Genomic DNA, 1,153,433 nt, shown 5'->3' on the forward strand with positions numbered 1-1,153,433 from the left:
TGTGAAACTACAGAAGCCATGAATCATCATCCTCTGAGCCCAAACCTTGACCTGCTTTGGCTGCTTCTCCTCACCAGGCAAACAGAATATTAAATTTAGAGGCTGAGCTGCATTATGAGAGTAATGTCTGTAATGTCATACAGTGCAGTGGTCTGTAAGCCACTGCTGCCACAAGTTTTCAGCCTGGAAGTCTCAGATGGGGAATGACTACACAGAAAAGAAAAAGGTCTGAATAAAAAATGGCATATCTGTGTGTGCACGCAGACAGGTACACAAACATAGTTCTTACAGTGGGACTAAGAACAGTTCTGCAGTTTTTGGGAGTGGGTTTTTTTTACTCCATACTGAAACAATTGAAAAACTGCTGATCTGGAAAATAATATATAGATGTTTTCATCTTTTTTCTCACAAATAATTCTCTGTAATAATAAATTAAGAACAATTTTCCATTTGAATGTAGAGGAGCCAAATCTCTGCCAGACTGATGAATTTATCAGTTAATTAAAAAAACTGCAAGATTCACAGAAAGGCCAGCACAGCATACCAATTATTATAGGAGCTCACACTGTTGAAGATTGTTGCAGCAAGAAGTGAAAAAAGGCTTTTCTCACCATCTTTCAAAATTCCCCTTAGGTGGCTGGTGCCATGGGTAGTGTTTGTTTCTGCTCCCAGGGTACTCATAAACTGAAGGTATCTGAGTACATCTTATGAGTACACATCTTATTGTGCTGTACAACCAATGGTTTAGCCAAGCTGCTCTTGGAGCCAGTTGCTAAACTGCCATTGATTTCATCAGGTGCAGGGCAGGAGTCTTATTTTAACTACATTTGGTAAAAACCCAAATTTACCACTTTTGGGAATTGCCACAGAGACCATTTACTTTTTCATCAGGTTTTCAAAGACTGTTAAAGCAGAGCACAGATCTTCTCATGGTTATGGCTTTTACTGGTATCTTTACTTGAGAATGCCAAGGCTGATAAGGCTGGGTGAGAAGTATATCTGATTTCGTTCAGCTATTGTTCTGTCACCGTGATTTGTACAATTGAATTCTACATATTTTGCATTGCTATAAAAGGTAACAAACACATGAAATATCAAGCCATCCTGGGATGTGAAACATGAATCATCACCAGATTGAATTAGCCAATACTCAAGTGGGATACTCCTTTCCTGCCTTCTCCTCTCCCGATGACCTTCAGAAAGGGTTCACAAGAGGCATTTAAATGCTCTTGGATCCCTCCCAAGGAAGCAGGCAGTTTGCACAGGCATTGTTTTACCTTGAAACCTTTTTAGGAAAGCTCTGGACTCAAGACAACATCGTAGATGATCTATATAGGGCAAGCATCCACAGTGGCTCCTGAACGTTTGCCACCTCAAGGCAACTGCATTACCCTATTTCTCTCTAAGCAGAGGATTCAGTCCCAGTTTGTTGCCGATCCTGCCTCAGGTAGATCTAACTACAGGACTTTATGTAAGCAACCTTGGCTTTCAGATTTTGTTAGGTTCTTAATTTTGTGCCTGGTAAGTTTGCTTATTGTATCAGATCACGTAATTAGCAGCTAAAGAGAAGGCCCTCCAGCAGGCAATTCAGAGACCCTAAGTTCCTATCTCACCTGTCAGCAACACTGGGGAGAAGCCAGTTAAGCTACACATTAAGTTCCCTTTCTTTTCAATTATGATTGAATATAATTCATATCACAGTAAACAAATTCGTATCTCAAAAACACGCGTCTGTTTTGCATAATACCAAAACAAAGCCTTGTCTTGACTTGTGCAATGACAAACCATCCAACTGCTGTTTATTTAAAGTCTGAATTCTGGCTGCTTAGGCTTGGCCATTGAGCCTCTTGCCGCACTACACCAGTTTCCTGAAGGTCTCTGCAAGGAGCAGTTCCCCTCATCTCACACACCCACACCTCTCTCCGGGTGCTGGTGGGAGGTATCTGAGAGCAGGTCTGTGCAACACCTGCCAGCAATTCTGGAACATGGGCAAGAGAATTCTAACTCAAGTCTACCTATTCCCCAAAGCGCTGATGCAAGGGAGAGAAAAGAATGCAAAGCAGAAATAGAGATTCCCTGTCCTCTACTGTCTTTTTGCGTCTGCAACAGATTAAAACAGGATTTTACTTAATTTGCGTCTCTTCCTTCTTGAATTTTCCCAGCTGCAAGCTACTCCACACAACCTTAACCTTGTCCTTTAATGATGAACTCATGCTGGAGACTAACACCTGACAAAGTAATTTTGCTGGATGAAAGGAGTGTGATTTGGTCATATCCCACTGAAGTATTTAAATGGTGTATGATGGTGCTTGAAAGGCAGGTAAGGAAAGGAAAGACAGACTGCTTTTGTGGCTGGTAAATATCCTTTGTTCAGGAAGTTTTTGTATGAAGAATTATATTAACAGGATCAAACCTTGCTCTACATAAACAGAACTCCTTCCTCTCTCAATTTATGAAAACTTCAAAATGCAGAAAGAACTGTCTCAGATCATTCATTTTCATGCCCCAACAAAAACAGGCAGTTGTCTGACATCCTCTTGGCAAACAGTTTAGGACTTGAATCTCTGCATGTACGTCTGCATGGTTAATGAGTTAATTTCCTCTGCCAGGGAACGAACAGCCCAGGGACGAGGCATTTTTCAGGCACACATACAGCGTGCAGAGAGCTGCCTGTACAGCAGCCTTTCGTGACTGATCTCTGCTGTTCAATACCACTGACAGCTTTTGAGTAAACTATTAAAAATATAGGCCACAAAAATTCATCTCCTTCCTCTGATGGACAGACCAGTGAAAGGGATTGCTCCCTAGCCCAGCAGCCCCCTCCTGACACTCCTCTCCAGAGCAGCTGCAGACGCATAGGAGTGCACCAGCAGCAGGCAAGGGATGAGACAGCGTTTTCCAGATCTAAAACCCGAAGGCCAATGAGAAGTTATCCCCTTGCTGTGCAGCTATCATCAAAACTGTCCTACTCATCTTCCCAGACATAAATCCCTTCAGTTATTCAGTCTGCTTCAGAAATTTGGAGCTGGGATGTATGAATCTAAAGCAATGGTGGTTCATTAAAATAATTCCATCTTTGCTTGGCTTTTTAAAACATTTTTTCCAGGTTTTTTTTTTTTTCCTTTTAAATACACAGATTTGGAATTTAAGTCTATAATTAAGAGCATTACAGAGTAGCCAGTGAATCTGGAAAGACACAAAATAAAGAAACAAAATCATCTGAACCTATAAATTGCAAATTAAATTTCTAAGGGCTCTTTCTCCAGAGACACGCTGACTGGAATAGCCAGGGTGTTTGCTTTCCAAGTAGGTACGAGCCCTTTATCGTACAAGCCACTTACCAAATGTATCGTTTGGCACCGTTTACTGTGTGGTTACCCACCTCTTATCCAGCTGTAGCTGCAGGGCTCTGACTCTAAACAAACACAAAAGGGCCAAGATGAGATTTTGCATCTTAAGCAGATTATCCAGAAGATGGTGCCGGCATTTGACAACTTGATTGTGGAATTGGAAACAGGACACTGAATTCTTGGGGTGGGCAACATCAGAGGGGTTCAGAGCTGTGTTTAATGGAAACAGCTTTATTTACCAGACAAGGCAAAAGCAGTCCTGACAGCTGCCGGCAAGGTCCCAGGGCATTCTGACCAACCTGCTGCAACTGGCAATATCAACTCCTTAAAGACTAGTTTGAACACTTTAAGGAACTACTTCCCAGAAATACTTGGGGGAAAAGGATTTTCGTGAATAAGGACACAGGAAAAAAAAAAAAAGTCACTAATAGCAGGAGTGGAGGGACAATATCGTTTTGGATAGCTGTTCTGAGAGGTATCAGGGCAGCTCCAAACATCTCCACACCAGTACTGTTATCATCATCACAGCACTCACTGATAAAGTTTCAAATATACTTTTGGAGTAACACTTATTTCCAAGAAATTTTCCAAATGATGTTTTAAATTCGACTTATCTCACCTATTTCTTTCATGGAGTCCCTGGTGGTCTAGTGGTAAAGGCGCGGCGCTGTCACTGCCGAGACCCGGGTTCGATTCCCGGTCAGGGACACTCCCGGGCAGGTGGGGCTCGTTAGCCCTTAAAGGCAACCCACCTACGTCCTAAGGACCTCACTGCCACTGTCCAAGCTCGCTTGGCCCCAGCAGATGAACCTTAGGATTAAAGGGTGGGCTCAGTTCCACGCACACTGTGTCTCACCTAAAAAATCCAATGCGCAGGCTGGAAGGTGGAAAGACCTTCCCCGGATCTTCGCTCGCGAAGTCTGGCCATTAATAATTATTAATTAATTTAAAAAGTACCCAGCTGTGTAAGGTACACCAACACTAAACCAGGCAACTGAAAAGTGACAGATATCTACTGATGTTAGTTATTGCACAGTTGCCTTTCTCTACTAGAAAGTACCTCCTAGAAGAGACTCACCTCAGAAAGCAATGAGCAAATTGTCACAGCAAAATGACCTTGTATGCCTGTTTTCCCTGATTCCATGCTGAGGCACGAGCTCAAAAAAATAAAAGAGGCTAAGTTGTGGTGCATCTAATTCCTGAGCAGGCACACTCCTCATACATTTTCTTCTACAAGTGTAAAAGCAAGAAAACTTGCAGCTCAGTCTGCCAGTGAGTCCAGAGTATAACCTGAACATGTTATTCAGATACCCTAAATCAGAGCAGCTATTAGACAAAAACCTGAACTAGTAAGGAAGATCCTTTGAATAATTCATGCCTTCCATGTGTTCTTGGCAGCATCCTATGCTACATCTATCACAAGGAAAGAGACATCACCCCCTGTCATGTCCATATTTTGACTTCTTTCAAAGTGCTACCAAAAGCTCACCCTAAATTATTAACTTGTAAATCTGTGCCTGCTGCAGCCACAGGGCAGCACCATTTCAAAGGCACAGAGAACAGATTCTTGCACGTGAAGGAGCAGCAGATGTTCTGAGACAGGACAGAGAAACATTGCCCCATCACTTGTGAGGTATCACATCCACGGATAATAAAGATTTAGTGGGTGAATTAAGACTAAGTGGAAAGGTATATATTGAAAGACAAGTCCAAAGGGTATGGAAGTAGGTCACAAGTGGGACAACTTCAATATCTGTGGCACAAACCCACTTTTTTGCAAACCAGGATCTCACCCCAGCTCAGGTTATGAGCCTGCTGCTTGTTTTGTCTCATGTTTGCTTCAGTTCCTTCCTGATAATGGTCTTATTACATAAACAAACATAATGCTTAGGTCACATCCAGTTACTTACAAGAAAAGCACATTTGTATGTGAAACATGGCACATGAAATACTCACAACTGACATGTATTATAGCAGGATGCTCCCAATTCTGAAATAAAAGCAGCAGGAAGGAACAGAGGGAAGTTGCTAATTTTTTTTCAGTCTTTAGTCCAGACCTTATGATTTCATCTCCCTGGAGAAGTGATTGCTACAGAAAGAGCAGGGTTTGCCCTTAAAATTAGCAAAACCTCTCTTTACCTGGCCTCCTGTGCTGCTGTCACTGCCCTAGGGATTAATGGCTCTTAGTGTGACAGTGCCTGTCACAGGTCAGGAAGGGCATTTCTGTGTTTCTCTAGGTTTTTCCATTAAGCAGAAAACAGGGGCAGGAGGAGAGGGGTGCAGATCCAGCTAGCAATGAGAAAATGGAAATTCACAGCCTTTAATAAGAAGGCCTTCCAAAATCCTGGAGAGATTTTATCCTCTACTTTCAGCTGTCATTGGAAGGAATCCATAAAAGCTTTGCATTTAATGCTCTGCAGGACATACTGAACTTTGGGCTGTGCATCTCATCATTCAAACTGAGAGATCCAGCACTCCTGCACCAGCATTCCCACTTGTTCTGTCAGTGGAGCATCGTTTTCCCTCATTTTATTCTTAAAAATATCAGAGCACATCATTCTGCAGGATAGTGAATAAAGAAATACAGTTTATGAAAGCAACAAAACTAAAAGCATCACCATCAAGCAAAGCAAAACCAGCAACAAAACTACATCCAACCTTCACAGCCTTTTTCTTTTTTTAATTTCTTATTAGGACGTCTTGACAGAGGTAGCTCTTGACAGCAGCTCTTGGCAAGTGTTTTTTTGTAACACTAACTAAAAATGCACAAAAAAATTAGGTCTGAGATCCAGAGATGACAACCCAAACAGAAATTCTTAAAAACACCCAATTATCCTGACCTCTCTGAAGGACAACTTCATGAATATCTTACACTTTGAGTATGATTCACAGAGCTACTTTGCAAAGGTCACACAAGAATGGGTATTTGTAAGCTCTTTTTTACTCTGCATTTGCTCTGAGTCCCTCAATTTATCGTACATACCATGAATATCCTGCTGCTAAAGCCAAGATATTTCAGCCTTTAAACTGTAGAAAAAAACCCCATGTGCAGCACTGGAGCAAGCAGGTCTGTAAGATTTTCTGGCACTGTAAAGGGAGTCTGTTACACCACTCAGTATTTTCTTTCCTTTCTTTTCTCTTCCTTTCCTTTAAGCTAACATCCTTTTCCTGTGCCTGAGGGAGAAGGCAGTTGATAAAAGCCGAGTTCCTGTTCACAGATAAGTTTAGAAGGCAGCCGAGCTCCGAAGTTCCCTGAATAAGCTATATTCCTACCACCTTTTTTTCCCCCCCTGTCAGAGACGTCTGAGCCCCACACAGGAACCAGGCTCACATTGTTCGATAGCCACGGACGTTTCCACAGTAGCTGGGAGGGTCGAAAGCTCTTTCCGCTCTTTGTTACAAAATTTTTTTTTTTTTTTCCTTCCTTCTTCCAACTTTCCAGTTAAAGAAAATCGCTGGGGCATTTCTGAATTAATTCGGGCTGAGCTTCAGAGGAAAGAACAAGAGACAGGTGTAACTGGGTGGGAAAAAAACCCCAGGATGCTGGTGAAGCTTTTGCTGCTCTGTAATACAATAGGGTTGGCAAAGCTGGCCGAACACTCAGCCCATCGTGGGCACCACGATGGTTCGGTGCACAGCTCAAAGCCACGAATTTATGACACCTCTGCACACCCCCAGAGGACTCCTCTGTCGCACCAAGAAGAAGGTTATTGGGAGGCAGAAGGGCTCAGGGAGGATACTCAAGATTACCCTTCAAGTGTGATCTCCTCACACCAGGAAGAGAGAGGGGATTTTGAAGCTGCGAGCCCACAGCCCCGAAATGGGTAAGTACCCCAGTGTGTCTGTCTCTGTGCAATCCTCTGTGATACCTTTTGACACAGGAACATTTTCAACAGAAGTTCCTCATTAAAATACATTAGATCCCAGGGGTCAATCTATATCCAAACAGGAGTGGTTTACGTGTTTTAGCTACACAAACAGAAAGCTGAATCACTTGTGAAAGATGAAACCACAGATGGGATGGGCTCTTTGCTTAGTCTGAGGCAGCAGAAGGGGCTTAGGGGTCTGGACACACCTGGCAGATGTGAAGGCTTCCAGCTCTGCTGCAGCACCATAAAACAAAACACTACTTCTGGCAAAGCAGAATTAGAGGAAGCTAATTTACTGATGTTTTCTTATCACAAACCCATGCTGATTATTTTTGCTGATTGTAGCAACCTTTGCCCATCAGCAGAATGTGCCTGCATGCAGACTCGGGCCTTGGAAATGGAGAGGGAAAGAGAATGGCAGGATATTAGCAAAATAAAAATAGTGAGGAGTAAATATAACAAAGTAAGGAATAATAAATAAGCATGGAAATGACTACAAATTCCACACAGGCCCTCCCCCACAAAAGGTTTTCATGCCAGTGAAATGCTTTTCGTGGTAATCTGTAGCAGAAGAGTAGCCATCCTGAGTGGAAAAGGCATATACTTCACTAGAAACATTCCCAAACCCCATGATTTGTGTGTGGTTTTACAGGGCATGTAAGTAGGTCTCTAAATGTTTAAAACAGATGAAAACCAAGCAGGACAGTGAATGAATCTTTCATAGCCCTGATGGATGGGTACTGCAGAGCCCTGTTTGGGAGAGCTGAAACAGCAGCACACTGAGTGCTGTTCACAGCTCAGTGCCTTAGGATGCCCTGTATTTTTCCCTTTAAATGCTCTTGAGAAAGGAAAAAAAGGGAGATGGAAAGAGACTGTAAAACTTTGCTCATGTCATGCTTCCCTTTCATGCAAACTAAACTCTGCAGTCTTGTTTCCAATCTCATCTACAAGTAATTAAGGCCTCCCTTCTGCGTGTAACATGGTGAGTGTTTTAAAACCCTGCTGTCCTTCATACTACATCTTTCACAAATCTGTACCTCCCACCATTAGCCCCAAGTCACTTTCTAAAGCCTGTAAGTGTTCACTTCCAGTTTCATGATGGGTAGTGTTGGATAATGACGTGCTCTGTTAATTAATCAACTCCTGGATAACGCATTTCAGGCACTGTCAAAAGAAGGAAGCAAAGCCTAAGTGGTACTCTGGGCTTCCAAGTTACACTGCAAGGTGGTAATCATTTCATTGCTGTTTAAAATGCTGAAAGTACTCTGAAAACTCCGAGTACTATGAAAATTCAATGGTGTAAAAAGGTGCATTATAGGTCAGCAAGATGGTGTAATACACCACCCTAATCAGGATTCTTCCTTTGCTATGTGACTGTTCGGCACCACCTTGTCTAAATCAGTTCAACATCAGCTATGACTCATCCTGATTTCCTCCTAAGGAGAGAAATACTTCCTTCTTTTATGGGCATAGTTGCATAATGAATCAGATCATAATTCTCCCCATAATTATGAAGCTATGGTGATGACTACAGGAGATTCAAATCTAGCCTGGCAGTAGCTTTAAGGTATTTGTTCTTTTGCAGAGCTATCACACTTACAGCACACACAAGCCCAGGCAGCTGGTAGGTCTTACGAAAGAAATTCGAGACTTTGAGAGGAATTACGTCCAAAAGCAAGGGGAGAGAGTGTGAATAAGAAGGGACAGCACATTTCCCCTTGTAACCACACTCCACCTTCTAAAAGTCACTGCAAATGGTTGAAGCAAAGTACCTGCAGAGCGTGAAGTCCTCAAGTGCATGTCAGGTGCTGTGGCTGCACTACCCTCCTATGCACAGACAAGATGCTGTCACGAATCTGGTATTTCCTCCCTGCAAGTGTGACACATTCCCTGGAAAAAAACATCCAGGAACTGGGTTTATATCTCTAAGAGAGAGAACCAAAGGAAAACTACCAGGAGTTACACAGAAATTAAGATATAAGGAGGAAAAGACTTACCACAAAAAAAGTGCAAAAGATACGCCAAAAAAAGCCCAGGATGGTGGAGAATAATTTTCTACCAAAATTATGTCTTACATCTAGTTTGCTTTTCAAATAATTTTCAGTTTCTTTTCAGAACTAAGAAACAAACAAAAGCTGTGGTAACTTTGTGAAAAGTTTTGACTTTCTTTATTTAAGAAAAATAAAAATGAGATGTGTTTTGTTCAACCTCTTTATTATTTTCCCTATGTATTAGAAATAGGGGTTGTTCCAAAATATTCTTACCTTTTTAAAAAATGTTGTATTATTTTTCATATTTGAATAATTGAGTTATTTGAATAATTGAGACCATCACAACTAATATGTCCAAGGTATTAGTCAAGCAGAATCCTCTGGTTTCTGTTTCACCACGTAAGATGAAATAACTCAACAGATACTCTTCAAGTGCTTGGATATGTTGTTTGACTAATTAATTCCTCTCAGAATAAAAAGATTATTAATATAAGAGTTAGAAGAAGAACTACGTAACAGTTCAGCATCTCAGCTGTTGCTTGTGTCTGAGCAAAAAGAGAAGCTCTGCATGTCCCAAGTGGACGAGTGCTTGTATGTGTTACTTACAAAATCAAAACAGGCCATTTTTCCAAAGGAAATCACCTTTTCATTCTCTCCATCAGCTGTGTCTCATATGATTGGTTTGGCTTTAGATATTTTATTCCATTGCTGAGGTAAATGGATCCACACACACCCAAACGTTCAGAATTAAAAAGGGAAATTAAGAGGTCTGTACTCTGAAATTGCTGGACTGTATCAGCATTTGCTTTAGCAATGGAAGATGAAGAGTAAGAACAGCAAAACAGGTTCTCAATACATAATACCCAAAATAGATACTAAATACATTTTCATTCTTCATTTCCCTTAAATAGATGCCTAATGCAGACCTTCATAGGGACACTGTTGTTACTGGCGGCTTTCCTGTGTGTGGATACACACAGGATACACACTACACTGAGGCTTGAAAAGCCGCCTGGGACATGACCAGATATGAGGAAGTTCTAAAAGTGACCCAGCAAATACCAAGTAAGAGCCTGCATGAGCTCACCACCCACTCTAATTCTTACCACTAGGTGTAACCAATTCAACTGCTGGTCATATTGAAAGGGACAATAAACACACCAATGAGAACACACCACTGTTGTTATCCTGACAAATGCAACGTGGCTGGCACGCCTGATAGCTTGTGAAAACTCACTCTAAGCTGACAAGCCATCTTGGAGATTTTTCCTTCTTTAGAGCCACTTCCTCCAAATACTTGGTAATGACACACGCCTGAGGGCTGAGCAAGGCACGGTGCTGAGCTGACCCTGAAGGACAGGGCTACAGAAGTCTCCAGCTCCTTACGCTGTACAGGTCAGCCCTGGGCAGACAGAGCTGGGCACACACGTCCCTCTCCACGTGGCTGTATGTGGGCCTGCACCACGGTGGCTCAGCCTTTGAAAGGAAAGGTTCCCTGACCCTGGGAAGAACATGTCATCTTATCTAGGCCCTTGCCTTCTGATCAGAGATCCATGGAAAGACCCCTACTGTAATTACACTCAGAAGGGCCTGTTTTCTCTCCCTACAAACAGATTCTCTAACCAAGCACTGCACTGAAGCACCATTAGTGCTCCTGTCTTTTCTCAGCACTGAGCAGAATCCTTCTAATCCATGTGCCTGCAGCACCAACAACAGCCAGGCTCACAACTCAGGTTTCATGCACTTAAGTGTTCATATTTCATTAAGAAAACAAGACAAATGAAGCATGTAAAAGGCACATGCTACCTCCGACAGCAAAGCCCAAAGCTGCCTGTACCCTCAGTTAGCCTGACTTGTCTGTCAAGTAACACTGTAAACCAGATCACTTAAGCATTCCAGGTTAAAAATAACCTTAGGAAAAGCAGAAGTTATTTTTAACCTTCCCCCTCTGCTGATGGAGCTGGTTCCCAAATGGATGGCTCACGCAGTGGAGGAGAAATGGACTGTAGTGATGAAAAGGGAAGGAGCAGAGCAACTACAGCTGTTTTCCCTGGCTATGACAGTCTCACAGAACTTCTCTGTTTTTCCAAAAGTGTAATCATTGCCCAGTAGCCCCTGTTTTGGATTTGCCATGCAGCTGGGTAGGTGATTTACTTTTCCTTCTATCTCTTTAATACACAAACACACACTTGATGTCATCTCCTGGGATTTTTCTCAGAATTAGAATATATATGCAAAAAATGGGAAACCAAAAGCTAAAAATCCCCAGCCCCCACCACCTGATCTCCTGCAAAGGCAGAAATCTTCAGCTTAAGGAAATCCTTAATTGCATTAACATAGTTTGAGTTTCGGACACACAATTCTGTGAAGTCACCCTTGATTAGAGGAAGGTTTCCTGATGTCAGCCAGGTGCATTGTTATCTCACTGAAACACTCATCTCTTCATGTAATTCAGCATCAAGAAACCACAAAGAAGCAGGGCTCTCCTCATGGTTACCCAGTGTGGCAAAATATAAAACCATCCTCCCAAGTGTAGACAAGCAGAGAAAACCGAAATCATTCTAAGCAAAGTCAGAACAATGTTCAGTCTTAACAGCTTATTTTTTGGTCTGCTTTTACAGGAAGAATCCGTTGATTTAATTAAAACCAGTTTCACACTGACTCATCTATTTTTTCAAAACAAGGCAGGGACTTTTGTAGGAAGCTTATGGGATACTGGAATTTCCCACCAAATGGGCACAGAACATATGCTTAAAAAAAACCAGTTAAGACTTAATGCAGCTAAATGTGGTTTTTGATATCCTGCAAAGTAGTGGAACTACCTGAGTGCTCAACAACAGCTATCACAGTGCCAAGTACATCAACAGAAGCAATTGTTTCCTATCAAAGTTAGGCACTTGGCTCCTTCCAGGACTTCAGGGAATCTCCAATATTTGGCTGTCATTGAGCTGCCCAGCTGCAGGTGGAACAGCTCCCCATTAGCCTGCTTGATGCAAATGACACAACCTCCCTACACACAGCACAGGAGTTATCGAGCCCTCTGTGCCCAAGGGATTGATTTATTTCACAGCTCATTACTCCAAGCTGCAGCAATTAATTCCTTCAGCAGATAGCAAAGGATCCCTTGTTTCAGCCACAAAACCACCATCAGCACTGTCACCACGTGGATCCAACACCTTCCTACATGTGCAGGTCAGTGCCCCTTGAATGGGTGATCAGTGGCCAACCCTGAACCAAACCACACTGAAGCCCCAAACGTGCCCAGGGTAAACCTTGGCACACGCTGCCTGCACCCTGAGCGTGTGACATCTGGGAAGATTGCCTTCCCACACATTTCTGACTCGCTGGCATCAGCAGCTGTGCTTGTAGGTGGCCACTGGCTGCAGTTCCTGCTTCCAGACTGGGTCTGACAAAAGAGGTGATCAGGCAAACTTAAGTCAGGGGAAAACTTAAGTCTGCAGGAATGAAAGGATGAAATCCCTAGTGTAAGTTGCCCTCTGAATGTGCTGTAGAGCTTCTCTTGCAGGAAGGATTAGTGAGGTAATGGCTGTGGATGCTTTTGAAGAAGAAAAACCTCTTGCATTTGTTTCTCTGAACTATTTGTACAACAGTTGGATTTGGCTCAAAACCAGCTCCCAGCCAAGCCTGCTGTCTCTTGAACTCTTTCTCCCAGTGAGGCTCAGGATCAGGACTGGATTTGCTTTCAAAGTTTCCACTGCACTGAGTTCTTAGGATATTCTGCAGGACAAGACTATCCCAACAGATTAACTGGCACTACTGTTAGAATAAAAGTTGCAATCACCCAGTGAAACTCAGGGTTCTGGAAGATTTCCAGCACTGTAACTGTTCCACATGTTTGGAACTACCACTGCCACTCTTTTCAGTCCGTTTTTTTAAGGGGAACTGCAAATCAATCGGTCTGTTCTAACCCCAGTAAAAGCAAGAGTGGTTGAGTCACAGGAAGATCCCAGACCTTGCCCAAGAGGGAGCTCTACTCAGCCTAAGGGAAATATGGAGAAATATGAGAATTTCTCCTGTCTGATTCTAATACAGGGCTGCTTGGAAGAGCTGGAAAATTGACTGACAGACCCTCCGCCCTCACTTGCTGTCTGCTAATTAAAAACCCAGTGGCACAGCATGCTGCTTTGGACAGCCAGCACCTTTTCCAACAGCTGAACACCTCCTGCATTCCATAAGAAATAAAAAGATATGTCTGTCTTAATACTGAGATGCACAGTCCTAGGTTAGACTAATTTAAAAGCGGTACTTTACCTCTGTTTTACTGAGGCTGCTTTTTCTTGGCAGTGAGAACTTTGCATGGAGGGAAAACCCCAACAGATTATTTCACAGCTAAAGCCTCACTCTTATATTCTACTTCAACTGGTACTGAACAAGTCAGTAGAAAATCACATTTAAATTGAAATAACATAGTCCTCTACTGTCTTCTTGTAGCACATTTAAGAAGAAGTAACTGATTATCTGGTTCCTTTTGCGCTGTATAGGGAAGTGTCGTGGTCCTGAAAAGTTTTGCACACTGCCAGTGACAGACACAGGAATGGCAGGACAGGAGCTTTCGAAGTAACTACAGAAACTCGCTTCCTTGAGAACAGAAACTCAAGGAAACTGATGTGTGAAGGACAAGGCAGCTGTACCAGTACAGGCAAAGGAATAACAAAACTCATGAAAAAAACCCAACATCCTGAAGTCCTGAAGTTTTTGTTCAGGCAAAAATTCCACTGACCTAGGAAAGATCTAAAATTATGCCTTGGCGTGCCAATGAAGAGAACATGTAGCTAAGAAAACTAAAGCATGTAAGTGCCTAGCTGGGCTGGGGAGCATTACTCACACTCACCAACGTGCTGCAATTGTTCACATTTGAAGGAAAAAACCCGCCCTGTGTTTATCTGAGCAGAGCACCAATTACTGCAGGCAGTCATCTAACTTCACCTCCTGGTTCTGGGGGTTTTGTTTGCTATGATATAAGGTGGCCCAGCTAATTCTAATCCTAGAATACAGAGAAAGAACTGCCTGCATTCTGCTATGTTTCAGTAAAAGCAGAAGTATTACCCAGCATAAGGAAAAAATCACTTTAATATCAGTTTTTAAACTCCTAAAAGCTTCAAATAAAAAGAGTTTGAGCTACCCTACATTTGTTGCACCTTATTTAAAAACAGAGCGCTTTGTCATCAGATATATTTAACCTCAGACATAAGAATACACTTGCCTCAAAATAAGGCAGAAGGGCATAGATGCATGTGAAGGCTCTGTTCAGTAAGATTAACTCATAATTAGAATGAAGCCTAGGAAAAAATCCACCTAGTCTGGCAAAGAAAATGATTCCAATACTTTTTTTCCTCATTTAAAAAAAACCCAAAAAAAAAAAGGCAGTTTAATTTGCATGGAATGTCAAACAGGAAAAGCTACTAAACAAATGAAACATCTGCAGCCCTGAATCTGCTAGGGCTCCCTCAAGCGTTGCTCTGACTTGCAGCAGCATTGTGATAAATTTTACCATTCACCAGACTGGAAAGAAAGCTCTTCTGCTCTCCTCACATGAGCAGCTTCTTTCTGTTCCTCTCTCTCCTTGGCAGCAGAAGCCTGCATCAAAAGGAAACTGTATTAAAGAGAATAAAAGCAGAGGGTGTTAAGTCGGTTATATATGCAGTGAATGAGGCGACACAGTTACAAAGAGACAAAAAAAAAAGCAGCAGCAGAACACAAAGCTGCTGTGTTCCAGAAACCAGCTGAGGAAAGAAAGTGCTATTTGTGAGGGAGCAGCTCTTTGAAACTTCATAGCCTGATTCAGAGCCTTTGGTGCCAGCAGAAGTCCTGCTAACCTCCCTGAACTTCAGATCAAGCCCTCCTCAGTCTTTTACATTGTTGCACTTCACGTTAAAGAATGACATATTTTCCCTGAGGGTTAATGCAGTTAAGGAGTATTTTTAGTTACAGATGGCAAAGTTTCCTTAAAGGAAGCATTTGACAAGATGTGCAAAAAACACTGCAATAGAAGTATTTATCTTTGGGCACGTGTAACTATATGGCAGCTCATTACAGCTCTTATCTACTTATTTGAGGAAAGAATAAATGTTGATAAGCTTTATGGAACTCAGAAGCACTAAAGGTTTTTGTGATTAAACCCAAAACATCATATTATGCAGCCCTTCAGCTCCACAGATTTGATCTTAAGCTTTTAAGATCAAATGAGAGAGAACTAGTGAACAGACAGTAAAGAAAATTGGACATAAAGAAGCGTGAGCAGCATTAAAGGAAGTATTTATTGTAAATCTATCAAATCTCCCCCCCCGCCTTTTTCATGCTATTCACTCTGTATAATTCTAGTAACTGTCCAAAGCAGGCATCAAGTTGGAATCAACCCCTTTCTACAAGTGGGAAGCCCACCAGGTGCCTCCAACACGTTTTGAAAAGAAATCCTTGTGTGCAATACAGCCAGAGCACTCATGGTCACACAGTGCCTGGTTCTTGCTCGCACAAGTTGATGCACGGGAACAGTTGGCTCAGCTCTATATGGCTTCCAAGACTCCAAGGACTTCTTTGGGAGCTGCATATTGTGGGAAAAAAAATAAAATCAGCCCAGATGATGATTCATAGGGTGTGGATTGTTTTCATTAGGAAAGAACAAAACCCCAAAGCTAAAGAATCCTGTTTTAAAAGGAGGTTTCCATACTGAATGCAGACTCCTGCCTGGATCTGGCAGGCATCCTGCCGGCAGAGCCAAGAATCCTGCACCTAGCAACGATACCAGTGAGCTCCAGCGCCTGGGCACTTTATTTCCCCAGGAAAAAAGCGGAGGGGATCTGAGGGGGAAAAGCCTCTCCCAGCTATGCCTTGCCAAGCACACGAGAAAGGACAGCCCAAGCCCAGGCACAAACCAGGTCTCTGTTTCAGAGTTAGTTAACTGAACACTAATTGCTGAAAAGCACTGCAGCCTTACAAAGCCTGGCAGACTCAGGCACACCTTGGGGACAGATGTCGCCAGAGCACGTCTGCTGGTCTGCTGGCTTTTACTGAGTGGCCCAGTGTCACGAGCATAGTGTTTGACTCTGAAAGAGTAGTATTTTAATAAAAAACTGAAGATTTGTCTTCTGGTTCAGTCCCGTAAGAACCAAGACCCCCATTGGTCATAGGACGCAACAACTCCCCCAGTCACTTGCGAAGGCCTTAAAGCTACAGTTCATCAAACAAGTTGTTTTGCCTTCAAGTTACAACAAGGGCAGCAGCTTCCTTTCCCATCCCAGTGCTGTAGGCTTTGCCAGATTCCTGCCCTTGCTTCTAAGAGATGAAGAGTTTTGCTTGCATGAGTGGTTGCTGACATCTCAATCACATTTTCCTTAAGAAACAGGGGAGCCAAACAGGCTACATCCCAGCAAGCCCAATGAACAACTGTTCCCAGCTAGCCTGGGCTGTCTGCCCTTCTATCCTGATGTTTCCAGCTTCCTTGCAGCTTCCTCCCCTTCTCCTGGCCGCCCGGCCGCTGCGGTTGCAGCTTCTGCTTTCGTGCAGGACTTGGTTCCCCATTGTTTTCAGCGACTCTCTCAGAGGGGCAGACTTTTTCCATATATGCTGATTGTTGGAGATTTGGTTCCTGTATTCCCACTTAAAAATATATTGCCTAAAGTTCAGCTGTTTCCATTATGGTTATTATTCCTCGCTTCCTGTCCCTTCTGGCCTTGGATTTTAACCATCAAACTTCAGCCAACAATGCCCTTCCAAGTCGTGACTTTAAACTCTCAAAAAGGAAGAGGCTCACCTACACTCTGGGATTAATAGCTGCCCATATAATTCTGATATAATTAATAAGACTACTAAAACTCACTTGTCCTTGCTGGAAGCATAAAACTAAACCCCAAGAAAACAAGCCTCTTTTTTTCCAGTATCATTTTCCTGCAGGCTACAGGAGAAATTATTTCAAAGCTAGCTTAATTAATAAAATCCAATCACTTACTCTACTATCCTGAAGAAGTAATACTTGGGAAGACATTATTAATGGAGTTTATGCCGGATTAAATTTTCAGAAGCAGTCTGCCTCGACCTGATGAGTCAGTCATTAGGCATCTGAAATGGCAACATGCCTAGAAAGGCAATTTGACATTTAAAGTGACATTAACCTGCAGGTTATCATGGGTTGGAAATTTTTCCTCTTAAACAAAAGGACTGGAAATGGAACTAATGCATCAAAGTTCAGACAATCAGCCCCTTTGTAACAAACTCAGATGAACACCTGAAATGAAAACACATGAACTGGGAGCAGAGGGAGAAGGCAGGAAGCATTTCCCACTTTCCTCATCATACAGCTGGGAAAAAGAAAACATAAAAAAATAGAAGGCCCTTCTGCATTTCATTCTTCCTTGGCACTGTTACAACCAGAGACTTTACAAGATCTGCTTCAAACTCTTTTCCCATGTCTTTCTTCCCCTAGGAACTGGTGTTCCTTCACGCAGTCCCGGCTGGTGACATACATTGAGGCCTGCATGAAGGAGAAGTACATTGTCAACTCCCAACAGCCCTGTCCAAATGGAACCCCTGACTGCCAGAAGATCATGTAAGTATCCTAAACAAAAGCACTGAGGAAAGCAGAATTTTCTCTGATGTACCTAAATGATGTTTTCAATAATATTGAATGACACATTTTTAAAAACAACTAAAGCATCAACACAGTCTAATACCAAAGTGATGTAGGGCCTCATTTATGTACCTAAAGGTGATCAGGTATTTAAGTAACCTGGGAGAACAATTGCCTTTTCAAGCCACCAAGTACACGACTACATGATGATTAAGTAATTTTTCATATCTTCTCACATGTTCAGAAAACATACAGAGACCATACCTTTTCTGTGATTCTCAGGTCATAACGTACACACATAACTTAAATCTCTCTGCCTGTGGCCATCAGCGAGACCATTTACAGGGCAGGAGTCAGAGGACTGCAAATCCCCAGATGCTCACTGCTCTTTCACAAGGACTGGCTGCCCAAAGAGTACTAGTGAAAGCCAGTAGTGTATCTTAAGGTACATATTTTAAGCTGGGAGACACACACTTTTTTAAGCTGGACTCACACACACTTTTGAAGTGTTAAATAATATTCAATTATCATCTACACGTCCTCACATCTGTGTAGTTATTTGGTTGCAAAAATGCTTTTGTTATTTGCTAATACAATTAATTTCTCTTTCTCTGAACAACAAAGAAAAGTTTCACCATTATGCCCAGGGGAGTTTTTAGCAAATTTGTATCTTCCTTGGTAGCAATGAGGCCGAGCACTGGAGCCTCTGACTGCACGTGAGAATGTGCACACACCTCCTGTTGCAAACAGTAATCCTGAAAAATAATCTTATATATGGAAACAAAATTGCTGTGGACTGCCTGTATGTTTTGCTAAGCAGCAGTGATACAGATTATGACAAGTTTCTTAACTGCATTCTGCATTAGTCATCTCTGACACGCTTGTCACCCAAAAGTGACCCGCTGACAACAACTTCCAATCTAACACCCAGACCCTCACTCCACAGGTACAGGACAGCTCTGAAGCCAGTCTACCAAGTGAAACAGAAGGTTTTGAAGTCTTTGCAGTGGAAATGCTGCCCTGGATTTATTGGCAAGGACTGTGAACAGCATGGTAAGGAAAGCTAACGAACAAGTGTGAGAATGAATGACTAAATGCCAGGTACAATGGCAAAAAATAAATACGCCCATTTGCTTTTGCCTTTTTTTTCAGAATCAATGCCCTGCTTTATTTGGTCTGATATGCCCCAAATCACTGATACTTTGAGACAAGAAGTAGCTGTAATTAGCTGCAATTAATAGTTAATTAGCATGAGCTACTTATTCTTCTGTTAATAGCAACCTTTGTAATCTTTACACACTGAGAAAGGTATTTGCTAGGGCAGCCTGCCAGATGTCCCTCTAGACAAGTCCATCTAGGAATACCTAATTCTGGGTAGAAACTGGTGACATCAGAAAGCAACACTAGTATGTGAAATGCCCCTATGGTCAGTTTATAGGATGAAATCATGTGGCTCAGGAGATGACACCTTCCAGTACCTAACGGGACTGCAAGAGAGATGGAGAGGGACTTTTTACAAGGGCATGTAGTGATGGGACAAGGGGCTTCAAACTGAAAGACAGCAGGTTTAGGTTAGACATTAGGAAAAAATTCTTTATATGAAGGTGACAAGGCACTGGTTGCCCAGAGAAGTTGTGGATGCCCCATCCCTGCAACTGCTCAAGGCCAGCCTGGATGGGGCTTTCAGCAACCTGGTTTAGTGGAAGGTTCCCTGCTATGGGTGAGAGGGTTGGAACTGGATGGTCTTTCAGGTCCCTTCCAATCCAAGCCATTCAGTGACTCTATACTCTGTGCAGAGGCTAATAAAAGAGAGGGGAGACAGCGTGGTTTAAAAACTGAACGGTGGTTTAAAAATAACATTGGCAGGATTTAACACATAATACTTGAAAAGCGGAATTTAAACGGATTTAAGAATTTAAATGGAATTAAGGGAATTTAAATGGATAAAAGATAATTCCCCCCAGCAATTAAGGCAACCATAACAAAAAAGGCAAGCATGTGTGAAAATTTTCACGTCTAACTCGACTACAGACTCCACAGATAAAAATCTCTGAAGGTTTTGCTTTTCTTCACAGATAGCTTTGACTTGCAGATTTACCTCTATGTGGTGCCCCAGCCTGAACTTCATTTATAATGTTGGAGAGGTATTACCAAGTGCAGTGCTTCTAGTTCAGTCTCTCTTTTGTTACACTCATTGACCATCTCATCACTCACTGTCGGTGCCACCAGAACGTTCAGGTAACTGTGGAACAAGGAAGAGGAATTTGCAGATATTTAGGTCAGAGTCCCAGAGAAGGGGAAAAAAAAAAAAAAAAAAAAAAAAAGGCATCTATTTGCAATAGACTAATTTCATAGGACCAGTAACTTGGCATGAGTTAAAAAACCCCACACTACTGCACAGCATTACCACGCACGCAATGTTGTACGTCAGTGCAGGGAAAGAACATTCTCCAGAAAATATGGTCTTTCCCCAAAAATTCTGTCTCCACACCTGTTACACTGCACATGAAATTCCTCTGTGATGCCTTGCTGAACTGTAGTCATTTCTGCATCTAAAACATTTTCACAGCTGTATTACATCTCTATTGCAGATCCTAATTTTATTCTGGTGCCAGGAACTGAAACCGAAGGACGAGAAGAAGAGTTCTCAAACCACAGTATGTGCTTGAAGTTTTTTTTTTTTTGTCACACTTTTACCTCTCAGTCACTGATCAGAAAGAAAAAGTTATTTTAATCATTTTAACCTGATAAGCTCCAGAAAATCTCTCTAGTGAAAGCATCCTTTGTGAAAGCTTTGAAACAATATATTTATTGGCTTAAATGAGGGCTTTTGCTATAACACTACATGAATGCTCAAGACAAAAGTTTCAAAGCTGTCTGCTGGCTGGTGATCAGTAATACCAATGGAGAATGCCAGCTGGTCCAGGGCCTTCCACCTCTCAGTGCCAGGGATGTTAACCCCTTGCTCTGCCAAGTGGATTCACGGGAAAGCACATCAGGCTCACAAGTCTACCAGAAAAACCCCACTCAAAATGCTATTTTAGAACAGCCTCACAGTAGCTTTGAGATTACTGTTATGAGGTACCACAGATTTGTATCTCAGGCACTCCAACCTACCAATCTGAGTACCAAGAACGACTGTCCCTTACCACCTGGGAAATGGTGAGGCTTGCAGTGGTATTAAGTATCTTTTAGCAATCAGCTTCAGGGCAGTATTGCAGCTCTGAAAGAGTGTTTTCTTTACTGTGTTTTCTGAAGGAGTGTTTTCTGCTCTCAGTTAGTTTGCACAACTGAATTATATAAAACAAGAGATTTAAAGGTCAACGGTAACCCTGGAGGGTAAGAAGCCCTTGGGATAGCACAGTTTGAATGTACCAGTTTCAGCAGCTCTCAGTGTACACTTTGAAGTCTACAGCTGAAATTCACAGGTACTTCTTTAGAATAACATTAGTTAAAGGGCCCTTCCATGAGTCAGCTCTGACACTTACACACTCTGCTTCTGATTCCTCAGTGGAATGCCTCAATTGCTCTTTCATCCTCTCCTTTCATTCTGGATTGTTAAACCTTGCTATCCTTTCAGTCAATGGCTTGAAAGGAGTTAGTATTCCAAAACATTTTTATGGTATGGGGAGGTTTCTAATTAAAGAGTATTTTATTGCCATCGTGGCTATTGTGGCTGAAGTTCTCTGCAAATAGTTAAATACGTTAGGTTTTCAGCACTGTCAAAAAAATTCTTTGCAAAGAAACTGCAATTTAAGGTGCCAACAGACCCCCTAAATGTCAGTGTAAAATTTTCAGAGCAAAAAGTAGGCAGGTGTTCTCAGAGGTGTGGTATGAATACCTGTCGCCTGGTCGCTGCACTCCGTTGCATGACTTTGTTTTTTCAATCTTGTGACTAGTGTCAACATCAGTGGATCCCAGAGAAATGTTCGAAGTCATTCAAAATCATGAGGCTTTACTGGATGATCTTCAAAGTGATATTCATCAAGCAGTCAGCAACTTAGGTGACTTACAGAGGCTATTTGAGAACAACGGTACGAGCATGGTGTTAGAAGTGAACCAGAGCAATTCAGGTGAGAGGTCTGATGCAGAATTACCAGCCTGAGGTAGGCGCTGTGCAACCAGGCAGACCAGGAGGAAAACATGAAAGCAAAGATACCCTGACATTCCTTGGTCTGCTGGTTGCTTCTAGAGAGAGAAAAAATGGGTGCAATCCCAGTGCAGATGAAGGAACCAAAGAGCAACTTGAAATGGGAAATGCGATGAAAGGCAAATTTCAGAATACGCCTTAACCAAAGACTAAAGAGGTTGCTTACATTTAAAATTTGTTCACCTTACTATTCTGCTTCTGTGGCTTCTTCTATGGGGATGCACAGTTTAGATCTGGTTTTTGTTCTTTTTCTATACTCACGCTGTATACTCTTGTATGGAATACCAGACTGGTGTATATGAAAAAATGAAACATTTTACCCTTCTAAGGAACATTATTCCTGCCATATATAGGGGTGGGGAAAAAAAAAAAGCTACTGAATTTGATCTACTCCTGCGTGCCACTGGCTTGCAGAAACATCTTCTAATGATACAGACTATTGTACTCAGTGAACTTCAAGGCACTCAAGTTTGAATTTTAAAAGTTAGAAATCAAGCCTTAGTATAAGTCACACCTACTAGAGATACTTCACTGATTTTTCAAGTTATTCACTCATGGCCTGGAATATTCAGCTGTTAAGATGCTGTATAACTTTGCAAAGCATCAGAAAAAGACACAGTCAAAAAAGGAAGAGCTCACCAACTAAGAACTGTTGGGAAGGAGGACAGTTATGGCCCCTTGCAAAACCGCCTGTCTAGGGGTTTCAAAAAGCATCCTTTTTAAGACTTAAATGGGGAAATCAATACATGCCTAAGTTACTGCCTCTGTAGGCTCATAGACACCATGTGCTTTATAGTGACCTTGATTTAAAACTAGGCTATTTTTGCAATTGTCAAAATTGCACTTGTCCAAATCATGAGGTCAAATTTTTGGGAAGTAAGATAGCAACTACTATAGAAAAATGCATACTTGAGTTACCCTGGTTAGATAAAGTTGTGTTCCAAAACCAGAATCTAAATCTAACTAAATTATTTTTTTCAACTGTGTTAACAGATCCACAGGAAAGGCTTCTGCAGCAAGTTTTGTTTCCCCATGTGGAGAATTTTCTAAGGAAACATTTCAACCCAATGTGGGCAACCTTCAACAGAAGCTTACAGAACCTCTCCAACATAGTCAGAAACCTGTCCCATGATGTGGAGGCCAACAAGAGAAGCATAGAGAGATTCCGAGAGAGCTCTGTGCCCAAGAAGGAATTCCAGGAGCTGGGAACTAAGTTTGAATCAAAAGTCCAAGAAAACACAGTGAGAGCTGATCAGGTGAAAAGAGATATAGAAAAACAACTGCACATGCAGCAGGCCAATATTCACTATAATCTCAGCATGATCAAGGCAGATACCGACACAAAGCTCAAGAAGTTTCATAAGATACAGCAGTCCCATTTCTTAGCTTTGAACAACAGCATAGCAAACGTGAAACAAGAGCAAAACAATCTTGAAAATAAACTGGAGGCTTTGGAAAGAAATTTAACAGAACTCTCTTTACATCATGGTCCCAAAGATGAAAACAGCCAGACAACCATCAGACAAATAAATGACATTCTGTCAGGGCATGCAAAGCAGCTTAAAGAACTTTACATGGAGTCAGATGTAGCCTTTCAGAATATTGCAGTTTTAGAGAGGTGGTTTAAGGAGTTAAAAAAAAATATCTCAAAGTACAGGCCAGAAGATCTTACAATAACTTTAACTGAGAAATCAGTTATTATGGAAGAAAACAATGCAGCAATGGAAAGGCAAATATCAGAGTTCAACTACACTCTGTCAAACCTTCAGGAAAACTATTCAGATCTGCTGAGGTACATGGAGGAATGTAATTGCCAGAGAATATCTTCTGACACTGATGTACTGGAGGAAGATTCAAAGAATATCACTTATTCTCTTGAAGACACCCAGTCAAATTTAAAGGATATGAAGCACTTAGAGTCAGTTCTCAGAGATCTCTTGAAGAACGAAATTGAAGAGCTCTCCTCAGCTATTCCATCTATCCATCTGTCTCTTAACCTCCGTCAAGAAGAAAACAGACAGCTGCAGTCACAAGTCACAGCTTTTTCAGAGGAAATAGGCTTGATGAAGAAGAAAGATGAAGAAATTCATAGACACATCAAGTATCTCAACAGTTCTTTTGGCTCTCTTTTGGAAGATGCAATGCGGCACGAAGTAGCACTGGAGGCTTTACTGAAAGAAGAATTTGTGGATGTCTTGTTTGAAGACGATTTTAGCATCCTGATACCATCAGTATTTGAGCTGCAAGAATCCCTCAGACACATCTCAGATAAACTCCAAGAACAAAATGTGACTTTAGAGTCTCTCATAAGGAGATTTCATCTCTCAGAGAGAGGTCAGCAGAATAGCCATGACACCCGTACCCCTCCTAACCACCCCAGAGCAGAAACACAAACGCCCTCTACTCTGGACGAAGTCAGCAGTCAACGCAGCATCAGAGAGCACATGGAACCCAACTACGAGGCTGCCAAAGACGACTCCCTGGATAGCTCAGCTTACAACGATATCATGACTCTGAAGAACGATATCAAACACCTCAGCCTGGCAATCAAGAGTCACGAATCCAGAAGTGACGCGAATCTCTGCTGCAATCACACAATAGCAAATGTGATCGAGCCGCTCAACAGCTCCGTGGGAATTCTCTCCGCAGATTTAGCAACCGTCAAGCGGCATCTGGACGAACATCTGCTGATTTTTAAAAAGCTATTTGGAAGTAACGAAGAACTAGTTGCCTCAAAGATAAGTCTGGACGTTACGAAGATTCAGTCAATGCTGAACAGAAAAGAGAGAAGGCAACAGAAAGGTCAAGACAAGCAAAGAGACAAGAAAAGGCCTGAGAAGCACAGAGAAAATATGCAAGGGATAAGTGGAAGAAATACAGTGCAGACAGAACGTTTGGAAAAAGGTACATTCTCTTCTTTCACTCGCTCATGTGCAGGTCTAACTTCTTTCTGGACCCCGCTGTAAGTTCCACACACAGAGCATACTAGTTATGAGACCTGTCAGGTATCTTGTGGGATGCTGGAGGGAGAAGTTCTGACATTAAGTTACATCCTCCCCTTTCATCAAAAAAAGCAGCCTGAGTGAGAAGAGAGTTGATACTCTGCTGCATTTTGCTCAAGGCCAATAGAGTTATACCCATTACAGCTGCTGGGAAATGGACCTCGAACTAATTCAACATCAGATGTTTAGAAGACCAATTCTGTCTGCAGATGTTGATGTTAACGCAGTAGCATTTTTGGAAGCTGCTGGGGAGTGTTAGGCTTTCTGGGCTTGCTTCTTTTCCCTGTTATTTGAGTCTGGAAGGAGTGTACTCAAAGCACCAAATCCTTCCCAAGGCTGATAGATACATTAAATGAACTGCTATAATTTGCACAAGTGGACCAGGGCAGACTGACCAGAGAGCACACACTCTCTCTGACAGCTAAACTTCAGAGACAAGTTTTCAGCTTCTACTTCACTGGGACTGGCCAGTTGCCTTTCCCTGTAAACATGTGGCCAAAAGCACCTGGTAATTACAGTAAAACACCACATCTTTAGCACTGGCTTTTATGATTGTAGCCCTTGTTATGGACAAATAACATAGAGCAAAAATCATCCCCTTTAGGCATCTGTGCTGCAAAACTTTAGTCAAGACTGAATAAGCAAAGAACATATTTTTAACTAAATTTTTTTTTAGGAAAGCAAAAAGTGCTACTTTTCTTTTTCTTCTGGGTGGTCTTAACCTTATACTTCTCCAAGAGTAGTGGTTCAGGTATTTCCAGGAAACCATTTGATCTAATCCCACACACATACCCATTTCAAGCATTTAGTTCTGCAAAGAAGCACACAGAAATCAGGCCTGACACGGCTTCACCTTATCTCCCATCCTGATGATCCTGGGGAGACAATACCTGCTCTCTGCTAAAATCCTGTTCCTTTTTCTTTTTCAGACTCCTTGGTGGCATTCCACGTAGGATTCTCAGAAGGAAAAGATAGTGAAAAAACTGTGAGGTTTAATGAAACATACTTCAATTATGGGAACAGCTATTTCCCTGAGCACGGCCACTTTAAAGCACCACATAAAGGCATCTACCTGTTCGTCATCTCTGTGGAGTTCAGTTCAGGACCAGCACTGGGACAACTCTCCTTTAGCCGTGGGTACAAAAGAACTCTCTCAAGTAGTCAGAGGAAAACACCAACTGGAAACACCATGACTACTTTTGCTATGGCAGAAATGGAGAAGGGGGAGACAGTAAGCTTTGAATTGCTGCAGGGCTCTGTAGTGAAGAGAAGTCCACCTGGGACAACTATGGGTGGATTCCTAATATCTAAAACTTGAATAGTGACATTTATGTTTTGTTGACCTCCTTCCATAGATGCAATGGATCCATTCAGTATTGCTTCATCTGTGATGTATTCAATCCTACTGCATGTGTTTAAACATAGCACTACCCTAGGTTTGTCTTCATGCTTCTTTTCTGGAAGTGTTTGGCTTTTGATATAGTTGCTTATGAGCAGCAATGGGATTTTCTTTCAAGTGAAAAGCTATTGGTTTGGACTTCACATTCCCAAATCCTTCCACTGCAAGAACTGAAACATTTTGTGGGACTTTCTTCACTTATAACATGATTTCTTCTTTCCCTTGACAAATCACCCCCACTACTGGCAAGGAAAACATTTTTGAGAGGACTGCAAAGAACAACTCTGGTACTACGTGAATGGTACCTTAAAATCCAGAAGCCAGGGCAATTTTACCTTTTAGTTCTCTGTGGACCACAGGGAGTCACAGACTATCTTGGAAACTTCTGCAACTCACTCCAGTGTTCAGTCTGTGCACAACACGAACACTAGTAGAGATCTGTCAAATCCAGTGAGATTCACTCTATATATTCACTCTAATATATGCAAGCAAGAATATTCTAAACGGCCCAGTCCTTGTTTCTGGGCCTGTGTTGTATTTCAACTAAACTACAAAAATTTAACAGTAATATAACATTGTTAAGATGAATTACATCTTCATAATTTAAAAATATTGGTGAAAATTCAGTTTATTTCTAAAGATAATCCTGAAGACGATCATGAATTCAGCCCAGAGTCCTGCATTTAGTAAATATTTTAAAAACAAGCAAGCAAGCAAAACGAAAAAAAAAAAAAAAAAAAATGCAACCTGATTGGTCTGCTCTCAGTGTTGAATATACATTTATAATAAGAGTAAAGCAATGACTAGAATATTTGAATCTTGGGATTTATTTTTTTTAATTTCCAAAAATCTCAAAATGACCATGTCTGGTCATGTCCTAAACTTTTCTTCTGACAAACAGAACCTCCCAAAGACCTTGACTTTAAAGAAGTTCAAGTATTGCAGCATTTTATTTTGTCTAACCTAATACCTTACACAGCAATATTAAAGCAATTAGATTTGCCAAATTGAAACACACTTTGAAATTGTCAGTATTTCTCTGGAAGAGGTAAATTCTTATTATGTAATTCGTGCCCTTTTAAGGCAGCATTTTCTAACAGAAATCTATCCTGCTGTTAAGGGGTTTTCTCCCTACCTACCTGTATTCAAAGCAAGGCTAAACCACAAAATTTAAAAAAACCCCAACCCATTGATACCAAAAACATTGCATTAAGGCAAGAGTTTGACAAGCAGGCAACACAAATCCTTTGAAATAAAGCTACAACACAGTTTCAGTTGGTGAGAAGATTGCCACTCTCCATCCTGAAAAATCCAACAAAGCAAACAATGAAAAATGCTCCCCCACCTCCTGGCCAGTGCTGACCCACATGAGACTACCAGGCCACGTGTCCCTGTGTATCTGCACAGAGCCACGTCCCACACTGCCTGCAAGCTCAGGGTCTTCTTCTGTCCCACAGACTGCTCAAGTATCTGAGGGAAGGAAGAGCAGAAAAAAATGGAAGAAGTGAAACGTCAGAACTCAAGAGCAGCATCAAACTGTAAGATTGGGTTCTTTCAGTACAAAGCCACTATACTGGGGTGACCCAGATGTTTTTCTTACCAGTGTTCCTCCAATTACAGACTGTTCCACAATTAAATACAGATGGGGGATAGGTAGACATTTGAAAATCCTGCTTGTTTTTAAAGCTTTGACAGAAAGCTTCAACTGGAATGAAAACCATACCATAGCTACTTGGAAAAGGACATGGTAGGTAGTAAACAGGACTTCTTAATGTTTGATATACTTGTACTTACCAGAGTTTACTTTTGTTGAAGAATACAGGAGGCGAGTTCAGAGATCACTGACTCCAGAGTGAACAAAATGTTAATATAAAGATGTTAAAGAAGTTAGCCACCTGCATATACAAAGAAGACACATTTGACTGGAAGACTCATGTTCAGACTCTGAAGCAAAAAATTAATGACAGTTAAAACATTCTACTGGCTGCATAAGCCAGGAAGACTGAATTCCTTCCCAAGGAACAAGATCATTAAGCTACTGAGCTGTGGTTGTGTTTTTTTCAAAGTAATACACCAGATTTTTCACAAACTTCCACCTAAACCACTTCTTGCATTTTTTGGCGGGGTGGTGGCTTGTTTTTTTTCCTGTAAGATTAACGCAGCCCCCATCACCATGACCTGCATTTCTAGGCAACAGACTAGAGGAATCTATTTAATGAAGACAATTTAAAACATAGCTATTGGTCGGCTCAGTGGATTAACAGGGGAATTTCCAAACATAAAAACCAACCTGAAGCTGACCATAGGCATTGGGAAGAGTTGCCTGTAAAAGCAGACAAGTTGCTTCAGTTTCTCTCAGAGCAGAGTGACCAGACTAACATGCCTGATGGCCACATGTGCTCACTCCAAGATACAGATACATGTACTGTCAGTCTGAGTCTTGTATTTAAAAAAATAAGCTTCCAACTGCTTTTAATACTTCTGAGAAACCTGCCAGAAAACACTGCCAGTACTTCCAAGTTTATGGATTTCCAGCTCAAACCACTAAGCTTTGTAATAAGATAGGAAAGTTGTGCATCTTAATGACCTCACGGAATTATTTTGTTACTGAAACTTGTGCTGCTTTGTGAATGTCAATATCTTATAGTACTTCACATTTTAAAATTAAAGTCTCCTCATGTTTTTTTCTTTTCCACTACTAAGATGATCCCCTTACTTTACTCAAAATCCAACTACCGACGGTATCGTAGAGAAGCAATTTTTCCTTTCTATAGATCCATCAGTGCCTGAATTCTGCAGTCAGATTCGCGTGAACTCATTCAGACACCCACATCAAGCCAGCCTCTGAAGCCCATGGAGGTCACCCCTTATGACCCAGCCTCAGGAGGTGGTCAGCCCAGAGTAGTGGTCCTCTCCCAGCTCAGATTCACAGCAGACATGGACTTACTGCATTGACACCACTGAGAAAGACCAAAGTGGTGTTTTGAGAAAAGCTGAAAATAAAGCTGCAGAAAGGATTAAGGAAATCAATGGAATTAAACCTGATCCTTTAGGAAATTAGTGATACTTCTGTAATTTATTTAAAAGCTTGTGATTCAATTCACTAACTACTCAGTTTGCTTTTTGGCTTGCACACAAATATACCCATGGGCTGTTTGTCACTAGACAGAGTTGCTTCAGTTCTTAGATACTGATGCAAGCTCAGCAGTAACATATTTTTATAGAGAGGTCAAAAATAACTATACATAAAGGATAACATTTTGATATTTATTATCAGCAGGCAGTAGAACTTATTTTCACTCTCCAATTTTTTCCAAAGGCTCTTCCTGTCTTTAGGACACAGCATCACCCTGTGGTCGTCTCACGAAACAACACGGGGGAGGAAAAGCTGCTCGTTAAAACAAAGACAGGTGCAAATAGTTATCCCCACTCTTTCATTACATCCTCCTGTAACGCCAATATAAAAATCCCAGTTTTAAATCCAACCAAAATCAGTGTAATCAGCGTAGACATTCCACAATCTACACAATAGCCACAAACGTAGGAAAAAGGGTTACTTTGCCAAGACTGCAAGGAGACCAAAACTTTGAGTGCAGTTTAATTTCCTGGTATTAAGGAAAAAAGGTTTGAAACTACTTAGGCTAGTCTTCCACTGTACTTTCCACAACTCTACTGAAAGCTTTTAACACTTGATTGTACAGGGGGAACAAATAAAAATTATCTTTATAATATACTGATATCAGTTTATATGATGTTCAGATATCAAAACTGTCTAGCTAATGTAAAAAACCATATTTAAACCTAAGATTACTCCTGATTAAAGGCAAAGAGAGAACAGAAATTGATCTTGCTTCTTTCCTCCTTGTAAACTAAAACGAACTCTACAGAGAGTAGAACCCGATACATTTCTGCAATGAGAAAACAAATTCTGACACTTTATATAATTGTGTACTCACAGGTCAGACATCCCCTTGACTGGTCTTCATTTGCTTGAATCATATAAACCAGAGTAAATTTAGCAGGCTATACAGGAGCACCTGCATAATTTTGCAACCAACAGTACATAAGTATATTAAGCTCAAATCTCTTGATCCATGTATTACCACACAAAAAAGAATGTTGTAGGCAGAGGGAACAAAAACCCATCACAAAATCCCCCATCCCTTTATTTTTTCTCTTTTACTTGATGAGCTTGAGGTAAATTTATATGGGTAAAACCAACATGTAGTGAACTTGCATATGTTCAAATAAAAGTATTATTTAATTTTGACTTGCCTCTGGCTTTGCTGTAGGACAGGGATAAAAATCAGGAGAAGCAAACACTGGTTTTACTGTTGTACCTAAATTTAGTGCAAGGAATAAAGAGCCTGAACTTATAAAGCACCAAATAATTCTGAACATGGTTGAACAATAAAAATCATCATTAACAACTTATTCAAAGACTGTGGGGGAAAAAACCAAACCATAAACGAGGTGTTAAAAAGTAGGGAATTATTTAGTTACAGTATTATGATTTCCAAGTCAGTACATTTTTAAGGCAAAATCTTATGGTAACAAAACACATTACTAATGTGTACTAAAATAAGGTTATTTACTTAAAAATGATACATTGGACATAATCTGTGTACAGAACAAGCAATTCATGGTAAACTCAATAAGGCACCTTCTAAAGCAGATGCTGTACAAAATACATTAGTGTGTTACATTTTTATAGTATTCTACACTTCTGGCATATAACACACACGAGAGTGTGACCATTTGTCTCGTTCCACTCTTCTTTCATATTTTATTTACATCTTCTCTAGGTTAACTACAATGTTATTTTTTCTTCTTTGTATACAATATAGTACATTTCATTTTGGGCATGTCATGTCAGAGCACAAACGTCACTACATGATGTGGGCTTCCATAATTGCATTCAACGGTAGAACATCACAAAGCAACAATTACATTAGATTTGTCAAAAAAATCAGAAGTTATGTGCACTCCACTTCTGCTGTACAACCAAGGCTAATACACCGTGGCTCCATAAAGCACCATATTGTGCAACACTGCCAGCTGCTTTTAGACATCACCACCCCTACTTGGAATAAAAATTGTGGGCACAGGATAAAGACTTTTGACTCACAGGCACTGTCAGGAGAATGAGGAAGGGCTAAATCATTCTAGTATTTCACAGAAAATGAGCATGTAACTTCCCTTTAAAAATATCTGCAATAGCAAAAGAATGTTTTATAACTTTATATCTCTGCTTTTCAAACATTTTAGATCACTAAAATACAGTCTGTGAAGATAAAGTAGAAGAAACGTATCCAAATGATTTGTTTTATAAACACATTCAAATGGTCATTTAGATCAAGGTCTAACATTTTACTCTAGACTACTACAGAGGCAACTTAAAATACTGATTTTACATTTTATTCAAGACCTCAAAAAAGACTGATTAAGAAAATAATTGGGGAAAAGCGATGGATATTGGGAACACTGTATGTTTCTTGAGGAAAAATTACATTAAATAAAAGTCAGAATAAACTCAAAATGTAAGCCTACATTTTTCTGTAGGAATATCATGTTTCCTGGGGAATTTAGAAGCTAACCAGGGACACAAAAACTTTCCTTTCAGTTGCTGTAACAATAAGAATTATATAAGTGACTCAAAAGATTTTCCATCTAAGGGAAATCACATGGAGTAAGTTAAATAAACATAAAAAATCCCTCCATATGGGTGTTTAAGAACTTCCAAGGCACAGTCTTGATAGACCCCAAGATACTTCACCCACTTGATATCTGCATTAAAAAAAAGAAAGAAATCACATTTGCCTGTCCTGGAGGACACATTTTTGGATGACAAATGCTTTAAATTTTGATCAAGAAAATCAAATTAATCACAATCCAGCAGAAGAATCCTATTACCCTCCCTGACCTTAAAGGCTTCTGAACTCAACAGCAGTGCATAAAGCAACAACTTACCTTTAGAGTCTGCACTAATTGTGCTTAATTACATAAAAATTAATGGGCTAGCTTTGAGCGTATTTTTTTTCCCAAATGACTGTTAAAATGTCAGTACAGACACACTTCAGCTCCAAACAGCTGACTTAGCACAGAACACAGCTATGTGCTCAAGTGCTTTATGCAACCACATACTTCAGTGTTAACATTTTGCTGGGCATCAGGGAATCAAGGAAGCTCCTGTTCAGGACCGTAAAAATGACATAGGCATGACATCTTTGAGAATGAACCCAGTAACTGAAGTGCTGAAAAATTACGTTTAAGGCAAAAAGATTTTTTTTCCTCTCAAAAAAACCATCTTGCAGCAGTTGGCTCACTTGACAATCCATTTAGGTCCTAAGATGTCTAACCAAAGATCACCATCCTATTGCCTTGCAAATGCCTAAACAATGGCAAAGAAAACAAGGGGAAAATTTCGAATTGTTGAAATTCATGTTTCCAGCAGGGGCTTCCTGAAGACTTGGGAAAAATGAACCAAAAAATACACAAAACAAGTTTACAGCTAATAATGATGTGGTAACTCCAAAAAGAAGTGACAAAATGTTTTTAAAAGGAAGGGGTTAATTTAATCAGACCTCCATGCTTTGGAAGTTTAAGCTAGCAGGGTACCTACATCATCACTTTCTCCTTCTTATCGATAAAAATCCTAGAGAAGGAAAAAACAACAAAAAAAAGAAGCTTATTCCTTACTTTTTTTGGCTTTTACCAAACATTTTCCATCTACCTGTGCAAAAATTATGCGCGAAGACACGATTCACCATTTCAAAATCATCACGGATTTCTTGGCAATGGACGGAGAAACTCTTTGTTTTAAAAGCCCTTTATCATGAGGATTGTGGCACATTATCATATATCTCTTGATGTTTTCAAATAAGTTAAAACCATGGTTGACACACCTATCAACTTCTCAGCCAGAATACATATTAATACTTAAAGGCATTACTAAACAAAAGTAATGACTTTATTAAAAAAAAAAAAAAAAAGTCCCTCGAAATAGCTAGTTTTCTATAAAATATGTAGAACTGTTAAATAAAGTCTGTACATCACAATAGAAAATAAAAATACTGCAATCTTTTGCCTGACCATTTACATTATGGGAACTACAGGATTAAAACAAAAAAAAGTAACATGCTAGAAGGCTGTAATTGTTCACAAATCACATTAGTTCTGCATTATATTGTTTTCTATCAGTTGTATTTTCAAGGGAAATTTAAACACATATGAAAACAATCTCCATGTACATATTTTAAGACAACAAATAATCTGGCATAAATCAATCTGAAGTTTTAACATTTTTTCCATCAATTTTAGTATTATTCTTAATTTTTTTTTTCAAATCTCGACTGTGGCATGTGTGTGTGTGCATGTATGTAATTGTACACATGTACCTAGAACTAGGTGTTTGTTGGCTTTTTTTTTTAACTAAAGCACAAAACACACTGTATAAATAACTTCCCTTTTTAAAGTTACCAAGAACAAGACTTACAGTACAAAGTTATAGGCACTTAAATTATCAAATAGATTCAATGGTTCCAATACTGTGTGTTCGTTCTTCAGATGATTCATGCATTTGATGCTTCAGCTTGAGTTATGGTACTGCTTTCTAAATTCAAAGCAGAAGTGCCAAAGGAGTTATAAATCAGTAATTCTGCCTTACAGTAACCTCATGGAGGGTTCTGGCTTTTAAACAAGTTGTGAGGGTCAGTGACAAAAAGGAAGGAACTACACTTTCCTGTGCAGGCCAAATAGTTGGCACAATAAGACCAAATTTTGCAATTATGCAACTTACTGTATCTTCTTGAATTAATTTCAATGCCACTTCTCCCAAATGTCCTTAACTGGAACTTAAAAGATCAACTGATTTACCTTGTCTCACATCTTGACTTTTGTAACTGTGCACTAAGTGGCCCACAGATGTGGCCTCCTGTGTTTAACCTCAGGGCAACCAGCTCAAAATCTTCTGCACCTTGTGGATCTTCAACAGTTCCCGTGTTCAGTTCTCCTGGTCCTGACCTTTACTGCATTCTCTAAACTTCTGGGCACCCAGTGCTTCCTGCCTTCCCTCTCTTGTGTCTGTAAAACAAACTTGTTCACAAGCCTTTCAAAGCTTATCTCCTGCCTACTTTGGCCAAATGATGGAAAAGCACGTCCCTACAGCTGACAAATCCCCTCCTTTGTGGAAAAGAGTTCAGAGCATGGCAGGCACCTGTCAGTAAGTCCCAATAAAGTAGAAAAATCAAAACACATCATTAATTGTCTTTTTGCTAAGATGTAAAGTATTCTATGGCAAAAATGCTGGTTGCATCACTGGACCGGAATTGAGATGACCAAGGCAGGTTGCACCTCAGGAGAGATTGTTTCAAGCTCTTTACAGACTTAGGTAGGTACTCCCGAACTGATTAAGGTTCACATTTTTGCAGTTCTCGTTGTGACACAAACAAAAACAGAAATAAAATTAAAACTGAGATTTCAGAAGATAACTTAATGGCAAAGATTCTGTAGCAAATTTCTCATTGTAGAGCCACAAAATGCATGGAACCCTGATCATAGAACTTTGTTCATTTAAATGGTTTCTTTATATATTCCAAATGACAGCAAAATAATCCTGGCACACACATAAAGGCATAAGGAACTGTTAAACTGAGTAGTATCACAAATAGATTCATAACCTACAGGCTGTTTCACGAAAACTTGGTATGGATTGACTAGGTTTTATCAGGTAGAAGGCAAAAAAAAAAAAAAAAAAAGCTTATATTCTCCATCTCTGTTGAATCCATATAGCTTGTTAGGCTTTCACAGAAAGCACTGTAATCTGAACATTCAATTCAGTACCCAGAGTTTTACTGGAGACTCACTAAGCATGACTGAAGTCTCAATGCAGCTCAAACCAAACCAAACCGTGTATTTTATCAAGGCTGTCCATATCCGTAGCATGTAGTGTGTAGAGGCTCTCAGTATCACGGTCTATGAAGTACTGAAAGACTTGATTAGCAGCCTGTAGAAGTGTGCTGAGAAAATACACTGAATCTCAGTTATTTCCTCTTTCCTATTTCTATCTTCCCCACCCACATGTGAGTGAGAAGATTTAGGAGTCCAGCTTTGCTCTCCAAAGTCACTTTCCTACGTCAAATCTTTACATCTTGTGACTCCACCATCTTGGCAAGTGTCTTCTTGATCCTCAAGGCAGTGAGCCTTGAGGCAGGATTATGAGCCCAGCATTCAGACATCAACTTCAGTATTGCTCTTAGACACTGTAAAATGAAAAACAAAAGACCAGTAGCGTAACAACTGCCTGATCTGAGGTGCATCATTTTGGTTCACTATCAAGGCCAAATTATAGGACTCTTAAGTCCAAATGTGCAACATTTTCTGCAAAACTGTTGGTAGAAAACTATTATAAACAGGACTACTGAAAAAAATCCAGACTCAACATCCACATGCCAATCCTTCTTTTCCCTTCCCTTCACAGCCTATTATTTACAGCAGGTGGAACTAACAAAAGTGTTGATTTAATTTCCCAGAGATGCATTACCAGAATGTCTCATTACAACTCAACAACAGTGATATAAAAATGGCAGTAATAAAAAATATCCACTTTTACGTCAGAAAAACTGTAGAGAATTTTTTCATTGAAAATGAAGATGTGACAACAGTTCTTTCAGCAGTCAAAAAAAAAAAAAAAAAAGAGAAAACTTGGAATTCCTAGAAGAAATCAAGGACTTTGGGGAAGAATGGATATGGCATATTGAACGTGCTATGTGAAACAGTTGTGTTATTTACTGTGTTCAAGCTGTGGCCCTTTAAAAACACATCTAAAATGAAAATATTTTGGTTACGTTACAGCCTGTCTTGGAATGTAACAGTAAAAAAGGGGAAGAAAAAAAAAAAAAAAAGGAAATCCACAAAGGAGTTGCTTCATACTCCATGAAATGCCTTCTGCCACAAACCAATATGCAATATACATTAAGATTAATAAAATATAACTTAAGTTTTATCTCCAATAAACTCTGAACTTATTACAACCCAGCAGGTCTCAAGTAGAGCAGCATTCATATACCATATACTTGGATGCTGCTTAAGGGTATCTTCCCCTCAGATACTGAAAAGATACATAAAAAATTCAGTCTTTTGAATTGATTTCAAGCGTATCTTTCTCCTACTGGTGCTGTGAGGTGCCCAAAGTATCAGAATGTTTGAATGTAGTCCCTATTTCACAATGTTTTAACATTTACTAAACTAAAACACCCTTCCCCATCAAGGAACAAACTGATCCAGCTCTCCCTTTCCCCACACTCACTTCATCACTATTCCATCTGTTTGACACGACGGGGCGCAGGCGTTTGACACACACCACTTCTCTCATGTCCTCATAGGATGGATCATTTGGCACCATGTCATAATATGGCAACTGATACTCTTCAACAATACCTGGAGATAATTGTGAAAGATCAAGGACCATTAAAATAAATAAATCTACGTATCTACTCTCAGATGTCCTTAGCCAGGAGCAAACATTAACTCAACTTTGTGCCAAGTCAAAGCAACCACACTGTTTTACTGGGATAAAAATCTGAAATTTTCACTGTAACAATCAGGCATTCCCTACAAAAGCTGCAATATTATGTTTAGTAGCTTTAATAGGTACAACAATTCCTTGCAGTGCCTTTGATTTTGATACCCAATGAAGAATTTGGCTTCTTCTAATCCACTACATGCTACAAAAAAGCACAGAGAAAGCGTAAGATGGAAGAAAAATACAGGTCAAGAATTGTAAGGATGCAAAAAAAGACTGAAAAGCCAGGATGAGTCACAAAAATATGTGTCAGGAGAAAACTGAATGACATCAGAAACGCAAGAAAGAATAATGTCTGATGAATTACAGAAAGAATAATATTTTATCAATTTCACAGGGGTGAAATACATCTGCATCCCACTGTTTCCCCCAAATCAGGCACTCTGCTTTTTGAACATGGGAAAAAAAAAGCCCAAGATGCTTAAACTGTAACAATCAAAAAGGTTGAGTTCAGTGATTTTCAAGCTGTTCTCTGGACAGACTGTTACTACTGCTTTTACAGAACACAATCCTCATGATGAAACAAGCTTGTTACATTATTTCCCATCAAAGCACTGTTGAGGTGACACAAGGGCCTGGCAGATTCTACGTAGAATACTTCAAAGTTTACCTCCTGTGACACAGCGCCGAGCCATTTCCCAAATGATCAGCCCAAAACTGTAGATGTCAGCCATGATGTAGGGCTGGAAATGGTTTTTATTCAGGCTTTCATCCAGGACTTCTGGAGCCATGTAACGTTTTGTTCCCACTCTCGTATTCAAGGGAACATCAACTTCATTTGTGTCACTGTATGAAAATATTAGGAAATCAGTGAATTGTGGACTATTACAAGACAAGATATGAAGTCTCGTATGATGCAATCACTAAACTGCCAAGCTCCCACATTTAAATTAAATTCTCTCTTTTATTACCCTCTCAATACATTGTACTTCCCTGAAAGAGATTATCCAGTAAAATCATAGTGACTATGGTAGTTGACAGTTTACTGTTTCTTTTGCCTGACACTGAAAACATACAAAAAAATTCATTAAAAATCAGTATAAAGATGAATATATTTGGTAACAACTTAGAAAATTATTTGCAAAGGCTTATGCTTTCTTTTAGGCTCTATAGGAATAAAATACTTAAAAATATAAAGTATTTAATACTACTATTATAGTATCACTTCTTCAATTAAATTTCAACTCCTTTTATACTGTTCAAATTTACTATGAAAGAATTTATAATGAAACTTCATTATAGCAATTACTATAAAAGGTCAGTTTTGAATAACAAATTAGGTGGTCTCCTCTTCCTTTCCTCTACAAAACTTTTATTTTCCATAAGAAGAGTATTTTAACTGTTCTCTTAACAATCTATTTTCATCACGATGCCTACCAGCATTCAAGAACATTTTACTCTCAAAACTGGAAAAAAAAAAAGCATGTAACCAAATGATTCCATCTTCCTTTTAAACTGAGTATCTGATGCATTAAATAAAAAAATTACATTAATGCTTGCCCATTACAGAGCATTTGTTCATCTACCTGTTAAACTTGACTGCAAGACCCAAGTCCGCAATGCAGCAGGTTCCGTTTTTCTTTATGAGGATGTTTTTACTCTTCAGGTCCCTGTGTGCAATAGCAGGCTTGCCCTGTGTCCCGTAAATTTCCGTGTGTAGATGGCACAGCCCACATGCAGCAGAATAAGCCAGTTTGAGGAGAGCCCTGTTGTCCAGCGTTGTGCACTTCAGAAAATCATACAATGATCCGTTTTCATGATAATCTGTAATCAAGTAAAGCTGAGTCCAGGAGCCAGTGCCTTTAATATCTGCAGCTATGAAACCTGTGAAACACAGAAACCAAATTACTGTTTATCTGTACTTAAATTTTTAATGCAGCAGATTCAGTAATAATTCCTAAAGCTGTATTGTCTTGTATTGTATCAGAGGATATGCGTCCCCCTTATGAAAACTGACAGTGTAGAAGTTCTGATTCTAACTGTTCATGAGATTACCACTCCAGTCTTCCAGCAAAGACACTGCAGACATGTTTTCAACCAAGAGCAGCAAGATTCTGCCCTTTCAGTTACATTTTATTAGCACATATTATTCCACAGAAACTGCCACAGACCCCTCAAGCCACTCCCTAAGAACTCCTCCTCCTCCTGCCTCACACAAGCCCTCCAGGAGCTGAACAATGCACTGTTTGCTTACCAAGGATGTTTTCGTGACGCATTAAAACAGTTTGGTAAATCTCTGTTTCTCGGAACCAACTGGCTTCCTCTGTGGTGAAAAACACTTTGACTGCCACTTTTTCACCCCTCCATTTGCCCATCCACACTTCACCATACCGTCCTTTTCCAACTTGCCTCACCATCTGAATTTGTTTGGCAATAGTGCGCTGAACCTAAAGAAGATTTAAAAAAAAATTAAAAAAAGAAAGAAGAGTGATTAAGGCAGAGGAAGGAAACCCAGCAGTTAACCAAGAATACCTGGCCAAGCTGCTTGTCAAGCTTGGATTGCTGTGAATTTTGTTCCTATTCTAAGATTCGTTCTATGAAATTTTCCACTATTCCAGTACCTCACCACCCTAATAGTGAAGAACCTTTTCCTAATATCCATTCTAAACCTACTCCCTTTGAGTTAAATGCCATTTCCTGTTGTCCTGTCACAACATATCCTTGTAAAAAGTCCCTCTCTGGCTTTTTTGTAGGTCTCTTTAGGTACTGAAAGGTTGCTATAAGGTCTCTCCAAAGACTTCTATCAGTCAATAAAAGCAAGTCTATTTTATTGGTCAGTAGACACTAAGAAATAAAATCTCTGAGTTCACTCAATTTGGTACTTGTATTAGCCATTTCTTGTATTTTATCTTAATGTTTGTAGGCTCTAAGTTTTCTTTAAATTTTGCTGCTGCCAACAGATTATCTAATTCTGCACTTCATTTTATTTAATTACGTGGAGACGAGCTTTAAACATGCTCAGTTTGTACTTCATTTTTCATAATAACTGCATATAAAACATTAACATTCTGTATGGATAAGCTGCTGTGTTCTGGGCATTGGATATAAACCAAACTTAGTATGTGATGGAGAGAAATTCAGAGAAGGAAAAAAATCTTAGTTTATGACTTACCAACAACGGTAATCCTGATCCACTCCCAGAACTCTGTGACTGGTCAATAAGGTCTTTTAATGACTCCCCAGCTGGAATAAATGCTTCATCTTGTTCCAGGTCACGATTATAACAGTGCCTCTTTGCCATGGACTTACAGTAATGCCTGCAAAAGTAACAGGAGTTAAGCTGAACTCCAAAACACTCTTCAAAATATGTAACAAATTCATCTAGGAAAGGAGCTATTTAAATTCAGAAATCTTCTAAAAGGAAAAAAAGAGAATCAGATTTTGCTGTATCTTTTTTCTCCCTGAAATGTACTTACATAGCCTTTTCATATTAAGAAGTTGTTGCAAAGCATGTACAGGCACGCCAGTTGATTATGAGTCAGGTGGAAAACCAACGTTTTAATAATCAGCTCACAGCCTGTGTGCCTACCATAACATCCCTTAATTTTGATTTAAACTAACAGACTGGACCTCAAACAGTGGCAGATGAGGCTGACATAAACCTTTCCTCTGAAATTTCTAGAACAATGACCACCTACAGCTCAGGAAACTACATACTTTGTAGCCAGAGGAAAGGATCAAATTCACTTACAATTCTCTGACTTGAATATTTTGTTTTACCTAGCAATGCAAACTGCTACCCACAGAAATGTGACATTAAATTACAATGGTTTCCAAGTTACATATGAACAACTGAGTACATTTACAAAACAACTGCTCTGTTTACACTCGATTTGCAAAATTAAAAATTTTGCCAATAAAGAAAGTCCTTTCCTTACTTGTAACAAAAGCAGCTAAATAAGATGACCATGACAATTATGCAGACTGCCATAGAAATCAACACTGCCATCCAACGGATGCTGCCATCAAAAAGTCCATCTATTTGACAGAAAAGAGAAAGAGAAAAATAAGGTACAGTTTCCAAAGTCTATAAATGAAACATATATTGTAACCAGCTTATTTAGGTATACTTTCATATACTGTGTATTGAAGGAAGTACTGACACCAGAAAAGCAGAGAATTTCATTTGGATGACAACAACAACAACAACAAAAGGATTTAACTTGACATTTTGGAGTTGTTGACTCCTGTCTAGTTTGTTCTTAGAAACAGAAAGATTTAGAGCAGTTAAGATTCTGAGAAGGTATAAAGCAACAGTTAAACCAGTACGACTTGCCTAGCAGTGAATGACTAAGCGCATGAAAACAAACTATTTTCACAGGGAACAACAGAAAGAAGAGAATAAATTTACAGTAGAGAACAGTAAACAATGCCAGAATACTTTTTTAAGATACATTCATAATGGCAAAAGCACAACAGAGATTAGAAAAAAATTTTTAAAAAAAGAACAGATTGTGGAACCAAAATAAAACCAGATCAAGAGATCACATGCAGATCAAGGTATGAGCACACTAAGAAAGAGACTAAAAATACCATGAGTGACTGATGAAGGAAAAGATTAACTTGAGCGTGTCAAAAAGGAAAAGTGAAAATAGAGGATGATGTATAATACACAGCTTAACATAAAAACTACTTAGTCCAGAAAAAACAGATCAGTGCAATATTGTAATTACATTTTCTCCTTATTTTTAGCTGCTGATTAGGAAGAACAGAATCTACATAGATAGCATTTCCTAGCAGCAGCGTGAACATATAGGATTGTTTACCTGTGCTATCCAGAGGTGGTAAGGTTGGTTGTAAATCCTGATTGCAGAAATCAGTTCGGCAGCACTCAATCGTCCGACGTAACTGTGCTTTGGGGGAGTCCTGTTCAAGGAGAGTCGAATTAATGCTCACATTTTGAAGATAAAACGTGGACAGGTGGTGCTATGGCTACTACATAGCACAGACAATCTTTTATTTAAAAAACACTTCAACCACACCATTTACCATATGAGGATCACCTCGCAGTGGCAGACAGGCATCATATAATCTCGTGAAGTGCATACATTTGATGTTGGTTTTTTTTATATTTCATGAGACTTTTTCTACTTGGTGAACAGAAATAGATGGTTTCTACTTAAGTTGCTCTTTCATAAATTGTAAAATTTTTAAGGTTAGTTAAAACCAGTTAATAACATGTTAAATAAATACTGCTCCAAAGACAAAATATTCCAATCACTTTAGAAGTTTTTCTCTTGTACCCATCACAGCAGCAGTGTTTGCTTTAAAACCTTATTCAGAACATACTAAAGATGAAGGGGCATGAAAATTAAACTGAAAGTAAGGCACTAACATAAAACCAAGAACAGTTTCAGGAGGTCACCATGATACCTCAGGTCTGATTTGCAGTAACCCGAAACACTCACAGCAATAACTGAAGTCACCAGTGCTTCCAAAAAGCAGTGCTACTGACAGCTGTGTTATACAGAAACTCAAGCCCTAGGGATTTAAAAATTTAAAATTATCCAAAACAGTGATAGCATTGAAGTGGGCAGGGAGAGTGGCTTAGTGAGCTCTGCTTCCAGCTTAGTACCCTTGGATGAATCCCATCTGGCCCCACCGACAGCAGTGGGGCCTACTTCACTAACTGCTTCCTCCAGGATGGCAGGGGCTCTGTTCTGCTCCCCATCCCTGCCTACAGCTCACAGGGCTGGCTGCCCTGAGGATAACTGCTCTTACTGTTGATGGCTGAGGCAAAAGCATTAAGTACCTCAGCCTTTTTCTCATCCTTGGTTACAGTTTTCCCTTCTGCATCCAACAAAGGATGGAGACTTTCCTTGCCCCTATTTTTTGTTGTTGATGTATTTATGAAAACACTTTTTACTATCTGTCAAAGAGTTTTTCCTGCAGAGAACTCTAACGAGCTATGATTCTATTCCAGTCTTTGTTCAAACACCATTAAGTGTCCTTTCTGCCTATTTGGTCCTGTTCTTCTCAGTGGTAAATGGCAACGTGCAAAATTCTACAATTGCAGTTGTAAACTACCAAAATTTAAACTGCTTATGCAGTTTCCCTATATAAGCTCCATGGAGATCTTAAATTTTAATGGCATTTCATTCTTTTACCTTGCACTGGAAGTCTGAACCTTCATACTTCATGCAGCCAGAAGCAAGCGTGGGTTCTCCATGTTCATCTTCCTCAATGATAGCAAAGCAATGCCCGTTAGTTCTGGAATAAACATATCACTTGTGCTTTACCAGCATGTTTGTTGTTTAATATGCAGCATTAGTCGATCATGAACCCATTAAGAATACTAGAAAAAAAAAATCTAGAAAAATTCTTCTTTAACACAGTGGCTACCAGCTGGTTTGAGAACAAGAGACCCCCACAGGATTCTCAAACAGAACATACAGGGATGCTTTCTCACCAATACTCTGTTTTCTGCTTCCTCACCCCTCTTCAAGACTGCTCATATCCAACCACAGACACCCAGAACTGAGGGGATGGAAAAGCAGACTAAAAAAAAGCTTACTGACACAATTTTACAGGTTAAAAAAACCTCACTCATGTGTGTTTTGAAACTGCAATGATAAACTCTCAAAGAGAAGTCCCAGTATGTGAGTGGTGGCTGTTTCAAGGTCTATAGCACAGCCAGCCTTTTCCCACATAACCTCTCTCAAATATTCAGCCTTTAGGGCAAGACAAACCTCTAAATCCACTTTCTAAAAATGACAGTAAGAAATTAATTACATTCTTTAAAAAAAAAAAAAGGCCCTTAAATTCCTCACTATCTCGTTACACAATTGCTTTGACTTCCATACTACCTGAAAATGTCAACAATATTTGTAAGGAATCCCAAACCAAACTGCAATACTAGGTCTGTGATTTCAATGCATGTAGAAGTTCATTCATTCCCTTACTAAGGAAAACAAATCTAGAAATAATTTTGTCTTTACCACAATCTATTTAAATGAATTTAAAGAGATGCAAATGTGGAAAGCAAAATGCCATAAAATACCCTGCAGATGGACACTGCATAAGTGTCATTAACTAACAGCTTTATTATCAGCATAATGACATACAGTCACCAATTCAGACAAAAACATTAGTAAAGCCTATACTGACTGCATACACTAGAGGGCAATAAAAACCAATAAATAAATACCAAAGGATTTGAAAACAATACTAAAACATTTTCTCAGTGTAAAACTATTTCTGTAAGATACTACCTGTGTAGGTCGAAGGCCAAAGGGCCTTAAAGCATGAACTGCAAATGAAGGGAAAAGGAAAACCAAGGACATTTTATGATATGAAGAACACCTTAAGCAAGCATATAATCAGTGCATGAGTCTGTTATGATTCTTATGCCTGTCAAAGATAAAACTTCCCTCCTGTCCCTACATGTTCACAGGCTTTTCTTTTTTTCCCCCCTGCCTTTCCTTGATAGTTTATAACTAAAGAACACATAACTAGAATTCTCAGTACATGGCTGTGTCGTGTAGGGGAAAAAAGAAGCAAACAGGTGGTTGGTACCAGAAGGCTTAGGTTTGGGTCACTTCATACTCACCCAGTTATAAAATACTACAGGTTACTTACTCAGTCTTTAAAAGCAGTTGTTGGAGGTGAAGTCACTGCTTGCAAATGGTTCTATGTTATGGTGAAAACTGTTATTGTTTACATAGAGATGACCACGGGTTTTGGCACTTGGCTCTTCACAGAACCAGTGAGTGTCTAATCAATTATGGTCAAATCACCTGAGAGAACCTTGGTCAGCACTCCAGAGGGAAGTTTGCTCTCTGCAAAGCCAAAACGAGCCTCTTCAAAGAGCCTTTCTAAGCCTCAATGCAATACTCACATGCATGTGTTATTAATAGCATCATCTGGACAATGTCCCGAGCAGTAGCACTTCAGAAAAGGTAAGGTGTCCTCTGGAGCAAGCGTGACTCCATTTGCTTGTTTCTTTTGGTCAGAATTTGTCTTCATTCCTGTGCCATGAAGCATGTCTAGATTTTGACCTGCACATTAAAAAAAAATAAAGTATTTTTGCATCTCTCTGGTAACTGTTCTTGACTTTTACAGGCAAAATATGACAACAGAATAATTATATTAATAAATAATTGAACTATGCAAGACACAAGAACTTCCTCTCCCAAGATTATGACAGAAATTTGAGTTAATAATTTTATTCTAGAAATACCTAGCTCAAATATTTTTTTACCTTCACAGTAGATTTTCCACCCTAGTAAGTATGAAAAGGAACATCTTTTCCTGTTTTAAGGTGGGGCAGAAAAGTAGTGATGTAACTGGTTAGAATTTTCTGAAGAAAGCCTTTCTCATTCATGTATTTAGAAAACCAAAATGCTGACTGTTTGATAACCACAACAAGAATAATTTTATGCATGACTGAACGTACTTAATATGCAATTTTCTAATTTTCTGAACTGAAGTAATTTTTTATGGATTCAAGAGTCTCATAGAAGAGCAGTAATAACTCCAAAATCTCTTCGGTTTTTTTGATCTCTGTATGCATTAGTACTTCAAAACACAGCTAAAGTAAATCTTGTTTGCAAATTAAATTTTGGTAAATGACATGAACATCCATACAGACGAGCTTTCACAGAATAGAAACAGGGCTACGTTATGTTCCAAGTAGCCCTCAGTTTCTCAGTAGGAGAGTTAAGCATCATTTGTCCTTGTTCATATTATTAATGTGCTTTGGTGAATGTAGGCATTCAGAAGAAAACATCCACCTATTTTCTTCTTAGTGAAAAAGAGCCAGAAAAAAAAATTTAGGAACATAATCTGCCCCATTTGGAATATGCTTTGTGATCACCATATGAGATGAGAACATCATCTGTCTCCTCCAGCTTTATCATACATAATTTTACCAACAGAAAATCTCTTTCTGTCCACCACCTGACAGTATTGTTGGCTCCAAGTCCTCATGGTATTAACCAAACACAGAGAGAAGAGCTGTGAACAAACTTATCACCTGCTCAGATACAGTTTACAGCAAGTCCCTGTGCGAGGCTCAGTGTGCAAAGTAAAACAACACCGATCAGGACCAACAGAAGCTTTTACAAATTCAGTCACTATCCTCAATACTTCTCAAAAATAATTTGGTCACAATAAAAATCTCAATTTACCTAAGGGGAAAAAAAAAAAAACAAACAAAACACGGTCTCTTGGAACAGATTCTTGTGGCTTCCTGTCAAACCTACCAAACCCTGGCTGCAGAGTGATGAGAACATCAGTTTCCTGTTGAACCTTGCTTGAGATGTGCAGAAGAACTTGATTAAAATCCTGTACAGTTACAACCCTCTGTATCTCTCTACAGTAACATCCACTATGTCATTCAAACAAACTTGAGATTAAATATTTGTGAAATTTGATCTTATTGTTCTGAAAATAGCAGATCTGCAGATTTCCTTATCTGATTAATGCAGCTCACCTAGTGCACAGTCCTGTTTCAGCCAGGTAATGAAACTGCTTTTTCTGGATACAAGTAAGAGAATATCCTAAGAAAGTACAACACCATCTACCATTTGAGTTTCTCACATCACTTAGCCACGTTTTATTTGAAATGTGGTTTTCCAACAGTACTTCAATAATGCCACAGTTAAACAGTCCTGATAAGTACAGAACTGTTAACACGAAATAAGGTCCAGTGCTATAATAACTGAGGTCTGAGCAGTAGGTATTTCTGATTTAACCAAGAGAAATTCTGCACAACTGAAATAGCTCCTCCACCTGTCCCCTCTCTCTTTCCACACATTTCTTCCCAGCATAAACTGAAAGCTCATTTTATACCATGCTATAGATGTTACACAACATTTCATATTCACATTTAAGAGATCCTTACCTGTGCAGACAACAGGTAATTATACTTCATATTTAAAGGAAAAGCCACTGCATTTGTGCAAATATTGTCTTCCTTTCTTCCTCATTTTGTTTAACGACTAAGGTATCTTTCCCAGTTAATGTTATAAAACCCCCATTACCTTCAGGGACATTCCACATGTTAGAAGTCTGAATGCTTTATGATCTATGTCTCATCAGTCAGTCATCCACCTTCCTACCCTGATCACTGAATGCAATGTTTTTTCAATTTCTTAGAAAAGAAATCAAGGAACTCTTAAAAATGGCTTCTTCTAGTTCATTCCAGAAATGAGCTTCTCTCATTTCTTCTAGCTCACTTCAGAAAGCAGTTTTTAATCACTTCCACCTATATATTATACCTTACTGCACCCTTTACTGCAGTATTAAAATTCATCCTCAGCACTTCCAGACAGATTAGTGTCCACCCTAAAGTCGCTAGGCATGGGGAAGGGAGATGAACATGGGTAGACTTGGCTTCCATGCACTTAAGAGGGCAGCTGAAGGTCCTGGAATCACAGGATGCTTCATTGTAGTTTTCCTGGTTAATACATACTGGGTAAACGAACAAGAGTGAACTAAGGATGAGCCTAAACAACATTTTGCTTCAAGAACCATCCAACCCTCTTACATCTTCTTGTCTCATCATCTCCCCACCCTCAGAGCTCCTCCACCTCTCAAACATTCACACTGCTGTTATCTTCCTCCTGGGAGCAGGACAGCGGAAGGGAGGATCATGTTTTAGGGATCTCGTGACACTACACTACCTGATGATGTAATTAATGTCTGCTTTTCAATGACACATGCAGCTGTCACTGTGCAGTACAGCTAAGAAATACACATACACAAATCTCAAAAGTGTAAGAGCTGTGCATTAACAGCTTCAAAAGAATAAATGTCTGCCTTGAAATACAGTACTTGGAGACCTCAGACCCAGCGAAGCTTCTTTCTCCACTATCTCCCACCCTTCTCTTGTAAACTGTACAGGGCTGGTGAGGCAAAATAATATACACTATCAACAAATGAACTATCACACACTAGAGGACTTCTTCGAGATCCTGGACCACTTGCAGCCTATTTGTCCAGCCTTGTGAGAATGATATACTTCAGTGTATCATGTACTTCTAACCATGCAAACTGCTCTGTATTGTGTATTCTACCACATTTCAAAAACTTACAACATTCAACAAAATATCAGTGACAGTGAGCTGGAACATTCTCCTCACATAAATACAGTGTAAGACAGTGATGAGGAAAAAGCTGATGGGACTTCAAGGTCCCATTTCATAATTTGCTCTGCCCCACCATACATACTGCATTCATTGTAGATTCCTGCTAAAGACAGGATGACATGTAAATGGCTTGCTGTTTAAAATTTAACTAGATTTTAATAATATAAATACAATTTTTTAAAAAGTTAATAATAAGTTTTTAAAATAGGACAATGCTTGCCAACGCATCATATCCAGCCCTTGATCAAAATATAAATTATTCAAAGCACTATTTCTTCCAATCACAGAAAGTAAGTTAGACTATAAAATGGATTTCAAAGAAGCACAGGATATTAAAAATTCCAGTAGGTTAGAAATCTAAGTCTACTTGAAAGCATGGCTTTAAATACAAATATTAACGTGGATAAGTCTTTAAAACACACTGTGCGTGACACTGAGGTGTTACTAACCACTAAAAGCTGAGCTAACCTGGCTGCAGCTCAATGCCAAGATACATGGATAATTTCATTAAGTCTTCTGATCTAAGAAAAGATTCGTGTAACCCCAAAAAACCCCCCAGCTCTATTAAGAAATTCAGAGACAGCAGTAAATGAAAGAAGACAAATACAAAAGCTAAATTATGCCTACAGTTTGTAACTTAACTGCATCCACTCTTCCTCCACAAATACAGCTGCAATGTGGCCAACAGCAGTCAAGTTGTTCGACAGCTTTCTGAATTTTTAATGAAGATGTTGCCCATAAAAACATTTTTATTCCAGAGTACACAATCCTTAAAAGGGATTTTTCTCAGCAGAACTACAGCACGAGCGGCATTTCTTTGTAGCTATTCTGATCTAGGCTTGTAAACTCCAAGAAATTCAGCATTTAAATAAGAATGTCAGAAGACCACCTTCACCTGCCCTCCTGCTGGTGCTATTGCTGTTTGCTGGGGCCAGCTCAGGGCTCACCCACACCGGGCTCTCCTCAAAGATGGAAGTTGTACCAACACTCTTTATGTTAGATAAGCCTTCCTTATGAGAAAGGACATACCCTGAAAATTTTATGTGGTAGTTTTAAGTTCCTTTTTCTTGCTTTAGGATGCACACACTGCAAAAGTATCCACTCCACATTCACCTATCACAAACTTCCACAATGATTTCACATGTTCTGCTATGTGAATTAAACTTGGTACAACTGATAAAAAATTAAGTACTATACTAGTACTTGCCCTTAAAAGACAAAATAATAATAAAAAAAAATTCAGAAAAACTGTGTGAGTGCAAAGAAAGTATCTTAAATGCTTCTATGAGCTCTGTGTCTTGCATTTTAAGTATAATTCTACCTATAGTATTTTTTATATATCAAGGTTGTGATCTCCAAAGACCAGACGTGTTAGAGGTAGCTCCTCCAGCAGAACTGGTTCCTAAAAATCACAGCATGTTCCCAGACTACTTGTTTAAAACCTCTCTCCTTCCCTCCAGCTCTCCCAGGAGCTACACCAGTGCTCAACACAGACAGGCAGCCCCTGCCTCCTTACCCTCCCAACCAGCAATCCCCAGCCTCTGTTCCCACTTCTCTTCCCTCAAAAAGTCACTTCTCGAGACGACTACTCTGTTCTTATGTATTCAGAATAAAAGCCAGAGACGTGAAAATTTTGTGTATTTTACTTAAAAAAAAGTACACTGCATTCTAATTTAAGTTAAATGGCCTTTTAAAGAATAAAGTTACTTAAAAGTAAATGTGAAATTATAATAAAGAAATAGATCAACTTTTAATAATCCCTTGGGACTTTAATTAGACAAATATTGAAGAACATGTTTGCTGCCCATATTTTAAAGATAGATGCAGTCATTATTTGGGGAAATCACCAGTAAACAGAACTATACTGTCTTCAAGTAGTGAATCAGCTACTGACAATTCTAAGCTCATTCTACAGATCTTAGAATATTTTATTTCAGATTAGTTTATATATTAAATTCAGTAACTATTTCACCTGAAGTGGAGAAAATGCATAAAGGTTTTAAAATTTATTAATTTTATCTATATCAAATATCTGAATAAAAGTAATTAGAGCAGTGAAATCAAACCTTAACAGATTTTTTTTTTTTCAGTTCCCTAATGAACAGTGGCAACTTTAAGGCCATTATAATATTAATATCGGCACTAATTATTTTTAAATTTAACTTTTAATAAACCTTCATACATATCAAATGCTACTAATGCATTTTTAGTCACCTAATTTACAAGGATTAAAATACTGATCTTCTGCAGTGCCTCTGAAGAACACATGAAGGTATGATGAACCACATATGAAGTAAACTGCCAGCAACAAAATCTACAAGAACAAGTTCGAGTACACATGAAGCACTTTACTGCTCTGTTACATATATTGATCAGCTCGTCAGTGCAGTGTAACAAGGAAGAAAAAGCTTTACTCAGAAGTAAAACTGGTTCTCTGAATGGAAAACTTGCGCTAGGGGGAAGACAAAAGCCTGTTTGCTGCAGTCCTCAACTGCAATTGAAGCCGGTAAGCTCTTGCCTTAGATCAGCAAAAGCAGGTGGGTGAAGATGCAGAGCAAGCCACAGATTAATAGATACTGCAAAGGCCTCCCACAGCAAGAAAGGAAATACAAAAATGTTTTAGTTGAAAAGGCTGTTATTAAATATACCCATCTGCAACCCAGGCTTATTTTTGACCATTTCTCAACACGGGTGAAGAAGTGCCATAAGCTAAAAAGAAGATAAAATCCAAAGGGTAACCACTGGGTCCTCCTGCTCTGTAGTAACGACCCGAGAAATTGCAGCTGTTCACCAGTAATGTCATGGAATTGCCTCTGTTTTCTGCTGTTATTCTAAGAACATTTTGACATTAATCAACACATGCAGCCACTTGCTTTTTCAAGTTACCTGCAAAGGAATCTGGTATGTATACATATACATGCAGGTTTACAGACACGCTTGCTATTATCATTCTCTCAGGTCTTGGTAAGCCCTGAAATTCCTACCATTCTGAAGAAGCTTCCAAAAAAAGCAAAGGAGCAAAGCATGAAGCTGCGTGCCAGATACTTAAAGGTACAGACACTGGGTGTTTCTATTTTCTCTGCTTTTCCTTCTCTTCATGTAAATCGTACAAATTCTCTTCAATTCCTTATAATGAATCCTCTCCACCTCTGCCGGTTACTTTATGATGCATTTTTGCAACATCCCATATACATTTTCCTTGTTGAAACTATTTTTTTCCACTTTTTAGAGACTTTTCACTTTAAATTGTCTCTTCTCTAAAAAAAATTTCAAATACTTCATGACTATCAAGTTAATTCTTTCCTCCATGAATCGAGGGACAAGCAGAGAGATCTGACTGTTTTTTACTCACCATCCTTGGAAACCAAGCATATCTCACTGTTTGAAGAAAAGCCCTTAGGCAACTTGCAAAGAACCTACAATGTTTCAGTAAGCTCAACTTTTCCATAGCTTTCAGAACTCCTTCAGTATTTAAAGTCAGGAGATAAGTCTGAGATAAGGCAATTTCTCCTTTAGAAGTTGAAGGAAAATTTTTCAGTCTTTGAGCTTAATTTAGCTAATAATACTTACTAGAAGTTATTTATTGAATCTTATTAATCAATATGGTCATGGAAGGAGTTAATGTAATTTAATTTTAAGTAACTAGAAGACCTGTATATTTGTATTACTATTTCTATTTGTATCTAAAGAGGAAAAAAATAATCCTTCAGTTGCTAATGCCTATGAGTAAAATGCTAAATATTGACTAATGCACAGGGGTAACCATGACTTCAGCAAAAAGAACAAAGCATATCACTCCCTGCCTCTTCAAGGGAAGAAGCTGTACCTGCTGCGAGAAGCAGCAAAACTGCTTGAATACAAGCGGAATAAGCTCCACTGCAAAACACTGTCTGAGAGTGTTTCAGAGTGGAGGAGACATCCAGAAGTCACCTGGTACCACCACCTGGTCAAAGCAGGACCAACTTCTACATCAGACCAGGTTCTTCAGTCATTCCAGTAAAATTCTGACTGTCTCTAAGGATGGATGTTGCACAACCTCCCCAGGCAGTCTGTTCTAATATTTAACCACATTCACTGTGAAAACATCTTCCCTAATTTCTCATCAAAATTTCCTTTAGTGTGTGCCCATAACCAATCTAAGTACCTTAAAGCTATCTGCAAATATTTGCAAATCTGTACTACAAACTTCAACTACACCCAAAACCAGGTTACTTTTTGAAAATTAAAAACTGTATGTCCAACAACAGGATGAGGGATTGGTCTGGAGAATTCTCCTCTTTCAACTTAGCTGATGTGACAAAGATAGAATAATCCTGGATTTATGATTTGTTGCTTTCAACCTTCAAATCTTTCCTGCAATGGCAATGTATCAAACTAAGGCCCATGCTCTTCCCCACTCCTGGAACACAGGTGTGCATGTTTACACACACAGACCGAATCAAGCCAAACACCAGTGCTTAAACCACGTCAAGAAGTTTGGTGACACTATTCTTAGCCTCTGCAGGCTAAAGAGAACAAAATGCACAAGGAACTTGGCAATTATGCAAAAACACCTGTCCAGTTTCAGAAGAAAAGTGTTTACAAGTCTGCAGGCTGTACCCAACAATACAGAACCCTCAGTGTGCTCGTGGCTGCCTCCGGGACCGAACCCCACAGGAAACCAAAAGGCAGAACAGCAGTTTCTAATAACTTTAGCTAAAGAGCAATTCTGCACAGATCCAGAGAGGACTTTTGCTCCATAAAAGCTTAGCTGTGAATGTGTGTGTGGGGTAGGACTTGAGAAAGCTTAGATATGTGCTCTGAGGCCCTGCTCATTTAAATACCAGCACATGGGAAGAGGCTGATGCAGGTCTGCTCTTCAAATCAGTTGTCAAGCTATGGATCAAGCATAGCCTTGAAAGAGACAGCTCTGCTACATTCTTTAATCTAATATTGCAGATACACACCAGAAACAGAACAGAAAGATTGTCATTTGGGTACTTACCAGGCTTCCTCCTCTCCCCATTTTAATGGGTTCATTGAATTGTGATTCTTGAAAGTAAATAGCTCATATAATATCTCAAAATAAAATCAAGCACTAAGCAGTAATTGATCTAAGTATGGAAAGAGAATATGAAACCTTTTATAATCAGGTATTTAAATGGCAGTACCAAATTAGTCTTCTCTGTTTCTCTGAAAACATACAGAAAGCTCTGTGCACAAACACGTGGAAGGTGCTCAGCTGGGAGAACAAGTGATCTTACACAGAGAACAGCGAGGGATGTACGTGCCTGCTGCACAGGCAGAGCACTGCTGCTCAAGTGCCAGCCACAGAATACAGCATCACCAACAGCTCAGATACCATTCTGCCACTTCTCCAAACTACAAGCAATTACAGAATCAGATCTGCCACACAGAGCTGCTAATCAGGAGTAAGGAAATAAACGTAAAATGGAGTTTCCCCACAAACTAGTTATAATCTTTATACTTAAGCTTCAGCTCCTGATAGGGCATGAGACAGTAACACTGGTCTGTTCCCAATATTATTTTTTAATTCAATGCAATTTGACAAAGGAGTTAAAGTTCTAATAACCAGATTTCCAAAGTTTTTAATAAGTGGTGGCTGGAAAGACAACAGGAGTACAAATGAGTGTCTTCACTAACTGAAAAGCAGGCTATCTGTGAACATCCCACAGCCTCACCTTGGCCCATCAAGTAGGCACAACAAGCTAATTTAGACTGGTTACACCACACTATCTCTTGGCTGCTGGGAGCACCAGAAGGCACGGGGAACTGCACACTGCAATCTCTTCAGTGAGTTAAGTTCAGAGAGATCAAGTATGCACACATATAGGGAACTGAAATTCAGGAAGTCAAACCTTCAATTCTGCTGGCCATATAACTTGCTCCACAGTGTACTATGTATTTCTGTATTGACTCTATTTAAGCATTTCTAAAATAGACCTAATCTGTACTACAATACATGACCCAGTAGAATGTCCTTCTTTTTAGGGAAGTGTCCATGTGGCATATCAGGCAGGTAAGTCACCTGCCTGCAAAAGAAAACTCCAAATGAAAAAAATCCCACTTCAGACACCAGAAGACACACAACTCTGCTATGAATCAAAACCACAAACTTATTTCACCCAGCACATATTTACCTTGAACATGGAGAATGATAAGCAGATAGGCTCCAAGCAATTGCTCATGAACTCTCAACCGAGTCATTGTTCACTTTTAATCCTTCCTGTGCAAGGCGACTGGCCCTTCTGCTTGACAAATGTTAAGCCTGGTCTGTCCGGTGAGCCCAATCCCAGCGTTGGTGCCTGACTGCAAAGATGCTTTCCTAACTTTTCCACCTTCGTTTCCTGAAAGATGCAACAAAACAAAGTGTTCAGAAACTCTTATATATTTCGGAAGAAAGAAAAAAACACTCAAGATTCTTCATCAAACTGATCATAACCCTGTGGTTGGGGAAAAAAAAAGTGCATGTTTATTATTTATTAAGAAAACACTAGCCATGTTTACTATCCAACTGAATAGCAGGGTTTTTCTGAAACCTACACTTCTGGTAACAACCCACAGAGATGTTTTACCATTCCTATAAAAAATATTAGGTATGTTAATGCAGTAGTCACAGTTGTATAATTTTAGGCTTCCATACAGCTTTTACAGGTAATATTCAACAGATTAACACAGACTGAATAAAAAACTATTTTCTTTACAGACATGAAAACTGATTTTCATTATTTTTCTTAGAAGTGAAACTCAGTGGTGACTATCTACAGTACCACAATGGAAAAAAAGCAATACCATGTTAGGCCACCAGTTGAAAAATGCTTATAGAGAAACTTTATTAAAAACACACCCAGCCTCTCTGCTGGAAGAAAACTAAATTTGTATTAAATTTAACCATTGGTTTAGTTACCTAATATGCTTTATGTTACCTTTATCTCCTAGAATAGTACATCTTTAACAACAACAACAAAAAGACAACATTAACTTAAATTCAAAATTGTGACATCCTTCTAGATATCCCCAAGTTGTGTGCAAATTAATCCCTCCTGAAAACTTATGCTACTAGAGGCACATGCCATTTGCTCCACAAATAAAATACAACTCTCCTCATGCAGTGGGTGAACACACAGCTAAGACAGCCAAACTGAAGTTACTTTTTCAGACTGCAAGAGTTGTAGTCACATTCTGCTTAAAGAACTTTTTCAGTGACGATTCACCAGGGAAGCGTAATTGGGCCTCAAAGGACTAAAAAGCAGCTCGAACACCTAAACAGTTAATGACAACAAAAGCACTGCTGACAGCGATGAACAGAGGGCTGATTTTGCCTTTCCTCGGCCTCTTGTTTCGGCGGGGCTGACCCCCTGACCCCTGTCAGCCTGGCGCTGCTTATGAATGCCAAAACTGGCGTTCGCCCGCGGATGGGCCGCAATTACTGTTGGTGGCCGCTTCCAGCATCAATAACTCAATCTGTCTGTCGGCGAGACCCAAGAACTTTTCATTTTAATTAGTCTTCGGAGGCATTTAACATGGGGGCAAATTAGCGGCCGAGCCGGGAGGTGTCCGTCACTTCCAATTTCGGCGGGCACGGCGGCCGGCCCGACCCCTGGCCTACTTTTCACACGTCTCTGACTTCTCCCCAGCTCAGGGACAAAGAGCCTCCATGCCAGAGGGAGCCAGGGACGAGCGCCCAGCCCAGGCTGTGCTCCCCGAGCTCCACGGCAGCCCCGGTTTTTGCCAGGATTGCTGCCAGGTACGGTGAGACAGACTCAGAACCACGCGCTTTGCAGGCATCCGGAGCACCAGTAACTTCAACGGGACCTTCCCGGCCAGGCAGACCTAAGAGCAAGACCTAAGACAGCAGAAATATTCACTCTTTAGTCCTCCCCATACACAAGAAATGGGACCAACTCTGACAGCTGATAAGGAATGTCCTTCTAGCTATAAAACATCAGACATCCCTCCAACTTTGTTATGACTTTTGTTCAGTGACACAAGCTAAGGTAGTTTACAAAAATGCCGTTAAAGCCTATGCAAGAAACAATGCTTTCCACTCGAACCAGTATTTTGTACCTGAGTCTTCCTTCCATCAATATTTCACTTTTCCCATATACATATGTATCAAAATGTAAATATGTATAAAAACTTATATAAAACCATATAATAAAATGAAACAGAGAAGAAATTCTGTTATAATTCCCCATTTTAAACCCACTCTAATTTGAGAATGTCTACCAGCATTTAAAAGAATACCTCAAGAAAGCAAGGAAAAACTCCTACGCACATATGGCACCATCACTTGTATGATCTTTCTGTTGGTGCCACATAGTCAGTGCCAAGTTCCCGCTTAGCCAGGAAGGCCCCATGGCTGGTTGCAAGGCTTGGGCAGACAAACACTGCTGAACCCTGCTGCACCAATGGCAACACCTCACTGTAGAGCAGGTGAGCTTAAGACACCAAGGAAAAGCTAGAGATTTACAGTAGCATGTGCCAGAACTACGTGAACTGCAGTGTGGACACATATCCTATTCTACTGCACATCCCTTGAACTCTTCCTTTTCTTCCTGTAAGCTTCTGAGCTAAACAAGCTAAGACAGTTTTCTAATGGTCTATGTTGGTCTTTTGCAGAAACAAAGCTGAAGACATTTTGTTCTAAAGATCACCTGGTGCTCCAATCCAGCTACGCAGTTTAACAGCTTAAAAAACTTTCAAAACTCAGACTAGTGTTTTAGTGCTTCTAACAAATGCCACACCCCACAAGGACATAGTTATGCCCTTCATATGAGAAAATCTTTCACTAAAACCAAAACAAATCACACAATCCATCTTTAATGGACTCCCATTAAAGAGGAAGACTAGCAGCACTGCTAAGGCACACTACTGAAAGTGAGCAACAGCTGGAGTTTCTCCAAAACCTATCTAACAGTGTGAAATGACACAATTAAATAACCACTTCAGATGTGTTAAAGCACCAATTAACACCTGGAATGCTACTCTGCCAACAGAATCATGCTGAAGAAATTCAAACCCATAAATCATTCAGTTGATTTTGAAGTTCCCAATCTCTCCTTTCTTTCTACTATAGCCATGAAGAAGTGTTCAACTATGACCCATTAAAAAGTAACTTACTCATCAATTGTAACACCCCATTGTCAGCAGTGTACTTTATTATCCTTCCTAATAAGAGTTTATCGAAGAAAATGCTTTTGTTATTAAAACTGTGTGTTTTTTCTGAAGTGGAACTTGGCAGTGAATTCACGGCACTATCACGGCAGTCTAGTCCTATGCCCTGTATGATTTCAAATATATGAAGCTGGAAGTGTGGAAGACCTGCCATATGGTCCAAAATGATTCCAAGTTCAGTGGTAACTGTTCTTTAGATGTGGCTATGTAATATTTTTAACAGCATGATCCCCAAACCAAATGAGCTGTGCTGCTCCAAATTCCAATAAAGAATGATACTGCTGAATGCAACAACAAAGGCAGTATTGTAAAAGGGGAATAGATGAAAAAATGTCAATCTTGGACTGTACAGTAATTGGAACATATAATCCATTTCAACAGACAAGATATTTCAAAACATTTGCAGCAGTACATATAATACCAAGTTAATGTATTTGCCAAAACAAAACTAAAAACATATTAAATGTTTCTCCTATGAGTAATTGGGGCAAGAAGTGACTCAGGTAGATGTAAGCACATTACCTCAATCACAAGTAGAGTTTTGAACAGAACTCTGAGTTGGAACGGAATGCCAGAGATAAACTGGACTGTCAGTCTAAGCCAGTGCACAACTTTCCTGTTAGATAATAAAAAACCTGATACAGTGCCACAAAGAAAATTACTGCTTTGGATGAAGGAAAGAGGGATTGTAAGAACAGTAAAGAATTCACTACAGGGCAGACAAGTATTTTCAAGAACAGAGATTAGTGGTCTAGTTCAAATGACATTCAAGGGCCTTGATTCTTGATTCAGCTTGACTGAAGAATATTCATCCTTTTCATTAATGAACGAGGCACAAAAAGTAAAATTTCAATAAACTTTGCTGACAAACACAGATTGTCAGTTCAGCTGAGTGTTGCTTTTATTCAAGAAGATTGGGATCACATGAAGAACCAAAGTAACAGAAATGGAATGAAATACAACAGCATAAAATTGGGAAAGCAATACATATTGGGAACTCTAAAGAATTTCCACTTCACATAGACTAGAAGCTCGTGCACAGGAGCCAGCTATGTCCAAGGACTCAAGGACACTAACTGATTACAGAACATCAGACACATCCATGTGATGTTCCTGGGAGAAAGACACAAATACTACTCTAGTATTTCCTAGGGAAATTTCCCAGGGGAAACAGTAAGGCATGAATAGCACAGAGACAATATGATTGATAAATTCAACATACGCCTAGGAGGATTGATCCTTACTATCTCAGGAACAGGAAAGAAAGACCTCTGGAGACGTATTGGGTTTACATGTCCAGGTTTTGGTAGCAGGGGGGCTACAGGGGTGGCCTCTGTGAGAAGTTGCTGGAAGCTTCCTTCCCCCATGTCCAGCCAATACCAGATGGGTCCAGGGTGGAGCCGCCACTGGCCAAGGCCAAGCCCATCAGGAATGACTCTGGGATAACACACTTAAGAAAGAGAAAAAAATTGTTGCGCAGATAAAAATCGCAGCCAGAGAAGAGAGGAGTGAGAACACGCGAACAACTCTGCAGACACCACGGTCAGAAGGAGGGGCAGGAGGTGCTGCAGGTGCTGTAGCTGAGGATCCCCTGCAGCCCACAGTGCAGCCCATGGTGAGGCAGCTGTGCCCCTGCAGCCCATGGAGGCCCATCACGGTGAAGACACCCCTGCAGCCCCATGGAGGACCCACAGTGGAGCAGGTGGATGCCCGAAGGAGGCAGTGACCCCATGGGAGGCCCCTGCTGGAGCAGGGTCCTGGTAGGGACCTGCTGACATGTGGGGAGAGGAACCCATGCTGAACTGACTGTAATCCCCATTCCCGTCTCCCTGCACTGCTGGGGCGGGAGGAGGCAGAACTCGGGAAGGAAGGTGGGGTGGGGGGGAAAGTGTTTTTAAGATTTATTTTACTTCTCATTCCCCTGCTCTGATTCTGTTAGCAATAAATTTAATTAATATCCCCACTTTGAGTCTGTTTTGCCTGTAATCAGTGAGTGATCTCTCCTGGTCCTTATCTCAACTCACGAACCCTTTGCTATATTTTCTCCCCTCAGTCCAGCTGCAGAGGGCAGAGGGGAGTGAGTGAGAGAATGGCTTTAGTCAGTACCTGGCATCCAGCCAGGGTCAACCCACTACAGGAGACAAAAAGAAAAGAAAATAATATGATAGCTAAAGTTAGTGGGAAAATGATTACACTTTGAAAATACGGCAAGAATTATCACAAGGAAAGACAGACAACTATTTAACCTGAAGAAAATTACTTGTTCAACAACAACTAGGTATGGATTGGATTAGCCATTAAAATTTATTTAGATCAGAAATTAGAAGACAATTTCTAACCAATGGTTAGAAGGTTCTAGGGCACATTTCCAAACTAAATAGAGTCCAAAAAATTAATTAGTCTTTAGCTTACAAAGGTCACCATCTCATGTAACTGCAGGTAACAGGCTGGGAGCAGACTCAGATCTGGGAGAGCTCTTACAACTTCATTTTGTTACTCTTAATACAGAAAGAACTTAGTTACCTTTAGTTTATCCCAAGTCAAACAGTGAAATTTAACCAAGTCCATAGCAAGAAGAAAGCTTCATATTCTGTACCGTGTCATTCTGTCAAATACTTGTACAAACCTACTTTTTAAATGTGTTTCAATAATTATATTGCAGGGCATGCCTACACAAATTGTAGAAAACTGTCATACTGAAACACTCAAACTACCTACACTTAAGTGCTGTCAAATACATTAAATTAAAAACAACAGGGTAAATCCACCACCAAAATCTGTCAAGAAATCCTACAGCTGATGGAGAAGTCTGCTGGCTATTGCAATCTAGTTGGCTAAGTGGCCATCAAAAAAGCCAACTTCAAATAAGGCCCTGTTTGTTTAGGCACTAATCTGTTCAAGCTCACAGAAATAATTCCATTCAACTACGGATTGTATTAGAATTACTTAAAACTATTTTCAATTGCATACATTTAAAGCCAAGAGATTGTGTAAATTGTATCAACATTTTTTCTCCCTCTACAAGCTGCAATGAAGTCTGAAACGTTAAACAAAGCACATTAGTGTATTACATACTTCTCAAAAGTCTGAAATAAAAGACTGTATCTTAGTTCTCTTTGTAGGACATTTATAACCATGTGTTTAGAACACATGTATTGCAACATATTTGCTCATTTAAAAAAACACTAGTCCTTAACAACTGTTTTCTGCAGCAAGACAGTTGACAGTGTTACAAAAAGACTTTTTCTGGCCAGTGGGAAAAGTCACCAAAATCCACCTTGGATAGTCACACAGAAGTCTTCTGAAACAAAGACTTTACATTGCTTGCAAATATCAAATGTGTGTGTATATTACAGCAGAATTTAGAACCCAAAGTACCGAATTATGATATATCTGTTTCATAAACAAAGTTGTTAACCATGAAGAAATTAAAGCCGAGCTGCTTTTTACCATGCCCAGCACAATTAGGTAATTGGGGACGCCACTCACTGGACTCCTGAATGCCCATGTTACTGTTACTCTGGAATTCCAATTAACTAACTGCTCCAAAGTTTCTGCCATTAAATTAACTGTAATGAAATTCAGCAACATTGTTTTCCCAGTGCCATGCCATCAGGTATTCAGACATATCCTTGTGTGTTACAAACATGACACATCCTCTTATTTGAGAATATTCAAAGAAGATTTCGCTACACAATTTTTATTCATCTTGACCCATTTCCCCTTTTTCATCACTTCGCTGATTAGCTGTCCGAGAGCTTCTGCCCTTTAGACAACTGGAAAATGGACACCTATGCTCTTTCTATCACAAATGACATCAACTCCTGCTATTCTATCCAGAAGCTATCATGCTTAAATGTTTTTATTATCTCTTTATAATTTTTGTTATTTCCTTACTGTCATACTAGTTAATGGAACAAGGTGAAAAGTCTTCACATGTAATGCATTCCATCTCTAAATTTAACAAATATAAACAGGGAATCATAACTGAAACCTTTTAAATTTCATTTGCAAAAACATTCTTACAGAGTGCCTTTTACTCACCAAACATAAGCAACAGGAGGATAACTCACCAAAACTTTCAGAAATGTTCCATGTTACTACTAAAAATATTATGGTCATACTATAGTGCCTACAAAACTTATCACACGTTTTGGCTCTGAGTTACAATAATCTTATACAAACAATATACCTAGGCTGAGGAAAGGGAAAAGCTGGGCCTCAATCCTGAGTATACATTTGCTCACTTCTTTAGATGTGAACAATGGACCCTAAAATCAGTGCCAGTGCCTTCAAAAGTAAAAGTGCTCTAATAGAAAGGGTTTCCAAAGTGCAACATCCCTTTCAGCACTATAAAGACGATTAATGAATGTTTTCACAACCTTACAGTAATTTTTCCATAATTTAAGGACAGTTTTTCATTAATCTTTGTCAAAAAAAATCCCCAGACCAAAGAATTGACAGGGTGTTTATTATACTTAGATCCCATGATCCTGGCTTATTTTTGTTACACCTACAACCTCTGCCCAATCTAGAAGCAGAAATTCGCAACTACTTTTTGTCTCCAAAGCAAAAGGTGATTATGCAAATTCAGGAACTCATGAAGACTTCTCCAGAAACTGGGTTTTTGTTTGGTGGCTGAGGAGCACATTTTTTCATTTCATGGTGCCTAAGGAAAACAGCCTGTCTTTTTGTCACTGGCTTTAATCAATAACAAAGCATGGCAGACAAACCCATGGTTGTTCGGCTATGTCCCTGACACTGGTTTCCCCTACAAGAGAAGGAGGGAGGAACAGAAAGCCGTCCTGAGGCCAGCCTGCAGCTCCAGCTCTCACACGCTTCCCAATCCCAGAACTCTGCCCGCAGGAGGGTAGTGCAGGCTAATTCCCGAGCAGAGGGGCACGCTGCTAAAATCCACACCTCTCACGCAGAACACTCAGGAAAAAAAAGTGGTTACTATTTAAAAAGACACATCACCTGAATTTCAATTTCGGTACAAAGAAGAAAACGGCAGCGGCGGAGCCGAGACAGACTCAATACGGGGGGATCTGGGGTTTGCTTTTTTTAACATGAGGAAAAAAAATAACAAAAAAAAAGAAAAAAAAGAAAAGAGAGAGAGAAAGACGGCAAACTACTTGTCTCGCTGTTGCCCCTGCCCCCCAGCCCCGGCTCTGTCGGCAGAGAGCTCTCCCCGCCGCTGGCGGGCCGCCAGCCGCGCTGAGGGAGCGGGCGGCGCTGCCCCCGCGGCCCCTCCCGGCAGCCCAAGGCGCCCGGCCTGACATGCTTTTCAAGGCGTGCTAGACTGCAGCGCAGACTTTCTGGCTCCACTTCCATTGTTTGCACGGCTGCTTTGCTCCTTATCCAGAGCGCGGATTAGCATAAGAATACTGTCTTCCCCCTCTGCAAGCCAGCTCCCCCTCTAGAAGACCTCCACCCCTTTAAGAATAAACATACTGTTGGGGTTTTTTTTCTTTTTCTTTTTTTTTTTTTTTCGGATTTTCTCTTTAAATCCTCTTTTCCTATTCAAGGCTTGTAGAAACCGATAAAATAAATAGAACGCTAAACAAGCAAGGCTGACAAGGCTTAGAAATACCCTATTGCATAGATTAGTAATTACCAAGGTCAAAAGAGTCAACCTGATAATGCTATTCACGGAGCTCTCACTCCTCACACTCACGTTGTGGGCCTGAAAGTTACTAAAGGAAACACTTTCCCAACAGAGCTGATAATAAATAAGTTTAGGAAGGAGTAACAGAAAGGAAACCTCAAATCCCTTCTTTTTTTTTTTTTTTCCTTATTTACACATGGAAGACAGAGATTCAATTTATTAAGAACTGACAGGAAACATTCCTTACGAAGACAATCCTCAGCCAAAAACACAAACCAACCCCTCCAAACTAAGTGGCGATGCCTTACACAGGGGCATCACTGCTGCCTCCTTCCAGATCTGCAAACCCTTTCCCTCTGGTATCTGACAAAGGGACTGTGGTGTCCCTTTTAGAGCAAGTGACATGTGATCTAGTAGTAAAAAAGGCCAACAGAAGAGCATTTCACAAGAACCAAACTGTTTGCCCTCACAACGCTTAAAACTGTCAACACGGACATATTTTTTTCATTCTGCTACCCAGAAGATAACTGCTGTTCAAATTAATTCATACATCACTTCGAACAAGATAAAAACACACTTGCAAATACTGCTTCATAAGCAAGCCACATAACTTTTAAATCACCAAATTCAGCACTCCCCATTGCAATAAGCGAGTGACAAGCTTTGTTTTAACAGTATTTGCTCGATACAAACAGCAGAGACAAGAATGGCAAGTTCACCATCACGATGATTTGCTAATACAAAACGCTGCTTGGCAAGGTAAGCCTTAATCCTCATTTTCCTCACCTGCCTGCCATGCCCACAGAAGCAATGTACTCTGCTGAGAGGAGAAACTCCCTGTCCAGCTGTTCCCATAAACACAGAGATTCTCAAAAGAGTGATCTCCATCAGTCTTCCAAGGAGGCATTTTAATAGCTGGACAGGATAAATAAATGAAATAGCAGATGTTTCTCCTTCACACTCCCCTAAAACACTGATGTGGCAGGTGAAAATGATTTTTTTAAAGTGTTCATACTGCAGAAACAAAATTTTAGATAAAGGTGAATTGTAAATTAACATTTAAGTTTGTTCTTCATATTTGTTACATTGCCCTTATAACGTAAAATTTCAGCCTCTTTTCTTTCACATTTTAATGAATGGTGGCTCTTCTGTCACCTGTGAGCCTTGACACTCATCCTAGAAACTCATGTTGGGCTGTTTTTATGAGATTACAAGCTTCAGGCACAACACACGAGGAGGTTACCACCTTCACAGCAAGAGCAAAAGAAGTGAGCAAGTACTGTCAGTGGCAAGTCCAGAACAGCCTAAACTAGAATCAGTGGCAGTTTAAATTAATATGCTGGGCTCTGAACAGCTGTGGCTGATGAGCTGCCACTTGCTGATACTGCCACAGAGGCACTGACCTCCAGGAAAAGAGCAAGGTGGACAGCTGGGGGTATTAACCTCACAGGCTGTCTCACTAGGAACTCCCAGGGCTCACAAGGAGAAGCCTCATACATACAAGCAGGTTAACAAAGCTTCAAGGCCCAGTAAAACAAGAAAAGAAAGGGGGGGGGGAGGGGAAGGAAAAAAAAATAACCCAATTCCATTTGAGAGCAAATAGCCTGTAATTACATTAATTATCTTACATAGAACCTGAAAAGTATTCAGATATTTTCAGTATCTGAGTGACAAATGCTTATGTGTAAAGCATGACATGCTCCCATACAGAGTTATCTCACAGATACTGCAGGTATTAAATTAGATTGCCATATTAAGAAAGTGCTTCCACAATACAAATACAAAATTAATTCTATGCTGCGTTCAGTCTCTGTATCTGCAATATTTAATTTTCAATATGAAATATGTAAGAAAGTATTACTGCTCTGGGAAATATTTCCAGGACTCAAGACGTACGTGTCTGAGCACTGTCTTACCCTGTTAGTATTCCACAGGTTTTGCTGAGATGAGAACCAATTTTAATGCAAACCCAAGTTAAACTCTCAGTGCACTGTAGATCTGCTGGCTGAAATAACTACAGAGACAACATGGCATGCACATGCACACAAACTACTCCTCAAGTTTAAACAATGTACTTTCATCAAATATAGCTTCAAAGACATTTCTAAATCCAAGCACAGTGATCTGTCAGTAAGTAGACAAGAGTTCAAAGGTAATATTTACCTCAACAGTTATAGTCCCCTATTTCCCTGCACCCAAGTGCTAAAGGAATACTCTTAATTTCTTTTCACACACAATTTAAAAGCAAACATGAGCTTTCTGGTCAATGAGATTAAAATATTTAGATTTCAACAGTTTTATTGGGACGTTATTTGTATTCAAGCAATTATACCACTTCTCTGAGTGCAAAAAGACTATTTTAAACAGACTAAAACGTTTTTCAACACCTGTTGCAGAGTAGAGCGAATGACAGCAGAACTTCAGCATGCAGGGTAGCAGCTTGGTTTTGTTTGGTTTGGTTTTAGATTATATGAACTTCACATTCAGCTAAAAAAAATCCTCTTTTTTTCCCCATTCAAATCTTTGCTTTTCTCTCCATATTGTAAGAACTGAAGAAACTAAGAAAGGACAAAGATTATATGATATATCCCTTCTCATATGAATTTCACTTTGTTTCCTAATTTTCTTTTTGATCCTTATGGTGTATGTCTTAAAACTGCCCAGACACACTACTATAGGAATGACATGAACACTATTTTTACGGCAAATATTTCTCCCATTCCCCATTGTCCTCAAACTTGAAGGTATCTCCTCTGATGTTTAAAGAGTTCCTTGAGCTAAAAATCTTAAAATCTGTTTCCTAAGTCACCTCTTTGTTAACTTGGACAATTCAATTATTCCTCAGTCATTCAAGATCACTTTTTTACAACTGTCTCATTCTGCCTTTTTTTATGTTACTTCTGTCAAGGCTGTTATTCCACCTAAGAGTAATTCATTCCTTCCACATCTCCACTATCAAAACATTCTTTCTTTCAGGATTCTTTAGCTTACATTAATCACCTCCAATAGGATGGAATTAAGGCTGATCCAAATTAAATCTGTGAAGGAAAAATTGAGGTTACAGGAAAACCACAGATTCCATAACGGGAAGGAATTTTTCTTGCTAGTTGAGGAGAATACAGAATGATTTTTGGCAGAGAGAAAGGGGGACAAAAAAAATGTGTCATTATTGAACCTTCTCTACTGAATGGTGTATAGTATCTTTTAATACCAATCCTTTATCACATCCTGAGTATTCATTCTTCGGGGGGTTTGAGATTTTTCACACAGTTGACTTAAGAACTGTACTGGAACGAAGCCAGCAGATGAAATACTGCAGTAATATATTGGGTTTGGGTGGTCAGGTTTTGGTAGCGGGTGGTGTGGGGGGGTTCTGTGAGAAGCTGCCAGAAGCTCCCCCCATGTCCTGTACTGCCAGTGCCAGCTGGTTCCAAGATGGACCTACCGCTGGCCAAGGCTGGGCCAATCAGGAATGACAGCAACACCTCTGTGGTAACAGATTTAAGAAAGAAAAAAAAGTTATTGTGCAGATGTAACTGCAGGCAGGGAAGAGAGGAGAGAGGATCTGCAAGAAGAACAACCATAGAGACACCAAGGTTGGTGGAGAAGGAGGGGCAGGAGGTGCTCCAGGCACCAGAGCTGAGGTTCCTCTGCAGCCCATGGTGCAGCCCATGGTGGGGCAGCTGTGCCCCTGCAGCCCATGGAAGTCCACAGGGATGCAGAGATCCACCTGCAGCCCATGGAGGAGCCCACACCAGGGCACGTGAAAGCCTTTTCATACTGGATTCTGAACCCACCCAACTGACAAACAACAGCAAGAGTAGCCACAGTTGCTGGTTCAAGACTTGCAAAAGATCTTTTGTTCCCGGTCAGAGGACTGGTGACAATATGCTCTCTTTCCATCAGACTGTATGCCCACAAAAGGGTTCACCTATTTCTCAGGCTCTGGCTGAGTAGCAGGCAGGGAAGGGGGAAAGGTACCATCTACTGGTGTAGAGAGACAATGAAGAAACGCCAGAACTGTTGATGCTATTTTTAAAGACCAACGAAACAAACTTCCCTCCCCCCCTCAATTAAAAAAGTCTTCTTAATTCATAGATTGGCAATATCACCAAACAACAAATTTACTGAGGGGAGGGGAAACTGAGTAGATTGCAGGTGTAGATATTTTGAGTTCTAGAACAATTCAAAGTGCACAGAATTCCAAGACACCTGTATAAATACCCCTCTTCTCATATACTGCCATCTCAAAGACCTCCTCCACACAGGCAGACCCCTTGATAATTTTACTTTCATTCCATTGAAAGCCTAGGACTGGACTGTTTCTGTAAAATGTTTCATATGCTTTACCTGACAATTGAAACAAATAATTATTTTTAAACACCAGCAGCTTCAAGAAACATGTTTGAATGAGAACAGGAATTTCAGATCTTAGAACAACAAAAAGTGTTTGAAGCATGGTCAGGTGTAGCCATTTGAGAACCCTTCTGCAGATCTTCACAGTGGAAATTCTCCTAACAATGGGACTACTGACCCTCTAGCATCACTCTAACGGATTCAAATTTTCTGTACCTAACTGCAAACATGTAAAATCTGAGCACAAGATGCCCTGTCTGTATCAAAACATTGACAGAAAAACCTCCTCACTACTCTAAGCAAGCCACAGCTTCTAGGAAATTCAGATTAAAAATCATGACTATGAGACTTCTGTTTTCTTCAAAAGTTATGTATATATAACACAGGAAAAAGCATAATTTTTTTCCTATGCAACTTGTGTATTTGATCATCCACATCCATATTATTTTTTTTAACAGATGTTAAACAACACCTTGTTCTTCAGTTTTATTAGTAAATATAACTCAAGCCTTACTATTTTTTGGCATATAGCTGCCTCACCTGTCTTTTTTGTTTCTTTTTCAAGCCATTTCACTGTGAAATCAGCATCTGCTTACTAATTTTCTAAGCAACTTCTGCTTAGTTCTAACTATAACCAGCAAACTTACTACCAGCCTAAGACATGGTGCACACACCTGAGACTTCGTGCACTTGCACACAGCAGCTGAACCAGTGCTTTACATCTGTTCTTCCCTACACACATAAACCACACCATTTTAATATTTGGATTATGTTATAGAAATAACTATTATCACATCATGTCAGTGACAAAGCAGATGGAAGAAAAAAACCTCCTTTTTTTTTATGTTAACCTGTGCTGTTAAAAGTTATCTTTCATTCTGTGTATTAACAGATTTCTCTTTTTCTCCAAAAGTGGCAAAATATTTAAATTAACTGTCATATGACTAACCAGTTAATTAAAATTTACTTCCCAATTCTTTTCATTATAGGTACCTGAGCAAAGTGACAGAACTTAGTATTTCAGTTATAACAGATTCAAATTATTACTCAAGATCCTGCAATTCCTGCACTGTGCTGTAAACCCCAAACATACACATTTTAAGGACATGGTAAAAGTATTCCTTCTTTACCCAGACTTGGCTATGGTGCACAGTTAATTCTTTCCAAGGACAGTACATATCCGGTTTAGAAATGAGAAAATTAGCAGGTTTCTATTATTTCTAATGCTCTTATAAACATTAAGGATATTATAAAAAGGACCCTTTACCTAAATCAATCTTAGATTTTGGCAAGTTCACAAGCAGCTGTTTGTTATTTTAAAATACATTTTAGCTGGACCTCTAGATTGATTTTAATGAAATTTTGTATTAACTACAACACTTTACAAACACTTCACCTTACATTTCATGAAACTTCATCTAACACCACAACCTTGGAACCTCTGGAGAAGGGTTCTCTTGACTTTTAAACCTAGCTCAGAGGAACCTACTCCATAACTGACTACTTAAAACTGTTTCAAAACAGAACCATTAGAAAGGAAGCTTTACCTGCTTAGTTTTACATCAAGGAGAAAAAAAAGGGGGGGGGGGGAAGAAGAGGGAAAAAAAGGAAAGAAAACAAAAATAATCCATGTATTAATGTATAGTAGAAAAACACATTTTACCATTCTAATGTAAACAATAAATTAGAAAGAATAAGTAAAAAAGGAAATCTTGCATGTTTCTAATTACACATTCATGTTACAAAAATCTGGCTGCAAAATACATTCCTATTAATACAAACATCTTCAGACTGTACTGTGAATGCATTCCCTGTATACTTTTCTTACCATAAGATCTTAAATTAGTTCTCTGTCCTACCCCATAAAATTCCCATCCTCAGATAGGGAAATAAGATACAAAATTTAACCTCCTCTTACTACACAGGAACTTTTCTTGATTTCTTTGAAATTTGTTGCCCATTACACTTTCAACAGGAGCTCCTGAGCCAAATGGAGCCAACACAAAAATGAAGGGATTCTCAGACAGCTTAATCTGACCTTCCTGAGCCTGACCAGTCTTGGCCTAGCAGTAGGGAAGGTTTGTGCAGTCTGAGATCAAGATGGTCACACTACTGGAACAAGCTGGGATAAGTCAGGGTAAATGGATGTAAGGAAAGTCTGTTAGGAGGACACCAAAGTGCCAGCAAAATGTGTGACAGCACACTGCAGAACAGAGCAGCTCCAGAGTGGAACCACTGGCACTTCCTGTTTTGATCAAATGATTCACAACATGACACGGACTTCTGGTTACTCCACTCCTGGAAAATGCTTCGAGCCCACTGACCTGCATTTCCCATTTGTGGTCTGAGTCTGAAGTGGCTCAGCCTGTTTGTTATGGAATTAACTCCTAGTAAAGAGTTTGCCACCAAGGAAATTCAATAGCAGCTAACTCAACCTTACACAATAACTGTTTCCTAACTGAACAGAGAAGATCTTAGGCAGTCCTGATGATTAATAAGAAAATCACTGCAGGAACACCATTTTGTCACTGGCACCCTTCATCCTGAAACACCTGGCACATGTTCCTGGCTGCTGAATGAACAAGCTCCATCACACGAGAAAAGATGGTTCTACCACCGCTGGTTGGGGAGGAGACAAAGATGACAACTCTATGGACACCAGAAGCTGAAATGTAGGAAGTTACTCCTAAACCATCAACTAATGTTATTGGTTCAGCAGTTGTACATTAGAGGTCTTTAATCTCTTCTAATTCACACCTTGCCCCAGGCAAGTCAAACTAAGGGAGTATTTTACATTTTAATGGGTGGTGGTGGGAAGTCATCCAAGTCCCGTTTTCAACATCCCAAAGAAAACAAGGAATCACACGACCAAGATCTTTATATTAAATACAGCGACAACACTACACAGGACACCAGTTCCAGAAGGGAATTAAGCACACACAGCCCTCCTGATCAGGCGTAATAGACTAGTCTGAATTTCTCCAGTTGCACTGCACTAGAATTGCTGGCACAAACTCACAGGTGCACCTGAAAACAGACCTATTTACACTACTAATTAAGATGTAAGAACATCTTACACTGTCTCAAAAAAATAGAGTAGAATTAGCAGAAGTACAGTAAAGGGCTGTATTCCAGAGATTCCATATTGAAGAAAGATAAAACATCTTGAAAACTATCAAGAGAGACAGATGATACCCTTCATCAAGCCTTTACATGGATGAGACAAGCAAAGAGATTTAATCCTTATTTCCCTCTGTAAACCAACTAGGAGCTAACAAATAAATTATCAAGCTGCAGTTTTAGATGCAAACAAGACACCTTTCATATATAACAAATGTTTAAAACTAAATCACTCACTTTCACTGGTTTTTGAGGGTGTCCAAAGTCATAAATGGGCTTAAAGATATACCTGAAAGCAGGTCAGGCTATGAAATACCATACTGCTGATCTCTCACTCAGGAAGCACATAAAGTGTCTGATCAACACCTGACATGATGTGCTCTCTTCACATCTGGTATTTATAGCATTTTCCTCTTTTGGCCTTGATGATGTTATTTTTTTGTCTTTTGTCTTTGCCCCCTTGCTATTGAAATTCAAGTACAAAAGGTATGAAAACAAGAGGCAGTACATAGAAGCAGAAATGATTAGCAAGAGGACTGGCTTTTATTTGGTTCTGATAAGCTCCTTCTTTTTGCCATTTGTGTGTTTGTTGACTTACAAGCCCATAATCCCTAGTAAAAAGAAAACAAACTACGTCAAGATAGGGAGATTCCATGGTGGGAGTGGTGCTGCCACTTTATTTTTTTGCCAGATCAGCTATTTACATACAGGGGAAAGCATAAAACAACCCTTGTCCCTCATCTGTTGCTAATACTACTACTCTTTAAAAGGACAGTGGACCAGAAGGCAAAAAAAGCAACTTGTGAAGGTGGTTGGGTGTGTGTGTTTTGTGTTTCCCTTTTTAAAATTGCGTCCAGAGTTTCCAACCCAACTGCATACGCTCATGCCCTGCCCCTTGACACTGTAAAGCTTCTGCCCAGTCATATCAGGAAAATAATAAACTAAAATAAATTAATAATCAACTAAACTTTTAGTAACATTGATGACCAGACAGATTGCACCAAACAAAATTTGTCTGTAATTTTTTTCCAATGTGTCTTTGTGCAACAGATGTCTCTGCAGTTGATGCTGATTTGTCTTCATCCATGACTGAAACGTGGACAGAGGTCAGATCAAACAGCTGTTTCAATATGATATTAAAGACTGTCACTAGCATACAAAAACATGGCTTAGAAGTTTTTTATTAGAAAGATATGGTGGCTGCTTATCATGTGCTTTTTATCCCTGAAATACTTGAAATAAAATTTTGCATGTGTTAACCTTACCTCAGAATTAGGAAACCGAATGAAACTGTATTGTACTTCAAGCTTCCTCCAGACTGTTTTCATCTGTACTTCCACTTCATTAGTTCAAAGGTGATATTATGGAAATGCATATTTCTATTGATCTGCAAAACACAAAGAGAATTGGATTAGAGAGATATCTGAAGAAATTGTGTTGACAGTTTATGATGTGAGCTGCACACTGCAGATACTCCTATCTGGAATTACAGAAACCTTCTGCTATTATGAGCTGCTCCCAGCTAGACAAAAACTTCTTAAGGCTCATGCATTTCCAAAAGCTGCACAGTTGCACTATATTTGTAAAATACTGACATGAAAAACAGTTTTAAAATAATTTTATTTATATTATATAATTAATCACTCAACTATTTAAAAAACTCTAACAAAAACATTTCTATCCTTTAGATTAAATACACATTTGTGTTAGATGAATGGTGCTGTCAGGGAGGAAGGGTGCTAAAAATCTCTGTATAGAGTTTTCCTATGAAAATAAGCCTTTCTAGTCTCTCCTAATAACTCTTGGATTCATGTGGTCTACACCAGCCAGACCTGCAAGCCTCCAGATATCAAGTTTCCAGGTTTTATTTTCTCTTTTAAAAAGTCAGCTCCTAGAGGAAGGACATATTGTTGGTGACACCAACAGAAAAAACAAACAATGCACAAGTCAATCTTTATTAAACACTAGAGAGTCTGCAGGACTGCAGCTTCACACACAAATCCAGTGGTGTCACCCCATTAGTTCCACTACACGAGACACTGCAATATACTGAGAAGTGATCAACAGGTTTACTGTAGTTGCACACAGGCACAATTACTCCTGGGAAGAAAAAAGCAAGCCAAGGATTTGGACAAAAGTGGCAATAGGGTGGGTTTGATTTTTCATTTGTGCTTTTGAACTGGTGCACATCCAAGCATCAGAGGAAAGCACGGCACAGGCTCTTACCCAGCACTCTCAACAGCTGAGAGCCTTGCCTGCCTCCTGGCAAATCCCAGCGCTTTCAGATGCACTGTGGAAAGCTGAGAGGGGCTTATCAGCTTTGCTGGTTTGATTCCACGATGAGCAGATGCCACCTACTGCCAACTATTCCCACTTTTTATCACTGTCACAATTTTTAAATGTTTCCATCATCCAAAGCTTTCAAGAGGATCCTACAAGAAATTTATCGTTTAGAAGTCCCAGTCTTATGACTGTGATCTTAACCTTGAAGATAACACACAGGCTTCAACACCACTCATCTGGCTATACTATTAAAAACACACACAATCAATCTTACAGTGTTCAGATGTAATGACTTAGTTTTGAATATCAAGGCCAACAGTATGGGTACAGATGGACAAATCATGTGCCTGCATGATTCCAGCAGAGGGAGAGTTTCAGCATCCACTCTCCTCCTCTTTTCCTTTCTAAGCAGCATAAAGACCTTTACCGTTTCAAGAAGGTCAGAATGCTTCTGTCTCCATGTCCATTTATAAGCAGTTCCTCACACACTGAGGTTTAATAGTCGTGGTAATAAATAATAAATTTGTGCTCAATGGTAACCCGAACCCATCCTGAATATCAGATAGCACCAATTCTTAAAGACAACTGTCTCCTCTGAGCAGACAGGCTGACACTTGACTTATTTCTTCCACGGTAAAACTGAAAAAACATTATGGCCATGAAACAGTGTTTGTGGAAATTGTCTTCCCTTTTTTAAACTAAGTAAAGAATCTGCAAAATATATCCATCTCTCGCCTCTCTCTAAGCAAGGAATCTTCTGTTCAACTCCAGAACAATAACAGACAGAAAAAACGTTGGTGTGCTTTCTGTTTTCACCCCTCCAATCTCCCCGTATCCAGTATCTGATTTATACAAAGTCCACTCTGTATTATTAAAAAGGCCGCTTTACAAAGCAGAGACATTTCTGAACACTGCTGCTCAGGTTTGGTTTGTTTTAGAACCATGTCCTCCTAACAGTTTTCCAAACTCTCAAACTGATGAAGTAACTGTTCTCAACTCTGTGAGCATTCCCTGCCTTTCCTGATCCCAATCCCATGTATCAGATATACAAGCTCTCTTACCAAACAAAACTATTTTGGTGAACTTCCTGATCTGCACGACTCCAGGTATGTCTACATTAGCATTTAATTCAAATCAGGACTGCACTTCTCAAGTCCATCTCCCAAACAACCCTACTTTCCTTGCTTTGCTTTACATTGCAAAGCAGCCATCAAGTACAGGAACCAGATTTCTGTTGAATAAAATCAGATCACAGGATGAGCTTCAGGTGTACCTTGTACACGCTCCAACCACCAACAGGAATTCAGCCACAGAATCAGACCGGGACCAGCCTGAAATCAAACTCTCCCCACCTGTAGGGCACAGATGCCAGGTTCACAGCACCTGACAGATCTGATCCTATTACACCTCACTGCTTGGTAATGCGGACACAGCCTCTTTTATGACTTACAGAATTTTTGTGTCAGTTCCAAACTCATCTCTCCCATTTTTAAAAGAGGAACTATAAACCCTCTGTGAGAAATGGGACAAGAGTTAATGACAATTATTAAATTATGTGAGAGACCTCACTGTGTTACTATTTATTCCACTTCATCAGCATGAAATGCTACTTGAGAACATACTTAATTCTATAAAAATCAATTTACTTAAATATTTATTTTTATATGGTTATCCAAACTGCTTAATTATTAATGTGTAAGTTTTTCAAAATGTTTCGTGCCATTCTCGATGGCATTTTCGACACAAGTACCATTAAGAATAAAATAAAACAACTGAATAAATTTTTTCACAACTCTAATTTTTCAGAACTTTATACACTACAACAACCATAAGAGGCACAAATTCAAAAGTAAAGCCTCGCAATGCTTGTCACCAGTAACATATTATATCCATAAATTTATCTACAAATTCTTTTCAGTGCTAAGATTAAATCTGAGATCCTTACATACTATTAACTGAAAGATACCAGAATTCAATCTGGGAAAAGAATAATCTGAATTGTACGAATACAGTAGCGACCTAGCTAACTCAGAAAAATGTAGATTTTCTGCCACTGGCAGGTCCCACGGAACTGTCAGAATATCTAAATTGGGCTCATTTAAACCTCATTCAGGAGGGAGGGGGTTGGAGGGGTAGAGGTGGTCACCCTGCTAGCACAGAGTGCAGGAACCAGCAGCTCTAAGTAGGACAGACAGACAGCAGGGACTCACAGTGGCAAAGCTCCAGTCAGACTGATTCACTTTGAAGAGCAAACTCTTCTCAGGCTGTGGATTCCTTTTTTCTTGTCTTACCATTTATCTCTAGTTACTACTTCCCTTCTCAGTAGTTCCAGTTCCTTCAGTTCCAGGGCCACATTCAACTCATTCCTTCACCTGTCTCTTCTTCTGATGCCAAAAACTTCTCAGACACCTGACTTTGCCTGCACTCTGTTCCTCTGATTCATTCCCACGTTGCCCCAACTGCCTCACCACTTTTCAGCTGAAGTACTTTATTCATCTTAAATTAGCTCTTTCTCACAAAGGACTGTGCTACCTGTTAAATACAGTATGTATTTAAGGAAAGTAAGCTTGGAAAGTAACTTTAATTAAAGTAACGTAACAGTTAAAGTAATTCAATTGCAATTAAGTACCTGATCATACAAGGACTCATCTGTACAGATCACAGGTTAAATACTTGACCATTCACTCCAGCTTCCAGTTACTTCTTTCCTGCTCCTTCACTTCCTCCAGCCATCAGCGTGTCACTTCTGCAGGGTGGCTGTTCAGCTAATCATACCTTTACTTCAATTTATGAAACAGAACTTGTTTTAAAGGTTCTGTAAATTCAGATCATGGCACAGACATGGCCTAGAGACAAAGAGTTAAATAAAATACCCACAAAAAACCCAGGGGCAATAACCTTCAGCATCTGAGATTTGGGGTGGGAGCAAAGGGGAGAATGAGAAAAGCATGTGGTGCTCACAACATGTCTCTGTGTGCAGTGTCAGAGTTCGAGGCAGCTGAGGGCTCTCTTAACCAGAGATGGGAGAGGTTTCAGAGGCAGAGTTAATCCTTTTCAGGTAAACTATAGTCCTGAACAATAGGCTTTTTGTTAGCAATCTGTGCACAGTGAAAATACACTGCAGACCCACGTGGCAGACTGGAAGATGCTTCGGTTAACAGCCTCAAGAATGCCACCAGAAAACTTAGCCAGAGTTGCTGTAACCCAGAGAGTTTGAAAAACTGTGAGTATATTGCTTTTACAGGACTATTACAGTTGTGAATGTGAATTTTGTGAAGGGCAAGCAGCCATATCAAATTTCCAAATCCTACTTCAAAGTTCATGTCCACAGATAGGAATTCATTAAGGAAACCCTTTTCAACAAATTTACATGTGGAAAAAAACCCCACAGCACACTGGGAAAAGCAAACATCATACCACCTGTGGCAAATCTGGGGCTTGGAAGGTTTGTCTGCGGAACAGAAGGCATATGAGCAAGAACATCTCATTGAACAAATCCAAAGAGACTGATATATGAAATAAAATGAACTGGTGAACAAGCACATCACTTTCCAGCCTCTGGACACCAAGTTTTCCAGGTAGCAAGAGGGGAAATAAGAGCCTGAGATATGGTTCAGGCACATTTATCCAATCTTTGAGGCAACTAATTGTTCAAAATCACTTAAGTAAAAACACACCTAGATGAAAGCTAACTTTTAAAATTACTTTTATGCCTGCATTCCCTTGAGTTTTAATAAACAATCATTAAGTTATTCTAGCAAGGTAGTAAAAATGCAAAGAATTATGTATCATTCAAGCACTGCATATCATATAATTTTTCACATTGACATTACAGTGGTTTGGCCTTTCTATATATCTGGTCAAAAACCTCAGATTAGTTCAGCATACCATTGATCTTTCCAGGACTTTCCAGTTGTCCTTGGATCCTTGATGGCAAAAAAAAATTTTTAATAATTTGTGAGGAGGTTTATAGAGCTTCAGAAATACTACCTTGAAATAGTCTGAAGGAAACAAGACATCATGCAGAAACAGAACAGACTTAAACATCAACTGGTTCATTTCAGTACTGATCTAACCTGGCTGGTGGGTTGTGTAGGCAGGCAGAATAACGAATGAGTGCTGCTGCCATTAATGGCAAAAGCTCTTGATTCACCTTCCACTTCCAGTCTGACAGAAAATATAGGATGAATCTCTATAATTAAAAAAAAACCACTTAAAAATCTACAACTGCTGTTCTCTAAGTCAGGTCACCCTCTTTTTTGAGAAAAAATTTTTTTATCAGAGCCGTACAACTTTCCACTTACTGACACAGGAGTTTTACTTCATGAACATTACTAGCTAGAAGTTAAATAAAAAGACTAAGTCTAGCATAGTGATATAATTGTTTTGCAGAACAGAGACAGCTGCTTTTCCAGATTCTTAAACAGGTTGTCCACTTGAGAGGTATCAGAGGAATCTTCATATCACTTGGCCCCTTCACTTACAGGAGAGAATCTGCACCCTAGAACAACCAGAGCTTTCCCTTCTGAGCACACACCCTGAACAGGTGGTATCTGAAGGACCTGTTTCACTCTTTCACAACTGCCTTTGTTGCACATTTTTGCTTTCATCATCCTCAGTTTCCTGCTGCCATATAAGACAAAATGTTCTACACGATCAAGCTCCTGAAAAGTCACTGCCCCAGGGCATATCTAGAAGTATTAGAGCACAAATAAATTCCTGAGTAAGGTGGGACTGTGCAGTACCAGACAGACAGAATGCATTTTCCAGAACGCCACAAGTCTGCACAACTCACAATGCCCCATACTCTCCACAGCATTTAGTGACACAAGGAATTCATTATCAGGGCCACGAGAATTGAGGCATAAGCCTCGGCAGCAGGGCCAGAAAATTCCACCAGGCTTTTACTTTGCCCTGGCAGATGTGATTTCCTATAGTAGAAAGAGTCTAAGCCTCCTGATGTCTTAGAGGGTATCTTGAGTATTTTATTTTGGCATGTGTAATTGCATCATCTGGAGTCATCTCCAGGACTCCACAGCCTGCTGTGCTGCGAGAGCAGGCTCTGCGCTCCCACTAAAGCCACAGGATTCCTCCCAGTCATCTCTGATGCTCTTCATCCAGTGAGCCAGTAGAAGCTGAAAAATCAGCTCACTCCCCAAACTTTGGAGCAAAAAGGAATCTGCCAACAGCTTGCTGTTACAAGAAAAGCACTTCTATAGCAGGTCACCCTCAAAAGGAAAGCCATCAGCCTGCAGACAGTGACGAATCAAAGCCACCAGTTCATTCAGCGCAGAGAGGTGCAGTCAGAATCTGACTTGTCAAGGTTTGTCAAATAACAACTGAGCTAAAGCCTTCGCTGTGCAACTCCTTCCATCATATCCCACAGCTGTCCAAGTATCCAAAACCATTTATCTAACAAATACCTTTGCATTTCAAGACAGATGTAAAAGTCAACTGCTTTACCTCACCTTTGGAGGTTCCCATCCCAAAGCTCCTCCAACCACAATCTCAGCTTCCTCTTGGGATACAATTAACTTCTGATGCATTTGACATCCCTGGAAGCACAGGGCTAGTTGGGATACGACTGACTTCATAAGCCTTCCCGAGCTGCAGAAATTTATCAAAACCCCCCAGACTTGGCTCTGTGCCGCTGAGCCATCAGGCCAATTTCACAGCCACCTTTCCCAGCGTGCTCCAGACCCTCGCTGGGCCGCACTTGCCACCTGGCTAATAGGCTGCCTCGCGTGGATGGAAGCAACAATAAAATTTGATCACTTGGCACACAGACTCCGAGGCGCGCATTCTTATCATAATACTGATCCCGGGAATGCTGCCCAGACTGCAATTTCTCTCTGACAAAAGAGCCAATGAAATTTAGCTTCTGCCTGTCCCGGGGGACATATTAGACCACATTCTGATAGGTGATCCTCTTCTCCCTCCCCCTATGATTCCTGCAAAAGGTCAAGTATTTCTCCAATTTGTCTTTTTTACAGAGTAATTCAAATGGTGAGAAACACTTTCAGGAACCCTTTGAGCTAAAAGAAAAACATTTCTGCTACAACTTTAAAATCTCATGGTCTTGTGCCCTATCAAAATACTACAGAGCACACAATTTCAAAACTACACTAATGTTCTATCACATTGCCTTATGCCTCAGTGTGTCTAGAATTATTATTTATTTTCTTTCTTTTCTAAATTTAAATGTTAAATTAAAAATTTTAACTTTTTTAATAGTGTGGTGGGTTGAGCCAGGCTGGATGCCAGGCACCCACCAAAGCCCCTCTGTCACTGCCCTCCTCAGCTAAATAGGGAGAGTAAATACAACAAAAGGCTCACGGGTTGAGATAAGGACAGGGAGAGATCACTCACTGATTCATGCCACAGGCAAAAAAGACTCAACTTGGGAAAATTAGTTTAATATATCACCTATGAAAGTGGAGTAGGATAATGAGAAATAAATCTTGAAAACAGCTTCACTTCACTTCATTCCCCCATCCCTTCTTGGGCTCAACTTTACTCCCAAACTCTTTTACCTCCTCTCTGCAAGTGGCACAAGGGAACAGGGAATAGGGATTGCAGTCAGTTCACACACATTGTCTCTGCCAATCCTCCTCAGGGGGAGGACTCCTCACTCCTCCCATTCCAGCATGGGATTCCTCCCAGAGCAAAGAGTTCCCCCATGTAGCTCCCCCTTCTCCCAAAACCTTGCTGTGCAAACCGAACACACCCAGCTGGGCAGAATCTCAAACACAGGCTGCAGGATTGCTAACGTCTGACAAGGCACACAGGTCACAGGAACACATAGCTGGGAATGAGAAAACTTCCCAAGAAGATCACTGCCTTCAGCAAACCACTAAGTCAGAGCCATCATCTCAACAGCTCTGAACACATGGAGGCATGACAGATTCTTTAAGGAAATCAGGAGACACCTCAGCCACCACCCCCCCTCATCACCAAATGGTTAAAGGCTTTCACCATAAGCAGACCTATCAAGCACAGACCCACAGAAAAGTACACTGACTACACTCTAAAATTCAAGAGAGTAAAATAACACTCCTGGGGGAACCAACACAACATGTGCTGGAGCTAAAAAAAACTTTTTCATTCAGATATGAGAATACAAACTTATCTCGACATTTTTGCAGTTTAAACAGTCTTTAAGCACTACAAATCCTTATAATTAACATTCTTCTAAACAATGATAAAAACACTTTGTTACCTCAAAAGCGTTTCTCTCTAAAAGAAAAACAAACACCTATGGCTCTGTCATATTTTGGTCTTTCACAACAGAACACTGAAAGTATGAATGCTTTCCCTTGCTGGGTATGACAGACTGAACACAGTTGAAGGCCAGCCATCAAGCATTTTAGTTGTCAGCAATGCCAACTATTCAGAAAGAGTATGGAACCCTTTAGGTCTAGAACTCAGCAGCTGGCACAGACGTGAAGTTGAACTTTTTATCCCCCTGGAGTCATAAAAACGTACATATTCTATTAAATGGCCTGTACTGAAACCAAAATCCCATTGGCGTAGAAGCACAAAAGCACAGAATACCTGCCTCACCCAATAAAATCTGTTGGAAGTTCTGTTGAAACATATAAACCTTAGAATTTGCATTTGTTTCCACCATTGTAAAGTAAAATGAAAGAATCAGTCAACTACCATTGAATTTTAAAATCGGTAGTGACTACAAAAGGGACGCATATTTAGATGAAATCTGTGCGATGTGCATCACGTGAAGAATACAGAGAAGAGCGTTTGTACTTACGCTCTAAACCCTAAATTTAGGTTCCTACTGATGCAGTTCTCAGTGATAAAAATGATAATGCATGCTTTATTTTCTGTAACTGATTAGTCACACTTTAATCAACACTAGAATTTTATTAAAATGTACTGTGAAGTGTTTTCCTTCAGACGAGTTGTGACTTATCAGTAGTGCTCTGGGAAAAACTGACTATGATGATGCTCAAATCGGAAGCAGATGGGAAGGTTTAGAATGCTGCAAAATATCTGTGCATCTTTTGGAGACTGACACTATATCCAGTCTCCTGCTTTTTTTTAAAGTCACTAACTACATAATACTATGTAGCAAACTAAAAAGAAAGGTATATAAAAATACTTCAAATTATTCTAGACAACTTCAGAATTCATCTAGTCCAAGTGTACTATCTAAGATTCAGCTATTTTCATAGATCCTTTTGGATAAAACTTCAGACAGTCATAATCCCATAGTCTTCTAATGCTCTATGTTCTGCCATGGATGTTCTGGTCTTCCACAACTAATTGAAGTTACAGACATAACTGTAAGTCTTTGGAAGAGAAGACACAGAACTAAATGTTTCACCATTTTTTGTCAATCAATTGTACAAACCCCCCCTAACCTTTCTATACATAAAGAGTACTTTATAATCCAGAAAACCATACAAAATTACCTTGGCAGCACTTGACTGTATCTCATCTCAAGCAGAGTGAACTTTCCTTCATCTGTTTACAGGGTAGTACTTTTCCTGATACAATAAGACCAATTTGATATTCAGACAACTAAATACTATCCCCAGAAAACATAAGTCATTTTTTTTTTTTTCTTCCCAGAAGTGGTTACACATCAGAAAGCTATAATTACAGAATCAGAACTCTTTTATTGAGATGTTTGTACTAGGGACTTATTCCTGCAGACTTGGTCCCTGAAATGTCTTCAAACACGGTTATTTCAGAGGAAAAAACCAAATTAATTAGGAAATTTAGAATCATGGAATATCCTGAGATGGAAGGGACCCAGAAGGATCATTGAAGTCCAGCTCCTGGCCCTGCACAGGACCATCCCCAAGAGTCACACCATGTGCCTGAGAGCATTGTCCAAACGCTTCTTGAACTCAGACAGGTCTGGTGCTGAGACCACTGCCCTGAGGAGCCTGTTCAGTGCCCAACCATCCTCTGGGTGAAGAGCCCTTTTCCAACATTCAACCCAAACCTCCCCTGACACAACTTCTTGGGATGTTCTTGTTGTCCTCCTTTGGACACTCTCTAATGGCTTTATATCCCTCTTGTATTGAGGTGCCCAAAACTCTGCACACAATATTCAAGGTGAGGCCATGGCAGCACACAGCAGAGGGGGACAATCACCTCCCTCCACCAGCAATGCTGAGCCTGAGAACGCTAGAATGTTATACTGCCTGTAGTTCTTGGGCCACCAAATCACAGACCCTTTCTATTTGACCTAAGACTTTTAATGACAGATTTCTGAAATTAGAAAAATAGACCTGAAGGGCACAAGAGAACACAGGGCAGAAAAACTCAACACCAAGTTCCTGGACATGGTGTACACTTTTATCTAATCCGGCCTCTCACACTTCCTACCAATTTATATATTCAGAAGTAATGGCAAAGAATTCCAGTTCAGCTCATCTCAAATTCTCTTTTCCAAATGGAAAAATGGGAGTACTGGTGCCCTCACCAAGAATTTGAAACAAAACTAAGCTGCCTTTTTTTTTTTTCTCCCTAGCAAAGGCATAATAAAAAAACATTGTGGTAAAAAGTGGTGACAGGCCACTTGCAGAGAACAATGCAGATCTCTTCTGGTTAACTGCCTGGGAACAGGTTCATTTCATACAGCAACACCACCTTCTGTGAACAAATACTGAACAACATGGGCTGTATCCTGAAAACAAAATGACTTTAAAAAGAATGGCTAAATAAAATCCATGGCTTCTTCAACCAGGGAGAGGTTTTTGTCAACAGAACTCCAAAACTACAGGCACCAAAGGTGAGCTCCCACCCATCTGCTTAAGCTGAGAACTCCGACACACCTGGTATTCTGCACAAACCTTTACCTGCTCTGACAACACTGACATATGCTTACAAACCTGACTGACAGCTGCTTTCCTTCAGACATGTTTTAATACATGAATCTAGAAGTTAAGGCATCATCCTACAGGTTGTGGATGAACATGGTGTTCCCAAGATGGACCTGATGAGTGCAAGTGATGATTTTCTACTGCACTTGCTAAAGATGTGTCACTTTGCAGAGGTGAGCACAAAGCTCATGGAAGAAGGGGCAAAAGGGAGAAAAGAGGCAAAATTTGGTTTTTAGCCAATTAAGCCCACTTGGGGTCAGGTTAAGGCTCCTGAAATATGACCACAGTTTTAATATCTGCTTTATAGTAAAATACACTCCAAATGAGAAGTTATTCTGGGAGTTAGAGAAAGTAAGTTAGACTTCACTGGCTGTGTTCCAGAGTGGCATGAAAAATAATATAAAAGCTTTTCCATCAACATTGAGAGACACCATCAGAGAAGTATGAGTGAGCATTTGTGATACTTATTGTTCAATAATGTTTTTGAAAAATTCATGTTTATTTTAGTTCTGGAAAGCATGCACTGCTGCAAGAAACTTAAGATACTTGACATTGTTTCTTTAATATGACTTCTACCAAAAAAAAAAGAACAAAAACAGACCCAAAAACCCAAAACCCTCTGACTCTAGCAGCTTTTTCTATTTACTGAAGGCACAAGAGCCAGCAGCTGACATTTGAATCTCATCTAAATTCAGCCAGGAAATACGCTTTAAAGAGTTATCAGTTATAGGCTGATTCAGCCACGGTGCAGTGGATTCTCCATCCTGAGAAGATTTCTAAAGGCACAGTTAAGTGTATTTATAGCACACTGGGCTAGGAATTTATGTTTGTTTCCTTTTGTCCTGAAGTCCATTAACAGACAACAATCACAAGCAGAATTCCTCAAACCTGAAAACAACATTCACACTGCTCAGCCCAACCGAGCAGAGCTCCCCATATGCTGAAGCCCCCTGAAATTAGTGGAGACAAAGTTCCATTGCACAGAGCATGGACCATCACGTGCAGCTCTTTTATCTTTCAATAACTCTCCTATTTGTGGCTCATTAATAATAATTAAACTTTAAAAAAAAAAGATCTTTGAAAAAAGTTGAAAGTAGAGCTATTTCAGATGTATAAATCATTACATCATGTAAAGTATATCTTTCAACAAAAAGCTAAAACAAGTTTTACTGATACACTTTAAATTATTAATTACCCTAAGTAAGTGCTGCTCCATTTTTTTTTCTAGTAGAAAGGAAAATGGAGCATCTTTATATGTTCCCTTATCCATTCCATTTCCTACTCAAATAAATGAATAAAATTCTTATTTTAGCCAAGGAAAAATGGAAAAAGAAGTTTGAATACAGAGGTAACCTCTCCACACTGAGAATGAACTGGATTCTATTAAACCATCCAGAAAGTACCAGGGTCAACAGATAAACAAAAGAACTACTAAAATGTTTAACACTGGTAGCTTCTTTATTGGCTGTGCTAAAGCTCTGTGTGAACCTCAGATGATGTAACACTTCAGGTATCTGACATCCATCCATCTCTTCCTCAAAAGGAATTCAGTCACATCTAGGTACATGCTCAAGCAAAGCTTGTATATGACTTAAAAACTGCACTACCAGGAACACTCCTTGGAATATTTTCATACTTTAAATAGACAACAACAATGCAAGTGAAGTGTCAGTCATCAGACAGGCCTTTTCAACATAACATAATTTCCACTGCACCAGAAAGCCATTGAATTTCCTAACTCCTTGAAGAAACAAATTTCAGCCCACTAATGACTCACTGGAACTTCAGCATTCCCTGCCTGAGAAGAAGGCATTTACAAGTGCCGATGGATTGCAACACTGGTTAGTTTCCAATGATTATTCACTGAAAAGAGAAAAGAATCCCAGTTCAGGGCAGCAGCTTCCCTATTCAGGTAAAGAAAGCTGAAAGGCTGTCCAAGAGCAAATTGAAAATAAACAACAGAAAAAAAGTCAGATTTTCCTGAATGTTTTTATAAGGGGTGGATTGGTTATTTCACTTTGCCTGTTTTCTTTTAACAGCAAGGTACATAAATTAAAACTCCCATATGTATACTATATAATGAAACAAGACTGTAAAAAGAAGAGATACATACACGTTATCATGGCAACTTCTGCTTGTTCAAATCTGAAATGCAATTGTTGGAACAAACAGTTGCAGGAGAAAGGCACGAGCTACAGACCTAAAATTTGTAAGATTACACGTCTCACAAAGTCAAGGAGGAACAAGTTCACTATTCCTAATTTCTTTGAATGTTTAAGAACATCCCTTCCTTATAAACCACAGAATGTTTGGAAGGATGAAACGACCTTCCCCCTCTTTATCAGCAGCTTTGAAAATGACTTAAATTGGCACAGAATTCCACAGCCATGCAGCAGCAGCCTCTGAGAACAGCAGTATCTCTCACACTGCCCCACTGAAGGATGCAGCTACCCATACCAGCTCAGCCCAGGGTCAAAAATGGGTTACTTTCTGGCAACTGCATTAACAGTGGAAGATTCTGCAGAAGAAAATAAATACCCCAGGTATGTCCCTGCATTTGTTCAGGTATACGTGACTGCAAGTCAGGAAACAGCTTTCAAGCACACAGGAAAGTCTGAAAGGTCTGACTTGGTTCTTCTGTCTCTGGAAGAGTCACAAGATAAAACAATAAGAGTTACTAAAGTGAGCAGAAATAAATGAGTGTGTTTAAAGAGAAGTTGTGCTGAATAAAAGCAGTATGCTTGCACATTCCTTCTAACGTTAGTATATTCTCAAAACTAAAATAGAACAAATATTTGAGTATATTTAAACAGAACCACACAACAACTCAGTAACAAGCTTACAGCTCTTTATATTTAAAAAGAAAACAGAACTTGAAAGATCTAAGCCATGCAACTAAATCTTGATCAAAGCAGCATGCAATCATATTCTGGCAGTCACTAGAGCAGATGCCTGCCATTAGTGTAATATAAGCATCTCCATAACCTAACTCATCCTTATTTAGAAAGAATATCTGGGGTAAGAACACACACACACAAAAAAGTTTGGATTACAGGAAACAAAGGAAAGGGCAAGCTCAAGATGCTGTAATATATTTTGGTGGTGCATATATGTCTGGAAATCAGGTGAGACCCAGAGATTCCAAAGTTCTTTAAAATACAGGATGTCTGTCTCTAATAAATCAGAATGTTATATGATAAATCAGTGACCTGATTAAGCGAGTTTTAGATTGTCAAACCGCCAAAACCCCATGCAGATCAGACTGTTTGGACCTTGGCCTTTCCTAAAACCTGAGAAGGGAGTGTGGAACATAGGGAGGAAACAACGATGACAGGGCACACAGATATGTATGACCCCAAACAAAAACTCCTAACAGTGTCCTTGGACAGGACTGCTCACTCTTGCCAAGGCTTGCAAAATGGCCTTGGGCTATTTTGTGTTTCCTGAGCTCACTTGGGAGGGAAGGGTGAAACCCTGCAACACATACTCTTCAAAATACAGTTCAAAAAGCTTAAAAATTCAACCACTCAGGAATTCTCCTGGTGAATGAAGAGCTGCTGGGCTTTCCTTGTACAGAGACTCGCTCAGGGGTAAGGCTTATCTCTTTGTCAACAACCTCTGATGTTTTGCAATTTGTACAGTGACAGTATCAGTTCTATGCACAGAGTCCAGCACACTGGTTTGGCAGAGGTGGCTGTAGGGAGGTGGGTGTTTTCTTGTGTTCAATAAGCTGAGAGCTGCTCATAATTCCTCTTTGTTAAAAGCTGCAAAATATTTTAAGCTATCTCAAGAGCAACATTCTTAGATACTGAAAAATAGCAGCAGTTTGGACATGCAATTCTTATCACACTACTTGTAACTTGATCCTAGAATTGACAAACTCAAAAGCAGCTTCAGAACTCTGTATCTGCCGCCAGGAAGGGAAGGACATTAAAAGGAAAAAAAAGAAAAAAAAAAAGGCATTTGATAATTTGAAAACTGCATGATCAAGGTGCAGACTATGTTACACCAAACACAGCAAGAAGAGCAGCAGGACGGAGCAATACCCTTATGTTCCAGCTGATAGATCGGACTTTCAAAGGTGTATCAAGAAGAGCAGGAAGAACAAGAAGTCTCCCTCCATCAGCTTCAAAGGCCATGACAGAGAAAAGATTATCAACAACGTGTATAGGAAGATGTCTTGCAAAAATTAAATAAGAATATTTATAAAACTTTGGACGGGATGAAGAGGAGGGAGATTGTTCAGGATAATGGAAAGATGTGGAGAGAGACCAACTTTTTTTTTAACCACTGCTCCTCTCCAGAACTCAGCCTCCCCTCACAGCAAGGGAAGCACTCATCCCCAGGCTCCTCAACCTCACCACGCTGCTTCAGGCACACCGACTCCACAGAGCAGCACTCAAAAAAGCAAACTGTCTACCGCACCTGAAGTAATGACAAACAACTTTCCCACTATTGCACAGTATCAGTACATTATTTTTTTACAGTTTTTTCAGAGCCTGGATTATTTTTTAAAGCATTTTCTACATTTAAAAATATAATTTTAGACTTTTACAGTTTTTAAACTCTTTGGTCAACTTCAAATGATAGAATTTTTCAGAGCTTGAGCTCTAACTTTGGATCTAAAGTTCAATGTATTTTTATGAGTTATAAAAGCTTATTTTTTTTCTTAAAACTATGACAGGATATGACCCTGAACAAACAGAAGAATCCAGTTAATAATTCAGACTGTTCTCACGTTATGTTTTTAGGACAAATAATAGTGTGAAGAACCAATTATGTCCCACCACCAGGATACACAGCTACCACTGAAATGCAGATAAAGAGCTTTCCAAGCCACTGTCAGCAAGTAAAACTAAGATAGTTTATGGAGAATTTAGGAACTGCTGAATTTCAGCTACTGCAGTGCTAAGAAACACCACACCACAATTATAATGGGAAGTTGCCTATAATCTACTCTTATCTTTATTACATTTATCTGACTATCTTTATTTCATCCTCCTTAAAAAGGCTTCCTCGGATGCTACCAAAAACATAAAAAAGCCACTTTTTATATGAGAAAATTTTCCAACACAGCTGTTACAAAGACTGTATCAGTGGAGGAACAATTTTCACTTTTTCTTTAGCTAATTCTCTGCAAGATAACTGCTATTTTCTGACAAAAATGATATTCAAATTGATCCAACTTAAATGACAAACAAAAACAAAGCCAAAAGATATGGAAGAAAGATCGAAATTCCAAGGAAATGGACTGGGTTTTTAAAGCCCAAATTAATGCAAGAGAAAACACAACAACAACAAACAAACACTAAATAAACAAACCACAATGGTATTTCCCTGATATTTTCCTGAGTCTGATAAAACTGCAGCCATATTTGAGACAGCTTTCCAGTTCACAGATCCGTCCTGTTTCTCATTGGTGTTGCAATAAATCCTAATTAAAAACAGTAACAAAAAAGAAGACATGAAATGTGCAGTTTAAAGTAAAAGCCAAGAAACACACTAAATGCTTAGATTTCCACCTTCCAGTGACCTTTGGGGGGGAAAAAAACCAGGACTCAGAAAAGAAGTAACAGCTGCAGAATTGCCGCGAATGCACAAGGTGGACAAATGTTTTTGCAGGGCCTTTGTGACAGGGCAAGGGGTAATGGCTTTAAATTAATAAAGGGGCTGGATTCAGACTAGACACAAGGAACAATTTTTTACAGAAGGTGGTGAAACACTTGCCCAGAGAGGTGGTGGACGCCCCATTCCTGGAAACATTCCAGGACAGGTTGGACAGGGCTCTGAGCAGCCTGATCCAGCTGATGTCCCTGCTCATGGACAGGGGGCTGCACTAGAGGAGCTTTGGAGGTCCCTTCCAACACAAACCATTCTACAGTTCTGTGAATGTTCTGGTTTGGGGCTTAACTTTACAGTCACCACCTTACAAGTAAACATGACTTGCAAGCTAGCACTAGTCCTCTGAAGTTATCTTCATACGTTTATATGCAGCACAGAAATTGTCGTTTTCAAACAGTTAGCACTGGAAGAAGTAGCAAAAAAGTGGACAGGCTAAGAGATCTTACTTAATGCCAGCACACAGCTGACACCTGAAAAAATACAAATAGCAGGGGGAAAGATTCTTTAGCATTTGGGGAATTTTCTCCAGTTTACTAATCTGCCTTAAGGCTTCTCCTCCTCTACCAAGTTCCAACATGGCTTATTTAACACTTTGATTGAAAGAATTCAACACAGAAAGGATTCAGTGGAGCTGAGTGATAGCATTCATTTTTGATAACATAGCCAAGAAAAATCCATTAGGAAAAACAACAATTATTTACTTGTACAAGACTTGCAGATAGCCAGAACACCAATACAAAACCTGCCAGAGATCATTACGTATTACTACAGAAATGATACCATTGTCCTCTCTTGAGTGTGAAAAGCTGACAGGCATAACTTATGCTGAGAAAAGATTACTGTTGGTTTACAATTATATCTATATGAAAATAACTGCTTACAGGCCAGCAGTTCTACCTGTAGCCATTTCATATCCTTCCTTGCAAGTGGGAAGAAGAAAACTAATTCCAGTTCACTTTGAAGTAATCTCCTCCCTTCTACATCCTACAACAGGATTTTAACAATTGCAGAAAAATCAGGGGAACTCATGAGAAGTACATTAAGAGTTACTCCTTTGCTGGCAAATTGTGTGTCATGTTTGCAAAGCGCTGCCAAATCTAACACTGACAGAAGAAACACTTCAGAACTTCAACATTTTTTAAAGTCTTTCCATTGTTTCAAATATGCTCTTTGAAACAAACAACATTTAACATCCATTGCATTATGTTATCTTTCCCAGGTCACAAACACCCTTAAATCTGTTGTACCACAAGACTATGTACAATTACTTTTGCTAATACAAATGCTAAGATTTAAAATAAAATAGGAGCCCAAATCTATTTAGACAACCAAGTGGTCAGACTAAAAAATAAAAAAAAAAAAAAAAAAAAAAAAAGCCAGGCATCCACCCAATAGTTCCCACTGACAAAATATTCAGATTGAGATTTTCAGATAGCCTGTAGCACTGAACCATTTGGCAGCTCTCCTGGCTCAGTTCTCTGTATAAAGACAGACTTACATCAGGGAATAGGAGACTACCACAAATGAGGGATAAACAGAAAAAACAGTCTACAGAGTTTTTCATTCCCCAGCCTAGACCCTTAGAAAACCAGAATGCAGGCTATCTGAAAGAAACAAAGGTTAGTTACAAGTAACTAATTGTAGAAGTGAATTTAAAAAATCATTGTCTCCTTTTAAAGAAAGGCCTACCAGAAAAGTTCACCCATCTGACCCCCAAAAAAGGGCCAGCACTCAGTCCCACATCCATCAGCTGAGTCCTGCCAGCTCTACACTGAAGTTCCAGTTTTCATTGACACCCACTGATACACACTACAAATCAAAATTTAACCACTGTAGCCAGATAAACTAACGTGGTTGGTATTAAACAAGGTCAGGCAATTTTTACTCCAGTCTCCCATTCACCAACTTTAATCCTATCAACCTGGGTTAGAAATCAGGTGCCAATACAATCTGTTAGAGCTCCACAGAAAAACAAGGTGATTTCTTCACAAGAATTGTCAGCCCCACAGACTCACACTGCTGTCAGATAGAACCATCAACTCTCACAGGCTGGAAGAGACCTCTCAGAAGTCACTTAGTCCAACCTCCTGCCCAACACAAAGCCAAATTCAATGCTCAGTTAAGTTGCTCAGGACTTTGACAAGTAATATCTTGAACGTGTCCAAGAGAGGCAGTTCTGCAGCCTCTCACAGCAACGTGTCCCAGTAATATTGTTTTTTATAATCCAGTAAGAAATTACCTTGCTGTAACTTGCAACCACTAATTTACCATCCTTTCAACGTGCACTCCTGGGAAGACTGTAGCTCCACCTTCCCTAGAACACCCATCGGGGAGCTGAAGACAACAAACATCATTCCTCAGGCTTCTGCAGGCTGAGCAAACACACCTGGTGCTTGGCAGCCCCTCTGCTGCAGGCCAGCATTGCATCAGTCTCCCTCTTGTCCTGGGAGACTCAAACCTGGGAGACTGAGCCTGCAGCCTGCTGGCTGTGATTTCTGTTCCAGTGCAGCACAACAGTGAGCCAAAACCAAAAGGTCTGGCCTTGATCCCACTACTGACCCCCCAGTTGGAGACCAGAGCTAGTACCCCACGCAGCCAAAGGATGAGGTTCCTCAAATAAAGCAAAAAAGCCCAACATGAAACCCATCACATTGGTTGTTTTTTGATAGGTTGGATTTCTGAGATGAAAATAGCTTACCCTGGTCACAACTGCCACATGGAATATAACAGAAGTAAAAGGCACAGACCCACCCATTATGTCACTGTTCTATCAGACAGGTAAACAAACAACAGCTTCACAGCAAGAGCAACACTCAACACACACCATATCCTCCATTTGCCAGGCTGTTAGCTCAAATACCAGGTTATTTCAGTGCCAAAATAATTCTGTTGCTTGCCACGGCAGATTAAGGGAAGTGTTTTTATGAAGATCTATGCAAACATTTTGCAAGGTAAGCATGCGTGGGCAGGAGCAGCAGCATTCAGATATGTGCCTTGCTCACTTACAGTGCGACTCCAGCAGCTGTGCTCTGCCTCAGCTAAGGCAGAAATTGGGGCTTGGTGATAAACTTTTACCCAGAGCTGTGCACATATTAACTTGCCCTGGATCTCAGCACAGCAGCTTCACCCCCTCAGACTGCTTGAAGTTTCCAAACTGGCAGAAGGATCTAAGTAAAATACATTATACGTGCATTTATAGTTCTTTTCTCATTTCAAGGTATTACACACACTGAGATCTCAGTATGAAAATGATGAAACTATCAGAACTGCACTGCAAACAATTACAGATGTACACACTGCAACAGAAACGAAAACGTGTGGTGGTTCTTTATTACCTTTATATATTCAAAACAGCAGTTGCATCCACTGCACACTGCTTTTTGTGCATCAACCTTTTTTTTTTAACCAGCAACACACATATTTTAAATTACAGCACTAGGAGCAGTAAGTTGAGAAAACACTGAGAAGAATTTGGCTAAAGAGTACATGAGGTGATTAACTAATTTTACTATATATAGTCTTAATAAGAAAATGAGATTCAATGTCCATTTTCATTTTTGCTATAATGGCCAAATTTTATTGATCTTAGGGTAAACTCAATCTTACCAATAAATTTATGTCCAGATTTTAAACTCGTGGTGCGGACAGTAACCAGTCAAGACTAGATTTGTCATGTTCAGGCTTAGGAGAAAACCTCTCCATCCTGTACCAGAGACACTTCTACTAGTCAGAGGGACACAAAAGACTCCCTGTAGTGAAACAGAAACAACCAGTTTGATGCCTTCAGTTTTGGGGAGCTCAGAGATGAAGCAGCAGCAACTCTCAGAAGGAATTTTCATCAGAACAAGATACTCTTTTCGAGTGTTTCATTCTAACTAAAACAACTGCAGAGGACTCCTCGTTTCAGCGGGTGATTGCTTTTATTTGTGGGAGGAGGGAGGGGAGTAAAAGGAATTCCTTTGACAAGAGAGCTGCATTGCTAACCACAACCAGGATCATTTTACCTCTTTTGCTACAAAGAGGTTACATGCCATGAAGAAAAATCCCATGATCTAACAGCTTTAAGTTATTTTACAAATATGACTCCAACCAGTTGCCAGAGAAGATATTTTTGCAGCTGATTTGCTTTGTACATTTCACAGCACTTGATCTACAGTATTCATGATTTAAGCTCTGATGAATGTGGTATCCCATACCCTTGCCGAACTTTTCCATGAACTAAATCTAGAGTCATTATTTAACTCATGTTTCTGATAACATACAGGATGAAGGGGGAAAAAAAAAAAGTCAACAGTTATGGACACCTGAATGGTAGAATGTTTTACAACCTGAATTGAAAGCAGGGGGAAGGACACAACACAACACAGTCAGAGTTCCAAAATGAGATTCCTTACGTAGTTTCTTCCACCTGAAAATATTTATGCAGCCCCAAAGAAGCAAACAAGGCATGCTAACAACCCTGCAGGAACAGTAGGTATAAGCTAATGTTGCTGTATCTTTGCTCTGTAACAACTACAATAAATATTCCACAAAACATTCTGTTCCAAAGTCAACTTTAAACACAAACACAGTTCTATTACAAAAGGTCTTAATTATATTCTCCTGCAGTTTTTTTTTTTTTTTTTTTAAATGGTGAAAGCTTTAAGAAGTGTGCACTAAGTACACAACCATTGTTCTGCCAAGGAACAGCTGAGTGCTTCTGCAGTGCAAACATGAAATGGATATTACACGATCTTTAAAACACATTACTTCAAATCACTATTTTGTATCCAGGAGAAAGAGAAGGGAAAACAAGCAAAATCCTTAAACCTGCATCTCCACGAGAAAAGTAAATATTTACCTATAATTTACATAGTACTGTAAATACAGGTAACGGCTTGAAAAAATGAGAAGGCAATAAATGGATCTAATAACTTTCTAGCTCTTAGGGAGACATTTGACGCATAACAGTCCGTTTCCAGAAAGTCCTTACAACCACTGCTACAGCGCAGCGAAGTTAAACACAGCCACAAGGACTTCAGATCTCTAAAAATAGTTCAAAACCAAGTTCTTTCCTAATAAGTTCTTATGCTTACTGGGAGCCAGCCCAAAGCCCCGAAACCCTCCCGAAAGGAAAGGCACCGTGCGAGGCGGAGCGGGTCCCGCATCTGGAGCGGCCGCTCCGCGCCGGGCCCCTTCCCGAGCCCCTCCCGGCGCAGCGACAGCGCCGCTGGAATGCGGAGCCGTAACCCGATCCCTCTGCCCCTCCTCCCGGCTCCGCAGCGCTCGGAAAGACATTTAACCTCAAAATGGCATCCCCGGGAACCGAGCTGGTCGTGCCCCCCCCCGGAACAGGGAAGCGAACCATTCCCTCGGTGCCCGGCCTCATCCCCGCGCCCCGGCGGCCACCGGGAACCCGCTCCCGGGATCCACCGCTGCCCGCACAACCACCACGGCTCCTCCTCCTTCCATCCCTGCCCCGACTCAAAGCTCACCCGGGCTGCACTTTCCTTGGAAGGAGCCCATCCTACTCACAAGCAAGGAATTAGCAAGAATAGCTCTTTTCCGTCTTGCATCTCAGAACCAAAGCATCCATGTACATCCAGTAAGGCAGATTTCTAGAGTGACACTTCATAAATATAAATGAAAGGGGCAATTTTGTTGTGAAATCACTTAATTTTTCAAACTATAGGCATACAGTTTATTTAGGATATAACAACACTACAATGTCTTAAGTTTTCAGGTCAGTTACACACACAGAAATAACAAGTTAACCCTCAACAGAACGTGATGAGGTGATCTTAGAGATAAACTATCTCGGTCTATTTTCTCTAAAGGCAAGTAGTTCTGTACCATGAAAAAAGGCTGTTGCAATTTGGAATAACTAAGTATTTTGCTGTAAACAAAACAGACAAGATTTTTACCATTCTGAACATACTGAAATTACTAAGATGCCATTATGCTACCAGATAAGAGACAGACTTGGGGGGGGAGGGAGAAATCAATCATTCCAGTGACATCACAGTGTAAGAAGAGAGAAAGAATGACCTGAAAAACATTTTTTCAGCAGTAGCAGTTTTGCTCATTAAACACACAACCAAATGTTATTCTATCAGAACAGAAAAGAAAAGCACTCAAGATATGTCGGGAGGGTGCAAGCCCTTAGCCCATCGCTGAGGAACCAGGAGCTCAGATTCTCTTTTGTATGACTTACTTAGGAGTGGTTTGTACTTTTATTGGCTTAACTACACCTGAGACTAAAAAACACTAGTAAGGGTGGCAATTCTTCTGCAACTCTACCATGAAGAGACCTTTGGCCACTGTACACCCTATAGGTAGAATCACTCTGTTTGTTATTTAAAAAAAAAAAACCTCATCAGCAATAAAGGCTGCCAGAAACTCTTCACTGTCATCAAGTTTTGGGCCTGGATATTCAAATATACTTAAGAAGTCAAAACCAGAAACTCAGAGCTAAGGGACCTGTATCTACAGGTTCCTTCCACTTGCACATTTTCCCCTGTATTGGTTCACACCTACAAATTAGGAACAAATTCGAAATGCTAAGAGATGTTGAACTGAAGCACTGCCTTCACGCTAAACCTCTAGAACCTAGTGAGCAATGTCAAATACCACTACAATGGGAGTGCCCAAAAGACTTTAAATCTGAGAAAAAAATAGCTAGAGTAGGTAGGATGATGAAAATAATCCCTCTCAGAGATAAACTAATACACTTAAAAAAACATCCCCAGTATGAACATTTCCTAACCTCATTTATTGCAGGTCAAGGATCAGGTAACAACTGGCTACTTTACCTCTGTAATTCCAGGTAAAGTAAGCACAGGATTGATTTTTTTTGTTGTTGTTATGTATCAGAAGAGAAACCCTACTCAGATGCCTTTTTTACCTACAGAATACGAGCACTTCAAATGTTACTTTTTTGTTTACTGCAAATAAACATATTTGCAAGACCTCACTTTGCAGAAGGCAATTTTTTTTAATTACAGTTATTTTGCTTCTATGCATCATATATGATAACATTCTGCCTTTCAGATTATACAAAACTCAGTCCTTTAAGTTTTTCCCCAAAGAAACTCTCTTACCTGTTAGTAATCATTGGAATTTTACTTCCAACTTGTAATTTGTATCAGACAATCAAAATTTAAAGTATTTTCTCTTTTACTCAGCCTTTCTCTATTAACCTTAAGGTTACAGAAAATGTCACACATATTCCAACAAACCAACAGCTATTTTTCTTTTAGAATATATTTAATAATGCTTAGTCACTGGAATAAAATGTATTCAAATTGTCGGTCAGAAGTGGAAGAGCAAGTATGTTTACACATTAGAACTGAAGCTCAAAACACCATAACATGATTACCTGACAGCTATTAAATGGCCTGCGAGAAGTTATTAGTGTTGATTCTCTTTCAGAAGGCCAATATAACAGTTCCACCCATAGCATCCTCCCTGTAGTTTTACTTTGTTGTGTCTTTTTTTAACATAAACTTCCCCTGTCACTCCCCCAGGTTGTGGTTTGGTCTCGAGACCTATTATTGGGATATTTCACACAACAACTACATATAAAGAAAATTAAGACAGTCCTAAAACTACAAAGTAATCCCGAAGGCTTTAACAGGAGTCAAACCCACTGTGCTAAAAATAACAAGGTATATACATATTTCACCTAGGAGCCTGTTTTCCAAAAGAGCAGACAGAATACACCACTGTGATGTTTTGTAAGGACATTCACAAATACCTTTAGTACTTGTGTTCAGCACGAGTTTCACGCCAGCAAAGATTACAACCAGTCACTGTGGGGCAGAGGAAGGGCCAACAAAAACCCCCAAACCCAAACCAACCGAAAAGCCCAATAATCCCAAACTTGTCATTGCAAACTAATTTTAAGGAATGAAAAGCAGTGCCAGGAAATACACCTGCTTATAACAATTTTGATGTTTTCACAATCACAAACTTCTTAGAAAACGACACATCACAGCACAGATACATGGTGAAAAAATGATACAAAACAATTACATGAAGTATTGTTAAAAAGTATTGACGTGGAAAATGTCCTCTAACTTCTTTACTACTTCTCTTGGGTACATGAGCAACATGGAACCTGACAGTCTTTCTAAAAAAACTGTACTTTTGAACACACTTAATTTCCTATGAGAAATGTGTCTGTGAGCTTTACTAATTGTTTTATCAAGTGCCATTTTAGACCCTGATCTCTAATGCATCCCTGGACAAGCAGTCCCACTGAGCCTGTGTTACTTATTCCAGGAGAAGAGAATCTTCTGAAAGATGTATCAAAATTACTGGTCTAAATAAAGTTAGTTTTAAGTATACTTTTAGAAACCTGAATTCTAAATTAAAAACTCAACAGTATTGGCAAATTTCTTTGCACGACAATAAAATATTTCCTAATACACCTTCCACAAGCACAGATTCTGGATGATAATGCTTCCTGTTGAGCAGAAATCCAGTGCATAAGAGTAGCATTCATCAAATCCAGCATTTTCAAAAACAAGGAAATTTGCAACAAGCAGTTTACAAAGAATCTGTTTTCTATTACGGTGTAATGGGTTCAGTAGGTGGAAGAGTGGACAGACTGGACTGCAGACACACTAATACATAAACATGAGACTGCATTGGGTACTCCTATGAGCTGGTCACACATTTCAACACTATATTTTTAGATTATCCTCTCATATCAACTGCACTGTTATGACGGCATTTAGACTACCTTTTTGACAATGGACATAATGGAATTATCTGCTGCTTCAACTGCAGCCGTTCTTTGAAAAAATACATTTTTTTAAAACTGTATTTAATTCTCAGATATACTTCCCCATTCACAGCTACAAGCCAGCTTAGCATAGTTCAGAGAAAGGAGCACCCACATTTCACTTGTTAGATGCTGTGTCACTTTGTGCTCCTTCTGACCAGCTCTAAAAATGCTTGGATTTGGGAATAGCACACCTGTTGTTATATCTGTCCCTCCTAAATAAAGATTCTGTTGTGCCTTCTCTCTGTTCTACTAAAGCAAAGGTTACATGAGGAAAACAGAAGAAAAAACTTGGCTGAATTGATCCCATCTGCAGTGATGCCAAACACACACCTGTGGTATTTCTGGTTCTTAAAAACTCAAGTGATTCTTTCATCTCAAAATTTCCTCTTCATTGAGGAAAAAAAAGAAAGTCAATCACATATCAAACAAATTGCACTACAACCAACAGACGTAGCAAGGCCTGGTTTCCTACAGATTCATGTTCTATTTTGGTCTAGATCTTTTCTCAGTGTAATTGCCCCAGCTCACTCTATATATCCTGTATGATTTCACTCTCCCTGTCCTTAGCAATATATCAATTTCCCCACTCACATACATATTCCTCTAACCACAGTTCTCCCTGCCTTTCCCTCCCACACCCTCTGGGTGCCAAACATCATGTCTCACTGGCCGGACAGCACGTTCAGATTGACTTCCCCCTTATCAGGCATCTCAAGTTTACAGAACACTTCTGATCCTAACGCTGAAGGATGTTACCATCTGGGGACATGAACACAGCTCAAGACCTTTGAAACACAAACAGCGTGACATCCACTCCACAATTCTAGCAGACATCTCATCTTCAAGCCTGCTGATACACGAAGCTTGTCTTTGAAGTTTTAGGGGTTAGGAATTTGCCAAAATCCAAAACTTTACATACTACATCAGAGACAGAAACTCTTAACAAAACTATAAAACAAAAGACTCAACTGCAACAGAAGAGGAAAGAGGAATGTGAGGATGGGAAAGTAAAGACTCTGACCAACTCATTTTTCCTTTGTGGACAGGGGATATACTTGATATACACTGAGAAGTTAGATGGGATCACTAACATTCAGGCTAATTTAAAAAAAAAAAAGTTCCAAAACAGGTAACATTTCCAAACAGTAGCCTTACCCACAACCACACTACACCACAACTAAGTCGAGCCTGGAAGGGACACTCTTGTTCTGGATGCCAAAACTGACACTTGGTCTGCCCCCACAACTGCAGGTACGCTGGAAAGAAGTGAAGCATAATGGAAAAAAAAAAAAGGAAAAAAAAGCTAATTATCTCTCAGCCAGTTTCAGTTCCTACAGCATCAGAGGTGCTGCTGCAGAGGAAAAGGCAAGGATGCACAAGGGTGGCGTGAACAAGGAGTAGAACTGGCCCTTCGAGTGTACCCGGCTGCTCGGCAGCTTATCTGCAGCACAGAACTGCCCTCTTCATCTGGCAGTTCATTATTCATCCAGCAGACATCAGTGGAAGTCTACCTGGCTGCATGCACTGCTCCAGTCCTTAGGAAATTATATTATCAATCTTTCCACACTAAGCAAAATAAAGTACCTGAACAGAAAATGTTCAAGATAAGGCAGATACAAAAAAAACATGTTACTTCACGTTTGACGGCAGCATCATTAAAGCAAACCCAACGAATGTGTCAACCAAGGCAGCTGGGTGCCAGTGCAATATAAAAAAAAAAAAGCTGTAGGCGTTACAGACACTACTAAATGCAAGAGCAGAGGAGCTGACGTGCCTGGGTGCATGTGGGTGTGATAAAAGGCCTAGGAATTAGCCTCCTGCACGGTGGCAGATGTCTAGCCAAGCACTCTGCTTGTGACACCACCTGCTATCAGACCAGTCTGGGAAGAAGGAAGAGCAGAGTCCTCCCTTGCTCCATCCAGAAACCTGTACAGTTCCTGACCTACAAGTAGACACAAGTGCCTGTGCTATTGCCATCAGTGCACACATCCCCCAACAAATCTGTGTGATCACAAATCTGTACAGTCCTTCCATCCACAGCCACATGTTCTGGCAGCGACTCTTTGACTGAAGTATTTGCTGTGAGGAAGGAAAGAAACACCCCACTTGACTGTCCCTGTAAACCTGCCATTCCCTTACAGTGTGGACAAAAAAAAACACAGTAGTGAAACACTATTCATCAGTTTCTTAATTTCATCTAAGGTTTGATAGATGACCATCACACTTTCCCTCTCTGCTGTTTCTCTTTCCCTGGCTGAAGAAGCCCAAGTCTCTTCAGTATGGTATCCTATTTGTACTGCTGTGAGAAGGAAAAACCAAACCAGAACAAAAAAAATTACTTTCTAGTTTTAATGGGACTGTTGAAATTGTGTTACCAGAAGGATATAGCATACATGTCCCTATATAATGAATGTGTACAGCTGCATAATCACATTTTTAAAAAACTTGAAATTACTCCACAGAATATACTGCTTCAAAATTGGCTTAAATTCATTTAAGCCTGTGCTCATAGCAAGAAGGGAAGTGCTGGCCCTCCTCCCCTTAGGTACCAGAGTGAGCTGGAACTACTGAAAACCAACAGGATTTTTTTTTTTAGGGTTAGTTAGCAGCTAAATTAGCAAACAAATTCAACCTTCTACCTGGCCACAATTACAAAAGTGACAGTGGAAACACAACCAAAAATATGAAAGAGAGGAAAAAAAAAAAATGTTCAACACCATGAGCAGATAAGTTCAATCTGAAGTTGGAGCTTCAAAGCAAAGAGCTGCTGGGAAAATTATTCAGTATCTCTCCAAGTGTTAATACCTAATTTAGAGCCTATTGCTGTTTTTCCTCTGTTTGAATTACATTACACTGTACTTACTGTACCTCATCCGGTATTTTATCATCTGGGCATTCAATACTGCTACAGCCAGTTTGCAATACCTGTATCAGCTACCAGTTTCACCACCTCACAATCCACTCCCCCCTCCCACACTCTTTCCAAACACAGAGAACAGAACGTGCCTCCTTCACTTGCTTCCAGCGAGGCTGTCAGCAGCTCTGTGCCACAGGGGTACCTGCCAAGCTCTTCCTGGGAGCCTGGAACTGGCCAGAACCTTCCGGATGTCTCACCAGTGCTGAGCTGAAGAGCATCATCACCTCCCTCAGCCTGCCCACAGCACCCACCTAACACGGCCCGGGAGGCACCTCCCCAGGTACAGGGCTTGGCGTTTCCCCTGTGCTTCCTGAGGTTCCTCTCTGCTCACCTCTCCAGTCCATCCAGGTCCCTGAGAGGGCCTGCACAGCCACCTGGCAGATCAAACACTCCTCCCAGTTCTATATTGCCTACAAACTTCTGAGCCTGTGTTCTGTCCCATCATCCAGGTCATTTATGAAGATGTTGCACTGTACTGGAAACCCACAATACCCACTGCTCTCCACTCCTTCACCGAGATAGTCATTTCACCACCGAAGGCGATCAGACACCCACCAACATCACCTGTGCCAACCTTTGCTAACCCTGACCCACAGCTCTCGACTGACTCCTCATTCACCCAAAAGGAAGAGCTTCAGGGATTCCCACAACACTCTCACAACAAAAAACCCCACAACACCCTACACCCCTCACCACTCCATCCTGTCCTTCCTAGGGAGCTCATAATCAGTCCTTAACCCTTGCAGCACTCCATCCATGCCAGCTGTTCCACCCCATCTCTGATCCCAAAAAGACCGCAATTTCTCCTGTTTGTGCCCAGTCTTCTCCACAACACATGGAAAACAGAGTGAAATCCTAATAAAGTATTTGACTTGGTCTGTGCAGATACAAACCTCAAACTGGCTACACTGTAATAGCCTGACACCTCATTTCACACCATGACAAAGTTGCTGGAGGGAAAAACCAATAGTGACAATGGAGTAATAACCTGTGGATGGATAGATACGGAAAGAGGTGCTATGCAGTTATACAGGGAAAGGAGATTAACAGTTCTGGTGCTCCTATCCCAGGTAAGAAAACCTGTTAGAAGAGAGCTCTGGGCTCCTCTCCAGGGCTCAAACCTAGCAAGGCTTTCTCACCATGCCACTGCTCCTCTGCCCACATTCCCTGATACCTGAGCCCCAAGCCCCACTCCTGCTCTTTCAAATCCTCAGGAGAGCCTATGACTGGTATTTACAGCACACTCACAGCTTCTTTCTTCAATGACGGAGATTTATTTTATCTTTGATTGTTCCAAATACATATAGTAAAAAATATCTTCCTATAAACAATTACTTCTTCCAAAAGCAGAAACACTTTGAAGGCAATATTCAAAATTTCAAAACAGAACCTCAAACTTTTAAAAAAATTTTGTCTAAAATTCTTCAAAGCAAGAGTGTCCTTGGTTGTTATTTTACATACCAAGAAAACATTTTAGCCTCTTACATTAACTAAATCACCCTTTATATCAGAATTCAGAACAACCAGGAAAGAAAATCACAGAATTTCACTGGAGCAAACAACCACACACACTACAGATGCTTAAGGACAAAGAAAGAAATTCTTAAATCAGCTCTTCCTTCCACCTCTATTCTCCCCTCTCCACCCCAGGCTCCTCAGACCAATACTGACAGAATTAGAGAGATGTAAATATTATACAATAGCACTTGAAACTTTGAGAAAAACTTGAGTAATGCCATTTCTGCAGCGGAACCTCTGGCTAAGGAATGCACAGCTGTTGAGCAGATGTATAATTTCAGCATTTAAAATTCCATTATTTCAAGGGGGATTTTTTTTTTCTTTTACTAGATGTTTTCAGATTTTCTATTTCCATCTGGTTTTTGACCTCCCTCAGTTTAGTCCCCTCTTCTCTTAGTTCATTACACCAAAATAATTTTCTAAATTAGAAACATCTCGACATTTAAAAACTTGTGAATTTGAAGAGAGGTGGGGGAGTGAAACAGGGCCAGGGGCGGAACAAAAACAGACAGTTCAAGAGAGGTTTGGGTTTGAATAAAAACTGTCCTGTCTGGGTCGGGTTTTATTTCGCAGTTCCTGGTTTAACCCAAATTGGCGAGTCCCTGGCTGCATTCCTTCCATGAAATTTTAAGAGCACAAAACTGAAGAATATCAGCTATAGGGGAATGTTTCTACACTTCACCAGAGCCCTCAGCCATAAACTTCTGAGTAAAACAACATTCCAGGTTTTGGTTCTTTTTAGAGTTATGATAAATTAACTGCAGTTTTAAGCTAAAAAAAAAAAAAACCCTAAACCTCACGATGTACTAAGAGAGCTTTACAAAACATACAAAGATTACTGTAAATCAGTATCAGCAAAGAATTTATTAATGCAAAAGTAATAAAATATTTAAAAATATATACATGGAGCTAGCACTGTTTAAAAAAAATTCCATTCATCTAAGCAAAGTAGAAGACTAGGGCATACAACGCTATCTGTCTTAAACTCAGTCCACATTGCAAGATTTAAAGAAGAATTATCCCTAGAAGGACCATTGGTTCAGCTCAGCAAATGTGGCAGATTGGCCACAAAGCCTATACAATTTTTAATTTAATTTTAGGCTCACAATAATAATTTGCCTGGGTGGGAAGGGGCATAATCTTCAATCTTAATAAATGGCATACGCTTCAAAATACTCCTACGGAAAATTTTCTGTAGGACATTTTCACACACACACACACACACACAAAAAAAAGACTGTGAACGAGTAAATGTGGAAGATAGAATTAGAAAAACACATCTCTACATTAAAACAAAAAAAGTACATTTTTTTCTGTTTTATTGTTTGCTTTGTCTCCAAGAAAGGAGCTTTAAAACAAGTGTTAAAAAATTACTTTAAAGTGAAACTTTGCCTGTCTTCTAACAGCAGGGACATTTCTGCCCAACACTCAGTACCACTACTGCATTTTTCATTACTGCTAAAATCCCTCCAACAATCCGGACAGAAGACAGTCCACGTTTTGGGCACTGAGTGTAGAAGGGCTGCACCTCATTAGCTGGCAGTGCCTTCCTGTGCCCTGCCCCAATCCCCTCTTTAATTAACTCTCAGTTGGCCAAACCAGTACCTGACACTGCAAGGCCTGTTCCTTGGACAACACAGGGAGGGAGGGCTACAGGAGGGTTTCTGAAACCTCCTCCAAGGCACTCTGGTACAGACTAATTTCTCTTCCACAAAGAAGGATACGCAGCCAGGAGGAGCACATTTTACACAGCTTTCTGGATTTCCCACTCTCATTTCCTGTCACTGAGGTTTGCTCTGCCTTCTTCCAACAAATCACTCTTGTTCTCATACTGCTCTCCAAGCTCTTTCGTTCCCAGCATAGGAGACAAGGGGATGATACAGTTCTTCATACTTCCTGTATCCATCTTTCCTGCTGAACGATTCCTCACAACTTTTCTGTTCATATTTCCTTTTTAAACACTCTGTAGCCGTGCACAAAAACACAGGACATTGCCTGTGCCTCTGTCTGAGCACTGCACTGCGAATTTCCAACTGAACACAGAATAGGAAAAACAATGATTAATTTAGAAAAAGATATCTGAGCTTATTCACCACTCCCATATCCCTGAAATTCTGACTCCGAGCACATAATGTACTAATTTGCACAACAAATCTCATCAGCAGAGTATTGATTCTCTGTGTAAGTGAAATCTCTGATGACTTCAGTCCTCCAAAGTCATTTGAGCTCTTTGCACTGATTTCCAGTTTCCAAGTTTGGGGTCAGGCTCTCAGAGAGGAAGTATAAAGGCCTACAAACGGTTTTAGGTGGTGTTTTCTCAAGACAAGGAAAAGTTCTTAGTATTTAACACTATGAAGACAATAGAAAAGCAAGTGGTTTCCGTGATTCAGGTTTCTATCCTGGTACAGATCTTCTGAGACTGATATTTCTTTAACTTATCTCTGCTACATATGCTTGCATTTTTATCAACCAAAACACAGTAAGACTGACAGTCTTACTTAAGATGGTGAACTGAGGGAATACAGACACAAAGAATTGCTCGTTGCTTCCACATCTTATGCTAATAAAGTTGACTGAAGCCATCATGTAATGCAATTATCTGAGGAGGCACTGTAAAAACTTGTGATATTTAATTTCTGGAAAAAGCATTGCTGCTGTTATGATGCGAGTTACGCTACAACACCGCAGAGCTGAATGCACAGACAACTCATCACATACTAAAACTGCATTTAAACCTTGTATATTTTCCTCTGTGTTTTGGGAAATTCTATTCTGGGGGAGAAGCAAGCCTCAGAGCAATCAGCCACATGCTGCAGGTACAGCACCCTGTGAACTATTACTACATAGACTTTTGTCTTATCAAAACCTTTCGAAACATTTCAAGTACACACCCTTCACACTACTCAGAGCACTTTTACCCTCCCCAGTGAAGAATCACCAGTGAATTCAGAACAGAACACAGGTACCAGACTCAGCTGGTGACTCACAGAAGAGCTCCATCAAGCCAATCACTTTCACTGTAAGAACAGGTGTCACTGCAGAAATGCTGAGGCAGTAACACACCTGACCTTCAATAAGGACTCGCTGTGGCTCCGTCTCTCACTGTGCCTACACAATCTGTGAATGTTATCACAGTCATGAAGTGGAGTTTATTTTCCTACTCTAATACTTGTTTGAATTTTGTTAACCAGACCATCACAAAACAGTAGCAATCCTGACTGAAATGCACAGACCTCAAACGAAATGGGGTAGCAACTACAAGACAGCTGTCAGAAAAACAGCAAGCCATCAAACTACCTGGATGACAAACCTGAAACAGAATTACTGTATTTCTCACACCATTTGTGCACAGCTGAAACACCTGGGTCATAACCAGAAACACGTGCATCTTATCACTACCACAACGTGAAGTTCTTCTCAGTACATCAAGTACACAACAACTAAAGTGCTTCAGTGTCCTGAAGCTACAACAATGAATTCCAAAGTATATAGGGAAGACTAACAGAATAATTGCTTTGTTTTGCTTTGGGGAGGGATGGGAAATGGACATCAGATACACCCAATATGCTTTGTAAACAAACCCAGCGAGGTGCTGAGAAGCCAGTTCACAATGAAGACCATCCTGGCAAGCTGGCAGCTTGTCTCCTACTTGATTGCCTGGTCACTGGTGGGCCAGCTACTTATTTTATCAAACTAAACCTCTTGGGATTTACACACCCAGAGTACAATGTACTGCACAGATGTTGCTGGACTGAATCCCTCACGAAATAGCCATTCCATAGCTCTTCTCAATAAGAGCATTCAGAAAGCTAAAATCATGTTTTCTGTAAAATGAAGAAAAATGAGGTGATTATTTCCACTTTTTACCCAATTCCAAGGATCACCTAATGTAGTCCCTGCACTACTGCTAAAGGACATCATAGAGCCAGTTTTACATTCATTGTCAGTTTTCAACATTTTTAAGTACAAGTCAAACCACTTTCTTAGAGTAGTAAGCCCTCAACAGACTTCACAGCAGCTTTTAAGGGACTGCAATAAAGCCAGGCAGAAAGTGATCCCATTTTCCCTTTAAAGCAACAACCATCGTGGAAGGCACAGAAGACACTGTGGCAACTGGGAACCACCAGCACGAGTGCGGTGGAGCAACCGCAGAAGGGTCTGCAGATCTTGCCCAAGATCTGCCCAGAAAAAAGTGGAACCCCTGAGACAACTGCAGTGAAAGGAAAAACCTGTTGTGAGGCACACTCTGTGCCCAACCCCCAAGTCCTGCGTTTGGGGAACATGAAACAAATGAGCAAATGAAACAAGGCTCCAGGTATTCCATCTGTGCCCACACAGGACTCTGATGTGATATACTTTTAAATTACTGAGTTCCTTCTGTCATTTATTTACAGACGACAGTAAGATGAGATAACTTACAGTAAGATAAGAAACAGAAGATCCTGGTGAAGTCCCAGGCACTGAAAATATGCTCTCCTTTACTGAAGAACCAAGAAATACCTGATGCTTTCCCAAATATGTTTCCAGATAGAAAGGACAGATCTTCAACTGATGCTTGACATAAGCAGGAAGAAACAAACACTTGTAAAACTTTCCCTGGTCTCACTCATCCACCGACACTTTTCAGCAATTTACCAAACAAGGTACTGTGTGCTGGACCTTCACCTGCCCTTGGAAAGAGGTACTGTCCTCATCATAAATGTTACCAGCCACAGTGGTCAACGAGAAAGAAAAGGAGGGGATCTTTTCCTTTGGTTTGCTTGCTTTTAAGGGCTTTGGGGAAGGTGGGTTTGTTTCTCTGGGAAAACCTGGTTAAATCAATGCAAGCATCAATATATCTGTTCTTTGGTTCCTTCTGTGAAGGGGATGTGCTCAGATGCTCCTATCTACATGTTTGTGGCCCACCACACCTTGGAAGGCCATCAAGTCTCAGTTACACTGACTAGTGCACAATTTAAGAGAGATTCCATTAATCAGGACATATTTAGCATCACTATTTTCACAAATTTTTTTGATTTTAAATACTTAGAAACATGGTTTAGTGATGGGTTAATGACTGGACTCGATAATCTTAGAGGTCTTTCCCAATCCAAATGATTCTGTGATTCTATGAAGACACCCTGCACTGACTTTTTGTTGTAAAAATCTAAGTTAATAAATGTGTAACAAGTCGTTTCCCACTTTTTTCATATTCAATAGCCACATCAGTATACTGGTTCTTGAACAAATCCAGTATTAGCATAATTCACAATTCTAAACCCATGGAAAATAAATAAGTAATTTTTAAAAGTTTTCTATTATCTGCCTGCCTTCCAGGACTCTGGAAAGTAGACAAGGCTACTTATTGCTTCTTTGAAATCCTTCCCCCTCTGCAGTGCAATACTCCGTGGCATTTCATACCAGAGTAACACTCATCCATGGCAAACACATGTCCATTTTGGAAGAAGTTAGCAGGCACTGCTTACTGCACAGCTGAACAATCCCAAACCAAAATTCTGATTAAAAATTTGTTAGCCCTGACTTGGAGTAGTTCAGTAAATACAACAACTACTATAAAAAACAAAGTTATTACTTCGTTACGTCACTTACAGTTTAAATCCTTAATTCCTAAATGCTGGTATCCAAATAAAGCCCATGTACCATCTCCACACTCTGCCATAGCCAGTATTTTTGATTCTCCTAACAAAGCACACAATTTGTACTGTGAGGATCTTGCACAGCAGTATCCAAAACACTAGGCTTTGGGTCCCACACACTGACTTTAAGAAATTCTGTGCTCTAGCTCCAGTGTTTCAGTAAACATGTATTTGCATGGTGAATTCCCAGCAATATTCTATTTCAGGACTGAAATTTGCCAACAGCTTTCTGCTCTATCTTGAACAGGGGCTCAAACAGGTAACATCCAGAGCTCCCTTTCAAACCTAAATTACTTCACAATTGAGGGAACAAAAATAATTCAGCCACACACATTCATTGTCCCTGGAACAGAGCAGCCAGCAGAGCATTCTGAGGACTAGCAGCTGAATCATTTCCAACCAGAACTCAAAGCCTCCCAGGTTGTATGTCTTACATAAATAAATACAGAAGACACACACAAACACACTCCCCAAAACGTGGTGCATAACCTAAGAAAAAGTTACAAAAGGAACGAAAGTACAAGAACAAAAGACCAACACATTGCCAGCAAGAGTTTCATCCAGAGTGCTACAAGTGCCACAACACGGGGTATTTCTGGCTGTGGACTGGACAAGTACATTGTCTCATGTTAACTTTGTTATTCCAGGACTAGGTTCTACTACAAACCAGGCAAGCCTTGCAGTTCAGGCAAGTCTTCCTTGTCTACAAAAGCAACTTCTCTATCCCTGCAGGTAACAGGCCTGAACAATCCCTAACGCACTAACTCGATAAAAGAACTCAAAGATAATTACCTGTAAGCAGAGAACAAAATATGTAAATTCGGAGGGAATCAATTTACACTGGGAAGAACCACCACACTACTTTTGACACAAAATAAGAGGCGACTGCTGAAAGGAAATACCACAACTTACTGCCATTCCCTGCTGCTGAATTCACTCTTAATTTTACCAAAACAACATCAGAGGGTGGTTGATTGAAAGGTGGTAAAAAGCCACTCATGCTTTTGAACCCCGTTCAATAGATTTTGTAATCAGTTATGAAAACAGCGTTGTTAGCCGGTCCTCAACAGCACCATCTTTCACTACCGACGTACGGGCGAGAATTAGGGGTTATTATTCCTTCAGACGGCTTTTTGTTGCACGTCGGCAAAACCCGACTGGGAAAGCAGGCGCCCGGCTCTGCTCGAGGCTCGCACAAAAGGGAGCCGAAGCACCTCGTTCCTCGTACCCTTCCCGCGAGACCCGGCCCGGCCGGGGCCGCTCGGCAGCGGGCCCGGGATTACAACACCGGGAAGGCAGGGAGGGAAGCAGGGAAAGAGCGCAGGGCCGGCCCTGCCCACGCAGGACCCGCCGGGCCCGGCGGCCCGGCCCGGCCCGACCCCCGCCCGCGGCCCCGCGGCGCGGCCGCAGCGCCCCCCGCGCCGCGGCGGGGCCGGGGAGGGCCGGGAAGGGGCCGGAGGGCCGGGAAGGGGCTGGCAGGGCCGGGGGCGCCCCCCGGGGCGGCGGCAGCGCCGCGGGGACCCGCGTTCGACGGCGCAGCCCCCGCCGGGCACCGCCCGGGCAGCGCCGCGCAGAGAGCGCCCCGCGCCCCCCGATCGGCACACGGAGCGGGCGCGGCGCTGCCCGGGGCGCTCCCCGCTCGGCCGAGGCCTCCGCGGCCCGGCCCGCACTCACCGGCCGTAGGGGCTCATCATCCTCGGCGCGGGCGGGGAAGGCGAACGGGGAGGGGGCCGCGCCCGCCGCGCTGCGCGGGCCGTTCGCGGGGCCCGGCCGGCTGCGCTCGGACGGGGGCGAAGGCGGGTGCGTGCCGGGCGGGGGAGGGCGGGCAGCGCTCGGCGCAGGCTCCGTGTCCCGGCGGGCGCTCCCGGCGCGTCCCCGCGGGGCGGGGCGGGATCGAGCCGGGAACGAGCCGGGAACGAGCCCGGTTCCAGTCGCGGCCGGCCGGGCGCGCGCGCGGCGGGGGCGCGCGGGGGGCGTGCGAGCGCGCGCGACCGTCAGCACGTGCCGGGGCGGGGGCGCGGGAGCCGCTCCGATCCAAGGAAAAGTTGGCCGGGAGGAGCCGGGAGGAGCCGGCCGGGCCTGCCCTGCCTCCCCCGCGGCCCCTCCGCGGCCCCTCCGGCCCGGTGAGCGTGTCTCCGAGCGCCCGCGCCGGGCCTTATCCCGGCCCGCCGCCCGGCAGGGCTCTCCCGGGGAAGGGGCTGCTCCAGGGAAGGGCGGGAAGGTGTGGGAGCAGGGAGCGGCCGGGTCGCTGTCGCGGAAGCGCCGCTGGCCGAGAAAGGGGATCGAGGCTCAAGAAGCAGCCGAGGCTGGATTTGGCTGCAGGGCCGGGGAGCTCCATCCAGATGCTGGTGGAGTTGGCGCCACGGAAAACGGGGGAGCTGCCAGGATTCACGGAGTAGGGCGGCGGGGAGGATTACCGGAGCAGCTTTGATGTGAATGCAAGGGGGCCTGTGTGTGCGAGCTGGGGTGGGCGAGGAGCAGGACATGGTGGCGGCAGCACAGGGAAAAATGGGGAACTCCAATGGGCCTTTTGGCTTCGTGGAAAAACAGTTCTGAGAAGGTTGACGTGTCAGTGCTGCACGAGGGATAGAGTTCCATGGCAGAGGACAGGATTGTTTGCTTTTTCCATTTCCTGTGTCTCTGAATAAATAAGCCCAGTTAGATTGGAATACATTATAACTTCTGCAATGAGCTGCTCTGCTCGCAGATAAGGATGCTGAGGGCCATGATTTGCATTGCAGTTCCAAACCCCTTATCATTAGAACAAATGGGAAAAGTAATAATTTGTCTGTCTGTCTTCAAATGAGGTCTCCCAGCAGCAGCAGTGCAGCAGGAGCTTCAGTGACAGCACGTCCTGTTGTCACGAGAGACCCCACAAGTCCCACCTGGGCTGCTGGTTTCAGTCCTTCACTCAACAAAGTGACAGCAGTTGTGCTGCTGACATCGTCTGGCCTTTCCCTTGTCCTGTCACCTGGTTATTCTCCATCAAGAACTTTGCACATGTAGATGAAGATCATATGGATTATACAGACCGACTCAGTTTCCCTTTGCTGCAGACCAAAATGCCCTTTAGGCCTTCAGGACACACCAGCAATTGCTCGTGTCGAGATGCCTGCCCAGATAAAATGTTTCCAGAGAATAACCAGTTGGGAAGCAATCTGGCTTATCGGTGCCAAATAGCCACATGTGCATTACATTGTGGGAAACACGGGCTTGCTTATTTTATTGACCTCTCCACAGTCTAGCTCCATTTTTGCATGCTGATATCAGATAGGACTTGTAAATGTGTGCTCCACTCCTGAGCTGTCACTCTGAATGTGAGATGAGAGCGCCGGCTCTGCAGTCTGGTTCACATGCGTTGTACCCACGGAGCGTTTGGTGAGTGCTTAGCTTGTGTGCCATCCTATACAGCAAAACAAAAGGGGAAGCATAATTTCAAACCTATCAACTTCACAGACTCCTTTAAAATGCAGGCAGGTAAAGGCACACCTAGTAATTGCATGTGGCCAGATACTATGGTGATAGGCATTTCAAAGTGCAGCTCCTGTCTACCAGACTTATAGAAAATTTTTTCCAATCACCATCATCCAGAAAAAAATCTGTCAGTGTCCGAAGCAAAGCCAGCCAGCAAGAAAGACAAAATCACAGCTTCCGTGCCAAGCAATACAGAACTCCTATGCTTATGTTTATAATTTCAAAGGAAAATATGAGTCTGCTGTTCTTCCACTCTGTCTACTATCAGATTATAGCAGCAGAATAGACACTCAATATGGAAGAAGAATGCAACATGCGTGTGTGTGCTCCCAACCAGAACCAGAGCTGTTAGTGCCAGCATCTCCTCAGTAATACTGTGTGCTAATACAGCCCCGTGCTTTTCAGATGTTAGATATTGAGTTCAATCCAGTATGTGTGCATTTAGGAAAGGCCACTAGCCTTGAAATGCATTTCATCTGTTTTGTGAAATGGATCAACTCTTTTCGTCCAGTTCCAGGTGTGTAGGTTTGCACATCGCAGAAATTGCCATCTCAGCTGGTACTTTCCAAGGCACACTTGGGCACTGAAGGTACCCACAAGTGACAGTCCCTGTCAGGTCAGAAACTGTTGCTGAGAATGAAGTTTATGTTGCTGTGGCAATATAAATAATAAAAATGCCCATTCTCCGCATTACGGAGCACTGTGCAACTCCTCGTCTTAATCACAAAATAAAGTCTGCAAAAGTAAACTGCATTAGGATAATACTAGGGCTGCAGGAGAACAAACTGAATCTTAACCTAAAATACCGAGTCATAACCACCTTAAAAAGTATTTAGATTGTGGTGGATGTCTGATGAAACATTACCGTAGAAGTACTGGTGTCTTTCAAAACAGTGCAGTTCTTAAAATATGTTTCCAATCTCTCTACCAGGATAGGAGGATGTGCCTATCACACCAGAAAACAAACACTTCAGTTGACAGGCTCTCAGAAAGGCACAGGGTTCCACTGAGCTACTTATCAGTAACAGAATCTTACCTGGTGAAGATTTTAGGAATCTGCAAAAGGTCAGACACACCAGGTTTTGGTAACATGAAGTCTTTATTTTATGAATTGAGCGGCACTCAAAAGACACTGAAGTCTGAAAATCTGAAAATAAACATATGTTCATTTGGCCAGGATGGGATGTGGAAGTCTAACATGAGATATAAAAGAATCAGTTCAAGACTGACTGTCATGAGGAAGAGAGCTCTATTTAAGAAAAAAATAAATCAAGAGTTGGATAATCTTCCAGCTGCTTTCATTGTTATGTCCTCTCCAGGAATTTCTCATTAGTTCTTGGAATCACTTGGGAACTACAGACTTGGATATCAAAAGAACAAAGAGGTACATGTATATAGGGAGAAGGTCAGCCATGTGATAGGACTTATCTTTGCAGATCCTTCTTCCCTTCAGTCTCTGGAATTCATATGTCTTAAATCTGTGTCCAAATATATTTTTGAAAACTGTTAGCAATTAGACGAGTATTTCTCTGTTACTGTTACCAAAATAAATATTCCATGTTACATATTAAAAGAATATTGCCCTTCAGCCAGGGACACAATTATTTCACTTCAAATGACATGAATTTGGCTTTGTCTCTTTTTCAGAATTATTTTACTTGAAAGCATATCCTTTTCATTATAAATTTATTCAGCTGTTTGTTACTTAGAAATGCCATGGATTTTATTAAGTGTTTTAAATTTAAGCACAATTAATTCAATAAGGCAGAATCAAATCTGTGACGAGGTGTTTTTTTTAAAAAAATTCTGCTGGTGAAGCACTGGTGGTAAAAAGTCAAGCCCCCAACCAACTGTGTGGGGGGAGCTCCACTGCACCTTGCAAGGGGCTGTAGTGATGGGAGCTCTTCGCTCTGGGAGTCTTCTTTGCCAGGCAAGAACCAAACTTCCTGTTGCTTGTTCTGTCTCTTCTTCCTGTGCCTAGTGAAGCTGGTTTATTTTGGGTTGGTGGATTCCCAGGTACAAAACCCACGTTGCAGTCTTTTCACCAGACCATGATAAACCCTGAGATGACTTACAAATAACTTACAAAGAAACACTTCACATTGTTTTGTTTTTCTTAGAGCCAGCGTTGGGTAGTAAAGAACATTAAAAGTTTAATCACAGAAAAAGAAAATATTTGTAGGCTCAGCAGAGGCTTCACCAGGGTGCTTCAATCACATCAGTTTGTTTGGAGAGTTAGTAATATATTTCCCCCTAGATGCATGCACATAAAATCCCAAAAGTGATCCTTTTCTCAGAGAAGATGAAGTATTTAGAGTTAGATTGTACAGCTGATTTTAAAATTTATATTCTGAATTACCAGTCAGTGCCAAATGTTTTAAGTACACTCAGAGAGGAGCCAATAACTGAGCTATGTTTGTGTTCCTCCACCTTTTATTTTAAGAGGTATTTGTTAGTTCCTTTTAAGAGTTTGAATAATCCTTAGCTCCAAGCTCACATTGTATTAACAGTTCCTCTCCTGAAGCTCAGGCTTTGCCCTGAAGCTGAACCAGTGCTGGAAGCAGAAATATTTTTTAGACCTGCTGTTACACAAGGGGAATTCTTTTCAATGCAGAAAATTTCTGTCTTGTTGTGTATAACAACTTTGTCCTCAGGAGGCATGGATTCAAGTGGATATGTTTCTGGCACCAGAGATCCACAGTCTCTGAGTACTGCAGAGATTTACAAAGATGGACAGTTATGAGCCTGGAAATGCCATGTTCTTCCAAGCTTGTTAGAACGAAACAGATCTGAATCCTACACAAAACAAATGACCTAAATAATTTCATCATATCCTTTTTTTTTCTCAGTCTAAACATATCTTTAAACATGAATACATTGCTATGAAGTAAGAACAAATGCAGCAAAATACTATCATTCTCCTGTTTTTTTCATATTCTAGCCAAACTAAGATAATATAGGTCTACTAAATAATGAAAGGATATACTTGTATTTCAGACACAGAGTCAGTTAAAATGCCTGAAAATATATAATGAAATTAAAGGCATAGCCATGAAGCTTTTCTCTCTTAGTCTTAAGATAATTGAATATGTACTGAAACTACAACTAGAACAAGTTAAAGATACAACTAAAAGCCAATCCTGAGAAATTACAGTCTGTAATTCCCTTTGCTTCCAATGAGAAATTTGCCTGTGTCTGCAAATCTCCACATTTGGCAGCCGTACCTAATACAGTTTAAACTCTCACTGGCATCAGCAAAAAATTACCTGATTAGGGATGCAGGATTGGATCTAAGATAATAGCATATTAATAATCCACTATGCATTCAAAAGCTACTAATGGAAATTAAATCCCCCAAAAAGCAGTTGAGCAGCTTTCACTGTACATACTCAAAATGCTAAACAATGGTAGCTATTGCTTGTGTGACCATCAGGAAACACAGCTGGGCTTCTCTGTGTTACAATTAATTACTTCCGTTGTATATAAAATTGAAAGTATTGGTACTCCGGGGCGGAAAAAGGATATCCTGATACACTGCTCCTATTTCCTTACCAAGGCCTATTACTGAATGTTTCACCATTAATTCAGTTACGATGAATTATCCTGCAGTGAATGAAGGAAGGGTAGATTGGGTGGTTAATTGTTACACTGAAAGCCGCTTTTTCCTTGCATTTTCACTCTCCTACATTTTTGTCTCATTTTGCTACTTTCACGTGTGCCCACTTTGATAGCAATTATTCACTTTTAAGTAGTTGCACTTAATAATGGGAGTCTAAAATAAATAAACACTTACTTAACTGTCCTTTGACTTAAGGATTGCTCTATCAATATTTTTCATGTTACAAGATCAGAGGAAGCAAAAACGTCGTCACTCTCCTTTAAAGGAGTAAATAAAGTAATCTCAGCTTAAGTATTTGTGGCCAGGTTCTCTGCAGCTGGCACACAGAGAGGTAATTTATACCTTTGTGTGCCAGTGAATTTCCCTAAGCTGGAGGGGAATGAGGCTTCTCACCCAGAGTTAGGGAGGAGTAGTAACAGCCCTCTGTTATGCATTCTTTAATATTTTTTTGGTGAGAATTGCATAGGAGCAGAAACTGTTTGAGGTTGTACTAAATAGGCAAATAGGGACCCTAAGGATATATACTACCCCCAAACTTTAATATCTACTTTTTAATAACACTGACTCTTTCTTCTAGAGAACTTCTGAACAGAGAGCAGCTTCTGGGACTGCTTAGGAGATCAACGAAGTCTCCAACAACCACTGGCCATATAAGTCTATAAAAGGTGCCCAATGTGTTATGTATTGAGAATTTAATCTGTCAGGATGTGCCTCCTAACCTGTGGTTATGTGCATGGGTGTAATTACCACCACCAGACTGTTCCCAGTCCATTCTAGGATGTGTAACACAAAGCTGAATAAGGGACATGAGGAGGACGTGGAGTCCTTCAACATGAGAAGAAGTAAATTCTGCCAAATGAGCTGAAATCTTTGCAAGTTTGAATTCAGACAATGGTGTCACAATGCACAGTGTCAGAATGGCAGCTCACATTCCAGAAACTGGGAATAGAATCTCTAAGGAAAACTCTGTAACAACACAGCTTAGATTTAGGTATGCTCTATTTGACGTCATAGCTAGAACCTGAAGCTCTGGCTTGCACCATCACGTTTCTCACAAGGATTTTTTGGCCAGAAGTAGACGCTGTGTACATGAAATAAAGCAGAAACTTTCAATTACTGTCATAAATATGGTGTATCCACAATAAATCTCAGTAAGTCTGGTATTTGCAGGAGGCAGTAGCTGAGTACACTCACAGTGGCAGCTCAGCCCATTCCATTCCCTTCTACCCCACAGTTTACAGGCCTGTGTAAGTAACATTAACTCTGGTCAGGCTTCTGCCTGTGCATTAATCACAGGGGAATCTGAGGTGTCCTCGGAATCAGTACAGGGAAAAATTTGCAGGAAGAAAACAAAAATGTGTCAAGGAATGTGATGGGTACAGCAGAAAAACGTTTACTTGTGAAAGAATATATCTGGTCTTTGTTTATAGTGCACAAATAAAAATTTTTTCCTTAATCCTTTATATATATATATATATAAATTATATATATATATATGAAACCAGATTTTAGAAAGTGTGCCCTTTTTTTTCTTTTCTCACATCTTCTATGCTATCAGAAGTCTAGAGATGTTACCTCATAAAGCACAAATACCTGACAGATAACAAAATCTAGATCTCTAAGTGCACTCAGTTCCATGCATTATTCTTAAGCTATATCTTACAAATGGACTATATGAGAACAGTTTAGGCTCAAATACCTCAGGTATAAAACACATCCATTTAAAGGAAATCAGAGGCTCAGTTCTGAGTGTTTCAGTCCATATGCATGTTCCATACGTACACCTAGGAATGCTTAATTAATCAACATTAAGATTTCTTTCAAGGAAACTAAACCTCAATCCCAACATTATTATATATGTAATCTACATATGATTACATCTTAAAATAATTTAAACCCTGTAAATCATTCTTTTGTTCTGAAAGGAGATCTTTAATTATGGCTACAGATATTTATTAAACTTCCTAAAACAATCTAGAAGAACAGTAAGTTTCCTGGCTTTAGTGTAGCAAGCACTATTCATTCCACAAGCACTGGAAGAACCATCATCTTTATTCAATTCACAGTTGTATTTTGATCTATATTTTCTAATTAAAAGAAAAATAAATCATTAATTGGTTTTCAGAAAGACCTCAACTGTTTTTCGGTAACACTACACATGGTAAAACTAAGTGGAAGCAGAAGAATTTCCATAACACCTTTGTCATTAATGAAAATAATCCGATTTTTAAAGTAGTAAGATTAGAAAATACTTCTGTAGTAGAGGCAGATTTATTAAGGATACCTTATGCATACTAATTTATTATTCCCTAACAGTCAAAACCTGGAAACTTTTAAAGGAAAAGTGTTTTGTTCAAAAGTTAAGCTTTGTTAAAAAAAAAATAAATTCGTTCTGCTTATCCTTATTGCATAGAAAAGTCTTGTGACTCAGCCTGACAGTCCTTATTAGTACAACACACGTTTGTTACTGTTTTCTTTTGATGTAATCTTCCCAAGAGGAGGAGGAACTGTATTTTAACAGCTATCCGAGGGCATGTTTTATAGGCACACAGCACAGAATTTGTGCCTGAATATAATCTGAATCTCATCCATAACTCTGATTTGGCTGGGAGAACAAAGCATTTCATTGTGTATTCAGTGATGGTTTCAGCAATCTTATTCACACATTCCTTCCTCTCTCAATCAACAGAAACCGGCTGAATTCAAGATGCATGATTGGGGTTGTGGGGGAGGGGAAATAATGCCAAGGCCTCTAGTTTTGAAATCACCATTTTCTTCAGAACAAATAATAATCCCTCTCCTATTAAGAATCTCTTAACGCAACACTTGTCAAGCTGTTTTGCACCGTCCTTTCCTACTGAACTTTGCTCTGTTCCCTCTTGGCTGGCACGGGGCTATGCCTGTGCCTCTGCTGCTTCCACTTCTGACAACTGAGCTTTGCAGGGATCACAGTGCACAGTTTAGGAACCACTGCCTTGTGCAAAGGTTAAAGGTCTGAACAGCCAATCTGAAAACCAGCGATTTTGAACTGGCAGAATATTGCAATATGTTCTGGCTATTCTTTTGAATTGTTTTTCCTTACGCACGTCATAAACAGAAATTAGGGCTGTAAAATAAAATCAAAGTGCACACAGCTCTGATTCCTGATGCTGTACTTTGTAATGCCATCTAAAGCCAAGTCTGTCCATTTATCATCTACCTTCTTAATTAGGTTTACTGTACTTAGTTGTATCTCTAAAAAGCCTGCATTCCTAAGGAGTGTGAATCAGGAATGCACAAAATGGCTGGTTTTATAAAACACTCTCTTATAGGAAGATATTCTTTCATTTGGAAGTATTTCTTGGCACTAGAGCTCAATGAGGATGTTTAAAACATTTTGTGTATTATTTAAAATAACTTTTGCTAAGGAATGGAAGAACACCTACCTGAACTTAGCAGTCAAACTGTGTTTGCAGATGCATCGATGTAACTTAAGAGAGAATTTGCCCGTTCCTTACCAAGTTACCCTAAACAGTGTTTGTTGACACAATAAGGTCTGTGACTCCATGTCTTGCCAAGTTATAACATGTACTGTTAGAACACTACATTTTTTAACCATACTGATATTTATTTGTTTAAAACAACATTATTTGGTTAATAAAATATTCAACAATAACGCTGAAACCAATGCTTTTTATTTTCAGGTCTGAAGTAGAGAGTACAAGCTTGTGTGTGTTTTCTTACCAGTGTTACATGGCTGAAAGCTGTCAGCTGTTCACATGCCATATAATAAATATGCCCAAATCATAAAGCTTTAACTGTATTTGCACATTGCTTTTATTACTAAACTGTTTTATTCATCTTGGCACAGATAATCCATGCAAGGGAGTTACTCACATCTCATAAACCTCACTACATTCTGTTCTGAAATAACTAGGAACTTAGGAAAAAATATATATCTAAAAGCAAGGGCACTTGTGGCATCAAGTCAATATGTCAATATATTATAAAACCTAGACTTCTAATATATGATCACTGCAGGCAATAAATCACTCAGTTTCAAATTCTGATGTTTATAAATACTAAACAAATTAATATCTGCTTCCAGGAGACAAGTATTGCAAACAAACATTAGCGTGCCCAGCATTAGACACTAATGAGTGTGTTCAGTGCTGTGGACATTCACATTATTAAACATAAATACAAATAATCTTTAACAAAACATTTCACCCCAAATACTGACCACTGAAGGACCAAAGAAAAAAAAATTTTTCATTGTTTTGAATTGATTTTAGAGCTGTGTAATGTGCGAATCCAATATAGTAAAAATTAACTTCTAAAAACAAGAAGTCCTAAGACTGTTTTTTTTGCCCAGATAATAAAAGCAGTCTTCTTTGGAAACATTTAATTTACCTTGTTTTGCAGAAAAAACACTAAAAGAGAGGAAAGCATTAAGTTAGTTTTTGAAGCCTTAGACTGAAAAGTTATTGAACACTTTTAGTGAAATAAAAGACTGGTCTTTTTAATTGATCATTCAGAGGTACAGTATCTTTGCTTTATTAGATAAAACCCCACATTAATTAGAATGAAAAGAAATATTCAGAGGAACTTAGGACTCATCCCAGGCATCTATTACAAGACATAAAACATAAACAAGTACACATTATTAACCTTGCATATTTTTGTACAACATTATGTTCAGTGATAATTGAAAGGCCATGTTTTGAATTTTAGATATATAAATTATGTATATGCATTTTACACTCTCCATATCACAAAGGTGACATGTGGCAGAAGAGTATCAGCAGTTATGTGGTTTGCTACCCCCATGAATAAAATGCTACATTGTTCAAAAATTTCTGGTTCAGATATGTGCAAAAATTATATCTTAACATAGATATCAAGGGCGGGTACGTGGATTCCCTATTTTTGGACCACATTATGAAGCAGCACAAGTCATAACAGGAAATTTTTATTACGTGATAATCCTCAGGGCATCTCTGTTCTTCATTCAGAGATACCACTGCACCTCATATAGTGATATGTAAACTAACTTTAATCTCACTTGCTCAGACACCAGCTGGAGTCAGGGCATGTGCTACAGTGCAGGTTATCTGCCCAAGGAAATTTTCAATCTCAAGTTAGTACGGCTCCCATTGAGAAGGAAATTTTCAGGATTCTCTCAAGCCAGTACAGCTCCCACTGAAGTCTGTGCTGCTGCATTTTCACTGTTGCCACCCCACGAGTTCAGCTCAGCTCTGCTCGTGGACGTTGCGTTCATTTTTCTGCAGCACCGACTTCAGGTTTAGTACACTGGGACTGGATCCTTGCTCACCTCTTCTGTATACACTAATAGTACCTCTCTGGACTACTGTGAGCTACTGGTACCCTAATTTCCTAATTCAAGCCCTTTCCCTGACTGTAGTGAGTCATCTTGGCTATGCCCCCACCTCTATTCCCGCTCTGCCCCACCCCAACTACCCAACATGTCAGCTTGGTGAAAACGGCCTTACCTGGCTATTCCCCCCACTCCAACCCCAGCTGCAGGAAGGGCTTCCCTGACCTTTTTACACTCAACCAGAGGTCCCCAGAGCCCCCACATTCTGGCTGCTGCAGGAGCTCTGCCTTCTCTGATCCAAGTCTCCCTTCCCCTGCCCACACTGAAAGCCCCACCTCCCACAGTCCAAGCCAGCCCAGGCTGCCCTGGGCTGCTCCAGCTGCCAGAATGGGCTCCTCAGTGGACTTGAAGAAGGGACAGTCTCAGCCATGCTGTGTCTACCAACATCATCTCACAGTCTGTGTCCCTGCCCAAGCTGCAGCCTTCCACCTCTGGCCATATCCTAGAACGCTTCATCCTTCACACTGCTGGGGAAGAGGCAGCTTTTAGGGACATTGAGGGGGAAGGTGGAGGGAAAAGGAGACACACACACAAAACACACACACACACATACACACCTGAAATTCTCCTGAAATTCTCCTGAGGCTTCCATCACAAGCCCTACCATTTTGTGTCTCCCCATGGAGCCTGACTCCCTGTTTTGATGTCGCAGTCAGAGACCAGTCCCAGTCAGTGGGTAACACAGAAATCTGTCTAAAGGGTATCTTCAATGCAGTCTTAGTATATAGTATGCTGATAAGAATTCTCCCAAATAACAGGTAACAACATAATTTTGTAGAATGACGTAGAAAAATTAAAAGGAAATTTAGAATTTTCTCACTGTTGTGAAAATGTATTTAATGAAGTCAAATATGGGTGGAAAAAACATTTAACTTCCATAATTACTATTTATTCCTCTGGAGAATATTGTGAGCCAGATCTCTGGATTTTGTAACCTATGGAACCATATTCATACCAGCCCAGCACCGACTGAAAACAGAAAATTTGCTTGCTTATAGAAAAAAAATAGGCTTTGCATATGATGTGCTAGTGTTTTAGACTAATTCATGCACACAAAAATCTGAGCCTGTAGCACTCAGGTCAGATCACTGCTAAGATCAGTGAAAACTAAGATACCTACTCAATAAATACCAGTCATACATGTCAAAACTGCCACAGGCAGTTCAGGTGGTTGTTTTTGTCCAAGATGCAAACTGCCTGCAGCTAACTTAATTCTCATATTAGAACTCCAAATTTCTTTTATTCCCGTCCCAAACTTTGGATCGTTTTTCATTCCTTGAAAGACACATAAATATCTTAAAACGGGCATTACCCACAGGAGGGGCGAGGCAGGCATTGTTATGTAACTTTTTGTTGCTCAAAGCACAAGGTAAAACAGGTGCAGAGGGCGCCAGCATGTGGCCCACAGAATGCATCCTCAGCCTCAGAAATACTAGTTCCAAACTGTCAGTACTGCAAGCTGTCAACACACACATCGTAATTCTCACTTAAACGAGTTAATAAAACTTGAACAGTGATCAGACTTTCCATCTTAACTCCATCAGACAGAACTGCTGTCTCCAATGCAAAAGTCATTCCTATTTAAAAATTCAGAAGTGTTATCAGTACTACAAGTTTTGCTCATTTGAAAAAAATCCCAAAAAAATGCTCTATAAATAACTGTTTGAGCAACTTGAAAGTTGTTCTTAAAACATTAGAAGAAAGATGACTGTATGGTTCTTAGAAAAGATGACTATATGGTTATCCTAATTGTCAGAACCCAGCTACTGTTTTACAATGGCAAATACTGCTACAATTCATCATGAGTTGTGTTTAAACTAAGGAAACGAATACAGAGCATGTGCCTGCTGCCTTATGGATTTTTAACCAATGTTAATTTACTATAGGGGAAAAAAAAAAGCCCTTTTCCCCAATTATGTGAGATAGAATAGGGAATCTTCCACTTCCTGGCTGTGCTAGGTGGATGTGTTTCTTCTGTATTCATCAATGTGAAGGCCCAGATGTAGATTTCTACCTCCCTCTGGTATCAGTGGGAATTAGAAACCAAAGAGACTATGAATTAATTTTTTTTTTTTTTAACTCAAGAGGAAAGGAAAACTGATTTCAAATTAAAAGTTGGCCTTTCCAGATAGCTCTATTCCATTCAATGTCGGAGCAATTTGGAGAAAGCCAGTTGTCCTTTTCCATTATGATGTGAAAGTGAACTTTCAAATCTACTGTGCACGTATAAGCCAAGTGCATTGGCAAGGCTGACCCAGCTTGCTTTCCTCAATCTTACTGGGTTATGGAAGGCATTATTCTGTTTCCACTTCATTTTCAAACTGTTATGGATTGTCACCTAGGCTTCCCAGCTACATATGGATTCAAGGCAGACTTCTTATTTGGAAAGAATCTAAAATATCTGATGCTATGAGGTAGCCCCACAACATAATGGAACAGCACTCACTTTCACAGAGGAAGCCCTAATCTATTTATTTCCCTTTGAAAGCTATGGCCTTTGGTTCTACAGATGACTGTACATATGGCACTTACTCATTCTTGCTGTGAAAGAAAATGACTTACTACAAAAGGATTTTTCCAGTCGTTTTTGAACACCAGTGTGTGGTCTAAGCAGTAAAACTGCTGCGGGTAGTTCATTTGAAACTGTATTTGCACATTACTTTTTATATTAAGGTTTTTAGTTAGTTTCAAGATTTTCTCCAACTGTTGCTCTAATAACAGACTAGTTCATTAGTTCATTTGGTTTTGACTGTTCATTCAGGAGGTTTTTGTGTGAACCTTGCAAAAAAAGCACGTTCTGCATTTACGAAAGAGGATAAAGTTAAACTTCTGAAGTACCAACTTCCTAGCTTTTACCAAGGGAAATGCTAGCCATGGTTATCAACTTTATGATTGCCCAGTTAGTCATCTGTTTTACCCCAACATTACTGACTACCAACTCTTCTTTTAAACATTGATGGCATGGGCATGCTTCTTGCACAGTGGCTTATCCTTCTTGGAGTAGAATGGCTGACCTTCCAAATTCACGTGGCATACCTAGAATTAATAACAGATACAATCAGGAATAATTAAGGGGGAAAAAAAGAGTGAGATAAACATGACTATCAATTTCAACTGTATTTCTCTTCTACCCATGCATTTCACTGCTGGAAGTGCATCTGGTTTCCTGAATCAAAGTGCATGCCTTGGTAGTTTTCCTACTCTGCACCGAGGGTAGGCTCTGGTCTGCATCAGCTCTCCTGTCTGTACTTTCTGACACCCTTCCCACTAAGTTTAGTGGTACACGATCACCTGGGCAGCTTTGGCACATCCCAGCAGTGTTTGGGCAGACTGTCAAAGGATATTGGTGCACTGGAGCACATGCTCTGACTTTCAGACCTTGATTCTGATCCTTTAATGCAGGATTTCAGAAAGACTCTGGTGAGGTTCCATGGTCCCAGCAGCACCAGCCTTTCATCAGACCATTAGACACTCATTTCTGTCGGCACTTTTTCTTATGTGATGGAGGAGTGAGTCATTTAGACAGCCATCACTGAGTACTAATGACTTACTCTTACCAGGTTACTCTTCAACCCCAGAGTTCTCTGCCTGGCTGCCTTAAGTGTCGGTGTTGACAAAGCCAAGCAGGTGAGAATCACTGCTGGGGCGGGGCAGCCCAGGTTTGGGTCAGCTCTGACTGCCCTGGAATTGCACAGGTGTCTACACAGGGTAGTGCAACCCCACGTGCAAGGTCAGGGTTGACTAGAACCACTTAAGGAAGGCAACACGTCACAATCTAGAAATAAGAGCACGCATTGTCCCTAGTGCTTATGGCAGGCTGAGGTGGCAGCATCGGATGTGCTACTGCACGTTAAGGATATGAGGATGGCATCTCAGAGATCAGGAGTCATGTGCTGATTTGCAATTTACTTAACCCATTGTGAGAAATAAAGTTAGGTCCTAAAAAAAAACCCCACTGTGAGACATAATAGAACTATCACCTCCATAGAAAACTGGGTAGCTAAGGCAAATGAACAAGCAAAAAAAGAACGTGAAATATTCGGAGAAAGTGTCTTTTATAAATTATCAATATTTATAAATTATTAATAGCTCTCAGTTTGTGAAGGAAACTCTCTTCCTCTATTAGAATTTCCAAAAGACTTCAGTTTTCACAAGACACTTTTGTGTCACTCACTTCCATGTACCCTGAGAGACCAGTAGGTAGTTTAGCTTTAGATATTTATAAAGATTTCTATACTTTCAACTTTTCAACCTAAATTTTAGAGTTAAACAAACATTAGAAATTGTCACTGTCAGTTTGGCGTGGCCAACATACTATTTTTAGCTAATTAGAGGTTCTAGATATCATTACTTTAGGAACTCTATGTTGTAGAGCTGCACAGCAGTATTAGAACCAGATGAAAGCACTTTTATCATATGGATTTTTCTGCTTTGAGTGCAGAGTGTGGGAATATGACCACCCTCTATAGCTGTGTGCACGCCACAGATTGATGAGTTTGACCAACTTCTATGCTAACTACTATTCATTCCCTCTAAACAGACTCCTTTTTGCAAGTTTCAACAAGCATTCTGCATGGAAAGACAAACTTTGCTGCTTTGTAAGTAAGATTATGGTTATGCTGTTCAGTACGGTGTTAATTTATTTTCAATCTTGCTCCATCTTTATTTGGCAAACACTGGAAAAAATAACAGCAACAGTGGTATGTATTGCTGTATGTACTCTCTAAAACTGGATGTTTTATTAGAAAACACTCACTTGTGATGGCCAAATTTCATAATTCTGGTTAAAGTTTATGGAGGAGAAGAGAAATGACTCCCATCCCTCTCCATCTGCAAGTGAAAAACGAAATTCCATCCCTCCACATCCTTAGGCATATGTTAGTCATTCCTGCTGTCAGGTTTTCTGATGTTACTACACAATTTAGGAGTATAAAGGAATGAGATAGTATTTGGTGTAGAACTTACAGCACAAATGAAGCAGGTATCATGCCAAGTGTGTCCAAGGGCTTCAATGAATTTATCTCCAGCTTCAACAGGATAATCACAGCCATGGCATTTTGTGCTGAACAAAGCAATATAATCTAAAATAAAACAGAAAGCAAACTTAGAACAAACTCTTAATGTCATTGTATTAAATCCAAGAGAAACAGAAAGTTTCCAGACAATGAATCTTTTGATTGTTTTTGCTAAGTTTCCAACTACATTCACTGAAACACTCATACTGAAATTTGGTTCTTTTCCTTCATTATTTCAATACAAACTCAGTCCAAAACCCCACGTCAGTATGACATTTGTCATCACAAATGTAGAAGACAAACAAAAAAATTCACGGAATTTGAAGTTATGTTTCTCACATTACTTTTAAATTAGCTTTAATGTACGTGGAATCCATTAATAAGGGCAAATATGGTCATACAAAAGAGTCTAATGGCCAGGGAATGTTACAAGTTTTCATCACTGGATTTATGTTCTTTCTGCATTGAGAGAATATTATGATAACCCCACACTAGCTGATTAATACATCTTTACTTGGATTATCAAGTGCACTTGGGAAAGGCTTGACATTGAAAAAGATTAGTGGAAATTTTAAAGATATATGGAATTCGTGAGAGGCACTAGATGTTACAACAAAACCTCCAATTTTAAAAGGTAGGTACCCAGTCAGTTCAGCTGTGTGGTTTTCACTCTTCATAAGAGTTACTCTGATTTGTAAAATTTGAATTGCATAAACCATAAGGAAGGAATCTCCAGAGAGAAGTAGGCCAGAGGCTCTTTGAATGGACAAGGGGATACAGAGGGAGTATCATTTACACCTTAACCTCCCTCCTGACAACCTCAGGCAGCTCATTTGCATGGCAAGTACCATTTATTAAACCGTATTAGCCTTTCCATAGTCTGGGAAAACTCGGCCTTTTCCTTTGTTAGTTGGCAAGAAGCAGTTCATTGGTTGCAGCAGCCAGAAAACAAAATCTGCACTACCATGTGTTGCACATCTGTGCAGAGCTATCTTTTCATGTATGGTGGTTGAACAATTTTAGGGTGAGGCAGCAGCATCAGAGGTGTGTGTGTGTGAGTGACTCAGTAGAGAGACTGTGGGCAGTCCTAAAGGAATAATTTTTCATTTCAAGTGAGCAGAATCTGCCAAGGAAGGGAGCGGGACAGGGGGAAAGGTGCAGGAAGAGAAATGCAAAGTATCATAATACATAAGGGAGAGAAGTGAGGTCAGGCATTCTGGGACATTGAGGCAAAGACCAGCTATTCTATCATATAAACTGGAGAAAAATAAAGAGACAGAAACACTTGTGTGTGTGGAGAGTGGAAACAAAATCCATGCTGGATGGGTAACTGATTTAATTTTGTTCATCAGCTGCTTTATTCTTATGTTTCTTCTGTGAACATGAAGCACATGATGATGAGCAGAACTTTCCAGTTTGCCCTACCTTTCTCACAGTAAGGTTCCCCGTCCTCCATGTGAAACAGGCTATTCCCAAATGGCATCTTACAAGCAGCACAGACAAAGCAGGTTGTGTGCCAAGTCTGTCTCAGGGCATGCATCACTTCCTGTAAAACAAACAAACAAACAAACAAAAATCTCCAGTAGAAGAGCAAGCCCTGCCACAAACTTCTGGAGAACTAACACAAGGCAGAGATGCTCTAAATTCTTCACTTCTGTATCAGCCAATTCCCTTCCTCAAAAGAAAGAATCATGACAGAAATTGGGCTCCTTTTGGAAAGAAAGAAGAAATAGGACTGTAAACTTTCTAGAACAATGTATTTGCCAAAATGAAACAACCTGGTTCAGCCAGTTGTTTGTATCAACAGGCCCAGTTGCTGTTACAGGAGAGATTCTGCACAAAGATTCTGATTATTTTCTCCTTTCTTCTGTCACGACTAGTACCAACTCTTTATTGCAAGAGTATTTGTTAAATAAATATTAAAGAATAAATTTCTCTCTAAGACCAAGAATAAGTGATTTAAATCTGTTGTTTCAAAGCCATTTAGATTATGTAGCAATTTCTTTATGCTTCTCACAAAAATGATTCACAAACTAATGTGAAAATCTAAAAAAAAAAAAAAAGTTCTTAGATTTTAACTTCTGTGATTAGTAAAAATGAGCCTGTGTGTCTGTTCCCAGATCATGTGTTTAGCACAAAAAAACCTAATTCTGTGCATCTGATGTTCTCTTAAACTGAGCATCTCGATTTTATCAGCTTCTGAGTTCTGTATGGAGTAATCTCTATTACTGCTTCACTCTTTTGTCATACAGAAACCTTCCCAGCCCCAAAGCTGCTGTACTGAGCTCTAATGCACAGTCCTGCTAATCTGTCAATCTTACATGTGCCCAGGATGATGTCTGACACTGCATCTCTGTCAAACAGTCCAGATTTCAAAGGAACAGCTGTGTAACTGGTGTAAATTAACTTTGTTAACTCCAGTGAAACAGCTCTGATTTATACCAGCTGAGAATCTCCATCCTATTTTATGCTGCTTCCAATTACATGCATGGACTCTGATTCTCTTTTAATTATTATTTTTAATGTCCATTGATTATGACAAAATGCATTGAAGTCCTCTTCCATGCTTTTAATCTAGTGAATAGGCAAAATAGTCTAATTTAGGTTTGCCATATATCTTATTAGAGAATCACCATTTGAGATTCATTAACTTCTGTTTGCAAAACAACTATCACTGATAAATAGGTTTGGATCCATTTATGAACCTCAGTGAAGTAAGAAGCAAAAAATAGCTTGAGAATCTTATTAATATAAATAGGGGCAGCTGGCATCTTTGCTGTCTTCCTGATGAAAATCCATAATGGGAAACTGCTTTGTGCCAGCATTCATTAGGTAAGTTAAGTCAGTACTCTGCTGTAAAATTACTCCTACTGCTGCAGCAGCAAATGAGGCTTGGTTTGGCTGGAGCCAGAGCTTCACCATCAGTGTCTGATGCTGCCATCCCTAGCTGGCAATTGCAGAGAAGAGCATCAAGTCTGTCAATGCCAACATTTAGACAGACCTCCAAGGTGACAGCTAAGCAGTGAAAATCCAGCGTGGTACCCCTTGCTTCCTCACTTGAGAGGATTATGTCATATGTTCACTACAACTGCATGCACAAAGACACTGCTAAAATTATCTCGTGGTATTCCAACCTCATCACCATCTAAGGTATATGGAGAGCAAATTTAGTTGTACATTTACTTGTACATGAGTACTTTAACACAAAAAGTGGCATGTATTTTTGCTTTTCTGGAATTCAGTCTTTGTATTTGTTCTGTATTTTCTTAACTATAAGAAGCCAGCTGTGTTGGTAGCTACCAGAGAGGTGCAGCAAGAGCAGTGGGCCTCCTCCCAACATCACTGACTTCACCACTGAAATTTTGACTAAGCCCTGTGTAAGAAATAAAAACCCAGTTCAAATCTCTTACTATAAATATAAGGAACAGAGGTATAAAAGTAACAGTGTGTGTATTGGATAGCAAAATCTATGCAGAAAGTGTTACTTGCTTTACACTCAGTGAGATGGTAACTGGATTACATATTCTATGAGTTGAATAAACTACGGAAATATCCAAGTGTTCAGTTAGATAAAAATTATTATAAAATAATATGTTTCTCATTCTGAAATAATCAACAAGCTGGGAAATAATTACTAAAAAGGAGAAAATAATAAAATATCTACATTCATTGCTTACAGTCTGAACTATTTCACTACTTCAGTGATCCACGCAGTTGGAGAAAGGGTTTATGTTGCTTTCTTACCCCCATGATCTTGGTGTGGCACCTGGCACAGGTGGGTGCAAAGAACTGTTCGTAGCAGCGCTCACAGTACACACTATTCTGCTCCTCCACAAAGCACATATCAGCCAAGGATGTCTTGCAGTAAGCACAGTTGAATTCTTCTGGGTGCCAAGAGCGACCCATGGCTACCAGGAAAGGACCTCTGCAAACAATCACAGTTATCCTGTTTGTATTGCAAAATGATTGAAGGACCCTGATTGCAAACCCACCTTGTCAGACAGCACGTACATGTGTAAGAAGCATTCTACTTGAACCATGAAGTGCACATTAAAAATATCCAGAAATGATCTTATTAAGATCATGACTCAAATACACTGCTGATTGGTTAAAACATTTCATTACTGCTTTGTCCCATACACTGGATTTACAGAGAACTGTTGGAAAAATCATCAATTGTTTTCATGTCTGCATAACTATAACAGGCCTTTGTAAGCAGCTGCAAAGGCAACAGGAAAAGGCCAAGGGTTGCAACATAGAAGATAATGCTACTATTTGAAAGCATCAAAAACCAAGCAACTTTCTAGACCTACACACCCATACTTCACAATAGCTCCTAAAGTCTCCTGCCTTCTTTTCATCTGAGAGCACTGCATGTTCTGGAAATGCCAGACCATCAGATGACAACTTGCTGTTTCATTATGTGGAAGACACATTAAATTTGTTTTGGTGATTGACTCTTGATTGTTGTTAGATGTAGAGATTGTTACTGGAGTATTTCCATTTTAGAATACATAAAGAGCAATAATCAGCATTTCCACATCACCGAACTCGCTCCTTTTAGTGGGGAAGACTGTCATTAAACATGGATTACTTTAAGTCGGATAGCAGTGCACAGGGTAACAGTGGGCACTGGTCCAGCAGAATGAACTGGGAGAGGAGAAGGGAGAGGCATGCTATGAATCACTGGTAACAGAGTGTAGGCATTATCTTTCTCCAGACACAAAAGCAACAATTACATTTGGCTGCTGTTCCAAAATGATGCCTCGTTCCTTTTCTGTCCATAATCCCCCTCTCTGCCCCCAGCCCCCCAACTCTCCCAATTAAGTTGCCCAAACCTCCTTCAAAGGGTTACCTTAGGACCAGAAACCTGTTTAAAAAACAAGCAGTGATTTGCCACAGCATCCAGCAGACCAACAATTAGCACGTATAACTTTGCAGTGATAAAAAGTGAACCGCATAATAACAAAATGAGCTCTGGAAATGTTAAATTAATGAAGCAGACAACAGACATCCCTGCTGGGTAATTTAACAGAGTCTTAGGCTCTGGTACTGTATGTTAATGTACAATAACCAGTCTCTCTGATATTTTTTTTCTGCTTCATCCCTCCTGAGGACCTCATGCCCTTACCGAATGATGCTGTTGCAGTGCCCACAGAGAGGAGTTCGGCTGCTGGCTGGGAAACGCTCAGCCCTCTGAACTGTTCCCCGCGCCGTGGGAGGCTGGGAAGAAGGTGGAACTGGAGATGGGTAAGCAGAAGTTGAGGCAGGAGGTGGCACTGGAGCACCCCTTGGTAGGATGTGCTTTGTGACAGTGGTGGTGGATTTTCCAGGTGCAAATTTCTGGGAAAACGAGTCATCTGTTACCCAGGGAGGGCGACTTGCAGGCTCCGTGTTGGCTGGGGTGTAGGAATGAACTGGTGCTGGTGCTGGTGCTGTTTTAAGTATCCCAAAAGAAACCAAGAAGCATTTTAAAGTCTTTTTCTTCTGATGGCAATACAGCAATACTTACCAAAGGGCACTCCATGACACACAAAAACCAAACGCTTCAGATAATACGTAATTATTGTCTGTCCCATTATTGCTCATTTATTCTGGAGTGAAGCCCAGGATATCAGCACAATTACTGACTTTTAATCCACATGCATTACAGAAGTCAATGCCTACTGGCTTTTACAGATTTCATGGAGACCATTTTCAAGGTCATCTCTTCACTTTTCTAGTAGGAATGGATATGACAATTCTGTGTTAATTTCAAAGACTGCCACATAATCTGTTCAAGACAGGTTAAAAACAGAAAGGCCAGATCATATAATAAAGTTTTAGATGGAATTCCCCAGAATTTCCCTAAGTTATGCCTAATTTTTGATCTCATTACATTCATTCAAAAGCAATGTTTTCTACAGATGTCATTGTTATTTATCATTTGTAGGTTTATTCCTCAGTTTCTGAGGAAAAACAGGCTCACACAGGGAACACAGAGAGCACTGGAAGCAATACTGAGGGAGCCAATTCAGCTCACATGACCAGCAAGACAAAGCCAACAGCACTTAGAGGAAGGCCAGACTTGTGGTTATGACTGATCTCAGTTCAGTTCTCGGCTCTGCCGCAGACTTCCTGTATAACTTTGAGCAAAGCGTAGTATCTGTGCCTCAGTTCCTGTGTATAAAATAGAATATTACACCTTCTTTTTTCTACCCTTTGACTATCAGATAAAATCTTCAGTGCAGACTGCCTCTTGTGTTTGTGTGCACCAGGCTCTAATCTTGGGTGGAGCTTTATCATGTAAAAATAAGCAGGAGCTCCAGCCTGCACATACTGACAAGTTTTCCCATCGCCCTGCTCCGTTTAAAGTGTCAGATCTTGCATTATGTAGGACTGAAGTTACTGCCCAAGAAACAGCCTCACTCTGCCAAGTACAGGAGCACTAAAAGCAGTTTTCCTTTGCAAGGAAAACAAAGTGAATGACTGAAAAGAAGCTTGGACAGTTGAAGTGCTTTGCCCAAATGAGAGAGCACAGATTCAGGACAGAAGCCAGTTCTGCAGCAGCCTAGGCAGACATTCTGCATAATGGAGCCCAGCACCAACAAAATGATGACCAAATACAACATGGACAGTTTTAAGGGGCTTGCAGTTAGAAAGGTGTTTCAACCAAGACAGTTCTGAGTGTAACATGGATCTTTCTGAATAATTAAGTGAGATATTAAGTGGTGAGATTATGTTCTACTTAGCATTCCTCCATTAGCCCACACCCTGCTCCATGGAATAACTTACACTGATTATTAGCAATTTGCAGGTGCTTAAATTGCATGTATATCAATCCACTGCAATCACACCTGTGATCTTTTTAATCGAGGTCAGAGTTGAATCTAATGCCTTTTCTTGATAAAACTTTCTTATGCTACTGTATCATCAAGTTTCTGCTTCATAGAACTGTATCCCACCTTAGCTTGAGGCTTCCTTTTTTTTTTTTTTTTTTTTTTTTCACTTGGAAATGGTAAATAGTATTTAAAGATTTCAGAACAGAGTTTATATGCAATCTCTTTAGGTCCTGAGGCTGTTGCTATTTATGTATTACGGTATTAAGATAGGCAAAATTAGAAGGTAATATTTCATCTCTAATTGGCGAGTTCAAAAGGCTCCTACCTATGAGCCTCTCTAATTAAACAAGGTGACTTCTAGCTCACTTCATTGTGGGAAAGGATTCTCCCTTCCCCAAGAGTGAGTGGTGGTTCATGCAGAGAGAGGATGGCTCTCTATCCCACAGAGGGCCTAACAAAACGGGCAGATATTCAAACCCAGAGTTCCAGAAAGGAAGAACAAATGCAGTCCAGGTACCATTTTTAGGATGTCTTTTTATATTATTGTCTTTACTGAATTCAGCTTACAGGCTCTTTGTTTGTAATTTTTTTTCTTCCTTAATGTCACAGTGTTGGTGTTCTATTTTTCCAGTTTGCTTATTCCAACCAATATAGACTGAATATGATTTATCTGGGTTCAGATTAATGTAGACCCCTTTGAAGGATAAACACTGAGGAAAAGTCTTTGTCTTTCATTTTCTCTACCTTCTATTTATTTTTACTCTACCTTTTCTACTTGCTGTGGTAAAATAAAGCAGCCAAATAGGTTGGTTTTTTTTCTCAGTTACTGAAGGAAAGTACTGGAGGAATTATTGCAAAATGACAAATAGTGGGTGTTTGCAACTGCTCTGAGTTCTCTTTTCAGCTGTCCTAATTTGATAGGCTTGATTTCTTACAATATATCTCCCCCCCATGAACAAGGTGCATCTAGTATTGATTTAAAACAGCGTCATTGCAATGTATGAGAAAGATTTCACTAACTTTGAGATTTTGGCAATTGTTATTAAGAAGGTATTATTATCTTATTATCTTAGAACTATATCCCTAAGCTTATATGAACAACTTTTTTGTCTTAGTAGCTACTGCCATACACATTCACCTTGCATGTTTATGTATTTCAGTCTTCCAGCATACATGCAGCAGAAAAAAGGGACTGTTTGCTGCTAAAAAAGTACTAAGATTCAGTATATCAGAGAATATATTCTCAAAATATCAGTATTGTATGAGCTGATCACTACCTTTTAAAAAATTAATACTTTAAATAATTCAGTGACCTAACCTCTATTACCTTGTTTCTCTCAGCCCCTCAGATTCTCTTAGAGAAAGAAAGAATGAATGGGATTATTTTTATCCTGAGAGAACGGCAGGAGAAGAGGTCTCTTAACAGCAGTAGGAACAAGCCAATTCCTTGCTTTGGGGAATTTGGAATTCTCCCCATCAATGTAGTATCAATGGCTATTTTCCCTCCAGACACGAAGGTATGTTACCCAAGACTCATTTAGTAAAGATTTATATAGTCTCAAATGCTTTATTCATAGACCAGCTCACACTGTGAGAACAATTTTCCTTTTTTTCCTTTGTCAGTAGATGACATGAGTTATTCTTTATTATTTTCAGCAACAAATGAAATTCATAACCACAACTGATTTGGCTTGTTCTAAACTTAGCGGCCAAATCCTTGAAGCTCAAAGTTTTCCTACACGCTGCTACAGCATATAGTAGATGACAGACAAAGCAGATGATGCTTTATAAGGAGACACTATTCTTATTCAGAAGAATTAAAAATGAAATTATGTGTAGGCTGCTGTTTCAGTAATGAAGGCTTCAGTGTAAAGCTCATTAAGGTCTGTGGGAATCTGTCTACCAATTTCTTAAAGAGCAGATCAGGCCTTTAAGCTTGACCACTTTGCATAGACGAGTAGTCCTGTTTGGACGTGGGGATTTAAAAGGAACGATCTGCTTTCTTACACTTAGGTGTTACGTTCGTGACACAAAACTGGTGTTGGAGTTGCTTGGAATGTGAGAAAGAGCGATCCAGGTGCGGGAAAGCCTAGGGGAATGGAATACACAGGGATACTCTGCCATCTAGTGGACCTTGTTCAGGAGACATCTATGCTCCTTTTAAAGTGAAATTTTAAAGGGTTATAAAATTTAGGGAAAAGATTTTAGACTTCACACTTTTTACCTATAATAAGAAAATAAAGATTTTTAGCAGCAGAACATTCCCACGTGAGTTAGGTTAGTGAAAGTTTAGACTTCCTGATTACTCCCATTTGAGCCAGTGCGGTTGCATTTTGAGGTTTGTTTCAGTGTAAACAAGATTTAGCCCTTTTCTGTTTCGTTTGGTTTTTTGTTACTTCCCTCTCCCCGCCCCTAATCTGAGATGGATTAAAAGAGTCTTGTAAATCCTCTTAGTGACTAAATCAGGTTTCTTCATATTGCAGACATGGGCCTGTGTGGATGTTGAAATATGGAATGTGGTGCCCCATATTTTAAGGGAAGCCAGTCATGTCCCTCCCATGGACACTGATGGCTGCAGAAAGACATTGCACTTCTAATTCCTACATTGCAAATTCTCCCAGCAACCTCCTCTATTTCAGCCTTTTCACACAGTGGATTTACAAAAATAGATGTCTAAGAAATCATTTGCTAAAGTGAGAGTGCAGTTATTGCAAAAGCTGAGTCTGCACTTAGGTAGGAAGACAAAGGTGTGTTTTCTGATCTCCTACGCCATAATATGAGAACAGCTGGTCCTGTCAGACTGAGGTTGCATTTTACACTGCAGAACAAAATTTATGTGTGTTGACAAAGCTGGGTGAGGAAGTTTTCTAACTGCCTTCATGGTTTGTTTCTAAGTACTGTTCATCTTTCAGGTCTGTGGCAGGAAATGTCATTACCTCCATTTCTTTCCAAGTGGCAGTTTCCCATTTGCTCAGGACTGCAACTGTCTCCAGGGCCAACTCATGTTCCCAAACCAGTATGAAGTGCTACTACATCAAATACACAGAACTTCAAAAAGTGCCAAAACAAAACCCAAATATCTTCAGTAAAATACCTGTCTCGAATCTCTTTTGTACCTGAGTCACAGAATCATAGAGTATTCAAACTTGGAGGGGACCCACAGTGACTTTGGTGTTCACTTATCAAATTATTTCAGAATCATTCATTGCGTATTTCAAACTCCTAAACAATACAGGGAAACTTACTCTTTCTTTCCCTGCCACCTACTTAAGCTTTTATTTGGAGGCAATGGTGCTCAAAATCAGCAGCATAAGGAACTTTGAAGAAAAAACAGCAGTGTAAGGAAGTGCAAAGAAGATGCCCAACGCCAGGGAAAACGAAAGGATTGCCTCTTATTTCACACTGAATTCAACAGCCAGATTTTTCTTTAACAGATTCAGCTAATAACTGCAAATAGCTGCAGATTTATTTCTGTGGCAGGTTTGTATATTGAGAACTGGAGTTCACACTTCCCCCAGATGAGCACGGGGCTTAGTATCCATCAGTGTATTTGGGCGATATTTTGACTTGCCACAGTTTTAGCATTATTGAAATAAATCCTCTGTCTTCATCTTTCCTTTTACAAGTCAAAAATAGTAACACTTGCCTTCAGTGAGAACACGGTATATGCTGACACACTTAACCAAAAGCAAATGAGAAAAAGCTGCAGATTTATTTACTTTGAGATCCTTAAATAGCTTATGATAGCTCTTTTCTGACTTGGCTTTTTCCACTTTTATGTCTCAAATATAAAGATCAATCAACTGATTTGTCTGACTGCTTTATGTCTCAGTAAAATTTCTACATTTGTTTAATTTCAGTAGATCCAGAGATAGACCATTACAGAAGACAGAGTTTAAGACTCTTAGAGTTCTTGGTCTTTTCGTATTTACTTGACTGTCAAGTTATAAATCAACTTTTTAATTCTCTTGCTAAGATCAGAGAAACCTTAATTTGAAACAGAACTGTATTTAGACTTATATCACTGCCTCATTTAATTTGTTCATTTTGAAGGTTCATATTTTGGTCATCAATGGTTTTAGAAGTTCACTCCATTTGTAACACATTAAGACAAAGGGAATTAAAATAATATCAAGGAGCATTTTTTCTACATGAATGACTAACCAAATATATCCCTTCAGTTACTAGACCTTTGGAAAATGGAAGCATAGCATTATGAAGTACATTAATACCTTATTCTTTATTTCAAATGCAAGCCTGAGTTTGAGGAATTCAATATATATGGCCATATCTATTTTGCAAATACATTCTAGTCAAGCTAACTCCACTTATTTTGTCTTATTCCTGAATTGTCCGTTCTTAAGTTATTTTATGTAGTGTCACTGGGCTCCTAAGTGGGCACACTGTGTTATTTTCCAGTAGTATTTCTTCTGAAAAATCAGGCTACACATTTTTATTACAGTCTTTTCCCTTGTTTTCATTCTTTCTCCTCCATTTGTTCCACATTTTAGCTCTGAAGCAGAATACAAATACAACAAAGTTCCTGGACCTTCCGATAATTTGAACCAAAACGAGCAGCTAGCAGCATTTAGTTCCATGTTTATAAATATTTTCTGATACGTCTGTGTCTTATTGCAAAATGTGCATTCTTTGCATTCCCTTTCTCTGAAACAAATGTGTATGTACCTTTTTTCTGGATCCTTTCAATACTTTGAAGGCACCTTACCTGGCTGGTAGACAGAGGGTTTTATGCTGGCAGTAGTAACAACTCTTGGTTTTGAAGTACCAGAAGCAGCAGGGCTTTCACCGTAGCTTCCAGAAACTGGCACTGGTGTATATGACTGGCTTGTGTTTCTAAAAGCAAAATGTAGGTGTGAACAACTTTATAAACATCAAAAGTTACTGATAATGAAGTAGCAGATCTGGCAGCGTCCAAAGCACTCCAAGAGGAGCAGTCTGTGAGAGCTACAGAGAGAATATTGTGAGATTCATCAGTCTATCGTTGCTAAGAAAGGCTGGGACAATTGTATTAGCTGAGTAAGGATTTTAAATAATGCCAGGTTTGCTCTTGTTGTTGCAGAAAATAGCTTACTGAGGGAATATGACAAATTTGGAACTCTCAGTCTAACAAGGGATCAGATTTCAGGAACCTGCACCCAAAGTTTGTGTTTTCTGCTCCTCTGCAAACAAAAAGGCCTGGTCTTGTATAAGATAAATCAATGAGGGATATCTTGACTTAAAAATATACTGGCTCAGCACAATTACTACTACTACAAATGCTAACTACTGTTTATATGTGTTGCACTCCTTTCAAAACCATTGTAGTGACCTCTAAAAAATATTTCTAAAACTAACTCCTTTCCCCATTTAGACTGAAACAGCAATTTATGGTAATTTTCCTAATGCTCAAGTTCAGCCTACCCAAAAAACACGTGATAGGCAATATTATGATGCAATTTCTGCATTCCTAGATTAAAAACATTTGCTCAGAATTCCAAACATCCATGAGGAACAGTTCTTCTCTATTTCATGGCTTGGACGGGGATTCTCAGTTTGATTACAGTAACACACTGAAATATATGCCTCTTCTCTTTGTCTTGGATGACTCTGTTTGTAGTGTCTGTGCTTCACAGACCACTAAAAGGGCACCACAATCAAAGCAAACAAGAGAGGAGAAAGAAGTACAAGGAGGGGAAGCAAGAGATACCCAGAGGTGAGCAGTGAGAAGAACCGTTCTCTACAGAACATCGCTCTTACTCACCCTGAAAACACAGTTTTACTTTCTTTTTTCCTTCAGCTTCACTCTCTGTGTGAACCACACCCCTATCCACTTGTGCTGACAGTTTAGGAGTTATTTACTTTCCTATTGTCTGTAGGAAAACATTTGTCAGCACATGAAAACAAGTGTCCAGCTTTGCCAGACTCTTGGTCCATCTTGACTTTTACTTTCTTTAACAATGGGAACAGATGCCATCTGGAGAAAAAATGTTAACATTGTATGTGGCAAAGCCAGTGAATTTCTTCCAGTACAGGTAAAACCCAAACATTCAGACAAACAGAAACTTAAGTGATTTTTAATTTTGAACAAAATAAACCTATGCTCACAATGTAGCTTTTTGCTGCTCTGACAGTGCTTCTGCTATAGATCTAGTTTGCACAGCACTGTGCCTCAGGCTAATTAATTTTGTCTGTTTAGCAAGACCTAGAAACTCAGCTATTGCTACAATGGCTATAGCTAATTATTTCTGTACCTACTCTGGGGCTTAGGGCTGCATTTGGGCCCACTATACCATGAGTGAACAGGACTCTCCAAGATAAACTATTTTAGGGCATTTGTATTCACTGTAAGTCCTGTTGTGAACTGTGCTGTGATTTTGTAACAGCCAAAGCTGTTCTAGGCACACTAAAACTTTTTATTTTCCATTTTTACCATCTATTTCCTGTTGATACCTCCCCATCTGTAACGTCTAAGAACACACTGTACTCGGGGTCAGTGGACAGAGGGTATTGCTGCTACCACAGCACAGACAGGGACATTGGCTTCACATGCAGCTTTCAAGATTACCTTAACACACTAGCTAAAGAATTTTCCTAGGTCTAAAAATCTGCTATTCAAGGTAAACCAGACAGATCAGTGCCCAGTATTTACAATGTGGATTAAAAGATTTTAAATCACGTGTCATACAGCCTTAATCTGAAGATGTCATACAGTCAGGAAAGTCTCCCAGATGCACAGGTCCAGTGGTTGGAAAGACTCATTTGAATCTCCCTTAATGCACAAAATACATAAAGAAGTTCTGAGCCGGGTCAGTGATACTTAGACTGTCATAAAGAAAAAGAGTTATTCAAAATTCAAGTGTTTCCCGAATGTAACAGCATAGCGAAACCATGCCACTGGATTTCCTCCTGTGGTCAGAGAAATGATGTTGACAAATCAAAACCACACACAAACACCCCCACATTCATAGTACCAAAGTCATAGCAAAATTAAAAGAAGTATTGAACTCTTTTACACGTTCATGATGCACATTAAATACAGTAAGAAAGATAAAAAGGCTTGTCAAAGAGAAATAAAGTGTTACACTACATCATTAAGGGTTTTAGTGAAGTTAAAAGATTTATCAGAATTTCTGCTGAAGAGAATGAAATAGCATGTGATTAAAAGAAAGAAAAAAAATAGAAAGAAAGAAAGAAGGTAATTAAGAAAGAACAAAAAGATGTCCTAAGGATCGAGGATGCTTTAATGGATCAGGAAGCACTGAAAAGCAGTGAAAGCAACCCTACTGAATTTATCTGTAGCAGTCAATGGCATGTGACAGGCAGCAAATTAAATACCGGCTCTGAAAACTATTAGTTGTCAGAAAAAGAAAGAGTAAATTTCTAAGCAGATCATTTTTATGTTAACGCTTTACTAGATGCTTACTAGCAGCAATAAACTGGTTTGTTAAGTGCTTTTAAGGTAGAGTAGCTGCACAAAACGTTTTTATACCTCTTCTGTGACTGGTAGCTGATGGAGGTGGAAGAATGCCGGTTGAAACTAAAATGAGACAAAAGTTGTATTTGAAAAAATATACAAAAAAATTTGGGATATCTTGTCCTACCATAAACTTCCTATGAATAAGAGGTGCTCTTAAGTGCTAAAGTAAACAACATGTACATATTTATAACCATATAAGATTGGTATTACATTACATTCTGTTTTCTCATTTAAAGCTAGGAATCACAGTGAACCCTGACTAATGGTAACATAGGTAAAGGAGGTGAGTATATTGCTCCCTAAGCCACTCTCATCCAGGTCTGCTTGTTATTTGGTTGTGGAATTTCAATTCAACCACTGGACTGTTGGATCTGACATTCACCATTTATTTGTATTAGCACAAAAAAATAAGTATGAGGGTTTTTTATGTCATTGTCAGAAGCTTAAATTACAGCAAATCTAAGAAGCAAGCCTTGAATGAACTAAAGGCCAAAGATAGGTAAGTTTCCAGCTTATGAAGCAGCTGGGAGAACCCCATGGAAAAGACAGGCTGGAGTAGCTGAAGCAAAAACCCATCATGTTCAACCGTGCCCTTGCAGAACCATTCTACTGTTACAGAGTTGTAGGTAAGCAGGTAGTTTGGTGGTTTTTTTTCCCTTGGGGAAACAGCATCATTTCAGAACATAAATGACTCATTTATGCAAATACAGGAAGTACTTAAAAGCCTGCACAGTGTATGGTCTGAGGAACAAGAGGATTCAGAATGAACACAGCTCCTAAGTGTGGAGCAGTGCAGGGCTACGGGGCATCAACGCCATCCCACAGGAACACAGCCCACACTGGCCACAATTACCAGAAGCCTTTCACATGCCAGTTATTGTCCTAACTCCTGGAGAAGTTTTTCTTCCCTTTACCACAGACACAGTGCTTGGATCAGAAGCTATACCTTTCTTAAAACCATAATAGTAACTCTTTCCACTGTTTCTCCTGGTTTTGCATTCCCAGAGTGCTGTCTCATGAGGTCCCCTGCTTCTACCCTCCAGATGGAACAACAGATGCATAAAGAGCTTTAAGTTTATTTAGAACTCTCCTGCTATGCTTTGTTTTTCGTAAGCAAGATCATAAGTGAAACAGATAACATTTCAGATGTGAGAGTAAGACAATCAGTTCAGGATTAATGACTTACTTCAAACATTCCTCTTTAGGAGCATTAGAAAGATTTTACTCAGGTTAGGTGTTATGCACATGGCTTTGCTCACAGAAGCAAAATTACTATAGAACTGCATCTACCAATGTTTTAAATTACATTCAAATAGTTAAGGATATTAAGATATCAAGAAATCCTCCTGCATTTTCTTGGTGGATCTTTATCAGCCATCTAGAAGGAAGAAAACCCAACCCAAACACTGGAACAATGGTGGTAAAATCTCGGCCTCATCTTCCTGACAATGTTTTCCAGGATGGGGACAGAGTTGTAACTAAGGTCATCCATATTTTATTCTGGAATAAAATTATATGAAATGCTCAGTGCTCCTCTGGTGTATGTCAAGTTGAAACTGGATTTTTAAGTCCATATTTTGGCATGCTAAAGCATTGTTTAACTTCTAAATGAAAACTATCAGATGCTCAAAAATTTGACTTATAAATTTGTTTAGAAACCAGTTTGGTCCCTTATGTTTGAATACGCTACTTATAACATACAACAGTTTTTAAAACAAACATGGAAGTAGTTCACAAAGATATTTCAACTGCAACACAGCTCTCCAAAACCAACCAACCAAACTGAGTTTGCTCCTTGTACCTGATGATCAGGGAACCAAATTTTTACAGGCCCTACAAGTTTCCTATTTGCCTTTATGTCCCAAGGCTTGCTGAAGCTCAGACAGTAACATCTGCTTGAAGTGTATGTCGGCATCAAACCTTGTGTCATCCAGGGCAGCAGCACATGAAGTTGATGTGCTGTAGATCTTAAGCCTTTGACTTAAATCATTGCCAGGCACAAGCAAGAGGTTTTAGTAGTCCGATTAAAGCATTGCTTTTTCAGAAGGACAGAGATTTTTCATAGCTTCACAGAATCTTTCAGGTTGGAAGAGACCTCAGGAAGAGTCTTATCTAACCTCCTGCTGGAAGCAAGGCCAGCTCTGAGGTCAGATGAGGTTGCTCCATGTTTTATCCAGTGATGTCTTGGAAACCTTCAAGAATGGAGACACACAGCCTCCCCAGCCAACTCATTTCCTTTCAAAGGGGCAGGAAAGGAGAAAATGCTCCATGCCAATCTAGTGCAGGAAATTTACTTCCAATTCAAATGTCTTAACATCTCAAGGTGATCTTTTTATCCTCATTACTCATTAAAATTGTGTTTCACACTGATTAGTCCATATTGATACATAAACAAAAATGAATTCATAGTTTTAAAATGTCAAAACCATGACATTTACATTAATTGTTTAGCTGTTTATATGTAAAGTTGTTGCTTAACTTGTCCCTGCCTATTGCAGGAGTATTGAAACTAGATGATCTTTAAGGTCCCTCCCAGCCCAAACCTCTCTGTGATTCTACAATTTCCAAGACAGCAATGAAGACATAGCTCTTATGTAAGATTTATAGGGGTCCTATGATGGAGAGTGGTGAAATGTGAATAGATGGGCTCTGTCTGGCCAGTCACCAAAGTTTCAGTTTAATTTCATCTTCTGACTGATGGATACATTTCAGTCTTCAGCTGAGAGAAACCCTAAGATCAAGTGTTTTCTGTAGCTCAGAAGAAATCATAGGCTTTGCATGCCAGTGTTCAGTCAAGCTCAAATATGCACAGTTATTAATGCTTTGAAAGCCAGGGACCTTACCTGAGGATAAGAGGCTTTCAACTACAACAACTATGCATAACCCTCTTTTCACAAAGATATGTGATCATTTCAACTGACTAAAAGAGATTTGTTAGTAAAACAAACAGTGGATTAAATACTTCTGGTGACACTTAAGAGCCTAATTGTACCAGAAGATTGAACGAAAAAGTGTTAGGTATTACTTCTGAAAAGCAGAGTACTCTCCTTTGTGACAAGCAATATGGTAAGAGCAAGTGGCCTCAAGCTGGCCAGGGGAGGTTTAGACTGGGTATTAGGAAAAAAATGTCTTCACCCAAAAAAAGGGCTATCAAGCATTGGAACAGGCTGCCCAGGGAAGTGGTTGAGTCACCAGCCCTGGAGGTATTTAAAAGATGTGTATATGTGGCACTTAGGGATGTGGTTTAGTGGTGGACTTGGCAGTGCTGGCTTAACAGTTGGACTTGATCTTAGAGGTTCTTAAACAATTCTATGATTCTCATGATGTGAAAATTAGGTCCTCTTAATGGATACCCCTAAATAGCTCATCACTTTGGAATTTTGAAAGTTCACACATAAAACTAGAAGTCAATGGCAGTAAACTCCTCTGCATCTGTTTTACCTTCTATTCCCAGTAACATTCCGGTGACATTCACCAGCTCTTGAAACTAGTTATGATTAGTGTACTTCCACTCCAATAATGGAATTACATCAGCAGTTAATTTTATTTCTTATGTTTTATTAGCTCCATCCTGGAATTACTTCCTCTATGTAATTCCCATGGCTGTAAACAGACACGTTTACATTCTAAAACTGAAAACTCTCCATTGTGTTCTGGAGCTGTTTCATTTTTGCACTGGTTTCAGTGATGTGAAGCCACCCAAACTGCTTTCAAGTACTACCTGTGCACAGCACTGAACTGCCATTTTCTGTGATTTTCTGAGAAAGACCATTATACTTCTTGAAGTGACGCCATCACGCTTGCACACTTTGTTCATTCCAAAAATCCCCTTTTGGGTGATTCCTAACTACCTTCTTCTATAAAGATAAGAGGGACATGGATGATTACAATCTCAAAAGTACTGCTAGTTTTTTGTTATTTCTGAAGACTGTCCAAATCTTAAAATCTACTGCTTTCTCCTCTGTTAGTGTTGTCAGAGTGTTAATGAAAGCAGTGAAAAGGCTTAGGAGTGAGGCAGTACAGCAGCATCCTCTCCTTCCAATAGCAGAAGCTACCTTGCCTTATCACTGGTCTTTCACTAGTCATGATTAAGAGCATCATAAAAGGTTTGTGATCCTATGTTTTAACCAAGAAAAAAAAGAAGGTCCATCATTCCCACCCAATGTAACTAGACAAATACTTTGATTTTAGGATGGCAAAAGCGGCACGAACCAACCAACCAAAATACTTTTGTTCCAAAAGGACATGTTGGTCACATATCCACATATCTAAACCTTAGCTGTTTCCCAGCTCTGTTTTCATGTGAAAGATAAGGAAGGAGGCTACTGCTTCAAACACATCATGCTTTCAACAGTCTGCCAAGTCAATCTCTTAAGAAACTGAAAACCTTATATCAGAGAGCATAATACAAATCAAACCAAATTAAGTTAAGAGAGCTTTACAGATATACCTAGACTGAGATGAGATAGCAGATGAAATAGTGGAAGCTGCTAATGACATGTTCTTGGACCCATGGAAAGGCTTAGGCTGTGAAAGAGAGCTGGGGGCTGCAAGTACTCTGCAGAAGACACAGTAAAAGCATGAAAGCATGAACAAAATGATTGAACAGGGACAAAAATCATGACATCACAACCAAGCTCTGTTGGCGTTCAGATACAGGAGCACTGCTGCATAGTTACCAGGAACAGGTTTTCTGTAGCATACATCTGCAGACTTACAGAATAGCACAACCAAGCACATTCCTACAGAACACAAGACAAAATGCACACAATTATGTAAAAATCTTAAAACCAGACTCTACTGATAACTAAGACAGACAATATTACAGGACAGGACTTTGTCAATGATACATGCTTTTATCTGCAAGATCTGAAGATGTTTGAGTCTGAATACAAGATAAAAGTTTAATATGCAAACAGTACCAGACAGAAGATTCTCCTATTTAAAACAGAAGTAATTGGAATGATTAGTTTTGTAGAGGCATTTTTTTTTTAAATTTGAAGCATATACTAGTTAATCCATTTTCTTCATGCTACCATTTCAACGGAGGGATAAAAGCTACTTAAACCTTATCATTATTTCATGTGAAAGTGCCTTACAGCCCAGTTCTGAATGACAGAGTAATACCTTATTCAAACCTCCTCTGCTGGCTGATTGTTTTTCTTGCACTGGAATAAAAACACTGGATCCTGGTGGGTCATGATTAGGTAAAAACTGACCAAAGTGAGGAATTGGTAGCTGGTATACATACATAATGCAAGTCAACTGGCAAAAATTAGTCAAGAAGTAGAGCCAAGAGAACATTTCCAATTCCATTTACACACATCTAAGATAACTGGCTACAGCTGAGGTCTTGATTAAAGTAGTTTACATTACTGGAAGTGTGCTTTTCCTCTGATTTTTAAAGCATGCTAAAACATACATCTTTTCAGAATATTCATGTAGCAAACCCCAAAGACAAAAGAATAATTCACTCCAAAGGAATTCATCCTTACTATCTCCAAAATTACTGTAATGTAAGTGACAGCTGTATAAATCCCACAGGTTTCCTCACATGATGTCTGACAGCTTTTAATACACAGCTGTAACTCCCACTGTACTACAGGTGTTACAAGTGCTCACCTCCTTAAAACTCACTTCAGCTCCACGGCTAATTCTCATTAGAGAAACAATATTAGATAGATCTAATAGAAATTACTTGACTTAACTTACAGAGCAAGTCAATCATCAAATGTCCACCATGTTTCACTGACATCTGCTGTGATAGGGTGAGCTCAACCACATGAGTAAATGACATTTTTTAAATTTTCTTTTTCATGTCCTACTGCAGAAAGACTATTAAAAGAATCTCTACTCACTGTAACTATTATGAAGAGCTGTTTTGGCTTTATTACAAGCGGTGAAAAAACATTTCTAGTTTTAACCCTAGACTTGCTTTCTGAAAATGGAGTTACATTTTTGGGGCAGTTTTATTTTGCAAATTCTTTGCAAACATGAACAGTGTGCCTCAAAATTAAAAAAACCCACAACCCAACAAAATTTATAAAAGCATATAAAACAGGTGACAGCTTTTCATACCACATTCTGAAGTGAAGAATGTGTATGCAGCATTTCCAGGGCCATACGGGGGGATAAAGCAATGAAGCATTACCTTTGGAAGGAGGAGGAGAACGACTCCTGCACTACTGAGGTGGTTGCAGGTGGTGTCATCAGGCTGGCTGGATTTTGAGCAGCAGCAGCAGGCTGAGGTGCTGAAGCATGTGGTGCAGGAGCAGCAGAACTGGTAGACACCGGAGCATGCTCAACAGGGGTGCTAATTAGACTTAAATTAAATAAAACAAGAAGCATCTTAAGAAGGCACACATTTAAATGTAGAGCACAAAACCTACTATGTTTGAACCTGCAAACATAGTAGCAGGCTGGGTTACTGAGGGAAAAGCACAGTTATGCAAAGGAAAAAAAGACATTTATTCAGCCTTTTCTGCTGTGCAGTAAAGCTCTAATGCAGCTTTGGTCCTGCTTGACTGAAATTTATCCCAGGTGTTACCCAGCACTTCAGTCCTGCTCCCAGTGAAGCCAGTGGTAGGCAATGCTGTATGGAGGAATTAAATGGTTGCAAAGAGCGCGTCACAAACTCTTTGAGCTCGGATAAATTGCATCCAATATTTACTCCTGGAACTGAAGTTTGTATTAGCGTAAACTTTTTAGTTAGATGAAGAAAAGCAATTTACAGGATATTATCACAGTCCTGTGCCAGCAGGTTTTCTGCAAATTCTGATAGTTTAGAAATACAGTCAGCACAGTTTTGTGTTGGGTTCCATCAGTTTTGTGCAACCTGGGTAGTGGAAAGATGTTTAAAAGGAGTCCTTCATCTCTAACCTAAATTCACCTTACATTATGCCATCCAGCACAATGAAATGCCCTTTTAAACACAGAATAATATACAAGATACAAGGGGATGATGTAGCACAAAATTTTACTGTGGTAGTTTTAAAACCACTTAGGTGATGAGCATGAGTCGTTATCCTCATGGCCCTCTTGTACTATTGTGGCACATATAGCTTGGAGCAAAGGAATATTAATATTTTCTTTATTTTTTCTTTATTTGATTGCAAACAAATGAATTTAAATGAATAATAATAATCTAGTCTGGTATCCTGTGGCCATTTTAGTAACCTAGTACCAGTGTCTCTCATCAGCCAGGGCTTATGAACATACTTCTGCCTGAATTACTCATCCCTTACAGACAGACAAATGGGGCCAAGTTATCAGACAGCTTTTCAACATAGTTTAGTCAAAGCCATCCACTGTTTTGAAAAGAACCAATCTTTTGGGAGATTCAGTTTGTTGTCTTCCATTAGCTCTTATATCAAATGAAAAAAACCAAACCAAAATAAAATCACTAAAAACACTCAAATTATTTGATGACTGTTTTACTGAACTTAATATCAACAGAATAATAATATAAATAATAGGTCCATTCATAATTTGCTTGTCAATAAACCAAATAAAAATAATTTAAAGTAATTTAAAATTCAAAAAGGAGGAAGAAGAAAAGAGAAAAACAATTATTTTGTGTTTAGGCAGATTTTACTGTAGATCTTATTAATTATTATCCACAGAACAAATAAGCCACTGAAAAACAACACATTGAAACACTACTTTGGGGCAGAAACTTTGATGACAATATAAGCATATGTCCCCTAGGCATAAGGGGTGTTTTTCTTGATGCCACATTATTGTGCTGTAGATTAATTTTCATTAGTAGTTATTTAAATACACTTTTTTTTTTTTATTTAAATGAGAGCAACTCTACATAGTTGTCTTGTCCACAAGCAGTGGCCTAAGAAAATAATGGATATATTTAGAGTTCTTTAGACCTAACTCATAAGTATATTGCCACATCTCTGTGTTCTTACAAATCACTCCTACCAGGGTGATGGAATTCTGTGCTTCTCTTGCACAAGGTACAAAGAATGCCCCAAATACTCCTTTCTAAGCACAGTAAATATCAAATAACAAAAGAAACCTTACAGTTCCACAACTGTTTCTCAGCCAACCTTAGCCCTCAAGCATTCTTTCTCTCAGCATTTTTTCCTTAGCAGATTTACCATCCATTGTGCAAATTTCCTCTGGCTCAGCCATTCTATCTCATATTTTCTTTTGCTTCTCTGAAAAGCACTAACTTGGCAAGCTACATTCCTGAGGACCTAGAGTGAGGGCTTGGTACTTCAGAATTTGTGATACCCCTTGTGCTCAAAGGGACTGTCCCATTTCCCCTGTCCTTCTCCTCTTCTTGTGTGGCTCGGTAGTCTAAATGATGGTGTCAGTTATTTTTGGTTTGATTAGCTGAAACAGAAGCGTGGTTGTTATACCCATAAATTTCAAAGTGGAATGCAACCCACAACAAAAGCAGAAAATCAGTATTTTCTCCCTTATGAATTTCATCTGCAATTATGTACATAAGAAGTGGGGTCCTGAAAATACCCAGTGTGCAGTTCTGGGTTTCAAATCATTACACCAAGTTTTGCAACGGTTTTGCAAAAGTTTGTCCATCGTAACATGCAGCTGAAATTCAGAGCAGTTTTTCCATTTTTATGATGTAAATTCTTCCCATTAACAAATAGACTATCAGTTACAAAGCCTATGTAGCAGAGTAGCTGAATATTATCCATCACAGCTATAGGTCACAGGAGAGTCTGTTACTGAGTTTCAATACCCACAGGATTTTTTTTTCCCCTGTGCCACAGTGGGCAGTGGAATTGTCACATGAAAAGGTGTGGAGTCACAATGTAGTACTTACATATCTTTGATCTGGCAAACAGGAAAGGAGTGAAACTATGCTGGACATAACAATGGAACTTCATATATGACTTAAAATCGAACACAAACTAGGATTCCACCTATTTTGTCTATTTGCACTGATGTCAAAGGGAATTTGCTACAGATTTCAAAAGATTCATGACTCCCTACCTTGAAGAGAAGAGGACAGTGAACTTACTTAATCGTAACAATCTCCAAAATGTTAATCAAAATACATATTCAGTGATACATATTGAAAAGAAAGTAGAAAACCCAAAAAAACTGTATGTGAGAACAAGGACCTGTGTGGAGACAGATTTGAATGGAACAACCCATGTAAATAAAATAAATGCAAATATACTGGAGTACGTTTTATAGTTTAAAGAAAATACAAACAAATTTTAGCTCGCATGGTGTTTGGAATATTTCTTTTTATATGGTTAAAGTGTTAGGGGCTTGACTGCCTTCCTTCATGGTGGAATATATCAATTAACACAACAAGGAATTGGAATAAATATAAATGAAGTAGATATAAACTTAAAAACAAGGGTGATTTTGTTACATAAATAATATGCAGTTGGTAACATTCTCAACTCAGTTTTTAGGAAGATCTGAAGACTAACTTGACTGGGTTTAGTTTAATAACTGTACATTTTAAATAAATATTTAGATAGTCAAATAAAACAACCTAACTTTCTTTTTCCCTTAAGATTGCCTACTTTCTAGATTTTCAGCCTGATTTTTTTTTAGTTCTTCAAGTGCAGCAGAATTTTAAGAATTGATAAATGTGAGTGCTGCTTTATAAAATAGATAATCTATTGTAACAGCTTCATTATTACATGTAATAGAGGGGTTTTTGTTTGGTTGGTTGGTTTTTAAATGCAGCCATTTTGTAGATTTTAAATCTTTACACTACTCTCTATTTTAAGGAAAATCAAAGAAAATCGAAAAAATCAAACATCTTCATATTTGTGGTAACAAACATAAAACTAAGTTAGGTGGATGAAAACAAACACACATCTCTTCTCAGCTGATTTTCACTCATGAGAAGGAACACAGATCAGTAGAGGTTAAGAGGATAATAATGGTTAACAACCATAATGAGAAAACACAGCAACAAATGCACTCTAAGATTTAAAAAAATAAGTGCAAATTATACTTCTTTCTCTCAGTAAAGTCCTAAGTTCTGAGACTTGCTATCCAAATAACAATCGAGTGGATTATTAAAGCAGGACTTAGTCTCTTTTCTGTAATGCATGAGGTTTTTTTGGTTTCTAATCCTCCAACATATCACTTGTAAAGAACTGAACATATAAGGAACAAAACCAAAAATGGATAGGGGAAAAAAAGTATCTCCTTCTGTAGCACTTGTAGAAAAAAGTGCCTGAGAATATGTTTAGAGAAAGTCATAACACTGAAGAGTCTTACATTTGAAAATGGTAATGGTTGTAGGAATGCAGTGAAAATAGAGAAATATCAGCTGCTGTTTCTCTGCTGAAGGTGTTTTACGACTCTTCTCTGTATTTTATTTGCAATCCCTAAGAGAGCCACTGAAAATGTAACACCCACACGAACTGGAAGTTGCTGGAATTCGTAGAACTTGGACACCTTCCTCTTAGGCAATTGGCGTTTCCATCTGAAGGAGTTAGAGGTTGTTATTACCAAACCACTCCAAAGCTCCAAACCAGGTCAGTTATGCAGTTACACATCACAGTGTACCTTTGGTTACTGGATGAAGCAAGAGAGACTTTCTGGCCAGTAGAGGTGAACCTGACCTCCCTCTGACTTGTACCCGCTCCAAGCCTCACAGAGCCCTTGGAGGCCACTGGCTTGGCACTGTCAGTGTTGGCATCCCCGGTGGAGGATTTAGGAGGATGCCAAATACTGGAGGTCACATACTGGGGTGCATGCGCGGGATCTGCAGGCCTGGGTAACAAAGATTACAAGGGGGTTTGTAAATGAGGCATTTCCCAGGGAGTAGCAGGTATTTGAGGAAGAGACAGAATTCCAGCCACAGAAGAAGCTGGGGAACATCATGGTATTGCAGATGAAGTAATGACAAATCTTGATAGTTCATTAGTTTATTACTGCTTAAGACCGGGAAAGGCATGAAGAATTAAAAAAGGTACCTTGTGTTAAATCTGGAAACCGTATGGCTATGAATATCAAAATAAGACACATAGCAAGGCTGTGATGATAATGGAGGTGGAAAAAAGCTATGGTATGAAAGATCACACAAGATTAAGGCAATGTAGTAACACCACTCATATATCAGAAACCGTTCCTGGTAAAATAAAATAATAATTAAAAGAAAAGGAGATTTCAGTGGAACAGCTGCATAGTCCTGTAGATGGTTTTAAACAAATGAAACTGTGGGTGAAATGCTAACGTGTTCCTTGTTTTATACACTTTAGTTTATATACAGGAATCAAGGCATCTCTTTCCTTCTATTTTCATAATTAATTTAAAAATAAAAATCAATTTTCTCTACTATTTCAAGGGCCGGTGGCCATTGCTTGTGTAGCTAGTAACAAATAACACTTGCACTCAGGTTTTAACTCTATGCAACCTTTGTTCAAATGTGAGCAGTCTTAGAAAAAAATACAAAGTGGTTGCACGTCTGAGGCAGGAACCAACAGGACAGAGGAAAGCAGTGAGACAGAATTAGCTTCATGACAAACTGAGAAGAGGCATTTCTTTGCTCCATGAAGCTATCAGTCAGATTCACTCAAGAAGTACCTGTGTATCAGTACTTGTGTGGTTTAGTGCATGAACTAATAGAAAACAGCAAATTTCTCTCTGTAACTGCAAAATGTGCTGAGATCCTTTGGGAGAAAACAACTTGACGTGAAAGAACTTGCTTACAGAGAGACTATGTTTTGAACCTCATAACCCACTGAGGAGCAATCAATATATGCAAGAATCTGACATGTAAGTGTTCTTAAAATACCAAAAGTATAATCTTATTTAGATTTTAAAAATATCTTGAACAATCTAGGCAAAGTTTAAAATGGAAATGGTTCTTAAAACTCAATCACAAACTGACAATATTCCACTTCAAGAATATTTGCTAAAAACTTCTTATTTTTCAGGTTTGTAAGTTCTGAGAAACATGATCCCCACCTGTCCCATGTCACAGTGCTTCTTGAAGTCTGCATTAAAAAAAAATGCCCAGTGAACCCACTTAGTTGAAACCTCCACCGTCATCATCTGCTCAAACAGTCTACAGATTTCATGGTTTTGAGGTAAGAACAATATGGAGGAAGTGGAGATAAACTCTTAATAGGAAGTAAGTCAAACACAGCAAACATTACCTGTTTTCTGATGCTGCTGCAACATTTTCCTTGTCTCTGTGAAAGGAGGGATACAGTATGAATGAAATAAATGCAATTGCCAGTGGTGGCAAGAAAACCCACCCAAAAACAACCCAGGAGAAAGAAAATGGGCTGAGGAGAAATGTTTGGTTGCAAAAAGCATCCTAGAGTGGTTGCTCATAAATATAGTTGTGAGAAATCTCTTTAGCTTCCCAGGTGAAACCCACCAAATATATAAATTTACTGCATAATGCTTCTTATAATGTATATGCTTCTTTACCAGTTGCAAACAATTTTGTTTCAATAATAAAGTAAAAGGAAAATTAACAGTTACAAATTAGGTGTTGTATGTCTGCGTATAATTTCAGGAATAGTTTTGATTTAAATAAGTTCCCTTAAAAAAAGAATTTCAATAATATTCCAGTAGAGCATATTTTGATGCCAAATCCAAGCAGTAAAACTAATCAGACTTAAATGGGAAAAATGGGTAACAAAGACTCATGCAAGAAGGATTTCTTGTGCCTGGTATCACTTCAAAATTCTCTGTCCTATCCAAGCACTAGTTTTCTCAATGTAAATCAGATTAGAATCAATTCCTGCATGGACAGTTCCCTCAATTAGAAATCATTCCTTCACTGAGGTGAGGAGTAAATCAGCCTTGATTTCTCTGATAGAGAACTGTGCTGTTATTCTGTAAACACTCACACATGCTGACAGAAATAACTGACCAGTTTAAGTGCAAGCAACTGTGTATCTGTAAGGAGTTAACACAAAAGTATTTTCATAAAGAATAGAATCCATTAGCCTCAAACTCCTAAGTTTGAAATCCAGTTAGTTAAGTAATTGAGATAGTCTCAATATTTAGCAATTTCATGGGTGGTTGTGTCCCTTCCTATTTAAGGAACTGTGCTGAAAATGACAAGTTTAAAGCTGAAATATGCCAAATGAGAACAATTTTCTTAACTGAGATCTAAAATTACAAAACACAAAGCAAATGTTCTCATTTATCCAACTGCACCTTCTTTCTGAAGTGTCCTTTGGAAAAAAAAAAACAAAACAACAAACCAAAAAACATGTATTTATATGGATTTGTTGGGCACCAATCATTAACTTACATTACCTTTGGAAGGCTATTCTTAATATTTTCTCTGCTATTACGTGTCTCTGTGTTTATGTACTTACAGATACATATATATGTATAGTCACATACTCTTTCCTTAGTTCAGTTCTAACAAAGTTATAGAAACCAACCCAGTTTAGATCAGCAAAGGTTTGGGCACAGGTGTTCTCTACAGATATTTGAAATCTCTAACTGAAATGTAACCCCTAAAATATATGAATCGAAGTCAGATTTTCACACCTAGAAGTGGATCTGAAATGCCCCTCAGAGGCTGCTGCCTGACTGCAAATGTTACTGGGGTTGGTTTGGAAGAGCCTGTTTTAAAAACAAATACCCCGATGAGATCAACCAGCTCACCACTCTGAAGCAATGAGAAACCAAACACTGTCTTTGTGGTAACCAAGTAGTGAGTTCCTTGCAGTGTCAGGTAGAGCAAAGCCAGGATGAAACAAGGTAGAGGAGGATGGATTAGAGACTCTGTGTGTGTGGCAAGTGTTAGTACAGCAAGAGCTGGAGCCATGCGAGGACGTTAAAGAACACAGACACAGCCTGAAAGGAATAAAGCATTGCTTGTTCCCAAGTGTTCCATGAGGGATCACAGCCAAGACCAAAAGGCAGGCAGCTGGGGTCAGGCTGAAGCAGCGTTAAGCCTCTGTTGTTGTTATTAATCCGATTCAAACTTTTTTGCCCCATTAGCTGTGGCTATACCAAAGGAGGGGGAAAAAAGTCACTTGACTTTGAGGTCAGGATTTCACAGAAGTTTTTTCCCCGAGTGTACAAAATAGGATGACGCTGAGTGGCGATGGCAGGGGAGTTGTGAAGGTGAAAAAGAGAGAGAAGTATAGTAAGAATACTTCCACAGAATAAAGCAAGAAAAGAAAGAGAGCAGAGGGAAAGATGAGTTCAAAGGCACACAATACTTCTTCATGGTGTGACTTACAGGAACTATTTCTCTTCCCAGTCAACAGGACTGGTTAACAATAAGAAAGGCTCAAGATCAGTTGTGCCTCTTATTAGCAATACTTGCATTTTGAGAAACAGGCTATTGGTTTTACGGCCTTGACAATCAAGAATTTTCTCTAACTGAATGCAGAAATAATTTTACTTTTGAGTCATAAACATCCCTGGGGCAGGCTCAGTAAAGACAATACCTTCACCACATGAAAACATTTGGCTCAGAATATTATGAGCAGTTTATATTTCTGTGGTTACACAGGCTGCTCCAGTAACTGACAGTAGTGGGCAATAGTTTTGAGCTATCTAGAAAAGATTTAAAAATAATGTGGAGTTGTTTGTTTGTTTGCTTTTGTCTGCAGCCCTTTTATTCCCCACTGAAATGGCTTTTGATAAAAGGGCCTGAGAGAACAGTGCAACTCTCACAGACTTCATTACCTGTTGGATATATATCTAAACAAAACTTACTTATGCAATGTACTGTCTTTCCAGTTACATGGTACATTATACAGTGGAAATCTTGAAATGTTTCCTTCTCATAAAATTATGCTACAGGATATGGTCATACAGACAGAGTGACTGAAATTATAGAAATAGAGTCTTTCCCCACACACCAACAAGAATTGGTGTAACCTGCAAAATTCATTTGCAGGCCAAGCTTGTGTGTGCTATTGGGTGCTAAAAAGAGCCTGGAGACACTTAAGAGATTTTCTAAAGAGTATGTTAAATCTGAACTATATGAACTGGACATGGGAATACTTTCCTATTCTACTTTATTTTTGGAAACCAAGTTTAAAAGGTTCCCAAACACATACATATAAGAGGCAAGCTGAAATGTAGAGCTTGTGCACCTTCCATCTGCCTTCTCTTTAGATGGTAACAGGTGTTTAATGAAGACCTAATGACATAAGAAACATGAGGCATCCTGAGAGACCACATGGTCCTTCAACTCTATCAGGACTGAAGCAGTAAGTGAAAACTGTAATCGAGTTTTTTCTCCATACTCTCAGGAGCAAGGCTATTTTTCTAATTTCACAAATGAGAAACTAAAACTTATTAATAAAACTTATTAGAATTGCTCATGGTCACAAAGAAGGTCTACAGCAGTACAAAGAACTGAATCCCAGATAAGTATTTATAATATCAGCTCACTCTCCTTAATGAGAGATTATAGATTTTTTAATAAATATATCTATTCAGTTTATTGGTATTTTCCTGTCTTAGTCATCTAATAGTCTTCTATAGAGCCTGACAAATATATACTGGCCTTTTTTCAAAGGGGAAGTAGACTTACAGATTATTAGAGTCTACACCTATTGAAATTAAAAATTCTGGTTTTCTAATAGTATGGTGTGGATTTGTAGGACTTAGACTCACATCCTAAAGTACTTATATTTACATAAGCATATTTGCCTACAAATAAAATTTCCTTTTAGGAAGTAAAAGTTACAAAATAACTTTAAAAGACATTTTTATAGGGTGTCTGGAAGTAAAGCTGCATGAAAGTTATTTTGTAATTGCCTGTCAAACATTTTTTTGTCTCAAAGGCATGAGACACTGACACTGTTGAAAACTGGACATCGAGCGCTACATTAACTGCTGTTCTGATCCAGTGAGGCTACTTCTACCTTTCTGTGTTTGCAGCTGAGAACTTTTCCATGGTCAGATGACTGTTAAACTATTGAGGATCTTTGTCTTTTTTTCCCCCGTGCTGTATTTTTTTTATTTCAACACAGACATCCTAAGACACACAAAGAAATCATAGGCAGTTAACAGAGAGGACAGAAGACAACTCTCATGCTGGTTTAGTTAAAACTTTAGCTTGGAATCAGAAAAAAAGGGGGAGAAGAGCTAATCTCTCTTTTTCAGCCACTGTAGTTAAGAATGTGAGCAGCCCACGCCAAAATGATTGCAATATATCCTCCTAGTATGTCTGCTTTCCAAAACAGGGAAATACATTTCTCCCAGAAGGTATCCTGGTTTGTGCAGACAGTGCCACAGAACAGGAAAAGCATTATCATAGGTTCAGTGGGAAACAACCAGCAACTCATTCTCAACAACTAGTATGGAACTCAGTCAAAGCAGCTCGCCAAAATCAAAGCCACCACCTCCCACGAGTGCATTTTAGTGGCACCTGCGGGTTTGCTGTTAAGTGTAACAGTCACACAATAAATGCAGCTGGGCACACAGCACCACTGGTGTTGGGGAAAGGCAAGGTCACTCTTTCCCAAGACTTGCAGAGTGATATTTGCCATGCAAGTAAATGTACTCCCGATTTTAAATTTTATCACCAAAGGCTGCAAAATTCTGAGCATGTGCAGCAATTTGAGACGGGACTTTATTCACATAATTATTGCCTATCTTGGCCTTAAGTGTGCAACTGGATTGAACTGAATAATTTGGTCCAGCTTTTTACAGCCCCACTGGTAAAGTGCAGGTGTCTGCCACCAGGCACCTGAGCACAGGATCTGGACTTTCAGGCTGTGCTTGTGACCATTACACACAAAACCAGTGCACAAGAAGTTCAGGTTTTGTATGCCAGGAAACAATTCCCCTTTCACTGAAGCGTTCTTTCTCCTCATGACTTCACTTTTCTCCAGGGAAGCTGCGAGAACAAAACCCAGAGATCTAAATTTCATCTGGTAGTTCTTTTAGACCTACTTTTTAGTTTGTGCCCATTGATGATGAGAAAATTCATACCTCTTCTATGTGGCATCATGCTAAGTTTGCAGCTGCCTCTGAAATACAGCAACGTGTCTGTGCTGTTCAGTTCCTGAATCAAGTAACTAAGTGGGATGAATTAGAACACTTGTCATTCTTTCAGAACGTGGATTGCATTTTATTTTATAAACTCTCTTAAGGATTTTCTTACCTTCCCTCTCTCTCATTTGTAATCATATAACATTCTGGGTCAGCTACAACAAATGCTTACATGGAAATGAACTATTAGGAAGTTATTAGCGTTTAGGGTAATTTTGCTGACATTAATGCAATTTAGAAGCAGAATAAAAGGAAGCAGTGCCAGTGCGGTGCTCCAGCTCACCCTAAGCAAGGCTCTGTGAGCCAGGCTGATGATCCACAGACCACAACTGAGTGGTCTGAGTTACAGTGCTTGTTGGAAAGCCTGCTGCATGTTAGAACTGCTTTACCCTTGCTGGACTGAAGGCAATGCAAGGGACTAGTCAGAGAGAAAGGCAGGTTGTGCACTGGTGTCTTGGTTAGATGCCTGCATCAGCCGCACGAGGCACACGAGAATTTTAAAGGTTGCACAGTAGGAATAAAAGTTGATGTTAATTCCTGCTCATGCAAAAGGTACGTGGTGGACAGGAACATGCAGGAGACTGAGATGGTAAAGACAAGATGTTACATACAGGTCAGTACACCCACTCTCAAAATTGAATGTTGAGCTTTAACAAGCTCTGTTAGCTCGTGCATTACTTTCTCTATGAGCTATTTTGAGAAAAGCTTCATGGTATTTCTTAATTGCATTTGGAGACCTCACTCATTCAATTTGAAGTGGGTACATTTAAGTGGATACACTGTACCCTACAGACACTCACTATCTTTGATGAATTTGTTCTACAGGGAACTGGCTTGAAAACAAGGTATTTATGATTCTAAATAGCTCTTTTGCCCACAGAACCTCCAGAAGAGGAGGAAAGAAAGGAAGAAAGACTTTATATTTGATCAATTTTGCCTTCTGGTTTCACTCAGCATTCCACTGAGACAAGTGAGTTATTTCACTATTCCTACACTTTTGTCACTCTCGAGGTGCTAAAAGGTAAGCAGAGAACAGAATATATTAACTTGATGTGCTTATTATCCTTTATTGCAGTTCTGTTGCTTAAGTCAGGAGTCTGCCTCGAGAAGTCTGCTTGATTTCATTGGCTGTTGTGGAAAGGGAGAGTACGTCTTTCAAAAGGATTTTGGTAATCTGAGCAGCATATAAATAGGAGGTTTTTGGCAATTGGGAAGGTCAGCAATGCTAATCACTGCAAATTTTTGGCCAACCAAGGAAGGGAATCAAGGTGCCTTAGCCTGTCTTGGTGATGTCAGATGGCTATGATAAGCAGCAGTAGAACAAAGGATGTTACTGTGCTTGAAAGCAAATTTTAGTCAATTAATTTTCATGGATACTGCAGAAAGCTGTCAATTCAAGGCAAATTGATTAAAGGAAGCAATTATCTGGTAATACCATGTACCATACCAAAATTCTAGCCTTTTAACTTTGCAAACCAACATTTGTGTAAGTATCCATGCATTTTCTGAAACACATAATGATAGTCCCAGTCACTGAAACTCATGGTAGGCACTGCTAAAGAATCCACAAAAACAACTCAGTTCCTGTGGGAACCCAACTGCACAAGTGAGAAATTGGTGTCACCTCATCTGCCCCTGAGGAAGGCTTCAGAAAGCTCTGTGATATGCAAGAGTTGGACTTCTCAAAAGTGATAAAGCAGTCCCTAAAATAGCTGTTCCTTGCTGTGGAAGATATACTCCTCCCAACTGTGCATAATGAGAGAGAAAGTGCAATGAAGTGACCTCTGTATTTACAGCTTAGCACAAACGTCCTGTCCTTCCTGTGCAGGGAGGGCTGAGAAGAGGGAGGCAAGGGGAAGAGCCACAGAACCTTTCTCCTTTTGTCATTTTGTCATGCATGAAAGGAAGACAGGTCAAGTTCTCATACCCACTCTCCTAAAGTCGCACTCTAGCCATGTCCCATCAGCACACACTGCATGCAGTCAGTGTTTCTGCTGCAAACTAAGCACTGCAGGAGGTGAGGGGAGACCATTTGAGCACGAGGCAGGGCAGCAGGATTCAGGAAACAGGTTAGTTCAGATCAAACAGTCTTGTCCCACAGCAGAAAATGAGCATGTCCCTGTGCCATAACCAGACAAGCAGGTTTACCTGGAAGGCCTTTTGGTTTTGATTTCCTACTGGCATCAGCTTTTCTGTATCTTCATTAAATGCTTATAACACTATGCTTTACTGGCAATATTGGGAAGGGCAGGGGGTGAATATCACTATCCGTATCCTGCATTTTACTTTATTTTTGGCATGGAGCTATTTAGAAGACAATATTGTCACAATTGACACCATTGTCCTCTGCACAGCAGAGTAATAATAATGGCCAGTCTTCGCGAGCGAAGATCCGGGGAAGGTCTTTCCACCTTCCAGCCTGCGCATTGGATTTTTTAGGTGAGACACAGTGTGCGCGGAACTGAGCCCACCCTTTAATCCTAAGGTTCATCTGCCGGGGCCAAGCAAGCTTGGACAGTGGCAGCGAGGTCCTTAGGACGTAGGTGGGTTGCCTTTAAGGGCTAACGAGCCCCACCTGCCCGGGAGTGGCCCTGACCGGGAATCGAACCCGGGTCTCCGCGGTGATAGCGCGGCGCCTTTACCACTAGACCACCAGGGGCTAGTAGTCACAGGTCAAAATATATTCAGCATGGGACAGATACACCTGCCTATCATCACTGCTGTTTTGAAGAATTACATGACTCATCGAGTCTTCCACTGGGAACCTATTTTAAGCCTCACTGTCATTAATTGTGAATAATCTTCCTAGGCAAAACAGCAGACTTCTGCAAATGGTCAGGAAACACTGCAAGATGGTGCTGGTCAATCAGAAGCCACATACAGTGAGGTAAGTCTGAACATACTAAAAATAGAGCAAAACCACGCCAGACTCGACCTTTTGCTAGAACAAAGCTCCTGTTTCTTCAAAGCTGTTAATGCTTTCTTATCAGCTGCCAGTCTGTTACAATCTTTAGCAATGGTGTGTAGTAGAATGAAAACTCCAGGCCAGTTTCTCTACAAAGGCCACCTCCTACTCAGGAAGCAAAACCAAGGCCTCTTCATAGTTACATGAAAAGAGATCTGTAACGTTCATGGTTTTGGACTTGAAGATTGCCACGACTACATAAAGGAAGATTTTTGAGGAGTAAGAGCTGAGGAATAGCTAACCTAAATATAAACAAGAAATGGCATAGAGAAATTTGACTGACAGTTAATCAAAAGTCCATCACTCAGAAGATTTTTTTAAAAGGGACTGGACTAAGCAGTACAAATATGCTGTAGTGAAAATCTTGCCATAGGGATTAATGAAGGCACCTTCACAAAAGGTCTTCAACCTTGCAAAAGTTCCAAAATCTACCAAATCAAGATTTTTTTTTTCTATTACTTTTTTTTCTCTCTGTAACTACATAAAGAATTGAAATTCTGGAGAGAATGTTTAGATCCCACTTTGTATCCTCCAGGAAAAAGGACTAATATTATTTCTCTGTATGATTACATGGTTTATATGCATGATTTTTTATCATTAAATCCACTGAAGCAGAGCTAAGGAGAAAGGGTTCCTTAATTACATTTCCATTAATTTCACATCTTACCAAATTACTAAAAAATACCTTTCAAAATAACATTAAGTGTAAGCATTGAGATATAATCTAGACATTTTCTTTTTTATTATAACACATGCACTAGGACTATTTGAAACAAATAGTATCTGTATTAGGTTCATAAAACATTAAGGATACACAATTCCTATTTAAGTGAGGAGACAGTATTACTACTTACTCAGAAAAACTATCGAAAATCTAACTTGGTTAAAAATTAGAACTGGACAATTTCTTACTTAGGTACATTTAATGTTTGTGAAAAAACTGAACTGCCTACTGATATTTTAAATTCTACCAAAACTTCTCATATATAAATAAAATTCACCACCACTTTGGTTCACCAAAGTTTGATCTTGGAAAAGTTAAAATGTTGCTCTTGGTTTCAGGCAGTGATGCTGATTTTCCACAGTCACTAGTAAGGTGGTGTGATCAGAGTCTGTTTGTGTTCCCCTAAGGAAAGCATACACGCATGTTGTGAGTTAGGTAGCATGTTTACTGACTTGCTACAGCACTTAGCTAAGAAAAGGGAAATGCATTTTAGAAGGAACTAGTGCTCATGTACTCTTTAATAATACTCTATAATTCCTTTTTTTGTTTTTTAATATGTCTGATAGCCCTTTAAACATTGCAGTATTTGGTTGATTCATGCCAAGGACTCCTAACGCAGCCTGCTGAGGGCTCACATCAACTGTTTCTATGGAAACCACAAACTATTTAATGTAGTTGCATTTTTTGTTTCATTTAATGATCAGAGCACAAACTAGAAAGGAAAGTAGCCTTGCTCTTGGTGCACTTCAGATGGAATATAGAATATTTGGCAGCCTTGGCTAGAGGTTTGCCATGTCTCAACTGACCCAGCAAAAAGATCTCATTCTTTGCACCAGCAATGCCTCAAGTGCCCTTGCCACAGAGACAAATTAATAATTACTGCCACAGAATGCAAGTTATTTAAATGGAAATGCTAAACAATATTATCAGTAGGTTGTCATCTAACATCTATTAATTATGTTATTATCTATTAATTATGCTTTGTTCACACTTAGTAAAATATTTTGTTCCTTTCTGTTGTTCTTTCAACTGCTTTGTCAAGTTTATTCTAATTCAGACAACCTAAAGGTCAATAATAATTCTAGCTAATAATGCAAAGCTTTTTGACCAAATTTTCTATTTACGAAAGAAAAGGTCTCCTTCTTTCAATAATCAGTTGAAGCAGTTACTGTTTTAAAACAGAATAAAACACTTTGTAAAACAGGCACATAATTATTTTAGTTTTAAAACGTTTTATTTCAGATAAAGCATGCTGCTATATACAGAAAAAAGTGTGGGTCAAAGCAAGAGCAATACAGAATGGGCAACATATTCCTTAAAACTTTAAAGATGCTTTTAAAAGCTTCAGTGCAACAGTAGTATGATATATTCTTCTCATTCCTAAATCACCTCTAGCAAAATGTCATTTCCTTGCAGATCCTGAGCAACCCCAGCTAAGTCTCACTTTTATATAATGATAAATTTAAATTTCCAACACAAAACTTACAGCAATGGTTTCAGCAAATAACCTCTACCAGTATAATATATTGAAGAAATATAACTTCACATTGCTAATATCTTATTTCAAACAGCATCATTCAATTATGCACACTAACTATGTTGTACATTTAGCAATGTCTAGGCCAGTCAGTTTTCCTTTTCAACTTTCTCCTACTTCATTATCTTTACAGCAGTAAAACTCAGTAAAAGTCTCATTCTTCTTCCTCCTAAAGAACTACTGTCAGCAACTTCCCTCTCATTTTCCTCTAAAGTCAGGGGCTACAATAGTGATGTTTTCCTGTATACTGAAGTCTGAGATAGGAAAGGAGTAAAGCTAAAACTACTTTAAAATGAAGAACATGAACTGGGTTTTGTATCGATATTTTTAGCTGTGGTGACAGTGAATGACTAACAGGCTAACAACAGAAACCTACAGAGCAAGGCCCCAGCAGTGCGTGTGACACGCTGGGGCTCTAACTCAGGACAGCAGTTAATGTTTGACTGTCACTCTGTCTGTGTTTGCCCCATAAATGTGGGCTTTTAGCTTTTAACATTAAGGAGCTGCGCTGACAGCCCGTGATGCCAATTGCGCAATTTGGCAAAGCGTGGGCTGTTACGTTCCGTTTCAAACCTTTCCCTGTGGCATGAAGAAAGAGAGAGAGAGACAGAGACAGAGAGAGACACAAACACAGAAGAAAGAAAGGAGGGAGAAAGAAAGGGGTTAGGGACCATGGCTACCACTCCCCTGCCTTATAACTAGGGCAATGGCAATTTATTTGGATTTTCTCCTCAGCTGTCAAATCAGCACAATGAAGGCTGGGTGATGCTTTTTGGACACGTGTGAAAGGTTTTGCAGCTGTTCGTTTCTGAGAAGTAACTTGATATAACTTCTTATTCTTTGACTTGTGCTTGGTATTACAGGGCTGCTTTTGCTAGAAATGCAGTGTAATCCCATTGTTTTCCTGCCAGCAGTTTCTCTTGGCTTTTCCCTCCCTTCCCCCCAGCTGAGCAGTCAGAGACAGTTAACTCATAAAAGTGCAAAATAAATGCAAGTATTTTCCATTCTGTAACACTTAGGCCAGCCCATATTCTGCTGTCCTTCCTGCAAGGACCATCACCCACAGGTTTAAGCAGCACTTTTCTATAGCTTTTCTCAGTATTAGTGAGTATTAGTGTTGACATTTGCATAAATATTTCTGGTCACAGGTGTCACAAAGCAGAACAACATGGGATTTTCAAAGCAGAGTCCTGTGAAGTATTGGCCATTTCCTGCCCCCCTCCAGCTACCTCTGACTGCGCACTGGGGCTGTCAAGCCATGTTCAGCACCTCTCAGGATTTAGCCTTTTCTAGACACTCTATAGTTTAAATTCAGGTTTTGTAAATAAAAAGGGGAAGAAGGAGGATGTGAGATGAGAGCACAGTCAAGGAGAAGTATATCAAACAGAATGGAAAATAAAATGTTCTTGTTATTTGCAAAACGTATTCGAGTCATTGCAAACAAGGTAATTTTTTCCTTCATTATTTACACTCAAAACACAAGACAATTAATTGTGTTAATGCAGTGGAACTTGAGAGTGAAACCAGCCAAACAGAAATGAGCAGACTGAGCTGGTTTTACTTCTCAAGCTGAAGAAAGCACAAAACAATAAACAGAGTAAATGCCAACAAATTCACTGATATTTCTAAATCTTCTGTTCTTAATAACATGGTGTCATGCAAGCAACGCTCCTAAAGGAGTCTTGATGTATGACTTCTCAAAATATCTTTTACATTTTTAAGTAATTTAAAGATATAAAGTATTCCTAGCTGAAACTTCCTGATGGCATTTTTTTCCAGTTACACCGGAGTGTACCAGCTACAGTAGGTCTGACATGTAACTTAAGAATTCCCTTACTGCTTTCAAGATATTACCCCTCCATTCAAGAAAAGGTATTCAGAAACATGTGTTTGGCTTGAAATGGATCCCTTCTTTCCAGAAAATATTCCACCATAATCATCACACCAGCAATGGAAAGTTTTCATAGCAAGTTATAATTTCATGTGTGCCTTCAAAATAGCAGCAGCACGAGCAAGGGACAGTCATGCAATGTGCTCATCAATATTAACTGAAAGAGATATTCTGCCACCCAAAAATACTCAAGCTTCATGGGTTACATTTAGGACATATGTCATGAAGTTAGAAGCAGCAATCTAAAAGTAACTATTTTTATGTAAAACAATTCTGCCAAAAATAAGCTACACGTATCACCCCCTGTTCCCCAAGAGTTTGGGAGAAATCTGATCAGCATTTCATGCAGTTCTTGCAAGAGAAAGCATCAGAGAGATTGCTCACAGCATGCCCTGAGACCAAAATCCCCTGCCCTCCAAAATCTCTGGCAGTTTAACTTTTGGAACATGAAGGATTTTTCCAGAACTCCAGCAAAGCAGGGGATTAATGCAACACTGAATCTGGCAAGACTCAGGTTCTGCAGTTCAACCTTTTGCTTTCAGGAACCCAGGAAACCTTCCAGATGATCCCAAACTGTGGATGTGGAGAAAGGTGTGGTTGTATCGGCTGGATCTGGAGTAGATACCAAAGAGGACTTTCTACTCCATTACTGTGCTGGAAGAGCAGTGTTCAAGCATGGAGACTGCACATCTAACACAGGTCTTTCCATGCCTTACAAAATCCAAAGTGGCAGGAGCCTTCCCAAGAGATGAAACAGAAAGGGTCCAACGGCCCCCAAAGAGCTGTGTATGATTGATACATGCACAGCCAGGGCTTTTGCTACCACATCTGCAGTGGAGTGTGTGCAATGTTTGAGGCAGGCTCCAACCCACCCACACGGGGCAGGCACTGTCAGGGAGGCAGGGAGGAGACCCCATTGCATTCCTTGCCCCAGAGCTCACGCCAGTTGCATGGTACCTGTGTAACTACCAAGTGTATGTTCCCTTGACTCCACTGCCAATGAATGCCCTTAAACCTGCTCAGCTGTGCCTAAACATAGCCAGAATCTACTTGTGAAAACAAAGGATAACACAGGGACACCTCAAAACTGCAGAAAACATGCAAAGCACAGTGGATAGAGTTACATACTTGGAGATAGAACGTGCAATTTCCACGTGTTGATGTGTTACTAGATAATTATTGTCAACATATCTGATACCACCTAAAATTTCCAGTATCTAATATTTTCCAAAGCTACAGACTACACCTAGAAAGATTATTCCTTTAAAACAACATATTACTCTCAGATGTGAATGGGGGACTCCTCTAAGTTCATCACAATGCTCTAAATCCCATCATAGTAAGGATTTAGATGTGTGCTATTACATCAGAACAGATAATGCACAATACATTTAATGAGAATTAGGCTTGCACATTTGAGGGAAGAAATAAATCCCTGAGGGATATAATGTCAAGCCTGATGTTCGGGCACTCAGCCATGAACTTGGGTGAACTGCAGTGGAAGGTTTATAGCAAACATCAACTGAAAGCACACTCGTATTCTCACAGGGAAGATACCAGATTTCTTTCTCACTGATTCAACATTTGTAACTAGCACTGTGATCAAAAGCTCCGAACCTTTGAGAAAGCCATGTGGCAGCAAAAAGAAAAAGAAAAGGAGGTGGTTTGAGTATCAAACACGTCACAAACCCAGCCAGCGGCTTAGAGTGGCTCATGTGAAATAGGGATTTGAAGTATGCAAACAGCAAATAAGGCTTACACCCAGGATGCTCTTGATTCAACTGCAGTTTTAGCTCAACATAAGAATCTCTAATACATCTATTTCCTGACTATGCAGGATGATGATAAATCTTTAATTCCATATTACATCTCTGAACATACCCACTTTTTTTTTTAAGTGTTTTTGAAAGATCACATAAAGCAAATACATTTATCCACTAGCAAAAGCAGTCCTGTGCTTCTGTATTCTATAAATTTGGGTCATATTTATTTCAAACAAAACATAAGCTAATGATTATGGGTATGGATGGAAACAACTCCTTTACTGTATCATTTAAGGAGAAGCAGAGGGTCATCCAAATAAATTGCTCACAAATTTCAGTGCTATCACAACATTAAATATTTTCATCCAGTTACACAATCAAGTAGTTACACAGGGCTTGGAGTTCACCACATTCACACACCCAGTAAAGTACAGGAAAGTTGCATGAGCAAAGAGCTTTGAGATTTGAACACACACTCCAGGAATTTTGCACTGTCTCTCCTAAAAACATGCTAATTTGTTATCCTTGTCATTCAAATGCCTCTCATTGATAGTATTTTAATTTTAGTGATTTTTAAGTAAATGTAGTAGAATATTTTAGGACAAAAATATAATAAAGGAGGTTCATATTAATGCCATTTTAAAACATTATTGGGTTATCAGGAAGGAAAAAGCCATATTTTTCACAGGGAGTTGCCTACCTTGACCTCCTCAGGGCTTCTTCATCTGGATCTTGCACTGTAGACAGAAAACATTTCAGTTAAAAAAAGAAAGAAAGATAAAATTGGCTTTATGATGAAATGATAAGTTCCTTAGAAACATATCAAAGCCTATCTAAAGGTGCATTCATGCTGACTTTGCAGCAGTAGAATTTGTAAGAATATCATGAGGAAGAGTGGTTCCCTAGAGATAGGAAGGAGGATGTTAGGAGGAATGGAGCTATTACAACTACTTTGTCATTCATTTATTAGCAGTGTTTCACAGCTGTAGGCAATGATTCTACAGAGAGGTCCTGCTGTTTTGCAGGAAAGCACAAGAGGTATCAGCAGCAGATTCAGAGGAAACACCAAGTATGTCCCCCTGATGTGGGAAAGGGCCCTGAACTTCCTTATCTCTAGATCAGACACCAGCTGTGAGGTACCAGGTGGTCAGAAAAACATTTCCATAGGCAACAAGCAGCAAAGTTCAGTCTCCTGTGACATTCATAACAGATCTAGGTTTAGATAACAGGGCTGACAGAACCATAGATTTAATACAAATGGTGATCCATGATTTTTTTTGACCTCCAGAAGTCCCTTCTATAAAAGGCTGTTACAAGAGACATGACTCATTTATCATTTTTTCTAATGAATGGACAGCTTTGTACGTCTAGGCTGCTGGAGAACGAAAGATTGCACTGCAGAAACTTGATTTGTAAGTAGGAAGAACTATGGGGTCCCAAATGCTCTTTTACTGTATAGTCTGTTACACTTTTATGGTGAGACCCCTGGCAGATCAAAGAATTTTCTTCACAAAGCATAAGGTGAGACTGTACACTTTGATTTCCTATTCTCCCTGGTTGCACCCAGGATCTTGGACTGAAAACTACGAGTCTGGACATGAGTATTCCTTCAGTATCAGTGGCCAATACTGGGGTGATACATAACGACAGGAATCTAAAATCAGGATGAGGAGGATGCTTTGTTTTTCCACTTACTGTACTCTGTCCCAGTCATCTGCGCAAGGATGCGGAAGGACTTGGACTGCAGGTTGGCAGAGCGGCGGCTCCAGTCCTCGCTCTCATCCTCAGGCTTGTTCTGGGTTTTCAGCACAGCCTGATACACCGGGGAGGCACTGTCTACGTGAGGGTCTTTAAGAGGGAGGGCACTGCAATGTAGAAAGTGAAATGTTGGGAAACAGTACGTGGTGGCTTTCCTCCCAACCTCTCGGGTCTCAGCTTATCACCCAGAGTAACAGCAATCCACCACACGGCTTTGAAATGACCACTTCTTAAAAAAATACACTGATCAATTTTATGTTATGCCTCATTCTATCTTTGGAATGGCCTGTTATCATCAAATCTGCATATTCAAAAAAGCATGAAAATGCTTGGAAATATCTGTTCATGATTCCTCAGCCAAGGAAGCCACAAGCTTACAGTGGTTAGAATAATGTGTGGTGATAAAGAAGAGTATGCCAAGCAAAAACATTTTTTTCTCTGAGAATTCCTGTCCCATATTATTTCTTATAAAAATGACTTCATGTTGATACTGTTTTATGTTGTGCCTTTAAATTGTAGCATTGGGCCAGTGAACTTTGAGATTGTAATTAGAAATAAAAAACATATTCCATTATAAAAATAATGTGGTAGGCTTTTATAGCTCTTTCTAGAGATGATTCTTTGTCAAACTCTGAATTAAGCTTCCATCTGCCACAAGTTTGGATTCATTGTCTACTAAACCTGTGAAGCAAAAGAAGTCTAGACTTGTACTCAAGACTTGCATACATATGCTGTATCTGAAATCTTTAGCAACAGAATGGATCTCAGAGTCTTGCAACATGTCTACTCACCTTGCAAAGCGATATGTCCAGGAAAAAACTTTCAGTTGTGCACATCTAAAATCAAAGCTACCAAGGTCTGTAGCACAAGTGAAATAACCTCTCTTTGATTTATGATTCAAGCTAGAAACAGGCTTAGTAATTTAATAGTGCCTTTTTCCCCCCTGTGAAAATAACTTCTGCATAGCATACAGTTAAAATTAACTATTAACAGAGCTGCAGGAATATACACTGAGGGGATGATGTATGCTTGGAGTAACTTGGCTCCATGGCTTCTCTAAATACAAGGTCTATTTTTGAAGCATGTGATTTACTGTAACAGCTTTAACTTGTTATTCCATAAAGAGCTTTGCAAGCAGCAAGCTCAACTTCAGGAAAACTGAGAAATGGTTCTGTTAAAAGTTAAGGGCCATTTGGTCCAACTAAGTCACTGCCATAAAGTTCCAGGAGCAGTCCCCTGCTATAAAAGTTTCTTCCTTGGTTCAGGCTCAAACTCAGTGTTCTCTAAGACACCATTGTGCAGAGAAAATCTACAGAGATGTTGAGTCTGTAAGACCTGAGAGGAATCATGAGAAAGCCAAGAAGCGTGTCTGACATCCTACATACAGCAACAACATACACTGTGATGAAAAATGTTACCAGGTAGTGCTTTAAATATCAGTATTTTCCAGCTGACACACTCCTCTTCATCAATACATGGTTTTGATGGATTTGGACATAATAGCATGGGATGTGCTCTTCAGGTCAGACAACAAGGGGCTCAGAAACATGATCAGTGTTTATATGGACCCAAAAGCACCCCATCTCTCTAGGAATTTTCAGTTTTTATTGGAGGAGTATTTATGTTCTTCATAACTCCCAATATATACAAACTTGTCACTTTCTTGAGGACCCAGCACAGCACAAACCCCAGTTAATTTTTTTGGTTTTTTTGCATGTTTCAGCACAATCATCTATGTGATGGAGCACAGCTTGGAAAAAAGGTGAATTTAGAAAAAAGCCTTACTCTTCAGTTTAAACTCTGCCACAAAACATACAAGTTATGTAAAAAGTTTCTCAATGTGGAAGGTGTCCTGTAGGAAGAAGCAGCATTTTCCACCTCCTCTTTTAGCTCATGTTTCCCAGATCACTATCCTTACAATATCTAAACACCAGTAGGTACAGAAAGCGTGATGTAGACTTGTTCATTTGGGGAAGGGTGTGCCACCAGTGGCTTCCACTGGTGTTGCTCATAGAGGAAGACAGGAGAGTGAGCAGTAGTCCCACCACATATGGCTGAAGGGCTTGCTGAGGCAGGGCAGAAAGTGTGGGAGCAGGAACAGTCTTTGCATGGAAAAGAGATTCTCTGTAATACCAACAGTAAGTCAGCAACCCACTCAGAACTGTTCTGCTGCCTCTGACACTTGGCTATGCTGAAAAGTTCTGTCACTGTAAAGGGTCTTGTTAATTTTCCCCAAAAGATGACCCCAGTGGCGTTTGAGGGTGCTGAGCACCCAGTACCTTGCCCTGTACGACTGCTATCCGAGACTGTCTGAATTGGGCCAACAGCTAACTTTATATCCCCAGACTGACTTGTTAATCTTGCTGAAGCTTAAAAAAACTGCTGTTTTTAAGCAGTGTGATAACAAATTTCCCAGCTGCATACTGTTGTAAAGTGGATTATAAACCTCTGCTGGCTTCAACCACAGACCACTGTGGCAACAGCACCGTGCAAGTTACAGACAGTACAAATTCCTTTGACTAAATCCTCTTGCTGAAATGCTTTGTTCCTATATTATGACCAATATACAAAAAAACAGTTTAAAGGTTTATGTATAATTATGCTATTAACTCAAGGGTATTTAAAAAAACTAGAGCTAAAGGCTGGACCACAAATTTCACAGTAGTAACGTGTGGCATTAACAGGACATATTAATATCCTTATGGTAGATGATTAAGGCAGGAAATGGAGCTTGGTGAATTAACCTTCCCTAGCAGAATGAAACATGCTCATATAAATTGAACTAAATTAATGCAATACATTGGAATATTTCCAAATCTGCCTTTAATTCAACAGGTCTTTTTCTTTTTTTTAAATCATAATTACATTGTAGATGAGTAACTAGGACATACGAGCCACTCAGCATGGAAGTGTAAAATAGAGCACATTGCTGATTATCAGCATTTCATAAACCTAAATGTGACAGCTGATTCTTACAGACAACCTAAAGATGCACATAACCATGTTAATACCTCTGTTATACCTCTTTGTAATTTAATTTCTTTCCATCTGGGTGTGGATGTGCAGAAATATTATTCATCTTTAAGCATATTACTCTAAATTGATGTTACTAAAAAAAATTCTTCCCAAATGGGTTAGAGGTTTTGAGGGTTTTCACACTACAGCCTAAGGTATTTTAGTAGGAGTCAATAAAGAATACTCCTTTTCCCCATCATCATAGTAGTCACACCTTATTAACATTAAAACAAGCTTTAAAGACAATCAAGCCTCTTTGAGTAAGTAGCAGTGGAATTATTATTTTTTGAAGTCCGTTATATACTATGGTTACCATGTGAATGGTACCCTGGAGTCATTAACCAGGTTTAATTTAAGTAGATAATAAGTTAAACCTAGGAACACTGCAGTGTTTTACCCTTGGTGTAGACATACCGTGAAATATTGTGACTTCAGATATTAGACTTATTCCAACTATTTAATAAAAATTCTAAGAGGTAAAAATCCCCACAACCCAAAAAATAAACAAAAGTTCCTGTAGACTGGTAAGTATCCAGCCAAGCTGACTTACTGTAGAGGATACACAAGACTTTAGTTTCTACACAGTCACATTACTGATTCTGTTACTTTAACTTGTCAGTTCTTAATCCTGATAAAATTGTTGAAATTATGTCTACTTACGACTTGTGAATTTGGCTAAAACTGCAAAACAAAATTTAGGAGAGGTTTGACAGAAACGTAATAAAAATGTACTAATCACATGGTTTTACTGCAACCAACTCTTGCTTCTTGGTTTAGCAAAATCAATTAAAACAAAACAGAGTAAGAAAAGATAAGAAGCCAGGGCATTCAAATTTTTCTGCCTTTCAGTTCCAGTGTGATGTGTGAATAACTGCAGTATGAACAATTCTGTGCTTTTCTTTGTGTTTTCCATGGTGATCCAGCAAGTGGGGGTTATTTTCCAAATGACAAGAATCTGATTCTGATCTCACTAAGTTACAGCATCACTGATTTCAAACGGTGAAACTAGAAAATGAATCCTTGTCTTAAGCCTGTCTGTCCCTCATCACTGATAGAAGACGTAAGCAGTGTTTCCAGGTACTGTCTGCCCTTTAGATCTGCAGTCTGAGTGTGCTCACCATCTCTTACAGACACCTTGTGGCTGACCTCTAACGTGAAATTAAAAGCCAAAAGAAGAAAAATTAAGCACTTAGACTGAATTTTAGGCAGAAAATTGAGACTATATCAATCAGTTCACAATTTGGTCTGCTTTCATACGAAAAACTTCTCATACAAATACTTCTGCATTAAGCATAATCTTATTTCAAACTTGACCAACTAAGCAAACAAAAACCATATAATTTCCACTGCAAGTTAAAGTTCAGAATATCATGGAGGCCAAAAGAACCTAAAGGTTTAATCGAATGAATATTAGTCAGTGGGTAGGTAGGCCTTTGTTATAGCAGCACAACCCTTGCTAGGCTTCTAAATATCTAGATTAAAAATGCTGTGTTAATTGTAATAAAAAAACTTACAGAAAAAATTGTATAGTCACTAAATGTTATGAATAAATTAAAAAAAAAAGCCAGAAAAGTTACAAAACAGGCTGTAGCTCTCAGTGCAGTGGGAATAAAAACATTGGTTTCTCCTCGGGACCAGGTGAATGTTTGACTTAGGAGTCACATTCCAAAATGAAGCAAAAGCTTAAATGGTAGCTTACATTGTGAATCTTAAAGAAAAATGGTTTTTTGCAACATTATATGGGAGAATGCAGTCATGGAGTTGTCTGCAAAGAATAATGTTTCACTAGAACTGTCTGATAGAAAAGGATTAATGGAAATAACCATCTCATTTCAAAAACACCCATGCAATAGGTGGCTTCCACGTTCAAAATGAGAAAAAAAATAACATAAAAAAGTTACAACACAGTGATGTTTAACACACTCTTTGTTGCTCGTGCCGTAATGACTCAACACTCCATAACAGTCTATTTTTTATCTATGTATCCATTAATTTGGTTATTTTAAAGGTACATGTATATACTAATATAATTAGTACTCAGCAGTGCAACTTTATAATCATCTGACTGCTTAAATAGGCAATTTTTAAAAACATTACTATTTGCATCATATAATACTACAGCATTTAGTAGAAAATTCCAATATATGATAAAATGTCTCATATAATCCATGCCTATAAAACCCATGACAGATGTGAACCATTACAAAGAACACAGAATGAATGAACTTCTCTCTTTGTACTTGGCTAATCGGAAATATGAGTCTACTCAACGCCTGTCATTCACTGAGTCATGGTCAAAACCAGCTAAGGGTAGTGTTTGGGATCCATCATTAGGGAGAGCTGTGATGCAAAAAGTTAGTGGGAAAAAAATACATAAAAAAAGAGAGAAAAATGGCCAGTAAAAGGGAGTACATGCAAATACAGGAATCATGTTCATTTTGAATAAGCCTGAAGCTAACATATTGAGAAGAAATTATGTAAAAGTGTGTTGCTGTACCTATGTTTTGGTGTCACATGAAAAGAAGTCTAATTTGGGTAGAAAGATACCTGGTGAGAGAAACCTGGCTACATTGTTTGCACATGTAATTTCAATTAAATTGTAACAACTCTGGATAAGTTAATCAGATGGATTTCCAGAAACATGCACTGTAAAAGCAGAGTTATTAAAGATCAGTGGATTTTGCCATAGTCCAAAGGATATGTGTAGGACACATGTACTGTATGTAAACAAGGGAGAGGGAAAATACAGCAAAACACTCCATTCTGTGGAATAAAACAATAGCCAGTACTAAATAAACATTTTGCATTCTTCATGTATCAATAAAAATCCCCCCTCCTTTCCTGTTATTCCCAAGCTATACATATAAATACAGTGGTTATTACAGAGCATGGTCATCAGAAATGAAAAGCCATCCAATGTCATATACAGAGCACTAGATATATTTTTGTGTGGTTTACCAGTTCTAGGAGGAATATTAAAAGGGAAAGAGTTAAATTAAAGTATCCCTGACCATGGCAGATTTTTGGAACTAAATGATCCTTAAGGTCCCTTCCAGCACAAACCATGCTATGATTTTCTAGCTATCCATCCTTTAAACTTCAAAACATGGAAGTGCTTTCAAACATTGTCTAGTATTGACATGTGCTTTTTATGTGTAATATACCCCAATAAAAAAAAGAGTCCAGGAAGAGCAACCATGTCATGCAGGCAGGGACTGTTACATGTACCATGCAGACAAAGAGCATTCCACACTAGGAAACGACCTTACCCAGCAAATTCTCCACCCTGGGCTTGTGCCTGGCCTGCAATTGCATCCATGATAGCATCCTGGGAATACATGCTGATCGGGGTGTTATACTGGGCGTGAATTATGGTAGCCTTGCCGCCAAGGCCCTTCACCTCAATGGGTTTGTGTGTAGACAGGGCAGAGTCCTTCAGGACATTGGGGTTGAAACGCTCCGTGAAGTCCGGGCTGGGTTATGCAAGAGTGAGGGTCCCCAGGGAAGGAAGAAAGGAGAGAGGCGTGAGAGTTAAGTGAGAGAAGCACAACCAGCAGAGGAGTGTGCACGTCTGTTCATGGCATCTCACCACCAGAGCTTCCCATCGCAGAATAGGACAGAGCACAAGTACCAAGTCACAGCATCAACTGGCTGCCCCAATGGATGACGTTTTTGTGTTGGCTCACAGATGTATAAAGAGGAAAACAAAGGTGAAACAGCTGTCACTGCATTAAAATATCATGGCAAATCCCTAAGTATCTATGTGATAATTACAGTTACTAAAATTCTATTGTTACATGCATACATACCTATAAGTGTGTACACTCAGGTATATGTGCATGCCCATGGGATGTACACCCATACTGCACTTTATCCACTGCATCCATTCATGCTTTCAGCATTCTTACAAAGCGCTAGGAAGAGCAGTGGGGTGAACAGATTTCTGGTCCTCTATTATTTAGAAGGTCCCAGTATTTTTGTCTGGATTATTAATCACAGTGAAATTTAGTACTTTTTATATCTTTAAAGTTTTTCTTACAAAGACTAAATCTTCCAAAATCTCTGTCCAGCCAGCCCCAAGTGCTGCTACAGCATGATAAATGCTCAGTCTCAGACCAAAATATCCTACATTGCAACCAATGGGACAAGTGCATTTGGAAGAGCAGCTGCTGTAGTTTCCAGTGGCTCCATTTAGGAGAGACTGAGCCCCAAGCAAGTTAAATAAAGCTCCCATTACATCAGAATGAGCCAGTTTAATGTCAGGCTGCAGCCAAAGAGCACCCGGCTTCCTTGTAGGGCTGAGCTGTGCATTGTTCTAGCCCTAGAGCAAGGACTGAGCATTGCCCAGAGTTTCAAGGAGTGAGTTAACCCTCAGTGGTCACACACTGAAGTAGCTGCTCTTCTCTAACCTATGGAAATCAAACGATTCTCTAGTCTGCTTTTCCTGTCCTGCCAGCAGCAGAGGGATGCCAGCAGAATGGATTCCGTATGCTCACTAAACTGGACAAAACTGGGAATTCTGTCCTTTGGGAAATAATGGATAACTCACAAATGCTTCATTTAGAACTAAACTCAAAAGCTGGAAATGGATATATCTTCTCCTGCAAAAGGAATTCTGAGAAATGCAATACCATTTGATTGGGAAAATTTTCCTTTTCAGTTTAAGACATTTCACTGTAAGTTTATCGGCTACTGTTAAGTTTTTCTCTTTACACACACAATAGTTTGCCTGTTTGCCATGGGTTAACCCCAGAGGGGGAGAGTTAAAACTGAACCCTCAATCCAGCATGGAGGAAAAAGTAAAATCAAGTAAAGCGGGCAGCCATCTGACTTAATCTTCCAAAGATTATCACAGGTGATGTGCCACCTCTGAATCCAGCCAGGGGATTCCGCTATGTTTTCAGCCTTTTGTTTGGTGGGATGCCCTGACTGAAGATGGACGGAGAGATACAGTCGCACATCATTCCAAATGCTTCATAGAACACTGACAGCCACATGCTCAAGGAACAGAGACACATAAATGCACATGCTGCATCACAGCCACAGCTTTTAGATACACACGTCAGCATTTTAAGGGAGGGAACCAGGAAGCTGCATTATGCATTCAAAAAGTGAAAATCATCTTTTTGCAAAGACATTTTCACATTTAAAATATATCTCCATTAACAATTCATCAACTATGACAATTTTATTATTACACTGACATCGTCTGTTGAAGGGTGATGTGCAGGGACGTGCAGGTTGCTACACTGAGCATTAACATGCCTTACTTCAACAACATCCTCTCTTTTCTTTGTAATACCCTAAATGACCACACAATAATTACAAACACACAGCTCCTCAAGATCTTGAGTTTAGTGTTCTCTTTCCTCCATGCTGTTGGAAGTATTGAAGAGATTCTAAACCCAGGATCTGAGAAGATTGTGTGAATGAAAGGACAGAGGTTAAATATGTCACCTTTACAGAAGGAAGCTCTAAGCAGTTGGTTTCCACAACTACAGAAATCAAAGCTAGTAATGTCAGAACAGCCTAAATTTCCCTCACAGTAGCAGCAGGAGTGATTTGGGCTTTCACTTATGGTCTTTAAACAGCTTCAGTGATGTCTTTCAAGAGGTTTTAGTCACGTTACACACACCAAGGCAAAACTTCAACTGAGTTTAACAGGATTCCCATAAAACTAACAGAAAAAGGGACAGATTTTCAACTGCAGAGTTTTCTTTATAACTCTGGAGGTCAAGAGAAGATATTAGTGCTTGTAAGGGGTGCTGCTCTCTAGGACAAAGTGGCAGAGGTAAGGCTGCAGAAACAGCTGGAGCACTGCTGCAAAATGAATGGGATCTTTCTCCTCAACTATAAGAGGACGGGAAAAATAAATGCCAAAGCAAGTAAGATTAAAAACACCCCTACAATGTGACTTCTGCTTTCTAAGACAATTGTGTCAGAATAATTACCAGTGTAAATTGGCCAGAGTTTGTCACACCAAAGGAGTTCCAGCATTTGCCTGACATCACACCCACACCTCACTAAAATCAACTGAAAATGCCAGATCAGTGTAAATTACGTGCATTAAATGTTATCTCAACTTTTATGTATTCTACTGCTTCTAACCTTGTATTGTCAGTTTAAATTTCACATTTAACTATTAGAGTTATTTACTTTATGCTGAGTTTAACCCAGTCTCTAGAAATTTCTGGATAAAACAGTCATTTCAGGGACAGAAAGTGAGAGTTTAGAGATAAACCTCTGCCCTTAGAAAACTTTAGGTCAAAACTGAGGACTTTGTGAACTTTCTTAAATAAAGCAGATTATTTTCTAATCAATAGTTATTTCGTGTTTGGGCAATACATTTACTAAGGTAAATGAGTTTGTGGATTTTTTTCCATATCAGGTTGGTATCTCATATCAACCTGAATTTGAATTTTAGCAGGGTGGGGCTTTGGAAATTAATTTAATGTTAAAGCTCAAAGCACATTGTTAATAATACACCAAAAAAGACTCAGATAATTCTCAAAAAACTCTGAAGGCATGAAGGCTACTGAAAGATTTAAGAGGACTTAGACCTGGACTGTAGAAGCAAACACTCCTGAAAGCCTTTGCAAGAACTGAGCAGGCTCAGATGCCAACTCCACTCACAGCATTAGAGCATCACCAAAAAATGCCAAGTGCCCGGTGTGCTCAGAAGGGAGCACTGCTGGACGCCAGAGGCAGCACATGATGCTGGCCAAACCAAGCAGATGTTTAGAAAAACACTTCCACTTGCAAGCAGACACAGCAGGAGCACAGGGGATCATGCTACCCCAGAAAACACATCTTCACATACACAGCAGAACACAAACATTTGGCACTATACAGAAGTGATACTAACTTGGCAGCGGTGTTGGTTATGACCTAAAAGAAGAGAAAGAGAACAAACAACATCAAAACCAACCACACAGAAAAAGTCAATAGTTTTTAGAGTGCAAAGGGCGAAAGGTGTTTATGAAAGCTTGCTACAGGCTCTTTTCAGACCATCTACAAATAAGAACAAAAAGCAAATGTATGCCTAAAAACCCCAACGTGATTAAGAAAGGAAAAAATGTAGGGATTATACTTGATCCACTAGGACTTAGTAGGGTACCATGGTATTTTGGCTGACCCTTGAACGTGATTTTATTGCTGTACATCCCTAAAAGTACTACTACCTAAGTGTATGGGGAGGGGCAGGGAGCAGAGGGAATAAAAAAGGATTTGCAGAGTATATTCTCATCCGAAAATAGCATATGAGTGGTAGAAATTATATTTTTCCGCTCAGATACTAAATATTCAGAGATGAAGTCTGTTCTCCTCAGGCCACCCTCAGAGTTGGTTTTGCAAGACCGATTTTTTGGTCTTTAACATACTGGAGAAGATCCAAAAAATATACTGGTAGATGTTTTAAATCTAAAACTAAGGAAAATGCCTTTGTATTTAAAAAAGTATTGGCCTAAATCTGACTGTACTTACATTACATCAACAGTGGTGTAAGCCAATTAGCCTCAGAAGAATCATTCCTCATTTTATTCCACATGAAATGAAGCAAGCTGTGCATTATGTGTTTTTTGGGGATATGGATATCAGGATATTTTATTGATCTGGTATGAATACAGGATGAAAAAAACACATGTTCATGCTCCATTTCTGCTTTGCTGCATGAACAATTGACGGTGGCTTGCACAGGAATTCCAGAGCAGCACAAACCAGCCACAGCTGGGAGTGATGGACAGTGTGCTCACACTGAACTGTGGTGCATTTGCTAATAACAAATAGCAATAACGACCTATGATGTTTATTTTAACTTAGTTTTCTCAGATCTTAAAGTACCCAAATTTTGGTCTTTTCTTGGTTGAAGAGTAATCCATCATATTTTGTGCACAATAAAGAGGAAGAGATCCAGGATCAGTTAATAAACTTTTCTTCTTACTTAGCTGCACAGAATGCTATCGACAGAACTGGGCACTAAACCTTCCAGCTTGCTGCTGTGGCACTTCTGTATTCAGGATTGATAGAAAATACTGGACAGCAAAGTTATGCTTTTGGAGTGACATTCCAAGTGAATTTGTCTCCTTCTGCTTTTGCCTGGCAGAACCTTTGCTTTTACTCTTTCTCTCTACATATACAGTCATTTTGCCTCGGCTCATCCAACAGCCTCTGTCATGATCAAAACCACTCCAATGAGCCAAGCTGTGGTAAAGGCTTTGCATTTCTGCATTTCCATGGTAAAACAATCACAGATCACCTTCTGCAGATACTGATCAGACTCTCAGGTAAAAACCCTACATTAAGCCAAATGTATCAGTTTGTTACAGGAACTGGTAGAGATATATTAGGAACAAGCTGCATCCTGTAAGCACATTAGTGATCCTATATCCATTTTAGGTTTATGCAGGACAGCTGGACACTCATTGACAAAGAAACAGTGTAATAGTATCATTTTCTGACTAATCCAGGCCTCTACCTTACACATAAAATAATACTTTAAAGGCAGAACAACCATTCCTAAAACAAAACTGAATTAGAGGAATATGTTTGCATATTGTTAAAATTTATTAAAAGATAAAAATCATCACGTGCACACACTAAAGATTCAACAGACATGTCTCAGTCAAGATTTTGAGATATGAAGAGGCTACTACAGCTTCCCTCAAAAAGAGCAAAGCTTTGTTTCTCCTTATATTTAGTATATGATGAGAAAATTCCCCCCAGTTCAGAGCCACACATTACTTTGATTCTAAATTTGTAGATGTATGAAACACCCAAGTTTCTGCTCACAGAGGTCACAGGGTAAGAAGCCAGTAACCCAAACCACCTGGCACGCACTTGTGGGACAGGTATTTACTGCTCTTGACCTACACTGTGAAAAGCAACTCACACTGGAATGAGAAAGATCCACATGTTACAAACTATGACTCACTCTTCATATTTATTAATACTCTCCAGAGCTTCCAGCACATCACATTCCACACTCTTAACAGGCCACCACTGTTTTACCCTGGGTGAAGGTGATGAAGCTTTAATGTAAAGTGTATCAGACAGACAGACGCTTTGTTATTCTTCACAGATCAAGGAAATAATCTCAAAATTAATTTTAGTTCCTTGATAGAATTTTCCAAAGGGCTTAGATAAACCTCTAGTAGCAATTCACACAAGATTAAATCACTTGGTGAAAAGGACATGGCATTGAAACGTGAAATACACCTTAAGATCACCCCCCACACCTGAATTTTTCTAACAGCTCTTACCATACTAAGCACAATTAATTCATAGATTTGGAGCACCATAATATCACAATCTTTTACACAGCACCTCATGTTGTACTGTATGATAACAATGTCCCCAGTGAAGTCTAGAGCTGATCTTGCAGAGCTCACAGTGCTTTCCCTGTGCATTCTTTCCCAAATATCCACTATAAGATTGAGATTATCATGGATGATCCTGAGTCCCAAGGAAGTTAAAGGTTCTATGTGTTATTCTGCAGAGAGCAGAAGGAGAGATGCCCCTCAGTTCATGGGTAACAGTCAAGTGGGAGTGAGAATCACAGCATTCTTGAGCTCTGAATTTTCTCTGCATGTAAACAGAGATCTCAGAAGAGTTACCTGAGAAGACACATTTATTTAGTGCTTCTGGGCTCTTTCCTCTTTTCAGAATGTTCCTGGGCTGCAGAATAAAGGCTGACTTTTAAAATTTTCTTATTTGTTCATCAGTGCTATTGATATTACAGGTAGATAGACAGAAACTCCCTAAAATTTTGTTCAAACTAAAAAAAAGATAAAAGTCTCAGATGGTTGTTCTAAGGTAGAACTTTGCTTTGTAATTCAGGGCACTGAATAAAGTTCACATAGAAAGGGAACATAAAACATGGAAAAGCAGCAGAGTGAAGACAGGGAAGTGTTTTCTGCAGGTACACCTTTTTTGCACCCCACTAATCACTGTGATATCATGCAGTCCTATTGCAAAGCCCTCTGGCATGAAAAGAAGGGCTCCCATAGACTTTGATGAGTGATGGATGCAGCTGTGTTGTAATTCTGATAACAAACAGTCACAATGCTGAGCTATCCAAAATACAGCCACTTTCACCCTCACCCTTGCAGATGTTGAGGGTTGTGAAGACAGTGGGAAAAAGATAGCGAGATATACTCCCAGGAAACTCTGTATATTGAAAAAATACAAGGATTGGTATTCTTCAAGAAAACTGTAAATTAAGAGAGAAGCATTCTGAGGTTTATTTTGCTGATTTTGCTAACTGAAATAATTTTCTTCTAAACAGAAATTGCTTTTCTTAATTATCCAGCATGAGAAGGGAGGATAGGATTTTTGCAGATAACTTAATTAGGATTGTTAATGCCGAGTCCTCAAGAGAGTTGCAATGAATCATATAAACTGCCTGAATCATCTAGAACACGAATTTATGCTCTTTTATAAGGATAAAATATCCTTACTTTTCTACAACTTAAAACCCCTTGATTTTGCTCTTGCAAACAGTTCCTTCAAAGAGATATAAAGAACCTGAAGATATGCATTTGCTACCAGACCTCAGTGGATTGTCTAAATTTTCTGGTTTTCCTTGTATAGCCAAGTCCCTAGTGTCAAACATACACTGTTCCCTATATTCATAATAAAAAGTTTATCTTCATTTAAAAAACCCAAAACACAAACAGACAAACTAAAAGGTTATATTTGTTTGCCAATTAATACAAGAAGGCAGGAAAATTAGGAAAACCTGTTTCTCATTGCCCTTTCTCATGTACTGTAGTCCAAGGTCCTGACTTAACAAAGCTTCTAACAAGAGTTGATCTGCAATAAAGTAATGTGTAAAACCTTGGACAGCATGGGATCAAACTGTCTGGGTAGTATCTAGAGATCATTTGTTGTCATATATAAGTTAACAGCAAAGCTAATGGATGCAAGACAGACAACGTCCAAAACAGATAATGTCCAAAATATTGCAGTTTTGACTCATTTTGCACAGAAAAGCCCATACATTAAGGCAGGAAATACAGCAGGACATTCCAGTGGCCGAGCATGTCAGATTTGCTGGTCCAAACCATTTGTCTTTAGCAAAATACCAAAGCTGGTTGACAGCAGCTGCTCTAAAGGCCAACAGCAATACTTGGTTCCATGAGACTACAGGCAGCAGTTAAAACTGCTGAGCGCCAGAACCCCGAGAGGATCACAGTCACTTCAGTCCTAGTGTTCCTCCTCATGCTCTGGTGACTATTGCAATCCATGTTGCACTTCAGATACCAAAGACCAAGAGTTATCCTGTGATGATAATGTGAATATATCTTGGGGGTTACTGGAAAATTTAATGGTTGTTTCAGACCTTAATCATGATTACCAGACAAATACACAATAGGGTAGGTCCTATTACATTCATTTTTCAGCAAATTCATTACTTATTGAAATATTAAATGTTACCTACCCTCTAGGAAGTCCACCTTCTGAAGCCCTTCGGTTGAGACTTAATTTATGCATCTCAGCCATTTCCCTGAGAGTCTCTGCTGAGTAAAGGCCAATGGGGTTGTTATACTGCCTTGCAGGGCTCAGCTGGTGGGCAGGGCTATTGCCACCAGCCAGCACAGGGCTTGGTTTGGAACCTAGAGTACTCTTTGCAGGTGAAATGTCAGGAGTCACACACTGAGAGGACATGGAAGATCTAACTGTGGTAGTCTTTAAGTAGGAAGAACTATTGGAAAAGCTGATCTCTTGCTGGTTGAGGTAGCCTGAAAACGTTCCATTGGTTGCTAAACCACTACCCACAGGCCCAGTCGCCGTGTTAGTTAGAGGGCTGAAGGTTGTTCTGTTGCCATTGATTTCCCAAGCAGGTTCCTGTAGAAGCAAACATGCAGGCCAAGAAAAGAAAAAAAAGAAAAGAGCAATCATAGAACACATGCAAAAATAACATCTGCAATTACTGCTTTAAACATATTGATAAACTTGCAATAAATAGATTGGGGCCAAAGCATTCAAACTTTCAGGGAAGATTTTCAACAGAGAAATGCATTGTTTCCAAATAAGAGAAGCAAAACATACTCAGGCATTTTTTACTGGGTTTTAGTTGAAATCAACAAATAAAGCTTAACATTAAAAGAGCATTTGCTACTAGTCAACCTCACAGCAATAATTTTATATAAACACAACACTGTCCATTAATTTCTAGTATAATTAAAAATCTTATAAAAATGTTTTGAGGTCAGAATCATTTTAGATAATATACCAACATAAAAGTCAATGCCATTATTATAAATACATAATGATTCTAAACCACACCATTTTCCATTTTCTATTTTCCATGAGTGCACTTTAAGTTATGGAAGCTCACACATGGCACTGCTTTCCTGGGCTCTGGTTCATGCTAATTAGGCCATGCAGCAGGGTTAGCAGATAGACCAACAGGATTGGAGGGCAGGCACTGCTCCACAGAGAAGATGCTTCTATGAGGATCATTCCTGCATAATTTACACTTGAAGGAATGTGTGCATGACTGCGTTGATGATGTGTGCATGATCCCACTGTCATGTCCCAGATAATATTCCTAACTGGGACAGCAGGGTGCAAGCCACAGGAATCTCTCCTGCAATAGCTACACCCATAGAAGTCTGTGCTGGTGCTCAAATTAGAAACAATCTAGAAAAGAATCATCCTGGAAAAACACAGTCCTACACTTCAGTTTCATAAATTATTCACTATTAAGGCAACTTAGTTAAACCAAAATAAAGGTGATATTAAAAAAATAAAAGTAGTGCTTTATCAGCAACACAATGCAGGTGATAAGTTGTCATGTGACTTCTGAGGCATGTATGTAAAACTTCTGTGCTCTTGTTGCCTAAAACCACCTTATCACTGCTTCAGGCTCCTTCTGGTGCAACACCTGGGCCTGAAGGGTACCCAGCACCTTGTGGGAAGCACAGAGCACCATTAGGGTTAAATTGCCTCATTTCCTTCCAACTGCTGGCAGCATGTAGACCACAGCTCTATACTTTCTGGAAGTCTGCCTACCTGAAATATGGACAATTTTATTAATGAGAAACATGAATTTCACTTTCAGATGGGTATTTTATACCTTTACTCTTGGGTTTTGTTATTCTTTCACTTCTAAAGGCTTGGTGACTGCAACATGAATGACTAGATTCCAATGTCAATTATCTTTAACATCTCTTTTAATGTTTGCCTTTTTAGCACCCTGAATGCCGGAACTCATTAGCACCTTTAAAAATAATGAATTATATAGTTTCAAAAGCTGTTTTATTCCTCACTTCTGTTTGTCTGTAATTATGTGCTTTGCATTAAAAAAAAAATAGTCTGTAGCTGAGGTATCCAACAAACTATTTGAATGCTTTGCAATTTATAGATTTTTCTAGAGATGGGATATTCTAGTTTATTGCAGGAGCTCCTGGCTCCAGCCTGACTTGGGCTACATTGCTTTTGTTACAGGAAAAGGAGCACTCAGCCTCTCTCTCTGGACCTGGACCTGGTTCAGCCACAAGCAGGACCCAGATGCTCACAGTTAAGAGGCCCAGCAGGGATGCTGGGCAGGGACAGGCAGGGGACATTTTCCTGCAGAGGGAATGGAGCCCCCTCTCCAGCCGCAGTGAAAGCCAGTTCAAGAGCAGGTGGTGGCCTGCAGTGACATTTTACTTCATTTGGGCTGGCACTTCAGTTACCATCTTTAACATCTTACACTCATCTTCCCCACAGCCTTGTATGAAACACAGGCCTGAGAACAATCTGGCCTCTTTTCTTATACTTTTGCTACCATTGGTTATCATTAATGTAATTCACTAATTTTCATACTAAATTTCACTAGAAAAATAAATATTTATGCTGTCCTCTTGGATTTTTCTGTATGGCATATTTAAGTTCAGGGAGCATACATTTGAAAAAAATCAAGATAACACGGCCTGATTAATTAAAATTTATTGAAAAAACCACTGAAGGTCTAAGGATGTAATTAGTTGTAATTAGTTGTAACATTAAACACATATAAGACATTTTGATTCAAAAAGGCAGATAAAATGAACTGAGATAATTTTTCTTAATAATAAACAGGAAGAGATTTTAGCTGGCATTAATAGCTGCCTGAGGCTGTAGGAACAGATAATCCTAAAAGCATTTTTCAGACTATGCCTTTTTAAATAACTACATTTGAAATACATACTTTGGTCACTCCACACAGACACTGAAAACAGCAAATGGCCACCCCCTCAGTGGCTTACTGCAAGCTTTGAGATATCACTAAATAAACAGAGAACAGAGGTTGTCTATAAAAATGTGTTGAAAAAGAGGGATAAATGCACAAGGCCCTGTTCAAAAATTAAGTCATCACTTGTGCAAACGAGTTTTAGATGCCAGTAGAGAGGGACAAAATTATTAAACAGAAAATAAATACAGAGGCAAGAAAAAAGAAAAAGGATATGCCAGAGTTATATTTGTTTGTTACCCTGAAAACTCTGTGGCTCTCAGTTAACTGCGGGGTTCCTTTCTAAACCTCAAAATAAAAAGGACATGCAAGGAGAGCTGATCAAAAAGTATAAGTTTCAACTGCTAATGAGAGAAATGCTAGCTATTTTTAAAATCCTAATGCACTTTCAAAGTTTTTGTGTTACTGGACAGTAACAGTAGGCAAAGGGAAAATTATAGGATAGCCATAAAAAATGGTGGTTGATGATTTTGCTCACCTTTATGGCATGAATGGAGTTTTGGTTTCAATCCTCAAACAATTTCTAGCTGGAATACCAGCATGATGGTAACTCAACACTAGAATTCCTAAGAACCCAGCAGTGCCAGGTTAACATTCTCCTTTTTGAGGAAGTGTATCAGAGACAGCTGTATAACTTCTTCTGAGCAATTACTGCCCAAACATCAGCATATTTAGCTCTTTCCTTTTGTGTCTGACAAAGAATCCCTCATTCAGTTTATTCCTGGTAGGGTATTTTTGAATTTTTTTTTTTCTCCTGTCCAATGGCAAAACCAGATCAATGCAGCATTTCTGAAACCATTTCTGTCTGTGAGGGGCAAATTTCTAATACTGAGCAGCAGCACAGCTCTGGGCATTGCATCACAGGGAATGCAGCCAACAGTAACAAACGCTGCCCTGTTTCCCATCTCTCATCCCGTTCTGTTTCAGTTTCGGTGGCTGGAAAAGCAAGCTGGTATTTCCAGCTACGGGAGTCTGATGCTACCCCTGCAGCCGACCAGAAGAGGAGGCTCTGACACTGAGCAATGGGCTTCCCTCGAGAAAGATGCCGGGATCGGGCAAGGGGAAAACTGCATTTTCATTTCCCAGCGTAACGTCAGTGAATGAGCTTAAACCTGATAAATGCAGAGGAGTTTAATTTTGAAATGTTATTATTATACTTCTCTTTATAAACATCCAGTTTCTAGGAAAGGCAAAGCTCCTTCTTAGCAATCAGAGAAGTGAGAAACAAATTTATATTGGAAGACAAAATACCGAGTTTTGCAGGTCCTCTCCCTTTGACAGCTCATTTTCTAATTATCTATTGCTATGACCTGACAGTTCTAGCTCACCTTTTGCACTTCTGGGAGAACGATTTTAACAGTATAATAATGAATCTGACCACCCAACATGTCCAAGAAGCAGTTGTTGCTTTTAAGGTTTTTATAGAAAGAAGGTAATGGAGGCAGCATGGCACTAAATGACTCTGCTCAGACATCCAACAAACTGCTTTTGGCTGAGCCAGCTCTTCCATCCTATGCTTTACTTAAAAAGTCAATCATCTCTTCTTCTATTTTCTCTTAGCCACATAGGTTCCCAAATTTGGCAGAAACAAATCATGAGTGTTACACGATCCTCACTGGGTACTCCAAAATAAGTGTGTTCAGCACTGTTTCATAAACATCACAGCACACAGTCATGCTATTAAAATTGAAGAGGCTGTCAATACCTTCATGCAAAGGAACAAAGGTTAAAGCTGTGCTTAGCCTTAAAGCTTCAGCTTGAATGTTTTGAATGGCACTGAGCTGAATCTTCACCTGTGTTGTGTCACCCTTGAAGAGCTGCAGGAGCTCACTGACTGATGATGGCTTAGCTTCAGTCCTTGGATTCATGTTTATTCTTATTGTTATTTGAATGCTTTCAACATTAACTATGTCCTTCTAACTAGGCCACATCTGTGCAAAAGACTACTAAATCTTTTGACTAATCAAGAAAGACTGACTAAACTAAATGAGCATTGTTTCCAGTTTGACATTAATGTCAGATAAGGATATAGTGAAACTGCAAATAAATCAAACATGTATCTCCAATAATAGCCCTACAGCTCAGTTAGTGCCTTATTTATGGTTGCAGAACCTATATCATCCACAACATTGATCAGCTATGTGAAAGAATGGTTGACCTTTGTGACAGAATGTATGCTTATTTCCCTAAAACACAAACATCCCAAGACCACAGTACTCAAAGAAGAAATGCATGCTTGAAAATTAGTGGAAGCTGCAATCAGATCAACATTACGTACAAGAGAATTTCAGGTTTAAACCAGACACTGAACTTGCACATGCAGGTTGTTTAGCTCACATTGACATGCTTTAACCTTAACCAGAGAAGGGTGAGAAAAACTTCTCTTGATGTTTGAGGACGACACTGTCACGACTGTCTTGTAGTGCAGTTTTTTGCTGTTTTTTTTTAAATACAATCAAATTCACTTCATGTGAGCCATCAGTCTAAACACTGTCAAGCAGTGATGTGGAGGTGACAGCTTCTGCCTATGTGTCACAGAATTCCTCATTTCTACAGTGATACTGTTACTAGAAATAATAAGGGACAAGCAAAGAAACCTTGATTTTTAAAATATTTTTACTGTACCATATCTTCCTGCAACATCACCATACCATTGCTTATCAGTAAAGAATTTTTATTCTGGATTTGGAGACTTCTCTGATGGTTCAATGCCTTCATTCCCTTCCAAATTACCTCCAGAGAAGAATTCTTCTTCACTTCAAAATTACTATCATCTACAGTGTAGACCAGTCTAGTGTAGACCAGTGACATAAATGTCCCTCCTCTTGATCTGCAAAGGGTCCCCCACTCCAGCACTCTACTGCTACCTCTTCCCTCTGGGCCAAAGACCCTACACCTAAGATACTTCTGAATAGAATGTTTCCCACCATACCTTCTCCTGGATGTCACCTTTTTCCTCCAGAAAGGTTCCAGTAATTCTCTTTTCCAGCTGTCAGCACTGCCTGTAGCCCATTCACAACAGCTCCTATGAACCTTTCCTAAGCACCAATGCACAGAATTCTCAAAATCTGAGACAGCAAGCTCCTGAAAATGGGTTGAGTCCTTTGATCCTCATCTCTCTCTAAAGGGTTAGGAGAGGAGACATAAAATATCTTCATGGCTTTCATGCCAAAGGCTCTTTTAGGACCTTTAAGAAAGGCCTACAGTGCAAAGAGTTAACTTTCTTATATGGTAGATAGTTAAGGGAGAAAAACGTTTTGTGTGATAAACAGGTTTGAATACCTATGGCAGTAATTTTCAAATTGACTCTCGACAAGGAATAAATGCACCCAACACAGAGTCATGAAAATCCAACCTATAAAAGCTCTGTGTGACTGTGGTGGCAGCAGACAAATGTTTCATACCCGTGCAGGTGCCATAGAGAGTCCCAAAAGGTGTCTGTCAGTCTCGTGTTCGTGAATAACTCTGAAGAGACATATCCACTCTCTGCCTTGAAAACTAACAGCACTGTGTAATTCTTGAGGGGAAATAAGAAATCTCTCCCCTTCCTGTCCCTATTACTTTGCTGGTGCAGTCAAACCCCAGTCTAACTAAAAAAAATGATCCATCGCTTCTGTTATAGCAATTTCATAACACTGTTTGGTGACTCTTCCAGTAACTTTCTCCAAGATAACTTTTATAAAATCATGATATAAGCAGAAACAACTCTGAGCAAGATAAATCCTTAGTTTCATCTTCCCCTGCCAAAAAGTTTACAAGATCCAGCCTGAAATAACATTTTTGTCTCAACTAATAAATGGCCAGTCAGGTTCATTTAAAATTTCACAAAATAAAATTGAATCAAATGATTCTCCCCAAGTGCATTCTCTGTTAGTTTGAACCTATTTGAGGCAGTTTCAGGGATGATGTTACCTTCTGCTCTGAATTTGGAAGGCATAGTGTTTATAAAAATTACTTAAAATTGATCTGTGGATGTCAGAACTGCCAAAACCAGTAGAACGTCATCTAATTCCCCATGTATTTAGATCTTCAGTGCTTCTTATTTTTTAATGCATGCTAGGGATGAAACTGGCACTGACAGAAGGGATGAGCTGCAGCAATGGAGACTTCACCTCCTCTCCATTTATCTAATGAAAGGTGTCAGCAATCCTAACATCCTACCCAGTGCTTAAGCCTAAGGACACATCCACCATCTTTCAGGTATCCTGGCTCCTCAGTGCCTCCAGAGATACAGAAGATGAGTTGCCAGGTGCAGTCAAGGAATGCTGTTTGTTCTAAAATGAATGTTTTTTTATGAAAGATGAGGAGCTTTGACAACAGAAACCAAGCCATCCGTTTCCTCTGCCGCTTGCTGTTATTCATTACATTGACTTATCCTCTTTATTTTTTTATTCTCATTTCTTTTGAATACTCTGACAAGAGTGCAATATGATGCAAGCTTTCAAAAGGCCTCATGTCCTCTTTCCAAGTCAGTGTCTTTTCAGTTGTATTCAGGATTTGGATAGACTGAGGTACAGTCTTACGGTTTTCCCCCAACAATCTACAAAAGCAAATGTATATTTTGAGAAGCTTTAGTAGCCTCTTGCAGCCTAGATGAAAACAAGCTGCTCAGAATGGGTTAGACAAAATCACATCAGAGGCTGCTGGATGCTTTGGTCCTGCTAATCAAAAATCAGGAAAATACAGATCACTAATTGCATTGCAGCATTTTGCTGCCTGTGCATTCATTCAACCTTTACTTATTTGAGGCAGGCAAAAGCTATTTCCTGTAGTAGGTATTCACCTTCACTGCAGTAGATAAAAATGGTGTTCATTTTGGCTGGGAATTTGTCACTTACCTTCTGGTGGGGGATTACAGCCCTGGGAGAGTCAATTCTGGGAGCTGTGGTTGATACTGGCACTGGACGTTTAGATCTGGGGATCAAAAAAAACCAAAAAAAACCAGAATAAAAGATGAGCAATCTGGACTCCTATTTTTCAGCTCTAATTTCTTGCCAAAATGGTGCTTCATCAGGAGTGAAAGTTCAGCATAGCCTAGACTTTTCCTATCAATCATCATGCGTTCTCTACATCCTCATTTACAAAGGTCTTATATGTGAGAAATGGTTTGAGAAAGTTTCTGTGAATGATGAAAACCCATGAGTTACGGAAGCAGCCTCTGACTTGGGAGATCATCTGTTTTCCAATACCTTGTGGCAAACTGCATTTTCATAGATGAGAATCAGCCACAACTGGATAAATTCAGGTTTGGGCAGCACTCTGGGAAAAGGGACTTAGTGGTGTTTTGAAATGCAGAGGCTGAACTTTGGTGCTGAGGCATCTCAAGAGCAGCCCCTCAAAAGATCATTATTTAATAGTTTCAAGTATAGAGCAACTGCGATTATTTAAACCTCTCTGCAGGAAGAAACATGAGGCCTCATTTCAGACAATTTCGTTTCACAAGGAGCAGAACACTACTGAATTAGCTACTCCAAATGCCTGCCTTTCTCCTGTCAAGTATTTGACACCTCCTTGATCATTTAAAAAAACAAAAATAAACCACCCTAAAATGCTTCCAAAAGACACAGTTTGCCCTTTCATTGGTAAACAACCAAGAAAGCACAGTGACAAATGCTAACTGAAGCACTTGTAGGATGCTCAGGTAAGTGAAGATGTATTTGTGGGAGGTGTTGTACAAATCTGCATAGTGCTGAACATTCCACTGAAATCTTCCCAGTACACATGGGATCACCAGAGAAAATTAAATGAAAAATGCAAAAATAGTCAAAATAATCAGAATTTTACAAGTAATATCCCATTACCAACCTACAGATCAGGGTGATGCCTCAAATTCTAATCTTGAAAAAGTACACTGCAAAATTAGGACGGGGACAAAAATGAAATAAAAATACTTAAGAGTTTACAAATCAAGTAGAGATGACTGACACATTTGGAACTGTTTGCTTTAGACAGGAGATGAATAATGGAAGACAGAGGCTTAGAAAATAATGAAAACTAGAAAAAGGAAAATAAAACTACACTTGTGGACATTAAGTGAAATTGAAGACAACACATATAAAATAGATAAAGGCAAACATCTTTTCCTGGAGCACTTGATTAACCCAAGGTGAAACTCATTGTTACAAAACATCATTGAGACTATGAGAATAAGCAGGATATCAGAAAGGATGAGATAGTTATAGTTACAACAAAAACCCCAAGAGCAGCTTTAGACTGTGTATAACAAATAAACGTATATATTCTCATTTTTCAAGGCACAACTTGAAAGACTGATAGGAAGAGACCTTCTGTGTTAGGTTCATTATTTCCTTCCTGAGGGCTGTGTTGCACTTTCCTCTGAATCACTTTGCAATGGCATCTATCAGAGAGGGAAAGCTGAGCTGGACAAAAAGTGAGCTCATCCACAGCGGCAATCCCTGCATTAGCACCGAGCTTCACACTGAGCTCTGAGTTCAGCTTTTGTTGCCACACATGAAATTTTTCCATAAACAGGAGTAAACAAATAAAAAAAGAGCACCTAGGAGAAAGCAGCAATCCTTACAGGAACTAGAAAATTTCCACATATGGAAATCTTGCTACTTTGAAAGCTGAAAACAAAGCCAATGTAATAGATGCCTATCTCACAACCAGATACTGTGAGAAGGAACAGTTTGAGCAGACAGTGAAAACTGGCATTTTGTTAAACAATGTTTGATTAACCTGTGAAATTCACTGGCAAAGTATTCCTGAAACAACAGGCTAGGAAATTGTTAAAGGCACTAGTATTCATACTCATAGTTGAAATATATCACAGTATACTCCCTAAGACATAATTATCTGAGAAAGATATACTTTCAAGTTCTAGGAGCAAGAGCTAATCACTAACTGCCTCGAACAAACCTTCCTCAGGCAAGTTACTAACTGATCTTCCCTCAGGAATAAGTGCCATACCCTTCCTCCAGCCATCTTAGCTTACAAAGACAAACAATAAATCACACTCATGTGACATGCACATATATCATTAAAGACAGCAAAAAAGAGGAAAAAACCCAACTGCAGCTCATAACACAGAGTTGCTGAAAACTGACAGTGACAATTTAGGAACAGACAAAGATTTAGGGGAAGATTCTGATCTTCTTTCCAACGGTGTCATTTCCAAGTACACCCAGTTATTTCTGTGGAGTGACAATGGGTGGGCCTGGGCATTCCACGTTAAGTGTCCCTCTGCTGTGCTCCCTGATCATGAATTTTAGTGCCAGAGTTGCACAACACTGGAAATGTGGTTTGCCATGTACAGAGGTGTAGCAAACAACACACTGCATGTTTGATGCATAACTGGAAAATAGTTGTATTGCAGCAAGGGAATTTATTTACCAGACTGTTCCAGCACTTCTGATGCTTATTGTTCATCTATTTTTTTCTCACTCATTACCTGACCACAGAAGAGGATGTTAAAAAGCTGCATTCCTTCCATATTACTGATAAACTTCATCTGCCATTCACAGTGCTATTCAACCAAGATTTTTATTTTATATCAATGTAGAGATTTCAAGATGTTACTTGAAAACAATGAGGTTCCTACATAACTCTGCCCTGAATGTTTATAGCTTTGATATTTAAAAACAGAATAAGACTTGCTAGATTTATCAGGAGCTTGCACCAGACAAAAGGGCAGGAGAGGTGAAATCAATTTGTGGAATGAAACTCTATGCACTTGCAAAATAAAGTGATTATTTACGTAAGAGTCATTACTCCTCTGGGAAAAACATCTGCAAGTTCAGAATACTTTTTCCCTCCCTCTTTTGCTGGATGAATCCAACCCTGCAGCAACACAAGTTTGCTTTTCAAGTGATGATGGTGCTGTGGTAAACATATATATGTCCAGGTTTACACTTTAATCCACTGATCGCAAAATTATTTTATTCCAAACACTTGAGGAGTGTTCCTGCTCAATAGGGTTATGAGAGGGATGAAAGCCCAAATTTCACAAATTACTGTGATAATTTTAGATTTGATGTTGAAATTTCCCATCAAGATTCTTTTTCTTAAGCAAATAATTAGATTTCAACTTTCAGACATTTTCTTCTATATTTTCCAAATTAAAATGGAAACAAAAACCTCATTTAAAAATGAAAACTCAGAACAGTTCTAATGATGACCAAACACATCATTCCCATATTTTTTAAAACTTTTGTCCTTTCCTCAGATACACCTCTCCTCTCCCTCAATACTGGTTCTCTTTTTTAATGAGGTTCGAAACCAAGATGGATGCAGTTTTGCAAAGCAGTTCAATTTTGATAGCACTGCTGAAATGGCTGTCAAAATTTCTACTTGTTCCCACCTACCTAAATATATCTTTAACTGAAGAGCACTTGACTTCAACCCTGCTATTTCTGCACTCACAACAAAGGTTCATTAGGAGCCAACTGCATTGAGGAGCTGCCTGCCTAAGGAAGGGCTGCAAAGGAGTTCTGTGATTCACTCTCAGTTTAAATGGCATCCTCAGAGAAGCACAATATTGTACGTGCAGAGAGGTGACATGATCTAAGAGATAATAGTTCTTTTTCATTTTCATAGGGCTTTTCTTCTATCTTCACCCAGTCAGTGCCTACCCTTTCTAATTCTCAGGACAGCTAAAATGAACATTTCTTCCTTATAGTAAGCTTTTGCTTTTATTTTGAGACACAAGCACTTCTTTATATCTTGTTGAGCATCTTAATAACTGTATCTTAATATTTCAACCACTAGAAAATTAAAAGAGTCAAGTGCATGGAAAGGTAACAAACCAGATTAGATTAGGATTAGAAATGCCTAGAACACTTTTTACATACTTTACCTATCACCTAACTGAAATGGAGTCTTTCTGGAGTGGAGTGTGAATTTGCAGAATGCAAAACAACAGAGCATGTAGAATTGGGTGTCTGATATATATTTGTTTTAATGGATTAATATTCCTGACAATTTGGTGGGGATGATGGGAGTGTGGGGAAGAGAATGGAAAAGGATCAGCTAGGTATTACTCGTGGTTATCAATTTGAGGTGTCCATCTAATATGAGCTGAGATAACAATGTGCCAGTTAAATCTTCAGCTAACCAGTGAATTAAGCAGCCAAACAGAAGCTTCTTCTTGTTTATAAGTCTTGCACAGAAAATCTTGAGTCTCATGATACCATGGTTTAATTCTCTAAGCCCTGGCTGGGACATCAGCAACCAGTCTCAGTGACTCCAATGAGAATCACAAAGACAAAGCCCTGAACATTTCACAGGACTTCAAATGTAAGTGTGGTTGCTTTGGGACTGGGACGAGACCTACTTTCCCTCTCTTAGGACATCATCTGTGCTTGTAATAAAACTGAAAAATATTACCATCAGCAGTTTTGCTCTCTGTATATCAGTGGCAAATGCAAATATTAGCATTTGGCTGGAGGGCTGATTCGTTAATTATTTCCCTGCACTCGGATGGCAAGGTGGGCAATTACAGTTTCCAGACCTAATGTTCATACCCACAGCAACACACGGACAAGAACTTTTCATGAACAAATGGCATCAGCCTAAAAGGCAGCAGCTATCCAATCAAAAAGCTGTTTCTAAGTATGTAACACCCATTTTCCCTTACAAGGGATCTGAGTCAGAGGCAACCACAAACACTAAGGGACGGCGAGGCAAAGGAAAAGGGAAGAAGCCTTGGAGATTTTTGCGACAGCAAGGAAAGAAAGGGAACTGGAGCCAGTGTCTCTGAAGCTGAGATTTTTGCAAAGGCTCTCTTTCTCTCTCTTTGACCCTTTCCACTTCTGTGGCATCTGCACAGTGCCAGTTGCATCTTCCTAACTCCTACCCTCTCCCCTGCTCTGCAAAACCCCTTCTTTCTTGAACTGCCCCACATTCTGCCCTCCAGTCTGTTCCTCCTGAATGGAGCAACTGGCTGTTGATGCCTCCCTTTCCTCTTAGTTATCTTGGCACCAACCCTAAAATTCCTCCATCCCAGAAGCAACTGTGGGCAAACTGGGAGGCTCTGGCAGTGTCTCTGCAGCTCTGCCCTGTGTGTGACAGTTATCCCCAGAGTAATAAGCTGCTGAACACATGCCTGGCACTCACCCAACACACACGGCAAGCTCCATACTCCATGAACAGCACTCCACTCCATGAACACCTTTATTCAGGTAGATTATTTCTCCTTTTGTCGCCTTCTTGATGTCTCTGTGCTATTTCTAAACCATTTCCAAGAATTTCCTCTCTCTATCATTACCAAAAACCCAGATAACCCATAAGGAAATATGACATAATCCCAAGGAAATTTCATTCAGTTACAGAACTTGTGCTGTCGTGGACTGAATTCGTATGTATTGCCATCCACACGGTTGAAGAAATATATTAATTTATATAAAAAGCATAACTTTGTTTCTAAGTAATAATAAGCAGATCATAAGAATTTGAAGGTGAACTTGCTTTAATGATGAGTTACCAAATAGATCACTCAGTTATAAAGTGATCACAGAAACCTTGTTGACATCAGAATATCAACATTCCAATCTCTCACACTACTAAGGTGCTACATTTTAAGCTTAAATAAGGTATTTTACTAGTTTTGCTTACTTAGATTTCCATCACAATGCTACTTACCTGAACTTTTAATGTTCACCCAAAGCAAATTCACATTTTACTTCAGATTGCATTACAGGACTTTTGCACAGCTTTTCTAGTTATCCATAATAACTCCGTTTGAATAGCATGGGATTCACAAGTAAAATACATTTTAACTAGCCTGAAAGGAATTCTGTTGGGAGGGAGGATATGAGCTATTTTTACTTTCTACTTTTTATTTGCATGTTTTCTATAGCTGTTACAGACCAGGTAAAAGCATCAATGTTCCTCACAAAGCTTGCTTTAAAATAACAGCAGAAACATTAAGGTGAATAGAAGGGGTACTTCCAGCCCAGTGCAGGAAAACCCACAGTACTTGAAATACTCAGAAATATATAAATAGGTATTGATTATAAATAAGAAGCCACTACTCTCACCTCAATAATAAACTGGTTAACTGCAGAATTTGGATTGCCTAGCTAGAGAATGTCAGTTCACAATAAAAAAAAAAAAGAGGCTGAAATGCAATCAAATTTATGAGAGAGGGATCAAAGCTTAATGGTATATAACCTTCAGATATAGTGTCTTCCTTGAAATCTTACAGTTTGGCATAATTATTTATTATTAATTATTTAATTGTTAGGTGATTATTTATAATTACTGAGAGATATTAGAAAATCTATTGAAGGTAAATATACAAATTAGAAAAAGATCAGAAGAAATGTTTGAATCATGAAAAGATCTAGTAGTGTAAAGCAAAGAATTAGCTGTTATTAATAAGGAACAGAAGAGACACTGAATAAAGATCCAGTGCTTGGATGTAGCCTACCATACCCTGGCCCTGAGATGTGATTCAGCTCTCTTCAATAAACATAATAAATTACAATTGTGAAGAATTGAATATCAAATATTTAAATACCTGAAGTGAACCGTAGTGATTTACTCTGTTTATTTTCACCTCCCATACAAATAGTGTACCTGAGACTTAGACTACCCTGTTCCAGTACCATCAGGTTCCCCTGCAGGCCTGCAACTCTTGGCTTCTTAACAGCTCCCTTAAAGGTGAAAGCCACTCAGGTACAGATTTCAGAGCAGCTCTGGGGATTGTTGCAAAGCGTTACCCTAAAGAGCCAGCTCCAGATCCAAGAAGTTGCAGCTGAATTTCAAAGACATGATGATTCACAAAATAATAACATACCATTTTGTAACTGCCTTCTGTTCAGTCAGAGGAGTTCAAGTGTTGTTCAAATCCAAACAGATTTCTAACACTATACAGAAAAACTCTGTTTTTCCCCTTACCACTCAACATTTTTTAAAAGCAAAAGCCCAGCTCTGGATACTTTGGAAATTCTGACCACGAATTACTTTTGTTAGTTTACTGAAGCTATTAATGAGATGAATTTATTTAGCTGATTTTCCTGAAACTCCTCTTTGCTGGGATATGGACCTTACAATGTGCCACGTGGTTTTTAGAGCATTTCTAACTGGCATATATGGCAGAGAAAAATAAGCAAACATGGATAATTAGATCTTAACTACGGTCTACCTCATTCAGGCCTTCACTTTCCCTGTTTCCACACTCAAACACTTGAGTGAGCTTTCCATTAAGGCCTATACCTGAGAGACTTTGACTGAAAACATAACTCCATGTCCTCAGACTGCTGAGTCGAGAAGGGTAGCCAGGACTTGTCAAAAGAATTTGCTTCCTTTGGAGGTGTTTGGTGTTGGTGTTTGGAGCTGTCAGTTACAGTAATGCAGTAACACCCCAGGGCCAGCCTGTGCCCAGTGCTCAGCAGCACCAGCCAGGGAGAACACAGAGCCCAGGAGGTGGCCAAAAGCCAGGTAAAATGGACCTGGGTGTATCTCTGCCCTCGCTGTCAGTCACCAATGATTAGGACTTCGTGAAAAAAGAATAAGGCCAGACAGCTTTTACAGTGGCTGGTGGGCAAGAAACACTGCAGTAAAAAGGATCCAGAAGAAACCAACTGCCCCACATGTGCAAAGAAGGTGTTACAAAACTGATCTAGCAAAGCCTTAGTATTTTACCTCATTGAACGATTCCTCATTGCACTTCTAAAAAATACTTTATCATCCATTCCAATTAGCTTCAAGTGTGTAATTCACATCTTTCCATGACCATGCTTAAGCTAATCAACGTTAATCGATAAGAAAAGGTCCCAGACTTAATACACTGTGACATTTTGGCTAACGTATCTGCTTCCTCATTGCAGAATGCAACCAGTAAATGTTTGTCTGAGAGAATACAAGTGCTGTGTGTATTTAGCTGTGTCAGCCCACTGACTTCTCTGAGATGTGCCCCTGGTACCCATCTCGACCTTTCCATGGTGAGTGCAATACAATATGTGAAATAATTCCCGTGGAGATTATCTTTAGGTCATCCAGAGAATATTTCTCGGAGAAATAAAATAGTGAATTTTAATCTCATTTCTAAACTGGTATTTTGGGGTAAAAAAGTGATGTGCACTCTGAGAACAGTTCTAATCCCTGAGTAGAATCCTGTTGCAATGAAAACTTCACTGCCCTTTAAAGCCTTGGCATATATCCACAGTTTCCAGGCTCTTTTCTAAAACTAACAAGGACACTTTATGCAGCGAGTGTAAATAGCAGTCCACTCAATTAAACTGCTCATGTAAGGAATATATTTGTATTTATTGCAGCGACTGATATTTTATTTCACTTTCCATGGAAAAAGCTGCTCATTAATTTTAACAGCAGTAAATGTTGCTGCTCAAAGGCAGTAACTCACAGCCCTGACCAAATGTTAGCCTGACACTTGTAAACGAATCCTGCTGTCCTCTCCTACCTGCACACAGAGACAACTGGGCACTCAACGGGACCCACCTCTAGTTCACCAGGAGTGAGGGAGGACCACCTCTCAGCTCACAGTAACACAGTGTAGCCTCCTTAATTCACTAGGAGGATATGCCTTTTTTTCAGTGCTTTAAGCATACAGCATCCCCAGAAGGAAGGAGGAAACCTTGGCTGTTGAAGGCAGATGACTCTCGGAAGTTCTAGAGTCTCATGTCTAAGCAAACTAACTGCTGTCACATGTCACATCCACCATTAGTGTTCCTCTCTTTTTTTGTACTAATCTGCTTAAAATTTTGAATAGTCCAGTTATAACTAGTTCAGACCATGCTTTTTTATATATAGTTCCAACTATTGTTTATATAAACTATTGTTTATATAGTTCCAATTAACTCTCAGACTGGGAGAGATACCCTCTTCTAATTCTTCTGAGCATAAATGCAGCCTCAATCTGGTTCTGATTTAAATGTGCCCATCAGTAGACCTAAAACATGCACAGAATTGGTTACTATTCACAGCTTCAGACAAAAGACAGCAGTTTACAATAACCACTGAATTCCCTCTGCTTGCAGTTTGCTGTCACCACATGCTTTATTTATAGTAGGCCTGAAATGAATACTGTAGGATCAGCCATCTTTTGGTGCTTCACAAAAAATGAAAGCTATTAAATATTTACCGTAGGTCTCTCATGGCTTTGCCTCTGACACTTTCCCTTTCAGCAGAGAAAAGAATTATTTAGCTCATGATTTTCCAGCAAAAGACACTCGGTTGTGACTGTCTTGAAGCGAGTGGCAGCATCACTGGCATGCCCTGGGAGGGGGAGGTTTTGTCAACGTGCACCAGGCAGGGAAGGTTTCCACCTCTCCTGCTCCTCTCCAGCACAGAGTGACGCCAAAGCAGAGTCTTAGAGTGACACAGGAATGTTTGTGCCAGCAGAATGAGGCACGCTCATGTTACAGCACTTTCCAAAACCAAGCCAGTACATTTGGTGAGTCCTTTCCAAGGAGGCTGATCAGATTACTTCAGATCAAGTGAATGTTGTGGATGCTCCAGTGAAACGTGTTGACAAATAATACTGCTCTCTGGTGCATTGCATTTACTGTGCATTTAAAAAGAAACCCATTTTTATGAAATAAAAATGAATTTTGAATGTTTTGCTTTTCACCTGTGAACTGAATACTGCAGGATAAAAAGCTTGTGGCCTAATATCTGTGGGGCAGCCAGACAGTTAAAGATGAACTTTGACTGGCCCAGAATTAAAATGCCTGAGGGCAGCTGTGTAGCTCAAGTAACTGATTAGAAACTGATACTCAAAAATGACTGAGAACTAAATTCCAGAAGGTCACAAAACGACTAAAAGAAAGGTAATGTCTTTTTCCACCATGATCCAGGCCATTCTAGAGCATGATCACAGCCTTCCATAGCATGGTCTAGAAGAACTAGCACCAGTGCCCCACTCAGTACACCTGGAGCAATGCCCATTTCTAAGGAGCAAGCTGAGCCTATATAATCTAATGTTTTAGAATACCAGTCTGGTTTGCCTGGATACTATTGTGCCTCATGGAGTTCTGCTGGGTGCACCGTGCCAAAGACATTCCATTCCTTCTCCCCTCACTCTTGGTCTCTTTTCTTCAGCAAAAAGGAATTCACTCCCAGATGTATTTTATCCTCTAAACTGAAGGAAGCAGAGCTAGTATGGAGGGTGCCATACATTCCCACACCACTGGAACACAGGTCTCTTTCTTCAGGCATGGTCCAAACATTGACACTTGCCTGTCTTCATCCATTAACTTCCCCACAGCAGCATGGAGAGGCACGTTGCAGGCTCTGCAGAAATAGGCAACCAGAGAATGCAGTGTTGCACTCAAGCCACTGACAAGTTCTGGCTGCCTGATCAAACCTCTGGCATAGCTGGTGAGACTTCCAGTCTAATTTTGTGGTTTCATGTGAAAACATAGCATGGGTCAAGTGATAAGAATAAATTTAACAGGGAGTTTAGGGAAGGAAGCTGTCAGAAAAAACTTAACATCCACAAATTCCTGAAGACATAATGGGATATCTACATGAGTGAAACATGGAGAACTCCATGCAGGCCAGCACTGAGCACTTAGCACTCATTGAAGAGCTATGTTAGTGTACCTTGAACAGTGCAGACTGATGGTACTTGAACTAAAACTAAGTTGGTACAGCCAGGGAAGTAGAGGCTCTTGTTTAGGCAGGCAAGTATGAATGGGCACTCTTAACACTTCCCTTCTTCTGCATTTGATGTCTTGCAATTTGATGTCCTGCACAAGTGCTGACACCATGTACAGACTTTCTTGACAGCCAAATAAAAAAATAAACAGTTCCCCACCCTGAAAAAACCCCACTAGGAACAGAATTGTGATAATAAAAGTGAGTAGCAGCAAACACTGCCTGAGCTGTCAGGTTACAAACAATGCTCATGAAACCTTCATGGCCAGGATCAATAAAAGGAAAGGCCATTGCTCTTGAGAGCCAAGAACCATTAGAAAAATAAAAAGCTTTCTATCTCAGAGCATTTATGTCTAGATTTCATGTTCCACTCTTTCTTCCCTGGATTAAGCAAACAAGTTCATTTCTACTTCCAGTGCTGCAACAGCAAAACCAAGCCACAGATTGCCTTGGGAAGGCCTTCCATAACCTTGAAGCACATTCTGTAGAGCCACGTGACTACTTCATGTAAATGTCCAACACCATCACAATTTAGGGCTTAAGCTTTCCTACCACAACAGTCAATTTCCTAATGTACATACATGCCTTTTCCATTTCAACGGATTTCCAACATTTGCAAATATTTATACAAATAAGATAAGTGAGCGTTTCCATCTCTGTGCTCTTTATGGTGACTTGTGTTGTTTTTCCACAGTAGTAGAACACTCCACTCCGGTTTCATCCTGCAAGCCACGTCTAAAAATGTCAAAGTGATCTCTCAGCACAGTCATTTTCCTGGTAGCCAAGTCCCAGGAGATTCTGCCTTTCTTCTGTTTTGTTCTTATTTGGTTGAAAGTTACTATCCCTTGTCACTACTGCCATATTTGTCACGTTAACTGTTATTCTTCTCACCAATACAGTATCTGTAATTTTTTTTTTTTTGGCTGAAAAAGGTATATTGCATTGTGAATTTTGGGAAGGTGACTAAATTGACATGATCTTCTTGTCCCTAAGTAAATTAACCCATTTGTGTCCAGGAAAAAAATTATTTTTCAAGATTATTTTAAGTTCCTGAATATTGTGGAGATGCCTTTTGTTCAAGTCTTTGGGACAGTGGATCTTTAACAGGGTTCCATGCATACATCAGTTGGCTGAGATCACATGCTGATAAGCTTTAGCTTGTATAAATACTGAACTGTGCAAAGCGAAAGCCAGCTTAATGCCTCTGAGCACAACTCTTTGAATGGCCCCTAATCATCTAAGAAAAAAACATTGTTAAAAAAAGACATTATTTTTCAGTTCTTGTCACTGCTTTTTCCCATATAACTCTAGTGAGGCTCAGTGGGCCACCAAGGTGAAGTAAGAGCTCACACCATAAAGCAGCTGAAGAGAAGATTCTGAATTGTATAAGTTCAGAGCAAAACCACGACCTGTGAAAGTTCTCCCTTGTTAAAAAAGCACATTTCTGACCTATTTGTGCTTACTAGTATTTTGTTTTACTTTACACCATTTTTCTTCTTTTCAAAATGGATTTTTAGCTCATCTACATCTATTATCTAGGCAAGCATATTTCAGTCTGTGGAGCACTCCATTACTGCTTTCTTTGGTTGGTCATTATCCATATAACTTGATTATCTGAATTCTATACTATTGTTTTGGAATGAAGAGACAGGGCAATGCTTAAGAAAATAGAAGAAACAATAAATAGAGCATTAAAGCAATTAATAATGCTACTTCCACTAGTTTTTGGGTTGGTTTGGTTTTTTTTAGTCACACTTTTGGAAGCACTTCTGTGTGGAAGGAGAGCTTTTGGTTTGCAGTTTTAAATGCCAGGCCAATAGAGGCAGACACTGGATCACTTTTCAGATCCACTATCGAGATAAAATAATTCCAAGTATGCAGCAACCCAAAAGACAATAAGAAACATTTTTCTCAATGTAAAAACACAAGGATCCAACAGAAAAGCAGACAGAAGTTCTAAAATAATAATCAGAAAGGATTTCCCTTATTTTCAAATAAAAAATAATCCAGAACAAAATAAATCTTAGTAAAAAAGTTATCTTGCATATATTCATAGTAACACTAGCAAGCATCAGAGTGGAGAAAAGAGAAGCTGGAGTTGGCCATAGAAATGAGAATTCAACTACATATGTTAAGATAGTGCCCCATCTTCCCTCAACAGCTCTGAAAGACTTTTCTTCTGGCTTCTGATATAATGCCCATTTCAGCACATTTAGGATTAGGCTCATGGTTTGTTTTGGCTTTCTTGGTTTCTCATTAATCTTCCCTAAGCACACGTGAGGCACACATGCACATCATATGAGGTACCAGAAATCATTCCATGCATCCTCCTTCCTCCCCTGCATTCACTGAAACAGGCAGACCACACTGAGGAAAATCTGAAACCTGGAACAACTGAAAATCTCAAGTGCTGTAATTTAAACTCTTTTTCAGAAAATACAGTTCTACATTTCCAGGAAATATATAAGTCTACCCCATGTTTTCACAAAAGCTAACATATTTGCTGCAGTTTTGTTAGCATCATTCTACATTTTGTACTGATTTTATACACTACCTGGAACACTGCCTTAAAGACAAACTTAGAAGTTAAAGCCATGAGGGAAATTCAGGCATACATTTTGCTTTAGAATATACTGCTCTGTCTCGGAAACCTTAGCTAAAGATCTTATTCCCTTAGGTATTAGTCTGTTTCTGATACTGGTTAGCCCTCCTGCACATTCATGGATGAGATTTTTTGGCATATTCTAACTTACACTTCCACATCACAAGATGCTTTCTGCACCAGTCTTTGCCTGCCCTATGTAAAAATGATCTTCTCCATAATGCAATAAAATTAGCAGCTACTTTGCCTTCTATAATTATGGAGCTTTAAATATTAATGCCTTTATTACAGAAATTCTCTGTACAAGGTTATCTGACTTGAGAACAAGTTTCCTTGGAAGCAACATTAACCAGGAAAAGTTAAAAGACCTATTATCTGCTTTCTTAATGGCAGGACAACTTTCATCACATCCCTATGAGAAAACCTGCCCTTGCCATGTTCTGCTGACTCCCTTTCCTGCACTTGGGCTACACCTTTCTTATTCTGCCAGATACAAAGTGGGCCCTTTCCAACTCACAGGTGCCAGAACATCAGCCCAAATTCTCAGCCTGCTGGGACTATTCTTCCTGTGAATGACAGGTTCCCCTCGTGCACCCATAACACTTATTTCACTGGTTGTTTCTAGAATGGTGGTTCATAAATGAACCAAACAAAACTGTGTTGTCCATATGGGAATAAACCAAAGACACTTTACTGCTGATGTTATTTAACAGAAGCTCGAGTGGATGTGGCATGACACCGGTATTCAGCAGGCTAAATTCCAACATAACATCCATCCAATTTCTACAGGAATCAGAGCAGATTTTGGCTTTCCATCTCGTATCTGTGTCATGAGCACTTCAAATAAATCTAACAGGCAGAGATAAAACACTTATAACTCTTAGTCACGAATTTCATAGGATGCCCTTAGGAATGCAAAGACTTTAACTTATATCAACATACTTTTGAAGAGTGAGGCTCAGGTTGTGGCTGGCTGATTTGATCTTGTTCTGGGCCTCGAGGTGGGTCATGCTGTCAGTGTTGACTCCATCAATGGCCACCACAAGGTCCCCCTGGTTCATCTGTGACTGTGCTGCCTTGCTGCCAGGGGTGATCTGTGCAGGAAAAGAAAAAAAAAGGTCTTATCAGGATAAGTTATTCTGTACACAGAACAGTTGGAGAACTCACCCTGAATTATAATACAGAATACATGCAGCAATAAATACACTAAGAGATACAACACTAGCTGTATCTACTATTGTATGGGTGAAACAACAGCATTTGTTTAAATTAAACAAATCAAAGTTAACTCACATTTCTGCAAAGGTTCAGGACAACATCTACTTGTCATTACATCAATTTTGAGAGGTTAAACCCAATATAGTGGTTCCCTTATTACCTATTATCTCTTCCTCAAGGGGATAATTATCACTATTTATATTATAGTAGTATATAGAGATGTTCCTCAGAAGCAGAAAACTAATGAACCACTATCTACTGCATGATTTTAGTTTATTTTTCCTCCTAAAAGCAATTTTTCCCAAATTAATTGATTTTATTGAGCAGACAGAAAATGAATGTGTGTGAGGGGCCTTGGGCATGCTTTGCTTCTTTTATAGCAAGCTTTATAGGATAACCTTACCTACATACAACTACAGCTCCATTACCAAGACAGATCACTGCATACCCAAGGTGATCTCATCAACCTGTTGGACCCGACACTCCAATGACAGTCTGGCACTGCCAGAAATAAAAAGCCACAATGCTTCAACTACAAATGCAGCTGCTGACACAACAGTTCAGAATTCTGGTCATTGACTATGGTAACACATTTTGTCAGCTCCAGGAACCTTGTGAACTGCATCTTCTCCAAATGGACCTCAGCCCCTGACCTCAGCTTTACACAGCTCTCTCAGCTTCCATATGGGTGACACCAACACAGCTACTTAGGAAACTCGACTCCGCTAGGGAACTCCAACCAAAACAGCAGAGCCTTCACACACCGTCAGCCAGACAAGGCTTAGTGAACACATCGGAGTTGTCCTCTGCTTTCAGCACTCAGTACTTGGAGCATATGGACATCAGCTATAGGTCTTTGCTCTTATTTTTAGAGACTCACTGTCTTACGTTCCTCGCTTCTAAGAAAGCCCGAGGATAATCTGAAGTACTACAACAAAGGCTGCATTCAAAAATTCTGTTCCTTCAGTGCAGAGGACATAAAAGAAAGATGTGTTTGATTATGAGCCAAAATTCCCCTGTGAATTCAGCCAGGCTGAAACTGTGAAGTTAAATTCTAAGGGAAACCAAAACCCAACAAAAATTCAAACACTTCTAAGTGTGAAGTGGAATTCCTTAACCTCCCTTCCCTAATATGACCTCAAAACACTTATATAAACATGTATGTACTAAAAATGAAAAACTCCTTCCAAAACAATTCCCTAGACTGCTCATTTATGCTCATCACTGGCAAAGAAAAATAAGCCAAAAAAGGTAAAAACCCAGCCCTTTCTTAACATCCTATTAAAGGTGCTCAGTACTGAGGCTGGCAGTCTAATTGACAGTGTAGCCTGACAATGGGAGCTGTCAATTTACTAGAACACAAGCTTTAGTATCAGCTAAAACACAGCACCCAGGTTGCTCATACATTACTTCTTAAAATAAAGATTATTTTCAAATTAGGCACTGTAAGGAACATCCTAGAACTGATCTGACTGGAAGAGACAAGTTTTTATACCTTTTCATTAGAGATAGAAGCAATAAGAGTTCTATGATATATTCTCATGCAAGCAGGGTTGATTGATAATGGCAGCACCATCCTCCAATGTATTTTTCTTGTGTTAAAACATCAAGGGGTGGGAGAAATATTTTGTGGCAGTTTCAAAGATGGAGTTTTATTCTGTAGTCTAAAACCCTCATAGAAAGAGATTAATAGAAACAAGAGATTCATGTTACAAGCATAGTTTTCCAAACCTATTATGCAAATATTAGCTTCTATGCATTTTATTGACTTGCATTGTGCCAAGTACACAGATCCAGAAGCCTATAAAGAATACAGATTATTTTCATGCCCACATGTACTTGTACCTGCTCAGTCCTCCAAATATGTCGAGAAACAGAATCTAAAATAAAATAAGAGGTCAGGAAAAGACAAAATGTGAACTAATGCCAAACTCATTTGTCTGAGTCAGTAAGACTTGAATTCATGGAGTAGGACACTTCAGTCTTTGTCAAATTATCCTTTTGCTCTATTAACAAGAGCTGTTTGCCAGTGAGGCTGCCATCAAGGCTTGAACCTGCCTGTTAGAGGTTTTTTAATAAATAATCACCACACATCACTTTCCTAAGACACTACCTTTTACTTCCTCATGAAACATGCAAGTTCTTGCCACAAAACGTTAACTGTGTGATGCTGGTGTTTCCAGTAGCCAGACAGCTGGTTCCAAATTCTGGGACACCCCTCCCACACACATACACACTTTCTCTCATCAGGAACAAAGACTGGTTTTTGTACATCAACCCAGTTAATTTAGAGGGAGTGGATGGTTATAACTACTGTCCTGATTTCACCTACTATAGTCGGATATTTTCTGCCTAACACTTCTGGAAAAAAACACTTAAGTGAAAAAATACATTCATCAGAAGAATCTCTCAAGCAAAAAGTCCTGAGTAACTTTGAATTTGTGATTTATATGAATTTATAATTATGGCCATTGCAACATCCCTTCTGAGGCAAAGAGCTTCAGGAGAACCATACTAGGTAAAACAAGGAAAAGATCTCAATCTTTTGGGCTTACTCAGTCAGTGTTCTTTAATTTGAAAAGGAAAAGAAAGAGATTTGCAGTCACCTCTTCAACTAAGAATAACGGTAGCAAATTCTGGGCTTAAATTCAGCTTATCCTCACTTCATAGACAGCAAGACTCACAGGTATAAAAGATGGTTCTAATTTATTGTATTGGTAATGCAGAAAAATGACAAGTATCAGGAAAGAATTACTTCTTCCCCAGCATTTTCACTGTCTAAAACCATGCTAGATTATTTGGTCCTGTAGACCTTCATATAGAAGGCATTAGTAAGGACGGGATGTGGAATCTGTATAAAACATTCAAAAACTGAAGCACAAAATTACATATTTTTGCTAGAAGCTGAGAGGCATCTCTGGGAGAATTTCAAGTGAAGCCACAGCATACATTTACAGCAGACATTGAGAACAGTCAGTAATTGTTGGGGACAAAATACCAGCGTACAGATGGAGATATAGGGCAGCCAGATATGAAGTGTCAAGGCACTTTCAAGACTATCTTGTTCCCATTTTTAAAGATCCAGCTGAAAGGAATGGAATGCAAAGTGTTTATCTTTTATCTGTTGGTATTTTCCTTTGAAAATTCATCTCTGATCTACTAAAAATTTACTAAATATAATCACAAACAGAGAAGAGCTCACCGAGTCTTTGTGAAATCTTTAGGGAATATTTTCTATTTAAAATATTTTTTGAAAATATTTTTGAAGAACAAATGTTAATTAACCCTTGGAATTAGAATGCAAATCTAGATCTGTCTATACAGCAAGTTCTAGTTGGCTCTCAGCCTCTCTTCTATGAACATAGGTAACAAACAGAGAGAAACATATTTCTGTCTAGGTAAAATATTCATTTTTTAATTTGACCACAATATTTTTTCTTAAAAGATCTAGACTACTTCAGAAAACCTTTGTAATGGTCTTAGCTCACTTGCTCTGGATTACAACAGAGCTATCAGTAGCTGGGTGCTGCAAATGCCTTTATTTAATGCTACACAGAGACGTTCAGAGATTCAAGGCACAGCCAGTTCTGTCAATTGATTTACAAAATCCAAGCCAAGGCACCACCAACAGATCTAATTTTAATAGTATTTCTTCAGTGCCTTGAGCCCATGCACTGACTTGATATTGAAAAGGGAAGCATCTTTCAGCCTCTCAGAAAAGCAGAGGAACATGCGCTGCTTCAGAGATGGGAATTTTCAGCCCTCACAAATTTCCTACAAGGCAGACATCTGACTTCCAATATCCCTGGCTTAAAGCAAGTGGGCAGGCTGGAAGTATCACATGTTACATTCACTGCACCGCAGAGAATTCTTACTACTCTCTGTTGTGAGCAGCTCTGTATTCTGGGTGAATATATAGTACCACAGTGACAGCTGTGCCCTAAAAAAGTACGTCTGCGCTGGGTTCAGAGTGAATGCTCCTTAGCCAGAGCTCTGGGAGGCAGTGTACAAAGTGCAGCTGCTGCACCACCTTGAGAACTGCACTTGTTCCCACCCAAGGCCTCTTACTCCACTCCAAGGGGGGAGAGATAGGGATCAGGCAGCATTTGAGTGGACAAGTGTTAAAATACTAACGAGAATGCTTGTATAAACAGATGGATGGACACAGCTTTCCTACCCCCAAGGAACTCCTAGTTTACAGGGCAGACAAAAATACATAGCAAGGCCTATACAACTGAGAAGGTGTTAATAAAGTAGCCTGCAGCATTAGCCAGGGCCTCTACTGGAACTTCAGCTATGCCTGACCTCAACCTCAAAACCAACAACTTCTCTTTTCTGCTTCTCATATAAGAACAATGTTTCAGAGAATCAAATATTCACTAGCACTAGAAATAGGCAATAGCGCAGGGAACAAACACCCTCTCCTCTTTAAGATTTCTGGAATAGAAGAAATTATTAAAAGAAAATGTTGCTTTCCATAATCAAAAATTCAGAGACAGGGCAAACTACCAGTGACCAGAGTCTATAATATACTCTTACAAGAAAAGGATTGGACAGAGATTAAGGGTCACTAGAAAATACAGTAGGTTTCCTTTATAGAGAAAACAACATTTAAATCTCTCTCCATTATATTTATGCAAGCGGTTTTTTGCATAGATGCTTCCAACAAATCTTCACAGTCTGTCTAAGCCCTGAGGCTCTCAGTGCCTGGGAGTGGCTGCAGAACTTCCTCACTTTAAGCATGGGAGTATGACCTGCTGAAAGGAGAGACCTGGTTTGAAACTTCACTGCAGAAAAGTTGCTGAATGTCCACATGAATCCAAGTAGTTATCTCTGGGCTGAAGACATCAGTTCCTCTCCTACTGTGAATAAGTCAATTGAGGAATTTTATATTATTGTTTCTTAAATGAGTCACTTTCCATCTCTGTCCCCACAATAAATGTGTAACAGCTTCAAAGGGAAAATCATGGGTTTTCTTAGAAAACATAAGTCAATTATGGACTAGAAAAAACAGCAAAGAAAAATTAATAAAACCCACTGGGGTAAGTCACCAGGCAGAAATTAACCATTTAATTCAACACATTGTCAGAATGCATAAAACAGAATCAAGGAAAGAAACAGCCTAGATAATCTACACCATAAAGCAAACATCCCACTATCTTCGATCATGGGGTTTATAGCTTTCTGTGTCAGATGGGAGACTCAGTAAGTACGATTAAATGTAGACAGGACTGTAGGAAACCCAAAACTAAACTCCTTGAACGTACCACTAACCAAACCTAAAGAAAATTCCCTTTCTGCAGCTGCCATTTGCCTGAACAATGATGTCTCATTGTTCTAAATTCACTATTGGGATTTACTGGCTTTTTTTTTTTTTGTTCTGTTTTTTGTTTGTTTGTTTTAAGGAGACAACAAAACCTGCCTTAAATGAACACTCATGGCATCTGCAAACCATGCCACTGACACCTTGAAGAGCTTCCATTTATACTAAACAGAGCTGAGCTGGCAAGCTGCAAAGACACTCTGAAGTGGCCTCTCAGGCTCTGCTTCATCTGTAGCTAGGAAGGGAGATTACAATACATGTGAGAACACCCAAAATAGCTCTAATCTACCTCTCTTGGGTACCAGGAGCCACAGAGGCACAGTAGCGCAGAGATTTTGTGGGATGGCCGGTCAAGCACTCAGGATTCAGGACACCCTGTGCTGAAATCCATACTCCAGCACTCCAGCTATCTGGCTTACCTCAGCCTCGGGTGTGCCAGGCCACACTGGAATGATACTGCCTTGATTAACACCACAAATTTTCCCTCCACATAGTACCCTCACAACACTGCTTTTCATGCACAATGCATAGGCTCTTCAAGGAAGCAGACAGATAGCCCTTCCTGCCAAGCTAATGAGACCCAAGTGATGAAAATAAGCCAAAGTAAAAGATTTTCAGCTGGGAAATGAAAGGAAGCATATAGGCAATGCTTAGGGGATTGCCCTAGGCAAGGCTTTGGGGGATTTTTTGAAAGTCAGTATGAATACTCCTGTTCCTAGTTGGAAGATCATTTCACTTCATTCCCTGCCCCACCTCCACATTATCTGATTGAAAAAAATTCAATCCTTTGTTAAAAAAAAAAAAAAAGAAAATATTGTGTACTCTGCAGATTAGCTTGTTAGAAGCATGAGTACTCTATGTACACCAGCTCTACAGACGATAGTAAAAGTGTGGATGTGGCTTTTTAATAGGATGTGTTGGCGTTACTAGAAGGTTAAGCAGCTCTTTAAATCTTGCATGGTATGACTAATAGTAATATCTCTTCTCCCAATCTTTACCTAAATATAGCTGTTAGATCTATTCAGTCTGTTCTCAGTTAGCATCACGTACTGTGCCAAGGTAGTGTGTGCTGTGCATCTCCCAGAAATTAAATGGAAGCAGAGAGGTGAGTCACATGATAATAAATGTGGATATTTTTGTTACGACAACAGGTTTTAAGGAACAAGTGACAAAGTTCTTATTTGGTATCTATGAGTTTATTAACCTGAATGCAAATCAAAACTGAGAATAAAAGGGAGGCACTGATCCTTAGTTTTCTGGCAGACCCCATGTGTGTGAGTTCTGTCAGCTCCCACAGGACAAACCCCTGCAGCAAACAGACACTCAGCTTCCAAGTGTTTGCAGGATCACAACTGCCAAGTTTCTTCAAAAGTTCCCAAAGGTTCCCCATCCTCTTCTCTGTTTCTCTGTTTCAAATCTAAATTCATTGCAAGGAAGCTGTATAAGTTGGGATGTTTCTTTGTTTCAGACAGGCATATCTCAGTTAGCAATATTGCTTTTTACATTTTCACAGGTATCATCTTCTAGAATCCTACATTCTCTGCAGTTTTTTGACCTGCTCACAGACACACAATTTGTCTTGTCTCCCCCTACAAGCATTAGCAATAAACTGAGGGGTTTATGTCTTTTGCCATTGGCCACTATGGTAAGATTTTATCTTTTCAAGTTCATTCTGCTTAATGCATCTCATGGTATGCAACTAAGACCACGATGCTTTATAACTTTGAAGGGCTTTTGATTGGTTCAGCAACAATAAGGCCTGACTGAAAGGACATTTGAGACAATACTGAGAGTTTTAGTTTGGCAGTTAGTAGCCTGCAGCCACTTCTGATATTAAGCAACTTAAAATAGCTTTGACTTTAAGTCTTGAGGTTCCAGCACAGATCTGACTGATATATAAGTGATTCCTCTGCTCCTGCGTGTTTGTAAAGTAGGGTACTTATTACACTGATGGAGGCTTACATTTAACTGTTCTTTAAATGTGCATTTGTTTGAGTTATTTTCGTTTCTGGCCACCAGAATACAAAGGAGTAATTCTTCCTCTGATCACTAAAATATGAACTGCCATTTTGACACAGCAAATAGCGATCCTGCCTCTAAACCAGAAGTACTTAGCACTCAACTCTGTGCTCTGCCTACAGATGGTAGAACAGTATAGTACACACAGAAAGGCATCTGTGTGAAAGAAGATGAAATGTAGCACACATCTACAGTGACAGAGATGTTGAACCAGAACTAAATTTGCAGTAACTGCACTTAGTATAGTGCCATTACTTTTGCATCTAAGGTTTTAGGAGGCTGTCTTGCCCAATGTGAATCTGGTCCAGCTGGAGGGCCCAGCATTAACCAGTCAGCATAAATCAGCAATCACTCATTACACACTCGCTTTATCCACAAGAATAACTGTTCTGTACCTATGGCATTCATCCATGCTCTGTGAGAGAATAAACAAAAGCACAGGCTTCAAACTTCAGAGAGTGAAGAATTCTTTTCGAGATCAAAGTTAATAAAAAAGAATAGAAGGAAAGTTCCTCCAAGAAAGTGCAAAGCCTATTTGTTCTGTAATATGCTGTGTCACATTTAGTGCATAACATGACATTCTGCCAGGTATCCCAGCAGGAACCTTGGAAATTTAAAGATGGAGCAAGTAAAATACAATCTTGATGCATGTACCAAGTACATGCTGGATGTTTCAGGAAACTGGAGAAGTTAGAGAGATTGAGGATGGTTCTTTAACCTGTTAAAATGTAACTTTGTTTTCCTAGCTTTTCATTTGAACACTGAGAGGCCACTTCCCTTAGGAAGCCACAGGAGCCACATTTGTTTAAGAGGAAGTAACCTGATCATATTCATATAATCTCAAATCTAAAAGGGAAATCCTGTTATGTTGAAAATTGTTATGTTGAAACAGCACAATCCAAATTTTAAAAAAGTAAGGATCTTGTTTTTCTAAATTCTTTAAAAAGGAAAGCATCCTTGAGGAGGGTTCAGAGGACTGGGCTTTATTGATAGTATGAGGCTGCCAGTGCTGGGTTTGAGGTGTTTTATCCCATTACAATAGTGAGTACAGCAATCTTCAAAGGTTTCCCACTGAAAGCTTGCAGAGTATAACAACACACACATACACATGATTTTACTTGATAAAGCACAAGCCAGTGACATATATGGTTTTACTAAGTATGCCTCTAATGAATTTGACATTGATTACCTTTATAATCCTGTATTGCATAAATGTAGTATCTTCCTACACCTCAGTGGCTTCAGGGCACATGGCAGTATTAAGCTGACAAGTTTTCAAACTGTGGTTTTCTGCAGTTTTGTTGCAAATACTAGAGTATTTTCCATAAGTCTACAATAACAAACTTTTTTATGAGTTTAGAATGGCTTTCTGTTTACAGACAAAATAAAATAATATAAATGAAATGTTGTAGGACACTAGTATTGTCTGTAGCTAAAGGCTATTTCAGACTAAAAAAAAAAAAAGTCAGAGTACTAAGATGGAAAACATGTCATTTATTGAGAAAGATAATTTTTTGGTTCAACTCCTAATGCTTGTTTAATTTCTGGCCCAAAAGAAGTCAGATCAGATGGGTGCATTGTACACACAAGTAACCTGGACTGACAGTCTTCTTTCCTCACAGAGTACTGCTTCATCAGCTCCCCTTCCCAACCTGCACTATTTCCCAGGGAGAATCTGAAGTAAAAATCTTTTGCAAAAAAATTACTCAAAAGACAAAGAAAATTTATGGCAAGTCTTCATCAAACATCACTGTATACAAGCCAACACATCCTGAAAGGTACAGCTGAAAATACTGCTAAGTTAAGAAAATACAACATCAAGAAGGGTGTACTGAAATAAGGTTTTAACAAGAATGTCCTACAAATCTGAGAAGCCATAAGCAGATTTAGAAGGTTTTTTAAAAAGAGCTTTAAGAAATTAAAGACCTCAGCAACCTACGGTAAATGGCTCTTCATTTAAAATGAAGATCCAAACAATGCCACTCCTCTTCACAGCACCATGGCTTCTATTTTTATGACCATGGGGCTGAAACAATCCAAAAATTCCCAACAACTACAAGGAAAGCTGCTCTTGGGGAATTCTCATTCCAGAGAAAGGCAGGAGTCTGTCATCTTGTGATTCCTAATTCGGCAGAGTGTATAGTTTGAGCAGCCTCAATTACCTTTGGACAAGCTAGTGGGGGTTTCACTTTTATGTTTTACAATTTTGATTCTGATTACATATTTTGAATTCCCCGAGGAGTTACCCAGCACAGGTGTGTGTGGAGGGGGATTTCAATGTGCAAAGATTATGATCGGTAACTGGCACTAAGGTATGAAGGCAGGAAGAGAATCAGTATTTCCTACCCAGCTGACATGGTACTGTGGACTCCCTTTCACCTTCTGTGCTGCTCACCCTGGAGATCAGCAGGTGAGGGCTAGAAAGCTTTCAGTTGCATGGGGAGTGCTAAGATGTATCCCATCCTAATGCATTCTTCAACTTTATTTTGTACTACATTTCAGAGGCTTCAGTCAAAACCCTCCACTGTTTGAATTACAGAGAGGCACCCGTCAATTGTGAACGAACACCTTCTACCAAACCCAAAGGCCCCTGCAAAACACAGCCCGCAGATCTGCCTGTGATACTGATATTGCTGGTTGGGGATACTTTCACCTTTTATCTTGGGGAGCAATGTTTCTGCCAATGCCTTTTTGGGTACTCTGCTTCATTCCTTATCTAGAATTGGTGTTCACCATTTACTAGGTGTAAGCAGCACCAAGATAAGGCAGGATTTTTGTTCCAGAGCATGCAGGTTTTAATGGAGTGTTTCAGGTGGGGCCTTGAAGTCTGCTGTCTACATGTACTCCTCCAACTCTCAGTCCTCCATACATTCCTGTTTCTTTCAAGTGATTAACTATACATGGAAATAACAGCAAATGAAAGATTTCTACCAGTCTGGCAGCATGATCAGTGGTTTAAGAACTTTTTAAGAACTTAGTGTGGATTTTCCAAAATGGCTTAGACATTTGTATCTAATAAACATTCTCAGGCAACAAAGGTTAGGTGCATAAATTGTGTGAAAATCATAATTAGCTGGCTTTTTATACTTAGCTAGGCTTTATAGAGCTGAATATGGTCCTGATTCTTAGTTTAAGATACTCATTCATCCTCAATTCAGAGCTGCTCCTTATGGATCATCAGGCTGTGCAATTTATGAGGAAGTAACAGGATTATTCTGCAGGAAGTGCTTCACTTCCATTTCAAAGCTGTACTTTTATCTTTTATTTCTCAGTGGTAACTGCAGACATTTTCCTCTGCACTGCAAGTAGAGGCTGTGATGAGCTACACACCTAGTCACATTTTGTTTCTAAACTCTGCATGTCCAAATTAGGAATTTTCCTCTCCTGATCCAGGGTAAATATGCTAATTATGATAATCTGGTTGCATATTTTGTTAAGGAATAAATGTTCACAGGGCATCTATTTAAGTCCTTGGAAGGAATGCAATCAAGTTCAGAATTTGCCTTAGCAGTGTTTTCCTTGGCTGCCTTAGACACTAACTTCTGCAATGGAGCATGTCAAAATAATTGGTTTGGGAGGGGCAGCAGGAAAGTTGTTGTTTGACCAAGAAAGAATTTCAGAAGGTCTAAGGTGGTCTGTCTTTCTGTGTCCAGTTTGTATTTTTCCCTTCATCTGGCACCAAATGAATTGCTAAACAATGGATTGTATAGACGAGAAAATATGACAGTTACTTTAATAAGGATTCCTGCTGCTGCTGCAACAGTTATTTGCCTGATACAAATGAGGAATGAAAGGAACACAGAAAAAAAAGTTAACCCTCCACTTTGATCTCAAATGAGGACTTAGTTAAACTGCAGGACAATGAGCTTCATCACTGTATTTTGTCATCAAGTAAGCATCTGAATGGCTAAATTAAAGTGACATTTTGGACTGCATAAAGAAAAAAATGTCTTTAAAGAAGATGGATGTATTCCCTAATACCGGCATGCAAATCTCAGATTCAGCCAGAATTATGACTGATGGAATTAGGAAAGTTCTCTGTTCTAGGCAGTTATATTTACAGTGGCATTTTTCAGAGCTGTGCACCCACGTGCAAACAAAATTTGTGGGCGTTTTGGAATTTTAATATGTTGTCAAAGCTTGATCTTGGCCAAGTTGCTCTAAAGCCTCTTCAATCAGGAGATTACAAAGTGGATGACTGGCTCCCACCCTCCCTAGCTTTATTTTTCATCTGTTGATCTGTTTCCTTCTTCTTACATCCTTTCTCCTCTCACAGCATCTTGTTCAGTAACATTGCTTAGTCTCATTAATCATCTTTGCAGAGAAAATATTTAAAGCTGTCAGTGATGGAACTTTGATGTGATGAACATCAACACTGTAACAACTGCAATGGCAGCAGAAAACATTTTGCAAAGTGAATATGCACCTATTTAACAAGTGGGAGGCTTTTACTTCAGATACCGGGAAGAGGAAATAAATAAAAATTAAGAATGCTTGGACTATTATTTGGCAGCTGGAGAGATTCCTGGGGCAGAAAGAAGTGCCAAATGGAGCTGTATTAGTAGTCTCTCTTTATCCTAGGATGGGTCTTCTATTTATAGAATTATGCAGCCCTTGAAGAGGCTATAAGATTGCACATGTATATGATATGGGAGCAGCATATGCATTTTACATGAAACTGTCTAATAAAATCCAAAGATGCTCCCAAAATTTTACTAGACCTATTTTAAATAGTACCACATATTATGTCCATCTGGTTTTCTCAGCTGGTGACAGGCATTTTCTTCTGAATGGCCTTCCCCTCTGCCTTTTTGTCAGGATTGAAAGAAATTCACCCTCTACCTTCTGCTTCCATTTCCTGTGATTCTCCTACATAAAATACTAAGAAAAAGCTCCTTAATAAGTCCAGATCATACCAATGAGTCTTCTGGGTCATATCCAGTGCAGTATACATTCAAGTAAAAGTAATTTCTATTCCCCACAGTGACATTAACCTCCTATTTTATATCTAGAAAGCAATTATTTCATAATGATGCTATTCTTCAAGAGCTATCCAAAGTAAGACCTAGAAGAATACTCCTATTATTCAGTCTTAACATTGAGTCACTACTGGAAATAGCATTTTACCAGCAAAATTTTATTATCAAATTGGAGACACTCACAAGGCTGCAGAGGAAAATGCTAAGCATAAACTGCAGCATCAACCACACAGAGAAAATGTAAAAGTAAGCCTAGATTAATCTAGCTATCTGTCTTATCTGATGAAGGGACACACCAGAGATCTGAGGAAGTTCTCTGGTTTTAAACAGTGAGGCATCAAAGCCTCTTCCACATATGGCCAGTGCTGAGAATAACGTGGCTTAGACCGTCCCTGTCTCTGTACTTCAGGGTAATATAAGCATTACAAATAAAGAACCAGCATGTTTCACAGTGACAAGCAAGACATCAGGCAATATTTTGGGCAAATGACACAGAAGACTGTTATAAATAAATCATACAGGCATTAAAATGAGTTCCTAATAAAAATTCGAATAGAAAAGAAAAAGTGCAACACAAAGAAGAAGAGAAAACTTCTTTTACAAGTTTCTGGCTGTGTCAGAGAAGAACAAGACACTCTCTACTTCAAAACATTTAAAATCATCTCATCTGCTGCTCTGTGTGAATACCAAAGAAAAACAGGATTGCCATGAAAGCATGCATTTCAAGCTCCATGCTACACTGCCCTTCAGTCTAGGCAGTAATTCTGGCATCTGTTTCAGCCTCTGTAAGAGATTTGCAGTGATGGTGCAGAGGTAAAAGCTCCACAGACAATAAGGTGTTGGTCACGTCTATGTGGAGGCCCCTTATCCTTCTTTATCATGCATGACCCTGTAAGAATGTGCAGTGCAATCATCCAGAGGAAAAAAAGCACTAGGCTTTCAGGGTAAGCTTTTGCTGGCTGCAACTCAGATATGACACGAAGTCATGCCCATCTTATGTAAAAACTGATAAGAAGGCTGCGTGCTGTTTATGGTATATCAGCGTGGAATTAGAGAGTCTTGTGCTTGTGTTAGTGGGGACACTGATAACCAACTCTCGGGAAAAAAAACAAACAAACAAAAAGAAAGAAAAAGAATGGAGAACTGAAAGTTTGGGTATCAAAAGTGGTTACATCTTACTGAAGAAGGAAGGGCAAAGAACTGAACCACTTTAGGATTAACAGCTTTTGAAACATTACAAGTACCTTCCCCAAGTGAGGTGTGAATCGAGCTGTTTGGAAAGTTCATGACTCAAGGAGTCTCATGCAGAAAATTAATTCCATTGTGCATATTCTTCCTGTGACCCCAGCCTATTTGCTCTGGAGAATCAGAGAGCTTCTCTCTCTTGGGATTTTTTTCTATCCTGCCAACAAATTAGAAATAAAGCTTTTGCACAGCAAAAATGTTATGGTTCCAATTTCCCACTACTTTGCACAAATTTATTCTCTTCAGTGCAAATGCAAGTATTTCAGTTTCTCTTTTAACTGCTTTGCACTACAAATGCCCTCATAGCTGCCTGGCAGTGGTAAATCAGAATTTTCATTTTTCACCTCAGGCAAAATGTAAATGATTTCTTCTCAAATAACATTTGGAAAATATACCTTTAATTTACAATAAGGTCCTAAAAGCTCTTTTATTCCCTCTACAGTTTTATGAGTATGGAAGTAAAACTGAGGAAAGCAGGCAGCCTGGTGCTCCTGTCCCCATTTCCTTCTGTCCTGAAGAGCAACCTCCATGCTCTTCTTATCAAAGGTAACTTGTAAGTCCATGTCACCCTTACATTTGGAAGCCCCTCTCTATGACTATGGCTGGGGCCATAGCAAACACTTCACAAAAGAGCTGTCATGTGTAACCTGCCATCTTACAAAATCAGCATTTAGGAGAGACTGGATTTCAGAGTTGTACACATCTCAATGGGAAGAAAGGATGACTACGGAAACTTCTGAGGTAAACATGAGTCAATACTAAGAAAGTAATTTTTTCCCTCTTAAAACATCTTTTGTTTCTCTTTCTAGCTTTGTGTAACGGATATAACAATCAGCTGGGAAACATCATCCATGTGTAGATAGTGCACACTCTCAAATCCAGTCATAATACGTTAATACACCAAAGAGTTTGAGGGATCTGTATGTTTTTGCATAAGCTGTAGACAGAGTATTTATCAGTCCATGGCACAGCTATTTCCATAGTGGACAGCAATATTACAATTTACCATTTTGTTAACCCATCATTTGAACTATGTTGATATTGTTAGTAAAGGAAAAAAAGTTTAATCTATTTTTAACATATACTTGTAACTGGAGCTATGATAGTATTTTCAGTATTTAGTAATACAGATTGATGTTGCTAAAGCCTGGTTTAAGAGTATTCAGTGCAACAGCCCTTGCCAATATATTTACTGTCTTAAGTATGTTTTTAAAAGTGGACTTTATTTGTAACAGAAATTGTTTTGCCTTGTTAAAAATGAAAGTACTCCTCTAGGAGGCCTGTACTTTTATACATGGCCCTGTTCATGGAAGGCACTAATCCATATTATTACAAGTACTAAATGCCAATTAATTCTCCCTTACGAGTTATGATAAATGATTATTTTAGGGTGGAGCTATACATTTTCCAAAGGGTCTTTATCACAGCTATGTTGACAGGACTGTAAGTATGGTGGTATGCTTAGTACTACCCTAAAGCAGCTGAAGTATGTGCCACAGCAGGTGCCACAAGTAGAACATAGATTGGCTTTGACATTAGAACGTAGGGTATAGAATGAGTGCAGGATTGTCTGATGGATTTAAAAAGAGCATATGTTGTGAATGGTTTGGAAAAATGGAGCCTCCAGGGTACAGCATTAGCGTCAACGCTGACTAAGTTTGAAGAAATCCTGCCTTGTGATGGCAACAGTTCTTTGTACTTCGTGATCATCAGGGTATCTGTCATTAAAGAAACATTTTGACACCTCCAAGGGAAAAGCTCACTGAAGTGTAACCCTTTGGGGAAAGTAAGACCAAACTACTAAAACATGCTGTTTGAGCTTTAAGGGATACATTTCTACCAAAGAACTGTAAAAATTATACTTGCATCTGTTTTATAAAAGGTAAACATAGTTTACATTTGTTTCACATTCTTGGCAATGTCCTCTTTGAAAAAATTAAATCTTAAATGTTTGTGCCAACTCCCAGAGTCACAGGATGTCGGTAACCAGTGTACTCCTAGTCCTTCAGGCACAAAGTGGCACAGAATGTGACAGCTTTTACCAATCATAGGATCTCTCTGCATCTATTACTTCTTGTCCCCAACCCAGACTGTCCAACCCACTCTAACAAAGCAGCTTCTAGTAGTTTTGGCCTTTGCAATGTCATTCTATAAAGATGTAGCTTATTCCTTTACTAATTGATCCATCTGCAAAATCAATTTTTGCTTTCTGTATGAATTAAGGTCACAAATAACTTGCAAAAATGAAATGAAATATCTAACCAGTCTGCTTGTTGATCAGTTTATGGACTTGAGGTGGGCCAAAACTGTAGCCAAAATTAAAGGTCTGTAAAAATAATGGAATCATCCTAAATGCCACTAGGAAAGCAGCCTAAGCAGTGTCTGCCTTTTCTAGATTAGCCCTAAAATATTTACACACCCAGAAAACCTCAACCTCATCTTTAATTAAAACTATAGAGCTGCATTCTCTGATATTAGAAAAAGTACTGCATTATATGGTGGTCAGTCTCCCTAATGAAGTTAAGCTGGTTTATACCAGCAAAAACATTATTCTTATGTTAGTAAGTGTAGAATTTCTCTTATGGGAGAAATATTAATGTTATATTAAATGGTGTTTTTTTCCAAGCTCCTTTTATACACAAGTGATTGAGAACAGCAGTATTACCCTTCAACTCATAAGGCTCTCTTGACAAATATATTTCCCCTGTAACTTCATAGAACTAGTGGAATTATACCAGGAATAAATCTGTTCCAGTATCTTCAGTTACTCTATTTGGAAACTAGTCATTTGCCTGACCTTCAGTGCAATGCTAAAAACAGAGTTAGTCTGTCATCGAGAGCCAGTGAGATTTCAGATAAAACAGAAGTCATGGCTCCTGCAATGAGATTCCAGGAGTGTCCATCAAAGGCTTGCCAACAATAGCTTCTCACTCAGTCAAGACTTTCATACTTTGATAAAACTGAAGTGGGGGTAGGGAAGACGAGATTTGACATTGGGAATTGGGTACGTCACAGCAATTTAGTACTCAGTCTGAAATATCCAAACCCCCCAAAGAATGCTTTAATTATATTCTACCTAAACTTTTATGACTTGAATAGTTTTAGTTCTTTACAGGGTCCAATAATTTCTCACAGTATTAGGAATTTACTTTTTGGATTTTTTTACTTGGTTGTGGGGCTTTTTACCCCCGCTGGGGAACATTTCTTCCTGCTGCCAGCACCAGAATGTATTTAACATAACATATAGAGCAACACAAAATAAATTATGTTTGTTTTAAACACCAATGTAAATATTGTCAGCAAGCACCGGAGTGGAAGCAGGACTATTTATTCTCCAACTTCCTTGTTTAAATTACAATAGATTAATCTTGTGTTCATCGGAACAACAGGACTGTTATAGAAGGACAATTGCCAGGCAAGACTTCAAACTTCTTTCCTATGGTCCCATGCCAGTGCACAGGCTCCCAGTGCTCTCTCTTCTGTCAGACTTGACCCTGGCCCTTCTCTAGACATTACTTAATCTGAGCTTAAAACTCAAAACACCGCCCCATTGCTAGCAGAATATTGCCAAATGCTTTGATAGTGAGAATGGCAGAAAGAAAAAATTACCAGTCATTTCCACATGCATCCCAGACATCCAGCCTTACATCAATGCTTCCTAACGGCCTCCCTATCTCCGATTATATGCTTACATTCCTAGTGTTTGTGCAGTTTGTTCAGTCTTGTAGTTCCTTTGGTTTCCACTGAGAGGATATAAGCAGTGACATGTAGGTTGAGATTATGGATAACAGTGGGTTGGAGTGAAGCCAATAAAAAGGATACCTTGTAGCATGGTCTTCTCATATCACAAAATGGACAATGTATATTTTAATCAAAAAAATAAAGTTCTGTCCTAGTCTCTCTCACTACTCTTTGCAATGAAAATTAACTACAAAAAACAGATGATGAATGTGTCAGAGGTAAGAACAGAAAGGAAAAAGACAACACACTTCAAAACAACATCAACAATTACAGGAAGCAAAAGATGTATTTCAAAGCTAAGCAAAGGGTAAAATTCCTATTATCAATTTTTAAGTGCAGCCTATAGGCAGCTCTCCTTAAACATGAGGCCATGGCACTCTCTCTGTTGTGTTATCTGAGTCAATTGAGGACTGTCACAGTGCAACCTACTTGCACTACAAAGTGATACAAGTCACTCGAGGAAGAGAGGAGAGTGTCAAGAGGCACAGCCAAACCAGTGGCTGTTCGCCCTTGGTGTCACAGTAGTGCCCAGAGTTCAGTTGGAAGTGCTGAGCCTGATGGACAAGTTTTGCAAATTCACCCAAAAAGAAAATGCCCACAGGCATCAAGACTTTTGTCTAAACAGGTGAGGCATGTGAAACCATTAGCAAAAGGAAACAAAGCACTACAGTGGGAAGGGAAATTCAAGTCTCCATGTTCTTGCATATTAAAGGAATGAAACTGGGCAAAAAGTGAAAAGATACAATCAAAAAAGCCTAGATTTTACTTATTCTGGTATAAAAGCAAGGTAAACTGGGCAAAATGCAAGTTGTGGTGTATCAAATGACACAGAAAAGCTACATATATTAGTATATGCATATATATAATCAAGAGTACCTGTTCATCACAGGTGTACACAAAAAACTAAGCAGGAGAGATTTTTCTATAGGCCATTTGTATACAAAAATAAATACACAGGTCACAGGCAGTGAGGGAAAATCCCATTCAGGAGTGAAAATGGGGAGAACACTTCTTGCATTCAAACTAAGAATGTAAAACTAAGCTCAATTAAAATTGTATTGTGGACATTGCAAGTCACTGCATTTTTCATCTCTTCTCAGGATTTGGTATCTTTCTAAACAAGCATGCTTTGAATTTAGTTTCTAAAACACTAATAAACATAGGGATTTGGAGCTTTTAATAATGTGCCTTTAACCAATAAATATATGAAAATATTCAAATAAGTATTAAACAATTAGATGTTTGAACTTCACCATTTCAAGGTGGTCACGTGACATCACCCATTTTAAGGTGTTAAAACTGAGCCAGAAAAATGCTTTTCTCTTATGACACACCAAGAAAACTAATTTTTACCGAGCACCACATTAATGTCATTGCTGCAATGGTGGGAAGATATGAACAGCCTCGGAAGATGGCACGTACCCTCTATTTTCAGAATGATTTTGGCAATTTAGGGGCTTTTCTCAATAGTTCCTGATTCATATTTTGTTACTGTAAAATTGGGTTCCCTGCTGTGGAAAAAGATAATATTTTAGGGAGCATTTCCTAAATATTTTTTACAGCATTAGTATATCCCAGGGCAGTCTCACACTAGTGTGGATGTATGGGCCAGATAGGCTCTGCTCAGACAGCAGTCAAGAGCAGATACTTTGTGGGAAGATGAAAACTAAAGCCTTGTGGCATCCAGGCCAGAACATTCACTGTGGATGTTCTAAAATTAAGCGCCAACAAGGAAAGTTTATACCTAAACCCTTTATCTACAAGTTGAACAATCAACTACCTGGCAAGGGCTCTTCCTTGGCCTCCTGAGCTTGAAGATGCATTTAATGTCGGAACCCAATCCAGTCTCTGCAAAACCAGTGGAGGAGGATCAAGACTTAATGGAGACAAAAGAAGTAATATTGCTCACCAGTCCTCTTAGTGATGCTTTCCTCAGATACAACTAATCAAATGCCCAGTTATTAAGGCAAATAAGTGTTAAATTATAATGAAACTACTTATTTGTGCTGTTTCCTGGTCTATAACGAGTTTTAATCAACCAAAATATTTAGAGTCCAAATTAAGTGTTTGAACTAAATATTCAGAGTGGCAAAAGACATCTACCCATATCATCAAATGGCATGAAACTCAGATCCAGCTTGGAATTCTTTCCCCATGAGAAGGATCAGCATCTCACACTGTACTTATAAAATATAATACTGTACAAGAGAATGTCCTGCTTCCTTTTCCAGGTTGTCTTTAGGACACATGAACTCCAGGGAATTGTGGGTGGAATGTATAAAAGATCTTATTGCAGCTGCTTGCACTGCATCTGTTCAAGGGATAAATAAAGCAGCTAAGTCCTAGTTTTGGATTCATTCGCTGCCAGTCCCTTGACATGCAAAGAAATTATATACCACCTCCTCATCTTGTCAATCATACTGCAAATATGTCTTCAATATTGTGGAAGTGATGATGGTTTTTTTTTTTTTAGGCCAGGAATGTTCCCACAAGCTGGGACAACCTCCACGACAAGTCATATACACTGGGGAAAAAAACAAAACCACTTCATATTCTTCCAGAGAGCAACCCTGTTCATGAAAATCATCAATCCTTAGATTTCTGCTCATCCTTCCTAGAAAGGCAATTAGAACTGGGTCTAGATGAAGCTGATTTGAAATTAAAACTGAATTAATTCACAAATTCTCTAGGTCTTATAGAAGGTTTATTCTGTTCTTCCCCCTCACCTCCACTTCATTCACCTCTGATTCACAAAGCTAAAAACCACAGAATCATGTTGTATAAAAGAAGGAATACTAGAGCTGTATGAGTTGAAGATCCAAACCTTTTTGATGTGAGTCGTTGGGGCTCTCTCCATTGTCATTTAGAACACACACACACATCTTCACAAGGCACATTTTCCACAAGAGCTCATTGTTTCTCTTACTCTCCAGGGTGGATTTTAATAAAAAACCCAACTCTTTTATCCACTTGCCTCTTTCTTTAGGTTGTCTAAAGAATGTTTTCCAGAAATTTAGCCTCAGTGATGTTAGCCTCAGAAGATACAACATGGGCTTGGAAATTATGCCCATATTCCCATATTTTACCATGAAGAACTTAAGAAAATGCTCACAATCAATATCTGATTGTTTTTTTTTTTAAGAAGTAATATGTCTTACTCTGTACAGCATATTTTCTTCAGAGAAAAAGTTGGAGATTACATTCTAAAATTATATTTTGCAGGGTGAGGAAGCAAAGCTCTGCAGAAACTTAAGCACAGATACATCAGAAAAGGGAATTACTGATGAGCAGGACAGAACCATCCTTTTGTGGACTATAGGATGTGTGATTGTAAAGGGCAGAAAGCACCTTCCAGGAATGCTCAGGGGAGATATTCTCTGTTCTCAACACAGAATTCATATTGATATTAATTGCAGCATGAGTTCCTCAATACAGGCTAAAGAAGACTACTTAATACATCAACACATGTAATCAGAGAAACAGGAAACTCCACAGCTTCACACAGAGCAGTTATGAACTTCCATGAGGTGCCATATTTAGCCATTTCCCTCCTGCACATGTACATGTACAACCTACATATTTTTCCTTTGCTGTTTTATAAGAAATTTTAACACCTTGTGGAGGGGTCTATAACTTTCACTCTCCAAATGCCGCCTTCATTTCTTTGCTCCTCCGCTCTTCGTGCCCTTAATCTGAACATCATGGAGAGTTGGGAGCAAAGGAAGGACAGCGGACTTTGATGAGAGGGAATGTGTGGGAGTAGTGCAAGGGAAGGCAGGCAGGGGAGGAAGGCCACATCCCAGGCATATGGAAGGAGGAGACAGCAGAGAACCATCCCATGTGGAATGAGGATGAATGCCAAGAGCCCACGTTAGAGGTCTCCCACATGACCACGGCAATACAGCCAAGGCACGCAGTTCTCAAGGGTGCTACAGTGCCCTCCTCAGAAGAGAGGAGAGCTTTGCTGTGCCTCAGGGATGAAACAGCCAAACGATTCTGGCACCCCAATAATCTGCTCCCTCTTCCTGTCAGGTGTCAACACTCTGCTACCCACAGCTCTGCACACTCATCCTGAGCTACTGACAACTCTGCGCCGAAACAGCACACGCTGCGTTTTGAGAAGTGTCGCACTGAAAAGAAGCAGTACCAAGCAGCAGGCAATTAAACTGAGAAGAGATTGCTGTTCTAATAGGTTTGGTTTCTTGTTCACACAGTCTATGATGCTTACAGACTGCTGACCACTTCTTGTCATCAAGAAAGCAAAGCATACACGTAACAGAGAGATCCTCACCCACCCCACCCCATGTAGTTGACAAAAGGATTTAATCTTGAATAATTTGTTAGATAATTTAAGCAAACAAGTGAGATAAGAATCTTTTAGACAGGAAAGCAATTTTGACAGTAAGTCAGGAAGGTACTTATATTTTGCAACTCCTGTAAAAAAAAAATTAGCAGAAAGACTATCCATTTATTTCCTACAACAGTTAACCTTCGCCAATGCCGATGAAAAACAACATCTTGTTTTGGCTGCCTATTTCTTTTTTAAACACCTGCCATAGTACCAACTGCCCTTGGCCATTTTTGAACCAGCTATGACTAGGTAAGGAGAGAATGCTGACATTCTCAAATAGAGCAGGATGGTCCCAGTGACCCTCAGGATCAAGAAGAGGCAACCCAAATTCACCCTAATACCAGAGCATTCCAATTTGGCACTACGTACCAGAATCTGGGGTTACACGTAGTATTTTTGGAGTTTTGGATGCGATGTCCCATTCCAGAAGCTTGAGGTAAATGTAGCACTGCTTCCAATTCAAAATAGCTTCCTAAGTTACAGGATGCTTTAAATATAGCATGAGAGTCCCACAGAGGCTTCTCAAGAGTGTACGTGGCACCCCAACCAGGTATAGTAAGTACTACAATGTGCTACAAATATTTTTATTCATGCCACAAAGACTAATTGTCACACATGCTGGCTTTAAACTGAGAACCCATACAGTGTTTATAGTAAGCATGTGTCATTAGGCCTGTTACTTTTAATTAGAATAAGTGGACATATCTGTATTAACAAGTATGGCTAAGCAAGAAAGGCAAGAGGGCCAAAATAGCCCAGTAGCTGGAATTTGGACTCCGAGCAAGGGAAAGGTGGGAGTATGGTGGGAATATATGAAAGGCTGTGTTCCTCCTAATCCTCAGCTGCCATTGCCACAAATCAAGATTATTTTGAAGGATTTTGGAGAAAGGTTAAAACCTATTTATGCAGCGTCCAGGCACTGAACACCTGTGGCACAGATGATCACAACACCAGCTCTGCATGTGGGAGGTGCAGAAAGTAACTCTACCCTGGTCAGGGGATTTGCATGCCGTGAAGACATTTGACCCATTAGATCTTCCTAAAAGAAGAGCAAGATCTCACTGACTTTTTGGGAAAATGGCTTCTAGCCACCACTAACAGAAAGAGGAGTCACCTTGTACGAAGCCCATTCAAGATGTCATCTGGAGCCACTCGTAAGCTGAAAATGAAGTTTTTTAAAGAGTATTTAATTCCAGATCCTTTCTTCTCCCTATTTATTGGATTCCCTTTTTCCTGAAAATCTCTCAGAAGAACACGAACAGCTTTACATTTGGGGGAAATATTATATTCTTCATTGATCTGAAAAAAATGGAAGCATTTAGAACTGTTTCTAAAGGATATCCAGCTGTAAGGCTGAATTGAGCTTCAGAGTCAGCTTTATACAATCCAGCTTTATTTCTTTTAGGACCTGAGGTTAGGACAGCAGCTAAGTAAAATAAACTTTTTTTTTTTATCATCAGCTATGTAGCACATTTTGACAGGTGATATCTGTTTGCTTTTAAATATCTAATGTAAATTTTGGGTCATCACAATGTGCCTGAACAGCAGGCCTTGTCCTCACTCGGTACCAGCAAGAATGAAATTCTTTATGAAATGCCATTTATTAAATATCATGGCATAGTTTTATCAAATTAGGATTTAGGAATATAGACAATGGTAACAAAAAGCCTCTTCTGAGGTTTTGTTCTCATGTAAACTTTTTATAAAGGCTTTAATTACACTGGTACTGAAGAAACAGCTCTTTAACATGGTGTATATAAGCCATTCTTTTTCAATTAGCATTATTCATTTCAACAAACTACTGATGACACTTGCCAGACAATGTTTTAAATTCATTTATTTCCTCAAGGCTTGCAGTTGCAGTTGATTTTTTACCATGTTCAGCAGAAATTTTCCCCCTTCCTCTTCCCTTCTCATGAACTTTCAATGAGGATTAATAATTTACCTACACATTGATCATCTGGCTAATCTTGCAACAAAAATCAGTGAAAAAAGAAGAGCAATGTCTCATGTTATATTGGACACCATTTAATGCTATATTAGGCACTCAGGTACCTATGTGCAGAAATTTCTAGTGACACACATATCAGCTACATGAAATTGTGCTCTTGATTAGCTCCAGTCCACTATGAAATCTAGATTATGGTGAAGGCCATTCCATTTTGTACAGCACTGTCATACTTTCACAGTGCTACTCAAGGTTTGAGGTATTGTTTTCTTTTTAAATACCCATATTTTAGATAGTTATAAAATAACACACTTTATTCTACTAATTAGACAGCAAGAGTGACCAGATGGGAACTGCTGCTGCTAGAACAGAGAGTTAATGCTAACGTATTTACAGAGCTAATTTCTCTTTATGTTCCACTGGCTGGAGAACATTGTGCAATAATGTATTCAGAATGGAGCTAATGACAGTTATCTGCTGTGTTATTAAGATAGTCATTTATAGAGTTCAGACATCAGGCACTAATAAAAAGTTCTACCTGAAAAAAAGCTTATTGTGCATTTTAATTATAAAGCTCTAACAATTCAGCAGCTTTAAATTCAGAATTTAATGGTTACCTCCTGATGTGTTTACTGCTTCTAAAAGATCTGCAAAATTATTAACTTTAATAATAATCCTGTAAATCTGAAGACTTCCTGAAATACTAGATGAGCTATATTCTCAAATAAATAAACTCTAGGCCAAATGCTGAGCAATTTGTCAGACCAGACTATTTAGTTGCTAGGGAACACTGTTAAATGTTAAAACAAGAGAAAAAGGAAGATGACTCTTTTGAGTTGTGGATCTGTTTCCTTAGGTTAAGAAACCTCCTTCTGCTCCTCCTCCCTAAAATCACAATAACTACTGTTATCCCCAGTTCTGAACTTCTCAGTTTCTCACCAGTCTTGGGCCCAAGTTTCTCACAGCTAACACTGTATGCCTCCTGGTCAAGGGAAGGGTTATATTCTCCTTCCTTTTGCAGGAAAGAAAGCTGCAGAGTCACTTTATAAGTGCCAATTGCATAGTTGCCATTCAGCCCAGTTATTTCATACACTGAGCTCTTTTCACGGATAATGCCACACGAGTATTGATGACTCAGATACAATCACACCCCAAAGGAAAGAGCTGCATTTAGCAGGTGAAATAATGAAAGGGCTTCAAACCCACAGGCTATGTATTATGTATCAGAGCAGTCAGAGCAGCAGTTTTGGTGATGTAACATCGTTTAAGCCAGTACCTCAGCTACTACAGGCCATTACTCACATTTATCTGGCCTATATTCTAACAGGGCTAAATGTTTCTCCTGAAATTCAAAACAAGGATAGGATTGCAGAACACAACCTTAAGCAGATGATTTTTGCACAGATACTGTGCAGAGTACATAACACCCCTTATATACCCTGACCTTCAGCAGTGAACTTAGTATTTAGTGGTTCCTTTAATCACACAAACAGGTAAGAGGGGCTGCCTTGCTGTTCCAAGTACATAATTGATTTAAAAGAGAAATCATTTGACCAAAAGCTGTAGTTAGCTCCATATCCCTCCTGAAAGCTATTTTGTCATGTTTGATTAGACACACAACCTTAGCATACAAATGCCCTGTATACTGATCTGCCATTTATAGTACAGATGCTGACTGCTGGAACATCTCAAATAAACAATACCAAATCAGGAGGTTGAGCAGTTACTTGTAGGGTTCAGGCTCTCAGAAATACAATAACTTCTGATAACTGTAGCTGTAAACGTACAAGGCTTAGTTTGCAAATTAGTTTGAAAGCAAACATATCACCCAAAGTAACCAGCACTCTCTCATGATACTGACACATTTGCTCATATAATGGTTGGATGCAATAGAAATCAGAATGCTGTAACTTCAGGTAGGGTGGCTGTTGCTCAAGAAGTGACCTACAAATTAAAATGCTGATGCCCACAGAATAATTGTTTTATCAAAGAAGACATAGGAAAGTTTTGGAGTGTTCTTAAAAGCTAGACTGGAAGGATTTAATTTTCCTCTCACAAGGAACTATTTTGAGTTAAACTGTAACAAGACTGGAAGAATGTGACTGCTCAGGCATAAGAAATTACTACAGTTTATCTAGACATAAGACAGTCATTATATTAAATGGCCCACTCCCTTCTCAGAAGTTGACTCAAGTCATTTGAACTTTGGGGGAAAAAAGGAAACATCTCCACTGCATAGTAGTTAAGGAGGAAGACTGTTAGAGGACATGAGATTTACCTGTTAATTTAGTAGAATATCAACAATTATAAACAATAATCTGTGGCTTTTGGTATTGTGAAGGACTTCCTGTTTGGAGATGAAAAAAACACCTCGCAAAGTTGCAGCTGCAGCTGTAGGACAACTGCTCAGTAGTTCGATTCACCAGGGGTGATGTGGGATCAACATTTCAAGTGAACTTGTTAAATTGCTTCAGTTCAGTCAACAGAGGCAAACTGCATTCTTATTATAATTTATGTACAGCACTACACGGCCATTCAAATGACAGCTGTAGAATGCATAGAGCCTGACCCAGCTCATTTGAGGTTTCTCTGCTTTCAAGAATGGGGGAAAAAAAAAAAAAAGAGGGATTGGCTTCCCCCATCACTGGTCTGTTGTAAGGCACTGATATGCAATAGCCTACAGGAAATGAGTACTCTCACACAGCCTCTAAAGCAAAGGCAGTCACAGCCAGGGGCTGACATATGTATGCTAGGGAGTGGAGGAGGGACAGGAAACAATCAGGAAGAGATGCTGATAAAAGGAAAGAGCCTAACAACTGTGAGAAAAACCTTCCTGCTCCTGCAGAGACAGACTGCAAAATGCTAGACCAGGGGTTTCTCCCAGCCTCAAAGAGTAGTTTCAGGCTGTTTGTATCAGAATAAGCATACAGATCAGCTATTTTAATTTTTTTCATAATAGTGTTTGCTGTGTCCCCTCACTGTGCTTACATCATCATCATATTTCAACTTTTTCCTCACTTAATCAAGTAAAGAAAAATAGTTCTTAAACGCTTTTGTTTTGTTTAAACCTTATCTCCCTCTGCTTCAGGCAGGCTCTGGCTTTTGATTTGGAACCCAAGTGACTAAAAAACCTCTCTACTGGGAAATACAAAACTATGGATAATTACAAAAAGAATATACCAGTCATAAGTTACCCCAGTGTTCTAGATAATATTTCCCCTAGCTCAGATGATGATAGTTCCTGCACACCTTTCAGTTCATTGCACCCCCTGCAAGCCAGTCTGTCCCACCAGAAAATTCACTGTACAGTAATAAACATTCAGAAACACATGGAGAGGTTCTGCTATTGCATCCAACCACGTGCAATTGTACCATCTTAGGTAACACGGCAACAGAGCACTTAGATAATTAACTATGTCCAAAAGCCTTCTTACAGAGGATTAGGTCTGTAAAATTAATGAATTCTGCTTGCTTCCAGACAGTCCATGCAAGCAGCAGGAGAAAATAAACGGCTTTGCTGCCCACGTCAACTTGGAAAGACCAGATTTATGTGTGTGATCATGCCACTGGTGACAGCTCTTAACTTTGCCAACAACCTGCAAGTCTCATTCATTTCAGCTGGGCTGACAGATGCTCAGCTGTACTAAAAGTCTGTCAATACTGTTTTCCTACCTCTGCTACCTGCCCGTGACATCTCATGACAGAATTTGACGTCTTATGACAGGATTTTTCTGTAGGGTGGGATGGTATGCAGGGTGGGGACTGAAATAATAGTTTTAAAATCTTCACAGATTATTTTCCAATGCCATTGTTAAAGGAGTGTAAAAGCTTCAGAGGGACTTTAACTCTTCCCTTCTTGTTTTTGTCTCCCCTTTTCTTGTCCCCACCCACTATGTTAGTCAGGCATTTATTTTTAGATAAAGAACAGATAAGCAGAACAATCCATTTCAGAGGAACACATCTTCAGCTGTCACCCAGCTGACTGACTGTGAGTCTTGTGTCTTATGCTGTTGACTATTCAGCAATGAGCTGATACCCTGGACCTACCTGAAGGGAAGAAAATACAGCATCTCAGACACCATTTTCAAGATTCGTCTTTAAAGTGAACTGTTGTGTCAAACAGCTCTGAGTAATTCCCTTCCTTGTCCACTGTTTTAAGATCATTTTTCCTGAACAGAAGCATTAGCAATGCCACAATCTTGTATTGTGCTTTTGTCATTAGGCTTCAAAGACCTTCAGGATTTCTCTCCTGGTCCTCAGGTAAAGTGCAAGATGGGTGGGAATTGCATAGGGCTGGCTTACAGAGTGCAGGTGAACAGACAGCTAAGCCACAGCTCTAATTCCCAAGTGCAGGCTGCCCACTTTATGTCTGTGCATGGGCCAGCTTCATTATAGCATAATATTAGCACCCTCCTTTGGGAAGGTCCTTGGAAACGTGTTGGCATAATACTATAGATGGGATGAACAATCCCAGTATGTTCTACTGTAGCCATCATCTTTCTCAGGAGCTCAGAAGCAATTCTCTTGCAGCCTGACAGAAGAGCACAGAGCCTTCATGAAAAAGGATGAACCTTTTTGTTTTCCGTGGCCCACCCACAGCCAGGCTAATTGCTCGGGGACAGATGGAGGGTAACGAGGTGTCTGCATGCAAACCCTGTCTGCACACAGAGAGGGACCCTACACCTACACAGGCAAAAGGGCCGTGGCACATCTGGTAGTAAAAGCAATTACAAGACCTTTTTAGTTGAAGTGTTTGGGGTTTAGGACTCATCTTGCACATAGAAAGTCATATCTCATCTCAGTGTAGCTATGGACCAAAACCAGTCCATAGGTAAGTGTACAGCCCCCACCAGCAACATTAATAGCTGTGTGCCTCTTCCAAGAAAGGGATTTTCCTCCCGGTTATCTTCCCCTTCATTGCCCCACAAGAATATCTTGAGAATGTAAGTACAGATTTCCTTTTCCCCCATGATAAGATTGCAGTTATGGCTAAGTTCACAGCTTAACTCCCTTATGACTGCAAATTTCTGATTAAGGGGAATATCTGATCTGCTTGGAGATATATTTATGTGAAAGATGCTAAAGGCAAACATACACTATTACCATCAAAAGTCATGTATTACACAGTGTTCCAATTAAAACCACCACAACCAGCAGGCATTACTATCCCAGCTCGCCCTAAAAGTGGCTGTGTTTATTCTTGCATGTGTGCTTTTCCCCTTGTAAGGTAGGATACAAAGTCCTGTCCCATCCCAAATCCTTAGGCCCAGCTAAAAGCTGGGTCTCACTGGGAAAGAGTTCAAAACATTTAGCAGTGCTTTCTGGCACTGGAAAGGCAGTCAGCTGTGGGAAAAGGTAATTCCTCCACACCTCTGGGAATTCAGCCATTGCAGTTCCACTCCTGCTCCTCATATGGTCTCAAAAGCCCCATGAGAATCACAGCAGCCTTTGGGCATAGAGTTTACACTTTAATAAATTACTATATAGACAATGAGTTGTTTGGGAAACAATCAGCTTTTCATTACTGATTGTGTCATACACAGTGCAACTGCCACAGCCCTGGTCCTCCACTGACAGCCTCTAGGTATGACTGTCAGCTGCAAAGTGGCATGAAAATGCCTACAGAAATATGTTGGCACCTCTCTGTACTTACCTTGGGTGTGATAGGAAAAGAAAGACCAACACTATTTACAAGAATGAAATTAAACTGAGGTCATGAAGTGAGTTTATTTTTGTGGGCAGGAGGTATTTTAGGTTGTCTTTTACTTGCTTGCTTTTAATAATACTGACCAAACATCCTTCTTGGCAGTTACTGCACTGTTTCCGCAAAAGGAGTTATGAAAAGTTCCTCTCATCCTCGTGGGCCTCAATACTAAAGGTAAATGCAGCTCTGTCTTCCGAGACAGGGCTAATGTGCAGAAGAAAAAGGGAGATCAGATGATACAAAACTTCACAGGATGAATATGAAAAAGCATAGTTAAGATTTCAGAAGCTCACTGATTGACTCTGAATCATGATTGTCGCAGAGATACCAATTTTGTACCCACAACAGACTGTATTTTTCAATATGAAAAAAATTCAATACAGTTTTAAAAGTAGTGTAGGTGGGGTTTTTTCTTTCTTTTTTTTTTTTTTTTCCTTCAGTGAAGCAGACCTTTTGTTTGCATTCCACTTGTTTGTCTGATTAAATCATTCTGCTATTACTTTTAAACACTGTTATGTAAGTAACCTCTCTTGTCACTGTACTGCAAAATAAGCCTTCTGCAGGTGATTTGTGGAGGAACCAAGACTTCTCTAAAGAGATCTGAACATTCTGGAGCATATTTGAGACTGTCAAAAAGAAGAAAACAAAACAAAACAAAACAAAACAAGAAAACAAACAAACAAAAATAAAAACCAACCAATCAAACAAACAAACAAACAAAAACCCAAGGGAACTACCAGAAGTTACACAGAATTATCTGATAAGAGAAGGGTAGGTATGGGAAAATCAAGTTTCCTGAAAACCATCCAATGTTAAAAACTTTTAAGAAACTGAGCTAATTCAGATAATAAGGGTACTCAAGTGCCACACCTTGAAATAATGTTTTAAGGGGAAGGAAGAAAAAAACGCAGGTAGGAGATAAATGGACTCATCTGTGACAGATGCACCAGGTAATTAATTATTAAATCACATGCTTTTTGTCGGCTGCAAATGGAAGGCTTCTGCATAATTTAAGACTGTATTTTAAGCACTATGTAGTCTTCTGCTTGACCTATCAAATTTTTATCCAATTATTGCACCCCCTCACAGGAGGGGACACATACCCCTGTCTTTGTCCAGTTTTAACGCCTGACTTCACATGTTTACAAGCAGTTAAATGTTTATTTTCTAGAAATATAATCAATATTCTCATTCATAGTTCTTCTACTCCCTTCCCCTCAAATAGACAGCATCACTGAGGCCCCTACCAGCAGAAAAAGAGACAACACTGTACAAAATAGAACTGGAAGCTCATTTAAGAGAGACACTATTGCCATTCATAAAAATATACCAACCAGAACTGTTTTCCTGAGGCATTATCCATGCCAGGTTGTACTTTGAACTGGTATATTTAAAGTCCATGTTGCATTCTCTTTATTCACACCTAGGTGCAAAGATCCTCTATTTTGCTAGTCAGAGTGTGCATATGACTGCTATTTTCCAGCCTAAACAAGCTTCAACAAGGGTTTCTGCACACTTACTCTGGAGATGGTCAAGGGCATGTTGAAGTCCTTGCCCCCTTGCAGTCGGAAGCCCCATGGTCCAGGTCCGTTCAGAGTCACGCTGTAAGCCATTGTGTGCTGCTTTCACCACACAGCAACAAGGCACTGCAGAACACAAGGATGGGGTGGACAGAGAGAAGTGTGAAAAAAACAGAATGAGAAGAGGGAAGAGTTTTACGTAACGAAAGCGGTTCTCTTTCTGCCTTGCCTGTTCAGTCGTGCTCTGATACCACCTAAGAATAGATGGGAGCTATAATGCAGATGCTGATATCCCAGCTGAGCAGGGCCCATAAAAGGTTTGTAACCAGACACCTACTATGCAAAGACTTCATGACTCAGAGGTCTAATATAGTCCTCAGGGAAGGGGACAGATCTTTCTAGGCTCCTGAAGCCCCTCGTCCTGCCCAGTTACTTTATGGACAAAACACACGTTTTAATAAAACAAGCAAACAAAATCCAATGCTAAAATCCCAAACACCCAAATCTCTTCACTAACCTGTTAACAACTACAGAGCCATTTTTAAATTCTGCTTCAGAGCATGTTTATTGCATTGTGACATATAATATACTACAAGCAAGTTCTTTTCCATAGATTTTACTATATGCAGCAGGAGAGGCACCAAAAAAGTGTTTACCTTCCTTTGCAATAGTTTGTTAAACTGACAAAAGTTTTAGCGTCACAAAAAAGCCCCACAACTTTATGTTTGGCTCTTGGTTCCACAGCCCTTGCTTTCTCAAGGGAAAATTAAAATTTATTCTCTCTGAATGCAGAAAGATGTATCATGAGATACTTCTAATCAGCATTTAATTTCTGTGGCAAAAGCATAGTTTCACTACATACCTGTCTCATCATTTCAATACAAGTCTTCTAAAGGCATGACACTTAAATGAAAGGCTAAGAATACAAATAGTTAGCCAACTGCTTTCTTAATTTATTCCTTGATTTTTTCATAGTTTATATTTCAGTTCTTAGGCATTTCCATAAAACTATAACCCTTGTTCAGTAACGCTGGATAGCATTTCTGCCTTAGATTGGAAATTGCTAAAATGCAGAGGACATGAGGGAAGAGGAGAAGCTGTTGGCAGATCTACAGATATAAACAAAAAATTTCTGCTCTCCCCTTTCAAGTTATTAATATGTACAGGAACTCCATGAGCCCTCTCCTGTATCTCCACATTTATCCTTGTTATCCTTCTTTATATACATATATATATCCTTCTTTATCCTCTGGTTAGAAAAAAATTGCCATTGTGTTATGGTGGGGTGGTGGGGGGAAGAAAGCATGGGTTCTGCTCTGAAAACCCAAAAGGCAGCCAAACCCACAAAGTGCACTAGAGTGAGGCAGCTCAGTTTGAATGTTGATAGCAGGTCACTCTGTCAGTACACCCACCTTAAAACATGGTAAATAGCTGGTGGCGAAAGGGCAGAGAGAGCAAACACTACCAGAAACTCAGTCTTTATCTGAGGAGATGGTCAATAATTTTTCAAAATCATGAAGCAATAAAGTGCGTAGCATTCACAGTGTCAGAAAAGCCATTTGTACAAGGGAATAATTAATCTCTGCATAGACTGAACCATATAACCATATCACCATATCTTTTAGCCAGAGGTCCACTTTAAACCACAGCATTTCACATGGATTTAAATAGAAGTTACATCAAGCCAGTAGAACTGGCCCAAACCAAAACTAAGGCAAATAGCAGACACAGCTTGAGAAGAAAATGGGGTTTGATGTCTCACAAATACCTCTAAGGTACATTTACATTAAGAGGATTTATAACCTGTCCTCTGTGAGTCCAGAACCAGTGATGTTTGGAGGATGACTTTGAGGAGAGACAAAACTGACTTGTTGGACTTCAAATGGCAGAGTTTCCTGGCCTGCCAGTTTACCTAGTACTGAATTTTTTTTTTTTTTTTTAAGAGTCACATGCACACCCAAATTTGAAGGTAAATTATCATTGCAGTATTCCTTTCCTTTTCCTAGGAATTGGTTGCTGGTTTAGTGTCCTTTCTTGTCTCCCTTTCAAGGGTTCAGGAGAACAGAACTCCTTACCAGGAGTAACACAAACATAGCAAATCATGGCTTCACTAGTAAAGACAGTATCAGCTACATAGGTATTAGAAGAAAAGTTACAGTTGTATGGACTGTGAATTCTGTGCATATTACCTTCTGATACCTAAACCTTCAGTCATTCATGGAAAAAAAAAGATTAAATAAAGGGGAGAGGGGGAACAAAACCCAGAACAGAATAAAACTGCACAGCAGGCTGCACAGAGCTAAGCATTAACAAACAGAGATGCTGTTTAATCAAGCACTATGTGCTTCTGTCCTACTTTCACATCTATAATATCCCATTCCCTTCTCAGTTTAGGACACCTGAAAGGATCTGAGAGATCCTTCAGGCTGGGTGGTGTGCTAAGAAACTAGAGTGGGAATCTCATTAGGGACTCTGTCATTTGAATGAAATGTTAAACTAAGGTCACTTGTTCCTACTCCTTTGGTTTCTGTCTGTGTCTGCATGAATGTTCAGCATAGCTTGGCACTTTTAAGAGGAAAGTGGAGAGGATATGCCAGAGTCCTGGCCAACATTCCCCTTCAACATCACAGGACCACAGCTCTATCACTACCAGGTGCAATTTGGAGAAAATAATATTCCAGTTTTCTTTCTCCAGGTCTCCATAAGTCGTTTCACTCCTGTGTCTGTATCCCCTCTGCCTGCCTGGAGAAAGCTCTGTGCCTAATAATGAATTTAAAATGCTACAGAAGCTCCTGCTGTAGTCACAGTTCCATTTGTTAGGGACATTTAGCATAGGTCTCACCTTCTACAGACTTTCAGTACAATGAGCCTCTAAATAAGCTGGTGATCCACCCAGATGGCTCGTTCAACCCCACCCTGTTTTCAAAAGTGCAGTAGGTACAGGGTCATCACAGCTATCAGCACAAACCTCAGCAACACCTTCTGGGAAACCTGAGGTTGCAATAAACTGTGTGTACATAATAGACAGTCCCCTTGTTTTTCAGAGGCTTGTGATGTTTAGATTAGCTTTTAGTTGCTTTACATAACTGCCTGTTGGACTGTTCCAAAACTCATTTTTGTTTGCTCAGATAACAGTATTTTGTTTCTCTTGGTGTGCCTTTTTCCTTACATTCTCCTGCCATGTCAAAATCCATGACTTGCTCATAGCTCCCTCCCTTCAGAGAGAAGCTGTGCTGAGTCAGATGAGGTCACTGATGTAAGGAGTGACATTTAAACAAAAAACATATTCCAGGAGCAGGGTGACATTTTCTGCACACATATCAAACCAGAGAATTGTCCAGAGCTCCCCAGGTCCCGCCCCGTCCCGAGCTATTCCCAGCTGACTGATGGGAACAGCTGGGAGGGAGCTGGATGGGCACCAGGCTCTAGGGCAGGGGAGAGTGCCACCACCTCCAGCAAATGCCTCTGAGCCTGAGCAGCGCCGTCCTTCCACAGCTGCATCAGGGATGTTACACCGGCGGAAACAATCCCCATGTGCTGGGAGACCTTGCTGTACACATCACAGCGAGCCGGCTTTAGGAGAGCGACGACTGCATGCTTGGGAGTGCAGAGCCGTGGAGTGAATGAAACCAAACCCACCCGTGTCAATGCTAAATAAAGGTGGGAGGAAACCAGTAATGGAAATTCCAGTTGTTAAAGCTGCTACTACTTCACGGAGCTGGCTGCATTACTCATGGGTTATATTTTAGCTGCAGGGGTAAATGTGTGCATAGAGGAGCCTTGAACTACTGTTACTGCAGCAACACGGTTGTATCACTTGTATCATTAAGGGTTTCAGAAGCAGATTGCTTGGAGTTTGACTTCTGATCTGCAATATACTACGCACCTCTGGCACATAAAAAGAGGCGTACAAGGTCACGGTTTATGTTTTCCTTTTGGGCAAGTGAAAGACTTGCACTCCACAGGAATAAACTATCATTTCCTATTTGATAAAAACATATTCAACATTCCTTTAGGGGGGAAAAAAAAAAAAAAGATAAAAAGATAGTCTGCCTTTGTTTCAGTCTCCCTCACCTGAAGGGGTGGCAGTATGAGGAGGCAGCATTTGGCTTTATGACAAACATGCCCTTTTTGTCCCGTGGATTCCTGCACTGTCTCCAGTGATTATCTACAGTCTTTCAGAACAGTGGAAAAGCAAGGAGAATGGAGCCTTGAAGAAACTACTCACTACACAGATGCATGAAGAAAACCCAACCTTTCAACTGGTTGACTGATACGTGCAATCCTAGAGTTTTCCACAGTTTTGAATTAACCCAGTGTTAATTACATTTCATGTGGAATCAACAGCTGTATTTGGGGAGAAATCTTCATTGTGATCCACAGTACAAACTAGCACATATTTACCATATATTGGTCAAGCAGTACTAAAGAATTTGGAACTGACACTTTAGAGATGTAACACATTTTTAACTCTGAATTCCCACCTTGCCAATGTCAAACTGAATATAAAAGTAATTACCAAGAGTAAAGATTTTTTTTCCCACAAGTTCAGCACAAGTTCAGTATTGCTTCCAAAGTAAGACTATTCTACAATGCAAAAGAGCTCATTGCAATCCCCTTTCCTTCACTGCTGAGCTCTAAGTTGAGCTAATCCTCCTTTTACTTGTATGTACAGCTTTGTTTGACCTATTGAATCAAAATCCTTCAATTCTCACAGAACTTAGTATTTCTGAATTCCTTTTAGTTCCTTTATCAAGTTGTCCTAAGTCCTGCATTTTGATCTCTCTCAAGAAGCTGAATTTTCTAGCACGCTTTGCTTCATCTCATTCTACTTTGCCAATACATTTCTAATAATGTGCTTTGTGGGTGCTAACAAAGGCCAGTATTTCTGGCGAGATATGCTAGAGCAATATAACGACAGAATATTATCTCCCTTCCCTGTAATACAATGCGTTCAGAAATGCAGCTCCAATGTTTCCTGCTTGCCTGTTTGCTGCTATCACTTTACCAGTTGATCAAATTTGCTGTTTACCCTCCCCTCTAGATCCTTCACCATGACTACTTGCACCTTTACAAAAAAATTGTATTTCACACTTTATTCTCCTACTACATGGCCTTTTTCCCCTGCATGCCTGTCCACTACCACAAAAGATTTGGTGTACAACATATTGTAGTCAGAATTGATCTTCAAAAGATTTGAAAAATGTTTGGTAACTATGTTAAACTGGAAACCTGTGGAAAGACAGAGTCCCAAGAGAAGAGAAGGATACCAGTTCAGACTGTTTGCAGGGACTTAAGTGTATGTTACTAAGTTCTCGTTTTATCAGTTTTTCAGTTCTTGTTTTTAAAGGCAGTCACTACATCACCTAAAGCTTCTAGGGCACCTACCTTCCCAAGATAATAAGGTTTCTTTTTTAAGGTAAAGAACACCTAAGCACCTGTTGTTTTAACCATCTCCTGTTTACATATGTAACCACAGCGCTTAGGTTACCAGTTCTAAATGACAAAATGTATCAACAGCAGCAACTGGATTAAAATGCAGATCTCAGCTTCCAATATAGGAATTTGAAGAAGAAAAACAAGGCTGTCAAATGCGTTGCCATTCAGTTTTCATCATGCTTTTCCAACTCTGGGATGAAGCCAGGAAAGTTTACAGCAAGCCTGTGAGTACTGTAATTTGTGCCTTGTTGCAGGGAATCCTAAATTACTGTTTTCCCTTAGAAAGGGGAAAACAGCGAATGAAAAAAGTCCAACCAAACCCCAGGTACAGAAGCTGCGTGCGGGTCACCGTCAGCTCCGCACAGGCCCGGGGCTGAGCTTTGCCATCGAGGTCACAGCACCTCTGACAGCGCTGGCTCGAGTCCAGACAGCCGAGGTTGGGCACGGCGCTCAGCAGGGCTTAGGAGAGGGATCCTGTGCCATCGGCGTCATTTGGCCATCGCAGATTCCTTAGGGGATCGCTACACCACGCTGATGTAGCGCTGTGCCCGTAGGCACCAGATGATAAGGCAGCCTCGCCCGCTCGCTTCTGCCTTCCCAGCGAAGGCTTTCCGGGCCAACACTTTCCACTACAGAAACTCCGTGGCCGCGGCGCACCCACCTTGCCCACCTGCGGTGTCCCGAGTAACCAAGCGGTCCCTCCGGGCCGCCCCCTCACCTCCGCCTCCGCCTCCGCCACCGCCGCCCGCGCCGCCGCCGCCGCCACTCTGCGTGGGCCGGCGGGCACGGGGCCCGCCCCCGCAGGAGCCGCGGCTGCCGCACCCACGGACATCGGCCGGGCAGCGGGGCCGAGGGGAGCGGAGGCCAGGGCAGCGCTGAGCCCGCCCGGCCCCGCGGCGAGGGCAGCGCCGCTGCCGCCCCGCTGGGGCTGTCACAGCGCCGGGGCCGCGGGGGCCGCCCGAGGGCAGGGGCCGCTCCCCGGGGCCGCCGCGCGGGGGCGCCGCGCGGGCGGGGCGCGCTGAGGGGATTTGCAGCGCGGGGCCCGGCGAGCGAGAAAGCGCTGCCCGCGGTGTGTAAATGCCTGCCCGCGGTGTGTAAATGCCCGCGGGTGAGCCGGGAACACCGCGGGGCCGCGGTGGCGGAGCGGGAAGGTGACCCAGAGCTGTGGGGAGCGGCAGCAGGTATCCCGGGGGCGGGCGGTCCGCGCGTGAGCGCCCTCAGGGAAGGATGCGAGGGATGAAATGGCGGCGGGAGCGGGGGGGCTGCGCCCGCGGGAGGGACCCGGGGCGCTCGGGAGGGCGGCGCGGTGAGGCAGGAGGGGCTGCTGTCCTGCCCAAGCTCCGCACAAGCTCTCCAGCGTGTGCTTTGGCGCTGTGCGGGCTCGGAGCCCGCAGCCTTCAGCCCCTTCGCCGAGCGAAATCGCTGATTTCACTCGTTGCCTCGTAAGAAAAGTGGCAGTGAGGTTGTTTAGCCCCGCTGATTCTCTGGTGTTGATAGACAAGGGTCGCTTTAACTGAGTGGAAAAGTTAAAACCGCGTCCCGAGAGGAGACAAAGGGTTTGGAAGAAAAAAAAATAGCTAAACGAAAAACGTAACTGCCCACCAGAATCCCGATACTGGGATGATTTAAGATACTGAGCCTTGCGGTGCGTTCACATGGCTGCCGAGTGCTGGCAAGGACCAAGCATCCCGCTCCGTACATCCCTCTGTTCAGTAGCGCTAGGCGGTGGTTTGGGTTTCTTTTTTTTAAAGTTATGCTTCCCGAAATATTCTCGAGGAATCCAGCTGTTTTCTCAGTGCAGTGACGGAGCCGCCGCTTTATGAGTTTGTTAACAATATAAAAAGGAAAAAACTGTTCCCACGCGAGAAAAGGAAAGATGTTCCCAAGCGTCAAAGCGCTGGGAACGCGGGCGGTGCCCCACTGGATCCCCCCTGGGATTTGCACAGGAGTGAAAATTCCCCGGGCTGGGAAGCTCCCCTGCCAGCGGCACCGCGCTGGGCTCCGCCGGGAATGCCGGCTGTGCCGGGCTCGGGGTTTGCTCGCCGGGCGCTGCCCCCGTCAGCACCAGGGACAGGGCGGGATCCGCGCCGAGCCGGGTCCGACACAGCTCCCGAGTCCGAAAGCTCCTCCCCGCTCGTGTGCGGGAATAAATCCGACAGCGGCGTCGCTGAAATACACAGCCTACTCAAAAGAATTCAAGTTTAGTGCTTCTTGTCTAATGGAACCTAAAGTCTCTTTACGCTTGAAGTACTTACTGTGGTACACATTGAGTGGGCTCTTTTGGTCCAACACACGGGGTGCACAGACCAGGCCTGGAAAACATGACCTAAATGATTTCTGTATTTATATTTGGCCAAAGTTCATATTCATGTGGATTGTAGCAATGATGGTTGCAAAAATGTTCCATTGACAAGTTGGCTCCCGTGCCCAAAGGAAACATTTTGCATCTTGTCAAACGCAATGTCATTGCTTTCCATGGAGCGTTAAGTTACCAATAATTACCACGAGACAATGCAGTTTATGTGAAGGCAACATGCAAAGAGAGCAGATTGGTTTTACCACGCATTATAAAAGCAAAATCCTTGCAGCTTACACCCTCCCTCACCACCCCTACAAAATATGACAAAACAGAAATAATGGGATGGTTGCTGTGGAAGGAAGAAAAGCATCCCACAGAGTAGTGCACAGTCAGTTTTATAGATCACTTACTTCTCAACAGGCTAGTAGATATCACCTTTTCCAAAATTTGTTCATAGCTAAAATTGTGAACATAAAATTATATATCTCATTAGGGAAAGAAGTGATTCTGCTGACAGCAGTATATTCACTTTTAATAAAGAAAGCAACTAGAACATTGACTTTAAAATGGTGTTTGAAGATACTGACACCTCAAACCATGGAAACACCAAAGTATTTTTTTTTTTTGATTGCTTCTTATTACAGTTGTCAGAACTATGAACCACTGCCTCTTAGATTAGTCTTGAGGCAGCAGTGAAACTGTATGGTAAAATATAGGAAATTTACTCAGATCAATTATTTAAACTTTGTGTATCTTTATTCACAAATAATGATACTAACTCTGATGATAATAGATATTTCTATATCTACCAATTAATGAACATAGTGGATATTTGCAGGGAGTAACTGAGGTGCTTTTCAAGTAAGAGATTATTTAATCCTGAAGTTGGTATAACAAAAGACCTAGATATCTTCTCCTCTTCTGGCTGAAAGCTTCAGAACTTTTAGAGATATTTAATTTCTAAGCTATGAATAATGCTTTAACTGTGATGTACAGATCCCTGCTTTGCAAGTTCATACCCTTTTTGCATCAAGGCTGTTTGATTCTCTTTAGGAAGATTAGTTGGAATCAATTAAGGGCAGAATATGATTTGACTTTCTGTGGTACATGTCTAGGCACCTCTTCTGTGTGCTCTGTAATAATTTCACCATATGCTGCATGTGCATTTAAAACCCTCCTCAGACACTCAGTGGGGTGTTCAAGGGGTAGGAGTTTTGAGTGCCAGAGGGTTTTTGCAGTGGGATATGAGTTAACAAATACAAGGATGAAAGAAACATGCTTTCTTATCCTTGAAGTCAGCTGTCTCTCTTTGTAATCCTTTGAATTGCTCACCGACTCTTCTGTTTCTGAGAAGCCCTCTTTGAATAACAAAAGCTGCAAAATGACCACAAGCAACCTGTAAAGCAGCAGACGTGATGACTTAGGCTGGCAAACATAATCCAGATGGTGGGAAATTATGTTTATTTTATGATGATCTATTAGATTATTCCATTCTACATGTGATAGGAAAAAGGGCTTATACCTGAACCTTTTTACAAGGCCTTCAACAACCTGTTTTTCTGCTCCCTGGTAAGTGCATCAGCAAGGATGACTGGAAAAGGGCCATAATCCTGTTCTGATAAGTGGTGGATCAGAGTTTGTTTTTGTTTGAAGCAGGATGAAATACACGAGCACGTCTGTTGCTCATTAAGCCACTGTCACTCAGGGCAAGGGAATTTGAAAGGGTGAGAGCTCTACCTGCTCAGCACTCTCCAGAAGAGCCTCCAAACTCGTTCCCAGAAAGTTGTGCCTGTCTTTTGGAGGGACAAAATTCTCTGTCCTATTTTTCTAGAAAGCACTAGTGACAGTATCAAAGTCATATTTTAAATAATGTTTCAGAAATGCATTGCTTACGTACCCATGGCCTTGGAATAGTTCAGTGAAGCATCTTCAGGATCACCTCTTAGTATGAAAAGCTGAAGGCTGAGACTACACTGGCCAGGCCATCCTGTGCAAACAATCCTATTTGCCTTCTGGAAAGTAGCTTACTGATAGATTTAGCTGTCCATTTTCCTCAGTGACTCACTCAGTGCGATTTGCTTTTGACCCATGAGTTTCATTCCAGCCTGGGCAATTTCCTGTCCTGGGAAATTTAGATGGTTTTGTCAAGGGCAAATTCTGGGGTTTCTGCAAGTCTTTCTTTGTCCTGTCCAGTCCTTTGTCCTGTCTTCTAATCATGATCTGATCTCCCCAGATGTTTCGTTTGCTGTTCAGATCAGTCACAGAAACATTGTTTTCCTTGTAAATAGGCCCTTAATTTTTCATACATTTCTGCATTATGGTTTCTTTAGGCTTATGAGGTATTTTAATAAGCTGTCTGCACAGTTTATTTGCACTAACTTTAAACTGAAGGAACAACAACCATGGATGGAAACTTAAAGAGTGATTGATACCCAACAAGTTCTGCCTCCTTAGCTACCTAAGGGTTCCTCACCAGTGATGGTGTAAGGAAAGTTAGCACGGAAAGTACATCCCTGCAGCACAAAGTGTGGGTGTGCTTTCTCCCAGGATCTGATCTCATTCCCTGCCCAGCTGAAGGGGCTACAGTTCCAAGCTCAGAAACAAGCTAGTGATGAGCGTGGCTTTCTGAGAGCCTCTGCTGAGCAAAAGTAATCAGTAACAAGACACTACCTTTGCTCTGGAGGGGCTGTGTAGGTGATGTTTCTCTGTGGTGATGCCGATGTGACTGTTCAGGCAGAAGTGCTGATGTTCAGAGGAGAGCAGACCTGGGCTGCACTTCCACGTCATTCACCCAAACTGTAACAGCTCCAGTAAACGAGGCCCTTCCATTTGTGATTGTTTATTGCCCAGCAGTTCTGATTTTCACTGACCTTTGCCTGTGCTGTGTAAGGGGGCAGGAGACGAAGGGGTCTGTTCCTGCTGTCACTGGCAAATGAGTGGGCAACTTGCAAAACAACTCACAGTTTTCACGTCCCTTCTGACAAAACACTGGAAGGAATTTCTTTAAAATCAGGACTATAGGTATGTCCAGTTAACAGTCTAATTCACATGGATTTGTGTTTTGGCATTAGCAAAAAAGCTGCCAAAGGAATCTAATACTTTGGATCTCCAAAATTACTTTATTTTGCAGAAATTTTACAGAAAATATTAGGACAATGTATCAAGCACAGCTCAGATGAGAATCATATTTTTAGAGTGATTCTACTTTAGTAATTTTACCCTTGTAAGATAGATATTCATCGTTCTCATTTTCAGTTTTAGTAGTTTTGCAGAGTTCCTAAATTTGCCCTCAAACGAGCAAACAAACACGCAAACAGAACAGTCAAAACGTCAACATAGAGATCAATAAAACATTGTGAATTGCAACTCTAGAGTGTTGCTGAAACATAAAAGAAAAGGCTGTCCATGTGGTAACCTCCTTGGACTGTTCCTGTCATTACCCTGGGCTATGTTATTACCATAACATTCCTAGGACAGGGTTATGGCAGGAGGTAATTCAAGATGGACTGTCAACAGGATGAACCCCAGCAATGCTGCTTGACTTACAACCCTCGTTGCTTTCATGCTTGGGGCCAATCCAGCCTCAAAGTGCACTGATTTTATACAGAAGAAAAGCTGAAATTCTCCTTAAGTTTAGTATTTTCACTTTGTTTGTCTAAATAAGTGTCAGCCTCTTAATTTTGTCTCACTGTTCAACTGTAACTATTCAGTTTTAAATGCATGCTATTTATATCAAGGGAAAGGTGAATCTTTTCCCACCTGTTTCCCTGGATATCTTTCTGCATCTCTCAGTTGAAGGCTGACTAATCCACTATTGCATCTTTCTTAAAACAGCACTGCTAATTCTCTGAGTGTGGAAAAAAGGGTACAGGTTGCAGCAAAACTTCCCTAATTTGATCTTGCAAGCCCTCCAAGAGTAAATTATATGTCCTTTTACAGATAAACCTGAGCACTGCACTACATTGAACTGCCAAGGTCACAGAGAGAGTTAACGCCATACTGTCCCCCAGAACTGACTGGCTGATACTTACCCCAAGCAGTGTCTGCTGAGGATCAGTCTGGTTCGGTTTGATCACTTGGTACCTTGATCTGATGATTTGTTCAGTCAAGCCTATTGATTTATTGAAACAGTTTCAAATGTGGCATCTGAAGACCAGGATAAACTTTGCTGAGGAAACTGTGAGCCAGTTGGCTCTTCCAAATAAGGGCTTAACTCAAGCACCACTTTTCCTTGAGCACTAAAATAGTGTGTGAGCATTAAAATACACATTCCCAGAACCTTTTAAAAGAGATGTTTACAAAGGGATATATTATTAGATTATCCAATGAAGAAAGACTGCCCACCTTACCCACTTAAAGCAGAATTATCAAATATTTTGCTCTGCTGCTGATACATTCGCTGCATCAGAGCAGTAAAGGAGGAGGAAAATGACCCACAGCTTTATGAGAATTTTTAATTTAATTGTAAATAGAACATGTGTACTGGCTCAGTGGCATTTTTCACAGTGGCCTACAAATAATGTTTTGGCCCCTTTGTAGTTGCAGGTAAAGATAATTATTTTAAAATCAACTTAAAAAGTTTGTTTAGGGTCAGCCAAGCTTTCCAACTGAATTTCAGTGGCCTAGAGGAGGACCGTTGGGATACAAATTCAGGATCCTATTTTATAAGTAACCTGTTTCAATTCCCCCATCATTTAAAGTAGTGCACGACTTAACAAGAACAGAGCTCCCAGATAAGTCAACAAGAATGTGTTCTTCTTTATTCCATTTATCATATTTTGTTACTCAGCCCTTTCCTTTACACACTGGATATCAGTTGTAGGGAATAGAATAAAAGTTCCAGTCAGGATCTTTTTTCTTTTTATGAACTCTTTCAAATTGAGATCAAATAAACTAGTAACAGTCAAATTATACTGAAGTCAAATAATTCTGCTGGAACCAAGTCACTGGCTTTGGGAAGGAGGAAGCATAGAAAGACAAGTGCCTTCATGTTAGTCAGTGTTGAAACAGAAACAGAATAGGGTTTTCTTGACTTGTCAAATCAACCAAGATTTTGAGTGCAATGTGGTGTAATTTGCACTGTAAATGTTAATAGTTGGGAATGTTGCATTAGTACTTGGGCTAGGACTTCCAAAGATTTTCAGTGGCCAAAGTTCAACTGAATGTCCTTTGCACTAGAAGAATCCTTTATCAAATCTCTGTCTCCAGTCCTGAGAGCTACAAAACTGGGGAAGGATTACTAATATTGTGAAAATCTTAAGCAAGCAGTCACAAAGACACAAAATGGTTATTAGAGGGTGTTGCTTTATTGCCATGGGCCTTTTTGTTTTGTTTTATCACTTTTAACTGGCAAAATTCAGAACTGATTTAAGATCCCTGTGAAGTGGTTTAACTGCCATGATTTTTTGTTAAGAGAATTCTCCTTGAATAATGGATGAGAAATTACATCTCTCTGAAACCTGGTTTCCACCAGGATCCATTTTGTGTGGCTGAATTCCTGTGCTGTAAATTCTTACTGGTATCATGCCATTCCTACCTGTATGGCTGTTCTGGTGAAACATTTGGCCTTGGCCATAATTTGACTAAAGAAATGTCCTGATCTTATCTAAACCCAAATTCCTAGGTTTCCCAGAAATGGCTTCCAGCGATGTTGGACAGTCAGCTGTGTTATTTTGAAAATTCCTGCAGTAATTTTATTTTTAAAAGCTGGAATTCAGGCAGCTCACACTATTGTGAACTGCTTTAATAAGCAATTGCCTTTGTGCTGTGACCCAGTAAAAATGGAGCAGGTTCAGCTGTGATGGGGACTCTCTATTTCAGGAAACAGCACAGTGAGGGGAAGCTGCAAAGTACAGCTCTGTAACATGTACTGTGGCCTTCTTAGCCCTGTCTCTGAAATCACGGTGGTCTGGCTCCTGCACAAGAGAAAAAAATCAAGGATGGTTGAGTCAGTGAAAGCAGCAAGGAGAAATCTAACACAAGGTGGTAGCTGTGAGTTCCTTTTCTGGTAGTGGCCCACAATGGGAAAGAGAACAGGCCTGTTTCGTATGAAGTTACTGTGTTTTCCAGCATTTTAGGATTCCCCAGTTTATTTGGGGTCACTTTATTTTGATGCAGTGCTAATAGGTATCCTGAATTGTGTTTTCTTCTTTGCTTCCTTTGCCTTTGGGCATATTCTACCATGGCAATTTGGAGTAAAGCAAGAATTAAAGTGAGTTTGATTTATTGCAATGGAGTTTCACGTGAAGTTCACATCATATTTTTATATGTTTTTAATTTCTATAAGTGAAATAAATGGTATCTACAGTGCCCAAAGAGAGCAGCTTTTACTATGTGAAATTTATTTCTCATCTAACTGAGCATAATGATCCTGAACCTGAAAGACTGGTATGGCTTTTTCTTTTTCAGAGGAATGGTTTTCAAAAGGAATCTTTGCAGTGACTGTGATGAACCACCGAGCTGCCTGATGCTTCTACCTCAGCTCTGTCCTTCATCAGATTAAGTTCTCTTCTTACTTCACTGAGCAGCAGCAGAAAGTGAGTTTTAACAAGTGCATCTGGAAAACAGCACTTCAAATAAGATGTATCAATACACATTAAGGGTTCTGCCACGTGCTTCTGTTACTCAGAGACTTGAGCTGAGGACAGCAACATCAAAAGTGCTCTTATTTTAAAATCACAGTTGGAGGGTTATTATAAACCCAGACTCCATCTGTTTGAGTGTTAAGGTGGAATCATACATAGATTTTTTAAAATCCAGGAGAGGGCTGTGTTTAATTAATGCTGGTTTTGGCACCTGAGGGCATTGGGGACTGCTTGGAAAGGGGTCCTAGAATGGTGAACTAGTGAAAACTAGAAGAAGATGGTGATCTTGAAAGCAGGGCTGTCTCTGGGTGAGTGTCAAGGAATGCTTGACTGCAGGACCTCTCTTGTAAAGGGGGCTGAGTCCTGGGCTTACAGGCACTCAAGAGATCAGGGTTTCAAAGAGCAGTGGGGTGACAAACAGCTGGTCCACAGCAGTCCCTCTTACCCAGGAGAAGGTGAGTGAAGGCCTTCCCTCTGGCCCTGTGGATTAGCTGGTGAAGAGTTGACTGTCACATGTTATGGGTAGTAGGGGAAATGAGAAGAGTCTGACACTTGGAAAATTTATTAATGTACAGTTCCATAGAGTTAGCAGCAAATAGTAGTCATGAAAAATATTTTTAAAATTCAGTAACTTTTAGTACTGACCTAATATACTCAACTTCTTCATTTCACTTGTGTGTCCTAAGGGGTTCTGTAAATATTTACACACATGACTAACTTTAGGCATCTGAAAAACTTTATGAAAAGCAGTTAAACCAATCCAAAGGGTGCATCTGGGTATGTGTAATACATTTTTGAAGTACTGGGGCTTTTGAAGGAAATGCTGTTCCATTAGAGGTACAGTCAATTTTTTTGTATCCCTTGGGGCATGGCACTATGTGGTAGGGTATGGATTTTTCTTTCTATTTTTCCAGTCAGTGGAAAATATTATGGCAGTTGTAAGTATGCCCCTAAGTGTCCCACAGCTTATTCAGGAAATGTCCTTTATGAAACTTTGCATTGGAGAGCTTGTGCTATACAATGATGTATATCTCAGATTTTTGGGTCTGTTTCCAAACCATCTTCTTTTCCTGAAAGGGGTCAAAAATATCTTTGGTACTAAATCTACATAGATAGATACTGCTGTTTGTGTAAGTTTAAAAAGAATAATTAAAAAAAGGAAATATAAGAGTAGGGAATAAACATTCACTGTAAGAGGGGTGAATCCCTTTCCATTCTTCTCAGCCTACTATTTACCCCCAGTCTCAGCTGAATGCTAACCTTGATTGGCAATTTCATTGCCAGAAGTGTTTATAGGCAATATGTGAACCAAACACCACGAGTCCAACTTTGTAGTCTAGTAAGAGATTCTGACATCTCTATACATGGTGAGGTGAGTGTTTTCCTCCACTAACGTGACTCCTGCAGCATTTGCTTTGCTTTTGAGCCAGGTACAAAGAATTCCTATGCTGTGTCTCCAGCAGAGCTGCTGCCAGAACTGCTGTAACTAAAATAAGTGTTTTCCTACAGAAGAGAAAAAAAAAATCTTCTTATTACTGTTTGTAGTTTGTATCAGACTGTTGAGGTTGGATTTGCTGTGGAGAGACTTTTCTGGCTTTATTAAGCTTACACTGATGTTCTACTCAGTCTGTTGTCCATAGAAGGGAAGTAAAGAGGACAGCTTATGAATTTTGACAACTGTGAAGTTTGCATAAGATTGAAAATGAGTATTTAGGTTATAAATTCGAGGGCATAAGGGAGGCACAGTAATCCTAGTGTACAGGATTGTGGCCCATGTCTAGGGTTGCTTAGAATGGCACTATTAATAATTTATTTATTTGTTTTAAAACTGCTTTTACATAAACCTATTTATAACACAAGAGTCCTCACATTCCTGTGACACTAACAACTGCAAGGCTACAAACACAAGTGTTTGAACTGGGATACCTGTTGCTCAGCCACTGAAATACCATTGTCTGATACAAACACTGCTTTGCAGATGAGGGTCCCACCCAATAAGGCCCTGTGGAAATAGTGGTTTCAGCAGCAGAGACAGACAGCTGCCCTGTCAGAGTTACTGAGGGATCATAGAATAGGAGCCACGTTGCAGCACTTCTTGGAACGGCCTAAGGACAAAATGGCACCAGCCACACTCAGGAAAACAGGCACACGTGGGAATGGGCACTTACCCATGTTATGCCCTGGAGCTGTAGCAACACCCAAAAATCATTGGAGGTGTCTTTGGTTATTTCTGAATGTCCAGCTTGCTGTTGGTTTTGCATATAAAGTGAAGAAAAATACTCTTTGCTATTCTGTCTTACCTGGGAATGTGTAAAATGTCAATACGCAGTGTCATGGGCTATTATGATACTTTTTAGTTCAGTGGTAGATGTAAAAAGTTCCCAAAAGTAGGGGAAGTGAGGCTGTAAGCTGCAAAACAAAAATAGGGACTAAGATCCCTGGTTGTATGTGGAAGTTGGAAAGATTGGCAACCTGTGGCTGCTGCCTTATGCAGTCCTTCAGTCCTGACTTGGAGCAGCCTTTTATTACGCTGGCTCTTGGCACCTTCTTTGCAGGTCCAGCAGTAGTGACCAGTAGCTCAGCAGTTTTGCAGAACTGCTTGAATGATCAGACCACACATCTTCACTTGTGACACAAGCCTGAGTTTGTGCCCCCGTGGAGGGGCAGAGCGTGTCTGTCAGCTCCCAGCGCCGCTGCTGCCTTTGCCAGCAGCCTGCCCTGGGAACAGCTGCTGAGCTACAAAAGGCCAAAGGGAAGCGCCTCAGTTTTGCCCTAGTCCTGTCACACCTCCAAGTCACTGGAACACGTCCAAGTGCATGGTAAACTACAGGCAGAACTCCACTGCAGAACAGGCTGTACAGCTGACTTTAACTGAAACGTGAATCATCTCAGTCCTAAATTATTTTAATCCAATCAGTCATCTGTGTTAAAGGGTGTAAAGAGACAGCAAAGCGAAGAGAGTGGCTGCCAAGTAGAGGATACAGGACACAAATAAAACTGCTAAGATGAGATGAAATATGAACTAATAATGATTTATTCCAAATGCCACGGGGGCTACATGTGAACCACTTGTAGAGACGTTCAGGTGAGATTAATTTTTTAGGCTTTCCCTGGAATGATTTTTATAGTCTCAGCAGAGTGAAGGGAAGGCAAAACTGTTAGTTACACAGGGAGTACACACAAGGGTTTTGAAGTGCTCACAAACAAATTCTCCCTAATTAATATATGCTTTACAAGTCTCTTGTAAGTAGATGAGGACGAACAGCTGTAGTTCTTTTTATAGATACAAACTAATCTCTAATACATGTTGGAGTTGAAGGATATAGAGAGCAACATGCTGTGGATTCGTAAAGCTTTTCTAGCCATGGAAGTATTCTTTTTATGCCCTCTAAAAGTGGAAGGGAATGCAGAAGTGTGCAGAGTGTAGTCTTCAAGAATACTGCTTGGAACAAAATCATGACAGGAGCAAAGGATCAGCTATTAATGACACATACCATGCACTCCTTGTTAACACATGAAACAGCATGGGTGAGCTTTGACCTATTTTCTTGACAGGTTCAGTCTTTTATGACCCATATAAAATAGGCAACATTTACAAATGTTTCTTCCCATTTTTCACCAGTGTCAATGGCCTTCATGACAAAGGAAGAATTATATGCTTCATGTTTTTAAATAATTTTAAAAGCCCAAGCAATAAGTCATAATAGAATTCCTTAGACTTGATGAATATCTTTGAACATACTTCCTGTTTGAAGATGTTTTCTCCCTTCTTTCTCCTTACTGCTGGCTGTATATGTTATCAGTTTAATATTGTCCTCTGCAGGGAGACAATATCCGGTTGTGGTGGGTGAAGGGAGAAACTGTAATAGCTCCTTTCCATCTTCTAATGCCTATGATTTTGCTTACATAAAAACATTGTGGATTTTGAACAGTGTGTTTCTTTTGGTAGTTTATTACCAGCCTGGATTTTGAACAGTGTGTTTCTTTTGGTAGTTTATTACTAGCCTGAACAGCCCACTTTTTCATGATCTAACATTCACCTGCTGCAGAAGCCATCATCACCTTCATTTTCAGTTTTAATAACCTTTCTTTTAATAAACCTTGGTTTGAAGTAGGTTTCCAAAAGTGTGCTTCAAAACAATGCCCCAGGTCTTCTGGAACCCACTGATTTACTCCCCCCACCCCCCACAAAGTAATAAGCTGGTTACATTTTTATTGATTTTATAGCTTTTTCTGATCTGACATTGATTTACTCAGGACAAAATGCCTTGCTGGGTTCCCTCCATTATTGCAACCAACAGGAGAACTGCTGGAGGGCCTGTGGGGAAGAACAGTTTTAATAGCTCTGTGCCCTGTTCTTTTGGGCTCTGAAGGTCTCCATCCCCACTTTGGACTGTCTGTTCCTCACAATTCTTGTGATGTAGACTGCTATGATTTGCAAATGAATTTTGTCCGTTTATTCTTATACACTAGAAGAAACACCACGGGAAAGCTGAAAATCATTATTTGATAAAATTCTTTTCCCTTTCCAGGGGAAATAAACACAGTTTCATGGATTCAGCCTCACTTATACGAATGCTGCTGTTTAGAGAAGGGAAAAATGGAAATGCCAAAATGGGGATGGTGTGGAATCCACACATCTCTACAACAACTGGTTTTGGGGAACTAACCCTTTTACTCCCAAGATTTACTTTAAAAACACATCTAAATGTAAACCACTTTGAAGTATGAGAAGGCAGATATCAGAGGCTCTGGGGAGATTAGCTAAGACTGGGTTAAACTGGTCTCTTAAGCCACTGTTGGAAAAAGAAGCTGAGGATGGAAAGGACCACTGCCTCGTCCTCAAGGGTTGTCCTTTTTCCCCAGAGTCTCAGAAATTAAAATAAATATCTGAGACTTTAAAATACCACTCAAGTGCATTGCGTGTGATTAAGTTTTCTTTTGGTTGAGAAACTTCACAATAATGAAGAAACCACCTTCAGGAGGTAATGTACAGTTTCCCCCCAAATCTCTGAGCTTTACCTCTGCAATAGCTTTGAAGTTAAATTACACTAAGTGAACAAAGGCCTGTTTTGAATATCACATTTCCCTTTCCTCTCAAGTTAATCCTGGGAGGCTTGTAGGTGAGGTATGTGGAATATACATGAGCAGAGTAAAATCCAAATGAAAGAAATTGTTTCATGAGCTTCATAAAGAGGAAATAATAAAATACAGTGTGACTCAGATCAAGACGTGAACCACTGGAGAGAGTTCTGATGCTGAAAAGATCAGTCCTCCTGCTTTAATCCTTGCTTGTCTTGTGTTGTGTCTTTGGAGGGGCATTTCAGAACAATGCAGGAAGGTATTCTGGATTCAGTCAGTCCGTAGCTGCTCCAGAGCTGTTGGCTAGGATGATACTCTGGCTTGCACCACTCACTTATTTAGCTGTTGGGCTTCTTGTTCTGCTTGTGACTGTTGGTCTTAGGGTACAGGAAACCAGAGTTGTATCTGGAAGGCAGCTCTACCCCTTGGACATTGCTGCATGTTATTGTAATGCTGGGTATCTGAGCTGCCAATGATCCATAGCAAGACACTCCTTTCCTTTGTCCAATACTGTTCAGGCTCTCACCTTCCTAAAGGATGCAGAAATTTGGAAGAAATGGAAAGCACAAACATGTACAAGATCACATTGCATCATCTATGAAAAAGATAATCACTTTTAGATAAGCAGTTTTCTCATTCCCATGACTACCTCAAAACCAACTTAAATGATGGAGGAAAAAGCAGATCTGAACATTTTTTTCAAATATTTCATTAATAACTTATGAGAGAAAACCTGTCAAACAAGTTAATGTATTAAAGCACAGACTTTGCGTTTGCTACTTAAGAGCTGGTCTAGTTTGAAGGAAGACCAGGCTAATGACAGCACATTCAACTATGAACAAAAGTGCTATGAATATGCTTAGTGAACCTGTTTAGGTTCACTGGGCAAGAGGTAATGTAAAATGTGATGATAAGACCATGGATAGTTTGAAGGGGGAAGCAAACTGTATAATGAGGGGAAAACGGGAACGGAGGAAAAGATTAATTAGCATTTTTTGACATAAGCAATGTTGGCTGTCACTTGCAATCAGATAGGATGAGGCTAACAATAGCTCTTCAGGATCACTGCTAACAATGAAGAGATAATTTAAGATAGTTGTATTGCATTGGGGTTAATACTGCAGAGATAAAACTGCCTTGTTTTCACCTGTCTTATTTCCCTACCTATCAAAAATTAAGGCAAATTGAATAACTTCTGATAGATGTCAATTTTTTTACATGTGTGTAGCTGTTTTAGACAGAAGAAGAAACAGACACTAGAACAACATGTTACTGAATAGATGACATTGCATGTTTCAAAAACTGACCTTGATTTCCTCCAGGCTGCATATTTTAGATGTTTTCTGCAACCCAAAAGAGAGAACATCAAACAGTTAACAACATCACTTCGTACAGCTGTACTTGCTGCAAGACTATGGCTGTCTCAGAGGTACAGATATCACAATGACTATCTCAGCTTAGTGTGTATATTATTCATAGGAGGGTGGCACAAAGTTAATGCTTCCATGCTCCACTAAGGAAATCACAGACTTATTAATTCAAGAAAATATTCAGGTTCCTTCAAGAAACTGGACTTAAGGAGAATCCTGTAGTATGTGTGTTCTCCTTCTGCTTAGTTTCAACAATGATCTACCCTTTGTGGTCATGTTTTCTGCATTCTTCTGGGAGTGTCGTGTGATATTTGCATCTCAAAAAATAAATTATTTTGTGCTCAGAGACTGTCATTAGTTTTTGTTCCCTCAGTTACTTAGACACATGCCAAACATGAAAATAATGGTTCTTACAGTAGGTGTAGCCACGTACTCTCTGACATTCAATTCCACCATCAATATGTCATCAGCATCTACCGACGTCTGAAAAATGAACACAGATAAGAAAGACATAAATGGCATGTAGGTATGTCTCAATCTTTTACACATGCAGAATGCAAAGTATAGGGAAAAATGAGGATAGCAGAGACTGAAAAGTAGTGGTAAGCTAAAATAGCCCTTTTTTTACATCTTACTGTAAGCGCTCATTTGATAGCAAATGGTGAGACAGCAAGAAGATTGGCCAAGTAATTTGGACAGTGAGAGACATATCTTACTAAATGCACACTTAAAACCAAACACAAGCCAACATACCACTCAGATGCTAAGTTTTCTAAAGCAGCACCAGAAATACAGCAGACTGATGAATAATGAACCAGGGTGGGAATAGAAAGCTGATGACCTTTTACAGCCCCTAAATCATTACTCATTGTGCTAACTCACAGTGTATCAGCATCTTGTTGGCAGGAACCTTCATGATGAATTATGGTACAATGTGCAGATTTGTTAACTTGCCAGTTGTCAGAGAATTTAGGTATTATGAATGCAGTGTATTACCTTCTCACAGATCCCAGAATCCTGGCTCTTCACTTTTGGCTTGGCTCTTATGTCACTGGATGGAATTGTGTCTTTATCTGTTTCATAGGAAGTCTGCCTGCTGGCAAGTCTGGAGAACTTGCTGGGGGTATCAGTTTCTATTTCAGTACAGACCTAAAATTAATACAGCAAAAACAATCACTCTAGGTTCCTTTGACTTTCATCCAATTTGCCCCATGCTTATAAGAAATACAAAAAAACCCTATCAATTCTGTAATTCTGTTGTGTTTCAAATTTGGCTTTTTTTTTTTTTTTTTTTTTTTTAAATTTCTCCCCAGGATGCACTGCAAAATTTCAAAGAAAATTGTGTTTTCTTACAATCTATTGTTGAAACTTCTCTGATGCATCTTGTAGCTCCAGGGAGACAGTGTTTCCACAGTAGCACCCAATTAGGAAGCACAGGTGTTTGGAGGAATTAGGGCCAAAGTTTCCAAAGTGGCTTGGGTGGAAGCAGAAATAAATAGAAGGAAGTGTCTCAGGACTGCAGAATCAGTTCTTTAGAAACATTTTGTTTCATGAAGGAGCCCTGTCTTTTATAAACTTTGTTCCAATCAATGGGAAAACAAAAAGTAAAAGGACAAAACCCCCATCCCGCCAGTAAAAAGTCAACACTTCTGTTCCTTTCCCCCACTTTGTCAGCCTTTTCACTGCAATGATCAAGAATCACAGAATTCCACAGGTCAGAACAAAACAATGAAACAGTTAATAGGATTGATCAGCAGCTCATGACATACCAGTCTATTTTCTGTTGGACTTTGCCTTAAAATGGGGGACCATAACAGTGTGATATACTTTCCTCATTGTTCCAAACAAGATTCAGACTTACTTGAGGCTATAGAAAATTCCAGAGTGAAGGATGCCAATTGCTTGGAATTTTTACTTTGGGGAATTTTTATTCTCCATTCCGTTGTTCTACTCCGAGTATTAAGTGTTGCTTTTCTAAGCAAAATGAATTGTTTGTGTGGTTCCCCTTCCCCACAGTAGTACAAGAACACAGTCTTACCGAAGGAGTCTGTTGTTTTTTTAAGAATCAGGATTCACAATCTAAAAATGCCACTTTTCTATTAGCCAGTTTTAAAACTGGATTAGATACAATCATTAACTGTGAAAAAGAATTACAATGAACTATTGAATGTGGTTTATTACTTAGTAAAGTAACTTTGGGTTGGAGGAGAGAGCCTGGGATGCCAAATATTTGCCCTGTTCTCAGCTGCTGTGCAGAACATTTGGTTCCACTTCCACTGGCAGCAGCAAGCTGTTGAGGTCTTCTGTGAGAAAGATTCTGTAATGGTTTTACTGATTTGTCTAAATGTGATGATTAATATGTTTCCACATACATCACACTTTCAGAAAGCATTATCTGTTCCACTACAACCTTGCTTTCACTAGAGAACTACCCAACGATGAGCAGTTTGTTTTGTGTGTGTCCAGACTGCAAACCTGTGGTCAGACAAGTGCAGCCTGGAAGTGTGGTCAGGCTTCCAAAGGTGCTCTGGCTCCAAGCTTCCCTTACTTTCTAAAATTCCTGTTGTTCCATCTTTCTGCTCTTCCTTCAATGTCCCCAGCCACTAAGAAAAGAGTGATCTACATTCTTTTACACTTCATCCTTCTCTCTTTTATTTCACTTTGTCCCTCCACCTTCTCTGGAGCTCTTGTCATGAGCGCTGTGATGCATTTCATCTGGAGAATCTGCCACTTTGGCATGACTCTGTATGAAAATGAATTACTTTGCAATTGAAAATGGGTGCATGAGAAGAGTCTCCCTTACTGATTCACTGTCAGAGAGAGAAGACAGTCTCCTTGTTCCTTTCTGCAGCCCACTTGTCTCAGAAGACTGGCTGGTTACGGTGGCTCGTCTGGAGGAGTAATAACTGCTGGAAGACCGTGAGTCTCTGGGAGAAACTCTCAGTAGGGATCCAAGGCAAGGAACATGTGTTGCAATGGCTCTTCTGATGGATAAGAGGTAGAACCAGTCAGATTTTTTTTCTGTCAGCACAAACATTCAGTAAAAATCATAAACAATGCATTTATTCAGAGACATGAACTAATGCTGCATGGACTGGAAAATTAGTGGGTATAAAAAGAGTTTTCCAGGTATCAGATATCTCATCTACAATCACCCTGCAAGATCACTTATTCATGGTGTTCTGCAGAACTCAAATTTATTGCTTGGCAAGGATAAGGGCATTAAAATATAACTCTTGGAACTGAAGGAAGCTATTAAAATAATGTTTTATCTGCTTTCAGCTTAATCAGGGCAGAAATAAAATTCTGTCCCTTTAAACTGAACCTCACAGAAGTCCCACATAATTAAATATTTTAATCTTCCCCTAAGCAGCTATTCCAGCTTCCTCTTACACATCTGTTTGCTGGCTATCTCTAGAGTTGTACAAAATGTGCACTTACTTATATTACAGTATTACTTTGCTCATATGCAATGTAAGGAAACTCTTGCCCAGCTTTCCTCTCCCATGAAGATAGTTAAAAAAATTATGACGCTTTCCTTTGAGGTGGAAAGGTTTCCATCTTTCATCATGTAATAGGTAAATACATATCAGTATTCCATAAACATCTCCAACTCCCACCTGCATAGTAATTTGTTCCAAGTACAAATTCCACTGACATATACATGGCATTGGGAGGTTCTCTGGTGGAGGGCAAGGCTGTCCTACAGAGTTAAAATGAGCAAGTGAGGGAGACTTCAGGTGCTAGTCCTAAAAGTGACAATGTTACTCTCAGATTTTCTTTGTGTATTAAACATAGGTTATAAGACCAAACTTACCTGTATTTGGGGTGAGTGATGGCATAAACGATGGGGTTATGGATGACAGAAGCTTTGGCAATCACAGCTGGTATGGAGTTCATGTAGGGTGTTAGGGCATGGGAATACCTAGAGTAATGCAAATACATCATACATTTAGTGCTGAGTTCTGGATGGTCTATGCAAATACACACTGGCAAGACAATGCTTTATTAGCATTACAGAGAGAGTAAAAGGGGACTTCTGTCCCCAAACAACAAGAGAACAAATTTTACATCCTTTGCCTGTAAAGATCAACATCAATCATATCGCATTTCTGAGAAATATGATTTTCTTGGGGCTTCCCTTGCAGCACTTCACTGCTGTGACTCAGGGTGGTGGTAATTCCCATTTTGTTTAGCCTAGGGACAATGTCAGCCTTCAAGAAGTGAATGTGCATTCACCAGGGGATCTAACTGTTCTAAACTCAGCAGATACACCTGCTGAGCAATATGTCACTAAAGAGGTGTGCAGAATGAGGCATTACAGGTAAAGATAACTGACGAATCTACTTCTATTCAATTTATAATTTTTTTTTTGCCTGATAATGACCTGAAAAGTGAAGGGGAAGTATTTTTCTGAACTAAACAGTGAAGGGAAAGTATTTTCATGTGTCTTATGTTACACTCATCTGTTACTGTGACCATGCATATACGCAGGTGATGTGACTCTGAAGGATAAAAGAATTATTGTCTATCAATCATCTGCCAGTTAATTTCTCAATATAGCTTGAAGTAGTCCATAAGTCTTGGTTAGAAGAAAGTCAATAGAACAGCTCAGACCAAAATAAGAGTAACATTTCATAGGCAGTTTCTACCAGGTAAATCCTCCATAGACCTTAAATGCTATGAAGGCCTCTTCCTGCATTGGTAGAGTGAACTCTAAGTGAAGAATATGTTGTTACTCTGTCAGGTGAGTTGTCTTTAGTCCAAGTCTACAGACACAGACTCCTTGTCTGCCTCCCAGATGTAGCATACAGTGATTTTTATCCAAGTCTGCTGTAATAAAAGTTCACAGGAGGCGTCAGTCTATCAATCTCTGAAAAATCCCAGAAGGATTGACTAAAAGGCATAGTTCATTCATTCAGCTGAATGAAGCAGTATTGCTCCCCAGATGTCTTCATGAGCAAAATTTGCAAATGCTCTTCAGTATGTCAATAGGGTTATAAAGAAGAGTTATAAAATTGTCCATTTGTTCAGATTTTTGTGAGTGTGAGACATGGAGTAGAAGTCAGGTTCAGCAAGCCCTTCATCCTCCTAAGGCAGATTTGATTCTCCTAAGGTAGATGCTGAATCACACAGGGCAGCCTGACAGTTCTATGTAGCTAAAATGGTTAGCTGAAAGCATCTCCTGATTTGGTTTTCTTTAGATCTCTCAGAGTACTGCAAGGTAGCTGTGCTGCGTTTCTGTCTCCTTGCTCTTCCTCAGTGTCTGACTCTTCACATATCACCAGTGGTAGATACCCAGTACCTAAGTCCCCCTTTGACAGGAAATGGGACACTAGGACACATCCTAAGGATTTGCATTTTCAGGTGAGGACTTTTGTTTTCCTTCATGGAGAAAATGTTTGCTGCTGCTTGGAATTACCCTTCTGGATATAAAGGGAGAATTCTCTCAGTATTTTTTCATCTGAAGCCTGTGATTTTAAGAAGATTTTAGTAGCTGCTAGGTTTAGGAAACTGCCTTCCTAAGCTATTTTAGTCAATTTTAGGAAAACCTACTTTTTATTTCTGACTTGAAAAAATACAAAGAGAAGTTTTTGGTACTGTCATAGGAATCTTCCACTTGAGGTTTTGCAGGTGACAAGCCTTCCTAAAGCAGAGAGTCCCACATTTTACAGAGGCTGAACTGAAGCACAGGAAAATTCACATGTTAATGTGGGAGAAATAACCACACAAAGCCAAGGCATCTGGACTCCCAATCCATTACTTGTGCCTGGATTGTACCAACTATAATCTGGGGTCAAGCTATGTGCAGATACTGTTTTAATACTATCATGCTTCTGTTGATATTGCTGTACAAAATGCTGACAATCAAACAGATGAAGAACGTGCTTTGATGATTTATATTTAGGATCTTTTGTATCCAGCATCAAAAATTCCCAATGCAAGTATGTACTAATTTTGAACTTGCTCATACATGGAAGGAATTTCAGCAGTTTCATGTAACATGACAAAATGAACAGACTTTTGTAAGTACAATAAGTGGAGAAAGAAAAGAGAATAACCCCCTGGGTGGATCTTTTTGGGGCCCTTTATTTAGCACTTTGTTGCTAAATAAAGTTGAGATAGTTCAAATATCCTAGCATAGAGAATCTGCATTCAGAAGTCTTCAGCATGTTTTAGTCACAGGTAGCTGATGTTGCCAATAATAACATTAATAACATTCCTGTTTCCTTTCTCTCTTTCGCTTTTTTATTTTTACTTTTCTTAAAGTCAAACTAAGAAAAAAATCACAGTCAGCATGTGTCCTGTTTGTTAAATATCACTTCTAAATGCGTGAATCTTTTGGACACACTTCAGACATTAAACTTGACAAGTAGCTTTGACTTTCCTCTGTCTTTTACAATTTCATAGCTTTTGCTTTCACTGAATATTCCTTTGCTGATACATTTATAATTACCCAGAAAAAGCTACCAGAGCAACAACAGAGTATGGTGACCAGGAAATGACAAAAAGCAAGATGACAATCAGTGCAATTTTGGCCATCTTCCACTCATTTTTCATCCTCCGATACTGTTTCTGGAACTCTTTACTTCCATGTTTGCTTCCAAATGTCTGAACAGACCTAGAGGAAATAAACACAACAGCAAAAAACAAAAGTAGGTAATTGAGCAAATAGCTTCATGAAGTGGCAGCAATTACTCTTCTGCTACTTTAGGCTAAAACTCCTGCACTTTTACTGCATGCTTATGTACGTGACCAGTCCTTCACAACCCAATGCACTTCTGTTGCACTTATCAGTGGCAAAATTCACATGTGCTTCCGTGAAGAAAACAGTCCTGTACCAGTAGAATTTCCACATAAAACAAGTATTCAATCCAGTTGAATAATACTATGTTGAAGACAGTAAGAGAAGTCTTTGCTTGCCAGGGTCTGGCTGTCACTTCGTACTTGTGAGCTAAGTGACCAGACACGCTGGTACAGACAGGACAGATTCCTGCAGGTTACACACCTAGTGCCAGGCTGGCCTTGGTTTTTACTGCTATAGTTTTTTTGTTTCAGAGACCAGTGATTAAATGTTTTATCTCCTTGTCACCCTTTGTCTAAACACGGAATTTGTAGTTCAATTCCATCTATTTTTCTCTGGAATAGTTAGAATACATTGTTGTTAGGTATCTTGGGTGTCCCTTTTGTATTTCTTAGGGTTGGTTAATTTCTGTACCCTTTTCCATGTCAATACACTTGAACAGCTCTGGCTTAAATTCAGAAATGGCACTTCTAAGGATCATACTTCTTACCATGTTGTCTACTGACAGAACTCTTGTCTGGTTGCCTGTCTCAGTTGTGCATACAAAATAAAAGTGAAGAACTTCCCAATTTTCTTCTATTCTTTCTTTCATTCTTTGTTTTAAGGAAGATAGAAATTTGAGACTCTTGGCTACTTACTTGTTGGCCTTTCTGATAGCCTCAAATATAAAGACATAGCTGTATATGATGGCAATCAAAGGAATGACAAAGACAAAGCAGAAAAGCAACATCGTGTAGGCACGGACTGATGGTGTGAAAGTCATGTAGTCCCAGGAGCAGGAAGTCAGCAGCCCCTCAGGAACATATGCACCTAACAAGAAAGGCATGAGAAGGCATAAATCATGAAGTCATTCTGAATGCTGAAATTAGAGAAAGATACTCAGAATAACATGGGATTTAGTCCTATTCTCTGAAAGGCAAAAAGAGTTTAAAAGGATGAACAATTCTTGATGTAAAGCACCTCTCTATTTTCTTTTACTCTGTTGTCCTATTGTATTCGTGTTTAGCAGTCTAAGGCATCCAAAAGCTGAATGATTTTGCTTCAGTTCTTGAATATTTTTTCAAGCTTATCACAGTCAAAGGGCATCTCTCCAAATACTTACTGGGTCTTGCACCAGACCTGTATTTGTTTTTAAGTATCTCCATGTCCTGTCTTCCCAAGGAGTTAAACTAATTGCTACAGCTACCACTTTTTTAAGATCATGCAGGCAAGAGAAATTTACTGGGCAAAGGAGAAAGATTTAATGTGTGGATCAAATTAATTTTGTCATGGAGTAAAGCTGAGTACAAGAAAAAAAAAAATCATACATACCTAACGTTTTGCATGAAAAAAATGCAATCTATTTAAAAGAACTCTGCCAAATGTTCAGCAAATAAATTGATAATAGCAATGTCTTTTTACCTTTGAATTTTAATTTTCACGGTTTACACTGATATTTTCTGTTCAACTCTTAAAAATATTGCACCAGATGTTCTCAAATGCATCTAATTACAGTGTGAGAGTTCATACTGTGGGCGCTATTAGAATCTAATTAAAAGATAACAACACCCTTCAAGCAATTATTCCACCTTCTCCAATTAAGAATCTAGAATCTACGACTATATTGTCATTTTGTTGTTCTAACAGCTCCTCACTCAACCAAAGGCTGCTTCTGCCAGTATTGCAGTTTGCCTGCTTAAACATGCTTCATGTTTATGGGGGACCAGGATGACAATAATATGACAATAACAAAATTCTGCTGAAATTCTGCTCAGTAACTGAGATGGCTGCAACATCCTTTAGTAAAGTCAAACATGTCTCTGTTCTCACCTCAGCTGAGCAGACACATTCTCTTGTGGAATTAGAGCGTAATAATGGGCTGGGGTTTTGAATGATGAGTTCATTGTAACTTACTGACTGAAACTGGTGACTCACAGGAAATAAATTAATGGTAGTGAGGCAGATTCAAATCTCTGTTACACATTGCAAGGATCAAGGTGCTGTATGAGTGTTCCAATTGGCAGGTGTAAAATCCACATTTACAGAAGCATTTTAGTTATTACTAAATGCCATCCTTATTGGAAGCCTTAGTGACAACACCAGTCATGAATGGAGAACATGGACAACACCTAGTGCATTTTGTCCATCTGGAACACAGTCAAGACTTACTAAAGATGTACTTGCACAAAATGCTCAGCCTGTGTTCCTCTTTATTGTGAATAAAGAAAATTAGATTGACTACTGTCTTACACAGCACTTTTGAGGATAAAAAAAAGTCTTGAGAAATAACACAAACACATTGATTTCACTTTTATATTGTTGAATTTGGTTCAATAGAAGTAGGCATGGGATAATAGGCAGGCACCTTCTTCATAAATTTTGGTCATGAATTTATCTACTGTTCTTTATGTGCTTAAGAGAAAGTGCCATTTTCATATAATATTCTGTAATACACACTGGATTTTTTTTTTTTTATTAGAGATCTTCAGTTTCAACATATATTTCATCAGGTTCTTTTTCAAGTTGATTTATTCAAGACTAATATGCAAGCCATTAATTCAACCCTCTCCTGTACCTGTAACTGGTCTTTAATCCAATGCTATGAGGGCAAAAAAGTTTTATTCCATGTCACTTACTCCATCCAAAGAAGGGTGGGAGACTCCAAGCCAAAGAGTACAGCCAGACTCCTACCAGGATTATTAGGGCCTTCTTCTTAGATGTCACTCCAACAGAAGCCAGAGGTTTTGTGATGACAAAATATCTGTCCAAGGCAATCACCATCAAAGTGATCATAGATGTAATGCCAAAGAGAGCTCCACAGAAGGCATACAGCTCACAGCCTTTCAATGAAGATGACAGAAGTAGCAGTGAAATTAATCTGCCCATGCTAATTAATTTCTGGGAGAGTTCAAGTCTGTGTTTCTTATGAACTAATGTCTTCTGGAATTTGTAAAGCAATGAAACTTCAGTTTTACTGCAGTTATAATGCTATTTCAAAGCTGCTGTCTGTCTTGCTAATTACATTATCCATGGAGATAAACTTCAAAGATTTTATTTGCTTCAATTGCTGGAGACAGTGATACTTAACATATTTTCACTCATTGATTTCTGATGTTTCTAGTGGGATCATTTCAGCTGTCAATGTCTTGCCTAAGTCCAACTTTACTGCAACTCCCATTGAAACAGCTGTTTTGCTTAACAATGGGTTTTAGTTATTTTGGTTTCATGGAACAATTCATATCTCAAGGTCAACATAACTGAAGTAAATATGCAGACTATGAATATATTAATGAGCGATTTTTCTGAAGTAAATATTCAGACTATGAATATATTAATGAGTGAATTTAATTGCTCAAACAACATAATGATTAAAGGCAGTGGTTTGGATTGGGTTTTTATTTTAACATGTATGCAAATGAACACTTAATGGAACTAAAAACACACATTTTTGGTCATCAGAGGTCAAAATAGCAACTTTACTCCCCTGACTTCTGGGAAGTAATACTCTCTGTCAATACCTGCTCAAGAGGCAAAGACGAGTCTTCCTCTTACAACAGTTACATAGGAAGAATGAAAGCACCTTCATTCCACATTTTATTACCACACAGGAAGTGTTCAGATAATATTTACTGTTGTGAAAACTCATGTTTTCCAGCCTTTCTTGCCTCCCTTCGCCAAGTGCAAGGCCCAGAGCAGGTTATTTAGAAGATCTTTTAAGCTGGTGTGCTGAGGGGCGTTGCTTCTTTGTCATAGGACAAAGTGACTGGGTCCTGAGATGACTGGGGAGGAATGCTGGCAGGGAGACCAGTGCTGTGCCTCACATTGCCAGTGCTGCCTCTGTATCTGTCTCATGTGTAATTCTGCTCTCCTGGTGGGGAATGTATTTATTGCACACAGACAGAAAAGTTCAAAGAAATATTTATGTCAACACTGAAATGATGTTGATAAGTGTTCTCAACACTGCAAGAGTACCTGAGGATAAGGAAATAGATTAACTGCTACTATGGTAAGAACATAAATAGTTATATCTTAGAAAGAATATATACAAACCTTTCTCACCAAAAATCCAGCGTTTGTGGAGGCTGTTGATGAAAAAAACTGGAGACTGTGTAATGGACATCAGGAGGTCACTTATAGCCAGATTGATGATGAGCATGTTGGATGGAGTCCGAAGGCTCCTAGTCCTAAAAAGAGCAGAAAAGATGTTGCTAAACACTCCTGCACTATTAATTGTGCTGTTACTCTTCCCTGTGAGCCTTGGCAGCTTCACAAATATCAATGCTACACAATAAGCTAGAGCTTCTCATTTCCCTCATGTGCGAACACAAGCAAGGCTCAGTTTTACACCCTTATACTCCTGTGCACTTTGAAGGATTGTTCTGATAACCAGCTCAGTGATGGGGATAAATCATATTGTTCTTTAAATGTTCTAACTCAGTGCATGGCATGTCCATGATTAACAGGAAATTAGTCGATGTACAGTATGGATTTCTGGATCTGGGTTGTGTTAAGCAGGAGAAGGGAGTGCATTTTCCACTGCTGATAAGATCAACAGTGACTTCTAAATACAGGGGTTAAGCAAACTCACTATGTACCACATGAAGCATTTTGTTTTACATTAGTTCTTCTCTATGACACTCATCTCACTGGCCTGGACACTGACTTTAAAGAGAGCAATAACCAGCCTTCAGTGCATCCTGCCTGTGTGTATTATTCTTAGTATTATAGTGCAGTGTAACTTTTTAGCTCATTTCTCAGTTTTCAGTCTAAGACACAATTAAAAATGACCTGAATAAATTATGGTTCTTTGCACTAGTCCAGAATCAATCACTAGAACTACTGTCCCCTTTCTGTCACTTTAGGAGGAAGGAGATATTATTGGTAGGTGCTTATGGGCTGTGAGTATTTGTTCCATAGTCTGCAAAATTACTGAAAATATTTCTGTTTCAGGCAGTAATAGAAACAGTAATGGCTGGTTTACTGTTTGTCATTACTTGAGACTGCTTTGTAAGCACCTGAAGTGTTCTCTGAATTTCTGATGTACTTGTTACTTGGCTATCAGCATCCCTTTCTGTTTTCATAACACCTTCAAGTGAAGACAAGCTGTGTCCTCCAGTGGAACTGCAACTGCTGTGACTGGATTTCCCATATGGGACCAGCAAAGAGCTAAGCCAGCACATGTACTTCATCCTCACATATCCGACCTGCATTCCAACCCTTTCCTGTTCTTAAGGCCATTGTCATTCACACTTAAGTGTCGGTATCTACTTGGAATGCACATGCAGAAACCTAACATTTAATGCACCCCATAAATATAGGCTTGAGACCCAGATTACTTTCCTCCAGTGATCCAAGTTAACCCAGCCAAATTATCATGTAACTGCTGTTATTTTGGTTTACTACATTAGTGCCTAACAACCAATCACACAGTAGAAGCTCACTGGCCTGGACATCATGCCAATGCTCTGCCTCAGTGTGACAAAGCAGACACGGGTAGACATGGTAGACACATCATGTTGTCAGAGAACAAATTTCCCTCAGACATAAGAGTTGCAATGTGGCTTTAGTTGAAAGGAAACAAGCCAAGTGTTAGAAAATGTGAAAAAATGGGGCGTGGCCACTAAGGAACAGAGGGGGAAAAGAATCTTGAGTAGTGAGAAGCAGGAAGAAGGAAGCATCACAAATAGAGACTGTGGGATACAGATGTGCAAACCAGCCCATCAGTCCAGTGCAGACACAGTTCAGGCAGCAGAAAAAAAAAATGAATGTTTCTGCTTTGGCTGCTTTTCTACTGCTTGGCGTAGCTGGGTGATTCTTGGGAGTTTTGCTAACCATGTTGCTATGGCTGTGGTTAATGGGAGGAAGTCAGAGGGAAATGGCAGGCTGCCACCTCTTTTCCTACAGCAATGACTCCTGGTGCATTTTACTGTGCCTGCATAGCAGTCTGATAGAATGCTTGCACCGTGTTTGCAGAGCACAAGGTATGGTTAACATTCTTATATTGGAATATTTAAAAAGACATTCAAAAGAAAGATACCTGCAGAAAGCATAGAAGACCAGGGAATTACCCAGGGTTCCTGTGATCCCCACTATAAGAATGACTATTCCAATCGTATAATGGGCATGGTCTGGGACATCCACTGTAGGAAAGGCATCAGGAACATCTTGCACTGTCATCTTCTATGGAGCAAACAAGAGGTCATAGGTATATTGCCAGACGTCAGAATAAGCTGGCATGTGCTTCTCTGGAAGAGGAAACGGTCCAGAATGCAAAAAGACAGCAAGCAAAAAAAGTCAGAATAAGCTAATGGCTTCCAAAGTACATTTACTGTTGATAATCCTCAGGGAATAAATATGCCATCATCAGTGCAAAGGGTGTTTTATATGTTTGCTGTCTATTTTGAATTTTGGTTCAGAAAAGCAACCTTTCCTCCCTCAAAAGAAAGATGAGGATACAGAGGAGAAAAAAAAGAGACAGGAAGAGACCCATTTCATTGCATCTGACATCACGGACTGCAGTATTTAACAAGTAAGCTTTCCATAGTTTTCATTTCAGGAAAGTTTCTGTACCTGTGAAGTGTGATTTCTGTTGTCCTATGACATCACTGGATAGACTCCAACTAAGCAGAAATGATCTATGGAGAAATAGGCGTTCACTCCTTTAGCAGTATGGCTATTCCATTTCTCCCACTGAATAACACTGAATTCAAATCTGCCCTCAAGAGCTGATTACCAAAGGCCTGGCAGTGATAAACAAGAGTCTTTTGGAAACTAAATTAAGGATCAGGAAAACTAAACCACAAACCCTGTATACCTTATGCCTGGTTTCCACACCAGTTCTGGGTTTGCTCTGCACTGAATAAAAGTATTTTGCTGTCTGTGAAGCAGGATGACTTGATAGAAACTGAAAAAGAATAGCTGTCCAAATTATTCCTGTTCTGCTGCCTTTTGACATAAGGTCAGGCGAGGAGACTTAAACACTTGAACACTCACCTCTGTGCAACTGCCAGTGTCCTAAACACCTCTTGGCATCAGCTCCAACCAGCTAATGGAGTCATGAAAAATACCAGGTCACATCCTCACTCATCTGCAACTTCTTCATAGCCAGGCTTTTCTCATCAAGGGTGGCCACTCGCTCTGGAGTGGTGTGCCATGACCACTGCTCGTGGCTTAAGCCTGCAAGCTGCAGCCATGGCGTTCCTCAGCTACTGAGCTTCCAGAGTCACACCAGCGTAGTGAAAAGACCAGGAAATACTTTGACTCTTTTGTAACCTCCCTCCTGTGAATACTGTCAGCTTGGCTGTGGCCTAGGACCCGGGACAAGGGAATTGCCTACACCAAGGTCTGTGCCTGTACCAAACTTCAGTCGTGCTGTGAGGCTGGATATGTTCTCTCCAATCCTAGGTACTGGCAGCAGCTGTCATGTGCAGTCAGTCCTTTCCAGGAGAAGGAAGGTTGCTGCCAGGAAAGGAGGAAAGTGCACAGAGGTTGATATGAAGCTTTGCCTTTTGTGCTACAGTTGTGTGGTAGTTGGCATTCACTGTTAGAGTGCAGCTCATCAGAAATGCCTTTGACAAAACCCCAGCTGCCAAAGGAAATGGGTATTTGTAGACAACAGAGGTGGATATTAGTTCTGAATACATCTGTGAGGTTGGGCTGAGGTTATCAGAGACAGTGTGTATTTAAAACCATTGTGCCAATAACAAGAGGTGAACCCCAGGAGTGTCTGGAATTCTGGAAGAGATTGTCTTTGCTTTGTGTGCTGAAGATCTGCCTGCAGCAATCCTCAACAACTGGAGTGCACTCCCTGGGTTCCTACATTAGCAGCAATGAAATGCTGGACAAATACTCTGATCTTAGAGAGAGAAAACATAGCTCTGGCTGTTACGGTGATTGGAGAAGAATGTTAAGGTTAACTGGATGACAGTATCATGGCATTTACTGCTCAGGTTCCTGCAGCAAAGTGCAAGCTGGTATCACATCATCAATATCAATGGGAACCTTGCCTAGGTGGAAATTGCTGGGCTCAATACACTGCCAGTAAACTAACAGAAATAATCCCATAGAGTCTGAGATGAAACTTTTTTAAGTAAATGAGATCAGGTGTTGCTTTGGTTTTGGGTTGGTTTAATTTCTCTTTAGCCTTGTGGCCAGAAAATTTTTAAACTGCTGTTCTACAGAGGGCTAACTATGATTATTAATGGAATGGAAATTCCTGATGTTTTTTCCCTGTAACAACCCATTTAGTCAGAACTGGATCAATGTAATAGAAATGAAGCAACTAAAGGAACTTGTTTTGGTTAGAAGAAACAGATTAAAATGGCATTAATTTGAATTAAATTTTTGGGGCACTAAGGACAAGAAAAAATTAAAAGACAGATATAAATACACAGAGAAATCACAAGAGAGGCAAAGTTACTTAAGGGAAAGTAGAAGACTGAAATGACATTCACAAGTGAAAAAAGTTCAGAGTCAATAAAAATGTAAAGTGTGGGAAAAATAAAGGAGTAATATTTATACTGGAGCAGTTAAAGGACATAAATTATACTAAATAGAAGGGCAAAAAAAAAGAGGTCTGTTGCAGAATAAATTAGCATTTTAGCATGGACTTCTTTAGGACTTGGATTTTTACCAGAGGGTACAACTCTGGCTGTTCTCTAAGAGGAAAAAATCAATTGTTAAAAAAATTAATTTCACTATTTTTATTGGAAATACAGGTCTGATTTAAGCCAAAGAAGGATACTAGTTAACCAAGAAGGCATTAGATCAGGCTTAAGGAGTACAAATTCATCAATAAATTGCATACATACAGCTTCCTTACTAGAAGACAAAAACATGTGTCTATCTCAAGTTCAGCTCTGTAACTTCTATTGGAATTGAATAGCAAAGAAAGGACGGGAGAAAAAGATTATGCTTGAGAAAATCAGGTCAGCAGGATAATCAAGAAATCAGTTAATTCCCAAAGCTTTTCTCTATTCAGTTTCTCCAGCGCATTAGCCTTGTTTGTTCTGTCTTCTGTTGTCATCCCACAGTACTTGGTTGGAAGGGGAGAATAAAAATCCTGCTGCTGCAATCTATATTGTTGCAATTGTCCTGTGAGAATACTCTGAGTACTGCAGTGATAATACACAGCAGTGTTGCCTTGTTTTTCTGCTCAGCCTTCTTCCTATAAACACCTCACAATGAAGGTGTTGGTACTGACACTGGTGCTGTTCAACATCTTTGTCAGTGACAGGGACAGTGGGATCAGTGCACCCTCAGCAGGTTTGCTGATGACACCAGGCTGGGCAGAGAATGGACTGGGTGCAGCCCTTGGGAGAAGGACTTGGGGGTGTTCAGAGAAACACAGAATGGTTTAGGTTGGAAGGGACCTTAAAGAATATCCAGTTCCAAACTCCCTGCCATGGGCAGGGACACCTTCCACTAGACCAGGTTGCTCAGAGCCCCATCCAGCCTGGCCTTGAACACTTCCAGGGATGGGGCAGCCCACTTTTCTGGGCAACCTGTTCCAGTGCCTCACACCCTCACAGTAAGGAATTTCTTCCTGATATCTAATTTAAACCTTCAGTTTGAAGCCATTTCCCCTTGTCCTATTACTGTGTCCTTGTAAAAATTCCCTCTTGTAGACCCCCTTTAGGTACTGAAAGACTGCTAAGGTCTCCTCAAAGCCTCCTCTTCTGCAGGCTCGACAAACCCAGCTCTCTCAGCCTTTCGCAGGTTTTATACTTTTGTTTGTGTATGAAAACAGGCCTATTGCTAGAGCTGTGTAAGAATTTGGGGTTTTAATCTCTGAAAGACATGTTATTTATTATTTATTTAGACTATCATTTTGCAGACTCAATAAATAATTTCGCTCTGGTTAACCAATTCAGATGAGCATTCCTGACAAAACATTATCCTGCCTTTAGCCATGATTGGGCTTCATAGAGATGCAAAACATGCAGAATGAACAGTGATGTGGGAATTTTATTTTAAGTAGTCTTAGTAATTGGTTTGTACCCTAAAACAGCCTTGGAAAGGATAATCTTAGTGTAGAATATTTTCATTCTCCATATATAGGCGCAATCCATTGCTAAATCCTGTTCTGTCATTTGCCTCAATAGCTGCATTGTCAAGAATTTATGAAGCTGCTCTCTGTTAGGGTGTTTCCTTCCAGCAGGTCTAGGAGTGTCCTTGTGGAAACACTAGAGTGGAGGGAAACAGTTAGGTTTAATGCAGTCTGCCTTCTTAAAATGCTCACTGTTCTCCCTAAAGGAATGTTTGTCTACTACTGACAACAAAACAGCTAAAACAGAACTGTGTTTTCAGTTGTCTTTCAGTAAACTTGACTGAGGCTTGTAAACTTGAGATGCTTTTCAGGAGTTTGGAGAAAAATGAATGTGTTATAGATAAATATGTCTAACTCCTTGCTGTTCTGGCCTTGTCTGTGGAGGCTGCAGCACAATATGGAGCCTCATTATTCTCTATTTATGGCCTGCTGCCACGGCTGCTTACTGTGGGAGGCAGAATTCTTCCTGGAGGGACAATCTGAGGAGCCAGCCTCCTTCTTTGGGAAGAGAGCAGAGCACAGGCCCTCCTGCTAAGGCTTAGTGCAAGCAGAGAAGGGGTAAAAATTAATCAGCCACAGGGCAGATTCGTTAGGGCACATAGGGCAGAACTTGTATTTCACCGTGAAGTTTGTCAAGACAATTCCAAAGCCAGGAACGGAAAGACTACGACAAGGACATTTTTTCAGCTACTTCTGCCTGAACATGGCAGATGGATTGTATGTAATTTGGTGTAAAACAAGACAAGGAAAGAGAAAAGGAAAAGGAAATAGGGACTGCTATGCTGTTGCTTTTTTGAATTCATCTGACTTGAAACTGCAGGCATTGGTTTTGCAGAATTAATGTTTTAATGGAATAGAGCCCAGTTCCAAAACACATGCAAGTTTTGGCAGTCTGACTTTGACTCTGGCAATGTAACAGGTTCCTTTGTTCTTGATTTTTCTACAAATACAGGTAAGGAAGCTGCTTATTTACACAGTATGACTTACACAACCAATGTGTTAGGCCTTTTACATTACAGCAAATTACATAGGTTAGAAAAATTATCAGGTCAGAAATACTATCATTTCCTGGGGTTTCTTGTGTGGTGTTTGTACTGCCTACCCACGAGAGGCCTCAAACAACTGAGAGCACTCATTTTTCTTTGCAGGTCCTTGCTCTGATTTCTGAGCTTGCCTCTGTAGCCACTTGCTCTGTGATGACAGGCAGCACAGACAGGAGTGTAATCCCACCTCAATTACGGTTTCAGCAGGGTGACGCTGACTGCTAAGCCCTCTTTCCAGTAGACAGCAGGGCTTTCCATGGATGACGTTTGTCTTGTTGAGCAATTTGGATAGTAGATTTTGCGTCCTATCTTCCAGATTTAATCTCAGCCACAAGCAGCACATCCTGCTTTCAGTCCTGAAACTCTCTTAAACCAGTTTTATGTGTCAAACTGAAACACAGAAGTTTGGAAATACAGGCACTTGACCTAGGGAGGGGAAACGGACAGCTAATTAAATCTTTCAGCAGAATAAGTAAAAGATCAATTTTTAATTTTCCAATGTAAATCACTCTGTCCCCAGAATCCTTTTCCATTTTGCCATGCCCTCTCCAGTCCCTTTTTTTCTCCCTGCTATGTTCTGGTGTCCTCTTTCATGTGTTGTCCATCTAATTTAGTGTGTAAGCACCTTGGCTCAGGACACTTCTCTGTTCATTTCTTCCGTAATACACTTCACACATCCAGGTTTTATTAAAATTAGATTTTAAAAACTTTGAAAATTAGGTTGGGTCACATTTTTATTCTCTACTTTTAAACAGACTTTTGTATAGACAGCAGGTGAATAAAATTTTGTAGTTCTAATAGCATACTGAGGGACAAAACCAGGCAGAGGACCTCTGAACTCCTTTGGGTCAGGCTTGTGGGGTCGGATGGAGAATATTTTTAGCAAACCCCAAAAATTCCATCCTGAAGTGTCATCACAACAGACTCCCACCTGCACACTTCCAAGGAAGTTTTCTTTCTCTTTAGTATTTAAAAACCGAGAAAGAGCTTTGAAAGAACTTACCTGGGAAAAATTTCTGAAAAACTTTCTTGGGCAACTTCACGTAACAACTCTTTTACTGTTTACCATAATATAAGCACTCTACTGCACTTACAGATTATTACAGAAATGATGGGGATTTCCATCCTGAATAACAACACAAGAGAGCACTGTGTTTGAACTGCTAAACAGCTGTTTAATGTACAAGAATGTTTCAACAGTTTAGAACGTATTCGATGCACTTCGCCATTAGCCATTCCTTTCTGCCTTCTACCCGTGTAACTCTGCTGAAAAACACTGCTTGTGCAGTCCTTTCTGCATTAAATAAATAATTAAAGGAGTAAAAAGAGGATTTAAGAGTTTTCATTATGTTGTGCATTATTGCATTACAGCACTAAATGTGTACATGCTCCTTAAATGTCCATTTACAATCCTATAAATGCCAGCCTTGCCAGAGATCTATATGCTACAGCTTTTAGTGACAGAAAACACTTACTGTTGGGGCTCTAAGAGGCAGATCCATGAGTGTGTAGGCATTGGCTTCCGAGTCATTCCATGCATTGAAGGCCTCCACAATTTTGGTGCTGTTGGCTTCCTCAGAGGGACAAGAGATCCCCCTCTGGATGGGCTGATTATTCAGGTGAACAAAATCTAAGCAAAAACCAAGAAAGAAGAGCTGTCCTCTGAATTTAAGTCAGCCAGTTTACCTTTCTGTGTGTGTGCAAAGCAGGCTGTTAGATTCTTTGGAATAGTGTGAGATCCAGTGCAGAGTTTCTCACTAGAGCTTCAGATTGCTTCAGTCCATCCTCAGCTGAGCAAAGGGCAGCAGCAGCGGCTTCCATTTAAATACAGGAGGGGGCAGAGCCTGCACATGCCCAGTTTGAAGCTGGTTCCATCCTGATTCCAGCTTTCCTTTAATGACAGTATAAGACTGATGCTCACTTAAAAGTGCTGTCATCTCTTTTTTGCCTTTGACAGATTTATGTCTGAATTGTAATGCTGTTTGCACATTATCTGTGTATGAAAACAAAAAAGTTAAAAGGCTGAGTTCACTGTCTCAAATATTAGACCTTACGGTTCACTTTCACTGTATTGGTGAATTAGTTTTTTGTGGTCTGGTTTTAAAGAAGATAAATGTGTACAGTTCTGCTGAAATTGTCAGAACTCAGATACATTCTGATATTCAACAATGTGCTTGTGTGCACTTCTGTCTTGGAGAATTTAGGTCATGGTTGTTTGTTGGTCCACTTCTAAAAATAAACAAAACATAGGGATAAAACCCACTGACATCATCCTTTTCTGCTCTTTAGTTTAAAACAAACAAACAAACAAACAACAACAAAAAAAGCAAACCACCAAAAAAACATCCCACACAAATACCTTAGCAGAAAACAGCAAATATCCACCTGTTTCAAGAGGTGCCTGCTTTCTTTTTCAGTTGTGTTATGTAGGGCACACACGAGTAGGTTTTTATTCACACAAATCTTGCTTTACATTGCATTGTGCAAAGAGACACGAATTGCTGTATTCCCAGTCGAAGGCCTATTACTGTGGTAAAGTGAAGTTTAATTGCAATAGAGAATTAGGCACAGTGTGTGAGAAAGCTCTTCTAGCAGATACTGCTGCCTAAATATCAGAGAGTTTAGGCCTTCCACCCGCCATCAAAATGCCATTAGCTTCACTGCATCTATAAAAATAGATGGTGTGTACTGTTACTGGAAAGCCTTTGTGAGAAGGCTGTGACAGTAATGGTGGGAACTGTATTGCCCCAGCTCTGCTGCAGAGTCCCTTTCCTTGACAGTCATTTAAGGCAGGCAGTGGTAGCCTTGTGTCACCAAGCCACTGAACATTAACCAGAGGAGACACTTCTTAGATGCTACAGCTTCTCAAACTGTGAGATCTTAAAAATTATTGTTAGCAGACCTGTTATGAAAGGCAAAGATATTCCATGGAGTATCTCTGTCCTGTAGTGCTGGTAGACACAACCAAGCCAGATTTAAACCAGCTGTGGCAGAACTGCACCCCGAGGTGGCTGATGGACTGACAAGTTCCAGCTCTGTCAATGTCTGAGATTCTACAGTAATTTTCTAGAGCGTGCTCTTCCCCCCTTCTCTATGTGTGACATCAGACACATGAATATCAGGGCTATGGTGGAGGTGACATTAATGGTACAAATTTCAAAAGACGTTGTTGTGAACTCCAAATCCATCACTCTGCTCCTGCACACACAGTGCTTGCAGGCAGCACACTGTAAGGATGAGGCAGCAAACAACCGTGCTGGACATTTTGAGGGACAGGACCTCTTTGGAAGACAATTTTCCAGTTTACTCCTAAAGAGGCAGGAGGTGTCATTGCAGAAAGCCACAGTGTGAGACTGGCAAAGGCTCGTAGTGTCTTCAACTAAAGCTTATCAAGGGGAATGGAGCAGAAAGGACACTGAAATGATTGACGTGCGGAGAAAGGAGACAATGGGAGATCTCCCATTTGTGTGTACTTTATGTTCAAAGGAGTTGCATACAGTTACATCCTGATCTTGTCAAACCCATAAGACATAAAGTTTGAGGCACACAATCTTCAAGACAAGCATAAACACTGGATCAGATGTGATCTTTGACTCAACATTCTCATTTTCTTTGCTGAGATCCTCTTAGTTTTCTGCTTTATGTCTTAGTTTTGGACAACGTCAACACAGTCTGTTTACCTGCAGCTTGCACATGAAGTTTTCCTTTTCCCTCAGTTGCAGATAACATTTTTCTTACTTCTTGTTTCCTCTCATCTTAGCAAGAAGTCACTGCACTGAAAATATTTCATTTCCAGTTAGCCTGGACGCATCCAATTTTTTGGCATTTTTAGGGGACCCCATAATATGTTTCACAGAGTAATCAAATCATGGAATAAACGTGGTCTTTTAAAAAGTAATTGAGACATTTCAGAAGCTATGTGTCTTCCTGCTTCATCAGATTTGGCGTTGTTGTACAAGCCTTTCCAGATAGATTAATCTGATTAGTTCAGCAGCTCCTGAGATGTATTATGAAACAATATGCAGAAAAGGAGAGAAAGAAAGTATTCCCAGTGAGAAGCACATGCTAGTCCAAAGAGGGCTACTGCTCTGGTATCCTTCCTTCGCCTCAGGACTCTGCTTTTATGAATGCTAAGCAACTCCAAGCTAGGGGAAAGTATTTTGAAAATTGGACCCTAACACTAAGATTCATGTCCAGTGGAAATGTTATCATATGGTGGTAGTTGTCTGATTCATTATTGAAGCCAACTGCTAGAGGCAATTCAGCTGCCCAGTTTTAAATGTGATGCTTCAGCTTCCATGGAAGGAGAAGAGTCATCCTAGAGCTGCACAAGGTGTGAAGTACAAGACATCTCATTCTCTGTCTCTAGGGCTCAAGAAGTCAGACAAAGACATATAGCAAATCAGTCATAAAACTTCTTCCTCTCAGGTTTGCTTTGTTTTATATGTAGCATTAAACCAGAGAGAGCAGTTCCAAGTATTTTATTGAGATGACTGTTTTTCTTTATAGGTAAGGCTACTTCACTTAAGGTTATCAGAATGTTACGCTTGAGGATCTGGAGGAAAATTTGGCCTTTCTCTCTCCCTTGTTTATTCTCTACCAAAAGCGTATCTCTGTTGTATTCCTGGGAAGCCCTATGGAGAAAACATATCAGTTTGTGACCCCAGGTGCTTTCCAAAGTCATCTGCTCATCCTAAAGCTTTCAAATATTTCTGACCTAGAGCCCCTGGTGGTCTAGTGGTAAAGGCGCCGCGCTATCACCGCCGAGACCCGGGTTCGATTCCCGGTCAGGGCCACTCCCGGGCAGGTGGGGCTCGTTAGCCCTTAAAGGCAACCCACCTACGTCCTAAGGACCTCGCTGCCACCGTCCAAGCTCGCTTGGCCCCGGCAGATGAACCTTAGGATTAAAGGGTGGGCTCAGTTCCGCGCACACTGTGTCTCACCTAAAAAAAAATCCAATGCGCAGGCTGGAAGGTGGAAAGACCTTCCCCGGATCTTCGCTCGCGAAGACTGGCCATTATTATTTCTGACCTAGTTTTATGTGTGAAACATAGTGGAAGTTCACCTGGTTTATGGCAAGGTCTGAATTGCCTTCCAGTCACTTCTGGAGAAAAGAATTAATGCCCAGAATTAATATCTCAGAATTCTGTCACACTGAACTATGGTGAGAACAGCCTTCCCAGTTTTAGAGTCCTGACTTGAGCTGGACACCAGGTACCCACCAAACTACTCTATCCCTCCCCTCCATAGCAAGATTGGTTGGGGAGGGGTAGGAAGGAAAAAATAAGATGGAAAAATTTGTGGCTCAAGATAAAGGTAGTTTAATAAAACAAAAGCAAAGGCTATGTGCAGAAGCACAGGAAAATATTTACTCTCTACTTCCCATCAGCAGGTGATGACCAGCCACTTCCCAGGAAGCAGGGCTTCCATAGGCACAGCAGCAATTCCAGAAGACAAACATTGTAATAACAAATGCCCTCCACCTCCTCTTTTGTCTTGGCTTTTATTGCTGAGCAGACGTAGTATGGTATGGAATATACCTTTGGGCAGTTGGATCAGCTGTCCTGGTTATGTCTCCTCCCAAGGTCTTGCTCACCCCCAGCCTACTGGTTAAGAGGGGAGTGCTGGAGGGACAGCCTTGATGCTGCACCAGCACTGCTCAGCTGCAGCCAAAACACCGGTGTGTGAGTAACACCTTTATAGGTACCAGTGCAGCACAGCCCTGGGAGGGCTGCAGCGTGGAAAATTACCTCCATCTCAGCCAGACCCAATGCAACCTCTACTTCTGTTCATAGGTGTTTTATAAATTACAGGCAAAACCAGCAGTAAACCTGGGACCCTTCCAGAAAACTGAGAAAATTATCTAACAGGACTTGTTCCACAATGAGTGAAAAAGAACTCATTGTCCCCTTCTTTGGCAGGGAGCTCTGTGTGAAATTAGATTTTAGCTCACCTGCAGGAACACAGAGTGGACTGAAAGAACAGGTAATCTGCTGCTTAGAAGATAAACAGACTGCTGTTGGGAAATGCCAGGAGAGTTAAAAGACAGAGGGTATGGTCAGCTAGGTATTAACAACCTTGAGACATCTTTACAAAGGCTCACCTGGGTTTCCTTAAATTTTTTGAAAGATCACACAGGTTTCCAAGGCCAGCATGAGGAAAGAGGAATAGACTACTAAGAAATGGGAAAAGTAAAGTCTCACTCTTCTTTGAGTGCAAATACAGGTCCTGGGATTTGAGTTACCACAAGTGAGGAATGCACAAAGCAAAGTTGTTGGATATTTCAAGTAAGTTGAGTGATTTTATTTTTCCCCACTGTGAGGTAGAGAATGATGGTGATAATTCCTGAAAACATCTTGGGGAAGACAACGCTATGCTCAAAATATGCTCTGCTTGCCCTCTAGACATGCTAGGTCTTCCTGTAAGTGATGGGGTAGAGGGAGGAACTATTGATTTTTCACTTGAGAGCCCGACTATTTGCAGTGTCTGCCTTTCAGAAGGCAGTATCACACCACACAATCCGAGTTCCTGGCAGCCTCCCTTCCACAGTCCCTGCTGTACAGTGGGAGCCCTGGCTGTCTGGTGTGGTATTGCTGGTCAGTGGCTGCAACACCTGAGAACACATTTCTCTCAGAAGCATTTTTAGGGATGTACTTTTGTACTGGCACCTGCAAGAAGCTTATCTGCTTAGATACGCAAGTGAAAACTCGTTGCTCGTTTTATACAAAAATTTGGGTTCAGCCATCTGTGTTCTTTTTGTCTTTTAACAGCTAAGATCTGTCAGGTGGGAGCTCTCCCACTTCTTAGCTGTTCCTAGACAGTGTACTGCAATTTTGGCACCCCAAATTACAAAGCAGGGAGAGAGTTGTGCAAGATATATCTTCTTTGGGCCCTATTAATCATAGAAATTAAATTTAGTTCTTCATGCCTGGAGCAACTTGGCAAGGGGACATGGAGGCAAGGAGATCCTTTGTAAATAAAATTGTTAGACTGCGTATGAAGTTCTGAATGGCCTTTCATGGTAGCATACACTTGGGACTACTCAAAAATCAATAGACAAAATAGAAAACAGTAAATCAAATCAACATGGTTTCTGCTCTGCTGTAGAAGTGAATAATTCACCTCACGGGCAGTTCTAGGTTGGTAGGGTAGCCAAGATCCATGGTGAACAGCAAAAGCACAGGCTGCAGGGTGCAGCCAGCAAACATTAACACTGGGCTGTTTAGCCCCACAGCAGGAGAGGGAGAATCCCAGGGCTGGACCAAGTACAGAAGGGCCAAACCAGAAAGGATGGTTTAGAAAAGTCCACGCAAACACGAGGTTTTTTTCTTAGACTTATATATAAAAAAAAAATCTTTTCCACTGAGATGAAGAGATTATATCAGTGGTCTCTCCAACACTATGAATGTACCCCTATAAATGGCATTAGGCTGCCACTCTATGGCAAGGCACAATCCAGCAGATGCTCTGCCTTAGTTTCCCCAGTTCCATTTCCAGCTTTCTCTAGTGGCTCATGGTTTCAAGGTCAGGAAACTCAAAAGGTTAACCCACCTCTGTCCCTCTTGTCCCTCCCCATCACATCTGAAGGCAAAGCAGTTGTACAAAGAGCTCTCCACAACAAGCCGAGCTCGATTTGCAGTGGCTCCAAAAAAAGCCTCTTACCTTAATTTGTGGACTGAGCTTTCAGATTCCTCCTTTCCTGTCTCCTATGGCTTAACCTCTGTGCAAGCCTACCCTTCTCCAGGGGACTCTGGTTAGCCAAAGTCTTTTCAAATAATTTCAGCTGGAAGCTTCCCTCCTTTCAGTTCCCAAATAAGAGCTCTCTCCTTCTCACATAAGTGAACTAAAACTGATTGTGCTGGTGCAGTTTAGTGCCTACTTTAGGCAGAGAAAAATTGTATTTTAAAAATGATTGAAAAGCTGCTGCATCACTGCAGAAAAAAACACTCTCCCCATCTTTCAGGCAATAATTAGATACAAACCCGAAAGAAAACTTCCCTTGTTACTCTCCTCCCCTTGATATAGCAGGTCTCTGTCACAGACAACTGCAGTGGGCTGACATGTGGGGTGAGCACATGGTGGTCTCTAAGCTCCCTTGTCACTTTTGCTGGAAGCAGGCATTGTGAAAGATTTGCTTATGCAGAGATACAGCAGAATTGTGTGTTTTCCAGCTGCGACAGGACTCCAGTAAGAGGAGGATTATTGGTGAAGAGGTGAGAAATAAAACTGCAGACAAATTGTATCCAGCATTTTCCCCCCAGTCAAGTACTGACTGCCATTAGAGGTGGCCACACTGTGGCCAGTGACAGCAGCGCCAGGTTTGGGTCAGTGTGAATAGTTCTTACAGGAAGAACTGTTGGTACCAGCTGGGTTTTGATTGTTTGTTCTTTAATCTGCTTATGTCATAGCTACTTCTGAAATAGAAAAAACCCAGTGACTAGAGCCTCTCATGGAAGGGGCTGCATGAGTGTCTTGATAGATAAGGCAGAAGAAAGTAATGGAAAGGGCGTGGTGAAAAGACTAAGCAATATGAAGCAATTTGTACCCACACACAGCTGTCAAAATGAAAACCCTGACATCTGAGAAATAATAGTTCATGATAACCAGAAGGTAAACAAAGTGAGGCATCATTTGATGCTAAAGAATTACCATCTTTCTCCTTAGATTACAGCACTATGGTCTGCAAATGATCCACAGACAATACATATACTGCCCTGATGGTTATACAATTATTTTTTCTGGCTCATGTCTTGTCTTACAACATTCTTGTGAAAGGAATCCTATTGTTTCTGGAAATACTACCAGTCGTTCTCGTAGGGAAAAAAAAACCAAAACCAACAAGCCATGATTGTCAAGCCACTGGTGGGAGAAAATTCTGTTACTGCACTAATAAGCAGGCAGCTTTATGACTGACTGCAGCTTAAGAATCAGTAACTCACAGCTATTGCAGGTGCCCTGTTTTGCTGTTCTGGACTACACTGTGCCCAGTGCTTTCAGGAATTTGGGCAGGATGAGGAGGATCCAACAGATCGCATGCTAACACTGAATTTTCTAAATATTGTATTTGATTTTTTTCTGAAAACAGTCTGAGAAATGAGTGAAAATGCCAAAGAATATTTTAGCTGAGTCTGTAAGAGATTTCAGTGAACAGTTTCTTTCCTAAGGCAAAGGGCCAGCTGTTGAAGCAGAAGCAAGATTTGATACGGAATACAAGAGTGTTTGAGGTTTGGTCAGGATTTTATAATGACCACTGAGAACAGAGACGTTATGAGGAGTTTGCCCCTGCTGCAACTTGAAATTCTTCACACAAAGACCAGAATCAAACAGACCTAATGCCTAAGCTGGCACAGAATCCAGAGCAGTATAATCAGTGCTTCTCAATGTACAGAAGTGCAAAACCATATGCCCATTTGTTTATAAACTTTTCTGCTAGGGTTATCATCCAGCCTGTTAGCACCTTGGACTCTGATCTCCCAAGTGTTCACATCAGGCCTCTAAATGAACAGATTCTTCTTTGTTTGACTCTGCAGTGTGGCCTTTATTAATACCTTTTCTGATAAATGCCTCCTCTGGATCCTCTCTGAATTCTGTTTCAGTTGCCATGACATCCTTTTTCTCTGACCTTAATTAATGGAATGCACAGGGCAATTATCACAAGGTTGCAGCCAAGGATCCTTGTGCCAGCATGGCTATGTCCAGCTTAGTCTAAGCCCATTTTGTCTCGATCCTATCCCCTCCCAGCCCATTTCTTTCACTGTTTTTGCCCTGCATCCCATTCTCTGATAACCCCCCACCATTCTTTTCTCTTAAATCAGACATATATTGCTGGTTTTCCCTTCCAAAAGCCTGGATGGATTCTCTGTCTCCAGCTCACCTATCATCTTTCAGACAGCTTTGGCTTGCTGGCTCTGTCATCCTGTCAGCCAGTGATGCTCATTTCCATCACCCACTGAACAGTGTCCAACCTGCATGATTTGCTTGTCTCCATGCAGCTCTCCATGCTGCTGGCAGTGGCAACAGGAGACACTGACGACAGGCTGCAGGCACACAGAGCCTGCTGGCCCTATTGGCACCACTGACCTATAGATTGTTTGATCTTACCTGCCCCTTTCCTGCCTCTACACCTGCATTTCTTGTCTCCCTGTACTTTGGTACCAAGCTCTTTGGAGCAGAGACTTCTTATTCTATGCTGGTATAATGCTTTGACTTGCCTGAAGTTTCTAATTATGACATTAAGTGGGCTTCCCTTCTCTGGTAGTGCCAAAGTTTGCTTAAAAAATACACTGTGCTTTATTTTTTGGTGATGAATTGGCAAGTATTTCAGCAGGACCACAATTAAAAGCGAGCGTTTTGTTTTAATAAAAATGGGGACATCTGAAGATTGTTCTCAGTTTAAAAAGCAAAAGAGTAAACCTTCTGAATAAACAAACATCTCCAAAGCAAACCTATATAAAGTGATAAACACTGGCACTGATCCTCAGAAAGTCAGACTAATATTTCTCACTTTAGTCTAATTTTTTAATTCTGCCAACTCCCTACAGAACTCACATTCCTGCTCATGACTTGCAGATGATGTTGCAAATCATAAAAACATAACTGGGTGGTAATTTGGCTGCACAGCAGATAAACACAGACAAACATGTCATCTCTACTTACTGTAAGAATTTTTCACTGAAAGAATGTCCTGAAATTAATACATGTGATTGGGAAATCTGGGAATTGCACTCTTTTTGCTCTTTTGAGATGTCTAAAAATGTGCTTGAAACCCCAAAACACATTAACAACATGCATCCTTGAATATGGACTTCATTTCTGGGCCTGATTCCCCAACACACTTGAGCTATATTGCTCAAGTTTCCTCCTTATACACACTGAAAGTTAAGAATGCCACCAGTAGGGAGTGAGTGTCCTCTCCCCATGTAATGAAAAAGTGGATCTCATGATGAGAAACATCGGATTTAGACAGGTCTTATCTCATTTCCGAGTGAATGATCCCATTATTTCTTTTCCTAGTGAGAAAATCAATGTGCTCTTTTCTAAGCAGAGTATCAGTAATGGGACTTCAGACTGCAGAACACCTTAACAAAAACCAGACATTTAGAGGCACTTTCCCTGATTACAAAATCATTTTCTGTGTGTTTTTCCCCCCTTTTTGCAGTTTCAGTTACAAAATGGAATTTACTAATTATTCTCATCCTCTCTTGTTCCCCTCCCACCAAAAAAAAAAAAAAAAAAATCTATCCAGCCAAAAAGTTAAGCCTTTGCCTTACCACACAAATACTTTTTTAATAAACAAATGCCTTGCTGCTGCCTTTGACACGAGAGGTGAAAACGCTATCTTTTTTCTGTAGATTTTTTTTATATAGTAACTAATTGTTAGGGAGAAGAAGTGAAGAGAAATACAGTCACTTCTGACTTCAGAAATTGAAATGAAGTTCAAAAAATCCTAACCACGCAATCAGTACAATCTATTACTACTATATTCCTGATCATGGACATACTTAAAAGTCTACTAAATCTCTCTGTTTTCAAATTCATTGACTTGTGTCACAGTTACTTTCTTGGATTTCTCTTGGTGTGAGAGAACGGGGCTGTTTATTTTGCAGTTCACAGAGAAATGTCTTTGGACAGCAATCAGAACTAGATACCATCATCAGTCAAGTGCAGTGATCTCAAGGTGCTCCAGTGTCTTGGAGACAGCAAGTCAACAGTGATCATGGGTTGATAAAGAAATACTCCATAAAAAAAAATTAAAAAACTATGTCATGTCAGCAGCCTCAAGTTAGATACCAAAGAAACTCACACCTATTTTCTGAGCATAAGCATTTCACATTTAAGACACAGTATACCTGTTAAGACTCCAATTTGTAGTTGACCAGAATAGGTATTCCATAGAACATACAATAAACTTCCAGATCTAATCCCCCTTCTTAAGCAGTTTTGTACTTTTATGATGGATCCCCTCAGATGTGCAGGTCAGCCAGTACTGGCTCAGCTCTTGCTGCTGGAGGGTGAGGGCTCCCCATTACAAAGCAGGTATAAATCACCCAAGGAAGATTCTGTCACAGAAGGAGTTTCCAAGTGCTGTACAAACACCAAAGCATGTTCCCTCCTGGCAACACTTGTTTCCTGACAGGCTCCAGTTTCTGGACAAGCCTTCCAGAGCTTCTTTTACAGGGGAAAAATAACGAAGGTATTTTTCCCATTCACTCTGCTGATTGGATCACTACAAGATCTCATTCTCCAAGGGAACTTCTGGACAGTTTATTTAACAAGTGACTTGGTGCTGCTGCAACTCCAGTTCAATGCATGTGGAGCAAAAAGAGCAGCATTTCTTTCCTCATGGGGATATTTTGAAAAGGTTAAACAGTCAGGTGTTTGGACACTTAAGTAAGCAAATTAAGAATAAAGAAAAGAAAGAATTTAAGAATAGGAGCGTTAGACACATCAGGGAACAACAAAGGCCAGCTGCTCCATAGGGGCCAGGAAGACAATAATTCACCTGGGGGGCAGAAGCCTCAACAGCCAAGGCACTGTCCCACAGCACACGAGCAAGTTCTCACTCCCAAAGTCTTCTTGCTAAGTAAATTCTTAATGAATTAGCACATTTTCTCAAATACAGAGGCTTACTACCTTGCACTGTTGTTACCCTAAATACCTATTTACCATCTGGATATTTATTCAGGATCTTAAATTTGGAATCTTCTGACATTTTGGAAGTTTAGACAAAGAAATCTCATGAAGGATTTTAAAAATTTCTTTATTATTTTAAATAATCTGTTGCATTAGAGAAAGACAGTATTTAGTAAGTATTTCTAAGAACAGTAGAGTATGAGAATGGCCATTCTGAGTCAGTCCAAAAGTTTTTCTAATTCCACACTGAGTGACTAAAAGCACCATGCCAGGAAAGAGTGCAGGAATATGGTGAGATTTCTCTAAAATACTCTTTAAGCCTCACACAATATGCAGCTCAGCAATTCTGTGCTTCTCAAACCATATTTCAGTGATCTAAATCAAACATTGATGGGGCTTTTGTGGGTTTGTAAAAGGATTCAGGATGTAAGTAAGAATGTAGTTTCAAGTTGTTATCCTAAAAGTCCAGGAGAAGAAAGGCTGCAGTCTGAACCATGAAATTATTTTGGTCCAAGCCAAATTGCTCTTTAGCTTGAGCACAAGCACAGAAACCTGAAAGCTAACACAGCCTCTCTTGGAAAGCTTTGTATAATTTAAAGCACAGTCAAACTACAAAAACCCAGTTTTCAGCTCCGCTTAGCAACTCCCTTCATGATATGCAAGTGCCTTTTTTAAAAGTTGCCAGACTGAACCAGCTGAGACAAGCTCCCTTTCCTTCCTTTCTCCTGGTGATTGGAAGAAAAATTTTTCCACTTAAAACGAATCCTTGCTTCACCTATTTTAATGTAAAATCTTTTTTTTTTTTTAATATCCATAATAGCTGTATTTAAAAAGTTCTGATTTTCAAGGTTTGATCATCAGAACTCTGAGATTCACATTTCACAGAAGTGCCTGCAACTGAAGCACCCAGAATGACCAGCTGAAGATTTAGGAACATGGTTTTTGTATAAGAATTAGGCTGAAGAACTGAGAGGCTGAGTAGAACTAGAAATGTAACACAGTAATGCAACATTAACAGTCTCTGTGCTGAGCATAGTTTCTAATCACTGCTGTTTCTCAGGCTTTTCCTGTATTTTATGGTGCTTCTGAATTTCTTACCTTTGCTTATTAGACATTACTGCAGTAAAAGGCTCTTCACAATTCACTAAGCAGAGAAAAATAATGAAGGGGAGACTTTAAAGAGTAACTCGTTTTCATTCTCCAACCATTCCATTAGGGCCAGGTTCCTAATATTTGGTAGCCAGTAGAGTTATGAAATATATATATTCCCAAAGAGAAAGATGCTTGGCAAGTTTGGCTTAATGATCAATATTGAAGGGTTGTATTAGAGATCATTCTGTGAGAAACATTCACTCACAAGAAGATAAGTAGTTTAGTCCTTTAATGGTCATCTGTGCATTTTGAAGCACTGGTTCTGGAACTTCACCTACATATTTATTGTGAGGTCACTCAATGCACTTTTCTGGAAGTACATACATAGGAGTCAAAGATGCCAATGGTCTTTTGGGCAGGGTAATTACTGGCAAATTTACTAATTATTGGCAATTCGTTTCTTTATAACTAGACGTGTATAAGGCAGAAGACTGACACTGTTTAAATTCAGGGTACAACTTTACACTGACTGATTTATTTACGAAAAGACAGGAACAACTCCTTTATTTAAACTAATTTAAATCTTTTCCCTTCACAGGAAAAGTTTTGAGCCACCTTTGCACACCTGAGGAACTTTCTGCTCCATTTCATACAAAGTGCTTCACTCTGTCTCCTTGCAGAAAAATAAAGGCTATTAGGTGACAGGTCTGACAGAAAACCACCACCCAGACACATGAAACCAGGTACATTTAAAACTTCTATTGTATAACTCTTTTTTTTACAACCACTTACACTAACTTTGATATCAAAGTCTCAAGTCTTACTTTACCTGGGCACGTAGTCTTTGTACTTCTGTTCCACAGCTGATGGAGGTGGCACATTCTCAAAAATAAGAATTAACTTGAGTGACTTAATCTTACAGACAGCTGATAGCCCGGTATTAAGTAAGATTTCCCAAAAATACCATTTAAGTACTTCAAAAAACCTGACTTTGAAATATGGTGTAGATTATCAGTGCTGACAGCCTCATATGAAGTCTAATTATTATATGTGTGCAATGGAAATAGTGAGAGACTTAGAAGTGCAGGTGATGAGCTATATACTATATTAAAGAGCAAAATGTCCGTGGTCTACAGGGACATAAGCTATCAGACAGCTATGGAATAGCTTGCAGAACACAACCAAAGATATATAACCTGTACTGAACAGAGGTGCTGACAACTAAAGTTTAGGTATGCAACATATAAAGTAATTCAAAAGTGCAGAATAGATGGCAGCTTGAAGAACACATACAATGTAATAAGTTACTAGTTAAAACATAAAAGTAGCAGACATTAGTAATCTTTGAATTCAAGAGATTGAAGAGCTGGACCTGGTTTAATGGGGCTTGGTCACAAACCCAAAGTGCACTGCACTGCTTTGCATGAAACATGAGAAATCCAGTATTGAGTAATCCCACATACCTGGGCACTACAAATAATCTGGAACCTGGAAGTGGTGGGATGAGGAGCTGCTTCAATGACTGAAGAGCCCCCCCAGTTCCAAGAGCAGCCTGTGATCCCTGGGGAGCAGGAGCAGCCAGGACAGAGCAGCTTGTGACCAGCGGCAGAGATGGGCTCTGGAAGGAGCACTGAGCATGAAACACCATCCTGTTCACTTGGGAAAAACACTGCTGCACATGCATGAGTTGTCCATTTCTGTGCCAGATTATACTTTCCAAAGCTCAATGCAAATTCCTTGCACAGAAGGTGAGTGGAAAGCACAGAACATTTAACCAAGTGTTAGAGAAACATAGTAAAGGACAGTACTGTGGCCCAGGGAACAGACAAGAGCAGAGGAAGAGAACAAGCAAAGACCTGACTAAAGCAAGCAGTAACACACCACTTATCTAACAGAGGTGTCAATCCTTTACTCTCTAGGAACAGAAATAAATCTACTGACAGCATTAATCAGTAATGCTTGAAATCAATAATACATAGCAGACTAATGGAACTGAAAAGTCATTAGTGGTGTGGGAAGCTTACTTACTAAAAGCAATCTGCATGAACATTAGTGCTAGTCAGAGAATCTTGCCTGTGCAAAACCCAGTATTATATCTTCAAGTGATATAGAAAGCATAAATTCTGATTTTTTGCATGAAAAGAACTGTCAAAATAAGTCTTTTGACAGGTCCCTTTCAGTATTTTTTTTTCATGAAGCTTCTAACCTAAAAATACCTTTATTTCAAAAAGGTTGTGAAAGAATGCAGATATTCAGGGTTTTTTCAGGATTACATCAGTAAAAAATATCTAGTTGAACTGCCTTTTGCTAAGGGACAACTTATATTTTCTATATAGATACAGAAACTTTTTAGTAAAGCACTAACTAGCACCAGAAGTTTAAGTGGGAAATAATAAAATACAGTGACTGTGCCATCATGCTACATTTCCCTTTAGCTGTATAAAAAGACAAATACTTTTATATATTATATCTAGACAATAAAAGGCAGTTCCATTACAGGACTGTTTTGCTGCAGATTTTTTTCTTATTCTTTAGACAGAAGGAAAAAACCTGCAAGAGCTGTGACAAGACTAGTAAATCAAATCAAATGTATCTCTTACAAGGAATATCTATTGACACAAAAAAATGCCGATCTTACTAATGGTTCTGGCATAACATTTATGTGAGAGGATTACAAATTTGTAAAGCAAGTCTGTCACAGCAATCATGTCTTCAAAGAAGGGACTCCTCTGGAAGAGCAGCTGTTCTCAGAGAAGAATGGCCTTTGAATGTCCAAAGCAGATGAAAAAGGGCTCTTCCAGGCCTTGCTCACCAAAGGACACATGAATAGCATACAAGCAGAATGGGAAGAGGTATCTTTCTCATTCCCACCACCCACAAAAGAGTAAAATTTAAGATAATTTTCTGGAAAAAGTAAATTATGTCTCAAATATTTTTAAAAGCAACATTTTAAAAGCAGACGTTTGAGACTTCCAAAAGTTGACACAAGTGCTGATGAGATTGCTTCTCTTTGTCATTCTAAATATGTATTAACTTCAGGCCCCACTAGCAGTTTCCTTTCTTTTGTTTTATCCCTTTGGTTCCTTTTGTGCCTAGAAGTTGTCATTTCCTTAAAAGGCAACTAAGAAAACTAAACTAACTGGAAATAGCAAGTTAGGTTAAATTCTTTGCTAATGCAAATTCTATTAATAAAACTGATGTCAAAAACTGGGCAAGTTTCCAGATAAAGATAAAAAGATATAAAATAAGCTTGCAGGAGGTCTGTAAGAGCCAGTGTGATAACAACATAACTGGGATCACTTAACCTCTATCAAAACTAATAAGGATATAAAGCTTATGGTAACTGAAACTAAAGCATATGCTAAGTAGTATTGATTTTAATGGTGTTTATGTATGTGGCAGATTAAGGCAAGGTTAGTTTTAACAGTCCCTTTGTTGGCTAGGAAAGTAAATATTGATGTGCTCATTTCACTGATGAACACAGATCCTTATTAAATAAGTGAATAATTAACAGCACTTAATCTCTCGAGGTCTGACTGTAGGCTACTGGGTCGGACTGAAGCATGTGCCGGTAAAAAACTCAGGTGAGTTGTCAGTCCCAAGAGCTCCCTCCAGCCACCCCTGGACACACGTGGCAAATCCCATAATGGCAGGCACTGGTGGGGGTTGTGTTCTCTCAGGAGTTTTTATACAGAGAAGCATAACTTCACATGGCATGTACACAGCACTCCACTAGTGCAGAAGATGTCATCCTAGGGGTGGAGTCCTGCTGGAAAGAAACTGTGGGTGAAACTGGAAGACATTAACAGTGAGATGGCCTCCTAATATCACACTATTTAAATACTGTTCTTTGAAAGCTGAAGAGTTCAAGCAGTAGTTCAGTCACCCATCTTAAGCTGTTCTTGTTGCATTATAAATATTGCCTTAGTGATGAAGTGATTTCTTTTGTCACCTTTTCCACCTTACTCAGTTCTCTCTCACCCCAATCGAACTTACTTTCCCTTTCCTCTCACCCTTCATTTCTTTCTATTTTCCCAAGTTGTATTTCTCATTCCTTTCTCTAACTCATCCTTTCTTCATTTCAATTTCCTTCAGTCTCTGATGAAGAACAAATAGTTTTGTAGAAAAATGGAAAAGCAAAAAATAAGTTATTTTTCTTAACAGGGAAGTGGTGGACCATACCTATAGCAAACTAATCTGAGAGTCTAACAGTTATTGCTTGGAATAATTCAGAATTTCACATCTGCCAGTCCCACTCTAATTTTGTGTTCAAGAGCAAGCTAACAAATACACAAAGCTTTAAAAAGCTTTCACAGCAGTATTTGGTGCAGACTTAATGCCTTTTTTTTAGGTAATGAAGGAAGCCTCCATTGCAAAGGATGACATTACTTAATGAGAAGAGTGAAAACAAGGTCTTCCCCACAGAGCAAAGGCACATTACTGCATGTTGCTGCATATAATGCACTAGTTGAATTAATATCATTTGGAATAGCCTGTGCTTACTCTGGAAAATAATCAACAGTTTAAAAAGGTTCTACACCCAGCACTATAAAAATATTATTGTATAGAAGCTATTTCATAGATACAGCTGTTTTGATAAATAGATCTTGACCTGGTTATCTGTAAATTAGTTCAAAACCAGCATCACTCTGGTTTTAGAAGCTAGATAAGGAGAACAAAGGTATTTTCTTTAAACATATAGCATTAAGAGGAGCTTTGTGAACTACTTAGTTAACTAGTATAGAACCTGTTTGACAATCTAATACCGTCTATTGAACACTAAACAATGAAACTAGGTTTTGTTCCTTCATTTGATTACAGAGTTCCAGCAGTCACAGCAAGATTAACTACCTTCTGAGAAAAGACACAGGGCTCAGCCAGAGGCAGCTGTTGAAGTTTCAAATCTGTTTCACAAACAAATAACCCTTTCCAAGTAATCACTACCTTATACAGAAGGGAAGGAGGAACAGTTTGTTCTGCATGACGATGCAAATTTTGATTTCTTTGAATACAGTTTTATTTGAATAGCTATTCATTTTTTATTTTGAAAGCATTGACAGGGCACAATACCTTTACTTACAACTTATTTCATCACAGGACAGAACTACAGTGCCTTCTCTCCATCTCTTTCTCAGCAGGATATCCTGTGTATATTTGTTGTATTATAGGAAACATCTTTTTTAAGTGAACCACCAGTGAGGAACTCTTGCTCAGTAAGGAAGTTTCTCAGCTGGGAGTTGCACCAAGGTTCATGGCACCTTTATGGACAGTCTGGTTCATCAGAGAACGCCTGAGAACCACTGCTATAACCCACAGTAAGCATCAACAATTGTTTCTATTCCTGCTCGTAGTATACTACTGTATTGTCCAATTTAATCTGTAAATTGTAATTGGCAAAGAGAGCAGCAGTTAGTCTGTTTGTCAAGGATCCTGGGGCACTATCACAAGACAAGAGCTATATGAGAGAAACCAATATGTGAATAATCAAGTTTGAGCCTGAATAGCCTTTCCTAAGCAGGGCTTCATTGCAAGGGCTCAGTTTATCTTAAACAGTAGAAGTAATTCTCAGCTGCATTTTCCAGAAGCAATTTCTAGATGTAATAAATCAGCACAGGATTACATACATCAGTGCTTCCTACTCCATATTTGTGGCTTAAGATTCCAAACTGAGAAAAATTGCATGTACTTAGTGAGCCATCTTACCTTCATCTGAACCCTGAAGTTCAGGATGGTTGACTAACTCAGGCAGAGCTTAGTTCTTCCAGTCTTGGGAAGTTTAAGGATCACAGGGGATGCTGAGAATTTTACTTTCATACATATCAGGAAGGATTAAATTGTTTATTTACTTATCACTTAATAGCAAATACCCTGGGGCTTTAAGCTATTACAGAATTAATATTTTATCTGTAGATAAAGGATTAACAGCAATTTGAGTTTCATATAAGCATCACTGCAGTTTATACAACAGTGATTTCTAACGTGAATGAAAGCTTCACGGATATAAATAGAGGAACGCTTCGCTAATGTATTATTAACAGAATTGAATAGGAGGCTTGAAATGAAAATTGAGTTAGTATTTCTAACAAAGCTGAGTGCAGTAGTCTGAATTAGTCTTCAAAGGTCCCTGGGAGCAAGGATCCCAGAATCAAGCTCTTTTCACATAGAATATTTTCACACATGGATCAACAGTAGAAGTATTATTGAATTAAGCCATTCATGAAAGTCTTATCAAATTAGCACCACTCATTAACGTATGGAAGAAGAAGCATTTAAACTATGATTTTCAGCAAGTAAAAGTGGTGTAAAAAGCTCTGTATCAGAAAACACCAAGGGCCAGCAGCTCCCCAAGGGATTGGAAAGCAGACACAGCAGTACAACCACCAGAACAGGGAGCTCCACCAGCCAGGCCCAGCCCCACTGTACCTGAGAAGGAAACTGCCAGGTTGAGGGAGAGCAGCTGGGAGTCCAGACCTTTATTTATGCTCCTGGAGACAGTGAGGGAGAGCCCACGTGAAGCTGAAAAGGCATATTAGAATATGACTTATTGAGGATAATAAGGGCAAGACACCTCAGGGAGCAGGTCTAAAGTCGAGCTTAGAAGCCAGAACCAACACCAAAAAGACACAAACACAGCAGGGTTGGAACTGCAGACCAGCAACATGGTTACAGATAAGAAGGAGGGCAGCATCCAGGGCTGAGTTAAGTAGAGCTCCTGGCAGCAAGGGTGGGTGGAGGCAACAGGTGAGGCTGCTCAGGCGAATTAAGGCCTGTTAGTTTGCTCAATGCTCTGACAGTTTTAAAGCAATCTTGCTTCCCCTGAGAGTAGCTGGTTTGCTAATATTTATATAGCTGTTCTTTTACCATTTCTTGCCAGGCTTGCCAAGGTAAAAAGTTAAAAAGAAAGCATCTATTGCAAGATTACAACTTGATCACACAAGCTTAAATTACATCCCCAAGTATTTCTCTTGTTGCATTTACATTCACTATGGTTTCTCTTCACGTTCCTGAGGCAAATGATACTTGAGTGATTTTCAGCTTTTCTGTTACTCTCTGTAGCTTGGTCTTTAACAAGCTGTCAGATCAAATAGACATGAGACTGTTCATGCTTCCCCTTCGTTTTATCAACAGAGCAAAGGAGTATTCTGAATCAGGGAGAGAACAGAGGGCATGTCAACACCACACAATGAGCACCATGCAGAGATGCTAGTTTGGATTGTGGAAGCAGAATGGAGAACCCAGTACAACACTTCTTCCCAGCTGGTTACCCCTGCTGAGCAGTGCTTTTCACTAATGTTAACGATTCTAACTGCAGTGCTGTACTAACTTTATTCCGTGACTTCTTTTACTACTTCTAGCCTCTCTGCACAGCAAAATAGCATATGGTATAGGCACACTAAAAATAAAATAAAGTAAAATAAAATAAAATAAAATAAAATAGAAAATAGATGGGGATAATAGCCAAGAATCTGCACCACCTTGTGCTCTTGGATGTCTCAGTGTTGGATACACAAAGATCCCTGGCATGGGGAAGGTGTATATGTAGCATGTTCTTCAAGGCACTTTATTTAAAACAGCAGTTGGAGGAAAAGAGAACTGGCCACATTGATTCGAGGCACATACTGTGGGGGTCCTGCCTTTTTTCCGGACAGGAAACCAAATTCATGCCAGTGAGCACAGGCAGAGAAAATGTTTTGAGCTGTCACAAGGCTGTGAGGAATGTGATCACAAGCTGTGTAGGCACAAGTCATGAGCAGATGTGCCAATAATCACTTGAAAATTAAATTGTGGTAGCAATGGGGCTGGTGTAGTCCTGTGATGAGACAGTACAATTAGTCAAAAATATCCTTGATATGTGCAAATACAGTGTTTGTGTAGCTGTGAATTCGCTAAAGAATTGTGTTGCATTTTTTTTCCTGCTTGATAAATGAATTAAATGTGTCAGGCCTGAGTGATGAGGCCTTAATGACTCTAACTGACCTCATGTGAGACCCCCCCACACACACACACTGCCTATGGGCCCGGGAGTGCTACTTAAATCAGGTCTGAGCCTTCAGTGTCTCAGCTGTACTGTAGGAATGCTGATCTTTAGCTCAGTGATAATCTCATCTGGATATTGATTTTAGTCCTGACATGCAGGTTGCCTTTCTAGCTTCACCTCTGGTTTGTCTTGTCTTATCTTTGTGGGGTCTGTTAACTGCTTAATAAGCAATGTCTGACCCTGGTGGTTCTTACTGTACCAGACCTGATCTGTAGATCAGTTTTCTGGTTTGACCTTGGACCTGCACTGCAATCACAACTTGCTGGGTATCCCATCCAGCCTGGCTGCTCTCTCTGGATCTGTCTGGTTTAGGTGCTGTGGGCACTGCCAGCTCTGTTACTGTGCCTGGCTCCTTGTCTATTAGGGAACAGCTGATCCTTTCTGCACCTTGACAAAATGAAGCTCAGGATCTATAGAACTGGCCTATGTGGTTTTCAGGTATCTTCAGTGCCTGCATTTCCATGTAATGTAAACTCTTTCCCTCATGCTACTGCTAGCAATGCTTTACAGCTTGCAGAAATCTCTCTGCTTGTCCTCCTCAACTGCCCTTCAGGCTCTTCCTACAGTTTGTCATTTATGTAATGTATTATCATATTGCTTCTTAAAGGTATGGTTCTTCCTTCCTGTGCAATGAACCAGGTCAGGGAACTGACAATGAAGTGCAGCGAAAGTGGGTACAGAAAGCTGATGGAGGCTGAGCAGGAGTGATGATACAGCCCTTTTCTGGCTTCTTTACATATGCCTATTAAATTTTTTGAAGTTTTCTTCCTAGCCCTTCAGGAGTCAGAGTGGCTTTGGTTGCTTTTACTGCTTCAGAAAGCAATTACAGGACAATTGTTTTAGTGAGGATTTCTACTTTATTTGGTGTTTGATGTAGCCCTGCTGCCAAAGCCCAGGAGTGTAATAATGACAGGAGAATCCATATAGTGCTGGATTACTGCAGGAGCATTTTAACTCTGTCTTATCTTAAAAATGTGAGAAGGTAAAGGTTTGTTACGGTGCACCACGGGCCAAACTACAACTCAAATGTGACCACCTCTGGTCAAGTTCTACCACGTTTTATGAGGGAGGCCTGCCATGCCAGATGCTGTTCTTGTAAAGCAGGCTACTGAGGAAAGGGAAGTAATAACATTCCCTTTTCCCCAGTGCCACATTTCTCACCACAGAATGAGCTCTTTTCAGTGGGAAGCTATAAAAGACTGCAAGGGTCAGCAGGTTTGCATTCTAAAAGTGTCAAAAAAGGGGAGTTCCTCCTGTCCAAAACCACACAGAAGACAGACAAAAAAGGCAGGAAGGCAGAAGTGGTATCTTTGGCTTGTAGCTCACGTAGAGTTACATGGAGCTGTTCAGAAAGTCTATAGCAGAAACAAAGGCTGCCTGAGTCCCAGCTTCATCTGGAAGGCCTCTCTGACTTTTCTTGCACAAGACATTATTCTAGAAAGAAAGAAATAAATTCTGCCTCATGGCCACTACTAAAGAGGAAGTCAGTAGTAAATTCTGTGTTCGTGGGTGAATTGGCTGAGGGATGACAAAGCTGAAGGCAAGCTTAAGGGGTGCTGGTTGTAACTGCCTGGTGGCCTGGGAGTGGTCTGGTGGTGCAGCAGGTACAGCCTCATCAGATGGAGACTATGGCAGCAGAAGCTGCCTCAGCAGTGTAATTATGCAAAACACACCAGATGTTTATGGCATGTGGGAACTATTTATTAACATTCAGAGATATTATGATGATCATCATAGGTGTTGTTACAGAAAATATTTAAGGTCAGCTCTGTCTGACTCTACCAGATGCTCTAGAAAAGACAAGGAAGGAAAATTTTATTTTCTTCTTGAGACAGAAGAATCTGTTTTCAGTGTAGGACTTTTGTATCAAGTATGTTGCTTTTGCATCAGTATAGAGGAGGACCCTGCCCTTAGGCAGGAAAATTACTTTCTTTCCCCCCCACCCCTCACTCCTGCAGTTTTCACAGCCTTAACGTTCTTCCACCTTCCTCTTAAAGGTTGTCTGCAGTTTGTTGCTAAATCACTTTTGCCCCACAAGACACTGATAATTTTTAACAATGTTCTATATGCTGCTCATATGATAAGTAATCTGTCACGGAGCCATGGTCATAGGAATTAATGTTCAACCTAAATCACCAGCTTTCCTAGCGTGTCAGGCTAGTGTAGCTCCAAGGATCCTGCTTTGCACTTAGCTTTCCTGCTATTCTCTTGCTTCCTTAGAGACTGTCTTCAACTCTTTAAAGGCAAGAGCGCCGGGGACGCCAGTGACCCTGGGTGTTTCCCTTAGGGAGGCAGCGCCACAATGATCTGTGAATGATCTGTTTACCTGCTCGCAGAAAGATTTAAAGCCTTCTGCTTTGTGGGAACCGCTTCTGTGGTGCCTTCTGCAACACCCCACAGCCCGTGGCTGAGCAGACCCTGCCTTCTCTGCTCACGCGTTCTGTGTGATTCGATGTGTGTAGCTTTGCTGGAACAGCATCAGAAGGCACACTCCTGCACTGACAGACAAAAAGATCGTACATGCGAGAGGTGCAACTTCTTTCTCCTATAGGACTTTAGGTTACAGATTGCAATGTTTAGTTTTTTCCAAGGATGGGAAAATATTTTCCAAGAATATAAAAGATAAACAATACAATACCTGTGAAGGAATGACAAGTTAGCTATTAATTTTGGGTAGGAGCTCTTACTTAAAGTGTGTAGGAAAACTGAAGCTAAAAGCAAGTCTTTTGTTTGTTTGTTTGTTTTTATAGCTGTTTTAATTAAATTAACATTTCTTTTTTTGTGTGTGTAGAAAAACCTTTAGATTCATGTCTATCTTAAATGCTCCTTAATGACTGATGCGCTGTAAGCTATCAAGTAAATATTAAATATACATAGGCTTTTATATAAGGACAGACACTTTCAAACAGTGGAAGTGGTAATACTCTGGCACATCAAGGCCTGTTTACAGTGTAACTCCTAGGTACACTTGTACAACAAGCAGAGCCGTTCAAACCTACTCAACAGAAGTAATTCACACTGATATTTGGAGCTGTTATGGTTTTATGGCAAGACCTACATGGACACTTTCCAAGCCACAAATTATATAACAGAAAAGGTTGGGAGCAAACAATGGATTTCGATATTTGAAGTTAGCATGACACAGTGCACTGTTAATAAGTAATTGACTGTAAATGCAGTTTTGTAGATGGGGATTGACTGTGCTCTCTTTTGCAACATAATTACTTGACTTAACTCTTTCCCTGAAAGAGAAATCAAATGTTTGTGGGAGTCTTTTGGAGGTGAAAAAACACCCTTTTTAAATTAACATAGAAATGTATTGTTATAAAATGTATACTTTTTTTAAAGTATAAAGTAATGTTTGAGTAAGTCACAGTTATCTGGTGATGAATGCCTTCCCTGAAGACTGTTGGCTGTTGGGAAGGTGTGAGCTTGATTTGAGCTACTGGCTTGTATGAAGCAAAGCAATGTGGTGTGTGGCGGTGTGCATTGGGCTAGTCTTTTGCTGCTGGGGATTTGCCTGTGAGGAGGAAACAAAGCTCTCAGTCTAGTTTAGTTAGTCACTTGTTTGTGCTTGCTTCCCTTTAAAGGAACTAAACTCCAGTGCTTTAGACAAACCTAAACTGTTTCTGCTGATTTAGCCAAAGAGCCAAGTGGTATCTGGCTGGATGAAAGCTAAGCACAGTGATGGAGACATAGCATAGTTGCATTGCTGTGCCATCCATTCTCCTCTTAAACATGTCAGAGGAGCCATTGTAGCACATACAGGAGATTTAGGAAAGGAAGAGAAGGAACATGGTAAGGAAAGATGGATATGGATGTGAAATGCCAGAGGAATAGTGAGCAGATGAAACAGATGAACAAGGAATGATGATGGGAATGACCGCATGCTTTATTTTTGTGAAAGAGTAATGCAGAAGTGTCTGGTTTGCTTGTTTTCATTCCCTTGTCTCCGTGATGGTCACAGCTATCATGGTGCAGAAGGACTGACACTGTGCAAGATGCTCTATGACCTGTCTTCTAGAGCTGCTCCTCAGTGAAGATAAGTATGCTTGGCTGATCTGGGAGCCTGTAGACTGTGTCTGTAGTTGCTGTATTTGATAACTGATGTTTTTGAACCTGTGCAACTGCAGATGGACTTTGTCATGCAGTCTAGGAGTGTCTGTGCCAGCTGTTACTCCAAAGCCTCAAGTGGGACTACCTGATATCCCCGAGTGGCAATCCCACCCCAGGCCAAGCCTGCCAGAGTCCCAGTTTACTAGGTGCAGATTACATCTTTTGTAGCAAGTGACTGGCTATTAGACAGCCAGATCTGACATAAGGAACAATAGATCCCTTGTTGTTAAAGAACAGTTTTGAAAAGACAAACCATTGCACGTTAAAAGGTGAGTGTAGGTGGATAATCATCACGTGTTGCTCTGAACTTGCTGCCTTCACCAGTTTTTCTATCTCTGGTAGTCTTTTTGCACTGCTTGAGAGCTGCAAGTTAACCGGATGTCAGGTTGTATTGTTGTGTGGTGTGTTGGCAAACTCTGCAGTGGAGTGGGACCAACAGTGCCAATACAGCCGCTCCCAGTGAAGTTCTATTTACATTCCCTGTAAAGTGCTACTGCAGCCTCTGCAGGATTCAATTTCCTTTCTATTTTTATATCATTTTCCAAGTCTGTAGTTAATATTGACTGACAGGGCCAGCTGAGAATCTTGGGATTTCCTATTACAGATAATTAAGGAAAATACTAATTCATGCACAGGCAGATGCCTTGTTGTAAATTGCACTGCATGAATATCATTGCCTTCACTGCTAATTCTGTTTCCTACTGATTACTGAGTCTGACTTCTCATACAAGGTGCCAGAGGCATGCAGCAGGTTTCCAGCCAGTAGATGTGTAAAGAAAGCTGTAGAGAAGCTTGATCTCACTTTTTTTCTGAAGTGTAGCTTTTATGGGCCAGTTGTCCTAAATTGTTCCGTACCTAGAGTATATGAGAGCATGCATTTTATGCTCTCTTAATGGAACTTGAAGAAGAACCTGGGAGAGGGGATTGCATTCATCAAAGACTTTTCCAGTTCACCTTAATTATTACCAAATTGGTATTGGGTTTTACATTGGGCTAGATTTGGGCTTTCTGTTTAGTTTCAAAGAGAGATTGCTGACAGGCAGTAGTAAGAGTGGGCTGCTCTGCAAGGTGGGCAAGCCAGGAGCTGGGGATGACAGCAAGGCAAGTGTAGGAAGTGGCTAATCCACAGAAGACTTCTGGGAAGGTCCAGTGGCAGGTCACAGTCCCCACTAGACAAGACCACAGCAATGAGGTGTGTCCAAGGTCTAATGGAAAAGCTGACCTGGCCATTAGCACAGGGCACTCAGAGGTGGGGGTGGCAGATTGCAGAGCCTTTTGGTGCTCTACTGCATCAGTTGTAAACTACTACACACTTGCCCTGTTCTTGAGCTGTTTCCTAGGCAGGAGGCAGGATATTGCACTAAAAGGTTCTACAGTCTAATGTGGTGCAGCCATTGTTATGGTAACGTGTAAAACCTTTCTGGACATAGAAGATCAGGACTTCAAAATTCAACTGAATTAACTACCTCAGGTTCAGCAGGTTTGAAGTGTAATACTTCTGTAAAATAGTGTTTCCTTATTAGTTTTCAGCATAAACTTATAACCAAGTAAGATCTGATAGTTTAATCCCTGTTCTCTAGCAAGGAATGTGCTGAAGTCTCCTGACTCATAACTTACCAACAAGCAGACCGGTAAATGTTGATTGTGAATGTCTAAGTACAATGAAACGTAAGTAGAGAGGAAGGAGATCTGTGCTTTCCTTGTACCTTCTCAAGTGTCTCCTGTGGAGGGATATGAGAGCAGGTTTGCTGGAGTCACACCAGTTTGCTCTCATCTGCTCACACTGGGTGCCAGCAGCAGGGACACTGTGGCAGTTCTGGCCTTCACAGTCCTCTGCCTGAGGGAGAGCTGGTTTGAGTGTGCACAGTCAGGCCACAGACATCCTGCCTGCAGTACAGGCAGAGCTGCTGCTTTGGGAGGGAAGGGGGAGGACTTCCCAGTTGTAGCAGATCAGACTTCATCTGGAATCAGGGAAACAGATAAGTATGGCCTGAAGCAGATAGGTTACACTTCAAACCTGCTTAACCAGAGGCAGTCCATCCAGTTGATTTTTGAAGTCCTGTTCTTTTTTATGTCCAAGTTACCAATCTGAGGGCTCTTTGGATCGATCAGTGCTACTAGCAGGCATACTTCACACTAACTTCCTTGTGCTGTAGAGAAAAATACAGATTAGATTTCTGGAGTTTAGCATGAAAGATGGGAAACCAGTACAAATAAACAGGACATAAGTGTAATATGACATGAATGTACTCAGCTGAGGTTGCTGAGTGCCCTCTAAACCAGGGAGATGACGAAGCTCGGTAAGTGGATTTTGACAGACTCGATTGCAACAGCTTGTGCTTTTCTAGCTCTCTTGTGCCTCTGCTTTTATGTAATTTTGTAAGTTCGTATCTCAGCATGGCTAACTCTGAGTAGGGTCATTCTGATATCTAGTCAGCGGGCTGGTTTTTACCAAGCTTTTCTTCCAAGACTCTTAACTCCCTAAATGCTAGGGTTTGCTATTAACCTGTGGCAAAACAAAGCAATCTATGCACCTCCAAATTGCTACTGATTCTTTATATCCTCTGCCTTGGAATACTGCAAAAACAATGTCTAACTATGCACACTTATCCTGTTCATCTGAAAAACCCAGTGAGAGCTGAGACTTTTATCTTCTATTCATGCACTGCAGCCATCCCAACCTACAGCACTGGTGTTACAAAGAATGCTGAGTCCTGTGGGCTCTAATTTAGGCTCTTAAAAGCATAGAGAGTTGAAGTTAGTATATTTTAATGTATAGATATTAGTGTGTGTGTGTGTGTGTATATATGAGGTGCCATTTTCAAGTAGCATATGGATCACTTGGCACTTACGTGGTTATGTAATTTACCATAGAATTATAAAATAGTCCTGGTGAGAAGGGACCTCAGGAGGTCTCTCCTCTAACCTCTTGCTCAAAGCAGAGTCAGCTCTAAGGTCAGACCCAATTACTCAGGGCTTTATCCAGTTAGGTTTGAAAATCTTCAAGGATGGGAACTACACAGCCTCTCTGAGCACCTTGTTACCCTCCCTGCCTGCAAAGGTTTTTCTGTATCTGCAGTTGGAATTTCTCTTGTTATTATTCTTACATTCATACTGTAAAACAAGTGTGTTGGATGGTGGTTCAGGAGTAGTGTCAGATGCAGAGCACAATGCTGAGAACCTACATGGGCCACAGGTGAAGTGCTGCTGACAGGGAGAGAGGCCAAGGTCTGTAAAATCTGTTCCAGCAGGGATACAGGGGCCCTACTCGTGTGGTATTTAATTGCAGATGGAACTCAATGTCTGTAACTCAGCCAGAGTGTGGGCTGTTACAAAAGCAGTGCCATGGCACCGAAAGTACTCCGAAGTAGGAGATTATTTGTGAAAGTTGTACTTGATTAAATCTTCTATACCTTGTTTTCCAAAGGAGTTTGGCACATCTTCCTCCCCTGCAACCTAGGCATGATTCGTTTCTGCATCTGCTGCTCATATCTCTGTAGAGCAGCAAAACCAGCATGAAATTGATGTGATCTTCTTTCACTGCTGCCCAAAAGGTTCTGAATAGCAACCCTGGAACAGAGTGGGCTTGTTGACTGCATTCTGCAGCTGCAGGAGAAATCTGCCTCTAAGCCCCAAGCTTCAAGAAAACAGCGCAGCATCTGTTCACATGAAAGATATCTTTGGGCTTGTCTTTCCTGAAATAATGAGAAATTTAAACTACTTGTTTAAATGGAAACTTGGAAACAGGTTACTTGGGCTTCCCTCATTTGTCAAGAAAAGCTTCCCTCTTATCTTTGACTGGATGGATTTTCCTCCATTTCATTTAAACATTTTTGCTCCACATGTGGAGAAATTAACATCTAATTTATGAGAATCATTAATCCTGGTATAATATATTATGTGAATCTCTGTTTAGTCAAGGTATGAATACAGAGTCTCTTTGATTTTTATGGGCTTGTTCTTTCTATATACATCTCTTTATTTGCATTTGCTTGTCACCATGACGACTTCCTATGAGTTTGCTTGACACTGCACTTCACAGAAGTTGTGGTTAAGCCGGGGCCTGAGTGTAGAGGGCTAGAGAGTAACAGCTGGGCATCTGATTTCCATGGGAGCATGCACAGTGCTGTTCTGATGAAGTTTAATGCATCATGTTTAAAACCAAAGAATTACATTCTTTGACCAGATCTTCAAGCTGCAACATTTCTGTAATAGTTTTCTTGTTCTAATTATGTACACAGGTTTGTGAAGTCATTATTACAGACACGTTTTGGGACACTTCGCACTGAAGACTGGTGGACTTCACCAAAGTAGGCTTTTGAATAGAAAGTCTTCAGCTCCCTGAAAGAAGGATCTACAGGACAAAGAGATAAAAACTTTATGTGGCTTTGTTCAGCCATATTTGAAAGTACATCAGCGTTAGAGGTGAAACTGAGACAACTCTAAGCTTGCCAGAGATAGTAAGGGCAAAGTTTCCTGAAGCAACATGAATGGCAAGACCTCCATCAGTGAGGGTTCTTGCCAACTGTTTGGCCAGACTCTGGTTTGAAAATCTTGCCTGTGTTATTTCCCTGTCAATCTCCAAAGAAATCCCTCAGTCCCAGATTGTCTCAAACAGAAATATTCCTGCCCATCCACTAAACCAGTTCACATGGTGGAGCCCAATGTAGATGGGGAGATGAGTGTGGTGCACAAAGCAGTAGGACTGCTCTTGCTTGTTGTGTTGCTTCTGCATGTTCCAGCTGGCAGCTGTGGTGTCTCTGAATGTGCATCATGCATATTGCAATCCATTTTCTGGGGGGAAAGTCTTGCATCATGCAGGGGTTTTTTCAAGAGTTGTAGTGGATATCATTTTACTTAAAAAAAAAAAACCCAAAAAAATCAAGTACCTAAAAAGAAGTTGGTTACTCTTGGCTGCATTATCTGATCAAAAGGTATGTAAAAATGAGACAACTGTATTTCTACCATAGACAGGGCCACTTGTTCCAGTTTTTGCTGAAAGGTCACTGGAAATACCTTATTTGAATCATGGTCCCCCAGCTGTCATTTAGGGAGTTTACTGCTATTTATTCTTTTGCAAGTGCTGAAGTTACGCTCAGAACAATCTGTATGACCTACCAGACTGACACAGCTGGGACAAACCAGTTCAGCACCACAAACAGCAAGGATGTGTCAGAAGCAAAGCCATGAGCTCAGCCCAGTTGTGCTACTAAATGGGATCTTAATTTTTGGAATCCATGCTAAAAGGCGTGCAATTGAAAGCAAATGGAGATGTGTTATTTACTTTTTGACTACAGTCATATTAATGAAATTACTGGGAAAATCATTGAAAACATGTCCCAGTGTACTTTAGAGAGCCATAAATCCAGTGGCCTATCTGAATCTACTTCTGCCAGTAGATTTGTAAATTGTATGGCTTCAAAATACCTTTAGAGTGATAAAAATGCAGTTTCAAGTAGTAAATAATCAGATGGAGTCAAAATCCGGTTTTAAAAAATAAACACAGTTTATTAACTCTAACACCGGATTGTAACACGGTTCATAGCCTGAGATGCCAAAAAAAAAAAAAAAAATTATGAGTGATCCTAAGGGCAAGTGCATAAATTAATGCTGCTACATTCTCAAGAAATGTTTGGTAACTTCTTTATTTACCAGTAGGTGTCACTGGAGCCCAGCACAGAGCTACTGTTGCTTTAAAACATTTTTTCTGCTTAATCGAACGTTTATTTCGTGGAGAAGCATTCAGTAGTTGTACCTGCTGATGTACATCCAATAAAAATGAAGAACAGGGATCAATGCTCTTTCAAATATGTTTTTTTCCTTTCTCAGCTACTGATGACTGTTGGTGGATAATTCAATGGATTGAGAGAGAATTCTGATTTTTTTCTCTCCAGCATGCCTGAATCTGGTCCAAGCTGATAATGACCAAAGTGATTACTCTATGTGAAGATGAAACCAGTTACAAGTCCTGTATGATTACTCAGCCCTTGCCCAATCTTGCATCTGGTGGTGAGAATAATATGGAAAATCAAACCAAACACTATTTTTTTTTGAAGGGGGGATGGTGGGGAGGGGGAGGGCTGTGGCTGTGCTCTGTGTTGAAAATTACGGAGTCTGGGAACTGAATGGGACAGGAAGGACCAGGCAGCCACAGAGCAGTTCTCTGCAAGACTGAGAAAGCATGTAAGGGAGCAAAATTTCCTGTACTTTGCATTAGAAGACACAACACTGTGCTGAAGTAGACCATGGAATGATTTCTCTTTTTAACAAACTGCAGCTTTTGTCTGCTATGTTTTTGCTTAAGAGGTGATCAGCAAAGGTATTTTGATTGAAATGAGCTTTCGGATACGCTTAAGTATTTATTATCTGAAAGGCACAAGAAAGCACCAAGTAGACACCTGTGGTCACTGCATATTGTTCAAGCCCCCCGGTATCACACATCAAAAGAGAGTTAATTTTTGCTGTCCACCAGGTACGGTACAAGGTTTATTTGTTATGAAAACCAGAAAGGAGACATTTTGAGTTAGCTGAAGCATCTTAGTTTGAGTCTAAGCTCTTGCATCAATACATTCCTCCAACTTCTTTCAAATGTTTACCAAAAAAAAAAAAAAAAAAAGTAATTGCTACACGGTAAACATTTATCTCAGAATTTCAAGGTCACAGATCCAGCAGAGAAGTACAGCATAAGGAGGCTGCCTGCAGGCCAGTGTATTATTAGAATAATAATGTGCTTTTGGACAGTAAATGCACTGCCTGCTCTGTTGCCCTTACATGTGGCTAGGTCCAGTAATGAGTAATTTCTTTGATATGTCTAAAGAACCAAGCAGTGCAAAGGTTGTTTTTAGCCTTTTGTTATCATCTTTAAATACATTTTTGAATGTACCTTGCCAGCACTTGCTAACAGCCCCTCTACTGATGCTGCAGAGTGATCTTTGACCATTTAATGGTACGAGGTTCTATTGTAGGCAGTGATCTTTAAGTGTGAACAGGTTTGCAGAACTGGTACAATGTATGGCCCTGGGTGTACCAGGGTCTTGTGCAAGAGGCAGAGGCATGGCAGCTTTTCCTCATAGTGCTGCACTATATTCTGATAAAGGTGAAAGTAATTTGTTCAGGGCTGTATTCTGGGAGGAAAGTAGTGAAGTCACTAACTGGTATTTGGTTGCCTCCCACCTTCCCATGAGGAAAGCTTAATTATTTTTTTAATTTTCATTTTATCAGCTTAATTTGCTAGATAGTACATTAATTCTGTCATGACGTTCAAGGACACGTCCACGCAGACCTCATCAATCCCACAAGTTTTAATTCTCTGTGGATCTTCTTTTCCAGCTGCAGTTTATGTTGCTGTCCTGTGTAGCATTGCACACAACTCTCAGTGGCCACACATACTGGTCTCAGTGCACCAACACAGTTGTCAGCCTGCTATTGCTGGGATTTAATGTTTTATAACTGCTGTAGTAAGTGCTTAGTTAAGCCATTAGTTAAGGGCAAGCTCTACTCTTTCTAAAAGGTAGAAACAAGTACTTGTGAAATACAAAGGTGAAAACAAAGATCTTATAAATTAAAACACAAAAGGTAATGTTACAGGTTACAGAATCTGCTCATAAAAGCCACATTAGAAGACAAAGGAACATAAAGTGTTGGTCATATACCTACCCTTTTAAAAAGATGAAGGAAGCAAAGTAGCAAAATGGGCAACAGAAATGGCTGCTCCCCCTATTGCTGGAGGAGAAATAGAATAGGACAATGACAGTTCCAATGAGCTTGTTATAAGAACAATTTAAAACACAGATTCCTTGTTGTGTTCCCATGTTTCTCTCTGCCCAACAAGCATTATGTTGGTGCACTTTGGTAGCTTTCCTTAAGGGCTGCTGCTGTAAAGGCAGACAGAAATTCAATAATAATGTGAAACAATAAGATCTTAAAAGAAGGAGTGAAAAAATTCAGAGAGAGGAAAAGGTCGGTACTTAATCTGTTCCTCCTATAAGGCTGAAAAAGATCTCAGGCATTTGAGAGAGTCAGCCCCCTTTTATTCCTTAACAAAAAATGGGAACTTTTTTTGTTCAAAGGACCAAGGAACCTAGACTTTCCTTGCAGCTTTTTAAGATAGGCTGCATTCTTACTACAAATTCCTTTGGGTTTGGTTTTGGGTTTTTTTTTTCCCCTGAAACATGTTGGCACATTGTTTCCCACTGAAGATTTTACAGTGCAGGTGGTTGCTTTCTCAGCAGAGCTTGCTGGGATAAACTGCATGGCGGAATAAAGTTCTGACCTTGATGATTATAACAAGGTGAAAGCTACTTTGTGCTTTTCCCACTGGTGTTTCACCACAGGTTTTTCCAGTCGACTTACAGGCTGATCACCTGGGGAAAAAAACTGCACAGAAAACCACTGAGAATTTAGCCATAGGTGAATGACTACTGTTGGTTCATCGAGTCAAACGAGTCTTTCCAGAGGCTCTTACATTGCAGAGATGATGCTGCCTCTCGTGATTGCAACAGATGGGTGTGGAGGCCAGAGAGAAAGTGGAGTAGGACAACTTTTTCTGCTGGATGCCTGGGCCTGGCTCAGTAGTGCCACAATCCAGGGAACTTGCTTTTTTTTCTTTTTGTTTAATCATGGAGAACTGGCACTCATATGAGCATTCCTTTGTTCTGTCCAGCAAAACTTGTTTTAACCTTTCAGTTACTAAACTTAATGCCTTGGCTTGACCACCTCATTATGATGCAAATACTGAAAAAAAGATCCCAAACTGTATAAAGGTCCCCTCTTTGAATGCCTTTCAGTCTTTCTTCTCAGGGTTCAGTGTCAGAAATAAGCAATACATTATCCATTGGAAATACCTCACTAAGAAAAGCCATATTCTTGACAAAATTAAACGTGGGTTGCAGATCTCCCTCTCTTTCCCTGCCCCTGTACATTCTGCTTTATGTTGGCTGAACTGGGTTTGTGTAGCCAGGTTTTGGTATCGGGGGGCCACAGGGGACTTCTGTGAGAAGCTGCCAGCAGCTTCCCTCGTGTCTGGTAAAGCCAATGCCAGCCAGCTCCAAGATGGACCCACCACTGGCCAAGGCTGAGCCCATCAGCGGTGGCGGCAGCACCACTGGAATAATGGATTTAAAAAGGGGAAGAAGAAAACTGCACAACTGCAGCTGGAGAGAGGAGTGTGAGAGATATATGAGAGAGGGGAGGAGGCACATAAAATTGGGAGCAAAAGTTAAGTCTGGGACAAAGGTGTTCTAAGATTTAGTTTTCTTTCTTATTATCCTACTTTGACTTGATTGGGTAATAAACTAAGCTAATTTTTCCAAGTCAGTTCTGTTTTGCCTGTGACAGTAACTGCTGAGTGATCTCTCCCTGCCCTCATCTCGACCCATGAGCCTTTGGTGATATTTTCTCTCCCCTGTGCAGCTGGGGAGGGCAGTGGCAGAGCAGTTTTAGTGGGCAGCTCTGGGTGCCGCTGTTCTCGCCCGGCCCCCGGGGAGCTGCTGCTGCACTTCCCGCAGCCAGCGCTAACAGCGGCACTGACAGAGTGGCTATTTTCGGAGAAGTTGACCCAAGTATGGTAATTAGCTACTTGAAGTGGCTCTTTACCCTCCCCTCACCTTTGCTACGCAAATAGCAAGGGGGAAGTTCTAGCCCCAGTGAATCGAAATGCCGAGGGCCTGTGCGCTCTCACCCCGTGTGCGTGCCCGGTGACATTTGAAGGACAGGAACAGGAGGGGATTGACACTTTGCAAAGAAAAGGCAAAAAAGCACCAAAATGTTTAGCATTTTGAGTGGTGCTAACTGGGACATGAAAGCGCTGCAGCAGCTGTGAGAGCAGCAGGACATCCCCTTCACCCCTGTCCCTTCCCACCTGGACAAGAGGCAAGGAAGGAAGTATAGAGGAAGCTGGGGAGGACTTGGGAGGCAAATAGTGACGAGGCTGAGACAGAAGAACAGGGAAGAGGCAAAGGAGATGATGATAAGTGGACTGAGAGGCTGCTGGCTTGCACAGTTGTGAGGAGAGTGGTGCGGGCATGAGGAGTAGTAGGGGAGAGCTCCTGAGAGCTGCTGTTTTCTTCTTGGGCAGCGCCCTACAGGGAACAGGGCAAGGGTTTATGGAGCTTGTTATGGAGCTTTTTGTGGAAAAAGGGGTGGAGCAAGGATGTATTGTGCTGCTAATTTGTGTACTTGGTATGAAGGATACCTAGTGCTATGGTCCCTTTAGAGCCTGTAGCCTCAGTTAAGCTGATATTATTGTCAACTGCTGGGTTTGGTCCATGAGGCAGCACTGAGAAACCTCCTTGACAGCTTCTGGAAGGATATGACTGTCTTCATCTGCCCCAAGGGTATCTGCTGCATGGGAAACCTCCCATTTTCCTGCTGCATTGTCTACCTTTTCTTCTGGAAGAAACTGAAATAGTTTAAAATGATTCAATGGTGTCTCAAAACTGAATTATGTGAAAGACTCTCTACGAGGTTACAGCTCATTTTGAAAAGTCTGTTTTGATTCCCACCCCCCCCAAGATCTTGGCCCAGAACCTCAAAAAGAGAACTGGGAGGATTCTAAAGTGTATTAGGATGTAATGCATCCAAGTAGCTGTTCTGTCCCTCTTATATGTTCCTTCTACTGTTATACTTTTATCTCTCTTATGTGTAGCTTTGATGCATTTAAGCTGTGCTTTTCAGGGCTTTCTGACTTTATTGTAAGTAGGAAAGATGATCGTTTCTCTCGTTGGGGTTGGAAAAGCTACAGTTGTAAGATGGCTGCTTATCTCCTACTGCTGTTCTCATGGAGGCAAATGCTAAACTGCAGTATTTCATGTCTGGGGTTTTTTTTTTTTTGTTAAAAGGTTTTGTGTGGTTGAGTTTTGGAGGTTTGTTTTTTTGTGTGTGTTTTTGTTTGTTTTGTTGTTTTTTTCGTTGTTTTTGTTTGTTTTGTGTGTGTGTGAAAGGAGATGGTAACTATCACTAATGGAATTTCACAAAAAGCGTAAGATAGATGTCCGGTAAATTCCACCCTCTGAGAATTAAACTCATCTACTGCCAAACATAGATGGGATTTGGCTTTTGTTTGCTCAGCCTTGGTACTAGCATATTTGAGGTAAGCCAGATGAAAATGGAAATAGCAAAGTTTAACATGTTAACTGCCAAGCCTACTAAGACACAAGGTGTGAAATTTTTCAAAAGTATCTCAAATATGTTAGGGGCAGCAAAACCGGCCCATCTCTGCTGTTCTTGAACACAACAACGTTTGTTTGTTTTCCATCAACATCCCAGTAAAAGGCTTTATTAGGCTTGCAGACTTCTACTGATACCCGAGATAGGATAGGCAGCACATAAATGAGTTTAATTTATCCTCTGTTAGTCATGGGAAATTCCATCATGACCATGAATCTGCAGTGGTTTAGATTACTCTGTATGGGGAGTCTGCAAAGACTGGAAATGCTGCTGGAAATGTGAAGCTATCCCGGGGGTATGAGGTGTGTGAGAGCTTTCCAATGACATCCAATTACTACCACTAGACTGCAAAATTCTCTGAGTTACTGAGAAAGTGACTTAGGTAGCCCAGGCTCTACATTAGAAACAGTTTTAATTTAATTTCAACTCTTTTAACTTCATATCAAAATAGAAACTATTTCCTAATAGTTCCTTGGTGTCAGTTTCTTACTCTGGCCACATTCTTCACTTTTTTTCTGGTTCTCTGGACAAACTTCTCTTTTTGTTGTAAAGAACTTCACAGAGCCTTAAGGTATTTTGAGCTCTCACAGTCCCGTGTTTTTCTCTTTGTCTAACAGATCAGTTAGTCACCAAGTAAGATTATGCAAAACTCAAACTGGTTCAGCTCTCCATTTTACTCTTCAAGTTGAAATACACTTATTAGTGTTTAAATACACTTATTAGCTCTGATCAAGAGGAGTCCCAGGGGAAAAAAAAAAAACCCACTTCTCACTTTTTGCATTCAAATTATGAATTTTAAAGTTAGTAACCTGTTTCCAGTGGCTCTTCCATAACCGTCAGGTGGTGAGATACAGATGAGCTTGTAAACCTTCTCTGACACACAACATAAACCCCAACCTTATTTCAAGTGAAGCTTGTACATCTCCTCGCAAGGCTCAGTCAGTTTTATCTTCACTTTCTCTGGTAGCACCAGTTGTACACTGGCTTTTGAGAGCACATTTTGTCCATCAGAAGTAATACCTAGAAGCTGGCACCGCATCAGTGGGTGTCAAGGAAAGACTAGATTGAGTCACGGGATCACTGAACAAAACCATAGTCTTGAATCTCCTTATTGAAGGCCAGTGATTTTGCACTGGGTAAAGTAAATATAAAGCTAAGAAAATAGTAATGTTTCTTAACTAGAAGAATTGAGAGAACTCTAACCTATTCTGTGCTGTGAAATCAGCCTGTTAGATTTTTTTTAATTTGTTTTGCATTTGGGACCTGTACATATAAAGCCTCGAATGACGGATGGCAAATACGAGCACACGTTCTGAAGCCAGTTTAGGCTCAAGGCTGTAGAGGGTTTTTGTTCCTTTTTTTTTTGTTTGTTCGGTTTTTTTCCCCTGAGTTCCTCACTCCTCTGAAAAAATTACCAAACTACACGTGCCAGGGTGATGTTTCTTTTCTAATATATTGCTTTTTTCTAGTCGCGCACCTCTTTAAGTTTTCTATTCCGCGAGCGTTTTTAGGAAACACCTGCCTTGCGGAACGTAAAAGTGGGTGGGTGTTCGATGCCCACCCGCGTGGCACACTCCACTCCGCGGAGCGTTGGTGCCATTAATTGGTACCATCAATTAAATCCTCGAATCCGGCGCACGTGGGAGGCCGGAACAGCGCCGCCTTCCCCCCCCACAGCAGACTACAGCTCCCGCCGTGCCCCGCGCCGCGCAGGCGCGAGGGGCGCGGCGCGCGGCGATTGGCGGCGGCGGCACGCGGCGGGGCGGGGCGCGCGCGCGCGGCGCTGGGTGACGGCAAGGGAGGAGCGGGGGGGCAAATGGCGGAGAGATGGTCCCGGGGCCCGTCCCGAGCGCGGCGCTAATCCCGGCGGCCATCCCGGCGCTAATCCCGGCGCGGAGGAAGCGCCGCCGGAGGAGGCGGCGCCGGGGGCCCTGACGGCCCCGCGACACACCCCTTCCCGCCGGGGGTCCCGCTCTGAGCCGGAGCGGCGCAGGCGGCGCCCCGCGCCGGCCCCCAGCGCCTTCTTCGCGGGCGGCGCCCCGGGCGGCCCCCAAGCCGCGGCCGGAGCCGCATCGGCCGGGCCCCGCGCCCGGGACACGCCGACACCGCTGCTGCCGAGGTGGGTCCGGGCGCGGGGGCGGGTGGAGGCCGGGCGCTCCCCGCAGGCCGGGCCGCGGCCTCTGCGCTGTGCCGGTAGGCACAGCGCGGGCTGTGGCTCCGGCCCGCGGGGAAGTTGCGGGTCGGGAGCGGGGCCCTGGCCGTGGCGGACCCCCCTGCCCCGGGCACTTGTGTAATGGGGCCGGCGGGGCGGGGGAGCGGCCGGGCGGGAAGGGAAATGACATCAAGGAGCGGGGGGTGTGTGTGTGTGTGTGTGTGTGTAGGGGGGGGGTGACCCGGTTCCGCTCGCAACCTCCCCCCGCCTTTCCCCGCGCCGCGGGGGGAGGGAAAGGGAGGGAGGAAAAAAAGAAACTGTCACCGTGGGATTTCATCAGCTCCTTCTGCCTTCGTGCTTTCAACCTATTTTTTTTCGTCCCTTCGGTTATGTAAGAGGAGCGGTGTGGAAGAGGAGCGATGAGGAGGGGCGGCTGATGGGCTTCCTTGGGCAATTACCGAGGTGTTTTTTTTTCTTCTTTTTTTTTATGTGGCCAGCTGGCCCTCCGAGTTAACGCTGGGAAATGCGGGACAACCGCCTGTCGGGTTTTTTTTACGTGTATTTGCTTTGCTTGCACTGCTCCAAATATTGCAGCACAATGCAGGAGAGGGTGGCAGGGACTGGAAACAGAGTGCAGTTGGCCAAGGTTTTTGTTTCACTCTGACTGAAAAAGCAACAGAAAATTGTAAGTAAATGGTAAAAATCCTGTTTTCTCGATGGTCTCCTGTAAGGAAGCACCGATGCATTTCTTCATCTTTAATCTCAGTCCAAGATACAAGTTTATAGCATAACATATTTATGTTTTCCTGATCCTCGTCTTTTAACCTATTTATATAATATTTAGTGTTAATTTGGGTCTTGATATTTTGATTCAAATCTGCTTATGAGACGATCTTAATTTCAAAAATTATGAGTAGGAAAATGTGGCTCTTCTTTCTGAAAATGAAGCCCTCTCGACTACAGGAATCTTCTCTGTAATAATAACTGCAAACCACGAGTCATAATTTAAATCTATCGTTATTTTTGCGTGGGCTGGAAATGTAGTGTTGAAAATACTTATTTGAGTTTTTTTTTTTCTTTTTATAATACTTACATTTGGATACTGAGGGTTTAGGGGAGGAAAATGCTGATAATGAGTGAAGTGATTTTTTTTTTTTTTTCTGTAAGAGTTGTATAGAAACTGACATAATAATAAATATTTCACTTTAGTTTCTGTAGCTCTAAAAGCCTATCCTTTCCGGTCGAAAATATTTTGGTTGCTGTTATAAATATTTTAAAGCATCAGCAAAATAAAACTGATAATTTACATTTGTTTTGCTGTTTGTTTGCTAAAGTATGCGTGGATAGAAAATAAAAAACTAGAGCTTCCTAGAGGGGAGCAAAAGAAAGAATTAAGTTTGGCAGTGATGTGTTTGGAGCAGCACAGAGCAGGCTGATGACGCTGTGGGGAAAAAGAGGAGATGGGCTTACAGAGCACTGTGTACTGGGAGCAGCCAGAATCCATCTGCAGAGTGGGGTTTCCCAGCAGAACTCTGGTCCGTAGATAAACACGTGCCTTTGGCATCTCTCTGCTGAACCCCTGGGGCAGAAGAGCCTTTCCCAGTGGGGTTGTTCCTGTATCTCTTCTGCATTGCAGCACCGTCTGCCTGGTAAACTTCTGGAGTTCAGATTTGATCCTTTTAGTTCACTTGACATTTTTTCCGTGGGTTTCCTCCCTGTGAATTGCTTGGTTTGTACAGTATGTGGAGGTTGGCCTGGTCTGATAAAGGGAGACTGTTGTTAGTGAGACAGTTCAGCTGGAGTGAAGTGATAGAGGGGCACTTCTGGAACCAGTCTGGCAATTTCGGCAGAAGCTGGACTGGCACTTCAGGCTGAGAAACTGCAAGTGTTTGGGATGAAAACTGAAATATGGAAGAAAGGCAGCATACCACAAATTCATTCAAATGTACCACAAACAAGAGTTATACTGAACAAATAAATCGTGAGAAGTATACCAGCAATTATTTTAAAAGTTAATTTTCATATACGTTACTTTATGTGGAGGTAGTTGACACTTTTAAAGTTGTATTTCTTTGATTCTGTGATGGAGAAAAAGTAAAGAACTGCCTGCTTTTCTTGACAGACTTTTTTCTAGTAGGGAGAAGAATTTCAGAGAGAAAGATGGACTTGATTAGATTCAGACTGACTATAAAGAACTGCAATTTCCTATCCGGGTTTGGGCCAAAAAGAGAGAAATACTGGTTTACAAAACAGATATGATGGGTTTGGGTTTATGTTGTCATTTGTCCAGTAGTTGAAGTATTTGTTTTGGGAAACAAGAAGAAAGACAGACCACTAGGTTTTTGAGTTAAACAAAAGTAGAAATAGAACATATGCAAGGAACTCTTAAATGTGTTCCTGTTTAATCTGTTCATACTTAAATGTGAATTGGCTACGATTGTAACAGCCAGTAAACAGTAATGGTTTGTGCTGGCCTGCTTGAGGTGGCCTCTGTGTTCCTAGAAATGGATTGAGAAGTGTCTCTGGTCCTGTGCTGTGGTCTCTCAGATTTACTCGGGGCATTGCTGTGTACCAGTCCTGACCAGGACTGATGCAGGTGGCATCAGCCGCATCGTATTACTGAGTAATATACTTGCTCAGTAAGTCTGAGCGTGAGAGAAGAACGTGGGGTGGAGTTGCTGTTGTTATTTCTGATATATTAGTACTTAAAATATCTACAGCAACTCGAAATATTCTCACAGTTTTTGTATTTAACTGCAAAGAGTCTTTTTTAAGCCATGCTGTGCTATTGGACTCTAGCAGAGAGCTGCGTGTTCAGATGTGGTGAAAATACTGTTTAGTTGTTTCACGATGTTTCATAATAGCAGTGTCTTCAGTACTTGAAAATATAAAATTAGAGCAAAGCAGTACCAAAAATAATGTCTTCCTACCAGCTTTCCATTGTTTTATAAATGTGCAAGCAACTGGAGTTGGACTTCATGATCCTGATGGGTCCCTTCCAGCTCAACATATTCTATGATTCCGTGAATTTGGAGTTACTTTGGTAGAGACTTAGTGCAGAAGCTTTTGGTACAGTGACAGTCACGTGTGAATGGGTGAGTCTGACAAAGAAGCAGAAGATCTATCAGTTGCTCACGTGAAATGTACATGCCTGGTGCTTGTAGGCCCAGTAAAGTAACAAATCATTTGTGCTAAAAAGTTGATGAATTGATGTTTCTTCTTTTTTTTCCTACAGAGAATATGAAACAGGAGCCAAAATGACATCCCGATTTGGAAAGACCTACAGCCGGAAAGGGGGAAACGGCAGTTCCAAGTTTGACGAAGTGTTTTCCAACAAACGGACCACCCTGAGTACAAAATGGGGAGAAACCACCTTCATGGCCAAATTAGGACAGAAGAGACCCAGTGTCAAACCAGATATTTCCGAAGTTCCTAAAAAACCCAAAGTTGAAGATGAGGTAACAGAGGATCCATTTGGATTTGACAGTGATGAAGAGTCTCTTCCTGTGTCTTCAAAGAATGTGTCACAGGCTAAAAGCTCCTCTCAGCTGGAACTCGGTGAAGCTGCTCAGTCTGAGGACTTCACTCCTCTACTTGAAGCTAACAGCAGAATTAATCAGCCAGACAGTGGAGAAAATGTTGCATCCAGCAAGTGCATACCTTTTGACAGTACTGTTCCTCTCTTAAAAGAAAAGAGCACAAGCAGAAACATGGAAGATGGAGACTGCAAGGGCAGCAGTGCTAAACTTGCAACTGCAGGTATGTTTGCTCAGCAGTCCAGATACTTCTGTTTTCCTCTGATTTTTGCTAATCCACCTTTAGACTTTGTGTTTTCAGGGGATGGCTAAATGTTCTAATAAAATTGTGGGATAATTGATTCTAAAAAATTGTAGAGGATACACTAAAAACACTCGGAAGCATCCTGCATTTTACACATTGGTGTGAGATCATTGGCACTCTAATCCTTGTGTCTGCAGGTTGAGATACAGTGCTTTAGATTCAATGCAGTGTGTTAGACCACCTTGAATCAAATGGAATCATCATCTTCCTTTTCTAAAATTGCTCAGTGCATTTGTGGTTTTTAAACATGTGTTTTGAAGAGGGATGAGTTAGTGGTAATAGAAGGCTTTATTACTAAATTTCTGGCTTTAATTTAGTGTAGGTATGTGCTTACGACCAAGCAGGTGCAGATACAGATTATAACATGCCTTATTTCATTATTTGGATGGAAAAAGTAGTTTTCTGAACTTCAGTTGCACAAAGGTTTTTTGTTCAGCTTCGTTTGTAATTAACTCATCTTTATCAATGTGCTGGTAAAAAGCTTCAGGCCTGTGGAACTGGATTCTGTCAGAACGTCTTTTAAGGGCTGTTTCTGTGCTCCTGAGTGTTTGTAAGGAACTTTAATGAGAGGGAATTCACAAGGCCCATGGAGCTGAACATCTCTGCAATTTTATTCAAGCCATTTTTGGAGGAGATCAGGTGTTGTTATATCTCATGAGAAACTTTTGTATAATGGGCTGATTAAACCACGGCTTCTATAATTGGGCCGAAGATCACATTAGCTGAACCTTGATGAAGATGACACCTACTGACTTGCTCTGGGTTATCAAAATCAGTTTTAATGAGAAGAACTTACGTAACTTTCATTTCTCAGATATAGTTAACTTAACCCTAGGCTCAGAAATTTGAGTGGAATTGTTCAGTTATACAGTGGACAAGAAGATACTGAATAGTAGAAGATATGCATAGCTCAGTTATTTGCAACATAATTCTATTAGTGATCTAATTGAAGAAAACACAATTAATGTTGAACTGTAGTTTGAAAGACACATTGGTGGGACATGTAGTTGCCTTTTGATCTTGCTCTTATTTTTGCTGCTAAAGTATTTCTCGTTTTTTTATGGTTTTCAGCACTTTATTTGTAAATGTGATTCATCTTCAGCCTGGAAACGAAATTTATGGGTTTTTTTAAAGTTTGAATATAGTTTTCATAAGTGATTGAGTAAGTTCGTCCCCCAGTATTTACAAGGAGAAGAAATAGTAATGAGTTTCCTTGGTTGTTAATGAGCCCATTGTAGCAGAACAGGTTTTACAGTGAAATGGTTTCCTTGTAGAAAAGCTTTGTTAGAACAGTATTTCTCAAGTTGGAAAAGAAAGTGAGGGAGCTGTGGGCAGAAAGTTAATAGAGCTCTGAAAATTCGTAGTGCATGAGAGGCCAGGAGGAACAGACTTCAGCAGTTATATTGGTTCTTCCTGGTTCCAGTCTTCTGGAAAATAATAAAATACCATATTTAGCACAGAAAAACTTTCAAATTTGGTGCTTATTTAAATTCTAGAATTCTTTGTTAAAAGACAATACTATATGTACTATGAATATACAGCTCTAATTGGAAGGAGGCTGATGAATCTTGGTGGATGAGGCCATCAGTGGCTGTTGAGGGTGGTGGTGGTGGTCTGGATGCAGAGAGGGAGACTACTTAAACAACAGTTTACTGAAGGAATTCTGTTCCTACATGCTGTGCTGAAATATTTGTGAACCACTGCAGTTCAACCAGTGGCAGTGAAGGACAAGGTGGATCTTGACCTGATGATCCTGTTCTTTCAGAAAGTATTAGATTCTGTTGACACCCAGACAAATGAAGATAAAAACCCATTTCGTATCTTTCTTCAGAAATTGAAGTCAACTGAGAATGAATCTTTGCAGAACATCCTAGGACGGTCTTCGGTTTCCTTACCCTTATTTAAAGGCTGTAGTCTTGGTGATAGTGTTTCTTTTTGACAGTTACTGTAAATGAAACCTGGATGGTTTAAGCTGCTGTCATGCTTGTGTGTAAACTGATCCAAAACAAATAAAATTGTCTCTGAGGACGTTGCTCAGAACACTGAGCAATTAGAGATAGTGGTATAGTCAGCCAGTGTACATGTAGGTGCTTCAAAGGCTCCTTTGTTGCAGTGACTGCTAAGGCAGGTTTGCCGGGAGCTGCCTTTCAGAGCTGCAGAGAGTCAGTTTGATTGATTTGGGGCAGGGTTCTGGAGAAGGGAACCGTGGGGAGTGTACAGGTATAGTGTATCTACTGCTGCTGCTGACACGTCCTCACCCTCCCTGTAGTTATTTCCCCCTTCCTGGTGACTCTTGAACTCTACCAGGTTCAACCACATTTTTCCAAGCTCGACTATTCCTGAGGAGGAAAGAAAGGGGGGTGGAGAAAGTGAGCAGGTAGAAGAATGGTAATATTCCCAGTGTGAGAGGTTGCAATGTGAGCTCAACCTTAACCCACACAGAGCAGTGTATCTCTAGGTGCAGAAAACTAGGCTGTGTTGGTACTGATATTCAAGGAAAGGCTTGTTGACTTGTTTAAAATGCAGTTTGCTGGTCCTTGTCCTAACACTGACTAGACAGTGCATGAGTGAAGGTCTCCTGACTTCCTGAGAGCGTGTGCCATCATGGTATCCTAATGTATCTTAGTTCTTAACCTGGGTGGAATTAGTATTGAAAACTGGGCCTTAACGTGGCTATGCACAAAGTGAGAGGTACAATTAATCCTGCTCCACTTCTGCCTCCATGTGCATTCCTTTGGACATTAAAATTAAGGTGATGCAATGTTGTTTAATTTTAACTAATGTTTGATATTAAAAAGCAGTAGGTTTGGGGGTTTATTTTAGTAGTTGTGCAGCTGTGTAACAGTTGAGGATCTGTATCGTTTATTTAAAATGGTAGAAGTCACTGGTCTCTTTCTTTTTAATGGCCTTCAGCTAGTGCTTGTAACAATCTTATTTTAAAGGCTTTGAGAAGCTCTTAATGTGTAAAGCTTCTCATAATCTTACCCTAATGTTGCTTGATCGAGACTTAATACTGTCTGAAGCATGTCCATGAGTAATCCTGTATGTAACAGGTAATTTAGAGATGGGAGTTCAGGTAAATTTGAAACAACAAAAGACTGTTCAGTATTAATAGTTACTGTTAGGTCATCTTTGTGAAGGCTGGAGGACTTGGTATCTAGAAAATAAGTTGTATTATTGGAAAAATACCACACTGGTAATTAATATCAAGGAAAAATGCAGCAACTTAGAAAGTGAGGTTTTTATGGGAGAACCTTACAGTAGGGTAAGGGGAAAACATGCAGAGAATACTTACTTGGATTTTTGAAACACTCTGGTGGGATTTCATTTATTTTTTTTAACTGTTAAACTTATTCTGTAAGGCATAACCCAAATAGTATTTCATGCTGTATTCACCTGCACAAAAGCTTGAATATAAACACACTTATGGCCTTGCAGAGCAAATCATGAGGTCCTAGTTTTAAAAAAACTTTTATAACTTTCCTCTTTTAGAATATTTATATTAACTTGTAGGTCAAAATTAATGAGGTACAATTTTTCAGATGAAAATTAAAGTCAAAGCTTGATGAATTTGACAAATTGGTATGACATTTCATAATCAGTGTATCAATATGTTTCAGATTGGATAACTGCTTTGCCTACTCTGGCTGTTTTGGTTTAGGGAAATGCTACTTCTGGCATTATTGTGTGATTGTTTGCATTTTGACTCGGGGGGTTGTGATCACCTGCCCTCTTTTGCTTTTGTGCACAGTGCTGAGCTCTGTAACTCAGACTTTTGGTAGGTCTACTCCAAGGGGTGGGTGCTGTTCATTGGAGAAGGCACTTGGGTCGAGAGATGTCTCTCGTCTTTGCATACCTCATGTATGATGGACTATGAAATAATATCCCTTTTTTTACATTAATTCTAAGTGAAAATAATAGGTATTGTGCTTTTAATGGAGAAGTTTTTGAATTGTGCATGGATTAAATCTGGTTTGTTTTAAAGCCTGTGAATTTATTTTCTGAAGATGTGTTTTGCTTGCTGTGGAGAAATAGGAAGTAGAATGGCTTCAAATGTCTCTCCAGACTACAGAACAGCATAGGAATAGTGTCCCTTTCTGCTGTGTTGTGATGCTAAGGACAGATTTTGTGGTTATTGTCTTGGCAGTGCCCTTTGAGGCTTTTTAAGATTAAAAGAACAAATTATTGCATGTAATGTACTTGTGATACTTTTTTTTTCCCCCTTCCCCCAAACATTTAGAGTAATAAAGAAAATAGCTCTTTATCATCTTGTCATTTGTTGCTATGTGCTGGTACTCAAACAGGTCTTTGTTCTGGCAGTAGTTTTGCTCTTGGTGCTTTAAGGAAGCATTTACCTGTTGAGTGTATTCGATTCTTTTGTTTTTCCAGGTAGTTCTTAATGCCCTCGTTTTTCACTTGGGGACTGTGCGGGTGTTGGCATCAAATCAAAGTGGCAAATGCAATCCTTCTTCATAACCTGTGCTTATGTGCAGGATGAGGGGCGTGACTTGCTCAGGTGAGCGGTGGCCCAGGATGCAGGATCCAGTTGTGTTGAGTTGCTGGAAGAGCACAGAGAGAGCCCAGAGCACTTTGCAGAAAATGGTTGCCCTTGGGAAGGAGATGGTTTAAGTCATCTGCTCTGTTCCCGACAGACTATCCTGATAGTACCTCAGTGCCTGTGTGTGCAAAGCCTCTGCATCCTGATTATGTGGGTGGGGAGCCCTATCTTTAGAGTTAAGTTTCAACTTCTCAAATGCAGGTTTGTTACATAATTGCATTTGACAGCGAGATTGGGCAGGGTATTGCTTTCAAATTGTTTCAGAGCTTCTATTTTGTGTTTAACGGTGACATGGACATTTACCATAATAGTTAGGTCAGAGTAATATTATCTTTCCTCCTCTGCCAAGTTGTTGAGTGCAAGTTATTTACCTCTTGAGGAAAAATTTTAGTTTAGTCATTTTTCTGTCCAAAAATGGAACAAAAAGTTGGGGAAAACTGAACGAGGTCTGAACATTTGGCTGTCTTAGGAGACAGCTGGCAGCAACCATGATTAAAAAGAACTGCAGCTGTGCTCTGGCTGGGTCAAAGCATTAAGAAACTGATAGGAGAGAGGGGGAAAGGTCTGCCAGAAAATATGTATGCCCATAGAATTTCAGTGTTAGGAGGTTAGTTTGGATGGCAGTAGTTGTGATGGGTATGTAGATAGCTGGGTTTTGCAAGTCTTCTCTTCTTTAGTTTTTCGGTGTTTTTGTTTGTTTGTTTGTTTGTTTTGTTATGTTATATTTTCCCTTTTTGAAAATATCCCTTTCCCCCTTACAGGTAGGATTGTCTTGCTGTGTCAGTAGCCCAAGTTGAAACTGGTGTGATAATTGTTCTCAGATTTGTTGGGTTTTTTTGTCTGATACTTCTTTGGTAGTGGCTTGTTGGTTTTCTCCTGGGGTGTTTTTCGGAGTCTGAAATGATTGAAACTCTGTTTAAATCCCAGTGTTTATGCTGGTTTGCTAAAATAGCAATACAGGAACAAAAATCCCAGCACTTAGGAAGGAATCTGATACCTGCAACATATTTCTTCTAATGACAGGGAAAATCATCCTATGTATGTCCATATACAGAGAACATGAAACTTCCTTCTCCTAAATCTATCCCTCCTCTTTCCTGTTCAGCAGTGAATTTTGCATTAAATACTTCTTAAATCATTCTTCTTTATGGACTTCTACAATGAACAGTTAGCTTTTAAAAGATCGTACTTTTGACTGCTGCTTAACTTGGATGTTTCAAAAGCTGAAATAACTTTGCATTTAAAACGTTTGGTGCTTGTAGAAAACGAACAAACCCTGTTAACCTGCATACCTCTGAAGTGGGCCAAAGCTGCAGGAGAGCAGAAACCTGTTGGTAAGGACGCCATTTCGGGCTCAAACTGCTGAGATTTTATTACCTTTATGGAAAATGTTCTTCAAATTCAAACTTAGCATATATTTTCTTCTAAAAAACTGCTCCTGTGTTCTGTAAAGGTTTTCAACATATTTATGAGTACTGTCTGAATTCAGACTGACTTAGATTAAGTATACATCTATTTGGACAGCTATTAGTGCTGCTGTATTATAATATACTTTAATTTTTTTCCACAGAGACTTAGCCTAGAAAAGCTGGTGAAAACAAGTGGTTTTGGCATGTGCCAGCACGTTGTGTTGTCCATGACACTTAGTAGTGGTTAACTTCGTGGGGCAGCTCTTTCCTGCTGCTCTGAGCAACAGATGTCCTTGTGAGCTCCCAGTAGGAGGAATGTGCCTGTTTCCGTGCACTTTCCATCAGAGCTGAACACGATACAGCTCGTTCAGGCTCTGACAACTCTCGTGCTGCAAAGTGTAGCAGCTCTTCTGCCCATTGCATTTGATGTTGGGCAATTTCTCTCTCTTCATGATTTTATTTTTAGATTTCTGAGACCAGATAGTCTTGTTTCAGGTGTTGTAGAGTTCTTCAAAGCTTAATTCTTTGCTGGAGGACACAAGTCTTCTTTCTGTAGAAAGGGGTTTTAGCACTGTTTACTCAATTTGTATTTTATTTGAGAGGGTGGTGGACTTTGCAAGTTGGGATGTGCATTGGTACTGTACTGCATGATATGTGGGGTTTTTAAATAATATTGGTATCTGTAGAGTCACATTATAATTTGTATTATGATTATGGATAGATACAGATGCGAAGCATTGTTATAAAAAGTGTTGTAGAAGAGTTTTAAGCAAGATTAGAGAGAATAATGAAGTAGTAATGATAGTTATTCCATCTGTGAAAGGCAAGCTGTAAGACTACTGGTGCAACTTGGACAAAAATACTTACCTGGGGGAAAAAGAAGTTTCATTACTGTAAATATACTAGTGTGTCATCAGTCATGATAACAGAATATACCAGCTTGAGCTGTCTAAAAATATTCTCTGAGGAACCTGTGAAGTTGTCCAGGCAAAAAGGTAAGTAGCGTTAGTTTGACAAAACAGAGCAACTCTGACAAGCTGTGTCAAAAATCTGGAAAAACACTTCAGGCTCCTGGGACCTCTTGTGCAACCTGTTAAGCTCCTGCCCTGTCCACAGTCCCCTATCCTTGCCCTGTTGTGTGCTTGTTTTATGGAATAAAATTGGGAAGGGGGGGGAAAGGTAATTCTTTTCACTCTGTCAGTTCCTGAAAGTTTTGTAATTTTTAGACTTTCCACCATCTCAACAAGTCTGGAATTACATGATGTATTTTATTATTATTGTGATCAAGCTAAATATTTTGTGGGTGGGGAGGTATTCCTCCTTTTTCTCATGTAGTACAAAGAAGAAATAGTACTGCTTCTGAGGGCTGTTTGGGAACACCTTTTCAGGCCTTTTTTCTTAAGGAAAACCTTTTTAAAAAAAAGGCTGATATGTGTTACAGGTAATTAAAGAAATGAAGTTGAAATGTGAGACATTTCAACGTCAGAATTGTCAGAGATGTCAAGCTGAAGCATGTAGGTGTCTCATCTCTAAAAAAAATATAATTTCTCTATTTTAAAAAGGAGGTGTTGGTTTTTTAAAGTCTGGAATTGCAGTCTTCGTTTTGTACATGGTCTTAAAAATGAAAAGGAAGGAGGTAGTACCACTGTGGGTACCTGTGGTAGTCACAAGGCATTTACTGTTTTTGATGGATGTATAGAATAGCATTTGTTCCATCTAATAAGTGAGTGCTTATATTAAGTATGTATTTTTTTAAAAGTTATGAAGACAGTGTTATTTTTATATCCATCTAGTCTAATTGATACAGGTCTAGATGCGTATTTGTTAAATGTGTAAAGGTTTATTACTGAAAAAGCAGTGGGATTTTGACAACTCTATTGCATTCCTGCTGTTTGAATGTTTTCATATATGTAGAGGAGCATAAACTCCATTATCTTAAGTGAATCGGATATCTTGCCTTGTCTGAACTTGAAATTCTGTCTCTAGTGGTCATTTTATAAAGGTAATTTGGAAACAATAATCATCGTAATCACTTAAATATAGTTTTACAGGTTTGGTAATCTTGTGTGTGTGTGTGTGAAAACACCTCGTGTTTGGTGGGAAAAATTAGAAACTTCACTCATTTGTTTTTTTAATTTTAATTCATCAGCAATACTAAAGACATCTCTGTCTTGTTAAGTGACATAAACTAGAGCATAAAATAAAGCAAGAGGTATGGGAGTGCTTATCAGTTCATGTTCCATCTAGACCTGCCAGTCATTTAGATTGGTTCTCTTGTACTCTGGTAATTAAGTTTTAGAGATTTAAACAGAAAAAAAATCATGATTACCACAGAACATTGTTATGGTTCCTGGGGATATTGTGCTTGTACCTGGGCAGGGCAGGGGGAAAGTTATACGCTGTCACTGAATTAAAATTACTTGGGAGACTCCTTCTCTTATTTGAGCCCCAAAAGAGCCTAATTGCAGTTAAAAACGGGAGGAGAAGTTACATGCCTCTCTTGGACCACAGAACATCTAATAATTCACCATTAGTTCATTTTTTCGTGTTCTTCCTACGGTCATGCTAGCTTCTGCTGTAATAGTTACTATTAGTAAATGCTGTAATTTTTAAAATCAAGGTTATTGGAATTGCTGTTATTGTACACCTTTGGGCAATTAGCAAGTAATTTGCAGTAATTTCTAGTGTAGAAGCTTCAGTCTGACAGCTATTGACCCACTGATGAGATGAGAACAGTGGCTTGACAAAGTATCCTTTGAGGAAGCATTCCTCTAAATGTCACTGCTTAGTTTGCCACTAATGCATTATGATGATCCAGTTTTAAAGCCAAACTTTCTACCTGGTGTGCACTAAACGATTTAGTAGTTACATTTTCCATCAGCCTTGCTTATCGTGGGAGGTGGAAAAACCTCCCTGGTGCAGTTAGTAAGACTTTTGAAGCACTGTGTGTTTTTAAAATGTTGATGCCTCAAAAGGAAGGGGGAGGTTAACTGCCACTTATTTACTGTTTCACAGTAACCTGGTCTGCTGTATTAAATTACTAAGTGAAAGTGAAAAATGAGATACAACACTTTGTTGGTACTTGTGGAGTCTTCGCAGACAACTCAAGATTCCAAGTTGCTCCTGCACATCCTCAGAACCTGCATGGCTTATACAAAGCCAACAGAAGTCCTGCTGAGTACACAACGAGTTGGTGGTGGTGGTTGCCTTTTCAGATCATTCCTTGGGAGTGTAGTAAACCAGGAATCAATAAGGCCATTTGACTGGGATAGAATGGATTTGGTAGTTATTAGTCAGCTGAGCTGACCTGAGAGAGTGATCTTACATTTACAGATGAAGAGAAACAGGGAATTGCAGGCTGGAAGTGCCAGCTGTGTGGTGCTACTGCCTTAACCCAGTCTGATCAGATTTTACTCATCTTCAGGAGTACTAATGCCTTGAAGTGCCTCTGCATTTATGGTGGTTTTCATAGAGCTGGTGGAGACTGGCACTGAGGAATTAACAACTGGCTCAGTTTCTTGGTTTTGTTTTTGGGTTGTTGGGAACAATAATGAGAAGGGCAGGCGGGTTGGGCAGGTGTGAAATTGGAGATGAGAATAGGAGCCACTCTGGGAAGAAAAAGGTAACAACCTCAGTACAGCAAGTACAAAGAAATGAAGTGGAGAAAATAGGTGGAAGTGGGATTGTTCTTGTCATGATGCATCTCTTAACTGAGGCTTCAGTTTGTCCAAATGAGGCTGCTGCAATAAGAGTAGGATTTTTTGTTCCCTTAATAGGTCACAGACAACTAGATGGGATTGTGTTGTTTGCCTTGTTGCTTGTCCTACAAATATTGGGCTAATTTTAGCACCTTTTAAATTGTTCTAGAACAATTTGTAGAATAGTTTTTCTGTGTGTGTAACTACATTATCAAAATTAACTAAAACTCACTCTTAATGGAAATATTATCTGTTTGACTTTATTGTTACTCGGTGAAATACCCAGTGTGTGTTGGAAAAACTTTTAAAAATAAAAGCATCATATTAGTTGATATAACTGTCATGAGAATCATCTTCTTGCAGTGGCCTAGTAGATGATGGCTTTACCTCTTTCCTGCTGACAGGGTAACTTCCTGGCAAGGGACTGCAGAAATAAAGTGGCTTCAACTGCTAAACACCGTGTGAGAACTGAGGAACGGACAGAAGAGTTTAGGGAGTGGTTTAGATGAGCTGATCTTACGTGAAAGAGTTAAAAATGCGCTCCCTGAATATCTTTGCTTCTTGCAAGATGAGAAACCTGGAATTTGAAGAGAACATGTGTGGAATTATGTGTTGTAGAGTAGTTGTGATTTTTGTGATCTGCTAGTAGCAGAGTGCAAAAAACCGAGTAGACTAAACTTTTTCAAAATAGTTGATTAGCGTATCTTTGGAGGCAGATTCCTTGATAATTTTTCCATTAATTTTTTATCAGTGCTACTGATGTGTATCAGCTTTGGCCTCTTCAGTCAGTTTTCCAGGCTTGTTGTGTTGATCATGTTTCCTGCTTGAGAGTACAGCCTGTGGCTGAGATCATAATGATTCAAGCAATGACAATGTCAAATAAAACTTCTTTTTTTTTTTTTTTCATTTCAAAACAGATTCCTGAATTATTTGGCCCTTGGGTTGTAATGCACATAAATACACATATAGTCTATTCCTTTCCTGGGAAGATGAGATTTCTTTCAGTCCTGGTATGAAATGCAGCTCTTTTATGATCCTGAACTTTCTTATGATGGGAAAACTATTCCTTTCCCAGATGCTCATACTGACACTTCTTCCTAACAATTCAGTATTGTTTAGTGAGGCATAGGCAGCCATATTTTAAATGTGCTTATTTTATTGTTGCTTAGACCTTATTAACTCGAGTAACTATGCACTCAGATACGCAACAGAAAGGTCTGAAAATTATTTTAATTGAATTTGCTGCTTTTCATGCCTAAGCATTGTAGTACTCTTCAGCTGCACAATAACATTAAACATATGGGGGGGAAGGGTACACTGTCAGACTCACTCCTTGATTACAGAAATTCATTTTGGTTGGGCCTCTTGGATTATCACAGGCATCAGACTGAAATGGGAATAATAAGGTTTCTTGTATACCATATTGATACTTAAAAAGGCTAACCAAGATTCCGTCATTGAGATGACAGGGAAAGGTTTCCTTGTTCTTTGAGAAATTTAGTTTTGCATTTCATATATTCTGTGAAGAGCTTTTTTTATTTCTAGCTGAGTATGTGTACTTCTGTGAGAGACCTCAGCTGGATTCCCAGGAAACTGAGATGCCATTTGTGAAATACTACTTGTCCTGGCTTCCTGAGGCATTTTGGCTGGGGGTGAAGCAATTTCCTGCAACACTGGATTTGGTAGCCATTTCTTTTCCTGGAATTTTCAGCTTGTACCCTTAAGTTCTTCCATAAACCATATTTGGATGGTGCTGATGCTCAGTTCCCTCATCAGGAGGGTTGAAAAGGGCAGGCACTTTGGTTCCAGTGTCTGGTGACACCGTCTCAGAAATTTCCAAGAAATTCTTGTTTCCAGAAAATAACACACTTGAGTTGTTGGGTGTCTTTGTGTGTGTGTGAGGTCAACAGCAGAGAACGGCAGGTGCAGCCATCATGAAACTGCCACCAAAACCACGGAGCTTTTGTTGGTATTCCGGGAAAACAAAGGGAATGGTTTCCCTGCCGGTTTAGGGGACAGCAGGTACCGGCGTTACTATTGTGTAGATGCTGGTAGACTGGAAACAAAGTGTGCAAAACTGACTTCTTACAGAGGAATTTGTTCTCTTGGACAGTGTAAGGTTGGAGAAGACTAATTTTTGGCAGCAACTTTTCTTCAGAGAGGCAGAAATTCATTGTAAGAACCTGCATTTCAGAGTTTGTATGAATATGCAAACATAGCTAACTCATTGATTCTTAGATGTTTTGTGTTTCTAATGACATGGCCTGTTTTTTTCAGGTTCCGTGCAAAAATTAAAAGCACTTTTGCTTTGAACTTTCATCTGAAAGCAAAAAGGTTTTGCTTTTTAAGTTCATCTGAAGCAAATCAGACACTAAAATCTATGTATTGCGAAACTTTCATTTGAAACACAACTGTAGCTGACAGAGTTTGTTGTAAATAAGGATTTTGGGGGAGTACATTTACGTAAGAATAAAATAAAACAGTCTTATGACTGGAAGGAAATTATTTTCTTATATAATTAAACAATACATTGTTTATGCATGTTCTTTATCTCTAATTATTCCCTGTAAGTCTCTTGTGAGTGAAACATTGGTAATAATCTTCTCTGAAAATTTCACTGCAGACTTTGTCTTTTTTGTGTAGTTTGTCTAGGGAAATAAGGGGTTGTATTTAGGGTTTACTGCTGTCTTTTTCATGATGAGCACGTTTTCAAAGTGGTGCTTGTTTTAAGGATTTATGTGCTAGAAATCATGAGAAGACTTTAATATAGTAAAAGCTTTCAACTGGAGGGCTTAAAAAGTCTAAACCAGATGGATAAAGACCTTTTCAATGTTTTTTATCATTGATCACTGAGTGTATGTTGTATATTGTGACTTTGAAAAAGTTGCCCACAAGTGACTATATTTTGTAATTGCAACTTAGTAATAAGTTTATCTTTTCTTGTAGATAAAATCCAGAATTTGAATGAAGATAATGAGAACAGTCATTTTATCTATGGGAATGCTGAAGACAGTAACAAAACCAATGCTGAGACTACAGACACTTCTGGATGCAACATTGAAGCCAAGGACTTGACTGATTCTTGGGACTCCCACATGGGGAAAACAGCAGACTCTCCATCAGAAACATCTCAGACAAAGGGGCCATTAAGAACTCACTTGTATGAGTGGGAGGATGACACCGAAGACACCAGAACTGGAGAGTATATATTAGCTTTTGACAATGAACATCTCTCAGAGATGAAGAGCAAGGATGAGGAGGGTGATAAAGAAGATACTGAAAATCCAAAGGAAGCCATTAGTGAAGAACTTGTGCAAACTATTCCTAGGCCAAGCAACTGTAGGACATACTGTCGATCCAACAAAGCAAAACTGCAGGGGGCAACAAATTTTGACAAGCTGATGGATGGCACTAGTCAGTCTTTATCCAAAGCAAACAATGAGTCAAATAATGATGGTCTGAACCCAGGAAAAAAAGTTTCTTTAAGTAGTGGGACCAGTTTTAGAGGGACGGTGGGACGGACTAGAGACTACACTGTTCTCCATCCATCTTGCTTGTCGGTTTGTAACGTCACCATCCAGGATACCATGGAGCGCATCGATGAATTTACCACGGCAGCCCCCACTGACCTGGGAGAAGCTGGACGCTTGAGGAAAAAAGCAGACATTGCCACCACGAAAACCACGACCAGGTTCCGACCCAGCAATACCAAATCCAAAAAGGATGTCAAATTAGAGTTTTTCGGGTTTGATGATCAAGACGAGGGCGGGGGAGATGAAGGCGCCTCTAGAAGTTCTGGGAGTTCCAATTACAAAATCAAGTACTTTGGGTTTGATGACTTGAGTGAAAGCGAGGATGAAGATGAAGAGTGGCAGGTAGCGGAAAGGAAGGCTAACAAAAAACGAAGTAGAACTGTACCATCCTCCTCACTACAGTCAACCTCTGAGGGCAATGAGAACTGCTCCCAGGACAGCCAGCTCAGTACTAATGCAGGTATGCAGAACTCTTCTGGAATACATATTTAACATTTAATTTTACTTGACCTTAATCTTTTGTTCTGTTTGCAGTATACCTGAGAGTTAGTTGAGCAATAGCACTATTTGGAAGTCTAACAGTTAAATTCACTTATTTCTGCTGTGGGCCTGTCTGATGTTTCATATCTGTCTTGAAGTATGCTTTATACTCCTTGATCTCTTGCCAGAGGTAGTTTTTTTTTTTTTCTTTTTGAACAGAAGATTCTTACCTTACTGGTGTGTTGAGCACACAGTGCCTATGCCTGGAAGGCAGATATCTTCCCACAGAAGCTCCACATCAACCCAGCGTTATGGAGCAAGAAATTTAAGTAACTCTGAGGAGATGTGAAATATCTCTTTGTGCTTTTGAATGTGTTTGTAGGCAGTTGGGACCTTTCTCAAGTTCCATCTTATCTGAGGATGCACAGCCTGGGAGAGGCTGTGGGGGCCCAACAGAGTTCCAGTCAGATAACTGGCTTTGGGGGGCCCTCTGTGTCTTCATCTGCTTCTGCTCCTGTGTTCAGTTTTTAGGTGTCTCCCTGTTCTGCACAGGAGGGGGGTGTGTGTGTACTCCCACACAAACATGAGTAAAACTGCACGTGGCATTTGGTGAGCAAGTCCTGGTGATTGAGATCCTCTGAAAAATCAGACTTGCTTGGTTGGGTGCTGAGCCATGACTCAGATCAGGGCTGAGGTGTGTTGGTGAAGAACAGGACTAATGACTCTGGTGAAAGGTTGCTTTTAGCTTTTTTGTTTTGAAAAAGTCCAATGGCAAAGAATCACGCATGTTGGAGTGAGTATTTCAAAACACTGACACTGTTCCATGGAATGTTTTGGTCCTCCATTTTGGAGCACGAGGCATAAGAAGTTTTCATCCGTTCACTGAAGTGGTTACATTTTTAAGACTTTGGTAAGAGGTATTTCATTGTGATGGGGAGAGGGGGGAACTCAAATCTAGCCTTGCAAATGTTGGAGGTTTTTTTCCCTACAAATAGCTTCTGCTAATATAATCCAGAAATAAAATTTCATAGGGAAAAAATGCTCATTTCTCTGTTCTAATTATAGCCATTTCTAAAACCAGAATTTTTTGAAAGCCTTTTAATCTAAGGTGTCACTGCTGGGGTTTTTGTTAGATTTGAAAAGGAACAAATGGATACTGATGTTCTATGAGAAGATTGTGTTTTTAATGAAAAAGACCTTGATTTGTTTTCATAAATTTTACTTTTGATGAGACACTTGAATACTTGAGCCTCTTTGGAAAATGGGCTTAACTTACAGGGCTGCTTAAGAAATACTCTGAGTCCCTGTCTCTGATGAGTCTTTGTTCAACCATTTATTCTATGGGAAAAAAAATTGCTTGTACAGTTAATGCAGCTGAGATGCTGACCCATCAAATAATCCTTTCAGCTGCTGTCCTCAGGAGTCTCAAAATATCTACAGTTTGCATTCAGCACTACATTTACCGAGCAGGCCTTTATACTCTGGAGGTATCATAGATTATTTCTATGAAATATTTTCCTAAGAGATTTCCGTGGCACAGGTAGATGTAAATTTATGTTTTGATAGTTCTTAATACACTTCTCCACTTCTCAGGTAAGAGCTACCTCTCAGTGCCTCTGCTGAGAGATGCTTCCCCTTTTTTTTGCATCTCCTTTGCTCATTTGATTCCTGCTTTACACTACTATAGCCAGGTGGGGTTTGACTTGCAGTTTTTCCTCTGAAATTTGAAAGGGTGATGTCCTGTAGTACAGATTTTAAAAACAGGGAGTCTGATGCTGCCCTAAAATTGGTAGGACTCCTTGATGAAGTTCATGCTGTCTTTTCTCAGACCTTGGCAAATTTTGAGCATCATGATCACTCAGAACAACCATATTAAGGTCCTTAAATATAGTGGTGCTGAGCCTGAGAATTCTGGACTTCTGGATCTAAGTCTGAAGGTGCAGTAAAAGTGACACTGCTCTGAGGTATCTTCTTTACATACTGAAAAAAAGGGACTTCTTTGTCCTTGAAAAATGCCAGCTTTGACTCCAAGCCTCAGAAAAAGCCTTCAGAACATCTTGCACAATAAAACTTGCCTGAAATGACAAACAGTACTGAGGGTTGCTAAAGTCACCGGAGTTCTGTATGTGCTGTTCTTTTTTTGTACTAATGAACAAATACACAGATAAAAATCCAGTGTTCCTGTTCCAGGTTGACAGGTGAGATGCCACGTTGCCTCTCTGAATTTCATTCTCAGAAATACCTAAGACTGATTTCCTGCATAAGGAATGTTACATGGCATTATCAGTTCTGCAAGAAACTTGCTGCTTTCACTGTTCTCTGTTCAGTCCTACCTAATACTGATTTGGTTACTTACTGTAATCCAGGTGTATTTTTATGAAATATATTTCAGAATCTTGGTTTAAAATATTTTATTAAGATTTTGTAATAGAACAGGAAATGGACTATTCCTTCCAGCCTAGTAGTTCACAATTGAGGGAAAGTAAGTTTAACAATACATATTTAAATGTTTCTATGAATTTAAGAAGGTACAAAGACTACAGGGACAATATTGTTAGTGCAGGAAAAAATGCAAAATAGATATGTTCAATTTTGGTTAGGCTATCTTTCACTGAAATGTCCTTTCTGTTCCTCGCTTCATGATAGGCTTTCCTGCTGAAGTGGTTAAAAGTCTCCAAAAAAAGCGAAACAAATAAAACCCTCAACTGGAAAAAAAAAAAAAAAGCTTCAGATTTTAAATTCCCGCTTCATAACTTTATTAGCCTTAGATTTTTACTGAAGCTTTGAGTTGTAGTTTAATTTTTTTTAATTTTGCCCTTGTAACCTAAAATTGTCTCGTTAGTCAGTGCAGCAGCCCGGAGAAGCAAAAGCCCCTTTGACTCCTGAGCTTCCCAGCTGTATTCTGCCAGAGTGCCAGGGGCTGAAAGTACTGGGGAGACTTTCCTAGATCTGAAACACTCCCTCTGTCATCTCCGTAGCCAGGACACAGGATGACTCCAGTGAACAGGAGCTTTTAATACCAGAAGAAAATGCCTGACTTGACTGTAATAATCAATGGGGAGTTGTATCCAGGAGAAATCTGTATTGCAGCTCAGTCTTTTGCTTTGTAAATCAGTTCTGATATACAGCTTAACCTTTGTGTCATGCATTCGTTTTTACTTTCAGTGATCAGGGTGGGTTTCCTATAATCCTTCTGTATCATATAGCTTTTGTATATCAGTATCTAGCACTCAGTTCATTTCTGGTGAGCCAACTTGCCCTGTTCTTTTCTTTTTTTTTTTTTAATTCCTTTGCATCTTTTCAAAAACCAAATCACCTTAATTGGGTAAATATTTTAAGCCAGTTAAAACTACATCAAAGTCCTCAAAGGCAGAATCCTGTTTGGACTTCAAAACCTTCTGCAGAATTACTCTGAGACACTAAAACAAAACTATGTTGTTGTTCCCTAGGAAATTTCCTGTGGTTGTTGCCTTCTAGTTGATCTTTGAACATCTTTCCCGTTCTAGCCAAGACAGGCAAATTATCTCGAAGATTATAAACGCCTTGAAAATGGTTGGATAGAGGAGCAAAGACCTTACATGCTCCCATATTGAGAAAATGATCAACATGCCCAACTTCTCCATGAGGGGGCAAAAAAAATGCACACAGGAGAGAGCTAGTGGAAAACAAGGGTCACTGCTTACCAAACAATTCATGTGTTTGCCTCACTCCGTTAATGTTAACAAAACACTTCTAAACTAAACAGGGGTTTGGAGGAGATTTGAAAGGCTGCTGTGATAATGTATGCAGAGTGCTTTTAAGGTACCTAGAAGGCCTCCAAAAGCACTGCTCAAATAAAAGCATTCCAGATGATCTTACAAAGCTGGTAAGTGTTTGATGTGTTAGCAGCATCAGAAAAATCAGAATTATCCTATTGCAAGTGGGAGTTGAAATGTTTTTATCAAGAAGTTTCTTTAAATTTAAAGTTACATAATTTAAATGGGATAGTTCAGAATAGTTAAGAGTGGAATTCAAACAAAAAAACTTAAGATGATTTTAAAATTGTGACTTAGTTGATCCAGAGCTCTGTTAATCATTATTGAACACAATGCCAGCTCCAGCTCTTAGCACAGGGCACAAATTACTGCGCTGATTTGGTGAAACACATCTTGCATTTCTAGAGTGACTTGCGTGTTTGTAATTGCTGCAGTCAAGTAAGTTAGTTTTCAGCTTTTAATCTACAATAGGAAGGTCCAGTTCAGTTGGTTTGGCTTTCTTTGGGAATTAAATTCAGGGCCTGACTTCTTTAGAAGTATTTCAGGATTTGTGTATCAAAGCAATTTGATTTTACTCCTTAAATTGTCCATCACACAACTAAACTGAAAACCAGTGGGCTGGGATGCCAGAGGCTGATTCCAGTAGAGCATCCTACCTGCCCTGATGCTGCCAGGCTTTTTGAAATTTACTGCAGTTTCACAAACTTTCGGGCCTTATTTTAAGAATACTTATATCATTTAGACAAGTTTTGTGTCTTTGAGAGTGCCATTAGAAATTGGCTTGTCTGATTTGTCTTTGCTTCCCTTGTTAACAGGTGCTTGGCCAATCCTGCTTACTGGATGTGGGTGCACTTGGGATTAGAGTAACCAATCCTACCTGCTTGGCTTTTGGCAGTGCAGTTTTCAAATAGCAGCTTTTCTGGAATGATCAATTTTCTAAACAATTTATCAGATAGAGCAGTGCCTCTCTGTGCCTTGGCTTGATTTTCATCTTGGTTTGTGCCAAGTAAACCCTTTCCCTTGTCTCCAAGGGATAAAGCTTCAAATACAACAAAAGAAAAAGAAAAAAATAAGGAGAAAAATTTAATTAGATGAGGGAATTGCAGATTTACAGTCCAAGACTGAGTACTGGAATTACTGGTAAGGCAAGTATTGAATGCATTGAAAGGCCATTTCAGCAGTTCCTTCTAGCTGACTCCTTCCTGGACTGATGACTATAGTTTTTTCTGCTTACAGCAGAATAAGCAAATACAAAGAGTCTACCTTCATGAGAAGTGAAGTAGGATCAATTTTTCAGTCCTGTAATTGTAGTGTGAAGTGTTCTCCTAAATCTCTTAATCTCATAGTTTTGAAGAATCCAGTCTACTGTTTTATTCACCTGCTGCTCAGAGTTTTATCAGTAAGCCATAAGTAAGCAAATGTGAGAAGTAACCTGGGATTCACAGGAATATGGAATGGGAAGGAGTAGCTTGAAGCTTCCCCAGTGGACAAGAGGTGGTTGTGACCCTGTACCTTGTCATGCTTCTATGTGCTATGACAGGCCAGTCAGTAAACCTGAGCTCCAACCAGAACTGTGTTTGGCTTTCAAGCTGATTTTTGTGATGAAGATTGATTGTTCATGATATCATTTCAGAAGCTATACATGTGGAATTGTCAGATCTGAGAGATGCTTTAGCGGCTCAACAGCTTTCAACATGGTTGCTTCATGTCTATATTTACCTTTAACAGATCTGGAGTTTTCAGAGGATGCATCTGGTGTGCTTGAAGGCAATAAGAAATCCACAAATAAACAAGGTGATAAATCTAAGGAAAACACCAGGAAGATTTTTAGTGGGCCAAAGCGGGTGAGTAATAATACTGAAAGTGAGTTCTTATTTTAACAAGCTCTTCAGTATTGATGTTTCTTCTTATGTATCTAACAGAGCTATTGTCCCAGTTTATATCTTCAGTTGAGATAATTTGTTGGCTTTTAATATTATTTCTGGAAAAGCAGACCCTTCAAGTGCAACATTTGTGGATGTGTTATTGAAAGTTTCACTTTTCAGATTTGCAGAGCACCAGACTTTGGACCCAGATGCAGGTGATTTTTGTGGTAATTGCATGCAGATGATTTTTAAAGCAAAGCATCAGTAAATGCTGTGTGTTTTATTTTGTGGTTTGTTGGCTTTTGGGGGGAATTTTTTGGATCTCTTTTCTTTGCTCTCTCAAGAAACATCTATTATAGAACTGAACTTTTCTGAAGGTTTCAAGTTGGGCATTGGTGTAGTCTTTATAAGGGCAAGTGCCTTTATAGCATGTAGAATATTGAGATTTTCTTTCAGTTAAAAAAGATAATCCTTGATCCCACCCCAGTATTCCCAAACTATGTAGTATTGAGTATGAATTTGCCCTTTCATACTGTAAAAAGAGCTTACTCATTCTACTGATGTTAGGTGGGGTTTATCTTACCTATTATTATAGGTTACTCAGTATTCTGAGGCTTTTAAAAATGTGTGTTCAGCAAAAATTGTGTTTACTGTTAGGGGAACGTTTGCAGTGGGGGAATCCGTGTAATCTCCATTAAATGGAGCTTTTATGACCTGAAGGTCCAGGACAGCCATTTCCAAAGCTTGAGAGCTCTTCATGTGCTTTTTACAAAACTCATTCTGGTATCCTGAAGACCGTACCTGTGTCACCATCCTGGCAATCCAGGGCTGCTGTAGTAAGAGAAGAGGGGAAATGAACTTGTGTGTCTCCTTTCCCTGGGAGTTCCATAGGTTTTATGGACCCAGCAGTGGCATGTTATTATAAAAACTCCCTTCTGCAGGTGTTCAGAATGTGTTCATCAGTCTAACAGTTCTAAGATTTATTATTTTTACTTATTTTCCTTGTTATTTTTCCTAAGGAATTCTAATAGTTAAACTACTCTAAAATTTCCCGTGAAGGTACCTAGTTACTTTTGTTATATGATAGTTTCCCATTAAGTAATTTTTCAAGGTGCCTTTTTTTTTTTCAGTCTTCCAGAACCAGAAGATTTATTATCTCCCCAGCTCCGTTGGTACATAATTTTTTGTTTAAAAAGGTGGATTTGTTTTATTTCTCAAAACATGCAAGGGAATATTTTCATGGGGGAAGATACATGACCAGTAAGTCCTGTCAGCTGTGACACCCTTTGGACAAGAAGTGTCACTTGCTGCTTTGGGACTGGGCAGAATGGGAAGCTCTTACCTCCAGAGTTTGGAGTCAGATAAGTGAGGAGTCTTTTCAGAACTGAAATAGTATTTCTTGCAGATGAGAGTTACTCAGCTTCTGCTGATTAAATAATCATTTTTTTAAAAATCAACTTCTTATCAGAGAACACGTTAGAGTAGAAACAGAAACAGAAAATGCAGGAAGTTTAAATTTAACAGTACCTTTTTTTGCTGTGTATTAACAGCATAAAATAGCTGTGGATGTTCTGGTAAATACAGAAATTTTTTTAGCGTTTAAATATTTATATGCTTCAAATATTATTCTATAATAGCATTTCATGTGTTTCTTGTTTAATTTTTATTCTTTAAATACTTGAGGGTTTATGCAAAAATGGTTTTAATTAATTTTGAATGCATATATCGTGAAGTTATGGAGGGGAAAAAGACAGCAATGTATAAAAGAGAAAATTATTTCAACTCTAGAAAATTCTCAGTTGGGAATAAACTTAATTCAAGTGGGAAAGGTGAGAATTAAACAGCCTTTTTGACCCTGTAGTGATATAATGAACTTAGAAGTAGAAACTGATGTAATTGAGATTCAGATTTTAAACTTTAATGTTCTGTAATCTTATGGCTGTTACATAGAGTTACTGAAAAAGCTTGTAAAGCTTGTTCTGATGGTAATTAGAGATGCTATAATTATCTTCCTAAACTATAGATATAGACTCTTAATCTCAGTTGTGTCTTAAGGGAATTTTCATTTGGGGAATGAAGGAAAAAAGAAGGACTAAAAGTATTAACCTGACCATAATAACTAAATTATCTAAAAAAAAAAAAGAAGTCTGTGGAACTTCTTCACTGTCTCAGCACCAGTTTTTTTTCTTGTAGGAACTAGCAGATGCAGTATTGATTAATTATTTTGTGCTGGGTGGTGATGTTAGAGATGTGACACTTTGCATCAGACTGAGCAGGTAAACAGCTCTGTTACTCAGGAAGCAACAGGGGATGTTGTTAAACTTCAGTAGATCCAGAAAGCTCAACTCTTTTTTGCAGTTTGTGGTCAGCAGGACTCTCACCCATGTTTGTGCTTTTGAAACCTGACCATTGTCCTCTAGTGTCGAAGTCCAGTTCTTGAAACGTGGGGCATATGTGTAATAAAGTATTACAGACATTACTGACTTAGTGAATAACAGCGTTTCTACACTGCTTTTAGTGTAAGGAGACTCACTGAAATCTCTGCCTGGTTGCAGAAGCCACAAATTATGATGGGTATGTAAAGTCTTAACCAGAGTGGTGCTTTTAAGTGAATTAAACCTCTTTATCCTGAGCCCGAGTTACAGGAGGAGTGTTACGTTCCATAGCAACATAATTATGTACTTACAGTGCATAAATATTGGCATTACTTGACTTGCAAATTATGGGTGTGAAGCATACGTGAGTAACATCTGCAAAAGTTTGTTTGCAGCTGTTTACGATTTTAATTCAACTGGTTGGATGACTCTTGCTCTAGCATGTAAGTTTGGGAGCTCTGGATACGCCCACCTGCAGGCCCCTTTGAGCTTAGTTCCCCTTCTGTGATGAAATTAATTCTCTATTTATCAGGCAAAACCCTGTAAGGTAGGCAAGAAATTTTTAGTTGCTGTGGTCCAAATCTACTCAGACTAAAGACTTGAAAATAGAGACCATAAAAATTACTTCCTGAGATTTCTTGCTCCTGCTCCTCTCACGACTGATTTTAGCTGGAGTCAGGAAATAAAGAAAATCAGTTTTTGTAGGAATACTCTGGGACGGTTTCCAGTGGTCTTACGCAAAATATCTCTCTCTAAATAGGAACCTGGAAAAAAACCAACTTTAAAGTGAGATAGAACTAGTCTATCCCCAAATTTCAGTTAAAGTGTATTTCCCTTAACTACTCACTTCCCTTAACTTTTGCAATGAGAATTGAATGTTTAATAATGAATATAAGCTAGCTTAATTTTTTTTTCTTACTCTCCTGTGTTGCAATGCCTGGAGAAATTTCTCTAAATTCACTTGTTGAAGTCTTAAGCTCTAGAAAACCTGTCTGGTTTTTGACTCCGTGCATCCCCACATGTACACAGTGAATGGGAATACATGAATGTGGTTTTTTTCTTCCTCTTGTTGTGCACACGTGGGGTTGTACAGGAAAAAGTATGGGAAGACCTCTTTGCCACTAACTTGATTATCATGGTGTTTGCTTCAGGCCACTCAAGTACTGACCATGGAGTTTCCTGTGTGTGCTGGTTTGGGCTGGGGTAGAGTTACTTTTCTTTAGAGTAGCTCTTATGGGGCCTTTTGGAATTGTGCTGAAAATGGTATTCAGAATTCAAGGATGGTTTTGTTATTGCTGAGCAGAGCTTACACGGAGTCAAGGACTTCTTAGCTCCTCACCCCACCCCACCGGTGAGGAGGCTGGGAGTGCATAAGAGCTGGGAGGGGACACAGCCCGGACAGCTGACTCCAACTAACCCAGAGGAAAATTCCATACCATGTGACATTGTGCTCAGCAATATGAAGAACTGGGGAAGAAGGGGAGACACGTTTGGAGTGATGGTGTTTGTCTTCCCAAGTAACTGTGAGGTGTGGTGGAGCCCTGCTTTCCTGGGGATGGCTGAACACCTGCCTGCCCACGGGAAGTAGTGAATAAGCTCTGGGTTTTGTTTTGCTCACAGTGATGACTTTTTCTTCCCCTGTTAAACTGTCTTTTACCTCGACCCGTGAGCTTCCTCTCTTCGACCCTTCCAGTTCTCTCCTCCATCCCACCCAGGGGCTGAGTGAGCGATTGGCTGGGTGGGGCTTAGTTGCTGGCTGGGGTTAAACCACGACAGTCGTTTTTGGCACCCAGTATAAGGCTCAAAGGGTTGGAGGTAATGACAGATTTGATTGGGATGTGCTAGATCAAATTTATAGCTGTTGTTGCTGTTTAGCTATTAATTGACAGGCAGCTGTGCTTGCCTTACTGTGTCAGAGCCCAGTGCTCCTTGGTGGCTGCTTTTTGCTTTTGCTGCTTGCTGTGCCTGAGAACATTTTGATAACAGTGCTTTTAGCAATTGTGTTGCTTGAGGTCTATTCCACTAGTGTGGAATGCATCCATCAGGAAAAGCTGAGATCTTCTTGGATTATGCATTAACAAACAGCGACCAAAAAAACCCCAACCCCAAACCTAACAAAACCCCATCTGCTACACGGGCTGGTTTTGCTTAAAACAATAAAAATACTGACAGAAGCATTTGGTTATGGGTGCTTTTACTCTCATTTTGCACCACCTGCTCGTTCCTGTTTTCTCACTCCTTGAGTTTCCCAGCTCAGGGAATTGTGGATTACTAAAAAAATAACTCACTAAAAAGGAAACATTTAACATAAATCTCAGTCCAGTTCACTGGGAGACTGTTAGCAATTGTATCTACTCAGTTGAGGAACCCAAGAAGAGAGATTAAGTCATCTTAACCTGGTTAAGTCAACACTGCAACTGAGAAATGCTCACTAAACACAGCCGGCGTTAGCAGGATTACACGCAGTACTTTGATCAAGTGACATTAGAAGAGTTAGTCATGACAGTAGAGTCGAACACATGAATGAAATCATTGCTGAATTCAGACATGGCTTAGCCAACAGACTGCTGCTAACTCTGTATCCAAGAAAAAAACTTGGTCTAGTCATAACCCTGTAACTATTTATCGCTTTTCATGTTTTATCGAAGTTTTAAGAATTCCTTCTGTACCCAACAAAGTACAGAAATGTGTGCAGGATTTCCAAGTGTTGTTTTTAGTCAGGTCACTTGGAAGGAAATGTTAAATCGCTGCTCTGTAAAGAGCACTTATTTCCAATTACCAAATGCTGAAATTTTTTTTTCCGTTCTGTGTGACTTCTGTCTGATCTACAACTAGTCCATAGTTTGTTATTTAATTGCATCTTTCTTGTCCTATAGGCAGGTTTTTTCCGTGAGTAGGTTATTTTCCTTGAGTTGCCGTACTCCTGGTATAAATTTTAGGCACTGTGAGAAACTTTCAATACTTGAAAATAAAACTTACATGTGATCCTGTTGTTCCTAGTAGAATTTGCAGTGCTGCAAATGTACATGCAGTAATGCACGTGTTAAGGGTATAACCAGGGAGATCTTTTACAGGTTGATGGGACCTTTTTCCACTGCTGACTGGAAGGAACTATAAATACCGGTTCAAAACAAATGCAGTGTCGAAGTTAACTGGAAGTTCAAGATGAAATGCTTATACCCGATCTTTGGAAGTGTTTTGAAATTGAAGAAGTACAAACCCATGCCTGGCTCTGGGTTGGCTGCGCGGTCTGATGGCTAATGTGACACTGACGTGTGCGTGGGAGGGGACAGAAACTAGGCTGAGCTGTGGTCTGTAGTTTTCCACTTAGCTCGTGTTATACTTTACAGTAGATGTTTATCAAAGACATCCTGCAAGTAACATTTCTTTTTGCTGGCCTGCAAATGAATCAGCGTTTCCCTGACTTAAATTTTTAAAGATTTTTCTTCGTTTTTTCATCTTTATAGGTTTAGTATATGTGAAGATTAGTCTCTCCTAAGTGCATGACCCTTTGTGGTTTTGCTTATTTATTTTTCCATCGCTTATTTTAAGTAAATAGTCCTGAGGAAGCAGGAATGGAGTCAGAATTCTGAAGTTTTGCTCTATCAGTCATAACCCTTTTCATTATTTATTGGTAGGATCAGAGTAGACTGGCCAGAGCTAATTTGAAAAAGCACTGCTTGTCTTCATCTTGCATAACCTTTAGGAAAAGAGTGCCCTACTGAAAGGATGAACAGTTGTAATAAAGCGTTTTTATCAGCGATAAATTAACTGCTGATAATTAAGCATATTGAGCTGCTATTGGCATCCTAATTTAAAAAGTCAAAACCGCATGTTTTTAATAGGAAGGATTATGAGTTGGCATACGCTGTTCTGACTGTGCTGGGGAGTCAAAGCTGAATGGCGACAATGGAAATATCCTGAGAAATCTCTGGCTGGTGTCAGTTGAGCTGAGCCCGCGGTCGGTCTGTCAGCGGGGCTGACAAACAGTGCTGGCCAGGGCTGACAACCTGTGACTGCATGTTGCTGCTTCTGCACTGCATTCCTTTCATTTGCTGGTTGGTGCTTCTGGCAGATCATTTGCCCAGTCCTGAACTGAAGTGGTTTTTGTGGGTTTTTTTGTACAAATACTATTTGTTGGAATGATACACGAGAGATGAGCTGTTCTAAGCGCCAGCCAATTATAAACTGCTTGTGTGTTGTAAGCATCTTTTATGTTGCTGAAATAAAAATCAATTTCAAAAAAGGGTAAAATATGACAAAAGGTAAGAATAAATCTTTTTATCAAATAGTTGATTTGTTAAAAAACACAACTTCATATTGATACTGTTATTTCACCTAACCTTTACAAAACCAAATTCTTCTGTAAGCATATTTATTTAGTACTGGCTTCCAAATGCTTACCATGTAGGCATTTTTTAATTATTATTAATGTAAATAGACCAAAACAAATTCTTAATGTTTCAGCTAGTAAGCAGGATACTAATGAGGACTGGCAGGTTTTTAGATTAGTCACCTAAATTGAAGAGTGAAGTAGCCACTGTAATTTTACTGAATTCAGTTGGGATGCAACACCTTGAAACCATTTCAGAATGAAAGCAAATGCCTGGAGTTGTTCTCCTAACTTCAAGGTAATCATTTGATTCTGATCAAAATTATTTTCTTCCCACTCCTTCTTATTAAACAGTGGGGAACAGGGTGTGTTCTGGTAGATGCTGAGATACTTCAACCTGGCAAAACTGTTTCCTCCATGTGCAGCTGTTGGGTAGAACTGTGGCAGCAGCGTTCTTGGAAGTGCTTGTCTTCTCTGCAGTGCCAACAGAGCTGTTACCAGCTTTGACTGAGAAGGTGGGGATGCAAAGTGCAACATAGAGGTAACAAACAGGCTTAGCTCTCATGGAGACAAGAGGAAAAAATGAAAAATAAGTGTGGAAATCCTTCTTCCTCTATGTGTACTTAGGCTTTTCAGGAAGTAGAAAAATCAAGTTGAATGGAAAATGTTTAATGTCACAGTGGAAACTTGGCGTTTTATATTTCCAGCTCCTACTGACGTTAGCTCTTAGGCAAGAAGCAAAGATGCATTAAAATATTTTTGAAACTAAATTCTCTCTTGCATCCTCACATTCCCTGCACACACACGCCTCCCCACCCCCCGAGTTTTGTAGTTCCCCGTAATTAACTCAGTGTTTTAGTAATTTGGCAATCAGGATAGCTGAGTAGGATAAATGTTACATTGCACAAGGCCTCAGTCCTGTAGGAAGTTCTCAAATGGGAAAGACACTCAAAGAGATTAAAATATACCAGATTCATCTGCCAGAGGAAGCTTAATTTATATGCAGATGAATATGCAAAATTGTCTTCCCAGCTCCTGTGTACTGTATGAGTATGGTTGGTTCACTCAGCTCTGTCTGTGACTTGATGTACGTGAGAGAATTGCACAGTGCAACACGAGCATGTCGTGAGGGTGAAATGGTTGAGGGCCCAGTGTCCTCATTATACCCATTTCAAAGTTTTTACTTTGGGTTAGCTTTATTCTGACCTGATTCAGGCAATGCCCAGTAACAACTGCCATGGGGTAGGTGCTCTCTGGAGGAGCATCTCAAGTTTGATTTTTTTGGGAGGGAATCAGGTAAGTGTACTCAGCTTCTGATGCAAACCCCAGTGTTGCAACTGAGGACATCTGGGGGATTCATTTGGACGGTGTTCTACTGATCCAAATGGAAATGCTTGTGTGGGTGTATGCACGCCCTTGCCATGTGCCCTCTGGAATTTCATTGCATTTACAATTTTGTAAGGCTTTGCTCCTAGTAGATTGATACACTTTGGGTAGATTACAATTAACGAGGGGGGAGGGTGAGGTGTAGGGGAAGTGGGTATCTGCATCTGTGGTGTCTCTCTCCCTTTAGCAACCAAGAGGGCAGGAATTTTGTCTGAATGATTTGTACTAGGATATGTTTTTGCCAGTGCAGTTTCTTGCAGGTGGATACAGGTTTTTCTTTTCTCGTGATTGAATCGTTCTGTGTCCAGTAGTGTGCTGATATGTCTAAACTATGGTACCCTGTCCCTTTCAGTTAGACTTAACACAGGTTTCAGGCCGAGTTAATGGCCATAACCATATGGCCTCTGCTTCTGAGCTGACCAGTTTTGAGTACACTGAGTGCAAGCAGCGTACAGAACACCATCAGTTATTTGTTAGACAGTTCATCTCATGTTTATCAAACTATCCTGTTTCTTCAAGTTCAGTTTTCATATTTCACTTGGGCGTTTGACCCATTGTCTTGTGCCCTGTGGGCCTCCTTTTGAGCTTCAAGGAGGAAAAAACGTTTTGCAGTTCTTCACAAGTTTAAGGCAGGCAAAGCTGCACTGACATTTTTTTCCTCTGCTCTTTGTGTTTGCTGCTGATACTCTTCCACCTTGTCGGACTAAGAGCTTGTAGTTGTCTGGCTATATGTGTATGTAGTGTCTTTTGTGTTTAAATGGTATAGCTATCACAGTTAAATGATCCATGGCACTCAGAGGTGACTTACTGGCACTAATCTGGTACTGTGATCCAGGTCATGGAGATTTGGTTCACATTTTGAACACTGGAAAAGTGACTTGGTCCTGGTTTGCTTCCGGTCTTAAACTGCTGTTGGAAACTGCTATCTTACTGGAACCTAAATTAACTTTTTTTTCTGTTCTATGGCTCAGCCTGTGCTGAATGGATACTCCATCTTGCTGTTTGGAAGCGCGATTTCTCTTTCATTGCTCTGAATGATGTTCATTCCTCTCACTGTTCAGAGAAACAGCCCATTATCAATAGGTCTGTGCTGCATAACATGCTTGTTACCTTTCTCCTGTTCAAAGTGAGATATGCAGGACAGGGTAGTACTCTTAATGATTATGAATACTGAATAGTAAATCATAGATTTCCTTTATTGGGGTTTTTTTTGGAACTTGTAGTTTTGACAAGCATCTGGCATACAGTGTTACTGAATGCACTTCAGATATAAATAATGCATTTATCAGGATATCTGTTAAAAATATTCTTGGGTTTTCTTTTGCCATTGTCTTCTTCCTTGGAAAGCATTCTTGCCTGCAAATAGATGCTGTCTTTCTCGTTTTGCTCGTATTTTCTGTGTGACTCATATCCATGGCTCTTATTTTCTGCTATTCTTACATCTGTGAATGGCAGGCAGTGCTGCATCAGTATGTGCAGAGTGCCAGCTCTTGAAAATTTCAGCGTGGAGGCTTTCAGGGATGGGAGGTTAAGCATGACCCATAGTTGATGCCATTTGGAGATGATCTTATAAAAGTGACAGCTCTGTGCATTTTGTAAAATCCCTGGCATTAGTTCTGGTTTTCCATCTCCACTGACCCCCGAAGAACCACATGCAGAGTCCCACAGTACCATATGCTTTATACCCTCCCTGGAATATTTGCACTCCTTCAGACATGTATCTCTGTGTAAGCAGCTGTCAGTTCTGTACATATGAAAAAGGAAACTCCTCTGCTATTCAGCAGAAGCTCTTACAGCTGATTAATATTGCAGAACTTATTTGCCTTAAGAACACAGAATTCAAAGGAGTGATGCACTTGAACTTGCATCTATTCTAAGTTAATCTTGAGAGAAGAACCTATTAAAGAAAAGTCTGCATTATTTGAATAATTGCAGTGTTCTTTAAGAGAAAGTAAGTCAGTTTCTTAAATCACTGCTGCTTAAATATCAGTGTTGCTTCTTCAGGGATGCTTGTTACCACAAACATTTGAGTTGCCTTAAAAAATCACCACCAGAACCGAACCAACCAACCAACCTCTTTGCTTCTGTGATCAAGCACTTCTGAAAAGTTTTTCTTCACTAGCATTCACGTGATCTTTGATGCTTTTCCTCCCTTCAGTTCTGTCACACGATAATCCAGAGCAAGTCTACACAGAGCTCACTGGTTGGTCAGTGTTGGCACAGTTTCTTTGCAGTTGTTTGGGAAATTCATCTTGAATTTTGCATTGCAAGGGACAACGTGAAGGTCCCTTTAAGCAGTGGTTGTAAAGGAGGGATATATTTGTCATGTCGAAGTCCGTGTGAGTAGTAAGAGAGGCTCTAAAGTCTCTGCATAATGTGTTGGAACTGATTAGAACATATTTCTTTGGAAAGCAGTGTTGGATTTTTGCAGGTGTGTTTGGAGGTAGAGCTGTGTGCAGTCACACAGGGAAGCAGGAAATATTACTGGGAAGGCATGGAATCACAGGCCTAATCACTTTTTTAGATCAATTCTGATCTAAAGTGGAAGATACCACAAGGGATGGTGGCTAAAACTAACCTAAACTACCTAAACCCATAGGTAGTAATTATTACTATTTCCAAATACACTTTGATTCTGTTACAGGAGAGCTATTAAATGAAGATGTCCTTGTTTCTCAGAGCAAGCATTTATTGGTGGCATTGCTTGTTTTCTTACATAAACTGTAGCTTTTTTTTTTCCTACATTGCACTGGTAATGCTTAAGCAAGCTGCAAAGTGCCAGGTCACAAAACACTTTGGGATGCCCTAGCTTTTGGTTCAGTAAGGGATTAAGGAAAATCAGGGGAAGAAAAGCCCATTTTTGACTGTTAAATAAAAAGCATGCCATCTTTGGAAGCCTCTGAGCCCTGAGTATTTAGAAAGAATTTGTTTTTATCTGTTTGCCCTGCTGAACTCTTTCCTACGCATCAGCTGTTGCTCTCTGCTCCCCTGATGCTGTGTGGACCTTTTGATTGCGCTGGCACAGCTGTTTGTGTGCTTTGTTCTTGCTCCAGACCGGAGCAGTGGCCTCGCTTGCTGTGGCTGTGCCTCTGTGTGTGTGTGAGAGCAGCAGAGGTGCTCAGCGTGGAAAAGCCAAGGTTGCAGGCACGGCTGTTGCGTGGTCAGCAAGGGCCTGTCCCGGCTGCTGCCTTGCTAAGACAAGCTCCAGTGGCACTGTGACTCTGCTCCCCCTGTGCCTGCCACGGGTTGTGTTTGGCTCCTCGTGGAGCACAAAAGTGTGAAGAACAAGGAATGTGCAGGCAGAGGCTTTGTGTCCCAAGCATGGTGTGCTTTTTTCCCGGAACTTCATACAAGTCCTGCGGCAGAGCCTGCGTGGGTCTGTGCCCCATTGTTTCTGCGTGGAGCTAAAAGAATGCCACGGATGTAGGATCCTGTTGTGTGGGTTGCATCGCCCTTCAGCGTCTCATGCTGGGTGTGCTGAGCCTGACACTGCTGTTGCAGGGACCTGAAAAGCTTCTGTGCTGCGTGGTGCTCCCAGACAGGAAATTCAGGAATATTAATATATTAGTATCCTTTAAGCAGGAATAGAATACTGCTTGAGACTATAACTGAGATTTGGGACTCTTAATAACGAATATCCTATGCTAACAGGACTTCTGGCAGCTGTAATGCAGTACACTGCTGTCAGAATTGTAGTACTTAAGCTTCCCTGCAAGATTAAGAATTATTATGCATCAGCTGAAACTGATATTAAATATACAGGCTGGATGGAAAATGGATTGAGAGCAGCCCTGAGGAGGACTTGGGAAGCTTGACGTGAGCTGGCAACGTGCACTTGCAGCCCAGAAAGCCAGTTGTGTCCTGGACTGCATCAAAAGTGGGGCCAGCAGATCGAGGGAGGGGATTCTCCCCTCTACTCCACTGTCATGAGACCCCACCTGGAGCACTGCGTCCCAGCACAAGGACATGGATCTGTAGAAATCAGTCCAGAGGAGGTCACAAAGATGATGAGAGGGCTGGCATAGCTCAAATATGAAGATGGCTGAGAGTGCTATGGTTGTTGAGCCTGGAGAAGAGAAGACTCCAAGGACACCTTAGAGCACCTTTCCACTACCTAAAGGGGCCTACAAGAAAGCTGGAGAGGGCATTTTTATAAGCACATGTAGAAACAGGGCAGGGAGTGATGGCTTCAAACTGAGAGAGAGAAGATGTCTCTGCCCATGGCAGGGGATTTGGAATTAGAGGATTTTTAAGGTCCCTTCCAATTCAACCTAAACCAGTCTGTGATTCTATGATATGCTGAACATCCGTGCAGGTTACTGACAGAGTGTGTTAATTCCTTGAACTATCCCATATACCAGGATAGGGCACAGAAACTTACAGCCTCCCTTCCCAATCTGAAATAGACACTGAGATAAATTGTGGAACAGTCGTGAGTAATACAAGAAATAAAAAGTGTCTAAAAAATACTCAGTGGTTCTTTTCCATTACAGACATCTGTGAAACTTGCATCTTTCTTCATTTAAGAAAACATCTTTGTTACTAAGTCGTCCTTCCTTTTGTTCACTGAAGACCCTGAGTCAGATTGTGGGTAAAAATTTGCTGCTCTGAAATGTATAGGAGAAAATAGTTAACTTCTTAACCATTTTTTCATTGGTCAACTTTTTTCAAATAAGCATCTGTGTGGCACAGTCTTCCTATTTGTGGGCCCTGGTGTCCTCTTGTAACTGTAGCAGCATGAAATGAACCTGGTTTCTCAGTATAACTTTTTGAGCTGAATAAATATTGTTTAAAAGAGCTTCCTTGGAAAAATTGATGAAGCTTAATAACTACTGTATGCACGTTGCTGAATGGTAAATGAGCACTGCTTTAAAAACATAACTTAACAATCCATCTAAGTTATTGTCTCCTGACCATGTCAAAGGACACTATAGGAGGGAAAACCTCAAATGATTTAGTGCTTGACAGGTCTTTCAGGCCCTGAAACTCATGGCGGTTTTCATTCTGCTTGCAAACCTCATAGAGGCTTTCATTCTGCTTATGTTCCTTGAAATTTTGTTAGTCAGGGCTTTCTCTTGTGAAGAATGGAAGGATGCAGCACAGTAGAGTTTTACTCTACAGTAATACAGAAACCCATGAGCTACAAAATCTGCTTTGTAGCTTTTGACATGCCAGAACCTTGTTACGCTTCACGGAGTGGCATTCACCGCCTGGCTGCTGCTGCTGGGCTTGCCTCTCACAGCCCCTCTGTGGGCTGCACTTGAGCTGTGTTTGGGTTAAACACTTGAAACATGATATTTTGACAGAAAAATATTTTTATTGCCTGACTTCTTCTTTTTCGAAATTATTTTTTCCTGTTTAAGTGCTGTAGAGTGCTGTGAGGAGGCAGGTGATTACACAGTTTATTCCATACGTGGCTTGTTGGGAAATTGTGAAAATTGCAATGGTGTATTAGTCTGGAATATTGTTATGCAAATAGATTGATAAACTCAAGTGCTAGAAATATAGTCTGTCTTTGCTTTCCCTAAGAATTATATTATGTTTCCCAGAAATTCAAGGACAGTAAATGTCGATGCATTTTGATTTGCCTTGACACATTTTTCGGCAAGACAAAAAGAAAAGGCTTCTTAATTTATTAATATGGATTACGGCATTTCATTTGACTGTTTTTATTCCTCAGAGCATCAAAGTCTGTATCAGTTCTGCATTTTGATTCTAAACTAGTCGTATTTCTACTGACATAATGTTTGCCAACATGTTTTTTTCCCCAGAGCTGTCTGGTTTTGTCTATAGGAAGGTTGCAGACCTTTTGCCTTTGAATAAATTTTAAAGATTAAACAACTGAAAAATTCTTTAAATATGTACATATCATATCTTTTGCCATTTGGGTGGGTCTGTATGTCTTTCAAACCATCAGATGCTTCACAGTCTGGTTTTCTGATATATATATATATATATATATGATGAGAACTTGTGTTGCTAGGAATACAGAAGGGGGAAAAATGAAGCTCATTTTCCTTGTTTGGCTACATTATTGCTACAGTAGTTTAGGAAGTGTACAGTGACTACTGGTAATTAACTTAAAAAATAACTTTTATTTTTCTTTTTCAGTCTCCCACAAAAGCTGTGTATAATGCTAGACACTGGAACCAGCCAGAATCAGAGGCTCTGCCAGCACCACCAGCTTTGAAAACTCCCAGTGTCCCAGTAAGTAGACTGTTGTTTTTTTCTCAAGTTTACTAAATCTCCTCTTAAGATTCACTGATTTATATTTAAAAACAAACAAAAAAACCAAAAAACTCTTGTTACCTGGTAATGTCACAGTAATTCAGAATGAAGTCCACTTTGTGATGTGAGCCATTGGGTATTTGCTAGAAAAGACATTGTCAGTGAAAATACTGTAGAATGGAATCTTCCATATCACTTCAATATACAGCTACCAAAAAATACTTCAAGTTATGACCACAGAAATCAGCAAATTGCAGATCAAAAAGGAGAAACTTAAAGAGAGAGTTAATTTGTTTTTCCTTTCTAATGGACTGATGTCAGTTGCTGACTTGAGGTTTTTAGATACTGTGAAAGAAACATTTTCTGTGTACAGTCAGAAATACTAATAGGAACATATTGGATATAAGCATGCCTACAAAAAACAGACAAGAGGTGAGAACCATTCTAGAAGTTGTTTGTTCAAAAGTCAGTGATTGTTTTGAGGCTCAAAGTAATTGTGTTTTAACTCTTTTTGAGACCCTGATAATCCAGGGTCTTGGGCTTTTGTGTGTAGCTGTTGTTACTGATTATGCTAAAAGAGCATTGTACATTGTCTGTAAACTTCATTTCATTTGGTGCCTTGCTGGCAGTACTTGCCTGAGAACAGAAAATCAGAAAGTAGATCTTTTTTGCTGTGACAAGTCTTCAGCTTCTGTTGTTGTCACCAGTTTGTGGTGAGGTTTTTCTTTCTTTTGATGTCTTTTTATTGTTTTTTTTTTTTTTTTTTAATTCTACCTCTGTGTGTAGTGTTCTGATACTGCCAGTCTGGTTTGTGGTAGGTTTTAATTGCTTGCTCACAGTACTCTGAACAACCTTCCTTGGATGGTAACTGCACGGCCTGGAAAATGCAGATGACTCATTTGAAAATAACAATATCTGCTAGAGTTTGAGGACAGAAATTTCAGCCCTAGGTTTTTCATAAACCCCTTTCTCAATTTAAATTATGTACATTTGAACTGAAGCTTTTGTTGCTTACTGAACCTTTGTTTTGATACTGATTTTTGTGTAGTACTCTGATAGCTGACTTAAAGGCAGATTTTGTCTGAGTCTTCTCAGACAGACTTTGAATATAACTTCAGGCCAGGAAAATGTCTGGATCATTCATTCAGACAGGCACTTTTGTCTTCTCTCAGACTTCCCCTTTGTAACTGCAACCATCAAAGTATTAATTCAGGAACATGGCAGAGGTTTGGCTGAACAAACCAGTTAGGGGAATTTGTATCTGCTCCTCAGGTTAAGATGTACCTCTGGAGTTACTTCAGTCACTTTTAAACCTTGATTTACATGGCTGTAAATTACATGTGTTAAAAACTGCAAGGTAAATGAGCCTTAATCCAAATATTCACTGGTAGTTCCTGTGCAGATGATCCTGCCTCTTTAATTTCTGTATAAATCTGTTACCTGAAGACTGGCATAAATTTGTCTCAGGTTTATGGTGGGAAACCCACAGCAAGTCAGCTGCTTATGCCAAGTACTCTCTCTTCTGGCCTCTCCAACCTCCCTTGGAACTGGCTATGAAGGGGCAGCCATTGACCAAGACTTGGATGAGTTAGTTCAGTGGATCTCATGTGTTCACAGGCTGATAAGATCAGAGTCCTGCAGTAGGTGCTCTAAACCAGCTTTTCAGGGTGGTTTATTAGCGTTTTGCCACGTTGTCTGAGTGGATACTGAAATGCCACACACTGACAGAGGCAGAGTGTAAAGAATACTCCATTAATAGAGCAGCTTGTTTTGGCTTCTCTTTTATTTTTGACTGTCAATGTACAATGCACAAGAAGGCTTCCTCTTCAGCTGCCCTCTGGAGAGAGTAACAGTTCATGCCTCCCCTATGCCTGCATGCTCATTCTATTTTTTCAGTCACACGTTAAAAATATTCTCATTTTTCTACGTAAGGAAACTAAGTACATGATGTTACTGAGAGATTGAGGGTAAGTAAACGACCACTGGCATTGGCACTACACTGAGAATTTGGCATTTGGAGGTCTGTTTCCTGTATGCCTTGTTTTCTGTAGCTTGTCTTCATATCTGAATTTGTGCCAAAGTAGTAATCTGAAGATAAGCTGACACTGAAGCTTACAGTAGCCTCAAACTAATACAGCAAAGTAGGTTGAGGAGAAACCTGTAATACTTACCTGAGATGTCTGGAAACCTGTCAGTAGTTATTCTAGACCTAACATCAAGTTCTCTCCTGCCTGTTGTAAGTTCAGAACAGGTTTTGCTGTATTTTGTGCTATGATATGTTGTTCCTGACATAGTTAACAGCAGGAATAGGAATAAGGCTCATGTACAGAGGATACCATGAATTTACAAGAGCATGCTGTACCTATTTGAGGCATGCACCATGCCTCTCACTTCTCTGTGTGGCATTTTTTATGGGGCTACAAACTTTAACTGTTTTTGAACACTGAATTTGCTTGGTTTACTTACCCTAAAGCTTAAGGAACCAGTATAAAAGACTTTTTTTTTTGTCGTCTTATTTTTTTAGTTTCAGAATTCTACTGGAGCTTTCTTGATACTTAGAAATGTTTTTTGGTTTTTGTGTGATTTTTTTTTTTTTTTTAATTTAAGCATAGGTACATTATCCCACAGCTTAGGTACATCTTGGTAGTGTAAGGCAAGGACTAAATAGTCCCAAAATGTGAGTTTGACAATTGCACACCTGTACTGTTTCCTGATGTATTAGTGTATGTTTACGTGCTCAAAACATCTGCCCATTTTAGCACTTTCTTATTAATAGGTAAGGCTATCTTCAAAGGAGGCAATTCATAAAGATGATGGAGTTTTTAAGGCTCCTGCACCACCTCCCAAAGTGATAAAAACTGTGACAATACCTACTCAGCCCTATCAAGAGATAGTAACTGCATTGAAATGTAGGAAAGAAGACAAAGAAGTAAGTATTTTTAACAAATTTTTAAGATAAAGAATTATCAGTAATCCTAAGTACTGATGGAGCAGTGTCAAAATGAAATTTGACTTTCCTATTAAAAATAATGTTTTTATATAAATAGTTGAATGGCCTTCATTAACTTATTAATGTTTCCTTGCACTTAAAACTGAATAGATTTTTAAACTGTACTTGTTAAGATTATAATTAATCCCAAGAACAACTTACCTAGGTCAAAATATTTGTCTTTTCCAGTTATACACTGTTGTTCAGCATGTAAAGCACTTCAATGATGTAGTGGAATTTGGTGAAAATCAAGAGTTCACAGATGATATTGAGTACTTGCTAAGTGGATTGAAGAGCAATCAACCCCTAAACACACGTTGCCTTAGGTAAGACATCTTAACATAAAAAACTGAACCTATATTGAAGAGATACTGAATTAAATATTTATCAGAGAAGAGACCATGCTTTAAAATGTCATTGCTATTTACCTGGCACTTCTGCTATGAAGAATAAAATTTGAAAATAATAATCAAGATGGTATCTTGTGAATAACCAAAAGCAGTATAACTATGAAGATGAAATAGAAAATTGTACCTTAAGAGACATCTGACTCACTTGTTGTCCTAGCTACAAATTAAAAAAATATTTTCTGATAACTTTTCTTAGTTTAGTGCAGTCTAATGTACAATGTCTGTTCTGTTTTTAATATAAAATTCAATTCTAAAATAAAATCCCTAAGACTGGAAATTTTGCTGATGGTAATCCAGAACTGATGTAATACTGAGGTATCATTTAAATCCAGCTGCCTGTTCTTTATCTTCTGTTGAGAAATAACACTGGAAGTAAAGAAGCCTCAGTGTTAATTGGAAGCTCCCTTCAGTTGCCTTGGACTACTCATTGCACTCTTAATATTCAAGTTGCACATTATTGTCAAGTTAGTATGAAACATGTTAGTCTTGCTTTGAAAAAAGTTGATGAATTAATATTGGTGTCCATTCCTGGAAGTAAAAGTAATTATCATATTGTTAAATATAATAACCATTCATAATATTTTTTTTATATACTTGTAAATTTTCCTCTCTGTTCAGTAAAACTGAAATAACAGAGAAGGTAAAATTTAAACCCATAGAGACAGGTGATGGCAATGCTTTATTTGTGGCTTGACTGTGGCTGAGGAAAAGCTTTATATGCTTTTAAGAGAACTGTTTTAAAATCTACTCTTTGTTCTTCAGAAGCTAGCAATGAATGTTGTTGCTGGACTATAAATACAAGAACTCTGTTATCCAGTTTGTATATACATTATGATAAGAGTAAATTACTACTGTATTGACAGTTTGGGGTATTTTTCATATTGAGTGCTCTTAATTTGCTCATATGGCAAACACAGTAAGATCTTAATCTGAATTCTTTACTTTCCAGATTTGTATAATGGAATGTAACTTGTATAAACACAATAAAAATCTTTTCTTTCAGTTAACAAATTAAAAGAAAAGTTTTTTTCCAAAGGAAGTCAATGTGTAAGGATAGGAATAGACGTAAAAGAATCAGAAACTGGTAGGTAAGCTCTCCCTGCTGCTGTCGTGACTGGAGGCAGAAAGGCCCCTCGTTCTTTCAACACCTTACTGTGTGAATCTCTTACAATCAGATTCCTCAGTAGTCACGGAAGACTCGATTGCAGAATCACTCCCACATTACTGCCCATTTGAAAGCAATTTATTTTTAATAGTTGCTTTGCTTCACTGTGCTAGAAATGGCAGCTTACTGATAAAACCAGGGGAAGGGCTGCATTTTTGAAATGAACTGGTATGCTGGTCACTAGATTAGACTAATATGTTTGTCAGATTTTTTCTGAAATCTGTAGTGTTTCCATCAATCATAAATGCAGCAATAAATATAAAAAAAGTGTAATGTAAAAGTAATGTCAGGCATAAGTGGGATTAGTCAGTCAATTAGATAACCATCAGATAGCAGTGAAAGTTCACATTTACAATTTCTCATATTGCCTTGGTCCGTAATAAGCTCTCCCATGTCTCTAAATCAGACCTTCATGCTGAATCCATGAATGCTTTAATTTAACTACTGGATTTGGCTTTTTTTTGTTTCGTTTTGTTTAAGAAGCAAGTTCAAGATGCCCTTTTCAAATCCTGTTTTTAGCCAGGCTTAGAATAAAGCCGACATAGTTTGGTGCTGGTGAGCAACTGTTGAACAAACCGCTGCTCTGTTCACCAATTGCAAACTTGCCTTGTATAAATTTCAGAAGAAACATCCCAACAGAGTTTGTCAGGGTCTGAAGCATCTGTCAGTCCTGTGCTGTGGACTTGTTTATCCGCTGTTTTTCTCAGTGTGGTCATTTCCGTTGTTCTAATCCAGAATTAATTTTCTGCAGTGTAATCAGCTTGGCGACCAAGTGCGCCATGCCCAGCTTCCGAATGCATCTGAGAGCACATGGGATGGTAGCCATGGTTTTCAAAACACTGGATGATTCCCAGCACCACCAGGTATGGATGCACTGCATATTTTGTTAGAATTAGTTGATACCTGTCTGCTGTGTGTGAATTCTGTGTGCATCTGGGATCAGTGGCTCCATTTGAGAAAGACGTGTTCCAATGGCAAATCCCTCTTCCACTGTTCATGTGCTTCTGGGTTTGGAAATTCCTTTTTTAAGAAATTATTTAAGCGTTTTTAAAAAGCTGACTGCACTTTAGATTTCTATTTTATGGCATCTCTGAAGCTTTTTTTCATTGTTTCCTTGTTGTGTTGATGATTTCTTTCAAATACAATGCATAAGAGGAATCCTTCCTTCTTACATTTAAAGGTGGCTCTAAGTGCTCCATCTCCACACTTGCTTGTATGTGAATTATCACCTACTGGGGGGGAATTTATGTGCCTGTCTCCTTGAGCACTGCTGTAATTTTAGTTGTGGGATGCCTTGAGTGTTCTATGAGAAATCTAGAAAGGGTAAATTTTAGCTACTTATGATAACATGACCTGAGAGTTAAACTGAAGCAGTTTGGGTTTTCCTTCTTATCAGTGTTACCTCTGTGGAGTGTCTCCTGGGATCTTTTTACAGACATTGAACATACAAGATGTTCCTGGAAATGAGTAGTAGATCTGTATGGCTGGTCAGGTTTATTATTTTCTCTGATAGCTCTGGAAGAATGACATACAATGCAGAATGAAACTTTGCACCCACAGAAATAGATATTTCAGAGATGCTGTTTGACATCTTACTGTGGGTGGAGGGAAAAGCTGTGGAGTCTTAAGTATCTGATTTAGAGTAATAGCTTATTTTCCATCTCCCTCAAAAATTAGTGATGGCTAACTGTAAAACACAGGCACCAGGTTCAATGAATTCATTATTTTGTGAGCTGTCAAAATAGTGCCAAGTGATACTAGAAATAAATAAAGTGCAGTCACACTATTTAGGACAGTTGCCACCACTGAGTTGCAGGAGATGGGCAGAGGACAGCTATGGTTCCTTGGAAAGCGTACAAGCTTGCTGAGTGTATTTTTGGCTGTCTTTTAACAGTTACCATTATTCCTTCATTTTCCAAAGAAGTAGCACATGCAGTTCAAAAGGAAATTGCCTGCTATTATTAGTCTGCAGTAGCAAAAAGCATTGATTATATTCACTATTTTCAGTATATTTGATAAAACGCTCCCTTTTGTCAAGGAAAAAAAATTTGTAGTTAATGTTTTAATATAGTTAGAGTACACTCTTGGTACAGGTTTTACAGTATCTTGAAATTACTGATTTATTAAACTACTCATGATAAATGCTAATGTATGTGCCCTAACTACTGACAGTATATGCTTTAACATGATCTTCTCTGTATAAGCATGCTGTCTTTCTACATTACCATTCATTAATTACTTCACTATTCAAAATGAATAAAATTTGTCCCCTGAATCTCAGTTTGAAGTAACTCAAGAATAATAAATCACACTAGACTTTGCAGGCATGGCTCAAAGTCACTAAGATGAATAAGGACTGAGGGGAAAAATGCACAATTATTTGATTAATATTTTTCAAATATTTTGGAGATGGGAAAAGTGCCACGATTACATTGCTAATAGAAACAGATATGAGCATATATTGCATTCAATGTTCTGATGCAGTGGAAGAGACTGAGGGTGGAGGGGACTCCTTAACTTTCCATAAGGAGTATAAAATAGCAGTTGCAGATTGGCAGTTGGCATTTCTTTAACCAGCAAGGACAACAAAATAAACAACTATCTTACTGAGCTATGCCCAAAAATAATCACGTGAAAATTACTTGTTCCACCAAATTTTTCTTGTAGAGTTGTGTTTAAGCTTAAGTTCTTAATTGACTTTGTCTCTTTAGTGATGCTCTATGAAGGTTTTGAAGTATCATTAATTTTTTAAAATAAAAACTATATTTTCATAATAACTGTCAGTAGTTAAGCACAGAAACATGGTTTTGTAATGTCTTCAGCATGTGAATAACTTTAAAAAAAATAAAAGTGCATTAAATGTAGTGCTGAACCCTAGAAAATAACCATCTGTTCCCACAAGCTGGAGTATAAATAGAACAAGCAAGAGAAGACAAGGATGAGAGTGGGTGTAAATGGTCTGCTGTTTCTGGAGTGTATGTTCAACTAGGATGTTTTCCTGAATTCTGTAGAAGTATGGAGTGCAAATCCGTAGTTAGATACGCCATAAAATTTCTGTCTAGAGCAAATTCTATTTATTTTAATTTTTTCTTCTCTCCACATTTATTTGGAAGCAGAATGTGCCTTAAGCATCTTGAGGAATAGAACAGGATGGGGGAAGCTCATCCAAAAAAAGACCCGCCCCTGTACTGCAATCTGTAAGGGAGGGATTTTAAGGGATTGATTGGATTCTTTGGCTCTTTGTTTTCTTAGGATACTGATCAAAAATAAGTTGTACTAACAATTTTCCCCTCCTTCTCAGCTCAGAATTCTGTGTATAGTACCTTTAGGGCATGAGATAGCTTTCAACAGGCAGGGTGGTTGAACAGAAGATCAGAGCAAAATGCAGAGTTGTTTCATTCAAGATGAAACCAGCTTGCTTATAGGGACTAAGAGAGAACAGTTTTAGAAAACCCAAATCACTGGCACGAGACTAAAGCAGCTTTATTCTGTGTCATAAGCACCATCCACATTTGAGGTCCTTACATTTACGACATCACTCTCTTCCTGTCTCACAGCAGCATTTGGAGGCCAATGGGCCCGAGTCCCTCCTGTCTGTGTGCTGTGGCACGAGTCTGCTCCTTCTTACACAGAGCTAGTCCTCTCCTTTTTGCTTTCCCAGCAGTCCTGCAGCCTGAACCCTTCTGTCTGCATCATGTCTTGGTCACTTCTGATCACAAATGAAGCATTTATAACCTGGGAGGCAGATCTGAAGGGGTGCAGAGGGAGAATTGTTGCTCCCTGAATAATGGAAAGCTGGATGGGCTGAAAAGAAGGAACCTGGGACAGGGAATGGCTTGGTACAGAGCTTTACAAACTGGGTGTGACTGGCCTAATCAGACCTTGGAGTATCTGTAAAGCATTTCTGAGTAGTGATCTGAGAGCAGTCTCAGACTTTTTGAAATGCCTAAATATTGGCAACCCAGATTATAAATGCAGCAGTTTCCCTCTGTTAACTGCTGCGTGCTGTCTAGCTGATAGAAACTCCTTTGGGGGCTTAAGCAATTTTATTTTCTTTTTTTTTTAGCAGGAAACCCACCTAGATAATGCTGGTCATTAGAAAATAGTTCGTCACAGATACTGCTTTATTAGGTCCCACATTAGCTGAACAATGGTTAGTGGAGTAATCTTTAGTTTCTCCAGAATGCCTGTGCTCCTGTGTCCCGTTTAATCACTGTCGTTCCGAAGATCCTAGTCTTTCAAAGTCTTCCAGGAACCTGACATTTATTACAGGATAAACCAACTGCAAGTAAATCAAGAGTAAACATTTCTATAATTAAAATTACAGAATTGCAAGGCTTACTGGGGAAAGGTAATAAAAATTAAAGGAGAGCAATGTATACCCTGTCTGTGTAGACAAGTTGCATAGATTGCTTTCTGCTTTACATCAGGGAAGGCTGGAGTAGTGATAAAAGGCTGGAGTAGTGACGTTCACAGCTAAGATTTTGTTGGGTGGGTTGTTTTTTTTTTTTTAACAACCTTGTCTCAAGGTTGTATTCACGAAAGGAGCTGTGGATTTGGAAACTCTTGCTTCCTTCCTTCAGTACTTCAAATGCATCTTTGGTAGTTGGTCAGATGGAAGTCTTTATTCACCTGAGGGTTTCCTTGGCTCAGACAGGAAGGAGTTTTAACATACCTTTTGATAGACTGTCATCTGCCTAATCCTGTCTTCGAAATGCTGATACTGCTTAGTATGACCAAGGTATGATCATTACTTGCTGCTAAAATAAACAGCAGTTAATGATTGCTTTGGTGGTTGGCTGAACTCTAAACAAGATGTTAATCAGGTATGACACAGAAATTCTGCCCTTTCCTGTTGAGCTGTACAACACTCCAGTCCCAGAGTTAGTTTGTTTCCATTTTTAATTTACCTCATACAGAAACAATTGCAATGGATGCCTGCAGCCTGTTGACTCTTAGAGAGTTGATCTCAGTAGGACACTCATACCCTACACACCCCCCAGCTCTCATCTCCTCCAGTTCTCATCTTTCTGAAAGTTTTGTGCCCAGCACAGCTCGGTTCCCTGGAACATTCTTCTCTTTACCATGACTTGGAGCTCAGTGCTCTTGGTGCAAGTGCTGTACTTAAAACACTGGGAATGGATGGCTTTGCTCTCCCTCTTCACTGTCTTCTGTGTCTCTTCCCGACAGTCAACTTCTGCCTTTGCTTTTCTGGATCCTCGTGAAGATGAAATTTAATTCCTTCTTTAAGGAGGCTTTAATCTTCTTTAGCCAGTAAGAGATCCCTGTACACCAATTCTGTATGAGATAGGGGTGGTCAGGATAATAACATTCACATGTAGGAACAGGGCAGGGGGGAAGCTGGTTTATGCTCTGGCTGCTTCCAAAAAGCAGAATTCCCCTGGAACTAAAATGTGTTTATGCTGGAAAGGTTTGGATAAACTATTGACTGACAGACCTTTTTGGCAGAATTGGAATTTGTCATCAGGTACTTCCCCTGTGTTGCCCCCTGCCCAGACACTGTCCCTGTGATCTCTGTATTTTCTGGTGCTGTCACCAGTTCATCCCCTCGAACCAGAATGTTCACCCACCTTGCTGTGTACCCTGTGCTTTTTCATTTGTTCCCCTGCCATCTGTCTCCTCTGTAGTACTGTGTTACTGGAGGTTCTGTTTCTTATTCTATCTGCAGCACTGAGTCCCTCAAAACTAGAAACCTGTGCTTTTCTACTTGGATTTTGTAAATATACTGAGTGCTTTGTGTCTCAGGTTAATTTGTTAGGAGAAAGCATTAGTAACTTGGGAGAAGGAATCTGTACAACAAGGAGTGCTCGTGCGAGTGCTGGTGTACATTGGGACTTGTCAGGCATTCTCTTTCATTAATCTTCAGCTCGTTTATGAAAAATGGTAAAAGGTCTGCCTGAAATGATTATTAAAAACTAACTGGTCTCTTTCTTTCTCTCCCACCCCAAGAATTTGTCCCTTTGTACAGCAGCTCTGATGTACATCCTGAGCAGGGATCGCTTGAACATGGATTTAGACAGAGCTAGTCTAGATCTGATGATACGGCTTTTGGAATTGGAACAAGATGCTTCTTCTGCCAAGCTGCTGAATGAGAAAGACATGAACAAAATTAAGGAAAAAATTCGGAGACTGTGTGAAACTGTTCACAACAAACATCTTGATCTCGAAAACATCACGGTGGGTAACATGCTTTTATTGGAAAGCCTTGGCAGTTGTGGGATGCTTAATAAAGTGGGACTTGTGAGCATCATCTTTAATTTCATATCCCCAGCGAAGGAGTTGTGACACTTTGTCTGCCTTTGATGTATGCATGACTGCACTGCAAGGATTTTCTTCTTCCAATTTGAAATGTCCTTTTTAAAAGGCTGTTGGTAGGATACAAGTTATGGTGTTCTTCAGCTGTCTGGGTGTCCATTTGCCCCTGCTAAGGGAGCAATTACAAACAACAAATACCACTTTAAATAACTAACTGTGTTTAAAGACCATGCTTAAATTATTGAACTCCATTTCTTTGCCTCAGTTTTGTATGTACTTTCACAAGCAGATAGGGGCTTGTGCATGGGAATAAGAGTGTTTTGTGTTAAATTAAAAATGTGGTACAGGTTTTCCCATTTTTAAAAAAACTCCTGCAATCTGTCCTACAGAAACTGATTTCTCCCTGCCCAAAGTGTGGTGGCAGATCTGTTGATTACCATAAATGTGGATGAATTTTTTTTCTTCCCTTTCTCAACATTCTTGCTTTTCATGAAAATATCTTCAGCTGCAGCAGAGTGAGCTGTTTTTGTTTAAAAATAAGTTTAGTCATGATTTGATGTTAGCTTAGAAAATAAAGGGCAAGTTACAAAGGTTTTTTAAAAGAGTGTATTTAAAGAATTGATTGACAGATTGACTAGATGAGTGGTCATAAATGACAAAAATTACTAATGTGTTTTTGCATTCACCATATTGCAGTGTAGTGGATGTTGGTATGATCTTAATTTTTTAGCATCCTGTAATACATTCTGTTCAACATTCTTACTAGGTTTTTGCCATTTTTCTTGTAATATTTATACCCAACAGGAGAAGCTTCTGATTTATTGTTTATGAAGGGAGTTTTTTAGACCTCTATCTCTGCCAGTAGTGTTCCAACTCCTGCCAGTAATCTGCAGTCAAGATTGTATTCCATATTCAGTTTAGACTAAAAGATGATATGCCTTGTTGAGCTGGCATTTTCTCCTGTAGCTTTTGTGACACTTTAGGAAGGGTTTACTTTGGGGGTTTTCCATCCAAATTCTGGCTGTGAGACAGATAGCTGAGTTGGTGTAAAAGTCAGTATTATGTAGCAATAGCTGAATTTTGGGTGAGGAAGATAGTATTGATGACATCATTCTTAATCTTGGTAAGCAGTGTGTGGTGGCAGTGGAGAACTGTTTAGAAGTTTGTTTTTTGTTTCCTGTGAACATATGAAATGTTCAGGTAGGGGGCTTATATTAATTTTCTGACCTTGGAAATCTGCAAAGGAAGAATGAATCTGAGGTTATATTCTCCACTTTGTGTTTACAGTCTGAAAATACCAACAAAGAATGAAATTTGTTCTCTAGGTGGTGATCAGCTAGGAATTGGTATAATCAGAGTCTTATTTCAGTGCTGTTTTGGCACTGAAGGCAGCTCACATAGCACACAGTTTGTCAGTGCCAGGATATCTCTTGCACTATAAAATGTAAGACAGCTCCCTTTATTAAGCATGGAACAGCTGGTGCAGGTTCCTCATTGCTAAAGCATCCAGCCACAAAGACCACTGTCTCCTGCTTGAGCTTTTCTCATATTCATAATCTGATCTAGCCTGATGCTTTTTTATGAACTGTAATTCTGTTCTTGTGTTTTCTTAGGCATGGGTTTTAAAGGGAGAGGATATATCAAAAGGGACTCTGTCTCTCTGTCTTGTGAGGAAGCTGTTCATGAGTAATAATATCCTAGGCCATCAATTTCAGCTGTTTTATTTGCTGGGTTTTTTTCTGAGGCAGCTCTATTTTTTAAATTGATTTCGAGCTGTTGCTGTAAATGCACTGAATACTGTAGTACCTCACAGATGGAAACTGGTTTCCTCCCAGCTGCACCATCTAGAAGCAGAGACTATATAGTGTTCAGAGAATATTTGCAAGCCAAATGAGATGAGTAGGTTCTCTTCCATTTTAAGATAGTAGCAATGGTAAGTTGAGACAATAATGAACTTCATATGTAGAAGATCAAGCTGCTTTTGGATGGATCTCTGTCATGAGATACAATAAGTAATCTGTTTCATACCAGATGACAGGCAGAAAATGCTAAGGAAAATGCAAATCTTCTGGGAGTAAAGAAAAGATCTGGGCTTTTTCAGACTCAGACATAGCCACTGAGAAACAGGAGGATTGCAGTAAATGTTTTGATAACTCCAGTTTTTGCCTAATCAGTTAAGAGTTACGCCTTCCCTTTCTCAAATCAAGAGAAGATGGTCAATACTGGCTGTCTCTTCCCATAGACCATGTTGTTTGTGTGACTGTCTAAAAGCTTGGTTGGACTAATTTTTGAGCACTCAAACAGGTATTCAAAGGGTTCTGCTCTTAATATTAAAAACATGAACCCAGAAACTAAAAAGGAGTTCTTCTAAAAAGGAGTTTCTTCTAAAAAGGAGGGTTGAATTTGTTCCAGGTTTTTTGTGCTGGCTTAGAAGAAGATAAAACCTGAAGAACTCAGCCCTCGTGTTAGCAAACGGCCCCTACCTGTCAGTCAGCATCAGCACAGCCTTCTGGAGCTCATGCTTGTAGCCAGCTCCTCTCTGCCACATCATAACAAGAACCTTCAGAAGTGACTTCTCTTTCCAGATGATGAAAGAGGTTATTCTGGTTTTCACTGTCAGCATAAGGCTGAAAGCTTAAAGGAACCATGTTTTGAACCTTTGGTGTTAAAATTCTGTCATAATTGACATAAGAATTGGATGTCATGGACTACTTCCCTTAAAAGCAAGAGGGTTACAAGGTTTCACTGGATTTATTATTAAAAAAAAAAAAAGAAGAAAATTTTGTTCTTATAGCCAGTAGTACAAATATCAGATTATATTCTCCTGGAGTTTTTTAAGTCTTATTGCCCTTTGGCAGAAAACTAATCACCCTATTTCAAACCTTGTGTGGCCTTTGAGCTATTGTGGCGAAGGTATTTAGGAAGTTAACTAAATCTTCTGTAGCTGTAAAGATCTCCAAGGAGAGTTTTTAATGAGCTTCTATCAGTCAGGTTTAGATTATGCGTGATTTCAGTCATCCATGTTTCAAGCTCAGTCTGTAAAGTGAGAGGAATCACCTGAGCCCAAGCCTGGTGAGTACGGTTATTGCAGGAGGGGCTGAGGTTTGAACTGGTGTCCTGGGACATCCTGCACAGCTCAGAGCAAGCAGAGCCCTCCTTGGAGCACTGCTCATCCAATCTGTCAGGGAAGGAAGGCAACCTGAGAGTGATAAAATTCAGTTGGTGTTAGTGAGATCTCATGGCTTTTTCTTTGACCTTTCATTGTTGTATTTATGTACCATATATGAGTTTCTTAAGCTTATGGTAGTTCAGACTTGCCTCTGTGCTTTCCAGATGTTACAAGAAATCTGTACTAGTTGCTTTTGCACAGGTGTAAATCTGTATGTATACAAATGTTTTACTGTTAACATGCTAACTTTTATTAGACGCCTTTGGAGAAACAAGTTATAGACTGGACTTAACAGATGATGTTGGTTTTGGTTATGCAGGGGATTATTTAAGACAGTCACCTAAAATCTCTTTTAACTTCCATTTAAATGCAGGGAGTGAACTTACCTTTGCTATAGCTGAATTTCTATATGTGTTCCTCTTTCCTAAAAAAAAGTAAATCAGTAAATAGAGTAACATTTTTCTACAGTGTTTCAGTTTAATTGCTTATTCTATGGGTTTAAAATTAAAAACACGAAACTCCTCCATTGGAAGCAAATGTGCTCTACAAGCACAGAGCTGAATGTATCAGAGAGACAGAGTAGCTGTGTTCACTCTGGCTTTTCTTGGTTTTTTTTTCCTGCCTGGTTGATTTGTCCATTTCCTTCCTCCAGTTGTTTCTTTTGATAACAAAAGAAACAAATGAAATGAGTCTGCTTGGGTTTTCTAAGCTATTTTAAAATAAAGAAAAACTAAAAATGCAAAGTACCTTTTAATCAATACCGACTTTTTTTTTTTTACCATATGAATATTTTTAAGTCTATTCTTGCTCCCTCTGCTGGTTCTTCTGCTCAGAATCTCTGCTGCTGGTTTTTATGGTTTTTGTGTGACGTGTATTTGTATGATTTGGTATGTACAGCTGCGTGTGAGGATTTCACTAATGCCAGAACCTGCCTCTTTCAGACCGGGCATTTGGCAATGGAGACGTTACTGTCACTCACCTCAAAGCGAGCTGGGGACTGGTTTAAAGAAGAACTGCGACTTCTGGGTGGTCTGGATCATATTGTAGATAAAGGTACATTGAAGATACTGCTTTGGCAGTGTGAAAAAATAGTGAAGCATAATCAGGTGTTTGCTTTTATTAATGTTCATTTCCTGTGGTTAAAACCTGTAAAATTATTAGCTGTGTTAAAAATAAAGTGCACAATTCAATATTAAATTATTGAGAAATATTAGTGATTTTATTCTGTTGCATGTGGAGTCAAAAGCAGTTTTAATGTTAAACAGAATGTGTATAATATTGCATGTAATGTGTGAGATTAAAAGTGTCTTAAACTAGAGTAGAGATTGCTGTGTCACATATCTCTGTTCAGCACACAAACACAGCACACTTTTTGTAGAGTAGATCTCCTTTGCAGTCTTCTATAATTATATTCAGACCTAATCTTTTTAAACTAAATATCCCAGAGGAAGTCAGCCCTTCAAGAAAAAATGGTGGGGGATTTGTTTTCATTAACTTTTCAAAGATATGTTTCAGGTTTTTTTGAGCATCTCACAGGTAGGAAAAGTGACATTTTTAAAGTGAATTTTGACCTGAATAAAGCTTAGTCTTAAGTAAACAGAGGAAGAACAAAGGAATAATTGGAGAAGTGAAAGTGTTCAACTTGCACATGGTTTCAAGTTATGGTTTCCGATTTGTGAAGTGTGGGGAGTGTGTGCTTCCTGTGTCTCTTTTCTCTGCTAAAAAACAATCCATTACATAGTCATGTGCTGGATAATCTCTTCTTTGTCTGGAGAAAATAAAATACTTGGTTAGGTAATTTGTAGCAACAGTCACAAACTTGAAAAGCCAAAATTTTAAGGTTGGTTTTTTTAAATTTACTTGGAGAAATGAAAAATGCTGATCGTGTCTTCCTAATTGTTTCCTAGCATTCACTGCAGGTGTGTAAAGTGTAAAACAAGGTTGATAGCAACTCCTTGAGTAGCTACTTAGTTTATACCATTGGCTTTTGAAGACCTCTTTCTGATAGTGGAAAACAACTTCTTTTTGTGTTTAGTTAAGGAATGTGTGGATCACCTGAGCAGTGATGAAAATGAAGAGAAGTTGGTTGCTTCGTTATGGGGTGCAGAAAGATGTTTACGGGTCTTAGAAAGTGTGAGTATGAGCAGATACATTGCATTTCTGAAAACCCTTCTTAAACAGACCTTTTCAGGATGTAGTTACATTGTAACACTTTAATGTTGATTTTTTTCATAGACTGTACTAACTTTCTGGTGTTTATCAGTATTCTGTGTGTATGTTCTGTGTTCCACGTTTATTTTTGATAAGAATAACTAAATGTAACACGATGCTTTTTCTGAGGTTCCTATGAAAAGCTACTGGTTTTGGATGTTGTTTTCATGGCATGAGTTTGACTCTTTAGTGTGTGTCTAGCAATAGCTGATCGTTATAGAAGCAGTATTTTCTTAGAAGCAATAAATCGATGTATATTTTAAGAATTGCTAATTTGAACCATCGTCTGGCTAAGAGCTGAAAGAGAAAACTGCCCTGAAAGGCAAAGTAGTCCTGTCATCAGCTAAGCATGTAAATGGAGATGGTAAATATTTCGTTGAGAACTTTGAACAGAATCAAAATATACTTTCGTAGAGGTTAATTGACAGGAATGGTGAGTGTGTGCATCTGTATGGAGTTTGGTGTTTGCTACCAGTGTTACTCTGTTACTGAGGTACCATAAGCAAGCAGGAGAACACTGTTGTGTTCTAGCAACACATCTCCACCTATCAGAAAGCAACATTTGGGATCAGAGTACAGTGAATCTCACTGAACACCTTGAACCCAGGTTAGAGGGCAAATAGCTACGGTGGTAACTTCCTTCACTAAGATAAAAGGACAGGCTCCAGTGTAAACACAAGCTGAAAACTGAGAAAGATGAACAATTGTTGCAGTGTCTGCCTAGAAATACTGGTTATATCCCTTCTCAAAGGTGAAAGAAAAATTTTCAGATCCGTTTTCTACTTTTAAATTGGATAGGTGGAATTTCCAAGCAACACTAGAAGAGCCTTGTTTTAATGTTAGAGTATTCAAATTTGAACTTAAGAATGGTTCGTGATGTAGTAATGGACAATGAGAAGAGAAAGTTTATACTGGATATTAACCAAGAAATGTGGAACTGAGTAAAGTGGGGTAGTAGTGAAAGGGAATGCTTCTCTGTGAGGGAAAGAAAACCCCTCCTATTTTTAATATTACTTTCTCCTTCTCTTTTTAGGTAACTGTGCATAATCCAGAAAATCAGAGCTATCTGATAGCATACAAAGACTCACAACTCATAGTCTCCTCTGCTAAGTAAGTTGTTAAAAAAAAAAACAAAACAACAATTTGGTGCAACACTTCACATGATGGGGGAAAATAAACAAAAGGTTATACCAGAATATTCTAGGGGGGCATAATGCCACAGTTTCCACTGTTGCTTTCCATTAAGTAATGCTGACGTTAATTTAGATGAGGGCATGGACAACTAATGGAGTACTACCAGCTGTGTAGTGCTGCTACTGTAGAAGCTGCAAACTGTGGATTCAGCTCCATCTGTACCAGGTTTAGTAGGAACACAGAAGAGGGCAGTTATGGAGCTACACTTATTTGCTGTGTTTTCATTATGCTTATGTATTTGCTGAAGTGGAGCATAACAGAATTGACAGTGTAAGTAAGAATTAAAATAGTGAAGTTCTGTTCTTGGCTGTTCTCCCTGGCAGAGATTCTTGTACAAACACCTCTAACCCATTTATCAATCTGGGTGAGGTCTCAGCTGGCTGGCAGAGACTGTCTGCCCCTTGTATTGTTCTTCATAAGAGAACAAATGAAGCTGCAAGTTTGATTTTGCAGACCTCATTGGAAACATAATTTAATGGTTGTAGCTTAGATATTGGAGTACTTTTTTAAACTAAAACAAAACAAATGCTATTTAGAGAGTATATATTTTGGACATTTCTGGTTTTATTTGTAATTTAAATCAGAGTAGGGGTTTAGCATGAAACTGATGTTATGCAGTAGAATTGTGCCTGTGGTCCATTAGTGGATTAAGATTTTACTACTAGGAAGTCATGTGTCATTTCTTACAGAATGGAAATAGCTCTGAGAAGAGAAAAAGAGACAGTTGAGATAACACTGTCAGAATCATGTTGTGCCTTGATGGCCAGAGGATATGAGAGGCTGAGTTTGTAGGAAGAGGAGATATCTTTTGTAAGAACAAGTGTTGAACCTGGGAAAGAAAATTAACTTTTCTTCTGGAAATACCAAGCTGATAAAGCTCTAAGCCACAAAGCTTCCTGGTCTTTGTTTTTCATAATTTCAGTTGAGCTTATAAAAGATTTTATAGGTGATAAGTTTGTCTCTCCCTACAGACTGGGCATCTGGATATCAGAAAAATTCTGTATGAGCCCTGTTTGATTTTTTTTTTCCTGGTGAAACAAATATGAAGGTGGAATGTTCTGTATTTTATGAAGATAATTTTGTTCTGCATCTTCTCCCTGCAGAGCCCTGCAGCATTGTGAGGAGTTAATCCAGCGATACAATCGTGCTGAAGACAGTATCTGTTTACCAGACAACAAGCCTTTGCCTCACCAGAATGTAACTAACCATGTGGGTAAAGCCGTGGAAGACTGTATGAGGGCCATCATTGGGGTCTTGCTCAACCTGACAAATGATAATGGTAAAACAACAATTTTTTTGCATATTCTCTGGTAAAGCATCGAATAAGACATTAATGTCAACCTTTTTATGGTGCTGATTAGGGTTTTTCCATGTACAGTGCAGTGAAGCAGTTATGTGTTGTAGATGCTTGCTTAGAGCCATGGGTAATTTGTCCTTGCAAGCGGGATGAGTAATTGCAAGTGTGAAGTGTTTGAGGTGTGTGCGTGGGCTGGGGGAGGCTGGTTTGTCCTCAGGGCCAAGAAAGGTTTTTATCAATCTGCTTACTTTTATGAACATGAGTATTTGCAAAATTGAGCCTCTCAACTCTCTTTGTTTACAGAATGGGGTAGTACAAAAACAGGTGAACAAGATGGTCTGATAGGCACAGCAATGAATTGTGTGCTTCAGGTTCCAAAGTTCCTACCTCAAGAACAGAGATTTGATATTCGGGTGCTGGTAAGCTGTTGTGTTTGTTACATTAACAGAAAATGATTTGCCCCCTTCTTCTCCATTGGACTATTTTGATTCCATGTTAAGGAATAGTTTCCTCTAGAGTTTTTATTGTTTAAATACATATATGTGTGTATATATATATATATATATATATACACACACACTTAGTGAGTTATTTAAAGTTTCTGCAAGGATTTGGTGAGTTTGAGAGTTTTTTCCTGTGCTTGGTGGGGAAAAAAGTGCACTGCTTGGTGAACAAAGAGGTTTAGCTAAATAAGACTGTGAATTACTAATTTTCAAACATCTTCTCAACTTCAGAAATATGATGTTATTATTTAGGATAAAGGCTTTGTCAAATTTACCTCAGCTTATGTAAAATGGCCCAGTGTGTCCTAAATAGCAACAGTGAAATTGCGTATGTGAAGGATCTCTTAAGAACATAATCTGAAGCTTGGATACACGAATCCCTAACCTGTAAATGAATTCTGAGCTCCAGAAATGTTTCCATGTTCAGAACTGGAAAAACAGAGATGCCTCTATAAAAGTGCTCGTGTACAGGGATCTCTGCCTTGTATTGCTTTAAATCCTGTTCCCTCTGTCTATCAGGCTGTTGCATAAGGGTGTGTCAGTAAGTTATGTATCCTCAGGTAAGGCCTAAAGAAGACATTTATCTAGCTAGATGTTTTTTTGCTAGAATATCTTTTGTTAACGTGTGTAATCCATTTTGACTCTCTGATTTTTGCAGGGATTGGGTCTGTTGATCAATCTGGTGGAATACAGTGCCCGGAACAGGCACTGCCTCGTCAACATGGAGACATCGTGCTCCTTTGACTCCCTGTGCACGGGCGAAGGAGACGAGAGCCTGAAGATCACTGGACAGATCGATGCTGTTCAGGCTTTAGTGCAGGTAACAAATGCTTGTCCTCTGAGAGCTCCCATTTCTCGTTGTCAGACTGTTCGGGGAGAAGGGAGAACTGAACTTTTTCTGTTTAGTATTTTGAGCAATACAACACAGTGGGGGAGAGGGTGCTGCTCAAAATTCTGCCTTTTGCAGTACTGTCCATTACAGAAACAGCTTTCCTGGTAAAGGACAAGTGGTATCATTATCACAGACATCCAAAGGCTGCTCTCGTGCCCATAAAGGTTTTTTTGTTACTATACAATTTATTTCCGGTTTTATTGTTCCTAAATGGTTTACTTAGACTTTTGTTTTAAGCCAGCTGTAAAAACTGTAAGATACTTTTTTCTTACATACAGAAGTTGTTATTATGGATGTGAAACAGCATTCTTCAATACTGTATTGACTGGCTTGTTAAAAAAAAGAAATCCACCAATAATTTTGGTGAATGAGTTCTACCATGCACACTAAAATTAAAAAGTGGAAAGGAAATGACAGACTTTTTATGTCAATGGAGTTAATTTTGTGGTTGCCTTTAGCATTCTGTTTAAGTGTATGGAATGACTGTCCAGCAGCAGACTTAAAAAAAAAATCAACAATAAAAATAATTATATTAAATATCTTAATGTATACAGTTTGGCAGTATTTAAAAGCGGTCATTTTATGGTTTGGAAAATAATTGACAAGATATAAATACACAATATGAGATGATTGGTTATTCACATTTTTGATAAGTCATTTTAAATTACTCCTTCATACTTTTGCTTTTTACATTTCAAGGTAAAGCTAAGACAGCCAAGGGTATGTAGCTAGCATGAGAAGAAACTGAAAATTGGTAGATAACAAAGATGGACAGGAAATTATGGCAACTTTTACTCCTCAAGCCATGTCTCAAAGAAAGCAGTTAAACATTTACAGGGCCCAAGAGGAGCCTGGCAGCCAGTTCAGCACTGGGGAGGGAGGTCTCGCTGTGGAGCTCTTGGGACAGATTGTATTTTCCTTTGAAGAAGGAAAGGCTATTGTTAAGAAAAGTATTAAAGACTAACTGTATTAAGGGGTGAATTGTGAATGGGAAATAAACTTTCCAGTATTAACTCAGTGTGTTTAGGGTTTAACTTATAATGAAAATTGTCCTGAAATTTTCCCTGTTAGCTATTCCTGGAGTGTGAGCGAGCGGCACAGCTGGCCGAGAGCCAGACAGACGAGTTGATTAAAGAAGCTCCCACTTCTCAGCATGACAAGAGTGGGGAATGGCAGGAGACAAGTGGGGAGATCCAGTGGGTCTCCACAGAAAAGTCAGATAGTACTGAAGAGAAGGTTAAGAAGGAAGAAGATGATGAAGAACTTGATCTTAATAAAGGTACGTTGTCTGGCTGTGATGAGCTCAGAAAAGGCAAGGAATGTGTGATTGCATGAAGTTCTACCTTGTTCTCTGCTTCCCACCTACATGCAGTTGGGCTCAGATTTCCAGGTGAAACTGCTTCAGACCATAAGTAGGAGCAGTTCAAAGCTGAAGGATGAGAAGTGGAAGAAATTATGCTACTTTTTATTTCTTAAAAAACTCCAAACCAAAAGAGACCCAAAAACCCCAAAACCTTTTTAGGGACCTTTTTGTTCTTCTGAAACAGTCCTTGTAAGTTATCTGCCTTAATTTTGTGTCCCAGGGTTCTTGTTTTAAGCTACATTTAAGGGTTGGGGCTTTTTTCCCTCCTCTCGCTATTTGCATGTGTGCCTCCTCTGTCCCCATCTTGTTTGTGTCTGTCTCCTCACTCCATCAGTGCAGACACTCAGGTGTCTGTGTAATGCCTTCTTGTGCTGCATCTTTGGTAGCTTGTCCCAGGACTGAGTATCTCTAAGCTGTGATGTAGTTTGTCTCTGGAAAAGAGACAGGTCTGAAACATCTTTAATCTTCCAAATGCAGGTGCAGTGTATTACTTCTAATAGTGTTTTAATCTGTTGTCCATAGGTGTGGTGCATTACTTTCTCCAGCCTTGCTTTATACCCTTCCTCCTTTTGTAGCTCCACCAGCTGGTGTCGTCTGCAGTTATTTGTAGTTTGCAAAAAATGCTGAGTCATCAGCAAAAAAATTTCTGTGTCTGCTGTCCTTAACACCGTAAACTGCTCTGGGTGGAAGTCTTCCTGGCTTACAGTATCACGTGAAACATTTACACTTTGTAGTTTGGTGTGTTCAGCATAAAGTTTGCACATTGAAATGGCAGATAATAAAATACTACCCAGCAGAATGTGTTAAAAGTGAATGAAGACCATTTTTCTTGTCGAGAACGTGCTGCTGAGTCAGTAAGTAGGGTGCTTCCTGATTCCTGCTTCTGAAATCTCAGTCCAAGAGCTTGTTCTGTCTGAGAAAAAAGAATTCTGGAAAGTGATAATGAAAGATTGTATTTGAAGCAGTAAAAGATAGCAGCTGGTTAGAGAATACAATACACTCAGTTGTCTCTTTTTACAGCTCTTCAGCATGCTGGGAAGCACATGGAAGACTGCATTGTGGCCTCATACACAGCATTGCTTCTAGGCTGTCTCTGCCAGGAGAGTCCAGTAAGGGAATAAGTTGCTTTTAAGTCCAGTATAATTTTTAGTGAAGTAATAATTTGCTGTATTGAAAGAGGTTAATTAAATTAGGCTGCACTGTGACCATGTGTCCATTGATGAAGCTACATTGATGTGTACAGCTTTGAGAAAAGTTACCAGACGTATTCCATCCAAAACAAATTTTCTGAACGTCAGTATGTCTCTCAAAAAGAGTTGGAATTGAATATTTAACCTCTGTCACCTCTCTCCCCTTATTTGTAGCCAGCAAAAGAACTTACTTTGGAAAGGCAAAGGAAAATTGGCAAGCCTGTGCTTTCTCAGTAGTTTTAATAAGCAAGTAACCATCAGTTATCAGTCTGCTTTATTTTTTTCCCCATTGAAATGACATGAAATTGTGTATGCCCGTATTAGTTCAAGATGATTGCCTCAGATTGGAAAGATGTAATAGAAAGCTGAAATTAAAAGTACAGAACTTTAATGGCTGAGAACTTCCTCAAATTTCCTATCAAATATATGCTTGAATGAGAATGAGGTTCAGACCTACCTCCAGGCTTCACTAAATTTGCTGTGGTGGCAGAAATGGCCTTTAAAGTGCTGTCTGTGCCTTTGTAGTGATCAGTGTCCGTACAATTGTAGTGTTTAGAGTGAGACTGACAATAAGTTCAGTAATTCTCAACCCTTAACAGTTGTAAAGGGGGATTCTCTCCATGTCAGAAGAGTGATCTGGTGGGGTTTTTAATTCTTGATAGTCTTGTGGGTCCTGGGGAGGTCTGTCAGTCCTTTTTTTTTTTTTCCTTTTTTTTTAAGGGGGGAAAAAAACAAACCATCAAACCAACAACAAAAAATATTTTAGCAGTTGTTGTTGTCTAGAAACATAAACACTGTAAACATATGAATGTTGCTTAAAAGAGACTTAAATCATAAAGATGACAGCAAAAGCCATCTTAATAATCCTATTAATATACCTGTCTTACTGCATATCACATGTTGAGTACTAAAGTTCTGTGTTAGAAAAGTATTTCCCAAATGAAAAAAGACTGTTTTATTTCTTAGATCAATGTGACTACTGTGAGGGAGTACTTACCTGAAGGGGACTTCTCGATAATGACTGAAATGCTCAAAAAATTTCTCAGTTTTATGAACCTTACTGTAAGTAATATGTATTTTAAATTGATGTGTGTAGATATCTTTGTCACTGTGTTTTTTGTTAATATTTCATATATTTTTAGAAACATTAAGTCTTCAGTTTTTGTCCTTGTAACAGCACATGGTGATGCTCTCTTTTTAAATACTGAAGACTCATTTGTCTGTCCTAATTTTGCCTGTCATTATGTTGTGATTGGTCAGGGAAATACTTTTGATTGTCTGCACGAACTGTAGTTGCTTTTACTGATATATAATTGTCAATACTAAAATTCAGCAATTAGAACAGCTCTCAAATATCTTGACAAGGTGCTACAATTGCTTGTTTGTTACTTCTGTTTTCTGTTACATTTCCAGTGTGCTGTTGGAACAACAGGCCAGAAATCTATCTCTAGGGTGATTGAATACTTGGAACACTGCTAGATACTTAACTTCCGCTGCAGGCACTCTAATGCTGGAGCTACCCTTAGACAAAAGAAGAAGTCATGAAAGAAGTCCTTGAAGGATATACCAAGAGCATTCATCTGTGTCATTCGTGTTCGGATTTTTAAGGCTACCTGGTCTCTTAACCATGCATTCAGCATTTTCTAAAAGACAGTTACTACATCAATCTGCAACTATCAAAAATGAGGGGAAAAAGGTTCTGAGGAAAGTAAATAAAGAAACCTTGCTGTTTATGATGCAGTGCAGTATTTAAATATTTTTGGCAGGGTCTGCCCTCCCTATCTTTTTTTTTTCTTGCTTTGTTCGTGACAAGTTTCAAGGGGAAAAACTTGCTGCTGATAGTGCAACTGCTGTTTACTGTTGAGCCACTGTTTCATGCCAGCCAGGTGCAAAGGCAGCTTAGCTACTGAGGTATCAAACAAATGTTCTAATAAAGAAGTTCTGGACAGCAGCACCGCTCCTATTTGAGTTTAATTTGCTCTTGCTTTTTTTATTACTAGATAATTCCAAAATCATAAAATATAAATTTTTAAATACTTTTGTGATTTTAACTACTGTCTATATTTAAAATTTGTTGGAATCCAAAGAGGCGAGGATTGGATAGCTTATTTTTTATACTGTTTTGATGGAAATTAGGTCGTTGAACTCTTTCTCAGTTCTACAACCACCGTGGCCCACGTACTGTAACCTGACAGACCATAACGCTTTGTAGTTCCAAGCATGCAGCCCCATCGACACACAAAGCCATTCTGAGGGTATGTTATCCACTAAGGAAATAGGAACTGTAAAAAGTTGTGCCCTGTTTAAAAAAACAAATGAAATAAAGGAGAAAAAAAAATATATATATTAAAAAAACCTTAATCCCAGGGTAGTTTACACTTCTAATAAGCAAAAACTTTGAAATGCTGTTTTAATTTGTTTCAAGGAAGAACTCAAGGTGTGTTTTATAATGTTCAGTGCAGAGAATTTGGATGCTTTGGGGGGGAGAATTTTAAAGAAGCTAAAACACCAATGGGGATTAATGTTTCCAGCTGACATAATCTTTCTATTTCATTCTTCTGTAGTATGACAAAGTTGAAATGCATACAACACAAAGCCTTAAATTGCTGATATAGCTAAGATTTTGTTCAGTCTGAGGTCTAGTTCACAGCAAAGCATTGTGTTTGAAGACTGAAGTGGAACAAAGAATCCCAGAAAATACATGACTTTTTTTAGCAATTTTTTTCTTGCACTCACTATTCAGACCAACAGAATTGGTAATTATTTTTATTAAGGTGGTCTTGAATATTTGCAGACTGTTCTGAGATCTGCTTCGCTGACATTTTTAAATACCTGTATAGGTAGTTACATCGTGTTACTCCATTGAATTTGTAAAACTTGAAGCCATAAGAATATTAGTTCTATGTATAATGAGGAGGAAATAACAGGAAATCTAACCTGCTTTTAGATCTTGTGTTATCTCCATGTATAAAGTTAAGAACTTGTGCTTTTGTATCAGTGCCAGCTGTAAATTTTTTACATACAGTGGCTGCCTTCTATGTCTTCCTATTTTTGATAATGCAGATTGTTGGGAATTCTGTAAGGAAGTAACTGATTAGCGGCAAAAATCTTATGTTGGTCATATTTTTTTGCATTTTCTCTCATCACCTTCTAAAAGTTAGTGTATCAGTGTAACTTAGAAAAGTTTTTGAGGTTGTATTCCCCTTCGTTAAAAAAACGAAACGAAAAAGCAGTACTGAGAGAGAGGCAGAAGCTGGATGTAAATAATCTGTATCAGGAGGAAATGATTGGATATTTGGCCCATCTAGTTTTCTGATTTTAGAGATTTTCACTTGTAATGAGATTTCAAATTGATTATATAGTTTTCTGGGGAGCGATTGCAAGAGAAAAGAGAATCCAAATGTGATGATGGGGGAAAGCAGGGACAACTACCTTTCTTTGTTACACTGGTAATTGTTTGGGAATTGATTTACCTCAGTGTTTAACAGTTTTTTTTAAATGTAACTAATTGTCAAGCACTGACAAATGCAGATACTTTTTTTTGAGGGTGGGGGGAGAAATCACCCTGTGAACTGCAGTGCGTTTTTGTGTGTTAGACCCTCAAATAACTCTGCATTAAAGGGTACTTGAGGCCAACTTGCAAATTAAAGTTTTAAAGTAACTTTTTTTCCACTGTAAATATTTGTGTAAATACTCTCAATTGGAAATTAGAACAGTAGAGTACTTTTCTGAATCCAATCCTATTTTTATTTTATACAGTATTTCTCAGCTGTGATCTTTGGAGCAAAAGCCAACGGCAGGAAAAATAGTTTGTACCAGTTTCATGAAGTATGTCTTTGGGTTTTTGTAAATAATTTTAACTCAAATAAAATTGCTACTTTCAATACATATCTTGTCTTTTAACATGCAATAAAACACTCCTGTGAGTGATTGCAGCAAGAAGGCAGTGTCAGGTAAATTGCTAAAAGACAAAAAAAAAAAAAAAAAAAAAAGACAAAAAATAATAGTGGAGCATCCTGAAGGTGGTGCTTTCCTCTTCTGTTGTGTGTTGGGACAACAAAATTCAGTGCCTGGACCTGAGGCTGTGGTCACTCAAAGCAGCCAAGCCTGGACGTTTTCTGGAGGTGATGTGCTGTGTCTCTGGATGCATTTTGAAGTTCTCTATCTAAGTTGCCACTGATCCTTCAGTATCAACTCTCAGGAGCTGTAATCAGAGTAACGAAAATGTGGTAGAGCGTAGGGGAAATGGGGCAGTTGTGATTCTGGTGGTACTTTTCACATCAAGGGGCATGTTAATGGCTTCTTTATTCAGTGAAAAATGAGGAAATTACCATGACCGTTGCTCTGTTTCTCGATTAATATGAACGATGCTTTAATTTCCTGATGGATTTTTTTTTTTTCCCATGGATTTTTCCTTAATTGGTACAACTTGATACGGGTACAATATGCAATAATTCATGAGCTGTAAAGTGAGTTGAATGTGATGTGTCATCTCGTTGCCACTTCAACAAGCTTCAGCATAATGTAACTATTTCTGTGCTGTAAAGGAACGTTACTGGAGTTTGAAATGCTGAGTGGTATGTTATTGGTATGTGGTACTGTAAGAGGGAAATGCGGCTTTGTGTAAGCAAATGTTTAAAAAAAATCTGGTAAAAGTATTTCCTCTTGTTTATTTTGTTGGTAGTTATGTAATGGAAGCCCTGTGTGTGGATGCTTTGAGATGACATCAGCATTTTCAGATTAACAGGACAATTGTGAAGCTTCTGCAGAAGATTTGGGAGTCATGGCCTTTCACATAAATTGTTTCCCTTTCAGACTGTCTGAAATGCTGATTTGCATAATAGCAAAGTGAGCTGGCACGATGTGACGACACTGATTTACCAGGAGCTTAACAGGAGAGCAGGCGGTAGTGCTGGAGATGATTCCGTAAGCTGGCCTAGCCGAGCTGTTTCTGTGCTGGCAGTAGAAGGTGCTCACAAAGGTATAAAAGCTTCCCTCTTCCCTCTCAAGCCAAACATCAGTGCCAAGCACACAGCTGGAATAGAGTGGGGTGCCAAGGAATGCTGCATGGCCTCTCTGGGTGGGCAGGGTGACAGTGGGGATTCTCATATCACCTCTGTATTTTGAGTTCACAGATCTCACAGAATATTCTGAGTTCAGGGGGACCCACAAGGATCATTGAGCCCAACTCTTTAAGTGAATGGACCATCTGGGGATTGAACCCACAACCTTGGTGGTGTTAGCACCATGTTCTGACCAGCTGAGCTGATCTCAGGGCTCTGGGGGTTTATATTGGTCTAAGTGTTTCTATAAAAATATTCTAAAATGACTTCTTGCTTTGAACCATGTTTTAGGGCTCAAGTACCTCACTGAATTGATAAAGATGTTTTCAGTGTCGGACACACTAGTGAGCCTTCTGTCATCAGAGCATGCTTGGTTGGCTGGGGCTACTTTTAGCCAAGCCACAGTAAAGTTTCTTTTCATGGATATGGTACTTTTCTTGCTTAAAGGGCATGGAAAACAAAAATGTGTATTTGAATTGAAAAGATATAGAGGACTAAGGTAGCTGCACCAAGCCCTTCCTTATAGGATGGCCTGTTAATTGGGTTTTTGAAGATAATGAGATTGAGTTTGCCCTGAATTCTGCCAGCCAAGTGTTTTCAAAACCAGGCCAGTGTAATTCCTGATGCTACTGCTTCTCTTCCTCTGTGTAATATGTTAATTTGTCTTTGGGTAAAGGACACTACTGGATTCTTTTAGCTACCTGGAACAGAAGCCTTTCATACATATTCTTTTTTACTTGCCCTAGAGGTCCCCTGCCTAAGGGACTGTAACTCATTCAGCTGTTTGCAACATCAGTATGTTCGGATAGTCTTACTGTAAATAAAAGTGAAACCCTTATAAATAATGCAACTGCTAGAAATCCTTACCCAAGGGTAGATTGGTTTACTAATGCCACAGAATCTTTGTTCCAGCTGTGAAAACTGAACTTGGTTTTCAGCCCTGGGTTAGGCCCGGGTTTCCATGCTGGGTATGATAGGTGTGTCCGTGACAACAGGCACTCTGGTGATGAGAGGGTGCAGTCAGGAGCCCTGCAGAAAGCAGTCCTTGTTGGGAGGCAAGTGAACTACCCTGGGGACCACCTGACATCTGAGAGACAGACATGTCATATCTGTCACCTCCTGTCTTCAAACTGTACCTCTAAGTCTCTCTAAAATGAGGTGATAGGGAAAAGAGGACTCTGCTTGAAGTAAAGCATAACAGGAATTTTATTTAGATCTGCTGTTTAGGGTGGGAATCCTTTTAAGTTTCCTGTATTATGACAGAAGATTTAGTTGTGCCTCTACATTTAGTTTATTAAAAGTGAGGAGGAAGAGTGTTAACCTGGAATGTGAAGTGGATGAAATGGTTTTTATCCTGCCTGTAAATCTGACCCTGTGATTGTGTCCTAGAACAGCAGTTCAGTATTGGTCAGATGAGCGAGTAATAATAGTTTGTGTGTGTGTAGTGCTCTCTTCCCTGAACTTTCTAGCTCTGTCATTTCACCCATTTGAGGGGATTTTCACCACTGAAAACAAGGAATAGAGATAATGAAAAAAGGGGGATGTTCTACAGGGGGAAATATTTGAGTCAAAGTTGCACCAGAGTGTTAATGTAACATTGGGGAGATGAATATTTACCATCTGTATTTCTGTTAAAGACACAAACCAGACTTCTTCAATGGATTCTTAACTTGCATTGTTTTCTCCTTTAAATTCCCTAATGTTTAATGAGTAGAAACCAATACTTGAGCAAAACTGAAAGGGCTACAATTTGAAGTAAGAAAAAAAAAATGGCAACAAACAAACACACAGATGCTATAAATAATTTTATTTTTTCCCAGCCAGTAACTGACACGTATTGAGATGTGTTTAAGTAGGCTGTTTGATGGGAGAAAGGCTTGTGAATGTGGCTGTGATGTGTCCTAGTGCCCTTTGCTGCTGTTTGGTGTCCTCCTGCATTACATTGTTCACTTGGTGGTTAACAAGCCTTGATGGAAAAATATGGGTATGTATGTGCATGCACACACACACTCATATATAGCTGTTTTTATGTCATTGTTACCAGTACATAAGGCATGAAAATCAAGGTGAAGGGCATTACTGCGCGAGTTTGAATGAGAAAGGAAAGGAAGGAGTTGCTTTTGTGTCAAATGAGACCGTTCAGGAGCAATGCACCCACCTTACTGCCTCTGGGAATGATGCCCAAGCTGTAGAACTTGGGATTTTATTCATGGCTGTGGTGTTGGCCTCTTATCCCAAACGTGCGGCTCTGAAAAGCATTTCTAAGGCAAAAAGTTTTAAAATACCCAGCCTAAGTTCTTTTCTGATCTGCTGTTAAAGTTATAGCCTGTGTTGGAATTGAAGTATAAATCACAAGGAAAACTTGCAGTAAGATCAGTTTGTGTTAGAGCTTTACCCTGAGGCATGAATTTAGGTTCAAAAGGTTGATAATCAGGTTACTGAGCCTCAAAAAGTAGTTCAGTAATGTGTTACATAAACTGCTGTAAAACATCTGTTGTCATTTTGTTGGGCTCATATTTTAAATTTTGTCTCCGTTCGACAAGGAATTTCGAGGCAAAGCTTTCTTACCCGAATTAAAAATGTCTAGGTTAAAGTGCTATAATGAAATTATACTTTAGCAGCAGAAATGGAGCATTTTAAATTAAATACAACTGATGCAGTTATTGTTTCTAGTTTCCTTTGCCCTAGCTATTTTTAAAGCCTGGTGATAAATTTTTAACAAGAAAAAAATTTGATCTTTCTGATGGAAAAATCCAGTTGGAATTTGTGTGCTGAGCATTTCATGCATGTCATACATCCAGCTTTAAGATGGAGCTTCATCTTGCAAAACAATGTTTTTTATTAGTGATACCTTAGATTACAGTGGGAGTCCTAGTGAGGATTTTGCAAGAACAGATTTGTAACTGTTTTTTTCCCAGGTAACCATAAAAGTTCCTTCTTCCTTATTTTGTATAAGTTATGATGGACTTCAAGCCATTTTATATATTCTTGTAGAACAGAAGGTAAGATTGCTGGGGCACACCAGTACTCTGATTTGTTAGTCTAGTAAACATCCAGTTGAGGATTGTAAATTAAAAAAAAAAAAAAAACTATTTTGATGCTCCTCACAAGAAGACACAAATATACAGCTGTCCTGTTGGTAGTGTACAGTGTTAAGAGGTTTATACAAAGATGAAATATATGCTAATTTTATGTAACACTTCTGATTAGCCTTCGGAAGTTCTCAGGAGAACTGGTTTGTGCTGTTTGATTAACATACATAATGTATGTTATTTAGCCTTTTTTAAGTTGGAAAATCACTTAGAATCTGCTTTGGTTTTTGAACTTTGGTACCTGGGACCAAGTGAAGTGGCTCTTGAACCACAGGTGTCTGCACATTCCTACCCTGTGCAGATTTCACCTGTACACAGTTTTCAGAATGCTCAGTTCAAAGCCTGAAGTTACCACCTCAGTGTGTGCTCCATGATGCTGATGTTGGGTAAAGCTGAGCTCAGTCTGTGTCCCTTTTTCTGGGAGAAACCCTCAGAAATGCTCAGTGCTCAGCAAGGCCAAAAGTGCCCTTGTGTCAATGTGAGCGTGAGGTCAGAGCTCGGGGAGCTTGGCTTGTGGCCAGGCCTGTGGGCTTGGAGTCCCCTGAGCAGGGCCACGGTGCCAAATGCATCTGGAGACATTGGCGTGTTCATGAGGGGTTTGCCGAGGTCACTGCGAGCGTCCGGCTCGGGCTCTGGCTGCTCACAAACAGCTCGAGCTGTTCACAGAGGCAGGATCTGAGGTGGAAGTGGGGGAGGGCACCTGCTCAGGCTGTTTCTGCTCCACAGCAGGTTTTGCTGACACCAGAACGCTGCTGTGCTTCCTGGGCCTGCCTTGAGAACCTGGTTGCTGAGCTGTTGTGAGCTCCACGGCAGTGAGAGCAGCACAGGGCACCATGGGGATGATTCTTTCCTGGGTCTAGCAATCCATGAATTAAGATTTTAGAAGGGTACAACCAAAAGACTTGAAGGAGTTCGGTGAACCCAGTTTGCACTAACTACTGTCATATGTGAGATTCTACTTAGACTGTGAGTATGTGGCTTGAATTCCCAGGCAGGAGTTGTGCTCTTAGAGGGGTGGAGATTCTCCCTCCTTCAAACAGGATTTTAGGCATATGTAAGAGAAGCAGATCTGGAAGAGCAGGACTGTTCTGCACGTCTTAGTCACTCTCTTAATTGATGAAGCTTCCGCAACACCAGTAAATGTCAGGTTATTTCAGGAGTGTGTGAAATTTTTGGTATCTTGGAGATAAAATAAGAATTCTACAGATTCAGACTTGTGAAAGAAAAGGATGTTTCAACACTAGCTTGCTAAAAACTTATTATCTGCCTGTGGCCAGCAGTGGGGATGGAGAATACCCTCAGTTAATAAGCTTTCCATGGAGATGAAATCAGAGAGACAGAGGTCTGACAGGGTGAAGAACCATCATGCAAGTTATGACATCAGAAACTGGATCAACATCTGGGCCTCCTGTTCTGAAGCATCAAGTATTTCTTCAGAAAACAAGGAGCTGCTGAAGGCTCTGAGGGTCTCCAAATGGGCCAGCAATTCGCCTGGGAGGGCCTTCTACTTCCCAAATGATATTCCAGGAGTTCTACATGCTCTCTAGGATTAGGTTGCTGTCTCCCAAGGTACTGCAAAGCATGTCAGCTACAAGTAGTCACCATGGAGATTGCATGCACTGCTGCCCCATGAGCAGTGTTGCAACACTGAGAACTTTGCGAAGTAAGCCCAGGTCAATGTCCTGCTCTAAGTTTGGTGGTGCAAAGTGTAACATCTGCAAACATGATGTCAGGCTCCAGGACAACACTGGCACTAAGCTGCCAGGTGCTTTCCTTGGAAGCTGCTTTGCTTCCTTCCACTGAATTCAATTGAGAATTGTAGTACATGGCCAAGAAATCTATTTACATCATTGTCTATTCATCTCCCTCTATCTCATTTCAATATCAGTGCTGAAGTATGATTTTACAAGAGAAAAGTCCTTTGCAGGAGTACCTCAGAGTTGTTCTTTAGCACCAGGAAGAAACATTCTAGAATTTCTCTTCTTCTTGCCTGGAGGAGAGAGGGGAGGAGGGCATGGGAATCATCCTGATCTGCTGGAAAGACTCTTAAAATTTCTACATTCAGGATACTGAGGTCTGCTTCCAGAAAGAAAAGAAGAGGTGGTTTACTCAGAAGTGAACTCATCAGCCATGATGTCCTGTTGTAATAATACTTGCTAGATTATAACGCTAGTTGTTAGAGATGTTGTGAAAGGCGTGAAACATAATCTCTTGCTGTCAATGTTTCAGAAAAACCATCATAAGCATCAAACTGCAAGGAGCAAAAGGAAGTTTAGAGGTATTTTGCTGTTTTTACTTGCATAAGGAGAGAACCAGGAGGCCCAGGAACATTAACAACACAGCTTCAAATACATCTTGCCCAAACAAGCTGAAGATCCTAAGTTCAAGAGCAGCAGGTATTCCTCTAGCAGGTTTCATGCCGACTCCTTCATCTTTTTAGATCCACAGTAACTGCTGGAAGCACGTTTTTTCTCTGGCTCCTCTGATTGCCCCTGCAGCCCCCAGGAATTCTCTTGCTGAGTTTCTGTGCCTCTCAGGGCACTTGAAGGGTTGTTGAACTAAGTTTGGAGTCCTCTCTCTATGGTTCTCTGCCCCGTTGCCCTGGGGGAGAGCTGAGCTCTGCCTTGCTATGTGTGTAAGGGCAGAGGAGGTAAATGTGTGTGTGCTTGGCTTCCAGAATGCCTTATTTATGCAAGGAGCTCTAAATGCACCTGGAGCCTTTCCTGAGGGATGCAGCACAGGGAGAGCAGAGGAGTCCCTTGCTGCTCTGAAGCTGGTGTGGTGGTTTGTGCTGCCCTGGTCACACTGGCTGGAAACTCTGTTACTGCATAACAGGTAACACAGTAACACACTCTGGTCAGTTCTAGGGGTGTTCAGGGGAGATCTTCTGAACACAGGATTGTTGGAAATATTGTGGGATTTGCGATGGGAATATGAGGTTTTATGAAAGGCAAAGTGTTCAGTTGTGTCCTGCAGGGGGTTAAATGAGAAAAGGCACCACGCTTGCTGGAGTTAACAGATGACTTTATGGAAGAGATGGTGTGTGAATGTAGTATGTGTGTAGAGCTTCTTGCAGCACTGCTACTGAAACACAGGATTTACTAAGGAGACATCACCACCAGCGTCTGCCAGATGCACAATGCTCTGCTCTCTTGCTGTTTGTCACTATCTGCAGAGGATCTGAAGACAGAGAGCACATTGATTAAAAATAGACTTCTTAGAAACTTGGGGGAGGGAGAAGAGTCAATGAAGTGCCAGTGTCCAGGGAAGAACTTTGTAGGTATGAAAAGAGCTGACTGTCAGTGACTCTCAGGCCCAACTGATGTGGACCAAGAGCCCTAAAGCAACTCAGCAAATGGCTGTGGTTTATAACACGTCACAGCTGGAACAAGAGGAAAGACTGTGACCACAAGCTTTCAAAAGAGCTTCAGAAATAGTCCTACTAACCACAGGCTAGCAAGTTTAGTTTCATTCCAAAAGAAATTGCTGAAAGTCATACACTACAATAAAACATAGGCAGCTGATGAGGTACTTAGCCAAATATTGGGGGAACAAGAGAAACTGTAAGTAGGGATTGCTCCTAAAAACTGCAGAGGACCTTATGAGTAAACATAGGTGTGACACAGTTAAAAACAGGTAAGTGTTCACTGGAAGAAATTTGGGAGACCATCTAGTCCCCACTTGTGCTCGAAGCTAGTTTGAGCTTCTTCAAAGCCCTAGCTTTTGTCTAGCCAAGACTTGAAAACATCTGATGAATGAGATTTCACAGCCTCTCTGGGTCTTACACACCAGGGCTGTGCTACTTTCCTAGTGGAAAAAAAAAGTAGAGTGTACTTGCCAAATTGAAAAATAAAGTTAAAAAGTCAGAGTTTTTACTAAAGCTTCCTACAGACCCTAAGCTGTGGAAAGAGTGACAAGTCCTCGCTCTCTTGGACTCATAACCTTCAATCCAAGGGCTTAGAAGAGCTGAGCAGAAGTCTCCTCCCTGCAGGAAAGGAGGACATGCTGAATTCCCAAGGGCCGTGGGGTGAGTGCTGTGCTGTTGCAGGGGTTTGTGACCGACTTGGTGAGAGGAGCCTGGTGGGTGGGAGGGGTGATGGACTGCAGGCCTTCTGCAATCTCGGGGTATTTGGGTATTTGTGAGAGTCAGATACGAACCTGAATGCCAAGAGATGGAGAGGCTCTAAGGAATGACAGCTTGATGAAAAGCCCAGTGAAGGTTGTCACTGATAAACATGGAAGTAATGCACGAGAGGAAAAATAGCTCCATACTTATGGCAGGGTAAACTGCAAATTAACTGTTCCCTGGAGGGTGGGGGCCTGGCTGCTCAATTTCAGCAGAGGGCAGAAAGATAATTGTAACATCAGGTGTTATTAGCGAACAAAGAGAAGAAGAAAACAAGAACCATTCTTGTACCACAGGATGCATCCATGATGTTGCCTTGTTTTGACCTCAGCATGGATTTTAGGAAAAGAGCAAGATGGGCAGATTGAAAGCTCAGCCTCTTTAGCTTCCTTTCTTCTGCTTTATACCCTGAATAACCAGCAATGTGGAATAGTCAGAAGAGGTTAAATAGCCCAGAATTCTTAAGCTTGAAGAAATAATGACTGGAGATCTAGGACTGGGCAACCAGAAGATAGGAAATGACTGCTTCTCACAGAGCTCTCCTTCACTCTTATAACAGGGAGCCAGCGCAATTACCAGGTATCAGAATTCAAAATAAGCAAAAGGAAGTACATTTTAACACAGCACGGAATTAAGCTGTGGAACTTGCTTCCCCACAATCCTGGGAACAGCTCACCCTGAGTATATTGCTGCCTTTGCATAGCAGGCAGCTCAAATGCACAGCAGTGCATGAGGGAGTAGTAGCAATTCTCTGGTGTCTACAAGAACTGGTGTCTCCTTTCAAATCTTGCAGTGCCCCCCTCTCCGTCCCACTGTGCCCTTTGTTGGTGGCAGCACGTGTGCTCTCCAGGGTGCACATGCAGCAGGAGCAGCTTTACTGCCAGCCTAATTCCTCAGTTACCCAGCAGTGTCCCAGACACCACTATGCTTTGGGATTAGCTGGGCTTAAAGGGTCATGTCCCTGCCTCACGATCCTGGAGTGGCAGACTGGCCAAGCCCAGGCTCCCTCATGGGGCAGGGACAGGGTTTCCACCCCCACTGCCAAAGTGCTCCACATCCTACAGAAGGATTTCTTTGCATCTGCTTGGGTGGCAGCATTGCTCTATTCTCATTTCTTCCATAATTTTTGTATATCAGTTTTCCAGAGCTCACCGTATACCTATTCATCCCCTTCCTGCATCTGTTCTAGCTCTAATTTTCCTTCACCTCTCTGCTTTCTCCCAGCCTCCACATGCCTACCAACTCCTGTATAAATAATTTGTATTCTTTTCAAAAATAGCCCAAGTCCTCTCTGTATAATCTGCTACACTCAGATTGCATTTCCAAAAATACTGAACAAATGCCACAGACAGACAGACATGCCATGGCAGCAGATCTTGCTCCCACTTTGACCCTGGGTAGAGTTCCAGCTTCTGCTCACTGGAGATGGCTCCGGTTCCGTGGTCACACGTATCCCCTTGAGCAGTTTGGGTCACACGAAACCAGGGCTGGGGAGAAACCTCCTTATGCAGCCTTTCTGCTGCTCACTGCCTGGTGCCTTTCAGGGCAGCTCCGCTCTTCCTTTAATGCCGTTTTCCCTGCGGCTTCCTGGGAGTGACAGGGAGGGCGCTGTGAGATGGATGTCTGGCCGTGGAGGTCAGTGAGGGGGCAGCCGGAGCACCCTCCCCTCCCCGCTGCCAAGGGCCGAGCTCAGGGCAGTCTGAGTGCTGAGAACAGCAGCTCAGAGCCCCACGAAGCGGCAACACTGAGCTCAGCCCCTGCACCATCGCATGCTGCTTGTGCTGAGCCTGTCCAAGGAGGAAGGAGGCTTTCAGCGTAGTTAGGAAAGCCAGGCTTTAAACAGGACTCCCGAAACTTAATTGCATATGGAAGTGACACAGATTCAAAGAGCTGCTCCCAGAAATGTACACTGCTCTGGTGTAAGTCCAGCTCTGCGTTAATTATTAAGGAGGGGTATTTTTAGTCAGTATTTGCAATGGATTCCACGTGTCTGAAGCCTCGTTCCCATGGAAGTTCATCACAATGTCAAGCGTTTCATTAATTTTAACCTTTATTTCAGAGGTGCTGCTGCAATCAGTAGAAATGTTCTTAAAAATCTCTTTGATTCCTTTCCTGCCCCCTTGCCATGGGGAAGGCTAAACAATGGTATCATGAGTTTTAGCCATGCTTTCTGACATCACAGAGAGGCAAGTTTGCCCAGGATATAAATATATATCCTTAGAAGGGGGGAGGCAGAACAGTTGGTTTACAAGAAGCTGAAGATTCTTTCAAAGAAATTTATAAATGTCTTAAGTTCAACAAATAATCTGCTATTCTGTTGAGAAAAAATGTATATTTTCTAAAAAAATTAAAATAATTGCAACAGTTGCAATCTTTCTTACAAAAGACAACTGCCTTAAACAGTTGGCAGCTCTTGGTATCATTTGCCTAAATTCATAGACTAATTTACATGTAAGAGTACATTACCATGACAACTTTTAAATCTTGCTGAATTCTCTTCTTACTACTACTTTTTTTTTTTTTTTTTTTTTTTTTTTTTTTTTTTTTTTTTTTTTTGGCTTGCTGTACTTTCTTCAAGAAAAGTGACCTGTAGTCTGGAATCTCCTCCACACCCAAGGACCTGCACGTCTAACTCTGAGTGCACTTTGAGTTGTGGTGTTTGGACAGTGACAATGTAGACTAGCCTTAAAGCATGTTATCCTCGAAATCTTGTTTATGAAGACAGAGAAAACAAATCATATATGCAAAGCCAAGAATTTATTGTTAGTATAGTTGAAATCTCACATTTAACCTAAGAATCATTATTAGCCCAAACTTAATTGTTACAGAAAAAGAAAAAAAAACTTATATGCATGAAGAATTGAAATAATAATAATAATAATATAACAATAACACAGCTCAAACTGATATACTCACAGTTCCTAGATTCTTCCCACTTTCCTGGTGCTACACTTACCTTGCCACTACTCCTCAGGGTCCTCAGGTTGCTGCCTTCAGTGCAGGGGTAGGGATCTGCTAAGGCTGCTCACCAGCACGTGGGGTCTTTTGACTGGGAGGGATGTGATGATGACTGCATCTTTCTCACCCCACGATTCACTTGGGTCTTTATATGTTTGCCAACAGGCTTTCACACCTTACTGCATCCTCACTTGTTTGCAACCCACATAATATCCAAAATTACTGTACATGCTGCATCTTGCACATGCCAGAAACTTGTTCTTTGTTCTGCTATCCATGAAATGGTGGTTTTTCTAACTCCTGGTCTGTGCTTCTCAAGGGAAAACAATTATTATTTTATTCATAGCTGTGGGGTCTGCAGTGGCAAGCCTGTCCCCCATCTTTTGTCCCCTGTGTCTCCACCTCTCCAGGCCTCTGCTGTCACCCCAGGTCTGTGTTTCTCTGCACCACATCGTTGTGTTGCTCGTGAGTATCTCGTTCCTCAGAGAACAACAACTTGCTCTTCCTGTCTGTACCCAACTACGGCGGTAGCGTACAAGGATAAGCAAGAGTAAAAACAAATCATCCATGGCCACGTGGTCAGGAGAAAAAAATGCAGTTACAGCTAAGCCAAGTTAAAAGAAAACTTGCAGATAGGTCAGCAAATGTTCTGCCAAAGCAGGCCAGGCATGACTCGGTGCTGAGGCCTTGAAAACTCAGCGCAGAGCACGTGGGCTGTGTCTGACAGGGGCAGAGCCTGATCCAGGGCTACAGGCAGGAATTGTTGCATCAGCAGGATGCAGTGACTGCTGCTGTAATGCTGCTGCTTCACATTCCAGCTGCAATGGCAGCAGTGCCTGCCCTGCTGACAAAAACAAGGCTGTACAGGTGCAAAGCAGCAACATCTGGGATCTTAATTACTGCTCATACAATAAAAGAACCCGGGCTGGCATTACAGTCTTGCTCCAAGTTGGCTTGGCAGATGCTTGAGTGGAAAAATAGCTTGCTGGTGAGATCAGCCTGTTCAACCCAGGGAAGTGAGAAGAGCCCTCGTTATTAAAATAGAAGGCAAAATGAGGCAATTCCTCTGCCTGTCAAATAATTGGGTAAATCTTCTCAGAGGCTTTGTTCCACATGCTTTTTTGGATTTAGTTACCTCTGTGCTATGAGAGTAAAATATTTTTGGCAGAGAAAATGCCGCTTTCACAAGAACCAAGTGCCAAGCTTTTAGAAATTAATACAATGTAGAAAACACGCTTTGTTTTTATAAAAAGGTTGTCAAAACAGCCCAAGTTTCAGACAGATATTTTTTTAAATAATACTTTGCTTATTTCCAGGAGCTATGCCTGGTTTTTACTGGAAGTGTCAATAGCCTGGGAATTTCTCTATGGCTACAGCTGGACTTTGTATCTGGGGGTGGCAAACAGTAGTCCTGACGTGCCTCCAGCCAGGAGGGGCCAAGGCACAGCTTGGCAGGTGGGAGGCAGTGGTTTGTGCTTGGCCAGAGGCCTCTCAAGCAACTTGGACCAAGTGTCCTTTGACGTTCCCCAACCTGGGGCGCTCCAGGAAGCCCATCTAAGTTAATGAAAGGCAAGGCTGCACCAGCTAGAACTTCATTAAACCTGCAGCACGGCTGCTAAGCCCATGCTTTAGTTTAATTCACAAATGGGATTGAGTCAAGCACTTACCAGCTCTCCCTGACCCCAATCCCCAGAGGCTCGCCGTGTTCGAGCTGTGAGCTTAAATGTCTCTGCAATCCCGCTTCAAGGCCAGGCTGGAAAATGAGGACACGCGTGTTTCCCGTGGCAGCGGCCGGGCCCCTACGCGAGGTGGCAGAGGGCCTGTGTCCTGGTTTCAGCTGGGATACACTTAATTTCTTCTCAGTAGCTGTTACTCTGGGATTCAGAATGAGAATGGTGTTGATAACACGCCCATGTTTTGTTTTTTGCTGAGGTGTGTTTATCCTAAGTTAAGGACTTCTATTTCTTGTCTCATGCTCTGCCCAGTGGGGAGGTACCCAAAAGAAATTGGGAGGGAGCATAGCTGGGGCAGGTGACTTCAATTGGTCAAAACTGGCGTTCCACACCAGAGAATGTCATGCCCAGTATCTGGGGGAGTTTGGGAAGGGGGGTCTGGCACTGGTCAGCAGGTGGTGAGAAATTGCATTGTGCATCACTTTTTGGTGTGTTTGTTTTTTTTTTTTCCCCTTTCCCTTCATATTATCATCATCATTATTATTATTTGCCATCATTACTGTATTTTACTTTGTTTTCAATTATTACACTGCTCTTATCTCAACCTGCAAGTTTACTTTGAATCACCTCCCCTCCCACCGTGGTGAGGGGGAGTGAGAAGGGCTGAGTGACCGGCTTTGTGGTGCTAAATTTCCAGCCGGGCTCAAACCCCGAGGGCCTGTCCCAGCTGCCTGTGGGCACCCCTCACACCCCCGGCCTTCCTGGTTTCTCCCAGCCTGGCAGCTGCTTTCTGTGGGACACGGGGTGGGCACGAATCCCACCCAGCCCCACCCTTCCCTTCACACAACTCAGCCGCAAGCAGCTCCTCAGGGAGGGATGGAGCCGAAACAACCCACGAGGGAGAGGTGAAAGGAAAAGCGTTCGATATATTCGTTCAGTTTAGGTTGGTTTCTGGCTGTTGCTGCCCTGGGTGGGACTCGGGGAGTTGGGGGGGGGGCCCCATAGGCTGAGGTGCCCCCTGAGGGCTCCTCGCCGACTGCTGCCATAGCCGGTCACGAACCTTCCAGAAGGTTCCTCAGGCAGGAGATCGGGCAGGGCACTCGTGGCGCTTGCAGGTGCTGGGCAGTGTTTTTTTGGGTTTTGGGGAGAGGGGGCAGCCCTACACCAGGGCACGTGGAGGAAAGGGCTTTGTGCTCTTGTGCTTGGCGGTTCCGCCCAAGAGGGCCTTGCTAAGCTCACCCCGTGTGACCCCAAAAGGCTTAAAAACATCCAGGTGTCTCACTTACTTATATTTGCCTTCAGTAGCCACCAGAGGGTGACATGCTGAAATTTTAACTTTAGAAGTACAGGAGTGAGGCATTAAATTCTTTAAAGGTCAGAACTCACGATGAAACTCTGCAGGTAAAGAAGACATTTTCTTTTATGAACTATCCATGAATGAGCCGCTTATCTGCTGCTCTCCTGGGCTGTGTTTGGGGCATACTAGCCACAACTAGCTGTGAATTTCCTATGGAAATCTTTTCCCTTGTGGAAAAAATAATGATCATCTCCTACAGTTGCACGGGAAGTGTAGGAAAATAATTGTGAATTCTCTGTTTCCTGATGTGAAAAGAAAAAAAAAAAATAATTGATTTGTACATGACTGAAGTATCCAATTTCACAAATATTTACAGAAATATATTTGTTTTGTTTTACTCTTCTGTTTGGAAATTTACATTGTCCTTTTTTCCTAAGAGACCGGACAAAACGAGTAAAACATGTTTCCACACGTTGACACCCACATTCTGAAGGTTTGTTTGTGACTCCTCCTCTCCAGAGCAGGACTGTGGCCCCCACAGGCTGCTCGTGCTCCTGCATCTCTGTCCAGCCGTGCCTGCCAAGCCATTATCCCCCCATGGCAGCAGTGTTTGCTGCTACCCAGTTCACATCTCCCCACCATCATCCTGGTCCCTCTCCTGTGTGCCAGCTCGTGATCTGCTCTCATTCCCCGCCAAGCCTGAGGGTTGTGTGTACGCAGTACGGAGCAACATCAGTACGACTGTGGAAAAGCTGGATGTGGAAAGTTAAGCGTGAGCAGTACTGGTAGTTTGCTGTAATTTATAAATCTATAGGTTGTGCTGATGCAAAACAGGCCATATTTTGAGGGACTGATGTTGAAGGCTCATATTTCTGTAGAGATTAGAAGAGATTATGTGGTCACTTTGGGCATTATTTGCTGCCGATAGTAGGCAGCTGTGGAAGTTTCTTGGTGTCACAGGTTCCTTTGGAGCTTACCAACAAGTGGGTCCCTGCTTAGTGACATGATCCATTCAGTTCCTTTTACTTCAATACCAAACACTGTTGTTCCTGTAGGTGTGAGTTCTGTGTGAAAGGACATAAACAGCAAACTGCAAACTAACCATGAAGCAGACCCTGGGCCCTAGGGATGCACCAGGGCTGAGGAAGGCACAGTCCTCACCTCAGTGAAAAAAGAACAATAAAACAAATGTTGACATGCTACTATTTGGGCCTCTAAAAAGGTTCTTCATCACACATGTGTAAATAAAATAATGGGGTACTCAAAAAAAGCCCCAAGTTAGCTGCTTTGACTAGTGATCTGAATGATTATACCATTTAAGACCTTTGTATAAAATAGAAAATTACCTAATTTGTCACAGCAGGTGATGGCTGGCTGATGCTTAATCAATTAATAATTAAGAAGCAGGAGGTAGAAGATACTGCCTGAGAAGAAAACTTGCTATGTAATGCAGAAGTGACTGCTGCAGTGCATTCACTGATGGGGCTTGGATACTTTGGTTCTGGGCAGCACTTTGTTAAAATACAGATGTGTTGCAGATTGAAGACTCCAGTGGGATACATAAATTCAAAGAAAGGAATTGCTCTTTTAACTGTATTCTTTACTCAGTTTTAGAAGCTTAGGAGGTTTTTGACTTCTTAAGGACTGTCATACCAAAATCTCTTTCTAATTTCCATGGTTAGACAACAACTTAGGTGGAATACATACCTTGGTTTGAGGGTTTTTTTTCCCCCTTCTCCTGTCCATTACACAAGGAATGGAAAGGGCTGTAAGCGGTTCCTCGCTAAAATCCAGGCATGCAGTTTCTATTTTAAAACTCAAGTGTTTGTTTTTGTGCTACAATAGTGCTGACTTTGCTATAGCTATACATAGTTCCTTGCCCTCTGTCCAAGACATTTTTAACTCCCCTGTTCTGTTTTAAAGAGAAATGAATTGGAGAAGAAACATGCTTATAATTTGGTCTTTTTTTTTTTTTAGCTTCAATGGAGATGGAAAATGAAGTTGTTCTTGAGGGAACAGTAGTAGATGGACCAGAACTACTTAATATCAGAGTCATAATTCATGCTGCTCACATCTTGTCACAGAAATACAAACTGTACTGTTCTTGAAATGTCAATGCTTTTTTACCTCATTTAAAACAGGGATTCTATCTCTTCATTTTGGAAAAAGAACTTGGTGTCTTCACTGATTTCACGGTGTAAAATGTTCATGCAGAGCCTGACTTCTCAAAGGACTATGAGGTAAATGTTAGCTTGATAGCAATAATTTAAATAAGAGGTTTGTTTCTGCAGAGTCAGTTCTTTCTTATCCTGTATGTTTTTTTCATAATCAAACAGTTTGTTACGAACTTTTTGTGTGCACTTACAAGTATAGGAGGGCTTATGAGTGGACTGCATTTGCAAAATTCAGCTGGAGCTGAGCCAGGTTCCTAATTATAGCAATTTAATTGTTATAATCATGGGATCATCCCAGTTGCTGTATGAACTTTAGATAGACCCTGCCCAGTGGCAGATTCTCAGTAGCCTACTGATTTAAATAGGAGTTTCTCTTCTAGTGAAAATTATGAACATTTGAAAAAGGAAGAGGTCATCCCCTTGTGGATGTGCTTTGTGGATCCTCTGTGTGCTAATTGTACTGCTTCCAATTGTTCATCTTTGCTGCCTGGCTATACTTTCTTGCCTTCACAGCTTGTTATCCACTGACAGCCAACTGAGCAGTCCCTGTGCAGCTCCAATTCTGCTTCAGAAAAAAATATGTTATATTCACTGTGACCTCAACAAGGAGTGATTTCATCAGCTCTGTCCGTCACAGCTAAGATACCACTCTTCTCCCTGTTTTTAACTGACATAATTGTGCTGTCAAAACGTTGTTGTGTAAATCAAGCTGCAGTGTGTTTGCAACATCAGTGCTAATGTGGCTGCTCTAACACTTCCTTCTAATTACAATTTGCATATTTGCAACAGTTGGCTGAGCTGCAGGAGGTGGTGAGAGGGGTGAGTAACATCAGGGAGGCTGGGAAGGAGCTGGAGAGCTGGTTCCAAGTGCAGCCTGCAGTGGACCCAGAGCCCATGGCCAAACAAATACAAACTTCCCCCACCAGCACACACAGAAAGGTGGGAAGGAGGGAGGGAGAGGGGCAAGTGATGCAGGAGAATAAAAGCTTGCAATGGTAAGGACCTTCAGGAGGAAGAGATGTCCCCTGAAGCCTGAGGTGCCCTTGCAGAACCACTTCACCACTCTGCAGGCTGAAAAGACCCCTCACATCGTGAGAGAGGCTGGAGCTGAGTAAGGCAGCCCCATCTGCTGCTCTGTTGCTCACCAACCAGCATGACTAAGAAAAGACAACAGATGAGAGTAGCAGGTGATTCTTTTAATAAACATGGAGGCACCCATTTGCTCATCTGACCTCTCTCTAGAGAGATGGGCTGCCTGCTGGGGGGTCATGTCAGGGTTGTCACTGAGAGAATAACAAGCTTCATACAGTCCACTAAATATTATCCACTGCTGTTTATTCATGTGGGGACCTGTGATACAGCCAGGAGCAGCTTGAGGAGTAGCTGAGGAGTATCCAGTACAGCTCAGCAGGAGAGCATCTAAAGAGCAGCACAGAGGAATTTCAGCCACTCTCCATCTTCACTGGAGGCTGAATTTTCCTCTGTACAAATGCTCATTGGGAATAATTAAGAGGAGTTAGAGGTGTGCACACTCCTGCAGGGCTATGATCTTATTGCCATCACAGGGATGGGTGGGATGGCTACTATGAGTGGAGTTTTGGAAGGGAAGGGTACAGGCTCTTTGGGAATGACAGGCAGCAGAGACGAGCAAGGGATGTTACCCTCTATGTCAGTGACCAGCTGGAGGGCAGGGAGCTTTGCCTGGGAATGGATGAGGAGTTGACAGACATCTTAGGGTTCAGGATTAAAGGGAAGGTGGGGACAGGTGACATTACAGTTCTACAGGCTGTTCAACCTGAAAGACTGAATAGACAGACAGGAGTGACCCCATGCTCACAAGTCCTGGTCCTCACATGCTATTTCAGCCATTCCAATATCTGTTGGAGGGACACCACAACAAGGCATAAGCAATCCAGCAGGTTCCTGGAATGCACTGATCACATCCTCCTCCAAGTGACAGAGAAGCCAGTGAGGACAGGTGCTATGCTGGACCTTGCTGTCACCAACAAGGAGGGACTGGTGGGGAATGTGGGGAATCAACTTGGCTGCAGTGACCATGAAATGGTGGAGTTCAAGATCCTCAGGGCAGTGAAAAGGGTGCACAGCAAACTCACTACCCCAGATTTCAGGAGAGCAGATTTTGGCCTCATCAGGGATCTGCTTGGTAGAGTGCCATGGGATAAAGCCCTGGAGGGAAGAGGGTCCCAAGAAATCCAGTTAATATTCAAGGGTCACCTCCTCCAAGCTGAGCTGACACTATGTGGAACCCTGTGACAGAGGCAGCACAATTTCTTAGCTACTCTCTCACCTGGCTACAGAGATCCCACCAAAACTAGAGAGGCCTGTAGAACAAATTATATTAAAGGTTCTGAGATCTGTACTACAGCACTTCCTGCAAATTTGATGTAGTACAGTATACAAAGCAAACACTCCATCAGACTTATAGCAGCCCTCAAAGAGATTCTTTGGGAATGGTAGGGAAGATGTAAATAGTTGCCCAGAGAAGCTTTACAATGTCTTTTATCACAGGTAGTGCTCAGTAGAAAGAGGAACCAGACGTTGTTCTGTGATAACCATAGATTCTGAAATGAGAAACAGCAGGCATGAAAATTCAGCCAGTGGGTATATCTAACTGCTGTAGCCTTTCAGAGCTATGTCTTCATAACTAAAGTGCTACCATACATAGGTGTTGTTTAGAAAAGATGTAACTCAAAGAATTTTTCACTTTGATGACCCAGGCTGATGTTTTGCACCAGAGGATGCTGGAGTAGGGAGCACTGACTTTGATTTCTTTCTGCTTAGCTCAAAAATCTGCAAAGGCTTTATGTTGTTAAGTGACTCTCTAAACTGCAAGCATCTATTAGCATAAGGTTTGTCAGCACACTAGTTTCCTCTTTCCTAAGCCCCTCTGGATCTCCAGTGCTTAAATTTTTTTAATCTTAGGTCTAGATCTTTATCAAAACTCACTTGGGGAACCGTGGTATGTGACCATTAATTGCACCTCTAAATGCAGTTGTTCAGTTGAAAAGAAATGCCTCAGTTCTTCCACTCCTCACCCCCACCCTCATCTCAGAAAGGCAATATCCAGCTTTTATGGTTAGTATAAATTACAATGTCCTTTTTCAGAGCAAAGTTGCTGAGAAGTAGTTGCAAATACACATTTCCTTTATCATAAATACTGTGTAGCCTACAGTGCCTCTGTCCTCTACTGAGACCTGGGCAGCTCCTTGTGAGCTCAGCTGGCTTCTCACCTTCCCTCTACAAACCTGCTTGGGGGAATTCAGGCAGATGTTCCCTAATGAGATCCACTGGAATAAGAATGGAGGTGGTGCAGATGTGCTTCTGTGTGTCTGTCCCTCTCCTACCTTTCCTCTCTTGTCTCTGAATTGCCAGCTCCAGAGCATAAGAACAAGTGATTGTAGAGAGAAAATGGGATGCAGAAATGCCAAATGAGAAGCTCATTGGTAACCTGTTTGTTTGGAGTGGACATTGCAAGACTAATTGGCAAAGAAGCCTGAAGCAGAACTGGCTGGCAGGGAGCCCCATAATGCCCTGCACCATGGCCCTTTCTGCCTTGTTTGGGAGAAAACATGGTAACTCACATCCACGGCCTTGAATTAATCCTATTAGACACTCTTTTGAAAAAAACCAAGAGGCATACAGCCTTCCACTTTGATAAATCCAATGTGGAGCTATTGTGAAGACAACCCCTGCCATCGTGCTTTGTATTTCCACACGGTCTTGAATAGAAATGAGCTCAAGACTGTACTGAGCTTCAGCTGCTTCAGAAACCTGGGAAGATAGGAAGAGGATGTGACAGCCTGGCCTGTTTTGCTTATTCAATTAACAGACCATCCAGGGAATAGAGGAGTTATGAAAGATCAAAAAGGAGCCGTCACTGTCCTTGATGACCCCTGGTGGGAAAGACTCTTTTCCATAACTGGAACATGAGAGCTACTCTTTGTCCAGGCCTGTCCTCTTCCTCAGACCCATCTTACGGCAGGTACAGACTTGCTATTACCACCCTCCAGGATGGACACCAGTCTTGTGGTGATTTACATTTCTTTTCTGCACTAAAACAGAAGAGCATAGGGTGAAGATAAAGCTTTGGTGCCCCTTGGTGGACTGGGAAGTTGTCAAGTTTTCTTAGTGAACTTCCTGGTATTAATGGCTGTAGCTCGAGTAAGTGATGTGTGTGCTATTGCACTGTCTGTCTGCTTGATTTTTCCTAATACCATTTGAATCCACAGGTCACACTGAGCTGAGTTGTCTCTAAAACATAAGCTCCCTAAAGGCCACAGAAGCTGGTGGCTCAATAAAGAGGTAAATATCCCTAGGAGTAGTTTCACAGAGGGAAATACTGACAGATTTCAGGTTGTCTGTGTTCTCAGCTCAGCAGGCAGCACAGCTCTAGTCCTGCATTGGCTGTCCCTTCCTGTGGAGTTAGCACAAGAAAAGACAGAGCTGCTGCTGCTCCTGCTAAGACTGAGGATAGTGATGGTGGCCCCAAGTCCATGGGACACACCATGTTGTTGATTCCACTATTTTTGTTGTTTCCAAGGGAGCAATAACCTGTTTTGAGCTACTTGATTTGAGAATTCGAAGTATCTTTAAATCAGCCATGCTAACAACTTGTAAGTTTTCACCGCATAACTCTCCAACACTCAGAGCCTTTGGGACTTTCAGTTAATTTGTTTTTCCCCAATTAATTTTGTCTGTTGCACATGGCTGTTATATAAATAAATCCTTAGGTTAAAAATAACACACGAATTACATGAATGAAACAAACACCCTTGAAACATAACCCTAAGTTAGAGAAAGCCCTGCAACTGCAGAAAGTACCAAAGACTAAGAGAAAATGAGATTAGGAGGGGAAATGTTGCTTCAGTATTTCTGCCCTGAATATTAGGAGTGAGACTTGAAGAACCTCATTGTAGCAAACTCATAGACAAACTCCACATTTGCAAGAAAGTGAAAAGAAATTATTTCAGGTCAAAGAAATGGATCACAGACCGTGCTATATCTGAGAGGTTTACTGGCAGCAGGAAAATGGTGATTCTCTATGTGTGCAGCAGAAGTGATAAGAAGTGGGTGTATCTGCTGGATTTCAGTCCATCCTCATTAGCTCTGCTCCTGTTACAGTCCCAGAAATGTAGGACTTGGGAGGAGGCAGTGTTTGTGTTTCCTAATGCCCTCTACAGGGTCTCAGAAGCAAAGCACCAGCTTAAAAATACAGAAATATGTTGTATTAAACGTTAAGTAACAGCAACTTGCACATATAAGGAAGAAAGGCAAAAAGACTTTAATATACATTATTTACCTCTGAACAATATACTGCCACCTTTCTGTGGCTAAGCTGGAAAATTGCACATGTAAATAACTTATTGATTAAAGTAGCCTTTAAATAACCACAACACTCCAAGTGATCCCTGCTACTTTCTGTTATCACTGGATGTGTTGCAAGCCCAACAATACTCTGTGTTTTGTGAGCCTGGAACAGGCTCAGATTGCTTATTTCCCTTCCTCCCTGGGCCTCAAAACAGAATTCAGTGTTTTTGTAACGCTGCCATTTTAATCCTCACAATTTTGGGGAAATCAGCATATTCCTATCTGTTAAACAGTGCTTTTTAGTGAATTTGGCTCCACTTCTGAGGAGTCAATAGCACTTGAATGCATTCCAGTTTCCATTGTAATTCACGCTTAGAAGTTCAGCCAGGTTGGAAAACTGCAGCATAGCTTGGGTTTCATGGAAACAAACATTGCAGAGCTGAACAAGAGTCCCTTAAAGTCAGTGGGAGACTTTTCCCGTTGCCTGCCACAGGTCTGGAGTCCGACCATGATTTGCACCCTCTTAGGACAAAAGGTTTCAGGCAACTACTTGCACATTCATGTTTGTGTCATGTTCAATAAGCCTGTGCTGGGCAGTTGCAAGGACAGGGTGTGATTCAGTTCTGCCTCAGCATTCTTATAGGCTTGGTCTTTTTCCCCAATATAAGTAGGGTTGGTATTACTCAGTATTACTTACACTGATCTCTAGGAGCATTAGTTTAGTGCTTTAGAGCTCAAATAAGACATTCGGTCAGAAATTTTTTATACTGATGGTAATTTTTCCTGGAATAAAAACATACATAGGTTTTTATTTTATTTATTTATTTATTTATTTATTTTTACCTGTGAGTAATTTCTTATTTTGGATCAGAGACTTAATGTACAGTAAGAGTGATGCTTCGTATCAGGGAACCCTTTTTACTCTGTACCCAACTTTGAATGAATTCTTCATTATCAAAACACTGGGAATTCATATGTGTTTCAGCTAAGAGTGGCTAGAGCTTAACAGTTAAAATTTCTACCCATATTCAGACTTAGTTTGTAAAGTAGCCAGTGAGCAGTAAATTCACACCCCTCCCATTTTGAACTCATGCCCTATCTGATCAAGTGCTGAGTCTGCTGTAAATCACGCTGCTTATGAAAAGAGAGGTCGGAAAATAAAAGTCAGAAAAATATACAAATAGGAAGCTCTAAGCAGCTTGATGAAATGGGATATGTCTGTGGGCACAGGGCATTTTATTGCCAGGTATTGTTATAGCATATGAAGAGCACTGAAAATCAACACTGAAATTCGATCTGGTGCCTACCTGCGTGTTCTTTTTTGTTTTGGACTTGGATAATATCTGACCATTTAGAAAATGAAGATTGGTTGGTTGCTGGTTTTCTTAAGGCAGAGTTTTCTTTTCTCACATAGATGAGTAATTAAATATGCATGTGCTTGTTTTTAAATCTCTCAGAGCAACTTTGTCATACTTCCTGTGTTTTTGGCAAAAGCTACCCTCAGCATATGGGCAAAAAGGAATAGTGCCCTTCAAAATAACTGAATCTATCAGTTTGCATCTGTAAGAGAACAGGCTGATAAAATGTGTCAGTCTTGTATCAGAGAGTGATGTAGATAAATTGCTGTTGACCTTCTATCGTTGTCAGTGATCCCTTCTTCTTTTAGGAAAATGGGTAGGTGTGATTTCTCTTTCAAGAAAGATTTAATGCCACAAGAGTAGGGAAGGAGTGAACCAGGCTGTTGCTATTTATTTATTCCCTGGCCAGTTTCAATCCTTAGGCCACTCATACCTGTTGCTGCAAGATATTTATCACAGGATTTATTTTTCCATTTCAGGCTGTGTGAAACTGTGATAATGAGTTTATTTGACTACCTTAAAGTCTTCAGAACACATAAGTATTTAATTTGGGATAGTTTCAGAAGACCAGTTAAATTTGCGTTTGTATTTTGGAAGACAGGATCATTGTGTATATTTTTCTTATACTGTAATAAGTAAATGTGACATAAATCTTAATTTCCATGTCATAACTCTCTTGAGAGTGACATTGCAGATAGCATTTAAATCAAAGTAATCTGTAATGCTAAAGTTCAAATCTTAGATATCAGCTGTGATGTCAAACTTCTACCTTTACTTGGGATATACTGAGATAAATTAACCTGCAGGCTGAATTCCAGAATCTACCCCAGTTTGGGCGAGGCTTTTTTTCCTTACTGTACAATAAGTCTCTGATCCAAAATAAGAGATTACTCACAAGTAAAAATAAATAAATAAATAAAAATAAAAAAACTATATATGTTTTTCTTCCAGGAAAAATTATCATCGATATAAAGAAATTCTCTTGATCTTTTTTTTTCCTCTTTTTTTTTTTTTCTTTTTGACTGTTAATGGTGGAACTAACTGCTAAACCATTATTTCTGTGGAATAAGTGACTCTGCAAGTTCTGTAGCATTTTGTTCCTTTTATTGACGCAGTGCTTACTGAAGCTGACGTACAGTGAGAGCCATACTCAGCTCCTACCCTCATCTGTAATCAGGAAGATAATAAGGTACCTTTAAATGTATTTCTTTCTCTACCCTTCTTCGAGATAAAATGGATCAATAGAGAATTCTGTAGCAAGCTGAGCTTGTTTTGTAATTATAATGGCTACCAGTTGAATCAGGCAAAATTAATTCACTCCAACTGCTTATCTATTGTTATTTTGCTCCACAAAATGTCTCTTCACATGGACACATTTCAAAGGCAGTGTGACAAAAGCATTTTGTGGCATCAAGCGGGTTTCTTTGGCATGGGGGTGACAGCTGAATGCCATAACGGGACATTCAATAATCGCTCACAACTGGGGAAACCCTGGTGGTCCCACTGGGATCACTTACAGAGTTCAGGTCATTTGCCAGATGAGTGGCTGAGTAAGGAGTTAATCAGGCATGTCCACCAATAATAGGAGACCTCTGCCTCTTGGAGGAGACTGAGGGCACGTACTGGGCCTTGTCCCACTTGAGTAGTTCTTCCATTAAAATGACTGCATTACCAATTAGACTTCTCTAAGCTTGTTTTCTCTTACATCAATATCAATTGTGTTTCCCTTGTCTTTTAATGACCTTACAATTGATGTATTCTCTCTTTGATCACAACAAGCTGACCAGGGTGGGGTGGGTTCGGTTTTCCATTGCAGTCACCTACTTGTTGGTTTTGCTTGATGATAATTTCCTTAGATTCATTGTTACTGGTTTCCATTAAATTGTTGTAAGTTAGGAGATCAGAAGCAGAGTTGAATTCAAATTTTTACCAGTAATTAGGAAAAATATAGAAAAAAGAAAAATAAAGTTGATCTCATATGAGTTGTAGAAGGTAAAATAAGTAATAGGTGTGGGGTTTTTTAAAAAAATAAAAGCTTACCAACACTAGTTGCCATTTCAGGCTTTGTATTATTTTTGATGCTGCCAGATGAATTTATTTCCCAGACTATTCAGAGAAGCTGAACTCATTCTGTTTAGCCTACAGAAAGTTTAGGCTTTAAGAGAAATTACTAATCTGATTGTCCAGTTATTCGCTCCCAAAGGCGGGTAACAATGTAGGTATTCATTGTGTATTCACTTAGTAATCAAACCCTCTTTAGACTGAGGTATTGGAATATCTTTTTTACCTGCAGCCTTTTGTCATCTTTGCTTCTTTCACCTACCCTGCATACAATTTTAACTGACTTAGGGCATAATAATTTCTGAATGAAAACCCTCTTAAAATCTTTCTCTTGAAAACTAGTTTACTTCAGGTTTGCATAATTTTCTCTTGCCTAAAACATGGGAGAGGGTCACTGGGAGTTGTTTGCAATAGCTGTACAGCTTGCTGAGTCGTGATTTCCTAGGCTCAAACGTCTGTTTCTTCAGTAGGTGTATTTCTGTAATGCATTTTTTTTATTTTAACCCTGTTGAGTTTAATAAATAATTTGGACAGTTCATTCCATGTTTTTCTATTAAGAGACTTTCAACAATTCACAAATGTACAGACTGTGCTAGAGGATGTTGCTTTCCTGAAGAAAAACACAGTTATGCCTCAAGAGGGAAAAAAAATTAATCTTAATAGACCTAGTCATGAACCTGGATATGGCAGTCAAACTGAGATCAGTAAGTCTGGCCTGAACTCTGTCAGTCAACTTAATTTTTAAACTTGAGACACAAAGGAATGAAAAGTTTCATGTTCTACACTGGGCATGCTGTGTGGGTGATCCCAGCTGAGATCTTTAAGGTTTTTAACCCCACCACACCTGGCCACTATTTCACCTCGTGCACTGGCGCCACAGCCCTGGTGAGCACTGTCATGGGCGAAAGCTGAAAGGTTAGTACAGTGATTTGACCTTTTCTGATCTTTTATGATTCACCTCATCTGCCTCCTCTGTATTATTATTCTGAAATGCTCAGTAGAGCTGAGGAATTCAGTATTTTCAGTAGGGCAAATTTGATCTAAAGTGCTGCCCTGGTGTGTGACAGGGAATAAAGTAGCTGATATTCTATTCCAAACAGTTCACAGTTTCCTCTGATTTATGAGTGGAGATTTAAAACTACCCAATGAAACATTTCTCCCATTCACTCTTGGCTTCTGCTGATCCTTCAGGGTCAGTTCCCTGAATTCTGGTGTCCTTACTTACGTGTGAGCTGGGGCTGAATAAGACACATAAACGTTCTGTTGTTGGGATTTATGATTACCTTACAGGAGGCAGTGAATTTTATGTGTATTCTCTGGAATTCCTTAAAATGTGCTGATCAGCAAATATGCATGCCTGTGAACCAGTTCAGTAGAATGACTGTGAAATAAAAGTACAATAGAACACAAAGCAGACTTATTGTAGGACTGAGGCTTTAGAGTTTTCAAAAGCCTCCAGAGAATTTTGGAAAACAAATCCCATTGAGAGTCAAAGAGGTTTGTGCGGTTAAATCCTTCAGCCACTTTGGAAAAACTTCTCATAAATGAATAAATATAGGGAAACTGTACAACAAATCAGTGTATGCACTCCCAATGGAAGAAAACAAGTTTAGGAAATATATAGGCTTTACATGACAGCAGGCAAAGCAACCAGAAAAATTGTAGATGATATAAGAAAAAAACCTCACACCTCCATTTTTGATGTTTGGATTTGTTTTAAGAATATTTACCCTAACCAATGGCTAAATGCTGGATTGAGCCAAAGTGCAACTGCTGTGACTTCAGAGGTTAAAATTTTACTCCCGCTGTTTTAGGGGAATAGATTTGGAGCTGGCTGGAGTGTGTAACTCTGCATTATCCTGCAGCAGATGTTGTCTTCACTGCTGCCTTTCATTTAATGACTGTATAACACCGTGGTGTATCCAGCCCATCCATATAAATTGCTTACTTGGGAAGATGATGTTTGCATAGGTGTTTGCCTGCAATCTGTCAAGCACAGTCTAACTTGGATCATTTGTAGTCTGATACATCTGCACCTTAAATCCAAGTGGGTGGGATGGATCCCTAAAGCCCAGCAGAAGCTCAGTCAGATGACAGGTGAGGATGCACCAGCTACAACTCTCAAAAGTACTTTCTGTAGAGATTGTGTTTCTGTTCCTGTTCTCAGCAGCTGAAGAACTGGGATGATCATCATTCTGAGTCCAAATGCTGATTCACCTCTTATATATTGTTACCACAGTGCTGGTAGTTCTCTCTGCAGTCCAGGTGGCTAAAGCAGTGGAAGAATATTGAACATGTTCTTGGATATTTTTTTCAAATATAGCATCTATTTTTGTTGTCTGGATTCCAAGAAAGCTCTGAAGAAAACCTGAGATTTACATATGCATCTTAGCTTCTCTTTCCCTTCCTTCTGAAGGGAATAATGTGATTGCTTCATTTTATCTCAAATGCAAGGGGTTTCATTTAAATGAAGGCCAAGATTTCTAATGGATAAGAATCTAAGAGAAAAAAAAGCCCAACTGTTAAAAAGATGAGAAAATAGGATAAACCTCTGCATAGAAATGAAATGTTTGGACTTATTTTTTTCCGTCTGCACAAACGTTGCCCTTGTAACTGTTGTGGTAGTTAACCAGATAACAGTTTTGTTGGAAGCAAGTCCAATCAAAATTATACTAAGATCCCCAGGGTATTTATTATTTTTTGTATGGGGTGTGATATGGCAGATCAAAAAAATTTTTGTTATGACAGCTAAGTATTAGCAAAGTCTGAGGGATGTTTTCTGCTCTTCCCTCCTCCTGACTGGTGCTTGAGTTATTTCTGTCACCTTATGCTAGTATGAGGGATTGTTTTCTCTAGTGCTGGATACTTTCATAATTATTTAGATTATTTAACAGAAAAACAAATAAACACCCCCCAACTTAAATTAACCAGCCCCCTGCAGCAGTCCCTGAATCCTAAAGATCTGCAGAGCCAGGTGAAGAAATACTGTGAAACAGAAAACAGGTTCTTCCATCCTTCCAGTCAATAATGTAGTAGAAGATAAAGTGTATGGAACAGACCACTCACCTGAACAACCAAAACTGAAAAAAAAAAAAAGAATATTTTTTATAAATTAAGAGTATCATATTCCTTACCTTCAGAATAAATAAAATCAATAGAGTTGTTTCCAAGACTGACAAATCCAGCAGTGCACTGAGTGGGGAGCTGTGACACTGCAGCCCTCCCAGACTGAAGAACAAAAGAGGTGACAGTACCTTCCCAGGCATTTACTGCTGGGAAAGCTATTCACCACCTCTTTTAAATTTAAAGAGAGGATACCTGGCTGTAAAACATGAAATAAAATAGGACAACTGCTGTCAGAGTCCAGTAATAATTGGAAGAAAAGAAATATTTGAGAAAAAAAAAAAGTGGAAGGAATAGGGGAAGGCACTTTTAAGCCTTGAAATCAGTAAGTTATAACAAAGCAGTGCAGTTCCTTAGAGAAGTTGTAGTTACATCAACCTGGAACTGAGATGTTCTGGGGCCTGGAGTTTTAGAAGGTCTGTAGGAATTGGAGGCAACAACTAAAATGGAGGAAAAAAATCAGAGATGTAAATGCATCACATCGCGCACCTGAGGGCTAAAGCTGAGAAAAGAATGTCCTGAGTGAGAAAGATGGACTAGGACTGCAGAAGGATGTTTCAGTCTCTGAAGCTCAAAGGGCTAATTTCACTCTGAGCGAGTGAGGGAGTGAGTGAGTGAGGGAACAGAGGGAGGGAATAGTGTTCAAGAGATTGGCTATGAATTTTAGAAAGTGAGGAGACAGCAGGAACAGAAATAGTCAGTTGGGAAAAGATAGAATCTGTCTTGAAGGTCTATGAGCTTCCTTTGTGATTTGAAGAAAGAATATAGTCGTTTCTATGCTAAGTCAGAATAGATGAAATCAGTAGTTTGGGAAAAATCAGAACTGGTCAGTGATTAAAGCCACAGGACTGACCCACTTGAGTATCACAGAAGTATCTCTGTATGTGCTCCACAATTTCCATCATAACTGAATATTCACTATGCAAGAGAAAGATTTGTTTAGGACCTGCAGAAGTATAAGTCTGTGAAACCTCACTTTCCTCCACTGAGACACTTATCAAAAGCAAGGAGACCACGGGAAATTGCATTACTGAGGGATTTTTACATTCCAGGGGACAGATATGGTTCTGGAGCAAAACTCTGTGTGTGGCTGCCTGACTCCACTGTAGGACAAATCTAGAATACTTTTCACTGAGGAGATGGACAACTTTGAATTTGTGAGAGGAAAAGGCTTAAACTGTGTTCTGAACAATGACTTTGGTGGTGCTGTATCTTGAAATGAGCTTGTTTACCCACGTGATAGAGACAGCAGAGGCATTATCAGTACAAACTACCGTGCCTGCATATACCAGTATGCCCTTACATTATAGTAGAAAGGGAGAACCTTTCTGGAGGCACGAAAGCAGTGAGTCTTCAGTTCCCCCTGCCACTGGCAGCTCGTCTGAGACTGCCAGGAAGTTCTTAACTAGTGCCAGCTGTTAGTCCTGAGAGGCTCTTCAGATCAGGCACCCTAAGCCAACCTAAGGGAATACTTTATTTTCACCATAGTTGTCCTGAATGTATTTTCATTCATGCAGAGGGGGTAAAACTGCATTAGTTATGCCAAGAAAAAAGGGGCAAGGATCTGTTTATCTGAAATTCAAAGGGAAGATTGTCTGATAATGGAGGCACACAGAATTAAAGACCAAGGTACACGCCTGTGTATGTCAGACCTTTGACTTTCTAATCCTGCCCAGTTGCTGCAGCCAGAATCATGAAGATTTTTTTTTTTTGTGAGCTATTGCTCAGCAAAAGCAAAACAGATCAACCATAGTTTGTAGAATTACATCAGCCCTGTCCTGAGGCATCCAGCACAAAATACAGAGCTTCTGGCAAAAACAGAGAGAAATATAACCAGCTTGTCCTCCTTAAATCTAAGTGAGGAAAGTGCATCTGGTGTAGCCATAAAATCAGAAGTGACTTGTTTTAAAAGGAAGAAAAGCATCAATTTGTCATTCTGGAGCTTTTTTTTTTTTTTTTTTTCAGTGCAGAGTTGCTGTAGGGATCAGAGCATTCAGGGATAGAGAAAGACTATTAAATGAGTCCACTCCCCTGCACTCATGGAATAATCCCTTGATGCAAATACATGGTTTATTAAGGTTGCAGTGTACTTACTATGGGAATCAGACCTCTAATAACATCATTCCTGGAGCTCTGGAGGAATAATGCTCCTTCTCTTTAGATGTGTGCTGAATGGATGGTTTTACACCAATGCTATACACTGGTAAAAGTGAACTCTCCTTACTGCTAAGGAAGACCACTTGAAAGGAACTATAAATGTTCAGGTTATCTACAGGAATTAAGTTTTTTTCAAACAGGTCAGTATTTGATGAGATAACTGAGATATGTTTTTTTGAGACATGCGTAAATTCTCCCAGCAGATGTTGAATTTCAGATTCTATTCCAATAAACTTCAGCCTAAAGGGGAAAGTTCTGTTGGATGACACAGGAAGTCTGAAGAACATGTGTGAGAAAGAAGATTAAAAAATTCTGGTGCTATTGGAATCTTCATCAAATAGCTAAATAAAAGACCAAAGGAAAAGTTCTGGCAAACCAGACTGAAGGCAGGAGAGAAACTAAGAGAATTGGGTAGCTTTGAATTTATTATGGATCATACTTCAGTAAAGACTTTTGCTGAGTTCTCTGTCCTCCTTTCTCCTCTGTGGGATGTAGCTTTTGGTCTACATCTTAGCTCCTAACAGCAGAGCTGGAAACACAGCCATGTCATACAGACCACATGTCTGTGGTTGTGTCTGGCCCAGAATTCCTTCCTCCTCCAGGCTTTTATCACTACTCTGACTCTCATCTACACCAGAGACATCAAATGATGGGTATAAGCTGCTGTGTTTGTGTATTACAGTGCACATAGAGAGCCTAAGCTCTGAAACCTGGAGATGGCACAACTGCATAAATATCTAACTAGCATCAGCAGAATGAGCTTGTGCTACAGCCCTCATTTTTAACTGTGCTGATGTTTTTTTTTGTCACAAGGGATTCAGTTCATCACAATAAAAGTAATTCATCCTTCACTTGCCTGCCAGATCCTTGGGGCTGCTTCATTTTTTTCTGTTGTGGGAGATGATGTCTTTGCAAAGGCAAATGAAATGCAGCTGAGAATATTAATTTTGTTTACTACCTGTGATTTACAAGCTCAGTGTAGCATAGGACAATATAGCAGAGAAGTCTTCAAGTTGGGACTATTGGATTTCCTTGTATTTTGGTTGAGGTTTCTGGAAGTTGTAATTCATTCTGGGTTTCAGTTCATCTTGCTGCCAGGATCCACAATCCAGGGAAGAAAGACCGAAACCCTCAGAAAACGGCTTCTTGTGAGGATGTTAACTCTGTTATTCAAAAATCAAGAGACATTTAATTGCTAATTATTTTTTAAAATATCGATCTTGTTACAAAGCTTGCTGCTAATTGTTCACCCGTGAATATACACACAGTATTAGAAATAGCAGCACATTAAAGTATTGATGCTCACCTTTTAGAAAACTAGTTACAGTCATTTTTTCCCTTTCCTAAAGTAAATGTGAGAGGAAACATCAAATTAATCACATATAAAGGGACTGCTTGCCGTGAGGTAGCTCATTAAGCTTCCTTTTCCCAAGCTCCATGTTTCTTTCAGAATTTTCATCTCCATAGTTTGTTTTGTTTTTGTTGGAGTGTGTGTAGTATTCTGCAACAATGAAATGCTTTACTGAGTCACTTATCATCCTTTGCCTTGAAGAAAGTCTATATAATTAGTTTTGTTCTTGAGTTACACTTTAAAGTTTAGAACCCAAAAGTGTAGGTGTCTGCAGGCTTTTAGAATTTGGGCAGTGGAAAATACACATTAGAGAAGATGCATCTTTGCTTCTGAAAGCCCTTCCTCGGAAGTCACGTGGTTACATCCCCTTGCACAAGGTAAACTTTATTTTTCCAGTGCTGTTCTCTGGCTCATAGCACCACCTACGAGTTACTTTCAGATTACAGGTGCAGGGTGATATCTCACGTGTTTGTGCCTCCTCTTCCATGATGCAGCTGCAGGTGCCTGCCCACCCTGCTGCAGCCTCATGAGAGCATCAGTGACTTTAGGCACAGCAATTTGCTGCTGGTAAGGACACTGTGGCTCAGTGGTTTACTTCACCCATTTCTACAGTTCAATACCAATCCCTGCATCCCCGTTATTCCTCAGTGCTGGATTTTAATGAATGGAGGAGGAGGAGCCATGGAAGGGAGTCTTTGTTGGCACTTAGGATGGACCATATGCCAAAACTTAGTAAACTACTGTAAAAGGCAGTGATCTGGTCCAGTGTGGGCAAACAAAAGCCACCTTAGCATTCCTTCATCAGGTGGAGCTTCGTGCCAAACCATTGGGGTTTTTTACTTCCAGCTCAAACCCTCATCAGTTTAACAAGTTTGATTACTTAGGTTTTGTGATTTGATTACTTAGGTTTTGTGAGAGTCAAATTACTCACACTCTGTCAGAGGAATACGGAGGGAACTGAGCAGCACACATCGAATATTAGTGAATTATTGCAATGGCTGTAATGGCTTTGGTGGAGTTTTTTCTTCCCTGTCTTTCTCAGAGCACAATATTCCTCATGTACTTTCATGGCATTGTGTGCAGTTCAGGAGATATTTGTAGCTTTCCTGTCAGTTAATCCATTTTCCTAGTGCAGTTGACAACTTTTCCTCTGATGGAAATTGTGATGATACACTTTATTCTTTCACTTCTGTTAAAAAAAAAAAAAAAAAGGTATGTTATTTATACTCACGAAAATAAAAGGCACTTACCAGTACGGATACACTCCACAGCTATTAGAACAGTTCATACACTGCTATTGCAGCTGCTGCAACAATGGCAAATGAAACCTGTGTTCATACAGGTTCTTCTTGCTATTGTAAAGTGGAAGAAGGAGGAGATTATTCTGTTCTATTTGAGGAAAATGTTGTTTACATTGGTAAACTTTCAGTATGCCCCTTAGCTAAACCCATGTTTATGGATTTATCCAGTCTGAGTGTTAATTATGGCTTGTTTGATGTACCTTCATCTCAGACTTCTTCCACAGTATCTGTAATGCAATCCTGTCGTGGTTTTGCCCTGGCTCAATTTATCTTTATACCCCCACATACAATTATTATCAGTTGAGAGAAGGTTTATGCAGACAAAAAGAGACTGAATTAAAAAAAAAAGTATGAGTATTTATTATTAACAAGCTAAAACTAAAGAATTATATTTACAACAATTCTACTTAAGTAAAAGGTATTATGTATTTACAAAAGATACTTTTCCCCCCACCTCCCTTTATATCAGTCCAAGGAGGAGAAGCAGTCCTTTTCTGTTCTCGGAATTCCAGCTCTCTCTCTCTCCAGTAACTCTGCAGCACTTTCGTCGCAGTTGGAACCTTTTCTCCTTTTTCTCTATGTCAGCCTCCAGGGCTGGGCCTACCCCCCTCCTTGGCTAAAACCGAAGGCTGAGGGTTACTCAGGTCCTGAAGGGTCTCCTTCCATAGGCTTGCAAGGGGACACTTGCTTACTATGGATCTTCTTCCACAGGGTTACAGGGGATAATGGTTTAAGAGTTTACCCCTGTTTCCCTATGGAGGTCCCTCCCCATAGGAGAACAGTCCTTGATTGACTTCTCGGCATGGGTCTAGTCTGGATCCCTTACTCAGATCCCAATATCCCACCTGAGCCATTTTCTGTTCCAGCGTAGGTTCTCTCTAGCACCAGCAGCACAGATCCCACACATGGATCCCAACATCCCTACCTGAACCGTTTTGTGTTCCAGCGTAGGTTCTAATACCCGTCAGGGTCATAAATCTTCAACAGCAGCAGCATGGATCTCTCGCTGAGATCCCAAGCTTATCTGAGCCGTCTCGCTCCAGCATAAGCATCGTCCCCTTCGAGGGTCACAAAGTCTTTAACAGGACTCTGCCTCATCTGAGCCGCTTTTACTCCAGCATAAGGCTTTCTCTGTTAAAGTCACAAATCTCTGGTGCATCCACAAGCTCCTCTGTGAGCCGCAGGGGGTCTCTTCACCCCACAAACTTCTACAGGTGGCAGGGTTTTATTTTTCAGTCTTTACCCTGCTGAAGGGAGGGAGAGCGGAAGGGAGAAAAAGCAGCTCTCCCCCCTTCGAACTTTTCTTCTTTCTCCTGCGACTGCAGCTTTGACCTTGGAAATCTTGTTATCTCATGGCTGGAATTCTTCTGCAGCAGTTTCTCGTCTAAACAGTTCGTCTTTTAAACTTTTTTTTTCTTCACTCTCTCACAAGAGAGAAGGGAGGCTTCAGTGCTGCACCTGCCCCCCCTGGCCCAAGCCGGGGAGGAGGGGGCCTTGGCCCTCCTCGGGCCAGCTACCTTCTCTCCTACATGGCTGCTGCTTCTAATTTCAACTGCGCCACCACCTTCTCTTCCGTTTTCTTAAAGATGTAATTAGCAAAGGCGTCACTGAACTTTTTGATTGATTTTTTTGTCCGGAAATCACCTGGACAAAACCATCCTCAGCCCCAGGGATGGGTTGGTGGGCAAAACCACGACAAATCCCATTCAAATTCTCTCTGGTTTGATATGGGTGGCAAGGCAAAGAGAATGTCTGATGTGAGCATTTCCAGAAAAGCATTGGCAAAATAAATTAAAAAACAAAAACCAAAAAAATCTGAGCAAGAGAGCACATCTTCTTTCCGTCTAAAAGGAACCACCAATTTCCCAAGTGTATTACTAATAGCAGTGGGTAGCTTATCAAGAGGATTTTTCTGCCTGGGGGTAATCCTACTTCATAACACTGATGAACTTCCTGACAGAGTTACTGACTCCTGCTGGTAAATTTTGAAAAGCATATTGTTGAGCTGCAATTCTGTAGACACTGTTATTTTTTTTCTCCTTCCCTCACTTCATTTTTTTAATTGTCAAATACTTTTGCATATGGATGGGATTCAGTATTTGAGAATTCAAGGGCTCCTGGTGCTTCAGAACCACTGAGGTGATTATGGCATGAGAATGTGGTTTCAGGTGGGGAGAATAAGCAGCAGGAACAGAAGAAATGTCAAGTAATTATACAGGTTTTATATTAGCTACCATAATAATACAATCGAAAACACACCTCCTTATCTCAGCAAAGAGGCAAAATTGCTTCTAAACTAAGAATACCTCAAAAGCTTTGCATAGCATGTCAGGTGCTCTTCTGGATTCTGTTAATTTGACAAGTGGATTACCAACTGGTAGACAAAGAAAGATTTGGTTTAGTAGTGTATATTGTAGGATTTTGCCAAGCTTTTTATTATACACTGCATGTAAGAGAGATGTAGTTTTTTTACAACATAGTAAGAGATGACAACTCTAGTCCAATAATTTCAGCAAAATCTGTTTCCTGAGATCAGTACTTTAGATGCCTGTGGGAACAGCTGTAATAGCTACTTAATTGCTTACCTTGATGTCACACAGAAAAGAGGGAAGGCCAAATGATAGCAGATGTGGAAGCTTTAATTACAAGCAAATCAAACGAGAGCTTCAGTTTTTGGGGCGTAAGATGCCATCAAAGCTTTTCACAGAGGCTCTGCTGAGTCAGTTAGGTCAGGAGGAACGCTTGTGCTGTCCTTGCACACGTGTCTGTTTGTTTGAACAGAACATGTTTTTCAGGCAAGACAGTCTCCTTTCCTCCCCCTCCTTATTCATTTCAAGAAGAGCAGTGGAAGTACTACTCTGAGGCCTCATTTAGCTCAGCATCTTCTCTGTCTAATTAACAAATATCCTGCATCACTGACTCTAAGAACTAGTGTGATCCTAGTTCTCTAACTAGTTACAACCTACTGACTCCGTCCTGAAGAGTATTATTTTCCAGTTATTAGGGAACAATATATGGAAATGCTAACAAGAAAGATTTGCTTGTGTTCTTACCCAACTGCTCTTTAAATGAGGGCTCAGTGTTGCAGGTTTTGTCCCACCTGTTCCCATCTTGTCACTGGCATTGATATACTCGTATTGCTTAAACTGAATTACTGCATGTGCACCTTGTCTGCTCCCCACAGAGTTCTTGAGCTGGCTCCCTAGAATGAGCATGGGTACACAGACCTAATCATAGCAGCTAGAAGCTTTGTTTGCAGGTTAAGGAAATCAAATTAATCTGGATCCTGACTCAGCCACCAAGCACCTCTATCCCCTTGGGGGACTGATTTACTCTGCTCTGCATCTCAGTTTTCCTACTGTGAAATGAGGGTAGAATAAATTCAGCTGTAAGGTGAGAACTGTGATAAATGCCTCAGCAGATAGGAACAGCATCCACTGCAGCCTTCTTCCCCCATTTCCATCATTTAAGTTAAGCTTGCAGGGAAGGTGGACTTCTGAATCTTATGAGTCATTGACCTTATGTCTGTCACTCCACTGACCTCATGCTAGCTCCTACAAATCTTAGGGTGAATCCACCCTTTCAGTGGGCTTGTTGTGTACTCTTTTAGAGGAACTCTAAATAATACCCTTTCCTAATATTTCCTTTTTTTTAAGTTTTAAACTAGCAAAGTTTAGCCCATTAGGAACTCAGAGTGATATCCAGTTTTACCATCTGATACAACAGTCAGGAGCAGACTACTGATGGGTGTTTCACAGAATGCCATGTTCACATGCTATTGATTTAGTGACCCCAGCTGGAGTACAAACTCTTCAGTTCTATTGTTTTCATTCCTACCATTCCACTGACACGGGTTGGTGTTCCATGTTGAACTGTAGGAGCAGCAATCACATAATCTTGCAGTTAAGATAAGACTTGCTATTTTTCTAGAACAGATAAAATATCTTGTGTATTGGAGGCAAGAAAAGTTGTACCATGGCTTTATTCTGTTCCTTAATAAGTAGAAAGTGAAATAGAATTGTCTCAGATGCACTTCCCCCCCCTTTAAATCATATATTTGAGAATCATCATCCTGTATATTTCTGTGCCTTTTCCTTCCCTGGAGTTATGGCCCTTTTTAATTTATTTGTTCTACCATTTTTCTCTGTGACCACAGTTGTTTTAGTGTCTCAACATTGCTTTATAGTCACACTTTTGTCTATCTGAATGCATTTACTCCTCTGATGGTGAGATCACCCTCTAAGTTAACTGTACAAAACCATCAGATAAGCTACAGATAAAAATTCCTGGTTCCAAATAAACAAACAAACAAACCTATAGAGAGCCTAGGAAAAGTCTTGGACTGCTTGCTTTCCTGCAGAGAGCAATGTGGCTTGAGAAATAATACGTGTTTTACTATTTCTACTCTGCAGACCATGTGTGGGATGCAGCCAAATTTGAGAATCACTGAACATATTCACAGCTCTCTGTGCACAGGAAATCTGCAATGAGATTGGCTATCATCCTGCCATCGGGTTCTGTTCTATGGTCACAGCTGACTCAAAGGGATAGTAAATGTTGGCTTTACAGCTGACTTCTCAATCACAAAAATACTGCTGTCCTTGCATCTAAGTGTTCTCCCATAATGCAGGCTCCCTCCTCCCAGAACTCAATTTCACTGCCACTGAGCCAGTGATAAAAGCTGAGCACTGACAGCATGAACAATTGGCGTTCTTAAAGGTAAACACGAAGCCTTATCGCTTGGCTGCTGCAGACTGCGATAGGGAGATGAGTGCTGGGTAGTGACAACTCAAGATGAGAGATTGCAACAAAGGGGGAAAGAAAAGTCTCTGTACTGATAATGAAACTACTTAATAGTTCTGACTTATATATAACTTTGAGCAAGTAATCTCCCAAACAAGTTGTCACAATTATTTACGTTTCCAAACTGCTCAAACAAGAACAATAATTTTCAATTTACTTTATATTAGCTTGGATATTTTTACTCAATGGGCACAAATTCGGTGCATTTGACAGGTATAGGAAGAATTCTCAATTATACTGTATGAAGGGCTTGTGTTTAATTCTTCCAGCTGTTACCTTTGCTTAGCAGGTCAGAAGCTCTAAGACTTGAGCATTTGAGTGCGAGCTAATCCTCTTTCTAATGAGGTTGGCCTATCCTTTGCTCCTTGATTTTTGTTCATAGTTTCTCTGGCCCTAGAGAATATTTAATATTGATGATCAGAGCTGAGGCACATTAGCAGTGCTACCTGTGATATTAGGTATTTTTTTCTCTTTGTCAGTATAAGGTGCCTGTCCAGGCGCTTATGCTTGTGCTCTCCACACAGCTAATTATCTCAGGTGCAAAGTCACTGCTGTGCAGCTGCTTCTAGTTTCACATTTACCTAATAAGGACTCCTCGTTTCCCTCTACTACAAAAACCTGTGCTCAGGTGCTGCTTAATCCTGCCAATGTTCCGTGCTCTTTGTAGCTCTGAGCGATGCCACAAGTGACCTGCAATGGAATTTAATATTGAGGAGTCTCTGCTTCTCCTGCCTGAGCAGCTGAGCTGACAGCCATGCCTGAAGTTGAGCCAATTCTTTTGAGGTGTTGAAATCTGCGGTGTGAGCCAAAGCAAAGATGAGGAACTGAGATATTCCTTTGTCTCTGTAGGTGAGTGGTGTTTTAGCCATTTGGGATTGGGATGACTGAGTCATTCCCATTCTTTAGCTTCCTGAATATTTGAATACTTTTATGGGGCAGATCAGCTTATACATGAGAAATTGAGAACATGTATCAGCCCATGACAACACAGAGTTTTAGGACAGGGCAGGTCTGGGATCAAAATAACCAAAGGAGACATTGTACTTCAGGTTCTGGTACTGAACCAAGATGAGGTGTCTAATTTCAGTATTTCCTGAAGATCAACACCCTAAAACCAGAAAAATATTTCTTTTCTTGCCCATCTCCTGTGCAGTCACTGTTGAGTCATTTGGGAACTTGTGCATTCCAGTCAATCCACAGTTATTCTAAAAGTTAATTTTTGTGTTTTGTTGAATCTGTAGTTACTTAGTCTTTAACTAAGGGAGGAGAAAAAAGAGAGAAGAGTAGGTGTGAAAGCAAACCAACACAAGGAAGTAAATAACCCCTCCCTAGTGCACTGGGAGTTCAAAAACTAGTTAGCTTGCAAGGTCCCCTCAAATACTTACTGGTACAGGATTAATATCCTGCCTAGTGACAGAGAATGGAGATCACAGCTGTCTCCTAGTAGGGCTGCCACTCCCTAGGGAACCTGCAGTGGGTAACTCCATCAAAGAGGATTTCAGAACTGCGCTGTGTCTTCTAGATTTGACGTTATGAATCTTTTATCGTGAAGACCATTTATTTCTTGCCCAAGGAAGGGTCAGGTGGATAAATAATTTGACATCTGATGCATGTCCAGAGTTTAAAGTTTCTCTGTGAAACTGAGAAAAGGCAGAGATGCTTCTCATGAGGGCAGGGGGAGAGCAGTAATCACATTTACATTTGTCACTTCAGGAACATGAGTTGTTGGTAGGGTGTTGATAGCTACGACAAGAAACTGCATCCCCATGCATCCCAATTCTACCTGTTGCACTTCTATAGTTTGTCCCTGAAGGGATCTGAAGGGTTTCTTTCTTAACCTGCTGTTTATATGAAATAAGTTAAGGGCAATTAGGGCATTAAAGCAGTTTCTTCCCCTTCAATAAAATATCAGTTTTCTGTCAAGGGCAGTTGTGTCATTAGCACAGGCTGTATCCCAGACTTACTTTGCCGTTGCTTGGGATATCTGATGCCAGAATGAGCTCCATATGGGATCCCTTAGAGTAGAGTTGCTGTGACTCAGCCCATCATGAGATACACCTGAAGACTTCAGTCTTCCTTTGAAATTTCTCAGTATTGTATTTACTGTGAGTGGCTTCTGCTGCTGTTAATTAATGTGCTTTAAATCTCATTGTTTGGCAAATAGAGGCAGCTATTTTTGTGAAGTGCAAAGAAGTCCTGCTGCAGGACTAACTAGATTTAGGTTTGTTGCTGCTGTTAGAGGGGAAGAACACTTCTGACCTGTTCCCTTGAGAAAAGAAATAGATTGTTAAACTTGAAGTTATTTGGTGTTTGCCTTAAACCTACAGCATCTTCTGGCACAGAGGGCCCTGGATTTTACTTTGAGGAATGTTGTACTTTCAGGTGGGTTTCAATTACAAACTTTTGTTAATTGTACTCCATCTGGAAGGATGGGACAACTGGGATGGCTGTCTACGGTTGCAAATTCAAAGGAAAATTTCTTTGCCTGTTCTGGGGAAAATCTGTAATGGTTTCTCATCTTGGAATGGTACCCAGTACATGTAGGAACTTTGTGCTACTTCAGTTAAATTCTTAAATATCTTGTTTACATTGATAAAGATATTTTTGAGGCAATAAATGGACAAATTGTACCTGGAATATTGGGTCTTCAGTTTTCTCCATCTTTCTGTTCTTTATGTCTCCTATATTAAAAAGCACTATATGTTATATCAATATGAAATGAGCTTTGTGCTGCATGGATTACAAGGTGCTAAAGAGCGATTGTATTGTCCAGTTCTGCCCCTTTGAATATTTTTATGTGATAGTCATCAGGTTCATAATTGTGTTATATTAAATACATTTTTTGTTTGTTTAAAAGAATGATGCTTTTATGTGCAGAGCGTATCATCGGAACAGACAATGAAAAAGAATAGGTTTTTCATGTTCAGCTCCCTCTTTCATGGTGTATTTGTGTGTCTATCTGTACAAGCTTAATAATGCCTTAACCTATTTTTTTGCATTCCCTATGAAATAAGATTCATAGAGGCTTAGGATATCAACCTCTATTTTGAATCGGGAGGGGGGAGGAGAAAACACACCTTGAAAATGTTGCTTTAAGACAGTCAAATGTTAGATTCTCTCCACTTATACAGACAAATCACATTTAGCTCTTCCCTGTGTTCATGGCTATTCCAGCAAATATAAGCACATAAAATAATGTCTGACTATTTCAGGTGCCTGACCAGATTAAAATAATTTGCAAGTTACGCTGTCACATTGTGAGCACAGTTGAAATGTTAGCTGAGTATGGTAGGGAAAAGAGACCAGGAATACAAGCCAAGTTCAAATTTCTTTCGTAATATGTATTTCTTTACCTCAGGAATAAGAGGTCTAGTTTAGAACATTTAGGCACAAGGATCCTGAGGAAAGTAAAAAGGTTCATGGCTGGCAGGTTTGCTTTTGTGTTAGATGATAAATATGGATGTTTCAGGGCTGCAGTACAGACAGCAGGAACAAATAGCTGCTGGAGAGCAAACAAGATTCTTCTTGGCTCTCTGCACAACTTAGGGATCCATTATCAGTGGTCCCATTGCCAAAGCATTGCCTGGACAATGGTATGGACTGCAGGGAGCCACACCTATAGATAATCAGTAATAATGAAGGAATATAGCTGAATTTTTGAGACTTTGAGTTGGTAGGGCCACAGCTAAGAAAAAAACCTCCTCTTTGCTTATATAAACCAGACATCCGTGGGCAGTAAAACAGTGAAGCAGAAGCTTTCACAGAACTTTACTTTGGGTTGGAAGGGACCTTTAAAGCTCATCTAGACCTGCAGTGAGCAGGGACATCTTCAGCTAGATCAGGGTCACTAATGGTTTGTTTATTTTGAATAATTCTGAAAGGCACTCCAGAATTCTTGAATAGAAATGTTCTGCATGGTGATACATTCAGTGTGAGATACTGGACGTTTTAAAATTTGTTCAAAAAGGGAAGTGCATTCAAAAGGTCTCCCGCTCCCCTTTTCAGGTCAGGAGAGACTTTAACTTTTACAAGTCAAAATGAAAGGGGTTTCTCCATAATGCATGAGTGATGTACAACTTCAAAGGGAGCTTTCCTGGACCAAAGGTTTGGTTGTTCTTTCCTAACTTCTCTTTACTGCAGGGGGTAGAAGATAAGGGAATAGGTACACCGGGGTGCTTGAAGGATTAATGAAACGGTAGAGAGATTTTTACTTCAACAGTAGATCATCAGTTTGAATCCAGCAGAAATCATCAGTACTGACCAGCTGTCTGGTGGTCTTCTGGTAATTACTAGCCCTCTTTTCCGAGGGGATGATGACACTGCAGCAAACATCACCTTGAGCTTGAGAGGAATTGAAAACCTTGTCAGTTTATAAAAATTCTTCATCTGAAAACCTAGTGAATTTGTGATATAATCTGAGGAGGGAAACATCTTTTTGGACTGAAAAGGCTGCTGAGTTTCAGCAGCTGTGTAATATAGTCCTTGCAATAAACTGAGACTCCATTTTAGAATGAGTTGGGTTGGGTCTTTGCCCCCTTTGCTTCCTTTGGAACAAAAGTGCCCCAGGTTTCTATAATGGCCTTTCCAGTCTGCTCTAGGCTGACCTTCTTGCTCTAGACCTGGGAGCATCTTTGTCCTGCAGGGCAGGCTTGGCATACATGTCCAACAGTTTGCCACGCTGTGTTTGAACAGAGAAGTCCAGTGTCAATAGCAAATTTTCTGGCCACTGAAAGACATCGAGCAGACTATTGAGCCTCTGAGCAGGAAAATAATCTATATGTGGCTCCAAGAATCGGAGTTCTTTTCTGATTTAGAAAAGCAAGGGGTTGGGGGGAAGCATGTTTTTTTGTTTTATTTCTAAAACATCAAGCCTTTGTAATAGGTGTGACTAAGGAATTAGTTTTGAGTTGTTTGACCTCTGTTTCAATTTGAAATTATAGTCTGGACATTTCTCAAAACAAAACCAACCACCAAAGAAAACCTTTAAGAAATCAGGAACCATTTAAGAAACCATTTGATGGATTTTAAGTTTTATTTTTCTGCTTTGACAGCTATTATTTTAGTGATCATTTCAATTCTGTTTAAAAGAGGTTCAGTTCTAAAGAATAGTTGTAAGATAGCTTTGTGTTTCCCAGGGGCTGGGAATCATGCATGTAATTTTTCAAATTAATGACAAGACTTGGATGGAGTGTGTACTCTTGGAACAAAACTGTCTTGTCAAAAAACACTGTGTTTAGACAGCTTGCAGCAACAGGAGATTAAATTGCTGGATTGGCCTTTTATATGGCTTGATTGATGAGAAAACTATGCTGCAGTATTCATTGTTTATCGAATGCCACTTGGCCAGCTGCACTCACAAAAACAAATATTTACTGGATACAGGATTTAAAAAATGATATTACAGAAATGTGCGACTAGTTTTAGTAAAAATTTCTTTATCTCTGTAGGGGCAAAAAGTTAAGATGTGCTGAAACAGTAATGAGAGGCACTGTGCAATGTAACCAGGGAAACACTGCCTCCTTCGTAGGAGAGAGATTCTTGTTCGTGATCCCCTACTGAGGGCATTGCAGGAGTAACATGCATGTGTTTATAAAAATCAAACTTTCTCTAACTGCCTTCTCCCCCTACTCCTTTCACAAACAAAATTATAAAAAAGCCAGCCTTGATGGATGTTCTCTTATTGTCACTCTTCAGGTGTAGCTTGCTCTGTGAGGGTTATACCTGTGCATTACAATTCATATCCACCCAGCTGCAGCACATTTATCCAAAGCAGCAATGGGAGCTTATCCATATAATTACCTGGTTTATGCATCGAATATGTTGTTTTGATTAGGGTGATGCTGTGGACTATGTTACTGGAATGAGTAAGAACCTGAAAGGTGGATTATCTCAATGTTAACCATTTAGAGAAAACGTAGTTCTCATACGGTGACAAGTACATTGTGGATGTGTTTGATATACTGCCTATTCTCCCTATCTGTAGAAGAAAATTGGCTCTTTAGAATTCTTGTGTGTGTGCATAAGAACAGATTTGGGTTTCCATTTCCTCTGTAATTGCACACCACGAATAATTATCAGCTATCACCTGTTTATTTGCAGGGAATCCTCTGTGTGTTTGTGTTTTGGGTTTTAATTTCTTTCCTTTTTTTTTTTTTTTTTTTTTAACTTGCTTATGTAAATATGGTGCTTGTGAAATTGAGTCTCATATTAGCTGTAGGTTAATGTAATGTGAAAGACATGCTGGGCAAACATCCCCTAGCCAGTCTGTCTGGGAGCAGCTATAATCTGTGCAATGTTATCTTGGCTAGTTTACATCATTTCCCAATGAGTCAGTTTGAACTCTGTTCTTTTATTGGTTTATTATTTTTGGAATGTCATTCTCAATACATTTGTATTCATGGCAAGGGACAGTGAGTAATTTAACACCTGCTATCTACAATCTATGTCAGCAAGTGGCCTTCCCTAGTGGGATTTATAGTTACTTCATGTTTCAAAGGCGGAGAATTCAAATTCTGTTTGGTTTGCTGTGCTGTGAGCAGAGTTATGTTGTGTGCCTTCTTTCCCCCTGCCTTTTAGTCTGGTCTTAAACTAACAGTGCTTCTTTTATTCCAAAAAAGAGAAAGAACCTGAACCTTGAAGAGGTTTACAGTTGTTTCATCCTGTCAAGGTATTTTTCCTCTCTAAAATAGGAAAGGGTGGGAGTGTGGGAAGAAAGCTAAGCAGTAATTAACCCTAGTCCCACCTTATTTACAGGGAATATTTTGTAGGTTTAGTGTCTTAGTCTCTGCATTTTGTTCTTGTAACGATTTTTGAGGAAGAGTCTGCACAGATGTGAGGCAAAACTGAGATGTGAAGGTGCAATCCCCAGAGGTAAGGGCTGTATATGTTGTCTATATGGTTCCTGCTGGGAGAGGTGACTTAAGATCCTCTGCATTCCATTTCTGTTCTGTGACAACTTCTGTTTTATTCCAAAGTGTAGAGAAAGAGTGTAAAACAGGAAGGTGAAAGAGATTTTTTACGAGATAAAGGTATCTCTCTTGGACCTCTCATTTGAAATAAGATAATGTAGTATTTGTGACTGTTTGTTTGTTTTTTGTTTTTGTTTTTCTATTTTTGCAGTACCTAGTTTGTAGAAGGGGAGTGTATGCTACATTCACCTTACTGTAAAAGCTCTGTGTTTGGGAGATCACTCATATCAGCAACTGTTACTTTAATGTTAATCAATAGGAATAAGCTCAGCTTTACTGGGTCTTTTCAAAAATGAAAGAATTGCCTTTTGGTTAAAAAAGTAATCAGCATCACTTGATAGATAATAGACAATTATTGCCTTCTTGTAGCAAAGTTCTGCATAGAAATGTTCACTCCAGCTGTCTGAGAGACTATTAAAACTGGATTGAGTATTGGCCCACATGATCAACAACCTATTGATGATTTCAGTCTCTTGCTTAACAGGTTAAGAGTACTCAAGGTTAAGATGAATTTCATCATTTCAGAGAGGGGGAAAATGTACCTCTCTTCCTCCTTCCCCAGGAGACTGTGTTTATTTACAGTGCTTGTCAGCTTTTCAACGCTGTGTACATGGAGTGTGTTACAAAGCAAACCCTCTCTCTTCTGACTATGCATCCTGTTTCCTTTTTCAATCTGTTGGACAGAGGAAACTGTGCTCTTTTTTAGCATTTGGAGTAAGAGCAGTCTTCGTGGTCTTACCCTAATTTCCATCCACTTCCCTAACCTGTGACTGGCTTGAGCTGAACTTTGCTCCTGTCTGCATGTCCCAAATTCAAGAGGGACACATTTTAGAAGCAAATGTCTGAGAGTATGCAAAATGGAGTCTTAAACACCATGCCAGAAATACTTTGGAAATGGAGGGAAGTATATTTTATTTTCATACAAGGCTTTCTGTTTAAAAAGTACTGTGGAGAAGCAGGAGTTGGTGAAAGCAGTCTCAGTATAAAGAGGCTCAGAAGCTGCCTAAGGAGCAGCAGTTGTGCACAGTGCCTGAGTTGAACACTGACCACAGAGGAAGATGGTAATAGTTGGGCTGTTTCACACAGAAGCTGTAGATAGCCTTGGAGAATGGGGAAAATAGCTGGTTCTTCAGGAAAAAGTCTGTAGCCACATAGAAGCAGATGGATGGAGCAGCTGAGGTGACTGGACTGAGCTGTGGAGTCAGGTCATGCACTGTTCTTAGGTCTAGTGAAAAAGAAGAGTTTAAAAGATCACCTAAAGAGCTGCATCTCAGACACACCATGCAACCAGTCCATGAGTACATTGGAAAACCTCGGTGTGGATGCTGGCATGCCCCATCCTCTGTGACTGTGTTCCTCTAGTAAGGTAGGCCATGTCAGGGAGGTGGTGTTACTTCTGTCCAGGTGAAGGCTGTCCCTCAAAGAGAAAGGGCAATGATTTGAGAGCATGTCAGTCTAGCACCTCTGCAGTGCACTGAAGCACCTCCAAAAGATAAAAACAAACCAACCCCAAACAAACAAATTATTGGATGATCTCTAAAATAAAGCACCAGCTCTGTGTTACCTTTGCAGAAGAAAATACAGTTTATGGTTGGTTAAGTAGGGACTTTCTATTACCATATGTTGAATTTTGTAATTTCTCAGCCCTCCTGCTCTTGCATCTGTGAGCCCCAGCAGCAGAATCGTTGCTTGGAAACTCAGTTTTCTTTTTGCGTTTCCTGGTAGAAAAGAGGGCTCAATTTCAGTAACTTGAGTATCACAACTTCTACAGAGATCTAAAACTCCTTAGCAAAGGCAGTTTCTTAACTAGCAGGATAAATGCTCCAGATATAAAAGGAATGTTTAACAGTGTTTTCAGCAAGTGTTTTCCAATGTGTTGGTATTGCAACTGAGATATAAAATAGGTAGCATGGAAATGAACTTACTGTATATGTGCCATCACCTATGTGATATTTCTACTTCCTTTCTTTTTTTTTTTTCCTATGGAGTAGAAAACTGCCTATGAGGTACAGGTTGCCATCATCTGACTAGGGGAAAATTTGGAGTTTCTTTGCTTTTCTTATTTTTTTTTTGCTTGTTAAATTTTACATCTGCAATGAGTATACACTGACAATTTTTCTGTGTCTCTGCTGAAGAAGTCAAAATTCTAATACCTGTAAATTTGTGGTAAAGATTCAGTCACAACATTTCTCTCTGGTGTTACAACACACAACAGAATACTGAAGCTTTTTGTATAGATACGGTCTTTGGAGTTAAGCTTGTCTGAAAGAAAAGAGTAAGTGTATTTTGTGACTCATATCTAATATCTTGTACAGATAGACTATTTGGAGTTAAAATTCTCTGAAAGAAAAGAGTAGGTGTGTTTTGTGACTCATTATATCTAATATCTTGATTCAAATTGCTTAGGAAACAGGCACTCCCTCCTCTTCCTTGAGATTTATATTCCTAAATCAAAAAAACTGATGTCAGGAGGCTCACTCTATGATAGAATCACAAATAGCATGTTTGATGCTGACAACTGCTTTTTCCCCCCATGCATTTTAATTTAAGGGGGTGTGTTCCATGCTGAGTGTTCACCTTAGAGGACTCCTATGGTACAAGGATTTTAAGTTGAGGAAAGTTTAGGAAATGGTCATAATATCAGGAAACCTGACAATGCAGCCTCTTCTCAGTTTTCCAGCTGGTCACTCTGACCCCCTTATATTTTGGGGAAGCAAGCTAACAGGAGAGATTCTGAATTGCTTCATAAAACTCTTGGTCAAATTAATCTTCTGTATTCTGTTTGGATCTATTCTGTCTCCAGGGTCCTTGTTTCTCTATTCCTACCTGCTCTTAGGAGCTTCTTTGAGAAGTGTCTTATGGACAGATATTCAGTTTGGCAAGAAGATTTTTGTTTTGATGGGATTTTTGGTTTGGTGGGACACTGGATGGGTTTGGTTTCTTTGGGAATTAGAGGGTTTGGTTTGAAGGGAGTGAGAAGGAAATAGTGACCATTTTTGTGTTTTTTGGGTTGCTTCTCCCCTTTGTTGCCTGAAGTAACAGGAATTTCACAAACCTTGTAGGATCAATACCTAAACTGCATACTAATGTGTTTTGAAGAACTACAGAGAAGGTAGGTGTATAGGGAACATGGAATGACTCTTTCTTTGTTCATAGTGTGGTTTGAGAGAAAAATAACAGCTGCAGTTGCCACCTTCAGTTATGCTCAGGAATACCAGAATCTGAAGCTTAACAGGGCTTTTGTTTTCATTGCCATGGGAGTTTAAATATTGGATCTTAGGCTGTGTGCTCTGAAGCCACGGCAAAGAGTTATTTTTCACTCAGTTTGCAGGAGTTGTGGCAAGGACCGAAAATGGAGCTAAATGCCAGAGTGGGCTGTACGAAATGTGAGATCAATACTTGAAATTGGCACAGGTAATGACAGCTTGAGAACTGATGTGCATGTGAGAGTGATTGGTAATTGCATCGAGAGCCTTTTAAGAGAAGCTTGGGGAATCATTTTGTTTAAAATGGGAGGAAAACACTGTCAATACAACACTATGTACTACACTTTATGGTAAGTGTTACAAATGAAGGTTTCAAAGAGTATTAAGCATTTTATGCTATTTATTATCCTCGAGAGTAGTATTAAAATCAGCATTCTAGGTTACAGAGCTTGTGAGATGTGTTTTCCCTCAGGATAGAGAGGGATGGTTGCCTTTGTGGTTTGGCTAGTGCTTGGATTCTTTCTTTTTGTTCCTCCCATCTGTGGGGATTTTCATTAGTAATCAGGACTTAAGAATCTGGACTTCAGAAACATCTGTTTAATGTGGCAATGAACATAGGAATTCATACATTTGTGATTTGTATTTTAAGGACTGGGTATGCACTAGAAACTGTTACCATTTGATCAACAGTTCCCAGTCACATCTCTTGTAAAGTTTAGTGACTGACTTTATTGTGTGAACTTCAGAGAGGTCTGGAAGTACGGGGTGATATGAAGGTATTTAATTACCCCAGGTATTCCGGTGTAGTCAGAAGCCTGGGCTGTTTGCACTCCTGAGAAAGTGACTTGGCAGGGAACCGGGATTGTAAACAGTAAAAGAAGGACAATGTGCTGCTCCAGTACTTTACCATAAAAGGCTATTCTTGTTTTCTTGCAGAATGTAACCACTGGAAAAGAATTATAGCTCCCCAGTTAGAGAGAGCCTCTAGCTGGGAGTGAGGTTATTGTGTTCCCTTTGTGGCTTCGATGTTTTCAGCCAACAAGGGAGCAACCTTTTTATCCAACCCCCCCCACCTTGAGGATTTGAGGGTCTTCAATATTGGACTCTTAAGCTCCTTTACTACCATCAGAAGTTGGTTATTGTCTGGTAGGAGGTAGGACAGTGATTGTTCTTGCAGCAGGCTCTCACTAGCCTTTTTTTTTTTTTTTCTCCTTAGAATTGACCTGCCAGAAAAGATTTGGTAAAGGGCATGTGTTCCCAAGCGCTTTTCTTTGTGGAAACTGTTGCTCTAACTTCTCACCAGTCACTTGGAAACTAATTCTTGTGCTCCAGTGTTGTGTGTGTTGTCTATAGACCTCTTGTCCTCTCAAAAATCACTGAAGTAGTGGGCTGAAATTTTGCTCTGGCGTAACATAAAAATGAAGATGACCTTCCCTTTTCTGATGCAGTTGTTGCTGGAGTCATTAATCCAGGTGTGGTTTTAATGGCCCCTGTTGTTTGGATCTGCTTAGCAGGCTGACTTCTTAATGTCTGAGCATGTAGCTCTGTTGAATTTGGCCTAAATGAGGTTAACTGGAAAGAACAGAGCTGTTGTTGGCATGAAAGATGGGCTACGAGAGGTGAGTGAGCACAAGTTTAAAGTAGAACTCTGACTTGCTGAGAAGTGCAAGCAGCAAACTGTGAAGTACATTAATTAAATACTAGTAGTGAGCAGCTGGGAAGACTATGCTTAACAAGACAGTTGTGTAGAGTTTTAAAGAAAATCTAAACAAGACCTTGGGAAATAAATTAGTTTTTTTCTGTCTTGGTTCATTTGCCTTGTTGTAACAACATTTTAAATAAAAAAATTTAATTAAAGCAAAATTAAAATATTTCCTCTAATCCAGAGGGATTTTATGCTCATGTAGGGTTTCCTAAATCTGAAGCAGTCCCAGACTCCTCCTGTTGGCATAAGATGGAGAATAACAGTGCTGCTGACCAAGGCAGAATGGTCTTACTTGGAGGCCTGTCTGAGATAGTATGGGCACAGGGGTTAACTCTGTGATAGTATCTTTAATGATACAAAAAGAGGATTCTTGCAAACATGATGATTTTCAGGATCTGTAAATATTTCCAGTTGGAGTCAACAGATACCAGATGATAAACATTGTGACATTAAGGATTAACAAAAGGCTTTGGAGACCAACTGGGGAGGATTGCATGTTTAGGGTTTTTTTACCTTTGTAATATTACACCTTTATGTCTAGTGCAGTTAAATCCTTGACCTTTCTTATGGAGCCTTGAAAGATCCTGTGGGGGTTGATGTTTGGTAATTGAATCTGAATTGGCTTATTCTGTGATGCACTTTTGAAGTAAGAGCTCCTGTTTTCTGGAAAAGAACCTGTGGCTGCTAGCACGATACAAGTGTTAGAGGGATGGGCCACAGAGAGGCACATGCCATATCCCATAGGATAGATTACACTTCCTTCATGCAGGCTTTATCTTACCATCTTTTGAAGGTGAAGCTCTCTGCCAGCAAGATTGTTTTAGCTTTGAAGGATATCACACTCTTTGAGAACTGGCTTGAAGCAGACCTGGTTCTACCCAGTGCAAAAATAACTATATCCTACCCGGAATCAAATGAGTGTGAAAATGAATTGCCCATGTGCAATTCATATGAATGGTGCTTTAGGAAATATTTTTCTTCACTTTTCAAGTAGCAGCAATGAATATGTAGCAATGTAGCAGGGGATCTGCTGGGAGAGGTTCTGTATTTTACTTTCTCTGCTGAAAATTTCTCCAGTTGTCTAAGGTGGTGAAATTCATTGGGATACATTTTTTTTTTCTTTAGTGGCATCATGTATATTCATTTAACCACAGAAGATACCAGAAAACAGTTTCCATGAACCTGGGTCCAAATGCCACTTTTGTACCATTCCAGTTGTTTAAGGTTCTACTTGAAGGGAGTAGAAAGAAAATAAGGTGCTTTGGAAAAAGTTGTTTCAAAGTATCTTAATTGGACAGTGATAAAGTTCTTCTATACCTTTGGCAGCTTCTGGGATAATTGTTTTAGGCTCCCCATGACTCACAATATTGAACTAAGAAAAGTTGCAGTTCCACGTCAGCCTTAGTTTTGTGTTGCCTTGAGCAAGGATGATGCTTAAGTTACTTGTGGTCAGAAGGGAATAAGACCATCAACAGGGGGTAAAAATTTCTATCCCCTATCTCAAATAATGGTCTCTCTTCTGTTTAGTAAGCACCAAATATGTATATTCTATAAAGGAACCCCACATGAAGAAGAAAGTCTTGGAACTAACCAGGCAATTCTGTTAAATGTGGTGGAAATAGCTTGCTGTTTCTTAGATCCAGGACATAGGGCAGACTTAATCTTGTTCCTCAGTTTTATCCTGGAGCTTGGGCTGCATGAGTCAGTTTTCTCTATGTTAGAGGCAAAATCTGTGTATTTTCTTAGTGTAAGTTAAGCAAGGCTTCCTATAAATTCAGTGTAGGAGTGGGGGACTCAGCAGCATGGCATGAGGAAGCACCTCTTGGGAAATTTGATAGAAGCACTAAGACTACTTCTTTCTAGCATAATCCTACTCCAAGATGACATCTAAAAGAGAGAGGGAGCTCAATAAGACAGTACCTCTTCAAAGAATAGATGTAATTTCTCTAGTGAAATGAGCATTTTTAACAACACCACCTGGTGACTGCTATAGCAATATTTCCTCATTAAATTATAACTGATGAACCTGCTTCTTTGGGATAGGTGTCATAGCTAATTCTCAGTCATATCAGCTTGCCAGTAGTTGGGGTTTTTTTGCTTATGTAATGCTGGAGGAAGAGACCACATCAATCTTCACAAAATGTACAGTTATGTCTAAGGTGAAATTACCTCCTATGTGCTAACTGGCAATTTATTAACTTCAGAGGTGAGATTTTGTTTTGTGTTACGTCCTGTGCCCCGTGATTTCTTTTGTGGAAAGACTCTGGTAGTTAGTTTTGATCATAATAACCTGTTCACACCAAAGTGGAAGCTGACTTGCTTAGTGCAAGCTGAGATATTAGGTAGCTATCAGATTCTGCTTCTAATATAGATAGGATTCTAATAAAATATTTCAGGCTTATGAAAATAAGAAATAAAATATTTCAGGCAATGTGTCTGTCATTTTTATCATATCCCACATGGAATCATTTTATGAGCTTTGAGCTAATACCAGCTGCAGACTGAGACTGGAACATTAATAGCAAGCTGAACCTGGCTTGCTGGCTGATTATCTAGAAGATCATTTTAATACAAAGACCCATAAGCACAAAGAAAAAAGCGGAGGGTTCTTGGAAGTATTTTAGGAGCAGCAGTGAATGAAGAGTAAGGTTTATTTTCTGCTTTTCCTTTTAGGCTTTTCTTTTGTTGCCCTGAAAAGAAAGTGAAAAAACCATATGTGACCTGGCTTGGCAGGTTTGACCAGCCCCATCATTGGTCCCCAGAAGGAGGAGCAATGTGTGTGTAGAAAAGCCATGGGAGAAGGTCATTGACAATTCATTTATTCCTAATGAAGCAAGGGAATCACAGGGCTGCTGCATAAGAACTGCAAAATCTGCAGTTATGTTGCAGCAGCACTTTCCCGAGAGAGCGATTGTAAGAGGCAATACTTTGGACTTCAGTGATTTAAAAGGCTCTAATTCCCCATACTTGTTCCGTGGAAGTCACCATAGCAAAGGTGATATGAAAAACACAACAAATCAGCCTTGCAGATGCTCTAAAGGTGGTTTTGAACTATGATTGAAGTGGGGTAATCAGAGTAAATGTCTGACAGCTATAATTTAACTTTTCTTTAAAGTAATCACGTGGTAGGCTGTACTAGAGGATCAATAGCATGTAAGAGAACACTTCCCTCTGTTTAGAAGGTAGGCTCTTGGTCTGCAGGACTGATTTAGTATTATTCTCTAAAAAAAGGAGATTGGAGGAGATGGTGCAAGTGGTTCTGGCTTTACTTGCATTTAACTGAGGTATATTCAGGAAACTGGCACTAACAGTGCAATGGACAAGTTGTGTGGTGTGGCTATTTTGGGAGGTTTTTGTTTGTTGGGAATTTTTTGTAATTTTTTTTAATCTTTCCAGTAGACAGAACATAAGTTGTTCCTTACTCTAGCAAAGAATGATCAGCTTGGATTTCTACTGCTAAGTGCAGGGAGTTGGTAACTGTGTATACTCAATGACACAGTCAGCTTGTTGCTTAATTTCAGTTTCTTCTTGTCCTGATATTGTGGAAAGAGTGAAAGTCAGCATCTAAAAGAGACAAAAAAAGAGAAGGGCTTAGATTAAATGTGCCTTGCACATGCCCTTAGCCCATGGAAGCCCCTGTTGGAGTCCTGTAAGTGAAAATTCTAACTGGATATGCAATAGCATCTGAAATTCTGTAGAGAAATACCTTTGGGGATACCTCTGAATGCTTACTGCCTAAACTTCTTTGGACTCCTTGTTTGTGTTGCAATATTCCATTCTAATTCAGGTTTTAAACCATGTATGTTGAGCTGAGGGGTTCTATAGCTGGTGCAGTGCTTGGGTAGACATTTAATAATAAGTGTTCTTGCCTGCAGTAGAAACAGAAGTGGACATGCAAAGCAGTGGAATAGATGAACAGGTTTTCTTTGGGGATGTCTAGAAGTGTGTGTGTGAATTTTCTCGTTTTTACTACTAAAAGATGCAAAATTCTCTCCCTCCCCCAGACTGCATGTTGGGTATAACTTGAAAATGGAGTTTAAATGTATGATTTGTGGAATCCCTGGTGATTCATTTTGACACAAAGCTGATGGCACTAGCTAGAAAGAAATTTCTTGCAGAGCTTAGCCCGTACAGAGGGTTTCCCCAGCAGCATTACTACGATGCAGTGCACGTGGCACTCGTGTTGGTGTTCCCGGGTAACATTCCAAGTGGATACAGCAGGCACTGGTGGAGCATTTCAGTCCTCGGCTGTTCTGCAAGAGAGAGACAATGACTTTTACAGACAGGGGATGGCACTGTTGCACTGTAGCTCCTCAGCTTTCCATCTAAAATATCTCTATTTATAAAAAGGACTTGGTATTTACCAGGAAGGGAGCAGATGAACCAGATGCATTACTATAAGATTTTCTCGAAATAATTCTGCATAAAATATCAGATTTGGGTTACTGGAAAGTTTATATGTTGATAAAACCCCTGAAAGAATGTGTTAACATGCATCTAAATTGAATGTTAGCAGTGGACATAGTTTAAGGCACTCTTATTTACTTTAGATTTAAAATGAAATCAGCAAGCGTTTAAGCTTCTTTGTACCTATCTTTTATTCTGGAAAATGCAAACTTCCTTTCTCAGCAGCCTTAGTACATTGTTTTCTTCAGCAATTCACCCAGAAATTCTTTCGGGCAAGAGGCCAATTCTGAAGAATGTCTGGTCCACGTGGGCAGACATGTGGCCGGTGTGGAAGCAGCGTTCAGATTGCTTGTCTTGGCTCACCACAGTCATAGGAACATGGCAGATGGGCCAAAATGATTTCTTTTGAAGGACAGGCTTTTGCCATGTAAGGCAGTGTAGACCTTGATCAGCACCTTCAACTTTAGCTGTGAGTTGAGTGCAGTCAGAGCTGTTACTTGTGCGCTGACAACAGCACATGGCAGTGAGGTATCTAACTCTGCTTCAGTCATTTGATGATCCTCAGATGGAGTCCCATCTGGGATGTGTTGTTAACAGCCTCAGTCTGGAGGTGATGAAAGTGTAGGTAACAATGGCAAAGTCTGCATTCAAAATACAGATGGCAGGAAGAGCTGAGCAGGCTGTTGCTGAAATTAGCTCAACAATTCTGTCTCTTTTCTTGGAGGAATGCAGCTACCTCTGTCTCTCTTCCACCAGTCCACTGTGAGTCCCTTAGCATCACCTGAAAGGTGGCTGTCTCATGTTCATCTACACCTTTGTTTCAGCAAGGCAGAGACTGTAATCCTGAGCTAAACTGCACAATTTGGATAAGGTGTAGCTGTAAGGCTGACATGAGCCAGTACACAAGAAACACTGGCACTTGTATTTTCTGCTTAGGCCCTTTGTCACTGACCAACCACTTCAAACTGCTGGTGTGAAATCTATAGTGAAAACAAACAAAAAAAAGGGCCATGTCCATGACTATCAGCAGGAACAACTGAAGCAAAAAGAATGAAACCTCAGAAAACTTAAACTACATCAAAATCTTTATCTTCCTCTCTCTTTTTCTTTAATTTTCCCTTCCCCTGAAAATGCCTGACTGACTGACCTGAAATAATCTGTGTGCTGTGATGTGATGCCATGCAGTATTTTTGGGAGGGGAAAAGAGATACAGATATTTCTGGTCAGACCATTTCATTGCCACTGCATTTAAAAACAAAAAAAGTTTCAACATGACATTTGGTTTCAAAAGTAAAAATGAAAAGTTCTCTATGCTTAGTTTTGGGACCAAAAAAAACTTACTCATCTTGTACCCACCTCTCCCCATCCTCATCCTTTCTGCTTTAATGGAGCTTGATTTCTCATTTGAAGGACTGGCCCTATTGCTGCCTGCTGAGGTGTGTAGGTGACTCCACTCCAAGGCCTTCCTACTGTGAGGAAGTCAATTTGTTTTCTGGACAAGACAAATCAGATTAGAGATAACCTGTGTGCTTCCGTGACAATATCAAAGGCAGCCAATCAAGCTAATAATAGCAGCATTATTACAAGATGTCTGATTCTCATCCATCACTAGAAAGACATAATTAGCTAAGAAGTCCTTTGGTTTATTCTAAGCCCACACCCAGATTACAAGGGTCAAGTGCAAGGAAGGCATATCTAACCATCTGCCTGGTGAGATATCTCACCCTTCCTGGGTTGCTGGTGGTCACTGCTGACCAGGAGTTTGGTGGTTGTCCGTAGGACTCCTTCAGAAAGAGATTACAAGGGCTCAGTGGGAAAAGTGCTCAACGTTTTTTCCCTTCCTTGAATTTCATTGAGTCAGTAACAGGCTCAGGGGTAGAGCTCAGGCTCAGCAGAGAAGCCAGGGAGGTGTCTCAGAAGATTTCTCATTTACCTACTGGCCATGCAGTTCCACCACAGTCGTGTTCAGCATGTCTTAGCCTGGCAAGAGCATGAATAGAAGTACACTACAAGTATTTAAAAGTGAACTTTTAAAGGCACTAACTTGTGGTAAATAGATGATCACCAACGATGATGATTTAACTTGAAACAGGGAAAGCTAGACTGGAAAAATCATTAAGATTATATTGTTGACCCAATAACACTGGGGTAATATAGGAATAAAATGGAAGAATTTAGAGGAAAAAAATAGGTACCTGTATTTGTAATGCCAGGCACTTTTTGATAAGTATTAACATGATAAGAAACTGAATTATCATTATTCCTGTTTCAGAAAAGGAGAAACAATGCACAAATGCTGAGAAACTCATTCAAGTTTATTCACTGCATTCCTGTCAAGGCCAGGCCTCATAAAAACATTAGAACATAACATTACCTCAGGGAGTTGAAGAAGAACCAAACTTTTTCACTTAAAAAATTTTACTAGCTTAACCCAGGACTTCAAACTCCCACATGTGTTAGAAAATGTTCTATGAAATGTCATGCAAAACTTCAGGTGTTCTGCATTAAGAACAAGACAAGGTACATGATCGTGGCGTTCCTCCTGTACCTTGTATTTTTTTTCCCTGGACAACACTGAAATCTCTCTGGAACATCTTGTCTGAGCTGTCTCCAGGAAGGTCCTGCCTGTCATTCATGATGAGGAATGTTCTTGTGAAACTAATCTAGGATGTGTTGCACTTTAGTGCTGCTGAAATTGGTCTCTTCAAAATGTTGGTGGCCTACCGTGCACTGAACTGAGGTTGAGGATGTAAAGTGGTGAAATGGTTGTTTCAACACTGAGCTGATGATGCACTATTTATTTTAAGACTATTGAACTGTGTGGTTCTGATGTTTTGAAAGACAGCTATGAAATGCCCTGATTGTATATCTACCACAGCTAAAGATGAAGTGGAACTCGGGAGGCAAATACTGCTGGATTCCAGTTGTTCAATATCTAAACTTGGTTCTGGATTGTTATAACCTCGACTCAAAGGTCTACGTAGAGGCAGATAAAATACATAGAATATTCTGCTGCAAAACATCCTGGTTTTGTCTTCAAGATGTAAACCCTTTCAAAACTCTGTTTGGATAGGGATTTGGGACACAGACCTCAAAAAGGACAAGTTTAACTCCACTTTATTTATCCCTTTACAGAGGGAGTATTTACACGAAAAAAGATTAGGTTGTGGATTTATGGATAACTATTCAGAATTTTCCTTCCCAACATCCTTGTATTAGTGTTACTTCATACATTTAAACTACAAGCCTGAAATCTTAATATTTCTTAATATTCTCCTCTGTAGATAAATTCCTTTAAATTACATAGTATTTATATGCAGGAAAACAAAATAAGGGACAGTTTCTTGGAAGACCTTAGGTTTCTAAGCTCTGGGCCTGTGACTGTGAAACCTACCTTTTCACAGTTAGCCTAGGACTCCACAGATTCTTTTGTGTGGAATTAACATTTCTCTAGGGAATGCAAGGTTTCCCTGCTGGGCTTCCCTGGAGGAGTCCATTGTAGCCTTCTGCCTAGGAGGTAGTCCAGTACATGGGGTAGGTAAAGTCATCCTGTTTTTGAAGCATATATTTGCCACACAACACAGAAATATTCATATTTGGGTTTTTTCAGTTATGTCCATTGACTAACACAGTTTAAACTGTACTTGCTAAAGAGTTTAAAAAGGCAAATGGAAATCCACTGTCACTGCATGAGGAGCAGAATTATTTTTGGATATACTTTATGACTAACAATAGTTATTTGAGAATATAACATACTTTTATTTTACTTTTTATTGGGAAAGAATCTATCGGTTACCCTCTCTTTTTTAATTAGGAGAATTTGTGCATTGTCTTCTGAAGATCTTTTTGCACCAGCTGTGTAATACGAAATCGGGGAATTAGTTTAGAAATTTTCTGATGTGCTTTGTGAACTGTTTCACAATGAAGTCATGTGTGGCCAAACGCTGGTGGATCATAAACCTGTTTACCCTGTCTAGACTCCAGGGCCATATGAAAGGTTCTTGTTTCCTAGGATCTGTTTGACCACTGTTATGGAAACTGTGCTTCATGACCTGTTTAGACAGTTAGTGTTGGTGCCTAAGAGCATAAATGTATTTTAGTTGTTAAACTGTGTATTGTGAATGAAAGATCCGTTTCAAGGAACTGGCTGAGCGATCCTGTTTGCTTCTCCCATTCTGTGACTTGGCGTGCCACATTGTCTGGAGGTATCAGCAGAAACAAATGTCTCCCTATGAAACTGTGATTTACACTTGTGGAAATAAAGTGTGACTGATGGCCACGTTAATGTTGGTTTCCAGAAAGGCTTTCTTTGTTAAACTGTTACAACTTTAAAACAAATAGGGGCTTTCTTTTGGCCGCTCTACAATGATCAGTCATAATTCAAAAATAAGAAATGCATGTTTCACTTCTTAGGATAGGAAATAGGGGCTTTAATTATCTTTTCTTTCACCTTAGAGTGTTTAATTCACAATTAATATTGCTCATACTAAAAGAAGATAAGGACTTGACTTGTGTATTAAAGGTCATTGAGTTATAGACACCCATAATGAAACTGTCTTTGGTGATGATTAAAGCTACCAAACAATAGTGACTGTCAACACTGCTTGGGCTGTTCAATCCCTGCATCTTTTCTCTTTAGAGCAACTGATCAAAGGGGAAATTGACACCAAAGTCACGTTTTTCAAGATGAGAGGTCTAAGGGATGGCAGGTTCGAAAGTGTAATGTGCAGGGGCTGAGGGAAAAGGATGTGTGGGAAGGAAGTGTGTTAACCAGATGGCTCCACTTTACTGTTTTTGGGAGCCCTTGAAGAGAGTGAGGGGGAGATCAAGGCAGCAAGTTCCTGCCTGCCTGAGCGGAGTTTCAGCCAAAGGGAGCTCTGTGTGTGCTTTTCACCTCGCTGGTTCAACTCCTCAAGGCTCAAGGTACACCCTGTAAATAAACTCCCTTGTACTTTACTTTTCACCTCTGCAAGCACACTGCTCTTGAATTGGACACTGTGTGGTACTAAGGCAGATCCTCTTTCTTTCTGGAAATGTACAAGCCCCTATTTGCCTTTCCATTCAGATCAATTAAAAAAATCTAACTTTCATAACTGTTTAATTACAGGACTTCTGTTGATTAGGAGTTCCAGTTGAGTGAGAACCATTCAGTATTGGCTAATTGATGTCTGTGTTGCACCTTGGTGACCTTTGGAACAATTTAATTAAATTTATGCAGAATACCTCTGGAGACCTGCCTCTCCAGGCTAAGAGTGGATATTATCATCCTCTGGGGCTCCATTTAGTGAATTCTGTGATTTTTGTAAAGATAAAGCATATGGGGAATTCTAGGCTACTGTAAAAGCACAAAGCAAAATGTAGGGATGAAAAAACGTTGCATAACCTGTACCATTGCTCTAACAACCATACCACCAGTTACTACTGAAATACTCTGTGGTAAACGATATGTGAGCAGACTTTAACCTAACAAATGAGAGGAGGGGGAAAAGGGGAAGATATTATTAGCAAGCATAAGATGAATCATGACTATATATTCTCCAAAGATGTGAAAATGATATCTATTTGTGTTCTACTTGAAAGAGATTTCCAAATGTGTGTACATTGATTATTTATTTGCTGCATCTAGAGATAACCACCATTAATTTCAATGAGTGAACAAACTCTGAGTAGTGCTGTACAACTAAATTACAGGCAACGTTTTTTTTAATTTTCATTTTAGCATTATTTGTTCCATCGAAGAGCATTTGGGTTCCTCATCTCTGCTATTCTTGATATTATTCAAAGTTCCTCACCTTGTTACCACATCACATTTAATGAACTATGATTGCTGTGATCTGTGCTGACATGGTTTACTGAATTGCCCTAATCTCCTGCTAAACTTGCCTGCCATTAGTTAAAGACACTCAGAGTTTTATAAGAATACCCACTGACAGTGGATTGCCTACAAAAATAGCATGTTTCGTTCATATGACATCTCTAGGACACAGATAGGGACTTCTCCATACCCACCCCAAAAACTACAGTCCATTTGCACTCAGTCTTGATCTTCTGTCCAAATTCCAGTATTTACTGTAAACTGTGTCTCTGAGAGAAAGGAGAACACTAATCTGCTTTTTGGGTACATTACTGAAAAGATGGATATTGGAAGTTGTTTGGGTGCCCTTTTATGAAACAGCTTTTGTTGATTTGTTTGTTGTTTGTGGTTTTTGCTTGGGTTTTTTTGTTGTTGTTGTTCTTGATGGCCTTTCTTAGACTGACTGACTCCAAACTATAAACAGCAAGTATGGCTCTTTGTGTATCGAAAAAGCAAATGCAAGTTGATTGTCAAAACTTCAACTTTCCTCAAATACTTACATCAACATGCCTTAAGCTTAACACAGTGACCTCATTTTTTGTAGAAATGCAGTGATTTCTACAATTTCTCTAACCTCTGAGAGGGAAGCAAATCCTGTGTTCTGGGATGGAAGGCATTATAATCCTGTTGGTTCAGACATCAGGCTGCTTTGTCAAAGTGCTGTAGAGAAACAGCAAAGAAGACAGCTCCTGTCCTGGGCAGCTGCTGCTTCCAGTGATCTGACAGACTGTGATGGAGCAGCACAAAGAAGAGCTGTGGCAAGGCAGGGGTGAACAGGGAGGCAACAGCACAGACTGCAGTCCACGTAAAAGCAATTGAGAGAGGGAACAGAAATCTTATGTTGATATCCCCAGGAAACTGCCAAAGTATAAATTGCCCCTGAGAGTGCTTGGCTATTTCTTCCTGTGTTTGCTTGCCCTATGAACAGCTTGGTGTTTATGGTTCCTGTTGGAGTCAGTAGCCCTAATTAGACCTTTAGCCAGTGATATAACCCCCTCCATCTTCATGCTGATATGAATACACGGTGACCCACTTCAAAAAAATCAAGCACAGTTTCATTAATTGTATTTAAACCAGTAGTTTATGCTCAAATGGAGCCCAAGCTCTGGATATTGGCCATTTAATGACTTAATTAAGTATAGAACTCAATGACCGTCAAACTTACTAGAGCTGATACTGTCCAGTATTGACCTTTATTACAAGTGCTTTATTTTCAAGGTTAATATATAAGAAAAACGAATCCTTTACGTACTGATGAATTTAATGCAGATATATCTGATTCTAACTCTCTGTGCCTTAAGAAAGATTTTTTTAATTTTTTCTTTTTTTTTTTTTTTTTGATCTCATGGAGATCAAAGCACAAAATCACTTCTATCACATTTGTGGATAATTGCAATATGTAATTTTGTGTATGTTGTGCTACTTGAATGACTGATCAAAATCAATTACATGAAAGTATAAATTGGTTTTTAAATAGATTAGAATAAGGAGATAAGAGATACACTATTCAGGATGTGTATCCAACCTGCTTATTGGTGTTTAATGGCTCAAATTCTCATAACCAAGGGCTTCAGTATTACGTGTTGTAGCACTATCAACACTGCTGAACTGCAGCTCCTGAAGTCAGAAATCCTATACATTAAAAAGAAACCAACAGATGGCATTTTAGAAGCCTCATGTTTCATTGTCCTATAAATAGAGATTATCAAATGCATAATGAGAACCAAGCAAGAATAATATTCCTCCTGTGTTAACTACTTTATTAATCATAAGCAAGCAACCAATATCTTTTTTTGCTTGTTGCTGGTAGTTCTGTGCATAATGTATGTGGTGTTATCATCATAGGTCTGTGCTCATCTGTGAGTTAACGTTTCAAGTGGGACACAGAGCACAAGTAGCACCCACTTTTTTTGGTCTTCTGCTAATCATATTCCTATAATGTACATATACTGGTATTATGATTATATTGTAGTTTTCATTAAAGATGGATTTCAAATGGTTAGGAATCAGGTTTTCTTTTTCTAGAAGGGAGGATGCTAAGTGGTAATGAGGTATAACCAAAGTCTTAGTTGAAAGGAGGTGAAAGAAATTGCATTTAAAATACTAATAATGCCAGGAAGACAGAGATGGCTTATAGATAGTGTAACCAGCTGTGCAGGAGAAATGTCAAAAGATGGTTATGGGAGCATTTGGAATGTAGAGAAATGAATCTAAAAGGGTGTTACATAAAAACTGTGCATTTTATTATGATGTTGCCTTAAGACTATTATGCTGTATCCTGGCATTAAGAGCTTCTTTCTCTTGAAAAGTTACTCTACCTTCTCTCATGTAACTCCCTTAATGTTATTTATTGTCTTTTGCAGAAGGAAAGCAGTGTGCTGCTTTTAGTCATGTAAGAAGTAATGAACTAACCCATCTTGTTAAAAGAAAATAGATGAACAAATCAAAAGTGTGCTTTGTAACACAGAAGGTATCACACAGAAAAGAACCCTCATTATTTTGTACATCTCCTTTCCTTGTGCATTTGGAGTCCTGTCAGCTTATTTAAGGCCTTGTTGATGCTGCACCCATGTAAAGGTTTTGGTTTTGCATTAGCAGTTCCCAGTGATTCCTTGGCAAAGGTTAATCTCTCCCCAGATAACAGGTCAGCTGATACTTCCTCACTTCTGAAGAAGGGAGATGGTTTCTACCAGTATTTATTTTGGTTTGTGTTATTCTGAGGTTGATTTTAACACCTAGAGTCATAGTTATTTTGAATGTTGCTTTATTTTATTCTAGAAAAGATGTATTTTTGTAAGGAAGATGCAATGCAAACATACAAAGGGAAGTTTTGTTATTTCATGGATTGTTTTGCACTGTTTGTCAGCAGAAAATATCACGAAAGGAATGAAACTGTCCCTTTGTCTTAAAGAGGAGTGAGACCGGTAACCTGACAACAGTTTCACTAATAACTATTTATCTGTTAGTCAAAATGGATAAAAAATGATCATAGAACCAGGATTTGGACCCTTGGCCATGACTGGATGTTTATGGGACTTGAGCTTACACAACAGGATTTTTGGTGCAGCCACTCTGTTATCCTAAGAGCTGCCTTGGCTTCTCCAGAGCCAAAGGCTGTGCTGTGGCTATTGAGGACTGTGCTTATCCAGCCAGGAGTGCTTGGAAAAATGGTCCAAAATCTGGGCTTCAAACCAGCCCTGTGATGAGCCCACTGCTCAGCTCCTGTGCAGTCAACCAGTTTGTTCTCTTGTCTGAGGGCAATTGCTAAATCATAAACAAGGGCTTGATTTTTATATTCCTGTTGTCTTTTTAGGGTAAAGAAATATAGAGGGCTGGATTCTGTTCTGACTTACATATCACTATTGAAGTACTAGAGGCAGGCATATTTTCTTCAAGAGTATCCTTTATAAACTTTTCACTGGTGGGGGAAAAGAAAAAGAAATGGAGAGGTGAAAATTGGAGCTACTTAGCAGAGGCTCAGAAGTCAACCTGGAAAAATGTCATGCATTTCAAAGCAGCTAAGATCTTTTGACTGTTGTGTGAACCAGAGACCAAGAAATCAGGCATCAGAAAGGTGAGCTCTTAATTTTTATCTCTTGTTTCCAGAGGGTGATCTCTATATTTTAATTTTCTACCTAGTTTTGTAAAAGATGGGAAAGGCTTGGATGATTGAAGCATATGTGTTTTTCAATCAGATGTGTTTTGTCATCCCTTCTTCAAGAACTTTAAATATAAAAAAAAAAACCAACCCAAAACCTAAATTCCATGATAGTGGACATGCAGATAGAGAAAAGAGGCCAAAATTAATAATCCTTCTGGGACAAGGCTACACTGTAAGTTTATGAAACAGTTCTGCAAAGCTCTGTTGTGTACAGAAGCATGTCTGCATTAGTGGCTGTGTGGAGAGAACACCTCAAAAAATCTCCTAAGAGGAAATGTAAATGCATCAGTGAAGGAGTAGATTTTTGAGAATTAAGCAGTAAAGCTGAAAAGCTACTGATAAAGATCATCTTTTGGTTACTGTAAAAGAAGAATTATCACTCTGCAGTAGTACACAGTAGCAATGAAGGGTAAGTGGGAAGTGACATTACCGTGAAGTTCAGTAGGCACAGCCTCACTGATCAAGGACCAGGAGATACCACCTCAGTTAAGAAACTTCTCTTGACTCGAGTTTGAGGTCAGACCTGCCTCTTGGCCTTTTGGCTGTTTCCTCACTTATACTTTTGTGTCTTGAAATTTGAAGCAGTCTACTGAGCTGTTGCCTGTGCTCCTTACCAGTGTGGTTTATGAAGTATGAACAAGCTAGTGCTGGCTGTGGCCTTGTGTTGAAAGGAAGTTTGCTCTTCCTTTAAACCTTCTCTCTCTAGCCTGAATCCAAAGCAATCAAGTCTTTTTGCTGTGAACTAGAAAACTTATTCTTCTTGTGAGCTGATTTGGTTATCAGTTGCTGTATTAATTTAGTAATCTGATTCTTTGAATCTATTGATTTAATTGTAGGTGTTTTTCATTACATTGTTCCATCTCTAGTAAAACTGTATAGGGAATCAGCTTAGAACAACTTAGTTATTTAAATGTTTTTTCTTGTTCAGCCTTGAAATGAAATTCATAATTGTACTGTACAGATTTATTCCACTACATTACAACAAGATAAGCTCAAGGTTACAAAAAGCAACAGATCAGAAATTTGCTTGCCACTTGCTTTTGTTTCCCCACCAGTGTTCAAGAGTTGCTTTTAGTCTTGAGCAGTATTCAGAATCCGTTTCCCTTCCACAAGCATTGTAAAGTCTGATTGTGTGCTAATGGAAAATCGTTTGAGCTGCTGTGTTACCACCTTCATCAACAGAAGAGTGTTTTCATCCTGTGTACACAAATTCACATGATTCACTCCTAACTGCAGATAGTGAGAACTTCCGCTCCAGTGTTTAGAGGTCTAAATAGAAGAAATCATTCACTGTGCTTTTAAAATGCATCCTCTCGGGCCATGTCAGCTAAAGCACAATAAAGTACGGTGGCAACCACTGACAGAATCAAGCAGGCAGGGCTACTGCCCCTGAGAGGGAGTGAAGCTGTGAATTTGTGCCTGTGTACACAGTGAGCAGTGTCATGCAGTAACCAGCCAAGCAGCGTGACCTCAGTGGGGAGCAGGGTGTTTTGGAGTTTTCTATTTCACACTGTTAGGCAAATTTCCAGGGTGGTTCTCCAGGGCAGTTGGCCTACACAGCCAGGGTATGGAGCCACTAATGGAAACTTGTGAATTAGTGATCTTTGCTAGTGATGATCTTGATAAATATGAGAGCATGATTGCCTGATTGTCTGTGAAAGACCCAAAAGATTTATTTTTTTTTTTGTCTCTGCTAAGATGGTTTTGTAGTCAGGCAGTGATGTGGAGTTGGACTTGATGATCCTTGTGGGTCCCTTCCAACTCAGCATATCCTGTGATTCTGTGAATGATTGGGCAAAAAGAGAGGAATGATGTTGCTGATGGAAGGCTTCAGCTTCTGAGGTCAGAATTGCTGCTACTGAAAACAATACTGAATCCAGATTATAATGCAAAATTAGTCATCTCACTCAGATTATTACACAAAATCTGTGCATCCATACCCACTTTCACTTTGAAGAGGGAAAAGGAAAATTCTACACTACTAACATATACCAGGCATTGCCAAAAACTTGTTGAACTGAGTGCCTTGGAGCATGCTGGGCTGAAAAGAAAAACAGGAAGGAAAACAGTATGTCTGCTAAACCAAGTACTGCCCCTAGTAATCACATCTACTTGTCAGGCTTTAAGAAAACAAAGTTTTAAGGTTTGTTTTCTTAAATGGGGGAGAGAATATAACTGTGAATTGATGAAAAGCATCAAGAAGCAGCATTTTGCAGGGGTATGTCTTGTTATAATTGTTCCTTTCTATAATAGCTCTCTGACACAGAATTAGAGGGAGGGGAAGTTCACTAAAAGGTATCTGTAATGTATTTATTTAGAGGCTTCTGTTATGTGTATAATGCGAGGGTTATCTGTACCTATTTTGCGGTAAGGGGAACTTCTGAGGTTTCAAAAGAAGTCCACGTAGGTTCCAAGAGCAGGGAGAGCAGCCTGAGTGGCTGAAGGAAAACTGTCCAGCTGCTCTCCGTGGTGTCCTGGTGCTGAAGCAACTGCCTCCCTCTAGGCGGGATAAGGCTCTCAATCAGCCTGGTAGTGAAACAGGGCACCAGTGCAGAACTGACAATTCCACCCTGGTGATCCTAGGCCAATTTGGTTTTCTTCTCTTACTGCATGGAAATTTTGTTTTTGCTATACTGAGGTATCCTGTTCTGTGGACTTTCCTAAATCAAATGCAGAAGGTTTTTGAGGTTCATGAGGACTATGGCATTTGCTGCTGATCCTCCCGAGCCCCTTTCTGTAAGCCCTGTTAATTCAGTTGACATGGATGAAGGTGGTGGAGCAGTTATGGCTTTTATTAATTTATTTCAAAATTATTTTCCCCTTAATTAAGGGTCATCCATGAATGGAGGTTGGAAAAAGATGCTTGGAGTAAACAACGGGATGGTAAATGATGTTATGTCACTTATCTCTCCTAAATATATTTGCTTAGTAAATTATAGGAATTATGTGAAATGATAGAATAATGGATGCATCTTCATTTAGTGTTTCTACTGGATTTCTTTAGGTCCTAATTGTAAATCTGTCCCTTGAGAGGGAAACCTGACTCTTGATTAGCCCAAGTAGGTGGTGGAGTCAAAGATCTCTGAGGAAAGTAAAGTATATTTTGTCTCTAATGGTAAGTCCATCAAGAGCAAAAAATGCCCAAAACCAATTTAGAGGTAATGTTCCAAACAAGGCTCAGAAAGAGAGTTTTGCTATTGTAACACAAGACACAAAGATCACTGTGTACCTGTGATTTTTTTTTTCTAAATCCTGGTGTTTATAAGCTCTGAGTGAAACCAGGGGCTTGTGGTAAAAAGGGAAAAGACTGTCTATTCTTGAGTTTTCACCAACTGCTGTGTGAGGAAAAGGGTGTTCATCTACTTGGGTAACAGGTTTTGTGGATATGCAGATAGACCAGCACAGGTGATGGCATTGATTCACTTAACAGTATTCCCAGCAGGAGGAAGCCAGAAGTGGATAAGTATGGTCCTTGTACATTATCACGAGAAACCCACTTTGCAAACTGGGAATAAGCTAGCAAAGCAGCAAAATAACTAAGAGGTCTTTACCAGCTTGTGAAAACAAAAGAACAATCTGCATAGAAATCTTGGAGAGATGTTTGAAGGTTATTTTTGGAATGGAGCCAGCACTCCCCAGGGAAACTGGTCAGGTAATGATAAAGTGGTGATAAATTGAGGTTGAGGTTTGTTTTTTGGTTTTGTTTTTTTTTTTTCCCCCATCCCCCTCCCCTGGCATAATTTATTTAATGTAAAGTGTTCTTCCAAGAGTGCTGTGCTTACTTGCTTGTGGACTCTTGCACGAATCAGAGCAGTAAGTGAAAAATCTTCTTGTGTTTCCAGGGAACAGAAATCCCCACCTAACTAGGCTCTAAAAGGTCAAATTAATTTTAATAAATTTATCTCTCTGGAAAACAAGCATCTTTTTTAGCTAGTGGAGCTAAAACAATGATTTTACATTTTGAAAAAAAATAATTTGAAGTATATTATAGTTGTGTATGTTTGGAGTGCTAAAAGGTTCTATTACCGAGGCCATATTGGTGTAAATCCTCAATACATGTTGAAGTCAGTAGCATTACTCGTAATTCTATTATATGGTCTCGGTAGAAAAAGGAGAGCTGCTGGGAAATGCAATTCAAATTTGGTCTTAAAGTACTTATCTAAGGGCTGTATCCTGACAGCATTTTAAAAATAAGAGTTGTAATCAATGCCATTGCTTAAAAATCAATGTTGCCTGGTCTAGTCATGTGTGATAATACATTGCACTGCAGCAAACAAAGCTATTTGAGCTGCAGGCTTGCATTCAGCTGGATAGGTTGTAGCTGTAGTGAAATATATTGCTGTATAATGCGGCACACTTTGGACTGGGAGCATGGTAACAGTGTGTTTAGTGATATTATGAAGACACTGGAGAACGTGGGAACTCTAGAAACCTTTGGTTGGTGAAGTTTCATAAGGGCACTGTGACTCAGGGAGTGCTGGATGCTTGAAGTGGCGCCTGCTTTTTTTATCCTCCCTGCCCTTTTCATAAACCCTTTACTACAATATCTCTGAGTTTTCAGAAGGCTAGAAGAACTTCTTGGCTTCTTTATGTTTTTTTCAGAACTGTTGAGTCAGGTTGTAAAATTTGAAGTTCATTTGAAATAAGAATCAATAAAAAGAAGTCATTGTTTCTTTTTTTTTCTGTGGCTTAAACTTCTACACTATGTCAATAATACCCAAACGGTGCTGTGTGGAATACTGCAAAGTCATGTGGTCCTGGGTTGCCTATTTCCAGTGGCCACACTAAAAAAATTACTGCAAATGTGTCTCTGATACAGGTATGTTTTCAGCCAGGGCTGTACAAATGGGAAGGGACAGGTGTTGAAGGGATCAGGCAGCACTAAGACGTGGCTTACATGACTTAAACCATGGGAAAGGTTGTGAATGCCTGGGTGTGTTCATAGGCAGGAGTGTTCGTAGAAAAAGCTTCTTTCCAAGGAGAGGCATAAGATGCCCACAGAAAATCAACCTGACATAAACAAGCTTCTTGACATGGGGAAAGCTGGGTTAGAGAGCTGCTACTCTGTTCGTGCTCACAGACACCTTCTACAGCCTAAAAGTAGGAAGGAAGCAGTGTGATTTTCTCTTCTCTTCCCCTTTCTCACCAGGCCATATGGAAATATTTCAAGGTGGTGTGGGTTTTTTTTCATTCCCTTTCTCAAAAGAGGTGTATGTTCTTCCCCTGCTCCTTTTCCAACACCTCGTCATCAGGACACCCCTTTCTCAGGTGGGGACCTAGTTCAGGTGCTTGCTCCAGCAGAATTGAAGTGACTTGAATGCAACTAAGAGATGAGTATAACCAGCTTGTAGTTTTGGGTGGGTTTGTCTCTAGAGCTTTTCTTATCAATCTCAATATAAGGTATTTTCCCCTACTTCACATACCCCTCCCAGCCATGGTTAAAAAGTTGAAAAGAAACAATATCATTAGACAGCTGAAGTCCTGTGACTTGGGTCAGTAACGGAGTTTAGATAATGAAAATTTGCATCAAGACTCAGCTACATGGAATGGGTTGTTCCCAACAACCACAAGAAACATTTTCTGATGGAAATTATTTTAATTTAGGTAATTTTTTTGTAGTCTCTGTATGATATACAAACTTGAAACTACTTAAAATTACATGTCTGACTGACCAAAAATAAGCCAACCATGTTCCCCCTATACCTTCTAGAGAAGTAGGACAACTGACTGAGTGCAGTAACTGAGGAAAGGAACTTGATGTTCACCCTTAGATTGAGAATTTGAATACGATGTTCATGCAACAGTCCACTCAATTAGTCATGAAATGAATCAGTGACTGTGGTGGGAATGGAGCCCAGGAATCATGGCCCCTCTGCTCCAATGACTGGATTGCACTGCCTTTAAAAAAAAAATAATCCCCTTTTCTGAATAGGAAATTTAAGATATACCATGACAGTTTACCATACTGTTTTGGCATTATTTTGTTGTTGTTGTTTGGTTTTCTGTTTGTTTTGTTTCCTCTAAGAGATAAAAATTACAAGCAAAGGCTTTGAGAGGATAAATTTTGGAGTCAGGCATGCAGTGAGAGCCAAGCTGATGATTCTGGTATAAAATCTTCATTTCAGCCCTTCCTGGAAACATGAGTATGAATTATGAACTCCATGACTGGGAACCTTTTCTAAAAGAGAACACAAATCCCTGGGAGAATATATTCTCTCCTGCTCTGTGTATGTGACTGCCATTAATGCTAATGGAGTCAATGAAAAGGCAAATATGCCCTTGTTTGTAAAAATGGCTGCAAAGTAGATGCCACAAAAACACACTGAAAAACAAACAAACAAAACAACCCCACCCCAAACAATGGAAAACCCCAACCCATCAACTCCATGACACAGCATTGCAAGTCAGAAAAAGAGACCTCATCAGCTGGTAGAAGTGATCTATTGTGAGGCAGTCACTAAGTATAATATGGTTTAGAATGGACAGTTGAGAAAGATCAGTTTTTGGGTTTTTTTCAGGGTAAAATTACTTTCCACTTAGAGTACTTGCCATTGTGAGGCTTTTAAAGGACTCTGTCCCCTCAAACTGCGTCACTATTTAGTGATGGCAAAGGACGGAATTAGTGCAACCGAAAATGTTCCTATTCTTTGCCCGAGATGCATCAAAGGGCACTTTCTGGCTTGTAGCAAAATTTCCTGCTTACATCACTCCTTGGTGGAGTTTGCAGTGCAGGAGGAACAAACACGAGATCAGTTACTGTGTCTTGGCTGGAGGGCAGAACTTTTCAAATGAACGTGTTCAGACTCTCATGGTTATGGGCTTCACCACACAGCAGCATCTGCCTTACTGGCTTTGTTGCTGTCTGGGGAGGGTAAAGTAAGAAGTAGCAAGAATGTTACTTCTCCAGAGTCCTCACCCAACGGAGGTTAAATTCTAGTAACCTGCTTTCTTTTGTGTCTGGCATACCCACCCTACAGTTTCAATCAAGGATATATTTTTATGGTCAGGTGTTGATAGATTTTATAATAGTGGAAGTACTGGGAAATGTATTCACAGTGAGGTATCTATAAAACATAAGGGTCATTCTTGGCCTATTACTACCCGTGGAAGTGTGAGATTGATCAGTATGTATTTATGGCAGTTATACAAGGAATGATATCTGGGGTTTTTCTTGTTATGGTTTTCCATTTGGGGTGTGTCTGTCTCTTTGGGTTGCTGTGATGGCAGAGGACAGCTGTCCTAGCAGTGTCCCCTCATCTGTAATAGGCAGCTCATTGAACAACTCACGAGACTGGACTGTGTGTACAATGTGGATGGATCAATGAGGCATGCAAGATGTTTTTGAATGGAGTTCCCCTGGAGAGGGTTTTATCTGTTCTGTGGAGAATCTTGTAAATTGTTTCTCCTCCTCAGATGAATGCCAGTGAAGTTAGTTCAGAGATTATCTGGATATGGCTACTATTAAATCAGGAACAACTGACAAACACTTTTACTTGGAGAACCTGCATTCTTATGCAACTGTACTGTAATAAAGATGACAACCATACCTACCTTGCTCCTTTTTTTTTTTTTTTTTTTCTCTCCAAAGGAAGGGTCTCTGCTAAGGAAAAAAGCTTACAGAGTTTAGCCTTTACCAGTGAGTGTTCAGTGGATATAATGACAAGGAGCTTGCTTAGAAATGAAGGAGAAAGGGGTTTTCCTGTAACTGTGAGTTATACTCACATCCCATAACAGTAATTATGAAGGGTTCTTTGGCCACTTGTGTGTTAGAGTTTTCAATAAAATACATATTGATGGTGTTAAAATGCTATGAGTAAAGAGATGACTTTTTGAGTTCCTTCTGAATCAAAGTATTTATTAAATACAAATGCCAAGATAGAGATTACACTTACCAACACCGATAAAACTTGCCTTGGACTACATTAAGAGTGTATTTATACCATTATGAAACTGTGAGAGGCTTGAAAAGCCTACATAGGCCCTGTACCTATTGTAAAGAAAATGCCTGTTAGAGTAAAATAAGGTGTGAAAAGGCACAGCTGGAAGAGAGGAGTAGGGAAGTAAATATGAATCTTATCAAGATGCAACAGATATTGAACTGATGAAATTAAGCAAACATAAGTATGAATTAAATCAAATCTAGGCTGTGTGTACTCTGCTGAATTAAATCAGGTAAAAATATAGAAATAATAGTGCTTTGCCTTCTTTATGGCGTCTTAAAAGGCATGTCAATCCAAATAAAGTATTGACTGTAGCAAAGTTTCAGATTGTTAGTAGGCACACAACAAATTAATCAAGAATGTTGACTGTCCCACAAAGAACTATATAATTCAACAGCCTCTTCTTGCAGACTTTAGTCCATTTACTCCAGGAAGATTATCATACTGTGCTATCAACCATGAAAACAGAAAAGGTGGTTTCAATAATCTAAAGGAAACTTCAATAAAGCAACTGAAACTCAAGGTTGTCAGCACAGGAGAATGACAATCAAAATGAATTTTTAAACACAAGCATCCACAAAGTAAGGAATGTATAGTAGTTTTGAGATTCTACATTACTATTTCCAAAGTGAAGCACAGCTGTTCAATTTCACTGCAGTTTAGAATGAGAAATTCAGTTTTGTGTGTGTGTGTTAACAATAGATATCTTGGCTTGAGATTGTTACCATGTTGTATATGATAATATTTTTGTTTGTTTTTTGTTTTCCTTCTTCCAACTCCATAGACCGAGCAGCTAACAATTGAAGGTATTTGCTGCATCTTTACACCTGTATAACTGATTTAGAGGAGAAGTTCCATTTACTTTGAGAAGGAATCATAACCACTGCTGTGTGTACAGACATAGGTATATGTACTTCCACATATTTTATGTGTGGAAGCCTCAGCTTAGCTACAGTAAATGGGTGGAACTTGGGAGAAGACTCGAGAAATGTTGAATCTTAAAGCACTCCATTTATTCTGACCATAGGCTATCATATGATAAAAGTCTCAATGGTATGGTCTTGCAGAGTTCCTGATTGTGAAGCAGCTTTGTAAGTGCTTAGTGAACATGAGGGACTTTCCAGATCCAGGCCATATCCTACAGCCATAGTTCTGATGTTGTCTTTCAAAATGTGCTCCATTCTTGTCGTGGTAGTGCAGAGGGACAGAGCCCTGGGCACAAGGCTCCGAGTGAGGCACTGCATAAGCCTTTCAGTTTACCTTTGTAGGATACTCTGTGTTTCTGTTTGCAGTGTAGTTTTGGGAGCATTACTCAGGCTGTTCTCTTGTGGTAGCAAACCTCATTTGGTACAGGCTTCATATCATGTTCATTCAGATAACAGCAATAAGCACAGCCATAACTCATGATAGGTAAGCCTAAAATCACCACAGTGGTTTACAAAGGTAATAGAGCTGTCTGAAATCGGCATAGAATCACACCTATTGCCACAGAGTTGAACTTTGAATGGTGCCTGTCACTTGAGCTGGGTGTTTGCTTTGCACGTTGCTAATGAGATGTCATTCTTCCACTGGCACTGTAAATCCAGTGGTACCTCCTGAAATCATGTGTCATGAGTCCCCTATGCAATGGTGATGGAATATCACGGTGACTTACAACATTCTAAATATGCAAAATGTTGGCAAATGGATTAGCCTTTTAGTGTTGATTGCTGCATCTAAACAATGTTCACCCACTGCAAAATGTCAGCACTCTCCTGATGGCAAATGATGAGTGGCAGAATTGAAATGAGTGGTCTCATTTACATTGGGCTTAGAAATGTAACACTGATAGCTTTTTGGGGGGAAGGAGGGAAATCATACAGGAATCAGTGTTATGAAAGACATAATCCGAGTCAAAGTTGTCGGCTTTTCTTTTACCATTACTGTTAAAAAAAAAAAAAAAGAGTGGAGGGAGAGGAAAAAGAAAAAATTATGCAAATAATGGGAAAGAAAAGGCAATGCAGCCTGACTGCTGCAACTTTTCATCCTGAAGAGAAGCTACTGAAGCTGTAGTTCTTCTCTTTGCTGTGGTGGATCCATTTAGGTCTCACTGTACTTTGCATGTTGCATATCAGATTTTACGGCATTTGAGATTTCTTCTAGGCATTTTTCTTGTTTGTTGTTGCCCTCTGACTGTATCCTTCTGCCCAGTTGTTGGGCCTGTTTCAGTTGGTCTACTTTACAGTATTTACAGTGTTCTGGGCTCTTGTCTTTCCCCCATCCCTCCCTTGGCTGGGACTGGATCCTTTTCTGCATGCAGAGTGTTTGCTCATGAATTTCACAGGAAATTTTGTAACTTGTCCAATTCACTGGGTTTAGATTTTTAATATTTTATATTACCACTTTATTATTACTAAAATAGCAGCCAGAGGCATCTGAGCTGAGGTCAGGACCTCACTGTGCAAACTACAGGAAGAGGCAAGGCTGTTCCCAAGTGCTTGCAGTGCTACTGATGGGTGCTTGGGCGTGTAAATTGCGGGGTTAACAGCTGCATATTTCCACAGGTTTCAGGCTAGGATGCCAAAACACTACTGAAACACAAATAAATTTAGCCTCCTTTACTCTATGAAAGTCAGAGGCTGGTTCTGCAGTAACACTTTCCCCCTCTCTAATTCCCACACATGTACTTGTTACTGACATATATATGAGTCTGGTCAATATAGGTGCTTAACTTTTTAAAGAGCCTGTGTAAGTCACTAAGTGCATATTGATTTGAAGCAAATGTAAATTAGAATTAATTTTGACTTGCTAACGTAGTCAAATAAGGAACATTTCTATTGATCTCTGTCCCAGAAGCCAATTATCGGGATTAAGTGTTTTTATTACATGAAATGCAGAGTATAGTATATATCACTCTGCATTGATCAGTGTGAAATTGTGTATTTAAGACAAGGACTGTAAGCAAGAGTAGTTAACGAGTGATTTATTTTTAAAAACCATATCTTGTTTTATTTACCCCCTGCTCTTCCCTGTTCAAAAGCTGTGCTTGTAACTACTACTGAATAGGAGGTTGTTGATGCATGTGGATCAACAGGGATTCTTGTTCATATCATTTCTATTTCAGCTTCCTTTCCTTTTACTCTGCTCTGTCTATACTGTGCGTTCCCTCCCCCTTCTGTCTCCCTAGCCACTGTAAAGCTTATCTAGATTTCCTACTCCTTAGCAGTAAGCAGTTCTGCCGTATTGTGATCTGCATGGGAAAAAAAAATGTTTCCTATGTGGAATAAATACATTGCAGCTATCGCTCCTGCAAGCAAGCAATGCTAAGTATCTGGAGAATTTACTAGAGCATTACAGGTGATGGTTGTAAAAAGTGTGCTGAATAGACGTGACAGGGATGCTGCAGTTAGTGACAGGGGTCCGGGGGCCCCGGCCCCTCCGTGATCAGCCTCCCGGGGCTCAGCAGGCGGCGTGGGGGCCCGGTCGTTTCCAGCCGAGCCCTCGGGCTCTGCCTTTCCCTTCCCGGGAGCAGGATGCGGCCACAGCGCGCTGTTACCAGGCTTGCGCTTGCAAGACTGCGACCTCCAGGAATCGCTCTGCTTCCCGTTATCCAAAGGCTGACATTATCTGTATGTATCGCTATAGCGGTCCGTACCTCAGCCCTACAGCAACTTAATAATCTTGGTAACATCCTGCACTCAACTCATTTTCTTGGCAGTAGTTTTAATTACGTTTCGGGCTCCTGAATGAATTTGTTTTCTTTGTATCCTCGGTATATTGAGACGCTTGTCACGTTTGGGTGCCTGCAATCACTGATGCGTTTGTTTTAGGGGATGAATTAGTCTTCTGAGCCTGAGCATGTCCAATTTATGAATTAGATTTCATTGAAAGCTAGAACAAAACAAAACAAGAAAAGGTTATGCTGTACCACTTTTCTCCCCCACCCCCTCGCCCCCAGCGCGGGGGTAAAAGCCTCTCATTTCCATTTCGCTCCTCAAACGCGTGGATCATGTCCCGGGCCCCAGCGTGCGGAAGGAGGAAGGGGCAATCCCTCCAGCCCGCTGTCGGCGCGGTGCCCCGAAGTTGCTGGAGCGGTGGTGGGAGCAGCCCCGCGCCCCCAGCTGCGGGGGCGTCCCGCGGAGCCGGGCGGGGGCTGCGGGAGGCCGCGCAGCGCTGGGCACCCTCCGGGCAGCGGCTGCGGCCCCGCGGACCCTCCCGCGCCCGGTAACCGGGAGCTGCCCACCCGCCTCGCCTCCCTGCGCTTCGAGCATCGGCCCCCTGCCCCTTTCCTCCGGGAGATATGCGTTATATATAAAGATATATATCTATATATATGCGCATCTAATTCCGGATGTACCGAGGGGTACCCAGCGGCGAGCAGCGTGCCCGCTCCCGCCCGGCCGGCCCGGTTGGCCGTGCCCCGTCCCTGCCCGCCCGCCGTGCCCCGGCGGCACCGAGCGCCGAGGCTCCGCAGTCACGTGGCGCGGGGGGCGGGCGGCGGCGGCGGGGGGGCCGCTCCGCAGTTCGCGGTCTGCCGGCGCCCCGGCACACACCGAGCGCTGGAGGCTCCGCCGTGCCGCCTGCCAACCCGGGATCTACCTCCGTGATTTTTTTTTTTTTTTTTTGAGACCCGGCTTTTTTTTTTTTTTTTTTTTTTTTTTTTTTTCCTCTCTCTCTCTCCTCCTGTCCCCATCGCCCGTTTTTACTCGATTTTTGGGAAATTCTTGGCTCGCTGCGGGAATTCGGGATTTTTTTCTAAGAGGGGGGTGTCTGGGCATCTCCCCCCGGCGCCCACTGCCTTGCTCCACCTGCCCTTGCGCCTTTTCTCTTCTTTTCCCCTGTCTGTCTCTCCCACCAAACCCGGGCTGATGTGCTGTGCGAGAGGCTGGAAATGGAAGTGTTGATGCTCTGGCTTTTCCCCTGGATATTTCAGTGCGTTTCGGTGCGGGCGGACTCCATCATCCACATTGGTAAGACTGGGAGTGAGGGGGGGGGTTGGAGAGAGAGGCGGTAGATAAATAAATATATAAAGGGAGAACCTCGTTTAGCCGCGATAATGTCACGGGCAGCGATTGAACCCAACTCCGTGGAGAGACAGGAGGAGGGATGGGAGAAAGGCGGCTGAATTCCCCACCCGGCTCTCCCTGATTGTAAAGTTAGGGGCGAAATGCCGGCTGTTTGCCCGGCCGGGAGCGGGCAGGGGACCCGCTGGGGCGGCCGCTGCGGTCTCCCATGTGCCTGGGGAGTCTGTGCTTGGACCTGTTTGCGTGGAAAGGCTTTCTTTCCCCCCCACCCCCCGCCTCCTCGCCACCGAAAACAAACAACCGCCCCCATCACCCGAGCAGGAGAGAGGCATAATCTGAACGTGCTCACGGGGAAAACTTTCGGGGAGATAATCCCCTGGTTTGCATCCCCTGTCGTAGCAGGTGTCAGCCGAGCCGGAATGCGGAGGGGGAGAACTTGGCTGGGAAAGGGTTAGGAAGGCGAGCTTTGCAGCGGCTCTGTATGTGCGTGTGTGTGCGTGTGTGTCTATGCGCGCAACTGTTGTGGTTTGAATAAGATCTCATTAAAACCCCTGGGCAGCAAGAAGGCTGGATCAGCAGTGGGAGGAAGAGAGGGATGAATAAGAGGCTAAGGAAAGGCTGATGTGAACTTTTATGGCTTCTGGGAGCAAGGCAATGGTGATGTCCGCGGGAAGCCTGGCAAGCAAAAGCGAGGCTCTGCAGTCACCTTTTGGCTGGTGTTGAAAGGTACCAGCAGGAACGAAAATGAGGATGTTTAGGGGCGGAGAGGGGGGAGAGAATCACTTGTGGAGGATGATAGAGGAGGAGACGGGAGTACGGCCGGGAAATGAAAAGCCGTAATTCCCACCAGCCTTGCGTGGAGGATGAGAGATCAAAAAAAGGAGGGGGCCGGGGCAGGAGCCATCCTGGTGAGGGGAGGCTCCGCTGAGACGGGAGGAAACTCTCGTGTCGGCCCGGGGCGAGGAAAGGGAGGGGGGGACCAGCCCTGTAACAAGTTTCCCGGCACGGGCAGCTCCGGAGCCGGCGATGGAGGCTCCGGTCATCGTCACTCGCCTCCGGAGCCTTGGGGGCGCAGCCAAGGCAGACAGCATTGCGGAGCCATTAAGGAGACGGGGTCAGCCCTGACCGCAGCGGGGGTCTCGGGCCGATGGACACTCTCCCCAGGGCAGGCCAGGCACCGGGACCAGCCCCGCAGGGAGACGGTGGGGCGGCCTTGGAGAAATGCCCTGGCCGGGGGCAGAGGGCTGGGCGAAACAACCTCCGCGGGTCTTCCCCTCGGCCCCGCTTCTCTTGCGTGTGGACGGTGTCCCCTCGGCTTCTCCCCGCACGAACTTCAGCCCGAGTGGTGTTTGCTAACTAAGTGCTGGCAGAAATAGCGGTCCGGTGGGTAGGAGCGAGGAGCTGCTGTGCGCACAGCTCTGATTTCACACGGGCAGTGCACAGGCACGCACGGTGTGAATCAGCAGGACTTTTCCAGGCTGGGGAATAACGTGGTTTTTTTTTTTTTTTTTTTTTTTTTTTTTTTTTTTTGCTTGTTTTGTTGCCAGCTCTAAAGATCTCCCACCGCCTCGTACAGCAGGGCAGTAAGCCTGGCGTGGGCACACACACGCTCCGTAGAGAGGGATTTTATGTAACACACATCGCCAGATGTTTTCACGTTAACTGCATAAACAGGACAGTGAAATTACAGCTTCCAGGTTACTGGACACAAATCCTGGTTTCACGTTTGTGCGTGCTCGTAAGCTTCAGTAAAACCGCGGCCTGAAAGGCGACATCCCAGGAGCGGCGAAGCAGAGGGAGCAAAAAGTTGATGGAGTTCCCAAGCCTGCTCCCTTTCTCGTCACTGGTGAAGCGAGTCCCTCACGCCAGCGTGGCTGCGGTTCAGGGCTCCGTAAATGCCAGTGGAGCAAAAGTGGCCCGGAGAAATGCTGAGCTTGCCTTTGCCCGGCCACCCCCGCGTATGTCCCGGCTCCGATGCCCCGGGAATGCCCTGCCTGGCACGGTGCGAGCAGGCCCGGAGGGGAGCGGGGGCTCTGGGGCTGCGGGCGGGCCGAGCAGGTGACGAGCGGGGCCGAACCCTCCTCACCCTCTGCCGCCTTCCTCCCCTCAGGTGCCATTTTCGAGGGCAATGCTGCCAAGGACGACGAGGTGTTCAAGCAGGCGGTGTCGGATCTGAACCTCAATGACGACATCCTCCAGAGCGAGAAAATCACTTACTCCATCAAGCTCATAGAGGCCAACAACCCCTTCCATGCGGTGCAGGAAGGTGAGCGTCCCGGGCGGCACCCGCGGGGCTGGGACGGGATGGGGCTGGGGGAGGACCGTCCCCTCCCGGCGGCGGGGAGGGGGTGTCAGCGCCGGGGACTGCCCGGACCTGTCCTGGCGCTCGGCTGGAAACTTTTCTTCGGTCGGGGGTCGGCGCTGTCTTACAAGGAAAGGGGAGGGACGGCGCGGTGCGGCGGCGGCGGTGCCGAGTCCAGCCTAGCCCAGCCCCGCTCAACTCAGCGCAGCCGTGCCCGACCGTGCGGGGAGGGCAGCCTGGGCTGGGGGGAGGCAGCCGGGCTGCCCATAGAGGACAGGGCAGGGCATGGGGGGCTGCGCATCGCTCCTGGATCCGCAAGCGCCGCCTCTCTCCGCCGCTATGGAGGGAAGGCCGGGTCCCGGTCCCCACCGCCGCCCCCGATCCCCCATGAGGGACGCGGCGGGACGGGGCAGGCGAGCGGGTCCCTGCCGGAGGGGAGGGCGTCGAACGGCACCGAGGGGCCGGGCAGGGGACGCGGCTCTTGCGGAACGGCCGCGGAACGTGGCGGGGCATCTCTCCCCGAGCATCCTCCCCCGCGTCCCCCAGCGGGGAGGCAGAGACGGGGTCAGCGCCGAGCTCCATCCCGAGGAGCTGGGGAAAAGGGCAAGGGAGCCGGCTGGAAACCTGCCCAGAGTATACGAGGTCTGACAAGTCCCTACGTGGGTAAATAATTTCAATTAGATCTTTTGCAAAAGGGAAACGTTTAAATTAATCAGCTTGCCTTTACAAATAAGACTTTAAAAAGATATTATTTGTGGTTTAATGAAGCGAAGGTTAATTATGGCCTAGGTTATTTCAGAAGCTGTGTTTTTCGGTAGTAATTATTCTAGAAACAGAGAGCTATTTATATATCCAGACTAGAATATTTTAAAAAAAATGATTCATCACCAGCTTTACCCTTAGTTTTACAGAGCACAGTGAATCTTTCCCAGTATGAAAATTTGCATTAATCCATATGTATTTAAGTCTAAGTTGTGTACATGCAAATTATGGCTACAAAATTACACCAAATGTTAATTTTCATGAACTTTTAACAATTTCTTTTGCTATCTCTTTGCCTCGAAGAAGGTGCTAGGTAATATCATGCACATTCAGGAGAAATAGCAATAGATATCTTTTCAAGGGCCTCATCCCATTGACAGTAGGATTCCTTCTGCTGCTCTGAAAGCTTAGCAAGGTGGCATAAAAATAATCTTTATAAAGTGGGAAGAAGGGGAATTTAAAACAAAACTCCACCCGCATATTCAGGCACCAGAGGAAAATAAAGATCTCTAAATAATGGCGGGTTGATTTATTGGCAAAGAATAACTGAACAATTGGATCTTCTTACATTTGCAAAAAGCTCAGTGTCCTATATTGGAGCTTATTCATATTCATGGAAGTGACAGTAGTTGGCTGGCTGAACAATTGCTTTCAACAATGTCTCTTCTCAGAAGTTAAGCTTTATGAAACAATATTGAATGCCCAGGGATCTGAGCTGACAGTCTGGTGGATGGGGGTCTCTGCTCAGTTTTGTTGAAAGCAGAAAAGCGTGACCCACTGGAGGATTCTTCTTCATATACATATATATGCATTTTTTTTTTTAAATTTAGTTATTTGCTAAGCTTGAAGATTAGTATTGCATTTATGGAGACTACCTTGAAAATAAATTTTCTCTGTTGAAATTCTTTGCTGCATCCACAGAAAAGAATGTGGTCAGATTTTCAAGCTTTTTGGTATAGAATCTTTGTGCTACCTCAATATATGTAAATAAAGATGTTTTCTGCTGTCCCTTCCAAGAAGTTCTTTCAGGGCTCATGTGCCCATTGCAGTTAGAAATGCTCACTGATGAACTGATACAATGCTTGGAGAATTAAGGAAGTGGTTGATGAATGTTCACAATTCCAAAAAGAACTTGTTCTCCATCACTACTTCATTAAGGCATATCAAAGTGACTTCTTTAGGGAGGACTATGAAATGATCCTATCTGCAAGCCCAAGCTCTCCCCACAATGGGAGAGCTAAGCAAAGAGTGTCAAACTTTGCTCAATTTCCTGGCTTGCTTTATTGGCTTAGGTCTTTATTTTTTTTTAATTTAAAATTTAATTTCCTACTTTTGAATTCATTATACAACATGCTGACAGAATCATCCACGGGCCATCCAAGTTGCTGGTCTATTCTTACCCAGCCATGTCTCGTTGCCCAGTGTTACTCGGTGTTGTTCTGACTGTTCAAAATCTTGCTGCATCTCACCCTATGGATGTCCTGCTCATTTCAGTAAAATGTTGCATGTAGTAGTCAAAATAACCTGGAGCAAATCCACCGCTCAGACTGCTCACAGAATCTTGCTGCTGCCACGTAAAATGCCCTGACATCCACACTGTTCTTCTGCAGTGGCTTTCTAAGCAACACCATGGAAATCAATGTTGCAAGCCTTAGTTTCATAGGGATGGAACTCTTTATAGTAAAAACCAATTTGCAATAAAAATAGACTATTCTGATACTACCACCAGAATAGTTCACGTGAGCAAACCAATCACAAATACTGCTTATATTTGAATTGTCTTTTGCACTCCTGTGAGACGACATTGTAAATTACTCCTTAAGTCTTAAGTTAAAAGTGTGCTGCAAGCAAGGGCCTTCATTTCAATGATTTCGTGCTGGTAAAATGATGGAGAGTCATCACTCCATGTAACTAGGTCTGTTACACAATAACAAAACTTTAATTACTGATGGAGTAACACTGGTTTGACCCGGCATTTACTGTGCAGTTGGAGAACTTCTGCGTGGGTGGGAAGCATGGAAGGTTGGTACCTGCAGGGTTTTCTCAGTAGAAGCAGTGAATCCACAGAACTAAAGGCCGAACAGAAGACACCTTGCTTTGCATAGAGAGTAGTTTTCAGTGCTGGATGGTGCTTAGAAGTGTTGCAAGATTTTGAAAAAAACCCACAAACCACATAAAAAAAGCTGTAGGGACTTTGCTTTAGGGAGAGAAGGGTGCTATTGTGATAGTCTCTGATGGCTGAATTAGGTAAATAAAATTCAGATGCTTTTTCTTCAAAGTCTTGGTGGACCCTCATGTTAATAGTTGTCAAGTACCAGTGAAAAGTAATTAACAAAAGGCGCAAATTGTGTTTCATTCTTGGTTTCTCATTTTAATATATATTGCATAAACAAGATCCTGTTGAGCTGATTAAATAATGAGATTGTTTTGGCCTCATCAAAGTCATTCTGTGACAAAGTGTGGCAAATGGGAGGCAGTAACTCCAGTGGCAAGAGATGTAACAGTAAAGAGTAAACAGACCCTGGTGTATGCATAAAACAGGACTTTGTTGTCTGCCCTTGCAAGCAATCATTGCATTTTGTAGAATATTGCTTTTACATACGTGGCAATTACTTGAGGGAAAAATTGTTTCCTCACTGTCATAGGAAGAAATATTCCTGGGGAATCATTGTTCTTTTCATAAGATTTAGAGATACGAGCTCAGATCACAAACATGAAGTTAAACTGTATCCTTGCTTCCACAAGAGCTGTGTGCTCAGTTTCAGTTAAGGGATTGCAATGTGAGGTGAGAAGTGCTTGTTTGTGTTTGGTGTGTATTTAAGCTACTACTGTGGTAACCTTTTTGTGATTCAAGGATTGGAATAATCTCAAAGGTTGTTCAGATTGGGATTTTTGAGCCTGCCATTGGTGTTGAAAAGGGACTGTGCATATGTGACATATGGGTGGCAAACAGGTTTCCAGATGGGCTTGAAAACACGATGACGTGTTGAAACTAAAGAAACCAAACCGAACTAATGTGTAAGTTTTTAACCTGTTGCTTCTGAAGGGGGCATAGTTAGCTGTAGGTCAAAACTGGGCCATAGGAAAGCCAATACTTAACATTTGTAGTGCCCTTAAGAGAAGGGATATAAAGGAGACTGTCATTCAGAAACTACATAGCTTTCAAACCCTGTTTTTCAGCGGATGGTGCTTACACATCTATGGAGCTGAAACTTGCTGTTGTCTCTGCATAGCAGTTTCAAATGAATTGTTTCTAATTTGGGCAGTCTCTTATGTGTGCTTGTTGATGTTCAAATGCTGTCAGTTCTGGAAACCTGAGCAAATTTGGAAAATCAGAATGTGATTTGAGAGCAAGAATGATGTTCCATAAATGGATTTATTGTGAGTCCTATACATGCTGCTGTGGTTTCAGAGCAACTTGGCGCTGATGACTTTTTGGGTATCTGTGTTTTGTACCACTGAGTGCATCTGATCTGATCTCATAGTCTGCAGCACTTGGTGCCGATACAATACTTGACATAGAATGGAATAGGACAGACAGGATAGACCATTTCAGTTGGAAGTGATGTGCAATGATCATCTAGTCCAACCACCTGAATAATTCAGGGCTGACCAAAAGTTCAAGCATAATGGTAAGAGCAATATCCACACATCTCTTAAAACAGTGACGGGCTTGTGGCATTGAGCAGCTCTCTAGAAAGGCTGTTCTAGTGTTTGACAACCCTCTCAGTAAAGAAATGTTTCCTCATGTCCAGTCCAAACTTTTCCTGGCACAGCTTTGAACCATTCCAACTATCACTGGATCTCAGGGAGAAGAGATCAGCACATGGTTCTTGATTCATCTCTGCGTAGTGTATACACTGCATGCTACTACCACAGTTTCTTTTGAAAAGTTTTATTTTCTGAGAAGGTATCAACGTGTAGATAACAGAGATGAAATACAGATCTGGAGAATGGGACTCAGAGCTCCTTTGTGATTTACATTTACTCATGAAATATTACATATACAAATTTATGTGGGCTTTCCTTTGTTTTTGGGTTTTGGTTTTTGTTTGTTTGTTTTTAAACAAACATCTTTACTGATTTGACTGCACTGGATTGGGGAACTTGGTTTACAGATAGAAATCATAGACTGTACCTAGATTTTTAAAGTAAAACACATATTAAAAAAACCCCTTCATCTGCCAGAATTGCTAAGGATTGGTTTATATTGACATACTGTCAGTTTTTCTCCAGTGTTTTCTCTTGAGTCTTTCACTGTCAGGTAACTTTATCTGCTTTTCTTCCATGCTTTGCTGGAGCACAAGTTTCACACTATTTTAATCAGGATAGGAGGTCTTATTCAGAAGTTTGCATTCTGAACTCTCTGGAAAACCACATATTGTTACATACTTTCTTTTTTTAAATTTAATCTCAGCTTTCAACGCTTCTTAAAAACCAACCAGAAAAAGTGTAGGTAGGGGTTCCTTCCCATGGTCACAGAGGCCTTGCTGTGCAACTACACATTTTTTCTACGAGTTTGCTGCATTTAAAAGCTGTTGCTCAGTGGGATGAATGGGCTTAACAGTTTTACCTCCTTGTGCCCTCTGAGATCAGCCATCGACTTGTTAAGGACTGCCACAGTGAAGACATCTGTGACACTGTCACCTCATTGTGCTTGTGGTTTTATGCTCTATAGTTGCGTGTTTTGGTGTTATTATAAACCAAAGTGTTTTGCTTAGCTAAAGAAAACAGCAAATTAAAATACCCGTCTCTTCCCGTTGTTGTGGTTTTGAAAGCAAAGACCTGCAGTAGGAAGAACAGGAGTGATAGCCTAGGGGGTCTTTTGGCTACTGAGGATGAAGGCAGGCTACAGACTATGTGGCAAACATCCAAAGACACTTCGGTTTTGTTGTTTCATCCCCGCTTGTTTTGTTAGTTTGTAGCCAAAAGCTATTCAGGTTCTGGTCACAGATTAACCGCAGGTGCAAAATACTTGGTTCTTTTGGCTGGAATTCCCAGCAAACACATCCTCGGTACAGCTTGGGTGTTTTACAGGCTGTACCAGGGCCAGTTCCACCCTAGCCATGTGCTCTGCTTTTATGGAGGCTCCCATCGTCTCAGGCTGGGGCTGAGCTTCCCAGATCTCTGTGTCACTGCTTGCTGTGGGGTGTCAGGGTATTCCTTATTATTTTCAAGCTTTGCAGTTAAAAGACTTTTAGTCCGAAAGGGTGGTTTTGTTTTGTTTGTTTATTTGTTTGGGTTTTTTGCACTTCCTCCATTTGCATCACAGGTTAAACTCATTTCTTTCCTCTTTTCTGTTTGTAGGCTTGCTAATACCTTTATTTCTGTGTTGGTTGTGGGTCATCCATCTGTTTTAAGGGTCTCATATAAAAGAGAAGCTGCAGGTTGGGCTACAATTATTTTTTAGGACCTAATGGACTTTCTCACTGATCCTGCTCATTTACCAAGGAGCTGCAGTTGATTTTTTTATTCTGAGATTTCATTATAGAAAATATGCTACATCATTAACTGGTATGCTGGAAAACATTCCAAAAGTTCAGAAAGAAGCACTGTTCATATAAATGTTAGTGAATGCATTTCAGGGTTAAAGATTGTCTTTATGGTTCTCTTATTTATTTATTAATTTATTTTTTTAAAGGAAAAAAAAATTTCTGAGTGTTTGTTTGTCTTTGTAGGCTGTTCTCAGTCATTAATGTGGAGGAGGATCTGTAAATGTGAAATGAGTATACAAAACCGCCTCAGCCTGATCCAGTTAAAATGATGGCCCAAGACAAGGCTCCTGAGCTGGGAAATACAATCTGTATATATGCAGATACACCCTGGCCCATATATTCCATATAAATGACTTAATTTCTAGACTTACTGTCATGTGTCCAGCAGGGGCTATGCCTTGTGCCCTTCTCTGTTCAGAATCTTCAAGCTACAGATGATTAGGGCATTGACTGCCTAAGGATTACATTTTAAATTACATCTTCATATTTGCTGAATGAGATGAATTTAATATTTTGATGTGATTTATCATGCTCAGGTTGAGCCACACAGTGAAAGGAGTTAAAGATAGACATTCCTTGAACAGGAGGGATATTATCACGTTTATTAAACTGTTCATAGTTACCATGGTTGTTTACTAGAAGGAAAACAAAACACCCTCAAAGCTCAGTTATACAACTCTAATAGTGCCTGATTGTAAGACTACAGCACACTCAGAGCGTGGCTGAAACAGTTACTTTAGATTTAACTTTTTTGTCTTTTCAGAGCAACCACAGATTAGGGTGTTGAAGTGCACAAACTCATTTTTTAGGCAAAGATCAAAATGTTTTTTTGTTCTTTTATTCATAATGAATTTCCTCTGAGGGGAATTCCTGCTGTGTCTTTATTTGTCACTGTCATCTCATGCTTAGAGGTGTCTCTTTCAATTTGTCCCTCAGAAATAAAAATTACTTAGACTATATTGGTGGAATCATGCTGCTGTGGGAGTCTTGTAATTATAGGAAATTAATTTTTTTTTAAACCTGGAAATATCTGTGTTTATTTGACAGTGCCCTGTTAGAAATGATCCACACAGGTCTTGCTTTTCTGGGAAGAGGATTTTTTCAGTTAATTGAGTTGATAACTTTGAGAAATGGTTTATGTATTACATTTCACCCTTTTTAAAAATTTTTTTAAATGTAATAGTATTTGCATTGATTTATTTTTGTTCCCATAGGAAATATTGTGTGGTGCTTTCCATTTGGACACCTGTTGAAGGTGGCCAGATTTCAGACTGAGAAATGAAACATTTTATGTACAGGGCACATACAAGTTATGCAGTGTACATTAGATTATCTGACACAAAAATGGGGCAGCTCTGAGGCTGAAATCCTGGGTGTCATCCCGAGAATCCTCTCCCTTTGACTCCTCATGGAGGAATGGGAGCAGCTGAGGCCGATCCTTAGTGTAGCTCTTTTGTTCTTAGGATTCCTGTTGATGAGAAAATTGAAGTGAGATCATTAAATGGCGTGCAACATTTTGAGAACCTCACTTTAAATCATATGTAGATCTGTAATCATTTCAAAGGCAGATAATAATGATATGCTAATATGCCAAGTTTTCTTTCATTTACATAACTTTAAGGCAATAAATATCTGAAATGAGAACTATGTTGAAAGGCTTTCTTTTATGTTTTTCCTAATAGCTTGCATTTTATTATAATTTGGAGACCTGATTGCTGTGCTTGAAAGAGTGTTCAGGTCTGTGGGTTTGGAGTGTTTTTTACAGCCTGAAAGGTTTGTCTGATCAGGAAGAGGCTGTCTATGCTAGCACAGCTTTTGGGAAATTCCATTCCTTTGACCCTGTTGTGACATCTTGGTGCCTGTCTGTGTTTTTCCTTTGGCCTTTCACAAATTTAGTTGTGCAGTAAGAATACTGGAAAGCACTACCAGCCAACCCTTAAAGGTAAAAAGAACCAAGAGGCATTAATTTCAAGTGCTGTTTGGCTGCATTAAAACACACAGCAGGGTTTCTACTGCTTGACCTCACTGAGAACTATTCCCTTAGCAACCTTTCACAGAGGGACTAAAAGGACAGTAAGAAAACGATTTCCCCCTTTCCCCCCCCCCATATTCAAGAGAATAATATCTAAGAAATTAATTTTTTTCTTATAAATACACCCGTCTCAAACCAAAAAACTCCCAGTGGGCCCAAGCTTTCATTAAGTGTCCTGTTTCTCAGTCCAGTCATTTAATCCTCTGCTTTTTAACTTACTTATGAGTCTTAGAGATTTTAACTAGTAGCATTGCTGATGGAATGCTTTCCATATCCTCAAAATCTCATTGACAATCTGGTTTGTTCTTATTTAGAAATTCAATAAAAGGATTTCCCATAAAAGTGAATGTTTGTGAAGTCAACGATAATTGTCTTTGTCAGTGGGTAAATAAACCTACTTTATACCATTGCTAGATGTTTAGGAAACATCAATTATTTGTTGCTTGATAGTACTTTCAATAGAGAAACTGTGTAATCATCTGGAGCACTTCCATAGCCCTTCGTCTTCTTAACCTCTCTGCTCCTGGATAAAGGTAAAACTTGTGGTGGTGGAAGGAGGAATTGACTTAAGGGAGAGAGAGCTTCTCAGTGTCTTTTAGTGTCTGCAAAATTTTGACTTAAAGCATTTTTAAAATAAATGTAAGATTAGAACACCAAGGTATAAATTGAGCATTGCCTTGTGTGAAATATTAGCTGCATTTTAACAGAAAGGACTGATGATTTTCCCATTTGCTATCCTGCTTGAGAGTATTTTTGGAATGTGAACAGTTATCTGAGAGGCTCAGAGAAAAGGAATGTAGGATGTGTTGTCTGCAAGGGTCAAACCACAGAGGGCTAGGGTGTTTGTAGTGCACAAAAACTAAAAGGGAGCAACCCAATTATCTGCTTTATTTTTACTGAAACTTTATTTTTTCTTCTATTTCCTTTTAACTCACTTTTTTTCCTGAGGTTCTTCAGTTACTGTGGAAGTAACACTGTTTCTGATATAGGTAGTATTTAGTCACCTACAGAAACAGAAGAAGCCTGCTCTTCCTCTGGTCTGAGCAAGATGCTTGCACAGTATGGGTCTGGGTTTTTAAAGAGGCAGGGTTATCACAGCATTATCCAAGGAATCATTTTGCAAGTAATCAACCCATGGCAGGCATTTCACTTTCCAAGCAAAGAAAAGGAATTTCCAAAGTCTGCTCAGAGGACAAGACTGGGAAAGATACAGTCCAGCAGAAGTTGAGGTTGACTAAACCTCAGCTTGCAGAAAGCCACTTACCCAGGACACCTTGAAATGAGAATGCCTGTATCTGGGCTGAAGTGTTGTGTAGTCCACATAAAAGGGTTTCTAAAGGCCTATGCCTTGTCGCATGCAGAGGGCAGTTTACATTTTTGTGACCATGATGTGCCCTCTTTGCTTGTACACTTTACTCAAGAATATAATGTGATGTCAGCTAAAACTCAGAGTCATCTGGGCAATGCAATGACTACTGATACCCGATTCTTCCAGAATCAAATCGGCAATCCTAGTCCTCAAAAGGCATTTTACTGTCTTTCATTAGACTCATTTTGCAGTAATCTAATATTTATCTCAGGAAGGGTTTCCTTCTGTTATCCATTTGGTTTGTTCTTATTGCCAAGCCAGGGATTGTACAGTTGTAGCTGGCATCTTTATGCCTTGGGATTCTTAACCAAAACTGCACTTTCTCAAAGGCATATAGCTGGGGAGACACATACTTTCCTGTCTGTGGTTGTACTTTCCAGAGCCACCTCATCCCTTCTAGCCATGCCCCATTTTGTATGGACAGCAGGTCCATCATTCTACTTCCTGGTGAGGTTTGTAAATGCGAATTATTTCTCCAAATTCTGATGTCTTTTTTACCTGCCTGCTCTTGTTGGGCAGCATGGTGTTCCTCCCACACTTCCCTCTTCCCTGCCACTGCTCAATGCAATAGACTTTATGAACGGGCTTTTTGTGATTTGCTGGATTATTCCATTTCCACTGCATTTTAATCATCGTGATGACAACATCTGTTAGCAGCAGTACACAGCTGTTTTTTCAGAGTACATTGTAAGGTTTGTAAATCACTGTATCTACATGACACAACTAAGGTTTTGTCTTTTTCATTTACATTAAAAGAAGTGACACTGCATTATGGAAATGAAGAGTGTCTCCGTGAGACTTTACTGCCTTACAGTGACCACCAGGGGAAACCTTTAACTTTCATGTAGCTTCCTCTGTGTTACCTGCTGCAGTGAGCCTTCTGTTACAGAATTAAGTCTCTCATCCTGCTTTCAGTGATGGGTGATTTTCCTCTCTCTCTCTTTTTTTAAAATAAATTTAATTTTAAAATTTAACCTTTAAAACTGTGTGTCACTGACATTGTAAGGAAATGGAGAACATGCATGGACAAGAAGCCAGAGGTGCTCCTTGAAGGGCATCACAGTATCCCTAAAGAAAGGCAAAATATCAGGAATGTAAAAAAAGGAATTTACAGCAGTGGTCAGTTATATTTGCTATACGGCTTTCTGGCAAGGTTAGCAGTTAAATGGATTCAGACTAAAATGGTCAAAAAACACTTCATAAAATACCCATGAACTAGAAGGCAGATTATGTATTGAATGTATTTGTATATTCTTCCTTGTGTTAAGCATCTTCAAAGAGATATTATTCTTTAGGCAGCTCAACATGCAGAAAAACAACTGGTGGACATGCAAGAAATAGTTTGTTAATCAAAACCAGGAGTTCATGTCCTGCACTCACAGTGGCAATGGGGTTCTAAAATGGATTTTGGTAATCATGATAACAAGTTTTTTGTTGTTGTTGGCCTACAGGAGGCTATTTGTAATCTAGAGTCTTGTCTCGTGCCTTGAGAAGTAATGGATGGCAGTGTTGGGTCAGTGGAAGTAGCACATCTCCTAAAGGATGCTGTAAGAGGAAGGCTTGGAGCAGGGTGTATATTATGGTTTGGTTCTGAAATGTATTTTCTCAGAAAAATAAATGAATAAGCTGTGACATGGTCTAATTAACAGAGAAACAAATTATTTTGGATCTCTTGCGTTTGTAAAAACAGAAAATGTGCTTGAAAATGTTGCTGTTCTTTTGTGCTTGCAGGGGAGAAAAGCTTACAGTCTGTAACTTACTTGTGACAGACTGACAATGTAGAAAGTTGGGTTTCTTTATTTTTCTTTATTTTCTTTTCCTTCCAGAAGTAGCATTGCTAAATTGCCCAGGGGTGTAGCTTACCTCTGTACAAAACCTGTGCATGGAGTGTAAGTTAACTGTAAAATTCGTACACTGTAAAGCACAGCACATGAGCCCAGCGAACCACTGTACAAGGCCCTAGAGAAAAATGTGTATCATACAGGCACACAACACTTCACCTGGCTGAATTCAAGTTAAACTCAGTCTCAAGATGATCAAGGGACAGGCAGTGAGCCTGGATTGCTCACTTCACTTTCTGGCACAATTGGGTGAACTAATAAGCTAACATTTTTCTCTCTGAGGTTGAAGAAGAAATAAGAGGAGTTTCTTTGAGTGCAGAACAGCACAGTGACAGTCAGAAAGGCTCTGCTGGCTCCAGTGCCCCTGAAAAAAACCTTAAGGCAAATTGAAGCCCTGTGTCGATTTTCCATTTAAATCTATTCCCAGGGATGTGTCAGACTTAGGAAATACAAATAAATATATGGATTTAGAAAGTTCTGCCATATCTCTGTCTCTTCAAGATTGACTTGAACGTGTAATTTCCAAATATCTTGTCAGATTATCAGATTAACTAGGAAATAGTCATAGATCCTGGGGCCTTTGAAAAATGCACTTTGAAGCTAAGAATTTTAAGTAGTATCTTCAAGATTTAGCATGTTATTACAATAATGGTAAATAGCTTGAGAATTGATAGAAAAACATGATTCTGTTGATAAGATGCAAATAAGCTGAAGAAGCTTGTCTAAAGCTCAGATCAACATCCATGCAGAAAAAGAAATTGCTCCTTAAAAATTCTCTCTCTCTATATATGTGAACTTTGAGATCCTTTTATTTAAATATTTTTGATGATGTTATATTTATTGAAAAAGTCAAATTATTTTGGCTTTTGGTCAGTAAGTTTACTAACAGATATGACCTTGTCTTTGCAGATGTAGTTTGATCTTGGTCTCATAAATCTAGTATTACAAAGTTCTGTGAGTTTCTTCATGAAAACTTGTTAGTACGAAGTGTGTCTGTGTTCTTTCCAAAAGATTAAAACCAGTTATCTTTTTTTTCCCAGGGTATCTATATTTGCAAATAATGGTTCCTGTGGGAGAAGAGTGGCCATCAATGTAATAGAGTGTTCACACTGCTTTAAAAAATTGTGCCCACAATGCATTCATCTAGAATAATATTGAGATTTAAGCTGAAGATGGGAAATATTTGCTGACAGGACTGGCCTCAAGGCATTCTTTTTACTTCCTAAATGCTGATAAAACTGCTTAAAATGTTCTAAAGGATATCGATGGTTGTCTTGAGATGGATATATTGGCTTAAAAAAGGATTATTCCATTCTCCCCATAATTATATTCTCTTTTTGATGAGATTTTACAGGAAGCTAATTTTATCTCTTTTTCTATAGAAAACTATTAATAGAGAAAGTAAACTTTTTGAGAGTATCAGTTCTCTTGATACAGAGAAAGGTCAATTGATTTTCTGGATGCTGGTCCTGGATTAAGTTCTAAATTGTGGAAGTCTGACTCTGATTGTGGTTGCTGGTGAATGAAAACTCCTAGCTGAAAAGAAATGGGAGTCCCACTGCAATTTCTTATATGCTTTCCAAGTTCTGATGTGTATAACATAGGAAGGAAGACAAAACTTTGTGACCTCTATTTATGTCCTGGGGATTGGAGTTGCTCTTCCCAGTGCTTATGTAGTGTTATCACACAGTTCATGGCTCCTTCTGACCAAGAAGGGCCCAAGAAAGGGGATATTCTGCTTCAAACACAGCTTAAGGTGCATGGTAGTCTTTTGCTTCACCCCTTATTTTCTTTCCCTGCATTCTCATCTCTGGCATCCTTTGATCACCCAAAGGACCAGACAGGCCGGAGGAAACAATGAGATGTTTGGTGCATTAATCTGGTACCTCTTGGTTAATTCTGTTATCATTCTACTGCATTTGTTTAAACCACAAGTGGGTTAAACAAGATGTGGACTTGTGAAGACATTTTTCTCCTTGGTGAGATAAGTGAAGAACTGCTACTTATTTCATTTTTTACTCTTTGTGCTGTGTGGGTTGTGATCCATTTATCAGGATTTTCTGAACTATTTGATATAATGTATTTCTTGATATTTTTTAGGTCAGCACGTTGGCCTGAACTTCCTCTGCTCTACTCTTGAGCTGTGTTGTAGTTCTGGCCTTTGACCTCTTCCTGTAGACTTTGGGATGGATGTAGGCCAGTTGTTTTCAAGCTTTCTGTACCTCTGGAAAATTTCCTGAGAGGGGTGATAATTTAAATCCACTGAAAACAGACTTGATTTTTTTTAATGCCTAAACTGGTCTGTGAAACACAGGTTGAAACCAGTGGTGGAAAATCTAGGAAGTAATCCTTGGCGTTCACAGGACTGATGTGTGACTGACTCCTTGGCTGTATTTTCCTGTGAGTTCAGAGCACTGGAGTCAGTGACCCCAGTGATCTTTCCAGCTTTTCCCCCCTGCCATGGAGCTTAAGTACAGAACTGTGGAATCATTTAGGTTGGACAAGACCCTGAAGATCATTGATTCCAACCATAAAATGACAGGATGCTCATTGTCATTTACCTTATGCTTACATTCATTTTCCTTAAGATGGTCTGTTAAATCTTTATTTGTAGTACTGAGGGATCCTCTTATCACTACCTAACTACAAAGACTAGAAAAATTGACTGGCATTCAGGAATGATAAGCCATTATCTAAGTGCTGACAAGGAGAGGAACAATCCCCTTGAGTTTTCCAGTCTCAGTTCTTTCCTGTAGGGAGATACAATGTGGAGGAGATCCCTCTGTCTTTGGAGGTATAAACCTCAGAGATATAAAATGGAGACAAGATTTCAGGATGTCTGATAGCCATAAGTTCAGACATTGGTCTGTTTGCCCAGCATGACTGTTCCTCTGTCATAGTGGAGACTGGAAACCTTTAGTAGCTGTACTTGAGTGCTTGTAAACTAGGGAGTGATTATTTCATCTTCTCTTCACACCATTCATGAAAGCAGCCTGGGCTGACAAGGCCTAGAAAATTCTCAGGGGTTTGCTGCTGTTAATGCAGTGTGCTACAACGGGACCTCTCTTGTACAACGTTTCTGAGTACTTCTAATATCACAGTCTCTATTGGCACTAATTTACTGAAGCACAGGGGTCGTGTGTTCATATCCATCTGCCTTATTTGAACTGATTGCAGCCAATTCCTCGCAAATTCTTCCTTCTGTATCCTGTATGTGAACTTCTGGAGTTGATTACATTTGTTGCCACTGATAGCAAACAGTAGTTGGTTGATGATTTTGTAGAAGCCCAGACCATTTACTTAAAATGAAAAATAAGGAATTAATTCTTTGAGTATTTTGAGGAACTCAACTTTTTACATAAATATGAATGAATCCCTCAAAGAAATCACAGTAGGTGAGAATGTTTTACTGCTCTAATTTATTAAATTTATTAGACATTTCTGCAGCTTTCTTCAGTTCATAGAAGCTTAGTATGAGGACCACAACTTACTTTCTTTTTGTTCATAGAGATCTGAAAGCACACCTTTATAACCATCAATAACCACGTGAACTTTTGCCTGGATTGATCCTCAACCAGGTTACAGCTGAGGTTCTAGACCACACGTAACCCCATGGCAACTCTTTGTTTTTAAATAACGAAAATCAGGCTCAGAATTTGTGCATAAAAAATCTTTTCAGGCCCATGTGCTTTTCTTCCTGGTCTGTGATCAATACAGTGTAACTACTGTGAATGTGAACCTGATCCAGTCCTAGGGTTACCTATAATTACAGTCCCAGGGGTACTTCTATTGTGCCATGTGTAGTACAGCTTGACATACTCACTGGATGCATTTCTTCTTTCCTTCCAAGTTAGCTTGGCTCCTCAGCTTCGGTGAGTGGGCTTCTCATACAACAGAAAAAATCATCTGCTTGTTGCAGTCCCTTGAAATCTTACGCAGGTATTTCTGAAGTATGATATTTGATCCTTCCACAGGCAGATCCTGCAGCCATTTCACACCCGTGGGATTAAAGGCAAGATGGCTCAAAGCACAGGCAAAGCGAGCAGCTCTGGGGCAAGAGGCAGGTGACTGTAAATGTAGCACCAGCTTTAGTTCTAGGGATGAATTTGGCTACTCTGTGAAGCTTGCCAGCATTGGTACTGCCCTATGAGAAGGGTTGGGATTTGGGAAAGGTAGCTGTTGTTGGGGCCAGGGTAGGAATACAGCTCCTCACATTTTCCATTTTCTCCCAGCTGACATCAGGAACAATAGGGTCTGATCACCTGAGTGCACCACTGCCACATCACCTGGGGCTTGTCCCTTCATATTTATTTCCTATGGCAGAAGCAGCAGGACTCGGCCAGAAATAACTTCTTATCCTTGTGACATCAAAATTCAGTTCTGCTCAAACTTGACCTGTGTGGGAACTGAGTCCATGTTTCTGAAAGGTGCAGCCAATGGGAAAAGAATTTCAAGGACAGAGCTGCACCATGAACAAGGTTGAAAGAATAGTAAGTGTTCTCAAAGTTACAAACTTTTAGCTCAGGCACAAGTGATCGTCTCACAGGTGGTGGCGTGCACAGCTGCTGATGGCTACAGACAACCAGGGTTCTGCCACTGGAGTTACTGCTTCCAGCTAAGTCTTGTGTCTCAGCAGACTTGGCTGATCTGTAAAGACTTAAAGTGGTTCATTTCTAAGGGAAAGAACTTCAGTCTGATACATGTTGTTCAGTATAGCTACAAAAATAAAGATTATGCTGGGGTAAGTCGTTTGTTGAAGATTGTTCAGTCACCTCTAGAAGAAATAGGCAATAAATCTGCTTGACTCTCTTCATTAAACCCCAAAACATCTGTTGCAACACTTCTTATGGTAACCCAAGTAGGTATTAAGTCTGACTGTAGAAGTTATAGAAAGCATAGCTTTAAAAATTTATTGCCTGTTTTACTAGTCACCGACAAATAATTCCTAAAAAGAGGCTTTAAAGGGTCTGATCTGTGGAGTTCAGAGATTTGTGTTTGAGAGTATCTGGCTCTTTCATGGAGACTCTGTTTGCAGGTTTATGATTGGTATCAGACGTTTTTCCAAGCTCGTAGCTGACTCTGACTAAAGAGCAAGCAAGAGCTAGCCAAGTATGGACAATGGGAGAATGAGAACAGAAAATTCCCTACAGGGGTCTCCCAGGCCCTAATGTCATCAGCCATGCAGATAAAGCTTGGTAACCCTTCTCAGGAATATCCTTCAACTGTAACAAGGGAAAGGTTCTACTTGCTCCAAATTGCCACACTGCATTTACTAATTTACTGAAGCTTCAGGAAGTGAATCGAGGGATGGACATGGCAAGAGATAGGGCAGAGCTGCTGTCACTGGATAGCACAAATCATACAGAAGGTAAGAGTTCCGAGGCTACACTTTTTTAATACACAAAACTGGTTAGAAGTAGCACAGAATGTATTCCATAGTGGATTAGACATTCAGCCTCAGTTTTTGAGCACTTTCAGCAACAAAATATAACAAAGGTTCTTTGAATAGGCATGTAGGGAACTTTTCTCCTTTATCATCCCTCTGAGAGAATGTAAAACAGAAAATGCAAACAAAATTAACCCCACAACTGTTTTTAAAAATTCATTCAATGAGATTTGTGAAAGAGTGGTTGGAAAAATCCTCTATTTCATCTTGTGTTTCTTTGAAAGCTGAATAAAGTGCAGTTTTTCTGTTACAGACTTCTTATTAAAAAAATTATTCCTGCCTCAGAATGTGTAATTTTTGGTGACAGTGATGTTTTCTGTTACCTCTGCTCACTCTTCCAAGTAAAATTTAAGGAAGTCCTTGCTGTCAGTGCAGATTCTTCTTGTGCCAAGGAATATTTTTGGTCTGAAAACGAAGCAGCTTATCGGGTGTGGGCAGTGTCCTTAGATAGAACCACTGCCATTTTTTACCTTCTGAAATTCCTTTCATTTCATATCTTGAGAACTAAATTTTCAGGAGACTGTTAATACTTCCAGTGTAACTGGATGATTGATAACAGAGCTTTATTGTAATTTAGAAGACTTTAAGGCAAATGGAATGACTTTTACCTAAAAACTTTGGCGTTTGGCTTTGCTGTCCCCATAGTCAGGGGTACCTGGTACCTGGGCTCACTGGGGCACACGTAGTGCTGTCCCACTGCTCCAGGACTGCCTGGCTGCTGACCCTCCTTCTCCCAAGGCACCTCCCAAGCCAAGGAGGCAGGAGCAGGGTGGTGGGGCTGGCTCTGCTGCTTGGGCACCCAACCAGGGGCTGCAGAGGCTTTCAGTCAACCTCCAGAGACCTCTGGACTGACTGAGGACCAGTCACAAAAGGACCCTAAAAAACTATCCTTGGGACTCTTTTTCGTCTAATGAGGATATTTTGGATTGCTCATGGCTGATCTCGCAAAAATTTTTACTGAAAACTCAGTGTGTGTGGGTAAAATTCCCTTTTAACTTCAGTGAGGAAACTACAAACTAAAGCAAGTCCCAAAAGCTGGAACTTGAACCAATCAAGTGGCCTGTATTTCTCCCACTTGTGTGAAATTCATCTCTCTGTGTGTGTATATCTATCTGTCTAAAATAACTGCTCACCATTAGGAAGATTATATACACATTAAGGAACTCTTCCTTTTCTTTCTGGAAGGCTTTTTCTGCACTCCCAGCTGTTACTTTGTTATGCTAGAGTCAGAGTTCTTATTTTCTATAGCCTCTTATAAGATTTAAACTTGTTGTTTGTGTGCAATTGTAATTTTTTTTCAGTAAAATTTTCCTAGAAGATAGGTCTTGTTTTATGCCAAACCCAGTAGTTATAGGAATTTCTTTCTGAGATCCTTGCAGTTAGGACTTGAATCCCATGAAGAATTGCTGTGATGCCTAAGAATGTATGTCTTGTAACTTCCTGTAAAGACAATTCCTGATGATTTGATGCCACAGAAAGAAGGCATATTTCCATTCAAAGTTCTTTTGCTCTCTTCATTTGTTCAGCCAAATGCTTCAGAAATAGCTGTGGTGCTTGGGTTTACCTCTGCAAGCCCGAGTTTTTTTGATACTGAAAATTTTCCTTTAAGAAATGACTAATTAGCTAGAGGCTCAGAATAAAATATGGAGGTGTCAAATATGGTAAGTATATCTAGGGAGGCTGCTGTGTGCCTGCCCTGTGTGTTTGATTAGGGAACACTTCTAAAGCGTAGGAAATAGAGAAGCTGTCATTCTTGCCTCTGATGGGAGGTCTCAGAGATGGAGCTGTTAACTGCTCTAGAGACAGCGCTGTGGATTTCCTCTTTTGAAAGAGTCTTGAGAGATAATTCTCCTTCCCCAGATCCCTGGTGACATGAAGGGCTCAGGAATGTGTGTCTGACTTACAGCCCCTCAAAGCCTTCTTATCCAGTGGAAATCTTCCCAGGAGTCCCCATAAAGATACTTGAAAAGAACAGGAGATCACTGCTTGCACAGGGCCATAAGATCTCATAAAAAGGAAAAGCTTTGCACAGCAGAGGATTTTTCTTTTTCTTCATGTACCCCCTAATGACTGAAATCAGTAAAAAACTCTCTCAAATTCTAGCCTATCACACAGCAAAAGAAAGGACTTGGGTTAGACAAAGTTTTTAACTTGGCATAAACCTTCTTTGTGTTTTATATAATAGCTGTGTGTCACTGTGAAGGACTCGAAAAGGGCTTTTATCAAGAGGGATTTAGATGAACGCTAAAAGACAAGGTGATAGTGGTACTGGCTTGTTTCACATGTAGCCTTTGTCACTTTAGCCATGTCAAAATTTCTTAGAGCCTGGATGTTAGAGAAAAGCAGAGAGGTACATGTAAATGCATTGATTGTTCAGGATGTTTACAAGTTTTGGGCTTGTCAGGAAGAGTTTAAAAGTCTTGGTCTTTATTTGGAAAAAACGCAGTCACTTTCCTGTAAATCTGTAGTTTCTTAACCAGAAATATTTTAACTATTCTAGACCATTTTATTGCCTATCACTGCATAGACACTGATAGTGTTACTCTGTATTAATACAATCTTTCTACTCTACCTGCTTGTGGGGAGCATTGTGAGAATTAATTAACAAGTCCTGATAAGAATATTCAGCACACTCTTAAGTATTTTATTCAGAGAGATCTTGCCTTCACTACAAGAACCTGAAATGCTTTTCTTTTTCCCATATGTATTAAAATAAAAGGTCAGGAAACAGCTTTGCACTGTTTGACATGAGGGTTATGTGTTCAGATGGTGGGGTGGGGGTTAGCTGCTGCACCACTTATGGGAGACAGTCTCTGAAATTGCTGTTTTTATTGCCTTTTGATGGGTTTGCACTGAAAGTCTTCTGAGTGTAGCTGTCCCTTCTCTACTGGTGTCAGGCTTCGAAGCTGAAAGAGAAGTTGATAGTGTGCCTTGTGAGAAAACTAGCAAGGTCCTGTCAAAACTGCAACCACCTGGTTGCGTAGTGGTACCTATTTTGAGAATATTTGCCTGAGGTTTTATGAAGAGCAATCAGTAATACTTTACTAGTTAGTTGATCACAAAAAATAGCAAGCCTTCAGTGCGTATGGATCACCTTTATTTAAAATAACTCCCAGCTTTCCTAGTAATTTTCCTTGATCTTACCACTTTTCTCCTGGCTTTTCTTCAGTTACCAATGATCAGCTGTGCTGTTTAGAAGGCCTTTCATCATTGGAAAACTTACTAAGTGACAGAGGTGTCAGGCTTTTGCAAGGAAGGAATTTATATGATATTAATAAAAGTATGTTATTTTTTTACATCTTGAGAGAGGCAGTATTCTGTAATTTGATGAAAATTTTGTGGCCAAGTCCATCAAGCCTTTCAGTTCTTTCCCATGGCCTTTCCCAGTCCGTTCCTGTTGTCCCTTCAGTTTACATTTGTCCTCAGAGAGTTTTGTCAAGGCGTGGTTTGGCCTTGGAATCTGCCTGTAACTTTCTAAGGGAAAATAAATGAAGACTGCACCATTTCTGTTTACCTTTTAGACTGATCTTCATTTGCTACATATCTTTGATAGCTGCCAGAATGCATTTCCAGCTTCCTCGAAGGTTGAGTTTATCTCCCTTCAGATCTCATTATGTTCTGCAACTTTACTGCCTTAGGAAGTGAATATATATATATATTACTTCCTCATGTTATTATTTTTCCCCTTTACAAACATCATGACTTCTATCTTCCCCCTTTTCTGAATGTGTGGATAATGGCAGTTTTCCAGAACACTTGCTTTGTATTCTTTAAATCACTGCACCACAAACAAGTTCCCTTTTTGGATGTATTGACATCTCTTTGGCCCCTCTTAGTCTTGTCATCACACATTCCTGCATCATGAAATGCTTTCTTTAGGCTCATCTCTTTCCTTCCCTGCCACTCCAGACTGATTTTTTTTTTCTCATCTGTCTCTTTCCCTTTTCTTCTCTGCATTTACTGTTGGACCTCCTTTCTCTTCTATTTCTCCTGCCAAGGCAGCCACAGTCACCACACGTTTGTGATGCAGGATGTCTGTTGCCTTAGTGCCTTCAGAAAGCTTATGTGAAAAGGAAAAGGACACAAACCCACAAATTGCTTAGAGGTGAGGGAAGCCAGTGTGCAAGGGGTCCTTGTGTCAGAAGAAAATCTTTGTGTTCCTCAGGAGAAATCTGAGGACTTCACCAGGAGGAAAACATTTTCCCCATAGCTTTGTATTTTGTCCAGATTCCTCTCAGACCAGATGGACTTAAATGCAAGTCAAAGCAGGAGCCATTTAAACTGTCTTGGACCATTCAGGTCTCAAAATCATCACATGTGCACCTTTATTACAGCAATCATGCTTTCAGATTTTTATATAACCTGATATCCATATTTTCTCCCTCTCTATCCAGGCAGTATTCCCATTTAAAGTGGAAGAACTGATACATGCCATCCTTTAAGATTGCTTTTTTCCACCATCTGTGCATCATCACAGCTGGAACTCTAAAGGATACACTTCAAATGAATGCTGAATCCTTATATTGTTTGCAGCAACAAACACTACAGTCACAAAACCACTTTCATCATAGGCTCTAGCTTGGCTCTTGCCTCCCACTGAGTGCCATGGATTCCCCTTTCATTTTCATTGTTCATCTTTAAACAGCATATCTTGTCTGCAGACACAATGAAGAGACAAGCTCTTCAGAACAGTGTGTAATAATAATCATCCATTCTTCAGGCTATTCAGCATGAGCTGGTGAGTACTTTGGAATATGTCTTTCTGTAGGAAAACAATGGTGTTTCAAATGAACTTTGTTTTAGAGAAATAAGGTGAGGCGGTGCCTGTTTTCCAAACAGTGAGGGAAGTACTTCATATTAACTTGGCTGTGTGAATTTTATCAGTAAACATGAAATGCTCATTTTTTCTCCTGGATTGAGGTGACCTGACTACAGTACGCTGAATCAGAAAGAACAACGAGTGTTTGTTTGTATCTGGGGTGTACAGTGGTGAGGATCAAACCAGGGCAGTGCCACAGGGTCTCCACTTTGCTCAAGAACATGGCACTTGAGCAGGGTAGAGGGAGACAGGATTTTGGTCTTCCTGAGGTGAGTTCCCCTCTCTGAGCAGGGGTGGGGATTTCATGCACTGTAGAAGGTGCCTTTTGAGTACAATGATTGGCAACAGAAAGCAACTTCTATGGTGGGAGAGGAAGAAAGCTTTAGTGCACTTCTTATTTGCTACATTTGTCTGTGAACATTTTGTGAAGTAGGATGAGTTTCTTTAGATGGGGGACTAAAGCAGGCACAAATGCTCTGTTCTAGACTGTGTATTTGTTGATGAATTCACTGCAATTGGGCCACTCACAGTGGGCTATGATTTGACTTACCAATCCAAAGACTTTGGTTCTCTGCATGTGTGAGACAAGCTTCCAGCTTTATGTATTCCAGTGGCTTCGAGACAGCTGATTTGAAGTCCCTGTTAGTCAAAATGCATATTTAAAGGCATTGTGCATCTGCAGACTAATGTTCTTAGTTTATTTAAGGCTCTGGATTCTGTTTGTGGCCATAAAATGAGGGTTGTTTGCACGGTCTGGAAAATAACAACTCCAGACCAATGCAGTCATTGTCATGTAGCTGCATTACATGAAATTTATACTGTGCTTTCCAGTTTTCTGAAGATCTGTGTTGTTTCTGCAGGGAAGTTATAGAATCCAGTAGATATAAAAGAACTGTGGGAAACTGGAGTCACTGGGAGAGCATTTGTTCCCCCTTCCTCTGGTTTGATTCGCCTTGGTTTTCTGTCTGGGAGGGAACAAATGTGTACCACATTGCCATTGCTATAAAAAAATTCCTGCTGCTAAATGTGCAAGTTTGATGTGAGGCAGCCGGTATCAGGAGGATTATGATTTATATCATACTGTCCCTGAAGTGATTCTTTTGTGTGTTTGTCTTGCTGGGTTTTGTTTTAGAAGTTTTTAGTGCCTTCTGTTTCTAGTGCTTCTATTAAAAAAAAAAAAATTCTTCGCATTTTTATGAAGACAGAGATAGGAAAGTTTGTTTTCAAATATTTTTAATAGGCAGCGAGTTCTATGCCTTTCTTTCTTTTTTTTTTTTTTTTTTTTTACAATTTAACTGAAATTTAAAATTTCTGAAATATTAAAAAAAAACCTCTTCATGGCACTAAGTAATAAAAAGGATAATCAAATGGCCTTTCTATTGAGTACATACTTTGGGTTTCCACCAGAAATTCAAGATTTGCATTTTGGATACCAAAACAGATTGACAGCTTGTGACATTATGACTTTTGGAAATACGGGCTTTAAATGTGCTTTCGGTGTTTTGGTTTTTTTGCAGGGTATTCAGAAGATCCAAAGTCCTCAACTTACCAATTAAATTTAATTTTCTTTCATTGTTAGAAATATGGAAATGCGTTAAGAATTCCACATAATGACAGACTACATGGCTGTGGAAAAGCAGCTTGTGCTCTTCATGTGAACTCTTAGTCAGATCCTGGCAGATTTTATACTTGGCAAAAACTGGAGTTTCAGAGTGAGAGGAGAAAATGGGCAAATTTAGGGTGAAATGCAAGAATTTTTTAACAGAAAGAAATGGAATTAAAAATGTATTGCTACATTTCTTGCAGTGCCTTCACATAAAATATTTTGACTTTTTGCTTTTGAAAATTATGTCATTCGGGGCTGAGCCCCAACAGTTGCTTACGTAAAACTGTGGTTGGAAAGTTTCTGTACCTTTGCCAACTTTCTTTTATTTCCAGCTATAAACATCCAATCTATCCCAATTTTTGGCTCTAAGAAGTCCCTAAACTAAAAGGAAATATTGTTGAAAGAATAAAAAGATGCCTTTTATTAAACATTCAGTCTTTAAGAAAAAAAGTACTTTAAAGAAACATTTTTTTTTTTTCACCAGTGTTTTGGTCCTGTCGTGGATTTTTTGTTTTGGATTTTTTGTTTGTTTGTTTGTTAAGCCTAGCTCCAGCTATAATTCTAAGAGCTGTAACTGGTAAATAATCACAGGTAAATTAAATATCTCTGCATATTTCTGTACGTGCAGACAGCGTGGCATTCTGATATTCCCTTCAGGGAGGGAATGCGTTGTGAGAAATCGAGTCTGCAAATTATCTGTCATAAAAATGCATTATTTCTGGCAAAGCTACAAATGGGGTGTCTGTGTCGATGCATGCCCACAGTGTCATTAACCATGTTCCTTAATAACCATTAATTAGTTTCACTGGAGCTCTGGTAGTCCAGATTAATTGCAGTGGGAGGACCAAGGAGAACTAGGACTCTCCTTTATTTCACTGCATTTATGGACTGGAGGCTGCCTTTGGCCATTCTGCATCTGAGGGATGTTAGCTTCCTTGGATCTTTTTACCTGTCATGACTGGAACAGCACTTCTTAGCAGTATCCAAAATTATAACTGGGAAGAAGAGTTCTCTCCTCTTCCTTTGTATGCCAGTACGCAGCTTTCAGGATCTTGCACAGATACTGTGCAGGTCGTGTTATGGGATTTCCTTTAACCCACATATTTTTACATCCAGTACCCTTTATTTCAAACTTTGCAAATGAAATGAGGACAGAAAAGTAATGTGCTATTGGTTAATGCCCTGATGAACATAAACTAGGGATTTTAATAGACCAAGTGATAAGATTGTCTTCCTTTGTTCTTGGACAAGTTTATTTTCCCATGAATCATAAGGGAGCTCCCATTACACATCAATCTGCTCAAAGATGACTGTTTTGGTATATTCTGGAATGGAGTCTTCTGTATCAGTTTTAAGAACTAGAAATGTGTGATTTTTTTTACAGTTCTTCAATAACTGTATCATAGGATCAGTTTTGTTGACCCAACAGCAGATGGATTAGCCATAATTACTGTTTATAAGCAACTCAGGTTGGGAAATTTCAATATTTTCTCCAACTATGTCTAATTCCAGTTATTACCAACCAGTCTCTTATACAGGAACTAACCATGTTGAAAGTTAAGCCATATTTGAAAGCTACTAATGAAGAACAGTTCTTTTTCTCTGATTTCAGTGTTTAATTATTTTCATATATTTCTGATTGGTTATTTATAATACCTTTGTTCTCTAAATTTGTTCTAGTAGAAGGAGTAGAGAGGGCTTACCTGTTGTTGTGAGGTCATTGATGTGTCCAATATAAAAGGTGTGAATGGCTTGAAGAGGATATAATGTGATCTCAGCAGAAGATAAAGACTTGCCTGTGACTCTTTTATTTTCCAAATACATTTTTTAATTTTTATATTGTAGTTGAACTTTGGATAAAATACAGTTTAGGCGCTTTTAGTTCTTCTTCCTATGAACCACTTGCATCCTTCATCTGAACAAGCATTTCCATGACTGTTGGCCCTTCATCAAACACTCTATTGTTGATACACTGATGTGTTTTAAACAGATATTTATTAATCACTACTTGTTTTATTAATTCTAGTTCTGTTTTTATCTGATAAAATAAAATTAATTTGCCAGGAACACAACAGTCATAGCTTGTTTTATTTATCTTGAAATGTTAAAGTGCTTGTACTGTTTTTAATTGTAGCTTCCACATCAACATCACTGCATTGTAAAGTTTGATGGTCTGATTATCTGTTGCTAATAAGCTTTTTGTGGGTTTTTTTTTGTTGGTCTTTGGAAGGGATGGAGCAGAATTGTTTGATACAATCATCTTGTGATTTATGCAGTAATATTGGAACTCAGTTACTAATATAAGCTTAGAACTGTCAGGTACATTAGTTTGAATTAAGAAAGAAGTTACAATTTAATCTTAGATATTGTAGATAAGAAGGAAACACTGTCCCATTTGGGTTGCTTTCTAATTAGAAAGCAGGTTGTTTGGATTTTGAGAGAATTGTGGGCTTCCAGCTGTTGAGAAGTGCTACAAAGCTTTTTAACCCAGTGATTTCTAATCCAGGTTTTTACACCACTCACAATCCCCATGCTTGAAGAATTTTTGAGCTGTTATTAAGGAGAATAAATAAATGAAACTTGGAGAAATCCAGAGGGAATAGGAACTCCAGAACTGAAACAATCTGTTTTTAATGGCATTTGCTCGTTGCCTTTAGAAATCTTTGCTGTTTTCTGTGGTGTTTTGTTCTCTGCAGATTTCATGTATTGACTGATCTTTACAGAAGCAACCTGCTGGGAAGTGGAAAACTGCATTTTTTAATGTATTGACTTGGATCTTTAGAGGTGGCTCAGAGCAGGAGCAGAGGAGGGAAGGGGATGTGGAGTGCGTTAATAAAAATCAACAGCACTTATATTCCTTCAGAATATGTCCTCCCTGTACAGGAAGAATTAAAAGACACCAACTGCCTGTGACAGAGTGATGTGTTACCTCCTAAAGGCAATGGGTTATCTGTTGCGTTTTGGGATACTGGTACTGATGATGGTTGGAGTGAACAGGAAGCCTTCCGTAGAGGTAGCTAGAAAATTATCAGCTGTGGTCGTCATTAGAAAGCCAACTGTCCTTGACAGCAACACAGGAGTATTTGTAATGCTTCTATATTTAATTTGAAGGATTCTACTGTCTGTATAGGGACAAAAATAGAAGAATAGTTACCTCTTTGTGTTTTGTTTCTTGTAGTTATAGTTAAAAAGAGTGCATCTTTTGTTTCAGTGCAAAGCAGGGATAATATTTACCTTTTCTTGTCATGAAATAAGACAGGTAATGCTGTATTCTTACAAATTGGATAAAAAAATTTTATTCTCCTCGAATGGATTACTTCTGTAAGCAACAGAACTCACTTTGTAATGTGAGACTCAGAGTAAAATCTTCATTTATATGTGACATCTTTCTGGACTTAAATGATACAGAATAGAACTGGGTGCTGACATTTTGATTTTACTGGACTTGTCTATCTCACATTGGCCTTTTTAGCCATCAGTGTGCTTGTAGCAAGCGTGGGTAGAGCCCTTCTCAAATCTTTGTTCGCGAAGCCTAGCCATGATGATAATAAATTTGTTGTTGTTCTTTCTTACTTTGTTTTTATGTATCTTTTTTTCCTGATATCTGAAAGAATGGCATAGTAATTCTTTTAGTAGCAGTCTAAACATGTAACAACTGCAGTCTTGCATCTGGATTTTGTAAACTAGCAGGGAGTCAATGGCCTTTGTTAGGACAGCAGCCTCTCTGTCTGTGTGGACCTAACCTAACTTAAAATTGGTCTTATTTCTGAATAGTCGCTGTGTGATTTAAAAAGTCAGTTGAGAACAATATTTTTTTCTGAAGAAGATATAAAGCTATATGTTTAATCCATGTATTCACACTGCTTAATGCTTATGTGATGTTAAACTAACCAAAAAGAAAAACTGGGATCTCAATTTTCCATCACTTTCAAGGAAGAGATATCACAGTGTCTTAGTAGCAGATTGTCTTTACACTGAAGATTCAGAGCCACTCTGCTGCACCTTTTAGCTCAGATAGGATAAGGCCTATTTTGTTCTCATTAGATTTATAATCCCAGAATTACTTTCAGTAGATTGCTTAATGGAACAAAATTATGCCGATATTAGATAACAGAGTTGATTTTCACAAAATTGAAGATGTGAATATGACCAAACTTGAATATATATCACTCAGAGCCTTTTAAATTATCAATTAACTCTTGGCTTCAGTAATATAAAAAGGATATTAAAATGCAGTTTAGTGATTAATCCTTGAGCTCTTCTCTGTTCTTATACAAGGCTTTTCAGTAAAGTTGCAGTCCTAATTCTTTGTACAAAAACATTGTACGTCTGTTGCTCAGAGTAGGCAGGATATTGAAATACCAAATAGATAAATTTCTTTAGCCTTCAGATAGACATTTAAATGTTTTTGGTCACAAGGTGTGGGTAGTATATGATGTAAATATTTACTGTCTTGTTTTATGAGGTACTCATTTTGATATTGCAATTTCTATAAATACTGACAGACACTTGGAAACTGAAGAGATGAGCCCAGTCTTGGACGTGTTTTCCAACTACAATGATGTTTTAGAGGACAGTTTTCTACATAATGATTTGTGGTTCTCAGCCTGTGTCTGTGTCACTGTGTTTTACTGTGGCAGGTCAGCATTAAAAAAGAGAAAGAGGCAAAGGTGAAAATTCTCTTCTGTCATGGAAATACAATTGTGTGGTGGCCTTGTCTCATTCTACGTGTTATTCTGTGCAACTGTTATGAAGGGAGATACTTTAGAGTACGCTAATACAGAAGAAACCTAGATTTTTGCTCCAGTAGCACATACTGTCTCTAGGATGTCATTTAATCTCAACTGTTCCCAGCCTGTATTTCAGTTGTAGCCATGATCGGTGGAGAAAAAGCTACTTGGCATATGGTGGTCTTGCTGGGCAGCAAAAATATACCAATTGAAAGAACAGCTTGCAGATGTATTGCTGTAAGAAAACAGGACTGCTTTCATGGCATAAAAAATCCAGAATAAGTATATGTCTATTTGGGTTGTGCTTCAATGTGGTGCATGAAACCGTGTTACTTTGTCACTTGGAGGCTGAGTCTCAGTGAGAGAACAGATGAAATTCAATATGTGTTGGCTTTTAACCAAATTTTAAAATACGGTAGGAGGTTGTAATTTTTATGTTTTCTTTTACTTAATGTTGCAGGAAAACTTAGTCTTTGCAGTCTTTCACTGATACATGTCGTGTAGCTGACACCAACCTGATCCCGAGGCATACCAGTGAAGTCTAGAGAGGTCTTAAAGAGCACCTAATCTGATCCTCAAAGCCATGTGTAACCTAACACTTAAAACTGATTGTGAGGTAATAGTTGGTTTCTTATGCTGATAGACTTGATACAGATTTTCTTGTTTTAGGAGGTGAGATTTTTTTGTCTGATCTAGGATATTACTGGGAGGTGCAATGTGGATTTGGTGATGAGATTCGTTGATAACTTGCTGTCTGCTATTACGTTTAGTGTTGCTTATATGTTAAATGACTTCTGAAACAACACAGGTTTAGCACTGTTGGGAGTATGTGCAGGTCCACAAGTGTCATTTTGCAAACAAATTCCTCAACACTGGCACCATTTGTGCTGTGTTCAGACTTTACATGTTCTTGTTGAGGGTAAGTGGGATTAAAAGAAGAGTTTCTCCAAAATTACATGGGTGTAGTGATTTTTAAAATGGGAAACAACATCCTGGGATCTTTCTCATTTTGCAGCCTTTGTGTGAAATATTTGACATCTTCCTTGAAATATTTGTGCTGGTGAAAAGCCTGTGTCGCAACTGAAGGATGCAGCCAGATAAGGAGTGAGAGTGAGAGTTGCTGGCACTGTTGAGATTCTTGGAGGTCTGTGGTATTATTCTTCTTAGACTTGTCACAGGCCAAACTGTTTTGTCTGGCACTGCTTGGATATGTCCAAATCTCTTTGCAGAATGCAATATCTGAGGAATATTTAACCTTTGTTCTTTTATACCATTCACAGGAGTAAACCTGCTGGAAGATCTCACATGGATGTAACGTAGAGCTTTATGACTGTAGTTCTACTGTGATTACCTTTATAAAAGAGAAATTGTAAGACTCTAAGTTCTACTGAATTCCCTTGTTAACAGCCCCCATATAGTAGAAAGCTTATTATTCCTGAGGGAAAGCTAATATAAATGATATTGTAGCATGTCATTAACAGGAGGGTGACAGTTTTATTTGCACCATTAGTTTCAGGTTAAAATCACGGAGAGCAAAATATTTCATGTTCACTTGACTATAATTAACCCCTTATGCCTTTCCCCTGTAGTCATGCCATTTAACAAAGCTGTGTTTGCAGTGGCTCAGTAACACAGCATGTGCTCCTACACATGCAAAGACCACTTCAGTGACCCCTTCTGCTAATGGCTGGTTATACCACAGGGCAACTTACAGGATTAATTAGTCACTCTCTGAATTTCTGACAGTTGTTGCAAATCTTAAACACTAAGACAATAGGCAATTCTGCATTCCCAGAGTCTGTTACTACCTTCTCCTTTTAATTCTGTTTTTATGTTAATACTTAGTGCTGTTGCTTTGTTTGTTCAGTATAACATGGGCACATATAGGACAGTAAATGCAGTTTTTCAGAAGAAAAGAGTGCTGACAAAGTTGGATGAAATTGAGCATTAATCATGTTGTAGTTGGCAGAGTTTGTGCCCTGTGTGTACTTTATATCCTCAGCCCCTAGCTGTATCATCACACTGTGTCCTGCAGCTGTCTAAAGCTGAGAAGGAGGGAATGCCCCTTCACCTTTTACTCCATCTGATCACTGTCCTGGTGATGGGCTACAGAAAAGTAACCCTGCAAGGTGGTGCTGTCAGCACCAGTGCTTAAAAGAGACACATGGTTGGATGCTTTGCTGAGCTTCCACAAGGCTGGCTTTTTTGACACTGTAGAACACAGATCCAGGCAGGATCCAATGTGTCATTCACTTGTTACTGTTAGCCAGAAGGATCTGAAGTCTACTATTCTGACTGGATTTATGACAAGGAAGAATAAAGGCGTGTGACTCAGCACTTTACAGCTTGTGTTGCTGGAAGTGAAATTGCTTGAATAATCTTTTAACAGCAGATCAATTACTTAGCTCAAATGATGACTACCTGTATGATGACTGTTACAGTATTCACAAGCGTGTGCTAAGTCTGGGTGCATTGTAAAATATACCAGGTACTTTGTAAGTCAAAGTCAGTCAGTGTTAAGAGATTATTGAGTTGGAAGTGGGGAATAAATTAAAAAAAGTGAATTGGATAAAGAAAAAACAAGGCTTTGTATGCTTTCTAACTTACTTCGCAGAAACATAAACTACATAATTGTATTGCCATGTGCAGTGTTAAAATACTGCTGTGAATGCTCCTTTTGCATGTTTTTCTTACATATTGTGTACCATCCTGTAGATTTGATATGCAAATGATTTTTTATTTATGATTTGTATGTGCTATAAACTGGTAAATCCATATTTGCTGAATTGGATCTGTAGTAGAGATTGATTAATGAAACAGTAAACTCAACAGCAACACAAAAATCACAATGATCTTTTGAGAAATCAGTGTTTATATTTTTTTCCAGTGTTGGAAACTTGAATAAGTCAAATACATTTACACTGGAGAGTCAAAATATTACTGCATGGTTGGATTAGAAAATGTAAGGAAGGAACAGGATGTAGTAAGAATAGTTCAAATTATTTCTACTTAAGAATTTTTTTTATTATTATTGAGAAACTGTATCCAGTATGAAAACTTAGTTGGATGTGCGTGTGTTTGTTTCCTGTTGATTTTAATAATAGTATGGAAAGAACTTTGTAATTTTGAAATTATGAAAAATCACCAAAATAAACAAATATTCACAAATTGGGGATATCACTGGGGGAGGGAGCTGGTAAAGTAGAGCTGTACAATGGAATCATATTCACTTGTTAGCTGTTTGGATTCTCCTGTTCAGCAGGGTCTAGACAAAAATCTAAAACTATATTGTCACTAGTTTGTCTAGACCAAATAAGATACAGACCCTCTCTTCTGCAGCAGCAGTACGATAAACATGCATGGGACATTACAATCTTATTTTTGGTCTAAAAGATTAAATCCTGTGTGAGGAATGATGTACTTTATTTAAAGAGCAATTACTACAGCCTCAGCCATCTATTTAGTCAAAAGGAGTAATTGATTCCCCTTCTCCTGGTGTGAATCAGAATATTTTCAGAATTGTCATCATGCAAATTCTGGAATTCTTCATCATTACACTTAGAAGAGAACTGCCCCTCAGCTGTCTGAGAAAGGTTACAGAGAGTTGGATCACAAATCTCTTTTCGTTTATTCGTTTATTCATTTATTCATTCATCCCCAGTTATTTTACAAAAGTCTGTCCTGCCCACCACAGGATACAATAATGAATAAGGTGGCTTCAGCAGCTGTTTTTGCTGCAGTGAGAGACCTTGACCATGTTTTAGAATTCGGGTTTTTGGTCATCCCCACCCTCAAGGCTGATTACATCCCATAAACACTGGGGACTTGTAAACATTGTGCTCCAATGACTTGTTCAGGCCTTGTATGTGAAAGTGCATAAAAAATCAGGGCAAAACCAGCTCATAAAAATAGATGTTGTTTTTGTATGCAGTGAAATGCTGCATGGTGGATGATGTTGTAAGGAGATGGTGATGTGAGATGGGACTTCCCTTGTTTTCTGGTGATGTGTTTCTGTATTGCTGTATTTTAATTGTGTTTGTGCTCTTATTTTAAGTAACATGATGGTCACTTTCTCAAGTTCTATGAAAAAAGGTAGGAAGATAGTCTTAGAATAAATTTTAAAGATAGAGACTCTGAAATTAAAATTAGAATTAATATCTTGCAAGTTCATACTGGAAAGGAGTGATGCAAGTATAATTCTTTCTGGATGATCACTTTAAATACAGAGGAGTTCCTAACAAAATTAGATTCCTGTTAAATTAAAATTAACATTTCTGCAAAGCTTCAAAGCCACAAGGTATTCTTTTATTCTCCAATATTGAACATAAATTGTTTACATTTATTTTTTGTTTGGTTTCAATAAAGGAAGTGATAGCTTATATGTGTTGAATAAACAGACTTTCCCATTCTGTACCCACTTCCATTTGTGCACCTTTCTAATTACTCAGTAGACTGTTCTTCTATCATAGTGTCTGTATTTTTTCTAAAAAGCAGCAGTACTTGGTTTTATTTTTGTATTTCTGCTGCTACTGCTAGCATCACCATCTTGAAAAACTTCACTCTAAGTACCTGTAATCACCTGCCATGAAACAGATGAAATATTTAAAAGTGGAAAATCAAATTTGGCTCATAGAAGTGTTTATATGAGTCACAAGCCTAGTGGTGATTCTGGTGCTCTCTGGATTTCTCAGAGGGAAGTGAGCAATGTTTCCACTGCTGCTGCTTCCTGATCCTGCACTGTCTGTCTCTGCTTCCACTGTCATAGTGAGAGGAATGTTCCAGCTAGAGGCTTGGCTATTCAAACCTGTGTTAGGGGGTGGGTGTTCTCTTCTGGGTGAATTTATTCCTTTTGGTTGTTTTGGGGTAAGTTATAGATTAGTTTACCTTGGTCTGGCCACTGCCCAAGGTACGCAGTATTTTGGAGGAACCCAAGTAGGGCTTTTGTACTCTTCTGGTTAACAAGTGTGACAGGTGTGGTGTGTTCTAATTGCTCTCTTTTGAGTTTGTCTTTCTTGTCAAGCCTCTAAATGCATTTACACATCTTGTGATAATAAACCATGAAATTATCAATGTTTGTTTTTCACGTGTGCCCATGTGCGGGCCTGTGCATATGGAGTCTGTGCATCACATTAGCTTTGACTGCAGTAAAACTTCAGGACAGCCAAGTACTGTCTTTTCATTTGTCAATTGGATGAATTATGCAATGTAACAACATTGCATATGTGCAAAACATGTTTAATTTTGCTGACATGGTGTTTACTGTGAAAGTTTGAAACATTTATGCCTTTCTCTTTCTTTCTTTTAAACATTTTTCAAATAATCTAAAGATAAATCATTGCAGGGCTTGTTTTAGCTCCTACAGATATTGAAACATTATTAGATACATTTAAGTGACTGATACAGCTTTAATTTCTGTTAAGGTAATAGTTTTTCATCAGCACTGTCCATTTTCTTCTGAGCAGAGGGACACCTGGATTACAGAAGAATTATCAAACACCTTTATAAAAAGTGGGAAGGGCTGCCTGTGACAACGTGAGATGCTATAATGAAAAGCAGACAGTATTTTACTGACATTTGATTGTTCAGTTACAATAATAGCTTTCATGTCTGCAGCAGTACAGTGCCAAGTCTTGTAGAAGATATGCATTGAAAGTGGTTTTTTTGACAGATTAAATAAACTCCCAGAATCCATACTCCCTAAGTCTGGATTCCATTAAAGAAAATGTGCAATTTATTCAAGACTAACTACTTTCTTTATGCTTTGGAGAGTCTGAAAACAAGACTGAAAATCTGGTAAGACTGCCAGTGTTCACTGGCATAGGGGGCAGGGGGAGTCCCTCTGAATGAACTCAAAGTTCTTTGGAACAGCACGTTGTTAATGATCAAAACTATATAAGATTAAGCCTGCAAAAGATTGACTTTATGTAATAAAAAGGTGCCAAGCTCCTTAGCTGGAGCTAAGAGAATTAAAGTAATTAAAGGCAGTGAAATCAGGTCTCCAGTGAGTACAAGCATCCACTGATCAATACAGCCCGTTAGAAAGTGCTGGGGAAGGATCTGTTTGGAATGCTAATGGCTCCCAGCCCACTGCAAAGGACAACAGCCAGCTGGGGAGCTGCGTGGTGCGTCCTCATGTGCCCGCTGCATCCCCGGAACACGGAGCCACGGGCTGGCTGAGCTTCCTTCAACTGCTGTGAGCAGGGAATAGGCACAGTGGTGGCCATGAGAAGTGGGTTGTTGGCTCTGAGTTCGTGTTTTCAGCATGGCCCTTTTCCAAGAGGGAAAATGCCTTTGTGTAAATGAGACTGATGATATGATCTGTGTGCTTTCAGTCAGATCTAAGGGCAGCTGCCTTGAGTTTTTTTTATTGCTGTCAGCCCAAGGGACCGAGGCTTATATCAGGACTTCTATACTTTCACATTTACTTAATAGAAGCTTTCAGGAATAATTTAGTAAAATAAATATTTACTACTTAGTCTATCTGAAGCCTGATAGCCTGTGTGCCGTAGTGTGTGACAGCTGAGTTATGCAGCTGAAGATTTACTCCTGCATTTTCATACCGTGAGGTAGAATATGATCATCAAACTGCTTATGCAAAATGCTGCTACTCCTGAGCAGCCCCTCACAGGGACAATTGTGAAAGGATTTCCCACTTTATGAAGGGAACCAGAACCTGTGAAAGGGACATGGAGTAAACTAAGGGAATGATCTCGTAGAGAGTTGATGCCTTAAAAAGATTTTTCATAGCCATGAGCCTCGCACCAAGTCTGTCAACCATATTACAGAGGTAATTTTAGACAGCAATGTTAATAATGAAAGTTAGAGACAACACGAGTTATATAGTTTTTTACTGTCTATGTAATAAGCTACCTTAGAGGCTTCTGTATCATCACAAAGCTTTGTATGCCAAATTAGTTGCTTAATTATGAAGATTGTAAGTAAATTAACAAATAAGATGACAATGGAAGTGACAGTACACCTGAAAGTTCCAGCAGAGATGAGTAACAGGAGGATTTTGTATCTGGTTTTTTTTTTTTTTTTTTAGTGTTGGAATAACTGTCAGGTTATTTGTTATTTTTACCCAAGGTAGGTGGGAGGGAGAACAAGGCTTTTTTTTTTTTTTGCCTGGGTGATGACTGCTCTGATTCTTAAAGGACCTGAGGTTCACAATGGAGCATGTCAGTTCAATTGTTCTGAACAAATATGAATTAAAGGATTATCTTCACTGTATTTTTATTGCTGTAGCTAGGGATGAGTACAAGAATCTCTCTTACTTTTAGATCAGTCAACTGTACAGAATGCTGCTTGTTTTAAATTGCTCAAGTTCAGGAACTCTTCAGAACTGTGCAGGTACTTGTTCTCTAAATATTTCAACATTTTTCATTTTGTACTTACATTTGAAGCTATTTTTGAAGAACTTGCCTGTGTCTTTTCAGAGAGCAATAGGAAAAATAATAGTGAAGAATTACTAGAAGTATCATTCAAAGGCAGGTCCAGAAGGCAGAAACTTGTGACATTCAATCTCAGTACTAAACCAAATCCTTCTGTGGTATTTACTTCTCCTAGCATTCTCCTAATTTTATTACTACAAAAGTTACTTTTATTATTAACCATCAGCCAATCTCTAGCCTTTAACAGTTAATCTTCATGCCTCATTGGACCCACTGAACAGACAGGGGTGCTACTTTTCTTCATTCCAACACAAACATATTGAGATCACTATGGCTTGGATTCCCATAAAACCCTGAGGTCTTCAGTCCATTCTGTTTATTAAATTAGCTATATACATGCACACACTGACTGTAGCTGTATGCATGTTTTGGTAAGAATTATTTGTGAGGAAAATGGAAGAAGCTAAATCAAACTTACTTTAAATTTAATACCAACCAAATGCTGGTTCTAGTGTATCCTCACAGTTATCAACAAAGAGTTATCCCAGATTTCTGCTTTTAAAACTCTCTGTGAGGTTAAATGACCAATTGATTCAGGAGACTGGTTGTTTTTTATCAGACTATTCCTTAGGAATGGACTGTTGAGATAAATGTTGTTAATTAAATACAAATCCTTTTCCCCATTGTACAGAAACAGCCTTGCTACTGGTCTCTCTCCTAATCTTGTTATAACAGTCCCCTGATAGGTCTCATTAGATTGTCTTGTTAGCTGATACAAAGTCTATTTTGCAGCAGAACAGACAGAAAAGTTAATGAGTTGTAATGTGCCTCAACGACTGATGTTTTTTTTCCCCTCTTACTTTATTCACTTTTGTTCACTCCCATCATCTAGTTCCTTTTGCTCTGTTGCCCAAACAAAAGACACGTGTGAAAACAGTAATTTATGTACTTTGATTAGTTTTTATTTAATCTGTCATGGTTTATTGAATTTAATTATTTTAAAATCATTAACTTAAACTGAACAACATGAGGGGGAGAGAAAAGCCCTGAGTGTCTCCGTACAGTGTGAATGGGACATGCCATGAAGTAGTTCCTGGCTGGCCACACGAAATCAAGTTCTTTGGACATAGAGCTTTAATCGAGGATACCCTTTATGCTGTCAGGAGAAGTTATGGAAATAATGTCACCCATAATTGCATGTGTGGGATCTTCTCGATTTCTCTGTGCCTGCCTCAGAAAATCAGCTGCAGAACTGACTTCCAGTTACTTGAGAGGTTCAGAAGACCAAGGCCTCTTGGAAGGAAGGAACACTTGTATCAAGTATCAGTATTTGGAGTTGTGCATGACTGTGCTAATCGAGTTCATGAGATGGCCTGTGGAAGGTGAATTTAAGGAAAAGTAGAATGTTTTATGCTATAGTCTTCTTAACAGGAGAGTTATGAATTGCTAACCATCAGTAAGTCAATTAATGCTCTAGTACTTGTCAAACTGTTTTGCTGAACTGTTGCTTATGTAGTGCTATTTGTGTGTGATGTTTCTTTAAAGAGGAGCAGCTGGCCACTAAAACTTTAAATAGCACATATGATGAGGCGCAAAATCAGAGAAGAAACTAGTAAAACTGAAAAATGAGACCTTTAGCAAGAGGAAAAAAATGTGTTTTGCTGTTTATTTCCAAATAGTTTACATTTCTTTAGCCCATTTTCTTGAAGAAAGTTTGGAGAGAAGCATCGTATACAGAATAGTCTCGTAAGAGTTTAATAATATACTAAACCTACAGGTTTGATTATTTATTTATCTATTTTTTTTTATGTCCTTGTTTTATGAAATTGAGGCGTTATTGCTAATGCTCACCTTCACTTTTTGTGAAGGACGTCTGCTGTATTGTCTACTTACTTGAGACCAATAGTTTTTTTGACTTTGCAGAGTGATTCCAGAACCCTTCAGATATTGAGGACCTCCCATTTTTTCTCAAAAATCACAGTAGCAGAGGTACCTGCCACTGCTGAGCTTTTTTCTCTCTGCTTTTCCTTCTTCCAATGGATCCCTGTGCTTTTGAGCCATAACTTGGTTAAAAATTCTAAGGAATCACAGTCTGGAGATTTCCGTCTTCCTTCTTAGAAATCTTTGGATGAAGTGAATGTACCCTAAGCAGGTGATGTCAGCTAAATTGATATTCTCCACCAAAAACATTAATGTGGAGTGCAGCATCAGATGCACAATCCATCAGTCCTGGCTTCCAAATCACCTTCCTTTTTCAAATGTAATTTTTTTTTCTCCTGCCTTTCTTGCTCAGTATTATGCTCTTGAAAAATCCCCAGCTTGAGCTGGCTCTCTGAGAAGGAATAGAGGTGGAAAAAAATGATGGCACTCTCTAGGCAACACTGCATGTTTACATTTATTATTAACTCTTGCATGGACGTGGTTTTATTCCATTTGGAGATGGTGCTCTAAGCTGTCTACTACAGCATTTGTAAATACCTTTGTGACACTGGCTCGCTGTTCAAAGTGGGAAGGATGAGAGCATCCTTGGAGAACAGTGTTGGGAGTCTTTGCCAAATAGCTGTAAGATTTAAGGAGCGATGGATGATTGCTTGGCAGATGAAAAGTGGGTGGGCTGATTGAAGTGTGGGTGCTGCCATGAAAGAAGAAATAAAGCTGAGAAGAAGTACAGGAAACAAGTGTGCAGATAGGACGGACAAGGGAACTGTTTACTCAGCACCCCAATAGCTCTTTCAGCTCTGGCAGAACAGAATCACAACGATCTCGGTGATTTTTACTTAAATGGTCAAGCACCACAAGTTTACTGCCCCAGCCTTTTTTAAATTTAAAATCTGTATGGGTTAACTGGCATGTTAAAAACTGTACCTGGTTACACTGGAACCAGTAGTGGATTTTAGCATGATCACTTTGTCTGGTTTAATCTAAATTAAGAATATTATACAAGTTTTTTATGGGTATGACTAAGTGGTCAACTGTTCTTATTTCTGTTAAATCTGAGTTCAGACCAGGCTTCTAGAATGTGTAGTTAGACTTTGATCTTATAATAAGTTTATTTTTTTTTTTCTGGATAAAGCCTTTATTGTTTGTTTGTTTAAACTTTGTGTATGGGTACAAGGAATGGTAATTTCTTCATTGAAGCAAACACATTGTCCCTTTCTAGCACCTTCTGTTTTCAGAGATCCAAATTCAGCAATATACCGTACAAAAGAGCACTCCATGAAATATGCTTGGAATATAAAGCTGGTTAAACTGCTTTTTGTGTGTAGTGTAATAAGAACAAAAGACATGACTGGTGATTTGTATTTTGTCCTAGAAGACAAAAGTCTGTCACCCTTCAAAGACATCAGGATACACTTGAACAACAGCCTATTGCAGGTTCTGCCTTGTATAATGTGGGTAGTAGGGGCTTGCAGTATGAAAATGGCTCCCATTTCTTTGGTGAGCAGAGCCCTGTGGATATCCTCTCTATGAGCATATGATGAATTATTCTATGGGAAATAACAAATGTTTTCCTCCAGCCCATATTGGATTTTTAACATGCATCTGTTACTTTACCAACAGCCTCCCATATGCTGCCACAAAATCGTAACTTGTACATTTTTGGTCTTGGAAACAAATGTTACCTATAGGCCTTGGCTTCTGCCTCAGAGTCCCAAAGAATGGTTATGAAATGTTGGCATAATTAATTTTTAATGGGATACAGCTTCTGTTTATTTAAATGATACTGAGTGTAATAATATCCAGGTGTCTTAAACTCCTACCCATGCTAACCATGGAGAATTCATAAGTATTATAGGCTGAATCCTTCAAAAAGACTGCAGGATCAGTCACCTGCAGGAATACAGTGAACAGTCCCTGCTGCTACTTGCATGAATATTGAGCATCTGACCACCTGTAATTCCTGAGAGCTGGAGAGTGTTTGGCATCTCCTGTAGACACAGACAAGAAAAAAATCCTTCCTCTCACCTTGCAAAAGTCCAATCATTAAATCAAACGGTACTTTCACAGTTAGCTAAGCCCCAATAAAATGTGAGTGGCTCAGCTTTTGAAAAACAGCACTTACAGTTTTAAAGACCTGTAGGTTAGGAACAGGATAGAGCCATAGGGTTAGGAACTGGGAGTTACCCAAGTTTTAAACAAGAAACTGTCCCCCTTTGCTTGCCTAAACAGATGCTGAATTCTGTACCTCGCCCTGTCAATATAACTGACAATGTCAACAATGAGAGACAAAACCAGTTTATGCTCTCCAGTCACTACCAAAGAAACATTAAAGAGCAACCTCAAATTTCTTTTACAAGCTACTGATCACAGTGTTAAAGTACTAAATGATCCAGTGCAGAGCCAACACCTTTCTGTGGCTTCTAGACCAGATTCTCTGAGCCTGACCTAACTCTGTCACAATGGAGTGACTTCTGACATCCTAATTCTGTCAGAATTTTCTGTATGATTTACCTCAGAAGTATTATTGCCAGTTACAGGGGGAGTAGCTTTAAGCCCTTGATGTCCGCTGTGTGAAGCCAGACAACCCCTTCTACTTCCTCAGGTACCCAGAACCTAAATGATGGTAGCCAATGTAGGAAACTGGGTGTGCAATCCTGCAGTGCAGTGGAATAGGATAAAGAATAATGGTTAAAGGAGAAAGGTGTTGGTTCTTCAGATATCAGTGATAAAAAAGTCCAGGGACTTTTACTGCCTGGTTAATAGAGATACTTCCATTTGGGGAAGGAGAAGGAATCATATTCTAAATGCTTTTAATCCAAGAGCTGATAAACTGTTTGATCTGGTCCTATTCTTGCAAGCATTTTAAGGAGTAAAAGAAAAACATATACTAAGTAACATGAGGTTAGAAAGAGGGGTAGGAAGAGATATTTTCATTATTGGACAGGGGGTTTTTTTGTTTGTTTGTTTTGTTTTGTTTTTTACTTTATCAGTGTCCTTTTCTTTCTTTTTTTTTTTTTTAGTTTATTACCAGATGGGTTCATTTTAATTTTTTTTTATCTTGATTTTTTTCTTTGGTTCCCCCTCTGTATATTTTAATTTACAGTGTTGCATTTACATAATGAGAATGATTACATCTAATTATATGTCATCTCCCCTCTGAAACTTATAATTACAGAGATATGATGTGTAATGTTAAATTTAGTGCGGGAAAATATAAAGGAAGACCGCAGCAAATTCATTTCAAAATTAAATTATATTGAAATAAACCCACCCCCCACCCCCACTACCCCCAAACAGAAATAACTGAATTCAACCAGTTGAACTGTTACTACTCGGACAAGTTCTAATTTCAACAGTATTCGCTTTTTTTTTTTCCCAGTTTTGTTTCAGATCACATTTTACTTTCTCACATTCAGAGAGTAAATTTTAGGATTTTTTCCCTGGCCAATAGTTACGCAATGTTCTGTCTAAGCATTTCACTTACCATGTGCAATTAGGTTTAACCAGAGAATTAAAAAGCTGCACACTGTGTGAGGAGTACAGAAATAGATACAGATTAAAGGAGATCTTTTGTATCTTAAAATCTTCTGCATTTTAAGAAGAAGTAGGGCTTTAGCAGTAGTGAATATTTAATCAACAACCCCAAACTTCTCCTAAAACCCAGAAATTACTACTTCTATTATCCAGATGGAAGAAGGCTGTAATCAAAGGCACAGACCATAATTTTAGAAGTTGATTTTTAGTGTTGCAAGTGCATCATTAATTTTATACCTGAGAACCTACTAAAAGGTTAAAAATTTACTAGTCCTGCTAGTGATGGGATAGCAGCTAGATAGACAGATGTGCAGCACCTGTGGGCCTTGACGGAGATTTTTGAATATAGTTCTTTGTTTCCAGGCACTGTGTGGTTTTTCCTCTCCAGAAGGTGAAGGACAGAGCTAAGTGACTCACTGAGTTACTTTGTGCTGAAGGCTGGATGTCTCACTGAAGTGAGCGGCTCTCAGTGGCTTCGCAGACACTCGGGTGTCACATGGGTGCTGAGGCACTTGGGTGGCAGCAGAGGCCTTGGGGAGGCCACCACGCAAAATGTTACTGTCTCCCTGGCTGTGGAGAATCTGGAATATACATTGCTTCAGGTGGCCTTCCAGGACTTCAAATAAACTTAGGAAGGAACTCGGGAAATTCTGGTTAGCAGCCTGTGAAGAGGAGAGAGGTAGCCTTTTCCAGTTCCTCTTGGACATGCCTTGAATACTTAATGGATGATCCCTTAATTATTCTGGTGACTCATATTTACATTGTCCTAATTAATTTATTCTTGGTATGAGATGCAGACATTTTTCTAATAGAAAATATTCAGAACAGGCTTTTGTGAGCTCTTGAGAACAAAGTGCATTAGGCAAGAGATGGAAAATCCTCACTTTTGGCACATCAGGGTGAACCCCCCAAAAGGTTCTAACTGTCCTGTGTGGGTAGCTAATCCTCTCAGAAAGCAGCAACAGTCTTTTAAAAGGAAGCTGATCTGGCCCAGTTCCACCTTCAAACAACTCCTCTTCTATTGCCTCCTGAGAGCCTCTTTTGCCTCATCAGTGCAAGGTCAACGTTTGACCTTGCAGCGAGTTATCTTGTGACAGATAATTCTGTCCACAGTCCATTCTTTCTGCAGTACAGCCTTGTCAATAGCCTCCTCTCTGAAAAAATGCTTCTAGGGATTCATTTTGCAATCACCATCCCCTTTATAAATGGGCTTTTTCAGGCAGATGATGGCTGAGCTGAATTCCACCACAGACAAACCACATCACTTGTAACATGAAAGGGACTTCCCTTAATAGGCTGCATTTCTGGACTCGTTCAGTAAAACACAAGAATTTAATGCTGTACTCCACTTCCACTCTCAGCTTCTTTATGCCCTTCCCCTCTTCTCCGTTTCAGTCATTCATTGTAGCAGACTCCTCTACATAACTGCCAGCAGAACACATCTTCCTACTGTGCAAATGAAATGGAAACCACTGAGCATAGGTGAATCAAAGACATGACTAAATATGTTACAAGCTACCAGGAATGTAAGGAACATGCCATAAAGGCATCATCTGTCGCAGTGTAAGTGGGGAGAAAGAGTCTGTCAACTTATTCTATGTTAGTGTCATGATAAATTGGTGCTTACCTACACATGTGAATGTGTATAGCTGTTCAGTCTCAATTTCTTTGTGAATAGATGGAAGAACAGCTAAATGGCTGTGAAGACCTCTCAAGCTATTGCTCTGAAGTTAGCAAATACCTGGCACAAAGTAGCTTCATTCTTGCAAATGAAGTCTGAAGGCTGTTTATGTTTGACTGAAATACCATAATGGAGAACAAATGAATGACACACTTAATTACATCTGCGGAATTAAATAAAACACGCTGCGAAAACATATGCATAAGGATTGCAGCAGACTTTTATTTTCTGGGAAATTAATTGCTTTATTTATTATTCATAAAGTAAAACCACACAAAATGGTATTTGACATATCTGGGGTTTTTGTCTTTAGCATATTTTCATTTCCTCTGAAACAGCATTTATTGAAAGAAGTTTTGTCTGTTGATGTTTTCAGGAGGTACTTTCTGAGCAGCCCATAAGTATTCGATAGTGACTCTTAGTTTTCCACTTTTTTAGGGATCTGTCACTGAGTACACTTGTGCACGGCTAACGTGTCTTTTTTGGAGTACCTCTGTACTTGTCCTTTACAAGCATGGGATCTGGGATTCCTTAGCTCTAACTAAAAGCACTGAGTATGATAAGAAAGCCAAGGTAGCAAGACAACAATTTACCATTTGTGATGTTTGGTCTATGAAGTGGCCAGTGCAGCAACCCTAAGCTGGAGCAGTTGGGTCTGCTCAGGAAGCCGAGTGAGTGAGGGATAGAAGAGGACATCCCTCTCCTAAGGGAAGTTTGGGATTTCCTCTGGCTAGCTGGTAGTTTCTGTGCTCCATGTGGTGATACAGTTTCCCACAACTGAGTCACTGTACTGTTTTATTGCAAATGACTTTATTCATCCCAGTGTAGGCAATAATATAAAGTACATTGTTTACACTCAGCGATGAGTAGGTGAGGCACCAGGCTCTGCTGCTGATATAAACTACTTGTGTTGAGAAACAGTAAGTTGAACATGGCGAAGTTCTAGTCAGAAAAGAGCTATAGCTAATTCTGGGGGGGGGGGGAAAGGCAGGCAGAAAGGCAAATGATGGCTTCTGTGAGTACCAGGAAAGGAAGAAGGAAAGACCCTTTGGAAGAATAGAAAGACAGATGAGGTTGCACCAAGTTGTACTACTTTTTGAATCTAGCTGCGTGGACAGCTCGAGCTGTGGCTAAGAGTCACTGAGAACCAAGCAGGCTTGAAGAGAACTGTGAGAGATGTATCAGAGTAGAGGAAAAGCCTTAAGGCAATTGGAAAATACTATGCTGTCCTCGCTGAACCCTGGGCTCCCCAGGATGATGCACTGTGGACATTCTGCTTTCCTACCACAGTAGGAGCTATCATGGGGAACTGTGGCCTTGAAAAGATCCAAGGAAAGATCCGTGTTGACTGTGGGGATACAAATAATGTTTTCTGCTCTTTCCCTTCCGAAGCTGCATGTGTGAGGAAGGAGGAAGCAGAGGAGGAAAGCACCAAAGCTGCTGCCTTTTCTCCTGTCTGCTTTTCTTACCCTCCTTTCCTGTATCCCTGTGTATCCTGGCAGCCAAGACTACAGCTCCAGATGAGTAGTAAGAAAGGGCTGTTTAAATACCAGGGATGTGTTCTGGTTAGGATAAGCCAGCTGGTAGAAACCATATCAGAAGGAAAGCTGCTGTTGGTTTGGTGTTAACCATCATTGCCAGTGGTTGAACTTTTCCATATTGTCTGTTCTAGGACAATGCATCTCAAGCCTTGTCTTTAAGTGGAAAAGCAAAGTATTTTTTGAACATGTGTTGCCAGTTCCATTATGAACTCCCAAGTAATATTAATAAAACTCATTCTTTTATAAATCTCATTATTAAAGCTGAGTTTTCCATATGAAAGTTTTTCTTTTATAATTAGATAAGGCTTTTCTGTGAATGCTTAGTATAATGAATTTTTTTCTCAGATGACTACAAAAAATGTTTGACATGTTGAGCTCAACATGGCGCTGATAGTACCTAGGAGAAAATACAAAGTACATTAAAACTGATGGTGGAGTTCAGTGCACTCAGTGACTGCTGGGACCCTAGCAGACACATTTTGTTTGGGTGAGTTTCAGAATTAGTTGGTCAATGTCATTAATGAAATTTGATGCTACCTCTGTTGCCTTTGAATGAAAGCTGGTCTAAAATTTGACAAGAGTGAATTATCTTAAGTTAGTTACAGAAAGACCAGGAACTATTACAAATGGGATGATGAGTACTCAATTCATGTGGTTTATAAAAAGGCAATTACAAAATCTATGAGCAGACAGGGTATTGAAAATGCAGGGTACTGAAATAAGAGGCATGGACAGAAAAATCAGTGAGACCAGATGCAAACTTTTCATACATCTCTGTGAATTCAAATTAGGTATGAATTCTTTTGGAGTAAAATCTTATAAATTCTGCACTACTTGCACAAAAAAGTGGCAATTTAAATGTTAGGTCTAGAGAAAGGAAATGTTTTCTTTGTCCACCACATGACCACAGTCACCTGTTCAATTTTTAATTGCAATTTTGTGCAAAAAGGGTGGCTTATTTCTGTGGCTATTTTGTCAAAGAATAATTATTTATGTGGAAACGAACTAGGGAACATTTTCAGTTCTCTAAGTAAAAGGCAGTAAGAACATATGATCTGTTTTAAAAATCAGTTTTCTTTCATTCCAGGTTTCTTGCATGAGACAATTGCTTTTTTTTGTCATGATGGCTCAGGGTGACTTCAGGCTAACAAATCTTTCAAAATGACAGGTTGCACTTGGTGCTCTGAGGACATAAAATGGGTTCTGTCTATCACGGTCTTTAGAGAATTATATATATGGTGGAAGTTATGTCAGAATTTATCTCGGTCAACGCTAATATTAAAATCACTGTCAGTTTTCAGGCGCCTCTACTGTCTTGGAAAGTGTTGCAACTGGTTAACATAGTCATGTTTACTGATGTCAGCTTGTGATGGATTGTGTGAGTAAATGGACTAAGGGAAATATTTAGTGTCTATTGTACCAAACATCCACATTTCAGTGAACTATGGGCAAAGTGTGTTATCTCTCACAGTGCTGCTAGTTACAGCGCACTTTATAGGAAATATAAATGTTCTTTTGCATCGTAATTCTTGAGGTGAATTTCCCTGGAGGAAAAAATAACTGTGTAGCCATAAAGCAGGAAATAGTTTTCTTGTTTGATAGATGTACTGAGTTCCATTTGGTAACAAAGATGAGCAGATGTGAACAGCAAACTTTCCTGATCCATGTGTGTTCCAGCATAAATTCCGTGTAGTCACAGTTGCCAGAGAAGTCACCTCGTGTGTTACCCCATTTATCCTATGTGGAATGAGGCCCCCTGAATTCAGGTCCAGTAATGGCTTGGACACTGATGAGGGTAAGAGTCGAAGAAGTTATGGAAAACAGGCGCTTGCAGGAAGTTTACAAAAGGCAAAATAAGACTTAGAGGTTTGTTTCATGGAAACACAGAAGCTGCTTCTCAGCTTATTAGAGGGAATGAATGCATTTCGCTTTCCAGTGTGCATAAAAGAGTAGTTTCAAGATGAGAGTCTCTTACATGTGTGCAAATACTGCTCTGGGAGCTCATGCATCAGTGTGATTATGAGTGTAATACCTGGATTTAAATTTCTTTCTTTATGAAGTTCTTACCTATGTCAACCGGCTAAATCTATTACATGCTAGCAAGGGAGAAACTTATTCATATTATCATATATAGTGTTATTGTTTTGAAGAGCTCCCTTTCTTTTGGTACATTAAAACAAATTAAAGTCATATAGAGGATAGAATCCATATTCAAAGCAACTGCATTCTCAACATCAATTACCTCCATAAAACTGAAGTAGAATCAGTTATAGAAGAAATAAATTTCCAGCAATACCTGAAGCCCATTTTAGAAAATGTGTATAGGAGGATGTTGCATTTGGAAGCTGTGATTTGATCTCAACATAGGAGATAACTAAAGGGACATTAAGTCAGTAAGAATGTGTTTTTACTGTGAAAAGGTTTCACTGAATTCATCCTCCCTGACTTTATAGGGGTGCCCATACAGCACTGGCAGAAGTTTCAGGCTGTTGTGACCATTGCATGACAGTTTGATTTTCAACAAACAGGAGTCTTTGAAACAGTACCTATCAGAGTGCAGATAATGAGTATTTAATTACTTCATTGGATAATGAGTTAATTGCTAATAATTGTTAGTATTAAAAAAAAATGGTCTGACAATTACCCTGTAGTAAGAACTCTGGACAAAGAGCAGAATTCCCATTCTTGTTTGTCTCCATCATTCACTTCTTCAGCTTGGAAAGGATGGCCCTCTCTTTCATGGAACAAGTGCCTTTTTTTTTTTTCATGGGAAGGTGTGTCAGCAAGATCTATCCCAAAGACAGACACCTTCCAGGAGAGTTTGTGCAGTTTTGCTGTTTTATAAACACAAGTTCTCAAATGCTGAAACATATATTGGCTTAAATTAGTGTGAAATTGATCTGGTTTTAGAAGAGTAAGGAAAAAAAAATAAATGAGCACAGGAATATATCACCAGTGAACTCTGCAGTCTTAATTGGTAAACAATAGAGCTGTAAGTATTTTGTTTTGATTATATTCACTAACGGAGTAATTATCATTTTAATTGATATGTATGAACAGGTGCTTACACTGAAAGCAGTTTCAAACTGGGATGCATTATGCTTGAAAAGTAGCCTGGGTGATTGTTCTCATTAGCCAAACAGATGGCTGGACGTTTGCTTGCCATTTTATGGAGAGAGAATTATAATCTGACAATATTTTACGTAGTATGAAGTATTTATAAATCAATAAAAGATGAAATTTATGCTCAGTATTAGTGTAGAGTAAACCAACTCACATGCTGGGGAATGGCATCTCCATGATAAATACCAAGCTACTGTTCTAATTACCTCTTTTGGAGGGTTTACTTTCAAGTGTAATGAGGCCAGAGCATTGGCATGCTCAGCAGTATGTGGAAACAGACCTTATTTTAAATGATGGATTTTAGTTCTCTTCTCTGGACACCATGCATCTATCTATCTGTTTCATTCTCATCTACTTGCCTGGCTTTAGAAAACTTCAGGGCTTCTTAGGAGAAGCCTTGCTGTGCATCTCTGAATGTTAATTGGGCACACTCTGAGTGTGGCTTCTATATTTTAACCTTGTTGCAAATGAATTTGTGTGGAAATTCCAAAATATTTTATCTGAATTTACTTTTACTTTTTTTTTATCTTCTTGAATTATCCTCTGTGTACTGTGGGATAGGTGTCTGTAATACGCAGAATGGTTGTGATGGATACATTGTGCTCCCTTGTCTGGATAGCAGTGCTCGCTCCAGTATCATTTGAACTTCCCCTCAATTTATTGCTGTTTTTGGCTCTGAAAAGATTCATGATTTTGAAAAATTCTATTTTATGTCAAAATGAGTGATTGTGTAGGACTTTTGCTCCAAAGATTTGAGAGAGAAGATATACTCTTTAAAAAAAAATAAAGGTAATAACTTCAAGTTTTGGAGTGACAGAACAGAAATATTAACATTATCTTTCCATATCCCCCTGAGTTACATAGACACTTGGATAATAAATGTAGTGTACATCTTTTCTAGTCTTGATTCTGGATCTAAAAGTCCATTTCCAGTGAGACTCATTGACCCTTGTAAAATCTTCTGGGAAGTCTGGCTTCCAACCAAAAGCAATCAACACCTAAAATAATAAATCCCAGGAATCTTCATTAGCAACTTGTTAACACAGTTTGCTTGGTGCTTTTTAGTTTTGCAGTAAACTGAAAAGGTATTTTAGTTACAGTTGGTTTGGTGGTGGGCAAGCACCTGTTAAATCTTTCAGGTATCATCTCCTGCTATGAAGTGCTGCACCAGAATGAATCTTCTTTACTTGGCACTGTAATACTTTCCAGAATGTTGACTGCACTATCTGAAAGAGAAACAGATGACCAGCTTGAGGGATCAGCAATAGCTCTTCACAAACTTCAGAGTTCTTGATGATTGCATTGCTTTAATATGATGTTCCTGTTTATAAATGTCAAAGGAAAAAGAATTATGATACTGTGGGATAAATATAAAACTCAGAAAAAGTAATTCATATTGCACAAAATATTCTGAAGTCCTACTAGTAAGTTTTCAACACTCAAATGCCATAAAACCTCACCTATTAAATATCCAACTATGGCTGCATACCTGGAAAAAAATTTGGGGGAGGTAAGAGAAGGCTTTTGCTTAGTACTGGAACAGAAGCAAATCTGGAGCCACCTCTTCTTTTTACCTCCTCCTCCTTTTCATACCTTTATAGCCACATGATGAGCCTTTTTGCTTTAGATTTTATTTCAGCCTTGGGATCCAGACAAAACTGCAACCACGCAAATGGCTGTGCTAGCACAGAGACTCTGAGTGTCATGGGCTGGGTGGAATATTTGAGACTAGAGGAAAGCAGGACTGCTCTTGGTAACAGCAATTGCTTTTGCTGCCTTAAAATATTTAAAGTCCTGCTGTTCCTGGAGTCCTCTGAGTACCAGGCTTGGTACTGCCCTGGCTGGGGAACCTTTCTCTGCAGCACACACTACCTGCTCAGGCGTGCTGCAGTGGGCTGGCCCTGTGCACCACGTGTCACCCTGTTAAATGAGCAACTGTGAATTTCAGTTGCATAAAAATGATTTTTTTAGCACTTGCTTGTTTTCCCTTCTGTATGGGATAATGGCCCAAGCATGCAGCTTCCAATTATTACCTACAGCCGAACTTGTACACTATATTTTCACCAAGCACTTGAAGATGCAGAGTCTTTCACTGCAGACAGACTGTAATGCACAGTGCCTCTAAAATAAATTGTCTCCTCCTTGGTCCTTTGGGGCTGAGTGATAAGGCATTTCATGCTAACCGCTGAAGACATTTTTGGTGCTGAACAGCATTCCTCTTCATTTGTTAGTGCCAGGGGCTTCAGAGCAGTAAATAACATCAACAGATTTTTCTCATGCTTTAGCCATATTGTTCTGCAAGCCAAACACAAGGCAAAAGTAAAAATGAGTTGTTTTAGTCAAAATATGATGAACACCACACTTTTCTGAAACTCAGTTACAAATCATTCTGTCAACAAACTGAGATCAGTTGGCCTTCCAAAAGGGATGGTCACCATGGTAACGAAAGATGCCAGATACTACATCTTTCCCCAAACCTTTATTCATGTCATAGATGGAGCGGAAGCCCATCCTTCTTCTACTGAGGGAACAGGAGAAATGTTTTCGCCGGTGCTTGTTATCTGCTGAAAAAACCTCACAGACTTGCACGTTGCTGGGAAATGTTTGCTGGAACAGGTGCTCCTGTAGCGTGTCTGTCTGCAGAGACTTCACTGGAGAACGAGCTGAGCCCCACCTCGGTAAAGCATTGAAATGGTCCATAATGGCTGATGAATTGCCAAGGCAGGTGAGATGAGGAGAGAGGGAGAACGGAATGTTTGGTACTGCTTGCATGAGAGTGCTGGAAGACAAAAGCAAACTTTCTCTAAAGCTAGTTGCCTTTATTTCCCATAGTGAATTTATCATATTTCAAGGGCCCAGAGCTCATAAACACACACCTGGCTCTTGAGTTGCAATTTGTGTATCGAAGCTTCTTGCTGTGAGGTTCCTGCACTGGCACAGGCAAAGTTGTTTTACTATTATTGTACATGCAGTCAGTTCGTTCTTAATTTAATTTTATAAGCATCACACGTATTTTGTCTGCAGCTTTGGTAGGCCATCTGGAGCAGCCCTGTTTTCCTTCTTTTACCTTTATTAACTTCACACTGAATGGTAGCCCTTCACAGTTCAATTATACTAAAGATTACAAGGAAACAGAATGAGTCAGTTCAAGCTGAAAAGGGATCTTGAGCAAAGTTCCACACTCGTGACTGTACCTCAGGAAAATGGACAGGCTTGAGCACTGATTTTGCTTGAAATACTTCAGCAGAGTTTTTCACTTCAGTAGGAACAAAACAGGAGTAAAAATTGATGAAAAAATGAGTTACCTCTTCTTTTATTCCATTTCTTCATCGTTATTCTTCCCTGTTACTGCTTTATGAAGAGACTTCAGCAGAGACTCATATCTATTTTGCAAAGCTGTTCTTTGCTTTGTCCCAGGCACTATCTGGAAACAGTCCCTGATGGACTTACTTGATTATGCTACATATATGTATTTTGGGAATGCTAGTGATGCCAGAAGACTTTGATTAAGATAACAAGATTTCTACGTGCATCCAGTTGACCTTCCCTCTGACTCCAACTTTCACTATCTGTTGCCTTTAAGGACACAGTTTATTGTTTAGACTCAGAAATTACAGAAATTTGTATAAATGACTATTTTAATTCCTAGATTCAGAAAAAGATTTGAAACCCAGCATTGTTTCAAAGTTAGTCTTGGAGGGTTGTTTTTTTTCCCCCAAATCCATCGTATATGCAATATTTTGACTGAAAACAATAGATTTACTACAAAAATAAACTTGAGGTCCTCTCATAGAATGTGATCTTCATTACAGATGTCTTATTTGCCATACTGAGATATAATGTGATTTTCTTTCTGTTCTTTTTGATTTTTTACATAATTCTATGATGAAACACTGATCTTGAGGTCTTTTGTTTGAAGTTCCTAATTACAATTTAGACTTAAAATTGACAGTGTGGTACTTCAGATAAAACCAGAAATTAAGGATGTAGATACCTAATCATCTTGGTACCTGTCTTAAGAAGAGAAACTAAAGGTTAACCAGGAGAAACTTCCATCAACACAAAGAAAAACACTGAAATAATAAACTAGATCCCTTAAAAAGGAAGGTCAGGTAATTCTATTCCAATATTCAACTGTATTAGGAGGAAAAGTGTCCCAGCTCTTGTCCTATCATTCCTGTGCTTTGCCATCCTCAGTGGCTGCTACTTTCACTTAGTAAGCTGCTCATATGAGATGCTGCTAAGGGCATTTGGGATGCTCTCAATGATATGCTCTGTTCCTGGAGTCTGTTTTGCATAGCCAACAAGTAGGCCCTGATGACAATATTCAAAATTATAAAAAAGACCTATTGTTGGCCATATAAGTCAGTGATAATGGGAACAGCTTTCATACCATTAATCTTTAAACTTTTCAGGGGAACTGGAATACTTCTTGCATTCATGTAAATATCCACATTTAGTGAAGGCATTGTTTAGGACCATCTACTGGATTAAGTTCACTTTCTGTTTCTAAGCAGTATTAATTCAGATAAAGCATCCTCAAAGTCATTCATTATTTGAATAATCAAGTAAAGTTTCTCACGAATGTTGTTTTTGTATTCTTACATGGTGCTGTCATAATTATTTTCATTTGAAGAAGAGCTTTCTGCTAATGACGTAATATTTCTAGTGAAATTGCCATTTGAATTTATTAAGATCTCACCCATTTGCTTTACGTTTTTCTAGTTAAAAGTAGACTCTATAAATTCTTTGTGGAAAATATGAAATGAAATTTGGATGTATTTAAAAAAGTTTAGGGTAAATATTTTTTTTACTCTGTTATTGTTAACAGGTGAGATGATTTAATGTACATGTCAGTGAGTGTGGTGTGTAGTGCAGTGCAGCAACGTGAGCACAACACAAAGTCAGATGGCAGAACTTTCAGCTCACTGTGGTGTGGCTTTTGTCACTGTGTTGCTTCTCCCCTCCTTTTACATGATAAGTATATACATTAAGGCTTTTACCATAGCTGGGGAAAGAATAGATCAAATTTCTGGCCAAGTACCATAAATTTTGAACTATATAATTCCTGAAAGCTAGAAATAGTAGATGGAAACCTTAATTTACATCAAATAAAGCTTTAATACCTGTAAAATTACTGGTCAAATAGACTGGGTAGGTCTCTGAGTGTGAAAGACTGGGACGTGATATCAAGCATTTGATTGAAGAGATTTTAGTTTTTTATATATTTGTGGAAGGGGAGCAGGAGGGGATGTTGAATTCATTATTATATATCAGCAGGAAAATTTTTAGTTTTTTAAATACACATTTCTTTAGGCACTGGCAAAGGTGGTGTGGGATCTTTGCTGACTGGCTTAGGGAAATAGCTCTAAACAGAGGTTAAAAGAGAACAAGAGCAAAATGCCAACAACCTGAACAACTGCATAAAGATCAAAAATCATAATGTTGCACTGCAAGGAGAAAAGCTTTTATTGTAATAGTTTACATAGGATGATGAAATCAGTAATCTGTTGAGATGGTTTTTAATAAATGATTTTATATTGACACAGAATTCAAGGTTAGGTAGATTGTGAAATTTAAATAAGAAGGCATTACGGAGGCTAAAAAATTAGTGGGTGCTCAGCAAAGTCTTAGAGTTCATCAGGTTGATAAATTCAGAAGTATTTGTTTATTGATCTATTGTTGATAGGGACAGTGCAAAAATGGAAATTATTCAAACAGCCATCAATCTGATCGAGCCAAATCGAATACTGAGCAAGATGGGTTGGGTGGGAACTGCTACAGGGACAGAGAAAAAAGGGGTTTAAGAACACAGACATAAAACTTCAAGATTTCCCGGGGGGAAAGAATGAGGAAAACAGAAAGTAAGGTGACCTGCTTTCAGAGATGCCATTAACAACATTATTCAAAATTATCCATGTGTGGAAGGATAGCAGAGGAAGATTATTAAAGACTAACTTGACTAAATCACGAACTCCCCACTGGTTTTATGTAGAAAAACAAATTAGTTAGTCTACTAAGAACAGCTATAAAAAAAAGTAACACTGATTTATTGACAGGTACTTAGAAAACTGAGGCTCAAAATTAGAGGTTTTTAGCAAGAAATATTAAGGATGACAAGAAATACTTCTGTAATCACTTCAGCAGCAAAAGGAAAAACTTTGGTCTTCTCTGTCTATAGAAGGGAGATTTCTCAGGAGATGATGTTAAGAAGGCCATTATTCCTAAGGTCTTTTGAAAGAGATCAAATATAAAGAAGAGGGTAGCAAAATTATTGCTAACAATAAAAGGAAGAGGTAAGTTCCAGCTTGGGAAAGAATTTTGCATTTAGCACTTTCATAGTTAAGAATGTTTTCACATCAGCCCAGTATAACTTCAAGATAGAATTTTTAAAACCTCCTTTAATGAACCTCAGAACCAGGAGTAATTATCCTTTGGGAGCTTGCAGAGGGTGGCTGAAATTGAAAGTATTCACAGGTTTCTTCATCTTTAAAAGGGACCATGGAGAAGAAGGAGAAAATTAGTATTAATTTGAGCCATTCAGTTCCTACATACATTTCTGAAATACACAGGCTATTTGAAAACACTTGTGATTTGAGGAGACTAAGTAGCTGCCAATTGGGTCAAACAAGTCTGATTTTCCTCTATGCTTGGAAGACAAGGCATTGCATGTAGATGAGGAGTGGATGCTCCCTAGCTTGGATTTATTCAAACTTTTGTCAGAGTTCTATATGCTCCATACACTTCCTTCTGCTTTATATGCTGAGCATGATGGCATGTGGTATGGAACATCCCTTGGGTCACTTGGGGTCCTGGTTGTGTCCCCTCCCAATTTCTTGTGCACCCCCAGCTCATGGGGTGGGATGAGGAACAGAAAAGGCTTTGGCTTTGTGCAAGCTCTGCTCAGCCGTAATGGAAACATCCCTGAATTATCAACACTGTTTTCATCACAAATTCAAAATACAGCCCCATACCAGCTAGTATGAAGTAAACTATCTCTATCCCAGCCAAAACTAGCACATATATCTTACTGGGAATTATACACCATTCATTATGGTACTCATCCCTCAAAAAATATGTTATTTGACAAGAAACATCTTCTTAATCACACTTGAGATAAACTTGGTCCTTTCGTTTCTGTCAAAATTCTGTCTCTATCTTTTGTTCTACGGTGGAAATAGTGGACAAAAAACAACCAATAAGCAGAACTATTTACAAAGAGGACCCAGAAACCCTTTTGTTCTCTTTGTATCACTGTTTGCCATCTAACACTGGACCAGTAAACAAATTTGTCAACGATCTTAAGGAGTACTTACCTTCAGCTCGATAAAAGAGGTAATGAATATTAACCCATGGGTCTGTGAGGTTTTGTTTGTTTTGGTTGGTTTTAATTTTTTTTAAGCACTGTAACACAAGAGTCCTTAAAATAGAGGTTAGTTTTAACAGTCAGAAGAAATTATTGATTTGATAGAATCAAAAGGACTGCTGACTCTGAAGTAAAGGTCACTGTTTTACTTTAAGAAATTACCAAGAGTAAACTAGCAAGAAATAGAGGTCTCAAAAGGGGCCTTGCAAAATCTGATGACAACTGAGAACTTGATAGGGTGAAATACTTGTGACTGATTAATTTATAATGTTTTCGTTTTCTTTTTACTCTCCATTTCCCATGAAAGTAGAGAGAAATGATCCTGAAGCACTTAGAAATTACTTTTCTGTGGAATGAATGCAAAGCTATGTTATGCCTATGCCTATGTGTGGATGAAAAAGGACAGTGAATTTCTCACTAGAAATTCAACTACAATCTATAGCAAATGTTGTTGACTGATACTGCAGCCTGGAGGAGGTGTGACACCCTACACATACTCCATAGGCAATGCCTTTTATAACCAGACCAAAACTTAACAATGAACTCTATTGGATTTTCCATCAACCCTAATAGCTCTACTTCAGCAGCCTCTGAGCCTCAGAGACAAAAAGCTTGTAAGGCAGATAAATACCCTTTTGTCTTTCTATTTAGTTCTATTCTGATTGTGTTATAAACTTAGGCCATAGCCAGACTCGTGTTGCATAGAAAATAGCAGGTGATGCGATCACGAACATTCTCAACAGGGTTCTTGACCTGTGAGGCCATGGAGAGATCCATGTAGCCTGTCTGTCTCTTTTCTCTTTCCTCAGGACTTCTGTAATTACTCAGGGAAGGGAGAACTGTTCAAAAAGCCTCTTATCTGTTTCATTTCCTAAGGTCTCACGGCACCTTGTGAATGGAAGTGTCACGTGTGTCTTGTGGCCAAAATACTCTGCCACAAAGCAGGCAAATTTACTGTGGTGTGTTGAGCACTAAGTAGAGTTGAATGGCAGGCCCAGGTGATGCTCTGTGAGTGAGGATGTGGTATGGGGAAGGAATTACCAGATAAACTAAGAACTAAGAGGGATTTTAGACTCTATTACGTGTGGCCCAGCTGAGCCTGCTAGTGGCTAGTACATTCTCTGGAGTTCATCCCCTAGAAGCTTCTGCCAGCTGATGCTGCATTTCAGGCCATGCAATCCCAGGTCATAGATCCTTTATGGGAAAATGAAGAAAGAATTGTACAGGATAAAACTATGTATTTTTAGAGGTTATTTTTGATGGTAATTTCTGTAAAATTCAGCACTTGGAACTAAAACACTGCCAGATTTATGGTTTGGTGACATTCATTTAGATGGTTGTGCCAGGTGATTTTTTTAGACTTCTACATGACAAGATTGCATCCTAATTTTTCCATATGATGCATATTCCCTTCTGTGTACAGTGGGATATGTGGAAGTTTGGTTGACAGAAACATTTGAACTTAGTTACTTCTATTTTAGGAAACAGAAAAATCAAGGATAAGTATTTCAAACCTAACTGTTAGTCAGTGTTAACTTTTTAATAATGACAATAAATGGAGTATAGTTAGACACCATTAAATTTAACAGCATAGGTGTCTAGAACTAGGTATTTAATTTGAATTTAATAGTAGAGTAATTGCTTGCAAAATAAATCAGTAAGGAACAAATATATTATAGACATATATTAACCATTACATGAGAACTAAAGGTTTTATAGCTGTTTAATGTGTTTAATATTTATATATCATTAACATACTGTGATTAACATACTATTAAATCCTAAAGGATAACAAACTGAACCAGTTAAGCTGCAGTCCCTTTCTTCCCCTTCACTACTGCAGCCTTACACTGTAACTGGTTAGCATTCATTATTTATACAGTAGATGTTTCTAGCCTCTTTTCTCATATGACATGTCTGCTTTTTCCTCTATGTGGCCTTGTTCCTCACTCCAGATACGTGCTTAGGCCACAAAAAGGGATTTTGCGATTGCCTGTTAAACGTTATTTGCTCGTGCAAACTCTTACTGCTGATCCCTGAACGCATTCATTGTACATTTGCAGTTTTGTATTGGACTTTCCAGTAAATTGGACTACTGCTGTAGCAGGATTGCCTATTGGGATGTATCCTCTTAGAGCGTGAGTAATTAAAAGTACATTAGGGGATAAAAAAGAGAAAGAAAGGTGGAGATTCACCAATAAGGCTGTATTTGTTAGATCAATAGGATCTCAGATTCTTTTTATTCTCCCAGAGGTCAGAGTCTGATGACAGAAGCTACTTGGCTTTATCTTATAGCAGTAGAAGGTCCCATTCCCTGCCCCTACTGACTCAGGATCTCTGGGGAGGCTGGGAGCCCAGAGTGGCTTCCTCAACTGGCTCTGTCAGAACGAGGCACAGCTACATGAGCAATGTGACCTTGCTGATGTGACATGTAGAGCAGGAGACGTGTTGGCTGTGTCTTCTCTGACACCTCCAGGTCAGTATGGGGCCTCTGCTGCGTTGTGCTTCTCACTTGTGCTTCCCACTACTGCCCTGGCAGTGCAGTGGCAGATGAGCAGGGCACCCTTGAGAGCAGAGCTGACAGTCACAGCAGTCCTGAGGAACAGGCCATATGCTTTGCTGGTGGGCTGCAGTGCCGGCTGCCCGCAGGGCTCTGCGTCACTTACCCTGTGACAGCCGCTGTGACAGTGACTGGCTTGGACTGGTCTAACATGTGTGAAAAATAGACCCTTGGAGAGTGTGGTGAGAGCCATCCCCCGTGCAGCGAGGCCACTTTGCTCTGAAGACACTGGCTTGTCTGTAGCCAGAGCCAAGGTTAGAAAAGACGTAATTAGGAGAATGGGAAGACAGTGATGACTGATGCCTGAAGAAATTGCCTGCTCCAGATGGCAATCTGGGAGCTGAGCAGAGGTGCAGAGATGGGGCCTTCCATCACCGTAAAGAAGAAATCAAGAGAGTGAGGAGGAGGTCAGTGAGACCTTCCTCCCAAGCAGAGCAGGAGGAAGCCTCCTTGCTGTTGGGTGCCCGTGGGTGTCCTGTGTCCCATGGATAGTGCTGTGATGGGACACTGCATATCACCCCACCTGGGACTCTGCTTAGGACCTGTCTTGCAATGTATAATATACCTGGATGACATGCAGTCTTGTGCCTTCCATTATCACCAACTTTTACAAGTTCTGATATTTGGTTTATTCTTCCTGTCCCCTATTGGCCTTGCAACATCAATAGATAATTTTGTTTCTCTAACCACTGTCAGCAGTGGGTGATCTACAATTTCATTTCCTCTCTGTCTTTCATTCTGTCATCATTCAGCTACAAGAAATCTATATCCCTTTACTATCTTTTTCTTTGCACTCTTTCATGAAAACAAATGGATCATAGCAGATTTGCAAAATTACGCAGTACACATATTTAACTTTGGGGTGACCAGCCAATAAAAGGGGTTAGTGATAATACTCTTCAGTAGTCATACTACTGCTAGAAGTGTAGTTGAATTCGGAAATACATTTGTAAATTTAGATTATCACATTTGTCCTATCACCAAAGAGGCTACTTACCTGTTCTTGTGTTACAGGAACACAAATAGTAATTGGTGTGCTTTGCATTAGGGCTGAAGAGGGAACATTTTTTCCATTCTTCTGTCAAGACAAGACAGTTTCTGGCTTGATGGCTTGTCAAATTACCTCACTTTTCACCATGCACAGGAGCATTCATTTTTCATATTTTATGGGGCACTCAAAAATGGTTATTCTAGGGGGGTGAGAGAGTAATTTCATTGTTAATACTGTAGTTTAAGAGATAAAGCAAGCATTTAACTTCCCTTTATCCATTGGGCAGGTAAATCTTTTGTTGTTAAGTTGGTGTTTCTAACCAGTTTTGTCTAACTGAAGAAATGGTGGTTACATGCCAATTCATTTTTAAATGTTGATAAAACAAGACATAATCCTTTAGGGTAGAATGCAAAGTTTGAGCTATGGCTGAAGGAAAATCGAGACTCTAATTTTTTAAGTTTAGTTTTACCATCAACAAAGTTTTTATGTTCTTTTAAAACAGAGAATTCTGACATGAAAAATAACTACATGAACAAGCTTTTATTACTCAGCATAGGGTTGACTTTTCTCTTGTCTGTTTGATTTCTGAAATTGCTGGCTGTCAGTTTGTCTTATCCTAGGATATTTTTCTGATTTATAGGAGTGAATGTTTTCATTGTCTCTTAGAATCAGAAACTTTTATATGCTGGACTGGTGCTGCCAACAGAATTAATTTGTTTAAGATGTGGAATTTTAATATTTTTGGAGAGAAAGACAGAGCTTCAGCATGCTGTATAATACATTGCAAGTTTTACAGGAAAACAATAGCAGAAGATCTGCAACCAGAAATGGTGAATGGCATAATGAATAAACCTGACTTGAATCTGACTTACCTTCTTACCAGAATCTTAGGTAATTCCTGTTAGTAGAGAAGTGAGAGTGGTATTTAAGAAGGAGAGGAATAACATCTGTTTTATGGATGCTGGAATAAATATGCCACAGAGGATTAAAACAGTCTTTGCCCAAGGTCATGAAATAATGTAGTGAAACAAGTTGTGTGTAAATATGATATCTACTACTCATGTGTTGAAATGTGACAAACCACTCCCTATTTTCTTACATTCATTATTAGTAGGACTTTCTGCTGTCACTTCAAATTTCTCTATTCTTATGCTTTTTTTCCTTTAGGCTACTTCTTTTATGACAATTTTATGTCCACTTTTTTCTCTATACGTTTGTTACTGTGTTGTCTGAACATGAAATACACATATAAATAGAGCTGATCCAGAAAAACACAATGAGAAAATTCAATATTTGTGAAATTCTATGAATTTATTAAAATTAATTAAGGTTAACTTTGAAAAGAGTAATTATTGATATTCTTTAAGAAAACTGAAATATACTCTCCAGAATTCTTTGCTGTCACTTAAAAATGTGTATAATAAATTATAAGTAAAAATATTACAATTAAACTTCCCATTTAGAAATTGGAAACTGGTTATCCCATAAAACCTTCAGATTCTGAGAGCTCAGCAACCTCAGATGACAAAAATGCTGGAGAATTGACAGTACATAAACTGTCATTGTCCTTAGCCCTTCCTTCAGGCTGCATTGCTGTTCTCTTTTATAGAACATGCCAAAGCATGGAAGAATTAAATTTGTCCTTCAGGAGGGTAAAGGTTGTTGGACCTTGATGTATAACAGGTAGTAACAGGTTCCTGTAAAGTGGGCCTCTGTTCCTGCTGCATCACTGTCCTTTCTTTTGTTCTCTCACTTTCTTGAATAAATTCTGATCTTTGTCAGTCTGAGAGAAATAAACTTCTTTTGTACTCTTTCGTAAAGTGTTTTGTTGTATCACTTTCTCCTTTGTTGTGGTCTCTGCACTGATGGTTCTATTCTTGCTTCTTGACTTGTCTCTACCTGCATTTTATTGCTGTTGACTGGATACTTTCGGGAAATCTGTTGAAGTCATTGCATTTGTCCTTATACTGGGATAGTTTTCTGGGACAAGATCATTGTTTGCATACGACACACAATTTTTGCTCAGCAGCATCTTTTGATGGCATGGCTGTCCAAAGACACTGTTGACTTTTATGCTTTGCAAAGGTTGTATGTTGCTTTATTTTCAAGTTAGATTTGCAGTGTAAAACAATAAAATCTTTGTTAATGCACTGTCTGATGTGTCTTTGGTTGTGATGGTTTGTTTTTTCTTTGTTTTGTTTTTACCTTTTTTTTTTTGTTTTATTTTTATTCAGGATTTTGGTAAGAAACTGTGTTCCTTCTCTGTAATGAAATGTTAAAGATTCATTTTTCTAGTTTTGATGTTGTTTTTGTGCTGTTTTATCCACGTGGGAAAAATATTTCATACTCAGCAATTTTTATTTATTTAATGATCAATCTAAAAATTGAAGCAAAATGAGAGAGTTTAATTCTCTTGAGAATTACCTCAAAATTTAAGTTCATATATTTTCATTTAAGACAATGTAAAAATGGAGTTTTCAGTCGTTACTTCATGCCTGAACTGTGTTTTGTCATGTGTCAAGTGTCTGTAACATATTCCAAATGACATGATCCTCATTACACTTTCAGCACTGAGAAAATTTGCTAAGTTTGGTGGTGGTGGTGGTTTTTTTTTGTTTGTTTGTTTGGGTTTTTTTTCTCCCCCCCCCTTTTTTTTTTTTCCCCTGAACTTGTTGGTCCTTTCAGAGGCTTTATGGGAAATATGCTGATTGGGATGCTGATTGGGCCAGTGCCTTAGTGTTCTGTGTGCTTTTTGTTCCACAGTACTTAACTGCAAATCAATGTAACAAGGTGCTCCAGAGGAACTGCCCTGGAACTCTTCCAGGGCAAGAACTCAGGGATGAGCTTCAGAGGATACTGTGTATGTTCCTGAACAGGTCAAAGTGCTGCTGATCCTCTGAGGAGCACTCTGTTTACCAGTGCTTTCCTGTGGAGATTTACAAGCTGACAAGAACTTAATAGGAAGGAGTGGATTTTACTGGAAGGTAGTGATTAGTAGTCCGTCCCTTAAGCAACTGCAACATGATGTCTATATGGGTCTAATTTTCCCCCCTGTGCACAGACAAAACACTTCCATTAATGAGAATTCCATGCAAGTGTCAAGGCAAGAAAAAACCCTTCTGTAAACCATTGGAATGAGCCTCCTTATTCCTACACAGGAGTGGAGAGGATAAGACTAACTCTCTGCTTTACTGGGGAAGGCTTTACTGAGCTAAAAATCAACCTTGGCAACAGGTAACTCAATTTTATAGCAAAATGTTAGAAGCACTTACACAGGTTTAGGCCTCTCCTTGCTGAATTCCTGGTGAAATATGAGAGAACAAACCATCTCCCAGATCTTGGAAAAAGGAGGATACTTCTCTTTCCAATTGTCCTTCACATTCCCTGTCAGACAGGTGATTGCTTGTTGCAGTCATTACCTCCTGCCTCATCTCCTGTGGGCAGTGAGCTCTGTGCCACTGCTATGCTGAAGTGCCAACATATGCTCTGTTGTATATTAGAACAGCGGTGTGACAGTGACAAAATCATACAGTTTGTGCTGTAAAGCTATATAATCAGGAGAGAAGTTGGAGGTTTGACACAAACCCAAATGTTTCAAGCCTTATTCAGAAAAATGCATTACCTTCTTTATGCACTGCAGAGAGACTTCTAGTGCTCTGACAGTGCCAAAACACCTGTGAGATTGTAGGAGAAAGTGGGAATTTAGCAAGACCAACAAGGTTATGGTGTTGCTCAGTGTGCTGGTTTCTTGGGACACTGAGTGGCTTCTCACAGCTTGATAACTAAAAAGAAATGAAGGCAATCTGTGTTTTGGCAAAGGATGCCTCTCTTTCATGGCATTTTTTTTTTGGAAAGTAGATGAGGAGGAAGCATAATGGAGGAAATTTATTTGCTGATAGAGCCAAGTGGTTAGCAACATAATGATGTTCATCTCCTAGTAGCAGCTCCTGTGAGTAGCAAAAGTGTGTGGGAGGTGAGCTCATTGCCACACCATGAACAGAAAGGCCTGTTTGCTGCTGTATTGATTAGAAGGAAATTTCCATGGCACTACTGCTGTGTTACAGCAGAGTAAGTTGCATTCTGGTGTGCTGCTTTTGGTGAAGTCAAAGAACATATTTATGCTCTGAAAAGTAATTTAATGGTTGTGAGAGATGCAGGGGTTTTGTAGCAGCATACTTTATGTCTTCTTTTAGAGAAGACTTCTTTTCAGAGATGATTACTCCTTCCATCTTCTGTTAAGCTTCCTTGTAGCTAGAAATTCTCAAAGATGTATGTGTATTTGGGACCCTAAACGTCAGATATCGTAGTAGGATCTTGAATAAACATGTCTGCAAGTACTAATTTGAGAAGCATTTGTAGTGAAGCAACAAAATTTCTTCCTTTTATTTCCTAGTGCACTCGAAACCTTGCTTGGCAGTAATTGTTCCAAAGAGAATAGCAATATTTTTCTATAAAATAATGGAAGAGCTAAAAAATACCAAGGATAGTGCACTTCTTTCCCCTTTCTGAGCTGCTTGCCTTTGGCTTAAATTACAGGGATTAGTTTAACACTGTACTTAAAATTGTATTCGCAGAGGAAATGGGAGTCTTGTAAACAAAATGACAGTGAAACATACTCCTTCCAGTTTTCTTTCTTCATATCTCTCCTGCCATGTTGAGTAGCCTTCAACTTTGAACTGTGGTGTTGGAAAAATGTTGTAACAAAGATAACAAAGACATTTTGCCCCATAATATACTGCCCATCTTTGCAGTTACTGTGAAATCTCTCCGTGGTGTGACATGAAAATTTTTATGTCGACAGATTGCTTTCTGAAGTATTGTACGTTTATGTAACTTAGAAAACAGTGATGTGGGGATGATAGCTGGGAAGGCTGAAGGGATTGCTACTGTGCTGTTCACTCACGAGGGATGCGTTACTCGAAGTTGGTTTCAATACAATTGCATTTTATGGTGTCTGCCACAACTGCAGAATCACAAAGTTTTTCCAGCAGATGAGATGTTTAGTTCCAGTGAATCAATAACTACTTGGGCAAATGCAGCAGGTGATGTGCCTTTGACCAAACAGTGGTAGTTAGGCTGTAATTCCTCGCTCTCTCACTCTTTGCCTTGGTCACCATGCACAGTAATTTCGCCCAGTGCTGCTGTGCTGGGGCAGTTCTGTTCTCGTATGGGGGGCCTTTAGGGTCATACCTGTGTGCTGGAGGGTGGTCTAATGATTATGCATCATTACCTGGACTTGTATTGTTCCAGTTCTTCACCTCTCTCTGGAGGTGGTCGTTTATGGGCAGTCAAGAAAATAGTCAGTCTAGTTACTTTACAGTGTTAAAAATCTCATAACACACAGTGAGAGCACTGGTGGTTGCCACTTACTTTTAATGCAATTTCCCCATTTGCCAGGCTATTTCATCATCTTTCAGCTTTTTCATTATAAGGAATGAGTTAGAATACAATTATCTGAGGGTTTTTTTAATGATTATGATAGGTCTCCTCATTTCCTGTCCTAAAATTGCTGTAATTAAATAGCTTATCCGCATCTCAGAAGTGGCTGAAAATCAGAGACTAGGGATGTGATTGCCAGTCTTTACATGTCAGCAGTGTGACAGCGTTTTGAGGTGCCAGTGACCTTGCATTGTCCACAGTTAAGTACAGACACTGGCTAATTCTTCTGCTATGGAGAAAAATCTTATGTTCAACTAAGAAAACTGAACTTATTAAACTCTCTGCTGTTATAATTTCCCCACTGGCCTGAGAGACAAGTTTTGAAGGTCACAAACCTATCCCTCAGTTATTTTGCAACATGGGTTCATATGCAGATGGTTGCACTACAGTGTCACTTTTTGCTAAAAATCCACAGAGATAGGAAAAGAATGGAATGAAGCAATTGTTCTGTCAAGGTTAATAATTTTCATTAAAATCTGATCTGTTTAGTTGCTATTTTTCAGTTTTTTAAAAGACTCTTAGCAACTGGATTATCAATAGTGTGTTATACAAGTCTTTTATTAATGTTGTCAGTTCATCTTTTCATGGGAAACTGCATAACAGTTTGGATATTTCTTCATCTTTTGACTGATTAGTGCTATTTTTCAATGGAAAGGCAAATGGTTTGTAGAAATTGCAGTTCCTTGAAATCAGTTTTTAGGTTGATCAGTTAAATTTCTTTCTTTGGTCTGATTAACATGTGGTTTGATGGTGAGAGTTTTGAATTGCTTTGTTGTCCTAATTTTGATTTATTTATTCTCAAAGAAGAAACCGTGCAGTCAACCCTGAAACAATATAATATAAAATCTATATTACATTCACTTCAACCAAATTTTTGGAAGGAATCATCTGATTCCTTTTGTCACACTTGACCCTCCTTAATATGGTTGATACATGGAAAGTCCCAGAGAGAAAAATCTAAATAAAGCAATAGAAGAAGGTGAATTTGCAATGTGAAAGGAACAATCAGAATGTCAAATTGTGAACAAATTCCTTTCCTTCAATGATACTGAAAATACAGCTCACAATAGTTGAACAGTCCCAGAGCTATACACAATTAACAGTCAACCCATGGATGGCAGGTTGACCTAGTTCTGTTTGGGTTTTTTTTGGTGTTGCATAGTAAATATTTTTGAAAAGGAAAACAGAGACAGACTCTATTTTCTGTTTCTCTTAGCACCTGAAAATGTTCCAAAACATGATTGGTCAGGATTGGCTTCTCAGGATCTGCCGGTCAATTTTCTACCACTTTGTTTATATGTAGTTTTTGTGGTTTACTTTCAAGTTCAAGAGAACTTCGTGTCCTCATGGAGCAAAAATCTATACAATAGAGTTATGAAGTGTGTGATTTCTGCAGATTCCTGTAGGTCTTCTGTTGCCATAGAGAGATGAAACAAGTTTTGGAAGTTACGGAAAAATTTAACAACACAAGCTTGATGCTCCTCTAAGCTGTTTCCCTACTTAAGAATTAGTGATCCTGGCTACAGATGGGTTTCTTTCTGAGCCTCCTGAAAGTACACAGGTTTTCAGGATATCAGAGGCTTTTACATATAACTCCTCATTTAGGTGCATGGATGTTCTGGGTCCGGATATTTTTGTTGTCACAGTCTCTTTATAAAACAAAAAAAAGTATAGAAAGAATATATAGGACTTAACACAGGGACTTTCAGGAGAAGTTCCTATTTCAGTTTATTGCTTCCTCAGTTGAAGATTGTGCTAAAAGGTTTGTGATCAATGAGGTTTGTTTTGGAGAAAGATGGAAACGTGATTACATAGACGTTGTGTTTGAACATGAATTCCCTCCTTTAAATTCAAATAAAAATGGAATTTCAGTCTTGATCAGGCTTGGAACATCCAACAATTTTTACCATGTTATTCTATTTTCTAAATATAGAACTCGAAGAATATATTTTGCTCAAACAGATGCGCATGCTCTGCAGATACTCGAACGGATTGCCAGGGTAAGGCTGTGCAGATGCTTGATTAACATTTAGCATCCTTTCAGCTAAGTGTGTTTTTTTTTTTTTTCTCTCTTTTTTTTTTTCCTTCAGTAATTGAGGGTTTTATCACCATGTCTGCAGCTCTCTGTGTTTATCAATCTCTCAGATTCCTTCTCAGATCCAATGTTTCCCTCCCCATTCTCTCCCAGTTCTGGGCTCTTTTCTGACACCCTCTCTTCCTTTCTCAATGTGTTGCTTTTCAGAGCACAGAGTTGAACCTATTTCCAGTGGTGTTTCCAGGTCCCTCTGTCCAGGACAGTCCCGTCTGGTGTGTCTGTGCTGTGCCATCTGTGTAACTGCACTCAATAATAATAAAGCATCTTGCCTCCAATGATATTTTCTACATCTGAAAAACATGATAAGTGAATATTTGACCTTATCTCCTAGTGCAGGATTCTGAAGTGTTAAGATATATTTACCGGTTTTGTGGCCACCTGTAAATTATTTCTGTTCATTTAGATATAATTAATGTACTTTTGACCTATTAGGGCATCCATAGCTGCAGAGCTCATTAACTGGGAAATTATTTTTGTATGCATACAGGTGCACTCATTTAAATGTCACTGATTTAATTTAATAACACACTGTGAGTTTAGACACGCTGCCAATTCAATGGAGTTGTTTGTTTCTTCTTTAATTTATACTTAGTAAGATTCTTTGCCCTTTTTTTTTTTTTTGGAGTCTCTGAACAGCTCAAATGATAAGTAATTTTCGCCCCTTATGAAAGAAGTGGTGTTTTGTTTTCGGGTTTCATGTTTGTTTGTTTGTTTTAGGTTTGGTTTTAGGTTTTTTTTTGTGTTTTTTTTGTTGGATTAGACATTTTAAAATAGTTGTTTAGAAAAGATCAGCTTCAGTGTTTGGATAAGAAGAAGAGAAAGAGAACTCTTATCTTTCTCAGGACCAGCACTTTACAGAGCAAGTGTTTGTTTTTTAGAATGTCTTAATAAAGTAGGTGTTGGTAAATGAGCTAACACATCTTGAAAGCATCTATAAAACTACTTATATGTTTAAGGAATGCTTTTTCCCCTGTTTTTTTAGGAGAAAAACATTATTTGTACTAATGGGAAAATAATATTGCAGTGTGTTACATATCTAGACATGTCGCCTAGAATCTGATCTTGAGGCAAAATATTCCCTGTCCTAGCACAGTTACCCAGGTCAGACATAGTCAGAAAAATTACCTGAGAGCTGTGTAAAATAATGATTGCTGGAATGAATCTCACTGGGTTTGCTGCAGGGCTCAAGGACCCGGAGGTCGTGTTTTATTCCTGCCCTAAAGAAATCAAACCTCACCCATTGGAAGGAAAGAAAAATGACTTCTTGTTTGGGTGCATAAATCTGACATTAAAAAATATAAACCAGTTCTGAGATAAAATTTTAAGACAGAAATACAGTCAGAGTTCTTCATATGTATATACTGTTATTTATCAATATTGTTGGTTGCTTTCTTAGAAGTCAGTTCTGGAGGGTTTAGGGGCTTTTAAATTGTTCAGAGGATTATCACAATGCTCTTAACTTCTGAACTAAACACAGTTCAGTTAAGCCAGTAATTTGTACAGAAAGATAAAGTGCTTCTCCTTCCAATCAAATTACACTGAGCTGAATTTCTGGTTGTCTTTCTTAGCAAAGGATTTTATTGCCTGCCCTCTTCACAAGAGAGCACAATCTCTGTTACAATGTGATCTTTGTGTCTCAAGTTTCAAAGCTTACACACTGTAAGATGTATCAGCCAGAGCAATGACACTTATTCATATGAGGGAACAGTCCTTGATGTTATCAGGGAAGAAAATCTGGGGTGTGGAAGGAAGAAAAACCTTGCCAAAGACCTTTCCCACGTGAACAGAGACTTAGGTTTTTCAAACAATACTTTAACAATACTGTACAAAATCAAAGCTCCTTTTTTACCATCTTGAGAGGTATTTAAAGTGCAAATCAGGATAAAACGTGTTTAGTTTCGTAGTTCAAATACATCATCTTGGCAATGTTGTCCTGAAAGAAAGTCTCTGAATTTCTGCAGTATCTGCTTGGCCAAATCTATAGCTGAAAAATCTGCTGAAAATAGGTAGGAGCTATTTAATTAAAGCATAAATCTTGTCTCGTACAGAGTTTCAGCACCCAAGAAATGTTAATGCAACTTCAACGGGGCTGGCAGGAGGGCGGCTGAAGCTGGAAATTCCTGCCTTGGTCTGGACCAGCAAATGTCGTGACAGCTCTTCCCTCAATATTAACTTGGGATTCACAGCTCAGATATCTGAACAGCACCAACTCATCATTCTATCCATTAGGGAAGAGCCACCTAATGAAGTCACTAACCCAAAACTATTCCCATATGGACAGCTTATTCCAAAACCATTGGCATTTTCTACCGTTGTAGTGCTTGTTAAGCTCAGAACCACTTTGTTTCTTCCCAATCATCCTTAGACTCTCTTAGCACAGACATTTTTTTCAAGTTTCTTCTTTATAACGCTACTGAAGAATTGGGAGTTATTTGTTTCCCTGATTGTTCTCTTTTCCCAGATGTCATCTTTTTGCACTTACATCAGTTTGGTTTTTTAAAATACTTTCTTACCTTCCTCACTTCTGTTTATTGCATGTCCCTATTTACCAATTAATGTCCTTTACCTTTTTCTGTTGAGCTTTATATCAAATCTTGTGACAAGATCTAAAGCAAGTTCTCTTATTATCCCATATGATTTTCTCCTCACTACTTTTTTTTGTACACTTTGAAGTGTTTTTCATCAATGTTTTTCATTATTTTGAACACAAGTAAGAAATGTCCCCCTCCCTAAGAAGGTATTTATGTAAATGTGTAACTAAGATCAGAACCAAAATTCTTCCTGAACAAGGTCTTTCAGTTTAAAACAAAACTCTGGGAGAGAATTTATCAAATTATTGCTATCAAATTATCCAGTTATTCTATGTTCTTTTTATCGTAGCTTATATCAGGGACTGCATGATCTTACTTTATGACCACCTGCAACTCATCGATTTCAGTCGCATTATAATCTCAGCTGAAACTTTTCCTTAGTACTTGTTCTGTTCTTTTAACCATAATGACCATACAGATTACTTTTAATTCATATTCTGAACCTTTACTCAAGGTTTATTCCTGCATTTTTCATTTATATAATATTTTTTACATTACCTAGAATAATAGCAGGAGTCACAAAATCATCAACTTTCTTTTCTGCATTATGTAAAACCCTATAATGTATATCCACTCAATTTATAAACACTAATACTTTCCAAGAACTTCTTATAAGCTCTCCATCAATGACTATTTCTAGACTCTTTGTCACACAGATAAATTGCCATTTTTCATTTTATCAGGTATATGCAAGGATATAAAATTATGTGTGTAGGTATTTACTATGAAGTTTCACACATTTATTATTATTAAGCTCTGATGAACTTAAGAAATGAAAAATGTGTTTGCAGAATATTTGATTAAATGACTTCATAGCTTATGATTTCTATAATTCAATATTCATGGTAATTGAAAGCAGTATCCATGAAACTTTTGCTTTCTCACTTTCTTGTATTTTAGATTTACAGATAACACCATGGCATCTTCCTCCCCTCCCCACCTCCTTTCACGTGAATTTGCACTGTTGAAATAAGCAGGAGTTTCATCTCTGGAAACAGGCAGGACCTTAATAAGCCCACCTGCCATCAACTTCATATTTTGGTACGTTTTGCTTTAGTTTAATCATGTGGCTGCCAGGGATAGTGTCCAAAGCCTCCTCCTCACTTTGGCAGTGTTTTCACTCCTGTTGTCCAGGAGGCTCTGAGGTTGGACTGTGAATTTTGTACTGAGGTTTGCTGCTTTTAGTCCCAGATGAGGTAACAAAAGACTTGACTTGGTTAAGTAATTATAATGGAGATTCTCCTCAAGAGCCTTCCATTTTTTCATTATCCTGTGTTGTCATAGTAAATAATAAGACTTTCTTGAAGGGTGTAGAAAACCCTCAAGTCATCTGGAATGGCTTAAAAAGTTTGGTGGGGGGAGTGACAAACAGTCAAAAAGTTTACTGAGTGTAGTCTGAGAGCTTGTTTCGTAGTAGCATTTGAAAATATAAATGTCATTTGAAAAGAAAATCGTGCAAAAAGAAATTCAAAATGAAAAAAAAAAAAAGGAGCATGGGAGTTTTGCACTGTGGCAGAGGCTTTATTTTGCATAGTGGTGGTAACAGCCCTGGTGCTTCTGCTCTTGTAAAATCCAAGGGGACACACCTGTCCTGAAAATTGGTCTCTTCTACGTCACTTAATTGAGTGTCTGCTCACCTTTGGAATATCTTGACTAATATAATAAATAAAAAGCTCTGTTTCTGGGCTCTGGAGAATGTGGGGTTATATTTTTGCCCATACCTCTCATGGGTTATTCAAGGTTTTGGAGGAGTTCTTATTGATGAAAAGGTTCTTTCAGGAAAACAAAGTGAAAATTATCTCCACGTGAATAATAAGTGAAAGCTCAAAAATGTTCTCTTGATTCACTTAAACACATGCTGCCCTATCAAAAATGTTGTCCTTCATTGCTGAATTTTTTTATAACTTTAGGGCCACTCCCATCTGATGTCACTTGGAGTCCTCAGATTTCCTTTACCCTTTTCAGACTGGCTAAGGTTTCTCTCTGTATGCTGAATACTATTCAAGTTCTCATGTTGTTACTGATTTCTTCTGGTTAATGGACTAATGCCAGGTATCTGTACTTATTATTTAAACCTTTTAGCAGTCTGCAATATTATTGACCATTCAGGAATATTTTGGGTACTTTTAGGACCTCATTGTGGGTATTTGGAGTCGTGTTGAGTAGCTCCATTTCTTTTTCTTTTTAATCAAGGAAGAATTCCTGAATGTGGTGCCAGGCAGATTTATTACTCACATGGAGCTCTGTGGTCTCAAGTGCTACAGGCATATGCCATCACTCTTCTTGCTCACATCCAGTTGTGTTTGAGATCACCAGGGGCTACCATGGAATATTTTGAACAGCACTGACATAAGGAAGTAGATTATGTGCTCCTCCTCATTCTCTCCATGTCACAAGACTCGAAACAAACTGTTTGTCATCCAGTGCTTGCTACAACATTTACCTAATCATCCAGAATTTTACAGTGAAGAAATAAATTTAATTGGTGCTATGCACTTCAAGAACTTTAAAGGTTTGAATCCAAACTCTTTCCTGTAGTGACAGTTTTAAGGCAGTGGAATACCACATGTTGTATTTTATGTAAGAAAATTTGTTCAGAAGTCAGTTGCATAAATGGTTTTTTAAAGTGAAACGTTTCGTGATCAAAACATTATCTCTAAACACTGTGTTGCTGATTTCAGTATTTGAAAGCAAAGGTCTGCCTTCCAATAGTGCTTTGCTGATGGTCATCTTTAACCAATTACAGTCAAACTGCATTTTTTCCTTTCTGTCAGGAATTCAGTACCACAGGAAAGTAATTGATCTGTTTTAAAAGAACTAAATGTCAGAGCTTGCTTTCTTTAATGCAAGTGTCCAGATTCCCCATGGTTCAAAGTGGGTCACTTGAGCCACTGGTGATGACAGTTACTGAAAGAGAACACACACAGTGTATTTTTGTGGGTTTGGGGCTATAAATGCTTGTTCTGTGATTTCTGAAAAGCTCCAGGGCTGTGGTTAGATTTATGCCCTGTTGTGCTTCTTGCAGCACACCTTCATTAAGGATGCATCCCTAAAGGAAAGGTTTATGACCCTCTAACTGTTGGGTGGTCTGATAACCGCTTGCTTTTCTTCCATCAGTGCAGTTTGTTGCTGAGGAATCAGCAACACCGGCTGGAGTCAGCTGCTGTGCAGGTGATTTTCAGGTGATGCTCAGTGTAACCTTCCCCTCCAAGTTTTGCTCATATGTCTCAGGCTTCTGCACAGTGCTGGCAGCTATTCTGCATGAGACCAAGACTTCAGCAGGAACTGTGGCTTATGTTGCATCAGGTGATGGTGTTGTGAAGTGGTGTCTTTCCTTCCTTCATTTCAGAGTTTGGATTTGTTCCCCGGGGAATGAAAAGTCCTCAGTATCTCTCTGCACTGAGGTACTAAATGAGTTCATGTAGTTGTATGGGAAAAATCTACTAGTCTGGTTGAGGAGACATAGATTATTGAAAGCCTTGCCTCTGGTTAGTCTAACATACTTTCTTTTGGAACATTCAAAACAAATTAGAAATAACTTCAAAAGGGTAAACGCTAATAATGAGTCACTTTAATTCAATAGCCTCTGCTGTCAGAAAATTATAGAAGTGTTTTAGTTCTTTGCGTAGTCAGGGTGCTTTAATTGTCAGTTGTGAGCTTGTGTCCAAGGGCAAGCTCTGTGAACATTTATAGAAAGATTTCATAGGCATTTCATGCCTACCACAACTAATTTTAATTATCTTGTTTTAAAGAAATAGTTTCGCTTGCAATAAATGCTATGCATGTGTGAATACTAATGTTTTATAATTTAGTTCTTAAAATGTAGTACTGAATACAGATAAGACACATAGAATGAGGGCTTGAGAAGCCCAGTTCCTGCTGTAAAGTTACTTCATCTTTTTGAAAAGCCACATAGCAATACACACAGGCTCAGTTAGCATGCAGTAAACTCTGCCGGGCTGACCAGATTCTCTGTTGCGTTTGATTTATTGAAATTTATTCACAATATACGGTGCATTTTTTATTTCATTTATTTAAAAGTAATTCTAACCACTAATTATTGTAAGCTATTTAATATAAAACATGTGTTTAACACAAGCTGTGACTCTCCCCTTGCTTTTGAGAGCTCAGTGCTAATACAAGGCTATTTCTGACTCTGGTTGACATGCAGTTCTATAAATGGAGATAATTTGTTTTGCCTATTGAGACACTAAGTTGTCTGAGCTAGGACTGTCTCCTACTATAAACAGTACTTAAAATGAGGTGACTGTAACCTCAGCTAGTGTTTCTGGTACTGTTGCATACTAATGCATGCAACACACATCAGCTGCCAAAAATGAAGGATTTTCTTTTACGTTAAGGTCCCTTGCTGTCTCATTTTCTCTCCTCTGCCTTTGTGCATTCCCAAGGCGTTTGTGATTTCACCTCCTTTCTTCACATGATTTTGAAAGTTCAAACCTAATATATTCAGTAGTAAAAAGCCCAAGGCAGCAGTGTTGCATAGGCAATCAAATATTCATGGTATTTTCAAATATTTATTTGTATAGTCCTAATAAATTAGGAGACAGGAATGTGACCTTTTCTTCCCTGTGAGTGAGAGCAGCTATCTGACATAGCAACACCTGTAAAAGGTTTTGAAAGTATAACTACATGGTTCTAACACTGCTATTAATTTCTTTTTTCATGGTCATTCTAGTAGAGGGCTCTGAGGTTTCAAATAAGACTCACATATCAGGATTTATGTGTGAGGATTTTAGGTGAGCTTCTAACTTTCAGACAATGCACTACAAGTTTTAAAATTCAGGTACTACATTTTTTATTTGCCATGTGCATTTTCACCTTGGATCTTGTCAAAAGATTCTTTTTCATGTTTAGATCTCTGCTGTTAGAGATGTTGTTGTTGCATACTTGATTTGGGAAGGCAGAAGGTTTGATAATTTAGGGTTATTTGCAGGATTGTAAGAAGAAAAACCCAGCAACTCACGGGCATATCAGGACGTGAAGTAAAGTTTGAATATGTAAAATATCTTGGCTCAAAGAGCAACAGAAGTATTTTCTTTCCAAACCTGTAAGGTAATTACTGCCAGCTGGAGCTGTTAAGGTGAGTACAGACCTCGGGGAGTTCAGTCAGAGATTCATTCACGAGGGAAAAGCAGGATGCTGGGGTTGAAATCTATCATGGTCACAGATATTTAATAAGTGTATGCCTTGTGCTGAGTGTAAAGCACAACAAGGTTACTTCTGGTTCTCCATGGAATATTTTTATGCTAGTCATAGTTCTTGCAAACAGATTATTCCAAACCCGATTGAAGTTGATGGAAAGACACTGTATTTCAAATGGTTTTGCCAAAGAACTTCAGTCATTTAGAAATACCCATGGACAAAATCAGGTTATTGTAATGGGAAAAAGTAAACATCCTCTCAAAAAAACTTCAAATTGAGTCTTCCTAGTTACCGAAAGTGTTTGTTACAGAAGCAATTTCTGGTACTTGTAAGTTTAATGAAATGTGGCCACAGAAATTGACTCAATTGCTGGATTCTGATTGTTTGCTTATTTCTTAACCTTATTATGCTCAGTTGTTTCTTGTATTTATGTTCCTCTTCCAAATAAGAAAAGTAGGGATTTGAATTTGGTTCTCCTAGGAGCTGTGGCTGCACACATGAATGTCTTGCTCAGCATACAGTATAACCTTCAGGACCCGAAGTTGTTTTCAAATGATTTTTTTTTTCCATTTCATCAAGGACTTCAGTTTAATGAGGCCTTATTGGATATTGTGGAAATTACAGAATTATGCAATAATGGGGCAATTATTCAGTGATCTTTCAGGGTTTTTTCTAAAACTAGTAAGCATATAGACCCATAAATATTAATCATTCTAACATGTTCATTATTTAGATGCTGAGCCTAAAAACCTTTATTAATCCAAAAAGTCAGAATACTTGGAGTTTTGTGTGTTTTTGGGAGGACGAATTTGAAGATATACAGGGATTAAGTTTTGCTCTCTCTTCCTTTTGAACTTCTTTTCTCTGCAAAACTGAAACAGGGGCACACAAGGGGCAGAAAATGGGGTACAAATAAGCAATAACTCCCTCCTTCTTCCTCTCCCCTGTTGATTTTGGGGAGAATTTTATCAGATGCCAAGTTTTTGGAGAATGCTAACAAACTTTGCAGAGATGGTTTAGATATAGCAGCACCCTGTGAGGTGAGATAGGTGGGCACTGATGAGCATTATTCCGCTGAAAGTTTTGGTGGCATTGCTATTTTCCTCTAAAAGATTCTAATTCAGTTAAATAACCTTTTTCTTAGCAAAAAGTTTTCGGTTTTGCTCACTTCCCTTACTCCATCTCTTTGTTTGCCTGGTTTGTTTTCTGATTACCAGTGTATTAGGCAAGTGTGTTTTCAAAGCAGCTTTTCACAATTGACTTACGCTTCCTTTTTTCATCTGAATACTCCTTAGCATGGCTGGAACTTCAGGGTTATGTCAAGGCTGGTTCAGAAGCACAGCAGTGTTGGTGAACAAACCTTGGGGCAACCCTGCCAAATACCATTTGCTTTGCTGCAGTCTCTGTATGTTTACAAAGTATTATTGTTTTGACAGTGTCTCAGAGGATATGTTTTTGTTGTAAGGATTATGACCAGGTAGTCCCAACTCACCTCCTGATGGTCATATGTCTACCTCCCTGTTAAATTTTTACTGACATACACATTTTCCTGTGTGTCTTCAGGTAAAGGATAAATGTCTGTGTGACAGAAGCACAGTCTAACTTGTCAAAGGAACTATTCGTAGAGCAAAATGCAATTCAGAGTAAGGTCATTAAAACACTTTTAAAAATTATTTGAGATGTATTCAGCTCTTTAAATCTATCAAGTGTATCTAACAAATAATTTGCCTTTAGAATGTAGATAGTATATTCATTCTGACTGAACATAAATAAAAATATTAGGACATCATTTTTCCAGGCATCCTTGAAAAGGATTTGGTGTAGCTTGATAGGAAAAATTCTTGTCCATGTGGTCTTTTCGCTTGTTTTGTGTGTGTTTTTTAAACTTCATTGTTTATTTTGTTGTATTGTTTATTGTATTGTTTATATATGGTATTTTATTGTTTCATAACAATACTATGACTTTTTTTTCTTTCCCTCAAGTGTCTCATTGGTATCTCAGAAAATGAAGCATTGTATGCACACTAGAGAGATGCAAATTTATGCAGTCACACTGCTTTAAAACCCAAAAGTAACAATAGCTTTTCTGGAGTAGAGGGAATTCCCTATTCCTTCAGGATTGCTCAGGGGTGCTACATTCCCATGCTTATGGCAAAAAATCAGACTTGCCAGCTGAATGGTGAAATCCTATTAACCAGCACATTGTTTACATGGCAGTGAAGATCCCCCTCTGTTTTGCCAGCCAGCAGCAGTCTCACAGGGTGTTACTCTCTCTGTCCCCCATTCTGTCACGTGAACATCCTTTTTGTGGTTTTTTTGGTTTTTTTTTTCTCTGTTTTATAAAGAAAACATAAATATTGCATCTTCAGTAAAAGATGGGTTTTAACATGGTTTGGTATATATTTCTTCTCCTGATCGGAACAGACATCTGTTGTTGTCCTGGAAAAGAGGTGAGCTTTGAGTGGAGCTCTGGTGGCAGCGCTGCTGCTCAGCTCAGACTCCCAGCCCCAGCCCTGGAGGCGAAGTGACCAGCAGTGCCTCTCCAGAGAGTCCTACTTTCCGATGGAGAGCGCCTGCTCCCTGAGCACAGCAGTGGATCTGTTGTCATTTTGCATACTTTCATACCTAAAGTAGTAGCTGACCTACTTTTTGGCTTTGATTTAAATCTACTCCTTTCCCCAACAACTCTTTTTCTTTTATCAGTAGTTACTATAAATTCATCTGGCAAATCACAGCAGATGTAATCCCAACTCTTTATCTTTCTTTGGATTGCATCTGCGTTGTACTGAATCTGGTAATTTGCACTGAAATCTAAGCTTTATTTTCGGATATTATTTTTTTTTACTTTCCTTGTTCCTGCAGAATTGTTGACAAGGAAAACAATAACAAAAATGAACTAGAATTCATAGAATATATAAGAAAACACTAAAGCTTTTAGGAAGGATAAGTATAATATAAGTTTATAGCATTACTGTCTTGTATACATCCTGTAAAATGATATCCTTGTTTTTGTCTAGGATGTGCTAAGATTAAAAATAAGTTTAGAGGAAATGTAAGATTCTGCAGAAAAATTCGTATTCCCCACTTTCAAGATGGTTGTCCAAAGCTTTATTCCTTTTTCCTCGATGATGTTTTTGAGAGACAAGCTCCCCCCTGACCATACTGGCTGTCAGTAATGAGATACCACCCTTGGAAAGGGAATACTCAGATCAGGAGGTGGATTTGATTTGTGCATGTCCTGAGGAGGTGGAGGAGGATGCAGAGCTTCCTGTGGCCCAATGAAATTCCCTGATCATTATGTCCTTTGCAAAAAAGGCATCTCTCTTTCTAGATGTCTCAGAAACCTTCTAAATCACCAGAATATTTTTCAAGACAAAGGTATTAGATGTGTTTCCCAATTTCATGTTTGTTTGGGTTTTTGTTTTGGTTTTGGAAACAGCTCTTCCAACCTCCTAAATTTAATGCCTGTCATTCACAGATATGTACACATACAAAATTGTAGTTTCAGAAAACAAGTTTCTGGTGAACAGTTTGTAGCCACAACATTGCAAGCATGTTATTTCTGATTTTGAATAGGGAAAGCTTTGTCATTGTTATATTTGTTAGTAATTGCATGAGTAAGATTTACAAACTCAAGATGGTAGCAATGTGGTTCAGTTATACAGTGAAAACATTGTCTCTCTTTGTATATTTACTTGATTCAAATGACAAATCAACTTTTGCCTGAGAATCTTGTATTTAAACTTGAGTTTTATGCTAATAAATAATATTTTGCTATATATATGATAATATACAATAATGAAAGTAATTCAGTATCTTGTCACCACTGAGCAAGTTGCTCTTAGGAATTTCATTGGCATTTGATTCTCTAATGACAGTCTACCAAAAAGAAAAGTAGCAGAAGCTTTGCTCCACTCAGTCCATGCTAATTTACTTTGGAAAAAATAGATTGTACAATGATGATGATGATGATAAGGAAAGAAATAGATACAAGGTTGACAGACTTTCTGGGTTATGTTGCTGCTCTTAAGAATCAGGAATTAACTCTCTCAGTTTGCCAGAGCACTTGTGCAGTGCAAGGGCTGATGTGCTTTCCTTTATGGGTGGATCCCTTAGCCTGAGCACGTTCCCATGGCTTCCTATCAGCTGCACTGCAGTGATCCTGCCTAACACCACGGCACAAACTGTGTGCAAGGCTTAAATATCACATCCTTAGAGGGGGAAGAGAACTACTGAAATGTTGCAAATTGCAGACACAGTGAAGAGACTTTGATTTATAGGCTTGTTGTTCTTCCAGAAGAGACACGAATGCTTCATTTTGAGTTCTGCTTCAGGTTTATGCAAATTGGGAGGGAGAGAGGTGGTTTAAGAGATGAGGTGTTGAAGTTTTTAATCTCCAGGTTTCCCTTTCATGTTCTGCATGAGTCAGAACAATCGTGAAACCTTGTTACCAGACTGCTGTTTGGCCAGCAGTCCGGTTTCCTCTATGTTTTTTATCCATGTTACTGGCTTGTCTCTATTAATTAATATGCAGATTAGCACTTTCAGCAATGACAAAATCAGCGTAGACATGGAATCTGCTTTTTCAAAAGTAAAAATACCTTCCTAAGTTGAGAGCAGTGCAAAACTGGCACTGCAGGAAGCCTGTGCTTCTGCTGTCTTCTGAGCACATGAGTTTGTTAACCAGAGTTGTTAGGCTGGAATCTCCTGTTAGTTTCTTGCAATAAATAATTGGTGGAATGTTGAGCACGTGAAATTTGATGCATCATTTTGAAGTCTCTTAGTTTCTATTTTCCTCAGTGCTCCAAAACCATTTGTCTTGACCCACTGCATGTCTCCAAGGGATACATGACCATATTCTACTTCTCGTAGCTGAAGAATGTTTGAATTGACTTATAAAAACCCCTCACTTTCCTGGTGAGAACAGGCCAACTCTGAATGCTCTGGCTTCCTCTAAGGTGACCGTGTTTGGTTTTGTGTGTAGAAAAGATTAAAAGAAAAATGTTTCAGAGAGTGAGATACTTTCTTGTTAAAGATGTCCCTTTAGAAGTCTCTGTCATGGTAATGTGAGGTGTGGAGGCGCAGCAAGTCCAGGCTGTACCAGATGGAACACTTTGCTAATTGGTTAATTCTGCTTTAGTGCCTGGCCACCACTTGGCACCGTGGCATGGAGAATTTTACATAGATTCAGCAGGGAAGCCTCTCCTTTTTATTATCCTGAAATACAGAATTGGCTTTGATGAAATAAACTGGTTTTGTTAGATTTTCCTGAATTTTAGTGTGTTCTAAGATCCCCCTCTTTAACCCTGCATTTGTGTCACCTTTTTGAAGTTGAAATTAAAACTGGGTCCTTGTTTTTTTCAGTAGGCTTCAGTGTTCTTTTAGTAGTTTTAAGATCACAGCCAGTAGTTCTGGAGGTGAAAAACTGCATTTCAGTAAATGTGCTAATAATAGATTTTGCTTATGGCCTGTCATAACTACTGACTAATGGATCTGTGGACGGGATGAGTGCGCTCGATTCTCCTAATTCAATAAAGCAAGCACCCTTCTGGATAGTGGGACAAATTTATTCTTGGAATTATTCCATACACTTAAATGCACTTACAGCTGAGCTGGATTTGCACCCTAAGGTCCTATTTGAGGAACAATATTCATAATTCTTCAGTTATATTCACAAAGTAGAGAGGCATCTTTTTATTTTTATTATCGTATTTAAAGACACTGAGAAGTTCATAGTCACCTAGTAATTCCAAGCTCTGCAGGTCCTGCAATGGGAAATATACAGTGGAAAAAAAGGAATATCCTCTTTCTGCAAATGCTAACCTGCAGCACACAGTTTTTTGGTAGAGATGAGACTTACTTAACTAGTTGTTTCCTTAACTTGGACATTCCTTCTGAGCTTTGGGAACATATGTTTTAATTATTTAAAATGAAGACAGAGACTTTATTAATAATTATTTGGGAATGGAAATGAACAACTTTAGAAGAAAACTTTCCTGCAAGAGCAATGTACTTATCAACTACTCAGTATATCTATGATGGGCTTGTAGCCCTGCCTCTTTTGTTATACTTCAATGAGTATTTCTAGAAAATAAAAATCATTAGAGACTTGAAAATATACGTGTATAGGGATACAGGCCATGTTAGCTTTGTCCATAACATGGAGATTATGATTTGGATTGGATAAATCCTTCTATTTCACTGCCATTTACAGCACTGCATTCAACAATCACAGAATCATTAAATGCTTTGGGTTGGGAGGGACTTCCAAAGCTCATCTAGTCTAACCTCCCCTGCAATGAGCAGATCACGTTGCTCAGAGTCCTGTTCCACCTGCCTTTGAATGTTTCCCGGGCTGGGGCATTTCCACCTCTACAGGCAACCTGTGCCAGTGCTTCTGTGCTCTCATTGTAAAAAATGTCTTACTTGTATCTAGTGTAAATCTACTCTCCTTAAGTTTAAAACCATTATCCCTTGACCAGTTGCAACAATCTGTACCAAAAAATCATGTCCTCCTCTTTCTTTTCAGCTACCTTAAAGTATAGAAAAGTTGCTCTAAGGTTTCCCTGTCGCTTTCTTTTCTTGCGGCTGAGCAACCCCAACTCTCTCAGTCTGCCCTCATGGGAGATGCTCATTTTTGTGGCCTCCTCTGGACTTGCTCCAATAAATCCATGTCTTTCTTCCTGTGCTGAGGATTCCAGAACAGGATGTAGCACTCCAGGTAGGGTTTCACCATCACAGAGCAGAGGGGCAGAATCACCTTTCTTGGCCTGCTGGTCATGCTGGTTTCATACTGTGAGTGCACATCGCTGGCTCCTGTCCAGCTTTTCATCCACCAGTATCCCACAACATCTTTATCTTCTGTACTTTAGCAATAACCAAGGAGACATCACAGATCTCTCTCTCTCCAACCAGTTTTACTATGAGGAAAGGTAAAGGGGGCTTCAAAAAAAAACACCTTAGCATGCACAAGTATGTAGTGTGCTGCAGGTAATTTAAAAAAGGATAGCATGAAACATCAGATATTCATACACATTTTCCAGGTAAACATTCATTACCTTTCATGTTAGGTGCTTTTTTCCCCTGTCAGGCATGTCATTTGCCATACTAGTAGATGATTCCACCTAAATGTATTTATGTTTTCTAAAGGCATTCCAGTTCTTGGTCTCTTGCAAATGTTTTTCTGTTTTGGTGGTGCTGGGAGGAAGAAAAGAACCTCCAGTCCCGTGGTGAAGTCACTTCAAAGACTCAAATAAGAAATTCAAAACAGAAATGAGACACTTTTCAACAAGAATGAGTTTCTCCAGCAAGATATATTTGTGTTTATGTAGGCATATATATGCACACATTTATACCTTATTTATATTAAGAAGAATAAATAAAAAAGCATACATCAAATATTAAGAACTGTTTTTCACAAATTTCAAAGTATTCCATATCACCATGTTAGCTTAGACAAATCCTCTCTCTGCTTATTGTTGGCTGATCACTGGGTGAGAGCTTTGTTTGTTCTCTGGCATTTGGGAACCCTCTTTGAGAATCTTTCTGCCAAAGTGGCACCATAATGCTCACTGGAAATAGGCCATCGAGCATGTATTAAGATAATATGCCTAATGCTTTTGCCTATTACAAGATAGGTTCTAATCAGTTGTATAGCAGGTAAACCAAGCCCATTTTCCCACCTCAGTCTGCCAGTTTATCTGTTTATATGGTGGATAGTTGTGCTTATGTTATCTAGAAACATTTGATTTTTAATTAGTTTTGTTTTGCCAGATGGTGAAATAGAATGGTGTTTCGCCTTCACTCCATGACCTCTTGAAGTTTTTGAATCAATTTAAATTAATTTGGAGGAGTCTCTTCGGTCTAGAAAAGAGACAGCTGCAACAGAATAGGATAGAAGTGTATAAAATCTTGGCTAAAACGTAGAGGGATCAGCTCCTCACTGTTTCTTCTAATGCAAGCATGAACAGGTGAAATAGTAGGTGGTCAGTTTGAAGCACATGAAAGAATGTGGCTGTTCTTGCCACAGATTGTCATGGAGGTAAAATTTTACATCCATACAGGGATGTCTGGTAAAGCTAATGAGAGAGATAAGTCCTGAGAGTAATTAAGTGCAGAGAAACTATATTCAGGTCATAGTCTGAAAACTGCTGTCCTTCTGTGCTATGAGTATTAGGTTGAAGCAAGGAACTAGTGTATCCTGTAGGGATGCCCTGGTGTGGAGAAGACAGTTGAGATAGTAAGGGTATGGGTACAAAAAGTACAATTTTTACCCGGAAAAAAAATCAGCTTGTTCATGGCCAAACTGGTAATGAAGAGAGCAATCTAGTGACCATATAACTTGAAAGATATTTATAAACTTTAGATAGTCAAGAATTAAAAATATTTCTCAGATAATAATGAAGTCAAAGGAAAAAAATTGCTTGTCTATAACCTGTAATTTCTTTTTTTTGTTCTGCAGCTCTTGGGCATAATATACCCAGATTTTCATTAATTCAAGATACAAAGCATGCTTTTGCCAATCAGTTATTTAATGCTTTGCTATCTACCTTCTATATCTGTTTCAGTAGGAAGGAATAATGGTAGATTGAATTGGCAGGAAAAAACCACAAAGCAAATGGTGTTTTAAACTGTTTAGGCCAAAGTATTGCCAAAGTGGAAGAAGATTTTAGTTTAGTGGTGTTGGTGAGATGGTGAATATCTGATTATTTCACGAGAGAGCTTTAGGAATGGATTGAGTGTTGGAGTATGAGTTAGGATGAATATTTGGCTAATCATTTGGACTTACCAGCACATATTTCAATAGCTGAAATATATAATGGTGCTCAGGAAAAGCGTAGTAGAGAACACGGTCCTGTCTATTTTTAGTTTATATTCTGCTTTCAAATATTATTTCCATGTGAAGGAAAGCATGAATATAAGCAGACAATTTTCACTCCTTTTTCTTCCAGTTGTAGCACTCTTCAGCCTTTTGGAATGATGTCCTGGCTGAGCCTGCCACCCATACATCTGCTTTTTCTTATGTTGTTGCCTAATTTGCAGAAATGTGTTATCCCATTCACATATTTTTTAATTTGTCCTTCCCTTTGTAACTTAAGGAATCTTAAAAGGCATCTGGAGAGCTTTCTCATGCTCAAGAAGGAGTGAGGAAGGACTTTGCTGCCAGAAATTAAACTGCTGGTGCAGAAGGTAATCGAGCACCACAAGGTGCTGTGCAGAGCCTGAAGAAGTAGCACAAAACAAACATGCCCTGAATAGGACCCTGTCAAAGTGCCTTGTCTGCTGTAAGGTTGTGAAAGAAGTCAAATACCAGGGGGAAGAAAGCTTTGAGGAGTATCTGTTTATCACACATGCTTCTCCTTGCTCCTATTTAGAGGTGCGTGCAGCCACTCTCTGTTCAAGCCGTACAAGACACACAGAGAAGCAGATTGCTTACAGGCTGCTAGCATCACTCTTTTTTTTTTTTTTTCCACAGAGAGCACTGTATTAGCTCCCTTTTAATGCTGTGCATGTCAGTACCTTGCCCAGCTAATACTGCCAACACATCTTCCCTGGAAAGCTTTAAACAATATGAAAAAGCACTTTGGGGAAGCTTGTAAAATTCAGTCAATTTGTCACGATGTTTTATAGTTTTATCACCTTAGTCAGTGGAGACTGCCTGCTGCATGTCAAACCAAAAAATAACAAGTTGGAACCATTACTGCTTTTACATGTTCTAAATAGTCTTTGGTGTTCCAACACCAGGTTAAAGGACTGCCTAATACTGAATGTGGTAGTAGACTCATCAAAGACTACATGGCAGATAGGCCACCTGAGCAGCAAAGTAAGTATCTGGAGGGGATTGTTCTAATTTTTCCTTGGTTTTGTTAGCTGAGATCATTATTGCTTAGGTGAATCTCCCTGACTTCTTTTAAAGCTGAGAAAAACAAGTTAAGTAGAACAAAAGCTGTTATAGATTCCTTTAAATGGATGCAAAACCAAGTAAGGTGAGATAATGTAGCACTGAGCAAGTTATTTTGATAACACGAAAATTGTATAAAATTGGTACTTTTGGTTTTAATACCAGCTGTTTGGCAGACAGGCTCCTGTAGATAAGGAGGATGTGGAAGACAGGAGTGGTGATTATAAGGGTTTCTAGGTTTTTTTTAAAGATGAGTGTGGTATATATGTATTTATATGAAAGCAGTGTCACTTTGATAGCTCAACAAAGCTACAGACATGAACCAAGTGCCAGGGTGATTCTCATCTAGAAGAGATAGTCTTGAGGGAAAACTGCCTGGATGATTTTTTCCTGTTCTGAAATCACATTTTCAAGGAGTATTTGGTTTTGTCTGAGTCTCAAGTGGGTTGGCCCTCCTCATGTTCCAGACTCCCATAAGACCTGAGTGGGAAGTGACTCTTACTGAAAGTAAAGAAGACAGAAAGGAAGGTGTTATTTTGTGACTTGATTTGGATGAAACAGCAAGATGAAGCAATGCCCAGGGACAACCCTGAACGTGTAGCACGGTGATCCAAGGATAGGCTCAAAATTCAAGGTGGTTTTTTTTTTTTTTGAAACCATCATGCTTCCTTTGTCTTAGCAGTTCAGAAAACACCCCAAAAAAGTTGTCTATTATTTCCCCCAGTAATGTTAATTTAAAAATAATGTAGCACACCAGATGATCACAGTATGTTGACTCAAATTTTGCTGCTGTTGAGGAGCAGCTGATTTCCTCAGTAGTCTCCCTGTGTTCTGACATCCTCTTGCTGTACTCATTCCAGCAGACCTGACTTTTCATATCCTTCTTTCTTTTCCTTGTTTTCATACGGACAACAGTTCCAAGATACTCTGCAAAAGCAGAATGTGCAGACCGGCCTTGGCACAGTGGCAGCTCAGCCTTGGTGTTCAGGCAGTGCTTGGGTTGTTGCCCTCGCTCTGCAAGTGGTGTTTTCCACTTGCTGTTGCAGCACTTGGTCCCCTCCCCTGTCTGCTTTTCAGTGAGAAAACCACACCTCTGTGTTTTCCATTCTCTAATCCTTTGCACTTTCACACAGAACCTGAAAGGCTTCAAGGCATGAAATGTCTGCATGTATGGTAGAACAGTCTGTAGAGGGGTTCGTGGCCACAGAGGGTCTGTTCCCTGATGGGCTGTGGGGCTTCAGAAGCTTTGTGAAATATGGTTGTCAATCAGTAATTGATTTACTGATTAATGTTCTTATGAATGACAGTATGTTTGCTCTTGTTATTTCTGTTACAGTCTAGTTACTAACCTTACCTAGAAATCAAAGTGGAGTTCAGAACAAATGAGAAATCCTGAAGGTGGGGAAGGGGAAGCAAGTACAGAAATTTAATATGTATTGCAGGGGTGGCAGGTCTGCTTCACTTCAGATGTTGCTTGTACTTTATGCTGAATTTATGGTCTGAGTAGCAGACATGGAGAGAAGAAAACAGAATGGAGTGACAATGGTTATCAGGGTTTTAATAAATTTTTTCCATCTGATTACTGATGATGTTTACAACAAAAAAATTAACAGCTCTAAAAAGAAATAACTGATAGGCACTGTCAGTATAATGATATTGCTGGAAGCTCTGTTTGGGATAAGTATGACTTGAAATGAATCAGGAACTGGAGATGAATGTGTCAATAAGAGAAAAAAAATCGTAATTGAATGTGATTTACTAAGTTAAATATTTCCCAGCATTATATTCCACATGCAGAATAAAAATGCAAGGGTACCAAATCTGAACACTTGCCATATTTCAACATATTTAAAGTATAATGAGTACTGTAGTTAGTTAGCATAATGACTAAAATAGTTGCCCAAAGTACTTTATTTATAGCAACATTTGTAATTAGGTGCTTGAACATTTTTTATTTCAGAGAGGAATGTCCTGTAGAGCTAAACCATGTGAAATGAACTCTCCAATTAGTGAATTTACATATCACCCTTTTTCTATGAAAAGTAAAATAATTTTCTGTTTCTTGGCAATTTTGGATACTATTAAATTTTTTTTTAAGGAAACAGTATAACATAACTCTCCTTTGCCATATCTAATTCTTATACTCAGCTATTGTATCCTCAGTGAACAAATATGGTGATTATTTTTCAGTTGGAACACCCCAAATATTATTATTTCACGGGGAATATTTGACATACTTATGGTCACGAAGATGCTTTTTGTTCTTGTAGCTTTCCCCTTCCTCCTTCCCCCCAAAAGAAGAAAAAGCCAACAATACTCTGCATAAAAACCCAGAGTATTAAATATTCCTCCAAATGAATCAAGTTCATTCTTTGCAAATTAAATATTATCAAGTCCCTTAGTAAGTTTTCTCTTTCTTTAAACAATGTTAAAATTAATGTCAATCAGAGATTAAGATTAAAGATGATTGTGCCTGGTGCACAAGGCACAGTATGATGAAGGTTATTCAAATGCAGCAGTCAAGAGGCTGGTAAAGGTGTTCACAGAACATAAAAACTGTGCTTAAGACCTTGATTTAAGGTTGAGGAGAACTCCTTTGCCACCACTTTGGGTACCGAACACAAGAGGTGAATGAAATATTTAGATAACATGAAGATTCTCATCACCTCTACTGAAGAAGTTTCTCATTCCATGGATGGGCTGAAGTGTTTTTGTGCAGAGTTCCTCTCAGTCCAAATTTCTGCCACTGTTCACTCGCAGGAGAGATGTCTTAGAGGATAGGAAGGTTGGGCTTGAGTCCTAGTTCCTCTGCCTGATTAGGATCAGACTGCTGAACTCAGATTCCTTACTTCCAAAGGTCTGTTGTGATCAATGATCCATTCAGTTAAAAGGGATCATTCCTGGCCTCCTTTCTTCTTTTCTGTGTGACCCACTTGAGTTACTCTGCGGGTTCAGTTTGTACCTGCACTCCCGAGAAGCCCCATAGCTTTTATGTTTTGCTTTTGTGGGTACTTGAGCTCCTTTTGCCCAGTCTGAGGAGTGTGGGTGCTGACCATGGGGCTCTGGGTTCCTTTGGTAAAGGGATGAGTTTGACATCTTCCCTGGGGGAAGATTTCCCCATTTTAGTAGGAAGATTTGGTTCATCCTTTGTACAACAGAATATCATGTCTGGTTTGGAGTCGGTATACTGTGGGTGGTAAATGGATTGCTGATTTAAATGTGGTTGTGTTCAGATGAGGCCAACTGCCAAGGAAGAACACCACTCTTTCAAGCTTCCCTTTCCATCTCCAATACACCTCAAGAGAAGTTTTGATACCAACCTCTGCCAAAAGTGAAGGGATGCAGAATTTGTCACGTGGGAGATGAGGAGTAACTGCGATTCTGGGATGTGATCTGTTGGACTGACTGCTGTGTTAAGTTAGAGAAAGACTGGTAGTGTTCTACTTTTAAAAGATCAGGTTTAGCAGATTAGTAGACTTTTAGTAATAATGACAATGATGCTTCAGTGTCCTTTATGTCAGTTTAGAAGAATTTAAAGCCCTTTTTTTTTTTTTAAAGCTATATCTTAACAGTCTATTTTAAAGACTGTATTTTGTAGAAGCAACACTATATCCATAATGGAATCTTTTAGTAGGCATTTAAAATGTGAAGTGTGAATTCTGTGAAATATTGCTTTAGCTTACAGAACGAATTTTTTTAAAAGGAATATTTTAATTCCATTCCTCTTTATTTTCCATGCTTTCCCTATGAGCTTCTTAATGACCTGAAAGTTAATCTAGAACATACACTTAGATTTCTAAGAAAATGTGTTTTATTAAAAACTATTTCACATTTCTAAGAAACGTAATTTTTTTGGAGTACAGCTTAACACAGCGTGATGGCTTTTGAAACATTATAACATAGAGCAAATGTGGTTCCAGCAACGTGACTAATTCAATACAGTTTGATGTGTAATTAATGTAATGCTTCACAATCTGAATTTTTTTTAGAAGGAATAAAAATGCAAGTGCAATTTTGCGAGAAAATGGACAAATAAAATGACCTGACAGGGGTGTCATTTAACTGCTACTCTGGAACAAGCACTGGCTGATCAAGAGTTTGTTATGAATGTCTCACACACTTGCAAACTATGGAGTGGGTGCCATTGGTAAAGGTAGTGAAGGAAATAATGGCAAAACTGAAAAGAGGGATGATAAATTTCCTTAGTTTGAAAAAGACAATTGGTCATTGTTTGAAAATAATAGAAGAAGAATTTGCTGGAATTTGTTATTTATAGCTAAGCAGCTCTTCTATGATAAGATTTATTTGGAATGTCAGGTAAACAGAAACGCTTTCATGATTTCACTCAGTCCTTGGGATTTGGCACATGATTTTGAGAACTGTTTTGTAAAAAGTAAAAAAAAAACCCAAAAACAACCTTCCATTTTATAGAGGGAGAAAAAGGAGTCCATGTTCAGAATACAGCGTCTTGTTAGCTGTATATTTTTAATTGTGTTCAGTCTTCTGGTAAAAGGGATTATGTCAATTCTCAACAATATCAAATTTGGCAGTTTACTTTAAACATTCCCAAACCTAAAAAAGTCTCCTGAAATTTGAATTCCCCCAAAAGGATGAAGGTCAGAGCAGCCCAGGAGAAGAGCTGAGTGGTAAGGACAGGTTGGGGAGAGGCATTATGTACGGTTCCTGGACATGACAAAAGCCCTGTTCAGGTTGGATATGCTTTACTTCTACCCCACACTCGTTATATATTGTGTGAAACACAAATGAGACTTGGAAAGGCCTCTGGAAGGGAAAACGCTCGTAGTCTTTCCTGAGCCCTGCAGGCCTTTCCTGGAAGAAGCTGCCCAGCTCCTTTCAGGGTTGCTGATCTGGTGGACTCTGCATCGGGGACTACTGTGGGGAAAAAAAGAATCAGGGCTGGGCACCAGACTAATATGGGAACAGAACTGTATACTTCATTCCAGGCTTGAGAACTGTTTTTAACCTAAACTTTGACATGCAAATGTTCTTCTCAGTCATTGCCTAGTCCCATAAAACAGCTGCTTTCTGGGCAGACTTTTGCTCTCATGGATTGTTTCTACAAATGCTGATAAATGCAAGTGCCATGTGAAGGTTTGAATAGCTGATATGTCATAGTACAGATCAAACTGTGTTTAGAAGCAGAATACCAACCAAATATGGGTAACTTCTGTACATCTAGCAGCCTAAAAATACGCCTAAAGATGACTTACCTTGTAGTAGTGCCAGGAGACTGCTTTTAAATGTTCAAGGGTGTTCTAAGAAAAGGTTGTCTTCTTTATTTTAAACTCAAGCATCCCAAGCGTGTGAGAACTTGGGGTAATCCCTAGAATGGCACAAATTGTAGCAAATTTAAAAAATTTAAAAGCAGCTAATCTCACTATCAAGCAAATTTTTCCTCTGCTGCAGGCCAGAGGTCAACAAAGCCCAGAGTTCAGCTGAAATTAGTAAGGCTTAGAGATACAAAGAAATTAAGTGTTCTCCTGACTGTTTTGCTGACTGTGGTGCATTTTAATCCTTTGCATCTTCTATATTCCACATTCCTTTTTAATGTGCTACACATCAGTAACTTCTTTTCTTTGTTTCCCTGAGTGCCCCTGTGGCTCTCCAAGGGTCCTGCTGTGCTCTCCAAGGGTCCTTGCAGATGCCAAAGCAGATTTTACTCTGCAGCTGGCGGAAAACATAAGTGTTTTGGGAAGCCATGAGTGCATGGCCATGTAATAGCACTTGGCTGGACAGCAACTACGTAAATAGTAACATAAAAGAAGGATTCATAGGCTGATCCTCTTCAAGGTTTTGTGGTCCCATATCTCACCAAGGGTTCTCCTCACCATCCAGCCCCAGGTGCTTTCCAACTGAAGAAATCTGTATGGTTGTGGTCTGCCTTTTGTTCTGTGAATTAATTAACAATCACAGCTACTTACACACTTATTCTGGCATCTTCAATACAGGAACATGCAGGCTGAGGTTTTTGTATGCATATGTAGTCAGAAGAAAAATAGCTCTAAAGTGAGAGAAATGTTATTTTGATGAAACATCTGTCTTACATTATTAGCATTTATACTGAGGAGCAAAGCTCAGAAAATCATTTAACTACCTTTAACTCTGTATTCTCATAGTTAGCAAAGGATGCAACATCTGATTTTTGCTATATACTGTTCATCCCTCCCATGTCTTGTGCAGAATTTAAATGCACCTCATTACTGTTCTCAGTTATTTTCTGGAATGTCTTAATTTAATTCCTTTCCATTGTCCCCTGTGGCCTCCAAAGAAAAGAAAATAGGTGGGGCAGACAAATTGGAAAGCAGGAAAATACTCTGTGTCAGCTTTTCTGATTGTGTCAGGTGCAGTGCAGAAAAAATAATCTACTTCATTATCTCCTCCTTCAAGTGGAATACTAATCAATATCAAGGACTCAAAGAACAGTGACAAATACAGGATGCTACTGACAGTTCACTTTTTGAAGTGATGATTTTTTTTTAACAGCAACTTTCAGTTTTATTCTAAATATTTTTTAAATGTTTAAGTCTTGAAGAGTGCTGTATTACTACTTATGTTCTTGAAAGGAGGATGTCACTGAACTGACCTTTTACTGTCTTGTTGTTAAAGAAGCTGTTATAATATCTTTTCAGGATCAGATAGAGCAAAAAAAAAAGTCTCATGTAATTTGCTCATTCAGAGAGCAATCATAAGTTCTATTATTCTACAGACTCTTCTTCCTTATGCTATATTTTCCTTTCTGGACTAATTTTTCCAGTGTTTATATTAATTAATACAAGGTATGTAGAGAATGCAGTAATATTAAAACAAGTTACAATGGATGGATCAGGCAACTTTAAAACCAAAAGACAGTGCAGATATCATCAGGAATATTTTCTTCTAAGAAATTGTTTTACCCTCTCGAGAGCATTTACACTCATTGTGGCCTAAAATCAGTAGAGATCTCCATCTCTAGAAAAAAATAATACATTCCACCTTCACTCCTTTTTGATATGTTCTGAGCTAAGTGGGAGCTAGAGAGATCTGTCTTTCTCATTTATCTCTCCTTTTTTCATCAGTAGTGTGATAACAAGAGTAGTCTCGGCTGGATCAGATTCAGGCAGGTGACAATCCACCCTCTTAGACTTGTTCTAATTGTAGATTTAGTCTCGCTTACAGTGCACAAGGATGAGGATCTGTGACACCCCACTTTCCCCTTTAAGGCACGTTACTGAGAATCAGCATTTTCAGAGAGCTTAGAATCCAGCATCTGATACTGTGACAAGGGAGGTCAGATAATTAGTGACGAAATTCTCTGTTGTTTTGTGTTAGGATTTTTCGTGTGTGTGTGTGTGTTTTTTTTTTTTTTCTCTGAAAAACTGCTGCCTTCATTCAGTATTGGGAAAGAAAACTTGAACCCAATTTTAAAAATGCTGATCCCTTTTTCTGTAGTTGGTATCCTGGGGAGGTTAAATAGAACACCTGTAAATTCTCTGTGAGCCTGTGACACGTAATTGAATTTTGTAGGTTAATAAGTTTTTCGTAATGGACAGTGACTGTTGGAATAGTTTCTCTGTCCAGCAAACAGAGCAAAAGACGTGCAGTTGTAGACACTTAATATCAGATGTCATCCTGATGCTCAGCCTTGGCTCCAGAGCCCACGTGCCCTCAGCAGTGCCACAGGGACAGAGCTGGAGCTGCCGCTTCTTGTTTGCGAATGGGAGTTACAGCAGAGCCCGTGTTTCAGAGCTGAAGGGTCCCCCCGATCCAAGAAAACACGAGGTAGTGTTTTCAGTCTTTAATGTGCCTGATCACTTTTTTTTGAGGGAGGTAGGGGGTTAGGAGAAAGTGAAGCGCTTGAAGATCTTCTCTTTTATCTGTTCAATTACACTTCACACTGCTTTATGCTTTTCACCAAAAAATGAAGGAGTTTTTAAAAAGCAGTCAGTGGAGTGTCTGGTCCATTTACCATACGTCACTAGAAAGCAATATAAAATCCATATTTAAATCCAGTGCTTATTGCTGAACAGATGATAAAGAAGTTACTGTATTACATAATGCCCCTGTTCTAGGGGCTGAGATCCCATTCTGCCCACTCTTAAAAAATTGTCTAAAATTTATATCCTGCATTTTGTCTAGTATACAAGTTGCAGACATGGAGGTAAAACTCTTCAGGTCTCTTCCTGAACTCTTGAAGAGCCCTCTGTATAAGAACACACTTGAGGAAACAAATATTCCTTTCTCAGGAAATATTCCTCCCTGTATTTGCCCTAGAAGAAAAGATGTCTATCTCCTTGTTCTCAAAGTATACTTTAACACAGTAAGAGGTGTTTACTTTCTCTACTTTAATACCAGCTTCACGTGGCTTAATCCTCTCTAATGACTGCAGCTTGGCTCTGTGCCATGAATCCACCTATGCCTGTAGACTTCAAAAAACCCCAACAAAACCCACCCCAAAACTGTGAAGAGTATTGGAAATCTAGCCAGAAAAACTCTCTTTAACTTCTTTGGCAGAGTGCCTGGAAAGGAAGAGAGAACACAGAATCAAAATAAATTACAGGATTCAGAAGTGCATTAAATTAGCCCTAAGAAATTGCTTTCTCCTCGTATTAGTGACTAGTGGTAATTTGAAACACTTCAGCCCTGGTCACTTTGTTATTTTGAAAGAAATGGAAATAGAGATGTAAGATAAGAAAGCTGGAATAATAGGGCCAATGGTTGCATTTTAAAGTGGCAACTTGAATTGAAATGCTTTGGTTAAGAGGAGACAACCTAGCGAAGAGTTAATTCTAAGAGGTGTAAGAGGAATCATAGGATATTTTAGTCTTATAGGAATAGCTGGAGATCCTCTTGTTGGGAGGGAGCAGGGCCTGTGAAGATAAGGTTGCTCAAGACCTTGTCAAATTACATTTTGAGTATTTTCAAGGCCGTGGATTCTACAGCTTATGCGAGTTTTAGGGAGTGGGGTGCACATTTCTCAGCACAGATCCGAAAGAGGAGAGTTTTGAATCACAGGCTGCTTGCACTCTTTATATTTGTCTTCCTCACAGGGTTTTATGACAGGAGTGCATTTGGTATTTTGTGTTTTGGTTTGGTTTTCCCCCAGTTATTAAACAGTCCAGGTCTGTCTCTATGAAGACAGGGAAGTTCAAATGGCAGATGTTCATGGCTCAAATCAAATCCGGCCACAAATGGTCCTACCGTGTTATTCATCTTCTCTGAGGATTAGGAATGCCCTCAAAGACGTTCTGTGGGTTCAGGATAACGCAATCACTAATAGCCAGGATATGTGAACTGACTCAGCCATGCAAATCTGATCAGGTTATTCATCTGCTGTGTTCATCATCTTCAAAATTAATTACAGCTGAGAGTTTGAAGCTTCCCTAGTACAAGCACACAGAGCTGTTAGAGAGCTCTTCTGGCTGCACAGATCTTTCCACCAGGTTAGACTGCAACTTCATTGTATTGTGGTGTTTTGTTTTTTTTTTTTTCCCCCCAAGAAGTTGACCGTACCTAGGAAAAGTAATTCAGAAAGGGCAGTAATTGCTGTAGTTTTCTCCATGCCTCAGTGCGAAAAAGACTATATTAATAATAAAAAGTCATTTAAGGAGTAGGCAGGACAAAGATGATCTCCTTATTTCCTGTAGGTGAAGATAATCCTGTACTTATTGTGCAAATGTATAATCCCAAAGGTAAGGACTTGCTGCAGAAAGGGAAATATTCATCTCAAAGCAATAATAATAAATGAAAAATAAATAAAATGAAATTATGGAAATGAAATGAAATTAAAAAAAGAGAAATAATAAATGAAAGTATCTTCACTCTCACAGTTTTTTTGTAGTCATTAACCTTGGGTTCATTTATAAATACAAGAAGCAGCTTCTTTCTGTTTGTGCTTTTCTTGTCAGTAAATGCTTAAATGAAGAGCATTTCTAAGGATGTATCATAAAGACTTTATAAATGTAATATTAAAACTTTTATCCCATTGGAACCTGGTAAAGTCCAAGGGGAACAGATTTGAAAAGGACATTCTTTGGTTCTTGTCTGCCATATTGAGTTTCTGAATTATTTTTTATTTACTCCTTTATTTATTGATTGATTTATTTATTGTGCCCTATATATATTTCACCCACTGTGATAACGGAGATGTCCTTCAGGATTTGTTTTCCAATATCTATCCCTTTGTCTTTCTTGATGGCATTATTGTAAAGGATAGAAGAGACAGTCTGTTTTCCTGAAGTTGTCTGGATCAGCATCCTCCTGTCTTAGAACTTGGAGATGTGCTGCATAATGAATGCTGTGACACAGTGGAAGAGACACAGGAGTGGAGGTTATAATTTTTGGAGCAAAAAGGAATAGTTTAGACATGCCTGTTATTACTAAGGGAGAGAAATGAGTCTCCAGAGAGTAATTCAAATGAAGGCTTTGGAAAAGAAAGGTGGCACATTCCCCTGTAGTTCATAGGAAGTGAAAAGAGCATAATCAGTACACTATCACATCAGAGAGGGCAAGCAAATGTCGAGACCTTACTTCAGGAAGGTCACAGAGATCCCTGGTTATTTATCAAGGGTATCACCTTGGTACAACTATGAATCAGAATTGTTGCAGTTATTATAGGACAGTTGTTCTACCTTATTTTTTTCCCTTCTATAACACATACTATCATTTATTTTGGTTTTCTTTTTGGGGTTTGGTTTGCATAGAACGTTGCTGGCAATTTCAGCAGCTTGCTTGTCTTTGTAACTCAGAAGTGTTAGCATATGCCAATGTAACCTACAAATAAGTGACTTTAGGGAAGGAAGGGTTTTAAGTTTGTTTATATGAAAAATAAATGAGAGATTATTCACAAAGAGAGATCCAAGAGAAGTTTAATTGAATATTTTTACATTTAGAATGCAAGACATTCATAACAGTAGATTTAAGAATTTAATGTGCAGTGGTAAGTTGTCTTTCACTGAAAATAATGGGTTGGAGAAACTTCTGGAAAAACAAAGTTCTGCAAGCATGTTTTGTAGTATTTCTCTGGGATGCCCATAATGCTTCCTGAATTTTTATGATCACCTATTTTAGTTCGCCTCTGGGGCAGAAAAGTGCTATCCTCAGCAGAAAAGTATCCTTATTTTAAAGCTGGGGAACTGAAACACAAACTAGGCTGTGCCCTTCCCAAGGTACAGGAAGAAGTGTAAAACAGCAGAAAGTGGTAACTTGGTTTCCCATGTCTCAGGTTCCTAAATTTATCTGTAATTGATATTGCAGTAGAACCTGGTTGGTTAGGTTTCAACAAACTGGTAGCAATTTTTACAGTTCTACTGTAAGATGAAGGCAGTGTTTGCATGCCCTGGACAGTGCCACAATTCATGTCTGTTCAATGCCCAGAGCCAGGGGAACACGGTCATAAAGATACACATCTGAGTACCTCAGACCATTGAGCCTTCACAGGTTTGTAACACCCCAGAACGCTTCATTGCTGTTCAACAGGGAACAGATATTGTACAGTGTCTACATCCTGTCCATGCCTAGAAATGCACGATCTGGGAGAGAGCAGGGAAGAATGAAAGCTGGATATTTCTAGTGTTTATTGTTTTGAAACAGAAAGATAAGTTTGTTGCTATTACTTTAAAACTAACCTCTATTACTTCCTCTCTATGTCTTCTAGAGGAAAGTTGCTTTATGCCTGTCGCAGATGTGATTTTGGATGGGTCAAGAATAGTGTTGTCAATTAATGTATTGATGAATTTTCTGCTTTTCATTAAATCTTGATCATTATACTTTGTTGCCTAAAATGCTTTTGTTTCTTTTGCTGCCATAACAGAAGCCACATAAGTTTTAAGAGTATAAAGGCACCTTAATGTAACCACCTCAATGTGGGTTGGCCAGAAGGCTGTGTGCACACACACAGAAACACAGGTAGGTAGATATAGAACTGTCCAAGGAGCAGAGTTTTAACCACGGGGCACTCTAGCACCAGAAGTTGAGGTTGTGTGACATTTAGTGCCTCTCTGACTCTTGGGATAACTTGCAGACCACCTTGTTTTAGAACAGAGTAAACAATCATTTTAAAGCATTAGAGAACAGACAGATTTTCCTCCCCTTAAGTGTTGTTATGGATAATCTTTCTGGAGTCCAAAAACCCTTTAGAAGTGATGAAAAAATGATCTGTGACTGTATGGCTGAAGTGATTGATGACAATAGAGGATATTTCACGATTTTGTCATTTTTTAAACCAGAGAATGTAAAAGGGTTATGCTCTGACAGTTATTGAGCAGTTTGTGCAAAATAAAAGTGTATGTTTTACAAAACCTAAAACTTTATGAAAAGTTGAATTATACTTTAGATCTATGTAGTAATAGAGATATTTTTTGTAACACTGATTAATGAGGGGAATTCTTAAGACCAGACTTTTAGAATTAAAAAATGTTAGTCTGAAATTGGAAAGGAACCACTAGTGTATACCTTATGAAAAAGCGCTTACACAATTTCTAGCAACAAAGACTTAATAAAATAAAGAACTTGGAGAATAATTAAAAGTAAGACAGACCTTCTGCTGTGGTATGAGGAAGTATTTTCTCCCTCTCCCAAGAGACTGAGTCAGTTCGTTCAGGAGGCTTTCTCATGCATCATCAACAGGTCTGTGACATTCATTTTGTTATCAGCTTTCTGTTTTTCTAAGCTCCACTGACAAAGAGAATGTTACATCTGAAAGTTCATAATCTTTTATTACAACTTTTCTGCATTATCCTACACAAGACATTCATTAACATGTAATGCAAGATGCAAATGAATCTAATAAACTAGCCCATTACAGAGCACAAAAGTTACAGATCCATCTTATAAGCCCAGTGCTTGTAAATTCTGTGAGCATAGGCACTCAGACCAGACTTCTGTGCTGAGAGCTGTAATGAATTTCCAAGTAGCTGTATAATTAAGCAGAGTCAGCAGTAAAGTTTTGGTCATGCTTTATTGGCTTTCTCAATTTTTTTCTAAATAACTGAAGTCAGAGTCAAAAAAACTTGAAAGTGAATGTGATATGCTTTGCCCTATAAATATTCTTTAAAATTGCCCATTGTTTGCCTTTTCCATGTGTTTCCTTGCCAACCAAGGGCACCATAGAGTTGTGGTTTTAGGATGCTTCCTCAGAAACTCTGCCTGAAATGATTTGGGTTTTACTTGCCCCTTTACTGGTATTGAGGAATTTTAAATCTTGAACTCTTACTAACTGACCAAAACACATTTCTTATTTTGCATTTCTACCTCTCTTGCATTGATGTCACTATTTGAAAGCAAGAAAAACTCTACTTGCTGAATAGTTTTGAGAATGAAAAATGCCCCAAAACGGATCTCTGAACTGGAGTTGAAAACCTCCTAATTACCCGGGCAAGAGCAGAAATTATGTTTCATGAATCATTCAGAACAAGCATGCTTATAATCTGCTTCTTGATTATATTTTTTAGTTGATATGCTGGAAACACCCTCTTTCCTCAGTTCGTTTCGTTGGAGATGAGTGTCTCTCTGTCAGAACGCAGCTGAGCTGCTCCTTCCTGGCTCTGAAATGTTCATCTCTTTTAGTTTGATTCTCTAATCATGGCAAATCTGCAGTTTTTTAATGGGAAGGAAACATGTCATCTTCAATGTTAAAGTGATGCGTGATTATATCACTATTGATTTTCCGCGAGCAAACCCTTTAATTTAGCATATTTATATTTGTATGAAGTGCAGTTGAACTTTTGCTGTACTTCATTTGGTGGTGGCCTAATTATACAGCTCAATACAATCTAATAATCCAGGCTGAAGTACAGGACAGTAGAAGATTTTTCTTTGTGATTTAGCTGGCAGCAAACACTAATCTTTGTGGTTGTTATCAGAGAAAGACATCTGAATCTATAGCAGTATTTGTCTTTTCCTGGCACTCAGTTCCTGCCTTCTCTGTGTGTCAGAGTTTTGTTTATCGTTTCCGGTTGTTCTGGGCTCCCAACATTCATCTTCATTTCTGTGTTTTTTTCCCTTCCCTCTGTGACTCACAGCAATAACTTATTTTCCTCTTAGGTTGGTAAACAACATAGTGATGTGTATTCTGAATCTGATGCAGAAGGTTTCTGTTAGATCAGAAGCAGTGACTCAGCTTTCTTTAGCCAGCAAGTGGCCACTTGCTGATTCACTTCGACAAATGTCTGGTTTCAAGTGAACGGTGACAAATCTGACAGTATTTAAGGAACTCCTGAATAAAATTACTGCTCCTTTTATATTCTTTAAAGGCTGATACAGGCAAAACTCGAGGGAGAAAAAGTCTGTTTAAGGAGTGACCTTGATCATTTAAAAGAGTACATTCTGTGATACAAAGGAAATTTGGATGCTATTCCAGTGGGAGAAGATACCTAATAAACTGAATTCATTCTTGGCGTAGCTGCTGACTAGGTAAATCAGTAATACAATTATCTCACTTTGCTTTATGACTGTACTTCATATGTTTATATAAAAAGTTATGGGGAAATTCCTCACTTGTTTTGAATGTGTGCACATTTTCTTGATTTGTGGTACAGAATGCTCTTTTAGACTGCATAAAACAGCCTTTACTAATAAACCTGGACTTCTAATTACTGTAATACAATCTCTCTCCATTCCTCCTCCTTTCTTTGTCTAGTGACTAAAAAGTGATGAGTACAAATCATCAGTCATCACTGGCATAAACCTCTTACACTATCACTTTATATTTCTATTCTGCTGTTTCTGCTGATACGCTTTAGGTGAAGGCCTAAAAGCAGCAGAAATAAAAATAAGGTGAATCACAGTGACTTTTAGACTTTAAATTGTTTCCTGATTCCCCTTCACTTGCTTTCTTAAACAGGAAGACAATAATCCTTCCTTAGCAGAATAGAGTCTTGCTTGTCACTGATATTTAGAGGGGCTGGTCTTAAAGCCCTGCATGTTTTGATCCTACAAATAGGATAATGCTGTAAGTATACAACCTTAATACATGAAGATGTACAGGACTAATCAGATAAGCATGAATGAGCTTCTATGCATTAAACATTTCCACCTGCTTTTCTGCATTTTTATTATCTTTTTTTTTACTGCAGGTAAATGCTATTATCAACTTAAAATGATTTAGTTATAGTATGTTTATATATTTAGTTATGTTTTGGTAAAGGAAACCTGCTAGTGATGACAAACAAACTTAAATAGAGGAAAGACTGCTTTTTCATTATTAAAACTAAGTGGATGTTATGCTTGGATTCAGGATGCAAGAACTGGTAGACTTGGTGTAACTGAAGTAAGCCAAAGCTGTGCCACAAACCTGGCTTTGTCCTAATTCTGTTTTATTTCTCTGTTAAACAAAGTAACGTTTCCTTAAGGGGAAATGTAAATTTATACTTGGATATGTTTCTAAACCTGTGGCTAGATTATTTGGTTTGCTATACCAATTATTTGGTCCTTCTCTCCTTGGAAATGGGTATTGGAAAGGAAGTGTGATCCTCTAATGCTAGAATCTACAGCAATCTTTACTGACATCTTTACTTTCCCCTTGGAAAAGCTTTTTGTTCAAAGGGAAGAAGGTCATCTGATCTCATCCTTTTGAAACTGTGTTGAAAAGCACCTTAGGAAAACTTTGGTATATCACACAGTGACTGAAGCCTTGTGGCCCTTCTGAATTACTGTTCATGCTTGAAAGATTTTCACTGAGTTCAGACGTTCATGCTTCACACATGTTTACCTCTCTGGCTACCTTAGTAACTGCTTCCTCCAGTTTCATACCTCTACAATGACACCACTACTGGACAAAACTGAAAAAGAATTGAAAAAGTGGAAAAAAACGAGATTAGAAAAAGGTGAAGTGATGAAGCACATCTGTTTGAGCGAGTAAGTGCAGCAAAAGATCACCTAATAACTACAAAGTAGCTCCAGAAGAGTTGAACTGTCAAGGAGCACCTTATGATGTTCTTTTCTGAAGTATTTATCTATAGAATCCCCAAACCAGAAAACTATCACAGGATATCAGCTGTATTCTGTTTCAATGAGATACTTATTCACTGCACTATTATAAATGTAATGGTGTTCTGGTGAATCACAGAAATCTTAAATCTTTAGATTTAGATTTTCAGAACCTGTAACTTTTCCGACTACATATTTTATTTATTCTTACCCCACAAAATGAATGAATATATAAAACAAAACCAGCATTGCTTGACTGAGAGATAGTGAATATGCATATTTTTGCAAAGTTAAAAAGCAGCAACCAATTTTGTGTAAAATAGTTACACAGATAGTCTATCATTTACCCTATCATTTACCTATTAGTTTCCTTCCACCATGGTTTTGTCTGTCTCAAACAGTTGTTTCATCTCATTTTTCTTGTATTTTATTGGCTGTTACACCTTGTGAATTATCTTTGCCAGGAAATGCCATTTATTTTATGTCTGTCCAGGGCCTAGCACAAACAGGACCCAGCCTTGTCAAATCTCTGGTTGCAAACAGTATTATTAATAATTAAAAATGGCACAGGAAAATTGGATTGAGACTGGAGTTTGTATGAGACATAACATTGAACGTAATAAAAGACAATCTTTAACATACAAATGGGTTTAAGAAGATACAGCACTATCAAATTCAACTGCATTTTTTAGTACTTTTCATGTCATGTCATGTCTCCCAAGGTGCTTTATAGCACAAGAATCATGATTAACTCTGGGTTTAATCAGTGAACTAGTGCAGTAATACACAAAGTGGGGCAACGAGTTAGAAGAGCTTGATGTTGGTGAGGACCCCAGTGACCACACTGTAATTCATGAGGAGATGTCAGTGGAACCACCCAGTCCGGGTGTGGCAGAGAACGTGGGTAGGCAATCCTCTATTTCAGAGAAACAGTCGGAACAAAAGTCCACAAGCATTTCTTTGATAGTAGAGCAATCTGAGGAGGGGGGATTTGGGATGGGTGCTTTTTTTTAGGGTGATTCTGACAAATCATAAGAGCACATTAATAGCACATTTTCTGGTTTGCTTCAGTTTTGCTGTTGTAAATGGTTGTGAGTGCAAATATCTCTCAAACGTGAACTCTGTGAGTTGCAAGTACTGGTTTCTTGGCAACCACATCAGGACTTTGCTATTTGCAGCTAGAAAGGAGGGTGCATTTTAAAACAGTCTGCAAATTTAGAGATCTTGATGGCATTCATGGCAACAGAGCTCTTAAGGCTTGTGTTTTAATCTTTCTCAGTCCTCAGAACCCTAAGTGCAGTACAACATCCAAAGTAGTAGTATTAGTGAGTGCAAAAGTAAACTTGAATTACCTAAGTTTTTCCTGCCTATTAGAAGACAATTTTTGAAATACAAACCTTCCTTTTAAGGATGCTTCATACCAGGTGCATTAAATAAACTGCTTTTATAGTGTGTTTCAGATGGATCGTGATGGGCACTCGCTCCTCCATGTCCCTGGGAGGTAATGATGACAGGAGACAGAGTCCCTGTGTACTCACCCTGGGAGAAGGGGAAGAGGTTTTCCAGGTATAGAAGGGAAGAGTCTGGGAGGGCTAAAGATATTTGATGCAGTGATATGACCCCCCAAAAAATCAAGTATAGTTTTCCTCTTCTTTCTACCTTTCTCCTTCATCTTACTGCTTCAAATCTAGGAAGAGTGTTCACTGTCTTGGATCTCTGTAGAGTACAGAGATACTGATGAATATGAGTAGGCAATAATCCAGTTCCTAGGGTCCAGGTGCCTGGTACTCAAGCAGTACAATTTTAAACATATTTTTCTTTGCCTTTCTATATGGTTTACGTAAATTGTTATTAAAAAGTAGATGAAGAATTCATTTTAAGTATTTGTTATGGTGAACAATTAGAATGATTTATCTTAAGATTTTATTGCTGTCTGAGTAATGAAATCAATGGTTATGAGAGGTGGTTCTGATTTTATAAGATATTGATTCTACTGCAGTTCAGGTGAAGAAAGGAGAAAGGTCAGTGAAAGGAGAAAAGTGAGATATTTTCATTCTCTTTTTGTGGATGTTGATGCAGGCTCTAGAATGCACGTTCTAGTTGTGTGTTGGATCAAGGTTTTAGACTGTGGGCTTTCAGGATCAGAGAGAATTTTTCAATTATAGAACGAGGGATTTATACCCTACTTTGGATAAATGTTGTATAGTGCTAAGAAAACAGCATAATTGTCATGACTCCATCAAGTTTCTCATAAAGCTTCTTATTTTGTGGCACTGCAACATAAATGCCCCAGCACATTTAACAAATGTCAATGAATTGACCTTCCCATACCTTCAGAGAGCAGATGATTTTCCTACAGACAAGGAGATCCAAATAAAAGTTTCTTAAGGAGTTGCTGGGCTTACTGTGGAGTCACAGCTTGGAACCAGGTTTCATTCCCCATGGCCCTGACCAGCCTTTTCTTGCTCTCCTTGAGCCCTTTTATTGGAGTTAGGCCTCTTTAAAGCATGCCTACTATTTTTATGGCAGTGGTTGGTCTTTTTTTTTTTTTTTTTTTTAATCCTAATACATTTTTTCCTTCTGTGAAATGGTGAGAGCAGTGCTTGTATAACCTTCAAGGCCTGAAGTAGTGTTGGTTGGTTCAAAGATGCAGAACTTCTTGACTCAGAGAACTGGGACTTCTGTATTTACACAGAGAAGAAGAAAGTAAAGCTCCCTTCATACCTGGAACTACTAATGTCTCCCTGGACTGCTGATAGATGCAGACAATGCATCATTTTTTCTCAAGCTCACTCTGCATGAAGTGAACTTTTACCCATATATTTATTATTTATTAAATGAAACATTTTAAATTATTATTATTTTCAGAATCTCTTGACACGATGATGAATTATGCATGCTTATGGATATGTCAGCTTGTGCAGAAAAGACGACAGTACACTATAAGTTTCAATTTTTAGAGTTAGAGAAAAATCTAGCTGCATATGAAGAACAGTATATCCAGATAAAATATCTATTGTGCTAAAGCAAATGGTGTTACTTTTTACTGCTTCTCCTTGGAAAAGGGCCATGATTTTGAGATGAAATCCAGCATCTCAAATGAATTTTTTATATTACTTGCATGTAGCAGGATTCATTTCCTCCATTATCTAATGGATCATGTTTATTGAATCTGACAAACTCGAGAATCTGAGCTTTCAGACGTGGAGGGCAAACAACTGCCTGTGTTTGTTTGGCATCATCGATTTATCAAGACTTTCATCTGGTACAGATGCTTATGGGTTGAGTTCCCATCTCTTTGGGAAAGTTCCATTATCTTTCTTAAATCTCTAAAAGCTAGTATTGAGGAAAAAAAAGGATGTTTAGGAAAACCACCAGAAATCTTTTACAAACATACTATATAAATGCTATAGAGTAAATGAGTAGTTATTGTCTTTCTGCTCATTATTTTGATTCAGTGACTAAGAAGAATATGACTTCTTCAGGGAAAAAAATATTCTTGATCCTGCTTTAGCAAAGTCAGTAACAAAAATTCTGCAGTTCCTGCCGCTCTTAAAAACGTGGATACTCAGCTGTTTGGACTAAAGAAAGATATTTTCTTCTGCTGAGAAGAGATTTGTGCATAGGCAGCAGTTCTTCTGGTTGAACTTCTGCCTGGCAGTGTAAAGAGTGATTGCTCCCATCACTGTGGGACAAAAGGCTGCCTCTTTTCTCTGGGCACTCTCCTTTCTGAACACAGGGAATATTGCAGCTTCCCAGCAGGAAAACCGACCTTGTTGCACTGAAATCAACAGGGAGAGTTACCGCTGACTTCAGCAGTAGCAGAGTCATGCCCAGGAGTTAAATTCTTTTTGTTGATACCTTGAAACCACCAGTGGATTTCTGGCAGCTTTACACATGGCTTGGATATGCAGGGCAGTTATGGAGTGCACTTGAGGGTCAGCAGAGGACTCCAGGAGGAGAACAGGTGTGGGCTATGCCAGCTGTAAGTGGAGGCAGCTGTGATGAAGCCTGTGGAAGGGAATTTGAAGCACCTGGGGTGGGGAGGTGCCTTGCTGGGAGCGGGGAATTGAGCTTGCTCTGGAGAGGTGGAGGTCTGTCGAATGTCTGCCTGCCTGCCTTTGAACAACAGCTCTCAGGTTGCATTTCTGTGTTTTAGAAATTGATGAGAGTTTATCCACATAGGTAACAAATGCTTTATTTTGGGTTACTTTTGCTTGTTGTGAGCTTACATGTTTGTATATGTTTGAAACTTGGTTTATATTTGTGAGTTAGATGAGGCCTAAATCCTTTTCAGGACTATCTTAGAGTGAGAAGACCAATGTGTAGAAAGTGTCTGGGGTGCAAAATGTCAAGCTTAAGTTAGAAGACTGACTGGCAAATAAAGTATCCATGTTTCAGACCAAACAGCCCCTTTGGGCAGGGAGCTGTTGGATTGCTACTTACCTGGTGTTTAGATGTGTTGGGTGTCCTGGGAGTCACGGACTGTTGTGCCTGCAAAAAGACAATTCTGTTGCATGTTCGGTGATTATATGTAATATTTTAAGGTATATTTCCCTAGATTTGCATATTGATTGATTTAGTTCAGCTTAGCTTTTGGATTAGCTTTAATTGTTAGTAAACTAGAATGAGAGCAAGATTTTTGTGTGCTAGGTTATGGAATTTCAAATGGATGGTGCAGACTGTGAAGTATGTATACTAGGAATTGCTTTGGATTTGCTTATCTGTGTTTTTGTTATGTGGCAGATGCTGCACCCTGTACTCTGTGGGTCCATTCTCTCCTGCTTGTTTTATGAAACCCTTTGCACCTGTGAAGAGGGGGTGTAAAAGGCAGGCAGCAAAGTGTAACTCCTCATAGTGCTGTGGATGTAAGAAACAATACAAATTGCAAGACAATACATTAATATGTGGAGTTCCCTTTCAGTAATAATATTCCTCTTAGAAAACTACAGGGTATAGAGTTAGGAGTTTGATTGGAAAAGCTTGACTATGCAACTGCTAAGCTCCAGTATCAGGAAACTGAGGTCAAATTCTTTTGAGCACCGGCTGAATCTTATTGTGGTTTATAATTAGGTACAGCTCTCTTGCATTTTAACAGACACACTTCGTTTTTATTCTGCCTCTCCAAGAGACTTTATTCACAGGAATTATAAGAATTTGAAATGAAGCAAGGTGTGCTCAGTGGGTTCTTAATTGCGAACTGTGAGTAAAGAGAAGTTTTTTGCGTTACGTTATTGCAAAGGCCTCTGAGTAATCTGTTGGGTTACTCAAGTTTGCTTTTGTTTGGGGTGAGTGTTTCACCTTTTGTGAATGGTAATAGCACGTTTTGAGTTACAAGGATTCATTTCAAAGGCTGCAAAAACTGTGAGACATCTATCAGCTGACAGGGAGCTCAGTGTTCTTAAGCTACCCGTGTGTAACTGAACTCTCAGGTTGCATTCTCTGGAATGCTGGAGTGCTGTAGGGTGCACGTTTCCAGCTGTGAAGGATTACTGTTGATCCCACTAGCTCATCTAGAGACAGGTTTATATCTTAGCTCACGCTTTGAATGGCTGATTCACATCTTGATGATGTACATACACAAATGTAACCTATTGATTACTTTATTTCCTACTGTTCATATGTGGAATTTATACTTTGCCTAAGCAACCATAAACTTTCATCACTGTCATCTCTGAAAGCTCTTATCTAGAATGCCACTAATAATGAGCGAACTTACATTGCTGTTAACTCTCTCTCATGTGGTAGAATGGGTTGCTTTTCTTCTCAGAAATACATCTTTCCTGAAGGGGGGAAGGAGTGATGTGTGCAATTGTCATGTATAGCTGCTATAGTTGCTTGTTGAGAAGTATTATTTTTTCTGTTAGGCAAGTTTAGTGCCATTGAAATCCAACCCTAAGTAGCTCTGGGAAGGGAAGAAGGGAAAAAAATTAAATGAAATGCAGAATGGTCTGCAGACTGCCCTTGGCAACTCCAGCCAAGCCTTCAGTTCCCAGTGAACTGAACTCATTCCTTCTTCACACTCAGAATAGAAACTTTAGGTATGTCCTCCAGTCCTAAAATAAAAAGAAACTAACTCAGTTAGTTGAAAACCAGCCTGGGCCAGGGGTTTCTTCTTGCTACCTCAAGGAAGGATGTGGAAAGGATTCAGTTGTTCAAATATTATAAGGTACATTAGAGATTTTTGCTTGTTCTCTTCACTCTTGTTTTCCATGACTTAATATCTTTACTGTTGTATTCGTGCAAAATCTCAGGGGTCACAGCAGGGTACCACAGTCCAACCAGGGCAGTATATTAACAGAGGATTTTTGGATATGATTCAGCACAAGAGGTTAGAGTTACCAGAGGCTGTGTCCTGTCCAGAAGTTGGGGCATGATACTCTTGCATAAATAAGTATTTTGTTTTTCCTACATGCTATGTTGAATAATTTTAAAATTTATAATTTTTTTTTTAAATGAAAATTCAAAGCTAAATCATGTTTTTTTTAAAGTAACTTAATCAGGATTTTTCTTCTTAAACTTAGTGAGTCAGCCAAAAGTTCAATTCAATGATTATCTGTATTCTGAACTGAAAGATAGCTAAAAATATGATTGGTTTCCACATGTAACTATGATTTCTCAAGGTTTTGTTGTAACTGCATTATACATGACAGAAAAATAATGAAAAACTCGCTTTACTTGCTTGAAAGAACAAACCTAATAGTCAACTTAGGATATTCTAAAGAATGTAGAAGTACATTCTGAAATCTAAATGTTTTAACTGAAGAACTAATTATGTTGTATACAGAAGCTGTTGCTGATTTTTTTTAGAGTTTACCCATACAGTCTTAGTACATTTAAGAGTATATTTAGTAGTTTTAGTCTTAGTAAGATTATGCCTTGCAGCTTGTTTTAGCCTGTTAGCTAAAAGAAAATTTGTGGGGTTTTTCCCTTAAATCCAGTTCAGATTGGTTAATGACTTTTTGTAGAGAATTTAGAAGCTGAGGTACACATGGAAGCTGAAGTGTATGATGCAAAGATTGATAGCACTATACCTCAAAAGAATTTTAAGCTCTTGACATAATGGCTTTTTGCAAGTTCATCTTGGAGTGCTTTTATGCATTAGGAGGTGAGAAATGGATCATGCAGTGAAGAGTCAGGTGAAGCCTGTTTGGGGCTGTGAAAGCAGTACCTGTAGTGTACCTGCCTTTGCACCAGTTGGGACTGAACCTCTCCTTTGTGCCTCTCAGCACAGCTGAGAGCTGTGAGAATATTTTGTTTCTTGTATTAATGCAGATGGAGATACTATACACATTTTCTTGGGTGACCATCACTAAAAAAAAATTGGAATCTCAAGAGGGACTTAAGTGTTATGAGTGTGCAGATGTGAGTTTGAATCACTAGGTAATTTTGAAACTGGTCCTTGCTCCAGTTAGCACCTTTTGATTTGTAACTTGAAGCAATTTCAGACTTCACAAACCAGGCTTTTTTAGATTAAATTCAACGGGAAGATGCTCTCCAGGAGTGCTCCTAAAGCTGATAAGGGGCAGTTAGCCCACAGCTCTGGATCAGTGCTAGTCCCAAGTAAAACCCTGTAATCCTATTCTGTGAGCACTTGGTGATCAGCACCAGCTGGTTCACTGCTTACAGTGTGAGATTTCCTCGCATTGTGTTAAGTTACTTGCTAATATAGATTAAGCATGGGAATTAATTATTTTTGTTGTTTCAAAAGGAGGGTGTTGCTTGAGACTGATGTTGAAGGATGGAGAAGTGTGAAGTATCTACTGAGATGAACTGAAAGGATTAGAAGTGCTTCTTATTTGAACAAAACTATTTATACTTGGATTTTTATTATTTTAATAAGGATAGATGAAAATCTCGCCTTTCTCACTGTTCACAAAGGACAAGGGATGATTATGGCAGAACTACTCCATCAGATAGTAGTCAGTGAAACATGTAGGGCACTTTCCTGAGAAGCAGGAGAAACATCTCTTAATCTCTTCTTTGATGAGACTTGAGCCTCCCTCGGCTCTTTCAGGAGCCAGCTGTATAAATTATTACAGGGGGGTTTATTTTGCTCTCAGTATTTCCCATGTAGAGGCTCCACTTTGCATACAGTGTGTTTGCTAGACTAAAAGTGAAGGAGTATGACCTGATAATCAGACTCCAGGTCCCAGTCTCTGCTCCAGTCTTAGAGTGCGAAATGGGGCAGCTTTAGCCATCTGCCTTACATGTGACCTGTTGTTAATAATGAAGATGAACCTGAGTGCCACTTTTAGGATGATATTTAAAAGAATATTTAAAGAAAGCATTATTTTGAATTCCAGAAGATTAAGCAAATGCAGATGGAAAGTTGGGGGGGGGAGGGGGAGGCAAGGCCCAACTCAGTAATTAAGGTTACGTGAATGTATCGCTTTCATCTCCCCTTCTACGGTTCCAATTTTACTCTTCATCACATTTTATGGATTCTTTTTAATCTGTCTCCTGGGTGATATATTTTTTCCTGAGAGCTTGTTGTGCCATTGTGACTGTGGGGGAAAGTGTGCCATTTCTCCTTTCCTGCCACTATTTATTCTCAAAGATGAAATGTGATTTTTCTGTGCTGTTTCTAGTTGGAGAGCATGCCAAAGCTTTTTAGGGTTTTGCATGCCTGGTGTCCATTTTGCTATGGGGTTGGACTATACCTTTTGCAGTGACGAAGAGCTATTTGCTGCAGGGGAAACAGGAATCCAGCATACTGGGAAAATCACTTACGCCCCTGATATTAGCATTTTATGTAGGTCTTCTGTAAGAGCTTTTCTTTCTTAAAGTGACATGAAAACTGCGAAGGGAGCACTAGATGAAAGTACTGTCAATCACGATGTAAAACTATGTATCCTCACTAGGAGTTACAATAAAGTATTTTCATGAATGATGCAGAAGTAATATCTTTTTTTGTGTGTCTCATAACATAGGATGTTGCCAATTATTCTTGGTGTGGTGTTTTTTTTCTTTCTTTTTTTTTTTTCCTCGTGATGATGAGATATTTTTCTTACATGAGACAACTGGATAACTCAGTGTTTTCAGGCCTATGCATTTTTAAAGGTAAATAATACTGGCTAGCCAAAAGGGGGAATAGTATAACTCATTTTGGCTTTTGTATGTGCATATAATCAGGAACCTCTATGTTTAAATATGTGCATAGTTATTTATATAAGTGTGAAGTTTCAGACAATTTTGAGAACTTGTAGCGTACACAACATAGTCTAATTATAAATCAGAAACATATACTATGGTTTATGCTAATTCTAGCTAAGAGAAACTCTTCATGTTACTTTCACAATCGTGTTTTCCAAAGGACATTTGTTTGTGCTTACATGTGTATTTACTCTTCCCAGGTAGTCGGGTTTAATTTCAGCTGAGCTTGGCAGGAGGGTGAACTCAAAGAAGAGGTGGCTGGTTTGGGGAGATCCTGTGAGCATTCCCTGCTGTGAAGGAGGCCCCGTGCCTGGGGCAGGTGCTTCCTTGTTTTTACCATAACAGAAATTCTAGGCAGTCTTGTCTGCTTCTTGGCCATGGAAGCCACTGTACTTGCTGAAACAGTTTATGCTTTAGATTACAAAATTGGCTACTGTCAGGACACAAATCCATTAGAAATGACACTTGACTAGTTCTGCTGCTCAAAGAATTGCTTGTTACATTTCACCCCCTTTCATCCCTCCCTCACCTCACCCTTTGAAACCACCACAGAGCAGTTCTTGAAAAGTAAATTTTAGGAAGTGTGTTTTGTTAAAGTAGTTGATGGGTTGCAGCATCTGATTCATGTAGAGAGAATAACTTGAATTAATTAAGCTTTTTGGTTGATCATCTTGCTAAATTAATTTCAGAATATCTGAACAACATTACCCGAAGCAATAAAAACAAATGTGCTAAATGTTGCTCTAATTTAGAAGTTTCTTCTGGGATACTTGAAAGTTCTGCATCATTGATGCCAACTTTTTACAGCTCTTCTGTATTTGAACTAGACGGAGGCGGCAGAAGCCTTTTGTGGTATTTGATGTTGTATGACATGAGGAAAGACTTCTTTATATTAAGCGTGGTGGAGCACTGGAACAGTCTGCCCAGGGAGGTTGTGGAGTCTCCCTCTTTGAAGATGTTTAAAACCAGCCTGGATGTGTTCCTGTGTCACCTGCTCTAGGTGACCCTGCCTTGATGCAGGGGTTGGACTGGATGATCTCCAGAGGACTCTTGCAACCTTAACAATTCTGTGATTCTGTGACATAAGTTAAACAATAAACAAAGCAGTTTTGTTTTTGGAAGGGAAATGGAGCTGGAAAAATAGTCTGTGTTTATGATAAAGATGATTTACTACTATTTTGTCGTGGACAGGGTTGAAGAGAGGGAAGTTTTTAACTTTTTTGGAAGCAACTCAAGGTATAAGCATTTCAGCAGTACTGATGTATTTTTCAAGCCAGTGAAAGGCTAACCTTCTCATAAAGCAGTAGGAGAGATATTGAACCACTTATCGTTTCCTGGAACAATATATGAGGCAGATTACAAATGTTTTGGAGTGCCAGAGTCTTGGATGCTGAATTGTTTGATAAAGTACTCATGAGTTTACCAGAGCCTTGAATATAAAACATCCAGCTGTTAAACACTGTGAACTGACATGTTCCAAGTACTTCTAAGCTCTATTTAGAGTTAGTGCTTTATGTGCAACACCTTAAGTCTTGGATGCAATGTTGGAAGCTGAGTTGTAGTGTACTGCATGACTCCTGTGCTCTTGGGGAGTGAATGCTGAGAAAGAGATAATTACAGCTTTTTCAACTATGACAGATCTCTTACAGGAATTGTGGAAAGAAGCCAGTAATAATATTTGCTGGTTGATTTGGTCTGAAGGAGCAGAGGGGTTTTTTGGCTACTACCAGAACTGTGTATTTATATTTACCTGGTCCCTCAGGGGTTGCCTTGGAAGATGCTGGCTCTGCAAAGAGTTAAGCACTTAGACTGCAGTTCTGAAAAGTGTTTATCTTGCTCCAAGCTGAACACACTGATATCTGTGTGACTATACAACTGTATTATTTGACTTTTGATAAGGCAGTGAACACATGATTGTCATTTTTGTTCAAGGAAAGAAAATAATGTAAATTTATTTGGGCCTTTTGGGTAATGAATTCACGAAGTTATGTGCTTGAAAACTATTTCTGTTCTTTAAACTAAATGAGACGTGTTTTGGTAGGTTGAAAACCTCTTGCACGGGGCCTTCCAGGAGAGTCCGTGTGTTATTTGTCCGGTTGCTGAGTAGGCACGCAAGTCATGACCATGTGTGAAGTCAAGAGGAGCCACATGTCTTTGAGCTTAATGTTTGTCTAGTTATCCTTTTGAAGCTTTCCTGAGAAAATGACAGCCAGGGAGAAGGATAATAAAGGAGAATGGGGAAATGAGCAAGTACTACTGGGGTTTTGCATTCAAAAATGAAATTTTGAACTTTGCTCCAAACTCAAAAGTTAGCTCTACTTTCATCTCCCTTTTCTCTCTTGATTCTGCTGGTGATATGAACTGAGCAGGGAAGGGCTACATTCTTTTTTCAAGCTGAAAGCTATCAAGGTTGTCGTGAGGTAGCTTTACCAGGCTAATGTGTTACCTTGGTTAACCTATGGATTAGTGAAACTGAGAGGGGGCAGACACGTTTGGAAAACAACCCTTGAATTTATAAATAAAATTGTCACTGTTGTATATGTGCCAGGACCTTTGTATAATTTCTTTACTGTTTTTTTTTAACAGTGGTTTGCTACATATGACTTCTGTTCTACTTATTTTTTTTCTTAAAAATAGCACTCTAAATTGGTAATATTTTCTTGAGAAGCTTGTGTTACAGTAAGTGACTGCTCTTCTAGCGATATGTTTGCTTGTATGGAAATTGCTTCAGGTTCCTGCTCTTGCATTTGCCACTAAACTTCACTTATGTGAATGTTATTGGCTTTTCTTCGGTATTAAGAATGTAATTACATGTACATATAATGGAGGGATTGTTTTTTTCAATTGCTGAGTATTTTCTTTTGTTGGGAAAACTTAAAACTTTAAAACTACTCTGATTAGGGCTGTATGTCATGGATTAAGCTATTCAATTTAATTTGAAAATATGCCTTCTGAGACTTGTCTGCAGCTTACTGAATTTTTTTTTTTTTTTTTAGGTAATAGCTACAGTAAGTTCTATTTCACCTATTTAAAAACAAGACACCTTTAGTTTCCTTACACTTGTCGAACTGTTCTTTTAAAAGATAGAGATGACTGCTGTACAAAAGAGAGGTGAATACTACCTTGGTCAAATAAAGTGGCTAAGATTTTAAAATCTAAGGAAATTAATAAGATGAAAGCATAATTTTCAACTACAAAGATTTGTTCTTCAAGATAAGTATCTTAAAATGGTCTGGAGACTACATGTTATTAATAGTAAGATATTTATTAAAAAATTGTAAAACCCTCTGAGGAAAATGTATGATTAAGTCATAGATCCTAATCTATCAGTGTAGCTTAGGGCGGGGTTGATCAAAGCTGGATCTCAGCAGTTGTGCTTTATTCTTATTAAGCTTTATAAAGTATATTTATTTGAAGTTTTTTATTGGTATTTGTCCTTCCTTCCCCATAAATAACCTTAACAACTTAGTCCAAATATTTTAAGTACTAAAGAAAGAGGAGAATGAGAAAAACCATACTAAATATTGGAACAAAGGTATTTTAGCTTTGTGTGAGGTTTTACTAAGTACAAGTTTTCTTCTGCATGAAAGCAAAAATGAGCAGTAACTTATGGCATCAAAATTATTTATTACGTTAGAGTTTAATTTTTTTGCTAAATTTCTAATTCTTCATAAATTTTTGTTTACCAATTAAAACCTATTTGGTAAACAAAATGATCTAAAGTTGTGGGTTTTGAACTATATACCTAGAATGAGTTATAATATTTGGACCATATTGTATAACACAGGTTTTATATGGATTCAGAGGAGTCCAAATGCATCTTAAAAGACTAAACAGTGCATCATTTCAAACAAGTTTATTCCCCATAAGCAGCCCCTTTTGTAGAATGAAGGAGTTGAAATATTCTACAGATTTTCTTTCTGTTTGTATTTAATCTGATGGTTTTCTTGTTCTCTGCTGCCTATAAAGTCTCTTTTCGTTAATAACTGGACTCCAAGGGAGGGGAAAATGAAAACTTATAAATTTTAAAACATCTCATAAAAGCGGTGTAAACCAGCCTTATGATCTATAAAATGTTACAGATTGTAAATCACGTATCTGGGGACCTTCCAGAGCTAGATGCAAGTGTTGCTGCTTATTGGGCAGTTCCCATTTCTAATTGCATGGGGTTTTGTGATGCTGTAACCTATAAATGGAGCAAGAGACTGAACATGATTATTTTTTTTTATTTTTCTAATTTTTTTTTTTTTTTTGAGCTGAGAACAGTATTTCTTTATTTCCAAACCTGGGGTTGGAGCAGTGGACCAGAATGAAACATTGGGGTAAACAAACATTGTAAAAATCTCTGCATTTTTTCAGGATTTAGGATTGTTAGAGATGTTAATGTGAATATTGCATCTGTTGAATGTCATATATTAAAAAACAAGTGTTATGAATAGTAACAGAAGCTTTAACATTTCAACTCCATCAGACATGAGACTCTTGCCTTTTGCATACTTCTACTTGTTTAATAGATTCTCCTGTTCTCACTTCAACAATGAAATCCGATGTGTTCTTTGCAATTATTAGGTCCACTGGCTCCATTTCCTTTTACTTTTAAGGTGCTACTTGTTAATTTTTTGCTTTATTAGTTTTTATTGCATTAACTTTTGCCTTATGTAAAAAGGTCTTGATTAACCAAAGGGAAAATTGTAACCTGTGAAGCGGATATAGGCTATAATCTCAAAGTTTTGTCCATGAGCTGCCTCAGTCCTTGGGGAATTTCTGCAGGAGAGATGAGGTCACTCACTTGCTGGAGCCTTTAGCTTCTCTATGGAGAGCAGGATACAAAGGTGACAGCTGTAATAAGGGTGCTTTTCTAAGGGTTTGCGCTCAGTCCACTTAAATGCAGTCACCCACCCCTTCCAGACATGCTGGAGTAGCTCCTAAAGATGAAATTAGGTGAGACTGCTGTCAGGGTTGAGGTCATTTAGCACCTCACAAGATCAGGCATCAGATAACAACCTTTGTGCAGTGTTGATGTGGACAGAAAAAAAGAGGCTTATTTATTTATTTATTTTTTAGTAGAATTTATACTGCCAAGGTTTTCTCTTTAAAGCTCTGCAGTCCTGCTGTCACCAGTTGTTTTTGCACTGTGGGCACAGCATCGATCTTCCCCTCATGTGTGCGATGCAGCGAATGAGCAAGGCGTGCAAGATTAGTGGCTGTGCTCTCCAGGACAGCATCACTGTCTCTTTTTGGACAGGCAAAGTAAAGCTCAAGATGACTAGAGATTATACACAACTCAAATCAGTCAAGTCTTGGTTAGCTTGAAAAGCTCTTGTATTTTTCAGAGTTCTGTATCTGTGTAAATTGGTAGGGATTCCTAATTGTTCATCAGTGGAGATTATATGGTGATGGAGAATAAATTTTCATTTGACGGGCTTTGATATGACAAATTGAAAGAGATTGTCACTCTGGGGAGTGGTGGGGGAAGTGGGGGAGTGTAAGAGGAAGGAGTCTGGATGTACGTAAAATTCTATGGTTCTCATCACTGTGTGCTCTTTACAATGTCATTGTTATCTAGGATAAAAAGGATACTGAAGAAAAAAGGACTCTTCTCTGTTGTGAGCTCTGAAAACACCTATAGGAGGTTCTACTTCCCTCTCAGTACAATAGGAGTAGAGTTTAAGATAATTTAGACAAGTTTCAGTTCAGTTTTTAAAAGATTTTTAGTCTTTGCTTGTTAGGGGACTGGAAGGCTATGCAGAATTAACAGGTCTCTCTTTGAGTTTCTCTTCTGAAAAACCTGTTCCTGTGCCAGGATATTCTTGTCTTTGACTCACAACTGCTAACTATCCTAAATCTGCTGTCCTATTCCTTTGACTGAATATCTGAGGGGTCACTTACCTGGCTATGGATGGGCCTGCCCAGCCCATGTACTGAAGGTGACAGTAACGAGCTCAGAAATTCTTGGGCTGTTCGTGTAGAGCTGGGTTGTGCAATGGGTTGTACTCAGCACAGCGCTGTGATGTGAGGCAAGTTTGTTGCTTTTCTTTTTTTCTTTTATTTTTAGCTAGAACAAGTGTTGGCCATATATAAGCAGTTTCTATTGAAGGGAGTCTTCTGTCGACATCACAGGAAGATTGTCATAATCTAGAAATATTGCAACAGGATTGCATTTTGATATTATGCTCAGAAAAATGCAGAATTTTCTTGGTTTTTTTTTCCTTCTTCTATCATTTAAACAATAGTGGCCCCTCTTGGCTTTCATTGCAAGCCTGTTCCTGAATAAGTCTTGATCAGTTTTCCATCCAAAACTCTTTTTTGGTGATCTAACCTATTCCTGCAGTGAATCAGTTAGTTATGACTGATGTAGATTTAAAAAATCAGGATATTGATTGGATAAAAAGCTGAGCTCCTCATTTCTAAAGGTGGTGTTACCTCATATAGAGGGTATTGGCTCAAAAATGACTATTGCAGGACACTTCAATGATAGAGACCTGTACCAGCTACTGAAATGTGACACAAAAGCTCTTCCTGTAAAAAAGAATTCCATTTTTGAATGGTTTTTGCCTTTTGGAAATAGACTGTCTGTTCTCACATCCATGCTGGTGGTGGTTCAGAAGAGAAATATGCTTTATTTTCATCTCATGGGCAACACTGAAGAGTACTGAGCTGATGAAAGTCCCAGTACCTCTATCAGATATCTTTCCATTGATGTGACAAAGCTGTAAGCCCAGTTGCAAGCACAGGGAGACAGATGAGCCAAAAAGGTTAATTACTTCTCATTTTCTTACCCTTATGTTTATTTCAAATGCTCATCTCTTTACCTGCCTGAAGGTGGCCAATTAATCTTATGTACTTTTGTTTCTGCCGAAAGAATGGTTGTGGTCTGTCTTGCTGTTCTTTATAAAGGTGTGAAAAGTTCTCTAGTGAGAGACAATACCAAAAAGGATAGAAAAGCATTTTGCTTTCAGGAGCCTTTTCGAGGGTCTGTTTAAAGCTAAAACTTGTAGTGAACTTAGCACGAGAGTTCTTCCATCAGGAAGATCGTGGGTTATGCTTGGAGAGAACCATGGTCTCTACCTTTCCTCAGAGTCACTTCATTCCCTGCAAGTTGTATTCAGAGGTAAGGCTTTCAAACCCAACACCTGGGAGCCAAGCCACTCCCTTTAGTACATTGTCTGTACTTCCCAGCTCCTCCATTGTTAAATGATTTGTATTGCAGTGGATTTGTCGCTGCATGCTCTGACTCTTCCCCAGCTGTATGGAACAGGTGATGCAGCTCTGCCTGCTATTGCACTATTTAAGTTCATAGCTCCATAAAAGTAGGATAAATCAGTGTGAGTTTCTCCTGTGGTGCCCTTCAATCTAAGGAAGACTTTTTTTTCTTTTATGCTTATTGCCCTCTATTATATTTTGTGTCATCTGAAAATATTTTGAGAACCTATGTCAAGAATAAAATTGTGTAGCAGCAATTCTTCCTGACTTTTGCAGTCACAGTTAACTAGTTTTAATGTCTACTACGCCAGAAACAAAAATAACTTGAAACAAAAATAACTTAAATGGAAGAAAAGGGTTTTTTTTTTAAATTCCTCACCTTCCTTTTTTTTTTTTTTTTTTTGAGTGTTGCTTAATATTCAATTTCACTGTCTGAAAGTTGCCTCTTAGCTGGCAAAGAATCAGTAATATATCATAAAATTTATGTTGAAAGGATGTCAGCATGAAGTCACTATGCAGAACATAGAATCAGTAGTCCAGGAAGTTTAATTATTAGAAATGGTTTCTGGCAGATAAAGGCAAAGTACTCTTTACAGGTGGACTTAAAGACTCATGCAAAGGGATCTCTCTGTGATCTGCATTATAAAATAATCAGATTTTAAAATATTTGAAGAATTAATTTTTTTTTTTTTAATAGGAGACCTCTTTATTTCTGTTATATCTTTTCCTTTGCAGTTTGGAGGTATTATTCAGAGCAACCAGTGATATGCCCTTTAGGATATATCCATGTCCTGAAAGGCATAGCAGTAACAATACTTCACAGTGCTGTGCCAGTGGTGTGGTGTTGAAAAGAAAAAAAGCAAGACAGACCAAATAGTAAAATGAGGTTTTGATGCAGCTGCATTGCCCTTAACTGGTAATCTAAGCAGTCCTCTCAGTGTAGCTTACAGGTTATCTTAAATTCATCAAAGGGAACTCCCCCACTAGTTGGTTGCTCATAGAAAGTGTTTCTGTCCAACAGTGAAATTCTGGGAAAATGGGTGTTTTGCAAAGCTTTGAGTGACACTAGAGAAGCCTTCCTGGACTGATAGACCTATTCCTAAATCTGTTCCCTGGAAAAAGGAGGAATATTTCCAAACACACTTTTTCTAGCCTTTGCTTCTTGCCTCCCTTTTGGAAAGCATTTGCTTGTCTCATGCTGTGATGTAACAGAGTTGGAAAAGAGGCTGTCTTCTACAATATTTTGTTTGATATCTATTTGCCCTTTGTTATTGAACTCTGACAGTTAAATCTCTAAAGGCCTTCCATTAATAAATACCATTTATCAGAGTTACAATATTATGATAATGAGAAGCGGTTTAGCAAGTAAAATGCTGGTCATGGACATGGAGATTTCTTCAGCTTTGCCTCTGCTTCTTTCACTCTTCAGGGCATGTCCAGTTTGCTTTGCCATTGCTAAGTCTCTTTCTCTTCAGTACAGAGTTGTTAATACTGTTTAAAACTGCGTCAAGATCTGTTTGAATATCTCATACAGAGATATTGTTTTCCCCCTTTTCAAGTTGTGGTTCAATGGCTCTTTCTATTGTTTTCTTTTTATTAAAAACAGAAACAAAACCAAACCAACAAACAAAACACATGGAGTTATTACAGTTTTGATTGCTTTCCCTTTCCAGCCAGGTCATTTCCCTGGAACTGAATTTGATTCGTGGCCTAGAAGAAACCTGAATAAGCAATGCTAAGAGTTAATGATTCCTCTACTTATCAAGTTATGATAAATGCCCTTCCCTACAAGGCTTGAAAATACCTGATTTTAAAAATAGTTCTCCTAGGGTATTTTTGTACTCATTCTGCAGTACAGGTTAAGATTTGAAAAGCAAGACTTCTCCTACCCTTATTCCTGCAGACCTCTGGTCATGGAAATTCAGAGCTGGTCTGTACTGGATAGGATTTAGATTGGATGTAATGATGCTGATGCTGAGTGGTAAAAGATTTTTGTACAAAACCGAAAAAGGAGTAGCAAGAGCATTGATAGGATTTAGGATATCATCAAACTCACAGGTAAAGGAGATGGCTAGTCAAATGAATGGAGAAGACGAACTGTATCGAGTCTTGCAAATGAAGTTTGTGAAAAAGAGGAATGATAGTTTATTAAAGCCTCCTAAATTTGAAAATATATATATTTTAATTTTAAACCTGTTACAATTGTGCATGAGTTAGCATACAGAAGTCAATACATGCTTGCTGTAATGCTCTTCAATTTCAGTGCTTTTTAAAAAGCTATTTAACACACAATAACAATCGCATTCAATTTTAATTAAGTGTGGAGTCATATGTGTTAGAAACATGATTTACATATTTTTCACTGTGGTGATTCCCAAGTTATTTTTCTGGGCATTTCAAATGCTGGTTGAAAGTAAGATTCAGTGTAGTTGTTTAGCTTTTCATAAGAACTGATTCTAGTCTAGCTGTCTTGACCCATAACTCCTCTCTGTATTCCCTACCATACACTAGGATTTGTAAGTCTGAAAAACCAAGATTGAATTGCTAAGTTCTGCTACTCTGAAATGCTGCCAGCCTGCACTCAGTAATCTCAGAAGAATTAAGAAAAAAGTGGATGGACTCTGTCACATTCATTCACATCATTTTAGCTTGTCATCGGGTCACAGGCTAAAGGGAACGATTGCATAACTGCTAAGGCAGAGACACAGGCATTGTCATTAAGGAACTGTGAATCAAACATGCACGTGTGCAGCCCTTGGGGTGATGCTCATCACTAACATCTCTGGGTGCTGAAGGTTTTAAATTGTGCAGTCTGTGCACACTGAAGTCACCTTGATGGCACATTAATTTTTTTTTTTTCAAATTCTACTTTCACGCAGTCAGAAGGAAAATCCTTAAATATAAACACTGACGTGAAAATTGATGTGTCAAAAATTTACTTTGCAGTAAGGAAGCAATGCTAGTTGTGTTGGAGACCCTCTTATTGTGTCTGTACTTACTATGCACTTCACTTACCAGGGTCTGATCCTCCATTCTCACCTGGAAGAGCTCAGCCGTGTACACAGCTGTACATGGCGAGTTTGATGGAGAGTTTGGTCTTGTACTTGCGAAGTTTCGTGTACCTTTTGGCCCTGGTGATGAGCAGACAAGAAGCCACTCAACGCAATGGTGTGAGCTCCATGCTCAAGGTAGATCAGCTGCACACTTGTAATGGTGGGGCAGGAGGACTGGGCTGGAAGCTCTAGGGCCAAAAATGCCACATAAGTCTTGAACTGCTTATTGTTAGGGTTACCCTTGCTGACATTCATTCACAAGCTTTTGGGTGTCTAGTTGAACCGGAAGAAACAAATCTGTGGAGATCTTGTGGGAGAATGGGAAGGGATTCTCACTGCAACTCTGAACTCTAATTATTTGCATCTATGCTACTGTGAACTTCCAGATGGCATGTTGCTCTGTTATTTTCCAGTGCAATGCACCCTTTGGGGAATTTTCCTGAGGAACAATTAAACATATTTGAATCTGCATTCCATCCTACTACCCTGAGAATGCCTTGTAAGCAAGACTTCCTTGTCTGGCAAAAAGCGTCGGTGAATTACGAGCAACTTGGGTTAGGAGTCCACATGCCAAATTAACTTAGTTTTGTTCAGCAGCCCCAACAGATTTTATTTAGCAGGCAGTCTGTTCCACATTTGGATGGTCTGCTGACATCATGTGCTTCCTTTCTCTAAATCATTCAGGATGAAAACTTGGGTTTTATGATGCACTGAACACATAGACTTTTTCCCTCTCTAACCTGCTAATGCAAGATGGGTTTTATAATTTTAGCTAAACCACCTCTTGCCATGCGTACACGTAAGCACTGATCATAAGTACTTCCTGTGAAGAGTCAAAGATGTAGAACATACACCAGCATTCATATTTACAAATATTCAGGCTCTTACTGCAAAATGTTATATGTTATGGAACAAATAAGCTTTCTGTATCGTGTCTATTTTCCCATATAAAGACATAATCATAAAATAACAAGTGATGGTGAAACTGCAGCTGACAGTGATCTTGTAAATAGAATGGAGATGTTTAAGGAAAGGCTGGACATGGCATTTAATGCCCTGGTCTGGTTGACATGGTGGTATTAGCTCGTAGGTTGGACTCGATGACCTCAGAGGTTTTTTCCAACCTAGTTGATTCTATTAAATACCCTGTTTTCATCTGCCATGTATTAAAAGTAGAGAAAAAAGTATGGGAAATAGTGGCAGGTCTTATCTTTAGGCATTTCTCCATCGATTGTTTTTTGTTTATGATTTGAAATCAGGCTCTACAGGATCTTCCATCCCAAGAAGACTACATGTACCACATCTCCATTCTCTAGGGGAAATCCTGATGTCCAGGTACAGCTGGTTTCTCTACTGTAGTAGAGTTGGTTCCCCAACCATAAAGTACTCTCATTTGAATAAAGGGATCTAACATTGGTATGGGTGTGCTGTCTCTAACTTCCTCTGATGTGCTCTCCTCTCTGCTTACATAGGTGATAGAAAATTTGGGGGAATAATGTATTTCATGCCAGCATAACTTTTAGTTTCCTTTACTGGTGTTGGTTCCCTGCTTTAAAAGGTGTCAGAGATCAATATGTTTGTTTCGTAACAATACTTGAAGAAAGGAATTCAGCTTTTTATGAGAGAGGATTTCCAACTCATGTAGTGCCTGGGCAATGGAATTGCAAAATTGAAATTATTGTCTGACTAGCAAAGGGATAAGTCCAATTTAAAATAGGGGATTTATGCTTGTCCAGCTGTGCATCTACTTTAGGATTGCCAGCACCCTGTCAAGTAGCAGGCTTCTTAATGATTTGAAAGATGTTTTCATGGTAGGAATTACACTGTAACTGTCTTATTTTGAGTATGTACAAAAAGCTTACCATTAATATCTTTATTTCCACAACAAGATAACTTGAATTTAAAACAAACAAACCCCCCATTACTTTTCAAAGTAAAGTCTTGGCATGGAGGTGAAAACCCCTCTGTTGTGAAGTTACTCTGAATGACACTGGAGTAGAATTGTAATAATATAAGAATTTTTACCTTCACTCTCAGTTCCCTTGAGTTTACAGCCATACAACGGCCTCGAAAATCAGCCCAGCCTCAGTAGTTTAGGACCACCTCCTGGGTGATCTAACCTATTACAGCAAAATCTAAAGCTCATATGTCATTTGAATTATGTATACAATAATGTAGGAATTGTAGGTAAGAGGTGGAAGTTCAGGTCCCTTTTCAAATAAAAATTCCAGAGAAATTTCTTCCTTCTGTACTGGTAAGGAACAGAAAAAATGTCCTGTGTAAGCAGCAGGAGAGAGAGTGTGAAACATCCTCATTACTTGTTGAGGTGGACATAGTCTGCCAGTGGGGATGTAGAATAAAATTCTTGTATGTAGGATGTAGTAGGTACACCAAGATTAGTTTTTTTCTGGAGGTGTCTGCTGACAAATATATGTGGAAGTAGAAAAAAGATCAAATGCTTTTCTGTCTCATTTTCCTCTGTTTTGTGCAGGAAGGCTGAACAGCCATACCTTTGGGAAAGGGGTAATGTTACCACAACTTGACTCAGTTACTGGATCAGCCAGTGGTAAATTGGGGATGTGGCTTTATTAATTTATCACACCCAGGTCTGTCCTGTGGTTCTTGTCTCCCTTTGGAAAGGATTAGCAAAGTCCTCCTAGCTCAGGAAGTTGAAATTGTGTGGTAGCTGTTGCTTCACACATAGAATTAGACTTGAAAAGAAGGACAAATACATTGTCTGTGCTTACTTCCATCACCTGGTCTCCCCTTCTCCCTTCTGTGCTCACCCTCCACTTACTTTATTTTTGTTTATTTTTGTTGTCAGAGGCCTTTTGTTAACTGTGGCCTCACAGCTGTGGATAAGGAATAATAAGAAAACCTTTAAATGTGTTTGCTGCTATATTGGTTGAAGGCTGGCTGATGCTTCACTCTCTGTGTGATTTAAACGGGTACCCACGAGGTTTGATGTGGTTAGCTGACTATATTTTATGTGTTTTTTGTCTGTGGGTTTTATGGCAAACTGCTGAATATTAATTTAAAGGAACTCTTATAACCAGCAATGTATATATTGTATGTATATTTTTTGAAGGCATAATTGAAGTGGAGAATGAAAGATTAGAATATCTTCTGCCAAGAAGATTGTTTTACTAGTTCCTTGTGCACTACAGTGTGGTAGCAGTGAAAGAAGCTGGAAGACTCTTGCCCAGGCTCACTTGATCAACAGTGCTAAGACACAGCATTGAGCGGCTCTGTGCGTGGGCAGCTGTTTCCTTCAGTCCCAGCTAGACTCAGCAGCAGTTCATATCCTCACTGGTGGGATCAGGAGCAGTGAAGATTTCTCCCTGATTGTCAGCAGTCATAGCAGTGTACTGTAAAAAGCAATTTTGTTTCTGACCCGTTCATATCTGACGACTGTGCCTTTTTCCTTTCACACAAAATTGTGTGCCGCTCTTTTGGGGATAAACATTTCTGGTTTTGAGATCCTTTGTGGGAATGAGTAAACTGCAGTTTTCATATGCTGTAGATCATAGAAACCAGACTTGCAGGTGCATTCCCAGACTTCAGAAACAAGGCAGCAGGTACATCCCCGGCGTCTGCATTCCAGAGGCTTTCTGCTCTGTCTGGGAAGCACCAAGGGCACCTGTGGCATTGCAGACTGAACAAACGCAGCATAGAAACCACTTTGTAAATGAAATTACATTCCTCACCCAGCTGCTTGTACTGAGGAGAAGTTAGGGATAGCTAAGCAGGAAAGAAAAATTGTTCCTTGTTATATTTGTACACCATCCTAAGCCAGGTTCTGCATATAAACAAGCATTGCTGCATAATTACAAGGTAAAAGGCATGCAAACTTTGAAAATAGATATTTCTGTTCTTTATTGCATCAAAATATTTGAGATTTTTTTACGAGGCATGTTTCTTTTGCTATCACTCCTACACAACACTTCAATTAACTTTTTTAAGTTTTATGCGTAGTCCAGGGGAGGTCTGCTTGAAAACTGCCTGCAGTTATCAATACTTACCCATTTTAATTAGGCTGTGGTGAATACTGCTTTTACTTACTTGTCTATACAGTGCTTAAGGAAAGGCCACAGTTTTAATCAAGATTCTAAGTCTTATCTTAATATATATAACTCAGTAATTATTAAAATTATTTCCTTCCTGCCTCATCTATTTGTTACTGTAATTCACACTTAATAATTCGAGAGGTTGAGAGCTGTTGGCAGAAAGTCAGTGTTTACATGCATTAATTTACTGGTTTATTACTGGTCTGTGAATTGCAGTAGTCAGTTCTGCCCTTTCCATCATGAATTTATAATCAAAATATAAAAATTAATGCCCAATTAAAGACATAGATATTCAAGAAATCAATTAAATGATACAACATAAATAGTAGTATTAGGATACCAACTAACTGGATAAGCCAAGCAGAATTAAATAAAAGTATTGTGGGAGAGGCTGAAGTAGTAAATCAAATCCTTAAAAATTGAGTTATTTTGTATGAAAAGAGGTGGATATTTTTAATGCCTCATTTATTGTATGAACCTATAGCTTCTGGTTTTGTTGGCCATGGGAGAGGGAGAATGTACAGGCTCAAACCTCTTGAACACTGTACAATCATTTCTGTCCCCTTTTAATTTCCAGCTACAGCATCCTCTTTGAGCTTAGTGTGGATGAGATTTTGATCTGGTCTCTACTCTAGGAGGCAGGATGTTGGAATAACTGTGTGCTAAATGCCTGGATCATGAAGTACAGACAGACTACGTCCCTTTTAATATTGGGAGGAGTCTTCAGTGATCTGTACAGCTCATGTAATGCTTTTCCATTACTGCTGCTATGCTCTTACCTGCAACAAATAGCATGATGGAGACTGGCAGAATGCCTTGCCTGTCTGTACAGAAAAAAGTCCTGTGTATAATTAAAAAAAGAACCCAAACACTCCCCTGACATCTTCCTTCCTCCTCCTGTACTCTAAACCATGAGCCAACACCTCTCAGTTTGACTTGGAAGTAATTTAGCTCCATCTGGCTATGGAGGTCAAGCAAACCAGCCTCTGTTGGAACAGGTTGAATCCTTTGATTTGGAAACTGCTCCTTAAAAGTACTTAAAAAGAAAATCAGATACCAATGCTGTACTGTGGTTGTCATCCTGTGTTGTAAATTGCATGATGAACTTTTCAGACACTGCATATTCCATCCAACATGTGATATTGTGGTCACGGTAAGACTGTAGAAATAGTTACAATAGGAAAAGGACACTGTGGAACAGTGGGTGTTTTTGTTAGGCATGGCAGTCCAATGTCCAGTTTCCATAATGTTATGGCATTTTCAGAAGGGTACAGCTGCAGTGTAGAGATGATCTGCAGGAAGGCAGTGTGGGGACAAAGTTTAATACACTAGATATTTCCTCAAACTATCAAACTTGTGCATGTATTTGTTTATGATAAGGGCAGTTTGAAAGTGCTACCTACCACTGTTAAAATTTCTGTTAGCATTTCAGTTGTGTTCTCTGAAGCTAACTAAAGGTTAGAGAGAAGAAACTAATTTGTCCTGTTAATTAGCAGCACAAGAATGATAGTCCATGTTTCTTTGACGTCTGAATTTTAGGATTATTTATAAATGCTGCAGAACTAGTCAAAACTTGGGAGGGTATCCTCCCAGGCATAATACTCCCCTAGGATTGCTATAAAATACGTGATTTAGGGTTACTTATGCAGGTTGTCGTGACTGGTTGACGTTCAATTGTTGTGCTATTTTTGGAGGGTGGACATGCAGTAATGCTTATAATAGAAGGTTGTTTTTTCATTTAAATAATACGAAGTAAAGCTCTTCTATTTCCATCCACATTTTCAAAACCAGACTGTGAAATGCGCTTTAAGCATCTATATTTTAAAAAGAGTCTCCTGGGCAAAGAAAGAATAAAAGCAGTTTGGTTACCATAGAGATCCAGTCCATTGTGCTCAGTTTGCTCCATACCCCGAGGCGTGCAGAACTTCTGACTGGACTACTCTTGCAAAGCAACAGGTTTTGGTTGCCTTTGTGCTTGCAGTCCTCAGAACGTGCCAGCAATCCAGTTGCCCTGAGATGCAGCATTGCTTTTCCTCCCATCCCTCTCCAGTGCTTATCCACTGTGCCCAGGGACTATTGCTTCCTCTGAGAAAACTCCCACCTCTGCTTAAAGAAATAAGGTGAAGTGCTACTGTGGCAATAGGCAAGGCCATTGGAATGTAGAGAAGGGACTTAGTGTTGAAATATGAGCCAGTGCAGCATGTGGAGGCTCTTGGAAAGAAGATGAAGAAAGGGAGGAACGATCATCGTACAAACAAAAGTCAAGGCATCATCTCGTGTTTTCTGCCTTTTGTAATGCTGTTTATCGACCAGTATGACGTCAGTGCCTTAATTAACGGCAATTTTAAGATCAGGTCTGGAAAGTAAGTTGGTTTGCCTGAAGAGGACCCTGTGTGTTTGTTATAGAGGACAATCATTTACTGCTTTAGGGCTCTGACTCACTGAAAAGATTATTGGGTGCTTTGTGGTTATGGAATGGGAAGCAGGTTTCCATGAAATCTGTAATGTCGTGAGTCTAGTCTTAGAGTTTTGTTGCTCTGTAGGAGTTAATCCAAAACACTGTGAAGTAAATGCAAAGATCCAAGTGGCATCTCAGGACTTGTTGAGCTGAGGAGCCTGTGTGCTTTTCTACTGACAGTCCTCTATCAGATGTTGCATGAGGACTTGTTCCTATCTTGATTTCATAGTGCTTTCTGCATTGTTTAAAAACCAAACCAACAAAAACCACCTTGTCAATCAAACCACAGAGGATGTATTCTCTGGTAATGTCCATTTTTATGCTAGACAGTGGGATTCAATAAGGCAAGAAGAATGTGGTTTCATCCAGTTCAAGTGTCAATGATAGAGGCTGAAGAGAAAAACTTGAGCAAAATTTGGCACAGCAAGACATACTTACCTGGAAAGCTTTTAGAATGACATTTATGCCGTACTGTATGATGGGTCTTGGAGCCCTCTTGCACAGACCTGTTGGAAACCCATCAGTACTTGTTCCAAAAATGTTCACTGAAGAGTTACCAAATTGTTGTTGTTGTTGGTTTTTTTTTTCATTTCTTTGATAGTTTGCTTTAATTGGTTTTCTGTAGTTCATTCTAATTTCAGGTTAATTTTATACAATGTGATGAGAGTGTTCTGTGTCTACTAAATGCAAATTCTCCAAAGGCTTCAAACAGCATTTCATCTTAATGAAAATGCCATTTGGAAGGGTGATACGTAGTCTTAAAACAGAGGTCAATTTTGGCAGCTAATGAGTTGGTGTAAATGAAACGTCTTGCTGAGCGACTTTTTTTTCTTTCTTTTAGAAGAGAAAACATATTTTTTCCTCAGTATGCACTTGCAGTGACTTAGGAAGGCAAGGTGATTTTCTCATGTTGGTTTCTGAGAGAGTGTGCTTTGGCAAGGCTTCATGAACCTGGCCTGTTTCTGTTGCAGATGACAAGTGCCCCTTTTCTTACAGCCAAGTGTCTTGTTGGCCAGAGCTGTGGATATAAGGGTGTGAGGATGGAAGCAGCAGAGTAAGCAGAATGAAAGCTTATGTGAATGCTCTGAATAATCCATGGGGACTGAGTAATTATGTGTGGCTTTTAATGAGATGAAGATGTTGATGTAGGTAATGGGATTTTTCTGAAGCGGGAAGAAAACTGATGCTCAACAGACTAAGAAAATGTGATGTGGAACTCTAGTTCAGTGCTAGCTTTTAAAAAGACATAGTTATGTCAAGTTGAAAACATTTAAGACTTATTCACTTGTCAAGAAAAAATAGTATCAACTGAGAGGGTGATAATTTCCAATTTATCTGTGGGAAATGACCTTGCTGCATGCTTTCCCCTCTCAAAAGAGAAGATAAATCCCTTTTATTCTAAATGGTACTTCATCCTCTGCAGTTTGTTATTTGCCAATAGCAGATAGGATTTGAACATTGTCTCAGCCTGGACATAGGGGAAAGTGGTTTTTAATTACCCAAATGGAGTGGAAAAGTTTGTATCCCATTAGCAATCTTCAAAGATTAAAGCACCACAAAGTGTAATCACTTAAAAATGTGTGCCTGTAGTATTCAACAGATTTGAATGAAAGCCAATGAATGACTTCTAAATGTAACCATTTATGAAAGTCGTTGGGCATATCTAAAGTGTTTGGTTTAAATTTCAGAAACAAACATCAAATAAAACCCAGTGAAAATGGATTTATACGGTTAGTCTTGTCTTCTCTTGGATGAGAAGTAATTTCCTCTTTTGAAGAAAATCTTGTGCCATAAGCAGCATATTCAGTGAATATCAATGATAATTAATTGGTAGACTTGCTCAGGAAGGGATTTTTTTTTTTTTTTGTGAAAAATTCTTTCATAAGAACATTTGGTCTAATGCCCTTTTTCTAGATGAAACTGTGGGGTTTGATAGCAGGAATGTGAACATCAGAATACAGATTTTCTTTTTTTTTTTTTTTTTTTTTAAAGAAAACCTTGGCAAATGATTGAGCTGTGACAGGGAGATGCCAAATGGGAATTAGGTGCCCAGTTCTCACTGACTTTGAACATCTTTACTGCCGTTTGTTCTTCTGCTAATCTCTCTTTTTGATCTGAAGTAATTGGCTTCTGCCTGTGTATCTTTATCTCCTTCTGTGAGGCATGTGTGAAGGGGAATGTGTGGCAGGGAGGTTCGGACTGTTCATCAAAAAGAGCATCATCTGTGTGCTGGCAGTCAGTTGGATGTGACAGCATTCTGAAAGCCATTTGCAGACCTGCAGAGTGGGAGAGGATGAGAGCAGGATTCACCTTCTGGTGACCTTATTATGCCAGCAACCAAAATAAGTGGCTCAAATATGTAATAAGCAGGTAGAGGCTGGATCCTGTGCATTGAGTGCAAGCTCTGCATTGACTGCCAAGGCATGGCTGCTCTGGCTGATAACCTCAGGCACTATCACGCTCCTGGTATCTACATGCCACTTGATTTAGATCCAAGATAAGAGATCCCAATTTTGTTGCTCTTTCAAAGCTGAAAACAGACCTTTGCTACTTCAGAATGGAGGAAAAAAAACCAACCACAAAAGCAACTCTTCCCCTCAAAAAAAGGAAAAGAAAACCACCCCAAAAACCTAAATCAAGCAAAATGGCAACCAAAAACCAACCAACAAGAAAAAAATCTCAAACAAGCAAACTAAAAAAACCCAAAACCAGCCAACAACAACAAAAACAAACAAAATCAAAACCAACCAGCCAACAAAGAAAAACTTCCCCATCAACAAACTCCAAACCAGAAAGATCCCTGAAGAACCTTTGAGTTTGAAATGTGTGGGGAATGTTTTGTACTGAAGTTTCAAAAGACAAAACTGTTTGTGAAGCATTTGTAGTGCATTTGTTGCAAAACTCCAGCATAGTTTATAGAATAAGCAAATTCTGTAAGCCAAAGTTTCTCCAGGTTGCTAATTCTATCTGACTTGTCATGATGCCTTATTTTGCTTTGCAAAACTCCAGATCATTATAGGTGTTGGAAACGTGGCTGGGAGCTGACCTAGGCTATGCAATAGGTAGTACTGAAGACCATGTGCAGAATGAGTACAATAATTTTATTAAACATCCAAACACTAGAAAAAACAACACCGTAGAAAAATCCTGGTAGGAAGTGAACACCTGTTTTGGAAAGTAAAACTGAAAAATGAGAGCTAGGCATAGACAGTATTTTCCTTTGTTATTCAGTCTGCTTACTGAGTGAGTTCCATTTCTCCTCAGTGCCTTGGATGCCATGAGAAGGCTCATGGTGGGGAAGATCATATAATTAACAATTGTATAACAATGCAAACAAGGTTGAACCAAGTCTGGTTATGTAATCTGTGCTGTGTAGGTAACTTTTTGTCGTAGGGTGGAGATGTGTGTAATTGTGTTGCAGAGCAAAACCAGTGGGTAGTTTGTAAACATTAATTAAACCATGTGGAGATTTTATAAGTGAATATTGTTTGGTAGCTGGGAATCCATTACAAATTACTTTTTCCAAAGGACATTTGGTGACAAAAGTAAGTGAGTACATGGGAAAAACTCCCTCAGTTCTGTGCTACTATTCATAACTCTCAGTACAGTAATTCTAAGTAGTAACCAAGTAGTCTTCCTATTTTAGGGATTGATTGTTGCAATACATTTCCCTGTAATTTCTAGGTAATGTTTTTGAGTATTCTATTTTATAATTTCCTGTGATGTAATTGTACAAGCAACTCAATATTATATATTGAGATGTTCATTAAGCTATACAAAGTATGCAGTAATCTATAAACTTTTTAATATAATTTTTATACAGTTATGTTAAGCTCAAAATACTTTGTTTCCAAAGGGAAATTTTAACTTGTTCATGTCACTGATGATAGAAAAGCCATGAACATGTAGGGATATCACAGTATATAAAATGAATCCATTTACCAACTAGCTGGTTCTGTCATGTGGGATTCTTGCTTCTATCAAACACACAAACAAAAAACCCTACCACACAGTGTTTTAGAAAACTTGAAAGTCCATGTAGAAACCTCTCCTTTACAAAAACATATTGATGTACAGAATATTGCACTGTTTCTTAAAATTATTCTTAACTAACTTTAGCAATTTCTGAGAATGGAGTAAGAAATAACTTTGGGTTGACAAAACATGAAAATAGTTAATGACTTTAAACAGTAGAAAAAGTCTTTAGGTTTGAATGAAACATTTTGCTTGGTGCAAATAATAGTTTTATTATACTGATGTATTAAGTCTATGTCAACAAATGTAATTCATTGTAAATCAAGCTTTTATTGCTTTTAAAATCAGTGAAACGCAGGGTTACAAATCAATGAAAGGGCTAAAAAAATCAATGTAAAAAGCTAAAAACCAATTAAAAAGTTGAAATGCTTTTCTAGAACACATCAGCAAAACTTTGTCTTAAAAAATGTGCAGACAATTTGATTTTATGAAGGCAAATCTTAAAAATTTCCTTCATCACCATATTACAAAATCCTGGTGTTACTTTTACATACTTTTCTGAGTTGAGAGGAAAACCTGGACTGAAAGATTTCACCCAGCCTCAGCTTTGTATCCTCTTGAAGCAAGTAGCTATTGTGAAAAAAGAAAAAAAAAAGCTATTCTGAATCTTCAAAGTTTCAGAGAATCTACTTTTGTCTGTGATAAAACAGTCTGAGGGTTGATAGACCCTTGGCAGCTACGTAGGTGTGCAGTCCAGCCTTTGCCCTTCAGCTGCTTGTGCTTGATTTTACTGTTTGGAAGTGAGAGTTGTTTTCAGGTTGTGCCTTACCCGCACCTTTCCCTGTTTCACAGCTCATTCCCTGCTTGCCTCACTCGGCTGCTTTAGATTTAGAGAGGTTGAGAAGGAGGTAACAGAAGGATGAGCAGGTTAGGGCTGACCCACAGCACAGGGAGGGCTCTGTGGGAAGGCAGCTCAGAGCTTGTCCAGGAGCTGGGCAAAAACCCCCCTGCTACTTGCTCGTGGTTTGGAACTGTTGCTTGACTATCGCCCTCAGAAAATCCTGTTGCTACTGATCTCCTGAGAGACTTTGCACTCTAATAAGTTATGTAGTGTGCCCAGTCTCATAAAGTATATCTCTCTTTCTGGAAGCATTAAAAAACTGACTGGGGATAAAGTGTCCAGTATTGCCAAGGGGATACCTGTGATGTAGAAAGAGAGGTAAAACATGCACTAGAAGTAACGTACTGGACTCCACTGCACAAAAGAGACTTTGAAGCTTTTTAGTTTCTTGACTAAGGGCTCTGTTTTGGTATCTGATGTGCTGTAATGGCTGAACGTCAACTCCTACAAAAGTGGCATAAATACTGTCAGAATGAAGCTCACTTTGCTCAGATCTAGGACAGGAAGCTCCTGCTGTGCAGGAGCCACAATGAGGAGAATCTGTTGCTGGCGAGGAGAAAGCTGAGTAGGAACCCACTTAACTCAGAGGAATTACTGCTCTGCTGAACTGGATCCATGCAAAAGTGTTTGTACCTATAAATTACTCGTGAGTTTTTAAATTTCTGAGGGGGGAAAAAGCCCTTTGCTGTGGGCTTTGGTACTGGGAATAGGATGTGCTTCTTTGATGCTGCAGGAATAGTTTGAAAGTCTCAATCTAACCTATTCTGATAATTTTCGTTTTGATTTAAAAGGCTCTTTTTGCTCCAAAGTTGTCTGCCATTCCCTCTAGGGACCCTTGCATCTGAGACTAACATGACAGAGTATATACTGACTTGTGAAGGGCTTTAGGCATTATGAAAGTTTGGAGAGAAAAAAAAAATTAGGACAAAAAACTGCGTAAGGTTCCATTACTTGGTGGATTATCTTCAGCTTCAAAACTTTGGTTAATCAGCACTTTGTGTGGGGAGGGGAAGAGGAAATTATCTTTGCCTGGGAAACACTTCAAGAGTGGAAGTGAACTGCTATAAAAGATCAACAACTGTTTGCATTCTCTGGACCATTTGTAAATCCTGATCCTAAAGCCACTAACGCTGATGAGTAAATGTACTGTAACTAGTTCAGGAAGGGATAGGTAAAGTTTATTTTGAAGTCTAGGTCCATACTGTGTGGCTCACGCCTGCTCAAAATTACTCCTTTAGAACCACTTGAATGTTTCATCGGAACCAAAATTGGTAGAAATCCTATATGGGAACTCAATCACCAAACTTTACATTAATTTTCCTTCTGCTACTTCTAAATCTAGTTGGACATGGTGGTGACACAAGAACCACCTGAATCAGTGTGGTGAAACATCCCAGCATCTCCCACCATTGTGGGATTCTGCTGGCAGACCAGGATGGTCCCTGAGTGCTCAGAGAGCTGCCACGACTCTGCTCCCGGGCTTCCTGTGCCAGCGCAGTCAGCTGTGCGTGTCATGGCTGATGGGTTATTGGCTTATGGCTAGGAGTGACTCTGTGGCCAGTTTCCCAATGTCCCTGACCTAATCTGAGTCTTATAATAACATATTAACAGATAAATATGACTCCCGACCTATTTATTTTCGGAACGATTTGGGAAGTGCTGTGGGTTGCGTGATGTACAAATCTAAGATTTAGAGGATTACTGCCGAATATTAAATTGTTGTGGCTGGATCACATTCAGTCTAAGTATAAAGACTCTTTTTCTGAAAGTTGATACATAGTGTAATTTTATTCTTAGTCATCACAAACTTCTCTTTTTTAAAAATATTTGGCTTCTTTGCAGAAGCCAATAAGCTACTGACAATGTCAACCTAAAGTCCAAGGGTTTATGAAAATCTAATTCCTACTAAAGACCAACACTTCTGTTCCCTGTCTGGTGAGCATTATCAGATTCTGCATCACTCAAATAGAGAGGGGGCACAGGAAGAGCTTTTTAATACGGCCCAGTATATTTTCATAAGGCCACTGGAGAAGGGGACATGTACCCATTACATTAATGCAAGTCGCAGCTGGAGGCCTGGTTATGCTGAGACTTTAACTCTGAGTAGCTACTGAGCTTAATCACGTTAGCAAAGTAAACATTTCCCCAGCGTAGATGACTTCTGTGTCTTTCAAGTGAGTAAGGTTTGATGCGTAGTGGATAACAAAGCCATCCAAATAATGCCTCCCTTTCTAGGTCAGTGCTTTCTTCAGAGTGCACTTCTTTTCTGAAAGGCAATGGCTGTGAACGGTCTGTTGGGCTCTGTCTTACGTTAGTGTCACGTTTTCACTTATTATATATGTGGTAGTGTTGTGTATGATGTTGTATCTGCAAAAGCTGTGCTACCAAAGTTGTCAGGCTTTAGTTAACAAAGTGTGTGCTCTTCCCTCAGGAGATATCACCCTAATTTTAGACATTTGAAAACAGGATGTAACAGAAGTAAGGATGAGGGGAAAAAAGGTGAGAACTGGATGTATTAGATCAGTAAACATTCTGAATTTACTCAGTAAAAGTGGAGCGCGTAGAAGTAAAAGTACATAAAAGAATGAATGACCTTTGTTAGCTCATCATTACAGCTGTCAGCATAAAAGCAGATCTGGAGGAGATGTGAATCAGGAGAGTGGAGCAGATGGGTATGCTGTAGCTGAAGAGTAAAACTGGGAACAAGAAGTGGAAGGGTATTTTTTACGGGAGGAACGGGTGCTCTGTGGAACCGAATGTGCCAAATCCCAAGTCCCTGAATATTTGATCATGTTTAACTGTGAATCTGGGTGAAAGAGTGAAAATGTACTTAAATATACGGAGAAGCCAAGAAGGTTAAGGCTAAAAAGCCAAACTTTATTTTATGCAAAGAAAAGAGAATTAGTGCAGTGACTTCGATCAGTGAAAGAATAGAGGAAATGCAACTCTTAGCAGATGTGATGTTCTTTGGTTTGTTGGTTTTTTTTTTTTTTTTTTTTTTGGGTGTTTTTTGTTGGTTTGTGTTTTGGTTTGTTTGTTTTGTGGGGTTTTTTTGTTTGTTTTGTTTTAGTTTGGTTTTTTTTTTTTTTTTGGTGTGTCCTTGTGTCTTGGGTGCACAAAATGAGGAGGTTTTGCTGGTCCAGCCTGTGTGATGGGGGCCTGGATGAGAGTTTTAACTGTCAGAGCTGAAAGAAAAGGTCACTTCCTAGACACTGTGGTCTTTGTCCTTTCAGTTTTTCTCTTAGGGAAAGCTCTAAATGAGGTAGTACAGGACGAATATGTGGCCTCTGAAGGGTTTACAGTGGAGAACAAACTGTATTAAATTGAAATATGCATAAAAACTAAATTAGACTAGCTTATAAAATGAAGTTGAAGCCAATTATGGAAATTAAGCATGATGTAATAGTTAATGAAACCAGTGTAGCAAGCACAGTGAAGCTTTGCTGATTGCCAAGAACATCTTGCTTTTACAGTACTTATGTAACTGTCAGGAAAGGCCTTAGAGTGTTTCTTATAACAATAAGCCTTTTAATAACATTTTTTGGGCTTTTTTTTTTCTTTTCCTGTGAAGGGAAGGTGGGAGTCTGTGTACGTTTTAAAAAACAATTAAAAAAAAATTTGTAATTTTCCCAAGCAGTATTCCAGGTTATACATGTATTTTTATTGTCCTTGTGAGCTCCTGTGAATTGCATGTGTGTACTTCATTAACAAGGAAAATTCTGTCTCTGGAGGATTTTTTTTCTTTGCCCTTATTAGCTGAATGGAAGATTTGTGTGGTTGGTTATCTTGATTTGCTTCTGTATTCAGCAGTCCAAATTTAATTTCATTAAAGGAAAACACAAAGTCTTGCAGTGTTGTGTTGATTCTGTGACAGCAGCTGTTTCCCAAACTTTTGTGCTCTTTAAAAAAATGGCATAATGTGGATTTGAGCTCTACAGAACTTGATTTGTCACTTCTCAGAACGTCTCAGGCTTGTTCCCTCAGTAAGAAAAACTAGATTTCACTTCACAAATCCTTGTCTGACTAAAGTAATAATCAAGTAAGTCTAATGGATAGGAATCTTCATTTTAAAATAGAGCTTTCTTGTAGTATAGGCTGATAATAGAAGCTTACCGGCTACAGATGGCATTTTCTTCAGTTTTTAAATTTATTCTGTGCTTTACAGATACACAGGAGAAGCTAAACATATGACTAACTTGCTGGACTGAAAGTTGAGAGATCATTTTCTCATAAGCTGCTTATAAGATCTTGGGTAATTTAGGTTACATGCTTTACCTTGTACCAGATAAACACTAAAAACAGAGAAGTTAGAAGGTTTAAACATATCAAAGCCAACTCCTTGTAGAAATACCAGTATTTGACAAAATTTTGCCTGAGAATAGCAAGAGTAGAGTAGGACATACTCAGGATAGGAAAGTTGGAGTGCTGGGCTCTGCTCTCCTTGAAGTTTATTACCGACATGGAAAAGGGGCTTTGGTGTCATTTTGAATCACAATTTGGTGATACAATATAGTGCTTATTTTCAGAATACCCTAAGAGTTCATGGCTTTTCATGTTCAGCTTTTTTTTTTTTTTTTTTTTAAATAATTACAACAAGTGTCCTTTGGGTTTTTTTATAATCAGTATCTGGAGACTGTTGTGGGTACTTCTTCCGCTTCCCTGATTTGGGAAGGCTAAGAGGACATCATTCTTACATCATGTCATCACCTGTATTTTCCTCCCACAGCCAAATTTCTTGTTCATCATGTATTTTCCTGAACTTGCCCAATTTTGATGGGTGTTACTGGCTGGAAAACAGATCATCATCAATTACTGTGTGGAGCAAGGGACTTTCCAGCTAGCAGAGACAGTGTATTAAATAGCACATTCACCTGTAATTCGTATTTGCCTTAAGAGGCGCCATGTACTCAATGGTATGTTTGTCCTATGAGAGAATCTCTGTCTCCTCTGTGAATTAAAGAAACCAGATGTGGTGGCCTTTAACGAAGAATTTTGATTCAAAGCTCCTATCAGTGATTTTTCAGTGAATTTCTGAGAAATACATGGTGAATTAAGTAAAAATTACTGTCTAAACTTGTCTTGTTCATTTGAAAAATATGACTTCTTAGTTGGAAAGTGACCTAAAATGTTGAAAAACTAACAGAAGCAGAATATGATCCTTAGAGTTGATTGTCTTGATACCTGTTCTCCTGAGCATCTGCACTTGGTCTGTACATGTGTTACTTCAGGTTGTAGAGAACAATGTCTAAAGAGGGTTGTTAAGAGTTTTGCATCATTAAACAGTCTGTAATCTAAGTTTGTGTCCACATGGTGCAATCAAGAGAAACTCTTACCGAGTGCTTAAAAGTTCTCCTCTCTGACTTATGCACATGGTAGCAAGGTACACCAGCCAACGAGTATTTCTGTCATAGGTTTAGGTGTACCAGTGTTTAGGTGGAGCAGTGTTAAGTGGAAAATAATCAGAAGGAGAAAATTGCTGGATAAGGCTGTGCTTCAGAGAAGTCCAGGCTTATAAAAGTGAAATTCTCAGTCAGAATTCTTGAAATTCTGTGGTACGTTTTTTCTAATGGTACTACTGTGTTTATGATCCCAGGCTCGCTTTAATTAATTTTAAAAAATAAATTAGATAATGTTCTTGGTTTTCTCCTCCCTCAGCTTAGAGAGTTGCCAAAACAAGTTGGAGTTATTTTGCAAACAATTTTTGAGCTTGAGAGCAGTGACTCTATTATATATGAAATACTGGAAACAATGCAACAGCTCATTGCATTGTATGTGTATTTCTCCCTTGTCATCTATTCTGCCTCATAAATCAAACATCCCAAACAAAGGAATAAAAAAAAGGCATAAAAGGAGAGTGAGACAAGGAGAGGAAGGAAAAAACGGATTCATAATTTTGTTTTATTCCAGTAAAATATTTATTGTGAATGAGACACAAACGGGTTTTTAAAACACTGAATATCACTTTCTTTCCTATATTGGCCAAACACAATATTATTTTGTTTCTGCACAGAATCACATACAAAGAACCTGGTGTTGCTTGGTTTTATAGCTACAGTAAATATAATTACTAAAGAGTGTCTTTTACAGATTTCATTGCAACTTCAGGTAACTAATGACTTTTTTTTTGTTGTTTTTTAACTGTCTAGGGCAAAATGTTCATTTTGGTTTTAACACAAGTTATGCCATTTTCCATCCTAGTTAAGTACTTTGTCATAAGACTTATCTCTGCAGAGCTTGGGGGTCTGTCTGCAAGCATATTACAAAAGTTGTTGCTACTTATTTTCTGGAAGGAAGATAAAGTATTGTGTGTGTGTGTCCATTTATTTCTGTTTGCTACATACCACTGCAAATTCAGCATGAAATCACTGCAGAGATAATTCATACTATTCTCCAATTCTTGCATTAAACCAGAGACACCTCAGAGACCATAACATTATCTCTGGGATTACAAACTGTGCAAATATAGACTTGCCATGAAGGGTTATGCTAGACTGTGTAATTTTCAGAGCAACAAAAAAGAAACCAAGTAAAGAGTGTTTATTTTTCTTTTGTCTGCTAGAACTAGTTTTTCAGCGAACTGCCTCATAATTATTCCGTGGAAGGAAGGTGACTTTTTTCTTTTTTTAGGAGAGGTTCTTGATGAAAAATGATAAAATGTAAAGCTCAATTCAGGCTGAGCAAGCCTTTTAGTTGAGGAATCTGAAGCATTTAAGGGATATGCATATGAGAGGAGTTTTTTTTTTCTGAACCCATGAAGGACACAGTGTATCTGGGTTTATCTTAGAGATGTGAAAATTAGCCTAGAAAAATGCACAACCTCGGTTGGCTCATAAGAGTTCTAGGTTTATTTTGGCTGCACTAAGATCAAGAAACTAACTTTTACCCTTACTTTTGTGATAAGACATAGGCTCAAATTATCGTCAGAAATTTTTCAAGGTAAAAGAAGATTTCAGTTTCCTGGACTGAAACAAGTACTAGAAACCAAACTAACCTGTGTAAAGATGTTCTTTTTACTTGTCTTGAACTTCTTGGCTTTGATTATATCTTACACTGTGCAATATAGAATTTGAAAATAATATATTCAAAAAGTAAAAAAAAAAGTCCCACTGTTGGTTTATAGAAAGTTTTCTGTGATATCAAAAGCTCAGAGAGGAAGAGAGAGAGAGTAAAAAGTCTACCCAGGCTGCCGCTTTGTCCCTGTAGGAGAACCAGCTGACCTTGGTGAACTTGTATGTGTGGAATCCATTTCCAAATGTTTGCTTTGCATAGATGTACATGCATATATTACACCCCCCCCTTTGTATGTAGCTATATGTGTATATGCATTTGGATGTGTGTATCTATTTAGTGTTCATACAGTAAATCAGAAGAAAATGTTTTTTATTCTAGTGCAGACGTTGTTAACTGTATTGAATGGACTTTCTGGTTTGATGTTCAGTGAGTTGGTTAAGGATTGACCTTCTCTTGTAAATTAAACAGCTTACCCAGATGAAAGTTTATTGGCTTGGCAGTTGAAATTTTAGTCCATTACTATCTTTGTCCATGTCAGTATTTATACTTGTCAGATATTTGCTGTTTTTGTTGAAATGATTGAGCCCTAACTGGGCCAGTATGGAGCACGGTCTAAACTATTTCAAATGAGTGGAGTGACATGGAGTGCATGGCCTGACCATGGCCAACTTTCCTCACCATGTGCTAAATTGTATTGTGACCAAAAGTCCCAGGACCTGTATCCTGTACATTGTAAGGCTGGAAGGTAGGAGCGTTTCAAGACAGTGTTTCATAGGCAGAACCTGGCAGTGGTTGCTCCAGACTTTCAGGATGGAATTGGTAGTGGATGTGACTTAGCAGTTCCCTGCCAGTTTACTTTTTTTCTGTAGCTGACAGCTGGCTAACACGAAAGCAGCTATGTCAGGAAAGTCCTGTTACTGACTTTCAGATTTGGTCTAGCATAAAAAAGAGCTAGGGCATGACCGTCTCTTCCATTGCATGGTAAGAAAAGCAAGAAAATTGCAGGGTTGAAGCAATCAACAGGCAGGGGTTGCTTGCATTTTGTCTGCAGTTCTTTGGGCATCAAAAGGCTTAGAAGCAAGTTGACAGATTGTTAATTCCTTTTCTTACACATAGCACCCGTTATAAAAATAGAAAAGGAAGGAGGAGGTTTGGGCTTATTCCAGGAAGGATCCCAGTTGCCTCCATTTGGTACATGGGTGGTGTTTCCTCTTCTGGCACTCAGGGATTTGATTGTTTACACAGGTTTGCTTAGCGAGTGCGCAATTTAAAAAGGATTTGACAGGAAAGCAGACTTGCCTTGCATGCATTCCCATGGAAATTGATACATTCTGTTGGAACGCGTGGCGTGGACAAGGAAATTCACGTTCCTTTTAACAGCGCCGCAGTAGGAGATGACAGAAACATCCCCACAGTTTGCCCCACACTCAGCCTTTCTCCAGCAGTGCCCCATGAGTGGCTCCCTCCCTGCCAGCTCCTGTTGGCTGGGTTGAGCAGGAAGGTGGATGTGGCCGATGTGGTGGCTGGGAGAGGGCACACAAGATGAAGTTATTCTTCAGGATTGGCAAGAATTACAAATTCTTGCTGTAGGTACTTGGTACTTTACTACTGGAGGTAAAAAAGGAAGGCAGTGGAGTGAGCAATGGTGTCTCAGTGTGGCTTACTCATCTGTATTATGCATTTGTTTTACATGGTAGCAAAAGTGATTTGTGTATGCACGGCACCTATATTGCACGTGATGCAGCAGCTGTACTAGCTGTGATTTTATTGTTGGTTGCAATGCAGATAGTTAAGAAAAAACATAGAAATGCAGAACAGGGAGTTAAAAATGTTTGGATATTACTTGTATGCTTAGGACGTTATTTCCTTAAGTTCATCAGGACACTCAATGTTGACCTCACATGATGATCTGTTATATCTTCAGATTTTATTGAATATGTAAACTATATGATTTGTGCTGTTATTTTAATGACAGTTCTTTTAAGTAACATGTGAAAAGAGAGAAGCTGAATTTGTCTTATATTCACACAGTTAATCTTATGGTTGCTTAGCTTGTGTTTGTTTCTTCAAAAGCAAACACCCAGTTCAAATTTTCCATTTCAATATTAAGATACTGTACTCCCTTCTATGACTGTACTATATGAGAGTTGTAAATGAGAGAAGTCTTTTTAAAGCCTGCATAAAGTCTAATGTCATCAAGTACCACCTACATAACAAATTGTAAAATCTTTGGGTGTCACCTGTGCCACTCTCTTAAACTTAACTGGTTGTCTTTTGTAGTCAGCCTGTTGTGTTATGTGAATTGTCGGCTGAGTGAAAGAAAAGAAAGGTATCACAGTATTTCATGACAGCTTCTTCAGTGATTTCAAATGAATCAAGTTAGTTCTTTCAGTTGCCTTGTTCTCAGTTCTCATTACTCCTTGGCAACACTAATAAAGAAGAATATAAAGGTGAAAGACAAAATGACAATTGTACAAAAATTCTGATTTTTTTTTTCTCTTGTCTTGGTTCAGTGGGAGCCGATATTGTGCTCATATAATTTTGCATTACATGGATGTAGTAATCAGTTGAATTAAAAGTAGTGGAGGTTTTATCAGCAATAGGAAAGCAGAGAATGTTGTCTTTCAGGGATGATCACCTTTTACAATTTGAATTCTGTTTCAGAAAAATTTGGGCCAGACACACTTGTTAATTTTTGTACCTACTATGGTTTAACTTTGCTGCCAGCCGTGCATTTCCTGCCCACTGTGTGCTTTCCATACTTCTATCTTATACCTTCCTGATTTCTTTCTGTATCTCTGCCTTTCTGTCCCCCACTTACTGCCATTAATTAGGACTCTTCTGGAACTTATAGTGTTAGAGATCCCTAAATCTGATCTGTGTTGATTGTGCAGCCAACAAACAATGGTAGAGCCAGGGCTGTTCTCAAGCCCTGGTGGCAGCATTGCCTGGCGATGTTGTAGCAGCCAAGAACTGGCCAATTTACAGTGGAATGTTTTTCTTTTCAGTTTTTCAGAACTGAAAAATATTTCTATGCAACCCGAAAAAGTCTGATTTATTTTTATTTCTCTTTTAGTTGTGTTTGTTGATAAAGTTGAATCAGTAGAACTTTCTTCAAGACTGATCAGAGAAATATGATTAGATTGCAATTACATGATCTGATTTAACTGCTGGAAAATAACCTTTCAACTGATGAACAACCCTTGAAATAATGCTGTTTCACTCTATCAAATAACAGGATAAATCCTGGGCAAGCACATCATGGCAAAATTCTTTCAGATTTCTGAGACAGGCAAAAGACTGTTTTAGACAAGTGTTTTACTTTTGTGTTATAGGAATGACAAATGACAACCACTGATTAGGAAATACTTTTGTAGAGTTGTTAAAGAGGCATTTAACAAGTAAGAAAAGTGGTTTAAAAAGTGCCAGTGTACACTGAGGACATAGTTTTAGAAGGGATGATAGCTTTTTCTGTGACCGATTACCTGTCTGGTGTTGAAAATTTAATTTGAAATCCAAAGCATAGGACAAGTCAAATAACCTGACCTGGAAAACTGTGTGGCTTATGACAAAATGTAAAATGATAAAAGAAAAATTATATCTTGATATCAAACTAGCTCATGAATTTCTTTGATTAGAATGCTTGTTGGTCTGCGTTGTGGAGGCACTTTGGTCCAGCTGAGTAAAACTGGCTTCAAAATCATAGCCATTTCCTGACTTGGCTGTTCAATAATGCTTCCACCAAGCTGTGCTCCCTGTTATTGCTGGCCCTTCTCCTGGGCACTGTGCTTCCTGCACTTAATTAGATGAGAAAAGGGATGAGCTGTTCCCCTCTCTCTCCCTTCAGGTTCATGTCTGGATGGTTCTAGTTCCAGTGCTCAGCAGCACAGCTCACTGAGCTGGTTGCTAACCTGAGAGCCCACCTTCAGCGAGAGGATCTGCTTTGCCTTCTCAGCTTGAAAAGAGAGTAAATTCAAACTAAAATTGCCCCTGTGTTAATATCAAACCTAGCATGACTGTGGTTTGGGGAAACAGAAAGTGGAAACCTCCCCAATGGCTTTTCATGTTGGGTATTTTCATAGTTTTGATTTAAAATCTTCCTTTCCTGCTTTGAGTTAGATCAATGTGCAGAAAAAGATATCATGTTCTCTAATTAATGGCGAAAATGAGTCCTGGCAAATACAGTTCTCTACATACCAAGCAGCCAGAAATGGTTTAAATGTTCCAATGCTGGGCGATGTCAGGCTTGCCTGGAAAAGCCAGCTCTAATAGGAGCTAATCTGGATCAGCTGAGTTCTTGGCTTCTCTAAAATGATGTGCAAAGAGTACTAATTAGTAGCATCTCAGCAGGCCGACATTTGAGAACCTTCAGCAAAACTCCAGTGATGACATTCATTAGTAACTGTAACACCCACCTGGTCACTGAGGTTTGAGGTAAGTCAGGTTCAAATAACAGAGGTTGTAAGCAGCTGGCATTAAATGGGTCAGCTGCATTTAGTGCCTTCCACCCCACACAGCTGGGAGATGGGAAGAGAAGGCAAAACATTTACTGTGGCCACTGTTTATCTATGTGCATTTTTGCCTTTTGCCTTATAACAGAATAATCTAGCATTAAAAGGATATCAACATGAATACACAGGAACAATTAATAGCAGTAGATAATTATTCATCTTTATGTCAGAAAAATACATATGTAAAGATCGCTTACATCTATACATCCTAAGGAGGATGTATAGAACAGCTCATTGCAAGCAGTGAGAACAGGACTGTGTATTTTTATACATTGCTTTTGAATTTAGCAAAATAGTGAGGGAGAGTGGGAGGGAATCAGCCTCATTTGTTACAGTATTTGAAACCTCTAACTGTTCCCAGGTGGTTAAAATCAGTCCTCAGCTAGAGGATTAGGACAAAGTTCCGTCGTTCCGGTGTCAGAAAGGTCAGATGCTGGAATCTGGAAACATTATTCACCTCTTATGCCAAATGCAGCTCTTTCTGAAAATAGCCATATGCCAGTTTGTTATGGTGATGTGCACATGCTTGAGCTAGTATGTTGCTTTTGATGCCAAATGTCTGTCTCTGAGCTGAGTAGAGCAGAGTGTCGGTGCAGTGAGTGTAATCCATTCTAATATTAGACTGTGGGGCCGGATCCTGCGAGCCGGCCTGTCCTGACAGCCCAGCCAGGGCAGCTGCAGCTCAGGGGGCTCAGGACCTCTGTGCCCTCTGCAAACAGCATTTGCTGCTTCTAATTATTTTATTTTTTTTCCGTAGAAGTATGAGCAAAGCACAACTAACCCCTTCACAAAATCCAGTTGAAATGGAAAATACGGTCTTGTGAACAATTATTGTTTTTTAATTTATCTTGATTAATGCACTTCCAGCTTGACAGACAACACTATCCACAGTCATCCTGTCTAGAAAACCAATCTGCAAGTGATGAAAGCAATACCATTAAACAAACAAAACCAAATTCCAAGCTCCCAGTTTTAGGTTATCTGACCATGTCTGAATTCCAATGTCAAGGTCCAGGGCTTTTGAAAGTGATGATACATGAGGAAGCAGCAGTGTTGAAGAGTTTGGGGATAGGTGGGTAGATAAGTAGGCAGTAAGTGTTATTTTCAGGCTCTAGCTTGCTTTGTTACAGGAAGGGATTTTGCCTGCATAACTGGCAGTCAGATATCTTTATCTCACCCAAATGCCTTAGGAAAACCCAGTCCCACAGCCCTGTCTTGGCTTTGAGATGGCAAACTTGGTAAGACAGACCGGAGGTGAACTGTTCAGAGCTGATTGCTGCCACCTTTAGGCCAGTGGGAAATCATCTCCCCATGGTGTCAGGTGTGTCTTCCAAACACCCAGCTTCAAATAGAGTTCTCAATTCCCCTAGCCTCTAGAGATTTTGAGCATTGTCCAAGTCCAAAACTCTCATTCATTGCAGGCCCATGTTTTGAACTTGAACTTAGAAACAAAATTGCTCCTATGTCATAGTATTTGTAATACAATGTAGAGCATGCAATTGTAAAGAATGTGAGTGCTCATTTTAGCCAATATTAAAACCTACTGTCTCTTGCCTATGTTTTACTTCAGTTGATAATAACTTCTAATAAATGCATCATTGTTTATGTTTAATTCAGTAACGTATTTTCTTAATATTCACTTATCAAAAGATTAGAAAAAGCATGGAGAATCTTTTTCTTTGCAACCTTTTCCTACTCAGCACTTTCCACTCTTCGAATCTGTCTATTTGAATGCTTTTTACACTTTAGTTGGTTTTAAAAGCTTTACGAGAGGACAAAGATAGTTCTGTAGTTCATTAAAAGAGGACAGTTCTGAACATAATTGAAGAAAAAAGGTACATTGTCAAAAATGTGCATTGCTGTGCCTCTGACTATGGTACTTATAGGAAACCCATCACCATAGTAACCAAGCCTCTGCTAAATAATTACCAACATATTTGTTCTTTTTTGTCTTCTAACTTGTATAATGTGTCTAGCCTTGACTACAGTTTTAAATATAAGAATTTTGTATATGTACATGTTTGCACACTGCTTTTGGAGGAAAAGTTGAAGAACTCACATTCCTGATTCTTGCAGAAGTGATTTCTGATTTCTAGGTGTCCATGGTTGCTGTTTTCTCACAAATGAAAGAACAGTGTGGAACAGTTTTTAATGAAGGCCAGTTAAAAAGTCAAACAGCAGGAAAAAGCATTTTCCACAAAGCCAAAGTAATTTCTTGAGAGACATTAGATTTGTAGTTAATAAGTAGCTACTTCAAATAGAGCAAAGTTCCAAGACTTGGCTGTTCTTCCTACTCCATCAGCAGCACTTGGGCAGTGCCTTATTCAGCAGCAGATCAGTGGTGAGCAGAGAAGCCAGTGGCACAGGAGTAGTTTTCAGCATCTTTATTCACTTTGAGTTGCTGATGATCCTTTCTCTGAACTCTTCTCCTCATGCAGAGTCACCTCATGTTTGCTTCAGGACCATTTTGGAGAATATCGAAGTATTTTACAAAATCTGTGGCTGCTTATGGGGAAAGTGGCCTGCTTCTCCTTTATTTATTCACCAGAATTACTGTTTCATGGGCATATTCTGTTTGTAACCCTGTTGTTTTGGGAGGAATCTGCTAGCCTTTCATGCTACTCTTGGCAGTGAGATAGATAAACTCAGTTCTTAGAATATGCTCAGCTTGAATAGTCTGAAGAGATTTAGTGAAGTAGCTGTGCCCTGAACAAGGTCTTGCAAAGCCATTGCATTTTGGCTGAATAATGACATGTGAAGTCTTTGTGCTGAACTCCATTGCATCTTGTTGGGAGATCAAGTGGGTTTGTTTTCTTTAGCAGCTAATGCAGGTTGGTGCTTCAAATTTCTGACAACAAAATGATCTCTGACTTTTAAGTTCTTTTTTTTTTTTTTTTTTTGTCCTGAGAATTGTTAAACAGGCCATGAACCATCTAGGACCAGACTTCTGAAGCCAGTAAATTAGTTGATAGATGTACCTGTGTTCACAACAGCTAATTGAGTTGAGGCACAGATAAATCCAAGTTTCTAAATTGATTCTTCACCTTCACCTATTTGCATAGAAACTCACCTCTTTCTCTCCTCTTGAGGAATAACATCCAGATATCTATCCAAGGCAAACATTCACCTTTTTTTTTTTTTTCTTTTTTATTTTGGAGGAGGGAGAAAAAAAATGTCAACTGCCAAGGTTGCTCTTGACTTTCTTGTGAATTTCTGACATGAATCCTACAGGTTGTGTGATTAGAGTAATCTTGTAGAGGTGGTTTTTTTTGAGTTTTCTTTTTATTTTAACACTTCTGGGGGAGTTTGAGCTAACAGCACATTAAATATACATCTGTTTGAGGTACAGGCCTGGGTCTCTAAAGACAGTAGCTACAATATATGGTCTCGAGTAGAATGTGGGTTACCCTAGAAACAGTAATATTAGCAAGACCAGTAGCCCAGAGGAGCTTGTCATGTGGGATTTTGAAATTACCAAAAGTAACAGCAGTAACTTTGGACTGTAAAAGTAATCTGTTGCCATAAAACATGTATTCAAAATTGGATTTTTTCAAATACACTCTGTATTATATTTGTGTAATTGTTTAAACTTATGTGTGGGCTGGGTTAGGAGATGCAAAAGAGTTCTGAGCAGTTTTTCTGTTTTTGTGAACATCATTTAGGAGCTATGTACAGACATTACAGTTTCAGAATTGAACTGAATCAATGAGATAGAGCTGATGAAACAAATGCTGTTTCCTGAGGAATCAAACTTGCAATTTTCATTACTACCATTCCTTTGAAATCTGTAAACCAAAACGTGTTCTTGACCTGTATGTGGAACATCTCAGCAAATATGAAGGTAGATCCACTCACTGTGCTATGAAATTTGTTAAAATTTGGTTCAGCAAGGCTTAAAATGTACATAAATAGTCTTCATTAGCTCAACCCATGTTACTTATATTTATAATAAGTACTATCTTGATGCTTTATGTAATAATCTTCTAAAAGGCAGTATGTTCAAATTCCAAATATCTTTAATAGTGCAATAAGTGAAAAGAACTTCTCATCTCTGCAGATGATTCACTTTGGGAAATGTCCTTGAAAAAATCTCCTTGTATCCTAGCTGAGGACATGCATATTAAGTCTAATCTGCAGTTTTAAGCTCTGCTGGAGATGAAGATTTATGATCAAGGTTAGATTAAACCATGGCAATATTGTCTTGGTTAGTATAACAGCCAAGTATGTAAGTGAATTTCAAACTAAAGAAAGTACAATTTCTTGTTCATCGTATCTATCCCATTTAATCTGTATCGGAGAAGTCATGGTTATAACATCTCAATCATTATTGCTCTTAACAGACAATTACTCTTCTACTGACTCGTGTCCCCTGACATACGGTTTGCTGCTTCTCAAGCCACTTCCAGACTGTTAAATAGCCACATGTCCCCTCTGAGCTAAGGACTTTCAATTGGAGCTTCTATTTATGCAGTTGGTGCTTTTTTTGTCCGTGTCTCCCATTGCTTATTTTGGCTTGCATATCAGAGTTGACTTTCTTTATTTCTGTATCGGTGCCTCCCTAAAAATGTGAATGGATTGACTTTTTCAAATTTATTACTGATCTGAATTTGTTTGGGGGATCTGATTATTAAAATAAACTAGTTTACTACTGCATGCTGAGAAATACTGAACTATATTTCCAAGAATGAAATCTTGCTCAAAAACAGTTCTCCATGTTAGTAGTCGCTAAATAGCAGGAAAGACTTTGACAAAATAGATTTTCCTGTTTCATCTTAAATGTTTTTAGTGTGTTTATTTGGACATTTGATTCTATATAGTATCATTTGGGTAGTTGGAAACTTGGATAAAGTTATTGAATATAATCCTGCCTGTCATAACTGAGAGAGACTTCAATCTGTGTATGTCTCACAGGTTCAGATTTCAACATAATTTCCATGTATGTTCCAACAAGAGAGGAAATTAGTGCAGAGTCTTTCAACTGACTCTTTGACCTCTGCACAGTATAAAACATGAGGTTCATGGGGATTAACTAGCTCTGGTCTGCTTGGAAAATGGAATTATGCCATGTATGCGAAATGATTAGGAAAGCCTAATCTGTCTGGATTTTGGCAATATGTTTTGTAACAGTGTGAATGAAGAGCTATTGAGAAATATGCTTTTTAATAAAATTGTTGTATCTGTTTTGTAGAATATCTAACAAGAGAAGCCTAAGAATTTAGTGGGAATGAAAGCAGAAACATAGTACAGAATTTTCTCTGAAAAGTCTATAGAATTAAATCAACTGGTTATTTTTGGTTTTGATGGGGTTTTTTGTCTTTCCCCCAACCACCCCCCCCAAAACTTGAGACCCTTTATCCTGAAGAGTGATTTTCATGACAATAACTGTGGGAAAGTTGTTGTACTCTAATAATCTTGAGCAACTTGCTGCTGTTGATCCTGCTTGAGCGTGTGTAGAAGTGGATTTGGTGATCTCACCTTCCAGCCTCACCACTGTATTGCTCCTCTGGAACTGACTTGAGTTTGCCCAAACAGATAACTTGAGAGGGTTGGATTTTGCCTGTAATCTCTTTCTTTTACAACTCAAAGAGGTGAATTGATCTGCTTTCTGTTTAGGGTGGCCATGAAATTTTGTGCAGTAGAATTTGTGCTTTGATTAACCACATGAATTTAATAGAGGTGACTGTTTGCTTCTGTGCTTTGAACTGACATTAGAGGAGTTTCTGTTCCTTGAGAGGAGGTACCAGGGAACTCTGAAATGAGAGGCACAACTTAATGCTGAATTTCATTATGCTTAGAAAATAAAACTGCATATGAAAACCAAAATTCATGCAGTTAGCTGAATCAAGTAATTTGCATGGTTTAAGGGTTCTAGAAAATTCCTTGTGAGATGCTTAAATCGGTCTGCACAATGTGAAGATTTCTAGTTGATTTTTAAAGAGAAAATGGCAGAAATATTGCTCAAAAAACTTGAGTTTTTTCTTCAGTTATGAGAATCTTTACATTTTAAACTTTGAGATGGATTTGCTATTCAACACTGAGTGTTCTAAGGGACCTTTACGTGATGTTTTCAGATTGTTTAACAGCCCTTTATTATGAGAGTCTTTAATACCATAAGAAACTGATCTAAATTTTTTAAAATGGGCCCTTTGCTTGTTAGCTTGTAGTGAATTCTAAAATCTCTCTGTGTTTGCATGAAAATAATAGGATTCATTATATCTCAAATTTTATTACTTATTGCCTGACCAAATGTGCCTTTTCTCTACTAGCTATTCACTACAAAACCACTAAAATGTATCTGGGTTTAAATTATGGGAGAGGTAAATGTTATGGCAGAACACAACATACTTCTTTGTTGCCAATTGAAACTCATTTTAAATCTGTATTTTCACTTCCATTACATGCTTATTAAAACCCCGAGTTTCAGTCATTTATCTGAACCTCTTATGCTGAGTGCTCAGTTATTCCTTTACCTTGTTTTGTATAAATCCTCTCTCCTGTATCCATATTATTGTTATTTTCAAGAGGTACAGGAAAAACGACGTGTTTTCTCTTGTTGAAATAGATAACATGAAAAAGATTCAGAAACTAATGCCATGGGTATTTCCAAGGGCATAACAGTGCTAATGTAACAAAGAACAAATAATAAAATCCACCACAGAGGGATTTCAAGTCTATAAACCAAATAACTTGTATGAATATGATAATAGACCGACTCGGTACGGAAGCGATTTGCATTGGTACAGCTACAGATCTGTTTTGAAAAATGTGGCTGAACGTTGATTTGAATATTTTCATGATCTGAAAACATCAGTGTCAACTTTTTTCTATTCAGAAATTCTTATGCAGCAATTGGCAAGAGGGCTGTGCTCATACAGATAGGTTAGAAATCAAGACAGTTTAAAACAGGCATATGTAGCTGAATATAAACATCTGAAAGGTAGAAAGTAAATTATTATTTTTCATTCTAATATTCAAAGAATTCCACAGGAGAGTTATAGCTCATCAAGTTATGCCACAGGATGGGTTTTTCTTGAAGGCTTGCATTGCTTTTAGTTTAGTAAAAACTGGATGGCTGTAAATCATGAACCCTTGGAATTGTTGCCTTTGTTGCTGTCGTGTGAATGAGATTTAGAAGCAGCATGGAGGGTACTGGGTGGTCGGAGCCTCAGAGTGGCCTCACACACACTGGGATGAAATATGCTGATGCACAGCCCCTTCCTTGGCCGTGCTCTCCCTTTCCAGAGGGAGACCCTGTGTGCAGGCAGTTGTCCTGGATATCCCCCTGCTGGAGTGGGATGTCCTTGCTCCTGCAGCAGGAGCTGGAAAGTCTCAGAGCCCCCAGCTCCTGCAGTTGGAGCAACAGCAGTGCAGGTTGTCCCAGTCAGTGACGAAACATGAGGACATAACACTTGTAATGCTATGTGTATTTGTTATATTTATATTTAAAAAAATGAGTGTAATTGTTTTTACCCTGCGAGGTCGTTACTGATTTGTGCTTGTGTAAATGAGAGCAGATGACAGCCTCCCTTCTGCCTGTGTGCCTCTGGCTAGATCAGGTTATGTGCCTGCAGTCTATCTCCACAGAGCTGGGTGCTTCTTCTGCATGTGTAGTCACTTAGTAAAGGCATGTGATGTTTGTGTATATAAGAAATTAAATTTATGAAGTGAGATTTTAACCTGGTTAAAGCAGGCACAAAATAATTAAACCTGTTTTTCAAGGGTGAATTCAATCCAGAATAGAACAAATCCAACAAGAACAATGGAGAAATATTAATAAGAGTAATTATCCAAAGGGGGGAAAAAAACAACTCAGGCTTTGAAGTCAGCCTGAATCATGCATGCTTTAAAACAAATACTTAAAACAAAGAAAATAATTATTCTTTAATTTTAATTCATTTTGCAGCTTGAAAACAAGTCTGTATCCTAAAGATATGGGTTCAGTTTTTTGTTGCATTACTTGTTTCTGCAGAGTCTTAAGCTAGTTACTTAATCTATTATTTACAGCTTTTAATCAGTAAAATACTCTGACAAAATGCTTTTTTCTTATTTTGTGTGTCATGCTTGATTTTAGGTACAGCTGCTTTAAAATCTACTAATTCAAACATATTTCAGGCTAATTGAGTTCTTATTCCCCATTATGAAATTCAGTTGCTTCAAAAAATATATTCCTATCGTATGGAACGATTCAGCTATAGAGAACACCTCGTTCACACCTTAAAAATTTAAACACTGACTTAAGGGAATTAAATGCTGAATTTAAATGCAGTCTTCTAGCACCTTGTGTTTGGAAACTTGTAGATAAAAGATCCGTTTAACAGAATTGTGGCTCCTCTTGTCTCCTATGTAGCAGAATGCAGATGCAGATCATAGTATCTGTTCAACGTGATACAGCTGTGCAAAACCACAAAGGAAAAACACAGCAGGAAAAACCACCTTAGGGGGACTAGAGCAGGTGCACAGTTACACAATCATGAGCAAAATCAGATATGAAAGGTAACTGAGAAGGTCACTTCCTACACCGTTTCAGGAGTGTGATATCAATGTAAAGTAGCTGGAAGGTGCCTTTATTTTCTGAATGTTGTATATGTGTCTGATCTGACTGTTGTGCTATTTTCTGTGTTGATTCAGGGAGCTTCTGGCAAAGATAGATGTGAGAGAAGTTTAAAAACATACTAGCAAGTACTTTATTGACTTTGTATTGCAATGTCACTTTACTGACACAAGTGACTTTTACAGCACTTTCGCTTCTGATGCTAAAACTGTATTTGATGTCTAAGGTTTTACAGGTCTTCTGGGGGAAAAAATAGTGTGGTAAACTTAAGTCTCTGAATTTAGAAGACAGTAGTTTACAGAATTGATAGTGACCCTAATCCCACACTTTGAGGATTACACACTTGAGGTTAGTCTGCCTAGCCTGACCTAAGCACGGGACAAATCTGCTGGGCATGTTGTTGTATTGTTTGCCTTTAATGAGATATTTGATACAGGATCTGGTCACAACTGCTGATATGTAGCAGACTATAAATCTAAAACCTCTTTGCCTTGTTAAGAGTCATAGTAGGCTGCAGACCAGTGATCAAATCCCTGGGCAGGCGAGGAGCACAGGCTGCTCATGGGGGAAGAAGACATTGCTATCTGTAACTGTGCAAGCCTAACAGAGCAGCTAAAGAGAGCTTGGAGATGCAGCTGAGGAATAGAAAGACAAAGTAAACCTGGTTCTCCCAGGGTGCTTTTGCAGTGGGGTATAGCTTAGGAATGATAACCAGGGAAAGCAACTCCTCTTTAAGAAAATTGGTTGAGGAACTGAATGTTTTTAGACCATCATTGGCAGTTCAGATATTTAGAGGGCTGAGGGAAATTTGATTTACCTTCATTAAAAGTTCATACTGCCAAGGGAAAAGATGCAAACAGCTTTTTTTCCAAGCCATCATAGCGAAGATCCTTGAAGATTGCTTCCCTGAATGTAATCATCTGATCAGGCTGATACCAAGAGACTGAATGCCATAAAGGTACTCATTGTTTTTGTGAGAAATATGTGGATTGAGATTACTTTTTGTGAATCAGTTATTCAACTCCAGCTCTAGGATAGTCTGGCAGAGTAAATAACACAAGACAGTGTCTCTCATGGATGTATTGTGCCTTACCAAGCTGGGTGAGTTCTGGAATGTTCCTGGGACTTAAAAGGTCTCAGAAAAAAATGTCAGCTCCCACCCGGTGAGTTCCTTTACCTCTAGGTGAAAACAATGCAGGTGTCAGTGTTAACTCTGTGCTGGGAAGCAGAGCAAAATTAACTGCCTCATGGAGCACCCAGTGAACTACCCAAAGAACCCCCATGAAGGGTGAAGCTGTAGGGAGTGCAGTTATATGTCAGGTAGCCCCAAGCACCAACCAGTGCTGCCAGGCTCTTCATTTTCTCTTTGTAGATTACAGATGCTAACCTAGTAAGCACTACACAGGGCAGTGGTGAGGTTGGTTGTATGGTTTTTGAGATCCCCAAAGTGTCCTAAAGCTCTATCCACAATGAAAAGCCAAGTAGTAGCAGTGCACTGGTCATGACAAATCTCAGCAGCTATTAGAGGTTTAGGAATCACTAAAGCTATGGCTAATGGTATCATTTTATTGAAAGAGGCTGTGTTGGCTAGTACATAACGATTAATTCCCTCTACACATTTTTAAAAGAGCCCTAGGGTCCTTAATTTCTCTTTAAAAGTCACTAGAGGTAAGCAAAAGAGACCTTGTAAGTACTTACCTGAAAGGCAGCACTTCTAAGCTGTGCAACTTCCCCACGCTGTGCTGAGCACCAGCAGGAGTACTTTAAGTGCAGGTTTTTGTGAGGATTTCCACACACGATTCCCTTCTAGTTCAGCCAGACTTCCGACTCCTCTGAGCTGATGTTGTTGATTAAGTGCTTAATACATTCTATATCCACTCTGCTGGTGCTGCTGGGTTCCTAATCTTGAAGAATTGTGGGTAAAAGGCAACTGGCTTGAAAGATGTTCTTTCTCTGACAAATTTCCTTGTAGCATACATGCAGGTTTTTTGGCTAACAATACTTGCGGCTCATTCTGCCAACTCAGTGCTCAAAATGCAGCACTGAAAGGACATTCAGTCTGCATTAGCAACAGTAAACCTCCAAAATCTGTATAAGAGAAATGACAGCATACTGCGGAGTTTTAAACCCTGGGTTTTTTGCACAAAGAAAGTTTAAGGCAGAGATTTTATGTGTGTTCAGAACACAAAAGGTCAAATGCTGAATGACCAAATTGTGCTTTTGGGAAATGCTGTGTGAAAAATGGTGGTGGGGTGTGTGTTTGCTCACCTGCTTATTAGGTATTTTCTTTGGGGAGTGAGCTGTAGCATCTGAATCAGTGAATTTGTATTGCTTTGAACAGAGATATGTTGTTTTATATTATAGACATTTTGCTAGGAACTTTGTATGGGCCTGATAATGACTTGGTTACTTCTGAAAGCAAAGATTGAAAACAATTGGCCTTGAGTGCTTTTGAATGACACACTGTTAAGAAACTACCATGGTTTGATACTATTATTAATGTCTTCTGTCTTAGGCCCTTCAAGGTGAAAAAAGTTCTCACTATTAACTCTTCCCAGTGTGCAACTAAATCTTCTTGAAAACTGGTTAAACAAGTGGTATTTAAAGAAATTGGCTTATGATTCAATAATTACTGATTACTTTATGAATTTCTTTAGTGTTTCCATGTATTTTCATGTTACTCTGAGTAGATAATTTGCAGATTAAAGAGACCTTGAAACCTTGGGTCAGTGTTAACGTTAGAAAGAATTTTCTGTCAGACAGCAGTGTGTGTCAGACAATGATTTTGGGTGTAAATACTCTAAGAAGATGTATCACTAAGGTGATTTTGTGCTCCAGTGTTAGAGGCTTATGCTCTGAAAATATGTGTTAGGATTCTGAAGCCCTGGTCTGTCTGGGAGCTGTGCTTTTCTGGATCAATATATTCTGAGAAATAGTACCTAAGTACTATTTCATTTTACAAGAAAAAAAAATTAATGAAAATCCTCTTAGTAACAACTATACAGCAAATAACAGCTGCTCACATTTACTGCTAAACTCTGTCTATAAAAGAGAACTTGCAATCCAGCAGCAGTAACAACAGAGCTCCTTTACTTGAATAAAAAAATGAAACTTCCAACCTACTAATGCTCTTTGCCCCACTCAGTGGGTACCTGTTATCTCAGTGGTGCCTGAAATTTGTGATGACGATAGCCTACTTTTCTTTGTTGTGAGCCATCCTGCTGCAGCTCTGCTGAGTGCTTTGCTCCCTTTCATGCAGCAGAACTCAAAGGATAAATTGGTACCCCCTGTGGCATGCTGGGGAGTGGGCTTGAGAGAGTTGTGTTAAACGCAGTCTAAACAGGAAGCAGTTGTGTAAGGTGAGAAAAAGCTTTAATTCTTAATAGAATTTGGGGAACCATCTTCTTGCTAGTAACTACAATCCCATCTTCTACATTGCAGAAACCTGCTACCTCAACTTGGAAGAGGAGTTGGAAAGCGAATTTGCATATTTTTATGCTTTTTAGCAAAGAAAAGAAGTGCTGGGGGGCTGTGAGGAGTGTGGGTTAGTCAAGCCAAGTCAGTTTTGAGCCTTATAGAACAGGCTAGACCATTAGCTCAGCTTAACTGCTGTTTGCAATCTAATCTGCACATGTGCAAACACTGCTTCATATGATATAAAGAAAATAGTTTCATTTTACTTGTTGCTTTAATGTTAAACTTGTTACTTTGCCATTGCTCATATGTTTTTAGCAGCCAGAGACTTCAGTTTTCAGTCTGGGGAAAAAGGAAATGGAAGGATTTGGGAGGATATGCACCAACATAATTTGCTCCAGTGACTCTTAAAGGCATATTTTAGACTCTGCTACCCTTCTGCTATTGTGTAAAGCAGAGTCCAATTCCTTGCTCCATTTAGCCTTGCAGAGTTACTAAAAAAGAAAAGGTGAGGTTTTACTGTCACTGAATTCTAGTGCATGTCAAAGACATGTAAGTCCTTGGTACTTCCTTTTCCACTCTGGATAGTCCCCAGAAAGAAGCAGAACATAAGAAAGGAGAATGTAAGGAGCAAAGCCTACATGCACAGAAAAATACAAGGATTTTAAGAAAAGGTAGATTTTACTTTCAAGATGAAGCCATAAGAACTTTCTGGAGCAAGGAGAGCTGTGCTGCAGTGTTCTCAACTCTCTCCTGCAGTTCTGAAAGTGTAGCAAATTAACGGGATGATTTCTTAAGGCAATTTCACTGGTGGAGAGAGGAAGGAATTAAAGCCTACATAAGGCTTCTAGCAGAAACTGGGAACAAGGTAGAGATGAATTTTGGCATATTTTCCACTGCTACTCTTTCAGTAGTAATGGTTACTTATGCTCAGCACCCCTCTTTGCTGGGAATGGCTTCTCCACGTGGCCTCTCCAGCAGATCTGGCCAGCTGGCAGGGAAATTCCTCTTCACGGATTAACTGACCCCATCCCCTTGGAGACTGAATGTGGATGCTGCATCTGCTGAGCAAGGGAACAAGGAGCATTCTGTGACTCTCCTCTTAAGCCTGCATTTTGCCTGGCTGGAGCAGGGGGAAGGCTCAGCACACCACTGCACATCGCTCTTTGCCAGGAGTGGTCTCGTCAAATCTCTCTTTGAAGTCTAACAAGCTTGGGGTGTTGTAGAATGGGGGAATATGGGTAGTAAAAGGTCATATCCCTGGGCCTAGACTGTACTTATATCAAAGGGTACTTTTCAAGTTGTTGATAATCTGTCAGGCACCGAGATGAGATGCAGAGTAAACCAGAATCTCTTTGATTTCTTTACTGGTAAGGTTATCTGTATGCATGTCAGTCTTGTTTTTCTGTTCTTAGCCTTGGGCTTTATACGGCTATTGATTTCTTTGCTGGTTGTTACAACATTAATGCTTATTCAGGTAAAGATATTTGTTATTTTCCCAAGACAGCCTCACAATTCATTAAGAATGTGACGGGCTCCCATGTGCTGGTAATGACTGCTTTAATTCCAGCAAAGAGCATGCCTTACAAACAGCAGGTTAGATATTCACAGCTAGTTCTGTGGTCCATTACAGCAATTCCTTTTCTTCTTCACTGCAGCTGGCATTAGTATTCAAAAGCAGAAAGCATGTTGGTCGAAAGCTACCTAAATATTTATGGACTATTGCTAGGGTCAGAGTAACAAGGACAGCAAATGAAATTAAAGATTTACACTGTGAAACAAAGCGACTTATCAATCACTCTTTACCAAATTGCTTCTGCTGTTTAAAGAAGATATTTTCTAAGAGGATTTAAAAAAAAAAAAAATGAACTTCAGCATGAAATTTTGATCTGTAGTTTCAATTCAATGTCTGCATTATTTCTTCCAACAAGATGAGCTGGTGGAGAAGACATTGCACAACTGACAAAGCAGGTTGTTGCATAGCTTGATTCCAAAGAACAGTACTCAACATCTTTTATCTGAGTATATCAAAGTCTCTTCCAAATGTTAGGTCATAAATATCCCAGAGTGAGGAAATAAAGGAGGGAAAAACTGAGATTGCAGCAATCTCAGAAAATTTGTATGCCAAGTCAGATGTAAGAATAGAAACCAGGGTTGGGCAGACTTTACATGCAAACTTTTCAGTCAAACCTCAGGCTGGACAAGGAAGCTTGCTGTGCCCAGCAATGGGCAACCTGAGGTTGTTTAACGTTTTTCTGGAGGGGTATAAAAACCTCTAACTTGGCATCTAAATTAAATGAGAAGTGACACTCTCTTGTTTTGTGGAAGCATGGCAGAACATATATTTGAAATGGAAATTGCCTTGCTTATTCAAATGAAAACCTCTGAGCACAGAAGCTCTGCTTTCATTATTTGTTTTAGAAGCAAAGTATTTTGCAATAGCAAGCAGGTAGGAAGAGAGCCAAATTTGAGAGAAGAAAATACTTTTCCTCCTTCAAAATATGACTTTTTTTTGTGTGTGTGTGCTTTGAGACGTGTGTGTATTCAAAAAAACCCAAAGAAAAACATGAATTTTTATTTTGCTTTGAGATATATAAAAGTGATTATCTGGCAAGGTCTCCATAATGTGACAGCACAATGTTAATAAATATGTACATCACCTAGAGAAAATGAACTGAACTGTAAGTGGCTTTAATAAGCAGCATGACAGCTTTTTCTTTTTAATTTAGCTGGGGATTGCATAAAACAGAGCCCCAGGAACTGACTTATCATTAATGCATTTTCTAACTTTCCCTCAAAGTTGTGTTCAATACTTAAACAGACTAAGTCTGGGTATTTTGTTACAGTACAATAATGATAAATTTTAAAAAAATTACATTTTGTGTTAAAAGTACCCTGTGCCACCTGCATACATCTTTAGCTAGGCTAATTCTAGGGTAGATCAGAACCTGTAAGAGCAAGTGTGTAATTGTTCCAGTTAAATATTGAAATAGCAGTTGTTTGCCCTAAGTAGTGCACATGTGTACTAATGCCAGTTTGGAATCAGTATTTGCCTTTTGCAAATGAAACTGGTCTCTTTTGATGATTCACTACAGTGAAGTTGTGTTGATAATCACTCAAAAGGGATTTTGGATACGCCTGGAGAAGATACATGCTTGTTTGTACTAGTTGACTGCCTGAATGTGTTAGCATTTGCAAATATTTTGGTTTGCCAGTAATTTGTGGTTCTTTTGCTTTCCAGGAAAATAAGACTTTAAGGACAGTGAGGGAAAAAAGAAACCTAAGAAATGCACAAAGTAATTTTCATTCTTATTATAGAAGGGAAACGGATTCACAGAGAGGATCTGAAATTTGTCTCTCTGTGATGCTCTTATGTGCTCTGTCCCATCATCCCCTTGCCCTGAGGAGCAAAATATCTGTAAATTTACTGAAATCCACAACAGCTTTAGGCTCAGCATCTCCCAAAAATCACATCAGTGGTGAGGGCTCTAATTCAGAAAAGTAACTTTGTATATTTTCCAGTATTGCAAACTGCACTATGATTTATCCTGGCTCATTAATATTGGACTGATGTTATGTGTGCTGTACGACCAGTGTGGAAACTCCAAGAACTTCACCAGCTGCAGAGCATCTCCCCTTAGTTAGCATTCATAGACATGCCTGTCTAAACATAGTCTTTCTTCTGTATTTTACTTAAACTGTATAATCTTTTCCCCAGTGAGAGGGAAGGCGTGCACAGCCACAGATGCCCCAGTGAAATATTCTTCTTGCTGCCCTGTGAAAAAATTCTGAAAATACCTATCAGTTAAGAATTTTAGATGAAGATATTTACCACCAAGGATCATCAATAATAAATGTTCATGATTTTTTTATTAAAGGTTGAACTTATGACATTTTCTCAACTTTTGGGACTTGTGCAATACCTAATTGGATGTGTCTTTATTTCTCCCACCCAAGATGAAAGACGCCTAACATTTCACACCTTTTTATCTCAGTTACAGGGGATAGTTTGTTTTTCCTGTGAAACAGATGCTTCCTCCAGAGCTTGGTTTTCCCTCACTCTCCATTTACTAGCCATGGTATTGCACATCCATCTCAGCCAAGGTGATGCTGACAGCATCAGTGGAACGTTTCAGTGCAAAGGACAAGGTTAAACCAGCTGCTTTAACTTGGTCTGAATGGCTGCAGGGAGTCAGGTGCTGTATTTACCTTGTGGCCCTGGCCACACTGAGAGATCTAAAGGCACATGGCAGAACGCTGAGGTTTTATGCATTCAGCTACTTCATGCAGGACCCTGATTGCAGAATACTGGTTTTAAAAATAATTCCTGATGATGCCGGGGGAGTTAGGTATGTTGTGGCTCTACAGCAGGGAATACAGATTCTGAGTATCAGTCTTTATAGACTGGTTGTGGGGTAGATTTTCCTTGCTTTCCTATGCCAGAGGATGTTAAAATGGGAAATGGAAAGTTTTTTTTTTAATTCAAAGGCTCTCTAGAATATAAGTGCTTCAGATATTTTTTGATGTATGCATATCCTCTCTCTGGTTGTTTTCTGCAGTGTGGGCTGTAGGATGAGCTGTACTTTTACACACTTCGGTCAGTCATCTTGGACAGTCTTTTCATATGAAAGACTCCTGAGCATTTTTCTTGCTATTGTAGAGAGTTCCTAGGTCTCATAAATCATATTTGAAGTCAAAGAGGGGACTTAGCCATTGATTCCCGGTACTGGGAATAGTGTGTTATATACTTACACCTTGATGTTTGAGTTAGCTGTTAGAAAAATACTTCACCAAGATGTACATAACAAATCGTTACTATGTGGAAGCTGAATCTAGATATAATTTGTTTTTTAAAACAACCTTGGAAGAATTCTGTTTGGTTCCATGTGTGATAAATGAAATAAAATTTGGTTCCCTTCCCATCCTCGGGTTTCATTTATTGTGAAAACATGTCTGACTCTCCTGAGCTGGTAGATTTGAGGTGAAGAAAATGAAGATATATTGAATATCCAGATATGGTACTTGCAAGTACAAAATTTTTCTCTGCCAGCAGGACTTCAGTTTCCAAATCGTGTCTGTATTTTTCTTACCTTCCCAATAGAGAAGTAGTCAGTCAACAGACAGGATGTTTTTTGATGGAAGTGCAATTCTTGTATGGTGCTGTCTCCAAAGGGTAGTTTTAAATGGCAGGTAAACAAAGTGTTGTCTGCTATTTGCACTATGTAAGATAGCTCTTATAATTTCCCAGGCTTGCTTGCTTGCTTTCTCGTGGGGAACTGCAGTGTGGACGAGGCCTCGGAGTACAGACTTTTTCTTCCCCTGCAGCTGAGGGCAATGAAATGTGTTTAATCCAGCTCATCACATTGTCTCCTATTTGCCAGCAATGCAGCCTACCAACTGGGAGGGCAGCAGCAGGGATGGATATCTTTGTGCCTGCCAACAGGGAGTCTATCTGGGAGCGGTGTTTCCAGTAACTCTTCAGGAGTTGCCCCTTGGAGTGGCATTTGGGCAGCTCAGCCCCAGGAGGTGCACAGTGCCCTGCTCTCTGTGATACTTTATGGCTGTAGTTGATTTCTATACTGACTTATTGAAAGAGAAGCAGCTATAGAGGCACCATCTCCTGGGGACGTGATTTGCATTCTGTGTTTAATTAAAGCATGACAGTTTATGCCAGAGGATGTTAAAATGGGAAATGGAATGCTTTTTTGCCAAATATTGGGATTTTATAGGGACTTGAAAACTCATTAGTAGAGAGCTTTATTCATATGTTGCAGCCTGTTTTGCAGGGCCCACTGAGTCTGGCTTTGTTTTCTGCTGGGTTTCTCCCTCACTGAGTTGTTATTTTAGCCTTACATAATATTGATGGAAATACCCTACTCAGTGACAAAACTATTTGAGAAACCAAAATGTTTTTCTAGTAAGGAGCTGCTCCAGGGGACTGTTAATGAGAGGGAGAACCTCTTCCACACTGGGTCATAGGTTTCAATTTGATCACATCAGTCCAGTTTTAATCACCTGATAAAGCTGTTGGGTGGCTTGTAAGAAAGGTGGTAGGTGTTTTATACTGGTTGTTAGGTTTTTACAGGACAACTGTACAAACCTTGTGACCCTGACCGAATGGTAGTTTCAGAAGAGAAGTCAGGTATTAAATAGGAACAATCATGTGGGTAACTGTGAGTAAATACTGTGTACAGTAGGTCAACAATTCATAACAAGACACAAATATTTATCACCTCTCTTTGTGAATGAGGTCACAAACTTACCACTTTGAAATCAGCAAATGAATTCACCCAAAGCTTATGCCAGTTTTGATTAAGCGTGAAAAGCAATATTATTTTTACGAATGTGAGGTCACCTGAAATTTAATCTAATTGTGGTTTTTTTGCAAGGTTTTACTAGGAGTAAACCTGATAGAATTTATCCTTCTCTTAATTATGTAAGGCAAGGTCACCAAGCTGAGGGTCACTGTGCCCTTTTTCCTGGTCGTGCTGTGAGCAGGGGCTATCCACGCTTCAGCAGAGCACTGCAGAGCTGCTCTTTGGAGACAGCCAAGGTTGGTCAGGCAGCCCTGTCCATGAGTTATTCATGTGGAGATTCAGAGTTGTTAGAATTATTCAAAATCCTATTCTTTCATCAAAAATTGAGCTGTAAACCGTGGAAAGAAATGACATTTTCATGTGCGTGAATTCGGTATCTTTAAAAGTCCTTTTTTTTGATGTTAGAAAACCTGCACAAAGCCAGAGAAAGCAAGAGAATTTGCTATTGAGGGTGAGGAATTTGCTATTCAGGAGCTGGAGATGAGGGTCAGAGATGGGGAAACTATTAGTGAAGCATTTGTGTGATAGACTTCTCTCATGATTACCCACAGACATCCAAAATGTTATTTGATTTGCAAGGGTCTGTTTTTTATGCAGATAATCCCAGGTTGTGTATATAATTATGTTAATACTGCTTTCTTCTGCCTACCTAATGATGCTGAAGGGCTTACCTGGGAACCAGAGAAGGGAAGCAAGTTCCCATTCTGCAGACTGTTTGGATTAGAGTAATTATACCAGAGCCTATGCCATCCTAAGAAGACATGGAATGCTGGAAATTAGAGCAACCTGGACCATATTAAACTCCTGTTTGCTTTCAGATAATTAGTGGTGGATTCCACTGTGAGATTCATCCTTAAGTTCTTGAACCAAGCAAGTTTGAGTTAACGATCCCTAGTATGTATTATCATCATCTTTTACTCTGTGTTTAGAATTTATAATTTTCAGTCTTTTTCAGTTTAATGTTAAATTGTACCTATTTTATGAAGCTTGTTTTGCTGCACAAGAAATAAGGCCTCCTAAAGATGCCCTTCAAGGTGACGTTTCTCTGGAGTGCTGGGAGAAGCTGGATTGGACCTGCTTACGGAACAAAGGAGGAGGTCACAGAGGGAAAGGCTGCAGATGTGAACTCGTTCCCTTGTACTTTTTCCTTAGCTATAAATACAGAGGAATTGTACAGTAAATGATGCATTTTGAGGGAATATTTCCAGTGCTGTCTGACACGTCTCCCTGATGTTTCGGTAGCACGTACATTCAGGTCTAAGTGTCGGCTGTGGTATTCATCTTTTTCAGAAAGAAGGCAGTGGTTCTGCCCTTCATGAGGATTTGTAACTCTGGGCTGTGAAAACTTTCTCCTATGTATGTAGCTTCTATTCGGAGATTGTGGTTTCAGAAGGCCTTGGGAAAAAGTAGATACAGCAAAGGAGGGGGGTGCGTTTTGATTTGTTAGCACTCCTGGTTGTGAGGGCTCATTCCTTCCTTGTCCTGTTAATTGATAGTTCTCTCACCAAATCTCAGCTGAACATGGGTGAAACCCCTGTTCCCTTCCCTCAGACTGTGCCCCTGCCTGACAGTTTCCATTCTGCAGCCAGTGTGACTGTGGGAGTTTTCTAAACTGAAGTAGGATCTGCAAAACGTGTAGTTAAAACCTAATTTCTAGTGACTTATTTAATACAAAAGAACCAGAATAGAACTTGCAGGCACTTTAACAGGAAGCTGACATGTCCCATCATGGATAAGTTTATTCTACTCCTAAATGCAGATGGTTAATGTTAAGTTTAACATAGAATTGTATTTATTTTTTTGACCTAAGGCCTGAAATGAGAGGAGTTATGGCTTTATCTACCATAAGCAGCAAATATTCATGGTTTTAAGTGAATTTTAGATCTTATCAAGACAATTTCCTTTATAATTAACAATGCCAATATAGGTGATTTCCTATTTCTTTGCTATACTAGAATTATCATCCAGTAAACTACATACCAGAGTGTGATTTCCTGTTGATGCTGAAATATTGTCATATAATGGCCTACTATGCTCATTCATGGATATCCAGAAATAAATAAATCAAAGGAAACAGTCTGTTAAAGTGCAGTTTCAGCATAATTACTGACACTTTATATGAACTACTCATTGTGCTATTTTTTTATATTCAGAAGATATGAAAGATGTGGATTTTAATCGGTTTCTGTGGGAGAGGCTTATTAAAAAAGATCTTCAGGGATTAAAGCAGCAGAGCAGAAGAGATTATAGTTGTGTTAGTGAAACATTTTTTTAAAAAAACATTTCTTCATATTTTTATCAAACATATAACCTATGGACACATGATGGCAGGACAAACATCATCAAGAGAATATCCTTTGCACCACTGTATATCAGTGATAAGACCTTTTATTTGTGTGTGTTGCATCTGGTTATGTTATTATTACTGTGTCATGTCACAGCCTATTACATAACCTAATGCCCCAACAGTGAGAAGGGGGGTGGAGGACTGAGAAAAAGTGTCTGTAATCTAGCAGAAATATGACTGAAAGATTGAGCAGCACAAATATTTTTGTGTGTAGCTGCAAATGACCTGAAAACCAGGCAGACTTAGCAGCCTTTGCAGCTGCAGTACTAGAAATATTCAATGATAGAGCAGAATTGCAAATGAGATATATAGAAAATTGTTGTATGGGCTTTTTAATAGACAATACTCACAGCATGTATTCAACCAAATTTGAATATAGAAAATAAAATTATATTCAGATTGTAGTTAGTATTTTTCTGAAATTACATTTTGAAACCATAGATTCTGTACTACAGATGTTTTTTCAGAATCAGTAAAATTTCTATGATAATGTAAATTTTTCTAAATTGCCTTTAAAAAAAAAGTGTAGTCCTGTACTTCTGGTTAATCACTTAAAATCTGGCTGCCATATTTATTTAAAAGGTTAGGTAAATATGGGTCAAATACTGCTCACCAAAATGACTCTGTGGTCTGATCCTGGTGATGTGAACTCTCAACATATGTATTCTGTATCTCCACTGAAAAAGCATTACTGCTGTAAGACAGATGGATGGAATCAGAGCTTTGACCTGGCCAAGGACATCTTGCCATCCCCCAGACTGGTGTATGTGGTGACAGGATATGTGCTTGCTGCTTTATTGTACCATACAGGTGACAGTAGTTCAGTGTGAGTTACTACTAAACAGACAGCACTTAGCATTAATTGCTCTATTGAAAAATGGTGTTTGAGTGTCTTCTGCGTTGGGCACTGCCAAGATGTTCTTGCTTACATAGCTGCTGCCTTCACTGACAAATTTTTCTTAATCATAGCAAATAACTTACAAAACTTTTTCTTTAAATCTTTTATGAAATCTGTATTCTGGCTAGCAACTCCTTCACTATCTGCAAGAGATGTTGAATGCAGAACCATGTACCAACTTGCTACAGAGGCTTGCTGTGTGACTTGAGGTCCAGAGCAATCTAATTAAATTTCCACGAGACAGACAAGCTCTGAAAAGCTTTTAGCTTCTTTCCTTAACTGGAAATCCACGTGGTTTGTTTGTTGTTATCAGAGCTTAGAGATTGAGTTCGGTCATTTTCTGTGGTCTGTTGTGCTTCAGCTGGTGTGAAGGAAGCCAGAAGGCCTTAGTGAGTCAACTTTAGTCACCTTTTCTAATTCTAGTTCAAGGGTCACTTATTGAAAAATTAGACTTTGTGTAAAGGGACATCAATGGAGCATGTGGAGGGACTACCTGGAGAACTGGTAGGAAGCTGTTACCTGAGCTCTTGGCTATTTGATGTAGGGTAATTCTAAGGGATCTCTGACTCAAATTGGGTTGATATGGTCATGACTGAATAAGGAGAACCTAGTATGCTACTTTGCATTAAGACTTTCCTCAGAAATGCCAAGTTTGTGATTGCCAGGAGGAAGTGTAAAAGTTGAATTCTACAACTTTTTCTGAAGTAGTAAAATAGAGTTAGCTTTCATATAAAATAAATACCCTTTGAGAAGTATTTTACTTTCAGTGACAGAGAGAGCTGTGTGGACAGGCTCCCAGTATACCTTGTTGTTCAAATCAGCAACCAGGTAATAGGGGTGGCAGATGTGAAGGTGTGGGTTAGAACTTGTTGCTTTGGAATATTTGTAAGATGTCATGCTCAGTCCTGTAAAAGAGGAGGATTAAGACATAAGCAAACACGCACACAAAAAATGAGTGTTGTTACATGTAGAGCCCTATTAGGTGAAGTGTATCATGAAAAGGTTGAATTGGACCAAGGTCAAGACCACTCATCTCACATGTGCAGTGACTGTAATATTATGGGTGGATTAGAGTACCCTGAAATCTGGATAGTACCTTGAGCTTTTCAAAACTGTACAGTGCCTTTCTGCCTGCAAAACTGGGTGGAAGACAAATGCAGTTTTAGTAAAAATCCATAGTGGGAATGTTTGTATTTTGATTAAAAAGTCCTTTAATTTTGGTTCCGATAATAGCAAATTATTTTGATTTATGTTACACTGTTTTGCTTATTTTTATTACAACATGTGCTTTTTTGAAACTAATTTAGCTAATATTTCATGTCTGAGAGTTTGATTTACTATTTTACAGTACCATTGTGTAATGCTATGAAATGAATGTGTTTAACAGCCTTAGACCTTTAGTCTTTTGTACTGATTTAGAAAAGATGATCTGAAATGTCAGAATTTCGTATAGAATGAAAAATGTATTTTCTGTCTCATTATTTCCAATTTTCTTGTACCTGCAAAACGGGGGAGGATCTTTCAACGTGAGGTGAAGGAGAAATGGAATTCCAGTGAAAGATAATCTGTCTTGAATTTCTCAAATATTTAGCTTGAACTCTTATTGAAGTCTTGGGTGATTGCTAATTTCTTTGAACTGTGTTTCTCTGAGAAAAAGGAACATTTCATATTACTCTGTGGGAAGGTGGAGCAGAACCACTGTTTAGAGGGGAGGAAAAAAGTAAGGATCTGGCCAACTGGAATGAGTTAGGGAGCAAACATTGAAGGAGACAGTGGGTGAAAAAAAGATGACCAAAAATCCAGGTTGCAGAGGTGAAGTAAAAAGTGGATGCTGGGGAACAAGATTTGGGTGGAGTGGAAAGATGACTGGGAATGTCTTTGACAGGGAGGGTTACCCAGTGTGCTCTGGAAGGACCTGTTCAGATGTTTGAACAAAGTCTGTAACATCACAATTAGTATGAAAGCCAGTGTTAGGAGACAACTGATTGTGTCAATTCTGCTTCTGGAACAGAATACATGCCAGCTTCTTAATTTCTTACTGCTTATTGTCTCATTAACTCTTGTCTCAAGGCGGTGTAATATTTTATTACCTGCTTTTCCAATACTTGTTATAAACACCTACTGAAGCTTCCTATTAAAGTAGTCTCACTCATGGCACTACAGACTAGAGTTCTCAGTTCAGATTTGCCATAAAATGCAGCTTGTGAGATAATTATGTTAGAGAGAACTGCACTCTGCAAAATGCTTTAAAAGCTGGAGTGAAATTAATTATAAAGTGACCTCTTAAAGAGAGTAGATTTATTTCTTTAGCATGAATTAATTTCCTGATAGAGATTTTGGATTGCCATCAAAACAGAATTGAATCTGTCACTGCCTGTGTCACTATTACCACATCTAGCAGTATTTACCAACTTTGATGTGATGGGAACTCTTCTGGGGGCAAAAAAGGCTGCTTGGGGGCCACAGCTTTCCAACCCTTAACTTCCTTTCAGAATGTCACAGTAGTGCTGATAGCTATTGATGTGTCTACTATAATTTACTAGAAACTGTAATGAGATCAACAGCTCCATTCACAGAAGTGGCTGCGTGCCAGTGAGGAGGTGTTAGGCTGGTTCAGTCCAACTTGTACCAAACTGTGATTAAGACTGAAATGATGATGGTTTGTACTTCTTTGCTGCTGCACTGCTGGAGACCACAGCATTGATCAGCATCCCGTTGTTTTTGTCTTTTTAGCTATCTGTGCTATATCTCTGCAGGAAATGCAAGTTCTTCAGTGGATAAAATTTGTTTTCCCTTGGTTCATTTCCTAAAATACAGCTTTTGTATATAAGTTAGCTAGACAATGGTTCACTTTGGATATACTCTGTTTTTCATGTAGCTGCTGATGGTTCTGACTTCAGTTATGTTCAGCTCATCCTTGGTTGAGTAGTGAACCTTTCAAAAGTGCTTGGCAATAGTCAGCTGATGTGGATTACCCTGTGCAGAGGCTGATGCTAAAGCTTCTGAAAATAATAATTGTTTTGAGTTTACATTTAATAGGGGTTCTCATCGTGATTTAAATGGTATTCATTATAAATCCCTTAATTGTAATATTACTAATCTGGCTGAATGCAACTAGTCCATCATTTTAAATTATTTTATTTTTCTCCCCATGACTGGCAGCATGTTTACAAAGACTTTCTGCTCCCAGATTTACCTCTCTAGTCAACTCAGATGCCAATGCCAAGTATCTGAAATACGTGTTGTTGTTCTCTTCCTTAATCATGTGTACTTCGAAAACCTAAAGGTATTGTTGGCGAGTGTTTTAAAAGCAGGGAAATAGAATTGTAACCTTGAGACAGATCCGAGCAGTTCTAGTTTGAAACAGTCAATTAAAGCCCCTTCTGAATGCCATGATAAAGGTCCCTGGGGCTGCCCCCTGGTGCTTTGTGTGGTGCAGAGGGTAATATGTGCTGTGTTGGTGCTGTCAGGGAAAAAGGCTGGCAGTGATGTCAAACTCAGCCTGTTGCTCCAAGGACTGAGGAAGCCTGACAGCATGATTTGGAGTCTGCCACCTGTGCTCGGGTAGGATAGGATCTGACTGCAGGAGCACTTGCACTGAGTGGACTGTGCTGTCAAGGAGACCTCAGTTGGAGGGGAAGAGAATGGCAGCACCTCCTTCTCATGAATGTTGCTGGATGAGGCTCTGCCTCAGGCACACAGCCAAGTGTGCCCTGAAGGGTGGCTCACCTCCCTGTGTGTCAGTGTGGTGATGGCTCTTCAGAGAGGACAAAATAATCTCACAAGCAGCATGGCACAAGAAATTGCCACTGAAGGATTCACAGCAGTAAAGGCAAAAGCAAGTGGTATAGTAGGTTATTGTCTTGGTCTGGTTGTGTTGTGGTTGAGCAAGGCTTTTGCTGTACATTTTAGGCTTAGGAGGAATCTGTATTGAGTTAAAGGCCAATGAGCATATTAGTTGTTTTCACTTTTTATGCAAATCTAATTGTGCTGCAGGGAGCAGTTGATGGCATCACAGTGTATTCTGCATTGTCTTTGGGCATGGACTTCCCACAAGGGATTGGTGTCCCATTGGTGGATTTGCAGTGATCCTTTCACTAAGTGCACACCTGAATATAGAGATGACAAATCAGAGCAGAATGGGACAGAGAACCCAGAGTGCTCTAGGCAAAGAGGGAATTGTATTCTTATAGATAATTTTGCTTTTTTTATTTTTATTGAAAAGCAGAAAATTCTTTTCAGTAGAAAAGAAGAGCCAGTACGCTGTAGTTTACACATGCACCCCATCTGGGAATCTGCCTCACTTAGTGGGACTTGAAGCCCAGTTTGGTTTGTTCATGTGGAATGCTGGTTGTTTTCTGCAGGCGTCTGACCTGCATCCTTTATGCAACTACTCTTTATTCTTTTTAAATAAGGTGGTCTGTACTGTTGCAATTGAGAAGGGAAGTCGGCAGATAAATGGGTGAAAGTCCTGTGTAGCAGCAGCCAGGCTGTGCCTTTGTCCAGTGGTTGCAGCCTGTTGCTTTTACAGTGCAAAATACATGCTGACAAGTCCATGTGTATATTTCCATATTTGAATGAATGTAGGAGCCTCCAGGTGCAAGCAGAGTGAGGGTGATTCCCAAGCCATCATAGCATGCACTTCCTGAGCCAAGAATGAGAGAAGCCAGCAGATGAGAACAGCCATCCATAATTTGTCTTGCTTCCACAGTTTTCACAGCTTGACCTCAGAAGCAGCCATGATGTCTGGCTTTGGAAGGAGAAAACCGTAGCTTCTGTGTGCTTGTTGATTAAAGGGCATGTTTATTGTCTAGAATTAACAGGGTGCAGAGCCAAGTGGGTATTGATGGTGATTGCATACAACTCTGTGATTTGGATTTTGGAGCTATATACGATGGTACAAATGGTATCAAAGGCACTTCAATCACCCAAGATTTGCGTATGTGCTGAATCATAATGAGAGGTCAGTTTTCTTACGCGGAAGGTGAGATTTAAACAAGCTCAGCCTGTGCTCACATGGTAGAGTTTGCTCAGCCTCTGAAACCACAAAACTAATTCTTTTCAGCTTTGCATGTACAGCAGTTCTGCATTTTGCAAGTACAGCGTGATGAATATGTTTTGGCTAGAAAATGGAAAGGTTAAAAGTATGGTGTGAAAGGCATATAAGACTTGATTACCTTTCTGATAGAATTACAGATGTGGTGAATGAAGGGAATGCAGTAAATGTAATGGATTTGGACTTAAGTAAAGCGTTTGATAATCTACTTCGTGAAATCTTACTTGAAAAAATTGATTCAAATTGACTGTGTTGGAGATGCTGCCATAAGATCTAAGGGTTGGCAGGGTAACTGTAAAATGAAGAATAATCTTAAATGGATGGGACCAGAGTTGTGGAAAAGCCTAACTGAGGAATAATGGTGTATGTGTTCTAATGTTTAATGTCTTTGTTAATAGCATTAACATTTAATGTCTTTGTTAATAGAAAATTAAGAATATAAACTAAGTCATGTGGAAGTACTGAAACATTAGAATCTCCAGTACAGACGAAATAGTTAAATAATGCAAAAAATACTGACAGCCAGTAGAAATGTGGGTGAAAAATAGGCAGATAGATGTTGAAAAACGTAATCTCTATCATGGCTGAAGGGAAGAATAATGCATAACAGAACAGCCAGAACAAAACAATGAAACTCAGGAAATAGATTTTTTCCTTTTCTAATTAACTCAAATTAATTGGAAATTGAAAAAGCTTTTTTTGAGGGTTTGTCTATGTTGGGCACAAAGACAATCAAATCCTTTTAAAAAAACACCCAAACACCACTAAAATACACTGCCTAGGAGAGGTATAGTTATACTCATCAAAGAGTTTGCCTAAGAGTTCCTACAAGATTTATCACCCATCAGAGATTACTTTTTGAAAGAAATTAATACTATCCATGAAAGTGAGACTTCAAAGACTAAAATGCTGTTTGTAAAACTTATTTTTTTAAATCTCCTAAACCAGTTTGTCACTATGAAACCTGTGAGTGAAAGAAATAGAGACATGGAAACTGTTATTAAAATAAAACAGAACACCTATGACCAATAACAAAACCCGCAACACACCCGAAGGGACAGAGGAATGGATTCAGTGGATTCAGCCTTCCTGTCTCATTATTAATACATTTTGATGTTCCCATTTTATGAAGACAACTTTCCTTTCAATACAAGGACTCTGTGGTGGCCCATCCCTAAATCATTACCTGGCCCTGGCATTGACCAGTGGTGAAATGCCTTCTCCGAAAAGGTTTTGGGTAGGGCTGCTTGTTGCCTGAGAGAGCTTTGTTGTGGAGCTGAATCGGCAGTGGGTGCCACAGAAAGCTCCCAGGGCTCTGTGTTTGGCACACTGAAGTGCTCCCAAGGTCATGAGTGAGTTTTCCAGCCCATCCCTGGAGCACCAGGAACACAAACTATGCAGGGAAGTTTCAACCAGGCCCAGACATGGTAGGCTGCTGTATCCCTGTGAGGGATAAAAGTGCAGGGGCTTCTGTTCACTTGGAATTCTTTTCAGTGTTATGGTTGCACACCATTAATAAATATAGCATCAGTGAGACACAGAAGGAATAACAAAAACGACAGAAAAAACCCCACCAATGTATTTTTTGACATACAAGTTAACTTTTAAGTTTTCTACCTGAATAGATGCATCTCAGGGTTAACGCTTTTTCTACAAGAGATGTTTGACAAGAGTGGATATCAGTAAAGTGCAGCACATGAAGTCTTCCTCTGACAGTGTACATGTAATCAAATCAAAGAAAATGGCAAGGTCATTGTGTATTAATTCTCTTGGTATTTTGTGAAGTTGACCTTTCCCTGAGTTGTATCCTAATTAGTGTAGGCAGACCTGCTGAGTTGTGACTATAGATTTGAGGAACACGTAACTTTACCTCTGAGCTTTTGGAGGTCTTTGATCATCCTATAAATTAGAATTTCTATTCACATCCCTTCTGAACTATGGGCAAAGTCAGTTTGGCATTTCTCTCACTCTACATAAGTTTCCCTCTAGCTGATGGATGCTGGTGTTACCAAAGATGAAGCAAATCCTGTTTGAAGTCTGCATATGCATAAATCCAGGCACAGAGTGGGGGAAATGGTGACTTATGTTCTTAATAATTCAAGTACCTACCTGTGCCTAACACCCTGCTTAGGATTTTTATCTTGGGAGGGTACAAATCAACTGCAGCTTCTTTGAACTTGAATAACTTTTAATATCTCATTAAAGAGGAGGATTAATCACTAAGGAGTAAAAAAAGTTATGTTTCAGGTAAGTTACATGGGAAATTTCTATAAATATGCTACCTAGAAGATTTATAGCTTAGCTGTGCCTTACTGTAACTGTAGAGAGCGTTTCTGTCCTGCAATCATATTAAGTGCTATGACCTCATGTTTCTAGGAGTGTAGGATGCGTATCATGCTTGCATAACATAGGAGTGTGTTGTGATTTAGTAAACAATATGGGTCATTACCGTCTGTGACTTCTAAATTCAAGCTTTTAAAGATTCATAGCAGCTATGAGAGCAGAATATTTGAGTGATAGCAGTAGTACCACTGTGTTAGCAGTCTTAAAGTACAGTGTGTCTCAGTGGTGTGGGCTTTATAGAGGATATGGGTGAGTCATTGTGTTGAGTAAAGAAATACAAGGCTGACCTGACATCTATTTCTGTTGCTCTAAGAATTAAAAAAAAAAGTTTACTTAGTTCAGAAAGTTTGACAGTCTCTCTCTGTAAGGACTTTGAGACAATATTTCTGGTAGTAAGTTGCTCTATACTCTTGTAGAAAAAGCCTTTACAAAATAGGGAAACTGAAGTTAGGAAAAATTGAGGCTGGCACAAAAGACACTTTTCAAAATAGTAAGTGATCAAGTGTTGGATCAGTGAAGCTGAGCATGTGATGAATCCAAGAAGCTCTAGACTTGATGTGAGAGTCATTTGATAACATTTCATAGCAATATGGTGCAGAAGCTCAGACTAAATGGCTATAATGAAACCTTCTGGCCTTAAAAATATGAAACTTTATATTTATTGTAGTAATTTCTTGCTAGTGAAATGAAGCTGTCAGTTTTTTAAAGGGTGAAGTATTATTATCATTAGTTTTATATTATTATTGTCTCTATTAGATTTTTCCAAGGGATCAGTGACAGCTGCTGTATTGACATGGTGGTAAATTTAATGTTGCTTATTTTGGGACATATAAATATTATTGAGTTCAAGATTCTTGTTGTGGAGTCCAAAAGGACATACAATATCATCAAAGTCTCACCAACCATCTCCTCTGCATACAGCAGCCAGAGATCCATGGCTCCTGCTTAAATGTATTTTTAAAAATTTTTTTGGTCAGGTATTTTATATTTTAAAGGCTGAGTACAATGGTATGTGCCCTTTCCTTAGATCCAGTAGAATTACCACAGCTGAAAGTTTTGTCTTGGGACTGGAAAGGGGTGGGCAGAACTGCACTGTCATTGTGGACACTTCAGGAAGTGGGGATGTGCTTGTGCCCCCTCTGCACTGATAACAGCTCTGTCTAGGCTTTGAGTTGCCCATGGTGGATCAGAGTAGCTGCTGCTGCCTGTATTATTCCTCTGGGGACATTTGTGAGCTGCAGTGAGCTGGGAATATCTCCAGAGCCTTTCAGTGCACCTGCCCCTTAGACTGTCGCTTTCACTTTGTGTGGAAAAATCTCATTTTAAAAATGTGCAGATGACCTCCTGCCTGAATATCAGCTGCCTTTTATGGTGGCTCTAATTGCACTCCTAAAGCTACAAATTTCTGGAAATGTTGCTCTAAATTTTTATTTGCACAGGTCTGCATTTATGGATTTGAACATAAGAGGATTTCTGCTCTGCTGTATAGTTACAACTAAAATGGCTGAGAAGAAGAGTGATTCCAGAAGATGTATTTTATCATTTTAGGTTTTTTTGTTTTAAATCTGCTGGTATACCCAATAGCAGAAGGATAATGCCTTTTTTTTTTTTGGGGGGGGGAGAGAAAGGCCAACATCCCCCCACTTTATTATACATATTTTAATGCAGTAATTTTAATTATATAATGTGTTATTAAATATTGCTCATGATGCATAATCATAAAAAATTCATTACAATACATTTAAAATATTACTCATGCAATACTTGCTCCAAATATTACAAACTTATGAATACTGAGATGATAGATTTTTCAAGACAAAATAGTTTAATCTGGTTTTCAAAGTGTTTCTTTTCATTCACTCTTAATTTATTCTATAATTCCACTCTTGTTCATTGTAGGCCACTTAACAGTGCCTTCATCTTGTAATTGCTGCTGTCACTTCCATACCATTTCCCTGAATTAAAAAAAAAAAGCTTGCATGACTAATTTTTAGTCAACTGTCCCCAGGCTCTTGGGGGACCCTGGGGGACTGCTGTTCCTTTCAGAAAAGGTGGAGAAATGAGGTAGTGACATTCGCTGTGCTGCCATCTGTGAAATTTCCAGTGTCCCGTCCCTCCGCTGGAAAACCTTGCAGAAACGGAAATCCACTGACTAGGATTCACAACATCAAGACTTAAAAATGAATGATTTTATGAATAAACCTTCTAAATATTGAAATGAGACAGATTGCTACACATGCCCAAAGACACACACGCAGCGAGTCGGAAATGTTGCTGTGTGTTTTCTTGAATGAGGCGCCGCACAGCTGCGAGCGAGTGTGTTTTATTGCACAGCACCTGGAACCTGGGGGAGCTCCTGTGTCCTCTGGGCATCACCTATGCAGTCTTCATCCCTCAGCCATCGTTCAGCCTGTCTCTGTGTACCTGCTGCTCCTCCACGTCCTGCTTTTTCCTGCACTTGCATCTGTAACCCCGTGAGCAATAGAGCTATAAAGCCTCAGCCTGTTGTTGATAAGATATCTCTGACAAATGATGGCCCTGAAAGACAGAGGCTGTTTTCGGTCTGCTTCCCATCTTATCTTATTTGAAATAGCATTGAAGTAAGTACAGGGGTATCCTCAGTTGTCTGTGATTTGAATTGGGCTGACCCCTGATGGGCAACAAGTGAGTTGGGCTGAATGCTCTAGAGATGCTACTTGAATAAGGAAAAATAAACTTCATACATATGGAGATCAGGATGCTCAGAGTGAGAATTTGGTTCTCCTAAACTGTTAATGCAGAGTAATTCAGGCTTCTGAAACAAATGAAGGCGCGTTTCAAAAATTAAAGTATTTTAAACTCCTTGAAACTGGGGTGGTACATGGTTAAGGTTAAAAGGTTGACTGGAGATACTTTTTATCTGCCAGGCCTACAGCTGTGTCTGTTAGACTATGAATTTTTGTACTGCTTGGAAAGTGCACAAAAGAGATGTAGGGAAGTGTAAGAAGTTAATATTATGGAAAAAACCTGAAATTTTCTGTTCCTGAATTTAAGCCACTTTTTCCCATTATCTGTTTACAGCAGAAGACACACTTCTCCTGATAGTATCTGCTTTGAGGATCAAATTAACTTCTTGGCATTTTTTGAATTAGGGAGTATATAAAGGTCATTTAATAGGAGTGCTTCAACTGAGGAGCAGAAATTGAAGACAACAAGATTACATATATCCCATTCTTTAGATCCTGTTAGGATCGTGCATCTTTCTGATGTTAAGACCAAATTCTTGTTGTTTACCGCTGCAGTGTAATTTTTCACTTATTTGAAACAACATGAAACATTTTGCTCTTCTTTTCTGTCCTTTAAATTGACTGTGGATAATGGAAGATTTGTGCTGTGTGTACAAATTATAAAACAGTTAAAGAAAAAAAAATCCAAGATGATTAGGACTAAGATAAACTGTCTTGGTTTCCTGTGCCTTTCAAAACAAGTACTACTTTTGCCAGTGTGTAGTTCTCCTCGAGCACTCGAGTTCAGTACTTCCCATTTGTTCTTGTGCCACTCCTTTCTACCATTTGCTCTGGCATTGCAGAGCTGTCTGCTGGAGCAAGTCTCGAGGAGAGAAGAGCTAATGTAAAAAGAAATCACTCTCCATTTGTGCAAATAATTTGCAGTGGCAACTATGTAAAATTGAATAAAGTAGTCAAACAGGATGATAGATGCTAGAAGATGGAATTACCGACTGGAAAACAAAGAAGTTATTGCAGCAGATGAGCAGGCTAGGACAGAGGATCTGGTGATGTAGCAGTGCTCAATTGGGTGCAAATGAAAAAGCACCCAGACAATCAGGAAACACAAATAGAAAACCTGGCAAGGAAATAACTTCTGGTGCTTTATAATATGCTCTTTGGTTTCACTGAGGCAGGTAAACATGTTCTCAATGTTTTCCTGAAAAATATGAATTTAAATGTAGCACAGAGAGGTTTTTCTAAAGGAATATGGTCATATTTATTTGCAGTTACTAGAGTTCAAAAGAATTTTATTGTTCTGCATTTCTACAGAATATACTTTTTCTTGCCATGTTCCTAACAAATCTATTCGTGCCTGTTCTCTCTGGTGTATCTACCCAATGGTTGTTACTAGGCATGTTCATCCCTATTGTCATGTGTTCTGTAGTTACTTCATGAGTACAGATGGGTGTATTAAAGATACATGTGAAGATGGCAGAAAACAGCTCTGTGTTCTGGGTGCAGAAGCCTCCAGTCTGAGCCTGGATTTGTGCACACTCTGTGCTGTGTTGGCCCCCAGCTGTTCCTACACTTCCAGTGACTGTGGGGTACTCTGGATCAGGCTGTACACTAGTCCTGCAGTCCCTGTGCTGTTTAGGCTTCAAAATAGCTGACAAAGCAGCTTTTTTACCTCTGAGCTGAGATGCTGTTTCTGTGTGAGCAGTCTGAGAGCAGTGCCAGACTCCTGGCTACACAACAACCACCTGCAACACAAGTGTTGTGTGGTGGGAAAAGCATTTGATAGTTATCTGCCTATTAGCTGATGAGGACACAGCTGTGCTTGACTTCATTTTGGATGCTGTCCAAACACCAAACATGTGTCCTCCTGTTTTCAAGACTCTACACTTTTGTAAATAATAATAATTTTTGGTTTAGCGGACATAGCGATGGGTAGATGCACATAGTTCAGTAGTTATTTTGATCGGATATGACAGATTGTTTGTTTTTTTTTCCTGGGCATTTTGTTTTCTTAGCTTTGTGGGGCTGTCAAGAAACATTTTCTGCTGCAATATGCTACGTGTGTGTCTTAGCACAGAATATATATGCGTTCATGTACACAATAGTAAATTTGAAAACTGCTATTACCATTCAGGAAAGAGATCTTGCATCTATTGTGGGCATTTCTCAAAAACTGTTACTTGAGTACTTGGTGACAGTAAGAAAAGAGAAATAAGTCTTAGGGATTCTTAGGAAGGGAATGGAGAACAAATCAACCTCATTTTTCAAGTGTACTTCTGTATCTTGGATTCTGTGTGCAGATCTGATGATCCTGTCTCTCAGAGGTCACAGTCAAGTGGATAAAATCTAGAAGAGGGACTGGAAAAATGTGTTGAGCTGCCAGTACAGGAGGAGAAACACAATAGATTAGGATTACTGCATGAAAAGATATGGTAATAGCGTAATAGTAGTATGTAAAAGTGTAGATGGTAGAGAAATAAAAGTAGGAAATAAGAACTACCTGCTTGTTGTAATATGGGATCTAAGGGGTGTCCAACAAAAACAGAAGTTTTAAAATAAGTACTTTTCCATGGAAAGTGCAATTAAATTGTGGAGCTTGTTACCACAGTATAAGGCCTAAGAAGCAGATATTGTTTTATTTTTCTGATTTAAAAATAGGGTAAAAGTGGTGCCATGTAGCCGTGATATTTCCTCTCTGTCAAAGAGGGAATAGCAGGGCTCATTGGAGTTAGTTTCTTTGTCTGTAATTGTTGACAGTGCAACTGTTTCTCTTGGATGTTTGTAGCTGGATTGCGGCTGAGTGCACAGCCCACAAATAGTAAGTCAATTATCAAAGGTCATAAAAGAGCGTTTTCCAAGTCAGTTGACTTTAAAATGTACATATACACACACACATGTAAATTTTGTAATGCTAGTAATTTCCGGTTCCTGTTTTTATTCCAGTCCAATGTCTCTTACTCCAGCTCTGAATAGTAGATCTGTCCTCACTGCTGTAAGATAAATTAGGCCTGAATTTCTACTTTGTGTTCTCAGAGGCTGTGAAGTGCATTATGACAGTCCAGCAAAGATATTGCAAAGAGAACAGTGTTTTGTCAAGGGTAAGTGAATACTTCAGTGTAAGCTACAACTGGTAGATCAAACAGAGCAAAATCAGCACTGCATTCTGAAGTGATCATCTTCAAAGGAACACTTGATACTTCAGCAAAACTCTACTTCCACTCTTTTCTTGTGGTTTTATCTGCTGGTTTGCATGAGCCCAGTGATTTTAATTGATGGTTATGAAGGCAGTAAGTGAAAATTCTGACCATAATTCTGCTCTTTGGTTTAGAAAAAAAACTTTAGATTTTTTTTTTTTTTTTTAATCTCCTTGAGATTTATTCTTAAAAATGCAGTTTAAGTAGTTAGTGTTCTTCAGTAGTGTGTTGGGGTAAAATACTAAGTAATGTGGCATGCATATATCTGCATGTGTTTTATTGAACTATAACAAATATTCTGAATTGAAAACTCTGTACAGTCCTGATCCAAGTTAAATATAAGATAAAGCTCCCTCTAAAACCAGTAGCAGCACGGTAAAAGTTCATAATGGTGCAGTAAATCACTCACTCTGTTAAAAGAGTTATCTCTACATCCTGAAATCTTGTTTCATTTAAAATGTCTTATGAGGGCAAAAGAAATGAGTCACAAGGATTCTGCTGACAATAAGCAGCACACGGTAATATCTTACCTCTCAGCCACGAGAAGAAACCCTCATTTCCACTTTTAAGTGGTAAATGTTATGTGACTTGCATAAAGATTTGTACTGGGGTGATTTCAGCCACCTAATGGGGTAAAAACCTTGTTGAAAAGTTCTGTACTGATTTTTGAATGTTTTAAAACTCATGTGTTTAGCCCAAGAGTTTCAGAGCAAGGGTAACAGCAAACTAGAACCAACTCAACACTGAGTCATTCCTTTTTTGTGGTATCATTTTCTCAGGAAATGATGGGGGCTTCTGGGGTGGGTTCTGCATCTCTGAGTCTTGAATTCCATCACATTTTGCAAGACTTGTTGATGGAGGAAACCAATGAAGTGCAACTACTGCATCAGCTGCATCAGAAACACATGAGAGTTAACCAGGACGTCAGACCTTCTGCCCTACTTTGCATTTGCGAAATGTGCCACTTATGAGCTTGTCTGCACTGCTCAGTGCACTGTAGCACAGAAAAACCTTCTGTGTGACTTCAAAATGACCTAGCTCACGTACCAGAAGCTGGTGCAGCTGCAAGCTGCACGGTGTAGACAAAATGTAAAGTCTGTTGGTAGGTTTATGTTGATTCTGTTTGTCATGTCTTTCCAGAGATGGCAAGATTTGACAGTACTAAATCTTAAAAAAGGAGGGGTAGCATTATAGTCATCTCACTGTTCTTTTTCTTTTGTTCATGATCTTTTCAAGGAACCAGAATGAGATATATGTGTTTTGCTGCAGCACTGCAAGTGCAATTTCATTAAAATAGGACTGCTACAACACCTTGCAGATCCTGTGTGACAGCTTCTTGTGCCTTTCATTGAAGCTGCCACACGATTTCCCAAAGCAATACCCAATTAAACACATAGTTATCAGACAATGTGATCTTCACCCAAGATGGAAACACTCACTGTAAGATATACTTATTTTTTCAAAATGTTCAGGCAATACTATTATAGGTCAACAGGTTACCATGTGGAAAAAGCATACTCTGGCAGAAGTGACTCTAACAGCATGGGAAGCAGGTGAAACTCACTGCTGAGACTTGCAAAGTTATGCTTTTTCGTGGAAAAATAATGAATTTCACAGCTGTAATGCTGTTTATGGAAGAAAGGACCGAAGTGTCACTGGATAAAGATCAATGTAAATGTGTTAGGAACGTCATGTTTTTCCTTTTGATAGTGTTTTGTGAAGCTATATGCAGCACAGACTCAAGCATTCAAAGGGAAGTAAAAGCTGATTAAAGCTGTGGAAAAGAGCGGAATCTTGGAGCTATTAAAAAAAAAAATCATAATCGAATGGTGAAGGAAAGAGAGAGCAAGGGGAATTTTATTTCAACCCCACAGGAGGCAGAGTCAAGGCTTAAAAACAGCAAGAACTTTCTGAACTCTTGATATTAATGTATTGAATGCTTAGGATCTTAGGATTTTTCTCATTTTTTAATTTTTTGTAAGGATTTGACTCTACAGATAAGTAGAAAATGCACAAATATATTTGATAGGATTAAGAAATTATAAGGAGTTTAAATCCTCATGCTTCAGCACAAAAGCCAATGAATATGATAATATTCTGAAGAATATTCTCTTATGGGAGTTTGATCTTGAAATGTCTGCAGAAGGTTTTGCAAACTTAGGTGAGACTGATGTGGTACTGGTGACAGATATGGAAAAGACACTGGCCTAGACAAACCAAACTAGGTAATACGATAAATTCAATACTGTATTTACCTTCAGTGAAGGTTTTTCTTTAAGCAGCAAGTACAAAATTGAGTCCTGAGAGAGGAAAAATTCTGGGACAACAAGTGTTCTCAAAATGTCCCCAAAAATTTTGCCTCAGAAAACCTTCCTCCTTTGCCTGTCGTTCAGTGGAACTGTGAGAGATGACTGCAAAGGTGTTATATCATGCTTTTTAATAGGAGAGGGCTCATCCTGGATTGCACAGGAGATACATGGACAGATATTTACATTAAAAATAGTTTATAGCAATTCAGATTTCTGGTCATTTGCTTTTTATAGCGTCTGCCCTGTTTTGCTTTCAGTAGCCAAAAATAATTTAACATGTGATTCTGCTGTGCAGGGCCTGAAATGACAGGACAAGTATGGATTTCTCTTCATGCTGTATTAACCACTCAAACAGAACACAGTTGCATGCTTCATACAAGTACTTCAGGAAGAGCACAAATAAAAGAAATAAACAGATAAGTACATAGATGAAATTAGACCTTGCTATCATTCATGTATAAATTATTCATGTGACTCCTTTTTCTTCTGACAAATGTGCAGAGATCAGAAATGAAGTTTCCCAGCTAAATCCAATTGACCCTGTAGATAACAAAAGTTTAGTCTGTCCTTATTTGTGTAAGTGGCAGAAAGTGTTGTGCTTATTGTGGCACTCACTGCACTCTAAACAAACACTGGCATTCTTGGTGAGATAGAAAGCCAGTCAGTTTTGGATTGGGTTTCAGAGTGACGGAAGCTGGGAATTGTGCTCGGCAGATTCAGTCACCATCTTAGCTGGCGTGTACCCAAGGTGTAGAAGAGAGCCAGGCAATGCTTTATGCTGGAGGCTTTGTGTAACTTGCCCTTGAGATCTCACACTTTTCATAGCCAAGAACTGAAGCAAGAAGTTGCCAGCTGCTGCTCACCCCAAGGAGCTCACAGAGGCCAATCAGTTGCCAAATTTGTTTAGCTTTCAGACCCCTGAGAATAGTGACTGTCTTATGGGGTGAAGTTGCATGTGGGCTGTGTGAAGTGTCAGGTGAGGGCACTGGGTCTTTGACTGCAGCTGAGCTCCACAGGATCTCCTGGCTGCGTAGGGGTGATGTTAAGTGTGGATCAGAACCAGAGGGCTCAACCTAATCCTGTCTTGAGTATGAAGTGGGGAGGGAGGAATGGGAGAACTTGGTGGCGATATGAGTGGGACCAAAATCTTTGGTGAACTCATCAAGCAACTTGGTGAGGAGTGTCAGGACCTGCAACGGCCCCTGGCTGACATATCAAGAACTTGTGACCCTGTCAGTGGCACCCCAGAGAGACAGTCAACCTGAACATCATCCCACAGGGAACATAAAGTGCTCTGTGTGAACCGCACCTGCTCTGGGATTTGTGGCAGAGTTGAGTTTGCTGTGTTGGCACATTAAAAATTGGCCCGCAAGGAATTTACCTCGTAACTGCATCAACAGATGCTGTAGACATCTGTTAGAAAAAGCAGTGTATGAGTCACCATAGTTTTGTGCCCAACACACCTTTCAGAAAACTTGCAGGTCAGTTTGAAAGGCATTTAGCAATACTGATTTGCTCTGGAAGGATGAGAAGTGTGTTGTGATGTATCCATATACGTGGATGTGATGTATAAATATACAGTTAGGGCTGCAAATCACCATCCCATTTGCACAAACTCTTTTTCTTGAGGCCTTCAGAGAGAACTTGAGCCACAGACACAGCATTACTGACTTTTTGTTTGTGCTGCCCACTGCTATTCCACAGGACTGGACTGCTGGGATAGACAGGTATCAAAGAGATTTTGAATGTAGCATGACATTAATCAGCTGAGAGTGCAAGTTCTGGCTAGTGCATTGTAATTCAGCTCAGTCCTGTTGGTTTGCATTTTGGAAACCAAAATGAAATTATGCATTTATGTTTTTTTCAAGTATTTAGGTAGTAAAAAAAAAAAATGACCTTACCTGGATTGAAATGTCAACATTAGATTTAAAATAAAAATTGTTTAATCTTTGTTTAAAAAATGTTTCATAAGTTCGTCATATGAAACTTTCTGTGGTGGATCTTTTGCTTTGTAGAGCTTTATGTTTAAACGACTTCAGCAAGGGTCAGTGGGGAAGAAACTTGTCACTTCAAAATATTTACTCTTTTTGGATCATATTTGCTTTCCAGTGAATTAGTTCCTTGTAGGGCACAAAGAGATCTTTTAGCTGCTTGTCTAATATGGGGCTCTGTGTACACCCCAGGTCCCTGTTAAGAAGTCTGTGTTGGCTCCTGGGGCTTGATGCAGTTCAGCTGGTTGGATATTGAGCATCTTGTGCTGAATAATAAAAAGGGTATATTCACACAACGTGAGAGTTACCTTCCATATGCAAAACAGAGACAAGGGTAGCTGAGAGCATTGGTAGAAAAAAACCTGCCTTTCTTTTCATTATACATTTCTATATATTCTAATTAAATTAGTCTATAAATTGAACATTGTCTACACGAAGAGCTTATTAGTTGTCCACATGTCTGAGGCATTATTCTAATATTACATTAATCACAGAACCACAGAACGGATTGGAAGGGACCACAGTGGGTCATCTGGTCCTCCTTGAGCAGCAGGGATGTTGAGTATTTTTTATTCAGAGTGCACCTTTGCAGGGGAAAGATGGATATGATGCAAACTGCATGTGGTTTGGTTGGTCAGTTGATATCTTTAGACTTTTGAAAATAATTCTGTTTTTCTTTTTGAGAACCTAATTCATATGCTACCAAATTCCTACTCTGCTGCCAAACTGAGCATAAATAAACTATTAACAGATGTCAAAAAATGTTTTACCGATAGTATGATCCAGTTGTCACTCTCAAGAGGGAGCTAATGAAGACTCTATTAGGACTCTACACATCTTATTATCTATCTTTGTTTTGCAGTCTTTCTGACAGTTTAGCTGATATATTTGTTCATTGTTCACAAAAAACCTTCCAGCTTTGTTGTTCAAGACACTTAAGTCCTACGAGTTACCTGAGTAGTTAATCAAGTGTATCACTAATCTGAGGAAAAGTGGTAAGCACTCTTTACATTTAGAACCCCCTTTTCCCGACACAAACAAGTGCACAATGCAGTCTCCTGCATGCACAGAGGACCAAGGATATTGTTAAAATCTTAAGTGAGAAGAAAGAAAAAAAGTTGGTTTTGTTACATTCCACAGAAATGTCTTTTAGACTGGAAGGGACTTGGTCTGGAAGCGAGGAAAAACATTTTTCCCTAACTGCCCAGGTTCTGTGTAATGAAGGAGGCCAGAGTGTACATGACAATTGCTCTCTTGTTTGGTCTCTAGAGTGTTCAGGCTGTGTCTGGTATGGGGCAGCAACCCTGCACCAGGAGAGGGCTGTGAGGAAGGAGCATCTAATATATGGCTCCATCACACCTTGATGTCATCTGTGAAGCATACGAGAAGGAACTAGATTTTCCCCAAACTTTAAGCTTGCTTTGGGCCAGGGTTTCATTAACACCTTCCACTTGTGCTGTGGCCAAGGATAATGTATCATACCTTGGGCTCTACAGCTAAAGAACCCTCTTGTTGTAGTGGGGAAAAAAAAAAAAAAAGAAATCACTGTACTCTTTTAGAAATGAGAAATAGTTGTCAGTCTAAATATATGTGAAAAATAAAAGTGGTCTCCAGGGAGTTTCCAAGAGTAATAAATGTACAAGGTCATTGTCTGCCAGACAGTCAGTCTCAAGATGTAGATTTGGACTGTATCAAAATATTCTTACTATGTGAAAATGGAGAATCTCTGTGACAGAAAGTCCCCCTGAGAAATCAGCCGACATGTCTATCCAGGAGATAGTTTTCCTTGTACCACAAAAGAGTTTCAGCCTGTGAGGGAATATATTAATTTGATTTCAAAGAAGTTACTTCTGCAGATGAATCAGGTCCAAAATACAAGTGGTTCATAGTTCTGTGTGTGTAATAAATTTCTGTAGAAAATGTTCAGGATTTCTATAGAGCTCACCTTAGGTGATGTGGGGAGGGGTGGGTGAGCATGTATTTTCTAAATCTATGGTATGTATTTAGACTATTAAGAGATACTTGAACAAAAAATTATCTCCTGGCCTAATGCTTTTAGAATTGGATCTTTGGAAAGAGTTATTTGAAGTCAGTGTAGAGCTAGTAGTAACCACTGAGTCTGCAGGACTGGGCTACAGTGTTAGAGCTCTCAGACATGACTTTTCTGGAGAGTTAACCTCACAAGGCAATGCCTCACTTTTAAAGATATTTGGGAAACTTTAAAACCCCAAAACTGTGTAGGTTATTAGCAGTCAGACAAGTGGCATTCTAGAGGAGAATGTACTGTCAGGCCTGGATATTGATTTCCCACCTTAGAGTCAGGTTAGTTTGTGAAAAAATTCAGTGATTATGAGAGATGAATAGATGGTATTAAGAATGTGACAAGTTAGGTGGTGTATATAGCTTATGCTCTGGATGACGCAGTGATTTTATAAAGATGATGTGCAATAAAAAGAAAAGAAATCAGAGTATAATAATCATACAATGACAACTGAAAAAGCCCACCTTAGCCTGGCAGGGAGTATGTCACAGTTATTGTCAATACATCCAGGCTCTAGAGCTGACACTGTGCTGTCTTTGGCACCCTGCTGGAACTTGATTTTTATCAGTTCTAGAATCTGAGTGTTTCTCACAGGAAAATTCTCTGATGCTTATGCCTGTGTGAGAATAGCCAAGAAGGCTGTAGGTGCTGTGGCTTTCTAATATTCGACTTCTGAACTTTTTTATTTGGCTTGTGGTTTGAGTGTGTGACTGTAACACATATTCTCAGAAAATCTATATGATCCAACAACTAAAACCTGTAGTGGGAAGCTGGTAACCTATGAATAAACAAACAAAAAATCTGCATCTGTACTGATACTCTTGATTAAGAATTCACTTTTCTAATAAATCAGTTATTATTTTTTTTTAATCGGTAAAAAAAGGAATTTATGTTTGAAAGCAGGCTCCTACTCTTTCTACTTCTACATTTGAGATTAATCTTTTCCTTTGCTTAAACCAGTCTGTGCACATACCTAGGAATTAGGCACTGACTTCTTTGGTATGAGTTCTTTGGTATCATTAGTTTAAGAATTTCCCTTCCACCTGTGTTTAACTTTCTGTGCAAGCGATGGTTACTGGTGCTAAAATACCCTGTAGATTCAGGAAGGTGTGATGTTGAATTCCTTACCTAGCATCACTCGTCCCATCCCATGTGATAATGCCTTAGTAACTGTTTGTGCCTCTGACCACAGCTCTAACAGCTCTCTTGGTATTCTGTAGGATTCATTCAAATGCAGTGGTAAGAGGACAGAGACGAAATTATTTTGGTTTTAGTCTGTGAATAAAGAAAGACACCTGGGGGTTTTATGTAATGAGATCACATGAATGCAAACATAAAACGTAACAGCCAGTTAAGCTTTATTAGTAATAAAGCCTAGGGAGCACCTAATCAGAAGTGTAAAAAGATATTTATGTATAGATTATGTCACGGGGCTCAAGTTATCCTGTATTATCTATCCACTCTGACAGTTTTCTATTATGCAGTCACTGAAATCAGATTTATTTGAAGGAATTGTTTAACAGCAGAAAGGAGAGGCTTTAAGTGAAACAATATCTTTCAGAGGATGGTGAGGTGATTTAATAGCAGGTCTTTTGTATGTGGTTTCTTCTGGATTAGTCCAAATAGTGCCTTTCCTAGACTGACTTTCATGTGGAGAGAAACCTTAGGTGTGAGGTGTAAATAGACCAATTTTTGAACAGTTTTTAATAATGGGATATTAAAAAAGTATTCTGTGTTTGTACTGGTATGAGGTAAGCCTGGATGTCACCAGTATAATATTTATAATATTTTATATTTATCTCCAGAGATGAAGGTTGGGATAGTTAAAAAAAAAAAAAAGAAGGTTTGTAGTCCAAAACTGGAAAAATTTTCAAGAGCTCAGGTCCCATTTAAGAGTCAAAAGAAGAGGCCTGGTCTTGAAGCAGCCTCTGGTAAAGAGATGTGTAAATGTTGAGACTTTTTGAAAATCTTGCCTCAGGCTCACGATGGGAATTATCAGATGTTAAACACATTTGGACAACTGGCTAATTTCACGTATCCAGGTGAGAAATCCTGACAATTTGTAAATGTTGGTGTTTTCCCTCATTTGTGATGTGCAGAGATGAAGGGGGGAGAGAAATTCAGAGTAATATTCCAATAATTTAAAGTCGCTGTTGGAAAAGTTATTGTGGTGGTTGAAGTTATTCTGTGGCAACTGCTAAAAGGAAAACTGGAGAATGCAGATTTGCTGTATTTTAATGCCTCTCAGTCTTGTAGCACCGGGAGGCATTGGGGATTGGAGGTCTGCAAACAAAGTGGGTTTTATGTCAGGAATACAAGGGCTGAGTGAGGACAGGAAATTTTTCTTGGTATTGAGCAAAAGTAATTTTGGAATTCGTTATGTCTTTCATGAGTGAGGAAAGAAGAAACTGTTCCTTTTAAAGTTGATTTTAGAAAATGACAGAGCAGCTTCAGACTGTTGCTAGGCTGAGATTTTTGCATAATCCTTGAATGCAATTGTAAGGGTGTGATAATTGCAGAGATCTTTCAGTAGACCAAACCCTTACGTTTGTCAATAAATATATACTATAAATATGTACTGTTTGTCAATAAATACATGCTATAAATATGTACTGAGTCACAACTAGATTCATAAACACAACAAGTCTTTCAGCATAAATAAATGAAGGTTGTTTAGATAAATTGACTCCTTCACCATGCATGGGCTTCTCTGGGTATGTGAATTATTTCTGGTATCTCATCTGCCTCATGTAATTCTGCTGTCCACTTTGCTGGTGGATGTAACAGCTGTTGGAGCAGGGAAATCATAGACAGGACAATAATAAGATTTAGGACTGTGCATTTCTGGAACTGGTTATTGGAGTATGGAACTTGCTGTCCATGCATGAGACAACAGTAGCTTTTGTGAATTTACCTTGAGCCACATAATGGTTTGCTTCTCACACAGCAGCCCTGATAGCACTGTGCAAACCCCAGAGCCTTCCTTTAAACCTGAGGACATGAAATGCTGCTCTGGAGTGATGTTTGCGGTTATTTGACTTTGTTGTTTCCAAGTAGGGGTTTTACCGAGCACAATGGCAGATTGGTTATGGGAAAGAGATCGTGCGTCAGTGTTTTGGTTTGCCCAAAATGTCTGGGTGAGTGGGAGTGTGTGCAGCGAGTGACACGTGCTGGGGAAACAACAGAACGGAGAAATCTTTTGTAGTTCGTTCAGAAGCAATGCCGTGATGCTTAGGCTGATGCTCATCCCTCCTGCTTTCAGCATAAGGCATGATACAAAGCAGAAGAATTTAAGCCTCCCCCCCCCCAAATGGAAGTTTGTCTCTTGGCACTTTTTGTGCATATGTATCTGTTATAATTATTGCTAATCACACGGGCAGGCAGGGCTAACGTGTTCCGTGGTTAATACCGCTCAGAATCCAAATGAGTTCCTCAGTACCAAAGAGCTGGGAGGTTTTATCAGCTTGTCTGGAGCTGCTGTGTTTGACTGCTTTTGGTAAATGGCAGAGGAGCGTTTTCCTTTTGTGCTTGCCGGAACTGAGCCTGAGCCTCGCTGACGTTAAAATAATACTCGGCGTGTGCAAGTAAAATAGTCCCAAAGGAGGCAGCAAAGTCAAGCATCCCGGCAGAATGCTAATGAAGGTGTACAAAATACTTCTGTGTCATTATGGTTTGTCATGAAAGGCAGGTGAAAGAAGCAGAGGGTGAAAAAGTGCAGTTTATTCTGTGTTGAAGGGCAAAAGAAAACATAATTATTGAGGAACTTGCAGAGAACAGAGATCAAATATGTGGCATTCAGGAAAGCAGTTATGTCCCTTGAATAATTAAGATGATTTGCAGTTAGTTTTACCTCAGAACTAGTGTTGAAGGGGGAAAAGAAAAAACAACCAAAGGTGATTCAGTTCCACCTAGGGCCTTAAAATAGTATTGATGCCATTGTGATTAATGTGTAGTTCTGTGAAACCATCCACTATTCAAAATTAACAGAAATGCTTATTCGCATTTCCAAACATCATGCCAAGCTATGATTCTGGGAGAAAATCTTTACTAATGGAATTGCATTTTTTTTTAGAAAACAGAAGCAGTTATTCTGCAGAATTTCTGTACCATCCAAATTCTATTTATCTGCTTTAAGGATCTTTTTATTATTAAAACAGAAAAACTAGAAAAGGTTCAAATTCCAGGATGTTTCGCATCTTTAAGCACTCAGATTACTAAATTGTTTTCAAAGAAATTTTAAAATATTTTTAATACCTACATTATGTAATCTTTCCTGGTGTGGTCTTCCATATCCACCCAGCTGCAAAGCCAAGAGGAAAAACCAACTCTAAAGCAGTTACAAGGCTGTTTGTGCTCTCAGAGGCTTCCCTTCTTAGGAGGAGCCAGAGAGCAATATCAGAGCTGTCCTTTGGAAAAACAAGGCCATCTCTTATCTGTCACTAGTGCTCCCAAGTAATGCACTTTTATCAGAGGAGCATGCCTTGTGCTGATTTCATGGTAGTAGCTTTTCCACGGAAAATGCAGCGTGTTCAATGAAGATTAACCCAAAAACCTTACTTGAAAAACAACTGGTGCATTTGTTGACCACTTGATGGCATCACTCAGTTGTATGGAAACTAAATTGTGTTGCCAGTAGAGCAGTTTTACTTGTGCTTGGTGTGGGAGGACTTTCATGTTTTCTCTTTGACCATCAAAGACTAAAGGGAGTTATTAATACACTCGATAAATTAAACTAAATCCACAACTCTTATTTTTATCACTGTAGTATATTTCTTAACATTTTTGGAGTGATATCTTTATCTGCATAAATGCAAACAGAAGAGTTGTCCAGATTTCTCCTTTTCCCTGCTCCTGGTTAACTTTTCAAGGATGGCAACTAGTGATTTAGTGGGTTGGTGCTGACACAAAGAATGTCATCATGCACTGAAATGTCTTTTTGGTTTGGCTTTCTAGTGATATTCCTTTAAACCTCTGGTTGTTGCAGTCAGTATGTTTTCTAGGGAAGGGATTTATGCAATTTTGGGTGCTCATTATAGGTTCTTATAAAATTAAAGCCTTTTGCAGCCCTCATACCAAAAGTAATCTGTCCTTATGTGTGCAAGCCAACAATGACAGTGCACTGGAGATGCTGAGCCAAGGGGGTAATGGAGGAAACAATGCACAGTGACAATTATTTAGACGTAAAGGATGGTCCTGGTTATGTCAGTGTTGCTCTGTAAGTTTATACATGCTGAGAATTGACCTACAAGGTGTCAAGTCATACAGCACATAGTTCAAAGGAAGCTGGAGACCCAGATACTGCTGTTCCTAAGCAGCCAGTGTCATTGAGCAGTAATGAGGCTCCCTGTTAGGGCCCTGAGCAGTGACCCGAAGGATGTGAAGCCAGCTGCTGACCCCAAAAGAAGGTTGACAGGCAGTGAGGGCAAAGCAGCACAAGGAAGGCCACATCACCAGTGTACCTCTGTTCTGTGAGCAATGGTTAGCATGCTTCTGGAGGGGGGAAAACGTAGCAAAAATACTGACAAAACCCCATTTTGATTTTTTTTTTTTTAATATTTCCCCCTATTTTTCCTGCTTGTTTAGCTTAGGATGCTGCATAATGGAAAAATAATAAAAAGACAGCCCAAAAAGTGGGAGAGGATCTTTCATAGCAATTTTCCCAGGGCATCTTGGTAAACATTTCAAAATCTGATGCTTTCCTTAGCTTTTGAGGTGTTTTTGATGCTGCTTTGTCAGGGATATTCTGACATAATGATTACATGAACCCTTAATTACGCATAATAATGTACGTATGTACTGGTTTTTTGGAATCTTTTCCTCATAGTCATGGCCAGCTGATATAATAATCATTGTCTTAAAACATGTAAGCAATGATGCAGTTTTTGGATCATGAAGTGCTTTTAGCTGGCCTGCTGAGAATTTTACCAAAGCTGTAGGCTAAAGAGTCCAGCTATACACTTTACTCAGAAAATTTATGCTAGATTTTTCTAAAAGAAAAAAAGAAAATGTTTATCAGCTGACTTACCAGTCTTATTTCAGTTGCTAAGATTCAGTTGCTAAGAAAAAACACCTAAGATTCCCTTATCTTGGTTTTCTAAGGAAAAAACATAATGAAGGATGGAGAAAGAATTCAGAAGCAGAAATTGTGATTATTAAGTTTTCCAGTACATGTTATCTACCATAATCATTTTGGTTGGTATTTATTAGGAGACAAGCTGCAAAAGAACCCCATGGAGGGCTCACAAAGGCAATTCCACTGCTGACAAATACTGTGTTTCCTCCATAGTTGCACTGACAAGAAAAAATTCAAGTTTGCCTCAGGACAGCAATGCACTTCTCTCATTTTCATGGAGCTGGTGGCAGCCTGTGCCTTGCTGGCAGCATTTCATTCATGCATAGGATATTAATGATCCTGTTACAGGTTGACTTACACATATTTTAGCTTTGGTGCTTTAAATCTGTGATTTTTAGGAATTGTGGCCCTAGGGTTTTTCTGCTGTTGTCAATCACTTGCTAAGGACCTTACAGCATACATATTGACACAAGGGAAAGTATCTCTTGTTGAGAGATGCTCTAGCAGTGAGGTGTATGTTGGATTTGGAAGCTCTTCCTGAGCTTGCAAACTGGCAGGAGAAGGTGCTTTCAGCTTCTTGGAACTGGAGACAGCCCTACAGTGATTGTTGTGAATTCTTCCCATTGTGAGTTTCATGCCTTCAGAAAAAGGACATGTAAAGGGAGGTTTCTCTATGAGACTCATGAAAATGGGGATTTTGAGGAGGTAAACATTAGTCTGCTTTGCCTTTGCTTTGAGTACAAGGCTCCTTACATCACGTTTCTGTGAAGTTCAGCAAGAATGTAATCTATATGAAAAACTCCAGGCATGCTCTATCCTCTTTGATACTCAGACTGGTTATCAATTTATTTATTTATATTTATTGCAAGTGAGTCTGCAGTATTTGTCAGTGGTTGCATTTGTAATTTGAATGCTGGGCTCATGCCACGCTCTCCAGGGCCATTTACACAATGTGTTGTTGCACGCAGGGAGAGCTTTCACCACGTGAAATTCACTTCTTGGGTGAAGGCTTGGTGTCACATCTGGGCTCTGAATGTGAGGAAGCAGGGCCACACAATTCCAATCAGAAACTATGGTGAGGCTGTGTCAGACTTTCCTGTGGCTTCCAAAATAATCTCATCAAGGACTGCAGGGTCTAAGAATGCCTGTATCCTGATCCCAGATACAGGCAAAGGATTACTTAAATGAAGGGGGCAATATTTATTGTTCCCAAGTGTTATATCCAAAAAAATGGATACATCTAAGTGGAGGTACTTTGGGGGTTTGGTTGGTTTTATTTTTATTTTTTTAATCAAACCACAGAGGACTAATTGTCTAATTGCGAATTTTCTTTCTTGTTTTAAGATGTATTTTATTTTGATAATGGAGTAAGAAATATCCATCCTCACTACATATAAGATGATACAGCAATGGAAGTGCTACAGAAAAGATTTTGCTCTCTATGTTTATTATTTTTATCTATATTATAAATTACTATATGACAAGTAATTATAACTTTGGATAAGGTTTTCCTAATAAAAAATACAATTTTTTTGTTATTTGTAGAAACATAGTGAGAGTACAGAACATAAAGGTAAGTAAAAGCATCCAGAAATGAAACAAAGAAAAATATATTAATTGCTGAGTATCCAAAGGAAGAATAACTGAATAACATTAAGTGTAAATGATGCAAATTCATTATGAATTGCTTTTCTCAGTTAATGAAAGAAACTGAAGAGTAAGAAACATAATAAAATGTGAAATAAGGAGTAAAATATTATTCAGGAAACCCCATTTAGGTTCTGTGAGTGCTTAGAATACTAATTTTGATGTTGTTCTTAATACACCAATAATAGGAGTGAATCTTTCTGTAGTTCAATATTTTAATAGAAGTATTTTTGGTGATAATAATGAGATTATTCTATCATTTTTTTCTACCTCATCAACTGGTCTTGCACAAAAGCATTTAAGGGCCTTTTGAGGCATAAAGAGAAAAAATGTAGGTAGTTAGTAGTCTTTTCCCATTTTTCTGTGTGACTGAATTAGCTGTGGGCTTGTGCCCTGACTCCATGGAAATTTCTCATATACTACAGCAGAAATATTTAGGGTTTGTTTACATATGTGTGAAAATGCTTAGTTCTCTGGTTTGTGTTGTTTTGGCTTTAGCCGAAAGAATTGTATCATCATCTTCTTGATTTTAAAATATTCTTTGGTGGCTGCAGTTTTTCTCCTTGTACTGCTTTCCTTTCTACCTCATTTCAGTGCTCCAACAACCTCCCAGAAGGACTTTTACCATTTAATTTGAGAATATCTCTATGGGTGTGTTTCCTACAGACCTTGTATCTTAAGATACAGTTTTATCAGTTTTCTAAACTGATATATTTTTATTACTGAACTCTTTGCTCTTCTACTATTTCATTCCGAAATTTTATGTGTATCTGTTTATATATAATTTTGATAATGAAAAAAAAATTGCTGATTAAATTTTGTACACATGAATAATACAATAGTTTATGTGTATATAGCTCATGATATTCTGCATCTACTTGCTAGTTCAGTTGGTAGATCTCCTAACTATGCACTTTCAGCAGAAGATATTACAGGCCTCCATAATCTCATGGAATAGTAGGATTTAGGTTCCCAAAAATAGTTTGATTTTTTTTTTTAACCCTCAGAATTTGCTATGTTGTCTGTACTTTGATGTTTTAATGATAAAATTTGTTCCCTACTCATTTTCAAAGATAAATAATGTGAAAAATTAGTTTTCTGTCAGAGTGACTGAGGCAGTAGTACTGAGGCAAGCATGAAGTCCCTCATCTCAGTAGGAAGGTGGCTTTCGAACCTAATTACAAATACTTAAGTGCCAACTTTGTTAATCACTTCATTGCAGAGTATTACAGCAGATCTGAAGTTATCTTCTTTCATTTGAATATCTTTCCAAGAAAAAGGGCAGAAACCTCTCAATTTTCAAAAGTGACATTTTTTAAAATGCAAGTTACTCGTGATTAGGATGATTCTCCCTTCACAGTACAGTAAGAAAAAAATAAGAAAAAAAATGAACTAAAAATTTAGGGAGGATTTCTGAAGTATCAGGTGGTGTCCAGAGTGGGTAGGGCCAGCTACGGTGATGCCCAGAAGTGAGAGACAGAATGACATTGAAGTTTGAAGAGGCAGTGTGAATGCCAGTAGGTGGATATATTGTTAGGTCTGAAATTACACTGGCAGCTGGTCTTTTGATAATGGAGGAAACGAAGGAACAAGTTCCTACCCTTTTCTGAATAATAGGAAACCGCTGAAAGGGAGACTGAGAGATGGTCATGTTGTCACATTGCCAGGAGCAAGATAACAGTTTCTCTTGGAGTATTTTAATTCCCTGTGGTTTGTAGAGAGAGGGATTTAATTACAGAGAGATCTGAACTAAAGCTCTTAATGCAAATATCCCTATGAAGATGGTGCCAAATCAGGACTTTGCCATCTGCACCTGTCTTCAGAAATAGGATGGCAGGACAAAAAGCAGTGGTAGAAAAGCAAGACCTCAAGCAGGATGATTGCAGCAAAGTAAAATTCTTGCATCATCTCATGTGCCGTGAGGAGTCTCACTGATGAATAAGGTCATGTGGATAAGGCGCTGTCTGAAATGTAATAGCTGCTGTTCTTCCAGGCTTGAGTGTGGCTTCATGGGATGTGACTGGAGTTAGGGACGTGGGTCACAGAATGAGAGAAAAGTTTAGTACGTGTTGCTATGATGTGAAAGTCAGGTTAGACAAGTGGAAGTTAGAAGATGCCCAAAATATATTAATCTGTGTTACTTCTGCCAACATCATGACAGAGGTGACACAGAGAAGCCAAATGGAAAAAAACCTAGGCAATAGATGGAGAAGAAAGCAGACAGTGTCTTGTGAAACACTGTAATGGAAATAACAGTTCAAGAGATAAAATGTCAAGCAGATGTGGAAAGGGGAATTTCTGAAAACAGGCTTCAAAAGAATAGGTTAGGAGAGATAGTTCCCCAAAACAACTAAGAACTGGATTAATCAGTAATTTGGAATATTTTAATGAAATCCAAGAATAACCCTAAGAGATGGTTTGTTGATGGAGGCCAACATTGAATAAGCCACATGGCATGATTTAAGTTGTTCAAATGGATTAATGCAGACTTAATATTTACATAGGATGATGTTCATGTTTTCATCATTAGAATGCACGTTTCTTACTGTATGGTTTTTAGGATGTTGGTGTCTTCTTAAGATGAAGCCTGATGGTCATGAAGGCATTCACTAGAGCAAACTAATAACTCGTTATTTAAATAGCAGTCAAATCTGGAGGCAGGATTGCTGTGTCTTTTTATCTGTGAAACAAATACTTTATAAGCATTATCTCTTGAAACCTATCCAAATAAATATATCTACAAGATAAATATGAAAGCATTTCTTTTATAACAATATTACATTCCTATAACCATAAATATAGTAGTTAAAGATCACTAAAGTTCTCAAGGTGTTTTGATTCCCCTTTTCCCTTATAGGCTGACATGGACCAAAGCATTTCAAGTCTCTGTATTTCAGCTTTAAGAAAATCAAGATCAGGGTTATGAAATTTGTATGCAGAAATTCAAGGTTGTTTTGTGTGCTTATGAAGCTGCAGATGATAAACAGAATTACTGATTTATTCAGTCTCATAGTCAGGGTTGTTTGATTGTTGCTACAAATCCATAGCTAGTGTGAAGTAAAACAGAAAATTGCATACATTTTCTCATGTTAGTTTTCTGTGCAAGATAGTGTAGGACTGCAGGGGGAATCCTAAAAAAAAAAAGAAAAGTGGTCACCAGACTTTTCTTCTGAGATTTTATAATTCTTGAACATTTCTTTGCTAAGGAATTTTGAGGTATCTGAAGAGTTAAAGAGTTTTTAAATGGAGTCTGTTATGTAGTAGTTCCCCACTGTGTCACTCATGTGAAAAGAAATACTTCATGTGCTCAAAGCTAATTCTCACCCTTCAGTGCAATAAGTGTGGAGGGGAACTTCTTGGAATCCATTGTATTTTTATATAATGAAAGTCTTCTATTAGAAATGACACGTTCTGTTTCACATTCTGTGATTTGACTAAAGAAAGCAAGTCAGAAAACATGAAACCTTTTTTCCTTAGCCATTCCAGTTTTATTGCCTGCTATCTTAAAACAGAGAGGCAATAGGAGAAAACACTATGTAGTATATGCTTTCAGGCAGAACATAATCAATTGACAAAATATCAGAATGTGGAAGCATATTGGCTAATTCTTCATTTTTAACCCATGTACACAAACTAGAAAACACTGGGAAAATGCCTCAACTGAAATGGTCTTTCTTGAGATATTTCGACTGTGTTTGGTGGGCTGTGCTGGGAGATAAGGGGGCCCATTCGCCATGATCTGTCATCTCTCTGGTCTTTTTGCTGCTAATAAGCAAGCAGCTTTTGATTAGTGTCAACCATTGAATGGATGTTTTCTTGTTAAGCAACTGGTGATCAGCTCTACATTGCACAAATAAGTGAGTCTCTGAATGCAGCCTCCCATCAGAACGGGCTTTGTTTTTTCTCTCCTTCTGTCTGCTTTGCAAGTAAATTGTTCCTGCTACAAACCCGTGTTGCTTGCTTCTCTCACCCTTGGTGACAGCAAAGCTTGCTGGCTGGTGATCTCTGCAGGGGTTTATGGCTCAGCTCTGCTGTTCTCTCCCTCTGTTCCCACTTCTCTGTTCCCTCCCCTACTGTGACTAAATAAATTACCTGTATGACATGTTCAGTTTTCTCTGGCAAGAAGCCTGGGAAATCAAATCTGTTCCCGAACCTGGGTCTCCCATTTGGCAAATATAATGCCTCCCTGCTGTTAAATCAGGTCAGCTCTCAGGAAAAACAAAGAACAATTTCATATAACTATAATCAACACAGAGTAAATTTAGATAATGCTGCTGACATATGTTTATTGTAAAGACCATCAAGGAAATAATTTTAAAAGCTCTTCATCTTTCTCTGTTGCATCAGGATACATGGTGTACATTCTGTGCAAAGAGAAGATCAAACATTTTCCTTCTGCTTTCCCATATCAAAGTGAAATATATCTATTTTCTGCCCGGTCTAAGAAGATATTTGATGAAGTGGTTCATTGGTTGTGTTAGAAACAGTTTTATGTATTTAATTACTGAGCCTTTACATAATTAATTGATAATTGTTAATTACTATTAATTATTCATAACCTGTCCAGTTCCTTTGACTTTCTGGCCTCCAAAAGTGGAGATATACTTAAAAGTGTTTAGAATAGGAAAAAAAAAAATCCTTTTAATGGATTGCGTTCTCTTCTCTACCTTTCAACTCAGCCCGTTTCCACTGGAGATCAGAGGCAGTGGGTCAGTAGCAGACATGGCACAGGCACTGGCAGTCCTGCAGCACGTGGCACGTGTGGGCAGCCCACTCACTTGTGTGCCAAGGCTGTCACCTTGGAGCGGGGCAGTACTGGTGTGGGCAGCCTCCCCCTTCCAGGTGAAAGCTGAATTTTCTACTCTCTGTGTGTCCCTGAAGGGCTCTGAATTACACCCCAGAGGCTCTTTTGTTTATCCACTGTTAGCGAGCTCCTGCAGACTGGAGTAGGACGGTGGAGCATCTCCAGTTATCTCCTGTCTGGCTTTATTACAGCAGGACTCTCTGCTGGAGGAGCAGAGCAGGGATTTCTTTTGGGCAGGTGGTTGTTGGGGTCTGAAACAGCTACTGAAACCCTGAGCTTGCCCCCAGCCCTCCTAAAAGGCAGAGAGGAGTAGGCAGTTCCAAGTGGCCCTGGGGGATGCTCAGGGCTGGTGCCACGCTAACCCATGATGTTTGCTGTGCTCAGCTCCCAGGACCGACTTTGCTGCCACTTACTCAAGAGAGTCGGTAAAAACTGGAATTTCTGGCTGCTTTGTAGTCTTACACATTCTTAGCACCACCACTGACTAAATTGCTGCTGAGATATACCTGGGGGCCTTGGCTGGAAGCATTTTCCAACCACAGCTGAATACCAGGTTGTCTTACCTGGAGGAACCCTGGGAAGAACAAACCGTGTGGGATATCTTGAGCAGCAGAGCCAGCTTCCCAGGGCTCTGCCCAGCCTGCATGGTCTGTGTTTCAAATTCACCTAGTATTTCGTTCTCAAAAGCAGATGGGGTCAAATTATGTGCTGTGTTTTTAAATGGTACGTGCTTTTCCAGATCTTTTTAGGGACAGCTACAGTGTTGTTAATAATTGTTTAGTCATTCATAAGTTGTCTTTGTTCTAATGAGTGCCTCTGTTGTTTCTTCGTTGCTCTGAGACTCACAGTGAATGTTTTTTCATCAATTTAAAAAAATCCTTCACAACTCTGCTGTGTAACACAAGTCCTTGAAATGGAAATTTCTCTTTATTGTCCAAAATCTTCATCCAATGTGCCTAATGAAGATTAAGGGGTTAAAGCAGTGAAATGAGTTTTAAAAGATGGGAGTTCAGTTCCTGCTTCCACCGGGAATGACCTGAAGCAAGGGCCATAATCTCCATCCACGTCTGCTGCTGTCTCAAGAACTGACAGTAGCTACGTTATCTGTCCTCTGCTTTGGCATATCAGTACAGATTGCAGATACTGTCTCCTACTGCAAAGGTGCAGGACCTAACTCTGAAAGGCTTCAGCTGATACTGTAATATAAATAATTTCAGCTCTGTGTTGATGGCAAGGGCAAAGCTTGTCTTGTTCCCTTCCTAGCATGTAGGTTGCCGAAGGCGTTGCTGGGCTTATTCAAACCCTGCTTTATTTCTTGTCTTCTGCAGCCTGTGACCTGATGACCCTGGGGATCTTAGCCTTGGTGACGTCCACTGGTTGTGCCTCGGCCAACGCCCTGCAGTCCCTGACGGACGCCATGCACATCCCGCACCTTTTTGTCCAGCGGAACACGGGAGGCTCCCCCCGCACCGCCTGCCACCTGAACCCCAGCCTGGAGGAGGAGGAGTACACGCTGGCCGCCCGCCCGCCCGTCCGCCTCAACGACGTCATGCTCAAACTGGTCACTGAGCTGCGCTGGCAGAAATTCATAGTGTTCTATGACAGTGATTATGGTAAGCGCTAAATTCCTTTCTTTTTGACTGGGAGGTAGGGAGGAAAGTATAAAGGGAAGGGTGGAATATAACTTGCTGGGTCTTTCATTGACAAAGGAGAAAGCGTTTCAAGTGGACACAGGTCTTTGGCTTGAAGGAAAGGTTGCTGTGAGAACTAGTTCTCAGACAAGGAGCAAAGTTGCTTAGCAACACCTACCAAGACAGACAAAGTTGGAATCCTCTCGCACTTTTTCAGTAAAATATTAATGAAGTGTTGACATTGATAGGCAGGGGTCACACGGGCGTGCAAGGAAGTTCAACATGGCCTCTACCCGCTCCAGAAAACACTTGCTATCAAAGCTGAGAACTGTTCTCTTTAAACATTAATTTTCACAATAACTATTACCATTTCTTTTTTCACATGCTGCCTCACACTATTCTGCATTAGGACTAAATTTCACAAGGGTGTGCTTCCTGGCATTAAACCAACTGGAAGAGTTAGCATTTTCACTCTATCTGGTACATTTCCTTCAGAAAAATTTTTACTTGGGCTGAAGCTCAAAGAAAAGCAATCTCTGCCCAAGCACGTTTGGTGCATTATGATGGGTGCAAAGAATAATGAAAAAACCAAATCTCTCATTGTACCAGGCTATCAGAGTAAAAGGCAACTGTGTTTCCATACTTTTTTTTTTTATGTTCCCCCTGCCTCCCACTCAACTGATATGAACACTGTTCCATATGTTTAATTCGTGGTATTTTCAGCACACTTGTCTTAGGATACGGGTCTGTAACAGGGAAAATAAATGAGGAGTGGGAAAAATAAATTTTCTATGGTATGTTTTAAAACCCTGCAAATACTTTTGCCTTAAAATGTGATGTATAATCTTTTGATGTGGTGACTTACCATGAACAGAATAAAAAGAAAGGAAACTTAAGGTTAAATCACAGTAGGAAAAATAATCTTATGTGTGCCTGTGCATATAGTTTAGATTTTATACGTAGTCTTCCACAACTGCACTATAAATCTTTATTTGCATTCTCTATATACTATCAGATTTTCGGTGGTGAATCAGAGAGAAATAAAACATCTTTTGTTTTGAAGTTGACCTAGTCCTGTTTTAAACAACAAACAAAAATGAGAATGGTTTTAAGTGGGAAATCAACTGAGGCTGTAACATCCTTTTAATGATATAGAATTATTTTAAGCATGAGAAGAAGACTACCATGGTGTTTGTAAACTTACTCAATCTGTAGACTCAAAAATCTAGCAACCCAGCAAGTAAATTGCCATGTAATTACTGTCCTATGTAATGCTTGAACAGTGAATGCTACAGCTACGGGCAAAGCTACAAGGTACATGGTAGGTGTTCTTGAAGTGGACTTCTGGTAGTGATGAGAAAGTTGCTTTTTTACAGGGAATTGAGTTTAAAGAGTCAAAATTCTTCTAACAGCTATTTCAAGAATAAAGAAAAAGAAATCTTAAAAGATGTCTTACAAACAACCCAGATGCTCTATGTGCAAACTGCCATTACCAGTTTTGTTACTTGAACCATAGTATCACTTATTCCAGTAATACATCTCTGTTTCTTGGCCTTTTTTTTGGTGGTTGTTTGTTTTGGTTCGTTTTTTTGTTTTGTTTTGTTTTGCAGAGGCTTACCATCTCTGTACAAAATCCTGAAACCCTTAATTCACATACTCTGTAAATTCAGTTATGATCAAATTTATCTTTTCAGTTTCCCACAAACTGGATCAGTAAGACAGTAAGGTTATGGAAAATTGCCACAGCCTTTCTGCTCCTCCCAGTGGAGAGTGTGGTGTCCCTTACAGCTACCCTTGTGCTCTTTCCTCTCCTTCTCCTCTTGGATGTGACATCCTTCTTATACTAACTCCACTAGGATAATTTTTTTTCACAAGAATTTGGTGGGAGGGGTTTCCATAACGAAGCCAGCTGGACCTTGCCAGCTCTGGGCAGGAGTTGACTGCTGGCTGTGAGGAGGGAGGTAGGTCGCTTGTTTAGGATTACAGAGCATTTCCAGCACCGGGCTTTTGTGGTTTTCTATAATAAATGGTCCTTCTGTATCTGATCTCTGAAAGTGATACTGTTCCTTGGAGTAGTGTTTTAATTTGTCTGTTTGCTGATCCCTAAAAGCCATCCAATCCCTTGGTGTCTTCCTTGTGGAAATGGTGAGATTTTCTGAAGATGAAATAGCATTGCACAATTTAAAGAAGTCCCATGTTTATAGTAATGCTGTATTGTGTTGGAGCTGAAAATTATTTACTTAGTTAATTACTTGTCCCTTATCAGAAATACATTTTGAATTATAATTTCTGCATTGACTAAATTAAGGAAAAGTAATGGACTTGGAGTTTAGAAATATACCGTAGTCACTGAACAGCCTAAAAAACCCTTAATATTGTTGTGCTTACTATAAAGTATGCCTTTTTTACACTGAAGTGACAGATAAAAATCTGTACACACAACTTCAGTGAAAGAATGTGGTCCTTTCCAGTAAAGTACCTTTAAGTCTGCAACAAGAAATGGAGAGGTTTCACAGAAGAAAAATGTGGAAGTTTTAGTGAAAAGTTTTCTAAACGACAGTGGTAGAAGTAAGGTCCAAACTGTGGCATTTAACCTAATGTGAAACCTGCCCTTAGATTTTGTCACTTGTTGTGAAGGAACAGGTATCAGCAAGCAAGGGTAATGGCTTGGTTCTGGACAGGTGACCTTTTAAAGACCTCAAAGCTGATAGCTGCAGCACTCAAATTCTCCTGGATGATACACTGCTCTCCTGCTGAGCAGTACCAACAGGGGAAAGGTTGGTTGATGCTTTATCCATATGGTTCTCCTGTACTTATAGAAGAAATGATAAGAGTTGATATAGATACACACCTTCATGACTTAGGCCTTGTTTTTCCACTTCTCTCATTTCTGGTCTTTGTGCAGTTTCAGAAGATGCACAGAAATCTATTCCCCGTTGATCACAGTGGGAGCTTGCTGCTGCTGAGACTGCTGCCTGATAAGAAAGTGGTGGCTAGGCATTATAGTCTTTACCATGTCATCTTGAGAAGGTTTTCTACCCCCTGTTTGCTTCCCTTTCCCACCTGTGAAAGAAAAAGTCTTCCTCCCTGTGTGGCTGCAGTAGTGTTTGAAATGCCTCTAAAATTTTTAGAAACAAAATTAAGTGGTACAGTCAGGAATAAGGCAATTCCAGTAAGATCTTAAGGGACCAGGGTCATGTTAAATGCATCATTTTACTTTAAACATTTTTACGAAGATCCCATGCTAAATCATGGTATTTGACATTCATTTTCTGGGGGAAAAAATGAGTTTGTCAATGGCTGTCAGATGGTGCTCTGTGGAAATAGGTCTGCCCACCTGTTGAAGGACCCACAACAGAATTCAGAACTGTTGTATCATCCTAAAAAGCTTCAGCTGTGCTGATGTGTTTTGAATCAATTTTTACTCTGCAGGGGCATCTTTTGTGCCTCTACATATATTGCAACAGTGTGTAAAGGCCTTCTGGGAAGTTTAATGTTTTATTTTACTGACCTTCTGGATGTAGAAGCATCAGTAATCAAATTTTCTGACAGAAAAATTGGTAGCATGGCAAGTTTCATAAAAAATCCTACCAAGCTGTAAAATGACTATAAGTTAAAAGTAGTGTGTGCTGCCCACAGTAAGATGAGGTTGGATAATAAACAGTTGAAACTGTGCTTCTAGGGTGAGCAAATAAACAGATGTATGGTTAGAGCATGGATTTGAGAAGAGTTTTGGAAGCTGAATGTGAAAATGAAAACAATGAGGAATATTAAGTCATATTTCTGAAGAGAAATGTGAGTAATAGTTATGTTTTCACCAGCTTAATCTTACTGTTGAAAAACACTTCATAGTTATGTTGTCTCTCTACTTGCCTACATACATGTCTGCATATCCATATTACAAAATGTAAGACAAAAAAAGGTATTATTAATGAATCCATTTTGTCAATGACAATGGTATTAGACCTATGAAAAGTAGCTGCAATATTTTATTCTCAAGTTTTGGTGTCATTAAATGAGTGCCATCTGTTGAAGAAAAGTGTTCTATGAAAGTTTTACAGAAGAAACCACTGAAGAATTTTTGACTTTCCAAATCCATGGAGCTTGGTTCCTACAGAGGGAAAAATCCCCAACCCACAATTTTTTGATTTCCAAGTTGTTTTCAAATTTTTTTTTTTTTTTTTTTAGGTTTAGAGATAATTTTTTTTTACTGATGCTGCATTAACTTGGAACACTTCTTGATCATTCTTGCTGTGTAGGAAGAACTTACTTCTCAATATGAGTAGTTTTGTGGGAAGTTGTATTTCCCACAGCAATTAGGTGGCAGTTTTATTTCTGAGTCCTGCCTTTCAAGGGCCTCACCCTTGATTATAAGTTACAGGAATGACGCTATTAATAACTTTACAACTTGCTATTGATCCTGGAGTGGTCTCTCCTTTGTCAAGGTCCCTTTGTGCAGGCCACTACTCTTGCCATTATTTAATTTGCAAAGGAGTATTGTAATGAAAATTGAGAAGTGCATGCATCTACACAGTCCATGTGTAACACTGCAAATCACTTGTGATGTGAAGCACTGGCTGTAACAAACAAAAAAAAGCTGTGTAGAGCATTTGCACACAAGCTGCTTTCACCTTACCTGCTTTACTTAATTTTCCTGTTATCTGTATAACATAAGTTATCTCTCGTTTTCTGAGTCATGATTTCAGCTGTCAGACAACCACTTCTGCATCACTAGGGCTGCCATATTTCTCAACAGGCTTTTCCAGAGCATGCCTTGTTTAATGTAAATACAGGGAATCTGGCACTTGAAGTGTTGAACCAACAACACATGTGTTGGTAGGTGCCTGTTTAGCAAATCTTACATTACCAGGAAGTGTTAGGCTTTTTCTGCATGTGCTGTGTGGTTGAGTTTGCATGTGTCATTAAATTGTCTTTTTCAACTTGTTGGTGCATCCCAGCTGGAACTGTTACAGAGAAGCTTCAATTGAGATTGCTGTGTTTGAATAGTAGAATGTATAGAATTTAAGGACCCAGCTACAGAGAAATATATACCATGTTTATGGTCATCAATCTGCAAGTCAGCAGTCACTAAGGGAGGGAATCCTTGCACATCTCTGTCGTTGGTGCCGCTGCATGAGACGATGAAAGGAAGGAATAAACTGGGGCTAAGAACCTCTTCACTCAACAAGGAACAGAATCTTGTCAGTATTTATTCTATGCCAATTGTGCATTACCTAGTTATTCATGCATAACTGGATATTGGATGTCTAGCCTCCAGACTAATATAAAATCTACCTGGAAAAAAATTAAGATTTTCCTGTAAAAAGTTTGTGTCTCATAACTTAATGTATGATCATCCTTGCAGCGGCAGAGAATGCCAAGAAAAAAAGAATTCAGCCAAGTTCTCCAAGTCCAGCAGGGAGTTTGTGATGCCATGGGGTAGTGGGAAAAAAAAATAAAATTGACCTTTCGACTTTTATATTGAATTTGATCTGGAAGCTATTGAAGAAATAGCATAGTGTGTTCCCATACTTATCCTTGAATCACTTTTCTGACTGTAGCAGCACTTAAAGTAATTGGTCTGTTTGAATTAAGCATGGATTTTTGTCATTTCTGATAGTATTTTCTGTATTTAGTAATGCATCACAGTATATAACACCAAATGTAATTAAAGAAAGTCAATTTCACTTCCAATTATTACATATATGTTAGTTTTAGTACTCTGATTTGTAAGGTATATGAGTATGTGTGCTAACAGCAGCAGTAAGTTTTCCCCCTCTCCAGTCTCCCCAGAATTCCTAGCAAGGTATGGGAGCAGTGGTCAGAGGTTGTTTCCCATAAAAGCTATTAACTTCTTTCAGGGCACTGCCTGAAGGGATATAAAAATGATCTTGCAGTTATGGTAAAGCCTTTATTCTGAATGTGTTCTGTCATAGCTGACCTGAAAGTTCAATGATAGCAAAACCAAGTCAGAGATCTCTGGACAAAGAGTTTGGGCGGTTTCAGTCTTCTTGTCTCACTGATAAATTCAAGGCAAGTTGAGGAAATAATTTTTACCTTACAAATAGTTTGTAAAATGTTTTGCAAAGAGAACATGCAAGTTCTTTTGAAAAATTCAGTTGTCCATGGACTGACACTTTCAAAATACAAGGCTTGCACTCTGTATTCAAAATAGTTACTTTTAAAATCAGTTCATATTTAAAATGACTTGAGAAATATATATCTGAGGAGAAGTTGATGAAAAAATAAGTTAAAGGCTTTATTAAAAGATGTTTTCTACTAGTTTTTCAGCTTAGTCATCTGGTCAAAAGTGAATATTAATCTAGTCCTGAAAGCCCTCACTGTACATTGTTTACTGTCTCTTTTTCAATTCCTTGTATCCCTTTAATGAACAGTCTCCAGGCACAACTTTGCAGAAACTAATAGCTATTGGTGATTCTGTTTCTCCCCCTCCCTTTATTATTTATTCTGAAACAGAGAAATGTTTCATAATACAACACCCACTCTCCAAAGAAAGTGCAGAGTTCAGTAGCCTGGAACCAGAGGGTGCAAATTAATTCATTTTGAACAGGGGTGTCTTTAAGAATTGTAGATGTCATCTGCAGAAGGTCCTAAGGTCTTGACTTTCTTTTCCTGACTGATGGTAGTTTGAATCTCCTAACTTTTCAAGCCATGGCATAAAACTAAAGTGTTTGTTCAGACATGTGAAAAGAACAAGAAGAAATGTAAGGATGATTGGGAGTACTTGAGCAGGGAATCTGAGGACCTAATTCCGAAAGGGAGTCTCTTTAGTCCACATTTATTAAAGACTGAATGTTTATACATCCATTAGGAAATAGTTCAATAACTGTATAGCTGGAAATTGAACAGAAGGATAGAAATTTGTCCTGGAGGGCTTCAGACAGTGACGTCATCCTGACGAAATATTTGTGTACACGTATGTGTATTTACTTGTGTGTAAATGAATACGAGTTCATATATAGAATCAAGGAAACATATTTCCTCTGCTTCTTTCCTGCCTTTACCCAATCTCCCCAGTAATCTTTCTGAGGCCACTACGGGCAGGACTTCTTTGGCTTCCTTCCTGGTCAGAGATAGTTTCTTGTTTGTTACTCATTCAAGAGCTGACATCGCTTCCCATCACTTATTTGTGTTTTCCTTATCGAGACAGAAATCCCACTCCTTCTCCTCCTTGCATTTCTTGTATTTACATAATGTGCCTTATTTATTTATTTTTCTTAGGGGTAAACTTTTTTTGTGGATTTGCTGGCTTTCTTTCCAAATTGTTTTTAATATCTAATTATCTGTCCACAGCTGCATAAGTTTCTCCTCCCAGCCAGAGATGTGCAAAGGTGGCAGTTTTGATCTTAATTGAGTTGTGCTGTGCAGGCCTTTTGTGCCTTCTGCATTTGCCTTCTGATTTACCTTCTGTATTTAATGTTTAGATCTGTTGCTTTGGGAGTTATTTTAAGACTTACTTCAGTCATTTTAGGAGAAAATGCATCATTAGACTGTAAAAATTAAATAAAAGGAAGAGGAAAAAAGGCTTTAAAGTTTGGATTATTGTGAGTCAGAGCCCATTAGCAATGTAATCTAGATGTCTGAGTTCTATTGGAGAGCATTTTAATATTCATCATGTTATTATAGCACTTGTTTAAATGGAAATAATGCGTTATTTTTTGTGTACAAATTAAGTAAACAGGATTAGTCTCACCACTGGGGAACATTGAGTCCTACAGAGATCCTTTTTAATACTGGATATTTTTTTTCATGTCTCTTGGTTTAGTTATCAAGATTCAAATAGACTGTTTCTAACAACACCTCAAAAGGGTAAAAATAGAGAGGGGACATCCCTCTCAATAATGTCATTGATTATTCCCTGTGGCAGGAGAGCACTAAATGCAAACATAGCTAGTCTAACACTATTTGGAGACAGTAGGTGAGTTCATCAATTTGGAAGGTCTTATGGCATCAGGAGCTATTGATGGTCCCCACTTTAATTAATAATTTAGTTTGGAAAAGACCTTTAAGATCATAAAGTCCAAACCTCATGTCCAATGCCAAGTCCACCACTAAACCACGTCTCTAAGTGCACATCTACAGGTCCTTTAAATGCCTCCAGGGATGGTGACTCCCTTCTCCACCACTTCCCTGGGCAGCCTGTTCCAGGGATTGACAACCCTTTCAGTGAAGAGGTTTATCCTAATATTCAGTTTAAACCTGATGAAACTTGAGGCCATTTCCCCTTGTCCTACCACTTGTTACCTGGTAGAAGAGACAGACCCCTACCTTGCTACAATCTCCTTTAAGGTATTTGCAGAGGAGATCTCCCCTAAACCTCCTTTCCTCCAGGCTAAACACCCACAGCTCCCTCAGACACTCCTCACAAGACTTTTGCTCCAGACCCTTCCCCAGCTTCTGTTGTCCTGCATGCACTGTGTAATGGGACTCAAAATAATCTGCTCTGTAGCCTTTCCAGCACCCTATCTCATCTGTCAATAAGAATTTAACCTTTGGGTGGATAAATCCTCAGCTGTCACATAGCAGCAGAAGAAGGGAATTCCAGATAGTAATTCAGTGCTGGTGTGTATTGTGGTTGGCGTGAATTTCATTTCCAATGTGACTGTGGTTTTTCTCTGGTTTGCCTCTGGCCACCATTAGCTTATCTCAGCAGCAAAGTGTCTTCCTCACAAAGCACCCATGCAGAGTCAGGAAAATAGAGAAACTGTGCCATGGAAGAACAGTTGTTATGTTTATATCTAAAGACCTAGAAATATCCATTCTCTGAATTACAAAATGCTTTCCTTGCATAACAGACCATAACCCAGAGATCTCATTTGTCCTAATGCAACTCCTCAGTGATTTTGGAAGTCATTTTGCTTTGGCCCACTGGTATTAATACTTGACATTGCCATTAAAAGGAATTAAGACATATCTCGTCTTCCAAAAGCCATATAATAACATCAAGGGAACTTTGTTAAGAAAGGAATAATCCATTAACTAGAACCAACATTTTCTCTGTAATCACCTTTATCCTTCAAATGACAGAATCTTTACAGGAAGGAACTGTCTTTCATTTATTTTTGTCATAGACATATTAATCCCTCCTGCAGTGGAAGAATAATTAAAGGTCAAATTCTGACATTGTGTTCATGAGTCAGCGCAGCCTGAACAGCAACACCTAACTGGATACCCCACCAGGCACTTGTGGTGTAAGAGAAATCTTGCTGGCTGAAGGAACAGAAGTGTGCTTTAATTTTCAGTGAAGATCTTCCCTGTTGCTCTGCATTAAGGATGCTTTGTTATGATTACCTTGTATGGAAGCATATATAAGTGCATCAAATTATTAAAAAGAAATAAAATAGTTTGGACCACCTGAAGTGCACTCTATTTAGCAAGGAGTATTTGGTGACAGTCTGTCTCTGCTGTATAAGGCAGTATCTGTGGGAGTCTTTGTGGTGCCAGCTGCTTTTTCTCTAATTTTACAAGAGCTGATGTACCACTGTAACTTGAAATGAGTGAACAGTCTCCTTGAAATCCAGATATAAATGAATAATCGCAGGAAGGGAATGAGAGAATTTATAACCTGTCTAGAACTCTCAGAATGACTCCCGAGTTTCAGTCCTGCATCAGAAATGTCTGGAAGGAAGCACATACACAAGGTATTTTTAAGCAACAGAGCCTGATACCATCCATGCCAGGGGGCCCATGAGACAATATCTACTCCTGTCCTGCAAAACACGTGTACTAAGTGCTCCATCTTCAGAGAGGGTAGAGCGACTGTAAAGGCTATAACCTCAAACTGAAATTGTTTGCAGAATGGCCTGTCTACATGTATGCAAGGACTGAATTGTTCAGTTTGTGTTGAGTTTTATTGGTTGAAAAAATACGGCATCTGTGATTGCCCTCTGTGTGAGATCATTTGTCAGTCTGATTGCGTTCTGAGTAATGCTGATCTTGTTGACCAGTTTCAGATCCATTTACTATGGCAGAGGCCTCAAGCCTTACTGTATATGTAGAAAATATAAGTGATCAATGCAAGATAGAGCTCCAGATTCTTACTGTGCAAAAGGTTGCACTGTGAACCCGATTGTAAATTATTAGACAGAAAAGAATCAACCCAGCAGCATCAGGTGCTCACTTAGATTTGACATCAGGGAGTTCCAAAAGAAAAGGTCTTGTAGAATATCCGAGAGTACTAAACCCTTTAATCAGACATTGTTAAACATGAGGTAATCCAAACATCCGACACAAAGTCACAGGACTAGTGACTGCTATTGCTCAGGAAAGGGTTTGTTCCTAATGTTCCAGGGCTTAATGCTTTTTATGTGCTAATTAACCTTCTGTGTTTCATCTTTCTCTGCTGATGTCAGGAAGAGTCATTGTTATTCTTATATTGTATAATGGATTAGAATGGTGTAAACCATCCCTAAAAGAGTTCTAATAACCTGGCTGTACAAGAGTTATTGTGCGGTTTTAGGGTCTGCCAAAAATATTTGAATTTAATCATGCTTATTGCGAGATCTACCTTTCTCTTGTTCACATTTTTAAATTCCTCTGAAGGTGGACTTTTCCTTTGCTTAGGACTGCATGAAATTTGTTCTGCTGTGCACTGTGGCCATTAATCACTTTATAGTAAAACCAGACAAATTTGAGGCCCTTTTACTGCAAAGTGGCTGGCAGTGCCTCCTGAGGGAAAGGAAAATCCTTACAAAACTAATAATCACCTCGGGCAGGGGGAGTATTTGAGGAAGTACGGCCCTTTGCAGGAGAGAAATGCATTTTCATAGCAGTTTTTTAATATTAATGTATGAAGAAAGATTACCCTTGCTATCTAGCAAAACAATAGCTAATTAGATATCTGTTTCTTAATAATGGTGAAAGTGAAAGTGTTAGAACATCAAGACAGCTATCTGGGGATTCTGAATGATTGCTTAGAAAACAAAAAGCCTAGTTGAATTTCCTCTTATTTGTGGTCAGTGCTGGTTTTCAAGTATTACTTCAGCAGAATCCATAGAGACACTTTTTTCGTCATGCATTTATTAGAAAAGGAGGAGATAAGAATACCTATGGTTTTTTGCATGTAAGTGTGAGTGATTTTGGAGCTGTTTAGATCAACATGTTCCTGCATGTTCTTCTTTATGTTACCCATTTGACTGAAAAATGATTGAAATACTGCTATGAGGAATTGATGTTGAGCATTCTCTTTAGCAGAACACACTACCAAAAATAAGCAGCTAAACGTGTTTTTCCTTAATAATGGTTTAAAGACTGGAAATTGGCAAGCGAAAGGAGACCTGTGGGGATACATGCAAATAGCTTTGTTTTCCCATATGTCTTGGGTGGGAGGATGGCTGCTTTCTATTTAGCTAATTCTTTATGTGTTAAAGAGATGTTGTGTTAGGGGAAAATATCTTTACTTATTTATTTATTTTAAGGAAAAAGGGAAAACTCTGATGATAATGATCTGAAAGAAGTATTCTAAACATTTAGTGTTTATTGCTGTTAATTACTGTGGTAATTGTATAGAAGTGGTAATGTGTGATGTTAATTCCTAGTTTATTTATTTGAGACATGTAAATGCATCCACAAGCGAGTTTTTCATTTGAAAATCGTGTGTAGGATGTAGCTGTGCTGTCAGACAACAGACTCTGCCTACAGGCTGTCTGATGGTGGGGTGTGTCTTGCAGAACTTGACCTATTCTATGAATTATGTTTAAAATAAAATGAAGCCAAAATAGTCCTTAAAGACCACAGAAGCTGGCAAGACATTTTGTCTCTATCTTTGAACTTCAATTCCCAAGGGGAAGTATTTGGAGTTTCAGTGGCAGGGAGATGACTAAATTTCATTGGCTTTTAATGTCATCTCAGTGCTTGGTCCACTAATAATTTTGCCTTTTGGATGTTTTTACTAAGACCTTTTAAAAATTGTAACAAAACTTAACTGAAATTTAAGGGAATCTTCCATATATCAGTTTAAAGTCTCAGGATAGGCAGGCCTTCGTGGAGAGGGATTTATAAATACTCCTACCAACTACAATTGCATGTACATGTTCTTGTCAGTCATAAAAAGCCTGATTCCATGAGTCAATCAGACTTTAATACACCTTGTTCTTACTTGGCCTGCATCAGTCATTTTTATGTGCATGGACCAGAACCTTCTGGTTACCACATGGTTTGCAGCAGCCCTAAATCTAAGACCAAGCAGTGTTCACATTCCTCTTACTTTCCCACAGTTTTTCTGTCACTCTCAAAATGCTCCAAACGTTCAGGTCACATGTTGTTTGTGTGTTTTAGATTTGTTTGCTTTTTTAAAAGGGGTAAATATTTTAGGAAAGGACGGTGTGGTGAGGGTTGAGCTGAAGTCCAGCCCATAATATTTCTTATTAAAATGTCTGTAGCTGAAGCCAACCTAAAATCTAGTTGTTCATGCATTTCAAACAAACTCATGTGAATTATTAGTTTTAGAGAAAAGGTGGTGTGCCCCACTTTATCATCAGTTTTGAAAAGAAACTCTGATTATTAATTCATAATAGGGGCTGTATTTGTTAGCATTCCTATTGGAGAAGGCTCTTCCTCCTCTCTTTGACATCTTGACCCAAAGGGCTTAATGAGGCAAGAGATTATTGAAGCAGTGGGTTTTTTTCCAAACTACAAGCTTTAGGTAGTGCCTCACTGTACTCACTGGCAGTTTTGTTCTCCTTGTATTACAGGTGAGGAAGTTAGATTAGTATTTATTAAGTTTGAAGTGCCTTCTCTGTTCATCTGTGGTTCACCTGACAGCTGTACACTTTGCAGTTAGTATTTCTATTTAAGGTACAGGCTTTGTCTCTCTACTTGCTTCACACAGCAATGGGGAAATGGAGCCACCCCTATTAGAAATAATTGGCAAAAAGCCATAACTACTGCCACACTATGCAGTGAGGATTACATCTCACTTTACTCGCTGAGGCTGCGTGTCAGAGCCTTCCAAATGACTTGCCTTTCTCCCTTTGTGATCACACCTTGCTTCTGAGGCTGCACTGAAATGCAAGTCCCGTGTTACTGCGGTTCTGTTCTTCTGCTTGTGAGCTTTCCCTCACGGTGTGAAAAGCTGCGGAGTCGTTTGGGCAACATTAATCAGGGGGCTAATCAGGAGCTGGTTGTCTTCCTTTCCCTGCAGCCCTCACAATTAGGGACATAGCTGCTGCCTGTGCTGTGGCACTAACAAAGCAGAGCCAGCTTTTTGAGAGAGTGCTGTTTGTTTTGCAAGTCTGTCCTTACGGCCAGCCACCTGTTGCTGAGACTAATTAGGAACGTTTGAGGACCAGTCAGGGATAGGAGAAAAATGGGATAAACCCATATGGACACAACACCCATGAACACCCATGTGCTTAGACAATAGTGCATTTTTTTGTGTTTATATTCACGTCCTTATGCTGGATATAAGTGTGTCATACGTATCTGCGTTATTTATTGCTCTGTAAATGTGTGTGCATACGTACATACAGATGTGTATGCCTGTGAGCAAACCAAGAGAAAGGACAGTTTGTGCTTATATTGATAACTGTCAGCTACCTGGAATCTGTAATTAGAAATAAAGCTTTAAATACACAGGTAGCATAAATACAAAAGACCTTGAGGAAGTAGGAGTTTGGTGTGGTAGAATTTAGACACATAAAAAAGGGTGATTCTTCTGGAGAAAAATTTGTAACTTTCTTATTTTCTTTGTTTGCTTGTTTTTTTTTTTGCAAATCAACATCAAACTTTTCAGGCTCCCAAATACGTCAGTTTTGTGAAGTTGGAGGGTAGGAACTAATGGGTGGCATTCAGGCTTTGAGGGACATAGCTTCACTGAAACTGTGATTTCTTGTGCTGGTTCCTTTGTGTGCATGCAGCACAAAGGGAGCTACACAGATCATCTTTGCAAGTGCACCTGTAAAAAACCAACACAAGTTACAGCTTTGTTTCCAGGTGGCCCTGGTAACTTCCTTTACTATTTTGCTTTTAAGATTTAGTTTGCTGTGTTTGGTCTGTCCTGAAGAGTGAGTTGTTTTGTTGAGGTCAGGCTATGTAGGTACTGTGATGTTGATTTGTGAACATAAAGTATTTGGCAAACCCAGAAGAGTTTGTGTGTTTAAGTACTGTGAGTTGGCAACTTTGTAGTACTTTCTTCTATTCTTGCTTTTCCTTCTCTTTCTCTGGTGTATGGACTGGAAAATCTGAGATTTCCATCATACAACACAGTGCCTGCCAAGCACTCTGTTGTCACGGGCTGCCCACGGTAGGACAGCCCTGATAATGCTGCTTTCACCATACACTGGGTGTACCAAGTGTCTTCTCCCTGACATCTCCTTGTTCAGTCAATACTTGGTTATCAGCACATGACATAAAATGGGAAGCACAAGGAAGTCCACATTGCTGGAGTTAACGTTCATGCTTAGGCTTTGCTGAAAGCTTCTGAGAACTTAGCCTGGTACATGGGGTATTGGAAGTTGGCTCCATGCTTATTATAATTGAAGTCAGGCAAGCTGATAAATATTGGAAATTGTTGGCTGTAAATCCTGATGATAGTCCAGGTAAAATATGTTGTATTACATGATACTGAAGTAAAATTAACTGAAGGACTTGTCTCAAGGACAAATTCAACTTCTTTTTAAAGATTAACATATCTCCTATCTTAAATTAAAAGATAAAAATTAAATGTGATGTTAAATGTTTGAAATTGTGAGGTAGTAGAATATTTTAGTGTGAATGTAATCATACTTTGAAAGACTTCAACCTTAATATCCATATTTTAGAAGAATGAGTGTTCAGATGTGACCTATTCTGGTCTTCATGTTTAAACAGTTTTGTTTACTGTTGAAGATTTAGAACAAATGATAATAAAGCCCTCCACAATTTTCTTTTTGTCAGGTGTAGTGTTTGATATCACTGTTAAGGCAGTTGACAAAAGGTTTACAGTCCTGAAGAGATGTAAGTGTAATACAGCAGAGTGAAGCTTTCTATTGTAGCTCCCACTCCCTGAGACATTTTGATAATTGAGAATATGTTCCTGCTATCCAGTGTGTATTAAAAGGGCAATAATTGCGGGATCTTGGGCATATTACTCCATAATAATTTTGAGTTCCCCTTGTATTGGTCTTTGTTTCATTGTACCCAGATGCTTATATGGCAAACATTACGACTGGAAGGTAATTCCACCTTAATAATACTCTTTTTCTTTGCTGTCCTTGTATACTGGTGATTGAAAGTTTAATATGTTTATACATAGAGGTTTCCTGCATAAAAGTGATTATGTTTTCTTTTGAGAGCCGGGCATGTATAGGTAGCAAATGTTTAATCAATCTTCCTATTTTCTTCTCACAATTGAAGATTTTTTTTTTTTTTAATGGAAGACAACTCTCAGTGAAAGGAGGGGAAGAAAGTCTAGCAGGGTTATTATTTTTGTGTATGTGGATTTTAAGAGTGTATCAGGGTAAGAATTGTTTCATAGCACTCCGAAGGATAATTTATTTGTTAGAACCTTTTGAACAACATTATGTCTGGGCACTGGGGGATGCATTGGTCCCTTCAGAATCAAAGATGGGATGTCACTGCTGACAGTACTCTGCTTCATGCTGCACTGCTGGCAGAAGGGCTAGGCACTGGGACAGGCTTGGTTTTGGGCAGTGTCAGAAGGCTCCAAAAGGAGTGTAGGGAGACCTAAGTGGTAGTGACCAGGGAAAAATGAGTCTGGATCTTGGAAAAAAAATTATCTGTTTCCCACAACTCTTCTCTGTCACAGATCATTATAAATTACGTGGATTCAATGCAAGTTAACAGCACAATTGGACATGGTCTGCCTTCCAGTGTCTCAGTGGTAGCCATGGCTGCGTTTGGGTATTTGTACAGGGCAGCTCTCTACATCCAGTAATTGTATCTTGCAAGTTAGAGCTGATGAGAAAATAGCTACCAAGTATTGCAGAATGACTGAGACCTGGATCATTTTAGCAAAGTGTCCTGAAAAATAAAAGTGAGAAAAAGTTTTTCTTAGCAATTCCTGTCAACTAGAAATACAGGGACACAACTATTTCAGATGTTAGCAAGGAGATGAAACTCCAGAAATGCTGTTTTTGTCGTGACAAGACAGACCAGCTACTGATAAACACTTGGGTCAGCTGGGCCTATTTGCTCCATGGAAGAAAATAATTTAATATCTTGATCATGAGTTCAAAATATAAACCTGTTTTTATTTTACTTATTTTTTAATATATTTTGGGACATTTTGAATTACTTTTGTCTGTGTGTTCAATAAACTGTTTCAATAGATGTAGTTTTCATCTTTAGAAAAAGGCTAAATATTCTTAAATGCAGATGCTTTTTTTTATTGACCTTCCCAGAACAGTAATGATTAGTGGTGTTTTGAAGGCAGACTTCTCATTTTATCTCTAGAGCTTTTCTGTATTTTTAAATATCTTAAATTGAAAAGTAAATAGAAAATGTTTACTGCTATCTCTGGAATTATTTCTCCCTCATTTTCTGTTTGTTGACAGGCAGGAACGTTGTATTTCATTACTGCAGAGCTTCAGTCAGCACATTGATCTTTATATTAAACAGGCACTTAGTGCAAACTTTACCAACATTTGACATCTTTTTCCTTGCTTGTTTTCTTTTAAACCTTGTATTTATTGAGGAGCCCTTTCAATAAATATATCAATCCCTACAACCTTATTCTGTTTTGCATGTTCTAGGCTACTAATAAAGTGGAAATAATCTCCAGCCTTAGAAACACAACACCGTGGATAAGATTTTTAGGGGACTGGTTTAGCTAGACTTCTCCATCAAGAGCTCATTTTTTTTTACTCTTCCCTTTCTACAGATTTGTCTGTATTTCTGCCCAGTTTGCAATATTTGCTACTTAAAAGGAAAAAAGAAAAAAAAAAAAGAAAATTAGTTTTCTTTGTATGATTTCAAGTTTTTGTTTCCAGTTTACACATTCCAATTTAAATTGTCTGAATCAGTAATTAGTATTGACTAAACATTAGCAAAAAGTGTTGACTAGGAAGGATTGTTTATTTTATGCCTTGCTTTCCAACTTTTCAAAGCATTTTATAATTGCTTTTGTTCAGAAATGTTTCCAGTTGTTCTGTGTCTTTATAGAACCAATTCTTTTGATTTTTACTTTTTTGGTTAATTTTAGATTCTGTTGAAGTTAGGTAGACATGTAGATGTCTTCTAAAAGTGTGCTTGAGGAATGTTTGGTTATTTATGTGAACTTGTCAATGCATTTATAAGGAGCATGATTTCACATATGTGTTAAACTCTTTCTTATGTTTTTATGTTTATCAGAAAGTACAGATCTTTATGGACTATTAGGAAAAACTTGGATGGTACCTGATTTTGTGCAGTGACTAAGTTTGTTTGGTCTGAGGAAAGCAATAATTACTGTGACAAGAGCAGCTTCAAAAGTATTCTGAAGTTTTGGGAGGGATTTATCTATGAATATCTTCAATACAGAAGCCAAAGTTTTGGACTGTGTGCTTAGGCCCACAACAGAGCCCTTGCTCAAGGCTCCCAGCCATCTGCCCACGGGTCTCTGCTGTTAACCTGTTGTCGATAAGATCATCAGGCAATGCCTTCCTTGGCAGTTCTTAAATTGTAGTGTAGAAAGACATAACGTTATTTCCAGAGAGAGAATGAAAGATCACCTAGCATTTTCTCTGTCTAAGGGGTCAGTTCTAGAGGGTCAGTGTGTTACTGCATTTTCTCTTGAAACTAATGTGTGTTTCGTGCATCGTCTGCCACATCAGCTCGGATCAGATTTGCGCGGTTGTTTTTCCCCATGTCAGCTTGCACCACGTTCTGCTTCAAGCTGACATTATGTAGCTTTATGGGACTTAACGTGACCTGACATAACAGAAATTCAAATTCAGTTAGAGGCAGCCTGTGTGGGGGTCTGTGGTGCCATTCCACAACCCAATGAGCTTTTGGCTTCATGGCCTGTTTTGCTCACTTAGTAAAGTCTTTAAGTCAGGCTGGAAAGTGGATGCTCTTGTTTTTGGTTTCATTCTCTGCAATAATTTACCAAGACATGAAAATACAGTCAGAGACCTGCTGGATTTGAAAACAGTTGGATACTTTCTCCAATTACCTCCGTGAAAGTAATCAAGTATAATCAGCAAAAGCTCAGTATTGGTATATTAAACTGCAATAATGCTGAATCCCTTTAATGTGATCACCTCAGTATTAAAACCAAACAAAATCCCCAAAAGTGGTAAGCATAGAGAAAACAGTAAAGTATGTATAGTATTGAAAAGAGTGGCCCAAAGAGCTGCCTGTGGATGTTGCCTCTACAGTGAGATAAAGTTATCTCAATAGGACTCTGTTCTTTAAAGTCTGTAGTTCCTTAAAACTGTTCAGAACTGAGTTCTTGGCTAAATTGCTAGTTAGCAAAGGGAAGCCTTTGATAAAAAAGAAAAGATAGCGCTATTGTGAGAACAGTCTGTAGAATATAACGTTGTAAGAATCCTTGTAATGGATTGGGTTTTGGCTGTGCCACTTGTGTTATCTTCTACAATATGCCTATCCTACCTTTTGAGCATTGACATTCACTGTCAAAACTAGTCTGCCAGTACTATGAAAAATGAATCAAATCAGAGTTGATTTATAGCAATAATGTAGTACAAATACTTTTAATAATTCTGTGGAGCCTCTACGTGTGTTGTGATTTCTGCACTGAGGTAGTGAGGTAGTGAGCTTTATGAGTCATACTATCTAAGAGAAGCCCTAGGAAATCCCAACCTTTCATTCTGTATGTGTGTATATATATTTATTTTCAAATAAGACTCTGGACCTGAATATGGAGATATAATGCTGAAGTGATATTGTTTTGGAGTGATATGACACCAATAGCATTCTTTAATTTTCATGCTTACATATCAGTAAATTTTGAGAGAAGACACAGAATCACAGAATGGTTTGTGTTGAAATGGACCTCAAAGATTGCCTACTTCCACCCCCCTTGCTCTGGGTGGGGACACCATCCACTAGACCAGATAGCTCAGAGCTCCATCCAACTTGGCCTTGAACACTGCCAAGGATGGGGCATCCACAGCTCCTCAGGGCAACCTGTTCCAGTGCCTTGCCATGCTCACAGTAAAGAGTTATTTCCTAATATCTAACCTAAATCTACTCTCAGTATGAAACCATTTCCCCTTGTCCTGTACATGCTCTTGTAGTCTCTACATGCAGGAGGACTTTTAGTTAGGAAGCAAATTGTGATCATTTTTTTCCTGAAGAATATTTTGACTGATTTTTCCTCTACAAAAGGTGTGGTTTCTTATGTAAAATCTGAGGGAACTTGGCATCACTGAAATGTCTTGGCCTTTTAGACTGAAGTACAGAGGGAAGGGTAGAAAGCAGGAAAGGTCCTAAAGAAAACATAAATCATCTTGGCCCACTTTCCTGCTTAGGATGCTGGAGAAAATGGAGTAAACCTGGGGTTTTATGCAAAGTTAGTTTTTGGACAGCCCATAGGAAAAAAGTATTTTATTGGAATATGTGTGATTTAACATGGTAATTACTAGTCATTTACTGAGACTGATTATACTGTAAAGGAGCAGTCTAAAGGCCCAAGGAGAAACAAATGAGTCAGAAGGAAAAAGCTGTCATCCACCCATGCATTCACCAGAAATAGAGAAAATTTTTACACAATAACAGGTACAATTGTGGGTTAAGGAACCAGAAGCCAAGGCGCTGTCAGCCTGAAAGGCAGCAGGAAAGCATGCTGTGAGGAACTACTCCTGACAAATTGGTCTCTGTCTCCATCTTAATAAAGCCATGGGTCAGCTGAAGACCCCTGCAGAAATGAGACTGAGCATTAAAATCAATTGATGATCGGATTATTTTAATTTTGTTATTATATATATTTTAAAACCCATCAGATGAACTCATTTGATTTGCTAACTTAGTTGTAATGCAGTTTTTTGAATGGCTGGAAAAGCTTCTGTGTTTCTAGAAATACACTTTGGAGTAGGATTTTTTGTTGTACTACAGCTTTGGAAGTCATGTCCGATTTTTTCTTATTAGCTCAGATACCAAGATCAAAAAGCTTATGTGGTCTTAGTGCCCTGGTTCTTTAGCCTGGTTTTCTCAGGCAGTCTTGGTCACAGTATAATCGGTATTGGAGTTTATTACTTGAAAGCTGATTTACATAGGACTGTGGAAGCTACAGCCCCACCTTTAACTGCAGTGCAGGCAAACTAAGATATAATCACTACAGATCCAGCTGCTTATTGTTATTCACAGTCACACAGCATTCCTGTAAGGGGAAAGTAGATCTGCTAAGTTTGTTCTAGCCACTTCCCAGCTACCAGAATTGCTTTCTGTCACTTGCTTTAATTGTGTGAGAAAGAAACTTCCCAGCAATGTTCTCACTGACTAACTTTAGAAGTTCCAACCAACATCCAGAAAATGCATGAAATGTAAGACCCAGAAGTTGGTCCCATGTGTGAATATTTATCTGTGAAACAAAGTTCATAGGCACAGAACTTTCTCATGCTGGAAGATATTTATCAGAATATATCTTTAAACTCAAAGCTGCTAAATAAGATGTTATCTAATGAAGTTTGAGAAGAGACATTTAAGCAGTGCAGTGATCTTCTCCTCAATGAATGAACTTCAGCTGTCCATGATTTATAAATTAAGAATGGAACTTTAAAGGTTTCAGTGGGAAAAATTATTCTTGAAGTTAATGTGTGAGATGTTTTTTGTAATGCTTGATAGATGAGTTTTGTTCCAGTTGACATCACTAGCTGAGTAAAATAAGCCCTTTACTTCAATTCTTCAAAAAAACCCAGTTCAGAACCAGAATTTAAATTGGTATGTTAGTGTGAAATTGTGATTAAATCCCATATTATGTGATGGAAACAGCTCTTTGCCTAAGTCACTTCAAGAAATGATAGAATAAAGACTCAATATACCCATTGTTATGTAATATAATAATTCTTAAAAATTGTCTTCAGTTTGAATATGGCAGTTTTGAGTAGCCATCAGCTAAGACAACCTGATACAACTAATTAAATTCTCCTTTCACAGATGTGAGATTAAATTGATTCCCAATAGCAGCAAAAGCATCAGGATAGAATTGGAACTATTTTCTCTTTTTTTCATGGCTCTCATTGCTCATTTTTTAGGCTCTAGTTCCTGAACTTGTCAGGTAGAGGAGAATGGCTTATGTTACAGGGAGCTTTAGGCATTATAAAAACAGTCAAGAACAGCAGATCTTGTCACTGGAATCAGTAAGGAAGAAACATCATCCACTCGCTGTGTCTTCAGGGGTCAGATATGCTCCAATACAGTAAGAGTCCAGTCTTGGAACTTATATTCTTGCCTGTGAGGAGTGTGTACACTAATAATCACTTAAACATACTTTCACAGACAAAGAAGGAGAAGGAGTCAATCAAATGTTAGGGGAAAGGTGTTTGTGATTCAAGGATGATGCTTCACCAGTGTGGAAATTAATGCTTAGGAAAGATTCTTCTTAGGAAGACTATAAATTAATCAATAAATAAATAATAAATTTATTCTTCTTAGGAAGAATCTTTTTATAAAATTGATTTAAGTTTTTGTCTCTCTGTTGACCTGGAAGAAGAGAAGGTTCTGCCTTCCCTTTGGTCTCTGTAAGAAACTATAAGAGTAGAAGGACAACAAAATGCCTGTCTCAGCAGCCTGTTTGAGATATCTCTGTGGTCTGGTTCTTTGTTTCATCTTGCTTGTCCATTCAGTTTCCATCCATCATTCTCTGGGTGCTCCTTCGTGCTGGGTCTGCCGAATGTGCAGAAACTCACATTGTTCTTTTTGAATGCAGAAGATTCAAAATTGAATCTTTGAATGCAGAAGATGCAAAAGCACAGGACAACTTCTTATCAGAAGAAAAAAAAAAAAAAGCTCCATGAAGGGTTTCTTATAGTACACTGGAGGGCTTCTCATTGTGAATAGCTTTTTCTTGAAAATATTAATTATGAGGAAGGCATTTTCTAGTTTGTTACAATTACTTCCTAGTGAGTATACAGGCAATTTCAGAGTTACTTTCTTTGTAGCACACATCGTGAGGCATTTGTAACCTGGAGTGTACTGCACTCTAATATCCATAAAAGTTCTTGGTATTTAAAAGAATCCTTTCAGCCAAAGATCTCACAAGTGTCTATACCCGTGGATTACTATGGCTGTGACTTTTACTCCTGAAAGTGAGCTTTGTCCAAAGAGAAACCAGTAGCTGAACTGAGGACATCACATTTCCTACCATGTTCTTTTCTTGTGTAATTCTTCCTCCTCTTTCTATTCCACAACATGTTTAGATGTAGCTGGTCCTAGCTGCCTGCTTTGATTCATATGCTGTTTGTATCTGTGATACCTAAATATCCATCCAAGACACTATTTTATTGTCCACTCTGTTCATACAGTGGGAGCACCTTTCTATATCCAGCCAAACAGAGTTACTTCTTGGGTGAATGTGGAAATGTAAGTTTTGTGAGGATTTGTAATGATGTTGCTGACTTGCAATCTCTCTAGCTGCAGGGTATTTTTCTATTTATTTTTTTAAAAAAGGAATCTTTCAGATCAGTCCTTTCTGACAATCCCTGTCATTCTCTCTCTGGAAGACTGTTCTCGTTCTCCTTCAAAAACATAGGTTGCACTACTAGAGTAATTCCCATTGTAATTATTGATAACCTCTGAAGTCATCTCTAATCAAGATACAGTAAGGAAGTCAAACTGTGAGGAGACTGGATGAAGTAACTTCCAGTGCATTGCGTGAAAAAATAAGGAAGGCTAACTTTAATATGTAATTAAAAGCTATGAATACTCCTTAATAAGACTAGGACAGACACACAAAAACCCACCACCCCCAAAAGACTGAATATTTCATTGCCTTCACCAAAACTCTTTGGTGCTGTTAAGAAGAAGATGCAAAGACTAAGTTTTCAATTTTGTTTATATGTTTCTTAAGTGATTGGTGGGTACCACAGATAGTCCTTGAAGTGCCCTTGGGAAGATTAGCATTGACTTTCCACTGAATGGATAATTATCCTACAGTATCACATCTGAATTCATATCGAGTGGGTGGGCTTTTAGGTGTCTGTGACAAAGAGCTAATGTAATAGCTTCAGGCAGAACACTTTGTAATTGAATGCAAGAGAGTTCAGATGTACTGCAGACCATTAATATGCATCCAACTTTTCTGCTACCTCTCCTGGGTAATGAGGTGGAAATTAAGAGAGATCATTCTGAAAAGTCAGTTGCTAAGCTGTCTTTGTTTATTGAAGACCTGGTTTCAGCTATTGCTTGTTTTGTCTTTTTTTTTTCTCTTTTTGTTTGTTTAGTTTGGTTTGTTTTGTGTGATGGAGATTGTAAGCTTCTGAGAGTGCCTTCTCTCTTTCTTATCTCCTTCTCCATCTGTTTTTCCTTTCTTTAATTGTTGACATAATTTAAATGTGGTTGGTTCTTTTTTTCTTTTATTTGTAGAGAGATGTTGAAGTATCAGTGTTTTTTTAGGAGCCATCTCTGAAAGAAAGACTTACAAGAGACTGCACAGGTAGAAGATCAAATTCCGAGTACACTGCTGTAAAATGCAACATGACTGGCACAGATAGATTCATGTACCTGATTTCTTCACATTGCTATCATGCCTCTGCCCACGTGGAGAGAACAGTGTTTTGATCCAAGAGCACTGAGACAAAGAGGCAGGATGAGTAAAGCAGGACAGAATGCAGAGAGCAGCTGGCTCAATTAATTTCAAAGATGGGGAATTTTTTCAGTGGCTTCCTTCATACTGTTCAGCAAAAGGATGGAAATGTTCTTGTGCTGTGACTTTCTGAGCAAAGCAAGTTCTTATGCTGTTGTCCTTCTCAGGAGTACTAGAGCAGCTACTCAGAGCCTTTACGGTATTCTGTTGATTTTAATTCCAGTTGGGAATACAGTGTTGGTGCTGTCATGGGGTTCAGCATCTCTGACCTCCCCTACAGGCAATACTTGTTTTGTGGGAAGTTTTGAGCAGTTCTTGATTTGTGGGCAAAGAAAACCTCCACTGATTTGGCTTATAAAGAGTCCCATATAGAAAGCAAGGAGATATTTTTCAGGCCAGTCATGACAGGTGCCCGCACTGTGGTTTGTTTTCTCTGAGAAATTATTAATCTTCTCTAAGCACAACTCCAGCAAAGGATTGGGTCTCTTCTTTCCTAGTGAGAGGATATGCAGCAAGCTAACAAACTGATTCTGATTCTGCTTTGCCAGTGTCAGAAAGCAAAACTCCTACTGACTTCATTAAAAAAAAACCAAAAACGAACAAAACCAAACCACAAAACCAACCACCAGAACAACAAATGGTTGGTATCTCATACTGCTCCTTTCCTTCTTTGCCTCTTAAGACCCCATGACACTGTTTCAGTGTTTTTCTTTCTGAAGAAAGGACTTATTCTCAGTTTTTGTTATTACTTTTCTTTAGAAACAAAAGTGATACAGGCATTAAATGGCCTTTTTGCTGATGACAAGTCAGATCTCCTCGTGTTCTGCCATAAATGGGCTTAAATAATGTATCAGTGGTGAACTCAGCATCTTTACCATTGAGGAGCTTTTGCCACAAGGGGTTAGATGAGATTTCTCACTATCTATAATAGCATCAAGGTAGTTAAATTTTGGATTTTAAATTTTTAACTTTAGCTTGACCAGATAGCTTTCTGCTGGTTTTTAGCCCATATATGAAGTATCTTCTGTTGACTGACAAAGTGATAAAGCAATAGTACATATTCTCAAAGCTTGTTGCATTAAGATATTCTTAATCTAGATTTAAAAATTATTAGTCTAATAACTCATGGTCTTCAAGTGAGAATAGAACTGCTGTCTTCCAAACACCATAAAGCACTCCAGAGGGAAGCTTATAGCCCTGTAAAATTTGGAAACAAATGGAAAAATATGTTTTCCCTTGCTATTGCTTAAATATAAAGACCAAATGGAAGGAGTGATATTGGAAGACAAATTAAGCAGCACAGCAGAGGTGTTGTGCAAAGAAAGAAAGAAAGGTCTTGTCAATAAAAGACTGTGCAGTGAGTAAGTCTTTGCTTCCTTTTTGGTGCATACCTTGGCTAGTCCTAAAGGAGAATGATAGAGAAGTTTGCAAATATATACTAAGATCAGCTTTCATGGGAATGGCATTAACCTTTAAGAATTCTTCATATCTAACTGCTTTAAAAAAAAATAAAATTTATCATAAGGTGAAGTAGTAATTCAATCTTACCAGAATATAACCTATTTATTTCTTCAGTGTCTACGGTGTTTACCTTGGACATGAACTTTGAATTTAGTATGACGTTTCAGTGATTAAAGCATTAGGCTTTCTTTTATGGACATAGATGATAAATGTCTATTGTCCCTAAGACTAAGGTGATGGAAAAGAGCAAATAATTATCTTTCTTTTCATAAGGTTTACCCTAAGGTCTTAGTGCCTAAACTAGCTATTGTGTAAGTTTTTTCTTTCTTGTTTTTTGCAGTGATTTAATTCCCTGTATTTTATTTTTTTTTACAAACTTACATGATTGGGTTGATGGAGAAGAGAGACTCTCTGACTGCATATAAGAATAGTTTATGGACTAATATTTTTTCAAAAAAAAATTTTTTTTGACAAGAATTAATCCAGCTGTTGCCCCCAAAACGATGGAATGGTGGCTTTGAGTGGAAAATCATCAGAAAGCACCAAGGCAAGTAACTAGAGCAGGAAGCCATATCCAGGGCTGTCAGTGTCTGCTTAAAAAAATTATTTGACTACCACAGCTTCAGAGCCAAAAGACAGTAGTTTGCATTCTGTCTTGCAAGATATATTGCCACAAATAAAAAAGTAGGCTTGAGTGTCATTGGCATAACTGTGATACAATTACAGTGATAAATTACAGACATGTGAAATCACTGAGAAATGCCAAGGAGTTTTAGTTAACTTCTTTAATGCCTGTAATTTTTTTTCAGCCTTGGTGATTACTAACATAAGATTACAATATAATATAATTTGGAGGATATTGCACATGTTTGCAAAATGTGTTAACAGTGAATCCAGTGTTGAAATTAGGAACTAGTGCTTGAACTTGCAGTCTTTTTTTTTTTTTTAATGTTAGCCCCAGCCTATCTTATATTTTAGCCTTAGGGTTCTTTGAAAATCAACAACCAGGGTAGCCATTCCTTTATCTCTCTAGGCTTAGCTGTCATTCAGACTCTTTAACCTTTTGCAACACCTTCCTCCTCCTTCATTACTCTGCTTAGCAAAGGTGCTTTAACACAAACCTTGAAGGGTGGTATGCACAAGTGAATATAATGTCCCTTCATGGGTGGATCTGCAGACATGGCACTGAAAATATTTGTAGGGCTTTTCCCTCTCTCCTCCTCCACTGTGATTAACCACAATTTAAGGAAAATCTCGCATGTCACACATATTTTTCTCTTTGATTAGAAAAGAAACTAGAATAAATGTATTGCAGTGCTGTGTTGATAAAAGTTATCTGGTTAAAAATATTTTGCTGGAAATAAAAATAATTTAATAAAGCAATGGATTGGGGTTTTATTCTTGAGTCTTCTGTTGGTAAGTTGATGACTTTTCTCTGTCTTGTCACACTTTGACTTTTCTATCTGTAGGTTGGGACTTCATTTTCAGGTATTCTGGGGTCTCTTGAGTACAAGCTTGATGTCAGTGTTTGGGAAATAAAAATCTTTTGTAATCAGTTAATTTGCATTTTATGTTTGAGATCTCTGTAGCTTTCATGTTGTTTACTTAAAAAGAAAATAAATATACAAACTGAAAGCAGATCAAATACTTCAGTATCCAGCTCCTACCTTTTTTTGACTGGCTTTCCCATCTGAAAGAATCTCAGTTTTTCGGTATGGCTGTTTTGCTTAAGTGTGGAAATAATTGCTCTTTTTTTGTTTGCTTGAATGCACATGATTTAGGTACCTGGGCTTTAGTGGCAGTAGCAGCTTGAAATTCAAATCATTTGCCACCTATATTGTGATCAAATGCAGAAAGTCTCTTGCTCCATCAAGACTGAATTCTTGTCCAGATTGCACGATCTCTTTATGAATATAATAGTGCAGATTAATAATTTATAAATCTAAAGAAAAAATAAAACCAAAAGGAGAGAAACAAAATCAAGCTTTTCCTCAATTCTCCCCAAATATTTCTCTCTAACTAGTGTTTTTGTGGTTGTCAGGGAAGCGGTTTAGTACATATATTCAGTATTTCTTCACACTAAACTGCCGTCATCAGATGGTATAGATAACACAGGAGTTGACTTTCTAAGTTATTATACTCCTCTCAGATGTTTATAGCTTCCTTAGATCAGTTTATAGAGAGCATATTATTCATAATAAGGTAAAAGATGAATTAAGATCTATTTGAACAAAGTGGGTTCTTCTACATAAGTATGAAAATATTTCTGAAGTTCTTCAGTAACCTCTACCCCTGCCCTATTATTTAATTAAAGCAGGATAAAACTACTACATGTGCTCAAGAATGTGCAGATATATCAAGCAAAAGACGTGTCCTTGTGGGTTCCATCTTTTCATAAACTGGCACAGCAACAACAAGCCTTGGTCAGCTCAGCAGAGAGAGTGTGAAGCTGGAAATTAGAGATGATCAGCATACCAAAATGTCAGTGTCTTGCTTTGTGCTCTTAGAGATGTTGCGTGTATTAAGTGTATCACGCTAGCTCTTCAAATTTTCAGCTTGATCTTGCAATTTGTGAAGGGCACTCAATGTTTTGCTGACTGCATGTGATGTCTTTAGTATCTGCTGTGTGTATTGGATGGACTTTTAAATATGATACTGTTTATTTCTTGGCCTGTGAGCTGTGTTTTGAAGAAAGTCTTACAAAAGCCATATTCCTAGGGATTTTTTTCCTCTCTTTTCTTTACTGTGTATGAAAGGAGCATACCTTCAAGAGAGAGACTAAAATCCTAAGGTGAAGTTACCATGCTAGTACTTGTTGGATGTCTAATCATTTTGTCACCATTCTTTTTTTTTTATTAGTCTCATTTGCTCCATTTCCCACAATTCCTTTGTGCATGTTTACTTAACCTTTTTTTTTTTTTATTTTCTGTGTCTTCAAGATTTTTCTCTGGCAATATGAGAAGAATAATAGAGACTGATAGATTAAAAGGGTATCTTAGCAGTGAAAAGAGAAGCCAAAAGAATAGGATGCTCAGGTAGCTGTGTCTGCCTGAACAGTGCAGGGAGGGACTTTAAAGGCACTATGTTGGCACTGAATCCCCATCAGGTTTGCTTGTAACTTTACTTTCATGATGCAAATTAAATTCATTACTTCTTTCACCTTGGTCAGTGCAGTAGAGAGCTGACCTACCCCAAGCAGAGTGAAAAATGCCCTAGGTTTTAGTCTTTTGCCTCAAAGTGAGCATTTGCAGTGAAATCTGGCATGGTGATTTTCTGGCATGCTCAGATACTAAGTGGTCTGATGAGGTTTTCACCAAATATGTTTTAACTTCTGGTTTTCACTCATGTAGTGGCTGCTGCAAGGATATGACCTTATCTAGAGAACTCACTTGCGTAATCAGTCTCTTCAGTTATTAGGCCTTCATGTGGGGAGGAATATTATTAGTTAGCTAGTTTCTCTGTGGGAACACAAGAAGGGAGTTAGAAAATCTTGAATGCTTTTTCTGTCATCCCTGCTTTCTATTGCAATCTTCTGCCACTTATCCTTAGACCAAAATCTGGTTTATAAGTTCCTAGATTTTGGTAATATTTGGAACTCTCTGGACTGTCAAGAGATTTTGGGCAGCTGTTGAGACCTGGGGTGTGGCAGAAGTCAGCTGGCTCCAACCTGCCTTGAAGTAGTCACCCATCTTCCAAGTACTCAGCTTCTAAATTCCAGTTCTGGCTGATGACACAGAGTTGGAAAACCTCAAACTGCTTTCTTGGCAATTCTCACCTGTGTGATGGGACTGAGACAAAGGGCTCTTGTGCATAATAAGTTCTGTGAGTACACACAGGTAGGGTTTCTGCAAGGGACTTTGAATTTGCTGATAAGGCAGGTTCTAAACATCTGTTTCATGATGCATGTCATTTCAAATAGATTATTTATTGAGCTAATGTTTTTCTTGTATGCTGCTCTTGTCAGTATGGTGAATTCTTTAGAATATTTTTGTATTTCAATTTGGTGCAACTTGCTTGACCACCATTTGTGCTGTACTAGCAGATTGTCTTTGAGAAAAAATGCATTTATATTGGGGTTTTGCTTTACTGGACATAAATTCCTAGACTCCAAGTAATATTTTCCCTAAATTCTTTGCTAAGTCATTCAACAATATAAATAAGATATTTCAAGAACTTCTGTCACACTATGGCCATGATATTTAATGAAGAAAAGTCTTCTCTGTGAGTAAGGATATTCAAGTCTTAAAATTTTGCTTCATTTCTTATTGCCTAATTTTTGGCATGCCAAGGTTGAGCTGAGAAGCTCCAAATACAAGTAACAGTGATAATGTGGAATTGCAACACCCAAGGCTATCTTTGGAGTTCTGTGTGTTGAAATGAACTCAAGTGATGCCATTGTCCATTTAAAATGCAAGACTATTATTACATGTTAACTATTTTGTTCCAAGGTCTCGTTCTTTGTCTTATGTTTGAGTAAATGGATGTTGTACATCAAACTAAATGTGCAGTTCTCTAAATCTCAGTTGCACAGTCAGCGTCTGTATATTCCTGCCAGTACATATTTTTTCTAGCTTTGTTTTTTTTTTACTTTGTTAGACAAAACATCACGTGAGAAATCTCAGTGTAAAAAAGGGAGAAAAATTAATATTGACTCATACAGTAGCTGTAGTGTAACTTCACAAGAGATATATATTCAACCATAATTTTAAACTCACATAAACTGTGAAACATGAAATGTTCTGAGGCAACTTTCAATGCTAGTAATAGCTACTTTATTGCTATTTTGTGTGCTTGAAGTCTCTGCCACTGAGTTATGTCTTTGTATCTTATATATAAATTTTCTGTCATGAAAACTGTAATCGTGTGTGCAATGGACTCTCAGGCAAAATAGCTGTGTAATTGCAAACTTGGACTGAAAAAATCCACTGTCAAAAGAATATCTGCTAATTTTGAAAATACAGAAGATCTAAATCTGTCTTTTGGGAACTTGTGTTTGATTGAAGTTGTTGTGCTCTCTACAGAAGAAAAAATACTCTTGAACTTTAGAAAGCAATTAATTGTAAATAGGGAATAGTTGGAAAGCTTGAAACCTTCCAGGTTCTGTTTAATGAAGTATGGAATATCTTCTTTTAAAGGTGCAGGTTGTCATGGAAAGTTGCATCATAAAATTTTATTTTATTTTTTTTTTTTTAGCTAAAACAATAGCAATTATTTATTCAAGGCCTTGGGAAGAAAATAGTATTGCAGAATGCATATCTGTATGAAAATGAGAGTTAGACACTTAAAATACCTAGTGTGGTTACACATTTGTTTTGAAACTTGAAAACAGTGAGAATTTCTTTTTTTACCCTTTTTGAAATATGTTACGTCATTCTTTAAGTTTTGCCCTTTCTATGCTGTAACCTCTGCTCACTTCCTTCCTTATCTGAGCCTTTTATAGAATCATGTCTTTTAAGGCCAGAGAGGATTATCTGAATTGATCTATCCTGAATATCACTTAGGTAACAGACTGATGGAGTTATTATAGGAGAGCTGCTCGCCTTGAACCTTGAAAAGGACCTCAAACAAAGGAGGAGCTGCCATTTGCCTCGAGAATGGTTCTCATGGTGTCTCTAGTCTGATTCTCACTTCTTTTTTCTGTCTTGCCTTTTTAGGCTTTGCACTTGGTCCTCTCTTGAAAAGGAGTAAACCAAACAAACCAAAACAAAGAAGTTTTCTGTCTCCCCTATTTAATTCCTTCTTTCTGCCTTTTTCTGTTAACCCTTGTACGCATCTCCCGTCTTTACTTGAATACATCTGTTAATGTTCTTTTTCCAATAAGGAAGAGGAATTGAAGAGGAATTGGTGGATGTTCCTCCTTTTTGGACCTTTCCTTTCTGATCTGCTCTTTCTTTGATGCTTGAGTCCACTGGTGTTGACCAAGGCAGAGCAGCTGCACATCTTTAAAGTTTCTGGGAAGGCATTGTTGAAAATAGCGTTTTCATTGAACTGTTTCTGTCTTCATCTGTTTTCAGCTGCACCTAAGAGCACAGCACAAGGAGAAACAGGCTACTCTATGGCAGCATCTTGTAACTTTAATGAAAAGAAAGGGACATTGGCAGAAACATTAATGTGAAACTCATCACAATGGGACAGGCTTCAAAAAAATGAGTTTGGAAATGTGCTACAAGAACCACTAATTGTAGTTCTGTTGCTGCATGTAAAAGCAAATGAACCATGCAACGGTCACAAAAGAACATTTTTGGTTCTTAAGCTTATTGCCTACATAACTGTTGAAAATCCATGGAGTTGTCTTCAGCTAGTTCTGGAATTTATATGCGATCATGAATCATTCTTTTCAGATGGTTGTCTTGTGTTATGCACTGGTCCTTTTTGGTCCTTTTACAGTGACATAAATTCTTCTATGAAACTAAGGAAATGTCCTTTCCTGTGTTGCACAAACTATACTGAGAGATGATTTTGTGCAAAATTTATTAGCAGGGTCTGTGACTGATGTCATACGTTTATTGTAATGATGGAGATGACTTTAGGGTAAAAATAAGAACAAAAGCAATGTGTCATGAAAGAGTGTTGGATGGCTGAATTAATATCTGTAAATGTTTAGCAATCTTTCAGTAATGGTCTCTTCACTAGAAGAGACACAAGTATGGAATGTATAAAATACACAAAGTGTAGATGTAAACAGTGAGTTAGTGTAGAACCTAGCATGCCAAAATTAGGTGACTTTTACTGCATGGGGGAAAAAGACTTGGTGAAATGTTTCTCCTGTCCTTTTTTAATATGTTCTTTAATATTTTTTATTTCTATATTTCTGTGGTGGCATTTTTTTTTCTTCCCCCTTTTCTGTCCTGATTTCACTTTTCTCTTTTCCTGCATCAGGTCAAATACAGCAGCTGCTGAGGAATTGCAGCAGAAGTGACAGTTGTGCACACAAGTGCTGTACTGTAGGGATTGCTCCAGCCAGTCTGCAGCTGGCTTCTAATATAAAATGCTTCTTTCTCTCAGTATTGCTACTTCCACTGCTGTTCACCCTTTCTGATCTCCCAAAGCACTGTGTGTGGAAGGCTGGTCGTCAAGAGATCTGGTGGTTGTATGTGTGTGATCTTTTGAGGAAATGCCGCAGCATTGCTGCTTGAGAACAAAAGTACAATCCAGGATACCCATTTCCAAGTTTGGCAGGGATAATGAAGTTGCTTTTTCACTAAACATATTCTTTTTCAAAGGTGTCTTGCTCAAGACAGACCTGTAAAATGCACACTGCAGTGCCACAGTTAGATTCTTATTCTAGCTGACTGCTGCATCAGATCTGCTGTGTTAGAGTTTTCCTGGGAAAGCATTTCACTTTGTAGCAGTAATGTTCCTAGTATTTGGCAAATGGTATTTTATGTCTGGGGCCTCCTTCAGATTATTCAGCTTCAACTTTGAAAGTCTTCCTAGCTTGCTAAGATGAGTACAGGTAGAAAAATGATGCTGTTCCAGTCTGCATGCTGAAAAATATGAGCAGAGTCAAAAGTGTGTGGGCTAAATTGTGAGCACCTCTGTGAAATATGATCATCATGTAGGTGCCTGATAACTGCCAGTGTTGATCTCCTAGGCTGCTGATGTACTGATCTAGCTGAGATCAAGGTAAGTGTTGTACTCGTGAGTTATGTTGCTGTGCACTGAACTGCACAGAATGAAGAAACTGTGCTTTTGAAAGGATAAATGGCTATTACTTTATTTCTAAGTATCTTATCACTTATGTCTGCACAAGGTAAAGCATGAGTCAAGAATAGTTTGGTTGGATATTAAGCATTCCCCTGCCATGTTCATATACTGCTTTTTCACAAAGCGGGTTTTTTTTGCTTCAGTTTTTAGAAAGAGTGAATGGGGATTAGATTACAGACTTTCACCTGTAGCTTTGAATACAGATTTATGTAAGTACCTGGACTTTCTTGATGCTTTTTTAATTAATTATTTCTGAGTAATTTTGTAGAAGGGCAGTAGAAAAGCTAAACAAACATTTGTTTAGAAGTTAATACGATACGAATTACAGTAGAGACGCTGAATTTATTCTCATGGGGGGAAGGGGAGGAGGTTTTTTCTCTTCCTCCTGTTTGAGAATATCTGATTAGTCAGTTGATGCTTTTAGTGAACACCCTGAACTCTTAGCAAAAAGGAATTCTCGGTTCCTTTTTGTTAAGAGTGGGAGTCATTGAAACACTAGTATATCTACTATAAAATGTCTCTTTAAAACCTGAGTTAATAAATAGCATTAATAGGAAGCATAGAAAATTTGTTTTGAAAACATTTTGCTGCAGAGCCATGATAGCAAAAAGTAACTCCCTGAATTTTTCTCAAGAACAGCAAAGAACAAACACCAGAAACGCAGTATTTCAGTCTCTTCTGATATGCAACTGCATATAATAAGAGAATCAAAGAAAGAAACAAAAACTAGCTTTGGCTGTGAGTTGATTCAGCACAAAACTTTTGTTTGAAGTAGTGCTGAAGGCGTCACTGACTAAAGATTTCTGGAAGGAAATTGAAGCCTGAAACTTCCTGTTCTAGTGCAGAAACTGAGGTAATCCTTGTGCTGAGCATCCCTGCCCAGCCTATTGTGCTAATTGTGTTAGTCCCTTTATGCAATCTGCTAGTGACCAGAGTCACAGAAAAGGAGCCAGCTGCACCTTCCCGAGAATAGCATCACTATTTCTGGCGTGGCCGACTGAAGCCCAGGGCACAGATTTAACTGGTGATTGGCCCCGAGCCCAGAGCTTACACAATGTGGTACAATCATCAGTCCCCTCCTGAAGTTGCCTCTGATCTTCATATTCCCTCATTTTAAAGAGAGACACAGTCTCGTTCTCCTGCGTGTTCATATTTTTCACTTTACTGTATCAAGATCAAGAGGGTAGAGCTTTTGGATCTCTGAGGTCCACCCAAACTGAGAGGAGACACTAGTTTGAACCATATGGGGTGTTTTATCCCAGGAAAGATGGCATTACTTACATGTGCACTGAGCCAACAAAATACTACTTCAGATTGTTTTTTTCCAGTGATAGTAAATATGTTACAGAGGAACTGGGTAGAGAGATAGTCTTGAACAGCGAGAGAAAAAATTAACCTATTTAAAATTAATTGAAAAGACAAAAAATTATTTATACCTGAAACTCCTTATTTCAGAAGGTGAAAATCAGAGAAAAGTAAAGGAGATAAGTCTCAAATGCTGCTGAACTGAATAGCTCGACAATTTCAACATTGAGGATGTATGAGAATTCTTTAAAGCAACAACTCACACTCTCCATTAACCTGGATGAATGATCACCTCGGGTAAAAACAAAGAAGAAAAAGATTATGACTGAAGTCTATTCCATCTTAGAGGCCAAGTATTTTAGAGCTGAAAGAGAACTGGCAAATTCAAGTGGAGTTAATTTTTACAAACAAAAGGTTCTCTGGCCAAATAAAAAGAAAATAATGATAAATGTGAAAAAGAAAGGAAGATGATCTAGCAAGGCTTCCAAAGTTCCATAAATAAGTTTGTGTTTGGATTTCAGCAAGATTGATGAATGTTGACTATTCTGGCAAAATTAGAAAGGCTAAAAATATGGAGGGGAAGGCAATGGACAGGGACACAAGTAAAGCTGCAATACAGTCTGAACAGTGTGGTATGGCTCTGCAGGAGAGACCTGCTAATCTCTGAGCTGGAGTTTGTAAAGAACTGGCTTAGGGTAATGTAGAAGTACATTTCTGATGGGCGTGCCCATGTAGCAGTATTAGTGTGTGATTGATGAACAGCAGCCACAGTAGTGTATTTAGAGTTGTACTTTAGAAGTTCCCGTGGTGGACTTGCAGAGGAGAGAGAGAAAGTAATCCAGAGAACAACAGGCTTTTAATAAGTCTTCCTTGAAAAGAAAGTAAAAATTTAGAGAACAGAGGGTATTTTGGGGTTTGATTTTACATATGTTTATATGCATACATATTTACAGACATAAAAAAGGAAAATGGGATATAACCATATTTTTGAATGCAATATATGATAAACAAATTTGGGATCTTTCAGTGGGCTTACCAAGGATTGCTTGGGTATAATAAATGCAGTGGTTCTTATATGTCTGGGTTTTGGCAGTGTTTTCCATGCAATGTCATGTGGAAGCTTATTGGTTTCAGTGGAGGCTGATAAGAGAATGCCAACAGTGGCTCAGGAGGAAAGGGTAACCTGTTATACTAGAAGTGGTATGGGTAGGTCAGAGACCTGACCAGTCTTATTTTCATTACTGATGTTGTTATGAGAGGTACCACAGTGTGCTTGTACAGATGTAGAATTGTGTGGGTTACTGGGTGTCTGAACAGGCCCTCACTGTTCAGACTGTCTGCTCAACCTTTGTTCTCCCTGGTGTTTGCACGTTCTGCTGCTGTGACAGTTCCCAGTGTGGCAGTGTCGTACCAACATGCTGTCAGTGAGCTAAGTCGCTTTGCAATACTCACTCCCACCTCAAAAACCAGGCTGAGGCACCTGTCCAGCCCCTGAACCAGGCAACTGGCCTCCTTCTGGGGGCTCCTGAGCTTCCTGCGGCTCCGAGTCACTTGTAGTTTACTGTGATCTTTGCTGTTGCTCTCTACAGAAAAGCTGAATGGGGAGCCAGGAAGGCAAAGATAGAACTGACACTTCTGGAAAAAGTGCATGAGAAGGTCCTGATGAACTTATTACATCACCTGTTTTGTGAGATGTCTAGAAATAGTAACCTTCCATATTTTTCCTGTGTAAGGATGTGTGTATTATAGAGCAAGGAAGTACTCAAATATATTTTAAAAACAGGACTATTAATCTCTAATCTTCCTTAAAGGGATGTGTAACAGCTGGTATGCTGATGACAATGGAAAGATAAAAATAAACGGGTTTCATTAAAAAAAAAAAAAAAGTCGACTGACTTTTCTTTTGAGGGGTTGTATCTAACAAGCTTCTCTTTTCTACATAGGAGAATTGTTGCAGGTGCTACTTGCACAAAACCTGACAGCTATTATTAGAGTAAAAGAGTGCTTTCATGTGGTAGAGTTCATAAAGAATGTAGATTGATGACATCTTTCTCTCAGGAAATTTATAATCAAAAGTGTAATCCCAACCCACGGGATTTTTCCTTCTCTGTGCTGCTGATAAGCTCCTGTCTTGAAGATGTTATCATGGGAGATTTAGATGACTGCTCTGTGCTTTATAAGTAGAGGAATGGGCAGCAAGGCATTATTGCAATAAATTTTAATACATTTTAAAAAAGCAATTTGGGATGGAGTGTTGAGGATTCAGTAAAATTCAGGTTGTTATCATCAGAGGAATTGTTTTGGTCTTTTCACAGTCCCCTGTCTTGTCAGCAGTGTATTGTCAAGTTCTGTGAATTCATCAAGAGTATTGTGCTCTTTGGTTTCTTCTCTTTCTACCGCAGCTCCAGGAGTAGTAACAGAATGTGATTATTGTAACTCTTATTTTCTTATTTGTTTATTTAACATGAGTATCTCCTGTGCCTGACTTTTATGGTGGTGGAGGGGGGCAACTTCAATGCTAGAAAATCTAACTGTAAGATTAAAAATCTAGCTGCAAAATTAAAAATAATTTTGCATATCTTCCCTATCTATCTGCATTTTTCAAGGAAGCATTGCTGCTTTTGGAGTCTTTATTTTTGGATGGTTGAGACTAGCAATGCAGACTTAACAAATGATGAAATATATAAAAAAACCCCTGTGTTTCCATGGAGTTGCTTCTGCTTGTCATTTGTTTATGGCTCACTCTCGCCCAACCTGTATGTAGTAAACTGCAGATAAAACCAGAGGTGCATCTTAGTACCAGGCAGGTGTTCACACCTTGGCTAATCAAGTACACATTAAGCCCAGGCTTCTTTTAGCAGGCATCAAAATGAATTAGCACTGAACTGCTGATTGTTGGAGGTAAACCCTGTAAGGCTTTGCAGATTCCTTCAAGAAAGTCAGCTATACTGGAAACTGCCACTCGTTAAGACTGACGTGTTTCATTGGTAATACTCAGTGAAAATGCACATTATTAACCCACCCCTTCCTGCCCATTTTCTATGGAAAAGTTCAGCAATGATTCCTCACCATTACATTGAAGTGATTTTATCAGTTCCATGGTTGCTCAGCTGTTAATGTTAATTTTACGGTTCTGTTCATGATCTGCACAATTGATGCCATTGATTGGCACTGAAACTGAGTCATCTTTGAGATGACTGTGAGATGTGGAACAGACTTAGCAACACCTGAAATTATTCAGGTAGCAGGCAGCTCTGAGGGATGAATATGAACTGATTGTGTGTAGACAATTTTAAAAAGTGGTAAACTTGGGATAAAACTTGTTGTCAAAACAGTCTGGACTCTCACTACCTCACTGGTGACTTTTGAAACAGATTTTAAAAACTTGAAACAAGTGATTTATCTACTCTCTTTGAGATTCATTTTTTCCTCCAGTTTCTACAGTAGAGAAAGAAATTGTAACACCTCTGCATTAGTGAATGAAAGTTACACAGGAAGAGGCAATTCAGGTGTTATTTATTTTAGAAATAATTGTTGTAATATGATTTGAGTCTATGAAGTATAAAACTTATATGAAAAACCACAACCTTTTCATGTCCTCTCTGTAGAGAGGGGGACGGTCTACTCTAAAATGTCCTTTTGTGTTGGACATATGGAAAGGCCATGGCAAGGGTGGTGTGCTATGGGTTTTAATATCTTCCTCCATCAATTTACTTATGGATCCATCATTTTTGAAAAATCTCTGCTTGATTATGCCTCTGTTTTCCTGTATGGGATACTAATGCTACTGAAATTGCTCTCTTTGTGGAATGGTTGCAGCGTGTCTTACAACACAGCTACAGTTGTTTTTTTAGCTTCAGGAGACTTGGGTGATAAAACTGAGCAGAGCTGAGCACCCCATCAGTACAAACAAGCATGAGCAGTTTGTGGGAACAAGCCATAATCGCCACCTGTGTTTTCAGTCCATGTGTCACAGCCCATGCTGATATCCCAAAAAGCACACCTAAGCCACCGTGACAGAGGAGGAACTGCATGCCATGTGCAAGGCCAGATTAGGTGAGCTTGTGATGAAAATGCAGTATTTAACTATACACTGGTGCAACCTCAAGCAGGCATTTCAAGTGATAACAGGCTTGTGAATGCCCAGAGGCAGATGAGAGCCTGCTGCACCTACTGTGATCGTTTGATTTCTTGGTTGCCTGGGCTCTGAGAGTCTGCAGACATTTTGTAAAGTAATTGTAAAACTGCTGAATTCATTAAGGATGAGAGTTCCCCTTATGTATCAATGACATTAAATGTAGAAAAGGGTGTTTAAAATGTGATAATAGATTTAAACAGTCCCATAATCTGGTAGGAGGCACAGAGCATTGCACTATTGCACAGCAAGACCACTGACTTTTTTGTTGTATGTTCAGATCATTCCTGCACTTAACTGCAATTGGGTTTCCTTCATGCTTCATTTGCTTTAAGAGCTGTATGTCTTCGGAAGTAAACTCTAATTGTTGTCCTGAAATTTCATGGAGCAGACATTCCTGATCACAGTGCACCATGGACTGCTTTCCCCAGAAGTGTCCTTCCTTATTTCATGAATGTTGTGCTTCTAACATGCTTCATAGCACTCACAGGTTTCCTTTAGAAAACCAGCTTAATACAAAGGAGGTAGGCGGATATATTTTTCTTGCAAGCTCGCTTTTTTTTTTATTGCCTGGCTAAAAACCTTAGCTAGCCTGTTTCTGTACATTATGTATTCTTCCTCTCTGCTTAATTAAGTATCTCCTGATTGAAAAAGCAGCTGCTTCAACTGAACACCCTGTACAACCTCTCTGTCTTCTCCAGGAAGGACTGACATCATTCGTAAAGCTCCAGTTAAGCTCATAACAGAGCCAATGAAGCAGATAAATAAGGTTCCAGCTTTAACTTCCAGTGGTTTCTGAACATTTTTAAAGCCTGAGTAGAAACCTCTTGACAGGATGGAGTCAACATGGCATAATAGATACTGCATCAGGGATACAAACTGAAAACTCCCTATTTTTTCACCAGTTTGCCAGGCACAAAATGTTCCCTTCCTGTGCACGCCCAGAACGTTCCTGTCTTTACAGACCTGGGCACCTTGGGCCCACGTCAACCTAGGCTTGTTCTGGGATCCCAAACCAAAGCTTTCTGAAAGGCACAGCCTCATGGTTGCTTTGCTTGCAACGACAGACAGTGCCATGACTTTGGGCACTGCAGCGTTCAACACCTTCCAAAGGAACAGGGCATACCTGCCACTGTGGGCTTGTGGCTTGTGTCCTGCCCTGGGAAAGAGGAAACTGAGGGAGGTTTGTACTTGTTACCACTTGTGGCTCTTCTCAGAATAGAGCTTTGCCTCCTAATGGGTTAAAATTACTGTTTGTGCTTTGTCTCTTTGGATCGATGTATCCTGCCTACCTTTCACTGCAGTGGAACAGCTTCTGCAGAGGGGTGGGCAGGGGGTGGACCCAAAGCAATAAAATTGAAGCTTCACAGAGGTGTAAGCAGGCTGAGAAGACTGATAGTTGCTTCCCCCCTGTTGAGATGTGTGGATGTCTGTGACTTTACAGCAAATAGACAAACTTATTATTTCTGTAAAGCATCGGTCACTGCCCTTAGCAGAAAACACACAGAAAATAGGACTTGTACTCAAGAACCTGATTACTTAAAGGCCCAATCTGATTCCTGTTGAGTGAAATAAGAGGTTTCTGGGTAAATATAGGGGAAAAGAGCACGTGAGTTCATCAACGTTGTGCATTAACGAGGTGGATTAGAGGAATGGGATGAGGCAGGTATTAAATTTAGATGCATAAAAAAAATGATACAGCCTTTAGCTTGCCTGGCTGATGGTAACGTGGACTTCAGTTTCTTTTAGTGTTTGTCTCAGGAAAAATTATGTGAATGTGTGCACTCTCTGCCTGAGCACGGCAGAGCACTGGGCTGTGAGTGGTGTGACAGCCGAGCTGCTGCTGGTTCCCTCCTTTCCCACCTGCATCCCGGGGGGATGAAGTGTGCTCCGTGCAGTTACCTGTGCACCAAAGAGAGGGCAGCGTTTGCCATGTTAATAATTTATTATTTCCATGGCAACTAGCAACCGATATCACTTTCAGAATATTTCCCCAGTATAAACTTTGTGTTTCATTTATCACCTGATTCAGACTGAGGGAAAGAAACTTGTCTGTTAAAGGAATACAGTTAGATTCCTATTAGACTGCGATATATCATGTTGAAATCACTGAAAGGTTTTCTCCAGTCTGTGCATGGATTACTGGGTTCAATTATTTTATCTGACATTGACATTTATACAGTAAAGGTCAGCAAAAAAAGAAATCGATGCATTTTAAAGGATAAAAATCAGTGGTAAAAAAAACCCCACTGAATTGAAACTCGTGCTTTAAGGAACAGGTATTGCTATTAGTGCATTTGCTGAAAAGCTCCTACCAGTTCTTAAGGGCAGAGTTCTTTTCATTAGAAGGAAAGGAATTTCTCTAGTGAAGTGTATGGAGAGAAAAATTCAGCTATATTGACTTTGAAGACAAATGGATAGAGCAGGCATGTGAATTTTAAACAGCACAAGAAGATGTATTGCCATTTTAAAAAATATTTTAGTCTGCATGATTTGATTTGTGATAATATATTTTTATGTATTCAGAATGTATACATTTTGAATTGCAAATCGGGGAGAATTTTTCTTTATGTACTCATTTTTTCCTGCTAAAATGCAGTGGTGGTAATTAAACTGTTGCTGGCAAAATGACTGGAAGAAAAGTTAGCTTTCTGGTGAACAGCTGTCTGTTCAGACACAATCATGAAAAGTCAGACAGAGTTGGGTTGTCTAGGCTTTGGGAAACACAAGTTGACACGAATTACTATCACTTTGCCGTTTTCAGCTGGAGAAAGGGCAGTGTGCCTTCTACATCCCCTAACATGTTGAGTTAAAATCTACTGGGCTATTTACATTGCGACTAATACCTCCCAAATCCTGGTTTAGAGAAACCAGTATGGGGCATTAGAGGCAAGTAATCTTTTGTCCCAGAAATAAGCTTATGTGCAAAAATGAGACTGTCTGCATGCTGTTGCAGCTGCCAGTGTCCCCCTGCAGGTCTCCTGTAAAACACTGAAGTCACTGTCAATTGAACATCTTTTATCTATCCCAAACTTGCTTAAAATTCATCACAAATTTTGCATGAAAGGCACCCCAAGAGAATTAGCAGCCTGGGATGCCAGAATTTTTAAGGTCAGAATTAGAGTATATTGGCAATATTAGTATTAGAGACTCATGTATGTTGTAAAAGACCCTTAAGATCATTGAGCCCAGCTGTGAGGAGGACCTCTCTTCAATGTGCTGCCCTTACACAGTTCTGACACTGCCACACAGGACAGCTCCGCTGGCAGCAATTCATCCTGTATTATCCACAGGTTTTCTGAGCTGACACATGACTTGTCTTGTGGAATGAATATCGAGAATTATGTATCTCTTGTTCTGAAAACGATTTCAGAAGACAAAGTTTACCTGCTTGGATTAGAAAAATGACCCAGCTGAAAATAGTAAAACATGAATAATGCCAAATTGTCAGTGTATTTGAATTACTGCAAAGTAGCTGCTCAGACTATCAAAAAGCTTGGTGGGAGTAGTACTTTGTTTTTTTGTGTGTATGATCTCTTTGCTCTCTGACTAGCAAGATTAAACCACCAGACTCAGGTCTAGACATTGTTATTTTCATATATTTACTACCCTGTTTTGTGCATATATGCAGGTAAAGATATAAAACTTATCTTTCTGTCGGAAATGAGTGCCACAGAGGTAGCAGAAGGAAGTAAATAAAACAACATTTATCTTTTTAAGTCAGCTTTGAATCATTAAGAAAGTAGTCATCAAAGTGAACAAACGAAAAGTTACGTTGCTCGGGGGTGGGGGGGAACCCTTAATTTTTTGTTCCTGTTTTCAGTGAAATAAAAAGATTAGCAAAGGACTGCAACTAGAGATGGATTAAGGTCAAAATGTTTAGACTCTAGGAGTTCAGGATATGTGTATAGTTTCAAGACAATTTAACATTTCTTTTTCTGTCTATTATTTGGGTCATAGTCCAATCTAGAATGTGCTCCTTTCCTCTTCCTCATGGAACAAGAACATGTTCTTCTTTAGGAAGAAATAGGCCTTTAGATCTACCCCATATAGTGAGGAAATTAGAGGAAAGATGGGTCTGTACATGTGGAAACTAAGTTATCCCACTTGGACTGGCTTTCTAACTTTTCTTCTTTACAATTCTGTACTTTTTCTGCTGTTAAAGAGCAGTGAACCTCAGAAAATGGTTACTTTTCCATACTTCCCTCTGTCATGGGTGCAATTTTTTCTTCTTGGTAATCTAATGAAACCCTGAAAGTCTGAACATTTGGTAAGTTTTGTCTTTTCCAGGGAGAGAACCAAGCGGGGATTGGCTCTTTGGAATTTAGAAATTTTGCATAAATTTGGTTTGTTTTGAGACCAAACATAAGTAAATTCATACATTCCCAACAACTTACTCCCTGAGCATACTTAGAGAAACATTATGCTATTCTCAAAGTAATTGGAGAACACTAGCTATCCCTTCTCATTACAAATGACAGTGTGCTTTCTCCATCACCATCTTCATTTGGATTTCCATGTACCCTTAAATTAGAGAGTACTTCGAGTGCATGATTAATACCGCTGCTTAATCAAGCTGTGACGTGCAGACTGGAGTTCTGGCACTTGTGGCTCTGTGAACTGAGGTGGTACAGAACTAATATATGGGTTTGCATACCCTATGAAAATGTGGAGGCAGTGACTCTGTACATAAAAATAGCTGGTGAGTGCTGTAGTAGGTGCTTGGGGTATCTACAGGAGGCCATCTACGTTATCTTCCATTAGGCCATTGTAAAACAGGCAGGGCAGATCTCAAATGTCATGAGACACCTATTTGCAGATGTTTGCATTGCTCCTAAAGAGTCTGACAACCAAAAACTTTAGTATAAAGATGGATAACATCAGTGGTGATATTTAATTCCCTTTTTTTATTATTATTTTTTGTTGTTGTTGTCTTTGGGGTTTTTTGATGGACGTTAATTTTAGAGACTACAGAAAATAATGAGATGCACAAGCAAAAAAGTCTGAAAAATAACGCTACTTGGATCTTAGACGGGATATCACTGAATAATTTTGTTGTTCTTTGAGGTATTCTGGATTTTTCCAGAACATTTAAATGAATGTCTAAGTATCTTCAGAACATGATTTAAATTGTGGACTCTGAGGAACTCCAGGATTTTTTTTTATTACTCCTGATAAAATTGGTGGGTTTGTTTCAAAGAGGATGGTGCAAGTCATGAGTTTTTGTTTGCCTCTTCTGGTGATGGCTGTGCAAGTGGAAAGTCACTATTCTGTGGGAATACTAAAGGAAAAAAATCCTGACATTGAGTGCAATAAACATTCAGCCAATGATACTTTTGCTTTCACTCTCAGCCATTGCATGATGCAGCCCCCTGTGAGCTTTAGGTCCTGCATGAAAAGCTTTTTGAGAAGGATTCTTATACCTTATACACAGCAGTCAAAGTACCTAGACCAAAAATAACTGACATAGTAGATCCATGAAAGTGGGATTGCATCATATTTTCAAAAAGTAACTTAAGTGTCTGGATCAGTTTTCATTATGACATGATCTCAGTTTGGCTTTGTTACTAAGCTGGATCCCATGTGAACAGAGTAAAAAATATTGCACGATTTGAGAGGAAAGAACACAGAGTATATTGTGTTCATCTCAGGGAGCACAATCTGGTACAAACCTCTCCCCATAGAACTTTTTGTGGCTCTCATACTATACACACTTGGTAGGCAGGAAAGAGGGTGGAGTTTGTGTAGGTCCAGCCACAGCACTGGGGCATTTAGAGCAGTTTGAGGCCATAAGGGAAAGCAAATGATGCCAGTAGTCAAATTAACTTCCACTGTGGAAATTTAATTGCATTGATCATAAAGAGGAACAGCAGGATATAGAGGGTAGTTTCAAACACGGGACAAACATCAAGTATTTCCAGCTACAGAATGTTAAATAACAAGTGGTTTATTACAGCACTCAGGTTAGAAAATGGCAAAGATGTCAGACATTCCACTAGCTTTATTTCTTTCCTTCTTTTTGTTTTTCTCTCATTCTTTAGGAGGGTGTTATATCCTTGCACTGATTTGTGTTCTGTTCAGAGTACACGGTGCATAGGGATGCTGGCTGGTTCACTACCTTGTTCAGTCTCAGGGAAAGAAGTACAAACAAAACACCCTTCCAAGTCCTACTTGCTTATCATGCCAAAAAGGAAAGATGTGTTTGGAAATAACAGTTCAAACTAGAAAGGAATACAAAATAGGACATTGGCTTCTGAAACTTTTCCAACTTAATGATGCTGTTGCAAAGTCAGTCATCTTACAGATCACTTGCACACCTTAACCCACTTAAATCAAAATATTGCCCAGCTTCTAGAAACAAAGGAATCAATCTTGACTGTCCACTGCTGAGTATTTACTGGTGTGTTTTTGACTGAGGCTGAACAGGTATCTTGTAAAAATCTGAAGGGGAATAAAAGGCAAGGAAAATATTTAGCCTCAGGCAAAGAGACTTTATTGCAAGATTTTTATAATATAGCCCAATAAAATTTTATTTTTATTTGAAATTCTTCTTGTAAACAACATTGTAAGGTATTAAACAAGGAAAGAAGAGATAACATCCCCAAATAATGCTTTTCTAATAACCACAGCAGAAGGAGAAAGTGTGGAGGTAAAAACTAGACTGTCAGTGGGACATTACAAAAAAACCCAAAACTAAATCCAAACTAAACTATTTTGCCCTTTGCCCTTTCCATTTCCGTAAGTGAAGATATGATGAAAGCATATTGGAGATGTTTCTTTCCTGCCTGTGTTAGAGGAAGGTTTGGTGCTACATTGCCCACAGCCAGGCAGGCTGGGCAGTGAGTACCATGTGTACCAATATGCCAAACCCTACCCACTGTTTTCCAAAGCTTCTGCCATGTTTTCAGATAGTTTGGCAGTTTGTGGAGAAGGGGCTTGTTAGGCTAACAGAAATCTGTGCCTGTTCTCTGCCTTTGAGGCTGAATGGATCAGAGAAGATATGAATTTCTCTTATAGGCCACCCAGGGCTGCTTCCAAAGTCAGGTGTCACACAAAGACATAGTACAGTTCTCTCTGCCAGGCCCTGGTCATTATTGAAATACATTTTAACATGTCCTTACTGCACCTGTTAAACCAGATAGCCAGTTTTGACAGCTCTAAAGAACAGAGCCGTGGGTATTGCTCAGCTATTTGAGTCTGACTGCAATTTGCATGGCTCCATCCCAATTATATCACCAGGAACTTTTGTGACTGAAAAACTGGAATTCTGAATCAGAGCGTAGGGATGTGGAAAGTGGAAGTCCTACCTCAGCAAGCCACTACCACCTGTTCCCTTTGGAACACTGCAGATGTTTGCTGTAGTATCTAAACAGGGAGGAAAGTGTGCTGTGGAGCAAGGCTAGTTTGTTAAAATTGCATTTAGTTTTATGTACATTTTTATGATCACTGCAGAGATCTTCACACTGTCAGTCCTGCCACTGTCTCAGTGCTTGCTGTTTCCTCAGCAGTGTGACGTCTGATCCAGGCAGCTGTCTAGCTCTGACATCTGTCTTGTTTGCCTGTAAGGCACCATGCACACCTGGGGTATGATCTGAGTAATAAATAATGGTAATAAATGTTATTAGAAGCAGTTGTTTATGAAATCACAAACCCACTGACTGTAGCACAAACTTCCATTTAAGCATTTGCATACACGTGTACAGAAATGTGTGTGTGCAAACACAAATAATGCAACTGATGTATAACTGGTATGGTGTGGAGAGGAACACGTTGGTTTGAATAAAGAAAAGCAAAATCTATGACCAGTAATGCTTGTTTAAGCTCTTCAAACACGTTTCACAAAATGCGACTCATGTCTTTTTCACATATGCTAAATATTTGTATACTGCTTTCCTTAATACTAAAATGTGAAATCATAAAGACTATGTAAGGATCTCATTTGATGTGAAGTGTATTCATGTACCAGGGAAGATGTTCCTTCATATTGTGAGATGGTTCAAAACATAGAAAATGATTTTATTTGTTCTCTTCTCTGCTTGTTTAGCTGTGGGCTTAGGTCTCACAGGTGAACCAAAATTCTCACCACTGGTTTGACTTTGAAACAATTAAGTTAAACACACCATAAGCACGTAGGGATCTACTCCATGATGCAGCTGCTGTGCAAGTAATGCAATAAAGTCTTATTATATTTTGTTGGTGTCTAAGAAGTTAAAACCATTTCAATTTACTTCCAGTGCTGTTTGGTTTTAATATTAAAAATACCTGAGGGTCTGTACAGTTGTTGTTTGAATTTTTGCTGCCGATGATTTCTAAGTGGTTTTTGATTATTTTTTCTTACTTTTTCTGTTTTTATTGGGTTTTGTCATTTTCATCCAACTTGTTAATAAATACTGGTTTACTGCACTCTGAAAACCTTGGGTTAAGGATTTACTCTATCTTTGATACATACAAATAGTGTACAGGAGTCTTCTGATTATCAGACCAGTTCATAGAAGCTTATATATTTGTTTCTAACAGTTTTTACCACTATGACAGATTGCTGGCTCTGTGAACTCTGACTCTTCTAAACAACTGGTGTGAAATAGAAAATTCCATATTCTTCAGATGACCAAGTATCTGGTCTGAGTACTTATGTTATTTTAGAAATAAGTCACAGACTCTTAGATGTATGAATGCTTTTAAATTTTCATTTGCAGCACTGAACATTCTATTACAATTGACAAGCTTCTTGTTCTTATGTGGCTGTGGTAAACGCTAATAATTGAAGTACATGATACAGGTTTAATCATCCATGTGAATTTTGCTTGTAGAAAAAAACCCTCATACTAGAAATTGACCTGTAACTAATAAATGCTAGACCTTTAATTGAGCTCAATAAGTGAACTTTTTACATAAAGGTCCTTGTGGGTCAAAAACTGAGGCATGGAGAACAGCACAGTAGCAGCTTGTGTTAGAGCTTTTTAGGCTGTGTTTATTCAGGGAATAAGTGGAAATCTTTATTCTTTAATTGCTGTTATTTTGGTTTTTCTTAGCTGAGATTTGAGGACCACTGGTCGAAGTCATGACTTTTAACACAGTCAGGTGAAACTCAGTGCTTTGCTCTGATCTTGCACTGCAGCATCGTACAAGTGCAACAGTTGCACTTGTTTGACACAGTGGGTTAATATGAAACTCAGGATCAAGGCGGCTGAAATGCTAAAATATATTGAAATGTGAAAGAAAATAATTTCTCTAACCTTTTTCCAGAGTTTTGTGCTGATATAATGAGTAGCTGTTGTTATATATTCCTTACCTGAAGTCGTAGATGTCACTTAGTGGCATCATTGGTTAGAGCTAAAATAATGACTGTGTCAAAATACAGGAGCGTAACTACAGGGGAGGGAATCATCAGGAGCAGAAGATTGCAGCTTGCCTCCTCACTCAGATAAAATTGTTTTGCAATTGTCCATTGCAATATTAATAGTTTAAGAGCCAAACTGTGGTTAATTGCTTGGGGAATGCTAGAACTCTTAAATATCATTTTAGGTTAAATTGTTTGTTATTTACATTTCCCTTGAACTGTCAGTAAGTCTCTAATATATGTATGCTGGTTTGTATCCCAACCTGCCAAGAAGAAGAGGCGTTCTGATAAACCCAGTGAGGATTTGGTCCTTTGAACTGGAGGAGAACACTCTGTAATGGAGTTGATGGACTTTGTCTTTGGAGGGGAGAGTTTTGGCTGCTTCACTCTGCAGCTCTTCAGAGTGGACAGCCTAGACAGTCAAATGCCATTTCCTGTTAAACACCCAGTCAGTCACCGCCTGCCCAGCATCCAAGCTGGGGAGCTGCATCTGCTAACAGAGACTCCCATTTTGTACAGTGCAAAAAGGGTTTTTCAATTTTTGCTTTAATCCAAGTGCACACGGAAGCACCACTGCTTTGTGTGCTCGGGGGAGTGGGTGACCTCTGTAACCTTACAGACAACATCCTTTGAATGCAGTTGTGAAGGCGTTTTATACAAGACAGCACATACACACAATCATGTCAAAACACAGGAGCTTTTTCTCTCGTTGCCTCAAGTGTATTATTATTCTTCTTGTAGAGGCCCGTCTGTTAACTTCAAAGGAGAATTGGCACACGTGCATGAAAACAGATCAGGGCAGAGCTTACAAAACTGTGTCTATCATTTGTAGCTGTCAAATGGTACGTGCTCATCTCCTCCTTCTGTTTGAAGTCAGCATTGTTCTTGCATCTGCCCTGTCCAAATTCTAAATGCTGTCACAAAATCATAGAATATCCTGAGCTGGAAGGGACCCACAAGGATCACTGACTGCAAACAATTAAAAATTTAATCTAATATTAATATATATATATATGAAATTAAATAGCGATGGACTACCTACTAAACCTACAAAATTAAACACTATGTGATCTGTCATGCTAACATAACCAGTTGCTTTCCTTGAGAAGCAAGTTCAGCTTACACTGAGATAATAGTACCAATTTTAGTTCTCTATTTCAGATTGAGAGTCTCGATGGGTTGTGGGACAGAGGTTGTTTGGAATGTGACAGTGGAAATACAAGTGGGAGCAGGGCAGGAGGCAGGACAGGGGTGCAGGAAGCTCTGGAAGGGGTCAAGGCAAGGATGTGACTCACTAAAGAGAGCAGGGACTGTGCTTGTGGGGGCTGGAGATGGCTCCAGAAAATGAAGTCCACAAGGTGAGATGGTGTTTGTCTCCATAGTTCAGTATTTATCCACAGGTTGCTCTCCTGGTCCATCACAGATAAAGTGTAACTTGACCTTTCTCTTTGTAGCTGAACCCCCTGCCCCAAGTCAGGAAACAACTGCAAAATTGCAAGTACTTTTTTTTGGTGCTCTGGTGTATCTGTTCTCTTCCTCCTCTGAGAGATCATCTCCATGGTTCTCCATCCACACCTCTGTTGGCCTTAGTTTGTTCAGAAAGTTGACCCCTAAGCCTCTCACATAAACTGTTATGTGTGGAAGACTTGTTACAAAAGACTTCTTATCCCCAGCACCTTCCCTGCCTGGGAAGCTCCACCAGAGGTGTGTTACTTCTAGGGATGGGGGAACTGGAAAATAAAATGGGTTTTTTCCCCCCTTTTCTCAGCAGATTTTGCTAGTTTGTTCCTTCTATGAGTTCTCCAGGCTACAAGTCCTGCTGAATGTAATTGAGACTATTGCTTAACCAAGGCATAATTAGTTCATATACAATAGACCAGAACAAACTGTATGTGAGCAAGCTAGGAAACTGGAAGGGTTGTTCTGTATCTGGAGCCAAGCTGCTCAAATCAAGTTTGTTTCCAACAACCAATATTACGTAAATATCCTCTATAATTTCGTCTTTCAAAATTCACAGCTCTTCTCTTACCTGGAGGGGTCCTCAGCTGAAAAGGTGCATTCTGGACTTGTGTGTGCATTCTCTGCCATTGCATTTGAAGGAGAACGATGTGGAAGCAAGTGTTAGGCAGAGTTTAGAAGCAGAGGTCAGACTGACCTTTCCCTGTGTCGGAGAGCTATCCTTGCTCCAATGTACTGTTAGAGCAGTAATTGAATGGATCTCACAGTGAATAATAGGAAATGAATCATGCTTTTTTAATTTTTTTTTTTTTAAACTCTCCACCAGCCTAAAAAGAAATTAATCTGGCAGAAGTTGTATGTATTGCCTTTTTCCCTTTCTCCTGGGTTCCTGCCTTCCGTGATTATCTTGACAGGGCACAAAAATAATGAAGAGGAAGGAATTCTTCTGAGCTCTTGCTCTGGATGCTGCACTTTGGAAACATGGCAGTCTCACCCAGGGAAGTGGAGTGCATCAAGTGAGGAGTGCGTGTGTGCAGTCATGCACGTAGGTGTGCTGGGACAGGTGACCATATAACACTATTTCTGTGTTCTTGAAATGATATTGTCCATTCCAAGGCACTGAAAAGTAATTCAGCACTGAAAATAGTGAAAAACTGGTATTTTCCTATTAGGTCTGACCTCATTTTGGGGAAAGAGACAGGGAGAAAAAGGAGATTGATTTAATCTCTGTGAGTCTGCCATATGCTGAGGGAGCATTAGTCTGCACCTGTGAGGTGGTAGAGGTTGAGGGATGTGAAGCCTGAGCTGGTGGGATGATGGGGAGGAAAGGATGGAGGCTGTAAAACAATTTGTTTAGGAAGCCCATGCAACATGTTGCCCTGAGGGGTTAATCAATTTTATCCATATTAGTGTTGTTTCCTGAATCCTTTAGTGGGTCCTATTTATCTTTAGAGGGTGTATTTCCAGCACTGTGAGTGGTTACATGCTTAAGGACTGTTTCACAGCCAGCAGTAAGAGCTGATATGGTCAGACATGTGATGTTAGCCTCAAATTTTCAAACCTCTGCCTACCTTGTTAAACGTACAAATCAGTGAAAACTGTAGAGCCAAGTTTTGCAAACTAGTATTGAAAGCTTCAGGATTATGTGTTTTAGCCAGCAAAAGGAGTTTGCTTCAAGAATGCTGGACCAGCATGCTTCAAATAAGCAAAGAGGAAGGAATCATCAAATAGTGTGCTGGATACCATGGTGACAAGGATAGCATAAATGTTTTAGTTCAAATCATTAGCTAGTTGCAGAGTTCCTGGAGTGTGCAAGGCTTTTCCATACAAATAAAACATATAAGGAGAAACAGTTTAAAAAGCAACTGTCAAAAAAGCCCTATCGAAAAGGTTCCCATCAGTGGTGAGCTCTGTATATTAACTCATAAATTTTTTCTTATATGATTAAATGTATGAATGAAATATGGAGCAGGGTGTGTCAGCAGCAGCTCCCTGGGCTCAGATTGCTGATAGATTTGTATTTGATTCTGAAGGAAGGGTGTTTGTTACTTGGTGAAGTTGAGGTCATGGTGGACTGTGGCTGCCTACAGAGTAACCTAAGAAACAGAGCAGTGTGTTGTTAGTTATGTCTCACTGATTAAAGTGCTGTTAGGGTAAGATTTCCTTACAGTAGTTTGTCAATGGAGAGCCACTTTCACGAACAGTCCACTAGAGATTGCACACTGAGCCCGTGTCAGTAAGGTAGTAAGCAGATAATAGGGCTTTCAAATGGTCCAGTTTATCCTTTATTTTTTTTTTTTTGTTCCATCTGAAATAGGAAAGACAATGAAAAGATCGTGACATCTGACCAAGGGGAGATTCAAAGTTTTGAGGGTTTTTCCCTTAGCAGAGATATATCTTTTTGATTCTGTACAGTGTAGTTTTCAAAATGAGGTCTTTATTGTTCATTTGGCTATGTAATTTTTCAAAGTGGGTACGTATAAGTTTTGAGAAGCTAAGATCTAACAGAGTCCCTTCATTTGGTGGTTTTAATGTAACTTTGATTAAATAAATAAGCTTTGTGCTACCTTTCTGCAAACTTCTCTGGGCTGTAGAATTGGATGCACCCTTAGGTGCATCTTCACTGAGTTTACACCTTGCTGAGGGCAGGTTTAAACACCGTGGTGCAAAACCATTGTGAGCTTTGCACTGCAAGAATGGCAAAAGCTAAGGGGTGTTCACTGGGCCGTATCCAAGATAGTTCGACTACCTTTCTAATCAGTGCTACAAATAGGATGTAAAATGGTGCCCAGTGATAACAGCTGAAATATGACTCATTATGCACCAAGTGTGATATGAGCTCTTGCTCATCTCAAATTTCTCTTGAGCTCCTAGACATTAAATAACTATTTTCAGCATTTCTTTTGAACTTTTTAAAGTAATACAAAAATTTCTTGAGAGAATGCCTGTGTGTGTTTAGATGTGTATAAATGAAATACATATGGGAATGTATTCGTTTTCTCGTTTCATGTGCATCTGCGTCTGTAATTAATGATGATATTTCTCATGGATTTTGCAGTGGATGCTGGCTTTTCTGTAAGCAAGGCTCATGTCAGAAAAGTGTTGTGACCTGAGAGGATAAAATTCTAGTTGAAGGTCCTGGAAGTGCAGCAAAAGGTACAGGTGGGTAGATGTTAGGAACTTGCACATTGGCAGATAAAATTGATGTTTTTGGTGAAGCATGTTCAGGGTAACACGTAATCTGTGAAAGAGTGGAGTGGGACATACAGAGGGAGCAGCATGAGGAAGGACATTGCTCCAAGCTTGAACTAATAGACTATCGGTTGTGCTGCTGAAAGTTTTCTCACAGAGGTGATAGAGCCCAGCAGGAGAATAACCAGCATCTTGTATGGAATGGAAAAAGTGTGCTGGCCGTTAGAAAAGCTCAAAAGACTATGTATTCACTGTCAAAAATAAGAGAATATATCCTATCGTTGACTGTGGACAGTAAAAATATTACGAAGAACAAGTTTTTGACTGACCCGATGTATAGAGATTATCTGGGAAAGAGAATGGAATTCTGCTTCTGTGGATCATTCAGAGGGAAGGGGATGAAAGAAAGACCACAGAGGAAAGATACTGGAAGACAGGTTAGCATTTGGGCAGGTCAAAAATGTTACGGCTTTTCTGCAGTAAAATATCATTAAAACATGCCAACTTGCTTAAAGTAGTTTTATGAGCATTTATCACTTTGGATAGCTAATTTTCTTATAGGCTTATTCTAGTCAAAGTGACAAGCACAGTTTCTCCAAGACAGCCTTTCCAAAGATGATGGGAGTTTCAGGCTCAAGTGGTTGTTTTGTTGGATTCCCTAAACTCCTATTAATATTAATTCTTATTGTGTGCGGTAATTGGAAACTACTTGAAATGGCATTTAGCCTTCTTATTATGTTTTAACTGTGTATTTTGTCTCTTCTGAAATGTCTCATTTTGCATTAGAAAAGAAAGAAGTAAGATGACCTTTATGCAGACAGAGGGTTTGAAATTTTTTTCTATCTTAAAATATAGTAGTGGTCCTCACTGGTATTTATGCTTGGAATTTGAAGACAGAAAACGTAGAGCAACTGGGTTGTCACCATAATTATCATCAGTGATAATTAGTTTATGAAAGAAAGCAGCAAAGCTGAAATTGGAGTTTTAGAACTCTGATAAGGACTTTGATACCTTACTCTGCTTAGTGAGCTACTGCCAAATAAATACAAAATTGAATATTTTTTTTTATTTTAGATTGTAAGATTTGAAATGAAATAATCGTATTTCATTCCTAACTGAATTTTAGTGCTACTTCTGAAGGGAAGGATTAATTTTAAATGCTTTCCTGGACATTCATTTCCTTTAAACTGGAAATTGCTATAATTAAAATGAACACCCTTGTCAGTGAATTTAAATGTTCATTTTTGGTTTCTCACCATAACTTTGTTTAATAGACATCTACAGTTTACTGGAGAAAAGCCATTCTAATCTGTCACAGGAAATGATAGCAATTTCTGTATTAAAATTTCAGCCTGTGTGGTGAATGAAGGCTAGAATACATACTACTTTAAAATGGTGCTTCTTGGTTTGTTTCTCACAGTTTTTTGCATGGAAGCAGAAGGCTTCAAGTAGATTGCATGAACTTTATGAGCACACTGTGAAGAAGATTTCTTTCAACTATTGAATGTAGATTTATTTTTGAAAGTGCAGTTATAAAATCATCCATGCTGGTAAAGTCTTTGTATCAGGTATTTGATTAAAGATATTTAATTTTTTTTTAGCTCTTCAACACAGCACTTAAGACTGCCAGAATGCTTCCTGGTAGCAAGATACATGGTTGTAGATATACAAAATATAATGGCCAGTCTTCGCGAGCGAAGATCCGGGGAAGGTCTTTCCACCTTCCAGCCTGCGCATTGGATTTTTTTTTTAGGTGAGACACAGTGTGCGTGGAACTGAGCCCACCCTTTAATCCTAAGGTTCATCTGCCGGGGCCAAGCGAGCTTGGACGGTGGCAGCGAGGTCCTTAGGACGTAGGTGGGTTGCCTTTAAGGGCTAACGAGCCCCACCTGCCCGGGAGTGGCGGTCCAGTGGTAAAGGCGCCGCGCTATCACCGCGGAGACCCGGGTTTGTAGATATACAAATACTGGTCAAAAAGTCTCTGCAATAGCTTGGCAAATAACCTAACATGATGTTACACACCTGTGGGTTTTTTTGGACATACATAGTGAGATTTTTTTTCTCACATAGGCTTATCTGAGGCTTAAACTGTATTATAGACCTGTCCTGGTCTGATTTTTTTTTAAGTGACTTCTTACTCATAAGTATGAGTACTCTGGAGTGATGCTTTCTCACAAGTTGAAAAATGGGCAAATATCTTGGTTCCTGTATAAATTCCATTCCCAAAATCTTCCTTTTCTGAGGCTCCTGTAAAACAGCCACCAGTTATATTCTGGTAGTTGATAATTATTTCTACCTGAATAACTCCTTCACAGCATAAACTTCTTCCAAGGTCGTTTACTTCATCTGATAGAATAGTATATAACATCGCTTTTTTTTAGCAAGCTTTTAATTTCCAATGTGTAAATAATCACACTCTCCCATACACCTTGGGTAATGTAGCTTTGCTTCAGCTGCACCTGTGTGATGGTTTCTGTCTCTTTTTTTTTAGTTTGTTTGCTCTAATTAGTTGCTGTGTAAGGTTCCATTAGTCCTGTGCATTCACTCTCAACTTTTTGTTTGCCATTTACTGACTCACTCTATCATGTATAATCTGAAATGCATGTAGTGGACATGGCAGCACCATTCCCACGATTTGCTCTCTAATGATTAATTGTAACCATTGAATCATAGCCTTGATTTATCGTCAGTCTGGGCAGGGACTGTGGGTGATGGATCATGACGGTCATGATATTTCAGAAGTAAAGTTCAAATTATATTTTAAAAGAATTTTCCCCTCCTTTGAAGCATCACATTTGTAATCTTCCCATAGAGTTTATGGCAGCAGATGATTATGGTGATTGATTCTTCCAGGATCCTATTAGACCAGCTTTATTTTGCCAATATAGGTTTTTAATTACTGGGGTTTTTGACACTATCAGCAAGAATTGATTTTTGAAAAGAATCACTAGTAATATTTCTAATAAGTTACTGTGGAGACTAAGTTTCTTCATGCTGGCAGTAAACAATGTAAGGAAATAGATTTTTGTCAGAGTGCAAATGGCTTTAATCTGTTCAGTCCCTGAATGTTAAAGGTTTTTATATTCTTTAGTTTTATCTTAATAACTGAAATCTAGCTACTATTTAATTTTAAAATTTAGCTGATGGTGCTGTTTTGATTGTCTCTTAGTACTGTGGGGTTGAAAATTCATCCCTGGGTAAAATTCTGGGGCTGTTCTAAGGCAGGACAGGGAATCAAACAGCAAAAAATGTCTGACTGGGATGGAGTCAGCTTTCTTCAGAGGAGTCCATGCAGTGCTTTACAGGAGCTTAACACTTGCTGGTGTTCCAGGGCAAGTCTAAAATAAGGATCTTCAAGTAAAGGAAAAATACTTTTTTCACTTAATTTTAAAATATCTCTGAGTACAGCACAGCTTGTTGCCCTAGTCCAAGAATAGCACAGATACAGCTGAATTTTTTTAGTAAAATGCATTGTGGTGCAAAAGGAGAAACATATCCAACTTTTACCTGGGCTGTGTGGAGGTATAGTTGGTGGACAGGGCAGAGAAGACAAAAATGTGTACGTGTATGCCTCTCCCCTTAGGTTGGCTTTGAATAGAATCATTAAGGTTGGAAAAGACCTCTAAGATCATCAAGTTCAAGCACTAACCAAACTCTGCCAGGTCCACAGATGCTTGGATGTTAATGAAGATAAAATGCAAGGAATTTCTGAGCCTTTGAATGTGTTTCTTAATGACCTATTTAAAGCAAGTGAATATTACTGCTCTTAATGTAGAATCTGGATAATTTACTCACTTTAAAGCACTTTGTCCTTGCAATAACCATGTAAAATAATGCTCCTAATGGTTTAGATGGGGAATGGAGGCAAGACATCCAGAAATAAATTTCTACTTTTTTTTTTTAAGAATAGTGTTAAAAGTTTCTAGCAGTTGAACAGTTTTATTGGGGAGTAGACTATAAAGTTCTGAAATTGTCACAAGGCACCTCTTTACAAATCAGACCTCTGAGTATGTCAATGAATACGATCCTGTGAGACTTGCCAGCAGCCACAGATGAATAGCTTAAGTGCAGGAAGGATCTAAGCTCTATGGTTTATTTCTAATGCAACCCTAAAAAGTAAACAATTTGACTTTAATTTTGGCTTTCCTCACTTTTCCTTTCTGAATATATAATTCCTCAGAGAAGAAATACTGTCTCGTGAAGCGCTGACAGCACCTATCACTGGGTTGATTGCATGCAAGTTAGGTCTGCACATGCCTGTTCCACAGAAGTAAATTCAGGATGATTTGATAATGAAAAAAACTGCATGAAGAGCATTGGCAAAGCATTTATACAAATGTGCCTGGGATATTAAGGTTTTTGTTTGTTTGGTTTTGGTTTTGTGGGTTTGTGTTGTTTGTGGTTTTGTTTGTGTTTTTGTTTGTTTGTTTGTTTGTTTTTTAGATAAAGTTAAATGCTAGAATGCTGAAAAGATTTGTTTTCTTCCAGTAGTAGTTGTGTATCACATATCTAAAATCATAGTTACAGATATCATTACTGTATTTAGGCATTTTTTAAAGTCTTTTCTCTTGTTTTCTGGCGCATTCCCTTCAGGACTTTTTTTTTAAATTGATGATCACATGCCCACTTTCACTGGTAATAAACATATGAAATTTAGCCTTCCAATGTTACAGTTGCTAAAACTGATTAAAACATATCAGTACCAGTGATATAAATCACATTCTAATACAGGTTGTATTTTTATACTGCCGGGCGTGCTGTGACTGGTGACCAAAATACTCAACTGCTCCTGTACTCTACCTATATGTGATGAATAGACTGAGGGTTCTTATAACTTGAGTCATGGACATATTCAAAGTTTTTGCCTAGATTTTCTTTATCTCTTCCTCTGTAGGCCAAGCATTTGGTTAAGGTTAATATCAGAACTTGAATATTTATATGTACGATAATATAATTCCATAGAGGAGTAATAAAAATGTGTGTATTCATCCAGTGTATCAGATTTAATAAGCATTATCATGATCAAACTCTGCTAGTAACAAAAGGTTCCTTGCCATTGCTTTCTTAATATTATTGCCTTTTCAAAGTAGTTGGATGATGTTTGCTGGAATGACCACCTGCAGAGAAGGGCATGTCAGCCTGACGAGCACAGACTGGTGAACACAGTTGGTTACAGATTATTCAGGATCAAGACAGCAGGGAGCCATGAAAAAAAAATCATCTGCTCCTGTATGGAGGGCTGGCACTTCTCTCTCTGTAAGCTAGCCATCCCACCTCTATCCAAATGGACTGGTTCTGCCTGTTTCTTTCTCCATCTGGAAATGGTAGACCAAGCTGTCTTTTCTGATCTTAGCATTTGCCAGGCAAATGGAGAGGAAGTGGAGGGGGATATTGTACTAAGAACATGCACACACTGAGCCTTAGAGTCCTCACGAGAGCCAGGGTGCCGTGCCATGTAAGTGCGACAGAGGAATTTGGAGGTGTGCTACGGAATGTCACCTTCTTAACTCTGCAACAGTCTATTAAAAAAAGGTATTGTTAAACTTGGAAAAAAAGCCTCTTCAGAATGAACTCCTTCTTGTCGAAAATAATCCTGGTCTGAGCATAATGAGTTCTTAAACCTTTGCATGAGTTTGCTGCTGGCACACCGGACTTTCAGGGGATACCATTCACTTTCTGAGCTGTAGCCAGGTCCTACCCTACAAGGCAGTGGTTCTCCAGTCCTGGGGTTGCCTTTGCAGAATAAACCACCCTGATTCCTCTCCTTCCCCACTCTTATAGCTCTCTTGCCTTCTCCTCCATCAGGCCATCCCCTGCTGCAGCAGCTCTGGGAAGCGTGGGAAAAACAATGCTCTTGTGGATTTGCCAGGAAGTGCAGAGAGGCATCTTCAGGGACACAGGAAAGGATCCTGGAATCACTGTTAATGACATATATGTTGCAGAGTCACTGTAGCAAGGGCACTTCTGGGCTAAGCTGATGTGCAAGAGTTAGAACATACGAGGAAGGGCTTTAGGGGCTCTCCAACTCCCTCCCTGGCCGAGGTCCTCACACAGCAGTGACCATCCTGGCTGACTTGCAATGCTTGGGAGAGCTCTGCCTGCTGTTTTACTGAATTCCTAAGGGGATCACACACTGTTTTAGGCATATTTTATAGGGAGGAGCAGTGTCTTTTTGGAGGAAAAGGGAGAAGATGATAGAGCATTAATGATTTCATGGGAGGAATGACTGAGAGGGGAGTGTGGAACATGAGTGAGGGTGCTCTTGTGTAAAGATGAGTGTATGGGAACAGTTGAATCCAGAGAACTGCACAAAAAAAGTGACATTAAAATTTGATAACTGCTACCATGGGAAAAAATCCAAACCACTAAACAAACTCTAATTTTATTAAGTTTCTCTTAGTTATATGTAGCTATCGAAAGCAAAAATACAAAGTTATCACTTTCCATGTAGTATAATCCATAAAAAATTGTATCAGATACATTTAATGTACCTGCAGGGCACAATAATTTTAAATTTCATTCTAACATCACTTTCAGCTACTTTTAGTTAGAGGCTAAAAGGAAATTGGACAACTTTAAGAGGAGCTTGACCTTTATGTTTTTAACAGTAATCAGATTATATGAAATTTATAATTAGAGGACTAATAATAGACATTCAAATTGGTTGAAGTGCAAGCTGCAACAAAAATAGACATTGGGCATCTGATGAATATGAGACATCAGATGTTTGAGTTTGTATACAGACCTTTGGAAAGTCTTTAAAAAGGAGAAAGTAGTCTGAAAAAACAGAATGATGTTCAGCCTAGAGTTTTAAATCTGCAATGCATGACTTGTTCTTTTAACTCTCCAGTCCTATTATTTATGTAGAAAATGCAACAAACAGCTGTTTGTATCTTTAAAGGCTATATTTGAAGTTTATTTTAATCTTTCCATGGACACTATCAGACTAAAGTTGTAAACACAATTAGAAATTGAAAAAAAGAAAGTTCAAACCCTCATCTTACAAAAAGCCCTACAAAATATTTTTTATTATTAATTATTTTATGTGTATATATATATAATCCTGTTCAGTTGGCTGAAGGGAATTGTAAATCAAAGTGACTATTTATTGCAATGGGAATAAGGGATAGGTTGGATAAAAAAGGAAGAATATAAATTAAGGTACAAAGAAGCAAAGGCAGTGTCAGATAAACATCACCCAAAATAATTTCCAGTAGTGAATTATAAAATCAGAAACAAGGAAAAGTTTTTGAACAGTTCATTTGGACTATTTTCAATTGGTTGTGGTTTGGGGGTTTGTTTGTTTTCTTCAGAACCAGGTCAAAAATGTAAATAAGTAGCAGGCTTGAGGATACACTTCAGTTTGTGTTGGTTCTTTCCTTTCTATTCTTTAGTAGTTGCTAGAAGAATTTGCCTCAATATTCCCATGGCACTTTTCAGTGTCCAATTCTTTCATTTTCACAGTCAACCTCACTATCTCTCTTCACATCTTTTTAGCACATGGGACTATGCACTTCACTAAACCCACTGCAAATTTCAGATGATTCATTCTCTTCTCTTCTAAGTAGGTTTTTTACTCACTGTCTCTTCAAATTGTCATCAGCATACTGCAAAGTTCAAGAAGTCTTTTTTTTTTCTTTTCTTTTTTTTCCTTCCCCAGCATGTTTATCCTCAATTAACTACTCTACATTCATTCTAATATTCCTTCCTCAGCTTCTGCACTTTAATTGTCCCACAGTTGCTCAAGGGAAATATTTTTATGTCTTGCCATTTATTGCTATAGCAATGGAGTCCTCTTACACCTCTCTTCCTCTCATGCTACAGAGATTTAAACAGATACTCATGTTTTTGGTCGACACTTTTCCTAGTGGGGTTGGGAAAGAGTGTATATGTACATATATATATGTGTATATATATATATTTATGTGTAAACCTCTCAACATTGTGGAATTGATAAATGGATCATTGATCACTTCAGGTAGAGATAAATGAGTACCCTGTAAGAGGAGAGTAAGGATTTATTCCACTCACTGAAAGCCAATTAAAACTGTATGTTTCAATCATTGAAATATAACACAGAAGAATTAAGATGATATAAATTCAGACAGCATAGGAAAAAGTCTTTTTTTTTTTTAACCTGTAAGACTTGGTCATAGGGGGTGAAAGAAAGCATTAATCAGGATACTATTATAATACAACCAGAAAATTATATTTTTAGTATTAGACTCTTTCTACATAAAAAATGAGAAAGAAAAGAAAAAAATTTAAAAAAGGGTCCTGATGTATAAAGAGTGTAATCAGTGACCTTCTAAATCTCAAGAGCCTAACTTCCAGCTCTCTCTTTTTCCGCTGTTAAAGCACATTTTGCTGATCATTCATTCCACTCTTTTGAGCAAAAGGACTCTGTTCAAACAAATACTGAGTACTTGTTTCCAGGGAAAAAAAAACCCTGTTTCTTTTTCATGGAAACAGTAGCTAGTGTAATAAAGCCTCGGAGGTGGCTGGGGTGTGTGGTTTCAAGTACTGTCACTGGATACGCACAGCAGTGTTTCTGGGGACATGTCAAAAGAAATGAAGTGTGAAACTGTATCTGCAACCTCTTGCTAGAAGGTTTTGAAGTAAGGGTGTTTCCAGCAGCTTACATGGCTGCCTCCTTCCCTGAAGTTTACAGTTATATTGTCCGTGCTGCTGTAGAAGTCAGGGTAGTTATGTGCCAGGAAATGCATCTAAATAAATGCTTAGGGAAGGAAGAAGGTGCAGATGAAATCTGTTAATGTGCTCAGTGACCAAGAATAACCTCTTCATAGTGAGAAAAATGATTACATGAGTGAATGAAGAGATTTGAAGCAATACCTGAACTGTAAAGAACCTCATTTTTGCTCAAATGAGGATCATAAAATAACAAAGACATCTAAGCTTAAGGAAAACACTCAGTGCTACTTTGCCTTCCAAAGATTTCCAGCTGGCATTCTTAAGTGGCCTTTCAGAGGAATCACATTCTCCTGACAAGCAGTCTCTCACCCTGCTTCTCCCCCTGCCCTGAGCTGTTAACTGTATTAACCAAATATATTTCAGATGCAGAAGGGCTTGAACATATTATGTAAGATCAAAGCATAGTGATTTTCATGATGAATAAACTCAAACCTTAACTAATATATTACCTACACTTGGTGAATAAATGAGCTAGTAGAGTGAGAAATGTTAGTTCTCATCTGGTCCTTTTATAATTAATTACAGTCTGTGGAAGTTACCTTAAAGCTAGAAAGACACAGAGCTTGATGTGTTGTGTCCCAGGAATAAAAACCTGGGATTGATTCTGCCCGGAGTGAATAGAAGACACAAAAGTTAGAAATAAAAATAAAAACACACCTATGTATGGTTTGCCTAGAGTTCAAATAGTCTTTCCACACCTTTATACTAAAACATCATGTAGTTGAATTGTTCTTGTGAACTCAGCAGAATTAGATTTTCTTTTTCCCCTTGAGAATTGGAATATGTGAAAGTAATAGTAATTTATCAGCTATATTTTTAATAATTTTTGTTTTCCTTTCAGTGCTTTGTAGCAATTTTAATCTTTTCTTAAGGAGAGGTTTCTGTTTCCCCCTCTTCAGCTACTCTACAAGAATAGAAAAATGAGAAATCAGTGATTACATTAGTCTTGTCTTTACCTGATGAATGGTTTTTTAGATGCCTGGCAGTAACATATTATCCTATCCTTTCTGGCATGACATCTTGTCCTCTTCCAAGCCATTGCTTTATTTAAAGTGACTGAAATTAGCACAGTGTCTGCTTCTGTGAACTATGTTAAGATGTGCAGATTTGCCAGCACCAACCAAAGATAGCAGAACCTACATGGTGCTGCTCAGCCAGAGATGTCCTTTACAGCCTTTTCTAATGATAGATTTTTCCTGGTGACTTTTGGAGTTGTCTAATTCCTTTCCAGTAAATTACAAGACATTAGCTAAGGAATTAAGTTAATTAGGGGGAAAAAAGTAAGGCCTCTTGAAATATTAACCTTAGGGTATATCGGACTTCCTAAATGGCCTTCAGATTAATGATTGTGATCAGTAGATAAAAAGCTTGTCAGATTTTGGGGAGTTGATGTCTCTCTGAGTCCTATAATCAAATTTAAATTTACTGAGGCATATAGATCTCCTGTTTCATTTACTCATAAATATACATAAAGGAGATGCTGTAGTAAGTCCCGACTTTATAAACATGCAAATAAACCCCCTTACTGTCATTGAAGTAAACTGAGAACCCTGAATACTTCTTGCTTTTGAGTAATGTGAAGGGGGTTTTCCCATTATCTCCTTGGGTATCTGTGAGTGCAGATCTCAAAATAACTCTCCAGGTAGTTGTGACTGGATGTTTTTTGAGATTTACTTTGCTGCCAAACTGCTGGGGATGGTTTTGACAAGTAAACAGAGGATACTTACTGTATTTGCTTTTATTCAAATAAAGGTATTTTAATTAAATTTGTGGAGGGCACAATAATGGAATTAGAAAACTCTGTATAACATTACACTCCCATTTTCCCATTTTCCTTTCCTACAGCTAACTATTTAATGAGAAGACACTGTTTTCCTGTTAATATATCTCTTTGCTATTGCTCTATAAAATATAGTAAAGAGAAGAAGTAAAAATATTCTTACAGATGGTTGTTATTTTTTTAATGGAGTGTCTCCATGAAAACTGGATATCTGCTTTTGTGTCTGGGCACACATAAAATCATGGAATCATTAAGGCTGGAAAAGACCTCTGAGATCATCGAGGCCAACCTTTGACCAAACACCACCATGCCAAACTAAACCATATTACTAAGTGCCATCTCCAGTCATTTCTTGAACACTTCAAGGGATGGTGACTCCACCATCTCCCTGGGCAGCCTGTTCCAATGCCTAACCAGCATCTCAGTGAATTATTTTTTTTCCTGATGTCCAACCTGAACCTCCCCTGGCACAGCTTTAGGGCATTTCCTCTTGTCTTGTCTCTAGTTGTGTGGGAGTAGAGGCTGACCTTCACCTGGCTACAACCTCCTTTCAGGTAGTTTGCAGAGAGCAATAAAAGTCTCACCTGAGCCTCCTTTTCTTCAGATTAAACAATACCAACTCCCTCAGCTGCTCCTCATAGGACTTACTCTCTAGACTCAAATCTACCACATGAAACAATCCTAGGTATGCCTGGCAAGAGCAAGTTTACAGTGCTTGAACAAAGGCCATATATTCCATCACAGATGTAAGCTGTTAAACTATCAGGGTTGTAGTTTGCAGAGGGGGCCTGCACAGGAGCATTTTTTAAAAAGCTGGGAAGCTTTTTGCTTGTGGGTTTTTTGTTTGTTTGGTTTTTTGTTTGGTTGGTTTTTTTAGTTTGTTGGGGGGGTTATATTATTATTATTATTTTTAATTTGTTGGTGTTTTGAGAAAGAAGTGCTTCACATCCAGGAAAGCGTAAGTTCTATGCACTTAAAGTGTTTGTCCTGATTATCATCACAGGAATAAATTACAGTGTGTAGGAGCTATGTGAACACTTACTCGTGTGTTGGGAGACTTTGTACGTGGGAGGAGACTTGGCATTGAGTCTGCTCACTCAAAGCAAAATACACACTTGAATGTTTGTAGGACCAAGGCCTGAAACATCTAATTTTTCGGTCTGTTAAAATGTATTACTTTTGTTTACAATATGATGAGTGGAGAATCTTTTGGCACTAATCTTGGTACAGTGTACCACCTCAGAGCTGTCTTTTCAGTAATCATTTCTCATTATGTTCCAAAAGCATGGAGCTGAGAGAGGGATGCCTGAGGAGGTTTTAGCTGATGACAGAGTACAAGAAGATTTGTGTTTTTGTTTTCTAACATGTTGGTTTTGTGTTCCCTTCCCCCCCTGCCCCCCAGATTCAGAGTTCTGTTGTTAGAAAATCTACTACTCGTATTTGCTATTGTACTAAAGTAGTTCTCATAATGCAAATGAATAATTGACAATTGATTTTTTTCCCTGTTTTGTGGTTGTTTTTTTTTTTTGATGTGTTTGGCATATTCCTACAGGAGGGAGTAATTGGTGGTCATTATATGTGACATGAACTTAGTTTTTATTTTCAACTCCCTCCTGCTTCTGCCAAGAGATCTGTTATCTCAGTAGGGATCCTTCTCATCTTGCTTTCATCAGAAAACACTGGAGAACAGAGGAGTCTTTAACTGATTTTTGTATCCGTTCATGTTTTTGTGAGGTGTTTTATGGAGGTTATATTGCAAAAATGGGCTTTTAAAAAAATTAGAAAATTAAAGGTTGCATTTTTTTCTCATTTTCAAATTCAATTAATATTGAAGTCTATACTAAAATGCACTTTGTGAGTCAAACAGCTATCCAAGAAAATTAAACTTTCAGTACTACTATTGTCATTACGGCCTGAAGGACATCACACAAATAAAATAAAGATTGGCCAAAGGGTCCTTCTTCCTCGGTTCTAAACTAAAAATGGTCACTCTGTTGTCCTTGCCTTGGCAGCAGGTGAGCAAGTGTTGGCTGAGTAGTTCAGGATGGGCTTGCCAGGGCAGGTGAGCTCTGTGAAGCTCAGGCTCCACGTGAGTGGGTGTCCATATGGTGCATGTGGTGTGGTGACACGGAGCCTTAGTCATAACTGCAGCCAGGTGCTGCCTCGGTCAGAGAGCGCTGTGCTGGTGGCCATCAGGCTCAGGGCGAGGCAGGGACTCAGTGCCCCTTTGCCACCTTGTCCTGAATGCCCTGAAAAGTGAGCACTGGAGCGAAACTGTGGCATCTGCCAGAGTCGCAGTGCAGGAGACTGGAGGTAGCACAAAATCAACAACAAGTAAGGACTTGGTAGCGAAAAATCTGAGACTGGTTGAGAAATAGTAACCTCAGAGAAGAATTTCTGTTTCCTCAGTGAAGACTTCATCCCTGGAGGGTGCCAACATTAGAACTGGCAGCTCTGGCAGCCTTTCTGCTGTTTGTGTGCCCAGAGCAACTGACTTTTTCTTGAACCTACAAAAATGAAAGAAAGTTTCTTCAATAGAGTTGAATTATTATTTGCTGACATGTTGTTAAGTAGGTATAAGAACTTCTAGCTTCTGTAGTGTGTATTTATAGAGTATACTTTTTTATACTGTACAGGTGTTTATAAAGTATGCTCAGACCCTTAACTGAAAGGATGTTGTATGAATGTAAGCAATAATTACTGTCACACATGTAAAAGAATCAGGTCTTCCTGATAGTAACCTTTCCTTAAGAGGGAATTTAATTTCTTTATCTGCAGTAATTTTAATGCCATCTCTCTTGAGATTGGAACATACAGTATTTAAAGCTCAATTAAACAAGAGGGAGACTTGCTCTGCAATCCATTAAATCCAAAGGGACATGCTACCCTCTCTTTGCTGGCCACTTAGCTATACATGCAGAGAATGAACCTCTCTCAAATTCTCAGGTGATTCCTGATTTTCTCTGAATGAGAAGAAATAACGTTTGCCTCTCTGTTAAAGGCATGCCCTTTGCACATTTGGTTTGTTGCAGGATGTTTTTACTTGCATTTGCTCATCCCTGGTTTGGTGTTAATGGTTTTATTTATGAAGGGTGTTCTTCAAGTGTCCAAGTACAGTAACCAAAGTTACCATGCAGTAACAGGTGCTTGACAGCTACGTTTGTGTGAAGCAGACAGGCTGACAGTCACAACATCTTAAGTGGGCACTATTAATTCACATATTTATGTAAAATAATATGGCTTCAGGAATGTGCATCTCAGACCTCTAAGAGAAAAAAAGATATGTTTACCTAAGGTACTGGTGGATGGATGTTTAGATGTTCTGGTACTCAGTCATAGCAAATATTAAACTCAGTAATTTAATGCCATAATTAGAATTAGTTTAGGCTAAAAAGAAGTATTTCATTTAAACTGAGTCTGTACATCAGGAAAAGTATATTTTCTGTCAATAGAGCTATTTTTAGTCTCATCAGAAGATTCAGCAGTTCCACTGTGTAGTGTCTTTAAAAGTATTTTAGTGTGTAAACAGCAGTAGTGAGATGAGAAGTGATCACAGCTCGGGTTTACCATTGGGCAAACAGTTGGCAATTATTGCACTTGGAAGAATTGAATGGATGATTTGAATGGAAGTGCTGGTTCTTCAGTGAATTCCTTTTTTACATCAGTTGTAGCATATGCCCACGTTTTTTTCCAGCAGTAATGAATTTCCTGAGGTGGTTTTCCTTGTGCTTTTGAATGCTGAGTGTTAACATCCAGCAGGAGAGACCTGTAGTTGACCTTTCATGCTAAATGTGAAAGGGCTGTTGTAGCCTTTAAAAGGATTTTGTGCTTCTGGGAAGCTCCAGTTACCTTCAGATTGGATCAGCTGTTTCAGGTATGAAACATCAGTTGTGTAGAGCAACTTTTAAATATGGTTAATAGTGTATCTGCCTCTCATGATAAGTTGGGTCTGAAAACATCTGTTTGTGCATACAACACAGCTGGCTTTATGGTGCATTCTGTGCCTTTCCCATCTGTTTAGGAGTGAAAATAACCAATACCTGTGATTTGACTCTTTTCAAAGTACTTTTTATATTTGAAAGCATGAAAATAATATCAATGTGGGTAGTATAACTGCCCAATAAATAATTTCTGCAGCCATTATACAAGCGTCAACCTTCGATATCACAAGGATTTCAGAGTAGACCTTTGCATGTGGTTAATCCTGGCACTTGCACCAAAACACACGTGGTAATGCTTTCAGCTTCTATGGAGGGGTGGTCAAGTGCCAGCCTGTAATCTAGATTTAAGTGGTGAATCAGTATTCTGTGCATTTCTCAAAGATTAAATTTCTGAAAACCTGCTTTTTTCTTTGCAGAAATGGCTGATTTCTGGCATTTCTGTTGTTTTTCTGAGAAGAGAACTATGCAGCTTCTAGGTCTGGTGGGTCAGGCAGCGCAGGTGCTGGCATGTTGCTTTGTGTTTGATCCATATTAGTAGAACTGTCCAGGAGAGAAAGGTGAAATTGGGAAAGTCCAAGGGGATCCTAAAAATTCCCAAGTTATGCTGGTTGTGAACTGATTTGGGTGTTCCTTGTTTACATGGGCATAAAGGGAAATTGCTGCTGTTCTATGCAGGAGAAAGCCATGGAGGGTTACATAGACCCTTAGTGCATAGAAATACATAGGAACCACACCTGCCTGAGGAATTCCCTGAACTGCAAACTGAATTACTGGGAGGATATTATAGGGAAACATCCATGATTTGCTCCTGGTTTGTCACAGACAGGCTGTGGAGCTCAGCAGAACTTCTTGTCTGGTCACAAGTAGTTCAGCTGTTCTTTTCTAAACCGAATAATAAACAATATCCAGTTTAATTAATGGATTTATTGTACCTGATATTATATCTATTTGCTGTAATAATTACTGCCTAGCTATTGACTTAATTACTTTATTAAAAAAGGAAAAGAAAATGCAATATAATTGCAGAGTGTTACTGTGAGCGCTGGTGTATCTAAAAGCATGAAAAAAGGCAAACTTTTTTTTCTTAGCAGAAAATTTTTGAACTAAAACTTAATAAGAAATGAGGTGACTAAATCAGGCATTGTTTGAAATTTTGAGTTCTAATGTTTGTAGAAAAAATTATCTTAGCACTGGTTATGGGAATACAGCAGGCAGAGACATACAGGGAAATTATTTAGGTAAAGTGAGAAGTTACATGTTTGGAGTGAGGTTGTAAGAGCAGAGAAAAAAGTAGAAAATATGCTGCACTAATATAATTTCACATTTGCACTGGGATCAAATCAGCATTTATATTCTAAAATTAATGCAGTCATATCTTTTGTAACGTACTTTGTTATGTTTTCTGAACTAATCAATCTATTTAAACAGTTAAAATCATCTCGTATTTTAGATTGAAAGTTTCAGCACTTGCTCAAAGTCTAATTCTTTTAGATGATTTGGACAAAATAATTCCCTTTTGGAAGCATAAATAGCCATCCTCTTTCTATTGTTTGAAGAAAGAGAGTTTTGTTATTTATTAACTGGAGAATAAGCGATTTCTGAAGTATGTCCACTTTCAGTTTTCTAAAATACTAGAATATATTCAAATCCCTCAAATAGGTTGTTATCTTCAGCAAGGACAAAAAGATGGTATTCAAAATAATTTATTCAGAAAGCTGTCAGCGCAGTAGGAGTCTAATCATCAGGATATGTGTCTCTGTTTCTAACACTGGTCGTATTATCCCTTATTTCTAATAAAAACAATTTTCAGTTGCGAAAATTAGGGAGAACAGCCAGTATAAGATAAAAAGAATGAAATCCATGAAACTGAAGTGGTTTAGGAAACCTGTTTCATAGTGCTTATGGGTTATCTTCCAAATCAGTGAATCCTGGAGTGAGTATTTTATTCTGTCTCAAGAAATGAAATAATAAGTGGGAAGTATTTGGTACAATTTGAAGTCAAGAGAGACAAAACTAGAGTAAAGCAGAGGATCTTTGTATGAAAGATAAGAAATAGTAATTTTTTCTTCTCTTGGAGCTTTTGAGTATTAGGAACAATGCCTTAAATAGCCCTCCTAAAATTTTGGAAAAGGTAAATGTATTTTTGTAAGTGTACAAATACTAGAACAATGAAACTATCCAAGTCTCCTTGACACTCTTCTCACTATTTTAAATATTGTCACAATAATGCTCAAATAAAACTGACATGGGAAGAAAAAAAGTGTGAAGTGTAGAGCCTACAATCTGCAAATGAGAGCTCAAAACCTCACCATCGCCTGATCTCATTGTTTTTCACACTTATTTATTTTTCCCTCTTACAAACGTACCAGTGAAAGGATTGGCGTAGGATATTTGACAACAAAACTTGTTGGTGATGCTTAGTCCTCCCAGAATTTACTGGGATAAGAATGACAGGGTGTGAAATTACGTCCTGGTGCTTCTTTAGCCTTGCTTTCAGCTCCAACTTGGTACTTCAGTTTGCTTCCAGCTGTTTTCTGCCCTAAGTAAAATGTTTCCTGGCCATGTGCTGCCTCTATTTCTGTCAAGTGGGGTTAGGAACTGGTGTTGAAAAGACAATATAGTGCTCTTTACCTCCTGGAAATTCCTTTCTGCAATGAGCTGTCCTAAAAGGCCAGCTGTGCCCAGCCATGCAGCTGTTTCACACAAAAATAATGTCTTAAACCTGATTTGTCAAGGCCAAGAATCAGATCTTGCAAATTTATGAAAGGTGAATGCTATGGTAGACTTTGAGTGTTTTGCATAAGCAAGATTATAAATAATATAAAAAAATTAATTACTTTGCAGGTGATAATGAGCTTTACAGGTAACTAATGCCATGTTTAGTTTCATTCTTTTATGTTTGTGATCCGATCAGCCAGTGCAGTAACCAAGCTAACCTCCAGCAGGAAATTATACATTCCATTATTCCTTATAGCACAGTAAAGCCCTTTATTTATGGCAAGCATTAGTTTTGTAGTCACAGTGACAGAATTCGATCTTAGCACTGCATCAAGACTTTCCTTCCCTCCTTGTAATAGTTATTCCTAAAATTGTCCTGCTCTTCTGTTGTCAGACCCGGACATACGGTAATATCTGTCAGCATTAGGAAGAAGCTCTGGGCCACAGAAATTCTCTCTCCGGTCAGATGTAACAGAAGAGGCCCAAAGTTCATAAGAAATTTGCTTTTCTTATGAAGCTCTAGTGAGTTGGTTCTAATTCCAACCTGCTGACTCCACATGATTGTGGTTGGCACTAGAGTACTGTAAACATATCCAATTATTATATGGTTTTATGTACCGCTTCTATGAGAGATGCTCACCTGAGTGCATTTTCTGCAGTGCAGTTTCCCCTCTGAAGTGTATGTGTTTTATCATCTTTAAGAAACTCATGTTCTCTAAAGGGAAATTTTCAAATATTGCCTCTGAAGCTCTGCATGTTGAGCATGCATAACTCAGGTGGGCAATTAGATAATTAAAATATGACCATGTGATTTTACTGTTGAGTGTAGGCTACAACCTGAGCAAAAGGAGGTAACTGTGAAGCTGAAGGCAGATAGCTGAAGGTTGTAAACTGGTCTGTCCTTTTTCAGATGTTCTAGGCAGAAGTGAGAGGTTGAATTACTATACTTTTCCTAGAAAACGTGAAATAAAGGGGCACAAGGAAATATTGCATTAGTAATGGTCCAGGATAACTCTAATGTTGGAATCTGAACTTTGTAATAAAAAGTCACTGTAAAGTCTACAAGAGACAGGAAACAATTGTATTTTAACAGACAGAAGCATTTATAGAAGCCTTTATTTTTATGAAATTCTGTGTGAATTTTATAAAACTCTTTTTAGTGTCGAAGGAAATGAAGAGTGAGCTGTCCTAGATTATGAGAAATGGAAAGAAATTCACAACTGTATCTGTGAATATTTCTGTTTCAGGAACAAAGCTCAGTTTTTCTTTAATGTTTCATGGACTTGTGATCTACTAAATGGAGAAAAAAAATGAGGGCACTCACTTCCTTGTGTGATATGTCAGATAAAATAAAACTGAGCCTAATTTATTATGTCTTTTAAACAGATGCTCCTGCATATGGGCATGTGTTTCTGTATTTGTTTACTGATACATTTTAAGAAATGATTGCCTTCTTGGTAATGATTGCAAATAATTGTGAAAAAAAAATCCCATTATGCAGGCACCTAAAATTGTTAGTCACCTCTCAAAACACTTCAGTTCCCACTTCCACCTCTGAACTCCCACCAAACCTTCTCCTTTTCCTCAGTGCCTCAGTGTCTTGTAGGAGCAGGCATGTCAGCATTCAGGAAGGTATCATCACACAGCTCTCTTTAATTGCCAACACTGAATAAATTCACATTCCTTTATATCTGTGAAAAACTCACAGATTGTGCTTGTGCAGTTGAGCTTGGAAAGTCTCTTCCATCTTAGATTTTGGTTTCTCAAACTGGAAAAAAATCTTTTTCATTTTTCAAACTGGGAAATAGCTTATTTTCCTTGGGGGAAAGGTTTGTAATGGAATATAAAATACCCTTCCCAGTCCAAATAGTCTTAACACGTGCATCAGGTATTTTGCACTGGACTACAACAATATTTCCAACCGGTAGTTCAGCAGGTCAGTTGAAAACATGAGGCAAAAAGAAAACCAAGCTAGAGCAATATCATCACAGTTAATCTTTTGTAAACAGCTTTTGTTTGTGCAATGATAACTTTAGAGGGTGACACAAAAAGACAAGTTGTTACCAAATCATAAGAAAGGGAGTTTTCTTACTTACTTTTGTACTTGCTTATCAAGCACTGCAGTAATTTTGGAGGACTAAACATCATTAAAAGAAAATTTTTTTTATTGTTTTGTATAGCACATATCCATAAAGTGTGCATAGTAATGAATGATAATTTACTGAATTTAAATGAACAAAATCCAAACTTAGTTTGACAAGTTTAGCGAAATACTTTAACCTGTAAATGATAGTTGTTTGTCACTGTCATTTTTGCAGCACATCTGCAATATTTAACAGTTATACAAGTGCTAAAGTCTTCTGATGCTTTCCAGAAATGCCTGCACAGCAATAAACCCCTTGATTTCCTCACTTACTCGGGATTTTGGACAATAAGCAAGTCTGGCATGTATTTGACAGTGTGATAAAGCTGCTATAGACTTAGCTGACTAAATCGAGCAGCAAAAGACCAGCAAAACCCTCATGAGTTCACCTTTCTGATGGGAGGGGTTGGCTGAAGGGACGATCGTGTCAGCTTAACCAGACTTAAAAAGGCAGTAGGGAGTCTGCTGTGGTTGGTACAATCCTAGCTAAGTTTTTATTATTTCTGATGTGTCTCTGCAATTCAACTGATTTCTGAAGCTGAATTAATCACCTTAACAAGCATTCCCATGTTTGGATAGAATTTCAGTGCTTTTCCTTTGGAATATTTTCTAGTTGGCCCTAGCATATTACACTTGTTCATGAACTAAATTCTTTATTTGATGTATCCTCACAAGGTATTACTTACATCAGGTTTCATAAGACATTTTCCAAGGAGATACAAAAGGTGTATTTTATTGTGTATTCTATGGTCATGAAACACCAAAGTTGGTGGTGGTTTAAGAGCCCACCAGGTGGGGCAGTGAGGAGTGCTACTGATTCAGTTGGAATGGGGTTCAGCTCTCTGAACAGTATCAGAAGATGGTTATTTCTTTGACTAAAGAAAAAAAAAAAAGCAAACCACCAGGTGTTATGATGTGGTTTACAGAGATTTTTAGAGTTATAGTAAAGTTTTCTGAAGAGTGATTTTTATTATTGGATCAATAAATGTGTTCTAACTTAAGCCACTCGGCTTCACCCAGGAGATGAAGTTTAATGATGAAAGTGTGAGAAATGAATGCAAAAAAAGAGGCTTCAATACTTTCTTTTTCAAGACAAGTTTTACATGTTTCCCATAAAATTAAGGGCTTGTAATAACATGGTACAGCTGTGATGAAGTCACTGTTAATTTTGAGAGCAACCTGGTGCAATATAAACTTTGACCTTGTTCTAAATTTCACAACAAAATAAAACCTCAGACATTTATTACAGAAAAATGCTGAGAGTCAAGAAAAAAGATCACATTTTGAACAAACAGCTTTCAGAGTGAACATAATATGAAATGTGTTACTCCATGTGGATGCCCTAGAACGTGGTTAAGGAAATATATTTTTTCAGTCGTCCTGAAGTTGAGGCACAGAGCTCAAAGAAACCTGTTCTGAACAGTGCTTGTTTGCATGATTTCTCTTCTAATAGTCTGGGGCTTTGTGTGCTATTTCATGGGCTTGCAGGTCAGTGGTAAACCTCTGGTTAGGTAGGTTATTTATAGGACAGGAAAAAAACAGGGAAGTCAAAAGGAGGGTTGGATATGTTCTGGATATGGTAATTTTTTCTTGAAAAAAGCAGGCATGTGAGGTTGTGGTAGAATAAGAGAAGTTTTAGGGATGAGTATTTATCTTCTTCTAGTTTTCTGCATTTGAACTCTTATGCTGTTGGGGTGGGACTGTCTTTTTGTTTGTGGCCTTGAGCTTCTGGGGAGGTGTGCACAGCCACCCAAATTCATGAACTGGGTCTTGCTAAGAGTCATTCACAGATGTCTGGGGAAAGGTAATTGATGGAGTTTCCCTGTTGGCACTGACTATGAAAGGGAGACATGGAAGATGGCTGTGTGGAACACTCTTCTGCTGATAGCACTGCAGGAAAAAAAGCAAAAAAGTCTTTTCCACCTAATTAATAATGCTTGTCACCTAATTAGTGATGCTTTCCTAACTGGTGAAGGTTGATGCAGTGGCTTTTTTCTTTTCTCTTTTTTTTTTTTCCCCTCCTCCTCCTGTGTTACAGATATACGTGGGCTGCAGGGATTTCTCGATCAGGCCTCAAGACTGGGACTTGATGTATCATTACAAAAAGTGGACAGGAACATCAGCAGAGTATTTTCCAACCTTTTTACTACCATGAAAACAGAAGAGCTGAACCGCTATCGGGACACGTTGCGGAGGGCTATCTTACTGCTGAGCCCACGGGGAGCCCAGACTTTTATTAATGAGGTCAGTGCACAGTTGTTTTTATCACCAATGTTTCAGAAATGTGTATGATTACTTATTTTGACTTATTATGTGATACCTTGCAGTGTTTTGCCATTTTGACGGTGCTGTTTGTTAAACTTCGGGTGGGATTGTGAGGCTCTGGTGCCAGAGAATTGAAAGATCACACGCTCCATGGAATGCATACTTTGTGGTTGATGCAAATGGGGCAGCATGGCCAGATGGGCACTTTCAGTATAATATACAGCTCTCTGGAGTAATTATTTTTTAATCTGGTTGTCTTCTGTATCAATAATTTTGTCCTGGATTTCAACTGCTGTTGACAAGTGACCAGAAAATCTACACTAGTCCATTAGAAATGAAACATAATGCGCCTAGAGAGATGCCTTTGTTGTGGAAATGCCCAAATTCATGTTAAAAGGGCACTTTATTGATGTTTGAAAGTTGAATCAAGGAGTTTTTTATCAAATATGAGGCGGGAATTATATGTTTGTCTTTTTTTTCTTAGTGGTTTCTTGAAATCAATGAGGCTAATTAGGACAGGGAGGTAGCTGTTGGGCAAACTTTAATTAGTGTTGTGCTGTGGGCTAATTTTTTGGCATTAATTAGTTTTATCCAGATTTCTTCTATTAAATAATGAATTATTTTACAGTACTTTATATGTCAGAATTGAAAATGAGAGTTGAAACCTCAGTATAAGTTAGTGTATTCATTAGCTAAGATTTTGGCAATGAAGTAGCGTTTTTAATTTTTTTTTTTTTTTTTTTTAATAACTAAGCAGTCATAAGACTGAACCAAGAAATTTAAATGTGAGTGAGACCTGTTTCCAATTATCAGTTTAGCTGTATCAAAGCATGCTAAATTTAAAAAAAAAAAAATCAACTCAAATTAGCTCATTAAGTTTTTTTAACCATAACAGCATTAGTAAATTACCCACATTTTATGTTCATCAGTGATTTTTAAATTAATAAGGTAAATTTTATCAGAACTAAATGAGGCAAATAGGTAGTTTGGAAAAGACTAAGCACAGGGATAAATTTTACTAGTGTTTGTGCATACACAGGGATTTCCAGCAGAAGAATGAGGGAGCAGATGCCCTCAAAGTGCAGTAAGCTCCACACAGCTCAGTCAGTTGTTTTATTTGCTTTGTAGCAGACCTCCAGCAGAAATACACATAGGATAGCTTTCCAGTGAGTCCTAACCGAGTATCCAAACCAAGTGTTAAAAAGAAATCAACATGCATGTTTTATGCAGATTCAAGCTTGGTGGAAAGTGTGTCCCCCTTCAGGGCTCAAGGTCCAGAATTATTTGTTAAGAGTTAGATGAGTGCACTGTCAGGACCCCGAGGTGTCTGGAGTGTAGAGGCTGGTGTATTAAATGGCTTTACTACTCACTTCACCTTAAAGCACTGTGTATTATAGGCATTAAGACTAATGACCCTGATATATTTCCAGCTCCCTGCAGGAATTTAACAGTGGGCAGAAATGAAAAGTAATTTATTTGGCAATCTTCCTATATTGAATCTTGATTGATTCAGAAAAGCTTTATAAAAGAAAATTTAAATCTTAGAAAGGAACTCTCAAAAGGCTTGAGATGTGAGGTGCACGGTGTAGGGGAGAATCTTTCTCTGGCAGAGGCTGGGTTTACATTTTGTGGAGTTAGCAAATAACTGCAGTTCTTCAATATCTCAGTCAATAAGTGGAACTAATTATCTGCAGCACATTTTCAGAGATTCTAGAATAACAGCTCTCAGCTTAAATGAAATATACATTTGCATGTAATTTACAGAAATGCATCATTCACTGTGTGTGGCAGTAGGTGCCCTCGAAGGGTTTACTTATTTCTGCAGTAACTATTTCATGCTATAGATAACATATAGCTCTATACCAGTGGTATTGTTGCCAGTGTGGCTCTGCACCTTGAAACTTGTTTGAGATTCTGAAACAATGTCTCTCTTCAGTTTTGGGGAAAAATTTAGGTCTGTAGAAAAAATCTAAGTAGTAACATTAGAAAAAAATGCAAAGATATTATTTTTATGTTTTGCACATATTTTTTTTTCTTTAACTCAAGTTAGAAATAAAAGCCTGAAAAACAAAGAGAAGAAATGGGATTTAATGCTTTGTTTCCACAAACTTGTGGAAATGGAAAACTGCATGTGAAAAAGCGGTTCCTTATTAAGTTTTTCAGTGTTGCTGAGTTGGTATTTTGTAGTAGGAGAAAAATGTCTGAAAATCTACAACTATATTTTTTAAGGTGTATTGGCTAATAGCATTTCTTCATTAAAATAAGAGGTGTTGCATGTAGAACATCCTGTGGAATGCAGAACGAAAATGAGAACAGTGGTTTGGACTATGAACCCTGGTATGAACAGTTTTAACAAATTTTTCTTAGCACAAGTCATAGACATCAGCCATTGGAAGCAGACACAAGATTTATTTTGCCTGGTTTGATATTGCAAGTGATACATATTTCCTGCTCAAAAATATGGATCCAGTTTTCAGCCTCACTTATCATTTCTTGGGTGGGCCAGAGAGATCTCATCTGACTTTGGATGCACAAAGTTAGGGGATTCTGCCATGTCATACGTGAAGAAGCCTTGAATCCTAGAAGAACTCAATTTTAGGATTATTTCTTTAGTTTTCATTTAACTCTTAATATTTCAGTACCTGCTTCTGTCATGTGTCAAAGTTACTGCAGCAGGAATCACTGACATTTCATATGTTTTCAAGGTTTATTGTTTTACTTAAAAAACTACTTTGGCTGTAAGAATAGAGGGAGGAAGAAAGGAAAAGTATCTTTTCAATGATACAGGTATAAACATGGAATCAGCCCTTATTCAGAAAAAAGAAGGTAAATGCATTTACAAATTGTTAACTAACCTAGATTTTGCTTTAAAAGTTCACTTTGGGACTGAAGCAAACCTAATGTAAGAGTGTTCCTACTTAATCAGTTGAGAAAAATGCTCCATTCAGCACCTGCAAAGGTCCTGGATAGATTTGTCTCAATTGGTATAGATGTACATGTACCAGCAAACACAATTTTGCAGTCTGAAGACCATGCAACCCTCTTACAAAGGCAATATATAGAAAGAAAAGAAGAAAACCCAACAATTCAGAAATGGGGAGATTTGTCACTTTTAGCTATTCTGTTAGTTTCTCTGGCCCAGACATGTGAATCTGAGGTTCAAAAGGCTCCCTCCTTGTGGCACCCAGGTTTTACCTCTCTCTTTCACCTACCAATCGATAGTTTTTTTTGGTTGCAAGTAGAGGTATATTTGTATGGATTGCTTTTGTCATTAAGGGCTGCACAGTGAAATGAATAAATGGAAAAAAAGTTCAAAGAGCTGACAAAAATGATAAAAGGGTGGGAGGACCTGGGAAGAGAGGTCTCAGGAACACGCTATATACAGCCTGCCTAAGGGAACACAACTGACAAATACCTGAGAAGGAACAAGAGAGGAGAAGGAGGAATTATTTCAGGGGATCATGGGTTGTCCAACAGGAAGTAATGACCTGAAGCTAAACAGGGAATGCTTTCTAGCAGGGAGGTCAGCTGGGCAATGGGAGTGCTTGGCAAGAGGGTCCAGTGAGGCGTCGTTCCTTAGGGTGTTCAAGAGTTCACTGGATAAAAAACACTCTGATAAATTAGGCTAGCAGGCTTTCCTGAATTGTTTTGAAGGATGTTCTGGATGATCCAGGAGTTCTTCTGAAGACTTACCTGGAAACACTTGTTGCATCAATAAGTTTAAACTTTGTACTTTTTAGACACAACATATCTGAAGAGGAGGAAAAGGTCTTATAATTTGGTGCTTTTCAAGTTTCCTGTAGCAGGTGTGTGGTACCTGTGGTTTGTTTTTTTAATTCTTCACAGAAGTCATATGGTTTGTTTTGGGATTTTAATGATTTGATTTTAATGAGATTCTTCTTTATAACCATAGGTCATATCAATTGCTTTACTTTAATCTTCCTTCTTTTCATTATTTATATATAACCTTTACATTTTAAAACCAGTAAAATAGAGGCTGTAACTCAGTTGCATGTAATTATTGACTTGTAAGGAGAAGGCATTATTGGCTTTACAAAACCTTTAACTCAGCATTACTTGTATTTTTGGCATCTTCACTAAAGTGAAAAATGTTTCTGTTGAGGTGGATCTTTGAAAATGCTGTAGTTACATGTGAGTCTGCCTTGCCTCTAAGCTAGTAAGCTTGCTGCAGTAAGGTTCCTTGTATATATACCATGTCCCTGAAGCAAACCAGCTGAAGACAGAACTCTTTGCATGCCCAGGATAGTAAATAAGTGGGGAAAAAAAAAAAAAGGTAATAAAAGAGAGCAATTTAATTGCTTTAAAAATTAATACAAACCCCCTGTATCAATGCAGCAGACTTATGTGAATCACTGCAATTCCAATTTGAGCTGAAACTAAAAACTTCTAGAATAACTCTAGATGTTTTAAACAGCTGTAATTTATCTCTGCCCTGTTTATATAGCAACCCCTGTGTTCCCGATGGAGAGCAAAGACTGCTCTCTGTTTCTCTTTTACCCTAGTTCATACTAAGTGTTCTGCCTGATTCTTGAAAATAGAGATATCCTGCTTTTGCTTTGGGCTTTTGGGATCATTTCACAGTGATTTCTGGCCTTCCTTCATTCCTGGTCATTGAGGATGCTGAATACCTTACTCCCAGAGCACTCTCAGTTGGCACTTGTTAGTGAACTGTAGTCCAGACTTCTCTTTTTCCCTTCTGCAGCTGGTGACATGTTATTACTTGACTGGAGCTGAATGAATTATTTATGGCATCTTGAGCAGTTTGCACCCACAAGCAATTGTATGGAATGGTTTTTCTCAGAAAGCAGGGACGTTCAGTTTTCAAATTTAAGAGGAAAAAAGTTCAATATTAATTTTCTGGCACTTAGAATTTCATATTGACATACATGTCTCTCTCATTTATTTTTTTTTTATGTTGCAAACATTCAGCATATTAGTCCATATCTCTGTTTTATATGCAGCATATAAACATCTTGAAATATTGGCGAATAATTTTGGGAAAAAATATTATGCCTCTTCTGTTTTTAGAAGGCAATTTCTATGTTGAAAGAACTGGTAGTGATTTGTGAGTGCTGGTAACAGAACTGTAGAAATAACACATTCTTCTTCCAATGGTTCAAGTTAAATTATGCCTGCCTTATTTCTCCTAAATCCTCCTGTGGTATTCTATTTCTTCCTTAGAGCTAAAATCTTGTCTGCTATTGTTGACATTTCCAGTACGCTGAGACTCTTTGTGCTTAAAGAGAATAATAATTGTAATTAAAGCCCAAGCAAACCTCATGGAACTGCTAAAACTGAAGTGAAAACAAAGCCCTCCCATTTTGGGATAAATTGGCCTTGAAGCAAGTTTCTTTCCACTGGACCAAAAAAAATCCCGAAACACAAACCCTGCTACATTTGTTTCACTGTGATTAGTCCAAGGGGTGGGATTATTTTCACAGGGATCCCAATCGATTGGATCCCTGTGTGAAAACGTTTGGAACAATGAATTACACTGATTTGTAGACATTGTGAATGGGGGGGGGTGGTGTGGGGGTGTGTGTGTGAAATGTTGAATAAGTGACTTAATTAATTGCTTACATAGTTTCATTTAAATGGTATTCCTTTTGCTGGTATATATAAATATATATAAATATACTGGTATATTTAATGGACAGTTTTAAATTTTTTTTTTTTTTTTTTTTTTTACTCTACTAGAATGTTACATGAGCTGTTGAACCTGAATGTTGAAATGATGGGAAACATGAGGCTCTCATCCAATTTTGTGCATCTCTAACAATAACTGATAGGAGTTTTGTGAGGCTTCACGGGTTGAGAAAAATGGCAAGAGATACTCAAAGTCCCTATGAGTCTAGAACCTGCTTTCCTAGCAGTCCTGCCAAGTCTCTTGATGTCAGTAATGATATGTCTGGTCTGAAGGAACCAGATTTGCCAGCTCATATTCTGAATCTGATGACTGGGCTCATATGCATAGAGGATCATGTATTTTTAAATGTCATAAAATCTGTATATACAGGAACCAGGCTTTCCTCTTGCTCCAAATGCTTAATCTTCAGTGTACTTTTGGGTCCTTGTTTTATTGCAGGTGTTTAGTTGCTAAAACGCATTTCAAAATTTTCCTGCTGTCCACATGTAAGGATGTCAGGTCTAAAGGAAACTGTGCCAAATATCTGGCTGGACAAAATTATTAAAATATGCAAAATTAACTTCTGTCTCATAAACTTCATTAATTTTTTTGAACTAACCAATTTTTTAGCTAATTATTTTTATGATTTTTTTTTTAATTTGTTAATCCAGATCTCTGAAGAGATTTAACCTTAAGGCGGGGGGGGTGGTGTGGGGATTCTCACTGTCAGGAGAGGCTGCATTTTTGGTTTGGTAGGGGTTTTTTTTGAAGGAACAGGAATTATTAATGACTTGGAAACACAGAAATGTTGTATTGGGCCACAGGCAATGCACTTCTTTAGTACTGTCTTACTCAGTGCTGGCTTCTGCAAGAGCTGAGACAGGAAAAGTCTAGTGGGCACTCAAAAAAACAAGGCTACCAAAAACAAACCCCACCTCCACCTACTCCTTCATGGCTTTGTTTTCCAAATCATTTTACTTCAAGTTGCTTGGCTGACTCCTTGATTAATGTGCAATTTAAAGATAAAAATCGTATGCATATGTATTTTTAAGGTAGTGAAAAGTGAGATTGAATACTCTGACATATCTGTGGTCATTATAATACATAATATGCAAAATGTTTCTCTGAAATGCTGCAAATCTGTAGATGACTTTATCATTCTCAGCAAGGATAATTTTCTGCAATTTAGGTATAATTTACCAGAAAGGAGAAATTACTAATTAATTATGGATGATTAATTTTAAATATGCTCCTGCATTTGCATTTCATCACTATACCAGTGTTTGTCTATTGTAAAGGCACTGGCAGTACAGGTACATGAGAAAAGGTGCTTGCCTTACAAAAATCAGAAAAAAAGTAATGACCTTAATAAAACCTCTTTGCCATCTTCTGGCTTTACTTTTTCATATAAACTTAGTGAATTGTTCAGCTGACTGTTCTAGAGAAGCTTGACTTTGAGGGTTATAAAAATACGTACTGTAATTATTCTGTATTAAACTTTTGAACCTACAACACCAGTGTGTACACGCCATAGCTACAGGGTGATTTTTTTCCATGTCCCTAAGCACAGGACTTGTCTTGGAGTACAGGACTCTGAACAACCATCTCTCCCCTGAAATACACTTCTAGACCTGCTGTGCTGCACTGAGCAAACCACTGATTCATTTCACTAGTTGTTCCAGAGGTTATAGAAGAAGGCCATTATCCTTAGAAGGGATGAGTAATTATTGCTGATAATAATTTGCACCTGCTTCAAAAATCAGCTCCTTTTCACAGAAGGTTTTTAATCACTTCCAGTAGGTGAAATAAAATTATATTTACCCAAGACTTATTTTTAGTTTCAAACTAATTTGAAAAATTACCTAAGCCTTCACTAATTACTCGTAGCACACAGGATAGTGCTGTCTGTGTGTGAGATAAAAGCTCGGGTGAGATTTACCTTGGTTTGAGAAGATAAATCCCAATCAAGGTGTCCTAGGACTGCTGCTCTGTTCCTCTTCAAGTTATTTTGTGTCTGGCAGGCAGCACGCAGCGTAGGTGCGAGGGTTAGCGTTGATGCAGCGCTGCCCTGTGTGTAGGAGACAACTCTGAATTTTATATCTGTTTCTTCACAGATGAAAGTTTAGAGTTCCTAAAAAAATGGAAAATAAAGGGTCAAGGGAGCTCTCTAGAAATGCAAGGGAAGAAATATTTGTGAACCTTGTTCATCAAGGAAAAGCAGTTAGATCTGAATCAATTCAGCTTATAACTTGAGACAGTGTGGGAACTGTGCAAGAAGATTGTCTTTTCCTCGGGCAAAGAGTGTTCTGTGTCAAAGGAATAGAGCGGTGTATCGTCAGCATAAAGCACAACGTGTCAGTTCATGTACCTTTGTACCTTGGAGGACGGCAAATACTGTAAAATTAGCAAGGGTTTAAGAGTTGTTTTGGAAAAGAGAGCATAGTCCTGTGCTAATAATTATTTTTCCTACTGCTGGTGCTATTATAACTAGTATGCTTGCTGTACTTGAGTACCTTGTTATGATTTGGGATGTCGTTTTACTGGGTGCTGTATTTGTGTCCCCAGAGAATTTACAGCATTCAGGAGGTGACAGATAGAGGTATCTGGGGGGTAAAAGGGATTTATGATGAATATTGTTCTGTGACACAATAACAGTGTCATCATTCCAGGATCTTAGAAGCCAGCATTTTGAAAATTTAAAAAAAAAAGGATTTTAAGACATTTGTGGAAATGTTTTCATAAATAAGAATACACGAAAAGAGTTGAAACCGAGGCCAGAATCTTCATGATGAATTAGAGGTAACCTGAAAGATTGGAATAAAAAGTATACAGTATTGAAAGTGAAGATAGTTAGCATATCTTTGATGTGACAGGTAACAGGGGAGCTATTGAAGCAATGTGAAGAGATGGGTGAAATGATCAAAGCAAGGGGTTAGAGATCCTCTTTGTAGCAGAAGTTTTAGTGAGATATGAGGGGAGCTTGCAATTCTTAAGGTCAGAAAGATGAACTTGGAAGTAATCAATATGTAATATCATCAGAGCTGGGAAAGGAATTTTAGCATTACATATGGGTAAAAAGAACTGTTTATTAGAAAGACTATGTCTAAGGAATCTGTGAGATTTTGCGCTTATCCTGGATGAGAAGCTTTGAAAGAAGTGAGAGTCAAGGATGAGACTTGTGTTGTAGTCCAAATTGGCAGGTCTGATGTTCTGGCTGTTCATTTTGACTGAGAAAAAGGATTTTCTTTCCCTAAAGGGAGAGGGTTGAGAAATCTCATTATCCACATGAAGCTTGTGAGGGTATCCAGAAAGCAGGCTATCAATTTAGACTGAACAGAATATGAAAAATGTGTCACAGAGAAGTAGATCAAGACTCATCAGCATGTGAATGACCATGGATTTTTGCTAGTTAGTTCGCTGGATGAAGTTAATGTAAAGAAAATGATTACAGAGTGAATGGGCATGGGACCCTCCTTGGGAACTTGAGAATATCACAGAAAGTATCCCCTGGAGAAACTGTGCTGGAGTGTCATAGAAGGAAACCCATGAGAGAGGTGCTGGGAAGAGGAAACCCATGAGAGAGGTGCTGGGAAGAGGAAGTTTACCAAGGAGAAATGTGATCAGCTCTATTGAAAAATATCTGGTGAAAGTCAAAAAGGAGACAGTAACAATTTTAGGGTGTGACTAATGACAAGAGGAACAATTTTCATGAAGTGAACCATGTGTAAAAAGCTCTGGGGTTAGAAGGGAGAGGAAGAATGGGGTGAAAAGACAGGCTGGCAGTGGGAGCAGTTTATGTAGGCTGGAGCTTGCATCATCTCTTTGGATGGGCAATGTGTGGTCTGTCAGCTCTGCTTGTCTTTGCAGTTCTTACCAGGTGTGCAGTTGTTTTGTGTGTTGTCCTCCAATCACTGGAAAGTTGTGTATTCTTAGACAGCAGAGATTATACTCACCATTTTTGTTGCTGGTTGTTCTACTATGTGCAGAATTTTTCATATTAATCTTACTGGGAAAGGAGACCATTTTTCAGTTTTTGGATAATTTCCTTTGCAGTGTGAGGACTAAGGGAATAAAAGCAGATCTGACAGTATCCTCTGTGGGAAAGGACATAAACTTAGTGTCCTAAGGACATTTTCTGATGGAGCTTTAGTTTTCAGTAATGTCTTTTTACTGGAAAAGTCTTCATGCTGAAATTTTCATAGAAGGAAACGTAATCAGGTTTCTATACACAGATTTGCTGGTTTTGCCATTGTTTTTGTTCACTGCATGTTCAGGGTTTCGTTAAGATACATTTTCAAAGCTTTTATTCAAAGATCAGTTTTCAAGGTTGATCTCTTCCTGTTGAGACAGGTACCTCATGATTATCCTTACTGAACATAAAATGTGGAGGTAAGGGGTTATTAGTCCCTTTTTTGCCAGCTGGGGCATTGAGGTTATAAAGAAAGTAGGCGATTTACCGAGTTCACCTGAAACAGGGACTGAAGTTCTAAATGTCAAACCAAGAACTTGCCCAAAAGGTCATCCTTTCATTTGATACTGCCAGGTATGTCTTTGCCACCACTGACCCCTGGTTGTTTCATGTGACAGAACTGATTGTCCTGTCGCTCCAGTGATCCTTTTGTCAAACATGCAGCCTTTAACCCATACACGCTGTGTCAAATATTAAAACCCTCTTTGAATAGTACATGTTGGCTTTAGCTTCGGATAAATAATGGTGCTTGCACATGCAATCCTACAGAGCATTTAGAGATGTTCAGGTAACTTTTAAAATCTGTATTTTATTTATTGAATTGAGTCCTTTCACTGTAATGGAGTTATAGTTTGCCACAGACCATGCACTGTGAAAGAGATCAATTTGTTTGGCACTGACCCATCCATTCAACTTGAAGCAATCAGATTTAAAAGCTTTGCACTTTATTAATGTGTGTGCAAATAGCAACTGGGTTCCAAGGACACTCTTTAGGAAAGCACCTTGAGTGATTGGTCTTGATATATAATTCATATTTTGCTTCCAGCTTTCCAAAGGAAAAATCATGTTAAAATTATTTTTAGATAATATTAAAAGGGGGAAAAAACTCTAGCCTTGAAGGATGATAATGACTTTGTGTGTTTAATAGAAGTATATTGACTTGAAAATATTACAAGTTCCCCAATGTATTTTCCCATAAAATTATTAAAGAGTATAGAGAATATTTTGAGATGTACATCAGCACATAAAAAACCCACCAAACAAAAAACCATTACACCATAGTGTTCATTTTCTAAAATATACTAGCATTCAACCTATTTTAAAAATCGATTTTAGTTCTGAATGCATCTTGATTGAAAGTAAGAACGACCTAGCAAATAGAGCACTTCGGTCAGGATACAGTTATGAATACTTAATAAAAGTACACAGTTCAAGACAGATTCATCCCTGATGGCTCCCATAACCAAGAGCACCCTAACACTGGAAATGCCTCTGTGTAAATAAGATGGTTACAGCATCCAAGGCATATAAGCAGGGGAAGTGTTCAATTTGAAAAAATCTGTGGCATGCAGAAGTGCTAAAAATAATACTAAGGAAATAAAATCGTAATAAAAGGAGGACCATAAAAATATATAAAAACTAATGATAATTAATTACTTGATAGAGCCAGTTAATAGCCATTATATTTCATACCAACCATGTTTGAGTAAAATGTATATGCTTATGTATAATATATATTAGATAATGTAAAATACATAGGCTTATTTACAATATATTATATAAAATATATATGAGCTGTATATGTATATATACACATATATATATACACACACACACACCCGACATACACCTTATATATTAGACTGTGCCCAGGTCAGTCACTTAAGGAGGAATTTGTGTATGCAGAAATATGAAAGAACAAAGTTTAAACGTTTGAATTCTGTGCAACTGGAACAGAAAAATAAAGATATTGGAGTAGAAATGAACGAAAGAGTGCAAGCTCTTCAGAGTTGATCTGTTTCAGCTCATTAAGAATATTCACATTTTTGATGTGCTCTACTGATATTTGCAAATAGTGTTGACATCTTTCAGTATAAACTAGGTGAAGAACTGCATCTTTAAAAGCCTCTTGGAGTTGGTTATTATTTCATGCAGGGGACTCTCAGTGTTGACCAAATGGAACAGAAATAGTGCAGAAAAACTACCTCACTGAGGCTCATTGGCTCTGAGATTTCTGTGAATGGTGAAGACACAAAAAGTAAAATTAAAGGTCAAAGCGTGAATACAAGTGAGCAGGGAAAAGCTGTGCCAGTGCTGGCTTCCTCACCAAGCACAGAGGTCTCTTAGGGGACATCAGGAATGCTTCAGTGTGAGTGACAATGTCAGCCAGGCATCGGTCCCAAAAGACTCTGTAGTTTGATGGTGACTTGTGCAGAAACTGTTAGTTGTGATTTCTAAATGAAATTTGTGGAAAGTTGCAGCCACAGATGAAAAGGAAAACAATCCTGAATGAAATGGTTGAGTGGAAGTGTCGAAACATCAACAAATTTGTGAATAATCTGAGGCTAAAGAGTCAGTTTTGCCATTTCGAGGCTTGTTGTCCCAGCATCTGAGGAGGAAGGGCCCGGTTGGCTACTTGTAATTAGTGGTTACTGTGAATGTAAGAGGGAATGTTGAGCTCTATAGTCTTTGAAGTAGAAAAATCTTATATCAAGCTGGCTGTGGTGGACAGCTTGTGTTGCTGATAGTAACTACCTTGTACGTCAGGAGTATAGCAGTCACATTGATGTGGCCACAGCATGGTGTACATAAACTTTATCTCTGGTCTGGTTTTTGCTACTTTGGAAAATTAAGTTCAGCTTTTCTAGCCAGAGAATTGATGTCTTTCTGTTGTTCTCTTTATTTCACTACCCTTTCCAATGTTTCCCTTTGTGATAAATTTAACTCACTCTTTGCGATAAATAAAGAGTTCCAGAGATCCTTACAGTAAATAATAGTGCTGCTGATGTTAAAATGATCTACATAGGCACTTAATGAGATATGTTTGCACTGTTGCAATTGCTAATCTAAAATTAGAATTAAGAGTACATATAAATTTTGCAGAGAGGTAGTGACCCAGTTAAACAATTCTTGTGTCCAGGAGCTATGCTAATGTCTTTCTTGTCACCTTGACAAAAATTTGTCAAAAAAACCAAACAAAAAACCAAAACCACACAAACCCACAAGACCCCCCTAAACTACTGAAGCTTTCTGGATGACTGCTGTAATTAGAAGTCCTACCTAAGTGGTTTTACTGCAGCACTGGAGCTGTGAACGCTGTCAGTGGTGGTGGGCAAACAGTTAAATCAAGAGGCCACTGGGCCGCTCTAGAGCATAATGGCACCCCCTTATTTCCCACTTAGCTCATTGGTATTGATTTGCAAATGAATATGCCTGTTTGTTTATTGGAATCATTATTACTTCAGCAAAGTGTTCCTGCCAAGATGCAGCAGCTTCCCAAGGACTCTGGATTTCATTGTTTATCACTGTCACTTGCTTGTGGAAGGATAGGCAACCTAACCACAGGGACTTGTAATGACAAAAAAACAGTTGACCAAATAAAGAACAAAAATGTGCAAGCTAAAAAAGTACTTTGGTACTCAATTTTTTAAAACAACTAAATGAAGTTTAAAGAATAAGAGTGTAGCGATGTTTCAGCTGCTTTAATAAAGACAATGTAGTGTGGGAAATCATAGCATGTATGCCACTGCTTTTGGTAATGCTCATTATTTACTTGTTAACAAAAGCAGTCCTAAAGCTGTTGCTAATCTTCTAGATCAGGGATATGGAGCTGCTATTTGCAGTAGATGTATGACTATATCAATATTTCAGGGACTGCTTTTTCCTATCACTGGAAAAGTGTGAGGGTAAAATCCATTCATGCTCGTAAGACACCAGAGAGCAAAGAGAATAAGACAATCTAAGGGGATGGGTGATTTAGATAACTGGGAAAGTCAGGTGTTTGTTGGAAGAGAGTCACATCCTTTTCTTGGGTTTGAACTGTCTGTGTGAGTGTTTGAGGATACTTTGAAAACCTTTTTGTTAACCAACAAATTCTTCATTTATCAAGAATGACAAGTTCCCAAAGAGCGTGTTAATGTTGGAAGAAAAAATAATAATTCTGAAGCACTGCCCTTCTCCTGAACCTGCCTATTTTTTGTGTACATTGTCCCTCAGTCTTGTGTTGCTCTCCCTTGGTCCTGCACAAGAATGAAGGCAAGGGAATAGGGTTTGTCTTTAAAAAACCTGGGCAAACTAACATCATCTGCATCTGAGACAAGAGCAATAGAGAATGGCATAGCCACATTTGTCTTGCTCTCATTCAAATAGGGAATTTCTGCTCATCAGCTGAATCTCCTAAAAAATATCAAAATGTTATTGAAGAAAACCCCATGCAAACTCTCTGCAGCTCTTTGTTGATCTTGACAAGGGTACATGAAGTTCTCTGATGTGCAAGAGAACTATATCAAAATGGCTGGTTTTGTGCATTTTCTGCTGCTTTATATTGGCAAGATGGCATCTAGAAAGGTTAGAGTCTATTCATCCAGAATTCTGGCAGCAAAGGTAGCCAGAGACATGGTGCCAGTCCCCTCATTTGAGTTTGACCTTGCTTTCCTCTTCGTGCTCTCTGCATACTCTGCCTCTGTAAAACTCCGTTGTTCTAATACCAGAAATATTCTTGGTGAGAATCCTGGATTTGGCAGAGTTTGTATTGAGAGCTCAGCCACCTCTGCAATTCTGTGCTTTATCTTTTGAGATTATGTAATGCTGGAGGAGAAATACATGATTTCTTTTTTCCTCTGTGGTAAGGTCCTAGAATCAGTGATGTTCCAGGACAGAATTTTGCTTTTGTTTATAAGTACATGGAATTTTTTAGTTATTTAAAGAATAATCTGTTGTGCTTTCTTGACCACAAGCAGTGACTAGCTCATGAGAAAATTTAGATATATTTGCTTTGTTTTCATGGATCAGTCTTGTAAGCCCTCTGTTATCAATATCCAACAGAGTAACACAAACTATCACTATTTTACTTCTTTTGTCCAACAGGCAAAACAAGTTGTAGATTTTTTGTGAAATCTGGAACAGCTTCAATGCTTTCACTGGCAGTAAAAATTTCAATTCTTGACATTTTTGAGTAATATCATAATGACATAAACCATTAAGAAATTTAAATAAGTATATATTTTACACCTTTAATACAGTGCGACTTAATCTATTGATTTGAGACGATGAGCAATGTTAGATCCCCATACTGTAGCTCTGCAACATACAATGAAATCCTGTCATATATTGTCAAAGGGAAAATCCTCTTTTTGACACTGTTTCATATCGAATGATCACAGACTTCAGATCTGTTTTGCCTAGAGAAAGCTTTTAAATGTCAGTGTGGCTCAGCCAGATTACCACTGAGTACAATATTTCCGCTGCGTTTTTTAATATTCTTTGCCTTCATTGAAGAAGCTCTTATAAAAGGTATGAACTCTTGCCTTCATTGGGTTGCTTCAAATAATTTGCTTCCACAGCTGATCCTGGAGTAGGATGTGTTATTGATCAATACAAGCACAAGGCTCTGATGCACTGATGTGGCTTTTGAGATGGCTTTTGGAATACAGATTTTAGATGGCGTGTTGGGTTGTTCACAGCAACATTCTGCTGCTGATAATAGAGCCATGTACTGGTGTTTCCACCTTTTTTATTGTAGTAGTGTGGGTGGTGTGTGTGAATATATATATATATATTAAAAATTTACTTGAAATCATTATTATTCTCTTGAATGAAAATGGTGATCTGGTGGTGACTTGATAATGGACAGTTGCTACTGCTGCCTGTTTGCTGAATTGCCAGCCATTTTCACCACAGGTATTTTAAGTCTCTGGAGGTGCCTGTGCCCACTGTTCATCCCTTAGGTTCCTATGTTAATACTTGGACTACATGTTCCTCTGTTCAACACCTTTGCCCCAGTACAGGAGCCCACGAGTACCTGTCCCCACAGCCAGGTTTACTCTTCCCAGGTTCCCAATCCAGCATAAGGAATTCCTGTCCCTGATCCCCTCAAAAAAGGAGTTTTCAAGTTTACAGTTACATTTTTTTAAAGGTGGGTTTGGGGGATGAAAGAGAATTAAAAAACACCCAAAACCAAACAGAAAACCACCCATCTTCCCTCGAGATGTTTCCAAACCTTGTGATAAAACCAATACTTTCCTTTAGCAGTGTGTCCCCCCCCTCAGTCTCCAACAGCACATGCACGTTCAGCAAAGCAGCTCCACCACAGCACATCAACAGGCTCCTGGTGTCAAGGACCACAGTTAGGCTGAACAAGGCATAGAATGGCAGCAAATTTCTCAGTGTATCCATGGACAGTGGAAATTGCTACTTTTCTACCTGGACTATATGAGGCTTTCGAAGTGCTCTCCATCACTCTCTTTTCTGAGTGCAGCCCTATAATTCCATGCCAAAACAAGAGCTCTGTAGGCTGGGGTACAGGTGAGGGCTCTCTCAGTCTTTTCCTTCCAAGATGAGAAGAACATCTGGTCATAGGGAACTCTTAGACATCTATGCAAAGAGCGGTCTGGTTGTGTATTTATTGCATTTTTCTTCAAAACAAGAGCAGTTTTTTTTCTGAGAGCAGGAAAGGAGCTATTTTTTCTCTAATTCTCTTGAAACTCTTCCAGATCATTTGGGAGAAAAATATTTGGAAAAAATTGACTCTGCATCAAAGACAAAATCGCACCTCAGGGGACAGTAGCAAAAGAGAAAGTATAAAGATGAGAATTCAGAATGTGCTGCTGAGGATGCTTGTTGATGCTTAAAGAATGGTTTGAAAACAGGTGAAGAGCATCAAGAAGGGCTGCAGGGTCACATGATTTTGTTAGATTTTGGGGAAATGCCTTTTGGGATCAGGAAACACCATCTGCAGATTCATGATGTTAGTATTCATGTTATGTCTCTGTCCAGGAGGTCAGCAGGATTAAATGGGAGACTAACTGTGTAAAAAAAGATGAATTTCACCCTTAAGCCCTCAAAGATGGAAATTCTAAACTGCTGAGACTGAAAATTGAGGACTTCTTGGTTTGTGTAGAAGACAGTAACACTAACACAGATAAATGAATGTTGGGAGACAGCCATTGATGTCTAAAAACAATTGTGTCATGGAGGGTCAGGGTTTAACAATCATCTTGAATTTCCCTAACTTCTGCTTGTTTCATAATTTGAATGTTGCCTGCACTATTGTTCAGCTACTATGTATATATATATTGATGCATATATATATATAATATAACCTTAAAGCATTGAGAAGGCAAACTTATGATGAAAAGCAAATGCTAAGTTTGGAGAGAGCATGCAGGGACTTGTGTCTGTGTTTTGGGAGTCTTTTTGGTTTGCCTTGCAAAAAACCTGTTTGTATTTAATTTAAATATTTATGAGCAAATAGTGAATTTTAAATACAATTCAGTGAGAAGGGTTTGAGTTAGCTGCTCGTTCTGCCAGTAAATAGTAAATTCCCTTTAAGATTACCAAATGAAGTATGACATAAGCAATTAAAAATACTACCGATAGAAATCTGGTTCATTAGCTGCGTTGTTAAGGTTATAAATGAGTTTCTTCAAATTCATAAGCAACTTTTAGATAGATGTTTATGAAGACCTGAACATTTGCTTTAACATATTTTCAATACCAGATATGATGAGAATAATGTATATTGACTTATTTGTAGTTATAAATTATGAGTATAGTTATATAGTATGAATTTATACGCTTAGACAATAATATTTATATATTTTTAACATGGAATTACAGCTGGACTCATAATTAGGTGTTGGACATATAACTACCCTCTTTGTACCTGAATACTTTGTTGTGAATTTAGACAGTTTATCAGTGTAGTTAGAAAGTTGTACAAACTGCCCTGTATATAATTTTCAGTGCCATTTGAAATAAAATCTCCGAGTTTTGGGTAGAATGTCTACTTGTCAACAAATAAGCAACATTTCCAGACATCTTCAGTGCGTGACATCTTCTGTGTCTGACTGAGAATGCAAAAGTTCACCTTAATATTTGCTAAAATCTGGGATTGCAAGGGGTAAGGTAGAGGAGGAGAGTTCTGGCTAAGAAAGCTAATGGGTGTATATCTGTTTAACATGTCTCTGGTGGTTCCAGATTCCCTTGGTCTTTATGTAGGGGCCTCGTTATTTGTTTTTGATATTTAATTTTCTTTGCATTACCTGTCCTGGAGACTTTTTAAACCCCTCTCTCTCTGCTTGTACTTTTTTTGTGAACTTTGATTTTTCCATGCAACCACATAGTTTTAAGAAAATCTTTTAATTTAGGGGTTTGATAGAGAAATCAATAAATGCAGCCAGTAAAGTGCTCTGTCCAATAAAATATAGGAGTTTTGGTAATGGCACCATTTTATTTTCCTCTGAAATTTGGGTTCTACTTTATCTTTTTCGGTCTCCAGTCATACCCTCTCTGAAGTGATTCCAGTGTTCATACTCATTTCCCAGACTCTGCAGCTCTCAATAGATCTTGCTTTGGAATAATACATTAAAAAATACAACACAGATTTCCATGTTTCTTTTATCTGACTGGATCTCAAAATTGGTTGGATGATCCTTATTTTTAGGATAGAAATGGTTTTAGCCATTTAAATACTCCTTTTGAGATAAGATGACAATTGGAAAATACCAGGAACTCTACTTAATGGCATTGCCTCTCTTAGACAAAATTGATAATAAGAATTTAAGTTGATAAATAATTTATGAATGATTTAAGTTTCACTTAGTATCAGATCACACTTTCTGCCATTAGACATCACAAAAACCCAAGCAGCCAATACAAACTTGTCATATCTACAGAATGTGTGCAGAGAGTGCCAGAGGCATTTGACAGATTTTATTTTACTGTCTTAATTCAGTGTTTTATCACAGAGTGTTTTTTCCTAATGAGAAAGTTGATAGCTAGATTATGCTAAATTAACCAATCTCTGATTTAACCTTATGGCTTGTTATTTCAACTTCTTTACGAATCATTAGTTGTCCTGCCTGCCTGTAAGAGCTTGGCTGGGTCTTGGGAGAAACAGATCAATAGAAAATGCTTAAATGCACAGTTGTTTACAGATGCAGCTGTCTCACATACATGCACTTTTCAACATTAGTGTCTTTCAGGCCCTTCTATCCCTTGCTTTATTTGTAGTAGGGCTATCATTATTTCATGTTCTTTCAAAAATAAAGTACAGTTCAGATGCTTTATCTCTTCATTAGTGAATCTCACAGGCTCTGCACTGTTTTTATTGTTACTCTCAAGAAATCAAGGAGCTGAACTGTTGATGTAAGTCAAATAGAGATGGGTTTGTTTTTGTCATGCAAACGCCTGTGTTTACTGTGTAAGAGAAATTAGGTGAAATGGAGCCCTCTATTAATAAAGCAGAAGACTATAATGCAGTTACTTCAGTTTACCTTGTTGTGCTGAATTGTTCTTTAGGGAATTCTTGCACAAGCCTAGGGCATATATCAGTTTGAAGATTGGTTAGAGCTGATTCCATGGCCCTTAAAATCAACAGAGTTTGTCAATCAGAGATAAATGCCATTGGGAAAAAAATAAAGGAAAAAAAAAGGAAAATCTGAAATTAAAGGAAATCTTTTGTTAAACTAAAGATAAAAATAAAGGAAATCTTAGAGGAGGGGGAAATTCAGATGCCAGACTGACATTAGGACCTTGAATAGCAGAGCATCATCACGAAGACCTTCTTTCTGTCATGTCTAGAAGAGGAGTAATGGTTATGAGGGTGTGTATGGATGAACACCTAGCACTTTGGAGTGGAAAACCTTCTGAAGTAGCACTAATAATTTCTGTGATAAACAAAGCTTTTTCCTCTGCTGATACCAATGCACCAGGGCTGCAGGTTCTAAAAATGTGTGTTCAGAAAGGACCCAGGGGAATTCTTAGTGTCACTTTTCTCTTCCAGGCTGACTGCAGGCTCAGGGGAGTGCTGTGACATCTCTTACCCTCGGCTCACATACTGAAAGCTTGTTATTCTTTTGTCACAACTGGTAGAACTAAAAGTTTGCTTTGACTGAAATATAGGGTTGGATTTCCTTTGGCCCCCAGACCCTGAACACTTGAAGACTTAGGGATTTCTGCTTCTATCAGGCCATAGGAAATTATTCTTCTCCAGTCTCAGGTCTGTATCTTTACATCTACGTGAACTCGAATCTGAGACAGATTTTGCTGTGTCAGATTGCATTCATTTTCCAGCGCTAAGTTTTCATTCCTAAAACAGGATTTCAAATTAGAGGCCAAGAAAATCCTCCTCTTAGTTCTTTCCCTGGCTTTTCTTTTCTCATGGCAGCTCCAAGGCTTCCTTGCTGCCGATCTTGGTTCCCTCAGAAAGCAAATTCTCAGCAGTGGTGTGGTGGGTAAGCATTCCTTGCCTAACAATGGGCAAATAAGGTAACCACTTTTTATCAGAGTCCTGTTTTTCAGGCAAACACTTGCCAGACTGCAGTAAGGAAGTTGGTATTGACCAAAAGTAATTACCTCCTGAGAGATGTTCAGTGTGGCAGGCTGCTTGGACCTCTGAAATCGTCCTTGCGTTCCCTGGAGTGCATACAACAATTGCTAAGACCCAAGAAATGAATCGTTATGATCTCAGTCATCCCTTCCTGATGGCCTCAGTTGTCCTGGGGTGGGTGAATTGACGCTTTTGGCTCTGAAGCATTGCAGTGTAGCAATGGCCTGGCCACAACAGACCTTAGAGATGCATTATGTGAAATCAGGCTTTTTGATGCCCAGCACCACGTAGGGTGGGGGAAATCATGAGAACACTGGCATAGGTAAACTCACTTGCTAAAGTTACTGATCCTCTTGGAGCAAGGACCTGTAACATTAGATTTGCAACCAGTTCCAAAATATTTATTATAATTAATTTTTTACTAGTTCTACATTTTTTTTTATGTCTAGTTTAGGGTCAGTTATTTTAAAACTCACTAAATTCTTGATCTTGGTAATTCCTGTAATAAAATGTTTTCTCTCGTGATATTAAATAAACTAAATGTTCTATTATTGTGCCATGAGGCCAACAAAACATCTCAAAGGCTACTCAGAGTATTTCTATTTTGTTCCCTTTCATTAATCATCTTGCTGAAAACAATTCCATCATTTACATTCTTCTTGCTGCTAGTTTTTCTTAGCTTTTGAAAATTTTTCTCACTTTGATCTCTTCAAGTTCTTTTACCTAACACAGAAGTACTGTGGTTTTGCCTGTATTGTTCTGCAAACTTTCCCAATTGGTGAGCTCTAGAGAAGCTTTTTTTTTTTGAAAAAATTGAATAAAGGGAGGATAAAGTATGTCTGCAACTTGTCTGATCATAAGGTGATGAAGCAAAGTGAGCAACAGTGCAAAAGAATATTACTGGATGGAAATTAGCAGATGGAAAATGGTGTAGCACAGAGATGACCTCAGATAACTTTCTTAAGCTCTCATCTGATTTGAACGGGGAACAGCCTGCATTAACCAACCAAAGGCAAATTCAAACTTTTAATAAATACTGTGGCTCTGTTTTAAATAACTCTGTAAAGACTGATGGACTCATTCAGATGTACTATTTGTCTTTGGACCTTCTATCAATGAATCAATGTCCTTTATTTGACTGGCTGACACGTATTTAATTTGGTGTAATATATGATACATGGAAAATGCCTTTCAGTTTGAAACATTAATGACTGATAGTTGCCATCACTCAAGTTCTGCCTGTTACAATTTATTTTTTTTCAATACTCATCAAGTTTACTAATAATGATTAAAGATTTTCTTAGTTACATTGTCTTTGACAACACTGATGATTAAAGACATGGGCAACTTGTAGTATGGAACAGTTCACTTCTGTTCATCATTGATCTTCCTTTCCATATTATCTGCCAGTTAGACCCAAGCAGAAGTATAGAAAAGCAAGGTTATTCAGCACATTTGAATGAGTTATTGATGAGCAGACATCAGTTAACCCAATAAAATATATATTTTTAAAACCTGTAATCAAGGGAAGGATATTTCATGCTTGTGGGAATATTGGCATTACATTGAAAATTAGATACTTGCAATTAAGATGAATAATGTATTACGTTGTAATGTATAACACCATGGTAGTGCACAGGTTTCAAATAATTAAAAATTACACTTCTTGCACTTCATTTGAAGTTTCAGACTTTTTTTGTGTGCATTCTCTAGCTGGTTACAGAGAGATCCCACCTTTTTAAAAGTTTGAGGGGGCAGCGTGGTGAGAAAGACAGACACGCTACTGTCTCTTAAAGAAAAGACTTGAAAAACAAAATCAGTAGATAAAAAAAACCCCAAATGTTGAACATGGCACACATGACTTATCTGGAGTTTTATTTCAGCACTGTATGCCCTTGGGAAGCATTTCTGAGCTTAGATGTTGGGCATGTGACTAGACCGAGCTGTCTGGATTTCACTTCCCAGCTCTGTCTCTTGCTTGCTGGTTGACCTTGGACCTTGGCAGGCCATTACTGTGCTGCCTGCCGGAGTTTCCACTTTCTAAGAATAATCTTAATGATATTGACCTCCTCCTTAAACCATATCCAAGATGAAACATATTCCTATGGACAACCATAAGCAATGGTTGGTCTTTGCACCTCTATTTAAAAGGAGACTTTCAGATTCATCTTCACACAGGGAGAGTTTTCTGGTTGGTCACAGATACAGAAAGCAGTGCTTTCTGTTCTGGACTGTGATAGAAGGTATAACTTCAGGAAATTACTTTATCTTGCTTCTGTTTCTTCTTTTCCTGTCTGTCAAATAGGGATCATCACCTTTTTAAAGTGGTTTTGAACCTATAGGAAAAAAAATGCTGTACAAGAGATACAATTTACTTGTGCTGTGTTTTAAACTTTGTGCCCTACATGGCCTAAGGATACCAATATTTGAGGAGGTTTCTGTAAGGGTTTCATTTGTAAAGGAGTAATTGGATACAAATATTAAATGTTAATGTGTAAATGAAGTTCTACACTATTTTTTCCTTTTTTTTTTTTTGCCACTTTCTAATGATACCCTTCAAAATCCTCCATCAGTTATACTTCTAATCCATCATTAATACTTCTAGTTCAATAGTTTCAGAGTGAGAAGTGTGGTTTTCTGGTTAATGATTTATATTCAGTTTCATGTCTCAAAAACCTATCTTTTTTTTGTAAATATGCTTTCTAGCAAAATTGAATAATAAATCAGAATAATTTAAGGACTATTTATCTTAACTAGTTATGTGCTTAATGCATCTGGATATCATCCATCATTTTCTTATAGATATTTCAGCACTACTTTTTATAGATATATATTTGCTATGATATATGTATATGACAAAATAGTTTAAAACTTATTATATTCTTAAATGTAGTATTTTAATATTAAATATATATACTGAACATATAAAAATTCTATTGGATATCATGTACTTTAAATAATATGTATTTTTCCATATATTTACTTACTGAATTATATAAAAATGCATTTAGAAGAGACCTAACCACACAGACTTTAGATTCTTGTGAAGGAAATAGGTGAAGATTAGCAAACACACCTGTGTATTATTACTTTAGGCATACATAGCAATCTTTGTTCCTTTTGTTTAAAATGACTGTAATTTGACAGAGTGAGCTCTGAAGTCATAGTACAAGGACATGGGTGCATTCTTGTGCATGAAAATATTTATTAGACAAGCAAATCTTCCAGGTGAGAATGTAGAATTATTCTCTTTGCCTCGAGTAGAACTTCAAGATTGAATTCAGAAATTCTCTCTGGTCTCTTCCTAGAGGTTCACCAGATCTTGCTAAGTTGTAGGGTATATGATGATGGCTTCATTTTCTCTTGTTATCTGATTCCTTGATCTTGTGTGCTCGTGTGTGTCTGAGTCTATCACACAAGGTTGAATTCAACTGGGTCTTCTTACAGAATATTCATCTCTCGAGTAGCCAAGTGCTAGGCTGTTACTTGCATTAGTTGTTGGCTTGCATGCTTCAGCTGCAATTCTGACTTTGACTATGTAATAGTTTGTATGATATGTAGACATTTCATCTGGTTTTTAAACCTGTGAAATCATGCTCCTTGCAATCTGACTGCAATGAAGTAGCCCAGTCCTAAATTATTTTTTCTTTAGTTTTCAATCCTGCACACAGTTTGTCACGGCATTGGACACTGAGGTAGAGTGCTGCTTTAGCAGCAAACATGATCTTTACATGGAAGAAGTAAAATGGCTCATCAAGATAAGACAGAAAAACAAAGTGAAGTGTTTGTTATTAAAAAATAAGGTATTTTTTAGACTAGAAAGTTTTACTACAACTGAGAAGAAAAGCGAGAGATAGTGATCAAATGGGGGTAAAATAAATGACTGAGGTCAAAAATGTGTTGTCAGGGAAACAACAATAATAACAACAACTTCTCTACTGGGTCATACCAACATTCCCTGCCTCTGATGGTGACAGGGAACAGTAGACAAACCTGACCACCCTGTACTGCTCAATGTCTCCTCAGCATCCATTTAATGGCTTAGGAATATTAAAGAGAAAAGACAAGGATACTGTTCCCCCACCACCACCACACACCTCCCCGTTACTTATTAATTTGGACCTAGTGGAAACATTTGCCTCCACAGACTTCTGTAACAACAAATTCCAGTTTGTGATCCAAGATATTAAGTTCCTAAGAGTAAGAGAGGTTGTGTTAAAAGCATTTGGGTTTACTGTCTGATCTCCATGGCATAAGACCCAGTAGAAGAATATGAGTCAGTGGTTTTGGATGCAAGTGAAATAGAAATATTAAAAGGGGGTGTCAACTTGCAGGGTCAAAGCTGTTTGGGTTTTGGGAATAAGTGGATTCAGAAAATGAAGACTAAAGCCCCGGCACAAGTTAATGATGCAGACATAAAATGGATTTCAGCAATTTTCTGCCAAACATTGAATAAGGGCATGTTCAGCTGTGAAAATTAAATGAGTTTGCCTGTAATTTGTAATAAATCTCACTGTGTACTTTGTGAAGACCACATGAAGACGTCACATGCTCCTGTTAGTCTGTGCTCAGCTACCGCTTTTAAAAGTGTATGGTCAACTCAAGATGATGAAGGATAGAGAGGCTGAGGGGTAAAGGAAGGGTTTGGCCTCTGGGATTTTGGTATCTGTGGGAAGATTTTGAAATGCCAACTTTTCTGATGAATGGAGCTGCAAGTTGTTATCCCCATTTAAGATAATTAACAAAACTCTTCGGGAAAATGATGCCCTCCCCTTGATCACTGGTTACTTGGCCAACCTCAAAACAACTCCTATGCTGATTTATAGGATGAAACAGTATTTCCCAGAAAATTTAAAAAACCCCACCACAGTATCCCTACTCTGCAGCTCAACCTACTGCCATGAGTAAACTGTATGACATTCCTACTTTAATCCTTGATTTGTCTTAACTAACCTTCCCAAGGTAGTCTCTCTGTGTAGTTTAGTTCTTTGTTGTTATATTTCTCTCAGTTGTTGATGCATTTGAAGCATGTAATTTTTTAAAAATGGGATGACGCATGTCAGTTAATTAGGCTAGCAAAACCCTTGTGAGGAAAAAAAGGAGAACAAAGGGAGTGTAGCTGGAGATTCCTTTCATTGTTTTTAACAGGCTTTGAGGAAAACAGATGTTCATTTGAAGATTTTAGAAGAAAAGCACAAATGTTTTTAATTCAGCTCTAAATTGGGAATAATACTTGACCAAATTAATATAAAGTGATAAAGAACAAATTTATCTTTTGAAACTAAGGCATTAATTTGATTATGTTGAAGTGCACCTCCCTACACTAGTCAGGCATTTAGACAATTTTTTCTAATTGACATTCCTTCTCATACCTGATGCCCAGAAGTAAGAAAGGTGGATATTTTTTTAATTTTGGTTTTTTTTCAAATCTCCTTCCTCATGAATTCGTGCTCTCTCCAGAAAACATGCAAAATGAGAGCAATGAAGCCAATAGTGGTTAATAACTTTCTCACTTTTTGCAGATAAACACATTTTGGGACTGGGACCTGGCTGCTCCCAGCTGTGTTTCAGCTATAGCTGCTTGTCTACTAATGTTTAACTTGTGGGACTGTACAGTGTTTTTAGATAACTAAGATAGGACTGGTTGTATGGAAAAGAAAAATTTCCATCTGTCTATCCTCTGTCTAAATAATGGTCAAAATATGTACTCTGTTGGGCTATTTCTAGGTGTTGTGCTGTAGTAAAGATGAGGTACAGAGGTATGACTATATATGCTGCAATAATTAAATGGAGTTAAGAGCTTTCTTCTATTCCCCTGGTTACTTCTGTGAAAAATTCTTCTGAAAATATATCATGCTGATGGTATCCAGTGCAGAGACTGTCTAGAGCCTTTCAAATCTACAAGTCTATTAGTTGTTTTAGCTTTTTGTAGAATAAATGCAGTTGTAAAGCGACTTATCATTCACTGAAGTACTGGGATGAGTTAGTTTATTGGAGGGACACAATAATCGGGTTCTCTGTCAATAAGGGGTATTGTTTAGGAGTTCATCTACAGCAGCAATGAAACAAAAAGGCACATTATTTTTCAGGCTGTAAATTTCCTTATTGCTATTTCTGTATTTCAGTTGCAGGCTCTTGCACTGTATGGTGTAAAAAAGGACCACTAGGGCTTTCGTTGCATCACAAGTCTCATGAAAAATTGTAAACCTCTCTGCTCAGAAATGTTGCACGTTCCCTCTCAGGGAGAATGCAATACTCAAAATGCAGTTATGTTGTGACTCTTATCAAGGCATTTCAAATATGAGTTTGTAGCATTGATGCAACATGGTTCAGTTCAGGTGGCTATAAATGGGCTGCCTGGGGTGCAGGTAGTTACCGAGTTGTCAGCACTGATTTTGGCATTGGCTTCAGCTGGGCCTGCCAGATGCTCAGCCAGATTTTGGAAGGCTAATAAAAATTAAAAGTATTACAGAATGTAATGTGTATGTCATGTATGTGTATAAACTTTCCACGCTAAGCTTTCTTCCTTGTTGATGTGTTTCTGCTCTGGAAGTTTTACTTTGTCTGGAAGGATGTGAGGATAAATGCTGTTCAAAAGGCAGAGGAGCTCCTGGGCAGACAGGAGTGTTTCTCAAACTGAACAGTGAGTTGCCCAAGACCGTTTGGTTGGTCAGTGGCAGACTCACAGAATCAGCTCTCAACTGTTTCATCTCAGCCCAGCCCAGTAACTGCTAGATTCCCTTGCCTTGTCAAAGAAACCTTTGCTAATTATATTAGAGCTCTTGGCAGACTTCAGAGATTTGACAAAAAGGATTTGTTTACTCTTTCCTAGAAGTGGTTACCATGGCTTTCAGTGAGTATGTTTCTTTTCCTGACAGGTCATGAAAGCTGCTACTGAGATAGTATTCTGCAGGCACCAATGTATGTTCTTTTAAGTCCTGTTTTCGATGCTGATAATAGAATAATCATCTCTGTTATAACTTTCCTCTGAAAAACGGTCTGGTTCCCACGGCACTCTTGTCAATGGAACTGCACGTTTTCCTGGTGGAAAGGAAGCAAAACTTACATGCAGAAGTGACAGATATGTAAACCTAGAAAATGTTAAATACCTCACTCATTTCAGATCATTTAAGATTGAATTTTATGTGCTAGGAAAAACTCCAGAAGTTTAATACTACACTTTTCTGCAGGCTCTGCACAGGCATAGGAACCTCTGTGGTATTTAATTGTGATAGTGCACTGTTTTACCATGCAATTTATTTGTGTTTGTCTTCATTGTGGAAACTCACACATTTGTTTATGTTCAGTTTTGACTGTATTGAAGGGCTTAAGGTGTCGTGGAGTTGGATGAAAGACTACAATGAGTAAATGGGGAAAATAGTAAATATAGTTTAGTTTTTGCAAAGTAGAATTGCCCCAGGGATTTGACTGAATGCCCTTTGCTGCAAAATATGATGTGTGGATCCCTTCTTTTTACATCAATTATTTGTTTGATGCACAGTGAGTTTTGAGAGTCTGCCTTTGATGTTCAGTGGTAGCTGTGTCTAATGTGACCCTTGATGCCTCTTCATGGGTGAAAAGAAGTTGGTTGTGAAAAGATGGACAAAATCCCATTTAAGCTCATTATGTTTCTATTGAATTTTATGCTGTACTTCTGCATATGGTCATTTGTCTTATAAGAATAACAACACAAGAAAGCTGAACATATTTGCATTTCTTTTTTCCTTTTGTGAACTCTTGACTCTTTCACCTTGGTTTAGTCTTTTCTTTACACCCAGTAGAATCTTTATGGGGTTTCATCAACTGACATTAATAAACTATCTTAAAAGTTTTGAGGACATCACAGATTTTAAGAATTGATTTTTGTATCATTGAAGTAAATTTGCATTTTGTATTGACCTCAGTAGATGAGTATTCCTAGCTGAAGACAGCAATGTTTGCAACATGGCATAAAGCCCTGCATAAGGAATTGGAAACTAGTTTCCATCCATCTGCCTTGTTATTAGATTAATATTTTTAAATGAAGCTATAAATTAAACATTTACCAGTATTAAATATTTCTGGGTAATAAATCTGTGTTGAAGCATGTTGAACAACGCTGACACTGGTGCCGTATGTTGTACAAGGACAGCATTACAAATAGTTGCAATTTCAGCCTTGTAATGAGGTAGCCACAAGCCCTCCCTCCTCTCCCCCCCCAAATACTCATTCCATTTCAATATGTCCTTGTAAAAATTATTTTCTCATAATAAAGACCAAACTGCCAACTTTCAAAACTCAATGTGAATGTAATTGAAAAGGATACATAGTTGTAGTGAATGCACCTGTAATTGCCTCTCATCCTTTCAGACAATAGTGGTGGAAATAAAATTAGCTGCAGATAACAGATCCAGAGAATCTGGGAGAAAAAAAAAAAAGATAATAAACACTTTCATGGCATTTAATTCATATCATGGATTTGGAAGCAGAACAGCAGATGCCAACCAATGGACAACAGGGTATGAATCCCCTGATATATTTAAAATTTGACAGCCTTATCTTGCAGCATTCATGAGCTGTATTTTGGAAAGCTGAAAATAGAGAATAAACATTTCAGCCTCAGATCTGGACATCTTTAGGAGCTCAGACAGTACCTGATTGAGTCTGTCAGGAACAAGACACTGGATGAACAGCTGTCGAGTTCACTTAAAACCTCCCTGCAGTTTCTGCGAGCTGGTGGTTCAGCTGAGTTTGCTGTTATTTGCAAGTATTTACATGTAGTGCCTGTCAGTGCAAAGGCTGGCTTACAGGAAAGTTTAGCTAAAGATAGTTTTTTAATGGCCAATTTATTATCCTCAGTCTTTGAATTATGTATCTTTTTTTAAATACACCTTTCGTCTTTACAGATGATTTTCTTCCTCTAACGTTGAGTTGAGGTTATGGTGATTTAGTAAAATTGTTTTGATGCCACAGCCACATTAGTCACAAGCAGTGATGTGGAAACCGACTTGCTCCATTGCTCAGGGTGTACTTTAATAAGAAATTAGTCTGCAGCCAACACCTACACATTGCAAATTTGGATATTTATTTGGATGGAACTTCTCTAGGGAGAACTCAGGTACTCTCAGGTAGCTATATTCAGCAGATGTCAATGGGAGTGAAAGGAGGCCTGCTGCACTGGCATGACTGGTATATTATGTGAAATTTTCCATGTGGAATTTTCTACAAATATTAGAACTTCAGGCATAGATGCATTGGATAAATTCCCGTCATAAACCCTTCAGCCCTAGCACTGACACTTCTATAATGCTAATTTGAGTTTGTTTTTATCAGAGTTCTCTCTTCAGCAATTGCTCAGTTGTGTGCAGGTCTCCTGGAATACAAAAGCTCCAGAGAATATGAATTCCTCTGTCACAGGAATGGATTGTGACACTGGTCTTTTTACATATTCCTGTTCCAGAGAAGGGGGGATGTCATGGAGTTCTGTGGTGCTCGACAGCCACTTGTGCCTGGGCTGGCCCGTGTGTTCATCGGTGCAGGCTGAAGTACAGAGCAGACATACAAGAGCAGGGGAAGTAGCCTAAATATTGCATGGTCTAGCATAACTGAGATGCCCAAAGGGGCTAAATGTCCTCATAAAGGGGGTTCCACATCCAAGGCAAAGCTCTCTGCTCCTATAACCGTGCTATTTTTAACCTGGCACTTGAAAAATACCACCTCAGAGTTTCATGCAGCCCTGTAGCCAGGCAAGCTCAGGGCATGGGGATGGATATCCAGAGAGGTCTGGGGTAGGGTTGTGGAACAAACAGTGCACCTATTAGTTAAGAATCCCGAGGAAACTCTAATTTCCTGGATTTTCTGGAATTGTTTTAATCTTCCCTTGTGAGATACATTTAGTGCAAGAGGTTTTGAAAGGGTGGCAGAATGCATGTGGTCTACACAGGTGACATTTTTATCTTGGGAAACAGTAGCAGAAATACGTGACTAGTGACATGTAGCAATTTTAAATATAGTTTGAATAATGAGCTAAAACAAATACCCTCCTCCACAAAACAAATGAAAGGCGGATGCATCTTAAACTCAGACAAAATGCAGTGGAAGGAGAAGCCACCTGTAAAACGCTGTCCCAAGGGACAAAGAAGAAGCTCATTGCAACTGTGAAGTGTCTAGAGAAATCTGGCTAATCTACCTGTCTGTCTAGTCTGAACCCAGTATAGGGCACAAATATAAGGTGAACACAGGGTATGAATCTCTATAAAGGATTTGAAAATCTGAAGAATTCAAAGGCACCCCTGCTACCTCTCCTCATTTGGCTCCATAGAGATATCTTTATTCGAGTGCAGACTATCTGCAGGGAGGATGTACCTGAATTGAATGTCCCTCCAGCGTACCCACAGCTAGTTCTGGGACAGAAATATCTCTACATAAACATTTTCATATACATTTTAAGGTTTTCCTGACTGGGGAACCAGAAGTGTGATAAGAGTTCTACCAGAGGACTGAATTTAGTGAGGAAAAAAAGGCAAAAATGTAGATGTGTTGAAAAGGCAATAAATGCTTCCTGAGCAATGTGCTGGTATGTAGTTTTAGGGGTCCTCAGGTAAGTACAGAGCTTTCTAACAGTTGGCTTTTCTTGAAAGTGTGTCTCTCTGATAAATTTTTTCCTACTGCTCTTTCTGAAGAGCTCATGCCATATTTATTATAATCATAGTGGGGTGAAAAGGTTACACATACTCTGTTATGCAACTGATTTTGCATTCACTGGACTGGATTTGAGTGCGTGAAAAAGTGTGTGTGTGTTTACATTTATACCTGAAGCTTACCTAGGACATAACCTTTTCAGAAAACAAAACATCCTGAAAATGACATTTGTTTCTTCACATTAATTGGAAAGAAACTTGTGTATAACACAGTGCCAGATGCTCCCTACCATCACAAATCACTCCAGAAATAAAAAATGCAGGCATAATTATCTAAGGAAATAATGAAGCTAGAAGTCTTAGGGAGTAATTTGTCAGGTAAATGAATCTCAACATGAACTGTATGAGCATAGACTGACACCTTATTTATCAGAAAGCTGTTACCTATTGAGAAGGACAACTGCTTCCTTGCTCTGTTTCTTTGCCTCTCTTCCTGGTTTTCCCTTAAGCTCTTCCTTACCCAAAACACACCATCTAGAAGTGAACAGTAAAAGTCTGAACATCCCAAGGGACAGGGGTGGTAAAACTTTGTATGTCATTGAAATAAATACTGAAGAAGAACGAAACTCAGACCCTTATAGCATTACAAAGGCTATTTATAACTGTTTAAGAGGATAATGCAACCAAAGCATATTGCTTTTATTTTCTAATTATTGCTGAAAAATTACTCCTCAGTAGATTTTTAAAAATGCCAAACCTCACCTAAAAACCTGTTGTTTGCAGCTTTATTGCAGGTTCAACATACATTTGAACATCCTGACAGGGGAATTCTCGATCTGGACTCTGAAAGTCAGATACAGAATCACTTCAAATTGAATCAAAGCATTTTTTTTTCTTATAATTTTGAAAGAAAAAAAAAAATCAGTCCAAATAAATAATCGTGGTTTGCCCAAAATAAAATGTTTTCATCTAAGGTAAATCCACCCTTCTATTTAAGATTTTAAACAGTACCACCACCTCTCCACACTGCCACCTACCCCTTGCTAGAAGTTGGAACTTGTTACTTTCCCAACATGTCTTCTGGGAGGGAGGAGAGAGCAGGGGCATAGTGGTGTTGCTAGACCTGCCCCTTCACTTCAAAAGTTAAAGCCAGAACAAATGTATCACTTAAAAAATATTATTTACTTTTTAGAATAAATGAACAAATCAATCCAGTGCTGAGGCTACAGAAACATAATGCACTTCCTCTAAATAGAACACTGACTACAATTAATCAAAATCTTCGTCTTGGATGAATCAAATTACGTTGGCTTCAAAAATGTAAATTGTTCATTTGTGTCAGCCTCCTGGTTTCCAGGAATTCAGGCTCTGGGAATAGCATCAACATGTCAGTTAAGCTGCTCAGAAACATATTTGAGTTTTAAGTGACTTCCTGACATTTACCTCTTACGTAAGTTATTATGTAAATAGGAAAAGGTTATTTTAATGTGCTCATGAAGTATGATGTTCAGTGTCTGTGCATGCGCACATGAGCCATGTTCTTTGGTCCAGCTGCCTTGAATGCTGGTCTTGGCACTTGTTGTAGAAGGGTGCTGCTGCTCTTAGGGTCTTGCTGGCCTTTTCACACTGTTATGCTGTGTCTTCTTAGTATATAATTACATGCTGTTGTATCTCAATGAGTTCCTTTCAACCAAAGCAAAGGTTGACCATGTTGGGTTCCTAATTGTGAGCACTGCTGCTGCTCCGCTGGTAAACAGCAATCATGTTTTCCCCTGATTTCCCTAATAATAAAATGAATGTGTGGGTTTGGATATGCTTTTGAAAGGAGAAAAATGTGGATTTGAGATAAAAGAAGCTGGGATGAATAGTTAGATCTGTGGGACCAAATATTTTGTCATTAAAAAAGGATAAATACGCCATTTCTCACTTTCGCCAAACCTCAGAAGTCATCCGAGCAAGTCTTAAGGAAACAGTGGCAGGTGTGAATATAGGTGGAGCAGAAATTGTGTGTGGAGAGAGGGGTACAGCACCAGTTCTTTTGGAGATTGCCAAGAATAGAAGATTTTTGCAAAACAGAAAAATGTAATTTTGAGAAATAAGGGTCTAATGGAAGGCATTTTGTATTTTACCGTACCCATTACTGGAAACAGTGTTTGCAGTTTTTCTTTTTAACTTCCATAAATTTATTTGTGAAGAACAAATGGCAATATTAAACAAATAGAGCAAAATGATGCATGCACTTGTATTTATAGTGTGTTTATTACCTGTTAAATTTTAGATTGACAGTAAGATACTCTTGATTTCTGATGTCTTGAGACATAATGTGTATAACTTCTTTTGGTAGCATACAGACAGTCATTGTTGAGAAAAAAAATGAGTCAGGAAGGAATCATAATTGGGAAAAGAGAAAAAAATGAGTCAGGAAGGAATCATAATTGGGAAAAGAGAACAAAAGTTTTCAGAATGATATAGTTAATTAGCTATAGTAGAATGAGGATGGGAAGGAGGACAGAATCCACTTCAAAAAAAGAAAAGGAATGAAGCTGTTGCAAAAGAAAAAAAAAAAGTTGGGATGAACTCACCTGGGATCCAAATATTTTGAAACTTAAAAGGATTTCTTTTCTTTTGAGGTTCACTCAAAACAGTCTCCAGTGCATTTTAAAACCACATTACTAATTGTTTCTCCCACAATGCCTGACAGTCAGAGAGACTTTTAAATACTTTTTCCAATTACTGCCACAACCCCCTTTGTATTACATCAGTACAGTTGAAACTGTTTTACTGCAATACAATGAAACAGTTTTACTGCACCTTGCTATGATGTAGAAAATGACATTACTGCGTTTTCTACTGTCCTGTGTTCCGCCATTGAGACACCCTCCATCAGATACTCAAATTATATTTTGTGTAGCCTTAGAATCAGCCTTCAGATCAGTGGACTTGTGGGCACATAGTCCTGCAGAGGCTCTAGGATGTCACCAGTGAAGCCAATGTAGCTTCAGTCTCTTGGGAATAAGGGGGAAAGGATTGGCACATCTTTATGTACTCTCTTTCTGCTCTCCCTTCAAGTGGAGGCATGAGTATTTTGGGCACAATGTAGGTCTGACTGCAAGCCATTACAGCTGCTCTCTTTGCAGTAGCTCTCTCTGAAGTGAAATTTTCCCGTTATAAATCTCTGGGGAAACGTCTGGCCTGGCATTCCTGGGGGAGCTCCCCATGGTGTGGTGGGTTAGTGCTGCAGGGAGTGATGAGGGAACAGGGACCCACGGGAGCAAGCACAGTCAAAAGGCATAAACCAATCTCACATAAAGACTCACATCTTTCTTAATTTAGGGTTTTGGCAATGTGGCAAAGACCTCAAAATTGAAGAAAGAAATTAATGATGGTATAGTGAAATAATTAGGCCTCATTATGTATTCCCACGAGGAGAACATGAAGCTGCTGGTCAAAAGTGAAAACTAACCATTGTCACGTTCAAAAATAAAGAAATCTAATATGCTCTTGTCCTCCAATGAGTTCAGGGAAGCCTAGGAATTGGTGTTCATGGAGAATATTGATTATATTTTGATTTAGCTTCCTCCTTATTCTTCTGTTGCTTAGGGAAGGCAGGAGTAGCTGTCAGTTCAGACTTCCTATCTGATTTTTTTCATCAGTTTATTGCAAAGACATCTGACACTTCCTCTGGGTATTTTTTTTTCAGCTTCTAGTGTATACTGCAAGAAATTAGTCCAATACAGGATTAAATGAGACACAGAGCACTTTGGAGTGGGTGCTTTCAACATTAGAGACACTTGTGAGTTGGTGAACAAAAGCAATTGGAGTCTCTTATGTACTTCCCAAGAAAGGTGGAAGGGAAAAAATGACCATTCTGAGTCTGTGCATGTGAGCACAGAAAATATGAAATGCCCAAGATGATAGAGAATGCTCTAAATAGTTCTAAAACATCCAAAGCTGGTTCCTTGAACACGTAGACCCTTTTCTCTCACGTTATATTAGCAAGCACTATTTTTATCTGATAAAAATATAATCCAATCAAATAATGTGCAAGATGTCATGCAAGGGATATCTGTTGTTGCCTAGTACATACTAACATCTGTTTATCCCATATGGAAAGTTCTAGAGCAGTCTATATAGAAACAATTTTGGTAAGTGAACATATTTTGTTTCTCCTGACTCATTATTTATTTTAAGAACTCCTGTTTGGTATAGCAGCTCTTTCTTTCTCAAGAGCTTCTTCTCTTATTGTAATTAATATTTATCTATATTTTGCTTTCATTTGCAAGCTATTCTTTTTCCTACAAAGCTTAACTGTGCTGGAGAGGGGCAGCTCCAGGTGAGAAACAGGAAATGGAAAGAGTTGAGCATCTGATCACGTGAATGGCTAATGGCATGAGGCCATTCCAAGGGGTGAATTGGAGGTAGACTGCGCAGGGAACATAAAAGATGTTGTGGAAACTGAGATTTGTTTACTCTGAATCACCTATCTCAGAACTGTCCTTGGCTGTGATGGCAATAAGCGTGTTATAAAACTTGTTCAGTGCTGCTAGACCTTGTGCATGAGGAATTTTCACCCCTAACAAGGTCTTACACTTAAAGCAGTGGAGCAGTAGACGGATCATAGCACAGAGGGAATTTCATTCCAAGCCTGGCCGTGTTTTGTGTTAGACATTTGTCTATATGAAGGGTAAACAGGCAAAAAAGCCTAACAGAACTGCCAGGAAGCAGGAGTGGAGTCCCCAGCAGGTCCCTGGCCCGCGATGCTCCCTTCAGGCGTGCGACACCCCATTTGCTGTGTCTGGAGCCATCTGCTCTGCTGTGCTCCCTGCCTGCTGCGAGCCTCGGTCGAGGGCCCACAGCCCATGGCAGCAGCTCCTTGTTCTGCAGGCGCAGGGTCGTGCCAGGCCAGGGCTCCTCGCAGACTGGGACGGCTGTCCAGGGTGTCCTGGGAACAGGGGAGCTGCTGTCCCTGCTCTCACCATCGCTGCTCTGCTGCTGAGAAGGGTGGTTTGTGTTTATGGAGCAGCATTTCTTCCTGCATTCAATTCTGGCACTCTTTTTTTTTTTCATGTATTGACGCTCGATGCCCCGTAGCCCTCTTGCAGTAACTTTCCATGCACTCATACAGCTGAATGCTCATATTTATGGCTTATAGATGCTTTTTCAAGATCCTTTTCTGTACATTTTGATGTACACTCTACCACAAGAAATTCTATAACTCCTTTGAATGTCTTATTTATTCATTAAAAAAACCCCCACAAAATAAAGACAAAATATATCTTTCTTTGGAAATCCAAGTTTTGTCTTCTGTTGCCTTTCAATTATAGCATACAGCTTCAACTTACGTACAGATGATCCCCTTGTAATCTCTGATCGTTTTACATAAATATTAGAGAATGCTGACCTTGAAGTGGTGAGTGCTGTATTTACAAATGGAAAAAAGACTGTGTTTATAAAAGATTTGAGAAGATCTTTTTTTGTGAAGTGTTAGTCTAAAGAAAAAAGAAAGAAGAAATTACTCTAGCAATACTACATAAAGATGCAAATACTGTTCTTTCAAGGAATAAATTAATTTGGAAGATTAAAAAAACATAACTGGAACAAAATATGTAAAAATACAAATTGTTTCAGGTGAAAGGTTGGTATTCTATAATGAAGAGCCAATTGAAAGTCTTTTGCCAGTTTTTTGTTGTTTATATTTTAATTAAGTTGCTCCCTAATAGAATATACTTTTTGTAAGAACACTTTAAGATGTAAGCAATCATATCTCTCAAAACTTTTAGCTGAGTAATTATGTATATGTTAATTTTAGCTCTGGGGAAGTTTTAGAACTGTTCTTTGGCTAATACTTTCCTTCCTAATTGCTGACTGGAAATGTTATTGTGTCAACCAAAATACAATAGAAAACTAAAGGAAACAAGAAATGCTAACTCTTCAGAAAAATAATTTTTTAGTTGAGATGAACTTCCATCAATTCTGTGTAATATATGTGGGAATTACTTTTGTGTGGGTGGGAAGATACTGGAATGAATGAATAGGAAACCTGTAGTTTTGTGTGACTTGAGCAGAGGAATGAACTCAAGGAGCACTTTTGCTGCAGAGGTGCACACTTAGAGAGTGTATTTCACTTTGCTGCTATCATGTTTGTTGTTCTGCTATTAGCAAATAATCAGGAGGCTCTAAACAGTCCTCTACAGAGTGTGGGACCAAACTTTGAAATTACTGCCCAGTGTTTGCTATGTTATACTCATAGTATGTTTGCATTTTGTAATTCATTGGAGTATTTCAAGTACTGTTTATCAAGTATTTGTGATATGATTTGTTCAAGGCCCTTCTCTTCAATGGAATGATAGATTTTGGTAGGATTTTAGTAAAATTTAAATCAGCCTTCAAGAATTTTAGTAGATTACTTTTTTCTTTCTAATATTTGCCCCCCAACTTGTTTGTTACTCTTTGATTTTAGTGAGGATTGTGCCATCTAGCTTGTATTGCCCACCCTAGGAAAAGCATAATTTAGAAAAGCTGAGGGTAAAAATGTGATTGCCTCATTGCCCACATCTGCATTCTTTTCTCTCATAATTTCATCTCTGAGCTTGCTCCCCTAGTCTGACACCTTTGCTGCAGGACCTAATTTATCTGTCTATAACTGCTAGCTTTGAAGGCTGCACTGATCAATTCTATAATATCAGAGAATGTTCTTAGCACCTCTGGCAGAGTATTTTGCTTTAGGAAAATATCAGAACATCAGCCCAGGGAAAACACCAAGGTAACCCACCTTATAGCAGAGTTTGAACATATTTGCATTTGTTAATGGATCAAAGGCTTTTTTTTTGTTGTGGCAGCAAGTAATGTTCTTCACTGGCTCTGCTTAAGTTAATGCCATAGGTGGAAGACAGAAGATGTGGAAAAATGTGTAAGTATTCATGTGCAGGTCTAGCTGTGGGGGATTTGCCTGGTGCAGGACTGGCCTGGGGTTGGAGCCCTTCATGGGCAGCACAGTGAATGGGACAGTCCCTGACTGGCCCATAGTGCATAAGAGGGATTAAAGTGTGGAAGGGGGTGCACAGAGCCCTTGGTGGTAGAATAGAAGTGACCACAGAATCATGAGTTGGAAGGGACACACAAGGATCACCAAAGTCCAGCTCCTGACCCTTCACAGGACAACCCCAAGAATCACACCATGTGCCCAAGAGTGTTGTCCAAAAGCTTCTTGAATTGTGTCAGGTTTAGTGCTTGGACCGCTTCCCTGGGGAATGTGTTCCACTGCCCAACCACTCTCTGAGCAAAGAACTTTTTCCTAATATCCAACATAGAACTCCCTGTTCCCTTAGGTCCTGTCACTGGTCACCAGAGAGAAGAAATCAGTGGCTTCCCATCCAGAGGAAGCTGTAGACTGCAGTGATGTCTCCCCTCAGTTTCCTCCAGGCTGAACAGATCAAGTGCCCTCAGCTGCTCCTCGTATGGCTTCCCCTCTAGGCTCTTCACCATCTTTGTAGCCCTCCTTTGGATTCTCTCTAATAGTTTTATATCTTTTTTATATTGTGGTGCCCAAAACTGCACCCAGTACTGGAGGTGAGGCCCCAGCAGTTCAGAGCAGGGTGGGACAATCACCAGCTTGACTGGCTGGCTATGCTGTGCCTTATGCACCCCGAGACAGGGTTGGACCTCCTGGCTGCCAGGGCACACTGAGGTTGTCAAGGTTTGGGAGGGAAGGGGTGGCACAAGAAAGATGTGCATACATGTAGAAACCCCTTGAAGAGGGGGAGTTAGGCATCATTGGATGATTGAGGAGGAAGAACTTCAAGCTCACATGGGATCCTGTAGAATTGAGAGGAAGGGGAACAGCAGGTCCTGCTGAGGGATATTTAAAGAAAACTTGTTTTTGAGGGAAGGTTGACTGATAGTGCTGGGAAGTGAAGGGTCAGTGCAGGACTTGTGATTAGAGGGAGAATGAGAATTAGAAGTTACACACAGTCTGAACATTGTCTCTGTAGGATGTTGGAGGGGGATTGCTGTTAGGGAAGGGGCAGGCTGATGGTATGGGATCTATGACGTGTAACAGATCTGGTCTGTGGTGCAGAGTGTGGCTTCCTGTTTCTTTGTTGTGTTTCCCCTGTTGTCTCGCTTCATGCCTCCCTTCATATTCTCTTGTTATTGCTCTGTCCTGCAGGGTTCACCTTGTGCATTTGGCTGCTGGTGGCTTGCTTAACTCTGTCTCTAGAATATCCCTTGTTCTTGTGCCTCTGTAAGCTGTGTACACCTGTCACAGGGCAGCACAGCAGAGACTGGCCCGGAAGGTCAGTGTTAAATGATCTCTCCAATAAAGCTGTAGGTGGGTGAGGTAGCTGTGTTTTTTTCATCTCTCTGGCCTCAAACACTTGCTATCTAATTACTGAGCACCTTATGCAGTGAACCATGCAACTGGCCTTTTCAGTGAGCTTGTAATTCAGTCGCCGTATCATACTGACCCTCCTTTTTATCCTCTTTCTGATGTATTTATAAACTTGCTACCTGTGCCTGAGACAGCAAAAGTTGTTTTATAATCTGAACTTCAAAGACAATGAGAAAATTCAATTCTCAATGATTTTCTTGTGTTCTCTGCAAAAGTAAAGCTCATCTACAATTCTGCTTTGTTCTGCTGAATCACAATAGTGTTGGATAGGAACTGAGAGGAGGATGAAACCTGCTTAATAATCTCCTGATTTAAAGCAGAGCTAAACTTTAAAATTTGCTATTTATGCGAAGATATGAGAAAATCTATTATGCAGGGAAGTGGTATAGCAAAGCAGCACCTGTCAGCATTTATCTTGCAGGTATACGTGCCAGCTTTTGGTGTCATGCACCGTGCAATGTGAGATCCACGAGCTCAGCAGTGTAGGTGCTAAACCCAGAAGCACCAGATAAAATGCTTGGTTTCAGAACACTACTTTTAGTCAGGGTGTTGCCTAAATATGTGACATCACCTCCTTGTGGGTGCTAACTATGTAAGTGATTTTCCCCTGCATATTAAGCCTTGGGATTGTTCATTCCCAATTCCCCTTCTCTGGCTCTTTGCCTGTCACCGATGAACTTCATGGGCAACTGAAAAGTTCTGTCTATTTGGAATCTTTTCCATTTAATTACATGCACAAATAATAGAGAGCTTAAAAATCCTTCTGTTTTACTCAGCCCAAAGGTCAAAGACTTGGAACTTGTCTCAATGAAGAACATTAGGAGTGCACTCAAACTACACTTAAGGTGTTCTGGTCAGCTCTTACTACCGACCTTCAGCTTCTAATGGGAGCAATGCTCAAAACAGGCACTACCAATTCTTTTTCAGCATTACCAATCTTTTTTTCTTCATTACCTTGCTCCCCTACAAAGCCATTGAAAAGTTACTTCTCATCTACTTCATTTTATGTGTTTGCTCTGTTAGATGATAAAGTGCGTTTTTGTGCTCTAGAGACTAGAGTGGTATGTATTAGAAAAAACACCCAGTACTGTCAGCTTTTCACTCACAATATTGGTTTTTAGTTGCACAGAAAAAAGGCAGATTAAAAAAAATAGACTTGGAAGTTTTCTGCTGAATTTTGGAACATGATATAGGTATTCCCATGTTTCAGAAGATCTCACAAAATAGGCACTCTTGGGGTGAGGGGAAGGGAGGAAATCTCTAAAACTAGAAGACTGCTTCTATTCCCAGATATTTTGTAAAATGGTATTCTTGGAAATGTATTAACAAATGTATAGAAAATAGCTGTGGTTCCAAAATGTTCCCGATTCATTACTTTATGATTACTGTTTTCTAACAGTGGTTTCCCCCATCATTTGTATTTCCTTCTTCAGTCCTATTATTAACCTGTGTTTAAATTGATTTTACTCTTCTTCCTTGAGCTCTAACAACCAAAAAAATTCTCTCAAAAAAGTATTCAACAGTGCAAGTTTGGGCACTTCATTATTTTGTCTCTAGTTGTTGATCAGGAAATATGATGGTTTTTTTTAAAGAAAAGCGAAGAACTTCAAATATGTTAAAGTGTATGTACTCAAGCATGAAATGCGTAACAATATTATACTAATGGCATCTGCTGTGGGTTGGACCCTTCAGGAGAAGAATGAGATAGAGCTGCTCACAGTGCCACATCAGATGGTGCTTTCTACCATTTTATCACAGCATCCAGCCTTTCTCCTATAGGCATCTGCTACTCCCACCTACACAGTGTTTTCCTTTTTGGATGACAGGCACTGCTGCCTGTTTTGACCTAGAAGACACCTGATGCCAATGTGTTTCTAGTTCAAGTGTCAGGAGCTGCATGTACTTATTGCTCCCAAGCGAAGTCTTGGTCTTCCTTGGTTGTCTTAAGTGTTTCTACAGGGCACCTTTATCTGTGTAAAGACATCCTCTAAAGATGCTGCTGAGCAGTGATTCTTCTCCCTTTCCTGTTTTAATGTCATCTCATTCTTCTCCTGTACACCTCAGAGCTTTCTCTATGTTTTCAGACCCTTGGGAAACTGTGTGTGCTTCAGTCCAGGCTGCACCCACCACTGTTTGTCACGGGCTGGTGGGTATCTGTCAGGATGCAAGGAAGGGGTTTGTTGCCTTTACCTGTGAGTCTTCTATGGGGGTTTTTTGCAGTTTACAATGATAATTCAATAACCCGTCTTTGGCAAGGGGTCAGAATACATCCCAGTGTCATTAAGGCCTAAGAGCACAAGTTGTTTTGACTTTTCCATGAGCAGAGAGCTGTGCTAGTAGTATCTACTTGCATGATTTCTGGACATAGAAGCAGAAGCCAAGGTTTTACCAACTTTCTCAGCGCATTTCCAGCTGTTGGTGGCTTTGAAGGGTTGGCATGACTGGCAAGGGGAGCTGCAGACTGCACAAGGGGCAGAGTTTAGATTGGGTAGTTGCTGTAGTGGCTACTGCCTGTACTGGGGTTTGCAAACTGGCAGAAAGGGACTTGGAAGGAAACCGAATTCCATTATATGAAGCAATATGTAGGTGTTCATGGCCCTCTCTGGCTTTGAATTTTTCATTTTCTTTGTTCTTGTACCTCCTTTGACAGGCAGTGGTTTGTGGGTTTTTTTAGGGCATAATTGAAGGATTTTCTGTCTCAAGTTTTGCCGTATTCCTGGGGAATATATTGATCCAAAAAAACATCTGGAGGCAGCTGTTTGGTAGTCAGGTGCTCTTGTAGCAATAGCCAAAGAGCAGGGGAACAGTGAAGTGTGGGTCCTGGTTCACATGCAGACATGGTAGGGTTGTGTTAGAGCACACCGGAGGCTTAGAAGGACCAGGTGCTCACCAGCTGGTGGCAGAAAAAGGAATAATCTGATAGCAGGTAAGATGCTGGTCTCTGGGTTTGTATGAAGAGGTTTGTGAGCATGGGGAATCCATAATAACCACACCTGGTGGTTCCACAGTTTCTGGTCTGAGATGCTGTAGCAAAAGAAATAAAGTGTTTTAGCCTTATAGTGAAAACTGAGTGATGCAGGACATGACCTGCTGTCTCTACAGGAATTTTGCTGACAGATTTGTATCAAACCTTTTCTTTATAAAATATTACTTAAAATATAATGAAAATAAATAGAATGCCCTGAAGGCATAAAATAGTTTTTTATTTCCAAGGTTTATACTATGAATCACTCCCTTGATTTGCATCCTAATAACCTGATTTATACCCATTTTTTGTTTACTTCTGTTTATATATAATCTGTTGTCTGATCCTGGTTATCTTCTTTTAGGGCTAAGAGAGGATAATAAAGTTGTGATGCAAAACAACACAAATGCTTAATTTTTCAAAGTCACCATTTTTCATGCATTGCAATGGATATAATAGATTAAACTAATGCAATAAATTATGAGAGCCCAAATGGTTATAATTCTTTACTTTTCATTTAATCATAAAAATTACAATATTCTTAGTTTATTTGATATTTTCCATTAAAATGGAAAATGGAGATTTTCCCTATGAAGCAGTACTGGACTCTTTAAAGGAACCACTAATAATACTCTTTAAGTGAACAATTAATAATATTCATGCTCTAAGACTTTCAAAATCAGTTATTCCTCACATTTCTTCTGGGTGATGTGTGGCTAAATATATTAAGCTTATGTAATTATTATGAAATACCATTAATTGGAGCTGAATAAATGAAAAAAAAAAGTTATTTTTTTCTATTAATATGTAAAAGATGAAAATTTAAAACATATTTTCTGTAAGGAGATTAAAAAAAATATATTAAACAAAACATATCCTTCAGTCCTAACTACGATTTTCAAACTAGATTTTAAGCAAATTGTTTCCAGTTTGGTTTCATGTAATTCTGAAGTCATCACAAATGAGGTAAAAGATCATCAGTCTGCTGAAGAAGGGGGGGCAATGCTGATCCAAGTGAACATGTTGGTATAGCATATTAAGTTATTCTATGTAAAGAAGAATGTTCTATGTATCTATTCTATGGATACATCTCTGTATCCACCTGAAATATTTCTCTTTTTTAATTTTATGATTTAATAAAAAAAAAAATAGTATTCTCCCACTTAAAATATAGCAAGTTTTTATGTTCTGCCTGAACAAGTAATAGGGCTCTGAAAAAATAATTTTCCTACCCACCCTGTTAGAATCTTCATGTGAGTAAAACAGCCAGGAAACCAAAAAGAGAGGCTCACATCTCCATTCACAGAAACCTTTCCTTGCAATACAGCATGAAATCTGGCTTGAAAATTTTAGGTTTGTTCTAACTTGTACCAAACACTCAGCACAAACTCTCTGTATTGTATCAGACCTGGTACAAGGTGCACCAATTTACACTTGGCAAAATACAAAGTCCTGACTTTGACTTCAGAAAGAAGAATCAAATTAATCTTTCTAATCCAAGTAAACGATTTCCCATGCATTCTCAAAAATTTGTCGGAAATGCTGAGTCCCCTCCTGGGAATTGCATGCCCAGTTGTGCACATACCAAATATTTCCTGAGTGCCACCTTTCTACCCTTAAAATTTCTCCTTTTCTTCAAACTGGACGAGCTGATCAACCAAATCTTTGGCACAACAGTGAAAGTAGGTTATCATGGCCTGCATGCAATCCATGGCACAGAAATCTCCAGCTTCTGGTACAATATAACTGTCAGGGTGTGGGGTTTTTAGTGCTTTTGTGTTTTCAGGTTTGGGGCTTTTTTTTTAAGATAAAAGAGTTGAGAAGAAAGGATTGTGGGAGGATGTAAAGAGGAGCGGCACTGTGTGAGAAGTAAGAATGGTTAATGAGAAAACAGGACACAAGAGTAATCCATGGACTTGTTCAGGGTCCTGATTGAACCTTTAAGAACCATTTTTCTTTACAGTCACTTTGGTTCCATGCAGCCAGAAGGCTTTCTCTTACTCCTAAAATCAGAGCTGTGGGAACAAACCCTTTTAGTGTCTTCCTTAATGACTGGTTGCAGAAAAACCTCCTTTGAATTAAAAAAAAAAAAGAAGAAGGAAAAAATCAGGCTTGGGAGGAATCTTTAGGGAGCTGAGTTGTTGTTTATGTTTGAGAGGGGGCAGGCCCTGGGTGCACTTGCTCTCCACAGTGTCAAGGTAGCTGACATGCTTTTCAAGCCACATTGTTTTTTTTTTCACTTTGCCACTTCTAATGTGCATATTTGCAAGTACTGCTGACCAGGCGACATCAAGTTGGAAATAAATGCCTTTTTATCTTTCTGTAGAGGAAGGAAATTGGTTTTATAGGAGATTTTTTGATAAAGTTAAGTGTATAGACATGGGAATTGATTTTTAATAAAATATAATGGAATAGAGTCCTTGGAGTAGGATATTCCTACTATAGCCTAGCTCTCCTGAGGCTTAAACAATTTACCTCTGAGAGACTTCACTCAACTGATACCAAACCAACTGGTGCACCTCCCTTTGCTCCTTGTGGCTGAATCCCTTGAGGATGGAGAAACATCCTCCCTCGACAGGTCCAGCAGAAAGCCCGAGTGATGAATTGTCAGTTGTCTTGAATTGTTTTCCACTCTGAGAAAAAGGTGTGCTTTATCATTGTGGAATAATATTGAGAGGGAAGTAAAAAGGGAAGGAGGAGAGGGAAAAGTGAGAGCAGATATTTTGTATTGGTGTTATCACTGGAACTATAAAATTACTGATGGTATTGAGGGTTCTTTCATTTACGCTACCTTTACAAACACTAAATTCACTTTAAGTGGTGTGAGTGTTCTCTCACTGAGCCTTTATATGCTGAGTTTCTGTCCAGAGCAGATTTTTATGGTTCTTATAAGTCCTTAATAAAAAAGCTTCTGCAAGAAATGTCAGAGACCTAACTAGAACGTCATGAATAAAGTTGTGTAGGAAAGTGTGCTGAATGGAAAGCCAGTGCTATGACGTTTGTGTTGTGTGGAGTAATTCCCCCAATATTCCTGCAGTAATAATGCAATTAAAAATCAGTGCCTCATAAAAAAAAAAGGTGGAGTATGTGGTCTGCTGGACAGCTGGAAGACAAAGGTGCATTTGTGCTAATTAAATTCCACTCAGCACCCATAACACACATTGTTCATAAGCTTTAGCAACAGCCATGTCCTGCTTAGGATTCAGTTCACATTCCTCTGCCACATTCTGCAGCCATCGCATCATCTGCAGAGGCAGGAGTGACTACAAAATAGTACCAGAATGGAGAAGCCCAATGACTGACCTGGGAGACAACAGCTGTTTGCTGAAATGATAAAAAGAAAAAAAGTGCTCACAGCCCCCCAGACATCTCCCCAAGAAACACATAAATTTGGCAAGTTTCTGTCTCCTCCTGCAGAAAATTATCATTGCAAATCAAGAAGAGAGAAAAGTGTGGGGAGACTGTGTGCTGCATCATTTGTATTTCTGTTCTTGCACTCTTTGGAATGAAGGATAAGTGAATGTGCTCCATATGTTCCAAAAGAGTAACAAGCAATGATTTTCTATAGAGGCATGGCTTAAAAAGGGATGTTTTTCAGATTCATTCACATAGTCGACAATTGCTAACTCTTTTTCATGGGTGACACGGGACGGCTACTGTTGCATTTATTAATCCTGTGTCTGATTTGCTGAGTTCCACTTTATTGATTTTATTTTGATTGGAGTAAGACCGATTGCTACCTTGGAAAACAAAGTTGTCCTTGAATGACACTGTTTAAGTATTACATTCCCCTAAACATTCATTAAAGCTCATGTTTTAATTAAACTTAGGTATTACCAGTAAATGTTGGAGGTGCTAAAATAGAAACAGCAGTAACTGGACAAACCTGAAGGCCTTTTTTCACCCCTGCCTCACTAGAAAATGTCTGAATTGCTGGGGAAGAAAGCAAAAGCAGCCAGTGAGGGTTTTGAGGATCTTTTTGAGATCAATTACGTTAAAATGTGACTTTTTTTCCTATGAGTTTGTTCTTGGTGGTTCATAAAACACTTTTTACTACCTAGACAGAAAATCTCTTTTATGTGTATATTCATATCTTTTGATTTTGTGTTCTTTTAATGACTCTGTGAAAGCTAATGAGCATTTGGGCAAAAAAGGAAGCCAGACTGGTAGGCTCTAGTTCTAGGTTCATAAGGTCTAGGATCTGTTTTTCTTAGTTACCCGTTGTATGATATTGGAGAAATAATCTTTTTTTTTTCTTGTATTTCCTCTCCTGGTTGTTTAACTGCAGCCTTACTTTCTTTTTGATGAGATCCTTGCCAAGTATGATTAAGTTTATTTATCCCTGTTTTCTTCCTTGCTGTTTTTACAAGCCATTGCATTTGTTTTGCATAATACATTGTGTTAACTTCTCTAACAGTTTTGCCATGTCCCACATACCTCTGTCAGTCACCGCAGTGCCACTTCTCACTCATCAGTGAAGATCCACTTCTCCTGGCTCTGCCACACTGCTGTCAACCAGTATTCTGCTCATGTGCAGAAAGAGCTAAAAATACTGTTTCATATTTTTTTTTATGTGTGTATGTAGGACTTTTTAATCTGTAGATCTAGAGTTGTTTAACAGTTCCCATCTCTGTTTCCCGGTGTTGTTGCAGTGATGCAGAGAACACGGGCTGATTTCCCAGGGTCACACAGCCAAACTCACAGCAGAATAAAATGCCAGAAGCAATCATATGGCCTGTCCTGCTTATGAAAAGGTCTGTGTAAAGGCAGCTACCTTGATGTTTTACACAGCTCACGTTCCCCAGTAAAAACAAGACTATTTAATAAGAATGCATTTACTTCTGCCTTTGCACCTATATCATAATCGTAAAGTATTTTGCTAATATTTTCTGTGTGACACATCTGTGCCTACTTGGGAATTTATCCATTCTACAGCGAAATAGCTCCTGTTGAGTCAGCAGTTTCCTAATACGATATAATAATAAAGAATGTAAGAGATTTTGGCAAAAGAATTTGCTTAGTGTATGCTGTTTTATGATTAGAGGTGGCACTTGGGCTTTCAGGTAAAGTGCTTGAAGAATTTAGATAATAAAATACTCTATTTTGTGCACTTTTGCCTCCTAAAAAGTGACATGTACTTGGTAGAAATAAAATAGAGAACTTAAACAACTACAAATCGGTTTTGGTCCAGTGAGCTCTGGAAAAAGTAGGGAGATTGTGTCTGTTGCCTTTTATTACTTATCATTGCTCACTCAGGTGAGCAGACTCAAACATCGCACTTCTGGCGTTTAATTTACCAACGTTACTATCTGTAGGAAATTTAACAAAATGCATAATGAGACAGACATAATCAGAATTTGCTAAGGTTTATTAATGCCTTATCAGGACTTTGGAAGGCTCAGCACACATGCACTCTTCATTTCCTTTATCTCACTTTATGGAATTTGTAAACAACCTAAGCTAAGATGTTCTCCAAGGCTCATTAGCTCCTCAGAGCTTTGACAGAGAAGCACTGGTCAGATAAATCAACAACATGTAATGTTAACAAAAAATGAGATTTAGTTTTAATTGTATGCTTGAAGTCAGGGATGGGTGCAAAAGCAGTGTTATGGCTGCAGAGGCAATTCGTGTTTATAGAATTATCCCAGAGTAATGGTAATTACTGTGTGTAGGCTAAAAGGTCTATATTTTTTTCCAGTGAAGTCAAACTATGAAAAACAAAATTCCATGGATTATTTTGTAGTAATAATTGAAACTGCATGATATATTAACCACTGTTTCAATCTGGTTCTTGAAAGACATCAGCAGACATAGCCCAGTGTAACTGAAAACAGTTATGGTGCTAACAGGTTAAACCCCATGTAATTTAAGAAAATTTCTATTGGTAGAAGAATTCTGGTACATACAGAATAAACCAAATTAGTTAAGGCCATGAGGCCTTATGTTACCTTCTTGGGCTATGATAGACAAGTGTGTTTCTAATGGGAATATCCATGTCCTTGAAAGTGAGCATAGCCTTTGAATATCACAGGCTGAGAAATTTTTGGGGTGAATGGATAGAGTGGATTTGGGTTTGGATCATTTGGGTCCAACCAGCTCTACTGCTTTATTTGCAGGTTAAATCCAAACCCAGACCAGGCCCTGTCTCTGCTGCTGACATACCTACATTTCCAGGAAATTTCATTTCTCTAGTGCACTTAAGCAATTTTGACCATATAATCTAGTCTGTCCACCTCGACCTGTGAGCAAGCCATGGTGTGTGCTTACTGTAGAGTGGAAAGGACTATAGGTGGCTTCAAGTGGCATTGCAACTGCACCCTCCAGGTGGAATTCTTCTGATGTTATAGAGCTGGAGTTTCTGTCTCTGTTAGCTTGATGCCCATTGTGCAGCATAGACTTGTCCTTGATTCCCTACTTGCAAGGTAGAATTCTCACTATTAAAACTCATCATTCAGAATTGAAACACGTCAACAAACTTCCAAATGATTTTCATCTACTAAAGATCAATTCAGTCAATTTTTGCCTAATACAAGAGTTCCTTATTTTAATAGTTTCTTCTAATGGCAGTCCTTACCTAGCAGTCATTGGCCAGAGCTGAGGGTGCTGCTGTGTCATCATCCAGGGTGATGAGGAAGACAGTGAAACCAGAGTCCTGTCACCAACCTCTAGGATACTTTGCCCACTGCAAGCCAGAGTCAGCAACCAATTCTGTACTGTCAGTCGCTGCCTTTCAGAACCTCTTGGTTCAGCAGTTTTCCAACCTATAACACTGCCTGTTCATCCAGGCCGTGCTTCTCTACCTGCCAAAAGAACCTGCTGTGTGAGACAGTCCAAGATAAAGTTCAGTTTCAAAGTGGGGCAAACTTCATCTTTTTAGAGAACTGTCAGAACATCAGAGTGCCATTGCATAAATATTATTTTTTTCTCATGAACTTAAAATATTATCATGAAGTACAATACGAAAAACATCTCTTCCTGAAATTTTTAGATGGACAGTCTGAATTATATGAGAAAGTGTGGGCAAGGAAACCTAATAATTTTTAACTAATCATTAAAGTTGGAACATTTCATTACAGTAACATCTTACACTTACATATAAAACCCATCACAACCAAATGTGAATATTTTCCTCTGTGAGTTAATACCTTTTAGTCTTAAATTTTGTTTAAAGGATTGCACAATTTCATGCTTCTAAAATTTTTGCAACTATCTTTTCAAAATATTCTGTCAGTTATAAACTGTTGTCAGTTGAAATGATTGCTGAAGAAAAATCTACATTACTTCTCCAACTCTAGAAGAATCTGAACTCAAGAAATGAAATTAACTTTTATTGTTTAGATTGAATTTCACTAATCAGAATTCAAGTATCACATACATAGTTTGAATAGTACCTCACAGTTAGGTAACATTTGGAGAGGGTTTCAAGGATATTTGACAGGCTTGACTGAACAAGAGTAAATTAAATCAACCTAACCATCGTTTATAAAATGGAACAATTCATTTTGGAGTTTGATGGGGATGGATTGTCTTCCACTTGTAAACATCAATATATAGTTCTTTGTGCTAGCTGGAGGAGAACAGCTACCTGTCTTTGACTAGCTCGTGATGAACTCTCAACAGATCTGATGTGCAACTTCAGCACAGTGTCAGAGGGAAGATAAAACCTATGATCTACCACCAAATACCCCAAAGCTTTGTCCATTCCATCATACTTGAGTAGTATAACAGAACTGATATCAACTAGGCTGTACACTTAATTATATGCTCCTTTTCATTATTGATGGCTTTAGAACCTGGCTTGTTCATCATCCTATAATCTTTCAGGAACTGCTGGGTTTGAGTTTTTGGTGCATTCTCTTTTTTTTTTTTTTTTTCCTCTCTAATTACTGTTAAATTAGTGATAAATAATTCTGACAAGAAGAAAATGGAAGAAAATTAGTTTCTTCTTCCATTCTCTATTCTTTTTTCGCCTGACATAACCCCCAAATTTTCCATGCTTTGATGATTGTAAGTGACTGAATGGTTTTTCTGCAAACTTGTAAGCCAAATTTTATCTATAAGTAACCTAAGCAACTAAGCAAAAAGATATTCAGCATAAATCTTGTCCATAGTGTAATAAGCTTTAAGACACAGGCTTTTTCTGACAAAAATTACTTTTCAACAATTAGCCTAATGCTATGATTAACTTTGAGGAACTCAGTAAAATTAGAAGTTTTCATCTGAGTTTTGGGGTTTTCTTTGACATAGTTACTTAACACTTTGATCTTTAAAATAACCATTTGCTATTTTATTTATTTCTTTCACAAGTGGTCATTAAATAAGTAAATATTTTGTATTTGAAATGATTCTGTATTAGTATAAAAGACATCCCTTTTCCTTACCACACTAAGCTTGTAGAATTACTTGTGTTCACTTATATATACTGTTGAATTTGAAATGCAATTTAGAGTTTTTTGCCCTGAGACTTACCCACAGCATTTGTATCTGGTAGATAGAAGGAAAGGTAATAATGTAAGCCTTTGAAGAGTGAGAGATAGCAGACTATAAAATAAAAAGTTAATAATATTAGGCTGAAAAATAAATTATGGAAGTCATACCAGGAAGAGTAGAAAAAACTGTTGTCACTGTCAAAGCGAGAATTAAGAAACCTACAGAGCCTTTTCTACCTTATTTTCATAATGTTGTTAAGTTTTGGGTGTTTGAAGATTGAGAGGGTTGGTTTGAGGTGGTTAAAAGACTTGAAATGACAATAATTTTTAATTAATGTGGGTTAGTCAATTTATTAATTGCAATTTACTCTGTAACAATGGAAATATTGGAAAATTAGTGAGACTAAGAATGGTGTTTAGAAATGTAATGAAACCATTAACTGAGAGTCTTAATTAAGCACCAGCCTGTGTGCACTGCCCTTAAGTAGCAAGTCTTTTTAACTTCATTCCTCAAAAGAAGTAATTGCATCGTTTCTCAGGGCTGCTGCAATACTGTAGCAAAGGGCCAAAATCATTAATCACAATAATGCAGCAGAACTGATTTCAAGCTTGTGTTTTTATGATCTGTGCTCAGCTCACTGAATATGAACCTTCCACTTCGCTTATTATTCGTATGTTTGTGTAGTAACGTATCCTCAAGTTAATTTACATTTGAGAACTTTAATGTGCCGAGGTGCAGTGATGGCAGTGAGCCATTTTCCAGAGCTCTCTACATGTCAGTGTCTTTGTCTGCACCCAGGAAATTATTTAGTTGATAAGCCAGCTTTGTGTGTTTCTGTTCCAATAGAAAATGTTCCTGTGTATTTCACAAAGCTAAGTTGATGCTGATAATAAATAGCTGCAGTCAATCACTTGTTCTGAAGTTGAAAGATTTGGATTCAAAATCTGAGTTAATGTGACTGTATGTTATCTGAAGGATAGCTGATCGTACACCCAGAGAATTACTCTTAGCTCTAATATTCAGTCCAAATTTTGGAACATTTGTGGCTAATTTGTTTTCAGACAAATATTTACACTGCTTTTCCAGAAACAGGAAATTAGGTTCTGAATACCAAGAGAAGCTTGTGTAAAGACAGTAGACTTTTTTACAATAACTTGTTTATGATTATCCATATCTAAAACTATATTAAAAATGTTAATTAAACAGCCTGTTGAATCTAAACACATGAGCAAATGCAATTTCAGTGTCGTACAGATTCCTTTAATGCAATGTGTTTATGAAAGTCTGAAATGCAGTTGTGTGTTTTTACCATCACAGCTTCCTCTAATGTCTTCTTTTCTTCATTCACATCTGCTGCTCAGCTTTCAATATTGATTAAATGGCAGCACTCTCTTTCCTGTAATCAAATTATTCAGTAAGTCCTGCTGAAATGAATTAAAAAATATAAAATGAAAAGCTAAACCAGTTTTGTTATAAAAATGAATAAATAAATAATCAAACAGCTAATGGCCTGCTTTTGTGTGAACACTATTTATCTGTGCATAAGTGTAGAACAGAACTTGAAAAATTGTAGTCCAGTGTTTTATATATATTTATAAGTAAGTGTAAATAAGAATATTCTGTGTAATTGCTTGAAAAAGTGCAGATATTATACCATTTCTTTGTATAATTTTTACCCTCATGGATAGCCAGTGCCTCTAAGCAGGTAATAATCTCCAGTTAAGGAAGCATTGTTTCTCTTTTACAAAGCAAACTGAAGCAGAAGTAAAATTATTTTTCCTGGTGTTTTATATGAATTCTTTTGTATTGGTGGAATTAAGTAAATTCATTACTGTCATTAGATGTAAAAAATGGATTTTGCTCTACAAGGCTAAATACAACAGCATTTTCTCTTTATATACTTGAACTTTATCTGTGCTGGTGAATTGCTCTTTAATAATGCAATATCTTTTCCCCCGCCCCTTCCCCAACTAGCTCTGTTCCATTACCTCATTTTGTTGCATGGATGAAGGTGTTTTGTGCCAGGATGTTAATGTAATGTGTAAAGTAAGCACGTGCAGATCTATGTTGAGGTCAGAGAACCATTCCCATGGGACGAATACAAGTAAGGGAGAAATTTAACTGTATGGCAAAAAACCCTTTATGGCAGAGATATATTAGATTGTGTAAGAGTCATCTTAGGGAAATATTAGAAACCCATTCACTTGAGACTTTTATAACTGGAATTGACAAAGCAGTAGAAAATGGTCCATAGAGTGAAAGTTGTACAGTGTAGAGCACTAGATGAAATAGGAAAATTGAGCTTTTCAATCTTGAAATTCAATGATTTTGGGATAGTGAGACAAATCACACCTGTGATATAAACTTCAGACTTCATGTGCTATCAACACTATCTAAAAATTGACCCATTTAAACACTGAATATGTAACTTGCTTTTCTTGTTCTCCCTTGATAGCTAGCTTGAAAGAAATAGTTTGGGTAATGGTAGCCTACTCCATTTGCAACATGTGATGGTGCATTAAAGAAAGATTTGTGAAAGGTATCCTTGAAACAATCCTGTAGTATTGATAGACTTCTGGGTTTTATTGTGGGTTTTTTTGTCTGGTTGTTTGAGGTTTTTTGCTTTTTTACAGTAGTCTTAAGCTGCTTGTTGCAGTTCTGTTTCTTGAAGTCTTTTTTTATGTCCAAATAGGAAAACGTATTAATTTTTGATAACTGGAATGATTCAATCTTAATGAACTACAGATTTTTTTGTAGTCATATTTCCCTTAATATTCAAAGTTATACCATTAAATAGTTGACATTCCCTACCAATTTTTTGACATCAGAATTTTCTATATTTGTTTTATCTGCAGAGAAACTTAAGATCCCAGCCATCAATTTAAGAAACCCTTTTTAAAAAAAATTACTACTAAAAATTATTCAAATTATTTCTGTGGTGCTAAGTTGGCTTTTTGTTTGTTTGTTTGTTTGTTTCAAAAAAGAGAAGAAATTAGGATTGTTCGGAAACTTACAGTTTCAGCTTTCTTAAGAGGCACTGCAACAATGTTCAAAAGTCATTGCCATCTGCAGGAATTTGATAGGTTTGTTGCTAAATTTACACAAAAATTTTAGGAAATAGTTGCAGAAGTTGTAAAGTTTCCTTAAACTAATTTGAAATCTAAATGCTATTAAGCCATCTAAGGCAAACTGAATGTGTAATATAAACACAATTTGTCTTTAAAAGCTTTTAAAATGAACATCCTGAAAGATGTTCTGATTACTTGTGCTTTAGTCTTTAAGGTCACTTTAATGAAAACCTAATTTAGAACATTTTTGTGCTGGTGCTATTTTAGTACAAAAGCCATGGAATTTTACCTTAAGTTAAAAATTACAAAAAAAGGACTCAATTGACTATTTGCTCTACTTATATTTTCTTTTGATCCCTACAGACTTTTCTTGTGCAGAACTTTAATTTGCTGCATTTGGTTTTATCTGATTAAGATATGGGGTCAAGTTCTGATACTACAAATCCATAAATAGTGCTGAAGCCTGAGCTAATGTTATTCTGGTAATAGCTGGATAACAGTAAACTTGCAACCTGAAAGTGCTTCTCAATTGTAAGTCAATGGAATTTCAACTGGTGGAGGTGTTGGTTGAATCAGAAACTAATGGATTGTGGCTAAATTATCAACATGTTACTCTGCAACATACACCTTCATACTGGAAAAGCAGATGTTATCAGAATCAGAGTATTTTATGTGTTGGATTAGAAATTAAATGGGGAAGAAGTCTGGATTTGCATTCCTGCATGGTGATAGAAATCTCCCATGATGCTGGGAGATTTCCTGCTTAAGATCATGGAAGTTGCATGTGAAAGTGGTCTGGGAAACAATATTTTTCTTCTGTGGTTGTGCAGTGAAGTAGGATTGAAATGAACATCTGGGAATGGTTTTCCAAACCTACAGAGGTTTTGACGAAAGCTCACTTTGGCATGTTAACCTGTCCGTGTTAAGACTTCCCAAAGAGGATGTAACCAGGAATAATCTGTGAAGTCAAGGTGGTTTTCTCGCTTCCATGCGTGCTTTGGAAAATTTTCAGTTTTTACTGGCTAATAGAATTTAAATGATGACTTGAAGTACTCTATAAAAGATCAGTAATTTACACGAACAAAAATTCCCAAGACCCAGAGTTTGGTCAAAAGTTTCCAAAGAACCTTTATGCTGATAATTTTCAATGCCAGAAAAGCAACCCAGTGTTTTAGTAACTGAACTATTAGTTCCTATAATGTCTATGCTTTGTATGAATTGCCATGAGCTGTTGCTACCACTTATCTATCTTTGTGTGCCCAAATCTCTCCTTAATATTCTGCAGAAATTTTCATTCTTTATCTGCTTCACAAGTTTTGTCCTCAGTGATTCTGGGCTAACAGCAACAAAGTCGTGAATTGTGTTGTACATTTTGTTTATTTGTCATAGGAAAATATTCTCTCAAAGCAAAATATTGTAGGTACAGGTCCTCAAATGTCACTGCATAATACTGTGAATTACCTCATCAATTAGTGACTAATTATAAAATGTAATTCATTACATGCATTCATGTCTAAAAATATTTCTTTTCCTGAACACTGTGCTGAACTAATTGTGCCTTGTGAGCATCATGGTTAATGGGAAATAATTTGTGAAAGGACTGCACTCCTTGTTGTCAGATCAGTGGTTTACATGTAAGGGGTGTGTGTGCTCATGCAAGTAGTGACAATTTGTAATTTCATATTGATCTTTTCACCATCAGAGACTCTAAAGCTTACAGTTATAATGCATAATTGATGGCTTTGAAAGTTAGACTGTCAGATATAAATGTTTCAAATATTACAGTCACCTCAATCACACGCAGAACGTTTGTCCAGAAATCATTCTGCTGCAGGAGATTTTGAAATTGCGAGATTTTTGTTTTGTTATAATCCTTGTGCAGTTCCACAGGAGTTAAGATGACTTGGCTCTGTCAGATTAGTGAAGCAAAGAGATACCTTTTAGATTTCTATTCAGTTTATTGTCTTCACCATTCGTCTTAAAGCACATTGATGAATAATATAGTTGATATAAAACTTGTGGAAGCTGAAAACTTTGAGACTTATTTAATCAGTTATGTAATGCTCTGCCAGATATCAATAGATTTTGAAAACAAGCATCCTGTTGAGAAAAATTTGAATATTTGTAGATTTGGACAGCAGAACTGATACTGCACTGGCAGCACTTTGCATCTGTTCCCAACTTCTGAAAGCAGCAGTTTGAAATACACCATCTGTAATCACCAACTGCTTAAAAAGAGGATAGTGTCTGTTTGCTATTAGCTATTAACATGGATCAAGACACTCAAAAGATCTTTGTGAGGCAAGCTGTGTGAAATTTCTTTGAATAATACTCCAGTCTTTACTGGGAATGTGCTGTAGGTACCGACTGCATCACCAGTCCCATGCATTGTGTCCTCTCTTCCCTACAGCAAAAATAAAGTAAAATATAATATTTTCTTTGTTTTGGGTGACCTGAGACCCTGCTGGATTAATTAGTGCTCATTCTCTTTTTGGTGTTTCTTTTTTGGTTACCTTTCCCTGCGTTTCTTGCCAGTCTGTTTATTCTTCTGATGGCATCACCCAAGGCATTTGTGTGATCTTCTTTGACCTCTTCTCTCATTGAGTAGTAACCCTGCCTCTTTATCTTTGAACTTCTCTACTGCTGGTGGTGTTAAATTGCTGTAGTACTTATACAGTTGGGAAACAGGCCAAAGCAATTTCTCCATAATAGAAAATAAGGCTAAGAATGAAAAAATGTGGTCCTTAGCTGGAAGTTTCTCGAGAGGTTTTAATTCCCATCTTCTGTAATCAAGGAAGGCCCCCTGAGTTTTTTGGAGACAGAGGTTTGTGAACTTCAGTTTACTAGACGTCAGAACTCAGCAGTGAAAGGTATGTTTAGGTCTCCAAGTCACCTTTGTGATTTCAGCACTAAGTATTTAATTTCTGCAGAATAAACAAATGTGGAAAATCAGCAGCTTCCCACTGGGGTATACAAGAGCTTTCACCAATAAACTCTTTTAATTTCCTGCATTTTAATGAAAGAACATTCTGTGATGGAGACTTTAAAAATTATCAAACTATTAAATGGTTGGTGCAGTTACAACAGTGATGGGAATTGCTCGTTTTGGCTTAACAGAGGTAGGATACCTTTTAAATTCCACCACTTTGAGTAAGACTGTATCATCGAAAATTTCATTTATATGCAAATATTTTGGAAAGTAATGCATACGTGGCCTATCTGTGGCAAAATGTATGTGAATCCTGTGGCCAATGTGGATTTTTTTTTTCTTAATAGTTTTAGTTGCTACAGGAATTCATAATAAGTTAGGAAAGAAATAAACTCAAGCTGAAAGCTGAAGATGTACATGACAGGGAGGCTAAAGTCAAAGGAATTTATTAGAGAAGACTTTAAGGAGGTCAATATTTACATAGTTCCTATTATAAATCTGCAAAAATAACTCACATGCAGAAAAATTTGACTCACACGTGAAGATTCATATCACAGAAATATTAGGGCTTAAAAATAAATGCATGAAACTAATTTACATCTGAAAGTAATGTCTGCAGGTATTTGGCTGATGTTTCATTACACAGTGTGTGTATGGGAAGTACCTTTTCCCACAGATTAATTCCAATTATATGCAACACAAGTATGTATCTAAATGGATTGCCTTGATTGAATTTTCAAGTGCAGCACAGTGATGCCTGTAGGATGGCAGTCAGTAATAGATGCAGTACATGTATACAAACAAAGTTGGATTTATACACCAAGAGATAAACAAAGAGGAGAAGTTCTGCTATAAAGAAATAAGGGAAACTTTACAGATAATCTTGAAAGGAACTCCAGGGTAATATTATGAGGCTTTTAAATGACTCGGAGAAGTCTGCAAAAACAGTAAATTTCCTGGACTTTTCACTGGGAGCCTGAGCATCATAATGCAGTGCTGTGATTGCCTGCCTCTTCATTTTGTAACCCTTCTTTTGGTTTAGGGTTTCTTTGGGGGGAGTGGGGATTATTAATAACAGAATAGTCCTGGAGAAAATCAACATTGTTGTAAAAATCTAGGGAAGGTTGGTTTGCAGTGGCTGCTGAGGGAACATGCATCAGATGAGAAAGTAGATATTAAAAATCTGGCAAGTTCCACCTGGCTATTTTTAACACACTGCAGAAAATGTGCCTGATTCCCCTATCTGCTCACACTTTTCTCTTTGAGCACTAGCTGTCATATTCCCGTCGCATGCACTACATTTTTCAATAGGTTGTCTTTTTTTCAATCTCTGTCTCCTCTTATTACTCCATTATGAAGATTATAAATATATGAAATTGATCTCAAAATAGAATTACCCACTCCTATTAACTCTGCTGACTAAGAGAGCCATGTAAAGCTTTTTATTTCCATGTTGTAATTTTGGATTTGATCCCATATTAGTAGTTGTGTGGCTTTTTTAATTTTAGACTGTTTAAGGTTATGTTTAAAGTTGGTTGGCTAGTTGTTTGGAGTTTATTTTGTATGAGACTAGTTCTGACTGAACATTTTCTGTTGAAAAATACTGACAAACACAGAAATAAACAGGTTTGACTTGGTTTTCCTTTTCATTATGCAGAAAATATTTCCATTTTTTTTTTAGACTAACTCAGAGTCCTAGTCTTTAGCTGAGGGGCAGTGTTTTGGTTTTTTTGTGGTTTCTGTTTTTTTCCACAGAAGTGTTTTGGCAAATAATTTATGAAATAGGCATTTGGACAAATAACAACAATTGTCAGATAGAAAAGGTATGTTGATTCTGTTTGTTATGGGTTATGGAAAATAGAAAATGTTTGCTTATGTTTTGAGTAATAGGTTGAAATACCCACTGGATAGTTTTCTGTATTTAGACAAAAACATATTTAATAGCTTCATTCATCATCATACGTGAAACAAAAATAATATCTGTGCTTTTGCAATTCCATTTCAACATTTATAAAACTCAAAGCCGTTGTTTTCTTTTCAAAACTGATTTTTTTGAAATAAATGGTTGCACGAGAAATGTTTCTCCTTAGGTAGACTTGGCTCTTTTCTCCATACTAATTAGCTGCCATCGATTAGTACAGCATACTGAAAATATATAATGTGTCAAAATCTGAGCAAGTCTCATTTATCTATACAAACATTGCTATTTCTTTAATTTTCGTCAAGATTCAGTTTCACTCGAGAAACATTATTATCTGGCTTGAGCTATGTCTGCAAATATTTTAAAGCATGTGATAACAAACTCATTAATGTCGATGGAATGGACTTTTCTGTTGGCTTTAACAAGATTTAGTTTAGGTACAGAATATACTGCTTAGTTTCAGAATGTACTGAAACTACTGAAAAATATCTCACTGTACCCAGATACTGAACTAGGTTGTGACCTGATGGTGTTTTGAAACTGTGGAAATGCTGCTCTACCTGGAATGGGGAACCACTGCAGCAGGGAGGCTGATTCCAAGTCAGGGACCATCTCCTTGTCCAAGAGCGCAGGGCTGTGGTCGGGGAAGGGCAGTGGCTGCTCGCCAGCCTGCGGCAGCAAGAGCAGCCCCTTTATGGCTATTAATGTACAGACCACTTAGAGCTACCCTTAGAACTGGAGTTTTAAAGTTAGATTTTATCTTTAAATTACTATCAATACCGTAATAATAGTAACAAAATCTCTGCAGTATTACTTTTGCCCTCTATCGTTTTCCACTATTCACTAGTTGAGGTCTAAAAGCTTTGCTCCACTGAAAAGAGCACTTGGTAACTTCTTTGTATTGGATGAATGTTTTACAGTCAAAAAGAATTTACAGAAGCAGTGTTCTGAGTTGATTATTGACCATTGGTCTTCACTGGGGAAGGCAGGATCCATAGAAAAGAACCTATATAATGCTTGTTATGAAACACTTTTTAAATAAGCATAATCTATAAAAGAGTACAGAGCCTCAGAATTATTATAGGTGTCAGCAATTCTTTAAAATTATTTGAAGGAAAAATATTACACAGCTACCAGCTGAAGTAAGCAGGGACCCCTATTAGTTTAATGTGTATCAGCAACTTAGAAATATTCAATAATTTTAGAAAATCTGACTTTAGGCCAATCATATTCTGGAAGGTAATGCAGCTTGAACCAGAATAATGTAAATATGTACTTTTATTTCCTTTCAATTTTAATTCAATTAAACAATGATGTTTTAAATCAATGAAGATTGAAGTGGAATCATCCAGTGGAATTAGTATATTTATGTTTGAGTGAACTCACTGTTTTGATTTCAGATCTATGTTAGACTGCAAATACCCAAACTACAAATTAAAAAACAATTATGTTGAAGTCAAAGAAAAGGTGGAATGCTCTCAGTAATGGGACCTCTGAGACAAGAAGTCAGAATAGCAGTGTGATGGCCTTCACTGACTGGATTTTAAAATCCGTGGGAAAAAGAGACCTTTCCTTTTGAGGCCTCATTTGCTCCCAGGTCAATAAAGTTGGGATTGCAGTACTTTTGTTCAGGGGATAGTGACCCAAACAGAGAAGAAACCAAAATGAAAACAATCATATTGAGGTGTGTCACCACTCCCTCTCACATCTGTAGCATTTTTTGTTGACATAATTCCCATCTACACACAGATTCTATTGGAAGGATCCTCTTCATCTAGGTAATCTCCAGGGAAATGTTTCTGAGCAGTGTTGCCCTCTGTAGACTCACTGTCTTCAGACATAGTGGAGCTAAAAGCTGAGATTTAAGTTGGTTACAGCACTTCAACATCCCTTTTATTTTGATAGAACTAAGCGTTTGAGTTGCTTGGGCAGCTTTGACATCTTCAGCTAAAATGTTCAGAATATCGAGCCTTCTGTTCTCCCAGCCCCTGCACGGTACAAGCCCAGGCAGCACACAGCACCACTGCACCACCAGTCATGTCTCCTTTCTGCTCCCAGATACTTCCCAGAATGGTCTTTGAGCATATACCAGAAATCTAACTCAGACAGACTGACTTGGACCATCCTGGACCAGCTCTCAGGTGTGGACAGTTGAAGATGTATGTCCTCTTCCTCCCATGCCCGTTATTCAGATTTGGGTGATGACAGGCAGTTTCGAGGTGCTGGCTGAGACAGAGTGAGCCAACTGGCCTTGAGCTGTTAATGTGCCTGCAGTGTGTGCCAGGAGTAAGGCCAGCTGTGCCCTACCTTGAAGAGCCGTGGCAAGGGGGAAACAGTGAGGGAGCAGTGTGACCTGCAGTGTGGGTGGCAGCAGAATGGGGTTGGCCTACAACCTTGAGCAGTCTCAAGTTTGTAGGTGACTGAGTAGGCTGAGAAGATCATAACTTCCCAAATATATATTTTTTTTCCTGAAGATTTAAGGCTAAGAAACACTTTATAAAATGACAAATTATGATGATAGTCTGAAGATTCTTAGGAAAGCAGCAACTCTTAAAATGCATTTTTTTTCCACAGCTGCGTATTTTCTAACAGTCAGACTGCTGAGTGTTAGAGACAATACCTATCATCCCATATCTGTGTCAGAACCTGAAAGAGAAGTATCTTTTAGCAAAGTTACATATGAAAAACAATAATAAAATTCTTATTTTCTAGGGATGTAAAACTAGGGAGTTAATCTTTCATTTCAGTATGTGTGGCAGATAGATTAAAAATATTCATATCTTGAATTCAGGTACTCATCATAGAGAAATAGCCTTTATATTGTTCATTTCTTGCCGTAAACAACTCAGAATATGTGATATATTTCAACAAATGCTTTAGTTATGTATGTTTCCCCATTGTGCAGTATGTGTTATTGTTAATTGAATATTGCCTCCAAATCTTGATTGATTCTCCTTACTCTCTAAACTCATTTTAGTGAGTATTTTATACTTACAGTTTGAATTTATATATATATATATAAATATTTATTTTATATATAAATATAAATGTTATAAATGTATATATAACATTTTGAATTTTCTGGAAATAGCTGAGTTCAATACAACTCTCAGGGTGGGGGTAATCTATTTAATTACTACATGGGAAGAAAAAGGGGAAATGTGGTCAAGGGACTTAGAGACATAGAGATCTAGGCTATATTTCTCTAATAGAAACTCCTGAGGCCACTTGGTTTCTGTGGAGAAAAGAAATCCACATGGATAAGATATTTTTTCTTTTGAGTTGGTTCTTTATATTTCTCTGAAGATGCTGCTACCAACACCATCTCTTTGTTGCTTATGTTCATTTGTTGTATAAAATTTTCTTATTTAGCAGCTCTGTACTAGGCAACTCAGGGATTATAAAGTGAGATTCAGCTTTTAGGAGGGAGACTGATTTATCCCTTTTCTTTTAGAAATCCTGTAGTTTGATGGCAATGTTAACTTTTCATTGTGCATGTTGTTTTCTGGTCTGTTTTTATTCTTAGCTCTAGGAGAATGAATGCATAAATAAAAATCCACTGTTCCTCTGCTGCTCTGCTGCCATTTTAATCCCTATTTATCTCACTCTAGGATGCCAGAGAGGAAATTTAATGTTGAGTATTGGTTCAATAAATGTCAGGGAGGGCAGGCAGTTTATATCCTCTTTTGCAATAAACATTTAGTTCTCCTGACAAAGACAGCATTACAATATCAGGAGGAAAAATCTACTCTAGTGGCCTCTGCTTCTTTCAGCAGCTGAAAACATGAAGTGGTCCTGGTGACCAAGCACACAAACCTGAATCTCCAGAAGTGGTAGATGTGCTGTTAGGGATTCAGATGCTTTCCTGATAAAAGTAAATATTCCTTCTTTAACAAGTTGAACTACGTGAGGCTTGGTCTTGCAAAAAGTGCAATTTCCTTCTCATCTGTAACTGTTTTTTAGGGATAAACTTTTAATGCACATGCTCTCTTTGCACATGTTATTCTTTGTATGCTTTGTTTATATTAAAATGAGAGACAATTGCATGTCTTACCACCAGGTTAAAGAATGGCACAAGACTTATTAAGCTAAACTTGCTTGTATTACAATGCAAGGTGGTTGTTAGTTAGGGAAAAGCAGAAGTATACATTTAGAAAACATCATGCACATTATCTAAGCATTGTTACCATGTCAGGTGAGTTAGGGTGACAGGTTAAATAATTTACTATGCAATTATTTGTTTTATGCATAGTTAATATATGTCCTGTATATTTTACAGTGAGGAAAATAAGGCAAAATGGAAATGAGGGAATTTTTTCTAAAATAAATGCCTATCAGTTGGAAGTACTGAAGTTATATCTCTCGAGTACAAGATAATTACCATACCTATGATTTCCTTCTGCATTCATCAGGAGACTTTGGAGTAACTATACGTAATTTCTGAGGGAGCTTTGCTAAGGTGATGAAATGGTGTAGAGAATAGACATCTGAACAACAGCTGTGATAGTTGGAAAAATGTAACAATAACAGGTTTATAACATTTTTAGAATCAACTATGTATCACATACATAAAAATATAAAATACCTGATGTATAATATGTATAGAAATAGCCATTTTATACGTGTTGTGTGCACATAATTTCCTATATGTACATATCATATAGTATATGTTGTTTTACGTTCTTTGCCAATTCCAGAAATCCTTACCAATGAGCTTTTCAAATACATGTAATTAAAAATTCTCCTCAGTCTTCAAATTTAATATTTCTCATCTTCACATATCCTCATGACTGATATATTTAAGAGTCTTTCCCTTTCTTTTGGAGCTTTCTTATGACATTTCTGCTTTTATTTTAAGCTTATGTTTAAAAACAGGAGAAAAACTCAAAATGGAGACTGCACTTTGAATAAAGGATAGAATTAGAAATACACTTTAGAGACAGAGTTTCATCCCTAAGTGTTGTGAGTCCTTTATGCTAAAGCTCTTCTGTTTTAAGGTGTTTCAGCTACTTGCTAATCAAATTAAAAACTACTTAGGGAGTAAGAATTTCAGTCCTTTTCTCCTTGATAAAATGCACAAGGGTAAGCAGATGGCTGACGTGACTAAAACCACAGACAAAACGTATCTTTCAGCCTAGAAGAAGAGGAACAGAGACCTTTGGTGGAGCAGCAAGAGTGGCTCATCCAGAGCACACCACCCTTGAAGGAAAGACTGATCCAGTGGGAGTTATCAACCTGGACACAGGAGGTCTGGAGGAGTAGGAGGACTGGGGTATGGCATCTGAACATGTCAATACCTCTTGCAAAGAAAAGGTGCTAGAGAAAGGGAGGGGAATGAATGGTGTCACCAGGCATTGACACAAAGTCAAGTATGGTTATGATTCTGGCTGGACACTCCTTCTTGGGCTGTGTTAAGCAGGCTCTGGCAGACTTACACAGCCAAGCAACTGCTCCCAGGACTTGGATTTAGCTGGGGCAGGAACGGCACATCAACATCGTCCTGAACAGATGCAAAATTTCAAAGTATGGCGAAGCGTGATGGCTGTGGACTGTGGCTGTTGAGTGCCCTGGGCTGCCCCAGGGCTGGAGTCAGGCTGCATCAGGGCTGTGCCTGCAGTCTGTCTTCTCTCTGTGGTGCTCTGTATTCATTGGGTGTTCTTGGATCCAACCCCAAGCTTTCAGCCGACAGCAGCCATATCCTGGAAGTAACGATCCTGTTAAATAACTATCATGTAAGCATGTCATTCAGGCTGTCAAGAACACGGAGGCCAAGCGTGATCATTTCTTTTCCCCTTCCTCTTTCCCAATTAAAGAGCTTGTTACATCTTTCTGATAGTTTAATCATTGAAAATTGTGGCCATGAATCTTGAGGAGATGCAAATGAGGGATGCCATCTGTTGATCGGTGCTGTGCGCTCCCCAGGCTCAGCGCTGAGTGCTGAGCTGGGGATGGGGGTCCTTTAGCTATTTCCCTTGCACATGGGAGTGGTAACAGAGGGAATCTGATACAGAGGCTTGAAATGGATAATCGTCTCTTCACCCTCATAATGAGTTGATTTCAAGTTTCGTTACAGACAGCTACTACAGGACAACCAGGGGATTTAGACCAAACCAGCATGGGCTTAGGAAAGGCAAGTCCTGCTTGACCAATCTGAGCTCTTTCCATGACAGGGTGACTCGCTTAGTTGATGAGGAAAAGGCTGTGGATGTCCTCTACCTTGGACTTTAGTAAAGCCTCTGACACTGTTTCTCACAGCATTCTCATAAAGAAACTAGCCACTTGTGGCTTGAACAGATGACTCTTTGCTGGGCAAAATCTGTGTGGATGGCTAAGCTAAAATAGAGGAGGTAAATGGAGTTACATCCGGTTGGTGGCCAGTCATGAGTGTGTCCCCCATGGCTCAGTACTGGGGCCAGCCCTGGATTTATGTATCTTTGTCAGTGATGTGGACAAAGAGATCAAGTGCACCCTTGGTCAGTTCACAGATGACTCCAAGTTGTGTGGGAGTGTTGATCTGCTGGAGGGCAGAAAACTCTGCAGAGGGACTTGGACAGACTGGATTAGTGGGCCAAGGCCAATTGTATGATGTAACCAAGTAACAAGTGACAGAATGGGAAGAAATGGCCTCAGGCTGCATCAAGGGAGGCTTAGATTGGATATGAGGAAAAATCTATTCACCAAAAGGGTTGTCAAGCATTGGAACAGGCTGCCCAGGGAAGTGGAGGTCACCAGCCCTGGAGGTACACATGTAGATGTGGCACTGAGGGACATGGTTTAGCAGAGGACATGGCTGTGCTGGGTTGATGGCTGGATTCAATGATCTTAAGGGTCTTTTCCAACCTAAACAACTCCATGATTGTCCCGTGGTCTGAAGAAAAATACGCATTTGAAAATTACTGTCTGTTCTTCCCTCCCGTAACAAATTCAGCTGAAGGTGCTTTCTCTCTTTCCTGCCCCCCTGCCCAGCCAAGCACACAGGTATCCTTGCAAAGGGAGGTAGACACCTTAATTACAAATTTAGCATCTGCTGCTCTGAGTCAGAGCAGTGGCCCATCCAGACTCTCTGCAAAAGTGGCCTGTAATGGATGGTTGGCAGCACAGGCAGTGGGCATGTGAAGAGGTGCACTCTCAGCACCTGCTGCTTTGCAATTTCAAAATTCCTGGAGCCAAGAGCTGCACGAGAGGTGGAGGTAACCTTTGTGAATGTGCCTCCTCCTGTCTTGAAAGCAGATCTTTTGATTTCTACTCATTTTTTGAAAGTGAATTACTACTTTAATGTGCTTTGTGTGGAGAAGTTGGTTTTTTTTCTTTTTAAACTGCAGGCTGATAACATCATTTGGCTCTGTCTGGTTCTTGTATTGTGAATAATCATTTCCTATTCACCTTTTCCAGGCTGTTTAAAATTTTAGAGCAGTTATTCTACATCCCCTCAGTCATATCTTTTTCCAGCTGAAAAGCTGCAGTCTATTTAGCCTCTTCTCATGTGGAGGAGTCATTTGACTGACACAGCTGACTTGTTTCAACTTTCTTTACTGAAAAGTCAGTGTACTGGAACCATTTTAGGTCATTAAGAAATTTAGAAAGTACCATGTTTTATTTGAAATTACTTAAAGTATTGTACTGTACTACGAAAAAGGTTGCAGAAATGGTATGAAATTCTGATTTGCTGCTTTCCTCCTGCCTCACTCACCCCCCCAAAAAACCCCAAATCCAAAGAAAGACACATGTATAGTAATTCAAAAGGAAGTTTTATGTACAGTAATTTCCTGTGAGGATGTCTATTCTATCAGTTCTGTTTCTTCATTCCTTCTGACAGATTCACATTTGACATTTAGCAGAAGTTGTTGCTGCAGGTTGAAGCAGAATAGAACACCCCAATTTCATAGTAAATTGTTTATAGCTGAAGCAACATTAACTATAGTCTACCAAAACAGGAGCACTAAAATAACAATCATCTATTACATCATGATGATGATTATTACTGTTCCAGGGGTCCTATTCTGGTCCAATCCCAGGCTCAGAGGAGTCTTGACCTTGAAGTCAGCTCTGAACTTCAAAGATGGATCTGCTTTCTCATGACACTGACCCACCAGTATATTGACTTTATAACTAGTGTAACTAATAATGTCTTTTATTCTGGGTTGTATTTGCTTTTTTCCTGATTTTGAAGTTTAAAAAAAGAAAGTTGTTTTTTACTGCTTGAATAACAGCATTATTAGCCCGTGGTTTTCAAAGTGCACTTATGTACATCAGTGCACAAAGAGCTATTTTAGATTTAATTCTTAACTATTTTTAAACTTTAATATGTACTTCTTGTTTTAATACTTTGACTCCTCATCACCACTGATTTGAATCTTGAGAACAGTAATGCAGTTGCCCTATATCTGAGTTTATAGGGGCCCCTCAGGATTTATTTTATGATTCTTTTCAACACAGACCTTTCAGGTAGATTCTTGTCTGCTCTGCCTTTACTGTCTACCTCAGAGAGAATTTTTGACCAACTTTTAGAGTGTAGTAATTACATAACTGCTGTTTTCTGCATTTTCTTCTGGTAATAAAGTAAAGCAAAGGAAACCCAGCTGTATTGTTTTTCCTGAGCTAAAGGGCCAGCAGGTTTTACACTCCCTTTCTGTGTACAGTGGACTCCTACTAGGTCTGGTTCGAAGTCTCTGTCATGCTTTGTTACAGCTTATTGCCACTGCAGAAATTGATTCCTTGTGTCCTCAGGAGAATTTGTTTTGAAGTTTAAGAGCAACAAACCTGCTATGTATGCTAGTGTGCATTTTTGATTTGGTGTGTCCTCTTTTGTGACCCCCTTGACAATTTGATTCTCTGTTGTGTGAATGATGCTGCTGAGATACCACATCAAATAGTTTCCTGTCTGAGCTGAGAACTGAGCAGAAGAAATTAACTTTATTAGCTAACACCCTTAGGTTTTTTAGAAGCTGGGTTTTCACAGCATTCCATGTGGGAAAAGTCCTTAGACCCAAGTTTGCTGTGGTAGACACGGAGTCGAAAGTGCAGATCTACTGATAAAAGATTCGTTCTGTGAGGACTGAGTTGTCTTTTGCTGCTCTTCCTCTTCTGTTACAGTGTAGAATATGGCCAACTGTGATATAATTTAAATTGCTAATTGGAAAATGCTAAATTGAACATGGTTTCTAGTTAATAATTTTTATGATCTGGTCTCACATAGCTCCTAAGTGTCTTGTAAAAGGGGATTTCTGTGCAGAATGGCTGTTTGTGTTCCTTTGGAAGCTGAAATTCTGCTAATACTAAATGCACATGGTTAATAATGGCTTATGAAGATGCCAGAACCCTGGTATCAAAAGGACCAGCTGTATTTGAAACACTTAGACTAAATGATGCTTAGGAGCTTATATAAGCTTCTTTTTCTCCTATTTTGATAAATTGGCTTTGCTGTCAGTTAAACTGTGAAAACTTGGACAAGGGAGTTTCTTGAATCCATTAACTTAAACAACAGTATTTTTTTTAGAATTAAAGTTAGTTCATGGAACAGAAGTCCCCTTCAAAACAACAGATGCAAATGACAAAGCATCAGAGATGCTTTTAGTGGGCATTTTAGTGGGCTTTTTTCCCATAGGTACTGAGATAGTGAATCTCTCTACTATATGTCCAGTCTGATGAGACAGATGTTATAGCTATTTTACCCTGAAGTTTGATAGCAGAAAGATTATTTCTCCCTCAGTATGCAATAATTAAACAGTAAATTCATGACTTTGGACTTAAGGTAATGTAAAAGTTGGACTCAATCAGCATCTTAAAACTTGGTTGTTTATCTAGATCTCTTTGGCTTGTTTTTCTTGGAGGTATATGAATATTTTTCTTTGATCAAAAGATAGTGTTCAAGTCCATCATTCTGGCATTTTTCCCCTTTTAGCCTTCTACCTAAATTAGCTGTTTGCTTATGAAAAGATGTATTGCTTTTTCTAAGGAAGTTTCATTCTACATGCATTATCTTCCATCAATTGACGTCTTCACTCCTAATTTGTGCCATGAATGGTGGCCTGCTGGCACTCTTCTGGTACTGCAGAGACAGCCAGTTTTTCAGTGTTTAGGTCTGTAGAACACAAAATAGACCAAGAAAGTCTAGAGATTTTGATTATGCACCATTTACACAAAATATTCAGCTAAGCACAGTGCCAGATGCTTGAAGGTATTCTTTGTAATGACATGGGGAGGTAAGATATGACCTGTCACCGACACAGTGCTGAAGAATAAGTAGGCTTCTTTTCATTCAGTTTGATATTATTCCCCAGACAGTTGTGTTTCTGTAAATGCAGGATACACATTTTTGCTAATAAAACTGGAGACAATCATAATAACTAGTAGCATGTCAACATGTGGCTGACAGTATATGCTTTGAATAGCTCAAACTTTTTGAAAAAAAAACCCAAGATGAATAGAAATGTTCTGTTCTTTTTTTTTTTTGCTTAATTTTAAATTGAAACAGCTTGTTTTAAAGCAAATCAATATCCCTAAATTCTTTGCCATACAGCACAACATTAGAGAAAACAAAACAGAACATAAACATACCTGATATGATTCATTTTCTTTGTCAGATACAAGAAAAAGATACAAGGCAAACTAACAGTAGTTCATAGAATGGCATTTATTTCTTCACAGTGCGACTTTTAAATGTCACTATTCTTTTAAAATCAGTTGAAATCAAGGAATTGAATTTACTTTTTCATTATTATTTTTGCATTAGGCAGTGAGAATTTATGGCTTGTTTATTCTCTCGGTCCCCTCAGTTCTCCAGTCTCTGAATTACATTAGAGCTGTTGAGGTTGTATAATGTTCCAGGCAGACACAGTTTTCTTTGTATGCCACATACAATGCATTTTCTGTATTTCTCCTTATTCTTGCTGTAATTACCAGGAAAATTTCCATGAAATGGGATTTTATTTTATAAGAATTTATCCCACTTGTGCTACTAAATCCCATTATAGTGAGAGCATAAATGTCAAGGGGATAAGTAGCTGGAGAAGATGAAATCTTATGAAGAAAGAATTCTATTGAAAATGAACCTAATATGTGTCCGACAGATTTGTAAATTATCTACACAGGTGAAATATTGTACATCTGAAAACTTTTCAGTTTCCTTCAGAATTGTTCATAAGGAGTTTTTGTTATCTTTTATTACCACAGTTTATGAGAAAACAATGTTCAGAAAATGTTTATTGCAATATTAGAAAGAACCCATTAATCCTTATCTTTATTTGTTCAGTATGTAATTTCCACAGAAAATCATTTTATTAAAATTGATATTAGCTCCAAGTGTATTTATACCTCCCATTGCATCTAAGGTTGCAAATCATCGTTGTATTGTGACTGTAGGATAAAAAAAATGTAAGGAAGGAAATCATCTCGCTAATTAACATGTGAAAATATGTGCACTTTTTATGTCCCTTTGTGATTTACATCCTTGCATTTTAACACTGTCCATAAAGAACTCCAGGTTCTGTCTGTCACATTTATTTTCTTCTACTGGGCTACAAGTTTGAGGATATTCTTACACCAGTATGGCACTGACAGTTTTGGCTGATAGATAGATAGCTTCTCAGTTAACTTCCAACCACCTTGCTACATAACGGCTACAAAGTCAGTTTTGTGCATAGTCTCAGAATGCCTTGACATGCTTTTTTAGAAAACTCTTTGTTAGGAGTTGAGAGAAAAATGACATTTATATAACATTAGCACCTGCTTAGTCTCTGGGTATAATGGGGACGTGTTGATCTTACTCACTTTAAACAAAAATTCCAACTTGTTTGCTCTCTGGGGCTTGGTTGTCTTTTCTGTTTGTTTGTTTGTTTTGTATTTTTTGTTTTGTTTTTAATTACATTTATTATTGCATTCTGGTTTTCCCTTCCTCATTTTTAACTTTGTAAATCAGACTTTTGAGAATTCAAAAGGGTTTGGAATTTTTTCCAGAAAACTCTAAAGTAGTAGGCATAAACAAATGCTGATGTCAGAGACGTTACTCTTTAATGTGTTGCCTGTCTTATAATTAAGGTTGCCTATTGCAATTAGCTACAGTGTTCCAATTAAGATCACTTGTTGCCATGGCTTTCCCATTGCTCTGATCCAGCCTCCACCGTGTTGCTTGTGGAAGGCTGTCAGCTGCCTTGCTGATATCTAACTTCCCGTTGCTCAGAGTGACTTAAAAGTTGTCCTGGGGTGGTATTTCGCAAAAACCACAGTTACTTAAACAGCACAGTGAAAGTATTGTTTGTATCTTTAAAACAGAATATAGTGAACAGTGGAAGAGGCTTAGAAAGAAACAGCATAGAATGTGTAGCTGCTGAAGAGTTCTGTGTTCTCTGCTTAAGTTATCTGTCCATTAAGATAATTCTGTGCACACCCTCTTCCCCCCACTGTCTCCCCTGTCTCTCCCACCTTCCCATCAGTGTCTAGGTTCCTAATAACTTTTAATCTCCTAAAGTTCACCACCTGAGAGATTCCTCCCTCTTTAGTGGGGAATTAGGGGACAGAGACAGCAAAGGACTCAAGTGAAATGAATCATGTAGAGCACAGCTGTAGTTTATGGATTTGGACTGCCTTTTCAATCCCAGACCAGCATTTTTTCCCAGGACAAAGAGGCTTGTGGTCACTATAAACAGGATTTTCACAGGACTGCCATATGCTATGGAGTACTTCCTGCACTGAAGTGCTCAGCATCTTCAGAACTGAGTACGTTTATGAAATCATGAATATATTCAGAGACTCTTATGCTACTTATGTTCCATCTGAGAAGTGGTAGAGAGAGATATTGCTATTTCTATTTTTAGAGTACTTTCAGTGACGTTACACTGAAAAGGTCACCTGTGTATTCCTGAGGTGCCTTGTGCCAAGAAATAGGATCTCTAGGCACTACCATGAAAACAAATAGTATTTCCTAATTATAACAGAAATTGAGGATTGTTGGAGGTGGAGTATGAGTCACAAGTCTCCAAAGTAGAGTAGATATTACTTAACATTTGTTCTGCAAAAGCACTTAGAAGCATTTATAAGATGATTCTCTTCACTAGAATAGACACTTTGCAGAATTTCAGTGAATAACTGTCCTATTTCACATCAACAAACTCAATGGGAAAAATACCCAAAACAGTCTACACCTTCTGCACAATACAGGTCCATTATATTTCCATTTATCAAGGACAGATTTGCATCCTATTTGTAGCCATTTTCTTTCCTGAATGTGTTTTAACAGTATTAAGGTGTTTTTCAGTGCTATAGCTGTGAGGATGTGGTGCAGCTGACATGTTTGTCCATGTTTCAGATGCTGTGGGCATCAGCCAGGCAGCTTTTTAATAACCTCTTCTCATCTGTAGCTGCAATATTAGCAGCTAGTTGAAGAATGATTCCCATTCTAGCACGAACTAGCTTCTTCTTCAATTTACTCCTAAAGCCCCTAGATCCCTGCAGTGCCATTTTTTTCTTCTCTGTTTATTTATTTATTTATTTTAAATTTGTTAGGCTTATGCTCATTGTTTGTGTTTGTAACATGATGGTGTTCAATCTAGACTCATGTCTCACTACCCTGAAATTACTCTGAGTTGTTTAATCATAAAATAATCTCAAATTAGTATGGAGCTGGGGTGGGGAAAGAATTAGTAGGTGGTGACATTGATTTTTATTCTCTGGAGATACAATTCACACCAATTTGTTGCATGATGCTGTTCCTGACAGTGTGAATTTCTCCATTTCAAATGTTATTCTTTAGAGTCAAGTGCAAAAATATCAACTTTCTCAGACACACATTTTATTCTTGCCTCACTGTCCTTGTAGTCCAGAAAGGTGTATGTAACTAGAAACATTCCAGACTTCATGTACACATATAGGTAAATATGTGTGCATGAGTAGATAATCCCCTTTCAAAAAAAAAAAAAAACAAAAACAAACACCTTCTTTTCCTTTTTTTCCCCCTGATTTGAGAAATAAGAATTGTCTTACTGTGGCCTGCACCTGTTGTTAGGGTGAGCTCAGAAGCTCATCTGTCTTTTTCTTTGGGGATGTGATGCTTCTCACAGTGATGAGCAAGAAATGAAACCTCTTCTGACAGGAGAGGCAATACTTCCTCATCAGGAACTTTATCAGTATTGATAATGCAATGCTTTAATCTCTCCAGATTGAATAAGAATATATTTTTTTTTGGTTTTGTCATTTGGTCTGTTCTTGTGGGACTTGGTCATTATTGCTTTTGTGATCAGCATAAATCTCACCCTCAATGTGTAGTTAAGATGAATTATATCCATATGGATGAGAGCAGCAGCACAAGTAAATACTCTCACCCTTCTAATAGTGCCTGCCTTTGTACCCAAGACCCATAGATTAGCTCAGTTGGTTAGAGCCTGGTTGGGGGTTCACTCCTTGTATGGGCCATTCACTTAAGAGTTGGACTCGATGATCTTTGTGGGTCCCTTCCAACTCAGACTATTCTGTGATATTCTGTGATCTGATTTGGGCTGTGACAGTACTAATATTCAGCTGGAGTTAAAAGCTCTTCTTCTGAAGAAGTGGTATGAAGCAAACTCTGGTACTTAAGGCTTTTCCTTACAAAAGGAATGGGTCCTGGCTACTGAGAAGTTACATAAAGTGCTTTTCATAGGGTTGGGGTAAAAGAGAAAAGTTGATGTCTATTTGTACTTATCACAAGTAGAGCCATGCAGATCTGCATGGATCTTGTGCCTGGGACAAAAATCACATATGTGTATATGTGTCTTGGGGGAGAGGGGATTCCCTGATCTGCACTTGTGTGTCTGTATTTCCATGCTTGCAAAGTTCATCCCATACTTAGTTCAAAATAACGTACTTTGCATTTACATGGAGGTTTTCAACAAAACATCTCAAAGCATTAAAAAACTTTAAAGAACAACCTACTAGGAATGAGCAGCACTGTGTGCAACTTTAGACTATTCTGATGTCAACTTTTTCATCAAGTTGTTGCCATTAAATTAAATAGTCAGGGTCTTTTTTTTTTTTTTTTTAAGAATGTCATGCTGGAAAAATAATCAAGTCTTATTTAAAATGATTTATTACTTTTAAAAAATAATACTTTTACAAACTTCAGAAGGGTGAGAGGGGAAAGTTGAAATTAAATTTTCATGTGTGTTAATAAAGTAAATTAAACAAGGCTCTGAGTTGTGCATAGCACCAAGGGAGGTAATGAAAGTGATGCGGGGTAGGAATAGAATGTAATCCCAACAAAAGCTTTGCTTCCAACATCTATAACTTTCTCTTCATTATTTTAATTTTCCAGCAGCCCTTTTGTAACTGGATTATTATTAATTTCTTCAATGATGTATATTTGGAAAAGAGCTAATTCCTTTTGATTTAAAAGAAGTGTCTGGAACATATAATTTGTAAACAGAAATATTTTATTTATTGTTTTATATTAAAAAATATATTCTGTCATTTTCTGATCTGGTGGTTAAGCAAACAGAAAGAAACTACAAATTTAAGCCTATGCAGTTTGATGTATGTTATGCACAGTAAAAACCCTCCTAACACACACCCTCTTAAAAATTACTCAATGAATAATGTCAAATCCCTTCACTTATTTTATATTTGCTGCAGTAAGGTAGTAAAGCATTAAGACCTATCATTCAACTATGTGAAGGATAATTTTAGTTAAATACAACTTTTTGAACATTTGGTGGCAAATATGGGTAGTAAAATTTTGCTGATGGTTATTTATGAGGAGGAATCTTTGCTTGCAAGAATTTGTTAAAGATCTTGACAACTAATAGAGACCCTTCAGTAGTAAAGCAATAAATTTGAACTTCCAGCATAGTAAAGCTTAACTTGAAGTTAAAGAACACATCTTCTCTTTCTGCCGGTGCCTTACCTGACCTCTGTAGGACAAATTATCGTTTTTTAATATACCTAAAGTTTATAAGCACAAGAAAGCACCTTAAGACTCAATAGAGTGGAAAGAATCTTTGCATTTCTGTGTACTTATATCCTTATGCTTTTTCTTCTTGCTTTCTCTTACTTTTCCCAGCTCTTGCCTTAGCTGTTGTGACTTCGAGCAAAGAAATCAGAAATACATTCTGAACCTCCTAAATACTAGTGATCGTTGTTTTTATGTAATGTGGATGCTTTTGATCCACATAGACATGGACAGGCTCTGCCTGTTCTGAGATTAGTAAAACCTGGGCAGGAAAGGAAAACGTAAAATATTACCAGTGTTTGAGCTTCCTCTCCTGTCAGAATGAAGCTGGTAATCTATCACCTGAAGGGAAAGACGATATTAAAGTAAATAATTTTTGTAACATACATTAGAAAGGTAATGGCTCCAGCTTCAGCCATGAATTTGTGTAAATCTTTTTGAGTTTCACATTTTAGGTGCAATAAAAGTGCTAAATAATAATTTTAAATCTGTATATGTAATAGATACCACAAAATCCTTCTTCCTGAACTGACAGCCAAGGGTTTTTGTTTATTGTTAATGTGATGTTTTATCTTTAGAAGAAAACATTTTAAAAGGTTTGATTTCATTTCTTACGTGCTTGAGGCAGAATGTGTACTGACCCTTGGAAAAGGAAATGTTTCACAGCAGTTTAAAGCCTCATTTGAAGAAACAAATTAAAAAGTCTGGTCATTTTTGAGGTGAAAGTGTTCTTGAAGTTCTCAGGTTACAAACAAAGTCGTACTGGGTAGTGAAATTTCATGCCTGGAAATTATTAAATCATGAGCACTGGTGAAATATAAGGTAAAACTTGCAAAGAGCAAATACTTACTTGCTATTACCTATCAAGAGTTATTCTAAGGTTCATAAATGGAACCTAGCAGGTGAGAACACCTTATGTGGAGTTTAAAAATTGTGCATTATATTATACTTTCATTGAGTATAATAATGTATAGGAGTAATGATCTAGAGAAGTAATACAGAGGAAATTCTGGTAAGCTTTTCCCCAAAAGAAGCACTTACTTTTATTATAGAGCCACCAGTAGTGAAACCTATTCTTTCCTCTCTCCAGGATCATTGATGATATACTATTACAGTTTTCAGTCATAAATATGGGTCAACAAAACTGTATTTTTTTTATCTTGCAATTTGTTTCTTTTTCCTTGAAGTTCTTACAGCCTAATGAGGCACCAGCGCTAGAAATTCAAATCTGGCAAGAGATGCTAAATAAACAAATACACAGATGACAAGGAGAAGATGAAAAAGAGGACATTTGAAATAGTTTAATTTTGGCTTAACTCTTTTGAAGCCTTTAGTAAAATCTTTTATCATAAAGAAAAGAAAATTAACAGCAACTTGTGCCATAATGAATGACTGGAATATCATTGCAAAAAAACCTGAGGCTACAGGAGTGAAATCCTGACCCAGGTGAAGTCTTTTATGGAGGTTTTACTGTCCCTCTTTAAACTCTTATGGCCTAGCCCTGTTTTGTCATCTATTTCTTCAGCTACTCTAGTTTTATTTTTCAGCCTTTTGAAGGAGTATTGATATGATTATGAAGTTTGAGTCCAAAATTTGTTACAGAAGAAGAGGCTAAGGGGAGACCTCATTGCAGTTACAAGTTCCTTGCGAGGGGAAAAGGAAGGGCAGGCACTGATCTCTGTGGGAACCAGTGACAAGACCCCAGGGAATGGCCTGAAGTTGTGTCAGAGGAGTCTTATATTGGGTATTAGGAAAAGGTTCTTCTCCCAGAGGGTGATTGGCACTGGAACCATACCTACCAGAGTTCAAGAAGTGCTTGGACAGTGCTCTCAGGCGTGTGGTGTGATTATTGTGGTTGTCCTGGGCAGGGCCAGGAGCTGGACTTTGGTGATCTCTGTGGCTTCCTTCAAACTCAGCAGATTCTATGATGCTCTCTGGTAGCTACCATGATGTCTCCCCTCCTTTCTAATGGAGTACATGTGCCAGTGTTACGCTGTGACAGAGCTCAGCACAAACGGAGGTGGGAAAGGAATAGAAGGGATTTATTTCACTTTCCAAAGCCCTGGTCTAAACTCCTTGGTGGGCTTCTATTGTGATTTTAATTTATGCATTTGTTGTAGCTAAGTCAAAGCCAGAACTGCACTGAAGCACCACCTCCAGCTGTTTTCCAGTCTATCCCTCTGCGTATAACATAGGCATTATTGGTTATTTTAGAATAAAGCCGTGTTTCAGAGAAAAGAAAATGTTTTGATATTTTTCTAAATGCATTGTTTTGACTTCTTTCTCATTTCAAAAGAACATTTTATCAAAGGGAGAAAAGCAGCAATGTTTTAGGACACAAACAAAAACACTTGCTATGAATGATTTCTGTCAGTTGACCTAAAATTGAATTTCCCATTATTTAAAAAAAAGTTTTGTGAGAAAAACTGTTCTTAAGACTCTTTCGATTAAGTTGAAATGCATTTTTATGCATTTTTGAAACTTGTCTCCAAACAAACAAAACCCTGCTGTTATTAATTGAGCTCTAAGCAAAGGTATTTAAACACAAAGGTATTTAAACACAAGAAATTATAGCAGCCTTGCACGTAAGGCTTATATGTTCATGCATAAAAACCAGATTTTGCACCAATCACAAAAAAAATGTGTTTTCATGAAAGGACAAAGGATTTTCCGAGTGTCACATAAGTAAAACATTTAATTATCCTAATCATATATAACACAACCCAGTCTTTGTCTTTCTCAGAAAAACCTTTTCAGAAAAGACAGGTGATCTTTATGGAAGAATATGAAGGAAGAATTCTACTGTTAAATTATAGTAGGAATAAATGGGGTAGCTGAGAACTCCTCAGTTTTCTCATTAAAATTTCTTCTATAACAGCGTCCTGAAGTGGAAACATCAATACATTCAATTGATGTATCAGCCAATTATTTTATGGACATATTACATGAGAAAACTATCGTATTAAAGATATGTCACAAGTTGTGGTCAAAGTTGCTCTCTCAAAATTTTAGCATAGAGCCTGTGAGATCCTCAAATATTTACTTTCTTGCTGGCAGGAAGAGATAACGCAGCAAGCTGTTAATGGTATGAGAGAAATCTCGCTGTCCTACAGCATCTCTAACCCAGCTTTGCAAGATGGTATTTTCTTTCGAGGCTTGTATTATCAGGTAGATTTTAAATGTTAATAGCACCATTATCTATGTATATGATTCACTTTTATTTGTTCTGTAATAGGAATTTAAAAAAATTAGTTCTCTAATCTAAATAGACCTTTGGAAGCAACTATTTTGAAATCCTGCTGCCTTTACGGAGATGGTCAAGGAAAGGAGAGAAACTGCAGAAAGGCTGTAATGTGGCAGGGAAGGATATGATTTGAGTGACACAAAAAGAAATCAAGTTTCACAGTTTCCTTTGTAACCCTTGTTGTGTAGTCCCTTTTAGTGGAATTTTGATGTTGAAGCCTTTTCTTAAGGCTCCTTATTGTTAGCCTTTTAGCACTAAAATCTTTGTTCCTTAGTTTTGATTAGTATGTATTTTGTGTTATTTACAACAATATTATTTATTTATTTTCCACTAGACTGTTGCATTTTTTATAGGTGTTTAATGTTATGTTCTTCAGTGGATGTATTTTAAGTTAGAAAATATACAACCTTTGAATTATACACTTCAAATCAGCATTTAATAATGAGTCTATGTTTTTAAATGTTTATAATTTAGATTTTCATATTAAATTTATCTTTATGTTTTATTCTGTACTAACACATAAATATGTAAAATCAGGAATTTTAGTTAAAAAGCAGATTCTTGTTCAGGAAAGTACCTAAGTGTGCATTTAGCTGAAAAGGAACAGAGATATCCTCAGAAACAGGACTGAGAGATAACTAACTCAGAATTAATTATGATTAATTAAGAGCTTTGCTGAATCAAGGGCATGGCTGGCAGTTCTGGTGTGGTTCAGGCAGAAATATATTTCTTCTCTATGCTTTGCAGTGCAAGCAGTCACAAGAAATGAGTTATAGTGAGATTTCCATTGTGTGACTCATAGCGCAGTTGTTTCTTAATAGTGTGATTCACTCCCATGAAAACATTGGGTAATGAAAAGCTGTCCATTTTGTGAAATCACAAATTGGACAGCTTTTTTGTTTGGTTTATTTTTCTTTTTTCTTTTTTAAAATTGTATCTTCACTTCAACAACCAGCTCTCAGTATTTGAAGACTGCTTACAAATTTTTCTACTGTGCATTTCATAAACATGCAAATATCTGTTCTAAATGGTCGTCACATTTTCTTGCTGATTTTGAGAGGCCATTTGGCCTCTTCATTGGGAGTTCCTCTAAAATGTCTCTGGTGGCTGGCTTGGCCTTGCCTTCTGTTAGCATGGCTCTCTTGGTCTTTACTGGGTCTGTAACTGGGGAGCTGGAGTGCAGAGCCAGAGGTCCTCTCATTAAAAGTGGAAAAAGAGAAGAGGCATAATGGAAAAGAGTTTGGGAGAGCCATGCTAATTTCTTTTACTGCCATCAGAAAAGCTGGAAGGGCGATTGCAGCTGCTGTTTCTGAGAGAAGCATATTACAAGTCCCTTTGCTTCCCCTCCATGACAACAGTGACATTGGCAAAGCAGGCTTTGGCATCACTGCCACTTCACTGCTTTGGGCAATCTGCTGCTTTCCTCATCCATGGGCATGGCTGAGGAGCTGAACTCCCTTCACCACTCCAGCAGTTGTTGGACTGGTCATGGCTTACTGACTTGACAGTCTTGGCTGGATCATCTCTGAGCTATAATAAACAAGGGAAATCTACAAATCTCTTGCCTTGTCTAAACTTATGAACTACATCTCTTCTGTAATAACAGAAAGACAACTTCAAAGAGTGATTCATTATACTTTTCTTTAATAGCACAAGTTGTTCTGGAGCTGTACATCCATTTCTATTGACTGTGCTTTCTAGTGAGCTGCTTGGATGACGCACCTGATTATACATGCCTAAAGTGAGCTAAGTCTCTTAGAAGGGAACAAGAAGGAAACACTTTAATTTTTCTAATGCTGGTAAAAATTTTTGTTGAAAATAAAATGTTGCTCATTACCCCATTTAACTTTATTACCTAAATGAAAAGTTGTTAGGTGGTGCTGAGGGCTGTACAGATCTCTGTAAGGGACTGTGACTTAGCCACCTAATGACATGGGATATTTGGGTTCACAGTAATGATCATTTAATGAAATTTGTTTATAAAAAGCAAAGTATTGGAATCATAGTATCTTAGACACTTAATAGGACTTCATGAAATGTATAGAAAACCTAATTATGCTTCAAGAAAATATCCTTGGCTGCAGAAGAGGTTTAATATTATGAGTTGTGATATTTTCCAAACTAGTCTTTTTGAAAGTTCCCCCTTGCTGTTCAAATGAAAGGACATTATTTTCTGTGAGCTAAAGAACTGGGCAGCTAAGACCTAAAGGCATTTACACTATCATTCAAGCTGAATGTCATATGTTATTTTAAAGCAAATGTTTATGGGTCAGAAATTGGCACTTAAATATAAATACTTTTAGAGCCTTTTGAAAGGAGTGGTAGTAGAGTTAAGGAATAACACACACAAAAAAAAGGCCCTAAACAGAACAAAAGAAAAAGAAACTCGATGAAACCTAAACATTTCCACTGGTAGATATGTTATTCTTCATATGTCCAACACTGACTATCTCTGACCTTGGAAACATACTCCATCTTCCTGTCTTTGCCTGTGTCCTCAGTTCCACTATTACTACTCTACATTTCCTATCACACTGCAGAAGTGTGGAATCATTTCAGGATGTCCACAAAATCCTGTGTGTCTAGCAAGAAATTTATGTCATAAAGGGACAGCACAGGATTTTGAAAACTGTGCTACCCAGTAGTGTAAATGTCCATCCTGTCTCAAAGACTTCGGCTTGTTTTCCAAAACACTTTTTCAACAACAGTAAAGGTTGTTGCTCCAGGCATGATGATGTTAATAGGAGAGGATTTTCAGCAACACTGTGACAGTGGAGCCAGAAGGTATTCAGTTTTGGACAGTGACTCTGTCAGCATTGACTGGACAGAGTGGGATAGTGTTTGAAGTAAGTTTGAAATATACACTGTGCCTTCTGAAATCAGTGAACATGGTCCAGCTCTATTTGTGAACTGTAAAAATCTCAAGTACCAGATCATACAGATACAGTGCTGGAGGGTCACAGAAAATACTATACAAATATTGTACTGATTTAATTTTTGTCTGTAAAACAGATAAGCCACAGGTCCCACCTATTCCTATCAAGATGCTTTCATACCAAGTCTATTGAGCTTTTCCTTGTATGACTTGCAAACACGTTAAAATGTAGATATTTAATCACAGTAAATGACTTGATATAATTTCAGACAGCAAACAGTCTTTGTTAACAATAAATACAGATATTTGGATAAAAGCAAGAACTCACACTTAGAGGAACATTTTTATATAAAGATCTTAATGTTGAACTACAGAGAGCCACTTCCTGCTGTAGTAAAACAATAAAGGCTAACCTTTTATTGTTTATGGGATAATTTTCAATTTTTCGTGTCAAACTCAAGTTACTATTTTGCCTTATTTTTTTCTCTTTCCTGTGATAATGTGAGAGACATGCTGTTACATTCTTCAGCAGTTAGTACTTTTTTCTTATCTCTCTCTACAGTCTCTAAATGATATAAAAGTCTATGCTGCAGAAAGAGCTTTACCATCTGAGTTTTGGTTCTGTTTATCTTTCCCTACACCATCTTCAAGAGAAAAAAGAAGAAAATTTTCTCTTGCCACAGCAATTAGTAGAAAGTAATAGAGCTCTAAAATGTAAACCAGAACACTATATAAACCACTATTATACAGAAACATCAGAGTGCTGCTGTTCATTCCTGCCACTACTGCAGGAGTCCAGATATTACCCTGCAGTGTTTGTGTGTTTAGTCTCTAAATTGTTATAACCATGCAATGGAGTAAAAGTTCAAATCAGAGATATTCAAATAACAAAGAGGAACTGAAGGATCTTTAGAGAATACTGAAAAAAGAGCAAATGACTTCATAATACTAGAATGTAATTTGGGATATATTTTTCTCTCGTGCAGGGGCCTGAGGCAATGGCCTGAAGTTGTGTCTGGGCAGGTTTAGGTTGGATATTAGAAAAAGGTTTTTCACCCAGAGGGTGTTTGGGTGCTGGAACAGGCTCCCTAGGGCAGTGGTCACAGCACCAAGGCTGACAGAGTTCAAGAAGCATTTGGATGACACTCTCAGGCACATGGTGGGACTCTTGGGGATGGTCCTGTGCAGAGTTAAGGGTTGGACTTGTAGGTCCCATCCAACTCAGCATATTCTGTTATTCTGTCAATATGTATATATATGTGTGTATATATATATGGGGGTGTATATACATATATATATATATATGTAAAGAGATAATTTCCATATTCATTTATATTTCTGAGTCATCAAGCTCCAGATTGTCCAAGGCCTTGCAATTGCAGTAATGCATCAGTTTCAGAGCAGCAAGCATACAGGTGGTAAATATTAACCCTTTTGTAGAGCATAAACATTCATAGACCAATTCAAAAGCTGCAGATCAACAAGTCTGGGCGATTACTTTAACAATGTCATGTAAATTTTGCCCACTTCCAGTTGATTAATCCAAACAAAAAAGTTTCATGTTTTCAGCACTATTTTTTTAAACCTTTTCCAAAATTCATCTGTTAGTGATCTTGGAGAGTTCTGCCATTATATACTCTATCAAAACTTCCTACCCATCCTGTCACTTTTACATATCAAATAATACCTTTGTGTGCATAGTTCATTGTGGTATACTTGATTTTTCTTTAAAGCCCATTGGCAAGTGCTGGAGGGAATGTGAGCTTTGGATCAGCTCTGGAGTCACTCAGGTGTGAGTTGGCTATGGGTATATGTTGCCAAGTCTGCAGGGGAATACAAAAGGTCTGTTTTCATTTCCTACCATGAGTAAATTCTCAGGGAATTTGTGCATTCCTATTACAAAGAAAGACTGGTTCAGTCTGTATTTCAATATGTAAAAGTCCACCTCTAGAATATTTTTTAGGTGTTCTTGATTTTTCTCTAAATTCTTTCTTTTCAGTAATACTTATGAGCAATCTTTTCATGAGAATAATGTTTTAGCACTGGGTTTGAGTGTTGTTTGATTGAAAGAGCCTTTATTACAGATGTCAGCTCTTATTCTGAAAATCTCTTTGCACATATATAGCTTTAAATGAATGCTCTTGAAGGAGATGTTATTGGAATATCCAGAGCAGAAAACAGCCAAACCCCACTTAAAAAAAACCAAAAAAACCTGCAAATTCATTTCTGAATACAGACCTTGTAGCTGAGGAAGCTCAAAAGAAGAGTTCATTCTGAAAATCTGCTTTATAATTAAGTCCTCTTTTAAAATGACGTATTTGGACTTGATGATCTTAAAGGTCTTTTCCAATCTTAATGATTTTATAGCAGTTGGGTAAATGCTGAGGACTACTTTGGAAGGGGGGGAGGAGCGGATAATGAAGCAATTCTTCCATCCCTTAACAGGATTTTTCACCTGTTGTTACTAATCGTTGCAAATGTCAGGGGTTGAGTTGGTTACTTATTAAAAGCAAGGTGTTTTATTAAACAAAAGGTATTTGACCAAGCTATTATTAGGATGTGCTTTAGGTGCAGGGCGGAAGTTACAATCAGAGACAGGAAGAGCAATTATCTCTTCTAAGTCAAAGCTGACAGTTCTCAGACCTATGGTGGAAGACAGAACTGTCTTTCTGTTGGTTGTTTTGAGGTGCTGGAGATAATATCCTTTGTGAAAATAAGTTAAGAGGCATTTAATTTTATTTCAGTGGGATATGGAAGCAAACTCTGAAGCATTTATTTGGGAAGAGTTGTTGTTTTGCAGCAATTCCAGCAGGGTTTGAAGCTTTTCATCCTCAGGTTGTGTCTGGATGGTCTTGACTGGTTTAGACAGTATTTAATATGTATGTATGTCCGAGGAGGTGGGAATCAGAGGCAATCATTACTGCTGCTTAGAAGTTCACACCATGACACTCATTCTCCTTGTGCAGGATCTGAAGTCAACATCCATTTCCCTGTATAGCTAGGTCATAGTCCCACAGTTTTACCAAGGTCCAGATTCATTGGTATTCAGGCAGTGCCTGAGTTTTGCACTAAATTTTAACCATTAACCCCCCAAAATAATAAATGTGTTTCTAAATACATTATACTTTACCCATCAGAAACCATATGCAACTGCTTGCAGAGGATGTGTGTCTACAGGCAGTTGAGTTTCATGTGTTTTCATGATTCATGGTCCTCTTTCCTTCAGTCCAGTCTTTGTTTTTGCTGTGGTGAGACTGCTGATCATAAAGGACCTTGGCTCTTCTGTGGATTTTCAGACTTCTGTGTCTCGTGATTCTTGTGATCAACCTTCAGATGCTGAGATACAAGTACATACAGGATCTATAGAGAGAATTTATAGGGCAAACAATAGTAGGAGTTAGATATTTTTATCCTTTGTGCATACAAATTTCCAGACTGCTTCAGTTGTTAAAGCTGTAGGTTCTTTTTTAATGTTGAGTATAATTTGTCTGTAGTTACATTTGAAATGAGAACTTTGTACCCCAAAGCATGCATCTGTGTCTTGTGTACTTCTCCAGGTTTTGCCTTTATAGTTTCTGAGCCCTTAGAAACAATAAATGTTATGCACACAGCACCTTTATGATCCGAAGAAACATTTATAATTCTACTCGGCCAACCAAGTATTTGGATACTGAATCACCTGTTAAAGTTTAGAAATAAAATCTGGGGAGGTCAAGGAATTTAAAATAATAAGTCTTAAACTCAGGAGAGTTGCTTATTTTTACAAAGTTATACTTTGCTTTAACAGACAAATATTCACAGTAAAAACACTTCAAGATACTGCTTCTATATTTGTGATTTTTTAAATTTTTTTTTTTTGGTAGAAGAGATAGATGACTTCTGACTGCAAGGTGTCCAAATTATTCCACACTTTTTATCAGAATTAGCATAATGGTAGGGCAAGGGTAGTTAACCATTCACTAACCCTTCCACTGTTTGTTCTCCTTAATGCATATAAAGTCTCTGTTAACAGATCAAACATTGTATATATCTGAAGAATTTGTATCAATAATTACTTTTTCTGAATCTTTTTACCAGTAATGTTGTTGAAGAAAAACAAAAACAACACATCCAAAAGCCCCTATATGTATATTCTTAAATATTTAATTATTGTTGAGTGGTCATAGATAAATTATTTTATCTTATTACATGACGTGAATATCAGGATTGATCCATGGTATATAACTCTCTACATCCCCACGTAATTGTTTTCTATTTTTGTATTTTAGAACTAGTAATACTTTGGATTTTCCTGGGCTTTTTGGGATTTGTTAAAAGTTGAAATTACTGGTTTGAACTACCCATCAGTTAGCTCCTTTGAGATTCTGTTTTGTCTCTTTTTATTATTTATTTAATAATAAATAATACTGTAATATTTATATATATATTTATATGTATTTTCTGAGCTACTGTCATCTGCTACATGAAAATTATTCAGTTTTATCTACTAGGATTCCTGAGGAAAGACTACTTTGAACACATTGCCAAACCAGTGCATCCCACCCAGCTTTAGTGGGGTAATGTGTGTATACTGTGTTTGGGTTACAGGAGATTTAGATGCACTGCCAGAAGAGAAATTAAATAGCAGTTCTGAAAAACAGTTTTTAAAAGGATGAATCTGTAATATCAAGTAGACTGAGGAGCTTTTCAATTTATTTGAATGAGTAAATGAATACAGGGGAGAGAGAGAAATCTTAGAATTATCCTCAGATATGAATCATTGGATATCTTGTACAGGCTTTTCTTCAGTTATCTCACTGTGACTGGCTGTCAATCAGTCCGTTTGCTTAAGGACCTGAAAGAGGCTTGAGGTTGCATCGTGTTGGCAAAGCAGTACAATTGCCTTTCTGCTGTTATTGGCTGTCCCTGGTAATCTGCATTTGTATGGAATAGACATTTTTGTGACAAAGCAACAGACTGTTGTATTGATTATGATTGGAGTGTACAGAAGAAAGCTTGGACCTGTTATATCTGTTAGTAATACCATGGGTAGTAGTTCACACTTTACATAAGGATCACCAAGCCTCAAAAAAACTTAACAACCTCTTATTGGGGTGGGGGGAAGAGAGCCATCCAGGGTTAGCAGTTGGCTCGTATTTTTGCTGACAGTGGAGAGCAACTTAGTTTCCAACATTAGTAATTGTAAAGCCAAGATCTTGGGCAGTGATAGGCTGATCTTAGCTGGAGATTACCTGAAACTCTGGGCGAAAGAGAAGAGCCTCTACTTGGAGCAGAAGTGTTGCTACCTCAGGTTTTTGAAGGGAAAAAGTTTATCCTTTCCTCCCAAACACTATGAGGAGGGAAAAGCCAAACAGAAAGAGGAGGAACTGTGTGAAAACACAGCAGAAATCTCAGATTGTCTCATTCAGGTTTGGGGAAGAGGGTGATGAGAAATGTCAAAGGATGTTCTGAATTTTTTACTTGAATATCACTGCCACGTGTGTGCAATGAGAGTAAGTAAATACATCAATCCTCGTGAGGTGGCTTTTGTCCTTCTGTAGCCCCCAGACACATTGAAGGATCATTGTTTTAACTGCTGCATTGGAAAACATTCTTTCCCCCAAGGGATCTAAAGGCTCGACAAATTAGTGTAAAAATACAGAGTATATGAGGGAGAACAAAACAAATATTAGAGCTAGTTAGAAAATGATCAGAAATGTTTAATGCTTCCAATAAACAATTTTATTTTGAGGAAAAAAGTCTCAGCTGCTGTGGCTCTTGCTCACCTCTTGCTGTCTGCTTCTACTCCCTCTTGTTTTTTTAGGGCAGAGGTGAGGAAAGAATACTAAAGCAAAATTGAGAAAAGTGATATTTTTCCACCATGAAAGGAAATACAAGAATCAGGGGATTTGAGTTCCCGTTTCAACCTTTAGAGAATTTTGTAGATAAACAATATGTTTGGACAAAACTGAGAGCTGGATTTTACCATTTAAGATAAAACCATATTTATTTCAATTCTAATGCATACTGATACACACATTTGTAAAGGACGAGTAAACAAAATAAATGTCAAACCTCCTGTTACTGGTTTGCAGTTGGAAGTTTGTCATTGGTATTATGATAGAAGAGTTAGATGGGATTGGAAGGATTAGAAGATCTTGGTTTTACCTTTACAAAATGTATGTATGTCATACATTTATATGCAAATGAGAAAATTCTGCTGTGTGACAAAAGGAGAAAATTGTGTTGGTGCTTTCTGTTTTGAAGAGGCATTTGATTTATCATATTTACTGCAGTATATTGTTTCAGCTAATACCATACCTACTTACAAAGGTATAAAGTCCTTTCAAATTTCTTTACAATGCTTGTGGTCAACCTTGCGTGAAATGGCCATTTGTTCTTCCCATATTAAAGCTTGTGCTTTCATGTAGTTCTGAGAATTTCCTATTACTGTAAATTAATTTCACTTCATTAAATGGTTGGGTCACAGGCAAAGGAATAATAGCAGTCAGAGACACAGGAGATTACTAGTTTGAATAATTGTAAATTGGCACCCACTGCTTTCTCTCTGATACTGGAAAGGAGCTGCTGGCTGTCAAAGCCATTTGATTAATCAAAAAAGCCTATAAATGTGAACTCTAAAGTTAGACAAGATAAAATTATTATCTATACAAACAACATTTTACAGTGTGGAACAACAGATTCTAGTCCCTGTGGGAGACAGTGACACAATGGTAAAGATTCAGTTTTCTATGTTGCTTTGCTGTTACTTCAGGTCACTTGTGATTATTCAACGACTCAGCAGTTGAACATCATGCATAGAGGGCTCAGTTGTGAAGAGATGACTCCAGGGCATGGAGAATTTATTGTTAAGATATTAATTTGTCCTCTCATGTAAACCATTATGATAAGGTCTAGTAAAAATAGAAAACTTGCTTTTTTCACATTCCTTTTTTTTTTTTTCAAAGTCTGGCCCAATGCTTATTGAAAACAACTGAAGACCTACTAATTTCAGTAGATTTCTGATCAAAACACTAATATCTAAAGAAAGGTGAGGGGAATAATTTTTCCAGGATCCACCTTCACTTTTACTGAATAGAAAGAATGAAGTAGCATTGGAGAACATCCTCAATGCAGGTGTTTCAGAAAGGGCTATAAAACTGCCCTTGGAGAAGCAAACTGGAAACTACATGGTCAGAGAGGCTGCATATGCAGTATAGCAGCTACAGGGAGCTGCAAACAAGCTAGGCAGACCCCTCAGAGCTGTTGGAATTATGGTGGACATTCCTTCAGCATTTCCTCTGAAACCTTACACAGGACACGGAGAAGAATCCTTGCTGCTCTCTTCTTAGCCAACCCCAGTGCCACCTCTCTGCTTAAACAAGGGTGAAAATTTCAATTATTGCTCTTTCTGCATCAAACACTCTTGATATCAAGTCTGTCTCCTCAGCCTGGAGTTGTATGTGGCACAAAGGATTTCAGCATTGCAGTCCTGTCTGGGAGAGAGAGGGAAGATATATTTCTGTGACGGGTCTTCTGGAAGCACTCTGGTGGTGGCAACACATTGTCAGCTCTGTCAGAGGGTGAAGGTTGAGGCAAAGCTGACAGGTCTTGCTTTGCCCTGAAAATACCACATGGTATTCACTGTGTGCCTTTGACACACTCAGATGGAAGGAGTGGTGATGCTCTGTTCTGATTTGCTCTTTGTACCCATGCTTGTCATTAGATTACTCAGTAAGAAAAGCTTGTTGGAAAGATTGATCAGTAATTTATCACTGCTTCTATCTTATCCAGACCATACGTGATGTTTATCATGTAACTAAGGGTGGCATAATTACTTAGATAAAGGATAATTCTGCAAACATTTATGTATGTAAATTCAACAGGGAAATTTGTATCAGCCCAATTAGTCATACAATTTAAATCCTATTGATTCAAAAAGTATGGTACTGAAAATTTACAGCCATTTTTGATTTGCTGTCACTTTACTTAAAACATTGAAGGAACTTTGATTTTTGCATCAGACAGATGCTTCTAACACTTTTTTTTTTTTAGGCACCTTATTTTCTGTGGTAGTAATTCAAGCAGTGATAAAAACAAGACATCTCAGTTTATTTCAGTTATTACCGCAATTATTCATTTGAGACAGGTTGTGAGCCTTCCCTGGCAACAGGATGGAATAGCAAAGCTTAAGATTGTATATAGTGGTTTCCCAAGCTGCACAGGCATGAAGCTCAAAAGTAGAACTTGAGAAATAATAAGTGTATTGGGCATTTAATAATCAGTTACTAAATGAAAGAGAAAGTTCAAGGTTTTTTTTTTAATTAAAAATGCTCAGTAATCACAGAGAAGAAGTCAGGCCCATGTGAAGCCTGGAAAAGCTGTATGATGTCCTAGTTGATTTTAAATTACAGGAATAAATGTTTAAAATCCATCCTGAGATTATGCTTTTTGTTTGCTCTTAATCCACTACGGATTATAGTGGTGGAATTTCAAATGAGAACAGTATAAGAGTGCCAGAGATCTGTTTTGGTTGTTTTGTGTTGTTACTGTTTTGAGTTTTTTTGAACAAGTATAATTTTTCAGACAAGTTTATGACACTTGGCTTGGAATAAAGGTGTACCCTGTGGCAGAGGGCATTTGGAAGAGTATGGATACGTATATGCATAGCTTTTATACAAGTAAGTTTCTGTGGTTATGCTAAATGAAAATTGAGAATTGCAATGGTTGCTTACTCCTGTTTACTGAGGCCAAGAAATGTCCTCCCTGTTTTTTAGTTAGATAGGTAGATGAGGTAGAAAATAAATTATCTTGGTTTTTGAAAGCTGATGAAGGCTCTTTCTGCTTGTTTGTTTCTCCCAGCACAGTTTCAAGAGAGGATGAGAGGTGCTGAATCCTGTCAGTGGCTCCATCCCCAGCAGAGAGGCAGAGGTCTCTGAGCAAGAAGGCTCAAGTATGAACAAGTCTGGAATAACCAGAACTGAATAAATAAAAGTTTATGTTGGAAGTTAGTCTTTTTGAATATACCTTGTTTAGCCAAGACCCAGAAAACAAGAGACACACGGTTCAAAATTCCAGGTTATCTTTCATTTTTAAAAGAGCAGGAGAACCAATGGTGTAGGGTTTTCACACAGCTGTGGTAGACTCTTCAATCTGCCTAGTGAGACAAGGGAATAAAGGTGGTATAGAGGGAGAGGAAGAGTTTTATGTTGGTAGAGTTTTATCTACAGCTGGGTGCAAACAGTTCCATTTGTCTCCAGGTTTGGAAGAGAGTAAATAGCTGGTGAGGGTTCCAGAATAAAGACTGGCAGTGTACTTGTAATTAATTTGGGAAATAAATCTTTCTCTGGAATAGGGAGCATGGAGTAGCTAAGGGAAAGCAAAATAATGGTGTAGCAGTGTGCTGCAGTCTTCTCACTTGACTGATAGCTTTTCTGTTTCAGCTGCACAGCACAGACAGGTGAGTAATGTCTTGTGCTTGTTGAGAGGGACAGGAAGGAGTCAGCTGACAGAGAGACAGCCAAGACACAGACTTTAGAGAGAATTGCTGAATAGACTTAATGAAAAGAAACAGGGAACAATGGGAGGTGAGGGAAGGTGATGTTTGAGCATGGTACGAGGCTGCTGTGAGAGGCAATTTGCACAGAGCTCAGCCATGTGGTATCTCATCAGACACAGCTAACTGAAGTGGTGAAATGTGCTCTCCAAGGCAAGGCAGTAGTAAATCTAGCAGGGGAAATGGCTTCTTGCCACTTGTCCCAGAAGTATCGCCCTGGATGGGAAAACCATCTCTCTCCCAGAAGCCAACAAATGATGACAGAAAAATGTACATATTCAAATGGTTTCAGAAGGACCTCCCTCCTCTGTTTTCTTTTTCCTAAAGCCAGAGAAGAGAATGAATGCATGACATAAGTAGAACAGAAACAAACTGTGTGCTCTAATAAGTTACATTAGTTTTCCAGCTAAATGTATTCTTTGACCAATAAATCTTATTTAGATATAGCCAAATATAAAAATCAATAGCCAAAACATGTACAGACATTATTTACTGGTTAGCATAGCTACTAATACAATCCTGCTGTTCTGTATGATGCAGATCCTTGAACAGTTGCAACAGTGGTTTGCCTACCTGTGTCAGTCCTAGATTTGCAACATTTTGTGCATGAATATATGTATAAGTATCTATCAAAATGCACATATATACTATGGAGTTACTTAGTCCTATATATCAAGCTTGAGAAAATGTGCGCATATTTTCCCAGAAATACTATGATAAATCCAGGAGTCAATTTTTCTGAGTCCCCATCCAGTGTGGTGAGAACTCAACTTTGTCTAAAATACCCATTATGCTTGTAGCATACCCTTTATGCTTTGGATGTTACTGCTCTCTTCCTTTCATTTTCCTTTTTTTCCTGTTTGCTGTGCCTGTCCCCAGACAGCTGCGGGGTGTGTGTGTGTATATTTATATATATATCTGTGGGAGTATATCCATACAAATATTCATGTACACAAATACGTGTATACCTACCCAGGGAAGGAGTAGATATGGATTATGGATTGACAATTCTGGCTGTGATCTTCAGATTCATGAAGGAGAGATTCTTCTGCCACCTTCCAGCATTCAATTAATAAACAATCAAACCACAGGCTTAGGAGTAGCTGCAGGCATGACGCAGTAGGATAGAATTTGCAAGTGCAAACTTGCACTGATATTCTTAAAAGCTAAGGTTTTGTTTTCAGTTTGAATGTTGTAAGGGAGAAAGTGGTAAAAGACACCGATTTACGTGCATAGACAGGAGTACACATCTTTAAAGTACTTTTCAAGCAGAGACACCAAAAGAGACAATGGTATGAATGAGTTTCTGGTGAGGGCTTCTGGGATATTAAAAGAGTATCTTCAAGTGTGTGCTGCCTTTTCCCTCCTCTGGAGCAGAAACCAGCAGGTTCAGCCACATCCTTTGCTGTGATGAACCCTTCTACTGAAGGCAAGAAAGAATCCAGATTTTTAAAGCAAAGGTACTGTTGAAGGTCTTGAACAAGGATGAGTGGCTTGAGCTCCTTGTTCTGTCATGTGTTGTGGGTGATGTTGATCATGCACTTGATCTCTCTGCCTTAATTTCCAATTGCAAAAAAAGGCATCATCATACTATATTTATTTTTTCCTATTCCTGTCTATTGAAAACTTTTTCTATATCATCTTGGTTTTCACCAGTGGGGGTGGTACCAGCCTGATTTGAACAGCCCTCCCCAGAATTCTGTCATACTCTCATCAAGAAAGTAGAGCCTCAGATTTCTTTGCTTACTTTGGTGTGTACTTGTTTGTAAGAGATAGAATTTTCAAGGAACTATTAACTGAGTTATTTTATGAAAACATATGGACTAACTGGCTCTTAATAGTCTTCTAAATCCATCAGTTTTGTAGGATTTGAAGCAATATTTGAGAGACAAAAGACTCCTGAGAATGAAATCTTGTCCCCCTGACTTGAACGGAGCTAATATTCATACTATATTACTTTATTAAGTCTTGAATCATATTTATTTTTGTGCAAGTTCTTCAGAGCTGAAATAATCAGTCTTCTTTTCTCATCCCCAAATTCAGAATATAGCAATTCAACTACATAAATAAATAGACTTTGAAAAATGAGTTCCTTTTCTTTGGCAGTCAAGCTTTAGTACAATCTTTATCACAATGGTAAAGGATTACTGCTTTTGTACTTAATGCCTTAAAAAATTAGAACACCTTAATCTTTTAAAAACAATTTGGATTTGGAAAAACAAATGGCATTGAAGCTGACAAGATGCTTGCCAAGTTCCAGGAGATGCAATTTACAACATCTGAGATATTAAACCTTGAATGCCTGAGCTCCAAATAGAAATGGGGACTTGGTATTAACTCTTTCAGCTCTGCTGTGGTCTCTGATATATAAAGTGCATATTTTTGTGCCTTTCTCATAAAACCTGGGAGGCTGCTGCTGTGTCTCTGTACTGTGTCAGGGGTACAGGATAGGAAATTACCTCCTGGATTGCTTGCTGCTGTCCCCTGAGAACAGAGGCCACCATGATGAATAAATATATATTCCACACTTTCCTGAACTAATGATTCAGTTTCCTGAAATGGAACTGTGTGTGTTTGGACTGCCACTACTGTTGTGAGGTGAATATAGAATCTCCCCATAATACTTAAAAGCCTTTCTATTCTTGACCAGAATATATTTGTGATCTTGCTAGTATCCATATGTCTTTGTGCTAGCATGGCCCTGTGAGCTTAGCAGTTGGGATGCCTTCGTTTTATCCTCCTGAGGTACTTAATATAGTACTTGAAATATAGCAAGTATATTGTCTTATGGTTCTGCTACTAAACCATCCAAACTTAAACTCTACTTTCAACCTGCTAGTGACTACAGGAATCTCTCTCTATGTTGATATTAATGTTTTTTTCACTCTAATGACAACATTTCAACTGATAGGAATATACATATATGCATATATACATATATATGTATTAGCATCTAATTGTTAATGGGTGTGAAAATTGCTAGATCACAGACAATGAAGCTGTAATAGCACCTCTGGTGTTTTTCAAATTGATGAAGTTTCAAATAATAGATTTTCTTTTTTTGTTATCTGAGTGCATGACCTTATTTTTCATAGCAGTGAATTTCAGCATAATTACCTGGTTTCAGAATTCATCGTCTTTTTAAATGCTCTCTAAATACCTCTGTATTTATCATTCTTCCTAGTTTTCTGTCATAGTTAATTCCTTTAATAGTATTTGTCAGATTCATTGCTGCTAATATTAAATAAGAAACTAAAACTCTCAGGTTCCACAGGGAGTAATTGCTGAGTGAATAGGATAAACTGAAAAGCTCAAAATCTAAGCAGGCAGAGGAAATTTGGAAATTCTTTAAGACCCTCTGTTGAGAAGCTATGAACCCTGACTGTACTTAGCTTCATTTACCTAATGATTACACTTTCTTAGAAGATCTGTTGTTGTTATTTTTTCACTCTGGCTTTGAGATTTTAAAATTTAATAAGTGAACACCACACCTGCAGAATATTTTAACAGGTAAGGGTTATTCTTCTATATTCAATGTTGACTGTAAGTCTGCTATCCCAAGAAGTCTTTCCTTTGTAAAACTTCCCTTGCATTACACAGATTCAGTCTGTTTTACTATGTCCCTATTTATTTCTTTGTTGTCTTTTATCTCACTATTTAAGTACCATTCTTTTTCTGACTCTAATGTCATCATATTTGTATTCATCTTACTTCTGTTTATGCATCTTGCACTCTCTGGACATGGCTGTTAGTATATCCTCATTAAAAAAATTTCAGAGTCTCACAAATTAGAAGTAGCTTTAGAGACTGTGAGCCCTCTGTGCTTTTTAATATTTAATTTTTCTTTTAGTAGTTTCAGACTCCCTCAAGGCCAGCACTGAAAGTCTTATCTGAAAGAATCACCAAAGACATGTTCATTTTAATGAAAATACTTTTCAGTGGTTACATTTACTGATCATTTCTTTTTACCACAAGTCTTTTATCTGTCTGTTCCTCTTCAATAAATGCATCCTACCTTAATTTGCACTGTACATCTATTTCACCTATATATAAATATTACTTTATCTGGAAGTAACTTTGCAGTGGCACCTGTCCTAAGTGAAAAAAGACTTTTTTTTTTTTCTTCTTTCTTTATTATTTGTTTTCTAACTCAAGACAACATGTCTTGTCCCAGCTTGCTGACCTCTTCCTTCTGTGCTCTCTGACAGGCCAGTCAGTTTGTCCCTCATGCAATTCAACAGTTCATGGGATTGTGTGAATCTCCAAACTTCTCAATTTTATTTTTACTTCATCTGATTTGTGGTTGCCTCCTACCTTTCCTGTCCCCTTTCCCATCTTCTTCATTCATGTTTTTTAATCTTGCATGTGTTGTCCTCATCAAACATAGGTCTCAGCCCTTGGATTTTACCTTGTTTTGTGCTTGCTGAGTTCTTCTGGTCTTTTTATTTGTCTGTCTCTTTGCTCTATGCAGCACCTCTGTTCCTCTTTGCAGCTGCCTTGCCCTGCTAACAACCCTTTTCCTTGTTATATTTGATCCCTCCTCTATCTTGTCTTTCTGCCCACATGACTCCAGGTCTTTTTGTTTCCAGGTATTTACAACTCATATCAAGTCAAATTAATATTTTTATTATTTTTTTCTTGTGCATTCTCTTAAAAACAATGTGAATTTCTCCCATGTCTCCAGATACATCTTTAGTCCTTAGTTCTTTTCTTCCATACTTTCTAACAGGTGATTATATTATCGTTATATTTCCGTCAGGTAACTAAACAAGGATCTGTTTTTCTTCAGTTTTTTTCAGCTAGTAACATTTCTTGCCACACTTTTTTGAGTTTTCTGTAAAAACAGATCTAACCCTGATTTAAAAATGTCCATTCCAATTCCATGTTTTATTGCTCCTCTCTTTATCATTACCTTTCCACAAACATTACATCTCTCAAACTGCATTTTTGACACCCCTGCTTATTGTTGTACCAAGATGCTGTCCTTCTAAATTTTTTATTGAATTTTTTTATTAGGTAAAACTTTTTTTGTTTTGTTAGTTTTGCAGTTAACTGCTGCTCAATCATAGCCAAAGATGCCTGTGTTATGTGCTCAAATGAATGGCCTTTGTCTCACTCAAAAGTTCAGTGTAGATTCTGCAAACATGGAAACCTGACCACACCACAGACTTTTTGAATAAAGCTCCCATCAACTAATAGATGATTCTCATTTCCATCTCCCATGGATTTTCCCTCAAGGAGGATGGATTACATGCCAAATTCCGTGTTCTGCACTCTCTGTTGTATTGTTCCACAACAGGTTGCTGTCACTTTATCTTCAGAAAAAGAAATTACTTGATGGATGCTTTTGTATATTAGCTTGAAATCTGAATCCACTGAACATAAAAACAATTTTTGTTTTCCAGTCATAGTTTGTCACAAACTTAAAACTGTGTTCATTCCATAATATCTGGGGACTGTTTTCCTCCTCTAAGCAGATCGTTAGAGTTTCACAACATAAACCAGTGTGCCTCTATATAAATTGTCCTGCTATACCATACAGTGTACTTTGTCAGTGAGGTGCAGGCTACTTTAATCAGATGTAATAGAAATTTCCCTTGGAAATCCTTTCATACCTACATGGATGGAATGATAGAAATCAGTGCTAAGGCTAGTATATCACTGGCCAAGCTCAGATTTTTAAATTAAAATAATAAAATTAAAATTAAATTAAATTAAAATTTAAAAGTAGTTTCCCTTTTTCTCTGGATTTGTAGGGAAATTCAGATGCATGGAAATTCTAACACAAAACTGTGTTTTGTCTAAATCCTACCTCAGAAACAATGGGAAAAACCCTGCAGAACTTCAAGTGCTAAAAATTATTTAGTTTCAAGAACAGAATCAAAGCATGGTCTGTAATGAATGCAGGTTTCCCTTGAGTCAGAAGATAAGCTGTTCCTCCAGACAATGTAGAAAGGTTCATTCTCAAAAACATGTTTGTCTAAAACTTTGCAAACACTGTGTGAGCTTGTGTTAGTTAGATGAAGAAGAAAAAGTTTCAAAGGATCAAATATGTTTTGGTTTGGTTTTGTTTTTGTTGTTTTTTTTTTTTTAAATTACTAACTTTGCCATACTCTTCTGAATAACTTTGTGCAAGCCTTTGGGAAAAGTAAGTATGTTTTCCAGTCAAATCTGCTCGTGTCCCATTACTAAAATATATATTTTTAATATCATTCTTGCTGCCAGTGGCAGCAAGACTGGCAGTAATGAGATCACCATGGGGGTTCCAGTGCACCTCTGCAAACTTTGAGAAAGTATAGGTGCAAAACACCATGGGAATGAGCTCATATGGTGAATATTTGAACATCTGCTTGGAGGAAAAATCTCTGAACAAAAAGTCAATTTGTTTGTGCCTGCTTCCCGTTGGCATGAGCTGTACATGTACACTGTGCTGGGGGCCTGCTGCTTCTGCATAACCTTCCCCAGCCTGCAAGGCTTTGCACGGAGTTGTTGAGACTGGACATCCTGAGGGAGAGTTAACCCCTTCCATTACCACCATCGCTGCTCCTCGTGGTTTTCCTTCCTCCTAAAGGAAGGAAAGAGTTATCACTTGGCAAATACACAGCAGGCAAGTTGTCCTCAGGCAGTGTAAAGAGCAGCAAATACTTTTTCCTCTTGGCAGAGCTGATCAGGCACAATCTTGTGGTTTGAAGATGGTCAAGGTGATCTTTAAGGTGCTCTTTAATGCTCACACAGCCTGTGGCACGTTTGTGCATGTAAAGTGCCCCGTGACTGACAAGAAGGTCCTCAGACCTGTAAGGATTTTGCTTTATTTATGTCTTTATTTTGCAATTTAAAATAAGAGTGCTGTAGGCAGAAAAGAACCAGTTTGAAAGACTTTATGTTTCAAGCTGACTAGTGTCATCTTTCCTTTAAAACCAGACATGATTTTTAAAAAAGTTAAGAGAAGAGATAGCATGTATATCAATGGATGAAAAGATGGATACTGGACAGGGTAACCTTTGATGTTGACATACCTTTCCAAGTTATGGAGTTTAAAAAACCATAACCTACATAAAATAGCAGCCTTGCATTGTGATTTGCTACCTTGTGCTAGAGGCAGCGAATCAGTATTAAAGCTGTAACTTCCTCAAAATCAACATTGTCTCCTCACCCCATAGCTGGTTCAGAGTTTGTGATAGATGATCCTGGGAGATCAGCTATCATGCTGTCAAGACAAAGCATATGTCTTCATAGGTGAAATTAGCAATGTGTAAGCTGTGTGCATGACAGAAAGATAAGAAATTTACATCTTCCTTTAATGATATAGTTACCATCTGCTGTTTATACCTACAAAAATCAAACTTTGGAAAACTCTGTGCAAACTCTATAAAGTTATCTTGAACTTTCAGAGGAAACTGAAGTTGGAGCCTAAGCTATTGTTCTGAGTAGAGCTGAGAGAGCACAGTGTATGAGACTGGTGGTGTACACTGGGACACGTTATATCCTCGCTGTGGAAGGGCTGCTCATTATCAGAATAGAAACCAATCATCCATGCTGAAAATAGGCTTGCCTACCCAGGGTCTATGCCTGTGAAAGCATTTTCAGCCTTCAGACCAATGTCCACTCAGGTCCCTGTAGGCATTACAAACTGAAGACTTAAACTATTAAATTGTTTCAGTGGCAATTTTTCTCTTAATGGGAGACAGGAGGGGAACCAAAGCAAACCAACCAAAAAAGACCCAAGCTCCGAGTGCTGGCCAGTTCTGATGAATTTTAATTCATTCTCTGGAGTTTGACTCTTTTGGGTGTGCATTTCTTAACAAAGCATTACAAAACTGTCTCTAAAAACCTGAGGTTTTTAATAGAATATAGATGTACAAACCTGTTATTTTCAAGAAGAAATTCAGCATCAAGGAACAAAATGTAGTTATTCTTCTCAAAGATTTCATTGAGCCTTCAAATTCAACTCAATATGCAGCTCTGGTAAAATTTTAAGTACCATATTCTGAGAGCTTTAGTTCTTTAGTTAACATTAGATTTATGTCTTTACGGAAATGTTGCTTTCTGACAGCTGTGCAATTATCCAGTGTCACTACTGTGCCATGTAGTTAAATGGTCAACAGTTACCATGTTTATAAACAGTGTGTGACATTTGAGCTTTGAAAAGCAAATTCCTACTGAATGCTCTTGGAAAAGTTCCATGCACGGTATTTTTATGCCTCATTCAGCGGAATATGCACTAAATGGAATGGCAACAGAGATTGACTGTAATAAGCATTACATATAAAATGGGAATCAGATTAAACAGAAATCCCAATGCATTACATTGAAATGATTAAGGTTAGAACAAAAGGCAACGCCACATGTATTACAGTAGTGACTCAAGAACATTACAGCTGTGTACACAGAAGATGCAGTCCATAGTTCCTCTTCTCCCCATCTTCCTTACAGTTTTCTTCATCTCCAACACTTCTCTTGATTAACATTAATCTTTTATGCAGGTTTTCTTTATTTTATTTTTTTTCCTGATCCCATATGACCTAAGTGATAGGCAACTAGTGCAGTGCAAACTTCAAAATGCATTATTAGTATATTTTTGTTTGCGTTGTTATCAAATCACATTGTGCAAAATGTCTGGTACACCTCATAATTTGCATTTATGAACTGTAGGGGGGTGTGCTAAAAGCTGGTGAAGGTTCGGGTCATATTTACTCCTGTTTGCATGAACTGTCTTGTTAGCATGCGAACATGGAACTCAGTTGGGGATGGTGTTTGGGAATGTATTTTAGTCTCCCCTCACTTTTTATTTTTCTCCCCTTTTTTTTTTTTTTTCCCTTCTCCCTGTGTGGTTTTTTTCTTTTTATTCCTCACTCCTCCCCCCATTAGGCTGAGTTATTTAGCTTGTGGAGGAACTGAAATGGAGGTCAAGAAAGGACGATCTCATATCATTTAGACAGAGACCATAAATGAAATATTACGGAGTTTATGGGGAACAAGAACCTTGGATAGCTATCTCAGACTAATGACCAGGCACCTGAGTAGGAGAGTATAGAGATCTATGTCACCAATCTGGCCTATCTTTTGTGATATTCAAGCTCAATATGCCAGGTTTTTTAGGCTTGTATTAATGGAGGAGCCTACAATGGTTAAAATACCATCCAGTCTCGTGACAGCCTTTCAATTACTGCTTGTGCTTTGTCAGTACCATGCAGGGAAGAATAGCTTTTCTCAGCAATGCAGTTCTGCAGAAGAGTAAGAGGGAAATATCAGGCTTCATATTTTAATGGAACACTGCATAACTGGAAAAAACCGTCCCCACTGAGTGAGGGCTTTCAGTACTGTGTTTATAGAGTGTATACCAAGAATGAGGTACTACTCATAGCAAATTATTAAAAAACGTGGATGCTAAAAGCACATTGTGCTTGTGGTTCATTAATGACTTGTACGGAGCTAATATGTACCAAGTTTTGGGATTGACAGCTCCTATTGTAAGAGTAGGGAAATGAAGAGCATCACTGAGCCGAGGTGTAGTGATCAGTCAAAGGCAGGGACTTTGTGAGCCTGCAAAGTGCTTTTAAAAAATCATGTGCATGCACATTTCTAGGAATATGTTCAGAAAAAGGAAGATTATAGATTTTCTGGCAAAACTTTTGTTATTGGACGTACTAATTTTTCATGGAAAGTGATGTTCAGTAGGAAAGGGACAGTTTCAGAGAATTTTCTGGTCTGAAAAAAATATGTCATGGAAACGCTTTCAATTCCCTTTTTTCTGTTTAGAGAAGGAAGAATTTAATATTTCACTTTGAAATGACATTTAGGAATTTTAATTAACCTCTATTAAATAAGAAAACTTACAGATCTGATCCAGTTTACTGCAACTGAATTTTTTCTCTTCAAGATTATTAGTCCAAAATGACATAATTTTATGACTAGAGCTGGATTGTTGTACTAAAAAATTTTGTTTAATCCCTGTTCTAATGGTGCCATTACCAATTAAGCTCTAAAACAATATCCATTTTGAGTGTTCTTTAGTATAGTATAAGAATTATAATATTTATATAAATAATTTATTTATTGTGACTAGTTACACTTACTTTATTTTCACTCTAACAAAGGTCCTCTGGATATACTGAGCCAGAGGCATTTATTTAAAATGCAAGGGAAAGAAGGTTCTAGGGAATTACAGGAATTGAACTTCTACAGAGAAACTGTTTTTCTGTGAAGTTCTATTACCTATGCAAATCACACCTGGACAAAGACTGCACTATTTTAATTGAAGAAATTTCTAAATATAAATTGGATATCTAGGGGATTTAGAGTGAACCCATCTGTTCTACTAAAATTGACTTTTTCATATCTGCTATCTTACCTTATTTGTATCAAGACATACACAAAGCTTCTCAGATAAACAGGTGCACTTCGATATTATCCAATTAATTACTGTCAGTTGTATTGCACTGGAAACTTGGTCTGTAGCTCTTCTTTGGGATCAAAACCAGTTCCCTGATTCCTAGGATGTTTTCCTGGGTATTTAAATCAAGAACAAAGCCATTTTAAAAAGTACAAGTCCATCTCCTGCTACGAAACCAGCAGCTGGACCTAGGTTTGACTCAGGGTTACAAAACGCTATAAAGAAGGTAGTGATTCTTTTTGTTCCCTACTGCAGTTTTGCTATAGTAGATTTCAAAATGGTTCTGAAGTATTTTTTCTTATTTTGGGGGGATGGGAGAAGAAAAGACAGTAAGCAAATAATTTCTGCAAGGATATGAAGGGAAAAGAAAAAAGAAAAAGCAGCTTTGGAAGCAGGGACTAGCTGCAACCTTACTGGGGATAAGACTTGGAAACAATTTTCCCTTGAATCCTGTTCAGTGGCAAACATAAAGTGAGCAGGTAATGAATTGTAAGAGCTGAGAATGATCCCTTATGAAAGACTTGTAAAGAGCTGAGATTTAGACAGGATTACTTCCCCAAACCCTCTTTTACTTATACCTTCATTATGAATAATGAATAATTTAAAAAGTTAAAAAAAAATAAGAGGGAAAGAAGGAAAAGGTAAAAAAAGAAGTTTATTTGTCATTGTTGTACTGGTTATTTTAGACATATGAAGGGAAAGGTGACAAATTCCCTCAGAAGAACCGGAGTTTTGGGATACTTGCCTATGATGATGTGGCGAAGGAGTATTTTTATTTTTTTTACTAATTTCATAATGTAAAGCTGACCCTGAGTATTTCCTAACCTCATCCCCCACTGCCCTGGTCTCTAAAAAAAAACTTGGGTCTTCTGCAGGCTGCCTCTTCAGATGCTCACTGGCCAGCACATTCTGTACCCTGTTTTCTGCTGTAAGTGCTGAGGAACACATTCAGTGCAGGTAGCTCAGAGAGCAGCTCAGTGTGAGCTCCAGGCTGAGCTCTGGGTGGGAGCCCCAGACAAGAAGACATGAACTGCTGACCCTTTGCATGACAAAAGGCCCGGGGACCTGTGGCACAGCCAGGTGAGGGACTGAGGGAGCCACTGAGGGACAGGGCTGGAGCTGACAACCCCTATAGACTGTCCCGCGCTTATACTGTGAGAGTATAAAATCCCAGCATTTCCTTTGTTTAGGGTCCCTCCTCAGAGGTACCAGCTCAAACTGCTATTCAGTTATTGCAACAAGATTAAACTATTTTAAAGATTGGGACATCTGAGACTCTGCTATGGGAAACCTGGGGCTGAGCCAGTGAGGAAACCTCAGCGTGAGGGTGCGGGGGTGTAGCTGCCCAGGGACCTCAGTGCCTCAGGGGGCTGCTCAGGTGGTGTGAGTGTGACCCAAGAGTGGGTCCTGGGTGGTCAGACAGGGAAGTTTCCTTAACATAAGCATCCTGGGGCTGGCCATGATCTGTCTGGCTGGTAGGGGTCTGCAGTGGGGTCACAAGAGGAACACAGCTGTGTAGGAGGGGCTTTGTGACAGGGCCTGGTTCCTGGAGCTGTGGTCTGGGGATGATCCAGTGACACGGAGCAGTCACTGCATTGCAGGTGTATCTGCTCTCTGATGACAGCTGTAATTAGTCATCGGTTAGAGTCCTGGTTTCATCTGGGATAGAGTTAATTTTTCTCTATCCCAGTAGCTGTACAGTGCTGTGTTTTGCACTCAGTTTGGGAATAATGTTGATAACACAGTGATGTTGTAGTTGTTGCCAAGTCGTGCTTACTCAAGGACTTTTCAGTTTACCTTGTTTTCCAGAGAGGAGATGCACAAGAAGCCAGGAAGAAGCATGGCCAGGACAGTTGGCCCAAACTAGCCAAAGGCATATTCCATGCCATAGAGCATCCTGCCCAGTATGTCAACTGGAGGAAGTTTAATGGGAACCACCAATCACTCAGGAAGGGGTTGGCATCAGTCAGTGAGTGGTGAGCAGCTGTACTGGTCACCACTTGCCTTTCTAGGGGTTTATTTTTCTCTGTCTTTTTGTTGTCTCAATTTTTATTACAGTTATTTTTTAATTATTTTATTTTATTTCAATTATTAAACTGTTCTTATCTCAACATACATGTTTTACCTTTTTTTTTTCTGATTTTCCTCTCTATCCCACTGGGATAGCTGAGGGTGGTGAGCAAGCTGGCTAGTTTCTGGCTGGAATTAAACTATGACAGCTGGCAATATTTTTGGTTTTGTGTTCTTTCAGTATTTCTCAGGACACCCTTTTCAAATTATTTTCTAACTGTGAACACCCCAGTTTACTCTGTTTCCTTTTCTCACTCTGGAAAGCTGTGATGTTCTTTATGCTCACCATTAAGGTAAAGGATGTGCAAGTAATAACCTTTGCTATTTTGATGTCCCTCCTAGCAAAACAGGATTTTATATCATGGATTTCAGGGTGGCAACCCTTGTTTCCAAAAATTGAGACACAGCGGGAACATCTGTGTTTGCCACCTGCACGACATTTCCTTCTAGGATCCTGGGGTTGGTTATGGGGCTTCCAGACATTCCTACTGCCTGTTCCCCATGGTACATAGCAAGGAGACAACAGGTTTGCAACTATAACACTGATGCATGTAATTCTAAACTCTTTAGCACATCCTGCTGTCACTGGAACAGTCTGCTCAGGTTTGTTTGAACACTCACCAGCATCTCTTTCAGTTGTGTCCAGCCACTCATCCCTGCATTCCTTTCTAGGCAGCCTGCTTTTTGCTGTTAACAGCAAGGTGTTGACCCTGGCAAAGCAGCCAGGTATTGTGGAAAAGAGCCTTCCCCATTACTGGCCACCCTTTATATCCTTGGAGAGGAAAGGATTGTTTCTGTTTCTTTTTTTTTTTTTTTTCCTTTGCAGAACTGATTTATTTCTGAACATAGCAGTATTTATTGCTTACTTTCCTAACTTCTCCTCTTAATCCTGCAACTGCCATTAGATAAAATAATGAACCGAGTTACTTACTCATAAAGGCAATGTAAATATTTGTTCTTCGTTGTATTCCAGTAAAATAATGTTGTCATGGATTATTGGCAGTAAATTATTTTAAGTTATATATTTAAAAGTAAACAAAGCTATATACATGAAACTATCTTGGAACATTTTTCATCTAGCATCTTATTTTTTGCTTTTATCATTGTTGCTATGAGATCTGAAATCTTAATGCTCATATTTTGATTTCCAGAGTCATCTTATTTCATTTCTATTGCAAATGCATTCTACTCAGAAATCATAAACAGTTTTCTACATTTTCTGCTCCCCTTCCCATCTTCCAATTCAGGCCCAATTCTGATAATATCATTTACATGTTGTCACTAATAGTGGTCCACTGAGTGTATTACAATTCTCTTGTTTGGGTTCTGCATTTTACGTTTGGCTCTTGAAACGTAGCTGGGGAGGAAGAAGGGCATACAGTCTCAAATAAACCTCTTTTTTCCAAATTTGTAGAAACTATTTGCTACTCCAAGAGAAAATAAAGGAAAGATGGATGCCCTTTAATTTCCAGTGTGCTGTTTATCTCAAAAGCAGATTTTCTATTTGATAAAAATATTGTGAGGCATTACTCCCAAGTACCAACTAGACCCTATGCACATATAAAGTGAACTAAGACATTTTGAGTGTATATTCATATTTTTTTCATAAAACTCCCCATTACATATTTTAACATGTGAACCTGCCCCAATAGATGGCAGCACTTTTCCTCAGCCACAGTGATCTCACAAATTCCTAGTCCACTTTCTTTATATAGAGTGCATTTGTGAAATAGGCTGTAATAGATCCTTCAAGGATGCTTCATAAACAATTCTTTTCTTTTTGAATGGGCAGACACAAACATAAGCAAATGGCAAAATCTTGAACGGCTTGAATTATTAGAAATGAGTGACCGTAATCTACCCAGTGCTGATACGCTTTTCCTCTTTAAAATAAAATAAACTCCATAACTTACAAACATGTCATTTCTTTCTTATTCTGAGAATTCTCAGTAAATTTTCCTGATATCACAGGTCTCCAGGACTTTGCTCTTCACACTGCTTAACTTTCATGAGCCTCCAGCAATACACCGGTGCTATCAGAAAGTCGAAACCTCTGAGAGGTGTTTTTCAATAGGTTTTTTTTTTTTTTTAGGATTTTTTAAGATGTCAAGTCTGTAAATATGGTGCAAAATCTGAAGCACAAAATGCAAGAAGTTTCTACTCCCTCTCAGCGTGTTTGGGTTTTGAGTAATGGTTCATGCTATGTGTTGCAGTTCTTAAGAGAAGACATTTAGAGTTATTTAAAACTTGACTATCTATGGAGATGTTTCTAAATACATTTCAGGCTATTAGAATGCAGAGCCATTGCCTCTGTAGGAGGAGCACTGAATGGTCTAGCACTCTGATGACTAAAGAGAAACTCTTAGCAACCTAAATTTAGGCACCTCATTTTAAAAACTTTGGCCCAGATATGTGAACCCAGAAGAATGAGTTACAATAATTCATCTCAAATTCCCTGGCTCTTTCAGCTTCCCAGACTTAGCATTTATTCATACAAATTGCTCACTGTTGCAGATAAATCACAAAATGTAGCCAGTGCAATAACTCTGCACCTGAGCATTATTTAATTCTGTGTTGCAAATGCTGGCAGTACTTTACTTTTTCTCTATATGTTACCGCACCTGGCTATTTTGACTTTGTCTGAACATTTTTGGGGGTGAATAGGGAGAAAATGTACAAGGTTTTGCCCTCCTGTTCATCACTGCTACTTTTCCTAAGAGCTGCTATTCCTCAATTGGGTGGTCAGTTTAATCTTCCTGCCAGCTTAAAATAAATGCAAAGGAGACAATTACCAAGGGGGACAATTTTTCAGTGCATGCTTAGGAGAGGATTATTTTATCAGAAGTGTTGTCTCTAGTGGTTCTCATCTGCTTTGACACCAGTTTTCATTATTTTCCCATGATGCTGTTTATGATGATGAAGAGAATTACTGTGCTCTGTCTGTGTTGATTTTTCTCTTTCCATGAGTTTGTGGTTTCTCTTTTGGGATTTTTGTTTCTTTAAAGGAGTACTTCACCTGGTGGACATGAGAAATAGATGGAGATATGTGTGTTGGGTACAATTTTTCTTATGTTTGTGTGGGTTATGCAAATGAGGAAAACTTTAAAACACATTTATTTAGGCAAGTAATCTATACCTTTTTTTTTTTTAAGCACAGTATAAATTAAAATTATTGTTAAAAATGTTGGTGTTAGCTGCTTAGTGAAGTTTTGCTTTGTTTGGTTTTTTTGGGGGATCAGGTAACAGTACTCCCTGTATTAAGGATGGATCTCTTGTCATTTCACTGCAACCTTAGAAGTTGTGGGCGTTTATTCTAAGCCAGTCATCTGTAGTCAGTGTCATCAGCGAAGGTGATTCATCCCATCTGATGCTAAATGTCTGAGAGGCTTATTATGCAAATCTGTTCTGAAGAGGAAGGTGGTTGATGATGTTCCTGCTCTGCCCAGTGCCACAGTCTACAGAGTGTCTCTGTATCAGTGCAATTGTTTTTGAACAGAGTTCAGAAATTATCCAGGTTAAGAAACGGTAACTGGAAGTATTTTGTTGATCTGTATTTGGTTTTTTAACCATGTTAATATCTGTTCAATAAATGGGGTCATACTGGCAGAGAAGAAGGAAGTGGTTGAAGGCAGGAACATTCAAAACTTTGTGTAATGAACCGCCTTCTGAAATACGTGTGTGCACTGGGACTGTCCTGTTTCATTAGGTGAGATGAACACACAACAGTAATTGTTTAACCATGTATTAAGCAGGACATTAACAATATCACTAGCAGTGTACTGTACACCTCTTGGTGCTTGCTATTGCTTTATTAGACTGTTGAGTATCTTCAAGTGAGTTTATCTATGTCAAACAAAGGGAATAGTTAAGAACTTGTATGTATGTTGCCAAATCTTTCCACTGAGGTCCTCAGTACTAGTATTGCTGTTTGTGATAGCAATCTTCCCCAGTTTTGCCTTCCTAGTGAACCATGAGGGTTACTTCTATATGGATAAATATGCTAACTGCTGAGGTGGGTTCTTTCTTTACAATATGTAGTGATTGTCCAAGTCCATACCAGGAAGCCAGAAAATGTGACCATGCAAACCATAACTACACCTTGGGTTATTGTGCAAATATGAAGAGAGGATGACTTGTGTGAACTTCACTTGGGTGTCTCAGAGTGGTGTTTTCCATGAAGTAGGTTAACCAACTGTTAAACTACCAGAGTTGCAGTGAGGCAGAGGCAGAGTGTTTTGGGAAGCACATTGAAAAGAAACTCAATCTAGTAGGATGCATTAGATATATCATACAAAAGCATAAACTCATGAACTGCATGTTTGGTGTGCACTTGTTCATCACAGAAGCCCTTATGCTGATGTACCACCCTGCTCCAGTGTGCTTTTGTGGTACATATACCTGATCAGGGTACTTTGGTTTAGGAACTGAAGTCAGGGAGAGGTGAATACCACCTATAAGAGACTGTCCCATGAAGCAGCAGAGGAAGAGATGACAAGAACTATACTGAAACAATGTCAATAACAATTAAAACAATCAAAATGAGCTTTATAGTACATTTTTATATAAGTTTTTTTCTGGAATATATTTCACATGTTTTATTTATTTTTATTATTATGTTTCTTTTTATTTTTGTAGGCTGTGGAAACCAACCTTGCATCAAAGGATAGTCACTGGGTCTATGTAAATGAGGTAAGAAAGTCAAAAGAGAAAATAGTTTGCTACATTGACTCATCACCATTTTTTGTTTCATATGTTTTGACACACCGAGACTGAGAATATACTTAACTGTACTGAGCATATACTTAACATTTTTGCTTTTTGAATGGCACAAGATGCAAACTCTGCAGTGTCATTGCTTGCCTGTCTTAGTTGAACTGGCATAGGTCCAACACCCGAGGTCAAGATAAAGCTTCCAATACACCTCATAGCAGCTGGGAGACTTTATTTTTACCTGCATGCTGATGCTATTTCATTAGCAATTTAGGAAGCAGAGAATATCTCAAAAGAAATGTCAAATATAGGCATCTCTATCTGCCAGAAGCTCACCCTTCACTGCTATGAAAGCCCTCACGCAGGTGCCAGGACAGGAAAGAGCGCTGAGGTGGTTGTGAGCTTAGCTCATTCAAATTTACATGATACACAGGTTTTCTCTAGCGCAGAACTGTGTTGGTGAATTGGCCAAGATCCAGAATAGCATAGATTCAAAATTTGATGTTTCCTCTCTGCAGCAGACGGTGTCCTGTCCTGCTACCGTGATTATTTATTTTACCTTAGTACCATTATGTCCCAATGGGAATCCATTCAGATTTGAATTTACAAAGTGATGAAATGTTGTATCATATATAATAATTTATAAATCACTGATAAATTGCAGTTTTTTATACATTTGTGGTTTTAATAATGATTCATTAAAAGATAGCATAATATCTAAGTTAAAAAGAACAGTGTTCATTGTCTTATTTTTATACTATAAATACATAGCCTTTAATTTAATAATGAATTCCTTGGTTAATTTCTCATTCCTTTCTTTGCACCTAGTTAATAATTTTGGATAGGCAAGTTTTAATAATACCTATAAATTGTACTGTGTGGCATTAGAAAGGCTCTGTAATTAAATAGGGGTTAGGGAAAGCTAGTGAAATCCCAGCTTGTGAAGGCTTTATAAATTCTTTCTGATCCTTGTTACATTTAAGTACCTCCTGGCTTGTCAGCTGCAGTAATGACCCACTACAAAACCTCAGCAAGATGCCCAGAGAGTCAGTGTTTATATCCACATAAAGATAATACAGTGCATATTTCCCTAAACATTTATAGAGAGGGAGCGTTTGTGAATTTTTTATTGTTGTGTTATTGTTCAGATGTTAAAACTCACTTCATGAGGCCTGAATCTGGAACATCACAATAAAAGCCTTCAGCACTCATGCACTAACATGTGCATGCATACACATGCATGAACACATCACGCAGGGTGTCAATTCTGCTTCTATTTTTGGAGCTTTTTTATTTTTTCTCTTTTATGGCTAAAGACTGGATAGGGAAGCCATGATAGCAACATGTAAATCTAAAGTATAACTTTCTGGTGAAAAATATTGGTACTCATAATTATAAATATCATAAAATGAAATTAAATTCTAACAGACAATTACAGAAGCTTTTTAGACTCATGAAACTTTGGAGAACTCTTTGCAGGCAAAAATCTCTTAACTGTCCTCTTTAACAGAAGAGTGTTGGTCTTTGTGTGTGTGCTTAGAGCTACTATGAAAAGATGGTATATTAAGCATCCACATGAATGCATCTAAAGACAGATGGAGATTCCTTATGGCTTGCTTCTTATTTAAGTGTGCATGTGAATACCCCCATGCTAGTAAGAAGACAGACTGATCATCATGATCACCATGTACAAGTTTCCAGTTGGTAGTAGTGAGAACTGCAGGAGTACTTGATGGAAAATATAATGCTGATTGTTGCTGTGATTTGAAGAGTGGAATGAAGTTTTAATTCCCAACAATCAGCTCTTCTCAGTCAAATCAGATCTTTTTGATGTAATTCTGCAAGTGTAGCAGTCCATTATGTAAATGTACCAAAAACTCAGCTAGGCCTTTATTTCTCCCAGGTAGATCGAAAATCCCACCCTTCCCTGTTCACCCTCTGTTCTGTGTGACCTAATGATCCCATTGCAAGGAGAGAGAGATGTAGGGCTGAAGAATTTAAGGGCCTTGAACAGCTTAGATTGCTGAGGTCTATTGGTCTGGAACACCTTTTGTCTGCCCTATCTCTCACCTTTTGTCAAGCCAATGAGGTTCTGAAACTTGGACTTACCTTGCTTTAGTAAGAATGACTACAGAGCATGCTATTATTTCAATAAGAGATCTTTTTTTATTGGTTTACTTCACTTAAATCTAGTTTACTATCCCTCTACTGATAATTTTTGGTTTTTTTTAACTTGTGCACCTTCTCATACAGTAAGACAGGAGTTAGGTTTTGGAGTTAGACTTAAATTTTGTTAGGTGAGCAACACTGCCCAGCTTGGGATGAGATAACTTAAATCTCTATGGCTGGTAAGCTTATTGCCCAGCAAATGAACCAATGTGGAATGTAAGAGTTGTTCCCAAATTACAGAGCTGTACTGTCAAAATCCTGTTTGGTAGCTTTTAAATAACCCAGGTCTCTGTGCTGGGGTATCTGTTCAGTTTGGGTGCCACTGCTGGTGCAAAAGGACTCTGCCATCTCAGTGAATTGAGAGTTGAATTTATTGCATAGGGTTGGAAGGCTGAAACAGTACATGGCAAGATTTCTAGGATAAGATAATACACAGAGATGGGTCTTAGCAGGCAATGTCATGTCCTCATACATCCTCTTTGAAGCCAAGTCATAAAAACCTTACTGCTTTAAAAATATATACTTATAAGTGTGTCTACTTTTCTGATTTCAGACAGTGTTATGTTTCAAACTTGCAGAACTATCAAAAGTACTGGAGATTAGAGGGGGAAAAATCTTTTTCTAACTACCCATCCCCTTTTAGATTTATATTTCATCATCTGCACTTTTTTTTAATTCATCTGGAAATACTGAATCATCCCTTGCATTCATTTAGGTAGCAATTCTACCTGAATTCTGGGTTAAACATGCTGAGTAGCTTTTTAAGAGCAAGAATATTTGTGATTTCTGTAGAAAGGCAGGCAAAAGCAAACAACTCTTCCAAACAATGACATGCTTAGCTGTGTCTCCAGATTAGTCCAAAACATTTTGTTACCTGTGTTGGGAGTTGCCAATGACTAGTAGTTTGGACCCTACTGAAGATCTGCTAGAACATATCTAGTGTTCTGCTTGTGCTTTTTTTGTTTGTGCTTTTAATTGTTGAAGTGACCCATCAGCTTTGATAGATGTGTGTTGCTGCTTCTTTTGGCATGACTGGCATAATTGTAGACAACCCCTGTTTTTTTGCTGTTTATTTCCTGTCTTTTTTTTTCTAGTTTCCCTTCCTATTTTTATTTTTCTCTTTTCTTTCTCTTTCATACCTGACATCAAGCATCTCTGTTCCTTGTGACATTTTTCATTCTCTCCTTCTCTTTTTCTGCCTTTTCCAAGAAAATGCTGTGCCTTCCCCAGAGCACGTATCTGTGGGAGAGGCACAAGAGCACTACTTGAAACTGAGTTTCTATGTGGTTGTACCAGGAGCAGTGCTCTGGGAGCCTGTGTCTGCTTCTTTATTAGAAACAGCAGTAGGTCTGGGAGGATAAATAGCACTAGAAACCATCTTTCTCTCTGGGACATTTAATGGGTTTGAAATTTTCTTCATTCCAAGGATAGAGAAAAGATAAAATATACTATTCTGCAAAACTGCAATATGGACCAAAACAAGTAATCAAATTTAAAATGGTATTTTATCCCCTCATATTAATATATTTAATTCTAATTCCAGTTTTCTAAAGGCTCATTATTTTTACATGTAAATCAGTATGAAAAGCAATGAACTACTCTTCATGGAAGAGAAATGGGTACTGAATTTGACTGATAGTTCAGTTGAGAGTTGTTTTACTGTTATCTCATCCGTCCTTTAATTTCTTTTTCAACAAACTTCCACCACTATTCAGAAGTTTAATTGAAAGCTGTAAGACATGGCAAGACAAAGCACAAGACTACTGATTATACAGGAGATTATTTTTCATGAAAGACTAGTAGGGATGAAGAGAGGGCAACATAATGTTACATGCCCAAACCATGTGAACTCAGGGAGAGCTGAGGGACAAACCTTGTTCAAAAGCTGCCTGGAAATATGCAAAAGAAAGAGAAAGACTGAGAAAGACTTTTTTTTTTTTTTTAAGTGCCTTTTTCTTTTTTTTTTTCTTTTAAAGAAACGCCCCAGAGAAAAGAAATTAAAATAAACGAAGATTTTAATTTTCCTGGCAGTCAAAAAGTAATGTTGGGATACAGACAGAACTTCACAATTTCCTGTGATTGACAGCATTATCCCTACATGTTAAAAAAAGTTAAGGCAGCCGTCACTTCAGATTTCATTATGGCTAAGGAAGAATGGGCTGAGGAAACCAGAAGATAATTGGTGTGAAAGTGATTATGACATGGTAGCATGCACTGTTTGGAGAAGAGGAAGAGGTGAGAAAAGGTCAGTGGGGATAACAGACAGCAATAAAAAGATTTCACAACTTTAGAAAACTAGTAGTGATTTTGGAAAGATAATGCAGTAAATAAAGGATGGCAAAATATCTGTGGAATTCTGTTAAGATTGTCATGATTCCAATGGGTTAACTTCAGAACCTGAAATCAGAGATGAACTCTAAAGAAAAAATGTTGAGAAGAAAAAGGGAGGAGTGTAAAGGTGTACCAAAGTAAGTGACTATAAAATGAGGCTGTGGTTCAGAATGAGTCATACTAGGTATCACAAAAAGTAACCAGAAAACATTTAGGTACAGCAGAAGATAAAGGAAAGTATAAGATGATTACTCGATGGCAAAATGAGGTTCTAATGTTTTTACATTCAAACATTTTTTACATTTACAGTTCCTTGATGCTGACTTTGTACAAACTATTAATTATAACCAGACTGTTAAAAACATATTGTAGTAGACCCAGTTTATTTACAAAAATCTGAGGCACTCCACCAGATGTGATTCAATATAGAGAAGTGCCGAGTATTTTGCATGTGGCTGCAAAATGTGGTATAGTTGGTGAGCATTTGCAGGAGCAACTTAGAATCCTTGTGGATAAAAACCAGAATGACAATCAGTGCTGTTGTGGTCTTGCTAAGGAAGCAAATGTAGTGTTCAGATACATTACCAGAAACATTCTTTGTAAGATAAGGCAGGCAATTATTTCACTGTGTTTGACATCAGTTTGGCCTTATTGGAACAATGTAGCAAGTTTTGGGCAAGATACTTTAAAACAAAACAAGAGAATGTGGAACAGTATGGAAAATTTAGAGGAGAGCACATGGTATGATGAGAGCTCAGTAAAACATAACCCATTCAAAGAGGATGAAAATCTTAGGTTTGATTCTTATGAAACTTAAGATGGAGCAAGGGTATAGCAGCACAAACAAAACAAGAATCTGATCACATGTTCACTCTGGAAAGATAAAGGAAATGCAATTTAGTCTTCTGCAGTAAAAATGAGATCTAGTATTGGAAAGTGGTTTATGATCTAAATATGACGGTATATAGAACAACTTCCTTGGTTACCTTCGTTCATCCCATCATTTGTCTTTCTTCTCACCTGGTTCTGCTATTGTTTTTTATTCTTTGTTTTTCAGCATCCTACTCACATTATGTAAGTCTGCTATATATTTTCACATGTCAGTATGGAAAGACAAATACAACTGAGTTTTGAATGCCACTGGGTATTTTCTGATCTGCACCTTCTGTTCTAGGTCTTTTCACACAACATTTTTCAATATGGTTCATGACAGTGACAGTTCATACAAAAAGCCACTGCATATACTTCTTATCAAATCATTTATTCAATACTTTTGGTGGCAAACATAAATATATGGGAACTGTGACTCGTATTTGATTTCCAGTCATCATGGAACTCCATCCTTCTCTGTCTACTACTGAGTAAACTGGAACGATTGTGTTTGATTAGATTCTGTCAGCCAAATCCACCCTTGGGGCTGCCTCAGTGATTTGACTTAGCCAGGGATGAACTTAGCATTATATTTCTTGATATCAGTCATTTGTAATGGGGGATTATATTGTAATTTTGTGTAGTTTTGATAGAAGAATGCCTAGTAATGGATTACTAGCACTTTCAGTGCTTTAAAAAATATATTTAATTGTAAGGTGTAAAAAATGAGTCTGAAAGCTAAAGAGTAGAGCTTTTACTTGACTGCAGTGTTCATTTGCTGCTTTTCAATTGTATTGATTCTCATTGATTCAAATCAATCCACACTAGATCAGATACAAAGGAGTATTTGTTGGTAACATAAATTACCTTCTTTTATACTCTTAAAATCACCACATTCTGTACCATATGGATTAACAAATGCTGAAATTCAAACAATATTTCCTTTTATCACGTTAGTTCCTTACCGTCTAAATGATCGGGTGCTCTCTAGAAAGGAATGTACTACGGGGTAAAGTCCTCCTTGTAGGTCAAGTACCAATCCCTGTGGATATTTGTCATGGCACAACAGTTTAAGAAGGGAGGAGGTGTTCGCAGGGACTTCCCAGTGGGTGATTGTATCTCTCAATTTCACTCCTCACCATACAGTTTAATGCTATGCAGAGGAACTTGACTCTCAGGTCACATAGGGGCTCGTTTCTTTATTGCTTAGAAAACTTGTGCTGTCATTTGGAAAAGTAATAAAAAGATGTGGAAATATAGCAGAGTACACATTTCAGCAGTGGCAGGAAGCCTTAGACAGAAAGTGCTAAGGGACTTGGAGAACTCTGAGCCATGTGGAGATGATATTGTCCTCATGACTTGAATATAAGTCAAAAATTTTAGACAGCAGTTGACCTTATTCTTCTTGTTTGGACAGATGACACTTTCCAAATGATGCTGGTGGTGTTGCCAGCAGATTAAGTTGTAGGTCTTCAGCTGACTGATAAAACTTTCCCAAACTTAGCCTAGGTGATCAGTCAGAACACAGTGCAGAAAAATGGCTATTGATGCTTTTTGCTTCCCCCTTTCAGGAAAGGAAATGTACTCAGAGCATGTTTCTGCTACTATTTTTCTGGATTCAGCTCAACTCTCTTATTTCCATTGTTTTCATAGGTCTCTCTTCACAGAGTTTCACTGTCTGTAGAAGGCAGTTTGCTCTATGAGGGACAAGAAAATGCCCCATCATCTCTTTCCTGGTGTGACACATTTCTTACTTTCCATTCCTATCCTGCAGCCTCATTACTACTGCCAGTATTTGTTTTCTTTCCTTTTCCCACATCAGACATGCCCAGTATGTCCCTAATTACCCATCCTCTTGATTTGAGAAACAAACGGTTTCTCAACTGTCATCTGGGTACTTCTTCATTATTTTCCTCTATAAAATATTTTTTTAAAAGTTGAGAGAAAGGAGCAGAAAATAGAATAGTAATTATCAGATAAAGTCTATCTCAGCAAGCTACTTTTTTCCCCAGGGGTAGCATGTAGGAAGGTGTTAGATAATGAATGATGAGCAAAGTTTTCCTAGCACATGGTTTGTAGAGCAATATTAGGAAAACTTCTGACTTTGGAAGAAAAGTCCCTTATGAATACAATGTTTGTTCTTCACTTTTGCTTGGATACTTTTTTTCTAGAAATTTCTCTTTTATATGCATTTTGGGCTATGAACAGGTAGACCCTGTGCAAAATTTCCCATGAAAAATGTTATGCCCTGATTTTCACTTGGGTAGAGCCAGGACTGTTAGATAGACTGGAATTCTTTCTTAGGATTTCTCTTCATATGAAAGTGCCTAATATTTTTTTTTTTAGTTCCATTTTAAAGCATCAGCCTGTGTAATGGTATTTGTGTTTACTTTGATAACCAGAAGTTAGTAAATCTTTAACACTTCCCAGTGTCTTAGTTTTGCTTGGAAAAAAGCAGACTTTTAAATGACCACTTAGCAATGCAAGTGAGGCAAGCTTCTAAGATATTTTAAAATTATATAAAAATTAACAGGGTAAAAAAGTAAAAAAATTGAATAAAAATACAAGTAATACACTGTGAAAATTTCTTAACCTTTAGAAAATGACATATTTCAATGCAAAATGTAACAATTTACAATTACAATTTATTCCAATTGTATTCCAGATACTCTATATTTATTACTTGCCTAAGGAAATCTTACTTCCCTACTATCTTTGACACTGCAGAATTTGTATCTTATTTATTTATTTTCACAAAAAAAAATCTATGTGCTTTTTTCTGTGGGTTTTTTTGGTGTTTTGGTTTTTTGGTTTTTTTGGGTTTTTTTTACTTGTATATGTTTGAAAGATATACATATGAAAGTGTACTGCATGTATACCTGCATCACTCTCAAATAAATTAGGGTTTAGAATTAATCTGCAGTTTTAGTCAGTTAGGAGCAAGATTATAGATGAGTTTTGATGAGTTGTTTTATCAGTGAATTCCACTCTAAAAATAATGTTGGGGTTTTTTTTCAGTTTTGTCCAGCTTTTACTATCATTTTGTTTGCTTGTTTTTTATTATTTTTCCCCTGAGATAAATAATTTTTAATTTAGAATAATATTCTATTACATCAGGGATCTTTTACTGTGTAGGTACTCGCTATGATCTGAGAAAGACATCTGGACACCCAGTGCAGAGTCCTTATATCCAGAAATAGAGCTAATTCAACTAAATTATAAATAAATCCCTGTAGAGATTTTTAGGAGCATTGGGTAAAAAGAAGTGAGGTAATGTTGGATGTATGGGAGGACAATGAGAATGGGAGTTGGACAGGTGGTCATGCAGACTTGTATTAAAATGCTTTCTGTGCTATGAAGAATGGATAGTGCCCTTTCCTTAAGGGATTAATCTTTATGGATATATCTGTTTCTGTTCATGTGGGATGCAGAGAAGCCAGCATGATGGAACTGTTGAATAAATCTATGTACAGGGTGAGCTGTGGTGAATTTTTTGGTTTTTTTTTTTTTTAAATGGTTAATTGAATGATGTTTTCTGGATTTTCAACAAGTGTCCCTTTTCAGATGCAAATAGTGCATTGAGGGGACTTAGAATAACCCAATAAACAGCATTGATACTACTGAAAAAAATCCACATATAAATCTGTAAGCTGTCTCCACGAGCATTCCTGTCCTCATTGCCTTTCAGTTTAATCCTCTGGTTTTCTCAGGGACATGCTTTCTGGAAATATGTTTTGGTTATTTAAATTATTAATTTCATTAAAATTTATAATTTTCTGTCATTACCTCTAGGAAAATAGAGACTATAATGTGAAACATAATTGTCTCATTTTGCGATTTGTGTTATGATGGTTGAGCACAACTAGAGCGGATTTAAATATTCCCCTGAGCAGTATGACTAAATATTGCACACTAACTGAAGTTCTTTGTGTGCAGATAAATAAACAGATAAACGAATTCCCCAAATAGCCAATATTTATGTGCAAATAAATAGATAATGCCAGAAAAATTTGTTATTAATATGCCACATGAACAAAAATAGAGCATTTAAAGGAATATCTTTTAAGCATTAAGTCAGGTGGTGAGAACTAATATTAGTCTGGGTGAATAGTCAGTCTTACACTTATGTCTGCCTACCAAAATATTTAAGTGCTCCCTGCTATTTTGGAAATAGCCAGTCTTTCCCTTTCTAAAGGAAAAAAAATTAGGATAAGAATACTTAGATATGAGAACAACTTTTGTCCCTGGGTAAACTGTTCTCCCTCCACCCTCATTCAAGAAATTCAATATTTACAGGCTTTAGGGCAAACTACTGTTACAGGTGCCAAGTAATAGAGGGTTGGGCTCTTTAACCTTGCACAAAGCATATCCCTGAAACAAGCCAGAACTCACCATCTGTAAATATTTACCCTATAATGCAGTATCAACATCATGGGATTGTGAAAGCCAAAAAGTGGTCATTTGATACAGAATTTTGCAAGGAGTATTGCCTGGCCCAACCAGCTGATAAGCTCTACTTGCAATACAGCATTCATGCGTGGTATAAATGGTAATAACTGTGTGCTGGCTAATGATCCAAGAACAAAATTGGAAATTTGGGACGCATTTGTTTTGGGGGAAAAAACCCTCTAGGACTGAATTAAATAATTCGCTCAGTTTCACAGTGCAAAGAATTTTTTTTTATCGTGTGCAGGAAGGAAACATATTACTTTTAAACAAATAAGTAGATGAATAGACTTTAATTGTAAGACCAGCGTGAAATCTGTTTTCCCTTGTGACTCCAAGTTTTAGAACTACTTTTTGGATATATGCTGTTATTCTGTTGAGTGTAAAAGTAAGAACGAACTTCACATATACTTCTTTTCCCTTGTTTTTGGCTTGCCTTTTTTTTTTTTTCTTTCTTTTTCCCTGTATTTATCTCAGTTGGGACGCAGGTGACCTTTCTGCGTGTGACATTTAAGATTTCACGTGCTACTAAGCCAGGACTGTAAGTTTTCTGGAGACAAGCCTGCAGGGCCTTCCAGTGCCAGGCAAGAGGAAGGGATGAACATTTCCCCTTGGGGAGTCCATAGCAAGGCCAGTGCAGGATGGCTGTGACCTGCAGTCAGGCACTCAGCCATGCTTTCCTGCTCCTGGACCTGCCTAGGTGCCCTGGGATGCTGCCTGTGGCTGTACCACCCTGTGAATTGGCTCGGGAAGGCCCGGAGTTACCTTTGGTGTTTAGAGCAGCAGCTCTAAAATGCAGACATAGGCCTTTTGTTCCCAGCACTTTCAACAGCAACTTTTTTTCTCTGCGCTTTAACATTTCTAAAAAGGAACCCAATTTCTAAAAGGAGGGGATTGTTTGCTGATATAAATATCCATCAGCTGAAAAAAAAACAAACCAGGAGCTTTGTTCCCCTTGGCATTATGTGCTGAACTGAGGCATTGAAGGATTTAGCTACTGTCAGCTGGTTACACAGAAAAAGGTGGCCCTTTCAGGGTTAGATTTAGCCAAGTTTAGGTTCTGAAATTCCCTCCAGAGGCTCCCATTTTTCTTTAGCTGATAGTGACATGGCTTTTACATTCAGGACTCACTTGGTGCCTATAGATAAGTGGGAAGAACCTGGGTTAATGTGCCTATCATAACTGATCTCTTTTACTGCCTTACTTCTGGAAATCCCATGGAGGAAGCAGTTCTGATCTGCTACAGATAGGCTTAAAAGTCTCAGGTGAAGCATTTTGACACGGGTTATGAGACATCTTTGAAAGGCTCTGTATCACTTAGAGAGAACACAAAATGTGTTTGGTGCGAGCTGAACTGAAGGTTTGGATGATTTGTGATTCCTTTTTTTTTTCTCTGTTTCCAGCCACTCGGTCTGAGTGTGCCTGCCAAGGGATGCAGCCTAGGAGGTTATGAGCTAAAGCTATGCCATAAAACTGTCTCTCCCTCTGACTGCAGTTTAGACATGGGGTGTGGTTTTAACACACACACACACACCCCCAGCCCCAAAAAAGAGAAATCCAAGATAGCAGCCTGGACGAATCCGTAGAGCTTGTGGGTCTACTTCAGTATCTGATTGCAAGGCTACAGGTGCTGCCCAGCATTTTCTATTAAGCTTCAAAATCTTTTCCTTTACAGGAATATATTTTTTTTCTGATTTACTATTTTCATGCCACACCAGTTGGTCTGTCATTAATGCAATGAATTTCACCTTCTGCAAAGTTAAAAATTCATGTTCCTAAAAGATGATGGGAAACTGGCAAAGAAGGACTAACCTGAGCCAAAGCTATGGTACAGTCAACCGTAACAAGTAATTATAATAACCTCACGGTCATTTCACTCACAGCTTGACAGAGAAAATGGCAAGAAAACAAAAAAAATTTTTTTCTTTGAATGTTAAATGTCTGGGGTCAGGTTCACTTCTGCTGATACACATCTCAAGGTGAGGGCCCTGCTGACTAAGTGCAGCGACAGGAGTGATTTGCAGTCCCCTGCCCTGCAGGGGGCTGAGACAGCCCTATACAGGCTGGGCATTGGGTTGGCCCAGCTGGGACAGCCCTCCTGTGCTGGAAATGGGCTGATGTGAATTCCAGATGCTGCTGGTGGCTGTGGTGAGGAGCTGGGATGTAAAGCAGGTGCTCAGGGGATGAGTGCAGACAGCAATGCCACTGTGTCTGTTTTCTTACAGTGAACTCCTGCCAGGAGAAAACATCACAAACTGCACCTTTGATATGATTTCAGGATCTACTAACCCTGTGATTTTCCTAGGGTAAAAAAAAAAAAAAGAGGTTTTGGTTTTGTGTTTTTCTTCAAATACAAAATATGTAAAGCACGTAGTTGAGTTGGCTGCAGTCCCAGTTCAAGAGCAGTAGATGCAGGCTCTGTCCCAGGATGGATTAGGAGGCTAAGGCATGTGAAGGTCTGCAAAGAAGCTTTAGAAAGTGCAAAGCCTGGAATGAAGAGCGGCCTGTCCTTTAGATCTCCTTGTATCTTATCCCAATTTATTGTGTGCAGAAATTGGTGTTCCTAAATGTGTCAAATCCTTCCATGAAATTTCTCCTATTTTTTTGTTTCCTGGTACAGATAACCTCAAAAGGCTTCCTTGAGTCATTATCAGGATTAGTCTGCAGAAATGATCTACTGTTCTTATGGGAAAAGTGCTTACTTGTAGCATTGTTCAAGGTGTAAGGGCCATATTTCCTGAAGAGTGCTATGTTTTCCAATTGTTATTTTGTCCTGAGGATATAGTGAGCTTCTAGCCTGTTAAACAAGAATTCTTTCTATATAAATTTGATTTCAAGGCTTTTTTTTTTTTTTTTTTTATTTAGAAACCTGTCGAGACCATCTTGGTGCTTTTCTATGAGGAACTACATATGCAGAATTTTAGAATTGCCAAGATAGATGGTACTATGTTAGGCTGTTCTCTTTTGTTTCAGATGATGTATAAAAAAATAGCATTTTTATTATTAAAAACAAAATAATAACATTTGGCCTAGACTAAGCATATGCCTCTGTAATGTTTTTCTCCTATTGCCTTTTTGAAAACATTTCTCCAATAATGAAAGGAGGATATAAAACGTCTGGACAAAGACATGTTTTTAAAAGGCTGTGTCTCCATTCACAGGAAATCACTGATAATGAGATATTAGAGTTGGTGCATAGTGCTCTGGGGAGGATGACAGTGATCCGGCAAATTTTCCCTCTCTCAAGGGACAACAACCAGAGGTGCATGAGGAACAACCACCGGATATCGTCCCTGCTGTGTGACCCACAGGAAGGCTACCTTCAGATGCTGCAGGTCAGTAGCTGTACCCAGCAGAAAAGTCCATCTTAGGAATTTGACATGGATTAGTTTTCTGTGACTGTATTAACTCAAAGGAAGGATAAAATGAGCACATTTGAGATAAATCTGGAGATGTAACCTGTGGTCAACTTTTCCGGGACTTAATTATTTATTTTATTTCCCGGAACTGGGTACTTTAGGTGTGATGTTATGTCCATAAAGTACCAGCAAGTGGTTGCACTAACTCAGAGCTGATTTTTCATATCTCATTCTCTTATCTCATATATTTTCTATTTGAAAAATATTGTGACTTCATAGTCTTGTGCTATTTGTTACTGCTTGATTATTATGTTTATGCTTTTTAGACATCTGTTGTGAAAGAGTTAATCTGGGAGGATAACAGAACTCTGATAGGTATTGAGCTGTGGAGTATTTCATATTTAGTTAAATGGACTGTATCCAGCTGATGTATTCAATCTGTCCCGTTTCAATAGTCTCAGAAGTCTCCAGCAGTTGATAATTGACTGAGCATGTGAAATATGCACTACTAGTTCAAGTTCCAGATTTTGGTAACAGATTTGACTCTGATATAAGCAGCATCTTGAAATTTCTTGGCAATTTATGCCAGATATCTGAATTTTTCTTGCCATAATTTAAATATAATTTGAAGTGCTATTTCCAAGGATTGTACGATAATTTACAAACAAAGGCCTTAGACTTTCAATGGGGATTCCATGTGTTTTGGTTTACTTTAGACAGAGTTAAGGATCTTGTTTGTGTCACTGTTGAAGGTGTTGGATAAAACTATAAACTTGATCGAAAATTTAGTCTTAAGCTGAGATGAAGTGAGTGAGGACACGTTGGTTGAGCCTGTGGGTTGGCAGGTGTGGGTATTGTGTGGTAGAGTGAGCCTAGAAAGGGCTTGGTTAGGCTGTGGGGAGAGGGCTGTTGGCACTCTGGGCTGCTGCAGCCTGGTCAGGAAGGTGGTGTGGGGTGAGGAGTCCTCAAAAGGGAACTCATATCCTGGCTTGGAAGAGCTTCTGAAGAGCATGGTGTGAGGCTTATGGAAAACCAGGAGAGGAAGGAGACTGTCAGGAAGCAAAATGGGTCAAGATTTCCCAAGAAACATGGGTAGGGATGTTCATTTTACTGAACTTGTGTCCTGCTAAAAAATTGTAGCTGCAGAGACTGAAATCCTTTAAGGGAGGGATATGGACCTTTCCTCCTTGAAGAGAACCTCTGCTGGCTCAGGTTCTGTCCTAGCAGTGGCAAAGGCTGGGAAATGCCTATCACAGATCCTGTAGTTCTGAGCACTGGTGTATTCTTTCTGCACAAGTGAAAGTCTGTGCCTGTTTTGGCTAAGAAAGAAAGAAACATTTTTGATCTTTGTTAGTAACTCTGAGGTATGCTGTAATGAGAACAAGAGCTGCTCATTTCAGAGGATCAAAGCAATTTCCAGTACGATGAAAAAATTATCTATGCTGCACCAACAAATCACTCATTGGGGAACAATCTTCCATTACAGCAGGATTTTGACTATTACTGCCTATGCCGGTTTATGCATAATCTAATTCAGAGACTCATCTGAAGGGCTCTGACAGGCCTCTGAACAAGTTCTTATTTGCTAATACATTGGCTGGTTTGCTAACACAAACAGCCTTATGTCCTATTACTAAATTTCTTTGTTAAGGACCCTTCAAAAAGGACTCTCTTCCTGCTGATTCCCAAATGTGGGTTGTGAGAAGCAAAACATTCTCAGTTTCTGTCTTCCATAAGTATTATACCACCTTAGAAACTGTCTTTGAGAGAATGAATGGTATGGTAATGTTATGCTTTGCCCATTAGCTTCTTCTCTCTGAACCTAGAAGAAAGAGATGTAAAGAAGTCCAGAGGTAAAATGTTTGCCTTTTGGAAGCTGAGTCCATAGCATTTATGTCCAGTCTCACTGGCATGAAAGATGAAGGGCACATGTGAGAACACTCGAATTAGGTGTCCCCGGTATATCTTGTGCTATCTTAAAGTGTCTACAGCTTGAATACAGGATGCTTTTATGATGTGCAGTTGTATCTGAAGTGCTCCACAACTGCATTTTTGTCATAGGCTTTGCCAAAACATCTTACGTAACACCTTGTGGACATAGGGCTCATATTAATTTCTGAGTACGACTGACATGTTATTAATGGTCCTGTAATTCAGGTACTTCCAGTTTTCTGTTTCCTTTCTTATGCTCAAAAAATAGTTTTGACCTTTTGCTGTACAGAAGTACATCACTAAATTATCCCTGTTGCCAGAGGCTGCAGTAGCTCCAAGTTCCGTGTCGGGCTGCATGAATCCACCAGAGGCAGTGACCGCCTGCCAGTGCTGAGTCTTTGTGTTGCTTTGAAGTAGTTTGATTAACACCACAGTTTGGAAATCCCTGGTTCATTCTCCCTTGGGCAGTCTCATATTTAATAAGTGTTTGTTGTCAGGGTAACTTACCAGCTATTGTTGGTTAATTATTTATTTAATGACTTTGAAGAAGAATAAGCTAATCTCTGTCAGCCTCTAGCTGTAATATTTTTATAGGGGAGAATTTAGCATTTTTAACAAGCTAGTAAAGAAAGAAACATTTATGTAATGGATTATTAACTTTGTTCTGGCTAAATTAATGAAAATCTTTTTGGAATGATTTTGTTCTCTGTGTCTTTAGTACCATATCCTGGAAAGTTGTTTTTCAGTGGGTGATCATCCTGGTTTGGCATTCTGACAAGGCGTTTAAAGATCATGCTGTTCTGCAAGCTCATCCAAAAACTCATCTGTTCTGAATGCTTTGTGGAAATCCAATCTTATTCCATCAACCCACTTGTCAGAATTTTGCTCATGCCCTTATTTCTTGCACGTATAATATACTCAGCTGGGTTTCTACTTCGACTGGAGAAAAAGCTTTATAGAGTTTCCTGTCTTGGTCATTTTATTTGGCTTCAGAAGTCTACACTTCTCTCTTCCTTATTCTTCATATTGGATTTTTTGTGTCCATCTCTCTTACTCTTTGTAAATGGAAAAGAAACAGTTTAGAATTTGCTGTCTTCCATTGGCCATGAGTATCTTGTGGTTTGGGCCATCACTGTTGTCAGTATTGCCTGATCTGGAGAGGGAATACGGAAGCACTTCAAGATTCATAGTTAAATCTAGTTATTGCTGGGTAGACTTAGTATGTATCCATGCACGGCATTTGAATGCTGTATAGTGGTATAACTGCTATAAACTATTTATTTCACACATGGTCTTACAGAGTCAATTAGGAAAAAATGTTGCTGCATAACCTGCTGCTTTCCAAAATCCTTCCCTTAAAATAAATGTTGGTTTTGACGCCTCTCTACAAACTTGGATTTTTGATGAAGATATTTTGTTTAATTTCATGAGGCGTTCATAAGCTCTAAATCAGTTCTCTCCTGTTTTTTGTTTTTGAAGACAGATTTCTCTTTAGAATTGTAATTCCCATTAGTTCGGTTTTTTTACCATGTTTACCTTTTATGCAGTTAATGAGTTCAATCTATGTGAGATTCTAAAGATACTAAAATGTATTACAGGCCCACAGTGTATATGAATTAATTTAGAATGGTCCAAAATACATAGTAAGATTAAAAAGGCAAGAAGAAAACCCCAGCATAGTGTGTCACAAAATTAATGAGGTTATTGCTGACAGGATTGAGGGTCCAACATCCCTTCTGAAGAACTATTCCAGGCATTGCTTTGACATATTTGAAGAGAAGATGTTGCAAAGTGTGGGAGGCTATTCATTGAAAGAGCTGCTCTTCTCTCTCTGTAAAAATTTCATTCTTCAAAGACATGTCCATCAGATATCTTTGTAGGCATCTCTTAACAGTTGTTCCTGCAGAGCTGTGTTTTTATTCCTGAACTATCCTCTTTTCAGGAGTCACTTCAATTTAACTTCTGTAAGTGAAGTTATGTTTTGAAAATGTGTTTGGCTGCCTAAACTTAAGGGCCTGATCCTGCAGTTTTCCCAACTAAATGGCCTTATTCTCTTTTGACCTGTTTACACTGCTGTTATTACACAGCTATAAGTGCTACTGGAGGCAGTAAATATTGATTAACCCCTATTAAAGCATCAACTTTCTCCAGTGAAGGATCAGTGAGCCATATTTTTCTTTTTCTTTCATTAAAAACCTATATTTACATGTCTCTTTAGTCAAGTTTAATTATGGATTTTTGGCCATATATTCAGTCATAGGGAAATTGTTTATGAGTACCACATGAATGAAAAATATCCTTGAACTGACTTTACTGCCCACTGCACGACATAATCTCTCCCTGAAGACCAATGGTATGTGCTTTATACAAAGTGTGTTAGCAGAAGAATTTGTTAAAGAACCCCAAAGCACTGTGGGTTTCCTGTGGCCATGAGGAATTTTGTGAGCACTCTGGAGGCTGGAGCCCCAGTGAGCTTTTCTGCTCTGCTCAGACTGCCTCTGCTGGCTGCTGGATTTCTCTATTTGCATAATAATTTCATTGAATTTTTGTTCAGTGCTCTATCAGGGAGCAGACAACAGTGGCTGGAAGAAAGGGTTAGTACCTCCATTTTTCATTTGTTATTGCCTCTGAAACCTAATTTGCACCCATATTTATTTATAAATGAGGTAGAATAAAATTATAATCTTATACTCTGTTTTGCAATTTCAACATTACCTCTTGTCCTCCTGTCTGACTCTTAGTTGTGTTCTGTTTCTTTTTTATTAAATGCCTCCTACCAGACTTTCCCTGGATGGTTAGTGTTAGCTGTGCCAAATTCTTGAGTGTTTAATGAGTGAAGCCAATGCCTCCAGCTAACAAACTTGAGCATCACAGGGGAACCCAGGCCTCGTATTATTGTTAACATGTTGTTATAAAACATACTGGGGAAGAAAACACTCATAATTATGTTAATTACTCATAATAAATAGCTGAAGGACAGTGAACATTCAGAGAATAGAAACTGTGGGTAGGGAAAAGCGTTGTAAAACGTGTAACTCAGTAAAAACAGCAGAAAATAAAAAAGCAAAGAAGAGGTGCTTATCAATTAAAGAGAGATTCCAAGAGTGCATTTTCCCAAAGAAATCTTTGGAAAGCCTCATTGTTTGAGATACCTAAAACTAGAATGGGCAAAGCACTGAATCATACACGAGTTAGATTTCCTTTCTCTCAGAATAATAGGCTTGTCTTTCTGTGGTTTTAGGAGTATTTCATTAATTTTATTTCAGCTGCCTCAGTGATAATAAATAAATAGCCCTTTGGAAGTTTGAAGCTGACATTTGAGTCCTTAATGAATGTTTGTTTTTTGATTCTGTTTTTCTGATGAACACCAGGCTGCTGGCTGTGATTTTATTCTCTCTGAGCAGCAAAGCATGCATTTATATCATAGGCACTCGTGCAGTCTCACAGTGGTTTCTGCAAACCAAGAGTTGCTGACAAGGCATGGGCAGGGCCAGGAGTAACAGGAACCAGCCCACAGTGTCCCAGAGCAGCCCTAGGGAGCAGTGTGGACCAGGACGTGGTGGGCAGAGTTTGTGTAGCCATTCTTGAGGGAGGGCACATAGGGAGGACGCCTTCTTGGAGGGGGAGCATTCCATGAGCCAAGTGGAGAGAGCTGAAGTCCACATAACCCAGTAACTGGGCAATTCTGTGACCAGCTGCACAGGTCAAGGGCACTCATCCTGCCTGACCCCAGTGCAGAACGGTGGGCATTCATCTGAGGGCAGAGGCTGCACCTCTGCAGTGCAGATCTGCACCATCTAGCCCGGTGGGGGCTGATGCCTCCACCCAGATGGAGATGCTGAAGGGAGAGGATGAAGTGTCGACCTCAAACTTCAGGAAGTGCCTGGGCCTATATCCTGGTGCAGGGTTTGGCTATTTATACCATGGGGCTCTCTTTGGAAACCTGATTTGCTGGGAGCTGATGGGCTCCGTGTGTCACAAAAGGGGAAGAGCATTCTCTTTCATAGGTTTTCCAAGATAGTGAAGAGGGTTTTAAACTAAAATTTCCGTTGGAGGGGAACCTCAGTCCATCCCACTCCTACCAGACGATGTGAGCACCAGCAAGAGATGCCCAGAGCCTGGGAAAGGATCACAGCTCAGCAGGAGACCACCTGAAGCACAGCACAAAGGAATTTCAGCCAGTGAGTCGGCTTCATTTGTGCCCAACTTTAGTATTTTATGCAAACATAAATTAGGAATAAACTAGAGGAGTTAGAGTTAGAGATATGCACACTCCTGCAGGGCTATGATCTTATTGGCACCATGGAGTCGTGGAGGGATGGTTCTTGTGACTGACCTGTTGGAACGGAAGGGTACTGACTTTTAGGAAGGTCGGACAGAGGAAATGAGGAGGGGGTGTTGCTTTCTATGTCAAGGACCAGCTGGAGTGCATGGAGCTCTGCCTGGGGTTGGCTGAGGAGCTCACTGAGAGCATGGGGGTCAGGATTAAAGGGAGGACAGGGACAGGTGGCATTATAGTGGCCATACTGGCCACCCAACCAGGAAGACTAAGAGGATGAGAGTCCTGTACAGATGGATAGGATGGCATCACATTCACAGGCCCTACTCCTCATGTGGTACTTCAACCACCCTGCTATTTCTTGGAGAAACATCACAGCATGGCATGAAAAATCCAGGATGTTCTTGAAATACTTCCTTCTTCAAGGGACAGAGGATCCAAAGAAGAGGGGTGCTGTGCTGGACCTTGTTCTTGCTAACAAGGAGGGGACTGGTAAGAAAAGTGAAGCTGCAGGGCAGTTTTGGCCACAGTGACCATGAAATGGTAGAGTTCAACATCCTTAGGGCAGCGAGGAGGGTGCACAGCAATCTCACTATCCTGGTATCCAAGGGGATCAAAGTGGAAGTCAGTAAAAAATGCCAGGACGCCTGCATGGATGAAAAAGCAACCCCTGGACAAACTCAAACATTAAAAGGACCCCTACAGAGGGTGGAAGCATGGACAGGAAGCCTGGGAGAAATACGAAGAAATTGTCTGAGCAGCCAGGGGTCAGGTTAGGAAAGCTAAAACTCTAACAGAATTAAGTCTGGACAGGGGGTCAAGGGCAAAAATAAAATCTTCTATAGGTACAGCTGGTGATAAAAGGGAGACAAGGGACACTGTGAACTCTCTCTGAATGGAAATTGGAGACCTGATTACTCAGGATAAGGAGAAGACTGAGGTACTGAACGATTTATTTGCCTCAGACTTCACTGACAAGTGCTCCAGTGACTGAGGAGTTGTGGATGCTCCATCCCTGTCAGTGTCCAAGGCCAGGATGGATGGGGCTTTGAGCAACTTGCTCATTCTAGTGAACCTGCCATTCCAGTGAATGGCATCTCTGCCCACGGCAAGGGTGTTGAAACTAGATCATCTTTAAGGTCCTTACCAACCCAAGGCATGCTATGATTCTAGGAAACTTATTTAAGAGAACAAAACAGGTTAAATTTTCAGTTGCTACACTCCGACAGTGTCTTTGCAAGCACACTATTATACCATAAGTACACCATCCACCTTCTCTGCTCTGAGTAAGATGCATTCTGTCATTAGAGACCAAGTGTGTAACTGTGTCTGGCAGTACTTGAACTCTGAAAGTTGAAATGCAGTTTGAGGGCATGCTGGTGTGTGCATATGCAGTCACCATGACACCACTCCCCAGGCAGCAAGTGTTTCTGCTGCTGGCAGGCTGCACTTGGTCTGAGCTCCTCTTCCATCTGCTTCATCCTTGGAGCTGACTGCTGTGGCCACTCACAGAGCAATTTTGGCAGCAGCAAGGTACAGATGCCCAGCTCAGAAATGAGTTTTTGAAGTAGTGGCATCTCGGTGTCAGCTTGCCTTCCCAGCTGGTCTCTTCAGCATTCTTCTCTGGCTGGACTCCTGGTTCTCCTGGCCACTCAGAAGTTGGGGTCAGCCTTTGTGACTTTCTGGCCTTCCCAGAAGAACACTTGTTTCTGATTAGTCCCTCTGAAGGGGCTAAAAGCTATCTTTCTACATAACTTTAAAAGTAAAATCACTCTGAAAAACCTCATGAAATTCACATAGAAACCTCTATGAAATGACATTTAATAATGTGATAGATTTCCATTCTCGTTGAAAATTTCTGCTGTACTCTACTAGTGTACGGTAGATTTATTTCTTTAATACGAAAGAGAGCTTCATAAAGTCTGGAATAATTTCCAGAAGATAAACTAGAACATGCCTAAAATTACTCATGTACAGGCATATTCTTTAACATATTGTTGAAGAAGTCACCATCATTCTTATAGCAGATACATTAAAAAGCATTTCAGTAGCTCCTGCTCTTACACTGTCAGCAATGGAGTGAAAGAAGAACTGAAAATTACTGTCTTTTCCTCCAAACATGACTGAAATTAAACACTTTGCTCTAGTCTGGGAATTTTTATTCTATTAAGGGGAATCTCTCCAGGCAGATATATGCCCTTCCCTCCTCTGTTCCCCAGTGAATATACAAATAGGGGAAGTAAAAAATGCTCCAGAGCTTTAAAAGCCCAAAGTCGCCAAGTGCATTGATTTGTTTCTTCCTCTCTCTTACTTTGCTGTGAATTCTGAATGCTACCTGAAGACTAACTTGTAACTTTATTATTTTCTCATGCCTCTGACAGTATGGCTTAACCACTGATAGCTCACAAATTCTCTTTCAGTGTCATGTCTGTACTCATAGGGAGTTTGATAGTTCACTGAAAATTATGTGTGCATTTGCAGTTTCAAATGTATACAGGATATGTCTGTGGAATCCTTTTGCTTTTCAAAGCATTGCTGTTCTGGAGGTTACAGCAAACTCATGTTGCAAATATGATCTAGGACATCTGCAGAGATTTTGCTGTGTTAAAATGTCACAAAAGGTATTATTATATCCCTGGATTTACTGGGACATCAGGCCAGAATTTCTGTATCTTAAGTAACTTTTTTTCTGCAAGAGAATACATACATAGTAATGAATTCAAGTAGAAAGTGCATATTATTTTGAGAAGAGGAGCATATTTGAGGTGTTTAAGTATTTTTGTCTACCTCAGAAAGGAATTAGGGAAAAAAAGTAGGTAAAAATATACCTTATAGTAATTTAATAATATATCTTACTGTAGGTATTGAAGGAATCAACTGTTCAGATACACTCACATGACATTACTCAGGCATCCGATTGGACCTGATTGCATAATCCTGTTTTCTAGCATAAAGCTGGTTCCCATTTGGAATTAGGTAAAGACACTCAGTCTATACTACTGTGGATGGTCAGGAGCTGGGTTTTGCTCTGCCCACAGTGCTGAGGCACTATGGTTTTTTTTGTTCTTGATTATGTTTTGCACTTCAAAGGGACTCTTGACCTAGAGGACTACCAAAACAATAGTATCATGTGAACATCCTGTCTTCTCTTCTTCTAAATAAACACAGTCTAGACACTACTCTTCGATCACTGTGCAAAACCAGATGCCTTGACTCATAGGCTGTGTAAGTTTTAAAGGCTGTCCTTAACAGAATGGAGTTATATATTTTGTGTTAATTTGTGGATTAACTAGTAGACTGAACAAAGAAAATATTTTTTTTAAAAAAAGAGAATTTGTTTTCTTAATGTTACAGATCCAGCCTTAGTTGTGAAAGTTTTGATACTAGTTTTTTTCCAGCTTGCACATTTTCTGTTCTAAAAAAAAGAAGTGTTGATTGTGTGAATAAGATTCAACTTCCTCTTCAATATGATATTGACTCTTCAGTGAGAAATGAGTAAAATGCAGTTATATATGCGTGTCATTATTCCTGGAGTAGATGGAGTATGTTTATATGAAGAAAGGAATTTTGCTGATTAAAAACCACCATATACTCATGTTTTGGATGAGGTTTTCAGTAGAAGAGAACTGGAGTGGAGAAATACCAGTGGATATCTGTGTACAATAAGACGTGCAGAATATTCTTTTCATGGCAAAAAGTAACTTGCTGTATTCTCTGCAGCATTTTCTCCTGCCTTAGTACATACCTCCAGATGTATGGTAGAAGGTTATAAGTAGTTGGAGATTCTTCTTGTGCAGACCCTTTGTTGCTGTCACTCAGTTCATATAATTTTTTTCCAAAGAAATTAATGGAACAATAGTGATACAAAGTCTATTATCGGTCTAGCTGAACTATAAGGATTAGGTTGGTAAACATAGGTGTGGTTTGTTTTGCTCTGCAGCATGAGGTAATTTGAGCTGGATGCATGGTCATCTAGGCTGAGATCCTCAACACAATTCTCACAAGCCCTCAGTAAGTTATACTTGCAGAACTGGGGTGTTTTCTTCAAAAGTGGAAAAAGTAGAAAGAGTAAGAAAACAGTGCACCCAAGTGCATCTTCTGGTTTGTCCTAGAGCTCTCTGCTAGCATACCAAGCACACTGTTTTTGGGAGTGAGGCTGCAGTTTTCCAGAACTACAAGAGAGCAGCGATAAACAGAGAAAACACAAAGCATTTCTGATTTGTGGCAGTTCCAAGGCAATGGACAATGAGTTGCCAGTTAAAACGGAGTGTGTGAAATAAAACTCAGAGGGGAGCAAAAAGGATCATGATGGCACATAAGAAATGTTTGGGGTTTTTTTCCCTGCATGTAAAATCTATTTCTGAGTAAGTAGGTTTTGTGGTGTGTGGTTTATCTTCTGAGTTCTGAGGTTTGTTTTGATTTTTTTCTGTGAAGAGTAGTTTAACCCACAAGAAGAAAAGTGCCCTGTTGAATAATAAGGATTCGCTTGGTTGCTTTATTTGAAAGCTGTTTGGTAAACGTCTGGAGACTTGGGAAACAAATGCAGTTGAGAAGAAAACTTGGTTGCTGGGACTCTTATTAACTCTTTACTAAGAAAATCTGGAAAGTAGCTACTTTGGAAACTATTTTAAAAGGAAAAGGATTAAAACAGCAAGTTTTAATCCTTTTATCCAGCTGGATAAAACAAGTATAGGCAATGTGGACTGCTTGGTCAGCAAGGCTTGGAAGAAAAGAAGGGAAAAACGGTGTCAGTGGCAGCTGGAAGTGATTCTCGCTGATAGTTTCTTACAGGTTCTGCACTATTTTCATGTTAAGATCCCTTTTAATATTGAGTCAAATACGTGGGTATTCTCTACCTCTATTTTTGTGGGGTTTTTTTTTTGTATTTTGATTCTTTCAAAATTAATTTTTCTTTACATATCTTCTGTTCAGATTTACTTATACTAGAAGTATCGTTGAACAAGTATTCAATTTATGTTGAACTCCAGATTATGGGACATGAAACATTTTGTTTCTGAAGATTAGAATCTTAGAGATATCAGGAGTTTACTTGGAACCAGTGATGCAACAGTAATATATGTTTAAACTTTCACAGAGTGACAGTTTTATTGGCACACTTAGAGAGTGAAGGTTTTATAGGAAGTATGCAGCTGCATTAACTTCCACATGTAGCCCTTTCCTGGTCTCTAGGCATCACATTCTAAGGTGAATTAGAAAAATTACAGAAGGTAAATGGCATATTCTTGGATCACCCTGATTAAAGCCTTTGGCTGGGAGAACATCATTTGAATAATAAAAAAATGCTATATTCTGCAAATGATGTGAACTGAAGATTTGAATCTAGTAAAGAGTAAATCAAAACTGTGCATAAGTTTGAAGAAGAGTGCATATGAACTCTGGAAACAGGTGAAGAGTATTTAATTATTTTTGTTAAATCACTTCTCAGCAAACTCCCACTGCTCAGGTTTTACCACCTATGGTGGATACCACTACAGGTCAAAGATCTGATCTTGTATTGCTGGCCATGTCTTGGTTTGAAAAATGAAATACATAGCTCAGCATTACTAGTGTGGTGTTCTGTTCTTACTGGAGCCCTTGTCCTCTATTATTATTCTCTTTATCTCTCATGTAAAATCAAGAATGAGGAGACTAAAATCAATAGTTCCAGAGAAAGAAGCATAGTAACCGGTCTCCTGTATATTTGGTGGAGAGAGATGATAAGACTGAAACAATACTGTCATGTACCCTCCCATTGTTCTAATCAGTTGCATTAGTTTGCATTCATGCACTGTGGTGTTTTTGCTGTGCCAGAAATTACCAAGGGATTGCTCAAATGAATAAAAACCCCAACAACTTAATTCTATTCCATCTCTCTCTCCTTACTGAAAAAGTAGCAATCCTTGTCTTTCACTGATAGATAGCTGTACTCCCTCTATAGCTGAGTTTATATGTGAAGTGTGATCTCTTACTTTACAGCACTGCATTGCAGTGGTGTAGGTAATGCTCAGGCAGTGCATGTGTACCAGAGTCCCTTGGCCAGAAGGACCCAGATTCACTGATATTTGTCTCAAATGCCCTGACTATTGAACGGGTCAATCATTCCCAGCTTTTAGTCTTTGCCTGTGCCTTCTTTTGTTCTCTTTGTTAGCTGGTTCTTGCAGATACTTTGAAAGGTGCTCAAATAAACAAAGAGGCTCATTCTTATTATTGCTTGCAGGTTTCCAACCTGTACCTGTATGACAGTGTGCTCATGCTGGCCAATGCTTTCCACAGAAAACTGGAGGACAGGAAATGGCACAGCATGGCAAGCCTGAACTGCATGAGGAAATCCACCAAACCTTGGAATGGAGGACGATCCATGCTAGAGACTATTAAGAAGGTGAGAAAAGAAAAACCACAGTTGTGTGAGCAACTGAAAGAATTACTTCATTTCTACTCGAGCAATTGAAGAGGTTTCATTTTTATTCAACTTTTATTTATTAAAAGCAAGTGATTTACAACTACCAGGAATGATCCACAACTATGAAACAAGCAAATGATTTTATGATAAACAAATTGCAGACATTGCAGTGTTGCTCTAGTGGTGTGTGTTCTTCTCCTGTTGTTCTCACAACTACCTTCTGTGGAGGTAGTATGATTAGGAGTGGTCACAGAAACTGATGCATGCATTTTATAATGGGAACAACCTAAGGAGCTTAAGGGGGGCAACCAGTGATACAGTTTCAAGGCTTTTGTTCCATTTACTACAACTCAACTAACTTTGCATGTTAACTGAGCATTGGTAAGTATATTTTTGTGTACTGTAGGGATCTGAGTTAGCTAAGTTGTCACTAACAGTTGTGTTATGTGTAATGGGTATGTGTTATGTGTAATGTCTTGCAGCATTGCTGAATTACTCAAATATGGACAGTACTGTGGTTTTGCAGATGCCTGACAGCTTCTTGTATGAAAGTTACTTGATCACAAGTACTAGTGGAAAAAAACCTCTCTTTTTTTACTATCCTGACTTTAGAAATTATTATGAAGAAACCCCTTGTTTCCCAATACATATCAATGAAATAATTTTCCTTTAGTAAAAAGATGCAGTTTGATCATTCTGACCAGTCATAATGACACCATCCTTTGTTGCTAAATTATGTCAAACTTTGGTGTCACTTAAGCTTCTTTGCTACAAACCCAAAATCAAACTCGGTGATACTTTCACAGAGATACTTAGAATTTTATCTTTTTTTCCCCTACCTCTCTTGGGAGCACAGCTCTTTCTTTTGGACTGAATGTTCATGCCTTTGTATTGAGACCCAGAAGAGAACATACTTCAGTTTAAGTAGATACTGGAATAGCTGTTGTCTCACAGTCCACCAAAGTCCTTCTTCTTTTCTTTGGGCTCTGTTTCTGTGAGCAGTGATGAGCTGATGGCCATAGCCATGAACTGTGGGTATGTTAGTGCTAAAGTAATTCTCAAAAAACTCAACAGCCAACCAACCAAACAATAACAAAAAAAACCAAACAAAAACCTCCAAAATAAACAAACAAAACAAACCCCAAACAAACAAAACCCACAAAACAAACAAACAAACAAAAAACAAAACTACCCAAAATTAAAGTCTTTTGTCTGGTGCTGGTTTTGGGGTTGAGCTACTTAAGGACATGTAATTGCTACATTTAAGTTCACTGTAAGCATTTTCAAAGTAGATTTTGCACACCTTTAATGCAGAGGAGTCTTTATAAAGGTAAATTTGTTTTATTCTAACCTTTTGAATCTTATTTCCTCAGGGCCATATAACTGGGCTTACTGGTGTTATGGAGTTCAGAGAAGATGGTGCCAACCCCTATGTTCAATTTGAAATCCTGGGCACAAGCTACAGTGAAACCTTTGGCAAAGATGTGCGGAGGGTAAAGACATGCTGCTTTTCTGTTTTTTTTTTCCTCTAAATAATGTGCATTCTGCTTCACAGGAGAAAATGTTATTCTTTAAGAATGAATTAGTGGTAGGCTGCAGAAGAAATTTACTACAAAAGAAATATTTTCTAATTTATTACACGCTTAAATCTTGAAAATTAATTTTATATTGGTAGGCAGGAATCCTGCTAGTTGTTTCCCGTGTGCAGTAATGATGCAGTGCCATAACAATCCTGCGAACATAATAGGGAAGACTGCACAATTCTGGTCATGTATTTTATTGTTAATTAAGATATGATTGATATAATATAAATATGGAAGATATAATACAACTGGCACTTGTCTTACTAAGGAAGATAACTGAGAATATGAATTAGCTAAACACACAAAGATGTTCCAAGTATAGCTACTACAAGAACTTGAGATACATAAATAAAGAAACTATAGAGAAGATTATTTCTGAAATGAATGATGCTATTTCCTGAAAAATAAAGGATGATTCATCAGTGGTAGCTGGTGTGGTAAGAACTGATGGGGATTGGAAGGCAGTTAAAGTGGTTCCAAGGCTTTATTTACATAAATTGTCTTGGGCTGAGAAGGCTACCTCGAACGAGTTCATGCAGAGGGGGTGCTCCAAAAGTATTTGAAACTCTCAATTGAACAGTGAGGTACTGATTGGAAACCAGGATACAAACAATTTCTAAACTCGTCAGGTGGTTGAAATACAGATATTATCACTGTGTGATCAATGGGTCCTACATTAAACAGAGCTGAACAAAGAGGTTTTCTATGTATAGTTAAAATATATGACATTTTCTATTTTTGTTTGGCCATTGGTTTCTGTGATTTCTTTCGATTCACCTAAATTACAGAAGTCTAAATGGAAAAACAAGCAAGGAACTTGTGTTTGCGTTATCATTTTTATCAGCCAAAGATGAGATTTTTTTCAGAGTCTAGTTTGGCACAAGGATTCTGGACATGGAGCCAAAGACATGAAATATCTTTTAGAAATTCAACAGAAGGCAGATAAGTATTGGAAATGCATAAAATTCCAGAAGATATAATTGAAAATTTTCTGTTGCCAAAAAAATGTGTTTGAACACTTCAGATTGGCTAGGCACCCTCCTATATTGCAATGGTCAGAAAAGGCTATTTCTCAGTCTGCTTTTGCTTCTGGAAGATTGAAAATTAGGAAGTCTTAAGTTTCAAACACCACCTGAATTATTAAAAAATATATGCCCTATTGCCTCAATTTGGAAAAGTGTTGTCTATTTAATAAAATAAAGTCAGCTTAGGAGGTCTAGGAAACAGTTCCAGCTCATAGCCAGAAGTGTGCACCTCCCTTTATGCACAACTGTGCAGAACAGAAGTATCTGGTGCCATGTGAGATGCTGTGGGCTATCCTACTGAGTTTCCAGCTGCCACTGCAGAAAAGCAAGAGTGTCCTGTCAGTGCTGTGTTATCCCTAGCATATGGATGTCATGGGGTGTTTCAATTTGGTTCCATTTTGTTACAGAATTCCCAAGTGACCTTACATAAGTCACATAGCTGGTTGATGCTTTGATTTACCTTTCAGTAAAATTGGCATGAACACCACTCAGCACAGGTCTGAGCCTGAAAGGCTCAAACTGTGATGTGTGAGTATACATCACCTTTTTTTCTAATGTTTATTTCAAACACGGTAACGCAGATACAAAAGCTCTCCCTTCAGCGTGTGTAGCACACTGACCATATTGACATAAAATCCTGAGGTGTGAAGTGGAGAGAGCTAAAATACCACTCAAAAGGGACCACAAGGCAAAGAAATAGGTAAAATGACTAAATGGAAAAATTGCTAAAATGGCTTACCTGGTATAGCTACTGATCACTTTTGATCCCTAATGTGCTACTTTGGGATTAGGTGTTTAACGTAGGAGGCCTAACTTTTTGGATGTCAAATCCAGAACATTATACAGTTCCCAAAAATGAAAGGGAGTATAATTCTAAATGGGTAAAAAGCTAATGGCTGTGGAATACTGCTCTGAGATAAAATGATATTATCCTTTTAGTCTAATGCAGAGAGAGTAAAAAGTCAGCAATATGCTAGAGAAGTCTATAGAAGAACTCGGAAGAGATGATACCTCTCAGAGCATAACTACCATGGAATTCACTTATTTGAATTGACTTGTATTATTGCAGCAAAAATATGTTATAGCTTAGAATTGCTTTTAAAAACTCAGGAAGTCATGCTTGTCTTGTTTATATTATTTGAGTGAGAGACCAATTCTTATTCATTATTAGTTGTTTCCATTTCAGCCTTTACTCAGGTTTAGCTGTGGAGGCACGTATTTTGGGTAAAAACCAGAGGCTTTTTCTGCATGGTTTTCTTTTCTTCTGCATGGAGAGTATCTGTATTTATTTATCCCTGTCCAGACCCTTTAAAAAAATCTTTGCACTTGGGATCTGTGACAGGGTAAGGCAAAATACTATAACATTGAGTGTTGAACGTTAGATGGAATCCAGTCAAAAGCAAGTGGACTTTTAACTCTCAATATCCTATACAAAGGTTCTTGGGAATCATTCCCACCAGAAAGACTCCTAGGAGGATGTCCAAGATAGTAACTAAAATCTAGCAGGAATTTTCAGAGCTATTTGGTAGACACATGTTGACTCTCCAGTTGCCCTGAGATCAGGTCTTTTTATAGACAACTGTTGCTTTCACTAGCTGTGATTTAGTCAGGAGTGCAAGTAAATATATGTATTTTCTTGCATAGTATGCCTTCTGCTTTTTCAACAAGCACTTAGTATGTCTTTTGTTACACAAGTCTAACACCATGTGGTTTTTGTAAAGGCTTATAGTGCTTTTGTATGTAGCATTTATTTTTCCTTTGGGTGTACTTTAGTGAAAGGGAAACTTCAGAAAATGCTCTAATTTCTTTGGTTTAAACATAAAAGAACAGGGGATGTCCCTTAAGGTATATCACCTTGTTTTACAAGAGGTTCAAGTAATTCCCTTCTATTTACTGTGTGTATGTGGGGATTTAGAAAGCATGGTGCTTAAAAAAGAGATTAGTGTGGTGACTTATCAGGGCATTTGAAAGTTGAAGATTGTTAGACAAACTAGGCTTAAATGCCTAGTGCTTGGCAATTCCCCCTATGGTTTATATTCCTACTGTCTGCAAGCACCTTTAGAAATAACCGGAGTGACTGTATGTTTAAAAAAAATTAAATAAATACATAAAGTGATAAAGGAAGAAGTTAGAATAAAGCTGATGTCCTACTTCCATGGTACAAGGGATATGAAGTGGAAAAGCAAGTCAGGACTACATTAATTGAATCCTTAGTGACCATCTATATTGTTAGTTCTTATTAATGAAAGCCTTCATGTAACTGTCTGAACACCTGAGCTGGTTCACACTTCTTATGTCTCTGCACTTGGATGGATTCCACACAATGCAACAGTTTGATGATCCAGCTGTGAGAGCCAAAGTAAGGGAGCTGGCAATCCAGGGTGGTATTCCCTACCTCACAGTGAGCTCTTGAGGTGTAAACATATTTGTTTTCATTTGACCATGAATGCAGAGAGTACCGCAACAACTAACTGCCCTTGTAGGGATGTGATTAGGCTTAGTTAGATGATGCCTGTAAGGAGCTTTATGATAATCTTCATCTTCATCCTTGGCAGGAAGATCTTGTGTAAGTGTGAAATGATGTGGTTATTTAGTCTATTTTATGACAGGGATCATATTTTTTCTAAAGCAATCTGCATTTCTTTCCCAAGCTGGCTGTAATGAAGGCAGAATTAATGGTTTGCAAACATCCAGTATTTCTTAAGAAACATTCTGCTCAAAATGATAATTTTTGGGATTGGTTATTCATTTCTCTTAGCTGGTGTGCTTTAATTTTTTTAAATTAGATTTTCTTTAAATATCATCTACTTAGTAAACAGTTATAGTTGTTTCCTACAGCACTTCTGAGGCAGATTGCAGAAGTCACTGTAAGTGGTTTCTGTGATAGGTTTCAGAGTTGTTGAAACCCCATTTTTGAATTCTGATACAGCAGTTTAATTGAGATTGCTACCTATAGACAAAATCTCATCACTATCATGATGAGAAATCCTATGCTCCTTATTCATTGCAAAAAGGAATGGTATTTTTAGGGATCTGCAGTATCAAGTGCTTTCCTCTGTAAGAATATTGCCAAGTCACATCGTATGCTGCTAAGAGACGTATGCACACCAAAAGAATGTAATTGTAATTGAATCAGTTTTACTTATATGGACAAATATATAACTAAATTGCCTGAATTTAGCCATAAAGCAGATGCCTGCCTCCCATTGAGCACTTCATAAACATGTACTTGGGTATAATATTTTGATTTAACCACTGTGGCCAAAGTACCTTTCAGCAGAAATATAAGATGAAGTCTTGGTTACTTTTGATCAGTGAAGCCCCCCTGTTACTTTGCAAAGGGAAGGGCTAATAGTCCTCTCATTCTGAATAAAATACAGTTTCCACATATTTACATTTGGTTAAACTTTCTGTTTGAGTTGATTGAGTGTCATGGTGGAACAATTTGGGAAAAAGGTATTGTGATTCACCCTATAAATACATTGTGTCAAACTGAAGAAAGAACTGAAGTATTTTACTCAAAGTAATAAAACTCCTTAAATGTTTAGCAGTAATTTTCTGTACCAGATGGCTGTGAGAAGTAAATGCATACCTTGCAAATTCCATAGGTTGAATTTTTCATGGTGAAAAATACAGCTGAACATATAGGAAATTCCTATGAGCAACTATAGAAGAATACTAGAAAGAAACATGATGAACATGAGTGATTTTTTTCTGAAATGGAGTCATTGTTTTCTCAGGTTCTGCAAATTGGCCCCTTTTTTTTTTTTTTTTTTGTAATTGTAATACTTTATGTTCTGTATGCTTTCACTGTAAAATTCTAGCTGAATTATCACACTCACTGAAAAGTAGGTAAGCAATTTTAAAAATGTATTTTCTGTTGCAGATATGTGGTAAATAGTTTTTTAATTTTTTTATTTTATTTTATCTTCTTGGAAAACATTGCCAGTGGGACCCATGCTTGTATATAAACTGTTACTTGTATTTGCAAATACAAAATGCTGTATATACTTGCAAATTATACCAGTGTCAACCCCAAGTAAATGGGATGTCTTGCAAATTTGAGTTGGAATTTCTCCAAGCATGAGATCATGCTGGTCTTCTCCTTTGGAAGACTGTTCAGCTGTTTATATGACATTTTCACAGTGTGAAGCTTAAGGCTAGATTTTAAAAAGCAGCCATATCTGAGTTAAGAGTGGGGCCAGGATACCCAGAGCAATTAGGATGCTGCTGAAGTTTCCACAGCCCACATACACCACTACCTGGATGTTTAGAAATTGCATTTAATCTGTGTGTCACATACTATATCCTGCCTACAAGATTATAATGAATCTTGGGTATAACATTGTCCTTTTTTAACACATTATGCAATACTGCATAAAATTGGGATACTAGGTATGTTAAAATCAGCCTTATAAAAACAGGTACATCTTTAATTATGGAGTTTTCATCAAAGCTCCTATAATTTATTGATGAATCCTAGGAGAGTATTCAGAATGGGATGACAAGAAAGCTCTTTGCTGTAACTCAGCTCATGAAAAATCTGTGCTGAAATGTGGACACTTTGAGGAAAAAATGTATTTCCATACAGAAACAGGTGAAGATTTTCTGAGCTTAACACACACTGAAAAGAAGTATTTGAAAAAAAACCTGCACAAATTCTTTTTACATTTTGGAAATCCAAACACAGAGATTATTTGCTATTTTCTTTTTCATGGCATCGATCTTGAACAAAGGCAACAAGCTCACTGCTCCAGAAAAGAGAGACTGTCGCTCTTTTTAAATGTCCTGCCCTAAGAAATATCTTTGATACATGATTATTTAAAAACTCACACCATTCCAGAACTTTCTGTTTAGTGTCATAATAGCACTTTTTTTTTTTTGTAACGTCTGTTTAGTGAAATCACTTTGAAAGATAATGATGATAATGCCAAAATACAGTTCTTTAAGCTGTCAAATCAAATAGAGTCATCTTGGTTTTCAGAAGTGCATAAACTAAGGAGATCAAACTTCATTTATGGTATGATTTCAGTGTCAGGGACAGTTGCAAGGACTGTATGTTGAAGGAGAACATGCATGGTTTGTTTTCAGTAGTATTTGGAAAATGCCTTTAATTCTTCTAATGGTCATTGCCCTGTATAATTTGGCAAACTGCAAATAGATGTAGGCCAAGCATAATTTATGAAGTAATTTATGGCAGCAATAATTTTAAAATTCAGGATAACATCATGTGTATATTGCTCTGATATATTTGATATATCAAAAAGTGGATGTTTAAATACAGGTAGTTAAGTTATTTGGCCATGCTACCATCACAGTTTTAAGAAAAATGAAAGAATTTTATGGTTTCTCTTTAGTCTTATTAAAATACAGAACATAAATAGAAGTAATTAAAAATTACCCTTCTTGTTGTATTTTTCTTTCTGCTATTACATGCTGGATTATATTATTGTATATGAGTCAATAATTTGACATGCAGGTTTTCAAAAGACAAGTTTCATGGCAAGATCTTAGTGGCCAGCCCAAACACAGCTCCCGAGGAACTTCTGTGTGACAAAGTGCCACAAACTATCTGACTTGCTTTGGCTTGGTTCTTTAATTTCGTTATACTTTAAAAAGAGTAACCTTAGTTCCTCAACTCACTGTTTTGGAAATCTACATTCAAAAGGGCATCGGAGGTCTGATTAAACTTCTTTGTCTGTATTGGCTAATTCACTGCAATTACAGTACTTGGCAGAGATTGCCTGCTCCTGTTCCAGTTCCTGACAGAACTGCCTTTAAATTGAGGACTTTCTGTTTTCAGACTACACAGAAAATACTCAGTTTTACCTTAAAATAGGTACAATCTATAATCAATGTGAGCCTGTGCCAAGGAAAGGATTCCAAAATATGCCCGGTCCAGTACCAAAATATCTCCTGCAGTAGGAGTGAATTAATTTATGTATTTGGGTAAAATACACAGATGTCATATATTAAAACTTGTTCTCCATTTTGAGACAACATCATTTTACTGGATTGGAGACAGTATCAGGCATAGATAATAACTGTCAAAATGGAATATTCTTTCTGAACCTTACATCTATGTGACAAGCTACCAGATTTGCTATGTCTGGATTTTTAATGCATTACTGAGTGTGATACACAAACATTTACATAACTCTCAATGATATCTTTCCTATGAAAAGGTAAGTTTCAAACTCCCAAAAGAGTTTGCTGATGAGGTCTGAAGAGCTTGCAAATATTGAGCTTCACTGGAAAGCAGATGTAATGAAGAGCAAAGGAAAAAAAACCCGACATATAATCCAGGGATTCTCTGTTGTAGTGGAGGAGCTAAGGAAAATATCTTGCTGCTTAATATTGACCAAAGCAGGTAGCCAGATACAGGCTTTCTCTTAGGGGAAAAAAAAAAAAAAAACCAGCATAAAAATTGTTAAATCTGACATCAGTTATTTGCTTTAAAATTGCTTGCCAAGATCAGTTTCCCTGAATATGAACACTGTGAGAAAAAAGAGCTTGCTTACCTGTAATCATTAAATTTCTCTCAATTGGAATACTACCAAAAGGTCCCAAAAGGTCATGCTTTACACAGGACAGCACATGCACTTGTTCCCTCTGTGTCTGAAATTTCTGTGCTGTCTTGCCTTGTCCTGCCCTTTCTTCCACCACCACCGAACTTTGGGAAAACAAGCGGGGAGTCAAATCTTTTCTCTTACATGTCCTGTTTTCTGGGATACTGTGTCTGTGATTTTGTGTTACATAGTTTACTAAGGGACTCGAGACCCTACTAGCCTGTAGGGTGAATTGCTGGTTTCAGGAGCTTGACTACTTTATCTCCCTGTATTGTTTGTTGTAAAGTTTGGTGTTTTTTTGCTTCAAATTTTATAATTTGATAATATTTTGTTGCAATGCTATGAGAAAAGTGGTTATGTTCTAAAATGGTTGAAATAATACCATTTAGGGATGATGTCCAGCTTGTATCAGTTCATGGACATTTGTTTGGTTGGTTTTTTTGGGTTTTGGTTGTTTTTTTCTTTTTAAGTAAGGAGTGTTATCTATATATAAATAGGGCTGACAAAGTGCAAAACTAAGTGTACTTTTACAAAACAGTCTAAAGCTTTAGTGTGCAATACTGTGCTTGGTCAGATGGGTGACTGAAGGTATTGAAGCACTTAGTCCCTGGAGCCTTAACAGAGCGTAGTCCTGGATGAGCACACCACTCAGCAACTGCTTACATGGAGTTAAAAATGCTCATATCTAGTAACTAGAAGAACGGGTGATATTCAGTCATAATGAGAACATTTCAGTTTGAGTAGTTCTAGCACCATCTAGAATTTTCTTAAAGCTTTACGTGCAATTTATTCTTCCCTAAGATTATTAATGCAATAAGACATAAGCTAGTGGATGCTTTGAGAGATTGCTGTCTGAGCTGTGCTGAATGTAAACTGAGTTCATTCTCTCACTCTCTCTACTCTCATTCATGATGCCATTCAATACCAATCTACAAGGCCACTCTAGCTATTTACATTTCAGTAGCACCTGGAGGCTATGGATTTGTTATACCAAGAGCTGCCCAGGTATTTAACTGTATTATTATTATTGTGTGATATATAAACCATGTGGTTGTGTGTTCAGAAATCTGCTGTTGCAGTTTTGCCATTCTGACAGGAAAATGCTATTCTAATCGAAGTGTTGAGAATGTTCAGTATTGGTACTTCCCAGGATGTTTGCCAAGATAGGGGCCAGTAGTTCTGTGGATGAGAGGTGTAAGGTATGAATTTCAGGGTAAGTATAACAAACAGTGCTGCTTAATGCTGAAACTTGACAAGAGAGCAGCTCACTTCTGGAACAGAATCTGAGGCTGTGTCTGCTTTTTTCTTTCTTGAGAGGTTTTCTGAACTTTCAGTGATACGACAAGGTAATTGCACTAGAGAAACAAATGTTATTACTCCTTGGTTTTGGTTTGGTTCTCTTTTTTTTTTTTTTTTTTTTTTTCCCGGGCAAGAGGGCAAAAGAGAGCATAAAATAGCTACTTTATGAGCATGAGGGAAGTGCACTGAGAGTTTGTTATTATTTTTCATTAACTCTGATTGGTTTCTGAGTGTTCAGAGGAGGACTATTCCTCGATAGACTCACTGAAAGAACATTCAGAGCTCTTTTATTTAAACACAGATAGGAACACTATTACACAATAGTAACCAGTGAAGTGGAAAACAGAGATTTGATGGCTGACCTGGCTTAAAATGAACCTGAATCTAGGGTACAGCCCACAGAGTCTATTACTCTAGTGTGGCCCTCATTACAGGACATTGCAGTCTCTTTCATAATTAAAACAAAATGTCTAGTCTTGGGAACTCAAGATGAATCTCCTATGTCAGAGGCTTGCTCTCTCAGTTTGCTTCTCTTCCTCTCGTGCATCCCCCAGTTTCACACCCAGCTACGTGGTCCTCACTTTGGTATTGCATTCTGTCCCCTGAAAGCTCCCCTCTGTTGTGGGTGGTCATTTGTCTCCATGGAAGCCACGATGTCCTCCATTTCAGCAAGCAATTTGGTGTGACTTGTGTGCAGTCTGGCTCTGAAGAATTGGTACCTTCCTCTGCTGCCCAACTTTTTATTAGAACTCAACATATATTCACACTTGAACTGACAGATTAAATACATTCCATCCATTGTACAAATGGTTTCCTCCCCATTTCTATTTTGAATCTTTATGGAGGGTTTGGGCAAAGACAGATGAGTTGTTCAAAGGCCTATTACTATTTTATTTTAACTATGCTTTGATTTATTAAAAAAGTAAGGAGAAATGTAAAACACCTACTGTTGTCTCAGAAGAGAGAAGTTTTCATGTATGTTTTCATTCATTATGTAATGTACTTCTGTATATTTTTTCTATGGGTGGTATTACAGGACTTTATTATCAATTAATGTGTCAGCCATGACTTAACACCATCATAACACTTTATCCATGATGACTCCTGTTTAATTTCTCCAATTATCCAGGTACCATGCTCTTTGTCTATTTCTTCCATTACCAAGTTGCAGTGTGAACAGTCATTTGTTGTAGCCAGTAGGGAAGAACAAATGGAAAATATGGATTAGATTGCCTTTCTTTCTTTCTTTTTTTTTTTTTTTTTTGTGAGAGTCAGATTTCATAAGGAAAGGAGCTTAGATTAGACTAGACAGTAATTTTCTAGAACTAATCAAAACTTTAAGGCAGTAAGTAGTTTTGGCTTTAGAACAATTATTGCAATTACATTATTTTTTTAGTACAATTTCTTATGATTTTCCAGGTTCACAAGAGAGAGCTTACTGCAGTGCTAATGTGCTGTTTTAACAAGTGTGCTGTAGGCAAAACAGAATCTGATCATCATCTTCATCTGGACTTGCAACAGCAGGGCCATATCCTTCCAGGGGCCCTGGAGCCCCACCCAGATGGGGTCTCAGCAGAAGAGAGTAGAGGGGCAGATTCCCTTTCCCTGACCTGCTGGTCGTGCTGCTTTTCACACATCAGGGCACAGTTGGCTTTCTGGCTGCAAGCTTCTCATCAACATCTCTGTAGCAATGTCCTTTGTGCTTCAAAGTGGTGTGTTACTGAGCTAACCATGAAGGAAAGAACAATCAACACCCCAGAAAATCACAGTGTCCTCACTGCTGACTTGGTGTTATCTTGAGGTGAATTTGTTGAGTATAGTTCAATATTGGACAGTCTGATGAGGATATGAGAGTAATTTTTATCTGACAGCTGAGCCATCTGTGAAAAGTCAGAGCCATCATCACTAAAACCTTTTTGTCTGCCACAGAGTGACCCTGCTTTGGAATATAAATAATCTTCAACTTAAGGCTCAATAATGGTGGAGAAAATGAGGACGGGCCTTCCCCTCTCTGTCCCTCTCTCTGACATATGTGAAGGACATAAAGTTGAAGTGTGCTGGTACCACCTAGCATAAAGCAGCAATCTTCTCTTTATTATTTGCATAATTTTCATGCTTTAGATTTGGTCTAATTGGTTTTTGTATTGTTCAAAAAACAGTGCATGGCCTGAAAAACTTGGTTTATCTTTGTTATTTACAGCACAGGTTGGCTATTAAATGTCGGAGGAGTCAACCGCATTTATAAATTGATCTATAACTACCCTTATAACATTTTGTCCTAATATTAAGAAAACAAATTTTCTTGCTTAAAATAAATCAGTTGCACTTATTATACATATTTTCTGGTTTCATTTGAGGAGAACAGTTAGAGCTTTGTTTCTTTACCATTTATAGCACTTCAGAGAGGATCTTTACCTGCACGCTGCTCCTGCCATATTATCCTTCTCTGTTCTCGCAGATTTTGAGCAAAATATAGTTTAAGAACCTGTACTCATTTTACTGATGTCTCGGTATGGGAGGATTTATGTTAGGTCTTTTGAGTATTGATAGTGGATTTTGAAGATAAGCTGCCCTGTTTTCTCACCCTTTATGAAGTAAAGAAAAAGAGTCAGCGGGATCTTCTGGAAGGAAGGCAAGAATTGGAACAGCAAGGATCTCTTGAGCTCCCTTCCCTCCTGTGTGTCCCAACTCAGCCTGCCCACATTATTAATCCTCATTGCTCCATGGCAGTTAGTCAGGCTGCAGCAAAGATTTAACATCCTTCCCTGTAGCTGAATTAACTTTCTAGATATAGGTGGTATAAAATAGGTACATCAATGTACCTACTACCTCTCTGGTTTTAATTACTTCAGAAACCCTGTCTGTTCTGAATTCATAATAACTGTGTTTCCAAGACTTGCAAGTTTAGGATCAGGCTAGCAGCAAGGCTGTGTAGAGGCAGATTTCCAGTTGAAGCACGCTGTTTTGATTCTGATTTTGAAACACCACTGTAGGATATCTCACTTCTCTAGCTCTGGCTTGCTTCAGTAGGTATTGCATGGTCCAGTCCAGAAAGACAGCGTATGGATTAGTGATGCTCCAGATCAATGAGCAAAGGGTTGTTTTCTTTTCTCCTCCTTCTCCATTAGAAATTAACAGACCCAAAGCCATTTGTGTGTTTGTGTACAGCCACAATCTTGCCCATTGCCATTGCTTCAAATCCTTCCATGCTCCCCATGCTTTCCTGTCACCAAAAATAAGCATTAGCAATGTGTTCCAGGATAGAAATTGGGATGTCTGTTAGTCTGATCTATCTTAGTTCCAGAATTTCTTTAGTTTTCCATAGATATCTCAAAATGCCTGATGGCAAACTCAGTGGGGCATAGACCTAGGCAACAGCAGGATGCTCTGTGGGGGAGTGCACCAGGAGCACAGGCAGCTAATTTGAGTAATCCCAGAAAGCTGGGAGTGCAGTGATTGATGAGGAAAGGACCTCCAGCTGGCCTGTAACTGAAGCAAGCTGACAAAGTCTGTTGAATTAAATACTGGTTTGATTGACAGCATCTCAACTGAAATCCACATCAGGACTAGTTCTATTGCCTTCCTGATGTATATTTATACTGAAGTATGCCTGATCTTGGCTATCTCTAACTTTTTTATGTCACAATGTGCTCAATTATGACAAAATCCAAATGTTCTGCCTTTCTTTGTTGCTGTAAACTATTTGCATTAAATACCGAGTCTTTAAATTGTGGGAAAGACTATAAAATATACAAACTCCTATGTATGTATACATGCATATATAGGTTTCACTGTATCTTAATTTTCTCTGTGGCATATTAGAATATGCTTGTCTTGTCAGTCACTTAAAAAAAATACAAATCAACAAAAAAACAATTCCTCTGGGAGCATTTTAAAAGCTTTATATGGGCACATTTAAAGATGAAAAAAGTATAGCAGTAAGATTCATTCTTTTACTTCAGTGTGCTGACTAATGCTGTCAAAAATACAGTGTTGAGAAACAAGGCATGCCCAGTGGAAATACAGGGGTGTGAGAAAACCAGAAAGAATTTATGGATAATGGTCATCAATAAACCTGACAGGCAATATTAGTACTTCCTTTAGCTTATTACAAGCTAGAAATATAGCTCTGCTTTCCAGACTTTACATAAGAAATCATATTAATATTGCTGTGGGGAGGAGCCTTTCCTCATTTTCTCTGCACAGTACTTTGCAGACCATCCTGCAGTCTCCCTCCTAGTTCTCTGGGCTGGCCCCAGCTGCCTGGTCAGAGCACAGGTTGTCTGGTATCACTTTAGAAGGAGAAACAGAGGAGGAAAATTTGGATATAAAGAAAATGCAGGCTAGCTTAGGACATGTTCAACTGTTTCTTATTTAAATCAGAAGGTATTTTTAAAAATAATAGCAGTTTTTCATAGACTAAGAGATAGATTATATTCTACGTCAAATTTCTCTCCATTTTCAGAAAGTTAAGAAATGTTTTGGCTATCAGTTTTGTCATTGTGATTTTCAGTTTCAGGCACTAATTCCATATAAGGAATTTTTTATATACATGTAAATACATACATTAGCTTCTTTCATGTAAAGGATAAGTCTTTCATGTAAAAAACTAACTAATATTAGCCTGGTTTCACCAATAATAAGCAATTATTCCTTCAACTGCAGCTGGCAAGCAGTGAGTACAACCAGTGCAAGCAGGGGTTCTGTTTTAAGAAAGGCACCACATGTAAGGTAATCTAGATAAACATGCAAAACACACAGTGGCCCTCTAGCTTGTTTTTCTCTGCCTGTTGTTTCTCTTTGCAGCCATTCTAAACACCTTTGATTGGCTGTGCGTCATTACCAGGCATGTACATGCCTCAGCTGAGAGATTGTTAAAAACAGGTATTTTCTATTCATGAATCACATCTCTGATTCTAATTTATAAAGTGTCCTTTATTAAAACTTATTCTCACTTGGCATTTCTGTTAATTATCTGAGAGACAATGCACAATTTTTTTTCTTTTCATTTTTCTTTTGTAAAGACTAAAAATATTGATTTCTAGCCAGCTGGACTTTGTTGTCTTTCTGCTGCTATCTTTTGTCTCCATAGAAATACTGTCTCCTTCATGTTACCTTCACATGAAGACCTTTGTACATCTGCAGTTCTTTGTTTTCCTTAGGAGGAAATGAGGCTGCCTTGGAAATGGCTTTTGAATGGATTCTTAAATTCTCTCATGGTCAAAGGAAATCAGTTAATTCGTAATGAAAAGAAGAATAACTAAAGAGAATTGTTTCATACAGAGCTTTTTCTAAACTGTGATGACCTTTTGGTCACAGCACATGGGATAAGACTCCACAAAGCTACTTTTTGGACAGGATAAATATGAAGGTTGTTGGCACAGATCTCCTGAGCAGTGGGAGAATGGTCTTGCTTAGCCAGTGAAGTTATTGCCTGTGTGCAGTGTTGTGATGCTGCACAGGCAGCAGCACCCAAGTGAGTGAGGCAGAGTGTTGCTCCAGGTGCAAAGGCTGTGACCCAGCTGTGGTGTCTATTAGCTCTCTTACCTAGTGAGGACACTGCCAGTGACTGACTGAATCATGGCTGCAGAGAAACAATAAGCAGTTATGTCAGATTGTTCTAGCAGAGTTCAGTGGTAATACAAATACAATTTTCTGAACCAGCCTTGTATATAGCATAAATATGAACTTCTTTCCTGAAGACCGAGATGGAGAACAAAGTGCATAGTCACACTGATCTCAGGTGTTCTTCAGGACCCAAACCACGCCAGCTGCCTCCAAATGGCAGTAGGGGTTTGGCGTCACTGCACTCTGTATCAATTAATCACTTTAAAAAAAACCCCAAACAACTCTTCCTGTTTTGTGGTAATCTACCTTAAAGAAAAAAAAAGTCTGTTTATTTGCAACGTCAGAAGGCGTGATCTACCCAAAAATCTCCCAGCTAGAGAATTTCTAATTTTCTTAATAGATGTGTTTGGAAGATAGTGACTTACTGAGAATCATAGAGTTGTAATTATTAATTAAATACAGGGCACTGGGATACAAGTGTATAGAAACTGCCTTATTTATCAAAATACTTCTAAACAGCATCAGTAGTGCATGTTGATTTTTTATTCGTGTTTTAAGGGATTTATCTGGAGAATATGAGATGGGGGAGAAAGGACATCCAAGAAGAGCAGCTGCCTGGCTTCTCATGAAAATCAGGTGCCTTTAAGGTGACCAAAGTCGAGTGAATGAAGTCCATATTAATTTGGATCTGATCACAGTATGACTGACCCTGGGGGTCTGTGCCTTGTGCCCAGCCTGGTGTGTGCCACTAGAGGACAATGTCAGAGGGCAGTGTCTTGTTAAAATATTGGACCTGCCCCATGGTGAGTGCTCACACGGCTGTGCTCCTTCCACACACCTCTGAGGTATCGTGTTATCCTGCCTGCACTGCCCCTTTCCTATCCTAGCTTATGTTTCTTTTACCTGTTAAATATTGGCCTTAACCTTTTGCTTCACTTTCTTGCTTGTACAACAGTGCAAATTAGCCCATTTGTGCCTAGCTGGTTTCTCCTTGAAGCTGATTTTCATTTGTATTGTTTCTCTGTGTTTAAGGCAGATTCTTAGCTGTATCAGTTAACACCTGATGCAAACTCTCTCGTATTGAGAGAAATATGAGCTGCTAGTATCCATCCCCCTGAAAACTCCCTTGACTTTCTCCCCTTCTCCATCTGTTGTGTACTTTGAAATGGTTTACCTGGCATGCCTCAAACTGTTGACATTGTGAAGCAATTGTTACATTTCACCGCAAAAGCTGACAGAATAGACGTGCAAAAAGATGAAGGGCCCTTTAGAATGAAAATCTCTGTACTGCAATGAATATTCTGATTGATGAAATTCTCAACTGCTTCTGTTTTGTTTTTTTCTTCAAAACAAGAAAAAAAAAGCTTTCAGATGTGTTATAAACTTCTGATGCCACTTTTGAAATAAAATAGCAGACATCTACCTCAATAAGGTTTTAAACAATCTTTCAACTTCAGGACTTTGTTACATTATGCCCTCAGGAACCTATTCTTATTATAATTATTACCCAGAGGAAATATTCTTGAACAGTAAGACTTTTTCATGGTAATAGCACAGTAGATGTAATACTATATTGATGATTGTTTAAAAGCTTTTTGCCAGTGTGAGGTAGAATGATCCAACATGTTTGAAAAAAGATACTTTGGGTTGAAACAAGAACTGTAATAAAGGAGAAATAAGTTCTTAGGAAATGCATTGAAAATTAGTAGGTTGAAGATGAAAAGACTGAAATTATTAATAAGAGTGTTTCTTTCATTGCACAAGAATAGCTGCCATTTGTGCTGTTGGAAGGTTTGTAGTTAAAATCAAAGGATCTGTGTTCTCTCACTGCTGTTCTGTCACCTGTTACTTTAGTGACACTAAAAAGATGTCAGGGGGTCAGTTTCATAAGCAGTAAATGCACAGTGTTTGGTACACATTCAGGGTAGCTTGATTAATGTTATCAACACCAGAGCCATAATAACGATTCTGTATTCTAGAATTCACAGTGGAGCCCAGAACAGTGGCATTTCCAAATTTGTGAAGACAAGATGGTATGAGTCAGGAGGGTAGTTCTGCTGCACGTGACTACTGGGGATTTGAGTGTTGTATTTAAATATGGAGTAAATAGTCTGATACATTATCATAGAATGGGTTTGGAAAGGACTTAAAGATCATCATGGAGTTGCAATGGTCTTCCTTTTATCAGCGATGTACCTGTATGAGCTTATCTTGTTGCTCTTGTTGCCTTTGGCCAGACTTAATTCTATCAGGGCTTTAGCTTTCTTAATCTCATCCCTGGCTGCTCAGACAGCTTCTTTGTATTTCCCCCAGGATTCCTGTCCTTACTTCCACCCTCTGGGGGTTCCTTTTAGTGTTTGAGTTTGTCCAGGAGCATCCTTGTTAATCCATGCAGGCCTCCTGGTGTTTTTGTCTGACTTCATCTTGTTGGGATGCATCTCTCCAGATCCTGGAGGAAATGGCCTTTGAATATTGACCAGCTTTCTCGGGCCCCTCTTCCCTCCAGGGCTTTATTGCATGAAACTCTACCAAGCAGATCCCAGTTGAGGCCAAAGTCTGCTCTCATGAAGTTCATGGTGGTGAGTTTACATCTTCCTCGCTGCCCTGAGGACCTTGAACCCCACCATTTCATGGTCACTGCAGTAAAGGCTGCCCTGGAGCTTCACTTTCCCCACCAGACCCTCCTTGGTGGGGAGAACAAGGTCTCATGAATTAACTTGGGGAATAAGGAGAAAGCAGCGTGAAGCAAGACACAGAAGTGACTGAAAAGGGAAGAACAGAGTTCTTAAAGTTAGAAAATGGGATAAGTGGCAAATAATTGTATTTTCATCTCAAAATGTGGCCATTGTTTGTATCCATAACAGTAGTTAATTGAAACAGTAGCTAAAAAAGAAATAAAGCCGGAGAAACAAAAAAGATGTCAAGCATCGCCATAATAATTATTGGAATAGCCCACTGACAGACAAGTCTAAAATTAGTTTCTCTCATTTATTTAGGTTGTAATAGAATGTTTGTCCCATGCCTGCTATTAGAGATTAGAAGACATTATTGACTCTTCTTCCACAAGAAAACTGATATCAGTAATCGCCTGCAAGGGGAAGTTAGACTCCTTTAAACCAGATGATTAACCTTGTCATATTTCTGCTGGTATAGTGGATATAAGTGTCAGATAGTTTGGATACTTTTTCTATATTCAACATATTTTAATTAATTGAGGAGAGAAAGGAGATCAGTGTAGAATAGAAAAGAATGAGGACCATTAATAGTCTTATTTTCCTGTGAGCCTACAGTCTTGAGCAAAATACATTACATTTAAGACCATATTTGTAAAAATTCTTTTTCCTTTCATATTTTCCTTTTTTTCCATATTTTCCTTTTTTCCCATATTTTTCTTCCATATTTTCCTTTTCATATTTTCCTTTCACAAACCTTTGGAAAAACCTTTAGTCCTGTAAAATTAAGCATATTTTTATTTTTGTGCCATAGTTCTAAACTGTAGTTTTCCTATAAATGGAATGGCATGATGACCACTTTCATCACATTAAAACAATTTAAGATTTCTGCTGTACTTTAGCAGGTGTAAAGAGACTGGTTTGCCTTTCATTTGTATTAGTGGTAAGTTAAGAATGACCAAATGAGGCTACTAAAAAGCCTTCAAAAATAAAAAAGCTGTAAATAAAATAATTAATCTCTAAGATACCACTTTCACAGAGATTTCACTATGTTAGTTTGGTGATATAATCTATGACATGGATGTCCAGAGTGTTGTAGCAATAATTTAAGAGCAAATGTAATAGAGTATATGTTCCTGAAATGTTCCTGTTAACACAGACAGAAAATCACTAGGAACACTTAGCAAGACATCACAGGTAAAGAGTCAGCTGGAACCTCAGTTTTCATACAGTTGTGTAAGAGCAGTGAAGTTAAGGGATATTGATCAGATTTTGCCAATTAAGGATCTTGCCTGGCATATTTTTCCAGTAGGTTTATAACATCTATTCGCTCTGCAGGCTGCATAATAACAGTTCACCTAACCATATCTGACCTAACTCTATATTAGCTTAGGTATTGTTAGTTTTATTTCCATGGCACCATGAAATTCATACAAGGACTGCAAAACCCACTTATGCCTATGCTAAAAACCTAGCAAGTACAGTCATGTGGATGCAGTAAATGCAATGTAATTATTGTAAACTGGGCTGCTATATTAACTACTGATATTCGTGACATTTTGTGTTACTTTTGGCATTATGATAATAGACGGGGGTTAAGTAGGAGAATATCAGTGTTGTACTAAAATATTTCATTGTCTTAAGCACACTATGTTCCCTCTGAAAAACTTGTCTTTTACCCCATCATGGAACTAGGGGAATTTATCTGTCTTACATCCCTTGTGATAAATTCAAGATTGTGGGGGCTTTGAAGATGAAAATTCTGATCTGGCATTATTTTAGGCCTCTCATGTTCACATTTTACCACAATCATGGTCATAGTTAAAACACATAGAAAGCAGTAGCATACTAAATTCACAGTGGGGACTAGCTGGTTTTTGGTTTGGTTTGGTTTGGTTTGGTTTTGGTTTTGGGGTTTTGTTTGTTGGTTTTGTGTGGTGTTTTTTTTTTTTTTTTTTTTCCCTGAATCATTTTTTATTGCTCATAAGATTCAGGCTACCCAAACACAGGTTTATTTTGTGGGTTTTGTTCTTGTCAGATTTCTCTAAATGCCAGAGGAATTATCTAGACAGCTCACGAAAAAGGCTAATAATCATATTTATTTGTTATGATGTTCAAAACTTCCTGATGCAGCAAGGCCTTTAACCCAAATGTAATCTGAAAATTCAGAGTGACTGTTGACATGTTTAAATTCTTTGCTGAATAGGGACTGAAACTTTGCCCATCGTTAATGTCCCCAGTTCTTGCTGACTGCAGTGAGAGCCTAACGCTTGTGTCCAAGGGGAGATGGCTGGTAATGCATAAATTCCAACCCATAGGGAAATTCTTGAGTGAATGTGATGACTCTGTCAATCCACAATGTTGTAATTATCTTGCAATATTTCTTTATCGTGTATCGGCATTTCTTGACACCAAAAGATAACACTGTTTGTGTATGAACGTGAGAGAATTTACTGAACTTGTTTATTGCACCATGGGTTAAATTATAATGTCAGTGCTGCTGTTATGGTTAATAAGTTAGGCACATTCAAAACTGTCTAACATCCCCAATTTCTAAGAAGTAAAGGAAGAAAATGAACAAAAGTAGCATAATCATGACATGTCTGCTGTTTTCCTTTGAATATTTATTTTGAAATAATAAACTGAGATTGTCTAAGGTGACTCATAGGCATACTTTCAGATGTTAATGCTTGATACTTCATATTTTGGAGTTCTGGAGAAACGTTTATCTTAAAATATAGCATCTTTTCCAAGTAATTTGAAGTTAGTGACCTTATTATATCTGCAGAATGGTGGGAAGAAGAAGCCTCAAAAATGTCTTTATTGGATATTTCATCCGAAACACAACTAATAACATTTTGCCATGATATCCAGGGGGTGTTCTGAGAGGAAAAAACAAATATTCCTCTCTTTCTAAGGGATGCTATTTGGCTAATAAGCTGGTCAGCCTGTCAGGTGCATTAGCAGTAAGTGATGCCTCTGATGACTGCAATTAAGGAAAATAAGCTGCATGTGTCTGCTCGCCTGCCATCTCTCCTGTGCTGTGGTATTCTATCTAGTCAGTCCTTAGTGCCTCTCCTTTTCTCCCCCTCTATCCATCTTCCACCTCCTGGCCTTCTTGCTTCTGTTTTTTCCTGGGCATTCCTTCCTCCTCTTCTCAGCCCTCTGTGCCAGTGCTATATGAGATTTAAACTGTGTCCATACAAACATACATGTTCTCTCCTTTGTGTCCATCAGCTACATAGAATCATCAGGTGTATCAAGTCCTCACAAACCTCCTATCACCTTTCCTTTCTTAGCAGTTTTTGTGTTCAACTCTCTGCTATTTTCTATTGTTGTTTCTGTAGTAAATTAGTGTTAAGATTGTCAGTGTACTTTTCAAATAAATTGAGGGTTTGGTTGGTTTGTTTGTCTAGTGGTGGCTTTGTTTATTTATTTATTTATTTTTAATATACTTTTATTTTATTTCACTCCTTGTCTGGGAAGTTTGTCTTAAAGCTCAATTCTCTTGCTGAAGAATGCTTGATCTCCATGTCTGGGGAGTGACTTCTCTAGAGATCTTAGAAGAAAGCCTCTGGTGTGGTTTTCATAGATGAAAATATAGTTGAAATTTCACACAGTGAATTTGATTATGGAGAATATTCAAAATTAATATGGTAATATTAGACTTTAAAATTATCATGGGACATTGACAGGGAACCTGCAGGAGGAAGGCACATAATGTGCAACTGAGATTTAACCTGAAGATTGGGTGGCTTTTGTTCCAGCTGAAGGTCTCACATTTTTTTCATTCTCTGCATTTAGTGTTGTATATTAGAGCTTTCTGTGGTGTATGGATAGCTGTGGCCAGATCTTTATCGAGGGGAAAGTTGATAAACCAGAAATTACTATTGTTTAAGTTCAGCAAAGTTCAGTAAGAAGTCCGATAGGACCCATGGATTTTGCAACTAAGTTACCAACTATTAACACTTCTGTTTCCTCCTATAATTTTGCTCACATCCCTCTCTTCACTATTATATACTTTAATATAGAGAAGGTAAGCTGAACTCTGAACAAAAATCACGTTTTGAGTTTGATTACTTAAAACTTTTTATTTCTCCCAGCAAATGTATTTGATGCCTCCAATGTTTTCCAACAAATATTTCCCTTCATAGCTCTGTCAAGAAAGAAAGACAGGAAGGGAATTGTAAGGGCTTTCTAATTTGTCCAGGCATAAGTACATCTCACATGTAAGTAACGTTGTCAGTCTTTTTTTTTTCTGGTTCAGCCATAAAGGCTAGATTTCCTCTTTAAAATTAGCGATTTGATGGCCTTATATGACTCTGGCATCTGGAAACTTCAGAGCTTTTAATCATACCTGCTGGCAACATTGCAGTTAGTGTTCACAAACTAATTTATAAACCAGCCAGCCTTATACATGATGCATGAGCAGAACGACTGTCAGTTCTTCTCTTTTATTTTGCTAAATTACTTTGGCCAATCAGAAGAGAATTTGCATGCTTTCTGAACAAATTTTTGTTCTACCAGAACAAGTGTAGAAGTGTGAACTAAGCACGTTTTTTCAGACTTTGTCCAAAATGTGTTCTGCCATGACGTTTGATTCAGTTTCAACATCACATATTATTGAATACTTATCATCCTAACAGTGAAGTTTTCCTGGGATCTCACCTCCAGAACCGTGGTCAGAGTCCTCGGTTGATGTTTAGAAAAATCAGATCAATAAAAATCAGCTGTAGTGGTAGCTGGTTGACAGCTTTTCATTGAAATTATTTTCTGGGGGATAAAGCTGCACAGAAAATCATTTATTATGGTTAAAACATATGACATTGAAATTTAGAATTTGTTAACTGGGCAGTAGGGTTTAATTTTGACAAGTTTATTTAAAAACCCCACAATATTGACCTGGTTTAATATCATCCACCTTTTATTGTGATTCAGATTCTCTTATATATTTCCTGTACATGGTGATCCTGAGGGACTGGAGTGCAATTGTAGGAACTTATTCAGTGGAATATTATAGTTTTCCTAACAACTGGTCCATAGAAAGAATTTGAGAATTAGAATTGCAGTGAATGCAAAGAGGGAAATAGGTTTTAATTCTGGAATAGATAAGATCTGCAGAGGATATTTCCAAGGATTCCATTTTGTCAAAACATTTTCCTTGAATTAAAAATGCCAAAACATAATGTTTTTACACTGCCCAACTTAGATTTCTCTCTGTGGAAAAGCTCAGCTCTGCATCTCATTTCAGGAGGAAATCAAACTGCCTGGTTTCTGCAATGGTAGAAAGTTCCTGCTTTTTCTCAAGTCTGATCATCATACCTCCTTTAAATATATACATAAGTTAGTGGGATACGGGATGGGAGGATTTCTTGGGCTGCTTCTGGAAAGACAAGCATTCTCCTAGGGGAAGGATGCTACTTTAATTCCTTCCTAGGGGAAAGAATTGGTTCTGAAAGGGTTCTAGAACATCTATGTTTTGAGAAGCAGGCAGGAGAAGAAGACATCAAAGTGGATCAGTAAACATTCCTGCTGTGTTTCCTTCCCATTTGAGTGGTCCTGCACAGCACAGGTAAATCGTTATGCCAGGAGTGTCCTAATTCAGAAGCATTTTACTAGTGAGCTGCTATAACAAAGGAAGGCTATATTAAAGTATGCATTTGGGATTTTGGTTATTATAAATTACATTCTTTGAAATCTCATTTAGAACCAGAAACTAAAATGATGTTGGAAGGCTCAAAGGATTAATTCTTCCTGAACAATAGACTGTCACTGATCACTCTGTAAAGTAATTATGCCAAATTTAATTATAATACAAGCACACTGTATGATAGTCATAGTGTGCCCAAAAGAGAGCTTGAAAAGGTGTCTCACAAGCATATGGACTAGCTCTGGGAGCACAGTGGCAAATTACAGATGCTGTAATTGAGTACAACTTAATATCAGGCTTTCTTAATTAAAGGTTTGGGGTTGTGTGGGGTAGGTTCTGGTTGGCACACTTTGCTTTTCAATATCATCAGCATAATGGAATATACAGACTCTTCCTTCCCCATTTTATAGATTCTGCCAAAAGCCCTTATGACTTCCAGTGGCGTTAATGTGTTTAAATCAATTCCAGTATCACTGGAGAGGAGAAACCAGGAGTAATCAAATTGTGACAGGAGTAGAAAAATAACTGTTTTCCTTCTGGTATTTCAGAAACTGCACTATCATATGTTGCTGATATTTCATAATAATGCACTCATGCAACCCTAAGGCTCCTACTTCAACATTTCACTCTTCTCTCCTCAGTTTTCCATCCATCTTCATGTTAGATTTGCACTAGTTATGGAAATATGCTCCTGTTTCCAATTCCACCCCTGTGTCAGGCTGGAGCCTAAACTGAGGAAGCCACAACCACAACAGCCAGAGTGGTGTTAAAATGCTTAGCCAGAACCTCTTCTTGGGAACTACAAAAGTTGTGTGAGTCAGACATAAACAGATGAAATGAGTGCCAGTGCTTAGGAAGCAGTTCCACAGCTGGAATGTCATGGTGCTGTTTACCTGAGATGAAGTTTCATGCTCATGTTAGGTTAGGGCAAGTATCCTGGGAGAAAGCTGATGAGATCTAGAGCATGTGTGTCAGGGCAATGAAGCAGGAATGGTGGCAGAGAGAGGTAGATGCCTTTGGTTTGTGTTGACACATAAGGTGTTTAAAGCAAGAAAAAGGGTTAGAACCACAGGTCAGCACAAACAAAACGACTGTAGATCTGCTGAGTTTCCTGGGCTTGTATTCACAGCAGGCTTCAATTTAGCTTTGCATCTCAATGGAAAAAGTTAAAACCAGAAAAACTGTGAAGAGGAGAAAATCTAGTGTACCTAGCACAGAGGCGATTGTCACAGTGAGTTGCAGGTACAACTTCTAGTTATGCAGGGGACAGTGACAGCACATACTCTTCACTTTGCTTCCCCCATTTTCCCCTATCCCAAAATGCCTCTGTTCAAAATTGTTGCTCAATAAAACTAGTGAAACTCTTAAAAAAAAAAAAAAGTAGAGAAAAGTGTTTTCTCTGCTTTCTTCCAGTGTAGAACATTTTGTTTTCCAGGTTGTCTTTACAGCTGTATTACATTTTCAGGGAAAGCGTAGGAAAAAAATTGTTAAAAAAAAGAAAATCCCTATGCTCATTTTGGTTATTTGGCTTAACAGTCTGATAGCCTGGAACACTTTAATAGCTGGTCTGCTGTAGCAATTTACACCATCATTGAAATGTTTATCAGATCCTAAGCCATATCTGCCAGAGATAGGAAGAGTGTCAGTTTGTTTTACTGAAGAATATTGGATGTGAAATGTTGTGTGAGCTGTAATGTGAGCACTTTGCACAGCATCCACTAAGTGACCTTTAACGTGCCTGTGAAGAAATTTGTGTTGATTTGGTGGGCTGTTATGAGGGTAGGAATGATGTGCTGGTGACTGTCATTGTTTGAAGTGGTTGCTGGTCTTTTATTCTTAACCAATTCCCTAACCAATTGTTTCCAACGTATTCACACGCAGCCCATTATATAAACTGGTTTTCTCTTTGGTTTTCTATGTACACATGCAGTCTCTGTAATACTGCCAGACTAACACGTACCAAAGTCTTGATGAAAGTCATTAAGATGAGATTTATTCATATTAACAGCCAACTCCTGCTTATTGAGAGGTCCAGTATTCTTTCTTCATAGCTGATGTGGTGACACTTCAAGACCAGAAACTTGGCATAAGGAGATAGAAGCATCCCAAAAGAAGAACAAGTAACTGGGTTAAAAAACTATGAAAACTAGTTTAGAGTATTGGGGATTTTTTTTCAGTTCTAAAAGTTTTTTTTAAAATTGTATCTCTCTATAATGACTGTGACATTCAGTACTGAAATGCAATTGAAGCTCTACCAGATTCTTACAAGGGATAATTGCACAGGCTTCTTTATGCATGCGTATATATCTGTCTACATAGATCATGTATATCATATATATATATATATTTAACGACAGTGCATGCTTCCTAAAGGAGAGATGAAGAAATGCCATTTTTATGACAGCCCTAGGTGAATGTGGGAAGGGATATATTTTTACAAAAACACGTTTTAGCTAGTTCAGTTATGATCTTAGATTTAGTCTTGGAAAAGTCCTTCACTGGAGAAGCTGTCTCTAATCAGGACCACCTGAAGAGTTGCATCTTCCCACTCTCGGGATGCAGGGCCTTTGACCTGGGAACCCAACCCCTCTGGCTAGCCTGGCCTTTCAACATGTTTTGGACGAGAAACAGTCAAATGTTTTTCCCTCCCTGGAATTCTAAAAGTGAGGGTGTGCTTGTGCTGGTACCAGACTGACAGCCCCCAGTGTAGGAGGCCTTCTGCTTCTGAGCAAGGAACAGACACAGCTTTCATGGTCTGAGCTGCCAGTTCTGGAAGGACCTCAGCTATTGGAGCTCCTTCCCAACCCTCGACTCTGGCAGTTTTGTATGTCCATCAAAGCAGGTTGTCAGCTAACTGTGACCTTGAGAGTACCAATTAGAAGCATTTTAGGACCATCTCCTGGGCTGATGTGATGGTGATATTTATTGCTTATTCATTCATCCCTCTCTGTAACTGCTGCAGTTTGAAGTCTGCCATGGAGCTGGTTGTTAATCTCTAATGCAGGCCCTCATAGGTCTGTAACAAGCAAGTTTTCACTCAAGTATCACGAGCTACTAAGCTGATGGACAGCCAGCAGATTGTAGGGGCTTTCAGCCATCAGTGCTTGTCCTAAGCCTGCTCCAACAGCTGGGAATATTTTGCCATGGAGATGTTGACAAAACCTCATAATTATTAACACAGTTAATTTTGTTTCCTTTAATTAATTTGATTTGTGAGCAAAGGCTGTAGCCTTCAGACATTCAGGGACCTGTAAGACAATTTTGTGAATTACAAGAAAATCTGTGTTGGATGAAACACTTGTAGAGGCCCGATGTGCTTCATGGGAATAGAAATGCTGGAAGTTCAACAATTGCTGCAAATTACTCTTAGCCTTATGAAGAGTTGTGGGCAGCAATTACCAATAAATTATTTATTTTACTGTAGATCTAGTGAGAGGAGGGAGATTATTGATAGCTCATAGCTGTCTGCTTCGTATATACCACCTTCTGCTTATGCAATGGAAAGGTTTAGGATGAGTTAACAACAAATACAATGGAGGGTGTTATGATTTTTTTCCAGTAAATGGCAGGACTTTTTTTTTCAAGAAATGTTAAATGATTCTACATCTTACTGTCCATATCGTGTTTATTTTCTATTTTCTAAGTATATATATCTAAATATATTCCATTTCCATTAGTGATATTTGCTTTCCACTTTCCTTGTTCAGCCCTTTCTGCATTTTAGTGCTGAAATGCAGTGTCAAAGATTTTTAAGGCAAGTCTTTTAAGATAATTTTAAAATAAAGGTTTGAGACTTGCACCAGAAAGTTGTCTTTCTTAAGGTCAAATTTCAAATTTCCCATGGGCTGATTTTTAGCCAGTCTCTATGATTTGGGTTGGGTTGGGTTTTTGTGATTTTTATTTTCTTTTCCCCTTCCAAAAACTATTTGGAGTAACTAGAAAAGATATAAGAGGAAAAAGGGTGACTAGAGATATCAGATTGCTTCTATATGTACAGAGTATACAGACCACTATTTTTCAGTTCAGTAAGCAGGCAAAAGGAGGGAGTGTGACCAGGTGCTTAGGAACCAAAGAGATAAAAAGACGAAATGGGAACAATTATTCTTTTTTTCTCAGTAGCTGAAACCTAGATAATACTTAATAAAATGAACTGGTAGCCAGCTTACAACCTATAAGAGAAAGTACATTTTCAGAGCCTGCATGCTTATATTTTGAAATTCATTGCCACAGAATGCATGGAAGAGAGAAGTTTAAATGGACTCAGAAGATCTTAGGAAAATGAATGCCTGATGGGTCCAGTGAGGAAATAGTCTTTATATTGCATTAAGGAGATATTTCTCACCCTTAGAATTTCATGAGAGGGAATACTGATTTTTTCTTTAAATGTATAAATGGCTGGATAACAATCACCATAGCAACAAAAAGAATAGCAGGTTAAAGCAGTGAGAAAGGGATTTAATGACTGCAACGTGTGTGGTTTTTTCCTCCTCAGCTATGTTTGTAGTAATTCTTTGCCATATTTCTGCATCCATATTTCTCTGAGGGCATTGCCCATTTTAGTCCTAATGCTGCATACAAATAGTCTGCTGTTTGTTGTTGAGAGACTGCCTGCCCCGCAGTGACCGAGAGCCATTTACACTGTAGAAATAAATCTTGTAATGTTTTAAGGTAGGGTGATCTTAAAATGAGGTCTGACCACTGGGTCATTCCCAGAGAGCTGCTGCCTTTTCCCCACTGGAGGCTCTGCTGCTCATCTGTGGCCCTCCATGGGCTCAAAGGGTTTGTCTCCTCGCACTGAGAAGTTTGGACCATGCATAAATCATGTCCTGCTTTCTAATTTGATCAGGCTTGACCTTTCCAGAAGCTTTTTCAAGACTTTGAGAACACCAGCGCATCAGGTGCAATTTTAAATGAGCTTTTTAGTAATTATATAAACTAACTAAATCACTGAATCCTCTTAAACATGATGTAGGGTGCTCTTACAAAGGTTCTTGGCGATCGGTGTTTATTTTTAAAGCTGTGGTAAGGACTCTGGAAGGCAAGCCTTTAAGCATTACACAGAGTACAAGCTGTATTTCTTACCTGCTTTCATTTCTTACCTTTGACTACTTTGCTGAAATTACCACATCCTTTCTAGTGATGGAGTTTTGCTGGTACATGTCAGTTTGTGGAGCTGGGGAAAAGTATTTATTACTGTAATCATTCTTATATACCCTATGTGCACTGTCTGTCACTGTGTAAAATTGCTCAGAAGTTCTGAGCTTCCAGTTGTTTTTTTTAAAAAGCTAAAAATTCTCCTGAATGTTGATTTGAAGCAGGGAAAAAAGAAGCAGGGCAATAGGTTGTAAGCAAAAGCAGTAAGCAGTAATATGTAAAAATACGCTTACCACCGTTTCTTTATGAAGGCTATTCAAAGATTAGCTAAGTATATTGTTATATTCCTTGTGAATACTTAGCAACTGGTATACAGTTTATATAAATGATAATATCTATGGATATAATGTTTGTATATTCTCTGCTAATTGGCTTCATGAGCAAGATGATTTTATTTGCCTTACAAAACCTGCTCTATGTACGTAACAAAGCCCAAGGGATAAATATATTTTTGAAAGCTGTTTCAATATAGCTTTGTTGTTAATTAAAACCATTAAATGCCTATCATTACATAGAAGCAAAGCCATGTTTTCCTTAATACCATCTACTGTTCTTCTGTTTCTTGGAGAGGTAATTATCCATTACCAAACACCAAGTTATGGTTTTTTACTCAGTGGTTTTCTTTGTTGGAGAAAAATGTCTGCAAATTCTTGAAACCATTTTGTGTCATTTTCTAGTAGAAGCAAGGATAAAGACAAAGTCATACTGTAAAGATCAAAATAAGGGAAAGTTTAGGAAAAAACGAACTTTTAAATTTATGACAAGAATTTTCAGTGTTCCATAGATGTGGGTGTAGATACCAGTGTGATAACCAGAGTTGGTCAAAACTAACTTAAAATCTTTAGCAGTGAAACTTTGACATTTAGGGTTGTGACTGATGTTAACTTGTCATGACAGCAATTCTGATAAAATACTGGTTTTTTTTTAAATGGTCATTTTAAAGTAGCAGCATTTTATCTAAAACTTCGACTTCTTTGTGATATCTGTTTTATAAATTACATTTTTAAATCCACTTTTCCTCTAGAACATTGTCCTTATTGCTATATCAAGGCTACCAAAATATCAGGAGGTAATTAGATAATAGCAATGGTAGGAAAATGGAATAAAATAACAAATGTATACAAATGTCAGGGGGAAATGTAAGAAAACAACCTTGAAGCTTTGCAAATGAGAATTTTACATAGAATTTTATTTTTTAAATAAGTTTCTACAAAAAAAATACTTTTGAAGTTGTGGAGCTTTCAAAAGTGTCAGGAGTATGACAGAAGAGCAGTTTTCAATACATAATTGGGAGATGGCTCGATACGTGACACCAAAGAGTGGGCTGAATCTGGATTTCATTCTGAGATGACTCTGTGATATCACCCAGAATCAGAAAGTGAAGTCACGATGGCCAAGCTTCAGAGGGTCTGCAGCTGGTGAAATCACACCATGGTCTGTTTCTCCCGGGCCAGGCTGTGAAAAGTTCAGTCGTTAGAACTGCAGAAATACATATGGGCTCCTTGAACCTGTAGCAAGACATCAAAAGCATTCAGCTCAGATAATTTCCAAGAAATCCAATAAGGAATTGCAAAAAAAACCCCAGTTGTTTTGACATAGCCAGTTGTAGCCTACCAGTTAATCCACAAGTGCAGAGCTCTTGTGTAGAACAACTGGAGAAGCCAGCAGGTCCCAACAGCTGCCCAGCTGCACAAACCTCTCTTACTCTCCCTCCCCAGTAAAATTAATAAAATACTGCTACAGGGAGGTCTTTGGTTACTCCACTGCACAGAGCAGTACAAGAACCTATAGAAAATCAACAAGAATTTGTATTTGTTGTTAGATCCAACTTTTCAATGACTTTTTTGTTTACAAAACAGTCTGCTGAGTTCACCATTGCAGAGATAACAAGGGTAGTTCTTCTCTCAAAAGCTTGTAATTGCCCACCAAAAAGCAGTTGGAAGCTTTGAAAAGAATCTGTTCTCTGTGTGAAACAGATTTGTTTCCACTTTACCCACACGTAATGAGTAATGGTGTTGGGAATTGGTTCAGTTTTGTCCACAAGCAGATGCTTTTGAGCTACCTGATTTTCAGTATTTAGCTGTAGCACTCACAATGTCCTTGGAGTCCAACACCTGTTGTCTCTCATTGTCACTGAGCAATGACTTTGTTTTTTAAACTGCCAAAGAAAGATGAGGGGCTTGTTTGTCTTTCAAATAGTGGCAAGGAGCTCGTGCTGCAGGGTTTTTTAGTCAGTAACTAGTGACATCTGTTGAAGACTTTATATCTGTATCGGTCTAACTTTTATGATTACTTAACAGTTTTAATTTCATGCTTAGCGACCTGGTTGTCCATATCAAAGGGTAATTTACAATGCCCCTGGCAAGTGCCTGACTCAGCAGAATCTAGGGTACTCACCGTTAATTTATTTGACCCTTAAAAAAATTGTGGTGCTGCATATATATCTTTTCTATATCAGTGTTGCCATCTGATTCAACAGCAGTATTTCTACACTATAGCATGTTGTTCGTATCTTAAAGCCTTGAAAAGTGGCAAAACTGCAGATGGACAGGGGTGCAAGTTTCCTGCCTGCTTTGTAAGAGAGAAGCCTGTGAAACTCCCAGAAAAAATACCTCCAATTTATTTTCCACACCTTTTTCACCACGTTTTGATTTTGTGTTAGGGAAATTAGGTACAAAAAATTTGGAGACAGAGCAATACTTGCCTGCACTTTATAAAGAAGTCATCAGAGGATAATATTCTTGTTCATATTGTTTTCATCACTCTTATGATTGCTTCATTTAGTGCTACATCCTTTTCAGTGCCTGTGTTGCTGCACTAATAACATCAGCATGTTGCAGTCACTGCTCCTTCAAAGACTAGTATTAATTGAAGCAATTTATTCTACCAGAGCTGAAGATGGCCTATTTATACTTTTATATAATGAATATTAACAGGTTACATTTATCTTGTCATGTCCTTTCAGCTCCTTTTTCTGCTAGGTGTGGATTTGCTGCCCCAGACTTGCTTTGCCCAGGCTCAGCACAGCAGAACCTGAGTGTTTCTGTGTTGCATGAGAGGTCAGAGATGCTCAGCAGCCATCATAATATGGAAAGAGGAGCAACCCTGAACTGGTATCCTTGCTCCTCCATTACTTGCCAGCAAAATAATCTCTCACTCTGCCAAATAATGGAGCAGCATCTTATTTCAGCAAAGAAGATGGTATTTATAATTTGTGTCCTTTGACATAATATTTTAAATGATGTATATGCAATATGAAGTATATGGTGCTGATCCATTTCCAGGGGATATAAGAAGTCTTACACTGTGTCAAAAAATCCTGTAGGGTTGCAGAAAACTGCTGTTTCTCTGTGAAACTCCTCAATCAGAGTACTGCAGAAAGCAGTATACACAAATGTATGTGCTAGAATACCTTGTCTTCCTTATTGTTAGTAGTATAAGGCATAATGTGTCTAATCTTCATTTATGTTGTAGAGCTCTATTGTATGTAAAATAGTTTGCTTTTAATAGTATGGCCATTACAATTAATTGAATTGGTCTTTGGCTAATGAAAAACATAAGGGGAAACAGGTCCTCTCACATCAAAATATTTGATGTTCTCTGCAATGAAGAGCCGTAAAAGTTGTGGAGCAAGATGCTGCTGAGTTAGGATAGCTAGGGTCAAAATTGTGAATTGCAGTGAACAGCAGAATTTGTAGAGCAAGAGCTGAGTAAATACACAGGGTTTTAGAGTATTAATGGTGAAATACCTCTACCAAAGGTAGACTGCTGTGTGCAGTCCTCTGTCCTCCTAAACTATCAGTTCTGAGATAGCTATTGTAGTTTTTCCCTTCTAGGTTTTCCCTATCTACTATGTAGGACTTATTGTAAATGACAGAGAGAGAGAGAGACTCTATATCCTAGACTCTAGTTACTCTATGGATGATAATGGTTAAATACTGTAGGTGATCTTACATGACAAAAACATGTTTCTGATAATTTGTATTTTGTTTTAAGGCAATGTAATTTTTATCATTTTTCTTTGGGTTTGAGATGTTCAAATGATTTTGAAATTTTTATTCTAATTTGTGCAAATTTTCTTCTTGTTACTGTGGAGCTTCTTGCTGAGGTACATTTTGTTTGCACAGCTGGAGATTTGTTTTCTTAAATTTCAAATCAGAATTTCGTGGGATTATCTGTGTGATAGCGACTCAGTTACTGCTACTCTTCTCTCTTAATTGTGAGCCAGTTCCCTTACATGGTTTGAAGGGCATTATGCTACTTCAAGGGCAGACTTTATGTGGCATCCTAATCCCAGACATTTGCCATTTATCTCTCTGGCTTCTCAGGCGAGCAGTGGTCTATATCTGTTTCCTTAGATATGTCAGTTCAGGTCAATTGCTCTTTCCTACTCAAATCCCTCCTTCAGCTTTCTTGAACTTTCTTTATTTTCTATTCTAGGTCTATGCTCAATTAATTTTATATAAGTGTAACTCTCAGGATTCGGTGGTATTACGTAGGCTTCCCAAGTTAACGATCGTAGGCTGGGACCTTAAATTGCTCCTGTGCACTTTCTACATAATTTCTCCCTGGCTGAGTTCTAGGAACGGCTTCATTTCAGCAGTGGGGAATGGCTTTTTCTATTGAAGGTGAAAATACCTGAGGTTTTCAAGTATTCAAGAATTATGACATTCTTCAAAAAGACTACACCAATATCTTTTACCTCTGTGAAAAACTATAATAGGCTTAAAGATGGTGATTAATCCACTCACCTGAGAAATGGCAAACTGATGAGATCACAGTTCAAACCCCAAACTTTGTGACTTGAAGTTGTTCCACATAGGACAAAAGTATCCTAATCACCTCTGGCTGAGATCCAGCGTTATGTGAAACACTGGCTCAGATCCGATACCTCTGGTAGATTCAGGAACCATGAGAGCGTTCTTTGATTTCCTTTATATAGGCACTTCCTCATATCCTGGATGTGCCAAGCCTTTCCCATGAAAAATTTTTTGTTTAGAAAAACTGAAAAAATCTCTGCCCTTTTATCTGTCATTTCAGAGTCTGCATTGAGAATGAATAAATGTTTCTAGGAAACGGTCTGTATTTGATGTGAAAGGGTCTCTGTAGATTATTAGAAGTTAGCAGCAGTAGTTCTGTTGCCTCTATCTAGTTTTGTTTCTAATTTTTCTGTTTCTTAGTCATCATTATCTTAAGTATTCACAGTTGCATCTGTTGGTTTTTTATGAACTGAATCCTTCACCCCAGTAGTATTTGTCCTGTTCTCCCTTGGTTTTCTTCCAGCATCCCTAAATCTTGTTCAGATAGACGCTAAACATGGTATTAAGATTGTATATTCTTCTCAGCTGTGTTGTGACTGCTCTAGGTGCAGCCTATGCCATGAGGCATGTAGAGTCCAAAACCACACTGACACTTCTGCAGTTGCCCTATTTTACAAGCTCACCATCATTTGCAGCTCACCCTGCACATTTTTTCAACATTATTTCTGTGTTTATTTCTTCAGTTGAAGTGTATGTTTCCCATTTTTCTGTTCCACCAGTTTTCACTTCTGGTTACACAAGATGCATGTTATTGTTTCATGTCTGAATTATTACCACTCCCATTTATTTTTCTCACTGTACTAGTCTGATATATTTTTAACACTTTCTAGTTTTGAGATATGTTTGCATCTTAGACATTTTATTTTTATTAATTTTCTGTTTCCTGTTCCAAAACATTAAAAAAACCATTAAGAAGATCTTGATATTGCCTTGCTCTTGATCATTCTTCATTCTTGCTTAGAAGCTAGTCTGTAAATCATGTGATATTGTGCCTATTCAGGAAACAAAATCGAATTTTCCTATGTGAGGTTTCATAAGACCTTGTGTGAACTAAAACTAAAATGTAGATACAGGCATGCTGTGCTCTTCTCTTCAGCTACCTCTTAATTTTGTAGTACTATTGAAAAAGCAGTAAAGCTTTTCCAGAATGACTTGTTGATTTTTTAGGTCTTACTGCCTCATGCTCATCTTCCTGTGATTCGCTGGAGAAATTTCATTATCGTTGATATAGCACCATAAATTTGCAAAAAAAAATTAAATTTGCACTAAAATTGGAATAAATAGCATTCTTCTCTCTGAAGATCTTGCATTCTTAAAGGCCCCTTAAAGCATCAACAGTCACATCTGTGTCCTTCACAGAAAACCAAGGTCCTTCTGTAGAAGCACCAGTGGTGTGACCTTCCCTCTCCTCCATTTTTCTCACTTTATATTGGCTAATCACTGCCTTTAAAGAGCTTACTTTCTCAGGAGATGGATGATCTCCCTACCCTTCTCTGAATTTTTACCATGTAGATGCAATCTTTGTGTGACCCTTTAATGGCAAAGTGAGCATCTTGATCATGGAACAGGGTGGGATAAAACTTGTCCAGTGTCTTATCGTTAATAATAACTACAAGATTATCCTTTGGAGTAGAAATGTTAGAATATAGCTAATAGTTATGTAGCTGTGATGAAAATAAATTGCATCAGTGTTTGGATTTGCCTGCTACCATGAGAATTGATAGCTTTTTATTTTCCTAATCCTGTTTTATACTACTGTGGATTACACAAATACACAGTCCAAGAACATTTTTTTAAAGATTTATTAATTTTTATCCCATATTTTAAATTAAAACATGTTAGTGCCTTCAAGGCAAGTCCAGTCATAAAAATGGAAATAATGTTTCAGGAATCCTATCAGTTCTTTAATAATGACACATAATCCGAAGTGTGAGTCCTACTAATACCTCATTGTGTGGGACAGCAAATTCTGTAGATTGCTGTTATACTGCATTTAGGAAGGAATAGTGGACTTAAATGTTTTAAGTCGACTTAAAATTTGTTTTAGAATTTAAACAAAATTCCTCTTATTCCTTAGAAATGCAGCAGAGGAATGTCCAATTTACTCCATTTATTTAATGGACCACTGCCTTCTCTCATATTTCTCTCTTGTAAACGTTAATTTTCTAGTTTTGTTTGTGTAATTTTTTATTGCCATGTTCAAATCTGCTTTTATAATGCATTTCAGTAAGAGTTTAGCTATATTGCAAGGTTGGCAAAGGGAGTGAGGCACCAATGTTATAAGAACATCATATTTGATATACACTGTGTTGAGTTCAAGGTTAAGAAACAGGTGGTCATTGAAGTGAAATCTGTTTCAACTCAACTTTAATCTAAAAGCATTATTAGATTGTGAGTGTCTGTCATAGATGAATTTATTTAACTCCTTGTACAAAACAGCTTTCATATTCACAGAAAATTTGCTCTGGTCTATATAAGTACCTCTGGCTCATAGAATGAGAACTGCCTGCCTTGCACTCTCTTCACTTCCCTGCCTTTTAGAAGTTTTTCAGTTGTGAAGGCAGGGGTTCCCATATTTAATTTCTTTGGATAGTATAACTTTATCTCCAAAGGAGACACCACACAGAAGTTTTCAGGTTTTGGTAAAAAAGAAGATATATGCTGTGGATAGACTATAACCATTTCAAACATTACTATACATCTGCTGATAATTACCTTTTTTTTTATTTCTTATGGGAATCACATTTTCCCTGAAAAGTAGATCATGTTTAGGATGGTGTCATACTTAAGACTGTGTTAGATAGCAGTGATATGCATTATTTGGGCAGTAGCTACTGTGTCATAAACTAAAGTAGTGTAGATGATCACATTCAATACCGTGATAAAAAACATCAAATACTTTTTGATAACGTCAGTTTTCAATTGTATTTACCAGTAGTTTGGGATAATTTGCATCTCAGTTTGTTTGGGTCTGAGACAGACATTTGCCACAGTCTAATGGTGTGAGTGTTTACAACAGAGTTAGAAAATCTAAATTCAAGTTCATGATTCAATGAATTTGTAATTATTGTGTAACAGAGTGGCATGAACATGCAGACTTTGCAGACAAACAGATACGCAACAACTGAGTTTATCACTGGTTCATCTCCTAAAGGAAGTGGCACCCAGGCTCTCAATCTAATTGATCAATTTCACAGGAGGTAGTGAATCTTGCACATCAGGGTTTAATTCATGCAGCTTTGATTTATTTGAGCAGGATTGTCTGCCTCATTATGCTGATGAGGGTTCTCACACTTCCATGGAGTTGTTGCTGATATTCTCTGGTGTGCGTTTGCCATCACTCAAGTAAATGTTGGGCAGCCAACAGCTACATAATTAACAAAGTCATGAAATTGCTTTTTAGAATTTGACTTCTGGTTTATCAAAGGGAACTCAGGAGCCCTAAACTTACACTGACATTAAGTTTTCTTTGGAGTTACTGACACATACCAATACCTTTCAGGGCAAAGGTCCTGAACAGGAGGTTCAACAGATATACTTTGGATGATGTCCTTTATCATTTGATGTTCCTAGGTTGTCTAACCATGTAATTTTCTTGTCTGTGTTTTGAGTAAGTATGTTTGTTTCATTCTGCCTTTCTTGTGGAGGGTTAAAGGATTAAAATTGTGACTCTCTCTCCAAGCCTTTCCTTGCAGTTCTGGTTGAAAATGCAGTAAATATTGATAACGATCAGAAGCGTGTCTGGAGTCAGAATTTTCAAAAAAATTACCTTTTTGTCTGAATTCTACATGTGTTTCCATTGTGTAGTCTTATCAGGTGATTTAGCCTCTGATGTATGGCTAGAACTATGGATTTCCCAGCAACAGGACTGTTTCAGAAAAAGAAACTAGGAGGGTTTAAATTGAAAATCTTTCGTAGAGTAGCTGATTTCAAAACTTGAACTCACATAACCCAGTAACTTGAGAATCAAAAAATTCCCACCCAGACTGCCATTCAATACATGTTCCAGAGACCACTGATATTTTTAAAACACATCCTGCAACTGCTGATTCTGCAAGTAGTTGTTTGCCATAATCAGATGTAAAAGCCCTTTATCTCCTATCACCTGATGGCTGTGCTATAACCTTTGGCTTCAGACTTCTGGTAGGAGCTCAGTACGTATTTTCACCAAGAATGAAACTCTAATGGCCTTAACAGCAGTACTCATTGTGTGTAACAGTGCTGGAAATTAGTTTCTTAGGCACTGATCTTGACAGGTCAGCTGTCACAAATTGATAGACATATCTGTAAATACATCAGTCCTATAAACAAAATTGTGTCTGCAGGAAGTGGAGGCTAAAATTGGCACAGTTCTGAACAAGTGAAATGTTCCAAAGCACAAGGATGGACAGGAAAAAATCCCTTCTGGAAATGGTTTTCCTTATGCTGTACCATTTATGAATTTTATCTGCATAGTTTGCTTTTTAGAGACTGAAAAGATTGCGCCTGTATAGAGAACACTATGGAGTTCTGTTCTGAAGTGACGTTTGCTCCTTCTCCTTGCACTTATCCCTGCTGCAGAAAGGAGGAATCTTTGTGTTGCTCCCTTTGAACAAAAGGAATAAGTTTACGGTTTTGCACTGGCATGTCTCCTGTATTTTTTGGAATTCTTGGAGTTAGTGCAAATTGTGAAACACAGGGTATGCAAGAAGTTTTACATTTCCCATTTTTTAATAAATATTTATCCATCACTTGTTGATTTTGCAAGCCATTTTGGCCAAAAATCTTAATCATATACTTACTGCCTAGGACTACTGAAGAAGGTTAAACAGTGAACTTTCTTTACAGATTTGAGACACAATATAAACCACACACACCTATGCTAGTCTTTGAAGTCGATGAACCACATTGATTTATTTCAAATGACAAATATGTCCATTTGTTTTGACAATAGCAAGAGTAAGAAACAACTGGAAATATTTCAGAGCAAGCATCTTAATTCATATTCAGAAGATACCATGGCTACAGGTCTTTATCTACCTGTGTTGCTGCAGACACTTTTATGTGTCGAAGCTCATCTGTCTCTCCAAACTGTCATCACAGGGGAGAGTTTTCAATCTGAAATACTTTAGCTTTCAGGTGTGTCATTAGAAAGCTGAATATTATTCATTCATTCACCTCCTCCATCCTCCAGGTCATCTGGATAAAAGGAGATGTACTTTAATTCTTTCCTCTCCTATGTCTCAACTTTCAAGATTTAATGACTATGGAATAATTTTCATCAGTTGTGATAGTTCCTGAATATTCACTGAATGTCCTGTTCTTTTTCTAGTTCCCTGTTTATCAGTTTAGTGAAACAAAATAAAAATAAAACTGTACAGATCACTTCCATCACATTTTATTTGTTGATTTGATTTGTGAGGCTTTAGGATAAAACTGAAGTCATAGAAATAAATCATGTAAGACATCTAGCCATAGGCATTTTCAGTGAAATAAGTTCTTTCCAAGAAGGTTTTGACTTGTTACATGAAAACTAGCTTCTGGAAGGAGGAATCCATATTTCACATATCTTGGACTGAGTTTAATTTCTACAGGGCATGCCTTCAGCTAACAACACTGCTTCCACATACGCGAGCATAGTATTGGTGTTTAAGAGTAGAGCTGGAAAAAAAAGAAGAAACAGTTTCTACTCGATACTATTTATGACTCTTCTGAACAAAATGACACTGTGGATTCTGTTTGAAGGCAAAAAGAGTGTCTGACTGCTGCTGCTGCTCAAAAGCATATTTAGTTTCAACAACCCAAAGGTCACTTAAGATTGACTTTTCTACTGAACCTGTTCTATTGAGTTGGACTGCATTTCTCTTCAGAAAATGCAGTAAAATTTATTTTTAAAATTATATATTTCATTTTAAAATAAAACATTTAGATATAATATTCCAGAGAGATATTCTGAAATTATGCATCCAGGTTTATCTGGCAGGTGCATGAAGTTGTAGTAGGTGTGAGATACTTGTTCATCAGAGCCTGGGACCTCAACAGGCTGCTACTGTTTTAGAGATGAGTTAGAAGTAAGAACAAGAGAAAATAGGACTTAGGATCTGAAGAAAGTCTGAAGGAGGAGACAATCTGACACCATAGAACCTATGTCAAGAATTTATTACTATAGGTGAACACCCACATTGTACAGCAGGAAAAATGATCAGTCTTTGATAAACAGGGGGGAATTATTTGAAAATAGGCAGGAATCCTAGCAGAGAGGGAAGTCTGGGATAGTGAAACCACAGATAATCCTCAGAACTGTCAGGCAATATAAACTTACTGAAGAGAAATGTCTTATCAGAGTGATCTAAGGGAAATAATAGGACAAATACCACAGATAACAGAGTGGTTACATTGCGTGCATAGATGAAAATACATTCAGGCAAGGTACTTGTTTATGTCTATCCTCTGAATCTCACTAATTCTGATTCTGCATTAAAAAAAGCCACACATCTCTCAACTTCTCTATATCAGTTCTGGATTCGGTCAAGCTACCATTAAATGTTTATGGGAATGCTGAAAGATTTCTGCTTACCAGGCCTTCAAACTCACTGCGCTTTCTGTTCCAGTTGGCAACGTGGGACTCTGAGAAAGGACTGAATGGCAGCCTACAGGAGAGACGTCTGGGCAATGACTTACAAGGAGTGACACTCAAAGTGGTGACTGTCTTGGTATGATGCTCTTTGAAGGATCTTTCTTTCGGGAAACAAAACGCTCAAAATAAAAAGGAGCCGACTGGGTATTTTGGGCACTTCCCGCAGTGTTTTTGCCTATCATTTTCAGTTCTGTATTTTTGGATGATCAGTTACATAAGCATGGAAGATAGATGATGGCCTTTTATTATTCTATGTGAAGCTGTGCGCTGTCAGAGATACAGAGCATTTGTTTGTTTGCTTGTGCTGTTTTTCTGCATTGTAATTCCTGCCAGGCAGAGAACCAGCACAGGGCCTGAGTGCACAGGGGGGCATTCCAGATATTGTGCTTTAACTTGGATAGGCAATTTCCAGCATTTCATGGATTTTAAGATCAGATGGGCCAATTATGATAATCTAATCTTGGCTCTTGTACACTGCAGGCTGTAAAATTTAATCAAGTGTTTCCTCCATCAAGCTCATAAATTCCCATTGAGATAAACTATATCTTTTAGAAAGGTGACATCTTTCCAAAGAAATCATTATGCTTTTGGGACTACTGTCTCTTAGACTCTAAGTGGTAGAAGAGCTCCTGTCAGCCAAGTGCTACATTAGGGGCGAATTAGGGCTTAAATGCATTCCTGCCTGAAATATTTTAGTCTGCAGATTGCAGAATGTGATGTCTTTCTGTGGCTTTTAATTATCTTTTTCCAAATCATGGTATAAATAGGCAGTACCACATAAGATCATTAAGGCACTCCTCCAGCCCCCAGTTTACTTTTCTCTATTTATGCTGCAGCTGATGGGGGAGGTGAGCAGACAATGTGAGTACTGGGGTACAAAGGCAGCCAGCTGTGGTGGCTGTGCTGCTGACAGCCCTGGCATTCCCCTGCAGGACAGCAGGACACCCATGCCCAGCAGAAAACATACCCCAAAATGCTGCATTTCCTTGTTCCCATAACATACTTTAACTTAAAATATTCTAGAAACTAGTACCCATGAAGGTTATTCTTTGAATTTTCAAAATTTTAATTGTTCAATAAATGCAGTGTTTTTAGCTCTTGTTTCAGTATGTCTCCTGGATAAAAGATTAAGCATTGTATACAAAAGATGGCTTTCTAAATTTAATATGATCTGAGATACATGGGCAGTAGTAATCTTCCTATCTATCCTTCCTATCATGTGCTCAACTTAATATCTGTATTCTAGACAGCTACTTAGGACACTAAGTTAGGTCTATGTGCCCCCTTTATGACCAGTGAGAAGAGGCAGGTATTTTAGAGAGGAACTAATCCTGTGTACACCAGGTCAAATTGTCTTCTGGAGTCTCTGCCTCTTCTCAAGAACTATGGAAAACCCAAGGCCATGGATAGGGCTCAGGTGCTGAGGCGGTGGTGTCTGGTTGGGATGCTTCACAGTATCTCACGTTGCCTACAGCTTTTGCACTCAGAAGGTTATGAGTGTCTCAAAATCCATGCCAAGTTGTTCAGAATTAGCTCAGGAAACATCCTTTTGCTAAGAGGAGCAAATTAAAAATCTTGTTTCAAGTATCAGTTAAGATATTTTTTTGTTCTCAGGAAGAACCTTTTGTGATGGTGGCAGAGAACATACTTGGGCAGCCAAAACGATATAAAGGATTTTCCATTGATGTCCTGGACGCACTTGCCAAGAATCTAGGCTTCAAGTATGAGATTTATCAAGCTCCTGATGGCAAATATGGACAGCAGCTCCAAAACAGCTCGTGGAATGGCATGATTGGAGAACTCATTAACAAGGTACACAGAGAAGAAGCTGCACTATAAGAAAAAAAAAAGAAAATGAAAAAGAAAAAATATTACTCATTGGAGTAGGGTGTCAGATCTTTGTAAAGGTGTTTAAATATTCTCCTTTCCCCATTTCAAATTACAAGTGAATGAATTAGGATGAAAGCATCAGTGCAGAATGCTTCTGAGCTGTGGATGGTTTAAGTGTGATATAAACTGCAATTTAAGACCCTGTATACAGGATAAGAACTAAAGAGTCTCTTGTTTTATTTGCTCCCAACTGCTCTCAACATAAATTATGTCAGTGTAAATCTGTGTGTTTACATAGCTATAAGAAGAGAGGGCATGCATGTGTGTGAGGGAATGACTACAGAAAATGGAGAAAAGATAGGGTATTCTCCTTCAAATATGAATTTCTATTATTTTAAATTTTCATTATGTCTTTGCTTCTTGTTTGTAGATAGGACTTTATTTCTGTCACTTTGTCTGACTCCAACACAGGAAAAGTGTTGGGACTAGTAGTCCCTATTTGGGACTAGGTCCCCCTAGTAATAGGGGACCAGAATTTGAACTAATCTCAAGATTATTTGTTCATTTAAAACAGAGAGGACCACATTTCTTTTCTTAACTACAGTCTTGCAAATCCAGAAGTAAGTTAACTGTACTCCATTTAAGTAGATGGGAAAAGTTTGTAGTTTAGAATCTCTCAGGAAATTGAATTAGAGTATGTTTTGTTAATGTTCTCACTATCTGACATGGGACAAATGTTAATCAAGAAGAAGAATCAAAGGAATTAATATTCCATGTTGCTGCTCTCTGTAGAAAAGGTTACTCTTCTGCAGTGGAGTTATTACTGAAATGAAAACTTTCCCATTATCTAGTAAGTACGTGGCTCAGTATCTGCTAAGTAGATGTTTAGAAAGAAGTAGAAGCAATTAAAGCAATAGCCAGTGTGTGTGATAAGGGGATGCTCTTGGTTGGTGCTAGGAAACATAAAGAATCTTTACCTTATTTTGCACTGACATAAGCTGTTTGATTTTCATTGATTTAAAAATGAGTTAAGGAATCCTCTTAAATTTCTTTGGAAATTGCTTTCTTTGAGGCAATAAAGTGTCTATTATGGTATATTTTAAAAGGCATTTCTGCTACCAGTTGTTCCATTGGCTCCAAAGGATTTTAAAGCAGACTTCCCTCATCTAATATTTGTTTTACTTTCCCAACAAAATTAGAGATAAGGAACAGAATGTACATTCTGTTTTCTTTGAAAAGAATCTTATTAAGATGGAAAAATATTGAAAATCTAACTGCAGCTCTTCAAAAGCTTTGGGAATCTTATTTATTAATTTCTTTTTTTCCTCCATCGAGTTTGCATACTCTTATAGGACCATCTACAAGCAAAACCTAAATGTTGAAGTCAAAGCAGTTTCAAGAACTAGTTTGCTTTTGGTGCCTTCTTCCTGTTACTACTTTTTGCAATCACTTTATACATTTTAAAAAACAAACAAAGTCTTCTCCCCAGTTGTCATATAAAGTCTCTTCATGAATATGGAAAGTTGGCAATTCTGCAGGGAGAAAAACAAACACTAGCTCTTTGCACCTTGCTACCAAATACACAAGCTAAATAAATGTGGTTTCTTTATTGCTTGCAGTGCACCAGGTTAATATGGTTTAGAGTTTTAGGCCTTCTCTGGAAAACAAGTGAGGGATAAAGGTTAAATAGGTTGCACTTCCAGAGAGTTTAAGAGTACCTTGACAGGTTATGTTTCACTACTCTGCTTCAGACCATGTTCAGAATTGTTCAGGTGCAATTTACTAATGCTTAAATTATGCAACGGAGTCTGGTTTTATTTTTAGAGTATTTATATAAATACACCTAAATGTTTTAAGTTATAGAATGAAATAGAAAGTGTCTCCTTAAGGCTCACACTGGCCAAAATGGTGGTGAAGGGAAGAGCTCTGACCTGTTGCGCTTGTCTCGCAGAGAGCAGACCTGGCCATCTCAGCCATCACCATAACACCCGAACGAGAGAGCGTTGTGGACTTCAGCAAGCGCTACATGGACTATTCTGTGGGGATCTTAATCAAAAAACCCGAAGAGAAAATCAACATCTTCTCTCTCTTTGCTCCTTTCGACTTTGCGGTGTGGGCCTGCATCGCCGCAGCCATCCCTATAGTCGGCGTCTTGATCTTCGTCCTGAACCGGATCCAGGCAGTCAGGGCACAGAACGCTTCCCAGCCCAGCCCTTCTGTGTCCTCCACCCTCCACAGTGCCATCTGGGTTGTGTACGGAGCCTTTGTTCAGCAAGGTACTTACCCTCCTGTGAATGGCACTGAAAGACCTTCAGAAATGGTCTGCCTTGGGTAAAGCAGGGCAGGACATGTCAGTCTTGGCCAGAGTGGGCTAAAGATGAAAGAGAAGGCTTGTATGGGGTGGTAAATATGTTTTACTAGCTGATTGAAAGTGGGAAGAGGTAGGTAAGATTGGGGGGGGGGTTATTTCTTTTTTGGCTTTTCTGCCTCTCAGTAATTCCACAAAAAGCAGGCTTTTTCTCTTTGGGAAAGTTGTTATACTAGAAATAAACTACAGAGCTGCTTGGTGCAGAATTGAAACACTTCTTCAGCTCCAAATCTAGCACTTTTTCTAATTGTTTGAATTTAATTTATAAATATAAGTAGAAATTTATATGCTTTTGAACTCACTGGAGACAATTCAACTCTTGGTTCTTTGAATTGAACATGAAAATGATTTGTGGTCTTGCAACTACCCTCAGGAATCTCTAGATGTAGGACTAAACCTACTGAATTCAGGAGGACTATTACCATTAACAAAGTTACTTCTGAAACTAATTGCTTGCAAAATCTGCGCACACAGTTTTTGTGCCATATCTATAATGTTAGTTCTATTCTTGAAAAGACAGGTCTTGTTGAATGCTGATATGTGGATAAGTTGTTAACTTTTTTCTACATTTTTTTGTTGTTGTTGTGATTGCAAGCTTATAAAGCTTCAATTGGAAAATCCGTCCTATTGCTATGAAACTTGGTCCCTCATCTCATTAATGTGGCATTCCTGATGGGTTTAAGTGCAGTAAGATATAATCAGCACAACTGTATGCTGAATTGACTAGCACCAGCTCTATGGGAAAATTTAGTCTCCAGTGATGTTCAAGCATAACTGTGCTTGAAGACTGCTGGAAAAAAATCTTCACGTTAGTTGAAATCTTGTAAAGAGTAACAAGTAATAACACTAATGCTTCAGTCTTTGCAGATTTAAATACAGCAAAAATAGCACACAAAACATTGGGCAGCTCTGTGGGTTTTTTCCCCCCAGTTCTAAAATGATAATTGAAAACAGAACATTACTGTATTCTGAGCACTGTAATGATTTAATTCCCACATATTAGTTGTGCTTCACCATTCAACTGCCTTTACTCAGAACATTTTTCATGTTCTCTAGATTTGATATTCAATAATTCTCAAGGGAAATTTTTTGAAAGCTGATTTTCTAGAACACTGTCTAGGGCAAGAGGTTGACTGGTGAAAATACTTGTAAATTACCAGTCTCAGCAGAAGCAATGCTTTTCCCACAGTGAAAGGGCAGACTAGAGGGGGAGCAGAGAGGGAGCTCCAACAAAGTTTAACACAACAGGGCACACAGAGGGTGATTGTAAATGGAAGCTGCTGAGAGACCCTTATTTTCTCTGTTTATTTGTAGGGAGTGAATCCACTGTCAATTCTGTGGCAATGCGCATTGTAATGGGAAGCTGGTGGCTCTTCACCCTTATCGTGTGCTCTTCCTACACAGCGAATTTAGCAGCATTTCTCACAGTATCAAGGATGGATAATCCCATCAGGTAAGAGCCTCTTTTTAACGGGAAGCTAGAAACCTGGATTTCACAGTACAGTATTACCCATTTGAGCACTCATTCTTGCAAGAAAGAGATAACTCTCTAACAAAATACTCTGCTTATTTTCAGTGTCTGTTTTTCTCTTCTCTCCCCCTCTCCACCTTCACTCCAACAGCCCCCAAGCAGTTTTGACAGGTGCATGGAGAGTACAGTGACCCTTCAATTGTGCATTTTTCCAGAAGAGAGGTCTTTCATGAGCTCCTGGTTGTTTGGTGGCGATTTGTGTGTGTGTATGTAACTTGAGGGGGTTTCATCAAATTTAAAGGCTAAATAATGTTTTCATTTCTTTCCTCACAAAAACATGGACAAAATTCCCAGCTTCACACTGGCCTGGAGTACTGGGAGGGCCATTGGTCTTTACTGAAAGGGTAAGAGCCTGATAGCTCATGTTTGATCTGATGGCAGTGGAGTGGAGAGGTGACAGTGCAGCACAGGCTCTCCTTCTAGAAAATTCTGAGGCAAAGATTTCGGGTGCTAGAGGGTGCCACAGTTAAGTTGTTGGTCTCCTCTGGGATTGCATAGGGAAGAGTGGGACTGAATATTTGTGCTCGCCTCCTGAAACAGAAGCAGTGTCAGTGAGGTGAGGCTGGTACTTAAAAAGCTGCTTTTACCTTCTCTGTGGTATCTGCAGAGAAGGGCATGAATAAGTGCACTTCTCATAAACCTGAGTTCAACAGCATTTTCAATTTTTAACATGTCAATGTGTACTTGCAGAAAATGTAACATTTTTTATGGATATAGTCTTTTAATAATAATAAAGTCTGCCCAAAACCATAACAAGCTTTGGTCTTAAATTAATTTTCTGTTAGTTTGACCAAAATAAGTGGGTCTTAACAGTAATAGAAATAAGTACTCCAAGTAATTTCTGGAAATAACATGAGAAACTATATAGAATAAAACTTTGTGTGAATAAAATCTCTATGTGAGGCCTGGATGTACTGGGATAAAGGTTAAGCTCAGTGAATAAATTGCTCTTGAAAAACAAGACACAAATAGCTATCCAGAAAGCTTGAAAAATTATATTCTTAAAAAGTTTTGAAAGTTCTATTTCTTTCGTTGCAGAATAGTTTTTCTGTTTGGGCTAAATTAGCACTTCCTAAAACTTAGCAAAGTTCAGAGGAGGACAAAAGTTGGAGTGTAATTGCGTGAGGAATCTCCAAAGAAAGACAGAGGTTTAAGAGCAGAACTGTGAATTTTTAGAGGAGGCCTTTGAGGCTGAGCTGTTACAACATTTACAAGGGGTTTTGATTTCCTTTCTTTTTAAAAAGAAAGGACATTGGTAAGAATCATGAGGAGGAGAGAAGTTCTTTGGGTAAAGGAACTGCTCGATGTTGTTTCACAAGCAAAGACCCAGGCACCCTTCTGCAAGTTCCTGTTATCCCCTTGTACAAGGTGAGGATACAGAAGGAAGAAATCACTCTGTTGTGATTTGAAAACATCAGCAGAGTCATTCAGGTGCCAAAACGTAAATTCCAAAAGTAATTTAAGCTGCCATAAGGCTTCACTGCCTCTGCTGCAGCTACTTGGCTGTAAGGCCAGGGGTCTCCATCAGGAGTTGTCAGCCACAATGTGGATTGTTCATATTGCCTGAGATGTCAAAAGTGGTCCTGGATGCTGAGGCTTAGGTACCCAAATAATTCCTGAGGGACTCTGAAACGGAACTGTCAGAATACTCTCTGAGTTGACTGCTGGTTGGCATAACTGAGACAGTTAAGAGACTGGCTTGTCTTGGCTTGCCTATGGCTATTTTATAACGTTTGCATATTGTCCCCAAGGTGCTGCTACTCGAGAGAAAGAGATCTTGACTAACCCCTCTCATTGAAAACTGTGATTGCCTTAGGAAAGAGGAAATGGGATAAAGAAGTAGGTCTCTCTTCATCCACTTCAAAGTTATGATGAAGATATTTTCATGTCCCTACTCTTTAGGAGAAGCATCTTATAAAATGTTTTGTCAGATTTAGAGCATATTATTTTCCTGAGAAAGTAAATTACTGCCCTACCTGGATTCATTGTGTCTCAGCTCCCAGTACTAACTGGCTTCAGAATCATATGATGTGGAGTGGCTATTTTTGCCTCTCTCACTCTGCCCTCAGCTTGCCCACATTATATCTTTCATGAACCCAGAAAAGAATACTTATGTGAAATCCATTTTTCCCACCCAAAGAGGCACAATGAATTACAGTTGAAAACTTGCTCACCAGCTGAGAGCAACCAAATCCATCTGTGTATACTTCCATTGTTAAGAAAAAACAACCTCCATCCTTTCAGTAAATGTGTGCTGTTATCTCCCCCTCTATAGAGAAGTCCTCTGGTGTTCAGTACTGCTGCAGCTAAATTGCCAGCAGGAGAGAAATAAGTATTATGGTGCTGCAGTAGCTGCTACATAGTTAAGATTTTCATTACAAGGCTAATTTTCTTCCCAAGCCCTCTCCAAAATGCTTAATAAAAGTTGTTTCAGCATCAAATTTGGCATGTGTGGTCTGTGACTAGCGAAATAGAAGTAAGTTTGACTGAATAACTAGGTGTCAATCAATCCAGTGATCATTGCCTTAATTTCACTGCAAAAACAAGTGTGTCATAGAAATCATAAATGATATTTATTAGAAGGGGCTTGGTGAGACTTTCGCTGTAACGATGTTGAACTGTTGGAAGGCAGCTTTTTAAAATTAGAATGTCAGATGAAAACCTGCTCATAGGTGAATAATTTTTTGTTTTATGTCTGGCGTAGTTAAGTCTCACAAGAGTATTCCACCCTGCCGTGAGTTTTAGAGACTTCCTGTGTTCACAGAAAGGTGAAATATCCAGAGCAGGAGGCATGACAGGAAGTAACTTTGATGTGCCACCTGTATTTCTGTTTCCTGAAAGATATTTCCTAAATCCTTAACAGGTTCCCAAGTGCTATGCGGTCCAGGTGCTCAAATCCCGTGTGTAGGATGTGCTTATCTTGGAAAGAAAAATATCCTTCTCCTTGCATTTTCCCAAACCCTCGAGGGCTTCATCACATACATGCTACCAGGAGGAGGCACTGGCTTTCTGGCCTGCCATGGCAGCACATGCTGCCTTGCTCTTCACATGCTCTGTGTGCTCATCTCTCATCCTTCTGTGACAGGGTGGAGAGGAGGGTCTGAATGTAGAGTTTAAGACCCACATCAAAACCTCTGTCCCTTCAGAAGATCAAGGCTAGCAGGAAACAGTGTGAACCTTCCCTGGCTGTTCTCCATTTTTGGTTTCTAGCAGACTGTGCTTCTGCTCCCCTTTGCTCTTTTAATGCTGCTTCTCTAATCCCTCTGTCCGAATGACCTCCTTCACTTCTCATCTTCTCTCTGCCTCAACCTCACAACGAGGGAGCAAAGGCAGTGTCGTGGTTATCTCAGAATTTCTGTGTTTATAGAGATTCACAGGTAAGGCAGGGAAACATCAAGTAGATTTCCTGGCCACATATGGGCAGAGAAGTGAGATATTACCCAGTTCAATAAAAAACAGGGAAGGTGGTTCGTGTGAGTGTGCTGGGGGCAACTGCTTTGGAGCTCAGGCCAGGAAGCTGTAACTTTGTAAATGGTTAGTTCTCAAACCACTCATGGTCTAACTTTGTAAATGAGTAGTTCTCAATATTTGTTTTGAAATAGAAATCTTCGTAATGTTTAGAGCCTGTGCTAATACTCGACAAACTCATTTAAACCCAAATAATTTGCATAATATTCGCCTTCAGTGCTGGGCCAGTCTGCTAAGTAAGGCAGAATTATTACATACAAGTTTGTTATTTCTTTTGTGTTATTACATTTTCAAACAACTCTTGGATCTGCTGTCTGACCTTCCATTTGTAATTATGAGTTTAATTAGCAGTGACTTGCATTCCAGCCTCATTTCTTGCTAACAAGCGGACTACATGCAGTTCAGTAGCTGCACAGATATTCTGAAACTCAGGTTTTGGAGAGCTTGTTTGACAATATGTTAAGAATCACGTAAGAAAAAAAGGACATTGAAAAGTATTCTATTTGCAAATTCAAAAGAGTTTAAATTGAAGATTTTATCAAATTGATCCTTAACATTTGTACATGCTGTGGCTGTTTTGACAGGCATCTTTATATATGCATCCATGGACTGCATACAAATGCATGCTATGTCTCCTCTTAAGTTCACAGCTGTTGTTTCATGGTTTGGGATTTCCTTATTTGCATTTTAATCCCCAAATTTCCTGTGTTTTGGTGACAGCTGAAGATTTACTGCAGCTTAGTTGGGGTGATAGGCTGGCACTTGGAAGACTTGGGTGCAAATTCTTTTTCTACCGCATGCTTTGTTTGATCTTGGCAAGCTTAACCTCCTCTCGTCTCGGTTCTCTTTCTGCATAACAGAGTAATAATATTTTCTTATCTTATGTGGCATGTTGTCAATTTAGCTGCTTTAAAGATGATGGCCAGAAATGACCATATTATAGTAGCACTGCAGGTATCAAAATATATAGAGTTTCTGGATTGGATATAAAACAGAAACAATCTCAAAATATTTTAAAAGAAAATGAAGAAAGTACTTGGAAGATGCCAGCTAGAGGGAAATGAACAAAGGTTTCATCTGCTGTAGTTAAGTGAATTTGATAGAGTTTATAGCAAGAACCTCACAGGAATCCCTCTGTATTTTCAGCAATTTTGTCTTGAATTTCCTATATTTGAAAACAGCCTTTCTGTTGTTCATATCATACTTGGTTTTTAAAATATTTCATTGGATTATCATCTGTTATGTTTAATTTGCGCGATGCTTTGTGGTGTCTGTGCAGCACCTCAGGCACATTGGCAGGAGGCATGTAGGAAAGAGCATGATAAAAAATAATTATTGTTATTATTATTTAAGGCCTGTGAGCAAATGCTTCGATCACTACATAACTAGATTAAGTTCATCCATGAAAAAAAGAAAGTTAAAAAAGAGTGTAAGAAGGATGCAAGCGAATGAGCAAGGGCAAAAACTCAAAACTTTTTTTCCTTTCCAGAACATTCCCTGTTTAGAGTGCATGGATGAAATTTCCTGGGAAATGCTCTGCAGCCTGTGCTCAGGGGGAGAGCTTGCCAGCCCTTTGCCTTCGGGCGCTGCTCAGGACAAGGCACTGTGCTGCTGCCAGTGCTAGAACCCCCATTGTCTGTCTTTTCATTTCACTTCTATTGGTGCTGTTGCCCAGTGGGTGCTTCTGGGAAAGTCTGGAGCCTTTCAAAAAGCTCTCTGAATGCTGGCATATGCCGCTCAACCACGGCTTAAAACGGATCCTAATTGCTCCTTTAATTGAACAAGCAGGCAAGCGCCTAAGTGCAAATATTTCCCAAGGACGTTTTTTCCCCGAGAAAATTGAGAATGCGCAGCTAAAAATCAAGCTTGCCTTCCATCTCTCCAATTGCCCTTAAAAAATGTGGCGTATATTGGAGATCAATGGCAAACCAAGAGATTTGTGGTTCCCTAAGTCTCCAACTTGACTTTTACGACATCTATATCATAACATCTCTTCGTTCGTTCGTGTAACTGGGTTCTGTGACTTAGGTGGGTTGAGGCATTAAAATTCAAATGCATGCACAGTTTAGAGAAGAAAATGATTTGGATATAACATTAGCAAAATCTACCATCTGTGCAGGTAATAAAATCTTTTTTTTTATTATTTTTTTCTTTTGCTTTGAAAGGATGAAAATCTAGCAAGAGTAACAACCCTCATGACAGCCCATCAAAATGTACAGGGAGTGGTTTAAATCTGATATTTGATACTAAGTCTCAGCTCAGACTGAGTCGCCTTTTGGGTCAGATTGTCTCATATTAACATGGGTTATTCAGTGGCTGCCCATCGAGTAGCTGTATGCTTTCTGCATACATTAAATCACATTGGCCCCTGACTTAAATCTTCTTTGTTGCAGTATGAGGCTTCTTTTTATTACAAGGAGAGTACCTATGGCTTATTTTGTTGCATTATATTTTCTGTTTGACTCCTAAGGGATAAACAGTACAAAATGCAGTAATAGAAGATTTTTGCTCAATAGGATATTTATACTTCTATTGTTTCTCTCTAAAGAAGCTGATTTAATGTCTTATATGAATTGATAATACAATCTAATATAGCAGGATATTAAAAAAGCAAAATAATTATTACTATAGCAAATCAAATAGAAACAGCCTTAAAGCTTCAGACATCTCCTAACTGCTCAATCCATCACTTCTAAAGACCAAAACAGGAGTAAGAAGAAAAATTTCATGGTGAATTCTGTTTTGGAAATTATTCTGTGTGAAGAAAAACCATTGAAGAGGCTGGCACGTATTCTCATCTATTTGAATATCACTCCTGGAAAAGCATTAGTATTTTTTTTCACTGTAGCAGGCAGATATTTCCTTGACCTACAATGCAAAATTACTTAACTTCTTTTTCCATGTAAATATACTATTACATGTGTTTGCCTGCTTGCTATGTTTGCTGTCCTTTTGAGCAAACATGGAGTGTCACATGCCCCTATGGTGTGTATATATATATATATATATATATATCTTTGTCAGAAGGGTATTTAAAAAAACGCACTCTCAGAGCCAGGTAGAACCTGAAAATATACAAATACCTTTATGATATTTGCTAGTGAAGCTGCTGCCTGGAAAAAACAAAACAAAACAAAACAAAACTAATCCCCTGTAAAATAACTTGTATTTTATATCATTTATCTGTGCTGGTCAGAGTCATTAGTGTGACTTTTATTATAAAAGTAATGAAGATTTGTCTGTTACAGGGTAAGATAGTGCATATTACTACATAGGTTTCCAAATTGTCCAGAGTCAGCTCTCTCTGAGGGTATCCCTGAAGACAATCTGGCAACCCTGAAGCCAGAGCAAGCAAATAAATTGCATTCACAAAACTACCAATAATTAGTAAACACTTAATCACAGTAAGTTCATTCCTCAATTTGTGAGGTGAAGCTGAAAGATAATGTATTGACTTTCAAGAAGGGAAAGTTGTACTTGTTTTTTTACTTGCTGTCAGCTCAGACATGACATACACAGACTTCCAACTCTGCTAATCTGCAATATTTTGGGAAATGCTTCATTTCTCATGTAAAAAATGTCTTCTCACCTTGCACAATTCTTCACCAGTGGTTCTGTCATTCCTGTACCATGATTGTTCAGTATCAGATTTTCTCACCCACCTGACAGCAAAAGTAATTTTCCCACCTTCTGTTCATTACCACGTATTCAATGTCAGCAGGCTGACTGTGAGTATAAGGAACAGGCACTGAATTGTTTATTTCTCTAGATTATTTTGGACAGAGGGATGAGAAGAAAAACAAGGGAAATTTCCAGATGGGGCAGGGTAAGAACACTGGCCCAGCTGTCTTCCCAGAGTCATGGCTGGTTATTAACACTGACCAGCGCCACTGTGCTATGGCCAGCCCTGTGCTCCACTTAGATGGACCATCTTTCACATTGAAAGACTTGAATTGATATCCTGCTATAAAAATGAAGTAAAGATCATACTTTCTATAGCCTAAAAGTTCAGTTTCATACAAGCAATTCAAAAGCTGATGTCTTGGGAAAATGCTCAGTAGGCTTGTGATGGTTCACAAGGCGTTCTCTCAGAGACTAAAGGCTAAACATGCCTGTGCTGTAGGTTGGGAAGGTGAGAGTTTCAGTTTTGGTGAGTTCAGTGCACATTCACCCATTTCATCTTACGCTGATGAAATTAGCCATAAATTAAAAAAATCAAACTTTGTATGGAATAGCTGGGGTACAGGAACGTGTCTGTTATTCACTTCTGCTCTGGACACTGGAACTTCAGTCAAAGGGTGATGCAAATGGCTTTCTGCAGTGACATTTTAAATCATGCAAGCTAAATTCATTGGTGTTGTGAGGAGGATTTATTTTTTGATTCCTTGTTGTTTTTGGTTTTTTTTCTCCCATGCATTTGTACAATTCTCATGCCTTTATAGTATGAATATATATTTAGTCAAACAGTTGCACTGCTCTTTAAAATCACTCAATGAAGAGAATTCTTTTGGTTTTCTAGATCCTGAAATAGCTTTTGCTGATAGTATAACAGCTTCTTATAATTTCTTTTAATAGTCCCTCATGTTAAGATAGTTTGCATCTGTGTCTTTGATATGGTTTCTTTCAGGAATTGCCAGCCCTTCTGTAGCCTTTTCTCTCTAAAGCAATGCCCCAAGAGATTCTCTTCTCCAGTTCTTGAAGTTTTTTGAGTCTGGTCTTTTGAAATGTATTATTTTTACATTTTTGTTTGGTTTTTTCCCCTCTCAGGTTAGTGAGTCCCATCGTCTTGCAAACACTTTAAATCTGGTTACTTTTCTCTCTGACATTTCCATTCAAATCTATCAAATCTAAAATAGTTACTCCCCTTATAAATGTCTTCATGATAGGAGATCATTCATTCTCACACCTTACACTCTTAACACTTCAACTGATACACAGGATGGTATTTCATCTGCTGAAATAAAAATTGCTCCAATACATTCTTAAATGTTTATAGACCCTCTTGCCATGAGGTGGAAATCTGTAAACTTGCCGTTTAAAGAAAAGGCTTTAAAAATTGAGTATCTTTATAAGGAGATTTAGAAACTATCCCCATGTATGTAAAAAAAAACCCAAAAAACCAAAACCAATCAAAAAATACAATCAAAACACTTTTAATTGATGCACTTTATGGATGTTTAGGAGAGAAAGGAGCTAGGTGTTCTTAGTTTCCGTGGGAACTAAGTTACTACTGTTTATTACCATGAGTGCTTTCCTATTAGTTCTTCATTCTTGTGTTGCAAAAGATTTTCTGAAGAGAAAGAAAACTTTTCTGGAAATAGTACTGCTTTGCTAAGAGAAGGGTTGCATATGTTCTTTCCTTTTCCTGGGCTCATCTGCCTTGTTGAGCAATGTTCTCTTCTTCTGCACGTGTGCCCCCTTTATAATATAACACAGGAGTGTTTCCAGGCTCATCTGGAGATGAGGGAGAGAATGGTTTTGCCTTAGAAAAACTATTTTGGTACAGCTGACAAAGTTTGTTACATTAAAAGAAATGTAATTACATGCACTAAAGTTGTTTGCCTTCCAAGCCATTAAAACGAGCCTAAGAGAATATGCCACTGATGTAATTTAATTGATTTATGAGTAGTCATATCTATCTAGAAAAGAATAGAAAACCATCAGTTAAAATGGGGTGGATGCTAACTACTGTGTTTTTCACATGTGGCAATAATGCAATTCCCAAGCTCATATTTCAAAGTTTGTAGTTAGGCTACCCAATAAACTAATAAATCTCAATATAAAGAACAGCTAGTTGGTGTTGATGTGGTGTTTTCAGCACTTCTGGTAGGAGGTTCAGTATTCAGGAGAGACTTGTGTCCAGGATGAGGAGACGGAGAGGTCAAAGGGTAAGGTCTCTTCTTCTGTTTACCCTTCTGTCCATCAGGATGCAATGGGAAGCACACCAAATACTATGTGCTTGCAGTGCTCTGAGAAACAAGCAAGTGAGCCTCCAGGCCTTAAAATATGCATGCGTGTTGTGTGCACTTTAGACATCAATAATAACTGGTGAATGTTATATGTACTTTCAGTATTAATGAAGAGCCCTATATTTTGATTTCCCAGGAGTATGCAGCACATGCTCTAGCGTTCAAGATGCCTCTTCAGAGCCTTTCTGTTTTCTTCTCTTCTTTCTGTCAACATTGATAGCTTCTGCTTTACTCCCTGTGGTAAGGGAAGGGTGTGAAGCTGTTTTCCAGCATCACACTGTACCTTTGACAGATCTGAACTCACCCAGCCCCTCCTCCCCAGCTATGAGGCTGCTGACATGCAACAGCTCCTGATAAATCAAAACTTAATAAAGAGTTGAGTAGGACCTCATCCCACACTGGGATTTCATGGACTTTAATGGAACTACTCACAGTATAATGATATCCTAACAGTCATTGTATAAAGTACCACTAACACCAAGTAAAGACTTCATAAGCCAGCACCAAGATGCCAAGCTTATCTGTTCCCCACTCTATTTAATTAAAAAGCTACTCTTTGCCATCTGAGTGCAAAACAGAATGTCAGTGCTATCAGTACTTATAAAACCAGTTGAAAAGGAAGAAAGCAATTTCTTCCCTCTAGATCTTAATCATTAATCTTCATTAGGATTTTTAGCTTCCGAGTGTGAGTGGTAAAAGACATCAGCATAGCAAACAATTTAAAGTGCATCTGCATATATAATGTAGGTAGTTTGTTATTTTCATTATAGGTAAAAGCATGTGTCAGTTGCCAGATGTGTTTGATTCAAACAATATGATTTTCATGCCAACTTTATGATATGTTTGATTTAGGTGAAGTGACTAAAACCTGCCGTTGGGACTGTGTTGCTGTTAAACACCAGCTGCAGCTTTTATTTTAATTAATAATTTAAGGAGTAGAATACCTTTCTTTAATTAACATGTTTAACCCTTTGAGCTACTCAGAGAAAGGCAACACAATGGCAAAGTAGTTTAAAAGTAAAGCAAAAAAATTATTCAAAGGTAGTTCAAACAGAAGTACTTCTTTGCTCCAACCAAGCTACAAGCTCTTGAGATTTTTCACCTTTTCTTTACATTTTAATTTACTCTTCACTGTTGAATGGGATATGGAGTGGGGGTAAAGAATTCAGGAGAACCCAGGTTTTTAGCAGGACTGATTATTCTGGATTTGCAGGATGAGCTGCAACTGCTCATAGCTGTTCTGAATCCCTTTCCAGACTTTTAACTGAGTCTGTCAATGTCTTAAGCGCTGTTGTGCCAAAACTTCCCTTGATCTGTTCTGAAAATCTGCCCAGTCATGTAGTAGTTTAAATGTGGATCTGATCATACAAATTAAAGCTCCTGATTTTGAAAACCTGAGCCTACATCTTAAAAGAAACTCCAATGTGTTAGGCTGTCTGTGTCTTTGTCAGTCAGATACTTTCCTTTGTTAAATTGCAAATACGATGGGCAAACTGGGTAATATCTCAAGGTTATTAATATCTCAAGGTTATTAAGTTTATAGAAATATGGAAAAATGGGGTGATGAAGAGGGGTCCTCTTGTAGTCATTTACAAGAGTAAATGACTCTTGTAAATATGAAGACTGCCTTCTGACTTTGCTCCATGAGTTAAACATCAAGATGAACTCATACGGAATTATAAAGTCCCCGGCCATGAGAGAAACTCCATCCAGAGATCACAAAGTATTGGGCACCAGCAGATCCACCTTTGAGATGCAAATGCTCAAAAACTACCTTCCATTGCCCCCACTATCAGTGGAATTATTTATTATGCTGTTTTTTTGGTTTTGAAAACATTTCAAGCAAAGTGATCATAACTTCTGCTGTAAGGACCATCATGGTTTCTTTATGATATGATAACAATTTACAAAATATAGGACATCCAGAAAGAAAAAAGCCTACAAATAAGCATCAAACTAAAAAAAGAATAGTTAATGGAAAAAAAATCAGCAATCTAAGTGACTTATGCTTTTATTGCCTGGAGGAGGTTTGGAGAAGAGGAGGTTTGGAAGTATAGTTAGAAACATTGGACTGGCAATCAGGAGATGTTTAGCTTATTTCTAGCTGTTTAACAAATTTCTTTATGTGCGGTGCTGGAGCAGAGCCAGTGGCAGCTCTAGGCAAAATGAACTTCTACGATCCAGCGACAAGTCAAGTCACACTCGTACAGATCACTGCAGATGACTGGAGTTGCCGAGGTGGTCCCGAGGGCATCATTTAGAAATAGCAATGGATAGGAATACCCAGGGGTCTAATTTTGTTTACAGAAGAACCTGTTTTACTGATTATGATGAGAATCCAGTTTGATTTTTAGATCCAAATTTGAGTCTCAGAGCCAGAAATACTGTTAAGTCTTTTTTTTTTTTTTTGGAAAATGGGCATGTTTCCTAAGTAAACTGCTGGGAGATACTAAGAAGTTCTGTGAGCAATGGGACACAGCCTAGTTGTATGTGGGTTTGTCCTACATTCTCCCCACTTTGGCTTTACCAAAAATACTAAAGATTGTTCTGAGTTCGCTAAACAGAAAGTGAGATTTCAGGTGCTGCTAATAGAACCTATTTTTGCTGCATCTCAGTCTCTCAGAAAATACACAAATGTTTTCCCAATACAATGTGTGTAGCTAGGAATTACTTACTATTAAAATCGTAAACATGACAGTGTATCATTTATTAATGGCTTGACTGTCTTTGCATTTCAGTGGGCATACCTACCATTTGTTCCTGTCTTTTAAAAATTAATCATGCAGTAGCTCTGCTGGAACAGAGTCCCTGTGAAAACAGGGAAATCATTGCTGTATGAGGAGTTAAGAAGACAGTTTAGTTTAGTTTAGTTTACTTGTTTTTCACGTTGCATGTAGGAACTGAGGCTAGTGGAATTAATTTCAAAGAAATTAAATCAGTTTGGAGCTCTACAAGTTCTGCACTTTTAGCACTTTTTCTACATAATATTTGGCTGTTTTGTTTTGCATTTTTCTTACTCTTTGTATTTTTGTTTCCAATCTTGGAAACCTTGAGCATGTGTTTTTGTGTGCTTGAATAGATCTCAGCAGTATTGGTCTACCTGTTAAGTCTGCTAGGTAGCTTACAAAGGAAATTTATTTAGGGCAGCAGGAGAGAGAGGATCCTGATCTTACAGTGGATAGGTGACAGAACTCTTTCCATCACACATGGCACACAGAATATGTAGCAAGCCCCCGCCTCCTGTGGCAGAAATAAACCTGGCTTTAGCTTCCTTTCCCCAGTAAATCCATACCTGGGTGTTGCATTTGGCTTTTGGTTGAACCTCATATAGGGCAGCGAGTCCCAGTCCGGACAAGGTCTGGTAGATGTCACCACATTAGCAGCACTGGCCATTATCATTATGGAAAAAGCTACTGCAGTGCCATTACCTGCTGAGGAGCTTAATCACTGTTTATTTTTGCTGCAATAAGAGTATGTAGTTGACATGGCAACGTTTTCTGTGACACATGTCAATTGATTGTTTTTTCCACTGGAGGAAATCCTGCTTCTTTGAAATCCTGTGTAGCAGCTGTTCCTGCCCCACTGATGATGACAAGAGAAGACACAGCCTTAACTGTCTGCACTGTTTGTCTCCTCCTGTGATTTGGAAGGGTTCAGCCCTGGTGTGAAGGGCTGCAACTCCACTGATTCAGTGTAGTTTAATCTGTCAGTACTGATGGTTTCCCTTGTAGAAGCTCCCATGAGGCTTTTTCTGTTGAGGCTTTTGTTTAAAGTGAATGGTATTTTTCATGGAGAGCTGATAAAATGAGTTTTATAGGAACTATAAAACAGTATATATTTGCTGGTGAAGGACTTGATTCAGCAAAATGTATACTAGGCATGCAAATGCTGCTTCCTATTTCTACTGGGCTTACCTCTAATTGGTAAAGTTAAGATTTTGCTTATGTATTTGGTGAAGAAACCTGTTGCTCTGCATATCACTGCACAGAGACAGAATTAAGAGCATTTAGAGTGACTTGATTTGCAGTGAAATGGAACACTGCAGGATTTGATCATGTCTCCATAGAGAAGCTGGCAATTTAACAATTGGTTTAAGAGCTCAGCTTGATTATTCATAATTTCAAAGAAAGTCAGAGATGCACAAATTAAAACCATGGACCCAATTCTTCTGAAGCCTAAAGTTATTAGGTGTGGAGATAAAGTTGCTTTCATTTTAATATTCTCTTTACAAGGCTGCTGCTATTCTAACAATACTTTGAACAGTTTTATTGGCCTCACTAAGAATAACCTTTAAAGTAGACCATCTTTTATTTTATGTATGTCCAATTTAACACACACTTGTAACATTCCTGACTTGGAACAAATGTTGAAAATCCATGGAAATATAATACTTTTTTTAAAATTTTTTTTAAGGATATTTACTTTTTAGACTTTTAGGTGCTAAATATAGGTCAATTCTATTGCTATCTCATTGTTCAGTAAATATATCATTCTTTCTCATAAAATTGGAGGCTTATGAAGTATCCTTTGCACTAAATTTTAGAGACACTAACTGCTGTCTTCTCTTCCATTTTGAAGTGGGCCTGTGCTTTTGTAACTTGGATTCAGCAGGACAGTGAAGCTTTTCAAGCAAGTCGAAGTCAATGTGACTGTCATCCCCTAGTGGCAGTTTATATCCATAACAGAGGCATTTTATTTTTTCCCCAGCCTGTCAAGAAGTTGAACTATTCAGCCTTGGGAGTCCAGCTCTAGAGAATGTCTTAACATGAAAGTTTGAACTCTGTTTCAGATGTCTTCAGACATGCTTTAACCACTCCTAAATTTTATTTATAACTGGAGACACAAAGGTTGTTCATTTGTGAACAGCGGATGAAGGCTCAAATCCTTTGTCATATATTTTTTGGATATAAAAATTAATGAGGACTCAGATCAGGACTGAGGTTCTGAATGGTAGAATCTTCTGTTCATGTAGACATTGTCTGTACCACCACAGTACAACTTCAACCTTGATTCAGCTTTGCAGATGATTTCCTCACTGGACATACCTACAAAATTTGCTGGTCTGGCAAAGCTTGCTTGGTTTCCAAGTTCATGTCTCAGTGGGTGGGTTGATGTGATGGACAATATTAGTGCCATTTTATCATTTGTCCTCATTGTCGTGGAAAATTCATCCATGGAGGGAGTAGTTCTGATCAGTTTTACATCTCAAAATTCTTTACGTTTCTGCAGTTCACAGTAGGTAGAATCCTCTTTCAATTTCTCAGAATTCTCATTGCTTTCCACTGGTGATGACTTTATCAAATAAATCTCCCTTCAGACAGGATTTTATATTCTAGGTTTCTTGGGCTTGTGGTATAAGGTTGTCAAACCTTTCTCATGGTTTGCGGTTGTCAAATCAATTCAGGTACTTTTATCTTCACTTAGAAGTTTAGTGGATTTGCTGTTCTCCCAGTGCATAAAACAGGTATTTCCCTCTCATATATCCTGTGGAGAAAACAATTCTAGTTAGGAAGTGCATTTATATTTAGTTCTGTAGGTGTAATGAATTCCTAGCTTTTGGAGAAAAAAAAGAGCTTAAAAGAAAATAAAGTAGTTTCAAGGTATTTAAAAATAGAAATTTAGGACCTGTGCCATACCTTTTTTGTATGCATTTTTAAGGCTTCATTTAGGCAGAGCAGTTTAAAAAGTCTCATCATCTCTAGGACACTTTATCTTGATGGCAGCCATCACCTAAAATGTTATGCTGCAGTGAGCAAAAATCTGAGTGTACTGCCTTCCTAAGGTAAAAGAAGAATGTAGCTTGCTCTCCAAATTTGAAAAAAATCAGTAAATTTATTTTGCTGTCTGTATATGGCTTAGGGATTAATGTTCATTAAGAAAATTAATTTTATATGAGAGGAATTATGTATATCTTGGTTTTGACAATTGTAGTGCTGCAAAATGTTCTCATAACAAGTCAGAACGAGAACAGGAGCACAGCATGAAAAACGTTGCATAATTTTAAAATAATACTGCGGATTCAGAAATGCTGAAATATTATTTTTCTGTAAGCAATAGCAGACTGGAAATATCCCCAGTTTTACGGTGTCAGAACGTGGGCAGTTGTGAAGACTAAGGAGAAACTACCTCTAAATCAAGAATCTGTCAGGATTTTCCCATGATGGTTTTTCTGAAGTCAAGATAAAATGCTGCATTTGTTATTGAGGTGTAAAAGACCACTCCTGGATGATGCCATGGTGCCAGCCACTGGCCTGCTCACAGGAATAGACTCTACACACAGGAGTTCAGATGTGAAGCTTACTACAAATGTTTTTATAAATACGAACAGTAAGGATGAGGAAAAGAAAGATTTTTTGCCTTTTTTCCTAGTTCCTTTATTTAGTAAAACTTATTTTAATTAAAAAAAAAAATCCCCTTTTTTAGAAATAACAGGAACCTGAGAGTTTTTTTGAAAAATGCTTTGATCACATCTGATGATCCTGAAGACTCCAGTTGAGTTAATTGATCAGCAGTTACCTCAAAGCACCTGGTGCCAAGTTTAGTCTGTCACTAATTATTCATCCAGAAGTCTTGGGCTTGTAGCAGTAGAAGAGTAAAATAAACCCCTAGTGGCAGCATATTTTTAGTCTATATATCCACAGCTACATGAGGCTTTTACTAATAAGAAGACATCTCCACAAGGTGTATCTTAACCAGTATTGTTATTCTGGCAATTATTTCCAGTGGTCTAATTATAAATGCTAGTACAGCTCTTGCCTGGCTGTGTCCTCTGCAGCATATGTTTTATGTCACTATGTTTCTGAAAAACAAAACAAGCAGAGAGCTCAATTTTCAGTTGACTGTGCATGAAGTAATTGCAATTCCACTGGGAAGTACTATCAATTGTGGTGCTGATCTAGCAGGCATAACTACAGGCATTAAAAATATTTTGGCTGGTAATACAGTTTTAAAAGACACCCTTTTTCTTCAGGTTGACCACAGATACATTTAATTAAATCAATTGGTTTGCATGTACTTGTCAATTACAGCAATCACACAGTGGATGTATTTATCTACAAATTGAAACTGGGCTCCTGTAACTGTAAGTGAGGAACATCGGCTTTTTCTGCTTTACTAGCTTTTATCTTTAATCACACTTACAGAGAGCCTTTAATGGGTTGTGAGATCCAATAATTGAGGTGGTAAGGTTAATGGGGCATCTTGTTATGCAACAGGGTTTTGTTGCAAATAATTTTATATGTTAAATGCGTGAGATCTTTGCAACAGGAAAGTGAGACAAGAATTTGAGTGGCTAAAGGAGAGGCATCCAGCTAACATCTGGTTGCAGAAGTAAAGCTTAAGAACAATGACAGCAACTGCCTTTAGAGAATGACAAAATTGTAAGAGACAGCCAGTATCTGAAATGTAGAGAATGATTTTGTCTGGCAATGGCAGATCTGAGGGAGTTAAAATAACATTTTTTAAAACCTGCACTTGTGATTATCTTACTTCACCCTGTAAAAAGTAGGAGATATTCATCTTTATTCAGTATCTTTTATGCACATGACCATACTGAACATGCACAAATCTTTTCATCACTTCTCTAACCATGGGGATGCTGAGCATCACCTCCACTTTCAGTGCAGAAATGCAGATAATTTTTATTCAGATTGAAGAACTGTGGTCTAGACCACTGTCTGTCAGGATAATTTCTGAGATGATAGGTTTTTGGCTAAGTGGTCCATTTGGTAAAGGCATAAGGTTATTTTCTCAGTCAGTCACCATCCTTCTGAATTTATGCCACAGGAGTCACTGGCAAGCTTAGTTACCTACTATGCCCCTCACTGTATCCTTTGGTGACCATCTGTGTCTCTCAGAAGATATTTCCAGTGATGGGAGAATTTCCTATGTCATTATAATACATCAAACAGTGCACTGAGAGAAAGGTATCTGTAATCCTTAGGACACACAGTACTCCACATTTTCCCTTCCATGGAAATGCTGCCAGCTAAAGTGGTAGTCACCTTATTCCCCACACCCAGGCTAAGGCTGTGCTTCTCTCCCTGCCACCTGAACTGATAGTCTGTTTATTGCAAAGGGCTTGATTTAAACCCCAGAATTTGCTCACTCTGCCCTGGGATGCCTAAAGAATTAAAGAAACTGTGCTACTCATAAAGCAACATGTACTGTGCTTCTGCACAGCACTGATTGTCGATAAAATGTAATTTAGCTAAAATAAAAATACCGATCATCAATAAAGTACAATTTAGCTAAAACAAAAGGCACGTTTCTGAGTAAAAGCCTCAGCAGTATTAGAGGCAGTAGAAGTGATACAGAAAATACTGATGATATGAAAATTGCAGGTTTAATTATTTTTTTTAAATATCCAAACTTTCATGTTCAAACTTTCAAAGAGAATGGCAGTAGGAGCAGTAGGCATTTCCATAGTTGTTACCAGCTGACACTTGTGTTAAAGAATATTAGCTGAAATATTTCTGCTACTGTGCTTCTACCAAACATGCTCCCCAAACCTGGTATGAAAAGGTTGCTACAGAAACCCTTCTGTGTGTATCCAGTACCTTTCTTTGTTCTTTGTACATAAAATAGACAGAAATGTGTCTTTTAACAGCCAGATCATCCATTCCCAGGATGGAAGGAATTCCATGGGGTATGATGAAACTTACTTTAAAAAATAAAGACAAAACTAAAAGCATCATGTAATCATTTAGATCATGACTGGAGGAAAAACAGTCCTATTCAATGAAATGTACCTGTAGATTTAGGAGGCCAGAATAGACCTTTCAGAATTGTTTAAAAAAAGGGAGAAATAAAACCTACACAGTTTCTCTCATATTTCATTAGAATTTAGAATTTCCAACAACCTCAAGGATGTTTGTTTTTTACTTTAGCAAAGTTCCATGTGGAGAGCTAGGGAAATAACAGGAGGTTTGGGGTTTGATGGAACTCCTAGAGGTAGCCCAAATCCACAACTGTGCTATGTATATAGAGAAAAACTGTTCACACAGTCTTACTCAAAGCTGCTTAACAGCTTAAAATGATAAAAAGTCCTTAACACAATTTAAGAACTTAAACCACTTAAACTGTTTGAAGCAGCTTTTGAGTTTGAAGAGTTTGGGAGGGGGGGGGTGGTGAGAGGCATCCCTGCAGAGCTGCAGGCCAGGGGACAGAGCTGGCAGGGTCCCACGTGGTGGGTCCCACCAAAGGGGCCCTTTTGCAGCTAAACTTGGGAGGCCTGGAGGTGACATGATGGAGAAGAGAGAAGAGTTTTCTGCATATTTTTATATAGAATTGTATATATGCCCAGATTGCTTTGCTTTAAATAGTGTTGCAGGGAATCTTACAGGGATGAGAGGTGTCAGCAGTGGCATCTCCCCAGAGAAACAGGGAAGATAGGGCAGAAAAACATTGTGTATGACAAGTCCTCAGTTATGGAAAACAACTTGGGCTTATGGGCCAAGGGAAGGCTCCTCAGGAGCATCGTGAAGAAATCTTCTACACAAGCTGCAAGGAAAAGTGTTCTGGTTTTGTGGCTCCAGGAGTCAGGGGCAGGGAGTGAGGTGGCATGAGTGGGCCTTTCCTTGAGGAGGAATTTTTGATTCTGAAAGATTGTTTTGGGGAAAGAGAAATGGCACGGGTGGAAGGGGTGGCAGGGAGAGTTGCTTTAGTTTGACTGATCTCAAACAGTGCTAGCTGGTCACATCAGAAGCGTGTTGTTAACAGGTGAAGTCATATGTTTATAAAACAGAAAATAAACCATTATTTTTGAGATCTAGTTTGGTCCCTGCTGCCATGTGTGGCAGTCAGTGGTTGCATGTGTGTTTGTGTGTGTGTGTGTGTGTGCACTCAGATGGGAAAAAATGGTGGCACTGCACAGAAGTGATACTTGTGGGGAAAGGAGGAAGGCAGAGGAATGGGAGTGAATGTCTGAAGGGGAAAACAGCTAGGCTGCTGCTTCTGATGGCAGTGATGCCACCTTAAATGTTTTGAAACTTGGTCTGGTTTTCATTGATGCAGGCAGTGATTTACACCTTTCTGTGCAGAAAAGGCTGTAAAACAGGAGTGAATTACATTCTGTACAATTTGAAAATAAATTGCGCATTCACAGCCACTCAGGGTGAGGCCTATTTACACTTCCAGAGTGGTATATGATGAGTAAATGAAAGTTAGTCCTGTGTGTGAATGAAAAATGCCTGTTTTACCAGAGGCTGTGAAAAGGGAGAGCAAGAGAGACTTAGTGGAAATTGGAAGCGAGACTTTTATTTGTTTGTTTAAAACAATCATATTGATTTGGAGTCAGAGGGAGCATTGGTGTAACTGCAAACTAATTCCACTGAATTCTGCAAGGTATTTCTGGTGATGCTGATGGGGCTGGAAGCTTATGTTTATAATGTGAGCTTTTCTTGTGTTCAGGTAAGTGTTTATCACATTATATTCTTGTGTGATGTTGGTGGCATAATATTTAACATGAATGTTATCTGTCCAAAAACACAATCTTCACTGGGGAGAAGCAGAGCTTGGGTATAGTTAAGATCATTTGATCTCAGTACAATTAAATAACTCCTTGGTTTTCTTTTATGATAAGGAATGAGATATGCAAATGTTACTTGGTGAGAGTAAGTGCTTTTTGATTAATGACAGATACAGAAAGAAACCATTTAATTAATGAAATCTTGCTGTTGTGCACATAATGCTAATATCTCAATATTACTTGAATTTCAGAACATTTCAAGATCTGTCCAAACAAATGGATATATCTTATGGTACAGTCAGGGATTCAGCAGTGTATGAATACTTTAAAGCAAAAGGGACAAACCCTTTGGAGCAGGATAACACATTTGCTGAACTGTGGAGGACAATCAGTAAGAATAATGGGGCAGATAATTGCGTATCGAACCCTTCTGAAGGCATCAGGAAGGTAAGACTGGATCACAGGGGCTTTCATTTAATTTTTGTATCACTGTTGTTTCTATGGAGTTATTGTTAAGTTCCAAGAAAGAAATTACGGTCATTTAAGAAAACCCTGAATTTCTTTTAGTACCTTGATGGCAGATAAGAATCATATTTTGGGGTCATGGCTTTGAAGTAAGTACTTTAGCTCTACTTAAGTCTTCAGTATGTAAGTCCTTCTTTGAATCTGGTCATAAGGTTTCTCAGTTTCTTGAGAGTTTTTATAATGCCTTTTTGAGTGTCATTCTGTACATCATCCAGGTACTGACTTTTGTCCTTTTGCTCATTTGAGTTTTTGGGGATTTTTTTCATGAATTGAACATGTTGGAAATGTAAGTGGAAATCAGGGGATTCACAGAATGTGTACTCATTTCTCTTAAACAATATTTAATGCAAGATTTTTTTTGTTTATTGCAAACTGAAAAATGCATTCCCCTGACACCATGCTTTTACCTACATTTTATTTCCCTCAAATAAGACTACACATTTCTTTTGTGAAACTGAGCACTGATGTGAGATTCAGTGACTGATAGATAACAGCTTGGGATCCTACACCAATGTACCAAGTCCTGTGATAAAGAGTATTGGTTCAGATCAGACTGTTACAAATGTCCACTCTCTCTCACAGCCTCTCTTTCCCCTCTACTTCCCATCCTGAAGCTCAGGAAAAACAGATAGAACCTTTCATCAAACCACATGTGTCAAGGAGCAGAAGGGATGCAGACATGTTGTAAGCTAATGTGCTGCTTCTTTAGTGAAAGGTGTCCTCTTTGTCTGTCAATTATCTTTTTCATAAAACAAGCTAACAGCCGTTATTAGCGCAGTGGATGTTTGATCAGATGTACTCTTGTCTGTGAAACACTGGTTCTGAATTAATATATATTACTAGCTCTTTATGCTTTTGTAAGTGGGAAAGGATAATATGGTTGAGTCTTCCATTTTTTTTTTTTTTTTACTTGGGATTTTTGAAACCTTTTCTTAACAGTGAGAGGGAGAGTATCCAAAATCTACTGGTTTTTACAACGCTTTAAGGAGGGTGAACATTAACACAAGCCAACTCACTTCCCAATTCATTATCCTTTAGCAAAAGATTCCCAACTGTTTGCATCACTTTTGGACAAAACCTTTGTACAAATACTGTTGTGTTCTCAGCATAGGTTCACCCTGCCTTTTCACTCAACTCTCAGCTGAGCTTCCCTAAAGGCCTCTGTCACCAGCTCCAGTGGCCTTTCTCCCTTGGTTCAAGGTAGAGCTCTGGCAATAGCAAGGTATGCAGCGTGTTTATTGAATTATTTATTTGATCCACTCAGCCCTTTATGAATATAAGACCTCTATTTTGAGAGATTTTGGTAGCATTTAAAGGAGAAATGGAGACATTATGTACTTTTCTATGTACCCTATCATTTAAGCCAGTAATAAAGCAGCTTACCTCAGAAAAACATACAGTATTTTACTTTTCTTTTTTCTTTTGTACCATTCTTATGGCAGGGGATGTTCTTTATCCATGAAATTGTAAATACTCTTATTCTGTAAGCCTACTGCATGCTGCCATTTATGATAGCTAGATTTTCCTAAGCCAGAAATGTAACTGTAGATTGGCAGGCTGCTGAGAATACCAATTATATTGTCTGTATGGAACTGGCAGCTTCATCTTATCTATGTGATAATAACTTTTCATATGAAGTTTGATTTCAATATTGTAGGGTGATTTTTATATGACTAGATCAACTCCTTCAATTAATGTCAACAATCAAATTTTACTTCGGTCTCCAAAGATGACCAAGGCCACTATTTGGTTAGACACCTACATATATGGGGATTAATATTTAATAACATTGTCAACTAAACTGTTGTGTTTATAGTTTAAGTGTCACTCTTCCTAGCTCATGAGCTCTTTCAATAAACAGACAAGTTTTCCATGTCAAGTATTACAGCTAGAAATTCTGTTTTCTTCTAAAGGAGAATTGATGTCAGCCAAGGAAATGAGAGTTTCATCCATAAACACATACTGCTGCATGAAAGACATGTAAATGTGCCTTAAAAATGTATTTTATAGGAAATAGGAAATCTAAATCTCTCTAGCATAAAAAGATCCATAAAACGCTTTTCTGAATGAGGAGTTGCCTGACACAATGCAAAAAACACCCAAACAACCCAAAAAAACCCACTACTCTCCTTTCTTCCCTTCTCCTCCTTTCCACTTCAGACAGTACCACAGTTCAGCTGTGGTTACAGACAGAGCAATGCCACTTCAGTGCAAAACAGGGGAGTGCTGGTTGCCTGTGCTGCAGGCAGGTATTTCACATGTTTGTCTCTATTCCATCTCCCTCCATGTCACGGAGATTTTCCTACTCCCTTTGACTGTCTGAAAGAAAAAGGGTGGTAGTGGAAGAAAGTCCTGAGAGTTTTTGAGGTGTTTGGTGCCAAGGCAGAGGTCTCTCTTCAAACCCAGCACAGTCCTTGTAGCCACAGTGACCATCTCCCATAAGCAACAGGAGGATGTTTCAGAGGAGGCAAGTTGCTTTTGTTGTGCTCCCAAGGTAGCTGAAAGAGGTCACTGAAGATTGAAAACGTCCTCGTATTCACCAGTGCCCCTGCAGAGCATTAGAGCAGGTCACCAGGCAAATCACCAGTCCATACAAAATACTATTTTGTCACTTGAAATACTATAACAGATGATGACTGATTAACAGGGTCACAGGGAAAGTTTCTTTCTGGGTCAAGCTCCAGCCAGGATCCCCAGGTACTCCTGCCATCTCATCCCAGGTGGACATTTGTACTGGAATCACACACATTTCTAAGCCATTTGCACATCTCAGCAAACTGTTTGCATCATACCCAGTGGCAATTAGTTTTCAGGGTAATGTATGCAATAACCTATGGTTTTTTTCATTGTGGGCACCCATTTTTGCTTTGAAAGAATGAAGTAATATGATACCCATGTAATGCCATATCTGCTATATATATGCACCTAGGAGAATTAAACTGTTGTTGTATTTTATAAAGCCCTGCTTTGGTTGAGGGTCTTCCTCTGTCCAATCAATTTTGTGCCAAAGATGCTCTGAATCCTTTCGTTTCTTCCTGTGTATCACTTTTGATCAGAAGTGAACAAGGCCAAGTAGAGCACAAAATGAGAATGCATCATTGATTTAGGCAATAGCACAGTAAGAATTTATTCCTTCCCTTTTTTTCTCCCCTCAAAAAGTCTCCCTTGACTGCAAATGAACAGCAAACTTTAAATCAGACTGATCTTACTGAACAGTCACCTCTATTCATTCTTATTTTGAGAGTAAAAGTAATTTAAAACTTCAATTAATATGGCTTTTAAAAAATATTTTTCCAATAATTTATTGTCCACAATGAATTTTATATCGTGAATTGGGGTTCTCCAACCATATGCTTTCATGGACCCTCATAAATTTCTGTTTCTTGACCCATTTGAAGTAAAAGCAAATGCTTCCTTAAACCTGAATTTATTACATCCTATAGTGGTTCCTTAATTATTTTAATGTTGGAAACATTTCAACAGGATTAAATGGCATGTCTTTCTTTTTATTAGAATTGTTTTGCTTCTCTTAAAGCATTTTTTTATAGATAATAAATGTTATCCAAGCATGTTTTTGAACTACTCCACTAATGCCATTGTAAAGGTCACTTTTTGATATTTCTGTGGTACCAGCCATGTAATGGGATCAGCTACAGTGACACTCTGTTCTGGTAGTAAATTAATGACAAATTTTGCATTATTCTGGCACTTGTGTCTTTAGTATGATAGCTTCTTCATAAATTAATCTGGAATTAATCTTTTTTTTCATGTTATTATTATTTCTTATATACTTTATTTGAAATAACATAATTAACCATCAGTAAGCCAGGACCCTTTGAACAATAGTCTTCTATCTCCCTCCACATTGAAGAGTGACTTTATGAGGTTGCTTACTGCTTTTCTGGAGTATTATTTCCTATGTGGTCCTTCTTACGTCTTGGAAGGAATCTTCTTTGGCCTTTTAATTTTTTTAGGATTGTGAAGAAGAAACATTTTTTTTAATACAAGTTTTGCCCGGGGTGGTCTTTTTTCTTAAATCTGTTTTCATAAATCTCTTAAACTAAAGATGAATCTGGTGTCTTTGGTGTAAGCCAACGTAGTTGTTCTACCTGGGTAGAATAAATGAGTGCTGCTTTGTCTGGCTTTCTGATAAGAAGGATGTTGAATGTTTATCCAAGTGATTTTTTTGTTCTGCAGCACGCTTGTGTGCTGGCAGTCACTATAAGGCCATAGCAAAGGAGCAAAATACGAAAGACAATTATAAATCTAAAGTACAAATTTTAGCTTATTAGTCTGTATTTAATTTCAGTCATTTTTTATTCTAGCTATTTTACCTATGCTCAGCTGGTGTTTGCCACAGGCCCTTTTACCAGCTCTCTCTCTCTATTCTATCTTTGCAATGATGTCTGATCGCTACTAAAACATTTTTACGGGCCCTAAAAACACACAATTCAGGCTTTAGATGGCTGAGCCGTGAATGCAAGAGCGTGAGGATATGGATATTTGCTGTATTGGGATCAGGACTCGGTTACATGGGTAGGTACATCTGTGTTATACACAACTAGGGTGCTTTTGTGTTCCTTGCTCGTCCATCCCATGGTCAGTGCCAGGTCTTCCTACCTTCCCAGTGGCCTGGAAGCTTAGGGGCATGCATATGTGCACACTTTCATGTAAAAAGAAATGAAAAGTTTAAACAGCCTTTAAACATTTTGGGTTGATTTTTCTTTGAAAATAAGTGTCAATTTGATTTTATTTGGCTTTTACCACTTGCCTAGTGAAGGTATGTAAAAATTAAACATTCTTCAAGCACACATGTATGTGTGCAGTTGTGTGTCTTGCACATATTTTTTTGTAGTTTGACAGCTTTTCTTTAAATTGAACAAATGATACTGCTTAGCTGTCACAACAGATATTAACAGGGAAGGGAAGGATGCTGAATTTAGATAGCAACTAAGCATTTTGTTACAAGAAAACTTTCCACACAATGAACACACTAATAGTATGAGGTCTCCACTCTTCAGAGAAGAAAATTGAGCATGTGGAAGAAGTTTTGGAAGAAACAAATCTCTCCTTAAGAAAAAGGGATCTTCAGAGAATCTGCTTTTGGCATTGGACAGGGGGAGCAGTCTTACACCCAGTATTTCTGGGAGATGAGACGTATGCACAGCTAAGAGTTTAAAACTCAGATTCCTGTTTATGCTAAAATGATCAGGCTGTCAGAGAAATAATGTGATGATATTGGATAGAATGATTAATGTAATTAAAAAAATATATAAAATAGATGTGAAGAGACCTGGTAGACTTTTTTATTGACCACTTGCACTTGTAGGATGTAATTTGAGATAGCAACACTGCAAACAAAAGTTAAGCAGATCTTTACAAAAGATCTGCTGTCCAGCATTGAAAGTCAGTGTACAAAACTCCTCTATATAAAATAACACACAGAAAACTGAGCCTTGAAAAGTAGAATCAATAATGTGATTTTCTTGTAGTCATTGCATTATGACAGAAATCGAATATGTGAGGAAGATTGTGTTCCTCAAGTATTACTAAGAAACAGGTGAGGAACGTATTATATGTTGTCAGTGTTGTTCTTTTCCAAACTGTAAATTTGAAAAGCAAATTTACAGACCAATTCTGAAAGAACAGAAGATAGATACAATTCCTTAAAGCAAATGAACATACAAAACAACAACAACAACAAAACCCAAACAAGCAACCAAAACATCCCCTACAGAAATACAAGACACATTTTAGCACAGCAACTTAGGCCAAATCTTCTCTGGGTGTCCGATTTCTTTATATCCATCAGGCGAAATTTTGTTCTCGGATAGCATGGATTTTGAATAAATTCTGTGCACGGTAACAAGTGCTGTTGTCTTTGTTCCCATGAGTGCATATTTTTAATGCACCTGAACTTGCAGTTTCCTGTCGTAGGTATCAAAAGCCTATGTACTATTTACCACAGATCAAAACCTGACTGAGATGTGCAAAACCAGGGCCTTTGCTGGTCCTTCCCTGCCAGGATGGCTAGTGGGACTGATGGCCATTGCCTCTGGTCCCTCACCAGGTAGGAGGTTTATCAGCACCATCACAGCTGTCAAAGTGTAAAATGGGAAACGTTGAACTCCCTCACAGGAAGGGCAGAGAGGAAGATGCAGAGATTTACAGCTAAAACCCCAGTTAATTAGCTACGTGGTCACTCAGAAAATACCTTTGAAGAGTATCTTTTAGGGTTCCAAGAACACAGGTTGCTGATGGAATGTAGGAATGTAGGCCAAATGCACTTTCTTTCCATTCTGAATTTTGTACACATCGCTGTGTTGGCAGGTTTTGAAGCCTTTTCTGGTGTTTGCTTATAGTAAAAGTGATTTTTTTGTTCTTTCCTCCTTTATGCCACCATTACCAGATTAGGTAAACAGCCAGGTGGAGTATTGCAATGCAAGTGTGGAAGTCTTGCTCTGATCTGGTTTCATACAATGATATTAAAGTGCAACATATTTTTATGAACATGCTGGTTTAACAAGTCGTGTCAGCTAAATCAATGTGTGATTCTAATAGTAGAGTGGGGCTCCTGTTTGAATAACTCCTGTAATAGGAGTTACTTCCTACTGTAGTTCATGTTTTACTAGGATATCAATTGCTGTTTGGGGCTGTGTGAATCATTGACTGTTACTCTGAACTGACCAAGCGAGATGGCAAAGGAGAAAGTGGGAACAAACTCACAATAGTAGCATGCCCTTAACAAAAATAGTATTTTCAAAGGGATCAGTATATAGGCTTCTTTAAAACTTACCAAAGAGGAACATTTCTACTTTGTTTTAACTCAGAAGCAAATGAATTTGTGGGTCTTTAATTGCCTTGATGTTGATAAAAGGGAAGGTGGGAAAAGAGGTAGATTGTGGCAAGTAGCTTACAGAAAATCCGGGAAAAATAATTTTAATCTTTGTTTCCCTAGATTCTACCCACTAGGGGATAACTCACTCATTTGATTTATTCTCATGTGTAAGCAACTGCAAGGGACTTCAGAAACCTATGGTTTTTATCAAAGCATGGTGAATTAAAATTATCTTAATTGCTCAACTGAGGAATCCAATATAATAAAACATCTAACAGAGTCTTACAAACTTACAGGTGAATTTAAAAATAAGCTTACACAGAAATTGAAAGTATGCAGAGGAATGAAATAATACTGTCAGAACTTCAGCCATTTGCTAAGGGAGCTTGGTAAATCAGTTCACAGAAAGAAATATATACAGGAGTTCAGCTCACTATTTTGTTTTGATCTGACCTAAAAAAGGATCTGAAATCACTCAAAGTTTAAAAAAAAAAAAAAAAAAAAAAGTGTACACATTTATTACCTTAGATGTTCCAGCCCATCTGTTCTGTCGTTCACTAGGGACTTAAAAACTTACTGCTTTAATATATTAAGAAACCAATAATTACTTTGACCAAGAAAATGATTATTATTTTTGCTTTGTTGAATCACTATCCAGAGATGTTTCTTTCTTCTTGTGTTAAGTACAGTGATTTACATTCACTGTATGCCCCATGTGCAGGCATTGGTTTCAGTCCCAATTAAGTCTGATGTTTAAGGGCATCTGCATGGGTGTGTGTTAAAATAAAACAATATTTATCCCAAAACTGAGATAATGGGAGATTCTTGTGAATCTTCTTACCTGTGAAGAAAAGAGGAAACTCTTTAAAATCAGAGCATGCGTTTCATTACAGGACTAACATAACTCTTAGAAAGACTTTGTTTATTTGGAAGGGAAATGTGTTTTATTTACGTGTTTATATCAGCAAAGCTACAAAGTTACAATTTTGGTGACTGTGATGACTAGGAAACATCACTTAGTGCTCATACTGTGCCTGTCTTGTTACACGAATGTATGGAACCAGCACATTCCATTCTCCTGCAAAACATACATAAAATCCCATCATCTAGAGTAATAGCTCTGATTTATAATGAATAACCTGTTACATAAACTTTACTTATATCTAAAGTTGGCTATGTTATCCTATGTATTCCTATTAAAAAAGGAAGATATTTTAGCAATGTTTGAAGTAGATGAGGTACTGCTGAGAGGGAAGAGTGTCAGAAATATATTAAGATGTTGGAGGTCTACAGATAACTTGTGACCTAATGAAATACCACCAAGGAATAATTACAAGATCTGGATTCTTTTGCTGGCTTGGGTTTTGTCCTACCTAGGAATTCAGTTTAGTTTAGATTGTGCTGTGTTCATGCTGCATTTACAGGCCAAGAAAGGAAATTATGCTTTCCTGTGGGATGTGACAGTGGTGGAATACGCGGCGCTGACAGATGACGAATGCTCTGTGACAGTCATAGGAAACAGCATCAGCAGCAAAGGATACGGGATAGCACTCCAGCATGGAAGTCCCTACAGAGATCTTTTCTCCCAGAGGTAAACTGAAACAAAGCTCGTTTTATAGGATTCCTCTCTATAGCCAGCAACCATTTGTGGTTCACATTAATGACAGCAGAGAGGTTGAGTTCAGGCTGCAACAAAGCTGCTACTTCTGCTCCATGTGGATCTGGTTTGGGAGGAGGGATGGAGGTGATGTGTTGATGTGTGGCCTCACACCTTCATGCAGTGCTGCCTCTGGCACAAAGGAGCGATGAATATGTTTTTCATATGAATGTGTACACTGAAACGAAGACATGCAGTGGTGCAGGCATGTGTGGCCTTAGGAAAAGGTGAGCTGGTGCTCCCCTCCAGGCAGGGAACTGAAGCAAGATTTCCTCATTCTGCTCCTTCTTTATAAAAAGAAGCAAAACTCCAGCTGCGTAACTAGAGACAAAGCTGCCTCAAGAGAACAGATTGTTAGTAAACAGCTAAAACAGTTATCAAACCAAATCCAAAATGAATCATTCATGCAGAGAAGGGACACTTCACAAGAGACAAAACAATGATTAATTAGCAACTGTTAACACAGTAATTCAGGCATTAAGTAACAGCACTGAAGTAAAATCCTTTTGAATAAAGTACATTTGCTGAAGTAAATGAGTTGGTTGCTGCTTAAATAGATTTGTATTAAGTGGTGCACAAACAGTAGCATGTTTAGCCTCCCATGATTTTGAAATTATTGTGGAAGAGCAGCAGTGGAGTGGGTTGAGCATTTCACTAGTGGGACCAGCTGTTGCAGCTGAATGTAGCCAGACCAGGCATGACTAACTGGTGATTTCCCTTGGAAATGCTGTTTGCATTGCAGTGGAATTTTTGACAGTCTCTTTTTTTTCTGAAGTTACCCAGTGGAGTTTACCTGCTGCTGTGAGTAGAAAGAAGTCTTGGTATAGTGGAGTTTCAGATGAAAAATAAAACACTGTGGTGGTGGGGGGGGGTGGAGCTTTGAGCTGTGGGATGATAGATTTAGGAGTTGTGCAGCATAAAGAAAAGATAAAAAAACTGTGAAAAGGTATAATTGAAAATAATACTTGTCTTTTGAAATTTCTGCAGGATCCTAGAGTTGCAAGAAAGTGGAGATTTGGATGTTCTTAAACAGAAATGGTGGCCACGGATGGGACGCTGTGACCTGAATAGCCATACCAATGCACAGACAGATGGGAAGGCACTCAAGCTTCACAGTTTTGCAGGCGTTTTCTGCATTTTAGCAATAGGCCTTCTTCTTGCTTGCTTGGTGGCAGCATTGGAATTGTGGTGGAACAGCAACCGTTGTCATCAAGAAACACCGAAAGAGGTCCATAACTTTTATTCTTATCACAATTAAAAGTAGAAAACACAAAAGAAAGAGAGAGAGTGAGTGAAAGTTGTGGGATTTTAGGTGCTCTCATACAATAAATTTGATTTACATTGATTCTCCATACTAAGCTTTGCATATAACTTTTTGGGTGGTTGTTTCTAAGCAAATAAAAGAGCAAACAAATGTGTCTTTTGTGCACATGGAAGGTGCCAAACTGACGGCCCTGGAGACTAAAGTCCTCTATTTATTTGTAGAGCAGATACAGCATGGGCAGCAGCAGTGCAAACTTCCCCTCATTGCCCCACCATTGTGCCTCAGCCCTGACCTGGAGAGACCACCTTTAGGGGTAAGAGAGTAGTTCAGAAACACGCCCTCGGCCACTCTGCTGTGAGTGACAGGGAGGCCAGTCACGGGCACCCAGCTGTGCCATCTGTGGTAATGTCGTCCCTGATCTGAGCCCCCACCCACTGGCTGTGAGAACCATGTCCATCCTGTGCAGGCTGTGCAGCTGCCAGCCGTCTGGTAGCTTCTTTCCTTCATGGCTGACCTAGGCTGAGTTTGAAGAGGTACATGAGCAATTAAAAATAAACCAGCTAGTTAATAATTGAATAAACCATATTGTCATGACACTGTTTAAATGCTTCCCTTCTTCTGAGTTCAGTTTTATTTCTAAAAATAGGAGCCTCTGAGAAAACTGACCTTCGTATAACATGTTTTACCTAGAAAAATACCTCTGAGAATTTTCTTGGGTTTTAAGTTTTCATGCACAGTAGTGAGTAATGCTAGTTAGCAATGCTATGATAGAATAATCAGTCCATGCTCAGATCTGTCTTGCATGAAGCCTATATTTGTTTACTTATACTAAATGTTTAACAAACTAACCTCTTGTTATTTTGGAGACATTGAGGCATTTGTTGGTGCTTTCATCTTGGAACAGATGTTTGTTACAAGCAAATAATAGCAGTGAGCTGCACTACAGCTGGAAAATAGTATGTAACCCATCAGCTCTAATCTATGTTTCTCAAGTTGCAGTAGTACTTGACTAATTGACATACCTATCATCTGTAAGCAATTTTGGCAAATTGGCAACCTGGTCTAGTGGATGGCATCCCTTCCCGTGGTGGAAGAGTTAGAACTCGAGGATATCAAGGTCCCTTCCAACCCAAACTGTTCTGTGATCCCATGATTTTGCCCTGCTACTGTGTAGAAGTCGCTCCTGCTGTAACCCCAAAGGTCCCCCCACCTCAACATTGTGAAGGCCTAAAGCCCAGTGGTTGGTGGTTCATTGCCCACTGTGAAAGAGTATCAGGAAAGGGACAGTGGGGTTGTCTGAAGGGTCCTCCTGCTGCATCTGCACAAGCACAAATCTGGCCAGACTATGCTGTGAGTTCCCCTTTCTATGCTCAGGGACTCACTTTTGTGTATCTTCATAGAATGAGATGAGAATATGACTAAATGGCAGTTTCATATAAGATGAAATAATTCACTCATTAGTTGCAAGGAGTTTTAAATACTCATTTTCTATTACTGAAAAAAGTTCTGTCTTGCCAAGTTTAAATATTTTCCTTTTTTTGCCTTTCCCCTTTATTTCTCTTTGTATAACTGTTAAAAGGAGTACTACATATCCCTGCCTATCCCATCCCATCCCATCTTTTCTCCCTTTCTCATCCTTCTCCCCTTTCCCTCCAGTGCATTTTTGATCAGGGTTGCTCTGTACATCTGTACTGCTCTTTTGCAGTTTCTGTGACAAACAGTAGAATGCTTTTGAGCTTCTGTGTTTTAAAATCTGCTGAAGTTACTCACATGGTACAGCTGTGCCTGGGAAAATCACTGTGTGTGGGGTTGGCTCTGCCTTTGGAGCACAAGCAGGCTGGGTTAAGGAGGGAAATTAAACTCAGGTACAGCACATGGACTGGTTCTGGAAAGATCAGTGATGTGAGTCCTGCTGAGGGAGAGGGAGCAGAGTCAGTGGGAGCCCTGGCACAAGTAGGTGTTAAGGTTGAATGAGGAAGTGCATGTTCCCAGGGAGAGGGCACGGGGCTAAGCCAAGCTGGTCAGGAGGGAAACATATGGTGGGTATGCCAGGCAGGCAGGATGGGGTGGAATGAGGGGTCCCTGGCAGGGACAGCTGGGTGCAATGAAAGGCAAGCAGCTAGAGGCACCTTTGGATCCAGCCAGAGGGAGGAGTGACTGCTGCCCAGCACCATGGACAGGCAGGATGCTCAGGGACCCTCTGCCCAGATGTGAGACAGCCACACTGCTGTTGTAATCTAAGCTCTGATCCCACTGCAGACCAAGGGCTGGGGGTTCTGGTCACAGTGACCACAACATCCACTTTACTAAATTAGCAAAAGAATGTAACAGATATTTTCCAGTAGAGTAGGAGTCAGAGATATTTTATTTATGTGCTACCAGTGAGGAGGTGTCAAAGTGGAATTGCTGATGGCTACTGCAATTAAGGTGGGAAAACAAGTTTCAGAAGAGATGGTGTACATGAGTTGGAGGCTTTAGATGTGTTTAGAAGACCTAAGTTTCAAAACTTTGGGAAGGACAGGATCCAGGACTGAGGGGAGCATGGAGTCTTGGGTACTCCCCTGTTTGAGTCAGGAGAAGTGGTGCAGAGCACAAGGAGAATTTGATATCCAGGAGGAGCATGTTCAGGATATCTGATTTCACCACTGTTTCTGGCATTTCTACAGCAAGAACCATAACAATAGAGCTGCAGCATGTGTAGCACACACAGAACATTAAAATCTGCCTCTTAGCTGCATCTGATACTCCAGCCAAGTCATTAGTTCAGTAACAGCTGCAAACTCAAGTCATGCTGCTGATTTTCTTCTGCTTTTGGGAAGGCTTTGGCAAAACATGAGTGTTGTGATATCACCTAGAAATTGTGGGAACTGGGTTTTCTCTCAGCCACTTTCTTCTGTGAAGTGCAGAGCTTGTGGAGGGTCACAGAAGAGGCTGATTTTCTTGCAGTCTGACATTGGACTTTGGTGTCACCTGTGAGGCAAAGGAGAAGGTGGCAATATTTGGCTTCTGTGACCTTTAGCCTGTTAGAAGCTTTATAAATCCATTGTACAAAATTGGAGTGGAATCAGAACTGAATGAGGAGTTGTTGTGGCTCGCAGAGCTCTCGTGTAACCTTCTCTGTTGGCACGAGCCACTCGGTAGGCTGTATCATGTCAACAGCTGCCAGCTCAAAAAACCAGAGATGTTGGGAAGATGGAGGCACAATTGCTATGGCAGATTTATGACAGGGTTGGGTGGTATGCATCTTGCCAGAGAGAGAGAGAAATCATTTTTTTAGAGATTCTTTGCATGTCGAGGGTCTGTGAAGTCTGGGGTCAGAAGAATGTGTGCAGCCTTCATTAGCATTGGAGAAATGTTCTCAGTTGACATTAAGGTGTTGGGGTTTTGCCAGTTTGTTTGTCTTTTCTTTCTCCACTTTGTATTTCTTAGGCTTTTGTGGAGGTAAGGATGAGCCAATACATTGATGTTCAGAGACTCAGATGTCTGCATGGTATAAATCACAGCTCTTAATTCCAATGAGTGTGAAGAATGTAATGTTGACTGTGTACCTGGGTGGAGCAGGAAACTTGCCTTTTGAAACCTGACAACACAACTTGGACCTTGACATTAACATCATCTACTTTTGTAGAGACTTTATAGGAAGAGTTAGATAAAGTGAAAACTACTTTCGGTTGCGATATTTTTACATTATTCACATATGAAGAAACTCTGCCCCACAAAATTTAAAAAAAAAAAAAAAAAGTAATAATTTTTCTACCCATTAGGTCAATTCATTAAGATAAACTTCCAGGAAACATGAATTTCCTTTATTTTCCCAAAGACACAAATGCCACTGATTCACAATTGTGTCATCCAAAGAACAGTGACATTTCTTGCTGGAAGAGTGAGGGCTGGGTTGACTTTCTTTTTCAGGATGTTGACACAAAATATTTTTATTCTATTTGAAACAGATTTATAAAAATGTTTCTAAGTATTTCTGATTTACAAATCTTAATGTTATCCTTATTAATTTTTCATTTAATCCTTATCAGATCAGATTAACAAAAGAAAGATTAGTTCCAACATCAGGAAAAAATGTATATCTGCAACATCATACCACATTCTTCTGTTAGGGCTCAAGTTTGTAATCACAAAGTTGGAAAGATATCTGGTAGGATTAAAATGTCCTTTTTAATTTCTAATACAGAGAAACTTACACTTAGTCATCTTTTCCAAAACAGATCTTCTGGAATTTTTAATCACCCTCTCCTAATTGACATTACACAGCCATCCTATATCCGCAGTAAAATTTAGCCAGCTCATACATCTGTCTCTGTGTGTTAAAAAATTGAATTTACACAGCTGCTATGCAGCCTGCAATACTGATACCTAATCTTTTAACTTTGTTAAGCTTCAGAAAATCGGGGAGTTGTAAAAAAATGAGTATTTATTGTGGAGTCTCTGTTCAGCCACTCTATGTCCCTTTTAAATAACTGAGCAATCAGATAAAGTTGTTAAACCTTGGTACCACATAAATGTTGAGCCTTTAACAATTATCTCTGGAGTTCTATATCTTTTTGTATTGTCCTATGAATTTATTTCACAAAATGAGTAAGCCATAATGTAATTTGGATCATTAAACTGCCAAGGGCTTTGCCACATCATCAGATTGTTGGTATCTTTCATTCCATTTGACAGAATGAAAGACAGTTTTCACATCCCCATTGTCATTATGATCAAGTGTAGCTGCTTATTGCAATGGACTCCCCAGCATCCTCTGTGTTTTATCAGCTATGTCTTAGTGTGATGTGCTGTTCCTCTTGAAGATTATTACTTCTGAGATCTCTTCAGAACTATTAAGGAATCATTCCTAGTTCATCCACATACTACAAAACAATGGAATCTTATAAGCAAAGATAAAATATCTTACTCTTCATGGAAAGAAAGTTGAATTCCCATATTTTTCACTGTGCATGAGGTGTATTCATTAAAAAGAAATGGCAACTCCCTATAAAACAAAATTAACTGCAGAATAATTTTTTTTTCTGGGAACTGGTACTTGTTGCATCTCTCATAAAAGGTGATATTGATTCACTTCTAGTTACCATGGCTCTTGAAAGACAATGTTAGAATGACCTCAAGAAATTCTTGGTTTGATTCTTTCTTTGCTCAGATAATGTATATGATAAATCAGAAATCTATTTTTTTCCCCAACCTTCTGTGCTATTCCTAGCAATATGAGTGATTCTGTAGTGCAAGAAGATTTTGGATTTTTATTGGGTAAGAAATAGCATAACATCTCCTGAGTTGCTACTAGTCATTGTCTCCTAAGTTGTGTCAAATTTATAATTTATTAACAATCACGGTCCTCACAGCTTAGTTTGCTATTTGTTAACTTTCTCTTGCTTCTGCAAAACCATTTTGTTCAGTAGACTCTTTTCACTTTTCTGTTTTTACTTTTTGTTTTTAAATTATTAAAACAGAGCAGCAATTCAGGTACTGTCCAGAGTGGGAACCAGACTCGTGTACAGCATCTTATAATTCCTGTTTCCTGCTACTCCAGCTTAATAATGTTTTAAATGTATTGAATCTCAGAAAGTCTAGACTCTGCAAGTTCTATAAGATAGTAGGGAGGTAGCAAAATTACTCTAAAAACTATCACAAATATCTTGGCAGCATGCAGGATGAAAGGAAGAAAATCTGTATCTCTGGCCGGGGCAGCCCTGTGTGATCTGCCTTAAGTTCCCTTGTTTCCATGTCCAGTGATGTGCAGATTCCAGCCTACCTCAAAAATCCATACTTTTAGCTTTAGCAGTCATGAAAGTTACCCACTAAAACTCTCCTCTGGTATTAGAAGAGCTTGAAACTCAGTGTACCTTAGAAATGGAAGTCTGAGCTGGCAGACACGAGTCCAATGGATCAAAATTTGTCACTGCTGAGAGTTGTGTTTTGCACCATATTCATCTCACTTAAATTCTCCCACCAGATACTATTCCATGGCAACTGAGGCTTCTCTACCTGCAGCATGGTGTCAGCAGTGTTGATTTTGATGATTAAAGAGTCTCTTGCTTTCACCATTATTTTCACTTTCCTTGTCTTTTTCTTTGTCACTTCATTTACCTTCTCTCCTTTGTGGTGTTACCTTTTATTCTGACAATTTGATTCCCCCCCAGGATGGTTCCTTTTGAAAGTGAAAGGAAACATGAGATCATGAAACTGATATTTTATTTTCCCTTCATTGCATGTTCTCTATATTTTATCTTGGTTTTATTTTAAGTTATTTTTTTCTGTATTTTAATGACATGTCTGAAATCTTTGTACATTTTTTTGCTCAGTTGCATATAAATTATCATTTGTTTGTACCACTGTATTGTATTCTACTTTTCTAAGAATAAATAAAGTTTTTTGGGGAAAATAAATCACGCAAACACTGGCAAAATAATGCATTTTAATGCCATCTAGAAATTCAGTTTCAAACTGGCTTTGAATATAATAAGCTGAGAAACTTCATTTAACTAGCATTTTTAAATCAGCAAAGCGGTGTTAGGAATCAGTCAACCCAGAATGCAAAGTTTAATGTTGTTTGATGATAAAGTATAAGCTGGAAGAATCAGTGAAAGGAAAAAAAGAGCAGAGGAGTATATAATATATGAATTGCCTTGTACAGAAACTGATAATAGCTGGAAGGGCATCTTAACTAACTCTGTGTTGGCTTTTTACATGAGTGAAGAAACAAGATTTTCTCTTTGGAAGTGCCTCGCAGTGAAGCAGATATTCTGTAATATCTGGTCACGGGCAGTGTGCACAGCCAGAGTCCAATGAAATCAGTCAACTCTTGCTATTGATCACCATAGATTTCAGTCAAGGCTCTAATGGATTTAGGAGTGACATGTCATCCCTGTGATTTATGACACTGCTACCCAAAGCAGTGTTGAAGCAATTCAGTTTGGTACCAGGATATTTCCCTAACTGCAAGGAAGGGATTTTTCTCTTTGGTTTAATTTTTCTCGCAGTCATGTGAGAAAACCCTGCTAATGGGATTCTTAGGGATATAATCTGGATTTACTTGGCATGAATCTTAGGGGAGAAAAAAATTATCCAACAGAAATCCAACATCAAAAAATGAATGTTGCCATGCAGAGAAATAAAAAAGAAATAACCTGTTTAAAGTTTCAGTTTGGTAATGAGTGTAAGTACTTGCTTAGTTTGCATTACATCATCTATCCCAGAGAACTTCCAAGGCTACTCATGTGCTGCATGAGCTTATGTGTTTTACTGAATTGGAGGCTTAATGTGTCAGATTCTTTTAGATTCTTCACACATTGTTTACAGAGCTAATTTTTGTACGTTTTATCTCAGCCTACAGTGCTATTTTAAAGTTGACTTTTTGAAGGGGGTGTAAAATAACAAAATCAGTAAAAGTTTAAAATAAAAAAACATAAAATGTGACCTTTTTCTCAAATTTCTTTTACATTTTTGTGGTTTGAAAAATGCCTTAGGTGTTGATCTGACTAAGTGTTTAAACATGTACATAAAAATAAATGTGTATCCTGCTCTCACCCAGATCACCCAAACACTTCCATTCTTTTTAGTAGTATAGGATCAAACTGCAATTGCTTTGAAACCAAGATATATAAAGCAGAAACTGGAAGTTACATGTGCATTGAAGTTATTTGCTGATGATTGACCTTGCCATGCAATAATATTAACAGGCAATTTATAAATCTCTTTATCCATTGAATTTAAATAATTTTGTAGTACGTGAAATAACCTATGGTCAATAATAGCAAAATATTAATTATCACAGATATCAATACTGTGGAAAATATATTGTTTTTTAAATAATCAGTGGTTTGGTTATGATTTCCCATAAGTTCAGGACCATATTTATAAACCCATATATAGAAAAGAGCTACTCAAACTTGCTCAATAAAACAAGTATTATTTCTTCAGAATTATTCAGTATGCAAGAGTTCTCTTCTGGGAAGCTGGTGACCAGATTTTTATTATGCTGATCTATTTTAATGATTTGGCTGGTCATATCTTTTCTTATGTCAAAATAGAAGCTTGGGCAGTTGCCAAAACATAGCCACGAATGGGGTTCAGAAATCTTTTCAAAATTCAGTTTTTAATTAAAAAAAATTGTGTCTAATAATCAGGAGTAAGAGTTTTTTTAAGGTTTTCATATACCTGGAGTGAAGAGGAGAGGCTTTGTAAGGCAACAATCACTGAGCATCTAACAGGTTGTAGAATCAACTCTTTGTCTCCTGCGTCGAGTCTCCTACTCCTGACATAATAGGAAAAAAAAATGAGAACTTTTGAGATTTGGATTTGCCTAGACTGGAATGGTGAAGAATGAGGATGTAGAGCAATCTGTTGTGCCTGATGCTCCAGTAGAGTAAATCAGACTGTTGGGGGATAGCAGTGCTTTGCTTTGGGCTCACTAGAGTGAAAAATTACATCCCTTATGGACTAGATAATAATTTAGGATTAAAAAGCTGTGCAAAGCAATGTAAAGAATCCATTAATTTTTAGTGAATTTTGGAATGGAATCTTCATGAATTTAATTCTTACTTCATAAAAGAGTAATCTGTCACCTCACAAGGCAATTTTAGGCGTAGTCAAATTCTAAAAGCATCACCCTCCTGAGAGCCATCTTATGTTACCATGCTATTTCAGACCAGAAGTATAAGAAATAAGAAGTAAATGTTTGCTGAAAAGAGAGAACTATTAATTATTAGCCTCATTATCTTGATACTTTTTTTTTTCTCCCCACATCTTCCTTTCCCTTTCCATCTGGAGATGGCCAATGATGTGAGGCTGGGCCTCAGAAGCATGGTGAGAATTTATAATAAACATACAGATAATCGGTTTCTTGTTGAAAATGCCTGCACAGAAGAGTACCTGATAGTTTTTTCCTCATCTTTACCTCTCCCCGGAACTCCCCTTGAACCTCACCTTTGTGTTGCTGGAAATGCCTGTAACTACAATATTTGTGGTGTGTACACAGTAAAGGTTTCTCCGGTTGCAAGTTCTCCTTTCTCCCAAGAGTTCCTTTGCAGAGACCTGGGCATGCTCATCCACCAGCACTCATTCTGTACTGCATTTTGCTGCTTGTGTTAAAAATGTGTTTCTGTGCATTCTCTCTTATTGTCCTGTTTATTTTTAACCTCATGAAAACTGTGGAAACATTTGTATAATGTGAACCAGTCATTCATTTTCTTTGTAGCTGGGTTACCGTCTTGAGAACCAAGGCTGGTAAGGATTTTAAAGCTTGAATATCTCAGCATGAGGCTGAGTGTCCCCTTTTGTATTGAGTAACAAATGAAAATGCTATCACAGCCTCTTACCTTGCAGGTTTGAGCGTGCTGTGAGCTGTTTCTCTGTGATTGCACTTGGTTAATGGATTGTGGTGAATGTGGGAGTAGATCACTGGAGGAGACTGTGGGCTGCTGCTGTCACCTCATGTGCAATGTTCTCCCACTGGTACTGTGTCCTGCATATTGACTCACACAGTGCCACAGTGTGGGACTGCAGTTGAAGAGGACAAGTAAAACAAAGAGAGAGGTTTAGCTGGTTTAAGTTGGTGTTCATGGTCAGCTCACTGGCCGGTGCATTTCTGGACAAGGCTCACTGGCAGGAACCACAGGACAGTTACAGCCACCTTAAGAGTTACATCCCTGGTTAGATGTGATTTCAGGTTAGATAAATCCAACCTGGGTAAGGGTATGGGAAGATATGAACTGCTTTGGGAAGGTCCTTGCTACTTGTACAAATTCTGAGGCAAGTCACTGCTACTTTTTTGGTCTCTAGGCCTTTGGTAATAATTTCTTTCTTTCACCTATTTTTGGGCCATGGGTCAGTGGGAATAAACTTTGGCAATGTATTTGAAACAATTTTCTATCACATTAACATCATCTTTGCAGTATTCTATTATTTCTCACCTTTTTTTCAGGTTTACTTAGAAGGGAAAAGAATGTTACTGTTTCTTCATAAAGGAATTTCTGCTCTCTGGCGGAGGAGAGCATCACCTAGCGAACAAGGTGGCCTCTTGTGCATAATTTTTATGAAGTTTTGTACCTTTGCGGATGATTACACGTTGAATGCAATTAACATACTGCAAAACTTTAATTTCTTTTATTGTTTCAATTAGATAACAGCCAACTGGACCTCAGCTGATGTCATTCTCGGTACATTCTTCTAACATCTGTTTTATAGATGATGACTTACTTAATTGCTAATTTAAAATATGTGGTACAGTTTCCACTCAGAAGAGCAGAAGCTTGATTGCAGGATTGGTCCTATTTATAAAAGCAGCTTTTCAAGTAGACAAGGTGTGGCTTTACATATTTCTAATAGGGGACTGTTACGGTCAAACCAGCATCTTGCAGAGTACCTTGAGAAACCACTCAGCAAGTTTTATGTAACATTAAGTGCTATTTGACTGGGTTAGTTGCCTGTGTTAAATTAATGACAGCAAGCATACATCATCACTGCATCTGTTTACATGTCTGTCTGCATTTCACTGCATTGTCGACTGAGGAATCTCTGGAATAATGAGTGTGGCAAGCTGAGTCGTATTAAAAAGGGGTTATTTGTATTAATATAACACCATACTGTGTTGTCATTGTTTTGCAGCACAACTATTACACATATCATCACCACTTTTTCTTCCTGAGCAAGCCAATTATGCCTGGTTTTGCCAGTCTGTCAGAGCCTCCTGGAATAAATTAAAATTACAGCTTTGCATATGCAGTAGTTGTAGCTGAAAGTAATGATAATGACCCTGGGTGAATACAGGATTTCAGAATAATCTTAAACAAATGTACATATGCAGAGCTGCTGCTGCTGCTGCCTTATTTCTCCTTTAGAAGATAAATGTTTGAGTCCATGATGTCTGGAACCCCATGGACAGAAGCTGGTAGCTGGGTGGAGCTGTGGGTTTTAATGTTGAGCTGAGAAGAGAATAGCCTGTGGGTACCTGAGCACAGAAATTGCACTGTTTTATTTCTCTGCTTTGGTTTTCAATTATGTGGTATGTCTGTTTGTGCATGGAAGTGCCTCAGAGTGTGCCTTCCATCACCTGTGCCTCATGACCTCTGATAACTGTATTTTTAAACATACATGTGTGAGTCAAGAGGACTTTCATATGGATGGGAGAGAGACTGGCATGTATCCGGGAAGAGGTCAGAAGAGGGAATGTCTGCCTGAGGCTGGGGTGTGGCTCAAATGTTGAAACCCAGTCCTAATCTCAAAATTACATTCTTTTTTAAGTAGTTCTTTCACAGGATAAAAATGTAGTATTAGTATTTATGTCTTTCATCAAAAGATAACCTTCATATTGTCACCCAAGACAGAAACAAACCAACCAACCAACCAGAAATGTATCATGATTGATCATTAAGACTGTATTACGTTAAAAGCATCATTTTCTGCATATCTCCGGAGGCTTATTAAGAATTACATTTTATTTCTTGCCACAGTTATCAGCACCTACTGGGAGGTATTGACACATTCATGATAGTCCCTTCCTGTATGAGCCTGTCTGCTCATGTTGGCTACCTTTCTGAATTTCTAGTTCTTTTAGGATCAAGGCCATCAGTCTTTTCTTCTGTAGTCTAGTGTGATTTGATTTGCATGTGTGGGATGCAGATGAAACCAATCAGAGTTTTGGCATAGTTTTAGCATCAAACTTCTCCAGGTATTCAATCTTCTTTTGGGGCATTTGTTTTCCTTTTTTGCCTTACTGAAACTGCTTCATCAGCTTGTAACATTTTTCTGTCTTCAACTGGCTTCTCAAACTCTGCTAATAGCTCAGAGAAATCATGAGTAAGAACAAGAGGCCACAGGGGAGTCTTTAATAAAAATATTTTTCTCAAAAATCTTCCCTTTGGAAAATCCCAAGTGTTGCAACCTGTCAGCTGAGCAGTATTACCTTTTAATTAATGGTGTTTAGAGTGATGTAGGCAATTTCTGGAAAACATTAGCCAGTAGCTCCTTTTCAACACTCAGTGAGATGTCTCTTGAATTTGATCATGTTAACTGACTCCAAACCTCCCAAGCAGTTTCATATTCTTTCAATATAACTGCCCATGGGCTTTTATCAGATTAGAACCCACTTGCAAAAGTCCCAGAAAATGAGCTAGAAAAAAAAAAATTTTGATTACTCTGTAAATCATCCTGTCTGCATTTATATCTTGCCATAATTTCTCTCTGCTCTATAAGGCCAAAGTTAGTTAGTCCTGAAAGGGAATTGTAGTTGATTGCAGGTGTGGTTGTGAAGGTTTAATCATTCCCAGGTAATTCTGGTGTGCATCGTTCAAATCCACTCCAGCAGTTGCCAGGGTGTGCTCTTGCTGTCAGTCACAGGCCATTGAACCTGTCACTCACCATGGAGTGTTTGGGACGTATCAGAAACGTGCCCTTCAATCACCCTTCCAGAACTCAAGCTCATTGGGGGAGAATGACATTTCAATTGGTATTTATGAATAAGATAATTTCCTGACCAGGAGCAATGTTTGGTTAGCTGTTTTCCTTAAGCCTGCAGAGGATAAGCCTGTATGTATAATTCATTTTCCTTACACGTTTCTTCCCTTCACTGATTAATTTCTTCAACTGATCTATTTGGAGTACAACATTAATATTGAAAACAGAATTATGAAGCTAGCAAAGGAGAAATATTTTATCTTCTTATGGCAACACAAACATATGCATTTATCCAGTGTAGCCATAGATGAAAAGTGAACTGGCGTGAAACATCTGAGATGTGACAGATTTATAATATTAACTAAATTTTATATATTAAGTGCAAAACAGAAAGAGGAGCAACCTTTGGTGACATGTCTGTCACAGGCACTGAGGTATTAAGTTTGGAGCTCATTCATTCAGCTCTTGGAGAGGCCTCACTCAGGCTCAGTGGAGCTGAAGGCAGAAAGCTTTGTGCAGAGTAGCAGTAGGGCTGCCCCCAAGGGGCTCTCCTTGGGTAAGGGAGGGCTCTGTGCTACAAAACCGGCTCACCAGAGCCTGTTTTTCATCCAGCTGCCAGATCTGGTGCCTCTGCCATTCCCCAGCTCCAAGCCTCGAGGTATAAATTTGTAGTATTTTATTAATTTTAGTTCATTAATTTTATCATAGAGGGATACAAGAATAGAGAACAGTTACAGCAGCAGAAATCTTGAAAATCTTCTTCAATGCTACATTACCATTTCCCAATTAAGGTGACAAAGCCTCAGGAAATGAAAAAAAGATGCAACCTAAGTTCTTAAAAATTATAAAAAATTACTCATATTTAATGAGAATTAGAGAACTAAACCCTGAGCTGAAAAGGGAGCAAAATGTCATGACTTTTAGGATTTTTTTTTTCTGGCTTTATTAGTATTTAATCCTTTTTCCATTTAGCTTGTTAGTATTTGATAACACATGCTTTGTTACTGAATTTTCCAGAAGAACAATAAAGGAAAAAAAAAAGATTAGATTTACAGAATTTACAAATTCTGAAAGGTTGACTTGTCACATAAAGCTATCCCAAAACCTTCAGTTCTGTAAATCTTGGGATTAAAAGCAGTTTTATAGTATGCAATGGCAAACTAATCTTTTCAAGGTTTCTGATTTTTATCTTAGGGTTTTTTTAAAGCATTTGAAAAATCATTCATTCAACATTAAGATAGTGTCATACAAAGCTTGACATTTAGTTATTTAGTTGTTCTTCAAATAATAAGACAAAGAAAAAGGGAAGAACCTTTAAAAATGTGGGTTTATTATTCCTCAGAGACAAGTTGTTTTCCATAACCTTTACAAACATTTTATTTTGACAATGAAAAGAAGGAATAATGTGAATTCCTGAGCTATTGAAAGCCTTTAAAAAGTTTTCTCTGCTCTCAATGAGGCCAGAAAGTTGTCCTTAATGCTGAAGAAAGAGAAGTAGGCAAATGAAATCCTCACCCCTACCTCTCAAAAAGATCCCAAGCATTTACTTCTCTACTTACTACGTGAAGTGTTCTGATGTAGGCAGAATGGGATGTCTGCATGCAGGAATTTGGTTTTTATTTTTTCTTGAGAATGGAAACTTCAGCACATTTAGCATAAGTTTCTGTTGTGAAACATAACCAACTGCAAATCCACCATTTTCTGCTGCAGTAGAAGAAAAGACCTGTTAGGCCAACGGAGGGGAACATTCCAAATAATGTGGTCCTTAAGAATCCCTGTGGTCTGGACCAGGAGATGCTTGTTAAGAGCATCCCATCTGTGGTTCTTCATGCCTTCATGTTGAAAGGGCTAAGCTAAATATAAAGCGAGGATTAATCCATGCCTTGAATTTTATGACCCTTTGGGCACAGATGCTCCAGAGGAAGAGCCTGCTTCATTCACAAATGTATTTTTACTCTGCAAACAGTTAATGCTACATATTGCAATTATTGAAACCCTACCTTTCCCTTTGGCTTGGCTTTATCCAAGTCACGTTATATTTGTTCCCATAGCAAAGCAGGATGGAATGCACTGAGGATGTACTTGCAATTGAAAAATTCAAGTGCAAATAAAATGGTGATGTTTATTTTCCCTTGAAATGATCCGAAGAAGGCATTAGTACTTGGCAAAAGCTCAGAAAAATGTAAATGAGTCATGAACGTTTCTCCAAAGTCTCATTTAGGAAAATTTGTTCTAATATTTGCTCAGTTCTACCCCGAGTTCTTTTGTTTTGTTTTGTTATGTTTTGTTTTGTACTAGGGGCTTGACAAGAATATGGGTCCCAGATAACTAGACTCCAAACTAGGAGTCTAAATCAAAGCTAGCAACATTATTTAGAAAACAAATAGCAGAGAGTACCTAAAGAAGGATTATATAACGGGCTTCTGGGAGTTAGCTTCCTGAGACAAAGGTACCATCATACATGCTGGGTTTGTGGACAAGCAGAGCTTTGCAGCAAGCTTTTGTTGGCAGGCAGGTGAGGAAAATGCAGCTCTAGGTGGCTGGACATCTCTGCAAAAGGAAGCTACCTGTGGAGGTCGAGCCCTTCTTCTCATCAGTGAATAATATAAAAACTTGTCTCATACTTGTCCCCAGTCCACAATTTTACTTCAAGAAAGAGAAACAAAGGAAATTATGAATAAATCCATGTAATCCTCTGGATGCTACCACAAATCCTTAATTTACCTAGCTACAGAGTTCATGAAAGAGCCTCTGAGTTATGGCCAGCTTAATTGTCTAATGTATTGAATGAAGAGCCTCACAGGTCACATATGGTTGTTGGAAAGAAGGCCTTAATGAAGCTGAAGGGCTTATCTTATCAAGTGTTTTGTGATCCTTTTATGTCAAAAAAGTTAATTATTTGATTTCTTATCCATTGATTTTCTTCAACTCAAAATTATCTGATTAGAGGATTTGGCTGAAAAAGCAGCATTTTTAAGAAAAATAGTCTGTTTCTTTGGTGAGGAAGATTACATCCCCTGGGTTTCTGGGAGCTTCATTGGGATTTTGGTGTATTTGTGATGTAAATTAAATAGGAATTCATTTTTTACTGATTAGCAAAGACGTTGCAACATGCAGCTCAGCCCTGTAATTGTGGGCCAATGGCACTCCAATTGAAAACAATATGGACTTAGCCTAAGTTAAGGACAGAGGTTTGGACTCAACATCATGTAACACTAATTCATTTCCAAATCCATGCAGGGATCAGCAATTCAGTGGTTCTTGAGTAATGTAGAAGTGATGTTAAGTCACAAGGTTAGAATCAAATCTGTAGTTGACATTGTCTGGAATCAAGGACTTTGGAGTTGACTTTTCAATTTACATGCAGAAGCAAAATTGCTTAGCATATGCCACTGGAATAATATTTTAATTCTCTCTTCTCCACCTGAACACCAGTGGCGAAAGATTATGAGGAGTGAGTGGCAGTGATGCTTCTCTGTTCCCAGAGCCAAGGTTTTGGTGTGAATCAGTAAGATTGCTGGTGTTGGGTTTAACCAGCCAGCACTCATTGACTTTGGGCAGTCGGGGATTCATGGAACACAAAATTTTTGGGTAGTCCTGCTTCCTAGGTTGGGGTCTTGCTGGCTGCCCAATCGTAATTGCAGGTTTCTGTCAGAGGGGGAATTTCTCCAGTTCCAGGGTTGCTGGGTTTTTAGAGATGGGTGCTTTGCTGCTATTCTGCTGTATGTTACACTTGCATCAAATAACTACAACTGCAGATCATAGCTGTGCTTTATGAAATGTAGAGTAATGATAAAATACAATACCTTTTTACTGGCAATTCAATGCTAGCTGTTAAAATTCAGTTATACAGCATCCCAGGTGGTTGACTTTACCCTGCCAGTTTTTTTGCTTTCCAATTTCAGCATCCTGAATGCTGGGCTGAGGTGATAAACAGCCCATTGCAGGTCTTTGCTGCTTCAGGCTTTAAAGGCAACTTTTTCTTCTGTATTTCCTCATGGAAGCTAAAACATATTGAGTGAGTGGTCCTGAAAGCCTATTGAAGAGACCAGTCCAGAAACCTTAGGCAATATATTTTCAGAGGATGTTATAAAGACCAGCATTTTCTTCCCAAGCTCTGACCACAGACAGACTTCTTCCAGATGGCGTGTCAAGGTGACAGACAGCTTATAGCTGGTCATGCAACTGTTCTAAACACAACTATGTGGTCCCCTCCTGAGGGTTCCCAGATTAGGTCTCTCCCAGTGCTGCTCCAGTAGGGCTATGTTGCCACATGGGTGACCCAGTGCTTCCTGATGGGAAGGGAAGAATTCTTCACCACCACAACCCCTGGCCAGTAGATTTTGACATAATGAAGCAAGTACCGTGAAGTCAGTGGGTTTTTTTACTGACATGTTTTACTGATGTGCTCTTTAGAAAATGCACTGCATATAGATGAGACAGTGGTGAGCTGTCACATGGTTACAAGGTGGAGAGCTGCCCATTGGAATTTGGAGTCCCAGTTTTGCTTGTTTGTCTGGCATAGGCTTTTTTTCCAGCTTGTGCGAGGTGAGCAAAGGATGTGCTGGTCCCTGGTGCCAGATCCTATCAGCTGACCACAGCCATCTGTTTACCTCCAAGGAGGAATGGGATTGGCAACACAGGGCATTCTACAGGTTGAGATTGAGCTGGTGTTTTTAATTCAGTGTGTTTTGCAGCTGGAGATGTTGGGCAGACCTTGAGGTTTTGCATGGGCACAGATGAAATCGAAGTGATGTAACGACTGATCAGCAACTCCGGTCACACACACGAAATGAAGGGGGGCCAGACGGGGTTGGAGATTGTGTTTGGACTGATTGTTCTGGTTTCTTCCTCACTAGGACAAAGAAGTGAATCTGGAGCAGGTCCACAGGCGCATGAACAGTTTAATTGACGAAGACATAGCCCACAAGCAAATCTCTCCGGCGTCCATTGAAATCTCAGCCCTGGAGATCGGTGGCATGCAGCCAGCCCAGACCCTGGAGCCCGTGCGCGAATACCAGAACACGCAACTGTCTGTCACCACCTTTTTACCAGAACAGACAACTCATGGTGCCAGCAGGACACTCACAGCTGCCTCTGGCAGCAACCTGCCGCTGCCCCTGAGCAGCTCAGCCACCATGCCCTCCATACAGTGCAAACACAGGTCACCAAACGGAGGACTATTTCGTCAGAGCCCCGTGAAAACCCCCATCCCAATGTCATTCCAGTCCGTGCCGGGGGGAGTCATTCCAGAAGCGATGGAGCCCTCGCATGGAACATCCATATGATGAAAACAAACAGTAAAACAACCAGCAGAGCTTTTTAATACAAAAAAATTTAAAAGGAACAAAAAAAAAAAAGCAAACAAACTCTTACATTTTTCTTGTATATACTTGTAAATAATGAAAGAATGAAGTGGGGTAAAAGTGTATTTTGAATATTCCCAATTTTAGAAGTAAGTAAAAAACAAAACAAAAACAAACAAAATGTATGAATGACTTTGTAAATTTTGTTCTATATGAATAAAAAGGCAAACTACTTGTGGTCGTTCTCAAGTGCCAAAGAAGACCTGTTACTGGGACTGAGGGCCATACTTTTCTTTTTTTCCATGGATTTCAACACTTATTCCCTTACAGGTTTGTTGGGGTTTTTTTTAAGAGCAAAAAAGTTATCTGTTTCTTGCTAGAAAAATTCACCATGCTCAGATCTCTCCTTTTCCCAGAACCCTATTTTATAATCAAGATGACAATTCACTTGCAGAACTTAACAGCAGGTATTAGCATAGCAGTAACAAATATTTGAAAGGTGAATTATAACTAAAATCCAACAAACAATAAACAGGAAAAAAAAAAGAAAAAAAGAGAATTTTTTCCTTCTAACAAGAATTTAAACTTCCACACAGTTTCTAAGTTTAAACACAGGATTGTTGGATTGTGTTTTTACATGTCTGCTCTGCTGTGTGGCTCCTGTTTAACTTTCTCTGTTTTGTTATACATATATATAATATATATTATATATATTATGAGGTATATATTATATATATATAAACACTCTGATGAACAACATGTTTTAGGTTAAGGGGAAAGCTTTTAAGAAAAACTGCTCAGCTTTTATTTTTTTTTCTTGTGTACATGACTGAAAATGGGGAGGAACCAATGGAGTGAGCAAAGGAAGAACTGTAAAGGCAGGAGATAATGGCATTGCAGTGTCTGTGCCCTCTGGTGCCATTTCTTTCTTTAAGATTTCAATGAATTTGTTACATAATGGATGCAATGCTCTCTGTTGAAGTCATATCCCTGAATGGCAAGGCTAAGCTCATGACTATAAGCACAGCTCTGCTTTCTTTTTCCATTGATTTTGTAAAGAGAAACATTTTAATAGCCATATCTATAATTGTGGTAGAAATGGCTGTAAAAAAAAAACACAACTTTTTTTTTTGTCTATGAGACACAGAGAACAAAGATAGAGCAACCCATATAGCTAATTTAATGTCTTGTTCTGCAAATATTACCAGTGTAATTTCATATGACAGAAAAAAAATCAAATCAAAACCTAACACATTGTTTCCTTCCCAAATAGTGTCTTGAATGCCAAACATAACGGCTCCCTGCTCCCCCACCTACGCTTAATGGACCATCACTCTCTTTCAAAATGGGGATAATTTAGTGTCTTCTCAAATGTATCCCTATAACTAGGTTGTAATTTCCCTTCCCAGCTGGATTTCTTCACTTTATTAGAACACTGCTATTTGGAAAAGGTTGTAGAACCTGGTGCAGCGAAATCACTGTCTACATTAAGGTGAAAAATTCTGTTTGAACAAAGGTAGAAATGCTTTCACATCCCAAGAAAGTCAGCAGGCAATCTGGGCCAGGTTTTTTGATAAATAAACATTCCATTGACTGCTCCTAATTTGATTTGCATAATTACACAACAGATATATTTATGGGCTGATTAAAGTCCCCAAATTTTTACATTTCTAGTTTAAGCAATAGGGAGGAAAAGTCAACCTGTGACATAAAACCAGCCTGATGGAAGAGCATACTCAGCACACTACTTTTTAAATAACGAATATTGATGGTAAGCTTATAGAAGGAGTACTCTTACAGGAATTAATTTGTCTCTCTTGACAAGCTGTTTCCTCCTGAAGATGCTGTGATTTTGCAGCTTGGCACAAATTGAACTATTTGCCTCAAACTAATTAAAAATGAATAATGCTCTACTCAGCTGACTAGATTTATCCTATTTAGAGACTTGTCCCACACAAACTTGGGATTTTTTTTCTTTATTCTTTTGTCACACTTTTTCTTATCGTTATCTTAACAAACCTATGGCCACAGGAAAAAAATTCTTCCATGAATACACTAATTAGTTATGGCAGAAATAGCTGCACTAATAAGAATATGCACACACAGGAATCTGTAAAGGTGCTTAGGAGAAAGCGTGCAACTATTTGCATTTGAAAAAATCTCTTGTCTTTATTACCAGTTCGGGATTTTAGCAGCAACAGAGGAATATGCTCCAGAAGAGGTGCAAGGAGATGCTGGAGTAGCTACAAGGGTGCAATCTGCAACCTTGGGCTTGGTTATACTGGATAACTTTAACTGACCTGCATTTGTGGGGCAGATGGTGAATACAGTTTTTTGGGGGTATTAATTTTAACATTCTTTGTATTCAGTGTTCTCCTCCTGGCTTAGTCTTGCTGTAAAGTTTGGAAGTCTGGTTTAACTTATAAACAACGTTAGATCTCACTTATGCATAGAATGTGACTCGCCTGTTTGAGGGTTCTGTAGCTTTACATCTAAGATGATCAGGATCTTGAAGACTCAAACCACGCAGCCCTCATTCAGTAAAGTATTTAAGCATGTGTGGAAGTCCTCTCAAAAGCAGCTGCTTTATGCACAGGCTGAAGTTCTTCACTGATTAACGATGCAGTTAAAATGCACGTCTCAAATTAAATATGTGCCTAATTTTAAGCAGGTGAGTGAGCTTGCCAACCTCCCTGGGACTATTCAGTTGCTTTAAGTTAACTGCCTTGAGTGCTTTGCTGCACCAGGGTCTATTCTGTAAAAGTAAGGATCTATGATGGATCTGTCATTGTCTTAGTTATTTGTTTATATAAAAGTTAGCAAGTCATAGCTTGAGCCTATCAGGCTTGACAGGGAGCTGTTAAATCCTTCATGTGATAGTGGTTTGGTTTTAGATTATTTAAGCAAATCACCGGGTTCTCCTTGAACATAAACAATGTTTCTATCCCCATGAGTTTCATTTTTCAAAGTAAATGGAGAATGTATGTTTTTCATATCCTGTCTCCTGTTTTATATTTGTATCTTCCTTTTGACAGATCAAAGCATTCACTTTCTATATAATATATATTCACCACACACATGCATATATATATATATATGTGCAGTTACTCACAGAAGAAGTGAGAAATATAATTTCCATGTGATGTAAATGAGCATAAGCTGAAAGCTCTCACAGAGCTGTGCTTATTTACACCACCTGCAGATTTGACCCTTCACTTTTAATATCTGGCAAGTCGAAATAGAAAAACTGCAGAAACTTTTGAAAACTTTGAAGACCAAACTGTGCCCTTGATTTTCAAATGGAACTTCCCCTGACTAAACTTAAAAAAGAGAGTAATGTATGATCTCGAATATTCTAGCTCCTCTGGGATGTTTACATTGCAAAGGTGATTGTACATGAAATGTATCTTCCTTTTGTCGTGCTCTTTTGATGATGAACTTTCACAAAGCTGACATCTGTGGCACAGCACTTGTAGCGTGTCTTGTTCTATTAATCCATTAGTTTAGAAATTACTTTATTTTCTTACAAAAATGTGACTCAGTTTCTTCTATTTGCTTGCAATCCACGGGCAATCTGCTTTCAGTCTGAAAAATGCGTTGCTCTTACTTCTTAGTATGTCATGTTTTCCTATTGCAGTGGAGAAAAAGAGTAATTGTGCTTTCTAATTCCAGAGTTGAAACTCGATAGAACATTCTTATGCTGAGTTACTACATGTGTGCAATACTTGTCTTGCAAAGTAAAATTCCCAATATCTGCCTTGCTTTGATAACCATTGCTGCACTGTAGAGGAAATCTCAGCGAAACAACTCACTTTTTCTCAGTCTGCTGATAGAATAAAACACTTAAACCTGGGTTCTCACCTGTGTAAATCAGTATCCCTCCAGTGAGTGGGTCAAGCTTACTGAGTTTCAGCAGGTGAAGATTTGGATCTTAATATTGAACTTGAGAGCACTGCTTTCCATGACTTGTATTCAGCAAGAGCTCTGAAAAGGAAAAAGTTCTGAGAGTCTCAAAAATGAACCAGAAAGAGGAACATTTATTAAAATTTTGAGCACGTAACACGGATTAGAGCTTAAAATGTATGCTAAAATTGCTTAGAGAAAAAATTTCTTCCTCAAGTCTGTTCAAATTTAGGTATAGCTCTCCTTTAAGATAGGCTTAAAGCTGTTGAGTTGGTGACAAGTGGAGCATTGAGAGAAAATCATGTTAGTGGGGCAATACAGCAATTACAGTGCTCAGACCTTGTTGTTTTATTTTGCTTTACTGACTTGAACTTACATTATGAGCAGCTAAAGAATGACATAAATGTAAACACATTACATTTGGGGGACCCTGTTGGAAATTTCTTAAAGAATCCACATCCTTTGGCAACCCTGGGGAATGCAAGGAGAAAGTCAGAAGAAAACTCTGAAGAGAAGCAAAATTAAAGGTAAAAACAAACGTGGTGAAGGGGGAGGGAGAAAAGGGTGGTTACAACTCATGTTTAGCAAAGCTGTATTACTTGTATGAGAAGCCTCAATTCCATCATACAAGCAGTTGCCTCAGTTAATTATTATTTTCCTTAATTTTTAGGAAACAAATAAAAACAGCATTTGTTCTACCAGAAACAGTTGTTATATTATTTAAGAGTTGGAATAATTTCTTTGGTGATGCCTGTTTTTTGGCTTGATTGTGACTCAGCTGGGGAAAATCAGCTTCAATCAGTGATTTGCACCCAAACCAGCTGTGGGCTGCTGGCTGGGAGATACTCCCAAGGGCTGTTCAGGTCTGCAGCTGGGAAAAATCAGCCTCAATCAGCTACCCATAAACCTCTCAATTCTCCAGGTTTGGGTCAGAGTTCTGGCTTAGCAGTATTAGCTGCACGTGTCTCTGAACTCCTGGATAAGGACACTGCTTTGCTGCTGTTCAGATTGGTGGGAAGCAGAACAGAAACGTGGCTTCTTCAGGCTTGTAAGGTAACCAATAACAGAAGCAAATAAAGTGTAAGGTGTCAGATTTTACTGAGTTTTATCTTCTCCTAAATTTACTGGCAGCCCTACTAGAGGAGTTTTTTGATGTTTTATTTTTAAGTGTGCACTTACAAGGTACTACTTAACTGACTTTCTTTTATCCCCACTTAAACTGATATTGGCTTGCTTAGGAATCAATTAATGCTGGTCATAACTTCACATCATGTTGTAAGGGAGCACCATCGTGAGAGAGTTGTTTTGTCTTTTTTAATTTCTTTTTTTCTTTTGTAATTCTTTGGAAGATGACTCATCTTTCAGTAACTGGTTCTGTTGTTGCAGTTATAAAGTTTTGTAGTTATGAGGGTGTCAAGGTTTCTGTCTGTTTTAGTCTCTATCACGTGAAGAGGGGGATAAGTGCTCACAATCATAGATACACGTAGACATGGAAATTAGCAGGCTAAGGACAAAGCTTGAACAAAAGGGCGGGGAGGGGAAAAAAAAAGTCTCTGCACATGTTGCCAAAGTTTTGGGTGCTTGGATGGCTGGCTGGGACAGAATCTGATTTCTGAATCATATGCTACATGTGAAGGTACTGTAGTTATCATCTGAAACATTTCTAGGTGCAAATCACAGCTCAAAATCCCCCCAGTTGTTTTCAAGAGGGTTTTTTATTTTTCTTCTTAATAATTGTTTTGTTGTAATGTCATAACTAAAACTGTATGAGAGGGGATGTGGAACCTGAGGTTTTACAACAGCTGCTTTTAGACTCTCATTCTGAAAGTCACTCACTCATTAAAAGAAATATCTTGGAGATATTTCTATACTTAAATTTTTTCTTATTTTCTTTCCATCTTGTAAAATGTATGTATTTTTTTCTGATGGAATTACTTTCAAAGTGGTTAAGTAGAGCCCAGCACTGCAGGTGAGAAGTGCAGCTCAAAGAGCAAAAGACTGTGCAACCATGACAATGAACTGCAAAGAACAGAGATCCCAGATTTATGTAGCTTTTTCTATGTATCAGCAGAAAAAGATTTCTGTTTAATGTGGGTTTTTTATGTGATGTATATTGGATCAATCCTGTCAAGTTAAATACTTGCCAGAAGCAAAATATTCCAGCCCACCAAAGTGCTGAAATGCATATTTGCAAATAAATCTAAGCAGTCACTGGAATGTTTCCCTGTCTTATGTAGAGAAAGCATCATTTTAGTCTGCTGAAATTAGTATAGGTTAAAGATTTAAAGAACTTGAGCATGGAGTAGCACTGTTCTGTGCCCAGGGCTTGTGGTGTAGCGTCCCACAGCCATAAGCAGCCTTACTGAAAAGTGGGCATGAAATTAGGTTTGGGAGCTACTGCTTCATCCTGAGACAGAGAGTCCTTGCCCATAAATAAATCTGGGATGACTGTAGGTGAAAGATCACTTGCAGTTGCAGACTCTCTTTCATTTGGGAACATTAGCAAGGATTTCAGAGGAGTGAGCTCGGTCCTGGTTGCTGACCATTGCCCTGATAAGAAGGGACAGGAGTGTCCTGTCCTGGGTGATGGAGTGCAATGTGTCCATGTGTGCTGTGGTTTTGCCTCCCTATAAGGATGCTGCTTTCCAGTGTTGGCTTTGTTGCTGCTGCTGGGCAGATAACCTGACAGAAGAAACTCATGAGAAGTGCCAGGTGTAGGCAGGTACAGCATTTAAAAGTGTTGAAATTTAGCAGTTCCCGCATATCAGCTGACATGTTCAGGGAAACATAATGCCAAGTTTTGCTTGATTCTAAAGGCAGTTTGAATGATGGTGGGAAACCTTTTTTATTTTTTTGTGAGGGTGCTTTGTTCATGAAAGCTTTCAGCTTGCAGTATAGCAAACATTCATGTGGCAGTAGAGCCCACAGCTCAGCATACACCTTGCGGGCACCCTGAGGTGGTAGCACAGTGAGTGTGGAGTGAGGTGGCATTTGGCAGAATTTGCTGCAAGCTTCCCACAGAGCTCCTGCCTGCTGCTGTGGGAACAGAGGAGGGCAGGGGAACCCCACAGCAACATTGGCATGGGGAGCTGCTGGGGAAGGGGAATTTGAGGCAACCCTGGAGAGCAGGGGGAGTATCTGGGAGGCTGCAGGTCTCCTGAGAAGAGTGCTGATGGCATAGGTGAGGTGGGAAATACCCATCAATAGGGGCTGGTGAGGCTTGGAAATAGAGAAAATGCTGTTATCAGAGTATGAATGCACCCCAGGCTATGGACTGTGGAACATAGAGGTTGTTGGATGATGCTGTCATTATTTACATAGAGGTTTCCTAAAATTCACGTGTTACTAACTGGGAAAACTCAAGTCAGACTGGTCCTGGCACATGGAGAGAAGAAATAGTGATTGTACTGGGCTGTGCTGATCGTCTCAGGCCATGACTGGCTGTTTCAAGTCCGTTCTGTTTGATTTCCTTTCCTCTTCTATGTCTGTAGGTCGGCTCACACATCTTTCTGGGCTGTGATTAGTTGTGCAACATTTACCCGGCTCTTTGACAGGGGGAATGTGCTTTTACAACACAAGAACAGTTTCTTCTTGCGCATTTGCATTCCTAGCTTTGTCTTGTCATTCATGTCAAAATGTCAAGCAGAGAAACATATGCTTTCAAATGGAGTTTCTGCAAACCATTTGGATCAATAAGGACTGTCTGCATATTTGTAACATCTGCCATGGAGGAATATGAAACTCTATCAATTCAGTGGCTTAGTATACCATATTTTATTCCAGACTGTAGATTGTTTACATTCAGTGACAGAAAAAATTGCTGCTCTAGGGACTGCAGAGGTCTATTGTAAAGCAAGTCCTCCTTACTGGAAAGTGGAATGTGCCATCTTCTGCACACAGCAAATACATGCCATCCTGACAGGCCAGGGCATTAATCCATAGACATGTCACTCGTGGCTCCTGACAGCTCAGTGCAGCTGCTGATCATCCCTGGGCTGCTCCAAAGGCTGGTGCGGGCAATAATTTCAGTTATTCTGAGACAACACCTGAAAAGCTGCCAGGGTGTCAGGAGGAGAGACTACTTGCCTGTGGACAGCAAGAGCGAGCATCTGGAGCAAAGTGGGGGAAGTGTCTGGCAGTAGTCTGTGGAAGCACTGAAGATGAAAGCTCCCTTGTGCTCTGCTTGGTGGGATTTGGACGTTGAGGTACACCTCTAAGGGCTCAGATGTCACAGCCAGAAAATGGTGGTGGAAGGCAGTGATAGAAAGAATGGTCTCAAAAAATAGGGAGAGCCAGTATCAGAACATAGAGCAAGTTAACAGCTTGCTTGGCCCTCGAACAAAACTCCTTACAGAGAGTAGGTATTTTGCCATGTGAAACCGTGAGGTTGCAAAAGAAGCATCCTACAGTGCCAGCCTGGATATTAAGCAGCTGGGCAAGTCCCAGACCTGTAGTTATAAAGCTGCTTAGTTCCACAGTATTAAGTGCCATGAAAAGTGTATTAAACCTTTTATTAAGAGCTCAAAGTACACACAGTGAAAGCATGCAAAATGTAAAGTGTTAAATTAGACTGTCGATTTAATTATTCTTTATCACTTAATCCCTTTACCTGTGTGGCTTGTTAAAGGCAAACCCTTCTCTGCTTTTCAGTCAAGAGTTGCAGAGAACTGCAAAAGTCCTCTGGGAAAGAGGGAAGGAGGGGAATTGGGGAATGCCCTCATGCAGGGCTGGAGGAACACTTGAGCTTCAGCAGGACTGATGCACGAGCAGGGAGTGAGAGAGAGGGCTGTGATGGAGGAGGAGACAAACTTGGTGTGCAGTGACAGCTCTGTGAGGTGCAGTGCCAACAGCCAGGGATTACAGCTCTCTTGAACTGGGATCTTGGGATTTAGTTTTGCCTGAAGTTTGGGAATGGAAAGTGGTTCTGCTCTGACACTCGGTGCGTGTCGGCAGTGCCTCTTGGGGTACTCTGGTGCCTTTGGGAGGCTCAGGCTCAACACCAGGCAGATTGGGTTGGGCAGTGGGTTTACTTCAATGGTTGGCACTTCCTTTTTCTGGTTTGACCTCAAACTGTTATAAAAATAAGCATTAAGAGAAGATAGAATAAATAAACAAAAAAACCCATATAAAGCCTAAGGGAAAATTCTGGCTTTTTCCTCACCAATAAAGTGATTATCTTCTCAAAGACAAAAGTCTATGTATGTGCAGGATTTGATGAACAGATAAGATAACAACATACTAAGAAAAAAAAAAAACAAACCACAAAAACCAAGACCTACTCTACAGTTTTTGTGCCTCTGGAGTCTTTTTATATTAAAATATAATATTTGAAAATTTTTAGTTGAATTTTGATCAAAGATTGCATTGGATCTGAGGGTGTATAATTCCTGTGGGTGGGAAATGCATAGGATTTTGTTTTTAAATTAGCTGATCAGTTTTACGTAAGTACCAGCAAAAGTAAAAATGACTATTCCATGAGCTGCAAATCAAAAGTATTCATAGTTGATAAAGAAACATTAAAATTTAATTTTGCTTTTGTTTTTAAAAGAAGCAGATAATTGGAAACAATTAGCATTGAATTAATCAACTGGCTTTAGTTATAATGGGTTTATTAAGTCATTATTGAGAGATTGAGTGGTGGCACATGTTGATTATGTTTAGATGTCACTTTTCTTTGTTTTTTAAAGCACTAGAAAGAAATAGCTCAAGTCTTCTGACAGAAAAAAAAAAAAAAAGGTAAAAATTGATGTTATGATGGAGCCTAAGATATTTAAAGTCTCCAAACTATTAAATTGGAATTTATAAGCTTATCTCTACAGAGCCTCTTTGATAGTGCCTTATCAAAGTAGCAGTCTGCTCACTGTTAGCTTGTGTGTGTTGTGTCAGATTGAGATTTACCCATACTCTAATATTTGTGAAAGGTGGGAGGGGTTTTGATTGTTTGGGGATTTTTTTGTTTGTTTTGGTTTTTTGTCAGTTTTTGTTGTTGTTGTTGGGGTGTTTTTTGGTGGTTTTCTTGGGAGAGGTTAGGCAGGGGTTGACTTTCATCAGCTTTGAAACTTCTGTTATCCTGAGTATGTGTTCATCTTAATAATTATAAAACTTCAGACAAATTTTGCATCCTTCTGCCAGGAGAGAACACTGAATAAAGGGCTTTAAATCACAATAATTAACTAAGACACCTGAAGTACTTGCCACTTTGTTCTGTCTCTGGGCAGAACCGCAGGGTTTTGATCATCTGTGGGATCCTCTCTGTTGTGGTTCAACACACAGTATAGAAAGAGATGTGTATTTGTGGAATTCTGATAATGCAAAATGTTTCAGGTTCATCAACTCTTCAAATACCTAATGTTTACTTGTGCTGGCTTTCTGTTAGGTATGCTTTGTATCCCACCTTTGTGAGTCATAGAGACTTTAGGTTCCACGAAAAGATCCAACTTTTCAAAAATAAAAGCAATACAGCAGCCTTTCAGCACTATAAACAGCTATTGCTTCACTCCTAATGTTATATATAGAGAAAGTGCAGGAAGGACTTTTGATGTAGAAGCCATTAAATAAACTGTGGTAAATATTATTTATATTCTATTTATGCTAATATTGTTTGCATTTTTCAGTCTTTGGTTAATTTAGATCAATAATTCATGCAGCTTCTGATATTGCATACGTATTTTTTCAATATTTCTCAGCATATAAACACAGGGAATGTTACCTCTTGCAATGGGAGTAGGAGGGAATATTTATTTGTATTTGCTGTATTGCAGCTATTGTTCAGAGTGCGATAATTTATAGAGCACAAAGAATTATCTTTTGTAAGTAAGATGATCTGGCTGAAAAAGTGGAAGCACTTTCAAGGAATGGGACATAAAATAGGGTCCTTCTGCCTGTCTGAAAACCTTGGAATTAAAATGTGTTAGTCTCTTTAGGCAGATTTTTAGTTTTGCTGTGAAGTGTTTGAAATGTCTTTTTTTTTTATCTTGGAGGGGGAGAGACAAGATGTGCAATGTTTCTTTGGCTTTCCTTTGCATATTTATCTTTAAGGTTGCTGTGATAACCTGTGTCATATGAAGATTTGGATGTGATGGGAGCATTGTAAGGTTGGACTCTTTGTTGTTTGTTTGTGGGTTGTGTAGGTGTTTTTATGATGAAGAATAACGTCCCAAAGAAAATAACCCCAAGGTCTCAACCTTAACATCAGAGAATTAATTTGTATCTTGCAGGATCTGTCATTTTTGTGACTCAGTTATAATCTGCTCTTACTCAACTTCCCAGAGAACTAAAAACTTCAATGTGTTGCTATGGCCAGTGTAAATGAGGATAATTTGCTATGAAATGTGATGTATCACGTAGTGCCTAATTATGTCACCTCGAGGCTTGACCCCTCTGCACTGTGACAGGCACAGTTAGCAATTCTCTCAAATTTTCCATCCAGAACAAAACCCCTATCTGGTTATAACTGAAGGAAAAGAAAAGCAGTGGAAAAGGAGAAGCATTCCATTTGTCCCAGTGCAATGATATTCTGTATCCCTACACGCCAGGCATGACTCTTTGCTGGGGTTGCAGGCGAAAAATGACTTATTTGTAAGCAAGATTTGCTGGAGCTGAAAGTCTGTCTTACTGCCATAGGAAGATGTCATTTCTGACTAGTCTTTTTCTTTTGTCCTTCCCAAGTACTTCAACATTCCCAGCTGCAGTTAACCAGGAGAGTTTATACATCCTTTCTAATCGCTCCTTGCTTTTTCTTTTATGACTTGCCTGCATGAAAATCCTTTCCTTCCTGAGGGAGTGGTCTGCTCTACATTTGACATGGCCCACATAAATGATATTTCTTCCACTGGAGTCACTTATTTTTTCAGAAAGTAACTTGGGAACTTAAGAATACCTATATTCTTGCTGGCTGACATGCAGCTGACAGAGTAGAAAAATGAGAGGGAGAAGGGTGAGGGGGGGAAATTCAGTAGAAAACGAATTGTAAAATCCTTTAAAAATCTGAATTGGGATGTTTGTGGATAATTCTGTTTAGCTAGTAAAAATTTGCAACTTGGTCCCTTAAATACAGTGTATTAAGAGTTGTACATTTAAGTAATCATCAGTGTGAGCAAGAAGATGTCTCAGCTTGGCCTGTGCCTGTCCTTTAGGTTGGTTTTGTACAAAGGAACTGAAAGTTGGCTCTGCTTTTCTATATTGCCCTGGTACCACTCACCAGAGCCACTCCAGCAGCTGAGCACAGATTTGCCCATGGGATCAGTGCTGGATGAAGTGGTAAACTAAGCAAGTTTGAGACAGAGCAATTGATGCTTTCTTTTCCTTTTACTCCACCACCCTTCCCCCTACCCCCAGTAAGTTATCTTCTCAGCCGTCACACAGTACCCTTTATTCTGAACATCACCACTGGTTGGAAACTTGTTGTGCATGCCTGGGCAGAGGCTTGGCCCTCACTGGGACTTTGAAGGGCTGACTGGTGCAGGACTCCCCTCCCTACCCACGGGGGAGAAGTATTTGGGGTCTGATTTCTACCAAGCCTTTGTGTTTCCTGTTCCTCAAAGCATCTCTTCTTTAGGCACTTTGAACCTGTCTTTGTCCCTGCAGACCCAGAAGAGTTTTCAGCTGAGCTGGGGCATCCAAAGCTGATCCCATCTGTGAATGCTTCAGTGTTCAGCCTGTTACAGAGGACAGGCAATCAGCTTCTGAGGAGAGAAGGCTGGTTTGAATCTTTATCTACCATTCACAACCCAACTCCTCTAATCTTGTTAGATAATTTTTTTTTCTGCTTTTCAAGTTTTGTTGTGGCAGTTCTGGGACATGGATGAAGTCACAGGCTGGGTACTTGTCTCTGGCTCTTTTTTTACACTACACATGTGCAGTGTAACTCAGCCTTGTTTGCCTGTGGGGATTTGTTTTCTACTGGGTAGTTAAATTTGCATGTGTGAAATGCTGAAGTTTTAGTTGTGTGACCTTTTTAATTGTTTGGCTTTTACATGTAAATTGGTTCTATGTCAGCCAAATACTACCTTAATTAGAAAACAAAATATGCAACCTGGCACCTAATGTTTCCATTAACTTGTTTAAATAGTCTGCAAATTTGGATTTGGGCCAGACTGTTTATTTAGAATGTATTTTTAATTGGATTATTGGTATGTAATAATTGATATATCACTGATCCATTATTAAAATATAGATGTGTTTGGAAGTGTTCTGACACATCCCAGTGGATTTTAATTGAAATATTTACTCTTATACAGCAATTTCTTCTTTCAATGCTAAATAATAAAAAACCCAAGTGATTTGATGGTATATTAAATAAATCCTATCTTTTTGTCAGAAATGGATTAATCTTTTACTGCTATTTGAGATGTATCCATGAGCTTTTTTTATGTATAGAGAAAGCTATCGTTTTTCTCTAGAGGTTCAGAATGGATACCCTAATTTTTGAAATATGAAACTGGAATAACATTTCTTGTTAGAAAGCTAGAAAATACTTTTTCTTGGAGTGTACCTCCTTCGAAAACTGACTAATTGCTTCCACTTTTTTTTTTTTGCATCTTTTAGTCATTTTTAAAGAGGTAAGTAGTGAAAAGAAAAATCCATTCTTAATCCAAGAAAAGATCTTCTGCTGTCTCTTCACAACTGAGTTACACTAAGAAGCACTTTTGAGAAACAGCTTCAAATGCCCTTTTTTATTTTTTTAAATGTACCTTTTTATATCAACTGGATCATCTTCTGTGACCCTTTCAAAAGGACGCCAGATTTAAGAAGTATGGCTTTTTTCTTCCGAAAAGACGGAGGGTTTTTGTCTTCCCCACTGCCCACCAGCCCCCCTATGCACTTTTTCCTGCACAAACCCTGCTGCACGGGCCGTGCTGGTAATCTGGGAGGAGGGAACTAAAAAGAAGAGCAAGACCTGAGTGTTTTCCTGCTCAGTGAGAGCTTCCCTGGCAGGTTGCAGTGGGGCTGCCTTCAAGAGCCCACTGAGCTGCAGGGGTGAGGGTGTGCAGAGGGGCTGCAGGGCTGCAGGCTCTGCTCCTGCCCCAGCTCCCGTTGTGTGCCCCTGGGCACACCTGTCTCTGGTTGGGTCAGGAATGCACAGCTCTTGGGCCTGAAGTCTATGCAGAAAGCTGCTGATGAGGGATAAAATGAGCAGCAAAGAGTACTGAGCAGGATCCTCCTTCTTTGATCCAGTCGTACATCACTGCAGGTCCCTCACTTTAATTTCTGTCTTTTCCCTGTTCGTAGATGTCTCCCACCCTGTAAAGCTTCTGTCCGTGCTCTGAACCACGTTAGTGGCTCCTTTGGAGATTTCTGGTCCAAAGGATTTGTTAGCTCAGACTCAAGCCAGTCTACCTGTGAGAAGGGATTTGAGAAAGAAACCACCTTTCTCTGTGTTCTTGTATGGAAGGATGTAATCACAGCCTGTCACTAAGAACTGCTCTGTATTTTGGAGAGAGTAATGACATTTCACCACACTTCTCGAGTGATGCACACTGGATGATTATTTTTAAGTTAAGTTCATGATAAAGCTAAAACTGTTTCAAGCAGACATTGTTTTCTAGGAACTGTTATTTGTCCAGCCTGAATCTGATGGCTTTGTGTTGGTGTTTTTATTTCAAACAACTGTATAAAGGTGGCAGCCCAGTTACAGCCCTTACAGCAGACTTTGGAAGCTCTTATTCCCAGGAGATGAATGTGTGCTAAGGACTGGAGCCCAGGGGATCACCAGTGTTGCATGCTCTCCCCAGTGCAGTATTGGGTTTAACCCCAAACTGAAGTCTGAAAGTTTGGGTTGCACAGCTTTGAGCTAAGGTCAGCCCTGTACAACCGGGGAGAAAATGGATTTGTTTCACATGGCTTCAGTGACTGTTAGGTTGATGGTTACCTGTGTGCTTTCACAAAGAACGTGTGCAGGGGCTGGACTGTAGTGGGGAGAACGTGCTGTTTTACTGCTAGATGGAGGTCTCCGACAGGAGTGTGCAAGGGTAATGATCCTTCTGTGTCCCCGTGAGTTTCCAGCTGGAATCCAACCCACACCTCACTTTGTGCTGCTGAGTCAAGAGTAGCCAAGGGTACTGAGGCAGAGAAAATGGCAAGCAGCCTATCTGTCCCTGATGGTCATCCTGTGGAAGGGTTTTCTGTCAGATGCTGCTGAAAATCTGAGCAGGCTAGAAAGTGCTTTTGTTATCCTTATAGGCTGCTTAGATTGGAAGCTTCTTCCCCTGCCTACCTTGCTATCTTTTTAGCTATTTTCACTAACTATTGTCTAGATTCTTTCAATGTTTCCTTTGTTAAAAAAAAACCTTAAATGATTTGTGGGTTTAGGAACCCTTTCCAGTTCCTAGGTAATGTATTTTATTTGTACAAGGAGCTAATCTGAGGAATGAAGCTTCTTTCATGACACCTGTTGCTGAAGACTCTCTGCCCTGCTCTACAAAGCAATGATTCTCATGGAAGGAAGGTGAAACATTTTTAGTCAAATGTAATGACAAGTTTATTCCAAAATATCAGAAATTATCCTCTGCATATTGCCTCTGTTGCCTACCAAGGTCACCAGATTCCTGTAGTTTGAGACATGTCTAAAAGATTACAACCTTTATGCTATAAAGGTTAATTATGGGGGAGCTGGATGTGGGAACCATCTCCTACTTGGAATGAAAAACCAAAATGCCACCTTCATATCTTGTTAACTGCTGAAACCTCCCTGTCCTGGCCAAGGTAAAGAGTCATTGCCCCATCTGTCTCTTGGTTTGGCTCAGGTTTCCTTTCTAGCTAAAACTAGTTCATAGCTGTTGCTTTCTCTATCCCAGTGCAGCTCTCTATGGCAAGGTTGGTCCTCTTGGTCACTGTGGAAGCTGATTGTTAACGGGGAGAGAGATATCCATATTAAAATATATGTATTTAATTTTTTTTCAGAGTGATCTTGCTGAAAGGACTTCCATGTTAGTTGTGAAATCTGACCTTTTATGGGATTCAGAACCATAGGCTAGGGACTAAGAAAATAGTGGGTTACTTCCACAGGCTAGGAACTAAGAAACTACAGCCATCCCTATCATACATAGAACCAGCACAGTATTATGAGTTATCATGGTTCTTAAACATGAAAAAAACACCAATTTCTGTGTAGAATGAGGAAAAATGCCCTGGAGGATTATACAAATAGAAGTTTCAGCTCTTGCCTCAGAAGGTAGAAGAATGAAAATATACCTGAGTCACCTTCTGCTCACATATGGAATTTGTTCACTCATACTTTTACCTGTCGTAATGCCAGTGGTCAACTGAACCTGAGATCATTTAAGAGCAGACAAAGCCTTGGCACCAGCATCTCTAATTCAGCTTGGTGTTTCTGGGAGGTACTATCTTTTATGTAAGAAACTTGTTTCCTGGAGAAGGGATCAATTAATAACTAATACTCTGCTTATACAGGAACCAAAGAGTGAGTGTTAAAATTGCCTGAGCAGGTTCTGTATTCAAGTCCCTCAGTTGGTGTAGGATTTTCTGTCTACCTTTATCAATCACTTATTTGCTCTGGAAGAAAAAAGACTCCCAACAATCTCTCTGGAAGTCCCTATGCTTGTTCTTCAGCCAGGATTTACAGTCTTTGATAGATTCCCAGCACCAGTGTGCTGTTTCTTAAATGAATCTTAAAGGGCTCATTTCCTTAGTTATATTCCCATTTTATTTAATTACGCTTCCTGAAGAGAAGCCATTCTATTTTATGTTTAACACTGCTGTATGCATGGGAAGTGAGTGGTGTATAGAACTGGGAAAAGTCTGGTGCAATTAAGCTTTTTGTGACAGTAATGAAGCTGTGACCATACCACCGTGATATCTGGAAAATACATTTCAGTAACAGTATTTTATTTGGTTTTGTTATTTGAAAGCATTTTATGAAAAATACTTATTTAAATATTTTTAAAAAGTAATACTTTTTAAATTTTTTTCCTAAGACTTTACTTGCTGCAAGATTTCCTTTGATTTTAACTCCTCTGTCTGAAAAGCTTGCGAATTACTTAGCTGAAACAAATCTTTCTGTGAATCCAGTGGGGAATTTAGTGTTTCCTCCAGGAGAGACTGTTTTTAACCTTTTATTGCAAGCAAGCAGGCTGGTTAAAGGGAAGAGCACTAATCTCTGAGATGCAGCAGCTCCAGGTGTCCAGGATCAAGTTCCCTCTGTACGAATGGGTGGTGGAAGCGGTAGTTTTTCTTGGTATCTCTTAAACGCCCATTATGACTTCTGCAGCTGTTCTGTGTCCCTTTCTCTAAGGTAGTAGTTTGGTCTGCTCTGGGCAAGGTAAGAGCACTGCTGCTTCCCTGCTTTCTTAAGAGTGTCTCAGCTGGGCTCCAAAGTAAAGCTTAGTGCAATAAACATTCATTTTTTTAGACTGGTGAAAGTGTTGACATGTACAAGTGCTTGCAAACTAGAGGTAAAAAGGGTCGAATTGGTTGTATAGCTGTAGCAGTTAATATCAAGGAGTAAAGACAGAAGAAACAGCAAAACGATGGTCTTCACCAGCCTGGTAGCTTTTGCAGCCTCCCCAACAGTGCATGCTCTTAGTTAGTCTCAGCCTAACTGACACTGATCAACAAAATTACTTTTTGAGGTCATTGCTGTGGACAGAACCTTGCACCAGAGATAAGCAGCACGTGCTTCACGGGCAGAGCGATGCCCGAGATAGCCCCATCGGCCATGGAGGCTGTGACCTGCCTTGGCAATGCTGGAGGCTGCTGAGCAGGGATCAGGTCACTTCAGTCCTGTGGCTTTGTTAATTTGAGCTGCATGGAGTAACCCAAGATTTATCTGAATTTAAAGGGATCATTTTGACCTTTTTTTTTTTTCTTTTCGTGCATGTGTTTGTCTTTGCTATACATGAACTACTTGATAATTCAACTCATGGTCAAAATTTTTTCTTCTAAAAGTCTTATAAGTTTACTGAAGAATTTCTAAAATGAATGGTGCCTATGTGAAGTTTGGGGTTAAGCTGAGTGAGTTTAATCACTACTGGAAGTCTTTTCCCACAGTTAAAATGGGGATCAAATCCAATTTGCTTAGAATGCAAAGTATTGGGAAAATTATAGCAAAGCTGTTGGTTTTTTCCTGTAATGAGAGTTAACAAGAGGACTGAAATAAAAGAAACATGGGTGGAATATTTTCTGCCCAGTAAATCTTCCTTCCTTCTGAATGAATGACAAAACCTCTTCATCACTGAGGGCAGCTGAACCACATGGGAAAAGACATTGGAATCATTCTTGGCTGCATTAGGTGGTATAGCTGCTGTCAAATAAATGGAACAGATACTTGGATAATGGTAGCAAACACCTCAAAATGTAGTTACTAGAGCTTATGGTTTGGGAGTCACCCAAGCACACTCTTTTGGGATGCTGTAAAACTTGGAGCCTAAACTATTTTCTGTTTTCCCTGGAAAACCACAGTGATGTCACTGACTTTTGTGCAGAAAACATTGTTAAATGAGTCCAATCTTCTTTAAGTTTTCTTCTGTCGGGCGAGATAGATGTATAATGAAAAACTCAGCCATTAGAAAGGAAAAGATCTAGAAAGTCACCTGATGGACATCGTTTGTTGTAAACCGATTGCTTCACTTTGAAGTGAGAGACTGCGAAGCAAATGGCAAGGAGGCCCTTCAGCATTAACTAAATTACTTTTGCTAAAAGAAGGTGGTAAAAAATGAAGGTGTACCAAGTTCAGCCTCATTCAGAAACTGTCTTATTAGGGTTTTGGGTTGGATTTAGGCTTAATGCACTACTAATGTGTTCAACCATTTGTTAGCCCTAATTCTGGACAGTAACCTGTTTTATGGGGCAAGCTGGTGCATCTCTAATGTTGCAATTATTACTCACCTGTACTGGGTGTTAGTGTCTCCAGTAGAAAATTGAGTTCTTGGGGCCTCCCAGCATCCCCAAACCAGCTTATTTCCTTCTGTATGCCTGCCCTGTTAACATCAGGGAAGGCTTGAGAAGTTTTATAAGCACACTTCCACTTACGTGTGACCGAAAATAAGATGACACGTAATCAATTTATTCCTCTGGTGCAAAGAAATAATAGGTTGCAACTGGTTAGCATTTTCTAATGATCTCTGAGCATTGGAAGAGTCATCAGCTTTGTTCCGTGTAATTGCATTCTTTAAATGTGGCTATTTGTGGTAGATTATAGCTTGCAACTACAAATGCATTTGAGTGGGCAGCAGATGAAGTCCGTTGGTTCTCCTTTTAGCTTTCTTGGTTTTAGTGCAGTAGAAGCTGGCTTGCTTCCATGAGAGGAGGTAAACTGTCTGAGGTGCACTTCAATTCTACAAAATACTTCCTATTTTCTTGGTCTGATTCTTCTGTTTCTGGAGTTTTATAACTACAGAAACTTCAGTTTCTACTGCTGTGAAATACTCCTTAGAAAACTGCAGAATTAGGAAGGCACTCCATGTAAAACATTCAAGCATCATTTCATTATACATTGCAATTTTTATGCAACATTTAAAATAAAACACAGGAAAAAAAAAGTCAGAATTCCTGTATAATAGCTCCTCATAGTTGGGGAAGGTCTTCGCTATAGGCTGTACGATGCTGAAGTCAATACTAATTCTGTCTTCATTGCATCAGGTAACTTACAGACCCAAAGAGCAGAAGCTGCCATTTTTAACCTTTAATTCTTATGCAGTAATATAGGTTATTTAACTATTTTTTCCAGTCTGTTATAAGTCTTGAGTGGTAACTCAGTCTTCATGCTAGCCTAATCTTCAGCTCAGTGACTGCCAATTACTAACAGAAACACAGCGATGTTGCTTTAGCAATTATGATCTCAAGGTCAAACAGAAATGAGAAGTGACCACTCTTGTTTCAAGGTGCCCAGGCCTGAGATCTGTAGAAGTCAATTCCAAAACACTGATCTTACTTCATGACAAAGAACCATACCCTTCAATCTTTCCCAAAATCTTAAAAGGCCATCTACCTCTTCTGCTCTGCTTTTCCAACCCTTTTTAATACTAAGTAGATATGTCCTGATGGAAAACATGGGACTGTTTCATACTGACTTCACGGTGAAACTCTTCCCCAAAAGTAATCTTTTCACCTGTGCATGTGACTGCCTGTGCACACACACTTTCACATAGTATATGTAAAACATGGGGAACATGGTAGTTCTTTAGGTACATGCAGGAAGAAACAATTAATACACCTCACTTGAAACTGTCTTACATAAAGCAAAATGGAATAGGGCATCTATTGCTGCTTACAGGAAAAGGGGGTTTTTTTTCTCTTTTCATGGAAAAATAGAGGAGATGTCAAAAGAAATCCCCATTTGTTTATTTTCACATGCCAAGTGGTGTTGACTTCCTGAAAACAGGCATCTCTCCACAAGCTCTGTCTCCTTCGTTGATTAGAAACGACCTTGGCTCACAGCCAAGAGACTTGCCTTTCCTCAGAAAGAGAGGCTAACTTTCTACAGCTCTAAAGTTCCTCTGAAAATCATCCCTGTTTTTTTGTGTAGAAGCACTTGTATCTAAGAAGGGCAACCTATTTGAGAATTCAGAGGAAACTATACTAGTGTCATAAAAAATGACTCTTCACTCAATGAGTATTTTATTGGGGTAGAATGAAAACCCCAAAGAATGTGTTCCTCTGAGACCAGGCTCAGCAGCACACCATGCGTGATCCTAGATCTTGTGTACCACAAATCCTGTCTCTTAACACCCCAAGCCCAGGCTTCATTTCTTACTTTCAATTTGCCACCAATGTACAGAAACTTAGCAACTGCAGTTTGGTTTTTAAGTAATTGTGCTAGTAGTTTGCATGAAAAAGATGCCTCTCACAGCACGTATAGGTAATTTAGGAACTCTTACAGTGTAATTCTGTTACAGTGAAATTCTGTTAGCAGATGGCAAGGAGTATTATGAGTTCCACAAAGTCCAGGTACAGCAGCTAAGCAACTGCTCTTTGGAGAGGGGGCTCGTGTGGGGGGAAGAACAACAGCTTGCATTAGTGTCGGAACTAATTTGGCTGAATTCCCCATCCATCTCCTTCCCTTCTTTTATCCTGTTGCAAGTACCTTTGTTTTACCTTTCCCAGACTCTTGTGGCTGTTCAGAAATACTCTTTCTATGCCTGGGTGCTGTTCAGGGGAACACCATGTGGTCCCAGCTGGAGCTGTGCAGCCCTGTGCCAACAGGGTCAGCTGTACCCTGTCCTCCCACCCCTCCCTGTGCAGCGACATCTATGCTTATGCAAGGGAACTTGTCTTAGTAGTTCCTGCTCTCTGAAATTTGGTCTATCTTAGTTGAAGTTATAGCATGAGAAAAAGACAGTGAAATAATTTCTCTTTCTGCCTCTTGATTCCGTAATCCTCCCTATACCCCCCCCACCACCAATCTGCTCAGGTGCCTGGATTTGTATTTCCTGCTTTGATCACAAGGACAGAGGTGCTTCTGAGGAACTTGACTTTAGCCTGTTGTTAACAAGCATTAAGTGACATGGTGAGCGCTCTGTGTCCTGTCCATTGGCCAAGCCTGTCACGGGTCCTGCTGTGGACATTTTTGGGAGGCAGACAGTAGCTTGAAGCGAACAAATTAAATTCTTGTGGGTCAGACCTGAAGGTCCTCGACAGAAGTTCCTAGGCTGTCTGTCTGACATGTTTGAAGGAGAGCAGAGGAACAGGATATGTAATAAAATAATGGTGCTGTGAGAAATCTTATTGACTGACTTTGTATCAGCCCAGTGCTACTCAGCCCAGCCATGCCCACCTACCCCTTCCTTCCCAGTGCCTCCTTCCCATCTTGGCTCTGCTGTGGGGCCAGCTACAACTCACTGCTATAGCACTGGTGGCAACTTCTATTATTTGCACTTTCCTGCTCAGAAAAGGGGTTCAGAAGTTCTTAAGTTCAACTTAAGTACTTTAAAAGTGAAATGCAGAAGTGACAGGTACCTACAGCAACTGGGAAGAGAGGAAGGAGGAAAGGAAGCAGGAGGTGGCTGAAATGCTTTATTTCCTCAAAACCTCATCTTCATCCACCTCTTTTTGCCCTTCCTCTCTTTTTCACCTCTTTCTCTAATCACTGTTTTTCCCTTGGGCATTGCTCCTTTAGTCGAAGGTAGGTTGTCTGGTTAGGAACACAGGCCTTGATGGCAGGCTGTATGGCACCAGGTGCACAGCTGGTGTGCTGGAAGTCACCTATTAGTAGTGTCTACTCCAGAAGCTTCCCAAAACACTGTGAATATTATCTCACTCACTGGTTCTGAATGGTGTGCTGTGTCAGGAGCTTTGTGTCTGACTACACAGGTATGCCTTGAGGGTTGTTATTTGGCCACAGTCTTGCGGTAGTGAAGTGTTGTAGTGGTTTAGTGATTTAGAAGAATTTAGAGGCTTGTTGTGGTTTTCATAGAAGAAAAAAAAACCTTTTTATTATTTTCTTGAGAAAACAAAACATATATGGGCAGCCACTATCTTGGAAAATGTACAGTAAACCTCACAGAGGGAATTTAGTGAAGTCTTTTCTCTGAAAATATCCATGGTGAATCATGTTATGTGTCTATCAAATTTGATACCATTGACTTATAGTAACTGGAAGAAAAAATACAATTAACCTAGATTGTAAAATCCAAAGTTAGTGGGACCAAAAAAGCTCCTCAAAAAAAAAATTGTGCCACAAAGGTACATATAGCAGAAATTAATTTCAAAACGAAGCCATCTGTTTCCATGCAAGTTATCCTGTAATTTTAGAGTATTAAATCCTTGGTGAAAAGCTAGTAATCATCCTTAGGAAAGAAAGACTGGAGACATTTCTAGTTCATGTTAGGCTTTGCTATTTCTTTACATACTGTTAAATGCTGACCAGAAATACTGCATATTGCTTCTAATTATTCACATTTTGCATCAGTTTCATAATCAGTGAAACTGTCCTCATGTGTAATTAAGGAAGAAAGGCTATAGTGTCCCAGGAAGGTACCTCACAGAGCTGCTGCCTGCCTTGTCTAGCAAAAGCATGAAGTAGGCAGCAGCCCCTGACAGACAGGAGCGTATCAAGATAGATTACCAAACATTTACAAAATAGATCAAGCAGAACAAGAACTTTGTTTGAGAAATGTTATATTAATGCTTCGCTAGACAAGCCTAACTACTGTAAAATATTAATAAATGAGGCATTATTTATTTCATAAATGTGTGGGGGTGTGGATGTGTGTGTCCATATCTATATATTATAGAAGAGCATTTATTTTATATTATTTTACAGAAAATAAACCCCTTGAGCTTTCTGAAGAGGGGGCTTTCTAATTAACCACAGTCACTTGTTATAGAAATACCCAAAGTCACCCCAAATACGAGATGCTTAAGTGAGCTATTTAACACTGTAATGGATAGGAACAAAACTTGCCCAGTTCTCTTGGTTAAAAAAAAATAAACCACCAGCAAAATAACAAACAAGTCAAAAACCTCAACCCACCTAAGAAAAACCCACTCAAAACCAAGGGAAAAAAAGTCACACCAAACAAAATCTAATTGGTTTGAAGCTGACCTTCAGTGCTGGTAGCAGCCTCTGCTGTTTCCTTTCCATCCTGCAATTTGGGGCATGAAGCAATCAATTGCTAAATGTTTGCACAGAGATCTCCAACCCTGTGTCTTCCAGATAGCAAAAACCTAGATGCTGGACAACTTCTGTAAGCTTTCCCAAAGTGAGTGTGCCTCCAGTGTTTTGGAGGGCTAACGTTGAAATTGGTGCTGGAATTGGTTTGTCATCTACATTACAGAGCTGGGCCCAGCAGTGGCTGAGCTGACCTTGTGATGCTGTTCACAGGCATGCACTGTTTCCAAGATTTTCCTTTTGGCAAGGAGGGGGAAGGAGCAGGTATCAAAACCTTTTTTACATATATCTTTGACATTTCCCAGTGAGAGCATTTGTTCATCAAGTGGATGTGATTTATAGGTACTGTGCATCAGTGCTGTGCTGCCCTCGCTCTGTATGAGGGATTGCCTGAAACGCTGGCAGTAGCAGAGGAGGCTGTGGCTAATCCTGGTAATCCCTCCGTCTTGTTTATGCTGTACATATTTATCTGTTGTAACAGTATGTTTGGTAGGCCAGGAGTTCAGTAAAAGAGAATTTTTGTCTAACCTTGTAATACCATAGCTGCTGTCAAAGCAGTTCTCAGGTGCAGAGGTCTCTGCAGCCCGGAACAGCGCTGGGAGTGCTGCTCACCAGCCCTGCTAAAGTTTAAATGAGCCTCCTCCTAGCAAGCAACTGTTCTGTACTGAACCCAGGGTAAATCATTTGTGGTTATGCACTGACTGTAAAGCTGAAGAGATGGTGTGCACCTTGGTGTTACATGCAGTTTCAGCTCAGCCTGTATCCTGGGCTGTTAGCAGACTCTGTATTATCTGAGTTGGCTCAGGCCACCTTTATACCTATTACAGAGATTTACAGCAGCCCTGAGCTTCACAGAGACAAGCAGGGTTTTATCAGAGACTTTGTGAGTTCCTGTTCACCAGAATAAGGGTACTATTGGTGCCAGCCCTGTTATCATCAGATTAATTACATGTTGTTCCCCATGCTGCAGCGTGTGCCTGCAACTGTGCGTGGTCACGGGTGGCTGGAGGGACCTGAAACCCTCTGTGGGAGGCGGAGAAATGACAGCAGTATAGAGCTGGTATAGGCTTGAAAACAAACTTCCACTGAAGTTTTCACCACTTGCTTTTTGTCTTCTCTGCGAATGTTTAGAGGCCTGAGAGAGGTCTCCAGAAAGAGCACAGGAATTCAGGGCCATCCCAGGAATAAGGATGGCACGTTACTAACAGATACCTTTTTGGCAAACAGGTTGGAGTTTAAGTCATGTTCTACTCAGTTGTATATCCTGACTTTTTTTTTTTCCAGAGGGTAAGCACCTGTCTCCATTTAGAATGCTGTCTTTAGTAATACTTTGTTCTCCAACTCATATTTTCTCACAGAAAGTTTCTGCTTCAATAAAATCCTCAGATTGAAAGAAAAGCAACTTTTTATTTTTCTTTTTTCCTTTTTTTTTTTTGGTGGACGGTTTCTGACCTGCTGTATTTTAGAGGGTGTGCTACTGTGAAGACTTGGATACCACAGAAGTTAAGCTCCTGCTATTGCTTCTCAATGGAGATCCTAAATCCTTTAGCACTTGAGAGGTGAATCAAAGCTCCATTGAAGTCAGAGTCTGAGACTTGTAGGATGTGACGTTTCCAAGGCACCTCACTTTGCGTAGGGAAGCCACAGGTAAACTTTGATGGCTGGAATTAAAGGCCTTCTGGAAAGCCCAGTGACTTCAATAGGTCCTCAATTAGCCCTTATGGTGTGCTTTTCTCTTGGTGGGGAGTTGGCAAGAAGGTCATAAATAAACTTGGCTCAGCCTTAGGGAGCTGCTTTGGATTTGGTTCATGTGTGGATGAGTGCTTTCTCTCCTCAGCATGCTTTCTCCTCTCACAATGTACATAGGATGATGAAAGTCTGGGTGCTGTGTTTATGAAAGGGTGGTGATGAACATCTCTTGTGGACAGGCTGGAAAGTCAAGCCCTGTTCATGATCTGTTTGGTGAACTGCAGATCCTTTCATTCATTATCTGCAGGGCCCTGCAAGGGGAGTTTGTGTACAAGTTACAATGAAATTGAAGCTGGAGAAACAAGTTGGCTAAGAAAACTGGATTGGGGATGGTCATCAAGCTTGGAGGAGCAGGAGGGCCACTGTGCAGTGGTGTTAGTTATTAGGGGATTGAGCACATTTCATTGAGTTGATGCAGAAAGGTGATGAGCATCAGAAACCTCCTGTGGGGCTGGAGCTGCTCAGCACCTCTGGGGTTTGATTGCAACACATGCTTGGTTTATCTGCATGATGAACACCAGTCTGACTCTGCTGCTTTGTTACTTACCTGTGAATTGCTTTAATGCAGCATAAGCTTTGACTTTCACTGAATTCCCTATGCTCTCAGAGGGGTAAAAAATTGTGAAGTTACAATTTGCATGCATACAGAACTGCTATGTGGAAAAAACCCCACCTGCTGAAATAAGTCTCATAAAGATATTTGGGGGTTTTTCTTAGGCTTTTGGTTTATGCTTCTGTAGTATTCAGTAATAATAGAAAGATGGTGCTTTGGGGCTGGAGTAAGTGTTTGCCTTTGCTGTTGGGGAGGAAAAACAAAGAAATAAAATCCTCATGCACTGGTTGCTGTTTTAGGTGAGGAAATAGTCAAATAATCAACATGGCACTAATTTGCCATTGGAGCAGATATGTCAGGAAGGATTGTGAAAATGCACTGATGGTAGCAATTATATTGATAACCTACCATTCCCAGAAGCACAGAAATCAATCTTGCACTGACAGGATTCTGACAAATTTCTATGAAAATCAAAAAGGAATCAATATTAATTGTAGGATAGAAGTAGTGCTGAGGACTTTCTTGTTCTGTTTGGTTTTCCCCTTTCTTTATTCTTTCTCATCTTCCTCCAAACAGCATGGTTGAAAACACTGCAAATGAGAGAAGTAAGAGGAACATTAAAAGACAAGTGTCATTAGATACACAGAGTGGCTGCCTGACTAACCTGCTTTCTTTATACTTACCTGCATGTAGTATTTTAATAGCTTTGAGATTTAGGAGGTGTGCTCTCAGGGAGTCCCGTGTTTTATGCTGGGGAGTGTGGTGGGTTATATTACTGATATTGAGTCTCATACCTTTTTTCACCTCTGACAGCTCTATATCACAGGATTAGGAACAATTTACCTTTTGTCCTGCCATTAGTTAAGTAGATGAGTTCATTGCTCTGCTAAAGGGGCACACTCCTACAGCATCACCTCCCTGCCTGATCCTTAACTCACAGCTGTGTGCCAGGTAATAATTTTATTTGGTAGTGAATGAGAAGTTTTTGACATTCCACAAACTTATCTTGCCTCCCCTTCTTTTCAGCAATGTTAAAAAACTTCTCAGATGCTGGTTTCCAGCCCTTCAGTGTGTCACCAGCCATACACTTTGCACTGCATTTCATTTTACTTTTCACACTGTAGTGGATTTAATTTTAGTTGTAACACATGCGGAAAGGGAGATTTTGGACCTCAAGAGAGCTTTCCAGTTTGAAATATAAGTGAATTTGTGATTGGGAAGCTTAAAAAAAACAAAGTGTTCTGAACACACTGAATGTGTGTTCTTTTTCTTCATATTTTCAGTTTGTTCCTTTGAGATGTTTCTCTTTTAACCCAGTTTGGAGTGGCAAGAACTGCAGAATTGTTCTGACACCTGTGAGATGAAGTGGGTCATGCAAGCATACAGTGATGGAAATAAGGGAGTGAAGTTGACTGTCCCATCTGCATGTCTTACTCACTGTGCTGAGAACAAAGCATATTTGGCAAAAAGAGTTAAAGTTAACATGAAGCCGTCTGAAATCCACCAGATTAGAAATGACTGCAAAAGATATGAAGGAGTTGGTTAAAATTCCATGAGCCAAATCCACATTGCATGCCATTAATTGAGAACCTGCCACTTTCAGCAGTATGAGCAAGAAAACCAGAGGCTTTGGAATATATTAGATTGGGAGTATTAAGTTTAACTAGAAATTGCTAAATTAAATGTTTAATAAAATCTCAGTTAGAAAAGAAAGAACACTCTGTTCCTCAAAGCTGTACCTCCTAGGAAATGTACATGCACCCAGCTGTCTGGGCAGAGCGCTGATCGTGTATTGCAAATTTGTGTGATGGAGATATGTGACTGTGAACTGCTGGAGAGCCCACCCTGCAGAAGTCCAGAAAGGACCAATTTATTCTTGCCGTGAGTAATAACCAGGCCAGAGTCATGTACTGTGCAAAATGCTGTGTTTCTGCAAAGAGCAGCGAGCGCTAGAGGGTGAGAGGAAAGTTTGCTTTTTCATAATGAGGAAATAATGTAAATGTAGGTAATCATAAAGGCCTGCAAAGGTGTTTGAGGAACATGGAGGGAGTGACACTACCTGCTCCCTTGCTCACTGTGCCCTTGTGAGACGGTATTTAAAAGGGCAGTGAAAGGCCCAGACCGAGCTTTTCCAGGTTTCTGTCAGAGCCTGCAAGCCCAAGGACCAAGAGGTGTTCTCTGGTGGGGCTGGAGTAGAAGGAAGTGGGTGGGAGAAAAGTGTGCTGTCATCCCAGGAGCATCTGGGGTTCAGAAGGTGCCTGTAACAGGTATGGTAGCTTGATGTATTGTTGCAAAACACTTTTTGCAGGAGCAGAGAGAGTTAAAATAACCTTGATATCAAGTATCTACTGCTCTCTCCAATTCTTCCTCCATCATCTGTCTAGTGGTTGGAATTTTTAAATAATCTCAACATGGGGAAGTGACAGCATACTGCTCTGAGTGTAGTAACAAGAGGTGTGGATTGCAAAGCCCTCTTTGTTCTACAGTAAATGGATTTAAAGGACGTGTAGTGTTGTAATTAGAATATTGCAACAGTCTTTGCAAATCTTAATTAGCACCACCAGATTAGCAATTTAAAGAACACTGTAATGCCAGCACCTAACAAGTTTCTTGAGTCAAAGGAAGTTAATCCCGAGTTACTGACAAGCGACTCTTACATCATGAACATAGAGCAGAGGAAGTGACTCCTGAAAACCAAAATAATTCTCCCATTGGAAATGGGCTGAAATGGATTACGTTTGCCATGCAGAAGCTTGTGCATCAGAATTGCTCCTCAGGTTCACAGGCTGGCCTGGATTTGAAAAGATTTGAACAGGACTGGTCACCAAAATGAATTCTTTAATGCAAAGAATTTAGGAAATGAAAAGGTCTTAGTTCTGGATCTCAGATTAGCATGAACATCTTGTCTTGGAAATTTTCAGGAGTCCAAAATGCCCTACAGTCATGTAAATCAAGTTCATTTACAACACTTAGTTTCTGGTTTCTTTAACTCTAAATTCACCTATCTTCTGAAACAAGAGAGATGTTCTCCTTCATCAAAAGGAATTGTGTTTAGCAGAGTCATAATAGTCCACACTTTCAACTTAAATATTTTAAAAAACCCAACAAACAAAACTTGCTCTAAGTGACTCTCTTTCCACAAGTAGTTGAGCTTTAACAAAGTGTTATTTTCTGGTGGAGAAATGTCTCTGTAAAATTCTCAGGAGTTTCCACAGCAAATCATGTTCCATAGGAACTAATGCATTTTCGTTTGTCATCCCAGTGCGTTTTTAATACTTTCAATGAAGCAAAATGTGCATTGAACCAGTCATGCCTGGAATATTCCATGTCATGTGAATGCTCCTGTTGTGTAGAACCATCACTTTTGTGTTTTTCTTGTAGGTATTTTAACATGCTTTGGTTCTCTTTCTTTGTTGAGTGCACACCAAAATATAATTCTTTATAACTCGAAGTTCAGAAGCTAGGGCTTTTCTGTCTTTTTTTCTGAGGTAGGCCAGTGTTGCTATCTTATAGCAGTGAGGGTTCTGGCAGCTGGTGGTGGCTGAGTATAGCACTGAAAACACAAAAGCATTGCAGAGTTAGTTTATTAGAAAAGGCATCAGCAGCTGGGCTCTAAACTTAAGGATTACTGACTGGCCAAGCAGGTTGTGAGCCCTTTTTACAGAACTGTTTGTATCTGGCAGAAAAATGTCAAACATGCTCTCAGAGTCCCTAAGAAATGTGCCTATTTCAGTACACAGAACATTCTCACATACTGAAATGGGTCTCTGGATTCCCTCCGAGCAGTGGGGTTCTTTGCACTGTTTCATGTTTTGTTCCTTTGTGCAACTCTCTAGTCTGGACATTTTTGGCCTTTTTTTTTTTTTTTTTTTTTTAAACCAAGGTTGTTTAAAGTCTGGGAAAGTAGACCTTAAAATTGGCAGCAACAACTCCTGCCATAGACTGCCAACTGAGTATCATATATGTGAAGAACATCTTTAATTCTATGCCCATATAAAAACCTAGCACTGGATTTTTTTGAGAATAAAATTTATTCTGCTACTACTACTATAAAAAAAAATCATTTGTTTTATAAGTCTCTTTCGTAAATACAGACAGTAAAGTTCAGTGATAGCTGTGCTCATAAAATTGTTCAATGAGTTTGTCCATTAAATATATTGTGCCTTATTTTCAAAGTATGATGTTGCATTATACTCTGTAAGTCTATTTCGCCATCTTTTAAAGTCAGGTTTGGCCTTCCTTGACTTTCAAGGCAGAAATAAGTAATCAAAATAGTGTTAAATAGTGTTGAAAAAAAAAAAAAAGGGGGTTTCTTTTTTATTATTATTTTTATTTTTTAGACTTGGCTTGTCTACCTTGTTTTTGTGCAAAGAAGTTCTGAAATTCTTGACTAAAGACTAGGAGGTTGTAAAACACGGAGAGATATCACTCTGGTTTGAGGCTGAGGTTATGGTATCTTCTATATTTCTTTTGCTTTTGCTAAGCCTTTTGTTATTTGGTAACAAATGGTTAAATTTCCATCAAGGAAAATTTTTTGGTTTGTGTTTTTGCTGAAGCAGTGTTTTAGCAGCATTTGACAATATGGACAGCATTTGAACTCTGGTAAACAAAAGAAAAAAAAAGTGAATATTCAGAACCCACTGTCTAGTCCAACCTCATGCAGATTCAATCTGAGTTACAAACTTCACTCAAATTGAAATTTCTCCAGGCTTTGGTGATAGACCTTGATTCTCTTTTAAATAAAGAACCCTCCTATAGTTTTGCTGACCATCTCTCTTTAACTTTTGGAGGACAGCTTTGAAAGCCACTTGATAAACACTTGCCTGTCTGTTGGCACTGACCACTGCTGTGCTTGTGCAGTATGGGTGGAGTACCAGCCGCCCTTGAGAAGCCACAGCATGTGGTCTCTCAGGCTTTAATTTTCCACATTTTGTACATTTTTGTACAGCTTTATGATGAAATCTTAACTGCCCAGATCTGGACTAAAGGTTCTTAAATATTTCTTGTTTCCATTTCAAGAAATGGTCATTTACTTTTCTTTCTGAAATGGCCTTTGGAAAAGTCAACCATATGCCTCATTGCTTATAAGAATAATAAATACCTTTGGGCTTTGGTAAATCCTTAGCTAAATGACTTCAGGGTCAATTTTCTCTAATAGACTTAGTCACTTGGTGCATGCTAATTTCTGAAGGAAAAAGAACAAAGGAGATTTCTGAAGGAAAAAGCATATTGAAGAACAACTGTATAGCAGTTTTTGTGAGTGTGAAACATTTCACTGTAAATCCAGAGAAGGGGCTCTGAGTCCTGTTTGACCTGCCTTCACCTGACCTTTCTTAAAAGCAGTTCCTGGTAGCCTGGCAGGTGAATTGAATGGAAGTGGGCACTTACCATATCACTCTCTTTTGGTGCACAGGAGCCAAGTGCCCACCAAAGGCTGTTTCCAACTCTGTCAGGTTTTTAACCTGAGTGTTGAGGCAAATCAGACCAAGTTCACCTCGCCTGTATCTGAGAGTGGGGTCTGAGCTCAGTGTCACCCTTCCCAGCTCCCCTCCTGCCTTAGGAGGTCATTGAATCCTTGCTCTTACCCTCTGGCCATGGCAAATATACGTGCCATTTCTGCTGCATCTTGGTTATTCTTGCTTTTCTTCACCTAATAAACCCAGTTAAACCTCATACTTTTACTTGCACCTGCAACTTCTCTTGGAAAGCAAAGAACAAAACCAAAATGGTTGCATTTTTGGCTGATTGTAAGGAGAGCAGTGGCCAGTGGCTGTGTTTACTTTCATAAGTTGCATTTGATGGTGCTGTCAGAGGTTTTTTCAAGGGCAACTTGGAGTTTCAAAGGTTCTCGTGGCATTGATGGTCAGCAATTGTCAAATCAAATGGAATGGTGGTGAGTGAGGCAGTGCTTCAAAGGGGTCCTTCTTGGGCACAGAGAGCTGAAACTCCAGTTGAGGTGCTCCAGAGCACCTTCTGCCCTGACCTCAGAAGAAGATAATTAGTGATAAAGATTCAGGAGCTTTCCTCTGTGTTCAAAGTTTTGTTTCTCTGTCTACAGGGATACTTGCAGTGAACACCAAACTAAAACAGGGAGAAGCAATGGCACTTGAAGGAAGGTTTCTGAATGTCTATACATGGACTGGAAATATTCCCTTGATGTTTTTCTTTTTGAAGAAGCACGCCGGAGGTGTGCTCCTGCAGAGGTCAGTGACAGTGGGTCAGTGCTTCTGAGTGCCATTAGATTAGACCCAGTACAAAATCCCCCTGTACAACAAAGGTATGTCAGTACATACAGATTCTTTGGGATATAATTGTCCCAGGGAACTATTTTGTTTGATGAGAGACTCAGAGAGTCATCTCTGGTCCCTTATCAGTTTACTTTGCTGTATAAGACTTCAAGATTATGATCTCCTTGAAGGTACCAGCTCCAAGACTTCCAAGTCAGCTGTGTGTCTGGGTCCTCTCACTCCATCTGTGGGCTGAGGGGGAGACAAAAATCTAAAAACTCCAAAAAACAATATGTCTGAGGCTCTGGGCTCCTGGACCACTGGAGATTCCCAATATATTCCAACTAGAATAAATCAAAATACTAACACTCCCCAACCCTCTGGGAATTATAATTCTCTGCACAGCTCCCAGATATATTTAGAAAAATTAATTTCAGGCTCTTTTGGTTTCAGCTTTTTCCTCTTTTTTTCTTTGGAAGCCTCCAGAGCTGAATTAACTTCCAGTATCTTCAGTGTGAATTCAGCTTCTACCACTCCTGTAACCACCAGCAGAGTACAGTGTGAAATGAACCCCTGGTCTCACAAGGGTCCTCTCCTGGCAATAGCCATTGTCTCACCTGATGCAGATTGGCTGTTTTAGCTGTAGTCTCATTAGAGATCTATGCATAAATGAACGAGACTGGAAGATGAATTGTTCTTTCCTCCCTGTTGCAGGATAAGGCCAGCTAGGAACCAAATGTCAGCAATAGGGCAGCAAGACCTGCTCTCTAGATAAATATATTATTTCAGCTCAGAGAATTATCAAACCAGAACTTAGGACTAGTGCAAAATTCAAACAGACCCTTAGCACAGGTGCAGATGTAAAATAAACCAAGGGGTAATAGTGACAAGCAGTGCAAATAGCATGAGGAAGCTGCCAAGTTCTCATGTTATGGTCTGTGCTGAGCAAAGCACTTCTTCCTCTTCCTCACATCTCTGACCCAGGGCCAACAGTGCTATAGCTCATAAAGGTATTGCAAAGGACAATTTGCTCAATCATGGAATAATATGGGAGAATTCTAAAATATATAAGAAATTTTAACACTAGATATAACAGTCTGGGAACCTGTTTGTTTTAATAAAGGACAGCATCTTATTTCCACAGTGCATCTAGCAGGGCCAGTTGCATTAGGAATAGGAGGTACATTCTACTTCTGGTTTGCAGTAACAGGACACATGTAAGTGTGACCGTTCTCTTGAGGGCTTTTTAGAGGAAAGACACTGACACGACAACTTTAGGTGGAATCAAAAAATATGTGAGTTTTTTTGTCAGCATTGAGCTGTGGTGCCCTGAATAGTTTCTGTGTTATTGAGGTACCTAGTTTTGAAACTATGCACAGGATGTTGACTCTGACAAAGGGAAGAAGCTCTGAGCTACACTATATCAGTATTGGTGTGATGTATGATGGACTGATTTTGGTCACTCTTTTCTATTCAGGTCCTGCTGTCAAAAAGAGGTATAATAGGTTTGTGGTTATTTCTTGTTAATTAAAATGGATCATGCACTACCTTATTTGTTTCTCAGACATCCCTAATTGTGAACAGGCACAAGCAAAGAACTGCAGTGTCTGGGGAGAGGGAGCAGATGACATTGTTTTGGTAAACCTCCTACTACTCAGGGAGAATTTTTGCTCTCTCTGTCTTTTTTCATTTTTTTTTTAATTTTATTTTATGATACTGTTGTGGAGTCTGAGTTTTGACTTGTAAGTCCTTCACTGGTCTTAGAAATTATGGAGAAGGTTGAGGAGATAAGGAAAATGTTTAAATAGTGCTTTGAACTGCAAGTGGAAGTTTTGGGGGATGAAGTAAGGAAAAGTGAAGATAAAAATTACAACAGCTGCTCAGTATGTATAGAAATACCTCAAATCTAAATAAAAGTATGGAATTGGAAATGACTTTCTTAAACTGTTCTAAAAAATGCAGTAAAATTCAATGATTAAACCTAAACCACAAAGATTTCTCAAATTAAAGGCTGAGTCTTTTATAGTCGAGAAAAACACTCTATACTCAAAAGACATGCTCATAAAAGGAGGCAGAGCAAACCAAGCATACTGTACAAAATAAACACTAAAGTCTCACTAACTGGAGTAATAATTGGAGCAGCGTGGTTCAAAGGAAGCAAAAAGCTAGGGAAGTCAAAGCTCAGCTTGAACTGCTAAAATATAGGAGAAAAATCAATTTATAGGAAAGTACAAGGCAAAACAAGGACAATTACATTCACTGAACTTGACAAAGAGCATGTTAGTAACTGGTATGGTGCAATGTGATGGTGAGCTGGCACCCTGGCACTGACCAGTGCAGGGATGGTAGCTCAGGACTGGGCAGTGGTGCCAGGGCAAAGCAGAGTCCCTTTACATGGGCTGCATCCAGCACAGATAAGGCTCAAGACCTTAAAAATTACCTAAAGGATAAGCAGGAATATTTCTGTGAGAATGGCAGCTGGCAAGTTTCATCCCAGGGAAAATAGAATTTTGCTGTGATTGTGAGATGCGTGGAGAACCCTCCAGCTGACCCAGGAAGCTGTTTGAGTTGGGTGTGACTCAATATCTACACCATTGACCAAGGTGGGATCAGTTATCACTCATTCAGGATCTAGGCAAATAAATATATATTTACCTGACAGCTGGAAAACATGCTCTCCCTGACTCTGCTTCAAAATTAATAGGGCCAAATGGCTCCAGATGTTGTCTGCAGTGGAAAGAGCTTTGATGTTCTGTGATCCATTTAGTAAAGCAAGGCATCATGTTGGCAGTTAATATCAACAGTGAAGCTTCTCAGCCTCTTAGGCTACATCTTGTAGAGGATGTTACTTACGTCCTGGCTAATAGATGAGTTTTTCTCAGACATTGTAATGCTGGGGGGCACTTGCAGCAGAGGAACAAAATTTTTCCTCATTATTGTGCATATGGCAAGGCACAGGCAGCGTGGTCCGTGCAGAGGTGTAAAGGGAGATTTCTTTCTTTCTTGTTTGAACAGGCTGTTATTTCCTGATTGCATTTAATTTTTATAAGGTTTTGAAACTCATTGTGGGCTGTATTTCCTTCTTCTTGACAAGAAGCCCAAGGCTATGTTATTCCTTGTGATAAGTACATTGCTCGCCAGGACTGGAAGGGTGTGTTTTGGCTGCCTGCTTTGCGCAGTTATTCCGCCCTCCCTTGCACAAGCATCAGGGTGAACTGGGCCACGGCGGGGCTTCTGCTAACCCCAGGCACCTTCAGGGCCTGTGGGGGGGGGGAAGAAAAGGAAAGTCCCCTGGGGATGGGAGGCACATGGTGCAGAGCTGGGTGGTTCAGCTTTCACTGCAGATCTTTTCAAGGAGGAGGAGAGGGCAGCCCCAACACTGGCTTCAGAGGTGACAGCAGAGCTTTATTAGGGTCCAAAGTGCACTGTGCTGTGTCTAGTGATTCAGAAAGTTTTATTGAGCAAATAAAACCATGTAATGAATCTGCCTGAAAAGACAAAGCAGGTGGGAGGACAGCTGGTCAAGGTTTTAGTTGTCTTTTTCTCTGTCCTTTGATCTACCATATTCTGAGTGGTATGTATGTCAGAAGTTAATAATTTTAGCTTTTTTTTGCAAAGCTCGATAAAATTTGTTTATAATCCTATCTATTTCATACTTTCAGACCAACTCACAGCTGTGATAAATACATGCATTACTAAAACAGTCAGTCTTTCCAGATGCCCAATAAGTTTATCTGGAGCTAAGTGAAATTATGTAGCTTTGACAAGGCTCAATATTGCATGACTACTAGAAATGTAGACTAAAGTGGGAAAGAGATATGAGAGAAGAAACATGCCAAACAGTAATACCAAACAGAACAATATGTGAAGAAATTAATATTTCCCACTTGTGCAGCTCCCACATAGGGAAGGAATGTTGGTGATTTTCTCAGCTATTGTGAAAAGTGTAAAAAATAATAGTTGCTATAGTAAAGGAACATGTTTAAAAGAAGTCATGGGGAAATTTGCAGTGATGGAAAAAAATTAGGCTTCAGGTTGCTCATTTCAGCTCTGTAGGTGATCTTCTGCTGGAATAACTTGGAAAAAAGGCTGCCATGCTCCTTGTGTTCATCTTGCAGGTCTAAATGTTGGTCACCAACTGAGTCCAAGCTCATTTGATTCTGATGATTACATGATCAAAGCATAAACCACTTCAGCAAGTTTAATATAGTGATAAGAGAACATTTACCACCACAGAGAGTGGGTACCCTGCATTCCGTGTGAATGACAGAGATGTTGGTATTGGGGATAGTCCAACACTTAAAAATCAAGGGGGGGTTCAGGCTTTGCTAAATCACATACATTTCCTCCTGGATTTTCACCATAAATTAGTAGAATGTGGAATCTGTACAGTTAGGAAGTTCTAAGAGAGCATTCAACCCAAAAATATTCTTGTAAAAATTAATAGTTGAGTAACCTTGCAGAAATCACTGGAGGGGATTCGGTACAGTGGGTGGTCACAGACAGCAGATGAGCTGCAATCAGAAAATGGCAACTAATCCTGCAATCTTTGCAAGCAAGTACATCTTAGAACATGCATAGAAGACAGATGGTAATATGCTTTTCCATAATGCCTGGTTTAGATGCTTTACATTACAGAAAGCTGAAAGAAGTATGGGCATTTAGCACTCCAGGTTGCCTTTGCAAATCTCTGCTGTTGTTCAAATACAGCAGGAGGGAAAGCAGTCAGAATAAGTCACCTCATCCATAGCTTGTTGATCACACAGTGAAAATATTTGATATTGGAAGTATGGATGAGACCTGGGGGCAGAGGAAGAATTCCCCTAGAGAAATGCTGCAGGAACAAATATTAAACATCCATAGCTTGTTCTCTTTTGCATTTCTGCCTGAAACACATGCAAGTTCAAATAAGTTTAAATTTGTCTAGTCACATCTTTCTTTACTTTAAATCCACAAGTTCTGGAAGATGCTCACTGGGTCATGTAAATTGTGAGGGAAAAAAATGCCTAAGTGAAGATTTCCTGAAGTTTGCTCAGAGAACGAAGAAAGCAGGGACATGACAGTTGTAGAAAGCATTTTATCCCTGCCATGCTCTTTTTGGCTTTTGAAGATTTCAGAGCATATAGGAAACATCTGCAAGAGCTGTAATAAACAATATGCCATTTTTGCAGTATAAGATATTTATTGTTGGATTAGAAGTTAACATCCTGCTTTAGTCACCTTTGTGATATGAAAGGCACAAACTATTCAGGCTGCACTTGGAGTTTAAAAATATAAAAAAATGGAAAGCACTTGTAATGGAAATTAGTTTGGTTTTTTTCCCTTTTCTCCAGGAAGGGTTGTTTGAAGGCAAAACAATATAGTCCTTATGTCCTTAACTGTTACTGAAGTAACACTGTCAGTGTGCATGAATGAATGGCTCTTATAAAAGTTCTATTAACAAGAAAGAATAAAAAAAGGTGCTTAACTTTATTTACATCAGACCTTACTGCTCTTACGTCAAACAGGAGCGTGGGGGAAGTGATGCTCCAAACTGAAGAAGAGAGAGGATGAATCCTATTGCACTTAAGGACAGCTGTCTACCTACCCTTGCAGGCATCTCTTGCCATGTGCTTCCAAAGACCCTGGGGAGGAGCAGAGCTGCTCCCACAGCACTGCCGTCTGCTCCTAGAGTAACCACAGAACTGGTGCCAGGGATAAAAGGTACCATTAATTTTTCCTTAAATAGGGCTATGTCTCTTTGTGTCTTTTGCAAGGAAGTGAAGCATAAAGACCTTTACTGGCTTTGTGAAGTACAGAAAGGCAATGCTGATCTCAGGCTCTTGCCCAAGGTTGTTTATGCACAGTGACAGGCTTCAGTAATCCCAGCACTGGGCTAATTTCTGCCAAAATTAAGGCAATCTGATCATGCACAAAGTGAAGCCAAATTGGGTCCGCTGTGATTTTCTGCATCCGGTTTTGGATGTAACTCTCAGTAAATTTCGTTGTGGGGTTTTTTATGTCAACTATGTAGCAGTATCAAATTTCTGGAAAAGAGCTATTAGCATAAAACCGGCCACTTTGGTGTAATTGTAGAAGATGCACAGGTTACCAGTGCATCCCTCAAAGTAATAAATGGGAAAATTAATGAGTTCAACCACAGAAGGAAGCTGTAGGGAAGGACTTCTCCCTGGGAATGTGTCTCTGAGGCACTTTGCAACTCTGGAGGACTTTGGCTGGCAGCCATTTCCCCTCTTCTGCTGTTTGGTTAAACACTGACACAGTTTGGTCTGTGTCTGCAAAGCATGAATGCACGAGAAAGGAGTCATGCTGAAACCTGGCCCCAACCCACGGAGTGGAGGTGTTGCTGGAAAGAGTTCCTAGAGGATGTCCCCTTGCCTGGGTCTGGCCTTTCTGCTCTCAACACTGCGGTGTCACAGTTGCGTTATTTACCATCATTTGGAGATTAAAGATGAATTGTGCTAAGACTTGTAAAAATATGTAGTGAGAAAAAGCCTCCCGAAAAACTTGATTCTAAATAAGAAAAACTGATCAAGAGTAAGAAAGGACATGGGGAAACAAAGCCTTGCAAAAGGTCTCACAGCAGGGTCGGTGGCAGAGCTGGCAATATGAGCTGGTCAGAAAAGTCAATCTCTTTCCCTCTGAATGTTCTCCTTGAAGGCAAATGAAATTACAAGAGCTTTCAAGGTGATTGCTGGAAGCTAAACAGCCTGACCCTTTGCCTTCTTGGCTCACTGTGATCTCTCGGCTGTTGGAGAGGTATCTAAACCTTGATTAGGAAAAAACCATCCCAGGCTGTTGCTTGAAAATGTAGCAAAAAGCATATGGCAGGAACACTTAGAGCATTGCTATTTATCAGGCAAATCTCTTCACTAAATGTATTGACTGTTGTGTTTAGTAAATCATATATATTAGCTGGCTATAAATGCATATTTTTTATAGATGAGGAAGTCTGTCGACTTGATGGGAGCTGACTGGCTCTAAGATGAGTGAGATTCCATTGGTAGGGGTCTCTGTTGAAGACATGCAAATTAACACCAGCCAGAAATGTAAAAAGTGAGATAGCAACATAGAGTGACACCAGAGCCAAGGATTTCTTTGCTTCACATTCATTAACTGAAGAGCTAGAGGAAGAAAAGCAGAGTGGCACAGAAAGGAATGCAGTAAAATCCAGGAAATGTGTCTTCATTTGCTCCTTTTATGCTTCCTTTTCTCCTACGTGGAGAAGACTTTAGTGGTGACTTTATTGCTCTCTACAAATACCTGAGGCTGGGCTCAATCTCTTCTTCCAGGTAAAAAGTGATAGGACAAGAGGAAACAGCCTCAAGTTGTGCCAGGGAAGATTTAGATTGGATATTAGGGAAAATTTCTTGTCTGAAAGGATGTGAAGCATGGGAACAGGTTGCCAAGGGAAGTGGTGGAATCGCTATCCCTGGAAATGCTCAAAAAGCAGGTGGATTGGCACTTGGGTATAGTGGTGAATGTGTCTGTGCTGGCTTAACAATTGGAATTGATGGTCTCCAAGTTCTTTTCCAATCTAAAAATTCCATGATTCTATATTAAGTGAGCAGATCTCATCTACTCAAGCTACATCAGCCTGGGACTTTTGACCTGGGATTCTTCCCAAAACTGTGCCTGCTTAAGGACCTTCCTAACTATGCTTAACTCCTGAGGCTGAGAGAACTCCACAGAGCTTGTCCAGCCACCCAGGAAACAGCAACTTTTGCCAGTGTATTGCTGCCAAATCCTGCCCTGCAGCCCATAGAAGCACCTCCTGCAGCCCTGCCTGCTGCTGTGCTTCAGTGTGTTTAGGAATCAGCTGAAATCCCCGCTGCACACATGAGGTGCTCCTGGATGGAGTTTGTGGCTTATTCTCAGTTTTCCTAGGCTGCTGCCATAGATGCATTCACTACTGTGCAGGACTCTGTCCTTTGGAGCTTTCAGGAGGCAACGGTCTCTGCATGTTACCAAAGCATGAAGTGATTTAGCCAGGCTGTCCTAGGCTAGCATCTGCCTGTGTTAAACATTGATTTAACTTTGTATTTTTCTCAGGCATATAGAAACATAAAAAAGTACAGTACTTCTATCAAAGGCATATTTCAGCTTTTTATCTTCTTCTTTCATCTTTCTTTTTGTCTTTTGAAAAGGTGATTCAAAATCAATAGTTATGTTTAAATATAATCGTTTAAATGTGTCTAGATTTGTTGATACAGTCTTTGATAAAAGATATTTCTGCTGAGGAAGTCAGTGAAAATATTCTTTAGGGTGATGTTTCAGGCACATCTTTCAAGCCTTATATCACACCTTATACTGGACTATAAACTAATTTTGAATTGAAATCATATTCTGAGTGGAATAAAAGTGGTGGGTTTAAATTTCATTTTTTGTTGTTCACCTTTGCTCTTGAACACGTTTTGCAAGTTACTCACCACTTGAGTAACTTCATAAAACTGCATTGATCACTTTTCAAGAAGTTCCTGTTGGAGAGTGGAAGAACTTGTCTGCTATCTGGTTTTCAGAAGATCAAACCGTAACTTAGCTCTTTGCTGAGGAAGAAGTCCCGGGGAACTTTTATTTTCCTTCTGGTGCTCGTCCTTGTTTCTCAGAGTGTTTCACGGACAGCTGTTCCCAGCCATCTGTTGTACAGTCTGGGATGCTGCTTGAGCACATATGGATTAAGATATAGTAGCTGGGATTCAGGGGTTTGAGTGCCAGTCTGGTGCTGAGCTCACGAGAGCTGCCTCCAGCTCAGCCGTAAGGGGATAGCTGGCAGTTCAGAGCTGGGGGTGAAGGATCAATGGATACAGCTTTGGATGCAGCAGGCCTGTGTCTGGTTTCCATAAACTATCAAAGATAACGAGCCTTATCTGGAATAACTCAATGGCCTTTCTAGACTTGAGGCAAACCCTTGACTTCACCGAGATTAGTTTCTACCGCGTGTACGTATATGTGCTCTGTCACAAACAAACTGCCCTGGGGTGGCCTGACCCAGTGTTGCTGGGTCTGGATTTCCAGGGAGAGATTTGCATTCAGTTTGGAGGAATGAATAAACTGCCCCAGATTTAGAGCAGTGGCAAGCAGAGGCTGGTTGCTTGTTTGAAGAAACAAGCAGGCAGAGCTGCTGCTTACCATGCCTGTCTCAGCCCCAGGGGCTGGAAAAACCTTTGTGTAGTCTAAAACTGCTGCCCTAGACAGGGAATGTATCACGGGTATTTTCAGTACTTAGTCTCCTTTCAGTCTCCTTTAAGGATGAGTTGCATTTCTCTGAGTTGATTAAGTTTTGACAAGGACTGTCAAGCTCTCTGAAGAAGGACTGTTTCCTAAGACACCACCAATGCTTAGGGTTGGCCACAGGCTATGATCACAAGCTGGCTCAGGTTCATCTGACTGATATTGATTCTATTTTCTCCTTAGAACGTTGTTGTTGTTGTTGTTACTTAAGTCCTGGTCCCTCAGTAGCTTGCCCTGACAAGCAAAGAGGTGGCTGCCACTGCAGATAGACAGTACTTTCTTGGGTTTTGGAAAAGTTCAGGGAAGAGTTAAAGCTATGAAGAGTTATCTTGAAAATCAACAAGTCAGGCAGAATAATTGGCATAAATGCAGTCAGTGTTTACAGCCACATCTATGTGCAGAAGTTATTTTGGGTCACTGTGGTATAAATAACAATGGCATATCTAACATTTTAAAATTCTCTCTGTGTTCTCCAACTCATTTTCCATCTTGATGCCTACATGTCAGATCAGGGCAAGTAAAACTGCAAGGAAAAAACAGACAAGGCCGTTTTAAGACTGAGAAACACAGTGTGAATGCCTAGGATTCAGGCTACAATGTAGCTCATCTTTGACCCCAGATAAATTAGCTGGTGCTGAGCTTGCCACTTGGGTGTCTCAAGTCCTGCTCAACTTTGCACCAGATCTGCTGGGCGAGGCTGGGCATTGTTAAACCATGCTGCAGGTAGGACCACACCAGAATAGGAACAAAAATAACAGCAGTAATGGATGGGGCTGCTGAACAAAGCACTCAAAAGAAGAAAGGTGTTTGTCCTTTCAGCTTCTTGCTTCTGCACACTCCGATTTAAATAACAGCAATTCAGCCTTGGGAACATGAATATGTCAGTGTGGCCAGGCCAATTGCTGCATCTTTTGAGTTGGAATGGAAAGGTGTGGTGTTAAAGCCCACGCTCCAAGAATGCTGGGGACTTTATTACTCAGCTTATAGTAAGATGCTGAGTTACTGGATGGGCTATGTTTTATTGCAGTTATTGAAGAGGCTATCAAAACAGAAAGCCCTGTTAAACCTGGATATGATAGCTTTAAATTACCCTTGCAAATTTGTCGACCTGGGTGTAGCTGGAGGACAGTCTAACCCTCTGCAGGCATTAGAGCAACCCTGGGTTGCCTTACACCCTGCCTGGTGCCTTCAGCTCTGCTCTGCTGTTGGGTGCTAGTCCAGCCTTCCTCCCTATCTCGAGAAAGGAGTTGCTTGTGCTTCTTTTTTCTATATTATTGAAGTGGCTGGGCTCAGAATCTAGAGAGCAGGACACCATATCAAATATTAATAGGGTTTTAGAAATAATGCCTAATATTTAGAATGTGGGGATATTCTTAATCCACACCTTATGGTTCTATAGAATCTGCTTTTTTTCAAGCTTAGTTTGTTTTTGTGTTAGTTTTTGGGGGGTGTGTTTCTGTTTGAGTGGTTTTGTGGCTGTTGTTTTTGTTTGTTTTGGATTTTTTACTTTTGGTGGTGATTTGTTTCCCAGATAGTGTAAACATTCTTTTCCACAGTTCTCCAATTCCTTACTGTTCTTCTCTTCCCACCAACAATTTTTTTCCTCCTGCTTTAACTCTTGCTAAAACCCTGTAACTCAGATATGTTTTGTGCTGGTTTCCTTCCCCCTGTCTCCCAAGGAGTTTAGATGTAAGTATCTAAATCGTAGATGATAAGAGCTTGCTGTGACAGATGCTTGAAGAAACCCTCTTCCCAAGCGTTTCCAGCTTTTGCAGTTCAGCACCACTGGCATTCTGCACTGTTCCCTTGTTGTGCAGCTCCCTGTCATTTCACTTTAACTGGAAATTAAAAAAAAAAAAAAATCCCTAAAGCAGTTAACCAACTTGCTTGAGGGGTGAAGTGAGGCCATCTCAAATGACTTGTGATGGAGATCAAGAGGTAAAGCACTGCCTAAGAGATGGCAGGTTGGAAGAAAGAGCCCAGGATTAGAGATCATGTTTTCAGAAGACTTTGGGGGAATAGCCATTATGAAAATAGTCTAAATTGCTCCATGTGCTCACAGCTTGAATGCTGTGTTGCCCTGGAATATTAATCCCGAACTGCCTGCTATTGCTCACATAAAGGACACACATTGAATTTAAATGATGGTCAGCCAAGAATCATCAGAGTATGACTGCCCAGTAGGTTTCAGTCCATGACAATATGACACAGAGTACAGCCACACTAGTTCTTCATAGCAGACTAAATCCTCCTGTAAAATGTCCCACCCTCATGTGTACCTGCTGTCCTGTGCTGTGAACTGAACATTTCCCACTCTGTACTGAGGCAGGATGTCACCACTGGCTCTTTAGTCAGCAGCCCAATTTTTCTAGGGCTTAATTGCCTTGGCTGGCTGGGCAAGCTGTCCAACTGACAGCCTGGGCAGAGGGAGTGCTTTACCGCGGCTTTTATTTATTTAGCTGTTGGATACACGGTGCTCTTCTTTTATTACCTGTCACATCTTGCCCTTTCTTGCTTTATAAGGAGCCTGTTCCACAGCAGGACCCTGGGATCTCTGGCAGGAAGATGGAGGTTTTGCTCCATACAGCAGTCAGGAGAACAGTAGGAGCACGGCACATGTTTGGCATTCCTTTTCTTTACCCCAATGTCTGTATATACTACATCTTGAAAATCCTGGGCAAGAGCACAAGAGCTCAGTTAACATCTCAGAGTTTGAAAGGTAGTAAGACAAAACACAAGTACTGATAGCTTAAGTGAATTCTGTGAATCCTGCCTATAAACTTCGTGAGAAGGAATTGCATTGGGAACACAGAATTAGCAATTGCTGAGGGGTGCTGATGTCTACACTTGTGCTCTTTGATTTGCGCGTATTTTGGCAGCAGTGGACAAATCACTTTGAAAACTGAAGTAGGCAAGCAAAGGGTATTACAGTATTGCAATTGATAACTGAAAAAAAGTCACCAGGAAATATCATTGTGTATCTAGCAAGTATGGCAAAATGTGGTCCCCACTGCAGATCCAGCACCAGCAGAAGGCCTGTCGTTGACTGATTGCTACTCTTGCTAGAAAGAAAACCACAGACAAACTATCTGCTGATGAACACTCTACAGTCACTGACCTGGCAGAGTCTGAATTAATAATGTTACCAAGTTTAAAAGGTCTTTTGACTAATTCTACATGTGTGTAAGTGGCTGTGTATGGAACAAACTGGTGGAGAAGTTGGCAGCCTGCAATAGACTCTGTGGGTTGGAGTCATCTCTACCTGCCTGCAAATACTGAAAGGGTAGGTGGAGAGCTATGGAGAGAGTCTCTGATGGCATGGGAAAGAAAGCACTTCCAGAGCTTCAAACTAGTCTATTTTGGGTGCTGGTAAAGTTCTTACTTTTATTTCTTACTGAAGAAAAGAAATGTCAATAACCCATTCAGATGTAGAAACCTATATTTGTCTATATTTATATTTAATTGCACCCTGTGTGCCCACAGCTCCCTAAAAACAACACCAATTACCAGCTCCTGGGAATTTGAGCCTTTGTCTGATATTTCAGTGAGGGAAACAAAATCACCTGCAAGCATTTTACTCTGAGAAGAATGCTGAAGAGCTTCATGTATCAAGAAACATCTTTGCTATCACACTTGGTTAAATAAAGTAGACTATTTCGTAAATCTGTGAACAAACGAAAAAAAAATCGTGTGTACAGACCCATCCTTCTTTCTCTTCTTTTCTTGTCCCACAGTTGTGGGGTAAATGATAATGGAGCAAGGATATCTTTGACACTCTCCTGTCTCATCTTCTTGGAATTTGATTTTTTTTGAAGTATCACCATAACATTGATATTTTTCTGATACAGCTAGTTTAACCATAACATGGCCCTTTTTTCCTTTTGGAATTTTCCCCTCCATTAGAAAACTTCAGTGATTAATGTTCAGAATATCCAGTACTTGGATTTCTGAGGAACATAAGATTTCTAACTACATGACCACCCAGAAGTTTTTCACCTTTGGGAAAGGGAAAGATATGATTTTCCAGCATGACAACACTTTCCTCAACTTTTGGTGGGTCGTGAATTCTGAGAAAGTTAAAGGTACAGCAGTAAGTTTGAAAGATGTTTTAAATTTTTTGTACATCTGAGCACAGTACAGCCGTGGCTTATTTTAATTAAAGTCTGGTTTGCAGTTGCAAGGATAGAAGAAATGGTCTCCATAAAATTTTTTAAGACTCTCTAAAAAGTGTCTTACACAGAGTTTTTCCCTTCCTGTAAAATAAGTTGCATATGTGGAATATACAGCAATCCCATATAAAAAAGGTTTTATTGGCACTTGTAGTAATGACTTTCATAACTTATTCATGAGTTCACTGCTCATGAGTAATTTGGTCATCCAAAATACAGGCCAATAAAACTTTTATACCATGCTGTCATGTCTTCTGCGCTTCAGGTGGGGAGATAAACAGAGGCATACCAGAAACATTTTGTAGATCCTTTAAGGGAAGACTTAAAATAGAGGCTAAGTTCAGCTGTGATTAAAAGAAAATTGATTAGATGAAGGGGAGCTGATAAAAACCACCACGACCAAAGCAAATGTGTTCTGGTTTTGACCTGATAAAATTGATATCACTTTTTAAAGTGTCTAAGTTCATGTGTACTTAAGGGTCAGAAACTGGTGCTCATCATATTTGCTGCATATTCTTGCAGGTCTCCCCTCGTTTTCCCTTTGGGTTTTGTATTTTGGGTGTTGCTTTGTTTTAGTTTGTTGGTTGGTTGTATTTTGTTTTGTTGTGGGTTTTTTTGTTGTTTTTTTTTTTGTTGTTGTTTTGTTGTTTGTGGGGGTTTTTAGGTTTTTTGTTTTGGGGTTTTTTTGTTGTTTGTTTTGTTTTTATTTAATTTTATTATTTAGCCTAGTGAGTGGCAGTGGGAGAGTTGTATCAACACTGGACTTTTTTATGGCATCTGAAGGTGTTCAGGAGGGAGCGCTTTCATACAGTTGGAGCATAGATGGGATGTAAATCTAAAATCAGGCTATCTGCACACAGAGAATGTGATCCCTTATAAATCTAGTTTGACACAATTCTCTATTTTTAGCTCTCTGGTGCAGTATCATATGACTAAGTGCCCTGAGGGCATCTGCTGCTCCCACAAAAGAGGAGGACTCCCACCTCCAGAAGGCAGGCTCATATTTGCTATGCTACTGAAGAAATATAATGAGCTCCTGACTAACCTGACATTTTATAACCAAGAGAACTTTTAAGTACCTGAGCTTGGAAGTAGTGCATCAATTGCCACTTATTCTATTTCTCCACCACTTTAAACCAGCGGCATGAAATTTTTAAGCCTGCTTCTCTAGTTGTTTCTTTTTTGTTTTTTTTTTTTTTTTTTTTTCTTTCGTAAAATACATATCTTGTGTGTATTCTCCAACTCAGAGCAGGATGGGTGTCTCCCCTGCCTTCCACTCCTTCCCGTTTCTTAGGCAGAGGCTATTACTTTGATATGGAGACCACAACCTTGCACCAGATACATTTTTTTTTAATAAGAACGTTGTTCCTTTAGCAGCTTGGCAAAACACCACAATACAGGGAGGGGGGTGTGGTACTGCTGACTGCCATATCCAAGGCTGGGAAAGGGTGTGAAGGGGAAGGACTTGCTTTGGCACAACTGCCATAAAGAGGGCTGGTTGCAGAGGCACTTTTGCAAAATGGAAAGGTCTTCCTTCCCCAGTAAATAAAGGAAACTTTTCAGCCTGAATAGAACATAGAGGATCTTTATCGATGAGCTGAACATCACTATTTTTTTATTTGCTATTGAGCAAAACCTGACCTGAAGCCATTCTCTTGGAATGACTGGTATTTGCCATCCTGGTGTGCTGGATGTAAGGCCAGGCTTTAGAAGGAATAAAAAGGAGAGGGGTGAGGGTATGGAAATGTATAACTGTAAGGACCTAATGCAGTAAGTGAGACTGGTTCACAGATTTTCTAGTAATGATAGCAAGAGAATAGCTGTAGGGTCATCTAGCCTGACAGGAGTGAAGTTTTTGATTGAAGACAGACCTTGTGGTGAATATGCCCTCCATTAACAAAAATGTTAAGGGTATTTGCCAACTCAAACACTTCAACACTACATTAGTAACCCAGGAGGGTCACAGAAAATGTCTGACTCAATAAAGCAGGAGCCTAAGCCTTTGTAAGGGTCTCCCAGTCCTCAGACTGGCACTTCCAACTTGTAATACAGCGTTGTCCATCAAGCCCTGAGTGCACATCTGGTAGTTGGAGAGATTTGTAAGTTTAAGGCTGTTTTCTGGATATTCTAATATTGAAAATGCTGTCTTGTATGTACAATCTTGTTAAAGTGGGCTCATTTTATTCAAACAATGTTTCAGCAAAGGAGACCTTGTCACCCATGGTTCCTTGAATTATTATACAAATACACACACGCTATTCTTTTTTTTTTAACCCTCACAGATCTGTCATTAACCTTTGTAATTTACAGTGGTTCTAGCAGAAGCTGTCCCAATTTTACTGAAATCTGAAGCAGATAAAATTGTGTGCCAGACAGTTTGTGTATGTATACACACCACTACGTCCTATGGGTTAAAACACAGAGAGATATAAGTATTACGTTAACTATTTCTTAAGGTAGTATTTTAAAGGATTGTTTAATTTATGTTATTTACTTTTCATTCTCTCTGCTAAGGAAATTTGTATATCCCTCATGCCTGTGTGTAGTTATAGCTGGTGCCAAGGCACTTAACAAGGTAGGAGGTCCCATTAATTACATTTTTCAATGTATCCGCATGAACGCGGCAACACTCACAGGCTTTTACACCCTGCTGGTAGCATGGGAGGTTGATTGTCAGTCCTCCAACTGTACAAGTGTCATTTGCAGGTTAAAATGACTGTAAATTAATTATGTTTTTCTGGAAGATGGGGGGAGTGAATAAAAATTCCTAGGTCGCATAACTTACGACAGCTCTCTGCTGTGTGAAAGAAGAGTTATTAATTTTCACTTTTTTTGCTTTTCCTCCCCACTTCTTCTAAAGGTAAGTAATGAGAGTACTACTTAGAGCAGCAAGATGTCTGTCCTGTTCACTTTGATGCATATGTGGGGTTTTTTCTTTTGCTCTTCTGAATATTTTAAATTTTTATAAGTGGTTGAAGGAAATATCATTTGAAGGTCTTGTGATTTGTGGCTCCCTGGGAACGAAGGATGAGGAAGGTGTGTTTTCCTGGAATCTCCTGCTGGTGTCCCAGGCAGAGATCATACACAGGTTTACCTCCAAGAAAACCTCATCCTTAATTTTCCACTGCTTTGTCATCCTTGCTGGCAAAAAAACACTTCTTTTAAATAATACAAAAATTAGATTCATGGGGAGAAGATGCCTTGTCTCTAATGGCTTCCTAGGTGACAGCCTAACATGCAAATGAACCATAATCTGTTAATCTGCATCTAACTCTGGACTACATTTAACTGTGTTACTAATCAGGGTTCTGTTAGCAAAACTTCCTTGTTTACAGACAGTATGTCTTCAAAGTATGCCTAGAAAAGCCCTACAGACTAGGCAGCTGCAGCCTAAGAATTGTCAGGGTCTACAAACTCCGTGAAAGTCCTTACTTAATTCGGTATTAATTGTTTTTTTTTTTTTTTTTAAATAGTGCAGTTCACTGCCTACTCTTTTCTGAAAATCAGGCCTAGGTCACTACTTAAGTCATTGCTGAAAAGGAGTACTTGCTTTCAAAACAAAATTTCATGAAAAAAATGCACTGATGCATATTAAGATACTGAAAAAAATTACTAGATAATTTTAATTGTCACTCTCAGTAAGTTATTAAACATACTTCACTGTTGTAAGGGGACTATTTATTTCAGTGTTTGATATAATCCATATTTATTTATTATCAATCACATCTGTGAAGAGAACTGTCCCCTTTCCTTACACACATGGCTATGTTTGGCTGTAGTCTGTGAATCATGGATGTGTAATAAGAAAGATTATTATCAACAACTCCTTATGGAATTGAAGTTTCTCTTCCAGAAATACTGCAAGTTTGTGCATATTCTTCAGCTATTGCAGATGCTTCTTGGCTGGTGTTTAAATCATCAATAAAAGTGACTCCTGGAAAATGTGGAACTTTCTGTAAAAACTTCAGCTGAAAATATTTTTTGTTTTCAGCTGCAAATCAAAACCTGACATATTCCAGTAGCAAATGAAAAAATATTTTAATTCTGAATTACCACTGTGTTTCCTCTGGGGAGATGATTTAGGTATCTTGTGTTTGTCTCTGCCATTCATGGGTTCTATCTTTAATAATACATCATGATTTTTCTCTTGTGATGGGACTTAGTGGAGTCTGGTGCTAGGTGCCTGAATGTAATTTAAGGGCAGATAAAGAAGAGAAAGGGAGAAAAGAAACATTCATTTTTTGTGAAGTACTGATGGTTTTTTCGCATTGAGATATTCTGCTGTTTGTTACTTTGATAAGAAAGTGAACTATACCAAAGCAAGTAATATCTTATCATTAAAAAAAAATGTTCAGTTAAAATCTCAATATAAAAAAATGTTGACCTATCATAGCTCTGAACTGTATAACACTGAGCTGTGTAACTACTGTCAGTATGCAGAACATGTCTTTCAGCCATAATGCATATGGATGAGAAAATTATCCTGTGAAAGGCATACAGTGAAGAAATCTTGATTGCTTTCTGGTGTTATTTATATATTTAAATTGGAGTTTTAAAATTAGTATATGTAGAAAACAAAGGGGTTATTTAGGACATACTGAAACGTTACAGTAATACTCTCATTACCAATAATTAATTTGCTGCAAATCTGATACAACTCGATAAAAGTCACTTAATTTACATCAATATGAAAAAGTTGAAAAAGACGTTCAAAACCAATTTTTAACACTTTTGGTATAATGAAGAGATTGCCTCTTAAGCTTTATTGGATTGGCTAGAAATGCTGTTACAGTAGGCTGAAAAAAAGGTTCTTGATCCGCTGTCAATCGTGTTGAACAGGGAGAAGCCATTGTGTGCTGCCTACCATTGCAGTTAACAGAGAGAAAACCTAGGAGTGTGATGGGGCTAGAGAGGGATCCAGAATGTGTCCTGTGCCTCCCTGTCGGAAAAGCCAGTTGTGCCAAAGCGGATATGAATGGAGAAAACGTCTGCTTTGTCAGACTCCCAACAGGAAATCCTTCATTGTCCCTATCTATTACAGAGCAGTAGCTACAGAGCTGTCATCTTTTTTTGCCACTTTAACTCTTTCTTACTCTGCACTTCCTGCTCACACATAGATGGATTTAGTCATCTCAGGAGGGTTTCTTTTGAAATCTTTAATCATAATTAAGTGAATTGATTTATACATAGCACTTGTAATCATAGTCAAGTGGATGCAAAAAGGGCTTGGAAAGGGCATTCAAAGTGCCTGTTAACGGCAGGCTATAGACACTGGATGATGACTGTTATGCACTGCTGAATAAATCAGTCTCGTGACACTATGAAATCAATTTTGCTTCGTGTTGTTCATCAAACAATTAATATAAAGAATCTGATTTCAAAACTATAAAATCAATCTTTGGCTCCTGTTGTTTCGTAAGGCGATCAATACAAACAATGTGACTTCAAACATCTGCTGTCACATGAGCCGCTGCATCATCAGCCTTAAAAATGCCAACAAGCCCTCTGATGGTTCAAATTGAGTTGCCAGGTGAGGTACATGAGAAGGTGTTTTAGCTGTTGATGCCTTCACAGGTGAGTGAAAGGTCACAGTCAAAGAGGGCTTCAGCACTTCTGCTCCACCTGCCCCACCGAAATGGGGCCAGTCCCCTCCTATGTCTGTCTTACTGCTGGCACCCACAGCACTCTGGCCTTGGAGCTGAAGTTTTACCCAAAGGACTCTGCTGTGGGCTCTGTAGCTCGAAGCCCTCCTGGGAGATTTAGCTGATAATTTCCTATTTCTATGCAATCCAGGCACTGTTCAGATAATTTCTTGAGGCCGTGTTAACAGAGGTAATATTTGAGGAAAGACAGTATCCTTGCTTCAGGAGGGTTAAATGGACACAAATCAGGAAAACAAATTCGGTAGAGTTTGTGGGGCAGAATAGAAACGCTCGCATAAGGCTAAGACAGTGGTAAACAAAAAGAATGAAATATTTAATTTTCAGACAGATCTAATTCTGTCTTTCTCAGTCATAGTGCTGACCCATTAAAAGACACTTTCTGTAGGAGGGTAACATGAAGGCTATACATCTAACAGACTGTAAAGGGAAAATTCATGGAGACAGAGGGCTGAGTGAAACTTTTTATAAGGAAACTTTTCCATGAAATATGCAAATTTGACAACAGTAAAATGTTTTGCTAATACTTGCTGACACCAGGAATTTCATTTTTCTATTTCTGAAAGATTCAACATTCTAGTTTCAGCATTTAAAATAATGCATTGACTTATGGTTATATATGACTTTATATTAGAAAATATTTTTAGCAGTATTTTAAAATGTGAAATAAAAGAAAAATAGAATAGAAAAAAATTAATATGATATTTTAGTTTTTGCAAGGATAAATTTGGCACAGATATAAAAACCATTTTTTTCCACTGTGGTCTAGTTGGTTTCACATTTGATAGGTGCCTACAGACTCTGCCAGTTCGTATTTGTTATTCTAGGAACCAATATAATAGTAATAACCAACCATAAAAATGGAAAAATAAAGTCTCCCTGGAAAATATTGAAGGGAGAGCACTTCCACGCCTGAGATTGTGTGGTGCATGTTGATACAACGTCATAAAAATCTTATCAAGAGTAGAACCTGCCGGTAAGCTGGGTATGTGTCCTGGTCGTGGTCCTTAAGTGCTGTAGATGTCACTGCTGGTTGTGCTGATCAGCAGAGGAGCAGGGATTGCACAGGATGGCAGGAGCAGTTAGAAAGTGTTTTGGCTGCTAACTTTGCCCAGAGCAATTTCATTAATGTTGGTTTCCTAAGCATTTCACGTGGTGTCAGTGAGTCTGTGCTCGCTGCCTCGCAGCTGATCGGGGGTACCCAGGAGCCGCCGTCTTTCAAAAGGTTCTTCATTCCTTTATTTCCCCTGGAGAGGAAAAAAAAAAAGTGATAAAGCAGATCTGCCACCAAAAGCACGGAGCACGCTCCAAAGGCTTTTTAGGCGGGATGACAGATGTGGTGATGTGTTCTCACAGCCCATGGAAAATCCTCGGACGCTGCTGTGGGCTTGCTGAGGCTGCTTTCACTCACTCTTAGTGAGGAGATGGAGAGCCCACCAGCTGGAAAGCTGGAGGAAAGAAGGGGAAAATGCTCCCCGAAATAGAACATGCTTTGTAAGGCAGAGCTGACACAGTGAGGAGGTCAGCACCGCTCTTGCCAAAGGACTGGACTTTAAAGCAGAATTTTAGTGAAACTCAAGTTGCTCAAGCTTTTAGGAACCAAAAATGCAGGTGGAGCATGTGTTTTCAGGCTGTGTTCAGCAGAGCAGGGAGGAGAGCTGAGAGCAGGGCTGGTGGCACTGGTGTTTGGTGGGTTGGTGGGGAATCCCTGAGAGCTGGGAAGCCCTGTCCTGCACAAAGCCCAGTAGCACTGCCTCACCAGGGAGCTCTGCACAGAGAGCTTCATCTTCTGGCAATGCAGGAGATCAAAAACACAGGCAACACTTTCTTGTATTTAGGGAAATTCACATACTTCTTACATTAGCTGATCTACACCTGATTTGGGGATTCATAGCATGATCTCCCATTGACTGCTGTTCTGGGCATATTTATAGTACAAATTTCCCAGTAAAATATAAATTAATTATCATTTATATTACAATATTATCCTTGATCCCCTAAGGCTGCTAGTTCTGCACAAATTTATACTGTAAAAAAACTCTTTGTTCTCAAAGAGGTTATTATTATTATATGTAATTCCGTAAGACAAAAAATGTCTTAAGAAGCATTATCAACTCTATTATTTTCTCTTGTTTCAGATAGGGAACTTGAAATAGACTTATTTCCATGGGTCTAGAACAATTTCATACAGGAGACTGGGAATTCAGCCAAAAATGCCTCAGATTTTAGACAATATCCCTAAATGGTCAGTTATACTAAGAGTCCCATAGGTATTGATACTGCCTGTAAATATATATATTTAAATAACAATAAAGCACTGCAGTAACTGATTCTGGAGTAAAGAGATTATAGTGTTTTAATCTGCAAGTGTAGAACTTAAAACATGCTTTCCGTCATTTTACAATTATTAAAGTTCAAGTTAAAAATTCAAGTTATCTTTCCTGAGATCTATGCTCATGAACATGGGCTACCATGAAGCTAAAACCTGAGCCCTGCAGAAATAGATTACATTCCTTAATTTAGCAGTCTTTCAAACTCTTGATGTATATGCACAGTACATAGACTAACCTGAAAGCATTTGCAATGATAACAGAGATAACATTTTGTTTTCAGATGGTGCTGTCGTTTTTACTGATTATCATTAAATGCATTAGAGATCCTGGCTTCAGGATAGCCTTCTGACTTGCTGAGGGACTACAGTCTTGCTGGGGGGTGGTAGGGGATTCTCTGTCCTGAGCATTTCACCCCATACAGCAATGAGATGGATCCCAGGGGGATGTCCTCTGCTTCCATCAGGCTTTGGGCTGTGGCATCCCTGGGGTGTGATGGGAGGACTGCCTGGATGGCTCAGGTCATGGCTGGCTCTAGAAAGCTGCACAGGACAAGGGTGGGAAGCTCTGGTTATCTGAGGCACAGGAAATTTTAAAGCCCTAGGTTACAGTCTAATCAGAGAAACATCTGGAAAGAACAGGGACAGCCTGTGCCATGGAAAACTTGAATCTCAGTCTGTTTTGTATACCACAAATCAGTTTATAGCTGAGCTGGTTAAATGCTACCCATCCATTTTGATAGATCCTCAGTAACAGTTTTGGGGAAATCAGTGTGAGTAATGTATGCCAGGTATGACTCAGGTGCAGATGTGTGTGTTTCTGTGGGCAGAGGCAAGCAAACTTCTGGCCTAACATTTTCCTTAAAGGGATTTCAAATGTGGACTGTTTGTTTTGTTGGCAGGGCAAGGCTGTTAAAAACCTGCTCCAGGTTTCCGTTAATGAATTCCTGATTGAAGGGAATCTTGGTATGATGCAAAATGAGAGATGCAGTAAAGCCCTCTGTTGTAGTTTCTAGCATCCTGGCAATACTGAATTTCAAATTATACAACTTATTTCATGCTTATGCAGTAGTCATCTTTTTACTTTAAGGTTTTCCCCAAGTAATATATGAAGGAAATTAGTATTCCAATTGAGGTCTCTATTAAAAGAAGTTAGGATTTGCAGGGAAGTAAATTATATTAATTAATTATCACATTCCTGTGGTCTGAAAGAAACCTCTCAGATCTCTAACACCAGGTGGAAAATAGCTGAGGTCATATATCCTACAGACCTGCTGAACAGAAACACTTGTTTCACCTAATTTTCCCAACTATAGTTCTAAGTCTGGAGGGCTTTAACATAATCCATCTGACTAGTGATGAGTTTTTAACTTTGAAAAATTGTTAATGAGAAAAAGACGAACCATCAGGAGTGCAATTGGCACTGTTAAAAATCACACTTACTGCAAACTGAGTATCTGAAGCCCTCAGAGCCTTCCTGACTCTGACCTCCCAGTGCTGGGAAACCAGAGTAAAGAATGTGCTGAAATTCAAATATTATAGCTCTCTAAGTGTGCTGGACTTGCAGACAGTCAGCAGCTGCTGGACAGGAGGTCTCTTGAGCTACCTTCCAGACCTTTAGAAAGAGCTGCCATGTTACAGACTCAGGGCTAATTTTAGGAGTTTGATGAACTGTGGTTTTCCTTTCATTTGCTCGTAGGGGTTGTAAATTGCTAATGATCTGCAGCAGAAATTAATTATTGCTAATTATTCCCTTTCAGCCACAGCTCAAATCTTTTTTTAGCGCTGTGTGTGGATGCAGGTTAAATGAAGTCCAAATCCCATTCCTTTTGCTGTCCTTGAATTTAAACAGCAGATCCTACTCGCTCTTCAAATCCAGACTGGCCCATGCAGGAATGCATGGGAGGGATGTTCTTGTTTTCAGAGGCAGAGAGGAGGTGGATGCTTAAAGCCTAAAATTGGATTAAGGCCTTTCTTTTGTCACAGGCTCACTCTTTCTCCTCGGGCTTTAAGTAGGACAAAGTGAGACTGATATCTCTTCCAAATTCCTATACTAAGGGAGATTCTCTTTATGAGGAGAACAGAGCATCTGATTTTATGTCAGTGACGGTCACGATAATACTCCAAGTCTGCTATGCAAAGTGGTGTGATTTTCAATGCAGTCTGTGTGGGAACAATTATGCTGTTATTAAAAATATAACTTGCAAAACTTAAAAGATGGGAACTAATTATATAAACTGGCTCTTGGACAAATGATGTTGAACTGGCAAGGCAAACTAAATGAAATGTCAACCAGTCCATGGTTAACTTGCCTAAATGAACTTGTGGTTTTAGTCAGCACAGAGCCATGTGTTATCGCTGCCTCTCTCAGGTGGGTCTGGAGATGGATGGGAAAACATGAAAACACCTACCAGCAAACTATAGAATTTTCAGGGGACAAAGAGCAACCAAAGTATGAGTTTTTTCCCCACCCTGTCACAAAACTATTGCCACTTAGTGTTGTAGTGAATAATCTTCAATGAGGTTAGTATGTGCTTGCTGGCAGGGTGATGCTCTCCCTTGTCTCACCTTGGAAACATGTCAGCTCTAAAGGCACTTAGGAGGTTTGCTGGCAGAAAAGCAAGTGCCTCAATTTCTGCATTTCATCACATGCATGATAGCCTGAATATTGAGCTACACAGTCGTATGCAATGACAGAGCCCTCTTGGCAGTGAACGTGGCACTTTCTGGGGCAGGCCAGGCCAGCACAACGTGCTCTCATAATACAAAGCAGCCCTGAGCTGCTCTTCTTGCACTTAATAGTCCAGAGCTTAAAGGACTCCTGCAACCTGCAAAGGAGATTTGAATCTCATCTCATCCCTGACTCAGAGCTGTGATTTCAGCTAAAATAAGGCAATGATCTTTGAGAAAGGAAGAGTTCAGGTCATTTTCTTAGTCTGTTAGAAGCAGTATGTGATTCAGTGAGTGTCTCTGCAGGGGAAACCTGGGGCCACCAAAAGCCCTGATTTTAGGTGTTGTCATTTTGAGACAAAGTCCTCCTGGTGAATGTAGCCTCCTGTTGACTCTAGGCCATCAAATGAGAATCTGCTTCTTTCACCTGTGCCTGGCCTATCCTCACACAACTCATGTGATGTGATCAGTTTGCTAGTGGGAATTGTGATAATTTTGTCTGCCACTGAATTTGAAGTTGCAGGTTAAAAATAATTTCTCCAGCAAATCTCATCCTTTTGACACAAACTACATAGCTAGAATATTCATTTACAGAAAAGGGACAGCATTATTATCTGAACAGTGACAGTGAGTGCTGTTAATTCCCCCATGCTGCTTAATGACACAAATCTGTTCTAAAGAGTGGTTATGTTTCTGTGGAGCCAACTCTTCTTCACCTCACCATGTATCTCTATTATAAGACACACAGAAAATGGAGCAGGCATTGGTCCTCAGCATCATCTCTTGTAGCGTGGGAAGTACAGGTACCAACCTCTTTGTCAGATATGTTTTTGGGGAGACTGTTGGGCTTTCTGCTGCCCCGTATCACAGGATGTACGATCACTTAGGCTGGTTGCAATTAGTCATATGCTGGACATCTCCTCTGCTCCTTCCAGCACCTGCCACTCCTCCATAAGGAACCTGAACTCCTCTGAGATGTGCTGAATTGAGACACTGTCTGTAACCATGTACCTTGAGAGCTCATCTGCAGACTTTATTACAACAATTACTAAGGATCATTTGACTGTAAATGCTGGCTCTCTCTTGCTATGAATCAATGTCATTAACCTTAACAGTATTGACGTGTTCTTCCTATGCATTTCAAGCAGTTTAATAAACAAGAGAAGAGTTAAGCACTGTGTGCTGTGATATATTCCTGCCTTACTGGATCTGGATAAACACAGTGACACTTCATTGTACTCTGAGATTTATGAAGGAACTATAATGTGGGAGAGAAGGGGAAAGACAGGCTTGTGCTGGTAAAAAAGCAGAGCTTGACAGAGAAATGGGAGCAGCTTGCACACATGTGCTCAGCTGAAGAGCTGGCAGCTGACAGTGATCTGATACCTGCTATGTAGGAATCACTTCCAATTCTTTCTGCCACATCACTGGTACTCTCAATGATTCTAAATCATTCTGAGAACAATAGATCTCAGTGTATTGAAGTGAAAGGTGGAAAAGAAGGGGAAAAAAAAAAAAAAGGCATATGCAGGAAAGTAGCTCTTTTTGATGTGTCTTTTTAGGTGACCATAGTAAAGAGTATATGCTTGTATGTGCTTATGTCTTGCAAAAGTATAGTTCTGTGTATTATGGGGTCTTTTGCTATTTTATTACACTGCTTAATATAAAAAAACCCAACCAACCAATGAAAAAAAACCAATCAAAACAACTGAGGAAACAATGGAGTAAACCAGAAATCCAGTTTCTGACAGTGTATAAAATGACTTGGAGGTTTCCTTTCCTCGCCCCTCCAAAATCTTGAAAATCTTTTGTTTTAATTATTTCTTAGCCAGCAGTCCCCATGCAGTGGTACTGGCCAACATGATCCCTAGGAGGCTCTTAGATATTTTCTGGAAAAATATCCCTGAGAACAGTCCAAGCTGAGGAAATTATGTTATATGTAGAGCTGTCACTGCTCAAGGTTTCTGCTTGCAACAGGAAGGGTTAGAGATCTCTACCTCGGGGCAGCTGGCAGGTGTGGTGAGGGTGGCATGCAATCCCTGAGAGCAGGGGCAGAACTGGACATTGTGGGTCAGTGCCACTCACCAGCTGACACTCACAGCAATGTCAGGACCTCATCAGGCAGCAGAGTCCTGTAATGTCAGCCAGAAATCTGCAAGGACTGAGAACAGCCTGTGTTTCATTACCTGGTGAAAATCCTGGGTAAATCAGGAAACAGATGTGACAAGCACAGCAGATGACACTGGGCTCCTCCACTCTGCAGCTGGCCGTAGGTGCAGCCAAACTTTCTGGCTCTAATGGGCAGAGAACAGGCAACAGCTTTGTAGCTGGCTAAAACAGGAGGTCTGAAGACAATGTCCTTTGTAGGAAACATGAAGCACTTCACTGAGCCTCCTGTCTAAGTGATAGGATCCGAGTCTGCAGGTCTCCAGCCTGGAGCAACCTTTGTGAATGGACTACCTCCACAGAGTAGCTGTGGAGAAGGGGTGCCCAGATACCATCTGGAAAACCTTCCTGTTTTAGTGCCTGTGCATGAGCATCCTGGAGCTTGACAAGTCACCAAAGGGCTCAGCAGCTTCATGTTTCCTAATTCCTAACATATGTAGAACTTCAGCTGTGACACAATCAATTAAAGCCAATAGAGAGAGTTGGATCCAGGCCTTTGCTGAGCTGAAAGGCCTATATTTTGTGTTTTAGGAATGTAACACATCCCTCTGCTTTTCTGAATGGGGTTACAAGGGAATAATCTGCCTTTGGGTGTACCTGCTCAGCCAGCTTTCAGCAGACCAGTTGTTGGGGGAGGTACCCCACATTGTCATGACTCTGAGTGCTCAGGGACACTCAGGGGTCAGAACTTCGCAGGCATGAGCCCTCTGAAACATTTCAGATAGGGAGATTTTTCCAAGCAGACTGGTCTGAAGCACATTCCTTTGCCTCCTTTATTTACCTTTTTAAGTGTGTTCAGGTCCCACACAAAGACCTTATGAATGACCTCCTGTTAGCTTCTTCCATGAATATGAATGTCTTTGCACAAAGTTTTGCATGTTCAGCTTCGTAAAAACACGTCCTTTAAAATCAGCAACCGTGGGCTGGAAGCTTTAAACAATCTTGATGTATGCTAAAGAATTTCAGTTCACTTTTAAGTTCTCGAGTAATGTTTTATATTCTAAATTAATAGATATGAAAAAAAAAATTAAGTATATCCTCTTGAGTTTGAAATCTTCCAGTCAGTTTTATTTTACTGTCTCAGACTATATTGATATATATATATTAGATGTTTTATGGAATAAGTAGCTGTTACACCTAAGTATTTAAATCAAAATTAGTAATTTATACAGATTTTCTACTTTAGACTTCATTAGAAAATCATAGTTTTCTTTATCCATTCAGTGTCTTTTATTACGCATATGTAACTATAGAGACTGATTCTGAAAGAAAAAAAAAAAGAAAAGAATAAAACAACAAAACCCCTCAGTGAGTATCTCAATTTTTAGTCAATCTATACTGATTAGTTGTGTTTGGTCAGATGTGTAATATGACATTGTTCTTTTGCTGTGACTGGATGAATGCACAGATAATTGTGATATGAATCATTACATTTGCAAAGCAAAATCCATTTTCTACCATAATGCTCCCACGAGCATTTTTTATAGAGATGAATTGTTGAAAGGCACTATTTTTGAATATGTTGGCCATTTTTAAGTGTCTCTCTTGAACAGCTTTAGAAATTATTTGCACCTGATTTCAATTGGAGTCAAGGAGCTGGGGCTGGGAATAGGTGCTGCTTGTCTGAGTTGGTGGAAATGAAGGTGATTAGGTTGGAGAAGGGGGTCAACCTGCCCCATCCCATCTCCTACAGCCTGGGCACTGACCTCTGCAGAGGGGCTCCCCAGAGTGTGTGGGGAAGGCTGGAGGTGTCACTGAGGCTGGCTCTGTGGTGTGCCCCGTGGCTGTGGAGGCTGACCCTGCACGTGCCTCAGAGCAACAGGGCCAGGGAAGCCACTGCTTCCCCGTGGCCCCCGAGACATGGCACCTGGAATGGGTCACCCTGGGGTGCAACGTGTGGCTGGTGGAGGGCTCGTGGCTGCTCTTCTGGTCTGTACTGAAACACTCGTGCTGCCATGGATTTGCACAATGCTTATGCTTCTGTAAGTGAAAACACAGTTTAATGAGTGATTTCCTACTGACTTTGTCATGGATGGGGATGCTGGGAGTGACTATTCCTATTTCGTAGGTGTTTTCTGCCTCAGTTGTCTTCAACTTAGAGACCTTTTGTCATGCTTTTTGGGATGTGTTTTCCCCTGTAAGTTTACCTTGGTGAACAGCCAAGCTCGCAACCTGAGCAAACTAACCTTGAATAAGTTTGCACATGGATAAGAAGATGCAGGAATGGGAGGGGTAGATGGACTCGCAGTTACTGCAGCTCACAAGGATCAGGCCCATTTCAGATGCTGTCTAGTTTCTTGTGTTACACCAGGCACGTTGGGGATTAGAGCTTTCTTCCTCTCAGCCTGCCCAGTCTGTCTGTCAGGGTTGCCAGATGTTCACTGTAATAAGAATTATTTAGGTAGAGCATCAGGTGCAACTGGGACCCAATATCACACGGTGTCATTAGTCTCCATTGTTATGCATGAATGGAAGAAACAAAGCACAGGTTAATGCAGAGACAGAGAGACATGCATAAAGTTATAGTGCTGATAGCCCTGTGCTAGTAAATATTATTATCTCATAGACCTCCTTGAAAGCATCGAGAAATTCTAGCTCTTGTAAATTATTTGTAATTACAATAGTACCTTATTGCTGTCTTTTTTAAAAATTATATAATTAGATGATGTATAATATCATATATAATAGATGTTAACTTTGAGATTTTGTGGTGCCTGGAGGAAAGAGATGTGAAAGTGTTTGTCTGTGAGTACAGACAGCAGTGAAATTGTCACCTCATGTACAGCCTGAAGAACAACTTCAGGAAACCAAGCACTTGAATTAATACCACAGAAGAGGGAAAAGGCTTTTGAAGATCTCAAACACAGTTAGATGTCTTAAACACCCATGGGTTTAATACCAAGTGAAGTACTTGCAGGTTTTAAAAAAAAATCCTTCTCTGATCAGGGAGCCAGAGAGGGTGTACAGTGAGAGCTCTCAGCAACCCAAGCTCTGCAGAAACCTAATGGTGAGCACAGCAGGAGAGTTTCTCTGGATGGAGAAAGTCCTAGCTGAGAACAGACCAGCACGAAGGAGTTCAAGGTGCTGATTAGAAGTCTCCTACTCTGCCTTTCATGAAGAACAACAAAAGGAAAAAATAATTTAAAACCCTCAAGAACTAGAGGAAGCAAATTAAATTACTGTTCGAAAAGAATAATCGCTAGTAGAAGTGTGAAGTGTTGATCTTATGTATTTTTTGCACATTGTAGAAATCCTTAAAGGCTGTCAGCATTTTAATTAAATATGACAGCTTGACAAAAGGAGCAGCTAGGTGTGAAATGCATATACTGCTGGAGGGAGGCTTTCTGTGCAATGCTGACCTGGAATCGGGAAGTCGCTGACTGTGACCTTCGCCGTGCTTTGAGGAGCAGCCAGAGCTGCAGGCGGGGTTGTCAACTGTGCAGTCCCCAAAACTGACACACCACATTCATTACAGCGTGAGTCAGGCATGGTGAGAGCACTGCCACTGCTGCTTGCTGCCACTCATGCTGACTGCGTTCAAGCAGAGAAAGGAGCTGACCCTTCCCCTCGATGTGCAAGTTTGGTTCCTTACTGGTGTAATGGACTAACCTGAAAAAATTATGAGAAATGGCATTCTTCCAACCTTCTTTCTGTTGGTGGGGAAAAAAAACAATCGATCTTAGCTGTAGGATTCTGGCACTTAATCTTATTATTATTAGAGACCAGCTATGACTGTAGCCTGTAACCAAGTTCTTTCTACCATTACATGGCTTTTCCATTAACTGCTTCCTCTAGTGAAAGGCTTCCTACCTCAGTACTACCTTGCTGCATTTCAGGCATCTCTATTATTAATAATTGCTATTCAGTGTAATAAATCCCATTATAATTGATTTATTTAGCACAATATGGATATTTCATGTCTTCTGATTATGCTTCCTTGAGAGCTTCAATGGCAGGATTTCCCTATACCCTCTGACATCCTGATGCAGCAGATCCTGACCTGTATTCTATCAGTAGCATCTCACTGTAAGAAGATTTGAAACTCACTTTAGAAATGGAAATGAAAAAGTTTAAAAATTTTCAGGCCCATTTCAGATTTTGGAGGGCTTGGATATTTCAGAATTTTCAAGATGAAGGCCAAGTCTTGTGAGACTCCACCTCGAATACTGCATCTAGCTCTGGGGTCCTCAGGAAAGACATGGACCTGTTGGAGCAAGTGCAAAGGATGCAACAGAGCAAGGGGTAGTGATTTTAAACTAAAAGAAGGTAAACTGAGACTAGATACATAGAAGATGTCTTTTATGATGTGTGTTGTGGAACAGTAGAAGAGGTTCCCAGAGAGTTGCTGGATGCTCCGCCCCTGGAGACATTCAAGGTCAGGTTGGATGGGACTCTGAGCAACCTGATCTAGTTGAAGATGTCCCTGCTGATTGCAGGGTGTTGGACTAGATGAGCTATAAAGGTCCCTTCCAACCTAAACTATTCTATGATTTTGTGTAATTCTAGGGAAGCTGCAAAAACCACTGCCAGGCAGACCTTGTCAGAACTGAGCGTATCTTGCCTCATGAAAGTCCAATACCCTTTGGTGTTCAGATCCTAAGAGCCACTGATGTAATCATCAAATCTACTTTCATGATCTCTTACATTGTAGAAATGTTATCTACCATGTAATTTATGAAGTAAAACTGGTTTTAAATTCAGAAAAAAATCTGTACTGCTCAAGAGTAGTAGGTTGTACATTAACTTGTAGCTCAGCTTGGTCACTTCTGTGAAAACTATTTTAGGTAAGAACATCTGTTCAGAGAGGACTGAAATTTCATTAACATCCTGAAAAGGAATGAGATAGAATTTCTGTACAGTAAAACTTAATAGTCATTGTACTTAGGTTAATGTAAATTGAGGTCTATATCCTGATACATGCCTCAAAGTAGTTGAAGAGTTCAACAAATTCCTCACAACCACTTAATAACTGATCATTTGTTATTATCTCAGTGGATTTCTAGTACTCATTCTGCCATAATTTGTCCCCCTCATATCCTCAAACATAAACAGTGATCAGTGTAAAAAGACTTGAAACAAACATCCTTTGAAAGAAGCGAATTAAACAGTAGCATTGTGATTCACTAATACATTTTCCTGAGCAATAAGTATAAATATGTTGTTTTATTCCCCTCTATAAACATCTGAACAGGGTGATTAATGACAAAATCAATCACTCTATTCATGCACTAATAGTCACACCTACAGCAGCATATGGTTTGTTCCTAAAACTCAAAAAACTGTGCAACAGAGACAATCCTGCTGTAGGTGCTGTGGAGATGAGCTGGACTGGGACGAGAAATGCCCTGGGAGTTTTGCCAGTTGAGTTCAAGGTGAACTGTGCTAGATGTGGAGACCCCAGAGAGGCTGGGCCAGTGCCACTGAAAACATCAGGAACACTCATTCAGTGCCTGGCAACAGCTGATCTGGCCCATAGAACCCTGCAGCCATTTCAGAAACTTGCACAGAAGTGAATAGCTCTGTACAACCCAGCATGGGCAAAATCAAAACAAAATGTGTGTTCAGCAGGATGATCAATAAATGTGCTGCAAGAGGGCTTGACAGTTTAGAATTTTTTGGGGAAAAATTGCCAAAACTAAAAACACCCCTCCAAAACTGGAAGTAGATTCAACAATCTAGTAAAAAAAAAATGTGCTATTTGAACTATATCAGCTTTTAAACAGCTTCAGGCTATGAATTTACCAGGTTCATTTAATTTTTCACTATTTTTGTTATTAATTTTTATAGATTTATTTCTGGGATGACAGACTTTTCCATGCTCTCTGCTCCTTCCTTGAGATGACCACTTACTGGGGCTTCTCTCATTCATCTGCTTGAACACTGGTCCATCTAAAGCAAGAAATCTTTTCTAGTATATGGGTTATTTTGTTGTATACTTCATGCTAAAGCATTTGTCTAACGTGGCTGTGTAGCTGAACAGCCAACCACTATCTATTGGTGTTAGGATGTGTAAAATAAATACTAGTTCTACCCAGCTGTTACCATGGGTACAGGTGTATGTTGTGAGTTAAAACTGTTGTCCTCTTTGGTAAAAGGAGCCCAGGAAGTCACAGTTAGCCTGACATGAACTCCAAAAGCAATAAAACTAGGTTTTAGATTGCATCCCCCCACCCCTATTTGTGTTTTACATCTTCTGTGCATCAGGTTAAACACCCTTTGCCATGCCATGTGGAATGACTTCCTCTCAGAGCGAGGAGACGGAAAATGAGAGAGGGAGCTGAGGTTCACCAGAGCAGCTTAGCATAAAACCATATTTACAACAACAGACTGCTGCATCAGGAAAGATGCCATGTGTTTAACTGTGCTGAATGACCCAAGGAAGTCCCTGTTATGGGCACATTTCTCTGGAAAAGCTTTCTCTGAATCTGGAAGGGAATGTGGTCGTATGTGTTAGGTGGAATATTGCTAGTGGTCTCCATGCACAGACCTAATCCCAGTGCTCTGGTTTAGAGGGCAGGGCTCTGTAGTTATGAAGGTCATGAAGATATTTTTCCTTAACTGTGTGTGCCTGGCTGGCTGGTCTGTGGTGTACAAAGGGGGAAACAGCTGCTGTCACAGACAGCTGGGGGCAGCTGCCTGTTGTATCTGCAACAAGAGAGCAGTGGGACTCAGGTGAGAGGTCAGGTACTCGAGTGCTACCTCATCCTTCCTCTAGGCTGCAGAGGAACACGCCTGTGAGGCTGCAGGTGATATACATCTGGTTAGCTGCTGTGTTACTGAACTTGCAGTCCGATCTAATTCTCCTGGAAGAACTGGGTTATGCTTTAAAAGCCTTCCTTAAGCACCGGTGGTTTCCTCAGACTGAAACTTGACACGTAACTTTCAACTTCTAAAGGTCATTTCTGTTCATTCCTGCTGGGAAAACACAGCTGAGCCTTTTTGGAATATGGTTTTTGCAATAAAACATTGTTATTGGAACAGTAATATTTGAAAATAAACTCTATCCACTTTATCAGAAATCAAAAGAACTTCTTAAAAGGTTGACAGGTACATGTAGGCATCTGAAAATACAATGCTTCTGTCTCCTGCTGTCTTCTTAGATAAAATTAAATGGTGAAAAGGAACCCAGTGTGATGTTTATGAAAGGAGAAGAATTATATTTCTTCTGATGTATCTAAAAACTATTATAGTGGCATTTTTTTTACTGTTGCTTCTGATTCAGGACACAACATATAAAACAAATGGGAGAGCTGTAGCACCTATCAGTCTTTACCTCAGATTTTTCTGCAATAACCCATCCTTCACCTCCAAAGTTTCTCTCTTACAGGTTTTCACTGAAGTGGAAATACTACAAAATATATTTCTAGATGAACACTAGCAGTAAAGCTTACACTGGAAAGAAACATGATAACATTTTTTTTTTTTTATTATAGGAAGGTACTTTTAAGCAATGGCTGAACCAGAATTTACACCACTTGCAAACTGTTTCATACTGATCAAGATGATAGTTTTTCTATCTATTTCTAATTGAACTGTTTTCTGTTAATTAAAAATACCCAGTATATTGTTTTTCCAAGGTTCAAAGAGTTAAAATGTGTTGAATTCACAAAAACTTTGATCAGAAAAGCCTGTTTTCTAAGTTTCCATTTCATTAAAATAAGCCCAAACTGGCTTGTACCATCTATTCATTCATCTAATTAATTCTGAGGGTTTTGTTACCTACAGCATATTTGCTTCCTTTCCTATGCTTTCCTGAGCCACAATTTACCTTCCCAAACCACCTCATCTTCTATTGCTCTGAAGTTAAATTATTAAATAAAGATCATAAAGAATAAAAGTAACTCCCCTGATTCCCTCATTAACAGTGTCCTCTGGCTTCCCCAAATCATGTGGTGCATGAAACAAGGAGCGAGGCAGCACTACAGCTCTTTCCCCAAGCCCTGAGGAGGCATACAGGGAAGGAAACCCATGCCTGGTGTCTCCATACAAGCTGTTTTTTGGCCCTTCACTTTGTAGCTCAGCAGCAAGGATAGACACACACGTAAAAGAAGCACAGCACGTGGTTTGTAGCAGCCCAAGAGTGATGATCACTGTCCCCTTCACGGTGAGTCCTCAGCGAGCACAGCAGCAACTTCTTACTTGTTGCTGCTGCTGCTCCAGGTCCTGGAAGTCAGCCAGGAAAACATCATCAGGAAGTGATTTGCAAAGCCTGATGGAGCGCTACTTACAGAAAAACTGCTGGCTTCAATCCTGGTCTTGCACAAAGCCTCTGTCCTTAGCAGGGTATGAGCAAGATACTTTCAGGAGGCTGAATGGAGACTAATTTTCAAGGCCAAGGAGGGAAAAATAACAGATCTGTCTGCTCTGGATGGGTGCATCCAGCTTTGCGTGATTTGAATTTGAGTTCTCTCTTGATAAGGCTGGAAGTGGTGTTCTTTTCAAATATCATCTGGAGATCATGTGGAAACTCTCAGGGAATGATGGGTCTCAGGACCCACCTCCATCCGTGGCCCCTGAGCTCTGAGGAGTGTACCTGTGTTGCAGCATGCTTCCTCCTCCTGACCTTGATCTTCTTCTTGGCTGAAAGCCCTGAACACCCTTCTTTATGGAAATTCCACCTGGAAAGAGCTTCTGATTTGTCCCTTTGTAACAGGCTTCTACGAAAACTGGGGTGATAAACTTGTGTGATCCCCCCTCCATAGCTGCACCCCTGCAAACTTGTTCCTCAGCCTGGCTTTATTTGCCATTGAGGGAGCCTGGCTGCAGCATCCTCTCCATGCACAGAGGTAAGTTTCAGGATTTATCTGTGTACTTTCTTCATGTCCCATTGTTCTTCCCACATACAGCAGAATAATTACAACCTCGCACAAAAAATGAACAGACCAGGCTTTTGTCCTTATCTCTTCCTGCCTCCCTGTTGTTTCTCTTCCTATTCAAATGCGTTTGAAACAGAGTTTCCCCTGAAACATTTAAAAAACTTCCCCACCAGCTCTCCTCTTTTTATTTTTTTGTTAAACATGATTTAAAAAGAGTCCCTACAAATTGATTTTTTTTTTCCCCAGAAAGACAACCAGATTTGAAACAGAGGTCCATTTTGAAGAAAGACAAAATGAGAAACCCTCAAGTGTTTGAAATTTCTGTTCAGATCTGCTTTTGGTGCCTGCAGTGCTTTCCGAAGAGTCAGGGCAACATTTACCCCTGAGGTAGCAATTAAAGAGGGAAACTTTAAGTGGAATTAAGCTCAGTTCCCAGGGAAAGTCTGACTCTCATCTTTGAGTAATTCCCCATATTCTTTGACAAGTGATTTCACCAACACCATTACTCCAGACTGTTTTGCACGGTGGTTGTATGGCTTTTTGCTAAACTCACCACACTGTTGCTCATTCAACATTCATTAGGGCTTTTTTTTTTCCTCTGTAAGAAATGCTTCTCTCTCACTGTCAAACATCTAGTCATCGCAGTGAGTGAGTTGGGGAATTTTTTACTGAGTGCTGTGCAAAGCAATTTGCAAGCCTATCTCCAAGAAGCACCTTTCCAGCAGGTGATCTGGAAACATTTCTTGTATCACAGCCATTTCATAAACAGAAAAATAAGAGTCCCTTATTGTTGTGATTTAACCCCAGCTAGCAACTGAGTACCATGTAGCCATTTGCTCACACATTCTTCCCCTAAATGAGTCATCAAGTGTTGGGCACTGCACACTTCAGAGCAGAGGCAGCCTGTCCCCAGTTTGCATTTTGTTTGGTTCCCGAAGAACCAATGGTATTTGGGATTTAATGGCCACAGATGTCATAGAGGAGGAGGGAAAAAAGGAAAAGAACAAAAAAGAAAGAAAATGCCCATCCCACAGCTGGTAAGATCCCACCAAGGACTTTGTGTGATAGCTCTAATTCAGCGCACATGCAGGGGTTGTTGAGAATGTGGTGAAGATGTTGGTGTCTGCAGTGTTTCAGTGCTTTGTGCATGGGTTCAGGCAGCCTTATTTTCATTTATTTCAGCCACTATCCAGGCAGTGATATAGTTTGTATCACTGATTTCCACCTCCCCCTCCCCAGACTTCAGGAAAATTTTCAAATGCTTTTCATCATTTCTGGTCTAGCATTCCTCCTACCCCTTATTGCATTCCTTCTTTAGGCTTCGGCTAAAATGATGAGGTCAGAGTTTTTATGAAGAACAGTGCAGTTCTGAGTCTTGGGTTTTTTCCTTTTCATCACTGTACTTTACATTGTATATGCACTAAATAGAAATATCTTCTAGAAATAGATATCATCAATATCATCAATAGAAATCATCTTCTAGTAGGCTTCAAGCAGAGACAAAGCTTTAGTGCACTATATTTGGGCTTGCTTTCAGTTGGGTGGTTTAAATAAAAAGCAATCAGCATTTATAACTGACTTTCAGGGGCTTCAGCATTGTTGGGGAAAGCCAACGATGTGTTCTGTGTTCTCTGGTTCTGCGAACATCTCAATTATCTGAAAGAGAAATCTCAAAAGAGCAAGTCTTTCCATACAGGAATTCTGACCTGTCTAAAATCAACAGCCCGGGATTCAACCACTGGACAGCTTGTGATACAGTTTGTGTCTGTACATGCAGCTCACTGCTTTCCAGAGAAAAGGAGGCTGGGTGAGCTTGATAATTATCCAGAGTTTTGCACATTTATCTGGAAAGAAGCCTTTGAAATTCATCAGCTGCTGTTTGGGATGTGATAGAGACTCCTGCTCTGCAAACTACGATGCCACACATTCAGACTTAAAAGCTTTCTTAAAAATGAAATGACAGAAACTTAGAAACTCCATGAGGAAAAAAAGAAATGTATGTGGAAATATATTTTACATCTTTAATTGCATGCCCTGCAAGAATCTATTCCCATAATTAAAGGGCACATGATAATTAGCATGAAGAGGCAAACTACAAGTGAAAAGTCAATGGAGTTGTGTTAAAAAGGCATATAAGTTTCTTTTATATTCAGTTGGAAAGTCCTTTTTTGAAGCATTTATTGCAGAGTTGTAAAAAATAATCCATAAAAGAAAGTAATTTTGCCAGGAAAATGATGTCCTAAAAGCTGTTTCCCATTTTACAGTGTAATGCTTGTCTTTTGTCATGATAAAAATGTTCAACATGTTTTGGGGTCCATACTTATTTATCCCTTCCTCTAGTCAGGAAATGTCAATAGTGCTCAGAAGGAGATGGAAATGTCAGCAGTGCCATTCTTAGCAGGGATTACACATTTCAATAAGTAATAATTTTTGATATTTCATCCTAGAGACAAACTGGTATCTGAACCCTTGCAAACAACCTGGGGCAGGCTTTTACAGTCACCAGTGCCAAAATTCATGCACCCAAAAACGGCCCAATTTTTGACCACTAATTTTAATTCAAGCCAGTCTTTCCCTTTTGTCCAAACAGATGGGAAAATATCAAAATGTTAAGTAGCTCCATTTTCACCACAGGGCTCTTTCAAAGGCTTTAAAATTTTGGATAGCAGCCAGATTTTCAGCTGGATTTTTCTCCTTGTGTTTAGCCCCTACAGCTCTGAAGGCACAAGAAAGGAGTTACATGCAACTCCCTTTAGCATGCCCTGCTTGTTTTCTCTGCTGCTCAGTTAGCAAACTTTACCCAAAGTAGGTTAATGTTCTGATGCACAGCAGGCTCCAAACCCAAAACTTGATTTTTACTTTTTTTTTTTTAAGGCTGTCATCACTCATTCATCCAAGGACCTATGCTATCTCTCTCTTTACCTACAACAGGACATTTTTGAAATCTAAGTCTTGAAGACCCAGGCACTATTTTTAGGATTCAGAGGAGTTACTTTAATCAGCCATTTTGTTTTCCTGCAGTGACAATTGTGATTTATCTTATCGCTAAATAAGGCTTTGCTCGTGAGAATTTGCATGGGGAGTCATCCAAGAAAAACAGGAGGCAGTGGGACTTGCATCAGAAGGCAGGTGTATTTTTGGGTAGTTCTTCTTTAGCATCTCGCCCTCACCATTACACTTGTCTAAACTTTTCAGGCTCTGAAGACTTTCGACTGGGCCCTGGATCAAGTCTGAAGTGATGGAGAAGGTAGGCATGGGGCTTTTTTGACAAAGGTGTGGAGGAGGCAGTCAGTTCCTGTATATAGGATGTATGTGTATATCTATGTATGAGGGTGTACATATATATGTATTTATGCTCTTTTTATCTTGCCTTTGAAGTCAGAGATATTTAATGCCCCCTTTCCTTTCCCAATATAAAAGTGATTCAATGCAGGAAGGTGTCGTGGCCCCCAAGTGCCAAGGGATGCATTGTCTGTAAAGGGAATCATGGAATCATAGAATGGCTTGGCTTGGAAGGGACCTTAAAGATCATCTAGTACATTCTGTTGCATGTGCTTTCTGTTACTTACCAAACCCACTTGTGTCCTCAGCAAGTATTTGTGGTGTTTAGTATTCTTCAGCAACTACATATGGAAACTAATATTTGGATTTTGGGAAGACATGACTGCATCTCAAACTTACTTACCCTAAAGAGGTGGACTCGTTTGTCAGAAAAAGGGAGGAAAAAATCAGTGCAAAGTGCTTCCTACAGTGTGTCAGGAGCTAGAAGTGGAAAGCTATTAATGTAAGTATGTGGCCTGGAGAAATAAATATATTATATGATCTCATAAGGATGATTTTAACTTTTAACTTGGAAGGGGGAGAAGGGAGGTTATATTGCTTATGTTGCTTCGAGGTATTAGCCTGACGATGATAAGTCTTTCTGTGTCACTGTAGTGAAGAATCACAGGAAGTTTCTTCATCTGGGATAGGAAGAGACTTGATTCTTCACATTTTAATATCTCTGCACTTCTGAAATATGTTACAACTTGGGTGCTTCTCATAAGAAGCCCTAGAAAACAGCAGAAGAGGTTTCAAAGGCAGGAGGAGAGTTAAAGGTACCACTGTTAAAATAGCAATCTGTGTAAACTGCTTTACAACTTCAGAGTTATGCAAAGCCATAACTTACCTTGGCCTCCTGCCCCAGATTGCATGTCTGTAAAGCACTGCAACCCTGCCTTGACACATTTTATAGTGCACTTCAGCTTGGAGGGAAATAAACTAGTTGTTAAAATGCTGCTGCAAGTCCCAGGGTCCGTCCCATCTGCCTGTGGACAAGTGGACCGATGAGACTGTCCCGTGTGTGTGGGTAGATGAGAAGTCTTGGGGGGTTGTTTTGCTTGATGTTGCTTGTACTATAAGTAAGGGGCACTTCCTGTTCCCAGTTGTGATGATGTACAGCTGTACAGTAAATTTGTTCCCCACTACCTGTCACGTAGTTGCCCAGGTAATTGCATGTAGCTCATATTACACAGCTTTATGGAATTGCTGCACTGTCTGGTCTGTGTTCTAATCATGAGCAGCAATAGCTGTATCATAACAACAGGGGTGTTTGTTTAAAATGAGATCATCAGCTTCTAGGAAGGTAAAAATGGGATCTAAATCGTAATTCGTGTGAATAACAATGAATAACTGACATTCCACATGCCTGCAGTTTGACTTAATTTTGAGCCTAAATCAGAACTCACTCAGTGGTTATACACATTTGTAGTTTTATGCACACAAGAACCTCACAGTGGAATCCGAAGGGGGCAGAACCCTGATGCTGTGGCAGGAGGCAGGCAGCAAACAGTGCCCAGTGTGATCATGTGCAGCCACTTCCCAAAAACACCCTGGAGACAGGCTGTCCTGCCCCCTGTCCTCAGGGGTCTGCAGGTGGGAACCTCCCACAGCTCTTCTGCACTTTTACATCTGATCCCAGATGGATCCCACGTTACACGAGGAGGAGGGAAAATGGAAAGCTAATGAGCAGAGGATCTGAAAAGCAAACTGCTTTTTATCTATAAAGGGCTTGATCTACATTGCACTGACAAGTTTCGTGCAATGCAAAGGAGGAACTGATGTGTGAATTAGAGCAGTTTATGCACATTTAAAGAACTTTTTAATTCTGTAATTAGATGGGCATCTCTACAGAAAGTACATCAGCAACCTAAATAGAAGATATGAGAAAACTGCTATTATTTTATGTTGTTCTCTCTGCATCCCTTTTAGATCCAGTGCACTGTCCAGCTAAATATTTCTTTAGATTTTGTCCCTGTAAGAGGTTCTTAATGCAAAAGCATCCTATCAAGAGGGCCTTTTTATTATTATTTTGATGTGTCTGTGTGCACTGGGGTAATGCCATGCTACAAATAGCGAGTTTTTTCTTTGTTTTTAAAATAATTTTATGATTTTATTGAAATAGTTTTAAAATAGTTTCCTGCTTTCAAAAGAGCAAAATACAGCTGGTACTGGCATCTGATTAATGCTTGTTATTTCATGACAACTGTAATTAAATTCAACTAATTCTCCACTGCAATATTTATGGAAAACAAGAAACAAAAGCTGTAGTTCAACATTTATACTGCAGAGCATAGGGGCACAGGAATTTTCGAGCTGTGAAAAGCTGCAGGACAGGGTGGTGACCCCTGGGGTGGACTGCAGGGAGCCCAGACTTTCCTTTGCATTCCACTGGCTGATGTGGAACCACTACATGCACACTCTGCCTCACAACATCTTCTTGCTTCCATTTCTTTTCTTCTGCTATGAAGGATGTGTCAGCAGAGAGAATCAGTCTTGGGGCTGTGTTACACAAAGGGTTGCTTTGAACTGTGCCTCAGCCTTCACTGCTGTGGAGATGTCCCTCTGACTGGACAACCATCAGGGAGATTTACAGCCACCTTCGTCTGCTTTCAGTTTGCAATTTAAGGGAAGAACAGGGAAACATAATTCCCTGGAAGCTCCTCTTTGCTGACAGCTTCTGAAACACCCAAGCTCTGACAGATGGATGTGGTGGCAGTTCATGGATATGTTAGTGGTTACAGCAGTGCCACTGCTCTCAGCTCATCACAGAGACCTGAAGCAATGACAAGAATGTCTCCAAAACTGGTTCTGTTTTTTGGTTTTTGTGGTTTTTGGGTTTTTTTTTTGTTGCTTTTTTTTTTAATGTTTGGATGAGGTTATTTTCCCTACGTAGCTCTGCCTGTCAAAACTGATCATAGTAATAGATGGAACAAGCTGTCCAAATCATGACCTAACCCTCCCCACTCTCAGTGGACAACTGCTCTGTTAAAACAAAGTTTTTCACTTTATGTGCCCCCAAAATGGTGTCATGGTCTTTACAGTGGCAGGCAGGTAGACATGCACAGCTAACGTGGCCAGAAGAACACAGCCTGGGAGAGCTTCACTGCAGGCAGATGATCAAAAGTGCTTGTTCACCACAACTGAGTCAAGTTGGGTTTACTAATGTGTTCATTGGACTGAACACCAAGTACAGGTAGCAATGCTGAGTATCTTGAGCACAAAGTCTGTTGCTCAGAGAACAGATATTGCAACAGACTATTAGGACAGGGAAATAGTGCTTTAATTTGGCAAACCACAATGTATCAATTTAAATAGTGCCCTCTCCCCCACCATAAGCTGCTGGACTTAAACACTGCCCACACATTTCCAAAGCTCAGTGCTCCAGAGTCTGATTTGTGAGCACTCTGACCTGGTCTCACCCAAAATACAAGTTTTGCCTGTTATATGAACAATGATGGATGCTTGGGTTTGAAGAGGGGGAGCACATACTGTTTGAAGTAAATGCCAGAGAGCTGCTTATCCTACAGTCCAGAATGTGCTCCTAAGTATACAGAGGAACACATCCTTCTGGCTGTATATTAGGTGAAAATCTTGTGCAGCAGGAGAGATGCCAGGGTGTGTGGTGCTTGTGTTTCAATAAGAGGGGACACAGGACACGTGGTGTGAAAAGGCTGCTGAAGTAGCCTGCATTGTCACTGTCTTCCAGCTGTCAGTTCTTTCTCAATGTTTAACTGGAGATGGTTCAGTGGTTCAAATGAAACTTCAACTGTGGGACATCTTGGATAAATTTTAGCCTTGAAGTAGATTTGTGGGTAGCAGTTGGCCTGGTTGGTGTAATGTGGGAACTAAATATTAAAATTGTCTCACTAGGCTATTTCCTCACTGACAAAAAAAATCCTTTCTAGAGGAGAAAAAAAAATATCCACCACCACCAAATATTTTTGATAAACCCAGCAGGATTAGAATAGAATATTTCAATTTTTAGTTTCAGTACAAGATTCTTTTTTTTTCAGTGCCCTACTTTCTCAGTCTTTTTTTCTAATGTTATTTTGTGTGGCTAAGAGAGAAGAGCTTGCTTGTCTTCCTCAAGTTATTTAGAGCTTTTCATTGACTAATGCCTTTTGTCACAAGTGACAGTGAAGGACCTGTTTGGTAAAAGAGATCAATGGAGACGAAGGTGACATTTCAGACCACTATTTTAAAACTAATGCATTGCTATTTATCTGACCAGGGCACCAAGGAACACTGGCTCTTAGTCTAAGACAATCACAACACTCACTGTAACTTCCTCCTCCTACAAACGCATGTTTCCTTTTTCTGTCGCTCTTTTGAAACCCAGTACTTTTCAAATTTCTTCTTGACTCTTCCAGAAAACTCTTTGTCATTCTCTGGTCCTATGAAACTTTTATCAACAGACTTCCCACTGTGTTGGCAGGGTTAAGCACCCGTTGGCTGAGGTGGGGCTTTGTCAGCAACCAGTGGGTGACTTGCTTCCTCTGGGTCCCTGCACCCAGGTTTTGCAGGGTGGTTTTTGCAGGGACAGAGCCTTTAGTGATGGGGAGGTCCAAGGGCATGAGGGGTGTTACTTCCTTTTTGTTCTGCACTGAGAAAAGTGTGGTGTTGGCACTAAGCAAGTTAAGGAAGTGTGATTTCATGCTTCAGCTCTCTCTACAATTTCAAATGCACTAAAGATACTTGTGAAAAGTGCTAAAGTGATAGACAGGGAAGAACTTAAAGCCCCTTTTCGCTTGGAGAAGAGGTACAGTAGAAGTTAAAGGACATCCTACATTATATACTGAAGGGATCAGCTTTGAGAATACAATATGGTTCAATTCCCAAACACATTTAGGATTTCTTGCACATCTTCTTTGCTAAGAACTCCAGGAAGGGTGGCAGCTTGCAAATCTGCAGTGATCTGAGACCACCATATACTCAAATAAGTTTCAAAGCAGTGGCTAAATTAAACCCTACCAATGTTGACTGGCTTTGAGTAAATACTTACTACTTTGATTCCAATTACTACTCTCTCTTTACACGTAAACTTTGCCATCTGTGTCCAGAAGTACTGGCTTTCATGGTCTGTCTGCTTGACATCCTCCACACTTAATTCCAGAATAAGAAGGTCAGTTCAGATAAAGCATAATACAATTACATATAAAACAAAACCCCAGTAACTTCTGTACACAAATGAAATAACAACATATTGATAACCCACCCTACGTGCTGCCCGGCTGTCTTGCACTGTGTCACAGCAATGCATTTAGTACAGACCAAGCAAAAGTAAGACAGATTGCTTTCCCAGAATTCATTCAGTTAATGGAGAAAAATTCACCCTGATCTAAGCTGGCTCCAGCAGTTTCTCAGAAATATTAATGTCTCAAGCTCTCATGCCTTTAATACGGTAAAATATAATGTATTTCAATGGAAAACAAATTCCCCATTTCTTCTCTTCTGGCACTTGGTGCAGCTGATAGCTACAGTACTGGTTTCAAGAGGAGCATGCTGAGCTAATTATATTTCTTCTAAACATTGTTGATTTCTTGATTGCTAATGTGGTATTTGAGAGTCAGTGATTCTTAAATGTCAGCTTAAGAATCCATCTTTACCAATCTGAAACCCCTAAATGCAGATCTTGTTTTACCAATATTCCCAGTAAAGGATTATTCTCTCTGCTGCTTGTCTGGCAAGTGAGACAAATAACAATTTCCAAAGGCTGCATTTTTTTCCTCCATCATATTTAATTGGTGGGAGCATGGAGACTCGGAAACATTTTCATTAATGCTTTATTATTAATCAGTAAAAGATGGATGCAACATTTGAGGGAAGCACTGAATGGTGAATTCCCTAAACAATTTACTGTAGCTTCCTTGCCCTATTAGTGCAAATGTTGCAACAGCACAATGCGAATGAGCTCTCTCTTTAATGTCCTCTTTATGAAAAGGGAGAAAAAAAATCCTCTAACAGGATAAATCAAAACTGTTTGGTAAACAAATGCTAATGATATTATTTTTCTCAATTTTTCTAAGGTTCTGTGGGCACAGCATTCGTACAGTTTTTGGCTGATGAGTCACGTAAATATTACCTCCACATTTTTGGTAAGTTTCCCTCTTTATTTTGCTTGTATAATATTGTATGTGTTACTTCTTTTTACATGTTTACAATATTGGAAAAAACATTAATTAAGCTTGGGTTTCAATCTAGATATACACGTCTATATGTCCTGCAGGGAGGGTCTACCACCACAAATGCCCCTCGGAGGAGGAGAGCCCTACTGGCTGCTGTGCAGAAAAACAGTGGCTCTCATTCCTAAATGTGCACTGGGCAGGCAGCTGAGCAGCATGCAAGGTGTCCAGCACAAAAGCAGAGACAGTGAGGAGCAAAGCCATACTTGTGTGGGAAAAGGGGAGGGAGTAAAAATGAGTCTGATGGTTGGCATGAAAATGCATGGAAAAAGTCTTGAAATCTGGATATGCAAATTCATATCCAGTCCTTGCTATAAATCTTCCTGTTTGGGTGTCTGTAAGGATTGGTCATGGGAACAGTATGTGGATTCAGTTACTCTCGTAAGCAGAACTTTTGATTTTTAGAAATTTTGCAGAAAATATCTCAATTATACACAGAAATCTTTTCAATGCTACTGTCAGTAGTAATGCAGAGACTAAAGTACCATGGCATCCTTTTTTATTGCACTGACATCTCTAAGCAATAGCAGACTGATGGGATGTGACTGCTGGAGCTGTCCTAAAACAGCAAACCATGGGGGTGTTATGCCTTGGGGTCCTGATGGATGGCAAATCCCCCTGCTCTGCCCTCAGTTTATCCATATATATATATATATATATATCAGTGTAGCTCTGCAGTCTGGAATCAGTCATGGTCTACCAGGGCCAGACAGGCTGAGCTCTGCATTTTTTGGTGGGTCATGGCCTGAGTTAAGGTTGTCCTGGAATCATGAGTAGGCAATGACCAAAGCAGCTCTCCAGCACCTGGTGCACAGTACTGGATGCTGAAGATGGAAGAATCTACTCTTCAGTCTCAGTTTAATCCGTCCAGTTTCCTGAAACCTTTAGCTTTTCTCCTGGCTGAGATAAATCTCTCAACCATCACTGTCCTCTTGCTGTGCTTGATGCTGCATGTCCTCCTCTTGTGCACCTCTGGTTGGGTACTGTCCAATTTGCGCTATTTCTTCTCAGCTGGTGCTTGTCAGATGATTGTTTTCCTTGAGAACAATTGTTCATACCCAGATATGGCAAGGGGGAAGTACCCCATTATCCTATTCCTCAGTCAAGTAATATTCAGGCACCAAATGCAAACATCTGCAGACTTGTAACCATTTTTAAAACCCTTGGATGAAAATATTTGGGAGCAGAGAAACTGAGGAATGTAATTAAACTGAAGGTATGGCACAGCCTATTCTCATCCAACAAGGAATAACACTGACTGAATGAAAATAAAATAGCACATCTTTTTGCCTAGTTTTCTCTCTCATAGGATTTCTTCCTCAGCCACACAAATCAAATCAGATGCATCCATGAGACTATTTACTGCTTTCAACTAAAATTGGAAGGGCAGCAGGTAAGAACGGGTATATTTATTTTCTGTTTAACTCTCAGGAGCAGCAAGTCACAAACCTGGGACCTATCATGATTGACAAAGCAAGTCATTAGATAATTACACGGAAATCCTTTTTATTGAAACATCTGTGTTAAAATGTGCAAGCTAAACAGAATTCTAACAGGCTATGAGTCTAAATCCCTGAGCTTTAATTTGGTAGCGGAGAAACTTGACATATTTTCAGCATTATTTCAAAAATAGTTTAAACAGATCCCATTATAGGGCAAGAGTTTTTGGAGAGAAACAATATTTTGCTTTGGCATCAAAGCAAATGTTTGATAAAATGTTTATTATGACATAAAACATAAGCACAGTTTCAAGCTACAATGCCTTTTTTACTTCAGCCTTCCCCTTCAGTTCTGTCTTCACCTTTCTACCAGGTCACCAGCTCTTTCCTTTCACTCCAGTTCCTCTACTATATTTTATTCTTTTCCACTGGTTGAAGAGGCATCAAGCCTCTGTGTTGTTATTTTGATGCTTCACCAGACATTACCCTTCTGGGTTTCTTAGTCAGCAAAGTCCCAGACTGCAGACCTTGGGTATCCTCCCATTCCTGTATCCCAAGAAGTCCTGGACTCTGGGACTATGCTGATGCTAGCAAATAAATACAGCCCAAAGGAGCAGACCTGAAGAGGATAGGGGTTGGCATGCAGCGGGTGGTTCAAATCCACCCTGCATGTTTTAGGAAATTTTACTTTGAGCACGTTCTAGGCTGGTCCTGTGGGGATCAACTGGAGCACTCCTGTCAGTTTAGCTTCTCCTGACAGGGGCCCATCTGCGTGTCCTGAGACTGGCAGCTGATGGAAACCAAAGCACAGGGATTTGCTGAGGCAGAAGCGCAGTATGAACTCAAATGCTAACATAGGTTGTAACTCCCTCTTTCCTGGCTTTGCATTTCCCTCTCTGTATTTCCCATTATGCCTTTGTCTGGTCAAGGGGAATCTTTTCTATTTCCCCAAGACCCATTTGCACTTAATGAGTATCTCCCTGACGTGAACTTTCCTGGCTTACCCTTCCCTCTCGCTGCTCGAATTCCAGCAGGAAGAGAAGATGTTCTTCCAGCTTGGCACTAGCCAGGAAAGTCCCACTTGCTCCCAACTCTGGAGCACCTCACAGCATATAGACAATATCTCCCCATGAGGATGTCTAGGCAAAGAACTGTATTTCTATTCCTTCTTCAAAATCATGAAGTATTTCAAATCTCTTGATAAAGTAGTTATTTAAAAAAACTAGTTTTAAGAAATAAAATTCTTTCCTTATTCTTACATTTAGCCTGATTTTTTAGAATATTTTCCTTCAATTTAGCCAAAATAAGGAAAAGTTAATCTTGATCTGTAGGAGTTCAGCCATAGTTTGAGCCTTGAATGTACAATCCTATGATAGGAAATAACAGATGTCCCTACATGTAGGTATCATTAGTCTTTTTCTTGTGATATTGCACCCTAGGAATTCTCCACATGCTATATCTCTAGAACTGTAGTTGATCATACTTTTATTACTAGTTATGCAGCAATATAAATACGTGGGTTTGTTGGGTTTTTTTTTCTCCCAGCAAGTCAACACACACAACCTTTTCTCTGTTGTAAATCTGTGAAAAGTCCTCAGGAGACCTAGACTCACAAGGCTCAAAATCTAAGGTGCTTATAGTAAAAGCTTCTTCGAGAATAATACTTGAGAGACTAACTCTATTGATGTCTTTGAAATAACTTGTACAAAAGAGGATATTGGAATGGTTTCACGCATTGACAGTCGTTGAAGGTGTCTGTATGAAGCATCTTTATCTACCAACTTCCCTTTCTTCTTTTCTTTTTTTTTCTGTTTGCCCACACTCTAAAAAAACACATGGAGTTTTCCAAGGCTATAAATCTAGGGTTTTTTTCTCCTCTCTCTTTGAGAAAAACGCATGATGAAATGTTGCCTCTCCTGGTATTTGCTAGTGTGTACTTTAGTGTTACCTACTAGAGTAAGACTTCCTATGTGGGCATTCCTCCAGCCAGGATCCAAATAGATTTTTTACATGTAAACAATCTCAAGTACCCCCTCATATCATTTTTTTTCCATTTTATATGTAAACAGGGAGAGATGAAATGATCATATGAAAATAGGGAAAAAGGTATAAAACACATGTGGCAAGAAGAATCAAGGATCTCTGAAAATTGCATCTTATGTGAAAGTTAAAGCATCATCATTCTTTGTGGATGATAGTCATATTCACTTATTTTGCTTTTTAAACAACTGTTGACATGTTTTGATGTATTCCATGTAACAATTTTCTTTATATTTCTTTTACTTTATTTTCCCAGTCACTTACCATACATACACCCATGAAAAATAGCTCTCAAAATCTGAACAGAAATTACCTTTTCTTTTGATTCTGCTTGTGGGAATAGAAGATTTGTATGCATTGAACACTTAAACAGCAATTGTATAAAATTCATAAAGTGTCAACACAATGTAAAAACTGTAGATATTCTACTTAATGGCCTTGCCAATATCTAAAGAAAATGAAGGGACAAATAATAACCAAAAACTTTTAGATGGAATCTACATCTACAAATAATAACTTTGTCATAAAGAAGAATTTTCAGAATCATCACTTTCAGAGAGAGATGCAGCCATGAGACAGTGGGTGCAAACCCACAAGTGAAATAGCCTCTGGCTCTCTGTGTAAACCAGAAACCAATTAGAAATATTACAATTACAATTACAAGCCTGTATTAGTCATGAGACAATGACAATCAAGATAGTTATAGCCAGGAAAAATCAAACATGTTGTCTTATTAATAAGATTATCTGCCACCTTCACCCTCTTTTAATGCCCCCCAGGCTGAGTTACCTTCCCCAGTGTCCCCTCCCCTGTTCTCACATTGCTGGTTTCAGCATCTCACACACTAAATGATCTGTGGAAAGAAAGTGCCAGGGCTGGTCCACTGCTTGTGCACTGGCTGTGGAAACATTTTAGTTTCTCTCATCTGGTGGTAGGGGACAGGCTCATTCAAAGCCAAAATCTTTCTCTTCCCTAATACCTCAGTGCTGCTTCGTTGTTCAACAAAGCCTTGAAAACACCAAAAAACCACTATGTATTGCTCTATATGCTTTCCCCTAAAAATGCTGTCCTGTAGTAATTCTCCAAAACAAAATTTTTGCCTTTATCCTTTACTCTAGTGAAGCTTTTATCAAAAACTATTAGGAATTTGTGAAATGAGTATGTAAAGATGCAGTGATCTAAGCTGCTTGTTCCCTTGGTATCCCTGTTGGGCCCAGGCTGTCTGCCTCTCCGCAGGTGTTTTCCTCTGCACACTCATACAGTATAAAATCAAACAGGACTTGGGTCTAAAGCACCTTTATTAGTGTTAAATTGGATCACTTACACAGTTTTCCTAACAAACTTAATTTGCCATTTGTGTTTTCCTAAGAGCATGAGTTTGGTTTAATTTGTTTCATTTCATCCCGTGCCCAGTTGTCTGTAATTTTACTATCAATTTCTATACTTTTATGGTGACTTAGATAAATATTACTAAATTACAGAGATTTTATAAAAGCCAAACAGGTAATGCCATTAACCTCAACCAGTCCAAAATAATCCTATTAAACTTCCAGTCAAATTGCCTCATGATGAATGTGCAGTCAAACTCACAAAAATTAACCATTTCACTACAGGTTAGTAAATCATGTACTGAATATTTTTCTTCATCCATTGCTGTAATAGCATGTTACCACAGAGCTGTCAGCAACCAGTGGGTAGTGATACAAATATCTTCTGGCCTGAGGTCCACCTTGAGGACACTGGTGGTTTTTGACATCGAAACCTGAGTAAATACACAGTCACATTTGCACTGCTTGTCTCTGGCCACAGAAATGGCTTCTTGAGTGCCAATTAAATACTAGTTTTTTTCTGCTCTTTTATTAGCCTCAGTGGGCAATTGTTTTCCTGCACTTTGAATCTTTTCCATTCTGAAAAATCCAAGGCTTTGATTGATCAAGCTATTCCTGCTCTTCTCAAGACTCTAGTAAAGCTATCGGATAAGGAAATTGAAACAGTACAAAGAATTTCCATATGGAGACTTCTACTAATAGCTTTGCACATTTATTAAATCAGGATAACTCTTAAAGCCTGAGAGATACTGACGAACTGAGGCTGAAAGAGAAGTTGGTTGGCAATTTCTGCTTTGTGGGGGTTTTCTGGGGGCTGAGCTCTGTTTGAGCAATCCTGGAGCATGGGAGCTGCACTGTATGATGTGATGGCTGGTTCCAAGTGGCACCTGTCAGAAGCCCTGAATTGTACAATCCCCTAAAATTTGGCAAGTTTTGTTTCTTTAGGTCTCCCTTAGGGCTTAACATTTCTTACCATAATTGGGAAGAATCACAGCTGATATTCACAATGGAGCAATTGTTATTCCAAGCCCCAAAGCCCCTGGATTATAGCTCAATGTATTGTGACCTTCATCTCTGCATTAAAAAATAATTAGCCTGAACAGCGGCATGTCTGAAAAATGTTTCAAATGCTCCAGATTCCCAAACTGGGCAACTATTAGCTCCTTTTACCAGGAGCCCCCCAAAAACCAACAAACAAAAATCCCAAACCAACCAACCAACCAAACAAAACCAAAACCCACAAAAAACCTCCAAAACCAAACCAAAACAAAAAAATAAATGGAAGTACATACAGGGAAGAGCCACCAAGGAATTTTTTATTACACTACTAAGGGAATTCAGCAGAGAAATAAACGTGGGAAATACTGACTCGGGACTCTCTCCTCTCTTAAGCTGTTTAAGATATGGATAATCAATGCCCAGATTGTTTCTTGCAATCTTTTCTGGCAAATATATTTTTCTTTCATCTGAATTATAACTCTATCTTATATGTCTTCTACTATTATTACTCTTGTGGCAAGTACTATTAGCTGAAGAGACTGCTATGCTTTCCTTGAGTTTTATTTTTGTCTCCCTCTGATTCCTACTCAAGATGCCAAAGTGTAGTTGCTTTTGCTAGTGGAGAAAAGTGGCATTTAGTTAACTGTTAGCAGTAAAGCAGCAAAATCTGGCTGACAGTTGTGCGTGCAGAATGAACACACAAGGCCTCTAAAACACCTCTCTAGGATGGGAGCTACAAGGAAGAGAGCATGGTTTCAATCTATTTAGGTAGATGAGGATAGCACTTTCAAGGTACAAAGCCATCCATTTGATGTGTACCAACCAGACTGTTAAACAAATCCTTTTCTTTTAGTACATACAGATAAATGTACAAAACTCTGCAAAACTTCTCTTTTCACAGCCTATAAATCATGTGCAATACCTCTGCATTATATAGTTTCCATCATGCCCACAATGCTATTGGAGCTCATCCTCTGCATAATCATTATCCAGCATCCACCTTGCCTTTCACCATGCTGGAAAAAACCCCAGAAATTCAGAATTTATTTTATCCATAGAAAAATGAGTAGCTCCAAGCATCATCATCATTCCCAACAATTCTTCATGTGTGTTACCTACATGGTTCTTCCTCTTTTTCAGGGGGATATTAAACTTGTTTTCCTTACATCAGATATGAGTCAAAAATAAATCTAGATGCGCTTTGTCGTTTCACCTGGGAAAAGCCCTGGCACTCAGGGTAGGCTACCTGTACTCCCTGAGGTCACCTTTTGTCTCCATCCTTTGCTGATTCATTTTGGAGCCCACACTCTGGTGTGCAGGGTGGGTGTCCCTGGCTGCCAAGGCACAGGCTCTCCTGGGCTGCCCAGCAGCACGACCTGTCGAGAGAATCCCTTCAGTGCACTTCCCTAAAGGTCTGTCCTCAGCCTGTATGTCCCTGGGCACCTGGCCTTATGTTAATCCACATTCCACCTGACAATGTGATCCAGTGTTTGTCTTTCACTGAACTTATCTCACTGTTGCCCTAATTTCCAAAAAGCTGATTTCACTTTCTAATTCTGCATGGTGTCCCTAAACTGAGTTTCCATTTTTCTTTCCTCTGTTCTCACAGAGGCCATGCTATCTTTCCAAAATCTCTATTTGTTTTCAGAGGATACATTTCCACTTGGAATTAATTATATATTGCTGTTTCTCTTGATATATGTATGGCATATGGCAAATAAAATATACACTAAATCTGTTACTATCTTATCTAGACTCTAGAGATTTATATTCTGTAGAACCCTTGCCAAAAATTACAAGGTATGTAAGTGTGACTGAGTAAAAAACTGATGGACCTCTACAACTGAGAAACAGACTTGTTCATAACATGCAAAGATGATGGGGAACAAACAAGTTCTTAAGGTGCTAAAAACTGTCATCAACAAAAATCGCCGTAATTTCATGGCCTTCTGATTTTCATAAAAGTCCTTACCTTTGGGTTTATTCAAGAATGATTTAAGCATTTTTGTCGACGTATTTTTCTGTTTCAAGTGATTTAACCTTAACAAACTTTTTTTGCCATTGCAAGTTCCTCATTTTATACATAGAATATGGGTACTTACTCATCACAGATTTATGAGTGCTTTGAAACTCACATATTTAAACAAGAGAACAAAATCTCTCTGTTATATCTGCCTAATGCCATAGGAACTGTCAGTGTCTTAATTAAATCTTTGTCATCCTGCTACGACTGTGGAAAAGCATAAGGGCCTGATTTCTTGTAGGAGCTCTCAGCAGATGAGAGCTGGCTCAGGGGAAGTGCTCAGCATCAGAAAGGGATAGCATAACACTGTCTCTCACTGGAACCGGGACTGAGCTCGTTTATTGCTGGCTTTATGTGCTGTTGGTTTTGCTTTCGCTATAGCTTTCAGTGTCCCTGTCTGACTTCAGGCTTCCCCTTGCTCCAAGCCCCAAGGAAACCTCCAGGCATACGTGCCTAATCTAAAGAGACAAGGTTGGGAAGAACTGCAACTACACAGAAGTTGGAAATACCAGGCAAGGGAAAGTAAATCTGGTGTTTAAGGTATTATTTGATTCTTACTTTTACCTGAGGTGATATATGAAGTCTAGGGCAGAGAAGGGAGATGAACCTTAACCTTCCATTTGAGTGCATTTAACCATAAAACTGTCATTTGTCACAGCATGCATGATGAATGCACAAATAAAACTGCTTTCCACATTACCCCTCCTGGAGGATTTTACAGTCATGACACTGGACAGGAATCAAATGGCTTGATTTAGTTTCCTACATCTGCAGTACAATCCCCCAACACCGGGAGGAACCTGCCCTCAAGGCTGACATACCTCTTCTGAGAAATCATAAAAATGCACTTGTTTGTTTTTGGAAAGCTTTGTGGTGGGAAAATGCAAGGGCCAGTGAGATAGATAAAGATCTTTAAACAGCTTTCTGAAAGCTGCTTCTCTAAAGTCTTTCTTTGCAGTATTGAAAAGCTCTCTTAAAAAGTTATACAGTCAACAGTGGCTGAAATTAAGAATCTAAATTAAAGCATATGCAACTCTGAAAAAGAAAAACCCCAAAACAAAACAGATGCCTAAAAAGGGACCTGTGCCACTAAGCTTTGTGTGTTTCAGATAGACTGGATACAACAACACACACCCAATGTCTCAAAATACTCAGAGCCTCGAGGGATCAGTAACTATGTCATACTATTCCTGTAACCTGCATCCTTCTTGCCTTTATCCCGACACTAATGTGACATTCTGAGCTTCCTGGAGACAATTAAATTTTTTTCACTCACTTCACTGGGCTGGTAGCTGAGTTCCTGATGCGTATCCTCACTTGTTTTACATATCTATGGTTTAGATGGAGGAAGCTCCACAATGGGTTCCTTCCAGGATCCTTCCTGCCCACCCTATGCAACCAAGCCCTTGTACCATCCCTCCTTGTTGCTGACTGCACTTGATGTGAAATGGGACACATCACCATCCTGTGCTTAGGCTATCTGGTGGCTGAGGAGCATGGTCAGGAGAGAGCAGCAGCTGGAGTTGAGTTAGATATTGTGTTAGTAGCTATAAGGGTTTGCTTGCTTCCCCCCCCCCACCCCAAGAGGAAACTAGGAACCAGGAGCATTGAGTTAAAATGTTAAAACTTTCCAAGAAATCATAATTACATAAGAAAACATCAGTCTGCTCTTCCCTTCAGAGTGGTACCACATGGGCATTTTGGACTTAATTCTGCTGGTCCATTTTTTTCTAGTGCCCTATCACTTTTGTATTCGACACTATTTTCTTTCAGATGCTACAGTTTAAAACCTTACTGCTTCACATCATGTGGTATTCAAAGCTTTTTACATTATCTTATTGTAACTTCAAAAAAGGCGAATTATTCAGTGTGTCAAAGGAAATAGCTTCCATCCACTGCATTCTTAGGCTGAAAGAAAAGGTTTGCAATCTGTCCTCTCAACTTTATTAAAAAAACATAAGGCATCAGCCTTCATGTAGCTCAAATACATTTCCCTACGTGGTGACATACCATGCCTGATACCGTAGAATGAACTTGATATGAATTTCTATTCAGTGCACTCAGCACACTGAGTACTACTTAATTCTCCAGTACTGTGTGATTGAACACACTGATCATGGAAACGGAATGCTTGCTCAGCCTTGCACTTTGCCTTGCTCTCTCCTGTTTTTGTTGGTGTTTTTTTGTGGTGATGTTCTTCCCTTCCCATGTCTGGTGATTCAACACTGTCTTCCCATGACCAAGAAGAATTTAACTCTCAGGCCCTGCCCTTGTTCCCAGGATTGCACAGCCCCACCTTGGCAATAGTTCAGCGACTGTCATCCTGTGCAGCAGCCACCCCGTGCTGTTTATGCTCGAACTTACACATAAAAAAAGTTTATAGATAAGAAGATATTTATAGATATGTATAGATATAGAAATGTAGAAAAACTGGCAGTCTTAATCCATCCAAGATTTCTGCTTTGGACTGTCCCTAAGGGACTTCTGTGGTGGTATCATGAGGGCTCTTGTGTCACTGCTTAGCCCAGGGTCTCAGTGACACCTGTGACTCAGTGACACACAAGTTCATCTGTTTTCCCTCAGGGGACTTGCTAGTCTTGATATCATTAATTTTTATGTGAAGTACATAGGGTTAGCAGCTTGGGACACATGTGCCTAAAGATTTATAACAGATATTCAAAAATGAGGAAAATCAAAAGATTTTCTATAATTGGGACAGAAGCTACTATTGAGGTCAATAAGGGAAAGAGTGTTTTCTGTTTGAGCACAAAGCTCTTGTTTCTCAGACGAATCCAAGCTATAATTTTCTACAGAAAACCTCCAACGATGTACAACCTACACCTGGTAGCACAGGTTTTAGCAGTTACAGCTGGCCTAGAGAAATGTGGGAAATTGGCAATTTACAGGGTATCAGTGCCTATGTCTCTTTCAGGTGCTGTGGTCAGAAAGTTATGTTACAGAGGAGAAAACTTCTGCATTCTCTGTCATGTCTTGTACAGATTAAGGAAAGATAACCTGTCTAATCATCATTATATGCTCGAAAGCATAGATAGAAAAATCCATGCATATCAGCTCTCTAAGTCTCAAGGAAATTTGCAGAGGAAACAAATGACCCACAGTGAAAAGGGATAATACTTTACAAAATTGGTACCTGGAAGCCATGTGGATAAACTAACTGTAAAAATGACCCATTTTTTTCATCGTGAAATTAATTCTCTGTAAAGTATAGGAAAGAGATTTTTATGCTGTTTTACCACCTGCTCCTCATGCCTGGGATCTGTGTACTCATTTTTGATTTATGAGGGAAAGTGGGGAAATCAGATGAATTTTAAATGGCATATATCAAGATCATAGTGTGTTTGGTTTTTTTTTCTTACTCTATTTTTGTCAAATAGCAAAATTTTTACTGCTTGTAAAGCTGGAGAATTTTTGGTTACTTCTCCTCCAACATTTTATCACTGCTCCACTGCCAAGGAAGTCTTTTGCTAAGGAGTAAAAGCAAATTATTTGACATGTGGTGAGTCTAGCCAACAAACAACTTGACCAGGTCATATCAACTGTTACAATAACTTTTTTACATTTTTGTTAATAACTTGGATGTATGTGTACAACTGTGGCCAGGGGTGTATTTAACACTCTCAGAAAATGTCAATCTATCTGCTCTGGCATCAGACATGCTGTGCAGCAGTGGAGTAACTTTGCTATTGCTCTTCAATATGTGAAACAGAGTATGCTGGACACATTATAAGGTAATTGAAAAAAAACCCACAACAATATTTTATCAAGTTTAAAAAAAAAATAAAAAAAAGGTAAATAGCCTCACCCTCATGGAAAGCCAGGAACTTAGGTGTGCAATTAACCCTCAAAATTTCACTCCAGGTGACACTTCATCACTGTGGACCAATGGCATCAAAGCCTATTTGTCAGGGCCCACCAGGAGAAAAGAGTAGGAGGGATTTGGAGGCAAAGTGTTGCAAGTGGGGTCCAATTTCTCCATACAGGAGAAAAAAAGAAAGGCAAGCAGAGTTATGTGTGCTGTGAGTACACTTTCCCCTTTATAGCTGAGAAATTACATGTACAGCTTTTACTCTTTCTGAACCCAAGCATCTACTACTGCTGGTTAAGAGATAAAAATGCAGATGAAAAAGGCAATAGAAATAAATAGAAAACCCTCTTTCTATGGATGTAATTAAATTATCTGACATCAAGTTATACAACTGATATTTTTAGGTAATCTGGGAAATTTGGATAGAATTGATATCAGGAATCAGTCAGTGATAAACACTATTGGTCTTTGGAGATAAGTGCAGGTTATTAACAGAAAACTCTGGGAAAAATACTATTGAAAATTCTTCTGAAATATTTTATTTCTTCTGCAATTTTTTCTCTCTGCTTATTACTAAACCTTTCTTGTTCTGTGATCTTAATTTAAAGGTTATATTTTCAATTTTCAACTCAAATTATAACTATGTCAGTGGTAAATCTTGTTCTTCAGGACTTGTGATGTGTCTAATGAATTGGAAGAACAGAGACTTAGTTTTAAATTCGGTATTACTGTGTCTTTTTCCAAAACTCGAATTTTTCTCACAGTAATGATGTTAATAATTTTTCTCATTAAAAACATCCTGATGGCTAAATTTTTTCCCAATCAAGAGGTCAGGAAACTGAAAGAGAAAGAATGAAGAGCTCCTGCCCTGAAGATGCTCTGTAGGTATTAAAAATACAGTAGTTCTCTGGGTTATTTCGTGACAAATACCTGATTTTGAACCTTCATATTGAAAGGTCTTGTCTAACTGCAATCTAAATGTTATTTAAAACTTTAACAAAGAAGTTCCTTTTAAGAAACATTGCTTTGCCTTTCTTCTTTCCATATCAAAAGAGAATGACAACTGCATGACGGAAATGTAAGTCCAGGGTGGAGAAATATATAAAATTTATAGAAATGTCTTGTCTGGAGAATAGTGCCTTTTGTGTTACTCTTTTTTTGTTTGGGAAAATTGTGATATAGATGAATTGTTTAAACAACTGCCCCTGCTAGACAGTATTTATATCATGGACTTTTACCTTTAAAAATAAAAAAGCCTTAAAATCATCAAATTCTAATATTCTGTCCTTGAGCAAGTTCAGAATTACACCTATCCTAATCTTGTATCTTTTTACTTTTTTGGTTTTTTGCTATATCTGACACCTATATGTGTGCTATTCTTTCAGTCTCTCTACAATATATGTATGGTATTTTTCACATTTATCATAAAGCAGAATCTTATGGAGACTGACCTTTGTACTGTTCCTCATATACAACTGAGTCTGAAATTACTGTTATTTAATTACTGGAGAGAGAGATACTTTACTTGAAAAATGGCTAAATACCAGAACATTAAACTATATTAAAAAAGAATTAATTCTATTTAGTCTGTTTGTTTAGACAGTTATACTTCTGGACGGGTTCTTAGCATGGGTAGGAGGTGTGAGTTACTGCCCAAGAGGTCTGGATTTTTATCTTGCTGTTCTGGATGTGCTCCAAATGTTAGTGTTTGATAGGAGGAATAAGCTATTACTTAAAAGGGACAGCTAAGTGTATAGCAGTGTCATGATTAATGAAAAATACTCATCTATTTCAGGGGTGTATAGTTCCTGAGTAACACCTGAAAGAAATGGGGTTTATACAATAAAACAGAGTAATTCAGATTTTCACTTATAGCAAAGGACTTTTCTCCAGTATTTCAACAAGCTTTTGGGTTTAGTGTTGGCAGAGTGTTGCTTGGTTGTTTGCAAAAGGATTGTCCTTGTGGAGTTCATTCCACACTTCAGCAATTCTTTTGGATGGTCCTGGTCCCACAGTCCCTGTGGGATCTGGGTTTCTGCTCTCCCAGAGGATCCAGTGTACATTTTTTCCTGTGTGGTAGTTTTGTGGCTACAGAAAAAGGGGCAACACGTGCAGTTGATGTCCTTGGTTTGACTTGGAGATTCTTGATCACACAAATAGACTATTCCAGCTTCCTCAGACTGACATGGACTATGCTAAAAAAGACCAAAGTCCCACAGATTCATTTCAGGACCTAATTCAAATCTAATTTACTCCTTTATTGATCTATATTTGGTATAGTTATCTTTAAAAGTCAGGTCCCTATTTTGGATATAAAAACCTCATCCTTCATAGTTTTTCCATCTTTGCTTCTGCTTCTTTATCACCATTAATCTTTATCAGTTTCTATGGCATTATGTCCAGAACAGTGCACAACAGAGGAACACATCCAGTCTGAGATGAGCAAGTGAATACGATCACGCATGGATGTGTAAAATTACAAAATAATTTGTTCGCTCTCAGCATTTCTCACTTTTAATGTTGTATTTTTGAAGCTATTGTTAAATCTTTTTTCTAGCCTTCTGAACCATAGTCTTTTCTCTAATAAGGTGAATGTATCTCCTTTTTGTTAGATGATACAATGTACAAGATCCATACTATTTATATACTCATCAGTGCAGTGGGGTTTTTTTGTTTGCTTGGTAGGTTTTGTTTTTTATAATGCAAACTATATTAGATATCAAAATAATGATGAGAAGAACGATAATGTACACAGAAGGAGTTATCACTCTAAAAGAAGGATGTCTGTTTGTTCTCTCCAATTACCAGGAATATCATGGTGTGTTTTAAGGGCTTATGAATGAGAACTTTGATTTCCAATTGTGATGAGACCTTGTTAAAAGAATAGGTAAATAGAGAATATAAAAGGGAAAAACAATTGAGAGGCAATGTTACATTGCACCTGAAGTCTCCTAAAGGGACAGGTTGTTGTTATTATTATTATTATTATTATTATTATTATGCATGTTATTTAGTCATCATCATCATCTATATAGCCACACATTTTCTTTTTCTCAAATGAAAGAAAACTAATTCCTTCAATATATGAAGAAAAGACTTCTAGGGCACCGTGAATGTGTAAATGTAAAAGACAGAAAGGCTCTGCATTTTGCAGAGCATGGGTAACTCTTGACAAATACACTTCCTTCAATAAAAGAAATAGTATGACTGGATTAATATTCCTGTGTTTTCATTAGGGCCTAAATTCAGATTCACACTATGTAACTATGCAATTATATCCTCTTAAATCTTTTTGTGGACTACCTGAATTAGGGCTCATTGCAATTAGCACAAACAGGGCAGCAAGGATGTACTTTTAACATATGGAGTAAAGAAAGGGGAAGGAAATTTGGAGGAATATGAAAGTCATGGTGCGATTTAACTACCAGCTTGGTGTGACTGAGAGGCTTTAAATTTGTTTCTTGTAAAACAGGTAGGAAACTTGGAAGCCACTCTCAGAAATCAGAACTAGGATGCTGAAAGCAAGAGATTCTGTACATTTTTGCTTTTGTGCATCTCAGTGCTACTCCTGTCCTAATGGTCTTTATGTGAGTTAAAAACAGCTAAATGTAGCTTCTGTGCTGCCCTGTGCTTTAGGCTGGGCCTCAACCAGCTGATGATCAGGGTAGAGTAAAGCCCTTTCAATAGCTGACAACCTTGGAGGTTAATCTGCAGCTCTTGAAGGAAAATTGTGCCTTTTAAGTGTCCAGTACTGGACCCATCAAGACTTCTTACTTTTGACTCGCCCTCCTGCTTTTTCTCCTCAGAAGGTTGCTGTGGTGTTTAGTGGGGTTTTTTCCATGGAGTGACATTTTCCTTGGTCCTTTCGGATCTTGCATCAGTCATAAGCACTGTTTGCAGCAGAACTCAAGGCATGATCACATTCCCCATTTTATCCAGATCATGCACTGAACAAATCTGCACCAAACTCAATAACATCAGGATAAAGAAACAGTTTAGCAGAAACATACATATGGATGATAACTTTCAATAAAAATCCATGACAGTCAAATAGAATTGAAATTGAATTTTAGAGTATCCAGAAATTATGTGCCTTGACTTTTTACTATTAATAGATCTATCAGACTTTGCAACTTTCAGATGAAGCACCAGTGCTAGCTGATAGCTGTGTGCTGAAAGAATAAGCATTTATTCCAGCTCCTCAACTAGAGACATTAGCAGTCTTTGAGAGAAACAGGAGAAGTTCTATTTTAAGGGCAGGACTGTGACAGAAGGTGGGGTACGTCCAACACAGAGGGATCAGAGCTGTGTATGGCTGATGGAAAGCTGGGACAAGGGTTCAAGTAAAAAGGTTAGGGTCAGCTCAGGTTGCATTCTTGGGAAGTAAGAATAAGGCAGAAGCAAGAGGTGGGGTAATGATTTAGGCAGCAAATATCTCGGTTAAACACCAGGGCGAGAAAATGGGCCTGATGCTAGGACTAAGAGGGAGGGACTTGGAGGAGTTATACACAGAACTCAGGGCAAAGTAGATTATCTGCTTTACAACAGTGGTGCCAGATCTTGAGCTGCTGTTCAGGAGCACAGTAACAAACCACCAGCACAGCACAGCAGTCCCATTTGCAGCTGCACTCGCTCGTTACGCTTGGAACTTCTAATCAACAACCAAAGGTCCCAAAAGGCAAATAACATCACTATCCATCAGCCAGCAGATTGCCTGAATAACCTTCTTTGTTACAGCTGAGAGGATAGAAGCATGGATTTCAAGAATGTTTAGTGGACATCTTCATGCTTTCTTCTCCCAGGGTACCAATACATTTAGGAAAATTCAGCTGATAATATTTATACACTGAAAGGGCTTTTTTGATACAAAGCAGTCGTGCTGGTATGGACCAAGCATTCACCTTTTTTTTTTTTTTCCCCTCAGGCAGTTTAAGTTGAAAGTCAATATTTAAGACACAGAATGTTGTGTTTGTAATTGTGCAAACCAACTAGATTTTTCTACTATCATAGTACACTGGCTAACAAAACCTCATTTGAAGAGGTGTACAGACTTCAGAATGAAATACTGCCTGCATTCACTGGACCAATATCTGCAATAAATGCCAAAAGGGAAAAAAATCCCTTCCCTTTATTACTGAAGAGTCCAAGAAATTGAAAGACTTAATGGTTGGACCTATTGTTCTTGGGATTGCTGGAGCAATTCATTGTTGATCCAAGTGAGCTGGAGTCAGGCCCTGTGGGACTTACGCAAGAATAGTCCCAGTATTGCCTAAAACTGATTCTTGCACCATTTCTTCCCCTTTGCTGTTGGGGTAAAGGGACAGCTAATAGCTAATCAAATTGCCCTACTTCACAGCTTGCTTGCAACCACCCCTGGCAGTCCTGCTTCACTTAGTTTGCTGCCACACACTGCAAATCTAACAATTCACAACACTAAAACTTACAGCCTACACGTATCACGTTGCTGATGCTGTTGTATCAGTCTAATCACCAATACATATTGTATGGAAAGTTGACAAATACATCAGGTTATTGAGGTTCATTTTAGCTTTGGCTATGCATGATTTAATATAGAAAGAAATCAGGTTAGGGAAAGCTTTGAATATGTATTTTCTAGGGGGGAAAAAAAAAAGTTTTTTTCTCGCCTCCTCTCACTGCTTCTCAGTCATCTAGAGAGAGAAAAATGATGAAAATGACACATGAGCTGCTGCAAAACCAAAAATAAGACAGCTTTTATTTTATATTTGGAAAGGGAGGTTAGTTTTTTCTGTGTCTATTTTTCTTTTTTTTTTTTTTTTTAAGTCTTCAAACAAGGTGGCATTTAAAGTAGACATTCACCACATCAAAAGAAGCAAAGAAATTTATTGTATTTTATTGCTGGGGAGGTGACCAATGGGAAAAGAAGTAAAAAGTGAGGGAGAGGGTGGGAAGTGGGAGCAGTTACAGGGAAATGCATTTGTGTGGGTTGGGTTTAGCAGTTAGGGAAGTACTTAGAAAAATAGCTTCACATTTACACTCGGAAATGAGGAATAGCCTCTCTCTTAAAAGAATTGCATATAAAGCATTCTTGAAGCTAGTATTAGGTAGGCAGGACTGAGGATGATGCTGGCAGAAGACTAAATATGTAACTACTAATTGTGGCCCAACCAAATGGGTGACCTTCCAGTTCAGTAAATGTAAAGGTCCCGAGGTTAAAAAAGGAGGGTAACTGAATGCTAAGGGACTTTATTTTTTTTCTATACTAAAAAAAATTAGTCCTGCTCCTTACAAAGAGTTTTGACATTGGCCTCAGACACAAACTGCAGAAATAAAAAAATAAAAGCCACCAAGTTCACGCTTTGAAGTTCACTAGGATTAGCCACACAAGAGCAAATTCCAGGAAGAGAAGGTAATCAAAATGCAGGCAAGCAATTAGATCTGCATATTAAGTATGAAAATACACAGTGCTGGGTTGCATATTAAGCTAGTGCAGTAACCTTGTGCTTCTGGAGCTGCTCGGTGAGGTTACTGGGCAGAAGAGCTCAGAGGACTCACCTCCTGAGGGGAAAATTTCTTTTCTTTGGCTATAACCATGGATATGGTGCTGAAAATGCTCTTTGTGCTTGATCCTTATCAGGGAGGGGGCTGGGGATTGCAGGCAGTGGTGAGCCCTGCCCAGACTGGGGAAGCCCAGCCAGGGGTGGTGGGCATTGGGTAGGGCTGTGGAAGCCACACGGGGTGAGTGGCTGCCCTTGGGGTGGCCATGCTTGACTCACAATTCTGATCCCAGCAGCTGCCTGGGATTTTTTTTTTTTTTAATTTTTATTAACGTAGTGGGATTTTACTTCAGCAGAAGGAGCCTATTCTGATTTTGGAAACCGGTGCTTCCTGAAGAAACTCCATTTTATCTGTAATTATTATTACTATTTCTTTTTCTTCTCTCTTTAAAATTGAGGACTGAGAGTTTTCTGACACCTGTGTGGCTGCATTGGGCTCTCCCTGCTCTCTGCTGTTGCTCAGTGGCAGTGAGCACAGAGCTGGGAGAAAGGTCTGACCATCCAGGCATCCATCCATCTTGCTTTTTAGCATTGCCAGCACAATTCTAAGGTTTCTAAGGGTTTCTAAGGTTTGAGTTACCTTATTTGTAAAGTTTTAGCATAGAGCTGCTACCCTATGCCCATCTCCTGTCCCTGGTAGTCTGTTTGTGCACACTCAGTAATTGCCAAATGTTGATAAACCCCATATCAGAGGCTTAGACACATTTTCTCCCCCAGGTTCCTAAATGCTTCTGTTGGTTAGGACTCAAAAGGCAAGCCAGGAATTGCTGGCTTGTTGGCTGAGTTATTTCTTTCTAAAATTCTGTGTGCTTCCAGGGGAGATTTATCCTCACCTTCTCAAGAAAGTTCATTGGCCTTTAGTGAGAAACATGAGTACAATACGAGTTGTACTGATACTTTATGTGACATGGCACATATGAAATAAAATAAATGCCACTCTTGTCTTCCTGTCTTAGCCCTTAATTTCACTGTGTACCTCTAATGCTTCCATTTATAAAAGTCTTTTGAAGATGAGGTACTCGCTCATTCAAAGTGGTTTGAGGTTTTTTTTTTATTTTCTGTAAGGAGCTTGATATTGTGGCAGGGAAAGAAAGCAAGAAGCAAAGGATGGAAAGAATGATCACCTCTAAGGAAAGAAGCTTACTTCTTCAGGAGCCAGGTAAAATCATTCTGGCTAAGCATCAAAGACACAACACAGCCAGAATGTTTTATTGTTCTCTTTTCCCCCTCTAAAATAGTACGTTTGACAAAGCTGTCCCTTTAAATATACTCAACTATCTCATTTCACCAAGTATTTGCTGTATTTATCAGCCCTGTGTGTTGGTGTGGGTGTCAGAAATATGCAGGTGATGTCATTTTTCATTCCCTAACCCAGAGTTTAACTGACAATATCATTCCACACCCCTCCTCCCACCCTTCTTCCACCTCTTCAGCTTAAACCATGTTCTCTGAGGCCTTTTGGGTCAACACACTTCAAAAACGTGTTACCTTCATCATTTAAAATTTTCTCTAGGAAAGAGAAACTTCATGACTCCATTTTTACATCCCTGTTGATATGGAGATGAAAGATATGCCCAACATGAATTTACTTTGCTTAATCCTATCTAGTAATAATTTCTGGGGCACACAGAATGAAGGGATAGCACACTACTGGTGGTACAGAGCAATTTGGCCATTAGTATACTTTGAATTATGAAGATTTGTCACCTTCATTTTACTATCTTTCTCATTTAAAAAAAAAAAAAGCCCTCTAAATTATCTCTTCTGCATAGAATTTTGTGTTGGAATGTCTATTTTCATATAACCATATTAAATAAAACATGGTAATAAGCCCTTGGGTAAAGTATTTTGCCCTACCTTTAATCCATTCAGAAAAGATTCCAGGGTAAACAGTAAGTTTTCCCTTTTTTCTCCCCAGTGGTATATATCATTACTAGAGGAAATACAAGCTTAGAAAAGAAGTGGTTAGGGGGCATACAAAAGAAAAAGGCAAGAACTTAATTGCATTGAGAGAGAAAAGGTCTCAGCAGTCTGGCTCCTCTCTTTTCAAAGGATCTTCATGCTCCTAGCATCCTAGGGGCTTTTCTGAAAAAGGAAAACAAAAGTGCAAAGACCAGCAATGGAACATGGACTGCACCATAGACAAGTGTCCTCGGGACTGTCCTGGGAACCAGAGGTCAAACTGAGAGGCAAAGTTCTTCCTCTGCCTTGTCTTCCCCCAAGTGAACGGGAACGTGTGTTGTATTCAGCTCTTGTTCCCTGTCCCCAGCTTCACCTGACTCATAAGTGTAGACACAAACAAAACCACCCCCTCACTTCGGTGGAGCTGTGACTGTTGTGCTGGCTGGGAGGTAACGGTAACATCTGAGTCACAGGAGTAACTTGGGACCATAAGCCAGGCCTTTCAAAAGCCAGGCTTTCAGCCTTCTGAAGTTGTTAGGCAAAGCCACAGCCCACAGTCTTGTAGCTCAGTACCCCCCTCATTATGGTTACAGTACTGATAGTTGCCTGTGATTACTTACTGAGTCAATTAATGAGATAAAGTAAAAGTGTGCGTGAGAGCATACTGGGTAATTCAGAGGTTGAAAGGCTATATTGAAACACATCTGGTCATAATTAAGTTTAACTGTACAATTTCATCTGGCCAAACATAATTACTTGCAACTAAATGTATGTCAGTGTAGCTGATTGACACGTATACTATATATAGCCACCACAAGCAAGGGACAAGGTGTAGGTCAGTTGCATGGAAAAGTAAAAAGCCTGCTTACAAGGGATGGAGTCGGACAGAAAAACAAAGTAATAAAAAAGGTATAGTCAATTAACTTCACGCAGAGTTTAAGAAGTTTAAGATCCATTGTTTTAAAAAGGCATAGCCCAACCTAGAGGAAGGGTTTCTTTTACTTTCTTCTGGACTGTCTCTTCTCTCAGTTACAGTGATTACAGTTTTGTCCTTTATTGTGATCAGTTAATGCTATGAATGGGAAAAGTTACTGAAAAGAGGAAAGAAAATGGTGGGTTTAATTTGTACACAACAGGAATCAGCAGAAGTGACTGATGGAATCCACAGGAATTGGTGATTTGCCAGTGTTAAAACAGTGCTGAAGCTGATTAATTTTTCTCTAGAAGTGGTACCTACATGTCCTGCTGCACAAGACAAATCTTCTCCAAACAGTAAAAGAATCTCTTTGAAATGTGATTCTAATAATGTTTGTAACCACTACTACTTTCACCTTATCTCTCCATGTATTGAACTATTACTCCAGTAAGTGCTGAAGTTGTACAGGCCTTTTTTTGTGGATGCCAGGCAAAAGGGAATTTGAAGACTTGCTCCAGAATTCATCAGGAGTTGGAGAAAGGAAATTCTTGACTGAAAATTGCTTTTCATTACATTCTCTCCTTTCCAGGAAAGGCTCACTTCCCACAGGTGCCGTAATTCTCCATGGGCTCTACAAGGACACCAGTTTTACTGAAAATTCAATCTCTTTACTACAATAGAAGCCCAGTTGAGCTGCCATTCACATCAGCACTCAACTAACCCCATGCCAATACTGTGTGATTCATTGATTGTTATCATATGAACTGTCACTTCTAACTTTGAAAAACATTAGACAGAGATGAAACTCACTGTAAGTGAGTCTGGGCAGGCTCAGTTGTAATAATGAAAAGGAATGATTACAACTCTAAGTTGTACCAAGACACGTGGGCCTATTCTGCTTTCACTTAAATACAATTTAGACTTCTGCAATTTGTTTACAGCATACCTCAACATAAGGTGCCATGTGGCAGTAGAAGCGTGGGTGCTAATAAGAGCACATGTGAGACAACTGTGTCTCTGTGTACCCCTTTCTCAGTCATCCCAGGAACACTCCAAGTTGAGGCTTTAGCCTGGAGACAACTGAAGTTGGTTGTAGATTTTTTTCCCCTGCTATCAGCTCAGGGATTTGGGTGGCATCTGACTCATTAATAAATTAATGAACATTAAGACTACTCCCAGCCTGTGTCTTTCAGGGAGATGCATCACCAAGATTCTTTGTGATACTGTTTATTACTACGGAGGGCTTGGAGGCTTTGGATCTCAGGCTGTGGCTGCAATTAACAAGGCAGGTCTACCTGCACTCAGCTCCTCATCCTCATTGAAATCACGCAGACGATGCACAGTGGTGAGATTGGGCTGCTGTCTGGAGCTGCACCCTGGACAGGCCAGCTGAGCATGGAAAAGGCTGGGGCACTCTGTCCCCACCCCTCCCTGAAGCAGAGGAACACCTGGGCTGACACTGCCAGCACTGGCCTTTGCTTTTGTTTCATTCCCCTTGCTTACTGGCCATGCCCCATGCCTTTGCTGGGGACTGCACTCAAGCACAGTTTTTATTTCTATTCCTCAGAGCCTTCCAGGTTCATTGCCCAGGTATTGCACAGCTGTGTTTCTGAGATACTCCACACATCAGTTTGAGAAAGGCAATCTCTGTGATCTCTGTGTTTGCCATGACTTGAAAGCATCATTTAATAATGTTGATCCAGTTGGAAGCTTTACTGGTTGTATTCCACACACATAAACCTGAAAATATTTCATCATTTTTCAAGGAAGGAAGGGCTTAAAATGGAGATAAATCAATATCCAATGGAATGGATATTGATTCATTTCCTCACCTCTGGAATGAATACCTTCTCCTCAGCAAAAAGCTATGAAGGGGAAGTCATTGTTCATCTGAAACAAACAAGGGTCCATAAATCTTAATCCTGCTGAAAGATAGTTCTGAGAGGAGACCAGACATATACAGTTTAGCATTCCTGCAACCAAACATGTCAGTGCCTTTCTTCTACTGTTTTGTCTACCACTTGACCTGTATTTTTTAATGTAAAGTTTTTTAAATGTAGGAATAAATTCTCATTTTAATAGCAAAACTGTATTCATATTCTTCCATTTGTTCTACTTATTCAGTGGAATTCCACGCTTTAATGAACATCTGACTTTAACCTTTCACAGTACCTAACATGTCATTTTGCCAAGACTGACTTTGAATGTAAGATCTTGCAGCAGAATATCTCTGTGAGGCTGGAACAGAGGTCCAAATGATCTGGTACTTGTTCTTAGTAGTCTCTCCTTCTCTGACCATTTCCAGGTCAGGAGACTGCCTGAGTCAGTTTGTGCATGCAGAAAACCTCAAAGGATTTCAATTCTGTTAGTTCTGTCTCATCTCAGGCTCCTCCAAACTGCTTGAGACTACTGAGGGCAGACACAAACTGTTTAATATTAAACACAAACTAAAGCAACAAAAAGCATGGAGAATGGAAACCATAGCTGAAATTTTAAATTAGGTGTATCTCATTAAACTCAGAAAAAAAACCCAACAACAAACCAAAACAAAAAAAACAACCAACCAACCAAAAAAAAAAACCAAACCAAACAAAACAAAAAACCAGAAGGATTTGTTTCTGTGCTTTCCTGGTCTCCACTAGAGCTCTGGCAGCCCAGAGGGCGTGGGTGCTGGGAGAGGAGGCAGCACCGGGGTCTGCATCGCTGTGGTTGCCTCAGCCCTACAGAGGGCACTGGACCCAGTGTTTCTGCAGTGCTGCCGGTGTGGGACCATGCAAAGCAGAGGTGCAGCAGGTCAGCAGATCAGCTACACACATTGAAATAACCATGTCATCTGATGACCCATGTTCTTCAGCCTTATTCATGCATCTGAGCTGATGAAGACCTAGATCTGTCTCAGGAAGCTGAGGAGCTGCAAACTGGCTGCAACCAGATGCTTAAAGCTGGGGAAATGTGTCAGTAACTTCCAGACCTGATCCCCTACTTCCTACTAGACGTATATCCTCTGAATATTTCACAATCCTTTTAAAATGCATTCTTTTTGCACAAATACCTTTTGTATTTGTTTCCTATGAATATTTATGCAGCTGGCTTCTGCTGGGCAAAATCTGCATGGAAGGTGTTTTAAATCACTCTCAGGGCTAATCACACTGGCACTATATTTGCACAATTCTCCTTAAGGCCAAAATGGCACCAGGTGCCTTGTGGGATCAGCTGCAGCTCACTGTGGAGCCAATAGGCTCCTAAGGTAGCAGAAATATCTTCTTAAGTGCATTTAAGTCTGTTCTCAACACCTCCACATCCCCGGGCACCCCAGATAGCACCGAGTCTGCCTTTCTGGCTACAGCATTGGCAGATACAATGGCAAAGAAATGGCATTCAAAGCTATTGCAATTGGACATATCCTGAGGTTTGTGGTTATGTGTGTTAGGGGCTGCTAAAAAAGGCCCTATTTTGAAGCTTTCTTCTGTAACTGGTTTAAGACGCTATCAGTGTGAGACAATGTAAATTGTGTGTCATGTTGATACACGGAAAAATCTGTGTCCAGTAATACACAGTATTTTTTTTTTGTTGCTACTCAGTCTTTGTTATTTAGGCAACCTCCTTCCTAGTGGACAATTATGGAATGACCTGTGTGTAATAAATTGCTTTCTATCCAATAAAATTATCAACTGGTATACCCAAACAGCATGGTGGTATCTCTTCTGTATGCATTTTTCTGTATATATGCATATATATACACACATATACATGATACGCATATTTTATGAATACTTAAGAATACTTAATAATATGTTCTATTTTAGTGTTTAGGTTTATTTTAAATATATGTATTTTAGACCTATAATTCAACAACTATAGTTTATAAAAGTATATTTACTCATATAATATACTGAGGGATTTTCTTCTCTCCCACCTACATGTCCTTCTATTTTCTTCTATGTCTTTGTTATCGGTGACTCTATGTGACCAAAAAGAAATTTGAGGTTAATATGTTAAGTCTGTATATATATGTTAAGTCTATATATAAATATATATATTTATATATAAATATATATGCTTATAACATTATATGTGTATATATCATACACATTATGCATAATGTGTATATATATACACTATAATTTATCAGAATGTAATATTGCAATAAAAATTTAATGTATGATCTAATATAACATATTACAATATTTATGTAACATGCAATATGTCATATAACAATGTGATAGATAACATTCTGTATGTTGCCACATGTAACATGTATCATATAATTGAATCAGTAAGATACATGTGACATATATCATATAATATGTAACATGTCATATAATGTACAATGTATGATATATTATTTATTACCAGTGCAAGTTTTACAATTGCTGTCACGCATCATAATTAAATCATGTTTTGTTTTTTAAAATCTCATTAAAGAACACCTCTCTGAGAACAAGTATGCCATTAATTACTTTGTCTAACAGAAGCTTGTTCTGTCTGATTTATCTTATCCATGATAAACAGGTACTGTCATTTCACCCTCTCTCCCTATGAAAGTTTGTGTGTGAAACCCATCATTTTATCTCCGCTCTCTCAAGAGCTCTTTCTGCTCTTCTGCAGAACACACTATTGAGGGTGAAGGAGCACTGATTTAGAAAACGGCATTCTGTTCTCTTTCTATTAATCTGTACTCTTTTTTAGCCATGTTACTGCTCTGGTTGCCATCCCACCACCCTTGTACATTGAGCAAAATTGTTTATGACTTCAGGTGTCCTTGCTCAGTGATCACAGTTAATTCAGATCCAAACAGGAGATGGCCACATAAGTGTTTCCTGGCTGGTGTTGCTCAGTATGAAGAACTGAAAATATGATTGTCCAATATACAGGGGTTGTATTTTTTTACAGTTCATTTCAGTCTGCTTAAAGTGCTGATTGATTTGAAACAAAGATTTATTTTTTTTTTTTAAGCTGCATATTTCAGGGGTTTCGTGGGATTTACTGTTTTCTAATTTGATCAAATAACAGTAGCTTTAATAAGAGACTCCTGTCTCTCTGTGGGTTGCCATCAGGTTTCAAGTGTAAGAAATGCTCCTCCATGCTACAATGCCAGATTGTTCCTCTGCTATCATGAGGTGCAAGACAGATAAGATCTCTGACAGGAAGGCATTGGGAGGTTCCTATCAGCAGCTCCCAGGCAGAGGCTCAGAGACACCACAGCTCTTGGATTTCCTCTTAACGGCATGCTGAATGCCAAGAAAGCAATCACAATAGCTCCAAAGCTGTATTTTCTCACTACAATGGCAAAATGAAACAAATACTTCCTAGTGAAGTTAGCACTGCAATAACAATATCATACTGATTCAAAAAATGGACCTCAGAGTTTACCTCCCCTGCAATAGGTGCCAAAAAACCACCTCTCTGTGGTTAGCACTGCCAGGGACAGGATTTACCCATCCAAATTCTGCTCATAAACTGAAGGACTGATACAGTGTTTTCACAAAAGCAAGCTGCTCATATGGTTGAGTTGTCCACTTTAGTCTCACAGCATCTCACCTCAGCTACATGACTGCAAGACTCATCCCTCTGTGTTGTGGGGGATATTTCTCTGCAAATGGGGTGTTATGCATATCTGAGTCTCTAATCTCTGACAGGAGAAAAAAATTAAAAAGGCAAAAACAAGGACAAAACCCCCTCAATCAATCAAGCAGTGTTGTAGGCTCATCTACACACCTTAGTGATGCATGGCAGGGAAGCTGTGAGTGGTTTGAATTTAAGAGCTCTTTCAAAAAGTAACAAACACACTGCAGGGCTTTGTTTCCCACCCCACTTTTAGTTTCCATGACTTTTAGGCATAGCAAATGTTTTGACATTCAGTGCTGAAGAGAGGCTAAGCTACACTTTCCAGTCAGGGTAAGTATCCTAAATGACCCATGGCCTCCTTACACAGCTCAGTCTGAGGTTTAGATCACCTGCTAGGGGAACACTGGTGGGGAAAAATAAACTTCCATTTTCTGCACTTCAAGATTGCAGACTTTTTGTTATTGTTCATTTTAGACAGGGATTTTTTTTTTTGGTGGGATTTTTTTTTTTGCTGTTGCAGTTTTTCTTTTTGCAGAGTGTACATTACTGTCAGTTGGAATACTAATGGACATCAACATAAACATCATCTCCAGGGCTGTTCAATGAAACTAAGGCGGATTGTCTTGAAATTAGCTTGACTCATATCTGAAAATTGCCAGTGATTAGCTGATTATGGTTTGAATTGAACTCAGATTGCTACAAAAAGCTACAAAAAGTCATCCTCAGATGTATTCTAGTAAATGATGCCTCAGATGCCTCAGTTGCTGCCAGCACTTGCATTAGGGATGAAGGTCTATTACCACATCACACTGATGGCAGTCATTTTAAAATATATATTTTGCCTGGGGAGAATCTGTCTCTTGGGGAAAATTCTGTCTTTTTTGCTTTTTAACCTACTCACTAGGAGGGAAAAAAAAAAAAAAAGTAAATTGAGACGTCACAAACGGCAGAACAAATTAAAATATTCTCCCTATGAGCAAAACTTGTTCCTCTGTAAATATAATTATTATAATTACAGAATGATTCAATCCTGTTGTCTTACTAGGAATAATTCCTTCTCTACTGCTAGTATGTGACATTTAAAATAATTTTAAGTAAATTGAAGGCCAAGTTCTAACAATGTTGATAGATGTCAGGTTTATTAAGGAAAAAAAAGTGTTACTTTGTCATAATTATAAAGTTGTGAGAACACTTCTGGGTTTATTAAGTCCTGTGGATTTTAGAACTTGATACAAACAAGAGAAGACTATCAATTTCTCTGTCCAAAGCAACGAAGCACATACATTTGTCACATGTGCATCTGCATTTCCCAGAGTTGAAATAAATACAGTTCAGTTTCACGAAAATAAGCAAGTCTCTCATTTCAAACTGGTCACTTCTGAGTGTGTCTCTGCATGGTTTACAGGCTGCTCTGCCCTCAAGTGCCTCTTTTCTTTTTTCTCCACAGAGGAAATTCCCTTACAGTCTTTACATGTGAAAATGTATTTGAGCTCTAGCCCTTCTTGCATTACCAAGCATATTGCACAGGGAAATATTCAGATGGTATCTACAAGTCGGGAGTCATATTTTACTGCCGTACCACTTCCTACAGGTATTAGATTTAGAATACTCACAATTGCTACTCATTTCTTTTTAGTGCATATTTGACTTCCCACCAAAAAAAAATAAACTCTAAAAAATAAATCCTAACTTGGTATCTCTGGTGATGTGAGAGAACACTACTGAGTCCTGCACTGCCAACACTCATTTGGGGTAAGGATTAGGGAAATAACAAAGACCCTGTCACACCTGTCAGTGGTAGAAGCCACAGTGGGACCAAGAGATGAACACTGATTACCAGGACCAGGTGGCAGTCACAGCCCCATAGACACTCCCGTTGGAAGGGACCTCAGGAGGCACCCCTGCCCCAAAGCCCTGCTCTGTTCCTGTGGTGACAGAGCAGGTTGCTCAGCGGCTGCTGCCCACTGCAGGGATGGGGTGTCTGCACACCTGACTGCCCTGTGTGACCCATGTGCAATAACACTGCCCTGGAAACAGAAACTGGAAAACGGTAGGCTTCATGTCAGTTCGAATTTTTAGCATCTCCAGGCAAGATCCTGAAGAATAGGGTCAAGTATGACATGTGAATGCCATTTTTACAGACGAGAAGAGGGCTACAGGGGAGGTTTCAGGGACCAATGCAGAACACTGTTGTAAATGACTCAAAAAGTGGCTGAACAGGGAGGGGATGACATCTGCTCATGACAATAAATGCACTTCTCAAAGGAGAGGGGCACATGCTCAGGACCACAGAAAGAACCACTAAGACTTACTGACTCTTAAATTATTGAAACAAAATTATTTTTAACAAGTTAAAAAAAAAATAGCAGAGGAAATTCAGTGACAGAAACGAACATGGGAGACCCCTACACACCCTCCCCACCACTCCCCCTGGCAACTTTTCATATGAAATGGTTGCTTCTGTATCATCTCTAACAACCCAGAAGAGCCACACCTACCAGCTAGCATTAAGGCAGCATCAGCACAGTGCTAACAGTCAAACATCAACAAAATAAAGGAAAACTGATATTAGGATCTTGTGCCAGGTACAGAACACAAAGAAAGGTTATCATTAGGAATTGTATAAATCCCTATTTTGCCTACGTTATCATTACTGCTTTCCTCCCTCTTCTCCATCTCATAAACAGGTGTAGAGGAACAAAAGGTGGTTGATCAGATATCAACCAGCTTCTCCTAGATGGACTAAGTAAACAAGACAACACCAAAGTGTAATTTGGCTAAGTATGACTTTGCAGAGGATGATAAAGTCTGGGCAATGGGCAAGGGTGTGTGTCAGGAATAATCATAGCAGTGTCTAAGGCAATGATTAGAAACAATAGAAGGAAATAAGCAGATGGTTGCTAGTTTCAAAACTAACAAAAGGTATGAAATCACACTGGGAAAAAGCTCTGCTTTTAAATGGCTGCAGTGGAAAGCCTGCAGAGAAACAAGAGCAAACAAGACACAGTCATGAAAGAAAAAAAAAAACCACTGAGAACGTAGACACATGTGTCTCAGAAATTAGCTGCCATATAAAGCCTTTATAGGTGGTAGAGTACCCTGGGGACATCAGTCTGCACTTGCCTTGTTCCTAAGCTCATGCTCAGATGTCTACTGGGGATATGATGAGGGGCATGTTGAGCTAACACAGCCTGGCCAGTCTCATGTTCTCACTCAGACCCTTGCTGTGGCATACCCAGCAATTGAAAGGGCTTAAAAATATTCAGGTTGCTATAACTATCAAATTCTGCTGGCATGGAATCTGTGTTTGATGATATAAGATATGAGAAGAAATATGTGATGTTTGTGCTGTTAAAAGCACAAGGTGGACCTCTTAATAGATACGCTTTATAAATGTATAACACCTAAAACCGAATTCTAACCTTAGTTATGCAATATGTATTCCTTGTCTGTCTGCTTGCAAACTACACTGACTAATTATTCAGACTTTATGAATAATTTAAATTATCATTAGAATCTCTTGCATTATAGTCAAGAAAATGTGACGGTCCCCTAGTCTTTATTTAAGAAATTATTTTAAAAATCTTTGCTTTTTTCTTCATTTCAAGTTTAAGTTCCTGAGTACAGGCTAACCTTAGTGTCTCCAGGCTTTGAAACGACCCACACAAAACCATACTCATTTTTATGATACTCAAATGACCTGATATTTTTCTCCCTGATTGAAGTCGCTTTCATCACTAAAGGTGATGATGCCACTAGCAGGACTGATGTTTCATCTCCAGGACCTGTGAACATTTTGCAGTGAGTACTCTAGAGCCCCATCTCCTTCACCTTGCTGGTGCAATACTGGGGTGCTGAAGTGGCCCTCACAGTGGGGGTGGTATTAAGGAAACAGCGACAAGTTGAGTTCCCCGCCCCCAATACTGTGGCATCCAACTCCAGTTCTGTCAGTACCAATCATCTTACCTTAACAACTAAACCAGGATGGCAGCCATTTAGAAAGCTTAAATATTTAATTTAGGAACAATAGTAGGTCATTTAAATAATTAAATTCAAGGGAACACTCAGACAACTCACAAGACCATAAGGGTTTCATTTTGTCTGATATCAATGCATACATTACCTACATGAGCACCTGCAGTTGTTAGCTAAAGTCACTTCTCCCCTCACATACAGACACACAGGTCCTCTCAGACCAGAGAGCTGTGCAGTGCTGCATCTTTTCCTTTGGCCACAGTACAAGAGCAAATTAAGAAAGAAGGGGAAAAAAAAAAAAAGCAGGTTATTGCTGTTGCTGTGATGGCTGCTCTTGGAGAACCATCCCTTGTCTTGGCCCTGGGACATCTCAGTTAAGTGGGGAAGTGGATGCAAAACTTACTGCTGTAAGTCACCATCAGGTGTTAAGTCTGCAAGCAAAGGGAGCCCAGCCTGGGCACTGCCTTCTGAAGTGGGAGAACAGCCTTTGACACTGCTGCCCCTGAAGCTCCTCACACCACAGTGCCAAAGGGGAGGATGGCTGTGCTGCCAGTGGCTTCTTGGAAAACAGTGTTAAAGTGTCTAGAAAATGTGATGAGGGGCTCAGGGGGCGCCATACAGGTGTACCAGTTCTCAAAAAGAGGTGGGTTTTTGCCTTTTTTTTAAATCCAAACTAAAATAATTAATAACCAACTAATGAGTTTGATATGAACATTGCTGTCAGCTAAAAAGTTCATATTAACATAAACTAATCACATATGTTAATTATCTCAATGTGTCTAATCACTATTTCTTAAATAACTACTTTGTCATAGGTAAGTAATATTTAGGAATACGTTCCCTTAGCTATGAAGTAAAACACACACACACACATCAGACTACATCGGCTGTGCAGAATTTTGTATCTCTAGTGTGAGGCTTGGACATGCATATGGATCCAAAACTTTAGCTACCTGCAGGCCAGAAGGCAAGCTTTTGTGCCCTCATTTGAAATATTAGCTTTTGGATCAAATGGCAGCATGGAACAGCTGTGAGCTGCAAGCCTCCTACCAGCAACTAACGACAAGCTAAGCTAAAGGCTAATGAAACATCAAAAAGGGGTCCTATGATGCCAGTAGCTAAGCAGCCTGCTGCACAGGGAGATGTCAGTCTGCTCACATCACCAACAACCACCAGCACAAGGACCAGATCAGCCACTGCGGTCACGCCCTGCTGAGTTTTACAAACGTCATGGGAAAGACCCCAGTCTGGGAAGCCCCCAGTCCCTCCGAGTCACTGACCTCCTGAATGCCACCCTTGCTACATGTGGACGACAGCTGATGATCCTGCTCTGTCACAGCCTCATGGTCCTCAGGAGCTCACTGCTCAGTGTCCACCTTCACTCATCACTCCCTCAATGCCTTCTGCAGGTGCTCCTTAAGCTGCTGTAAATGGGTAATGTGCCACTACAAGGTTTCTCAATCAGGGTAAGGATTTTCTCACTTGGGAAAGACCTATTTGGCTGTTTATGTTGCAGAGACAGCAAATTTTTGTAAGGTCATGACACAGACTATACCCTTGCTAACTCTCACAACAGAAGTCCAACAGTGAGGCAAAATCCTGACCTCCACAGGTAAGTTATCTTAATGCATAAAGAGATATTGCAGTTTTATAAAATCCTACATTAAATATAACATTCTTACATAAACTTAATTTTATATGACAAATACATTAATTTGCAATAGTCAAAACAGTTTTGATGATGATCCCACTCATTTGTACCTTATCTGTTTGATCAAGGAAGTAGACCTCCAGGATCTCTGCTGGGTTTTATATTTCTCACCTTGATATAATGCTGCCAGAATTTACAGGCGGCCTCTCTGGGACTCCCCTGGGAGTTCCTCAGATGTCTACCAAGCATGGCATTTTTAATGCCTAGTGGAGGCTGTTGGCTCAGTATCAGCACCTCCTGGCATCAGCCTCCTGCTCCCTTTTCCAGCCAGTACAATCTGATTTTCTGCTCCTGCATAGATGCAGACTGTAAGTTAATGGAAAAGGGAAGGAGATTGTTTATTTCCCTGCCATTAGGGACAGCTCGTGAACAGCCCATCCCAAGCAGCAGCCCTGTCCCCAGACACTTGGCAAAGCTGCCTTTAGAATTATTTTTGTTCTCCTTCCATTAGAAAAAACCCTTTGTCCTATCAACCTATTAGCAGCTGGATATTTTACTTTACATTCAGTTATGTTCTCAGACAAAGAACAAGTTATGAAAGTACCTTTTGGACTAATATCAAATGTATTTCTTGATGAATTGCAAACTTGTAAACTACTTCGAAGCTTTTGAAATGTAAAAATCTATTAAGCCTTTCCATAAAGTAATTCTGTAATGTACTGTACTTTTTTTGCCCAAGGATGGCAGATGTAATAGAACACCTGCTACTGACTGGAGTTGGTGCTTGTCATTGGGTACTTTTATTTTCCATTCCGTTTTTCGTGGGGTTTCAAACCCTCACTTAAGAAATGAAGAGCCCTCGATGTGACAAATATTATTCAAGGAGTCCCAATCATCCTCCAGAGTAAGCAGAACCCTTGTGCCATTGCAGGGGCCTAAATACAGCCTAGTGGCCTTGCTTTTAAACATGGCTCACCAAACTCTTCAGTCCACACCTAAGTAACTGCTAGTAAATAGTTGTCTCTTCAAGCTGAGAAAATGGACCCATTTTCTGGGATCCCCCCAAAAAGGCCACTCGTCATGCAGGACATTCCCTAACGTAGGTTGGGTTACACCTTCCAGAAACCAGTCTCAGCCCTGGCTTAAACTGTGGTGCAGATCCTGGACTATAAATACTTGTTAAAGTTAAAATATTCTTTACTATCAGCCTTCAATACAGATAAGTAAATATGTTTTAAGCCTCATTTAGCTGGAAGATGTGACCTTAGCAAGACTAAACGGCTATCAAAAAATCATGAGCAATTTTCTGCAGTAGATGAAAAAATTAAACTTTGTTGGTTTTTAGCTTCTGTTGTGAATACAACCTTAACATTAAACCTGATATAGAGAGAAACCAGGCAAGGGACTAAAACCTCAGCTCTAACAACTCCTCCCTAAAGGACAATTACAAAAGCCCTTAACCTTACTCAGCAAGGTCTTTACACATAATTAGAATTTTTTTTTCCAAAGCACCTAAAAAATTAACCATATCCTAGTGTTTGCTGCTCCAGCACGAAGTGAAAGAATCCCACAACACATAATTTCTGAGATTCCCTGCAGGGCCCGTGACTTTACCAGAGGATACTGCAACAGCTAGGAAAGGACTGAAAAATGGGAAAAGATGTCCAATTCCTTGCAACATACTTCTGAAACTTCTTTCCTAAAAGACCTTTTTTTTATCATGCAAGAACACATAAATACATTTGAAAACTATTTTCTCCTTTACTGTGTTCCAAGATGGCTTGGGGAGGGGTGCTTTAAAACTTTTAATTCCATGTGCTTTAAAAAAACCCCAAACTGCATTAATACAGAAACTGATAAGCTCTTCCTAGCAGGGGCATCACCCACTGAGTTGTGGAGCTCCCCTGTGTTCTCTGTGGACTGCATTACCAAGGTTAGCTCTGCCCTTCAGAGAAATTTGAATCAAGACAAACTTCAGTCATAATCTTTTCTCACAGACTTGGCTGCTTTCAGGATCGCGTGCCAAGGATTAATCTTCTCAGATAGCATTCCCATTTCCCCCAAATATATGGCTGGACTAATGAATTTTCTGCAGTAACGAGCTGGGTAAAGAACACTTCAAGTGTGCCCCTAAAACTGCTGTTTTTTAAGAAGGTGAGGTTTCCAAGCAACGAGTGTGGCAGACTGAGAAACCAACAGCAATAATCATCCTTATGCATAGGAAGCTACATGAGGAGTTTGCTGTACAGTTAATCAAAACTTTCTTCTGGCCAGGTTAAATCCTTTCAATTCACATTTGAAATTCACTTTTCTACTAATGCCACCTGTTCAGTGGCTCCAAACTACAATGGCCATAAGTTACAAAAAACCCCATAATGCAGGCAGGTCACTGAAGAAATTCACCCAACACATTATTACACAAACAAAAAAAAAAAAAGTAAAAATCAATTATATACATTTGGGTAAACCTCAAACAATGAAAGAGAAAAGGTCAAAACAAAATTAAACCATTTTGCAAGTAATTATGCAACAATAATCCCCATGAGAATGGTGTTCTGAAAGCAGTTGCTTTGTGGTTAACATTAGTGTCATCTAATAGCATTCTAATTTTTATTCTGCTTGCAAACTCTAACAGTAAAGAAAAAAAAAGGTAGAAAATTCAGTGTGGAGTTTTGCATGTGTGTGTGTATATACTCATATATTTTTGTCCCCAAAGCATCATTTACCGTGAGCAATAGAGAGAATACATATCTATAGACAACAAGCAGAATAAAGAGATGAAATCAAAAGAAGACCCTTTCTTTGAAGTGACTGTGTTGGGACCCCCTGGAGACTCCAGGCAGATGGTTTTTAGCTTAAAGAAGCGCAGAATGTCATGATGTCATCTTTGCAACACTTGATCTAAAGTGTCCTAGATCAACAAGACAGTTATGGGAGGATTAAACAAACACCCAAACAAAACCTTCAGAAATGCTACAAGTCAGATGCTAAGCCAGGACAAACCAATTAAGGCCTTTTGAAAGCAATTTCAGTTTACACCAGTAAAACTTGCCAAATCCACAAGATCAGAGGATGCAAGGGAGGCTTCAGAAGAGGGCACCATTATAATTTTTTTTTGATGACTAAGGAGAAAAAGGGGAGGAATATTCTGCCAAGGTGTAGTAGCAGAGAGATGAAAGTAAAAATACAGATAAAGTTTATTTGCATAAACTTTCTACTCATCAGTCTTAAAAACAATGCTTGAATTGCCTCCAGAGCTGCAGTTGTAAAGTAGTGTCAAACAAAAACGAGAAAGATTCTTGAAAAGATGCAGCTGTAAAGCAGTAGATACCTTTTCACCTATTTGCCATTTACTTGCTTTCTTCAAAAGAATATTTTTACAAAGAAACAACTTCTTGGTGAAATTCAGCTAATTACTGAAACCTCAAGGTAACAAAGAGCCTGCACAAATAAACTCTGGAGAGAATTTCCTACTCAACATGTAAGAAGCAGAAATCAATACAGCTGGGTTAGACAGTAGCACCTCAGAACCTCTCTTTCATCAATTGGAGAAGACAAGCCTTCTGACTGTAATTCTGTATTCAGGCCATTGTATTATTTACCTTTTGGGTCCATTAATGAAAAATTGTGTTTAACCTTACATGTAGTGTGGGAGATGGGAAAGAAGGAAGTGGCAGATAAAAGTATCTCTTTTTTTTTGACCATATGTAATGTTGTTGACGCTCTGTTCTCTCATGCACTGTTTTCTCCTGGTTTCACTAGCAACTGAAGAAATACATCCAGCTAAACACACCCTGAATTACATTTTGCTATCATCTTCAGCTGAGTTCATTTAACATTGTTAAGTATAGCCACACCAAGCACAGTTTGCTTGTGCTTGCAGCTTTTGCACAAGGACTTGCTCTTGAGGTCTTTTCACATTATGCTCAAGCCCAAGACTTAGATCTAAGTCTCAGTTAAAATAACAACTATAACCAGGAACAAAATCATGTCTTAATCTATGCCTGTGTACGATGGAAGTATCAAAATAGTTATGGCTATACCTTGCCATTGATGCAACAATGTAGATGATACATACTAGCTATAGTGGGCAGAAGCTCATATGCACTATGTGTGTAATAAAACAGTTGGAAAAATGACAGAAATCAGAATGACATGAGAAACACCTCCCAGAGATCCCCAACTTTTCTTCCTAGCAAGAAAAAAAAGACCAGAATGAAGATCCAGCAGATCCCCCTTACGTCACGTGTGGTTTCATGACACACAGGGACCTTTTATTGCGAAAAACATTTTCATCACAAAGTTATTTCACAATGTTGTATTATTTTAAAAGTACTGATGGCTTGTAGTAAAAACAATGTAGAACTAGATGTTCTGTAAGAACAAAATCAAATACCACATTTCTTGAATGCAAACTCACATTGTCAGGGCTGAGGCTTAAATCAATATGAGTAATAGAAAGTCATTATTACTGTACACTAAAGGAGCGATGTGGAAGATTTATGCAAGAATTTGACATCAGCTCTTAATTACCAGTTTTGTCAATATATTCTCTTACAGTCAGTGTTTTAGAGAAGCGGTGTGTGAAATAAGAAAAATACACAAGGTAGCTATTGACAGCTAGTTCTAGCTGTACTGTACAAGTACTTGACAGAATACATTTTTTTTAAAGAGATTAAATAGAAATTAAAAACAATTAAAAAATATTATGTTCTCCTTGGTTTATCTGCTGCCTTCTGATCAACTTAAATTTTCAAAGAGGAAGAGGAGGAGGAAGAAACATTGGTCTCTGGAGTCACAGAACATGATAAGGCTCAGGGAGGGTCCTGCATTGTGGGTGATACCTGGAAAATACTTAAAGAGGAGAGGAGCTTGCCAGCATTGGGGTTAGACTTACAACCAGCTGCAGAAACACGGTGCGAAAGCAGAAACTTCTGAAAAGGCTTTGCACTAGGTGTGTGCTGCAAAGTCCTCCAAATGTGCCAGAGTTTATTAAACAGTGGAAGAAGAGCTCTGGACTCTGCAGTTGGAATTCTTCATGTGGTGGTCAGAAGGGGACTGGTTTTCAGGCATTCTATTTAGTTCATCTCAGCCATGAACCCAGTTTAGAGAGCAGTGTTATTCTAATTTGTTCTATGATCTTACAAAATCATAGTTCTAAAGATCAGAGAGTGCTGGATGAAGGGCCCATCACAGTCCTAGTCTTCAACTGAGTTTGAATTTCTGTAGTGTGGACTGCTGGCAATTATAAATTAATTTTTAGGAACTGATCCTTAAAAGGGAACATTTTAAAAACCAATTTATTTTAGAGGTTAAAGTGTGACTGGTTGTTTTAATTTGATTGGTAGTCTTCAAAGATGCAACATTTTAGTTTGAGTGTCAACTTATTCTGAAAGGCTAACCAATCATGTAATCTAGATAAGTCTTAGTCTAAATAGGATAAAGATGGCCATGCATAATTAAAGTATTCAAAGGCACCTTATTTAGTTCACTGCAAGCTTTCTGGATCCCTTGAACCATACCAAAGGAACACTCATTGAAGCAAATAGTTTGAGAGATCTATCACATTAGTACGGGTAGTGAATCCTACTTTATACTAAGAAGTAATTTTAATATAATCATCCTTATGTGATGAGAATTTTCAAAATAGATTAGCAAGGTTTGATTATCTCTACTCCAGAAAACTCGAAATGTTCCATGTTAAATTTGCAAGTTTAACTCTATTAGCTTAAAACTCTTTTGCTTTTTCGTCCTATAGTTCCTTTTCAACTAATGTCACTTAATAAAGCAGAACAGTTCACATAGTTCTGCTTTTAACTAAAAATCAAGAAATCTAATAGGGTAGTGGAAAATGCTTTATAAGTTATTTTCATTTGATTTTCAGTACAAAGTCTTCTTAGGTACGTTGCACGTAAGTACTCTACTGCAATGTAAATTCTTTTTCCTTGTTATTTCTTAGAAAGCAAGAATTGTCTTGGTGGGGGGAAAAAAAAAAAAAAAGAAAAAGAGCATAGACATTATAATCTTGAGGGTTCCAAAACCAGAACTTTATTTATGTCTTCACATCTATAAACTATTGCTGGCAGCACACCTATCAACTGATACCTAAGAGATCATAGAATCCCTTTTGTCCTCCCATCCATCTATAAGTAAGTTTTGAGTCTATTGGCCTGTTTCATATGCAATGTGCCTCATTTCTGCAGGAAGTGAAGGAATAACAGTTTCTTTCTATTTTCAGAAACTAATTAAGAAACTTGGTCCCAGCCCTCTGGCTGGAAGTAGAGGAGAATAAACACATGCAGGGGGTACTTGCTGGCTGCACAATCACAGCAGTTTGAATCAGACCTCTCGACCAATTAATCTAAGTCCCGGAGCCTCAAAAACTAATCCCAAATCTGCCTTTCTCTCATGAACAAAAGCAGCAAAGGTGTTTGCCAATCCTGGAAAAAATGACTGGTGTGATACCTAGAGTAGAATCTGTCTGATGGCATGAAAGAAACCGGTGATCTAAGAGGGAAGGAAGGTTTATCTCTGTGCAGTAAAACACAAGTAAAATACCAGAAGGAAGGCACAGCTAGAAAAGCAATAATCTGGCAATTACCTGAAGTCTTCTCTGTAATTCTCTCTTTTTTTGTTTTCAGACAAAGAGACAGATAATTTTTACAGGAGACATGCTTTCCATTTGTGGTTAGTTCTAGTGAGCTCATTTTGGAGGCCTGCTAGGGCGAACTACCAGCACTCAGCACCTGATCCCCCAAGGTGGTTCTCAGGCTTCCTCCGTGCAAAGAGAAAACTTTCAGTTCTTGCAAGAAATTAATACAGAAATAGAAGAAGTGCGGAAATAAAGCAAGCTTTATATAAATCAGAATTCTAACATTCTACATTTGTACCTAATGCTGACAAACAACCCAGGACCAGAGAGACACTTAAATTCAAATTAATTTGGTAGTTTGGTAGTCTGGCTCCCTGGCTTCAGGAGAGTGAGAGGGTCACATTTGACCTGAAAACTCTGGTAGTACAGGCAGAATAAACAGGGTCCCTATGAAATATCGACCAGAGAGCTGCCCAAGCCTAATCTTATGTTTAAAGCATGAATTTAACTTGTATGAACGTGATCTTATATGGAAGCTAGGTTCCTACTGGGAGGGGGTAGCTCTCATTAGGCCAAAATTCATAACTTGAAAGCACAGAAAATATTTCAGAGGTCTTCCTTTATATCTGAAACCTCTTTTCAAGGTAAGCTGAAGCTGAAACCAGGCTGTGAGTCCAAACTGATTGCACTTTCTATGGCTCCCTGCCAAAGTTGTGATTGAAATGAGCCTAATTTCTGGTCCATCTCAGGTTTAAGGTACATTTACATTTTAAGGTAACAGACACAAATTAAATACTGCAATAATACTTACTCCTTTTCCTAATGTTTATTTTGGGGACTTCCACACTCTGGGCATACCATTGACAAGCAAAATCTGTTACAGTGAGGGGTTCATACTAATTAAGGTCACTGATATAAAAATAACTACAGTTGTATAACGGAGCTGTTTATGTTACTAAGATTTATAGTGAGAATTATTAACTTTAACAGGTATTTTATCTAAAGCAATGTCCATGAAATAGGATGACCTTTTATCTATTACCTGTTGGTTTTACAGCACCTATGAGTTCCAGATTGATGAGTTTCATACTCAGGCCAATTTCATTACATGTTCTATTTATATCACCTTTTTTTTTTTCCCTTGAATAACGGGGGGAAAAAAATCTACAACCAAAAAACATCATCACCCAAACCCTGACATGTTTATGGCATAAAAATTTGATGAACTAACTACAGTGGTTATCAAATGCACAGTGACTCTGGGCCCTTGGACAGATGAGACAAAGCTCTGAACCCAGCAACCCAACAGGTTAGCTGTGTTAAATATTGCATTATTTGTCATAACACATTCATTTAACGCATGAGGAGATAAGGCTCCAGTGGTCGAAACTCAAGACATCACAGGGATATTTGTGGGCTTTGAAAAGACTGAAGTTAACAGAAAAACTTTATGGCCAGGGAAAAAATAGGGAAAATAGCCAAAGTAAGCCCTGAAAATATGCAAAGCACTTCCTGACTTTCAAGGATATCCCTCCCTAGGCTGCCCCATGGAAGTCTTCATCAAAACAAGGACTATTTCTTATTTTCGACCTTAAAGAAACAGCTGGAGTTTCAAAATGCTCAGCACCAGGCAGATCCAAAGGTGGCAATCTGACTGAAGAATGCTCAGCCATATAAACAGTAAATAACGAGAAAGGGTTACTTTGATAAAGTGGTTGCTATAGCATACAGAGAAACTGGAAACTGTAGCTTCTTTACCATGTTCTCCCCTCAGAATATTGCTCAAGTGCTTTCAAACCTGGTCTCACAACACCTCTGAAAGTCCAAATAAATTACAGAATACAGCAGTCATACTGCAGTTGAATAGTTCTAAATAAAATTGACTATTTAAATGATTCAGTCCCTCTATTTCTCCCAGAATATCTTTATTTCCCCTCTGAGATCTACAAATCACATATCCTCCTGCTTTCTTCTCAGGTTTGTGCTGAAGTACAGAAATCTTTAATTGGAGTATTATCTGATCCTTTATAGCCCCAAAGATAACTTTTGTTGACTGGTCTCTTAAAATGCTTTGAATCACAGAAACATTGAGACACCTCCACAAAATAATTATTAGTGCTGAATTTGCACCATCATCATTAAACTTGGGACTAACATCCAGCTGAGATAACTGAGGAGGTTTGTATTTCTTCTAGATTAATGACTTTACAGTTTCTGTGGGAGAAAACACATCGAGGCTGAATCCCTCTGCAAGTGCAGAAGTAGCCCCATGACAAGCACAATTAGAATTTCTTTTCCTTCTTCATAATGCTCTGCTAAACAGGGAGAAACTACGAAAAAAACCCACCCAACTAAACATAGAGAAAAGTCCAAGAAAAACAGAAAAGTCAAATATTTCCAGAGAATTTCAGCAGAATATGTATAGTGACACATGGAGAAAGCTGAGGTACTCAATGACTTTTTTGCCTCAGTCTTCACCAGAATGTACTTCGGCCACAGAAAAATTGTGGATGCCCCACCCCTGGAAGTGTTCAAGGCCAGGCTGGATGGAGCTTTGATCCAGTCTAGTGGAAGATGACTGGATCTAGATGGTCTTTAAGTCCCTTCCAAGCCAAACCATTCTATAAATCTACAAAGAAATTGGTGAATTTTAAGATCATCCCTGTTTGGCCACCTGCTCTGAAAAAAACACCTTTTTACACAGTTTCTCTTCTTTGTTATAATACTCCTGCCAAGAAAACTCCATATTGTATACTCTGCAATAAAACCATCTGGCAATGCTAACCCCAGCAATTGACATTAATAGTGTTATTATTTTCAGGTACAGCACCCCACTGTGGATACAGCCTAGTGTTTCACACACACCTGTATTTAGTCTTGCATGTCTTTAAGTGCTTAAATAGAAAGCTTCATATTCAAAAGTTCTGATTATCTGGCAGTAGCTTGTGCTGGCTTTTAACTGACTTTTAACTTTGTGAAGGCCTTAATTTCCACAATATTACATTTTTTTCCAAGCAGCAAATACTAATTTTTATCATCCACACTAGTGGATATGATTTTCTGCACTGATGACATCCTCCTTTGTTTTAAACCATACCACTGCTCTGTTGAATATAAAACCATAAAACTTTTGGGTAACTGATTACTTCTCCTAAAGGGTATCACAGCTTCAAAGATTTCTCTCTTCCTAGGAGATGAGCAGAAGCTGCATAATTTGTACTTCATGACAAAACAACAGCTCACACTCTGAATTAGCAGTGTTATACTCTGATGCGTGTCAGCAATGGCAGTGCAGTGCTGGCTGGTTATTTAACGAAGATAAATTAATTTGTAGCTGTCAGTCATGTTTGCCAGATTTGCTTAGATTCTGAAATTTATTGACAAGCTATAATAACTGACATTTAAATTGTCTGTTCTTGTAGAAGCAAACATGAAGCAGGGACCTAAAATATGACATTTAGTTCTAATCCCTGTTGCAAATAGAGAGGAGAGGTATCATTTGCTACTTCTGTATTTCTTCTATTTAAAATGGGTATTCTCAAATGCTCCAGCATCTTTTTAAAGTAGCATTTGAAGATCTTAAATTTACCTCTTCCTGAAATATTTATATCTGTTTCTCAAATTCCTTGAATGCAGTTGATTTTATTCTGTCAGACAAGTGCAAAAGGGTACATTCATCCCATTCTGTTCCTATACTTCTGGCTCATTCAAATCATAATTAGCAGGCAGTTTGATGGTGATTGAAAGGACCTGGCTGCATCATCTTTGTTGCTGCCACATGGGAAAAGGAATTCAGCTTCTTGTGTTTCACTTTCCCTCTCTGCATGACTGCCCTGATGGTCACACACTCACAGTGATGGGGAGAGAAGGGACACAAACTCCAGCTTCCTCCACTCCTCCAGCAAGGTGCTTGAGGGCACAGAGCACACGCCTTGAGACAGCTTCATCCCATGGTGCAGTTGATCATAGCACAGCCAGGGAAAATTGTACAACCAAACAGCTACAGTAATGCTGTCAGAAATGTTATAAAGCAAATCTTTGGCTGAAAGAACCCCCACACAAATTGCAAACCTTTTTTGTTCCTCTTGATGCCCACTGCTCCCCTTAAGAGGAACAGATTGATGAGCTGTCCACAGTCTTGTGTGCAAACCTCAGGTCAGTGCCTGCTTTCAGAAATGTCATAACCAAAAGGGAGCAAGATGTTTCTTTTCTATTTTGAAATAAATGCTTCAGTGCTAAACAGACTGCTAATCCACATTAGAAGTCCATCCTTCCATAATGACTCTACTACAAATCATCCAACTTGAACATAAATAACAGTTACCAGTCTGAAGAACTTGGTGTTGATGTTTGGCTCAGACAGACTCAGAAGCTCATTTGCACGACTGAACTTGAACCCCTGAACAAAATACTCCGACATGGCTGTGAAAGCAAATGAAAAAATTCACAGGAATGAAATGTTCTTCCTGGAATTTACCATGAACCTCAGAGTGTGCACACAAAACAAAGGGACACAGTCAGACTAAATTGCCCAGGGAAAAAAAAGAAAAATCTGAACTGAAAACTGGGAGATGCAGGGAGGCTGCTGCCTTACCTGCAAAATGCCACCCCTCCACCTGAAAAGCTTTTTTGATGGCTCATTCTCTCAAACCCTCTGATTGCAACCGCCAGCACAAAAAATCAGCCACTTGTGTAGATCACTTTGAGCTGATTATTGTAAAGAGTCCCCACTTCAAATAAGGGGTTAAATCCTCTTTCTGTTACATGATAATGTTTTTCTTCAAGGGGTTTGATTGGCCTGGTGCTCACACATTCAATCCGTGCAGAAGGACTAGGGCAGTGATTGCAAAAATGACACCCAGCACAGCTCCATTAAATCTGCTATTGTGTCAGAACACAAAGAACAAAACTAGCTCCTGGTTGCCTTAAAACCTAGAAGTAATATTTTCTTTCTTTTATTAGTGGGCACATTTTTGAAAAGCAACAACAGCTGATGCTTCAAGTCCTTCACTGGTCCCCTAATCATGACTGACCAGAAAAGTAGAGCATCCTTGGCTTCCCTTCAGGCCTTTTAACCACTCCAGCTGGTCACTAACTGCTCTGTAAAAAGACCTCTGTATGACACATTTGTACACAGTATGGATCCTGCAGGTTTCCTATCCCCATGGTAGCAGTTAGGTAAGTGTTCCCTTCATGTATTGGCTATGTCCTGCCTTACAGGCATGTATCTATGTATTTTTCCCTTTTTGCCAGCTTCTCTGACTTCTATTTTTAATATTCAGTTAACTTTGTAGAAAGTAATTATATTCTGCTCATTCTACACCAGCTGGTATTTACTTCATCCTCCATCAGGCATCAACAGAGCATGGGGCTGCAAGACAGAAACATTACTCTGGCAAGTATAAATATTTCATTTTTCACACCACAAATGCGTTGATGATTTATTAATTAGCCTAAAGGCCTGCTGCTACTGCATAGCTGAGTAGCAAAATAACTCAGCTACGACGACTGAGAAAGTCTGTGGCTCACATCCCGTTGGAAAGCTTTGACCAGCAGCATGTCTGAAGGCTAAAAAACATTTCCAACGGGCCAAGACCAAAATTACCAAGATAAATCTTGGACATTACAACCTTTGGACCAGCTTTGGAGAGACGGCTTGTGGAATTTGAAGCAGCAGCAGCAGCTCAGATGCTGGCCTTGTGCTGGTTCTGCTGAGGGAACCTGTCTGGCTGCTGTCAAACACATTCTCAGCAGAACTGATACTCTGTAGCAGCCATAACACTCAAGCAAGCCAATAAGAGCAGGAAACTGAGCAACAGTGTACTATTAATCCTCGGTGTTCGTAATTTCAGATCCAGGCTGGCAAACATATCTATCTTTTTCCTTTAACACATACATACAAAAACAAAAACAACAACAAAAACACACACACACAAACCAAACAAAACAAAAAAAACCACACCACAAACAAACAAAAAAAATCACACAAAAACCACACAAAAAAAACCAAAAAAACCCCAACCAACCAACCACAAAAACACACCACAAAAAAACAAAAACTGGAAACTCTCCTTCAAAAATTTAAAAATTTTAACAATTTTTCTTATGTCTTAACTTTACTTTCAGAACAGCCAAGACATTGTCTACTTAATTTTGTTTTAAAAAAAAACCTCAATAATTTAGGAGCTGATTCTAGCAATCTCTGAATTTTAAATGGAAAGCAGAGAAAGGAAAGATGAATATCCTAAAATAACTTACACCTTTTTTAAAGCATGCTGAAACACCATTTCAGTTCCGGAAAACATTCCAGTGTTCCCGTTTTCATTCTGTATGCCTTTACTTTTAATTATATTTTCAAAACTAAACATTATAATCGCCATAGTGATGAATTATCTTTAGGCATAAGTAAAACTCTGAACTGCACTGCTGCATTCAAACAGCTGAAACCAGTGGCCAGTTATGAAGGGCATTTTTAGGAGTCAATACTGGGGTACCTCCACCAGGGACCAAATAGCTGGAAAAAATGCATCCTCGGCAAATTTGCAGTGACACCACACTGCAGTTCACAGAAGGTCTATTAGAGGGCAGGGCTACTGTTCAGGAAACTTGTCAGGCTGCAAGGATGGACCCAGTGGAGCCTCAAGGAGCTCAGCAAAGGCAAATGCAAGCTCTGCACCCTCATCCTGGGCAGCTTTAGCAAGAGGGCAGCCAGCAGGCTGGAAATTAATTCCTACCACCAGGCATCTGAAAGGCCACATCGCATGCACAATGCTCCAAACACTGTCCCTCACTAGGAGAAAGATATCAATACCCCCATGGAGGGGGATGGAGCACACAGCTCAGGAAGAGCCCAGGGACCTGGGCTTGCTCTACCTCAAGGCAAGAAGGAGAAAGGGTGACCTGCTGCACTCTCCAACCACTTGGAGTGGTGTCCAGGGAAAATGCAGCCTGACCTTCCCAGAAATGGTCAGTGAAAGAATAAAGAAATGTTCATAAATCACAGCTGGGTATAAGGTCAGGAGGAAAAGAACCAAACTAAACAGCACAACAAGGTCAAGCCCTGCAACAGTTGTCCAAACTGTCTGCGGAGTCTCCATCACAAAGGTATTCAGTGCTGGGCTGCATGAGCCCCTCAGCAAGCTGACTGCTCTTTGAAGAGCCCTGCTTTGAGTAGTAGGTTGGACTGTTTAACCGTCCCAGTGGCCCCTTCTAACCTAAATTATTCAATGATTTAATGAGTCAAAGAACTTAGTGGTAATTGCTATTTATACAGCCTACTTAATAATTGATGTCATTTGATGTTTGTATCATAAAGTTTCGACCCTATTCCAAAAAGATTTCTGTTTTCTTTCTCTCCAAGGAAATATCTTTTGCACCTGAAAAATTATCTGACATATCCAAAACTGGAAGTATTTTAGTCTAAGGTTCTCAGAATGCAGCCTTGGTCCATTTTGGGCTGAAAATACCTTTTAAAGGATCAGAAGTTTCCATGGAGTTAAGTTCTGCCTGACAGTTGCAGTGTATGCACACACAACACTTTAACTTTTGCTAAAATAAAGTCTGTGCTTTTCCCTATCTACCTCTCTTGCCCTTTCTTAAGGCTTTTTAGTAGGATATTTTTAAAAAAGAAATATTGAGAGTGGTCCCATTAGCAACTTCCCTTTAGTTTTTTGTTATTTACCTCTTGCACATAACCAGAGACCCCAGTAGAGACTTGGTAGGTAGTCTAAAATTGTACAGCAAAGAGCAAAAAATCGATGCCCAAGAGGGGTGGTGTATGACATGCCAGATACACGGTGGAAGGTTTGGAAAGGGATAAAGAGAGGTAGCAAAACATCAGAGTTGGGAATACAGTCTGCATCTCTGGGTCTCAGTACAGTGCTATCTGGTGGAAAAAAAAGCTGGTAAGATGGGAAAAAAATCATTTTGAAGTCTCTTGCTGACACAGTCTGCCTGAGGTTAAAGACAACAAAGCCAATGTTAGACTTCTTTGCAAGAGTTATTTTTAAGGTTACTCCTGTTCACTAGATAAACATCACAAGTTGGCACAATGGGAAAAGTAAGGTAGACACCGATGTCTGCTTCATTCATGTGCTGGCAGCAGGAGACAGCTTGTGGCCAGGACAGGGGGAGCAGCAGCACTGTCACTGCTGGTGAGTCGTGGTGGCCACCACCTGCCTGGCCTCCCTGCCAGGGAGAGGTGCCAGCACAGCACCACCCCGTTTGGCAGTGGGGCTGGCAGAGCTGAGAATCAGCTCAGCACAAGCACCAAGCAGCCAGAAAAGGGCTGGGCGTTTAAGCCTCGAGAAACAGTGATTGGTGGATTCAGCAAATTCAGTGAATAAAATCATATATAAAGCCCTCCTTTCGCAGGATTTTCTTAAGCGGGTTATGCCCTCCAGGGAACTTACTACTGCCAGAAAATTTAACATCCACCAAGACTGCTCTGGACACTCAGTACTTTCTTTAAAATGTAAGTCTTGGCCAGCTCTGGCCATTCTGTCACCAGTGTTCCTGCACAGGCTGAGCACTCCGTAGGCAGCTCCTCACAGACCATGCCTGGCTGAGCATCGGGGGAGTCAGGGGGCTGTGCTCCGCTTCCATTAATTTGTGCAAACAGGATCTTTGCACTAAATGCATGCTTATTTCTCAGTTTTACAGTGCATGTTTTGAGGTTAAAAAAAAAAAAATAAAGAGAGAGAGAAAAAAGGTTTTGAACAACTATTTTACTTCAGCATAGTATTAGCATTAATACTCTTCTTAGAAGACCCCTGGCAACACAGCAAGAATTGATTTATACCTGGACCCATTTCTCTCTGACACTTTCTAGCAGCTCCTGTCAAACACTAGTTTATATGTTTATATTATTTCCCTTTATTGCACATTAATAATGTATGCTTTGTTATTATCAACATTAATATTCAGTGAATAAATGCAGCTTTACTAAATTCTTGATTAGTGTTGCAATGAATGCACATGTTGATATACCTGTGATTGCAAATGCTTTTTAGATGGACAGTTGTTCTAATGGATAGCTAATGCTTCTGAAATAAATGGTAGCAACGTCTCATTAATTTACACAGAAAGATACAAAAGGTTCAATTCCCTAGACATAAGTTTTGATCTTCCTTTTTTTTTTTTTCTTAATAATCCTGGCAGTTCTATGCACACTGAAGATACAAAATAGAAGTTGTTCTTATAAGAAAGAGGTAATGGGAAGTTTCTTGGGTTCTTTTTTCCTCTCTGAAAGATTTCAGATTTTTCATTTCAAGTTCTTGCACAAGAACATCTGTGATCTTACACATTCAAGACTTCATCATTCTCACTGTCAATTTTATACTTAGAAGGAATCCAGAATAAGACATAGGTTTGTTTGTTTATTTTTAACTAAAACCATCAATAAAATATTATAATCTACACCTGAGAAATATCTCTCTCTGCAGCACACATGCAATATTTTACTTACTTCTAGGTTAAATCCCTCATCCAATAATGGATTTTCAAGGGAGCACAAGAATTATCTCTTGAGCATCTCTGCCATTCTTGTCAGTGCTTTGGTTGCCTTACGCCCTCAAAAATTTTTGTTTAAGTAAAGATTTCAAACTTATTAATTGCCAGCATGCTGCCTTTTTTGGACTGCCTTGAGCATATGTCACTTATTACAATATATAAGACATTGTAGCTGTGAAATGGAGCACTATAACAACAAGGGCATGTAGGATAGGGTATTAAACCAGAGAAGTAGGTGTGACAGAAGGCCTGGGGTTTGTCAATAATTCATGCTTTATGGCAAGAGCAAACTGATAAAAGGCATTAAAAAGAGTTAAATCTATTCTATTTCTGTGATCTGAATCCTTCATCAAGGTGTGAACTAACACCTCTAATAAGAGGCAAAGGAGTCACAATTCAGTAGCTGATCACTTCTCCATTTCCATGCTATTCCACACAAATAAAAATTAAATGCTGTCCTTGAAGGCAAGACACTCTAAGCACCTTCCCAGAAAAAGAAGGGACAACAGCCAACACGACAGGGACAAAAATGTTCAGCATTCTTGGTCTGACTCTGCCTCGCTGTCTCAGTGCCATCCTCATAATTCAGGGAAGTATTTGGTCTCAGAGAAGCCAGGCTGAGGGGCCTTGAAGTGCAGCAGCAATGTCAACAGTGGCTACAACCTTAAAATCTTTGCCTCTGACAAGCCATGACCTCAAATCACAGTGCTCTGCAGTTGGATGAGGGGGAATTAAAAAAAAAAAAAAAAAGTTTTATGGAAGAAGGAAAGGCCCTTGATGCACATTCCCTGTGTTGAATATACTTGTTGGTACTTGTTGAACTTCTAGGACGTGTGGCTGGCGTTGCTCTGCACTGAGAGACTAAAACTTCCAAGTCCTTCTCTATCTTAAAAGGAGAAAAATTCTTCATGGTAGTTACATCACCAGCACATGTGACAAATATGCTTGTACTGCCCATCAGCTTTTGCATGAGAAAAAGCACCTAATGTTTGCCAATATGTAGTACATGAGTTTATTGTGGCTGAAAGGTTTGCTGTCTTGCAGAAATGAATGAATCATCACTAGTGCTCCTGGAAACAAAGGAAATATTTAGGTGGACAAATACTGTCACAGGAAGAATATGGCTTAATTTAATAGTAAATAATGAGAAATAGTGAAAATATTGAAATAAATTAAAAATTACTGGTTAATTGCCAGAAGAATTTCACCGTCAAAATACAGTGATAAACACTCATCTTACAGACACCAGATTCATCATTAGAATGTCAAAAGAAAAGTTGAGACAAGTGAAAAATAAGAAAAATATAAATAAGAAAGGAATTTTTCAAGAACCTGGGAAAAAATGCATTTCCATTCTTGTTTAGAGCAATGTGGTTGTCCAGTAAAATCTAAGTTTTTCTGAGGTGATACTGCCCGTTGTGACTTTTGGAAGCTTTTGATAAATACTTTTCTTAAAGTCAACCTAAAACTAGTTTATTTGCTCAAGTGTATCCAAATTAAACTATGGTGTGAAAATCTAAATATGTTAATCTTTCAATGCATTACTATCTAAAACACACAAGACTGAAAACTTAAAGAATATGAACAACTGGTGTAAACCAAAAGAATCCTATTCAAATATGTCACTAAGTCTGGTAGCTAGATCTCCCTTTTGCTTTGATATTTGTTCTGCTTTAAAATCTTTGGAACATCTCCTGAATAATTTTACAAATTATAAAAGCCAATACTTTTATTATAAGTCACTATTAAAATATTACATTATTCTAATCTTCTGTTCCAATCTACAATAAAAATAACGGATGTCTATTATAACCTGCATGGTCAAACAGCTCTTTAATCTCAGCACTGTTCCTACCTGACACCAGAGTATGACTTTGTGCTAAGAAAAGGACCAAAACCCATCCTGAAATGCAATCAGGTGGGATAAATTTTTATCTACAGTTTAGATGGCTAGAATTGTCACCTTCCAAAATTAATACTGCTGCATGGAAGAACCCCAAAATCAAGCATGGTTTGTTCCCTCACATGGGGGTTAAACATACAGAGGTGTATTTACAGGTGTCAAAGCTTCTAGAAAGCAGCTCTTGAAGCATCCTATTATTAATGACTTCAAGCTATTAATGATTTCAAGCTATATTTCAAAGTTGAGAAATAATTTTAAATTTTAAGGTCTATAAGAATCAAAAGTATGTGCCTTTCACAAATTACTGTGGGCCATAGAGGAACAGACAGGTGCTCTGCACAGGTTCCCCAAGTTTATTTCTGAGATGCAGTTCACGTGGTACAAAAGACACTCACAGAGACCCAACTGCAAATCCTCACACAACTACTGAACCCACTTGCTGTTCATGCAGCAGTAGGAAGAAGGGAAGGGATTTTGATGATACAAGAATGACACAATGATTCTACATGAACATGCCCATATTTCCCACCTCCTCTCAAAGATCAGTAATTTCCTGAGAGTGTTACAGAAGCAGGAAGTTTGGCAGTGAAAGCTGGCAGTTTACAAAAGCCAGACGATAGTCAATGGTCAATGTGGTTATTTGTTTTCTGCAGGTGAATCCTGACAAATACTCAGTGTGGGGAAAACAGGGAAAGCTTTAGGAGTTAAAAATGCAGAGAAATCATTTTGGTATCTGTGGAGTCAGCAAAAAACTCCACCTATAACTGAACTGACCCAAGTGACAGAAGTCTATAAGAAAGCAGTTTCATTAGTTGTGCTTATTCAGTAGTACCCTTTGGGACCAAGGGAGATCTGTTCTGCTGCAATTACACAGGGTCTCAACTAGCATGAAGGTGAACAGTAATGCATTACCCTGCAGCACCATTAAGCCTGTATGAGCACAGAGAAGGACACAGCTTTAACACAGAAATCTTTTGAAGACTTGTTTTTAAGATTCTGAATGAATATACATTTAGATAACTGTTCCTTCTGAGTTTGGTGAGATTGAATATCTTTCCGCCCTCAACTCTGTGCCCTATTTCCCTTTCCAGCAGCCACAAAGACTGACTGGAAGTCTATCCATGAGTGATTTCTACAAAATTAGTCAAATGCATTTTCACGGAGGGCTCCCACCAGCTTTCTGCATAATCACACTGTGTTATCATTATGCAACCTGAAAGGCATGGTGGCAAAATCCCTAAGTGGAAGAGACTGATATGGCTAACACTGAGACTGCTACAAATAGTGCTGCACAATGAAAATTCCAGACTAGCTCGCTGGCAAAGACGGGCACAAGCCAGCTTTACTGGGCTGCACACCAGAGTTGTGCAGGCTCTTAGAAGCAGCATGCTACAAGGCTCTATGCTGCTGAACAGCTTCCTGTTGCCTCAAGTATCCTATTATTGCTCTGCTGAAGATGATCTTAATGGCAAATACGCTCTTCCCTAACACAATAGCCAAGAAGTTCTACCAACGAGGGTTTTGAGAAAGCCTAAAGTCGCAGACGCTCCTGAGAGGAGTAATCCATCTTTCATTCTTAGTTTTTTATTGTTTACTGTTTTAGAAGCTACAGAAAATTACCTTGAAAGCCTTTCCTTAAGAATCAAGAGAGGTTATTATATTATGTTCTGACAGGATGCAGTACAATTGTCTCCTCCTTTGCAAGTTTTTTCCCTCCAAATAAATACATTTTCTTCCATTTCTCTTTCTGTATGCATTTATAATGTTTTCCAGAGTATTTCATGTTCAGCAAGACTGCTACCTTTGTAGATATTTTTTGTGGTCCCCTTTTATTCACTGACAAATTTACATTTAGATTATATATTTCTACCTTTTTATTGGAACAAATGGCAGTAAAAGCACATTTGATATAGTGTTTGCATCCAAATATAAATATCAGTAACTGGCCATGAATTTCTCAAGCCCTACAGTGAGAAAATAAAATGCTACATTATGTCACCTATCTAAGTCCATCGTGGGAAGCAGATGGAGACAGATGAACAAACCTGTAATGCTGGGGTAGTACATCATAAAAATCCTGGGGTGTTGTGAACTTCACTTCATCCCCCAGTATTGCCCTGCTTTTGGAGAAGCCAACCATTCCTTGGTAACCTTTCAATTTCCTGCAAAGTCAAACATTCCAGCTTCACCAGAAACATAAACTTTCCTTGTCACAGATTGTCAAACAGTTTTTGGGGAGCTGAAATACTCTGTTCATGAGTGGGTAATGTATGGTGGACACATTTGGATAAGACCTTCAGTTAGTAAGTGATTCAGAAAACAATAAAATGTCTCTTTTCCAGCAAGAAAAGAGCACTGGGTAAAATGCCAGCTCTGGAAAATGAGAATCCATCTTCTGCTTGTTCCTGATTCTTAGTAACCTTTGATCTCAAACTACATTCATGTAATCTATTGAATACGAATAGAGCGTACTAAGTTCCAGAAGCAGCTATAGCAACAAGCCAAATTCTGCCTAATCATCTTTGTGTAATTCACAGAAATATTGCAACTGTTTTCTTGCTAATCATCCAAATGCTGGAGAATACTGAATTCTCCAAGTTATGTTTTTCACAACAGCACATGCTCATTTTTTCAATAGGTTTTTTTATACAGTCCACCCCCAGCCCTGCACCAGAAAATTCCACAGCAGAGAGTTTAACAACCTAAACCTTTAAACTTTTCACTGCATATAATAGAATCAGTCACACTTTTTCCCTGTCTTTTTTTCCTTTACCTTTGGCAATCTCACTTTTGAAAAGGACAACTGAAACATGGTAACTTTGCAAAAGCTGGAAAAAAATCTCTTCATCTCAGTGTCCTTTTTGCTACAGAAAGGGAGAAGGGTTAGAAAAGCTGAGATGCAGCAACAGAGGAGGAAAATGGGTAAGAAGATAAAAATAACCAATGAGGAAGAAAAAGATATCACTTACTGCAAAAAACCTCCATCAAAATAGAAAATGTGTATGTTTGTGCCTATGCCTTCCCATGGTTTGCTGTGAGGAAAGCATCCAATATTGAAGCACCTCAAGATATAATTTATTTCAAATACCATGTTGAGAAAGCCAGACCAAAGAAATGGGAGAAAACACTCAAAGAATAAATACAAGGACTGTCTAATTCAAGTTCCTCAAAATGGTAACAGCCTCAAGCATCTGAGGGGAAGGTGAGCAGGGAAGAGAAGTTTTATCACTTCTTGAAGGAGCTCGGGGTTCGTCTGTTACTTCCAGCTGTTTTTTCCGAGGTGAAGGCAGCTGGTTTGCCTTCTCTTCCAAAGTCAGAGAGGGTAAGGAGCACAGCTCTACTGGGCTGTAAATTCACATGCAGCATTACCATGCACTCACTGCTTCAAGTGCTACCTGGCAAATAACCAGATATTAGTCCCATGGGCCCTTTGGCTTGAAGTCAAGGGCTGTGAAAGCACAGGTTTGGCAGGGAGGGCCTGGGAGCCCCAGGGCAGGTACAAGGTGAGGGGTGAAGCTTTCAGACCATGCCACAGACAGCACTCACAGCTCGTGCCAGGCAGAGCCAGCCCACGCTGCCCTCACTGGGAACATGGGGAAGCAATGTTAAACACCCTACAGATAGTGGCTGAAACAGCAGCAGAGGAAAAGGAGAATCCCCGAGGATGCCCAGAGGGAACAACCAAGAATAAGAAACTACCCACATTTATATATGTTAATAGAACCACGTTTATGACAGCTGCTTATTTGGAGGTTTAGCTCTTGCTGTTTAGTGTAGAACTATCAGCAAAGTGGGTATGAAAGAGTAGATGATACTGAATTATCTGAGCTACTGACTGTGTCTTGCGTGGGCTCTGAGGGCTCTGCCAGCAGCTGGATGGAGACACAGCTCACTGCTATTGAGCCTCCAACACCAAGAGGTGAGCAAATCCTAATTTTGGCACACTTCAAGGTGTCCTTTTCTCTATTTCCCCAGCCCTCACTGCTCTGGGAGGAAAGGACTCAAACCATTAATTCAAAAAAGAGAAAACAATAACATTTTCTAGCAATAGTAGGGTGAAGAAATCATCTTTTCACTGCAGTTGATCCTGCACAGGTCTATTTACTTTGCTGAAGAGAGGACACAGCTGTTTAAAATGACAGCACAGCAGCTTTTCTGTCTGTTCTGCTCTAACAGCAGTGCAAATTCCCCTTGATGCCTCACCTTGCAGAGCTCTGGATGCAAGATGCTCCTAGGGTAATGGGTTGTAGCTTGAGCATTTCGAAATACTCTTCTACTCTTTGAAGGTTGAAAAAAAAGAGAAAAGATGGGATACCATAAGGAGAGAGAAAATAATAGCAGGTTGACATAAGGGAATAGGTCATTTTCACGAAGTTTATCTGCAGCAGATTATGATTTTCAAATGTAAACCCCATTCATTGAGACAAGAAATCAAACATAGTGTAGAACATATTCCCTGGTCTTTTCTCAACAGAAGAAAAGTATATTAGATCCAGTTGAACAACCTGTAATGAATAACGTAGCTGACATAACATACCTGTGCTGTGTATATCACCAACGTACACTGGGTTTCTCAACTATTCATTTATTACTCAGAAAACCTTTGCTAAACAAGCCAATTACACATCCACCTCTTAAGTAGGAAATATGCTCTCAATATGACTACAGGCTTACAATTTAGGAAAAATACTTGGGCAGTTCAGGCACGTTTCATGACATCCACAAGTCCCTCAAAGCAAAGCTCATATTGAAAATTACCATGGTTTGTCCCAAGCTGTCATTTGGTGAATAAGGTGAGCAAGACCTGTCTGTTGAAGAGGGTAAATGAAGCAGTGAAGTTTGGAGGAATCCTGGCACCAGCCAGCCAGGCCCTGAGCTCTCAGGCCTCAAGCTACTGGTCATGGGTGCAGAGAGACTTCACACAGCTTTGCAGTTAACCTCACAGTTAAAAAAAAATAAAGTACTGGCTTGAAGCCAACATCTCCACAGCTCTGCAGGATTTTTCTCCAAGGGTATCAGATAAAGAACCTCCTATAGCCACCACTATTTTTCACTATTTGCTCCCCCCCTTTCTGGCCCTGAGTCTTTTTCTCCCTGCTATTGCTTTTCAAGTCCAAGCACACTACAGAGTTAACACATATACACAAACACTTCCAGAGCTGGAACCTCCTCAGTCTTGCATTGACTCCATTTGGGCTCTGAATAACTCGCAGCACACAACACATTAGTGCTCAGACCCTACTGGACTGGACAATCAGACCCATTCCTACAGCCAAGGAAGATGGAACGTGGGGATTATGTGCAAGGGTATCCATATCAAGGACACCAGGATATGGCTGCAGTGTATGAGAAGAAATATGGCCCAAGGAGGCTGGATTTCCAACACATGAAAGCCTGCCACCTCCTCCAAGGAACTGTGATTGGGTCTCTGACCACCAAATTCACCTCATTTTGTCCAGTCAGTTTTAACTTGCTAGATCAGGTTGCTCAAAGCCCCATCCAACCTGGTCTTGAACACTTCCAGGGATGGGGCATCCACAACTTCTCTGGGCAAAGAGTAGCACAAAGGTAGTACAGGAGTAGAGGAGGAGTTCGTTCTCTTCCCATTCTGAGCCTGCCCCAAGCTTTGGGGTTGTATAATAAACTGCTTTTGTTCCAGACCAAAAAAAAAAAAAATTATTTTGTATTTAGAAGGCAAAGCTTTGTTGGATGAAAGAGATAAATGCCAACACCACTCTGTTTTAGTAAAGCTGCTGGGATGCGTGGGAAAATTGGCTCAAATGCATGTTTCATTCAGTCCCTGATTTATTGCTGTTTGTCTTCATTTCTTCAGCAACTCAAAATACGCTTAAGTAGAAATAATGTTTAAGCAGATTTGCTCTACTCCTTACAACAGCAGGCTTTCAGAAGACATGGGCATTACTCTAAATCAATTACTTTTTGCTTCTTTCTCTTGTCTTTAGCTGGACTGGACTTCTCTGCTCAGTCAGTGGAAGCTGTTATATAGCTGACAAGAAATTTCCCAGCTGAAAAATACAGAGTGCCAACCAAACCTTGCTGAGCATTATTTCATCAGGCAGCCACTGTGCCTCTTTACAGTATAAATGATAGACTGAGGTATGAGGCCTCCAAAAGGCCCACAGTTGTTTTGGCCTTGAACTTTGCCTGGTCTTAAGGAGTCTTACCCTAAGTACCAACTATTATTCAAGAGGCCTTTTGAAATTAACTCTCTTTTCTGGCTTGTTGAAGTATACCGGCACTTTTATTTTGGGTTTTTTTGTATGGAATGGGGGTACCTTGCTTGTTTAACACAGTAAGAAAACACAAGTCATCATCTCCAATCCTCCTGTAAACTATGAGATTTGAAGCATGAAGCACTCAGTGATGACCTATTCAAGGTACACATGGAGGAACAGTGAAGTTGTATAGCCATTTGCTACAAGTTAGGCTCCAAAAACCCACTCCAGGGTAACTAAATACCTTACCTCAGAGCTCTTTGCTTTTGAATATTTTCTCTGGGGATATAACCTGTCAAGCAACTTGCAGAGTAGAGCCTCCCCTATGAGTCTCCATCATTCAAAACCTATTTAAATATCTGCAACTTTCCCCTGAAGGTTCAGGGTGGCCAAACAGATCAACCCTGGATATGAAACAGGATTGTTACCAGTTGTTAAGGGCCTACTTTTCTATCTGTTCATCCCTGTTGCCTCAGTCCTTCACGTGTAAATGCCACCTGTGCCCTCCTGATTGAAATGAATATTTTATATCCATAAATTCCTTCCAGCTTTATGGTTGATCTGTAGATTTTACTGAACTACACCACTTGCACATCTGATAGGTTTTGTCTACACTTACAGTACCTGCAGCCACATTTCCCAGTCTGCGTTTGTCCGAATTTGGCTCAGACAGAACCACATCTCTGTACAAGCAAAAAAGTGGAGTTCCTACGCCCTGAGGTTACAATTTTGTCAAAGTTCACATTTTTGACATAGTTTTTTTAAAGCTATAAAACATTCAAGAGACTGACAGGTCCAGACAACTTTTGTTTCCGGAGAACAACTCACACAAAAATTACAAAGGTTACTTTTAGGTACTTAGTTTATATTCTAAACTTGATTTACCCCTGAATGGTCCTTTGTAAGCCATTTATGTTTCTCATTAAAATAGAGCAGCTTCAAGTTCTTCTGTTATCTATGTCAGAAATTAAAATTAGATTTTTTTTTGCATTTCTTTTATCATACTAGCTCAATTCCACACCACACATGAAAGCTTGGTCTCTGCTTTCTTCTAGCCAGAAACACTTAATCCTCTTAATGGGTGACTCACCCGACTTACTTAGTCTGGTCAGATAGGAAATCATCTGCACAGCCAAAGAATTACAAGTATGGAACAACACTGCATGAAATTACCTCAAGGATTTCCATATGGATCTTGATGTCTACAAGACTATCCTACCTAATAAGCCCAGGGGATTCAGATAACATATTTACAAACCCTACTTTCATTGATTTTTTTTTTTACTTTTTTCCTCTTCTCATTAAACAAGACAGATACCCAATTTAAAGTCACTGGTTAACAGCTAAAAGCAACTTTTATAAGCTTTGTAGCAAGTAGGAGTGACAAAAACACCTCTTCTATCACTTCCTGTAGGTCAATAAAATATAACATGATGAACCATCTGCTGCTTGTATAATGGGTAAAGGCTGGAATAACACATCAGAACTAATCTAGTCTTTTCAGGGTTATCTTCATGAGTTTAAAATGTAACCCTCCCACTGGCTGCATGGAAGAGCTGACTTAGCTCTGGAATAGCTGAAGTCACCCTCTGCACTCACAATCTTATCTGCTTCCATTGTCACTATAATCAACTCACCAGGCAGTGAAAATAAAAATTAAATTACCAAAAGCACCTTTAGATATTTCTCATACATACCCAAAATAGATTAGTATTTTAACAACACATGAGAAAATGTAAAAACAGCGAAGATGTAATGTTATTACATTTGGGATGAACACATCTGGGAGAAAATCTCAGAATAACAAGTCAGGGTACTTATCTGTTACACAGAGCCAGATGGGAGGTGGATGGGTGGCTGCTGCGAGGAACAAGCAGGGCAGGAAGGTCCCTTGTGCTGAGCTGCAGGAAGCTGCAAAGCCTTGGCACAGGTACATGACCTAAGGTGCATGTGGAGCAGGTAAGGGACATCCCAGCCTCCCATCTGGCTCCAGGAGGGCCAGCTGGACACAAGACATAACACAGAGGCTAGCACCCACCCCAGACATGCACTTAGCCTAGTAAATCTGGAGACAGCCCAGCACCCTGCTGGGAAAACAACCACCTTTCCAGAACCTGTCTCGGCCCATCTCAGGGAAAACTCCCACAAGCTGCTATATAAGATTATTCCTTGTCTCTCCTCATGTCAGGAGGCTCTGCAGAGAATACAAAGTCTGTAGAGAAGACTGATGGGATTTTCCATGATGCTACATAACACTGATCTGTGCCTTTCAGATGGTGCACAAGCAGTAACATAGGAGATTATACTCCTGCTGTTTAAATCTTATGAAGAATAAGGGACAAGGTTTAAAAATAAAGAGCTGTGATGTAAAAGGATGTATTTGTATGTCCTAGCTTAGTCAGCAGTAGAAATTACATTTAATTAAGAAAACACCAATAATCTTCAAACAGCATTAACTTTAAACCAACTAAATCCATGAAATATCTTCAGCTTAATTTCTAAAGTACTGTTAAATAATTACTGTATCTCTTCTGATATCAATTTAAGCAGAAAATTTAGTCTCTTGAGGAACGTTGGACAAAGACACAAACATCAGCATCAATTATTTTTATTTCCACAATTATCTTTCTTAATGCTAATTCCTAAATACAGTTTAGAAGTGATGCTTTCTCTAAGTCTTAGCTTGCTTTGAGTTTCTCACTTGCAGATGAAATTCAAAAAATACAAGGATCATTAATCCAACAAGACAAAACTAACACAACTTACCCCCATTAACAGCTAGCAAATTAACAAACCAAATATACTGAAAAGAAAGAGAAAAGCCTGTATATATAAATGTCATAAGTCACAGGTGTTTGTTTGGGTTTTTTTAGTTTATTTCATCCTACGTACAGCAGCAGTGGCACACTTCAGCTGGAGGCAGCCTGATAAATGTTCACATAAACTGTGGCTTGCAAAAAGGAGAGATAAACTGTTCTTTCAGAGACATTTCTCATGGTAATTCTTTATTTACATCCTCATATTGATAGCTAAACCTAAAGTAAAAATATTCTATATGTTTGTGGTTTGGAGTGTAAAGCAGAGGGATTACTAAATGTCTCAGTGTTTCCATTGAAAGGTACTGTCTGAGGTCTTCTAGGGCTGTTTGGAACTAAAACTGAGGAAAATTTTTAGGTGCTTCAGAACTTTATGAACCATATTTTAAGTGATAAATTCAGATTTTTTAACTCTTCATTTTTTAGAACTCATGTCTCCCAGAAAAGAGACATTGAAAACAACAGGAAAGTTTGTACAGTAAATCACGGTTTAGGCTGATAAATACAAAATCATTCAAAACCCATCTGAAAGATCTTCAGAACACTAATAACAATATAATATAGTTCAGTTTCTGAATCAAATTTGCCTAAGCTCAGATGGGGTGATCTCATGTGCATGTAAATTAACAAAACTGTGGCAGTTCTGCCTTTCTAAGGCAGAGTCCAAAAGGAGTTGTAAACTCCTTTACAGCTCTAAATGTAAAATACCACACACATCTGGCAACAGTCCCACTGCAGAGAAAAAAGAAGTTTCCACCTTAACATAAGATGATGGGCCTTACAAAAACCTGATCTATCAAGAAGGATCAAAATGACCATACAAATGAAAAGCATTGGCAACCTGGTATCACTGTAGCACCTTTCTGTAGCCAGGTGGCTGCTGTCACCAGAACGGACAAGATCCTTGTGCTTAGAGCAGGCTCTGCCCATGGCTGTGACTTAAGACTATTTTCTGCAAGCCAAAGGAAGGATGTCTTTTTCCTTGCTTATTCCCCCCTTCCCCTGCCCCATCACTTTAATGTTAGACCCTGTCTTTAAGCTATTAAATCCATCCAGTTAAGGGACACTGATTTAGTGCCTCACACTGACCTCCACATTTTGGAAGTGCATCTCAGTATCATCTGTGCTTGCCTGCAATTACATATTTCCCGTTCTGTTGCAACCCAGAACATCCTTCTATCATGTGTGGGACTGTTGTTTGTTTCTCACCAGCCTGTTGTGCCCTATGGCATTACCCCATCCTTTCTATCCCAGGGACCCAGAGGGTGCAGGAAGGCTTTTTCAGCAACAACAGCTATTGCTGCTTCGATAGAGATTGCTGTGGGTGGACAGCATCCTGACAAGGATAAAATGGCCCCTTCTCAGCCACAGAGTCATATTCTGTGCTGCATTATTGCTCTGTAAAAGAAGGTGGGTTTTTTCCTTGGTAGTTGGCAGGTGTGCCCCTCTGAGGAGCCTTCTTTCAGCTGAATCCATGCCCTCCCATCATTTTAACAGATTTTAAGAGAGAACCAGTATTTTAGTGGACAGAATGTTTGCTGTCAGACACACAGAGGTAACACTGCTGACAGGGTTTCATGTCACACTCCAGTAAAAACAAAAATTGGTTCATTCTGAATAATTAACCTTTAACCTAATTGGAATGAACCAAGGGGGGAGGGGGGGGGGGAATGCCCCTTTTCTCAGAATACCAACTTTCTGACTGGAAAGAGCATCCCAGTCTAGCCAGTTGTACAGCTGCACTCCAAACAGAAGGGTTAGGTGGTAGGATCCTGGGATGGATACCCCTGGGTGCTCTGCTTTGAAGCTGAGCTGCCCCTCATCATTCTGTCACTAAAAACATTTGATCATTCTTCAAGAGAGTGATATGTTGTCCACAAATCACTGCATGTTTTCCCTAGGTGTACATGGAAAGAGTGGTTCAAAGAACACCAAAGTGCAGTTGTTTACTAAGGCTTAAAATACACAAATTCCAAAAGCATCTTTGCTAACTACTCACACCAACATTAGGGTCTTCTTCTCAGCTCACAGTTGGGGTATTCTAACTCTTTAGTACTGATGAACATTATATATTCTTGTAATCAAGGTATGTGACTATAAATTAGCAATGTGTAATCCAAAGATTTCTGTTATTGAAGTGAAATGTCAAGAGAGGAACATCTCGGGGTGTCTCAGACCTAGCATATGTATCAGCCTCAGAAGAGTCTGAAGTTTGCTACAGCTCAAGCAATCACCCCTACACATGGAGATGTGCACCTACCTCATCTGCAAAAATTGGGCTGAGATCATATACCAAACATCCCACCTTCACCCAGACAGTTACAGGAACTAAACCTATTTCATTCAAAGTTTCAAGAAACAGGGAAGACTGTGATCACAAGGTATTTTTTTCCAGGTGTAAGCTCTTTGTTTTAACAGTTGTTTTTTGCAGAATCCTATTCTGCTTTCAGCTTTGTCCCCAGCGCTCTGGTACCCTACTTAGCTGAAATATCCCCTCATTGTATATCCTACTGCTTCTCCTCTGCAGTTTAGACTAGGTTAGCTTTCTCTTCTCCTTCAGCTGAAACACTCATCATGTATATCCATCCCTAAGCCACATAATTCAGGATTAATCGTTCCACCCTGCTAAATGTCATTGACTTCTGCTCATTTCTTCTTCAACATTTTTTTACTTGAGGGCTAAGTAAATGGTAATAGCCAAGGATAGCTTTATCCAGCACATAAAGGGCACCTTCCTCTTTTGAACTCAGAGGACAATATTATACAAAAGCATTCCAATGTAATTGAAGAAAATGTACCAGTTAACACACACTTATTTCTGACTTCTATAGTCAACTTTCCATCCTCCATTAACTATTGCTTATTTTTACAACCTCGCAAAGAAAAATAATGCAATTTTTTTTTCCCTAAAAAACCAAGATCTTCACAAAACAGCACGAAACCATCTGAAACCCTCCCTCGGCAAAGTTTGTGCTTTACAGAATTGGCAGGTGCACGCAAGGAATGTGACACAAAGCGCAGTTTGTGTAGTGGGCCAGAGACTGAGGCTTGACAGCCAACTGCTGCCCCCGTCACCAGCATCACTGCCTTTCCTTCTCGTACTCACAGGCAGCTCTGACACTCATCTGCAGTGCCCTGGCCTCTCTGCAGTCTGCATTTTGCACACCTATGGTGCCTGTGTAATAAAGGCACAGCAACAAGCAGGAGACACCAGGTTTCTGATTGGGCTATGCCAACCACTGCTTTAAAGTGAGTAGCTTCAGGCTTAATGCTAGTCCTTGCTTCATATGCACTTTCATGGAAAATTTAAACAGCAAAGTCAAGCAGCCTTAGTGCTGAGCCAGGTCAGAGAATGTGAGCAACAACTCAACATGTCAGGAATATGAAGGAGATGAGCAGAAAGGGGCTGATTTGAAAACAAGGAGTCTGAGTGGTGGCTGAGCTGGTGCTTAGACCCAGGGGGAATAGTCTTTGTGGTTGTCCAACACATTTACAGTAAATTAAACAGGAGTTTTCTCTTTCTAGCAAAGTGTGCGTGGCCACATCTCAAATGATACACAAGTTTTCCAGAAAGGACTCGGGTGGGAACAGCAAGCAGCCACTCATACAAGGCCAGGTTTCTGACTGAGGGATACCCCTTGACAGTGTCTTTAAGAAATAAAGCTTAAATATTTTCACCATTCTCCTAACCCAAGCTACAAAGCTATCTGCTACAAAAAAAGCACTGCCTACTGATACTGCAGTAGAAACAAAGAGGTGTGTTTGCTCACACACACAAACAGAGCACTCTTGAGTAGGACATTTCAGAGCCATGCAATTGTGGGAACAGGCTAAAGTGTTTACAGGGGTCTCAGCATGAGCTGGCAACCTAACCCTGGGAAATGGTGCATGCTATCAGAACATTATCTCATGGCTTCAATACAAGCAGGACACTCAGACCTCTTCAGAGCCCCTCATCCAGTCAAAGATCAAATACAGAATTTTTCATATGTTCTTTGAAGAAGAAAAAGGAAAATATTTCAGAAGACTACTTTGCTCACACTAAAAAACCCATCACATGCATTTGCCTGAATCAATTTGTTAGTCTACAACAACTGGTCAAGCAATTTCAACAGATCAAAACAGCAAGGAAACGAAAATAATCAAGGCAACAGCTTAAAAATACAGTCTTTCCTTTTCTCTTAGGGAATAAGAATTTTGTTATGAAATTCATGGAAATTTATTTTTTAACCCAATCTCCTGCTCCCCACAGAAAGTAAAATATTTATTTTGGGATTATATTAAATTGGCTAGTTACTTGCAGTGGTTATCTTTTTTCTTTCTCTGCCCACCTCAAAAAAAAAAAAAAAACAACAAAAAACTGCACTCCTATTTGACTTGAATTATTTTTGTGGTCTGAGCCACTTGCATGAAAAACCGACAAATCAACCCAATCCCACCACCCTTCAAATGTTCATTTATATCCACATACTTCATAGACTAAAACAAAAATTACCTTTTATGCTTCCACATAGAAAATTTAAGCTTCCTTGCGAGAGAACCGAGGTACAAGTCCCAGACGAGCAGAGTTGATTACCCAGCAGCTCAGGCAGATCTGTGCCTCCTGCCCTGCCATCTTGTTTCCTCATTAGTGTTGATTGGTACTTTTGCAGCTGAGCCTAATTAAGGGTGTTGGGGTGCGGACCTGCAAGGCCCAGGTGTGAGGGCAGTGCCTGTGCTCTGTCCCCTGTTCCATTTGCATCTCTTACCACGCTGTTGAACAGTGCCAGAGGAGATTCCCTGTGCTCCCATGCCCAGTGCCAGGTTATGAACATTGGTATCTCAGAGCGAGGCAAGCACTGTTGTGTTTTATGTCCCCCCTGAGTCTGACTTGCCTTCCTTCTTTTACACATAGGTATGGATGGCCTCCTAAAATTAAGACAGAAGATCATAAAAATAGATGCCTTGAAGATCTGCTTTACCACAGTATGAAATTATACTCATGCCTTAGTTTGTGATTTCAAGAGCAGTGCAATTACTGCTCCTTGGGAAGTACAAAACGCAGAGACAACTGGGTCTTTTAAAAAATTCAAGTTGTTTTCCTGTCCTTTTTTTCGTTTTCTTATAATTAACAATTATCATTACGTGGTTCTGTTCAGTCTGACACTCCTGTAAAGTTGATGGCTCTGCATTGAAAACACCAAAAGAAAAGAAGCAAGAAAGGAAAATGAAGAAACCTCATATTACTTTGACTTCCCCACCTACAGTGCTGTGTGCCTGTGAATCCAGCGATATTTTACTTGTCCCTATTCAATACGCAACTTCCACATTTTAGATAACATATCAAAAAAAAAAAGGTACTTTATTTTGTTTGGAGGTTTTTATATATGCTTTGATTTTTTTTAACTGGAGAATGTGACTTACATTTCTGAGCATATGAAGAGTGGAAATGCCTCAGAATTAAAAACACAATGGGAACAATTTTAAAGCTTACAATTTCCATAAAACATTTAGATACATTTCAAATCTAAATGAGCTGCTGATGAGAGAGCTGTTCTTTTTGTGTTATATGACAGCAGAATCCCAAGATCCTTGTTCAACCATGATTCTCACTGAAATTTAGGAAAAAATTATCTGAGCCAAGACAGCAGGATTCAGTCCCAGAGATTTTTCTGCAAGGCCCTAGGGCCAAATTCATTCTTGATTTAAATCAGACCAGCAGAAGTGAAGTCAATAAAATGCCACTGATTTATATCAGCTCTTATTTATTGCTATAGCACCCATGCTTACTTCCATGCCCCCACTGTAATCATTCTCCACCATTCATTAGGTCCATATATAAAAGCTGTCAGAAATCACAAGCCAACTGGCTGCTCTTTGCAAACCTCCAAATGTCAGATTTCCCTTATTTGCAAAAAAGATCTTGATCTTACTAATGCTGGTGGAAATAAGGATTCCCATAATGCAACCCCATGCTGCTCTATTGGGATTAATGAGATAAAAATCAAGAACTGGAACACAGAGCTACTGTGAGCATTACTGTGTTCACATTGCTTTGAGGTGTGGCATGCAGGGAATTTTAGGGCTGGCTCTTTCTGGGTTTTCTCTCTGGTAACTTCAGTTCTATTTAATAATGTGAAACCTCTTAGTGACATTTCTAGACAGATTCCCTGTCATTTCCTACTGAGTTGCCTTGTTTTTTTCTTTTACCATTGTTCTGCAGAGATGCTCAAAACTCATTTGCATCAAAATGCCCTGTTATCACATTATTTATGCAAAATGACGAATCCCTACAGTGTCTGAAGACAGAATGGGGGAATGCCTGGCTGTGTTCAGTGTTTTGCTGAAGACCAAGGGGGCGACTGCAAAGCGTATCCCCCAATAGCCCTTCGGTTCAGTTCTCAGTGACTTGATGCTGCCAATGTGGATTCCTTCTGGAAGAAACCCGAATCATGGCTCCATGCCACAAGCCATGCAGTCCAAGAGGCCCCACAGCCTCACCATGGCTGTCCCAGTCACACCTAATGCTTTGTTCTTCCACAAAGCTTCAAAACACAAAACCTGGAGGCATTTATTCCCAAGGACTAGATTATCTCTCAGTATTTAACAGCTCGGCATGAGTTGTTTTGGTCAACCAACCACTCCTCTGAAACTGAATTACAGCTCTCATAGATTTAACCAATGTCCTGTGAACTTTTAGGTTCCTTCTCCAGAATCTCCATTGAAGCTTAATTCATTATGCCCCTGGTAATGTCATAAAACAACAAAAAAACCTCTCAATCTACAAAGCCAGTGTGGGAATATCTGCCCAATTAGGCTGCTTTCTTTCACTATCCTAGTGTTTTGAAATAGGACAAATGTATAATTTTAATATGTTGATCATTTATCTTTTACTCGGGCTTCTGCTAATTTTGAAGGAACAACAAATTGTAAAAGTATAGTGTAATTATTTTAGTCTTGCTTACCTTTTTTGTTTTCTTTATTTTCCTTTAAGAGATAATGCTGGAGCTTCCTTTAAAACAGGAAGATCTTGTATCCCACTGCTGCACAAAGAAGTGCTCCCAACTATGCACCATACGCTATGCCATTTAATTTATTAGGTATTTACTAGTTTAAAAAAATGGATCACAATCTGAGAAGTAAATATACAACACTCAACCTGAAAGTAGTCTTACTTACATGATAGAGTCATCTTTTACATGGGCTGAAGCTCAAAACCTTTAGTCTAAGTTCATGAAGTATAAATTGTCTTCCGAAAACTGCGTTTGTTCCATGCAAACCTGATAAGATCACACTGAAAGATGGACAGATTCTTTGAAAATAAATGAGTCAATATGACTGTGAGAGAGATGACTGTTCTGGTGACTAAGTGCTGTGAAACATGGGAGGACAATGGAAGCCTGCATATAGAAAAGTCCTTCCCCCCTTTTTGTCAAACAAGTTTTACTTGAATCAAAATTACAGTCCTCCAGGTGCACTTCAGTTTGTGAGGCTTGATATGATGAAGTAAATCAGCATAAGGAGGACCATAATCCAGCAGTTTGTCCAGGAACAATTACCTGCCAGAACTCTAGACCGGACTGGATTTCCACTGAAGTTACACTGATTTCCTTGACTTTACCATTGATTACAACTTGATTTGAAGCAAGGCATTCATTACTGCCTTGAGATATTATTGAGTTAATTTACTGTGTATCAAAACTTTAAAAGTTAAGAAATAAAGAATGTTGTCTGAGCAAAACAGAGCTGGTCTGCTTTTTGTTCTTATGTGACATGCACCTAGTCTTTTTAAAAACTTCACTGCTTGCCTTATTGACGTCTTGAGGCAAGGACTATAGTGAATTAAGGTGGGTTGATTTAAATTGGTTGATTTGTTTGAATGTCCATATCTGTAAAGCACTAGGGTAAAAGATGCAAATACAGCTATATGCTCCATCATCTATATTAAATTGTCTTTTTTTTGGTTATTTTTTTATTGTTATTCAGTGTCTCTTGTAAATGTCAAAACTTCACAGCTGTTGTAGTCAACTTACATGCAGAAACTTCGGGCTGAAATTTTGTAGTTCAGTGTTGTTTGCCTGAAACTGAAAGAAATACATGTAATCTTAGTCTAAAGATCAAATCCCTGAACCCCCTGTACCAGTGACTCTGTAGGCTGTGAGACTGTTGCTATTAAAGTGTTTTGCCCAAAACATCATCTTGATAAAGCGAGTGAGAATAAAATGCAGAAGCTTAAATGAGGCCACTCATCCAGCTTTCCAAACAGGCATCACATTTTCAATAATAGTAAATCCATCTTTATCAGAGTATACACCTATTGTCTAAAGCACTTCACATGCATGGTTCTCACTAAAGCAAACCGAACATGTTCTGAGACACTTCTGAGACAATGTCAAATGAATTTCACTCTACAAGTTCCTATACTAATCTAGTAATCATTCCTCAAGGCTTTCTATCTCTGCTGCCATATGGTTTTCTGTGGAGAGAGCATTAGAGTTGAATTTGGTTGTCAGCATTTGTTTTGTTCACAGGAGTATCCTTCACTAAAACAAATAAGCATATGTAGTCAATAGTCATGATGGCACTTACATTTCCCTTGCTGCACGGAGCTGACACCTTTGCCAAGTCACTCACTGTGACAGGACTTCATTCATATAACTCCTTTCTTCACAGTTTGTGTTACATTTTTATTCTTCTCAAATGATGTTTGCATCATCACCTGCTCTAATCACCTTTGCTCTTGAATTCCTTAAAACTCTTCTTAAAATTCATGAAGCAAATCGATGTGTATGACTGGGAAATGACTCTGCTACCCTCATCCTTGCAACACATGGAACCAATTATGTCATCCTAAACAGACTGTGTAATCTTGAATACTTAATGTACAAATCCTCAAAAGGCTTGTGGACAATGGATTGCATTTGAACAGAAGCAATTAAAAGGAGCAAAACTATTTCAGAAGGGAGCCAGTCCACAGGAAAGAAGACAGATGTATCAAAGGAAGGGATGAATACATCAATGTATTTATGAGCGTTTGTCTGGGATGAGGAACCTCAGCTGTGAAAAAAGGGACTGCTCCTGAGAAGCCACAACAGGTGGGCTGCCTACACAGATCAAATTCACTTAAAACAGGGGGGGCAATGTCACTGAATGTCACTTCTTCTCTGCAGAAATCCAGCTGAGGGAGTACAGTGCTCCATCTGGCAGAAAAGTAGTCAGACCTACAGAGAAGAAATTTTGACTGTGTTCACTTGGGAGAGGCTGAAGCATACATCTAAATATGGAAAGCCTTTCATGAGAAAGGTGAAATTTAATTTCTTCCTTCTCTTTCCTCTTTTCCATTTATTTTTTCTTTATTTTTTTCTCATGGGGGTAATTCTCTTCATCATTACTGGCTAGTCTGAAAGCAGTGAAATATCTAGAGCATTTCAATTTTATCCCTGAGGGTTGTGCCATCTCAAAAGGCATTTTATTATCATGATATGTAACTTTATTTTGTCATTTGTTTAGCCCTAATTGTGACATGCATCTTATTTAATTTTTTGATCCTTTTATTGTTAAATTTTCTTGCGTGTGGTTGAGGTGACCTAAATGCTCCCCATTTGTCATTTCTTTATTTCTGCTCTGCAGTAGAATAAGGAGGACATCACATCCTCTCTAAGATGCCTTGATCATGTTTTATTTTCTTTGATGTATTCTGAGTGTGCCCTTTCCTCTGTCATATGCAGTGCTTCTTGTAGCAACTTTTAACAACTGTGATTGATTTCTTGGTTTCCTTTTAACCACAGTCTAAAGCTTCTTCAGTTTTCCAACTGCCACCATCCTTCAGTTTCCACATCTTGACATTTTTTCTAAAAACTTTCTAAATGATTCTGGAGAATCCATGGTTTGATAATTCTTCTCAATATATCTTTATATACTGTGCTTTAGCCATGTGTAATAATAAAGCTTTGAGACAGTAAACAAAAACTTAATTCAGAATTCTTCATACATTTTAATTTAAATACTTCTGCCTTTCATATTACTAGGGACAAATGAAATTACCATAAGCACAGAAAGCACATGCTTGGCTTCAGCTGAAATAATACTGTGATGTTTCGTATGTCTTCATTTTCTTAACAAGAAGCTGGGGAACTTGGAGGCATTGATCAACAAATTTTATGGTGTCACTGAGAGCACATTACAACTATATAATACCTTCCTGTTTTCACAAGACTATTATGAGTATGATATTGAGAATTTAAGGGACTTACCTGGGCTTCTGCATTTATGGAATTTTTAAACACCTAGATGTAAGCAGGTGGGACTGCCAGGTATGCCTTTCAGGTAGAAAGAGCCATAAGGAGCCCTATCTCATCAAGGCCCATTGCCTCTGGTTTTATTCAGAAATTAAAAGCCTGCAAAGTTTAACAGCATCCCTTTACAATATAGTCTCCTGTGCAAAGAAGACTTCTCAATTTACTGTAGAAGTCCAATATCAGAGGAAATCAGAAATAAAAACTCCATCTAAGACAGTTCCATGCCGAGTCAGTATTGCATTTCAGTGGTGAACACAAAGGAGGAACATATGTGAATTGTTCCTTGTTCTTCTATTTCCAGTTTTTCCAGCATCAAGGATGTTAGTTGTAGAAACAACTGTGTTATCACATGAAAATTAGGAAGCACCAGTTGAGAAGCTGGTGGCAAAGGAGAGAAGCCACACAAATTTCTCATTAGCAATTTATGAGCCTTATAGGAACAATCTCTGGAAAATTCTCACAAACAAGTGAGATGCAAGTTTCCCACAACCATGGGAATCTTCATGATTTTTATTTTTTAAAGGAGTGCAATAAAAATAAGATATTATTAAAACAGGAAGGTTTATCTCATCTTAATTCTCTTTCTGAATAATTTCCCTGCAGTTTATTTGCCTTTTGTGATAGTTCACGTGAAACAGGAAATTGATTTATTTCTATGCACAATAAAAAAGGCAAGCTGAGGAGCTGGAGACAAAGAGAAGAAACTAAATATGTAAGATAACCCAACTATGCCTTGCAGATGTATAACGTTAAGTTTAATGCCCAAGTGCTGATGATCCTTCATACATTGGGTTTATAAAGCTCCAGAGTTCAATGAAGATTTTGGATAAGAATAACAGAGGAAGTAGTAGTTCCTGCCAGTAGTAGGAATGGACTAAGGGAGCAGAATCTCTTCAGTGAAAAGCATTAGTTCCAGAAGAGATAATTGAATGTGGTATTAGTTGATTGAAGGAATACAACTGGAACTTTGCCTTTAGTTTGACTGAAATCCATATAGGTGGGTGCCTTTAACTAGATAAGATCTGGTATGAATGAGGTTATGACTTTAAAAGGTAGAGTGAAGGAGTTAACTGCAGTTGGCAGGGGTATCTGATGCATGTGCAAAAGGATCAATGTTCTTTCTTGTCTCTCTCCAATGCCATATAAATCTCAATAGCTGTTGGATGAATCAGCAGAAGAGAAGACCTGAAAAATCAGTTTGTTATTGACTTACGATCTCCAGGACTTAGTTCTTCTTTCTGCCTTTAGTGTTATTCAATATAGCCTATATTCAATATAGCCTGAAAATTATTTGTTGGAAAATCCAGTCCTTTTGGAAGTTTGAGCTTGATTTCAAAGCAAAAATCCTCATTTAAAACAAACATTTGCACATTCACTTTTCAACAATCAGTTGACTATAAAAGTGTGTAAACCCAACACCCAAAACCAGAGCTGAAACTTCAGTTGGGTGTACACATAGAGAAAAGTTCCACGCTGAAGACACTACAACTTGATTAGGTAAGAAAAGAGTAGATGAAAAAAATAGATTAAAAAAGTATGATTTCTGGCAGAGCTACAAGGACAGGTAAACTTGGAGAATTAGGCACACTGTTAATCACTAAACAGAGAATGTCTAAAAATGTTAGGAATCCTTCAGCACTAGCTTAGTTATTTCACCTGAGAAGTATATTTCCTCCTCAGCCTGATTTTTTTCCAGTCCCTGAAGTCAGGTAAGAGTGAATGAACAAAAGCCAAGGAAAAAATAGTTTAGATAACACTGGTCAAAATATTATTAATATTGTTATTAGCATTAGCATAATCTTTTAATCAGATGCAGTATCAGAGATAGCCAAATCTGATGAGAGATTGTTCAAATTTTGCTCGAGTTCTACATACAGAGTGGAGCTGTTCCCTGCTTAAATTATTTCTCAAGACTACAATATGTTAATTTTCTAGCAAGCCAGGTGAAGTGAAGGATGAGTGACATCAGACCAGCCATGACTGGTCAGAAAAGCTATATGTCTGGTAAATCTGCAGTGCCCACCCCACCTTCTTTCTGGAATAGGAAAAGAGAGCAAGACAGCAACTGTATCTGTGTTCCCATGTGACAGCACCTATCTCGTGGAGGCCACTGAGATCACTGTTGAGACCACTTAGTCATGGTGGCAATTATAATGATGTGGAGAAACAAATAACTGAAAAGAGAAAATTCCCACCATCATTATTACAGTTCTTAAGCTCAGCTCCACACTCCACAGAAATTGTATTTAATTTCTAGCAATGAAAATTTGAAGGCATCTGTATTTGACCAATGATGCAAACTCTGCAATCCATAAAATCACTTAAGCCAGTTCTCTTCAGCCCTAAACTGGTGGGATCTCAGACCAAACCACTTACACAAAAAAACCCACCATCTTATTTTTTTGCCTATTTCAAAACTGAAAAAACCCCACAGAATTCAAAGAGATTAAATAATTTGCTCAGGGAAAAAAAATTAATCAGCTACTGAGCTATGGAGAAACCCATTTTGTCTGGTCTTCACAGAACAGGATGACTGTGTTGCTTTATTCATATAAACTAACTTACAACACAGAGCTTTGGCCATAACAACTTTGTACATGCAGGAAATGAAGTCAGCATAAGTAGATCAGAGATAATTTTTTCACCTTCTGACAGGAAAAAGGCCAGATCTCTAAAAAAATGGGGCTTTGTGTTTCTCGATGTACAATTTTTCTGAGATAATATGAAGAGGTAATATTCATTTCTTAACATATCCCTGTCTATAACATTTTCCCATCTGGGATGTTATTTCTGTCTATAAATACGATGATATCAAATAAGACAATAAAAAGTGGACAGTAAAATGAAGAATCAGACACCCAAGTGGTGATCCCAACCATCCCACAGGTATGAAAAGAACACTGGACAGTTTGACAACACCTAAATAAATGTGTAGTTATAAAACTGTGCTACCATTTTTATTGCATGATAAAAAGATATCTAAAAACACTGGCTAGATTGTTGATGGCTCAGTTATAGAAAAAAGGCAAAGGGAAGAACTGTCAAATTCTTTTACCACTGCTCTGTTCGTGGTATTGATGTGGGGCAAACTCATTGGCAGACAAGTGAAAAGAAGTGAAAGCGAAAAGAAACATTCCTTTCCCATAAAAGTTTGAGAAATTTAAACACGTGTCTATTGAAGCCTATAGTTAGGTTTTCTAACTATGTAAAACCTATTATTCATCAGCTTCCTTCATGCTATGACATCTGAACTGAATTAAAATCTTTTTTTAAAATGTTTTGGATTTGAATACACACTATCTGATTAAATTTATATCCCTAAATCCTTAAAAGTTCTTGAGAACCACTTCCAAAATTTCTCTCTTTCTTATTTCCCAAAAGAGGCAGTAAGGTGGGACTTTCTCTCTCCTTTCTGCCACCCAGCATCTCTGATCTCTGCAAGCAGAGGTGGAGTTGCAGGCCCTCACGAAAATAGATTGACAACTGCACCCATCTCCACCACTGGCTGCTCCATCCCCAAGAAGAGGAAGATGTCCTCTGCTGATAATATGGCCTGTTCTTTCCTCTCCTCAGGAAAAGGTATGAGGTCTTTCTGGAGAGGAAAAAGAAAAGTAATTCTGCTGGGGAAAAGCTGCAAAAATTTGAGCCCTAAACATGAATACTTAGAAAGAGAATAAATTCCATATTTGGTTCTCTAATCGTAGGGGCCGTTGGACAAATCTGGATTTAAGGCAATCTGGGGAAATGAAGGGGCTCCAGGTGACTCTGTCAACAGAGCTATTAATAAATAATGACTTTCTCAGATATAGAATACAGAAACAAGAAGCTGCCTGCTGCTCATCTGCACACTGCTGAGAGCAAAGCATATTTGCACAGACCTTTTTTGGCACTTAGGAAGGGTAAAATTTGGGTTTCTGCTGAAAAGTGAAATGCTTTCTTTCCAGATCAGCTGCTGATAGCCCTCTGTTCCTAGCAGTGAAGAGGTTTTAAATATTGACAGTATTTCTTATGTCCTGCATGAGCAGTAAATGAACACATTCCTTTATCTCCCTTTATATCCTTTCCTACTTGAATTTTTTTTTTTTTTTAAACAATACTTCTCTCCATTTAAAAAGCAGGGACAATTAGTAATTCCTCAGTTGAAGCAGTATGCCTTCCCTGATTTGGTTCACCTTTGCAAATTGTCTATGTAGTTTTATTTCCTTCCTTTTGTAATTCTTGTTGTTTTGTTGTTCAATCTGCAGTACACAGGAGGCTGGTAGAGTTACAGGAAGAAAATGAGCTGCATAATGCAACCTGAGAAGGGTGTGGCAAATGGGGACTTACTGGAAAATTGATCCAAAGGGATTATTTCAAAGTCATCTTTTCTAAAGCTCTATTTTAATGGGATTAGACAGATGCCTGATCCATATTTGATTTCAGCAACCTTTCAGAGACCCTTGCCTGCCTATGATATCTCTGTGCTGTAAAGGAAGCTGCAGCTATGATATTTGTTTTATTTCAGGGTAAATTCCATAGGAAAGTAGGATATTTTAGAGCTGTGAAAAGATGTCAAGATATCAGAAAATACTGATCTTATGGCTTTATAAATATCCTCCTCCTTTTTTTTTTTCTTTTTATTCATCATAGCAGCCTACAGCTACTATATCTAAGGAAGTGCTAAACTTTCTCTCATACAGCAGACTGACATATTTTATCAGATTTCATGTTTCTTTCAAACATGCAGTAATCTCACTGACATAATTGCTCCATACATTTCAATTGACTTAGATTTCTTTGCATGAGATCTTGACTCTGCTGATGACAGAGGCAAAATTACAATCCCTTAAGCCACCATATTTCTAAGTACTACTTAAATAATCTTACCACTGACCTTACTCATGTTTTTTTCCTCAGCATATAGACAGAAGATGAAGAGTTGTGTCCTGCTGGATAGTTCTCCATGACCACAGTTTGTGGAGACTTGCAAGGCAATGATTCTGACAAGGCAGGTTGGCAAGGCCCCAAAGTTGATGTTGCTTTCATTAATTTTTCCAGTCCTTTATATTTAAACGTAAATTTCTGCAACATGAAAATTTTCCTAAAGTTACCACCTTTTTAGACATCAGTAAATCAAACCAACTGACTGCAATTAGTCCTGTGTTAAATGTTCACTTATATTTTTGGTGGATTTGGCCCCAGGATTTGCAACCAGGTAAGGGTCTTGCATCCATTTCACACAAACAAAAGAATCCAGGTAATTAAGAGAAATATTTTGGTTTCTCTCTTTTCTCTTCTCCAAATGCATTTTATACTGTTTGGCTAAGCAATACCAGACTTGTGGGGATAGGAGACAATGTGTTTAATAGAAAATTATAATATTATTATGCAAAACTAGAGACAAAATAAGTCCATTAATTTATTTAAATTTTGTCTTCCGTGTTTTTACACAAGTCTGAGCTCAAGAGGTGAAACAAGTGGCTCATCCCAGAACAACGGCCTTAATTTACTTCACAAATGAGACACAGGAGCCCCAGCAGCAGAGACAAAACAGGAGATAGGCTGAGGGGAGGTTTCAGTGTAATTACTTATGCTTAATGGACTTTCATATTTAGCGTGGGGCTCAGCTCTTCCAGTTCACCTTAAAAAGGTAATGGGACCCTTTCTAAGCTGCCAGAAAAGGTTTGGCTCTGGCACTGAGGGGCCTCCAGTGCAAATTTACTTGTATCATTAGAAAAGCCATTTCCTTTTACGTGTAAGCCTAATGAAAGTACACTTAATTTGTAATTTTGTATAATTATAGATCTTGATGAGACAGATGAATGTGAATTCAGTATCAGCTTGTGAGTTCATCATTCCTTGTATCATCCATTTCTCAATTATCTCTAATGATTGTCTTCAAGAGATTTATATCTTGTCATTTTCCTGCTAACCCACGTAACAATATCCTTGCAGAACTGTACCAGCAGTTTGTCCTGAGGAGAAGAGCTTGTATCCCACAGCAAGTTTTTGAAGGTTAAGCTTCTAAAATACTTCCAGACTATCTCCAATGTAGATTCTGATTTCACAGAATCACACACACAATATGCTAAGTTGGAAGAGACCCACAAGGATCATTGAGTTCAACTCCTGGCCCTTCACAGGACCATCCCCAAAAGTCACACCACGTGCCTGAGAGTATCACTCAAATGTTCCTCAAACTCTGGCAGGCTTGGTGCTGTGACCAATTCCCTGGGAAGGCTGTTCCATTTCCTTGCAGCTTGTGGTATTCCTATTGCTTGCTTTCCACCTCTAGAACAACAGCCAGGTACTGCAACACCGATGCCTTCCCATCTCAAATTTCCATCCCGTTCTCTCCTATGAAACCTTGGTGAAGTACATGTTAGATCTCAATAACATAGACAGTTGTTTCTCCATGCACTTCTTTTTCTTTTTTTTTTTTTTTTTTAATACATCAGTACAATTTTCTAAATGTCCTGTGGGGTTTTCCAGTTCTCAGCTTCCTTTTTTTAAACATTCCTCTTATGTCCTCACAGTCAGTTCAATGGCAAAGAGACCTCCACCCTGGGTTCTGGGCTGTATATTGCAGCTGCCTTCTAGGTCTCTCATTGCTCTTCTTATTCATAGTAATCTTTTCCTCACAGTCATGCTTTTTCTTTTTCTTTATTTTTTATTTTAACTGCTGAACTTACTCCCAGGGACAATGCTTACAAGAGAACTATAAGACCTAACAGTAAAAGCAAACATGAAGCACCCTGGGGAGGGCCTGCACACTTTTCAGAATTTGTTGCTGATTCTTAAGGGAACTACATGTTTCTGAAAAAAATGTGTTCTGGACAATGATGAGCAGTTCCTCTTCCACAACTCTCCCATTAGGAAAGCAGACATCCAAATAATTCAGATATAAATAAAATTTTTAGAAATCCCACATTTCTGATCTCCCTTTTATCCTTTACATGGTCATCTCCCAGTATTTAGGGTAAGGATTCATTTCCATTTCGGAGTATGGAAAAAGTAAGCTCACATATTATGGTGGTTTTCCTGTGCTCATTCATCTTACTGACTTTCATCTTGAAAGCCTTCAGGATTAACTGAGAACAATTTTTTTTTTTTCATCCTAAGGTGATGGAGGCAGCAGCCTTAGCAGAAACAAATTCTTTTCCATCAGAAGGAGGGCTCATAATGTAGCTCTGTTTATCATCCTACAAAATAAGAAATACTGCAGCTGCTCAGTCTGCCACTTTGAAACGTTCAGAACCAGTTATGTTTTGTCATTATTTGCTTGACCAGGAAGGTATTTCAGTGCTCTTATGAAAAATATTTTGGTTATGATGTTTGCAGTGTATGATGTAATTGACTTCCCTTATGCATCCATAAATTGTCAGGTACTCCAGGTATCTATCACATCCCATCTGATTATAGAAATGCTTGTAGATAATTCAATAAACATAGTTTTATGAAACACCTGAATAAGCAGTGTTTAAAGATTTGCACATTTAAATGGACTGGAAAGACATTAAATAAATGTAAGACAGATTCCATCTTATAGTGCAAAAAAAAAAAAAACAACAACGTGACTTTCCATCACCAGCTGATGAATCCTTATTGTATTGCAAATGCTGAAGTAATTTTGTTCAGTTTTATGAGCAATAAGCTAATTGTTCAACACTACAAAAGGCTGGACAAAGATAAGAAGGGAACAGTACCTTTTCCAGACAAAACTGCTGGACAATTCTAGCCTTGCTCTGTCTTTCTCAGAGAAACTCTGATTGATGTAAGAATTACCCCAGACAAAACCCACGGCATCACTCTACACTTCCAGCAGCTCCTAGGAAATAAGGTTTCCTATTCTACTTAAGAATGAAGCAGAAAATTATAGTTCTCAGACTCACAGGATTAACAGGTTCCCCAAGGGCTCTCATAACTAGGCTTTATTGCTAAATGTGGTTCGTGTTTGGATGGTATTTAGAGAAAGCTCTTATGTAAAGAAATTGTGAGCCCTTCAGTGCCTGACTGCAACTCACTGACCCTGGTGAGATCTTGCCCTTGCCAACAAATATGAACTGGCAACTGGCCTGTCATCACACTTTCACCTATCACAAAAGCTTGGTTTAGGTGATTTCTAGCATTTAAAAATGCTTGTAGTATGACAAACAGAAGTGAGGAAGAGTTTGGAGAGATACAAGTGGCAAGGGAAAGAATATTTCTTACAAAGAAATATGTATGGTTACATAAATAAAGGATTACCAGAAAAAAAAATTAAAGGGAAAGAGTGTGAATTTAGAATTACATTTTCATCACAAGGTAGAATACAAATATCAACATAATTTTTGTAAAAATGTATTTACTGCAGTGCTTTTTAGCTCAGTAGTAATTCTTGGATATACCTGGCTGAAAACTTACCATGGAAAATGTTTTCAAAGAGAAGAACTTGAGGTTGGGTCCATGGCTACTGTATTTCCACAATTCTTCTTTAGAGAACCAAGTTCAAATCACTCCATCCAGCACATCATCTGTTCGTCTTCTCTGTTACAATCCTGATGACTAAATAAAAGGAGATAAGGAAAAAAAATCTCAAATAATTGCAAAAAGAGGTGGTGTCGTTCTTGGGAATTGCTCAGACACTAACAGCAGGACACAAAACTAGATCTGGGAGGTGGATAAATCTCCAGTTCTAAGTGATGTCTCCCTCTTGCAGTAAGATAGATGCATATTTGAAGAAATAGAATGAGAAGTGATTTTTTTTTCTTAAACTGAGAGGAGAACTACTCAGGGAATAAGAAGATAAGCAGAACAAAGAGATTCCACAAGTCATAATTTCCTCTGTTTTCTTTTCTCCAATTATAGAATGAAAATATCAAGCATGCAGATAGCTTACCCATGTAATGTTTAATTTCATAGGATTTTTTGAGAGAAGACAATAGAGGAAAAATACAATAATCACATCTTGCCTGTCATATCATAACCATATTGTAAACTGGAAGATTTAGAAAGGGTAGTAAAAACTGAAATGTTTAGAAGATTGCAATGCATGGATGTGTATGTACAAAAGAAATCCTTGACTAAGAAGTGATCTTTCTCACTTTCCTTTTTCAAAATGTGCTACTGACAAGGGGATTTCTATGTAAAGCAGCAGCAATAATCCTCATCCCCACAACTGCCACATGCATTTGCATAATAGGAATTTCTTCTGGATTTTCTGACCTCCCCACAGAGATCATCATATGGATTTCTGTAATTGAACCTGTCTTTGTTTTAGCCTTATATGCTGTGTTCTTGACAGTATTGGCACACAGTAGCAGCTTAGACTATAATAAGGTGTTAGCTTTTGCTTGTTTCCATGCCTGCTGTAGCCATTGGTGTGGATAATTACTGTATTCCTTTCTCTCTCTCCCTTTCCTTTTTAGACCCATTGTTCCAACTTCTGGCAATGAAGGAAGCACTCAGGATTCCAGCATCACCTCCATTTTGCAGTTGCACTACTCTGATTTGTTTCCAGGAGCTGCTTATTCCATCTCTCAGCTGTCCTGGGAAGATGTTTAGCAGCAGAGGGAGGGATATGGGAACCACAGAAAATAGCTCTGGAGAGGCAGAACATTGTTAGCTCATTTGGCCCCATTTTGTGGACAAGTCTCACTGCTTCCAGTGGCTTGGGCTTCACACCGTCCTGTAACTTTATACCTCAAACTCGCCACCTTTCTCAGTTAAAGGCTGGGAAGATTATCTGAGTTGCCTCAAAGTTAATTTCTTCAGTCAAGCATTCAGGAAAGAAGAGAAAACCACCAATTGTTTTCAGCAGCAGACTCAGTTAATAAATCCCACTGAGACATGACAACCCTTTTTACTTTGAATCACACTCCCATTCCTGACTTTTTTCCTTCCTTATTTGTATAGTTCTTTTTCAGCATGTTACCAGAAAGTGAAAAAAAAAAATAATTTAAAAGCACAGTATAAAAAGATCAGATATGAAAGTCATGGCTCAAGATATGACATCATTGCTGTCCTGAAGTCAGCTTAAGTCGGTCTTCCTCTTGAAACAGTGGGCTCTGGAAAAAGCCCTCAAGCCCAATATTACTTTTAACTTTTTTAATCCCCACTTGCTTTAGCGCTGATCTGACAAACTGTTCTGCTGGTGCTGAACTCACTATTATTGAATGATTGATTGGCAGGCTTCTCCTGTCTGAGATAGTGTGGCTGCTGCTCAGCCCGTGCTCCTTCGACTGAGAAAGGACCAATGAATTTTAAGATGCTTTGCTCTCCAAGGAGCCTCTTTATTATCCTCCAGCTCTTCTGACACTTCAGAAATACAAAGTCAAGTTTCCCCTCTGCCTGCTCCCTATTTGGAATGATTGTTTTGTTGCATTTTGGCTGCACAAAGGATTGTAGTTCAAAAGTAGCGCAAACTCTGTTAAATGACAGCTGTTAAACTACATCCATGGGCACTGGTATACAAGAGCTCAAAAGTGATGAAGTTTGGGATGGGAATGGGAGTGAAGCTGGGCTGAAGACAGATCTTTTATACCTCAAATCCCCAATGAAGCATTGACAGGGGAACAAAAGTATAGTGTGATTTATCCCAACCTCAAATAAAGGCTTCATTTACGACAACAGAATCTGAATTGAACTTTGTTGTGGGCTTGGTCTAAAATCTTGTTCTACTTTCATCTCTCTTTTGCCACATTGCTATTGGCATAAACTGTAATGACCCCAAAGACGTGCAACAGGAAGATCACCTATGGCACCTATGGCACTACCTCCTTTCTTCTGGAAAACCACTGAAAAGGATGCTTGAAATAACTGAATCTGTAGATCCTTGCATGAAGTCCATTTCCACAAAGAGCCACCCAGACTGACAGCTGCTGCATTTGTGCCAGGATGTTTGATAGATTTAGCAGTAAAGCACATTTGAAGAGGCAGAAACTGAGCTTTTCTGAATTCAGTCTAATGCAGCCCATTCTTTATGAACTAGAGTAGTTATTCTCCGTGTATCCCCTCCCAAAGTAAGGTATGTGAAAGAAGTTTTTTCGTGCCAAGAATCATAATTTATGACTAGCACCTTTCATTTCATAAGCTATCAGCTACTATTTAGAAATACTTTAAGTAAATATATATTCCATTCATATATATTCAAATTTTGTTAACACAAAGCTACTGTCACAGTGGTTAGTTCATCTGTTATTTACATCAATAAAAATAAAAATATTATTCTTCAACCTCAGCATAGCCTATATTTAAATATTTTTAAAAGTTTGGCAAATATTGACCCTTACACAGCTCCAGGTCTGGAAACTGTTATCGTTCTCCCTGTGAAGACTGTGAATGCCAAATATATTAAGTAATTTCTCCCAAAGCTTCTCATTGAGATGTCTGATACTTTCTAACTTATTGTCCTTTCCCATAACCATTATATTTTATTATTTTTCAAGAAGCAACTAAAAACTAAAGGCAGAAAATAAAAAGATTGTTAATGTGTGGCAGAATAAAAGGAAAATCTGAGTCAGGCTACAGCTAAACCTGAGCTTGGCAAGCACCAGAGGACTGGTGCTCTTCTGTCCCATGGCAATACTTTTATTTTAAACTGTCTTTATCAGATACAGCACTGAGAAGGAACACAGTGTAGGCAGGCTAATTAGTTTGTTAGCAGGGTTAATCATTACATCAGTATGGTACCCTAGCCTACTCCTGTTATCCACTCAAGAAAACTGACTAATTCAGTTAGATGTGGATTTTTTTTTTTATAGTAGGATACAGCTTTCGCCTTTTACCTTTTACTTGATAAGCTGTATTTTAGAGACCATTAGTGAAGAAGTGAAAAGAATATACAATGTTATGTATTTAGCAGTGCACGTGGTATTTTCTAGAACCAGGAAAAGACATCAGAACTGAAAGATAATTTTTTTAAAATGGTGTATGCTGCCATGTTTTTGATAACTGAAAAAAAAGTCACCATTTTTCTTTCAAGTTTTTCCTTGAAACAACATGGCTGAACATCTCCTTTTGCACTAACTCCAGCTGCTGTTTTTTGTTCTCTGCTCACTGTCCGATAATATTTTTGGTTGCAAGCTGTCAAGATAGGCCTTTTTTACTTCTTTCCTCAAATTCAGTGGAAACACACAATTCTTTTCTGTTTCATTCTCCTCTGGCTTTAGTCCTCTGCCAGCTTTGCACAGGTACTTCATTCCCCAACACCCTAAAGAGACCTATGACAGGCTGAAAGAATTGCAGTCCCCTGCAATGAAGATCATCAGTGTTATCAGACTCTAAATCTACTTTTTAAAAAAATTTTTTTATAAAGTCTGCTTCAAGAGAATGACTGGATTCCCACCTAGCCCATTTCAATGTTGAGCTCTGAGGCCCTGCACCTCTTTACAGTCTGCTCAGAAAAGAAACCACACAGGCCCAAGAAACATGATTAGAATGTTCAACCACACAAAAGATTTCCATATAAATATTTGCAAAAGACCAGAGCTACCAGATTGAAAGAGAATAGGATATAACAGAAATGCCTTAACATTAAAACTATGTTTCAATAAACTAAAACTCTGGTCGAACTCCATGTTGGGATGCCCAGGTGCTGTGATAAATGGAGCACTCAATCCTGTTTCACCTGCAGGAAGGGGAAACAAATTCTTTGTAATGCACTTTATTAAAATGCTGATTTTGACTTTTTGGCTATGACAGGGCAATCTGTAAGAGAAAGTAATAAGGCAGGGAAGCTTTGAATTTTAATATCTCTCTTCCTCCTCTTCCTTCCCTTTGTGTTTTTCTGCCCTCCCTTGGCTAAATAGAATTGGATGAGTATGACTCAAGCACATACAAAATTAAAAGTCTTGTATAAAATTAAAAGGCTTACCCTTGCTTGCTTCTTTATTTACCTATATAACTATATACATAAAGATCTCAATAATCCCAAGAACAGTTTATCTGAGAGTACCAATAGTATGACTATGTGACTTTTCCAGAAAATTGGCTTAAATTGATGATCATTGGTCCTTGTATAGGAAATACAATTTGAAAAAATATTTCAAAATTAAATTCATACTGCTTGGTGTAATTTCCTGATGTCTGTTTCTTCTTAGTGGCTCATACTTTTTATTACAGGTATAACATCCTGCAGAAGTGTCCTCTAGTGGATTCTGAAGAAAATGAAGTCAGAAATATCTTCCATATTGTGTATTCACCAGGATATTTAAATTGAAGGAATTGATTTTTTCCAGTCAAGTGTTGCACTAAAAACAAATCTAGGAAGACACCTGGTTTAAAACAACCAACCAAAAAAGAAAAAAAAAAAGTCCTGAAGGCTCTGGGGAGAAGAGACTTCATTGATATTAATAATGTTCAATTTTAAGATCACTGTCCTGGGACTTCAGCACAGGAATGGAGTCTTGTGGCAAAAGTAAACAAAACAAAAGCATGTGAAAGAGGAGCATCCCAGGATCTTATAGTCTTGGATCAGCCAGTAACTTGGTCTATGACCTTGGATAAATCACTTGTCTGATTACATCTCAGGAAATCAGCTGGAAAACAAGCATAAAGGCTGCCCTCTCTGACAAGCTGCTCTGAACAAACTGAAACGTGCTCCTGTGACGTCCCTTATTGTCATGTATTTCTTTAGATAGAGCATTGCCTAATGGGTATGTTGTGGGGGAAGGGGTACTATAACCTAAGATGACAGATGCAAAATACACCTATATTCATTTACTGCATAAAAGGTTAGACTTCCTGCTCATGTAAATATAACAACTGTACACTGGACAAGACAGCAAAAGATTAGTAGATGGTTTTCTAACTTATTTACTTCAAATCTTACAAAATAATAGCTAGATTTAAGTTGTTGGTAAAAAGTTCAAAATTATTTTGAATTTTATCCCAACACATTCCTCCATGCTAAATGTCATAGTTTATGTGTAAACCAAAATGTATCTCAGATGGACACAACTGGTGAATATGAACCAACTGGCACAGGAAGCCTTGTCTATTGTTCTACCCAACTCAACTCAATCCTAACCCAGTGCACACACATCATGGACCTCACAGTCTTCATCACCCTTATTACAAATTAAATATTATTTTTGAAAAGAGTTGGGAAGCTGAAAGAAGATGAAAAGACAAAATGGATGCAACGGCTGGCTGACTGCTAAAAAGTCTGGAAGGTTTTTTTATTTGAGGTTTTGGAAAATGTGAGATGAAAGAATGCACCATTTTTGTAGATAAGTATATGTGAGAGGTAAAAAATCCACAATACACACTGTGTTCCTGGTGACTCCTTAAGCACTGGTGCTTTACTTTGTTAAGCTCTGATTCTCGGAGCAAGTGTTTGTATGCAACTTGGCAGTTGCTAAGGTAACAATCATTTGGGGGAAACAGTGGAGTAAAACAGACTTATAAAACCTACATAAAATTGACATGAAATGACAATGGCTTCCCTAGGCTTACAGTAACTTTCTATATGTTCATGATTACACATGTCTTGCAAAAATATTTCTATTTCCTAGGAATTACCTAGTTATGTTTCTGTTTAGAAGGTGAGTGGTGGTGCCACTTATATTTGTTTAAAAAAAGAAAAATATTGGTTAATGAAGGAAATGAAGGAAACGTACTTTTGTCTGAAACCATCACCATTTAAAACACAAAATATTTATCCCAGTATTTACATGCCATTATTTCTTTTCCAAAGGAACATAACCCAGCACAGATTCAGGGGCTGCTGAGGTGACAACCTGTTGTCCCCATCCTCAAGCCTGTTTGCGCTCTGGAGCACAGGATGCCCTAAGAGCCAGGACAGTCATCTCTTCTTCCCCTGGCTCTTGAACATACCTCTTTCACAACTAGCTTGGATTTTCCTATGCTGTCTACTTTTTGTAAACCCATGGGTTTCCCCAGACCAATACAATTTGTCAGTGGATAGTAGCACCCATATTTGAGATAAGGCACATGGGCTCATTCTGTACCCCATATTGCCTTCCAAGCTTTGCTTCTACAAAAAAATCTATAGGTTGGCTTAACTAATGAAGACATTCTGCAGCTGCTTCAGTTAGTAATAGGCTATGAAGGATGCTTCTTCTATTTTAAGTAAAATTTTAACTGGAGCATGCTTCAGTGATGTCAAGAATTCATTCATTCATTCACCTAGGAAATCTTTTCTTGATATCTTTATATTCTGCATCACTTTTTTGAGACATGCAGTGTTCTTAGATGATGATACCTGGAAGCTGAATATCTTTATTAAATCTATGAGCAAAACATAAAATGTTTTATTAAAAAAAAAAAAAAAAAAAAAGAAAAGGAGAGGAAACTCCTCTGCAGGAGTTTCTAACACTTTGTAACAGGCAGCAGCTCAACACAGTCAAAGCACTTGGGGTCACTGTTCAGCATAGGCTTCTTAAAGGCTCAGTTATCTTTTTCTGATAGAAAAGCAGAAAACGAGAGTAGTCATGGCCACATAACAAAGTCAAATCAGATAGAAGCACAGGTGTTGGCAGCATCCAAACTGGGAAAATAGCAGACAAAGAACTCCAAACTGGCACAAATCTCTATCTACCATTTAAAAGCAAACATGTACAAACACCTAGATTTCTCTAACAAGAGTCCCTTAAGCATTCAGTTTTTTGTGTCAACAGTCAAGGAAAAGCTAGGAATAGAAACCAGGGTGATTCCTGTAGTAAAGACCTACCAATCAGAGATGAAATCCAAGGTGTCAAGACAACTCAACAAGATGCCTTAAGATAGGCATAATAAATTCAAGTAACAATGTTTGTTGAGTGCTTTCAGCAGCTCTTGGACTTTAAGCTGAAATCTAGGCATAATTTTCACACTGGTGAAAGATCACTTGCACTGCTGTATATATTTCAATTTTAAGAAAAGCAGAGGGAAAATGCAAGTCTTCAGGCTAAACACTTCCCAGATGTAAGATTGTACTTGTCCATAATAATAAGTATTACACTAGTTCAGATCTATTTTGTAAATGTCTTTGAACCTGTGTCTACCTCCAGGGTAGAAAAAAAAAACAAAACAAAACCAAAACCAAACTAGGCAACTTTCAGCATAGAAAGATGGTCATAGCTAAAAAAAGCCTTTCTGAATCCAGCTTGTACCCTGAATATCCCAGGGGAATCAAGTTGTGTCTAGTGTTGTCTATCTTGATTCCTTGCCTGCCTGTCTGCACTCTCAAATAGTGATTTCTAAAATGTTAGCCCCACTGGCAGGCTCTGGCTGAGGCTGCCAGGGAGCCAAGTGATCAACTCTGCTCTGTTTCCAGCAGAGACTTGTGCCCTGTGGTATGTGCCCAGTGCACGGGAGGAGGTCACAGCAGGAAGGGAAAGGTGGCACCTGCTCTGTCCAGAGCAGCAAAGAGACAGCAAAACTACATTTTCTTTAGTGTTTCCTCCCTCTGGCACTCAGAGCACCAGCGATGCGGTTTTCTGGAGAGAGGCATCAACAGTCCCACTTTTCAAGCATCCCAGCAGGTTGCCAGAGGGAAGAAGTAGTTTGGATACGCAGCTGAGAAAGATCCTTCCTGCTCTTTTTTTGTTGTTGTTTTCAAGTTCGTGGTTTTTATCCTTACAGACTATAAAGGTTTGGCTTTTCCTTGTGTTGACATGAATGTGAATGAGGCATCTGCCTCATGAAAACATAAGGACCACTGGCACAAAAATCCCTTTCTTCTTATGTTGCCATTTTCTCTGCTGAGACAGTTTTTGTCTTGGCTAGTTACCGTGTTCAGGTCTTTTGCAAGGCTTTTCCTATTAAGGAAAGAAAGTCCAGGGTACTCCATGAAACACTTGATTTCATATTTCACAGTGTCTCTGTCTCTCTCTCCCTGGCAATTTACAGCTGCTCCTCATGAGAGGCACTAGGCAAAAAAAAGTGTCTGTGTGCGTGCACACAGGGCAAACTACTCCAGTCTGTGATATGTTGATGAGTTTATAACTGCACAGTAAATCTCAGAGCAGACAAAAGCTGCCATTCATTACTCCTGTTTTGTCTGTAATTTTTTTACGTTACATTTTAATGTCATTCCTGTCCACGAAAAGGAAAATTATGGGAACAATTCAAATAGTTTCTTACCATCAGCAGAGAGGGAAATTGAGGACATGAGCCACTGCTCCAGAGGGATTTCACTGTGTGAATTTACACGTGTGCAAAAGAAGGAAAAGGACCTAGTTAAAAGTAAGTGATACTGAAGTCAGCTGACTCTAAAATCTGCAAGACAGATTGGTGCTATGAGACCAACTTAATAGCCTGAGAAAACTGGTGGCAGCAGACAGACATCACAACAAGCCTGGGACACAAAGTCCTCTCGATACCATGATTTCAGTCCCAGGATATGCCCAGGCAGTTTGTCACCCTCTTAATGATCTCTGAGTCACCATAATCAAATCCAAATATCTAATTAAAACATCACTTGGAGAAGGCCAGTGTGTCTAAAACCCCCTGCAGCTGTGAATTTCTTTAGTCTAAATCAATGTGTTTCAGTAAACTGTGTGCTGGCAGCCTCAGGTAGGACTTCTCAAAACTTTCCTACCTCAGATAATTTTTTCAAACCTAGACCTACTACTTTAGTATGAGCAATAAATAGTCAAAAGAAGATTCTTAGAGCATGAGAATGATCTCATTGTAATCTAAACACGTGCCGGATTTTATTTTTAGAACAAAGGGGTGAGTGGCAACAAGAGAGAGTCACACAGTACAACAGTAATTTAGTATTATTTACATAATTAACAAAACTTTTCCTGAGGTCTTGCAGGGACATCTTACAAGAAAAAAGCTACTAGCTGTGTTCTATCTTACATGAAATCTCTCTGCTGACTTAAATGGAATTTTTCTTCCACAAGACAAGCAGAAATCTTTTCCTTCTGAAGGAAAAGATACATTTGTCTCTTAGCCAGGAATAAGTGATATGAATGTTTGAACATCCAAAATGTCAGGGGAAGCAAAGGGTTAGCTGTGCTGAAGGGCCTCAGGGTTGTTGGGCATCCTTTCAGCAGAAATGGTTTTTACACTAATATTTGGCAGCTCACACTCTATTTGATGGTGAAAAAATGGACCCTTAGAATACATCTAGTAGGGACACAGTGCCTGGCAAGAAATGGATCCTGTGCTAAATTCGACCCAAGCCTCTGGCAAGGAAGCCTGACCCTCTTGAAATTATTGAATTCACTAATGGGATCATTCTCTGTGAGGAAAGAGATAAATATCCAAACCATTTATCACAATCAGATTATTAAACATTTAAAAGTGACATTAAAGGGGATAATACTCAGACTAATGCACATATCAGAACTGGCAGCCCAAAAGCATATTAGCAGTCTGAATTGCAAAGCCCTGAATCTGGAGGTGCTAATCACAGTGTGCTGGGCTGGGTGTCTGGTGAAAATGAACATCCATAGCCTGAGGCCTTGGTGCTGTAGTTTGACTGTTCAACACTACAGCAGAGCAGTCAAACAGAAAAAGCAAACCAATATTCAGGAGAGCTCCGCGCCAAAGCTTAGATCCTTGACACAATCACTTTGTTGTGCTGCCATCCTTATTTTTAGCATATTTTGATAGAATTTTCTTTTTGTCTCAGCCTGGTGGCAGTTAATTAAATCAATGTTTCACTGGATCTAGATGCATATTCTATGTGATGAACTGGTTCAAAGGAAAAACCTGTTTGAACTGCAGTGGGTAGATGGGCGTGGGGGGTGGAAGCCCTTACATAAATAACCACATCATTTTATGAATCAGCACTTAGTGTTTTTCAACATTTCCTCGAATCTCTCTGATATTTCTTATCTAGATGTCAGTTCTGTTTGTTTTGTTAAACTGACATATGAACAAATCAATCTGTCTGCTACTCGGAGCAGCTCAGCCCTTTGCATCTGTGTTCCTGAAAGCTGAGGGAAAAAGAGGAGGAAGAAAAACAAATTCCTCACAGAGTGCAGGGAGATATGTTCCTTTTTTCCTGGCAATTCAGTTAAACCCTGAAGGGCCATTCATTAGGATTTGATGTTGGATTTTGGACCAGAAAGGCTACTAATTGGAGGCACCAAATGCTGTATGATTACTTATGTGCCTTGACCTCATAAGGGAAATCAAACATATCCTTAGAAATAAATACAAGAAGACAAATTCATTGCACCTCTGAGTAAAATCAGCCATATATTCTGGGGAGATCTGCTGACTAAATTAAAGGACAACAGGAGGCTGAAGGAGAACTGGAGCATTTCTCAGCCCTTCATGACCTGAACCCTAAAGAAGGGAGTGAATGTGACAGCCTGTGTAGCAGGAACATGTTCTTACTAATTGTCTTCCTATTTGCTTATCTTCATGAAGAATCAGAGCAGATCCTGTCTAATTGACTACCTCTAACCCTGTGGCTACTACATTAAAAAAGCAGGAAAAAAAATGTTATTCCAAGTAATGATCCAATTGCTGCTATGTCACTTTCATACTACATCCCAGAGAAACATGAATTTTAACATTTTATGTGGCTGGCAATAGGGAACACAGCAGCGAGTCCTTGATGAAGATAGCAGCTACTGAGGGTGAATTAACCTTTCCTGGCCACCAGTGGCTTTTTTCCTGGGCAGAAAATGTTGATTCTTCTTCATAATTAAAAATATTTTTAGTGTACATTAGTTATCAACGACCACTGCAGGTAGCAGAGGAAAATTTGTGTGAAAAAAATGGCAAAAATGCAATGGATTTTGATGATGAGGTAAATATTTTTTTGAAAGACTCAAAGACTTTAAACATAAGATAAGCTTTAGTCAGTTTGTTCTGGAAAATTTAGGCCATCAAACTTTATACAGTGACTTCTATAATGAGCCTAATAACTTAAAGATAAGCTAAAGCATTTATTTTACAAAAAGGCCAATCTTACAGCTGAGAGAAAATTTACTGTATCACTTGAAAAGTTCTGCAATTACGATTATCCTCATTATAAAAATGTGTTCCTCCTCATTATTTTAGGTGTTGTTGTTGAAAGCTTAATGGTTCACACTTATTTATATGGGAAAAATAAACACTTTATTATGAAGCATGGAACTACAGTATAATGTTCTCCAAAATTAGTTCAATTTTAATGAGGCTGCAGGAAAAGTAAGTTATAGTTTCATTTTTGTTCTGGCTAGGTGCTGAAACGCAGCTGCAAGGGCTGTTCCAACCCTAGCAGACAGGCTGAATTCTCTCACAAAATTCTGCTCTCAGGAGACAATAATCAAATTGTCATTAAGACCTTTGAATCTCTCTGTTGAAATCCTTAGGCTATCAGCAGATCCAAAACAACTTACTTTTAAACCAAGGTATTTAACCTTGGAGGGCTTATTTGATATGAAACACAGCTGCTTTTCAATTTCTAAGTTGACAAAAAACTATGCATCTGAAATCTACCTTGGGTTTTTGAGTTCACATACTGAAGCACTTGAAAATGCAAGTATAGTTTCGTATTATTTTCCTACAGGATGGTGGCAGGAAAGGTTTATAACACTGAGGACAGCCCCTGAATTTCCACACAATTTCCATTCATTTTTCACACGAGCCTTTATAAACTGTCAATATTTACCTGGGGAGAACAATTTTCCACAATGCCAAAAATGAAAATGGAACTATAACTTACAATTGCAGCAAAACAAAATGGTTTTCGTGATATTGGATTGAAAAAAAAAATTAAAAATAAAAATCCGATTGAGGCTAAGCCAACATTTTGTTTCAGTGCTTCACTTCATATAAATAAATCTGTGCCAGAGGAATAAGCTTAGCATCACTGGAAGCTGAACAGATGTTTGTGATTCTCAGCCCATCTCCGTGGTACCTAAATTCCAAATTGATACTAAAAACCTGGTACTGAAAACTCCTCCTCACCACTTCGAGTTGTAACACAGACGAAATCTGCTTTGACCTTCATGATCCCCGTATACAATAGCAAAAATAAACAAACCAGTGCTTATCTGCTTTTCTTACACTGAAAGAGAACAAGAAGGGCCTTAAATGATGGAGCCTCCTTCTGCCTGCACATATAGAGACACGTACACACACGCACTCATGTCAGCCCTCACAGATTTTCTGGTATCCTTCACAGTAAGGCACAAAAGCTCAGGCACACTTCCACTGCATGGACGTGGAGACTTATTAACTGTGTAACCCATCTAAGCAGCAAGATGGACAGATGTAAAAAGTTCTAGCCCTACCTGTGTTATTCTTCAGTGATACTATCCACTTCCCAAGGCTGTTTATTACTTGGACTAAAATTTCTTAGATTAATACATGAAAATACATTCTTCTAGTTTCCTCAGATTCTTTGTGATTGCTGCTTTTAGTTCCAACTGAGATTTTCACCAGGAAAATTGAACTTCAGCATCATCACACCTCTGTTTTAAGTTGCTGAAATAACCATCTATTCAAGATCTGCAGTATAAAGAAAGTGTCACAAATACTTCTGAGTGCAGAGTGGGGCTTATAGATGTATTTCTATGCTGCTGGATCTTTTTAAACAGCCCCTTGCAGTCCTGGGAGGAAAAGTGGGCCAGGTGTTTGAGAATAGCAAAGAATCTGCAAATCCTACCATTCACACTTTTAAACCAAGTGTGTCATATGTGTAAGACTCAATCTGAATGAATTCTTGCTTCTGACCCTGGGTATCTTTTTCTTGCAAACCCCTTGTAATATAAGATACTGATCAAGGTAAGTCAAGAATCAATGTTTACTCAGATTTCAAACCAAAAAGGAGAAAGCATTAAACTGCCCTTGAACAGGTAGGACAGGGACACATAGCAGTGCTGCCTTGAGCATTGTAATGACTTCAAAAAAAACCCCCAAATCTAAAACCAGACACAACTGTATCAAATTCAGCTTTTTTATCATTCACACCAATATTTTTCCTCGTTTTCATTTGCTGTGTAAAATAAAATCCATCATTGAGTTTTCAATAGACTGGTTCAGTCTTCAAATACCCTGGATATCATTTATGGGTTTTCTTCTTTCTCTATTCTGGGACATGCAGGGATTTTTCTCAGCTTTCCCTTTCCTCCCAAAATGCTGAAATATAATCATACTCAAGATTAATTCTTCATAGACAGAGTTGAAAACTATACGCTTGAAAATGAAATCTAGTTCATAGTCAATATTACTCATATAAAATGAACAAACAGGTTCACAGTTCGAAATTTTTTATTACAGTGCAACCTGAGATTCTATTTAAGGCTCTTCAGATGCGAGGAAAAATATTGAGGGTTTTTTTGTGTTGTTTTTACAAAATTCAAGTTCTGTATATAATAAATAGTGTTCCTAATTTCAAGACAGCAGCTCACTTGCAGAACAATCTGTAAGTTCTAAAGATTTCCTTAAAGCATTTGACGTAAGTTATACCTCAGCAAAGGTCAGCTCTCGCTTTAAGACTATTGAGAAGGTTAATTTGACCAGATGAATTCAGACTTCACTCTGAAACTCAGTTGACATTTTTAGATGAAAAGTGAGTGATGGTAGTAAGGGAAAAAAAATCAGTCTCAGCTGCTTCTGTTCAGTCACCAGGGAAAGCAGAAAATTTTCTATTGTACAGAACACTCAAGATTAAAACCCCAAAATTCTCAATTATCGTGCCCATATGGAAGCTGGATTTTGGAACTCAACAGTTTCAAAGAAGCTTTTTCACACTGTAGTACTTTATAGATTTCTGCCATGCCTTTATTTTGACACTCATAGAAGTTAATTTTTGATGTCATGCTCTCCATCCTGATGTAGCTTCAATAGTCAGCTGGGAGCAAGAGGGAAGGATGGAATGGGGAGAGCATCTTTCCAGGCTAAGGTGGGAGCCTGGCTAATTGTGGAATGCAACTGCTGAGCTCCAGCACAGTGGACAGGACTCAAAGAGCAAGGAACAGTCCTCACTCAGTGCACTGATTGCTCCAAATGAAGGGCAGAGAAACAAGGATCTAAGTTTTAAGGACTGAAGTTAGGGAAGAACATAAATGTTGGGAATAATCTATATTTGGAAGAAACAAGAGGCATATATGTCAGTGTTTACACATGCACACACACATATATATGTATAACATAAATATATATATACACACACCCATGCATACATACATGTAATGGAACTCAACTGAAAATGTCTGAGAAAAGCTTGCTTTTTTACAAGAAAAATAGGAATGTTTAAGTTGCCATTTTCACCTACAGTGCACAATCCACTTTTGTAGAGCTGAGCAATTTTTAAGCAGGCACTCTGCCACTTCAGCACAGCCATGCCAGCCAACCAGCCTGTCCCTGAAGCTTGAGACTCCCTTGCCAGCTCTCCATCCCAAAATCACTGGGCATCATACATGGTCTTGCTCCTGTGGCTAGAGGAGATGTGTCACTGCCTGAATGTGGAGCATGGGTAAACTTTCCAAAATCCCCAGTCAGCAAAATAAAAATATCTATTCTGGGAAGTAGGTCCACCAGGGTTTGGATTTTCTGTGAGAGTGAAACAGAAGAGAATAAGCTACGTGCAGTGCTACGTGCTACCTGTGATCTGCCAGGAGGGCTCACAACTCCGTTAGGAAGCAGCGGGAATTTTGGAGTTAGGGCAAGGGGCACAGTGCAAGATAGACACAACTGCTGCTTCTCCAGCCACCCTTGGAGCTCAGCCAAGGGATCCCAAAGACTCTGGGACCTCACCTAGGACTCAGTAACCTCCAGAGCAGTAGAGTGAGGACAGGATTTGATATCCCTGTCTTGAGCATTACAGGCTTCTGCTCCACTACCATGTGACCCCATCAGCGTGTCTCTGGTCACAGGCATTTATCCACAGGAAGATCCTGAATATTCCTGTGGCTTTTTCTACAGAGAAGCAGTAGGACTTTTCACTATATACATTTTTCTCATCACTGCCTTACTATCAGACCGTTTACATAAGTTCTGCTTATGTAAAAACAAGTCAGAAGACACATCTATAAATTCATTACTACTTAACGCTTTTCAAATAGCCAAAAGCAGTACCAAAAGCTGAGGTGCAAAGACTGAAATTCTAGAGATCACACAACCACAAGAGGGGATGGGGTTTTTTTTTGCCTTTCTGATAATGCTGTATCAAAGCACAGCAGTTAAAAGGATCTCTTATAAATTAGTCACACTACTTTCATTTCTCTTTAGGGCACGGTTTTCTATTGGGTAAATCCCTGCCTGCAAAGGGGTAACTAAGCCACAGGTAACCTGTGGGAACCAAAAAAACAGTTGTATTTTGCAAAGTGCTGATGTACAAAGATTTGGAAGTGTTTACTTCAACAAGAGTGAAAAAAATAGTCAGAACAGTTTTTCACTGTCAAAGATGCACATTCTGCAAAATGTTTACATACATGTGTATTTGTGCATCCACAGCCAATTACACATAAATATATAAATACACACACACATATTTTTATCGTGGTATTAATATTCTAATACATTTAGAAACATGATCTAGATATGTCATAATTTACCCATAAGTGTGCTTGCTGTACAAGAGCAGCTAACGTTTTTACTTCAATCATGGTTGTAATTAAGTAGGAGGAAAAGTGAAGTGGCTGAAGGTTCATGCTAGAAGACTGACATGATGTCAGGTTTCATAAGTAATAAGATGTGGAAAATGTCAAATTATTGCTGAGGGAGAAAATGTCAAAGATGCACTTAAAATTAGATTTCCCATGCAAGAGTCCCAGTGAAAAAGAGAATATAGAATGATTATGACCAATGTCCAGATGATGGCCTTCAAGACCTAGTGATGTCTTTGACTCAAGTGCACAGAGCTGTTTCACTTCTTCATTGACACCTGAAAAATATTTCCATTCTATATCTTTTCCTAACTATTTCCACAAAAAACTCAGCTCTGTTATCAGGGTTAAAACTGCCTCAGTGTCCCGGTTTCAGCTGGAATAGAGTTAATTTTTCATCCTAGTAGCTGTACAGTGCTGTGGTTTGGATTCAGTAGGAGAATTACATTGATAACACAGTGATGTTGTAGTTATTGCTAAGTTGTGCTGACTCCAAACCAAGGACTCCAAATCAGTTCCCCGTGCTTTGCCAGTGAGGAAGCGCACAAGAAGCCAGGAGAGAGCACGGCCAGGACAGCTGACCCAAACTGTCCAAAGGCATATTCCATATCACAGAGCAGCATGCCCAGTATCTAAATGGGGGGGACTTGCCTGGGAGCCACCAAGAGCTGCTGGGGCCCAGACTGGGCATTGGGCAGAGTGGTGAGCAGTTGTACCAGGCACCACTTGTCCCTCTGGGGTTTTATTTCACTCTCTCCTTTTCATTACTATTTTCATCATCATTATTATCATCATCATATTTTATTTTGTTTAAAGCATTAAACAGCTATTATCCCAACCCATGAATTTTACTCTTTTCCCCAGACAGGGATGGGGTACTTAGTTGCCAGCTGGGGTTAAACCACCACAACAGGATATAACTTCTTCAAAATGCTTTCCTTCACGATTTTGAGCTGTTATATTTTAGCCTGAATTAGCATAGTTCTAATTTCTCCCTTTTGTGTTTTTTTTTCTTTTTTTTTTTTTTCTTTTTAACCTTTCAGAAAAACTCTTGAATATGAAAATGTATCATTTACTAAACCAACACATTCTGAAATTACACGTCACACCAAGAAACACTTAATGGCTCACAGGACTGGCATGCCCCAGTTTAGATAAGTCTTCAGTAAGGAAGGATATACCACAGTCAACTCCCTCAATCCTCTGTGATCAAAGTACTTGAAAGTGAGTAGGCAGCTTTTATCAGTAAATGCTTGGTTTTAAATCATAACAGCTATTCAGGTTTCCTTGTCCTTGTTTGTAAATTGCCTACTCTTTTTTTTTTTTTTTCCCCAAAATGTTCCAGACATCTACCAAGGGAAAAACTCTAAAACTTTATGATGCATCTGAGTGGATGATTAATCAATCTTTGAACTTATAACTTCAGTGCTGCACAGACACAGAAGGTAGCTGTTAGGAAGCATTAAAAGTGTGCAGCTACCCGTCACTCAGTACACATTTCTTCTTGCTCCCTTCCCCAGTCCCTTTTAGAACTTCTGTTGCCATATTGCCAGTAAATTCTTAACGTATAATAATGTTACTTTTATAGTTTAGAGCTATATATTCCATTGAATGGCTTTTAAAAAACGTCCATAGGCACTTGTTTTCAAAACTATATTTTTTTTCATCTTTCTTCCAATGTTGTATGCAGCTGAATTTCTGAAGGGGAAGCCACAATTTTCTTCCAAAAGGGTAATGTCAGTAATCAGAGAACCAGAATTTCCCTTCACTGCAGGGGGACAGTCACTACGTATTTCACTCTGCCTTGTTAAGTGTGTTTGTTTAACTGGTAAAGTTCTCTTTTTCTGTAGAGTAAAAGTGAAGGAAGTACCTCAGTGATGTCCCAGAAATCGCACAAGAGGTGCCAGGTAGGTGTTTCACATCTGGAAAGCTCTGCACACGTAGTGTTTGTACCCTGAATTTCAAGAACCAAAACCCAACTCTTTTTCAAATTGCACTCTTCATTTTAACTTTGTGATGTTTATTCCTAAGACTAGATATATTAGCACTGCATCTGAACATGAGGCCACACTGGTGACATCATAGAATTGTAGAATGGTTTGGGTTAGAAGAGACATTAAAGATCCTCTACTTCCAAACTCTCTGCCGTGGGCAGGGACACCTTCCACTAGACCATGCTCCTCAGAAACCCATCCAGCCCGGCCTTGAACACTTCCAGGATGAGGCATCCACAGCTTCTCTGGGCAACCCTTATGAATGTTGAGTAACTTGGCATTATATTTTGGGTGGCTTTATAAACAGAAAAACAGAGGGAATAACTGGGTTAGAGAAAGTTTCATTATAACTGGGTTATAATGATAACCAAGGCACTCCTCATTATTTCGTTGCAAGTAAAATGTGTCTCTGTTACAGATAAATCTTCAGTGTCCTTAGAGAGAGGAAAAATACCTTAGATTCTGCCAGTGTAATCTCAGAATATTCCATTTTAGACAATATTAACATCAGTTGGGAATAGAATATTAATATCTCTGAATTGAAATAACTGGTATTTGCACTTAAAATCCAAGTTTTATTATGATTTCAATATTCCGTGATAATTTTCCTGATGTAGTTTTCAGTGTTTCAAACTTCAGTGCAGCCTCATCTATTCGTCATTTGGGATAAAGCAGTTTATAACTAAATCTCTTTCTTTCCTACCTATTATAATTTGGAAAAGATATTTATCAGTAGTTGAAAATATTATTTCACTTTTTATATCAAGTCAAGACTGAATTATCTATATTAATGTAAATTTCATTAGAGAAAGCAGGTGTATTGGTGTGATACTCAGTAGGAGATAATTTGGTTCTTATTAGAAAATGTCTGGCTAACAGAGGGTCACTTGTACTTTTAAATGTATTCTATTACTTAATTGACTTTCCAAAGATATAGAAAGGAAAAGCTACAGAAATGGGGGGGAAAAAAAAAATCAAAACCCAACACCTGCTAACATGTTAAAAATTATATATATCATGCAATTAATTTTTCCCTAGCCTGACAAATAAGAAATTCAAACCAAGAATCCACTAAGAAAATGAACTTTATGCCAGATCCCTCGGTGAAGCCTCTTTCTTCAGAATAGTAATTCAGCTGTTGGTTACCTTTAGCACTGGGTAAATTCTCACTGCAGTTAGCATTAAATACCTGTTTGCCAGACACCTCCCTGTGTTAAAATGGGTTTTCTGTGCTGCTGAACTGGTCCCTACAGCTCTGACCAGCCAAGAGTAGCTACACCATGTTAGAAGGATGTGGAACACTCAGACCATGAAACTGCAGGTTTTAAATGGAGCTGTTTTACCAAGGAAGATGAGAGGGCAGAGTCTCCCCTCACCTGCAGCCTCTGATGTAATTAGTAGAAGCAGGAAAAGTCTTGCTGCTTCTGCCTGGGAAATACTCCTTCTCTATATGTAGTTGAACTGTCTCTGACCTTTTTTTAGGCCTTTAGGTAACAAGTTGAGCAAGTAATGTCTTGCAGCCTACGCTTTGACCTTCCAGTTAGATGATTTTGGTTGGAAAGTCATCTTACTGTAGCCTTCAACTTACATCATGTGAAAAATACATCATCATCTGAAACAGACATTACATACATGCAAAAGCTGAAGAAAATTCAGGTTCATCAGGAGAAGTAATGATTTGAGTGATGTTTAGCTGGACATCTTTGTGTCACTGGTGAAACAGCACATCATGGGCTCTAGGCTTATTTTGTCTTGCTTTAATATTAGTGCTTGTCATTTTACAAAGCAGATATGCTGAGAGAATCAACCTAATGAGTTTTGTAAGATGAAGTAGGAAGGCTATTTTACAGAATTTGGAATGATATTTATTTTTCAACAGTTTGGACCAAAAAGCCTTAAAGCGTACACATCCCAATCAACACACATAATTTGACTCCAGATATTTTTATCTTTAAACTGGATGCTTGCATTCTATATATAACTTTTGAGTTCGTAATCTTATATTGTCTCTTTATCTTACTGCAGTCAGTTCTTTACTACTTTAGAATATATAGTTTATCTGTGTGAGATCTTTTTCCTTTCTCTGGAATTACTGGTTTCATTTATCCCTACCATGTCCACTACCTCTCTTGTTATGAGGTCTGACATTAAGAGATCACGGTAGCTGAAAAATACAGCAGGAAAGCAAAGAGAAAGAAAATAAAACCCCCTGCTTTAACTGTAGCTTCACTTAGAGTTTTCACTGTAGGGTAAAAAACCAGGCACTCTTATGTATAACCAGCAACCCTTCTTATAGTGACAGTCTATGGATTATCTGGAACAACTACTGTTTTCCCCTTAGGTTCCTGTGGTTTTAATGGACCTGATTCACCTTAAGATGATGAGATACTAAGCCAAGAAGATACACTAAAAGCCAATGAGCACCTTTAACTGTTTGATGTTCTCACCATCCTGCAGACCTCTGACTGCTACTTCCTTATCTCATTACAGATTCCTTTTAATTAAAAGTCTCCTCGACTCTCAATGTTTCATATGCTCATAGTACTATGGATTTTAAAGAAAACACAAGATCCCACAATTTACTGCTGAAATTAGTTACATGCTAAAGATGCCAAACTGTTGGAGAGAGCACCACTCAACGCCTGCTCAGTCCTGTTGAGAGGATGTGAGAAAAACACAGGTTGTGAATAGAGATTTACTGGAGTGCCTTGTAGGGATTAATTTCACTAGAAAAAGATTACAGCAGATGTTAGCATTGCTTTCTAACAAGAGTCCTTTCTGCTGTAAGATTTTAGGATGTAATTTCTCCCCTCGCTGGGATGAAAATATTCAGGAACGGTGTTCTTGGGCTGTGTGCCAGCCCTTGCATACCTGAAAACAGGCTAATCTTACCTATTGGAAAGTTAAATGTCTGGTCTAAAGTGACTGTCTGCTGTCACACTTCTTGAGGGTGTGCAACTCGCTTCTCTTGGGTGCTAAGTTGTCACTGTAGCCACCTCCCCTCTGCCACTGACCACGTGAATAGTTGAGTTGCTTTGGGTGAGGTCACTTAGGTGTTGAACTTTCATACAGCTAAATTTGGACAGGCATTTTCCCACTGCTGGCCACCACTGGTACTACTAGAACCTGGCAATGGCACGCAGAATTGGTATTTTTGGTGCTTGTCTGCAATATAAATAACTAACATTCAAAATTAATGGATATGGTCAATCATGGCAGTGATTCTGCTTACAGGAGAGGTGGCCAGAGCACAGAACCATCATGGAAAGCAGAGCACAAGAAATACTGGGAAAATGTCAATCTTGCTGCTGCAACCAACAACTGGGATTATACACTGAGCCTTCTATGTGCTTTCTCTGGCCAGAACACTTTTCTGTGCTCTCTTTAGAAATTCATTATCCTGGATGCTTTTTCCTTTTTTTTTTTCCCCTAAATGTTCCAGTTGGCGAGAGCAGAGTACAGAACATGAGCTGCTGCACTGCAGATCAAAGAAAGCCAAAATACCTTAGATCAGACTGTGATCCACAGGCATAGGTAGGCAAAATATGGTGTGGTGTCAGAAGCTTAAAAGGAATGATAAGAAGAGAGTGTTTGAACCTTCAGGTGGCAGTGATATGTGTTTACTTATTTATTTTCAGCATGGCACTTTTGTTTAAACAGAAGAAAGAGTTACAAGGCCCAATATCTGGAGAGAGGAATGGCATTGTCAGGGTAAGAAAAAAGAGCAGCAGGGATCTTTTGATAATAGTGTATCCAAAGAAACCATTTTGATTTCAGTTTTTCATTGTATTTCATCAATATTGCAGAAACAGCACTCATGGAGATGTAAAGCCCTGAAATTATAAATCCATCTTTATGGCATGATGTTGACTGAGATTCACTTAGGCTTTCCCATCTCCAGAGTACCCTGACTGATGTGCATCTTTGAAGTCCACCTCTTCTCAAACAGCTTCCCAGTAATTGTATTCTCCTGATTTGCTACAGATTCTTCCCTGCCAGATGTTCCCTCTCAAACCCTTCATGGATCTGTTACAGGGAGATGGAATTGTTGTGCATGCTAATCTTGCATTATTGTCAACAACAAATCCATCATAAGTTGAGCTGGTAGAATATTATTCAGAAAATATGCTTCTTGATTAATTTCTCTATTTTGCATTTCACTAATGAAAATTGTCTTCTGTTGTACTTTACAGAAGAACTCTTTAACAGATCCAAGACTGCATCAAACCTCAGTATGTTCATCTCATTCAGATTTCAGTGTAGTTAATGATTCTGAACTCACTCTGAATATAGTTTACTGTTCAGTAAATGTTTATTAAGTGGACTACTTGAATGCAGAAGTCAAATTCAGCAAGTGATAAAATATTTGTAAAAATCTTTTGCTCCTAAAAAATGGGCTCATATATCACAAATGTCCCATGCGGAAAAAGAACCACATGAAAGATACCAGAGATTTCTTCTGTTCTCTGTGAGCCAAAAATGTTCTTCCATATCCTAGAACATGGAAAGAACATGAATACAACTCTACCTGATTATGCTTATGGATATGAAATATCTAACAGGAGAGAAACAAACAGACCAAATTCAAAATTTTCTAAGATTTTCTTCCACTGTGTGAGATCTACTTCATATTGTGAGATTTAAGTTTAAGAGAGGCAAAATCTCATGCAGACAGAGCTATTTATTTTCTATGTTGTGTATACTAGTCCAGTGTCTCTTAGCTTCTACTACCTTAAAATTCAGTGGAGCTCCAATTTACAACAGTACCTTAACCTGAATGAGCAGCAATTCCACTGAGAAAGTGCTAAAAGGATTATTTTCATTTGTTCACAGAAAACTAGTTTTCATCCAGAAATAATTTAGTTTGGCTTGCCACCTTCCTGCTCAGCTTTCCTCCCTGTATTGCACAGGTCCAGTCATAGGAAAAAAGCAGATTCAGATATATTGATTTTCCTTCCAATGGCTGGCTGTCATCAGGCAGGTGTGGGAATCTCCTACAGAGGCAAATGATTGAGTTTGCAGGCAACTTCATGCTGTAGTTTTATTTTCTGCTTTTATTTTTTCCAACAAGCCACACCAGCTTAACCTGAAGGTGAGCAGAAAAGCTAGTGAATTATAAAATATGAAGGTAATTAATTTGGCCTCTGACCAGCACATAACCTTTGCTGCCTTTATGCTAAATTTGTGTTACACTGCCTACTTGTGCCTTCCTCTCCCACAAATCCTCTTGAAACTGAAAGTGCCACCAGCATAAGCAAGCTGCTCTCCAGCATGAGGAAGAGAACAACTTGTCCTTACAGGAGAAAGGGCTTATTAGCAGTGTTGGGTTGCTATTCAATCTGCATCATTTTGGAAGAGGTAGAAAGGAAATTATACATTCAACACACATCTAACCCAGGGATATATTGCCAGTAGCTTTTCCAAAAAGTGTTACTGCTCAAATAAAGCTGATCTACGAGCCTCACAGCTCAGAGAGTTTTACAATGCAGTCAGCATTTTCTCCTTTGTTCACTTGATTGAGCAGTCATAGATTTAAAACTGAGAGATTTAACCAGACAGCATAAGAAGGAACACAAAACATATGATTTAGGTATCCAGAGCAGAGCTATACATCCCACCGCAAACTATGAAAGTCAAAAGACAAAGACTTTCAGGGTCACACCCCATGTAACCTACAGGAGCGTGGGAGGAGGCAGAAATGATTGGCAGTGAATGTTCTCAAGGAAAGGGTCTGCGTAGCACAGTAAAACCCAACCCACACCAACAGCACCCTGAGAACCACCAAGACACCGGGCAGCTGTACTGCTGCTTTTGCCATGGTCAGTGTATGATAATGCTGGTCAAACATTGACAGGAACCAAACACAGCACTGAACAGACTGATCTAATCCTGCTGTTAATCAGATAAGACTTGAGATGGAGCACATTTGTGGCACTGATGGTAAGGGCTGGCCCAGAGGGCTTAAGGTGGTGCTCAGAAAGCCAAGTTCTGACACAGATGCTAATAATAAAACAGCAATTTCTTTTCTCCTCAGTAGAAATTATCTGATTTCAAGTGCCTAAAGTTGCAGTCTCTGATGAAGACTGACAGATTAGAATGGATTGGAACCAGCCAAGGAAGTTCTTTGTAATTCATAACAGGGTAGACACAGTGATGTGGATTTAAAAATAAAAATCAATCTGAACTCTTGCTTGAAAATGAAAGGGAAACCATTCTGAGTACTAAATCAATTAGACTGACATCTTTTAACTGCCAGATTTTAAGATTTAAATTGAATATTCCAACTCCGGTCACAAGTGAAAATGAATTCAGGTGCACTAAACGTTCCCCTCACCAAAAGTGTGATCAATGAAAGGGAGGACTCAGGATTTCAGTCTTCTCTGGTGTTTCATATCAGCACTGACGTGTTCTGTTGGACACCTGGGGAGCCATGAATGAGAAGTTCAAGACAAGGTGAATATCTCAAAGGTAGAGGCACAGTACTGTCTCCACTGCTAGGCTGATATAAATTTTCTTTTCTTTCTTCTTTTCTTTTTTTTTTTTTTTTTAATCTATATTTGGTTCTGTGTTTGTGTTGTTTGGTTGATGCTTGTTTTTTGTTTGTTTGTTCGTTGGTTTTCTTTTTAGTTGTTTTTCACTCTGATGAGAACTCAATCCCTCAAATTGGGGATTTTTTTCTCAAAAGAGGTAAAAAAAAAAAAAGTGTCCTGTGAAGATACTGGAGACTCTCCTTCTACCACTCAGATCAATAGAGACAGCTAACTTTTCCTTTTTTATCAGTTTCTGTTTATCTACTTGCAAGCTGTCATATGCTACACTGTGTGCCTTGTAGCACATGCCCTTTCCCTGCCACGTCCCTCATCCCTGCCTCTTTCTGCTCCAGAAAGTTGTTAGATGCCAAACACACGGGGCTTGGATCACTGGCAGTTTCCTCAAGAAACACAAATCAGAGAGCACCCCTGTGCTTTAACAGTTTGGTGCCTCCATGTGTCAAACATTTGGAAATCTGTGAGAGCTGGGACAAACTCCTGCCCACTGGAGCAGTGTTGCTGAAGGGATGCCCAACCCAGAGACTCAGTGGAGGAGAGGATTGTTCTGCATCTTCATGCAGAGACGCAGCTTTGGTGTCCTGTTTGCTTTGCCACAGTGCATTCCCCAGGTGGAATTTGAATGAAGACATGCAACAGTTTTGCTGTATAGTGACTGCCCTAGGAAGCTGGTACAATTTTGTTTCTCCAAGTGGATGGATTCTCACACAGGCCTGTGAGTTTTGGTTCAAAAGCTGCAATTACTTTCTCATGTTTGTTATGGACTGTAAGTGTGAGGAATGCTGTCATATGTTAGTATCACACTGTCCTTTGGAATCAGATTTAAAAATAAAACACTGAAAAAGCAAATTTTGCTTTTTAGAAGGTGTGCCTGGATCTCATTTAATGACACTGTGGCTTAAAATGGAACAGATTCATTTCTGGAGACCTATGGAGAAGATGAACTTGATCTGACAAACTGCCCTGAGATGATCAAGCACAGCTGAAGAATCTGCTGCCCTGGGAGGGTGGCAGGAAGGATGGATCCCTACTGTCAGACACTACAGCTGAACAGAAAAAGGCAAGGGCCACAGGTTAACTACAAATGCCAGAAACCATGAATCAGGTTTTGCTGCTCATGAGGCAATTCCCTCTACTGGTATGAAGAAACAGTGGCTTTAATAGTGAAGTAATTGATATTCCTGTCATTAAGCTAATTAGCCACGATGCTTCTTCCACTTCCTCTGCTTTCCGTGGAAGTCTCCTGCCTGAGGACTATGATATCTGATGAGATCTGTGGATTAATATAGAGAGTAACAGGCTCTAAGCTGTACCTTCAATCAATTCAAGATCCTGGGGCTGAAAAATATTTATGCAACAGTTGGAGACTGGGAGCACTTCTTCCCCTCACCGGGCAGAAAATTTAAGAGGCATTGACTACTAAAAAATCTTTGAAGACAAATATTTACCACAGAGCTGTTACCTCTTGTATAAAATTGTAGCCAGCATTAATTTAGAAAAAAAAAAATCTTTCAGTGGTTAAAATTTACTGCAATCTCTATTTACATAGCTAGCTGAGATAGTGATCTTACCAGGGTAAGGAGCAGTTCTCCTGTATGAGGAAGAGCTAAGCAGATTAAGGCTTTTCAATTTGGAGTAGAGATAAGTGAGGAGGACATGACAGAGGTTTATAAAATCAATAGAGCAATGGAAAAGTGCACAGAGAACAATTATTCATTTTTCTTCTAATGCAAGGATTAAGGGGAATTAAATGAACAGATGACAGATTTTAGAAAGCATATAAAAGAAAGTTCACACAAAATGCAATTAAAAGTGTGGAGCTCATTACCACAAGATGCTGGAAATGCTAAAAGTTTGTGAATTTGAAGAGTAAGATACTGGGAAAAAAATCCACTAAGATTTCTCTCCATGCAGGCACTATACAAGTCTCAAGATTTAAGCTTCAACTCACAGGAATTTTGGAGAACGTACCTGGGAAACATCACTCTTAGATGCCCATTGCTTTCTTCTGTAGGAGGTAAAATATCTTGCCTTGATATACTTTCAAGCTGGCCTGATGCAATGATCTTATGTCATTGTCAATAGACTTGAAGCCACAGAGAGCTGCAAAGCTGAGACATGACCACGGGGGTTTTGCTGTAACTAAAACCAGTGGGACTAGTGTTGCCTTTGGGATTAAAGCTTACATGGGAACACCACTCTGCTAAAGTGCAAAATTAACTTAAGTGACTTGAATAGTAGAAAAAGAAGTAGAAAATGGCTCATGACTGACTTGAGTGAGACAGAAAGCTCTGAAGGAATAACATACTCAGTAAAGAATTGATCCTCCCAGGGTTAAAGCTGATACATATCTCAGTAAGAGTTCACAGGAGATCCTTTTAGTGCTGGGCACCAGGAAACTCACACGGATGCCATGCGGGAACCTGACAGTGTGTCACTTGTCCTTTCACGTGACTGAATCAAAGCAGTAATAATGGTTTTTGTTCCCATATGCAACACACTGGGATATCCATAATTTAAATATTTCACATAGTACAATTCTGAAAACATAGTATCTTAAAATTGTCGTTAAATTAGCATTTGTTCCCATGTTGGTTTTGACCTTCTTTTTTTCTTCTTCTTTTAACATAGGAGGCAAAGAGAGGCAAAATAGCTGTAAGCCTGTAGAAAGAGTGCTTACACATGTGTTTGATGTGACCTGCAGAGTGGCTGTGGCAGCCTATACTATTGCACAGTAATCTTTCTGCCACTTATGTTAGACAAAAACCTGTTGCTGTGCTTAACAGGATGTGTCCAGTGTCTTTTAATAAGACACAAAAGATACTTTGGTGCTTATTTTATTTTGATAGACAAAATTACCAGGAAGGTCACACAAAAACAGTCATTGCAGCAATTTTAGCCTCCAGCAATCAATTTAAAACAAAATAAAAAAGGGGGGGGGGGGAAAGAGGGGGGACTATGGATCAGTACCTGGCTCATTAATGAGTAATTAAATGCAGATTAAAGATGTAGTAACATACAGTCCAGTCATGGAAATTTAGCTGTCAGATGATGTGGAGATGGCTGTTTTTAAGGAATCTGATGAATTCCGGCTCATGGGAAGCTGTCACAATGATGAAACAAGACCAGCCTGGGCTAATAGATTTATCCATTTCTACCTGGCAGATTATAATAGGATTTGGAGTCATCCTGCTGATCAGTGGGTATCAGTAGAAAGCTCATCACACAAAGAGTGTCATTTGAAGTGGATCGAAGGAGACTATTTTTTGGAGCTAGATACCTGGAGACATCATCACTTGAAGAAAAGCTGAGAGGGAAGACGGCGTGTTGGGGTATAACTTGCAACAGATTGTCAAACCATCTGCAAAGAAGTAGCTAAAATAGCTGATGTGCTGCTGTTGTCTATTCATGGGGAATTCCCACAGGAGATTCCTTCCCTTCCCATTTCCCTGGAGACCTAACAGTGCTGTGAGATCTAATGCTTCATACTTCTGACTGAATGTGCAGACATTTTGATAAAGAAAAGGCTGAAATAATCAGTATTTCCAAAGCCTCCAGCTAAAATGCTGGAGAAGCCAATCAATGTTTCCAATTTGCTAAAGATAGAACTCACTTGGAAAGCTGGAGAAAGTATTATTAAGCAGTTGACTTACTCTCAGGCACATGGTAGGACCCTTGGGGATGGTCCTGTGCAGGGCCAGGAGTTGGACTCAGCGATCCTTGTGGGTCCCTTCCAGCTCAGCATATTGTGTGATTGTGGGACTGCAATAAAGACAACAGCACTGTGATATCTCTATTACATGTGTGTGAAACCAGGCTCTCCTCTGGCAATTCTCCTGACACTTGGGATTGTTCCTAAATGCAAACCCAAATCAGCTTTGCTTTTGTTGTTTGAGAGCAGGGTGGTCAGTGCTAAAGAAGGATGCTGAAGGCATGTCTGTGCCACATGAATGCCACGTTTCCCACACTTACCAAGGGAAAGAAAACGTGGAAACTCTCAGCTGACTCCATAAATGTGTATGAAGCCATGCAGTGCAGAAAATAGCTGCTAGTGAAGGGGTTATTCTATCCCACATCTACACCCAGCCCTTATGGTGAGGGCTGTCACTAATGCCCTGACACGTGGCTTGAACCAGTCTCAAATATCTCATTTTATGCAGTCCAGAGGAGCAACCATATTTGTATGAGGTATTCATCCAAGTCACACTGGTCAAGTCCTGATAAAAGTTGCCAAAGGCATTAAATTTTGCTTTCTTCTATATTTTAAATTTTCTGTGAATTCTGGAGAAGCAAAAATAACTCTTATTCCTTTCCCTGTCACCTTTTAATTAGTGCACCAGTAGCAGACGTTAGCACCAAAATGATGGCCAACATAGCTCAAATAAATTCAGTGTGTTTTATTGATTTCTAATCTTAAAAAATTAACAACCTGGAAGCGATTACAAAAAGAACGCCAAAATCCTAATCCCACCTAAAAGTCAGTATTTTCAAGCACAGATTATGCACTTATGAAAGGGAAAATGGAAAAAGTGATAAATAGATCAGTTTTGCTAAAAAGGAAAAATGTTTTAGTGTAGAAAATGAACGACCAAAACACTATTAGGAAAAAAGCACCAGAAAAAGCAGTTCCTTGTTCCAAGATATTTCAACATAAATAAGCAAAATATATAGTGTACATTGAAATAATATCAATATTATTTTTCAAACCAGAAAGTTCAAAGTGAAGTACAGCTAAAGGGAATTTGTTATATACACATAATACTGAAGAAGTCTATCACAAAGCAAATTTCATGCAAAATACCTGAACAAGGATCATATTATTTTTTTCTATGGTGTGTTTATGGTATTACTATCCAGTCATGAAATGAAATGTGCAAATAATAAATGGAAGGCATTTGATTCAGATATCAACAATACCAGAGGTTGAGCTCAAGGTTTTCAAAAGCTGCTATGGTATAAACAGAACTGGTATTTTTAGTGGGAAAAAGAATGTAATTTGTAAACTAAAGTTTATCTGCAGTGGTCACTGGATTTGTATTAACACTAGAACACAGAGTCATGATCCACAAGCCTTTCTTTCAGCAGAAAAAGAAAAGTTTCTTAAAATGAAAAGGGCTGGACTCCTGGGATTGTATACACCAATGGCACCTGATGTATGGACGTACAGCTGCTGCCCTCAGTGGGGAAAGATGGTTAGAAAACAGAGAGGAATAAAAAGAACAACTGTGATGTCAGGACTAACTCCTCATTCAACTTTTGATCTCTATCAGTGAGGGTCTGCAAAGACAGTGAGACTACAGATACTTCTGCAAATACTTCAGGTAAGTACTTGGGCAAATCAACTTCTTGTCCTCAAGTTCACTTCTCACTTAGAGTGCAAGATGCCAGTTATTTACTAAGTGGGCAAACAATAAAACACTTTTGGAAACAATACTGTGTTTCCATCTTTCTCCTCTGAGCACATAATGATTCATGTTCTTCCACATGCTTTTCTGTACCTGCAATACACCTGCCCTTATAAATGTGGCTGATAGTGGAGGGGACATCTAATGAAAGCTCATTTGTCCCTTTGCTAGTGTCCTTCAGAGAAAAATTTAGGCTCTTATTTCTCATGTGGGATCTGAGCCAAAATCTCTTAGTAAATTCTGTGGGTGTTGGATCACAAGGCTCTAAAAAGTAATAGGAATAAAAGGAATCTCCTGTCTACCTTTTAATTTTTATCTTAAAATAGTATTTCATATGCTTTGCCATTTTATGTACACACCTTTGGCTTTGGACCAAATCCTAACCGGTGTAAATCAGCCTCACACCACAGGCAGTGGAGCTGCACAAGCCAACAACAAGCCTGGAATTGGCCCACTGCAAATAAGTTATAGATTTACCTGCTTCTGTATCACACCACTAGTTCCTGTTATTGCTTTCTAAAGTGCTTTGGGAAATTAAGGGAGTAGTAGGAGCTACATTAAATTAGATTCCAGTCTAATACAATCTGACCTGTATTTCACAATGAAAGAACTTTTACTTCTGAAATGCTGAGCAATGAATTTTATAAAGTATTCAAAGAAGGATAATTTCAGATGGCTCTATGTTACCCTGTTCAGAACCATGTGGGAAAATCTATTGCTGGCATATTTTTTTTCCTGTCCTCCTAATTATCTTTAATGCTAATTAACAAGTGTATGTTAGTTCAATCTCATTGTTACTCCATAAAGTTTAGTTTAAAATTACAATAATGAATTCCAACTTCTTCAGCCAAATATAATAAAATGGTGATTAATATTCCCCTGGGCTAGGATGGAATATGATTCAGGGTAATCTAAAATAGTTTTAAGTGAAAAGTTTGATATCCATCAGGTACTGAAGCTGACACAGAAAATGTAAGATGTGATTAGCAATGTGGTGAAACAAGTAGGTCACTGCTCTCTGCTCAAATCACAAGTGCTGTGGCTGCTATGACGTGGTCAGAATTGCTTGGCTGAGTATGGACTTGTTGTGTCCTTGTTTTCCCCTTGTTCAATTCTTGTGCCTCTATTAGTCTTGAAATCTGCCCACATATACTTCTGCATGGAATGAAAAAAAGCAAACCTCCCACTTTGTCAAATAAAAATAATTTTTTCCATGAGTTTAGGTAGGTTGTGCATAGTTAACTAAACAGAATAGAAATTTAACATAATTCAGAGGCACCCAATGTCCTGTCAGTGCACTTAACATCAAAAATTTCACACCCTATCCAAGATGCAAGTGCCTGTCACAGGTGTCATCCACTCTCACATGACAGTATCACAGAAAAGGTTTGTTTGGAATGACACATGGATGGACAGAAGCAGTGACCTTGGCAGGGAGCCAGCAGGCAGGTGGCCCTGTGAGGCGATGACAGTCACTTATCCTGAGGAACAAATGGGCCAAGACCACATTGCTGAGCCTTCTGCCAGCGACAAACTTCCAAGAACAAATGTAAAGCTTGTTTGCCAGGGACATGTAACAGGCTGCACACTCAAGAACGTACAGCGCTTTTATAAAAATACACATTTTCTGTTATCCTATATATCCAGTGCTGCCAAAATTACATTTTCTCTAAGAACAGAAGGAGGTACAAAAATGGGAGCTCTTGATCTCACTCTGACAATAATCCATAGAAATTCATGCCCCAAAATTCTTACATTACATAATCCAATTTATACAAACATGTTCTCTAGTCACATGCTGTGGGGACTGCTGCAGTCAAAGGAGTTACATAGATGGAGAAAGGGTATAAATCCAGGATGAATTCCAATCTGACTAGCTATCCTCTCACACTACATTGCACACTTCCAACTCTCTTCAGGTTCCACAAACTGAGAAATCATAGGAAAGAGTACCACAACAGATGCACTGAAACCCACCCTTAACTGCAAAATTAGTTTCACAGCTGCAGATAGATCTTTAAAGTGCAAATATGCAGGGAGTCCAATCTCTCCTTTTCAACACTGAAAATTGAAATCCTCTCTGTGATTTAAACAAAAACCCCAAACAAACAGTAAAGCCAACATACACCTCACCCCAAACCCAAGAAATTGCTGCTGAGACCAAAGTATATGAAGACATGGTAATGGGATTGCTTTAATACTATAGGAGATCTGCCTGTGGCCCTGAATGTTCCCATCCCTCATTTCCCCAAGTAGATGAGAAAAACCTCTCTGACAACTTTACTGTAATACCAAATATTTTATAGGTGCTCTGGTGATGCAGGGTTTTGTTACAAAGAAGTACAAGGTACAAAATATCTTTTGTGTGTAGCTGCCTATGTATATATGTAAAAATTTTACAAAGCTGAGCAAACACTGCCCTATGCATTTTTATTTCTTTGAAAACAAAATTTTCCTTCTCTCTCTTTATCTGTGTGTACAAAATGAAGAAAACTTTCAGCTTTCTTGTGTTCAACTTGTGTCTTGTGCATCTGGGTAATACAGAGCTGAATTTGGTGAGGGGGCAAATATTCCTATCACCTGACAGCTCCTAAACCCACACTTCTCTGTATTTTGCAGCACTCCCTCATGCAGCTGAACAAAGGCAGTACAGATTTCACCCGCTGTGTCCCACTGCAATCTGGAGGGAAACAGGGAAGCAGAGACAAAGATCCATTCCAAGACAATATTACACCTGTATGTTCTCTATTTATACTTTCTTTGAGCACTGAATATTTTTTGGAGCACTGAATATTTACAGAACTGCTTCATTGACAAATCACTCAGGGGCAACACACAAAAAGTACTTGTGTGCTACGGTGCACAAACACTGAACTTACTGGAGGAATTGCATTGCTCCCTAAACCAGGGAGGCCTGTTTTCATACATATTTTACTCGTGTCACTTTACTCATAGTTGTAAACCAACAAGTGCAGACAGAAACAGGTGTGTTTCCTATCTCTGATGGGGCATGGAAAGGGCTCTCCCTTCTGACCTGGGGAAGGAGGCTGCTATTTTAGCTTAATCCACTTTCTAGAACAAGCAAACAAATGACAAATGAGAAATAGGTTATTGTTGTTTCTAACTGGTATGATATATACATAGAACACTCGGTTTTATGTAAAAGCAAACAAACCAACCCCGCTTTGCTCTCATTTTTTGCACTGGTGGGTATTTGCAGTGAACTGGAAAGCTCTCAGAGGAGAGGTGTTACCTATTTGAATTCTAAAGTGCTGTATTTGCTAAGTAAGTTAAAAAGTAGGAGAAGTTTTACGTGTTATCTCAGAACACATGAAAGTAAATTGATGCAAATAGGGGTAAGAGGAGTATCACATTGTGCAATCATAAGGCAAACTCAGCAGTGACAACTGAAAGGGCAAGTTTATGAAAAAATCATAGTTTTCTACCACATGATTTATTATTTATTTATGGTAAAAAACTGCACAGTATAGAGGTTTGGGGTTTTTTCTTTTCTTTTTTTTCCATTAAAAAATAAAATTTTTCAATTGTTTTAACATAATTTACCATCTGTTGATTTTAAAAAGTGTTGAGTATATATTTTTTCCCTTCACTCACAGAAAGAATTCCTTCCTGTTTGTTGTGTCTCATACGTCAAAGGAATGGAAAGCTCATAAGGGTGAGAAGTGTTTATCCAAGGTACTTGTTTCCAAAAGCAAACTGACGTGTCTCTAAATGGTGTCAGCAGCACACCCATAATGCTCTATGAAAGTGTATAACCACTATTTAAGCAGTGTCACCACTGGCCAGGCACACCCCTCAAAGCTGGGCGTCCCATGACACCTCAAGAAGGGAGAGGAAACCACGTGTGCTCTGCGTGGTGCCAGTGGCAACTTTGGAAGAGTCTTTGGGATCATGCAATAGGCACTTGCAGAGAAGAGCAGCTCGTTCAGTACTCTGACTCAGAAACAGCCCTCAAAATAGACACACAGCTGGCCCCTGAACATGGGGAAGGTATAACACCTTTTCCAAACTCTATTCCACTGAAATCTCTTCTTGGGAGACAAGAGAGACTGAATGCAGAGCAATGGATTTTTAGTGTTCAGACTTTTATTGTCTAGACCTGAAGAGAATACAAGGGAAAGCAAGAACTTGGCCTTAGACAGTGCTCTCATCTAGAACTCCTGCTAGAACATCAAAGAAAAATAATTTGTTTTCTTTTTTTGTTGTTGTTATAGGATGGACATCAATGCTCTGAGGAGATGTTGTGTGGATGACCAATTACGTTAGAGATATTTAGGAATATTATATACTGTTAGAGAAGCCAAAAAGAGAAAACTTCCTTGATAAAGGAGAAATGAAAGACTTACATGCTCTTAAGTAAAGGTACATCAAAGGTCACTATATTTGATATTACTTTATGTAGTACCTATCACACCATACTTTCCACATCAAATGCAGGTACAGACACAAAGCAGGTTCTGTTGTAGTTCCCCTGGGTAAGGTCACAAACAACTACATTATTTGTTTACCTCCAAGAAAAAGCACTTTGCAATAGTGTGACATTTATTCTCACATTTGAATATATATATATATACACACATATATAAAAGCAGAAGACTTTTGTTTTTAATGAATATCTCACCCCAGCTGTGTTTGACACAAAGCAAGGTAATAGTCAGTGCTAAAGGAAAATGAAATGTGATTAGAAAAAAAATCCAGAAAAAATATATGCAGTGTATCCTTCAGCCAAAGGGAGTGCAAAACAGAAGGTCAGAAGAAATTTCAACAATAAATATTTGCAGTCACTTACTGTATCTTTCTGAGGGGGCCAGTAACAAACTCTATTACTTTATCTGGTGATCTTGCTTGAACTTTGTTTCCTTAGCATAAGAATAGCTGAAAGATAAAGTCCAGGAGCACTTTTGGATGCTCTCTACCCTCAGACAGTCCCCAAGGCCAGACTAGATCTGAACTGCAATCCCAGAGATGCCCATCAGGTGGACATCCAGTCTTCAGCACAAATTGATTTACACTGTGAATGTGACCATAGCACCAGTTAGTGTAGGCAGAGTTGCAGAGACACAAAACCATCCAAATACACCTGACCCACAAAGATCACAAAATTTAAGGAACCATTGCTTCCCTATTAGACACAAGTTAGAAGGTGTTCTTGACTGAGTAACTGGGAAGAAATTTTGCAAGAGAAGGCTCCAATTTCACTAACAATGCTGTTCTAGCACTAAAAATTTAAATTGACCATATAAGTTCACTATCACGTGTTAATTGTACTTAGGAGGCAATGATTCAGTAACCTACTCAAATAATTTACCTCCTGTCTTCAAGGCTCAATTCTTCATAACATAAATAGAAAAAAATTCAAGCTGTATTTTCTCTTGAATATTTTGACTTACACTTTTGTGTGTGGGAAGATTTTAACCAAGCAGTTGCTCATGTAGTAAATAATGAAAACAGAAGCAAAATGTTAAATACGGCTTAGCAATTAAATAAATACAATATTAAAAAAATTTAATTTTACAATATTCCCTGCTTAGAATAAGCAGGAAGGGGCTTTCAAGAAGAAAGAGTTATCTTAAAAACACACAAAATATACTAGAAGTATGCATCAGAATACTGGTCCAAATTCTGAAAATATACTCTGGCCTTAAAGAAAGGACACAAGAATTTAGTGCTGCTCAATGGAATATGCTCTGTGTAACATAAAGCCTGTTTATTAGTTTTATACCAGATAAATTTCTATGGTTTTTATAAGAAGTATAGGGGAAAGTGCTTTGACAAGCAAGTATTTTTAATTAATCTAGTTCTCAGAGAAATATTTACACTAAATGTCTCCCTGTCTTGTTGGCCATACCACAGCAGCAACAAGGTGGCAAAGGCTCTGCACTCAGCTCCTGAGGAGACACATCACAGCATGTGGAGCTGCATTTTCAAGCACTGTTGACAAAATTCCAGAGGGAATTTGGGCTCCAGTCAGCCAGTGAAGGCTTACTTGGCAGGTTAGGGTTACCTGGCCCTACACCCTAAAGCAGTGGTTTTGCAGTTCTCTGTGCAGTCCTTTCTTCCCTCTGCAGTGAAGCTTGTGGAAGGTTCTCTGCCCAGGGAAGGAGGATTGGAACCAGATGATCTTTAAGGTCCTTTCTAACTCAAACCATTCTATTATTCTGTGATTCAGCAGCCAGCATCCTTGTGCAGATAAAAGTTTTATAAACTTGAGATTAGACTGGATCACACTGTCCTTGGAACTAACCATCAGTCTAGGAGGTAGCATGATTTCCTCCCACAGTGATCAGAGTAGTCTCCAATAAGTCAAAACATTTCTTTCACTCTCGTTCAGAAACTTTGAAGCAAGAGGTGTGCTACATCCTCCTTTGTGCATTTACTTCCAAGGAAAACACTCCTGTTGAAATTCTACCTTAAATTTTGTTTCAGCTTACAGCCCCTGAGGTTTAAAACACTTGATTTTTTTTTTTTTTCACCTATTGCACATTAGTCAGTTTAAAATGCAATTACTGGTTTTGGTCATAAGGGTAGACCCCTATATAGAGGGTTCATAAAACATAAATAATGCCAACCATAGTGATTTTCATTGAACTCCTGGCATTTCCATTGTTGCAAACTAAGTCCTGAAGAAGTTTCTGCAATATGTATAAATAAGCCTTTAATCCACCTTTTCTATTTCTAACTCTCCAGTTGTCAGAGTGCTCAGTGCCCTATGGGATATGCAAGGAAACAAATATCTAACTCTCATCAGAAGATCATGTAATCAGAGAGAAAATGTAGCTCAGATGCCAAATGTGTTGATCAAGATATAAACTCTTCTAAGGGGACCTGCAATCTGCATTTTCCATCTTTCAGTTCTTTCTGCAGGCTTGTTACTCTTGAGATGATGTTCCTTTTAACCAAATCACATATCCTCTTTCCCCTTTGACTTACTCCATTTAAGATTTATTTTTCCTTAACACTTTTTCTCCTGTGCAGTTTTTTTTGTGATTTTCTCTGCAGAGATCACTATCTGAAATTGAAGTGCTCTATAATGTCTGTCACAAGAAATTCCTTAAAAAAAACAGTCACTGCATAGTATCTGAGACTCTCTATGGTGAATTTTCCTATGTCATTCTTTCCAAATGCCACAGTCAAATTGAAGTTTCCATACTGAAGGCAGCATCTGCTTCAAGGACGGATTCACTACACCTTCACCGCAGAGTTTCCCCAAAGTCTTCTAAACAGCAATGTATTTTTACTGTATCTAGTTCAAAGTAGCGTCTTTAAAAAGGCACTGAAAGTTTGGGAATGAGGAGGAGGGCTTAGGTTGACAGCATCAAGGCTGAAAAGTTATTCAGCAACATGTCTGTCTCCAGATCTCTGGTAACAAGAAATAGAAGGTTGTGGAGCCTCAGGCTGTAAAAGATTCCAAGACTGCCCTAAAGACAGCATCTCAAACTGCCCAGTACTGTGGAGACTTGCCAAAACTTTCACAGAGCCAGATATTTTCCAGCAACACCCACTTGGGAGAGGAGACTTGCCCACCTTACCGTTTCTGTGGAACTCAAGTGAAACTATAATTTGCTCGGCTTACCCTGATGCTTTGACAGGTACACTGCCTCAGAATCATTGGTTACTGATTTATTTTATTATCCAGATGCAAAAATAAGGTGATGAACCATGCAAAAATTTCTTTCCCAAACCAATGTTCAAAACTGACTTCCACATAAGCCTAGCCACCCCCTTCCTGAAGAGAACACCAGGTAGAATCATAGGAGCCTGCTGTCTGCTTTTTTTGCTGGTTTAATGGGATCACGGTGAGCAAATATTAAATGTTGGCCAACAGCAAGTGGAATGACTACAAGCCTGAAGTGCAATAACACCCAGTAATTCCCAGGGAAGGCAAATTATTAATTTGTAACTAGTCATTCTTTTCAATTACAGGGTACTTTTCCTGGGAAGCTGTTTTCTCACTGATCTTTCAGCTGCAATGTGCCCTCCATTGCCCTGACACATTCAGATACTCTAATCAGCTGAACCTTGTGAAAGTGGTAATTACTGTGTGTTGGGGCTGAAGAAAGCCTCAGACATAAGAACAGATGCAGGCCCTCAGAGCAGTAAAGATTTACTTATTAGACTATGTCATCTTCCATCAGTCTGTCGTGACTTTTAAAGTTGATAATTTACAGTAATGCACTAAAAAAGATAATTCTAATTTGCCTTATCATACTGTTGCTGAAATACTGCTTTCTTTCAATATTTCATACACTGTTGCCTGTGCCAACTTGTTAGAGAAGATATTTTTTTGTTTTCTGAGAACTCAAAAAAATAAAAAAGGTGTTCTTCTTCTGAAGAGCTTTGTGATTACTGCAACTGCACACTTACACCTGTTCCTTGAATAATTCATGTGTCTTCTCAGTACTAAGATCTGAAAGGGAAATATTTCAATAAAGAGATCAGGATATGAGCAAAGTCTAAAGTCAATAGAGAGCAAAACAGAAACTGATCCTGGGTTAGTAAACACATTGTCATTTTATGATGCGTCTGAAGTAGGCACAGACTGGATGGATAGAGATAAGTCAGAGGCCTGAGTTCTGCCAGGCCAGGGCTCAAATGAAGCTGCACAGCACATCAGGTCAGGATTTCTTACAGATGGATTTCTGACTGCCATGAAGCATGATAATTACATCGCACCTGTGTTCTGAGGGGAAGCAGATAGGCTCTGAGCTGTGTTACTTTAAAAGGAACAACCATCAGGCCCTACTCTTTGCATAGGTCATTGTAGGGATGATGCACTTGAATATCAGGGTAAATTTTGAAGTTCTACTTATTTTCCAGAGTCCTCTATTTCCTAAAACACAACTGTGGAACAAGGGTAAGGAAGCAGAGCAGGAAGCTGTAAGTAACCATGATCTGAATCACTTGTTCAGATTAAAGGAAAAGGACCCTGGGTTTTGAGATGGGCACCATAACCACATCAAAAGGTGCAACTGAGACAGTGTAAAGAGAAATGTGCAAAACAGATTATTCTTCCTCGAAGTTACAAGAAAGGGAGGCCTTGGCAACATCCTAAAACACCTCTTGGATGCCATAATGCAGCACATTGAATTGGATTATAATATTTCCATGTAACTCTCAGAGATTTGATAAAGCTAACACTATCACTCTGCATTGACTGATGAGCAGCTCACTTCATTTGCTGAACTTGGACTGTGCTCCCAAATCCCAGAGGCAAGAAGCTTCCACAGCACTTGCATAAATTATGACTGACTCATAAAATTATTAATCACTCTGCTGTGTGGTAAATTCTCTGTTCCCTGCTCCCCCACATATACCACAGTAGCTTTACCAAAAGTTGTAAGCCCTTCCTAGTCATTTTAATGTTTGGGTTTTTAGTTATTTTCTGCCAAGTACCTACTTCTATAAACAAAGCCAAAAGCCATCCCACAGCACTTGTTGTAGCTGTGAGCTTGCTATCAGGGTGATGGGATACTTGAGGCACCCTTAGGTTTTAAGAATTGCCCCCAAGACAATATATATAATGTCATCAGGAAATGAAAGCTAAATCCTCTTAAGTGATTGAGAAAATAGACCCTTCTTTAAAAGTATGCTCTCCTCCATCCTCTCACTCTTCTCTTCCTAAAGTATTACAGCTTGGCTCTGTGGCAGGGCTGGGCCACGTTCACATACAGAAAAAAATTAAGTTTCTGGATTTCTCCTGTGCAGTACAGATGTTGTCTCTTCAGCATGGAGATCCCTTTCATAATGGCTAGAAAAGAAGTTTTCATTACATTTTTCTTCTTGTATTTTTTTGCCAGATATCACCACCATCCCAGATCTGATCATTTCTGAATTGAGAACAGATCTCTTCCCAAGCTGTTGTTTAATCCTCAAAACTGTGGATCATTTTCATGTGATTCAGTTAGAAATCCCATAGGTTCTGAAACCTGTTAAAGATTATAAAGATATAGAAGGCTGGGTTGGAATGTGATCTTCAAGAACTTATCTATTTTATTGCTTCCAAGGGGCTTGTCAGCTTCCTACTGAAATACAGTTGAGTAATAGTATAGTGAATATAGATGAGAAGATAGCTTTTTATTAGCACTAAATGATCAGGTTGATTGACATTAGGGATCTTTTTTATATAATTTCATTGACAAAACCATATGCTGAAAGGCGCCTTTATTTCCCAATAACACATTACTTTATGTAATAAACCAACTCGCTACACAGTATATTAAGCCATAATGTTGCTGATCATTTGGAATACACCTCTACTGTAATTTCTACTACCCCCAGCAAAAAAGCATGAACCTGTTTTTTAAATTTCACTTAAACTTACTAAAAATTACTTATAGTTATTTCATATATGGTTCTAAGATTCTTTGAACTAAACATTTTACAGTAGGGCACTACTGAGAGCCTCAGCACACCTGAGGCTGAGACTCACAGCACCTCATGCCATCACAAAAGGAAAGAAATTGCTCTCATAAGATAAAGGGGTCCATAATGGACTGAGTTATATATGCCATTTCTAAACCTTGTTAGTTGTTGATCTAACCCTCTCTAAGAGGGCTTGCAGGGATAAAATGTCTACCCTTTCCTCTGAAATACCATTTTCAGAACATAACTGTGCTCTCCATACATTTTTTGCATATATATAGAATCCTCTTGCGTATTTGTAATATTATGTCTCCCCTCCTCCATTCCTTTCAGTGTTCTTCACTACCATATTTTCACTCTCTTCACTTGTTCATGAATCTGACATTTTCTAAATCTTGGCCTTTTCTATTGGTCTCCTAGAAATCTTTGTAATGTTTATTTTCTCTATATAGAGTATCATATCAGTCACATATGACTAAAAGGACTAAGTCCAGAGATACTAGACATTTTTCAGTGTATTTCTTAGTAAGTTTTAGTGAAATTTGGACCTCTAGAAATATTTGCCTTTGGCTTCTTGAGGAAAATACTCAAAAAGGAAAGCCAGAAGTCATCTGATCTCTCATCAAGAACTAAATTAAGGGAACTATGCCTCCAAAAGCTTGGTCTGCATTTTCACAGTGTTAATTATTCTTTGATGCTTCAGATTTCAGATGTCCTGGTCAGTCATACAGCCAGGTGGCCACTCAAACTGAATGCCTACAGTTCCCAAGATCAAAAAGAAACCAGAGGATAAAGTAGGAGCCCTGAGTGGAAATCCACAGGTGAGTACAGAGTCCTTCAATAGAACCTCATTTACAGCAGACTGCAGTAACTTAGTGTGTAACTACTGCCTTCATTTGTTGCCTATGGCCAGAGATTAATCACAAGATAAGCTAACACAAGATAACCCACTGAAAGGAAAAATAATGTCCTGCTTTGCATAAAGCGACTTTATATCATGGGAACTACCAGGGAGTTATTAAAAGTTACACAAAGGCAAAAGATTTGTTTAAACAAAAAAAGGCTGAAGCCCAAAGTAGCCCAGAGGTCACAGAACTTTTTTTATGTTCCCCAACAGATTAACTGCTTGGCCTAAAAAAAAAAAACAAAACAAAACCCACATTATTTTGAAATTCATTTCTAAGATGGCTCTTCTACATTTAGTAAGTTTACTTTCCAGGATTAAAAAAAAATAAAAAAAAATAAAATAAGAATTGATTGAGGAACATTTTATCTTCCCACAATATACCTTTTTTTTAATTTTTTTTTTTTAAAGCAGTGCTTAAGAATTCATGAAGAGTTGTGGGATTTTAAATCTCTGAAAACAGGGAAGCCATGTGAAGTGCAATTGAGATGCACCTATTTGAACTTTATGAAGAATGCAATAGATTTTCATGAAAATTACTCTAAAAACTATTACATTTTATTTTTTATGAAATGAGTGGGAGTAGAATATGAACACTGTTATTGCATTTAAAAGCTCTCTTTGGGAATTCTTTGCCTGCATCTCTTTTGAACACAACATAGTCACATAACTCAGTCACTAAAAAGATATACATAGGAGTTGGAGGAATATTAGCACTCATGGCAGGCAACCTTCCCAAAGCTGAATTTAGACTAAGGTTTTGTTTCAAAAGAAAAACTGTCAGCCCTCTTTCTCACCTGGTGTTTAAATGCAATAGTATTCATGGGGGATATATTAGCAGCTGTGGCTCTTTGCTAATTTGTAAAATGGACATGTGAAATTCTGTATTGCCTAAACTGAGACACTAATATTCACTCAGAGCCTTCTGAGCAGTTCTCATTCACTACAGGGTTTGCAAGTCTGTCTTTTTTTTTTTTTTTTTTTGCCACTGAACCCCTCAGACACCCAGAGCTGGACATGCAACCTCAAAACACCCTGTTAGTGTGTTCTGGCAAAGCCAGAAATAAGGAGCAAAATGCCCAACCTACTGTTCCTGGCTGTGCTATTGGTCTGCTCTCTGAGTGGGTGGCAACTCCTCAGTGAGTTTCTGGACAGGCACAAAAAAAAAAGGCACAAAAAAACCCCACCAAAAAATCTGAAGTCTGATTCTTTTCTGTACAAGACTTATCTGACAGAGTTCTAATTTCCAGGAAAAAACCAAAAAGACTGATTTTAGTTGAATGATCCTTTTTGGTTTAGTTGATTTTATCAGATAAGGAGCTTTTTTATCATGGCTTTACTTTGTTTTCTCTAAACCTGAATTACAGGTGTACATTCTTCAGAACTACAGTAGTGCTGCTGTGACACATTTATGTGAGAAGTCTAAACCTCAGAGAAATAATTGAAATTAAAACCAGAAAAAATGTCAGAAATTGCTGTCCAATAGTTCAAACAGTGGCAGAACTACGGAAAAAGATGTGAAATATAAAGACTGAGGTGGAACTATTAGAAATATTATAAAGATTTCTTATATGATTTGGTGGGATGATTGCTTCCCTTCTGACTTGTAAAAATCAAGAGGAAAAAAGGAGAATAAAACGAAAAGAGCCTAAAATAATGGGAAAAATGGGAGAGGAGGAAGCAAGCATTAGCAACCAATGAGGGATAGAAACAATGCCTAGTTCAGTTGATAACCTTCTGGGGAAAGAGGACTGACAAATTTTATGTAACCTTTATAAACTTTATGGAAGCTTTACTCTCTGCTATTTAGTCACTGGTGTAGGAGAACTATGATAATCATAAGAGCCACAGAGATACAGGACAGATCTATTGCAAAGTCCTCTAATTTCTAGTCACATTCTTTCCTTTTTGAAGTAAATCATGAGTTGTTAATGTAAAAGTTTCTGGAGACAGGTAAAGTTTTGCCCTTCTTCCCTGAAGATCTATAAGAATTATCACAAGTTTGCACAAAAGAGCCTCAATTCTCACTCACTTGCAGAAGTAAAACCGTCTGTATAAAAAGAGCAGAAAGGACAAGTACTGATGACTGGACTCAAAACCACACATGTGAGTTTTCTAACACACTGGAAAATCACTTCTTTTTGTTACTCCTCCAGTCCTGGCAAAGCCCAAGCTGATGCACAGTTTCTACCTCTTACATAGCAAATGCATCATTCTCACTCATGCACTTATGAATAGGTTATAAGTTGTGACTAAATGTAATTATGTAAATGATAGTCATTTGTTTGCTATACAGATTAATGTTCTGCTTCACTGAGGTCCCAGTATGGAGCAGCAGAAGTTTGAGCTTTGCAGCTGTGCCTCTGTGTGGTGCTGCCTCTCATGTAAAAATTAAAATGAAGATGAAATTTGTCTTTTAGTTAGAGGGAACAAAACAAACCATGCCTGTGTTACTTAATACATTATCTATTACTTTCTACAGGTAGCAGAATCAATCACCTCTCCCAGTGGTGGCAAACTCCTGGGGAATAATTTCATACACCTCCAGCTCTATAATACAACGTCAAAGTGTTAATTAGAATCTGGAAAAAATGGATTTGTCTTTTTTTTAGTGAAGCTAAACTCCTTTTGTCAAACTGAGACCTGTCAAGAGGCATGAAAAGTAAAGTTCTGCTACACTGAGAAGATATAGCTAATAAGGATTTTTATAAAATGGGGTTTCCTTCCCATTAATATTTTTTGTTTGTTTTGGAACTAGTAGGTTTTTCTATTTTGCATAAGGATTAATCTGAGAGCTTTTAAGGGTGGAAAGAGTGTCTAACAAAGAAAACCTCTTCTAAAGCATAAGTACCTGTGTGCTTCATAAACTTGCTTGCACAGATGTTTCCTTTAAAGGCAAGTCACTAGCAATTCTGTGTATTGTTGACAATTTCTCCTCCTTCTCTGGAGAGTTACCTGGAAAGGTCTTTTCAGAACTAGACTACAGTACTGCTGTCAGGCTGACTGATCTCATGTCTGACTAGTTCTCGAAGTTATGTAGCCCATTTCTCTTGTTTAAACCAGTAACACTGTGGGCAGACTGAACACAGCTTTACATCGTTACGATAACACTTCCAGAACTCATAATACAGTTACTGCAAAGTCTTTATATTCAATTTTCTAATTACATCTCTTGAATTATGCATGTCTCTACCTAATATAGAGGATGCAACATAAGTAGCTCTAGGGAAGAGGGGTAAAAAAAAATATGCCAGACTTAAAGAGGTTCCTAAAGGTGGCAGCTAGTTTGTTAAAAGTGAGACCAAAAGGTAAGCAATTCTCTCACAAAAGTTCCTTTCACTGACAACATCAGTCGTGAGACTTGCTTTATTATCAGCACATCATGGCAATGGAGGCAGGAACAGACTGCCTACACACTCCAATGCTTTATTAGTAAGAAATCAATATTCAGGAAAAGGAAAATTGTCTTTCAGGGCTCTTACATCTGTTAACAACGAAAGAACCTCTGCTGTTCTGCACTTCATTTTCATGGAGTCACCCAAACCCTTTCTCACAGAATTTTAGCCCTTCATTACTTTAATCAGCTTTCTATTAATTGCACATGTAAGAAAAGTACCAAACGTATTTCTATCACTCTTTAAACTATATGTTACTGTTCTCCAACCATAGTTACAGAAGGACAGTCGCTAGATGTTTCTGGGCTCTCTGGTGATGCCTGGGGAGCACTTGCTGTTGCAGAATTGAGCATGAGATCTGTTTGGATCCCCTCTGGAATCCTTTTCTGCCATGAATCTATATTTCTAGCTACTCAAAAGTAGCTTTAGAGCAACTCTTACTGTTTTGGTGTTGCTATGAAATTGTGTAGGAACAAACCATGTGTATCCCAGAGAACCGGACACTGATTTCTTACACTGATTTTTCAGGTCATCTATCTCATTCTAAACACACAAATCTCTATTTACACAGTAGGAAACAAAAAAATAATCCCTTACATAGTGACCAGTGTGCCTTGCTGGTTCCTCATGTAGCTCTAGGGGAAGTAGTAACACTTTCACACCTTAGAAATAGGCTATTTGTAAATTTATCAGAGCTTCTTAGGTGAAACAGTTATTAGCCTTTCAAGTCTTACCCATTTGAAGGAATACACCCAGAGATATTTAGAATCTTTAAAAATGCCATCCACAGGGAGAAGAAAAGAGTTAACTTTTTTAACATATTCCTGATTGATTCATAAAGACTAACTTGCATTATCTCATTACGTACATACACAGTGAAAATTACAGGAGGGCAATTCATACACCATGTTCCTCTTTTATAATTTAACAGAAAATATCCTTTATCCTCATTTTAATCTTCCCCTATTTCCATGCTCAGATGTTAATCAGTGTACAGAAAGTCTGCCTCCAGTCAGCCAAGATCCATTTCTCACAGTACTTGCAAGTCACAGAGAAGCATAATTGTACAGCCACAGCAACAGCAGACCTGACCCACCAGGATGCTCCATGAGTGCAACCAGTTCAAATATTCATAAAGCTACTAATTCATAGCAAGTTCTTGTCTCCCATCAGGGTTTTGCCTTGGACTGCAT

The 1,153,433-nt window shown here is 39.2% G+C and overlaps 6 protein-coding genes across 26 annotated transcripts; 3 read left to right on the plus strand and 3 right to left on the minus strand.

The window, feature by feature from the left end:
* Nucleotides 1–6,657: 6,657 nt before the first annotated feature.
* Nucleotides 6,658–30,774, plus strand: MMRN2 (multimerin 2). 2 transcript variants are annotated; one of them, XM_050336622.1, is made up of 7 exons: nucleotides 6,658–7,174; nucleotides 17,651–17,773; nucleotides 18,741–18,847; nucleotides 20,386–20,451; nucleotides 21,694–21,867; nucleotides 22,938–24,848; nucleotides 25,876–30,774. In XM_050336622.1, the coding sequence occupies exons 1-7, from the start codon at nucleotides 6,891–6,893 to the stop codon at nucleotides 26,262–26,264; spliced, it is 3,054 nt and encodes a 1,017-aa protein (XP_050192579.1). In that variant the 5' UTR covers nucleotides 6,658–6,890; the 3' UTR covers nucleotides 26,265–30,774. The 2 variants fall into 2 exon arrangements, with proteins under 2 accessions (XP_050192579.1, XP_050192586.1); XM_050336629.1 differs by lacking the exon at nucleotides 21,694–21,867.
* Nucleotides 30,775–30,919: 145 nt separating this feature from the next.
* On the minus strand, nucleotides 30,920–108,621 carry BMPR1A (bone morphogenetic protein receptor type 1A). Its single transcript, XM_050336643.1, has 13 exons — nucleotides 108,553–108,621; nucleotides 71,544–71,665; nucleotides 54,158–54,364; nucleotides 44,765–44,924; nucleotides 43,035–43,137; nucleotides 41,694–41,793; nucleotides 40,806–40,905; nucleotides 40,040–40,184; nucleotides 39,122–39,314; nucleotides 38,454–38,751; nucleotides 37,538–37,713; nucleotides 36,652–36,782; nucleotides 30,920–35,605 (listed from the first exon to the last, which is right to left on the minus strand). The coding sequence occupies exons 3-13, from the start codon at nucleotides 54,222–54,224 to the stop codon at nucleotides 35,480–35,482; spliced, it is 1,599 nt and encodes a 532-aa protein (XP_050192600.1). The 5' UTR covers nucleotides 54,225–54,364; nucleotides 71,544–71,665; nucleotides 108,553–108,621; the 3' UTR covers nucleotides 30,920–35,479.
* A 9,008-nt stretch (nucleotides 108,622–117,629) lies between these two features.
* On the minus strand, nucleotides 117,630–244,138 carry LDB3 (LIM domain binding 3). 11 transcript variants are annotated; one of them, XM_050305540.1, is made up of 19 exons: nucleotides 239,812–239,879; nucleotides 233,712–233,837; nucleotides 202,606–202,757; nucleotides 188,318–188,393; nucleotides 176,130–176,152; nucleotides 172,534–172,737; nucleotides 166,187–166,356; nucleotides 165,192–165,228; nucleotides 150,778–150,813; nucleotides 149,183–149,389; nucleotides 144,813–144,974; nucleotides 143,112–143,219; nucleotides 138,674–138,721; nucleotides 135,911–136,038; nucleotides 129,495–129,798; nucleotides 128,108–128,288; nucleotides 125,789–125,909; nucleotides 124,314–124,429; nucleotides 117,630–122,384 (listed from the first exon to the last, which is right to left on the minus strand). In XM_050305540.1, the coding sequence occupies exons 2-19, from the start codon at nucleotides 233,802–233,804 to the stop codon at nucleotides 122,295–122,297; spliced, it is 2,256 nt and encodes a 751-aa protein (XP_050161497.1). In that variant the 5' UTR covers nucleotides 233,805–233,837; nucleotides 239,812–239,879; the 3' UTR covers nucleotides 117,630–122,294. The 11 variants fall into 11 exon arrangements, with proteins under 11 accessions (XP_050161497.1, XP_050161494.1, XP_050161490.1 ...); XM_050305537.1 differs by lacking the exon at nucleotides 149,183–149,389 and having other exon boundaries at nucleotides 144,813–144,983; XM_050305533.1 differs by lacking the exons at nucleotides 149,183–149,389; nucleotides 172,534–172,737; nucleotides 176,130–176,152; nucleotides 239,812–239,879 and adding exons at nucleotides 180,702–181,108; nucleotides 244,120–244,138 and having other exon boundaries at nucleotides 144,813–144,983.
* Nucleotides 240,211–375,680, plus strand: WAPL (WAPL cohesin release factor). 9 transcript variants are annotated; one of them, XM_050305520.1, is made up of 22 exons: nucleotides 240,211–240,331; nucleotides 247,858–247,985; nucleotides 286,684–286,828; nucleotides 291,254–291,400; nucleotides 314,793–315,316; nucleotides 328,009–329,055; nucleotides 334,559–334,674; nucleotides 348,901–348,996; nucleotides 351,794–351,946; nucleotides 352,196–352,332; nucleotides 354,333–354,444; nucleotides 359,552–359,779; nucleotides 363,968–364,079; nucleotides 365,062–365,159; nucleotides 366,271–366,347; nucleotides 367,535–367,710; nucleotides 368,032–368,147; nucleotides 368,890–369,051; nucleotides 370,195–370,402; nucleotides 371,507–371,595; nucleotides 372,643–372,738; nucleotides 373,090–375,680. In XM_050305520.1, exons 4-22 carry the CDS (start codon nucleotides 291,348–291,350, stop codon nucleotides 373,153–373,155), a joined length of 3,666 nt encoding a protein of 1,221 aa, XP_050161477.1. In that variant the 5' UTR covers nucleotides 240,211–240,331; nucleotides 247,858–247,985; nucleotides 286,684–286,828; nucleotides 291,254–291,347; the 3' UTR covers nucleotides 373,156–375,680. The 9 variants fall into 9 exon arrangements, with proteins under 9 accessions (XP_050161477.1, XP_050161482.1, XP_050161479.1 ...); XM_050305525.1 differs by lacking the exons at nucleotides 240,211–240,331; nucleotides 247,858–247,985 and adding exons at nucleotides 257,337–257,483; nucleotides 304,134–304,248 and having other exon boundaries at nucleotides 291,224–291,400; XM_050305522.1 differs by lacking the exons at nucleotides 240,211–240,331; nucleotides 247,858–247,985 and adding an exon at nucleotides 257,337–257,483 and having other exon boundaries at nucleotides 291,224–291,400.
* On the minus strand, nucleotides 253,454–274,033 carry OPN4 (opsin 4). The gene is made up of 11 exons (XM_050305541.1): nucleotides 273,836–274,033; nucleotides 267,307–267,449; nucleotides 265,320–265,453; nucleotides 263,906–264,109; nucleotides 261,929–262,100; nucleotides 260,943–261,107; nucleotides 258,303–258,410; nucleotides 257,289–257,469; nucleotides 255,482–255,634; nucleotides 254,900–254,968; nucleotides 253,454–253,645 (listed from the first exon to the last, which is right to left on the minus strand). Exons 1-11 carry the CDS (start codon nucleotides 273,860–273,862, stop codon nucleotides 253,454–253,456), a joined length of 1,548 nt encoding a protein of 515 aa, XP_050161498.1. The 5' UTR covers nucleotides 273,863–274,033.
* A 76,106-nt stretch (nucleotides 375,681–451,786) lies between the features above and the next one.
* GRID1 (glutamate ionotropic receptor delta type subunit 1) lies at nucleotides 451,787–956,057 on the plus strand. Of its 2 annotated transcripts, XM_050305784.1 has the most exons (17): nucleotides 451,787–452,231; nucleotides 454,396–454,551; nucleotides 651,300–651,584; nucleotides 725,237–725,442; nucleotides 832,619–832,672; nucleotides 845,671–845,844; nucleotides 858,297–858,458; nucleotides 859,853–859,972; nucleotides 899,410–899,511; nucleotides 901,050–901,247; nucleotides 903,217–903,541; nucleotides 904,948–905,086; nucleotides 925,321–925,516; nucleotides 933,857–934,023; nucleotides 935,077–935,317; nucleotides 935,580–935,666; nucleotides 952,618–956,057. In XM_050305784.1, exons 1-17 carry the CDS (start codon nucleotides 452,153–452,155, stop codon nucleotides 953,044–953,046), a joined length of 3,120 nt encoding a protein of 1,039 aa, XP_050161741.1. In that variant the 5' UTR covers nucleotides 451,787–452,152; the 3' UTR covers nucleotides 953,047–956,057. The 2 variants fall into 2 exon arrangements, with proteins under 2 accessions (XP_050161741.1, XP_050161739.1); XM_050305782.1 differs by lacking the exon at nucleotides 935,580–935,666 and having other exon boundaries at nucleotides 451,791–452,231.
* The last annotated feature ends 197,376 nt before the right edge of the window (nucleotides 956,058–1,153,433 follow it).

Source organism: Myiozetetes cayanensis, unplaced genomic scaffold (genome assembly GCF_022539395.1).
Source record: "Myiozetetes cayanensis isolate MyiCay16 unplaced genomic scaffold, myiCay2020 scf10, whole genome shotgun sequence".
Taxonomy (NCBI): Eukaryota; Metazoa; Chordata; class Aves; order Passeriformes; family Tyrannidae; genus Myiozetetes; species Myiozetetes cayanensis.

What these genes read in the sequence shown, in the direction of transcription:
- LDB3 (XM_050305540.1), bottom strand. Translation starts at nt 233,804, where the DNA reads ATGGCTTACAGCGTGACTCTGAACGGACCTGGACCATGGGGCTTCCGA. An exon ending in CTGAGCCTCACTCTTCAAAA is followed by an intron (nt 188,394 to 202,605) that starts GTATGTTGATAT and finishes TTTGATCCCCAG; the next exon opens with ATCTAAACGTCCAGTGCCAG. An exon ending in CACTGCAACAGCATCATTCG is followed by an intron (nt 128,289 to 129,494) that starts GTAAGGGCATGA and finishes GATTGTTTGCAG; the next exon opens with AGGTCCTTTCCTGGTAGCCA.
- WAPL (XM_050305520.1), top strand. Translation starts at nt 291,348, where the DNA reads ATGGACAGTCTGGTTCATCAGAGAACGCCTGAGAACCACTGCTATAAC. An exon ending in CTCATAGTCTCCTCTGCTAA is followed by an intron (nt 366,348 to 367,534) that starts GTAAGTTGTTAA and finishes TTCTCCCTGCAG; the next exon opens with AGCCCTGCAGCATTGTGAGG. An exon ending in CTGTTCAGGCTTTAGTGCAG is followed by an intron (nt 369,052 to 370,194) that starts GTAACAAATGCT and finishes TTTCCCTGTTAG; the next exon opens with CTATTCCTGGAGTGTGAGCG.
- OPN4 (XM_050305541.1), bottom strand. Translation starts at nt 273,862, where the DNA reads ATGGATCTGCCTCTTAGAGCCCCAACA. An exon ending in CTGGATTTTTGGTGAGAAAG is followed by an intron (nt 264,110 to 265,319) that starts GTTTGTATATAT and finishes CTTCATTGAAAG; the next exon opens with GCTGTGAGCTGTATGCCTTC. An exon ending in GCTATCAGAAAGGCCAACAA is followed by an intron (nt 261,108 to 261,928) that starts GTAAGTAGCCAA and finishes TATTTCCTCTAG; the next exon opens with GTCTGTTCAGACATTTGGAA.
- BMPR1A (XM_050336643.1), bottom strand. Translation starts at nt 54,224, where the DNA reads ATGACTCGGTTGAGAGTTCATGAGCAATTGCTTGGAGCCTATCTGCTT. An exon ending in GCGTCACGAAAACATCCTTG is followed by an intron (nt 38,752 to 39,121) that starts GTAAGCAAACAG and finishes TGTGTTTCACAG; the next exon opens with GTTTCATAGCTGCAGATATT. An exon ending in TCGGCGCTGTGTCACAGGAG is followed by an intron (nt 36,783 to 37,537) that starts GTAAACTTTGAA and finishes AATTATCTCCAG; the next exon opens with GTATTGTTGAAGAGTATCAG.
- GRID1 (XM_050305784.1), top strand. Translation starts at nt 452,153, where the DNA reads ATGGAAGTGTTGATGCTCTGGCTTTTCCCCTGGATATTTCAGTGCGTT. An exon ending in GGACTCCATCATCCACATTG is followed by an intron (nt 452,232 to 454,395) that starts GTAAGACTGGGA and finishes TCCTCCCCTCAG; the next exon opens with GTGCCATTTTCGAGGGCAAT. An exon ending in CGGAGCCTTTGTTCAGCAAG is followed by an intron (nt 903,542 to 904,947) that starts GTACTTACCCTC and finishes GTTTATTTGTAG; the next exon opens with GGAGTGAATCCACTGTCAAT.
- MMRN2 (XM_050336622.1), top strand. Translation starts at nt 6,891, where the DNA reads ATGCTGGTGAAGCTTTTGCTGCTCTGTAATACAATAGGGTTGGCAAAG. An exon ending in AGCCCACAGCCCCGAAATGG is followed by an intron (nt 7,175 to 17,650) that starts GTAAGTACCCCA and finishes TTCTTCCCCTAG; the next exon opens with GAACTGGTGTTCCTTCACGC. An exon ending in AGTGAACCAGAGCAATTCAG is followed by an intron (nt 21,868 to 22,937) that starts GTGAGAGGTCTG and finishes CTGTGTTAACAG; the next exon opens with ATCCACAGGAAAGGCTTCTG.